Source organism: Microtus oregoni, unplaced genomic scaffold (assembly GCF_018167655.1).
Source record: "Microtus oregoni isolate MIOR12 unplaced genomic scaffold, Mior012 000005F_ref0000423, whole genome shotgun sequence".
Taxonomy (NCBI): domain Eukaryota; kingdom Metazoa; phylum Chordata; class Mammalia; order Rodentia; family Cricetidae; genus Microtus; species Microtus oregoni.
In genome coordinates this window covers 23,922,438-25,075,870 of record NW_024543064.1, presented here as the reverse complement: position 1 = coordinate 25,075,870, position 1,153,433 = coordinate 23,922,438, and the positions used below count along the sequence as shown (strand labels likewise).

The 1,153,433-nt window shown below is 48.3% G+C and overlaps 10 protein-coding genes, 1 non-coding gene and 1 pseudogene across 30 annotated transcripts; 4 read left to right on the top strand and 8 right to left on the bottom strand.

The window, feature by feature from the left end:
• Positions 1-165,004: 165,004 nt before the first annotated feature.
• On the bottom strand, positions 165,005-210,158 carry CUNH1orf94 (chromosome unknown C1orf94 homolog). The gene is made up of 7 exons (XM_041653179.1): positions 209,845-210,158; positions 187,646-188,334; positions 183,260-183,505; positions 181,819-181,997; positions 176,462-176,539; positions 172,586-172,782; positions 165,005-165,080 (listed from the first exon to the last, which is right to left on the bottom strand). The coding sequence occupies exons 1-7, from the start codon at positions 210,156-210,158 to the stop codon at positions 165,005-165,007; spliced, it is 1,779 nt and encodes a 592-aa protein (XP_041509113.1).
• Positions 177,023-177,129, bottom strand: LOC121448991. The gene has a single exon (XR_005974451.1). It is a non-coding gene; the product is annotated as a U6 spliceosomal RNA (small nuclear RNA).
• Positions 210,159-230,120: 19,962 nt separating the features above from the next.
• On the top strand, positions 230,121-790,472 carry Csmd2 (CUB and Sushi multiple domains 2). Of its 4 annotated transcripts, none has more exons than XM_041651747.1 (71): positions 230,121-230,379; positions 296,882-297,098; positions 349,482-349,594; positions 432,137-432,331; positions 443,384-443,591; positions 505,775-505,887; positions 519,579-519,656; positions 524,529-524,616; positions 525,300-525,424; positions 534,439-534,560; positions 557,334-557,437; positions 558,147-558,259; positions 573,130-573,312; positions 597,876-598,202; positions 601,008-601,202; positions 613,652-613,790; positions 614,600-614,787; positions 615,492-615,680; positions 615,877-615,993; positions 624,373-624,588; positions 625,679-625,867; positions 631,108-631,277; positions 643,507-643,663; positions 644,724-644,915; positions 651,995-652,121; positions 669,261-669,463; positions 676,484-676,675; positions 680,449-680,587; positions 684,754-684,941; positions 690,431-690,625; positions 691,474-691,590; positions 692,164-692,277; positions 697,570-697,665; positions 698,700-698,903; positions 699,551-699,675; positions 700,743-700,839; positions 703,028-703,132; positions 704,092-704,210; positions 704,730-704,799; positions 706,721-706,837; positions 708,941-709,150; positions 714,612-714,800; positions 716,736-716,913; positions 718,042-718,187; positions 731,924-732,004; positions 732,444-732,557; positions 734,646-734,834; positions 737,031-737,177; positions 741,084-741,272; positions 745,647-745,832; positions 746,929-747,123; positions 748,454-748,627; positions 750,003-750,176; positions 754,464-754,637; positions 756,552-756,740; positions 759,991-760,164; positions 764,126-764,308; positions 767,551-767,727; positions 768,991-769,170; positions 769,554-769,727; positions 774,016-774,189; positions 774,506-774,579; positions 776,487-776,598; positions 777,073-777,252; positions 779,209-779,271; positions 780,961-781,122; positions 783,113-783,225; positions 784,994-785,081; positions 786,434-786,572; positions 786,882-787,097; positions 787,889-790,472. In XM_041651747.1, exons 1-70 carry the CDS (start codon positions 230,172-230,174, stop codon positions 787,039-787,041), a joined length of 10,842 nt encoding a protein of 3,613 aa, XP_041507681.1. In that variant the 5' UTR covers positions 230,121-230,171; the 3' UTR covers positions 787,042-787,097; positions 787,889-790,472. The 4 variants fall into 4 exon arrangements, with proteins under 4 accessions (XP_041507681.1, XP_041507680.1, XP_041507682.1 ...); XM_041651746.1 differs by having other exon boundaries at positions 779,206-779,271; XM_041651748.1 differs by lacking the exons at positions 524,529-524,616; positions 525,300-525,424 and having other exon boundaries at positions 779,206-779,271.
• Hmgb4 (high mobility group box 4) lies at positions 492,279-492,827 on the bottom strand. Its single transcript, XM_041651751.1, has one exon. The coding sequence runs from the start codon at positions 492,825-492,827 to the stop codon at positions 492,279-492,281; it is 549 nt and encodes a 182-aa protein (XP_041507685.1).
• An 11,119-nt stretch (positions 790,473-801,591) lies between the features above and the next one.
• On the bottom strand, positions 801,592-816,932 carry Zscan20 (zinc finger and SCAN domain containing 20). Of its 7 annotated transcripts, none has more exons than XM_041653001.1 (8): positions 816,917-816,932; positions 811,999-812,488; positions 809,500-809,650; positions 809,013-809,089; positions 808,703-808,763; positions 807,283-807,966; positions 805,881-806,309; positions 801,592-804,850 (listed from the first exon to the last, which is right to left on the bottom strand). In XM_041653001.1, exons 2-8 carry the CDS (start codon positions 812,392-812,394, stop codon positions 803,685-803,687), a joined length of 2,964 nt encoding a protein of 987 aa, XP_041508935.1. In that variant the 5' UTR covers positions 812,395-812,488; positions 816,917-816,932; the 3' UTR covers positions 801,592-803,684. The 7 variants fall into 7 exon arrangements, with proteins under 7 accessions (XP_041508935.1, XP_041508934.1, XP_041508941.1 ...); XM_041653000.1 differs by lacking the exon at positions 816,917-816,932 and adding an exon at positions 815,475-815,944; XM_041653007.1 differs by lacking the exon at positions 816,917-816,932 and adding an exon at positions 815,475-815,944 and having other exon boundaries at positions 801,592-804,841.
• A 5,196-nt stretch (positions 816,933-822,128) lies between these two features.
• On the bottom strand, positions 822,129-841,364 carry LOC121447818 (annotated as a pseudogene).
• Positions 841,365-855,693: 14,329 nt separating this feature from the next.
• On the top strand, positions 855,694-960,275 carry Phc2 (polyhomeotic homolog 2). Of its 3 annotated transcripts, XM_041652141.1 has the most exons (15): positions 855,694-855,766; positions 907,508-907,732; positions 910,177-910,338; positions 911,287-911,364; positions 911,783-911,947; positions 913,481-913,567; positions 914,545-914,857; positions 927,415-927,818; positions 928,072-928,237; positions 945,928-946,130; positions 947,608-947,737; positions 948,718-948,832; positions 950,078-950,219; positions 951,201-951,477; positions 958,874-960,275. In XM_041652141.1, exons 2-15 carry the CDS (start codon positions 907,559-907,561, stop codon positions 959,026-959,028), a joined length of 2,571 nt encoding a protein of 856 aa, XP_041508075.1. In that variant the 5' UTR covers positions 855,694-855,766; positions 907,508-907,558; the 3' UTR covers positions 959,029-960,275. The 3 variants fall into 3 exon arrangements, with proteins under 3 accessions (XP_041508075.1, XP_041508076.1, XP_041508077.1); XM_041652142.1 differs by lacking the exon at positions 913,481-913,567; XM_041652143.1 differs by lacking the exons at positions 855,694-855,766; positions 907,508-907,732; positions 910,177-910,338; ... (4 more) ...; positions 927,415-927,818; positions 928,072-928,237 and adding an exon at positions 933,173-933,351 and having other exon boundaries at positions 958,874-960,251.
• Positions 954,805-956,276, bottom strand: LOC121448174 (60S ribosomal protein L37-like). Its single transcript, XM_041651965.1, has 2 exons — positions 956,266-956,276; positions 954,805-955,105 (listed from the first exon to the last, which is right to left on the bottom strand). The coding sequence occupies exons 1-2, from the start codon at positions 956,274-956,276 to the stop codon at positions 954,805-954,807; spliced, it is 312 nt and encodes a 103-aa protein (XP_041507899.1).
• Positions 960,276-961,874: 1,599 nt separating the features above from the next.
• On the top strand, positions 961,875-971,685 carry A3galt2 (alpha 1,3-galactosyltransferase 2). Its single transcript, XM_041652860.1, has 5 exons — positions 961,875-962,083; positions 967,888-967,971; positions 968,126-968,215; positions 968,500-968,637; positions 970,621-971,685. The coding sequence occupies exons 1-5, from the start codon at positions 962,031-962,033 to the stop codon at positions 971,306-971,308; spliced, it is 1,053 nt and encodes a 350-aa protein (XP_041508794.1). The 5' UTR covers positions 961,875-962,030; the 3' UTR covers positions 971,309-971,685.
• Positions 971,686-977,549: 5,864 nt separating this feature from the next.
• Positions 977,550-1,009,942, bottom strand: Znf362 (zinc finger protein 362). 4 transcript variants are annotated; one of them, XM_041653084.1, is made up of 9 exons: positions 1,009,506-1,009,942; positions 998,193-998,317; positions 993,680-993,743; positions 993,300-993,546; positions 989,867-990,194; positions 988,930-989,154; positions 981,128-981,206; positions 980,844-981,002; positions 977,550-979,328 (listed from the first exon to the last, which is right to left on the bottom strand). In XM_041653084.1, the coding sequence occupies exons 2-9, from the start codon at positions 998,228-998,230 to the stop codon at positions 979,212-979,214; spliced, it is 1,257 nt and encodes a 418-aa protein (XP_041509018.1). In that variant the 5' UTR covers positions 998,231-998,317; positions 1,009,506-1,009,942; the 3' UTR covers positions 977,550-979,211. The 4 variants fall into 4 exon arrangements, with proteins under 4 accessions (XP_041509018.1, XP_041509020.1, XP_041509019.1 ...); XM_041653086.1 differs by lacking the exon at positions 1,009,506-1,009,942 and adding an exon at positions 1,009,320-1,009,338; XM_041653085.1 differs by lacking the exon at positions 1,009,506-1,009,942 and adding an exon at positions 1,008,917-1,009,004.
• A 64,933-nt stretch (positions 1,009,943-1,074,875) lies between these two features.
• Trim62 (tripartite motif containing 62) lies at positions 1,074,876-1,103,931 on the top strand. Of its 2 annotated transcripts, none has more exons than XM_041652892.1 (5): positions 1,074,876-1,075,902; positions 1,088,592-1,088,687; positions 1,092,565-1,092,821; positions 1,094,618-1,094,733; positions 1,101,209-1,103,931. In XM_041652892.1, exons 1-5 carry the CDS (start codon positions 1,075,495-1,075,497, stop codon positions 1,101,757-1,101,759), a joined length of 1,428 nt encoding a protein of 475 aa, XP_041508826.1. In that variant the 5' UTR covers positions 1,074,876-1,075,494; the 3' UTR covers positions 1,101,760-1,103,931. The 2 variants fall into 2 exon arrangements, with proteins under 2 accessions (XP_041508826.1, XP_041508825.1); XM_041652891.1 differs by having other exon boundaries at positions 1,088,574-1,088,687.
• Positions 1,103,932-1,123,340: 19,409 nt separating this feature from the next.
• Positions 1,123,341-1,149,446, bottom strand: Azin2 (antizyme inhibitor 2). Of its 5 annotated transcripts, XM_041652051.1 has the most exons (10): positions 1,149,086-1,149,215; positions 1,148,398-1,148,594; positions 1,146,880-1,147,053; positions 1,138,295-1,138,467; positions 1,137,268-1,137,402; positions 1,136,447-1,136,612; positions 1,134,851-1,135,013; positions 1,133,402-1,133,514; positions 1,126,527-1,126,741; positions 1,123,341-1,123,762 (listed from the first exon to the last, which is right to left on the bottom strand). In XM_041652051.1, exons 2-10 carry the CDS (start codon positions 1,148,500-1,148,502, stop codon positions 1,123,627-1,123,629), a joined length of 1,380 nt encoding a protein of 459 aa, XP_041507985.1. In that variant the 5' UTR covers positions 1,148,503-1,148,594; positions 1,149,086-1,149,215; the 3' UTR covers positions 1,123,341-1,123,626. The 5 variants fall into 5 exon arrangements, with proteins under 5 accessions (XP_041507985.1, XP_041507986.1, XP_041507988.1 ...); XM_041652052.1 differs by lacking the exons at positions 1,138,295-1,138,467; positions 1,146,880-1,147,053; positions 1,148,398-1,148,594 and having other exon boundaries at positions 1,149,086-1,149,446; XM_041652054.1 differs by lacking the exons at positions 1,138,295-1,138,467; positions 1,146,880-1,147,053; positions 1,148,398-1,148,594; positions 1,149,086-1,149,215 and adding an exon at positions 1,149,302-1,149,446.
• Between the last annotated feature and the right edge of the window lie 3,987 nt (positions 1,149,447-1,153,433).

Sequence of the window (1,153,433 nt, the reverse complement as noted above, 5' to 3'; positions counted from 1 at the left end):
AGGACGGTGGATTCAAGTGCAGGCTTTTCTTTGCTGTCCCACTGCACTGGACATGAACTGCAGCCGTGAGTGAGTTTGCTTTACTCCCAATTATAGTTTCAGTATTTGGCATCCTCGGACACTCAGCAAGCACATGGGAAAATCCTGCAGTGATGGAGGACTGAGTGAGCGCAGAGATGAATGTGTGAACGGACAGCCACACAGCTTAGAATCTCCACTATCTGTTTGGGGGTCCTCGGTGATTAATGCTGGCCTCTCCCTGGAGAAGACACACGGTGGAAAGGAAACCAACCAGGCCTGTGGCGTCTCAGTTGCTGTCAAGATTGAGCAAGATGGGACTGAGAGTTTTGTTTCCTATGGGGGCCGGCCTTATGTCTACTGTGAATCCCACTGTCATCCTCAAGAGAGCCCAGCCATGGAGGAGCTCAGGTCAGTCTGACACGACTTGCCGGGAATGTACCCATGCGGCTGACAGTGCTCATCACTCTCCATCTGGGAACTCATCAATCCTGGATAAGCTTTTCCGGATGAAGGCAATGGCTTACAGAAATCCCCCCACACACACTCCAAGGCTTTGAAAAGATGAATGACGTCTGTCTGTCCCAGACGTCCAGCCACTATCAGACCAGCATTGTTGTGTAACGATCAACAAATCATGGTTGGGCAGTCACCTCTCCTAGAATTTAAAAATATCTTAGCATGTTGTTTGTTGTCTGAGTACAGAGACAAGGACAAACGTGGGGCTCAGAGCTTGCGCACAGAGCTTCCGGCCTCTTGTAGACTCCTTTTATCTGCACCAGGGTTTGCTCTGACCTTAATGGCCAAGGACTATGCTAAAATACGGGGGGCATTGGCGATAGGAGATCTGCAGGCAGTTCAGAAACACCCTACCGTTCACAGCTCTCTTTATCTGGTTCCCTGCCAGCTCCTTCTCTGTGATCACTCAACTACAGAGGATCCTTTAAGAACGGAGGAAAGGGGAATGTGCCCAAGATTCCATATCAGGAGCTGGAGCTATGTATGACCCAGCCATTAGGAGCACTCACTGTTCTTCCTGAGGACCCATGCTCAGTTCTCAGCACCTATCTTCGGTGGCTCATAACTGTAAGCAATCTCAGCTTTAGGGAATCTGACACTCTCCTCTGGACTCCTTAGACGTCCACATACATGTGGCATGCAGACAGACAGACAATTTTTTTAAAAAAATTTATGCCGAACAGACCAGAATTTAAATATGAGCTATGGAGGGGCACACCGGCAGAGCAGGGATGTTGTATACGTGGGATTCAGACTCCCATACACCTGGGATATGTAAGACCCATTCCCTCCCTTTACCATTTTTGATCCCACCTTTAGGTCCAATATGATACCCCAAGGCAAAACATTCTTGCCTCATCTTTCCCCATGTATATTTGTACGTGTGGCAGGCTGGTGGTTGCCTGCCCTGAATTTCTGCCCCTGTCTTTTCTTTCCCTCTTCCTGATGAACTCCCTGCTCTGTTGGATGCCCACCATCTCCTGCTGTCCATACATGATGGGCCTAACCCAGCCTGTGCATTTGGAACCTGAACTGTGGTCATTCTGGTACTCGCTGCCAGTGACAGGCTTTCATTTCCGGCCAGACACCTATGAAGAAAACATACAGGGTTCTGATTGGGAGGTGTGAGGGGAGACGGTCATCTCTGGAAAGGCCAGAGGCAGGTGGATGGAATTGGAAATGGGGAGGCCTTGACTTAGGGTGCAATCAATCGATGTCGAGATTATGGTACTTTCCACAGCTCAGTGGCCCCTGCAGAGGTGACTGAGCCTGCGGCTCTACTACACAGTCAGTTGTGGGGTAGGAGCTGTTTGGGATGGCACATGACCCTGGGTAAGGCCCAACTTTAGAAAGAAAAGGAAGCTCTGAGAGAGGACACTGTAAATCAACCATCTGCAGGTAGCATTCCTGAGCAGGTGGGACCACTTGGAGGGCACTTGTTTTCTTCTTATGGGGGGTGCTGATGGCTCACTCCCACGGCCATGATGTGACTAATATGAATATCACAAAGTGGTATAATTGCTCTTAAAAGTACCCAGGAAAGAGAAGGACTTTTGTTGTTGTTGTTATTGTTGTTGTTGTTGAAACAGGGCTTCTCTGTGTAGCCCTAGAACTTGCTCTATAGACCAGGCTGCCCTTGAATTTACAGAGATCCGCCTGCCTCTGTTTCCCAACTGCTGGGATTAAAGGCATGTTATCTTTCTGTCATTGTCAACAGCCTTGTGATGCCTGGAAGCAGATGTGACTCTAAGGAGAACCCAACTTAAGACAAAGCAAGATATAGATATATCTTACATATAAGGAAGATCTTCTATATAGAAGAAGGAAAATACCTAAAGAACCCAGGTACTCCATGACCTCAGTAGCCCCTGAGTTAATCAGCCCTAGGATTGTCCTGCCTCTGGTTGACTTGTAATATGAGATAATAAATCTTCTTATTGTCTGGGGATATTGAGTTGAATTTGCTGCAGCCAAAATCGAAAAAGCAAAATGTGTGATTAGATCTAGACATCTCAGGAGAGCTGGCTATCCCATCGCCTGTGCCGTCATCGATCTACAAAGAAACTGGTCCTCCAAATCACTCTCATTCTCTCTCTCTCTCTCTCTCTCTCTCTCTCTCTCTCTCTCTCTCTCTCTCACACACACACACACACACACACACACACACACACACAGGGTGTTCATATCAGGCAGAAAATGGAAGCAGTCATGTGACTAGTCCTATGGGCAGAACCTACTTATGTTTATGATAAGAACCCTGTTTTATTCAGACCAAGGAAATGAAGCAACACCAGGTAGGATTGGGTGAGAACAAGCCAATTAAATCATGACATTTATTAGTGTCTGGCCCCTGAGCATAGGGCCTAATTGGTGCACATTTGTCCAGGAGAGAGTTTCTGAAGCTATAATTCTGTTGTTAAAAGTAAAACTCATAATTCTGATGCTAAATGGTCCTTCTGTTCAGAGACCATTACGCAATTCAAGAGATGGCCTGTGCATAATACATAAAGCTCTCCTAAGGAAGACCGTGCCAAGCCTGCTGGATTTAGCTTAGCCAATGTCAGCCTGCAGTGTCCCCAGAGATCACCTTCCCATCTACTCTCCCTCCCCATCTCATCCTTTGACAAATGGAAGCCAAGACCTCTTGGCTTTCTCAGGTAGAGGTCTCCTGGGAGCAGATGCTATGGTGGTCATTTGCATCGGGAGTGTATAACGCTCAGAGGTGGAGGCATTGAAGGAGGGAGTCGTCTCCAGCAAGCCCAGGTGAGTGGGATAGGGAAAAGCAGAGGACTTTAGTTTGGATGCAAAGGCTTTCAGAGTCCTTAGATTCTACAGCTAAGTGATCCCTCCAAAGGTCACTGCGCCTAAGACCCTACTAGATGGCCATTTATGGGAATCAGGCTACTGTGGAATAGCACACGGCCCCGGGCAAGTTCACAGCCCTGGAAGAGGAAGAGCAGTTACCTAGGACACTGTGAGCTACCCACAGTTAACACCGCTGAGCCCTTGGGGCTGCTAGGGTCATGTCTTCCTCTCCAAGAGGGCTCTGTGAGGCTCACACCAGCACCCACAACACAGAGGGTATAGACATTGCAAAGCGTTAAGCAGAAATGGTCTTTTATCCACCCCCTTTTCTTGGCAGACTCCCAGAGAAGACATGCTAAGCCCTAGAGGATGACCCCACGCCCATGCACATGAAGGCAGCACTAATTGGACTCAGAGATTTCTTTAAACAACAACAACAACATTGTTTATATCTAATAGACTATGAAGTCCCGACCCAGGATACGGTGAAAGCAGTATAGATCTCCCAACTCCTGTTTCTAGCCACTACCCTATCCAGAGAAATCCCTCCACCTTTAAAAGATACTTGACATTATTTAGATTGTACAGATCTGCTTCAGATGAGGAGAAGTGGCGGCGAGGGTCTGAGAGGATGGATTCATTGAGAGCAGGAAATCAAGGTTGCAGCTGTGTAGCAAACAACAGTATTTTGTTTAATTAACTTCAGGTACTTAAAGAGTTAATCATAAAAACGGAAACCATAAGAGAATCTGACCGAATTGCCTTCTAAATATTCATGTTCGTTTCCACGAATTTGTGCTGCTCTTAGCCTTGGTCAGAGAAGCTGCAGAGATTCAAAACTGTTCAAAGTGCAGAGAGTTAAGTAACTACACACTCAGCTTAGATGGATCATGTGTTTGGACCCTCCTCTTATGCCCAAAGAACAGGGAGGAAGGGCTGGAAAGATGTAAGTGCTGGAGGATGGGGAGGAGCGCTGGAAAATGCTGGCCTCTAGTCATGAGGCTGTTGCACCCGTGAATTCACAGAAGCTGTGGTGACCTGCATGTAAGACCAAGCCAGTCAAAAAATCCAGCATCCAGTGAGAAAAGGATCCCCAGACCCCATCCCTATTGGCAGCTTATGGCTGCTGGGAAGAGTGTCACTTGAGTCATTGGTAGGTGACCCATGCCCCAGTGGGTGACTCCCATCCAAGCCCATATGAGTGATGCTAATTAGACTCGGCAAGTTATTAAAAAGAGGAAAGGAGGAAGTGAAAGTGGAAAGAAAGAGAGAAAATAAATATGAGATTGGGATGGAGATGTGCTGGGAGAGGGAGGGCTTGGCGGAGGAAGTAGGAGGTGGGTATGACCAAGATACATTGTGGTTTGCATGTACAAAAATCCAAAGATTTTTTTTCTTAAATATGTCTGAAAGGAGGCTTTATAAACTTGGGTTATTTGAGCCTTTTTAAACATACTTAAGTTTGCAGGCCTTTCTAAGCAAAACAATAAAGGAAAAGATTGATGAATTCGATTACTTAAGAACAAAACCTTCTTGTGGGTCAAAAAAAATCATACGCAAAATTAAAACGCAAATGGCACACTGGGGGAAATATAATAAGCATATATTATAGATTAAAGGTTGATGCATAGGAAGTGCTCTCCGAAGTCAAAAAGGGAAAGAGAACCAAGCCCATAAAAATGGGCAATTGACAAAAATAAGCAATTCACTAAAGAAAAATTACAAATAGACAATAAACTTATGAGGGCAGATTCGGCCTGGCTGGAAACAAAGCTTGGTAAATTAAATCAGCAATGAGTGTAGGGAATTGGGCTTCCTGGGCTCTGCTGGAAGGAGTGTGAGCTGGTGCAACCTTTTCAGAGGGCAATTGGCCATATCTATCAAAGGCCTTTAAAATGCACATTTATAGATTTGACTCAGCCATTTCCCTTCCAAGAACTTATCTTGATGATCAAAGCCAATATATATGCAGACTGTTTATGCATAAGGGCATTCAATAAAGCATTATTTATGTTAATGAAACCTGGAAAAAAATCTGCAGAGCCACCCATGGGCAATTGGTAAAACAAAGTATAGAATATCCATAATGTGAGACAGTAGGAGCTATTAAAATGAAGCTGCTGGAGAATAGTTACTAACAGATGGAAATGTGTTAACATATCGCTAGCTAAAGAGGGCTGTAATACAAGAAAGACAAACACCATGGTGTGCATGTTTTTATTTATGTGTGTATGTATGTCTGTGGGTTAGTATATGTATGTGTGTATGGATTTATATATGTGTATATGATATATGTACATGTATATGACTGTGTATGTACATGTGTGTATTTATTTATGTGAGTAGGGGTGTATGTATGTATGTGTGTATCTATATGGGTTCATATGTGTGTTTACATGTGTGTATTGACGTATATGCGCATATGTGTTTCTGTGAACAAGTATTTTCTAAATGTTAACTTTGTCTACTTGGCATCAGATTACTGATTTTTTTTTGCTTCCTTTATGTTTTTCTCTGTGTGCTTTCCAAATTTTCTGAATTAATCAAGAATTACTTTTATATTTAGAAAATAAAATGTCAAGAACAAAATAATTGGGTTTGGTAGAACAGGTACTAACAATGGCCTTGTTAGTATTAAGCAGCAGGACTGGACTCCCAGCACCAAGGTCAGGGAGATTCAGATGTCGCATTTGAAAGAGTAGGACTGAAAGCTCACCTGAGAACCATGGAGGATGCCCACGGCAACATGGTGGCTAGCATGAGGCCATCTGCTCTTGTAGGCAGAATGAGTGCCAAGCCCCTCACAGCCCAGGACTTACAATGAGGTGCACAAAGGTATTAGTGAGCCACATAATTAGTAATCCTGCCTTCTCCCTCTCCTCTCTCACACAAAGTTCACTGCAGGGGAAGAGCCAGCAGGATGCTCTTGTCACCAAGGCAACCCGATTCCGAGCAGAGGCTGTGGCCCCAAGAAGGCTAGCTTCTACCTCTTTTTCTTTCTCCAGCCTGTCCTTCCTTCTGGCTTTCGTCCAATTCTCTCTCCAGAGAGTGTCTCTGCATCTCAAAGTGGAGATAGCTGTGTTCACTGTGTGAAGATGTTTTATGTTAAACTTGACCCTCAGACTCAGCTGCATGCAACTCCTAAATGCCCCAAGCACAGACTGTTTTGACTTTGCTTCACTGCTGGAATAGCTGTTAATGTTGCAGTGAAGCTTGGGTGGAGAAGTGGATACACGGATCGCATGGATGGATGGATACAGAAGTGGATGGAGGAGAGAAAAAGAGGATGGATAAATGGGTCAGTATGTGGACTGATAGATGAGTGGGCGTGTGAGTGGAAAGAATGAAGGAACAGTGAATGGATGGATGAATGGATGGATGAATGGATGCACGCAGGTATGGATGCTTAGATTGATGGACTGATAAAACGTCAAGTAGCTTCTGATTAGTCCACTCCAAATCTATCTGAATTTCACTTAAACTCAAGCTGGGATTCTTATTGAAATGTGTAGGACTCTCCATTTTACAAACTGAACTACTGAGGCAAGCAGAAGTTGAATCATGTGTGCAAACTCACTCACGCCAGGCCCAGTAACTGATGCTTGCTCCCATCCACTCTTTCTGATCTCCACGCTCCGCAGCCTGATGTTAAAGGCTGGGGCTGAACCGCATGGCTGCATCACACACAAGAGAGAGGTCACTTTCTGGGTGCAGAGGGCTCTGCAGTAGGGCCACACAGTTTCACCTTCCATGCTTCCCAGTGGCCCCCCGAGATAGAACAATCCAGGCTAAAGACTACCACAAGATACTTAGTCTGGCAGCTCCACAGGTCAGCTCTGCTTTTCTCTAGCCATTGGCTGTTCACACCACTGCATCAGATGCTGACTGTTCTGGAAGCCTCCTGGTGGCAGCGCCTCTGTGTCCTTCCCACTTGCTTCTGGATCAAGAGCAGTGGCAGTCTCAGTGCTTTTGAAGGTGGGTATACCCTTTGCAGTCGGGTCCTGGGTGCCAGCTCCCTTTTCTAAGAGTAAAATTAAACCTCTTGCTTCATTCATTATTGGCTCTGCCCTATTCCAGAACCTACAGACACCTGCGTGGTGCAGGTGAGAGACACCTTGTCCTCCACTAAATGAGGGAGTTGTGTTGCTCCTGTGCTGAAGAGTGTCAAGCCAATCCTAGAACCCAGTTTACTTGTGGGCTTCTGGTCAGGTCCCTGACCCTCATCCAGGCTTCAATCCCAAGTTCCTACAGTTTGACAGGCTGGGACCTGGCCACACATACTGAGACACCCCACCACTTCTCTCTCAACTTTGCTTCCCTGTGCTCTTCATTGCTGTCTGAGACCCTATGCCCATATGTATGTTTCCCATATATGAAATAACCAAGAGACCCGGGGCTGCCTCCTCCTTGTTTCTGGAAACAACCTTTTGCATGTTAGCCTAATCCTGGGACAGAGTTCAGTGGCCTATAGACTTCTGGCCCCTCTCTGTTTGCAGCAGGATCTCTGCCCAAAATCAAGGCCTAGTAGAAGCACCTGCATGTTGCTTAAAGTAGACAGAGCTAAAAGTTGTGGGTTAGAGCTAGGCACGTTTTTCTGTACCCTGTTAAAGCAGTCTCCATGAACCTATATATCTGGTTCTAGAGAGAAGGGAAAGGGAATATTGCAAAATCTCGTACTGCCCATGAGGCCCATAGTGTGGTAGTCAGTGCCTTGCCGTCTGGGCTTTGTAGGAGGTTTCATTCCCTCCTCATGAACCAGATGCCCATTTTACAGGTGCATGCATCATGCCTCATCAGACTGTCCGTAATCCCATGCATTATGGTTTAACTGTGAAGTGGCCTTCACAGGCTCATGAGTTTGGAATATGTGATTCACAAATGGGAGGCTGTGGACTCTTTGGAACTGTGGCTAACTAGCAGAAGTGAATCACTGTGGGGCTCTTGAAGGCGATGTCCTCTTCTGGCTCTGAGCTCTCCACTCCCTGATCTGTCAGGATGTTTATTATGTATACAGTGTACTGTCTTCACGCTAAAAGAGGGCACCATACTCTCATTATAGATGATTGTGAGCCAACATGTGTGTCCTGGAACTTGAACTCAGGACCTCCAGAAGCGCAGCTAGTGCTCCTAACCTCTGAACCATCTCTCCAGCCCCATCTGCCATGATGTGAGAAGCACCAAGCATAAGCCCTTGACAGAGCCATTCTGCCACACCCTCTAGGATGTGAACCAAAATACCCCTTTCTCCCTGTTGTGATTTGAATGGGAAATTCCTCCACAGGCTTATGTATTTGAATACTTTCTCCCTGGTTAGGGGAGCTGCTTGGGGAGGTTATGGAACCTTCAGGAGGTGGAACCTTGCAGGAGGAAGTACATCACCGGGAGCAGCTGGGTTCCTGCCATTGCCCTGCCCATCTCTCTGCTTAAGTGTGAGACTGAGGTGTGCTCTCTCAGCTTCCCTCACCTGCTGCCATATGGCATTTGTCATTATGGCCATCTGGCCCTCTGGAACCATAAGCCATAACAAACTCTTCCTTAAGCTGCGTTTGGTTGTGGTATTTTATTAAAGTAATAAAAAGTAACTCCCATTGATGTTGCTTCTGTAGGGGATTGATTAAATCAAGAAAAAAAAGTGTGATATAACACATAGCATGCGTGCATTCTGCAGTCAGTCCCAGAACTATGGTCACATATGGTGCTGCATGAGACCAGATCAGGTTTTCTTTCCGTGAACTTACCCATCATGCACCGGGGCCGTGGTCTGTGTTTCCTTTCTGCATCCATCCTGCTATATGCAAGCCCCTCCTTCATTCCCCTTCCCCCCTCCACACCCCACCTACCCCTCTTCACTTGTCAGGGATTAAGTTAGGAAAACAGAAATGAAATGAACGCGGTTCTGGCAACCCTTCCCCGGAGACGCTGACTTACGCAGGGCTCATACCGCTGATGATCTTCTATCGATTTCCCCTCTAATTGCCAGAGCAGGATCTATATTCATTTTCTGTCTCAAACTTCTCTTTTGTTGGTTCAATCAGCTAAATGAAGGGCCCATTTCTCTCTGCTCCTGTCTTCGGAAAAGCTGAAGAAGTTTCAAATGAAGAGCTTTCTTCTGAAGTCAGGAGGTCGGCAGGCAGGGACAGAAGGGATTAAAGTCTGATGACCCCTTCTGAATCCTTGACTGAGAACGCAGTGGAAAAGAAAGTCCCAGGAGACAGGTTAAAATGAAAAGAAGTAGAGGTATTCTACCTTGAGTTCACATAGAAGGAGTCCATCCATCCATCCATCCATCCATCCATCCATCCATCCCTTTTGTCAAACATAGCGTGGAGCAGATCCTATGGTAAGACATAGATGATATACCTAGAATGCGCTGGAAAGGGGCACAGTGTTTGCCTACATGGAGGCATGTGTGAATTGAGTTCCCATATATTAATTAAAATCCCACAGATGTATAATCTGTTTTATACAAGTGTCTGTGTCAACTTCAAAAGCAAAAGGAAGGCACACTGGGGCTCGGAATCAGAAAGAATCCAAGCAAGGCTTATGATCTCTTTTCAGCCCCACATAACTGAATATGTATATCTAAGAGACAAAAGGGATGGAGGGAAGTTTCCAATCTCATGAAACCCCGGCGCCTTTCTCTTCAGCGCTCATTAGATCCAGGAGACAGACTGAGGCATGCGGCACTCGAGTTGAAGGAAGGTAGCTGGTGTAAGAAAACTATAGCCAGCCAGCATGCTGCGAGCAAGGGCGCCGTGTGGTGGGGGAAATGCGGGAGGGACTTCCTGGGCGCGGCTTTGAGGACTTACTGGAAACATGACGGCCCTCTTGCATCCTCTGAGCGCTTGGCCTTTTGACAAAGCCTGTGGGTGATACAGTCGAGGGTTGGGCTGGCGCTTGATATAACTTCCGACTTGACCGAGAATCAGTGTGAGGAGAAATGGCATCTGCCAGCGCCTCCCTTTCAGGTTAAGAGCTTGTGTGCCAAACCAAGCCTCTTCTGTCGTGATCTGCCTCCAGTTTTGGACTGCTTGGTAAGCAAGTCTCCTGCTCTTAGCATTCACCCCTGATTGTGTAAGAGACATCGGAGATCCCTCAGTATCTAGTCTTAGAACGTGGCTCTATCTTACCTCTCTAGCACATTCCACAGCAGGTGACTTGCTTTCTTTCTCCCTCTGCTCAGGTGAGTACATGAGAGACATATCGGGATACAATCAAGACAGAGAGACTTACATTTCTGTGACAAATACTCCTATTTTGATATAAAAGGCTAGTCCAATAATTTGTTCTTTGTCCCTTGAACTCTTCTGCAAGTTCATTGTTTCTCACGTCAATTTCCCCTTAATCAATGCTTTGGGGGAGCTGACTGGATTTCCTGTGAGACTCTCTTACTAGAATGTATAGTTTGCCACATCAGGAGAGAGAATTGGATAGTTAGTCGAGAACTTTGGAGTGCATCCTCTCCAGAGTGACAAGAAGATCTGCTGATAGCCTGGGCCAGGAGTTGTGACAGCTTTACCCCACTTCAAAGTTCCCAAAGAAGAGCCAGGCATGGTGGTGCATAGCTTCAGTCCCAGCACTTGGGAGACAGAGCAAGCAGATCTCCGGGAGTTCTGGCCAACCTTGTCTACACTGCAATTTTCAGGCCATCTTGGGCTATACAGTAAGACTCTGTACAAAAAAAAAAAAATCCTAAGAAAAGAAGAACTGAATATGATTCCTAAGTCTTAATTGTGCTTCCTCAGTTCATCAGTCCCTCGGTAGGAGGGCCTTCTCATCTGAGGTTCCAACCTTTCAATTCACATTAGAGAAGTTTGCCATTTCTTATTCCCATTCTTAACATATTATGTTTCCATATCCAGCAGAGGCCCTTTGTCATCGGTAACTGATAAACTGGGACTGTCTTCTTAGGGGAAATTCCCTTACACCGAACGCCCTCTGTTAGAAAAACCCATGTCCTCAAACCATCTCTGCCAATTTGTTGTTGCTTTTATTTTTGTTGTGTATCTGTGTGTGTGTTTTTGTGTTCATTTGTGGGTGGTCATACACATGTGTTACACATGCAAGTATATGTACATGCATGTGGAAGCCAGAGAGCAACCTCAAGTGCTGTTCTTCAGGAGCCAACCACTTTGATCATTGAGACTAGATCTCTCAACTGGACCTGGAGCTCACAAATTAGGTTAGGCTGTTTGGTCAGAGAGCCCTAGGAAATCATCTGCCTTGCCTGCATAGAACAAGGTTACAAGTATAAGCCACCATGTTTGGGGCTCGAACTTGGGTCCTCATGTTTGCATGGCATATGCTTTACTAACTGAGCATCTTCCTCAGCTCCTCATTTCTGCCTTATCAAGACAAATGGTCCAAAAGCATTGGTTAAGAGCATAGCTTTTGCAGAGAGGCACATTGAGGCACAACTCTCAGCTGGGACATTTAGTACTTGAGTGACCTTTGGCAAATGACTGGCTGTCCAACGTGCACATCTGTAAAATGGGAATTGTAATGCTGCCAAGTCAGGGTGGTTGTGCAAAGAAGCAGATGTTGTTAGTAAGGGCTCAATAAACAGTAGTTGCTATTAGTGTTATTATCAATTTCTAGAAGTCGATATCTAATCAAGGGCTTGATAGCGTGATTCAGATGTAGTGCCGAAGACGCTAGGGGCAGAGGGAGAGGGAGCAGGAGCACACGGGAATCTGAGTTTTCTGCAGGCTCCAAATGAGTTGCTGGGCAATTAAGCTGCCAAGGAAGATGGGAAGGTAAGGATATTTTGGGCATGCACCTCCAGAGAGATGGGATTTAGAGGCAGAGGTTACTAAATCCCCTAATAGAAAGAGGAGGTTGGGGGAGGGTACAGATCAAACTCTTTGCTTTAGTCTACATCCTTAGGTTTAGGCTAGCTCGCCAACACGGTTTGAAGTAAATGTCACTGTGCGGGTAAAACACACAGACAATTACAAGCCTGTAGCTTATACTTGTTAAATAATAATTGTTATTAGCAACATGATCGTTATGATTATTATTCTACTCCAAGCCGGCACCTTGCTGTAAGAAACGATAGCGTGATAGTTATCTCTAAGGAATGGGAGAATTACATCCCCAGCCTGTTGGGGACTCAACATAAGAGCAACACTTGAAACTAGGGAATGTGTTTGCTTCACGCCTCCAGGAGTCTGTGGTCTAGAAAAGGTCTTCGGTAAGGTAGCAGAGAAGGGTGTTGCCTGCTGGTGTGGTTTGAACTTGAAATGTAGGCTTGTTTTGAAGACTTGACCCCTAGTGTGCGGTGCTGCTTCAGTGGCTACGGAACCTGTCAGCACATAGGGCCTTGTGGCAGAGGAGTCCCTGCCACATGTTTCTGCCACCATAGACCCCACCACGTCTTTTCACGGTGACATTCTTTAGGAATAATACACTTTATTTCCAATCAAATGTTTCTGTCCTGCCGCGCACCGAGACCCCGTCTGCGCTCTATGCGCTAGAATCCAGTTCGCGAGCTTCAGGCAAGGGGCTGGAGGTTGAGGAAACACAAGTAGAGACAGACCAACACACGGACCTCTAATGGTTGGTACAAAAGCCCCTCTTTAATAGCACCATGGAGGCTTAAATACCCTACAGTCAATGGCCAACAGGTGAAAATCCCATCCTCTGATCCTCTAGGCTAGGCACAGCTTCTAGTAACTTCAATTAGAAGGCTCTAGACAGGGAAGAGCAGCTGAAGGCCAGGACTCAATTGGTCCCAACACTGTCCAATATTTTGGCCCTGGTGACACACAAGTGACTAATTCATGTACTTCGTTTGTCCTGTTCCCATTGTTAACACAAGTTCCAAACCTCATAGGAGTTGGATTAAATACCTTTTAGTACCCCCAAGTTCACACAGTAAAACAAGATTCTAATTTCTCTAGCTTTCAAAAGAATCTAACAAAAAGTTGACTGACATAGGGCAGTGGCTATGAAGACCATGGAGTCCAGACACATTGATGTCACGGAGGATGACAGCGAAGTCTCCAGAACACAACGAGGCCATGTCTGTTTAGCTGTTGCCCACAGCAGGAAAGGGTGTGGAGGAGGCAGCCACCTGGGAATCTACGAGGCTGAAGAGATGTGGGAAGTGAATTCACAGGTGCTCTGTGAGGAGGAGAAAAGATGAAGGGAATGGAAGGTAAGGATGTTATACAAAACACACCAGCTCCCTTCCAAGAAGATGCGTCTCATATCATGCCGGATGCCACCTGACACTCTTGCAGCCCTAACGCCACCAGCCCAACTAAGTCCTCAGTGATCCGAGGATGAACGCAGGACCTGGCCTGCAATCTGACTATTTTTTTTTTGTGTTTCCCTTAACTTTGCAAAACTAACCAGTTGCAGAAAGCCAAAGTGGAGAAGCCTCAGGAGGGGCAATGCCAATCCCTGCTCTCACTCCCTGGATAGATCATTCTGGGAGAAAGATAAGTGTCATTCCCATTAACAGCCAGGTTTGCCCCAGTGAAAGAAGATACCAGGGTGTGACCCTAATGCCTCCTGCATCTTTGTGCAGGTTCTGCTGTGCGTGACACATCCATTTCTGCTCTATTTCTGAGGATCTGACTTAAGCAGACTTGTCTATGAACTCATGACAGAGGGTCTGGCTTCAGGTGACTTGTTTATGGGCCCATGATGAAGACCAAGCTCCTTGACATGCACTGGGGATTGTAGGTAACAGTAGACCTTTCTGGAAACCCCCTTAGAAAGACTGTCAGTCTTGTCCATTAAAGGTCAGTCAATTCCACTCTGCAGGCTGTTTTCTTTTAATTTGGATAAAGTGTCCTTGAAGCACGGTTATGCCCAAGAAAGGTAACAGCTTTCTGAGTCCAGCGTCTTTAGAAGGGGAGTTTCTTGATCCAACCAAACAAAGCCCAGAGGCAGAGCTCAAAGTTGATTTGGATGTGGAGAGACCAGGAACATGGAGAGTTCCTTCCTGTCCTGGAGTACCCTGAGACTGTCAACCTGCCAGCATGGCTTCTATCAAGCCATTAACTCTCAGGGGAAGGTTTCTCCACCCGCGATAGACACCGCGGTGATGGGTGGTGCTGCTCCTGACCCTGGTGGTGATGAGGTGATGGTGTTGGATAACTGTTAAAGTTTATCTACTATGCTCCAGCCGCAGTTTTATGTACCTCACATGCATCGATGGGCTGAGCACCCAGGAGGTGGGCATCAGTATTGTTCTGGTTTAAAGACTAAAGCTCCAAGAGCAGAGTTTCCAAGGGCTCCTGCCATTTTCACTGTGGTCCCTATGAATGGAGTCCACTGGCGTTGTCTGGGTCACAAATTGCAGCTGATCCGTAGAGACATTTTGAAACTTCCCAAGGTCGCAAAGGTAACCAGCAGATGGTTTAGTTCCAGAGTCCTTGTCCCTGACCACTACACTCTTCCATACCTTCTGTGCCAGGATTTTGGCTGGGCAAAAATTATACTGTAGGCATGATGGGCTGGGTTAGCTTTCTGCTGTTTTAATAGATGGCTGGGTTAAATAATTTATAAATCAGAAAGGTTTGTTTCGGCTCATGGTTTTGGAGCTTCCAGTCCATGATTGGAAGGTAACATGATGTTTGAGCACAGCCATTTACCTCACAGCTGGGGTGTTAAAGGGGTACAAAGCAGAGGGGCCCCACTACCTTCTTCAAGAGTATAGAGGCAGTATAGTGAGTAGAAAACTACTCACAAGGTTTCACTTCCTGAAGGTGCCACTAAGCTGGAAAAGAGCCTTTAGTGGAGCCATGTAGGAGACACACTGTAAGCACAATGTGGTGCTTTTTCAGTTCTTTGTGTGAATATGCTCATATGCGCACATGTTCGTGTATGTGTGTCCGTGTGTGTAGTGTTAATGTCTTGGCTATATTCCTTTTCTTGTTTTGTTTTTATTGAGCTATATATTTTTCTCCACTCCCCTCCCTTCTTTCCCCCTCCACTTCCACCTTCTCCCATGATCCCTATGTTGCCAATTTACTCAGGAAATCTCGTCCTTTTCTACTTTGCCTGTAGATTAGATCCTTGTATTGTATGTCTCTCTTTGGGTCCTCTTTGTTGTCTAGGTTCTCTAGGGTTGTGAATTGTAGGCTGGTTTTTCTTTGCTTTATGTCTAAAGGCCACTTATGAGTGAGTACATATTATATTTGTCTTTATGGGGTCTGGATTACCTCACTCAATATCGTGTTTTCTAGATCCATCCATTTGCCTGCAAATTTCAAGATGCCATTGTTTTTTCTGTGGTGTAGTACTCCATTGTGTAAATGTACACATTTTCTTTATCCATTCTTCAGTCAAGGGGCATTTAGATTGTTTTCAGGTTCTGGCTGTGACAAACAATGCTGCTATGAACATAACCGAGCACATGTCCTTCTGGTATGATTGAGCATCCTTTGGGTATATACACAAAAACAGTATTGGTGGGTTTTGAGGTAGGTTGTTTCCTAATATTCTGAGAAATTGTTATACTGATTTACAAAGATGCTATACCAGTTTACACTCCCACCAGTAATGAAGGAGTGTTCCCTTTACCCCACATCCTCTCCAGCATAAGTTGTCATCAGTGTTTTTGATCTTGGCCATTCTTACAGGTGTTAGATGGAATCTCAGAGTTATTTTGATTTGAATTTCCCTGATGTCTAAGGATGCTGGGCATTTTCTTAAGTGTCTTTCAGCCATTTTAGATTCCTCTGTTGAGAGTTCTCTGTTTAGGTCTGTACCCTGTTTTTTACTTGATTATTTGTTCCTTTAGTGACCAATTTCTTGAGTTCTTTGTATATTATGGAGATCATCCCTCTGTCCCATGTGAGGTTGGTGAAGCTCTTTTCTCATTCTATAAACTGTCTTTGGCTATATTCACATCTTTGGGCAGATGCCAGAGACCAGTGTCCATTGTCTTCCTTAGTCACGGCCCACCTTATTCTTTTAAGACAAAGTCTCTTGCTGAGTCTGGAGCTCACTAGCTCAGCCAGTCTGGCCGGTTAACTCCAGTTTTCTCCTCTTTCTGCAGCCCCACCTGGCCTTTCATGTGAGTGTTAGAGATCTGAACTCAGATCCTCAAGCCTCCACCCTGTTGCCTGAGCTGTCTCCCCAGCCCTTAAATTCACTTTTAATATTCATTATTACAAAGATACTACATGCTTCTAGCAGCCTTGGCAAACATCACGAAAGCATTCAATACCTCATCAAAATACCCTCCTCCTATAGTTTCCCTTATAGGTCTCTGTCTCATGAATTGCCATCAGTCCCCAACTAACAAGAAATGGACTGGATTTATTTTATTTCAATTTGAGGCAGGGCTGACCTAAGAAGGAGAAGCAATCAGGCTTTCATTTTGTGAGAAGCTTCTGGTTCAGGACATACCTGCTGCCTGTGTCTCTCTGGTCTAGAGACTGAGATGGGAACGCCACCCTGTCCACCCCATACACAACTTCAAGGAGTCTGTTTTAAAGAGCTTCATAAATGGGCTTCTCAGAGCCTTTGAATTTTACTGCAGTCTATTAGATTCCTGCCAGGAGGACAAAGCAAGCATCCAGATATTGTAGCAGGAGCTAGATAGCTTCTGCCCTCTTATTATAGACGCTGGAGATCAGCAGGTTCTTCTGAGCAGTTCCTGGCTAAGGCAAGAGCAGCAACCACAGCATCATCGCTAAACAAAGGTCATTCACCCCCAAGGATCGTTTTCATCTTTAAGACATCCACATGCATCTTCTCTTTTTGCTTTTACAAAATGAGCTCATACTCCTTTTGTCTACAGTCAGTTTTTTTCCTGATAGGCTCACCATTACATACCATGCACCTGCTCCCACGGTGGCTCAAGAGAATACCAAACACCTTCTCCCACAGGGTGTGACGTTCTCTCGTGACACTACAGATTTTTCTGCTTGGCTTTCTGTTGGTGGATGCTTAGATGATTTCCATTCCTTTCTTGTTTTATTGCTATCAACCGTGCTCCCACAAGGGCTTCCAGATGCCCTTCCACGTCACACTAATACTTCTGTATGTGGGAATTGCTGTGCCGTGGGATACGCTTTCAGTCCCTTTGAATGATACGGCCAGGTGGCATCGGACACAGAAGAAGGTGGAGGCATAATGGCTGGAAATTGGTCCTGAGGAGTGGGGGAGGCTGGGGGGAACTGTTGCTGACCTGAGAGTTTTGTACCTTGGCAGAATGAGCAGCTTCATCTTGGGGAGACCACGGAGGTGGCAGGGTCCTCTGGGAAAATCTCATTCTCAGTTAAGGCAGGAGGTGGCAGGAGGGTTCTTGGAAGAGTCTGAGAACAGTGTATATGGAAGTCTATGTGCAACAGGACGGGGACGAGCAGGAGGGATGGGAGCTGAGAGGTTAGACCAGGACTCGGTGGTGTAGGAAGGACAGGGCAGGAGGCAGCAGAGGCTGGTGGGAAGGCGAGTCTTCAGGAGTTGAGGTAAGTAATGGTGGATGAGAGAGGTGTGATGTTGGGGCTGGGGTAGGGATGTTGGGAACAACTAGATTTCAGGTGGCGGCACCTAACTAGCACTCAGATTTGATGACACTTTCAGCCTGATTTTATGAACCTCATCTTAGGTTTGAGTCCCTGAAGACGGCCTGGAAATTTGATTTTGTGTGCTTTATTGAGAGGGGTTGCTTAGGGAAAACTTGTAGGTGACAGAGGGTAGCAGGCAATGGTAGGGGAGAGACCCAAGCAAGGTCTAGCCTTGTCTACCTCAATGTAAATCATAGCCTAGCATGGTTACTCAGCTAGACCAAAGAGACATGTTTTCACACAGAGATCCCAGCCAGTCACTGAAGGCAACCCCTGAGACATTGCTGGGACAAGGGCAAATCCCTAGAAAAATATGGTCACACACTGGGAGCAACAATACTCAAAGCAGCAGCAGAAACTCAGAGGGCAGTGCATGGGCAGACAAAGGGACCCGGCAAAGACTCAACAGTGTCTGTGGTAAGGTTCAGAGATGTCAAGAGAGAAACTGAGTCAGGGCCCTGTATCCATGGATATGCAAGCCAGATGGGCAATGGAGACAAGATACCCTGCTTCCCTGATTCCCAGGGATTTTGTTCCAAAGAGGCACAGAGAACACGCCAGTAGGTGGACAAGACTCAGATTCTGTCTTGTTATTGGCTTGCCAAGGCCTGGCTTGGGAGCACATTAGAAGCTTTGATTTGCAAAGGAGCAGCTGCCCTGAAAACCAAGGCTAAAGACTGGTGAAGGTGGAGAGTCCTGGAAACCAGCCACTACTTGGAGTCCTGTGGGAGGAGTCCAAGGGCTCTGCAGCATCTGAAAAGTGTGCGGAAGAACGGCCAGCAGGGTCAAGACTGCACCTGCTCTCCTCGCCTCTCCCCCCCCCCCCCCCCCCCAGTTCACTTCCTTGGAGCACATGGAGCCTCCAAACGCCCAGGCTGAGCTCAAGCATCCCCGCTTCATGTATTCACCTAGGGCACAGGGTACCTACTACAGCCACAGTCTCAAGGTTGAATTGTTGGGTAAAGGGTAAGCAGGTTCTGTTTAGTGCTCTTCAAATGTCCATTCCCTCTTTTCCTTGCCTACTGAAGCTGTACTTCGTTCAGGGTGACGATGTTCCCAATTTTTAGGGATGAACCATGATTAGTTTTCTAATTCAAGTACAATGATGTAAGACCTGGTTTTCCCAGCAAGCAAGATGATCCTTTGGGTATCTGGTGCCAACCTTATCTGCCTGGAAAACTTAGTGCTTCTGGGAATCTTGTATTCGTTTGATAAAAGGGAAATTCAAGGCTAGAACTGTCTCCTGCCTTCTTCTTCCTTCCTCCTTCCTTGGGCTTGGGTGCTATGCCCAAGGAGCCACCCTTTAGTTATGAAACCAACCACACAGGTAAATCCAAGGAGATTTCAGAGACCTCATCTCTGATCCCACCCAACAGCCATTCCTGGAAGCTCCCTGCCTCCAAATGCCTTATGGTGTGAGATTCGCAAGCCAGTTAAGGTAATTTGAACTAATTTTCTCTTACTTATAGATGAACGCCTTCCTAAGCAACCCAAGAGCCTCCTGGAGTTCAGTCCAAGGTTCCCGCCACTAGAGGAGCACAACATTAAGGATTGACAGCTAAAGTCTAGGGCTGAGCCATCTAGTTCTAGCTCCTTCTTAGTCTTGATTGACAGATTTCTTGTGATTGATCAGAAATAAGGAACAAGCAAAGTAGGCCAGTTAGATCTGGGAGCAAAGTCTCACTGTGTGGAACAATAGTTTAAGGTGAGTTACATTCGTTTTTGCTGTGTAATATTTGTTTAATGAATTGTTGCATCCTTTTATGTTGCATTTGTTTAATTCTGTGAAGCTGTGTTACTTTGCCTGTTTAAAACACCTGATTGGTCCAATAAAGAGCTGAATGGCCAATGCAAGGCAAGACAGAAGGATAGGTGAGGTTGCCAGGCAGAGAGAATAAATAGGAGGAGAAATCTAGACTCAAGGAAGAAGGGAGAGGAGAGGAGTGAGAAAAAGAGAAGGAGAGGAGGCCAGCCACACAGCCACACAGCCAGACATGGAGTAAGAAGAAAAGAAAGACATATTTAATAAAAGAAGAAAAAGGCTTAGCCAAGCTAAGGACAAACATTCATAAGTAAGAATAAGTCTCCATGTATCTATTTGGGAGCTGGGTGGTGGGTTCCCCAAAGAGTTAAAAAAAAATACTCAGCTCCATCTCAGTGCTGACTTTATGGAGAGAGGCTGGGGACAGCTGCTCCCGAGTCTCTGCAGTGTGGTCCTGCCGCTCTTGACACTTGTTCTTCTCTTCTCTGAATTCTTTACACCCACCAGGATCCCAAAAACTCCCTTTTTTACTAATCGGTCCTTTGCGGTGCCTTACAACCAAAACAACCTGATTCAGCACGCTCTGGATTTTTTGTTGGTTTCATTAAGACCACTACATCCCTTTTAATTTTTTTTTATACAATAGTGTATTTATTTATTTATTTATTGTGCATACAACATTCAGCCTCAATGTATGCCCGCATGCCAGAGGCGGGTGCCAGATCTCATTACAGATGGTTGTGAGCCACCATGTGGTTGCTGGGAATTGAACTCAGGACCTCTGGAAGAGCAGCCAGTGCTCTTAACCTCTGAGCCATCTCTCCAGCCCCCTTTTAATTTTTTTAAAGTAATATAACCTTTATTCTGTTTTAGTTTATCAAAGGCGGCTTTATTAGGTTAACTAGTATAAATTAAATGGTTTTGGTACAGCATTTACTTCCAGGAAATACCCTGGACATTAAATGTTAAAAGCAAAACTTTAATAATTTCCCTGACAGCAAAATCTTTCCCAAACTTAAAGTTCATTTGATCACTATAGAGACTTTATTGTTCTTTTGTTCTTCTCCGAGGTCTCATGGAATAGTGTGTGTGTGTGTGTGTGTGTGTGTGTGTGTGTGTGTGTGCCCCTTCAGGAAAAGAAGCAACTTTATTTACCAAGGTGTTTCTGACTGTAATCTCAGTACCTAATCCACAATAAGCGTTTATTAAACTCTTGATGGACTGGTTAAATGGATAGATAAGTAGAGCTAAATTGGAGTTGGACTCATGAAGAGTTAATTCTAGCCCCCTCCCATAGGTAAACACCACACAAGGCTGCCAGTAGCAAGCTAGCTCCTCTGGGCTTGCACCCTCATCACGGGAAGAGCCATCAGCTGTCAGATCCCTCTGTTTAAGGACCTATTTTACCGCTTGTTGCTTGGACCAGAAGGCTGAGTTGGGCCCAGAGATTCCCTTGATTGAGACTTCTTGTTTTCAGAGGTCCTCACATAGCAGACTCCTGGTCGCCTCCTTGACCCCTGGCGGTCTCAAATAAGTCCTCAAGGAGCAGAGAGGGCAGCCTCTCTGCCTGGGGAAGGGAGCATGAGAGAACCTGGCCAAACTGCCTCCTTTTTCATATGAGCGTCACTCTGGCTTCAGAGAGTCGCTTGGCTACGAATCCATGACGAAATTTAAACACTACAGCGGAGCAAGGATTTCCAGAAACGGTGGTCTACTAACTGTAACTCTGACCCACACCACACAAGGCAAGCGGGGTTATGAGAAAACAGGCCAGGAGTGGACAGATGGACACGACGCTGAGGAGCGTTTAAGCCCTCCAAACACAGGCCATAAGGGAAGCTGGGCCGTGGGGCCGAAGCAGAGATGTAGGGGAATGTCCACGGAGCTGCAGCCCACGTGGCAGCAAAGATGCAGTCTGTCCCCAATGGTTGCGTTTGTGTCATTTGGCCACTGGTTTCAAAAGACACAGACTTAGAAGGATGAGCTCTCAGAAGCAAGGGCCCAGGCCAAGGGTGGCCGATAATTTATGGTGTCATTATGGTCGCAGACTAACAATAATCACAATTCATCCACCAGGCACGGCTTTAAGTACCCCAGATGTGTCAGCTCATTCAATCCCCATCATAATAAGCTGGCGAGATCAACGCCTCCAACATCCACACTTTACAAAAAAAAATGAACTCGGCCCTGGGTGTTGCATAACTTGTCCAAGCTCACCCAGCTGGCACTAGCAGATTCCAGAGTCGTTGTGCCAAGCCTCCAGGCCATAGCTACTCCTCTGCCACCTTGGACTCTACGCTGCCTCCAGGCTCTGGCTTATGCCAGAGTCTCTGCCTGGGCTTCTCTCCCTAATGAATAACAACAGAGGAATTGGATGGAAGTTTTTGCTAAGCCCCCACTGCCTCAGATCTCAGCTAGGACAGAAGCGAACTTTCATCAATAGAACCTGGAAAAAAATGAAGAAGCCTTCACTCCCTGAGTAAATCCACATGAAGCATTTCACCATGGCAGAGTTAGCTAATGGAATCCGTAATAAAGAGTGGAGAAGGGGATTTGGGGAGAGATAAAAGGAAGCAGAATGGTTTTAATGCATCTCAGGTTATCTAAGAAATGGAGTTTGTCATGTGACCTGGGCAAGCCAAAGTGGTCCTTCAGTGAGCTCAATGACGAGTTGTCAGAATCCCTTCTTTTTGCTCTTGTATACAAGACTGGCTAATGCCTCCCAGCTTTCTTTGCAGCTGGATGTGACTATGTAACTGAATTCTGGGTACTGGCCTGGGAATGGCCGTGTTCACCACTTCTAGGCCTGGCTCATGTGGCCCCCTGTACATGGTGCTTGCTTCTCCTTCCATTTGACCCACAGTGCTTCTGCGGAGAAGAAGCCTGGAAGAGCTAACAGAATCCTAAGAAAGGTAGATCGGGGTCCCAGACTTGCCACCTAAAGGCCACTCACTCTCCCAACACCAAGGATGAGCTATGCGGTCTTAGTTTGAGAAGCCACTGAAACCTGGGCTGATAGCCTGCTCTGAGTGGGCACGTTCCTGGGAAAGAGGCACAGATAAGCAAGAAGGGGAACAGATTTTCAAAGGGAAGGCAGTGACATTGGTAGTTAGACTGAAATGTCAATTCCCACGGTGTGGCTTCTCCTACCTCACTGCCAACCAACACTGTAGCCCCAGGACAAGGTCCTGGCGGAGTGGATGCCTTCTTCCAGCAGGTATCCGTGAGAACTGCTCCATGTGTACACTCTGGAGCTGCAGCAACAGCAGAAGAGTTGGGAAGTTCTGCTGTTGGGGGAGTTCCATGGAGGACAATAAAGTGCTTGCTCTCTCTCTCTCTCTCTCTCTCTCTCTCTCTCTCTCTCTCTCTCTCTGTGTGTGTGTGTGTGTGTGTGTGTGTGTGTGTGTGTGTGTGTGTAGGGGTGGAAGAACTCAGAGTTCCCTCTGAAGAGATGATACACAAGCCAGCAGCCAGTGCAGTGAATCTTGAGAGAGAAAAATGCTTCTAGAAACAAAACTCTCAAATGCCGAGACCCTGAGGTGGGGTATACCATGCACTCAGGGAATTAAGATGTCAATATGGCTAGAACAGGGCCAAGTGCTGGCTGGTGGTGGAGGATCTGAGGTCTAGAAGATGGTGGAGAACTTGGATCCTTCTGGGTTGTTGCAAGGTCTTCAGTTCATTATGAAGGCAAGCTTGAAGGCTAAGGTGGGGGTGGGTTTCATTGTGAGAATGATGCGATCTCACTGATACATGAATACAATGATGTGTACTTCTAAGCAATCAAAATCCCACTTGGCAGGTAGGTTGGGTGTAGAAGCGGGGGTACAGAGAGAGGGTGCAGGAGGGTGATAGTGGAGGAGGGAGTACCAGTTAGAAGGCTATGGTGATGGGCAATGCGGATTGGATTGTCAATGTAGAAGGATCTAGAATCACCTAAGAGATATAAGCCCTTAGACATATCTGTGAAGGGCTATCAAGATTAGGTTAATGTGAGGTGGGAAGACCCACCCGTGGGCAGCGCCACTCCTTAGGCTCTGGTCCCAAGCTGAGTAAAATGGAGGAAGTGAGTTTAGCGCCAGCCTTCACTCTGCTCCCCAGCTGCAGATGCCGCGTGGCTAGCTGCCTCGTGCTCCTGCTGCCGGCCTTCCTCACCCGGATGGGCTCATCTCCCCACACTGGGAGGCATAATAAAACCTTTCCTTCCAGAGTGGCTTGTCAGTTACTTTATCATAATTCAGGCAAGGGAAGATAAAGTCTTGGCTGGAGTGCAGTGTCTCAGCTGTGAGAAATAGCTTGATTCTGGCCCAGCTTTGAGAGCTGAGCTGGCAGCGTGGATATGGAAGGAAAGGAAGAAGTGAAGACAACTCTGGAATTTGAGCCTGGGCAACTGGAAAAAAAAGGTTTCTATTCCCTGAGCTAGAAAAGGCTTTGGGAGACATTGAAATAGGGGGCAGATCTCAAGGTTTGATTTGGGATATTTCAGGCTAGAAGTGCAATTTTAGCTATTCAAATAGAGAAATACACTATAATCATATACATGAATATATATTCTGGGGGATCTGTCCAGGTGGGGATACATACTTGACACCATTTGCCCAGACACTGTTTAAAGTCACAAAGTCAATAAGATAACTTAGTTCAGATAGAGAAGTTTGAGACTGGGAGAAACTGTGCTTCGTTCTTGAAAGTCAACAGAGACAAGGAGCCCACGGAGGAAGTGGAGAACTGCCCACGACGGCAAAAAGAAAATCTAAAATGAAGAGGAGAGTGGTTCTTGGCACAGAGACCTGATAACTGTCCGCTGCTGTGGGGAGGTTGAAATGGGTAAGAAATGACCTGGAATTGGAACACGCGGAGTCACTGGGAAGAGCTGCTTTGTGGAGCAGCAGGAATGAAGACTGTTTGAGCGGGTTCAAGGTTGTTGGAGGCAAGAGTGTGGACAGAACACATCCAGGTAATGCTCAGAGAAGCTATACTATAGAGAAAGCAGGTGTGGGGCAGGAGAGGTGTGGTCAGCAATGCTTGTTGTTTTTCATAGTGATGTTTGGATGCTTATGGGAGTGGTACCCTAGAGAATGAACTGTCACGGATGAGATGGAGGAGATAGATTCAGGATTAATGGGCATCCTTCTGAGGGCAGAGGGGAAGAGACTCTGGGTATAATTGAAGTGTTAGCCCTGATGGATGCGCATGCAGTTCTACACAGGAAGGGGGTCAGCTCAGCCCTAGGCGATGCTCAGGACAACTTTTCAGAGAGTCACCATTTTCTCATGGGATTGAGAGGGAAGCTTGTGACCAAGAGTAAGGAGGAGGAGGCAGAGTGAGGAGCCATGGGAATGCGGGTTGATTCCAGACTGTGCTCAGGGCTTAGCTGAGATTGGTCGACGTACTCCAGAAGGACAGACTCTGGAAGGAAGAGCAGTCAGAATGGCTGGCTGGTCCACAGAGAGTGTGCCCGTGGACAGGGAGTCAGATGGAACCCTAGCCGGGTTAAAACAGGAAAGTGAAGTCCACTCACCCAGGCTGCATTTTGTTTCAGTAGTCCCCAGATCTCTCGGGTACCAGGGTGTCTTTGTGCCCTTGAAATTTCCTAAGTTTTCATTGTAGATTTGTGGGTGTCACATTATGATGAATTCTTCTCTCCTCAGTGGCATTCTTTTGGGGGAGGCTGAGGCAGGGCAGAGTATTATTTTGTTCTTCAAGATGGTCTGTAACTTGCTATCTATCCCAGGAAGTGGCTTTAATCGAATGCAGTCCTCCTGCCTCAGTCTTCTGGGTGCTGGGATGACAGGTATAGCAGATAATATTTTAAGCATGTCAAATGGATTAACTTATTAAACTTCATTCTGCTGATGAAAATACAAAGACCCAGAGAGATTGACATGTCTCAGCCTATAATGGTTGGGACTAATTGATAGACTCTCCTGACCATAACTGTGGGGGATTCTCTTGATTACACATTAATTGAAGGGGGAAGACCCGCCACTGTGGGAGGCACCATTCTCTAGGCAAGGGATGCTAGACTATGGAAGAGTGGGGAAAGCGAGCTGAGCACCAGATGTACGCATTCACTGCTCTCTTCAAGTCATGTGCCCAGCTGTTCCAAGATCCTGGTGCCTTGACTTCAAGGCCATGACAGGCTGGAGCCTTGAACTGTGAGCTAAATAAACCCTTACTCTTTGACGTTGATGCTGCCAAGAGTATTTTATTATGTCAACACCAAAGAAACTAAGACAATGATAGAGTTCACACAGTCAATAAATGGCAGAGCCAAAAGGGGCCTGAAGAAAAGGACAAAGTTTCACTGTGGAAGTCTTGTTTTCCACTATACGTCTCAGAAGTCATCATTGCTGTGTGTTCTGAGGATCAAGCACATTACACTCTGGGCTCTGCTACTAATTTCTTTCCCCATGCAAAATGGTAGATTTCCTCCATTTGGAGCTCAGATGGGGAAACATATTCCAACAGGTGGCCTCTCTTATGAAGGGTTCCAACTTAGCTTAAGCTCGGGAGAGTTGTTTGCCCAGCAGAGATAGAAAACAAGGGGAGATGATGCTTAGTGAATCACAGTCAGCCTTACTTGATGACAAATGGGGGTGGGAGAAAGTTTGCTTCAGCTCCCAAACTTCCTCATAACTAACAATATTATTATTAGGTGTGACAGCCACACAAGCCCACAAGGCTTTGCACTTGGCATGACAAGGGTGCCACCACGGTGGACATGCTATCTGAGTGACCAGGGATGTAGCTTGATGATGGGGCCAAAGAGGTGGGCAGAAACTGCTTCAATGAAATCATTTAAAGATCAATGTATTGGTCTCCATACTAGGCCACTTTTCCATTTCCTTAATCCCTCATTCCCATGGCCCATAAGCTCCCAGGCATTGTGAAATACTAGCAACCACTGTTTTTCCAGATGCCCGAAGCCATCTGTAGCTCCTTCATCAAGCTAGCCCACCTCTGCTGGAGTGTTCACTTCTGATGTGGCAAGTACCTTTGGATAGCATCATAAATCCTCTTGTCTACGTGGTTGGGGATTCTCATTCCTTTTAGCACTGAGCCATGAGACCCTACAGGGGAACACTAGGCCCATCAATGAGAAAGGGTCTAACAGAGATTGCTTGAGCTACGAAAGTGCACAGATCCAGACCCAAGGATGCTGGGGAATTGAGTGTGATGGAGAGAGATGGTGTTGTCCAGGATGGACTGTTTATCCCCTACCCACACCCCGGAGGAGAGATTATGACAGCTATTATGAACCTCAAAAAGCTCATGCACACACACTTGCACACCTAACCCTAGGTGGGTCTCTTCCTCCTCAGCAGTTCTGACATTGATTTGATCCACACGATCAGGACAAGGAGTATTTACCCCAGAGGAGCCAGATCTTCTGCTGCACCCAGACCAAGGCCTGAGCTTCCAGCCTGGGTGCCTGAGTCATCACTAGAGCATCTCTGGAGGGGAGCGGGGCAGTCCCTGACAGCAGAACCTTTCCTTGCTCCAACCCAGCTTCACGGGAACCACTGGAGCCTGTTCCCTGGTTGAGGAAGAGCATGAAGCAATTGCCCATTACCCTTGGTGCTGCCTTGTAGTTCTTGGAGAATTCTAAAAACCACTGGTACCTGCACAGCACCAAGCATTCGCAAGTTCAAGAGTTCTGGGTGCCAAGAACAGAGCCTGGCACATGGCAGTGTTCTGAAATCTGCCTGGATGGTGGCCTAGAGATGGCTCTCCATGGCAGCTTTTTTAAAAAAAAAAAAAAACTCTTAAATAATCCCCTCTTTAAAAGATCTGTGTGTATGTGTCTCTTTGTGTGGATGTATGGAGCACACACATAGAACCTAAGGAGGCCAGGAGAGGGTGTGGGATCCCCTAGAGTTGGAGTTACAGGCAGTTCTAATCTGCCTGATATGGGTGTTGGGAACCAAACTTGCATCTTCTTCAAGAGCAGGGTACACACCTAATGACCAGTCCAGCTCTCCAACCCCTCCACCACTATATATAATTTTTCTTCCTTCCTTCCTTCCTTCCTTCCTTCCTTCCTTCCTTCCATTCCCTTCCTCCCTCTCTCCTCTCCTCCTTCTTTTCCTTCCCTCCATTTTCCTTTTGGTGGCGTTGAGGGTCAAACTCAGAGCCTCATACACACAAGGCAAACTCACTACCAACTGCCCCTCTTGCTGCCACTTGGAAGATAACTTAGCACAGGAATGTATTAAACTGTAGAAAAGTCAGGAAAGCCGGAATGAAGCGGAGAGCCGAGGAGTCCTATAGCCCCGCTCTCGCTGGTTTTTACACCTTTGAATGTTCACAGCTGCTGGAACGTCCCTGTGTCGACACATACATGTGTTTCACAGATGGCTGGGCCAGCACAGTCTACGCTGTTTTGTCACCTTCCCTCGACTTGACGAAACATCACGCGCATCTCTCGGTGTCAGCCCACGGACACTCCATCACCCTTAAAGCGATGCTTTGGGTCGATACACTAAACTCCATTTAACCAACCCCGTGCTGTTGGGTATTTATGCGGCTTTCATGCTTCTCCCCGTCATAAACAAGACTGTAATAAATATTTCCCTGCCTCCAGTCTTTCCTTGGGAAGCTGGAGTATAGGAATTTGGGGGTGAGCATTTCATGGCTCTAGCAAGTGGCGGGTGACACAATGGCATTGTTTTTAGTGACAACCACAATGAAAGTCAGTTTTATTAAGCATTGACTCTATATCACTTAGGCACTGTGCTAAGGGTGTTAGATGCATGAGTCCTTTGGTTCTTATTGTTGATATAATAAACATTTCTGTTTTTCTTCTTTAACGGATGTTTAGGGGAATGTGGCACACATGCGCCTATGGATGTGGAGGCCTGAGGAAGATGTTGGATGTTTCTCTATCATTCTCTGTCTTATTGTCTTCCACTGAACGTGAGGCTCATTGTTTTGACTAGGCTTAGGCTGACTTGCCTGCAAGCCTCTGAGATCCACCTGGCTCTCACCCCAATTACTGGGGTGCAGGCACACTCAGCCATGCTCAATGTCTTTTAGATGGGTACTGGGCATTCAAACGGGTCCTCATGTTTCACAAAAAGTTCTCTTTACCCACTGAGCCGTCTCTCCAGCCCCAATTTCCCTACTCTTCTAACGAGAAAATGAAAGCTCAAAAGATGGAAATGATTTGCCCCAAATCCCATGATGAATAAGTACAGACACAACTCAGACCCCACTCTGAAGACTTCTAAGCTGCTACTGTAGACTACACGCTAGATGTTTTCCCTAGATGGTGTGAGGGGACTCATTTTTCTACACTCTAGCTTCATACAGAATCCTTACTAGGCACTGGTTAAGTAATGAAAGTATCAGGTCATTTGTAGTTGGAAATGGCCTTGGGCTCCTTCTCTTCCTGGTTGTACAGCTCTTTGCAGCAGAGACTCCAGGAGAGTCAAGCCTGTCTCTACACCCTGAATCTAGTGCTGGCCTTTGCGGCTTGCCTTACTCACTAGGTCAAATGGGACGTGCCCGACTTCCCACTTTCCCCTGCCCTGGCATCTGTACGGCAATGAAGCTAGAACCCAAGGATACAGGGCTCTGTGGCTGATCCCACCAAACCTGCCCGACAGAGAGATGCCTGGAGATGCAGGACGGACCCCAAAGGAGACCGACAGGACCACCTACTGAGTGGCCAGCTCATAAATGCTTGCCTGGGTTAAGCCTACAAGCATTGGTGTGATGGCTATGTGGCAAAATCTCAAGTGAATGCATGAATGCCGCTACTGAGGAGGTTATGTATGGTTCATGCAGTCTGAGTGACAGGGGGAGGTGTGGAGAAATGAGCCACGGCCCAAGGAAGGCATTGCAGAAAAGGGAGCAGCCCATGCATTGCAGCATGAGCAATAAATAGCCAAGGCTCGTGAAGCAGAACAGGAAAGTGAGTCTGCATGCACAATGAGGCAGACCTCACTGCGGGCATGGTGGGCTGCCAATTGCTGGCATGGTGGGCTGCCGACCGCGGGCGTGGTGGGCTGCTGGAAGTGGCTTTCCAGGGCTTAAGCCAAGCAGAAACCTTCCTCTTGCTGGCAATGCAACTAGATGTCATTTACACACGAATGCAGGCTAAATAAATAAATAAATAATGAAATAAATAAATAAACCACCTGGCAGATTCCCTGGCAGCCTTTCACAGAACTACCCTGGGGGCTGGAGCAGCTATAGCTGGTGCTATTTGCCCTTTCAAGTGGAGAATTGGAATTCCAGTCTCTGGCCACTGGAAAATGCTGCTGCTGCTTCTCCTTCCAACTGAGACCTGGTCGTGAGGCATCCTGTACGCTGGGAGGTCCTGAAGGAGCAATTCCTGCCTCCTCTCATGAGTCGCTTCATGCAGAAGGCGTTTTCCAGTAGCCCTGATGCAGGTGGTGCTCTTAGCAATATTCTGACAAGAGAACTGAGCCAAATCCTCACCCAGCACGGCACTCACACACTAATTCATTCTTGCATGCATTCATTCATCCATTCATCCATTTATTTACGCGTGCATCTGCTCACTCATGCATTCAGTCCAGGGCCATCCCCAGCCCAGGCATGACACGTCATCTAAGAGACTATAGAGCAGCTTACAGACTAGCACTTAGCACCTAGATCCACATAGGTGCTAAGGAGACACAGAATCCCACTGTCACCAGCTCCTAGTATCTCATGAATAGAGGTGTCTCTTGAAACGTCTATGCCTGATCTCAGCTATACCAAGGTAACAGCAAATGGTGTCTCAGAGGTGAACCAGGTCTGGTGTGGCCTGTGATGAAGCTGTCTCCAGCATGCGAAAGAGCCCAAGTAGCTGGGGTAGCGAGAGAAGAAAGAGGTGAAGACACCTGGATGCTGAAATCCAGTCATTCTTGACTTCTAGTGTCAGTTGCAAGAAGAGGGTCCTGGCTGAGTTGCTCAGTTCCTATGACAAGCCAAGGTCAGAGCCCTGAAAGTGATGTTATCTGGGTTTGTGCCACCATGCTACCAGGAAAGAGCATTCACACCTAACAGCATTTTAAGACTGTTTTCATTATATTTAGTTGTGCTTGTGTGGTGGTATTTGTAAGTGAGTGGTGGAACCCATGGAGGCCAGCGGCATTGGATCCCCTTGAGCTGGAGTTACCAGAAGCTCTGAGTGCCCAGCATGTGTTTTGTGACCAGATTCAGTGCTCAGTAAGAACAGAAAGTGGTATTAACTGCTAAGCCAGCTCTCTGACCCTCTTTTTAAGCAGTGTGTATCAAGGCTCTATTTTATTGGCCATATGAAAAGAGATTGGGCCTTAAAACAGGATCCTGCCTCCAGGAACTGTGGTCATTTGGTTGAGATAGGTGTACAGATAAATGGTGTCATCTTGGGGTGATCGATGCTATGATGGGAGAAAGCCTGGATGCTTTGGGAGTCAGGGGAAGGGCCTGGGCAGGTGGGAAAAGCTTTGTTTTGGAGCTGCGTGAGTAGGCATTTTAGATGATGAAGAGTGACGTTAGGAGGAAAGAGGGATTGAATTCACCAAGATGCAGCAGAATAATAAAATGAACAGAGTTCCATGGGAATAAAATCGGAAGAGGACACGCAGGGGGCAGATGGTGCAGGGATTTGTGGCCCAGCTGGAGGCCCTGGTCTTCATTCTCTGAAAAGCATTAGTCAGAGTGATATAGCCCAGGATGTCTTCTAGAAAATGTTAGATGGTAGCTGAATATGAGACCAGGGGCACTTACACCTTCTAGAAGATTCTGTAAGAATCCCCGCCAAAAAAATGATGGAGATGAGCATAGCAGGTAATCTGTGGTAAAGTGGTGGGTGTCAAAGCTCTGGAACCAACGTCCAGAGTTCAACACCTCCCCTGGATCCCTTACCAGCAGCATGACCCTGAGTAAACTACTCAACCTGTCTGCACTTGGTTTTCTTCATCGATAAACCAATACTCATAAGAGCAATGATGCACAGTAAAATGAGGGGACTGATTGTTCTGGTTAATTCCACCTGACCTGACGATTGCATATGGGCTGTCGGCTAGAGGCTGAGTCTAGAGTAGGCTTCCGTGGGGCTGGCTAGGACAATCCATTTCCAGGAGCAAAAGAAATCAGACTATATCCTGGCCAAGTAGAGATGGACCAAAAAGGAGAGAGGTAAGAGTCTGCTGCATGGGTCCTTTGAAGCTCACATCCAATGCTTGTCCCACGACCTAAGTTACTGCTGCTCCTCCTGCTTCTCCTGGATTTCCCAAAGCCTGACTGATGCCTCCACCCCCAGAATCTCCAAACTCTTGATCTTCCTGCCTTGGTGGAAAAGAACAGAGAAAAAGGGTTGAGTCCCACGTGCCCAAGTTTTGCTTAAGTTTCCCTGGAAAAGAATTCCATCCCTTCAATGTCCTTGCCGCAATGCCGAGGTCACTGGCCACAGTGTGGGGAGGGCGAAAGGCAGAATCTGATCGGCTCTTTGGAGAATGATCCAAAGAAGAATAGAGAGGAGGAAAAAACGTCAGTCTCCTGCAAATACCATGATCCAGGGCTAGATATCCATCAGTCCATCGACTGCTCACAGCAACCACGAGGCAGTCGATACCATTTTCATTATTTTTCTATGAGAGCACAAAGAGCCAGAGGAGACTTGGATCCAAATCGCTAATCATTCTGCCGTGGCCATCCTGCCTCGGGTGAAGAAGGAAGGAGAGGGCTGCTTACTCAGCGTGGGCTTTGTTACCCACATGAGAAGGTGTTCTACCTTTAATTGGTGCTTTTGTGTGGACAACCAGGCAAGTGAAGTATGGTTAAATAGGCTCTGTAGAGCAGTAGACAGGGGAAGAGACTCACTTTTCTCCCCAGGCTTACCGTATATCTGTCTCTAGCTTGTAATAACAATTGTAACTAACAGAGAGGGAACACTTCAATGAAACCTGTTAGCGATGTGATCAGCACCTCATGCACACCATGTCACCGAACAGCTGACACAATCCGTGAATCAGTCTGTTAGCGTGGTGTTGGTTTGAGTCTCTGATTCTTTGGGTGGAGAACTTGGCTGTTTCCCATTTGCTGCCCGAGAACATGGAGGTTTAGATGTTGCGATAACTGCTTTATTTTTATCTATTGTGTGTGTGTATATGTGTGTGAACAGGATCACAGGGGTGTACATGTCGTGTGTACTTGTGTACACACTCATGTGGAGGCCAGAGAACAACCCTGGATGTTGTTTCTTGGTTTTGAGCCTTTTCCTTTTGTGTTTGAGTCTTTCCCTGGTCTAGAACTTACCAGGTGGGCTAGGTTGAAGATCAGTAAGCCCCAGGAATCTCTGGCTATACCTCTCCATCACAGACTGCCGCCATGCCTGGCTTTGCTTTTTTAAATGTTCTGGGGGTGGCTTGAATTCAATCCTTGTCCTTGCAAAGCAAACACTTTATGACTTGAGCTTCTCTTGTGCTCTGTAGCAAATTACTGCACCAAGTTCATGCAGTGGTTCAGTGGCAGAGTGTGGTCCATGTGCCCTCATCCTGCAGCTCCTGTTGCCTCCTAAATCTGAAGAAAACCCCTTTATAGTTACTGGACAGAGCAGTACCGACTCCCCATGCTCCTAGAACCCACCTTGGAGGCTAGCATGCGGCTCCTGAGATGACCTTAGCTCAAGAGCTCCCAACCTTGGATCCACCCCTAGACCAGAAGTCTTGTATTCAACCCATACCCAAGATGCACAGACAGATGGATCACCACGGTACAGGTCTTGTTAAAGAGAGAAACCTATGACTCTCGTTCAAGCACTTCCTGGATCTTGCTGTTGAACAAGGGATTTATTGGTCTGAAGCTCAGATTCATCCCTGGAATGTAAAATATTGGATACCTTTCCATCACAGTGACACGATATCAGACAGAAAGGAATTATGGGAGGAAACATTTGCTTAGGTTCATGATCTCAGAGGGTCTCAGCATAACATGGATGGCATTGCAGAATTTGTGGCAATTCTTACACCTCAGTAGATCAAGTAGCAGAGAACAGACAAGAGCCAGAAGCGGATACAAACTTCAAAGCTTTGTCCCTAGCAGTAGTCTACTTCTTCCAGCTAGCCCATATCTTCTAGAGCCTCTGCTGTCTTCAGAATACTGCCACAAGCTATGGACCAGCCATCATAACATGAGCCTGTGGGAGACATTGCAGATTCACACCACAACCATGACCAACAGTATAACACCAATGGTTCTGATAACTGCTGCTTTATAGTGAAGTCCCACCCCAAAACTTGGCAGGCTGTAACAACTGCCCCTGATTTTGTAGATCAGGCACATGGGAAAGGCGGGACTGTGCAGAGTGGGCATGAGGACACCCACACACAGTTGGAATGAGAAGGCCTGATGCTGTCCGAAGTTTCCACTGAGCTGAACATTCAGAATGGTAGAATCACAGAACCCAGTGTCTGTGTTTCCTGACATTTTCATGAGCTGTTAAGGTGCCTACACATGGCTCCTCAGAAAAACAGTCTTGGGGGCATGATTTCTCATGTGGCATTTAATAGCTCCTAAAGAGAGTCCTTTCTAAGAAGGGGAAAAAACACAGCGTTTTATCACCCAGAATTAGAATCAACCGGTCACTCTATCTCTTGATGATGAGTGAGTCCCAGGATGGCCAAGTTCAAGGGGAATACAATTAAGTTCTGCTTCTAAGTGGGAGGAGGGAGTTCCAAGAGGCATAGTGCTGTGTCATCAGCTTTAGAAAATGCAATCTGCCTCCCTTGCACTGCCGTCGTGCACACAGAGATCACTTAAGGCAAAGCTTAGCATATAGAAAGTGCTTGGTAAAGGGTAACGGTTGTTATTGGATGTAATGACCTTGGGAAGCGCCTCTCAGCACATCTGGTTAGTGGGGGGAGTTGAAGAAAGAACAAAAGGGGTGATGGTGGTGATATGTTGGCAGCACTGGTCCATGGCAGTGGCCAAGAAGATAAGATTCCCCAAAAGCTAACCACCCATCTGTTGAACTAAATGACCCCAAGAAAGACAGGATTTCTAGAAGGGAAAGAACCATTTATAGGCTACAGGATAGAGATTCTTGAGCAAGGGGAGCTGTCTGGTCCAGGAGCCAGGAAAGAGGAGGTAGAAGCAAAAGCCAAGCTGGCTGAGAATGGAGAGCTATCCGGCATATCCTCAGCTCTGTGGCATGAAAAGAGATGATGGGTTCTGAGGAGGATGGGTCCTAAGGACACAAGAGTCCTCAGCCTGGCAAGGAACCTTCACAGTTCATGAATACAAAGCTCAGTCCAGGGAGGCTGCATAACTTTGGGTCTGTGTCTAGGCTAGTCCCCAAGGCTGGTCCACAAACCTCTTCACCTCTGGAGACGGGGGATCCAAGGGATGCTTCCCCGTTGGTATCCTAGGATACAAGAGCCGGAGGATGGGAAGGGTTACTGTGAAAGGCTGGTCTCAAGACCAGCATGGCTCTCACACAAACTCACAGCAGTTGTTGTGGCCCAGGCAAGATCAGAAGACAGGGGGCTAAGGACTGGGAAGCGCTGTCTTCCAGGTGTGCCACAGCCAGTACAGCCAGCAACAACTGCCATGAATCTCCACAGCCCCCAATCACAGATCTGGGAGGGGCCTACAGGCTCCTGCTCCTCCCTGCTGGCATGCTTTCTACTGGTAGATTCTGGAGGGACTGTTGTGGAATATTAGCTTAAGATGTGTTCCATTTGTTTATGCTGAGGAATATTTGTTTAGTGATGCAGAGGTGTGTTGCATTCTTTCACGGTGCACTTGTTTAACTCTGTGAAGCTGTGTTAGTTTGCCACTCGAAAACACCTGATCGGCCTCCTAAAGAGTTGAATGGCCAATAGCCAGGCAGGAAAGAGGATCGGTGGGGCTGGCAGGCAGAGAGCACTAAGAGGAGGAGAAATAAGGGAGGGGCAGGATGAGGGGGAGGACTCTAGGGCCCAGCCACCCACCCAGCTACACAGAAAGTCGCAGAGGAAGAAGTAAAGAAAGGTAGACAGAAATAGAGAAAGGTAAAAACCCAGCGGCCAACGGTAGATGGGATAATTTAAGAAAAGCTGTCTAGAAAATGTATCGGCGTGAATAAACGCAGGCAAATATTAAAGAATATATACAAATTTAATGATTAAATAAAACTTACAGAACCGAGGTTCCCGCGTAGCACAGGAGGCAGGAAAGAAAGGGAGGAGCCGCCTCCCTACCGCCCATTTATCGGTACCCATTAGCCCGAGGCAAACCCGCCTCCTAAAGGGGCTGGCTTAACCCTACAAGAAAAAAAAGCCAAGCTAAGGCCAGGTGTTTATAAGAAAGAAGCCTTCACATGTTTTATTTGGAAACTGGGAGGTGGGCACCCACAAACAGTCAAGAGCCCAAAGAGTACAAACAATCAACTACAAGAGACAGCCATTATCTTCAGCTGTGTACTCAACGAGACACCTACCAGACTCCAATGGACAATTTTCAATCCATGGCCACACAGGTGATCCTGGTTACACTCAGTCATATGAAAATGGTAGGAAAGGAACTGTATAGGTGGGGGCTGAAAGGGGTGAGAGGGAGACCAATGAGGATGAGGGATTATATGAAATTGTCAAGGAGCAAATTTGAAGAAGTTCAAAACGAAATAAAATATAATCTCCACAGCACAGCTCTGGAAACAACGCTCATGATCAACAGGCTCATCTTGATTGATATTTATTATTCACTCCGGCTCCGATAAGTGGCTTTTGAGTCCCTAAACACTAAACTTTTTCCTGCCTTGGGACCTTCACCCACACTCCTCCCTTTGTACATCTCTCTCCTCATCCTACAGCTCCCAGCATCTTTTCTTCAACCAAGACCTTCACAGCCTCCTGTTTTAAACTGGCTTCTCCTCCTGTCCCTATCTGCTTTGTTCCTAGCATAGAAAACCTGAGATGGAGGAATTTACAGCAAACAGAAATGTGTTGGTTCATGGGTTTAGAGGCTTGGACAGTCCAGGGCTAGGAGGTGGGTATCTGCCAAGTGGTCTTGATGCAGCATCCCATAGAAGAGAAGAGGAGGATGAGAAACCGGACAGGCCACACTTGGGCTGGGGCTGTAACTCTATGGTGAAGCACTTACCCAGCATGCACTAGGCTCTCAGAATCAGTGCCTAGTACTCCCCACCCTCCCCCACATGGCCACCTCCTTAATGACAGTGCCAGCTCCACACCTGGAGGTGATCCCTCACCCCACCTCCTCATCCCGTTATAATGACAGCTAAATTCCAATATGAATTAGGAAAGAGATTTTTTAAAGATTTGTTTTTAATCCTCTGTTAAATCTCTATTTTTTTCCTTCACATCATTTATCGCAAAGCTGCATGCTTGTATATTGGACAGCTTCACCTCATGTTGCCCCCTTTCCCCATTAGACGGTGAGCAAGATGAAGACAGAGGCTATGACTGCCATTCTCACTCTGGTCCCACGCCTGGCGCTCAGAAGCTATGCAGCGAATATGGGCTATGAACACGTCAATGACTTATGTGCAGTTGAACCAAAGGGTACAGACATCAACCACTATGAAGCCATGAAACTAGAGCAGCTCAGAACGGAATGCTGAGACTTGTGGTGGCCTTGACTCCTGGGGGTGAGCTGTGCTGGAGGGATGGAGAGTTTCATAGCTGAGAGAAACAGGGCCCCTTTTACTGGTATGGTCTTTTTGAGATGAGTTTCTAGGAAATATTTTGTCTGTGCTGAAAACCTTGTGTCTTCTAACACAGAAATGAGAGCACCATTACCCGGTATGTGCTCATCCTAGCAACAGAGACCAATCAAGGTCTTCTGCTTGAATGGTTTTGGGGAGGGACCCGACTCTGCCACTCATGAAGGTCAGGCTGCTCTCCCTGATCAGGAAGTTCCCTGTGTTTACAAAGTGTCCCTGCAAAAGCTTGTATCTCAAGACTAAAGTCTCAGTCTCTCTCTGTCTCAGCCTCTCTCTCTCTCTCTCTCTCTCTCTCTCTCTCTCTCTCACTTAAAATGTGATATCACAGCTCCTTCCACACAGTGCTAGACCCCATTTTGATCTTGAATCTGAGCAAGACTGTGACTTGCTTTGGTAAGTGGAAAGTGACGGAAGTGACATCATACCACTGACCTGTTGAGATATCTTAGTCATTCTTATTCCTTATAAACTTCCAAGTTGTCCCATGGACGAACCCAGATCATACTGTTGGTGGCTGAAAGATTCACAAAAGTGGACCTAGTCATCCCAGCCAATCTCCTTCTAGACGAGCAGTCTCCGTTAAAGAGGAAACATGGGAGCAAAGCTGCTCGAGGTACCCTAGCCCAAACATGACAAGAGCTGACCGGCCAACCCATCGGCCTGGGAGTCATCACCAACGGTTGTTATATGAAGGACTCAAAAATCCTAAGTGAACTAATGGATGCACTTTGTGTAGGTGTGTAGCGGTGTTTCATTTGTATTTTAATAGATAAAGCTCTCCTGAAGATCAGAGAGTAAAGCAGCCCCACTGGTCAGCCTTCCAGACCAGGCAATGGTAGTGCAATAATCCCAGCCCTGGAGAGGAATATAAGATGAGAGGAGACAGCTCTCACACACAGTCTCATTCTGAGATTTCTAGGGGCAGGTTCACCATTTCGAACTGAGGTAGAGATAAGAGCCAGTGGCTGGATGTTTTGCTTTTCTGAGCTTCAGGTTGAATCCCAATATCTGTCTCTGGGTTTTTATTAATCCTGCTACATAGGTGTGTGGTTGTGTGGTATATGGACATTCACAAGTGTATGGAGGCAAGAGGTAAGGTTTAGTGTCTCCCTTAATTACTCTCCATTTTATCCTTTGAGACAAGGTCTCTCACTCAGCCTGGAGCTCCCCGGTTCAGCAGGACTAGCTGACCAAGAGACTCCTGTACCTGCCCCCCCCCCCCCCCCCAGTGCTATGATTACAGCTTTCGCCACTGTGCCTGGCTTTTCATGTGAGTTCAAGGGATCTACACTCAGGACCCCTTGCTTGCACAGCAGGTCTCATTGACTGAGACGTCTCTCCAGCCCCGGGGAAACGATTTCTTACACGAATGATTTAGATCTGACTTTTTTCCTGACTCTGGTCTGTCCTCAAAGTTCTTCTATCCACGTAGAGTCCTGTGGAAATTCTACCAGTGACTATAAAGCTCCAAAGGGATATGGTCAAAGGCCACGGCTTTGCAAAGAGGCTGAGCAGTTTATCCTGACCCGGGGTGACCCTGGGCAAGTCGTTTGAGCTTGGAGGACCTTGCTTCCTTTCTGTGGATATCAAGAGAGCAACTTAAGCTACTTTCAGGCCCTTCAGGCCCTGTCACACAAACAGCCCTGTGAATATCAGTCTCTGGTTACTTTTATGTAAAAGCAAGAAAGGCTAATCCGGGGCTCACCCTGTCCTGCAGGATAACTCAGAACGATGAGGTGCTATTTCTTCATGGTACCTTGGCTACAGCTGGCACTTACAGGAATGTGAGCATCTTCAACAGGAATGAATGGCTTCCAACTAATTCCCTGGGTTCATCAACTGTGTGAACACCCAGATTTTCAGCGAATAGGAAGAACTGGAGTAGAACCAATGTCCGGAGTTACAGGTAGTCTTCATCATATTCCCTCAAAGAACCACGAACAACTCCCTTATCTGTCTTCTCCCAGGTTCTGCCTGGAGGTGAGGATTAAGGAGAGACTGAGTCTCTCTCTTATTGTGGTATGAATATTAGATGCCCCCAATGGGCTCTTGGTGTGTTTGAATACTTGGTCTCCATTTGTCTAAGATGTCTAAGAAGGTTTTGGAAGCTTTAGGGTTTAGGGTTTGCTACATCACTGGGGGCAGGCTTTGGGGTTTATGGCTTGGGTCCACTTGCTGTTATTTGATTGTTTCCTGAGGGCAGAGGCAATGTGACCAGCCAATTCCCTGCTTGTGCCACCATGTCTTCCCTGCCATTGCCACATCTTCCTCACCATGATGGACTCTAACCCTCTGGGACCCTTTCTCCTTTGTTTTGGAGAAACAGAAAAGAAACTGGAACCTAAGAGGTCCAAGATCAGCACAAAGACCAAAACACCATGGTTAAAGACACTGATGAGGAGCTGGAGAGATGGCTCAGAGGTTAAGAGTGCTTGCTACCCTAACAGAGGATCAGGGTTTGGTTCCCAGCATCCACACCGGGCAGCTCACAGTAGAGTCTATAACTCCAGCTCCAAGGGATCTGATGCCTTTTCTGGCCTCTACAGACAGACACATGCATGCACATGGTGCATATTCATACACCCAGGCGCACACAGACACATAAACAAATCTCTAAAGATACAGGTTCATGGAGCTCTTTGCTGAGGTCTGAGCACATATAAGTGTAGTTGATAAGTGAAGAAAAATCCTTTCCTATGGACAATTGTGAATAAATGTTAGTAATTTTTTGGCAGTACCAGGGATTAAAATCAAGGCCTTGCCCACGCCAAGCAAGTACTCTACCACTGAGCAACACTCTTACCCCTAATTCTACTTTTTATTTTGGGTTAGGGTCTCTCTAATTTGCCCAGGGTAAAGCCTCATTCTGTAGCTTAGGAAAGCGTTCGACTTACAATTTTCCAGACTCTGCCTCTTGAGTCACTAGGTAACAGCCCGTGCCACACAGCCCAGCAAATTCTAGCAATTTGCACAATTTGGCAGACATGTACGGTGGTGATGCAATCTCAGAGGTGCCTAATTAGAAGTCAGAATCTGTAGTCTGCCTGAGGATAGTGTCAATGGGCAAGAAGTCAGCCTTCTAGATAGGCAGCGGGACTGTAGAATCAAAGCAAACATCCTCGTGAGGAGACCCGATCAAGTACAGCAAAGTGTCATCAATTCAAAGTTCAAGAAAGTCGGGGAATGAGCAGGCACCAGAGTCCACACCTACGATGACACAGAGCAGGGAGCAAAGCAGAAGGAAACTTAGGCGGAAAGTGTTCTGAACAGGGTAAGCATCCTAGCAGAAGTGTGGATACAGTTCAGCAACAGAGCGCTTGCCTGGCAAGCTGGACGCCCGACTTTCAGCTCTAGCACCCAAAGGTGAATACAATAAATAAGTGAAGTGTTGGAGTTTTTCGCTACAAGTCATAGAAAAAATTTAAAAAGTGGATTACTGATCAGAAAGGTGGTTTGTGATCACAAAACTGGAACGTTCATTTCCGGTCCCTCTGGATGCAGGAGTTGAGGCAGTGATGCCGGGAGAGATCTTCCCCCTGTGTTTTCATGTAGCCCAGCTCTTCCCCATAGGGACACTTTGACAGCTTCCTCCTTGGGGGCCACTGGAAGCAATGGCATCACCAGAATTTCCCTCGTTTACAGTCTGCATCTAGCGGGAAGACACAGCACTTTTCAGTGGTTAAAAAGGTTCTAGGCTTAAGTCTTTAGGACCGGGTAAAGTTGTGTGTTTTTGCCTGAACCAATAACAGCTCCTAATTGGTTTTAGCTAATAGGGATCCACCCAAGAGTTGACAGGTGCCAAACCTGCCTTCACCGTAAGAGTTTGGGGTAGAGACCGTCAGCTCCTGAAAAGAAATCCCGGGTTCTTTTCTATGTCCCCTTCTTTACATAGATGTGTCAATGGGAGCTGCCATTGATTCCAGCACTCACTGCAAGCAGCCAGCAATCGAATATGGAACACAGGAAAGTCTGGGTTTGTCTGAGAACAAGGCACATAAGTGTAGACCATTGTCTAGTTAGGGTTTCTATTGCCTTGATAAAACACCAGGCGAGAAAACACCGTGTCCAAAAGCACCTTGGGGACTATTTCAGCTTCCAGTTCCGCTTCCAGTTCCCTATCACAGTTCATCACTCAGGGAAGTCAGGGCATAAACTCAAGCAGGACCTGAAGGTAGAAACAGATGCAGAGGCCGTGGAGGGGTGTTGATTACTGGCTTTCTCTTCATGGCTTGTTCAAACTGCTTTCCTACACACTCCAGGACCACGGGCCCATGCTGGTACCACCCACGATGGGCCAGACCTTCCTACAGCAACCACTAATTAAGAAAATGCATTATAGACATCTCTACAGGCCAGTATTACGGAGGCATTTTCTCATTGGAGAGTCCCTTCTCTCAAACGACTCTAATGCACGTCAAATCGACACAAAACCAGCCGACACAATAATAAATGCTAATAAAATCAGGCAAATCGTGGCTAGCTATGAAAGGAAACAGGCTTCTTAGGGAGCGCCTTTGACCTTGGAGGGCTCTGGGTCACACAGCAGTTCTTGAGACCCAGAAGCACTTAGCAGTCCATTTTGGGTACCAAACAAGAGCACATTTGGAACTGACAGACCAGTCAGACAGAACGGGAGTATCCTGGGCTAGAGACTCAGCGCAAAGATAAACGTGCCTGGGAAAGAAACTGGCTAGGTTTTGAGAAAAAGCAAAACAACTGGAAGCATAGGGAGCAGAGCTCTGGGTATTGTGTACATTCATAGACCCCAGATGCAGCCCGCAGACGCAAAGGGTGTCGGCTGTAATGCTCGAATCGCCGTGGCTCCCAGCTCCCACCTGCTGGATTACAGCATTTATAAAACAGAATCCCAGTTCTCCTGATAGTCCTGTCACAGTCTGTCACCTAGGCCCAAAGCAGTTTACTCTTCCACAAGTCCATAATAGCGCTTGCAAAACAACTCAGTCAGTTACTGGCTTTCATGCCCTACTCAGAGAGGCCCTAACTTGCCATCTGGGACAGAGAGGAACAGGCTCCGAGGCCACGTCTCCCACTAGTCTCTTCCGTCGTTAGCCTATAGCTGGACTCAAACAAGCTGCCCTTCTCCTTCCGGAGCTTCCTCCTCCACCAGAGATACAAGTTGGAGAGAGTTCGCCTACTGGGTTAATATTTATGGGTGCTAATACAGCATGTGTTGGAAGTTCCAGCGTAATGGAAACAACGGAACAAAAACGGGGGAACAATGTGTATACACACCCAACAGTAAGAAATGTGGCGTAAACTATGTGAGCAGAAATTAATGTAATCCGTCACCTTGGCAGGCCAAAGAAGAAAAATCATAGGAGCATATAAATAAATCCATAAAAGGCTATTTGAAAAAAAAAAAAAAACATTATCCATTCATGATAAGAATTCTCAGCAAAATACAAAAAAAAAAAAAAAGAGGCAGATTTCCTCAAATTGACAAAATATCCCTACAAAGCCCCACAGTTGGCAACCTGTTTCATGATGAGAAGCTACACGTTTTCCTAGGAAAATCGGGAATAGCGGTGCATGCTCCCAACGCCCAATGCAATGCAGCAAGAGGAATGTCTTAGTCTGTGTTTAGGGGGTTATGTCCAGAAAGGTTTCCCTAAGGAAGGACGACCCATTCCGAGGGCAGGCAGCACTAGCCCATGAACTGAGATCCCAGGCTAATTAAGAAAGGAAACAGGAAGCTGCTTAGCAGCATCCATCTTTCTCTGCTTCCTGGCTGGGGACATAATGTGAGCAGCCATCTTCCCGCTGGCCTGCCTCCCTCACCATGGTGACGGTACCCTCAGCCTGTGAGATAAAATCACTCCTTCCCCTTTGTTATCTTTTCAGTCGCTGTGATTAGACACCATGACCACGGCAACTTACAGACTAATGAGTTTAGGGAGGGCTTACAGGTCCAGAGGGTGAGTGAATTACCGTAGGGACCATGGCAGCTGGCTGGCAGGCGTGTTGGGAGAGCGGTAGCTGTTTGGAAACCTTACAGTCTACCCCAGTAACATACTTCATCAATAAGGCCACCCCTTCTAGTCTTTCCCAAACAGTCCCACCAACTGGGGACCAAAGAGTCAAGTGTATGAGCCTGCAGGGGGCCTTCCCTATTCAGACCGCCACGCCTTCCCTCATTTACATTGTCAGCCATTTAGCCATGACAATGAGAAAAGTAACTAATGTATGTGTTATAATGAAACACTTGCAATTAGAATTTTAAATATCACCCTTGATATGAGCTAACCTAAAAGGAAATACAGAAATATAAAGCTAGAGAGAGGGGGGAGGGGAATCTATATTAGGAAAGCCTTAAAACTCTAAAAGCTAAATGAAGTAAAATAGAAGCAAATGGGGAGATTTTCCAGTGATGGGGAGGGGGGTTTGAGATTAAGATGTCAGTTATTTTAAACATAATCTATTGCTTCAATGCAATCCCAAACAGAATCTCAACTAGGTGTTGTTTGTATACTGACGAACTGATCCCTAGGTTTATACTGAAAGGCAGAAGACAGAGAATAGCCCACACAGTGCTGATGGAGAAGAACCAAGTGGGAGGATGGGCACTACCTAACTCAGCACTTTGTGTGGCTGAATCAATGCAGGCATTATTTTTTTATTGTTTAAAGAAGAGATGAGTAGCTTGGTGGAACAGAATAGGAATTGACCCATTTGAAGTCAACTAACCTTTGACAGAGAAGCACAGATAATAATCAGAGAAACAATGGTCTGCCCAGCAAATGGGCCTGAGACAGTTGCACACCCACACAAAAAGCAATGAATCTAATACAGACAGCCCACTTCTCATAACATTAATTCACAATGTACATGAGACCTACATCTATGACTCAAAACTATAAAACTCCTGGAAGACGACCAAGGAGATTGGGACAAGTAAAATATGGGCATTATAATCTCTGGGGCAACCACCAAAAAGTACAGCAGGGATATAGATAAAAAGCCAAGACAGTCATCCAAATAGAGGGCCGAGAGTGTTCTTCTAACTCAGCAGAAGACAGGAAAAGCAGGGTAAAGGAATAAAGCACCGCCAAGATGAGACAAGACCAGCAGGACAGCCATCCACGAGGGAGATGCACACCCGTCTCACGACTCCTCCCTGGTGACCAGCAGGACAGCCGTCCACGAGGGAGATGCACACCCGTCTCACGACTCCTCCCTGGTGACCAGCAGGACAGCCGTCCACGAGGGAGATGCACACCCGTCTCACGACTCCTCCCTGGTGACCAGCAGGACAGCCGTCCATGAAGGAGTTGTACACCCGTCTCCCAACTCCTCCCTGGTGTGGAGTTACAAGTCTTGAGCATGACAGAAGAGACTGTCAGAGACCTCTAGTGAGAAGGAAGTAGGAAATCAGAAAGAAAAGTGTGATGACGGAGACCCTGACATTTTCCCAGAAGAGGAACAGAGCACACGCACGTCCATGCTGACATTTCCTGACCTCCAGTCTAGCAAAAAGACTGGGACTCGTTCAGCTCCTTTATGGCCCCACTCCTGCTCCACTGGACTGAGCAGCAGGTCTCAAGTAAAATCAGAGAGTATAAAGTTCTAACAGGGGGAGTCTCCTCGCCAGAGGGGAGCTCTTCTTTTGCATTGAGCCCACAGTTCCCCTCTCTGTACTTAGATATCAGACTGGCAGGGAGGAGCAGTCCAAGAGGATCCACTAAGATTCATGGATCTGGAATCTTGTCTTCCCACAGATCGGAGACTCTCCAGCTAGGCTAATACTCCTAGAGACAGACCCAGACACAGATCGTGGCGTGGCCCTGGGAGTCCTGTTGTCTCCAAAGGCCTAGAACTTGCCTGTCCAGCTAATAGAAGCCAACTGTGTCCCCTCAGAAACTCTTCCCTTCTATGGCACAAGCTGTGTAGACCCGGGAAACCCCTTTGTTCCCCTCAAAAGGAACCTGCAGGAGCCAGAACAAGACTTCACAGCGAGGTTCTGCAGATGAGATCGCTGATGGAAACACAGTCAGTCCAGCGGAGCGGGCTGAGGTTCTTGTGCTAGATTTAAATGAGGACTCTGCCATACAAAGGGAAGATTGACACAAAATAAAAGGTCTTCAACACACTGGCAGAATATATATGTCCTGGATACCTCTAAAGAATTGCTAATCACGATAAGCCATCACCAAGAAACCCACAATGCAAATGAGAAAACATCACTCAGCCAAGAGCAGGTAAACAGTGGGTGATGGTATCAAAGCTCAGCCCCAGAACCCCCACTGCTTTCTGGCCTTTGAGACCCCACAGTGCCCTCCAGCCTTTGAGACCCCACGGTGCCCTCCGGCCTTTGAGGGTACCCTCAGACATCAGAGCCCTGCGTCTACCTGGCACCCATGTTCTATCCCAGTTCCTAGCGTGGACAACAGTAGAAGCGCAGGCACTAATTCACCAACGCTGACACCGAGTTGACTCAGACAAAGAAATTATATAACACATGTTTTGGAGCAGCAATATAAAGAATTTTTAATGATTAATCACACTGTTTCCTGAAATGATTAAAAATAGAGAATCTGCGTAAGTAGTCCAGGTTATGAAATCGTCAGTTTAGAAGTCTAGAGCTTAGAAAACAGTAAATGTGGCTCTGACTGGATGATGTCAGGGGCGGCAGAGATGCAAAGAGAGTCAGAGAAGTGAGGAAAGAAGAGCAGAACGCGGGGAGGAAACAGACTGGGAAAAATAACACGGGGGCTGGGGAGCTGCTGGCTCAGTGGGTGAAGCGCTTGGTGTGCAAGCCGGGGGACCTGAGTTTGGATCCCAGCATCCACCTAAAGCTGGTGTGTAACTCAGGTGTTGAGAATCCTGGATCCCAGACCCCAACTAAAGCCTTGTGTGTAACACAAGCATCTAGAATCCTGGCATTCTTACAGCAAGATGGGCAGTGCTGGCCCTGGAAGCTCAGGGCCAACTAGCCAGGAGTGCACAGTAGAAAACAACCAAGAGGCCCTGACTCAAGGGAAGAAGGCAAAGATCAACTCCTGAGGCTGTGCCATGGCATGCATGCGCGCGCGCACACACACACACACACACACACACACACACACACACACGTAATCATAAACAGAAGTCAGTGATTTGTAGGACAAACCAACTAATGTGTGTACTCAGAGCCTCAGAAAGAGAGACAAGGGGGTGTTTTAAAAATATTTGAAGAAATGCTGGCAGAAATTGCCAAATCTGACCAGTGACAACGCCTATGAAAACCCCAGTCAAGTGAAGCCCAGGGTACCCATGCCAAGGCACAGCAAATTGAAACTTTCGGAAATCTTGTCAAGTCTCGGAAGCAGCTAGAGAGAAGGGCGCATCACCAGGAATGGACACCGGCTTGAACGGTGGCATGCCTGAAGTGATGGCGTCCGTAAGGAAATGGCATCGTATTTTCCATGGCTGAGAGAAAAGCCCTGTCATTGCAGACTCTCTTTCTGGAACTTCTCTCCCCCAAGAATCAAGGGGGAAAGAAAATCACGCTCAGAGGAAGGACAGCTCTAGTGAATTGTCACCAGCAGATCAGTGCTTCCAAATGGGAAAATAGAGTTCTCTAAGACACGGAAGTTGAGGTAGGAACCCTGGAGAATCGGGAAGCACAGAAGAGCAGGGAGAGAGTGGGGTTATGGGTAGAACTTTACAAGTCCTTTCTGATGACTGAGACAAAGCTTGCACTGCTGTTTGCATTTGTGACGATGGATACTGATCAGAACCTTGACAGGAGCTATAGTCATAGAAACAAGCCTCTGGGCACACGTGGGAGGGAGTTCCCAGATCTAGTTAGCCTCAGACTAGACCAGCAAGGATTATGTAGACTGGGTGAACCGAGGTGGAAAGCCCCACCCTGATGGTAGGTGGGACCATTCCTGGAGTACTCAAATGAACTGAAAGGAGAAAGGAAGCTGACTGCCCGTCTCTCTGCTTCCTGATGTGAAGACAGAATGTCCGGCATACAACTCGCGCAGCTATGGCTTCCCTGCTATGATGGACTGAGTGCCGTGTGGGCCAAAATTAGCCCTTCCTTCTTCAATCGCCTTCGTCAGCTATTTCATCATGGCTATGAGAAAGTAATTGAGGTACCAGCTGATACCTGGTCAAACATATGTAAATGAGGAGGCTCAGAGGACCTAAGTGGAAGGCGAAGGATTTGTGGATTAGCTCAAGTGATAGGATGCAGATAGCAGCAGGCTGGGCCGAATGCGTATAGTATAGCACTCAGATAAACACAAGAACACTAGAGAAACTCACTCTAACAAATCAAGAGGGGGTGCTAAAACATTCAAGGCCAACAATAAAGGCAATACCCTGCAAAAAAGATGGTTTACCCAACAAATGATGTTGGAAAATCTGGACTTCCATATGCCAAAAAAAGAATGTAGAGATGACAGACGTTATGCCTGTCATGAAAATTAACTCAAAGACTGTGGGGATGGCTCAGTGGGTAAAGGCATGTGCTGCCAAGCTGGGTGACCTGACTTGGATCCCTGGGATCTACATGATGGAAGGAGAAGATTAATTCCTGCAAGTTATCTTCTTATCTCCACGCGTGGGCCATGGTACACACACACACACACACACACACACACACACACACACACACACACACAATGTAATACAAAATAACCTAAAATGGATCATAGGCCCAAATGTAAACTGTCAAGCTGCGAAACCGTAGATAGAAGAGAGAATCTTATAGACAACTCAGCACTTAGCGATGTCTCTTTAGACACAGCACTAAAGCACCATCCATGATAGAAATAAATGGTAAGATAGACTTTATTCAAATTAAAACTTGCTGCTCTGTGAACAATACTGTCAAGAGAATAAAGAGACAAGGCGTGAGCTGGGGGATAATATTTGCAAAAGACATTTTCTGATGAAAGGTTATTCTTCAAAACACACAAAGGATGTGCAAAGCTGGGCAATAAATAAACAAACAACCCAAACGAAGGAAATAGGTCAAAGGCTAGAACAGACACCTTGCCGAAGAAGATACACAGACGGAAATAAGCGCATGAAAAGATGTTCCACTTCATCTGTCAACAGAGACATGCAAATTGAAACAGCAATGGGAATGGGATGCATGCATTCGAATGACCAAACTCCGAATGCGGACAACACTAGATGCTGGGGAAGGCCCTGAGCACCAAAAACTCACCTGTTGCAGGTGCCAATGCAGCATGACGTGGTTTTTGGAAGATGGCTTGTGATAGGGGCCAGCAGTCCCATTCCTGAGCATTTGTTCCAAGGGGTGAAAAATGTATGTCCACACAAGCACCTGGGCATGGAAGCATCAAAAATTGGGAGCAACAAACTGTAATTCAGGAGACGGTTGGATTAATTATATGAATCCATCTCTACAATGCAATGTATATTTTTAAAGATGCATTTTTATTTTATGTGTATGAGTGTTCACCCGCAAGCATGCTTGCGCACAGTGTGCATGCCTGCTGCCCTCAGAGTCCAGAAGAGGGTGTTGGATCCCTTGGGATTAGTTGGTCATGAGCCAATAAACCACTGTGTGGGTGCTGGGAATTGAACCCAGATCCTCTGAAAGAGCAGCCGGTGCTCTTAACCACTGAGCCATCTCTCCAGCCTCATTGATAATGCTATACTAGTCAAAGCTGCAAAGGGACGAACTGCCAATCCATGAAGAGACTTGGAGGAAACCTAACTGCAAATTACTCAGTGTAAGAAGTCAGTCTCCTGTTCCATGGTTCCAATCTTATCACATCTGGGGTGCAAAAAAAAAAAAAAAAAACCTCTGGAGGCAGCAAATGAATCCAAGGTGCTTGAGGGAAGAACTTACATGGAAAATTCCAGCTCTTAGAAGGAGGCAGAGAATCAGGGGTCCAAGGCAGGCCTGAGCCACACAGTGTATTTGAGGCCAGCCTGGACTACATAATAGAATTCCATCTCAGAAATAAAAGGGTGGTGATTTCTGAGGGTTTAGGAGACGGGAAGGATGAATGGGCAGATCGCAGAGGGCTCTTAGGACCAGGAAGCTGCTGTGTCAGGCTGAAATGGGAGATTCAGGTCGTATTTGGGTTCCCAACTCACAGAATGTACGGCAAGAATGCAGTCAAAGGAAACTCTAGAATGTGGATGATAATTTGTGTCATTGTGGATTCATCAGCTTTAACAAATGTGCAGGTCTGGTGGGAGAGGCTGATGTCACTGAAGCTGTAGAGGGAGGGGAGAGGGCGGGGACCACCAAGTTGATGGAACTGAAGCTGTAAGGGAGGGTGCAGGGTGAGGACCCTGAGGATGATGCTACTGAAGCCTTGGAGTGAGGGAATGGCAGTGGCTGGAACTACAGGGGAAATCTGTGTACCGTCTGCTCAGTTTTCCTGTGAATCTAAAGCTGCTTTCAAAAAACCATCTAGCTTTTAAAAGATAATAGCGGAATGTTTAACATTTATTGTATTATGGATAAAGAGTTTTTATACTCATGAATTTGACAACTTAGAGAAATGAATGCTTCCAAAATTGCAAACTACCAAAACTCAATCAAGACAAGATAGGCAATCTTGAGAGTATGGAGACCATCAAAGAAATTGAAGGCATATCCATAAAAATTCCTGAAAAAATATCCAAGCCCAGATGGCTTCACCAGAGAAGCTGAGCAACGTTTAAAGAAGAATTATCATTGACTTGTTATAATCTCTTCCAAAAAGTAGGCGCGTGGCAGGCAGAACAGTGGCCTTGAGATCTGCAAATGGTACTTTACGTGATAAAAATATTGTTAAGGATGTTGGCATGGGAGCGATCCTAGCTTGGCTTCTATTGCTATGGTAAATACCATGACCAAAAGCAAGAAGAAAGGGTTTATTTCTTCTGAATAGTTGTAGTCTGTCACTGTGGGAAGTCAAGGCAGCAGCTTGGCTCAGAAAACACAAATAACACTCTTATTGGCTTGCTACCTTTCTTATAGAACCCAAGCCCACCTGTCCAGGAGTGGTGATGGTACCACCCTCAGTTGGCTGAGCTCACCTGTATCAACTAACAAAAAAGGAGAATACCCCTACGGACAAGTCCGCAGGCTAATCTGGCGAGGGTAATTCTTCAGCTGAGTTCGTTTCCCAAATTTGTCAAGTTGACAACTGAGGTTAGCCATCACAGGGACTTTATCTTGGATTATCCAGAAAGATCTAGGGTAATCACAAGATTTATTGTGACTGAGGTTTGTGAAAGCTGGTTCAATCTGTTGGTTTCCATATTTAACCGAATTTCTGAATGTTCAACCAATGTTTCTTCTAATATTCTTTCAACACTACCTTTTGTCTGCTTCTGGGACTCTCACATTGATGTTAGACCTTTTGTCACCTCCCCACAGGTGTCTGAAGCTCTCCCTGTCTCCTTCCCCTCTATAGCTCAAGCAGGTGACTCCTCTTCCTCTTTCCTTGTCACAGAGAGGGGGAACTGCAAGACCCTAGTGAAAGAAAGACTTGAAGATGTTCTGTGAATAGCTTTGAAAATGTAGGACAGAGCCAAGAAGTGCAGGTGGCTTCTAGAAACTGAAAAAAAAAAGGGGGGGGTGGGTGAAAGAACAGATTCTCCCCAAGATCCAGAAGGAAGGCGTCTCAGATGACATCTTTATTTTAGCTCCGCAGCTCTAGAGCTGTAAAGTGATCCATTTCTGTTGTATTTTAAGCCACTGAGTTTGGGGTAATTCATTACAGCAGCAACAGGAAACTCCCAGGGAAGAGGGTAGCACACAGAGTCCACGCGTCCCAATTTTCTTTATGAGATCAGTATTACTCTGACCCAAAAATCAGAAAAGAACAGTCCAAATTTTCACACACACACACACACACACAAAAAAAAAACCCACAGGACAATACCTTGCATAACTTCAAGCATGAAAACCCTCAAAAGAAATAAAAAAGAAAAAAACCAAAGCTTACAATGTATAAATAATTATATCCTAATTAAAGACCTATTAAATTCCATACAAAATGGGGCTTCAAGTATAACAGGGAAGTTCACTATTCAAAATGCCATCAGTATAATCCACCAAAATAAAGGAAAAAGAGAAAAATTGTAAGCTTGTGTAAATTTATTCATAGCATTTGAAAAAAATTCAACAGTTATCCCTGAGAAAATCTTTCAGAAAAGGGGAATAGGAAGAATTATTTCAACCTGATTAAATAAAAAGTACCTTCACAAACCAAGTTAATGTCACATTTAAAGGTGGACTGTTAATAACATAACAGACACCTATTCTAATGACCCTTACTGAACAGACCTGGAAATTCTAACTACAGCAATAAGGTGAGATAAAAGAAATAGTAAGCGGACATTACATTTTGGAAAGAAAAAGCAAAGGCAAGTCTAGTTGTAGATGACACAGTGACAAAATTATCCAGACACCACCCCAACTTACCTGACGGCCACCCCCCACCCCCATGCCACCCTTCGCTGCCTGTGGTGGTCTGAATAAAAATGGCAGCCCTAGGCTCATGTATTTGAATGCATCAGTGAGTGGCACTACCTGAAAGGGATTAGGAGTGTGGCTTTGCTGGAGTAGGTGTGGCCTTGTTGGAGGAAGTACATCACTGGGGAGGCAGGACTTGAGGTTTCATATGTGCTCAAGTCAGGCCCATTGTCTCCTTCTCTTCCTGCTGCCTGCTTATCTGGATGTAGAACTCTCAGCTCCTCCAGCCTGTGTCATCATGAGAATGGACTGAACCTCGGGAACCGCAAGCAAGTCCAAATTAAATGCTTTCTTTTATAAGAGTTGCCATGGTTATGGCCTTTCTTCACAGCAATAGAACACCAGCTAAGATACATTTCAAAAAAAAAAAAAAAAAAGAAAGAAAGAAAAGGAAAGGAAAAAAAAGCCCTTTCTATAAAATTAATAAACAAATTCAATAATGTTCATAGAACAGCAGACAGAAGATAAAATAACAATTGTATGTCTATGTATTAACATACAAATATATGAATTGCAGAAGCCACAATTCAAAGCACAATCCTTTCACAGTAAGTCCAAAGAAAACAAAACGTGAAGGCGTGGCATTAGCAGGTGTGGGTCAGAAAGGAAGAAGTGCTGCAAACTGCAGGTGGCGTGAGAGAGCACAGACAGGCTAGGCAAAATCTGCTCCTCACGCCCTCTACGTCTGACGAAGATTTCAGTAAACTGGAGAACTTGCTTACTGCAAAGGAAAAGATAAGAGACTGGAGAGAAGACCTAACAGTTCACAGAGCACCTGATCTTACAGAGAACCTGGATTTGGGTCCCAGCACTCACACTGGGTTCACAACCTGGAACTCCAGTTCCAAAGGCATCTGGTGTCCTCTACCGGCCTCAGCAGGCACCACACTCATATATACATACCCACATGCATATACCCCCCCACATACGACACATACACAATTAAAAATGAAATAATATTTTATAAAGAAAATGACAAGCTATTGATGAAAACAAATACCAGATAAATGGAGAGATGTGAACTAGAAAAATTAATATAATGAAGATGCAAATTCTACCCAAACTGAGCTATAGCTTTAGTGGAATACCTTTAATAATTCCTACAAAGTTTGTGGAAACAAACATATGTTTATCTGAAATTTTGTGTAAAAAGAAAGATACCTAGGATAGTTTAAATGATTGTGGCACAGAAGAACAAAGCAGACAGTGCCATCCAGCACTAAGGTGTGTTACACAATTACAGCTATAAAAAGGTGCCGTGACTTCAGAAGATCTGTAGATCAATAGGAAAGAGTGGGAGGGGGGGTCTTACAAATGTGCCCATCTGATTTCTGGCAAAGGTCTCGATACAACCCTACGGAAGAGAACAGTCTTTAACAAATGGGATTGGAGTTTGGAGCCTATATAGACAGGAAAACTAACTCCAGCTTCAGTCTCGCTTCTCAAATAAAAATTTACCCAAGATGAAATATAAAATGAAAAACTTAGCAAAGAAAATATATGAGAAACCCTTTGGGAACTAAGGCCAAAGAAAGAATTCCTAGACTTATCACCAAAAGCAAGACCCATAAAAGGGAAAGCCTGGTGCTTTGAATTTCTTTTATCTTTGAAGTAAAAATTTAAAACTCCCACTCTGTGAGAGACCACGTGAAAAAGATGAAAACACCATGCAGAGAGAAAATATTTGCCAACTACCTTCTGCAAAGTGCCACTATCCCAAATATATACAGAACTTTCAAAGTACTGTCCGCAAATGAACAATAGATCTGAGCCGATGGTTCCCATGGAAGGGTCCTAGCAGAAAATGACTCGGGGGAAGATGTGGGGCATCACTAGCTATCAGGCCAATAGAGTTAAAAACTGTGTGGGACCTTGAGCCCACCTCTCAAAAAAGGGAGAACAAGCAGTGACCAAACACTGGTGAAGATGCAGAGAACCGGGACTGTGCGTTCATGGCTGTGGGGAACGTAACTGGTGCAGCCAATCTGAAAACAGTGTGGCAATTTCTTTGAACACTAAATATAGGAGGCTGGAGAGATGGTTCTGTGGTTAAGAGCATTGGCTGCTCTGCTGGAGGACCCAGTTTGTCTCCCAGCACCCACACAGGGGCTCATCATCATCTGTTACCCCAGTTCCAAGAAGTCTAACACCCTCTTCTGGAATCTGTGTACACATTCACATGGTACGCAGACATAGATGATGGCAAAACCCCCGGTCACATAACATAAAATTCAGGAAAAGAAGAGAAAACGAACATGCAACAATCAGAAACTCTAACAGTAACTCTCTAGAGCATTTATCCCAGAGAAAGGAAAAAGTGTGTTCACACAAAGGCTTACCCAGGACTCCTTCTAGTACATTCTTTTAGGAGCAACAACTGGAATGAATCCAGATGTTCTTTGGCCAATGTCCAGCTAAATAACTTTCATGTATAGACACCATGAAATCTGTTGACCACAGGTACCAGCAAAATAGCGACTCTTGATACAGACAATTTAGGTACCTTCTCTAAGAAAGAATGATGAAAGAAAACAAAAGCCAATCACAAAAGATTATATATTGCTGTGGTCCATGGGTGCATGTGTGCATATTTGTGCATGCATGTATATACATGCATACATGCATATATTCTTTGAAACGATCTCACTATACAGGCCAAGTTGGCCTGGAACTTACTATGTAAACCTGGTTGGCCTTAAATTCACAGAGCTCTCTCTGCCTCTCCCAGTGCTTGGATTAGAGCTGTGAGCTATCACACTCAGCTAATGCCTGTCTTTTTCACGTGTTGTGAGTTTATATTAATTGCATACAGTAATGACTTTCCTATGACATTTTCTTATAGGTACGTAAAGTATTTCAATCTCGTTTCATCCCGGCCCCTCCTTCTGTCCTCCTGCAACTCCTTAACGACCCATTTCCTCTTCCAACTAATCCTTCTTCCACGTGTCTTTTCTGTAACTAGGGTTCCAATTAAAGAGCACCTTTGAAATGGCAAACTTCTGGAAATATAGAACAGAGCAGTAGTCTCCTTGGGTTTGGGAGGGGAAGTGGGGAGCCTGGGATAGAAGAGGACAGCAGGAGGGATGGGGTGGTGTTGAACTCCTAGGGCTGTGACTGTGGCTGCTGCTGTGCAGGTTCGTACAGGTGTATGGAACCTACTGCACACACACACACACACACACACACACACACACACACAGACACTCCAGTCCTAGCAGAATTCGGGACATCTGAGTAAGAAAGAATGAGAGATTGTATCCACTTCACTATCCTGGCTGTGGCATCACCAGTGGTTTCTCAAAATATTACCTTTGGGGAAAAATAGGCCAAAATCACAAGAGACTTCTTTGTTTTAATAATCTTTGGCATTTACAAAACATTTTAATAAGGTATAATTAACATAGAAGAAGCTGTACATATTTAATATATACAAGCTGATAAGGTTTGAGATAAGAAAACATTCATGAAGCCATTGCCCCCATCAGGTCTGTAAAAATACCCATGACTTTCCATAGTCTCTTCCTGTGACTGTATTAATGTTTTTATTGTTTTGGTGGTAAGAATATTTAATGAGAGAGCTACCCTTGAAACAATTTTTAAGTATACAATACATACAGTTGGGATTGGGGAATGTAGCTTAGAAATAGTGTTTGCCTAGTTAGTATACATGAAGCCCTGGGTTCAATCCCCATTACCACATAAACCCAGATGTGGTGACACAGCATGTTGTGAAATATTCCTTTACACTGTGTGAAGATATGTCACTGTGATTGATTTAATAATTAGGCGGTCAGGGTTTTCTGCCCTGTGGTAAGTCCTAGGTCCTCCCCCCTCCGTCCATATCTAGGAGGGAAATGGGAGGCTGGGAGGAGGTGGAAACTTGTTTTTTTTTTTACTCCTTTTCTCAATAAAAAAATAAATAAAAAAATAATTAGGCGGGACTTCTAGGAACAGAGAGGACTGAGGGAAGAAGAAAGGCAAGGTTGGAAGCCAAGCACAGAAGAAACAGGATGGATAGTACAGAGTAAAGGTAACTGAGCTCTTGTGGAATACTTTAATATGTAAAGATGTCTTACATTTGTTTATGCTGCAGAAAATTACTTTTACTTTTGTTTATGTTGCACTTTGTTTAATTATGTAAAGACGCAATTCATTTGTTTCACCTTGCTTGCCTAAGCCACCTGATTGGTCTAATAAAGATCTGAACAACAGCCGGGCGGTGGTGGCGCCCGCCTTTAATCCCAGCACTTGGGAGGCAGAGGCAGGTGGATCTCTATGAGTTCACTGCCAGCCTGGTCTACAAGAGCTAGTTCCAGGACAGGAACCAAAAAGCTATGGAGAAACCCTGTCTCGAAAATCAAAAAAAAAAAAAAAAAAAAAAAAAGATCTGAACAACAAATAGCTAAGCAGGAGAAAGGATTGGCAGAGCTGACAGGGAGAGGGAATAAATAGGTGGAGAAATCTAGAATAAAGAAGAGGAAGAATGAGAGAAGAAGGAGAGAATGAGGGATATACCTAGGGCAAGAAGACAGGCAGACACCAGCCAGCCAAACGTAGAGAAGCAGTGAAAGTAAGATATACAGAAGCAATAAAGGTAAATGAAGAAGGACACTTAAAAGAAATCCCACACTAGCTCAGAATTGAGTATAATAAAAGGTTATTTATTTAGGGGTAGACTCACAGATCAAAATCCTCTGCTGGAATGGGGAACAGCAACCAAATCCCACAACTGGAAAAGAGGCTGGATTGTGAGCTTTACATTGGCATAAACAGTATAAGAGACCATGCCCAAGTGGGCTGGTATCTTAAAGGCTACTGGCTGAAGGAGCAGAATGTGCTCCCACAACACTTCCCCCCTTTGTTTAAATAAGAGTGTTCCAAACACAATACAAAACTATATACACTAGGAAAAGATATCAAGTATAAGATTAGAATTACAACCAGCATAATAAATATTCTATCCTAAGGAGTCTACATCTTGTATAGGAAATGGCTTGGCTAGATCATAAGAGGACAGTAACTATGACTATCTAATCTTCAATCCCATCAAAGGCCTGAGAAGGGAGATGTTATTACTTGAGCAGGCAGGAAGTACAATCAAGTAGTTTCCAAAGCAAGCAATATATAGCAGAGAGCCCTAAGGCAAAAGAGAGATAAGGAGAAACAGGAGGTTTGTTTCAGATTAAAATAAAATAGGTCCCACACTAGCCCAGAATTTGGGTCTGGGCAGCCAGGAGACAAATGAGTAGCCTCCTACTACACAGATTAATTAAGTTAAAAGAGCTATCCAGAAACATGCCTAAGAGGGGCCAAGCATTCAAAACTAATAATAACTCTGTGTCATGATTTGGGAGCTGGTCGGTGGCCTAAAAGAAAAAGCCTGGTGTACCAAGCCATGTAAAAGAATGTACATTCAAAGATATGGGTTTGTTTATGTTATGAGAACTAGTTAGCAACAAGCCTAAGCTAAGGATGAGCATTCGAAATTAATAAGAAGTCTCCATGTGATTATTTGGGAGTTGGCAGGTGGGACAGAGAAAGGCTAGTGACACAGGCCTACATTACCAACATTGGGAAGATGGAAGCAGGAGGATCAGAAGTTTATCCTTGGATGTATAGTGAGATTGAGGCTAACCTGGGCTACATGAGACTCTATTTCAAAAAAAATAATACATGCAAGTCAATGGGTTATAGGACTCCAGGGTGTTTTGCCTTGCACATCTGAAGCTTTGTATCTTTAACCATAATGCGACTGCATATGAATCAATAATTATTTCAATAAAAATTATATTAATGATCAATTAGCAGGTTGTGCCCCTAAGCCCAAATTTATTTTTTAATTATGCTAAATAGTATCCTAGTTAGCATTCCTTTAACCACATTGTAATTACATGTGAATTTATAATTATTTCAATAAAATTTATATTAAAGATCAATTAGGAGGTTGTGCCCCTAAGCCCCAGCTTATTTCTAAAATTTATGTTGAACAGTGTCTTAATCAACATTCCTTGCCAGCTTGACTCAGCCTAAGGTCATCCGAGAAAGGAATCTCACTTGATGGATTTCCCAGATCAGATGAGACTATGGGCATATGTGTAGGGTTTGTGTTGATTGCTAATTGATGTAGGAGGGCCAGCACCCTGGAGGCTGCACCATCCTTGGGTGGGAGGTCCCAGGCTGGTACAAATGATGACTGAGTCTATCTATAAGACATGCCACTTACGCAAAGACAAAATAGTGTAGACATTATTTATTTGTTGTTTTGAGAAAGGCTCTTCCTATGTAGCCAAAGCTGGACTTGAATTCTTATGTTAGCACAGGCTAGCCTGAACCTCAGAAATCTCCTGCTTTAGCCTCCAAAGCTAGAATTACAAGAGCATGCAACCATGCCAGGCTTAGTTTTAAAATATTCTTTTATAAGGAAAATAATATCCCATGCATAAAAACATATTTAAGAAATGAAATGACAGTGTAAATAGCAGACAAAATAGACTTTAAGGCAGAGAGTATTGCCAGTTTTTTTCAATCAAAAGATTAAAATGTCACTGCTTTAGAAAACATAATGAACGCAAATTGCTATGATTTGAACATGTCCACAAAAGTTTATGCTTTAGAAACTTAATCTCAGGTGTTAAATGATAGACAAATAGACATAATAAGACTTTGAATTCTCTGACCTCATGAAGGAGTTAATGAGATTATTACTATTCTCATTTATTACTATTATTCTCAATTATTCAGCAGGTAGATTTGTTAGCGTGAGGGTGGATTTACTTTCAGAGAGGCCATGCTTGCTTTCTCCATCTCGCCTGCAGGTTCTCTTTTTCTCTGCCATCTAACAAGACACCAGAAAGGCCCTTGCCAAATACTGGTGCTTGCCATTGGACTCCCAGTCCCTAGAATTGCGAGCCAAGTAAACTTTATTATTTATAAATTCCCTAGCCTGTGGTACTTCATCATTGTCTTAGGTAGGATTTCATTGCTGTGAAAAGACACCATGACCACAGCAACTCTTATAAAGGAAGCATTTAATTGGGCTGGCTTACAGTTCAGAGGTTTGGTTCATCATCATCATGGTGGGAAGCATGGTAGCATGCAGGCAGACATGGTGCTGGAGGGGTGGTTGAGAATTATACACCTATATCAGCAGGCAGCAGGAAGAGAATGCCACACTGGGCCTGGTTTGAGCATCTGAGAACTCAAAGTCCACACCATCATGACTCACTTCTTCCAACAAAGCCACACCTATTCCAACAAGATCACGCCTCCTAATAGGGACACTCCCTGTGGGCCTATGGGGACCATTTTCTTTCAAACCACCACAGGCACAGCAGCAGAAAATGAACTAAGACGCAGATACATTTGCATCTAATAATAGAGTTTCAGAATACAGGAAGCTAAAATTCATAGAATTTAGGGAAGACAGAGAAAAATATGTAATTTGCGTCTTCAGGAATTCATAAGATAACCAATTTTTTAAAGCAAGATTTTAAGGTTCTAAATATCATTGCCAACTGCTTTGACCTTACGTGACAGAAAATGCAGACTTCTCAGAGGCACATGGAATGTTCAACAAGACAAAAAAAAATATATTGGGCCCAAACAACATCTCTGTCAGTTTCCCTCCCAGTCTTTAAATGTTACCAAGATACATTCTTTTGCAGACATAAGAAATAAGTTATAAAAAGCTATCCAGGGGATTGTGAGATGGCTCAGTGGGTAAAAGCACTTGCTCAGTAAGCGTGAAGACCTGAGTTTAAGTCCTACCATACAACTAAAAATGGACATAGTTGAGTATGCTTGTAATTCCAACATTGGGGACAGAGGTAGATGCATCACCAGAACCACCCGACCCGGTGTCAGGATTCTGGATCAGTGAGAGACCCTCATCTGAAGACAATAAAGGAGAGAGCAAGAGAGAATGATGCCCCGTGCCTTACTCTACTCTGGCCTCCACACGAGCAGAGTCCAACACTATGTGCATGCACATAAATAATACCATATTCACACACACACACACACACACACACACACACACACACACACACCATAGATAGGGAAGACCCAACCAGAAAGCCATATTTCTCAATTACACAATACACTCTAATATTAACCATGTGTCCAAAGAGAGAGCACAAGGGAAATCAGAAATTCTGCACAGAGATCGGGAATGGAGAACAGCTCACCAAAATTTAACCTAAGTGGGTAGGCGAGGGAAGTGGAGAATCAGTAGCCCAGACATCCACCACGGAAACTGAGTGAGCACACTCTTGCTTTTCCCACTGAATGCAGACACAGGGCTCCGACAGACTGCACAGAGCAGCTGTCTAGTACTATGGAAAGAAAATAGTCGCAAGTAGATTGGAAAAGACAAAGAATTTGAGGTGCCCTTATTCCTACGCAGAACTTGCCAGAATGTTCAACCTTTTTTATCATCCGTGGATATAATACCAACCATCCCAAAACCGTGAACTCTGAAGTGAATTTTTAAAAGTTTATTTTTACTTTGATTATGCATATGTGTGTTTGTTGGGGGGGGGACTTTGTGCTTGTGAGTAGAGTTACCCACAGAGGCCAAAAGAGGGCACCAGGTGCCCCTAGAAGTGGAGTTATAGGCGGATGACAGCCTCCAGACAAGGAAGGGTGCTGGGAACTGAACTTGGGTCCTCTGGAAGAGCAATGTATGTTCTCCAATCTCTGGTTTGTCCTATCTATCTATCTATCTATCTATCTATCTATCTATCTATCTATCTATCTATCATCTATCTATCTATCTATCTATCTATCTATCATCTATCTAGACATATCTATCTATCTAGACACATCTATACATATCTATCTATCTATCTAGACATAGCTATAGATCTATATCTATCTAACTGCTACAAGAGAAGTCTTTAGTTCTAACTCAGGGAGTGAATGGGAGGGGAGTTTCGCAAACTTGGAGTGTGAAGGTCTCTGGTTTAGTCTCAAGAAAGTCTCAGAAAATGTCTCTTCTATTCCTTCCCCTTCTCCTTCTTCCTTCTCCCTTTTCTCTTCAGATCTGGCCATGGATGTGAGACAGTTACAAAAGCTTGCCCACAGAATAAGGTAATTAAAGTTCCAACTTGATGGCCAGGGGACCAAAAAGTGACACTTTGGGGAATCGTGAAGTATTTGGTAAATCACATAGAGAACGGAGATAAATAAAGAAACTTACAAAAATCAGTCTGAACTCTTGGGTTTGCGCTCAACTTACACATGCGTGAAGACAGTCATAATCAGGAGGACATTAAAGAGTTCTGAGACCCAATCTAACGAATAAAACAATTCCCTGGTAGGCCTCTAGGTGGCGCACAAAGAGGAGTCAATACTGCGCCTACCTTGGAGCAGCCACCCACACAAGGCTTGAACTCAAAGATTGAAGCTAACAGGGCTGATTGCTCCCTAAAATAAGACCAGCCTCTGTGTAGGAATATGTAAGTGGCAATGTTTCATAACAAATTATTCAAAATGGCCAGAATACAATTGAAGCATTTCTTATAATGTGAAAAAATCAGGAAAATCTCAGCGCTTTTGGTAAAGACAGTCAACATACATTGAGATGACACCGATGTCGGAATTATCTGACTAAGACTAAAAAAAGTCACTGCTCCGAAAATGTTCCAACAGGCGATGTACATATTCATGAAACAAGTGGAAGATTATTCGCCGTGACGGTGGGTAATGCCTGGGAACTTCCCAACTTTGATTGCATTTAAGAAAGATTCAGCAAGTTCTGTGAATATCAAACACAGAAGACACAAACTTTCCACAGTTCTGATGTCTCTTTGTGTGTGTAGAGTTTGTAAGTGTTCATGTGTGCTCTGTGTATGTGTGTATGCATGGATGTGTACGTGTGTTGAGACCAGAGGCCAATGTGTGAGTCTTCCCCTAAGGCTCATCATCTTAATTTTTGAGACAGGATGTCTCCCAGAACCCAGGACATATTGTTTTGGCTAAGTTGACTGGACAGTGACCCCTGGGCATCAGCCTGCCTCCACCACCCAGTGCTTGAATGCGGACACATGGCCATGCCCAACTTTTACAGAGATGCTGGGATCTGAACTCCAGTTCTCACACTGGCGTGCTGAGAACTTTATACACCGAGTCATCTCCAAGCAGCGCTGATAGATCTTAATCGAACTAAAGACAGCAGATTTGAAGCATCCAGAGAAAAGGGCCACGTTGTTATAAAGAACCAAAAAAGGCAGCTCAAGCACCAGGGACAGATCCTAGTCCCACTGCTAGGGGCCCCACAAAAGGACCAAGCTACCCTATGGTGGGATGCCTCACTTAGCCTTGATGCAGAGGGAGGAGCTTGGTCCTGCCTCAACTTGATATGCCAGGCATTGTTGACGGCCATAGGCAGCCTTACCCTTTCTAAGGAGTCGATGGGGGGGCGGGGGGTTAGAAAGGAGGTGGGTGGAGGGAACTGGAGGAGAGGAGGGAGGGGAAACTGTGGAAAATAAAACTAAAGAAATGGTTTGTATGACTGGAGATTTCTCATTCAAAATCACAGAGGCCAGCAGCAAATGCCCTAACATGTTTTAACTGCTGGAGGAAGCGGTCAATCCAGGCCTCCATCCAGACAAACAACAAACAGCTACAGTCTTTCAGGACCGAAATAAAGATAGTTTCAGACAAGGAACTGTGTAAGAAAGTGTTCCCGGTTCTCAAAAAGACTCACAGGTGCTAAAAGGTTTCAGAGACAGGGGCATACTCCAGAAGAGAATCTGAGACATCAGAAACATAGGGAATGAAGCAAAAATGAAAAGTAGCTAGGTAAATAGGACACACTGTCTTCCCCTCCGGGATGGGCATCAAAGGAACAGACAAATCACAGTAATCGATACTACAGGAGCTGAAGCATGGGACTTGACTGCCACTGGTGTGGTTACTTGATTTTTCAACAGAGATGCCAAAGAAAGTTTTATTCTAAGCAATCACACGAGCAAAAGCAACAGTGCGGGGAGCTCTAAGCTCGTCGTGTCTGCCCCTGAAAATTGACAAATAATCTCTGCCAGGCTTGATTTGTCACTATGGAGGAGAAGTGAGATGAGAATTTCATTAACAGTGCTCAACAACAGGAAATGGCAAAGTTAAAGGTGGCAAGCACCAAACAAACAGGAAGAAATGATACTGAGGAAAGATGGGGGGAGTCAGAGGGCTCTGTGGGATACCATCAAGCCAACCAGCATAGGATGGAGAGCTCTGGGTGGGGAAAGGGCTGCAAAGGTATTTGAAGGAATAGCCAAGACCTGCCCAGACTTATTGAGAGACATGATTTGACAAATCCAAGAAGTCAACACATTGCACGTAGAATAAATTAAAAAAAAATAATAAGGAAACACACTATCATCAGTTAGCAAAAGCTAAAACCAAAGAGGATGTTTTGGAAGCAGCAACTAAAAGGCTTTTTGTAAGGAAAAGATCCTCAAAATGTTAGTTGTACATCATAAATTGTGGCAGCCATAGGGAATTTGGTAGTGTACTTAGAGCACTGGATGGGAAATTGCATCGATGAAGAATTTGGTATCTGACAAGGAATGAAGGAGTAAAGTCTGGCTTGGGAGGCAGAGGAGGATGAATTTCTGTGAGCTCCAGTCCAGCTAGGGCTACCCAGGGTACAAAAGACAAGAGCAATGAAGAGATGGCTTGGTGCTCTCCCAGAGGATCCAGGTTTGATCGCTAACACCTGCACGCTGACTTACAACTGCTGGCAGCTCCAATTCCAGGGGATCTGACGCCCTCTCTGGCCCCCCCAGGCCCTGCATGCACATGGTACACAGACATAGATGCAGGCAAAACAAACACCCAAATATGTAATAAAACAAAACAAAATAAAATAATTAGTAAAGGGGAGGAAAATTAAGACATTTTCAGACATTAATGTCCTCCTTTGATTATAAATGAACATCTAAGCAGAAGAAAAATGAGGTAACAGAATATTTAAACCAACTTTCAATGAACTATCACTAGTAAACACACACACACACACACACACACACACACATGTTCACATGTGTACCCCACATGTCAAACATTCCACAACAACAAAAACACATTAGTCTCAAGTGCTCAAGAGGAATCTTCAGGACAGACCAAGTGTGAGATCACAAAACCAGACTCTGAAAGTTGGAAAACTTTCAAACCATACGAAGTGTGTTCTTTGAGTGCAATAGAATGAAGCTTCTGCTTCTATCAGTAAATAGTAAGAAAATCACAGTCCACAAATCTGTAGAAATAAGACTCCACAGTCTTAAGAAATGGAAAGCGGACATTGGGAAGTACTTAAAAAATAACGTAAGAGCTGGGTGGTGGTGGCACACGCCTTTAATACCAGCACCAGGAGGCAGAGGCAGGTGGTTCTCTGTGAGTTCAAGACCAGCCTGGTTACACAGAGAAACCCTGTCTTTAAGAACAGAAAATAACAGCAGAATGAAAAGAATGTGAGCAAAAACACCAGATGAAGACTGAGCCACAGGAAGAGAGGATACACAGAGTGCAGGAAAGGCACAGGAGAAATAGACAACTATAAATGTCTACATTTAAAAAACAAAGGAAGTGACTGAAGAGAAGGCCCAGTGATGAAAAACACTTGCTCTTCTTACAAAGGATCCAAGACAGGCTCCCAACACCCATGTTGGGTAACATAGACCCCTGTAACTCTAGCTCCAAGGGATCTGGTGTCCTCTTCTGGCTCCAACGGACACCTGCATATACATGCACATACAAATACGCAGAAACATAAAAATGCAAATGAAGTAAGTCTTTGAAAGAAAGGTGTCTTGCCATGTTGAAGTTTTACACTTCAAGGGATTTAAAAAAGAACTGGAAACTAAACCCAACCAGCAGAAGAAAGAAAACTACAAAAAATTGAGATGGGTGGGACAGAGAAAAGAAACAATCGAAAGAATTCTTGAGAATGGACTGACTTTTACTGTTATTGTGTCGTTGCGGGGGGGGGATTAATAAAATAAGCAAGGGAAAGAGAGGTCAAATATATGGTGTTTCTAATTTTTTAGTAGTGAAGCATAAAGCCATAATTTACAGGGTTCACGTTAAAGAACCATGCAATCAGGTGAGCAAAAGAAATCTCAAAAAGTGTTCAAATGTTTTTAATAAGCTTGTGAGTGTTGTGAATAAGGGACACATTCATAGATGTCCCAAGAAGGCTTCAGGCACGCCTGTGAGGGGAGAGGAAACCTAAGTGGGGCTATTGGTCCCAACAGTGCAGAGCAAACAGAAATCGGCAGAGAATTCAGATACGGATGTCTTCGTTCCTCGTGGAATTGTTTACAGCAGTCAAAAAGTAGAAAAAACCCAAGTGTCTTACCAGCAGGTAACCATATAAGGAAAGTGTGGGTATGCATGCATGCATGTATGTGCACACACATATATGTATGGGTGTGTATGTCTGTATGCACATATATGTATGTGTGTATGTGCATGTATGTATTTATGGAATATGTGTGGAAATTTTGTTTATATGTTTATAAACTCATATACATGACACATAGATTATGTATTTTATATATATAAATATATATTTCCCCATATATGGGAAATAAATCAATCATAAAAAGAAGTTCTATTTCATACCGCAACATGGGTAAACTTTGAATATATTACATTAAGTAAAATAAGCCAGATTCCTATATGAAATATTAATTGTTAGGAATAATGCGAGCTCTCTGCCAAGGCCAAAAATCCCAATCAAGCCAAATCACAAGAAGCCGAATTAAAAGATATCCAGATTTTAATGGGATTCCTGAGCTCTCGGGTGCCCCCCACCAGGGGAACCAGGAAGCCGCCAATGCGATCACAGGGGTTGGGGGTGCCTGTGGAGGGAAGACTCTCTGGGGAGGAGTTTAAATAGACTGGGGGAGGGGCCAAGGCTTGGTGGACCACCTTGACGTTTTGATGGGCACAGGGGCGGATTCTCCAAAGATGGAGACCAGAGACCGGGACTTACATTAATGACAGGCATTGTCATAGAGATGCAAGTTAGAATAAAGGTTGCCATTGTCTGAGTCGATAGGTGAATGGAGACAGACTACGGATTCATAGTTATAGAATTGAATAGTTATAGTTTGAAATGGTTTTAAAAACACATTTTGAAAATAAAGAGTAGTACTGTAGAATAAATGTTTTGTGGAATTGTATGATGAAAATTGACTAGGTGGCAAACATTATTATATTGACAAACTAATATTTAACATATAGTTATACACACACATATATATAAATTGCTGCAGCAAAAATAAAAAAAAAATTCTTTCAGTAACTTATCCTGGAACAATTTGAGGACAATATGGAAAAAAGAAGTTGAAATCCTATCTCACATTGTATATAAAAATCAATTTAGGATGTATAGAAAGTCTTAAGTGTAACTTGAAACTATGAAGGTTTAGGGAGAAAAGGCCATAGACTCCAGCTGTGACCTTGAGTTGTCTTTTGGGACTGGCATGGAAAGCATGAGTATAAAATAAGAAATTGATAAATTAGACTTCATCAAAATTTAAATGTTCTTCTCATGAAAGACACCATTAGGAAAATGAATAGGCTATCTACAGCACAGGAGCAAATATTCACAGAACATATATCTTACAGAGGACTTGTATCCAGAAAATGTAAAGAACCACAAGTCTGAAATAAAACAGGCAAACAACCTAATAAATATCCAGATAAAGGAATTGAGGCGAGTCCAAAGTGTCTCCGAGAGAGAGACAGTGGGATGGATAGGAGTGGTCAGAAAGCAAATGAGATGGTTCCCAATCTCAGTAGTTGTCAGGGGAATGCAATTAAAACCACAGCTAGCTGCATTATGACTCATTAGAATAGCAAAAAACAATCAAAAAAGCAAAACAAAATTTCACAGAGTCTGGAGCAGCCTGAATTCTGATCTACTCTTGGTGAGGTTAGAAAACAGTCTCTCTACGCTGGAAGAGCTCCAGCAATTGTGCTCTAAAGTTAAGCCAAGAATCTCCTGTGAGATCCTAGCTCCAGGCACTTACCCAGGAGAAATGAAAACAAATCTCCATTGGAGAAGTTGTTTATGGCAAATTTAATCCTAATAACAGAACAAATTAAACAATCCAAATGTATATGACTAGAAGAATAAATTTTAAAATTATGATATTTCATACAGAGGATACTCTGTAATAAAAAGACATGTTGCATCAACATGGATAAACATCACAGATGTGACTAGAACAAAGGAAGTCAGTCACAAAGAGCTCCCACACTGCATTAACATGTATGCAAAAAGTTCTAAACAAGGAACAAAACATGTTAGAACAGTGTCTCAAAGGAGATGTGGGTTACATGGATGTCTATCAACCTGTCAAAATTAGAAAGCTTATATTTGTGTGTTTCCATGTAAACATGTATTTTGTTTTAAAATTCAGAACTGTTTTGAATACAAATATAACATCAGAAGCAATCAGCCATACAGTGATCAGAGAGTATAAATAGATGGAGTCTATTAAGTCCAACTAAAGTAGAGGGCTTGTTCTGTCTGAGAAGGCTGAACTTCAAGAGGGCTGGCATAAAGCTATAGACAGACTTTTCTGTCCAGCCTGCCAGTTCCCAAATAAGAAAGCTCAGCTGATAGCTTAGGCTTGTTTTAAACTAGCTCTTACAACTTAAATTCACCCATTTCTATCAAGCTATGAGCTGCCCTCCATCTATATACTTCCTATCCTAGTTGCTCTCAGTGTCTGTGCTACTGGGGTTATACATAGGAAGTGGTCTCCTGTGTCCATACATTGAAGGCTACTTCCCACTTTCTTTTCTATCAGGTTCAGTGTGGTCAGATTTTATTGAGGTCTTTAATCCATTTGGATTTGAGTTTTGTGCATGGGGATAGATATGGAGAGATCAGGGAAACAAGGAACATATCTAAACACAATAAAAGCAATATACAGCAAGCCAAAAACCACCATTAAATTAAATGGAGAGAAACTCAAAGTGATTCTACTAAAATCAGGAACAAGACAAAGCTTTTCACTCTCTACATACCTATTCTACATAGTTCTTCAAGCTCTGGTTAGAGCAATAAGACAACAAAAGGAGATCTAGGGGATAATAATTGGAAAGGAAAAAGTCAAACTTTTGCTATTTGCAGATGATAGGTTAGTATACATAAGTGACCCCAAAAACTCTACCAGGGGACTCTTATAGCTGATAAATACCTTCAGTAATGTGGCAGGATACAAGGTCAACTCAAAAAAATCAGTATCCCTCCTATATAGAAATGATAAAGAAGCTGAGAGAGAAATCAGAGAAACATCACCCTTCACAGTAGCCACAAATAACATAAAATATCTTGGGATAACACTAATCAAAGAAGTGAAAGACCTGTATGACAAGAACTTTAAGCCTCTGAAGAAAGAAATTGAAGAAGATACCAGAAAATGGAAAGATCTCCCATGCTCTTGGATAGGTAGAATCATCATAATAAAAATGGCAATCCTACCAAAAGCAATCTATAGATTCAATTCAATCCCCATCAAAATCCCAACACAATTCTTCACAGACCTTGAAAGAACAATACTCAACTTGAAATGGAAAAACCCAGGATAGCCAAAACAATTCTGTACAATAAAGGAACTTCTGGAGGCATCACCATCCCTGACATCAAGCTCTATTATAGAGCTACAGTAATGATAATGGTTTTGTACTGGCATAACAACAGACAGGCTGATCAATGGAATCAACTAAAGACCCAAAAATTAATCCACACACCTACAAACACCTGAGTTTTGACAAAGAGTTAAAATCATACAATGGAAAAAAGAAAGTAACTTCAACAAATGGTGCTGGCATAACTGGATCTTAACATGTAGAAGAATGCAAATAGATCCAGACTATTATTTTTAAACTTTTTTCTATGACTGTCCATACCCACTTTTTTCTTAATGTGTTTAACAATGTGTGTACAATTAAACACAAGGTAACATGGTTAGAGATTTTTTTTTCCATCTGAACCTGCTTTACTCCATAACTGTAACCTTTTCTGTCTGCATGAACAAAACCCTAAACTCGCCACATGGCTAAGCTCATGGCTCACTGGTGGCTTAAGCACTCAGGCAGCTCCCTGGAGACGTGTCTCCGTACTGTGGCCAGCATGAGAGACACAAGATTGGGAAGCTGCATTTGTCTCTGTTTTTGTGTGTTTAGAACCTTCCTTTAAGTTTTCTCGGGTCTTCTGTGGCTATCCGTGGCCAGATGTTGGGTGCCATTTGTAGACAGACTTTTCTGTCCAGTCTGCCATCTTGTAAATAACTACATGGAGACTTCTTATTAGTTAAGAAAGCTCAACAAATAACTTAGGCTTGTTTTAAGCTAGCTATTATAACTTAGATGAACCCATTTCTATCTATGTACCGCCCTAAAGCTTGATTACCTCATCTACATACTTCCCATCCTGCTTGCTCTGCCTCTCATGGGCATCTCCACCCTTCTTCTTCCCGGCATTCTCTCTCTCCTGAAAATCCTGCCTAGCTATTCACTGTTCAGTATTTCATTAAACCAATCTGAGCAACAAATCTTCACAGTGTATAAAAAGAGAATTCCACACCACAGAGCTGATAAAGGGGGACAGAGTGAAGAGCCGTTCTGTGTATATGGACCAAATGGCACAGCCGGGAAAGCAGGTAAGTGGGTGCCCTCCTAAAAAGCATGAAGGAGAGCTATTGAAGGACTTTAAACTGGGAAGCACCATGTCCAATTTGCCTTACTTTAAAAGATTACAGTAACAGCTGAGTGAGGATAAACTGAGGAAGCCCAGCAGCAAATCAGAGAAACTAGGAAAGAGGCCAGTGCTAATAACTGATGTGTAGCAGAAGCAGGGAAAGGCTAGAAATAGGCTAGAAATAGTGAAGAGATAGGGGGGTTGATTCTGTGTTGGTGTGGAGACTGGATTCAAGAAGTTGGGCTGGTAGCTAGGTTTAATTCCAGAAACAGAGATGAAAGCGGTACCGGTTTTAAAGATATGGCATGTCTGGAGACACTTGTGTGTGAGAAGGACACTGGGAGTCTGAGAATCATATATGAGAGATTTCTGGGATGATTAGATGTTCATATGTAGAAATCACAGGGTGTTGGGACTCATAATTTCTTGAGCCTAACTTGAGTTGGCGTGAGGCCTAGTGTAACTTCCTGAGCCTAGCTAGAGTTTGGAGACCTGTCTCTGGCTACCTGACCTAGACGAACCTCCACCCAGCCACCTCTATCTTGGCAGAATATTATTGGTCCTTGTTCCTTGCTCTTCCTTGGCCCATCTCAGGCTTCTCCACCCCCATCACAACCCTATATAAGAGCCTGCTGGATATCATTAGGCGAGTTCCTGCTTTGACAGATTCCCGACTCAGTGGGTGTGTTTCTCCCTGGTGGCCAAGTGGGGAAGGGCTTGAGTAGTGACACTCACCATCCTATTCAGCCTCAGGGAGAGTTTGGTAGGTCTGGTGGGTCTGGCTTTGTCTCCACTCTTTCTGCCAGAGAACCCAGCAGATTGGTGCCCCCTGTGAGGAACTTTCTGCCGGAGAATCTGGCAACAGGGAAGTTGGAGGTTTTGGCCTCTGGTGGCATTTGAAGCTCTGCTTATGAAGAGATAAGGGAAGGCAAAGGGCTCAGGTGAGTCCTGGGGATGACACAGAATAAAGACCATAAAGAAGGTGGGTGCAGAAGCCGAAATCTGCAAGAAAATGGAGACACAAGCAGAGCTTATGGAAAGAAAGAAAGAGAGAAAGAAAGAAAGAAAGAAAGAAAGAAAGCTGATATTCTGGAAGTGTTCAAGGCGGAAGCAGTCAGTTATGCTAAATAAAATTTTAAAATTGAGTAGAAATAAAAAGACTATAGTATCCACACGATTTAGTAACATGACAATGGCTGGCAACTTGACAGAAACGGGCATGGTCAGAGCGGGATAGCTGAATCCACACCTCTCTAAGTGAAGAAATACTGAGTGGCCGCATAGAGTCCATGCTGCCTTCCCTTTTTAGACTCTGCTAGGAAAAGAACCAAGGAAAGTGGGGCATAAGAGGCTTAGAAAGGGGGAAGCACCATGTGGGCTTTTAGGGCCTGGAAAGCGAGGTGTCTGGACAACTGTGGGCATGCTGGTTCCTCCTACACTGGAGAGTCCTCCTAAAGACAGCTCAGTGCTCAAGGAATACCAGGTGGCGTTTGGAAAGGGAGATCTCCATGAAGAAAGGGGTTCCGATTCAGAGGTGAAACAACCCCCGCTGAGTGGTGGAGTCAATGTTCTTGGATACAGGTATGGAGACAGCAAGTGGCTGAGTTTATCCAGGATTTAGTTACGTGGAGGTGCCTGGCAACTTGACAAAATAAACAAACTTGACAACAAAAACCTCGTAGAAGAATATGGTAAATGAAGAGGTGCATCAAGGCGTTGAGGTTCTTTGAAAGGAAGTAATTATAGTCATGGGCCCTGAAGTCTCTGGGGAGGACGGAGGGAAGACAGATGGGAAAGAAAGCCCGTGTGTGCCGGGGATGGGAGTGGGATGCCGATGCTGGGTTTCAGAGTGATCCAGTGTGCACGTGAGAAGGAGTTCAGCAGACCTCCCTCAGGGAGCAGGTGCGGGGACAGCCATGTTAGAAGCTGTAATACCATTTGTGGGTATTTTAGAGTCTACTGGGGAGACTTGGACATCAGCAGCGGAGTGAAAGGTCACTGGAAGATGACTCTACAAACCCCAAGCTGTATTCATGGGTTAAGGACGCCATGCAATGTGCTTGAAGCAATAAAAACTCATTTTTTTCTCCTCATTCTAGAGGCTAGAAACCAAGATCAAGGTGTCGAACAATTGGGCCTCTTCTGGTGGCTCTTTCCTTGGCTTGGAGATGGCTGTCTTCATCTTCCTGTGTCCACAGTGAGGTCCCTCTGCTTGTGTACACCTGTGATGGCTGTCTTCGTCTTCCTGTGTCCACAGTGAGGTCCCTCTGCTTGTGTACGCCTGTGATGGCTGTCTTCGTCTTCCTGTGTCCACAGTGAGGTCCCTCTGCTTGTGTACGCCTGTGATGACGGCCTTCAATTTCTTGTGTCCACAGTGAGGTCCCTCTGCTTGTGTACACCTGTCTGTCCTGCTCTCCCGTATAAGAACAATGGGTCAGATAAAAGTCTACCCACTTGATCGCATGTGACCCCAATTTCCCTTTAACCTTGACTCCAAATGTCCCCACTCTGAGATCAAGAGTTGAGCCATTGGTGAGCACAGCTTATTCCATCACGGTGGTTCTTTGTGGAGTTATTTAAGTGGACTTTGGGGTGCTCAGGATCTCAGGGGTAAGATATAGGAGGTGGTTCATGTGTGATAGTCTCAGAGACAGTAGTCCATCTCGTAACAGCTGTGAGAACACCAGTCCCATCCCTTGGAAGTGCAATCTTGGCTTTTGTGTGTTCATTTCATATTCTGCAATTTGCTGTGTTTATTTTTTTCTAGCAGGCTTCTGTTGTAAATCTTGTGTTTTCTGTCTGAGGCCTTGCCATTAGAAAACAGCAATGATTTCCTTCTTCCTGTCTTGTTTGAATGCCTTTGATTTCCTTCTCTTCCCTCTCACGTGCTTCCAGGACTGTGCTCCCAGGACTGTGGCGAATAGGGATTAGTAAGAGTGAACACACGTGGCTTCTTTCATTAGATCTCTGTGTGTATATATGTGTATGTGTGTAGGCATATGTGTGTATGTATGTATATGTTTGCATGTGTGTTCAGGCACATGTGTATCACGCGTGCGTGTGTGTTCAGGTACATGTGTATCACACGGGCATGTGATGGTCAGGTGACCACCTCAGGCATCAGTCTTCACCATCTTCCTTATCTGAGACAGATTCTCCTGTTCTTCCCTGGATGTGCCAGGCTAGGTGGGGGCACATCCATGGACTCTCCAGCCTCTGCCCCCCATATGACTACAAGAGTGTGGAGATTACAGATGCACACCACCGCGTCCGGCTTTGTGTGAATTTTAGGACTCGGACCCCCAAGCTGGTCTGTCAAGTGCTTTACCCATCACGCCATCTCTCCAGCCCGCCTCATTTTCCATCTTAGAGCAGTGAGCTTCAGTTTCTTGCCATTGACTATGATGTTCTCTGTGAGTTCTCTTCATGGGCCTTGTGCTCAGGCTCACGCCTTCGACATGGAATCTGTTGACTCTGAGCAAGTGTGGTGGTGCACACCTGTAATCTCAGGGCCTGGAAGACAGAACAGAAGGACTGCCTTGAGTTCAAGGCCTGCCAGGGCCACATCATGGATTCTAGGCCAGCTTGAGCCAGATAGGAAGACCCCGTCACAAAACCAAGATGACTGAATTTCATATCTGAGAGTAATGGGTGAGGTTTGTTTGTTCTTTGTGCCGACATAACGTAATCCATCCTTTTGCCTGTGTTGAGCCTTCCTGGTATGTCAGGCATAAATCCCAGTTGTTCGTGGTGAATGGCTCTTTTCACTGGCTGTTGACTCTGACTTTGTTAGTTTGCAGGGGACTTTGGCATCTGTGTTCATCAGAGACATTGACCAGTCACCTTTGTTTGTCCATGATGTCCTTCTTGGCTTTGGTATCAGGGGCTGCCGATGCTATACTGAGTTTAGAAGCAGCCTCACTTCTGCAGGTGTTTGGAAAAGTTTATGAAGCATTGCTTTGGATGTTGAATAGACCCCACCAGCGAGGCAGGAGGTCCTGGGCTTTGCTTTGACAGGAGACCTTTTACTACCGGTTCCATCTCCTTACCCATTGGTTCACTCGCATTTTCAATTTATTCATCATTCAGCCTAGATTCTTTGATTCAGTCTAGAAATTTGCCCATTTTCTCTGAATTATCTACTGCTTGCTGTGCATTTGTTCATAATAGTCTTTTATGCTCTTTTTTATTTCAATGGTTTCGGATGTAGTATCTCTTCCTTCATTTATGATTTTATTTATTTGAGTCTTTTTTCCTTTAGTCTAGCTCAAGGTTTGTATATTTTGATTATCTTTTCCAAAAACTCAACTCAGTATGCTCTTTTCTATTGTTTTGCCAGCCTCTATTGAATTTGTTCTGCTCTGATGTGTGTTATTTCCTTTCTTCTGCCACCATCAGGTTTAGTTTGCCCCTTTTCTGATTCCTCAAAGCGGAGTGCTGCATTGTCTGAGGTCTTTTCTCTTCTCTGATGTAGGTGCCTGATTTTCTCTTGGCTTTGCCGTTATTGCATCCCATAGTTTTGGTATGTTATATTTCCATTTTCAGTTATTGCAAAGTTTTTTTTAAAAAAAGGGAAAAATCTAGAGCATTCTACAAAAGAAAATGAGAGAATGATCCCATGTATCACAGATATGAAACTTAGAAATATTTATGAATAAAACAATCTTACCAATGAGTTGAAAGACCCATGTATTGGAAAGTTAAGTAAATGGAAAGATGCTGCTTGTTCATGAATGAGAAGAATTAATATTGCTAAAATTTCCATGCTACCTAGAGCAATCTATAGATTCACTCTGATCCCTATCACAATCCAATGCTATTTCACATACAAATAAGCATAGCAATCCTAAAACACATGGGAACAACAAAATAAAACCTTAATCAGCCAAGACAATTGTAAACAAAGTTAATCAAGTTGGAAGAATCACATCGCCTGATATTCAATTGTACGTACAATATCCAAATATACAATTGATTACAAAGCAATTGTAATCAAAGCAGCATGGTACTGATATAGACCCAGCCTCTACAACAAATGAAGCAGAATAGAGAGCTTGGAAATGAGTCCAAGTGTGTACACTCAACCTACTGACTTTCTACAAGGGTTCCAAGCAGTCACGTTGGGAACAGGACAACTTATTCGATAAATGGTGTTTGGAAAACTTGACATTTACCCTTCGCTACATACAAAATTGAGCTCAAAATAGATTAAAGACTTAAACATAAGTAGTAAAATGGTAAAAAGACAAGAAAGACTGAGAAAAATAAAAGGATATTAACTGAGGTCATGATTTCTTAGACTGGATCTCAAACAACAAAAGCAAAATTACATAAGCAAACTAGAAATAATGTCACATGAAAGGAAACAAGCAATGGTAAAGAAGTCATGATAGATTGAAAGATAAATCTCAAAGTCATCTATCCGGAAAAGGGTTAATATCTAAACTGCAAACAATTCACATAACTCTACAGAAAGAAAACTAATAACACAGTTTTAAATGGGCAAGGAATGAGATGAGTATTTAAAAAAAAACTATAATATACAAATGGCCAAAGGACAAGTAAAAGATGTCAACACCAATCATTGGAAGAAGAGAAGTTCAAAGCAGTTTCAGAGCTTCACACCTATAAATGGCTACAACCAGAAAAAATGAGAAATAATTACTGGTGATAGTGTGGGAACTATCAGCTATTCAACTGTTGATGGGAACTGTGGTAGTTTGAATGAGAATGGCCCCCATAGGCTCATACTTTTGAATATCTGGTCCACAGTTGGTAGCGTTGTTAGGGAAGGATTGAGAGGTGTGCCCTTGTTGGAGGAGGTGTATCAAAAATTGCCGCCATTCCCAGAGTCATGACATCCCCACCCCCACCCCTGGCTCCAACTTGCAGCTCAAGATGAATGCTCTCAGTTGTCTCTGTCACTAAATCTTTACTCTGTCATCATGGACTCTACCCTCTGAAGCCATAAGCCTCAAATAAAATATTGTCTTGTATACTGATGTAGACGGGTCATCTGTCTATGTGTTACTTTCATTGGTTAATAAAGAGACTGCCTTGGCCTTTTAATAGGGCAGAAAATTAGGTGGGCGGAGTATACAGAACAGAATGCTGGGAAGAAGGCAATGAGGCAGTCGTCATGATTCTTCAAGTCGAGACGGATGTAAGCTAGAATCTTTCCCAGTAAGCCACCACCTCATGGTGCTACACAGATTATTAGAAATGGGTTAATCAAGATGTGAGAATTCACCAATAAGACACTAGAACTAATGGGCCAGGCAGTGTTTAAAAGAATACAATTTGTGTGTTGTTATTTCAGGACATAAGCTAGCCAGGTGGCCAGGAGCCATGTGGCAGGAATGCAACCCGCAGCTCCTTCTACAATATACATTGCCTTGGTCATGATGTTTTATCACAACAGTTGAAAAGTAACTAAGATGGAGCTATAAATTATAATAGTCATTATGGAAAACTTTGTGGAGGTATCTCAAAAAATGGAATCAACAGAAGGTCCAGCAACCTTATTTCTGGGCAGTGGTCCAAAAGGGTCAGCATGATCACATTGAAGAGACAGCTGCAGTCCTGGGGCCCTTGAAGCATAGTTCATGATAATTGTGTTCTGAAATCAACCAAGTCATCACCAGCCAGTGGACAGGTAAAGAAAATGTGGTATATAAACACACAGTGGAATAATATTCTGTCTTTAAAAGATTGTCATTCATGATGACATGGATAGAATCAGAAACAAAAATTACAAGACACAGAAAGACAAGTAGATGCACCTTTTAAGTGCAGACTCTGAGATGATTGACTCCAAAGAAACAAGATAGAATGTTGGTTACAGACGGTGAGGGGATGGAGTAATTGGGGAATTCATGGGCAAAGACACAAGCCCTCAATTAGACAGAACATGTGTCTTCTTTTGAGCTACATCACACAGTATCATATAATAATATATCGTAGTTCATTTCAATATGGTTAATAGTCTAACTCCTGAATGTTCTGGACACAGTAAATAAAAAGCATTTGATGTAATAGATGTGCTAATCAACTTGATTTAATCATTTTATGTTGTATTAATAAATCATAACATTGTTTTGTACTCTGTGAGAATGTACAGCTAATATCCATAATTTAAATGTGAAATTACAGAAAATCATACACCTGAAAGCAGAGTTGCAGCATCGTCAGACAGCAGCTGTGCTTCAAAATCAGTTGTGTGGATATAGAGAGATGGCTCGGGGGTGGAAAGCACTTGTTGCTCTCGCAGAGGACCTGGGTTCAGTTCCCAGCACTGCCTTGGTGGCCCACAGCCACCTGGAACTCCAACTCCAGGAGGCTTGACCTCTGTGGACATCAAAAACATATGTGGTGTATGTGCATACATGTAGGCAAACACTCACACGCATGAAAATAAATAAATCTTTAAAAACATTTTATCTTTTTTTTCTTAAAAAAAAAAAAAAGAAAAAGCTGAACAGGGACATGGTGAAGGGGCTAGGATATGAAGCCTCCCAATTGAAGCAGGCACCTGCACTGGTTGCCTGGGCTTCAACCTTCCCATGCATGTGTATGCATGCATAGGTGTGTGTGTGTGTGTGTGTGTGTGTGTGTGAGAGAGAGAGAGAGAGAGAGAGAGAGAGAGAGAGAGAGAGAGAGACCCATGTTCCTCTGTTTCTAGGTCACCATTCAGCCCGTTTCCAAAGCCACACTTTGGGTTTTCTACTGCTTATGCGAGGCACTATCACCTCTTTAAATTGGTGGTCGGAAGAACCACACTTACCCAGGGGTAAGAGGGGATCACTTGCAAAATGACACCAGATACTGTAATCGAACTTTCCCATCCGTTTGTCATTTTGTTCCTGGTAAGTACTGCCCCAGGAGTTCAGTCAGCTTGTTTTCCATTATCCCAACGACACCCTGACGTTAGAGGCGCATCCTGAGACTTGGTGCCTCCCATCAAAAGGATCCAATTAAGGTGCCAGGCGCGGAGGGGTCTCTTTATTTCATCCATGTAAGGTCAGGTGATTCCCCCTTCAGATTTGCGAGTCAATCTTCAACAATTTTAAAAAGCCAGCTGTGTGCAGTGGCTTAAGCTAATCCTGCAAGACACAGTTAGACAAAATAAGCGTATGCAAGTGCAGAAACTGGAGTTTGGAGCTGGAACGTCTGAAGGACAGAATGTGCCTGCACACCGAGTACATTTTCCTCTGTAGAGAGAGCCAGGCCCTTTACGGAGATGGTGCATCGCTAAAGACTGTCGAGAAACAGAAAAATGAACTGGAGCCAGGGCAGACGTGACGGCTCACACACAGACAGACCAGCACCTTTCAGAAACAGGTTGACTTAGTGTGCACTTCGTCTCCAGGAGGGAAAGAAAATCAGGGCTTCACTTATTTCAAAACCACATATGTCAATGCCTGGATATTGCCTGCTAAATAACAGGAAAATGATCATGTAACTAATTCTATTTTCATTCATGCTGCCAGAAATGTCTTTTAAAAACCCCTTTTTTCCCCCTACGTCTTGTGCTGGGAGCTAGGGATAAGACAAAAAAAAAAAAAAAAAAAAAAAAGTCCTCCTGTGCCTACCAATCTCCTTGTCTAGAGAAAGACAGATAGTGACAGATAAGATCAATTTCTGTTAGGAAATGGTTGTGACTGGGTCCTGATTCCCAATCTGTAGACTCGGGAACAGGAAACAGGGGCATCCAGATTGCCAAAGTTTTATTTCACAAGGCATTTTCCAGGAGGGGAAAAAAATGATTTCACACGTAGATGTGCTATTTTCAAGGAAAGTGGAAGAAGTTGTGATTAACACAGAGAGGAATTCATTTAAAGGCTTTTCTGAATTCACAGGGCTTGGAGCAGCATGCATTTTCTCAGGCGATAGATCTCAAATGCACGGCTCCATCTGCAGGGCCAGCACAGATCTTTAGGTTCAAAGGGTCTTCGGAATAGAAAGAACTGGTGACCACAGGGAGAGGTCAGTCTCCCAGAGTCAGGTCCTCTGATCCTCAGAACCAAGGACAGCCCCACCATCCGTGGTCTGGAGTCGACCTCCCTTTCCTCCTTGCTCCTTGGAAATGTTACGCTCCTGATTACTCCTGCTTTTTAAATTCTCTATGTCTGTCTGTCTGTTCCCTTTCTGCTTCTGCCTCTGTCTGACTGTCTCTGTTCTCTCTCTCTCTCTCTCTCTCTCTCTCTCTCTCTCTTTACCTCCCTCTTTCTCTCTGCCAAAGGAAACCACTGGGCATCCTGCTCTATCATCTCCATCATATTCTGCTGAGACGGGGTCTCTCAGTGGACCTAAACACAGGCTAACATCCATCAGGCTCCAACAATCCCATCTCTACACAGCTCCCACGGCAGTCTAGAGTTACAAGTGCCCTGGGAGACATGATTAGCTTTTTACACGAACCCTGGAGGTTCAAACTCTGGTCCTCATGCTATTGCTCTTACCCACTGAATGCTCTACTCCATCCCTACCTTTTCCGTGTCTACCAGCTCTTCCCCTCTTCTCTAGTCATGCTCCGGTCCCTCCCATTTCAGCAAAAAACACTGTCCTCTGGGTCCACAGTAGTGATTAGGCTTCTGTGTAACTTCCTGTGGAATGTCAGGGAAAGAGCCTGAGGGGGAAGAAAATGCCCTGAGAAGAGGGAGCGGTCCTCAGCCAGCACATGGGGGATGGGACTTGGGAGGCAAGGGCATGCTCCAAGCCTTCCACTGTACCTTCAGAAATCTCTCTCGAAGCTGTTTACCCACTCCTGAATCAGCTAGTCACACTCACTCTTGCCTGAATTAGTCCACTGTCTTTGGGATTACTCTAATGAAATCTAATTTTCTTTCTTTCTTTTTTTTCTTTCTTTCTTTCCTTCCTTCCTTGCTTCCTTTCTCCCTCCTTCCATCCCTTTCTTCTTCCCTCTCTACCTTCCTTCTTCATCCCTCTCTCTCCCCCCTTCCTTCTTCCCTTATTTCTTTCTGGGTTTTTGGGTCTCTCTCTCTCTCTCTCTCTCTCTCTCTCTCTCTCTCTCTCTCCAGGATCTCATAGTAGAATGACCCAAAGTTTTCATCCTCTTGACTTCCTACCTCTTGACTACTAACAGCAGTCCCCCGTGCCTCCTGTCTGTCTGTCTGTCTGCCTGCCTGGTCTCCACATCACAGTCAGAATGGTCTTTTCAAAGTATGATTCTCCCCAGCTCCTTACCAAGACTTCTTCCAGGCCCTGCGGTCCAGGCCCTACCTAGGTCTTCCACCTCACTGAACACCCCACAGCCTCTGTACCTTAGATATAGCCTGCACTTTGAATTTGTTCGGCTCCTCCTGACCAAAGAGTGCTGTTACACTGATACCCATCCAGAACTCAAAGGTGATGAGTCAGAGCAGCAGAGACGCTGAAGGAGTTTGAGTCAGAAGAGTGACAACATGCTTGTTGGCTTATGTCCCTGAAGGGCACCTGGTGATTGTATTAGGAATGAACTTGAGAAGAGAGAATTAAGCAACTTCCAGGTGAGCGGTGGAGGAGGCTTGGATACAGGTAAGAGGAGGGCAGGTTCACGACACACTGGAAACTGAGACTATCAAGAACTGGTAATAGGTATTGTAAAGGAGAATAGAGACATGGCAAAAATCGAACGGGACTTTCCACGCTTTGGCTGGGTCGCTGAGAGGATTTAGGCTCGTTTCCTGACGTCCTTGGAAGACACAGATGGGTGCTCACTGTCCATCTCTACTGTATGCCTTCTGCCAGGTTCCTCATGGGCTCTAGGCTGTCAGGGCAAGGAGGGCAGAGAAAGCTCACAGTGAGGAGGAGACTGGGGAGCCTGAATAAAACACGGAGGAAGGACTCTCCTTGAAGATGAGCTTGAGAAAGCTTGCTGGTTCATGACACCACAGCCATCTCTCTGTGTATCAGCCCCTCCTGTCTTCACACCCTTCCCCATCCAGTCCAGATACCATTTCTTACCATTTCCACTCTGTCCCCCATTACTACCCTCGGCTCAAGGCTCCCCTAATCCACTTTTTGGCAAAACACCAATTTGCATGAATCCAAGGACCGCTCATCTCTGGTTGTGAAGCTGTGTTGGAAATCCCCAGAGACTGGTGGTACTAAACCGCTGGTGCCCCTCTGCATTTACAGTCTGTGACATCAGTGGACCCCAGGGATACTGGCTGTTCTTTCCTAGCTCCCTTGTTGGCTCTGTCGCACTCCACGGTGCTTCCTGCAGGTTCTCTTTAACCGGCTTCTAAACCCCCCTTTTCTCCCGAGCTAGTGAGTTCACGGCACTCACAGAAAACAGAAGCCAGGAGAAAAAAGCCCAGCCTTCTTCATCAACCTGTGAGCTTCCCTAAGTCCCACACGACATGCGCCTATCTCTCCCTAGTCTGATGGGTGCCCTTCTGGTTACTGCTTCAGTCTGAGTCTCAAACCTTCCCATTGGCCCTGACTATTCTTCTATCCACCCTCTTTCTCCTCATCAGCACCCAGCTACTCCTCTGGCTGCTTCTTACAACCACATTCAGACTTTCTCAGATCTTCCTAATTTTTTGAACAGAACAGTTTTGGCGGACCTCAGCCTGAGACCTGAAACTCTAAAGCTGCTGGAGGAAAAATTAAGGATGTAGTTTATTTAACAAATAGGAATGAATTTGAGGCTTTCTGAACAGGACTCCAATACCGTCGAAAATAAGGCCAGCAATCGGGAAATGGGATGTCGCGAGAACCCAAACATTCTGTACAGCAAGGGCAACTTCAGTCCAGTGGAAAGGCAGCTCTAGAACAGGGGAAAACCATTGCCAGCTATGCATCTGGCAGAGGCTTTGTGTCTAGACTAGAGAAAGAACTCAAAAAGCTAAAGGAGAAAACACTTAAAAAAAATGGGCTGTGGACCTAGACAGAGAGTTTTCAAAATAAGAAATACAAGTGCCCAGTAAATACACTAAGAAGGACTCAACATCTTTATCTAGCTGTTGGAGAAAGCCAAGTTGAAACTTCCCGGAGAGTCCATCTCGTCCAATCAGATCAGATACCCTGAAGAAAACAGGTAACAACAGATGTGAGCATGGGTGTGAGGAAGGGGGACCCTTATCTCCTGGTGGTGGATTGTACACTGGATAGCCATTTGGGGTCTTCTCCAAAAGGCTAACCTAGAACTATCACGTGGCCTAGTTATACCACACATAAGCACGGGCCCCAAGGACTCCATATTCTGCAGCTGGGACTCCAGTGCCTCCGCATTCACTGTGGATTCATTCACAGGAGCTGGGAAATGGAGGCAGCCTAAATGCTCATCAGCTGAGGAGCAGATAATTAAAATGTGTACAAATACACAGTGGAATTGTATTCGTGTGTGAAGAAAAATGAAATTTGCAGGAAAACATATGGAACCAGAAAATATTATGATGAGGGAGGAAACATGGGCCCAGAAAGCTGAACGCCACGTGGTCGCTCTCATACGTGGATCAAAACTTTGAATTTTTAATTTGTGCATTTAAGTTGTCTATATAGACTGGGGAGCCTGAGAGAGGCCATTGTGAGGGGAGAGACCGTAAGGGGAGAAGGGAATCTGTAACACATATGGTGTGAAAACATAGTGGGAATACAGATTGTGGCAAGGTCCAAACAAAGATGGGGTGGGGGTGGGGAGAGAAGGGGTTGGAGGGAAGATTAGCCGAAACTAAGGATATGCGCTGATGCCATATGAAAACTTACCACTTTATAAGCTAATTTTAAAATATAATTAAAAGAAAAAAAGAATTTGAATAGAGATGCCTTGCTTGAGTACATAACACTGATCCCAGAAGAGGAAGCTTATTAAATTGAAATCCCAACGCCGGCTGTGAGATACACCCCTATGAGCTGTTGATTGAGAAGGTCCCGGAAGACCTCAAAACAACACAAGTTATTACCATGTTTGTTTGCCAACCAGTACTAGATGGTAAGACCCTATTGCTAAAGACATCACACATTTTGCATGGAATCCAGGACTTTGTATATCTTAAGCAGGACTCTACCAACTACTCAGCCATATCCTACCTTCGTCTTTCTATTTTTTGTTTTGTTTTTTTTTGTTTTTTTTAATTTATTTATTAAGGATTTCTGCCTCCTCCCCGCCACCGCCTCCCATTTCCCTCCCCCTCCCCCGATCAAGTCCCCCTCCCTCATCAGCTCGAAGAGCAATCAGGGTTCCCTGACCTGTGGGAAGTCCAAGGACCGCCCACCTCCATCCAGGTCTAGTAAGGTGAGCATCCAAACTGCCTAGGCTCCCCCAAAGCCAGTACGTGCAGTAGGAACAAAAACCCATTGCCATTGTTCTTGAGATCTCAGTAGTCCTCATTGTCCGCTATGTTCAGCAAGTCCGGTTTTATCCCATGCTTTTTCAGATCCAGGCCAGCTGGCCTTGGTGAGTTCCCGATAGAACATCCCCATTGTCTCAGTGTGTGGGTGTACCCCTCACGGTCCTGAGTTCCTTGCTCGTGCTCCCTCTCCTTCTGCTCCTGATTTGCATACAAATGGATGGAAATAGAAAACACTATCCTGAGTGAGGTAAGCCAGCCCCAAAAAGAGGAACATGGGATGTACTCACTCATATTTGGTTTCTAGCCATAAATAAAGGACATTGAGCTTATAATTTGCGATCCTAGAGAAGCTAAATATGAAGGTGAATCCAAAGACAAACATATAGGCATTCTCCTGAATATTAACCTTCATCAGGCAATGAAAGGAGACAGAGACAGAGACCCACATTGGAGCACCGGACAGAAATCTCAAGGTCCAAATTCATCTTTCTGTTTTATAGCACAACTTTGCAACTTTTCATATCAGGAGGTAGCGTGTATTTATCTGCTTCTTGAATCTGGGCTAGTTTTGACTTACTTTGGATGGTGGAACACATCAAAGCGACTTAGTGCATGTTCCCCTACTCCCCAGGTCTCTCCAGGACGTGAACAGACCTAAGCTAGCCTCCCGGAAGCAATGAGTATTGTGATCTAGCCACACCAGCTCATAGCAAACCAAGCAGTTGGTGAAAGACCAGGCAGCCTCAGGAAACAACCAGCTGACCTTAGACACACAAGCAAGCCAGTCTGTGACCAACTGAGCCCAACCACGGTCATGAAGCCATGCTCACTGTGGGATCATGATGAACAGCAGCACAGACTGCTTTAAGAAGGTAAGCCTTGGGCTGGAGAGCTAGCTCAGTGGCTAAGAGAACTGCCTGCTGTTCCAGAGGTCCTGAGTTCAATTCCCAGCAACCACATGGTGGCTCATAACCGTCTGTAATAAGATCTGGTGCCCCCTTCTGGCCTGCAGAACACTGTATATATAAGGAATAAATAAATCTTATTAAAAAAAAAAAGGTAAGCCTTGGGTGATCTGTTATATGACAAATGCTATTATGGGTTCACTCCTATGCCCAGAACGATTGCCTTTACCTTGAGGAGCTCCTAGATTTTGTCTCCAGCATACATCTGCCTTCTTTATAACATTCCCCTACTGGACAGTGGCAGAGGCAATGCTATAGAGGTATCTGTAGCACGATTAATAAAACTCAGAGACTGATCTTTTCTGAACGCCAGAAAAGCAAAACAGCCAGACACTGGCTCTTACCTCTATCTCAGTCCGAAATGGCGATCCTGCCTCCAGAAATCCTCAGAGAATGAGACTGATGGAATGTCTCCTCTCATCTTATATTCCACTCTAGTTCTGGGATTAAAGGCGTGCATCACTAGCACCCGGTTTCTATGGCAACGAGTGTGGGTACTGGGATTAAAGGTGTGTGTCACCACTGCCTGGTCTGTAAAGCTGACCAGTAGGGCTGTTTTACTCTCTGAACTTCAGGCAAGTTTATTTATTAAAATACAAATAAAATATCACTACAGGTTTCTCTTGGTCACCCAGTGTCACAGGTTTTTCATTGTTCCACCTGCCCGACTATTTGTTGTTATAAAAACACCCTGGCTAAAATCGCTTTAGGAGAGAACGGGTTTATTTTAGCTCACAATTCCAGGTTATACCCCATCACTGTAGGGTGATGTGGCAAGTGCGTGAAATAGCTGGTCACATCACATCTACAGTCAAGATGAGGGGGGATAGGGGAGAGAGGGGGGAGAGCAGAGGGAGAGAGGATGGCCAGGAGCAAGAGAAAAGAAAGGGAAGAGAGGAGAGAAAGAGGAGGAAGAGGAAAGAGAGGGAGACGGGAGGGAGGGAGGGAGGGAGGGAGGGAGGGAGGGAGAGAGCATACCTGCTTGGGCTCAGCTCAGCTTGATTTCTCCACTTTCACACAGTTTAGAAGCCCCGCCTAGGTAATGATGTCACCCACTGGGCTGGGTCTTCCCACACCAGTTAATTAAGACAATTCTCACAAACAAGCCCATAGGCCAAGCTACTGTAGACAATGCCTCATTCATACTCTTTCCCCAGATGGTTCAAAATTGAGTCCATCTCTCTATCTCACCGTCTTACAGATAAAACACCCGAGACAAAGAGAGGCTAATGGTTTGACTGCTTAACCACACAGAACAACCCAGGTCTTTCGTGTTCTAAATCTTACTCTGGAACTCACTACCTTCTCCCGATACCTAAGCCCAGGGGTAAACTATGTTCTAATCTCTTTACATTTATTAATGTACCTTTTCTTTTATTTTTTAAAAAATATTTATTTATTTATTATGTATACAATATTCTGTCTGTGTGTATGTCTGCAGGCCAGAAGAGGGCACCAGACCTCATTACAGATGGTTGTGAGCCACCACGTGGTTGCCAGGAATTGAACTCAGGACCTTTGGAAGAGCAGGCAATGCTCTTAACCACTGAGCCATCTCTTTAGCCCTAATGTACCTTTTCTTATATACTCCAGCCTTGAGTTTTCCCTTATCGCTTACTCACCCCTGAGACCTCCAATGGGTCAGTAGCTCCTTAAGACGCATCTCTGGCTTCCTTTCCTTTCCTAAGAATGGACCAGGGAACCCCTCCTCCTCTGCTCCAACTTAGGCATCACTGGTGCAAACCTGCCTGCTCCCACTGCCTTGGGTTGACTCTGGGTATCTCTCCCTGGTCCATGAACCTCTTAGTCAGGGATTTGGCCCCAAGTGAGGAGCCATGGATCACTGTGTCTGTTTTGCTCGGCCAAGGACCATGATCCAAAATATTCCAAACGAGAAGCTGCCCAAATGTCATGCTGGCAGAGGCAGGTCAGAGGGATAGAGTCTGAGTACCCCAAACTGCTCAAATCGCCAGCTGCTCTCGTAGAAACAGAAACTCAGTCCATTTGGCAATGTCTGAAGCAGGGAGTCTTAAAATGAACTTCTCACAGACAGAGCGTTTGCAAAGCCGCTCACCCCATGCCCGAGTATGCCGGCTTAAGAGAAACGGCGAGAGATCAGGAGGGCTCTGCTCTTTCTTCTTCGTTTCGCCAATAGACATTTTCTACTGAAAACAGACTCTAAAAGTGTGCTAGCGATGGGAGATTTATGGAATGAAACCAGTCGCCTTGCCCATAACTCAGGGAACGAAGGACTGAAATAGACCCCAAGGGTGGGTGCCTGCCTTTGATAGTGAAAACCAACCCTCTGCAGCATGGGAGAGACTTGCCCAGAGCTGCCCTCACCCAACCAGGAAACAAAGGCACCATACAGCAGAGGGCCACCAAGTCCACTTCAGCTACCTTTGATTTGGTGAGAAGAAAGTCGTGTTTAGGAACAGAATCCTCGCTTCTAGAAAATGTCCCAAGCAATTAAAAAAGAAATCATTAATGTTCAGAGAGAAAACTCTGATGTGGCAATGGATCACGTCCAGAATACATCTCAATAAGTTTCCCAGGGAAGCATCAGGAGTCTTTAACCCTCCACCATTCAAGGAATTCCTCTAAGACCTCAGCTCTCAAATCGAGAGCAGGGAGTGAAGCGCTGTAGAGAGTGTGCACTAGGCTGGGTATTCATTTGGACTGCAGGTTCCCCTGTGTGCATAAGTGTGGCAATGACTAGGGAATCCATGCTTTTCTCTTGTTGGGTACATAACTGAACTACATTTCCCAGTATCCCTTGCACTCAGATGTGTCCAAGAGACCAAGTTCCAGCCATTGCAGTACAGGAAGAAGAGATGTGAATATGCAGGCTTGGACGTTAGGAAGTCTCATCTATCAAAGCCTTCCAAAGTAAAAAGGCCTGGGGATGGATGGTAATGGTGGCTTCACAGTAGGGTGGCTGTGCTTAAGGCCACTGAATTGTATACTTGAAAAAGTTAAAATGACAGATTTTGTGAGATGGTATATTTCACCTTATTTTAAAATTTTTATGTAAAATAAATTTACATAAATCTTCAAAACTCCCAAATATGCTCTTTTTCTTTTCCAAAGGCTGAAATGGAGACAATTTTAGGACAATCTAGGAAGACCCTGGAACTGTTGAAAGTTGTTCTCACTATAAACATACAATTACAAGGATGGTAAGTACATTTCTGTTGTATTTGAGCCGCGTACTTGTTGGGGTTTGTGTATATTAATTATCTACTGCTGTGTGCTATATTGTCCCCAATCCTAGTGGCTAAAGAAGACATATACTCTATCACGGTTTCTGTGAGTCAAGACTCTAGGCAGGGCGTTACTGGAGTAGTTGGTTCTCACTTCAAAGTCCTCACAGGCAGCAATTCGATGGCCATCAGAGCTACAATCATCCAGAGCTTGACTGACTAGGGAAGGCAATATTTGCTTCCAGGCTAGTCCCCAAAATGGTTGGCATGATTTAGTGGCTCTCAGGCTGTCGGCCAGAAGCAGCCCTCAGCTGGTGGCTATGTGAGCCTCTCCACAGAGGAGCTTGCGACGTGGACGCATGCTTCATCGCAGTCAGAGGGAAACAGCCGGAGGGCAAGAAGGAGGAAGATGGAAGTCCGAGTTTCCAGCCTCATCTCAGCAGGGAAATCTCTGCCTCCTGCCACAGTTAGCTCACTGGAAACAAGTCGCTCTGTCTAGCCCACACTCAAAGGCTAATAATAAGTAATAAAGGAGAATCATAGGCTATGAAAGAAAGCCAGGAGGCAGGCTTTTTGGAAACTGTATGGCCTATTTGTTACAGCATCTATCTTGCCTAACTGTTGCAATAAGCCTAATGGCTTATTCTCAGTTTTGGTGTGGGTATTTGTAACACGAGGGCCTGCTCTTTGGGGTTTCTGTCCTGCCCAGTTCCCACAGCTGGCAAGTTCCAAAGAAAATCACACAGAGAGTCTGCATTAATTATAAACTGATTGGCCCATTAGCTCAGGCTTCATATTAGCTCTTGTAGCTTATCCTTATCTATGTTAGCCACATGGCTAGGTACCTTTTTCAGGGGGGCAGGTCACATCCTGCTTCTTCAGTGCTCTGGGCAGGACTGGGAGGAATGGGCTTCCTCCTTCCCAGCATTCTCCTGTTCCATCACACCACCTCTACTTCCTGTCTGGTTGACCTGCCTCTACTTCCTACCTGGCCAAACAGCATTTATTTAAAATGTAATTGACAGAATACAGAATTGTCCCCCACCAGGCATTTCTGGTGCCTTGTGCATCTACCCATTTCTGGAGGCAGAGGCAAACGTTCAAGTTATGGGTAACTGCAAGGTAAAGAGCGGGTGATAAGATTCTAAGAAAATGTTCTTCTAGCATTATCTGCATCAGCACTGTGACTACAGCTGTCCAATGCCAGTATCAATCAGGGAACATTTTTCTTTTCTCTTACTAACCCTTCTGAATGAAAACCACAGAAGAACATTCCCACCTTGGTTTCTTTTGCTACTCTGTTTCCTGAAGATTCTGCCCAGCTTCTAGTACTTCCGAAGTTGGAAGAGGAAGAACACCAATCAGACTTTCCTGAGGCCTGAGCTGGGGAGGAGCTGGCCAGACAGCTGTCAGATGCAAAGATCCTTGCTATGTGTGGAGCTCCATTAATTGCTCATCTGGTTAAGCCCCGTTCCTCTCCAGATGTTGCATCACGGCACTGCTGGAATTGCCGCTTCCAGCCCCCTCTCATTGCTCTAATTAAGCCAAAATAATAAGGCAACATGTTAGACAGGACGATCAAGTTTTAATTAGACTTTGATAAACCCAATGTGAATTTGGCCTCGTCAGGTGTGCCATTTCTGATGAGCAGTGAGGCTGGTGAATCAGAAGATGGTCTGGGTATAAATAGAAGCTGGTCTTGATTTCGTTTGTGTGTACAGAAGCCAGAGTTGGGGGGGGGGTGTCACCACAATAACCCTTTACATTGGGAGAGCACTTCACAGTTTGCAGAGATTTTATCCCCCCCTCCCAGCCTACTGTTGAGTAACGGTGCGAGCCAAGGCTCGTTTGGCACAAAGCATGCAAGCCCAGATGGCAAGAGGAGAGAAAGGGTAACATTTTATCAGTTCCTACGCTGTGCCAAGTCCGGTGCTGGGAGCACCAGCTACAGAATGGAAGTCAAACGCCCCACCTAAAGTCCTAGATCTTAAGCATTGTGCGAGAACTCCCACCTAGGTCTGTTTGCTTCCTCTGTGACATCCTCCTCGCCACCTCCTGAGAACAGTCTTCCAAAGTCGTCTTGAAAGATGACTGGCATGGCATCACAGAGCTGGGACTGCAAGGGCCCCCAGAAATAGATCCACCCTCCTTACGGGGAAGATCGAGGCGCTGAGAGATGAAGGCGTGACCTGGGTCATGCAATGATTTAGTGGCAGAATAAGCTGAAAAATAAGTATGACACAGCCATGCTCTAATTAACTAAATTCAGCTTTACTTAGAATTTCTTGCTGAGTATTAAGTGTGGGCCGTGCACGGCTTAGGGGAGAGATCCATGAATTAAGGCAGGAAATGTTCCTGGATCCAATGGATTTCTGTCTTGGATTGCAGGAAGGGGCCAGTTAGTGAACAGAAAAGGAATTATGTCATTCTAATTTAAATTGTATGGTAAGGGAAGTTATATATAGTGGACGTTTGAAAGAGAAATGTCCCCCATGAGCCTGGGTATTCGGGCATTCGGTTGCAGTTGGTGGACTCTCTGGGGGAGGTTCCAGAGACTTTGGGAAGTGTAGAGTTGGTAAGAAAGTATGTCCCGAGAGTCGGCTTTGAGAGTTCACCACCTCACTCCACTCCTTTTCCTTCTCTGCTTTGTGTTTGCAGTTGAAGAGGTGGTCCCTCAGAGCTCTGCCCTGGCAGCCAGCTGCCATGCCTCCCCCAGCAGCCTAGACTCTCCCTGTGGAACCATAATCAAAATAAACGCTTCCTTCCCTAAGTTACCTTTGCTTACCGGGTTTTACTACAACAGAAAAGCAACTAATACACCTCCTCCGGAGAGAGAAACTAGCACGGAAGACCAAGAAATGGTGGGAGAAAGATACAGCAATGTCTTCACGGGAGGAGGTTGCGGGTCTGGGAGTTGGATGAGATTAGATGTGGAAGTGGATGAATCTAGTGAATCTTGCTGTGATGGACAAAGCTTCCAGGTGTGAAGGTCTCCAGCCTTCTACACATCCATTCTCTGAGGGTTTGCTGTGTTGTTGCTGTTGTGATTGGAAGTAAAGCGGACAGCGCCTAGGTAGCTCTGACTTTGCCCAAGCAGCAGTGACTCTGATTTCCGCCGCCACCCAGACTGGCACCACACCCCCCACCCCCAACCTGCCGCAACTGAGCAAAAGCGCTCCCTGCCAAGTGACTTCACTGTCACTGACCCCTTCCTCAGGGTGCGCACTGTTGGGCACGAGAGGAAAAGGTGTGCCCAGCCCCTCTGAGATGCTGCTCTTACCCCAAAGACTTCCTCCTGCCCTCTCATGCTCACCCAGTGTGTGGCTACCATGTCGTCCCACACCCACACCTAAATACCCCACCCTACCCTGACTTCTCTCCTCTTTGCAAATGCACAACCAAGCCTGTTTGAAACCCGCGGGTAAGCTAAATTAATCGGTGTACCCCGGCATCTCTTTCCCGTCTGCTAATTGGAGCCTATGGACTCCAGATCATTCGTTTTCTCCCTCCTCCTAATTTTTTGAAGTAGCATTCTAGAGAAGAGTGAGGTTCCTTCCGGGACCTTCATATTACGCTATGTGGGAGCAGCAATTCTTTGCATCTGGATAGAATTTCACAATGGACAGGGCCCTTTCAAATCTGTTAGACAGTTTGAACCCCACGAAAGTGCTAGATCATTTTGACCTCTAGGCTAAAAAGCCTACACTCATAGGACTGATGAATTTGTCCAACATCACAGAGCCAAGGAGCAACCACTAAACATTTAACGTTCTTTCTAGAATTACACGTTGCTTAGCCCTGGGGACAGACCATGTGGACAAAGAGGAAGAGACCCAACCTCAGGAAGAGTAAACATTAATACCTGGAGAAGTCCCACAAAAGACTACCATCTACACATGCAATTAGCAAGACCAGTTATTATACCTCATGCACGTGGGGTCATTTACTGATACAAAATGGTGACAAACTCCGAGAGGAACATGTAGCTTCTTTAAAGCATAGCTAAGGGGAGTTTTAGGAGCAATTAGGCCATCACAAACTTAATTGATTAAGCAGGCATCAGTTACATCAGTGTATTTCTAATTGGCTGAGGTTTATCTTTTTTGGACACATCTGCACAAGCTCAGACGTGACTCAGAAGGGGGCTGCTGGGTTTGTCCTTGAGATATTGAGACTGATTTAGGCCCTCTGTGTTTGTTCCTTCCCTGGGCCCTGAGTGTAAGGGCCTTGTAGATAAATGATCCTTTGCTGGAAAAGACACCTGTGTGTCCTCAGAGAACAGAAACCTAAACTCAGTGGGAGAGTTTAACCCTTTCAAGGCGAGTGTGCAAACCAGGAGTAATGGGAGGTAGGAATTCTCAGACAGCAAAAGGTGCAGATTTGGCCTGGGAATCTTGTCAAATGCAGGTTCTGAGTCTGTCTGTCTGGGGCAGAACCTGGAGTTCCGAGTTCAGAATGTTGTAAGATCCGCATGGTGGTACTGATAGGGCTAGCCTCAAGACGCGCTGTGGCTAGCAGAGATGCTCTGAGTCATCAGACGGGAGCTCACATCCCAGCTCGGCTCCACAGCAGCATGGCTCCATGCAAGTCGCAACTCAGCATGTTAGTTTTACTGTTGCTGGTGTTTTATAAAACTGGGCAACAGAGAACTATCATGGTGGGTATTCCGACTGTCCCCAACAAGACTGTCACCATAGGACTACTCCATGTGTAGCTTGCACAAAGACACCTGCCCTTAAGGATGGCTGTCAGATGAAGTCCAGCATCTTCTTCATATAGCGTCCCCTGCAGGAGGCTGCATGCACCTACAGTAAGGGGTGCCATTTTCTTCACCCACGGACTGTGGCGACTTTCATGGACTTTTGTCTCACCACAGCATACCTATGGAGGTCAGAGGACAACCTGCAGGAGTTGAATCTCTCCTTCTACTCTGCAGATCGCCAGGATTAAACTTGGGTCACCAGGCTTGGTGGCAGACACCTTTAGCCATTAAGCCACCTTGCCAGGCTGCTTCCCACCACCCTGACATGTCGTTGACCTCCATCTCTAGAGTGGGACTGGTGGTGAGTGGGGATCTTCATCTCTGCTTTGCCCCCTTCCTCATGGCTCTGATTTTGAGTGATGAGCCATTTGCTATTCTCTCCGTGTCTCTATCGGGTTCCACCCCAGGGACAGCTTTGTGGCAGGACCCATGGTTGCTCACTGCCTTTTTTTAAGCAGCAGGGCCCTATGGATTGGGTACCAGTGCAGGCATTGCAGAGGTAAGCAAAAATCACCAGATGTGTCCTGTGGAGATACTGCTCATGAAGGGAAGAGACAATACATAAATATGCTTATGATGGTATCAGGCAGTACTGTATGTGATGAGGCAGAGTGGCCAAAAGATGACTTTTGAGCAGAGAAAGAATTATACACACGAGGAGGACATAGCCGGTGGCAGAGAAGCACAAAGGGGACATAAAAACAGCTCTACGACGGATCTGGGCAACAGCGTCACCAGAACAGCACCTGAAAAAGACCATAACAAGGAAGAGTGCTACCCACTGCTCTAAGAGCAAGAAAAGGGTCTGTAGCAATGGCTCAGTCAGAAAGTGTCTGCCTAACAAGCTTGAGGACCTGAGTTCAAGCCCCAGACACACACTCAAAAGTCAGGTGTGTACCGTGTTAGCATGGAGTCATGCTTGCAGGAATGATTCCTTGGCCAAGAGGTGGAGGTGGCCCCATTGGAATGCTAAATTCAGTTGTAAAAGTGGGAGAGTTTAACCCCTTCAAGGTGAGTGTGCAAACCAGGAGTAATGGGAAGTAGGAATTCTCAGACAGCAACAGGTACAGATTTGGCCTGGGAATCTTGTCAAATGCAGGTTCTGAGTTTGTCTATCTGGGGCAGAACCTGGAGTTCCGAGTTCAGAATGTTTTAAGATCCGCAGGGTGGTACTGACAGGGCTAGCCTCAAGACGCACTGTGGCTAGCAGAGATACCCTGAAGTCCACGCTCTGAGTCATCAGACGGGAGCTCACATCCCAGTTCAGCTCCATAGCAGCGTGGCTCCATGCAAGCCGCAACTCAGCATGTTAGTTTTACTGTTGCTGGTGTTTTATAAAACTGGGCAAGAGAACTATCATGATGGGTATTCTGACTGTCCCCAACAAGACTGTCACCATAGGACTACTCCATGTGTAGCCTGCACAAAGGCTCCTTGCCCTTGCGGATGGCTGTCAGATGAAGTCCAGCATCCTCTTCATACAGCGTCCCCCCACTCACTGAAGAGGCAACAGACACACTGCGGCCTACCTCAGGCTGGTGAATCAACACTTACTAAACAGGAATCTCCTCTCCGTTACAGTCTCTTACTCCAAGAACAAAGAAGATACTATGAAACTTGTGCTTAGGGCAAGGAGCTCAAGTCTCTTTATCTTCCCCATCTTGAGAGATTTTTTAAGATGATTTTTATGAGATGTTTAATCCTCCCTCATTCAGTAAAACCTTTGTTTACACAAAGGCTTTTCTATAGCATTCCAGGAATTTGAAGGCCTGGGAGCAAAGGCCCCTTTCCCCTTCATCCTTTGTTTCCAAATTCTTTTCTGGCTAGCCAATCGGATATGACTGAGATCAGACCCCAGCCAATGGGGAAAAGGCAGTCACCACCTGGGTTAGAATAGAAATCAAGCCTCTTTGTGTTCTCTCTTCCCAGTTCAGCCTCTTGATCCATGGTGAAGGTTGCCTTGTCCGGACTCCTTCAAAGCGGGTGGGATGCAATGCAATTCCATCACAGAGTAAGTGGAGACAAGAGGACCCTTGGGGCTTGAAGGCCAGCTAACATAGACTACTAGGGAGGCACCAGGCAGGGTGAGACCCTGTCTCAAATTGAAGGTGGATATCTCTCCTGAGGAAAGACATCCCATGTTGTACTCTGGCCTTCACACACATGAATATTCAACCCCTCCTTAACAGACACGCGTGCGCACACACAGAGAGGGGGGGGTGCTCGTGCAAACACACAGGTACCTGGACACACAGGAACTCTCAGGCATATAAGATTAAAATCATGGGAAGATAAGACCGGAGCCCAGTGTGACAGTCGCCAAAGCCATTCTGCCTGAGCCCCACCCTTTTCCCTACAGTAAATTATTTTAGGGGGTCAGAGTAGGAAATAATTCATTCAACAAATGAAGTGTTTCTGGGTCCCATGGCATGGACCAGACTTGTTCTTGATTCCTTTCAAGCAAGGTCTTGGGGGCTGTAAAACAATTAGCAAGGGAGACAAATGCCTTGCCCTGCTGTGGCTTCTGCTCCCATCAGCTGAGGATATGCCTTTGAGCTTTTTGCTGGCTGAGACCCTAGTGAGGATGAAGGAGGTGATGGAATCTCTGAGACATCCTTTCTGTAAATCTTCAAGCAGGGGAATTAACCTTCAAGGAAGGCAGCACTAAGTTGATGTGAACTTTACGAGGTTGGGTCTAGGAAAAGGTGTTTAGTTCAGGGAGCCATTGCTACCAAAGGATTAATGTTGCACTATCTGGTGTGTGCTCCTGCTCTCCTGGGAGCCCCATGTCCCTTTCCGATTCTCTGCCAGGTTGTGATGCATTGGGCGGGCAGAGAGAGAGAGAGAGTCACAAGGGACTGAGTGAATGAGGTGGCCTGATGACTGGGTCGTCAGCCTCCAGAACTCTGAACTATATAAACCTCTTTTCTAATGAGTTTCCTAGCATCAAGTAAGCTGTTATAGCCACACAAAAAATTGTACTCATATAATGATTCTTAGGAAAATTAGGACCACATTGAAGCAGGGAGAAAAGATTGTCCAACAGGGAAAAGTTTGTGCAGATGAGTGTCTCTTTAAGGGACCTTGAATTGACCTTGCCTTGGGATGCTCAAATATTCTGAAGAGAAAGGAGAAAAGTATGGGAGGCTTGGCCCCACTTGTATTCCACATGTGTTTGTAATAATCATCCTACCCAATCATACCCGCCCTTCAGGACCTATCGTAACAGTTATCTCCACCTTGGGACCATCCTGTGTTCTTCTTCTCAATAGCTCTCTCATCCTACACTTAGCCCAAAGCTTCTGATGCCTGGCGCAGCATCCAGCTCATGTAGGCTCTCAACAAGCACATGCTAGGTGAGTGATGGAAGAAGAGGAGGGGGTTAGAGAGGGAAGATACAGGGCCCATCAGGGGACAGTTTCATCTCAGACAAGCTTATTGGTTCCTGGGTGCTGGCGTGTGGGGTTGGGGGAGCCTCAGGAAAGGTCTGAGCCTGACTCATTAGTCTTTCCCTACCCCGACCACCCCCGTGGCCCTAGACTGAGGTCTTGCACATAATAAAAGCCCAATAAATGTGTTCTGAAGGAAGGAAGAAAAGCTTGGAGCAGAAATATGAATCCAAGGGTTCAGTTTTCCCATGAAACTTTAATGCCAGAAAGGCTTTCTGCATATGAAATTCATCCTCCCCGCTCACCCTTCCATAATTCAGGCAGCCTGTGGTTCTTTGGGGACTTCTCTGGGCATTAAGTTCCCTCTCAATAGTCCAAGAATTGAGCAGTTGTGCTTTAGCGATTACCATCGACTTCCCATTATGAAGGGGGGCATGGGAAGAGGCACGAGGAAGGGCGCGGAGATCAGAGATAAAGCTGTAGGGGACCCAGGGGACAGAAGGACCCAGGGACCCAGAGACACAGGAAGTCGGAGTACAGGTCAAGGTCATGAACCCAGAGATACTGGGGGCTTCTAAGCTGACACCTCGTGTGCTCATACCTCCTCCCTCTCTCCCTCCCTCCCTCCCTCCCTCCCTCCCTCCCTCCCTCCCTCCAGCTACATCGTGAGAGTTCGCACCCCTCAGCATCAGTCTGACAGGCACATCTCCACAGGGAGAATCAGGGAAGGTAAGAGATTTTCTTTGTTTTTGGATCAAAAACCTGGGAGAGGGTGAAGAAAACCATGGCGCTCATTTTTGAAGACTGGAGTCTCCTGGGAACTGTCAGAGGAGGGAGAGGCACTCAGAGAGGGGCTGGAGCTCTCCCACTCGGCTTCCATAGGCTTCTGTGCTAATGGCTGGAGATGGATGGGTCCAGGGTGGAGGAGACCATGGATACAAAGTGCTAGCTGGCTAGGACCCTCCTGGGGGACTGTGAGTAAGCAATTCCAGGGAGGGACCCGGAACTCAGAAGGAAGAGGATGCACAAAAAGAGGAGGGGTAGCCCTCTCCAAGATCCTTATGTAGAAGAGTACACTCTCCTTAGAGGTGGGAGGAAAGGACTTGATGCCGCTGGGGAAAGGGTTTCTACGGATACAACTGAGTTAAAGAGTTTTGAGAGGAGCGCCTTCAAAACTATCAAGTGGTCGCTAAGAATCTGAGTTAAGAGACAGAAGAGGAGAAGGCATGGAAAGGAGAGGACACATCGGAACCCTGAGGCAGAGAAGAAATGAGACAGTCACAAACCCCAGAGTGGCTAGAGCCGACAGCAGCCTGAAGAAGCAAGAACAGGCTGTTCCCTGTCATCCCCAGCCGCAGTGGGGCCCTGCCCGGTGCTTTCCTTGGTGTTCTTCTGCTGTATAGGACACTTGGTGCTTGGCAAGCAGGTATTCATCAAGATCCGTCAAGGCAGCACCGAGGCAAATTGCTTAGCTGCTTTCAAATCAAGGTTTTAACTTAGTGAGTCATGCAAGCCTTTTCACTGCAGGACAAGAGAACATCCAGTCTAGGGGTCTCTGCCAAGGAGTCGGGAGGACTGCATTATTTTCAAACTTGAGGATCTGTGAGCCCAGAGAAGCTGTTGTCTTGCTGGGAAAGAGAGATGCCTGTGAGGGGCCATATTCTTCATGTGTGCACCCATAGGACCCATGAATGAGGAGACCCGTGGATGAGGAGACCCACAGAGACCCAGAGGAGTCATCATGGAAAGAAGAGTGTGATACGAGCCAGGGGGGCTTCTGAAATTGAAAGTAAAGGGGCAATCCTGAGCAGAGTTGGAGGGGGAAGTGGGAGACAGATATGATCATATTTTAATATACATATGTATATATATATTCTTTGAGAATTTCACATATATATGTAAAATTCTCAATGAATAAATTTTTAAAACATAAAACATAAAGTAAAACTAAAAGAGAAAAATAGCAAGCTTTGACAGATATCAAAACGTAATAAAAGTCTATGCTAAAAGAATTCAATTGCATAAAAGAGAACAGAAGCCTGGCTGGGCAATGGCACCTGCCTGTTATCTCAGAGTGGGGAAAGAAGCACCGGGAAGATGGTCACTAGTTGGAGGCTCACCTGGGCTACAAGGGCAGACCCAGTCTCAGAAAAGTGAGAATACAGGAGCTTAGCACAGGATGGGCACAGCGTGTGAAGCCCTCAGGCAGCAGAGGCTGCTCAGTCAGGTGTATTTAGGCCAGCAGCTCATATTCTGGACAAACTAAGCTGTTTTCTGTCTCCACTTCTCACAGCCCTGGTAACCACCCAACACAGCTTGGTGTTCCTGGAAAAGAGGAGCCTCTGTCAGCTTGCCTGTAGGAAGTCTGCTGGGCATTTACTGGGTTAATGATTGACATGAGAGGGCCCAGCCCACTGTGGGTGGTGCGACCCCTGGGCAGGTGGTCCTGGGGTGTAGAAGAAAGCAGGCTGAGCAAGCCAGGAGAAGCAAGCCAATAAGCAGTGTTCCTCTGCAGCTTCTTCTTCTACTCCTGCCCCCAGGTTCCTGCCTTGAGTTCCTGGCTCTGCCTCTCATCACTGCAGACTTCAGCTGTAAGCTGAAACACACCCCTTCCTCCCCAGGTAGTTTTGAGTAAAAGAGGGGCAATCCTAAGCAGAGTTGGAGGGGGAAGTGGGAGACAGATATGATCATATTTTAATATATATGTATGTATATATATATATATTCTTTGAGAATTTCACATATGTATATATGTGAAACTCTCAATGAATAAATTTTTAAAACATAAAGTAAAAATAAAAGAGAAAAATAGCAAGCTTTTTCTCTCTTTTTTTTTTTGTTTTTGTTATGGTTATTGTATTTGTTACTGCCTGAGGTTTTCACAGGCTGTATTTGTTACAGCAGGAGGAACTGTAGCTAAGACACACAGCAGAGGAAATTCCAGGTGGGGCAAGGATTTCATCAGAAAAAGTAAAACCCTAAAAACACTGGAAATAAAACATGGGACAATTTTTTTTTAATGATTGTGGTGTGAAGACAGCTTGTCTAAGCAAGACAGAGACTCCAAGTTGGAAAAGTAAGGACTTGATTCATTTGAGTAGAAAAGGGAGATTTTCCGAACGTTAACGAGCACCGTAAATAAATGTTAAAGACAACAAACAACCTGGGCAAAAACATCTGCAGTCCATGAGCTGAGACCAGTTTTGTTTAAGATGTCAAAATCATGTTGCTGATCAATAAGAATATAACAAATGAACCAACAGGAGGGAGAGACATGGGCTGAATGACATCAAACTCAGAGACAACTCCAAGAAAGACTTGCAGGTGGCTATTGCCATCTTTTTAAAATTTAAGTCACTTTTATGATAGAAGGAAAGGAAGAGACATCTTCATCTAGGTCTGAAAGAGAATTTGGAGATTTGCTATAGCCCAAGCATGGCACGGGGCGAGGATATCAGCCTTTCTAGGTGCTGTTAGTGGACACAAATTGGTGCAGGTTCTGAGGTGGGGAATTTGGCAGCATCTCTCAGAATGGAAAGAGGGGGCCAGATGGTCAATGGCTATAACATGAAGGGGCTTGCTTATTGGGATTTATGTCTTGCCCAGTTCCCCACAGCCAGCAAGCCCCAAAGAAAATCACACAGAGGTCTCCATAAGATTATAATCTTACTGGCCCATTGGCTCAGTCTTCTTATTGGCTCCTGTAGCTTATTTTAACCCATTATTCTAATCTATGTTAACCACGTGGCTCAGTACCTTTTTCGGCGGGGCAGGTCACATCCTGCTTCTTCCATGTCTGGACAGGAATGGGGGAAGAGCTTCCTTCTTCCCAGAATACTCCTGTTCTCTCGCCCCTCCTCTACTTCCTGTCTGGTTGACCCACCTATACTTCCTGCCTAGCCAATCAGCATTTATTTAAAACATGATCGACAGAATACAGACAATTATCCCACACCAAATGGGTGCAACTCATGCCTCCACTGGAGCAGTATTCCTGGCCAGTCCTTAAAGATCTCAAGTCTACCTGCCCTCAGCCACCTCCTGGGAGCCATGCAGGCAGCTCTGGGGAATCCCTTCCAGGCCATGTCAGCCGAGTGCATGGCATCTCCTCCTCTACCTCCTGGTCCCTACACTTCCATGGTGATGAGGTGGATGAATATGGTTGGCTCTCCTCAGTGATTTAGTGAAGACGCCATCAAAGTTCCAGGATCCACTGGGTACCCTGGGTTCTCCCAGAAAGGACTTCAAAAAGCATCCTGTGGAAAAGAGAAGGAGTGTGGACCACAATGTTTGTACAAGTAGAATTGGTCGTTAGAGAAACAGAATGGGTGAGGGCTATAAAGTTTGCTCTACACAGATGAGACTCTGTCACTGAGGAATCTGCACAGACCAGCTGCTGACACAAATGACTCCTACATTGTGAGTTTTATGAACCCTGTTACCTCAATTCAAAGGAGGGAGCCATCATGGACCCAAATTCTCTTCATCATGGAGTCAAGTCCCTCAAGATGGTGGTCCAGGGATATAGTGTGGTGGCGGTGGATATGGTAACAGGCACATCCTCTAAGAAAGTGACAGTGGAAGCCATCACCTCTGCCTCCCTGGTGATCATAGGAATGGATCCCCAGGGCAGTATTGGAGTGATTTCCCATTCCCAGTCATCCGCCACGGTCTCTTCATGTATTTCTACCCTACCTTCCATAAATGATCACACCCCTCCTTCCCAGTAAAATATTAAATCAGCATGTACACTTTAACATAGCAATCTATCTTCTGGGAACTTAGCTTTCAGATATGCTCATGCATGTGTCAAAGACATGTAAGGTTTCCTGATTGGTAGTAATAGTAAAAGACAAGAAATAATTTAAATGTCAGTCAATGGGGAACTAGTTAGATAAATTATAGACTGCCACGCAGTGGAAAATTAGGCAGCCATGAAAAAAGATGACAGCTGATATCGACACATCGAAGACATATTAATTTTTAAAAAGCAAGGTACTGAGCATTTCATCGTAGATGCAAAACAGGATTACATATGTATAGACTATTTTCAGAAGCAGAGCTGTCTAAACAGAAGTTGTACAGCAATGAGGATCTCTTTCCATCACACGCAGACCGTCTTTAGCCAAACTTTCAAGAAGGGAAGACCCATCCTCTGGAATGTAAGGCTCTTCCTGAATCCCAAACCTGCAGTTCCAAGCACGGAACTAGGCTCTTGCCGAAGGTTGTTAAATGAAAACAAGCTTGATCAACAAGGTGCCCAGCAAATACAGACGGGGTGGTGCTCTCTTTTGGCTGAGCAACTTCAACTGCAGGAAGTCGGACAGTCAAAAGGCGAGAAATCCAACCCCAGAAGGGGCTTCCTGCTGGCAGTTGCTCCTGAGACCTGGCATCTGCATATAGATGCATTCTGCTGCCTCCTGGAGCCGTGATCTGCACCTGGAGGGAGATCCAGACACAGTTGTTGGCCTCTGGATCTGCTCTCAGGGATTCTGTGCACACTCTCTGGAGTTCTAAGCTAGCCCCAGAGTCCTCAGTACTATTCCCTGGCATCCTGAGATCTGTTGGGAGAGCTGTTTGTGTTATCAGGAAGACTCCAGCCCTGAGCACTGTTGCCTGCTGGGGATCTGTGCTAGGCCTGTGAGCGCTAGGTACCACAAGCCGGGGCTGGAGGACTAAGTACCTCCCTTGAGTAGGGATCATGTGGCCTGCCTTCTGCAGCCGCTGGCATCACTTGCCATGAACTGCCCCTGTGATCATGTTACGTACTTCCTAACCTTCTGACCTATTCAGTGTCTTCCCCAAGATTTCGACTCAACAAATACCCAAGTTCATTAAGTTCCTTCTGTGGGTTACACCTGAGGTAGCCTTGACTTCCCCTGTGTGCTCGGTATGATGGTAACCTGGACACCTACTGTGTGACATCTTGACACCTGCTGAGTACTGGATCCATGACAACCTGGTAGGAATTGGGGTAATAACAAAAGCAGGGCTTGGCTTCCTTGACACAGGTCTGACTGGGACAAATGAACAGTGGTCTGGGAGTTTCCTGGTCCTCTCAGAGTTCACCACAGAGAATCCAGTTGATGAAGCTCCCAGAAAGCTGAGGGCTAGAAAGATGGGTGGACTTCATTTCAGGAGAGGCCAAGGAGATCTGTGGTTGGTTGTGAATGCTCATGGCTTGGAGACCAAGACAAGCCCAGTTAGTCCTGGGAGGCTCAGGGTGCTTTGTGTATATCCTATGAGTCAGAGGCTAGACCAGGGAGCCCATGCTATGGTATCCAAGACCTGACTGTAGCCCCTGTCCTGCCCATTCCTTCCCTCTCGACAACAGTTTAGACCACTGCAATTTGCAATAGTAGATTCCTTCTGCCAATACTCCCAGGAGGTGGTGCCAACAGCTGCTGTACCTCTGGCCATCAGCCTGGGAGTGTGGTCAGTGGCTACGACGTGGTACAGTTAGCAGCCCATCTCTGCTAGGGGTCATTTTCTTTCCCTCTCCCCTCCAACACATGCTTATTCGTGTATTCCAAAGGCTGGCCTAGGCTCTTTGGATAAAGTGGCTCCAGATGGTCTCGTGTCTTGTTGAGCTACGTCACAAACTCCAACACAACCCGAGAGTTGGTGCAGCCACTACTACATCCTACAGCCTGCAACGTCCCTGAGGTGGCACGTGGTAAGTGTGGCAGCCCCCAGCTGCCAATCTTAGTCACCAGCGAGTCTCCTTGAACTTCTTCAGGCTTTAGTTTTTATGGCATTTAAAGAAGAGAAAGTGTGTCTACTGCATAGGGTGGCTACGGAGAAGAAATGAATTAATATATTGAAAAGCACTTGAATCAGCTCCTGGCACACACTTAGTACTCAATAAATATCAGCTAACGTCGCCGCTAACAATGACATAGTGAACATCAGGCACCATGCTTCACAACCGGTATTTCTCACGCAGGGCTTTTGTGCCTGTCAGAGCCCTTGCTGGCTGATAAAGAAACTGAGTCAAACATAGGAGAAGGTGCTTGGTATTGGGGAAGCAGCAGAGCTGAGATGTGAACCCAGAAGGGCAATCCCAGAAGATGACTCTAACCTCTGAGCCATGCTACCCAGCAGCAATAGACTCTTTGGATGAATTTGCTGGAAGCACCATTGGACGCCGTAAGGAATCCCCTCTTTGCTACTGCCAGGGACCATTCCGTGTGCACAGAGACAGCTGGTGGCTCACACAGAAAGTGGTTTGAGCGATGGCAGGGAACTCCTAATGGAGTCAACAGTGATCATTGCTAACCGCTGAGGTAGGGACCACTGAGCTAAGTGCTTCACCTCAACTTCAAACACTGTGGGCTCGCCATGGACATATGAAGTAGAGACCCAGACAAGTCATTTGCCCAACAACGCATGCTTGTCTAGACAGTGGCAGGCCTGGAATCTGAACCCCGGTTTGGCTCCAGAGATCACATGGGAAATACTGCCATAACTTCATGAGAACCTGGGATGCCAGAGCAGAGCCCATGCGGGGGAGGCAACATTGACCTTTCAGCCAATCCTGTGTCTCAGCCAAGCAGAGTCGCCCCAGCCACTGAGATATGAAAAAAGTGTGTGTGTGTGTGTGTGTGTGTGTGTGTGTGTGTGTGTGTAACTCAACAGGCCTTTAGGGTTACAGGACTTGAGTTTGTCATGATGGGAGATGAGGGGGAGACTGTAGAGGACAGCAAGGGGGGGCACATGGCTGGGGGTTTAGGAGAACTCGGAGCTGGCTCTGGGTGTAGAATAAGCAGCAGCTCTCTCTGGCATCACCTTACTGGTACATACATAAGGCAGTCAGTTCCTCTGAGCACTACAGCTGTCCCTTGTTTTAATCTCCTTTGCTCTAGTAAGAGAATTATGGGTCACTGTAGGAACAGAGACCTGTTACCGATTGACCTGTCTGAAGACGGAAATGATACCACTCCCCCAACAACTTGTCTTGGGAGGGTCCTGGTCAGGCACAGCAAACACCACTGACATCGGCAGATGTGAAGAGGTGATGTCTATTCCACTGATGGTCATCAAGGGGTCTCAACTAGCTAATTTTAACTGTCAATTTAACACAGCCCAGAATTATCTGGGAAGTCTCCATTGAGAAGCTGCCTAGATCAGATCGGCCTGTAGGCGTGTCTGCAGGAATTACCTTGATTGTTAATTGATGTAAGAGAATCCGGTCCACTGTAGGCAGCACCATTCTCTAGGCAGGGAGTCTTGAAGTATAAAAAGCTAGCGGAGCATGAACCTGATGGCAGGCAGCATGCAGCATCGTCCACGGTTCCAGCCTCTCTTCTGACACTGGACAGTGAGTTTCTTGGTCGGGATAACAATGTCAATTAGCCAGCAGGCCTGCCTTGAGGTTCCTGCCTTGACCTCCCATTAATGGTCAACTGGAACCAGGAATTACAATAAAAAAAAAATCAAAACCTGTTTCCTTCCATATGTTTCTTTTGGTCAGGGTGTTTTTATCATAGCAACATAAATGAAACTAGAACAGGATCCAAAAGGTAGAATAAATTCTGTGCAGCCTCTCAGATCCAAAACCAAGCCAGGCCAGAGAGAGAAACTGAAAGGCCCTTCATTTAATCTGCAAAAGAAAGCCAGCGTATAAGTGTCTTGAGCAAGGAATCTTCCGTTGCCAAATGCGTCCTCGCCACTGGATAGTTTGTGCTATTTGTTCACAGACCATTGATTCAACCAATGATATTTTGCTTGGTTTTATTTTAACCTTTGCTCTTGAGACCGTCCTGCTACGTAGCCCAGTCTGGCCTTATCTTTGTCACCCTCCTTCAAAGTGTTGGGGTCACAAGTGTGTACCACACACCCCACTTTATGCTCAATGAGTACGAGCCTGGTCAGGCGCTGGGATGGGAACTAATGAAGGACACTATTCTCCCTCTGACTTCAAAGGTGTGCATTTATGGCTGGATACTGAGGAGGACTCTCGGGGGTGGAGAGGCAGCTCAGTCAGTTAGTCGTGGATCACTTGCCTAGTGTGTGTGAAGCCCAGAGTTCAGCCTTTAGTTCTGTAACAGCAACAAGCTATTGTTTTAAAGATGTGTGTGTGTGTGTGTGTGTGTGTGTGTAGGTACTCTCAGAGGCCAGAAGAGGGCATCAGATTTCCCTGGAACTACAGTTACAAGTGGTTGTGAGTCACCTAACAGAGTGCTGGGCACTGAACACTATTCCTCTAAAAGAGAAACAAGCACTCTTAGCCACGGAGCCATCTCTCCACCCTCCTAAAAAAGACTTGTCTCCTGAGCTGTGACATTTTGGTAGGTCATAGAGCACTTGAAGAAAGCTCTGAGCGTGCACTTATACAGTGCAATGTTTCACATCCATGTCTGATGTCAACATTGCATGTATCCAACTTCCCAGTCCCCAAACCCACACAGCTGGATAGAGGTTGGCTGGCCGCTGGCCCTGCTGAGGAGATGACAGTGTCATGCCGTGACACGGGGATGGAGCCAGCAGAGATGCATCTACAGCAGGCAGGGCTAGAGTCAAGGAAGCCAACTGCTAGAGAACCCAAGTTCTAAGAGGTGTGGGCAGACCGGCTCCATCAGCTCAGGGTCCTGGAGGAGTTCCTACTGGAAAGACGAACTGAGAAAAATGTGTGTGAAATGAAAAATGGCTGGCAGGGGAAAACCAGAGGTAGGTGGGCTCGCCTAGGCTTAAGAAGTTTGGAGACCCAGGAAGAAGACAGAAAGTCCTTGGGGGATTAGATGGAGGAGTGGGTGAGTAGGAAAACACAGTAGAGGAATGTGCTCAGAGAGAATTGGGCAGTGACCATCTACCTCAAGCTCAGAGAGAGTTGGGCTGTGACATCGTCTAACTCAAGGCCCTTTGACTTTTCTCTACAAAGAACAGCTAAACATACTGCTAACCCACTGATGTTTCCAGGACAGACTTTCTGTTCCTGGGCTCTAGGGGGTGGGGATGGAGCTGGCCACTGTCCAGGAGTGCTCTGGAATTTGAGCACATCCAGGAACCCTCAGAAATGCCTTTCGAAGCCAAGCCTGGGTGCCAATTGGATGGTCCGAGGCAGGTAGAGTAGGACCAGAGGCTCCAATACTCATCCCTGAGTTAAATCCAGGAAGGAAATGAGCTGGCTCCTCTTTGAAGAGGAGTTCTCGGAGACATTAGAATCTGGAGGAAGTTGAGATTAGAAGGCCTGCCTCTGCAGCTGGCCACCAAGTCATCTTCCAGAAAGAAAGATTCAGAGAGCCGCTCCCTGGGACACAGTCTTCCCCAAGCTGGAACAGATGCTGATAGGAGGAGGTCCAAAGAAACAGACGGCAGTTTTCCCAGCTCTTATTCCAGAGATGCAAAACCACAGAGCCTCCCTCTGGGGTCTCTCTCTGTTGTGACTTTTGGGGAGAGTCACCCCCAAAAGGACCTAACACCACCCTGAAACCAATTGCCTCTAAGTCCGGCTTGCTGAACCAACAGTTTATTGGGGATACTTAATGGCACATAGAAGACTCTGGGGCAGCTACATTATCATCAAACCCATCCCAGTGTGGACTACAGCCTGTGAAGACTACATTCTTGGGATCATCTCTGCACCCCGAGGGAAAGTCTCCTCTCACCCAGCAATTGTTTACTACTTGAGAAGGGACCTCAGGAGTCCCGTAACTTCCTTGGGAATTTTAAGCGCCTCTCCACTCCTTTCACAGGAGAGTGTTTCCATCTGGAAGAAGCAGCCATGCAACACCCTCCCTCTGGGCAGCCACTGTGGGAACTCAGCATCTAAAGCTCTGCAATCCTCAATGTTCTTTATTAACGAGGTGAGGAGACAATGGCATACGGAAGGCTGCAGTGATCGTCCAAGATCACAGCTCTGCGGGTCTAGAACTGAAGCAAGGCTCTGAGAGCCAGGCCATCATGTCATTCCGCCCCCTTGTCATTTGCCCTGAATTGACACTTCCAGTCACACCGCAGGAATATCTTGTTTCATGGCCTTTCGTATGCCATTTCCGTAACCACAACAACCACGCTCCTTGGCAGGGAACTGGACTCAGCTCTTGTTGGCTCTCTTACTGGCTAGCTCATTTGTTCTCTCGAAGGGCAGCATGAGATCCAGGCAGCTGGAACACATTTCCACCCTTGTTCTGGCTTCTTCCAATGGCTGATTCTGAACGCTAGTGTTCCTGCTTCAGTAATGTCTCTTTCCAGCCTCCACTGGAATACCGGCTCACCTACCACTCTGCCAGCTGACATCATGAAGACAGGCTGGCCTTTTCTCGTCCCGTGAGTGCTGTCTCCTCTTCCATGAACGCTGTCTCCCCTGGCTAGGATCGCTCCCTAAATATCTGCTGATGACGTCACAGTCTTTAAGCCAGCTCCTCATCCACATTTAGTCCAGTTTTCCCCAACCCCAGAAAATCATTTCTCTCCAAAACGGGTTCTGCCAGCTGAGATTTTTCTATCCTTAAATGGTCTAACCCAGGATGTCCAAAAACCTGTCCCCAAGTTAACTGTGATCTGCTGTGCTGCAGCTCAGCCTAGGAAAGACCTGGGAGTTGGGCAGATTGGCCACTGTGATTGACAAGAGATGCTGGACCTGCTGTTCCATCTGGCACAGCCCTGAATGAGCCCAGGCACTTGGCCCTTGAACAAACGCCACTGTGAGTCGTGACTTAACTGTTGCTTGTCTTCTCTCGCTGTCTTGAGCTTAGCTTCATATTCCACATGAAAAAACAAATAATTCAATCAATAATTAGAAGAGGAGGGAAAGAGACGCAGGCTCCTTGATTGGCCATCTGCCCTAAAAGGACACTTAACTGTGTCTGGGAATAGAGGACTCTATTAAATCATTTGCTGATGCCCTAACACCTAAGTAGAGGTATTTAAAGATGAAGCCACTGGAGGCTAATTAGGGTTAGTGAGGTCATAAGGCTGGGGCTCTTGTGATGCAATTAGTGTCCTTCTAGAGAAACTCCTGTCTTTCTCCCTCCAACCCCCTCTCTCCACACTAAAGAGGTCATGGGAGCACACAGCGCTATGGTGACTTCGACATGCCAAGACATCAAGACTCCAACTGAAGCTTACTTTCTCAGCACCTTCATTGTGGACACACCCCCAGCCTCTGGAATGGTGGGAAATGCACTTAAGCTTAAGATACCAAGTCCCTGAATATTTGTCAGGCAGCCTGAGTGGGGCTCATTCTGTCTAAATCCCCAATGCCTTTTTGAGGGATGGTGAAGACACCCCTGGTCTATGCCCCCATGCCAACCACCCTTCTGTGTCATAGTATCCCAGTGTCACCTCTGTTTCAGGAGCTAACGGACTTCATGAGTCTTGTCCGCAGTTCAGGCTCTCATCTTTCACAGAGATATAGCATAAGCCTGATCACGCTAACAGAACTATCAAATCCTCACTACCACCAAGCCCTGGCCATCTGGGTTCAAATCTCAGCTCTGAGAGTTACCCTTCGGGTATCCTTAGCAAGTAGTTTAAGCTGTCTGCAGCTTAGTACTAGTACCTGTTTCATGGGCTCTTTAAGGGTATGAACTTAACCCACGTGAAGTTATACCGAGAGACACCTGCTGTGTTGTAAAGACTTTTTGTTGTTGTTGTTTTTTTCGAGACAGGGTTTCTCTGTAGCTTTGGTGCCTGTCCCGGAACTAGCTCTTGTAGACCAGGCTGGCCTCGAACTCCCAGAGATCTGCCTGCCTCTGCCTCCCGAGTGCTGGAATTAAAGGCGTGCGCCACCACCGCCCAGTTTGTAAAGATTTAATAAACACTGTTTCCCACGTGATAAGTACAGGTGGGAGCCATAAATGCAACATCTCTTTGTAACATCTGTCTATGCAACAGTGGCTCCTTGGGAAAGTTGGGGCAACAAAGAAAGCTGCCTCGTTTCCCCTGTGCTGAACCTGACTGCAATGTGATTACGCAGATAGGGCTATCTTTCAGGGTTCAGAACCAACAACCTAAGGACAAATCCTTCAACACGTTGGAGTAAAAAGTCAGAAACTTGGGTCAGCCCAGCCCAGAACTTCTGCTTACGTAAGATGAGGTCAGTCATTCTGTGTTCTGTGCCCATGGTAACCAGAGAGGAAACCGAGGCTGGAGAAGGATGAGAGAGCAGTCAGGTAGCTTGCTCGGGATCACACAGTTAGAGAGCAGATGGAGACCCAAGCCTCTCTCATCAGAACCAACAGAACTGGAGGCTTGGGGAGAGGAGTGAATGGCGTGGAGAGGAGGTGATGGAGGGGCGTGCTTCGCCTCACTCCACTCCGAGCTTCCTGGGGAAGAGGTGTACGAGCAGGTGCCTGCCTGCCTCCAGTGCCTTAGCTGTCAATAAAACCCCCAGCCTGGCTGTGGCAAGCTGCAGATTCATGCAAATTCGGGGCCTATATTTAGCAGTAATTTAGCTGCCATCAGTCAGAGAGAGAAGCAAAAGCCCTCCCCGATGCAATGGTTATTCATATCCACTACCTACTCTTCTGATGCCTCAGAAATCCAAGGCAATCTGACTCAAAGCGACGGTGGCACAAAGCGGGGTGACTGGTTTGAAATATTTGGCCCCTCCCCCCAGGGGCAGAGATGATGGGGCGATGGTCTGAGGACAAAAGGAAGGAGGGTACATTTTTCATGGAGCGCGATGATACAGGAGCAGAATGGGCATGAGTCAGTGGCACCCATGAGTCAGAGGCTGTCAGAGCTGGAAAGGTCTCTGACACCAAACGGCCTCATCGCCTGGGGAAACTGAGGCCAGGGAAGGGAGTAGCAGAACAACAGGTGCCCTGATTAACATTAGTTGAATCTTGTCCTCTGTGTCAGATAGTATGGTTCCTCCTGGTAACAAGAGCAAATCAGAATGAATGTCCCCCGTGTACAGGCTGGTGACCTGAGAGCCAGACACCGCGAGGCTACGAGCCCAGGTCTGCCTGATGCCGCCACGGCCATTGCTTGTAGCCATTAGTAATAGTTTCACAGTTGACATTCGCCAGAACCGGACTAGACTTTGGCTTGACCGATACTCCTGTGTTTCATGGGCACAAGGGTGGTGACTGGCGAGAAAGGGGCGGGGCGAGGGGCTGGAGGTTTAGAGGAAGCAAAGACATCTGTTTCTCCTTTCAGCCAAGCAGACATTAGGTTCCTTAGGAGGTGGGGTCTCGGGGTCCCGGGGTGTCCGAGAGGCTGGGGGAAGGGCTGCTTCAGGAAAGATGCAGGGTGGTAGAAGGCCTGGCTGCAGAATGGAAGGTGGGGGAAATTCACTCTCTTGCCTAAGGGCAACCAGGCATCACAAGGAACTCCAGAGGGAGCGCTATTTAGCGAGCACACTTGACCTAATTATGCCTGGGTCAGGAAGAGACTCTCAGCCCACAGAACCTAACTATAGACTTTGAGAACAGCAAGGCTCCTTACCCTGAACCATCACCAGGCTTCCTTCCAAACCAACATGGAAATGTGACCTGGTTAACACCGAGGAAATAACCTGACTTCACACCTCAGCTTGTGCATCTATCCAATGGGAATAATAAAATCCCTCCTGCAGGGGTGAATCAGGATGTGGGAAGTGTGGAGTACTGAGCCCAGGCCAATGCTCCTGTGAGTTATACTCCTCTTCCTCCTCCTCCTCCTCATCATCATCATCATCATCGTTGTTGTTTTTGTTGTTGATTCTGAGAAACTTTTACCTGCCAAAGCAGAAGGTATACAGAATGGGGTGTTTTCCCTCATTAAACTCCAGGCAATTAAATTACCTCCTTGCTATGCCACAGACTGTTCAAGCCAGCCAGTCAGGTAATACAAAACCACACATTTCCACACGGTTGCCTGCCACCACACAGCCCATCTCCTCATAGCTGCTCAGACAGCTGAAGGCCATCTGGCTTCAGACACAGGATGTTTGGACCCAGCGTGACTCTGGCTGCTCCCCAGGGCCGCATCTACATAGTCACCCCAGCCAGAGACCCAAAGATTCCCCTCTCTGTACTGGAAGTTTCAGATAGCAAGTGCAGCTAGAGAAGCAGCAGTCTCTAACTCATGAAGCCAGGAAAATTTGCAGTAAAAGAGAAGCATTACAGAGGGGATGGAAGGAGAGAGACTCAAGTCTCCAGGCCACAAGATGAACAAGATGCTCCTGCTCGGTATCAGAACTATGTACTTCAGTGACTGCTGCCTCCTAAAATAAAAATAAATAAATAAATAAAAAATTTAAAAACATGATATCTTGCCAGACATGGTAGCACAGGTGCACTGTCCCAGAGTGCAGGATGCTGAGGTGAGAGCATTGCAAGTTCAAGGCCAGCCTGTGCTGCAAAGTGAGATCCTGTCTCTAACAGGGAAACAAACAAGATTCCACAACAGTGACTCCGGAAGGCTGTGAGACAAAGTTCTGCCTGTCCTTCTGCTTCTCGAAGGGCTGCTTTGACTGTTCTCTTCTGAAGCCCCTAACTGGAGGACAGAACACAAGGTTATCAGCCCTTGGTGCCTCTGCACCGTGGATACCCTGCACCACCAGCAGTGGTAGGCACAAAGCAACAACATTTGAGACTGCCGCGTTCCCTGGGTCCCCTTACCTCTGCTGAACACAGAGACAGCAGCTCTGGAGGAGGGTCCCTACAGTAGGTTTTAATAAGCTCTCCGGGGGATTCTGGCTGCGCCCTCAGGCTTGAGGAGCACCGGTAGGGTCAACAGTCCTCACACTTTGCTATTAGAAGCATCTGGGGAAATTTCAGAGCTCCCAGTGGTCAGCTAACAGTCCAGACCAATTAAATTATAGTCTCTAGAGGTGGGATGCCGACTTCGGTGTTTTCAAGCCTCCCCACCCCAGGGGACTCTGGATATTTGTGGAGGGTTGGACATCATTGATCTAAATATTTAAGACACAGATCTGCACCCCTCACACTCCAGTCCAACTGCACTCAATGAAAGCACGGAGCAGTTTTGTCTCTGCGTGAGAGGAGGAATCTCAAGCTTATGCCACGCCTTACCAGATTGGAAGACGTCATGGCATCCATTTCCCGAGGAGTGGACACAGGAATGAGATGGTCAGGGAGCTAGTTGCTCAAAGTCAGAAGCAAAGCTACCTTCAGGCAAACTACACAAGCCCCAACCAGCCTTAGGCTAGACCCTAGGGCTAGCGCTAGACCATGACGTCACAGGCTAGAGATAATGTGAACACCATTTCCCACCATCTCCATTGCAGCTAAAGCAGTTGTATTGACATTGGAGCACCGGACTGAAATCTCAAGGTCCAAATCAGCAGCAGAAGGAGAGAGAGCACGAGCAAGGAACTCAGGACCGCGAGGGGTGCACCCACACACTGAGACAATGGGGATGTTCTATCGGGAACTCACCAAGGCCAGCTGGCCTGGGTCTGAAAAAGCAGTTGTGTTGACTTCACGTCAGCTCTTGGGGATGACATCACTAGGTGGCTTAGAATTCAGCAAAGCCAAAGTCACACGGCAGTCAGACAAAAGAGTAGTTTGTCTACATTACCATTGTGGGACAGAAAGGGAATGATGGTTCATAAGGGCGTGGCACACTAAACAAAGTAACAGATTTCTGACTACCGTACAAATATACACTAGGAGTTGTTGCCAGCACAGGTGAAACTTCCAACCTTGGTTCTTCATCCAGTAAGGTGTGTGTGTGTGTGTGTGTGTGTGTGTGTGTGTGTGTGTGTATATGCACATGTGTGTCCATGTATGCACGAGGAGGCTGAAGGATGGCAGGCATCTTGTGCAATCATTCTCCTCTTGCTTTCTTTTAGACAGAGTCTCACCACACCTGGAGTTAGGCTGGCAATGAGCACGACCTAGGGATTCCCCTGCCTCTACCTGCTAGAACTGGGGTTACAGGCATATGGATGGCCATGTCCAGGCTTATGCCAGTGCTGTGGGATAGTGCACTTGTACACTGTCAAGATTTGTCAATCATATTGGTTTTATAAAACGCTGATTGGCCAGTAGCCAGGCAGGAAGTATAGGTGGGGCAATCAGACTAGAAGAATTCAGGGAAGAGGAAAGACAGAGACACAGTCACAAGCCAGAGGCAGAGGAAGCAAGATGAGAATGCCTTACTGAGAAAAGGTACCAAGTCATGTGGCTAAACATAGATAAAAATTATGGGTTAATTTAAGTTATAAGAGCTAGTTAATAACAAACCTGAGTTAATAGGCCAAGCAGTTTATAATCAATATAATCCTTTGTGTGTTTCTTTGAGACTGAACAGCTGTAGGACCAGGTGGGACAGAAGCTTCCATCTAAAAATGGTGCCCAACATTTGGCAAGAATCTCCACACAAAGCTTAAGAAAGTTTTTAAAAAAGGGTTCAAGACAGACAAGAACAGAGTCAAGCATGGTTTCTTGGTAGCAGCATTTTCTCAGGTAGACTCCTTTCAGAGAGGTTTCCTGACTCAGCATTAGTGGCAAAACTTCACAGCTCATTTATTTATTTATTTATGCTTCTTTTCTCATTTTACATACCAATCCCAGTTCTCACTCCCACCCCTCTTACTCCCTCCACCTCCCCCATTCCCCATCCACTCCCCAGAGAGGGTAAGGCTTCGAATGGGAAGTCAACAAAGTCTACTGGCGGCTCTTTTAAGAGGCCCTGCTACCAAACACTTAAATGGTGTTCATGAGCAGCCAGCGGCATGCTTCTTGGTGGTGGCATGGACCTTAACACTCCACAGAATTGTGGTAATAAAGCTCCTGTCAGTACCTCTGTCATGAAGCTAGACTCTTAGAAAGCTAAGAAATGGGGTGGAGTCAGCCACCAAAGCTGCAGTTTTAATCCTAGACATATTGCTTAGCAGAATAAAGACTCATGTGGTCATAAAAAGATAAAGATATACAGTAAATAAGATTCAATGAGAAAACCCTGAATCATTTACAGTGTGTTAAAGAATATATATAGGCTTGGGAGATAAAAGAAAAAGGATAGAGAAGTTCTTTAAAAACAAAGAAATAGAGTAGTTGGGTGTGGTGGCACATGCTTTTAATCCCAGCATTTGGGAGGCAGAGACAGGCAGATCTCTATGAGTTTGAATCCAGTTTGATCTACAAAGTGAGCTCAAGGACAACCAAGGAAGAAACCCTGTTTAAAAAAAAAATTAAAAATAAAAGTAAAAGAAACAGAATTTTAAAAAAACATGTAAAGATGAAAAATACACAGAGAATCTGGATACTGTCTGTTATTGTGTTGTCTTTGAATTGTTTGGCTGCTGAAGAAGGAGCAACAGCTGCTAAAAGACATTTGATTATAAATGCTATTGGATTAATTCATACATCCAATACATTTTGAAAATACCTTGACTTCAAAATTTAAGTCAAAAGATATGTTATTTAGGAGAAGAGATTTTGATTTTGTTTCAACAGGAAATTAGAGGCTGTGGGTTCATTCTTGGTTAAGAAAAATTAGGTTTGATCGAGGAAGATCCCATGAAAAACCTTCAGTGGGAATGGATGACCCAGATGATCCAACATTTCAGAGCACCTCTGTTATAGTTTCCTCTGAGTTTTGCATCCAGAGCAGCTTCAAAGATGCTGGCTGAGATGATCCAGCCTCACAGAATACTCCAGTCAGGACTTAACCATAATCCTAACTTTTCTTTGGATCCCCATAAGATTATCAGCTCCCCTAATCATCAGGAAGTAGCCTAGAAAACTATGCTCACATTCCCCCCACCAAAAAAAAAATATATTATGGAAGTTTGTCTTTGTTTAACATGTTGGTTAGAAGTTTTTACAGATAGTGGTCAGGAAAAAAGCTAAACAAAGGATATTAGATTCAGGGTTTTTGTTTTGAAAAGAAAAAAAGGGAAATGCCGTAGGATAATGTTCTTGTACACTATAAAGATTTGTCATTCATATTGGTTTAATAAAATGTTTATGGGACAGCAGCCATGTAGGAAATATAGGCAGGGCAACAAGACTAGGAGAATTGGGGGAAGAGGAAAAGCAGAGACACAGTCACCAACCAGAGGCAGAGGAAGCAAGATGAGAATGCCTTACTGAGAAAAGGTACAAATTCATGTGGCTAAACATAGATAAAAATTATGGGTTAAGTTGTAAAAGCTAGTTAATAACATACCTGAGTTAATAGGCCAAACAGTTTATAACTAATATAAGCCTCTGTGTGTTTCTTTGGGACTGAACAGCTACGGGACCAGGTGGCACCAGGCAGGACATGTCAGTTCTGAGGACTTGAACTCAGGTTTTCGTATTTCTGGTAAAAGCTCTCTTACCCATTAATCCATCTCTCCAGCCCACACCATTCAGTATTTGAATCTTCCTCAGTCAGATCTCAAAGCCAATGCACTTTAATTCCTAATGAAAAATAATCATTAGGAAGCAATAGAGGAAAAAACTTCATCATTAAGATATTTATCAAAAAGGCACCCACAGCAGCAAAAAGAGTTGAGAGACCTAAATAAGAACATTAATAACAGTGATCCTGAGAGCATTATCCTTCCCTGTTCTCAATGTTCCTGAGGAAGCCGCTACACTGAGAACTTTATGGGAATAATCATGCCATTTCAATAACAGACACCCCTTCGTTCATCTATGAGATCCACATCCACGGTTCCAATCAAGCACAATCAAGAACATTCTAGAAATTTTTCATCTGTTAAATGTATGTAACATGAGGAAGAGACAGTCCTGTGTTATTTAAGCCACTGTGGCCTGAGGGTTTGCAGCCACGGTGTAGCAGCTTCCCCGGGCTGACTTTCTCATTTCCCATTAACACGTCAGAGGGCTCTGTGTAGCATTTCCATTGTTTTGGATATTATGAGAGTCTGAAGGTGACTTGAAGGGCAAAAAGTTTACACATAGGTTATGTGCAAACACTACACTGTTTGCGTAAGAAGTTCCATGAGCTTCACTCAGAGATCCTCTTATCAACCCCTCCTGGAATCTGGACCACGACTCTGTATGTTGTAGAAACAATGACAGTGACAGAGTTCCACAATCTTATCTTGTAAAAATTAAGTATATCTAATCCCTACATGTATGGCATGAAGAAGAAATAAGCCTGTGCTTTTGAAGCCTTTGAGGCATGAGGAGTGCGGCCACACTATGGCTGCTTTTCCTGACCCATGCTTTACATAGGATTATTTCATTGGCCTTATGCCATGCAGCCCTATGAGTGTTTTCTACCCATTGCAGATGTATAAACTGAGGTTGAGGTGGGGGGGGGGGGTGTTCAGATACTAACTTGCACAGCTCACTGAACTCTGAGGTCCTAAATGAGACCAGCTAATTGAAGGCTGTGCTCAAGAAATGGTATGACCACTCCCATGGCCTGTTAGCAGGAAGTCACTGAGATCAATAACTTTAAGGGTAACATGGAAACATGGAGAACATGTCTGATGAAATAGCAGGTGAAAGGCACAAATGAGCAGACTGTGGGAATGTCATATTTACAGTCAGGTTTCTGTGGCTCTGCTGTGACTTGACTGGAGTTCTCCCTTTCTAAACTTCATGTTGAAACTTTGTATCCGATGTAGCAATGTCCACAGCTGGTGGCAAAGAGGTGTCTAGGTCACGAGGAAGGACTGATGACCTTCATGTGGGATGAGATTGGCTTCTGGGAGACTGAATTGCTGAAGACAAAGTTTCTTGGTCTGGAAGATAGTTCAGTTGGTGAAATGCTTGCATGAGGACCAAAGTTCAACCCCCCAGAACCCACATTTTAAAAAATGCCACTGTGGGCCAGAAAGGTGATTTAGTGGGGAAAGGCACTTGCCTGGCAAACTGAGTTAGGTTTCTTTTAGGGTAGAAGGAGAGAACTCCCTAATGCTGGCCTCAGAGCTCATGCCTATACGCACACACACACAAATAAATAATTTTTTTAAAGGGTCACTGTGAAGTACTTGGAATTGTCATGGCAGGGAAATGGAGACAGGTGGATCCCCGGAGACCTAGCCCATGTGGCAAGTTTCAGGCTTGTAAGAGACTGTCTAAAATAGAGAGGTGACAGTACCCAAGGAGTAACTCCTGAGATCTTTCCCAGGCCTGTGTCTTCCTGTTTTTCCACACACCAGAATGCACCCTGCTTTTCCACCATGCCATAATGTTACTGTAAGTCACTCATCAGAGGCCCACAGAGCCATGGTGAGGCCATGCTCTTAGACTTCCCAGCCTCCAAGTATGTAAGGAAAAATAAATATTTTTCTTCATAAATGGCTCTGACTCAGGCATTTATTATAGCAGCAAAGAGCAGACTGGCTGTGCCTTGGATGAACAGGAAGGAAGCACACACAGGAAGGAAGTGTGCACAGGAAGGAAGTGCACACAGGAAAGAAGTGTGCACAGGAAGGAAGCGTGCACAGGAAGGAAGCACACATAGGAAGGAAGCATGCACAGGAAGGAAGCGTGCACATGAAGGAAGTGCGCACAGGAAGGAAGTGTGCACAGGAAGGAAGTGTGCACAGGAAGGAAGCACGCACAGGAAGGAAGCACGCATAGGAAGGAAGCAAGCACAGGAAGGAAGCCCACACAGGAAAGAAGTGTGCACAATAAGGAAGGAAGCACAAGAAGGAAGCATGCACATGAAGGAAGTGCGCACAGGAAGGAAGTGTGCACAGGAAGGAAACATGCACATGAAGGAAGTGCGCACAGGAAGGAAGTGTGCACGGAAGGAAGTGCGCACAGGAAGGAAGTGTGCACAGGAAGGAAACATGCACATGAAGGAAGTGCGCACAGGAAGGAAGTGTGCACAGGAAGGAAGAGTGTGAGTGGAGAGGCAGCTGCTGTTCTGTAGCACTGGGATCACATGACGCTCACCAACTTTCTCCATATCATTTCATGACTTTTCCATTAATAAGAAAAATCGATCTCCCCTTCCGATGCCTCCATCTTCACAATGTCAAATGTGGGTGGAATGTGAAAATGTGTCATCTGTCAGCATAGAGAATCCCTTGCCCAACATCCAACATCTGGAAAATCTAAATGAACCAAATGGCTACATTTTTCATCCTTCACTGGGGCTTGAGGAGTGAGAAGAGCAGTTTTCTCTGAGCAACTTGGGATCCTTGCAGAGAAAGGAAGTTAGGTAGCAATGCTGAAGGAAGCAACACTCCACAAGGAAGAAATATCAGTGGAATAGACAGTCTCCCCCACCCCCAGCTGAGCAGATGTGAGTCACCTCTCCCTCACGTCCTGATGAGAAACATGGTCACCAGGGGGAATGTTCAGCTGATGACAGATGACGAGGTCTGTGAGACAGATATGTGTATCCAGGCTGCCCTCACCTCTCCATGTGGGATGATGCACTGAACAATGTTCTGGCTTCTGTACAGGAAACACTGCCTGTGTCATTTTTATCAAACACAGAGCATGCCCAAGCCTTGGAACCAGACAGACGGAGTCCGTCCACAGAGACTTCTGATAAGAAATACCTGATAAGATCCCAGTGGATGGTGGCCTCAGATTTATTTGGTCTAGCCAGAAGACAGTGTTGTCTCAAAAGAACAATCGGGGCCAAAGACATGACTCACAGATTAAGAGTACATACTGCCCTTGAAGATGAACTGATTTCAGCTTCCAGAATCCACATCGTGCTGATGACAACCACAAGGAAGCCATCTTCTGGCTTCCTTAAACACCTGTATACACACACAGATACACATGCACACCCACACACACACACACAGATACATATGCACACACACACACACACACCCCACACTCTCACACTCATACACACTCACACTCTCTCACACACACATACACACACTCTTACACATACACACGCGCACACTCTCACACACTCACACATACACATACACACACATACACTCACACTCTCTCAAACACTCACACACACGCACACTCTCATGCACACATACACTCTCTCATTCACACACACACACACACACAGTCACACACACATAATGAGAAAAGTGAAAACAAGTATTTTTAAAAGAACAAAATTCTCAATTAAGAGTGTTAACAGGAGGCAGACAGAAGATAAGAATGAAAATACAATGACTCAGAGGCAAGACTGTGGCCCCAGTCACCTTCATTTGGGGTCAAAGGTTCCATGCTTCTGGGGGTGGCTGGCAGTGCCGGGATGGCTTGGTGATCAAGTAGAGTCTTTCATTTCTCAAACTACCTTACAGTCTCAGAGCCACGTAGGTTGTGGGCCTGCTCCTGGGATACCTTATTTGCTGGTGTTTTTCCCCTTGCGGTCATCCCTACAACCTGCTCTTTCCTGGAGGAACAGGAAGATTTTTGTCCTAGGATGCTGTGTTGATTTCCTTTTGCTGTAACCAAAAGAAAATACTTGCCAAAAGCAAGTTAAGGAAGAAAGGGTTTCTTTTGGCTCTTGGTTTTAGGGGACATGGTCCATCATAGAGGGGAGGACACAGCTACAGTTACATGAGCCGAAAGCCAATGGTAGCAAAAGAAAGCAGTTGGAATTCTTCGCGTCATGTCTTAGTGGGTTAGGATGAAGCGACTAGACAGGAAGCAGAGATGGTTGTGACCCGGAGGATGTGGTTTGCTAGCTTCTGGGTTTGGCCATCACGTTGTTCACATTGACAGGAATGTGTCCTCACGCAGCTTGATGATGGTCTTGTTGGGTGTCGTTCTGACACACAAGCCCCAAATCATGGCAGTGGTGGGATTACCCTGGAAAGAAGTGCCATGAATTGTTGTTGGAGGCTGCTCAGTAATTTCCCAGCTGCCCAGACTCCAAAAATAATCACACAGAAATCTGTATTAATTAAAACACTGCTTGGCCCGTCACTTAGGTGTATTGCTAGTTAGCTCTTATATCTTAATTTAACCCATTTCTATTATTTTATATTTTACCAAAGGCTTGTGGCCTACCGGCAAGGTTCCAGGTGATAGCTCACGTCTTTCTCCTCTAGTGGCTACAGGGCTTCTCTCTGACTCTGCCTACTCTCTCTATATATCTCTGTTCAGATTTCCTGCCTGGCTTTACTCTGTTCAGCCATTGGCTGAAAGCAGCTTTACTCATTAACCAACAAAAGCAACACATATACAGAAGGACTTCCCACACCACCACTGTCCCACAGCAGTGAATGCTCACCTAAGGTCATTTGCTCCCTCTCTGGTGCCTAGAGGCGGTTCCTGGATGTCAGGGTCACCCCAATAATGGGAGGTATGAATATAATGAAGAACCAGGCTATTGAACCCTATCTCCGTTATTTCTCTGCCTTTCGGGGAAAACAGCTTCCTCAGGTGTGGGAAGACAGCAGCTATTTCAAGGGCCCAGGACAGCAATGAGTCCTACGGTTCCTTTACTATGAGGACACCCCTTGGCTCTGGGTTTCTGTGTCCTTGCTTTACAGTTACAGTTGAAATCTAAAGAGGGGAACTTAGCACAGAAGGAGCCCAGGAGTCGGGGGCAGGATAGGGCTTAGGGTGCTGCCTTGCTGGGAATATTGATCAATATTAAAGGGAGACGCCTGAAGACTCTAGAAAAAATGGACCTCCATGAAGCAGAAGCTGTTCCATCATGGCTTTGTCCCCAAGGTCTAGGGCAGTGCTGGGTATGCACCGGGCTCTGGACACTCTGGAGGAATCAATCAGGGAAAGAGCAAAGCTCTTAGTAGTCAGTCATGGAGGGAGCAGAATCAGGCAGTTTGTTAGAGGTACCGTGGCGAGAACCCTTTGTCTTAGTTACAACTGAACAAACAAACCAAAAGCACAGGGGGAATGAAAACCACGACTTGGCTCCGAGGGGCCTGTAATGAAGTGTCTTGACACTGATTGGGATTTAACTGAGGGATTCAGCACTTGGAACCGTGTTCTGGGCGGCTTCTTATTTTACCCTTTTCTCATCTGTACTTGGAGCCAATATATTTCCCAGCAGCGATTCTTCCCCATTGCCTTTCTCCCATGCTTCGCTTACCCCAGACAGACTCTGGGATTAACACGGGCGATCCATTCTGTTCAGATGAGGGAGCTCTTCATTTGGTCTGACGAACGTGAGAACACAAGTAAATCACTCATTCTCTGCTGACTGTGGTGCAGATGTGGCAGCTGGAACCCCAGCCTCTCCCCCTGCTGGTTCTGATGTCTAGGACAAATGGAAGTGTGGCCTCCACAAAACTGCCTCATCCCAGGGGCTGCCCAATTTGACTCTATAGGTTTCCAAAGCAAAGGAACCCACCGTGATCATTTGGGGGTCCCGACATCTTTCAAGGCACAAACCTGTGGCGACTACAGGCTGGCCATTGATTCTGTGCTCTTTGTGAGGCTGGTGCCCAGATGCAATGAAGGAAGCAGAGAGCAGGGTCTCCAAGGCCATCTACTCCTAGTCTCTGTCACAGCAGACCTGGATTTGGATGTCATCTGAGCTATTCACTCTTCAAGAAAAAAAAAGTCCTTTTTCAGGCTCTTTTGTCCCTGAGAATTTAGCAGAGTCACTTTCTAGAAGGACCCCACACTGAACTAACGTTATCTTGATTTCCCTGGCCGAGTCAGCCATCTGACAGCCATGAAGGCCCCAATGATGCTTTTAACCCACCTCTCTGCCCCTACGTTGAGATCTCCCTATGACAGTTTATAGACAGGACCGATTCCACAGTAAGCCACAGTGACTATCAGGGCTGAGCCACACCAATGGCAAAGTTGAGTGTAGCAATTCCTCGATCCCAAGTCACATGCTCTAAATGTGTGCTCATGTGACCAGCCTCTGTATTCCGGGTGACTTCTCATTCTCGAAGTCAGGTGGAAGGACTATGCCCAGCCTGTGACGTGTCTATTTTGAGAGATGAAGGGACAAACCAGAGATGGAAGTCACACATAGGTAAAAAGCCACAAACCAGAGATGGAAGTCACACACAGAGGTAAAAAGCCATGCATTTCAGGCTTCTACTCACTCAAGCCCACTCATCTTCCATTGGGAAAAGGAAGAAATGCGGCAAAGTCTCCAGGCAAATAGGATGAAGTGCCTGACTCCTTACTGGGGAGACACTGACACATGGAACAGTCTAGAACAGCAAGACTTTCTGATGCCAAAGCTGTCCATCTTTCCTTGGAACCTGTCTTCTGGATTGGAAGTGTCCTCTCTCTAGGCCTGGCCTTTAGGAGATTAGAGAGAAAGAGAGAAGAAAGAGAGAAGAAGGCAGATGAGGAGAGGAAGGCTTTGGGGGGTGATCATGGGGCTACCTTCCTGAAGAAGCCATGGCTACTTTGCATCTGGAAGACTTTGCACAAGAAGGGCCAGGACAGGAGTTCACAGCTTCTGGGACTGATCTCTGTTGGTGGAATAATCTTTCTGTACACTGTGAAGTTGTGTCATTCTGATTGGTTTAATAAAAAGCTGGACAGCAAATAGCTAGGCAAAAATTTCAGGCACAAGGAATGCTGGGAGAAAGAAGGGCAGAGTTGTGAGGAAATGCCATGAGATACAGAGAGAGCAGCATGGGCATTGCAAAGTAAAGGCAATCAAGCCACGTTAAAGAACACAGATTAAATATATGGGTTAATTTAAATTAAAAGAACTAGTTAGAAACAAGCCTAAGCTACCAACCAAACTTTCATAACAAATACGAAGTCTCCATATGGTTATTTGGGAGCTGGCAAGTGAGACAGAAAAATCCGACTACAGATTTCATGAATTTTCAAGCAACCATAAATTTTCTTTATCTTTCAGGATCCATGCACTCAAAATACAATGCCCAGAGCCACCTTCATAGGAAATGCAATAAACACAAACTCCATCCTTTCCCTGAGTCTGTATTTGTGAGCCATGTAACACCAACAAACATAAGAAAACACTGTTTGAGATGGTTGCCTGTACCTCAAGTCAAGATCCAAGCAAAACCCCAGTTCAGAGATGCAACGCCTCCTTTGGAAAGGAGTCTGGATCCCCCTCCTTCCTCCAGATCCTGCCTGTCTGTGGCCCGAGTGAGTACCACTCTGAATCTGTAAGGACCTAGGAAGAGAAGAAAATCAGAGTGGGACTGATAACTTCCTGAAAACGGCATTCTGAGTGGTGGCAGGCAGCATGGAGAAGAATCTGCAGATGTCACTCAGAACCCTAGAGAAACTGGAAAATGATGTCAGGCTAGCTTGATTTCCCTCAGGGCAGTAAGGGACAGAGGTGTTGTCAGTGGACTGATAGATGTGTCCAGTAACTGGGATGTGGGCCTTGCCTCCCCTATGACACCCAGGATCTAAACGTACATGTGCATTTAGCATGCTTTGTGCACTTATGGTAGTATTTGGCCTCCATGTGTGTGTCTTTTTTTTCCAACTCCCTATATGCTAGTGGTCTGCTGTTTTCTAGAAACTCTTTCCTCCTTACACAACAAATGACTTCCCTCAAGAGCAGTGAGAGAGTGTTCCCCTTTGTTTTCCAAACTCCCTACCTAATGGGTTTGGAGCCACAACAAATGGTACCCCCTAAAGTGCAGTGATTGGTCTTGGATAGATGTTTGGTACCATCCACTTCTGGAACATTCTCTAGAGTCTTGTCTACTTTAGCATTCATTGTCCACATCTTGAATGGGGGTAAGATTGAAGAAATAAGGTATTTTGGCTTAACTGACCTGGACTCAAATTTTGGCCCCTTCAGTCACCTCTGTTCTCCAAACCTCAGTTTCCTCATTTGCGAAATGAGTTTCTTCACCCTGCATTCCCGTCACTGCTGTGGGATGAAATAATGACTGCACACTGTAAAATATTCAATAAATGTCAGCTCCCTTTACAACTCCCATCCACTTACAGTTTCACAAAATGCAAAAACCGATACATGCAATAATTACGTAGCCAGAGCGCTAGCTCACAGACACGAAGGGGAAAGGAGGTGAATACCCTTTCAAAGGAGTAATGTAAAGCCGGCCAGCAGCTCCCACTGCAATTAGGAAAATACATGCCATTGCCCACAAGTGCCATACCCTGGAACCTGGCTTTCCAAGGACAGGCTAGCTCTGCTGGGGGCTGGGAAGGTGTTTTCTTATTTGTTTGTTGGCACTTCTGTTCCTGACTATTGCACTTTGCTTTCTGAGACTCATTAGTGAGATAGACCATCTCACAGCCGCACCCTGAGAGGCTGGGGGATTGTAGCCAGTATTCCTGCTTGCAAAGGCTCAGTCAATTGTCAGGGCAATCTACAGACCAGGCAAGGCCCAGCGAACATGCACAGCTGAGACCCATGGGGACTGATGTGGGCAAGCTGGTTTTTCCTGTAGCAGTTCCCAGCGTCACAACTATTCTCTGGTTACTTCACATACAGTTTGCCTAACAAAACCATGAGCCCGATCCTACCAATGCCCTTTGAACTTAGAGGTAACCAAGATTTCACAGCCCAAACTTCAGCTTCTGCCTTGGAATCAGAGACATAATTTCTAAGGTTGCACATACTTTCCATTCTATTTGAGAGTGTTAAATACGTTCAGGGGGAAATCAATCACTCCAAAAGAAGGCAAGACAGTATCAGGGAGACACGTACAACAGTGCAGATCTCTAGTCTCAGCACAGAGAGGCAGAGGCAGGTGGATCTCTGAGTCCGAGGTCAGCCTGGCCCATGCAAGTTTATTACTAGCTAGGGCTGCATAGAGTGACCGAGGCAAAACAAACAACCCAGTATAACAGAGAAGGCAGAGTGAAAGGCAGCTTTACTGGGAAGCGCAAGGGGAAATGATGACAGGAGAGCTCCAACCTTAGCGGCGTTCCTGGTTGTATAAAATGAACAGATTTTCTGCTTAAAATAAAAAGGTTGCCAGAATAGAAGCAGTTCCCTTCTAGAATTTTCTTTTTGCATTGTGTGTATCTATGTATGTGTGACTGTGTGTGATGGTATAAGTGTGATTGTGTTTGTGTGTGTTTTTGCATGTGTGTATGGTGCATGTGTGAGTGTGTGTGTGTGTGTGTGTGTGCGTGCATGTGTGCATGTGTGTGTGTGTGTGTGTGTAGGGCACAGAAAACCTTGCAGAAGTCAGTTTTCTCCTTCTACCATGTGGAAGGATCGTCTAGTTTGGCAACAAGGGCCATTACTTGAGCCAATTTGCTGACCCAAAACAGTTCTTGTCTATCCTGTGTATAAACAGAAAGTAAGCAGAATCAAACAGAAGATTAAAACACGCAGAAGGGAAAAAGACATGCCAGTTCGCTGCTCAACGAAAGAAGGCTGATATGGTTCTATGGCGCTTGTCTGGTTAAGTAGATTTGAAAGCAGAAAGCACTACCAGCCATAAAAGGGTCACCACATATTGATAAAAGCTTCATTTGCTAAGATTTAACACTCCTAAATTTGCATGCATATACCACATTGCTTTAAAATAAATAAAACAGAATAGATAGAACTCTAAGAAAAATGTGGCAAACCTAACTTTACAATGTGGTTTTTAAAGCATACTTATATGTTAATATAATGTGTTAATAAATATGTTAAGTAAAAGAAAGTCGATAGGAATGTAAATGAAATGAAAATGTGTGTGTGTGTGTGTGTGTGTGTGTGTGTGTGTGTATTTCAAGAGTTAGATCCAGGCTTTCATACATTGAATATAAACTTTAAAAGCTTGATCTAAGTGAACTCCATGGCAACAACTAATAGTAACATTTCCCCTCCCGTTAAAAAGGAATGTCAAATGAAGTCTAAACAAATTACAAAAAAAAAATTGTACTCCATTGACTATATTTAATGACCATAATATAATTAAGTTAAAACAGCAGCAAATCAACAACCAGAAAAACCCTTGCTTGAGAATCAAGAATCAGACCTCTAAATAGCTCATGTGCCTAAAAAAGAGAAAGTAAATTTGAAGGTGTCTAAAGCTAAGCCATACTGAAAACATTACAAGTCAATCCTGTGGGGTAACACTGAATAATGCTGACTGGAAAATGCATAGACTCAAATGGTTATATTAATAAAGAAACTACAAGTTAATGAAATAAATTGAGTCCAACTTCTGTTGTTGTGGCGAACACCATGACCAAGGTAACGCATAAAAGAAAGTATTTAACTGGGCTTCTGTTTGAGAGGGCTAGTATCCATAAGGGTGGAGCAAGGAATGGCCACAGGAACAGCACAGCACTGTTTCCACAGCATCTTGATCTACCAATAGGAGCACACTGGGAAAGGCCAAAACCTTTTGAAACCCAGAGTCAACTCCCCTCTCCTCTGCAATACAGCTCCTCCAGCAAGGCCACACCTCCTAATCCTTCCCAAACAGTTCCACTGACTAGGGACCAAGTATTCAAGCATACGAAACTATGGGGGTCATTCTCATTCAAACTACCACAAACCCAATAACAGTAAGCAGAAAAAAAAAAAACAAGAATATGAACAAGTCATTAAAAGTGTGAGTAAATACAATAAGAAAGGATCAAGAAAGTCATGGGTAAACACTTCAGCAAGACTGAACTAATTGTCAAATATATGCTAAGATATATTAAGAGAAATTTAAATATATTTGATATATATTAAATGGGACACATGACAGACATAGCAGTATAAGAAGCTAACAAGGAAATTTTATCACTAAATTATACTAAACTAAAAACATATGAAATAAGCTATTTTAAAACTGTCAAAACAAAACAAAGCATAAACAGTTCTAGCTTGAAGAAACAGCACCAATATCTTAAGACTCCCCCATATCAGAAACAAAAGCAAATGAATTACACAAAGCATTAATAGACAGGACATCCCAAGATTACACAGAGTATTTCCCCAGTGCATTTTATGGGATTCATACACTTTAACACCTGAATCTAGTAAGAGCAACAAAATAAGAGAAAAATCACAATTTCTCATTCACAAATACTGATATAAAAATTTAAACAAAATGATAGCAAATGGCTGGTGAAACAATATCAATAAATATAATTTATATCACTAGAGATTAAGTAAGAAACAGCATGTGATTATCTCAGATGAGGAAATATATTAAATATAATTTAGTATTCATTGATTACTTTACTTGTAACAAACTATACTAAGTCAAGAATATAAGTAAACCTCTTTAAACTGATCTAGTGGTTTCAATAGCTTCACAGCAGAGAACATGCTAATTAGTTTAAATCTGTTTAAATTAAATTTAAAATAAGAACACTTTAAGTGTGTTTTTTAAACTAGTGAAAAATCTATGTCCAACTAAGCTGTTGGACAACACATGAAAAATTAGAAACCATAACTGTTATCTAAGAGTAAACAAAACCATCATTATTCTTGGGAGATCTGAAGCAGCTGCTTCTAGTTCTGCTGTCTTGGCTTCTGGTCCTCTGTGACGTGAGCAGCCTCCTCCCACTTCCAAAGCCTTGCACTGAGTTTTTCCAACCTCTAGTCCCAGTAATGATAGACTAAAACTTTCTTAATCTGTGAGCTAAAATTAAACCTCTTATTCTCTAAGTTGCTTTGGTCAGGCATCCTATCATGGCAACACTGAAGAGACACCTGTGCTAAGGGACTTGAGGAAGTGAATAAGGATAACAAAGCTTTGGCATGATACATACATACATACATACATACATACGATACAATATGTACATGCATACATACATACATACATGAATGTATACACACATGATAAATACACAGATACATAGATAAGTAAATGATGTTAGATATAGATAGATACATATATACATACATGCATAGATACATACATACATACATACATACGAGAATGATGAATCGATGGATAGATACATAGACAAATAGATGATAGATAATACATGGATATCAACAATTTCATATTAAAGAACCACAGTCAGATACAAGGAAAATTTAAAGTAAAACTATGCAGGACATGGGAGAAAATTATTAAGCTCAAATTAAAGAAGATATAATTAAGTGGAGAAATAGACTTTTCACAACCAGAAGAAGAATAAAAACAGTAATACCTTGAGTGATGCAATTCGTATCACAATTCAATGGGCTTTCTGATGGAATTCGACAAATAAACTCTAAAGTTTACACAAAAAGGCAAAGGACACCCTATAAAAGAATTAATATAAGGGATTTTTTGTATTAGATTTTAAGATGTATTATGCAATTTGAGCAATTATGACATTGTTGTTTTGTTGAAGGCACAAATCTATGAAAAAAACATCCATTGGAACAGATTGAAGCAGCCAGAAACAGACCCATACATATTTGGAAACAATGTATAAATAAATAGGAAAAGAATAAAACTTTTCTTAAGCGTTCCTTGGAGAGCTAGTAGAGCTAGAGAAGAAAAGTGAATTGCAATATTGTCTCAAATCATAAGGAAAAAATCAATTCAAAATATATGTAATATTTCATGTAAAAAATTATATAAATTTTGCAAAAAAAATAGTCAAAAAGAATAGCTCTAAAGCCTTAGAGTAGGAAATAATTTCTGAAATAAGACTTTAAGAATATATCACAAAGGAAAATATAAATTTTATTTCGTTAAAATTAAGACTTTTTTATTTATTAAAGATTTGTCTCTTCCCCGCCACCGCCTCCCATTTCCCCCCTCCCCCAATCAAGTCCCCCTCCCTCGTCAGCCCAAAGAGCAATGAGGGTTCCCTGCCCTGTGGGAAGTCCAAGGACCACCCACCTCCATCCAGGTCTATTTATTCATTTTGAGAGCCCAGAGAGAAAGGAAAAATAGTCATAAATAAGGATTGTCTCAGAGGACTCATATTTAGCAAATACTCAGCACTACCACAAATCAATAAAAGAAAAAAAAAGGGAAAAATCTAATAAAAAAGCAGGCAGCAGGTGTGAAAAGTCAGTTGCCAGAGAGATGTGGGAATAAAAATGACCCATGTTTAAAAAAAAAAAAACTCCCCTGTTTGAAAAGGATTTTCTAAGCTAATTAAAGCTACAATGAGGTACATCATTAGGTTATTTATTTAAGATCTCTCTGTCTTTTTTTTTTTAAATATGGGTCCTTCATAGCTCTAAACGACCCTCTTAGAACTACTTTTTGTTCTTTAGCCATATCCCACAGCTGTTTGTGACACCCAGACCAACTGAAATACAAGGAGAACCCAGAAACAAACACCCCCATCCACAGCCAGCAATCTCCCAACACAGGAGCCCAAAGTATACTTGGAAGGAAACAGCCTCTTAACAAGTGGTGCTGGGAGCACTGGATATACACATGTCGGACTCAGAAATTAGTTCTCTACCTCTTGTCTATATGGAAAACAAACTCAAACTGGATCAAAGGCCTTAGACTTAAGACCCCAAGCCTAGAAGCTGCTAGGAAGGAACAGAGAAACACTCCAATATCTGAGCAGAGACAAGGACTTTCTGAGTAGGATCGCGATGATCTTGAAATGAAAACCAGAACTGATGAGGGGACCCGCATTAAACTCAAACCCTTCTGCTTGACAGAGAGAGGCCACCAGAGTGAGGAGAGAGCCAGGAGAAAACCTTCCCCAGCTATTCATCTGCCAGGAGATTGATTGATGTCCACAATATTTAAATAGCTCAAAGCGTTAAACAAACAGTAGTAATCCATTAATAAATGGGGGAAATAAACTGAAGACTTTTCAAAAGAAGAAATCCAAAACACCACTAAACACATGAAAAAAAAAATGTTCAGCATCTTTAGCCATCGGGGAAATATAGATAAAAACTACACTGAGATTCCTTCTTACCTGAGTTTGAATATATATCACCAGGGGAAAATGCTAGAGAAGACAAGAGAGAAGGAACCCTTCTCTATCTGGTGGGGATGTAAATCAACACAAGAAAGCTAAACACAGACTCATCACATGATCCAACCATACCTGGGGATGACACACAAAGGAATCTAAGTTGTCATATCTCAGAGACACCTGGTCACCCAGGTTTAGGGCATCACTGTTTGCCCCAGTCAAGTTCCAGAACCTGCTTAGGTGCCATCAAGAGGGGAATGGCTACGGAAAATGGAATGTGTGTGTGTACATGCAGACATGCATGTACACAGTATATGTGGAATATTATTCAACCAGTAGGAAGAATGGGATTGGGCTGACAATGTATCTCAATGGAAAAACACTTGCCCAGCAGATGCAAGGCTGTGAAAAAAAATAAAAGAAAAATGAAATTGTGTTGTTTTCAGGAAAATAAACCAAAATGGAGCTCATCATGTTAAGCAAAACAAGCCAGGCTCAGGAAACAAACATTGCATGTTTTCTCTTGTGTGAGTAATCTTAAATAAATAAATAAATAGGAAAGAGCGGGGCAGACTATTAGGGATAAAAAAAGGTAACCAGTGGGAGGCAAAAGGGAATAACTGAGGGTGCGAGGGATAGTATGCACATACACAAAGATGCCATAATCAAACTAACTATCCTGTGCAATTTTAAAGTGAAAAACCAACAGTGAGGCACACGACACTGTAAGGCTGTCTGCACTGAAGTTAATTAAAATGAATAATTTTAATCTAGCAATGTATTATGAGTTTTGAAGACATGTAAGAAGGAAATGTGCCGCAATGACGGCCAGACTATGGGAGAATAGAAAAGAACACACCCTTCTGTATTACCTGCTGTGGGTTTATTTATGTTTTAACATCCATTGCTGGGGCTGCCTTGGCAAAATGTCACAAACTGGATATTTGAACAGGTATGCTGTGTCCATTAGCAGTGGGATGGTCTTAAATCAAGGTCCAGTTCCACCTATGTATCCCAGGCTGGCTTTGAACCCACCATCATCCTGCCCTGGGCTCCCAGGTGCTGGAGTTATAAACTTGCATCCAGATCCTTGTTTGTTTACTTCTGAAGACTGGGAGGGAGAACCAGAGCCACAGTCCTCTGCAGTCCATCTGGCATTCCCTGACTTAGGAGAATTTACCAAATCCTTGCCTTCATCTCCATGTTGTGTTTTCCTTGCTGTTGTGTAGCTGTTACCTCTGGCTGAAATAGTCCCTCTCAAGGGAGGAGGTATGCTCATGAGACTCCACAGAAATGAGACTCAGAGGCTCAGGGACCCTACCCAAGTTTATAAAAACGGTAGACAGTTGCTCCGGGAGAGGATGTTCTTCCACGGTGTAGCTGCCTGCGAGTTATGCAGGGGACTCCAGTGGCAAGGCTTTCCTGAGTTGTTACCCAAGGTAGAGTTTGGCTTTTCATTGACAAAGCTGCCTGGTCTCCTGTGTGCTGCAGGTTACCCCAATAAACTCATTGGTCCACCTCTCTGGATTTAGATGGAATCTTTTCTTTGGTCTGACATTGCTGTTTCTATTTGGGGTGAGCAGAAATGGTCTCCCCAGGAAAAGTAATGCAACCCATAATTCATGTCTACATCCAATTTCTCTTCCTTGAAAAGACATCGGTGGTATCAAATCAGGGGCCCACTGTTCTCTGTGTAATATCATCCCCGCTTACTAATTGCATCCGCAGTAACCCAATTTCCCCACCTTCGCATGCCGAGCTACAAGATTTTAGGGCAGATTTTTGTAACAGGTGGCAGATTGGTGACAGAAGGTCATACAAATCAGCGTATGATCAACCCTTCATCTTCTGGGCCCCAAACTCCATTTTCTACATATAAACAAAACGCATCGCACTCAATCCCAGGATCACCCAAAGCCTTGAGCCGTTCTGGCATCAACCTTAAATCTAAAATGTCACCTAAATCTCACCTGTGTCAGACGTGGCAATGACTAGTGTGCCGTTTTCCTGGGGACCATTTCCTTTCCATCCGTGAACCTGTTATCTGTTCCCGAAACACAGCATTGACAAAGCCACGGCCTAGACACCCATCCCACAGCACGTGAGAGCAGCTGGAAGGGGTCGCAGCTCCAGAACAAGTCCAAATGGAAAATTCCATCCAATTGTATGGATCCCGTCCAGTTTTTCTAGGTTGTCTAGTTGTCCCTCTAGGACCACTGAGATGGGAAAGTCCTGTCCTCTTGATTCTGAGCAAGAGCTTTGTGACAATGACAGAGCCCCTGACCTCCATGCTGGTGGCTCTCCTCTCAACATTCCTCTTCTTCTGTCTCAGCCAGTCTCTGCTCCTTTCCACTCAAGCCAGAAATCCTTCTCCTGGTACGAAAATTTTCAAAATCTTATTGGCCTCCTGAAAAATTCATGGTGGGATCATGCCATCATGAGAGGGTCTCACGCACCTTTCCTGACTTATCGTTTCTCATTCGTGCACTATGTGTATTGTGCATATACATATCATACACATGTACTATGTATAGCAGTGTATCCTGTTCTGGGAAAGCTGTTGGTTGAGTCTCCACGCTCCACACTACTGTGGAATGCTATGCTACAAGCAGAACTGGCATCACCATCTTAATCAGAGTAGTTGTGCTCTCCAAAAGGGAACTCTAACACTAGGGCAGATAATCATCCATTCACGGAAGAAAGGGGGTGGGGAGAAAGTCATTCGGTACCAACCTGAGATTCTAGCCACCCTTTCTTGCGCATCATCTCAACTATCTGTGACTCTGCACCTGGTCTCAAGAAGCACCAGAAGATACAGAAATCCAACTGCGAGAGTTGTCGGTGACGCAGCTGTCTGGGGCTGGACCTGGGGCGGAGGTGCACCGAGTCTGCTGTTAACTGGCTCCTCACCCACGCTCCAGTAAATGTGCCTAATAAACACTCCGTCTCACCAAGCCAGACTTGGGAGGAACGGTAACTTTCACCAGCCGTTGGTGTCCTAGCTGGGATAAGCAGGCGTCTGTTCACGTTTCCCCCGAAGTCACACGATAAGTACCATTTCTCATAGTAAGTGGTTGCCCAGTAGCAGCCATGGCCAAGCATACCGCACACAGCAGTCTGTAGAGGCTGGCTCTCCACGGCGTCGAGGGCTGTTTTCCCTTTACTTCAGAGTCTCGTTTCAACTCCCCTTTCCCAGCGAGGACTCAGCAGACCAGGCCTTGGGCACTTGGTGTAAACATCTTCTCTGATAAATACTCACAGGCACCTTTTCCCCAGATCACAGGAAAGGGCAGAATGCCCAGCTTTGCTCCTGTCTGAACCCTCACCAGACATGCCTTCCACATTCATGTTTCTAGGAACACGCTATTCAATGAACACCCTCTGTGACAATAGTCGCTTGCTTCACGACACCTCTCTTTCCTTCCTAGCGTCACCAGAATCCTCTTTAATGTCAATATCTCTGCGCACAGTTTGAGGTCATCCAGATTCCATTCAACTCACAGCATGGTTAGACGTGTTAAGCACTATGAACGGCTTAAAACTGCCTTAGTAGGTTAGAGGAACAATAAGAAGATAAGAGTATGATCGGTCAGGTGATGTGGGTGGGGGTAAACGGATTATAAGGAGAGCGGAAGGAGGAAGAGATGGAAGAGGAGGAGGACAAAGTGGAGAAAGAGATGGAGGAGAAAATGGAAGAGGAGGAGGAAAAGGAGAAAGAGATGGAGGAGATGAAGAAAAAGATGGAGAAAGAGATGGGGTAGAAGGAGATGGAGGAGGAGACATAGCAGACATAGAGAAGGAAGGGAGAAATGGAGAAGGAAATGGTGGAGGAGACAGAGAAGGAGGAAGAGATGGAGGAGGAGGACATGGAAGGGGTGGAGGAGGAAGAGGTGGAGGAGGAAGAGGTGGAGGAGGAAGAGGTGGAGGAGGAGGACATGGAAGGGGTGGAGGAGGAAGAGGTGGAAGTGGCATGGGCTAAGTAGAAAACAAATCACCAGGTTGCAAATAGAAATATCATGACACTGATAATTACATTATGTGTAAATATTGTCAGCATTCCAATTAAGAGTGGTTGTTGGGCTATAATTATAAAGCAAAGATCAACTGTACATTATATATAAGAAACACGATTTAAATATAATGACACAGGTGGGCTAAGTGGCAGGGAAGGACACCACACAAATACTAACTACACAATACTTGATCTAATTATACTGACATTAAACTAAATACCAGGAATAAAGAGGATTGTCGCATCACAATAGTTTTGTTCATCTAAGATACACTGCCATCTTAAATGTGTGGACTCACAGTAACAGAATTATGAAATATATAAAGGCTTAGGGAGTCAGAGAGGAAGTAGACAAACTCAGAATCAGAGTCCAAGGGTCTTGTGGGCATTTCTGAGCACTCGCTACAATGTCAGTAAGATGGAAAAGTTGGTCTGGGTACAAAAGACCTGACCTATCAAAATACTGGGAATCAATGGCACTTGTAACATACTGCTCCAAAACCAGTAGACACGTGCCATTCACCAAGACAGACCTGGTCTCCGTTAATCTAAAGGCATTGAAATTCTAAACAGTGACTCTTCTGAATACAGGGAAATTGAATTAAAAATCAGTACAAGAAAAAGTAACTAGAAAAATCCCTAGATATTTAGATGCTGAGCCAAACATTTTTCCCCAAGTCATGTCAAAGAAAAAAATCCCAAGGGACTAAGAAAACATTCAGAATTAAATAAAAACAAAACAAAAGTGTATTGAAACCTGTAGAATACTGTTGATAGGGACTTGGAGAAAGGTAAAGCTTCTAACTCTACATCTAATACAGAAGTGTTTAAGATTGGGTATCCGAACTTCTGCCTTAAGAAGATACAAAAAGGAAGCTATTTAAGACCAAAGTAAGTAAAGAAACAATAAAAAAAACAGAAATTAATAAACTAGAAAATGGACCAAAATGAGAAAATTAATAAAACAGAAATCTCATTTTAAACAGAATAAACCCAATTTAATTAAGAAATCTGTAATGAGTGTACTTGATCAAGATTTAGAGAAACACAACCAATGTTAAGAACGGCCGAGAGCAACACTTCTGTTAACCAATGGCACAGAAAAAGCAGCCTCCTGCAATGAGTTTAGCACCTTAGAAAACACGGACAAGTACCTTGACAAACAATATCCTCTATAGTCCATTTGAAAGAAACAAGGAATATGAGAAACCCTATACCTATCAATTAAATCTAATTCTTTATGTATATATGTGTATTTGTATACGTGCTCATAGGTGTGGGTTCACGTGTGTGTGCATAGGTAGGTGTGTGTGTGTGTGTGTGTGTGTGTGTGTGTGTGTGTGTGTGTGTACATGTGGAAACAGAGGTCAAAGAGACATCCATCTGGCTTTTTGAAACAACACTTTTATTCAGAATGATTGGAATCAACCTGGCTAGTAGCCTGCCTCATGGACCCACTGTCCCCACCCCACCCTAATCCCCCAGTACCAAGAGTACCGGTACACACTGCCACTCCGGGATGTTTTGCTTGGGGTCTTGGAACTGAACACAAGTCTTGATGCTTATATGGCAAGAGTGAGTCATCTTCCCAACCAGAATTTAATTCTTAATTTAAAGCTTCCTCATGAGGAAGATACATGGTCCAGGTAGCATTGCGGGTAAATCCTATGAAATACCTAAGGAAAAATAAGCAAAATCCAAGTTTCATACAAAAAATTTCCGGAAACACAACTGGGAGAAAAATAAATGACAAATGATCTGTTTGTACAGAATTACTAGGACACCCAGGGTAGACAAAGACACTATGAGGAAAGCAATCTACAATGTACTGTCCTATATGAACATAACCACAGAATCGCCAACTAGGTGCTAGCAAGTTGAATTCAGCAACATATAAAAAGATAACACATCCTAACTAATTGGGAAGGCAATATTATTTAACCTTCAAAAATCAATCAATGTAACCTAACATAGTAAGAGAATAAAGGAAGAAAAGAGCCTATGATCATTTCAATAGAGACAGAAAAGGCATCTGAAACCTATTCATGGCATAATCCCTCAGCCGAATGGGAATAAAAGGGAACTTTCTCAACCCGATAATGGACATCTAAAAAAGAAACACCAAAGCCAGCATTATACTTAATGGTGAAAGACTAAATGCTTTGCCCCCTGAATTCAGAGCAAGACAAAGAAGCCCGTTCAGAGTACTGCTATTCAACAGTGTACTCCATGTCCCAGGCAGCATAAAGCAAGAAGACAAAGATACCAAAGGCAGAAGTTGACACCATCCCCATGTAGAAAACCCTAACCGATGAACAAAGAGGGCCATTGGTACCGATAAGTGGACTTAGGGAGATCAGTATACAACATGGACAACAGTAATACAGACCACATGTATTTAATTGGATGAAGAAAAGCATCCTACTTACAATAGCATTGAAAGACATGAAATACATTGGAGTAAATCCAATGAAATAAGTTCCAGACTAGTTGCAACAAAAACTGAGAAAGTAGAAGGAAAGAGCAAAGAGATGTATCATCTTTAGGAACATGGATGCAATGTTGTCAAGGTGGCTATCATATTTCTCCAGAATGGTTTGTTCTTCCCTATAGAAGCTGAAAAGTGTTTTCTAACATTTAGGTGAAACACCAAAGGCATAATACATAAGCCAGGACGGGTGGCACACAGGTGCCATTTCCGCACTCAGCAGGTGATGGCAGGAGGGTCAAGGGTTCAAGGTAGTCCTTGGTTGTGTAGTGAGTTACAGACCAACCTGATCTATGTAATACATTGTGGCAAACAAACAAAAAGCTAAAAATGAATATGTTATAGAAGAACAAAACGCAGAATTTCTACTCTCTGACTTAAGGGTTTGAGCCACGGCTAAAGCTGAAAGCCATCAGATAGCGTTACATCAGCACAAGGGTGGCTATAGGGACCGATGCAACCTCTCTGGGAGTAGACTCATTTAAACTGAGATTTATTTGGCAAGATTATTTTCCATAAAGGTAGTGAACAGGCATGTAGCATCGATCACACCTCATAAATACTATAGCTTCTTAACAAACTATGGTTTTGTTTCAATCCTATATTAGACAAATCTGAGTGTGATATTTTTCCAGCGGCATACATACATGTATCTGTCACATTTTGATAGTCTCAACCTCAACTTTTCTATTCTATGACAAGATACCATGACCAAGACAATTTATAGGGTTTACTGAGGGCTTACAGTTCCAGAAGGATATGGTCCATGACCATCATAGCGTGGAGCATAGCAACAGGTAGGCAAGCAAGGTGCTGGAACAGCTCCTGAGATCTTACATCTTTATCTGCAAGCAGGAAGCAGGGAGTGCTAACTGGGAATGGAGGCATTAGATTTGAAAACCTCAAAGTCCACCCCTAGTGACATACTTCCTCCAATGAGGCCACACCTCCTGATCCTTCCCAAACAGTTCCACCAACCAGGAAACAAATTTTCAAGTGTGTGGGTCTAAGGGGGCCATTCTCATTCAAACTGCCACGTAGCCACATTTCAAATTTCAAGATGGTGGTCTGTGACCAGTGATCTTTGGTATCATTGTTGTAGGTGCCCCAGAGGCGCTCTGAACCATATCAATATGAGATCACAGAAGAGTGTTCTGACTCCTCCTGGTCATTCCCTCTCCTCGGCCTGCCCTATTCTCTGGACCAGGACCAAAGTTAAGCAAAATAATAAGCATCCAGGGGCACCGAGAACCGAAGGGAAAGGCTTTAGACAGCTCTCATTTCAAATGAAAAGCTAGAAATAACTAACCTGAAGATAGAAGGTGGGTCAGAAGACAAGGTGGGGCTGGAGCTGGGCTTTGGGTACCTAAAGTAGCCAAGCTGTGGGAACCAAAGAGAAGTCTAGGAGAAAAGTGTCACTCCAGAGAAGGGGAAGAAAGTGAAACAGCCTATTGATACAAAGAAAGGGTTACTTAATTCATTTGGGGGCAATCACACACACACACACACACACTCATGCAAAATCACACACACACTGTATTTTAATTATAGTCACCATGTGCTGCCTTCTCTTGTCTCCTTCCACCCACTGAGTCCCCTTTGTTCCCCAGCCGCCCCTCCTTCAACCTTCATGTCTTTTGTCTGCATTACACAGAGTTTAGTCAGAGTTTCTTGCATGCCCATGGTGGGGATTATCTACTGACGCATGGGCAGCTTGACAGTGGCTTCACCACTCAGGAAATTGTTTGTCTCCCCTTCCCCAAGAAACTTAACTGCCAGCCTCACGGGCATCTCTCCCATCTATAAGAAGTTGACGGGCTCCATCTACTGCAGGTCATACACAGGGAGTACATTGGGCATACTGTGTCTGAAGGCAGCCTTCCCAAACCCTCCTTCCCATATTCTAGCTATTACATTTCTATCCCTTCTTTCGTGATGTTCCCTGCACCTTGCTTGAAGGGGTTGTATAGATGAACCGTTTAGGATGACTAAACACACTACAAAAGTCTTTAAGCCAGGTCTAATGAAGAGCAAAGCAGAAATCCTCTTCAAATCTAGAAATGCTGGAAGGTGAGACAGCTGTATAAGAAAAGCTTAGGCCTAGCCCAGGTCAGTTCTGGCAGCGTAAAGAAAGAAGCTGTCTATACAACAAAAGTGCCAGGCAAACAAACAAGAGCCGCAGAGAATCTAGCTGAGACCATTGAGGAAAGTGGACACAATAAGCACCAGACTCCTGGTGACCAAGATACAGCCTTCTATTGAAGATGATGACATCTGGGACTCCCATGGCTAGAGATAAGTCATCACTGACTTCAAGGTCTCAGCAACAGACTAACTCTTGCTAACGACTAGTGATGGCTGGTGACTGTAAGTTAAAGTCAGTGCTCATTTACCCTTTAGAATCATCCTAGATTTGCTCAGCTTCTGCTTTGTAGATGGAACAAAAACCCAGGGTGATAGCGCACCCACCATGCAGCACGGTTTCTGAACATTTTAAGCCTCTAGTTGAGACCCACTGATCAGAGAAAAAGGGATTCATTTCCAAATACCCCCACTCATCGACAGTGCACCTGGTCACCCAGGAGCTCTGATGGAGATGTACAATAAGATTAATGTCGCTTTCATGCCTGCAGGCACAATATCCATTGTGTACCCCATGGATCAAGGCGTAATATTGACTTTCAAGTCTTATTACTTGAGAAATGCATTTTATATGGCTGCCACCACTATGGGTGGTGATTTCTCTGATGGATCCCAGCAACAGGCACCGAAAACCTTTTGGAGAGGATTGGCCATCCTCGATGCCGTTATCAACGTGGCATCGGGGTGCAAGTCAAAACCCAACACTAACAGGCATTTGAAAGAAAGCCAGTTCCAGTTCCCATGGAGAAGTGGGACAGGTCCAAGAATCCAATGGAGGGCGTAACTGCGGGTGAGGTAGAAATAGCAGGAAACCCTGAAAAGGAGCCTGAAGATGTGGCTGAATTGCTACAATCTCCTAATAAAACTTGAACAAATAAGCGTCTCCTTTTATTCTTTGAAGAATTTTATTGAGCTCACTCTGCAGATGGGAATGTAAACTTAGTACAACCACTGTGGGAACAGATATGGAAGTTACTCAGAAATTTAAAGCTGGAAATGTCCATATGAACCAGCTGCATCACTCTTGGGCACGCACTTAAGGAACTCTATATTCAACCACAGAGACAGTTATGCCCGTGTTTATTGCTGCCCAATCCAATAGCAAGGAAATAGAAACAGTCCAGATGTCTGTCAACAGAAGAATGGAAAAGGCAAATGTGCCACACACACACTCAAGACCTTTCACAACATCTGTTTCTGTGATGAGACCTGGCTGTGTCTGTTTCTTTCCTTTGGTTGCATGTCTGAAGTAAAGACTTGGCTAGAACACAGGATTTACAACCGAGGCTAGACCTGGTAGTTATCTATGGTATATTCAGCCAAAGGTCTGGCAGACTCAGCAAGCTCAAAGGAATTTTGTTCAGCTGTTAAGAAAAATGAAATCATGAGATTCGCAGGAGAATGAGTAGACATAGAATATAGAATAGAATAGAAGCAGAATGTAATATAAATATTATATTAAGCGAGGGTCCTAGTCTCTGAAAGACAAAAAAAAATCACCCGCTCTCTTTCCCACATACATTCTTACTTTTGATGCTTGTATATATGCAAATTAGGAACGTGAGAGTGGGTGTGGACTGTGAAACCCCGTGGGAGCTGCTATGTCCTGTGGCTGAGCAAGAAGAATGGAGTCTAGAGATGGAAGCTGCACCTGGAGAAGATGCTGTGAGCGTCATGGTGATGATGACAAACTGTTTAGCATCACACACTTGGCTGATAAATCAGGGGCAGACTCTGAGAGGATGGGTCCCAGCTCTCAGAGAAGTTCGCCTGTAAATAAGATGCTAGACAACAGCCTCACACACGACAGACAGGTCTCACCTGAAGGGAAGGATCAATCCACATGGCTAACTGCTCTGCTGTTTGGAAACTGTAGCCACCACCAATGACCTTAATCCATCAACTTGAGGTCCAGACCCCCCAAGCTGAGTGAGAAAAGAATGTGACTTCGCTGATCGCTCAGGGAATCCTTGGCAATTATGTGTTTTCAAACAAGGAATGTCCAATAGTCTCTGATACAAAATGCTATTGCCCAGTTAACAGACCATGGGGTGGCTCGAAGATAGCCGTTGTGTACTAGAGAACTGAAATAACAAAACAGAAAAAACAACAACAACAAAAGAAACAAAACCACATCACTCAAGAACCAGGGATGTGCTTCAGCAAGAGAGCCCTCACCTTCCACGCCCGGGGCCCTGCATGAAACCCTCACCACTGAAATAAAAAACTCCCGTCACTCTCTTTATGTTAGTAGTCTGAAAAAAATCCCCATCATCCTCTAGATATATCCGCGTTAGTCTTCCATTGAGGTCACAACCACCAGTTCAGTGGCTTACACATTACAAATCTACTAGTTATCAGCCCAGTACTCGCCGCCTGCCAAGCTAAAGTGATAGTGTTAGCAAGACTGTGTTCCTTCTAACAACTCCAAGGGCTCAGCGGCTCCCTCACCTTTTCTAACTACCAAAGGTTGACCACAGCCCTTGGAGTGTGGCTTATGCATCCTTCTGCCTTCGAATTCAACAACAGTGCATAATTGGTCTTCACGCTGCTCCACACTGTCTTTCTTGTGCGTGCGTGGGGGTTGCACACATGCGTGTGCATGCACTTTTACTTTTGTATGTGGATGTGTGAAGGCCCGAGGTTGGTGTTGACTGCTTTCCGTGATCACTCTCTACTTCATCTCTTGAGACAAGGTCTCTCACTGAACCTGGTGCTCACCATTTAGCTAGACTGGCTGGCAGTCAGCTCTGTGGATCCTTCTACCTCTGCCACCTCAGCAGTGGGGTCACAGCCGTGCGTGAGCACACAGTTCTTTTACACGCATTCTGGGGATGAGAACTCAGGCTCTCGTGTTTGTGTGCCAAGCGCTTTATCAGTTGAGCCATCGCCCCGGCCCCTCTGTAATTCCTATTCTGCTTTCTTCTTCGTTTATTAAGGGTTAGTTCAACCCAGACCATCCAGGATAGCCTCCCTATTTGAAGATTATGATATTAATACCCATAGGTAGATCTCTGTACTGAATTCTCCTTTGTTGGGTTGTCTCATATACCCCATGTGTAGCGGGACCAATTCTGTGGGAGAAACCATAACCTGGTTATGGTCCAACTCAATGTCCATATGGGAAAATGAACCCTGGCTATTACCTTACCCCAGCCACAGACTGTACTTTGAAACAGATCATATACTGAAATATAAAAGATGAAAGAATAAAACTTCTAAAAATCTTTATCACCCGACAGAAAGGTGAAGATGTCTCAGCACGCAGAGGGAAAAATCTAAAAGAGAAAAACATGGCAAATCAGTCTATGTCCATATGAAATTCTTTGATCTTTAAAACATGCTATTTTTTTAAATGGAGAAGGCAAACCTCAGACTAGGAGAAAATATTCACATTCTTATGTCTGATGAGTGGTTTGTATTTAGAATATATAATATCTCTAACTCAGTAATAGGAAGGTAAAAACATTCATTAAAGAAATAGGCAAAATTGAGCCATGGGGATGGCTCAGTGCATAGGAGTGCCTGCTGAGTAAACATTTAGGACCTGAGTTCAAATCCCCAGAACCGATTTCAAAAGCCAGGCATGACCGTGTGTTTCTGTAGTCCCAGTGCTGTGGTAAGGTGGGGAGAGAGGAGGATTGTTGGGACCTGCTGGTCATCAGGCTAGCTTCACGTTCAGTGAGAAAGCTGGTTTCAGGGGAACAGGATGGGGGGCAATAATACAGGATACCTGACACCTCCTCTGGCTTCACACATGCATGTGGATAGGCAACTTCATACACCTGTGTACATGCAACACACACACACACACACACACACACACACACACACACGGTATGAGAGAGAGAAAGAGGGAGGGAGGGAGAGAGAGGGGAGAAAGGGAGGGAGGGACAGATGATTCTACCAAGATGATACATGAATAAAAAGCAAACACATAAAAGACTTTTTCAACACCAACAGTATCCAGGAAAATGAATATGAAAATAATGGAGTTATCCACACCCAGCCAAATGGCTGCAGTTAACAAGATTGACAATACCAAGTGCTGACAAAAAAAAAAAATGGAACAACCAAAACACTCATTGATTCCCAATATGGAGGAGCATAGACCGTTTGGAAGACAGTTTGGAGATTTCTTATAATGTTAAGCCTTTTTTTTTTTAACCTGAAAAGCCAGCAATTCCAACTAGCAGGTGTTTACTGAAGAGATACGAACACATTTGTCCACACAAAGGCTGGTATTTAAATGGTCACAGTAGTTTCGTGTGTATTCGCCATTAACTCAAAACAAGCCAGGCACCTGCTCTCAAGAAGATAGTAGGGTATTTACATAATGGAATATGATGTAGGAGAGAACATAAAGGGATATCAAGCACATTAATACAGGTGAATCTCATAAACATACTATTGATTGAAATGACTACATGTACCAAGCTCATAGACATCTCTGTCACTTGAGTGTTTGTGCTTGCGGGGAAACTGTCAAGAGTGATATAATGGGTAATGTGGTGTGCGGTACCATGGGGCTTTCTGGAAGGGTTGGGTAGGAATGAGTTTAGAGTGGGGTGTGTAGGGGGAGTCAGAAATACTGCCTGTTCCCTACTTTCCACATATGGTGACCAAGTTTTTGCCTTTTTTTTTTTTTGAAACACCATCCTAACTCTTTCTTTTTCAATACATTATTTGTATTTAAAGATTTGAAATCGGGTATTGATTATTTGTATTTAAAGATTTGAAATCGGGTATTGAAGACCCCTCCATTTGACCTCTGAGACCCTGAGTCTCCAGAACCTTAGCACAGAGGAAGAAACAGACTTAGCTGCTGCCTGCAAAAGGAAGCCCAATGCATTGGGACCTTTGGCGGCTTAGCAGCTGGCTGGGATACCAGCCGGCTCTCTCCGCCCTCCATGAACACTGTTGACACCATCTGCCTCCTCCCCAGAGAACAGTTCTTAGTGTTAGGACACCAGGCTGCAGAGCAGACCCGACAAGTTAAGCACGGCCACTCTGGAGGATTTTCTCACTTCTAGAAGCAGAACTAGACAGGGAGTGGCGGCTGCTGGCACAGGTTCATTGTGTCCTGGGCAGCAAGGGACCCCCTAGGGTCAAACGCACAGCTGGGGAAGGGGTAAGCCTTTGGGTTCCCTTCCTTAACCACAAGAGGATAGGAAAGCACTCGGGATGAGCAAGGAGGGGTCATCGGGTGCCTGGGGTGATGTCTTCAGTACCACCCGTGCTCCCGGCAGCGTGCCTTTTCCACGACTGCGCTAAAACGCGCCTTCTTTCCTTCCCCAGTGAGCAGACTGTCTGCCATTAGCACATCCACACAGAAGAGACCAGCTCTCTTCAGAAACTGCTCCTTTTTCACTCATTAGCCCCAGCATTTAGGAAGTGCTCACTAATTGCTGGTGCTGTCTTGACAGGGATGACACAGAGGTATAAAACAGAGTAGGGGTTTTTGCATAAGAAGCTTTGAAAGGGAAAAAAAAATATTAACATGTAATTACCTCCCATTAACTTGGGTGCTGGTTGGGTTCTATGCGCAGGGGAGAGCTGCTGGGCTCATTGGGAGACAGCATCTGGGCCTAGGAAGAGACAAAAACTTGATGGTCTCAGAAGCTGAAGAAGGAACCCGGGTTCTCTGCTGAAGCAAAGAGATTTCGTGGCTTGAACTTGCATCTGTGTGGGGAGTCGGTGGTTAACAATAGGGGGTACACAGAGCCAGGCTTGGTGGTGCACACCTATAATCCCAAGACTTGAGAGGCAGAGGCAAAAAGATCAGTGCAAGTTCGAGCTCAGCGTGCTCTCTCTAGCCTATCAAGGGCCACAGAGTAAGACCCTGCCTCAAAACAAACAGCAATAGAAGAAGCTTAGTTCCTGGACCAGTATACTTAATCTGACTCCCTGAAGACATGAAACCATTCAAAAGGAATCCTTAAATTCTTATCCAATTATTATTCTTATTGCAATAGTATTAAATTATAAATATTGCATGATGCATCCTATTTTTAAATGTAAATAAATATTGCTTTGATTTCTCAAAATTGAGTTACATTTAAAAAGCTGTGCTATTTAGCGGCATGATGTGTTTTCTCAACCTACAATCACTAAGCATAGCTGCCATCGTGGATTCAGGTTATAGGAGGTGTCTAGACACACTGATATGGCAAATGAAGGGCTGGGTGATTGGTCTCCCATTGACCGAGGCAATGAGAGGAACAAGGCGGGTTTACCGTCGTGTTTCTCCTCTGGAGTGATGGGTTATTGAAGGAAAGACTCACTAAAGAAAGAGTGACCAGCTGGGAGACTCTGTGAGTGAGGGGAGAACAGATGACACACTGAGGTGACAGGCAGTGGTGCCAATGTGTGGAGAGAAGCCTATCCAAAAAGCAGGGAAAACAGGCAACTGCTCAGTCAGTAAAGCCCAAGCGTAAGGACCTGGAACTGACCCTGGGACCATGTCAAAAATAAAAATAAAAATAAACCAGTCAGGCCTAATGGCATGCGTCTGTAATCCCAGTAATGGGGAGGCAGAGCCACACAGACCCCAGGGGCTAGCTAATCAAGCCTAATCTCTGAGCTGTTCTCCACACACACACACACACACACACAGAGAGAGAGAGAGAGAGAGAGAGAGAGAGAGAGAGAGAGAGAGAGAGAGACGGAGCTCTGTGAGCAAGCAGAGGTGGAGATAAAGGAGAAGCAGGTCCAAGATGCAGTTGGGTCTCTTGGTCTCACAGTGACTGAGACCATTCACCAAGGCCACCTGCATCACCTTCTATTGCCCTCACTGGGTGTGGGTTCTGTGATCAGCCTCATTCCAGATATTAAACCTAGAATTTCTTAAAAAGGAGATTTGGGAGCCTCAAACACATGTTGGAGGAAAGAGGCGGCCAAGTCAAAAGGCCTAAGCACCGGTGATCCCTGCAGAGGCCCGAGGCGAGTGCACGAAGTCTCAACATCCAGGTCACTCTGGGTTTTGTTTCTGAGTTTCTGTGAATTTATTTAATGCGTGATATTATCATCCCTGTTTTACACATGGGAAAGGAAGTCCCACAGAGATGAAACAACATATCCAAGAGAGTGTGCAGGGTTCGTGGGGAAACCACAACCTAAACCCGGCAGTCAGCCACCAAAGGTCCCCCCTTAGCCATGTGTCCATACCCCAGGATCACCTGTCCGACTGCCGAGCCTGCCCAAACTGAGCCGCGCTGGCTTGACACTAGAGAGAGCTCACGTGGAGAGAAAAAAAGGTAAGAGTCAGTACAGGCCAGAGCAAAGAGAGGCCAGGGGAAGTGGGTTATCTCAGCAAGGGGTACCGGCATGGGCTGTGGTAGCTCCCACCAGCTCAGGTAAGAGACTGAGGGACTACGAATGTCCACGGGGGCTGCCGCAAAGGAACTGCAGGGCGAGGGGCTTTGAGGCCGGCAGGAAGCTAGCTGGGTTCAAGGAAGGGGAGGGGGGGGCACTTTACAAGAAAAGTCAGGTTTTCTGGGCCTTGTGAAATTGATTTTATTTTTGTGTCTTAAGTTTGTGCCAGGATGTTATTTCCCAGTTGAATTCCTTTGACTCCTTCTATCTTGAAATTACACTCCCATCTTCTTCGCATAGCTGCGCGTTCGTTCCCACTTGCAGACAGGGCAGAGAGCGGACAAGCCTTGTTTCCTGTAGGCTAAACATGCTGTCTGCTCTTGGCCGTGACCCAGAAAAGCACGCGCCTCTGACTCCAGCAGCTCAGGCTAAGACAGGACTTTTCCCCAACCAGTCAAGGCTAGCGCGCCTCTTTTATTTCATTTTTTTTTTCTCACTTCCCCTTGCTTCATTAACTCTTCACTCCAAAATCCAAACTTGGTTGTTTTTTTTTTTTTTTTCCTTTTTAACTGCAGAAACTCAGCTCTACTGAAAACCCAAGAGTTTGAGGACCATGCTCCTTCATCCCCTGCCCTGTTCTCGGCACCAGGTGCCCTCTGAATGTAACTGCTCTCGGTCAAGGTTCTTCCTACTTAAGACTGCTTCCTTTAGGGGTTCAACCCTTTAGGGCAGACTCCAGAGCAAGAAGAAAGGCAGAGGATGAGATGCATGTTTATTGAGGCCTAATTGTGCACCCCTGAAAATACTGGACATCTCCAATTTAATGCATTTCCTAGATACCAAACTCCAGGCTACGCACGGTATAAGCCAGAGTGGCCTGGGTTGTAGTGTACATTTGGTTTTGGGAGACAAAGCCTCACTATGTAGCCCAGGCTGACCTCAAACTCAAGATCCTTCTACCTCTGTCTCCACAGTGAGTTCTGGGATTAAAAGTGTGTGTCGCCATAAACTCAAGGAGCTTTGTGTCTGATTGGGGAGAATGGGATTAAGGAACAGAGAGGGGTGAGGGGGAAAGAGAGAGGAGGAGGGAAAAAGAGTGGGAGAAGGAGGGAGAGAAAGAGGGAGAGAGAGGGGGAGGGTAGGAGAGAGGAAGAGACAGGAAGAGAGGGAGGGAGGGAGAGAGAGGGGGAGAAAAAGAGGGAGGACGAGAGAGAGGGAGAGAGAGAACTGATCTAGGCATGTCATATTGAAAGGAAAACCGTTCCAGGGTTCCCCTGCTGTTCTGAAGTGAAGTTCACAGGGACATGACAGTCCCTGACCACATCCACATCTGTGGCCTCAGGCGTCAGTCATCTCCTCCTTGTCTCTTAATCCTGGTATTTAGCCTTCAGACCTGGACTCAAAAGCCGCAGCATCGGACAGGTAGTTGAATGGTTTTCTGCATGGCCTTGGTGGCTAAATTGGGTTCAGATTCTTACTCTGAATCTGATTGGCCCCATCTGGGGCTTGTACATCAGCCAATCACTACTCAGATGCTTGATTTAGCCAGACTCCCCACCCCGTGATGCCCCCTAGAGGTCAGGAAGGAAATCGAAGTCTTTTGGAGTTGAGGCCAGAAAGGGTGATTCATTTGATCAGAGCAAATCACAGGCCTAGGGGAGATGGACAGCTATAGAATCTGCCTGCAAGTCCCAGCACTGGAGAGGTGGAGACAGGGGGATTCCAGAGACTTCCCAGTCAGTCTAGCCAAAGCAGTGAGGACTAGGTTCTGTAACTGAAGCAACCACCCAATGTCAACCTCTGGCATACAAACACATATACACATGCACCCCAAAAGACACAGAAAAACACAATAAATAGGTGGAGAAACAAATAGATAGCATTAAGTTAAGCCATTCAAGCAATGCTGGCCCAAGAAGGACTGGGCACACAGTAATAATGACTGCTTGCTTCTCGCTGATGCGGTGTTTTCTAGACTTTGATTACAAATTCCCCCTCCGTCATCTTCGTTTTGCCTGTGTACCAAGTGCACTCTTAATTAATTAGCATGTTCCGAAGCTTCCTTTATGTACTTAGAACTTCATTTTTAAATACATTCTACTTCTAACACAGCTACAAATAAAAGCCAGCATTATTTGCCCTAAGTGGGAGGGAATCTTAATTTTTTTTTAACAATAAAAACAAACCCGTGTTATTAAATTCATTTCAGAGATAGTGGCCTTCTAAAAACAACTCCAAGACTGTGGCCTTGTTCTCTTTGTTAAAAAGAGAGATTATCAAGTGTTCGAGAGGTGTAAAGACATACTAACACCACACAGAGCCTCTCTCCCTGATGTAATCACAAGGCTTCGAGAAGAATTGAGAAGGAAATTACTTTCTCACTGTGTGATTTGGTGTGATGTGGTGGCAAATCCACATGGCTCGGGAAGTCACATGCACGCCACTCAAGAGGTGCCGGGTGCTGCTCCCGGCTCAACACTCTCCAGGACACTGTGTTCGGGCTGGGTCAGAAAAACATGGGGAGACTGAGGACCCGCTGACTATTGGAGGGGACAAGGCACGCAGTTTGTTTCATCACTAGGGTGTCCCCTCTTTGTCTCCTTCGCCTTCAAAGGGAATGGAAGTAGATGACAACAGCTGTGTCTCTCCCACATCCCCTCCTCCCCTCTCTATGGGACAATCCTTCCCCTTCGGAGATGCTTTGCTTCTTAGCTGGCACCTACAGCCTTCCCAAAGGGACCCTTCCTTCTGCCCGACTAGAAACCTGAGCTCCACCCACAAGGCCGCTATTTCCTTTATCCTCTTAGCCAGAACTATTTCCCTGGTACATTCAGTCTTTCTGCCTCCCAAATGTGCTCTCTCTCTGTCTCTCTCTCCTCAAGAAGCTGGGCAGTGCAGGGCAGAGGAGGAAGCATGGACTGGGAAATCCTGCACAGCCCAGCTTCTTGAGGGAGAATCCCACTGCTAGGAGGATAAAGAAATGCTAGATTCCACCAGGTTTTAAAGGTCAAATATTGCTGGGTGGTGGTGGCTCGCACCTTTAATCCCAGCACTCAGGAGGCAGAAGCAGGCAGATCTCTGTGAGTTAGAGGCCAGCTTGGTCTATAGAGCAAGTTCCAGGACAGTCAGGGCTGATTCAGAGAGAAACCCTATCTTGAAACACCCCCCGCCAAAAGTCGAGTATCTTCTTCTTCCCATGGCATCAATTAGACCAAGAGAGCCAAGACTCTGATGTGTGGACAGGAAAGCTCTCGTGAGATTAGTATGAACACATTCCATGTACATAGTCAGAGCACAAACCCCAGAACTTTCAAGTGAGCTGCCTCTTGGGCAGGGGATTTCTTAGACATCAACTGCGGATTAAGTCTGACCATCAACACCAGGCTACAGCTAGGTAAGCCAGTAGCATGCTCACAAACTTGCAGAAGTCAATTGCTAAGATTTCTGCAATTTTCTCAAATGACTACCAGGCAGTTTATTATTGTTTTAAGCTCAATTCTCTAAGTCTGCAAATAACTAAATTGTATTTAAAACACAGGTAGTTGGGGCTCACAATCACTTGTAACTCTAGCCCCTGGAGATGTAACACCCTCTTCTGGTCTCTATAACAACTATACACATTTAACACACGCATGCACACACAAAATTAAATATTAACAATAACAAATGCTTTTTAAACATGCAGATAGTATCAGATCTCATCATATCATAATTATCTTATTGCTGTCTGTGCTCTTGAGATTATTTTCATTGACTGCCCATGCGTGGTGGAAATACTACCCTGTGGCATCCCCCCCCATCTCTTCCCCACAGTGTTCAGTGACATCATGCTGGTAGTTTGAAATCAGTCATGGTGGGACTGTTTATACCACGGAAATCAGGAAAAGCTACAAATCAGGGCTTCGGTTATTGTTTTGTTGATTGTGTGAACTTAAAAAGTGAACGGGTAAAAATGTTAATGGTGCAGATTAAATGGAAAAGCCTGCTGTGTCTGTAAGCGTTCCATAGAGTGGCACACGAGGAGAGAACCTTCCTCCATTGTCTGGAGTGTTATCTGGCTTGGCAAAGCAGCTGCTCACAGCACTGAGGAATGGAGGGAGTCCTGGCAAGGATTCATGGCCTCACGTGTGTCCTGCTCCTTAATGCAGAGAGAATATGAGCCACCAGTCAGGCCAGTTCTCTACCTATTCCCTAGCTGCTTTCATAGGCTGGCTGTGGCTACAAGTGTTCCGCAAAAATCAATGAAGGTATTCTGAGAGGCCCTGATAGCTACAGGGCCTCTACACAGTCAACTGTAGTGTGTAATTTTAGATTTGTTAACGGTATGAAATAAGTCCATTTAATTAGTGACATTTTAACAAACTTGAAGACCTATGTTACAGTGTAGTGGGAGCTGCGGGCAGTGTTCCTGCCGCCCAGCTCCTGGCTGCCTGGCTAGCTTATGCTACGAAATAACAACACACAAATTGTATTCATTTAAATACTGCTTGGCCCAATTATATCTAGCCTCTTCTTGGCTAACTCTCACACCTCGACTAACCCATATCTAATAATCTGTGTAGCGCCACGAGGCAGTAGCTTACCAGGAAGATTCTAGCCTATGTCCATCTTGGGCTAGAGCTTCATCGTGTCTGACCTGGAGAGGAGCGGCATGGTGTCTGCCTAACTTCCCTTCTTCCCAGCATTCTATTCTGTCTACTCCACCTACCTATGTTCTGACCTATCAGGCCAAGCAGTTTCTTTATTAATTAACCAATGAAAGCAACAGATAGAATATGACCCTCCCACATCATTTTGATAGACATATGACCTTCCCACATCATTTCCCCTTTTTCTGTTTAAACAAAAAGGAAAGACTTTCACTTTAACATAGTAAAATTACATATAACCAAACAGTTATCAAGTAAGAATTACAATATTTATATCTATTTTATCTTTTATCATAACTAAGGAAAACTAAACTATGATAACCCAAAATGTCTGAAGACTTTGCCCCAGAGGGACAAATGGCTCCTGTTAAAAAAAAATCACATGTCCAGATGACACTTCAATTCTACTCAACCAAAAAGGTCACTTGTGTGGGAGGGACCATTCTGAACACTTAGATAGAAGTTGGTACCAGCAACTAGTGTATTGCTGTGACAGGCCTGACCATGCTTTTGTTGGAAGGAACTTGGACTTTGGGAGTGTGGGTTAAGAAAGCAGTGGAATGCTTTAAGTGCTGCTTTATGGGTCAAGATCAGTAGAAGCGTGGAAGACAGTAGTGTTGGGTGATTTAAACTGTGAGGGACTGGTTCAAGAGGTTTCAGAGAGGAATTTTAATATGTTGCCTAGAAATCATTCTTGTGATTATTTTGGTAAAGAATGTGACTGTTTTTTGTCCTTGTATGAAAAGTTTACCAGAGGCTAAAGTAGAGAAATTTGGATTAATTCCCTTGGCAGAGGAAATCTTAAAAGACAGTCTATTATTGACTCTGTTATGTGGTTACAAGTGTTAACTCTAATGAAGATAATGGAAAGGAGCAACCTGAGCAAATAAAAATAATTGAGGAGAAAAGGAGCACCAGAAAGTGGAATGGAGCTAAGTTCTGTATTCAAGGAGATAAACTGATTAACAAACGGAAGAAAGGGAGCAGTGACCTCAGGGCAAGATCCCACTCAACTAAGTTTCCAGTTGTGGAAAATAAAGAAAAGCTTAGAGCCATTGTGGTAGTATATATGCCTTTGATCCCAGCACTGGGAAGGCAGAGGCGGGTAGATCTCTGAGTTTGAGGCCAGTGTGTAGTCTACAGAGCAAGTTCCAGGACAGTCAAGCTTAGGCAGTGAAGAAAATCATTGAAAACATAAAACTGGTGAAGATCTAATTGAAAGATCTCTGAGTTCGAGGCCTGCCTAGTCTACAGAGAAAGTTTTAGGGCATTCAAGCTTAGGTAGTGAAGGAAACCATTAAAAACAGAAAGCTGGTGTAGATGTAACTGAACGAGGGGACCATGCTGCAGCCCAAATAAGCAGAACTTGGCAGCTTTGGCCAAGAGCTTCAGGCTTCAAGGACAGAGGAGGGGCATTATGAAATCTCCCCGCTGAGGCCAGGCATGTGTCAGGGCCGTTCCAGAATGCAGGCCTAGACAGGCCATTGTGTGAAGCTGTGAAGGTAAAACCTGGGTTGCCTTGGAGATGCCAGAGCCATGGGATACCTGCCAAGAAGTAGCTACTAACAGGGAGCGGAAACAATCCAAGAGGAAGAAGTATGTTTCAGTCAACAAACATGAAAGGAGTTGGAGATCTGAAGAGTGTTTTGACATCAGACATGAAGATACAAAGTTTAGAGTCTGCCCAGCTGGGTTTTGGTCTTGCTTTGGCCCACTATTTCCTCACTAAGCTCCCTTCCCTACCTTTTGGAATAGTAATGTATCCTGTGTCGTTATATGTTGGAAGAATGTGAGCTTTGTTTTTATTTTTATTTTACAGGGGATTTTTAGCTACAAATTGCAGAAATCTCAGAAGAGATTTTGAACTTTAGATTTGTAAATAAGTTTGGGACTATTATAGACTATGGGGATGTCTGAAGTTGACTGGATGAATTTTTGCATTGGCAACAAGCCTTTGGGGGCCAAGGAGTGGAATGCAGTGGTTTGAAAGAAAATGGCCCCCAAAGGGAGTGGCACTATTAGGAGGTGTGGCCTTGTTAGAGGAGGTGTGATCTTGTTAGAAGAAGTATATCACTGTGGAAGTGGGTTTTGAGGTCTCATAGATGCTTAAGTTATACCCAGTATTTCAGTTCACTTCCTGTTGCCTTTGGATCAAGATGTAAGGACTCCCAGCTCCAGTACCACATCTGCCTGGATGCTGCCTTGCTTCCTGCCAAGAGGATAATGGACTAACCCTCTGAGTTGTAAGTGCACCACCACAGTTAAATGTTTTCCTTTATAAGAGTTGTCATGGTCATGGTATCTCTTCACGGTGAAAGAACCATAACCAAGACACTTTCTTCAAGAAAAGCCTTGCATTTAGACATTGTCTTCTGTGCTTCTGCTCCATACAGCACGGAGGACAACTTATCCAAATGGTGTTAAGTCAGTACTTACCCACAGAGATGCTGGACCTTTACTCTTCATTATGGAGAGACTTATAGGGCTGTTCTCACAGCCTATAAAACAAAGGGCACCAGGAAGAAGTCACGAGGCACCCATCAGAAGAGCTGAATCTTTTTGTGGTGGGGGAAGGAGGCACCCCCAAGTCGTGAGCCCAAATAAACCCTTCCTTCTCGAGTTGCTTTTGTTCAGAAGTATCATCACTGTGATGAGAAAAGGAATTGATATATGACAGTGTCTGGAAATGGCTCCAGGAGAAAGCCAACTACTAAATCCAGAGGGGATGACTATAGAATTAAAGGGACCACCATTGATCAGCCTCGTGTTAGGAGCTGGTTCAGGTGAGGGTCTTCTTGCTGAGAATGATCGCTGAAACTTGTAAGGGAAAACTTGATGAGTAACTGGATAATCATGCAGACTCAGTGTCTCCCCATGAAATAGTCATTCACCATGATTATATCATTATGCTGGCGAAGGATGGAAAACACCACTCTAACTCAGTGATCCGAGTTAATCGCACCAATGATGGGACAAAGCCACCAGGTACCTCCTGAGGCAATGTGCTAGGAGTGACAAGTCACAGCTTGCGGTTTTCCTGTCACATCAAATGTGCCCAAATGGAGAGGTCACTCTGCAAAATAACTGCTCTGTGTTTCAAAGGATTTCATGGTTAAGGTAGTCCACTGGCATAACTTAAATTTTTAATAAGTCTATGGAGGAAATAACAGTATTGATGTCACTATCCCAACTCGGGATGTCAGATCATTTTATTAGGCTCTGTTAATTGTACAAATAATAGGTTTTGTGTGTACATGTGATTGACACCTACAATGTTTAAAGAACTCAAAATATTAAGCATTCAAGGACAAATAACCTAATCAGTAAATGGGCAAATGAGCTGAACTGTTTTCACATGAAGAAACACAAACGGCCAATACATATAGGGAAAAAAAACGTTCAATATCTTTAGCCATCAGAGAAATGCCAATCAACAGCACATTGGGATTCTCTTTCACCCCAGTCAGAAGGGCTATAATCAAAGAAACAAAACAGCAACAAATGTTGGCAAAGATGGGGGTGGGAAAAGCACTCACACACTAATGCTGGGGATGCGGACTAAGGCAGCTGCTACAGAAGTCAGTGTGGAGAATCTTTACAACACTACAAACACAGTGACTACGTGATCCAGCTATGGTGGTTTGAATGAGATGGCCCCCAGAAATGGCAGGCATTTGAACACTTGGTCCTCACTTAGTGGCTGAAAAGAATTGGGAGGGATGATGATCTTGCAAGAGGAAGTACATCCCCTGAGGCCAGGCTTTGAAGTTTCTAGAGATTCACACCATTTCAAGTTAGCTCTCTCTGCTTCCTGTTTGGGGATCAAAATGTGAGCTCTCAGCTTCCTGCTCCAGCTGCCATGCCTGTCTGCTGCCATGCTCCCCACTGTGTTGCAAATAGACTCCCAAACCCCTGGAAACGTAAGCCTCAAATAAACCCTTCCATTAAGTTGCCTTGGTCATGGGATCTTAAAAATCATAGCAAAAGGAAAGTAACTAATATGCCAGCCACCCCATTCTTACATATATACTAGATGGGATCAAAGTCAGCAGACAGCATGGAAGCCTGCATGCCCGTGCTGACTGCAACACTCTTCACAACAGCCATTAAGGAATCAGCTCATCAGTGGGCGAATGGATGAAGAAAATGTGCTACCTATACAGAGTGTTATTTATCCATTGAGGAAAATGAAAGCGTGTCATTTCCGGGAAAAGGGATGGCACTAGGGATCATCGTGTTAAATGAAAGAAGCCAGACTCAATAAGACAGGTATCGCGCTCCTCGAATTAGAAACCCACAGTTTCCTGATTTTTATAATTGGTCTGTCACTCTGCAAAAATAAAACAGCCCTTGCTCATAAGAGATACATACTGATGTATGAAGCAAAGGGACAGACAGCCTAGCCGGAACTTGCTCTCAGATGGCTCAGAGGATGCTTAGTATTAAAGGAAGAATGGCAATGGGAACCCAGCAAGATGAAACATCAGAGAAACTGAGTAAAAGCTGTACGGGACTCTTTCTTGCAGAGAGTAAGTATAGCGTTGCTCCATCCCTGATGCTTTCCTCTGCTTTTCTCTTCTGCAGTCTTTGCCATCACGGGGCACAGTATGTATCTAACTTCCCTGGCAGGTAGCCACTGTTACTATTTATTGCCCTTACAACTCCTCCTCCCAGAAATCCCTCCTCCCCTGGGTATCTCCAGGCTGCTCCGTCCCTCCTGGCTTTCTGACATCTGCAGCAATGCTCATGTCCTCCTTGACTAGACTGCAAACTCCCCGAGAGCAGCAACTTTGTTTACTGCTGGTTCCTCTGCCTCTTCCATGGCTCCTGGCAAATACTTCGCACTCATTAAACACCTCCATTACCAAGGAGAGACTTGGGGAAAGCTGTGGGTGGTAGAGCCAGGCATTGAATAAAGGCAAAATGATTCTCGCATCACAAACAACTGTATTGGTTCTGTTCTTCCAAGAAGCTCCCCAAATCACCTCTGCTCACATTAACATAGCTGATATAGACATTTCTTGGCATGGCTCCCAACATCCTTCCATTCCTGGTATGGGTGTCTTCGGAAAAGCTTCCTTCCCTCTCTGTGTGAACTGGTGGTGCGGGAGAATTGTCTGTATTCTGTCAATCATGTTTTAAATAAACGCTGATTGGCCAGGCAGGAAGTATAGGCGGGTCAACCAGACAGGAAGTAGAGGCGGGGCGATGAGAACAGGAGGAAGCCGATTCCTCCCAGTCCTGCCCAGACCATGGAAGAAGAAACAAGATGTGACCTGCCCTGCTGAGCCATGTGGCTAACATAGATAAGAATAATGGGTTAATATAAGCTACAAGAGCTAATAAGAAGCCTGAGCTAATGGGCCAATCAGTTTATAATCTTATGGAGACCTCTGTGTGATTTTCCTTGGGACTTGCCAGCTGTGGGTGGGAACTGGGCAGGACAGAAACCCCAACAAGCAGGACCTCATGCTACAGACTGGATCTTTTAATTTACCTTCAACAAATGGAATATGGCAAGAACGACGAACTACCTCTTCCACAGCTGGCCTAGGTATAAAGACTGTGACTTCCGTCTTGCTGGTAGACTCTTTCTGGCACTTTCCTTGCCTTCTCCACTGCCTGTGACATCCTCACTGCGGAGGTCCACAGAGCAAAGAATGGAGGGAGGCCCCTAGCCAATGGTGCACAAGGAAACAAACATAGTCACTTTGGGGACAGGTCGTCCCCAGCCAAGCTCTCCCACCAGACTGCAGCCCCAGCAGACCCCGGAATTACAATCCATGAGTAACAGAAGGGAGACAAGAAATGCTGTCATTTTAGGACAGTGGGTCTTGGAGTGCCATCTACAAAACACCCCACACTCTGAAGTACAAATATCAGGTGAGGGTAAAAGGTTTTTTTTTTTTTTTAAAAAAAAAAAAAAAAAGGTATTCTAAGCAAATGGACCCAAGAAGCAATCAGGCAGTGCTATTTTAATATCTGACAAAATAGACTTCAAAGCAAAACTAATCAGAAGAGATAGGGAAGAACACTACATGCTCATCAAAGGAAAAATCCACCAAGAGGACATTGCAATTCTAAACATCTATGCACCAAATGCAAGGGCACCCAAGTTCATAAAAGAAACACTCCTACAGCTAGAATCAAATATTGGAGCAATTTACTGGAGAATGGGGGCTAGCTAATACTCCATCCCCCTGCATCTGCACTCTCCATAATAACCAAGCACTCCAGGTAGATGACTGTCTGTTTTTGCCATTCTTCCTGTCACCCACACCACAAACGCTCAGGGCACAATCTGATTTGCTCACTGCTTTCTCATAGCACAGTACCTGTGTGAGCCTCAGAATTCACGGAACACTTGCACACTGTTGGTGGCAGCTGCTGTGGGAACGAGTGCAGCTATGCCCCTGAGCACCGGAAAGTGAACTAACCTGTGATTCAGTTATATCACTCCTGGGTTCACACCCCAAAGCACCAAGGACAACAGACTACAGGCAGGCTTTATACTCAGGTTTATCGTGGCATTGTTAACAATAGACGAGGGGGTGGAAACACAAGCCAGTGGATAAAGAAAAAGGGGAATATATGCACAGTTACTACTCACCCATTAAGGAGAAAGAAACCACATTGTAGGAAAAGGGGAATCCTGAAAACCATGTTAAGTGAAATAAGCTAGGCTCTAAAAGGCGAGCATCACACGTGAAAATAGAAAAGAGGTCATTACTGAAGAAAGAAGGGGCAAATATAATCAACTACATTCAATACATGAAAGAAAAGGTCTGTTTTGTACAATTAAATATATACTAGTTAAAAAGAAACTAATAAAAACATAGCAGTGTGTATTAAGAGAGCATTAATATGATTCAAAACTTTCTTTAACTATAACGCCAACTGTCCGACTCATGATTACCTCTGAGGGGTGAGTAAGTGACAGGGATACAGAAGGAGGGTTCTGGGGTCTGACATGGTTTCTGTGCTGGTAGTGATGGTATGAGTTCTTGTTCATAATAATTATAAATGCTTTATAAAGGTTATAGTGCTTTATAATGGCTTCACTAGTCTGAAGCTTGTAGTTTGAAGTTTTTTTCTATTTTCTTATCATTCTTGATTATTAGGTAAAAAAAAAAAGCACTAGTGAGAAGCCCCTCATTAGAAGTAAATTTTTGGATCCAAGGATAGAGCACAGACCTTTGATCACAGAACTAGGAAGACCATGAGTTCACGGTCAACATGGGCTGCACAGCATGATGCTGTCTTAAAATAGCCTGTCTCGAAAAACCAAAAAAAAAAAAATAGCTATCTACAGAAGAGTTGAGTTTATGCGTTAACCTAGGCATTTAGACAGTTATTTGGACCTAATAAAATTCTTAATGTTGTGGCTCTCTGAGAGAAGAAACTGAATTGTGGGCACTTTGTTATGACCTGGCTCCCTATGAGGTTCAGCTGAATGGCCATCTGGTCCCCTGGACAATATAGTTAAGTGTCTTCAGCTTGTAATTCTTCTTTGTAAATTTCTTGCGTGTGTGTGTACACACGCTGAGGTGGGGGGGGGGTCACATACATGACATGTATATGAAGATCAGAGGTCAACTTTCAGGAGTCTGCTCTCTCCTTCCACCTTTCTGTGGCCTTCGGGGATTGAACTCGGGTCATTGGGCTTGCATCACTGGGTGGCAAGTACCTTTACCTATTAAGTCATCTTGCCAGCCCCTCATGACTCTTGAAAACAGTATTTCTAACACTAAACTACGTGAGAGGACAGAATGACCTGTCTATCTACCCATTCCAATTGATGTCCTTTTAAACCTTTCAATGAAAACTCTTTCTTCTTCACCACACAAAGAGTTAGCCATAAAATTTCGGCTTGGAGTAATCACACCCTGAATCAATGGCTTCTTTTTGTGAGTTAAAAAAAAAAATCCTCCTAACATGTTCATTTTAATTTAAAAAATGCTATTTTAAATGGTAGGGAGCCTTTTAAGTCTCCACTCTGGGTTATAAAAAAATAATAGATAGGGAGAAATGTGTTATTAAAGCTATTTTTCTTGGCGTTCTGGTAATTTAGTAAACCGCTGAAGCTCGGCTTTAAGACTTTATGATGCATCAAGAAGAGGGCTCGTGTGTTGATGAATAACTTCTAATAGCCCCTCCCCCAAGCCCTGGCTCCTGGGACACAGCCTGGAGGACAGCTGCCACTGAAGAGTGAAGAAGACACAACGCAGGGGAACGTTGTGGAAATAGGGTTTAGCCAAGGCCTCTCTCTCTCTCTCTCTCTCTCTCTCTCTCTCTTTCTCGTGTGTGTGTGTGTGTGTGTGTGTGTGTGTGTGTGTGTGTGTGCGGCGCGCGCGCGCATTCCTGTCTGTCTCTCTGTCTCTCCTCCTCTAAGACTTAACAGATAGGTGAGGGTAGCTCTCAGAAAACAGCTCTTAGGGCTAGTAACTTCTGAACATTTCACCAACCCCAGGAAGATTCCACACCAAGGTCAGTGAGGGGCCCCTCCTGCTGCTTAGACTATCATGACAAAAGGCTGTATGTTGGGTGACTTAAACATTAGCAATTTATTTCTCTCTGTTCTGAATGTCCAAAGGACCAAGACAAGATCAAGTTTGTCATCAAGGTTTGATACCAAGACCTCTGGTCATCCTCGCAGATAGACACTGTGGCATGGTCTTGGTTCTTCTCTTGTGACCTGTTCTTTAGAAAGTGAGCATGCCCTCTAGTATTTCTTGTTATTAAGATACTAACACCAACCGGGCGGTGGTGGCACACGCCTTTTATCCCAGCACTCGGGAGGCAGAGGCAGGCGGATCTCTGTGAGTTCGAGGCCAGCCTGGTCTACAAGAGCTAGTTCCAGAACAGGAACCAAAAACTACGGAGAAACCCTGTCTCGAAAAATCAAAAAAAAAAAAAAAAAAAAAAAAAAAAAAAAAAGATACTAACACCATGGTGACAGTTCTACTCTCAAGACCTCATCCCAGAAGTCCATCTCCAGATAGTCCGTCTCATCACAGTGAGATCTGGACTCCCACCTGCTCAGTTTGGGAGGACGTAAGCATTCATCCTTAAACATAGAATGTGCTGGGTACCAGATCTGATCCTTGGCCCAAACCCTCTTCCGATGGTCCTGAAACTCTACAGACCATTTCTGCTGTGCCTGCTTCTTTCTACCTAGACTGTGCCTATATGGGGCACTGGATGGAGACCCGAAGCTGGAAGATGAAGGACAATTTTCCGTGTATCGTCAGTTCCTGCTCTGGTCAGCATCATCCAACAGTGGCGTTTCCCCCGCAATAGCAGTTGCTATATCCAGTTTGTAAAATCCCAAACACTTGTAAAAACAGCTTCACTTTGGCTTCTTCCAACACCAACACCAGGAAATAGCTTCTCCTCCTCAGAGGTGGAGTTCACCTCCTCTAAGTCCAGAGACACTAACTCCAAATAGCCCTGCTCCCCAGCTGCTGACATGAATTCCAGCTTCTAAGCCTTTTGTATTTCCCTAACTCCACCCCCTTCTGTTGAGTGGCAGCTGCTTCCTACAGTTGCTACTTTGGGGGTTACTCTTGAAATCTTCTTCATGCCCTTTCAGTTCTTCAGTGCAAGGCTAACGAGAATTTGTATTATATACTTCTGTCTGCTGAAAGAGCTGAAGTCAATCGTCTCTTGCCTTGGCTCTGACTCACAGCCAGAACTTGGCCTCATTTGACAGAACGCTAACATCCTGAGATACAGGTGGACCTCTGGATCCCCCAGGACTTCTTCCTTTTAAAGCAAAGCAAATGGCAAATGTGTTTCATTTATGAGTCTGACCCCACTAAGTCAGTTTTCTGCCTCTCACCTGGGTAATGTCTGAGTAGTAGGTTGTGGCAAGAAAAAAAATGCCCAGTTGAAAAGGGTTTCTTCTTTCAGCCAGGTAGGTCTGTTAAGGCAAAATTTGACCGTCTGTGTAGCTAGCATCTAGGCCTATGGCTGGTGCAAGGGAGGTGTGTCATAAGTAACTTGCCTGTAACTTCCCCCAAAATATGTACTAAGCAAGCAAATGATCAGAAAGGTAGATGGACAATGGGTAGGTAGATGTTATGAGTATGTATATATGTGTGCATGTATGTGTGTACCTAACCTCAAGAACATTTACTAGTGATAAAAATAAATGTCATTGCTTCACTTTTTTTAGTATGCCAAAATTAGAAATAGCTGTATGGGAAAGAAATTCAAAGTAGCATCTTATTTTATTTAGACTTCCCATTCTTCTCAGATAAGCAAAGCCCAGGTACTCCAAGTCTTGCCTGGCCACTCTGAGGCCAGAGAGAGCTAAGAGCTGGGTCCCTTCTCTTGTGCTCTGCCAGCCTCGCAGAGTATCTCCCACCTCCAGAAAGAGTGCCCACATTCCTGCTTGCTTCCCATCTGGCCAAAACCAGGTCATGCTAGAAAGTGAAGAGTCTGTCTGCAAATGGGGTCCTATACCTAAAGGCCAGTTGGAAACGCACAACCAGTACAAGCAGCAAGCAACTGAGAAGTGAGGAGGTCCTACCATCAGGCAAGCCTTGAAAGAGGCCCTGACGTCCTGGTGGAGGCGCTCAAAGGCTGGGAGTCATCCTACCAACTTCAAGCAGCCCCTTCCTGTTTCCTGATTGAGGATCCACCACCAATCTCCTCCAAGCCTTCCGGTCTTACACCTCCATGTCTGATTTCAGCGGCCTAATGCTGGAGAGTTGCTTAGAAGCTTTAGTTCTCCAAAATATTCATAACAAATATTCTAGGCTATGGTGTTACTGTTGGGAACTTGGGTTGTGGTGGTTTGAAATTTGCAGGCAAAGAGACAGAACTAGGGAAAAAAACATACTAAGCAAGGTAACCCAGACCAGAAAGACAAATATAATATGTACTCACTAATAGGTGGTTTCTACACATAAAGCAAAGAATAACCAGCCTACAGTTCAGAACCCCAGAGAACCTAGACTACAAAGAAGACCCTAAGAGAGACATACATGGATCTGCCTAGGAAGGAGAAAAAGACAAGATCTCCTGAGTAAATTGGGAGTGTGTGGAAGAGGGGAAGGGAGGAAGGGGGAAGAGAGGAAGAAAGGGAAGGGAGGAGAAATGTATAGCTCAATTAAAAACAATAAAGTATAAAATAAAAAAAATGGCCTCTGTAGTGGCATTCCATTTGTATTTTAACAAAGTTTGCCTAAGGATCAGAAAAGTAAAACAGCCACACTGGCCAACCTTACAGACCAGGCAGCAATAACACACACCTTTAATCCTAGTAGCCACACTAGCTTGCCATAGAAACCAGGCAGTAGTGGTGCACGCCCTTAATCCCAGAACTAGAGAGGAATATAAAATGAGAGGAGACAGCTCTCAGACACAGTCTCATTCTGAGATTCCTGGAGGCAGGATGGCCATTTTCGTACTGAGATAGAGGTAAGAGCCAGTGGCTGACTGTTATACTTTTCTGGTCTTCGGGTTGAACCCCAGTTTCTCTCTCTGAGTTTTTATTAATTGTGCTTCAGGTCCCCCAAAGGAAATGGCACTATCAGGAGGTGTGACCTTGTTGGAGTAGGTGTGGTCTTATTGGAGGAAGCATGTCACTTGTTTTGTTTTTTAAAAAACTTTATTTAATTTTATGTATGAGTGCTCTCTGCGTGTACACCTGTGTGCCGGAAGAGGGCATCAGATCCCATTGTAGATGGTTGTGAGCCACCATGTGGGTGCTGGGAATTGAACTCAGGACCTCTGGAAGAGCAGGCAGTGCTCTTAACCGCTGAGCCATCTCTCCAGCCCCAAGGAAGCGTCTCATTTGTTGGGTGGGCTTCAAGCTCTCCTCCGTGTGACTGTCCGTCCGTGTGTTGCTCAAGGTCTTTCTGGGACTTTTAGAATCTTACCTTTATCCCTGCTACTCTGAAATTTCCTAAGGTTATACATTGGTTTAAGGCTCCTCCGCTTACCTCTTGGAGCAGTGGTTTGGACCATTCTGTTTGGGAGAACAACTCAGCATCCACCTCTCTGCTTTCACTGCAACTGCTGCCCAGATACCCAGGGGCCCTGGTCTTAGCTTCATGTTGTCTTAGATTCTGTCTCTTGGAGGTCACCTCATTCCCTTGCTTATTCTCCTTTTTATGAGATCAATCTGATATTAACCTTCTTTTAACTCCTTCACAGGAAAAAGACCCGAATAACAAGGAAAAGGAAAAAAAGAGTCCAAAAATATTTTTCTTGTTTTTAGGCATTTAAAGTATGCTTATAGAAAAATCACCCTTTCTAAAAATAAGTATATATATATATATATATATATATATATATATACACACACACATATATATATTACTGATTTCTCTTACTGCCTTTAGAAAAAATTTTGATCTGTTTTTCTATCTTTAATTTTTTCCCAGAGACATTGTTTTTCTGTGCAGCCCTGACTGTCCTGGAACTCTCTCTGTAGACCAGGCTGGCCTCAAACTTACAGAGATCCACCTGCCTCTGCCTCCCAAGTGCTAGATTTAAAGGTGTATGCCACCACCACTGCCAAGTTTTTTTTTCTTTATCTTGATGTTTCTTATTGGGGAATATCTATTCCAAATAATCATTAGGTGCTGATGTTGACTAGGAGCTATTTAGAGAAGGATGTTCATTGTGGGCTGATTTCCAAAGGCCCCCGCCCCCTGCTTCACCATAGCCTAGCTGTTGCCCTCAGGGGATGCAAGTGCATGTTTTTAAAATCTCAGTTTTCCATAAGCTCCACAACCTTGCTGTGTGGCCCCTAAGTTTCCCTGGAGACAGCGCCTCTTGTCCTCCAAACAGCTGCCTATGGAGTTTGGGAGGCAGGGACAGAAGGTGCTTTACAGTGTAGACCTCTCGCCTTCATCAGCTTCTGGTCTCAGGTTCCGTGATGCTCGGCATGTGGGACCTCAAGCTTTGTAGACGTTGGAACCTCACGAGGAAGTGTAGCTTGCTTCTTGTCATAGATCCTTCGGCATTTCGGCGTGATTCTGTCCTTCCGAGGTGCTCACCACTCCTCCATCACAGCTCTGCCTTAGGTACAGGGCTTGACACAATCTACAGTCACTTTGGAAGAGAGCCTTCCTGAGGAGTTATCAACATCAAGTTGACCTGTGGGGGATTGTCTTGGTTGCTGAGGTGGGAAGACGCAGCCTCCTGTGGGCAGTACCATTCCCTACACAGAGGGGCTCTGGCTATATAACAGTCGAGAAATCTAGAAGCCAGCAGGCGGCAAGGATGCATTCCTTTCTCTGTAATCCTGCCTGCAGATGGGAGGCTCTAAGCTCCTACAAGGGACTATAACATGGAACTGAATACCGAACAAATTCCTCCTTCCCCAGGTTGCTTTCGGTTAGAGTGTTTTAGCACAGCACCGGAAATGGATGTTACTTAGAAGAAAGTTTTAGATGAAGGGCAGAAATGTCTTCGTTGTCGCATCTTATACCATAGTCTCCCCTGAGTAAACATTAAGTCTGACTCGGGTCTACACTATCGTTTAAGCCTCGCAACTCTTGCCATTACCATTAAAAGGACTCAGGTCCAGAGGGGGTGAGTTCTCGCCACTGGCAAAGTGGAGAAGTTTCTAAGAAACTGGATCTGACCAGTGATAAATCCCCATGTTCTCTGTCTTCTCTCTCTCTCTCTCTCTCTCTCTCTCTCTCTCTCTCTCCCCCCCCCCCTTCCTCTTTCCCTCCCTCCCTCCCTCTCAACAGGATGATTTCAAGGGAGGGGTGGTAAACTATAGTCAAGCTAGAAGTAAGACGCCCTTAGTGTACATTGTCAGCTTGCCTTGGAAATAACTCTTGGGGCATGTCTAAAAAAAAAAACAACCTTCTAGATTAAGGGCATTGGAGAGGAGACCAACATTTCATGAGCCTGCTTTTCAAACTGCATCAAAAGGCAAAAGCTGGCTGAGTAGCACCATTTTCCTGCTCAGCTTCCTGACTGCAGATGCGGTAGAACCAGTAGCCTCATTCTCCAGCTGCCAGGCCTTCCCCATCGTGATCAACTTCAGCTATGAGCTAAAACAAACCCTTTCTTCCTTAAGTTGCCTTGCTCTGATACTTTGTTTCAGAAACTAGGAAGGTAATTAATACAGGGGCAGCCTGTTAACCAAACATAGCAAGAAGAAGCAATATGAGAAGCAGAGGCCCAAAGAGTAACAGGAGCCCCAAATTTAGACCATGGTGGAAGATAAGGGAAAGTGGGGAAGAAATTACTTTTCCAGAATAAAGGTCAGTGAGTCTAGTGACATCATACTATGAGGTCAAGAGAAATACTTTTTGTGGTTTATGCCCATTCCAAGACATCAATGCCTTTCAGACCCTCTGCCTGTCATTGCTTGAAAGACTGGAATATAGTGTTCAGTGTTTTCCGGCCCGGCTCTCACTGTAGAGTCAGCTTCCAGGTACCCAGCACTGTGGATAAAAGAGCTCTATAGAGGCAATAGCGGTGGTCCATCTTTGTGCATGGACCAAAGCGTTCATCCTGACATTAACAACCCCTATTTAATTTCATCTTGATAACAAGCTTTAAAAGGATAACCATGGCTTTCACACCACAGACCAACTCTGGCTGATAACAGCTGCTGGCAGCACCATCAGGAAAGGGATTCTTCAGCTCTGACCAGCCTACAGGGCATAAAATCCAGCAGCTGACTCATGATGCCTGCCCATGGATGTAGACCTAGAGAACCAACTCCCTCTGTCTCCTCTTTCCATCGTGCATTCTCCATCAATGTGACCAGGAGGCTCTCAGGGTTGCCATGCAGGTCACTGGCCAGAGATGGACCCGATATACTCAAGGACAGCGTCATTAGGCCTCCCACTTGAACAGAGTTTGTCACGTCTCAGACTGATTTTTGTTCCTTTTGAGTATGCATGTGTATATACATATGTGTGTGTACATGTGTGTCTACATGCATGGAGGTCAGAGGACAACTTCTAGGCGTCAGCTCTCTCTGTTTCCTCACTGGTTCCCAGGGATCAAACTCAGGTCATTGCGCTTGGAAACAAGGGTCTTGACTAGCCGAGCCGTCTTATTGACCCTTAAGATTCATTTTGAAATTGTATCTTATGCCAATCCTGTGTCCAGGAGAGACTTTTTGTAAAACTTCTACCTGGGGCAGACCACAGGGGAGAACATATATATATATATATATATATATATATATATATATATATATATATATATATAATGCCGATTGTAGGGATGTGGAATCTGGGACGTTGGAGAGTAAGTAAATCACAGGAGAGAAGAGATAAGTGCTCCGGATTTTGACCCCTGAGGATCCACATGTAGATAGCAGCACTCCCAAGACCCTACTCTGTGTCTAAAGAAATGCCGAGACTCATGGGAGGAAAGCGAGCAGCTTTCACAAATCACAGCAAATAAACGAACAGGCACACACATGTTCAAGCAGCTCATAGTTTTATCATAAAATACAAACGTTCTAAATTAAGAGTCTTACTTTCTATCTTACCAACAACAACAAAAACAAAAACCAGTCATGTTAGCTAAACACAGGTGCCTGTGTGGTCTTACGAATAGGAGGGTGTGTCTGCGGTGTGCGCTATCTGAGGGAGGCTATGCAGGTAAGTGTTGGTCAGTAGATGAGTCTGGTCTTGCTGTTTTCTGGCGGCCACCTGGTTGGAACCTTGACTTCCCAAACTTCACACCAAGCTGTTGCAGAATCCAGAAATCCAGAACCTTTAGCCCTGATCCAAGGGCACAGAGAGGTGGGGAGAGAGAAAGCAGTCTAAAAGCGGATTCCATTCCCACTGGAGGAAAAATAGGGGCTGTTCATCAGGGGGGCTCTGGACGCCGAGTTGAACCTGGAGAGGGGAGACAGAAGAAGTGATGAAGTCTCTGGTGTTCCTGGAGAGACTGGGGAAAATTCATCTGTTGCTTTTGTGGCTGTCAAAGGTTGGAAAGCTGGGATGAGCGTGGAGGGTAAAGGCTTTAACATCATAGAAGGTTTTGGCTTTGGGCAACTCAAACTCCAAATGACAGCGTTAAAGGACCATGAAGGGCTGTGTCCCTTTCTATGTTGGTGCAGGGAGCTGCTGAGGGCATGTATGAATCATGTCTAGAGTCCATGCTGTCTCCACAAAGGGGCCACCAAGAATGAAGCGACCCGATTCCGAGCACCTCACCTCTAGGCCTGTGAGTGCCTATCTGTCTTAGAGGAGCAAACACATTAAGGAAGTTCACAACTTGGCAGAACACAGCGCATCCTGGCATCTGATCTCAGAGTTCAGCTAGCTCCAGCCTAACTGCCCCGCAGAGCTGCTTCCCCCCCCCCCCCCAGCCCCTTTGTCCCTACAATCCTCAGAGCAGCAACCCTGAAAGACCACTGTGTGAGTGCCTGGCATGCTGCTCAACTCTCAGGGAAGCAAGGGAGAGGCGGGCCTCAGCTTCAAAGAACAGAAACCCACACGCCTCCCTGATTTCTTCACCAGCATACTTCAAACAGTTCAAAGGTCAATTCCTCCATGGACCGCCCCTAACCTCTTCAGAGGAGACTGACGCAAGCTTCTGGGATCTGACTGCAATGCCCTCACCCATCTCCTGTCATCCCTCGAATGGAAGTAGAGCTTAATACAAACTACAGCAGAGCAAACAGCTGGATTTAGTCTAATCCAGGCATTCTCAAGCACTTTTCAGCTGGGCAGATGCGCATTACAAAGGACCGTCACCTTCGCTCTCCCATCAGATGGAGAGACAACAGAGTGGGTGTCTTAGGGGAGGGAGGAGAGATGGAAACAAACCAGGGCGAGGGTCTAATGGCCTCCGCTGCTTACATCTGTGGCTCCCTAGCTGTATCAGTCCACGGACCAGCCAAGATTTGGATACAATTTCGTATCCTCTCTAAAATGAGTTCCAGGACAGCAGCAACGGTTAGCTGGCTGCTCAGCACCCAACCCAGGGCCTGCCGGCACAGGCATATTGCCTATGGAAAACACATCTCTTTTTTCTTTTAAAAACAACACTGAAGGGGGTGGAGAGATGGCTCAGCAGTTAAGAGCATTGGTTGCTCTTCCAGAGGATCCATGTTCGGTTCTCAACACCTACATGACGGCTTGCAGCCATCTATAACTTCAGTCCCAGGGGATATGGCACCTTCTTACTACCTTCTTAGGCACTGCACACCTATGGTGCGCAGACATATATGAAGACAAAACACATATATCCATAAAATGAGAAATGAGAATATATATATATATATATATATATATATATACACACACACACACACACACACACACACACACACATTCGGGATTATAAATGATTGACAGCGATGGCAGCACAGTGTGTGCCTGTTATCCCAGCACTTGGGAGGTGGATATAGGAAGATCACAAATTTGAGGCCAGTTCAGACTCACTAGACCCTGTCTCACAGAAACAGGGGCTGAGGTGTGTCTCCATGCCAGAGTATTTGCCCAGCATGTAGAAGGTCCTGGGTTTAATTCCCAGCACTGGAAGGCAAGAAGTGATGTTATTATAAGATGCCCTGGATTTTGATCTGATTTATAAAATAAAAGCGGAAACAGTAACAACAACTATCAGTAAAAAATCAACCATGCTGTCTCCCATATCCGATCACTGTGCGCCACAGCCCTGGCTTCTCTGGGTGGATCACTAACAGTGAAATCACCAAGGGTCAAGACTGCATGCACATAGAAGGCCAGGAGGAGAAGCAGTGCATACGGACGAAAGCTACCAAGGAATGCTTCCTGGAGGAGGAGGAGGAGGAGGAGGAGGAGGAGGAGGAGGAGGAGGAGGAGGAGGAGGGAGGAGATACATCAACTCCTAGCAGAGGTTCTCAACCTTCCTAATGCTGCAACCCTTTAAGACAATTCCTCATGCTGTGGCCCCCAACCATAAGATTATTGATGTGGGATTCCCCTCTATATGAATGTTTTATTACCATTGGTTAACAAAGAAGCTGCTTTGACTTATGACAGGGCAGAATAAAGCCAGGTGGAAAATCAGAACAGAGATATAGAGAGTAGGTGGAGTCAAGGAGACGCCATGTAGCTGCTGAAGGAGAGAGATGCCGGAGCTTTACTGGGAAGCCACAGCCTCACGGTGACACATAGATTAATAGAAATGGGTTAATTTAAGGTGTAAGAGTTACTTAATAAGAAGCCTGAGCTAATGGGCCCAACAGTGTTGTAATTAATATAGTTTCTCTATGATTATTTGGGTCTTGGCAGCCAGAAACAAAAGTGCAGTCTCCGTTTACAAATTATTTTCACTTCTACATCATAACTGTAATTTTGCTACTATTATGTGTCATAATGTAAATAGCTGTGCCTTCTCATGATCTTGGGTGAACCCAGTGAAAGGGTCATTCGACCTCAAAGGGATCATGACCCACAGGTTGAGAATCACTATCCTAGAGTGTGGTGAACATGCATCCTGACTTACTTGAGGCAACTGATAAAATACTGTTTCCAGAGCAAGTGTTACTCATACCCTAGTAAATGCTCAAACTTAATATTTTATTGTATAGTTCTCATTCTTGATAGTGTATGCAAATTGAGTGGACAGAGGGACTGAAGGGCTTTCCTCCTCCTCCTCTTCCTCTTCTTCCTCCTCCTCCTCCTCCTCCTTCTATTCCTCTAAGAACATGGGGCCCTTGTTCCTGTCTGTCCCCCTTCATCCCCTTTTACCTATTGCTTCCTTGCTTTTGATGACCCTGCCTGTCTTCCAGATCAGATCAAATATCTACCTATGGCCACGCATACATCTTCCCTTGCCTGATCCGGCCTCACCAGGTCTTGTTCAACCCTCAGCTTCATAATTCCCTCAGCAACGATACTACCCAGAGTTTCCCCACGTTGGCTCCCATAGTGTTCAGCTTGCATTTCCACACTTGGGTCATGGCTCTCATGTGATCTTCTGCAGAATCACTTCCTGCACATCACTTCCACTCTCTTCCTGTCTCCCCCATAGTATACACACACACACACACACACACACACGCACGCACGCACGCACACACCTCACTACAACTTGCTTCCCAGATTTTTTCCCCAGCCCCTTTGCCCCTTGCAGCCCCTCCGCCTGCTGAAAGCCCCAGAGCTGGGCCTTGGGTCTCCTCTATGCATGTGCACACCCTAGTGATTCATCTTGTTCCATGCCTTTATCTGTCATCTATGTTCTAATGACCCCCAAATTCATTACCAGCCCCAACCTTGCCCCAAGCTCCAGGCTCCTGTATCCACCTGTTTACCAATAGTTAAATGAGAAATGCCTCCACCCATACTCTCAGACATTTGGATGCCCAGTCCCCAGTTGGTGGCACTGTTTGGGGAAGTTTAGGGGTGCTGCCTCCTAAAGGAACTCTTTTTGCTGAGGGGCAGCCTTTGAGAGGGTAAGGCCTCTACTGACAACTCATTTGCCCTCTCTGATTCATGCTGGGGCTCAAAATGTGAACTCCCAGCCAACCTGTTCCTGCCTTCATGCCTGCTATTTGTTGCCATGACTCCCTCCAAGATGGACTTAGATCCCTCTAGGACCATATAATCTCTTCCTTCTGTAAGTTGTATTTGGCCTTGATGGTTTATCACACTGAGAGAAAGTAACTAACATTGACAAGTAGTTCCGTGTCCAAGACGGAACCCTTGATAAACAGCCTTGTTCTAATCATGACAGCCTAAGCATTTGCCACTGTTACTCATCTAGGGCACAGAGCAGAAGCCTTGGACTTGTGCTTCTCCCTGCCCCCCACCCAAGCCTATCTGCCTCATCCCTTGTCCTTATTCCATATGTAACCATGATCTAGGCTCACTGGTTCTGCCAAGAAAATGAGCATCCTAGATGGGTTCCCATGTCCGTTTTCTCACAGGAACCACCCCCTTCTACGCCATCAGCATCTGTTCATGGGCAGCACTGAAGACCCCAGGCTTGACCCCTGCATCAGCCCTCATGCCCATTGTCCATTCTTCATACCTTGACCAACATAATCTGCTCTACACGGGAAATGAGAGCATGCTCGTCTCCAGGTAAAAGGTCTCCAGGACATCCCGCTGCTCTCAAAGCACTTACCATGCTGATCCATCCCGACCTGTCCAGCCCTGACTGGTTTCTGATTTCTGTTCTACCCACTCTCACCATTCCCTTGCACTCCATTCACTTAGGGGCCTTTGCATGGCTAATTCTTCTGGGCAGAGTGCTTGTCTCTCATACACAGGCGTGGCCATAGTTCAGGAGGCCTTCCTTGCCAAGTGTGCTGGTTCATGACTTACTCCCAGCACACATATTGTGTGGGGGAGACAGGACGATGGCTATAAATTCAAAACCAGCTCTAGGTAGCATAGTGAGACCTTGTTTAAGGAAGGAATAGGAGGAAAAAAGAAGAGGAGAATGAGGAGGCAGAAGAAGAGAAGTAGTAAGAGGAAGAGAAGAAGAGGAGGAGGAGGGGAGGAGGAAGAAGAGGAGAAGGAGGAGAAGAGGAAGTGGAGAGAAGAAGCCTTCTCCTCCTTTGGGCCTCTCTGATGACATGTTTGCATCTTATCTCTGCACACACACACACCCCCAACACACACAGACTGTGAGATTTGTAAGAGAAGAAAGCATTTTCTGTTTCTTGTTCACTCCAGTTCACATTGCCTTGGACAGTGCCAGGCCCAGGAATAGCTCTAGCCAGTTTATTTTGTTTTGTTTGAGACAGGATCTCACCATGTAGCCCAGGTTGGCTTCAAACCCAAGATCTTCCTAAGTCATTTCCCAAGTGTTAGGATTACAGACATGTGCCACAAACCCACTAATAAAAAAGATTTATATGTGTGCATATGCATGTGTGTATGCAAGGATGCATGTACATGCTTCTGTTCAAGCATATAGAGACTAGAAGTTAACTTTGGGAGTCTTTCTTCATGAGCTATTTACCGTGGTTTTAGAGATTCTCTTACTGGGTCTATAGATCACCAATCAGACTAAGCGAGCTAGCCAGTGAGCTCCAGGGACCCACCTGTCTCTGCCTCCACAGCACTGGGATCACAGGTGTGTACCACCATGCCCAGCTTCCTATGCAAAATCTGGGATCAGCATCAGGTCCACATGCCTGCATAGTGAGCACTTAGGGACTGAGCCATCTCCCAGCTCCTTCCATCAGCTTTTTGTTTGTTTGCTTGCTTGCTTGTTTTTGTTGTTTTGTTTTGTTTTCAGAGTTTCTCTGTAGCTTCGGAGCCTCTCTTAGAACTAGCTCTGTAGACCAAGCTGGCTTCAAATTCACAGAGATCTGCCTGCCTCTGCCTCCTAAGGGCTGGGATTAAAGGCGTGCGCCACCACTGTCCAGCTGTTTGCTTGTTTTTGGAAAATGAACAAATCATCCTCTTTAGAGATCCAGGCTGGCACCTGTCTACACCCCATCTCCTGTTCTCTCCCCTAGGCCTGCGTGTTCACTCTGATGTGCACAGCCTTTATTAGATCCCCAGGCCGAGCACCCAAAGGCCTTTAATAATCCCATCCCAACCTCCTTTTCCAATCCTATTTCCCACCTTTTCCAGGGACAGATCCACTACTCGGAACCATACACACTCTGTCCTCAAGCCTCTAGGTGGCCTTGTGCCCCCGGGGCTTGACGTCACTTGCCTAGCATGAGTTAGAATCTGGGTTCAATTCCTGGCCCCTCAAAATCAAGAGCTCAAGGGGGCATTTAAATGATTGCCTTGCCCCTTCCCACTGTAGGTCCTGACTCTCCCTGCCTAGATGGCCTCCTCTAGGCACTCACGAGGATACCCCTCTGCCATCAGAGGTCCTGCCTCTGGCCTGGACCAGTGCATGTACCATCCAGTCCTGCCAGTCCTCAGTCTTTCTCTTTATGTGTATGTATGTGTGTCTCCATCAATTTACATATGTCATATGTGGGGGGAGGGGTGCCTGCAGGGGTTAGAAGAGAACATTGGATCCCCTGGAACTAGAGTTCCAGGTGATTGTGAGCTGTCAGACTGTCAGTGCTGGGAACCAAACCTGGGTCCTCTGCAAGAACAGTAAGCTGGGCCATGTCTCTAGCCCCCGGCCCCTTGTTTTTTTTGAATGAAATAAGTATGCCTTATTATCTATGAATTCCCTGTAAGCTAGGCTCGCATTAACTCCATGAATTAACACAGTACTTTCTAGTGTGCGTGATGATCGTGATGGAGGTTCTACACGCCATGCTGTGCTCTACAAAATAAGAGGGAGGGAAGAAAGAGAGGAGGAAGTAGAGGAGAAAGGAAAGACATAAAAAGAAGTCATGGATAGCATATTCAAATACCACCATCGACCATCTCTTGAACATTCCCTGAGCACCCCAGGGAAGTAAATGATCTGAGAGTTCCGACTGTTCAGAAATCTGCCTGTCTTTGTTTCTCACAGTTTTCCCCAAACAGATCCGGCTATCAAACGTCTCTGAAACATCAGTCCCTTTTCACAAGATATTAGGGGAGATGCAAGATTCAAAGGGCAAGATTCTGGGGTCATGCAGCGGGTCAGGTGGTCAAAGGGTGTCTGCTGGGCAGAGTGGGGGAGGGCAGGAATCAATGTCACCCTAGAGAGTTTGATCTTACTCTAGAACCTGAATTTTCCCAACTGGGACACACATGCCCCATGGTCTACCTAGGATTCTGAGGGCCACAGCAGTGGCATGGCGCCTCCTGCCTTGGGTCACCAATACTAGCTGAGGTTTTGACTCGTGGGAGTGAGTAGCTACCTGTTAATTATTTTAAAGCAAACATAACTGTGTAGCTCCAAACCATGCTCAATCCAAAAGGAATTTTCACCCTAATTGCCCCGTTTGTGTTGGTAGTTTGCAGCTGAGCCCCTTGCACAAACCCAGGAAATGCCAGGCTTTTATACTGATTGGTGGGCATCAGTGGCTAAGCTGTGGGGGACCCTTCACCAGGACCTGTCAAAAGTCCAGGCTAATCCAGCAAGATTAGCCTGGCAAGGACTCCAGATACACCAGGAAGTGGATAGGAGTCATATAGAGATTAGCTAACCACATTCTTTGTAAATCATCCAATGATCAAGACAGCATCCTGAGCCACCTGTGAAGTAATTACACAGTTGCAGTTCTACAACCAGCCTGTAGGTGGCAGTCTGCAAAATACCTTCCAAAGGCTCCTCCTAGATCCCGGCCCAGGTTCACCTCCACAGGTGTTTCTCCAAGTCCTCAGAGACATTGGGCACAGGTACAAAGATATGCTCCCTCCCCATTACCACCATCACCATGGGGCACGTATACCCAGAAAGGCTCTATGAAGCCCACCCCACTCACCTGCCTTCTCTGACAGCCATCTGGATTCAGGTCAGCTCCCCACCCCCACCATGGCTGAGGACTCACCCATATCCCTGGGTAAAGAGGTATGGAGGCCCATCTCCTGCCATTGGGGTAGGATCTCGGGGGTTGGCGGGCAGCTTCTGGGGCGTCCTCTGAGGATATGGATAGTTGGGCTGGACGAAAGGGATATAGCTCATCAAGGGTGTGTAGGAAGAGCGGAAAATTTGCTGTCCCATCTGCTGTGGGTTGTACGGTGTCACCTGCAGGGCAGAGAGAAGAGAGAGACAAGATCAACATCTCCCAGCCCTGACCCTAACCCCAGCTGCTACCTTATCGATCTGTGTGTGCCTTCCTTGCCTTATGTATCTGAGTCTCAAACTCCTAATCTGTAAAATGGACAAACACTATTGCCCTGCTGAGATTCGCGCTACTGGCTTCTACCTTCAGACCTCAACAGACTGTAAGCCCTAAACAATCTCACCCAGTGGAAATCCCTGTCAGGGAAGAATAGGTCTGTGCTGTGAAGACCGCTGTGTAGCTGTCGGCTATGGTTGTCAAGGGCTTGAAATCCAGCTGAGGTGAATGAGGAGCTACAGTCTGGATGCTATTGAGTTGCGATTCCTGTAAATGGCCGCACGTGGTTAGCGGCTGCAGCATTGGTATATATATATATATATCGTAAAAAGGAGGCAGGGCAACAATAACCTGAGGGAAAGATGGGAATTCAGTGGGATTTCTGCCGGATACCTGGGCAAATGCCCACTGAGGACTGGGGCTCCTCCTTTCTTTCCCCCAACTAGCAAGGGTATCACTCATCTTATTCATTGCTATTTCTGCAGCTCTGAAACAGCACAGTGGATGCAGTAAGAGAGGCCAGGGAGAAAGTAGGAAAAAGGGGGAGCACTAAGCATCTGATGGCATGATGGGGAGCACTCATCAGGAACAACACATCCCATTACTGGCGGGCCTTTCCTTACATGGATCCTCCTGAGTGCTGAGGGAGTTTCTGACAGAGCTGGCAAAGTTTCTGGATTTCCATCATAGAAGCCATGTACTCAAAGGCCCCCTTTCTCTCTCCCTGCATGTTCATGTCAAGATAAACCCACTTGGTGGGTGGTGGTGGCTCATTCCTTTAATCCCAACACTCAGGAGGGAGGCAGAGGCAAATGGGTCAGCCTGGTCTCTACAGAACAAGTTTCAGGACAGCAAGATCTGCTACACAGAGAAATCCTGTCCCCCCAAACAAAACAAAACCTAAAAGGTCAAAATGAATAAATAAAGGAAAATAAGCCACTTAGTCAAGTGTGCATGAAACCCTCGGGCTGTGGGAAACCCTTCACCTCACCGCTGTTACTACAGCTCCAAACCCTGTGAGACAAGACGCTCTGATCTTATCCTGCTTGTCAGTTTCATGGAGTTTAGAATCACCTAGGCTGGGCTGTGAGGGTGTTTCCAGAGAAGTTTAACTGAGGATAGAACCACCCTAAATGTGGACAGTTTGAGTCCTAGGGGTTGGGGTTTTAGACCAGATAAAAAGGGGGTTAAGATCACTCGAACACCAGCCTTCATCTCTCCTCGCTTCCTAACTGTGGGTGCACTGTGACCAATGGCCTCATGCTCCTGAGTCATGTCTTCTCGCCATGATGAGCTGTACTCTCCAACTGGGCAGAGAAATAAGAACGACCCGTCCTTCAGTCGCCTTTGCCAGTTCTTCATCATGACAAAGAGGAAAATGGCACAGGTCCCCATTACTTCCATTTGAGAGATAAGGAAGCTGAGGCTCCCAGAAGTAAAATAAACTTGTCTCCAGTCCTAAATTACAGCCAGAACCCTCAGGGAGAGCCCAGAGTCTGGTTCTGTTCCAGCCTTCCTATGCTGTGCACTCTCTGAAGGCTGAGCCCCTCCCCCAATCTTTGCCATACCACTCAAAGAAAGGATGCAGGGCCCAGTGATACTGAGTGTGGGTACTGAAACCCTGAAAAGACAACTGTCCCACTAGTTCGTCGGCGTGAGAGATACAAAGGAAACCAATAAACAGCAGTGGCTTTTGTCTTTAAAATTCCTGCCATGCTTTATACAGATCCTTCAAATATAAACACACTCATAATCGCCTAAAAAGACTCTTTGAGCCAGGAGGGGGCATTACTGTTTGCAGGTGGAGGTGATGTGACTGGGATCCTGAGACAGGCTCTCTCATCCCAGTTAGGATAGGGAAGGCTCTTATTCCTAATGAAAGAGTCCTGCCCAAGCTAGTTTTCACCGAAGGGCCCATCTCTACCGTCCAGAACAAACCAGCATTATGCCAGCTCAGAGAAGAGGTTTTTCAGAGAAAGGACGGGAATTCCTGGGAGGGGCCAAGGTAGAATAAGATGGAAGTGAAACGTGGATTGTCCATGGACCTGTGTGTGAGGTGCAAGTCCACTTGGGAGCGAGGAACACTGGTCTTCAGCCTACTCTGTTTCCAATCTAAATGATTATGCTCATATCCCATCTTTGCCCCAACACTAGTACCTCTGAGCCTGTTTCCATGTCTGTTGATGAGTATATGTGAGCTATATGTGAGCAGGTATGCCAGCTCAAGCAGCTAGAGAGTATGTAACTACATGTATTTCTCGTGTGTGTGTGTGTGTGTATGTGTGTGTATGTGTGTGTGTAAGTGCAGGTACATACACCACTGTGCACACGTGGAGGTCAGAGGACAACCTTGGGTGTCAGTCCTCATCTTTCACCTTCTTTTGAAGCAGGGTCTCTTGCTGTTCAGTGTTATATACATCAGACTAGCTCATCCATGAGTTTTCGGGGATTCTCTTGTCTCCAACCCCCATCTTGCCATAGGCACACTGGGATAACAGATTCATGCTACTGCGTCTAGCTTTACATGGGTCCTAGGGGTTCAAACTCTATTCCTCATGCCTGGAAAGTAAGCACTTTATACACTAAGCCATCTTCCCAGCCCGCCACCTATTTCTCTCTGCTTCTCTCTACGTAGGTCCGTCACTATCTCTGCAGCCTACTGCAGGACTTTTGTGTTTCTATGTGCAAGAGGTGTCCAGCATGCTGACCAAGAACCCAAGGCTGCTCTTTAGTTAATACCTAAGAGGCAATGGTGCCTGAAGTACCAGTGTAATTCATACTGCCACATTCAGCCAATAAAACTACAGGACACCAGTTGAATCCAAACGGGAAATAACCTGTGAATGCATTTTTAACATAAATATGTCTCGTGCAATATTTAAGATTTACTTATACTAAAAAGGTATTCATTATTTATTTCAATTTCAAACCAAACTGAGTGTCTTGTTTGGGAACTAGCCAGCTCACATAGCATGAGGATGACTCTTGTCACACACATGCTGGGCAGAGCTGCGGGGTTTGGTCCAGCTGAAGGTGTGTGGCCATCTCCATGCCCAGAGCCGAGGCTTCTGGAAGGACTGGGAGTTTCCCTTTATCTTTACATGCTTCTGTCCCCCAATAAGAGAGAAGCAATAGCTCCTGCATCTTCTGCCCGGACCCCAAAAGAGCAAGGAGAACAGCCCCTGATGCTGATCCACAGCCCAGTTCAGCCAACCCAGAGGCTTGTGGGCAAGAGCTAGAGACTCCTGGAAAGTCTCTGAGTCTTTGAAGCTAATTGCTGTCACAGCAAACCCAAACTTAGGTGTTACTGTGTTGGTTTAATCTCTTTATCCCTCAGTTTCCCCATCAATAGCATGCCTCGTGGTTGAGAAGGTTAAAGTAGTGTAGATGTCTTCGGGAAAGGCCTGGCATTATCACACAATAAGAACTCCTTTAAGACATGTCTGGTTTCACCGTGTGCTAAGTCAGTGATGGGCTAGAAAGTCATGGTGATGACTGCTAGGCTAGGATGAAGGAGCAGATAGCTATCTGACCGAAAGACCTTGTTTGTGGAGTCGAGGCACAGAAGGGGAAGTATCTACTCACCTGGCGGGAGTAGCACCCCAGTGGGGGGTGCACGGGTTGCTGGTAGGGCATCCTTGCTGACCGCTGTGGGTACAGGCCCTAAGGAGAAAGAGAAAGGTTCCCAGTGCTAGGTGAGAGTCCCCAGCCTGAGCAGAGTCCCCAGCCTGAGCTCAGTAGCCCACTCACAGGCCTAGATCTACATCCTAGGTTGACGTCCTCCCATCCCTCAGCTGTCTTCTTGACGTTGCCTAGAGCTGACTGGATCCAGCTGAGGTCAGCACAGCTCAGGTCACTTGACAAGCCCCTTTCAATAGACCTCGAAGCCTAATTGAATGTTTAGGAGTGTTTTCGAAGTGCCAAAGACTTTCGGCCTTTCAGAGGCTGATCTGTGTCTCTGAGACAGCTACTCTACTTCTCTTTCCCTTATCTTCAGAAGTGTGTGGGGCCAGGCCTGCGATGCTTATAGGAATTGCCACATTCTCATTGCCGATATCTGCATACATAGGTGTGGAGACCAGAGGTGAACCTCCTGTGTCATGTCTCAGTGGCTGCCTACCTTGTTCATTTTTGTTTTTTTTTTAAAAAAATATGGAACGCTTCACGAATTTGCGTGTCATCCTTGCGCAGGGGCCATGCTAATCTTCTCTGTATCGTTCCAGTTTTAGTATATGTGCTGCCGAAGCAAGCACTCATTTTTGTTTTTTAAAGATAGAGTCTCTCACGGACCTGAGGCTTACCAAGTAGACTATGTGGACCGCTGGGAAGTCCCAAAGATCCCTGTCTCTGCCTCCCCGGTACTAGGATCGCAACTCTGTTTTACCATGCCCAGTTTTCTTTATTTGAATTTGGGTGGCTCAAACCCAGGTCCTCAAGCTTGCAAGGCACTTTAAGGACCGAGCTGTCTCCTCAGCCACCATGGGCCTTTTCTACTTTACCCTAAGCCAATTCTACCTTTCACCTAAAATGTGAGGTGTCCTATACTTCCGGGCCCCAGTATTGAAAAATCCATGTTCAAGTATACGTGCATGTGTAGGGGCTGGGGTCTAGCCAGCTGTGATTCTGTGTACAGATGTGCAACAACACCCCCATGCATGCTCATTTGGGTTTCTGCTAGGGGCCTGTGTGTATCTTTTGCTCATGGTGATGGTAAGCAGGAAGATAAATAAAGGAATGCCAACAAAGAGCTGAGAAAGCACCTGGGCACACAGTAAGGACTCTGTAAATGTTAGGTCTGTCCATCATCCCCCCCACTGGCCCCTCCCTCTAGGAGCTCTAGCAGCTTAGCCCAAGGGTGGAGCCTGGGATATCCACGTGTCCAAACAGATACAAAACTCACAGACCTAGCAGAAACATTACAGAGGATGGGCCACCCATGACCGCTCCAACAGAGCCAACCCATGGCCCCTCCAACTGATCACCCAGTTGTTACCTACATCACAAGGGGGCCCAACCCTAGTGCTGCATGCTCCCACATGGGAACCAGGAGCTAGGAATGTGGTCTAACATAAAATTGGAAGCTTACTTAAAACATTATTGTAAGATTGTTTTGCAACTATTTTATAACCTGACAGACTGATCCTAGGACATCACAGATGACAATGACTTTTCAAAATGCCATGTAAAGTAAGCATGCTTGCTCTTGCAACCCATGGGCCATGGGTTGTACATGCCTAGATTTAACATGTTGCTCGAGGCAACTCATCATCATCCCATGTGGCCGAGAGATGCTAAACATCTGGACACGCTGCACCTAGCACGATGCTCAAATCAGTGCACCTCTTAGCCTGGGACCTATTTCCAGAGCATTCTTTATCCCAAAGTGTTACTTCTGCTCTGAGCTTGGTTTGTGTCAATCACCAAAATGGCAATGGTGGACACCATGCTCCTGATGATACCCTTAGCTCCTCATGAAGGGCTCCAGGATCTATGATGTGGAGTTGCCTCAAAAGCCCCCAGCTCCTCTTGTTCCAGCTTCCAGGTCTCTGAGACTCACACTTCCTATCAAAGAGCCCTGCCCTTCCTCTGTCACTAAGCATTGACACTTGAGACTTCCTGTCTTGGCCCCTCCAACTTCCACCAGTCCCGGTCTGAAGCCAGTCCCCCCACCACTCCTCATGACCTATTGCTTGAAGTTCTGCAACCAGTTCAGCCTCACTCACCACCCATCGTGACCTAGCCCGGTCCCTCCCACCCCAGCCTGGAATGAAAGTAGTCTGAGAAGTCTTCCCAAAGGGATGACCTTGCTCATTCCAGGCCCTCGGTGAGCTGCAGGCCTCTGGTGAGGCTGTTCAGGGCCCCTCGACTGCTTGTTTCCTTTGAACTCTGCTCACAAGCTTAACTGCCCCTTCTAGGACTGCCAACACCAGCAGCCATCCACCAACACCACCTGTTCTGCACTAGGCCACGCTGGGGCCACTGGAGGGCACACAGCTGGCCAGCCCTGCTCCCTCCTTGTAAAAGACGTTGCCCCATTCATTAGTATGAGAAAGACTATCTGGCTCTAGAGATGCCTGCGGTTATTAGAATTGCAGCTTTGTAAAACCGTGAGCAAGTAAGGGCCAATAAGCGTTGACTCCTCTTCGCTTGAGGCCATGGCCTTTCCCCACATGGCTTCCCATCTTCATCTGAAGATGCTCGTGCTCCTCCGTGTTAGGGACCTTGTCTTCCTATCTCTGAGTCTCTCCACCATGGAGTTCTGAGTAAATTGGATTTGGGGCCTCATCTTTATTCCTTAGGCCCTGTGTGGAACAGACCGTGATAGACTAGTCCCCTGTTTTCTCTGCCCCCTCAAGATCTACTGAACTCCCTGACCCTCTTTTCTTGGAGCTGCATATTAATGCAATGAACATCTGTATCACCCTGGAGATTTTAAGAGTCCTTCCCTGTGCTGGGGCTCAATTAATCCTTACAACCAAATCAGTTTCTGCGGCTGCTGTAATTATGATAAGCCCGGCTCTCTTACAAACTGGGGCAGTCAAGGCACTTGCCCAAGGCCACACAGTGAAGATGCTGCAGGGCCCTCTCACCCATCTTCTGGCTTCCAGATCTGCCTTCTCTCTACTCTATCAGGCCTCCTGATCAGTTGGCTCAAAGCGAACACTAGGAGATTCTGAGACACCACGAGAAGGTGGAGATGCTGTCTTTAGCCACCATCTAGGAGGGTCATCTCCTTCATGGCCATCTTTGGTTGGGCCCACTGACTGCCTGAACTTTCTCACAAAATCTAGTAGGTCCTCCTAGCCAGGCCAGGGCATTACTTCTTTGCAAAAGTGGATGGATGGATGGATGGATGGATGGATGGATGGATGGATGGATGGATAAATACATGGATTGATGGATGGATGGTTGGATGGGTGAATGTATGGGTTGATGGATGGGTGGGTGGATGGATGGATGGATGGATTAGATGGATGGGTGGATGGATGGATGGATGGATGGATGGATGGATGGATGGATTAGATGGATGGGTGGGTGGATGGATGGATGGATGGATGGATGAATGAATGGGTTGATGGATGGGTGGGTGGATGGATAGATGAGTAAGTAGATGGATGGATGAATAGGTGGATGGATGGATGGATGGATGGATGGATGGATGGGTAAGGATAAATAAGTAGAGGAATAGTATGTGAATGAATGGATGGGAATATGGATGAGTAGTCAAGTGGACGGAGAGATGGATACATAAAGCAGAAAGGCCAGAATGAGCAGCAGTTAGAGAATGCAGAATGTGCCTGGGAATACAGCTGTCTGAGACACTAAACTGAGCTGAACTTTCAGTGTGTGTTACAGAAAAATACACCATGTGATCAACAAGAAAGTACTCTCTACTCATTTGCCATCCAGAGTCACTGACTCAGTTTCCCTCCTTCTGTAGGAAAGTCACAGTCAGCCCTACAATATTAACCAATATTAATGTCAGTGTCTCTGAAGACACAGGACAGATTTGATGCTCAGAAAAATATATCGAAGCCTTACTCACTCGGAAAGCCAAGTCAGTGGAGCACAGCAGCGCAGCCTGACACCGCGCTCGGTACATGCAATCAGTGAGAGTGACTTCCCACCGTGGGAAAGCATGCATGCAGTTGTCTCTGGTTTGGAGGTCAAGTGTATCCCCCTGGCCTTTGATTTGCTCCTGAACTTACACTGGACTCCAAGTCTCTTCACCTTTGAGTGCCCTCACCTGGTGCAGTGCTCAGTCTAAAGTAACCACAGAGCAGGAGTCTTTAAGATTACTCAAGAAAACTGAATAAATAAATAAGAATGAGCCGGCCAATGAGTAGGTGAATAAATGAATGGGGATTAGGCAAGCCCCAAATTGCAAGGGGCTGAGAACGCCAGTGAACGAAGTCATGAATTAATGACCCGGATGCCTCTCTCGAGCCTGTGTGAGGATGTCCTTACTAATGGGAGGATGATGCCCTGCAATTGCCCCTGGATGATCTCCACCTCGTCCTGAAGTGCAAGGCGTTTTGTACCTGTAGAGGGAGGGAGAGGTGGGGACTCTTGCTTCCTGAAATGGTTGAAAACAAAACAGAGACAGGTCCTTTGCTAAGCTTTTTGAGAGGGAGATGAAGGGGCATCAGCTGAGGGAGCCCCTAGAGTAGAGAGGCTCCCCACCTACATAGGATGTCTAAGTCATCAAATACTTCTTGCTCTGGTGTGAACAAAGAAAAGGCACCGGCTCCAGGTAGAAGGGATGTGATGGAAGACAAGTTAAGAGTGACCCCAATTTCTCCTCCAGTTCCCCTTTCCAGACAGGGCCAGGTCAGCAAATGGCCAAAGCCTTGGATCGGCAGGGCTGAGCCCCCGTGGAGAAGAGCCAGGGATGGGAGCCGAAGCTGGGAAAATCTTTGATGCTGAGCGCCTCTCCTGAAAACACGGAGCACTACCTAAGGGGACTGTTAAGTTATTGGATCGGACAAAGGCTTAAACGAGAGTGGACATTTATTTGATTCTTTCTTCCTTCTACCAAGTGGGCCACGGCTCTTAAGGGATATTAAGTTAAACGGACAAAATGAAGAAACTACATTTTCCCTGCATAATAAGCTCCGTGAGTAAAATTTCAAACCTGGCTACAAGTTCTTCATTCTCCCTTTGTGTGGCACTTCTAACTCCCATCCAGACAGGGTCCCTAGATCACGTGTACATGTAAGGTATGCGTGTGCGTGAGCATATAAGTGTGTGCGTGTGTGTGCATGAGTGCGCGTGCCAAGTGGTGAGTCGGTGCAGTTACAATGGACATACAGCAGAGGTTCACAGATTGACAGTGTCTACTCTCGTTCTCAAGTGACCTCTGGTTAGGGATGGCATCAGAGGGGAGTCCCAAGGCCCTTGACACAGCAGGCTCCTTTGTGGAACCAGAGCGACCTGCTTACCTGATACTGTGGGAAGGCAGAGTGGCTGGAGAACACTGGTGGAGGTGGACAGTTCAGATTGAGCCAGAGAGGCTGGTTCAGAGTGGTCGAGGTCAAGGCGGCGGTGAAGCGTGGGGCGAACACATTCCCGGCATACTTAATGTTCTTGTCAGGCACTGGTGCCAGTGTTGGTGGGTTAACTGCAAGTCACAGCGGGGGGGGGGGGGGGGCAGCTCAGTGCCTGCAGCAGGGGGAGGCTGCACGGTAGCCACCCAGGGATGCAAACTCTCGGTGTCACATCCTTTAAGAGCCAGGAGGGTCCGTCCAGGTCCAGGAGCTTTCTAACTCTGGGAAACCATCATTAGTGCACTGCTTGCTCATTTGGAGGGAATGGCTTCTCTATCACTCACTGGTAAATGAGGCTGGTGAGCAGGGGATGCAATAAATCACGTGGCTAAGGCTGGGTTTCACCTGCTTGCGGAACCAAATTCCAGCCTTATGCAAACAAGCGCAAAGCTGTTGCAAAGGGTCTCCCTCTAAATGATTAAATCTACCCCAACCAGAACTGGATACTGAGCGACACTAGAAACTCTGTACAGGTTGTTGTCTCTATATGGGAATAGTTTCCTAGATGTTTTAAAGATTAATCTTTATTTTTCTTTATGTGTATGTGTGTGTCAGGTGTGTGTAAAGAGGGCAGGTGTCAGAACTCCTGAAGTTTGTAAGTCATCCAAAGTGGGTGCTGGGGACTGAACTCCGGTCCTTTGGAAGAGCAGTCAGCTCCCTTAACCACTGAGCCATCTCCCCAGCTCTCAGTGTTCTCCTGAGTATTCAGAAACATGAGGTAGTTCAGTGTGGGCTAACAATACTGAGTTCTAAAGCATGAGGTTATGTTTAATTGTTAGTGATTTTTCTCTTCTACGGAACCAGAAACATGCCCCTCCGCAGCATCCTTTTATGTTAATCTGTTTGTGTTTGGAAAGGGGTTTTGACTTCATGACAGAAGCAATCGTAGTGAGGTAAAGGGGAGGAAGACAGGCCAGGCCCTGGATAATCTTAACATGGAAAGAATACAAAGCACGGGTTTCTCTGTGGCCTGGGCACACTGAGAAGCTGTAATAAATCTCAGGTTGGGACTGTGGACCACATCAGTTATTGTTTGTGCCCGTGGGATCTCTGAAAACCAATTACACTCTTCTAGCAATTGGATTCCCTTAGGGGATGCTGGGAGAAAATCATTTCCTCCATTTTACAGAGTTAAAAATCCTGACACCCGGGAGTAAACAGTGACTTGCCTGTGGACAGAATGAGGTAGCCTACCTGGACTTATGATGGTTTCTGGGTACCCTGCCTGGACTTATGATGGTGTCTGGGTACCCACCCAGGACTTATGATGGTTTCCGGGTACCCTGCCTGGACTTATGATGGTTTCTAGGTACCCACCCAGGGAAGGCCCACTTACACTTCAGATCCAGCCCATCCATATCCATTTTGCCTCGAAGCCTCAGCTGCCCACTGGGGTTCTTGGTGGCCCCAAAGAATTCATAAAGCAGATTCTTCTCAGCCGGCCACACTGGCTTCTTGGTTGGCAGGGTCATCGAGTCACTGTGACCCTCCTCACCACAACTGTCCTTCCGACTCTGGGGCCATTGGCTGAGAAAGAGGCTCTCTCGACCTTTGGTCAGCTCTTTGGCGCCAGGGGTTCGTTCTACAGAAAGAGGGAAACCGAGTCAAAGCCTCTGGGAAGCAAATATGTCTTGTAGATTAATTTCTTGTAGCCCATATCTCATACTGAGGTCCAGCTCATAACAGGGACTGTGTGTGTCTCAGTCAGGTTCAACCTCAGGTTCATGCTGAAGTCTGCTCTGCTTGCTGCCCATTCTTACCTTTCTGTTTTATACAGGCCCTCTTCAGTCACCTGTCTCCTCATCCATCTGACCATTGATCCATTCACCCACATACTCATCCATCTATCCATCCGTCTGCCCATCCATCCATCCATCCGTCTGTCCATCCATCCATCTATCCATCCATCCATCCATCCATCCGTCCACCCATCTGTCCATCCATCCATATGTCCATCCACCCATCTACCTGTCCATCCTTCCATCCGTCCATCCACCCATCTATCCATCTATCGATCCATCCACCCATCTGTCCACCCATCCATCTGTCCATCCATCCATCTACCTGTCTATCCATCCATCCATCCATCCATCCATCCATCCATCCATCCATTTGTCCACCCATTCATCTGTCTGTCCGTCCATTTACCTGTCTATCCATCCATCTTCCCAGTCACCAGTCCATTCATCTGTTCATTGGTTTATTCAGCCAGTCACTTACCCATTTATTCATTTATCTGTTCATCTGCCTAGCTGTCCATCCATCATCTATCCATCTAGCATCTATCCAATTGTCTATCCATTCATCTATCCATCTACACATGTCTTTTTCTTTCCTTTTTTCTTTTTCTTTCTTAAACAGGGCCTCATTGTGTAGCCCTGGTTGACCTCAAACTCACAATGTAGACTGGGGCCTTAAGGTCCCAGCGATCTACTTGTCTCTGCCCCTTGAGTGCTGGGACTAAAGATGTGTACCGCTATGCATGCCTCCTGAGTGCTGAGATTAAAGATGTGCACCACTATGCCTGCCATTCATTTTCATTTTTCCCTTCCTCCCTCCCTTCTTTTCTTCCTTCTCCTACCACGTCCCCCCTTCCTTCTTTCCATCTGTAGGGCCAGGCTAAGGACATGAGGTAGCTTGGACATGGTTTAGCAATGAGGGAACACACGGCCTAGGTAAAGAGGCGCACATCCCTACAGGACACACAGTGGAGCCATGCTGCTTAGGCCCTCATCATGAACTTCACCTCTGCCGTGATTCTCACAGGCGACTCATCTGTCCCGTCAGAACCAGGCCTTGCCCCGAGTACCGGGGACAAAGTGATGAGTCAGAGCCAGGCTGCCCTGCAGGAGCTCACGCAAGGAAGAGGGAGATGTGCCCAAAAATAGCTCTAGGACAAGGCAGATGGGCACCATGAGGTGACAAAGAGACAAAATGGGAGAAGACACTGACTGGGATCTCGTCTGTCTAAGAAGATCCTTCAACCAGGAAGGAAAGAAGGTTTAGTAAGATTCTCATTCAGGGTCAACAGGAATGCGTCACAGGCCTGGGAAACCACAGACAACTACCAGGAAACATGGAAGGGACAAAGTTAGTCATTATAAATGACTTTATACAGAAGGGACTCAATGGGTGCCAGACTCAGGTCTCACTGCAAACACACCGAGCACCCATCCCCTGCAGAAGGACACTGTGACACCTCCACGGAGCTCTCATCCACATTCCCCTCAATGTTATCATGAATGGAGTGTGTGTGTCTGTGTAATAGTGGATGCAAAACATTCTAAGTAAGAATTGCATTCTTACTGAAAACACACTGAATTTCTTGCTCATTTCCTAAACAAGAGGCTGTAATCACCGTTTATACAGCATTTACATTAGCTTAGGCAGCATCAGTAATCTACAGATGGTTTACAATGTGTAGGAGGGGGTGCAGAGGTTGTATGACATTATGTATAAGGCTCTTGAGCGTCTATGGGCTGAATATTTGAGGGGTTCCTGGGACCAAGATCTAGAGAGATAGCTTTATAAATGTGTATACACATAAATTATATTATATACTATATAATATATACATATACTCACATATATTACCATTATTATTAAGGCATTTCTCTGTTAGAAGCAGAAAGTGGGTTTTGCCCTCTGCCCTGCACTCTTTCCTCAGACTGGCTGACTCCGAGTGCCTCCACAGAGTGTGGCTAAGAAGCCCATGTACAGGGCAATGGCTCTGTGCTGCTCTGGACAGCCTGTGGGCACCTGGGAACTCTGGTACCAACTGGATCTGAGGCCCTGTGCTTCAGACATTACCTATGGCAATGGACGTGATCCCACCATATCAACGACACCCTGTAACCCAGCCCATCAGCCCCTGAGAGTCGATGCATGGCCCTGGACCTTACCTTCCCAGCAAAGGGAAGCCCTGCTCTAGCTAAGACCAATTTAGAAGTCTAGGACAATTTTAGCAGAACATGTCCCCCAGAGTCTTCTCCAGGAGTTCCTCTGGTTGCTGAGTTTAGCCCCCAGCTTGAATGCTGAAATAATATACCTACTAATAATAGTCACACACACACCCCCGAGACTGGTAGATTTGCAGCTTCTCTCACATCTACAGTCAGCCCCTTGAACATCTGTAAGACCCCGCTGACATCTGGGTTCTCTCTCTCTCTCTCTCTCTCTCTCTCTCTCTCCCACACACACACACACACACACACACACACACACACACACACCTTACCCTCTGTTTCCTAACTATACAGACACATACATGACAAACACACACACCGATATACACACAGGCACCCTCAAATCGGCCACCCCTGTGCTTTCCCTAACGAATGCTCTCACCCTTCACCCCGCACGAGGCTCCCTCTGGCATACCTTCCCCCATGGGTTTGTGCACAAAGGCACTTATGAGTGTGCAGAGGAGAGACAGACAAGATACTCATCACCTGGAGCCCCTCTAGGCAAGGAGTATGAAGGGTCCCCTCTAGAAGGAGATGTATTTCCCTCCCTCTCTCGGGGTGGTGGTGGTGGGGGGGTGCTCAAGTCTCTCATATCCACCATTATCATCCCAAAGCCTTGTGACTCCTTCAGGCCTACTGGGCTCTGAGTCCAGTTTGTCATCTCAGCTCTGATTTCCTGGGGTCCCATAAGGGCTCCAGGATGTAGAATACTCTGGAAGGTCACCTTTTTTTTTTTGGTTCTCAGGGAAGTGAATCTGGGCCCTCCCATGCGGGCACTGTCAGTTAGCCAGCACATTTCAGACTGGGGGTGACCTTTCTTTTGGTTGTCATGAGTAGAATCTAGTCTCCTAGTAACTGGGGACTGTGGGCAAATGGCTCTGTCATTCAGTCTGAACATGTACAATGCAGAAACTCAGGGAGGAGTAGGGAGCACTCTGGGGGGGAGGAGTAGGGAGCACTCTGGGGGGGAGGAGTAGGGAGCACTGAGAGGGGGTTGAGTTTCCTGGGAGGACTGTGGAGTCCCTGTTCAAGGGTTGAAAATACACTTAGCTAAGCCTCTAGAGAACAAATCAGGACCAACAGTTTGAACTACGCCTGGATAACTTAAGCCCTGGAGAGAGTGGACCAGTCCTGATGAGCAGGGTGGGTGCCTCCATTAGAAGTTAAGTACCCTCAGCTGCCAATCAATTTTCTCTCCTAGCCTGGACCCCAGACTGAGATCTTTTCTTATGAGGTAAATACTTCCTCCAGCATCTTCTGGGTACCTAGGAAAGTCAGCAATTACACCCTTCCCAGGGCCCAGAAAGAGGCTAAGTTAGTGAGATTCTTGCCACGGCAGCCTGAGAACCTGTGTTTGGATCCCCAGCATCTATATAAAAAGCTGCATGTGTTGATGTGTGACTGGAATCTTAGTCCTGGGGAGGCAGAGCCAAGATCTCTGGAGCCCACTGGCCAGCTCCTCTAGCTGAATGGCTAGGCTACCTGTGAGGGGAGTGAGAAGCCCTACTAAGAAAATAAGATGGAGAGGCACAGGGAGGTCACCTGACACCTCTGGCCTCCAGACATACACATGTGTGTATGTATACACACAGAGAAAAAGGGAGAGAGAGAGAGAGAGAGAGAGAGAGAGAGAGAGAGAGAGAGGTGCTGTGTTGTTTTGCTTTGCACCAAGATGTAATACGGCCTTCAACAGCTTTTCAGATCAAGGCCCTCCTCCCTGGAAACCCCCTCGCGTCCCTGCTCCCAGGCCCACTCACCAATCCAGTGGTGACCCTCAAGACTGGGGTCGGCCTCGGTCTTGGAGCAGATCTTGGCAAACACTGGGAGCTGCCTTTTCGGAGAAGAGACCTCCGGGGGCTTGTCAGGGAGTGCAGGAGGGGGTGGGGGTGGCAGCAGCAGGAATGGGCCCAGCCCCATGGGCTCCCGGGGTCCAGAGCCATTGAACATGCTATTCTGCAGGAAATCTTTAATGACCTTGGTCTCTTCCAGCACCATCTTGTTGTCGGGAGCCTTGGACATTTTGGTAGACTTCAGTGGGAACTGGGCCAGGAGCTTGCTGATCTCTGAATTAGAGGCCCCCAGGCTATGGCTTTTGTCCTTAGTTCCCTTGACACTCTTGACTTTGGCGGCACGCAGGATGCCTGTGACTGTAGACATGGCTGAATCACAGTCCTGCCTGCTACTGATAATGGGCATGGACAGCTTCTGCTCCTGAAGCTTGTCACCAGCCATTAGAGCGGATCCCGGGTGGTCAGTGCTGTCTGCCCCCAGAGGAGGCACAAGGAAGCAGGGAGCCAGCTCCGGGGTCCCCTGGGGAGTGACAATAGGTGTCGCCGGCTCCCCAGGGCCCTCCTGGACCACGATGAGATGTTCTTCGGTGAGGCTCAAGAATTCCTGCTCCACCAGCAAGGAGATCTCATCCTTGCCACTGCTCAGCTCCAGAGCTCTGCAAGAAGTTCAAAGACACAGTGGAGTTAGGGCTCTCCTCAACCAACCGGTGGCTCCCCAGCAGGATGCAGGCCTGAGGGGGCGGGGGGGCGGGGGGAGAAGGCAGGGTCACAACCTGTTGAAAATTTGTTTCCTAAGGAGAAAAACCTGTTGCTTTCTCGAGAGGGAAACATGGACCAGGTGGACACAAAGCCAACATCACCCACTAGGCTACAGTGCCGAAGACATCTGTTCTTTCCTCCTCAGGCCCCGAGGTAACGAACAGCAGAGAGAGAGTTCCTTGGGGAAATCTGTCCAGCAGCCAAGGGGCTGGCTGTGACTCAGCAGTTCAAAGAGAAAGATCTAGAGCCTGAAGAAGTCTCCAGGAGTACAATACAGCTAGTGCCCTCTTGCAGCATGGGGGAGCGTACGATAAAGCTCACACCAACCTCGTCAACTTTAATCTGTGCGGCCCCGAGCAAGTTGTTCGGCATCTCAGATACTCGGGCATCCTTGTGTGACTTCCAGGAGTCACGGAGGGGGCATTTGAACAGTGTAGACACCCTGTCACAAGGGTCACACACCTGTCAGCTATGTCCACATAGCTCAGGCTCACAGTCTGACCAGACCCTGAACTCTGGATTCCACAGTGTGACCGGCCATCTGGACATCTGTGTCCACCCTTGCTGGCATGGCCTCTGACAGGGCCATGGCATCTGAATTGGAATATTACTGTGAATGACAGCAGCACTTGGCTGGACCCTGAACCAGTTCGTAAGGCTCTTCCTGTCCTCCTGTGTCCCCGTCCCTCATCTCCATTACTGAGCTAGACTCCACTAGCCTGATGATGCTTGATCAGCCAATGACTTCCTAGTTGCTGGTTACTGGTTCTCTTCAGGTGAGGGAGAAATTTGATAAGCCTGGCCTCTCAACTACCTACCAGCAACCTTGGTGAGGAGGCACCTTCCTCCACTGCATTCCTAGGGGAGCCAGGTTCCCCCAGCTTAGAAGTACCTGCCATGCATACAAGAAGGGTTCCTGGGAGGGGTAGATCGAGTTGCCTATGCCTGGAACATTCTGGAAACTTGCTCAACAGCCACTCAAGGTACACAAAGAGGAAAGATGGTTAAGAGACAGAGGTAAAAAAAAAAATGAAAGGGATGCAGCATCACTGTGGGCAAACCAAAGCGTGTCTGTCTGGACCATCCACTAAGAAGCCATGAAAAATACCCAAGACAGTGTTCATGCGATGTTCCTGCTTTCCTGGTAGTGCTGTTTGCTTATGAGGACACACAAACATGCACACACACACACATGTACACACACCCCGATGCACAGAGATCTGCACAGAAACAGGCGGGCTCACAGTTGCCTCCGAAGCAGGGGAGCAGAGCCTGTCCCTGATAGTCCACAGCCCGCTTCCTACTCTCAGTTTCTCTTTCCTTCCTACTCTTCTCTCCCTCTCCCTAACCCTCTCGAATATTCCCTTCCCTTCACCTCCTTCTCATGTCTAGACTTAGGGCTATAAATAGGCCCTACTCTCACCGCGGTGCCCCAGGAACAATCAGAGTAAAGAGGATGCCCCCAAGTTTCAGTTCCTCCTCCTCCACCTTTCAAGGAATCAGGTGAGTCTCAAGTCCTAGGGACCTGTCCCTTGAAGGACTGGTTTTTGCTTGGCAAAGCGGCTGCATGCCAATAGCTCTTCTGAATCCTCCTCACCCCAAGGATGCTTATTTCTTAACACTGTGAACACGGCATTGTGGTCACACTTAAACAACAAACAAAAGCAGTCCTTATCTCTCAGAGCTACATGTTAAATATGTACAGATCAACGATGTCTGGGGATTTCCTTTAAAACTGCACCAGCTGAGGAAGGGAGGGGGAGAGGGAAGAGAGAGAGAGAGAGAGAGGGAGAGGGTAAAACACACAAGATCCTTCACAGGCCGCACGTGTCAATCATGGGGAAAGCTGGAAGCAGACACCTGGGGCCATGGCGCTAGTCAGTCTACTGGTGTCTATATTTGGTTTCTGGGTTACACACACACACACACACACACACAAGTCACCACTGAATTTTCAAAAGTGCCAAGTGGCAGGAAAGCAGCTTCTTCCCCCCGCCTCCAGTGTCTGTGTTTGCGCATGCGCAAGCCTGTGAGTATGTATGAACTATGCAAGTGTGAGGGGGAGGGGTTAATGTGTTAAGTCAGAGATCAACTTCAGTTATCTTCCCCAGGAATACTGTTCACAGGGCCCCTCACTGGCCTAGAGTTCATCATCCAGTTGACCAGTAAGCCCCAGTGATCCTCCAGTCTCCACCTCCCCAGGACGGGGATTACAAGTACATAGGCCACATCTGCTGCTTCTATGTGGGTTCTAGGAACTGAATTTCGGCCCTCACGCTTCAAAGCAAGTACTTGCATGACTAAGCCATCCTCTAAGTCCTCCAAAGAAACACCTTCTAAAAGACCTGGAGGTCCTGGTATCAAAAACACTCCAGGCACAGACCCTACTTGACACCCCACCTCCGTCATTCCCATCCTGGAAAACAGGTGATGGACAAGGACCAGTGGATGCTGAGCGGAAATTCTGTGCTGCCCCTTAGCTCCCATGTAAGCCTTGTTTTCCCCTGGCATCAGTCAAGTAAGGCTGCGCCCTCTTCTCCGGGTTAGACTGTGAAGATAATGAAGTAGGTAAGTTAGGCAAGGAGGTAGCACAAGCCTGGTACACAGCAAGCCAGCTGGTTTTTATTAGTTGTTAGATCTGTACAAAGCCTCCGCAGCCCACCTCTGCAAAGCCTGCCATCACCACCAGACTGTGGGCACCTGGATCAATGCTATCCCGGTTCATCCAGCTCGTTCCCCTCTGGATACTCAGCCAGGATCAATGGGGTTTGTTAAAAAGTTAGAAGTAGCTAGGTGGTGGTGGCACACGCCTTTAATCCCAGCATCTGGGAGGCAGAGGCAGGCGGATCTCTGTGAGTTCAAGGCCAGCCTGGTCTACAGGGCGAGTTTCAGGATAGGCTCCAAAGCTACACAGAGACACCCTGTCTTGAAAAACTAAAAACAAAACAAACAACAACAAAAAACAGAAACAGAAAGAAAGTTAGAAGTAAACACTGTACCTAAAATACCTAAAATAGAGATGCCCACTCTGGCTATGAGCACTCCCGGTATCTCCCACAAAGGTTACTCGAGGGAGGCATCATTTATTATGAATCTACCACAAGCCAGCAGGGAGGCCAGGTATAGGTATCCATGTACACACCTGGCCCCTTCCACATCCCTGGACACCTGAGAGTATCAGTCCCACTTCACAGACAGGAACAGTTTTCCTTCCAAAGACGGGGGACCTTGTCACCATGCTAGGGCGGAGGTTGATGTGGAGGAACACAGCTGGTCCACTTCCTGTGCTCACTCCTCCAGCCTTAGCCAGCTTTCTTTCAGGAGAGTTCCTCCATCAAAGTCCCACTGCATGCGTTTGTTCCCCAGTCTGAACGCAATCAGAGATGTTGCCACTTTCATCCCCTAATGCCAGCCCTTGGAGGATCAGCACGGTGAGTCTTGAGCCTGTCAACTGTGGTGTGAGTCATCCCTGACAGCCACACGTCGGCTGCGTGTCTGATGAGCGTGTCCTCTGAGTCGTACACCAGTTCACAGGTAGAAATGTCTAACGGGGGAAGACTCCAGGGCAAGGCCCTGGGGACACTGCCAAAGACCCTACATCCAGTATGACAGTAATCCGGTATCAACATGTGGGGGAAATACAGCAATCTGCTATCATCCAATCTCCATGCCTCCGTGAGAACCTTTATCAAACACCTAAGATTTGTCACGTATCCTGAAATCCTTAATCCTGTGTTTTCCCTGCCTCCTTAGCCCCCTCTATCCCCAGGAAAATAAGATCGGCTCATTCTTGTTTGTTTTAGAAAACTCCATGGCCACAGAGGAGGGACATTCTCAAAACTCAGATCAAGCAATTCCCTTTCTTAAAACCACTTTGTGGATTCTCATTACTCACAGGATAAATTCCAAACCCCTTGATGATCCCCAGGACACGACGCAAATTGGCCCCATCTCCTGCTCCTTCCACCATGCTGATCTTTTATCTTTTCCTTGAAATGCCAAGCTCATTCCTGTGACAAAGGGCCCTTGCATTTCCTGTGGCACGAATGCTCCGGGCACCCCCTGGATTGCTCCTTACCTGGCTCCTCTGCACCATTCAGGTGTCAATTTAGATGCCAGAGTCTCTAGGTGCCCTTTTCTATCTGATTTTTAAGAAAATGTCCCTTCCTCTCTCATGAGGCATGCTCTGTGGGGGTTTCTACCAGCCAGTTTCTTTCATAGCATCTGCCTTTATCATAGTGTTTATTAGTATTATTATTATTATTATTATTAAAAAGATGTTACCTCCCTATCATATGCACTCCACGAAGGCAGGGACTCTATCATCATACAGGCCTTGGCGCCTAGAACAGCACCTGGCACACAGCTCCAGCTAGGCAAGGCTTTGTTGACTGCCTGAGTAAAGGAACTCTTTTGTCTCTGTCTCCTGCTGTGTGGCTGTGTGCTTCTCTTTCCCTCTCCTGGCCAAAAACTGTGCCTGCTTCTTCTTTTTGTTGCAACCTGTCTGGCTTTGTACTCAGTTCTGACCTGGCATCCCCTTAGGTTTTTTTATCAGAAGACCCCTGCCCCGGCCACCACACTGCTGCTCCTGCTTAGCCTAATCCCGGGTAGGCACAGGTGGAGGCCCTTATCTGCTGACCACTGGCATGCATTAAACCCTCAGGGAGCCAGCACTACTTCTCAGCAGGGAGCTGGTGGTACAGGAGAATTGTCTGTATTCTGTCAATCATATTTAAATAAATGCTGATTGGTCAGGCAGGAAGTATAGGTGGGTCAACCAGACAGGAAGTAGGGGTGGGGTGATGAGAACAGGAGAATGCTGGGAAGGAGGAAGCCCATTCCTCCAGGAAGTAGGGGTGGGGCGATGAGAAGAGGAGAATGCTGGGAAGGAGGAAGCCTATTCCTCCCCAGTCCTGCCCAGATCACGGAAGAAGCAGGATGTGATCTACCCCACTGAAAAAGGCACTAAGCCATGTGGCTAATATAGATAAGAATAATGGGCTATATAAGTTATAAGAGTAAATAAGAAGCCTGACCTAATGGGCCAATCAGTTTATAACTTATGGAGACCTCTGTGTGATTTTCTTTGGGACTTGCTGGCTGTGGGAACTGGGCAGGATAGAAATCCTAACAAGCAGGACCTCATGTTACAAGCTGGGGTTTCATGGGCACATATTCTAAGCACCAGTTAACTTTGCTAAGTTCAAAGATAAGCACATATTTCCTGGAATCCACCAGGAAAGTGTGTGTGTGTGTGTGTGTGTGTGTGTGTGTGTGTGTGAGAGAGAGAGAGAGAGAGATGATGATGATGATGATGTCATTTCAGTTATGCATGCGAATGTCCCCTTGTGCATAGCAACATGCCACAGTTCTACATTAGACGGTTGGTTCCCTTGATCACTTTCCACCTTTTCTTTTTTTTCTTTTCTTTTCTTTTCTTTTTTTTTTTTTTTTTTGCTTTAAGGCAGGATCTCTCATTGAACCTGGAACTTATCAATTTGGCTAGGCTGACTGTCCAATGAGCTTGGGGGATTTTCTTGCCTCTGCCCCCAACCCCCACCCCCAGCCCTGGGACTACAGATGCATTGTCACACCCAACATTTATTTGAGTGTCAGGAATCTGAACTCGGGTCCTTGTGCACACACGTAGCGCTTTACCCAGAAACCATCTCACCAGCCTCTAGGATCCACCCCTGAATTTTGTTAGCACTGCCCCCTCCCCTACTGTTTGCGTTCTCCTTTGGGTTGATAAATGCCATAATATCTACCAGACTCTATCTAGTAAGTCATTCCAAGAAGGCAACCTAACTCCTGGGCTCCTGACAAAGGAATCAAGTCGGAAGCCATGCCAAGGTTCTGAGACTCCAGGTCTGTGCTGGTCCCCCTACCTCGCCAACCTCTGAACATGACCATTATGTGCTTGCGGTTCCGATGCTGTGCCATTTCTGCATTTTCAGTGTACAGAGTTGTGTAGAAATAAAGGCGACTGACTGACTGGCACCCCTTCCCTGCACAATGACTAAGCAAGCGTGTGGTTAGCTCCCCCAGCGACAGCTCTGTGTGCACGATAACACCGAGCAGGGATGAAAACTGCTACTCCGCTGAGCCAAACAACAGAAAAACGCAAGCAGCAAGTTGTTAGCACCGAAATATTTTCCTCCCACTGTGGCATCTTAGACCAATGGAAAACACATCACACAAGCCAAGTGTCCTGGCCACGTGGCTGAAGCAAGTGGAGACTTGAACCGTGGTCTGTCTGCAGACTGACCTCTGGCTTCACGGTTCTGTGTCTACCTCGTGGGGAACAGCATGGTAGAGTACTTAATAGGTCAGTTCCTGGAGGGAGGTGGAAACTAGCTAGACTCGACTCCCTACCCTTTTGCAGAGGGAGGCCAGGTCTTTTAGCAAGAGTCCTCATATCTAAGCCAAGAGCTAACATTGATTACATGGTACAGCTCTGAGCACGCCCCACCACAGCCTGGGTGGGGTAGCATGATCATCTGATGAAATACCTCTACTGCATCATGCTGTCATCAGGTCCTTTGATAGCTGCTCCTCTTCAGGATGCAGTAAGAAGCAAAGACTGAAGATGTGCTGTGGCTGAGTGGTGGTGGTGCACGCCTTTAATCTCAGCACTCAGGAGACAGAGGCAGGCCGATCTTTGAGTCTGAGGCCAGCCTGGTCTACAGAGTGAGTTCCAGGACAGCCAAGACTACACAGAGAAACCCTGTCTTTAAAAAAAAAAAAAATGCTGAGCTCCAATCACTAGCCCTAGCCTGAGTCACATATCCTAATACAGCCTGGTGATTCCATCTAACGCTAGTCCACGAGCACCTTCCCCAATCTTCAAACCTATCTTGGGTTGTACAGATGTGTCCAGGCTCAGTCCGGGCTTGGACCCAGTCACATATCTCGTGTGCCGCCTCAGTCTGGTAAGTCTGCCTGAGGCTAACCTTTCCATACCATGCCCAACCTCTAGGGCTAGCCTGTGATACACATGTGTGTCCCAATCTGCTGTGTCCTGGGAACCTCGTCTGCCCTTACTACCCCCAACAGTCAGGCCTAGTCTCAGACTCACAGACACAACCAATGAAAGAAAGAAATCCACAAGCCCAAGTCTCATCACAGTCACAAACAATATGAAAGGCCAAGGCAGTATTATGTATGCCATGAAGTCCACCAGTCCCATAGAAATGTTCTCTAATGAGAATTGCCTGGATGAACTCCAAGACACAGAACTTAGAAGAGCAACCATCAGCTTCATCTAAGGATTCAAGTTTAAAGAGGAGGCTAACAAATCAGCTCCGCGAACTCTGTGAGAACAGCAGTAAAAATGCCTGCATGAGGCCCAGGAAAACACAAACATATGGCAGAGTGAAGTGTCTGAGACAACTCAAGACTTGAAAACCGAATTCAGTAGAGAAATACTGAAGAAAACTCAAGCTGAAATGAAGATGGAATTTAAAGAACTCGATAACCCATTTAGAAACTCGGGGCTTGGCCTAGGGAAGGCCATGGTGAGCATTCGTGGAAGAAATCAAACCATGAATGAGCAGGTGCTGTCCCTCAGTTGAAGGAAAGCCCAAAGCTCCCATTCCAAGGCTGAGGAATTCCAGGAATGTGGCAAATGAAGCGATGATCCTCGGCTAAGAGTCAGTGAGCGGCTTGCCACAATTCTCTAAGTCCAAATTTAAGATGAATTAAATGGCCGGGCAATGGTGGCGCACGCCTTTAATCCCAGCATTCGGGAGGCAGAGACAGGCAGATCTCTGTGAGTTCGAGGCCAGCCTGGTCTACAAGAGCTAGTTCCAGGACAGGAACCAAAAAGCTACAGAGAAACCTTGTCTCAAAAAAAAAAAAAAAAAAAAGATGAATTAAATGACTACTCAACAAGATTCTGGAGTTCAATTGACTCTAGAGAGGATGACTGACTCCTTGCAAAAACCCATTTCTCCCCACTTCTTTAAATGGCTTCATTGTTCAACCAAGAACCCAAGCCAAAACTCCTGGTTCTGCCTCCGTGTCTCTAGCTTGCTCAAGCTGCATAGGGGATACCACCCGCTCACTCCTTACAAGTGGAATGGATCAAGTAGAGAATAGACTATCAAGACCTGAAGTTAAAGTAGAGGAATTAGACCACACAAGCAAAGAGGAGAGAAGGAGGGAACGAGGAGGGGAAGAACGAAGAAATAAAAGGAGCATGCAGGAACTGTGGGACACCATGAAAAGACCCAAATATTCAGAATAGACCTAGATGAAGAAGAAGGATGACAGGCCAGTTACTTAGACCATATCTTCAGCAAGTTCACAGAAGAAAATTTCCCCAAATTGAGGAAATTTGATACACAGCCATTCAGATTCAAGAAGCACACAGAGTAGCAAAAAGTCAAGACCAGGAAAGAAACTCCCCATGGCTTATCACGGTTAAAACACCAAATATTTGCAACGAAGTGTGGGTATCAAAGATGCAAGAGAAAAAGGCACATCACATATAAAGGAAAGCCCATCAGAATAACATGATTCCTTAGTGCAAACTTTAAAATCCAGAGGAGCCTGGAGCAGTGTACTGCAAGTTCTGGAAAACCACAGATGCCAACCTGTACTCTTGCATCCAAGGGCTTCAAAGAGAGGAGACAGATGCCCTTGAACCCAGTCTGAATTTTCCTTGAACCCATGTCAGCTCGGGTTGAAGATGGTGGTGTTTCTGGCCTTTCTACTTACAGGGGTTCAGAGGCCAACACTATTCCCATGACACATATATCAGCCCTCCCAGGGTGACCTGGGACCACTCGGGAGGGAAGCGGGGTAGCTAGCTCATCAAAACTGTCCCATCCTCCATCTCCCCCTGCTCAGGTCCAGTCAGCCAACTACTGGGTCTCCTCTCCCTATACAGTATGCAGGCATGTCCACACATCCATTATGCACACACCTATGCACCCATGCACATAGGCATATACCCCAGACACATGTACAGGCACACAATCATGTACACACGCCATAGTGAAACACACACACCACAGACGTTACACATGCATAACAACCATATACACAAATTGTATCTGTGCATCCATGCACACACCACACCACATACACCCCAAAACCACACACACACACACATGCATAAGCACACGCACACACACACACACAACACCCTAACTGTGTTGCTTGCAAACCAAGGTTGAGCCCAACTCTCTGGCCACTGGAGACCCAGACCACCTCTCTCAGTTTAGGGGTGGTATGCAGTTGTCTAGGAAGCCGAGGTCCTAAGGGTACCAGGAACCCCACTGAGCTCCCAGCTATTACTTTTCTGGTAGGGAGTCGAGGGCAAAAGGAGGGCCTTGAAAAAGCACTGGCCGCCCTGACCCCCAGCCCTCCTCCCCTCTCCAGCCCTCAGCAGGATTAAGGGAGATGATGAATGCGAAAGCGCTCGGTAAATTGTAAGGCGCGCTATGCAAATGTTAGCGGTTCTGACTGAGAGGCTGCAGGGTGAGCCGGAGAGCCAGACCCGGGCGGCGGGTCGGTGGCAGGCGCTGGAGTCCCACGGGCCAGCTTCACACATAGCCTGAGCCCCGCGTCACCAGTGCTGACCAAGGTGTAAAATCATTGAGACCTCGTTTCCTCAGCTGCTAAGTGGGGACAGGATGGTGACACCTTCCCAGTCAAAGGTCAGCAACACTATAAAATCGCTCTGCTCCCAGAATGCCAAGCCTGTTTATCGCATTTCCTCAACACAGGTCTCCACACACGGTGGAATCCGTTTCCTTAAAAGTCTCAGCAATGCTGCTGAAGGACTCAGCAAAGATCACCTGCCACGCTTTCCTTTGAAAACCATCAGCCTGGGTTGATGGGCCTCACCTTTGACCCCTAGAGTACTCCAGAAGTGTAGAGCGGTAGGTTCCAGGGCACTGGGGCGTGGTCCCAAGTACAAGCACCCTGAATGTGTGACTTTTCCTTTAGAATCGTTTTTTTTTTTTTTTTTTTTTTTTTTTTTTTTTTTTTTTTTTTTACTTTCCCAACATCCCGTTTATTGGAAATGGGATCCCAAAACCCAGGGTTAGAAATGGAAGAGCCAGGATTTGAACACCAGCAGGCCAGTTTCACCTTCCACTTTTTTTTGTTTGTTTGTTGTTTTGTTTGTTGAGACAGATTTTCTCTGTAGCTTTGGGACCTGTCCTGGAACTAGCTCTTGTAGACCAGGCTGGCCTCGAACTCACAGAGATCGCCTGCCTCTGCCTCCCGAGTGCTGGGATTAAATGTGTGCGCCACCACCACCCGGCTTCACCTTCTACTTTTTTTTTTTTTTTAAATTACTTATTGTGCTTTGGTGTTTTGCCTCTGCGAGGTCCCCTGGAACTGTACTTACAGACCTTTGTGAGCCGCCATGTGGGTGCTGGGAATTGAACCCAGCCCCTTCTCTAGATTCTTCACAGCAGTCCTGGGACTAACAGTCATTGACAAGCAGAAGTGAGACACACCCCTCCAAATCACGCCCCTTCCTTGAGCCCCACCCCCACCCCCACCCCCGCCCCCAGGAGATCAAGTGTTGAGTGCAGCCAAGGCCTGAGAGAGCTGAGTTTGGGGAATGAGAGATTCAGTGAGCTGGGGAATGAGACAGGAAATACTGGGAATAAACCCAGCAGTAAAGGAGCTTCGGCTGGGAGCTGCCGAGTGATTCTTATTGTTCAAATTATCTTTAAAACTTTTCATTTGAATCTGTTTAATAAGGGAAGGCTTACCCCAAGGAAGAGGTATTTTTTTAATGTGACTTGGGAGCTGAATTGGAAAGAACGTTGCAACAAAGATATTAAAAAGGGGATTAAAGCAAACCACTGGTGGCCCGTCTCTGCAGGCCTCCACAACCTGCGACACAGCTCCCAAAACCCATAAAATCAAATTACAAAGGGGAACATGGGAAGCAGGACCGTTAATCATGATTCGCCTTCCTTTGCTGCTCATGGCTTGTGGTGTTAAGCAGGCACGGACAAGCCGGCTGTTGAGAAGGGAGCCTGTTGTAGGGTGAGCTCAGGCACTGAAGCCCCTCGGGCTTCCTATCTTACCTCAGCTCCCTTCCAGCTGGTCATGTTGCCTAACCTCTCTGAGCCCCAGCATCATCCCCATCACAAAATGAGAACAATAGTAACCATCTACAACCATGGAAAGGTTGCTAGGAACGGAAATAAGAGTACATTGACTTCCGGAGCCTCACACATACAAGCTGCTCAAGAACATGCTAGCTCCCTTTTATGTAGCCTAAGGCAGAAGAGCAAAGTCTGCCATGTCTCAGCAGGCATGATATTCTTGCCCTACATGCCTCTATGTTCTCTCTGAGGGCTGTGCCCCTTTGCGTAGATCTCAGCCACTGCTAGGGCTTACTCTCCTCAAGGTGGCATTGTAATGGCTCGTCCATCATTCACTTCCTCCTTCATTCATACATACTGCATAATCACCGAGTGCCAGGAACTTGGCTGGACAGCGGAAAGACAAAGATAAGTAAGACACAAGGCCTGTCCTTAAGGAACCCCATGGTGCAGTGCTAGAGGAAACCATTGCCACAGGCAGCCCACAATACAACGTCAGGTGACCATCAGAACATGAAGACGCCTGTGCTAGCATGGAGCTGACAGGCACGCTTCTGGCCAACAGGCAATGAGAGCACTGGTTCTAATTTAGTTCTTCAATTCCATCACTGTTATAAAGACCACATCGCTCTGCCCTTGCTGCCAGGGAGGCATTTGTCTCCTGTGCTCATCTCTTCTGCTTTCTCTCGTGAAATAGGATAAGTTACGAAATTCTCTCGCTCCCCAAAATCTCTCTTCCTTACTTGAGTTGTTTCCTTCAGCTTGACTAGTGAGACCTAGACCCTCCTCTCCCCATTGTATTCTTGCGCTGTCATTTGATCTTTGCAAATTATCAGCGCTAATGGTGAAGGTGACCATGGTGATGAGGAGGATGGGGGTCATGATGGTACCAGCGACAGTGGTTGGGATAATGGTGGAGTGATGCTGCTGCTGAGAGTTATAACTGTGATAATGGTGAGGATGCTGGCGATGGTGGGGACAATGAGGATGGTGGTGGGGTTGGTGACGATGATGACGATGAGACGATGCAGGTGATGGCAACAATTACGATTGTAATGGCCAAGGGGGTGACAGCGATGACGACGATGATGGTGAAGTGATGATAACGCTGATAGTGATGATGTCAACCATCATTGTGATAACAGTGATGATGATGATGATGGCGGTGGCGGTGGTGGTGGTGATATTTACCCTAACTGTGATAACGGTGATGGTGCTGGTGTGATTGGTGATGGTGATGATGTTGATGAGATGATGAAGGTGACGGTAATGACGATTATTGTAACAGCCATGGGGGTGATAGCGATGACGGTGATGATGGCAGTGTGATGCTGATAGTGATGATGGTGTGATACTGGAGAGATTTGTCTGGTGATGGTAATGATAGCAATAACGGTGATCATGATGGATGATGATAGTAACAGCCATGACAATCATGATGATGTCAGTGGCAGTGATGACAATGGTTACAGTGGTGTCACAGTGACGGGGAAAGCAATGATAATAATGACAACGAGGAACACCGAGCTTTTTATCTTACCCCAAGTGCCATCAGGCATCACGTTCATTACTCCATTGACAGGACCCTTCAGGGCAGTCACTATGACCTTTCTCCATTTTTCAGATGAGGGCAGCAAGTGACACATCCTAAGGAACTTGGTTTCAACTAGAGAAACTAGAGAATTAGTGGTTCTAATCCTCCTGTCCAGTTTCTATTATATGGAATCGTATAAAACTCTTTTTTTAATTACTTATTTTTATTTTATGTGCATTGGTGTTTTGTCTGCATATATTTCTGTGTAAGGGTATCAGATTTTGGAATTACAGATGGTTGTGAGCTGCCATGTAGGTGCTAGGAATTGAACCCAGCTTCTCTGGAAGAGCAGTCAGTTGCTCTTAACTACTGAGCTATCTGCCCAGCCCCAAGAATCATAGAAAACTCTTAAGGAAGAAGTGGAGTATGTGCATAGCAAATCTCAGGGCAGAACTTTAGGGACAGTACACTGCCAGGTCCCCAGTTCAATCCCTAGCATCAGAAAGAGAGGGTGTGCAGATAGAGAAGAAAATATCCTAGTTCCTGTTTCTAAGAACAGGTAGGAATTCAACAGGAAAACAAAAGGGCATTTCTGATAGTTGAGTAGCCAGAGCAGATGCAAGGCCTGCAAATGCCGGAGCCGATGCAAGGCCGTGCATGACAGAGCAGATGCAAGGCTGTGCATGCCTACCGGTGCTCATCTTAGATTACAGAAAACTAAAAGAAATCATCAATGTGTATGCCTAGAACTACTACTCAGAATTACAACACAGACTCCAAGCCAAGCCAGAAGAACAGAGACCCACAGGAGATGTTTGAACAGAGCTATTGACAAGCTTCAGGCGGATGAAGCTGGTGAAGGGTGGAGCACCTCCTGAAGGGGGAGGGAGCAAAGGCACTGGAACAGGAAGGTGAGCGATGGCAGACATGACAAAAATGAGGAAGCAATGACTCGAAGGCTCCTGAGCTTCTGTGTCCCCAGTTCATGCAACTACTCAATAACAACAGTAGAAAGAATTGTACCGTTGGAAGAATCGTCCAAACAAGGCCGCATCTTTGCCTCTTGAGTTTCTCTGGCTTGCCCTGTATGGAAGACTAGAGTAAGCAAGGATCTACTGAAACAAATGAACTTCAGTGCAAAAGGCTGCCGAGCTCATTCCTGAGTTTATTTTGTTCGGATTTTGAATGCCACGTACTAGTTCATGGGACAAGCAAGGGATGGGGGTGTGGGTATCACAAGGCCAGTGGGACAGATGCTGAGACCCAGAATGGGGAACTCAGGAGGAAAGCACACCTGTTTATGGGTCTCTGACATCATCCTCCAACTATTGAGAGATGTGGGACTATGAGTTCCAGCAGCAGGATGCCCAACTGCCTTCCACAGACTCTCAAGGAGGTGCTAACTCCTGGAGGGGATGAAAGCACTGCTTATCACTTTAGACCACAAAGATACCCAGAACGGCCTGGAATGGGAGACATGTGTCAGGCTGGGAATCCCTCTGTGTGGGTCTTGTTGCTTTTACTCTCATCACCAGGCTCCACGCTTTCAAGATAATAATGAAAGACAATGTGTGTCTGAAGTGATTTCTCCAGTAAAGTAAATCCACTCAATTCCTTAATAACAATAGTAGAAAGAATTGCCCTGTTGGGAGAGTCATTCAAACAAGGCAGTGCCTTAGCTTCCCAAGTCTCTCTGGCTTACCCCATGTGCTATATGGATGAATACTTTGCACTGATATGGATCTCGGTTTATTGGTACAAATTTAAGGTCAGTTTTATTATTTGTATATTTATGCTCTTGATTAAAGCATTGTGTTTGAGCAACTCATTTAAAAATGTAATGTAAATTAATAAATACAGGTTAATAGACAGTCATTTATAATAGCCAAGCTTGTAGTCATGTTAGTTAGGTTTTCTAGATGTACAGAGATAAATTTCAGATGGACAGTTATTCTTCATACCTTTCAAAGACTAACAGAATATGGCATTTAAAATGTTTTAAGAACTTAGGACTTTTCATGACAGTGAGACACATCTGCTTCTGGCAGCACCAATCTACTTCAAGAGGATGATGGGTATCAAAGAGGTTCCATATGGAGTTGGTTAGCCATTTTGGCAAGAAACTGCTCTTGCTTTTACTGCTTGATGGTATGCTTTATAAACTGGACATGCAGGGCCCACAGAAAAATGACTGCTGAAGTTGCCTAGAGAAGGTGAGACAGTCCTTCAGGGTTCCTGCTTCATGAGTCTGCCAGACATTCTGCAGGACACAGAAGAAAGTGAGTGACAAACTGCCAACACAGGTGGAACTGTCTTTGAAATTTCCTGCTTCATGGAAAAGTCTGCCAGAATCTATGGACCTGTGGCTGAAGATGGATGCTACAATGTTACAGAAGAACTTTGGGTGACTGTCCAGGTAGTGAGATGTTTTGGAAGTTGTTTACAATGTACTTCCTGTTTACTTAAGTAATATTATATCCTTCTGTAGTCTTTGATGGAGTTGAAGAAAGATACTTAAAATTATAAAAGATAGATTATATATAAAACTTTAGACTCACAAAGATAGGAAAGATGATAGAGCATTTTTCTTAATTTGCCAAATGTAAGTGGACTAAATATTGTAACTATAATTTTTGCTTGATAACTGTTTTGTAACATGTAATTTTACTATGTTAAAGTTAAAACCTTCCTTTTTATTTAGATAGAAAAGGAGAGGTGATGTAGGATTCCCCTCTGTATGCTGTGAATATGTTTTATAGCCATTAGTTAAGAAGCTGCTTTTGGCCAATGGCTTAACAGAGTAAAGCCAGGCAGAAAATCTGAACAGCAATGTAGAGAGAGAGTAGGTGGATCAAGGAGATGCCAAGTAGCCACCGAAGGAGTCAGATACCGGAACTTTACCAGTAGGCCACAACCTCATGGTAAAATACAAAATAATAGGAATGGGTTAATTTAAGATGAAAGAGCTAGCTAGAAATAGGCTTACGCTATTGACCAAACAGTATTGCAATTAATATAGTTTCTGTGTGATTCTTTTGGGTCTGGGCAGCCAGGAACAAAGGAGCAGTGGCCACCTACACCCATGTAGATGGGGTGAGCAAATGTCCCTCCTGGAACAAATGAGAGTCAGTGTGAACCACCAGGGTGCTAGGCTCATTCCTAATTCTGCTTTTTGTTTTGCTTGGACTTTGAATGCCTAATTCAGACTTCTCCTGCCAACTTATCTTTCTGCCAGACTTTGCATGATGCTCAGCAAAGCCTTTGCACTCTGAAAACCAGGTTCAACCTGATTTGAGAAGCTCAGGAGCCCAGGAAGAGCCTGGAGGCCGTCAGGGAAGCTGCTCACAGCCAGCCAACCCAGGATCACCTTCCGACTCCATTCCTCTTGTGTACTCCATCCTTAGGAAGCTCCCATCCTTCCCTAAACTTGCTGGACTCTTTCCTCGAGCTCCACCTTCTCCATCCTCAAGAACAGGGACACAGGTAGTTTGAGAAGCCTTGATAACAAAGCTACTGTTAGTTATGGTATTATCTCCTACCATGGAACTGTACCCATGTCTTCTGCTACAGTCACAGTGCATGGGTGCCCAATCTATCCCGAAAGCCTTCCCCAAGTCTCAGTCATGTGCTCCTTCATTAGCATGCTTACTGCCGTATGTCACCCATTGTCCTTGCAAGGCACTGAAGCTCCACAAAAGATGTCAGGGCCTGTATCCTCTTTCCATCACAAAATAATGTTTCACCAAAGCCAGCAAGTGCACATTAAATGTTTCCTGGGTATTTCTGCAGCCTGATGAATCTGTGTCCCACCCTATTCACTGGCCGGGAGACTTTTCAAGGGAAGGGGATTTGCCCTTCTTAGCCCTGTATCCCTGTGGCCCAGCACTTGGGCCTGGTCTGCAGAAGGCAATGGCAAGCATTCACCGAAGGCATCAAAATAGAAATGAATGAGCAAGGACTGTTGTGTAGTCGGAGCAACGGAGACAGCCGAAAACCCAAAGCCCCCATTCTGAGACTGGGGAACTTTATTAGTGATGCTGTGTGGTGAATGAATGAATATGTAATCCTTGAATATGAGTCAGTAAGTGGCTTGCCACAATTCTCTGAGCCCAAATTTAAGACTAATTAAAAGATAACTGAGCAGGATTCTGGAGTTTAATTGACTCTAGACAGAACTATTGATTTCTTGCCAAAACCCATTTCTCCCCACTTCTTCCCCCACCTCTTTAAAAGGAACCATTGTTCAACCTATAACCCAAGGTAAAAACCCTGCATTCCCTCTTCTTATCGGTGTGCCCAAGTCATCTGCAGGGTCCCTGGTTCCCTCACACTGCACAAGAAACCCCCTACTCCTTCCATCCATGGTACAGTAACTGTGGTCCAGACACTGCCCCAAGTGGGCCTCAGCTGGTCCATCACAGCATCTCCCCAGAGACCTCTGACTTCTCATGCACATCCTAAGCCATGCTTGTGCAGAAACTGAAGGGATCTCTGAAAAGCTCCCAGAATGTGCCGGCACACTGGCACTAGATCTCAGCTCTATGCGGTGACACTTTGAGGTCACTTAAGACCTCACCAGCCCTATTCGGGTGTCAACTAACACTATGTCCCCATAACTCAGGACCCCCAGCCACACTCTCTCTCCCAAAGTTCACATCATCCCCTCAGAGTCCTTGTGCTTGCTGTGTCTCCTGTCTCCACCTAGATGGTCTCTTCCAGGATTGTCAGATGCCCAGCTGCTTACTGGCATCTGAGATTTAGCTATAGGCACCTACACTTCGGCCTAACAAGTCTCATGTTGTTTCTTTGTTGGATGCTGTTTTCATCGTTGTACTTGTTGTTAGCTGGTATTATCTCACCTCTTTTATGTGCTTATCACTGGTCTCCTCCGATGAGAACACCTTCACATTTTGAAGTTATCATAGTTTTTTGTTGTTGTTTGTTTAAACCTTACTTGTTTTCTGTTATTTTATCTAGCTCAAAAGACTTGTCCCCCATCACTTAGCACTGCGCCAGGCATACAGTAGCCTCTAGTATTTTTTTGATGGAGTAAATGAACTTCTATGTGCCTGCAGAATAAACACGGCATGAAAATGAATGTGTCTGCGGTGTTGGTCACCACTAACAGGACTATATAATGCAGGAGTGGATACAGTCAGCATGCGTGGATCCCACCCATATATCCGCACTTGGTTCTGAGGACCCCATTGCCATGAGCACCAGGAATATGAACAGGAAGCCAATATATGAGTCAGATAAAGAGTAAAAGGAAACCGGGGTATTCAGTTTGCAAAGCCAAAAAGTCCGGGGAGGGGTCTGCTGTTGTCCTTTGCCATCTAAAGCACTGGAGAGAGAAAAGAGAGTAATCCTGTAGTCCCAAGAAAAGAATACGGATCTCTTAGTTTGATGGGAACCGATTTCAGCTCCAGGGAAAACAAGTCCCTTTGAGAGAGGTGGCAGTTTCAGGCATGGCACTCCTCCATCCGAGGGAGGGTGTGAATGACTACTTGGCAAAGACATCGTGGAAGTGACTCAGGCAGACCAGGATGGCCTCCAAGACCTTGCCTTCAGGTTTCTGAGACATTTGGGGACAGGGTCAAGAAACTTTTTCTGGGATCTGGAGAGATGACAGGGTGACTCAGTGAAGAGCATCAGGTACACTGCCAGAGGACCCAGCTTCAATTCCCAACACCCACATGGCAGCTCACAACTGTCTAACTCCAGACTGAGGAGGACCAATGCCCTCTTTTGGTGTGTGTGGGTACCAGGCACACATGTGGTGCACGGACATACAAACAGAACACCCATACACATAAATATTTTAAAAGTTTTTAAAGTTTTTAAGATTCAAAAACTAGCTTAGTTATCCTGAAAAGCAATACCATCAAACTAAATTCTACAGATTGATCAGGGAAAAGACTGACAGGCAGGTGTCTCATGGCCCAAACACATAAGACACCCTGCTTTGCTCTTTAGTTTTAAAGTCTACCCATGATCCCTCAGAACATGGAGTTCCCAGGCAATGTGATGTGCAGACATGCCTTGTGTTCTAGGGGAAGATGGGCCACCCTGGTCAAGATGGTCCAATATTTCATCTCTGAAATTCTACCCTTTCTTAAGAGTAGAACCTCAGGCCTCAGGCAAAGAAAGAAACTTCTTCAAACCTCAGCCTACTCCTCTGTAATAAAGTATTTTACCATCTGGGAGGCTGTGAGTTTGAGCTCAGCTTGGGAAGTATAATGGGTTCCAGGCCAGTCTGGACTACGTAGTGAGACCCTGTCTCAAGAAAACAAATGGCTGCTGGTGGTGCAGGCCTTTAATTCCAGCACTGGGGAGTCAGAGGTAGGTAGAGATCCGTGAGTTCAAAGCCAGCCTGGTCTTCAGAGCAAGTTCCAGGTCAACCAGAACTACACAAAGAAACCCTGTCTTGAAAAAACCAAAAAAAAAAAAAAAAAAAAAAGAAAAGAAAGAAAGAGAGAGAGAGAAAATAAAGAAAGAAAAAAAACCAAATAAATAAATGAGAATGAATTTCATTTAAAAGGAAGAGAGGAGCAATTGAGAAACCAGAATGGCAGTTTGATAGTTATAGAAATTTAGATCTATAGACTCTCACTACCCAAATTTATTCTGGGGGTTTGCAAATGTGTATAATGGATAAAAATGGGGAGTTTGAAAAGGTACCTACCCCCTGCAAAATATGCAAGGTTTACAGAAATTTATAGCTGTTCTCATTAGAAGAAATATATCAATCCTAATTACTAGCAGGATCATTGAATGACTCTGATTTGCCACCTCCAGCAACCCCTACCATTACCCCCATTTGGCAGATGAAGAAACCAAAGCTCAGGTCCACTGACAGTCACAGGTTCTGCAGTCGGCACAGGGCTGAACCTGGTTGTCTTTCATTTCAAGAAGCGTTCATTGCGTTCTACTAGGCAGATAGCTTACACAGTTATGATGTGCTTTATTCACCTCAACCAATGGTTTCCCAGGTCTCTTTTCAGTCTCTGAACTGTTTCAAATACAACCATACTCAGAACTCCAGTTAGTAAAACCACAAAAAGCCTCAACAGCTCTGGCTGAAGCATGTGTGGGGACCAGCGCACAGCCCACTTGACTCCAGGGTGGCCATCTGAAGGACCCTCGGGCCTTGGAGCACAACATGAAAACTAGATGAAAGCCAATAGCAGTGACCCTCCCATCCCCAAACTTGACAAATTAAATAGTAAGGCAGGTTTGTTTGTATCATTATACATCTTTCATTTCTTGGTTTCCCATCGCATTCGACCCTCGTTATCGACTATGAGTTGGACAAGGCAGGGCACGTCATCCTCAATTTGCAGATGAGAAAATCAAGGCCAAATGGAGTGAATCAGCCGGCCAAAGTGAGGCCAGTTCAATTTCCGGCCAACGGGGGACTGGAAGTAGTAGAGTCTGTCTCCATGAATTCGGGATGAACTGGCAGAGGAAAAGCTATCTACTGGAAACTGTGGCTGACCTCTGATCCAGAAAGTGGACAATCAGCTCCTTGGCCCCTGAGAGAGCTGACTACAGCCCCAAGGTTTCCCGTGCCAAGGTGCTGTCCTAAAGCAGATGGCAATGAACAGAGCTGAGGAGCTCAGCGCCACTGAACAGACCAGCCACAGGATGCTGGCTATAGAAAGCCACTTCCATCTGAGCCCGTCCTGCTGAGCACAGGGCAGAGGAGGCAGAAGCAGCCAGCATACCTTCTACCTTCATCTGCATCAAGCAAAGGCGCTTGCAAAGGGACTGAAGCAAGTGCAGACCTGAGCATCTGCCGCCCTTGAATTTCCCTCTCAGCCATTGCTTTGAGAGCCCCTGAAACCTGAGGCGGCAGATAAATAAATGCCTGAACGGCTCCCCCATCTCTGAGCTGAGTCGGAGCATGTGTTGGGGGGCAGACAACACTTAATTATCACTTAGTCTTTAATTAGCACTTAATTATTAACACTTAATCCATCTGTAAAATGGGGACACTAATACCTGTTTCGCAGGGGGACCGGGAGGATTAATTAACGCTTGCAGCCCACTTTGAAGATGCTGAGCCTTGAAAGAGTACTCAATAGTGACATTAATCACGGCAGCGGAAGCACTCCTTTTCCTAATGAGATCCCTTCTTCCTCTCTCATCCTTCCTCTCCTTTCCAATATCCAGTCCCAACAATATCTCCTCAACTTTTCCCTGATGCAGAAACACTTAGCTCTGGGTTTCCCACACATGGGATTTCCCATCCGGGAAGCTGGCTATTTACAGCCATCTTCCAGCACTTTAATTTTCTATTATGTCCTCTGAATATGTCAATGCCTTCCCAGTAAATATTTTGATGTGCGCTCTTGCAGTAGCTCTGTGGATGCTGAATGGGACAGCTGCTCTCTGTATTAGGGGATTCCAGATGTGGTTTCCAGCCACCAGACTCATCTGTGCCGAAGCCTGAACTTTTCTTGGGAGAGGGGAAAGAGCCTCTAGTTGCCTCGGGATACAGGAATCTAAACCCTAGGCTTGTCGAGAATGCTCTTGCAATGACCCCAGAGCTTCATCTTAGTTACCCAGGCCTTTAGAATCAGAAATGTCTTCCTAACAGCTGGAAAGAAGCTGCCAGGAATGATGTATACCCGCTTTCTTGGAACTTCAGGACCTTGGTCAGCTCCCTCCGCCAACCTCCCCCTTATTGAGGATTATGGGGATGGAGAGCCAGAGCGTTCAACCCAAAGTCAGACTACATTCCTCTTCCCTCCATTCTATCTTGATAACCAACTAAACAGGGGACTACTCACTCTTCTTGGAAGCTGACAGTCGCAGTCATGGGCGCGGAGAGTTTCTCCAGTGAGGTCCTGGGCTGCAGGGACTCTGGCAAGCCCTGAACTCTCTTCCAGATGTCATGGCAAATCTTGTCTAGGCTATCCTGGGGTGTGTCCTGGTGGATCCAGACGTATCTGGGGAATGGCCCCAGGGCGGATGGACGCTTGGCCACCAGGGCCGAGGATGGAGGGAGCCCATTTCCACTGGCCATCCTCTTTCTCTCTTTCCGGAAGCCCCTTTGTCCACCCAGGGCTGGGAGACAAAGGGACTGTCCACCACCAGCCCTCATTCACCAGAAAGGAAGCTGAAGATTGGGTCTGGGAAGCAGTCAGTTCTGGCCGGCTGTTGCTCCAGCCAAGGGGTGGGTTTCAGAGGCCTTTTGTTTGGGTGGGAATGAGAAGTAGGGAGCAACTTTCTTTTGGGGAGGGGGGGCTTATGTTGACTTACTTTTATTTGCTCTTTCCTGGCTTTTGCCCCCCTCCCCCTCTCCCGTAGAAGAAAATATTTAAAAGTCAACAAAAACCAGTAACTTAGTAACCGTGGAATGCCCCGGAACTCAGGAACCAAGCGCCTGGGCGGGCAGAATGACATCTGGGAACGACTGGAGGAGAGGACTGGCTCTCCCACAGAACCCTGCACTCCCCCTTGCAACACTCCTGTGACACCTTTCAGGGCCTGGGACTCAGCCCATTTTCGCCTGTCTAGCCGCCACGAGGGCTGAGTAAGGGCTGGACACTGTTCTAGACTGGGTGGGGACGGGCCATGAAACAGTCACCTCCCACCTTCCCAGAGATCAGGTGCACACCGAGAGCTAACGGCCCCTGCCCGCCCACAGCAGGTCCTGGCTTTAGCTCTCCCGGCCGCCCCCTTCTGTCCCTCCCTCTGCTGCAGCTGTTGCTGCTGCTGCTCTGCCTCTCTAGAAAGAACTCTCCAATGCGGTGTTGTGCTGGCAGTCTGCCTAGCCCCAGTCCCCAGTGGACACCTGTCGCGCCTCCGTGCAGAGCTGCGACCCAGCACCGCAGAGGGTCCCAACCCTTCAAAGGGCGCCGATTGAGCAGGGCGGGCCCGGGCTGGGGTCAGCAGATTTGTGTGCCCAGTAGCTCCCACACACCCCTGCCGTCGAGAGCTGCTGGGATTCTTTCTGTGGGTTCAAGCGCAACGGCTCGGCGGCTGAGTGCGCGGGGGCACGGGACCGAGCGTTCGTACCCAAGGACCTCAGGTGGAGTGGGGGTGGGGTGCAGCTGGGAAGACCACAGGAGCCTCCCTTTTGAAGTAAGTCCAAGTAAAACACTGTCTCCCCACCACCACAGAATACAAACTTAAGAGCCCGGGAGAGTGGGTGACCTGCCCCTTTGTCCTCTGGCTTTAATCCTAACTGCCATTCCAAGGGAGCACCAAGGACTGAGCCCAAATCTTACCCTATTCAAGTTCAAGAGTTTAGTACTACTTTTTATTCGGTGTACACGACGGGAGGAAACTGAGTTTCCAAGTCCTGAAAGGGTGTATCCAGAGTTCAAGAAGGCAGTCTGGATTTCAAAAGCTCCAAACTCTAGTCTGGATCTGGTGCCCTGGGCTCCCGAGCAGACCCCAGCGGTAGAGGTGGAAAACAAACAACTCAGCTCACTCACTCTTTTACTAGGAATCGATAGTCCCCGCCCCCACCGGAAGCTTCTCCTTACCTCGCCTTCCAAGCATTCCCTGGTTCCCCAAAGCAGTGGTTACTCCTCCAACAGACCACGGGGGAAAGAACCAGCAGGAGGTGGAAGAAAGAATAGAGGCGCACAGAAGCAGCCTGGAGAAGTCAGCTGCAGTGACCTGAATCTTCCTTTTCCTCCAGTTACTCAGGGACCCTCTTTCTGTACCAGGTAAGCTTCTGGGCGCTGAAGAAGATGATGGAGAAAAAGTTGGTGCCTTCTCTCATGGTGCCTTCTTCTGACAGAGGGAGGTGTGTTATTTAACTCAAAAAGCCTGAAGCAGTGACTACACGTAGACCAAAGAGCTGCTGCAAAGTAACTGGTAGCAAAGACTGAATTTCTGAGCTGGGTGTGGTGGCACACACCTGTAAACCCAGCACTTGGGAGGCTGAGGCGGGAGGATCTCAAGTTCTGGGCTAGCCTGAGTTACATAGTGTGCCCATCAGAATTCTGGCACACAGTAGGTACTCGATAAATACATGTTAGATAAACTAATGGTATTCTGTATATAAAGTGTAGCTTTGCTCTTTACAGAGGGCCTGAGTTCCTGGAAATGTTGACTCTGAGTTTTGCAAGCTGAGCTTCATTCCTTTTTGATTTTCATTATGAAATTGAAGATGTGCTCCTTTGGGGAAAATTCCGAGGACCTAGACAGGATAAAATTATAGTTAAGAATGTAGAAAACCTTTTAAGAGTGTATTTAAAGGAAAAGTGATCACTTCTGATGAAATATTAATAGTTCTGAAAATGTCACTCGGTGTTTGTGCCGCTTGGCATTTGGTTGGCTAACACCCATGCTTAGAGCAGAGTGCCAAGACTTTACACTGCCCAGGCCACAGGCTTCAGGAAAGCCAGTCTGGCAGCCCCCCCCCCCCCCCCGCCCCCTGCTTCCTCTTCCCCTGAACAGGGATCCAGGTATCTAGGACTAAGTCAGAAAGGACAGGAGAGGGGAAAAAAGCAAAACAAGGTGGGGATAGGGAACAAAGATAGAGATGGGGTTCTTAGAGCACACAGGCTTCTGCGAGATGCTGAAAAATTCTTAAGTGATGTCTTTAAAACCACATAAAGCTACATCTGATCTGAACGCCACCAGCCACCGCGGGATTATTGAAATTTTAATTGTATTTTAACATAAGTTTAAAAATTCAGTTCTTGGGCTGGAAAGAAGAGGGCTCGATGGATAAAATACTTCCCTGTAAGCACGAGGCTGTGGATTCAGGTCACCAATGGCAATATAAAGAAACCAGGCAGCAGCATACAACTGTTGCCCCGGCACTGGGGGTGGGGTGGGGTGGAGGATTTCTGGGCATCCTGGAGAGGTTATTGTTTGCTCCACACAAGTGAGAGCCATCCAAGGGGAGGGAATCCTTGGAAAAATGCCTCCATAAGATTGACCTGCATGCAATTCTATGGGGCATTTTCTTAACTAGAGATTGATGAGGAAGGGCCCAGCCCACTGTAGGTGGTACAGCCCTCTGCTGGAAGTCCATTGGTGTATAAAAATCCAAACTGAACAAGCCAGGAAGAATAAGCCAGTAAACAGCACTCCCCTTGGCCTCCTACCTCCAGGTTCATACCTTGAATTCCTGTCCTGACTTCCTTTAGATAGACTAGGATATGAACTATAAACTGAAATAAACCCTTTCCTCCCCAAGTTGCTTTTGATTATGGTGTTTTATCACAGCAATAGAAACCTTCTCGGAGACACTGGGGTGGCGGGTATATATACACGTAGGAACATACAAGCATGAACGCACATGTGTGCATGCACACACATTCCTATCTAAATAAAAGATTAGAAAAAAATGGTTCTTCACCTGCGCTAGGCACATCTCAAGTGCCCAAGAGCCACCTGGGTCTGGAATTACCATGTTGGATAGTACAGAGAACATACTACAAGACATTAGAGTGAGCCTACTTGGGTCCAAATTAAGATTTCATTAGGTTTTGAGTTGTCTATCGCCTGTCACAGGACACTGAGGTGAGCACTATGTGCTTTGGTATATGGTTTGTGAAGGCTGTCACACCCTGTGCTTAAAATTAGGAATTCACTTTTTAGTAGTTCTAGAGGCTAGAACTTGTTCTAGGACTTGAACATCATCAGAGCTGTCTTCAGAAGTGTGATGATCAGTTTTAATTGCCAATTTGACAGAGTCTAGAACCTGGGGAGTGATGGCGAGCATTACGGTGGCTTGAGGGCAAGACTGTGGGTGATAAGACAATGTGGTAGTTTAAATGTAATTGGCCCCATAATCTCATAGGAAGTGGCACTACTAGGAAATGTGGCTTTGCTGGAGTGAATATGGTCTTGTCACAGGAAGTGCGTCACTGTGGGGGCAGGCTTTGAGGTTTCCTATGCTCAGTATATCCCCAGTGTTTCAGTCAACTTCTTGTTGCCTGCAAGATGTAGGACTCTCAGTTACTTCTCCAGTACCATGTCTGCCTGAGCACCCGCCATGCCCCCCCCATCATGCTGTGGATGGACTGAACCTCTGAAACTGTAAGCCACCACCTCAGCTAAGTGTTTTCCTTTATAGGAATTGCCGTGGTAATGGGGTCTCATCATAGCAGTAGAATTCCTAAGACAGATCATCAACATAGATTATGTTGACGTGGGATGATCCATCCACCGTGGGTGGCAACATTTCTTTTAAAGGGGATCCTGAATTGAATAAGAGTGAAGTACATGAGTTGAGCTTAAATATATATGCACAAAGTCACTGTTATCCACTCTTGACTATGTGGATAATGTGACTAGATGCTTCAGGTTTCTGCTGCCTTGGCATCCCCTCAACTATTACCTAGAACTTTGAGCAAAATACATCAGATATTTTTGAAGGTAGTTTATCACAATGATTATAAAGAAATTTAGACAGAATCTCTTTTCCCTAGCTGTAGACTATCTCTCCTTGTCTTCACAGGGACTGTCTGTGCATGACCCTATCTCAATCTCCTTTACTTAAAAGGATTTGAGGGGTTGAGGAGATGGCTCTATTGGTAAGGGCTTGTCACACAAGCATAAGGATTTGGCTTTGATCCTCATCACCCAAGCAAAAGGTGAGAAACAGTGGTACTTGCATGCAATCCCAGTGTTGGGGAGGCAGAGAGAAACAACTCTCTAGGGATGAGTAGAATGATGCTAGATGCTCTATTATGAAGTAATTGTTTAACACATAGTAGTTGCTAGGATACCTGGCACAGAAGAGGCCTATTGAAGCACTGTATATTGGTCTGATTTTTAATATTTATTTTATTTATTTATTACGTATACAATATTCTGTCTGTGTGTATGCCTGCAGGCCAGAAGAGGGCACCAGATCTCTTTACAGATGGTTGTAAGCCACCATGTGGTTGCCGGGAATTGAACTCAGGACCTTTGGAAGAGCAGGCAATGCTCTTAACCACTGAGCCATCTCTCCAGCTCCTGGTCTGATTTTTGATTACATTGAATTGTATGCTATCAGAGTCTCTGAGCTGCGGCTTCTGGGCTAAGTGGAGCGACGGAGAATTTTAACTGTGGAAGTCATCATGTGAGCCTCTCGAGGCTCTGATTACTTTTTCATTTGTGTGTGTGTGTGTTTGTGTGTGACTGTGTAGACACACCTCTCCTGTGTGTGAGTGCACATTCATGTGGAGGCCAGAGATTGACTTTGTCTACCTTGATGTCTCTTCTACTTTGTTTCCTGGAGCAGGATTCTCTCCCCAACCAAGAGCTCTTCCTTGGGGCTAACCTAGCTGGCCAGCTTGCCTAGGGAATTCTCTCTCAGCCTCCCGAATACTGGTATTGCAAGGGTGTTACTACAGCCACTTGGCTTTTTATGGGAATGCTGGGTAGATGAGATCTTTCTCATGCATGTATGTGCAGCAAGCATTTTATGCACTGTATCACCCTATTCAACCCCCACACCATGTCACTGGCTGCATTTCTGAACACCAGTCATGGGCCCCCATAGAGTAAGGCACAAGGATTAAAGGAGTCCTGTACCCCAGACAGATCACTGCTCATGAAGAAGAAAGGGGAGTGACATTTCATTTGTATTTTAATAAATAAAGCTTGCCTGAGGATCAGAAAAGTAAAACAGCCACACTGGCCAGCCTTACAGGTCAAGCAGCAATGACAGACACGTTTAATCCCAGCAGTTATACTAGTTTGCCACAGAAACCAGGCAGTAATGATGCCTGCCTTTAATCCCAGAACTAGAAAGGATTATAAAACGGAAGAGACAGTTCTCAGTCTCATTCTGAGATTCCTGGAGGCAGGATCACCATTTTCGGACTGAGGTCAAGGTAAGAGCCAGTGGCTTGCTGCTTTGCTTTTCTGGTCTTCAGGTTGAACCCCAATATCTGTCTCTGAGTTTTTATTAATCATGCTTCATTTGGCGCCTAACTTTTGGGGTACAAATCTACAAAAAAGTCCTTTGCCCAAGGCTTTTTAGCTACCAGCTAAAGCCAGAACTGGGATCGGAATTCCAGTTCTAGGAATTTGAAGCCAAACATAGTCACTTGGGTTCAGGAGAAAAGAAACAGTGCTCCCAGGTTCCTCCCACTCCAGCCTAGCTTCCATGTAAAGATGAAAATCCACAGAGAATCTGGATATTGTATGTTATGGTGTTGTCTTTGAATTATTTGACTGCTGAAGAAGGAGCAACAGCTGCTAAAAGACATTTGATTATAAATGCTGCTGGATTAATCCATCCTATATATTTTGAAAAAGCCTTGACTCTAAAATTTAAGTCAAAAGGTATGTTACTTTGGAGAAGAGGTTTTGTTTTCGTTTCCACAGAAAGTGAGAGGCTGTGAATTCATTCTTGGTTAAGAAAAATAGGGTTTGATCAAGGAAGACCCCCTGAAAAATTTTCAATGGAAACACGTGGCCCGGATCATCCAACATTTCAGAGAACCTCTGTTGCAGTTTCCTCTGAGTTCTACATCCAGAACAGCCTCAAGACTGCTGGCTGAGAAGATCCAGCCTCACAGAATACTCCAGGCAGGACTTGACCATAATCCTAAATTTTCTTTGGGTCCCCATAAAAATATCAGCACCCCCCCCCCCGTTCAGCAGGAAGTATCCTAGAAAATTATACCCACATTCCCCCAAAATGGATTTTGGATCTTTGTCTTTGTTTAGAGTATTTGTTACAAGTTGTTATGAGTTAATAGGAAAAAAGTTAAAGGAGATTAGATTCAAGGTTCTTGATTTGGAAAGAAAAAAGGGGATATAGATATTGTTATTCTTCTTTCTGTCTTTCTTGTCTGTGGGGTTAGAGAGTGGAGACGTTACAAGACACATGGCAGTGCGGGGTTAGGAAGGAGACATGGACACGCAGCGGTCCCACGTGGGTGCACTTTAATGGGGTGGGTAACAACAAGTAAGGGACGGGTGTGCAGAGGCAGAAGGGGGGGGAGAAAGAGAGAGCTCGTGGCGACCCCTATTTTTAGCAGGGAATGCAAGGATGTCTGGGAGAAATGCCCTGTGCCTTTGCGGCTTCCAGTCCAGGGGGGCGCTGGGAGCTGTAGTCTTCAAAAGGAACAACAGATATGATAGGATAAACGGACAGATTATACAGATTATGGAGTCTACTCTGAAGAGAAAAATGGGAAGAAATAGATATTATAAGATGAAAAAGGTAGATTATTGAATATATTTTTAAAAAGCAACTGCTAGTTTTAAAAGTTTTATATTGAATTGACTGAGGGCATGCACCACTACCACCTGGTTTCTATGGCAAAATAGTGTGGTTACTAGGATGAGAGGTGTGTGTCACCACGGCCTGGTCTGTAAGTCTGGCCAGTGTGGCTATTTTACTTTTCTAATCCTCAGGCAAGCTTTATTTATTAAGATACAAACGAAATGCCACTACATTTCCCCTTTTTTTGTCTAAAATAAAAAGAAGGCTACAACTAACATAAGAAAAACTATATACAATAAGCACAGTAGGGGCTGGAGAGATGGCTCAGTGGTAAAGAGTATTGCCTGCTCTTCCAAAGGTCATGAGTTCAATTCCCAGCAACCACATGGTGGCTCACAACCATCTGTAATGAGATTTAGTGCCCTCTTCTGGCCTGCGGACACACACAGACAGAATATTGTATACATAATAAATAAATAAAAAAAAGAAAAAGAAAAGAAAACAATAAGCACAGTAACTATATACAATATATACAGGCAATAAATACATCAACAATTTCCAGTCCATTTGCATTTGACAAATTCAGAGAAAATACTCCATATCTATCCTATCTTGGTGAGTCCAAAGTCTTACACCTAATTTACTTTCTATTATAACTTGCTTTCTGCATCAGGTAAACAAGGAAAACTATAACTTCTATCTAGTCTTCAAGTCCCTCATAGACCCAAGAAGGAAATAATATTAACTGAGTAAGCAGGAAGTGCAAGCAAGTGACTTTCAAAACAGTAATAACAGAAACAGCTGACTACCTGGACAGTCACCCAAAGTTCCTCTGCAATGTTGGGGTATCCATCTTGGGCCTAAATCTGACAGCATATTCACAGACTTCTCTGTGAAGCAGGATATTCCAAGGGGCTGTCTCTCCTTGTCTTGACAATGTTTGACAGTCACTCTCCTTTATGTTCTTGTCCAGTTAGGACAGCATACTGTTAGCAGTTTAGGCAGGGACATTTTCTTGTTCAGTGGCTTACTTTTGCCACAAAGAAAGTAAACTCAATATGGAGTTTCTTTGATGCCCATTATCTTCTCTGAAGTAGATTGGTGCTGCCAGGAACAAACGTCTCATTATCATAAAAAAAGAGCCTATGTTACTAAAACATCTTAAATGCCATATTCTTTTTTTTAAATATTTATTTATTATGTATACAACATTCCATCTGTGTGTATGCCTGCAGTCCAGAAGAGGGCACCAGACCCCATTGCAGATGGTTGCTGGGAACTGAACTCAGGACCTTTGGAAGAGCAGGCAATGCTCTTAACCTCTGAGCCATCTCTCCAGCCCCCATTAAATGCCATATTCTGTATGTCTCTGTATGGATGTATGTTTTTGAAGATTACCTAGCTATCTAAAATATATCTTTGTTTGACCTTGAAAACATACCTTATGTGACTACAAGTTTAATTATATTAGGTGGTTAACTACTAACCTGCCTTTATTATCCTAAATAGTTGGTAATAATAATTTTCAAGGATTACAGATTTGCATTACATTGTTAAATGAGTTATATATGTATAACACCTTGAACAAGAGTAAAAATGTATGTACAGTATGTTCTAAAAAATTAATCTCAATATACAAAATTTGTGTATAACAAAGCAAGCCACCAGTGCTTGGCACAGACTAAGCTAATTCCAGTGTCCAGGGAGTTACATCCCCCTAGCACCCACGACTAGTGATGCTGAATACAGAATACTGAACAAGAGAGGCTTGCCTGCCACTTCTTTTCTTCTTAGTTCTTGAAGCCTGGCATTAATGGTCACAGACACTATTTCATTTATGAATTATTTTTAACTTGGGAAAGTTCTTAACTTCCCTGTTACTTTGAATATGACCCTGGGCAGCTTGTTTCACCCTGTGTGCTTCAGTTGACTTCTCTACAAAATAGACCTAATAAAACCCTGACCTCAGAGAGCTGTTTGGTGCCAACTGAGACAATATATGGGAAGAGCTCAGTGGCTTGGTGAATACATTGTCTCCACTGCAAGTTAGCTGTCAAAGCGAGGATTCTTGCTCCTCCCACCTTCATCCCCAACCCCCACTCCCCGCTTTTCCTACTTATTTTCTTTTACTTTTCTTTCCTTGCTTAGAGAAATGAAAACATGGTTGTTTCTGACTTGGTTAATTTGGATATTACTTTCCTGCCGTTTAGTTAACTTTGATAAAGTTTTTTCCTTTCCTGTTGATTTTCTCAAGGAATCGACACTTTGTTTTATTGTTGTAGTCCAAGGACAAGCCTGAACTTTTGACCCTCCTAGCCCCACTTCCCAAGGACATGTTGGGATTCCAGGCACATGCTGCCACGCCTTGTTCTATGAATGTTAGGCAGGCACTCTACCAAATGAGTTCTCTCTCCAGTCCTGTGCTTTTGATCTTAGGGGAAGGCAGCATTCCCATGTGCCCTCCAGTCAAAGTCCACTTCCCTTTCTGACACAAATATGTCTAGGTTGCAAAACTCAAAAAACTGGGGGTGTTCTGGGCTCTTTTAAAATCTTAATGGAGCATAGGGTACACCTCAAAGTACTTACCCTAGCATGCATAAAGAAAAAGAATTCCAAAAGCCAGCTGTCAGGAGACTGAGGCAGGAGGAACTTTTTGAATATGAAACCAGCCTAGTGGACATACTGAGTTCCAGGGCAGCCAGAGAAGTATAGTGAGACCATACCTTAAACAAACAAACCAAAAAACTGACAATCAATAAACAAACAGAAACAAAATGCCTCCAACCCTTTTCCTCATCTGGCATATGTCACTTTTTACAATATGTACATCTTTTCAGGTATAAAAGAAAATTGCAAAGCTTTGTTTTGTTTGCCATTTGCTTTAAAAAAAATTTTGGCCATGAATAATTTATTTACTATCTGGGCAACTGAGGTTTCTACCCCATCTTGGTGCCTACTCAGGAAATCTTGAGCAACGAGAAAAACTCTAACCTATTAATCCTTATCAAATGTAATGAAAATTTTATGCCTACCATATTCGGCAGTTAATGAAGTTGACATAATATTATACTTTGCATTTGATTAAACATTTACTGATTTCCATGTTGCCATTTTAAAAATAAAAAGTATTGTGGCACTAACAAAGATGTCCAGGCCTAGGTCAGGTGATGGTGGTGCACGCCTTTAATCACAGCATTCAGAAGGCAGAGGCAAGCCAATCTCTGTGCGTTCGAGGCCAGCCTGGTTTACAGAGCAAGTTCTAGGACAGCCAGAGCTGTTACATGGATAAACACTATCTCAACAAAAAAGAAAAAAAAAAAAAGAAAAGAAAAGAGAAAAAAAATCCAGGCCTCAAATTCTTTTGGAAGTCCCTAAAAATCTATAGACAGCTGCACTCCATTCCCATTTCCTTCATATCTAAAGGGTCAAACTGCCCAGAGGTGGGACTGGGATATCTGAGGACAAAGTATCAGGAGAAAGAGGAAGTTGCTGCCAAGTTGTCTCAGCAATGGAAGCAGGCTGTAAGCTAGACAGTCCTTTCCAGGACTCTGGAAAGGAACATATAGTGTTCCGGAAGCAAGACTGTGACTTGTGTCATCTGTCTCCTGGCAACACCGCCAGCAATCCCTCACTCCTGGGGTTGTGCGGGATTATTCTTCAAGTGCCTTTTTGCCCACAGGTGAGTGGGTAGGCAGATGCTTGGAAGGTGCAACTGGTGCCCTTGAGTTAAAATGCTTGCTCTGCTATTTGCTGACTTGGGATTGCTTTCATATGCAAAGGGCAACCACAAGTAGTTAAGGGGATTTCGAATAGGGAAATGCAGGCTAGGGATAAATATAGCTCAGTGGCAGGGCTCTCGCCTAGCAAGAGTGAGGCCCTAGGCTCAGTCCCCAGTACAAAAAAAAAAAAAAAAAAAAAAAAGAATAAACAGGGCAAGATGCATGTAAGATTCCCGGTATGAAGTCTGGTCCTCAGAACAGGAAAATCAATATTATTATCAGCAATTATTATGAGCAATCTTGTAAAAATGTCAGTCTATGAGATCTGCACTTAAAGTTGGGGTATAGAAAGGCCATGGTTGGTGAGCAACAACAACTAAAAAGAAATTAAAAAGGCAAGGACGTGACAGCTCCTGGGTTTGGTGAAGGAGAAAGTTTATTATAGATCTGTAGGAGCACAGGAGAACATAGCCAGAGGCAGGGATATCTGGGAGAGTCCAGAATGGAAATGATCCCCAAGCCATGTGAGGAATGGGGGGGGGGGGCAGGTGCAACAGCCAGAAGCCCAAAAAGAGAAGAGAGTAAGCAAAAGACCAGGTAACCAAAATGCTTGGCTTCCCTATATAGGGAAGGGCAGCCCAGCCCCTGAGCTGGAGTTCAGGGTAGGGGGCAGGGTATGCTGGCCAAGGGGGCCCTGTAACAGGAAGAGACTGGAAGAACCTGGCTGGCAGGGTCCACTTTGATATGTTAAATAGGCACCTTGGCAGTTTGTCCCCAGGTTTGAATCCTAATGGTCTGCAGAAGTGGCCAGTGAGCGGGGCCCTATAAGACAACGACAAAGCCAGAATCAGGCTGGCTCGTCACCTCCCATTTTGGTCTCTCTGCTAGATCCAGTTATGCTAGCCACGTGGAGATTTCTGGAGATACTCTGTACAAGATCCCTGCTGAGTTGGCTAGTTCATGTCAACTTGATTCCAGCTAGGGTAATTCAGGAAGAGGAAACCTCAGCTGAAAAAAGGCACACACCAATTGGCCTGCGGAGCATTTTCTTAATTGATGATTAAGGAGAGGGAGCCCGTCTCACGGTGGGTGGTGTCCACAATTGTGGGCCGCTGGTTCAGGGTGTTGTCAGAGAGGCTGAGCAAGCCCTGGGGAGCAAGCCAGGAAGCATCAGCTCCTATCCTTCCTGAGTTCTCTGAGTGTTCCAAGTGTGACCTGAAGGGCAAGATGAAATAAATCTTTTCTTCCCAAGTTGTTTTTGGGCCTGGTGTTTTGTCACAGCGCGAGACACCCTAACTAAGGCACCAACCAGAAGCTTCGTGTTTTACCCTCCCTTTCCCGACTTCCACACTGGGACATTGGTCACCGATACTGGCTCGAGGAAGATTTCAGATTTACAAGTGCAGCCGGGCGTTGGTGGCGCACGCGTTTAATCCCAGCACTGGGAGGCTGGGAGGCAGAGGCAGGCGGATCTCTGTGAGTTCGAGGCCAGCCTGGTCTATAAGAGCTAGTTCCAGGACAGGAACCAAAAAGCTACAGAGAAACTCTATCTCGAAAATCTAAAAAAAAAAAAAAAAAAAAAAAAAAAGAAAGAAAGAAAGAAAAGAAACAGATTTACAAGTGCAAAACTTTTACTGAGAGAGCAGGAAGAGCTGCCACTTCCAGGCCCCTAAATTGATCTGACTGGATGGAGTTAATAAGGTAATAAAACTAGGTATCCCTACTCTGGAGCTGAAGCAGAAGTGGAAACCGGTCAAGAGGCGGTTTTTATTTCCCGCCAGCAGCAAGCACACATCTTTATCTGTGGAGACAAAGTGTTTCCTGGAAATAACCCCAAGCATGAATTTATCATGAGTCCTTGTCTAAAGGACACCAAGTGACACAGTGGGCAATATATTCAATTCTGCTTTCATAAAAGACAGAAATGCTGTTAAGTTGGTCAGTTTCTCATAACGGGGTTCTCTGAAGACAGAGAGGGTAGCATTAAATCTTAACTCGAGGGAGGAGTTTCTTTAAGGAAGTCAGTCTGTGAAGTCCAGGAGATAGCAGTGAGTCCATTTCACAAATAGCACTGAGAACCTTCTCAAGATTTTAGTCATCTGTCCGTTCATTCATCTAGCCCTTCACCCATCCATCCCCTATTTATCCAGCCAAAAGTCCATCTACTCATCCAAGTTCAGGGAAAGACCACTGTCTGAGTCAACAGTTTGTTGCTATGCTAAAATACCCTAGTAAAAGCAGCTTAGAGGAGAAAGGGCTTATCCACATTCAGGGGGGGAAAAAAAGAGCTTGAACAGGAAGTGTGTCAGAATGTAAAGTCCCAAGTGAAACACTTCCTCTGACAAGGATCCACTTCCTAAAGTTTCCACTGCTTTCTCAGACAGTCAGAGACCAAGTGTTCCAGCATGGAAACCTACGTGAGACATTTCTCAAGACAGCCGGAGACCAAGTGTTCCAGCATGGAAACCTATGTGAGACATTTCTCAAGACAGCCGGAGACCAAGTGTTCCAGCATGTGAACCTACGTGAGACAGTTCACGTTCAAGTGACAAAATCCACCAAGGCACTGGCGGAAGACTGCTTGAGAGCTCTCGCAGCTGCGCTAAGTTTTGAAGGGCAAATAAACGAAGGCCAGACGCAGAAGCCGGTAGGGAGCATTCCAAGTAGACACAGGAACACACAGCAAGACCCTGAAGGAAGGCTTCCAAGTGTGAGGGCCTCAGTAGGGCTCCAGCTAGGAGGTTAAGTTCAAAGAAACCAGAAACCAGAACCTGTCAGGGCAAAGACAGACAATAAAGACCCTTGCGGGGAGGGCCTGGCAGGAGTTTGAATCTCACCCTGCAGGCTCACAGAAAGTCCAGGGAGGGCAGTAAAATTATGGCATTAGTATTATAAAGGCTAACTGATGGCAGAGAAAGATGGGGGGGCGAGGGCACGAGCAGTGGCAAGGTGCCTGTGGCGGAGTGGATGGAAGGAAACGGAAGAAGCATCGAGGAGGCTGATTTTAGGAGACTAATGATCATGTGGACATGGGGGACCAGGGTGACTATCCAGGCTTGAGGTTCTGGAGTCTCTGTGGGTATGGACAATGCCTGCTGAACAAGAGGACTGAACAGAATTGGAAATAAGTTCTGGTCTGAGAAGGCTGGAAGGGAAAACCTCCTAGGTCATTGGAGAGGAAAGAATTCCAAGCACAATACAGGCACTGGAAACCCAAGAGGCAAGATAAAGGTTTTGCCTTCAGGAGCTTCCAGTCCACCTGGCTGATAGCAAATGAGAAAACCGGCCATCCGAGAGCCCAGAGTACCACAGACAGAGGCCTGTGGTGCCCCTGTGCCCTTTCTCGGTGCCACAGCTTGGTGCAGCATCTTCTTAGTGTATTTTACCTCCCTGCACCCTGGGCTTTCTTTCTAGAAAATGCTACTTCCACCTACCTCCTTCTCTCCTGACCGAGCATGGAGCTGCCCTTGCTTCCCCTCACCTTCCTGGCATCATTAGCTGTGCCTTGTCATTTAACTCTTAGTACGCCATCAGCCAGGTAGGGGGCAGGAACCTTGCGTGAGGTCTCGTTCATTACAAGTGTTTCTTTGGATCCTCACACAGAGCCCGACATATAAGGAACACTTGAAGCAGAAATGAATGAATGAGTGAGGGATTCATGACTGTGACTGCCAAGGAAAACACAGAGGAACATGCCAGGGCATGGCGGGCTGCTCTAACAGCCTCCAGTCACTTAATGGCTTAGTACCTTAGTACTGTACAAGAATATTTTACTCAGAATGATCCAGAATGGGTGTTTCTGGTGGGCAGGTGATTTTCCTTCCCGTGGTGACTTCGAGACCCAGGCTTCCTCCTCTTTGTGGTTTAGACATGCCTAAATGTTCTACCTTTTATTCCTTTGGCTAATACCTTGTCTCACACAGCATCCAACTGCAAAGGTTACTGGGAGATGTAGTCTTGATTGGCATTCACTTTTCACAGACAGCTCAGACCTATTGACAGTTGGGTGGGACCATTCTTGGGGGTGGAAAGAGCCTCTCTAGGCATCATAGGAAGGTTAGCAGTAACCTTGGCCTCTGTCTCCCAGATGCCAATAGTACCCGTCAGTGTGGCAACAAAAAATGTCTGCACACATGAGCAGATGTCTCCTGGAGGGAAAATTACCCTCCATTAAATGTCTCTGTTTTGAAAAGGGAAGGAGGTATTTGTGATGTCCAACTAGTAGCCAGTGCCTAAGGGTTATCTCAGCCAGCAGTGGGGCAGAGTAGGCAGGACTTACATAAGACTGCTTGGGGGAGGTGGCACCTGAGCTGGGTGGTAGTTAGGAGAAGTGATGTCGCAGGCAGGGAAGTGGAATGAGGAAGGAAAATCGCCGCCGTTAAGATGAACTTGAAGAAGCTCCAATAAGCGGGGGCAGCCCCTTTTCTGTGGATTAAGACCTGGCAGCAAAGGGGGAAATCCTGAAGCATCTTGCCCCGTCTCTTCCCTTCTTTCACAATTAGAGGTTTTCCTGGAAGAATATGAGAATCTGTTGCCCACAACGCTCAGGAACACCAGAGGGAATAGCTTGGACTCTGGCCCTCCTCCCTTCTCCCTCTGTGTTGTGGAGCTCACTGTGGCTCCTCCTGGGCTGTTCACCCATGATTCTGTCACTCATGCCTCTACCACCACAGTGCTGGCCTAACCCTTGAGAAATCACCCCACTCTTGGGGCCAGATTCCCTGCAGGCTCACTCCTACGGCTCAGCACTCAGATCCCAGCCTAGCCCTCCCATCCCTAGAACAGCCATTTGTGCTCTCTCTGCTCCCCCACCCTGTCTTCTCTCCCTCTTTCGCTCTCTCTCCCCCAGCTTCAGAAAACTCTTTGATTTTCTTCTTGGGTCAGAATGAAAGTTTCAGGGCACCCAGACTACAGTTCTTAGTGGAATCAGCCCGAGTCCTCCAAAGCACCAGGCTTTGTTTTCTTTCTGAAGCAAACTAGGATCTTATCTGGGTATTTGGGTATTTGGCTTATCTCGGCTAGTCACTACACTGCAGTGGCCCCCCCCCCCCCCCCCCCCCCGCCTTCCTGCAATGTGATATTATGAAGAGACCTTGACCCAAGGCTGCCTATTGCTTATCTGGGGAATGGAAGGGGTGGGCAAAGAGCTGGCTCCGGCTCTGGGTTGACAGCCACCCTCTCCCATGCTTGGGGGATGAGGGCCTGGAATATCTTTAATTCCTACTTCTCAGCTTCTCTGAAGGTATCACCATTGTCTCGGTCTCTCCAGTCCCGCCTTTGCCCATATTACTCAGATCTGGGGCTCAGACCATTGCAGTAGCCTCCAGAGTGTTGTTCCTCCCTATTCCTTTTCATTCTTCACAGAGAGGTCAGAGTACAATGAAGTGTTGTGCTTCTTGGTTCCTTGGGCTAGAAATGAAAATATACTTCTTAAGCCGGGACTGTATCCAGCCTCCACAGCAAGCCCTGCTACAGCCCCCTGTGATGTTCACAGCCTAGCACACATCCTCTCTCTTACTCCTCTACCCACCTCCCACCACGGATCAAACTCAGGAATTCATGCCAGCCAGCCACTCTACCACTAAATGACACCTTCAGCCCTAACAGACACCTCCTTACCTGTGTATTCTGATGTCATCCCGCTGCTGCTCCTCCACCTGCAAAGCCCTTCCCACTTGTTAGGGACTGGGTGGTGCTCCACTCGCCAAAAGACATAACTCGATGCCCCTTCCTCATTTTTAATACGTGACTTTATTTGGAGATAGAGTTTTTTAAAGAGGTAACTGAGTTAGAATGAGATTGTTAGGGTGGGATCTTAACCCCAAATGATTGATTTCCTCTCAAAAGAGGAACTCTGGATGCAGCTGTGTAGAGAGAGGAGCGTACGCGGAGACGCAAGGAGACAGCCATTGTATCTACAAGCCAAGGAAAGAGACCTCAGGAAGAACCAAGCTTAGGGGCGTCTTGTGCCTCCACGGCTGTGCAGGAATCATTGTTGCTTAAGCCACACAATCTGCAGCTATTTCGGCCCCAGCAAAAAGGTACAGCTCTTTCCTACTGCACAGGATAAAGTCCAAATCCTCACCAGCCCTGAGGAGATCTGCATGATCTGCCTCCCAGCCTGGGCCTCTCCATCTCTGCCTCTCTAGGCCTTCTTCCCTGCTCACCTCAATCCAGCCTTAGGCGCTGTCACTTGGAGCCTTCCACAAGGAAGGTCTTGCCTGATCCTTCTGTACAGAAACCCCTTGGCGACTTGCTTACTTTAAGATACATTTTCATGGTCACATCAGAGAGGGCTTCCCAGACTGTCCCCATGAAATGCACCCCACATTCTTACATCTTTCCTTCATCAACACCCTTCATAGGGACCTTAGGCATGTTTGCTTACTTAATGACTTCATCAAGTTAAGAAGCATCCACTGTCCTTTTCTTTTTTCTTTTTTTTTTTTTTTTGATTTTTTGAGACAGGGTTTCTTCGTAGCTTTTGGTTCCACTGTCCTTTTCTAAGATGGTGCCTGGACACACGTTAGTGCTCAATAAGTATTTATTGTCTATGTGGATCTTCATCCTCTTCAAGTCCTGGCATCAAGGTCCAGCCCAGATGCTCCTGGCCTCTTTAAATTAGCTTTCTTGATACACCAAGTCCAAAGCCACCTCAGTGTAGCAACGTGGCTCTGTACAGCATGCTTCTTCTTCATCTGTGGAGATTATAGCTGTCTGGCTGCATCAGTTACCTTTGGGTTTCCACCTCTGCTTCCTCCCAAATCAGGACCACACACTGAGCATCTCCACGGGTCTCACAGCGCAGCCTAGTACAGGGCCCCTGAACACAGGAGGCGCTGTGTAAATTTGTGTGGACCCAAATAGATCAGAGTAAGCTCCAGAGGCGGAGGATATGAGTAAGTGGGTCGTTTACAGGGATTAAACTGTGCCCCTGCCTTCCACAGGCCCCAGGAAGGGTGGAGAGCATTTTCCCAGAGGAATCCAGGGTAAACTCTATCTGCCAGTTCCAGTCAGTCGGTTTCATGGGTAGGAGAAAGTCCTAGATTTTGAGCCCCACAATTATGGAACAGCCCAGCTGTGGGCTGCAGAGGCCTGGCCATCACTGCTCGCCTCTCCTTGGAAGAGAATCCTGCCCACAAGAGCTAAGGGAAGGGCCAAGAGTCCACCTTAGGCAAGGTCCAGGAGGCAGGAAACCTTCCTAAGGCCACGACACCGTACTATCTCTCCCTTCGCAGGGCTGGTGGGAGCCTCGGCTGGCTTAGCTCTTTGGGGGGCTGGGTCTGGACAATGGGAAGCGAATAGCCCCCTCCTCGCTGCCCCAGGCACATAAAGCAAGCCTTTCACTGAGGCTTTCTGGCTGCTTCAGTTGGTTCTTGGCACTCAGCGAGGCCGCGTCTGTAGGGGCCAGGGGAAGCAAATGTGATGGGGGTGGGGATTGGGATTCAGAGACTTCTCCGTGCCCACCCCGGGGGCCACCGGGCTGGCTCCCCAGCTGTGAGATGAGCTCATGCAGGGAAACCGGAACCACCACGGGTGGGGTGGGGGAGGGAGAAAGATTCATACCATGCGCTCTGAGAAAGCATGGCTCTGCAGAGCAAGTTTTTGGTGGGAATAAGAAACTAGTGTCCAATCCTCCTGCCTGTCCCTCTCCTCTCCAATCCCTGCCATAATCCCTAAACCCTCCCGCAAACCTTTCCCGGAAAATTCCCAGGCTCTCTCACTGCTGGCCAACTTGGGTTTCACCAACCCCCCCCCCCGACACACACACACACACACACACACACACACACACACACACACACTCCAAACACAATTCGTCAACCCTGAAGTCCCTCTCTTGGTCCTTCCCAGGAAATGTTCTGGCCTCGCCGCCTGCCATCAGTGGTCCTTGTCTCCTGAGCCAAATCACTCGGTTGCGAGACTCCCTAAACGCCAGAGCTGCCTCTCTGGGTGCTTTTGGCAGAGGGGAGTGGGGTGTACACAGGCAGGTGTTTCTACGCTGCGCACGCCAGGCGGGGCCTCCTCCCCCCAGCCTTGTCTCTCGTGGTCCCCTACGGCCTCTCCTACCTCCCCAAGCGTCTTTTCGCCCTAGGCAAGAGTTTGGCGTTGACGACGAAGGAGCCTTCGTGACTGGCAGAGCAGCCTAGGGTAAACCAGACCGAGACTGTTGCCTAGGCGTGGTGGGGTTGGGGTGGGGGAAATCTACACTGAGCCCTTGAGGTCTGAAGGCAATTACTACCAGCCTGGGGGAAGAAAAAGGTTCACTTCCTTGGGAAAAACTCAGCTGGTTTGGGACCCTGGCTGGGAGGATGTGGGGGACAAGCCGGGCCCAGACATTTAAATTTGAGGATAAATTGTACAAGTAAGTCTTAACACAGTCCTTGCCCCCAACCACACAGCCCTGCCTCAACCCAGTACACACACCTGCGACTTTGTCTTAGGCTAGGGGTAGGACTGCTCTGGACCGAGTGAAAGGGACCCTTCATCCCGGTTCACCCACTCTTCAATTCTTAATCCTGCCTCCCTCCTTGTCCACGCACCCATCTCCTGTGAATTGAACTCCAGTGTGTCCTCCCCAGCCCCGAGACTGCAAGTTCAAAGCCAGCACCCAAAATTATCTCTTAAGATATTCGGGGAACTGCGATCTTCCTCGGTTACCTTTCCCCAGCCAGCATTCCCATTTTCAAGCGTGGAGGAGGCGTGTATGTGCCTGTGTGTGCAAGCGTGTGTCTCTATGCGTGTGTATGTGTGTGTACGGGAGGGGTTGTATTAATGGTGATATTATAAATGAAAGCTGGAGGACTGAACTTAAAAGAAACTGGTCAATTGTAAAACAAATAGGAATAAACAACGCTTTAAAGATGTAATTTGTGGTTTATCTGGAGGTGCGGGTGGCGCTGAAACTCCCCCCCCCCGTTTTTTTTCCTTAGCTGTGCCTCCACCCCCAGCATTTGGAGCGGCGGAGAAGCGGCTCCGGAGTGATTAATCCGGGGATAATTCACCCCCCCGCCCCCCGGCGCGAACCCCGCGAAGCGGGATTGGAGCGAGTCATTTCCGAGAGCGCAGCGCGCCTCTCCCCGGCCGGGCGGACACTTGGTTCATTCCAGCCGCAGAAGCTCAGGGCTCCCGCGTACCGGGATTTTTTTTTCCTCCCGAAGCAGAAAGAAAAAAAAAAAAAAAAAAGCTTCAGAGCTCTCCTGACCTCCTTTCTCCTCAGCGGCGAGCGGAGCCTCTCCCTCGGGCTGCCGGCCGCGCCATGCCGCGCTCGCGGGCACCGGAGCAGGGATGTTGCGGCTGCCCGGCAGGGAGGGCTCGCGGCGAAACCGGGATTTGGGCGCTTGTGCCGGGCACCGGGAGTCGCTGGGGCCGCCCGCCGCCACCACCGCCGCCGCCGCCGCCACCGCCGCCGCCGCCACTACTGCTGCTGCTGGGTTGGGGGCTGCTCAGTGCCTCGGCTGCCGCGGGTGAGTCCGGCTGGGCCGCGCGCCCCACCCGAGCCCACCCAACCTCGACGCGGTCCCAGTCCCTTCCCCCACCCCAGCTTGGCTTCCTCCTCCTGACTACCCACCCTGCTTCTCATATTCGCCTCTGTCTGTCTAGAACCTCCACTCCATCTTCGACCACGTCCTCACCTCTACCCTCATGGACGTCCCCAAGCCCAGCCGCAACTTGGCCGGGTCCGGCCAGTTTGTGGGGCCTGGGAGACAGACATCCCCCCCTCCCCGGGTTGCGGGGCACCTGGATTGTGGCTTCAGTTTCTCCAGTCTCCCAGCCCCATAAGGTGCCAGGCTTTTCCGGTATAAACTTTCCCGGAGCCCTACTCCCCCATTCGCTCCCCAATTCTGCCTAGCACGCCCGTCCCGGGGGTTAGAGAGGCTTGGCGCGCCCCCTCCGCGTCTGCAGGGTCGGTCTTCCCCTGCCCCCGCCCATTTTCTCAGACCAAAGCCGTTGCCCCCGCCCAAGCAGCCCAGAGACTGCGGTCTCCTCCCCCCTCTTCACATGCCCTCCGCCCCCTCGGTGCTCGGGCTGGGGGCGGGATGCAGGTAGGCGCGCACCCAGGTCGGGGGTCCCGTGAAATCTTTCTTGAAGGGCTCACGTGGGGTGGTTGGTAGGGGCTGAACCACTAGAGGTGGAGGCAGGGATCATGCTGAGTTGGGAGGGAGGAAGGCGAATGTCGCCGCCAGGGTCCGTGCCGACACATCCCCCTTGCTTGGTTCCCACTCCGCGCCAAAGTGCCCTTTCCCGCGCCCTGCTGCAGCCGAACGCCTGGGCTGCGGCAACCGTGGCGCGGGTGGCAGGACCCGGTCTCGTTAAGCCAGTCGGGACAGTCTTGAAGGGTGCGGAGAGTCCTGGGACTTTAGGATGGATGTCTGGCTGCAGCTTACAGTTAGTAGTGGGAGGGGGGAGGCACGTGGACCTTTTAGTGAACCCAGACACACTAAAGGTTACTGGTTTCAACTGGTTCTCTCCTACTTTCCCCATGGCACCTTCTGAAGCTTACCAACAACCTAGAAAGTTCTCTGTGCCTGTGAGGGGACCAGTCCAAGCAGGGATGCCCGGAGCTGCATTTTCTCTTCGCTGGATACTGGATGCTAACACCCGCTGGGAAAGAAAACCCCAAGTACCTGATGCCTGGGCCTGGAGCCGGGACACTCCGGCATAGAGTAGCGCTTTTGTTGTTGCTTGTTTGTTTGGTATTTTAAAACTACAGGTTGACCCTCTGAAGCCTTGGCTTGGGCCATCCCAAAACCCTGTCGCTTCTTGGAAAGTGTACCCCACCCATGGTTGTCCAGCGAGTAAATGGTAAAAACTCTCAGGCTCTCTCTGGCCTCCAGCATCTTGTGAACTCAGACCTTGCCATCCGTCCCGTAGTCATTCAATGTTGGGGTTCCCTGTGAGGGAGGGCTCCCCAAGACAGTCTTGCCTGTCTATCCCTTCTAGACCGGACTTTCTCAGTTCACCTAAGGAGTCATAGCTACTGACACCCAGAGAGGGGCGCCCGTGGTGCACCTGTCTCTCAGCTTTGGCCTCTCACACACCCACACCCACCCGGAGGCTGCTCACACCATTGCTTCTTTCTAGTCACCAAGACTTCTCACATGGGCTGTGGGCTCCGTTGTTACGTGCTGTAGAGCCCATTAAATGGTTGTCCAGGCCAGGGCCCTCTCTGCCTTGGGCAACTGGAACTCGTTCGGGATTGCCAAATTTGTTTTTCTTGCTGGGTTTGCCATGCCCCCTTGAGTATGCCAGGTCCCTGGAGAGAGAAAAAGGCCGACTCACCCGGGCCTTCACAGGGTTCAGCATTGCTGGAAGGCCGCCTTTTTGAGACCCATTTGTCGTTGTCTCTTGGGTAGGTATATAAGTTGGAGAGTGTGTGTGTCTCAAGGAGGGGCAGCTGCACTCTGGCAGGCCCAGCTCTGGCTTGTTTCTCTCAGTAGCTTTCCTGTGCGTTTCCACACACTGTCTGGCCTTGCAGCCAAGCAGACATTTGAAAATAGAGTTAGTGACAGATCTGCAGGATGTGGTGTGTGAGGCATGGGGGGAAGGAAAGACATTCCTTTTGTGATCTCTTCACACTGTTGACTGTAGAAGATGCTTTGGGGATTGAGCACCTCCTTTGGCTAGGGGGCTGCCGGATATAGTGAACACGAGGATTTGCGGGGGGGGGGGGGCACGTGTACAGTGTGTGTGTGTGTGTTTTCCTCATCCATGCCTGTCTCCTTCCATTTCATCCTTTCTGCCTGCCTTTCATCACACTCCGACCCCCACTTCCCTTGAACCCCAGCCTCCTTCCTCTCATTAGTTACCCGCCCCTTCTACTTCCCTCTTTGAAACCTGCTTCCTCTTGACCTGTAAGCAAGTGTATCGTTCACATCAGATCATAAAACACTTGGCCTTCCTAACCTCATTTAACTACCTTCCCAATATCCAAGGGGATATTCACTCACCCCCTGCTTCCAGTCACTCCAGCAGCCTGGCATTGAAGCGTTCTAGAAGAGATCACTGCGCGCCTCCTCATTGCCAATCCCATTGCACTTCCCCTGCCTACTCTCTGTGGCCTTGGCCACTCTGAGCCACTTCTTTTGAAGTCTCTCTTTTCTGGGCTTTTGGGATTTTGTATTTCTGTGCCTCCCACTCTCTAACACTCAGCTTTCTCCCTGAAGCACTGTGTCCCAGAGCTATCACTTTTCTCACCCTGTCCCCACTCCCCAGATGAGCTCATCCCTGCTCAGTCCTCTCACACTGTTCAGAAGCTTCCAGACAGCTATGTCCTGTGATCCGTCTCCAGATACGTCTGTTGGCTTCCTGGTTCGTAGATACAGTCAGTCCATTCAGCCTGTACATCCACCTGCTCTTGGGGCGCCTTACCTTGGTGCTCCCCTCCTAAGATAATTGCTCTCATACCTCCCTGCCAGAACTGCCCAGTTACCCATCTCATAGTCTTAGGTGGACCCCCATCTTCTGCATCATTGGCCATGGAGACTTGCAATTCGACACCCTTAGTTCTTCTCAAGCACAGCTACCTTTCTCTGGATTGAGAAACTGCGTTTTTAAAAGGCTGGGGTGTCCCTTCGTTCCCAAGGAGTGTACCGTACCTGTAAAGAGTTCTGATTTAAAAAAAAAAAAAAAGAGTTCTGATTTTCTTCTATGTCCTCACCTTTATGGTTTAAGAGGAATGAATCCCAGTTGATGTTTTTTGTCTTGCTTGTTTCTTAAGTACCGGCTTTCAGCCTGCCTCTTGCGCCACGTGGAACCAGTGTTCTACTGTGGTACCAAGGAAATGGAAACATGTTTGCCTGCCTCAACTGCTGACCCATGAGCTCTCCCGCAGCAGAGACAGGGTTTTATTTCTCTTGGTAGCCCCAGCACCCAGCTGCATGAGGTCTGCTGAGCACGGAGCTGGTGTCTGACGGACAGCTAGCTGTTCCCCCAGCAGACGGTTCTCATATTCTTTTCCTTGGAGAGCTTCCCAGGGGTTGATGAAGCAAAGCCGAGTTTTAGGGACTAAGAGAGCCAGCTGGTTTGTAGAGGTGACGCAGTGACAGACACCGAGTTCCGTTCCCAGTTGTTTTTGCTCTACAACTAAATGTCACAGGTTGATGAGCTAGTGTCCTAGATTCTAGAAGCAACGCAACAAGTCCTCAACGCCCCTAGCTCCCAACAGGGCAATGTCTAAAAAAAAAAGGTAACTGACTGTTCGGTCACCAAGATGTGTTTGGGTTTGGAATCTCATTTATAATTAATTTGTGGGCTCATGGTTTAAAAAAAGAAACCGAAAAAAAAAAAAAAAACCAAGGCTGACTCCAGTACAGCAGGCAGTGCTGGCCCTGTCCAGGGTTGGTGACTTGTGTGGCTTTGTTGAATCAAAGGGACTGGGAAACTAGTGTACGGGGTCTGACACACTGATGGGCTCTGCTGGTCCTGGAGACTCCAGCAGGTGGCTTCGGCAGCAGCTCCTCCTGGCTTACCCACGTCATTGCCCGTGTCAGGCCAGCGGGAGTCAGCAGAACACCTGCTCCTGTTGGAGATTAGGCTGAGCTTCAGAGCTAAGGCACAGAGCCCTCACCTCCAAGGGGACAAGTTATTCAGGCAGCCGACTTGGACTGTACCTGCCTTGGGAAGGTGTTGCTTAAAGGGGAAGGTGGGTCCCAGCAGCAACGTGGAGGACAAAGGAGCCCTCCAGGGAGGCTGTGTGCCTTTAGCTGGGGTTCTCAGGAAGTTGTGTGGACGGCCAGAGGAGTTACACCTGTAGCCGAGGTGCACCAAGAACTCCCTGGCGAGTGTGTGCTCAGGCTCTGGCATGTGTTAACTCAGTGTGCACAGCAGCGGCCCAGGCGCAGTTTGGACTCAGGTCTACCTGACTTGAGAGCCCTTACACATTCCTCCAGACGCCGTTTTTCTCAGGAAATCCAAGAAGTGTAAGCCATTTGGAATCCTTCTGCCCTGGATCCCAAACTTGTAGTCATTAAAAAGCAAGGCTCCTCCATCGTCCATACAGCTGTCTCAGAGATGATGGTAAAATCACGTTGCTCTTAAACTTCGGGCTCCTGTCTAGGTAGAACTGCGACATGGGCGCTTAGGTCGTCGCCTGATGTCGTGTGACAGGAGGACCTTTGTCTTCCTCTCCAAGACACCGTGAACTTCTGGCCTGGATTGTGAAGTTTCTAGGGTAACAAAGCCTTCATTTGCACCTTCTTCTCCCACATGGAATGGATCCCAAGATACTGTGGGTTTCCCTATCCAAACTATAATAGAGCATTCTTCAGGGAGAGTCCTGGGTGACCACCACCAGGAGCCATATCAGAGAAATGCGTCTGGCATGAGCCAGGAGTATCATGGCCACTAATGTCAAGTCTGGTACACAGAACTCCTTTGTGTCTGCTTTTGAGCCATCCACATTTAAATGCCTGGGTGGGGCAGGGGGCATTGACTCAGTATTCTCCTTATTGGGGAGAGTTTTCCCACCGGAAACCCCATTTTACTTTTTACCTATCGCTTGTTGCTATATCGTTGGAAAGTTTGAAACCGAACTGATCTCTAAAGGGATCTCGGTCCTCTCCTAGACATACTCATCATCACAAGGATTTTTTTGTGATGTTAAAAATAGCATAGGTCAATTATTGAGAGTGCCAATGTCTCTTAGAAGTTTATTTGAGACACTCTGTGTCGTCTAGGGCTCACGTTGCTGCACAAAGAGCCCTTTTCTCTGCCAGTGTCTCCTTCAGACTCACTTAAGTGCAATTATGATCCAGAAACTTCAAGATGGGAATCGTGTCCGTCTTCTAGGTTTCCAGATAGAAAAACCGAGTAAGTCCCACTATTAAGTAGCGACATCTCTTTATTGATCGAAAGTAAGCAAGTGTGACGGTTGTAGCTCTGGAAGGAGAAAGCGGAGACTGAAATTTAGACCGTTGGTGGGGTGTATTATCAGAGGGCGTGCAGGCATTTTGTGTGGCATGATCGATGGCTCTTTCTTTCGGAGATGAGTGGGTATGGTAGAGTTGATGCAGGCAGGCGTCTGGGGGCTTGTCTCTCTAGCGCTGCCTGTGTCTCTCTGCTCTACCCCCGCCCCAGCTGGAGTCCCATTGACAATCATACAGTGCCATTTGAGGTGACAGTGGAGGTCAGAGGTGGACAGAAACTCAGAGATTGGCAGGATTGGGGATGAGTGGGTGTGTCTGATACGTTGTGGAGAGGAGGGGGTGAGAATGTAATGCTTTATTTTCCCCATTAAACTGTCCCCAAATAAAACCTTCGCGATAACACCCTGGCTTGTTGGCCTCTTGGTTCCTGTCGTATGTACAATCCTAGAAGGTTGGTTCACAGCAGAGTGACCAAGAGAAAGGCATTGTATGATCCAGGAGTCAGCAAGTTAATCTTCCAGCTTCCGTCTGGCCTCTCACAACCTGTGTGGCCTTGAGATAATGAAAATAATTTCCTCTCTGTAACTGGGTCTCAATTTCCTTACCTGTAAAATGGGAGCAATAGTAAGGCCCATCCTGTTTATTTCAGGATGGACTTAGAAGCTCCGGTATCAACAAAACAGAAGGAAGCCAGAATTGTTACGCTAGAACCCAAAAGTTCACCGTTGTGAGCTCTGTCCCCTGATCAGCCTGATGCATATGAGCTTCTAGAAATGAGGCCCACGATCTGCCTGCCTATGCCCTGGGGTGCTCATGCAGTGAGTGAGGATGGACCTCAGCATCCCATCCCTCACCCATCTTCCCTGCTATAAAGTCAGCACAACTGCTCTTCATAACTGGGAAAGGAGAAAGAACTCCTCCCCTCCAGAACTCACTAGACCTCCTGTGTGCAGCTTCCACACTCCTGGCCCCTGGCAACAGTATGCTGTGAACCGTGAAGAAGTAAAAACACATCCAAACACATCCATTCAGGGGACAAGATCTATGCTGAGGTCTCCAACCTCACCTGATGTATTTATTTGATAAATTTACCCATCCCTCACCATTCCTTTTGAAATACGCATGGTCCTTACCCAGTATGGCGGGGTGTTTCTAAATGACATTGCTCTATACATTTCCTTGTTTCCATTTTCCTGCTTGTTTTACTCAACCCTGTGTTTTGCAGATTCTGCTGGATGTCTTTAATCCCAGCACTCAGGGAGGCAGAGGCAGGTGGATCTCTGTGAGTTCGAGGCCAGCCTGGTCTACAGAGCAAGTTGCAGGACAGTCAGAGCAAGAGATCCCGCTGGGCTCCTTATGTGTGTCTAGCCTGGGACTTGGGTTTCTGAGACAGTGTTGCACCAGGAATTATTTATATTTTTTCTGCACTCAATCCTCCACCCTTGCCTTCCTTGATCTCTGACCACGCACAAAGTTCTGAAGAACCTGCTTGTGCCTTTTGTATACCCTACACGCTTTTTTGGGACCTTGCTTGATGATAACTCTGTTATTCTAAATGGGAGCCTGAGGTCCCCAGAAGCAGGCTGATTTTCTGTTGTTTGTCCATGGTGTTTTGTAGCAGCTGATATGCCAGCTCTACTTTGAGTACCTTGAGTTTCTGCTTTCCCATATCCTCTTCAATACTTAATATTACCAACACTTTCTGATTCTGCCGTGTGTTTGAGGTCAAAGTGACATGTCATTGTTTGAATGACTGTTGCATTGTCACTTTGAAAGTCTGCTGTGTACTTGTCTACTCTTGGCCTTTTCTTTTTGTGATTTGATAATGCATATGTATTAAAATTATAGTCGTTTTTGCAAAGTTGAAAACTGAACTCTAATATTCTAGGCAAGCGTTCTCCATTGAACTGCATTTCCAGTCCTCTCCCCATTCACGTTTTCTTTGAAACAGGATCTGTCTAAGTTACCCAAGACAGAGCTTGAACTTGTGAGTCTCCTGTCTCAGCCTTCCAAGTAGTTGGGAGTATAGACCTATACCATGAGACCTAGCCAAATTGCTAAATTGGATATTTCTCTCTTCTCTCTTCTCTCCTCTCTCCTCTCCCTCTCCCTCTCCCTCTCCCCCTCCCCCCCTCTCTCTCTCATTTATTTTTATTTCATGTAAATGGGTGTTTTGCCTTTCTGTATGTCTGTGCACATTTGTGCCTGGTGCCTGTATAGCCTAGAAGAGGATGTTGGATGCCCTGGAACTGGAGTTACAGAGAGTTGTTAGCTGCCATGTGGGTGCTGAGAATCAAACCTGTGTCCTCTGGAATAGCATCCAATGCTCTTAGCCTCTGAACCATCTTTCCAGCTCCCTAAATTAAATTTTGAGGGGTTGATTTGCATATCTATATATGCAAATCTGTATATTTTGAAGCTATTCTGTCTTGTTTGCCACCTCTTTCTCTGGAGAGAGGCGTTTCACTCTGACTCAGTCTGACACATCACTTTTTTTTTTTTTTTTTTGGAGACAGTGTTTCATATGTCCCAGCCTAGCCTTGAACTTGCTATGTAAGATGACTTTGAAAACTTCTACTCTCTCTGCCTTGACCTCCCAAATTCTGGGATTATAGGCATATACTCTCATGCCTGGTTTATAAGCTGAGAATTGAGCACAGGGCCTCTTGCATTTTAAATGAGCATTATACCAACTGGGTTACACCCTCATTGTCAGCAGTGTTATGAGGAAGGCAGGAGCCGAGAAATCTGAGTGTGTTGGTGAGCTTGGGGATAAGTCCCACCTGGCCCATTGTTTTACAGAGTCCCAGGTCCCTCTTATCCATTCTGCGCTCACAGATTCTCCAAGAGTTCCCCCTTCTGGCTCAAGGCTTTGTTTCTTGAAGACCCCAGTTAAAGAAAAAATTAATTAATCCATGGGTGCTTCACGTAGAGAATATGAGAAAATAGAGGCCTTTTGCAGGCATTTACTGAGGGCCTGCACTGTCCCAGGCCCCTAGATGGACTTCAGAAATCTTACATGTGTTCACGGCATCATTTTTCACATAAAAGGTGGTAGCCACCTGAATGTGTGTGGCAGAGAAGGAACAAATGCACACCCGTGAGGGGTAGCACAATTGCAAGTGTTTTTAATGATGTTGAACTGTGCCCTGTGTTAGTTAATTTTCTCTTTGATGTGGTTAAGTATCCAACAAAAGCAAATTAGGGCTTAAGGAAGAGAGGGGGTTGTAGGTGGTCTGGGGAACACAGGTGCTGCTGGGGGAACCTTAGAGGATCATAGAGGGGAGCTGGGAGAAGCTCAGAGGACCCCGTTTGTCCCATGTCTCTGCCCTGTGCCCCAGCCTCCTGGGCCTGAAGGAGCTGTCATAAGTCAATAATAGCCACTCCTGGATCCTAGGTCACTGTGCTACCTCTACGTGAGTGTCGCAAAGTCTTCATCACCAGAGAAAAATGACAATAGAGCTGGAGGCTTCTGGGACTGATTTAGAGACATTCATTTCATGGTTTCCACGTGTGGGGAGACTGCATAGTCAACCTCATCGGAGCGAGCATGGGTACCATTCAGTTTGGTTTCTGACCTGTTCTTTTCTTCTCTTCCCCCCTTTCCTTTCTCGTATCCCCTCTTTCCTAGTCCTTTTCCTCCTTGGACATCGAGACCCCCAGTCTCTGGAGGTCGTCTTCCTTTCTACCCAACCATCACTATTCCTCAGAGCCAAGCTTCTTCCTGAACTTGAACCCAGGACCTCTTCTATGGCCTCTCCTCAAGTCCCTCTTCAGCCCAAACAGCTCTGCCAGCTAGCAGGGTTTTAAGACCTTTGCTTGTGCCATCTGTTTATGACCCAAGGGCTAGAGCGCACTAGAACATTAACTGAGAACCAAGTGGCCCTGAGCTTGGGACACAGATGCAAACGCCATTTCAAACCAGGTTCACTCACTCCCTGAAGGACAGTTGAAAGGTGCCCAAGGCCCAGGGAGCGCTAAGCAAAGCAAGGAAGGGGGTTAGCTGCCCTGGGCTGCCTTCGTCTTGCAGATTCTTCATGCCTGAGCAGGTGACTAATTGGTTCCAGGGATACAGGCTTGGATGTTGGAGCATCAGGCTGTTTGGGGGATTGTGACATTTGCACCCATCCTTCTGCATCGTTACTGTTTCCCCAGAACTGTTCCTCACAGAACTCTCATGCTGAGGGCTGCACCTTTCTCCCGTATACCTTACAGCTCTCCAAAGAAATGCGTCTTCTTGTAGTTGGGTACACTGGGGCTTAAGAAGATTCGGTTCCTTGTTCAAGTACAGGCAGGAGGGGAGAGTCCAGACTTGAGATTTCTTTAGTTCAAGAGTCCATAGGCTCAGCCAGTCCACATCTTCCAGTTAAGATATCAAGTCCCAACCCGTCTCTCTCAACTTCTGAGTGAGTATCTAGGAGCAAGCCAGATCCCTGAATTTTTCATGTATTTGCCCTTCTGTCTGTGCCTGTCCAGGAGCCACTCAGCTCTCCAGCTCTCCAGGGGCAAAAGGGAAGTTTACTGAAGATCAACTTCCGCTGTGTCACACAGAGGTTACATCCCTGTGACCCTGACCATGAAGGAACCTAGGAAGGTCCTCATTGTCTCGGCAGTTGCCTTTCCAGCCACAATATTTCTCCCTACTTCCTGCCCCTCTGCCTCACCTTTCTCATCAGTCCCAGCCCTGTTCCTGAGGCCACTGCACCCTGGAGGTGACAGCATGTGTTAGTGAGATGTGCAGCTCCCAGAGGAGACTGGGTAAGCTTAGCTTTCCTGAACTGCTCACACGAGCCCTGGGGTGTGGGAACTCCGGTCACCAAGTCCTTCCCCCAGACTGGATCTGTTAGGTGATAGTTCAGGACACTCTGGAAGCCTGGTTCAGTTTTCCTTGTGTACGAATTCCCACTCCTCTAGATTTAGTGCTTGTTGAAAAGCAGACAGAAGCACCTACCTGTTTTTCTCAGGACTGCTAGTGGGAGGCAGCGTGGGAGGAAACTCCAGAGTGGACCAGCCAAGTCCAGCCTTCAAGTCTCCCTTGGATGGGAAAGGAAGTACCAGTACTTGGGAAGAAGTCACCAGATTGGTAAAGCCCTAGTCCTTGGTATTTAAAACTCTCCCTGAGAAAAGTCAGACGCTTATCAGGGAAACTGAGGTAAATGGTCAGTTATGCAAATAGAAGTGCTAAGACCGGAAGTCTACAGACAATAGGAGGTTCAGGGATAGACCTGTCAATCAGTCTATCTATCTATTCATCTGTCCATCTATCTATCTACCCATCTGTCTATCATCTATCTATCTATCTATCTATCTATCTATCTATCTATCTATCTATCTTTCCATCCACTCACCCATCCTTCTACTCACCTGTTTATCCATCCATCTATTCACCCACCCATCCCCACTCATCCCCCCTTCTACCTGCCCATCTTTTCATCCATCCACCCACCCTCCTACCCACTCGCCTACCTACCCATTCATTTATTCAGTCATTCAGGAAATGAGGGAGAGACTAGTGAGTCTGGAGAATAGGCACAGTAGACTGGCTGGCAACATGTCCCAAGGCACTAGGAAGTTTCTTAGACATTCAGCTCTCTAGGTTCCACTGATGCCCTATGGAATCCGAATCTCTATTTTAGCAAGACCCATAGGTAATTTACAAAACCCCCTCAAGAATCTCAGAGCACAGGTGTTAAATTCTCTGAGCACAAACTTCGGACTGAAAGTCAGCTGCGAGCGAAGCTTGGGCTCAGGTTTTCCTGAGCCTCTGTTTGCACTGGTAAAATGGATGGAGATTGTGTCTTCACTACCATGCTTGTGAATATCTGTGCTTGCAACGTGCCTGGCAGGTGTTCTTGTCCACTGACGAGCTTTGGACCTTTAGTTTACAGCATTGTCCCCAGTACCTGGGACATTGCAGCCTGGGAGATGCTCAGCAAGTACTTTGTGAGTGAATGCTCATCAGGTGGCTGTCAATCAAATTGGACATCCTAGAGGCTGCTTCCCAGAGCAAGTGCGGATTTTTCTTTCTGTTTTCTGTATGGTGGCTGTTCCCTGACGAAGGGTTGTCCAGACGCAGGACAAGAGAGCAGGGGATGCTTTAGATATGGAATGAGGATATGCTCTCGTTAGACTATGTCCAGGAAGACTTGATTATTACAGAAGTGTTGGGCTGAAAGCCGCTGTTACAGTGAAGTACTAAGGTAGATGTTAGCCTGAATGTTAGTAAGAATGAACTGATGGCTTTGAAAAGAGAAAGATCAGATTTTCATCCCAGGACGTTAATTTGAACCAATTCTCTGTCTCCCTTCCCTCTTGCTCCAGCCCTCAGCAGCCCCTCCCATCTGTCTCTGTTTTTGGTGTGTTGTCTCTTCTGGACACAATGTTCCATCTTGATAGTGTTCACATCTCTGGGGTGTTTCCCTGCCACCTCTACCTTTGCTGAACTTCTTCATCTCTTGCATCATGGAAAAGTAGACACTCATGGGCATGTGTGTGCGCACGCGCGCCTTGCTACTGAATGTGGGCAGCAGGGGGCTGGAGATTCTGTGCTCTGTGCTGCCCAGGACCCTCCCTCTCATCCCTCCCATGCCCTCCCTTGTGTGCCAGCCCCTCTGTTTCCTTTAGCCCAGCAGCATGCTTGATTTGAATCTTAAAAACACGCTGACACCCTTCCCTGACTCTGCATCCGCTTCTGGCTCTCACCCTGTCTCTCTCCCTCCTAGCCCAGCCTGCCTTCCTGCGAGAGCGTCTGCCAAGTCCTTTCTCAGGGCTTGTCATCTGGCTTTCACCCTCCTCGGCCCAGGGGAAGTGCTCTAGCCTAGGGCACCATGTGACTTCCTATTTACCAACTCCAGGCAGCTCTCTTGACTTCTGGACCATCACTAGTCTGGCGGCAGCAAAGCCTCTTGACCTTCCTACTGTCTTTCCGCCTGCCTCCCCGCTTTGGTTTGGAGAGCCTCCTGGCTCCTTCCCACTTAAATCTTTCTCAATGTTACCTACCCTTTGGCTGGCTCTGCTTTTATTCTCCATTTTGTTGGCTCTTGGGGCTTTCACTGCCTCATGCGAATGCTGATTGTCGCTGTATTAGGTCTCTGGAGGGGATTGGGGACTGCTCACCGCTCTTCAGACCCACGTAGCCACGAATGGCCTGCGCTCAAGAGCCACAAGAGGAATTCTTCCTGTCTGTGCTCCCCTCTGTGCCTGCCCCCGCTGAGCCCCATTGCTTTACCACCCCACATTCATCTTTGCTCCACCTTAATGAATGACCTTGGCAGCCATGCATCGTCCTGAGCCAGGAACCTAGAAGCGACCCTTGAGTTTCCTCTCTCATCTACCCCTTTGCTAATGAAGCCTCTGGGGTTTTACCTTCCCGATAATCCTCCAGCCTGCACCTGTCTCTGTTTCTGCCATGACCTGGAACTCACATTCCCTTTGTCCTGAACTGTGGGAACCCACTATCCTGCCCATGCCCCCACAGTTCTCTTGTCCCTCATGCCTCTCTTGACCTGCTGAGTGGACTATGAATCAATAGGGCAGCACCAGGGCTGGCTTTCCTCTCTGAGCTGGAGGAGTCTGGGCGAGATCGGAATCGGGGAGAAGTTGATGTCTCTGAGGAAGCAGCGAAGAGCAGAAAGCCGATGAGATAAAACTGGATAAGAGCGGTTATGGAAGATATCTGAGGGGCCGAGCCACTGGCACCCTCTCCCGCCTGCAGTTCCAAATGTCAAGCAACAGGCAAACCGAGGCAATGAAGTGATTCATTTCCTGGTGGCTGGGTGCATGGACCACTCTCCAAACACAGGCCAGTGAGCTGCATGTTGGAGAACACAGTTCCCCTTGAGGCAGACAGGCTCTTGCCCACCCTCCATCGGGAACTAAATCTATAACATCTGTTGCGCTGGGTTGAGGATTGAGTCTTCGGCTCAAACCCAGCGTGCACTTCCTAGGTGGTCCTCAGCATGAACACAGGGACCTTGCCCCATTTCCCCCATGCAGAAGAGCCCAGAGCGTTTGCTAGAGGAGAAAGAGGGCATATCACCTTCCTAGCCCTCCTTCACGTGGACAGAGAAAGCAACTCCCACTCCTCTTCTGTCACCTAGGCAGGGGTGAGAGGCCTAGCCACCTCTCCTGCCTCTGATATGACCCAGCTGTGTCATGGCTGCTAATGTTGAGTGCTCCCCACCCCCCGCCCTGCACTGGAGGTCCAGTGAGCTCCAGGAGTCCATCTCCTCCCCCTCCTCATCACTGGGCTCACATGCCGCTTTTTACAGGGGCTGGTGATCCAAACGTAGGTACTCACACTTGCGTGGCAAACACTTGACTCGCTTAACTGGCTCCCCGGACCCAGGCTGCATTTCTTAGGAGATACATGGATTCTCTACCCAGTCCCGTGGCTGAGTTTTCAGGTCTCCTGGCCCATGTCAGCTCTATCCCTCAGTCCCAGCCACCTTGCAAGCAGTGTTGTGGGTCAAGGTTCAGCAGAGTACTCAAAGGCCCCTAGTTCACTAATAAGGCTGTGCGGGGGCAAAACAGCATCCAGGTGAGGAGTAAGGCCTTTCCTGCCCTCCTTGTGTGTTAAGTCTGACACCAACTCTTCCCTTTCTTAACTTCAGTGCTTCTGTTCCTTGAACCCAAAAAAAGCACTTTTCTTGGGCTCTCATTCCTTTGGCTTAAGATTGAAGCTACCCCATTCATTCTCCCAAATGTACCCCGTTTCAGTCCCCTCTTTCAAAGCCACAGTCTTGCCAAAGGGGTGAGGGTTTGTCATGCAGCCAAGTGGAGGGGGCTGGGGACATGGCATCCTTTAACTGTCAAACCTCTGGACTCTCCAGTGGGCCATAACTCAGACCCGTAGACAAAGAGCTGTGACCTCACTGATTGGGAACCGGTCCAGCCTGAAGCAGATACTTGGCACTTATTTGGCCTGTGCATCCTGATCATGGGTAGATGTACTTTCTGTTTGGAGTCTTGAAATATTGAAAATAGCTCCCAAACTCTCATTATTGCCTTTAAAGACCCAGAGGGGTCTGGGAGCCCCAGGCGGGGACCACAGATATTGTCTCATTCCCCACTGTACCCTCCTCCTCCAACATGCCTCTATTTCCCTCTTCAGTTTGGAACCAAGAGAGTAGAAAACACAATAGGAGTCAAACCGAGAGATTATTATACTGGCTCTCTAGCTGGTCAAGCACACTGGAGAACGTAGCCTTTGATATGTGGCCAAATTAGCTTCTAAATACACTGTTCTTGAATCCGAAGGACTTAGGTACCCATTGTTCTATAGAGGTGATGACCTCAGGCTCCCCTCACAGGGCCAGGCTGACTGACAAGGGTCAAGAGTGGAGGGAGGCTGGATATTAGCTCAGGGAACCAAATTCTCTCCCCTAAATCCTCCTGTTATAGACTGGGAAGAAATAGATGCCAGATACAGGCCAGAAGGAGGCGTATGCCATCATGCCATCGGTACCTTGCCTGCCTGTGGGGCCATTGGAGTTCCCCTCCCCTTCTCAGAGGGGATTTACATCAGCTCTTTCACCTACCTTTGCAGGTGGAGCTGGTCCCTAAGGGTCAGTACCACTGGCAACTGAGCTGGGCTGGGGCAGGTAAATCCTGTTTCACCTGCTAGGGAGGAAGGCAGGTTCCTCACCCACCTTGGGCTCTGCTGTAGATGCCTCTGGCATGGAGGATTCTGGAAGGGGAGGCCTCATCCAGACTGAGAGGAGGCATTGATCACCCGGCTCACTAATCCATGTGACATGTTTGAGTAAGAAAAGAAATTGACCGTCTTTCTTTGTCTCTTCATTGTCCCTGGGAAGAGTGGGTGGGGGAGGAAGGTGCGTCAACAGATAAATGGAGGGGGGGTTCTGGGGCCACCATATAATACATGAGGGTGCTGGATGGAGTCAGGCTTCATTTGCCTTGGTTAACAACTTTATGTCTGACCAGGGCTGGGACCATCCTGTTTGCTCTGTAGGTGAAGGGACAAAATGGAAGGGGGAAACAGGTGCAGGGCCAGGGGAGCTGGCTGGGGAGGACAAAGGAAGTTTAAAGCAGGAGACCTAGCACCCCAGGACGTTGTTCTGCTTTCCTGCATCTGCCTGTCCTTCCTCCCTCCCTCCCTCCTTCCCTCCCTCTGTCCCTCCCTCCCTCTTTCCCTCTCTTCCTTTCATTCATTCCAATATATCACCTCTGGGGTGATCAGACAATGAAACAGATAATTTAAATGCAGTGTGATTAGCATGGTCTGGGGGAGTGTAAACAGAGACTACTTGCTCGTTTCCCAGCTGTCCAGACCCGAATAATCACACAGAAACTAAATTAATTACAACACTGTTTGGCCAATAGCATAGGCGTATTATTAGCTAGCTCTTTAATCTTAAATTAACCCATTTCTATTAATCCTTGTGTCGCCACGAGGCTGTAGCCTATTGGTAAGATTCCAGCATCCTTCTTCTTAGGCAGCTATGTGGTGTCTCTCTGACTCCACCTACTCTGTCTCTATGTCTCTGTTCAGATTTCCTGCCTGGCTTTACTCTGCTGAGCCATTGGCCAAAACAGCTTTATTCATCATCCAGTAAAAGCAGCACATATACAGAAGGACATCAAGAGGGGATTATGGGAGCAGAGTGGAAGGAAGGGGAGGATCCAGACTGGGGATCAGAAGGGACTCCCTGAGAGCGACCATGTTTACTGATACCTTAAGTTGTCTGGACAAGGCTGGACAAGAGAATGAGGGCTTTTTCCACTGGGCACCACTGTTGCTAAGGACATGAGAAACAGCTCCTCTAGGATAAACCTGCACCTGGAGCCATGGGGCCCCCACCCAGCTCTGACTCTAATGGTGTTGAGTGTGCCACTGTGTCCAGGTATCATGCTGGATGGTTAATACACAAGACCAGCTTCCGTGGTTTCCAGACGTCAGTGAGGGAGGTGGTGGAAACAGTCCATTTCATGGACATAGAAACTGAGGTTTGGAGGAATGGAATAGTTCCCACCAAAGTCCCACTGCGAGAAAGGAAGGCATAGAGCTGGAACAGTGGCCTCTACCCATGTGGAGCCTCTTGATGGTCTTTCCATAGCTTTTCCCACCACAGAATTGAGCCAGGGAGCCCTAGGTAGAGCTCAGCACAGGCAAAGGTCATACTGCCTTCTTTGTGTACCGGGTTTTTGATGTGGTTCTCTTTACCAACTCACAGAAGGCTCAAAGCAAGGCAGATGGCATTATTGTTTCGCTTTTGCAGATGGGCAAACTGAGGTTCAGTGATATTCAGTTACCGTTCAAGGTGGGTCAGTGTTGGAGAGGCAGACCAAACAGCTTGACTCCAAGTCCTGCTGAATGGAGTTGGCAACAGGCCTGGTGAATGTTGATTCCGCTGGGCAGGAAAGGTACTTGCAGATGAACTTTGAGCAGCCATCTCGCCGGGAGCCAGTGTCTGTTTGAAAGGAGGCTGAAGGGGCTGAGAAACCTCTTCTGGGCCTCAGCTCCATGGACAGGCTGCCTCGCTCAGTCGTCCAGCCCTTTGTCTCTTGGTTGTGTATATCATTTTCTCATGGCCACCAGATGAGAGAGATAAGCTCTTGGAGGCTGAGGGAGAGACCACAGGGACACGGTGACCCATCTCTTTCCTGAAGGCTATAGCAGTGTGTGCATGTGGTGGTAGGAGGGGCTCAGAGAAGTTGCTCGGGGACTTTGTGACTCACCTGCTTGCCCAGCATCCTCTCTGCACGGGCTACAGAGATGATGGCATGCAGTCTGTGCCTTGTTGAACTCACGCTCCTGTCAAGGAGACATGAACGTGGTCACTACACACTCTGGGGCCCTGGGAGCCGGACAGCACCCTCCCCTCTTTTCTCATCGAAACACAAGCACATCCTCTCTGCTCCATCTATGCCCCAGCCCCTCCTGCCACCTCTTGGAACCCGAGCTTCATTATTATTTTTTTTTTGTGGATCCCTATAGAAAGACATCTTTGATCTTGCCATTTCTCCCACTGCCCAGCAGCTGAAGAACTTCAAACCATGAAGGAGAGTGCCCCTTCCTTCCCCCAGACCTCACCTCTACCTCGATATTGCTCTGGCTTATGCTGCTAAGGCCATCTTTGCCCTTGTTCAAACTCAGCAGGCATACCATCTGATAACGGGGCTCCCTGTCCCTTGGGCGCCCCAATCCCTTTCATCCTCCAGTGGATGTCACTTCCTGTATCTGCAGTCGCACACTCTTTATGCCCTCTCTCTGAGAACTCTTAGAGTCTTTTGAACACCCAACGGATTATCCGTCCGTTTTTTTCCCACTTCCTGCTGCTCCCCTTCGCTCAGTCTCAGGCCACTGGGGAGTTTGTCTCAGTCTCTGCGGTGTACCCAGTGCCTGGAAAGACGTCTTACACACAGTAGGGGCCCTATGAATATTTATGTGATATTGAGTAAAGAGAGGGAGAGACAGTAAATATTCATGGGAGCCCACTCAAGGGGGGGAAGCACCCGTGTGGGTGTGGAAGCATTGCCTACTGTTGTTGGGGTCAGAAGAGGGGGTTAAAGGAGCAGTGGGTTTGTAGGGGGGTGGAAGATCTGGGAAAGAACCTCTGGTAGACTGTCTTCACAGAAATAGACAGCCGCCCCATGGTGGAAATGTACCTGGGTGAACTGGGGCTGGGAGCAGGAAGTGAGGTTGGAGGTGGACAGGTAGATGAGCAAAGGTGCTCATGGGAAAGTGAGTCTGGACCCAGCTCGGTCTTGGGAGCCTTGTGAGTCACTCTTGGTGGCGGCAGATAAATCATCATGGAGGGTCTCAGGGGAGAGTGTGAGACATAAGAAGCGTTAGGAGCTTTGGAGTTTGGAGGGACAGAGCTGCTAGCCAGGCCCTGACGTAGAGGAGACTGCCATTTCCTCAGGCCTCTGCTCCCCTCCCCTAATCCCTAGTATATGAAGTCTTTGCTGTGAAACTCGAAAGACAGTGTGCACAAAGCACTTGGCTAGGCCTGGCTTGGTCCTAAGTCATGGTTGCCAAGGTGACAGGGCCTTCTGAATTCTGCGGGATCAGTGACTCTGAGAGGAAACTTGTTCCTTAAGCTCAAGATGTGATGGAGGGTGGTCTTGGTCTCCACTTAGGAGGGACCCTGTGTTTGCTCAGGGAGCCAGCAGTGCCATCCCTCAGGCCTTTGCAAGGCCATGCTCCCTCCTGCCCATCTTAGGGCCTTTGCATGTGCTGACCTCTCTCTCGGGAAGACTCTTGCTCTTCTTACTCCATTAGCCACGACTGAGGTTTCATATCCTCCTGGACACCCCAGTCTAGGTTGTCCTTATAGGGTTGTGTCCCTGGTCCTCAGAGGGCTTATCTCAGTTGATCATATGCCGGAATCATTTATCTATTACTGTCATCTTCCTTTATGAAAATGCAAGCAAGCTTCAACAGGCTTTGTGTGTCATCTGGTCTCCGAGCCACAGAGAGTCCCCAGGAAGTGCTAGGTCCTCAGCTAATATCAATAAAGACTCGGCTGGGGTGACAGACAGCGTAGCTGGTAAGGTGCTTGCCTTGCAAGGACAAGGACCTGAGTTTGAGCCCCTAGAACACACATTAAAAAAAACAACAATCAGGACATGGTGGTATGTGTTTGTTATTCCAGCACTGGGGAGGGAAAGCCAGGTCCAGGCAGGTTGCTGGCCAGCCAGCCTAACCTATTTGGCAAGCTCCAGTTGCCAGTGGTTGATGGCAGAGGAATGGCAGCTGAGTTTGTTCTCAGCCTCCCACCCATGGGTACGCATTCATACATGTATCTACATCCGCACACACGTGACTTAAGAGGGACATCACATACATAGTTGCCTTACCCTGTTCCTTTCAAAGGGAACCACATGAGCCGAGACTCACTCAACTTTAGAAGGGTCCCAGTTCCTTAGAAACAGCAGCAGCAGTGACTATCCTGTGCTTCACGCACCAGTCAAAGCACCAGGCACCCTGTGCACAGTACTGCACTCGGGAGGAGCATCGTTGTTGAATGAGGAAAGCATTGCTATGATCTGGTGTGAAAAGCTAAACAGGGGGCTGGCTCAGTGCTTAAGAGTACTTACTGCTCTAGCAGAGGATTTGGGTTCAGTTCCCAGTGTCACATCAGGCAGCTCACAGGTACCTGTAACTACACACACACACACACACACACACACACACACACACGTGCCCCAACACCCCAATTAGATTAAAAATGCTTCTTAGAAAAAGATAACCCGTTATTGCATATGTGAGCATATATATGGGATATGCAAGCTTACGCTTGTGTATGAGTTATGAGCAAGAATAAAACTGAAAGATGCAAAAATCGACTTTAAAACAGGCACTTAGGACTGGGCATTGGCTTAGTGGATGGTGAGGATAGAGGAGATGGAAGTAAGGGAGGCAAAACCAAGTGGAAAAGGGGGTAAAAAATCAAAGACAACAGTGTAATTCCAGTATTCATGAGAAGGTTGAACATATGCATCCAGGCAAGATTGCCAGGGAGTGAGTACGGAGAAAAGAAGGACGAGATTGTTCCAGGAGAAAGGGACTCTGCTGGCAAGGGGGCAGAGTGACAGGCTCTTTTCAAAACCCCCTGGAGCAGTGTAAATTGTTGCAAACTTTCTAGAAAGCAACCTAGCAATGCGTTATCAACAGCCTATAAAATATTCATGTATTTGGACTCAGTATTCCATTTCAAAGAGTTACCCTGAAGAACAGCCGGTGGTGCAGACAGCCATTTATGTATATGATGCGTCTTGTTCTCCATAATAGACGACTAGAGCAGAAACTCAGCCGCTCACTCTAAGAGGAAGGTTAAACAGGCAGCTGCTTCGGAAAGAGACACGAGGTGTCTCGATTGTCCTGTATATGCAGACTTTCAGATTGCCTCCATTCTGCAGGTGGGGGGGGGACTGAGACTCGGATATGATGTCACTGTTGGGCTTGAGATACAGGTGGACCAGCTGCTTAACCCAGGTCCTGGTGGAGACTTTGCAGCACCATGGTGTAAGGTGCACACCCATGATCCCTGGAGCCTAGGACCTGCCCAGCAATGGTGTGTAGGGGAATCTCCCGAAAGATCAACAGTGATGTCCACTCCCAGCTTCTTAAAATTAAATTATAGAAGGGAAGCCCTTTGGCGACAGAGTTCTTCATAAGTACTTTAACTGCTGATTCACATGGTCATGTTTTAGTAGCCAGTGAATCAGCCAGGAAAACGGGATATTCTAATTTCTTCTCCCTGGGGTACCCTGGAATTGTTCTCTTAATGGCAGCTTGTTGGAGTGGAAAGAACGAAAGCTTTGGAGTTCAATCCAGATTGGAATTCTGGAACACTCTCAGCTGCTGTGTGACTGCAAATGAGTTACTTAACCTCTCTGAGCTGCCCTGCCTGAGTCAGAGAATTATAGATGCAAAATGGAAAGACCCTGATATCCTTCCTCCCTACCTTGCCGCATGTGGGTGTGTATTATGTGGTAGGTTGCTTGTCTTCTCAGTTAGAAGGCACATATTTTGGTTGACAGCTTGCTGAATGCCAGTGTGTTGTTATTGATTAGGCTGGATGGTAATAGATCAGACAAACCAAGGTGAAACTGGTCCAGAGTTGCAAAGATCACAGCCAGGACATCCCAGGCTAGGGCTCAAAGCTGGGGTGAGAGCAAAGGAGGGAGAGGGGTACATGGTTAGTTACATGGTTAGCATCCTGGAGGTTGCAGGTCAGGGTCAAGCCTGTTGTCTTCTCTTCTCAGGATGCTAAAGTCTCACCTAATTGGAGAACAGTGGGGAAGCTTGGACAGGGAAGGAAGAAGAGGAGGTGGAGCTTGGATGATGAATTGCTGCTACGGGAGTTCCTGTGTTAGAAAGAATTTAGCTGGGCTTGGGAAGCAACAGGGTTTCATTCACTTCTTTTCTTGGAAAGTTGTTAGACCTTGGTGGCTCCAGTGGCTTAGTCGGGTGCAGGCTTCGGGCTGGAATGGGGAGATGCGATTGCTGAATGAACAGCTGGGTGGATAGTGAGTGATGGAGGGAAAGATAGGTAGGTGAGATGGAGGACTAGAGAGGATTAGCTTGAGAGGACAGATGCATACCTGGATGGACTCGGATGCAGAGGAAACGATGGATGCAGGGGGAAATAGAGCGAAGGAAGTGGCCGACTGATGAGCCGGTAAAATGGAGAGATGAATGGGCGAGGAAGGCAGGATGGGATGGATGAGGAGATGGAGGAGTGAGCTGGGGGGTGAACTGATAGATGGAAGGACTGGCTGAGATTATAGACATGTTATGGGGTATCTATGTGGAAAAAGACTTGTGGCGTGGACAATGAGCACGCTCATGTGATTGGTTGACTTGAAGGCGATTGGATAGATGAATGGAGCAAAGAAAAGAATCCTGGGTGGGTAGACGCAAAGATGATTATATGATGGATAGATCAAGGTTTTCAGAATTTATTCCTTTAAGCAAACCCATTTAAGGGCTAGCTAGCTCAAAGCGGCAAGTCAGGATGAACCGGAGAGTCACATATACCAGCTCCTTGCAGGGAATGTCCGTGGCTCAGTGCCTTTTACCAAGTCTCGTATTTTTAATGGAATCTCTTGGCACATATTGCAGGAGTACTGACCCAGACCCTGCTTATACAGCTCCATGGAAACAGCCAGTGTCTATTCTAATGCACACGCACAGTCTTTACTGAGTCTGACACACTCATGCTGGGTGTGTCTACACTCAGCATGTTACCAGTAGTGGCTACCACCTGTTTGGATTCTGCCTGGAGCCACGTGAGACTCCGTGGCTAGCAGCCCTGTGCCAGCTTCTCTTGCTATGACAAGACACCTTAGATAAACAAGTGGCAAGGAAGAAAGGTTTTCCTGAACTTGTGGTTTCAAGGGTTCAGTGTATGGCTTCCCTGCGGGCATTGGTCTTGGATGAGCCAGAGCATCACAGTGGGGTGTGTGCGCTGGAGCAGAAGTTCCCATTTCTTTCATGTGTATGTGCATATGGTGTGCATGCATGTGTGTACGTATGTGGGTTGGTGCACACGTGTGTGCAGATGTGTGCGATGTGCCTATATCTGTGGAGGTCCAAGGTTGGTGTGCTGTGTCTTCCTAGATCACAGTGGTTCACCTTACATATTGAACCAGAGTCAACAGAACCCAGAGCTTGCTGTTAGCTCTTCTCCCTCCACAGTTTGCCCAGTGGAGTCTCTGTCTCTGCAGAGCTGTGATCAAAGGCAGGACACCACACCCATCTAGCCTTTAAGCGAGCCCTAGGGACCCAAAGTCCGGTCCTTTTGCTTGTATGGGAAGAGCTTTACAGGTCGAGCTATCTCCCCGGCTTTTCCCCACATCTTTTTGAGATAAATCTCATGTAGCCTGTGATGACCTCAGACTCATTATATACCTGAGGATGACCTTGAACTTCCTATCCTGCCACCTCATCCTTTGGAGTGGAAGGAAGGATCACAGCATGGTGTATGCAGTGGCAAGGATTGGCACCTAGTACTTCATGCCTGCTAGGTAAGTGCTCAACCATCTGAGTGAGATATGTCTCCTGTGATGAACCGGAGATACTCATATTGTGGTGGCCAGGGAGGAGGGAGGGGTGGGTACCCCAATATCCTCTCCAAAGGAACATCTCTGTGACTCACCTCCAAAACTTTCCAATAGCCGCGAACCTATGAATTTTTATAAAGGGGTTCACCCATTGATAAGGTCGGAGCCCTCAAGAAGCAGTCACCCCTCTAAAGCCCCATCCTCAATGCTGCTCTGAGAGGGTCCAGCCTTGAATACCGGCTTTTGAGGCTTTTAAAGATACAAACCATAGCACATCTATCCACACTCACCTGGGCGTGATGGCTCAGCTCAGGGATAGCGGAGTTTTTCTTTGGGAAACAAATAACTTGGCTTGAAAGCAACGGATACAGCGAAGCTGAGTTTTCCAGAAGGTTTGTGTCAGCGAATCCATCTGTGCTGCCGAAGCCGGAGTGCAGGTCTCCAGGTTTGCAGACAGGGCCCAGTCTCGAGTTGTTGTTAGCCCTCACTGACCCAAGTTCCTTCCCCTCCCAGCCATGGGTCTATCACATACTCACTCTTTCTCCTTCCCTTAAGTTTAATTAGCTATAACTACTTCTCAATTACTATAAAAGTGATCCATGCTCAAGGCAAAAATCAAGACAGCATAGAAGAACAGATGGTTAAAAAAATTACCCCCAGCTCCTAGCCCTGATTATTAAAAGTGTTCTCTGAAATATTCCAGAAAATTTTAAAAGGAAATGGAGTCATAAACCAGACTTCATGTTTCATAGAGGAGAGTCACTCGGGAGTATTGAGACCACTCTGTAAGGTGCAGGGATTTTTGTTTGTTTTGACTCAGTAATGTTTCAATGCATCTTTCTGGGTAGGCATTTCCATACTGAGCTTCCCTCTTTCAGTGGCTGCATAATATTCATAAATTGAATCAATTAGTCAATCAGTTCTATATTATTTAGGCCTTTTATAGTTTCTGGCTCCCCAAAACAACACAACAAAAGAAGTGTGTGTGTGTGTGTGTGGGGTGTGTGTGTGTGTGTGTGTGTGGTGTGTGATTTTTAACAGGTGCAAACCCTGCCTGTAGAATGGATAAGTCACCCCAGAGGGTGAGCACTTTTTTGCTGAGAATCAGGCTAGAATGCATGGGTTTAAATGCTGTCCAGGGTGACTTGAGAGTTCTTGGTGACTTTCTCCTTTGCTTCAGAATCTTCTAGAAGTCTTATTAAAGTGCAGGTTTCCAGATCTCATAGTTCATGGCTCAGTGGGCCCTATGCTGGGTATGTCTGCTGGAAAGCATGTTTGGGGTGCAGTCAGAGGATTTGGCTGCCTTAACCTTCCAGTGGATTCTGAGCAGCATCCAAATCCCACTCCCCGTGTCCCCTAGGACCTTTGGCAGAACTTCCCAATCTGATGCATACCAGCCATGAATCTCACTGTTGTGTTATTTTAATTCTAATAAAACATCATGTGTATGTGTATCTTTCTGTGTATGTGTGGTGTGTATATGTGTGTGTGTGCATATGTGTGTGTGTGTGTGTGTGTGTGTGTGTGTGTGTGTGCATATGTTCCTCTTTGAGTATACATTGAGGTCAGGGGTCAATATCAACCTCAAGTGTGTTCCTCTATCTCTTTCCACCTCATTCTTCAGACAGGGTGCCTCCCTGAGCTTGCTGATTTGTCTAGACTGGCTGGCCAGCAAGCCCCAGGGATCCTCCTGCCTCCAGCTCCTAGCTCTGTAGTTACATGCAAACACCATGATGTCCTGCTTTTTACAGGGGTGCTGGGAATCAAACTCAGGTCCTCTTGTGTGACGAGCACTTTGCTCTCTGAGCCATCTCCCAAGCTCTTAGACATCTTTCCATGTATTTATTTTTCAGTCTCCTGCATTTCTTGATGGGTTCTTGATCATTTTCTGTAGCGTTAATCATGCTTTCCTTGTTGATTTGTGAGAACATTTTATATATGGGTGGCACACACTGTTTAGTTGTTTGGCGTATATTTTCCTCATTTGAATGCTGTCTGTATCATTGTGATATCTATCTATCTATCTATCTATCTATCTATCTATCTATCTATCTATCATGTATATCTATCTATCTATCTATCTCTGCCTATCTAATCTATCTGCCTATCTATCTATCTATCTATCTATCTATCTATCTATCTATCTATCGAAGCTCCGCATTTATACTATGGTTATTTGCCAGTATTTTATCCCTCTGAGTGTGCGTCATACTCACAGAAAGGTCTTTCTTAATATTATGTAGAAGTTAACCGTGAACGAATTTTGATGCTTCTTTTTCTTTTTAATTTCTAAACTGAAACAGAATAGCAAATGTTACTATGGCGATAGAGTAATTGCCTAATGAAATATGAAAATGTGTAGTTTTTCGGCTTCTCAATTAACCCGAAGGGTGCTATGCACAGTATTTTCATCCCTTGGGCTCATGAGAGAGAAAAGACGCCCCCATCTGATGCTTCCCTCCTCTTCAGGCGATTGCTGTGATAAACTTGAGATGAAAAAGAAAAAAAGTTTGATGTGTGAGGGCCAAGTGTGTCAAAGTGAGGAGGCCGCTTCCAGGCAAGCAGATGTTTCTAGAGAGACGGAGACACAGACTCCCCCATTCCCTCTCCTAAGGCCTCTTCAGAGCTGCCTGCTCGCATTCTGTCACCTGACCTGTCCCTTTGAGTATCGAGGACTGCTATCGGAAAGGAGGTCTGGACTCAGAAAATCAGGAAACAGCCCTTTGCACAACCCACAGGGATGGGCAGACTGAAGGAATGATCTTGTCATGGAGTTACAATGTTTGCGTTCAGTTGCTTAGACAACGTCAGATGCAGAGTCCTGGGCTTATGGCAGGGATAGCATAAGCCAGAGACCTCTGGAGGAAGGGCTGGCAACCTGTGAGCAGCTAGGAAGGAAAGCAAATATATCTTTTAAAGCAAGAGGGATATTTCTAGAAGGTTCTAACTATGTGATGACCAGTACAATTCCTGTCAATCATTCTGTCCTAAGCCCTGACTCAAGGCCGAGGTGATCAACCAGTGTAGGAGACAGGCATATGGGATACAGCCTGCGGGAATAGTTGTGGGGACTCTGGAGTGACACTTGGGAAGTGGATTCTGTCATGTTGGAACCATGAGAGACTCCTGAGAGGGGACCCCAGAACGGTGGAAGTGGCGACAGTGTGGGAGACAGACCGGGGCAGGAGAATCTTTTAAACTTGTTCCCCGGCTGGTCCGTCTGCTTGCCCCAGTCTCAGCTCAAGTTCAGTCCTCCCGGTACTGACAGGGAAGCCCTAGAACACACACATCTGGCTCAGTCTTGCTCAGCTCTGAGTATGATTTGTGATCTTACGGCTACACTGTACACAGCAAGAATGTGCCCACCTCCTGTCATTATGCCCGATATTTATTATTATTATTATTGCCTGGAATGTATTTATTCCCCCTTACTCCTCACATAGCCCACTCTTACTCAGCCTGCCTGTCTTTACTCAGGTGTGACACCCTCAGGGGTGACCACTGTAGAGGAGGCACATGCTTGTCGCCCTCGTCTTACCTTTCGGCATGGTGATCCCATGATCTGGTTACCGTTCACTTGCTGTCGTCTGTCTCGCTTACTAGAAAACCAACTGTGTGGGGCACGAGGACAAGGACTCTGAGCCCCCGTTGCCTATGGTCGTCTTGATACGCAGTTAGTGCTGCATAAATATTTATCAGCTGCATGAATGAGAGGCCCCAGGGTGGGTGGCAGTGAGAGAATGAGTGGTGATTAGTGTGTCTCAAGCTCCCTAGGGACTGAGCATCCTACCCACAATCTTATTTAATCATCTCAGTGTGTCTGTAAGGGGGGTTCTAGTATGCTTCCCTTGTAGATCACAGAGTTGAGGCTCAGAGAGGGTGAACTGGTGCCCAGGGTCTCACAGCCAGCAAGTAGCTGATAGTAGTCATGAACTCTGATGTGTCTGACTCCATAAGCCAAGCCAGATCCATCCTGCTGTGTTACATCTGGCATCAGGAGGCTATACTTAGTGTGTGTGTGTTTGTGTGTGTGTGTGTGTGTGTGTGCATGTGTGCCCCACTCTCATGGGTGAACATGAATTCTACATGCCAGCTCTTGGGCACTGGGAACATCTTGCCAATCTGGGGGCATAGGCCCAGGAGCAATCAGGCCTTGACTTTGAATGCCGCCCCCTGCCCTGCCACTCCAAGCCCTCTCTCATAGCTGGTACAGCTCAGGGACATCCCTGGCTCCTGTTTAGACCACACCGCTGGTTCTGTGCAGGATGAGTTGGATGGGAAAACAGAAGCCATGCCTTCCTGTCTCCAATACGGCCCAGCCCAGGGCTGCTCCTTCATGTCTCTAGGCAGCTTTCAGAAGACTAGGATGTGAGTCTGTGCTTGGCAACCGTGCCTGGCAACAGGCAGGGATCGTGGAGGCTGGCAGCAGGTGGAGCCTGCAGGGCCCTGTGTTGCTTGGGAAGGCTGCGGCCTGGCACACGGAGGTCAGCAGGCAGAATCTACCTCTGAGCTCCTGGCTTTTTTGGACACCTAGGACTTTGCTTTTCATTGGGTAAGCCGAGGACTTGGAGCCCATGCTGTGTGTGACTTCTGAGGGAAGAGAGAAGCTGCTCCTCCCCTCGAGCTCAACTGAGTGACTTTGGAAGGGGCGTGGTCCCCTGGGAAGGGGCTCCCCTGAAGTTCCTATCTAAGTTATCACAGGAGCCAAGCCTTCAGGGTTCACACTTCCCACTTCCATGACTCGAAGGAGCCTTAGAAGGTTCTGGGTAAGTAGTGCCAGCTGCTGAGCTCTGTCTAGTCTGGAGGAGTGGAGAAAGCCTCAGAGGAGGAGTATGGCACTCAGAGCCCAGCGAGGAGGCTGGGGACGACACCGTGACCTACCTTGGGTGGGAGTCACACATGTGGAATCTGGCCGCGGTGCAGCTGAGCTGCCATTTCCCCACAAGGGAGGAATAAACCAGGAACGGCAGCCAACTTCAAACGAAGGTTTTCACTGGACTTAATTTGTGGTCGTGGAAGCCAAGAGTGGAAAAGGTACCAGAAGAGGGCTGGGCAATGAATGGGCAGTGCCTTAGTGTTCAGGACTCTGCGGGAGCTGTGGGCTGAACCTCTTCCTTCCCACGCCTCTTCAGGGGGTGCCTCCTAGTCCGTTTCCTTCCTTAGTGAGGATCTCCTCTGCTGGTTATCTTTACTGATTGGCCCAGGGGACTGCTCTGCCCTCACTCTTGGGGCCGCACTGGCTCTGTGCCCTCTGACCTGTGGCGGTCCCACAGACAGATCTTGTCTGGTCCCTTGGAATGTGGACCCTGCTGCCACTGGGGCTCTATAAACCCTAACTTAAGCCCAGCCTGATCACCTGTCTGCCATCCTTCCTGTGAGCTGCTTGACTTAATCTAAGACAACCTCTAACCCCATCCTGGGATAGTCACAAGTACATCTTGCTGAGAGCTACCAATAATTGACTCATAGGCTGGGTGTGGATAACTTAGCTGGTAAAGTACTTGTAGCATAAGAATAAGGATCTGAGTTTGAGTCTCCAAGACCACATTAAAAAAAAATAAAAAATAAAAAACCTGGGCCTAGAGCTGAAGAGGTGACTCAGAGGTTAAGAACAGCAGCCGCTCTTGAAGAGGACCTGATTGAGACTCTTAGCACACACAAGTCAGCTCACTACCATCTGTAACTCTAGTTCCTGGGGATCTGATCCTCTCTGCTGACCTCTGGAGGGACTAGGCACACAAGTGATAAACAGACAGACATACAGGCAAAATACCCATACCCATAGAATTAAATTACCAGTAAATTGAAAGCTTGGTATGGTAGATGTATCTGGAATCCAATGCTGGGGAGGCAGAGACAGGACAATCTCTAGAGCCTGGTGGCCAGTCAGCCTAGCCCAGTCATCAAGATCCAGATTCAGTGAGAGACCTTGTCTCAAAACTAAGGTGGAGGGGTTAGAGAGGTGGCTCACTGACTGCTCTTCCAGAGGACCCAGGTTCAATTCCCAGCACCCATACAGCAGCTTACTACCATACATAACCTCAGTCCCAGAGAATCCAACACTCTCTTCTGGCCTCTGATGTGGGATTCCCCTCTGCATGCTGGAATATGTTTTATTATCATTGGTTAATAAAGAAGTTACTTTGGGCCAATGGCAGTGCAGAATAGAGCAAGACAGGAACTCCAAGCAGAGATAAAGGAGAAAAGAAGGCAGAGACAGAGAGACGCCATTTAGCCACCAAAGGAGAAAGACCCTGCCCGCCAGAACCTTCCCTGTAAACCATGAGCCTTGTGATAAAATATAAAATAATAGAAATGGGTTAATTTAAGATGTAAGAGTTAGCTAATGAGAAGCCCGAGCTAGTAGGCCAAGCAGTGTTTTAATTAATATAGTTTCTGTGTGATTATTTCGGGTCTGGGTGACTGGGATGAACAAACAGCCTCCTACTACAGCCTCCAAGCACACTGGGCATGCCTGGCATACATAGACGCATACAATATTAAAATACCCACACACGTAAAATAAAAACAAAATAAATCTTTAAGAAAATATTTGTATTGAAGGTAGAGAGTGACTGAGGAAGACACCCTGGTGTTGAACTGTGACCTCTATATGTATGTGTGGAAAAAAATGAATTTAGTTTTATGACTTTCTGCCCCTCTTGGGGTCCACCCACACCTACTGCCTTTGGGTATGATTTTTTTCCTAGGGTCCTCAGAATCTGGAGCCCTGGCTCCCCCCCCCCCTCTGGTATTTGTCTCGTCTCTCACCTTGACCCCTCTCATTTTATTTTTCTTCTCTATTGCCTCTTTACATTTAAAGAGCGTTCACAGTAAAAAAGAGCAGTAAAAAGAGGCACAGGTGCACGCCTGCCTCTCTCCTCCGAACCTCCTTCTGCCGCGCTCGTCCACTTAAAGTCATGGCATTCACTGCGTATGTCCTTTGCTTTTTCTCCCAGGTAACTCCTGCACCCGGGCTCTGAACAGCAGGTGACACGGACAGGGCCTTTGTCATGGTGCCCTCGTGGGAACGCTGGCTTCTCTCCTGTCTGCCCCTGTCACTCTGCTGTTGCCTGGCGCTGCTCCTGATTTGGTCTCTGCGCACGTCTGCCTCTCCGCTGTGTCCCTGACACTTGTGCCTTTTGGGTTCTTCCCGCCCTGGCTCCCTCGCTCTCTTACTGTCTCTTTTCCAGCCTGTCTTTGTGTCTTTTTGTCTACCAGCCCATCTCCTTTGAAGCCTGGTATTTTTCTGGAGTCCCTCATCCTCTCTGTCGTTGTCTGTCCTTCTACCTGTGCGTCTCTGTGTCCTTGTCACTGCACCCCCTCTCCTGTCCATCCCACTCTTCATTTGTGTCCTTTCTACTGTCCTGACCAGAGTCTTCCTTCTTCCTCCTCACTCCTAATACAATGCAGTCATTCTGTGCTTCCCCTCCCCGGGACAGAGCATAGGATCCCTGTGCCCTCCCCCTCCTCCCTCTAGACTCACAGCCAGCTGCTACCACAAGGAAGTCAGTACTCAGGACTCTTAGAAACCCCACTGGGTGTAAATGTCAGAGCAAAATGGGAACTCAGCACCCTCTGCATCTCTGGGTTGACACTTGGTGATTGGACGGTGGCTTCATGCTGGGCGCCCCAACTCTGAATACCTTAGCAGCACCACCCTCAACAGACTCAGCCCTACAGCACTGAAGAATCTCTGCCAGGCCAGGGTCCTTGCCCAGCTAATGAAAGGTGTTTCATTTCTGGGCTCGTTCAACAGCAGAAAGCGGACTGTGAGCCAAGCCAGGAACTGTGAGGCAGACCCTAGCTTTACCTTCGTGGCTGTGAAATGGGGAGTACTGGGGACGGAAGTGAATCAAGAGTGGCTGGTTCGGGATCCCTCGAGGCGGGCCTGAAACTGGGGCTCCCGTGGCAGTAGGTTAAGTGGAGATGCTCAGAACACCAGCTGGGGAATGGGGATTGGTGGCCTTCAGGCAAGGGCTTGTTTCTAGGCCATATGGGCACCTGGAGCTGGTCTGGACCGCCACTCAGGTGGAACGGGTTCTTGTCTACTATGTCTTTTTGTCTTCTTGTCTACAGTGTCTTTGACTTCTATGGTTGCAGTGATGCCTGTTGGATTTTAGATTCTTTTGAGGAGGCTGGGGTCCTTGTCCTTCGAGAGTCACTGGGTCAGGGGCCACCTACTGAGTTCTTCAGGGGACCCCCCCAGTGGGCTGTGACGATCCCCCTAAGAGCTTCTCCTAGGGCCTGGACAGGTGTTATGTATGTTCTGGGCGAACTGTTGTGACCCCATCGAGGAAACTGCCCTCCAGTGGCCGTGGAGCCTGGGGAATCTGTCTGTGTGGCTCTGTGGAGGTGTTGAAGCATCAGGCCCTGCAGCGCCTCAGTTAGTGTAATTGCATCCCTCCTGCTGACAGTTCCCACCATGCTCTCAATTGGATGTGACATTCTTATTAAATAACTTCACCAGTAACTAGTAATAATAACACAGGCCTTACTTCCTGACCTAAATCGCTCGGTGCTATTTTGGTGCGAAACAGCAATACTGCAAGGCTTCTGCAGGAAGGCCTGCCAGATTGCCCTGGACACATGCACATAGGCACACCCGCATACACATCTCCAGCTACACACACACACACACACACACACACACACACACACGCATACATTCCCATTACCTCGACTACATACTCACATATGGATGGACTCAACCCCAGTGGCATGCATGCATCCACACATGCATCTGTATGGCTGAGGCTGACGAGAAGACTGCTTGCACTGCCTGAGCATAGCCTGTTGTGTGCACCCTGGAGCACACACCTGAGCCCAGCACCTGCTTTCCAAGTCATGGATCCCTATATTCCAGACTGCTAGCGGGCTCTTCCCGCAAGTTCAGCTTTCCTAGTCGGGCTGTTGCAGCCGTCTTATCCTGGGTCACTTTCTCTATCTGTTCCATTTCTGTTCACTTATGTCTGCCTCCCCCCATTCTGGTAGTTTCCTTTCCTTTTTTTTTTTTTTTTTTTTTTATACCAGTGAAATTGTAGTCATCTTCCAAACACCAGTGCAGACGTTCCCTCTTGCCAAGAAACCAATTCTGATTCTGCCACAGGCTCACATTCCTGGGTTATCTCTTGCTTTATTATATTTGATTCTGCTCTATATTCTCTCACACTCTCCCTGTATATGTGTGTGTGTGTGTGTGTGTGTGTGTGTGTACATTGTGTGTGCACTCGGAGGCCAGGTGAAGACATTGGACATCTTGCTCTATTTCTCTTGGCCTTATCCCCTTGAGACAAGTTTGTTTCTGCCCAGGTACCATGTGGCCACTTGGAGCATGTGGCAGCCAGTGAGCCCCAGAGACTCTCTTGTCTCCATCCCCCATTGTGCTGGGTTTATAGATGCACACAAGGCCACACCTTTTAAAAAGGTTATTGTTTATTATTTTAAATTTTGCATAGGTGTGTGTCTGTATATGGGTATATGCACCTGAATACAGGTGCCCACAGAGGCCAAAGGTGCTGGATTTCCTACTGCTGGAGTCACGGGCAGTTGTGGGCATCCTTTTGTGGGTACTGGCAACTGAACTTAGGTCCTCTAGAAGAGCAGCAAGGGCTCTTAACCATAGAGCCGCCTCTCCGTCCTCCACACCCGCCTTTGCAGCAAGCCCTCCTACCCACTGGGACATTTCTCCATCTCCTGTATTCAGTTTTGCTAGTTGAATAGGAAGTGGTCAAGAGCAGAGATTAGATCTTAATAATTTCTAATTGGGAGTCCCACCAGAGTGTTTACCGAGTGAAAGTGGACATAGGATCATGGTGAGGGGGCATGGCTAAACGCTGAGACTTGGTGATTGGTGGCAAGTTTTTTTTTCCCCCTCCCACAGAAATGAAGTTCTTGCGAGTCTCCCAGTTTGTCTTGTGTTTTTATTTTCCATCTTGACAAAAAAGAAAAAGAAATAAGTTGCTCACTCTCTTAGAACAAATAGAACTGTGACTTTGGTTTCACAACTTATGGGCTGATTTTGCCTGCTTTTGACAGTTCTGTCGTGTTCCTGACAGTCACAATTTGGTTTCTCTCTGGGACCTCGGGATGATAAGTTGGGATGCCAACCTTGCATTGATCCATTTGGGGGAGTGCATGGCCTCGTCCTGTCTCTCCCCGAGCTGTGCTCTGGAATTGAGAGTTGTGAGCAAGCAGGGAGAGCAGATGGGGAGAAAGAAAGACAACATAGCTGTGCAAGTGAGCATGGGTCAGCCCCATGTGACCCTGGGTTTGAGATGGCTCCCTTGGAGTTTGCTAGGCACCTTCTTCACGTCTGGTCAGTTTCCCAGAGGACAAGTGTAGACAGATCCTTCTGTGCCCTCTACCTTCCCCATCTTCCTCAGCCCGTTTAGCCTATCATAGTTTCTATCCTGTCCAATTGATGTGGTATCCTGAGCAGAGGGAGCCTAACTCATTTCTCTCTGGATCCTCACAGTACAAGCCTGACCTACAAGAAGCATTTATGGGTAAACTGTCTGTGTAATGAATACATTATGGAAGGAGAATGGATAGGTGGATGGGTGGGTGGGTGGATGGATGGGTGGGTGGATGGAAAGAGCATAGATGGAGGATGGATGGAAAATGGATGTGATGGATGGATGGGTAGATGGATGAATGGATGAGTGGGTAGATGGATGGATGGATGGATGGATGAGTGGGTGGGTGGAGGTATGGATGGATGGGTGGATGGATGAGTGGGTAGATGGATGGATGGGTAGATGGATGAATGGATGAGTGGGTAGATGGATGGATGGATGGGTGGATGAATGGATGAGTGGGTGGGTGGAGGGATGGATGGGTGGGTAGATGGATGGATGGGTGGGTGGATGGATGGATGGATGGATGGGTAGATGGATGGATGGGTGGGTAGATGGATGGATGGATGGATGGATGGATGGATGGATGAGTGGGTGGGTGGAGGGATGGATGGATGGATGGATGAGTGGGTGGGTGGAGGGATGGATGGATGGATGGATGAGTGGGTGGGTGGAGGGATGGATGGATGGGTGGATGGATGAGTGGGTGGGTGGAGGGATGGATGGATGGATGGATGAGTGGGTGGGTGGAGGGATGGGTGGATGGGTGGGTGGATGAGTGGGTAGATGGATGGATGGGTAGATGGATGAATGGATGAGTGGGTAGATGGATGGATGGGTAGATGGATGGATGGGTAGATGGATGAATGGATGAGTGGGTAGATGGATGGATGGATGGATGGGTGGATGAATGGATGAGTGGGTGGGTGGAGGGATGGATGGGTGGGTAGATGGATGGATGGGTGGGTGGATGGATGGATGGATGGATGGGTAGATGGATGGATGGGTGGGTAGATGGATGGATGGGTGGGTGGATGGAAAGAGCATAGATGGAGGATAGATGGATAGTGGATGGATGGATGGGTGGATGGAAAGCAGATATATGGATGAAGGTGAATGATGAAGGGATGGATGGATGAATGGAAGAGAGATTCATGGATGGGTGCTGGATAGATGGATGAGTGATACATGAATAAAAGAAGGATGAGCAAATGAATAGATGGTATTTCCTTCTAGAGCTTATCGCTTCTCTCCCCTGAACTGAGCACAGAATTTCAAGTCTATCTTAGACTTGCCCTCCAGTCTAAGGTAGATGTGAAACTCTGGGAATTTAGTTTGCTGATTTCTATGTATAAAAACCAAGAACACATCTTGAGTCTGCCCAAGCTGTTGTAAATAAGAAATGTACAAGGGGCCATTCAGGGCAATGATTGGACTCATGGGACCTGTACCTAAATTTCCGGAGTTCACCCTCATTTTATTACTTCCTGGCTGCATGCTTAGCTCTGTGCCTGAGTTTTGCTCATCCACAGGGACGAGTGTAGTACTGTACCCACAGGTCATGTGTAGCAGGGTGTCTTGGTAAAGATGCAGATGTGAAGGCATTTAGGAACCAGGCCACACGCTCTCTGGTGAGCTGACCCTTACCTTTCTGGTACCCAAGCGTACCTGAAATTTCCATGGTGTTGAAGGACTTACTGAGGAAGAATTAGAAACTTGAGCATAGGTAGGACTTATGTGAAGGTGTCTACTGAGTTGGGGGAAGGCCATATGCAAGTTAAAAAAAACACTGGGTGTGAACAAAAGCTTCAGGAAAATGAAGGGACCACAGAGTGAGATCCCAAACACAAGGGCCGAGAGGGGAAGGTAGGAGTGTAACAGGTGCAAGCTGCCCTATCCTCCGTGTCCCACAGATGCCAGTACCTTCTGAAGGAGAGGGCAGCTTGGAAAAGGTGAAAGAATTGCCTCATTCTTCAACTGTAAAGCCCTCTTCTATGCTGCAGTTTCTCAACCTTGGCCCCTGGGCTGGGCGTGTCGCTGTGGACTGCTGACCTGAGCACTGTGGAGCCCATCCATCCCCCCCAAACTGTTTATCACACCTCAGCCCTCTTCTTCCAGAGCTGTGACAGTCATAAACATCCCTAGACATTACCAAATGTTCCCTGGGAGCAACTTCAGCCCCTAGTTGTTCTTCGGGACTGGGAGAGGATGCTCACTCTCTATCAGCTGGGAAGGAAAGTGCCAAATGGAAGTCAGGAGGAAGGGAAAAAAAAAACCACAGCAAAAATTCCCTGTAGCTGTCCAGAACATGAACGCTCTTGCATAGCTGAGGTCTAGACAGGCCTATGTTAGCACGGGGCTTTCAGCACCATAATAAAGCGAGGACTTTGTTGAGAAAAGACCCAGTGATTAGTCAAGGACTCTAGAGCCCACACATGACTTTACGAGTGAGTATGCACCCCCACCCCCAGAACTCCTGGAGGGTTGATTCTCAAAGCAAACCACGCCAATGCTAGGCCCCTGCTGGTGGGCGTCATATGTAATTGGTCTGGGGTAGGGAGCCTGGATGCTAACTTCACAAATTCCCAGGTCCATACAGTTGCAAGTCAACCAGTTTAAGCAAGGCTTTGTGAGGCTGAGGCTGGGGTGGTATAGTGTAAGCGAGTTAAGGTTTTTATCCTCAACGTTGTAAAAAGCAAAGAAAAACTCAAGCAAGGGTGCGTATATGTGGGTGCGATGCAGGCTTTCAGCCCCTTCTGCCCCCACCCAGACTCTCTGAATACCTGGGTGGTCATGACACACATTGAAGTTGAAATTCACTGACTAGAGATACAGGAAGAAGGATGTGCTGGAGTTGATGTCAGCCTTTTTACAGAACGTGGGTTACATCAGCCTGACACAGTCTTGTTTCTTTTGCCAAGACAGAAGGGACAAGGGACAGAGACAGCATCAGAGATGTGTCTGCCTAGTTCTTGGGCTTTGGACTGCCTTCTGATTGACTCCACCGACTAGGTGAAAAGACATCTCCTCCTTCTAGTCTGCTATGTGTATTTCTCCCTCTCTTCTTTTCTTTCTTTACCAAAAAGAATAAAGAATGAGGAAAGAAGGTCCAGGCTCCTCCCCACCTCCATACTTCCTAATCTAATCATCAGGGATTCCAGGCACTGAGCGACACACAACTCGTTGTTGTTGTTTTTTTTTTTTTTTTTTCCTTCATGACAGCATTTCTCTGTCGCTTTGGAGCCTGTCCTGGCACTAGCTCTTGTAGATCTGGATGACTTCAAATTCAGAGATCCACCTGCCTCTGCCTCCCAAGTGCTGGGATTAAAAGATGTGCGCCCCGCTGCCCGGCTACCATACACACTTACAGGCACTGAGGATCCAAAGACAATACACACACACACACACACACACACACACACACACACACGTATTATATATACACACGCACACACACATATATATGTTTATATACAGATGGATGGAGGAAGGAGTGAAAGAAGGAGGGAGGAAGGAAAGGAAGTAAAGGAAGGAAGGAAGGAAGGAAGGAAAAAGATTCCTGTGCTGAGGGAGTCCAAGAATTTATAAACAGCATAACTAAATACATAATATTGTGTTGATTGGTAAGCACTGCAGTGTGGGAAAAGAAGCAGAGGATAGTGATTGGAAAGACCTCTCAGAACATATGGATGGGGGTGGGAGGTCCGCTCCCCCTTAATTGATAGAGAAATTAAAATTATCAACTGAGATTATCACCCTGTTCAACTCATCAAATTGCTTTTTTTATTAATCTCACTTTGATTCCCACATCTTACGGTGATTCAAACGAAAGTAGCATAAAATTTACTGTCATAAGTATCAAGGGTACAATATAGCAGTGCTGACTGTATACACTTGCTTGTGCGACAGATTTCTAGAACACTTGTGTGTGTGTGTGTTTGAGTGTGTGTCTGTGTATGTGTGTGCATGTGCATGTGTGTGTTTCTGTGTGCATGTGTGTGTGTGCTGTGCATGCATAAGTGGGAATGTGCAGTGTGTGTGTGCGTGCGTGTGTGTGCATATGTGTATACATGTGGCTGTGGAGGTCAGAGGTTGATGTTGATATTTTTCCTTGATCATTTCTCTACCTTCCGGCTGTTTTGTTTTTTGTTTGGTTTGGTTTTTCTCTTGAGACAGTCTCCATCAAGCTGAAGCTCAACAATTCATAAGTTTGAGGGATCCTCCTGTCTCCCCACATCCCCATCAGCCCAGCAAGCATATTCCACTGCGCTTTCCCTTTTAAGCGGATTCTCAGGTTTTCACACTGGTTTAGCAGGCCTTTTACCAACCGGACAACTCCCCCATCCTCTGCAGAATATCTTCATCTTGTAAATCTGAAATAACCCCATGCCAGCTTTTGTCAGCTTAGGACAAATTAGAATCCCACAGGAAAAGGTGACCTCCATGGAGAAACTGCCTCCATCAGATTGGCCTGTTAGCATGACTGTGGGATATTTGCCTGATTGCTTATTGAGGGCCCAGCCTACTGTGAATGCTGCCATCTCTGGCAGGAAGGTCTGGGGTGTATAAGCGGCTAGCTGAGAATGCTCTGGGAAGCAAGCCAGCAAGCAGACTTCATCCACAGTTCCTGCTTCAGTTCCTGCCTCTAGGCTTTTGCCTTGAGTTCCGGCACGGGCTTCCTCTAATGATGGATTAGACTTCTCAGTCCAGAAAGTCTTCTCCCTCAAGTTGCCTGAAGTCAGGTTTGGTTTTTTTTTTTTTTTTTTTTTTTTTTTTTTTTTTTTTTTTTTTTATCACAGCAGCTGAAACCCTGACTCTGGCACAATGGCTATTTCTACTTTCCCCATCCATGGCAACCACCACTGTATTTTCTGTTTCTGAGCCAACTTTCAGTACTTGGGATCAGGAGAATCAGCAGATTTGTCTTTTGGTGACTAGCTTATTGTACTTACTATAGCAGCTTCAAGGTCTATCTGTGTTGGAGTCAACCAAAGAATTTCTTTTTGAAAAGACCAAATAATGTGCTGTTATGTGTGTCCACCACAGTTTCTTCCTCCAGGCACCCATGGGTGAGCATTCCTGCAGCTTTTATCCATTGCTATCGTAAGGAGCTTAACAATAATGAATGTCAGGCAAATACCTCTGAAAACCAATTTCCGATTCTCTTATGGGCATAACCAGAAGTGGAATTCCAGAGTCAAATAATAATTTTATTAAAAAATTAAGGAACTTCCATACTTTATTTTTTTAAATAGCAACTGTACCAGCTTCATGTCCACCAGTGACTCAATCCTACAAGAATTCCATTTCCCTGCTTCCTCAGCAGCACCCGTATCTCGTTCTTATGGATAATAGCTGCTGGTCTAGTTACTTTCCTATTGTTATGATGAAACACCATGAGCAAGTCAACTTATAGAAGAGTTTGCCATGGGCTTGCAGTTGAGAGGGAGAGTCCATGACCATCATGACAGAAGCATGACAGCAGAGAGGCAGGCATGGTGCTGTGGCAGTAACTGAGAACTTACATCTTGATCCACAAGCAGGAGACAGGGAGAACTAATTAGGAATGGCATGGGCTTTTCGAAGCCCCAGTATCCACCCCTAGTGACACACCTCTTCCAACAAAGCCACACTGTTTGATCCTTCCCAAACAGTTCTACCAACTGGACGCCAAGTATTCAAACATGAGCCTGTGGGGCCATGTTCATTCAAAAACAGCTGTGAAATAGGTGTCACTCCTGTGTGAGTTTTGATTGACATTCCCCTGATGGTTCAGTGGCAGCATCATTATCTCCCCCCACCCCCCTCCAACCCTGAGACAGCCCTAGCTGTCCAGGAACTCACTCTGTAGACCAGGCTGACCTTGAACTCACAGAGATCCGCCTGCCTCTGCTTCCAGGTACTGGGATTAAAGACATCCACCACCACCGCTCTGCTGGGAGCATATTTTTGTGTGTTGTAACCTGTGGTGGGTGGTGTTGAATAACCCTTTCACAGGGGTCGCCTAAGACCATTGGAAAACACAGATATTTATATTACAATTAATAACAGCAAAATTACGGTTATGAAGAAGCAACAAAGATAATTTTATGATTGGGGGCCACTACAATATAAGGAACTGTATTAAAAGGTTGCAGCATTAGGAAGGTTGAAAACCACTGATCTAAGGTCTTTAAGGTCTTTTGTATGCAAATGTCCAGTCTTTTCAAAGTCCTTTGTTGACTCTATTGTCCTTTCCCTGTAGTGGAAGGTTGGCAGCCTTTCATGGTCCATTGGTGCATATATGCTGAGCTCTATTTCTGGGATTCTGTTCTCTTAACTAGTCCTTATGCCTTTGTTTAGGATCACATGGTTTTGATCACATGATTTCACTGGTAGGTTTCCCTTGTAGTAGTAGTGTATATTAATTGTATGAAGTAAGTAGGTCCACTATGACATTTCTAGTAGATACATGTAATGTGCTTTGTTTATATTTATCCCCTCCATAATTTACCATATATATGTATATATATGTGTGTATGTATATATACATATACATATACACACACACACACACACACATATATATATATATATATATATATATGCACATCTGTGCATGGGTTTGTGCCCTTGAGTGCATGAGCCCACAAAGACCAGAAGAGGGCATCAGATTTCCCTGAACTGGAGTTATAGGCAGCCATAAGGCCCCTGACATGGGTGCTGGGAATTGAACTTGGGGCCTCTGCAAGAGCAGCACTTACTTCCCCTCTGAGCAGCCTCTCATGTGTCTAGGTGACTTTCTAACTCCCCCTGTTACTCTGCTCCTCACCCCTCACGGTCCCCTTTACTTCCTTAGTGTGCTGGGTAGCTTTTGTCCACTTGACACAAAATAGAGCTACCGGAGAAGAAAGAACCTCAGTTGGTGGAATTGCTTCTGTTGGCCTGGGGCCTCTGGGACATTTTCCTGATGAATGATTGATGTGTAAGGGTTCAGCCCACAGTGGGCGGTGCCTCTCGTGGACTGATAGTTCAGGGATGTAAAAGGAAGCATGCTCAGAAAACCATAAGGAGCAAACCAGTAAGCCCCATTCCCCCACAGCCTCTGCTTTAGTTCTTGCCTCTGGGTTCCTGCTTAAGCTCCTTCCTGACTCCCTTGATGATGGATTCTCATCCTAAACTTAAGATGCATTGAACCCTTTCCTCACCAAGTTACTTTTGGCCATGGTCTTTATCACATCAAGAGAAAGCAGCCTAGGACATGCCACCTGGTGTCCCAGTTTATATTCCACACATTGGAAAACCCGTCTTTGTAGGACTGGTTTATCTCACCTAAGGCGACCATCTCTAGATCCACCCATTTTTCTGCAAGTGGCAAAATTCTATTGTTTTTTAATGGTTGAGTAGGATGTGTTCTTTGCCCATTCATTTGCTGCTGGGCAGCTAGGCTGGTTGCATATTTTGGCTCTTGTGAATAGTGCAGGCAGTTTTGAATCTTTTGAGTGTATGCCTAGAATGTCTGGATGGTATGAAAATATTATTTTTATAAAGAATTTCCATAGAGGTTTTCTTAATAACTCATATTCCACTGGTGAAGAATACACCTAATGGTCTCACTCATTCACCATCCCTCCCTCTATCCATCCCTCTCTCTCTCATCCTTAGTAACATTTGATCTTCCTTCCTTCCTTCCTTCCTTCCTTCCTTCCTTCCTTCTTTCTTTCCTTCTTTCCTTTCTTCCTTTTTTTGAGGCAGGGTTTCTCCCTCTAGCCCTGGCTGTCCTGGAACTCTCTCTTTAGACCAGGCTGGCCTGCCTCTAACTCAGAGATCCTCCTGCCTCTGTCTCCCAGGTGCTGGGTTTAAAGGTGTGCACCACCATCAACCTGTGTTGTTTTCTTGATAGTTTTCCTTACTAGGGTAAGATGAAAGCCTAATCCAATTTCTCCATTTTCAAAATTGTTTTGACTATTCAGGGTTCTTGAAATTCTACACTAATGTTAGGACCTCACCCGCTTTCTGTTTCTGAAAATACTCCATTGAGATTTCATATAGATTGTACTGAGTCTATCGATGGCTCTGGCCAATATGAACGTTTTAACATTATTTCTTCCAATCCAGGAGTTCAGGATTAGGAGTCCTTCCGCTGATTTGTGTTTTTGTTAGTTTTTTTCAATATTTTGTAGTTTTGATTATTCATGTATCTTAGCATCTTAGTGAAGTTCAATCTTTAATTATGCTATTCTTTTTGATGCCATTGCAAATGAGAATATTTTCTCAGTTCTCTCCTAAAATTGTTCATTGCTTGTACAGAGAAACAAAGTTGACATTTGTGTGTCAATGATTCTATATCCAGCAACCTTGCTTAATTAGTTTATATTTCTGACACATTTTATGTGTGTACATGAAATATAATATTTATGAATATATATGTATATATATATGATCATTTCAGCAGACAGAAACAATTTTCTTCTAACCCTTTCTGTTTGGGCTGTGTTTTATTTTATTCTCTTTGTCTTCTGGCTAGGACTTTCAATATTTATATTGAATAGGCATGATGAGAAAGGGCACACTTACCTTGCTGTGGACTTTTGAGGACAAACTTTTAGTTTTCCATTACTAAGTGTGACATTGGCCTTTTGTGTGTGACCTTTATAATATTGACTAACAAATCATATTGAGATTGATTTTCATCTGTTGAACTATCTTTGCATTCCAGGGATGAATTCTCTCTGGCCGTGGTGTCTAAACCTATTAATGTATTGATGAATTTGATTTGTTAGTATTTTGTTGATCATTTTTTTTTTTTTTGGTTTTTCGAGACAGGGTTTCTCTGTAGCTGTAGAGGTTGTCCTGGAACTAGCTCTTGTAGTTCTGGCCTCGAACTCACAGAGATTCACCTACCTCTGCCTCCCGAGTGCTGGGTGTTGATAATTTTTTATCATGCATATTAGCCCCTAGTTTTTCTATAGTTCGTCTGATTTTTGCTAACCTAATAATATTGGCTGCATAAAATGATTTTGGAAGTACTCTATCCATTTTTTTTTCTTTTTGAGGGGGAAGAGTTTGAAAAGGATTAGTGATAATTCCTATTTAAATGTTTGGTAGAATTCTCCAGTCAAACCATCTGGTCCTAGGCTTTTTTGTTTGGGGGAGGGTTTTGATTACTGATCCAATCTATTTGCTCGTTATGTCTGCTCATATTTTAATCTCTGATTCAGTTGTAGCTGTACAGTGTGTTTCTAGAAATGTATATGTTTTTTCTAGGTTAGTCTTTTCTCTTTTCCAAGTAGTCCACTATTATCTTTTTTCATTTATGTGACATCATTGCATTTTTCAAAAAAACTTCATATTTTTGAGCGTTTCTCAGATGGGTTGGTTAAAGTCAGTAAATTTTGTTGGACTTTTAAAAAGCAATTCCTAGTTTTATTGATTTATTCTCTTGCTTTTCTATTTTTTCTTTTAGTTTCTGCTCCTGTCTCTGCTGATTCTTTCATCCTAGTTTGGGGTTTGGTTCGTTCTAGTTCCTGAGGGGTAAAAGCTCGTTTGTAAATGATTGCGTTGGGATTTTTGCGAGGCGCACTGCTATCAGCCCCCTTTCCCTAAACTCTGGATATTTTGCTATGTCGTCTTTTCATTTCATTTAAGATGGTTTTGAGGGGCTGGAGAAATGGCTCAGAGGTTAAGAGCATTGCCTGCTCTTCCAAAGGTCCTGAGTTCAATTCCCAGCAACCACATGGTGGCTCACAACCATCTGTAATGAGGTCTGATGCCCTCTCCTGGCTGCAGGCATACACACAGACAGAATATTGTATACATAATAAATAAATAAATATTTTTTAAAAAAAGATGGTTTTGAGTTCCTTCACGATTTCTGCTTGAAACCATTTCATTTCAGGGATATAATGTTCAGTTTCCACATACTCATGCATCTTCCAGTGTGACTTCTGCTGTCAGTGCCTAGCTTCGTTCCATCTCAATTGGAAAGGATCACTGGTGTGGTTTAGCCTTTTTAAAAGATGAAATTAATTTATTTGTGTGTTTGTATGTGCATGTGTTTGTGTATGCATATGTACATGCATGTGTGCATGCATGTGTGTGTGTGTTTAAATACCTAAGCACACATGTGGAGGACAGAGGATAACTTGGGAGTCATTTCTCTCCTTCTACCATGAGGATGCCGAGGCTAAGAATGGATCGCCAACTGTCCGGCTTCATTGTAGTTCCTTGTTTCCACTTAACCATCTACTGGTCTTTCTTAAACTTCTTCAGACTTTTCTTTTTCTTTTATTCTCTCTCTCTTTTATTTATTTATTTTTTTGTGGCCTAACATCTAATCTAGTCTGGAAAATGCTCTATATTTTCTATGTTGGCTGAGCATCCTGTGTCTCTAAGGATCCCATGTTCCATCTGAGATGCGGGTTCTCTTTGGCTCTGTTGACCTTCTGTGTCCTTGATCTAGCGTTAAGAGGTGAGATGCTGAAGCCTCCTGATTTATGAAGATGTCTATTATTCCTTTAATTCTGTCAGTGTTTGCTCCATATATCCATTTGTTCTGCTGTTCAATGCATATATGTTTATAATTACAAGGGTAATCAAGCTGACCCTCCTTTCATCGCATGATGCCCTTCCTTGTTCCTGAGGACAGGTTTTTGATTCTGTTTTGTCCACAGTAAGTTTGGTCACCCAACTTGCTTGTGTCCACCATCTCAAAAGAATATCCTTTTCCTTTCAGACTCTGTGTGCCTTTGTATCTAAACGGAATCCTTTGTAGAGAGCAGATAGTTGGAGCTTGTTTTTAAATCCACTTATCTATGCAGTGTATTTTGGTGACTGAGTTAATCCATTGCCATAGGAAACAGCTGCCAGTCAGAAGTTTTATTCTCATTTTGTCACTTGATTTCTGTCTGTCTTCCAATTCTTCCCTCCCTCTTTCCCTCTCTTTTTTTTTTAAATTATTTATTTATTTATTTATTTATTTATTTATTTATTTATTTATTATGTATACAATATTCTGTCTGTGTGTGCCTGCAGGCCAGAAGAGGGCACCAGACCTCATTACAGATGGTTGTGAGCCACCATGTGGTTGCTGGGAATTGAACTCAGGACCTTTGGAAGAGCAGGCAATGCTCTTAACCTCTGAGCCATCTCTCCAGCCCCCTCTTTCCCTCTCTTGATTCCCTGCCATTCTAGCTTCCTTTCTGTTGCCGTGATAAAACACCCTGGCCAAAAGCAACCTAAGGGCAGAAAGGGCTTTATTTGTCTTATACATCCAGATCACAGTCCATCAATGAGAGACGTCAAGGTAAGAGCTCAAGCAGTAACTGTAGGTGCCTATTGCTTGCTGACTTCCTTCCTCACTGACAGAGCCCAGGGTCACATACCCAAGCAATGGCACCATTCACAATACGCTGAGTTCTCCTACATCCATTAAGACAGTTGAGACAGTCCTCCACAGGCATGCCCACAGTCCAATCAGAGCCAGGCAATCTCTTAGTCAAGACTTCCTTCTCTGATGACTCCAGGTGGTTTCAGATTGACAGTGAAAGCTAAGTAGGACATTTCCTTTGTGTTTTATTGATTTTTCTCTTTTGTTATGACAGGATTTGATATGTTTGTTATCTCCTTTTGTGTACCCTCTGTAGGTATTTTCTTTATGGTTAAAATGAATACTAGATCAAGCATCTCACTAATAGCAATCTGTTTTAAACCATCAACCAGTAGATGTCCATCACACTGAAGAACTCCACTCCTTTCCATCCTCCACACATCTTGTTGATGTCACAAATTTTGCATCAATTATCATAGTTTTAGAGTTATCTTGTTTTTATTTTTTCTTTTTTTAAAAAATGCTGTTTATGAAGGCAGTGTCTGTGCTTCAGTATTACAGCCCCCCCCAGATGTCCTATTGTCTATATATTTATGTATACATACACATACTAGGGAGTTGCATGTTTTTGTACACTTTCATGTTGCTGTCCACCATGCCCTTTTGTTTCAACTTGAAGGACTCTCTTTAGCAATTCTTGTAAGTGTGATCTAGTGGTAATGAGTTGCTTTAGTTTTTGTTTATCGGGGAAGGCCTTTCTTTCTCCTTCGTTTTTGAAGGACGGGTGCTTGCCAGATTATGTGTTCTTGGCTGGCAGTCAGTTGCTTTCAGAAGTTTGAGCACATCACCCCCTTCCCTTTGGGCCTGTCATGTTTCTGCTAAGAAATCTGCCGGTAATCTTGAGAGACCTCCCCAGCATGAGATGAGTCACTTTCTCATGCTTTCAAGTTTCCCTCCCTGTTTTTGATTTTGGACTATTGTGAGTCTTGGTGTGGAGTCCCCTTTGGACTTAAGTTGGAATCCTTAAAGTGCTCTTTGAATTTAGACATTGATTTCCTGCTTTAGCGTTAGGATGTTTCTGGCAACTATCCTTTCAGATACAAATACACTCTCCACTCCCTTTTCTGGGATCAGCCCATTAGATGGCTGTAAGTGGAGACTGCTCGTTCATTTCCCAGCTGCCCAGACCTGAATAATCACACAGAAACTATATTAATTATAACACCATTTGGCCAATAGCTCAAGCGTATTTTTAGCCAGCTCTTTTGTCTTAAATTAACCCATTTCTATTAATCTGTGTACCGCCACAGGCCATGGCGTTACCTCATATTCTACATGTCTTGTTTCCTTGCGGTAGGCTGGCGTCTTTCTCCTTCGGCAGCTACATGGCATCTCTCTGACTCCACCTACTCTCTCTATATTTCTGGATTTCCCACCTGGCTGTACTCTGTTAAGCCATTGGCCAAAACAGCTTCTTTATTAACCAATGGTAATAAAACGTATTCACAGCATGCAGAGGGCAGTCCCACATCAGATGGTTTCCTTTAAGTCTCCCTTTTCTGGGATCAACTCATTGGACGGGTTCCTTTAAGTCTCATGGGCATGGTTACTTCCTTTTCTTCATTTTCTTGTTCCTCTTTTCTTCTGACTCAATAATTTCATGGGATTTGTCCTTGAATTCAGGTATTCTTTTGGTCATTGGAACTCTTCAATGAAATTTTATTCATTTTAGAGTTATTTTTATTTGTGTCTTTGTGTGCATGTCTCTCTGTGAGGGTACATGTATGTATCCAGCAGTGCTCTTAGAGGACATCATATCCCCTGGGGCTGGAGTAACAGGCAGTTGTGTGCAGGCACCAAAATGAGGTCCTCTCCGAGGTCAGGGAGTACTCTTAACGACTGAGCCATCTTTCCAGCCCTCCAGTGAAATTTTGCTCTCATTATAATGTTCTTCAGCTCCACAGTGTTTGTTGGTTATTTTCTGTTATTTCATCTTTCCCACTTTGTTGTTGCAATGGTTTCCTGACTCCATTGGTTTTTCTACCTGTGTGGCCTTGAGGCTCATGGGCCTCTTCAAGATGGTCATTTTGAGTTCTCTGGTAATTCATAAGTGTATTGTTTTTAAATGTTGGTTTCTGGTTCTTTTACTCGGATCAGATTGTCTTTTTACATCAAGTGCTAGAGTAACAGGCAGGTACCACTGTGTTTGGGCCTGTCCACCTTTAAGTGTCATGCCCTCTAGGCACCCTCTCCCGCTGTCTCTCAGTAGTGCCACTAGATCAAGGTCTTCCAAACTAACATGGGATTGAATGTGTGTTCCTATTTTGCTCACCAACGTCAGTCGGGAGAGCATCCATGCTGCTGGTCCATGTGCGCTCTGGGCACTCCGGGAGATGGGCCTGATTTTAAGATGTTGTGGCTCTGGGATTTTCCCAGGAGCCAGAGGATGTGGCTGCCAGCTCTGCCACTGCCATTGGCCCCCATGTGTTTTCCTCTATCAAGACCCTCATGCTTCCCTTGTGAATGGCATAAGTAGAGGATAAAAGTCAGAAGAGATGTGTTTCCAGGAAACTGAGGGGCAGAATATACTTCCCAATAAAGTTAAGAATTCTGAGGTCTGAAGCTGAGGAGGAGCAGAGCTTGACACAGAGCAGCAGAGACGGGGCTGGGTCCCACTCACTCACCCGGTATCCCTCAACTGTGACCGCCGTCAGGGAGGTCATGCTGTCTTGTGGGGAAACCTTAGTGAGGAAGCACGGACTCTCCATAGTCCCACAGTATTTAAGTCCATGAAAGTTTTCCATCAAATCCTTAGCCTGGGGACCATGTGGATTCTAGAAACTCATACCAGACTGTCCTCACTTCAAATTCCCCTGTTGGGAGGCAAACATATTTATTCATTTATTCTGTAAATACTTTTGATTTTTTTCAAAGGTGGAATTTCCTGCCCCCATCTCTGCCTTGATAGCTTTACTTCAGTATGCCCGCAGGAAAAGGGGACTAGCATTAGAGACATTTTTTAGAGCTCTTGAAAGGTTATGGGTACCTTATCTTTGGAATCAGAGTAATCCACTTGCTGGGAATCCTTTATAAAGTGTTCAGGGATAGAGTGGGGAGGATGCTGGGACATCCAGCATGGCATCTAGAGCTGGGGCTGACCAGGGTGAGTGAGGGCCTGCATTAACAAAGACCATGAGGGTCAGAACTGGATGTTTAGGGAAATGGCCATGGAAATGATGGTGGAAGACTGGGGCCATTGGGGTTCCAGAAGCAGGTTCTGGTCCAGACCTTTGCAGATGCCCAGACTCAAATGTGGTATACTATGGTTAACTTGTATATGGGGAAAGGACAATGATGGAAGCATTAGGATTTACTTCTACAGAGATGTTTAGGGTAATGTGTTTCTTCACTGTTCTCTGGCAACATTTTAGATTATCTGTTACCCACTCAGAAATACTTTTTCTCTCTGTTCACTTCAGCTCTGTCTATCTCTGTCTCTGGAGAGAGAAAGAGAGAGAGAGAGAGAGAGAGAGAGAGAGAGAGAGAACAAAAGAATGACTTAAAAATAAATTCTCTTCCAGGTGAGACGTGCCATGTTGTCCTCCCTCTGGGAACAGGGAGAGGGGACAAAGCTGTCAAGAAGTCGCCTTGTCATATCCTGCTAAGGGACAACAAAACCTTCTTGGCTCCAGCCAGCATTTTCAGTTAACATCTCAGCTCTCCATGATGCACGTGGCCTATGGCCAGCTCTATCTACTCACCTCCTCTTTCTCCCTCTGCTCCCCCTTGTCCTTCCCTGTCATTCCACCACAGTATAGAACAAGTATGTTAAGGGGCTGGAGAGATGGCTCAGAGGTTAAGAGCACTGCCTGCTCTTCCAAAGGTCCTGAGTTCAATTCCCAGCAACCACATGGTGGCTCACAACCATCTGTAATGAGGTCTGGTGCCCTCTTCTGGCCTGCAGGCATACACGCAGACAGAATACTGTATACTTAATAAATAAATAAATATTTAAAAAAAAAAAAAAGAAACAGTAAAAAAGAACAAGTATGTTAAGATCTCTTTCTCAAGTCAGATAAAGCGGTGCTTGATCCCCAGTTTTGCCTGCTTTTTCTTTATGTGTGGGCGTGGCTGGGTTATTTGCCCTAACCCTTATTTGGTAACCAGGGCTAAAAGTGGCTAGTACACGTAAAAAACTCACATAGTGCTGGATAGCAGATGACGGCACTCCCTTTGACCTTCTGCTCACTGACATCCGAATCCCATGCTCCGCCTTTTAGGATGCAGTAGCAAGAGAGGTAGGCCATATTCCATATGACACCAGGGGCTCACTATGGTGGAGGGGCATCTTGGGAAGTGGTGGGCAGATTGTACCCAGAATCCACTCTGTCCTACTATGATTGCCCTGAGTGCTGATCTCTGGCTCGTCTCTCCCCAAATGCTTTCAGATAGAGCCATGGCAACTGCTTGTGCTCTCTGAGCCTGTGGTTTTCACATGAATTTTATTATTGTAAGTGCACTAGATTATAGTCCGTTTCTTTGTTCACTCAACTATTGTTTCCTGAAGGCTTACTATGTGATGAGCACTATTCTATTTGGTTGGGATGCATCAGTGAATGAAACAAAAAAAAATGTTCTAGCAGGAGAAACCAAACAATAAACACAGTATGAAAGTAAGTGCCGTACAGTGCCATAGAGAGATACACATTACCAAAGAATGAGCATATAGAATGGGTCAGGGCATCCAAGGAGCCAGGGGCAGGGGCAAGCAGTGAGTTGATCTTTTATAGAGGGTAGTCACAAGACCTCATGCAGGAGGCAATGCTGTGCAAAGATTTCAAGGAAGAAAGCAAAATGAGCTTGGCTTCTCTGGAGGAAGAAGGAGGGGAAATCAGGTTCAAAGGCTCCAGGAAAAAACACGGCCCATTTATTGAGGGAGCAGGGGGTGTAGATATGGCTAGGGAGTTGAAAACAAGAGTAGGAAGCTCCAGGAGCGCAGAGGCTGTCTGCCTTGTGCCTAGCTTGGGACAGAAGCAAGCAGCCCCTCCATGATAAATCTCTATTGGCCCCCAGGTTGGTCTGAGCTGAGCCAGGCCAGGACTGACCCCTTGCTAATTAGCTTCAGCTTTCCCTTTGGATGGGAGCAATTTCCAGATCACCAGCAGAGCTCATGTTCAATTCAAATGTGCGGTTAGGGGCAGGAAAACACAAAGCCCTTTCATTTGCATGCAAAAAGAGCAATTCATCTGCTGAAGATTGGGGAAAACAGGGTGAAAGCCCCTGAGCACCTTCATTTGAAGAAGCCTGGACTGGGCTGGCTTTGTAGTTGTTGTGGGTGTCTCCACCCGTGGCACTTTCAAAGGGACTGAAGGAGTAAGGGGTTGAGGTTGCTACAGAGGAAGGCAAGGCTGTGTCTAGCAGGTCGTGATCTGTGGTTCTCAGACCTTTGCTGTCAGATTGGAGTTTTTTTACCCTCTATCTCTTCATCTCCTACCTATCTTCCTCTTTGTCATTGGGTGCACAGTGCCTGGAACCTAAGGGAAGCACCGTTGTGGGTCACCATTCTCCCTTATCCCCTCATCCCCAGATTCCTATGGCAAATTACTTTAAACAGGAACCTTGATTCCTTATCAAACAAGGGTGGAGTGCACTGTTTCCGCATGCACACTTACAGAGTCAAAGGCCTTCTGTTCCCCTTTCCTTGCTCCTCTCGCCTCTCCTTTGTCATTATCTAGCCACTATTTTTTTTTCATTTCCCACCCTAGGATTTGTTGCCCAGGTATCTCCAGTGATTCATCTATCTTCCTGCCCGCCCATCCATCCATGCATCCATCCATCCATCCATCCATCCACCCCCCACTCCCCACCCCACCCCATCCATCCATCTACCTCCCACTCCCCACCCCCCATCCATCCATCCATCCACCCACCCATCCATCCATACATCCATGTATCCATCCATCCATCCATCCACTCCCCCCCACCCCATTCCCCCATCAATCCATCCATCCATCCACCCACCCACCCCCATCCATCTATTTACCCCCCACTCCCCACCCCACATCCATCCATCCATCCATCCATCCATCCATCCATCCATCCATCCATCCATCCCCCACCCACCCATGATGGAGTAGTGCTCAGGAGAAACAGCCACACCACGGGATTTTAGTACTTCAGCACCATGGACAGGGCACCAACACATCCCTGTCTTCTGGCTCAGAATTACCCTAGGTGACTTTGAGAACCCTGTTATTGACAGAACTGGGACTTGGAGTAAATGAGCAATATGACCATGCCCCTTGCTAGTGAATAGCAGAGGTAGAGGCCCAGGCTTTTAGATTCTTCCTGCTAAACCATGTAAGGATTTTTAGCATTTGTTTAGCTTTGTTTGTTTTCAAGACAGGGTTTCTCTGTGTAACAGCCCTAGCTGTCCTGGAACTTGCTTTGTAGATCAGGCTGTCCTCAAACTCACAGAGATCTGCCTGCTTTGCCTTTCAAGTGCTGGGGTTAAAGGTGTGTGCCACTATGCCTGGTTTCACCATTTTTTAATCAATAACTTTATTTTATCTGTTTAATGCTTGTGTGTTCACTTGCATACACACATGAGCACATATGTGATATCGTATGTTTTGGGGGGGGGTCAGAGGACAACTTGTGGAACTCAATTCTCTCCTTCCAATATCTAGGTCTCAGGGATTTTGAACCCACCCAATCAGGCTTAGGGCCAAGTGCCTTTACCCACTGGCCTGATTCTCAGGCAAGCGAAGAGCTTACTGGTCTGCTTCTCTTTGGACTGAGGCCACTTCCACTATGAAAAGATCAGACCAATTAATGTCCATGGTTTTTTTTAATGGATAAAGCTGCAAATAGAGATCCAGCATAAGTAGATAAAGGCACAGGTGATGACCGCACATTAATCTGCTCATTCTGCAGATGCAAGCCGAGTGCTGTGAAGTGCCACCGCCCGGCTGTGGATTTGGTAGAGATCCCACTGGGGTCTCACACTTTTGTCACTCCATTTCTGTTAGCCAAATTCCTGTTGATATTTTCTTATTTTCCTTCTGGGAAGTCCCAAGTATACATCTCTCCCTGTGTGGTTTTCCCTGGGTTGCAATGTGAGAACCTGCTGTTGTGGGCTCATGCCCCAAATAAGAGAAAAATGGCAGAAGCCTAGGAGTTCCATCTGACCTGACTGATAACAGAGGAAAGAGGTCCTTAAGCCGAAGGTATGCGGAGGGTGCTCCAGGAAGAGACTAAGCTTTCTACATCGTCTGTCTCACGCCATCCATCCATCCATCCATCCATCCACCCACCCACCCACCCACCCATCCACCCACCCACCCATCCATCCATCCCTGAATGATGGAGTAGTGGGTAAGGAGATAGAATTTTGCCTCAGATTGCCTAAGGTTAGTTTCTTCTTTTATGACTTATTAGCAACCAATCTTGGGAACATTACCCAGTCTTCCTGGATCTCAGTTGTCTTATCTGTGAAATGGGAATTGTGATAATAGTGTCCATCTAATGCAGTTATGAGGATTTATGAAATGGATTGCTACATGTAAAATGCATTAGACAACAACAGAACTTGGCACAGGAAAAAAAACACAGAATGACCCATGACTAGACCCTAAGCTCCAGAAGAGCAGAGGTCATGCCCTGGACACAGCGGGTACCCAAAGCTATTCTTCAGATGAGGACATGGGATCAATCAAGCCTTGGGAGTTGGTCCTACTGCTTGGCGTTTTCCCCTGGGCCAAAAACTATAGCTCAAGGATCTTTTCAGACTCGGACAACTCAGTAATAGTTCCCTGCTTTCATTTTTAAAGATCCAGCAAGGAATAGTCCCAGACCGGCAGAGATACCTGTCTCCAGACACACTTGGATGCTTTGGTGAATGCAGCCAGAGACATGACATAATCCCATCAGCAAGAGTCTGCCACCAGCAGAAAATAGATGTCCATGTTGTCTGGAATCCAGGATTCCCCAGCAGAGAACAGCTCCTGGCTGGTGGCATTTGATGATCATGAAAACAAGCTGCATCTAGACGGCCAGGCAGAGAAAATCGTCTTTAGTCCACAGCGGTGGCTTCCATGTTTGATGTGTCCAAGAGAATCTGAGAGCCTGGAGGTAGAATTAGGAAGCTGAGTGGCTTGGGATTATTCCCACAGAGCAATTGGTTGTGGTTCAGGGATAGGCTTGCTGCCTTGCCCCTCCTGCCATGCATTGTCTCCTGCCTTTGTTACCTGTGCCCTTCGGTTGAAAAGAAAAGGGATCTCTGGTTGGTTTTCATGTCCCTGAAGCACATGACTGTGCTCAGCTCAGTCTGGTAAATCCTAGGCTCTGATCTGAGGTGCTAGATGCAGAAGGCAACCAGGGCTGTGGCTTTGGGAGCTTGTCCCTAGATGGTGACTGCGGTCCTTGGAGCTAGTCAAGGGAGAAGGGGCAGTGGGGTGGAACATCCTGAGCTTTGCCTTTGCTGGTCTGGGTTTGAATCCCAGTTCTTGTACAGCTACTGGTTTAACCCTGGAGTGTTCCCATGACCCCTTTCCTCGACATGCATGAACAATACAGAAAAACGGGTTTTGTTGTAGTTGTGTGTAGTTGTGTGTTTCAGTCATAACCCCCTCCCCATTGCACTTTCTTGTCCTCCCTCCTCTCCCCTCTTTGTCCCCTTCATCTTCTCAAATAGCCTCCCTTTGACTTTCTTATTTCACACCTTTTTAAGGTGTGTGTGTGTGTGTATGGTGTGTGTGTGTGTGTGTTGTTAAGGATGTCAAGGGGCACATGCATGGGAGGGGAGGAATCTATATTTGCACATCTGGAGGTCAGAGGTCGACATCAGATACGGTCCCCTATCGCTCACTCTGCACCATAGCTTTTCTGAGACAGGGTCTCTCACTGAACCTGAAGCTGGCTGATTTATCTACATAAAGTCCCTGGGAGCCACCTGTCTCCCCCCAGCACTAGGGTTACAGACACATGCAGAAGCATCAGGTATCATCATCACCCTGATGAATTCAGGAATATGAACTCAAGTCTTCATGCTTGCAATAGCAAGCCCTTTATCAGCTCTTCATGTACTTTTTTTTTTATCTTATATATCTAAATTCCATATATAAGATCTTGAAAACTCATACTATTTGTCTCTCTGAGTCTGGCTATTGTGCTCAACACAATTGGTCTCTAGCTCCATCCATTTTCCTGCAAATGATATAATTTCATTGAATGTGTTTTTAAACCTTGAAGAACTCAAGGCCTTCACCTTGAAGTGACAAGGCCGGAGGTGTAGCAGCCATTGCAAAGGGCCACTGCACAATCTGCCTCCTTTTCTCTCCCCCCTCTGACTGCTCTCCAGCTCTGCCAGGAACCAGAGCTGCCTGGAACGAAGCAGCCCTCCCCCCCTCCTGCTGAATAAAAGGTTGAATTTAGCTTGGGCCTTTGAGAGTCTCACTGGAACGGGGGGGGGGGGGGGGGGAAGAAGTTCCTAACTTGGATGGGGGAAATTACATCTTTATTTGAAACTTAGCATTCCTATCAATCACGCATGCAGACAGCAAAGCACACCAGTGTTAGTTGCACCTGTGAATTTGCCCCTGATATGATCACAGGTTATTTCCATAAAATATTACAGTTGCTAAAACCATCTTCACCTAGCGTGCTTCAAATGACAGCCGTTGTCAGTTCTGCTGCCAGATCCTGGCGGCAGTGAGCTCACGGACTAACGGGGGCCTTAAAATATTTTTGAAAACTGTATTTCAGCATAGTTGGTTGTCGTTTGCAATTCTTCATAATTTTTTTTTCCTACACATTTGAAGCGATCATTCGTGAAGGGGTCACCAGGCTGCAAGGGAACCTTGGTACAAAAAAAAGTGACAAAAATCTCCTGAGGGGAATAAATCCATGTGAGAGGTAAAGTTCCCATACATATTAGAGAATTGAAACAGTTCTCCACTGGGTGTGATTCCCCCAACCCTCAAAGGTGGGGGCGGGGGACTTGTCAATTCTGGAGCGGTTCTTGGTTGTCATAAATGAGAGGTGGTATCCGGTTGTCTGGTGAATAGAGACCACTGAGATTGCTAAGCTTTCTTCATGCCCAGGAAAGACCCCACAACAAAGATGCTTAAAAATGCCCGTAGTGCTGAGATTGAGAACCACTGGGCTAGCTAGCTGCTCAGTCATCTGGGCACCTTTGATTATTACATCTGCTGGGGAAAAATATAGCTTCTAACTTCATTGAAAATATCCGCAATCACCTTTTCATCCAACACTCATTGTGCTTCTACCATGCATACCGAGTACCAGGACCACGGAGGGGAGTGTGTTGAGGCAGCTCTGTGGCTGAAGGGCAATAGGATATGACCTTCTGAGCTTAGGTGCTGCCGAGTGCCAGGCAGTGTGCTGACTGCTGGAGCTTCCTGGAATCTGGCCTTTGAGTCTCTCTCTCTCTCTCTCTCTCTCTCTCTCTCTCTCTCTCTCTCTCTCTGCAGCCGGCTATAAGCTGTAGCCCTGCCCTGATGGGACCTAGGGAAGACATGGACGTTTACAACATGTGTTTGTATATCCTAGTGGCTGTCAACCTGTGATCCTCTCGTAGGAGATTTGGCTCTTTGGCTTGGATTGTTTTCCTTGACTTAACTTGGTCTTACTGGTATATTCCACTACAGCTCTTCTCTGGGAGAGCTCGGACAGGAGAGTTAGGCTTGGGTGTGCCCATCAGGTGAGGAAAGCAGCCAAGCAGAGTGCTGGAAACACCAACATTGCTCATACTACCCCCATTTCTCCAGTGTTTATTGCTTACAGATCCCAGAAAGAAGAAAGCAGCCTTTCTCACAGGACCAATGGGAAGGGGGAATTGTGGGGAACACCCACACTCAGAGGGTGGGGTGCAGTGGCCAGAGAAATAAACCTGTGAACCAAGGTTTTTATTGGGGTGCAGAGTGTTGTTCGAGTGGGTTCTCCATCAGATGTTCTAGCTGGTAATTTAGAGCATTCAGGTTCAAGTTCCAGGAGATGATGCTGCGATTTACATGGTCCATTTGGGGCTTAGGGACCAGAGGATCAACAGGAAAGCCATATCTCACTGTCCCTTAGGCTGGTGGTCGAGGCTGGGATCTGAATGAAGTACAGTGAAGGAAGGGAAGGTTGGAGGAGCATGGTTGCTTTGGGGAAGCTTAAGATCTTTCTGTTATGAGAACCTCAAACCTGTATTTCAAATGGATGCAGAAACAATGAGACATAGTAATACACTCTCCTGGGGCTAGGTTGGATGGGCTAGGTCATGGTCTGCACCCTCACAGCACCTGTATCTCAGGAAAGACAGATGCTAAACAAGGGTTACGACCCAGGAGAGATGCAAGGCTCCCTGAGAACACACGGCAGGGTGTGTGTGTGTGTGTGTGTGTGTGTGTGTGTGTGTGTACCACTCAGTGTAAAGGGGCTGTAAACTAAAGGATGAATGGAGTTGGTTTGTACGAGCTACAAAGAAAGGAAGTTTCAGTCAGAGGAAGGAAGACGTTACAGATCTCAGAGTGAGTAACACCATGGGGACTGACTCCAGCTGGAGCATCCTTTAGGAGGTGTCAGGGTGCAAGCCTGGGAGAAGAGCAGGGGAAGGCTCCTGAGGAACATGGGTGCCCTGATTGGGACCAAGGGAGGAACAGCCAATGAAGGGCTTTAGGCAAGAGTGTCAGGGTGTCTTGGTTTCTTGGAAAGGAAAGAGAGAATTGTTCCACCTGGGACACTATTGAGGTTGCCATGTCACACGAGTGTGGAACCACGAGGTAGCTGACTAGGCGAAGATAGATAGCCCCCAAGCAATTGAGCAAGATGATGAATAAACCATGGGAACCTGACTTAGACCAAGAGGAACCTGAGCAATCTAGATGGAACTAATTTCTGTGCAATGTTCAAAACGAAGGAAGATTGTGTTGGATTGAGAAATGATTGGGGGATGAAAAGACGGGGCTATCTGGGGGAAGTTAGACTGTAAAGAATGTTGGAGGAGAGGGGAGGGTCCTTTATCTGCCAGTCACCCACTAAAAAGGCTCTGGAGAGGTGGGCTATAGATTGAACATGGAATTGCGAGTTAGACACAGCAGAGGAAGGTGCAACCAGGCAAAGAACCAGAACTGTGAAGGCCTGAGAGGACCTGGGGAGTTCGCAGTAAGGCATCTGTTGGTGATGTATGGAAAACACGAGGCACTGTGAGAGGAGTTAAGCTGCAGCTGGCACCAGCATCCCGGATGCTGAGGAGTTCTTGGTCCTTTCTTTGGGAGTTATTGAAAAGCTAGTGATGCTGCTAGGCCCAGCCTCTGCCATCTGCATTCAAGATGCCCTGCCAAGAAGCATCATAGAGATGGGCCAGTGGCCAGTGGTATACCGGAGGTGTTTAGTGGTGCTCGTAAGACTAGTGGGATACCTTAGGTCATGATGATTTACCCAGCATCTGCCACCATCTCCTGCAATTCCTCTTCAGGCAGGTTCATTAATTGCAAGGCTTTGACAAATCCGTATCGCCAGCCCAGACCGCACTCCCAGACACCACTCATCAGCCTAATTGCCTTCTGGCCATCTCTGCCTGTATGTCCCACTGGTATTTCCAACTAAATTTGTCCAAAATTGACCTTATCAGTCAATAAATATTTACGGAATTGAATTGGATTTTCCTGCCAAATTTCTCAAAAGAGCTATCTCCTTGAAAATTATCATTATTTCTAGACAACACGATTGTGTACCTAAAGCACCTAAGGGAATCAACTGAGAAAAATTTCCGAATTAAGAACCTGGTTGGATGTGAGATGAATATGTAAAAAATCAATGGGCTTTCTGTATATTGGTAATAACTGTAGGAGAAATTAGGAAAAATGTTGTTTGCTTGAGCAACAAAAAGTATATAAATTTCCTGAGCAAGTTGGGATAGGACTTACATAAAGATTGGTACAAATCTCCCCTCAAGGGTTGGCTTGTATTTATTGATCATTTGCTGGGAGCCAAGTATTTACTGAAAGGTGAGCCATGTAGCTGGTGTTACCCTATCTGCATGCACAGCCATCTCAGAAAGGGGCTTTTCACGTCAGTTATTTATTTAAGTGTTATTTATTAATGCTTGTCTGTGCATACATGCATGGCCATGTGTCACAGTGCATGCGGAGGTCAGAGGTCAACCTTCGGGAGATCGGTTCTCTCCTTCCAAGGGTTCCGAGGATTTGCTCGCCAGATTTGTATGATAAAGCACTTTTGCCTGCTGAGCCATCTTATTGGAGCATAGTGTTCATTTTCAAAGAGCTGAAACTAAGTCTCAAAGAGTTCACAGAAATAGCCCATATGGTATTGAAGTGGCAAACATGGCATTTGAATCCAAGACTTTGGCTTCTGAAGTCTATCCCTGTTACCTGTCCATTAATCTACCTCCCAAATGACCCCTATATTGCCCTGTGAAGTCGGTGGGTATTTTCTGAATGTTATAATAAAGCTTCATTCATCTCACTTAATCATCTACCGAAAAACTATGTGCTGAGTTCCCGCTACAGACAATTATTGGATTGCATACTAGGGAGACAATCTGAATGCAATCTCCAGGAGGCTCTTGATGAAGACAGCTACACATACACATGTCATTATATCACCATTGGTGGAAGCAACGGTGTTCAGAATGAGTGATGAGCGGGCAACAGGCTACTTGAGGACGCCTTGAGAATTGTGAGCAGGCTTCTGGAGGAGGTAATGAAGCTTTAAGTGTCTGCAGTTAGAGGCATGGTTGTGTGCAGAGCTGGGTGGGCCATTAGCGCTTATTCATTCATTCAGCCCCTCTGAGCATCAGTTAAGAGCCAGGTGCAGGCTTGGGGGCCAGACAAACCGCAGAGAATAAATAGGGCCCTGCTGTCAGGGGGGGGGGCACTTTTGGAGGCTGGATGGCCATGCAGATTGTCACAATACACAAGTGCTGGTTTTAGAAGAGCGAGGCCTGGACTTTATCCACGGTGACCCCTGAAGGTGTGGCACTCGCTTGAACTCCTGAGAGAAGTGAGCATGTCAGTCAGACCTGCTACTGAACCAAGATGTTTGTGGGAGGGGCCGGAGAGCCAGAACGTGCCAGGGTCATGAGGAAGGCACGTGGATGGGCTGTGGGTGCATCACTGATGCATGGCAACATGTTACAGGATGGTTGTCAAGAGAGAGGAGACAGGCAGTGGGTGCTTTAAGGCTTTGGGGCCAGGGAAGGACTTTGTCTTCTTTTTCTGATGACTGGGGTGAACAGCTAACAAACAGATGCCTGGTTGAGCGACTTTATCATTGTAAATAAAGGAGGAATGCTACCGAGAATGAGAGAGATAAGTGCGGCTGCTCATAAAAGCTGAATGTTGTAATCTGTGTGCGGAATCTAAGCCAAACCAAAGGCACGCAACCAGGTGGAAAACAATACTGCCAACAGACAGGATGGAAGAGTAAGAGTTTGGTTCTGTGGGGTGAATGCAAACTGACGAGAAAGAGCAAGGCCGGATGCAGGAATCGAGAGAAAAGTTTAGAGCACTTGTGTGTCCAGTGTAATAAGATTAAAAGGCACATGGGATGCAGAGAGGATTTACATATAATATACATGCGATATAAATATGTAAATCATTCAAAAAATGATTGAGAAAAATGAGCCAAGGATTTCATCAGATCGGTCACTCCCAAGAGGAAGAATTAAAATGATTAAGAAAAGGTGAAGTGTTATATAATGGTGTGTGCCTACAATACCAATTAAGGCAGGAGAATTTTGAGTTTTGAGCCAGCCTGGGCTACATAGGAAGACCCAGTCTCCCTAAAATAAAAAAAAAAGAAGTAATGGAAGAGGAGGAGGAAAGGGAGAGAGGGAGGAGAAAGGAGGAAAAAGAAAAGGAAAGAAGGATTGGAGAGATGGCAGTGGATACAAACACTTGGAATATAAGAATGAAGACTTAAATTCAAATCCATTGCACTCATGTAAAAAGCGAGGCGTGCTTATAGATGAGTCCCCAACCCCAGCACCGTGGAAGGTAGAAATTACAGACGCCCTCGGCCTTGCTGGCCACAGGCCTTGCTCTAGGTTCAGGGAGAGATCCTGCCTCACATGAAGGAGGTCGAGAGTGGCAAACAATGCCGAGGTCCTCCTCTGGCCTCCACACATTGTTCGTGGGCATGTGCAGTTATGTACAGACGCCATAGAAATAACACACACGTGCCCACACATGTGCACGTGTACACATTCCCAGGAAAAAGTTAGATATAATTCTGAGTCAATCAAATTGGTGAAACCTTCTCCAGAAGACAATTCACAATGTTGGCTAAGGTGCCTGGAGCCAGGCATTTGTAGACTCAGCTGTGAGAAGATTAACCGGCACACACGTTCTGGAAGGTATTTTGGCAATCTAGACTAAAGCCGCAGGGATGTTCATTCTCTTTGACACAGTAACCTGCATGTTTGAAGGTTTGTCATTGAGAAATCATCTAAAAACAAAACTTCCCATCCACTTCTCTGGGGTTATTCTTGAGTCTTGACTTTGCGGAGTAACCATATTAACCACAGCCCCGGGATCAGGAAGACCATTGTGGTTACTGGAAGAGAGAAGATGCAAGGGGCCCTCACGGGTTTTCCATCCCTACCCCCAGACACTAAAGGGCACCTGGCCATGTGAGCCCCGGCTTCCAGTTCATCCGTGTCTCTGGCTGTAGCAGGTGCACCGGGTTTTAACTTTCTCCACTTACTGACATTCCTTTGATTTCAGAGAAGCTTCCAAATGAACCCCACTTCCATCCCTTTCTAACCATATCCAACAGTGCCCAGTCAGCCTGGGTTTACAGTGTCCCAGCAAACAGCAAAGCTGGGTACAATGACTGCAGAAATGGATGTTCATTCTGGGCCTCTGGCCAGGGAAACCCATTTTCTACTGCACCGATTGGCATCCTGTCACCAGACCTTGCTCTGGTCCAGGTTGTATTTATAAACAGGATTAAAGAAAGAAAAGATCCAGAAGTGATTTAGATGGTTGTGCTTGGGTAAATTCTAGACTAACCACACATTGGGACATTGGGCGTCCTTTTAAGATACGGTTTATAGCCGGGTGGTGGTGGCACGTGCCTTTAATCCCAGCACGTAGGAGGTGAAGGCAGGTGGATCTCTGGGAGTTCGAGGCCAGCCTGGTCTACAGAGCTAGGTCCAGGACAGGCTCCAAAGCTACAGAGAAACCCTGTCTCGAAAAAAAAAATGCAGTTTATGCGCTGTTTCAGTATCTTGGGGGAAAAATTTCATGTTGTGTTTACTGAAATGTTATAAAAGCAAACCAAGAAATGACCTGAATGGCCGTACACAGAGGAATGACTGAACACATTGAGATACATCCATGCCAGGCAACATTATACATTTATTTAAAAAATAAGTTAGAGCTGAAGCTACTGACCCGAAAGGTGTCCCCAAAGGATTGTTAAGCTGGAAAGCAAATTGCAGAGAAATGAGCTAACCCACAATCTCATTTAAAAAACAAAATCATAGAATTTCTCCCAAAATGGGTCCATATGCTTGCATGAGAGGGGAGAAGGTGCCGGTGGGGGTTGGTGGGCCACCATCTTGGATGCTGACCTGGAAAGCTGGTCAGTGCTTAAGAGAGGGAATACAGTATGTCCTCCTAGCTCACCCTGTACCGTCTGAGAGTCCTAAAGGAACAAGGCTGTAAATAAACTTATTTATGCCTGAGTATCTATGTGTATTATAAGTAGACACTGCCTTTTGTACTCTAAGTGGAAGAATAATTCACTACAGAGCCCTCCAAAGGATATGTATGATCTTTTCTAAACAATTTTAACTGTGCATGGAAGAATCTAGAAAATGAATACATTAATAGCCATTGCCTCTGAAAAGGAATGTGAGATTAAAATCATGTCATCCATTTAAACCTGGCCTGTATTTTTCAAGTGCGCTACAAAGAGCAAAGTGTCTGTTATGACTTCACCTACGGCGGCCTCGCACCCTCCCCGCCGGTCAACCCTGCCTCTGCCTGGAACAGCCTCACCCCTCCTCACCTTGCTCACCCCTTCCTGCTCACCTTTGCTGTAATTGATGGCATTTTCTCCGCAATTGCTGACTGAATTCCGGGCACTGGGGACGTGCCAGGGCCAGTCCTGAGCTCTCACGCTACAGGAGCCTACTTCCGGAGGGACCATTCAGATAACAAACGGAGTGATCTCATCCAAGACTCTCCTCATTGCCTCTCGGTGACACCCTCCACTTTCTGTCACTTTCTCTAAGAACTCCCTCTGGTCTCTTCCTCAGTTGTCTCTGTCTCCTGACCATCACTTTCACCCTTCCTGTCCAATCACATGGGTTATACGGGCAGTGTTCTCAGGGCCCATGTTCTGAGCCCCTCTGCTTCCCTTTATAGTAGTAAAGATCATTGCTAGATTCCATGGCAGAGTCTCCAAGCTTGGGCAGGTTTGAGCTGGGGCAGCCATCCCGGTAGTGAGGACGGTGGCAATGTTGGTACCAGTGGACCTGAACAAGGTCAGATCTTAAGTTGAAACCTCTGAGGGGTCAACACTTCAGAAGCACTGTATGTCCGCCCGAAGGTGTACCGTTAAAGCACTGCTTCCATGGGCGGATGGAGGCTCTGTGTAATTCATGATCTAGGCCCGATGGCTGATCATAGGAGTGGTTAGAGGAGCGAGCTAATCAATGACTCGGTGCAGTGACATCACAGGCTTTCACGGCTCCGAGAGGAAGCAGTCTTGGTGCCTATGACAGAAAGGGGGTGCCCAGGGAGGGGCACTTGGGCCCCTTGGGGGGCTGTAAAATGGAAGCTTTACTTCTTTATTCTTGCAGTTGGGTGCCTTCATTTGTGAACTTGTTTATACCCTGTCCAGGATCACATACAGTGTTCGTTCTGTTGGCTGTGGTTATTAATCAATACTCATTCTTTCATACTGAAGGAATAACTTTTCAACACAATGACTGTATGCCTTTTGAGCTTGTCTACTTTACACAACATCTGCTCTCTCTCCTCTGGCTGTCACACACATTCACACACGTGCTCATACACACCCATTAACACACACACTCACACATACACACACGATACACACCGACACATATTCACACACTTCCATGTGCACATACATATATAGTCACACACATACACTCACTTTTATATAAGACTGTTAATTTCTTCTAAGAAATTAGAAAACCATATAACATTTTTTTTTTTGTTTTAACATGTTGTTAGTTAGCCTTTGGCTTTGATATAGCATCTGAGATTGGAAGATAATTCTTTCCTGAAATAGTTAATTGTCTTGTTCTACAAAAATATTTTTTTTGTTTTCATTGATCAAGAAATGTCTTTTTATCTCAGTTTTTGTATTAGCTGTATCTGTTCACTCCTGCCCCAGACAGTTTCCTCATGTCATTCATGATATGATTTGGTAGTCTTTACTCTGAGAATACTAATTTTTCTGTCCTTTAAAAGACAATACACTGTCCAAATAACCTATTTTTCCAGTTAAATTTAGGTGTCACTTCCCCAGGGTTAAAGCATGCCTTTGGGCTTTTGATGAGCATTGTATCCGGCGGATAAATTAACTTTTCAATAACTCTTTGAGAGGTTAATATCATAAATTAACCTTTCAGTGGTTAGGCTTTTCCACTCAAGACTACATCATTTCTCTCCAATTATTCTGATTTTTTATTTATTTATTTTTATTTTATTATTATTATTATTTTTTTTTTTGGCTTTTTGAGACAGGGTTTTTCTGTAGCTTTGGAGCCTGTCCTGGAACTAGCTCTTGTAGACCAGACTGGCCTCGAACTCACAGAGATCCGCCTGCCTCTGCCTCCCGAATGCTGGGATTAAAGGCATGCGCCACCACCGCCCTGCTTATTCTAAATTTTTAAGAATCTGTGCTTACACTTTTTTCTCCCTCCCTGCCTCTCTCCCTCTCTCCCTCCTTCCCTGTCTCCCTTCACTTTTTTCCCTTCCTTCCTCTATCCATCCCTTACTTTGACCTTCTCTCCCTCTCTCTCTGCTTCTCTCTGCCCCTCTCTCACTCTCTCCCTCTGTTTTATGACTGTGAGGGTAGAACCCAGGGCTTCACTCCTCCGGGGTGAGCTCAGTAAGCATACACTACACCCAGGAATCTGCCTCCACGTTTCTCACTAGGTTCCTTTCTGTGTATACTACACACTCTGCCGTTGCCATGAAAGGAAGTTTAGCCCCCTGCTTTCATCTGTGACTGACATGTACGAACCTTATTGATTTTTGCATAGTTTGCATTGGGCTACTTTGCTGAAATTTCTCTTCGTTCTAATAGCTTTGTAATCGATTCTTCTGGGCTTCCCAGGCATATGAGCCTACCGTCTGCCCATTATCTCTTTGCATCCTCTCTTCTCATCTCTTTCTCTGGAGTTGCACACTGAGCTCTTCCAGTCAGGCACGTGGTCCAAGGGAGGATGCTGACATCTCTGTCACGTTTTTGATCCCTGTCAGATGCTTCATCTAAAGTACAGTGTCAGCCGCTGCTGAATGGAAAGGCAGGGTTCTGCCTTCTTCTGAATGCTTATTTTAATCAGAGTTACATGTCTGATTTTATTAAATGCCTCGTTAGCATTTATTCACAAGCTCTTAACTCCCCCCTTAATGGAATACTTTGTATTAAGAGATTTCTTAATATTAAGGTCATTTTAGAGATTAAGTTTCCTTTGTCAGTTAATCCCTAAAGTGGCTTTAAAAAAATTAGTGTTGAGTCAACTTATCAGCACAATCATAAAGGAAGTGTCTTGCCTATGTGATGTCCCAATACTGAGTAGGTGTGCCTCATTCTTCTTTTTTTTTTTCCCCTGAGACAAGGTTTCTGTAATTTTGGAGCCTGTCCTGGAACTAGCTCTTGTAGACCAGGCTGGCCTAGAACTCACAGAGATCCGCCTGCCTCTGCCTCTCAAGTGCTGGCATTAAAGGCATGTGCCACCACTGCCTGACTGGCCCTGTTCTTTAACTCCCCTCTGCTCTAATTCTGCCTCTGTAAGTGAAGATATTAATAGTGTCTAACGCGTGTGGCTGTTGTGAACATTAGGTCACTAAAGACAGAGCCCTTAAACTGTCTAGACAAAGCCTGCCTGGATATGAGGGCCCTACTACTAGCTGATTGAGAGCTGACTGTGTGCCTGCCTGCTACTGAGACTGCAGGATTTAGAAATTTCAACCCACACGGTCCCTGCTCTTCTGCTTACTGCCTCCCACATTCTTGTGGAAGCGTGGAAGTGTGCTGTTGTGTCAAGTGTGGCAGACAAAGGGGAAGGTAGCTTGGACTCAGCACACTGCTAAGCCTGGGGCTGTGGACACAGGGCTGAGGAAGGTGGGTCTTCGGCCCGGAAGGCGGGGCTTCGGCCCAGAAGCTGGAGCATAGGAAGGAAGAGCTTTCAAAGAGCTCCAAACCGCGTGGAGGAACACTCCCTTACACACACACACACACACACACACGCACACACGCACGCACGCACGCACTGTGGATATTAGTTTTCTTTCCTTGTTGAAAAGCAGTGAGGAGCGCCTGGATGTTGGAGTCAGTGGTGATGGGGGATGACCCGGTCCTAGTTGAGAAGAGATTGGTAAAGACCAGAGTACATGAATGAGTAGTTGGGAGTCCAAGGAAGAGCCTGGTGTAGGGGGGTGGACAGAGACCCTGGCCATGGGCTGTGAAGAGAGGAAGGTGTCACTTCCGGTCTCATTTAGACGTCGTGACGGGGATATCATCCCATCCCCTAAGTGAGTGAGCAGCAGCCAAAGGAAGAGTGGGTATGTATCAAAGCAGTCTCAGGCCTGGGGACCCAGGAGTGGCAGCTGGCTTGCACTGTGCAGTGTCCGTCATCAGAGCATGAATGGAATGTCCTCTGGGCTAGACAGAGACAAGAGGCTCCAGCACGGAGCCCGGAAAGGAAGTAGAGCATTCAGAGGAGAGGGTACAGTGGTACAGGAGGAACCCACATCCTCCCCAGCATCAGCTCCAATGGTACTGGAGAACCAAGGAGAAATGTCACCTCGCCAACCCCTCCTACCCTCCTGCTTATCGTCCATTGGAAGCTCTGCTGGAGCCAGATCTGTGGCTGGGAAGCGAAGTGAAGCCTGAGTTTCGGCAGTAGTGTGAGTGGCTCAGAGAGACCTGTTAGCCGGAAGCTAGGTTGCCTATCTTCAGCCCATCTGGTCTGGGACCTCACTGTACCTGCTCTCAGGTAGACATGTAGGACAGTAAGGCAGACCTGATGGGCATGGCCAAGCATGAGGTGACTTACTGTGGTTCCAATTACCTGTGGGCGGGAGGAGAGAGACCCGCTGCAGGAGGAGTGGCATGGAGCTGTGTTTATGAAAGATGAGTCTGAAGCACATTTGAAATTGGAAGCGCCCCCAGTGGAGAAGGGACAACAGGGTGTGCGCAAGAAATGTTCTTAACGGGCTAGAAAGTAAGTAACTCCAACAGTCCCATTTGGGTGGAGGAGGAAGGGGGTAGCATGGGGCAGACACATGTGTTTTCTAGGGAAGGTGGGAGTGAGGCCAGGGGACAGGGAAGCTTCAGGCAACAGAGGAGGTTGGAGACAGTTCCCCGGACTTGGGTGCAAGGTCTAGGATGCAACCTGGTTGTGGTTGTGCCAGTCTTTAAACTATAGCATTAGTTTTCCTCTTATTGAGCTGTTCTGAGGCTTCAGTATCACTGAACACAATGCACCACCCCTCCCCAACAGGCTGCCACCCATCTTCCTTCCCTGGTTGTCAAGTCCTGGGTAGCCCACAGGAAGCACTCGGAAAAGTGACTGACGGTTCTCTTTGATAGTACTTCCACCTCTTGAAAACTTCTTGGAGTTCTTCTGGCCACACTGAACTGCTTCCTTTTTCTCTTCCAGGCCAGAACTGCACATTCCAACTGCAGGGTCCCAATGGGACAGTGGAGAGCCCAGGGTTCCCTTATGGCTACCCCAATTATGCCAACTGCACATGGACCATCACCGCGGAGGACCAGCACCGGATCCAGCTCGTGTTTCAGTCCTTTGCTCTGGAAGAGGACTTCGATGTCCTGTCAGTGTTTGATGGCCCACCCCAGGCAGAGAACCTCCGTACAAGGTAGGTTCTCCCCACTCCCAGTTGCAGGCGGCTGAGCCCCGAGCCAAGCTTGGAGAAGAGAGGACCTCTGTTTTACTGTTTAAGTTTCTATTAGTATATAGCAATTACAAATAATACTGTATAGAATGTATTTTGAGTATAACCACTGTTTTGTCCCTCCCCTACTCCCACTGACCCCTTCACATCTTCCAATTAGTTCCCTTTCTCCTTTCATATCTTTCATGTTCTGATTTTATGTGTGAACCAAAGACATAGATTAGGGTTACTTACCAGGGCATGGGTAAGGCCTTATTTACAGGGGCATAGACAGCTTACCAATGCCCATACCACTGCAGAAAATGCATCTTTCTCACCTCCAGCAATCACCAACTACCTAAAAAAAAATCCCCAGGAAGGGGTGGGGCTGTGCACCTCCCCTCCTTGGAAGTCTCCCACAGGGCATTGACTTCCTTTTTTGTGGGGTCCTCCCTTTGCTTGCTGTTGTAGCCCAGTATCTCGGATTTGTAATTCTCCTGCCTCGGTCTCTCGAGTGTGGGGTTTATTGGTAGGCACCACTGTACCTAGCTTCTCAGTTTCATTTAAGACACTCAATTCCTTTCTCTTTGAAGAATCCAATAGACGAGGCCATGTCAGGCACCTGGAAAAACTGGGTAGAAAACAGAAGGGGTGATAGAGAAATTCCAGTCTTTTCACTGAAATTGATTTTGCCAGCACAAATATATCTGTGTCTGTCTGTCTGTCTGTCTGTCTGTCATGTCCTCCCCACACTGAGGAATGCTGGTATTTTTCCTGGCTCCAAGTCCTGTGAGGCTGAAGGCTGTGAGCCATGGGTGCTGCTCTGCCATGCATCATGGGTCTGGGGCCATGGAGACTTGATAAAATCACCCTTTTATTTGGTGCCTTGTTTGCGGGACTAGAGCTGAGACTTTGCGATGGCCCTCATCCTTTTTAACGCTATCTTGTCTTGGTGGAAGCTAACACCACGAAGAGGCTGAGATGACTGACAGTTGTGCCACGGAGTTGCCTCCTAAGACAAGGAGGAGGAGGAGGAGGAGGAGGAGGAAGAGGAGGAGGAGGAGGAGGAGACAAGGCAGAGGGAATTGCCCTCTGCAGGAACGGCAGACCTCTGGGCAGAAAGCTCCAGGACAAGCTTATGTTCCGTCTTTGGCCTGGAGACCTGCCACTCTCCATCACAAACCTTGGTCCTGCCTTCTCACCTAGGCTTCCAAACTTCTCAGGTTGCTGAGGGGTTAATGGTTTAACCAGCCAAGTTTGGATGTGTGTGTTGGGGGAAGGTCTGGGGTGAGCATGCCTATCTCAGGCTTACCCTCCAAGCTGGCTTGAGGATATTTCTAGAATATGTCACACCCCATGTGCAGGGCAGGCCCCTGGCCAGTGAGTCTGGGAAGCCTGCAGCAGAGGTGGTTTCTTCCTGGCGTGACGGGGGCTGATCCATTTTCCCCGTGACATCGCAAAGGGAGTGGCATACAGGCAATATTGGATGAAACCTCATGAAAGGGACTAAAGTCCCCTTTCATTCATTCAGCAAATATTCTGTGACTCCCAGTTTTGTGCTAGTGCTGCCCTGAGGGCTGGGGAACATAGCAGTCAGCAGAGCAGAGCCCCTGTCGCCATGGAGTTCACATCTGATGGGGAGCCTGGCGTGGGTTATCTCCTCAGTGGATGCTGTGCAGGCAAAGAAGCATGAAGGTAGCTGAAGAGGCTGTGGTGGGGAGGGGAGCAGGGCACTGAAAGGGAAGTGACAGCCGTATCTTGTGAGCATCTTGGGAAAGTGTCCAGACCACAGGCACAGGTGGTGTTGAGGCCTTTGGGAGGGCGTTCCTTCTAAGCACAGCCCACCCTGCTCTGGCTACCAGCCTCTAGTTGTCCTTTGGTAGATTTCCCCTGTGTGGTGTCCGTTATGCTCCTTTCAGTTCATTTCGGAAGAAGCCAGAGTCTTTCAGCATCAGCTAAGAGGAAGAGTTGGGAGGATCCCACTTCCTCTGAGCTCCCCTTGTCAGCATGGGAGCTCATACTAAAAGAAGTGACCCCAGATAACAGGTGTGCCACCCTGGGAGGGGGGTGGGGTGGTGCTTCTCATAGGTGGGGACTCTCAGGTCTGTCTGAATCCCTTTCACATCATGGCTTTCTGGTTTTCTTATCCACGAGTCAGTTGTCTTCACGTGTGTCGAAGAAATCAGTCATTGACACCGAGGGGCCTAGGACTGGGTGCCCCTGCCTTCATGGCTAGTAGGCCTGCCTCTCCTTCCTCATGGGCGCCCATGTCCTTTCCATCCCCTCTGCCTTGGCAGGCATTTTCCTGTTTTATTGGTCTTTTAAAACCTCCAGTGCTGGGGCTATCAATTTTATTCTTTCCCCATTATCTAACATATCGATTTCTGCTTTCATCTTCAGCCATTCCTTTCTTCCACTTACCTGAGGCTGGCGTTGCTCTTTGAGGGTTTCATGAATTGAATTAGTCCCATTATTTCTTGTTTGATAATAAAAGCATTAAGAGGCATTTTTTCCCCTAAGTGCAACTTTGACCATATCCTGTAAATTTTGATGGGTAGCTGTTACTTCTGAAAGAGTTTCTAATTGCAGTTTTGTTCTTTCCCTGATCCAGAGGCTTTGCCTCAAATTTTCATGCATTATTTGTTTATTCTCTTAAAACTGATGATCTAGTTTTATTGCATTATGATTGGGTTATGCCTTTCAACGTTAGGGGATTGTTCATCACCCCCCTTCCTTTTAAGATCATATTTTATAAATGTTCTACAAGTATCGGAAAACTCAAATATTCCATATTGATGAATGAAAATTTACATTATCAATCTTGTAGGGTTTTCCTAATTTTCTATTTATTGTTTAATTGATATTCATCAAGATAAGCAACGGGCTGGTCTCAGACTTGCATTGCTTGTCTGTTATCCTTGCTGCTGTCTATAAGCTTCAACTCTACGTGTTTGGCTGCAGCATCTTCAACATACGCATATTTTTATTTTTGCATTTTGATGTGAATGTGTGGCATGTGTGTGTGCGGTGCACTCATGTGTATGTGGGTACTCCTGCGTGCAGATAGGTCAGAGGAGTCCATCAGGCATCTCACTCTGCCGTTCTTCAGCGGCAGAGTTCCGTCCACTCACCTTCTGGGGTATGAATGATGGACTCAGCTCTGATGCTCAGCGCTTTCCAGTTGGGGTCACCCCTTCTTTCCCTGTCTTCAAGAACAAGGTTTCTTTACTTTACCCATGCTTTTCACTCTGCGCGTGGTTAAAGTGTCTTCCTTGAAGCCTATTTGAAGTGGCATCTCTCTGTCAACATCCTGCTAACCTTTCCCTTAATGGAGTCTGGCTGGCTGGGCGGGTGTCATCTGGAGGAAGTCCCTAAGTGCTGTAGAGCAAGGGGATCGAGGTCTCTTCTCCGTCTCCAGAGTTGATGCATTTCTTTCACACCCCGGGGTCACTTCGACGAGGACTGAGATCAGGTGGAGTGGAGTCCCATTGTTGCCTTGATGCTCCGTCTAGACTGAACAGCGACCGGGTTTTTGCTCTTTTGATGCCATTGTGAACTGAATCGATTTTTCCGATTTGAGTTTTGCTAATCCGGAGAAATGCAGTTGACTTTGCTGTATTGATCGGTGCTCCATAACCTTACCGAATTCTCTCCTGCTTCATCCTGTCCATTTCTGTGGACATCTCTGAGTGAGAGCAGTTTCACTACCGCCTTTGGAGTTGGGATGGTCCTCTTTCTCTTTTGCTGGAATTACTGGCCAGAAGCCCCAGCACAACACTGTGGTGAGAGTGGCAGCCTTGTCTTTGGGTGACAGGGGTCCCACCATGAAGCATATTAGCTATAGATACATTGCAGATACCCTTCAGCCACAAGTTTTTAAGTGGAGGACTTTGGCATAATCTGGAGATTATATGAGAAATTGATGGGACGGGGTCTGCTCGGGAGACTGCCAGACCAGGTAGAAGTGTGGCAGCCTGGACCAGAACAGTGGAGAGAGGAGATGGGATGGATTTTTATGTTATGAGAAATAGTTATCCCAAGGGTCACTACTGGCTTTCTGGGGACTTGGAGGGGATGAAGGAGAGTAAGTAGAGGATGTCTCGTTCAGAGACAGAAAACAGGTCACATGAGCCTGTAGTAAATTCCAGTCCACAGGAAAAAGTGCATTGTGTACATGCATGTTACATATGCATGCATATCATATATAATGGATATGTATATGATGTGTATGCATGCAATGTACAATGAGCATGCATTTGATGTGTGCAATATAGGACACAGACATTTAATAGGTATGTGTGATGTGACATGTGATGTGTGGGTACAGGACAATGTGTCCTACCATCTGGCCAGGACGTGGTTGGCGAGCTTGTTTGTGCGCTGATATTTTTCTTCACTCATCGAGTAGAACAGGTGAGTCATCTCTGGCAGAGTTCTACTGGGAGACACTCACAGAAATATAGGCCTAGGTTTTATACTCTGTGAGTGCGTGTGTGTGTGTGTGTGTGTGTGTGTGTGAGAGAGAGAGAGAGAAAGAGAGAGAGAGAGAGAGAGAGAGAGAGAGAATGAATGTTTATATATATATGTGTGTGTGTGAGAGAGAGAGCGAGAACATGAATGTGTATGTGTGTGTGTGTGTGAGAGAGAGAGCATGAATGTATATATGTGTGTGTGTGTGTGTGTCTGTGTGTGAGAGAGAGAACATGAATGTATATATGTGTGTGTGTGTGTGTGTCTGTGTGTGAGAGCGAGAACATGAATGTGTATGTGTGTGTGTGTGAGAGAGAGAGAGCATGAATGTATATATGTGTGTGTATGTGTAAACACATACACACACATATTTACATGCGCATTTTACAGTGCTAGGGACCAAACCCAGGGCCTCACACCTGCCAAGTAAGCACTCTAGCCCACCCCAAGTCTTATTTCCAGCCCCCATCTCTGTTTTTATTAATGGTGTGAGACCATTCAAGTCTGACTGCTCTGAGCCCTAGCTGTAAAATGGAGGTGACTGTCTCACCTCCTGGAGTCGTCACATGCGAACCCTCCCGTGTAGCTCCCGACACGCTCCAGACCTGCTTTTTGCATCCTTGCTGCCCTTCAGAGCTGAGGCCTCAGGACTCGGCCGTCTCTGAAAGGCTTTGGGTCTGTCCTGTTACTTCACCTGTGCCTTCCTGTCAGACTTCTCCATCAGGAAATTGCAGGCACTGTAGAAAGATGCTGGAAAAAGCGCTGTGCTCAAGGGAGTTGATCATGGTGCATCCATCAAGGCAGTGTGTGATGTGTTACGCAATGCGGCCAGTTTACACATGCAACATATATGCAGATCATGTAGCATGCACGGGAATGCCATGTGTACATATGTAAAGGAGCATTACCTGTCTGAAGTGTGTCACACATTTGGCTAACGTGTATGTGTGTGAAACCTGTGTGCAGGGTATGGTGCGTGTGCCACATATGCATGTAATGTATCAGTATGTTCTAGATCCCATAATGGTCCTCTTTCCTTTCCATGCCAATGGTGGAGTGGAACCACCAAGAGGCCTGCATCAGGTTTCCCTCCATCTGCATCACTTGCAGCTCTATTTACTGCCTGCACCATTGTAGGCAGGCACTATGGAGTGACCACTCTCCCTGCATTCCTAATACACCCCTCTCTGCTCCATATCCTTCCAACCCCTGATCAATAGTCAGCTTCCAACCCTTCTAACCCACTCACCTTCCTGCAGTTGCTCACTCCTGGAGTGGGTTCTGAGCTGCGCTTTAACCACCCCCCATTGGTATCTAAGCGCCTTGAGGCAGTCAAGCCTCTCACCAGATTCGCTGTGTCAGGACCATGCAGGGACCTGTGCTGACACCCTGCAAGTGGACAGCACGTAAGAGCTCCAGGTCCTTCTTTGTGAGGGCCTGGTAGACTGCTTCTGCACTGCCCTCAGTGTCCCCCTCTATGAAATGGGCCTATCATGTCTGTCTTAATTTCCTCCTGATTGGCAGTGGGAATTAAATAAAACCACTTATGTATATTGGCTTGAATTTTGCTAGATATGGGTAAAAGCAACATTTACAGAATAACCTAGAAAATGCAAGTGTAAATTTCCAAGTTGTCAGAAAGAGCAGTGATTCTTGACTGGAGGAAATCTAGATGTTAGCAGGCCCTCTGACAATGCTTGGAAATTCGTGTGTGTGTGAAGGTGACAGTTCCTGGGATTGAACCTAGGGCCTCAGGCTTGTGAGGCAAGCACTCTAGCGCTGTACTACAATCCTGGCCCTCCTAGACGTTCTTGATTGCATGTCTGCAGGATGCCAGGAGCAGCTGGCAGGGTGAGGCCAAGGATGCTGCTGCAAACCCCATGATACGCAGGATGCCTGTGCCCAGCAGAGAACTCTGGCTGCCAATGCAGTAGCTCTGCAGCTCAGCCTCCCTGGGGACGCTCGAGTGTTCCAGGACCTCAGCTTCAGACTTGTCTTGCGTTCGGTCTTCTTTATTTCTCCGTGACCTTGGGCGAACAAACCAACTCCTGTGAGCCTCAGTTGCCTCCTCCGTGAAATGGAGCTTTCTCAATGAGACCACCTTGGCAGCCGCACCTGGCGCCGCTGACAGAGAGGTGCCAGTAGGCACCAGGCGCCGTGTGCGCGCAGCTTAAGCTCTCTGAAGACACCATTCATCTCCCCGCGCCTGCCTCTCTCCAGCGGGAGCTCAGAGCATCTCCTTGCAAGATCTCACATTTCATCCAGTGCTATTCACCAGCAGCCACATCCCGGGGTGCCAGAAGGCAGCGTCTGGCTGCTCGAAATCACATTTACAATAGAAGCTGATCAGATTTTTCTCATAATGGATCCGGGTGGGAGAATGGGGTAGGGAACGGTCCTGAAGGCTGGGGGGAGCCTGTAGGAGTTGGGAAATTAGTAAGAAAAGAACAAAGTGCCTCCCAGATAATGCAGTGTCAGCCCTGCCTGGATGAATTACTGAAACAATCCCCACGTCTCTGCTTTTGTATACAATTAGATGGCCTTTCAGAGCTGGCAACCATCCCATTGATCTGCAGTTTAACGTGGAATGAAGTTTGCTAATGGAGAACAAGCTAGCATCGTCTAGGGTGGCTCCGCTTATAAACCGCGTCTCTGCGAGGCGGAGGGTTTACAGGGCGCTGGTGATGACGGCCCCAGTTAAGCACAGCTAAGCATCCCTTAATTTAGACATTCGGGCTCCCGTTATGGGAAGCGCTACGACTCGCTCGCTCGGTTACTGGCAGCAGACACTCTGTCACCAGCCTAAGGTGGAACGGAGTCGCAGCCTTTGGGAGCTGGTTCCTGAGCTCACCCAACTGGCGTTAGACACCTGTTTGGAAGCTGTAACGATCCACAAATTTGCCAGATTTACGGTCTCCTTATGAATATGAATTGCAGCAGATGCTCTCCCCTCCCCCCATCCTAGGTTCTTCCCAATGGATTCCATAGAGCGCTTCTCACTTCGACAGGGCCATCCTTGGCTAGTCCTCTCCCTGGAGTCCTTCGGGAATGTGTTTCTCGTGGACAGGAGGTGGCTGAGAGGCCCCCTGGGGGTGAGGAAGAAATATTCTGGTAGGAGGGAGAGGGAGAGAGGACACTGGAAAAGGACAAGAAGTTACCTGACGCAGCAAACCCACTGTGTGCCTGTCACCGTGCGGGATGCATTTGCTGATCCATCCACTGTCAGGGTTTGACGGTTATTGGATGCCTACCAGGAGTGCCAGGTATTGGAGACATAACAGTTAACAAGACAGTGTCTTCCTTCAAGGAACTTGTAGAATCTTGAGGGAGCCAGGTGACTAATTGGGCAGACAGTCGACAACACTGAGAGCTGAGCTAGGAAGCGTCCTGGTCTGGGGGTGGGGGACATCCGTGGATGCTGGTTTGGGGCCTGAGATGCTCTTCTTCCAACTAACCCCCTGCTTGGCTACCTTTCGTCTTCCACATCTCCACTCAGTTGTCATGTCCTCAGCCAGGGAGTCTGGAGTCTCTGCTTACCTTGTCGCTGCAACAGAAGGCTGGACACAGACAACCTAAAAGGTTGCACGGTTTGTCTTGGCTCAGGGCTTTGGAGGTATTAGTCTCTTATAGCGGGAAGAGTGTGGCGGAGTGGAGCAAGCTACATCGTAGTGGCTAGGAAGCAGCAGAAGGGGAGCACAGGAAGAGGCTAGGGCAGGGTATACGATAGAGGATGTATGCCCAATGAGCTACTTTCTAGGACCCACCTCCTAAAAATGCCAACATACTATGACTCTATCAGTTGATTCATGTGTTTATCAGGCCTAGCTGCTCCATGTCCAACCACTTCCCCAAAGTCCATTAGCTTGTGGCCACACCCTAAGGAAATGAGACTAGGGTGAACATTTGACTTGTCAAGATGGGGGGGCGGGAACCACTTACAGTCAGACCCTGTAGGTGAATTTTTCCATCCCACCAGCCAGTTCCCAAATAACCACACAGAGATTTCTTATTAATTACGAAAGCTTAGCTGATAGCTTAGGCTCATTCCAAACTCGATCTTATAATTTAAATTAACCCATATTTTTATTGATCTATGTTCAACCACATGGCTTTTACCTCGATCCCATGTATCCCTTGTTCCATGTCTATTTGTCTTCTCTATCCTTCTTCCCAACATTTTCTCTGCCCTGAAAATTCTGCCTAACTATAGACCTTTTCAGCTTATTAAGCCAATCACAGTGACATATTGTCATACAGTATAAAGGAATATTCCACAACAAGAGTCTGAGTATATGGGACAGTGGAAGACGTTTTGCAGTTACACCATAACAGATTCTTGCTGGTGTACACTTCCTCCTGACCTGGGGGGATACCCACTCACGTGACAGTGCATCCATCTCTCCAGGTTATATATGTGTGTGGTGTTGGTCCACTGCACAGTACTGTAAGCTCTGTGGTTCCAGATCCCTTTCTTTCCCCTCCACTGTAGCTCCAGGGTCTACCCCAGAGCCTGACATATAACAGGTGCTCGACAGATATCTACCGGGCAAATGAACGAACAAATGCTCTCTGGAGGAAGGGATTCTAGTAGGGTCCAGAGGGAGACGTGGCAAAGGTAAGCCATGATGATAGTTTCAGGCAAAAGCAAGAGAGGCAAGATGCGAATGACTGACAGTGGGCTGCTTCATTGTGGCTGGAGTGTTGTGAGGTAGAGAGGGGACCAGATCACTGGGGGCCTTGGCATGCATTATGGGGAGGTTGGCATTGCATTATGTCCTCAGAGAATCAGGGGTACATGGGAAGGTTTTCAACTGGTGTTATTCATGCCAACTGTTAGTCAACAATACACAGAGGCAAGGTTCAGTTTCTCAGGACTCTGCACTGCCAAGAGGCCAGGGAATAAGTGGACTGTGGGTCTTCAGAGCCTCAAACCAGCCATTTCCACCAGAGATCTTGATCATTCCATTGGATCCATGACACACATTTCATTTCTTTAAAGAAAAGAAACTCCACCTCACTTCTTTTGAAGCAATTCCCTTCAAATAGTAAGAGCAATTAGTACCCATCACTACAGAATAGTCAAATAGTGTAGAGAGAAAACATGGCCTCAGTGCCTCCGTCCTCAGCCCTTGTCCCCGCCTGTTCTCTGGAGGTAACCATTGCTAACAGTTTGGTGGGTATCCAATTTCTTCTTAAATAAAGATTCATTAACTGCCCAAGAGGCTTATTGGGACATCCATCAGCCCTTTAAAAATTGTTCTGATGAATTAAGTGTAAACTAATTAGAAACATGGATTCAATTACCCTCGAAACACACAAGGGTTTAATAATTAATAGCAAAAGGGCTTGAGGCCAAAGACATTATGGATTTTCTCAAGCCCCCAACATTGCAAAGTAAATATGTTTGATTTACCCTAAACGCTCAAATTTGTATCCCGGGGAAATGTGTTTCTGGGAGTGGTGTATTTCCTCAGGAGAGTTACCTATGACAAATGAAGAGTCGTTGTGGGAGTCAAGAAGCCACACTCCGTGGGTCTGACTGGCTAGAGCTTTGGGAGGCAGGACAGGGTTGGTAGCTAGGGGCCACTGTAGTCTACTTCCTTGGTAATCCTAACCAAGAGAAGTTTGGAGAGAAATGGATGTCTGCTGAGGTCCCCTATTGAGATGCTACCCCACGTTGTATTCCCAGAGCACCTAGAGAGTAAGGCTGGGTCTAGAGGACAATTTCTGGGGGGGGGGGGTATGGCCTTGGACTTGTGGTTGCCCGTTTAGATGGGCGAGAAGAGAGTCAGCTGTGGGACTGGAGTAAGTATTTCTTTCTAGTGCCAGGAACGTGGTTAGCTCTCTCTCTATTAATCTTCCCAGAAGTGAGAATTACCACCTCCATTTTCATCTCTGAACCTATGCAGCTGTGGCGCCCATCTTCCAACTCCCAGAATTGCCAATTTCACACAGGTTGACTGACAGGAATTTGAGGGAGGAGTCCCCCAGGGTTGAAGTTCTGGCAATCAATTGCAGTGATCCAGGGATACGATGTGCTCTTGTAGGTCTGGGCAGATATGGTGGAGGGGCGAGGTGACTGCAGGAGCTGTACAGAGACAGGTGGGTGGCAGAATTGAGGTCCTGGGAAGCTTTTTCATCTGCAGCAAGGCCACACAGTTATTGTGACAAAGGCTCACCCTGCTCATTGCGCAGCTGTACTATTTAATAGCCATCAGAATTTAAGACGCTGTGGAACTCTAGACCTAGGTTAAAGAGGTGGTAGTGTCTCCACCCATCCTCACCACTGACCCCATCCATAGTGCCGCCGTGGTCACAGACTTAGCATCACTCAAGAGTGAAGTTGGCTCTGCCGTGGTCACAGACTCAGCATCACTCGAGAGTGAAGTTGGCTCTGCCGTGGTCACAGACTCAGCATCACTCGAGAGTGAAGTTGGCTCTGCCGTGGTCACAGACTCAGCATCACTCGAGAGTGAAGTTGACTCTGCCTTGGTAACAGACTCAGCATCACTTGAGAGTGAAGTTGATTCTGCCGTGGTCACGGACTCAGCATCACTCGAGAGTGAAGTTGTCTAGTGCATATTCACCTGCTTCTCTCTTGCCAGTTTCACTCTTGCTAGGATAGTACAGCGGTCCTTTCTTTACCCTCAATTCTACCTGGACATTTAAGGGCAACAAAAGTTGCTACTTATACTATCCTAATAACTCAGGGGTGCTATTTTCAAGATCTAGACAGGTTAGAGCCTGTGTTTCATTCTAGTTTTCTCTGTCTTGATCAGCAGAAATGGTACCTTCTGACACACCTGAGGCTTGAGTTCTTATTCTTTTAGAATTTAAGTAAATAGAAAAGGACACCAAATCCTGTTTGTGTAAGCAATGAATGAAGCTGTTACACACTTAGATGATTTGGGCTGTAATGTGTAAGGATGAGCTGTGGTAAGAACCATTAGGAGACCTGGGTTCCATCCCCTCCTAGTCAATGCTTTTCTGGAGACGGTGGTAGTGGTGGTGATGGTGGTAGAAGTGATGCTGGAAGTGGTGGTGGTGGTGGTGGTGGTGGTGGTGGTGGTGGAGGTGGTGGTGGTGCTGATGCTGGTGTTGCTGGTGGTGGTGGTGGTGTTTTGGCATTTTGAGATAGGATCTCAGACAACCAAACCTGGCCTTGAATTCTTCATATAGCTAAAGATGACCTTTAGCTTCTGATCCTCCTGCATCTACCTCCTATGTGCAGGGAATATAATCACGTGTCATCACATTTGTGGGTTTTTACACCTGGTGCTATGAATTGAGCGCAGGGCCTCATCGGTGTCAGGCAAGCACTCTGCCAACTGAGCCACATCCTAGACTAATTTCAGTCTTGTCCCCTCACAAGGCTAGCTACATTCTCCTGACGTACAAAATGAAGACTCAGATCTAGGGGAACCCCACAGTTTGGTCCAGCCCCCATATCCTATGACTGAGTGATGCCCAAGGTGTGTGTAGAAGGGCCGGAGAGCACCATTGACTTTCTGGGGAGATTTCTGTTCTGGTCAGGTGGTGCATTAGCTCTCCGCAAGGCCACCGTTTGTCTTGGGCATCAAGGTTTGTTTTCTCCTGGCGCATTAAGCAGCATGGTACAGAAAGCTGCCTGCTCACCATCCATCTTGCCTCCCCTCTGACGTGTCGATTTGTTGGTGGGAGGCAGTTGCCTGCTCAGCTAGGTAGAGCCATGTGATTTCGTGGCCAGAAGGCAGAGGTCATGTGTTCTCTGTCCAGGCTTGGCCCAGAAAGGCATTCGTTCCTACCGTGTTCTTCTGTCTCCTTCCCTGAGTCAGGAGCTGGAAGAACCTGGATCCCTAGGTGAATCCATGAGGCAGAGCCAACCCCATCCCATCGACTGCTCCTGGCCAGTGACTGGCTTTTACATAAGGGAGAAATACCCTTGTCCAGCTTCACCTTGCACCGCAGCTGGTGCTTCCTTAGCTGCTTTAGCTGAGATGCATTTATAAGTTTATTTTAGAGCTCACAGGCAGGCAAGGTCTCAGGACACCTCGGGCCAGAAGCTTTGCTGGCAGGCTGACCTTGGGCCTTGTTTGCCCTGAAAAGATGATGCTATAAGCTGGCCTCATCTTTAGACTAAACCATATACCCTTAAACAGTAAGGTGTGACTTCAAGCAATTCTTTTTTGTGCCCCTGACCCACTGTCCGTCCATCTGTCTTTCTGTCCCTCCCTCCCTCCCTCCCTTCCTCCTTTTCTCCCTCCCTCCCTCCCTCCTTCCTTCCCTCCCTCCCTTTCTGTTTCTTTTGTAGTGCTGGGTATTAAACCCAGGACCTTATCCATACAAGTCAAATACCCCATCACCAAACTACATCCCCAGTCATATATTTTTGCTGTTTATTTAGAGATAGGGTCTCCTGAAATTACCCAGGCTGACTCTGAACTCACTCTGTAGCCCAGGCGAGTCTAATTCTCTGGCTTTAATCTCATGAATAATTTGGATTACAGTTGTGTGACACAGGCCTGACCGTGGCCCTGACTTCTGGTGGCTGTTTTGTGACATCAAGGTACAGTTCTTGCAGTTCCTACCCCCATGCCATCCCTGCAGCAGGCAGGGCACAGGCTATGGGGGAGAAGAAGGGAGGTTTAGGCTTAGAAAAGTGCCATGGGCGAACAGCCTCCTGCTAACAGCTTGACTTTGAGAAAGCTTTTTTCCTCTGGGCCTCAGTTTCCACGCCCTTATGATCAGGTTCTGTCCTGGTTGTTGTTGTTGTTTGTTTTATTGTTGTTTTTAACTATCAACTTGATACAGCCTACAGTCATCTCAACTGAGGAATTGCCTAGATCAAACTGCATTGTGGGCTCGTCTGTTGGCGACTGTGTTGATTGTCCATCGACGTAGGAGGGTCCAGCCCACTGTGGGCGGCACCATCCCCAGGCTGGTGAGCCTGAACTAAGAAAGTTAGCGGAGTATAAGCTGGCCTGAGAGCCAATGACTAGCGTCGTCTATGGTTCTTGCTCTGCTTCATTGGCTGTGTACTGAATTCCTTGGTTGGAGGTACTGCTGTGTGAAATAGCAGACAGGCTGGCCTTGAATTTCTGCCTTAGGTTCCTGCCTTGCCTGCCCAGTAATGAAGATCTGCAACCAGGAATTGTGAGTCTGATAAACCCTTTGTTCCCTATTATTGCTTTTGGTCAGAGAATTTTTTTTTTTATCGTGACAACAGACTGAATGAATCTAGGACAGGCTTCTATAGTACTGACCTCGTAGATAGGTCGTGAAGACCCAGCTCTCAGAAAGAATTAATATTCCTAGAACATTCTGAACACGCAGTACCATGAAGGAAATGGTCCCCCATTATATTACTGTCCTGTCCAAAGGTCAATCTCTTCTAGGCATCCCTTTAGCTCCACCCACCTCTATGCCATGCCTCACCTTGGTGACACTGATGTCACTTCTTGTCTGAATGAGCCCAAGGCCTTCTTTTGGGTCTCCTTGCTGTCACCCTTGTCTCTTCATTCTGCCCTTACGGCCAAAGATAGAGGACTCTTTTGTTTGTTTGCATATTTTCTTATTAAAAATTAAGCTTCTGCAGCTGGGGAGATGGCTCAGATGGTGAAGGCACTCAGTGCTAAGCCCAATGACCCAACTTTCTTCCCCAGGACCTACATGGTGGGAGGAGAGAACCATGCCCTGAAAGTTGTCCTCTGTCCCAATGTGCACTGTGGCATGCACGCACCTCCCCCATTCCCAGAGCTAAATAAATAAAGCCAATAAAATTTAAGAAGTAAACTTTTATTTAAAGGATCTGGTAGGGATAATGTTTGTTAAATTTCCCACTGAAAGTTACTCCATCTCCTCCACTGTGTGCTGAAGTTACTCCACGCCCTACCCCCACACTGTGTGCTCCAGTTACCCCACCCCACACTGTGTGTTCCAGTTACTCTACCCCTACCCCCAACTGTGTGCTCCAGTTACCCTACCCCATCCCCACACTGTGTCCTCCAGTTACCCTACCCCATCCCCCACACTGTGTCCTCCAGTTACCCTACCCCATCCCCCACACTGTGTGCTCCAGTTACCCTACCCCATCCCCCACACTGTGTCCTCCAGTTACCCTACCCCACACTGTGTGCCACGGTTGCCACACCCCCTACTGTGTGCCATAGTTACTCCACCCCCGCCCCCCCCAACTGTGAGCTCCAGTTACTCCACCCCCACTCCCCACTGTGGAAGGAAGTGCTGTCTGCTATAGATAGCTCACACCTAAGAGATGCCTGGCTGCTTCCTATTGCTGAGAGTAAAGTCTTCTCACATCATGTGGGATTCTCCTGCCTTGGGGTTTTATCTATTCCCCCCTACATATTCATTTTTGTGTGTTTGTGCCAGTGCACTTGTGTGTGTGGGTGCAGAATTCGTTGTAATTCTGCAGGGGCCATCTATACTGTTTTTGAGACAGGTCTCTCACTATGGCCCATGGCTTACTGGGTAAGAGAGGAAGTGCCTTTCTCTGTCTGGTGTGTGCCAACACTCCTGTGTTTCTACATGTCTGCTGGGGTTGGAACTTTGATTCTCGTGTTTGGGACACTAACCAGGGATGTTGCTGACTGAGCCATCTCCTCAGTCCCCATTTGTGCATCTGTTCAGTCATTCATTCATATCATTGTGGACCACGAATATTTATCGTGTTTTTTTGGATTGTGAGCCAGTGCTGCTCCCACGTGTTTTGTGGGCTCCTGTGTCTTTGATGCTCCCCGCCATTATTATTTATGTCACCGCTGCTGTCATCCTGTCATGGCGCTCCACATTTGTCACGTGCATTTCCTACCCCAGCTCTCGAACCAGTCATTTCTCCCAGGAACATCAGTTTCTTTCGTTGACAAATGCGCTAGAAATGAGGATCTGGGTTCGGGGTGTATGTGTGATCATTGGACTGTCGCTGTTTTGAGGTTCTCTCTGCTGAAAAGGCAGGGGGACTGACTATCTGCGTACAGTATCCCATATATAGAAAATACATCTCTATCCCCACGTGTAGATGCCAGTATTTCTATGAAGCACAGCACACAGTCAGACTGAAGTCTTCAATCCAATCACATGTGAATCATGACACGTCTCCCTTAGTCCATAACCTACCCCAACAGCAAGAGAAGTGGCTCCACCCACTGGGCGTCTGCGCACTTGTCCGGCAGAAGTGATAATTGAAAACGGTTAGCCACAGAGAAACCCTGTCTCCAAAAACCAAAAAAAAAAAAAAGAAAACGGTTAGCCCACACTCTCATGGGTGATGGTGACTTTATAGCCTAGAGTTCAGACCTGCATGCAGCTCCTGCAGCCTTTTCTCTTACAGCCATCGAAGCTTCCCAAAGTCACCTTGCAATGCTCCCTTCTCCTTAGCGACATTGTCCTATACATCTGGAGTGCACATCTGTTCCTTGCCATCGCCTTTACTCCAACGTGTCATCCTAGGACCTCCTCCATGATTTTTTTTTTTTTTAAATTACAAACACAGGGATTTGTTCTTGGTACTGTGAAGTTCCATCAGTTTTGACAAATGTATGCTTCCGGGTATCCACCATGAAAGCGCATACAGAAGAGTTTTATCCCTGAATTATATACAGGGACAGTGGATTCCTTTCCCCCTTGGGAGTGTGTGTGTGTGTGTGTGTGTGTGTGTGTGTGTGTGTGTGTGTACTCGTGCACACACGCATGCATGCGCCAGAGGACATCCTCTGGTATTGTTCTCCAGGCACCATTAACCTTTCCTTGAAGCCAGAGTCTCTTAGAGACTATGCTGGCTGGCCAGGGATCCTCCTGTCTCTGCCTCCTGGGTTCTGTTATTCCAAGGATGCACCGCCATACCTGGCTTTTCAAATGTTGCTTCTAGGGATTGAAATCAGGTCTTCTGGGGTTTGTCCTGTCCTTCTCTGCCACACATTGCTCACTTCACTTCAGCCAGCCCTCTTTTAACCCTGCAGTGTGCACACATGCTCCAGTCCCGGGCCTTTGCCAGCTGTCCTCCAGCCCTCGTGGACACTTCACTGAGACACCCGCAGCAAGTACCCAGCACGTAAAGAGCCACCTTGCTGATCTTCATACATGTGTGACATGCTACATGCATGCTCTCAGCTGTACATTTTCCTCTGTAGCACAGACCACCATCTGACATTGTACTTTTCGTGCTTACTGTCAGTCTCCATGGACTGGAATGTGAGGTTCATGTGCCTGGGGCTTTGTCCTCTCCTGTATCCCCAGTAACCAAACCAAGTAAACGGTTGCTGCTCATTAGGCTGCGGAATGAACGGCATGGCTGCTTTATCATGCATTCCAGCCTTATAAATCATGTACCATTCAGTGCACTGCGTTACAGCATCCATAAGGCAGGGGTTTCACCTTCAAGTTGCGCATATAATCCAGTGGGCTCCTAGCAGTGTCTGGGACTGTGTGTGGAGGCTTAAAATGCAGTGTCTCTCACAGGGCAGGGCCTTTCTGCACCGACTGGCAATGGACCGCAGGGCTGGAGCCCAGCCAGGCTGGACTGTCTCACAGGTCCTCTTCTCTGGGGAGGATGCTGCACTTTCCCCTGGAGTTCTCCTTTCCCGCCACTGGCTACCCTTCCTGTCTTAGACACCGTGAGCTCTTCCCAGTGCTCAACCTGCTGCTGTTCTTCAGTACACCGCCCCCCACCCACTCACCCCTGGATGATGTGTCACTTCCTCCAGAGACACTCGGGGGCTCCTGGTTGGAATTAGGATTATCTCCTAGTCTCCACTGTATTTTCCTATTTCTCTTGGGAGATTCAGTCATGGCTTTTAATGTGGCATTTTAAATATAGTTGACCACAGTAGCCATTGGTTAACCTACAGAAACATAATAAATATTGGCCTCTCATATTTGGCTCTAGGATTTTGTGATGGCTGGTAGTGATTTTCAAATTAATGGGACCTGGAATCAGCAAGGGGATGAAACCCTGGGTGTGACCGTGAGGGATTGCCTAGGTCAGGCTAACTGATGTCGGAGGACCCACCCCAAATATGGGTAATGCCGTCCCATAGGCTGGCTAGTGGGGAATGAGCGAATCAAACATGATCGATCACTCAGTGCTTTCCACTTCTTGGCTGAACAAAAACGTGACTGGCTGCCTCAAAGTCCCTGCCTCCATGACTCCCCACCGTGACAGGCTTTACCTTCAGACTGTGGCTCTAAATAAATGCTTCCATCTTTAATTGTTTCTTGTCAGCGTTGTCCTTTTTTTCTCTGTCAAAGCAATAAGTAGCTCAAATAAGCACAGACCCCCAGAGACACTGGAGTCTTTGGATGTTCAAGTCTCATATAAAATGGCACCTCATTTGCATACAGTGTACGCAAACCTCCCTACGTTTTAATTATTCTCTAGATTATGTATCTCGAATACAATGTAAATGTTATGTCAACAATTGCTGTGCTGTGTTGTTTAGGGAATAACATAATACTTAGGACAGAGGGAAATGGAGACAGGTCCTTCTCACATTCTGGTTCTCTCTCTCTCTCTCTCTCTCTCTCTCTCTCTCTCTCTCTCTCTCTGGTTGGCCCTGCCTCTGCTTACTCTCCTCCTCCCAGCCTTTGTGCTAAAGTCTCTGGCCCTGTCTTATCCCACCATCCCAGTGTCTCTGTTATAATTATTGACCAAAGATGTCATCCCATCCACACTTAGAGTGAATCAAAATGGAACAAGGGACCCCCCCCCAAAAAAAAAAACCAAAACACCAAGAAACAAGCAAACAAACAAAAAACGCCCTGGGATTCAGTCCCCAGCCTGGCAGAAGGGCAGGGAGTAGGGAGCAACAATGACAAGATATGAAATGAGTTCATGTGCAGGGAGAGATGTTTGTAAAGACTAAGAAGCGAATAGTATGACCAAGGCCTTCTTAACTAGGCAGCTGACTATTGAGTCATAGCCCGGAAGAAAAAAGTTGGGTGTCTCCACCTATTTCCCACTGCTCCAGAGGCGCCTGTTGTCTACTTTGTATGCCTTTGTACGTTCCTACCCTTAGAATGTTCCAGCAGGTTTTATTTACAAAATTGAAGGAAGAGGAGCCTGACCTCATCCAGAAACTTCTGGTGACATGATTGACACTGAGGTGCACAGCTTGGCACCTGTGCAGTCTGGAGCAGCAGTGATGAGGTTGGTCAGGGCAATACAGAGAGTGGCATGGGCTATGGGTGGCAAGCACTAAAGGGATTCCTGACCTCGTGATGTCCTTGAGCTTTTATGGCGGGCAAGACAGTACCTTGAGCCCAGGTGGCACAAGTGAGCTCCCATGCACATGACAGAGTGCGGCCCTACAGCCCCTGGTTCAGTTTCTCCATCACCTTCTGAGTTGAGCCACAGTAGGAAAGGTGCCTGTGTGTTGCCTCTGCTTCCTCTGTTTTATTGTTTTATCCCAAAGGACTCTGCACTATTTTATGATGTTCTGGTGACTGACAGAGGAACCACCAACTTGTCCTTTCTCCAGAATTCTGCAGCTACATGTCACAGGCAGTGCTGATTTTAGACATATGTAAACTCCAGAATGTAGAGGACAGTGACAGATTCCAGCTCTGGTGACCTTGCAGGTTTTAGTGATAATGGGACAGGGCAGCTGGCCTGAGATAAAGTCTCTCAGAAAGCTGGAAAGCCATCAAACCGTTGGTAGGAGAGGGCATGAATCCATAAAGTTCTCCAAGACCATGGTGGGTTTGAAAATCTACCACCCAATTGGTTCCTCCCTTCTGTTGCAGCTACTGAATGCAGCTTCTTCTGGTCCTGTATAGTTGTTGAAGCTTTCTGGTCGTAGAAATGTAATTTTTTCTTCTAACAATCCAGGGCATATTGCATTCATCCCACTTTGCAGATGAGAAAGTGAAAGTTCAGAGTGACAAATAAACTCATGGCTGAAAAGAAGCCAGTTCTCAGCATTTTCTCTCTGCCCCAACATGGTATACGGTGACCAGTCTTGAGGTAGATAAGATAAAGGTCCATGACCTAAATAAGTGCTTATCTGCCCTAAGGAATGTAGAGAGTGTTGTGAATGAAAGAAAATCTCTTACAGATAGTCATCCTCTCCTGCAAACCCGGAGACCCGCCATGTTGAAATTGACTGGAACTTAGCTTAAATAGAATGCAAGGTAGACCAGTTGTCTTTATCTGTAGCCTCTTCCTACACTGTAAGCAGGGTGAAGGTCCTGACATGGCATGGTGAATTATCTAGAGAACCCCAAAGGAGTGGGCTCCTTCTATTTTGGAGTATGTAGAATCGTAAAGATTTTCTTTAATTAGATAGTGCCGGATAGATTTAATTAAACCTTCAAACCTGCAATTTTCTTTGTTTGATTGATCAGTTGGTGCTGATTGCCTGCAGCAATTATGCAGGAGGAGGGGGCTTTCAAATTCTGATGGCGAGAAGAGGCAGATGGAGTCGCCTCTTGGGTACTCAGTTGTCTGAGTGGTCCTGGAAAGGGTGAAATTGCACAAATGTCTTCTCGCTGTGCACATGTAAACAGGGTGCCCAAGTTACCTTCTGTATAAGTCATGAAGTTGGCTGATGGGCCTGGTAGAAAGTTCCCAAAAGTAATCATGTTTCAGAGGCTAGACAGTATCCCATTATTTTTTTATTTTTTATTTTTTGTGGTTTCTTTTTTTTTTAAAATAATTGTAACACATTGTGGAAAAGATTTTGCAATGGCCTTTTAATTTGTCTAAGCCCTATTGGAGGTTCAGGAGAGACAGATAGCTTCACCTCAATGAACGTGAAAGGGAGTAGGACACAGCTTTGAAGACAGAAAGGCCTGGGCTTGAGTCTTGCCTTTGATAGCTGGTTACTTGCTCTCAGATCCCGGGCAACTCGCCCTTTAACTCCTCTCCCTCATCTGTAAAGGACACATTTTGGAGAAGACACTTTGAACTGTTGTAGATACATGAAGCATCCTTGTCTTGCATGCGCTGGGATCTTACTGGATGTCTGTCCTTCCCTCTGCCTGCTCTCTGATGACTTACTAGGATACCACCACCATCAACCCTTTAAGAGCTTATGGGGCCACTGCCACCTTGGTCATTGTTGCACATGTAGCTGCTGGCACCTCTATTTGATACCTACTAAGCCTCAGCAAATACTGGTCTAGTGAAATGAAGGAGTGTTAGGTACATAGAGGGCCCCAGAACAAGTGACAGCAGGAGAGAGTGGAAGAGATGGTGCTGAGGAATTGCCACACTCATGAAGCCTCGGGATGTGGACCATGGTGGGCTGTAGCCATTGGAAAGCTTTGCCAGCGAGCCTACATCCTTTCTCTTTAGACCAAGTCAAGTGGTCTCAGGGCTAAGATTCGTTCTCAGTTTCAAACTGGAGCAGGAGGCCCAAGATAACCATCATGATAATATAGCCTAAAAAAATGTTTAAGTTTAAAAACATAAAGCAGGGGGCTAGCAAGATGCCTCAGTGGTAAAGGGGCCTGCTGTCAAGCCAGGTGCTGACCTGAGTTCAATCCCTGGGACCCACATGGCGGAAGGAAAGAACTGACACCCACAAGTTGTCCTCTGACCTTCATATGTTCTCTGTGCCATGCTCACAACACCCCCCAACAGTAAATGAGTAAATGTGATTTAAAAACCACACACAACAAGCCTCAAAGATCTGTGCATGGAGTTTATGGCTGTGTAAAAACATGGATGTGGGCAACAAGGCACAGAGGAGAAAAAGGCACATGGTGACTATACAAGCGTGGGGAGGATTTAGTGTTTTTAAATTTTTCTTTATTTAAAAGTTACATTTTCAGTCGATTTAAAGTTAAATGTGAAAAAAAGGAAATCCATAAACACATTCTTCCCCAGCCACATGACGGAGGACAGACTCTGGTGGGCCCGAAGGACAAAGTCCAGGATGAAGAGAAGGTCAGGGTATGTTGGAAGATAGGTGCTGAGGTGTGTGAGGTGCTTAACTGGAGAAAGGGGTACTTGGGGGACGGGGTGAGGCCTATCGTCACAACTAGGAAAGAACATTGTACCAAATGGTGGCACTGTAGTTAGGCTGTGCTGTGGACATTCCAGGAGAGCAAACTTTGATCCACCTCTGACCTTGACACCTCTCTGGGATGGGGCTCCCTTGTTCTGGAATCATCAGTGTCAACAGGTGATGCTTGGGGACTGTCCCTCTGCGGGGCATGGTGGGTAGTTCTGCACCAGTGATTCTGTAACTGGCGGGGGGGGGGGGGTTGCACCTCCTGCAGCCCTGGCTGTCTGGAGAGTTGTGCCCTGTGACAGCCAGAGGGACGAGAGATGTGCAGGCTAGAAAAAGGTCTTGAGAATAACAGTTGATTTGACTTTGTATGACTTGTGTGTGTGTGAGGGGGTGTGGGTGTGGGTGTGTAAATGCACATGGAGACCTGGGGTTGACACCAAGTGTCTCTTTCAATTGCTTTCCTCTTTATTTTTTGAGACAGGATCTCTCACTGAACCCTGAGTGCAGTCACCAGTTCAGCTAGACTGGTTGGCTGGTGAGCTCCAGAGATCCTCCTGACTCTGCCTCCTTAATGTTAGCATTCTAGGCATGTGCTGGGCTCTCTGTGTAGGTGCTAGGCATCAGAACTCAGGTCCTCATGCTTGCGCTGTAACTTCTTCACCCCTGAGCCATCTCCCTGGTCCCAGTTTGATATTTTAAATGTATTTTATTTTGAACTTTAGACAATAACTAAAAAATAGAGCATTTATTTTTTATATGGATTCCTAGGGACTCTGGGCATTTTCATAGTTGACTGCCTGGTCTAGGTGGGTACCTCTCAGTTTTCTACATACAGGTATTTCCTGGTCATCTGTGGCAATGTCCATTCTCATGTAGAATGCCAGAGGAGGACCCATGAATCTGTGTTTTCCATGAGGTCACTGAATTCACAGCCTATGGACCTTGTGCTCTGATACCCTGCCAGCCCCTTGGTCCCTGGCTGCCCTGGATGGTGGGGTATTGGTCGCTTGGATCAGATGGACCATTTCAGCCACCCCCTCCCCTTCACCAATCCAGGTGTGCTGGACTGAATTCCAGCAGCTCCACAGCTGGGCACCAGGACTCAGATTTACATTTCCTTTGCAGCCTTCTGCTTGCGCCCATGTCTGTTTACCATTTGCAAATAATACTGTGTTGTCTTAATCTGATTTTTCTGGCTAATGACGTGTGTGCTCCATTCCGCTCAAGCATGGGATTGGAGTGAATGTCTGTCTGCGTCTCAGCGTTTCTCCCTGTGTTCTCCCGGTGGCCACGAGTCCTTGTGAGGAGCTGAGTTCAGCCCCCAGTGCCAGGCTTCTTAGGCTGCCCCTTCCTGCTCTGGTGAGGACACGCATGTTAGCCCTTTAAGTCTTCCCTACAGGTGTGATGGGGCAGGAACAATGCTTCCTCTTCCAGGAATCTGTGAGGGCAGGAGGGGCCTACCAATGCCATTGATTGCTCTCCCGCTCCCAGCAGAGCGGTTTCACTCTCAGGATGGTGAGAAGATTCTGATGTGTTGTACCTCACTCTCCATCACTCCTGCTTAGTGGCTTGCAGTATCATCTCTCCTCTAGACTTTGGGCCCTTTCTGCTTCTCCTGACTGTCAGAAAACCCCATTCTTGCCAGGTAGTAGCCAAGGACTTAGCATCCTGGGTCCTGGATCCACATGCCAAGGACCCCCAGATGTCTGCTCTACCCAGTTCCTACTCTAAGCCCTGGTATCCTGGCCGAAGGCCAGAAGCCCTCTGAGCACTGACTGAAGACTGTGAATTGAACACTTGGTTCCTTACACTGGTCCCACAGGTAGGCATCATTACCCCCGCTTCCCAGATAGAAAGAGGTTTGGAGTAGGGCGGTGGTGGCACACGCCTTTAATCCCAGCACTCGGAAGGCAAGGGCAGGTGAATTACTGTGAGGTCAAGGCCAGCCTGGTCTACAAAGTGAGTTCCAGGACAGCCAGATCTATCACACAGAGAAACTCTGTCTTGAAAAAACAGCAACAACAACACAAAGAGGCTTGGAGAGATCAAGTCGCAGTGCAAAGCCCAGAGTCAGCTCCGAGTCAGGCTCCATTCACTGTGAAGTGCCTATGAGACATGGGTGGTGTCTGTGATCCTCAGGTAGACCTAGGCCCCAGAGGACCAAGGCCAGTTTGGAAGATTTTTAAAATCTATTTTTATTTTTAGTGATATGTGTGTGTGCGCACGCATGCACGCACACGTGCATGAGAGTTTTGGCACACATTCCTCCATACCTGAGAGATTTGGACCCGAGTCCAGTCTGACTGGGCCTGCTACTTGTCATTGTGGCCTGCCCTAGTGCCTTCTCTCTCTCTTCTCACTCCCTTCCTTATCTCTGTGTCCCCTAGTCTGATACGGTAATGGCTTAGATATCCCTGAAGCGTGGCCACAGCGGGACCTCCTGGCTGAGTGTTTGAAATCATGTGCACTCTGATGACTATCAGAATGTCCAGGCCCCACACTTGTTACCAACGGCGGCCGCTATAGCTCTGACAGTGCCGGTGGCTTACGTGCTAATCAACAGCTGAAGGCCTGAGTGTCTAATTTTAGGTTGCTTCAGAGTGTAATGGCGGAGTCTCAGGGGTCCTGCTTCGTGTTTTACTGGTTTCCCTCTGAACGGTTCCCTCTGAACGGTTTCTGTGTTCCATTGAGATGGAGCACACTAAGAGCACTACTACATGTCTTTCCTGACTTCAGGTTCTTCAAGGTCAAGAGGTTGAGGGTTGAAAGAGCCACATCTGTCTGTCTTGACCTGCCCCTAAATGGGGAGGCTGGCCAGTTCCCGCATTGTGGTGTGGTCCCATTCTAGCGCCCATGGTGTGATTCGACACACTGGTCCTGTATGCGGGTATGGGAATCTTGAAGCAAGTCTTCTAGCGAGTTTCAAAGTCTTAGACTGTGCCCATGGTGACAGCAGCAGTATCAGGCAATAGGCCTCAAAGAGGGATGTGGGGACTGAGGCGTGGGTCAATCTGTGGGTCGATGGAGATGCATGATGGTTAGGGTCAGCCCAGGGATGCTGTTCGGTCCCATGGGTTACCAGAGTAACAGCTACTGCGTGTTAGATGCCGTCCCACTATTAAAAGTGGTTTTCAGGGCTCGCCTGCATGAACTGAATCCTAAACTCCTCTTTACATCTCACTTCATCTCTCCCAGCGTCAGCTCTACCATGGCAATTTAGTCCATGGAGAAGTAAACATATTTTCCACACTGGGACAGCAGTCAATCACTGCTCCAGAAGGAGCCACCAGTTTGAATGTCTGGATGACCCAAGGATGGGCAGTGGGCAGAGCTACTGGCATGTTAGGACCAGGGAGATGACACCCAGCTTGGCACATGGCTCAGTAGCCTTTCTCCACTGTGGCATGGCTGAATTCTGAGTCTGTGCACAGTCTTTGTTGTGGGAGCTGACCTCTCCACTCCTGGCCACTAGTAGCATTTCCACCTCTACTGCGCAAACCAAGATGTTTTCAATGTTGGGTAGGAATGTCTGCGGGAATTAAGAGACGAGACACATCTGTACCCTAACCTGATCTGGGTCTCTTTCATGCCACAGGCTGTGTATGGGCCGTTTATGGTCAGCCACCTGCAGAGAAGGCCAGACATGCCTTGTGCCTCTCAGACTCATGACTGAAGCAGGGGTATGGGAGGGCTGGGAGCGTGAAGGTGAGACCAGGCTGAGAGGGGACCAGACAGGGTCTGTTTCTCAGCCATTTAACGGCTTTTTATCTTTTTCCATTAAAGAGATTCACGGCCCTTCTGTTACTCCATTTCCGCAAGGAATCAATTGAAAAGATCAAAAATACGGCATCTGGAGAGGTTAAAATTAGATTCTTACAAAATACAAAGTGGGAAAGAGAAGGAAGAAAATAGAAACAGGGGGCCCGACGACCTGCACAACTCGCCTGTTTGCTGCCAGGGAGCTGAGTGGTGAGGCCCAGAATAGGAGTTCCCGGATGGCCTGTGGGGAGCAGAGCACAGTCACCCTCCTCCAGGATTCCCCCCTCACTTCCTCAGCCTCTCGGCTTCCTCCTTCCCTTCCTTTGGTACACATTTGCATTATGTAGACATTCCAACTGTAGGAAATTTGGAAAATGCAGACCATCCTAACGGATTTTTAAAAACTCAGCTAGATATTGTCACCCAGAGAGAATCATCTGGATTGACTCCAGGACACTCAGACCTGGGTTTATCCCCTTGAATCACACAAACCACCTTTGGCCCCTTCCGCCCTATATCCTCTTACATCGGCACTCTCCGTCTTAACGGTTGAGGCCGTGTGTCTGAGCCTGGAGCTCACGGGTTTGGGTAGACTTGGGATCCTTTTTTCTGTGTATACCCAGTGCTGAGGTTCCAGACACTCACCAGCATGTCCGGCTACATCTGAGCTTGCTCTTCGTTGCTTGCACCGTAAGCCCCTCACTAAGCTTTGTAAAGGAAGACATAGGATACTTGGCCAGAGTCACAGGACAGATGGGTTCCTGAGTATTCATGGGAGTGGGGGCTACAAGAGTTGGGGTCTCTGAGCGAAGAGGATGAGGCAGAGGCAAAAATTTATTGGCCAAGGATGTGGTCCTTTTTCCAGGCACTAAAGAAAGTCCATCAGTCCCTAACTCGCCCACCTCAGCCAATCAGGGTGAAGCTCTGCCTGCTCCAGGAAGCCCCCTGTCTCCTGGAAACACTGGTAACTGTCCTTCTTTGTTCCAGGTAACAGTGGTCGTCTCGCCACAGTGTTTCTGTGTTCTTGAGCCTCGCAGGGAGAAGTCAGGCACACAGCCATGGTCACTCTTCATATCTTTGTGTCCTGCTAGATCCTTATGCTTCTGTCTTAGGGTTTTTATTGCTGTGAAGAGACACCATGGCCACAGCAACTCTTATAAAGAAAACATTTAACTGGGGTGGCTTGCTTACAGTTTCAGAGGTTCAGTCCATTATCATCATGACAGGGAGCATGGTGTCCTGCAGGCAGCCCTGGTGCTGGCTACATCTTGATAAGCAGGCCACAGGAAGTGGACTTAGAGACTTGACAGTATCCTGAGCATAGGAAACCTCAAAGCCCGCCCCCACAGTGACACACTTCCTCCAACAAGGCCATATTCACTCCAACAAAGCCACACCTCCTAATTGTGCCTCTCCCTATGAGATTATGGGGGCTAATTACATTCAGACTACCTCATTTCCGTCCCATGGAACATTCAATCAGTTCAGTCTCCAGGCCAACAGGGACCTTGTCATAGGAATTAGTATGATTACAATAGGAATACAATAGAATTACTGGATTCTATTGCTCTGACTGTTTATTGACCAGCAAGAGAGGTAGAGGGTCCCGAAGCTTGGTGAGACATGGAGCACATCACCTTCATCGAGAAACCCATTGAGAGATGATAACACAGCCTCTTCTTGGGCTTCCAGTTTGTACAAATGCTTCATGCCGAGCAGAGGGGGAATAGACTGGCAATTCAGGGCAGGGGTGCAATGAGCAGGAGGAATCAGGCTTCTTGGATTGGGGGTGGAATGAACTTGATGGGTACGGTATGGCTACAGGCCAGTGAAGAGCCAGGAGTATACCGAGAGCCAGGACAGACACCCTGGTGGACACCCCCCAGATCCTGAAGTGGACAGAATCTCTGCTTCTATGGGTCCTTCACACACTTCCATTTGATACACAATCCTACATACTGATGGCCTCCCTTTCCTAGGAGTGAGCTCTTATTTCTCTTCATTAATACTATAGAAGTAAAATGATTTTTCTTTTCTTTTTGAGGCAGGGTCTTCTATAAGCCAGGCTAGTCTTGAACTAGCTATGTAGTTGAAGATGATCCTGAACTTCAGAGTCTCCTGCTTTTACCTACAGAGTACCAGGATGACAGGTGCCCCCCACCCTTTATTTAATCTGGTTCTGGGGGTAGGCTCTAAAGCTTCATGCGTGCTCGCTAAACACTGCCAGCTGAGCTACATCCCACGTTGAGGGTTTCCTTCTGGTCCTTACCTCTTTCCTTCCGTTTTTGGGGAGGATGTGCTGGGAATCAAACTCTGTCATCACCATCATAGCTACTGCCACCGCCACCACCATCATCATCATTCCCATCATTATCCCCGCTACCATCACCCTCATCATGATTATCACCATCATCACCACGGCATCCATTCCTTGTCCTGTACCAGACCTGCTAAGCACCTTCCCGCATGAATAGCTGAATCAGCACACAGGGTTTTTGAGATACGCAGTGCCGTGGTTCCTATTATACAGATGAGGAAAGAAAGCCCAGAGAGGACAAGTGGCCCACTTAGGGTTGCACAGAGTGAATGGCAGGGGCAGGGGGGTCTGTCTGATTGGAGAGTGTGAGCATCAGCTCCCGCTGGCTTCTAAACAATGCAGGATAGGAGGGTGAGTGGCTCCATAGCTCAAACACTGTGCCTTGTTACTGGCTGTCTCGGAGTTATCACCCTCAGCTACACCTGTACCCGTGTCTGTCCCCAACCAGGTGATAGGGATTGACTTTTTCTGTCACATACTCCCCATGCCACTGTGGTTCTCTCTCTATTTTCAGGCCCAGGCAAGTAAGGACTGCCAGGCATTGTGGGTTCGAAGAGGGAACTGGAGCTACTGGGGCCAATGCCATTGCCTGCCCGGAGCATGGCTCACCTCCTGGCCCCACCTCCACCCCCAGCTTGCCTGCCAGTGTTCAGATGTGTGGTGCTATAAAAAGCTGAATAGTAATATGCAAATCACCGTGATTATTTATGGCCGAGTTAGTAAATAAGCTCGCGTGACAAGGTGGGTTGTTGTTTTTATGATCTCTGCGGGCCTAGCAGGGAAATCTATGGGAAGCAGAGCGGAGGTGAGCAGTGCGGGATCCCACGGCTTGATAAACACAGCCTAATTGTGTGCACTAGGACACGCAAGGAAGGGGGTGTGGAAGGGAGGACAGAGAAGGAGAAGCAGTGGCTAGGAGCCGGGGTGCAGGGAGTGGAGCGCTGGAATCAGCAGCTGGATCCAGTCTGTGCCCACACCACTGGCCCAGCCTCCGAACCGCCTGCTGGGAGGGTAGAGACCAAGCCATAAATCAATTTAATGAGCTGTGGCTGCTGTGGGTCCTGCCCGTGTGCTAGGCATTGCTCAGCCAGGTTCTCCCCAGGAAGGATGCCGACAATGACATCAGGAAGAGGTGAAGGAGGCTCAGGTTTCGAGTTTCAGGGTCTAGAAGGGAGATGGGGAGCTTCCCGACAGCCATCAGCCTCCTGGAGTTGGTTTCCTCCAGTATTTTCCAGCATTGTATCTCTAGGGTGCCCATTTGGGGAACAGAAACCCAGCAAGGGGCCCATGGCGTTTGGAACAAGCCAGGTACTAAGCAAGGTAGGGCCTCCTTGAAGGTCCTGTTGGGCATTAGCCCTCCAGACTCATACCTTAGCCACTCAATTGATAGTGGGAGTATAGAACACTTGCCAGGTCCACCCCATCTGTAGCTCAGTGGTTAGAGCTAATGTTCTCTAATGTCATAAAAGGGAGCTCAGAGGCTCTTCCTTGTGTTTCCTGAGCTCAGCTCTCAGATAAACTCACTTATATCCAGATTCCCTAGCCAAGCCTCATTGAAAACCCAACCCAAGTGACCCTTGGTTCTTGAAGCTGAGCCTCCGGTAGGAGTGACTCTTAGCTGTTGAGACACTCCATGTCCCAGGTACCATTCTCAACATTTTAATGGGTGCTGAGTCACTGGGTCATCTTAGCAGTCTAGAAGCTCTAAGCCATTATTAACCTTTCTAACTGGCCATGGGCCATAGCAGCCAATGTGAAGGACTTTACCGAAGGCCACCTAGCTGAGTAAGATCCCAAACCAAACATTTTACCAGAGACATGGCTCAGCCAATAAGAACAACAAACTGAGTCTGGTTCCTAAAACTCTCATAAAAGAGGAGGGTGTTGGCATGCTGCCATTGTCACCCAGCACTGGGGGAGCAGAGACAGAATGCTCCTGGGGCTTTGCCGGCCAGCCAGACTAACTGTATCAGTGAGTGCCAGGTTCGAAACTAAGGTGGGGAACAACTGAGGAGGACGCTCCCCAGTCTTGGCCTCTGGCTACCACAGTCATGTGCACACACACACACACACACACACACACACATATGGGTGCCTGCATTTGTGCACCTGCACACACACACACACACACACACACACAACTGAAAACCAAAAAGCCCAACAGTTTCCTTAACTGTGACACCAAACTCCAAGCCTTCCAAGCGTTCTTCAAGCACCCCCTCCTTTCCAAGCTTTCAGCCTGGTCTTTAGGACCCAGAATTGAAGTAGGCCGTTTTGGATCTTGGAAAACTCCAGGTTTTGAGGCAGACCATGAAGGAAGCAAATCAATAGTGAAGTCTGGAGGGGCACAAAGCCAGGGGTGGCAGAGGTAGAGCACACAGGAGTGTGTGTGTGGGGGGGGGGGGGGCGGGGTTGGCACTGCCTAGGGGGTATCACTCAGGTGAGGCCTCCAGGAGAAAGTGAGGAGGGAGATTACAAAGGGTGGCTGAGGTGGCAGACACAGTCCGGACTTGGGGAAGGATGGGGAAAAGTCTAGATCTAGTGGATTACTGTGACACAGAGGAAACTGACGTTCCAGAGGTTTGCAGAGCTGGCCGCCAACTGGCGACTGGCTTTGTCCTTGTTTGTGAATTGATCCTGTGTGTTTGAACTAAGAGCCGATGACTGAGGGGAGGAGAAACAGCAAACACAGGCAGGGTCGTGTCACCATGCCAACAGGAGAGAGAGAGAGAGAGAGAGAGAGAGAGAGAGAGAGAGAGAGAGAGAGAGAGCGAGCTACCCAGGGTTCCCCACTGGGTTGTGACGCTCATTTTCTTGGCAGGTTTTGGATACACAGGTGCAAACTATGTTTCTGCCCCTCCTTTTCTGTGTTTTGTGACTTAGAAACAAAAACATGTAGAAGATAAATGCAGGGAGAGATGGGGAACCATCAGTCTTTCCTTGGGGACAGCCCTAGAGAAGAGTCCTAAGGCCTCCCAAGCCTTTTCAGAGCCCCAAGCCTCACAGAGTCGACCACAGCTCCCAGATAATGGCTTGTTTGGAAAGGGCTTCTCTCTTTTGTGTTTAGGAAGTAGAGACCACAGTTTGCTTTTACCTGCTTTTAATGCAAGTCCTCTAGATTGCTGCTGGATAGAACTTTTTGGATCTGGCTCTTGGTCATGCAAGGGGTGCCTCATGGCTTTATGTGAGGCATAAAGCAGCCAGTGTGCCTTACCCATTTCCGGATATGACATGTGAAAAGACCATCCCCTTCCTCCGTTCCTCAGTCTGATGGCGTGAGGGCTGGGGAGGCAGCGCAGTTGCTAAAGTGGCTACCTCACAAGCATGAAGACCCAAGTTCAATCTCCAGAACCCATGTATGAGAGAGAGAGAGAGAGAGAGAGAGAGAGAGAGAGAGAGAGAGAGAGAGAGAGAGCGCGCGTTTGGAATTCTAGAGTTGGGGAGGCAGAGACAGGAGTCCCTGGGATTTGCTGGCCAGGCAGTCTAGCCAAATCAGTGAACTCTGGGCTCAGGGAGAGACAGTCTCAAGAGCAATTAAAGTAGAGAGCCCTTGAAGAAAACATGTGATGTCAACCAATGGCTTTCATGTAATGTGTGTTCATGCTTGTGCACACACACAAAAATAAACTAAAAACAATGTATTTTAAAGCATTTTATGCTGGGCCATGATGGCACACGCCTTTAATCCCAGCACTTGGGAGGCAGAGGCAGGCAGATCTCTTGAGTTTGAGACCAGCCTGGTCTACAAGAGTTAGTTCCAGGACAGGCTCCAAAGCTACAGAGAAACCCTGTCTTGAAAAACCAAAAAAAAAAAAAAAAAAAAAAAAACCCACCCCAAACACTTTATTACATTGGATTGAATGTGTGTGTATGTGTATTCCAAGTGTTGGTGCTTGTGTACATGTGTACACATGGTATGGCATACATGTGGAGCTCAGAGGACAACTTGCAGGGGTAAGGTTCTCTCCTTCAACCATATGGGGATTGAACTCAGGTCATTGGCCTTGGTAGCCATTGCCTTTACCTGCTGAACCCTCTTGCTGGCCCATAAATAATTTCTTATAGAAAGCAATTTTGCCCTATCCATAATTTATACAATTACAAAGCACTGCAGGTGGTAAGGGCTTCTGCAGAGACTATCAGAGAAGACTCTCCAGAGGTGGCCTCTGCCTTAAGAAGTTTATCTACCAAAGCTGTTTCTCCCTTGGCCTCTTCAGAAATCACTTGAACAAGGCAAAGGTACAAAGAGGGAAGGGAGGGAGCTGGCCTCCTCTCCTGGGTGCTAGAACCCTGTCATAACAATGGGCCCATGCTGAGTCTCCTTGTCTCCCTACACGCTAACCTTTCTCTGGAACTTTCTTGTCCCTATGCCCACCTTGTCTTGAAAGGATTCAAGAAAGTGGACTAATGAGCGAGCACTCAGTGACCCAGAGAAGTGTCCTGGTCCAACTCTGAGATGCGCTGACCTTTCTTTCTTTCCCAGACAGGCTACCCAGCAAATTGTCCTCCACTTAGACCCTTCTAATTGTCCCTGCTGATTAATGAGGTCACTTACGGTGTCAATTATTATCCTGCCAAGAGAATGGATATCGGACACCCATGAACTTGCTTATTCTATTAAAAAAAAAAAGAAATAAAGTAATGAGAGATGATTAATGGTGTGTGCCCCGAGAGAAGCCACTGGAAGGGATGGGCAGGAGAGAAAAGCAAGAATGAGCATGTTCCAATTAGGAGACCAAAGCAACTTTGGTTGAAGAGCAGTTTCCCTGCGACCCACCTTTCAAAGCCACTCCTTAGAGAGCAGTCTGACCTCAGTGGCTTCGCAGGCCACTTCCTTCTCCTTTGGATCCACAGATGCTGCTCTGGAAGGAGACCCCACATTCTCCTAGTTACTGACTCTGTTGATCTTGGTCCGCTCTAACCCGCCCCCACCGAGCAGGTTCCGTCATTGACTTGGTTCTTGAAGCACTATTTTTATAATTCTTTATCATTAAGTCTGTTTCCCTTGTGTTTCCTGAGCAAATACTGTGTGCCAGGCTCTGTTTTAGGCATGGCACACACTAAGGCAGACAGAAGGACCACGTCCTTGTTTGGAACAGAGTTTTTATTGTCAAGCAGAGGCAGCTGGGTAATCTACGTGGTTAATACATGCGAATGGGCTGTGTCACACGTCCTGAGAGCTGGAACCATTATGAGGTTCGTTTTAACGTGATTCATGAGGCTATGAATGCCATACCATCCCAAGATCTGTAGCTGGAAAGCTGGGAACCCTGGAGACCTGGGTGCTGTGAAGGTCAGACCATGGCTCAATCTGGAGCGAGGAAGGGGAACTCGTGTCCTGGCTGAAGAGAGTCCACAGGTGACTTCTTTTTTCCTCAGCCTTTTGTTCTAGTTAGCCTTTTATAGATCAAACGAGGCCCGCTCGCTCTGGGGAAGGCAATGTGCTTACTCAGTCTATTGATTCAAGTACTAGCCTCATCCAGAGACACCCTCACAGACAGGCCAGAATAATGACTCACTAAACTTCTCAGCACCCTGGGCCTCATAAAGTTGGAGTGTAAGGTCTGGGAAGATGGCTCAGTCAGTAAATGTAAGTCCAGAGACCCAGGCTTGATCTCCAGAACCTAAACAAAAATCTGGGCCCCACAAAGGCTCACTTGTAATCTCAGTTCAGGGGAAGTGGAGGCAGGAAGATTCCTTGGAGACTCTGGCAACTAGCCTAGCTACTTGGTGAACTCTAAATGGGTGATCTAGAGATGCCTGTCTGCATGCGACAGAGGCCAAATCCCTCATGGTTGCTGGCTCTCGAGACTGGATACTTCAGCAGTCCCGACCTGCCGTGGACAGCTTGGAGGATTCCCGGAGAGCCGTCAGTCATCAGTGGAAGACTGCAGAAGCCAAGTTTTGATGTCAGTGAGGGATGGCAGCAGCGGTGACAGGAGCGAGGTCAGGGTCCTCACGGGCAAGCAGGAAGGTGGGCAGGCACAAGCAGTATTGCTGCTCATCCTTTTTATGGCTAGGCTGCTGCATGAAGATGCTTCTTACTTGGTAAGGCCTGGCCTCTGACTTAGTCCTTCCTGCCATCATTCTCACGGACCTGCCCAGTGGTAGCTTATGAAGGAGGCTCAGCCTTTGTGGACCAAGAACATCTCTCAGAACAAGCTCTGGTGTGCTGTGGAATATTTGTACACTGTGTGAAAATGCTTTGTTGTGATTGGTGTAATAAAAAGCTGAATGGCCAATAGCTAGGCAGGAGGTGTAGGCGGGGCTTTCAGACAGAGAGAACTCTAGGAAGAAAGGGGTAGTAGCCAGCCAGATGCTGAGGAAGCAGGATGAGAAGTACAGAGTAAAGGTAATGGAGCCATGTAAAAGAAAGTAGCTTGATAGATATGGGTTAATTTAAGGTAGAACTATTTAGGAACAAGCCTAAGCTAAGGCTGAGTTTTCATAATAAAATCTTCATGTCATGATTTGGGAGTTGGCTGGTGGGACAGAGAAAGGCTTGTTATACCGGAAACCAGCAAGAAGAACCTTGTGGTCCAAGTTCAGATGATGGAGTGGTCTGTTCTACTCTCTCTGTACAGACCACTACCTTCTCTCAGCATCTTGAGTTCTAGAGCACCAGAGATTCCACATGTTCCTGTCCCCAGGTTGGCTTCAGCCACACCCTGGCCATTCACTAGTGTTTGGACACCCAGTGCTGCATGAGACTCTCTGGCTCATGGGGAAGAAAACCGTAGAACTCTTCTGTTCTGCTTGCTCTCCTTAGCGCTAAGGATTGAATTCAGGACCATGTACACGGGGACAAGTGCTTTGCCACTGAGATACATCCTCATCCCCCAGAGCTCTTCTGGACAGTGGAGATCCTAGGCTGGGCCATCCAAGAGCATCACTAGTTTTTACCTGTCCCAGGGAGCTCCTGGGAGTGATGCACGGTTCAGTGGCAGCCCTGGTAAAGAGCATCTCCCTTTCTCTAGCGAGAGATGCTCCCTGGGTGTGATTTCGGGAAAGCAGATGCAAAGGTAGCAGGCTTCTGGACCACAATGCCCCCTCTTTGTCAAAGCTCTCTTCCCCATTCCCCATTCTTCTCTCACGGCTTTTGTGCCTCAGGTTCTGTCCCAGATGTTGGGTCAGTTTTTCAGGCTCCCGTGGAAGGAAATAATGTCTACATCTGCCAGGAGGCTCCACAAAAACTGATCCCCTCTCTTGGGGAGGCCGGTAATTAAGCAGTCATGGTAAACAAATGAGGACGAACAGCTGGTTGTAGCCATTTGTTCTCCTGTCATGGGTTGTGGAACAATTTCATAAATTACACAGAAGTTGGGCTCTCTTCTCTCCCCTTCCCCCGTGCACCATCCCTCGGCTTGAAGTGTCCTCCCTTTCGTGCTGTGGCTCCTCATGCCGTTTAGATGGTAGCCTGATCCGACCCTGTTAGATCAATGCAGACTGGCGAGGTCAGGCCCCCTGGGTCCACCTAACACCGCACTCCCTGGGTGGCACGATGGTGGAGTCCTCAACAGTAAAGAAACTAGTCGGCAACTGTCGGTGTGCCCAGCACTGTTCTTAGTGCTGCCGGTTAAGCCAATGGTGAGTCTCCTCCCTCACAGAAGTATGTTCTTATTGGTAAAGTGGATGCACAAGTAAAGATGAGAGCCAAGGAGACGGGTAATTAAGTGGGGCACTCGTCACCAAATCTGATAACCTTGGTACAGGTGATGTGCAAGCCAAGACCCGCACTCGTAGAAGATAAGGAACGCAGCTGCACACAGCTGGGGAAGGTGGCTGCAGAGAGCTGTGGGGAGCAAATGTGAGAGCCTGCAGCAGATACTGCCCCAGTGTGTTTGAGTGGCTGCCACGGCCCTTGGAGGTTTGCGTGGGAGCAAAGGGAGGCTGCTGTGACATGGAGGAGGGAAGGAGAGGGGGATGGAGGGATAAGAGAGACCTTTAGGGCATTATCAAGACCTGTACTTTTATTCCAAACCAGAGGGAAGGCCTTGAAAGTTCTGAGCAGGGAAGTGGCGTGCTGACTTCAGATGGTGCAACCGGCTACCGCGATGAGCATGGTTGTAGATACACAGATGAGGAAATAAGGAGACTTCTTGGGAGGCGATGGCAATGACAGAGGAGAGAGCTGGGCTGGGCTGGTCCAGGGAGATGAGAATGTGCTGTTGGGAAGTGGCTGGTTTTTGGATACACTTATGTATGTGATGTGTGTGTGTGTGTGTGTGTTATGCATGTCTGTGTGACTGCCCAAGCCCAGGTGTACATGTGTGGAGGACAGAAGTCACCATTGGGTGTCTTCCTCTATTGCTCCTCACTTTAGTTTTTCAGACAGGGTGTCTTATTGTATCTGGAGCTTGCTGATTGGCTAGGTTGGCTGGCCAGTGATTTTAGAAATCCTTCTGTCCTCACCTTCTCAATCCTGGGATTATAGGCACAGGACCATACTGGTGTGTGTATGTGGGTGCTGAGGATCAAATTCAGGTCTTGTTGCTTGGGGAGCACTTCACCCCCTATGCTGGCTCCCCGGCCCTGTAAATGCTTCCTTTTGAGGATGCACTCCTGGAGGGACACTGACGGCTTGTGAATATCTACCCTCAGAAGCAAGCATAGAACATGACATTTAATCAGGCGCACAGTGAATTTTTGTTGCATGAATGACTACGAGCAAAAATTACTAAATGTTACCGATGGGAATAGGTCGGCTTCGGGCCTTTTTCTCGACTCTATCAGATCATAGAGCAAATCCCAGGCAATTTCTTGCTTAGCCTTCCCAAGCTGATGCCAGAAATACGACTGTTGATGCCAAAGCCCTACAGGGTCTGCTGTTTTTTTTTTTTTTTTTTTTGATTTTTCGAGACAAGGTTTCTATGTGGTTTTGGAGCCTGTCCTGGAACTAGCTCTTGTAGACCAGGCTGGTCTCGAACTCACAGAGATCCGCCTGCCTCTGCCTCCCGAGTGCTGGGATTAAAGACGTGCGCCACCACCGCCCGGCTAGGGTCTGCTGTTTTAACTGTGTGTTTATCCTTGCGGCAGGACTTCTCAGAGCCTTTAGAACACCAGTGCAAACGTTCCTAAGTCGTCTTCATCCAAGGTACCAATAATGCCCCTGCCATTGTCCCATGTGCTCCATGGGTCAAAAGAGGAGTCTATTAGCCTTACATACTAAATAGTTAGAACCAGATAACAGTGTGAGTGTGTGTGTGAACAACTTTATAGCAGCTAAAATAAATACAAATTAAAAGATGAAAGATTTCATTTGCATTCTTAGTAACTATGACTTGAGTCTGGTGAACGGCTCAGTCAGTAAAGTGCTTGTCATGCAAGGGCTGAGCACCCATGTGAAGAAACCCTGAGCGTGGTTGTCATGCCTGATCCCCACACTGCGGAGACAGTGACCGGAGTACTCCTGGCCAGCTCACCTTGCCAAGTTAGTGAGTCTCAGCTTGAGTGAGAGACCTTGTCTCACAACTATGGTGGAGGGTTAGTGGGATGACTCAATGAACAAAGGCGCTTGCCACCAAGTCTGATGACCTGAGTTCGTTCCCCGGGATCTACATGGTGGAAAGAGGAAGCTGACTCCTGTATGTTGTCCTCTGACCTCCATGTGTGCACCTATGGCATGCACTTGCCTCTCCTTACACACTAATTCAGTGTAAATGGTTTTGACTATGGTGGAGAGTATTAGAGGAAGACAGCCAATGTCAACATCTGACTTCCACATGTGTGCATTCACGTATGCAACCGATCGAATACTGCACACATGTATGCACATACAAACTTGTATCCATGCCTAACACACACACACACACACACACACACACACACACACAGAGAGAGAGAGAGAGAGAGAGAGAGAGAGAGAGAGAGACTGACTGACTGACTAGTGGAAGGAATGTCCTTGTTGCTCAGAATCTCCACTCTTGGAACTGAATTGGAGACTGCCAGCCTCCTACCCTCTTCCACCCAATATCCCACGACATCTATTCCGTGTCATAGCAAAGCCCAAGTCCACAGCTCTGCAAAGATACATTATGTGATGGAACATAACTTTTTGATGAGGCTGTACTCCCCACCATCCGCCAGCCCTCTTTTTTCAACTCTCAAGAGAAGTGCTGATTGGCAGTACCCAAATACTGATTGGGACATACACTATCCCAGAGTCTTTGTAAATTCCCAGCTTCACCCTGGGAGGCCTGGTCATAAGGGTTGGGAGCCACAGCTCAATTTTGTTTGGGGTCTGATTTGTTCACCTTCCCGGGGAAATCTGCTCACACCCCTGAATGGCATTCTGCACCATGACCTGGGTATGCGGTTGGCAGGCCTAGGAGCTGCAGGATTCTGGAACACACCCCTGCTCTGAAAGTCCCTGTGCTTGGTGCATTTGCATTCTGCATGAACACCACTGCTTCCCTATTTTTAGCCCTCAGCAGGTGGGCATTTTCTGACTCTGGTTCTTGGCTCGGAAGTCAGTACACAGCCTAGAAGAGTGCACAGGGGCTCGGAAGCTGCCGTCACCCGCATCCAAGCATGCCTAGTGTTTGCATCCTGGACTCTCCAGACAGATGCACCATGTAGCTGACCACAGAGCTTTCTAGAACCAGGAGATGTCTTCTGGAGAGACTGGGTCCCACTGGAAGAAAGTCTTCGGGGGGTTCAATTGCCTTTTCAGCAGGAACCGGGCCAGTGCCAGCTCACCCTGAGAAAATGGGAGTTTAAATTTCTCAGTACATCAAACAGCAGTATCAGAGTCTTCAGCTCTTGTGGCACCGCCAGACCCAGACTCAGCTGCTCTCCCTTGTAATCATTTGAGATTTTAAGGACCCCACGATCAATAGTGCTAGTGGTCTCCTGGCTGATGTAGAAATTCCCTAGCCTCTATGGCTTGCTTTCTCTGGGTCTGTCATTTCCAAGAGGTTTCACTGAAATACACAGGAAGCCCGATTTTTTTCCCTAAGTTTCCCAGTTTGGGAAGCTCTTGATGAAATGCAGATGGGGATTTCCAGGGAGAATCTGAGTCTCTAGGGGTGCAGGAGGGGGTCTGTGTATTGTGTGCAATTATAACTAATGTCCATCAATTACCTGCAAATTACTAGATGATACCCGTAATGATAGTTCTGTTTTTAGCTGAATGGTTTATGTATCTAACTAGTGGCTGCTGTCTGGTGTGGAACTGCTGGGAAATCAAAACACTATTTGCCCAGCCTCTCAGTCCGACAGATTTGCCTGCATTTGCTCTTTTATTCCCAAGGTCAATTGACATGACTTTTCTGGATATTATTGTTTGATGTGCTAAGAGGCTTAAATAAGACCCATTCAATAAAGACCCGATTGGCTATATTACTGTTTACTCCTAGATAATTCTATATTAGTTGGACTCTTTAAGTTATGAGGAGTGATGTGCATAGATGGCCCTCAGACAAAGGCCTTTATTGCCAGGGCCTGAGATCTCCAAACAGGTGCTCTGGATTCAAGATTCCCAAGATTCCGAGCGGCAACCTTTTCGTGGCCAGTGTAGCAATGGCCTAGAGCCCCTGACCTGGCTTCCTTGGGCACATCATGTCCCCAGAGAGGATTCCACAGAACCCCAATGCACAGCATGTACGAAGAGTTCAGTAATCAGTAGAGTTTGGAAGCTATTGCCTAGGATCCATTCCTTCCTGAAAAGTTTGCGAGGGCCATGTGTGTGTGTGTGTGTGTGTGTGTGCGCGCGCGCGTGCGTGCATTTACATGAACACGTTTGTACATGCATGAAGAGGTCAGAGATAAGCCTCAGACATCTTTCTAAGCTGTTCTTTACCTGTTTCCTGTTTCTTGAGACCTGGGCTTTCTGCCTGCAACTCATGGACTGGGCTAGGCTAACTGGCTGGTAAACCCCAGGCCTGTCGGCCCCATCTCCCCAGCATTGGGACTGTGAGTGTGTGCCACCATGCTTGATTTATTTCTTTTTTGTGGGTTCTAGGGGATGCAGCTCAGGTTCTCATGTTTGCAAGGCCAGCGCTTTACTGACTGACTGATCTCCCTGGGTCCCTATTTTAGTTTATTAAAAGCCTCAGAAATATTTTGTTTCTGTGTGGTTCTGAAAAGTCCTGGGCCAGCGGCCCCAAGTCTCTGTTTAATTAGTGAACACCCTGCCACTTGTGCTGGGGAGCAGCTCTGCTAGGTACTAGTTCCTCCCCAGCCTTCCCATATTGAGCAATAACCATCGCTTCAATTGCCCCCTAAACTTGTAGCAACCCTATCTTCCAGCAGACTTCCTGACTTTCTCTCTTCTCTCCAAACACTTTCTTCTGACCTCACTTCATGACATATTTTATAAAGTCTCTCTTTCTTGAGTATTTTGGGGAAGACCATATTCAAGACTGTTTTGTCGTGATGTCTCAGCCCACTCCATGGCAGGGGTCATTCTCAGATATCAGCCTTACTCCATCAAGGTCAGAGGTAAACCTCGGGCATCTTCCTCACCTGTTCTCTGCCTTGTTTTTTTGTTGTTTTTTTTTGTTGTTGTTTGTTTTTGTTTTTACCTGGAAAGTAGGGATTTGGCTAGCCTAATTGGTTGGTAAACTCCCAGATACTTGTGTCTCTGACCTCATGGATAGGGGAATTTCTAGCAAGCCCACATCTGAGGGTCTCACCATCCAGCTGGCCATACCTCTAGGACAGACACTTGTGAGACTTTGTGACTGCCCATAGAAACGCAGATAGTAGATCCTTCCGTCCATCCACACATCCATTCATCCATCCATCCATCCACCATCCATCCATCCATCCATCCACCCACCCACCCATCCGTCCATCCATCCAGAAAGCCTCCCTGCAGAGTTGACAGAATACTCCTAGCATCTTCAGTCTGCTCAGGAAGACCTGACCCGAATAAAACAACCGCACTAAGCATCTTCTGATGCCCGGGGTTAGTGCTTAGAAGAAAATGAGATTTGGGTCAGGAGAGGTCAGGTTACGATGTGGCCATTAATCATATCTTTTGGTTTTCTGATGTTTTGACATCTTGGGTGGGAGGGGCAAGGCTTGCTGATGTCAGACAGAAAAACCAGAGCCGTGCTTTTTTATCAAGGCAGCCATCCCAAAGCCAGCTGCTTAGTCTGCTACGCTCTCAAGTGAAACCCCAGGGCTTGGATCCCACCGCCCGCATCATGCCTGTGGAGTGTGTGACCCAGCAAGCTTTTGTCTCACTTGCCTGTCCTTCACTGTGAGCCACAATAAAGGTCTCGGCCCCACCCTTCTTGAGCCCTCTGCTTCCCATAGACTCCAGTGACTCCCCGTGTGGCACGTACGACAGTCACCCTGTCCTCTTCCTTTCGGATGTTTGAGATGGTTTCTCACCCTGTAGCCCAGGCTGGCCTTAATTCACCATGTGGCACTGGCGCTCTGAACTCGAAACGGTCATCTTGCCCTCGCCTTCTAAGTGCGAGGATTACGGACAAGAGCCACGCTGCCTGACTCCAGACTCTGTTTCCAGTCTCTCTTGATCTGTTGACCACACTGAACTTGGTAATACTACAGCTCCATTTGGCATTACGCCAACAGACCTCCCCACCCCAATGGCTCAGTTCACCGAAGCTCACTTCTTTCTAGCCGTGTCTTCTGGAAAGTGCTTCTTAGCTTTCTGTTTCATGGAACAATCTAGGGATCCTAGGGGACTAAGGTCCAGTACTGCCACAGCAAGGACCAGAGGGGAATTTGGCACAAAAAAAAGAGCTCCCTCCAGGATGTAGCATGCTCCCAGCTCCCTATACTTCAACAATTAAAGCCCAGGTCACAGCCAGGCCATACCTATGCAAGGCTTCACTCCCCTGGGCCTGGAAGGAAAACAGAGAAATTCAAGGATGCCTGGTGGAGAAGTCCACAGACTTCCGCAGGGACCTATGCATATAGAATAGAGTCTGAAAAGTCCAGATGCTGTGTCCAGGAGTAATGCTGAGATTCTGGGATGACGTAGAAGAGTTCGTTAGCTAACAGCTGTGAGGTGAGATGGGGGTAAGAGAGCATCTGAGAAGGGGGCAGCATATCCAAGTATCTTGAGACAGGGATGTGGACCCTGAAGGAACGGAAGCCAGTGGTGTACAGGAATGGGGACCAGAGCGACTCGGGAAGAGCACAGTGGCATCATTTGGTTTGTGCATGCATGGTAGTAAGTGGAATCTTAAAGTCGTTTTCATTATGTCTTAAAATGCTCAATAACAACTGTTCTCCCTTATGGCCTATGCCATGGACAGACTGTTGCTCCCAACCCTTGAAATGCCCCTGGCCAAAGAAGATGGGACGGATCAGAGACGGGAAGGGTTTGGAGCAGAAAATACAGTGGGAATGAGTCAGGCCGATGTGTGGCTTTTTATCAGGGATTCTGCTCTTCCACTGCCGAAAGCTGTGGTGGGTTCTGAACTAGGAGTGTTTGGAGGCCGGGAAATTACCAGTTTCCGAGGCTCTCGGTTACTCTGGACAGGACTGTGTAAGGGTTTGAGGAAGTGAGAGAGAGTAGGTGCCATAAATGGAAACAGGGACTTAGTTTGCAAGTCTGGCCATGCTCACCTGTAGAACCCGCAGTGCGTTTTAGAGTCTCCAGGACTGATCCCAGCAGTGACATGTGCCTCTTCTACCTGTGGCTTCTGCTGATGAAGGACCCTCTCAGCCTTTTAATGTGGTCTTTAACTTAGGGCAGAGATTAGAGAGACCACAGCTCTGATCCCCTCTTTCCAGTAGGCAACACAATGGCGTCCCTGGCCTCAGGGTCAGCAGCTAGTCCAGAACTGACCTCAGAGGGGATGGGGAAGTAGAGGAAGAGGGAAAAGGATACTTTATGTATCCTGTTATCGGAGCTTTAACTCTCCCCCGCTCCAGCGTTAGTGCCTTTGAGTGCTCCACGCTAGAATTATCTACCATCCCTGGGAAGCAGCAGAGCACTGGTAAATACCCGATTAGAGGAAATGCCTAGCAAGCTGCAGTTCCATATATTGCAAGTGATAAAGCTGTAATTGTTTGTTGACAGTGTACATTAGCTATTCTCAGCTTGTGTCAATGAACTACTGAGGAGCTAGGGTCTAGGAACCTGCAGGGACAGGACAGGAGCACTGTGCAGCTAACTCGGGGACCAACATTCACAGTTTCCGCACAGTGGAGGAATGCCATTCCCAAAGGCACCTGCACAAGAATCCTGGTGGTCTGGAAGTTCCCCACGGTGTTGGTGACTTTTCTAATTGTGGTAGCCAGATACCACAGCACAGCAGAAACTTGAGGGCGAGGAGGATTCATTTCAATTTAGGATTTTAAAAGGAACACAGTCCATCAGAGTGAGAAAGGCATGGCCGAGTCCACGGTAGTGGGAGAGCATGGCTGAACTCCTCATACCTTGGTAGATCAGGAAGCAGCACCAGAAGTGGGGCTAGGTTGTAACCTTCAAAGGCTGGCTCCAGAAGCCTGGGGTTACCTGTCACAGCTGGGCCCTGTGTCCCAAAGGTTCTAGTAACCTTCACAGGCAACATACGTGTTGGGGGCTATCGTAGTTAGGATTTCCATTGCTGTGAAGAGGCACCATGACCATGACAACTTTTACAAAGGGAAACATTTCATCGGGGTGGCTTACATTTTCAGAGGTTTAGTCCATTATCATCATGGCGGTGTGCAGGCAGACGTGGTGTTGGTGAGGAGCCGAGAGTCCACATCTTGACTTGCAGGCAGCAGCAAGTGGACTCTCTAACTGGGCATGGCTTAAGCATATATGAGACCCCAAAACCTGCCTCTACAGTGAAGTCTTCCTCCAACAAGGCCACACCCATTCCAACAAGGCTATACCTCCTAACAGTGTCACTCCCTTTGGGGGCCATTTTCTTCCAAACCCCCACATTGGAAACCAAATATTCAAGTACAGGTGCCTGTGGAGGACATTTCACATTGATTCATAACAACTGTTTTCTGTGTGCCATTAAAATAAAAAAAGTCTCACTGTTTGTCACTGAAGGACAAGGCTCCACCCAGGCTGAGTCTCTAAAATGGACCCAGCAGCATCATTCAAGGGATCTGTAGCAGCTGCTGTGAACTGGGCTGATTTGAAGAAACAACAGGAGCCATAGGGGTGGAGCCGGGAGATCAGAGCCAGTTAGTGGCTGAGCCTCACTGGTGGTGAAAATCCAGCAGAAATCTCTCACCAGCAGATGCCAGCATTGAGGGTGAGGCAGAGTTTCTGGTGCATGAGAAAAGTCTACAAGAAACTAAAGTCCAAGTGAGTGGAGATGAGTGACTTTGGCTGTGTCTGGGACCGTCCCTTTCCAGTCAGAGCCCAGATGGTACTCTCAGAGAAGGAAGGACAAGCATGGGCCCGACAAGAATCAACTACAAGTTCAAGATCCAATCCAGAGAGACTAATTTTAGATCCGATCCAATGAAAGATTCAGTGATAGAATGTGAGCCACATATATAATTCTTTAAGTTTTAATTTTGAAATAATTACTGTGCTGGTTAGTATTAACCATTGACCGGACAAAATCCACCGTCTGCTGGGAAATGAGCTTTTGCATACACCTGTAGGAACTGTCTTGTTTACAGTGTTGAAGTGGGAAGACATGTCCACTGTGGGCGGTGCCATTCCGTGGGCTGACCATTCATCCGTTGCGCTCCGCTTCCTGATTATGGGTGCAGTGGGAAAAGCTGCTTCAAGCTCCTGCTGTCTTGACTCCCCTGCAGTGAATCTGAATACATCCTTGTTCCCTTATGTGGTGCTTGTCAGGGTGTTTTACTAGAGCAACAACAACAAAAAGAAAGCCACTAGTACCATCATGACCTCTTAGGAAGTTGCAAAGATAGGACAGAGAGGCCCTCAGATGTCTGCATTGCTTACATCTTACCTGTCTGGTGTAAAATGAAAGCCAGCGGATGCTCAGGCAACAGGTGTATATACTTCTGAGGCAGGCAAATGTAGGGATGCCTTAGGGACCTGGGACCCTAAGATATCCCTACACTTAGGTTGGGCTTAACCTGTACACACAATTGCTTCCTTTCCAAGCAATCCTTGGGATGTCACCTACCTTGAGCACACAAAACAGCCTCTCGTAACTGCGCCTTTGTGACCAAACTCAACACTAGGGGGCGTAGCTGATCCAATCTAGGCTGGTTTGGAATACACGGTAAGGAAAACTGTGTCCTCTGAGTGGACTTTTAGGGATTATTTCGTTTGTCATCTTATAGCAAGCACATGATTAAAGAAGTGCATCATGGGAAATCCATACACGCTTAACAAGCGCTTATATAATCCAAGCCTGCCAACCAAAACAGGAAATCACCTATACCTCACTCATAGCCACAAACCCTTCTCCCGGATTCCCAAGGAAAGTAACTAGGTCCTTGCAATTGTCACCCAGCGCCTACTGCTCTCCTGCAGCCCATCTGCCCAGGGCCCCACTTCGCTTCTGAACAAACTCCCTTCCTGCTTTACTGTTTGTTTGTACTTTGTCAGTTCTTTGAGCAAGATGCCAAGAACCTGGAAAGACTGGTCCACAGAGAACCCACCAGTAACACTGCAGTGTCGTTTTTATGACAATCGATTCTGTAACCCTCCCAAGCTACCAAGATGCAGCCCTGCTCCATCACACAAAAATTGCCCGGTGCCTCCCCTTTCTTGGTCACCCCACCCTCTTCCTCCTACCATCTGTTTCTCCATCCCACAAATTCGGCCACTTCAAGAATGCTGCACGCAGCCCACGTTGTACTCCTGTAATCCCAGCACTTGGGAGGCGGAGGCAGGAGGATCTTGAGTTCAAGATCACACTTGGTACTTAAAGAGTTTGAGACCAGCTTGGGTACATGAGACTCAGTTGCCAGAGACTGGAATCACTGGGAGGAAGTGGTAACCAAGACCCATGAGGATAGGACTTGGGTAGCAGAGTCAGTTAGTTCCCCTCCACCACAAGAGGAGAGCTACACTTTGGAATCTCATGTTTTCTGATCTTCCGAGGGTCACTTTCTTCCCCACTGAGCCCGAGACAATGGAGGTTTACCCAATGGGCTCCACGTCTCAGTTTTTCATTCCCTTCTGCTGCTGGGGAACATTCTATGGGGTGGCACCACAGTCTGTTTAACCAGGTCTCTATTACTGTAGGGCGTTAGGGCTGTTTCCAGAATTGGTCCATTATGAAGGAAACTCCTGTGGACAGCCACACACAGGTTTCTGTGTGGATATAAGTTCATGTCTCCAAGGTAAATATCCAGGGGTGCGATTGCTGCCTGGTGTAACTACTGTATGAGAGTGCTTTCTTTTTAGAAACTGCTGAATTCTTTTCAGAGTAACTGTATATTTTTTATGTTCCCAGTACTCCATAAGCCATGGTCTTATTTTAGTTGTGTAAATACATAGGCGCCAATATCTCATTGGGTCTTTTTGTTTTTATTCTAAGAATTTCACATGTGAGTACTTACATCATTTTCACCCTTCTTTCTCCCTGTTCTAAGCCTTCTTGTGTCTCTCCTCTCTCTTTCAAATTCATGACCTCTTCTTCAATTATTATTGATATATATATATCTATATGTACACATAAATATGTATGCATGTATACACACATACACACCCTATGTCTCTTTAGTGTTGCTCATATGTACATGTGTTTAGGGCTGACCCCTTGGGATTGGCTAACCTACCAAGTGGCTCATCCCTGGGGAACACTGGTTCTCCCTCCCTTCGCAGCCTTTGATTGCCTGCAACTCTTTCTCCAAGAGGGAGGCCTTGTGATTTTCTTTCTTCCACGTTGGCATGCCAGCTGATGGTGTCATCATGCAGGTCTTTCTTAGGCAGTCATACGGCTGAGACAGGGTGCAGCCTTCCTGTCTTGTGCAGAAGACACTGCTCATTCTTTGGAGAGTTGCCCTAAGCTGCAGGTGTGGGGGCTGTGCTGCGAGAGGTGTCAGCTGGGGTAGGGCACACGGAAGTCATTCGCTCTCTGCCTTTTGACCAGTTGCAGATCTAGGTAACTGTCACCACCTGCTGCTGAAAGTAGTTTCTTAGGCGAGGTGCGAGAACCACACTTAGTCATGGGTATAAGAAAACTATTTAGAACACACTTAAGAATTGTATTGGCTTAGGATAACAGCACAGAGCAGGCTCCCTGTCAGTGAGCCTTAATTTCGCATTTCCATAAATTGCTAAGATAGTCATCACCTTTTCATACTTATTTGCCATCTATGTATCTGTTTTGGTAAGTATCTTCCTTTATTTTGCTATTGTCTAATTGGACTGTTCTATCCTTACCTCGTTTTCAGTCTCAGGGAAAAGCATTCAGTTTTTCCCCATTGAATGGCATTGACTGTGCATGTTGCAAATGGTTTTTACAAAGTTGAAAAAAGTTTCCCTTTATTTGTGAATATATGTCATTCAAACAGATATAGATGTTGAATTTTTGTCAAATGCTGTTTCTGCCTCAGTTGATATGGCCAAAGGAATTTTTGCTTTTAGCCAGCCAGTATGGTAGTGCTAATAACTTGTTCTCAAATGTTGAAATGGCTTTATCTTCTTAGAGTACCCCACTTTGGTCGTGGTAGCAATTACTCTTCTGTGCTGTGGAATTGCCTTTGCTCATAGTTTGCTTAGGGGGCGGATATGCATGGGGGTGTTGTTGGTCTTTGATTTTTGTTATTTGTGCTATCTTTGGTTTCAGGCTAATACTGGCCTTATCAGAGGAGTTTGGAAGGGTTTTACCCCTTTACATTGTCTGGAAGAGATTGTGTCTAGTTGAACTGGGGTTATTTTGTCTTGATACAGTTAGTGGAATTCTATAGTGAATCTATCTAGTTTTGGATATTTCCTTTTAAGGAATTTCCTTTTTAAAAAGATTTATTATTTTATTTATACGTATGAGTGTATCTGTGTGAGTCTATGCCATGTGTCGGAGGACGCCCATAGAAGTCAGAAGAGGGTGTTGGATCCCTTGGAGCTGAAGTTACAGGCAGTTATGAGCCTCCTGAGTGGGGGCTAGAAACCGAACGCTGGTCTTCTGGAAGTACCATAGGGCCATCCGGTTTTTCACCACTGAGACGTCTCTCCAGCCCTCCCCCTTTCAGAGAGTTTTAAGGCTACCAAGTTCAATTTGCATAATCATTGTAAGGTTAATCGAATTGGCAAAGGTATGGGAATGTGTGCTTTTGAGGTAACTGATCATTTTCATTTAATTTGTAGAGAATGTGCCTTCTTCAGTCATGGCTTTTATTGTAATAACTGCAAAACTGGGTTTCCTTAACCCTTGCCAACTCTAGATATTTGCCAGTCTCATAAGCTGAATTGAAGAGTGAGTTTCTAGATTTGATTTTCATAGTTTCTTTTTTTTTTTTTTTAAGTTTTCAGGGCGTGTGTGTCTGTCTGTTTCTGTCTCTCTGTGGTGTGCAGATTTGAGGGGTGCAGTTGCACATATATGTGTGAACACATGCATGCAGAGCTCAAGAGAGTCTTGGATGGCATCCTCAGGTGCCATCCACTATCTTTCCAGTCGTTCCTTCCGTGTCCTGTGAGGTGTATGTTCCTGCATGTAGGACACATGTGTGTGTACATGTGGATGTGCATGCTATGTGTGTGCATGTGGAGGTCAGAGGTTGGTACCAAGTGTCTTCCTCTAGCATTTGCCATTACACCTTTTAAAAAATTTTAAACTCTTATTATTTTTATTTCACTGTGTGCGTGTTTTATATGTCTGCACACTGGGCACAGAAGAGAGTGTCACAGCCTCTGTAACTGGGGTTACAGACACTTAGTTGTGAGCCACCATGTGGGTGCTGGGAATTGAACTTGCATCCTCTCCAAGAGTAGCCAGGGCTCCTAATTGCTGAGCTGCCTCTCCACTCCCTCTACTTTATTGTTCAGATAGGGTCTCACCGAACCTGGGGCACACTGATTGGCTAGACTGGCTGACCAGCAAACCCCTAGATCCTCTTGCCTCTGCCTCCTAACACTGGAATTATAGACACAATCAGCGGTACCCAGCTTTCTCAGGGGTGCTGGGGATCTGCATTCAGGTCCTCAAACTTGCGCAGCAGCAAGCACGTTACCCACAGAGCCATGTCCCTAGCCCCGCTACATCTGTTTTTGGAACAAGGTCTCTCACTGGCCCACAGTTCACCGCATAGACTAGGCTGGCTGGCCAATGAGTCCCAGGGATTCACCTATCTCTTCCTCCCCATTGCTGGGCTTACAAGCATATGCCAGCCATGCCCAGCCCTTTTCCCTTTCCAACATGGGATGTGGAACTAGAACTCAGGATGCGTGTGCATTCGGGACCAGTGCCTTCCCTCTCAGCTGCCTCTCCAGCCAGCCCTGTTTTCCACATCGTGATGGTCCTTCAGGGTTTGTGTGTCCGTGTCCATTGCCTTTTCGTTCTCACATACTGACTTGGAAGCGCTCCTTCTAGTCACATGTGGTCTGCATAATCTCCCAGTTTGGGTTCTCTTCACCCTTTACCATTGCTTTTGTCACGCACACAGGCTTGTAATTTTCATGGAGTTCACCCAGTTGACATTTAAGGCCGCTGGGTACCATGCTGTGACTGTACTTGATCAATTTTAAGAGACAGAAGCCCGGGTCAAACTAGCTTGAGACCAAACAAACGGAAAGAAAGAAGAAGAGATACTGGCTTATGTAAGGGGGCACCGAGGAGTGAGGTCTCTCCACCTGGCTGGCGTACGGGCCTCGCAGCTCTGTGGTCAGGCCTCTGTCTCCTGGCCTACTCCTCAGCTTTGTTTATCTCTGTGTGGTGATATCATTTGCTCTGCTAAGATAAAAGACTGCTGCGGTCCAAAGCTTCTGTTGCGCTGATTTAAGTCCAAACATAAAAAGCTTTCAGAAGCTATGGCTCAAACCACATAGAAGGACTCAGGGTGTCCCTGCTAGGCTGATGTCAGCTCTACCCTCCTCTCCACACCAGTCCCTGGAAGTGGTTGGTGGGAAAGTGGGCACAAATCAGAACTCCATGCTGTGGATTGCTCCCGGGAAGAATGATGGACAGGAAGAAATAAAAGAAGTTCTTTTAGCAAGTCCCTCTGAGAAGAGCCTTCCTCCTGATAACGGGCTTCTAAAACTTTGTTACCTTGTAATATAGGTGATAAAAAAGAAAGACTGAGTGTGTATGCACATGTATGTATGTGTGTATGTGTGTGCATGAACGTGTGTATGTGTGTACATGCATGCATACCTGTGTTTGCATGTGTGTGCATGTATGCATGTGTACATGTGTGTGCATGCATACATAGTTGTGTGTGCATGTGTGTATGTATATATGTGCATGCATGTGCATGCATACATACCCGTGTGTACATGTGTGTGTAAGTGTGTGGACATGTGTGTGCGCATGTGTATGTATGTGTGTATGTGTGTGCATTTGTGTACATGAACATGTGTATGTGTGTATGTGCATGCATAATGCCTGCATGTGCATGTGTGTATGTGTGTGCATACACAAGTGTATGCATAAGTGTGTATGTGTGTTGGCAATGTAGATATGGAGTGGGGTAGGGAGGCTTTGTTAGATGTCTTTATGCTTGTAGATATACACTGAGACATATTTTCTCCCCTCCCAATCACCCTTCCCATTCTATCGAGTTTCCTTTGAGTTATTATTGATCTTACAAGATTGTGATGGTGGGAGGGTTAAGGGTTTCATCCAGCATGGGACTTTTTACAATTGCTGTTTACCGATATGTTCTTTAACTCGCTGGAGCCTAAAGCTTTTCATGGGACTCCTTGAGGGTCCAGATGATGTGTAGCGATGGTGGCTACTGAATAATGCTGAGAATCTACAGACATCCAGGCTACCTAAAAGCGAGGGCAAAGCTGAACTTTGAATCCTCTCCCAGTGCCTTCATGGGGATGGGAGGAGGCAGGGTGAGTCTCAGCAAGGGGCTGGAGGGCAAAGATGAACAAAAGACAGAGCAGTTTCACGCCAGTCTGTGCACAGTCAGGTCTCTGGTGGGAGCTGTCATGCACGGATGACCATTGATGGGAAAATGTGTCCTAAATGTGTCCCTGGTGTCCAGTACTCATAGATAAATAATGTAAGTACATAAATATTTTCTTGTTTTTGAGATAGTCTCACTAGGTAGCCCAGGCTGGCTCAGAATGTGTGATCCTCCTCTCTTAGCTCCTGAGTGGTAGGTATTGTAAGACAAGTCTCACTATGTGTGTCCAATGTCATATTTTAAGCCTTAGAAGACTTTAAAAATGACTCAACGCTAAAGACGTATCACCTGAGGCTCAACAATGCCCCTGTTTTTGCCTGAGATTTTTATGTAAATTCTAGGAATAAAACATAAACATTTTTTTCTATTCAAAGCATGCCCAGCACGATCCAGTTCGTGTGAAGTCATCTCATGGAATTATGGGTCTCCTCTGGTCATCCTCGCATCTCTTTTGAATGTCAACTGTCAAGAGTGATGATTGCTAGATGGCGTTGGGTCCTTTATCTGCTCTGCTTTCTTCTTTTTATATTAACAAGCACTTATTTCTATAAGATGGTAGCTGTTCCTTTTTAAGAACAAACAGTCATAGGAGACACCCACACCCTGCTCCTAGGAGTCGGATGTGTTTTTCTCAGTATGTGAACAGATCTTGTCTGAGGGCAGCCAGCAGTTTGTAAATCCATCGTAGAATTCACTCAGGCCTTCAAAGGACATCAGCCAGAAAGAGACACTAGGAGATGAAACTAGAAAAGAACGAAAGAAAAAAACAAACCACAAACCACCAGCACGGGAGGCAGGCCTCCCACTCAGGATCCAGGCCATGGCTTTGAGGAATTGCCCCTTTGTTTTTCTGTATCAGAAAACAGTTTCCAGTCTTCTTCTGCTGGGGGTCACTTTGCCCTTGAACTTTCTCCCCCTACCTGCAGTTTGGGCTTCTTTCCCATCCCTCAATTGTCAGCCAGCTTCTCCTTACTGTGATAACATGTCTGAAAGAGTCACCTTAGGAAGGGAAAGTGGATTTGGGTTCATAGTTTTAGACATTTCCGTCCATGGCCAGTTGTGTTCCTGTTGATCGGGGGGCTGGCAGTAAGGAAGCCTATGGTAGCTGGGGGCAAGCTGTTCATCTTATGACAGGCAGGAAGCGTGTGCACGGGCGGGCGCGCACGCGCACACACACACACACACACACACACACACACACACACGAGGTATGGATCAATGGTAGAGTGTTGCCTAATCTGTGCGAAGCCATTAGATTGATGGGGGCAGGGGTAGAGCCCTAACATTCCCCTTTGAAAGCGCAGCCAATCATCCACTTTCTTCCCACCAGGCTCCACCTCTGTCTTAGTTAGGGTTTCCTATTGCTGCAGTGAAACAAGTTGGGGAGGAAAGGGTTTATTTGGTTTACACTTGCCTATGGCTGTTCACCATCAAAGGAAGTCAATACAGGAACTTAGACAGGGCCAGAGCCTGGAGGCAGGAGCTGATACAGAGGCCATGGAATGGTGCTGCTTACTGACTTGCTCTTCTGGCTGGCTCAGCCTGCTTTGTTATAGAACCCAGGAACTCCAACAAAGGGATGGCCCCTCCATATTGGGCTGGGGGGGCCCTCCCCATCAATCACTAATTAAGAAAATGCCTTACAGCTGGATTTTACGGATGTGTTTCCTCAATTGAAGTTCCCTCCTTTCAGATAACCCTAGTTAGTGTGTCAAGTTGACCTAAGACTGGCAAGCACACCAACCTAAAAGTTCTTTGACCTCTTGGAGCACCACCCTGAGGACCAAGCCTTCAACACACTGGCCATATTCCAGCTCTGATACTGCTCGTATTTAGAGCTCTCCTGTGCCTCTAGCAGGTACTTAAGGGATCCTTAAGAGATGTGCAGTTTCCTGATGAGGTCATTCTTCTCATTCAAACGTCTTTGTTTTTCAGACTCACCGGCTTTCAGCTACCGGCCACCATAGTCAGCGCGGCCAGCACCTTGTCCCTGAGCCTCATCAGCGACTATGCAGTCAGTGCCCAGGGTTTCCGTGCCAGCTATGAAGGTAGGTGCCTCCCACTGTGACCATAGGCACCTGAGGTGTTGTCCTACCCACAGGCAGGTCTGGGCGCCTGCCCAGGACACTGGATCCGCAGATCCAAGCCTGGACCTGCCTAATAATAGGAGTTAATAACCAGTAACCAGCAGGTAGTTACTGCTGCAGCCGCTACCTCGTTCCTGGAGCTTGGAGATTGCCGAGCTCAGATGCACTAGTTTATCAAGAGGGCCTGGGGATGTTGTCTTCTCTGCCCTGTTTAACTAGTTCTGATGTGTTTTTAGTTTTTGAACTCTGTTCTGTATTGGAATTAGTTCCATGAGGTGGCTCAGATTCGTCTTAAAAATAAGAGAGACATAAATTCTAAGTACAAGGAAATACGCAGCGGAGAGTGCTTAACACAGCCTCAGCAAAGAGGATGGTTCGTGTTATTGGGGGAAGAATAATCCATTCTTCGTTAATAGTGTGGATTAGGGCTTCTTGGCTTGAGCTGTACAAATGATTTCTGCTTCTCGTGGTCTGTTTAAAGACAGTGCTGGAATCCAAATTAACACTAATATCTTCAGATTAGACACTATTATTATTATTATTATCTTTATTACGTTAGTTTAGAAGGTGGATCCTGTACATCTCTGTCACTTCCTTGGGAAATTTACATCTCATTAATAGGCAATTGTGCTGCTCTTGGCTAAGACCTGCACCGTGCTTTTGTGTTGAGATCATTAATAGGCGTATTTTAAGACTGTTAATGATGATTAATAACAGCGATGACATAACACCCCAATAAAGCATGCCAATTACTCCAAAGCCTCCTCCTTACCTCACCTTTATGAACTCAGAGTATAAGTGGTGCATTCCTGAATGAGACGGCAGCAACTTGGAAATCGATCCTACTGCTGTCTGAGAGCCCAGGAGTACCCCAGGCAGAGTGGCGGCTGGGGTCTGACTCCTTGGCAGGAGTAACCCAGCTGGGAGAGGCATGGGGACATTGTTGATGCGGTAACTGGATCCATTAAGGACTTCTGAAAAGATCTCTGGACTACATACTCCTCCAAAGGCTCTCATGTATGTTGTGCAGGCTTTGAGCGGAGGGCTCCTGCCCTGTCTACATGACACTTCAGCTGAGGAGTCTTGACCCATCTCCATCCCCCTTAACTGAGGGCTCCTGGCCTGAACGGAGCCTCAGCTAAGCCCCTAACCTCCACACACCCGTCTTTCAACTAAGGACCCCTGAGATGCGTGCTTTAAAACGTGACCACTTGCTCCCAGTACCAAGTCTGTGACCTTGGTTATCTTAGCTGAGCTTAAACTGGTTCTGCACACAAATAATCTATCTCTCCCTGGTTACGCTTCAGGCTCCTTCTCGAGAGAACTCTCTTCCAAAGTTTCATTTTTTTTTTCTTCATTAATGTATATTCATGTACGAAGGAGTAGATTTCATAATGATATTTTCATACCCAGGCATCATATACTTGAACCATATTCGCCTCCCAAAATCTTTTACTGTTATTCTCTTTCTTCCCAGAACCCCTTATACTTCCATTTTTTCATAGTGGTGTGAGTGTGTGTTTGTAAAATCTGGGTTCTACATATGAGAGAAAATGGAATATTTGTCTCCTGACCTGGGGTATTTTATTTAATACTCAAACCCCCAGTTCCACCCGTTTATGTGTGTTTAGGTGCATATGTGTATTTGGTGTACATGCATGTTTGCGCATGCACATAGAGGCCAAAGGTCAACCTTGGGTGTTCTTCCTCAGGAGCTGTGTACCCTGTTTTTTGAATGCACTAACACATGAGACTTGCAAAATAGAATATAGGCTGACTGGCCATAAAGCCCCAGCGAGCCACCTGCCACAGCCTCTCCAGAGCTGGGATTGTATGTGCACCCCATGCGTGGGTGCTGATGTGGATGCTGCGGTTCAAACTCAAGTCCTCATGCTTGCATGGCACACACTGTATTGACTGAGCCATCTTCCCAGTCAAACCACACAGTTCCACCAATTTCATTCATCTTTATGACCCAATAAATGACCCTATTATGGATGTATGCCACATTTTCTTTATCCATACATGTGTTCATGGGTACCTAGGCTGGCCCCATAGCTTGACTGTTGTAAACAGTGCTGTATTACACACAGATGTACAAGTGGTTCTGCAGAAGGCTGCCTTGTCATCCTTTGGGCAAAGACTCGTCATGGATGCCATAACTGTATCATATGGTAGCTTTATTTTTAGTTTGTAAAAGGAACGTCTGTACTGATTTCCAGTGCTTATCCTAAGTTATTGCATCCCCACCATCAATGTATAAGGGCCTCTCTTTCCCCACATTCCCATCAGCACTGGTGTCTTAAATCCCTGGTTATAGTTGCCTCCATAGTGCGTTGTAGTAATAGGAACGGCGGGCTGTGTTCCTGCCACCCCGAATCACGGCCGCCTGGCTAGCCACTCTGCTGAGGGAGTGGCGGGGCTGCGTCACCGGCACCCGGCCGCCCCGCACGGCTAGCTTATGCCCCGAAATAATTACACGGAAACTGTATTCTTTTAAACACTGTCTGGCCCATTAGTTTCAGCTTCTTATTGGCTAGCTCTTACATATTGATCTAACCCATTTTTAATATTCTGTGTAGCACACGAGGTGGCTTACCAGGAAAGATCTTAACCTGCATCTGTCTGGAGCAGAAGAATCATGGCGACTCCTGACTCGGCTTTTTTCTCCCAGCATTCTGTTCTGTTTACTCCACCTACCTAAGGGTTGGCCTATCAAATGGGCCTAGGCAGTTTCTTTATTAATTAACCAATGAAAGCAACAGATTAGAAAGAAATCACTCCCACATCATTTCTCCTTTTTCTGTTTAAACAAAAAAGAAAGGCTTTAACTTTAACATAGTAAAATTATATATAACAAAACAGTTATCTAGCAAGAATTACAGTTGTAATATTTGTATCTATTTTATCCTTTATCATAACTAAGGAAAACTATAACTAACCATTCTTTAACTCCATCAAAGACTCCAGAAGGATATAATATTACCTAAGCAAACAAGAAACCCAAAACTCTAGAAATGACAGAGACATCTCGCTGCCTGGACAGTCACTCAAAGTTCCTCAGTACCATTGGGGCATCCATCTTGGCCTACAGGCCCATAGTTTCCAGCAGACATTTCCATGAAGCAGGAAATTCCAAAGACAGTTCAGTCATTCTCTGCTGTGTCCTGTAGAATGTCTCGTAGACTCTTTCATGAATCAGGAACCCCGAAAGACCATCTCACCTTTAGGCAAGTTCAGCAGTCCTCTCTCTGCAGGTTCTCTGTGTCTAGCTTATGCATCAGTCCAGGCAAGAGCAGTTTCTTACCCAAATAGCTATCAAATTCCATAATGAGCCTCTTTGATGCCCATCTTCCTCTTGAAGTAGATTGGTGCTGCCAGGAGCACCAATTGTCATGAAAAACCCTAAATTATTAAAATATTTTAAATGCCATATTCTGCAGTCTTTGAAAGATATGAAGAATGCCTATCTAACTGAAATATATTTCTATATATCTAGAAAATCTAACTAACATGACTACAAGCTTGACTATTATTGTTGATTATCCATTAACAACTTATATTTCCTAATTATACATTACATTTTAAATGAATTACACAATCATAACATCTTAGTCAAGATCAGAAATACGTATACATTTAACAAAATTGACCTTAAAATCCATACCAATGCAAACTATTTTTATCTATATCATATCCCCCTTTAAATGTAAAAGAACATTTATAAACAATATTTGAGAATATGGGCGCAGAGATTGTTTGCGTTGGTGACACTAGAGCAGTACCTGTATAGACCCTGGGAGTAAGAGACACAGGGGTCCCAGCTTAGCCCTACTTCCTCATGGTGTCCCTGTTCATCAACACTTCTGAATGTTTATCTGAGCCCAGACCTTCATAAGGCTTGAGGAAAGCACCTTCGCCATTGACCCTTGCCCCACTCCTCTGTCAAGGGAGCCTTCTACACACTTCATCAGGCAGATCCGAGATCCCTTCGTCAAGATGCCATGACTCCAGCTGCCATTTTTTTCCCCCGTGTTCTCCATCCCTGTGCCCCCTGCTCCATTTCCAAATGGCATCAGGGCGCCGCTCTCAGTGGCTCTTCTCGGCTGGCATCCTGCCTGGCTGGTATCAAAGCAAGTCCGATCCTCCCCCGCCCCCCCCCCCCACCGCCCCCCAGGGTGTGGAAAGTGAAGATAAGGAACTGAACTGTGGCTGGGGATTTGAGAGGAAGGTGAAAGCAGGTGAAGTGACAGCCACCACTTCAAGGCAGAGATCAAATGCCGCTCCTCAAGCTCTTAGAGAAGAGGGGTGATTGGGGTGTAATCCTCGGGGGCAGGAGCGTGGGCTGAGCGTGGACCAAAGGGAAGAGGATCAGCGTGTATTAAGTGCTGACTGTGTGCCAGGCACCATACATACATTTTCCACTCTAATCTCCCACGACAAGTTTGCAGCCAGGCCTTCCTATCTCGTTCTTACAGATGTAACCAGCTAAGCCAAGTCGGGGGTGGGGATGGGCACGGTGCTGCTTAAGGAGACTTGATGGCCAGGGGTTTTAATGATACTCCTCTGTCACAAGAGACCTGTGTCTTGCACTCTGAGCCCTGCAAAACTCTTTAGGTAAAGGAGAGGCTAAAGTCTCTTTCTCAGGTAAGAGGATTGGAGCTAAGACAGTGACAGGACACAGAAAAGGCTGTCGTAGTTCCAGTGTCCCTCCTAGATGACCTGGGTTACCCCACAGCATCAGCAAATGTCCTCTTCAGGGTCTGGTGGGGGTCACCTGGAAAAATAGTTAATAGTAAACGTTGAAATAATTTTCAGTGTTGATGTATCTCAGGGTCTTTGTGGGATAGACATGAACTAAACATTTGCATGTGTTCATGTGTATGCAGGTGTACACATGTGTAGGTATACATGCATGTGGAAGCCAGAAGACACCCTTGGGTGTTCTTCCTTAGGAACCATCCAGCTGGTTTTATAGGCGGCATCTCTCACTGTCCTGGAGATCACCAAATAGGCTAAACTGACTGGCTAGAGAGCCCTATGGAACCACACATCTCTGCCCGCACAGCACTGGAATTATAAGCATGCACTGCCGTACCCAGCTTTTAAACCACGGTCCCGGGGAGCAAACTCAGGTCTTTGTGTGTGCAAAGCAAGTACTCTCCAACCGAGCCAGACTCCCTACCTCCAGACTAGAAGGTTTTTTTTTCTTAAATCTATCCATCTAAAATTCAAATTTTATTTAACAGTCTGCATTTTAATTTGCTTCATTTAGACCCTTCATTTCCAGCCCCAAATCCGAAAGTGATTCCCCCAGGAGTCCTTCCTCCTGTCTTCCCTGCTCCTCCTTCCGGTACTGTCGCCCTGCCCTGCTCTGCCTGTGTCCAGGTCCAGCCTTCCCTGTGTCCTTCCAGTGTGCACACCACATACTCACACATATGCACACAAGGGATTATCTGGAGATGTGATTGCGATTTTGTAATCTGGCTAATGAGGTTGGCCTGTTAATAAAAGGCAGCCCCGCCCCCCCTCCATTCTTCCCAAGGTCCATTAGAGAGGGAGCCATGGGGGTCTGCACACACCATAATTGTCTAGCCAGTCATCATCTGCCTACTCTTAGATAAGGAACACCCGTGTTTACCCAACTTAAGGCCCCATCTAATTATCTTCAGATAAATTCTTGGAAGGCCAGTTGCCTGAGCCAAAAGGGGCTTCAGGCAAGTCCAGCGTGTCCTCGGAAAAGAGAGCCTCATGTTTGCGGTAGCAGGCACAGCGGACTCGGGCCCGCTTCCCCTCACCTTGCCTACCCTGAGTGCTACTGAGGTTTAAATCAGTTTCATTGATTCAAATGGGTGGAAAATGAAATCTCATTTGCGGTGACAATTTACGTCTCTTTGATGATAGGGAAGGTGGAACACCTGTCACCACTTACTGGCCATTTGTGGATCATTTTCTAAATTGCCTGTCCCAGTTTTTGCTTACTTCTCCATTGGGGCTGTTAGTATGTTTCTTATCTCCTTTGCATATTAAGGATATTAATGTGGTGCCTTCTCTTTTGATGTGTAGCAGTTTTAATTTATATGTCACTAATTTAAAATTTTAATTAAAAAACTTTTTTGATGACATTTATTTTGGGCGCTGTGCTCAGAAAGGCCTTTTTTTCCCTTCCCCATGCCAAGATCAGATGAATATTCATTTAAAAGTTCATCTTATTCTCGTATGTGTATGTGCGTGCACGTGTGCCTGTGTGTATAGGTGCTCGTGTATATACCCAAAGATTAACCCTGAGTGTTGTCCTCAGTCTCTACCCTCCTTGGCTTTTGAGACAGAGTTACTCACTAGCATCAACTGAGATTGTTTGACTGGCCCGAGAATATCAGGGGTTCTCCTGTCTCTATAGCTCCTATGCTTGGATTCCAAGCACACACTACAACATTTAACTGCTTACATGGTTCTGGGAATTAAACTCGGCTCTTTGTACTTTTGACCAACTGAGACCACTCCCCAAATCTTCATTCTGATCTTTTGTACTATTTTTGTTCTTTACTTTAAACCCCCCTGGAGGTGAGTGACACTTGTCTTGGAGTCTGTGGCTGCCTCCCTACATGAGAGTAATGTTCATTGTGTCGGTCCCTGAAGGTGGGAAGCCTGGACCTTCCCCAGTGTGACCCAGAGCATCCCCCAGATGCCTCTGGCCTCGCTTCCCTTGCTTCATCCTCTCCCCTCCAGGCCTCACACTTCCCAGCATTCTCACAAGGCACTCCAGGACAGTGTGAGGTTGTTTGTGTCTATCCCACGCTGGGAATTGTATTTGTGAGCACATCAGACATGTCAGTGAGGAACCAGGCTGGTGGAGACCTTCAATCCCTGCACCCTAGGAGCTGAGGCAGGAGGATCTCCAAGTTTAAAGTGTGCCTGGGCAACAGAGTGAATTCCAGGTCAGCCTGGAAAAAAGATACAGAGGACTGGGTATGTAGCTCAGCACTATAGCAAATGCCTCGGATGTGAAAAGGCCCTGGGGCTCAGTCCCTAGTACTACAGGAAGGAGGGAGGGAACGGAAAGAAGAAAGCCAATTAGATTAAAGTCCAGGCCGGCTTGTCATGGCTGACCTCCATGTAAATATCCTGTAGACACTCTGCTACTTGGAGAAGACAAGTCCATCTGAGAGCTGGGGCTGGGTTAGTTTAGATCTATTCAACAGAGGTGATCCCCAAAGAGCTATTTCTTTGTTCAGTGTAACTGGTCTTGGCTGCTCCCCATCCAAGTGCAGGAGGAGTCCTCAAAACCCAGACCTGTCCTCCCCCATCCCTAACTCTACCTGGAAGTGGGAAGGATGGAGAACTCTTAGTTTTGTAAACTCTCTGGTGATCGCGATGGGCGAGGTGGCACAGGACAAGGCCGAAGAGCCTGGGTTTGGGGTTATGTTTTGGTTTTTTTTTTTTTTTTTTTTTTTTTTGGATTCCTGGAATCCTACGCCTCCTTCAAGTTGCCCATCCCTCGACCAACTTATTCATTTCTCTGTGCTCCAGCCCTTTATGGCTATTACAAGAAGAGTGTTTATTTAAAAGTATCTGTGTATGCATATGTGCATGTATGATGTGGGTTTGTGTGTGTGTGTGTGTTCATGTGTGTGATGCAGATGAAGATGCCAAGATCAGAGGACAACCTCAGGTGTGGGGCCTCATCTTCCACCCTGTTTGACACAGTCTCTGGCCACGGCGTACACCAGGCTGAGCTGCCTCCAGTGTCCACTTCTTGGCTTGTGTTGTTGCCTCCCGTCTCTTGTTGGAGAGTAGAATTACAGATATGTACTGTGGCATCCACCTATCACATGAGCCCTGCGGATTGCAAGCACTTTACCCGTTGACGTCTCCCTCGCTTTGGATGGAGTCTGTCTAAATGAATGATCCAGTGTGCCAAACCGGCTAAGTGCTGAGCTGACACCACGTGTTCAAATTCCACACCTGACATCGTAGGACAGGTCATTGCCTAAGCTCAGACACTCACTCCAGAAACACTATGTACCGTTACCTTCAGACTCTGTGTGTCAAGTATGCACAAGGCAAGTGTCATTTCTGTGTCCATGAGGGCTCTGTCTCCCTAGTTCCTCATAGGTACACAGAAATAGCCCAAACCTGGGAAACAGACACTATTTGAGAACATCTCTCATCCTGGACGTTAGTTAAGAACACTCAACTTAGCTCTATAGAGCTACGGCGAAGATTGAGGGGAATGCAAGGGTCACAGGAGACACCTGGCTCAGGACCTCGCACCTGGTCAGTGTTCATTCCGTGCCATCTCCCTGACTAAGTCACTCTCATCTTAACCTAACCTGGCTGAAATTCTCCAGGAGACAGAAGAAATAGGCCAGCCCCACAGAACCCGGTCCCAGGCTCACCCCGAATTTACATAAAATCCTTCACCTAGCTGTTTACATAAAGAAATCATCTATCCAGCTGCTCTACTCGGAGAGTCTGACTGTGGCTTCTCATGAGGAAAAGCAGAGCGAAGTTTCCATCCAGGATTCCTGGACCCACCCAGAAGCTGGCCTGCTGGCCAGGGATGGAGTACAGTCCCTACCATGCAGCACCCTGGAGCCAGTGAGGCCAAGGCCAGGACATCGGTACCACTTTCTGCATCAGTGATACTGGCTTTCTAACCAAGGCTCTTATGGCAAGTTCATGAGTCCCTAGAAGTTTGGAGCAACCAATGGACAGACAGACAGACAGACAGACAGACCAACACAATATTAGTCCACAGAGTTCACAGATGCCCCATGTCTCCCCATATCGCCCTACATCACTTGCAGATCTGAGCCCAGAAGGGCTGGCAGTACATATCACTTGGTTGGTGGTAGATGCTCTAGCATTAACTGAGCAACTACTGACTGCAGCCATCGGAGTCTGATTTCACAGTCCCTGTTTGCACCCTTGGTCCCTCTCCATCCTCCCAAAGGGGTGGGTGAGGAAGGAGAGCTGTTTCACACAGGATCCCAGCAGTGTGTGCTTCCGTTCCTAGGGGTCCAGGGGCAAGTCAGCTATGGCACCTCTGCCTTCCCAAACAGGGCCGAATAGTTGGAGATGGCAGTCCTATGAGAGCAAGCACAGGGACGACATGTGCTTTTGTGTCTCCCGGAGATAGGTAGCTTGAAGGTGACCTCACGGTGCCACTGAGCTCCTGAGAAAGCTGGGCTGCAGAGCTGGAGCCCGGGACATTAGGGCCCCAATCTCCCTCCACTTTCCTTCCTTCTGGCAATTAGAGAGCTGATTCCCCTCCCTAGGAGCTCTGCTCTCTCAGACAATTTCCTGGTCCTGAAAGAGACTCCAGTTCTGGGGCATTATCCAGATATCTTGAAATTGGGCTAATGGAAGCCATTTGGTGCTATATGGATATGCAGTCTGAATATGCAATTTGCTCCATTCAGGTCATTCTGGGCCAAAGCAGCAGGGCACAGGTTCCTGAGGGGCAGAGGTGACCAGTGTCCATTTTCTCAGCACAAAGACCAATGTGCGCCTTTTAAGTACCTGAGTCCATTCTCTATGGCTCTGCCTCGAGAGCGGAAACATTCCTTTTAATCAGGGCTTCGAATTAGCAAATTAATACATGAGAGTTATGACCTTTGAGATAAATTGTACGGCGCCTCTCCACACATTGGGGGTTGGGATGACTTTCAATACCACGTCTTCTTTGAGCCCACAGATCATTCCTTGTGCCCCTCGCTGGCCTCACGTGGGGTGGCTGTCATGTGATACTGTGCTAGCTCTAGCCCTGCCCTGGCCACTTCCCTGTCATCAAGTGGGGGGAGGGGGTCAGAGGAGCTGGCCCTGAGAGGTGGGGTAGGAGGAGCATGTGCAGCGGTGGAGTTGTCCGCCATGCTTCGCTCTGCCCCTTCTCTCCTTCATCCACTCAACGTGGTTTGCTGCCCCAGACCGCCTCCCAGAGGGCATTGAGGTACACAGATGCAGAAGCAGCCCCTCCTTTTGTGAATTGCTGTGTCTGGGAACTGAGAACACTGGGGTGGGTTAAGAACACTGGCCGCAGCTAGATAGGGCTGCTCACTGCCCAGACTTCCCTCCTACCAACTGGGAGACCTTGGGTGACTCCTACACACAGCGTATTTGCAAAGCAGAGGTGGTCACCCCCTTTTCCGCGGGATGTAAGGAGGATTCATAGTTGGGGCATGGGTACAGAGTCACCGTACAGCCAACACTAGCTCTGTCCCACAAGGGAAATCTACACCTACCCCTGGCTAGTGCCAAGGAGATCCAAGTTAGGACGACTATGCCCTTTCTCTGATGTGCCTGCAGCAAGACACTGGACCTCTCAGATCCTCTTGGTGACCCTTGGGTGACCCTCTTTCTTCCGAGGGGCAGCGAGCATCGCTACCAAGCCGTGGGAAGTGCCTAACTCACCTCATGTTTGACTCCTGATACCTGATAGTTTCCCTGTCAAAGAAACTACAGCAACAGGTTGTGGTGTGCTTCAGGAGTGAAAGAAGAAAAAAAAAAACCTTTTCTTTTGTCAAACCTTTGGTCAGCCTTTCGGGTTTTTCAAAGGCGAGAGCTGTCACCTACTTTTTTTGTTGCTCCCGCTGTCATCGCCGTCACTCCTTTGCGCACAGCTGGGGCCCTGCAGTAGTAGCTGGTGCGTGCCTCTCCTGACCTGGATCCCATGTGTCTGGGCACACGGTGCTGTTGGACAGATTGGCCCCTTGAGTACGTGGCTCAGTGGATGGAGTATAGGCTGAGCAGCTGAGTCTTTGATCTCTTCTCCACCGTGAGCACACTGCTGCAGGACTGAACCAGAGTCACAGGAGCGGCGACCTCACTCTGAGCCTTACCTGGCTGTCAGTCAAAGCCTGGAGCATTGGCATCCCTTCCATCCCTCCCTCCTCCAACCACACAGGCCACTGGCAAGTCCATGGATAAGACAGCCTGTCTCCCCAGTCATCCTTCAACCATGCCAAGTCCCCTCTCCCAACTCCCCCAAACTCCTCTAGTCTCTGCTTCATTCCAATCCAGGAGACCGCCTCTGTGCCCAAGATCCCCCACCTATATGGTATCTTTGCTCCCCTAACCATACTTTTATTTCTGGGCTTTTGGCTCTCTTTGGCTTCTCCATTCCCAGATCACCAATAGCCAGAAGCTTCAGAGAGCACCATGGTTGGAGCTCAGGGGCTGGGGGAGAAAATTGACAGCTCCCTCCCTGCTCCGCTCCAAGTCACCTGGTCTCCCGACTCCCTTACCACAGATGATGGTAAGAAGTCCACACCATGGGCTTGTCGTCAGGTATTCATCACAGGGACTGTCGTGGATTAAATGCTGCAAGGACAGTTGTGTGTGCCCATCCGGGGCCTGGCATACAGTGTATGGCAGCTTCTCAGTAATTGCTGGGTAAATCCCCACGGGGAGAGTTTCTAGTCAAGGCAGCCGAGGCGATGGAGCCAGCAAATCAAGACATAAGAAAACCATAAGGCCGCTTAGTTATCAAAGACGGACAGGGCTGGCATTGACTCAGTTGGTAGAGTGTTTGCCTACCGTGCAAGGAGCACCAGGATTCATCAGCAGCACCTACAGAGGGGAAAAAAAATCCCAAAATAGCATTGTATCCCTATAAAAACTAAACTACCCCCCCAAACTTTTGATTGGTATAATGCTGGGACAGCTGCAGAAAAGGGGGGACACTCTGGCCCTGGTGCTGGTGGCGATATAAATGAGTCCTTTGGGACCAAAACCTGACAGCTGTATATCAAAAGTCATAAAGTGCTCATAGCAGTTGACCCACTAATCTCCCTCCAGGGAGCAAACCCTACAGAAATAATTCAGCAGCAGAAGAAAGTTCGGTGCACGAGAGTCCTGGTCTCAGCATTATTTATAATGATGAGGAATTGGAAACTGTAAAAACGTCCAACAATTGGGGAATGGCTGGGAAAGTTATGGTGTCTCTGCCTAACGGATTTACATGGCCATTTAAAAGTATAATGACATGACGGAGAAATCCAGAACGATGTTTAGGATATGATTTTCAATGACAAAGGTGGAGCACAATGCTTCGCTGTATTTATCACGGCCGTGTGAGGGAGTGCGCTGGCAATGGGCAGAGTGGGGCGGAGAGGGAGACCGTCGACGGGATTTGAAAATGTTGTTAAAGTGTGTATCTTAATGCATGTGGGTGTTTAGCCTGCATGCAAGTGTGTACACCATGTGTGTGTGCACGTATGTATGTATGTATGTGTATATGTGTGCCTGTGTGTGTGTGCATCTATGTGTGTATGTCCATGTGTGTGTGCATGTATGTGTATGTGTGTGTGTGTGTGGTTCTTGAAGAGGCTAGAAGAGAGAGTCGGATCCCCCTGGAACTAGTTACAGACAGCTGTGAGCTGCCATGTGGGTGCTGGGAATTGAACCCTGGTCCTCTGGAAGAGCAGTCGGTTCTCTTAACCACTGAGGCATCTCTCCAGCCCGCTGCCAAGGTTTCTTTCTTTTTTTTTGGTGTTACCTGTGTGATTGGTAGCTGCTGGAGCTAGCCCACAGTCAGAACAGAAACCAAGCCCAAATGCAGCAGCGAGGAAGCCCTCACGGAAGAGGGAAGGGCACAGGGCTTTCATTGGCAATGCCCACGGCAAGAGCCAAATGTCTTGTGGCTTTATTAGCAGCATTTTAGACTGCAGGTCTTGGAGAGATAAATTCCCCGGAAAGAAATTCACATGATAAAGCCCTGATAAGCATCAAGGTGCTTTAGAGAGTCACAGGCCCTGCTGCCAGCGTAGGACCCAAAGTAGAGTAGATATTTGAGAGAAATGAATGAGGGAAGTAGTAACCTCGTCGAGAATCATTAAAGATCTGGGGGTGACCGATGAGTGTGTCATGGAGAAAACAAATGTTCTTCCCGGATTGCTCCAGAGAGCAGAGTCATGTCCGGTGGATGGAAAGGTACGGGAAGGCGGGTCTTGTCCTGCAAACCTGTATGTCGTTCTAGGAATACTTGAGAGACTAAAGCAGGAGCATCTCAAGTTCAAGGTTTGGTTAAGTTACAGAGTGTGTTCAAACTAGCCAGGACATTTTAGTTTGACTCTGTCTCAAAAATTACAAAAAAAAAAAATATCTGGGGATGTGGCTCAGTGCTGGAGTGCTATAGTTTTAGTGACTGTAATTTAGAGTAACTGACTAGTGAGGTAATGATTTCCCCATCTCTGGAGGTAATCAAGCAGATATTTGGTTGACCAAGGCCTGCCAGGGAAGCCATTGGTATCCATCTCAAACTAATAAAGAAAAACTCTGCCAATTAAATTATGGCATATCCTTGAAGGTAAGACTCATCCTGTCTTGTTTTGTCTTTTTAAAAGCTATTTCAGTGTGTGTGTGTGGGGGGGGGGGGGAATCAACACAGATGGATAAGAAACTGAAGGGGTGTTTCAGGAGGTCAGGCAACTTCAGGACGATACTGTATAGCCATGGAGGATACATAGTGTACTAGGATGGTCCGCACATAGACTGTGTACCCTCTCTGCCCTCGCTGACTCTCTCAGCCTCAGTTTCCCGCTTGTAAAGTGGAGATGGACCAAGGCAGGTAGGCCTTGCAGAACTCTCCCAAGGACTAGGAAGTAGCAGGAGAGGGCAAGTTAGCCAAGTCATTTCCGAGCTCAGCAGGTGGCCATGTTAGCATGGTGTTCCCACAGGGGAGAGTACCATGGCGACTCTCACCTCCCTGCAGCCTCAACTCTCTGAGGCAGACCTCAGTGGCTGAATCTTAAAGAAAGAATAGGAGTCAGGCAAGGACTGAAGACATGAATGAGGGAAGGTTCCAGAAATGAGGGTGGCCTGACCAAGGGCCTGGCAGACAAGGCTGGCCAGCGATGTGAAAAACTCCCTCCTTAGCCTGAACAAGAGCAGGAGAGGGACCTAGGTCGGTGAGGTCTAAAGCCTTTGGGCATGGAGGATGCTGACAGGTCGCCATGGCCTGGCTCTTGGAAGCCAAGGAATGGCAGCATCAGGCTTGCCATAGGTTTGCTGTGGTATTGAGGGAAGGATGGCCGGTGGGCTTCCACATGGGTTGTAAACCTCTCAGTGATCCTGCAAGGTGGTGAGACCTGAGCTTGGCTGGATGGTGGGATATGGGAAATGGAGGTGCTTCCTAGGCATAACATCAGAAGGATTTAGCATTGCCCCAGGAAGCCAGGCAGCTTCAGGGTGCTGAGGGGGAACATATGTGACTCCTCGCTCATTTCATTCGAGCTATGGGTCCCTGGACAGGGCTGTAAGATCAGTGCATTAGCCCTGGACATGTGGAGGGCAGGAGGAGACAGAAGCCCTCGGGAGGCCACCGCAGAGATCTAGGTGGCAGGGTGAGAGCTGTGCAGGCCCTGTGTCTGGTTTCCAGAATGGGGAACGGTCCAGTGGACAGCCAAGCCAGCAGGACGGAATGATGGAGCCCACCTAGTTCCTGAGGATCCCACGTTGACCAGGTGCCCAAGGGGAGCAGGGGTCTCTGTGGTGGGGCCCCCGACTTGGCATAATATGAGGGTGACGTCTGAAGTGGACTTGAGCCATAGAACAGTGGTCGGGCACTCATGACTCCCTGGAGGTCTAAGAAGAGAGGTGAGCTGTAATTTTGAGTTACCGCACCAAGGCTAGGTTTAAAGCAAGAAAGAACTCACTGGAAGGCAGGGGATGGCAGCAGAGTCCTGAGGGGGGATGAAGTGGGCTTAGGAGGAGGCAGGGCCCCTTCTGCCCAATTGTGGGCTTCTAAGGATGCTCGTAGGTTCAGAGGCATCCTGTGTGTTGGGGAGAGCTGGCTGAGAAACCCAGGAGTCCTGAGTTATTTTCAGTTAAAATGAAAGGAGAACATCAAGGATTTATAACTATCATTCATTCATTCATTCATTGTTTCACGCGTTTATTCATAGTTAGCGCCTCACTCCCTACCTACAAGGCATCGAGACGTACTGGAAATAGTTCTGAGAAACATGGATCTTGCCCAAGCTTCCAGTCTAATGAAGGAAGAGACGTCAAACAGATAACCCCACATTCAAATATCATATAAATAAATATCAACAAGTAAACGAACATACGAATATGCGAATATCTTAGCTCTGCTTTTATTCTTGATAAGATTTTACTTTGTGCGAGGCCTCGCATCTGTGGGTGCGATGAGAAAGTTATTTTGAAGCTGGCTGTGTTTGGGTGAGTTCCTGGAAGATGATAGGATGGGGCTGGGTTCCCTGTGCCTGGCCACAGCGACTCCCATCAAGACAGCCAAAGCCCAATGACATAACCCAGGTCACCTTGGCGCTTCTTCCCTGCGACTCGCTGAAGCTCCTCCCACCCAGTCCCAGTGCTTTGGATGATAGGAGCCGATATGGCCCAGGTGAAAGCATTGGTGCTGGAGCCAGTGGAGGGACAGCTTGGGAACTGAAAGTTAAACTATTGCTTGTTGTGTCTTCTCCCATGGTAAGGGAAGACTAGAGGTGGGAACCTGGGGAAAGATAAACGTGAGACACTAAGTGCCACGGGCAGCTGTGGGCTTTGCTCCTCTCCCCCCCCCCCCCCCACACTGAAATGAGCCACTGGCGAAGGAGTGCCAAGAGCCAGCGGTGAGTTTCAGAATCCTGACTCTCATCACATGCTTTTAATAAAGCATCCTTGTCTCGTTGGGTGAAAGGACAACTCTAGGCTTCCCTAAGGCTCAGAATATTTGGACTCAGACTACAGCTTGGCAGCCAGTCTTGGGGAATACTCATTTGCTTATCCTTTCTTTAAGAACTCTTTCTCTCTCTCTCTCTCTCTCTCTCTCTCTCTCTCTCTCTCTCTCTCGTGTGTGTGTGTGTGTTGTGTATGTGTGCGCGGGCGTGCACATGCATGTATGCATGCAAAGCCAAAAGACATACCTGCCTAAGACATGGTCTCCTGTTGGCCTGGAATGTGCAAGTCCTGGGTTGGCTGGCAGGTAAGCTTCAGCAATCTTCTGCCTCTGCCTCTCCAGGGCTCACACTGCAGGCATGCCCCACCACGCCCAGAGTACTTTCGTGGGTTCTGAGGATCAAGCTCAGGCCATAGTGGCTGCACAACAAGTTCTTTACTCATTGAGCCATCCTCCAGTGCCACGTCACCCCCAGAGCTTGGTCTGGTCCTAATTTGGGGTGGCAAGGGGATGCAGAAAGGACAGTGACACTAAGGAAATGGCAGACACCTGGGTGTGGAAAAGCTGGGTTTGGGTGGGTTCTGCACACTTTGATGGAGTCCAGCTAAGCTCAGTGTGTTTATTATGTACAGCACGGGGAGAGGGGTCTTCTTAGGAGCTGTCTGTGGGTGAGCAGACTCGGGCTGTAAACATCTGGGAATGGAAAGCTGCAGTTGCTAGTCTTTGCATCCGCTGGTTAATCATTCATAAACACCCCGACGTGGACAGAGGAAGAAAGCCTTGCCGGTTCCAAGCCTGACCCATATAGGGAAGGCTTTGCCAGTTCCTCATGGAGCTAAGGCATTGGTCCTTGACATGCACTTGTCAACAATATACAGTCACTCAGGACGTCATCTGCTCCTTACACATCTGCTCGGGCCTCCCTCTGTTTCCCACACCCCCGTCCCTCCCTTGTCTTCCTTTTTACAAATTATGGCACGCATTCATGGTGGGCAGTGGGGGACGGATTACAAAGTCACGGGGTGAAAAATTAAAACCATCTGTTATCTGACCCCCTGTATAGTTATAACTAATATACTGTTCTTCCACGCATCTGTGCATAAAATTAGAAATACATATGTACATATGTATATATAAAATACTTCCACATATTTATAGTATTTATATTGCTGTAATTATTTAAGCAGTCCCCTGTGTTTAAGATTTAGTGTGTTTCCACTTTTTCCCTGATAGATAATGCCGCAATGAAAAATTCCTGTACATAAATCACCGAGTTGCATCTGATTATTTCCTTAGAATAAATCCATACAGGCACAACGACTTCAAAGACTTTTGCTGTATGGTTTTCACATTGCTTTCCAGAAAGATTAATATTCTTACCAGCAATGTATACACATTTCTTCCCATCCTCCCCATCTTTCAACAATGATGCTTCAGTTCTTGGGTTAGGGCTGGGAAGGTCTTCACCATCAGGGGCCAGTGGAAAGCTGGGTCAGGCTGGAGATGTTGACCTCATCCTAGCCTCTGTGGGAAACTCAGCAGAAGTGTCATACTCGGTCCATAGCCCCCATTTATACTTTGTTCACTGAGATCGTAGTGGCGTGCTCCCTGAGAACTGAGGGTGTGTGTCCTGTGGTCTAGGGAGTGCTCCCTAAGGACTGAATGAGTACTTCTAGAGTGCCAAATGAGTATGTTCCTTGAGATCTGAAGAAAGTACTCTCTGAGGACTGAGGAAATGCTTTCCAGGACCAAGGAGTGCTCCCTGAGAACTTGATGATTGCTTCTTAAAGGTTGAGTGGGTGCTCCCTAAGAGCTAAGTTAATGTTCCCCGAGGGCCGGAGGATTGCTGCTTTGAGATTAAGTGAGTACCTCCTGAGGATCAAGAAGATGCTCCAGGTGGCGCTGCCACAAAGGGCACCTCCAGGGTCTTGAAGTCTAATCTGATGCTCAGGAGTATCCGAGTCTCAGAAATAGAAGCCTCAGGCTGGCCAGGCCATTCTCCTCCTCATCTTGGATGGGATTCTGGGCACTGTCTCTAGTGTCATCTTTTAGCTTCTACCGTGGGCTCCAACTTGCTTGAGTGGGGCATAGGGCGTGACTCCTCCTGAAGTAGATGCAGCTTCCAGAAGCCCGCAGCTGGTCTGGCCCTAGTGGAGGTCACCTGGCAGTGGAGCAAAGTCCAGCACTCGCCTTTCTCACCAACACTTACTCACTTCCTGGGCACATCTGTTCTTCCATCCTAGGGCAATTAGGGGTGCTTGTGTGCCCCTCCTGTTGCCCGTTGTCTCTGCCTGGACCATACGTTTCTAGGTTCTTGGTGTCTGGTTCCAAGAATGGACTCAAGGAAAATAATACAAAAATATTTTATTTGTATGCAAAATGAAGGCACAAAATTGATCCACTTCACAGTGGGCTCTGAGTGGGATTTTTCTCAAGAGCCCCCTGGTCACTGGGGCTTTCTTTTGGAAGTCCAAGAGGAGGTGTGATTGCTAGGGATGGAGGAAGGTGGGTGATTTTCCATTTTGATTGATAAGGCTTTGTTCAGTGTGACTGCCCTTTCCCATGATGCATCTTATTTTAGCCATATGCATACCTAATCACATACAGGCATAAGGATGTAACAAATGGACTTGGAGAGATGACTAAAAGTTAAGAGCACTTTTAGCTGTTTCAAAAGACCTGGGTTTGGTACCTAACATCAATGGAGATCCAATGCCTTCTTCTGGCTTCTGTGAGCTCTGCATGCATATGGTACGTGTTAATTGATGAAGGCACGCATGCACACACACACACACACACACACACACACACACACCACATTTTATTTATTTATTTTTAAAGATGGCAAAGAGGGCTTTTTCCCCCTACAACGTCAGAGTACACAATTTACTTTAGCGTGCATGCGCTCCAAACCAGTACAGTCTGGATTGGTGCACTGTTCCTGTCTCTACAATATGCTTCAGAATATGCTTGACCATGAAAGTAGGGTTGCTAAGCCGGAGCAATGGCTCAATGGTGAAGAACACCGACTGCTCTTGCAGAGGACCTGGGTTCAATTCCCATCACCCACCCAGTGATGCATAGCCACCCATAACTCCAGTTCCTGGGGAATCTGACCACCTCTTCTGGTCTCCACAAGTGCACAGATAGGCACATAGAAAAAAAATACCTCACACACAAAATAAACAAATGTCTTAAAAAACAAGAGTTGCTGAGGCTTGTCAAGAGCCACAGATAGGAGTGACTGCCACACCCACATTTACTGAGAAGAGAGCAGAAATCACTGTCTGCCTAAATCTGAATGGGAAGATTGGTGGTATGTGCCTTACTTCTGCCATCCTTGATCTCAGATGTCACAGAAGACACCACTGGATTGGTAGAAGGGACAACACCTGCCACCGTGATAGTGGGTATGATTTATGCTCGTTTCTAGAAGAGGGGTGCCTTAGTCTCAGGTACCAGAGGAGAAATAGGTACCAACTATGTACCAACTATGGGAGAAAAATCCCTGAGCTCATCAGGTCATTAGGATCCCAGCCTTGGTGGCCAAATTCTACCTGAATTTGAAATTTACCTAATTCCTGGTGTCAGGGGAGCTGCAGTACCAGCTGAAGAAAAGAAGCCAGGAAGCCAGGCACACACAGGACTGACCCAGTGAGAAGAGAAGGGTGCAGCCCAGAGGACAGGACCCTCCTAGTTCATGGTGCCAGGCCTGTGGTCACACAGCCAATGTAGGCTCCACCTCCCAATGGCAGAACTCTTGTTTCCGGAGTGCCTCAGAGCCATCAGGGGCTGCATGGAGAACACATGCTCCTAAAGGGACCACAGGTATTCTGTAGAGGGAAGCTTGGAGGCTCCCCAGCAGTGAGGTGTGAGTGTGTGTGTGTGTGTGTACACGCGCCATAGAATAGCTTCATGGGTCTTTTTTCAGATGCTGTCTTTTTTTTTTTTTTTTTTTTTGTCTGTTTTGAGATAGGATCTTTGATTGGCCTGGCAGTCTCCAAGTAAACTAGACCAGCTGGCCATCGAGCTACAGGGTTCTACCTTCTCCAATGCTGGCCATCCTGCCTGACTGCCTGACTATCTTATGTGGGTTCTGTATGGGTGCTGGGAATCAAACTTAAGTTCTCTTGCTTGTGTTAGCAAGCACATTACTGACTGACTGACTTATCTACCCAGCCCATTTGGAGGCATTTTGATATCACTGCTTCTCTCCATCTCCCACACCAAACCCTCTTCGAAAGCCTGGGCACTGTGTTTTTACCCCAGAGGTGGCCCTATAAAATACTCAAGCAGAAGTTTGCACACACCCTGCCTCTGGCCAGGCAGAACCCTCACACTCTCTCTGTGTCTCTCGGCTGGGACAGAGAAGTTCTCCGAGGCAGACACGCTTTGTCTGGTTCTATTTCCACTTGGGTATTTCTCCATTTCACCTCTAATTGGCCTCCCCATTGAGAGATCATTTTCCCTGAGCGGGGACTCAAGCTCGTGAATCTCAGTATCAGTACACACATCCATTGATGGAAGATCGTAGGAGACGGTGCCCCGCTGCAGCCTTTCTGCGTCGACGGCCATAAGAGGTGATTGGCAGATGACCCATGAAGGACAGCAGGCCCTGACTTGCCCCTCCTAACGCAGAAAGGATTGAAGGTGTCCATGGAGATCTCTCTCAGAGCATCATGTTCCACGGCGTAGGGGACAGTTGGAGATGATCAATTGGATGGAATTACGATGGCATTTGAAGAGGCTGCAGGAGAACCTGGACCCTGATTCACACCATCTGTTCCTACAAGGTTCCCTGGGGGAAACCCACTCCTCCAGGATTCCAGTGTGTGCTTCCTGCCCTCCCAGATCGGCAGTGGTTTAACCCTTGAGACACCGAAACATCTTAGAATGCACAACTCTAGCCCAGGCTCGAGTTTTCTACCTCTTTTTCTTCCGGAAAGGCTCTAATTAAATTGACATTGCATGTCATTATCGAAAGCATACTCGAATCAAGGAAATATGGTAGATATTCAAAGCATGAAGCTGGCAAAGAAACCCTTGATTACTAGATAAAGCTGGGGTTCCCAATGCTCCAGCGAGCTGGCGGGGTTCCAGCGAAAATGCCTTTGGCCTACTTTTGTGACAACTTGTCGTGGCGCACAAGAAAAAGCTGCTGCAGAAGACCATGAGCGAGAAAGGGGCTCTGTTAACTTCGTTTCCAGGGCAAGTTGTTTCAGAAACAGCTGTATCCATGCCACTCCCTTGTCCATCACGTGGCTTTACTCTGTCTCTCCTTAAGCCAACAAGGAGGACCCTGGAACTTTAGCTTATGTGAGCCTAGAAGAGAAAAGTCCTATACAACTGGTCTTGGCCATCTTGGGTCACGTGTCACACCTCAGAGAAAATCACCGGAGGCTGGGATGGGAGGATGTCCTGGCTGGGATGTGACCTGTCTCCTCAGGCCACATGTCCGAACCTGTGGCTTCTAACTGGTAGCATTGTATGGGGAGGTTGTGGAGTCCTTGGGGATGCAGGTGGGGCTGGTGGGTGTGATTCACAGGTAGGGGGCCTTTCCCCATCGTAGACCAGCCCTGCCTCTGGCCTGAGCCTTTTGCTTTCTTGTTGGCCACTTAGAGGCTTTGATTCCTACAGGATCCTCACCCCACAGCTGCCACCTTCTCCCCTGAGTCCCCTGGACTAATATCCCCTGAGTCAAAAATGAACCCTCTCCTGCCTTATGTTGTCTGGGTCCAGAGTTAAGCTGTGGGCATAGCAATGAGAAAAGTAGCTAACACGGTTGTCGCCTCCGATGGTGTCAAGAAAGCGGAGAGGGTACTGTGATTTGACTGAAAATACGTATAGAACCGCCTGAGATGGGGTGAGTCTGTTCTCTATTGCAAGACACGTGCTGAAGAAACGAAGCAAGAGCCATTTGCTTTGAATCGGCCTTCTGGAAGAGCTGAGGACAATTCTCCACCAGAGACTTGCTTCTGGACTCCTGCCTGAAGGGAGGCCAGTTCAGCATAGAGCACCCAGGGTGCAGGTGGATGAGAACGCCTCCCGTGAGGGTCCAGATCTGGGCATATCCCCATAGAGGGAGCTTAAACCAGGCTACAGGCAGAGGAGTCACCATATCTTCCCCCGAAGGGGAAAAAAAATAAGCAGGATGCTGCTGCCAGTGCCTGGCACCCGGCACCCAATCAATAAATGGGAGCTATTATTATTGCCCATTAGGGATCATCCCTCAGTCCTGGCAGTCGGGGCATGATGGATGCAGGCTGGGTTTGTGTAATGGGGGTTATTTATTAGTCACCTTGTAAGGAGCAATGGCAGTAAGGCACAAAACCAAGTTCCCGCAGAGGAGTCTGTCTCATAAAAACCAGAAGCCTCTGTTTTGCCCTGGGAAGCAAGAGCACTTGTTCTCGGAGATTAATCCAGCGCTGCTGGCGAGACCTCAAGGGGAAGGGGATGTGATTCCCACGGATCTCAGTGCAGCTTCTAGAGTAACGCTCCTCCAGTCCCTATGCACCCAGGACCTGGGTGCTGCGGGGCAGGGAGAAGAAAGGAAGCTGTAGGAGTGGGAGGTTGGGAAGAGTCGGAGGAGTCCTCCAACCCCGACGGACTTCTTTGCTTTGCCTGTCTCAGGGCAAAGTCCCAGAGGTGACACATCTGTCAGTCCACTCCTAAAGGCTGGGGGAGTCAGATCTCCCCACCCCTGGTCACTTGGCATTGGCCCTCTTCCTGGTCCCCTTGAAGAACCTGGCCTCTGAGTGGCTACTGTTGACCCACCTGTGCTGCCTTCAGACCGGCATGGAGTCTGCAGGGTTCTGTTTTCAGGAGCAGATGGAGCAAGCGTGCATTTGCGCAGCGATGCTCATTTAGGGGTTGAGAATGGCCACCAAATCCCTGTGCATGCGATCAGGCCCTTTGCTAATTATTCGCTAATAACTAACTGCCTAACAACTGCTGAGGACCTAAAGACAACAACCAGAGAACTCTTCCCCAAAGAACGTGGGGGAAATTTAAATTTATGTGTCGTGTAGAAGATAGCATGCAAAGCATTTGCAATTAGCATGCAACGAGACTTGGTGGCCACTCTGAATATTAACATTTATTAAGTACTGACGTTGCTCTGGCACACGCCGATCATTATCTTGCTCGCTCCTCACGGCTGCTCTCTGAAGTAGATGCCGTGAGTTCTCATTGTCCCCGTTTGACAGACGAGAAGAGTGAGGCACCAGAGACTAGGAGATGAGTGTGTTGGGTAATTTCCTTGTTGATTGTGGCCAACACCTGGTAAAGGAAGGATTGATTTTGGCAGCCAATTCCTGAGATGCAGTTCCTTCTGGTGAGGAAAAGCGTGATGGCTGAGGTAGCTTGATGCTCTCAGGATACCAACCAGGAAGTGGAGAGCTTGGACCAGCAGCAGAGCTAGGCTACAGCCTCAGGGCGGCTTACACACACACACACACACACACACACACACACACACACACACCCTCCCTCCCTGCCCAGTGACATTTCCAGCTAGGTCTTTGTCTTCATTACGTTTATATTGCTGTGATAAAAAACACCCTAACAAAGGCAACTTAGGAAAGAAAAGCGTGTTTGGGATCCTGGTTTGAGATTATAAGCCATCATGGCAGGGAAGTCACAGCCGTGGAGATTGGGGGCAGTTGGTCACATGGCATCTGCAGTCAGGAAGCAGAGAAAGGCATGCATGCCTGTAGCTCAGTTTGCTTTCTCCACTCACACAGCTCCGGATCCCAGCCAGGGAATGGTGCTGCCCACAGTGGGCATCTTCCCATCCTGATTAATGCAATCGAGATCATCTCCACAGGCATGCCTGTCTCTCAGGTGATCCCAGGTTCTGTCAAGTTGAGAAGCAGCAGCAGCCCTCACAGCCTCCCGCAGCCGATTCCACTTCCTCACGCGGCACCGCCAACTGTATACAAACACACACACAGGAACCTGAGGGGAGTATTTCGTAGTCAAACTCCAACTCGAGGGCATCCCAGAACCCCAGAACTGTGTCTGACTTGGCCACACACGAGGCACTCTGGTAGGGAGCTACCTTGTCAGCATGGAGAAGCAGATCGTGATTTTTTTTTTTTTGATTTTTCGAGTCAGGGTTTCTCCGTAGCTTTTGGTTCCTGTCCTGGAACTAGCTCTTGTAGACCAGGCTGGCCTCGAACTCACAGAGATCCGCCTGCCTCTGCCTCCCGAGTGCTGGGATTAAAGGCGTGCGCCACCACCGCCCGGCGCAGATCGTGATTTTAGTCCTTTTAAATAACTCATATCTGTTACACTAGAGCAGTAGAGTTTAAAAAAATAAATAAAACGAAAGTACAAAGCGTTTTGTAATCAAGCAGCGTTCCAACAGCGGGAGGGTGAAGCATCGTTAGCGTTTTCAGAGTGTTACCCTGTTCATCTGGCTACCTTGGGAAGACATCAAGTCTTTGGGACAGCTGCAGGGGAAGTCTTTCTGAGAAAAATGGGATGGCTGCATGCTCTCAATTTTGTTTTTAACTTTTGAAAATTTTTACTTAATTTCAACAGATGGAGAAAATTAAAGAAAAATCGAAGGCATCATTAAGCTTGGTATAAATAGAACCTCGTTCTAAAATACATTTATAAAGCCAAGAACCGAGTCTGGCAAACTCAAGAAGGTATAGCCATTGTCACCATTATTTATTATTTGAGGCAGAGTCTCTCACTGAACCTGGAGCTCCCCATTTGACCCCAGCACTGGGATTTCACGTGTACTTGAACTGAGGCCTCATGCTTTCTTGGAATGTTCTTTACCTACTGGGCCATCTCCCTAGCCCTATTTTCATTATTTTTATGATGATTATTTTTGCAACATTAATTATTATTTCAAGAGATTATTCGTTCATTAAATTTTTTATTGCTCTTACTTGTTTGTCTAATTTTAGATAGGCTCTCACCACATAATTCTGGCTGGCCTGGATTTTATTGTGTAGACCAGGCTGACCTTGAACTTTCAGAGCTCTACCTGCCTCTACTTCCCCAGTGATGGGATTAAAGGTGTGTGCTATGCTTACCCATTTATTTGGTGCGTGTGTGTGTGTGTGTGTGTGTGTGTGTGTGTAAGTGAGCTTCTAGGAACATATGTACCATGGCACATGTATGGAGTTTCTGGGTACATATGTACCATGGCACATGTATGGAGTTTCTGGGTACATATGTACCATGGCATATGTATGGAGTTTCTGGGTACATATGTACCATGGCACATGTATGGAGGTCAGAGGACAACTTTTGTGAGTCGATGGTTCTCATCTTCCACCATATGGGACACAGGGATCACACTTGGGTCATCAGGCTTGGTAGCAAGTGTCTTTCCCCACTGAGTCCTCACTCACTGTCTGTGCAGCTGTTCTCACAGTGCGCAGCCTCAGCTCTGCACTGCATAAAACTGACCACTTAGCACCCATCTTTTTTGCTGTGTACTTTGCATTCAAGAGTTCTGTATTTTGATTGATTTCTTGTTCTCCTGATGTTCACTGTCAGGTCGTTTTTACAGGAAGGGCTCATGGGTATTGTATTCTCAAAATTCTTACATGCTCCGGATATGTCTGCCTGTTGTCCAAATGCTTAAATGACAACCTCGGCGAGGCTCCAGTTCTTCGGCTGTAATTCACTCCGAGCTCGCACAGATTGATCGGAGCGAGGCCCGCCAGCGTTGTTTCTCTCCTGTTTATCTTGGGTTTTCTGCCTGGATGCCTGGATGATTCACTCGTTCCCCTCAAAGTTCAGTAGATTCATAAGGGCATAGCTCGGAGGTGATGGCTGTATATAAGATTTGGGAGATCTCATGGGCCCCTTTGATCTTGAGATGCACCATTCTCTATTTCGGGGATGTTTTCATTGATTATATCTTTCTATTATTTTTCTCTATGGATATGCTGGATCTCTTTTGTCAATCCTCTGTCTTCCTCTTTTTCATCGTATTCATATATGTGATCTTTTCCATTTATTTATTTAATTTCCTCAAGTTTGCTGGCAATGCCCAGATCCTGGCTAGGGTATCTGGGTTTGTTCAGTTGATCCCCCCCCTCACTTCTCCTCTGTCCTCCTCTCTCCTCCTCCATCCTTCCCTCTTCTCTCTCTTCCTCCTCCTCTTGCTCTGCTCCCTGCTCTTTCTCTTCCTTCACTCATCTTCCAGGTAGTCTTTTTCTTCCCTTGCGCCTTCCATTCCTCCTTAACGCTTCATTGACATCTTGATATTATTTTTTAAATAAATAATTTTAATAGTAATTGGCTATTTCTTTGAGACTAGAGAATCATAGTATTTTTTTAAAAAAAAAATACCTTATCTTGCTTGTTTTGATCCCTTCCTTCCCTCCCTTCTCCCTTCCCACTCCTCCTTTCCTCCCTGAGTTAGCTGTTTACAGAGGAATAACCTGCCAGTCCCTGGGCCAGAGAACAAGGAACTGAGCAGCTCTGCTCTGCGGCCAGGTTCAACAGTTCAGGGTAGGTTTGGGGGTGCACAGTAGGATGGGAGTGAGGCCGCCCTGTCTTTATATCTTGTTTCTGTTTCCTTTGTGCCAGAGATGCTCTGTGTGGCTTGGGGGTATAGCCTCTATGCCTAGTGCCTCCCCGTGCAATTTCCCTGAGACAGAAGCTGGCCAGTAGCATTCGGGTTCCATAGCAGTGGGGGGTCCCATAGCAGAGGGGCATGGAATCATTATGTCCTCTTCTGACTCCTCATTTTTAGAGCATTTTTTTCAAGACTTATTATCTATTATTATTTCTGGGTGCGTTGCCTGCATTACGTGCAGTACCTGTGGAGGCCCAAAGAGAGCATCAGATTCCCCGGCTCTGGAGTTCCAGGTGGTTGTTATCAGCCAAGTGGATGCTGGAAATTGAACCCAGGTCAATTCTAGATGGAAGAACAGCCAGTGCACTACTGAGCTACCTCTCCGGTACCCTCCTTCCCTTTTGATGGTGCTAAATCTCCCTCTGTTGTTCTGGTTTATCTGTGGATGCCATATTTCCATTTTCTGAGACTCTTACTGAACACGCACAGAAGACCCTCGTAGGTGAGATGATCTGTCATAGTGACGTCTGGGCTTGCTGATGTCTGAACATGCGTGTGTAGCCCGTCCGCTTTCTTCCTCGCCTGCATCTGCATCGTGTTTGTCCTTTCAGCTTCGTGGTTTGGCTGTGTCCTCTTCCGCTGAGGTGCAGCCTTTACTCTCCTGTTTTGTTCTCATTGCTGCTGTTCCCTTTAGATATCAAGGGAAGTAAAAAGTGTAATTGCCTTTCTTTGACATCGTTAAGAAGACATCTTTCCCATATCACCATGGTTGAATAGTTACATAAAATTCCATTAGGCTGATGTAACGACTAACAACATTCACCAAAATTTATTCTCTCTCTCTCCCCCCTTTCCCTTTCTTCCTGCCTCTCTCCATCCCTTCCTTTACCCCTCCATTCAGCTCAGAGCTTTATACGTGCTAGGCAGGCATTGCACTCAGCTTTCAGAGTAGATATTCCATGTTGTAGTTAGAGAGAGAGCCTTACTTAGTTGCTCAGGCTGGCCTAAAATTGCCCCTGCCTCAACCTCCTGAGTAGCTGGGATTACAGGCCTGTACTACAAGACCCATTTTAAAATCCCCTCCTGAAGGCCAGTAAGCTTATCTCTTTTTTCTTCTACTTCCGTTCCATCTCTATCTTCTTGCGTGCTTTTCCTAACTGTAAACCACCCCAGCTGTGTGAATGTCCTTGGGTATTTGTCCAGTTGCCCCAAGCAAATGTAAAGATCTGGAAGGAAGCCTCGGAGAGGTTAAGGCTATCCTCCCGATGGCATGAAGGCTCTTGTTACTGAGACCTGGACCACAGCTAGGCCTAGAGATGACAGCATCACAGCCATGTAGCCATTGGTGCGCATCTCTGTCCATCACGGGAAAGACCCTTCCCACTGGCAAGCCTCTCTAATTTGCTTCCTCCTTTGGCTACTCCTTCTTGCCTTCTCAGGCCCTGTTCTCGGAGGGATTATCTGTAAGAGGATTGCTCTGCAGCCTTTCTCCTGGGTTGGTACAAAAGGACTCACCTAAGTCTTGGCTTATGGGGCCTTAATGGGTCATTAGGGGAAACTGGAACATCTGGGGCCAGCTGTAGCCAGAGGCAGGATCAAGGAGGCCCGGTGCTGGGGAGAACCTTCCAAAGCCTTTTGTACAATGTTCGTTCTCATTGAGACAGACTCCAGGCTGTGCACAACCCCCGTATGGATCAAACTTTGGGAGTACCCACATATAAATGGCAAATGACTGAATGCCTCGCATTTACTTAGGGATAGATTCCTGAACACGTGACCCTGGCTGTGCATGGAAAGACCCCCAAGTCTAGTTCAGTGCCCCCTGCACTGCTACTTAAGTTTTCCTGTATGCTTGAACAGGGGGTCCCGCCTTTGCATTTTGTACTGGATACCGATCGTATCGCTGATCTTCCATGTCACGATTCTGAACTTTCTCACCTGGGCCAGCAGGGGCTGCCTGACTGAAGGCCAGAGAACTGGATCTGAGCAGTGCCAGGCTGGGAGTCTACCAGGCCGATGTGTTGGAGTCAGGACAGCCTCGACTGGGAGCAATAGCAAGGCTAGTGCAGGCATATAGATGGAGGACCATCTGGACAAGGTAATGTCTTCTGGCCAGGTGGCCGAAACTGGTCATACTAAAAACTAACCATTTTGTATGCAGGGGAGCTGAGGGTCCTGAATTGCCTCCCAGGGGCCTATGGCATGTGTTTCCTATCTGCCTGGGCTGCAGCTGGTCCAAGGACACTGCTAGAAATGCAGACGTCTTTTGCAGCATCACATAGCCAAGGTAAAGGACCCCCTCTCAGATGACTATGCAACTGCACCCCACGATGCACCACAGCTGTCCAGCCTCCCTTTCCCTTCTACATCTCTTCCGTGCTTTTCTTTCTTCTGTTTTATTAGCTATACACAAAAAAGATTTTTATTACTCAAATGAGCTCTCAGCACGTCTGCTAATACACTCCTAATGGGTTTTAAGACTTAAAAGCAGCAGCATGGATCACCATTCGCCTCCTCAGCAAGAATTTGCCGGGTAGGAGGCAGGACAGGGGAGGGAAGCAGGCAGGGGACAGGAGCCACCTCCTTTGGCCATCCCCGCCATGCAAATGAGCTGGGATATGGTCCCAACACATTAAATGGATCAGAGCAGCTTCTGTTCACATGTGCAAATTAGATTATTCAGCCTCGACTCAGAGAGGGAATAATAAGACCATTACTAAGGATGCTGGGGACCCGAAGGGATGTCAGGGAACCTTACCTGAGCTGGGAGTCATCTTTGAGTGACAGCCCATGACCTGGCTTCTCTCAAGGGGTCTAAACCTGCAGATGGCAGCTTTCCAAGTCCTCCCTGTTAGTCTTGGCCAATTCACTCAACTTCCAGGGCAAGAATAAAAAAGAAAGCCAGTGGGGTCTGCCTGTTGGTTCCCTGGTCCTTGGGAGCAAGCTCCGTCTAAAGGCCAGGCTTCAGAGAGACACAGTGTGGACCAAGGCTTCGAAACTGTGTCTGGTACCTTTGCTCACCATCCTTGGGCAAGTGCTAATGGTCATTCCCTGTGAGGCATGTCTGTGGAATCACCGAGGTGATGCTGCAGAGAGCCATGCTGGATGCCTCCCTTCCTGCCATGCCTGATTCCCCCCTCCCTTTGCACCTTCCTTCTTTTCTCCCTAACTTCCTATCATTTCTCTCTCTCCCTTCCCCCCCTCTATGTCTTTTCCTCGTTCCTCCGTCTTTCTAGTTCTTTCTATATTTCCTTCCTTCTTTCTCTTTTTTACTTCCTTTCCTCTTCCCTTCCCTGCGTCCTTTATTCACCACGCCCCCTGGTTCACAGGATCAGTTCCAATGTCCTCTATCAGTTCTTTCAAATCGATTGCACGACTTCTCTAATTTGACTTTTCAGGTACACACCCACAATCCTGTTTCACATAGAGATGGTCCTCTGGGGGCTCCCATTCCCTTTCCTGAAGAGCGAGCCCTGCCCGAGTAATGCTTTCCTTCCAGTTTCCTTAAGCTATCAAGTTCCCCTCCTAGGACTTGGCTCAGCCTTCCTGTCTCCCAGCTCCCAGCAGTCCCAGGATGACCAGGTTCTGCAGCCAAGACATTCTGTCTGTTCCCAGCATGCTGCTCTCTGACAGCTGACAGGCACAGAGTCCAGACACTGTGCCAGGGCCTGTGGGCAGAGCGGTTTTCATGGAAGAGCCAGACACACAGACCCCAAGCACCACAGAACATGGAGGGGGCTCCAGGGTGACAGGCATCTTAACAGCTAGCTGGATTCCGTTCTTTGGATGAATATTTATGGAGCTGCCCTCATCATCCTCGGCACTTTCTTATTCCTCGGAGTGTGTTTCCCAGGTTGGAACAGGTTGAAAGGGTATCAGGGAGAGCCAGAGCCAGGGTGTGTGTGTGTGTGTGTGTGTGTGTGTGTGTGTGTGTGTGTGTGAGAGAGAGAGAGAGAGAGAGAGAGAGAGAGAGAGAGAGAGAGTTGCATATGTGCTGATGATCACATCTAGTTCTTTTTTTCGAGACGGGTTTCTCCGTGTAGCCCTGGCTATCCTGGAACTCACTGTGTAGACCAGGCTGGCTTCTATCTTAGAGACCTGCCTGCCTCTGTCTCCAAGTGCTGAGATTAAAGGCACGTGCTGCCACCACCCTGCTGACCACATCTATTTCCTACCCTTTGGAGTTTTTGTGTCTTCTCAAGTCATTTGGATGTTTTCCCATTTGCAGCAATGCACAGATCTGAATCCCATTAGGGCATCCATTGTTGGCTGGGTCTATCAGGAGTATTTTCTTCTGTCGGCTGTTCATCCTCACATTGCCAATCATGATTTTCACCATTTGACTCCACTGAGGCAGGCACCAGTCCCCAGATATCCAGGTATACATAGCTACAGAGATGATTGGGGCCACTCCCTTGGGTACCACCTGCCCGGTGTACCACAATGGGAAAAATGTAGATGTATCTCTGCTAAAGCAGACTTTGGAATGTCTAAAGCATGGCTTTTCCTCTTCAAAATCAGTGATTTTCTTTCCCTGGTGAAAAGTGAGTCGAGAGACACAATTGGACCCTGTTGATATTGGAAGCTCACTTTGAATAAAATCCTTAGTGGAGGATTCAGGATGGGCAGGGACATCCTGAATGTCTGGCTTCTGTTTCTGAGAGCCATGCTAGAGTTAAGTGTTCTAGAGGCTGCCAAGGTTCCTAACAGACCTTTGATCAGGAGGCCAGTTAGTAGAGAGCCAGAGTCCCCCAGGCAGGAGGCCAGGCAGGCAATGGCTTCTAGTCCTAAATTGTTGAGCTGGCACAAAGTGGAGGCCAAAGGTTTGATGGCCCAGAACACAGCCCCGAAGCTACCACACTCTGCCTGAAGCTGCCTCTTGGCAGTCCATGTTAGAGACCATACATACTTTCACCATCGTGAGTGTAAATGGATGATTCTAATCAGGATAAAACCAGACTCCACGTGTGGTTGCCACGTGGTATTGTCATCTTGAAAGAGGCCAGAAGCGTGCAAGACAGCACGATCCTCACGGGAGTCTGCCCAGACCACTCTGGAGATTTCCATTTTTCTCTTCATCAAAGTGAAACATGTTTCCTAGGTGTCTCCTGTGACCTCATGAAAAATATTTGTTAGTTCTGTAAAAGCAGCTGGTCTGTGGATGAAGTCAATGAGATTAGATTCCCAAGTCCATCAACACTGAGAACTGGAAATGACTTCAGGGACGGGGCTCCAGGGTGACAGGCGTCTTAACTGACAGCTAACTAAATTCTGTTCTTTGGGTGAATATTTATGGACTATCTACCATGTGTTGAGAACCGGGTTGGGATATGGAAATACAATGAAAAACAAGAACAGGTGCTGTCCTTCCCTTCGTGAATCTTAAAGGAGCAAGCTCCCTTATAGAACCCGTAAGCACGTGTTAAATTCACCTCTAAATATGGCCAGGGAGGAGCAGCCCAAGGTGCCATGAGTGTGGCACTGGGAAAGCCAGCTTCGTGGTGGGTGGTGGATTCCGGGTCAACCCTGGAGAGCCGGAGCTCACCAAGGACACAGAGAAAGCAGTCCTAGCTCAGTGAACCCTGTTTCCTCCCCATCAGCAGCTCCACCACCCTACTCCACAAAACAGTTCTGATCTGCACGTTCACTAGGTGCTGTGTAATGCGCCCCCAAGTAGGGGTGCAAGTCTAGCACTCCTTGACAGGCTTCTTCACTGTCTCTGTCTTTTTCTGTTTGTTTCTCTCCTGGAGTCCTCCAGGGAACACACCATCCCTTTGATCCCCATTGTCTCAGCTCACAATTCCCCACTATCTGAAGTCAGATTCCCTGCGTTCCTTCTGCCAGCGCTCTCTCCACAGCTCATGACGAATGCTGATGAACCAGGTGAGTTCCTTTGCACGGATGCCACCATAGTACTTGAAATAAACCACTTAAGTCAGAGAAATACTTATTTTTAAACACTATTTTTTTTTTAAAAAAAAGAATTCTTTGAAAATTTTGATCATCTTTGTACTGTTAGTTTCCACCGGAGCACAGGCTGCCGCTGCTAAAGCAGTTCGGTAATCACCTGTTGCCAGGCGCCCCCTGTGCTAGCTGTGTGGCATGTGCACTCTTGAAAAGTGCCCACCAGGCACAGCTTGCTCTCTTGTCTCTTCCTGTCCCCACTCTGAGATGGCCTGTCGTTCTTGTACGCCTTCGCTCTCCTGTTCCCCTATTAAACCTCTTGCACTAACTGTTGCACGTGGTGTGTTTGCTTAGTGGCATACCTTGGCAGGGCCCGTCCTGTAGAAAGGAGCTGCGGGCTGCGTTCCTGCTACCCAGCTCCGCTGGCCGCCTGGCTAGCTTATGCCCCAAAATAACAACACACAAACTGTATTCATATAAACACTGCTTGGCCCATTTCTATTAATGTGTGTAGCACCACGAGGTGGTGACTTACCAGTGAGATTCTAGCCTACATCCATCCTGGGTTGGAGCTTCATTGCATCTGCCTCAGAGAGGAGAGCTATGGTGTCTGAGCTCACTTCCTCTTCTTCCCTGCATTCTATTCTGTTTACTCCACCGGTGGGAGTTCTAACCTATCGGGCCAAGCAGTTTCTTTATTAATTAACCAATGAAAGCAACAGATTGATATGACACTCCCACATCACCATCCAAAGGTACCCACTTTACCTTTTTTAAAAAAATTCTTTCACAAGCCCCTCCCCCAACTCCTCACAGACCCACCTCTCTTCCCATCTTCCTCTCCCTTTTTAAAAAAGCCTGTCAAGCCTTGGGTGTGAAGAGCGTGATCACCACAGGTGTGGTCAACACACCGGGGGTCACACCAGTAAAAAAAAAATGACTCTCCTTCTCCCAGCAACTATCCATTGCCAATAGCAGCTCAGCCAGGGGTGCTGGCTTGCTGACGTCCTCTCCTCTCCAAGCTGTGACTTTGTCTGGCTTGAGCTCACACAGGCCTTGTACATGCTGTCCTAATGGTTCTAAGTCCATCTGAACAGCTGCCCCACTGTGTGCTGAAAACACTGCAAGGTAGTCATCCGTGACCTCTGGCTCTTAGATGCTTTCTGCCCCCTCTTTTGCAAAGATCCCTGAAACTTGGCATGGGAAGACATCATGATATAGATGTCTCATTTGGTGCTGAGCACGCTGGAGTCTCTGACTCTCTACACACTGACCAGTGTGAAGCTCTTTGTTAATTGCCATCTACTGCAGGGAATTTCCCTGACCATGGTAGAGTGATGCCCTAAACTATGAATACAGTGTTACTTCGTTAGGAGTTGTTTTAATACTGTGTCTATTGAGCAGAATAACACTAGTTGATTCTTCACGAGGGTCTATGACATATCTAGTTACTAGTTCTTGTTCCCCTTAATGGTGCCAGATGTGGCCTCCATCTTGTGGAGCAGGCCTTAAATTCAGAGAGTGATTGGTTACTCCCGTAACCCTTATGTCACTATTGCACCAGTAGGCTTACTCTGCCAGGCGAGTCTTTGCTGTAGCTGTCAGGGTTCACAGCTCAATAAAGTTGGTGATAAATTTTCTCCACTGGCAGGGTGGCTAGCACCTTCCAGCACTATGAAAGCTAGCACTAGGTTTGAATCTCCCAAATCAACACCAGCTTGATGTCTCCGTGTATTATGACTCAATTTTGTGATATCTTCGGCAATCAGGTCTTACCATCAAGTTTTGGAGGGTAACCAAGAGCCATGACAATAGCCTATAATGTTCAGATGTCTACGCAAGCCCTATTGCCCAGCAGCTCAAAAAGAGGTAACCTGGTCCTTGCACTGGGGTTTTTACTTGCTAGCCTGAGGTATCCAGTAGGAACATGGCTCCTTATTTTGACTCACTGTTTCAGAGGGATTCATTCCGTTATGGCAGTAGAGCATGGTGGGATATCTCAGATGATAGTAACCTGAATATGTGCTACAGGCTGGTGATCACGTGGACCAGGAAAGTGAAGAGTAAGAAGGGAGACATGAAGGGACATTTAAGGATTCATACCTAGTAACCTACATCCTCCAGGCCTCACCTCACAAACTTTCCAGAATATCTCCAAATAGTACCAGCAGCTAGAGACAGACCATTTAAAACATAACCTCGTGAGGAGGCATTAAAGATTCAAACCGTGACCCCAACTCTCGTGGTTATGAGTTAGATACTCAGGAGGTCATAGAACGTCATAGCTTAAGAGCAAATGTTTCCTGGGAGGGACAGCCTTTGAGCCATGCACAGAATGAAGAGAATTTGGATGCAAGAAGTAGGTGGAGGAGGCTGGGACAGACCCTCAAAGGAACAGTGTTCAGTATTGTCGTGGGCTTAGGGAGCATGGGCAGTGTTCAGTGTTGTCCAGGGGCTTAGGGAGTGTGGGCAGTGTTCAGTATTGTCCATGGGTTTAGGGAGCATGGTCAGTGTTCAGTGTTGTCCAGGGGCTTAGGGAGCGTGGGGAGTGTTCAGTGTTGTCCATGGACTTAGGGAGTGTGGGCAGTGTTCAGTGCTGTCCAGAGGCTTAGGGAGCGTGGGCAGTGTTCAGTAGTGTCTGTGGGCTTAGGGAGCGTGGGCAGTGTTCAGTATTGTCCATGGGCTTAGGGAGCGTGGGTAGTGTTCAGTGTTGTCCAGGGGCGTAGGGAGCGTAGAACAAAGGAAAGCCTTCATGTGTCAGCAGAAGGGAAGCATCCAGAGAAGTGTTTCATTCATGTAATAGGAAGAGAACAAAAACTGGGTGGCACGAGGTTCTGCGTCAGAGTAATGGGAGAGATGTCCTTTTAATTCATTATTAATTAATCAGTGTGTGCGCATATGTGTTGGACATAATGTGTGCCACAGTATGCTCGTGGAGGGTAGAAGAAGATAGTTTGCTGGAGTCAATTTTATCCTTCTATGGGTTTGTTCTGGGGAGCCAACTCAGGTCACCAGGCTTGGTGGCAGGCACTCTTTAACCTACTGAGCCATCTTGCCAGCTTAGGAAATGTCTTTTATAAAATGCTGGTTCGTAAGAGCCAAGCAAGATGGCATCTGGAAGTAGAATCTGTGAAGGAAAGATGAGAAGAGAGATTGGGTGGATGGGTGGGTGGGTGAAGGTGCCAGGAGGGTGGGCTCACTGAAAGAGACGAGCCAGAAAAAGCAGTATGGACAGTTGTCAAGGAGATAAGAGCTTCTGAGAGAGAGGGCAACAGAGGTGAAGGCAACTGAGGGGAACAGAGAGGGAGGGAAGCCAGGGGAGACACTGAGATGACCCATCACAAATATATATGCCAAGTTTTAAATGATAAAAATGTAAAATTTCCAAACAGTACAGTCATCAAAGGTATAACTTAGGGCCCCCCTTGTCGATTCTTTCCTCCGTGGGTGTTGCAGAAGTTCTTGGGGGTGCATGGTTCAGTGTGAAGCCTTTAGATCTCTTTCTCTACATCTGGAGCAGTGCAGAAATATCCAGATGGAGATACAGATAGAGGAACATGTATGAATACAGACGTGATTTTGTTTTTATTTGCATAAACGGGATAATGTGCTGTTCCGAAGCTCGCTCTTTCTGTTCACGTCACATAGCTTTAGAACTCTCTGCATGCTGGGGTGCTCTTGGAGCTCTCTAGGTTACTAAGTATCTGTGATGTGAGTTCCCGTGCCTGGTTCTTGACGGGCATTGAAGTAGCTTCTAGTTGTCATTGAAGAGCCATTGTGGTAATGTACTAGCAAACTCGGGAGCTTATGTTAGAATTCTGTCAGATGAATGGGGGAGAGAAATTTTCTGGGACAGATGTTCTCAGCCTTCCCGAAACTGCAGTCCTTTAATACAGTTCCTCATGTTACGGTGACCCCCCCAACCCTAAAGTTATTTTCATTACAGCTGGGTGGTGGTGGTGCACGCCTTTAATCCCAGCACTTGGGAGACAGAGGCAGGTGGATCTCTGTGAGTTCAAAGCTAGCCTGTCTACAGAGCTAGTTCCAGGACAGGCTCCAAAGCTACACAGAGAAACCCTGTCTTAAAAATAATAAAAAAATTCCATTGCTACCTTATAACTGTAATTTTGCCACTGTTATGAATCATAATGATAAGTTGTCTGATACACGACCCTTGTGAAAGGGCCATTGAACCCCCAAAGGGGTCGAGAGTCAGGTTGAGAACCACTGAGCTGGCCCTGGGTCTGGAAAGATGGCTTGGTCAGTAAATGCCCGAGTCGACCCTAACATCTGCGTCAAAGCTGAACGTGAGTGACCCCAACATTGGGAAGGCAGAGGCAGGAGGATTCCTAGAGCTTGCTGGCCAGCCAGGCGCGCAGAGTTGATGAGAGACCTTGTCTCAAAAAATGGAAAGTGATTGAGGAATTCACCCGCCATTGACCCTTGGTCTCCACAGGCACAAGGACATCCACCTACATACACATGAGCACACACACACAGGCTCAGTTTCCAAAGCCATCCTCATTTACATCCTCAATCACCTCCTGGGCTGTTTTTCTCCCCCCTCTTCCAGTTCTAGATTTTATCAGCTTATTCCCCCCCCCCCCCGTTTCTGCCAATCTGATTGTCAAATACTGCTTTCTTGTTTGCGCTCTCATTTGCATTTTCCTGATTATTAATGAGGTTCCTTTTATCATATGCTTATCCTTTGCTTTTGTTTTTGTTTCCAAGTGGGTTACCTGCTCACATCCCCTGCTCCCATTTGATTATTTGCCTGCTTGTTTTTCACTTGTTGTATTTTGGTATCACGGTTTCCTCTGCTCTGTCTATTACGGGTTTTTCCCTTCTACTCTGTGTCTTGTATTTAAATTTCTTTGGGGGCATATTTTAGAGAAGATTAAATGTAAAAGATGTATTTTAATTACTTGTCCAGGGTTCCTCAGGCTAGAAGGATTCCTTGACTCCTGTTCTGAGATCGTCTTCAGCCTGTAGGGTGCGTCTTCCCGGGCCTCCCATTCAGATAGCCATGTAGCTGAAGATATTTGGAGATACACGCCCAGTTTCATCCAGTTGCAGGGCTGGTTAAGGCATAGTTATATGGCGGTGATGGTGGTGGTGTGGATCTGTGATGGCAGCTCTTGCTGGCTTCCACACCGCCTCTTCCTTGTTCTGTTTTTCCCAGTGACAGTCAGAGACTTGCCAAGTTCACCGAGGAGATGCTCTTGTACACTCAATGGCTTCCAGTGTTCTCTGGAACCTTGACAATTCAGGGGCAGTGGCCTCAGGGGCCACCTAGAATGGGATTGTTGGATTTCCCAATTTGAAATGCAAAACCCTCAGATGAATGTGAAGTTCAAGTAGGCAATGAATATCTTTTAGTCCTAAGTATGCCCCATATGATATTCCAGCCTAACTTTGGCCCGTCAGCACTTACTTATACTAACACAACCCTTCATTGTAGAACTGAAATCCTATGATTATTTGACAGCCCCAGTGGGACAAGGCATGCTCACCTCTGGATTTAACCAAAGGGTAACTCCATTAAATGCCCACGTGTTTAGGTTTCAGAAGGTGAGGTGCAAAGAGATCAGGTGACTGGGCAGAGCTGAGATGTGGATCGCTGTGGGTGCAATAGATGATTTTGCCTAACTGCTCCTAGAGAGAGGAGATGTAACTCTCTTCCTGCCCCCCGCCGGGATGCGGGAGGACGTCCAGGAACATTGAGAGGAATGCAGAGGCAACCCCAGGGGGAAAGCGGAGTGAGGGGATGGAAGGCAGGAGAGTAATGTGTGTTTCCCTCAAGACTCTCATCACCTTAAATGGAGTGAATCCACATTAATTCAGATTAAATAACTATTTAATTGGCTCTAACTCCATTCCCAGGAGTAAATTCACAGCTCATATATGGATCCTTGGGCCTCTGATTACTGTGGATCTTACGCTACTACCCATGCTCTCATTTTGTTGGATACTTATTTTAAATTTTTCATTGCTTTATGGAGAGATACCATTAACATGTACCAACTTGTGTGTGTGTGTGTGTGTGTGTGTGTGTGTGTGTGTGTGTGTCATACAGTGGGTGTGCATCTTGCATTCAGAGAACACAGCTCAACATCCTTCCCTTACTACTTTCCACCTTATTTTTTGAGACCAGCTCAACTTTGAATCTGGCACTCAACAATTTTGCATGATTAGCTAACCAGCAAACCCCAGAGATCTCCTGTCACTGCTGATGCCCTATCAGCCCCCACCTTCAACACTGTATCATAGTTATATGCTACTGTGCCTTGCTTTTTACAGAGGTGCTGGGATCTGAACTCGGGTCCTTATGCTTGCACAGCTGGCACTTTACCAACTGAGCCATCTCCCCCGCTCTACAGTGCACTGTCCTTAAGTGTGCAGTCTGGGAATCTGACAAACTAAAGCATTCACTTAGAAAACACAGGCAGGTCCATCACCCCAGACTTCCTCACTGCCCTGTTTAATCCTCCACCCCTCCCCCACCTCCAGCCTGAGGCAGCCCACTTCCTAGTTGATTTGTCTCTTGCAGAATGTCACCTAATGGAAAGACACAATATGATCATACAGCATCTACTTTTCCAGGCCTAGTTCCTTCCAGCGTCAGGGTTTTGAATTTCCCCTGTGTACTCAATCTGTAGTTCATTCCTTTCTACCAATGAGGGATATCCACCTCTTGGGCCCATATGCCATAAAGTATTTATCTATAAACCTGTTGATGGAAATTTGCATTCTTTCAGGTTTCAGGCTATTCTAGGTAAACGTGCAGGAAACCTTTGTGTCTTGTTCTTAGCATGATCGCTTGGGGAAATAGCTAGGAATGAAATTATGAAGTGGATTGTGTGGTGAGTGTATGTTGAACTTCATTATGTAAAAAAAAAGCACCTGCTTAAATATTTTCCAAAGTGGTTATACCACTTTATGCTCTCATCGGTGATAGGCAGTAGATATATCTTTCGAAACCTGGTATCCCCAGGGTTTTGGGTTTTAATTGTTCTTACAAGTTGCATTGTGGTTTTAATTTGCATTCCCTGATGGCCGATGACAGTGGACATCTTTTCACAACCATTTGGATGTAGCAGTTTAAGTTTTCTGGTATTTGTTCTCTTAATAGCTATGTGATTATATACATGTATTTTATTTATATATAAGTGTGTATCTGTGTGTTTGGGGGTTGGGAGAGGACAGGGAGAGGGGAGAAGAGAGGAGGAGGAGAGAAGGTGAGATTGGTTGATTGATTCTTGCCTGTCTGAAGTCCTCAGCAGTGTCCTTATTTTCTTCAGAAGTTGTATATTTTCCTATACACATATTTTGGCTTATGACCCATTTGGAGATACTATTTTCATAAGAGTCGCAGGGTCAAGGGTCATTCTCCCCCAGGGGATCTCGAACTTTTCCAGGGCATTGATGTGACTAAGACGCAATGCGGCTGACTGCCTGTTAGCTCTTACCCCTTTCCAGTTTTTATTTCCAACTAACATATAGTTGTTGAGTTTCTGCCACGTGCTAAGCATCGTTTCAAATGCTGAGCACCGACTGGAAACAGGGAGGAGTTTCTGCTCTCCTGGAGGCTGAGGTCTAGATTCAGGAGACAACTGACCAAAAGATTTTCATATGCAGTATAACACTACTGTCCAGTCCTCAGAAGAAGTAAACTCTGCTGTGCGTTCATCCATTCGGGGCATGGATGGACCTGAAAGGCACGGTGTTGAGTGAAGTAAACCGGGCACAAAGTGTCCACATTCTCACGTAGGTGTGGGACTGAAAAGGTTAAACTTCGAAGCAGAGCTCAGAATGGTGGTCTCCCAAGGCCGAGGGCTATAGAAGATAGTGCAAAGGGATGTTTCTAAATGAGAAAAATAAAACAACGGCAACAAAACGTAGCTACAAGAATAAAGTAGGCACTTAAGCCAGGTAAGACAGGGTTAGGTACAGCAGCACAATAGCCTGGGGTGTGATGAGGGAGAGAAAAGACGGCCGGCCCTTGAGCAGAGACCCGAAGGATAGATAGGACACGGGAAGGTTTCCCTTTCTATAGATATGCACTAAGGCAAAACCTGCAGCCCCAGAGTCTCCATGTGCATCTTGGCTTCTCCTTAGGGCTCACTGTTAGGGCCAGACCCCTGGTGGAGCCCATGTTTCATCAGAAGTCCTATCACCGCCCCTTCTGTGTTCTTGATGCCGTCCACTGCTGATAAAGCTGTGTCTTGGCTGCAGGTGGTTAGGGATGATTTCAGCAGATCTGACTCCATCATCCTTGTCTTTAATGCAAAGCACACTTAAGTGTCCTTGGCGCAGCACTAGACCCTGGGGAGACAGGGACGAATGAATGGCTGGGCCTAGTCTCTGCTTCAGCAGGTGCAGGTGTAAAAGAAGGTTTGCACGCATCTGGGACCTGAGGTCATTGTTTTGCAGGCAGGAAGTACCTAACAACAGCTCTTACTATTGTATGGCCGCTGGGCTGGGTGTTTTCTTCCCAGGGGTGGGAGAACAATCAGGCTGAATCTAGGCTAGTTTTGTAATAGCCCAGGTCATAAGTGGTACAGATATGAATTCAACTGGCGGAGGAGTGCCAGGAGAGTAGGAGCCCAAGGTTCCTGACTTGAGCAAAGGGGGCTGCTGGTGCCATTCATTTCCGTAGAAGACATGGGAGGATGAACAGGTTTGAATGGATGGGTAGCACAATGAAGGGGCCTTTGGGGGACATGGTTGGGGTAAGGAGATCCTGGTCGAAATATCTAGTGCTGTGTGGTAAGACTTCAAGGTCTTTGCTCATGAGAAAGGTATAGGCTGGATATCATACCTTGAGATCATGCACAGAGACTGTGATGGACACCAGTGGGAGATTAGCTACCTCAGGGAAATATCTAATGGATGCTTTCTCTGTTCCAGACACATTGCCAAGAGTTCAGTATGTTAGACGAGATGTTGGAATCCAATGCCCAATTCCTTGGATTCAGATTTCAACCCTACCACTTCCTAACAGAACAGCCTTGGGCAAGCGCCTCGTCTCTATTTCGGCTTTATTTATCAAATGTTAAGCATAATAAACTTACATCATAGGGTATTACGAGGGCTGCATCACTTGGTGCAAGCATCCTACTTGCCAATGAATGTTAGCTATAATATCTTTTAATTCCAATAAAAAATAGCAGCATCATTATCAATTTTACAGGTGCAAGAATGGCCAAGAGTCATGGGATCAGATGGTGGACTCATCAGAGTCCACCACACAAGGATGTCTCCCTTGTAGTCAAAGCCCTGTACACTATTGAACTCTTGACTGGCACCCCGCCGGGCAGAGGTCACCCACCGACGCTTTCCTGAGCCTTTATCACATCTGTGCTGCAAACCACCAGCGGCTCCTTTAGACCTCAAACCTGGGGACAGGAGACCCTGCAGACTAGCTCACAGCCCTTCCCCACAGGGGACACTGCCTTGCCTAGACCCAGCAGGCGGTTTTTGCCTTTTATAACCAGATCTTTTCTCTCCCAGGAATCCCTTCCTAGAATCTCCTTCCAAGGATGCCCCTTTCTGAGCACCCCTGGCTCTCTGATCTTGGGCATTTTATGGAGAGATGTTCTTCCCATATAGCTCATGTGCCAAGTTAGAATCGGGTGGTGCCCATCCCTGGCCAGGGCAGAGGGAGCAAAGATTTATGCAGAGACTGATGGGAGTCTATTAATCATTCTCAGTGTCCTGTGTTATGCTCCAGGTGTCCCATTTGGAGACCAAAGCTAGAGGCGTAGAGGCCTGGGGCTGAAGCCAGGAGTACAGACTTGCGGTAGGGAAAGCTGTTAGCAAATGAAGTGCGGGCAGAGGCAGACCCTGTGACAGGAGCCTGAATAAGGAACGGGCTGAGTGCGAGCCCAGCAGAGAGGCCAGGGGAAAGCACCAAGAGCAGGCGCATGTAGACATGAAGCCTGGCTCTGCTTCCGGCCTCCTCCCAAAGTACTGGGCCTCCCTGGCCCTCGGTCCCCTTTGTGGCAGCATGCATGTAACATTGGCTGTTCCTCGCCAGGTTGTGTGAAGACTCAGGCTACGCCAAGGATGTTATACATGGTTTCCCTTCCCCCAGAGGGCAGAGTCCTGCAGAGGACACAGCTTATGCAACCATGGGAAGAACATGGACTGAATGAGCAGAGTGTGGGCCTTGAGCCCTGGACACTGCAGCTAGCGGAGGCTTCCAGGACTGAACCAGTAGTAGCTCAAGAAGGGACTGGTTGGTGCCAGCTTTGGGCTAGGCCTTGGGTTGGATTTAGGAGGTGCCAGGTCAAGGAGGAATCCTGCCCATGTGGAACTCCAGGCGATTGGGCGGGTGATGCTATTCATAGAGCGATTCCAGCCAGAGTGTTAAGCGACGCGGTCAAGGGTGGAGCTAGGAACAGCTCAGAAGGGAGTAGTTGATGATGTTCGTGTTCCCAAGGGCCTAGGGTTAGACCATGTTTACTGTGTTCCCCTGGGGTGTGTCTTAGGGAGGCTCCAGGCTCCAGGCTCCCGGTGAGCACTGCTAACTTGGAAGGGAGCAGGACAAAGGAAGGCAGAGGCCTGAGGACCTTGGCCCCCATCTAGAGAAAATCAAAGGCATCTGAACCACTGAGTTGGTGCTTTTGTATACATCCCATTTAATTCTCCTGAAATTTAAAACTATCGCTTTTCCCTGTCCAAAGCCCAGGGAAGTCAGATGACTTACCTAGAGACACACAGTGAGCAAGTCATACCCAGAATTCTCACTTGGGTCCTCCAGCTCCACAAGTCAGATCTTCCTCTAGTCCCCGGACTCCCACCCCAGCCGCCAGCCAAGATACCTTCCCAACGATGAGGCTCTCCCACCCAACTACCAAGACCTGCCTCCCTTCAGAGGAGCCCTAGATGCCTCAGGCCCTGGTCCAAATCTGTCCCTCCTGCCCTTCCCCACTGCCAAAGCATTAACCAGCAGCCCAGTCCTCCAGCCCCAGCATTATGGACTCAAGTGTGAGAACAGTTGTTCACAGCTTCCCTCACGCTTGCTCGCATCCCTCAAACCCCCGAAAGCCTGGCTTTAGGCTATCTTCTCAGGGAGGGGTGAGATGGATGTTTCCCAAGACTGTCTAGAGCCCTGAGTACCCATGGAGAGAGACTGGCAGCCAGCCCCATGGTCCCCCTCCAGGCAGCCCCTCCTCTGTCCCCAGCCAGTACCGTCTTAATGCCTTGGCATTCAGCTACAGTGTATATTTGGTTTGAATATGATGGATTCCGAGAGCAGCAAGTGTGCTCACTAACATCCGACTCCTGTCTTTGTCCAAACCGCCTTGTTTCCACTGACAGTTTCTATAATAAGCAAACAGAACACAATTGTGTGTCTGCGGTACTGTTATATTAGCGTCATCCACCTTTTGCATGGGAGTTCGGCTCAAGCGTTCTTTTGAGAGGTTTGTTTCTTTCAAACAAATATAAGGCCAAGGGATGTGGCTCAGGTGTTAGAGTACTTCCTAGCGTGCAAGAAGGCCCGGGCTCAATCCCAGCACTGCAGGCTATGGTGCTGTGCACCTGTGATCCTAGCATAAGAGAAAGTGGAGGCAGGGGGATTAGGAGTTTAGGATTATCCTGAGGTTAAAAAAAAAAGAGAGAGAGAGAGTTTGAGGTAAATCTGAGACTCTGTCTCCAAAATTTAAAAGGTCCTCTGGAATTCCACCACTATATCCTTGCTGTTCCCCCTGTGGTCTGAGGACCCAAAACTTGAGTGTGGACCGGGGTTGCATAGAAATACAGACCTCAGAACTGAGCCACACAGAGGATGTCAGAATTCATACTTGCTGGATCTCTGGTGACTTTGCCTTGCAGGACAGCCCGGCTTTCATCTGAGGGAGGACTGTGATTGGGTGCTGGGGTTGAGATTGCAGGGTTTCATCCTGCTGCTCCATTCTGACTCGGGAGCAGAGAGGCCCCGACTTCTTATTCTTAGCAGCCCTGATTATAGGGCAGCACTATCCCTCTGCTCCCAAGATGGACATGTTCCTTCTGCTGCTGGAAACAGGTATACAGAAATGTCTTCAGGGTACCGTTCTCTCCTGTCCAGGGCCCTTTGCCCCCTTGCACCCTATCTGGTGCAGTGAGGTGGTGACCCCCCCCCTTCCTGTTTTCCCAGTATAATTGCACATCACCACACAAGGCTTTGTGTCTTCTGGGGATTAAACTCTGGTCGTTGGACTTGCTAAACAAGCACTTTACTGACTGAGCCATCTCAGTCCCCCAGGCTGGGTCTCTTCCAGACTCTTCACATGCCTTCCGCTCCCCAGATCTACTTGACATCCCAAAAGCCACTTCCCCAGCACATCCATTATTCAGCTGGTCAATGCGAGTTCTGCAAGCCTCTGCCAGGTTCTGTGTACCAAGTTGGGTTGGCAGTAGTTGCGTCACCTCACTTCAGGTCCTGAAGGACCAAAGGCTGCAGGATAGGGAACCCCTCCCTCTGACATTTGTTAATGAAAGCATTGAGGAGTCAGTGAGATACCTGCCCAGAGGCAAACAGCTCAAAGGTAGAAGAACAGGACTTGTTTTTATTTTTAATTAATTAAATTTTAAAAACGATCTTATTTCATTTTACATACCTATCCCAGGCCCACTCCCTCCCCTCCTCCTGCTTCCCGCACTTCCCCGCAACCCCCCATTGAGATGGCTTCAAATGCCAAGCCTAGGCACAGAACCACTGTGTCAACTGGTGGCAGAGGCACCTTGCTTGTCCTCCAAATCCTCTCACCCTGCTCCTTCTGAGCGTCCAGCTCAGTGGATAGACCTGCCTGCATCAGCAACGATGGCCTCTGCCTTCTCGTCCTGTTTATCTCCTCATCATCACCCACACCAGGCCACTTCTCCATCATCTTTGCTGGCCCTGGCCCCGGACTCCATCCTTTCTCACCTGGATACCCCATCAATTGCCTTGCTGTATTCACTGTTGCTCCAGACAACCATTAGGTGGGATTCCCAGTCAGCTTGACCAAGTTATCCCTTCATGGGCCGCTCTGGCCTCACACACTGAGCTCTCTTCTTTGGCAGCTGATGATCCTGGCCCCTGTCCTCCCAGGTATCACCCATACCGAAACCACCCCTCCGACTGAGAGATGTCCTCAACCTCCATCCTGAAGCAACTGTGTCCTTCACTCAACCAAGTTCCTATCCTCAGACTCCTTCTGTAATTGCCTTTGCTTCATAGGCATGCTTCGTGTGTGCGTGTGTGTGTGTGTGTGTGTGTGTGTATGTGTATGGTCTATGTGTGTGTGTATGTGCCTGTCTGTGTGTGTGTGTGTGTGTGTGTAGGTCCACACCACCATACCCAGTCACACCCAAGGGTTTTTTGTTTGTTTGTTTTCTTTTGGTTTGTGTTTTTTTGTGGATGCTGTGGTCAGAAGCCCAGATCTCCGGAGTTAGCAGTGGAGTCGTCTCCCAGCACCCGCTCCACTTTGTGATGACATGGTAGTGCTGTCACTCAACGGTCATTTGTCTTCTTCATGGGACTGAGAGCTGTAGGAGGCTGGGGGTCTGCCCACCTCTGGTCTTCATTGTGTCCCTGGCACCTAGCCTGAGGCAAAGCGGTGTCCCAGGCCAGAAATAAGTGATGAACGAATGAAAACCGGGGACTTGTGAGGTCAGAGAGCAGTCACGTAAATGCATGCTGCCCAGGTCCTCGCCCCACACAGGCACTAGATGAGAAGTAGAATTCAACCTAGATCCTTTGGGAGGCCTTGGGGAGGCTATCACCAGTCTCAAGGAAGCCGTCCATAGTGCCCCAATAGGGATGGAAATTTCAGGTGATTGGCGTGGTGACTGCAAGCAGCCCTAAGAGGCCAAGAGCTTTGAGGGCTTCCTGCACAACCAGAGGGAACAGACCAGTTGAGAGAATTGCAACTGCGAATGTCTGTGGGTGGTGGCCGAGAGCAGCCAGAGCCAAGTCTGCTGGAGCCTGAGGATAAGGCCCACGAAGAGGTGGATGGTGATGCAGAGACCTGGTGCTGAGTCTGGCAGCTGGGAGTCAGGCCTGAAGCAGTTGGGATGGAGGCTGGAAAGAACTGGGAGCAAAAGCATGAACACATATTTGGGCCTGGAGACTTCACTGCCCCCAGGTCCCTTCACAGCATCCTTCTTTGCTTCCTTTGAACCCTTCACCTAACCAAAGTTTGCCAGCATCCCCAGCGGTTCTCTCCTGAGCTCAACGTCCTGTCCACTCTCCTGAATGATCTCCTAGGACTTGTCTTTCCTTTCCCCTTGTGGATCAGCCACCTCACCTAAATGGTCCTTGCCTCTACAACCTGGCCTTTGCATGTGCCAGTCCCCACCTTGAAAAGTCCCCCCTCCCTTCTTTTCCCTTCCCCTCCCTTCCCCTCCCGTCCCCTCTCCTCCCCTCCCCTTCAGATCTTAATTCCAGTATCACTTTCTCAAAGGGCCTGGGCCAAATTCTACTTCTCCATCCTCTTTCATGACTTCATCCTCAAGAAGAGGGTTGATGAGGGCACCTTTGTGCCTATGTATTGGGCTTTCTGAAAGCTTCTAGAAAGCATGGGTTTAGCACCATAATCTAGAATCTGGTATGCAGCAGATGCTCATATGTGCAGGATGAGCAGAGGGATGGAGGAGCCAAAGTAATGGCTGATTGAACCGAGCTCATTAATTAAGCACCTATGGTGTACCCGGCCCTATGGTCAGTCCCCTCCTAGCCAGTTTGGTTGCGCATTCCCAAGGTTTTTTCCTGTCTGTCCAGAAAATTGAAAGACCTTATTTACCCCTATACGGTGCCACAGCTTCTCTTCACCCAGCTCCAGGCCTCAGTCTGGAAGGAACCCATGACCTCTAGGCCTCAGTTTACCTATGCTAAGAGAGGACTTTGCTCCAAGATAATCCTGAGGACCAACTGTGTCAGATGTGGCCCTCTGTATCTGTGGTTTATTATTTCCAAGGTAGTTTTATGGCTTCATTCCAGGGCCAACCCTGTCCTCCCCAGGAGCCTGAACTCCTAGAGCAGCCTGCAGCCTGGCTGTTGCTACTGCTCACTGTCATACCCACTAAAGAGTCCATAGTGACAGTTCTCCCTGGTTCTGGGTCACACACTCCATCTGCCCAGCTGCCTACAAGAATCTTGCCTTTTGGGAAAGAGACACAATCCCCCAGACTCAAGCAGACACGGGAATCTCAGAGACTCCAAGGAATTAGAGCCTTAAAAAAAAAAAAGCCACTGCTGAATCCCAGGCATTGCTCTGAACTGAAGCTCAGAGAGGTGAAGGAAGTTGTCTAAGGCCACACAGCTAGTTCATGGCAGCACTGGGCTTTGAACCCTGGCAGGTGGATTCCAGGGCCCTTGGTAACACCCGTGTCATAAGTCTGAGAATGAGGGCACAGCCAACCAATACACCCAGACTTGTAAAAGTCATACATCAACACAAACACACATTCTCTGTCTCTTTCTTCCCCCTTGCCTCCCCCTTTCTGCCTCTTTCCCTCTCTCCCTCTCTCTCTCCCCCCTTCTCTCCCTCTCCCAGTGAAGACAATGCCGCTGTGCTCAACTCCCCACTCAACCCCAGAATTAGCCAAGCTGCTTCCTGAGTTCCGGTGCGGCAAATGGAACCCTGATCTACACCCTGAGACTCCCAGGCAGGTTGAATCAGGTTGAGACATTCTGCTCTAAAGAGACAGTGACCCTGCTCCCATGACTCAGCACCAAAGGCCCCAAAAGTACCAGCCAGTTGTCGCTTTTGAAAAAGGCGAGAAATACAGTGTGTAAGGCTCTAACTTTTCATCTAAAATCTGGTGATCAGTGCACACGGTCTTCAGGACGGATCTTGAGTGACATTTGTGGGGTTGCTAGGGTGAGTGTGTGAAGTCAGGCATCCTCATTAGTCAGGCTTGGAGGCAGTGGGGGTGACAGCAGAGAAGTGGAGAATGCAGGCTGAGCTTCTTGCTGTCTGGAGGTCATCAGAGCTCAAATCCAGCTTGGCACCCTCAGGGCAGGACTACTGCCAGGCGCAGTGAGGGTGTCTGCAGGTGCGATGGAAGGGGCTTTGTTGTCCATAAATCCTTGGCCCTCTGGCGAGGCAGGGCCACAGGTGATCACGTACATAGCATATGTGAACTGTCTCCATGTGTACAATTTCCTATATTTAGAGCAAACCAGATCTTGGTTGTCTGGAATTTATCATAGAAAGAATCTGAGGTCTGGGCAGCCAGGCATTGTGTGGGATTCCCTGACTTATTCAGTGTGTGTGTATATATATGTGTGTGCATGTACACACACATGCATATACATACATGCTTATGTGAACATTTGGAAGGGGAAGGACTCTGATTGCATAGCCTTTTATAAAAAATTTTATTTTATTTTATGTGCATTGGTGTTTTGTCTGTATACATGTCTGTATGAGGGTGTTGGGTCTCCTTGGAACTATAGTTACAGATAGTTATGAGCTGCCATGCAGGTACTGGGCATTGAACCCAGGTCCTCTGGAAGAGCAACCAGTGCTCTTAAACCTCTGAGCCATCTCTCCAGCCTGATTGCATGTCCTTATACATTCAGATGGGTTTATCCATTTACTTAAAATGCACTTGCTAAGCAGTTGCCATATTCTAGAACCTGTGGGTACTAGGGGTAGAGCCAGGAGCCAAACAAAGTTTATGCCCACTCTGATCCAGGAGAAAGTCAATAAACAAACAGATGCAGCCATCCAAGGCCTTGTGATCTTGTGCACCATGGACAACCAAGCTCACTGAGGAACATACAGGAAGATTGACAGGAGCACTGGTGGATAGAACCCTAAAGCCATTAGCATCCCTTGGTGAGGACCCTGAGCAGATTTCAGAGCACGTGAAGGGTGTCTCTAGAGCCAACATACCTGGAGAACAGGTGTAGGTGAGGTGCCTTAGAAACCAGGCCCTACCTAATGGGCTGTTAGCTGGGGACAGACATGGTGGGCCTCCCTCTCCTCTCCACATCTAGCCTGTACTGGCTTCTGCAGGGCAGACTGGAGTTGGCTGGCTCTGGACAGCTGAGTGAAGCTCCAGCAGTGAGGAATGCCCGGCCTAATCCATGAGCTGCACTCACCCAGACCCCTCCTTGGGCATCTTGTGTGGCTCACAGTGGTGGCACCATCTATAATTCCCTTGCCTCATAAGGCAATCAAGAAAGAAGATTTATGCAAATGAGCTAAAGTGGCAGGTGCTAAGGGTTCTAGTCCTGAGGTGACTTCTAGGAGAAGCTTCTGGGACCTAGTGACTTCGCGGTGCATTGTGGGAGTCAAGTTCTGAGATAGTCCTCGTGGTCTCTTCTGGTTCTTGAGTTCATTTTCATACTTCTGCTGCTGTTGTCTTCAGGGCCTATACCTAGGCAGTGCTTAGCTCTTGACCTTGGGATACTGGTCCCCTGGAGGACACATGCAAGAAAATCTCTGCCACTGATCAATCCTCTAGACAACAGGAAGTTCACTTAGATGTCTTTGGGTCTCAGTTTCCTCATCTGTGAAATGGAGCTAGTCACCTCTGGCTTCTGCAAAGTTTTGACGAGCTATGACAAGCAGGGCGTGCAGTCCATGCAATACAGCTAACTCCTTAGGTACACGCCACCATCTGACCTGCTTATATTTGTGCCTTTGTTGCCCAGCATGGTGCCTGGTTTCAGAAGCAGGTTCAGAAGAAAGGCAGAATGAGCAAACGGCAGGAGGAATTCCTCCCGCTAGTGGGGTTCTCAGTTTTGGGAGCCACATGAGATCTGTGTGGGCCCACATGACCCACAGACAGCTCTTGCCGGTTGCTATAAAGCCGCTGCCAGCACCTGGCCCTCTGAGCCTCTGCATTGTGTATTTGAGCCTTTGATATACGGAGGATGTTTGCCAAGGGAGAAAAATGTTATTGGACATTTTTTTGGTGGTTGTAAAGATTACTTCTTGATGAAAACACACACAAAGAAAGGCTTACAAGCTGCCCTTAAAGTAGGCAGATGAATAATGTGTGTTTGCAGGATCCCAGCCATTGCTTGGGGCTGCTAGCTCTGTGGACTCTGGCTAGACTGGAAGAAGCAAAGCCACAGCCACTTGCCCAAGCTGAGGGCAACCTGCGCTAAAGTCAGAGAGCACACAGTGCCAACTCTTCCCTGCTGTCTCCTCTCAGCTTGTCTGTGTTTGTCCTACAAAGGGCCCAGCCCTTTCTCTGAGGTCTGATCTGGTCCATGTCCCCATCTCAAGGGGGGCACCCCTTAAGCATGGGGCTAGTCTTTCCCATAGGAGACCCCTGAGTCTTCAGCCAGCTCCTGAGCCCTAATTGGTATATGGTTAAGGGCCCTCTTGATCCGAGTGCAGTTTTCTGAGTTCCCTGCATGTAAGAGTCTAATGCAAAGAGAACCGTCTTCAGGCAGCTGGCATGTTCTTCACTTCCGGGATGGTTCATTCTCCTCTTCTTGATGGGACTTGGAATCCCCTGGGAGACACACCCTTAAGTGTTCCCATGAGGGCCCTCCCAGAGAGGATGAACTGAAGAGAGAAGACCCACCCTTGATGTGGCAGCACCTACCCATGGACTGGATCCCAGAACAGCAAACCCTGGTATCCCTGATTTATTTCTGATCTCCCCGTATGCATGGAGCCCCAGCCACATGGTGCGGCAGCCAGTTCCGCCATGCCTTCTCCGTGATGCACTCTGCTCTCTTAAACCGTAGGCCAAAATAAGTCCTTCCTCACGCGAGGTGTTTTCTGTTTGGTGACAGTGACCAGGAGAGTCAACTACAATGTCCCCCACGTCCCTCACATACTGTCCTTCCACTGACAGGCCTTGTCTAAGCCAGCCTAGGAGTACCTGAGGCCTGCAGAGCCCGGGACTCTATCTCCATGGATGCCTAAACAGTGCAGGACAGGGTAGTCCCCCCAAGCTATTTTTTTTTAAATCTCTATCTTCTTGTAAGGATTGTGTTCATCTCTGCAGTGGAAAGAGATGTCCGCTCTTTTACTTCCAACTCATGACTACCTTTGGGGGCTCTTCCAGTCAGCCCACTACCTCCTAAGGCAGATAGTAAATGCTGGGTTCTGGCCCGCCTGAGCCTGGTGTCTTATAGAGGAAGGGTTATATGCGGGCAGGGTTGAGGCAAAAACAGGTGGCTGGGAACTGGGATGGGAAACGTCAGGGGACAAGCTAGCCGTCCTTGGCTGCTCATGGGTCCCTGTTGCTTTGTTCTTGTCACTGAAACAAATCTGAGGACACCACAAATATGCTCTCTTTCAGTTTGAGGGCAGAAGTCCAAGATGAGCCTCACCAGACTGAGGTCCAGGTGTGGGTGGGGCTGGTTTCTTCTAGAGTCTTGGGGAAGAGCATATTCCGTCCCCTTTCCGCTTCTTAGATGACTGCAATTCCTTGGTTTGTGGATCTCCCCCCCCCCCCCCCTCCAAGTAATTCAAACTGGATTCTAAGGTTACGATTTCAGCCATTGACTTGAATTCTCTAATTATCCTGCCTCTCTCCCCCAAAGATCTAAGTCGACCATCTGGATAACCCCAGAGCACTCTCCCCATCTCAAGACCCTGAATTACAGCTTCGGGGTTCTTAGCACAGACCTTCTCATGCCTAGGTCTGGTAACTGTGACATGGATAGACATATCTAGGTGGAGTGATTATGAAGCCAGCCCCAGCGTGAAATGGAAAACTATGAGTAAACAGCCATTAGACAAAGCATTCTGGTGAGTTCTGGTAGCACCAGCTACGTAGTACTGTGCTAAGAGGTGGGGCTGGACTTAACCCAACTCAGGTGCAGCAGGCAGGGCCTCATCCTGCCCAGTTCCTTTCCCCCTCTACTCCCATCCACCTTCTAACCAGGCCAGCCCCTGCTTAGCTTCCAAGACCAGGTGAACTCACTTTTCACCCCTTTCTCAAGCTCTGCCAGTTCTCACAGCCCTGAATACCATTCAGAGGCTTGGCAAGTCCCTATAGATCTGCCCATTCCTCCTGCCCTGCTCCTGGCCAGGGCTTTTCAGGCCAGAGTGGTTTTCAGGATCGTAGCCACACTGTCTGCTCCCAAGCAGTGACCTTGAAAGAGGCTGTCCTAGGGACTACCTATGAGAGGAAGGTGGACGTCCTGAATATTTGCTTCCTAAGCAAGAAGCATCAAGCATTCAGGCAGATGTGCGTGTCTCTCCCCAGCTGACACTCCAGTTGTCCTTGTCTTCTCACATCCTGAAGAGCTAGAGCATGTCACCAAACTCCGTGACTCCCAGGACCCCTAGAGAAGAAGCTAAGTGCCAGAGGGCACCAGGAAGAGGCTGGAATTCTGGGAAATTTACTCTGTCCAGCTTATCCAGCTGGAGGTGGGGCTGGGTCTGCCTTCCTAAGAGTTCCAAACAGTTTAGAGTAAGCATCTCTCTGCTGAGCTCCAGGAATGGTGGGGAGGGGGGCTTCCCTTTTTGGGGATGTGAATTCTGGAGCTGCCTGGAAGCCTGCGGCCCTGCCCCCACCCCCACACTGTACGGGAAGAATACCAGAATGTGTCCAGCTTCATACTCTAAGGCCTCAGGAGGGAGGCGCGAGCCTGGCTCTGGACTGCTGGAGACTCTAACAGTCCTCCTGTCCATAAACATTTGAGAGGTCGGAGGCAGATGGGCCGGCCGTGAGCATTCATTTCCGTGATGCCACTTCTGCCCATCCTAGGAACTCAAGGACTCAAGGTCACTGCTGCTGTGGCCAGTGTGGAGCCTCCAGGGAGGACAAAGGCAGGTGTAGACCTGCCGCTGCATGCTAATCACTAGCCCCAAGCCACTTTCCTCCCCAGAAGGCGTCCTTGGCCATGGTCCTCCTCAACACCAGCCACTTCAGAACTATCCTCAGACACCACAAGGGCTGTCGTAACGATGGTGATAATGGCTCCGATAATGATCATGGCGCTCATTTGCGGAGTGTTTAAGCGGGCCAGACACTGCGCTCAGCTCCTCAGACACATTATCCCAGTCAGTCCTCCCAGCAGTCACATCGTTACCAGTCTGATTTCACTTATTAAGGAAACTGAGGCTGGGGAACGACATGGTGGTGCAGCCGGCTGGCTCCAAAGGGCAGTAGCGTGGACTCTGGTGAACAGCACGTATCTTACAATTATGTAGATCTCTGCGACACTTCAGAGTTTGCCATCTACCTGGTCATGAGGCTCTGGGAAGTGGGGGACAGAATCCAGGCAAATGGGGCAAAGTACCCGAGAAGCAGCCACCTTCCTTTCGGGGAAGGCCCAGCTGCTCTCTTGGCCAAACATCTGTTTTGCCCTGGTAGGCAGAACGGTGAAGGGGATGTTAAATTGTCTGCTCCTCTGTGTGCAGGCCTGAGCTTCATCTTGGATATTAGATTATTTCTTGTTGCTATGGCAAAAAAGCAACTTAAGAAAGGAAGCTTTTATTTCCACCCACAGTTTGGGGTTAAAGTCTTCTCATGGCAGGGAGGGGATGTTGGGAGGAGCATGAAGCAGCTGGTCACACTGAGTCCACAGACAGGAAGCAGAGGAAGTTGAATGTTGGTGCTCAACTTGTTTTTTCATTTTTTTTCCAATCCTAGACCCAGCCTAGGGAATGGCGCCACCCTCTGTTAGGGTGGGTCTTTCCGCTTCAGTTACCCTAATCAAGACTCTCTCTTATAGAGTTGAAATTTTGTTTATTTCCTTGATTTTAGGTTTTCCTTGCTTCTGGTATCTAACCAGAGGTTGGGGGCCGGAAGCAGCAGTAGATGTGGGTGGTGCCTGTGTTTTAGCAACTGAGCATGCTCCAGCAGGGACAAACTCACTTGGGCTGCTGGCCTCCTGCTGGAAGCCGTGCAGGTAGGAAGGTCATCCTTCTGAGACTCTGCTGACCTTGCTGGAGGTTCCTGCTGCTGCACCCTCTTTCCCTTCTGTTGATGGTGCTCCACCGTCACGGCCACCCTCGACCTGCAAGGATGACGCGACCACCGGAGCTCTTCTCACTGCAGTTTATTCCAGAACTTTATTCACAGCAATCTATCTCCTTCTCCTTCTCTTTCTCTCTCTTTCCCCTCTTTCCTTGACCTCTCTCCTCGGGCAAACCCCTTCCAGCCCTTAAGTAGGCATGGGCTGCCACACCCCCGTGGCACATTCATTCTTGTCAGCTGAGTGCATGGAAGACACCTTCTCCCTCGTGCACCTCTTTGGCTTCCCTAGCAGCTCAGCTGATCCTGCTTCTGCTCTGAAAGGGCCCTGCTCAAACTGTGTTTTAGGGAATTTGGGCGTTGTCAATCTCTCTGGCTACTTCCTGCTGAGCGGGACCTTGCATTCTTATGGGTTTTTACTGCAATTTTCTACCATTTTCTAGCAGCTGCTCAGGACTCAGGTCATAGCCCCGGGGGAGAGGAGGGGGCGTGGCTGAGCGGCCCACACTCCACTACAAACTCTGGGGGCCTCGGTAATTCAAACCACACAAATATAATTCCCTTCCTTAGCATACCTTGTTCAGTGGCAAAATTCAGATCTCTACCAGGCTTATCCCAGGATGACACATTAAGATTGCCAGAGACAGCAAATCAAAAAGCAATTGTGTCACATTTAGCCAAAAACCTCTCCAAAGCGCTCCGCTTATCCCAGGATGACACATTAAGATTGCCAGAGACAGCAAATCAAAAAGCAATTGTGTCACATTTAGCCAAAAACCTCTCCAAAGCGCTCCGTAACAGCTCGTTAAGAGCCAGAAAAATCAGGTGTGATGTTGAAGCGCCCATTCTAAACTCCTATTCTTCCTTTTATTTTCATTTTAAACCGTCCACTATTGTCGTGGCTATACTTTCCCACTCTACAGGTGAGAGCATAAAACCCGCATTTATTGCGATTCCTCAATCTTACCGGTACATCCCCTGCAGCAAGTTCTGGGCTCCACAGAGAGAGGCTTGGAGGTTCCCTGTACGCTTGTGCCCGTATGGGCCACCACTTGTCACACCCCCACCTTGTCCAGCAAGGAATGACTCAACACCCGGAGCTCTTCTTGCAGTAGTTTTCAGGACTTTATTCACAGCAATCTATCTCCTTCTCCTTCTCTTTCTCTCCCTGGAGGTTCCCTGTACGAGGCCACCAACTTGTCACGGTCACCCTTGTCCTTCAAGGATGACGCGACCACCGGAGCTCTTCTCACTGCAGTTTATTCCAGGACTTTATTCACTTTCTCACTTTTTTCCCCTCTCTCCAGGCAAACCTCTCCCAGCCCTTAAGTTGGCATGGGCTGCCAATCCCAGATTGCCAGGTGGGCACTGCCCATAGGCCCACGCATATACAAGCAGCTGATAATCATTGCGTTATCATAGCATAAGTCAGGTCTTAGCCATCTCAGGAGTTGATTATACATCTCCATCAGGTGTGATTCCATGCAGCTCGCTACACTCCACGGTGATCCTCCTTCACAGGCTAGAGGTCGGAAAGAGTCACTGTAGTGCAGCCTAGGAGAGTCATCTGGCTCTTTCAGGGGAGGCGCTGGGTTGAAGCACCCACACCACCTAACCTGGCCCTGGTGACACTTCTTCTACATTGGGAAGCCCTAACTTGCTGTTTAGCACCCAGCTGGTCACAGAGAGGCAACTTTTTTAATGAGGACCCTAGAAAGCCCTCCAGAGGCATGTCTGTGGACTGGTGAAGTCTGTTTGGTATGGGGGATGAGAGGAGAGAAAGTGGCGTCTGTGGAAAAAGAAGTCAAGAAAGAGAGAGCTAGGTCTGGGGGAAGGGGGCACTGAAACCTGAGCTCACCTGTGGATGCAGGTGTGCTGTGTGATATCCTCACCAGGGTAACCCAACACACATGATATCCCCACCAGGGCATACCTTCCTTCCTTCCTTTCGTGTGCATGTGTGTGCGCGTGTGTATGTGTGTGTGCGTGTGTGTGTACGTATTGCATACATGGGTATGCCTACATGCATGTACTGGGTGTCCTCTATGTCTTTCCTTACTCTTCCTTCCTTGAGACAGGGCATCTCACTTGAACCTGGAAATAGGCTGGCAGGCAACCCCAGCAATCCTCCTGTCTCTGCCTCTCCAGCTTCTAAAGCACTAGGGTCACAGGTTTCCATGGGAGCAAACCCTGCTTTTATGTGGGTGCTAGAAACTCAGCACAGGTCTTTGTGGGCATGCAGCAAATGTTTTTAACTACTGAGCCATCTCCCCAGCTCCTCTCAGCCATCATCCTTTTAATAATATTTCCTACTCCATAATCAGAAGTTTGGACATGTTGATGCATGCCTAGGATTCCAGCACGTGAGAGATGAAGGCAGGAGGACCATGTGTTCCCCCATTATCCTTGCCTATAGAGTAAACTGGAGGCCAGCCTGGGCTCCTGACACTGTCTTTAAAAAAAATCAGAAGAGTATATATTTTGAGGAAAAAATAAATGTTCTGGTGACCTCTTCAGACCTTTAATGATTCAGTAGATACCAGATGGGAGCCATTTATGAAATATTAAAGTCAATTCTCCTGCCTCAGCTCCTCTTCCCACTGTGGTGACCAACGTTCACAGGGTATTGACTAGAAGCTGCAGAGCCATCCCCAGGCCTGCGGATGCCACACCCTCCTCAGCCTCTCAAAGAGACAGAACCATGCCAAGTCTTTAAATCCATCCTTTGGCTAAAAGGCTGGTGCCACTCCACAGGGCTGCCGAAGCCACCTGATGCTTAACAAGAATAGAGATGTGGCTCATAGCTGTACCCTGGGCGTCTGTTCCCAGAGACAGGCATCCTCTCATGGTCTCACGGCGCTCCCCACTGCCTTTTAAACTGTCACCAAAGTACCCATTCCCACTCAGTGAGCAATTCCTGCCCTGGCTTGAAGCATTTGCTGAAACCACTTACCCAGTTATCTTTTCTTGTTTTCAAACACCCATGCATCAAAGCCTCTGACCCACTCGGCGCTCCTCCCTCTCTCACCCCCAGCTTCTGTTTTCTACAAGCTCTTATTTCCTCTGCTCCCTTACTTACTACCCGCTTCCACTCCCACCCTGGCCAGTGGGCTCAACTTGGCACGGCGGCTTTTCAAAGTCAAAGCAAAGGTTTTCTATCCGTGGACACTGCACAGTCAGAATCACGCACAGCCCCTTCCACAGCCTGCAGTGTGAGGGTCAGCTAGGTTTCCTTGCTGGCAAGGTGCTCCCCCCATATGCCAGCCTCCCACGTGGGTGATCCAGACTTGTCATATTTAGGAATTATGACTTGAGCTGGAAGTTTATTTGCATGGTCTGTACCTTGGAGATTTTAATCATAAAAGCAGAAATTGCTGCTGCTGCCTAGGCATGTGCAGGTGGGGCTAAGATTGTCAAGGGTTGTGTCTCAGTCAGCGTTCCTATTGCTATAAAGAGACACCATGACCATGGCAACTCTTAGAAAGGAAACATTCCATTGTGGTGACTCCCTTACAGTTTCCAAGGTTTAGTCCATCACAGCAGGGACCATGGTGTTGTGCAAGCAGGCACGGTGCTGGAGAAATAAGCAAGGGACCTACATCTTGCAGGCAACAGGAAGTCAACTGACTGTCACATGGAGTGAAGCTTAAGAAAAAGACCTCAAAGCCCACCCCCCACAGTGGCACAGTGGCACACTTCCAACAGAAAGTGTGGCCCAGACTAAAGGTGTGCCCTCCAGCCTCAAGGTCTGGATTAAAGGTGTGTGTCGTCCAGCCTCCTCCAACAAGACAACACTTCCCTCAACAAGGCCACACCTCCCAGTAGTGCCGCTCCTTATGAGTTTACGGGGGCCAAATACATTTAAACTTCCACAGGTTACCATGCTACAGAAGGGCTGCCAGGAAGCTGTCCTCTACATCAGAGCCCAAGATCTGACTTTATGGAGGAGGGAACTCCCTGGTAGGTCTGGGATCCGTGTGGATTTGGATCTTGCAACATTTCCTCTCTGACGTCTTTTTGCTGGTCCAGACCAGGTGTGTGACTTCCACCATCCAGCATGTGGAGGCTGTGCTTCCTGCCACTTACTGTCCCCAGCTCCCATACACATCAGACCGTGAGTGGCTCTAGGCAGGAACTGTCCCCCAGGTCCATTGCTGGTGCTCGCTCCATGGTTGATACAGCTATCAGCACCGAGATTAGCTTCCTGAATAGACAACCTGAGCGGTCACCCAGGGTTCCAAGCCGCGTATGGCTCCATCCCCTATTACTGCCATCTTGGAATTCATGGTCATGCTTTAAACAAGTTGGCCCCACACTTCCCTGGGTTCTGGGCCCTGCGTATTTAGTAGCCATTCCTGTCTACACTTAATAAGTGTGGATCGGTGTTCTGTTGGGCCTCAGTTTCTGATGTCAGCTGACTATGACATGAGAAGCCCTGAAAGCAGGCATCCCAGCTCCAGAGCCCTTTGAACAGTGCCCAGCTGGCTTGAGTAGAAGGACATCTTTCATCACCGCCCTTGAGGTATGGCCTTGCCTAGTGTAGGTTGAAAATGAGAGGACCACTTGCCCTTACACGGACCCTACAGCATGGCTCTCTGCCTCCTTACGTTGGCCTTGTGTTTATGGTGCTAAGCATAGCATGTGTTTGTCCCTGGCATCCTCTCAGAGCCAGACGGCGAGAAAGCCAGACATGACAGGTTCTGACGAGGCTGCACAAATAAGAGATGACGTGGCACCAGAAGTCCAAGCTCTTCATCAGGACTCGTCCCAATAGGTCCTTGGTGGGGAACAGGAAGAGGACCAAAGGAAGAGGGTGGGGGTAGGAAAAGTGCCATGGCAGGCTAGGTGCCCCCAACTTAAGGTTCATGCACATCACCAGGCAAAGGCAAGGGGACAAAGGAGACACCCTGGCCATGTAGCAGCCCTCTGCCTCTATACCTTCAAGGTGCGAAGAACAGTGATGAAAAGTTCCTGAGCTTCGCTTGTGTGCTACTTGTCACGTGACTCCCCAAGCTTCTGTTAAGGTCTCTGTGGCTTCTCATGGGAAGTAGGGAAAGGGTTATGTGTCTGAACAAGAAATGTAGTTTTGAGAACAAGTCTCCCATTACTTGGCTATTTAGGGATGAGTCGGAGATAAGTCCAGGCATTCCAGTGTCCTTCGGCCTTCTGCAGCCAGAAAGCCCCACCCATGACTTCACAAGGAGGGAGCAGATTGAAGAGAGGAGCCTTGGGTTCTCGGCAGGGAAGTAGAGGGGCAGGAACCAGGTTAGGATTGGAGTGAGTGCCAACATATCAAGGGGTGTATGGAGCCCGGAGTGGAAGAACCTGGAGGATTCCACTCTAGTTGGTCTCTCTCTCTATTCTCTATTCTCTCTCTGCCTTTGTCTCTGTCTCTATCCCCCTCCCTTCTTCCCTTCCACCCTCTCCCTTCTCTGTGTGTGTGTGTCTGTGCATGTGTGTCTCTCTCTATGTGTCTGAACATGTGTGCATGCAGAAGACAGAGGCCAACTTTGGGTGACATTCCTCAGGCATTGTCTACCTTGATTTTTGAAGCAGAAGTTCTTCCAGGCCTGAAACTCACGAAAGTACATCTTGCTTACCAGTGAGCCCCAGGCCTCTCCCCAGTTCCCCAAGACTGTTGTTACAGATGCGCTGTTACACTTGAGGGTTTTTATAGGTTTGGATTGTTTTGGTTTGATGTGGGTTCTGGTGATCAAACGCGGGTCCTCACACTTGTAGAAAGCACCTGATTGAGTCAGTGCCCCGGCCCAGTTGCTTTCCTTTCATCCCATTCTTACGTCTGTACCCTGCCAAGTACAAGGAGGGCAGAGGTGAGAGGCAGAGTTGGGCACTGATGATGTGCTGACCCCACCCCAGGGACCGTGTGTCACACAACTGACACACATCATGGGCATATTCTCGGGCAGCCCCAGGAGCTAGGTATTGTTGTCACCCTGTCTTATGAACAGCAGGAGGATTAAGTCCTACATGCAGCAAGTGGTGAAACTGAGATTTGAACCCACACAGTCTTGTGATGCTCACTCCCTGGTCCCACTTCCACCGCAAAGATCTTGTTGTTCAGAGTGGTTGTTCTGAGCCTCAACTGAATCTTAGAACGCCCTAGGAAACCTTCAGTAATCCTGCTGCCAACCAACAGGCATTCACTGCCAGTGAGAATACAGAACGGTACAGCCAACCACCTTGACAAAATGATCTTAAAAAAAAAAAAGTAAACATACACCTCCCCTATAATTCAGCTGTTCCACCCCTAAGTGTTTTCCTTAAGAACGATAAACGTGTGTGTCCACCCAAATAGGTGCACTCAGATGCTGACGACTTGACCTGTAAGACCCAAAGTCTGAAATTATGCAAACGTTCATAAGCAGGTGGATGGATAGTCAGACCGTGGTATGTCCATTCAGTGGAATAGCAGTCAACAACAAACAAGAACAGCCCATATACCTACGACATGGACGGATTTCAAATGAATTATCCTGGATGGAAAAATTTAGACCCAAACAACAGTTGTCCTTTTTTTTCTTTTTTGTTGGGGGGGGGTAGGGGTCAGGAGGGGTAGCTGCGTCTCCTAATCCTCCTCGTCTTTTGAAATAGTGCCACTTTACTTGATAACTAAACATTCAAATATATGAGCCTATGGGAGTCTTTTTCATTCAACCACAACTGTTGCCATAAAGTTGCCTTGGTCACTGTTCTATTGCTGTGAAGAGACACCATGACCAAATGAACCCTTAAAAAAGAAAGCATTTCCCCGGGGGCTTGCTTGCAGTTTCAGAGGCTTATTCCATCATCGTTATGACATTATCATCGCACAATAGCAGGCAGGCAAGGGGCTGGAGTAGTAACTGAGAACCGCCTTCTAATCCACAAGCAGAGAAACCTTAAAGTCCACCCCCAGTGACGCTTCCTCCAACAAGGCCACACCTCCTAACCCTGCTAATCTTTTAAAATAGTGCCACTCCCTGGTCACTACGCATTCACATTTAGGAGCCTATGGAGGCCATTCTTATTCAAACCATCACCATAGTATGTTTCCATTCATGCAAAATCCAAATTCTAACAGTTGCAAACTAATTAAGAGGGAAGGCAGATTTGTGTTGTCTGCACACAGGCTACTAAAATTTATCAGCATACACCTACAGTGTGTGTGACTTCTTGTGGGAAATTATAACTCCAAGGGAATTGTAAAAGGAAGGGAAATATTTCTGTGCTTAGACCTCATACCAGACCAAATAAATCAGTGTTTAGGAATAGAGCCAGGCAGTAGTACCTGGGAAGGCTCCTTGAGACTCCACTGGACTGTCAGAGAGAAGTGGCAAGGCGGGGCCGGGAAGACAGATGAGCCACGAGCATGCTAGCCTTGAAAGCCTGAGGCTGGAGGCTGGACCCTAGAACCCATATAAAACCCAGACTTGTAATCCCATCCCTGGGGAGCTGGAGACAGGCGGATTTCAAGGTCTCATTGGTCAGCCTGCCCACAGGCCAGTGAGAGACCGTGTCTCCAAATAAAAGGGCTAATATTTTATTCAATAGATCAAGAGGAGGAAACGTCAATCATCTTCCCCCTTCAATGGCAGCATCTGCACTAGGGCTGGGGCGGGTACTTTCTTCTTTTCACTGGGGTGTGAAACCGCTATTTACTGAGGGCCAAATAGGTGCCTGATGGACCTTCAAGCACTAAGGATCAGAACAAGTGAAACAGACTCCCTCCTTCTTAAGGAACCTTCTAGATAAAATAAGTGATGTGATTATATGTCCTCTGGGACATGTTAGACGCTTGGAAATTCCATGAAGAAAAATGGGCACCGACATGGAGATGGGGACCAGAGCTTGTAGTGCTGAGTTCAGGAAGGGACCTGGCATTTGAGGTCATGCCTGAGGGAGATGAAGGAATGAATCGCCTTGATTGGAGAAGAGGAAGTTCCTATGCAAAGGCCCTGGGACAGGAGTACCCTGTGTTGGATAACAAGAGGACAGACAGAGAAGGGTCAGTTTAAGAGGCCCCAGCAGGTCTTGGCAAGGACTCAAGCGTTCACAGGAAGTTGCTGGGGGCAGCTTTGTGACTTTGAACAGAGAGGTGGCGTTACATCTATTTCTGCTGGGCCTTTGCAAGTCAAGTTAATCTCATTTAAAATCCCCTTCAGTAAACCCAGGCTGCATGCGATGTTCAGATCCTGGCGAGCAGGTGGGTTTGTACAGACCGAAACGCGCATTTCCCTATTAAATTTTGATGTGACTTCCAGAACCCCAAAGCCTTCTGGGTAAGAGAGCAAACCCCTCAAAGAGCAGCACTGCCCACACACAAAGTCCGCTTCTCCTCCCCAGGGGCTGCTCCCAGGCGGATCCTCTCACCCTCATTAAATCTAGATGAAGCCTGCAAAGAGGGAAGGAGGCATGCAGGGGAACTCTCCATTGTAAGCCAGGCTGCCTGGCTTTGCAGTTGGAGTCCTGAACAAAGGAACCTGTGCCTTCTCTTCTCCCTGGCTGAAACCACTGGAAGTAGCTAGGCTGATTTCTGTTCCAGGCGCTGTCAATAGCTACCGTCAATAGCTACAGGCCCTTACAGAGTCCACACTGGGATCTGTGACGTTTGCTGTGTTATCCGCATCATTCAGTTCAGTTCTCCAGACGTCTGTGAAAATGAGACCCCTGGGGACCAGAGAGGAGCGGTGTAGTCCTTAAAGTCACACAGTCAAGGCAATGCCTAGGTCTGTCTGACTCCCGAACTAGGCTTAGAATCTGTGACATTGCCACCCCTTCTAAGCCATCACAGAGACACTGGCATCCACTGCTTTCCCAATGGGACAGAACGTGCCAGGCTAGTGGTGAGTCTACCCATATAGCCCTCCATGGCTTAATGGGACGGATGGATTCAAGACAAGGCTGGAGGAGGTGACTGAGTCTGGGAAGGGTACCCAGCACACCAGCTGAAAGCCTAAAGTGTCCTTTGACGCCTCAGCAGGGGCTGACACAGGAGGTAAGACTGGACAGGTCGACCCCTGACCTATATAGCTCTCCTCAGTTCTTTAGGAGTCCACTGGTGAGTGGGGGGTGGTGCCAGTAAGGGCTGTTGCTGTCTGTTGCGTATAGATGGTATTTTGTTCTAGGCCCAGTGCTGGCCCGGAATGGGAGAGAAGAGCCGGAGACAGAAACAGTCCTGGCCAAAGGTTGTTTGGGTCAAAACATGGAGCCCATAAAGGACGGGTTTGACCCCAGAAACCCCTGCTTGCTGTGGTATCCTCCCGGAGATTGCTGCCTCCCCGGACTCAACAATTCAGAGTCACTGTAGAGTCTCTGTCCCCTCAGACAGTGGATGCTTTCTGACATCCTACATGCTTATTCTGCTATGCAGGAGGAAGCCTTGGCTCTCATTAGAGAGGCCCTGTTCATTGAGGGTGAGGCCGCTGACTGCCCAGGCCAGCCTAGTGACCAAGACTGTCCATCTGTAGGAGAAAAGGCCCCCACTCCTTTCTTACCTTTCTGTTTCCCTATTCATACCTTGAGCCCCTTGAAGGTAGGACCAGTGTCTACCTTCCGCCATGTTCCCCTCAATCCCCCACCCCCACCGTGTGTCTCTGGCCTCAGACCACCTCACATGGTACTAGCATAAGTTCTTGCAGGATTAAGGAGAAACCCCAGTTCTGAGCCAGCACCCTGATGATACCCTGTGAGTGGGTCCAGCACTGGAGGATCGATGTGCTGCATAATTGAGGGGAGCCAGAGTCAGTACAGACAGGAATTTCTCAAACCTCTGACAGATAAGGTCTTTACAGAAGACCTACCCACGCGTTGGCCTCTGGGGAGTCCAGTACTCATCACAGTGGGAGAATATAAGGGGTGGGGGCACAACCTGCGCAGAGCAGGGCAGATAGAATGCATGACCCTGGCAGCACCCGGCATGACCTAAGTGGGCCCGGGGTAGAGGCAGGCAGAGCAGCCTTCACAATCCAACTTGATCTTCTGTTATCAGAGGACTCTGTTATCAGGGAACAGGATTTAGACAGAGGGAAAAAAGTCAAATTAGCAGGCAGAGCTTGCTCCATTGATTTGACATCTGTCCACGTCACTAGAACCCAGCATGTAGCGATGAAGTCAGTGCCCACATGGGGTTCACTTCTGGGACACAGCCCACCAGGGGACCGGTCAGCCAAATATGCCTATGGTTCTGATGATGAGGATGATGACATCCACAGACACAAGTAGGGAGAGGGACAGCGAGCTGCGACTTGCATCCCTGGCAGTTCTGGGGGGCTTCCTAAATGAACTGACCCTAGAGCCGAAACTCAAGGATCGCCATGGAGCATTCAGACACCACAGAGTCAGAGCCAGTGTGGAGTGTGAACGGACTTAGAGGTGGAGCCTCTGCAAGCTCCCGCAGAGGGTGTCAACGGTATCCAGAAGAAGGGAAGGGGCCACCATGGTTAGCTGCTTTGGTTTCCCAGGATGTGAGATTTTCTTCCTAGACCTGGTTACATCCCAGGGAAACGAGGACAAACTTGATCACAGAAGTATAGCAGGAAGAGGGCCTGGCACATGAAGGCCACCCCTGGGCTGTTGGGGAGGGTTTTGGCTATGGGAAGGACAGTATCTCATTTCTGAGGAGTAGATTGTCTGGTGCTGCACTTGACATGAGAAAGGATGGGGCGCACACCTCACCCTTGCAGAGTGAGGGGCCTCTGTGGTTGTCAATTAAGCCAACAATGCCACAAGATCAATGAGGCATCATTAGTGCAGACTGTTGTACTGTGACTTTGACCACTTTGACTTTGGCACACACTGTCTGACATCCAGGTCATCCTGAGCATGAAGCTGTGAGTCACTTTCACTGGAGACCTGTGTCAGAAGGTCATAGGATAACAGGAGAGTTGAGGCAGAGGGACAGTTCCCATGCAGTGTGGTAAGTGCCTGAGCATCCTCAAGAATGAACATGCAGTTCACTCTCAGTGTTTCAGGCTCTCACTGCTTCATAACAAATACTGCCTGCCCGACCTGCACAGACAAACAGTCTCAGGCTTCCGCGAGTTGGAAGTCAGAGCCGTCTTGGCTGGGTTCTCTTTTGAAGATCCAAGAATCCCCAAGTGTCACTGGGGCCAGGATCTTGTCAGGAGGCTTTGGGGGAGAGAGTCCTCTCTCCAGGTTAGGGGACTGTGAAAAGGGTTCAGTTTTGAATGACAGCAACTTGCTGCTTCAAGGTCAGCAGACAGCAGAATCCTTGATCCCTTTTGATGTCTGCCCTCTGACCCATTGGGGCTTAGCTAGATTGGGCCAGGCCCATGCGGGACAGCTTCTCTCCCCACTAATTCAAAGTCACCAACAAGAAGGGGGTCTGAATTACATGTGCAAAGATTTCTTCCTCTTTGCTATATAGCTTTGCCTAATCAGGAGAGAGCACCCCATCATAAGCATGGCTGCCAGCACACCTAGAGAGAGAGGTCTGAGGGGTGGGACTCAAGACTGGGATTCTTAGAAACCATCTTAGAAATCTACCCACCATCCTCACAATATACATCCCTATGTTTAATCCTCAAAGCAATCCTAGATATGCATGGTTAGCAGCTGCATTGTACAAGGGAGGAAACTGAGGCAGAGGGAGGGTGTGTGATAAGCCTAAGGTCCCACAGTTAAGCTGACCCACACCTTTGCTGAAGCCTCTTGGAGTGAGAATCCCTGTGACAGGGAGGGGAGAGGAGGAGAGAGGAGCCCACCAAAGTTCTCACTGCTGTTTCATAAAGCGTTGCCATGGAAACCCTGCATGGAGCATCACTTAAAGAGCTGTTTGATTATTTTTGCGGGGTGGCATCTGCAGGCGCAGAGCAGCCATGCAAACACACGCGTGCTCTGTGGCTGAGTTAAAAGGTCTGACAGCAGGCACATGCCAGGAGAGCCGAAGGCCCGTTGGTAAGTGGATGCTCTCATCGGTAGGACCCGGGCTCTGCTCTGTGTCCCCGCCACTCAGAACCAGATCAGAACCAGGCAGGTTAAGATGGCGGTGACGCTGTCAGTCTTTGGAGAACATCTACTCTCAGCCGCTGCCTCTGTCTCCAGCTTCCATCTTCCGTCTAGAACCCTCGTCCTTCCCTGCCCTACTTTCCCCAGACCTCTCCAGCAGCGGCCTTGGAGCCTCAGCCCCACAGGATGGGATAAGACAGTGTGGACCCTCAGAAGTTAATCTCAGCTACCATCAGCCATGAGACTCCCTTAATGGCTTCCAGCTCCCATCAGGACACATACAGTCTGGGACACTAATGATTTTGCCTCTTGTCTTAACCCCAGGGCTGACCTTGCAGATGGCTGAGGCTGGAGGAAGTCCAGGGTGACAAAGGATGACAAGATGATCACTGTGACTGCCATCTAGTGGGCTTTAGTGCCAGACCCCATGCGAAGTGCTTTGCCCATGTTCTGCCTCATTCTCTCCTGTCAGTCATTTCCTCCCACACGGACTGGGTGAGCCGTGGCTCCGGAGCATAGGGGAAGCCGTGGACTGGATGGGGTCCCTGCTCATATGATGGACACTAGATAAAAAGGGGGGGGGGCTAGCGAGCTGTGGAAAGTGCTGTGTGAATAATTAAAGCAGAAACACCTTGTGCAGGAGACTGCAGGATGTGTGTGGAGTGGGATGGTTCTGGACATCTGAGCCAAAGTTTGTACTGAGGATAACTGTATGTTACAGCAAGGGCGGAGTCCCTGCTCTGTTTTGAGTTGCTGGTATAGGCCTCTGTGGCAGAAGGCAACTTAGGGATAGAAAGGGCTTTTTTGTTTGTTTGTTTTAGCTTACACTTCTAGGTCCCAATCCATCCCTGAAAGAAGTCAGGGCAGGAACTGTAGTAGAAAACATGGAGGCTCAGTACCAACTAGCTTTCTTATACAGTTTGTACCTACCTGCTTAGGGATGGTACCACCCACAGTGGGCTGGGCCCCTCCCACATCCACCATCCGTCAAGACAGTCACAGACCTGGCTATCTACAGTTTGTACCTACCTACTTAGGGATGGCGCCACCCATGGTGGTTGGGGTCCCTCCCACACACACCATCCGTCAACTACAAACCTGGCTACAGACTGGTTTGCTCAGTTGGGCAGTTTCTTAATTGAAATCCCTCTTTACAGTTGACTCTGAGCTCTGTCAGGTTGACAGTTAAAAGTGACCCACACAGGCCTTGAGGAACTGACCTCATGAGTCTGAGAAACAGGATAAAGGGACCCCCGCCCCCCTTATGGTGGGAACAAGGCAAGAAAAGATCATAGGTTCCAGAGAGGTTGGCCAAGAAGACTCTAGGTTTGGGTAGGGTTGACAGGTTCATTGGAAAGGACGTAAGAAAAACTTTCAGAGGGATACTGGCAGGGAGGAGACATGTTTAAAGTGTCTTTTTCAGTCTTGGCTGCTGGGGGAAGCTCGATTGCAGGCATGGTTAGGTTCTGGTACACAAATCTCCATAGACCTGGGACACCAGGAGTTAACTAGATGTATGCATTCAAGCATGGTCAGCCAGATGGTCTACTAGCTTGAATTTTGTCAGGGAAAAGAGATGCTTCTGGACCATTCTCAGCTTAGGAGTGTCACTGGGGCAGGGATAACAGAGTGGTGGCCCTGCCAGCTCTTCTCTGCCCAGCCTACGGGTGCCACACCTGTCACTCCAGGGTCCATGAATCCCACCTACCCTCCTCCATTTAGTGTGAGCCTCCAGGTGGTTGGAGAGTCTGTCTGAGCTGGACTGTAACCCACGTTGCCTAACTTAAAGGTGGCTGGAGGTGGCTGGATACCTGCCACAGTGTGGATAAACCTCAGAGCTACCCCTACGAGGATAAATGTTATGTGATTTCACTCTTAGGAGGTGCTCAAAGGGTGACATCTGAGAAAGAGAAAGCAGAATGATGAGCGCCCCAGCGGGGGGGAGGGGAAGAAGAGACGAGACCAGTGGAGCCTAGAGATGGTACTGGACAAATGGAGGCCACCTAAACATAGTCAGCACCACCAACCTGAGCACCAAAGTAGACGAGACAAAGTTGTCTTTGATGTGTATTTTACTATAAATACACAAAAGTCTTGGCCCTTATGTTGTAAGAGACCACACTAGGTTTGAACCAGGCCCCAAAACTCAGGCCTCGTGTGCTTGACTGCCCCATCACCCCACTTCCAGAAACAGAGGTTCTCAGCCTGAATGAGAGCGCAGCCATGACACCAGCACTGGCTAGGGGGCAGTCCCCACCAAACACTGGTGTTGGGTCCCAGCTTGAGCAGCAACATTTCCTCCCCTCCACCGATCCCTACCCCATCCTGTGCGCCTAGTCTGATGCCAGCCAATGGAATACTGTCCTCAAGAGAGTGACGTCAGGAAGTGAATCAAAGGCCAGCACTTGTGTTTGGGACAGGGGTTCCCTGAGCAAAGCAACTCTTTAGAAATGAGGTTGTTGTGGTCTGAATGTGAATTGACCCCGCCCGCTCCCCGACAGGTACAAGTGTTAGACCCTGGATGCTGGCACTGTTGAAAACCCTCTAGAAGGTGGAGACTTACTGAAGGAAGTGTGTCACTGCGGGAGGGGGGTTTGAAACCAGTAGCCCCGCCCCACTTCCTATACCATCCACTTTCTGTTTTGAGTAGACATAAGGCAGAGACCAGTCCCACTCCACAGCATGAACCTGCCTTCCCCTGCTCTTCCCCCCATGGGATGGGACTGTATCCCCTCAGACCATGAGCCAACACAGATCTCCCTTTCAGTTGCTTAGTTGGATACTTATTCCCAGTGGAAACAAAGACAGGTGCCGCTGCTGCTGGCAACAGGGACAAGACACCATCAGTTCCACATACTGACCTGGGTCAAGCTCTATGCATGTTTTGTATCATTGTGTGTGAGCACACATGCTCATGTGTGTGTGCATATGTGTGCAGGTGCACACACATGGGTACAGGAAAACACGATTGTGTGCACGCTGAAGAGAAAGTAGGGCATCATGTGTCTTAGACAGAGTCTCTCCCTGAACCTGGGGCAGCAGGCTCCAATTATCCTCCTGTCTCTGTCCCCCACAGCACTGGGATTTCCGAAGCACATGTGGCCATGCCCAGCCTTTTGTGTGAGTGCTGAGAATTCAAACTCAGTCCCTCACACTTATGTAGCAAGTACTCTTACCCACCGAACCATCTCCTTAGTCCCCCTGTACTCAATGTTTTGTTGGTTCGAACTGTGACCTACAGCACAGATATTTCCATTGTGCCTATTCTACAGATGGAAGGATTGAGGCCACGTGACAGCAAGATGCTCATGCATTGCTATGAAATGGGGTACAGATTTCAAGCTTGGCCTGTTTGCTTCCAAGCTTTGATGCCTTTCTCCCTTCACCCAGGTTAAATAGTGAGACTAATTAAGGAGGTAGGAAGGTATGGGCTCCTTGGTATTCTGCTCTTGGGGCAGTTTAAAGGGATCCTGGAATGAGCATCCTTTGCCCGGACCCCAGGGTGCTCGCCACTCTGCCTCCTGTGCAGAAGCTGACGCTGCTTTTGCTTGACAAGTCACAACAAAGCCCAGCACACTCCGGCCCCGCCCCGCTCAGGCGGCACCTCATGGGGGAGAAGAAGATAAAACAGAATCAAGCTGAACTCTTAATTGACATTGCATCTCCGGCAGCCCCTTGATGATGAATCATCCTGGAATCGGTGATGAGTCTGGTGGAGGAGGTGGAGAGCTGGGCGGGGTGGCTCAGCAGCCAGGTTCACCGGGGCACTCCTCTGTGGGGCGAGGGAGGCAGGGCTCACCCACTGGTGGGGATCAGGAACCACTACCTAACCCTCTGCTTTTGAGAGTTTTGGTTTTGGTTTTGATTTTCCAACATGGTAAAATATCCATAATAGAATTTAACCGTTTGAAAGCGTCTGTTCAGGGTCACTAAGGACAGTCACATGGCCATGCAGTCATCACCTCTGGCTGTTGTCCTCACTAGAGCATTCTCCGTTCTTCCCAGTCAACACTGGCAGCCACCATCATGACCCTTGTGTCAGGGAGCTGGCTAGTTTCTGGGGCCCCATGGGAGCTCTATCTTATAATATCTATGACAAGCTTGTTTTACTTGACATGGTATCTTTGGGGTTCTGCTGTGCTGTGACACTTGCAGGCACGCCCTTCCTTTTCACATCCGAACAGAATTGCACGGTACAGACAAACCACACCCATTCATCCCGGATGGACTCTTCGGTTGCTTTTGGTGTGACTCCCACCTACCTCATCTTTCACCCCAGCCTTGGCCGTGACTGTATTGTGGGAATCCGTGTGATCGGGGTTCATCAGTGTCACCCGACAGGACTGCCATCTGAACAGTCCTTCCGCACACCTCACCAGATCTCACCCGGAGCCTGGAGGTCTCCATGGCGATCCGTATCCACGGGCTGTGGGAAGAATGGCATTGTGGAGTGGTTCTGATTCCAGACAATTCATGCTGCTATTAGTTTCCTCATCTGTAGACCCGGGGTCTTTACATGTGCTGCGGAGCTGGCGAGGGGACACAGGAGTCAGCAGCAGTCACTCGTGCATGCCAGGCATCCTGGGGTTGTTCAGTCTGGACCATCCGACTTGATCCCTGCAGCTTCTCTGAGAAATCGAGACTGCGGGACTCTTTGGGTTCTTACCCAACAGACAGCCATGCTGGGATTTTGCTTCTGGCCGATAGATGCTCATTTGCAGTAAGTACCCAGCACTGAGGCTCAGTTCATACATTTTTTTTTTTTTGACATGATCCTAGCTGGCTACAATGTCAATGAAATCGATTCATTCCTCTCAGAGACCAGGGTGAGTTCTCCAGGCAAGGTCCTCATTAGGCCTCAGTGTTCTGAGTTTAGCTCTGGGCTGCCCAGCTGGGCAAAAGCAAGAGAGAGCCAGACCTGGTTCAGAGACCCTGCAAATACTGAAGAAGAGTTTTTTGTTTTTGTTTTGTTTGTTCATTTGTTTTTAAAATTTCTCAAAATATTTCTGGTTCCCAAATGTTAGAGACCTTCCTGGATCTAGCCCCTGGGCCCTATAGATCCAGCCACACTAGGCAGGACTGATTGTGGCTGACAGGAGGAGGTGGGTCTGGAGCAGGGTGGGAGATGGTTTGGGTCATGTACAATGGAGGAGCCTGAAGGTAGCAAGGGGCTGGAGTCAAGAATATGGTTTGTCCTGGGCTTGGCTGCAACACAAATGAGCCAGTGACCCTTGGGACAGGGGCCTGGGAAGCAAGCATGCAGCAGGGCTTTTGTGCCCCTGGGTCAGGGCCAGCTGCTCTACCTGGAATGCCAGCTCTTCTCTCCCAGGCCCACACTGAGTGCTTCTTTCAGGAAGCATAGCTACATCATTTCTCCCCCACAATTCCCAGGTGCTAGAGACCTGGTGCAGCACCAGGCAGCCTCAGAGGGCAGGAGGGAACCTGAGCCCTGATATACAAGTCCCCTCATGATCTTTGGTCCATGTTTCCCTGGCCACTTGGGGACTACGTGCTTGCTCTTCTGAGGCCCAAAGGGAGACTTTGCAGCCTCAGACCAACAGGTCCCCACCTGGCTCCATGAAAGCATTGCAGATCCAAGCGATACCACCTGTGTGGCAGGGACAGCTGCCCACGCCAGCCCTGGGGCTGACTGCTCTCCCCAGCCACTGACTGTCCACATTCTCTCTGTTTCAGCTCCACCCTCAGACAGAGGCCTGGCATCTCCCAGGGAGCTCCAGGGACTTAGATGTAATCACAGCCCAAATTTATTGAGCATTTACTTGGTGCCAGGTGCTGAGATAAGCATTGTGCCTGGTCTGTCTTACTTAACCCTCACCACAGTCCCCTGAGCTGAACATGGGGTGTCTCTGTGTCATCACGACGAGGCTGAGATTTGGAGAGATGCAGCGACTTGCTATTTACATTACAGATTTGGGATCTGAACCGAACCGTATGCTTCCCTTCCCATTCTGTCATAACTGCTGAGTCCCTGGCAGTGGGAGCATGGGATCCAAACCCAGGGCTTTAGGATGGAAGAGCTCTTCTCAGACCCGCGACCTTCATGGCCACCCAACCCTTACAGACCCCGCATATGCCCGTGGATACTTGATGCGGTCCTAGGGTCTGGTATGAATCTTCAGACTATTCCAGAGCTCAGACACATTTCAGCCAGGCTTGTGAGTGTGGGGGCCATGACATTGGCTTCTACTGGGAGAAACACCTGTGTGGAAAGAGGCTTAAGTGTGGTGGCTGGGCAGGAAGGGAGAGCGCTATGACGTAAGCACAGAATGTTTCTTTGGATGAAGGGAGAGGGGGTTTGGGTCCCTTATCAGGTATTGCATGAAAGAGACAGGGATGCAGGTGTTGCTCCAGGTAGTATCTGCCTAACATGCATGAGACCCTGGGTTCAAACGGAACCACACATACATTTACACGCACACACACGCGCACATGCACACACATCTGACATCCCTTGAGAGAAAATGAGAGCCCGATGCTGTAAGGTTGGGGAGAAACTAAAGAGCAGCAAGGGAGAGCAGGTGTGTAACTGTTTTCTGCTTGTGTCTGTTCTTAACAACTTTATATATGCTTATAATCTACTGCAATTGTATTCACACCCCCATTGCCCTGTCTTATCCCCGTCTCATTTTTCCCAACTAGTCGTGGGGGCGGGGAGAGAGATCGATTCTTGTTCATTTTAATCAAGGCTGTTCGTATGAGCACAGGTGGGACGGGGGGGCTTTTGACTGTAACACAGGTGATGTCTAAGAGGCTCCCCGACTGAAGGAAACAACTCCCTCTCCGTTTGTCTGTTTCCCTGCGTGCACAATTGTGTGCACACTCTTGATTGAAAGTATTCCCTGGGGATGGATCTGTGTGTGTGGCATGAGGCCATAAGGAGGCCTGGGCAGGGATGCAAGTCATTGGTGGCACTTCATAGAATGTGTTTCTCTAGGGTAGAGCCTGTTCTAACTCCTGCCCTGTGACCCTGAGGATGGCTCACAGGAACTCCACCTGCCACAGAGCCTCCATAAGGCCTTTGCGGAAGCCACTGAATGCTGAATAAAGATGAAGGAACAGGCAAGAAAAAGCAAGGCCTGTCTTTTCCTCCATTGTGATTCTCGAACTCAAACTGCTCACCAAGTTCCGTCTTTGGCCCTCTTGAGGGACTCTTTGGGTGCTGAGCCTCGAGGCTGGTTCCTTAGTGAGAACAACAGCCATGCCCCTCTCCACCCTTTCCCCACTACAGTACGACAGGAGAGGCATGACTGAGGGTAGCTTGGGCATGTGAGAAGAGCCAGGAGATCTTTCTGATTTTGTCTTCTATGATAGGGAGAATCCCCCGCTCTGTGTTATTGCATGGTTTAGAAGGGCCGGATTCAGGGTAAAGTTGTGTAGTCAGAGGCTGCCCGTTTGTTTCCTGGCCACCCAGACCCAAAATAATCACACCAAAAGTGTATTAATTACAAGACTGCTTAGCCTATTAGCTCGGGATGCTTACTAACTAACTCTTGCAACTTGAATTAACCGATTTCTATTAATCTGGCTATCTACAAGAGGCTGTGGCTTACGGGTAAGGATCTGGCGTCTGTCTCCTTCAGGGCAGCTATAGGGTGTCTGTCTCCTCAACTCTGCCTATTCTCTCTCTCTCTCTCTGTCTTTCTCTCTCTCTCTCTCTCTCTCTCTCTCTCTCTCTCTCTCAGATTTCCCACCTGACTATCTTGTGTCCTGCCATAGGCCCAAAGCAGCCTCTTTATTAACTAATGGTAATGCATATTCACAGCTATTCACAGCATACAGAGGGGAGTCCCACGTCACTGCTGGTCCACAGATGTGATTGGTGAGCTATGGTGAAGAGAAGAGCAGGTCTCAGATAGCATGTGAGGGCCAAGTGCACCCTGTTTGTAAGTGTAGCAGCCACCCTCCTTGTCCTGTGGAGGAGGAACAAGAAACAGGTGGATGATGGTATTTGAAAGCCTCCTTTCTCCTCTTGCACCAGGGGATATTGTGTCAGTTCCCAGACTGACAAGTTAGACTATAAGATGCCCCAGTACATCTGCATTGCAGAGAGCAAATCGTGTTCACCATCCATGTAGTTCAAATAGCGCAAGCATTCCATTTATGCTAAAAACTCATCTGTGTTTATATGACTGTCACTGGTTGTCCTTGGTTTCATTTGGGAGCTCTGTTTTGGGGCCTGTGATGTTTCTGGTGCTGTCCCTAGAGAATTAGAGGTGACAGAGAGGAGGACACAGGGTGAGGAAGCATGGAGGATTCTGTTCTGATGCCTTCTGTGGCCTCACTGGTCAGGTGACAGATGAAGTCTCTGCTCAGCTAGGCCAGAGGAAGTGACCAAAGAGAGAGTTGTCAATGTGGGGCAGCAACATTGGAGTGCATGAGTCCCAGGAGGTCAAAGTCAGTGTGTGACAACTATGCGGTGCCCAGGTCGGCGGCTTAGGTTTCAAGCCCAGCCTGGTCCTGATCCGCTGTGTGGCCTTGGGCTGCACCCTATCCTTCCGCACTCCCACTGATCCTCAGTCTCTTCATCTGTGGAAGGAAGACAGTTGTAGCATCTCTGTCTATTGTGAGATGTGTGTTCAGATGAAGTCTGACATGACTCAGCCAGTAAATATGCTTGACACCAAACCCACTGACCTGAGTTCGATACCTGGAACCCACATAGTGGAAGGAGAAAGAAATGACTGTTGAAGTTGTTCTCCAACCTCCATATGTGTCTTAGGGCCTGTGAGTATCTGCACCCCCCGGCATCACACACACACACACACACACACACACACACACGTGTAAAAAGTGTCCAGATGAAGCTCTGAGCAGTACACCAGGTCGTATTAAGCATCCAACAGCTCATGAGACTCCTCCTGCTTTTTAGGTTGTGGTTCACTGACTCTCTAGATCCTCTGCTGTGTTCAGTAAAATGAGGTTTCTAAGCCCAACCTGAGCCATAACAGCGAGAATACAAGTCATATACCCCGGACCAGGCACAGGCCAGGCTGAATATTGGACCTTCAGGGGTAGCTGTCTACAGCTTAGGGGTCCTCTGGCCTATTCTTATAAATCAAGTAAGGTTGGACTGTAGTGCCAATTGCCAGCTTTCACACCACAGGGAAACTGAGCCATCGCCGCAGAGGTCATATTTATTAGATCTGGTACATACATGCGCACACATATGCATATAAATGACACGATTTTCTCATTTATAAAATGTATAATTATTTACATTTAATTCACACAATAATACTTGTGTTGCCTGGCAGTAAATCATATACTAGCTGTGTAAAGAACTCTAGCCCTACATCTCCGGGAGTCTAGAATCATGTAAAGAAAACTCACAGGCAGGCTCCATTGTAGGGAATTTGAATGAATAAATACATGAATGAGAATGAGTGATATAGGAACTGACATGTAATCAAAACTCATATAACTCCACAGAAGGCCTCCAAAAGCTCCAAGCACTTGCAGTGTGGACTTACGTAAGTCTAAGATGAGTTAAGTGACAGGGGAAGCCAGCTTAGTTAGTGGGCTATGAGTTCCAGGATTGTGGAAGCTAGTTATCACAGCCAACCATTGGGGCAGTACTTTCTATTCTATGAAGACATGCTCTTAAGGGATTTTTGTGCTTTATGGTAAGACATCGTGTTAATAGGGGTCCTCTCAAGATACAGAACTGGTAGAAAAACATACACACGCACACACACACACACACACAAACACACACACACATACATACATATGAAGGGGATTTATTAGAATCGCTTAGAGATTGTGGCCTAGGTAGTCCAACAATGACTGTCCTCTCATGGGAAAGGCCAAGCGTCAAGAAGTTGTTCAGTCCAAAGAGATCTGATGTATCAGGAGTCTCAATCTGGTGCTGGATCCTCAAGGAATTCATAGAAATCTGCTGGTCTCCTGAAGAAGTGGGTTCAAATACCAGCAACGGGATGCTTCAGCAGCAGGATAGATGAACTTGTCAACAAGAATGAGGGCAAGCAGGCAAAAAGCTTCTTCCTTGTCATTTATGTGGGCAGATTTCGGGTGAGTCTTTCCCCCTCAGATGAGGGGAATGAAGAAACCCCCCCTAGGTGTACTGAACTTGGATTTTAGTTGATTCTCAACATAACAATATTGACTACCATAATTAGCTATCCCAGATACTGAGGATGGTGATTGATGTTTCATAGAGGAAGTGATGTTTAACTGGGGTTTTGATGGATGAGTATGTGTTTGCTCGATGGTGAATTGAAGAGAGTAGGTGTTTGGGGTACCTGTTCTTTAGTGGTGATGGTGGGTACGAGATGGGGAGCAGGGAGGAAGGCAGAAATGTCTACAGGGGTCAGACCACAGAGGGAGCCATTACAGGGGTCAGATCACGGAGGGAACCTCTATATGGCTTTATCCTCAGAATAAGAAAAGGTGTAGAAAGGGTTCTTTCTTTTCCTTTCCTCTGTGTTATTCTTCCAGATCATTATTTATTCTCTAACGAGTCATCAGGAGGTCAGAGGGCCAGCCTTTGCTGGCACATCCTAAGAGGTACTCTACAGTACTCCCAGAGGCACTAATGGGGAGAGGGTATCTGAAACAGGGAGGCTGGTAGTGGGGAAGTCAGTCACACAGATCCAGGGGAGAGATGGTCAAATTTCACATGAGGAAGGAATGGCGGGCCTGGTATGATGTTCAGAGAACAGGGTGTGGCAGAGGAGAAGCCAGCAACTGCATTTAGGAGGAGAGGTCCTGAGTCTGCTGCCCATGCTCGAGCCCAGCGATTCCCTCAAGCCAGGCTGCCTGGAAAACGAAGGGGAACATCTTATCATTGCTTGCCGCTAATCTCAGGCCCGTTTTGCTGTCTTTTGGAACTGGAGTTATTCTATTCCGGAGGTTTGGGACCCAGTGCAAGCATCAGGTTTTGTGAGATTCTGAGACCTGTGACCCTAATTGCCAAGGAAGGCAAAGATCACCAGCTTGAGTCATAAAAAGAGGTTCAAGGTGGAGGACTCATGCCTGACAAGGGTCAGGGGTCACAGGACAGGATAGAACCACTGATTAGTGGGGTCCTTGGCACCTCTGTCTTGGTTTGATTGACAGGTAGCAGGAAATGAACAACACCAAGCTCCAGGTCCACTGCCCCAATTGTCACCCTTGCTTTTCCTGAGAGGACAGTGTGAGCCCTGGTCAGCATGTTGGGGCTTCACGTGGAATGATCAGCACAGGAAGAGCCCAGTGTAGTTGGAAAGCATGTAGGATGAGGGGCCAGGCATTGACAGGGGCAGCCCTGCACTCTGCCATTTGGCCTGTTAGCCTGGGGTCAGCACCCAGCATTCCCTGGTAACCTCGCCAAGGAGTCACAGTGCCTCTGTGCATAGGTCATTGGGAGGATTGGGTAAGATCATTAAGCCATTTAGTGAAGTTTTATTAGAATTATTATACACCAAGCATTAGTCTATGAAACCCAGTGGAGAACAAATTAGGCCTCCAAATGCCATCCTCATGGAATATGCTTTGTAGCAGGGTGACACCGTTAATCAGTGACCATGTCATCCTGATGACCCAGCAGATTATAGCTCATACTTGATGTTATATAAACATATTAAATTATATGTTAAAGTATATTACTGCTTTGGGCCTGGTGGTGCACACCTATAATCTCAGACTTTGGAGGTCGAGGCAGAGGGGATCAGGGACTCAAGACTGTCCTTGGGCTAGGTAAGACTCTGCCTCAAAAAAAAAAAAAGAGCATATGAAAGGAAAAAGTGAGGAAGAAAACAAGTCACATATATAGTGTATAAATTTTTTATGAATATGTGATGATATATATCAAATGTATCATATCCTCATCTCTGATCTAACAGAAGGGCTGAGATGAACTAGAGACTGCTCTTTTGAGACTAGAAATGCAAGCAAACCCTTGCCAAGGCAAGATATGGGTAAGTGTGCAATGAAAAGTCCAGCAGCTAAAACGACAGATGTTGTGAAGGTGATAAAGACCATGGTGAGGTGGAAGGACCTGGCATGAAGCCACTAATCAGATCTCTTCTCTTTCTCCACCCTTTCCCCGGGCCCACCCTGCCTAGATGCAGACTCATCTCTTCTACAGCCTCCTTTCTTCCTTGCATGCTGGAGGCTGTGGGAAGACAAGCTTCTTTACCCTCCATCTTGCCTCTTTAAGTCATCAGTCACATGACTATGGAGACTTGTTACTTGATAGTAGCAAGACATCAAGACATATAGAGGGTGTTCGTGGGTAGCATAAGCGGCTCTTCATTATAGGTTAGGAGTCCAAGTCTCAAATTAAAAATGAACGTAGCACGATGTAGTTCTAGCTGTAATCCGGCCGTAAAGGAGCGCCATCGTCATACAATCACAGAGCATCTTATGTTGATTGGCAGGAGCTGGGCGTTGTAGAGGGCAAAGTTCCCCACCCCTAATCTACACCAGAACTCTTCAATGCCAAGCACGCCTTTAACAATGCCGTTCTGGGCTGTGTTTGATGTAAATATTCCACTCGTGATTTTGTAAGCAATCAAAGGGAAGTTTTATAGACAGGAGAGCAAGAATGGTTGTAATATTTATGCAGAAAAACTCACAGAAAACAAAACAAAACAAATCAAGGAACCAAGTGCCTCGGAAAAATTACTTTGTGGCTTATCTGTAATCTGCGTCTGTCCAAAGACCTTCATCAGACACACAATAAAAGACTAGACTTTAGACATTACTCTTGATATTATTTAGGGACAAATGTATAAGATGGGTACATTAGATTTTTACAAATCAGAGTATTAAATGTAGACTCTCTGATGATGGCCTCTAAAGTCTGCAGTCCTCATCCCAAGAAGGATGCAGGAAAAAGGGAACACATGTGGACGTGTTGGGCCTCAGTTGGAAAGAATGTTACCTTTTCACAACCGGGCTCTTTCATTTGCTAGCTGCATGGCCTTGACCAAGCAAGCTGCTTCTCCTCTCTGCAGCAGCATTGTCGTCTGTAAAGTGGGGACAACACACACGTGCCCCATAACTTCCTTTAGTAGGTTAAGCAAACTTGTTCCATTGGGCCCAGAAGAATGCCTAGCACTCAGTGCCTCCACGACAGCCCTACTATGTGTTAAACTGCATTGTCTCCAAAAATCTGTTGAGGAGTTAGTCCCCGAGACCTGCAAATATGACCTTTGGGAATAGTCCTTGCAGAAGATGTCTTCACGGTGGGGTGATAAGGGTGTACCCTGTCCAGCAAAGGACACAGATAGAACAGAAGGGCAACATACATGGAAGGACAACTGGAGGGACACATCTGTGCACGAAGAACCCCAGAGATTGCCTGCAGCCAGGAAAAGTGGGAAGAGGGAAGGAAAGACAATCCCCACCCCCACCCACCCAGGCAAGGCTTCCTTACTGTGACCTTGTGTCCTTTAGCTATGCAGCAATGACAATATAGAATGTATTTGTTAGTCCCTGGTGTCACTTTGCTACGCCATCAGCCCTGCTGGCTAGCATGGCCTTTAGAAGAGAAAAACAGACCCATTTCCAAATGAGGAATGGAAACCCAGAGAGGCGAGGGGTACAGTTTGGTTCATCCTGTCCTAGGTGAAGGAACTGGATTTGAACCCCACTCTCTCCGAGCCCCAAGACAGCTCACTCTCCCTTCACTGTGTGGCCTATCTGGATCAGAGATTGGGAATAAAGAGGTGACATGAGGAGTGGACCCCTTCATTACAGCCTGGTCCCAGCTGAGACCCACTTCAGAGCAGGCTGATTAAGAACAGCTCATTAAGTAAGGAGCGGCAAGCATTTGAGAGGGACTTTTTAAAAAGAATCAACTTTTATTTATAGTGACGTTCCAGTCATTAATTTCAAAGGAAGAAAGCCCAAAGCAGAAGCAGGTTCATTAAAAATTTGACATTAGTAATTTAATTAAATTGGGTCTTTGCGTCTTGTTGCGGCAAATGAAACGTTAGTTCTACACCAGTTCTCAGCCTGTTTGCCGTCGGTTCCCTCCCCTCACCTTAGCTTGCTTTCTTCTCTAAATGTTTACCTGGCCCCCTCCACTCCCAGCGCTCTTACACATGTCACCTCATTGTCTGTGCTGTAAGCCAGCAGCAGGGCACCAGGAGAAAGACTGGGTGAGTCGGGAGTAGGGCATCATGGGAAATAAAACTGAGCCAGCAGCAGGGCATCTTGGGAAAGGCTGGATGAACCGGCAGTACGGGATTATGGGAAATTCTCAATGTGCCAGCAATGCGGGGCGCTGGCCATAAAAAATAGAGCTGAGCCAATAGCTGGGCATCCTGGGAAATGTTCAGAGAACCACCTGCAGGGGATCATGGGAAATACAACTGAGCCAACTACAGAGGATCATAGGAAACAAACCATGGGTTAACAGTGAGGAATGATGGGAAAAACAAAGCCAGCAGCAAGGGATTGTGGGAAACATCCAGTGAGCTAGCAGCAGAGGATTGTGGCACACATTTATTTGGTGATCCAGCAAGAGGTGATCATGGGAAACGAGTGAGCCATAGCAGCTCAAGAGAAATACTATCCAGGGCCAACTGACAGACAGTAGCAGAAGCAAATCCTTTCACCTGGGTCTTTTGACGTGCCAGAGATAGAGAATGCTCGGATCCTTAACATTTGCAAAGCAAACCTCTGAGAATAGGGACCAGTTCTACCTAGATGGCTGTACTCCAAGCACTGAGCACAGTCGGCCCACGATAAATTTCTGTTGCACATACGAGCTGATGCATGAATGAATAGCTTCAACCACTAATTATTGACACAAGTATGTCCCTTTAAGTCCCAGACACTCTGTTAGTCTCCAGGGTACACATGTGAACCAGCCCCGGCCACTGTCCTCCCGGTCCTGAAGCCCAGTAGGATGACAGTGTAGCATGTGTGTAGCTTTTATGAAGAAACCCCCAACCACCGGATGTGTTGGGGGAAATGAGACTCGAAGATCCCATGGAACTCAAAGTCATGCAGGAGACAGTGGCAGCACCTGGCTTCAGACCCAGACCAGAATAACTCCAAAGCCTGCCGTTTCCCTCTGCATGGAGCTGCGTCCTCACAGAAAGGGAGGAAAAGGGGAGCTGGGAGGAGAAGAAAAGGAAGTTGGAGACGTCTACCCTGTAGATTGCTGAGATTGTTGAGCCTGGTGGAGAGGCTTTAGAAGACAGGCACCAACAGCAGGGTGGGCAGGAAGCAGATGCTGCAAAGGCTTTAGAGAGGCCAGAGATCCAGCCCACTCTTCTCCATTTCCCTCATGGTTGTCCACTCCGAGACGTTGATCCCTACGTTATCTTTTTAGGGCCTTAGCATCCTTGTTCCATCTGCCTGGAATTGATAATTCTTGCTAATCTCAGAGTTGAGCAGAGGTGTGACCTTTTCAGGAAGTCACCTCTGAACCCCCCGCCTCGTCTGTCTTCTACCATAACAGGTATATCTCTAATGGTGCCTGTACCTCCCAAGGGGCTGAATGGTAGATTCACTTGATTTGTACTTCATGTGTGTGCCAGGCTTTGTTCTGAGTCCTTTGAGTTCCTGAGCTCAAGTGAATAGTCGCCATGACCCTTTCGGGAAGGTGCTGTTGCAATGTCCACTTAACCAGTGGGGAAACTGAGTCACAGAACAGTTCAGGGATTTCACCAGGGCTCCACTGAGGTTCTGGAGTCTGCGCTCTTTCCATCAGTCTGTGACAGGCTTCTAAACTATTGGTGGCAAGGGGAGGGCGGAGCTTCACGGAGAAAAACTGAACAGTGATCCTGTTCAGCAGGCTGATGTCCCTGGTCACTGCTCTGTGCTGCAATCCTGCAATGCTGGGACAGGGCAGGGGGAGCGGCGGCCTGTGGGTCAGGGGAAAATAGGAGACACGCAGGCCTAGAAGTGCTGCATCTTCCCCATAAGAGTGACAAGTCAGGATGCTCTTGTGCCTTCCTCAAGACCATTCGCTCCGGATAATGACAGGACACGTGCAGGTGCTGTGATTGCTCTGGCTCCAGCTGCATACTGTAAGCCCGCTCCCAGCTCTCCTGAGGACACGAGAATTCAAGTCCGTCTCTCCTCCTCTGTGCTTGGCCCAACCTTAACCAGCCCCTTTAACTCCCTGCCCCTGCTCTACCACAGAAACCTCCGCCATTGGTAGGGTGGCAGTCACAAAGGAAGGGACACCAGACTTAAAGAGCATCAAGCAAGAGCTATCTATTCTCTTTGACTCTTGTGTAGGTTCTGAATCAAGGCAGCTATGCCCAAGATGTTAGTGTGCTCCCCTCCCAGGGGGGAGCCCTCTTCTTTAGTAATGAGGATGGATGTAACTCACACCCAAGGCTGCACGTGGACAAACAGAACATTTGGGGGTTCGAAGAGAAATCCTCAACCTGTGACCTCTTGCACGTAACCCGTTCTTCAATGATCAGCAGCTAAGAGAGGAGAGCCGGACAGTAATGGCCGGTCCTATCCAGAGAAGACATGAGATCCAGACAGCTGCCCTGGCCCAAGAGGAGTTGCTAGGATCTAAGCAGTGTAAGGCTAAGTGCAGCTCACCAGTCTCGTCTTTCTCTCCTCACAGTTCTCCCGAGCCACACTTGTGGGAACCCAGGGAGGCTGCCCAACGGTGTCCAACAAGGCTCCACCTTCAACCTAGGTGACAAAGTCCGCTACAGCTGCAACCCTGGCTTCTTTCTGGAGGGTCACGCGGTGCTCACCTGCCACGCCAGTTCCGAGAACAGCGCCACGTGGGACTTTCCTCTGCCTTCCTGCAGAGGTAGGTCACTAAAGGGGGCCTGTGGGAGCTTGTGGAGGCTGGGAGGGGAGACCCAACTTCTAGTGGGATCTGTCTCTGGATGGAGTTGCACTTTACCCAGTGAGGAATGGCTTTTCTTTTGTGGGAATCTCAAATCCAGGAACATTGAAGAGCTCCCCCAGGTGCTCCCCTAGGCTCCTCAGCCCCACCTGACTCCCTAGTCCTTGGATTTACACTCCCCAGGTTGCTCCCATAGTAAGAAATTCACTGGACCATTGTGCCTGGCACACTGGTCCTACCTCAGAGGAGGTGTCTGCTTCCGTCATGTTAGACACTATCGCTGTTAATCCCTCATCCGTGGAGCAACCCCCAGAAGATGTCTACTGACCTGGTGCTCTTTCTTTTTCACTTATAAGTTCAACTTTTCTCCCAATTCAAAAATTTTCTCCTTCCAGCACCTCACTACCCTCCAAACTAACATGTTTCACAGCTCAAGTGACCAATATCCCCATTTACCTAGGATATCCTGTTTTTAGTTCTGAAAGCTTCATGTACTAGGAAGCCCACTCAGTCCCCAGCAAGCCAAGACATCAGTCATCCTACTATTCTTTATTGTTCCTCCCCACTCCAAAGCCAAATAAGTGTCAATCATTCCTATTTGATAATAAGTAAAACACGATCTTTTTTAAGAGCTTAGAAAATACAGAGAAAGAAAAGGGGAAACAAAACAAAATCTACGCATTTCAACCATAATGTGAGAGCCTTGCCTTCCATCATGGTGTGTGTGCGCCGCCTTCTATCAAAGTGTGTGTGCACCACCCGGTGTGTGTGCACCACCCTCCGTCATGGTGTGTGTGTGCACCACCCTCCGTCATGGTGTGTGTGTGCACCACCCTCCCTCATGGTGTGTGTGCACGGCCTTCCTTCATGGTGTGTGTGCACACCCTCCGTCATGGTGTGTGTGCTCCTGTGTGTACCACCCTCCATTATGGTGTGTGTGCACCGCCTTCTGTCATGGTGTGTGTGCACCACCCTCTATCATGGCCAGAGGTGTGTCTTCTAGGTGGTTTGAAAGCTTGTCATGCTGTCAATCAAAATCAACTGTCACACCTTCTCATCATCTTCCATTGTATATTGGTCTGTTTCTATCTTAAAGCTTGTGCCTGGGTTGGCATTATGCCTGTAGGTGATGTTTTCTTAGTTCTTCAAAAGAATGTATATCTTAACTTGCTTTCTATTGCTGTGATAAAACACCATGAGCCAAAGCAACTTGGAGAAGAAAGCATTTATTTGGCTTACAGTTTACAGTCCATCACCAGAGGAAGCCAAAGCAGGAACTCAAGGCACAGACTGAGCAGAGGCCCTGGAGGAATGCTGCTTATTGGCTTTCTCTCTGCAGCTTACACTGCAGAGAAAGAGAAAGGCTTCTTTCTTACACCACCTAGGACCACCTGCCCAGGAGTGGCATCACCCACAGTGTCTGTGCTCTCCCCTCCTACTGCCCCAAGCTTAGCTCCTGAAATTGCTGCCAGGTTCGCAACCCATCCTGACCCCTGGTCCACTGCAGGCTAGTCCTGTACACTGTTCCCACACCATGTTGCCCCAGTCAAATGGGAATTGTTCTGGCCCTGAGACTGCCTGCTTTTCGATGGTCTTTTGCATGCCTGGCTACTCTTTTCTTCCTAAACCCTCGTCTTCAAATATCATAGAGCCAGAACCCACAGATGCTTGTGTGGGAGCTCTGCTGGCAGTTAAGATGTATCTGCAGGTAGCTGTCCTGCTTCAAGTTGGAGTCTCCTCTGTGATGAATCTCTCCTCTCGAAAGACTAGCCCCAGGGCCAAGCCGCTCTCGCCTCCCTCCGTCTGCACAGTTTATTCTCAGTGGCAGGGATGAAAATTACCTGGCACACGTACCTGTTCCCTTCTCCCCACTTATGTGACAAGACATCATCAATTGATCCCAGCACCCTCACCTGCTGGAGTCTGTCTTCCAAGAGGCAAGCCACCAGTCAACCCTGGTTGCCACTGCCTCATGCTTGCTTATTCCTCCAAGAGAACTGGCCTCAGTGGTCTTGGCCTTTCCTGACAGAGCCCATGGGACTAGCGCAGCTGCCCCCATCTTCTTAGGTCCCCTGTCTAGCCCAGAATCTCCATCTTTTTAGGAGCATAGCAGGAAAGACCAAGTTGATTGGCTCTGACCTTGGATCCCTCACACAGGTGTGTGGCCCTACATGGCCTGATCCCAGGTGTATTTGGCCTGTTTTATATGGCCTCTACCCATCCTCGACCCTGGGGATGTCAGCCTTCACATACTCACATTCTCAGGGACGTGTCAGAATTGTGACATAGTACTAGAACAGGAAATGGAGGAGTTAATGAAATTACAAATCTCAGCTGTGATCCAGGAAGCACAGTCCTTTCTTAAGCTCTACAGTCATTACACCCTTTGGTTCATGACAGAAACTAAAACACATGTAATCCAAGTCTTGTATACAGAGCTCATATTTGCCTACACCTTCTGGAATTCTTCCTCACCTTCCCTCTCACCTAACTCCCAGCCCTGCTTCTGCTCTGGCAAGTAGGATGGGAAATTGGCACATTTTTCTGGACTCTCCTGTCTCCGTAAACCCACGCCCTCTAAATCTCAGTGAGCAGAGACCCAGAGGCATCTGCAGGACCAAATCCTTCACTGAAGATGCTGTGACCTTCCATCCCTGCACAGCAAATGAGTTACCACAAACATGTGACTGATCCTGAGGCCTGTGGCCTGGTCTCCCTGGTACTGCTCCCTGCTCTTACTTGGTGGCGATGCTTCTCCTAAAAGACACAAGATGTCAGCCGTCTCTTCTTTCTCCAACCCTCTCTGCCTGGAGGCTCCCTGTAATGTGGCCTTGGTTCAGGACTTCTATCCACTCTGTAAGCCCTGGTTCCCCTCCTGATTTTACATTCTCTAATACTCCCCTTTCCCCGAAGGCCTAGTGGCCTTTTAAAAACCAAATCTCTCTCTCTTCCCCTCTCTCTCTCTCTCTCTCTCTCTCTCTCTCTCTCTCTCTCTCTCAGAAACTAGAGTTGGCTGCTAAATTGTCTCCTTGCAAACCCCAGTAGCAGCAGCAGTGATGAGAGCCAGGTCTGATTAGGCCACCACTATCCAATGTCAGTGTGTCCGGCCATGGGAGCAGTGGGTACCGGCGCTGACAGCAGCCACACCCCGTCTGTAGTCCATGAGTGTGGCACATCTAGGACTCCCCCCTGGTCTCCCACTCCTGCAGCTCCACACTTGGTCATCTGCTATGGCCCCTCACACCTGCAGGTGTCCCTTTGTAGACCGCCACCTACCTGCCCCACCTACACGCTCTCCCACCCCTCCTCTCCCGCCATGGATGGCACAGGTCTGACCGAGCCTCACTGCTCACCCCAAGAGCTCTTTGCCACTGACTTTGACAACGTCTGTGTGTTTAACATGGAGCACAAGATCTTTCTAGAAAGAACGCCAGACCAACTTGTCTCCCGCTGTTCAGTCTCCTCTGAAGGGGCTCCCACGTGAGCCACAGGGAAAATGTCTCCGTCTATACCTAGAAGAAAATCTCAGGGCAGAGGCTTATGACTGGGCGTGGGGCTGAGATGCGGTTGTTTCCTCATCTCAGAATCCTGGGCCTCCCTCTTACCCCAAGAGTTCTGCCTTTATGGATGCATCTTCAGGACATAAGTGCTCATCTGACAATGATTTTTTAGGCTGTTCTTCTCAGGAGTCAAGTCTTCCTGGAGCAAAAGTGCTCACCGGTTACCCAAACCATGCCAGGTGCCACAGCGGGACCAGCATGCTGGTTTATGTTCAGGAAGGAGCCTCCCACACAGGACTCTCCAGGGCTGATCTCATGAGATTAGTCTCCCCAATGGAAAGCTGTCTGCAAGTATTTACTGAATGTGCAGCAGCCTGGGTGAGCCTTGTTCAACACTAGTGTCCAGAATGCTTGCAACCGAAGAGGGAGCTCTCTGCTGGCCAAAACTCCCCAGGCAGACTCAAAAGCCCTGATCTGTCCACTGAAACGGGGGTTGGGGTCAGGGTGCAAGTCAGAGCACAGGCCGAGATGGGCTATGGAGCAGCTGAGGTTCCAGGCACAGCAGCCCTGAAGCTGACTTCCAAGGATCCCTCCTTCTGAGGCTCCTTGGCCCATCTGGGTTCTGTCCAGCTAGCAGAGAGCAGAAGGCCAGGCCTATGATGTCCCTTGATCTGCCACTCTAGGCACTGTCACAAAAGCAGAGGTCCCTAAGAGACTCAAGCATGGTGGAAGCTCTTTGATCCCTAGCGAGGAAGACCATGTGTGTTACAGCAGCCGGCCTCTGACTTGGAGGAGCATCGGAACAGGATCAAAGACAACTCTAGGAAGTGGGGGGAGGATTTCAGATGCTCAGGGGACAAGAAGCAGGTGACTGGGCTTTGACTTAAAGAGTCAGGACAAGCACTGCCCACTGCCACCAGACCTCCAGGGGACGGGCATTCAGTCAGCAGTTTGGACAACAGGCTCCAAGCTGCAGTAGGCATTTCTAGGCCCAAGGGGTCAGTCCCTGCAGACCGTAAAATGCACCAGTGCTTGGAGTCGGACAGGTCCTAGCAACAACAGCTAGAGCTGTGTGGTCACTAGAAGGCAGCTAAACCTCTCTGAGCCCTGAAGTTGGTATGTCAGCAAGAGCCCTACAGGGCTAATCCCTAATCTCCACTCATTCCCTCAGTGATCTGACAACCTTCTGTTAAGCATCTACATATTGTGTACCAACGAGACATCATTCATCACCTGCCTATTGTGGGCCATCTAGGCATCATTAGTTAATTGCTTATTGTGGGAGGTATTGGTCTAGATACAGAAAGCTACCACGGTGACTGAAGCAAACTTAAAGCCTGTGAGCTCACAGCGTTTACATCCTGGTATTCAGAAAACGGAAAATGGCCCTCCATCAGGTAAGCTCAGACGGGGATGAGAGCTCGGAAGGCCCCTTTAGATGGAGGAAGCTCAACCTTTTAGGGGTGCTTCAGGAGAGGGCTCTCAGGAGGTGACAGGTAAACCAAGTCCTGAATGACAAGAGGGAGCCTGTCAAGTACAGACTGGGGAAGAACATTCCAACAAAAGGGGCAGCAAGTATAGAGACGGACCTAGAAAAGAACCTGTTAAAGGAACAGAAGACAGACTGGAGCAACATGGGAGGACTAGATGGGCACTAGATGGGAGTGGGGAGGGCAGCATTGTGAGGAGCAGGGTGAGAAGGTGGGGTCAAGGTCAAAATTCAAAAGGCAGCCGTGGTGCTGGGGGGGCTTTATGTGACAAGCAGCCTCAATTCAACTTACTTCTAAAGAAGGGTCCCAGGGCTGGGGGCAGGGAGATGACTCAGTGGTAAACTGAGTCCTGTGGAAGCATGAGGACTCCACTTTGATCCCAGCACCCGTGTGAAAGGTGGGCCAGGCAACTCTCACCTTTAATCCCAGAGCTGAGAAAGCAGAGACAGAGGGATCCGGGGGGCTCACTATCAACCATTTAGCAAATTGATAAGCTCCAGGTTCACTGAAAGACCCTGTATCAAAAAAATAAAAATAAATAAGATTGAGGAAGACTCCAACGTTGACCTCTGGCCTCTACATGAACCTACACACACTAGAACACACACATGTTCACACAAACATACACACACAGGCTCATATGCACGCACACGCATTCCGTCTGGATACTGTATTTGGGCAGGGGATGTAGGGGAGACTGTTAGCAGGTAGCTGCTGCAGGAACCTGTAGCTACTTGTAGCTCACTGGGGCTGATACAATAGACCCAGGTAGAAGACATATAGGATCTGGGTCTCAGTTTAGAGTGTAACTCATAGGCCTTGCTAATAAGCAAAGATTTGAGATTGAACAGAAAGCTCTCCCCAAAGTGCCGGCCAGATAGGAATGATAATGGTCAAATTGAGGGTGACCAGAACAGGGGCAGGAGTCTGTGCCCTCTAGAAGCTCAAGAATTAGATTCCTTAAGGTAAAATTTGAGGGTGCTTGTGAGCCAGCGATATGGGGTTGATCTTTCTGCAGCCAAAGGTGTCCTGCGCTAGCCACGACTATGCAGCAAGCACTGACGGGAGGAGTCAGATGTCCCAGATAGTAGTGCGGATAGTAGGGGACCCAGGTACCATCCATGGGGCCTGCTGTGACTGTCAATCAAATTGAACAGTTTGCAGCTGGGGTAAATTACAGTGTGTCCCGGGAGTAACTGAGCCTGAACCATGCAGCTGCAGCTCTTACAGTCGACCTGGAGCAGGACAAGTCATGGTGTGGGGTCTGCAGTCACATTCCTTCTTCCGGGTCTGCGCCTTGTCATTTGTGTCAATTTGCTACGAGGCTTTGGGCTCATCCCTCAGTCTCCCTGTGCCCATTTTCCCAGCATTCATTGGGAATAATGGCACTACGGAAGTTCAAACTGAACAGAGATTCTGCTCATAGACGCTTCCGGCAGAGGGCTTTGTTCCAGCTACTGCTGCGGCTCTCTGCCGCAGACACTGCTGGCCAGCGTTGATTGACATGCTGGCCCGGCTTTGTCTACTTTAATCCTTACAGAAGCCTAAAGAGGCCATGGCGTTGCCAGCCCCTGCTGGGAATGAAGGGGCCAAGGCCTGGAGAGACAGGTGGGTGGCTCCGTTTGTGGGGTAGTAAGAGGTAGTGACACCGAGACAGCCCACGGCTGTGCTCGCTGCCTATGGTCTTGACCGCCACTGCCCGCCATGGACAAGGATGTTGGCCATCTAGTGACCCCAGCAGAAGACTTAGTCACAGTAACACACTGATGGTGAAGCTCCTTCCCCTTGCTGGTGCAGGGCTTGAGAGCTGGACCCTCTGCGCGTTGGGGAGGGGAGTGCCAGGAAGCCTAGTGCATCTGCCTGAGCACAGCTGGATCACACATGGCTCAGCCAGGCTCGTGAGGCAGAGAAACAGGTATGGGTGGGGCAGCTCTGAAGCCAGGGAGTCCTGGGTTCAAATTCTGGCTCTGGCATAGGTAGCTCTAACTACGGAGCTGTTTTAAACTCAGCCTCCATTTTCTCATCTGAAACATGGAGGTTGCCAAAGTTTCTTATTAGGGGCTGTGACAGGATACTCAGATCAAAACAGCTGACAGGAGAAAGTATTTCTTCTGGCCTGAGTTCAAGGGACTGAGGTCCATCACAACAGGGAAGTCAAGGTCGCAGGTGCTCGGAAGCAGCTGGGCCACATTGCATCCACTGTTAGGAAAAGAGAGAAGAACGAGGGTGCTTAATCCCCTGTCTCCTCTTACACAGTCTAGGATCCCAGCCAGGGAATGGAGCCGCCTACAGTGGGCAGTCTTCATACATCAATGGACACAGTCAAGAGAAGCCCACCACAGGCCCCATCTCCCAGGTGATTCTGGTTTCTGTCAAGTTGACAGTTGACACTAACCATCACAGGGGTGACACAGCAGATTTCCTAAGTGGCGTGGGGGTTTCCAGTGCACAGCCTAGCCCATGAGGGACACTCCACAAAGAACTCCCTGTTCCGGCCCGTACTGATCACATTTCCACCGCTGTGACGAATCCATGAGAGACAATACTAAAAAGGGGAAAGGATTTGTCTCGGCTTGTGGTTTCATTAGCTCAGGGCTAAGGGTCAGCCGGCTCCCTTGCCTTGGGCTCCTGGGGAGGCAGAACATGGCAGTGGAGAAGGCTGTTCGCTGCAGACGTCCAGGAAGCGCTAAGAGAAGATGGGTTCACAGGTCAACAGATGGCCTCAAAGGACACACCCCCAGCAACCTATTTCCTTCAACTGTGCCCCACCTCCAGAAGTTTCCATCAAATTATAAACCCATTAATGGGTCAATCCATGGAGGAAGGCAGGGCCCTTAGAATCCTGTCACCTCTTGATGACAGGCTCTCCTCCTTGGGGCCGAGTTCATAATCCTTTGAAGATTATTTTGTGAAACTACACCAACAAGGATGAGCTGAATGTCGCTCTCCCCTCAGGAGGCCCAGATGAGGGGACACTGTCAGTGGAAAGAATCTGATGGCTAATGGCACTATTCTCATGAGTCTCTGGTTAGTACCCAAAGCTGTGGGTCCAGGAGGAAGAGGGCATGGAATAAGTGGTCTTTTTGTTTGTTTGTTTGTTTTGAATGACAGACTAGGGCTATGTGAGCCTTAGCTCACTGCGCATTCCTTTTCCCATGATGCATCTGGCTTTAATCGTGTGCATGCCCACTCATGTATGGACACAGGATGGCAAATAGGGTTTTTCCCTGAAGATCCATTCTGAGGACACGGGACGCCTTACTGCAAAGGTACCCAAAGTCAGTTCAGACTAGATCTTCACCCTACCCCTAATTTCAGGTGAGACTGGCCAACTGCTTTGTTAGAAGACAGTGCCCATGCATCTCAGTTTGGGGTGGGGTATGGGGCAGTGTCCCAGGTTTCTAAGAGCATGGTTGGGAAAGGAGTGGGGAGGGGCGTGCGCATGCTCGCATTTCAAGCCACAAGAGGTTTCGGGTTGCTGACTTTCCCTATGTGCCTGCCTTGGGCCTGTGCTTTCAGGGATTCTGAGCCTGGTTGCTTCTGGTTCACTCTGGGGTTTCAGGATAGTGACTTCACTCCAAAGTGTGTGGCTCTGTCATTCCTTTGAGGCCATGGGCCCCAAGTGGGAGGAGATGGACAGAATCTGCATAATTAGTTATGGGGATATTTGAAAGCGTATGATAGGGAAGGTCTGATTCTAGAAAGATCCTTAAAGCTGTGACTCAGGCCAGGGCCCTATGGCTCCCAGACACCACAGGATGCTCAAGAAGGAGGCCTCACATCCTTCTTCCTTGTTCTTCTCATTCTTTCCTGCACTGTGAGTCACTGAGCAGCCTATGGCTTCCAGGGTCAGAAGGGACAGAGGGATGGCTTTCTGAAATTATAGTTAATTGGAGAGACTTCAGGAGAAGCTAAAGCCAATCATAAATAAAGTCATAAGCTTGGGAAGGCAAATAACAGCATGGCGCACCTGCACCCGGGACGCATGACTTGATGGCGGCGCAGGAGGCCCACTGCCAGAGGAGAAAGCGTAGATGAATATTTTAAGGCCTGGGCATCAGCTGAAGGTCGTATTTTATGACTCCAAAGTTGTAACTGTGAAATACGATGTCTTGTTGAAAGTGTGGGGAAAATCTCCAAACAGCTTTTATAGCAATCTTCAATCACAACGGGATGGTTCCAGAGCCGGCGGGTCAGAGGAGCCCAGGGCGGAGGAAGAATGACAAATTCTTTGAGTGCGCAGGTGGCTCTGGTCTAAGGGTTCTTCAAGACCTGGTTCCTGCTTTCAGGATGGTCCACGGGTCCCTGACTGATGCTGGGATGTTTGAAAGTCTTCCAAGGACCTAGCAAGCCACTGTCAAAATGGAAGGGTCTTTAGTGTAGGGGAGACTGCCGTCCTGGTGTCAAGACTGAGCTAGAACCCTGACCTAGCCACTTACTGTGTGATCTTGACAATGTAACTTAACCTCTCTGATCTTCAGTTTCCTGCATAGTCTCTTGGTTCACCAGATACTCATTGAATGCCTGTCTCATGCCAGGAAATGTGCTGGGTGCTGGGCACAGAGCAGACAGTCTCTACCTTTGGGGAGTCTGACCTCTAGATATGAATTGAGCAGTAACATCATTAATCAAAGAAGTGTGGGAAGTAATTACAGGAAAGCATACAGTGTGTGTGTGATGGGGCTAGGGCTTGTTTCTGGAAAGATCCTTGAGGAAGTGCCACTTAGACAAAGACCTAAAAGCTTAAGAAGCGGCTGAGTAGGCTCAACAAGAGAGAGAAGATTCCAGAAAGAGAGACAAGTGAACTTTGGTGAAAGGATCCAAGAGGGAGCTTGTGCTGCCTTAGGGGGAGGGGGGCTTTCCCTGATCTTGAGTGTCAGTGGCTTAGGGGTGGTTTTTGCAGAGCGAGAACATAGGATCAGACTGGCACTCCTGGGCCCATCTAGTCCTGCCATTATGAGAGGGGATGGGAGATCAGGCTGAGATGTGGGGGAGGAGCCATGGCTGAGGTGACCTCCAGGTGTGTGCCTGGACATGGGAGACTTCAAGTAGTCAGCAGGCAGGAGCAGGCCCACCCCTGCAGACCCAGGTCTAGGACAGGCTGCACAGAGGCAAGCTTGGTGAACTGAGGAGAACACAGCGTACAGGGGAAAGCCCTCCGCCCCAGGCCAGCCTCCCCCTATCCCCTGGACACCCTGGCCAAACAACTGGACACCAGGCGTAGGCTGAGACTTCCTGCAAGCCCTGTGGCTCTCGGCTGGAACACCAGCTGCTCTGGCCAGGCTCCGTTACCAACTGATCCCTTCCTCCTGACTCTTTCTTCCTTTCTCCATCTCTCCTCCTTCCCTTTTGGTCTCCTCTACCCAGGCTCCTCTGCTCCACAGCACCAGCCGAGTACCTCCCTGAGCACCAAGGGTGTCTTTCTCCTCTGAGTCTGGCCCCTGACTCCCTGCTGAGATCCTTCATCATCCTGCAGCTCTCCTTCCATCCGCCAAGCAGAGTCCAAACCCTTCAGCAAGACTTAGCAGCTTCTCTAGTTGACCACCTGTCCCTCCCACTCCGGCTCCTAGTTCTTGCACCCAGTGCTTATGGTTCACCCTGATCCACTTGCTTCTCCACACCTCCTCCTTTCTGATCCCTTTTCTCCTTCTCTTATTCCCCTCTCAAAGATGGGTGAATGTCCCTTCCTTCAGATGTCCCTCCCCTGGGACTATCCAGGTGAGGCCATTTGGTTCCCTCCTCCAAGAACCACTCTTCCACACCTACTCTATCAAGTGAACTCCTATTTATCCTGCAAAACCCGGCTCTAATGAGGCTTCTTCTGTTTCTCCTTCCCGAGTTGACTCATTTAAGTACCATGTTTCGCTATTTATTTATATCCTTAGAGAGCGAGCTGGCTCTTAGGAGACCAGACCTGTGACAGTTGCTCACACAGTCACAAGCCAAGATCTTCTCTGCCTCAGTGGATGAAACCAGAGCCCAGAGACCCTGCCACTCATAGGAGCCTATGTCTCTTTCCGTAGCGGACGACGCCTGTGGAGGAACCCTGCGGGGGCAGAGTGGCATCATCTCCAGCCCCCACTTTCCCGCCGAGTATCATAACAATGCCGACTGCACGTGGACCATTCTGGCTGAGCTCGGGGACACCATCGCCCTGGTCTTTATTGACTTCCAGCTAGAGGATGGTTATGACTTCCTGGAGGTCACGGGGACCGAAGGCTCCTCTCTCTGGTGAGTTCCCTGTCATCCCCCCCTCCTTCCCTTATGGCCTCTGCAGCTGGGGAGGACTGGGCTGCCCAAGGTGTCCTTTCCATCCTCTCCCTGCCCCCACTGGCTTGTTTTGAATCCTGGAGTCTTTGCATCTCATCATAATGAGAAATCACTGCATGATTTCGAAGCGGAGCTGCATTTTTTTAACAGGGATTTTCATATCTGATTCAAAGTGTGTCCTTGCTAAAGAGTTTAAGGATGGAACTTGGTTAAGAAACCTGAATTAAAGCTAAAAATGTCTTGGTCTCATGACTTGAGCCTTGGTAACACTGTGTGGAATCTTGTTGCAATTCTGGGTAACACAGCCACCTTCAGGGGCCATTGCTTTCCCAAGCACTGCTGGGGCCTTGAGATGTGGGGGGAGTAATGAAAGATCTTGCCTCCCTCTTGCCAACTGTTCCAGAGGGCTACTCTTCTTCGTGAATATCCCCGATACTCCCAGATGTCGGCAGGTCAGGGAGGAGGGAGGGCATCAGAGGATAGGAGCTTGGCATCCATCCTTGATCGGTGTCCCCCAGCTCAGACTGTAAGTGCCCAGGCAGGCTAAGAACGTCTCAGGGAAGACTCTGGCCGCCTGTTGTGTGACTAGTCTTACTCTGTTCCTGTGTTCGATTATGTAACACGTAAATGTGTGACCTTAGAGTCACACTGTGAGTCTGTTATCTGTGGCACTTCAGAATCCAGCCGAAATGTTTCCAGATGAGGGCAGACTAGAATGGGCATCGTTGTGGATTCTGTGGAAGAGATGGCTCAGAACATAGGACAGGGGCAGAAGGGCATTGCTAAATATTCCAGAAGAAGCAGGAAGTCAGGGCTTGAGAACCAGTGGGGAAATTTTCTAAGGACGTGAGTGGGGTAGTTATTGGTTGGTAGTCAGGCAGGAAGAGGAAACTTGGAAGGAAAGGAAGACTGGAAGGCTATGTTTGTATGCTTCCTGCGTGCGCCTTATCATGGTGGTAAAAAGCCCTCCAGAGTCAGATGCAGTCCTCTGAGGAGCATGCGCTCTGTTGGGCAAAGAAGCCCACCTTGGCAGTTGTGTGTTAAGTCCACCTGGGAGGTAGGGTAGTCTGTCAGTGTAGCTCTGAGCAATGTGGAGGGGGGAGAATAGCCGGAGTTCCCCTGAGCTGCACAGCCTGCAGACCATGGAGCCCCAGCCTCATTTTTAAAAGCTTCATTCTTCTGCCAGCAAATGCAATCTTTGTGCTCCTTGGAGAAAATATGAAAAGACAGAGAGAAGTGGGGGGCACTGATTAACACTATGATGTGTGCCCCTTTGGCCCTTTTTCCCCTCTAGCTGGCTATTTATATATTTTAATATTATAAAATGGTATCTGAATCTCTCTACTCATGTATTTTTAACTTAGCATGGAATCATGAAAATTTTCCTTGCATCATTACAGAGTCCTCCAAAATAGAATATGATGAAAGAGGCAATTATTGAGCATTTTCTCGGGCATTTTTACCCGTAGGTGCCAGGCCAGTTCTAAGCCCCTTACAGCTGTAATTTCATTGCATGTTCATAAGATCCCTATAAAGTAAGTTGCATAATTTCCCTACCTTAATAAAAGAGAAAAATAAGAACTAAAGGGGTTTTGCTACTTGCTTGATGTCACATAGTGCTGGGGTTGTAGCCCAGGTTAACCCCACTTAAAACCCATCTTCTCAGCTAGCTATAGCAAGCTTTGTATCATGGTATCCCATGGCTGTGTGGCTAGCTAGCTAGCTACAGTGTCTTTCTCTCATTGCTATGACTGTGGCATGGTTATTATTTTTTTAATTAGGTCTGTTGTTCCAGCTCCTATAATGATGTAAGAATGAGGTCCTTACCTGCCCCCTCTCTCCCAACCCCAGGCCTGTTGGTCATCTGTAGACCAAATGATCTCCTGTGGCTTCTGCCACCAGCTGTGAGTTTACACATTACCCAAATTCGTGCCCTGAAACAGATCTCAAAGAGTCTGTCTATTCCTTTAAGTCTCCCAGTGGGGAAGACATTACACAGAGGTCACTGGGGAGGTCGTTCCCAACTCTTTGTCATAAGATTAAATTCTAGTTATTGAGAGGGTTAGTGTTAGAGGTGCCAGGCGGGATGCATCTTTTGTTAGAGTTTGTACGAACCTGGCAATCACAGGTAAAATAAGCTTGGGGTTCAGGATGGGAGTGTAGGGAGAAGAAACTTTCTCCCCTGCCCCCCTCCTCCCCGGATGCTTGCAGAAAGCTGTTTGGATAGACTACTTTGTGAGCATGGATGAGATTCCAGGCTGCGTTTTTTTTTTAAATATTTATTTATTTTGTATACAATATTCTGTCTGTATGCCTGAAGGCCAGATGTCTTTACAGATGGTTGTTAGCCACCATGTGGTTGCTAGGAATTGAACTCAGGACCTTTGGAAGAGCAGGCAATGCTCTTAACCACTGAGCCATCTTTCCAGCCCCCTCCAGGCTGCGTTTTTGAACTCTGTGTCCTGTTAGAAGAGACAGAACGGGCGTCTATTTAGCTGCACAGGAGACAAGAGTTCTGTGACATAGCACGCCTACCACCCCCTTCCCCAGCAGCAGGTTGCCATGGATTTCAGAGGAGAAGGGATGTCCAATGTGCCTGACTCAGTTTCCATCCTTCCCTCTGCTGAGTGAGAAAAACACTGGGGTTTTCCTGAAGCTCTCCGTTCATTGGGGTGCTCGGGAATGGTGCAGAAATGAACTGTAACCTCTTGCTTTGCCAAGTGAGGCAATTTTCGAAGTGAGCCTGCTACCTCTAAGCACAGGAGGGCATAAAATAGGAAACTAGCAGCCAAGAGTGAGGCAGGTAACAATCACTAGGTGACCTCGCGGTGATGTGATGAAAGACAGGTAGTGGGGAGGAGGCTGCAGATCAACAGCAGGGTAGCCCATCCTCAGAACCCGTCAGCAGGCAACGTCTTGGTGGACTTGCTCTTTCTGGTTTACACTGGCCTTCTAGAATCCCCAAGTGCCTGTTGTGGGAAAGGCTGCTACTACCGTGAGCCCTAAGATAGGCTGTCCCACCATGTTTAGAGAGTCCTAGGACTTAGACCCGCTTGCCCTTCATTCATTGTGTGGGAGCAGAGGATTGACCATGAGCAAAGGCTGTGGTTGAGTAATTCCAGCACAGTCTGTGCTACTCCTGACATGCATGAGCTGCCACAGAACCCAGGCATACATCTCCATATCAACACCATATATACACCACTGAGTCGGTGCCCCACCCCTTTCACAGGTGTGTACACACACACACACACACACACACACACACACAGCCACACCAGATGTTCTTTGGCTGACAGAGGAGGGGCCTCTCTGCATGCTCTGCTGTTACCCGGTAGGTGAACTTGACCTCTGACTCTCAATGAATCCCACACCTTTTCGTCACATTAAATGAAAATGTTTTCAGCATTGCTCTCTTTAGGAGACCATGATATTGTCAAAGGGCTGGGCTTGGGGATGTAGGAAACTCTGTTAATATTTGGGGCTTAGGTCTCTGGAGGACTTTAGGTCAGATTGAGATGAGAAGTTACTTGCCAGTTGGCTACGAAGACTGCCTCTCCACTAATGGGGTAAGGGTTGCAGGGAAAGCCGAGGAGAAACCTCTGGACCCACCCCTCTACCCCCTTCCTTGTTCTGTGGCCCATCCTCCCAGTTCAGCCCCTCTAGAGTTAAGTCTCAAGCTCCATCAAGCCATCTAGATGAGGAGAGGACAAGCCTGGGAGTCATATATGCTTAGTCTTAAGTAGCTATATAATCCCGGGACAGTAAATGACCCCTTTGAGCCTCCGTTTTCACACTTGAAAATGGGGTTCATGCTATAGACCACACAGAGAAGATTAAACATGGGCACTGCTGCCGGGCTCCTCCCTGGTGCAGTCCTCCAGGTCTGGGGACCACTCCAGGTCTATACTCGGAGAGACAAAGGCAAGGCATCCCTAGGGACCCAGAACTCCACAGACTTCATTCTCACCCTCAGAGTCCCCTAACATTAGTCCCCTTCCTTTCCTTGCTTTTGTTTGTGTAGTTAGGGGCACAGACATTCTAGCTACGTCGAAGGCAGTCGGTTTCAGTGCTTGGGGCAGCACTCTCTCTCCCTCTGGAAGACCTCATTTTAATTGTTGGGCTTTCAAAACATGAAATTTAAGCACAATGGAGCCATTTGATCATGGTGACTTTTGCCTAGGTGTTTCACCGAGGGACCAGTAAAAGCAGCCGGCGTCAGAAGGCGCACGGTGTTGTGTCTGTGGGGGTCTCCTTATAATACCTATTTGCTTATTTGCTCATTCACAGCCAACAGTTGGTTTTCATTATTCGTGTGCTTTGTTACTCGCTCCTATTTATTTGCCATAACCATTTATCGAGACCCTTTTATGAACCAAGCTTTCCTAGAAACTGAGGACACAAAGGCACAGGTCGGGGTCCTGGGGAGTTATTTATTCATGCCGCAAAGGTTTCTCTAATCGCGCGCGAACTGTACTGGACCTTGGGGCTCACGGCTAGTACCGGAAGGAGAACATTATTCGATGGTTCACAATATCATATGTTGGGTATTTTTCTAAGACGTATAAAAGAGGTTCTCCCGGGGGCTAAAAAAAAAGAGACTTTCAGTTCGATAACTGAAACCCCATTTCCAATGGATTTACACTAAAAGTAAATGTTTTGGCTTCTGTCACTAAAAAATCCAGGAGTTGGGCTTCAATCGGCGCTGGATCAAGGCGAACAAATGATGCCATTCTCCTTCCCTGCTTCACTCTCCTATGGATTCATTTCATTTTCAGGCGGGCTTTCCCCATGCATAGGCCAAAATGCCTTCCACCAGGTCCCTGCCACCCACCTGTGGCTAGCTGTCCTGGTGGGAAGGGGACATAGTGCCTTTCTTTCTTCTTACTGTTTTTTTTTTAATCTATTGAAAATTTCATACATGCATTTGATGTATTTGGGTCAAGACACTCCCCACCTCCCCTCTAGCTCCTCTTCCATCCCCTTTACCACCCATCCCTTCCCAGTTTCATGTGTTCTCTTCTTCTTTTTCCTTTTAACACCTGAAGTCCATGTAGTGTGGCCAGTACATACATGAGTATGGGACTGTCTGTTGCAGCAAGGGTAGCCTCTCAAGGGCCACATTGCTAAAGAGAAAGGGCTTCCCCTCTCCCAGCCAGGGTATCAGTTGACTCCTCGGCTAGGAGTGGGACTTCCCTACCTACAGCCCATTCCATGACAAGATTTCGTGTGGCTTGATCCTGTGCAGGACGGTCGCTATCAGTTCCTGTGTGCAGCTCCCCTGCCGTGTCCAGCAAACTCTGTTGTACTGTAGTCGACCACTGCCTCTGCTCTTATCATTCCTACCTCCTCTTCTATAGTGGCCCTTGAGCCTGGGGTCAGGGGATGCGATATTGATGTTCCACTTAGGACTGAGCACTCTACAATCTCCTCTTCTCTCCACGTGGACCAGTTGTGGATTTCTGTGTCAGTCACCACCCACTGCAAGAAGCTTCTCTGATGAGGGTTGAGAGATGCTCTGATCTGTGCTTATAACAATATGTCTTTAGGAGTCAGTTTAATATCATGTCCATTTAGCAGAAAGATAGTGCTGGGCTCTTCCCTAGGGCCTGTGACTAGCTGGCCTCAGGTTCTTGTTCCATTAATGGTGCCAGGAATAAGTCCTTGATTTGTGGCATGGGCCTTAACTCCAATCAGAAAGTGTTTGGTTACCCCCATAACGTTGGTGCCTCTGTTGCCGGTGGGCATTTATCTTGACAGGCCAGTCATTACTGTAGCCTGCCAGGTTCACAGCTGGGTAAGACTGTAATTATCTTTCTTCCCAGTAGCATGCATAACATCTTCCAGTGTTGTGAACACTAGCCAGTAAGGCTGAAGCTTCCAGGTCAGCACTAGCTTGAGCTCTTCGTGTTCTGGGAATCAAATATGAGCTGTCTTCAGCATTGGATCTTACTGTCAAGTAAGTTGTCCACAAGACCAACCAAGAATATTTGTGATAGGCTGTAATGTTTTGAAGGGTGTCTCTGTGACACCTACCTTTCTTGACGTACGTGCAAAAGACAATACCACAACTGTACTCAATCACATACCCTCCCCTCAGTGCTCTGAGACCAGAGCTGTTCTCACTGGCCAGAGTCAAGTCACTTGACTGCAGACCTCTTACTGGGAGTGAGTAGGGAGGAGTCCAAGGATGCTAACCCCAGGGGATAGGAAGTTGGAACATTAAGACTGTCCTCTTTATTGACTCCCCGTGGGAGGCCTCATTCTCTCTGTGGAGAGGATGGAGGGGGTAGGGTGGGGAGAAGGTGGGTGGATGGGTGGGAGAGGGAACTGGGATTGGTATGTAAAGTAAGATTGTTTAAAAAAAAAAGACTGTCCTTCAGAAAACTTGTCAGACTTCAGGACACAGTGGGGACGTTGCTTCTGAGACTCTGAGTGATGTGTCCCTGGTACGTGGAGCCCAAGAATGAATAAGATTTTGCCAACAGCCCGGAACAGGATGGAAGGATCCCAGTGTTGGGGGCTTGTAAGCCAGGTGCTAGGTGTGGGGCAAGAGATGGCAATGCGTGAAGCTCCAAATACCAGCAGAAGTGTGACCTTAGAACCTTACCCTGTGCTCACAGAGAGGCTTCCACGGTGGTGCAAAGCTACTGAAAGCCATAAGCACAGGAGCAAGAATACTCTGAATTTTAATGGGGTCAAACCTGAAGTCCCAGAAGGCAGCTGTCAAACCTGTTTGCAGGCACTGGGGCTGGAGAAGGACCTGCCTGGGATGCTGCAACTCTGAGGTAGGGAGGGAGGACCTGAAAAACATCTCAGCTATAGGGCTGGGGTGAGAGCTCAGTGGATAGAGTACTTGCCTAGCACATAGAAAGCCTGGGCTCAATCTTTAGTCTCAAATGAACTGAGTGCACATATCTGTAATCCCAGCCCTCAGGAGGTAGCTGTGGGAGGATCACAAAGTTCAAGGTCATCCTCAATTACGTGGTGAATTTGAGGCTAGCATGGCTACATGGGACCTGAAGACTCCCAGGAAGGGTGATGAATGGAGAAGAGGAGTTGAGGGTCATCCATGTCTCTGAATGAGTGACTGTGGGGGCCACATACTGAACAGGGTAAGAAGAGGCGGGGCTAAGGTGGACACATACTGAACAGAGAGCACAGGGAAGGGGGCGGGGCTAAGGTAGACAGGTACTGAACAGAGAGCACAGGGAAGGGGCGGGGCTAAGGTGGACACATACTGAACAGAGTGCACAGGGAAGAGGCGGGGCTAAGGTAGAGGAGATAGGTAACACATGCTGGCCATCCTAGAATAAAGCAGGCATTGTAAGGAAGCCAAGTCTACCGCAAGGATGGAAATAAGGCTCCATGTTGTTCATAGCTCTAATAACAGGACTTTGGGCTAGGACCTGCCAGGATGGTCAATGAACTCAGCAGTCATCACAGCCAAATTTGGTGTCAGATTTCCGTGAAGTGTCAACAGCTCCTCTTTATGTTCACCCTCACTGGCATGGGCCACCCCAGCTTTCTCACTAGTCTCCTCCCATCGCAGATTTTCTATCTCTACATAGTTCTTAGGCCTGTGTCTTGTCTGGCATTGGGTCCGGCCCTGGGAGCACAGTGCTGAAGAAGACATTAGAGGCCTGTGCTTCTGTGGAACTTATGATCCCAAAACAACTATGGGGTGAAGACCAAGCACCCGTGAAATCTCATAACAGAAATGAGCAAAATGGGGGAAGAAGAGCAGTCAGGAGCCCATGATAAGAGAAGAGGATCAGGGGAGACATCACTGGGGGGGAGGGCGGAAGCTGAAACCTTTCTGCTGGGCCCCGGGAGGAGCCTGAGGAGCCATTACCATGCCCTAGCTGCCTTTGAACTTTATACAAGGCCCAGAATGTGTCTTCTAAGGTTTGATCCTCTTTGAATGTCAGAAACTAGGCAGGAGCAAGGTCCCACGCTGGCAGAGATGTCCAGAAAGCAGTGGGGGATGGTCTAGAACCTCCGGTGATTTGCCTCACTCAGGGAATCTGGTGAGCAACCAGCTGAGGCTGAGACTAAGACCCTGCTCCTGTCCCGGGCTGTGCGATGCCCCCACTGCCTCTCCTTCCCTGTTACATGCCGCCGCTTTAAGCTGTACCAAGAAACTGTTCGCTTCTGATGGAACCCATGAAATTGCATCTGTTGTATCCATCAGGAGCCAGGCCATAAATAACTAGCCTTTTAAAATCTCATCTCATGCATCTCTTCGAGTTGGAAATAGCATTACAAGCTCCACAGCCAAACCATAGGAAAGGATTAGTGCCCTAGCAGGCCACTGGCATGCACAGTCTGCAGGGCCAAGCTCCCATGCTCTGTGATGAGGAGCAGTGTGGCTTCCTCTCCTCCCTTCTGCAGGTGAGAACATGCTCTCAGAAAGAGCACAAAAGGCTGAGCCCAGAGGAGCAGGGCTCAAGGCTGTGCTGTGCCGTCTGCCATAGACACAGGGGTTTTGTTGAAGCTGGGGCTTGTAGTCCTGTGCGTGGGAAGTCGAAGTCGGGCAGCTGGCCTGCCCCCCATGGCTCTGACGGCATGCAACAGGTTTGTACTAACTACTTCATCTGCTAGGAGGCCTGTGCCAGGGCTGTGAAGGGCACAGACAAGATGCTGTCCTCAACCTCTCCCGAGGAGCTGCCAGGTGCCTGGCGGCACAGCTAAGGCAGATGGAAAGAATTGTTCTGGGCCCTTCTTGGGAGGCCCCACATTCTGGCAAGTCCCGTCTTCCGGAACAGTGTTGATTCATTTGGAATGTCCAAGGTCTCCATTTCCTTTTTTGGCCAGAAATGTCCACTCCACTCGTCCTTGGCTTAGTCAAGCCTGTATTCCACCAGAGTTTCTCCCTTCTCCCCTCTGTGACTCCTGCAATCTCTTTCCCGGTTCCCAGAACATCCTTGTCTGTCTCTCTCTCTCTCTCTCTCTCTCTCTCTCTCTCTCTCTCTGCCTAGATTTAATTTAATCTCAGCTTCTCTCCAACCAGTGGCTAGGGTGTGACACTCACAGATTCATGGAGGCAGTAGGATTCACATAGAAAACTGGCATTTGATCATCTATTGGAGTGGTTCCACTCTGCAGCCCGGGTCATTTGGAAAGAGAGGGTGTGAAACTGGTCCAAACAGGGAGACTTCATGGAAGGTATGGCTTCTGGGGTCCAGTTCATTTGCCACACAAACTTATGTTTTTCTAAGAAAGCGTCTCACTGTCTAGGCCTGGCTGTCCTGGAACTTGTATGTAGGCTATGCTGTCTTCTAGTTCACAAAGCTCTTAAGCGCTGGGATTAAAGGCCTGAGCTACCTCACCCAGCTTAACCCAAGCTTCTTGAGGAATAGTCTCCACTGTGTTCCCAGACTTTGGTACCTGTTATTCCCCTCGTCTACTTCCCTCTTCAAACCTTGAGCCTATTCACTCCGAGATCATCATCAGAGAACACCTGTTCCCTCAACAAAACCCACTACTGATTCCCAAAGGCATTTCAGACGCCATCTTGGAAGATGTTCTGTAATACTTAATATTGGATATTTTATAGTGGATATTTTCTCCTTTCTCTGCCTTCAGGCCCCTCTTTCTAATTTTTCGCTTTGTTTTATGTCAATGCATTACTGGGATTTGAACCCAGGGCCTTGCGAATGCTCAGCAATGATCTACCTTGGAGCTCCATCCCCACCACCTTCTTTCTGGTCCTCCTTGGGCCTCTCTAAGCCTTCCTTCCAATCGTCTCTCCTTTGATTGCCTTAAGGACCCTTTCCTGCCTTATTGCCCTGTTCAAGAACACATCCTCTCTGGGTGAGCTGACCTGTTATCAAGGCTTCAGTCACATGTGTTTGTTTTGAAGTCCAAAGCTGGACCCCTAGCCCACCTCTCCACTGAATATCAAACTATAGAGCCACTAACTCAGAGGGCGCTGCCCCAGCCACATGGCACCATTGTCTCCCACCAAGATCGCCCCGTCTCTGCTCATCGTTGACCGCACAAAGGCCAAATTTGTTTTCTTTATTAGTTTTTGGCACTACCTCATTATCTCACATCCTGGGCCTTTCTCCCGTCCATCCCCATCTCACCAGCCACATCCAATTAAGGGCTACATTCTCCCAGTGAACTTCCGACAATATGTCTTTCTATTCTTGCTGCCACTCTCCAAATTCGGCCATCATCTTCTCCTCTTTGTGGGTTTTAATAGCCATCCTCCTGGTCTCCCGGCATCTTGGCTGTCTCTACTTCATTCTCCCCACCGCCATCAGAATAGCTTAATTAAAATGCATCTCTAACATTCTGAGCCCCAGGCGAAAGCTCTCGATCATTCTCTGTTGTCTAACAGAACAGAATCCAAAGCTTTGATAAGGCACAGAAGGTTCATTTGGATCCAACTAGCCCTTGCCTCCCACCCCAGCCTCGTCTCTCGCCTCCCCTATAATTCGAAAGCCATCAACTCAGGGCACTCTTCCAGAGGACCCGCGTCCAATTCCCAGCACCTGCATGATGGCTCACAACCATCTGTATCTCTAGTCCCAGGGAATCCAATGCTTTCTTCTGCCCTTCATAGGCACCAGGTCCACTCATGTTGCACAGATATATATGCAGATGAAGCACCCATACACATAAAATAAATAAATTGTAAGAAGAAAAAGCCATCGACCCTAAAACTCACTCATGTAATATTGTGATGAAGTGTCTGTAATTCAGAGTCATGCGAGTCTGTACCCAGGGGCTCAAGAGTGTTCCCCAATCTGATGACTGCATTATCTGGAATATGTGACCTTCTCCAGTGGCATGGCAGGGAAGATGAGTTAAGAATCCAGCACGGGCTTTTTTCACTGTCCTAACCCAGACATGATATCCTTTACTCCTGGTTCCTGTTTCATTGGTTGGAAATTACCACATGGTCCATACTAGCTCCGAGGAAGCCAGGAAATGTGGGTGAGCAGATAAAATGCTTGGTGAGGTGACCTCTGCCATACGCTGTGTCCCCACAGTTAAGATGTCCTGCTCCTGTCCCAAACCAGCCTCTCCCTGTTTCCGGCTCTCACCCTCTCCAGCTGTCCCTGCTAGCGACACCGTGTCTCTTCTTGCATCCTTTATCTTTTTATCTCCTGACCACTCTGAACACGCCTAACAGCACACAGCCACGTTCTAGCATCTCTCACCTAAAACCCGAAACCGGTAAGATTCTCACAAAATTTCCCATTTCTCCACCCCACTCAGTTACCACAGTTTCTCAGCTAGCCGAGTGCCGAAACCATTCTCTTTCTTACCTGTGCCTAACCTTGTCACTAAAGCAGACCTTACTAAGACTACAAGTGACCCCAGGTGGCCAAATCCACGATCGCTCATCCATCCTCACGTGATTTGGGTTTCTGGCAACGTGTTTGAGCTAGAGTCATCAGAGAGGAGGGAACCTCAACTGAGAAAACATCCCTGTGAGATCAGGCTGTAGGCAAGCCCGCAAGGCATTTTCTCAATCAGTGGTTCATGAGGGAGGGTGCAGCCCATGGTGAGTTGTGCCATCCCTGGGCTGGCGGTCCTGGGGTCTATAAGAAAGCAGGCTGAGGAACGCCATGAGAAACAAACCAGTAAGCAGCACCCCTCCATGACCTCTGCATCAGCTCCTGCCTCCGGGATCTTTCCTTGTTTGAGGTCCTGCCCTGTCTTCTTTCAATGATGAACATCGATACGATCGATACGGAAGTTTAAGTTAAATAACCTCTTTCCCCCCCAACTTACTTTTTGGTTCCTCATAGCAACAGTAACCCTAATTACGACAGCTTCCTTCTCTTGGCTACCAGGATGCCCTGTGTCTGCTACCATGACCATTCCTGGGTGCCTCCTTATCCCTCTTCTCCACTGCTCAGCGTCTGCTCAGCCTTTTCACTTAGATCCAAGAGGGCCCAGGACCCTCCCTTTTCTCATCTTCCCCAGGTGACCTCACAGATCCGTTTTCAGTATCGTCTGCATGCCAATAGCTCTCCATTCAAATTTCAGCCCTCCGAGCAACATGTATATTCAAAAAGAATCTCAAAATGAACACATCCTAAGTGGATGTCTCTTTTAGTATGATGAAATATGTATTACATGAAATTTGCCATTTTTCCCCAATAAGTGGACAATTTGGTGCCATTAAGAACACTGGATACCAACCCTGTCCAGCATTGCCCACCCTCCCATCCCCCAGCTGAAGCTACATAACCATTAAATGGCAGCCTCCAGCCTGTGGCTGCCACCCTTCCGTCTGTCCCTCTGAGCCTGACTCCTCTGGGTATCTCACGGAGGTGGGCTGGTCACGTGCTCTTTTGTGTTTTGAATAATGTTCTCCAGGTTCACCGGGTGTCAAGAGTTCCATTCTTTTCAGTCTTATCGTCCATTGTGTGCTCGTGTCTCCTTTGGCTTGCCCATGCTTTCCCTGGTTTTGACGGTTTCTTTTCGATTTGGACTTCTCCTCCCCTTCCTACTATAACAGTTCCTCTCCCTCCCTCCCCGACCCTTCCCACATCAGTCTGTCTCCAAGGATAAACCCATTCTGTGCCGCCAGTGTCTCTGGGCTGCTCAGTGACCCGATTCTACACATCCCAACATCCATTCTCCAGGAAACAAGGGAAGCGTTCTAGTTTGTAAACCAGATGGAATCTTGGCTTTCTGTCTCATCCCACAGCAAGACTCTACCTTGCCTAGCCTACCCCTCTGACTTCCTCACTGCCTCCCCCATCCTTACCATGGCCCAGCTACAAATTGTCCTTCATCCTTCCCCAGATGGGCTTGCAGGACCTGTGTCTGGACCCACCTCCCTTAAGATTCCATTCCTCCTTCAGTCTTAAAGTTCTCTTTCTTCAAAGCATTCTCTCTCTCTCTCTCTCTCTCTCTCTCTCTCTCTCTCTCTCTTGCTCTCTCACCCTCCTACACTCATTTAATTGACCTGTATATTTTGAAAGGTTCAGTCCACTTTAAATATCTCCCGCCTAGGAAAACTTCCCTTTCCACACAGCCTCAAGCGGACATTAGCTGTCTAGCATAATATCTTGCATTATTTCAGGCCTTTGTCAATACCTTGCTTACTGATATATCTGTATTTTTTTTTCATACCCTTCCTGTCCTCTCCCCTGCCCAATCCCAATTGCCTGCAAAATGATGAAGGAAAGAAAAGGAGAAAAAAAAGCCCTGGGTCCTTGCACTTAGTAGGACTCTGGGTTGGGTTTGCCCTGGGACCGCGACTGGCCCATCTCAGCATCCTGTGACTAATTGCAAAGGTTAACATGGAGCTTCGCCAACCAAGTATTTTAAGTAATCACCTTCCTGGGGGACATTTGCAAATTAGCACTGACTCTTGCTGATTACTCCTCCTAAACTCCGTCTGATTAATAATTAATCAGCAAACTGCTTGTCCAGAGAAAGCTGATCAGCGCCAGGAAAGGGCTTAAATCATGCAAGTCATTGGCCAGTCCTAAAAACACAGAAACAGCCCAGCGGTGGGCAGGGCTGGAGAGGACTGATGGCCACGTGAGCCATGGATGATCTCTGGGGTGTTTGTTTTCGCTTTTTTAATCTTTCCCTCCCTTCCCCTCTCCACCTTTTGACCAAGAAATCACTTGGGCTCCTACAGAGAGAGAGAGAGAGAGAGAGAGAGAGAGAGACTCTGGCACATAAATAGAAATGTGTTAAATATCACTTTCTTTTTTATTCTTTCCCTTCAAAAGAGTTTTGGTCTGAGAGGCAGAGGTTAAAATTAGCCAGTTTGCTAAGCAAATGGCTGTCTGGCGCCTCGTGCCATTTCTTGTGGCCCCATCCATTTCCGCTGTTCACTAGAGCCCTCGGACCGGCACCCCTAGCTGGCAATAAGTGAGAGACTTAATGGGCAGGGCTCGCTGCTGCGCCCCAGGCTTGGGGAGGAATCAATTTACCAGCCACCTGCCCCACCAGGATTCCCTCAAGTGCCCTCTGCCTCCTGCCTGCAAACCCCAGGGTGACAGGAGAAAAGGCAGGCAGAGAGGGATGAGCGCACTTCCATCATCAGCCTAGAACTTGATGACCACTGGGGGCCCCTTTTAAGTCTCAGGATTACTTCCTGTCTCAGAAGCCAGGAAGGCCTGTGTGGAGCTTCATCCTCTTCGGTTTCCTCCACGGGTCACTGCGTTATGACTGGGGTACAGTGCAGAGGAAGCAGAGAGGTGGGTCGATGTTGGACTCGGGCCCAAAAAGAAGGGGCAGGAAGAAAGGCCAGACTGAGTGAGCAGTGTGCAGCCCCGACGACCATAAGAAGAAGCATCAGTGAAAGAAAGCGACATTCCTCACCAGCCATGTTAGGATGCCCTGGGATGAGACTGTGGGTCTCAGTGTGCACTGTTGTGGAGGTTCCCGGGCCTGAAAGCTTTGGGGGAAAGACGTGAGGAACGTCAAAGGGTTTGATGCAGGGGGTGCGCCCTCTGAGGAACTCATTGTCTCCCGTCTGTTAGGGAATAGGCAGGATACAGGGAGAAGAGGTGGACAGATACCCCTGCTTTCAGGACTACAAAGCTGCTTCTAAAGACATCCCCTTGATTTTACTCCTGCTTTCCAAAATACCCCCTAGAACTGTCTATACTTCTCAGATTCCCTCCAGCAATCTCCTGCTTGGAAAATTGAGGCAAGGGTGTTTCAGAATGCAGATTGTTGCCCTTCCTCTCCTTCCCAGCCTCCACAACCATAAACTTCTCAGAATAGCACTTGGGTATGGTATGTTTTAAATCATTATTTAAAAGTATTTGTATAGGTGTATGTGTGTGGGTGCAGTGTCCCCGGAGGACAGAAGAGGACACTGGATCCCTAGTTAAGGTGGTTGTGAGCCGCCTAAAGTGGGAGCCGAGAACTGAACTTAGATCCCCTGCAAGAGCCGATGCACTCTTATCCACTGAAATTCTCTCCCGCCCCAGGGTACATTGTTTTATTTAACACTCTTGTGGGAGTTCTGAGGCTGATGAAGGTTTCAGATCCACTCGGCCTATGAGGAGCTCCTGCAGAGCAATAAGGAAAATGGTGGGTTCCGCCATTGAGAAATAGTCTGTCCTCATATAAATGGACTCATTCTCGAATTTCTCAGCATACGCTTGACATACGTGTTTGGCTATGATTGATTCTTGATTTGAGCCGGCACATCTATGACCTAAAGTGAAGCCCTTTGGCTCCTGGAGGTCATTTTGCATGCATTTCACAAACAGATTTGCCTGTCAGTTTCATGCTGATTTGGGGGACAGTGAGCAAGAAGGTCTCCACCCTTGAAGGGACTTCTGAAGTTGACTTCACCCCCTTGTCTGCTCTGTGTAGAAAGATATCTTTCTTTCTGGGTCCTTGAGCTTGGAAGCAACCCTCTCTCACCTCCCCAGCTCTCAGTCTCCTGCCACACTGACCTGAGCCACTTGCCTCTTTCATACATCCTCCTCCCGATACTAACTCTTTCAGAGCACAGACTTGGCCCACCATCAGCGGGCCCTCAGGAATCAGTGCGAGTCCCCGTGCCAACAGGTGGAAGGATTGGCAAGCAGCCTGTGACCTTAAGCATCTCCATGACCCTCCTTGTGCAGGCTCTTTCTTCCACCCCCAAATGGGAAGGCATGTGGCCCCGGACTCCTCAGGCCTCTTCTCAGAATCCTTTGGTAGTGGGAGTGCCCTCAAGATGAAAGAACGCTGTCTAAATAAACCTTGTGGCGGACTGTAGCCTGCATGCTGCCCATCCGTGGCCACTCACTCGTTTATATCGGAGCCGCTTTCTGCCCTCCGATGTACTTCTCCCCAGATCCCACCCCTCCATCTGGGAAGCAAACTTTATTCTCTCTTTCTCGTGTGTGTGCGTGTGCATGTGTTTGCATATTTCTGTTGTCTCTCTGTATGTATGACCTTTCTCTGTGTGGGGAATTCTGCTTTTGAGATCATCAGTATACATCCTCCTGTGACTGGCTGATGCCACAGGGAGCAAGGGGCACAGTTAACTCTGTGAGATGGTACATAGGCCAGTTGACTCCGCCATAGCAACCACGTGCATAACACTGCACACATGCATATCTTAAAACATCATCTTATACATCAGAAATACACATAAAATTTACTTTTAAAGTTAAAAACACAGACCAGTATCTTTCGGTTGTCTCTGACTGAGTCGAGGCTGCTCTGTCTATCGAATGTCACCCTTGTCTTGTCCCAGCTTTCCCTGCCATTTTCGAGTTAGGCATTAGCACGGCCATCTTACAGATAACGAAAACTGACCTTAGAAACTTAGTCCCCTTCTCACACACTCTCCTGAGCAGCTGAGTTTGAGCAGCTGAGTTTTCTACCTGACTGCTTGGGTAGATCCCACAGCTGGTCCAGGGGCCGCCCTTCCCCTCAGAGCAGGCCCTGAGGTGTAGTCTATGTGGCTTCTCCCAGCCTCTGCCCTCCTGCCTCAGCACACCTGCAAGAGTTGTGTCAAGAGCTACAGAATGTGAGACGCTGGGCCAAGGGTTCCTGGGCACAACTCTCGAACCTTATGAAGTTCTCCTTAAAAGAATAACGCATCATTCTTCATTAAGGGGGCAATTCTCAGGTGTAAGAGATAAAGAGGGGTGCTTAATGTCACCCAGCTGATAACTTTTTCAGCTGAGAAGGAGGTGAGACCCCCATCTCTGGACTCTGAGCCCAGATCTAGAGTCCTCACCTCTCTCCTCTCCTCCTCTGTCCTCAAATTCACTATTCTGCCTTGACCCCCAGGAGGGCAGCCTGGAGAAGCGTGGATTCCAGTGGATTCCAGTACCAGATGTACTGCCAGCAATCCATGTGTCCTCAGTGAGCTTGCCCTCTAGGGCCCTTGTGTAGCCTTATGAGAACTCATTTGGCACAGTGGGCCTTGTCCAGGCCCAACTTTTTATCCCATCTGTCCTTCCTCAGACCTTGCATAGCATTAGGACAGGAACTGGCCTCTCTCCCTTGCCCCTCCTCCGGCTCAGGCCTCCCAGCATGTGTTCCAGGTTCAAGGTGCTGCAAGTCTCAGCCTCCCTGGTTGCTGAGTCAGGGGCACAGCCTCAAGCTGGTGCAAGGCAGAAGCCACAGCAGGAGGAAGGGATGTCCCTCCATGCCAGGTGGCTCTAATACACCAGAGTCATTTGGCAACTGTCCTAAAGGACCACAGGAGAAAGTCAAGGGTGAGTCCCACCAGATGCTGAATGCCCATTATGCCGGTGTCATAGGGCAGGTTGCAGATTGCAGGCCTCCCTCCCAGATTGCTGAAACGTGAAACTTAGTACCGCAAAATGTCCACACATTTGCATATGAGCACAGCGCTGTAGACTCCCCTCCTAAGCAGGAGCTCTGCCCCCTAAAGTGAGGAAGAAAGCGGGAGCCATGTTTGTGGAGCACCTACTGTGTGCCAGGCACCTCCTTGTTTCCTTTGCACATTTAAGCAATTATTTTGGACAGATTCCTAGAGGTCACGCCCCCAAGGTCACAGAACTTCATAAGTAGAGTCTGAACCCTCCTTTGCCTCCAGCTTCTTTCTCTTTCTGCACCCCCTAAGCTCCCCACCCAGCCCCCGGATCTTGGAGATATGTGTCTGTTCAGAGAAGGCATCTGTAGACCCACATCCTCTGCCCCAGTCCCTTTGCCTCTGTGCCAGGGTGCCTTCTTGGGCTGTGGCTGAATGGAAGCTCCTGTAGACAGCGCAGGACAGCCGAGGACAGCTGCTGCCAGCCTGGCTCCTCAGGAGAGCCCTGTCACTGTAGACAAATGGTCTGTGTCATTTAGCCACGTCGTCCTCATTGCCGGTCTGAGGCCTGAGTTGTCCAGATAACCTATTTTATTTCATGTCATCTTGGTGGTGCCACAAGGGTCCCCAGACAGTGACAGCCCAGCCTTTGACCCAGCCAAGAAGAGTCGCAGACAGGCTTGCTTCCTGACTTCGGCTTGCAGCCCAATCGACTCACAATTATTAGACTGTCAAGCTCTATCAAGTGGCACTGTTCACAGGAGGGCAAGTGTCCCCAGGCCTCACTCTGAACAGAGATGACATCCCAGACACTGATGTGCCATCTCCCCTTCCACCAGGGATCCCTGCACGATTGCCAACCTTCTTTTCAACCCCTGCCCAACAGCAGGCTCCCCAGCTCCCCAAAAGAACCCTCCAACCCCTCTGCTTGTAATTATCCACACCCAGCTCCTTCCCCAGCCCCCCTCCCCCTGATGCCTTAGCGAATAATTACCTTCACAAGGAAGTAGACAAGTCTCTGGCGACTCCTGGCCTGGCTGGAAAAGATTCATTATTCTGTATCTAGAAATAACCAGCCCCGTCAGCAAGGGGGTTGCGATAACACCAGTGTAAAACCTCTCCATCCCGGGGAATTAATTAGGAGTCCTTATTAAACATCCAATTAGGCAAAAGGGCATTTTTATCTGTGATAGTCAGCTGCTCTTATTTTTCTTAAGCTATAACTCCAAGTTTTTGGGTGTGTGTGTGTGCGTGTGTGTGTGTGTGTGTGCGTGCGGTTTCGGAAAAGCATGGCGTGCGTGTGTGTGCGGTTTCGGAAAAGCATGGCGTGCGTGTTTCTGTGGAGCAATTCACTCTTCCAGTGTTAGCTATGTCTGCATCAGCATGTGAAAATAGATTTTTGCCATTCAATTTGCAATGCTTTGTCTCTTTGGAGTGTCATAATGACTCCACCAGATCCCTTCAGTGGGAGCTGTAGCCTGGACGGTGGATTTGGGGAGTGGGATGTTTGCTTAGAAGAGTGGCAGGCCGTCACTGTTTCTTAGCATCCAAATTCTGTGAGTCAGCAGGAAATGATGTTGACGGTCTGTGTGACCCTGGACAAGGTGCTTTGCCTCTCTGAACCTCAGCTTATTCCTCTCCAAGTCTACCCCCTAGGGCCAGGGTGAGGGTTTTCGGTGAGTGGATGTGAGGATCATCGAACTTGTTGAGCAACCCTGAGGACCTGGACACAGAGTCCCAGCTCCCCACCTTAACAGCCAGGAATGGCTGTGCATGTCTACAACTCCAGGACTGGGGGCAGAGACTGAGATGGGAACTTGGTGATCAGTTCGACTGGCCAAAACAGCAAGAGCTGTCCATCCAGGGAGACCTTGTCTCGATACAGTGAGATGGATGTTAGAGGAAGACTCCAGCATCTCCAACTCCATCCTCTATGTATGCACACAGCCACAAGGTGTGGAAGTTAGCTCCATTCGGGAAATAACCAGGCTGGCTAAAGGATAAAACAATTATAGTTTTATTTATTATAAGGGGAAAACTCACAAAACAGGAACGAGAAGTCCAAGCTCAGCTGTGCCCTGCGGGAATCAACCGAGAGAGCACACCTGCCACGCCTTAACTTGGACCCACCTCTTAAAGTTAATTGCCTAACAAGGCTTCTCCATCAAAGGACCTGCACACTCAAATGCATGCAATGCACCATACACACACACATATACATATACACACACACACACACACAATGAATAGTACACTATAAAATAGTAGCTATTGTATGGGATGTGCTTCTTTGGTAGAGCTCTTACCTAGCAGGTACAAGGCCCTAGATCCCATTCTCAGTCCAACAGCTAAAAATAAAAACTTGGCTTAGAGTCAAAGGCCGTTTATCAAGGTCACCTTATACCCAAACTTACAAGAGATGTGACCTTGGAAGAACTGACTTCTAAATCTTGGTGTCCTCATTCCAAACTGGGAGGGTTAAAAGGGACAGCATATGAAGGCAGCTTTTCCATGAAGAGGATCTTTGTTACTTGTCTATGGTTGGGATAGAACTACCAAGGCAACTTCCAGGAGAAAGGGTTTGTTTGGGCTTGTGGTTCCAGTGGGTTAGAGTCCATGATGGTAAAGCAAACATGTGGTGGCAGAGGCAGGAAGCTGGGGGCTTCCTTGAAGCCATATTCCCACCCCACAGCCGTTTCCTTCCCTCTTGAGATGCAAACACAGAGCAGGCCTGATGAGAGTCGTTGGACTTTCAAAGCCGGCCTCCAGCGGCACACCTCCTCCACCCTAAGGCCACACTTCCTGAGCTTCCCCAAACAGAGCCACCAGCTGAGGAGCAAGTATTGAAATGACAGAGACTGGGGGTGGGCATGAAGCCACCACAGAGGGCATGGAGTTTGCCTTTGTTGAGCTAGAACCAGTCTGTTCTGTCTCCTTCACCTCAGTTCAGGGGGCTACCTGAAAAGAGTCTTTCCTGCTCCCCAACCTGCAAAGAATTGGTTTATTCCAGGTGGCATCTGGGTGACTGTAGGCTGGGTGACCCCTGCTCTATACCACTCAGTTGTGTCCTTGATTCCCAAAGGAACTGGACTATCAGACAGGAGAAGGGTGGCCCCTGGACCTCAGCCCATGTACCTCCAGCTCAAGGTTCTCAGGGCCCTAGACATGGGACACACACATAACAACCTGTAGACTAAGAAGACCATCCCCAACCCATAATTTCAGGGAAGAGAACATGTAGATAAATAAGAGAAGCTGAGGATTCCAGAAAGTTCTGTTGAAAGGGTGTTTATTGTTCCACATCCCACAGATAAGCAGAGAGAGTCCCAGTATCACTCAGCAGAGCCATGGAGGCATCTGAGCTCTCCCAAGTCAGGTTCCCTCAGATTTCGATGACACCGTCCCCTGTCACCCTGTCCCTAGACTAGCATCTGCCAGACATTGTTTGACAGGGTCAAGACAGGTGGTCCTATTCAACAAGACCTGTATCATGTGAAGCCTGCTTCATGCCATGACTCCTGTCTGTGTGTCTCTGCTCCCTGTCTCTTTGTCTCAGTTTACCACGCAGAAGAACCTCTTTAGTTTCTGGTTCCTTTCTCCTGTACTGTTTTAGCCTCTGTATGCTCCTTCACAGGTGCTGTGCCCTCTGCTCTCTGCCCTACATACAACCTCTCTGTCCATTCTTCTGCCTCCTCTTTCTTTTCCTCTCTCCTTTCTTTCAATCCCTCTCATTCTCTCACCTCTTCCCACGGCAGCCACCTCAGTCTCATAGCTGCTTCTTCCACAGTGCACACTCTTGGCAGTCACAGTTTCCTCCATTTCGAGCCCTGACCTCTTTCGGCTGCCACCTCTAGGCTTGCCTTCTCAGCAGTGCCTTCTAGGAACACCTGCTTCAGATGGCAAGTGCCTCTTGTGTGTGAGTGTTCTCAGCTGACTCCACACCCCAAAGGGTGCCTGGCCCCAGAATCTCTGTCTCTTGAGGACCATCACCCTCATTCTCCAGATGAGGAGGCTGGCGAACAAGGATTGACGGTTGCGGGATGCTCTCAAAGCCACTGTGAACGCGGCAGACCCTGAGCTGTGACCCTGTGAGGGACTCGGCCCTGCACCACAGAGGCCAGCTGTCCTGCTTCAATTGCCTGCTTCTAGAAGTGAAGGCAGGCTGGGCTGTGAACCGAGAGCAGACTCCTCTCCACCTCTCTCTCCCCACCCCCTCACCCCCTGCCAATTCCCCCATCAAATAATTCCTGATAATGAAGTTAGGATGAGTCATTGGTTTTCTGATGAGCATGAATTCATCATCAGAATCTACATATTTCAATCCCCTGATATGTGCTCAGATTCCTAACCTGATTAATATGTAAAGGGCTTCGTCCAAGGACTTAGCAAGAGTGAACTCAGCCTGGTTCTCAGGCGCAGCATGCCTCCCGGCTTCTGGGAATCTGGCACATGTAGGAGATGCCAGGGTGTCATGTTGGGAGGGGCTGTGGAGTTCATCACCCACAGGGTCAAGGTCCCAAAGGGTCCAGCTGAGAGAGGATATCAGACCCCTGGATACCCCAGCACTGTGGCTTCACACATCCCTGCTTGGTAACCCGGAAGGACATGTCTGCATGGCTCCACACACAGCACTCACAACCAATGCAGCCTACATCCTATGTCTACAAACCCCACTGAGATACAGCTCCTTCTATGGAGAAGGACACTATGTCAACACCACCAGGCCGGATTTTTACACTGTCTCTGCATGGCCCATACAGAGAAAACCAAAGCTTGGTAAGAAGCCCTTTAGCATCCTTCCACAAACCCAGTCCTGGCTCTGCCCCCACTGCCACCAACCAAGCTTCTGTCACTGCCAAGATTCCCTCAATTTAAGATGTAGCTCGAAACCTCTGTCATCTCAGCTAAGAAACAAGTCCATCTCTCTGCCTGAGATCTTGTTGTTGGCCTAGACTGGACAGTTTGGGTCCATACCTCTTTGAACTCTGATTACTCCCTCCATACAGAGAAAGCCCCTGCCTCTCTGCTTATACACAGGAGGTTAATATCATGACTGCTGCATTCATGCGTGCACGCACACACACCTGCACAGAAGCTCATGCCGTGGCTCCCACGCATGTGCACACGCAGGAGCTCATGCTATGGCTACCACATACACAATGTATGCACGTATATATCCTCTGCCCCCACACATACATGTTTATGAGCTCATGCTGCAGCTACTACATACACACTGTATGCATGTATATTTAGCACCACACACACACACACACACACACACACACACACACACACACGAGCTCATGCTGTGGCTACCTACATCACTAGAGGCTGTTTCTCATTCCAGAATAAGACCTGAGCCCCCGTCTCAGCTCTATGGTTTGGCTAGGGTTTAACATCTCCAGTCTTCCCATTTCCTGAGCTTTGACACAGGACTTGGGGAGTTACAGTGTATGCTCTTTAGAGATGCTGTGAATTTCATCTTAACTCTAAGCAGAAGGTTCTGCACACAGTGTAGATAGTGCTCCATCTCAGTGCTGGGGTTTGAGTAATGTTTGGGGACCATGACAGCAGCTCATATACATGACATGCCCTCTGGGACCTCTTGGGTTTGGGATCCTACAAGATAAGGGTGTTATCTCCCAAGGAGAAACCCTGCAGAGGATGGAGAACCAACAGGCAATCCCAAATAAAAAGAGGGTCCCAGAAAAGGGCCCTTTCTTGATACATCATACATTTGATGCTAGAATCCTTACCCATCTGTCACCAGGGCACCATCCCAGGTTGCATATCCTCCAAACAGACCTGAGACAAGGGTTCAAGTGCAAGTAGATTATTATGAGGGAAAGTCACACTGGTACAGACAGAGGAGAAAAAGCTGACATTAAAACAGGACATTCCTTCAGGGGCTGGGTCCTTAGGCACCAGTTACTGAACTGCTACTTGGGCCTTAAGTCCCCATCCCGCCCTGTCTGCTGTATTCATGGGCAAAGTGACTTGGATTGTAGCAAGAAACCCCCAGACAACAGGATGCAGATGCTGGCAGCTGGCAGTGAGCTGGCTCCTCTGAGAAGTCCCAGATGCCAAGCAGGTTGCTAACAATAGAGAGCTGCATGGAACTGGTCTTTCAGCACAGCCTGCCTTGAGGCAGAGCCATTGTGTGCTGGGACCTGACTCACTTTCTATGACCCGAGAAAGTGTCTTTGCTTCAGTCGCGGGAGCCACTAAGGCTTAAGCAACCCACAGAACCTGCAGAGGGACCAGAGGCTCAGACAGCAAGCACAGAGGACATTGGCGGTCCAATAATGCTTGGGGCAGTGACTGAGCACCCACCCCTCTCACCAATGTTAGGCATCAGCCCTGGAAACCACTTAGGACATGAGGAGGAGAGGACCTGACATGAAGGCATGCTGGGTTCTCCTACCACTTCAGCAGTCTGTAGCCAACAAAAGGACTGCTTTGGGGACCAGTATCTCCAGGCCTGAGGGTCCCAGAGAAAGGCTGGGTTGTCCTTCCCTAAGTTAGTTATGAAAATCTGGAAAACCGACCGCAAGAAGCCTCAGTTATAAAGCCACAAAATGACGTTCACAGAATTTAGGCCAGACACCAACATGTACTCACCCACCCCAATTACCACCAGAAGGTTAGAGTCTACTGTCAACATTCAAATATTTTTGAAAAGTTTGTATTCCGGGGGCTGTGGATTGCGTGAACTTGGCTTGTTCCCCAAGTCACAGGCGCCAGGTGAAGACACAAAGAGCTCTTGCATAGCTGAGTGGGACCGCCCACCCGAGGCTTTATTTAAACACACCCCAGCCTTCTCTCCGCTCCTTTCCGGAGCCACCAAAAGAAACAGCGGAACTCAGAGAGGGAAAGGGGCTCTGTGTTCGGTCCAGTTCTTCCACAAAGTAGGGTGGTGAGCGGCTTCACTCCACAGCTCAGCTCCCTCTCCCGCTGCACCTGGCAGATCAGTGACAAGCCCAGAACCCCAGCCCACATGAATGAGGTCCCACGAGGCCACCTTGAGCAAGTACCTCATCCCTCATGGTTCCCATCTGCGAAGCCCCAAGTGGTGCTCAAGGAACAAATCGTACACAGTATGTGCTCAATAAAAGCCACTTCCCTGCCCTGCAGTCTTTTGGGTAATTCTTATTCTTTCTGTTTCGATTTTAATCCCTTTCTCAGCCATCGTGATCGCCATTGTCAGAGATAGGACCCAGACCTTTACACCGATGGGAGGGTGGTGGATGGACAGGTAGCTGCTTGGTCCAGCCACAGCTGTCACAAAGCACCCTCAATTGATTGCACTCATGCTATTATGTGGGGAATGGACCATTCATCATTTTTAATGGGATAACATGAACCCTTTCTCCAGAGCTGTGTTTGCTGTGTTCGGCATCCAGCTTTTATTATTTGCCTCCTACAGTACGTTCAAGTCAATGCCCAGTGCCCCAGGGTGCCAACCCCCTCTCCACTTTCCACATCCAATTCACCCCTCCACCCGCCGAAGAAACTGAAGGAAAGAGCGATGATTTGACGAACCCGTTTCCCAGCTGAAAAGGAAACCAAACTTTAAAAGCAATAAAAGGCTTTAGCCATTAATTTCCATTACAAGCGTAAGGTTTGGTCATCAAAGGAAATTCAGAAAATAGAGAAATGCCAGATAAATAACAAAACAGCCACATGGAGACATTTGTATGCGTTCTGTTCTCTTCCGCTAAGCATGGCTTTGCTGTGTTTTCAATTTAAACAACTGCATTTGTGGGGAGTGTGTGTGTGTGTGTGTGTGTGTGTGCACGTGTGAGCATGCATGCCATTTACCAAAGCAATTTGTGCTCATCCTGAAATATTCAAAGCATACACTGCCCTCCCCAAAGGCAAGTGTTGGTAACTAGTTGGTGTGTGTGTAGCCTCGTGAGCCGGAGTGCTCTGGATCAGGGGTGGGCACACTTGTTTTTTAACAATTGCCGGGTAATGCATCTTCGCCTGCAGCCCGCTGCAATTAGCGGCTTCAGGCATTCGTCTTGGTGCACAGAGAGGAAAAACTTCCTTAAAGTGGGATTTCTGGGTCAAAGCAGATGTTATTTTTAAATTTGTGTTCTGCCAAAATGTACTCCCCCCCCCCCCAAAAAAAGGAAGGAAAAAAGAAAGAAACCAATTCTGTGTCAATTTGAGGTATGCATTAACTATGTATGAGGCTGGCTATTTTTCTACTTCCTCTCTCAAAGTTAAGTTTTGTTATTTTTTTTTAACCCATCTCATGGGGTGAAAAATAATCACTTCCTACCAGGTACAGTGGAATTCCTCTACAGACCACTGCCACACAGGAAGCCGAGGCAAGAGGGCCTTTTGTGCACACCCAGCAGCCTGGGCCAGACTGTAACAAAAGCCAAAAAGGAAAATAATGATTTCGCCTCCTGATTCTCCATTCATCCAGTTAGGAGTGTAGCAGTTTCATGGGTTTATGCTTATTTTTATTTTATCTCAGTATGGTCGAGTGATAATCTCTCCCTGCTTTTCTGCTTGTGTGTTTCTTATTGATTTGTAGGAGCTCTTTATATATTTTGACAAAATAATAGTTCGGTCGATCAGTAACTGGTCTTACAGCATTGCTTTGTTCTCCCCTATAAAAGGCATTTTAAATGTCAGAATGCCTCATCTCCTAATTTGATCACGTGAAACGCTAGAGTTTTGTCTTGGCCGAGAATCACTACTCTCTTGGAAAGAACGCTGCATGCTGGCCCGTGCACTTGCAGAGATCTTCCTGCGGCTGCTTCCCATCTTCTCCTAGGCGAACTGGGGTTGCAGGTGCCTCCTGGGATACCCAGCCTCCTGTGAGCTCTGCGTCCGAACGCAGGTCCTTAGGCTTGCACAGCAAGTGCCATGCTCAAGGCACCATCCTCAGCCCTGCTGTGTGCATGTCTCCCCAGCACTCTCACCGCCCTCTTCCTTATTGTGGAAACCTACTGGGGTCCATACGATTTGTTCCTTGGTGAGCTTCAGACCCAGGCTTTCAGCTCTCCTGCCAGAACCTTGTGCATCTCTCACTTCTCAGGCCCCTTTTTAAGGTCGTTAATAAAGCACTTTAAAGTCCCCATCGTGTAGGTCTAGTAAATTGCTTGTTAGGTTTATCCCTGAGTGTTTTTTGCAGGTTTTTCTTGTTCTGGTAAATAGGATCATTTTGCAATTGCGTTTTCTAATTGTTTGTTGCTGGTTTAAAAAAAAAAAAAGAAAGCAAAGTATTGATTTTGTATATTTCCTTTGTAACCTGCCGTCTAACTGAGCTCTCATTAGCTCTAATAGTTTTTAAGCTGGTTATTTTGGTTTTTCTAGGTTAGGCAATCATATTAGCTGCACGTAATGTCATTTCGCTCCTTCCTTTTCAACGTATATGCTCTTGGCCTTGTTTTCTGTGTGTGGGGTGTATGTATGCGAGGGCGTGTGCAATGAGAACGTATGTATACCTGCGAGTACCAGAATGTGTGTGCATATATGTAAATATGCATGTGACAGGCAGGCACAGGTTGGTATCATATTTTTCCTCACTAATTCTACCTTATATTTTTAAAATTAAAAAATTTGTATGAGTACTTGTTCTGCATATGCGAATGTGCACCACATGCATGCGTGGTGCCTGCAGGACCAGAAGAGGGCATTGGATCCTGTGTAAGTGGAGTCACAGGTGTCATGTGGGTGCTGGGAACTGAACCTATGTCCTCTGCACGAACATCCAGTGCTCCTAACCACTGAGCTATCTCCTTACTCCTATCCACATTATTTCCAAGGTAGGGTCTATCCCAGAACCTGGCACTCGCTGATTGGTTAGACTGGCTGACCAATGAGCTTCAACAGTCCTCCAACTCAGGTCCTCCTCCTTACACAGCAGGCTGTCTATCAACTAAGCCACCCCCTCAGCCTCTTTCTTTTGGTTTTAGCTTCCTCCATGCCCAGTGCTGCCAAAAAGAAGTGATAGATTTGACAATTCCCAAATTCCTTCATAAGACAGACTTACGGGGAATCACAGTACCTGCTGGTTTCTCTATTGCAGGTCAATAAACATAACAAGGTTTGTAGAGATGGTTTAAATAGAAACCCATCCCACCCCATCCCTGGAAGGCGGCAGGTGGGATTCTGCACCGCTACTGTGCTGAGCTCACCACTGCGGCTATTTCAGTTACAGTGAACCCTTTTGCCCTTGTGTGCTCTGCCGAGTGGTTGCGTCGCAGTTTACTTAACCATTCCTCTTTTCTGTGGGCATCCAGACTGCTCCTCACTGCTCATGTTATAAATACTCCTGCGAGGGACATATTTTGTGTGTGTGTGTGTATGTGTGTGTATAAAGCTCCCCTCCCCCTTCCTTGAATTTATGATCATTTCTTTAGGAACGATTCCCAGAATGAATATTTTTTAAGACTCTTGATGCTTATTGCCAAATTGCTTCCTAAAAGCATTCGATCATTTTACACTGCTGCTGCACTATGGGAATGAGACTTTTCAACTGAAAGGTGAAATATTGCTCAAGGAAAGAGAATAAATAGGCTTTGGAGTCAGGGTGCGGGGTTCAAATTCTGCTTCTCCTGGGTCTTCTCATGAAACACTGAGTTTCTTCTTCTTCTTCTTCTTCTTCTTCTTCTTCTTCTTCTTCTTCTTCTTCTCTTTTTCTTTTTCTTTGTGTGTGTGTGTTCCTGTGTCTATGTATGTTCATCTAACTGTGGAGGTCAGAGCTCAACAATAGGTGTTATTGTCCAGGAATTTATGAGACAGGGTCTCACCAGCCTGGAATTTGTCAAGTAAGCTAGGGTGGCCAGCCATCAAGCCCCAGAGATCCTCCTGCCTCTGCCTCCTCAGGAATGGCAAGTGCACGCGGCTGCTACACCTGTGTCTATTTACATGGGTTTCAGGGACTGAAGTAGGCTTCCATGGTCACAAGGCAAATGCTTTACTGACTGAGCTGTTCCTATTTTCATAAGACTCTCGAATCTCTGTTTGCCTATTTATACAAAGTGGGCTGATCTCCTGCAGTCGTGCTGAAGGCTGAATGAGAGTAATGGCACTTGGCACAGAGTTGCGACAAGCGAATGAGAGAGAGCCCCTCTCTTTGAACTATTTTCAGAGGTTCTGCCTTCCTAACTAGCTTGGAACCTTCCCCTGAAAACCAGGCTTCAGTTCCGAGCGACTTCTGTCCTTAGCAGAAGCCCATCTGCTAAGGGGAAGCCCTTTCTTGCAGCTACCTGCTGGCCTCAGCTATGTAAGTTTGGAGTCCTGCTCTGTGGAGGAATGTCACAGTCTGCCTACCATGTCTTCTGTACAGGCCACTCAGCTCCTATGCTAGAACTCTGCTCTGTGCCTGGGTAAATGAAAACAGCAGCCGTCCCTAGCATCCTTGGGGAGACCCATGGGTGGAGCCTCCAGAGAGTCCATCTGTGTTGTTCTCTCTCGTGGACACAGCACCGAGTGCGGCGCTTCTCATCTGCCCCTCTCCTGGTTGCCTGGTGCCTGTTCTAGTTCATCAGTGTCTTGCCACGCTCCCCTTTCTCTGCACCCCAGCCCCTGATCTTGACCTTGCAGATACACTATACACAAAAGCTGTCTCCTTCTGGTCTGCAAAATGGCTTTTGTGTCCTTCTTCTATTGTGACCCAGGACAAACCTGCCAAATGCCCACAACTGATTAGGACTATGTCCAAGCTGAAAATGCCTCAGTGATTCTTGCCATCCCTAGAGTAGACTCCAAAGCCTCCGCTTGATTCCTGAGGCCCTCCAGTGGCTATCGGTGCTAAATCATGCATACCCGCGCATGCATGCATTTATTCCAGGGTATTTTGTAAGGGCCATGGCCAGACAAGGTATGCGCAAGTTATCATTGCAAAGTGTTTTAAAGCTGACCAATCCAGAACAAGACATAGTAGCTAAGTGTACACTTTCTCCGTACTTGAGACTACACTGAGCCCTCGGTACCTCCCCTTTCTCTACACCTCTCCCGCCTTTCCAGGCTTCTAGGAGGCAGGCCTCATTTCCATTCCTTTTCCTGGGGAAAACTGAACTGCAGAACGCAAACATCGCTTGCTCAAGGTGTCTCATCTGAGAAGTGTAGAGCCATATCCTTTGTCGCCAGCGCCCCCACAGTCCGGATTTCTTCTCCATGTAGCATGTCTAAAGGTAACTATTAAAGTACGCTGGGGGCACATCAGCTTTCCACAACTGTGGAGGAAAATGCCCATGAAAAGAGAAAGGAGGAGTTGTATTTGGGTTCATGTTTTTAGAGATCTGGTCCATGGTTGCTTGGTGACGGCATTCAGTACTTGTGCCAGGGCAGAACATCATGGTGGCAATGTGTGATGTTAACGTGCTTACTTACAGCGTGGCTGTCAGGAATCAGAGAGGGAGGGCTGGAGGGAGCGGGAAGAAGGGAGGGATGGAGGGGTGCAAGAGAGTGTGCCAAAGCCCCCGAATCTCCTTCAAGAACTTCCTCTAACTGGTTTCCCCCTTGTCTCAATAGAGCCAAAAACTGGAGATCCAACAGAGGGACCTTTGGGGTAGACAATGATATCCCAGACACCCCAGGCATTCCAGATACTGTCATAGATGGATATCTCTATGGACATATCGTGTAGGAAGGCTGAGTGGAAAACAAAACAAAACAAAAACCCTCCCAGCCCTACTTAGCTACTCAATGACCAAAGACTAGCAAAAGAGCCAGAAAATCTCACAAGAGCTCCAGAGCTGCCCATGGAATTCCTGTCCTGAAACCTGGCTCTGAGCACGCAGGTCCTTCCCTAGGAGGGGCTTTGCCTTGCTCTCTGGGCGTTTCAGAGCCCTCAGCAGGTCTGTGGTAAGCACTCGATAACTGCACTGAATTAAATGAGACTGCATTCAGCTAAATTAAATTGAGAAACAGGCATTTTTGAGCAGTGGCTGGGGCTTAAGTTCACTGCTGTCCTCATAACCCTTGTGGTAGATAATGTTGCCCTCCCCAGAAGCCAGGCTGAGCACTCCTGATTTGGAGAACTTTCTGTTTGGACTCAGTAGCTTTCCCTGCTTAGACCATAGGAAATAGATGTGACCCCGCATGTTCTCTGATGGCGTTTGCTGATAGGTCTCAAAGGTCAAACATCTGAATGCCTTTTGTTGTTGTGTGGCCTTGCTCTAATTACTTAACCTTTCCAGACCTTCAGTTTCTCATCGGTCTGTGCCCTGTGTGGATATTGCTGTAATTAAAAACCAAGGAATCGAATATAACGCTGATCTCACTGTGCACTGTGCATAGCCAGAATGGTCAGGTTTGAGCATCAATTCTAACTGTCCTTTCCCTCTCTCCTGACCATGGTGAGCTGTAGGCAATGGACAGGGAGACTTTGCAAGGAAGTCAATGCAGAGGCAGAAACCCTAAGCTATGGTCTTTAAGGAAGCTAGTGAGGTCAGAGTTGTGGAGGAAGACGGAGTTCCCAGGCTCCCTGTCCAAAGAAGCAGAAAGATGTAGAAGCCGGAGAGGGTGTGAGTCAGGGAGGTAGAGAAAAGACAGATGTCCGTGTTTTATTCAGGGAGCAATAGGGAGCCACCAAAGGGATTCTCACAGGGAAGTGACCTGATCAGCTTCTCAGTTTCAGAAGGTCAACCTTGCTGCTTTGAGGGGACAAGGCAGATGACAATGGCGGTCTCTGCTGTCATTTCCAGAGCTCAGATGAGATTCAGTGGGGTCTAGATCAGCATAGTGTGGGTGGAGATGGAGGGGGGGGATGCAGAGATGCAAGAAACACCTCAGAGGGGAACCATCACTAGATGGTCCCCAGTAAACCAGAGAGAAGACACCAGGATCTGGGCTGCTGGCTTTTGGCTTAGGAGGCTGGTGAGCGGAATGACAAAGGAGGCTGGGCACACTGAACTGTAAATGCATGCAGGGCACCCCAGGTTGTGGGACCTTTAAAGCTAAATAAGTGAACGACGGTGAGTTGCAAGAACCCATCCCTGACTCAGCGCAAGGATGCTTCTCACAATTAGACTAGTTTTCCAGGTGACAAGAAGGAGGTACGGGCTCAGAAGATCACTCAGTTTGTAAAGCTGTTGCTGCGCAAGCATGAGAATCTGAATTCAGTCCCTAGGACCTTTATATAAAGGTGAGGCATGATGATACACGCTTGCAACCCCCGCGCTGGGGAAACAGAGAAAGGCAGACACTGGGACTACCAGGACAGCCAGCCTAGTTTTCCTGGTGACAGCAGGCCAGCGAGGGGGCTGTCTCAAAAGGAGGGCAGGAGGTGATGTCTAATGAGAGAACTAGAGCTTGTGCTTGGTCGTCCACATGCATGTGTACATATGTTCACGCGTGCACACACGCACACACACGCATGCAAAGCTGAACTAAGGAGTCTCGCAAGGGGTTTGTGGCATATGTATCTTTGATTGTCTTTCAACTCTGTGACATTTAAGATAAATAAGTACAGTAGTTTTGACTCCCTGAATCTGCCCCCATGATGACCCTTGTGACCTATGTGATTACTTTGTCCCTGTGATTTCAACGAGTAGTTCAGGGTAGGGGACTTGAGAGGGCTCCATGGGTCCTGCTTCTCTTCTCCTTCACTGCATCACAGGGGCAGATGGCACTGCTGATCTTTCCTCTATGGCTTGAAGCACATGTCCACTACGAACCTCTTCAGCAAGCCCAGGACACTAGGGGAAGAGTAGATCTTACCTCGGCCCTTCCCACTGTATGCCTGCCCAGTGTGAGGCTCCTGAGAGACCCTAGGCAGGAAAGAAGTGAGTGTGACTTGTTTCTCTTTGGTCTGAATGCTCCTCGGTGAGGGGAGTGAAAAGAGGAGCTTTAGAGGAAGGGTGAAATCACAGGTATTCTCTACCCACGACTCATCCTTTAAAGTCGCCTCGTTAGACCGTCCCTCTTCCTCCGAGGCAGTTGCCGCCATCCACACTCAATTACCCCTAGACACTGCACTCCCAGCTCCGCAAAAGTCCTACCTTTGCCACACAGACACAGGGCCGGAGCTGGATCCCAGGCCCTCCACTCGCAAGCCTTTAATCTTAGACGAGTCATTTAACCTATTTGAGCCTCGTGCCCCGTCGGTGGGATTATAAATTGGCACAACCTTTTCGGGAGGTAATTTCACAGCTGTGATTAAAATGTATAACGTGCATGGCGCTGCTCGGCGTTTATAGCAATGACCTAGGAAGAGAGTACTGGGAAGGGATATGGAGAGGATGTTCACCAGGGCGATATTCACTAGGAAGGGAAACGGGAAACCATCTATGTCCAGCATTAACGGTTCAATAAACATGTGGAGGATAAAACATGTGGCAATTAAAATGATAATTTCAACTAATATTCAGAGAAAGTGGAGAATGCTCAGCATATATAAAATGAGAAACGGGTGCACAAAGCTGAATGTATAGCTAAAGCTAAAAGTGTTGCGTGTATTCACATATAATAGTTGTAAAACAAGAAAAAGGCCAATAAAAGTGTTAGCATCCTTAGTTCCATACGGGGGTATTAATAGACTTTCCCTCCTATATTCTTTTGTCTTATCTGGAAGTTTTATAATGACCGTATTACATTACTTTTTAGCTGTAGAAAAGAAGAATCAGTAGAAGTTGAGACGTGTTTATTTTTTTGTAGCACTGTGGGCAGAACCAGGGCCTCGCATGTGCTAAGCAATGAACTGTCCCTGCACGCTGCATCTCAGCTCCTTTAAATGCGTTTGGCTAACTCCCACGGCTTAACAGGTGTAAAGTCAACTTCCCAAGTGGAGCTTCAGACTGTCCTCCTCCGTCTCGACCCCATACCTGCAGCTTCTGCAACCTTCCTCTGTCCTCACCTCACCCCGCACACCACACCATGCACCGTGCCACACTGTCTGCTCTTCTGTAGACGTATTGCAGCTGTTTCTGTTGCCTCACCTGCACCTACGTTCTCACGTGCTTCCGGATCCAGCTCCAGCCTCCCCCTCTTCCTTCTTGATGGCTTCCTCCCAGCCCCCAACCACTATTTTTTCTCAGGGAACGCTCTACATCCAGTGAAGTACCTATGTCATGCCTGTCACGTCCCCTTTCCTTTCTCCGAGAGTCTGTGGGAACCCCTGGGGATGAAAGACAAGTTCTTTCTTGGAGATTTAGGAGAGGCTTCTTGGAGGACCTATAGGAGTTTATCAGCTTGACCAAATACAATTGCCGCCCCCACAACTCTGGGATGAATTCCCACTTGGCCCAGTCCACCCCTCTTTCTCTCTCAACCATCATCTCGCTGGATTGTCTGCCACAGGTGGATCCATGTCTATCCCAGGAACCAAGGAGGGCTCTGCGGGCAGAAAATTGCCCGTACTTGGGGAGAAGCCTATTCTTCTCCCCAAGTACAAAGGTCTTAAAGCAACAATCCTAGGACCGCCCTCCTCCCGGCTCGGCCCACGGCAAAGGGCCGTGTTGCCGTTACTTCTCTCTGGTTTTGAGACGAGCCTCGAAGGTGCTATTGGTCTTTAACACACAGTCTGTCGACTTGAACCAAACTGCGGATGTGTTTACCTGGCAGACACTGAGAGGCTATTCTGCAGCATTTGAACTTTGCTTGACTGTGAGGATCCCACTCACGCAAGCTCTGCTTCCCCTTTAAGCAGCATGCCACTACTCCAGAATGACGCCTTTGAAATAAATCCTGCTTGAGTAATGTTTCTCTTGGACTCATAAAATCTTTATGGCAATCTCTCCTCATCGCATAGACTCAGAGAAGGAAGCAAGAGCCAGAACCACTGAGCTACAAGTGGGGAATGCAGTATTTTCTCATATAGGTCACACATTTAATGCAAATAGCAATTTTAGAATGCAGATCCAATACCGGCTACATTAGCATGGCATGCATGTGTGCATGTGTGCATGCGTGCGCGCGCGCGCGCACACACACACACACACACACACACACACACTCCCTAGATCTGTCCAAAGTGCTGAATCTGTAAATTGCAATTACCTCATCTCTGATTAAAGAGTAGGTGGTAAGGAAATGTGCTCATTGAGATCGACAGTTTGAATATATCAATGGATCCAGTAATTCTGCAGCAGGGCCAGGGAGATGGCTCAGCAGGTGAAAACACTTTTGCTTCAAGCCTGAAATCCCAGTTTGATCACTGGAACCCACGTAAAAAGCCAGACGGTGGCATGTATCTGTAATCCCAGACCTGGTACCCAAAGGGAGGTAGGTGTTGGAGACAGAGAAATGGCCAGAAATGAGGGCTAGGTATCCTGAAGTACTCAGCACAGCCACTGAAACAAGGGAGATGCTACCTCAAAAAGGTAGGAGAAAACCAGCTCCCAAAGGTTGCCCTCCGACCTCCACTATGCCATGGCTTACATAGGCATCTCCCCCTGTACAAAATAAATAAATATTTTTAAAGGTCCAGTAATAACCATACAAAGGGGAAGAACAAAACTGTAGCAGAGGAAGAACCACAGTGTAGCCCCCCCACACACACACACACAAATAAAAACAGGGAAGCCATTAAGTGGGTAGAGTTGGGGTCCAATCCAGTTATGCAGAAGGACTCCCTGACTCGGGGGTCATGTAGCCATTCAACACACATCTTTTGAGTTCCTCCTATTTAATAGGTGTTATGCTAAGACACTGAACCAGATAAATTGCAATTTTTGGTCTCCATGAGGTCACAGCCAGGGCTTGTTCATCCACTGACCAGCCATTGACCCCGAGCAATTTACTTAACCTTTCAAACCCAAGATTCCTCATTTAAAAATGTGGGATAATAGGATCTCACGGGATTATTGTGCAGATTAAATAAGGTGACACTTGAAAAGCACTTTGTACAGAATTGAACGTTGTCGGGTAAGCCCTGGGTGGATAGTCACATATTAGTGTTAGGCGTGAGGCCCCGTGCTGAGCTTTTCTTGGCTATGTTCTCATCTGTTCCCATTTATTTACTCCCGTCCTGTTGAGCAGTTTTGACATCTCTTCCTGGAAGGGCAGGGCCAGCTCCCCCACGTTTACACAGTCAATAGGTGGTGTGTATGAAATTCCAAGCCAGTTCTTTCTTCCTCTAAAGCTAGTGCCCAGGCTCGTAGTGGAACTCACGGCGGTGGACTTTGGGGGTAGACCAGTTCTCCAAGGCAACCGTCCAAGGAGATGAGGCGAGATGTACTCTCACCTGTGTCTGAGGAAGCAAAGCTATGGGAACCAGGTGGGCATAGAACTCACATGTTCATGGGTCTAGAAATGAGTTGATAGAGAGGGGGAAACCCCAGCCCTTAGGGAGATGGGCCTAGATCCCAACTTCCCAGAGTGAGCTTCAGTGGACTCCTAGCCGTGGGGTGGCAGGAACAGGATCCAGGGACTTGAAGACAATAGAGAGACTGATGTAGACCAGGTAGCACTTGAGCCACAGTCAGGTAGGGTGGCTTACCTTCCGAGGGCAGGAGCCCCATGAGCAATGGTTTACGCTACTATAGATAAGAAAACAGGCGGTGGATGCCACTTGACCTGAGGGGAGGGTTCTGAATTGTCAGCTGAGACTCATGGCACTGAGACAGGCTGAATTGACTTGAAAATGTGCTGAGTGAAGGTGGACAAAGCCATCGTCCTATAAGGGTAAGATGATGTCTTTCCCCTTTATCCCAGGAGCTTCTGGTGTGGTCCTATTTAGTCCAGTGTGTGTGTATGTCCCCTGTTTTCCTCTCCATAATAATGACAAGGTTTCAAAACACCAGCTCCTTTCTCTCCACAAGGCTGTCCCCTAAACACTGGAGCCACCGGGAGTCTCTTGATTGAGGTTGGAAAGGTCACAGCTCAGTAGTGTTTGTGGGGGCTGGCTTGTCCCATTTGCAATGATTCTGTGCCATCCCAGGGCTCCCCTCAGGTGCCTTTGCAGCTCTGACCTTCTGAGTCTTTCCCACACAGTCTGGACAGCAGGTAGGCCGATCAATGAGGATCGTGCATCTAATGGCGCCGCTCCCTGGGCTTCTGTTGGCTGCTTTCAATCCTCACTGTTGGATCAGTGTGGGAGCAGGTGGCTGTACTGTGTCCTAACAATGGCTCCTCTGCAGGGCCTTTGCTCTGTCCTTCTGTCAAGCTGGGGAGGTCACAGACAGCCTTGCTCAACAGGCTCAAAGATCTAGGGAGGTCCCTGTTGGCATCTGATTCAAGTCGGTGGCGGGGGGGCTGTCTCAGGAAGGGCATTGCTTGCAGGTTTCCCCCCTACTCTGAGTCACCTCCACCCATAAGATGGAAAGTGGGGTTGCTTCTTTCTCGCGTATGAGCACCCAGGGTGTGCAGCCCTCATCTGCTGAAGCTCAGAAGTCCTGCTGGGCCTGAGAAAACGAAGCAGGAATTCTGTTTATTCCAGTGCTCGCCTTCATGTGACTTTGACCTCAGAGAATGACCCCTGGCTCTAGAGGGCTGGAGAGAGGATGAACTATGGGGCAAGAAGTTCTGGAGAACAACCTTAGATTCTACTCAGGTTCTTCCGCTCCCCTTTAATCCCAAATGATCTTTTCAGCCCCTGGGTCTGCCTGACTTTCTAGCGCTAGGGATTGCATTAACTGATACCGTTTCTGAATCTTGTATTCAAAGCACCAGGAGAGAGAGTCCGAGTGCCTCCTCCTCAGTTGATGTCCACGCCTTGTCCAATCAGCTCCCACTAGGAAGAGGCATATGCGCTCAGCAGGTGCGGGCAGGACTGCAGGGATCCATCTCCTCCTCCCGTGCTGGCTTGTCACGGAGAGGAAAAGTCCCCAGAAAGGGCTTGGGCTGGGCCAGCAACCCTTAACAGAGCTTCCACGTCGGCCTAAACTCTGTTTTTCCTTTGAGCTCCCTCAGGAGGTGACAGAGAAAACTGCTCTTTGCATCAGCCTCCTTGAACTAAGCAAAAAAAAAAAAAAAAAATGCAGACAAACAGGGCTGCGCTCTGTGAAGAGAGCTTGAGAGCCATCTCCGGGGGTCCTCACGACGGCTGTGTTGTCGGTGTGGCTTTGCCACTGTGGAAGAGAATCCTTGTGATTATTCTGAATCCTCTAAGTAGCCGCGTTCCCCCAGTTCTCAGAGTGGTGATGCCCTGGGATTTAGAGATATAATTAAGAGCAGATGAGCCTGGAAGAGGTTGATGGTGATGAGCCTGGGATTGTACCAAACGGCAAAGAGAGCTGCGATGTGATTCAGGCTCCAAGTCCCCATCTCCCCCATGTGGCTCTGCAGGGGACTGGAGGAGTCTGGTAGAGGAGACCACAGCTCCAGCGGTCGCTGGGCCCAGGAGTCCTTCATCTTCCCTTTACCTAGAGCTTGAGATGCCCCTGAACCCAGCCCAACAGGTTGAGAAGATGCCCGGCTGAGTCAGCCCTGGGCTGTGAGCCCCAGCACTCTGGGCAGCTCCGTGCTGCTAAAGGATTGAAGGAAACCTGCCAGTCTGACCCATTTCCTCTCAGTGGCCATTTGCCTTCTGCCCACACAGCGCTCTTGCCAATCAGAGGCCAAGCATAGCATTCTGCCAGCCCTTCCCGCTTCAGCCTTTCCTCGGCTTTCCAGGGCTTTCTCTGACTTTAATACCCACTGAAAGACGTGGGCATCCCAATAGGGCAATGCTGTTTTATTTGATCTATTGACTGCAGTGACCCGAATCTATATCCTCTGTCACACCAAGAAGGCTTTGACCTTCTACAAGGAAATGGATGCTCTCTGAACCAAAGAGAGTCTGGGGTCTGGAGAGTTCTGGGGCATTAAATCACCATCAAAACCTGGCCTAGAGTCTGCAAGCTTATGAGCTGGTGTTGTGGGCAGTAAGGGAAAAGGAGTCCCACAGCTACCCCAAAGGGCAGTGGAGTAAGCGTGGTAGACCCAGAATATCTGAGCTCCTCTTCTTGATAGCTGTGTGACCTCATGCAGGTGATTTAACCTCTCTGTGCCTCCATCTTTCCAGCCGCTGGCCAGAGGTGATCACAGACTCTGCCTAGTGAGACAGCTGTGCGAGTGGCTTGTGTCAGTGTGTGTGAGGTAGCTAGAGCTATGTCTGGTACACAGTAGATGCTCGAAGTGGCGTCTGTCCACCGGGAACTGCACCTCATCCCACACCTCATTTTTATTTCAAGATAAACCCCGGAAGCAGAGTTTGGGATCCCATTAAGCGGGAGAGCAAACCGAATCCATCACACTCAGTAAATTGCTGAGGGCCACATCGCTGGTCAGTGTCAGGGACAGTCCCTGTGATGGAGTGTCTGCCTCCAAACCCCACATTCTTTCTCATCTCTCCAGCGACTGCTTCCTGTTCTGGCCAAGCCTGCCTTTCATAGCTAGCCCATCCCCTCCAGCCCGCTGCTAGCTCTTGGTAACACTGGAGTTTCCACATCTCTGGAATCCCCGCAGCACTTTCCGTCCTGAGAACGTGAACAGTCTGGTTCATGTGGCTCTACTCCTGTGTCTTTGTTGAGGCTGTCACAAGACACCAAGACGGAGAACAGCAGACCCTAGTAGTCAGCAGTGGCCCAATCCCAGCAGGCCTTGTGGGGCTGGAGCCTGCAGGTTGGCCTTGGGGATCGTCTGTTGCCCCTCGGTCATCCATGGTATCATCAGATGAGGGCGCTCTGTGGCCCGGGTTAATTGAGACTAATGTAAGGGGCTTTTCTAGATACCATCTGAACTCGGGCACAAAGAAGGGCATTATACAAAACCAGTCTCATAGCCCCTCCCTCCGTCACGGTGCTTCTCTGCCCACTGCCAGCTGCAGCCCTGGACTGCTTCAGTCTCTCCCTCTCCGAATTTGGGAACTATCCATTCCCAGATTTACACCTGCCTCCCGGCCACAAGGGATCCAGGGCAAAGTTCACCTTTCCATCCACTGCTCTTACCAGCAACTTCTTCCCTAGCCACACCGATTTCCCATCATGTAACTTCTCCCTGCCTCTCACTGCCAATGAGAAGCTAACCCCTCCTAAGTGGATTCCTGAGGGCCTTCAGCTGAGAAAGGAGGGACCATGGACACAGCATCTAGAATGCAATGGGACAATGCCTGCGGGTTACTTTGAAGGCAGGACACAGTGTGTGTCCCCTAGACTGCTTGTGAGTGGTCTGTTTACTCCCTGGGGGCTCTCTCCTGCAACACCTTTCTCAACTGAAAGTCCCCACAGGCACCCCTCTATGCTGACCCTTTCCATAAACTTACCTTCCACATACCACAGATCTCAGCTTCGCCCTCCAGGCCCACCTCTTTCGCCAAGGGCATTGAGGGCACCTATCTACCCTGTCTATGGGGACTCCCACGGAGGACATTCTGCCAGGGCGTTTAGGGGGCAGAGAGAGATGGCAGAGGGGACAAGTAGGCAATGGAATGTAACAGGAATCGGGGACAGAGTGCTATGTGGATGGAAATCCCCCTGCCCTCTTGACAGGGAAGTGTGGAACAGGCACCTGGCCAGAGTCTTTAGCACACATATATTTACAGCTGTAGCAGGGAAGGGCAGCCCCGGGGACCACGGATCTCTTCCATGACCACTGCTGCTGCTAATTGCAGATAATGCATTAAGGATCCAGGGCAGCATCTGTTCATTCTAATAAATGTGTCAGGGAGCGCGGTGGCTTAGAATGACAGGATGGGAGCCAGAGGTGGTGCTGCAGGAATAGTGGTGGAGCTGTGCTTGCAATGCCGGGCAAGTCCTCCGTGCATGGGGGGGGGGCACCCAGGAGTGGATCAGGCTAACCAGCCAAGCATAGAATATGTGGCCAGGTTCACGGGGGCTTCACTGTTCTGTTGGCATACATGTCCCAAAGTCAGAAGAACAGGACGGGAGGAACAAGTCACCTCTCATTACTTACTCTCCCACTCCCCAGAAAGCACAAGGTGAGCATAGAATCCAGTGTCTACATAGTTCATCGGCAAGATGGCGTGTTGACAGTGCCTTGTGACTGGGAATGTGGCTCAGTGGTACAGCACCTGCCTGGCCAAGGCCTTGGTTTCCATTCCTAAACCCTTGAGAATTATGGAGGGGATGAAATGGCTCAGCCTGCAACCAGTTTGCTGTGCCAGGATGAGGACCCGAGTCAGATGCCCAGCATCCACATCAAAAGCTGGGGATGATGTTGATGCAATCCTGTATCTCCAGTGTTGGGAAGGCAAAGATAGGCAGACCTATGGAGTTTGCTGGCCAACTGGTCAGGTCAAATTTGTGAGCTCCAGCTTCAGTGAGAGATCCTGTGTTGTGAGAGTTTTAACCCTGGATAGAAACAGGTGGTGGCCAGGCAGCATCTGCCTACCCCTTCCTTGCAAGGCCCCGGGGACAAATCAAAGTTAGATTCTACCAAAGTTCTCCACGGGGAACTTTGAGTTCATTAGGCTTACTTAAAATGGGCAACGGGCTCTGGTCAGGAGCATAGGTGACCATATTGCAACCACCATGGAAGACTGGAATCCAGCAAGGATGATGGTTCCCCCACAGCTGCATACAGGGTGCCTCCCCGATTCCCTGCCTGTTCCTGCTTATATACTACAGCTTCCATCAGAGACGTTGAGGCCATGTGCAGTTAGGGCAGAACTGCATACAACTGGTTCAGAGGGATGGCTGACTACTCAAGTGAGGGCCCATGACCCTCCCATCCCTTCCTTCTCTGAGGGAATCGACAGTCAACAAGCCCAGGTGTGGTGATCTTTTGTGAGCAGGCCCAACTGAAATCCTGAAGATGGTAGCAATGTATCTAGGAGGATAGTTCCATAGAACACCTCAACTCAAAAATTGAGGTGACAAACACTTGTGGAAGACATTGTGGTCAACCTCTGGTCGCCACAGTCTCTCTCGTCTCTCTCTCTCTCTCTACCTCATTCAGATTTTGTTTTGTTTTGTTTGTTTGCTTGCTTGCTTGCTTGTTTGCTTGCTTGCTTGCTTATAGAATCCAGCCAACCAGCCTGGCCTTGAACTTGCGGCGACTATTTTCCTGTGCTAGCCTCCTGAGTGCTGGAATTATAATTTTGCATCTACATGCTCTGCCTCTCTAGGTCTTTTTATTAAGTAAGATAATTACATTGTTTCAAACAGTAGCAGGCATGGCATAAACATCGACAAGTTTATTATTATTTTAAATCTGTGAGAAGCGCTGTATCATATTTTAGGCGCCAGATGAGTGAGGCAAGGCTCTTGTCTGCCTCCACCATCTGGGGAGACAAGCAGTAGTTACAGCTTACCATGCCCTGCGATGGCTGCCGATGGCTTACATAGCTGTTGCGGGAGGCTGGAGTGGAGGGGCTTGATACCTGAACCACAGGACGATCAGAATACTTCCTGACCTCAAAGATAGAAAGGGTGGATCCTGAGGTGGGAGAGAGGGCTCAACAGGTGACCCTTGCCCCCAAAGCCTGCCGACCTGAAGTTGGATCCCCAGGGCCCATGTGATGGGAAGAAACAACCGTCTCCCACATGTTGTCCTCTACGTGCGTGCTGTGGCTCATTTATGCATGCACACATGTGCCCTTGCATTCACACAGAATAAATAAATCAACCTAGGAGGGTGGTCCTTGACAAGAGTATCGGGAGCAATGATCCTGAGCACTAGAGGGTCAGCTAGGGTGATGATTCTAGTGGGAAATGCATTACAGGACCTCGGAGTGGGTGTATCAGTTATCTACTGCCTATCACAAACTACCCCAAAACTTAGCACTTTGGAATAATGTTTATTCTCTCCTATTGCCTGGGTGTGACTCTGCGGGATTCTCAGGCTTTAGGTTCACACTAAGGTAGATCAGCAGGACTCCCACTGGAGAAAGGATGGCTTCCACGCCTTCCTGGATGGTATACAGGCTGCAGCTCCTAGCTGCTGTCGACGGGAAACCACCTCAGCTCCCTTCCACACAGCAGCTCTGACAGGCTGTTCTGCTCATCAGAGCAAGCCAAAGGGAAGATGACAGAAGCCACAGTCTTTTCTATATAACCTGCTATCAGAAGTGACATCCGCTACTTTGGCTGTGTTCAAGTCATTAGAAGTGTGTCTCTTGGCCCAGATCACACGCAAGGGGAAAGGATGGCACCCAAGCAAGGATGGAGTGTGGAGAGGTCACCCTGAGTCTCTTCTGCAGCTGCAGACCACAGTCTGCCCTCTGATCCCTGCTGATTCCTGTCTATTCCATGTGCAAAATGGTCACTTGTTCCCAAAGTCCCAGCCCATTATGGCATCCCCATGTGAATCTGGTCCGGTGTGCATGAGGCAAGGGCACACATTCCTTCACTAGAGACTCCAGTAAGCTGACCATTTGGATTTGGCAATTTTCAAAATGGAACCAACACACACACACAAACAAACACACAAACGACCCTTCCCCATGTCTTAACATAGGATGGTACTAGGTTACAGCTCGAAACATTCCTACTCAAAAGGGAAACACAAGACATTGGAGGAGTCACTGGCCCAGAAGAATTTTGAAATCCAGCCAGAAAAAAAAAAAAAAGTAGATGTTTCCTTAATCCTGTTTGAAAGCCTGAGACAGTTCTTCATGACTCAGGGCTCTTCCTCAACTCCTGGTATCTTTCCCATAAACCCTCTTTCCTTGAAAGCATGAAGGCGTGGTCCTTCATCCAAGTGCCCATTAAAATGTTGTACTGGGCCCGGTGTAGGAATGTGCACCTGTAATCTTAGCACTCAAGAGACTGAGACAGGAGGATCACTGTGAGTTTGAGGCCAGATAGATTGCAAGACTAAACAAACATCGATTGAGTAACCCACTTGTTAATGAAATTCGCTCTTCCCCAGCCCCTTTCTTTCGGCTCCAGCTGTCAGTAGGTTTTTCCTGAATCCTTTCCGGGTCTCCTGGAACTCTCCCTGTCATCATCACCATGTGCACTAGGATTATCTGCACACAAAGAACTGGACTCTTCAGCCCCAAGAATCACTTGTGCTCCAGCTTGTGGCCCAGCTCTAAGATGCAGTGGGCTCCAGACACACAAAGCCTAAGAGATGTCCCGTGCCGTTCGGGGTTAAGTTCGTGTGTCACCGCCTGGAGAACATAGTGAACTCAGAGTGAACGCAGAGACCATGAGGACTCATTTCCAGTGACTTACTTGACTGTAGCAACACCCATATACTCATTGGGAATAAGCCTTCCCTATCCAGACCTCCAGCCAAGACAGCCAAGAGGCAGCACTCATAGGTCCCACCGGGCCTCTTGTTGATCTAGAGGATCCCCGAGGCCATACCTGATCTCTATGAGTCTCTGGGAACTTTCTGCTCCTCGGAAGTCTTACCAAAGGCTTATACCATTCCTACCCCCACCTTGTCTCCAAACATCTCTCCAAAGCCTTTTCCTAATGTTTAACATTATTTGCTCTCAGGAGAGAGAGCTTTGAAAAGGAGCAGGTCCTGATTCCTCTCTGATTCAGGGATTTTTCTATCAAGGATGTAGTGAGAAATCCTGTCTAACCCCAGACAGCCCCTCTTTGCTCGAAAACCACAGACAACAGTATCACTAGACTCCACCTCACAAGGGTGCCTTTCTTCTGGTGTCTAAGTCTCCTCCCTTCCTCTGAGCTCCCGAAGGCAGCACCCTCCACGTCTGCCTTTCAACACTCTGCTGGAACATTTGAACACCAACAATATCACTCCCAGCCTTTGTCCCCCAGATGCCTGGCTCCAAAACTGTCTCACATTGTACAGGTCTGTGTTGTGGCTGTCTTGCCTTGATGCCCAGCATCTTCATCCACTCTGTTCCAGGTGGCAACAAATGACCGCCCCCAAGCCTTAGAGGCATTAAAATGATACACCTCTTAGGTTTTCTGTGTCAGGAACTGGGTACATCTAAGTTGGAGCAGCAGAACAGGTGGCCCTGGGACAACAGAGCCCAGTTCTTCCTGGCTCTCTCTCAGATCTTGAAAGGCTTCAGTTCCGTGAAGACTAGGCTGGGTACCTCAGCTCCCATTGCATGCCACTACCATCTACCCCATGTGCCTCGCCTCATGACCTTGATTCAGAGGTGTTTATTCATATGTCAGCGTGTATCAAGCAAGTAAGAAGAGCTATGTAAAGTCTTGGGATTTACAGCCTAGTATTTTTAAAAATGACATGGGTGGGGAGGCAGTTCAGTTAGATAAAGATGTGCCTTTTGTCCCCTGAACCTAAATAAGAGAAGATGAGAAGGATGGCACACTCTTATAATCCATCACAGACCAGAGACAGGTAGATAGTTGGCAAGTTCCAGCCACTGAGAGACCATGTGTTTCTCTCTCTCTCTCTCTCTCTCTCTCTCTCTCTCTCTCTCTCTCTCTCTCTCTCTCTCCTCTCTCCGTGTGTGTGTGTGTGTGTGTGTGGTGTGCTCTAAGCACCTGAAAAATGGCATTTCCTCTAACTTCCACACACATGAACCTACACAAATGATAATCCAACATTTTTTGGTACTGTTATGTTTATTGGAATGGGGTCTCTAGGCCCAGCCCACACTAGATGGATAGGCCGCAAATATCAGGAGGAGGGGCACTAAGCCCATCTTACAAGCCTAGGGACAATGGGACTGCCGAGGGCTCCATGGCCTGATTGTGTCATGTCTGACTCCCACAGGTGACAGGCGACCGGGCAAGCATGTCATGGTTAAAGGGGAGAATCTTAGAAGCATAGCTAGCAGTCTGCACAGTAGAGCCTGGGACAGGATCCCTGGATGAGGACAGCAAAGCTGTGGGGGTGGGGGGGGGGCTTTAACAGGAAGTTCCCTGTCACTGAACCCCCAACTCAAACATCAAGGACCACCTCAGAGTCCCCTGGTCCTTTTGACTGATTCTGCTTCATTAGGGTGGTGCCCTCACCTTCCTTAAGCTACCCTCCAGCGGACCTAGCCAAACACCACCACCCCCCTTGCCCAGGGCACCCCACACATCACACCATTTACAGCAATGGTTTATCTTCAGTTTAAACTGAAGGGCAAAGGACATCTGCGGAAGGATGGCCAGAGGTCACATGACAAGACTATGGGACACCCCGGCCTTTATGACCTCAGCTTAGCGACCACACCCTGTCTAGAAACTGGAGCTTTAGTCCCCTAAACAGCTGAGGGCCTAGTGGACGGTGCAGCCACTATAAGATGCCAGTGTGGTTGAGTGACAGTTCACATGGATTGCCCTGCATCCTTGATCTGCTTCTCGGTTGGGATTTGAGGGAAACCCAATAAATGAAATATACTTATTTCCCTCTCCAGCACAGAATCAATTGGCAGATGAAGGAAAAGCAAAAGGAGGGTCCACTTCATTACTGGGGAGCTGATCAGAAGGCAGACCTGGGCACATTTCAGGGATGGGGTCTACGGGTAGAGCTGGTGCAAAACAGCTTGTCCCCCGCCCCCCCCCCCCCGTGGTCATGTGAGGTTGCGGGGAACACTCTGGTACCCATGCCTACCAGCCCCCATTCTGGGGAGAACAAATCACACAGAGAGCAACCCCACAGTGTCACGCTAGGTTTTTAGCTATGGTCACTCCAGGCAATTCCCAATGGAGGACCCTCATTATCTCTGCTCTTGGAGGGGAACATGAGTTTATTAGCCTCCTATCTCCTAGCTTAGCCTCCTCTTCCTGCACTCATCAGAAGATTCTAGAGTGATCAATAACAGACACCATAAATGGGAGCACACGGCTCCTCTCAGCCACACCGAAGGCCCTCTGTGGTCGCCCGCTGCACTCGTATTTCATGTGAACTTGCCAAGCCTAGCACCTTTCAGACTTCATCTCACACAAGGCGTTCTGGCATGCCATGCCTGCTTCCTGCCTTAGGATCTTATCCCTCCCTGCCCTGCTGCTCTGATGGACTCTCTCCCCTCGGGACTTGGGATGCTCAAAGGTGCTTTAAACATAGACGCTGGGATGGTTAGGTGGTTCCATAGGTAAAGGCACTTGCTGTGGAGCCCTGACAACTCGTTTGATCCCTGGATGGAAGAGTTGCTCTCTGAATTCCACGTGCACAAACACATGCAGAGAGAGAGAGGAGGGGGGAGGGGGAGAGAGAGAATAGAGGGGGAGAGAGAGAGAGAGGAGAGAGAGGGGGAGAGGGGGGAGAGAGAGGGGGGAGAGAGAGAGAGAGGAGAGAGAGGGGGAGAGGGGGGAGAGAGAGGGGGGAGAGAGAGGAGAGGAGAGAGGGGGGAAGAGAGAGGAGAGAGGGGGGGAGAGGGGGGAGAGAGTGGAGAGAGGGGAGAGAGAGAGGGGGAGAGAGAGAATAGAGGGGGAGAGGGGGCAGAGAGAGAGAGGAGAGAGAGGGGGAGAGAGAGAATAGAGGGGGGAGAGAGAGAGAAAGGAGAGAGGAGAGAGAGAAAGAGGAGAGAGAGAGAGAGAGAGAGAGAGAGAGAGAGAGAAAGAGAGAGAGAGAGCCCTCTACCCAAACCATCATTGTCTTATCACCTGGCACACATGATGATTCTAGTGTATTGGCTGACTTTTCTGTCTCTTCCTTTCTTGATATGTTACTGGTATGATGCAGGAAAGTTTCTAAAATAGATGAATAATAAATGACTACATGAACACGCACAGAGATAGGTACCAGAGAAGAATGTGCTCGTGAAGATAGTGATGAGCCCAGAGGTTTGTTTGCTGTCTCCCCACGGGCAGGAAGGCCTCACTGAATTGCCTGCCTTCCTTCTCACCCATCATGTTAGATGCAGGCTCCCCTCTCCTCTCCATGTTCCTCCCCATGTCATCACATTGTGGTCATTAGAAGATAAGAGAGTCATCTCCTCCCAGTTACTGTGGTTCTCTTTCATTAGGGGCTCTGAATCCTGTTGCCAAAACTCTGGCTTGACTACCCACACTCTCATAACCACACAGGAAACTAGAAAGGGTGGTATGAGGTCCCAGAGCAGAGTGTGATGTGCCATGCAATTCTCCACCAGGCAGCTACCATCTGCCACTAAGTAGGTAGGATAGTCTGGGTCTAAGTACCAGACAGAGAGGACAGTGTTTGAATCTACGTTTCAAGGATTGGTTGGTAACAAAGAACTGGAGACAACAGACAGGGCAGCGAATAGGCAGAGAAACAAGGCTGCCAGCAGTGCTTTCTAAAAGGATACCAGCTGACATCTGTTGAGCCTTGTCTTCACCCAGCACCTTTATAGATTTGAATCATCTGCTGGCTCTCAAGACTCACCAGTTCTGAACTTCCTGAAGGGAATAAGCCAGGAGGTTCTTAAGTAACAAGGATCTTCACCCCTAGACTTGCATCCAATGTCTGAGATTTCACGAGGCCACAACCAAGGTCTCCAGCCATGGTTGAGTTGTCACGTGACGCCTCAACTGTGGGGATCCAGGGCCTGCTGGTATGGGGGCCACAGCTTCCAGTCCCTTGTGTATGTAGGGCAGAGCCTCTACTTTCCAGGCTGATTTAACATCCCCTCAGTTCCCAAGAGTTCCCACAGCAAGGGAACTTTCTAGGCAAGTTGGCTAGCAAGGTAGAGTACCATTGGTTAGAAGGAATATCATCTCTTAGGTAGTCGGGACTGTGCCACCCCATTTAGTGGCAAAGCTAACTGATAAGGCAGGTGCTGTATCCCACTTCAGAGGCAGAGAAGGTGGCTCCCTGGGAGCCGAGAGGCAGGAGGGATGAGTGTGGGTTGCATTTTGAGAGAATGGAGAGCACTTAATTCTGAGGATCTCTGTCTTTTCAATGAAGCAGAAAATGAGGATGTCTCCTGAGAGGGTGGAGGGGAAGCAGAGCCAAGTTGGAGTGCCAGCTGTCGGCCGTGGGGGGAGGGGTTCACTAACATGAAAACTTCAGGGTTGGCCTTGTCCCATCCCCCCCCCCCCCCCCCCGCCGCCCTGTTCATCTTGACTCCCGGTGCTGTGTTTTATGCTATAACCTTCTCTGACACTAGGTTTTCACACATGGCAGGGACTTCACAGAGCCCCGGTCATACGGACCTGGCATGTGGGAACCCAGACAACCTGATTCTCCACCCAGAATTTAAATGTAGTGTGTGGAGATGAAGAAAATCAGACAGCATAATCCTCAGACTGTTTGGGCCCAGACAAATGGCAGTAGCTAGGACTTTTAAGTTTAATACTTTGGTCACAAAGGAAGCTTTGACCTAGAGGAAGAGGAATGGGTGCCGGCTGGTTCATAAATTCAGCCCCAGTCCCATTCCAGAGGTATCCTAGTCAGGACACCATAAGTACCTGGAGGCCCCAGGCTGGGACTGTTCTGGCTTCCAAGTCCCGCTCGCTGCTGCCTGTGGGATTAAGTGAGAGCCGGGACTAAGCTCTTGACCTGCCGTCCTCCGTACTGGGCTTGGTGTTCCTATATCTGACTATCACTCACATGCTCCACCTCACCCCAGGTGAGTAGGTCCCTGCAGCCAGTCCCCTCTCTCTAAAACCTGTGTCCCCGAAAACCAGCCTTCCCCAAACCACCTCCGGCTGGACCTCAAAACAAGCCACTCACTCTCCGCACTCTAACCACACATGACACCAGGACCAGAGAGGCAGTTCAGTGACATTTTATTTTTTCAAACTGGTCCTCCTGGCCGGTCCCTGGCAGTTCCTCTTCTGGCCACGAGGTTGTTTGCGGTAGGCCTCCAATTCCTCAAAGTACTTGGCTCGCAGAAGCGCAGCTCTCTGTCTGTAGGGCTGCTTGTCCACGTTCGCTGTGGAGGACCACATCTTCCCTGTGGCCTTGGCCACCTCCACCACTGACCAGTTGGGATTGTCATGCTTCAGCTGGGGATAGTGATCCTGGGAGAAGAGCACGAAGGATGACGGGGGCTGCCGAGGCGCTAGTGGGTCCCTCCTCCTCTTCCTCTTCCTCTTACCCACGTAGTTCATCATTTCTTCCTGGTACCGGGCTTTGTCGAGCTTGGCCAGGGCTTCATACTTTGCCTTTTCGTGCTTCGAGATAGATCTCCATTTTTCTGAACACTTTCTAGAGAACTCTTTAAAGCCAAGGTAGGCGTTTGGCTGTTGCTCCTTGTACTTGTTCCTGTAATTTAGCATAAAGTGAATGTAAGCCGAGACATTTACCTTGGGCCTTAGCTGTACTTCTTTCCCCATGTTTATATAACCATGATTTCCTTTCTCTGGATTCCACTAATTCGGATAGCAGAGACTTCCGTCTCCACCCCCCAGGAGCAATCTAGAAGGTGCTCTGCTTGCGGTGGAATTCTCTCTCTGTGTGTGAGCCTCAGTCAGAGCCCGGGCTTTTCAGTGCTGGTGGCTTTGTTGGGTCACAGAATGGAAACTGTGATGTCATCCCTGAGCTGGCCAATGCCAGCCAAGCTCAGTCATTTGCATGTAGGCCCTCCTAGTGGTTGGTTACTCCTGGGACTTTTTTTTCCTCTAAGGAGAGATGAGGGTTTATCTCAACCTTATTAGAGTAGCTACTGGCCCTGAGAATCTTTTCCATTGGCTTCCTGGAGGCTGTGGGCTTTGCTCAGCCTCCGGGACCTTTCCATCCTCATCCCACAGTGGGTCATAGCAAGGGCTGCCTCTCTCCCTGGGAGACTGTCAGGATGCCGCCTCCTCATCCTCCACCCAGGCTAGAAATAATGAACGCAAGGAGGGTGGATGGCTCCGGAGCTGTCAGGATAATATGTGACGGCTTTCTGTTTGCCTTGAGCAGTGGCAATGCCTGCTGCACACGGGGCTTTAGTAGTGACTCTAAAAATAATCAGCGATGACAGCTGGGACTCGGTTCCTGTCAGGACAAAGTTGTCGAATTTAAAACCCAGGCTCTTGGGCTCAGAGTCTGACTCTTCCGTTTCTCTGAAGATCTTTGAGGGGAAGGAGGGAGGAGAACCCGGGAGCTTCTTAATTACACTGGAGTTCTTGAAAATACAAATTCTTAGCTCTCTGGGCGGCCCCCTCACCGTCTTCGAGAGAGTTCTCGTTTCTTAGGGTTGGTGTACAAAACACAAGTAACAGCCGAGCAAATGGACGTAAGTAGTTAAGACTCCGCTGGTCACCCAACTGAGAGTGCAGTAAAGGCCAGCAGACTTGTGTGCAGGTGGACTTGCTAAAAACTCAGCGGGTGCCCATGCCACATGCATAGGACAAGAAAAGGAATTCTCAGCGGCATAAAAAGGACCGAAGTTAAGCAGCCACCAACAGGCAGGAGCCATGACTTTTGAGTGTTGACTGATTGGAGCCACCAAGCTGAAAACTTTTGGGAGGGACTAGGTGTGAGTTTTTGGTCTCAGCCTGTGCACGTTATTTCCTGGGGTTCAGTGTGTGTCGGGGAGGGGGGAGGGTCCAGAAGTATACAGATGGTCTCAGCAACAGAGTCCTACAAGAAACATATTATGAGACCTCTAAGACAGGCTTCAAAGGTTGGCTTGTGGTGAGGAAAGGCATCTCTCTTAACATACCTTGCTGTGTAAGATTTCTCCTAAAGTGTGTTTACACTAGCAGGGGTCGTTGCTCCAGACGACCTGTAAGGTACCATATCAGTAGAAGCTCCCCCCCCCACCACGTGTGTGTGTATACACATACACACCTGTGTGTCTGAGGAGCTGAGAAAGGAGAAGAGATCATCAGTGAGAACATAGTATTCTGGGACATTTATCAGTAATATTTTGCTCTTTATTTTGAGGGGAAGAGGTCGATTTTCCTATTTCCTGGAGTTGGCCTGGTCTTGGGAGATGAGTAGCACACAATCCTTCCTGATATCAAAAGTGAGGTGTGAGGAAGAACTTTGGTTGGTCTACACTGCCCAGGCATGTTGTGAGCGCGTACACACACACACACACGCACACACACACACACACACACACACACAGTAGCTTCATGTGCAGCTGCCTTCAGTCATAGCCATGATAACCATCTATATGCTAGCAGACACAGTGGGAAAAGACAAAAAGGATACAACAGCTATGAGAATCTGTTGGTGTGCGAGCCGAAGGCTACTCTCCTAGGAAGATGATCAACCCGAGCCTCACCAAGGTCCATTTCATGTGACTAGTTAGTGAGGAACCTCAAGAGATCAGGAGTGGAGGATGCGAGTTCAAGGCACCTGGCTCCTGCCTCCACCCCCTCGAGGTCACCTGGAACTGTCACCTCCCTGGACTAGCGGTCTTTTCCCATTGTACCGTGTCCTGTCAGAACAGCTCTCCTCCCAGGCTCATAAATCCCTCCCTCTCCTGTCTTCTACTGTCTAAGCTGGTGACTTGTGTTGTCACTGACTCTGAGTCCTCTGTCACTTCCCTACATCCCAGGACCTTCCTGAGTCCTGCCCCTCACCTCGGTGGACAGTCTGTTTATTATACACTCTTCCAATTATTCTAATTTGAGTCACCATCTGTTTCCTGCTGGAACTTTGACCAAAGCACCATGCGGATAATCTCTCACTGTATAGAGAGCAACTGCAAAGTAGACGATTCTAGAGACTCAGAGGCCCACAGTCCCTCGAGACCCAGAAGGACCTTCAGGGACAGTGCCTGCCAAGGGTAAGGGTCCAGCCTAGGCAGAGGCATCTACTGTCCTGAATTATGAGATGTCCTCTAGGCAGGGGCAGTGGTCTAGTATTCAGACAATAAAGAACTGAAATTTCGTGGATGGCAGGACTTCTGTTGTGAATACTCAGCTCTGACATTTTGGCTCAAAGGTAACCTCAGACAATGCATAAAAATGACCATGGCTGTGCCAATAAAGTTTTATCTTTACAACCAGGCTATGGGCTAAGGGTTATAAATCCTCTGGTCTTTGGTCTGGTCATATGAGTTCAGTATTTGTTTCAGGCCTCTTGATTGTAGTTTATAATAAAAACATATTTTGTCATGGTTCATTAACTAACATGTACATAGATAAAGTGTGTGAGCTTCTATTTCTGAGAATGATGATCCATTCATGGACCCTATGGTGGCACAGTTTTCCTTCCCTTTGGAAGGAGGGAGCCACGATATCAAGTTTTACTGAACCGTATTTAGTATGTGTGTGATGTACTATTCTATTTTGATGGTTATAAGAAAACCCACAGGCTGATCTGGCTCGCTAATCGTTCCAGCTGATCACAGAACACCATCTAGGCAAGTTCACTTGGGGTCCTAGAGGGCCCCTTCCCTTGGTGCTGGTAATGTGAAGCGGGGAGAGTATGGCTTCCAGGGTTAGACAGACAGGAATTCCAGAGCTGGCTTTGCTCATCAGTGGGTGCCTTCGGCCGAGTCTTTGAAAAGCAGCGATGGAGCTGAGGCAACGACTCCCATGGTAAAGCTTTTGCCGCGCAAGCATGAGGACCTCTGTTTGGTTTCCAGAACCCACATTACAGAGGAAAAAAACTGGCATGTGGAGACGAGAGAATCCCTGGTGGCCACTGGTCAGCTAACCTATCTGAATCAGCTACCCCTTAGGCCAGTGAGGGAGACCCTGTGTCAAAAAGACATGGCGGAGAGCAGAAAGAACAGCACCCGAGGTTGACCTCTACCCTCCGTGCGCACACACACACATGAACACAAACACACAGACAATGAAAAGCAGTATAGGATGCCGACAGAGCCAGGATTTACATAGTGCAATGAAAGGCGGAAAAGCCGTTGGCAACATGCTATCCACTACAGTGTAAACTGGACTCGGGGTCAGGGAAAGGACAGCTGTGTCTTCATAGCAGAGGAGACTGCTAGGCATCACTTGAACAAACCTGCCCAAGGGGTCAGCAGCAGTATTGGGTCACACTGACATCACACAAGCCCTCTCTATGATACCATAATTGGAGCACTGCCCCCTCGGTGGTGGCCCTCCACACTCACATCCTGGGTCCAATCCCAAGAAAACATTAGACCAAGCCACATCCAGGTTCCAAACATATGATTGGTGTTCTTTAGACATCAAGGTCTTGGGGAAGCAATAATCTAACACACCTTGGATGAGACTGAAGTGACTCAGGAGGAGGAGAGATGCCAGGTTGGATATTGGAATCAGTGAAGGGGGCCTTAGGAGACAGCTGGAAACATCTGGATTAAGCCTTCCAGCAGTCAGTATTGTAACAATGCTGATTTCTGAGTTTTAATGCATGTTTTTAAGTATGACTCCAGCCTTAGAGAATGGGGGAGGAGCATGCAATGCCAGGGTCTGGTGGGTAGGTAGACAGGAAACAGAAGATGGTCAGGTACAAGAATGGGTATATGGTAGCGAGGGTCAGACCAGCCTGGTCACCTCTGGAAAGGCAGATCTAAAACTAGACCATGTATGGGGGAATTCCTTACAGGCCCTGACAAAATCATTCAACTCACAGGGTTAGAGACTGTCCCTATTTTACCCAGCCCCCTGACCTGTTTCCAACCACAGTGGCCATCTTTTGTCCACCTGGCATCCCTTCAATTCATTCCTTTTTTTTTTTTTTTTGGAGAATTGTTCCTACACACTAGTCCTAGGTCCTTCTGGAAACCATGCCCTTGCCCTAAGGGATGGGGCTCATGGCCTAGGCAAACGACCTGAGACCCACTGTAGACTTTTTCTGTTTACTGTTAGGAAAGATGTCTGTGTTCTTTCTGCTGATGAAGGTGTGAGGGTGAATCTGGAAGCTTCTGAGTGGCCTGTGGTTCAGCCTCAAGCAGCTGCCATTTGCAGTTGGCCAGCAGACAACCCTGCAGAGCAAGGCTGGTGGCATTTGAGCTCCTAGCTCTGGACATCTGAGCCAGCTGCAGCCCTGATCTTCTGGGCTTTGCTTAAAACAGCTGCTGGTTGCTTCCCTGTTCCAGACTGATTTGGATTTCTTCCACTTGAAGCCACCCGTACATAGAATGGGCAGAGGTGTGATGGGACAGGGTACATAGCAGAGACACACGTGTGATGGGACAGGATACACAGCACAGACACACGTGTGATGGGACAGGATACACAGCACAGACACACGTCTGATGGGACAGGATACATAGCACAGACACACGTCTGATGGGACAGGATACATAGCACAGACACACATGTGATAAGACAGGATACACAGCACAGACACACATGTGATGGGACAGGATACACAGCATGGACACAGGCATGATAGGAAGGGATAAGAGGAGACAGGAACTCTCCTCTCCCTGGTTTTGGTTCTCCTTTGCTGCAGCCTTATCATGTTGACAGCCCAACCCTGGCTGGTTCCAGACATAGTGTATGCCTCACATACCATGGCCCTCATGGCCCCCATGTTTGTGCCTGGACCTTGCTGTGATGAGTGGAGAGCGGCAGCAGACAGCACCTCACCTGACCTTTCAACTGCCCTGTGAAATGGGTGTTGTCATTGTTACTAAATAGCTGGGGAAACAGGCCCATAGCAGGCACTTTACTCACCCTGAGTGAGCCAGCTAGGGATTTGAAAGATGCTAGTCCAGGTCACCAGGCAGACTTTTTAATTAAATCACTGCTTGGCCATTAGCTCTAACTTCTTATTGGCTAACTCTGACATATTAGTTTAACCCATCTCCATTAATCTGTGTATCACCACGTGGCTGTGGCTTACCAGCAAGATTCTAACTGAGGTCCATCTCAGGCAGAGGATCCATGGCTTCTCTCACTCTGCCCTTCTTCCTCCCAGCATTCAATTCTTTTTTCTCTGCCAACCTAAGTTCTACCCTATCAACTAGGCCAAGGCAGTTTCTTTATTCATTAACCAATGAAAGCAACACATGAACAGAAGGAACTCCTACACCAGAGGGGCAGTCCCCCTCTTCTTCATCTCAGTAAGCATCCACTCCTTCTCTCCACCAGGCAACCTCAAACCAGGAGCCTCTCTACTGATGGGTCTAACGTAGGTCACATGATCTACCACCCCTATCCAGCTGGCTGCTGCTCATTGTCATGTAATACATGTACATGATCATCTGTTTCCAGAGCCGCCAGTTGTGGGGCACAGAGTGCTCTTTGAAGTCTTTCAGTGCTTAGGGAAGAGTGGAACCATGTGACTCAGATTGGAAACAGAAGGGGACAAGGCTGGGCATCATCCTTAAGAAATGTGACTGCCGCCGGGCGGTGGTGGCACACGCCTTTAATCCCAGCACTCGGGAGGCAGAGGCAGGCGGATCTCTGTGAGTTCGAGACCAGCCTGGTCTACAAGAGCTAGTTCCAGGACAGGCACCAAAACCACAGAGAAACCCTGTCTCGAAAAACCAAAAAAAAAAAAAAAATGTGACTGCCTACTTCCATGCCCCTGATGCAGTGTCCTCAGCACCTTCTCAGTTTAACTGTGTCAGCATCTCATGGTGTATGTCAGGCAGGAAGCATCCAGCCCTTCAACTCTGAGCCTACCCCCGCCCCAGGCGAAACCTCCTACTGCACAGCCACCCAAAGTGCAAGACCTAGACGTCAACAGCAAAGCTCGCTACCCCAGCCACAGACCCAACCTGGGGCCTTGTTCCTCTGTGTTCCAGGCTCAGACACATTCTCCAGGAAGCCAGGAATCTGAAGGAAAAACATTTGCCTGGTGCGGCTGGGGGCTCCCTGGAGCAAACAGTCAGCCAAACTGCAAAGTTCTCCTCATTTTTGGAGTTTATGGAACTGCTTGTAGGGAGACAGAAACACTTGCCCATATCAAAAAGACTCCATGGCTGCTAGGCTGGGAGTGTCTGCTTCTCGGGCATCCCCTGGGAAGGTTCCAGCAGATGCTGAGAGAGTGGGGATGAGACAAAGCCAGGCCCATCAGGGTCATCAATGTGGTGACCCATGTCTTCCTGGCACAAGTGGGCAGCGCTCTCACAACCAGGACATACACAGCATGGCACCTGACAGCCCTCCTTCCTGTCCCCATCTGCATGTGCCCTCTCCTTTCCCCCAGCAGGATCCCCCTCGTTCATATGCTCAGTCCATGGTCTCTCCTTCCACTGTGCAGTATTCAGTGAGTCCTTCCCATTGCAGCAGGCACTCTGCCATGTACCGAGGAAGGGTGGGCAGACAAGAAAATGACAGTGGCTTTCTTCAGGTTGCTCTCAGTCTGGAGAGATACAGGCCCAGGAGATGGTGCAGTGAACCCTGGGAACACTGGAGGTGCAAACTAGGCCAGACATTCATGGGCAAGTTTCCTGTCGCTAGTGCTCATCCCCCCCTCCCCTCCAAAGGAGGAGTAGTAGCTAGGATAAGGATTTGTAGAGAAAGCTGGTCAGGGAGAATTGTGAGAAGAATTGTTCATAGCTGTAAACAATCCAGTCCAGGATGGTTGTCTTAGGGCTTCTATTTCCGTGATAAATACCATGACCACAAACAAGTTGGGGAAAGAGGTTATTTCATGTTACAGCTTGAACCCTGTTGTCCAGGGAAGTTGGAGAAGGAGCTAAGAACAGGAACCTGGAGACAGGAGCTGATGCAAAAGGCTTGGAGGAGTGCTTGCTCCCCATGGCTTGCTCAGACTGCGTTCTTATAGCAGTCAGAACTACCAGACTAGGGGTGGTACTTCACACAGTGAGCTAGGCCCTCCCATATCAACCACCAATCAAGAAAAGACATCACAGGCTTACCCACAGGACAGTTTGGCAGAAGTTTTCTGTGGTGGAATGACTCTAGCTTGAGCCAAGTTGATATAAAACTAGCCACAAGGTGGGCATCAGGACTAGGAGACCCCAAAGGACTTCTGGATGTAATCTAAGTCATTCTCCCCCTTCTGACTGCAGAGGGAATGTGATAAGGAAAGAGCCCCAGCCAATGGAAGTAAGCAATTGCCCTCAGTCCATTGTCTGTCCATGCATGTACAGTGCAAGTGTCCTGGGGCAGAAAAGTTCAGTTGGTAAAGTGCTTGCTGCTCATACATGAGAGCCTGAGTTCACTCCTCAGAACCCATGCAAAAAAGCCAAGCATGGTGATATCCACCTGTGATCTAAAAGCTGGAGAAGCAGAGACCAGAGGAGCCCTAGGGCCCACTGGCTAGAGAGTCCCAGGCCAATGAGAGAAAAGAATTTCAAAAAACAAGGTGGCTAGCTCCCAAAGAATGATACCCAAGGTTAGCCTCCTCTCTCTCTCTCTCTCTCTCTCTCTCTCTCTCTCTCTCTCTCTCTCACACACACACACACACACACACACACACACACACACACACGAACCTCCCCCCCACAAGTTCTGGTGTTCCCACAGCCCTGACAAGAGTTTCTTGCCGCTGCCTGTGGCCGCCAGCCAGCCGTCTCCCACCCTGCCCTCCCGCCCCCTATGCTCCGGCTTCTTCCAGCTGAGCCTTGCACTTCCTGAGAAGCGGTTGGGTCCGTTGCCAGCTCTCCCAGTGCAAGCCATATTTGTTATTGTAATTATGCGATTTAAATTAAACATCACATAAAAGGATGAGATACGAGTTCGAAAGGAAATACAGTCGCCGAAATGGAAACTCCATCCACTTCTCTTGAACGACCCTCGAAGGCGTCTCTGGAAAGAATCAGAAGGGCACAGCCACCCCAAAGTTAGGTATCTCGGATCAAGATCAGGATCTTGGTACATGGTACCAGTTGGTAAACATCTGTTGTCTGGGCGCCCGGTGAATGACATCATGGTTGTGACTGAGACGAGATGCAGAGTCTGGAGCAGAAGCTTGCGGTCAGGGAAAGGCCTTAGTTCTATGCAAAGCTAACTGGCAGCTCCATGGATGTTTAAGTTGTACACGTGGTACTGAACTGTATAAGGCACATGCTTGTCCCTTTATGGTTCCCTCCTTAAACATTCAACTTTCCATTTCCTAGTGGCGTCCTCCGTGAGGCTTATGTTCTGGGAATGAGCGCACTTTGTAAAGGACCAGACAGTAAATGACGCTGCAAAGCTTCCTCACTGCATAGCCAAGGATGACCTTTAACTTCTGATCCTTGTCCCCTCCCCCAGCCGGCCACCTCCCAATAGCCACTGTAACCATTTTATGGGGTCTGGGGTGTTGAACCCAGGGATTCACACATGCTAGGCAAGCCTTTCCCCCGGCCTGCCGTGAGGATGAGGGATGGCTAACACTGGAGACTGAGGTACAGAAAGGCCTGGAGCCCCACAACCCCACGAGGTTACACTGGTTCAGAACCATTGCTCGTGTGAGGGGCCATGGGTGCTCACACCTGATGCACCTCCCAGAGACAGGGACTGCCCAATCCGGGAAGCTCAGCTCCTCATGACACACAGCACCCTTGCGTGCTTCATACCTGGTGCCTGGATACACACTTATGGCCCCTAGGACTGGCAGTTTTCAGGGATGCTGGCATTTAAACCAGTCTCCCGTGTTTCCGCTAACATGCAGCAGTGCCTGGGGACTCATTGTTGCACCCCAACACCCTGACTGCATGAGAAGCTTCCATGAAGAAATGCTTTCACAAACCACCTTCCTGCCGCCAGGAGCGAGGCTGAGCACACTCTGCAGAAGGGCTCCAAGTCACTCTCGCCCTAATCAACTCTGGGCATTAAAAGGAGTGATTTGTTTTTTTAATTCTCCCCAAGCCAGATTCCATTAATGAAGCCCCATTTAACAGAAGTCAATTTACCAAAAAGAAAAAAAAAAAGACTCGGGTGTAATTGCTTAAATACATTTTATGTAGTACTGTAGTAGCGGTTTACTGGGCAAGCTTGGAATTCCCCAGGCCCCCCAGAGAGAAGTTGATGTGGTCGGAAAGGTTTGAAGGGGGAACCTCTCCTTTTGTGTTTCTCTCCTTTAATTACTATTCTGAGAGGGAGCAAAATTAAAGAGAATCCTGGCGGGTAGGAGGAAAGGAAGGAAGACATAGGGTGGAATTCTGCCTAGGCTGTTCCACGGTTGTATGTGGCAGTGGCTCTCTGGCTGAGTGCCCAGATCTCACCTCTGCCTCTCAATGCTGTGTGGCGCTGAATGCATTTCTTAACATCTCTGTGTAGGCACGTGGCCCAGTGGGAAACAATATAAAGAGCACAGATGTGAGGGTGGGGACACTCAGAGAACAGTGTTACTTCCAACCTACAAAGCTCTCCGGCTTGGCTAGGAAGAGCGCTGTGTGCATGTGTGTGTGCAAAGGGGTGTGTATGTGTGTGCGCGCACACACGCATGCACGCACATGCTCGAGCTGAAAGGCAGGCAGGAGACAGGCCAGCAAAGGGAAGGCTCCCCTCAGAATGTGACATCTGCCTGACAGCTGGAGGGGTGTGTGAGAGAGGAGAGGGAAAGCCAGCAGGACAGGCAGAGGGAGCCGGTCAAGTGCAAAGGCCCTAGGCAGAAACAGGCCTGGGCGGTTTTCACAGCAAGCAGTCCATGTTTAGAGCATAAGAAACAAGAGGTGGAGGTGGAAGCAGAGAAGGGGGGCTTTCCTGGAGGCCATGGAAGTCCAACCTAAGGACTTTAAGGACGGGAGCCATGGGGGGGGGTTGCTTTGTATCCTTTTTAATAAACGCGGCTAGGGGTCGTTTACACAAAATCATACTCCGGTCATGAGTGCGCAGTTTGTTGGATTGCTGGTAAAAGTGGCCTTTCCACACAGTTAATAGAGCCTAGATCCCTTCCACGCAGTTAACCAAGTCTAGATCCAAACCCTTTCCCTCCTTAGACAGACAGGATCCACTGACAGCTCCCAACTCAGCTCTGGCTACCACAGGTCCACTTCCTCTCACTGAGAACCTATCTTTCCCAGAGTGCCAGCGAGGGAGACTGCACTGTGCCCTCCGCGGTCACGGTCCGCATTCACGGACCTTACTCATGATGCTCACTCATGGCCTCTACTGTCTAATACTCACTCTCCATGGTCCGGATCTGCCCACACCACCCTCTCTATACCACCTGAGTCCCCTAAGTCTCCACTCTTCTAGTTCAGTATGGCCTCAGCCTGCAAGTTTACCGATATCTTGGTACTTACTGGTGTGGAAAGGAATTGTTTGTTGGTTTTGCTTTTTGATTTTTGGCAACCAGGTTCTCTTGCTGAGCAGTACAGACTGGCCTCAAACTCTCAGCAATCCTCCTGAGAGGAGAGGGGCTGAGACTCTTGGAGAGAGCCACTGTAGTTCTCCTAAAAGCTTTGCGCCCATGCTGGCCTCACCTCTCCACAGCAGTCTGACGAGGATCCCACTACAGAAGCCCTCAGTTCTGCGAAAGGGCCAGAGACACCCTCAAATGCTCAACACATAGGCTTGGAAAGACAGGGAGCAGAGCGAGAGAGAGAGAGAGAGAGAGAGAGAGAGAGAGAGAGAGAAGAGATAAGGGGAGGACAGGAGAGGAGAAGAAGAGAGAGGAGGAGGAGAAGGAGGAGGAGGAGGAGGAGGAGGAGGAGGAGGAGGAGGAGGAGGAGAGAGGAGAAAGAGGAGAGCCTTGCAGTCTGCGAAGAGATGGGGCAGCTGGAAATTTCCAGGTAACCACAAGCTAGCCATACATAGGAAGCCCAGCATCACTCCCACCCACTTCACCCCTAAGCTGGGAAGTTCCCTGCCCCAACTTCCAGTTATACTCTGGACTGCTAGACAACCCCTCCTTGCCTTTTTTTAAGAAGCAGCCATAGGGTCTAAATGATTCAGGTGAATTTCGCCTAATTTTGCTTCCCTATGTAAATAGCCTCCAAACTCTGTCACTGAGCTCAAATTGAATTTGGCCTAGGGTGGGGGAGTCCATGGTACCAATTGAGGCTCCTTCGGAAACTTAAATGGCTCACCATGTAATAAACTATTTTAAATGGGATCTGGTGAAATACTGTAATTGGTTTCTATAATAGTTCTTGCCCAAGCACTATGGGTTATATTCCTAGAGTTTTGTGTGCGTCAGCATTTTCCTGATAGTAAAAATTCAGTTCAGAGGGTATCAGGCTCCTTGGTTCAATCTTTTGTGTAATGTATATTTATGGAAAGCCACTCTGTTGGCTCTCTATTGTTTGCCCCCCCCCCCTTGCCTTCTCCTCTTCCCCTCTGTCTGGGAGACTCACCTGTGGGCAAGCATCAAGTTTCAAAATTGGCTGGATCAATAGGAGCCTCAGCAAGGACTCAGAGGAAGGCAAGAGTGTGTTCTGGTTGGCCCTTCCTTACTCTTTGCTGTTGAGGTTTTCAGAAACCAGGCGAAGATCTGGGCAGAGAATGGCTTTTACCAGACAACCCTATGGTCAGGGGTGTTTCCTGTGTTTCCTCTGCTCTAGGAGGGGATGGTAATGAGCTCCCCTCTCCCGACTCCCTGTGCCCCACCCCCACTCCACCGCATCCCTTAGTACCAGCCTCCAGAGCTACTCCCTTCTTACTGGCTTCTCCACTGCCCGCTATCACTTCAGCAAGGAATCTCTCTCATACTGGGACCCAACACACCTGCTTTGTACCAAGTGTCTGCTGGCTTTTGCCGGGTATCATTTTGTAGAGCCCCTGCAGCCCTGAGAAGGGGATCTCAGCAACCCTGTTCCATACATGACATGAGGTCACAGAGTCTTTGAGGGTTTAAGTGATTTTCTTGAGGTTGTACAGTGCAGCTAACTGCTCCCCATAGACCCAGATGATTCCCTACTCAGGCCCTCATTGAGGGGTGATCTTCGGGAGACATGGCAGAATTGGGTTCTGTTATTATAGGGTAGGGAAGGAGTTGCTGTGGACAGGCTGTGAGATATGCCAGGCTCTGGACTAGCCTTGGTACCCAGACATTTGCTCGCTTAGCCCCATAGACATGGGGGCTGGACTTCTCACTTAGAAAGGTCTGGGGACAGGTACAAGGTCCCAGTAGGGAAGCCTTGGTCTGAGCTTAAGCCAAGACTTATGTGGCTTTCAAGTCCAGAAGCTTAGGAAGTTTCCTGGGCCTGGGGTATTTCAGGGACTTCTAGTGTCCTGAGAAGTGACAATATAGCGCAGGAGAAAGGGAAACAGGTGACACGGTCCCCAGACAGAAGAGAGCAAAGACTCAGACAGTAGGAAAGGCAGTGTATGCCAATGGGATTGTGCGTAGAGGATACTCAACTTAGCTTCTCGTCTCCTGGGGTGGTCTCAGGCCCAGAGGATCTGATAGATTAGGGGAATCAGGGAATGAAGGGAGTAACTTGCCTGGAAATGTCTCTAGCCACACAGACCCCCGGCTGCTGGGTGGGGTACAGATGGTGGGTAGACCCCTTGATGTCGTCTTTTGCTCCTGACCTCTCTGTGTCCTGTCCACCTAGGTTTACTGGAGCCAGTCTCCCAGCCCCTGTCATCAGCAGCAAGAACTGGCTGCGGCTGCACTTCACGTCGGATGGCAACCACCGGCAGCGTGGCTTCAGTGCCCAGTACCAAGGTAAGCACAGCCAAACTGGGGCATCCACTGAGAGCAGTGGCAGACGTCACGGAAGTGACCTTAGGGGCCTCGGTCCCACACACTCGGCCACACATGTTACTTCGCGTGGCGGTGACTTGGGTCCGTGACATTTGTGGACCCAGAGGTCTCCACAGTTACATCTCTGCACCTGCCCAGGTAGCCTGAAGCCGCCATAGTGGTCGTTCTAGGTGCTATAGGCCTGACTGCCGCTCTTTAGGCCAGGGCCATCATCACGATTACACTGAGTCAGGCCCAGTGTGAGCAACGTGGCAGGCACCTCCTTTGCTGTGCTGAGTAGATGCTGGCTACACATCCCTTCCATAGCGAGAGACGCTAGTTACCCCGCTACCCTCCCCACCACTTTGCTAAGCCAGAGCCCTGTGTTTTCTCAGCAGCTGTTAGCTGATCTCCCTACAGTCGGGAGGCTCCCCACACCTCCTCTCTTCTCATTCTGTCGAGAGCACAGCTCTTTGCAATCAGAGGCAGAATCCCTCTAGGGATGACCCCTGCTTCTTCCCACCTCCCATATAGGCGAGAACTCGGAGCAGGAGCAGCACATGGAAACGTAGGTAAGGACGTTTAGGCTCCAATAAGGAAGGCTTCTGGACCCCAGGAGCCACCTCTAAAATGAGGAGTGGGTTAACCCAGAAAGGGGCTACCCTCCATACGTGAGGGAGAGCGAGACATGCAGTGGATGCATGGTAGGGTCCCAGGCATGCCTCAAAACCTTGCCTGTAGTTTGGACAGTATTAAAAACTGATAGATACCTGGAGTCTAGAGTCAAAGCTGCAGGTGTTGGAATCATATCGTCATATCTGGGCTTCATGAGTGGCCTCATTCCCTCTGCCTACACTAACGGAGACTTTTAAAATATGTGAAAATAAAAAATAACAAACCAGAAACCCACTGGGCCTGAAGGCACTGGGAGCCCAGAATTCCTGGAGATAGTATATCCCACCCTTGAGATCTTGCTCCTGAGTGACAGAGGCAGCCACCTGCACCTCCTGTCATGTTCTCCAAAAGAGAAAAGCAGCGCTTAATAGTGCGCCTTCTCCCGCATAAGCGCTGGGTGTGCCTGATAGTTGAAGTTCCCGAGGCTTTCAATGTCAGTGTGACAGGTGAAAGCACCATGGCAGGCCAGAGCAGCAGGTGCGCCAGGCGGTCTCTGGGTCATCTGATTACATCCCTGCTGCGTGCCTGCTCCCTAGCTACCGCGTGTGGGCAGTCTCTAGGTCTTCCCCTCACTGCATACCTCCTGTGTGGCTCTTGCATACCTACTGTGTGCTGGGCCCCATGCAAGGCAGCCTTCAGCTCTTAATCCCTTCAGCAGAGGCTCAGATAAGCTGTGCCACCACCCCAAGAGCACACAGCCCCTACCTGCATGGTGAAACTGGAATTTGCCTACAAAGCCTTTATGAGTTGATCCATAAAATCGCAGGCTTTGTGCTTAGCTGTCTCTCTATGCCTTTCTGGTCAGTGACTTTGAAACTTTTGTTGAGTGAATCATACCCCACCATAAACGTGTGTGTGTGTGTGTGTGTGTGTGTGTGTGTGTGTGTGTGTGTGAACATATTCATTTTTCTAATCACAGCCTACAGTGCTCGTGCATTATAGAACAAACTGTCACCCAGGGTGTTTGGCCTGGGTGTGAGGTACCCTGAACTTTGCTCTTCCACTTTGTAATGCTAGCCACAAATTCTGACTTAATTTCACAAGTCTGAAGTGGGGAATGGCTCACAATCTAAGAAGTTCTGTTTCAGGCATGTCCTTCTGAAACTTTCTGAGGCCCTCTAGCTTGTGTCCCCTCATGCTTCCACATGGGATTTTTGTGCTGTTGTGTCTCAGGGCTGCCAAGGTCATGAGTACTTGGTCCCCCGTGACTCTGTTCTATTCTAAACATGTTTGCATGAAGCAGATGCATTGGCAGTTCCGTTTTTATAAGCACACAAGGCATGACCCAGGATTGGTATACCACAGGCCCAAGATTTCATTTATTGCATCTCAGCCCAGGGAGACTCAGTACAGATATGGATTGCTTAGTGACCCCGGAGCCCTGTTTCTAATGATGATGATAGGGTTGCTGGTGACGATGGAGGTGGTGGGGGTGATGATGGTTATGATGATGGTGGAGGTGTTGATTATGATAATGATGATGGATGTGGTGATGATGATGGAGGTGGTGGTGATGATGATGATGAGGATGGTGGTGGTAGAGGTGGTGGTGATAATGATGGTGATGATGACGATAGAGGTGATGATTATGATGATGATGCTGGTGGAGTTGGTGGTGACAATGATAGAGGTGATGATGATGATGATGATGATGATGATGATAGAGGTGGACGTGGTGATGTGATGGTGATGATGATGATGATAGATGTGATGATGGAGGTGGTGATGAAGATGGAGGTGGTGATTATGATGATGATAATAATGATGATGATGATGGTGGTAGAGCTGGTAGTGATGATGATGATGATGATAGAAATGATGGTGATGATTATGATGGAGTTGGTGGTGGTGGTGGTGATGAGGCTGGGAGACAATCAGTGGATAAAGTACTTGCTATACAAGTGTAAGAGTGGAATTCAGAACTCACACAAGTGTCAAGTGAGCGTGGCAGTGCACCTGTTTCTCCAGTGCTTATGTGGTAGAAACAGCAGATCCTCTGAGCAAGCAGGCTAGCTGACCAAACTGGCAAGCCCTGGGTTCAAGTGATAGACCCTACCTCAGTCATTAAAGAATAAGGTGGAGGAAGACATTTGTCATGAGTGTCTGTCCTCCACACGTATGCACACATTTGCACAAATACATGCAAATACACACACCCACATCCATACATACAGCAACAATGACAATGATAATAATCATAAGAGAGTTTAGTTGTGTTCGTGGCCAGGCACAATTCCAGCTACTACCTTGGTGTCAGAAGGTCTGAGCCCTAGCCAGTCTCAGCTCTAACTGGCCGCCAGAACAGGAGTGACCTTCCTGTCTGTAGTTCACAGTGTTCCCTATGTGACATCACTATGTGCTGGCACAGGAGGAGGAGTGTCTGAGGTTCAGCTCCGCTGCTGAGAGAAGAGTTTAAAGGCAGGCACAGAGGGGAACCTGTACCTTCGCTACAGTGTGAGGAAAGCCAGAGTTGGGTCCAATTAAAAACTCTCAGATTTGATATAATGGGAGAGTTCTTTTTGCTGGAGGGACTTATAATGGGGTAGAAACCCAACAAAAACAAGACAAAACCAATGAAAAGAAAGAGGTAGTGAGATAAGATGGTTCTCACACAGAGGGCTGACACACAGTAGAACAGAGCATTCTGGGTAGAGAATGCCCAGACAGTCTGCACCTGCACATGGAAGGCACTGAGGCCATTTGTGTTTCCCTCCATGGCAGCCCCAGTCCAGCCCACCCTGCTTGTGAAAGATCCCTAACTAACAATGGGTTCTGTGCTTTGAGACAGCTGAAAGGAAAGGGGAAAATAACACAGTGAAATGAGGCTGGGGAGATGGCTCAGTGGGCAAGAGCACTTGGCCATGCAAGCGTGAGAACCTGGGTTCAAATCCTCAGCACCTTGTAAAAACCCAGGCAGGGCCTGTAACCTCAGCTCCCAATGGGGCAGAGACGGGAGGATCTCCGCGGCTTGCCTGTTGCCAGCCTAGCTTGAAGTGCAGTGAGAGACCCTGTCTCAAGGCAATAAGAGAAATCTCGAGCAGAACACCCGACAGACAGCCTCCTCTGGTCAGTGCACGGGTGCACACACCCCAAAACATGCATGTATGAGCACAAACATGAACTGTGCTCTTACAGATGCATGCGTGCACATGTGCGCACACCACACACACACACACACACACACACACACACACACACACACACGTAATATTTCATGACACATGAAACCCAGATTTCGACCTCCAAGAAGACGGGTTCCCTGAAGCATATTTGCAATCATATTCTTTCACACCTGGTCCTGTTCTCAGAGAACAGACTGCTCCTAGCCAAGGAGGGTGGCCTCAAAACCCATGTCCATGATTAGGCAGCCCCTTCCCGGAAAGTGTTTGCCCATCCCAGGCAAGTATGCCAACCGGAGCGTGGGAATGAGAGGGCTGGGTAAGAGAAACCTCTTCTTCCAACTGAACCACACCACCCAAAGGTTCCTCAAGCCCCTAAAACAGTTCTTCCAGCCAGGGACCAAGTGTTCAAGCCCGTGTTTCCTTGGGGGACATTTCACGTTCAGATCTTGACAACACTCATCTTCCCTCACACGTGTGATGGCCTAGCACCCATTACAGTCCCTCTCTTCTGGAGACAGAGAATGTGGTTCGCCCCATAAGGACTACGGGAAGTGAAAGGTGGCCCTGGCACATGGTGGGTGCTCAGGAAAGGGAGCCTTCAGCCATACGCCCACCCAACCTCTTAAATTCCTGTTTGGACTTCTTGTGCAGTAGAAAAGACAAGGGTGGAGCATCCCCCTTCTCACGCATGAATCCTTTATCTTCAGCTCTCACCCAGTGATCACTGTCTGATGCCTGTTCATCCTGCAACCACATCCCAGCCTGCACTCCACTGCCCCTCCCATTGCCTGTCTTTCCATGTGAACCCTGGTGGCTCAGAGACAGTGTGTGTGGCGCGCACACACACACACACACACACACACACACACACACACACACACCGTGCCCTCTACAATGCAAAGAGCAGGGGTCTCCTTCCCTTCTGAAATTCTAGTAGTCACACACTGTTCGGTGGTTAACCAAGAGGTCACACTAACAGCGTCCACTAATGCATTCCTCAGAACCTCAGCTGGGCCACCATGAGACTTTCCGTCAGATTTGAAACGCCTCCAAGCATCACGCGCAGCCAGCTCTGAGGAGCTTTGCATAATTTTCTCAATTATCAGTGATCCTTCAACAGTCGGCTTCTCGGCAGCGGTCGGTGCCAGGACTCGGGTTCCTCTCTGCATTATTTCTACGCAGTCGCTTGTTCTTCATTAACTGGGACAGTGACTCCAAGGACGCCAGAGCACCCTGATAGTGCATTCCCCATCGGCATATCCCGAACCCCTCAGGCCTACCTGTGTCCACTTCTTTCTGTCTCCTTCCATGTCACCATCAGCCTTCGGCGCAGCTACTGCACTGACATTCTGCCAGACGTCCCCTTAGTTTTCCTTTGCCACAGGATATTAGTAGCAGAACCTCACTGCTACACAAATGTTCCCGTTCAGGTTTGCCTCGTCACCTTTTCTGTGTAAGAACATGCCACCATCTTCTGTCCCCAGAGCCTCTCCCACGTTTTCTAAGTCCTTCATGAATCAGGGCCGTGCCCTCCTTTCCAAACACCACGCCATCGATCACAATGGCTTTGCTAATGATCTCTGTGCCATCAGAGCCCAGCAGGCACTTCCAGCCTTTTGACACGTAACCAAGTTACAAAACTCATCACAAAAAAAATATCTCGTCATGTCTTAAGTAAGCTTGTTATTTTTCTTGGCCCATGTTCATAGCTGCTCACTGCTTTGTGTGGCCTGTGGGCTGTGGCAGCGCATGTCTGACCTGAGTATGGGTTGCTGGACCTTCAAGCTAAATCGTATCCAAGTGATCTCTGGCAGTATAGACCTTTGATGGTCTTTGTCAGTTTCAAGAGAGTTCAATGCCCTGGGCCCTGGAAACGTAGGCATGCCAAGGCTTACTTCTCTGCATTTAGATGTGCTGTGTGCAGCATGGGAGTTGGTGTCTAGTCTTTTGTGCCTTCATTTTCTAACTGATCACTCAATATTTCTCTGTCCTTTGCTATGCTGGTACCCTGCCAACCTTTGGGGGTTGATGTCAGAAATGATGCCACTAAATTCCCTATCTGTATTTGCAGACCTTGTGGTGAGACATGAATCCTCTCTTTGGAGGAATGTCCTGGGTTAGGTTGAATCTTAAGTTCTTTAAATACGGTCTTGACATGTACCATGACACCTGGCCTGTTCTCTACCAGAAGACCACCTCTGCCCTGATCCTTCCATTCAACTCTGCATGACAGTGCAGTAGCTGGTAACGATATTCTATCCAGCCCCTTCCTCATCAAGCCTGGCGCTTATAGTGTGGATTCGTCCTATGAATCCTTTGGCCCAGAGACAATGCTAGCTGCCTTCAGGAATCACCATTCTTCCCATTGGTTCCATGAGGTGGCTCCAGCAACTGCTAGGTCTACATCCTATAGCCTTCGGCCTCGGGCATGTGTCCAAATTGTCGCTAGTGTTCTGAACGCGAGCAAAGGATGAGAGTGGTTGACGAGGCTCCATCGGGTGATGGAGCAGCGAGGCTGGTCCTCAGCAGCAGCAGCGGTGCAGCATCTGTGAAGGAAGTGAGATGCAGGATGTGCATGAGTCCTTCTTATGTCCCCAAAAGAGGAGATCAGAATTCAGTTTTCAAACTACTACCCTATGCAGCTTTCAAGAAATGGACTCAAGGGAGCAAAACAAAATCTAAGCAAGAGAGGGTAAGACTAAACAGGAGCCGCTGAGAGCCTCGCAAGAAGGGTTGGGGAAACTTTCTGAGGGTGAGCAAACGCTCTGGGGATGAGTGATCACAAGGGACTTAGGATTGACTTTGCCAACAGGACAGCCAGCTACAGGCCGAGGATGTTGAGTCTGAATCCACAGACACAGGCTCTGTCTATGTCTGCACTCCCAGAGCCATAGGGAGAGGACAGGCGTCCCACTTTGAGAAGATACCCTTGTCTCCTGTTAGCTCAGTCTGATAACTTGAACTTCAAACTAGAGAGCTGTTTGTACCACCAGCTTCCTCCTGCTCACCGCATCCCATGAGTTCCGCTAACCTTTATGACAGCAGGGAAATGTCTTGTATAGTTAGCCAGGACGGAAGGGATAAGCAGGCAGCCTGGCAGTCCTTCTCATTCGGAGGAGACGGATGTCCCTACTAGGATTTCCATCAACCGGTTTGAGCTGGCATGTTGCTCTCGGGAGTCCTGACTCTGCACCTACAGTGAGAAAGCACATATCCAAGTGTGACTTGCATTCTCTGTGTGAATATTTTTAGCCACAGGCTCACATGTATGCTCATGAGAGTTCTTGTTGCAGACATGAATGACCGAATACGCAGAGATGACACCTATATGCTTATGTGCACCGAGGGGTATACATTTGAGTGTGCTGAGAAACACCAAGGCAGCACCAGGCTGCATCTTTTCTTTACTTCATTGATGATCACAGAATCTTTCTTGTTTTTTCCTTCTTTTCATGTGTCTCTGTGTAAAGTATTTACATGCGTGTTCATGTGTGTATGTATGTGTGTGAACACGCACTTGTGGATGTGTGCTTTTGGAGGTCTAAGGTTGTTGCCTGAAGTCTTCCTTCATCATTCACTCCTCTGCATTCTTCATGAAGACAGGCTTTCTCAATCAAACCCAGATTCACTGATATTTCCAGTCTGGCTAGCCAGCTTGCTCTGAGGATCCCGTCTCTGTTTTCTAGGGCTAGAATTTAGGTGAGGCAACATAATACCCCTGGTATTTATATGGGCTCTGGGATCTGAACTTGCTTGGACAGTAAGCAGTCTAACCACTGAGCCATCTCCCCAGCCTCCTAGGTAAGACCCTCCCTCTTTCTAGCAACTAGTGCCTGAAGGCAACCCCAGTTGCACAATATTTACGGGCACGCCCACTAATGGATGAATGTATGGGCCATGTGAATGAACGTACTCCAGAAATTCCCAAGATTCTTACTGACTTTCCCAACTATTCACCGACCCTCCTTTCTGACTGGTCCTGCAGTCGTGCTCTCGGGGGCTCCATAGGGACCCCTGCTCTGTGCTTGGGCACTGCCCCTTGGCTCCCTGGTCCACTTGAATCTTCTGAGTTAGTGCATCAGTGAGTTCACTTTGTGGCTAATTTCCCCTGGTGTGCCATGGTCCGCCTACCTGGGCAGGCTGCTTTGCTATATGCAAAACCTATGTGTGGCTGTGTCCCTGGGATCCTCGAAGCTGAGGCCCCACCCAGCATGTGAAGGTGGCTCTTTGATGCTGATGTCCCTGGTGATATAAATCTTACCTAAATCCACATTTCTGACTTTGTTAGACAAACACCCAAGAGGAACAACTTAAAGGGAAGGTTTGTTTTGGTTCAAAGGCCACTGACTCCATCAGTTGGGGACTGAGGCATGCTGGGAGTGGGTGGTGGAGCAGCAGCCTCAAGTAATCGGGAAGAAGAGAACAGCCACGGGGCCAAGGTCAAGCTGCACCCCTCAAAGGCATGCCTTCAGGGACCCACTTCCTCCAGTGAAACCCACCTCTCGCAGTTCCAACTTCCTAGTCATCCTTTCAGATTTGAAATCTGTCAATGAATAAAATCACGGACCAGGTCAGGGCCCTCCCAGTCTGATCATGTCTGGAGATGCTCACGGGGCACACGCGCCTGCGTGCTGTCCCACCGCCCCAGATGTCTCTCAGTCCATCCTGAGTCCACCCCTGGTTAACCTGACATTAAAAGGTGGCCCCTTAAGCCATCCTTAATCTTTAAATAAAAACAATAACAAGTTCCTGATTCCATCCAAGATAATACAACTGCCGTTTAACCAAGAAAAAGTAGTGGTTCCCACTCCAGAGCTTTAAAGCCTGAACAGCATCTAGGAGAGTTCATTGCCACAATGTAACATGGATGTCCAGCATCCAGTTCTCATTAGAGATCCTGTCTACATGATTATCTTCTGCAGTCCAATCAAAACTTCCCATTGATCTCTGCTCACAACATTCAAGGCTTCTCAGGCAGTTTCTCAAAATTCCTCTAAATTCCCTCCCCAAACTAGTTCCAAAGGCTCCTGACCCCACTGTACCAACCCCCACATCTCCAGAGCCATTTCTGTTTAGATGTTGGTTGCTGTGATAAAATAAATCTCAGGAATAAAAGATTTATTTTTTGCTTACCATTCAAAGGTTTCAGCCTGGGGTCCACTGAGCCCATCACCGAGGGCCTGAGGTGAGGCTGGCCGTCACTGTGGAGATTGATGGAGCAAAGTCACCCACTTCACAGTACTCGGTAAACTCACACACAAACACACACACACACACACACACACACACACACACACAGTAAGGGTTTGGCGCAGGACACAGACCCTAAAGAGATACCCCAATGGCCGACCTCCTCCAGGCAGGACCCACTCTTGTTAAAGTTCTTCGCTCCTTTCCAAGTAAGTTCCATCAGCTAGTACCCCGGGCTTCATGAGCCTTCCAGAGACATTTTATGTATCGATGGTAACACTGACCCATTCTTCAGCTCCTTCACGGTGTGGGCCAGCTACAGGCTCTACCTCCCAGAGGCAGGGCCTGGGCCAACTAAACCTGGCAGGGCGTCTTCATAGATTCTGATGTGTGTCCAGCAACCTTTTGATACCCAAAGGTATTCTGAATGGTGCAAACCTTGAGACCCGGCTCCAAGAGTAAAAAGTAACAAAGTTAATATGTACATTGACTTATTAGACTCCTTCTCATTTAGCGCTCTCAACCTTGGTAGACTTCTTCCTGTAGTCAAAGAAAGAGGAAAGGAAAGGATGAAAGTGTGCTCTGACTTGGTCTGGGGGATGATGTCATTCACTACTGACCCCAGCGCAGCAGCCAGGTCCTGAACCTGAGGGTTAGGCACTTCTTCTGGGGTGGATCCTGTCTTAGGTGGGGTTTCTGTTGCTATGATATAACACCATGGCCAAAAGCAACTTGAAGAGAAGAGGGTTTACTTCAGCTAACAGATACACATCACAGGCTGTCACTGAAGGAAGTTGGGGCAGGGGCTGGAGTAGAAGCCATGGAGGAGTGCCTTTTACTGCTTGCTCCTCTTGGATGGTTCACTCTGCCTTCTCACGCCCCTCAGGACCACCTGCCCAGGAATGACCACATCCACGGTGGGCTGGGCCCTCTCCCAGACAGTCACTAATCAGGAAAACGCCTCATAGACTTTCCCACCGGCCAGTCTGGTAGGAACATTTTCTCAGTCGAGGTTCCTTCTTTACAGATAACCCCAGCTGTGTCAAGTTGACAGAAAACTAGGCAGCACAGACCCCCAAATCAGGAGTCTTCCTAGGGTCCCAAGAGGACAGAGGATTGTGGGGCGGGGGCTTTCCCTTACTGCAATTTTGAGAAGAGAGGAAGAGCATCCCCCAGCCCCAGCAGCCTCTCTCTTCATACCCACAGCTCATACACCCCGTATATAGCTGTAAGGAAACCCCGTGTGGCATGAGCCCCTGGGAATAGTGTCTGTGCTGCTCTGCATGCATCCTCACCCCCTTCCCTCCAATAGATGCTAGACTCAGAAATAAGAATCTGCAATGAATCCCCCAGCCTCACCCCTGCCTCTTGGTCAGGTGTGACGAGCCATCTCTGCCGACTTGATTCGGATGGGCTGCACTGGGCCACAGACCCCACACTCAACCTTGTTGCCCCGGGATCTTGGGGACAGATACTTCAACCTTCCTCATGGCACTCGGACAGCTCCGCTTCTCCCAGGGAGGGTTGAATCTCAGCCACGCCGTATTAGCAGGGTTTGAATAATGCATGTTTCCCTACTAATGCCCTCCTTTTGATAATGTGCCCATGTTAGTGTTCATTGGAAATTTTCCTGCTGGATACACACAGAAAGCTATGTACATTTATAAAGGAAGTTCCAGAGCGCGAAGGGAGGATGGAGCTCCGTGGTAGTGGCTGACTCCCATCATGCATTCCACAGAAACCATCCTTGTCAGGGGAACAAATTCCTCGCCTGTTTTTTCTATTTAGCCAGAAGTGGGGGCACTGGGAGAACCCCCTGCACACCTGACCCTATGGACGTTGGTTTGGGAAGGAGTGTGTTTCCTCCAGTCCTAATTAAATGCCTGAGCCTTCAGCAACTGACCTGAGGATAGACAGGGAGAGGCTGGGCAAGGTGGCGAGTACTCTTGGAATCACGTAAGGGGCCAGTCACAGGAAATCTGGGCCTTCTCTTTGTGTTGTAACTGCAGGCACCTGACCCTCCTTGATTCCCGGTTTTAGTTTCTATCAAGTAAGCGTAACAGCTACCAGGCAAAGAGGTTGGAAGCTTAAGGACGCAGTGACTGATGCCTGGGGCCCCAGGCATCTTTTAGGCACTGAGAATATAGCAGCTAACAAGAGGGCTTGCCTTGGCCATGCTTACACTGCAGTGTGGGATGATGAATGAACCAGGTGCAGGGGCAGTGCACGCCTTTAACCCCAGCACTGGGGAGGCAGAAGGCAGAGCTCTGTGAATTAAAGGCCGGGCTGGTCTACATAATGAGTTCTAGGATAGCTAGGGCTACACAGTGAGAGCCTGCCTCAAACATTAATTAATTAACCAACTAATTAATTAACTAAAGAAACAAAACTAGAAGTGGTGTGGTATGGTAGAACGCTCAGGAGATGAACTCGGGATGGGCAAGAGAGCTGGAGAACTGGAGGGGTCATTTTCATGGGTGCGGAGCAAAGGCTCACTGAGGGAAAGGGTTTCGCCCTACTACTTCCGGAGAAAGGGGGAGCTAGTCACGGATATGTAAGAGGAAGCATTCTAGAAAAACTGGCAACCAAGGTGGTCAGTACTCCTGGCACATTGCAGGAACCCCAGGGAGACCTGTGAAGTTGGCGAGGAGAGGTGAAGGTCAAGGAGAAAGCTAGTGAGGTCGTGAGGAGAGCAGTTTGGTCTTTGTGGGTCATTACGGACTCCGGCTTGTGCTCCACTAAAGAACTCCAAGTGGAAACAAATGTGGCATAGTCTGACTCATGCCAACCCAAGGTTCCAATGACCTTTGCTAAGAGCAGCTACTCAGAGGCGAAAGAGAAAGCTGGAAGGTCATGGCAACCAGAGAGGAGGAAGCAACAGCTTGGGTGACAGGTATGGAGATTGTCGGAAGTGGCTCTAGATATTGGGGAGGATTTCCTGTGTGGGATCATGTGTGGTTTGAGAGCCAGGAGCCAAGGAGGCCAGTAAGGAACATGTAAAGCACCCAGGGCCTGGCACATAGCAAGTGCCTAGGCACAGCTCTTACCACTGCTGGGCATCAGTCAGCAGGGCTGAGTCAGCAGCAGGGGCCAACTGAGACGCAGTGAGTCCGTGATAGCTAGGAGAATGCCCTGGAGGACTGGAGAAGCCAGACCAAGGGGCACTGATGAGGACAAGGATGGGCCTTTGTCACCAGGAGCTCTGTCTTTTGCATGTCATTCAGCAAAGAGCAGAGGACCTGTCGAATAGACAGAACCAAGACTATTATTTAACCCATCAGGCAGCCACCCAAGTTCCACCCCTCAGTGACCTCCGGGACTCAGCTTCCCCTGACCCCAAGTCAGCTAGTGCGGGCTGGGTCTGACTGAACCTGTTGGCTCAACCCTCCAGCCACATCTTCCCATGATGATAAAGATGCAACAGAGAAGTCTAGTCCAGCAGGTACTTTTCAAGACTTTGGATTCAAGGCCTCCAAATTTCCAGTAGCCAAACCTAAGGTCAAGGGATAGAAGAGAAATATACCTCACTTCTGCCATGGCTACAAAAATCATACCACAGGGCAAAGCTATATATAGCTGAGTGGTAGAGTGCTTGCCTGCTAGGCATGAGTGCTGGGTTTAATTCCCAGTACCACAAACTATCCATATCACAAATGATACGATATGGGGAACAGTGACAATCTGAGCTTGACCTAGTTTGCCACTCCCTGTCTGGGCTGGCTCAGAAACTGGCTGGGGAAGAATCTACAGAGTAGCAAACGCGCAGGCGGTGCATTATGCATTCATCAGCTTTCCATTGCTATAGCAAATACCCGAGGCGAATCAAATTAAAAAGAAGAAAGTGTTGTTTGGGCGCATGATTTCAAGAGGCTTCTGTGATCTATGAGTTGGGCTTATGGCAGTGTAGTCCATGCTGGAGAGAGCATCTAGTGAAGGAGCCACTCACCATGGCAGCAGGGAATCAAACAGAGAAACAGGACGAGTCTGGAGACCAAAGAATCCTTTTGAGGACACATGCTTCATGACCTGACTTCCTTCCCATAAGTCCCACTTGCAGATGCTTCTAGCACCTATTGATAGTATCCCAGACTGACAATTGAACCCTTAGTACATAGTTTGGGGAGGAGCACTCCAGGTCCAAACCTAGCTGGCTGCAGATGCCCACAAGAGGCTCCCGAAGGAGAAGACTGAAGGTAGTTCATACCCAGGAACCTCAATAGTAGCAGAACTTCACCAGGAGAGAGCCTCAGCAGGTCCAGAACCCTTCAGATATCACAGAGGTGGCAGGTCCTCTCTCCAGTCTCCCTCAGAGGCCGGTTCCTTCATGGCAGAACCTGCCACTCCTTGCTATTTGACTGTACAGGAAGTCTCTCCCCGTGGATGTTTATTCTAAGCCAAGAGACAGGATGAATCTGACTTGCAGGTGTGTCCAACCTGTGGCTCATGTGGACCACATGAAGCCCAACACAGCCATGAATACAGCCCGATAGGAAATCATAAGCTCACTTAGAAGGAGATTGTTGTTGTCGGCAATGTCCTTGTTGCTGCTGGATTCCATGGTTTTCAGGAGGTGGATGACAATGTTATGCCACATTGTCAAAAGAGTGGGCACCCCTCATTCTACAAGAACCCTGTCCAGGTTGCAGGCTCCCTCTTTAACCCTCTTTCCTTCTCTGTCCTCTCTAGTCAAGAAGCAAATCGAACTGAAGTCCCGAGGCGTGAAGCTGATGCCCAGCAAAGACAACAACCAGAAGACGTCTGTGTGTAAGTGTCGGCTGGCCTTGCCCCCCATGCCAGGGCCTCGGGCCTCATGCTCGGATCTGAACCTCTGGTGCTGTGACCAGCTGTGACGGCAGGGAAGCCAGCCTCTGCTAGATGACTTCCTTGGTCCTTCCCTCCCTCCATCTGCGCATGGCCTCGCTGAGCCTGCAGCCAGGGAGCAGCCCCAGGCTGCCCTTTGCCTTCTCTTTCCATTGCTTCCCTCCAATTCCCTCCTCACCTCCCATTCGATCTGCAGTCCAGGGAGTCATTACTGTGCATTTCTCTCTTTATTTTTCCTTTTAAATCACTTCCACCTGCTAAGACAGTTCTCTTTCTGGCGTCTCTTCAGGCTGGGATCTAGAGGGGTGGGGGTCGACTCCCAAGGTCAGAGGTTGAAGAGGAAGAAGGGGCAAGTCTAATAAGCCCCGCTATGAGTGTTGGACGTGTCTGGGAAGAGCAAAGTGGGGAATTGGGTCCTGGCTCTATGGGTGGTGGGGAAATCATGGCGGCACCCTGCTTGGGCAAATTGCGTCTTTGAGAACTTGTTCCTGGTACCCTGGTTTGGAAGATGAAGAGGTCTGGTGCTGGGGGATGGTCTAGAGCATCATGTCCAGAGAGACACCTGATTGGCCTGTGATGAAGGGATTTAGGTTGTGAGCCTTGGGGTGGGGTGCAGACACTCTGTCTTAGGCTACTCTTGTCCCTGAGGGGACTATGGCTGTTTCCTTCCTGTCACTCCTTTCAGCTGTCCTTGTCCTCTTCCCCCCTCGCCATCCCTGCCCTCTGCTTCCCTCTTCTCTGTTTCTTCTCCTGCCCCATCCTGACTCACTTTCCTGCACTCATTTTTCTTTAATTACCAGACATATACTTGGTAAGGAGAGATGGTAGAAAACCACCAGGTTCCCAAGGTCTCTGCAGGTATCTGTGGCCACAAGAAGTGGAAGGCAGAGGCAGTTGGGAACCTGACTAGAATGAATCAGAGTGCGGGGGCTCATCCCAGTCTCAAGTTCCCTCCAGTCAGAGGTATTGGTGGCTGTTGGGTTAATCTGTAGGTCTTTGCTCCAGGATGCTGGATGACAGAAGGAAGCTAGGAGACCCTGTTTTCGTGCTCGACTAAGGACATCAGGATCAGAGATGGGACCAGCCCAGGACCATACAGAGTAGCCATGGAGACCGTATGAGCCAAGGCCACTGTGGCTTCGTTGTACACATTGCCACAGAGCCAGAAACAAGCTCATAGAAATGCTTAAAATTGGGGGAACCAAATATTTATCCCATGCTACCCGAGGAACTACTTTCTCAGTTTTAACATCTGTAAAATGGCGATGCAGAACCCTAGCCTGCCTTCCTCCCACAGATTGGGGGAAGGCAGGCTAGGGTTCTGCATCGCATTTTACAGGTGCTAAATGCTTAGGATGCTATTGGATCTAAGATGGGCCTGCTCTACTGTAGAAGGCCCACAAAGTAGCTGAGAAAAAAATACATGTGATGTTAGAGATGCATTTATCTTAGAGGGAGTTCATGGTTTTTATCACCTATACCTTTCCTAGCTGTCCTCAGCAGCCCCAGAAAATTGAAGAAACAAGTCTAATATTTCTTATGACGAACTTTTAATCTCCATTGTAAAACTTCCTCAAACAGGGGTGAACTTGGCTCAAATTGCCCCACGGTAGCTGCTGATATCTGCATGGACTTTATATTCTGCCCAGACCCCCCACACACACACACCCACGGACAGATGTCTTGAACTAAGGGAAGGGGCAGGCCCTACTGATTTCCTCCTCTGGCCCTGGCTCCTGGCAGTGCCTCTGTTGGCATCTCCCTTCATTTTGGGTAGAAAGTGCTGCCATAGATTTCCCTTATTGTGGGGCCCTCGAGGGTGGGGTCTGGATTACCCCGAGTTCTTGACCCCCAGTAGCCAACAGCAAGTCAGATGCAAGTATCTGGGTTTAGACTGGCAGTGGAGGTAGGAAGTGCTGAAGACAGGGGAATGCCCTTTGCTTCTGCAATCCACGTAGTCATCTGATCCTGGGATGTCAGTTTGCTTGTTTCCTGGAGAGCCTGGTATGTCTTCGGAGGATGTCAGTATCTCGAGAAAGGGTGCTGGCTGGACGTGAGTTGCCTCAGTGGGTTCTAACTTCCTGGATGGTGCCTAAACTTCAGGGGCTGGCTGACTTCAGGAAGGCAGGGCTTTGTCATCCTTGGCTCTGGTTCAGCCTCACCTACTTCCTTGATAGTGGTCAGAACCGAATGAGAGGGCAGAAGTGGTGGGAACTGCTGGAAGTTCTCAAGGTGCTGCTGAGGGGTGGGTGTTTCCATTGGCAAGGGACCCTGGGTTGGCAAGCTGAATGAGCAGGACCTGAGCTTAGAATCTGCTGCAGGGATGGTCCACAGGATGAATGACAAAGCCATCGGGGGCAGCTCTTGGGATGAGGGACCATCTTCCCCTCCTTGCCACCACCTTTAGTTCCCACACTCCTGCTGACCTGGGGACCCCAATTACTGCCTCCTTTCTTATCCGGGCCAAACACCATGACTCCCTGAAAACTCCTCTGCTTCAGAGACTTCAGTCTTGTCCCAGCCTGCAGGTTTCGGGGTTGGTGGGGATAGTTCTATTAAGATGTGAGTGTAAAGCCCTTGGAAGTACAGGCTTGATAAGGAAAGGAACAGGGTAAAACCAATGCCCAGAGAGACGCCTCAACTCGGGAGTGTGGAGCCACCTAAGAGTCTTGCTGCTATTGCCACACAACAGAGAATTCAGCCGGTGTCTGGCCTGAGAGGGGAACCTGTGTCAGTGTTGGGGTTCCCTTGTCAGCAGCCCCCTGTGCTACTTGTGAGCAGGGGCCATTCCAGGCCTCCACTTGCAGCAGTGAACCAAAGCCTCAGCCGTGCCCCACCTTCCGCCACCTTCCATCAGCTCCCAGGGTCCCCACAGCCCCAGGTTCATGAGGCTCCCACTCCCCCTCTTCCTGCCTTATCATCGCTCTACATTGTCTGGTGACCCCCTTTTCTGCATCCTTTCCCTGCGCCACACACCTTACCAGACTCTCGTCACCTTGACTCGAACGAGCAGAGAGAGACCTTCCTTTCATTAAGGAAGACCTTTCTGCCGCCCAGGACTCTGCATTTGTTTTGTTTTAGATCTTGGGTTTGTTTTTTTGTTTTGTTTTGTTTTGTTTTGTTTTGTTTGTTTGGTTGGTTGATTGGTTGGTTGGTTTTTTTTTTTTTTTCTCATCATGTGACCCTGGCTGACCTGGAACTTGCTGTGTTGAACAACCCGGCCTTGAACTCAGGGAGAACTCTGCTGTTCAAGTGCTGGGATTAAAGTGCTACACACCCAGCTACACAGGCTCTCCAGCAGCCCCTACTCCTGTTTATTCAGGATAAGACTCACAGCCCCTCAAAAGCCTTGCCTCTCACCTTGACACTCTTCCCCCTCCCTAAACTCCAGCTGCACCTGACACCCCCCAATTTCTCTGCCTCACCTTAGTCTTCTCTGCCTGTCTTCTGCCCTTTTCACTGTACCCAGGTGTCTAAATCTCACTGCTTTAGAAGATCCATGTTCAATGTCACCTCCTCTGGGAAAACTTTGACACTTCTCCCAGTAGTGTATGACTAACTGGTCCCCCATCTAAGCATCCCTTCATCACCTTCTACTTTTGATCCTGAAGTTTCTTCAGTGTTTCATGGCTTCCCTCAACGGGAAACTCCTTGAAGATAGTGGTCATTCCAGACCACCCTTGGCATCTCCCCTTGTAGCCAAAGAAAGTCTTGTGCAAAAAAGGGCTCAATGAGCATGTGCCCTCCATGGGAATGAGTGAGTAGGGTCTAAGGGAGGGGTGGAGTACCTCTCTCACATTACAGGGTGCTGAGTGGAAGAAGGGAATATGAGCAAGCCCAGAGACTGTTGCTGTAGACACCCCGTAACCCCTCAGTTGCCATTGGAGTCATGGGATTGGTGGGTCCTTGAATGAAGCTTCTCTGGCCAAGCTGTCCGCCTGGCTTTCATTGTCAGTCATCCTCCACTCTGGGAATCCAGAGGTATGAGTTTAGTTCAGCCTGACCTATGTGAACCATCAAGAGTAATGAGCAGGCAGGGACGCAGGAGGTGCCCGCTGTGTGTGCTGGATTTGTATCGTCCGTCCGAGACCAAGCTCTGCGCTAGCTCAGGCAGGCATGCATATGGTTTTTGTAAAAAGGTGTGAGACCGTCATAGAAATAGCCCAGATAACATCTGGTTGGTGCACTTGGCCGGTAGTACTGGGAGGGATGGGAGAGAGTATTCTGGTACTTGCTTACTGTGTGGTTTGTTTGGGGGGAGGGGGGGTCTGATGGGAAGCTGGCTCGCAGAAAAAATGTCCGCATCTGAGTTTAAGTCCCTGCTTTGAACTTGAGGCTGCAACTCTCTCTCATTCTTTACCGTTTCTGACCATGCATTCACCTTTTATTTAACTTTCTTTGAGTCATCTCTCCATCTGGGGCTGAGGGGGGAGGGGCGGAGTCATCTCATCTAGAGTCTCCATCCCTGGACCTGAAGTGCAGGATGGGGAGGTCACCAGAGCCTTTGGAGAAGCCACTTCTGGCCACTGGTGTGGGATGAGGGAACAGGATGGCTGTTGGGGAGGAGGGCTGTCTCAGAGCCCACAGGATCCCAAAGAATTTCGCTTGGATTTTTCTTGCAAAGGATTTTTTATCAAAAGCAGTCTCCCACTTTACAGTCAGGAAAACCCTGTCCGGTAGAGAGTCCCGACATCCTCCACAGCTCTGGGGGAGCAGGGCCTCATCCTGTCTCCTCCTCCCACCCCAAGACACTGCTCAGCCCAGAGCCTTTCTGAGACTGTCTGTCTATGTGTGTGCTGTTTTTTTGCCTTGTAGTAACTCAGGTTGGTGTGTCCCAAGGACATAATATGTGTCCAGACCCTGGAATACCTGAAAAGGGCAAAAGACTAGGCTCAGACTTCAGGTAAGACCTACTGGGGGACTTTCTGGCTGCACATGGGGTGGAGTGGCCTGGTTATGGGGAGGACAAGGCCTGCCCCTTCTGGAGATGGGGTGGGATGGCTGGAGGAGTGACACCGCTTGGGGGAAGGCTGTGGTCCCTCCTAGTCTGACGTTTGGGAGGATGTCCCTGCCTTGTGAGCTGTGAAGGAGCATCACTAAAATATGCCCATGTTAATTGTCACAAAATGAATGCAGCCAGAATTTAAAGGGTCACTCTTTGATGTGTTGCATAATGGTGACAGGCCTACAGTCATCTGGGGGTACCTCAAAGCCCCTCGGACGGTGAATTTTTTGCAGAGGTTTGAACTAGCAAGGCATCTTCCCATAGTCCTCCTTCTCCACCGTGATTTATGAGTCCCATCCATCCACCCTTAGCCCTCACTGATGCCTCTCTCACAGCAGCTCTCTCTGCTCACAGAGTCCCCTTTAACTCAAACCTAAAACCATTGAATGCTCCCAAACAACTAAGATGAAGGGAGCTGTATCCTCCAACAGATTTTAAGTGCTGAACAGAAGAGCCCAGATGAAAGGCCAGAAGGAGAAAGAACTTCCCCCTGGGAGATCTGTTTCGGGAGTCAGGGCGTACTCCTCAGGGCAGGGCTGGGCAGGCCCAGGGAATGAACTCACACACACCTTGTCTCCCAGGTTAGGATCCAGCGTCCAGTTCACCTGCAACGAAGGCTATGACCTGCAAGGGTCCAAGCGGATCACCTGCATGAAAGTGAGCGACATGTTTGCAGCCTGGAGTGACCACAGGCCAGTCTGCCGAGGTGAGGGCACTTGCAGAAGGGAGGCCATGCAGACAGCCAGGGCCTGGAGCCCGAGGCCTTCCCCCCAGGCTGCCTCTTCTTGCTCTCTGCTGCTCCTTAGCACTCAGGTCCTACATCTTTGACTAATTACCGTGTTTATTGTCATCTTCTCTGTGCCGAGGCCTTTGCTAAGAGCAGGCATAGAGAGGTGGGGAGACAGACATAGCCCGTGCCCTGCGTGGACTTCACAGTCTGATGGGAGAGGGCCATGGAAAGCGGGCTGCTGGCTCGGTGCACACAGAGATCAGAACCACACAGAAGCAGGAAAGCAAGCCACCCCTTCTACTCCTGTGTTAGATCCATCTGTTATAACAGAGACATATCCCAGCCTTCTGCCCCCGGCGTCCTTGTTGTTTTCCCACACTCAGCAGTAAACAGACCTGTGGCTTCTGAAGCAATGCTTTTAGCTATGCAGAGATATATACAAAGCATGGCATCCAAAGGCGGCTCTGTGGGCTTCTCTGACAGTGTACCTGTCCTCAAGAGCCCTACTGCCCACCTTCTCATAAGCCGATGAAGACTGCCTGCCAGTGGCCATAAGTGATATTAAAGCCCTGGAAGTGGGTGAAAGGCCGTCAGCAGGGCAGGACGGCACTCAGCTGTTAGACAGCCCCAGAGAGCAGAGGACCCCTCTCGGAGAGAAGGTCTATCTAAAGGGCCCATTAAAATGGTTCTAGTATGGATCCTTCTGACCAGAGGTGATACTTCGCTTTTTAAGCACCTTTGCATCAAGATAAAATTCGTGCAGAGTGAGAGGGGGCTGTGGAAGACAACCAGACCATTATCATACAGAAGAACGCACAAAGTCAGAGCTAAAACCCGGTCTATCTTAAAAATGTGTTGATGAGGAATCTCAGGGAGCCATGAAAATGTCTTCAAGCAGGCCTTGCTTGCATTCACGCCCATTTGTTCAACTCTAAGGTGTCCCCGATCTGCGGTGTATGATGGTCCTTTGCTCCTCTCTGCCCGGTTATTCCAAAGAACCTCCATGGCTACTACTGCCTTTTATTTTTTTTTATTTACAATTAAAAACACAAAGAAAAGAATCCCCAGTATAACTGACCGTTTGGACAGATTCCCTACTTCCTCTGGGCTAACCTTCTTCCCTCCAAATGCATTCAATAGTACCTGCCCACGCTCGGCCGCAGGGTTCAGGGTGCTGACCGGGTGATGCTGAGGCGACATAAACGCTTTGTGGCTTGGTAGGTGTTAGGAGGAAGGTGGACAGCCTGTAGAGGGCAGGGACCCCTGTTTTGGTCACCACTCAGGACATGGCCTCGTCCACAGTAGGTGCGTTATAACAAGTGTTGACTGAGTCAGTGGAATGGATGGATAACTGAATGGCCCGTGAGTCTACGTGCAGAACTCTAAGACGATGGCTGCATAGAAAGGTGCCCAGGAGACCCTGGGCCACTCTGTCCCTTCAGAACTTCTTTTAGAAGCCCGGGCAGCAAGGTCCTCTGACAGTGGTGGGCTCTTTTCCCTTGGAGGAAGTTTGTTCTTAGTCATGACACTTAACTCACAAAAGCCCAGGATGAGGAAGGGCTAGCATTCTCGAAGGATTTTCATCAAGCGATATGCTCGCTTCTTTTCTCCAGATGTGTTCTGGGCCCCATCGAAGCCATCCCTAGTGATTCTGACACTGCACTTAACTCTCTGCCCATTTCCACTATGCACTGGGCTCCTTTCCCCTGTGTTATCCCATTGCACGCCTTACCAGTGTGAAAGTGGGTGGTGAGGGTGGCCGCTCAAATCCAACCTTTGCTGCAACTCTGTAGCTGTGTGCCCTTAGGCCCTTTCCCTCGCTGAATCCCTTTTCCTTCCCTGCTAAATTGAAGACACACTACCCTGTTTCCCCCACAACATCACCAAGTGAAGCAGTGAACTTCATTAGTGCTCATTTAGAACCGGCTGGGCCCGCCTGCGGGGCTCATGCACACACCTGTGTAGCTTACCGTGCTTGCTGGCCCACACCTCGTCCTCTGGTGGCTGTGGGTTCTCTCAGAAGCCACTCGCTTTTCCTCTGTGGTCCCACAGCTCGCTAGCCCTGGCTGAGGCCCTTCATTAGCCTTCACCACAGTACCCTCGTTATGGAAGGAGAAAACCACTCCTTCACTGCTTGGGGACTGTGAAATGGAAGCCAGGCACTTTACTGACATGGGAGGTGGGGGAGAGTTCTCAGCACAGCCTGACCCTCCTGCCTTCTCCTGCCCTCCTCCTCATTGTTCCTCTTGCACAGGCTGTGGAGAGGGAAGGCCAGGGCTTAGACTCGGGCAATCTTTCCCTAGCTTTCCCAAAAGTCCATCTTAGATGCAGTGGTCTCCTCCGGCAGCCTTTAAGCCTTCCCCCCTGATCTTTTGTTTTAAACTAATTGGAATTTCTACTATAATTGTTATTTCTTTTTTGGGGGGGGGTGGTGTGGGGTGGAGGGGGGACAGCTTGGATGAGTGAACCTTGCTGTTACTATTGAAAAGGGACAAAAGCCCTTCAATTACACGAAGCTCCACGTTGAAACAGGTTGCCAAAAGACGGCAACCTAAAGCACTCTGGCCACCACACTTGGGGTGTTGTGTTCCCGCCAGTGCGTGTAAAATGTGCCGTGGCTTTAATCATTCACATCTCCGCACAATTAGTTATACTAAAACGCACAGACAAGCGAAGAATAGGTTCCCTGTAAACGTGCGAGGGCCACCAGAATGAACCGGATTTATGATTGATGTGACTAAGGGCGATGGCACCGTGCCCTCATTTTGGAAGTTTTGAAATCGATGGTGTGCTCCAGCTTCTCCTTTCCCTCCCTCAGGAGTTAGCCTCTGCCTTGACTCCTAGAAAACCTTCATTGGTTTTACTTTTGATACAAGGCCTCATGTAGCCCGGGCTGGCCTCTACCTCACTCAGTGTCCAAAGATGACCCTGATCCTTTGAACACCCCTGCCTCCACCCTCCAAGTGCGGGGATTGCAGACACATAGCCCAATACCTAGTGTCCTATAAAAGCCTGGTCATGCAGAGCAGGCTAAGAGAAAGGGAGAACACAGGTTGTGTTACGTCGATGTCACCAAACACATGACAGGGAGTGAACAAGAAGTGTGGCTCTGTGTATGTGGGCATGTGTGTGTGTCTGTCTCTGTGTATGTGTGTCTGTCTGTCTGTGCATATGCATTTAGAATACAATAATTTGGGGTGGCTGGAATACCATACTTGGACTCAAAGTTCAAGTCCCACCTTTGTTATTAACACACCAATGGCAGAGAAGACATTGTTGAAATGGATCTTTATCTTTTCCTTCGACTGTAAACTGGAAGGGGAACCTGGGAACTGTGCACAAAGCAGGCTGGACTAAATGGCATGATCATTACAATGTCTGTCTTCCTCCTTAGTGGCCATCACAAGAGCAGATTCCTGAGCCAACCCCTTAAACACTGGTGTCCACCTTATATTCCCTCTCCTGTCCCTTCCCTCCTTCCTGTCCCCTCCTTCCCCTCCTCTCCTGTCCCTTTCCTCCTTCCTGTCCCCTCTTTCCCCTCCTCTCCTATCCCTTCTCTACTTCCTGTCCCCTCTTTCCCCTCCTCTCCTGTCCCTTCCCTCCTTCCTCTCCTGTCCCTTCCCTTCTTTCCTCTCTCCTCTTTCCTTATCTGGCAGAGATGTCTTAGTGAATCATTAGAACCCAGGCCGCATTGTCCCATCCCTAAGAATGTCCCCAAGTCCCTTACCTGTTTGTGCTAATGACAAAGCTCCCATTTATTAAGCCATTTATACTTGTCTAAAGCATGGCACTAGGCATTTTTCATCCTTTCCTTATGAGGCAAGTGGCAATAACCATATTTCATGTTGAGCTGAAGCTTCTAGTAGTTGGCCAACTTGCCCAAGGGCACGAAGCCAATCAGTTGAGCTGTTTCAACCCCTTGCTCCAAAGGCTCTGGGCTGCTTGCACTTGAGAAGTGCACCTGGACCTCCTTCAGAGCTGGAATGTGGGGGAACAGTGTGGAGCAGCTCCCCCACCCCGCTAATGGCTTTGTTTTGACTGAATTTCAAGTATATAGAAAAATTGCCATTAGCATACTGAGAACCCCCACGTGGGATTCATGCAACTGCTTTGGAAGAGTAAATGGAGAAGGAGGAAAATGTGGTCAGAGGAGTAGGAGGGAAACCAAGGCATGTGTGTTGTTGCTCAAGCAGAGATGGGCCATTGAGTCAGAAAGGTCAAGGGTTAGCTACCAGTGGGATTAAATGACTTGGCACAACTTTGGACCTATTCTGCAGAGAATTGGGGATGGATTCAAAGGAGGACCAGAGATAGGAGGCTGACTTGTTTGGATGGCAAACCTTGAATCTGTGGTGTGACCACTGTTGTCGCAGTGGCCACCAGGCCCTGAAGTTAAGAAGTAAAAAGAGTAGATAGGATATTTGAGCCAAGGTAGGCTTTTGACCAGGTAAATATGAGGAGCTGGAGATGCTGGTGAGTGGTCTTGAGACCCAGTCTGGGTAGGGAAAAGGGAGTCAGTAGGGTCCAGTAGATGGGAAGAAGTTTAGGGTCAGTAGACTGGAAGGGCCTAGGATGTAGGGCACCAGGGACGTCGTGAACAGGGTGATCCTGCCGGAAGTATCAGTGAGAGAAGAGTGGCTGTGGCGGCCGGAGTCCCTGGTTCTAAGGACTCCAGGGTTCGGTGTGTGGCCCCTGATGTGGCTGTTCCTTGGATGGAGGGGACAGTGGTCCAGATCCTATATAAGGAACCAGCACTTCAAAGGGGCCACCTCTCTGAGAGAGTAGGATAAACATCAGGCAGGTTGCACCTTGTGGAGTCAAGAGGAAGAGGTGTCTGCTAAATGGCTTCCTGTTTTCTCCAAATACAGGAAGGCAGCAAACTCATCAGCCAGGAGAACAGAGTGGGGTTAAGGGAAGGAGAAAGGGTCCGAGGGGCATATGGAAGGCATGAGAGGACCTCTGAGTAGCAAGAGCAGGGCGGTTGGCAACTTCCCCGGAAGCGTTTGAGGTTGGTAATGAGGTTACGAAGACATCACCTTTCCCTCTCCTGTGATTTTCTTTTCTTTTTCTTTTTCCTGTCAAAGCTCAGTTTTGTGGAGAATACTGGGGAGACAATCCACAATTGATGTCTCCCAGGCAACTGACTAGAGGAGAGAGAAGAGAGACTTGGCATTTGCAGAAACATGACCATAATGGTAGACCATGAGGTCTAAGCTGGTTTAGGATGGTAGGATGGAAGGGAAACCAGGAAAATGGAAGAGACCCCGGTAGTTGCCATGGTCCGATATAAGCTCCCGGAATTGGCAGACATTCACAGGAAGAACTGGCAGCAGAAGGAACAGGCATTCACTGCAGAAGACATCAGAAGCAGGGCTCAGAGAGGAGAAGAAAGACTTCTGTTAGGCAGGAGGCTTCGGAAGATGTTGCACTACAATGGGGATTTGTTGACCTTTGAATGGGTAGTGAGAGGCCAGGTGTAATAGCGCATGTCTGCGTGTCGAACACTGGGAAAGTTAAGGCAAGAGACCGAAGTTCCAGGTCAGCCTAGGCTACCATAACAAGACCTTGTCAAAAAAAAATAATAACTAACTTGTGTGAGCTAGGAATTGTGTTCAGGGATGGAGGGAGGTCAGTCGTAGGAGTAGCAAGAGCAGGCAGCCTGAATCGAGGTAGCAATCAGATTTCAGGAGAAGCTAGAGATGGGGCATTTGCACTGCACACCTCTTGGTCTTGAATTGGTTCCCTGCTTTGCAGTCATACTCTTTTAAGTCTAGAATTGTCTGTGGGTCCAGGTGGTTCTGTTTCCAGCCACATAGCACAGTGATGTCCCAAGGAAAGAGTGGGAACCCCAGAAGATGGGCAGGAGTCTTTGGAGAAGAGGCTAGACAGGGAAATTGCAAATAGGAAAATGGGAAGATACATTCATTCATTGATCCAGACACTGAGAAGCTGCCATTTGGCCAGCCCATCTGGGTCACAGCAAGGAGCTCTCCATCTGCTGGTGGGATCCCTGGAGCTGGCTGCTCAGAGGGAAGGTGTCTGTCTGTCTGGCGCATCCCTTGCCTGACCTTGCCTAGACAGCAGACAGAAAAGGCAGCTGAGATTCCATCCTTAACCAGTCTTAAGGTACTCAGTGCTATCTGGAGACTGTAATATTTTAATTAAACCCCTCCAAGTCCTTAAAGTGTAAATGCCTTTTGACCTATTCTCTCTAATTACCTTTGGCATATTTTAACACACTGCAAATACCATCTAATTCTTAGAAACAGGCACAGGATAAATCGAGTCTTTTGGCAGCAAAATCAGACTTCCCGAAAGAGGTGGGAGATGCTGCCAGGGAAGTTGTGTGAGGATGTGAGGATGCTCTGCAGGGCTAGAGCACTGAATCCTCAGGTCCTCTTTGTAAAGGTGGGGATCATATCAGACAGAAAAGCCTATGTAGAGAAGCTCCCTAGGCTCCCTGGAAGGTGGCTCAGTCAGTACGGTGTTTGTCACACAAACGTGAGGACCTGAGTTCAATACCCCAGAACCAATATGAAAAAGAAAAAAAGAAAGCCGTGCGTAGCAGCATGTACCTGTAATCCCAGCACTAAAGAGGCAGAGCAAGTGGGGAGCTGGAACTTGCTGGTCGGCCAGCGTAGCTAAATTGGCAAGATGCAGTAAGAGATTTTCTCTCAAAAGCTAAAGTGGGAAGTGATTGAGTAAGACGCCCACGTACTCCTGAATGAATGTCGTTAGAGACACACATAGAAGCTTCAAGAAAGCTAGACTAGCACTCGTAACCTGGGAGGTAATCCTGACTATAGAGAAAGGAAGTGAGTGTGACATTGAGTCTGGCAGACCCGGGACCTGAGACTGTCCCTAGCACAGGAGTCTCCTGTCTGTGACATTGAGTCTCACAGACCCAGGACCTGAGACTGTCCCTAGCACACAGTCTTCCTGTCTGTGACGCTGAGTCTGGCAGACCCCCTTTGTTGAATCCTGTCCCTAGCACAGGAGTCTTCCTGGCTGTCATGTATAGCTTCACACCAGAACTCACTGAGATGCTGTCACCTCTCTCACTTGGAAGGGAAAGAGTCAGGGGCAGAGAGGGGGTCCTCACTCCTTCCGGCCTGAACAGCCAGATTTAGACTGGAAAGGCTAAGTTGCTGAGACCCCAGGGTTGGCGTGTCCTCATCTGTGCCATCCTCCCCAAGTATGACCACAAAATGAGAGGAGCAGTTGGATACATAGGAGAGCATGGGGACTGGGGTGTCAAAACCCAGTTCAGGGGCTGGGGAGGTGGCTCAGTGGATAAGGTAGTTGTCGCGCAATCATGAGGACCCATGCAAAGGCTGGGTGTGGCAGTGCACACCTGTAACCCCAGTGCTAGGGGTTTCTGGGGGCTTGCTGGCCAGCCAGCCAGCCTAGTCAAATCAGTGAGCTCTGGGTTCCGATGAGTTGAGAGACTCAGTCTCAATAACTAAGCTGGAAAGCAATGGAGAAATCTGCCCAGCATTGACCTCTGGTCTGTGCACACCCAGGAACCTTCACACAGGCACAAAGAATAAACTCGATCCATATTTAACTCAGTTTTTGGGGGGAGGAACACCAGTGCTGACCCAGAGCCCCTCAAAACAGCCCTGTAACTATGCCTGCTGTGCTCGTATGTGAGGGCTTTTGGGGTCTCACCTATGCCTCCAGCTTTGGCTGTGGTCCTTGAGAGAGACGGGGCCCTGCTGACATTTTTTCTTAACCCAGATTCTGGCTGGCCCATAATAAATGTTGGAACTAATGAGCATGGAAATCAACGCACACAATGAGTAGTGATTCATTACACTTGGGAGGGGGCCCTGGGTCCTGCTTCTCAGACCCCTCAGGGAGGGGCTCTCTGGGAAAGCCTGGAGCTTTGTCATGCCTGGCTCCACACAGAGGAGCTTCCAGAAGTTTGAGGTCATCAGCCAAAAGCAACTCTGACAGCACGCCCATTTCACATGCTTAGGCCTATTGAGTTTGCGCACTCCGTCTTTACTCTTAGGCACTCTGCCTACAATTGGAATGAATTACCATGTGGGCGATGACAGCCCAGGCTCACGGAGCCCTTTATTAAAATAGCCGTGTGCTAACGTTGAAAAATGGGGTGGCTAAGACTCCGAGCACATGGTTTCAAACGGCAGCCAACACCTAGACCCAACGTGGAACCTTAAATGAGATCAATCACCCCTTAATCTAATTAGTTTCGAAGCTATTTTAAAGAGCTTAATTAGATTAAGCCGTGATTGATAACACTTTATATCTACTTGAGGAGAGCACTTCTAATTCACCTTGAGTCTTTACGCTTCCAGTCAAAAGCCTGTTCCAAGGCCTGGGCTGAGTAGGGAATGGAGGAGAGGAGCAACAGGCTGCCTCTGAAGCCACTCTGGTGACTGGAGCTGGACCGAGTCAGGCCTTTTGGTAGAGTCCCCAGGCACAGGCATGCTGAGCCCAGTAGGGTGGCCCTCACTAGGACATCCTGAGACTCTAGTTCGGGAAGCCCACAAGGAGGTCGAGGAAAGGACTGAAGTCAGGCTACTTGGCACGCAGTCTAGAGGCTACTTGGCACGTAGTCTAGAGGCTCAGAGCACATCACTGGTTTGGAAAAATAAGCCTCAAGAAGGGATGGCACAGGATACTCGGCACGTCCCTAGGTGCCTGTGACCCACCCAGCCCTGGTCTGCGCACTCTCTAGAAAGGTGAGCTGCCTTCTCTCGGTGGAGCTGGGGGGGGGGGGGGAAGAATAGACTTCAGGAGAGTGTTGAGTCTACCTTGGCAGTTCATCACTGCCCATAAGACAGTGCTCCAGGCACTGTGGCGTCCTCTGAGCCTGCTGGGAAAGGTGGGCATGGGTGGTGGTAGCAGGTGGATCCTGGGTAGACTCTGTCCAGGTAGCGTCGCTTAAGGGCTGTGCGTGGGAGATGGGAAGGGCTGTATCTGCTCTAAACTGAAATGTCTATCTTATCTCCTCTCCACAGCCCGGATGTGTGATGCCCACCTCCGAGGCCCCTCGGGCATCATCACTTCCCCCAACTTCCCCATTCAGTATGATAACAACGCCCACTGTGTGTGGATCATCACAGCACTCAACCCTGCTAAGGTAAGGCTCCCACGGTGGGGAACCAGGGTCCTGTGGGCAGGCGCAGGTTAGGGACAGATTGCCTACAAGGGCCTGCCAACCCACCAACCTCCAGGTGGTAACTTCTCTGCAGAGAATCTCCATCTGCTTTTATTGAATTTAAGAAAACTTAATAAGCCATAAGGAGGTTATAAATAACATTAATTCAAGAAACACTGAGTATCCCTGTCCCTGCATAAGAAGCAGAAAAGAAATCAGCTATCTTGATGGTGCTCCACCCAGACCAACCGTCTCCTCCTCAGAACCTTCAGACATAGCCATGGCCTGAAGTGTGTTTGTTATTCTTGTGCATTGCTTGTTTATTATACTCAACTGTGTGTCCCTAGAGAACAAAGCTTCATGTGCCAGTATTTGAACTGCACATGCATGGAATCTTTTTTTTTTTAATGAACGTCCCTCACCATTTTCCTAGGTTGTGTGCAGTCCTACTCTCTGTCATCCAAAACCTTTCATGTATTCATTCCTGTCACATGGGAGGGCTTTGTTGTTGTTGTTGTTGTTGTTTTGGGTTTTTTGTTTTTTACAATTCCAAATATATTTTTGTTATCTTTTAGAAATGTAACAGTCTTGCCAGGGTCCACAATAGCCTGTCTGGATCATTTGAATTCTGTCTGATTTGTTGATATGGAGTCCTTTGGTCCATGAATATGGTATACCTTTCTATTTGCCTAGGGTTTCTTTAGTGGCTCTCAATAAATTTGTCTCTATTACAACTCTTACTCATTTCTTGATATATTTGCTCCTAAATACTATCTATATCTTATGTCTCATTAATATAACAGTATGATTCGTATAAACATAAATCATGACTCTCAAAATCCATCACTACATGTTTCTTGATGCTCATTCAAAAATGTAATCAGTTTTTGTACTTTGATTTTCTTTATAAAGAATAAATATCTTGAGGCCGTTTATCCGAGATTTCCTTGGCACTGACTGTGTTTATAGACAGCTGACATCTGCAAAGAATGACGGTTTCGTCTCTTCCTATCCCATCCGTTTATCATTTGTGATGGTGGTGGATTGATGTTGAGCGAAATCTGTTTCTTCACTGTTCTGTGTGATGTTTCCTGGAGAATGTTTCTTTTAATATAGAAAGTCTCCTTTGGGGCTTGGGGGAGTATCTTTCCCATCCTAGTTCACCAAGGCTTTTTATTGAGGATGGATGTTGAATTTTATCAAACAACATCACACACCCACGATACCATCTTTGTTCTGCTCCTTGATTCTCATTCTGTAGTGAGTAGTGTTTGTTGGCTCTTGCGACGTTACCGGCCTCATTCCTAGGTCCTCTACTCACCACTTAAATGTGGACACTGTCATGCTCATCATCTTTAATTTAATAATAATTTAATCTTATTTAATAATGTGTTTCTGTTTTGTGAGGTCTGGTCTTTTATTTTATCTTTGCCAAAAGTTTGCATCAAAAAAAAAATGCTGGCTTCATAAAATAGTTTGAAAACTGTTTCCCTCTGCCTCCTGGGATCGTCAGGGGGAAATTGCAATAACTTTTGCCTTCAAAGTTTCGTGGGCTTTTTCAGCCAAAATGTCTGGATCTGGTGCTGGGGGATTAGACTCCAGGTTCAATATCTGTGATGACTAAGAAGTAATCTAGGTCAGTTGTTTCTGTCTTGAGTTCATTTAACTAAAATTTCAAAAGTAGTATAAAAGTATTCTGTGTACAGTTATGCTTACTGATATCTGCTAATATTGTGCTTTTGTGTTATTTTCCCTTTTTGATTTACATCTTTAAAAAACTCAGTATTGTCAAAAGCTTCATACCTGCTGATCTCTCCAAAAAACTGAGTTTGATTTTGTTGCCGTGCCTTTAAAAACATTTGCTTCATCTATTTCTGTTCTTCATATTTTCTTATCTTCTGTGTATTCGGTTTTATTTTTCGTCTAGCATTTTATTATTCCTGCTTAGTCCATTATTTTCAATCTTATTTCAGCATCTAAAGCTACAAATTTTTCTCTGAGGATTGTTTTGACTATACTTCTACAAATTTATATAAGCAACACATATACATATATTTGGAGAGAGCACATAGTTGCAGCATTTAGTTCTGATAGTCCCTAGGTTTTGATTTGTATTTTTAAGATTTATTTATTTATATTTTATATTTGGATATTTCATCTCTCTCTCTCTCTCTCTCTCTCTCTCTCTCTCTGTGTGTGTGTGTGTGTGTGTGTCTGTGTGTGTGTGTGTGTGTGTATGTTTGTGTATGTGTGCCTGGCATCTGAGGAGATCAGTGTTGTGGGGGCACTTGTTGGTTCCCTGCCACCCACCTAGCTTAGACTTGAAATAATCATACAGAAACTGTATTAATTAAATCACTGCTTGGCCCATTAGCTCTAGCTTCTTATTGGCTAACTCTTATATTAATTTAACCCATTTCTATTGATTTGTGTATCCCCATGTGGCAGTGGCTTACCAGCTAAAGTTCTGTCTGGCTCCGGCTGGGCTACATAGCTTCTCTCTCCCTCTGCCTTTCTTCTCCCAGCATTCAGTTTAGTTTTCCCCGCCTAGTTCTGCTCTACCCTATCAAGGGCTCAAGACAGTTTCTTTATTCATTAATCAATAAAAGCAACACATGGAAAGAAGGACCTTCCACACCAGGTCAGAAGATGGTATTAGATCCCCTGGAACTGAAGTCACCATGTAGGTGCTGGGAACCAAACCCAGGTCCCCTGCCAGTACAGCAAGTGCTCTTAACCACTGAACAACCACCACCACCCCTTTCTAATTTCCTTTCTAACTTTGGTACTAAAGAATGAACCCCAGGCCTCACACATGCTAAGTAAATGCTCTTCCACTGATCTACACCCCTAGCCCTGTTCTGAATATCTTCCATTTTCCATAATTGGTTCCTCTTTCAATCATGAGTTATTTAGAAATATATCTGGACTTTGAAACAACGAAAATCTTCTGATTATAAAGTTTATGTTTAGGAAAACTATATATTGAATCACTGAAATCAATTGAGATGTGAAGGCGTAAGTCACAAACAATGCAACACCAATTCGGGGTTATGATTATTAGGGTGGTATTTATTTAAAGGGGAAAAAACTTACAGATCACTGTCCCAGGCAACAGCCCTCTACGCAACCAGGAAAGGAGTCTAGTCGCAGGCGGAGCAGGAAGTGAAGAGAGCGAGGAGAGGGAAGTGGCCGCTTTTTTAAAGGGAGAGAAACCACGCCCCAGTGGGCTGGTACCTCAGCGGTGATAGGCTGGAGGAGTGGGAGGACCTCCCGCAACACCTCCCCCTTTTGTTTAAATAAGAGAGTTCTAAACCTACTATGAAATTATATACAATAAGTACAAATATCCTATTCTAACTAGCTTAGGTCTTATATAATAAATAACTTGGCCAAGTCATGAGAGAAAGTAACTACATTTATATAGTCTTCAACCCCATCGAAGATCTGAGAAGGGAAATAATGTTACCTGGGTAATTAGGAAGTTCAGTAAAACAACTTCCAAAACATGCAACAAATTACAGAGACAACTAGCTACCTGGGCAATCACCCAAAGTCACATTAGCAGCGTTGAAGCAACCAACTTTGGCTAAGGCCTAACATAACTGACATACCATTTTCTAAGGCAAGCAACTTTTCAAAACTATCTTACCCTGTCTTGGCAGGATATGACAGTCCTGTTTTATCCATTGATGCATGCTCTGTATCTTTGTCAGTTGTAGAGGTATGGGCATTTCTTTGCCCAAACGCCAGTTCTGCCAAAAAGAAAGGCTCCAGGTGGAGTGTCTTTGGTGCTCAACATTCTCTCGGGAATAGAGTGGTGTTGCCAGGAGCAATTGTGTCTCACTACCACAAAACTCTGAGTTAGATTAAAGGCCATTTTCTACAGCTCTTTGAAGAAGTTGAAGATTATCTATCTATACTGAGTATAATCTCTATATATCTAAAGAACCTGATTAGTCTATTATAAATGACAAACTTAGATGACTATTAGTCTATATAATTCTCAATATCTATCTAACTTAAAGACTAAGACAATAAACGACTGTGAAACAAATGAGGACAATGACCTCCATATATAAACAATGTACAAATAAACATTGCAGTAGGTAAATATATATCAATACACAATCATTATATAAGTATCTTAATCAGAGGTAGAAATGTACACTGCAATATGGTAAATATATACAATATATATATATATATATATCAATACAATATATGTCAATACATAAAAAATGTTTTAAACAGAGGTAGAAACATGCATGCGTACAATAGTCAATATAATTTAACTTTGTATCAATATACAAGAATCTATACCAATGTATTTGTCTAAAAACAGTAACTCACAATTACAAATCTATTATCCCATCATCCCTCTTTTTTTTTTTTTTTCAATATGATCCCTGAGCGTATAAAATTCCTCCCCCAACCCTCAATCATATACTAATTATAATCAACCCCTAAATGATGTCCCTAAACCCAAGGGCAAGTTTTATTGGGAAAGGGGACGTCGTCCTCTAGAATTACTTCCAGCTGTCATGGGGGCGACGTTCTTTCTGGGGGATCCTGTGAAAGTGAAATGATGGTTAAATTTCAAGATCAATGTCTTTTAAAATTGCCAATAGTCTCTGAGTATTTTGTGCAGGTCTGGCCAAAATGTTGTATAAGATGTGCACCATTTCAGCTAACCAAGTTGGAACTGTCTTGTGCAGCTGGTACCAAAAGCAGGTCTTGTAGTAGCGCTATCAGTATCATGACGTCATATCAACCAGGTGGAGTCGTTGTTATGGGGCCCCATCTTCTTCCTGGAAACTTCAAATGTCACTTCAGGAAAAACTCATTGTTCATTATGAAAAACTTAAACATTAATCATATAGACATATATAGACATATATATATATTCAAAGAAAGACATGATAGATATATTCAATGAAAAGTATGATAGATATGAAGAAAAGCAAAGATGTTTTCTAAACTCATATTTCTTTCTTTCCCATATCATGGCTCTTGACATGAGACAGAAACTCCAGAAACTCTGGGTTTTTCTCTTACTAACAGGCTTGGAATTGGAGAGGGACTGAGCCAGAGTCCAACTTCAAAACCAGCTTTATAAATTTAGAAATATGGTTTAATATTACTTACACAATCCATTCAGTTGTCTTGATATTTCCTATTGGGCAGGTATTTTTCCATCTGTCAGTATCCAAACATCCAGGGTCCCTTGAATTTCTCAAAGATGAGTGTTTTCCTGTGGAGATAAGAACAGAACCCTGCCCCCATTCTATGTTTTTCTTACCACCTGTATGAATATCATCATTGTGGATGAGTTGTCATTTCTCCTTTCCAAGAGGTTTCTCCTCTTCAAATCGAAACTTTATTAATTTTGATGGTATCCACAATTTTTCTTCTCCTGTGGAAACAAGAGCAAAACCCCTTCCCCAACGTAGCACATCTCCTGGCTTCCACTGAGAGGTCAGCACATCTTTGAAATAAATCGGTTGATTTAGTTCAGCAGACTTTTCCATTATCCAATGTCTTTCTGCTGCTGTCGTTCCTTTCTCATTAGCGTTAAGAAAATTCAAGGTTAATAAAGCATTATGTAATCTATTTCTGGGGGTATTTTCAGTCCCTTTCTGTTTGTTCAGCATATCCTTTATAGTACGATTTGATCTTTCTATAACTGCCTGACCTGTAGGATTATTTGGTATACCTGTAATGTGTTTTATATTATAATAATCAAAAAAGCGTTTCATTTTCTTAGATACATATGCTGGACCATTATCTGTCTTTATTTGCGCAGGTATACCCATGATGGCCATAACTTCCAATAAATGTGTGATTACTGAATCAGCCTTTTCTGAGCTCAGGGCAGTAGCCCATTGAAAACCTGAATACGTGTCTATGGTGTGGTGTACATATTTTAATTTACCAAATTCCATAAAGTGGAACACATCCATCTGCCAGATTTCATTTCTCTTAGTACCCTTTGGGTTACTCCCTGCAGGCAACGGTGTTTGATTATAGAAAGAACAAGTAGGGCATCTCTTTATAATGTCCTTAGCTTGTTGCCAAGTAATGGAAAATTCTTTCTTTAGGCCTTTACTATTGACATGATGCTTCTTATGAAATTCCGAGGCCTGCAACACACTTCCAATCAATAATTGATCAATCTCAGCATTGCCTTGGGCTAGAGGACCAGGCAGACCTGTATGGGACCGGATGTGTGTTATATACATCGGACAAAGCCTGTTCCTGATTATGTCTTGTACCTGGATAAACAATGAAGTCAACTCTGTGTCATCTGGTATAAATTCAGCGGTTTCAATATGCAAGATAACTCTTTCTGCATATTGTGAATCTGTAACTATATTAAGAGGTTCTTTAAAATCCCTTAGCACCATAAGAATGGCATATAATTCTGCCTTCTGGACAGAATTATAAGGGCTTTGTTCCACCTTACTCAATTCATCTGACTTGTAACCTGCTTTCCCTGATTTATTTGCATCAGTATAGAACGTACGGGCTCTAGTTATTGGAGCATCACGTACAATTCTAGGAAGAATCCAAGAAGTTCTTTTTATGAGATTAAGTCTATCACTTTTGGGATAGTTGCTATTAATTTCTCCCAAAAAGTTAGCACAAGCTCTTTGCCACGGTTCATTGTCTTCCCATAACTTTTTTATTTCTTCAGTAGTAAAAGGCACTATAATTTCTGCTGGGTCTATACCTGCTAGTTGACGAAGTCTCAGCTTACCTTTTATAATTAATTCAGAGACCTTTTCCACATAAGTTTTTAATTTTTTACTTGGTTTATTAGGTATAAATATCCACTCTAAAATAATATCTTCCCTCTGCATTAGAATCCCTGTAGGAGAAATTCTGGAAGGCAATATGACTAGGATGCAGCTAAGATTTGGGTTCACCCTATCCACATGTGCCTCCTGTAATTTTTCCTCAATCATTGTCAGTTCCTTTTCTGCTTCAGCTGTCAGTTCTCTTGGACTATTCAAATCTTTATCACCATCTAAGGTTTTGTTTAAATGAACTATTAGATCAGGTGTTATCCCAACAGCTGGTCGTAGACTGGAAATGTCTCCTAACAATCTTTGGAAGTCATTAAGAGTCTTTAACCGGTCTCTCCTAATTTGTGCCTTTTGCGTTTTAATTTTCTCTAACCCTATTCTGTAACCTAGGTAATTAATAGAATTTCCTCTTTGAATCTTTTCAGGGGCAATTTGTAATCCCCACCTAGGCAAGACTTTCTTTATTTCTTCAAACATCCTTTCTAAAGTATCTTTATTTGAATCAGATAATAAGATGTCATCCATGTAATGATAAATGATGGACTTGGGGAATTGTTTACGAATTATTTCCAATGGCTTACTTACAAAATATTGGCACAGTGTAGGACTATTGAGCATACCCTGTGGGAGGATAGTCCACTGATATCTCCTATTAGGCTGAGAATTATTATAAGTAGGCACTGTGAAGGCAAATTTTTCTCTATCCTTTTCTTGTAACGGTATAGTGAAAAAACAATCTTTCAAATCAATAACTATAAGAGGCCATCCTTTTGGTAACAGAGAAGGCAAAGGAATTCCAGATTGTAGTGGGCCCATAGGTTGAATTACTTTGTTGACAGCTCTTAGATCTGTCACCATTCTCCATTTACCAGATTTCTTTTTTACAACAAACACAGGAGAATTCCAAGGGCTGGTTGATTCTTCAATATGGTGAGCATCTAGTTGCTCTTGCACCAGCTGTTCCAATGCCTGTAGTTTATCTTCAGCTAGAGGCCATTGTTTGGTCCATATTGGCTTCTCAGTTAACCATTTTAAAGGTAGGGCCGTTGGTACCTCTAAAGGTTTGGTATTTGCTGTATGTTCTTGTACAGCCTGAATGGCTGGTGACCTTTTTCCATAATACCTCATCATATCCTTCCCAGAATTATGAGTTCCTGGAAATACAGGAATGTTAATCTGGGTATTCCATTGCTGTAGCAGGTCACGGCCCCATAAATTTATGGCAATATTGGCTATATATGGCCTTAGTCTTCCTATTTGCCCTTCGGGCCCTATGCATTCAACCCATCTTGTGCTTTGTTTTACACGAGATAGGGTTCCAATTCCCAGGAACTGAACATCTACCTCTTGAAGAGGCCAATTCGGATGCCAAGATTCTGGGGTAATGATACTTACATCCGCACCTGTGTCTAATAAGCCTTCAATAAAAGTGCCATTTATACAGACTCTTAGCTTTGGTCTTTGATCATTAATAGAAGTCTGCCAAAATATACGTTTACTCTGTCCTATTGGGTTTTTTGACTCATCCTCCACACGTAATTCTTCATTTAGACCAGTATTACTTTTTACAGCAGAAATTGGAGCTTTTAATTTTCTTGGTGAGGCACGTTCTCCACTGTGACTGGGAATGACTGGGCTACTGTTGGCTTGGGGGCCTGCGAGAGGCCCCCCAAGGAGTTTCCCGATGATATCGGATTGCCCCGTCTGTCTGTTGTTGACCTACATTCGTTGGACCAATGCCTGCCTTTACCGCATCTCCTACATATACCTGAAGGCCGAGGTCTCCTATTTTTGTCATTCCCAGAAGAGATATTATTCCTAGAAATTCTTTGCCTGCAATTCCTTTGCAAATGTCCTAATTTACCACAATTAAAACACCTGGCAGTTTGATGTCTCCTCATTGCTTTGGAAATCGCTTCTCCTACCCAAGATTCATCATTATAGCTAAACGTCTCAACATTCATCGTATGCTGAATCCATTCATCCATAGGTGCTGATCTAGACTTTAAAGGCCCAATTATCTTTTTGCATTCTATGTTTGCATTCTCAAAAGCTAGAGATTCAAGAAGTATTCGTCTAGCTTCTGGGTCTGTTACCCCTATGTCCAGAGCCTTAATTAATCTTTGCAAAAAGTCAATAAAGGGTTCTCTCTGTCCCTGCCTAATTCTGGTATATGATTCAACCCTTTTTGCTGGATCTTGTATCCTATTCCAAGCATTTAAAGCTGCTTGGTGACATAGACACAGTACTTCATCGTCATAAAGAGCTTGGACCTGTGGATCAGCATATTCTCCTGCACCAAGAATTTGATCTTGGGAAACCTCAATACCTTTTGCTCTTCCTTGCTGTTCCATATGTTTGGATTCTTCTCTGAAATAAATTCCAAACATCAAGGAAGGTCCATTATCTAAAACTGCAGACACTAACTGATGGAAATCATGGGGAGTAGCTCTAGCATTAGAAGCCCAAGTCCTTATCATTTCCTTTACATATGCATTGTGCAAGCCAAAATTAACAACAGCTTGCTTAATTTCTTTCAGATCATTCATTGCTATTGGCGTCCATCTAGCTTCTCTGACTCCCTTTGAGCCTTTAGAAGTTGATGCTTTTTCAGAATTAAGTATAGGGTATGTCGCTAGAACCCTGGGTAAGCCAGTTCTAATAGCTGGTGGAGGCCTTGTATCCTGTCCTTGTGCCTCCTTACTCTGTTCACCAGCTGCAATAATTTCCCCAATCTTTTCAAATCTTTTTATCATTGTCTCTCTTAAATCCTGAATCTCCTGACCTGTATATATCTCCAGTGATTTCACTGAGGTATCAATTTTTTGGTCCCCATTCTGCACCTGTGATTCCAAAGCTTTAATTTTTTCCTTCAAAGATAACATGTCCTCCTTAAACTTTTCTTGTATATCATGTAGATTCCCATCTTGGAGGTACATTCTGTCTGTTACCTTATCAAAACTTTGTGATAAAGTCTGAACGTCAAATTCAACAGCCTGAACCCTTTCAGGTAACTTTCTAATTCCCTTGGATATGGAATCAATTTTGTCTGTCATAGTATCCACTTGTTCAGATAACCTCTGATTTTCAATAATTTTAATCCTGTCAATTAGTTGTTCATTATTAGTTCGTAAAGATTCTATCATTTTTAGGAGTGCCATATTCTTCCTTAATGATAGAATATGGAAAAGAAAACTGAAGGCTAGTAACAAGCAAATTAAGGTATCCCCATAATCATATAAACCTTGTATGATGTAATTCATTGTATTAGTAAATATAAATTTACTAATCCATTGTATTAGTGAAAACAAAGCAGTAAAATTTGCGTTAGAAACAAAAACTGCAATATTACCTATTATCCAGCAGGTGGCGCTGTTGCAGAGTCGCGGTGAAAACATGGTCCTGTTTCAGTGCCTTAGTAGATGTTAAAAACTGGAAAATGCAAGTTTCTCAACAAAGTAAATGTAATTAAATCAATTCCTGAGACGGAACCAGAAACCCAGAATCCAGGGCTAGAGAAGAGCAATCTGGAAGCCGCTTATGCCTCCACGTGACAGAGTCACCCTGAGGGGTTGCAGCTTTCAGCAACCACGTGCTCTGGTTCGTGCCACTTAAGAGCTGTACTCGCAAGGGAGATTTAAAAATGACTCAGAAAAGAGCAAACCACGCGGCCAGAGACTACGCGGGCCTGTGGAGTTTAAATCCACGTGGGGAGTCCAAGGCCGCTGGCGGCTGAGGAAGGGGAGGGCTCCCGCCAAGCCGAACTAAAGCCCGCCAAGCCCGCGGCCGCCAAGCTGAACTTGCGCCCGCCAAGCCCGCAGCCGCCAAGCCGAACTTGGGGCCGCCAAGCCGAACTCGCGGCTGCGAGTGGGGAAAGGAGAGGTTCTAAAACCAAACGTTGGGCGCCAAAATGAAGGCGTAAGTCACAAACAATGCAACACCAATTCGGGGTTATGATTATTAGGGTGGTATTTATTTAAAGGGGAAAAAACTTACAGATCACTGTCCCAGGCAACAGCCCTCTACACAACCAGGAAAGGAGTCTAGTCGCAGGCGGAGCAGGAAGTGAAGAGAGCGAGGAGAGGGAAGTGGCCGCTTTATTAAAGGGAGAGAAACCACGCCCCAGTGGGCTGGTACCTCAGCGGTGATAGGCTGGAGGAGTGGGAGGACCTCCCGCAACAGAGATGTATTTTTTTTGGATCAGAAGTGGTTATTTTCAACGTGTTCTACGGGTGCTTGAAAAAAACGTGTTTTTTCAAGGTACATTTTGTAGCTTTTGTGTTGTAATTTCTCCACCACGTCAAGTTTGTTGGTTGTGTGTGTCTTATGTCAATTGACTTTTTTTGCCTTCTTAATCAATGCCCTATGATGGAGAGATATTAAAATCCCCCACTGTGACTGTGTCTGTCTTTCTTTGAAGCTCTGTCGATTCTTGTGTCCTGTATTTTGCGACTGTGTAATTAGAGACACAAGTTGAACACTGCACGCTTTCCTGGTAGATCAACTATTTCAAAAGAATTATGTAATGACTCTCTCTTGTTGGTAATTTTTTTCCTTGACACTTCCCCACTCCCCACCCCCAGCAATTAGATCAAGTTTCTTATTATTCTATTCAATTACTTTCAACCTTTACTTCATACTTCTTGGTGTTTTGTGCATAGCTGTTTTTTTTTTAAACTAATAATCTTTTAACCAGAGAATTCAGACTATTTAATCGTATTATTTAATCATATGGTTCTGTCTATTAGAGTTCACTTAAAAACTCTGGCAATATGCATATGCATTTAATAAGTCCCAAGTTTTATAATCTCGTGTTTCCTTCTTCCCGAGAGGTCAGGGCTCTGAAAACACTGCATCTCAAGTGGCCAAGCTGTTCCCTGCTACAGGGGTTTCCCGAGTCACACCATGGCCTCTCACGCTCTGCCCGTGTTACCGTTTAATAAACCAGCACTGGTTCAGGCTTCTGGTTCAGGCTTCCCTGTGTGTTCACCGCCTCCCAATTTCCAGTGGCTTCCATCACGGTCCTACTCCGGAGAATTTCCTTCTTCCTGCTCCATCTCCTTGATGTTGCAGCCGCGTTCCCCTTGCCAGCAAGCTTTCTGAGTTCTCTTCCATCTTGGGATATTCTCTTTAGCCAGCTCTTAGGAGAAGACCCCTGGATGTTTGAGTCAACAGTTTCTCTGCGAGTGTATTTATCACTCTGCTGTATGCACTTCCAGTTTGTCATCACGTCCTTGCATGGTGCCATTTCTGTCTACTTCCTGACCTTCTCCTCATCCTTCTGCCCAGCATTTCACTGCCCGTGTCCAGATGTGGGCATCTCATACAGCTTCCTGTGAGTTCACCAAGCTTCTTGGATCTGTGGCTTGCGCCTCTCCTTCAGTCCTTGAAGTGTTTAGCCGTGTGTTTAGCCATTATCTTTCTCACTGTCACTTCGTCTTTATTGCTCCCCCTTTTTAAGGGGTTTGAAAAAAGTTCATTTTCCAGCTGGGCGCTGGTGGCACATGCCTTTAATCTCAGCACTCGGGAGGCAGAGGCAGGCGGATCTCTCTGAGTTCGAAGCCAACTCAGAGACTTTGTCTACAAGAGCTAGTTTCAGGCTCCAAAGCTACAGAGAAACTCTGTCTCCAAAAAAAAAAAAAAAGTTCGCTTTTCTCTGTGTGTCTTGTGTGTCTTGTGTTTCTTTGATTCACATTTTTCCTCTCCTCTGGTCGCTTATTCTCTTCCTAGATGTTAAATTCACTCACCGAAGACCAATCGTAAATAACATTCCCTTGTGGAGCCATCACTGGTCCTTTTGACATGTTCTTGATCACATTTCCCCATCCTCGGATGCTGAGAGCTTTCATCGGTTTCTAACGAAGGCTCTTTTGTATTCTGTGTCTGTTGATATGAAGTCTGTACATTTGATGTGGGGGTCAGTTTTCGCCTCCCATGACTCCCAGAACCATGTTTCAATCTATGCTCTTTGACTTCTGACTATATGGCTAGAATAGTCATAAACTTCAGGGATTATTTGAGACTAAGGCAGAACTTGCTTTCTTTTGTTTTGTTTTGTTTGTTTTTCCATGGGGAGTTTGTATTGGACTGTGGCTGGTACTGGAGCCCTTCTGGCTATAACCCCATTTCAGATTTATGATTTCATCACAAAGGTTTCAAACTGCATAAGGAACATAAAGAGTCCTATGCAAGGACCCCTGGTTATCATGGGCAGTCAAGGGAGGTCTTGCTTTCTGCCCTGTCAGTGTCAAGGGTTGAGCTTTGCAGCTTTCTGCTCCGCTCACAGGGCAGATAGGCCAGGTGAGAGCAGACAGACTGATTTCTGGTTCACCCACAGACTGATTTCTAGTTAACCCCCCTGCTGCTTTACACAGGGGTGTCCCCACCTTGGGGACCTCTGGCCTCTGGCTCCTGACCCTTCTTCAGAAGTTCCTGAAACCAAAACTGCACGTCCCTAAATTTCAGCAGTGCACTCAAGGCCAAGGCTGGCTGTGAGCACCAAGTTATCCTCGGAGTCCCCATGCTTGCTCCAACAAAATGGCCGCACTCCAGGCAGGGGGCCTTAGACAGCACACCTTCATTTCCTCAAAGGTCTGCTGGGTAGCAGGTGTGATCAAGTTGCTAGCATATCTGGCTTCTGCAGAGGACTCTATCAGGCTTGTAAGCCCCCTACTGATCTTGTCCTTCCTTGCCCTTACCTCTCTACATACAAAGAAGCCCTTCAAGACTGCTGCCTGCTCCTCTAGCTCCTCCTTCTTTGAAGACATCATGCCTCTCTCTCTAGGACTCCCTTTTAGAACCCCATTTACCTTACCTACCACTCTAGAAGGCCTGACCCCTAATAAAGTCCAAGGGGCTTCCACATAGGAATTGAAGAACAATAGCGTTCAGTCTCTATCATTTTAAGGAGCTTTTAAAATTGTTTTGTTTTTAAGTTTTAGCCAACATTTCAAAGTCTTTTAGTTCAAGTGCCTAAGGTCAGAGCACAGAAAACACAGGAAGCTGGTTCCCCTCCACAGCATCTTACAAGGAAAGAGTCACGTTTTACTACCTTACATTGTAGAGAAACTGTTTGACAGGGAAGGGCTGCCAGGGCCACGTGGAGTGAGAGTAGATCACACGAGCTTGCTACTGTAACATTGTTTGGTGGCTGGACAGAGGGTTCCTCTTCAACATAGTCGAAGACGTTAGCTTGGTTTTGTTTTGAACTTGAAGGTTATGGTAGGAGAAAGTCTAGATGAGGCTTAGAAATTCTCTGAGGAACACTTTGTGTCCCTCATTAGGCAATGTATGAAGCCTTGGGACCCCATATTGGCTCTTCCACCACATGTCAAAGAAGAGGTTGCTCCAGCCTCTGCTCCTGGAGCCAGGTTCTCTGAAGAGAAAGAAGGCCCTTCCAAAAAGAAGGTTGCTCCTAGCACCTCTGCAGGTCTTAAAGAAGTTTCCAGAAGTGGCTGAGGAAGACCAGAAGGGTTTGAGAGAGCCAGACAAGCTTTCTCTAGAAGCTAGCGCTTTCTCTATACGTCTCAAAGAACCCCCAGGACCCTGGTATTGGGTAGGAAGGGAGCCAGAGAGCACGCCCTGCAGCAAGGTGGACTTGGGCGGATATCTCAAAGCTGCAGCACTGAAGTGGCCTCCTGCTGGCAGAGGGGCAAGCGCCCACTTCCTAAGCTGCTCCTGGAAGTGGTACCTGAGGGAGCCACCCCAGGACATCTCCTTCAGCAGAAAAGCCCGCTGACTAAGTCCCCAGTGGGTTTTAAGAGATGGCCGTCTGCTTGGTCACCAACTCCAGGTACACCGTCTGCTTGAGATTGCTAGCAGTACAGATGTGTGCGTGACCTAAAAACTAGAGTACAGAGAAGGCCAGCCGGAAGGGGGGACAGGGTACTGGGGGAAACCCAGAAAGGCAACACTAACTAGTGTGTCAGAGGTGCTTTCACAAAGGAGACCTTTGAGCAGGGCTGTAAGGATGGGTAACTAGGAGGGAGCTCAGGGCAGAGCCCATGCAAATGGTGCTGAGGTTGGAACAGCCTCTGAAAATGCAAGTTTTTCCCCAAGCCTGGATCAGCCACTGAAGGAAGGACAAACAGGAGCCACATCATGAGGCACCCACGAGCTCAGCCCGGAGGTTCAGATTCTATGCTGAAGTCAAAGAATGCGAAGCTGAATGTATCAGACTGTCGTTAATAACAATTATAGATAGCTTTTGCTGTACATCTATTCTGTGCCAGCCATCGAGCAAATGAATCCCTCTATATAAACGATCCATGGCATTTTCTTAATTGCATAATGAATTAGTTTTTAACAGACCTACCAGATGGGTGAGGAAACCGGAGTACAGCTCGGTTAAAGGTTGGAGATGGCTAGCGCGCATGGTCGGGAAGTGGCAGGTCCGACCTCCATCTTTCTGGCTCCAGTGTCCGCAGTCATAGCTGTGACGCTCTCTGCTACTGACTGGAAAGGTGCAGATGGGAGCTTCTGGGTTTGGTGCTGTAGAATAAGCAGGGTAGGGTGAATCGGAACAGCCTTGGAGGGAGGGAACTTGGACAAAATTCCCAGGGCAGCAGTGGAGGGGAGCAGAGGGTATACCAAGGAAGCAAGACCGTTTAGGAGGCCGGTGCCCTTAACAAAGTGGGAAGGTGGTGCCATCAAACGGGGGCAGATGAGAGGTATAGAGGATAGGATGGGTACAGTGACTGATCAGGGTAAGAGTGGAGATAGGGGCAGCTCTTATTCAACACAGTGTCTTAGTTGATGGGCAGGGTGCTTGGCACACCACAGGCATTCAACATCTACTAACTGAGTGAGCAAATGAACAGCTAGCTTGAGCCAATGAGGGACTAGAAGTTGATAATTCAGCTTGGGAGAGTGCTTGCCTTGCAAGCGTGAAAAGCTAAATTTCAGCTGCAAAACCCATATTAAAAGCCAGGCATAATGGTGTGTGATTATTTTCTTAATTCCAACCCTGGGGTTTGCTGGCTAGCTAGCCTGAGTCCCAATGAGAGACTCTGTCCCAAAGAACAAGGTAGATGGCTCAGGAAGATCACTTGAGGCTGTCCTCTTGTCTCCATGTGTGTTTGTGAACAGGCATGTACATACACATGAACCCAGGCCCATGCTTGTACACACATCTTCACACACACGTGTACCCTTCCTCTCATATACACACATGCATCCATACACACATGCACACACACACAGAGAATACAAAAGAAAGAACATGCCACGCAGGGCAAAGGAGGAACAGACAGTGGGGTACATCTGTGCACTCCATGAATGCTCTGTGCACATGAATCTAGGTGAGAGAGAGGTGTCATTGCTGGCCCATGGGTAGGAATAGAAGCCCAAGGAAGGAACATAATTTCTTGGAAAATGAAAAGAGATCTGGGAGTTTGAATGGATCTGGGCACCGTGCTTGTACGTGGAAGAGCCATGGGGAGGGAGGTTGAGACTCAGATGGGAAAGCAGGGCTTCCCCAGCTAGGACATGTCTGGCAAGGACAGTGGAAGAAGACTGAGGGGGTGGCTGGCCTTGGTCTAGGCGGGACATTTGTCAGAGTGGAGCCTGGGTGTGGAGCAGACAGCAGGGCTGGGGGTGCGGGCAGGAGGAGGTGAGTCACTGGAGGCTGAGAACAAAGATGCCTTGACTTGGCAGCGAGTGGCCCAGGACACAGAGGGATGGCGATATCTTGAGGCATTCTTTGTTTGGGATATTGACTGGAAACTAGAGGCCAAGGGCAGGCCAGGGCCGAGGAAGCAACGAGACTCAGAGTGGAGAGGTGAGCAGAGGCAGGTATTGAGATCTGAGTACTTCTGGCTAGGCAGGGTGGAGCCAGGGTGGAACACTATGGATGTCTCCCTTTGCAAAGAGCAGGCACGATAGCAGGTGAATCTGGGGCATGGGGACTGGGACATGTTGGGAGAGCAGTTACGCTCCGCAGTCAGCTGAGCTCATGAAGGTCCCTCTTGGACTTGTGGCCTCTCTGTTGCTCCTGCTAGCTGTGCTCAGAAAGGATCTGGGAATGTTCCAGGCCTGCAGGGGGGAGCTGTTGGGTATTTGGATGCCCATGAACCTGCATCAGCATGAACACAGGAACAAAAAACCTGGAGGTTCCACACCCCGCACTGTGGAGACAAGAGCACAGTCGCAAAGGAGAGCCAGGCAGAGGGCCCTCCCTTCTCAATACATTAGATAGACATTAGGAACCCCACTACCTAGCCTCCCAAGAGCTTGGCAGAGCCAAGGAGAGGGGAAACAGTTGTGTGGTATCCTTGGGCAATGCCAGGCCAACTTTAGGCATTCAGGTCACCCAAGTTCTTGCTATGTTCATCTTAGCGCCAATATAATATCTGCCTACCATGGTATTCCTTGAACTTGACTCACCATCAGAAATGCCAAGGAAGGCCGTCCTGGTGCAGATTCCCAAGACCATTCCTCACAAAGAACACCTGGAGGAGCAGCGCTGTGCACACCTGGGGCCTTATGTTATGGAGCACTCAGGGTCCCGCCAGCCAGGCTGTGATAAACAGGATTCTCCTCCTTCCAGCCAAGCTCTGATCCTGCTCCCGATACCCGCCCCAGAAGCCCCAGTGCCAGATACCTTGAACTCTGGTTGAAAGACATGCCTGGCCCTTGAAGGCCTCTGTCTAGCACCTCAGAGGTGTGTCCCTGTGCCTTCTCCACCCCTCCGGGCTGGGGAGATGCCAAAGTCATCTCTGTAAAGCCTCCATCACTTCAACATGCCCAGCTCCCCCTTCTTCCCTCTGCTTTCTTACCAGCATGACTTTGTGTCTCTGTCCCTGGTTCTCTAGTCTCCCCCAAAGCAAGACTGGCAAGGCCACCAGTGTGCCTGTCTCTCCCACCGTGGGCACACTACTCAGTGGAGAGAGGCTTAGACCTGTTGAGCTTGCCCCAGGCCTGGCTCCTGGGCTTCCTCTGCTCAAGAACACTTAGCACCATTATCAAGAGAGGTTGTCCTGTACTGAGGGTCTCATCCGCAGCCCCTCTTTGCCACTGTCAGCGACCCTGGCTTTACCAGCCCCTCCTCCCACCCTGGGTCCCTCACCAGCTCCCACTGGGTCTCCACGCTTACTGTCCACACATTGTTCTGAGTCACAGCTTCCTCTCTACTTGACCATGAACTCAGTCTGAACCGCGGGCTCCAAACTCAGAGCACGGCCCAACTGTAGCTTCATCCACGCTGTTCTCCACCCCTGCCCCGGTTGGCCTCCCTCCTCTGAACTGCTCACACCATGTGCTGCTGAGCCCGTGCCCTCCTCTGCACTGCCAGGCCCCATGCATCCTCTCCTTCTTCCATGGATGCTCCTCCCATCCTTTTCTTCCTATCCTTCCCCCAGCGCTACTGGTCTGCGTGCATCCTGGCTTTCCGATACTGTGCTAAGTTGTGCTGAGATAACTTAATGGCAGCCACTAGCTCCATGCGTGGCGCATAGTGGTACCCGCGTCCCAGAAGATACGTTTGTTTATCCGCTTATCTAATGGTTTTAAGTTGGACGTCTGAGCTGGAGGCAAATGTGGCTCTTAATGGCGCCTGCTTCTCCCCCCAAAGCTTCTCCTGCCTCACAAAGGGGCCTTGTGAGCTTGATTGATCTGCATGGTAGTTAATGAGTCATTATAGGATCCCGCCTTTAAACAATGGCCAAAAGCGGAGGAGGAAAGAACAAAGGAGAGCATGGACACCCCGTGTGCTGGGGCCGCTGGAAGGCCAGTCCGTGTGTGCTGAACCTGCCTCTTGATGTAATTAGCCCCTGCATCCTGGTCAGGACTCCGCGATGTGGTTCATGTCCAAAGGCAGTGTGAGCCACTGAGTGGAATCATTTAATGGCTCCAGGTTCTATCCTTCAAAGCAGTACTTTCCCATTACGGGTCTGGTAGTCAGGCACTCCCTCTGTAGAGTTGACTTGGTAAGTGGTGTCCCTTGGCCCGGGTCTGGCTGGATGCAGTGACCATGTTTAGCCAGAGCTATAGACCCTGCAGAGGGAAGCTGGTCCTCCTGCTGAGCACACTGCCTGGCTGGATGGGTGGGGGTGCTTTCTGTGCGGTGTGCATTTGCCAAGCACCTGCTCAGATCCAGCTGAGAACTCGGAGCACTTTGATAGGGTAGGTCAGCCGCCTCTGCCTTGTGCATGTGAGACGCTGCTGGGGTGCTCCCAGGCAGTAGAGCACGGTGACAAGAAGCCTGTCTGGTGACAGCACTCGGCTACCAGGCTGTGTGAGCCTAGGCGAACCACATCGCCTCTCTGTGCCTGGGCCTTCCTCTCTGTGAAATAGGAGCTGTCTTGATTTTCACATGAGCAGACTTGTGTAATACGCTTAGGACATAGTTAACTTCATGGTAAGCATTAGCTGTTGTAGTAAAGAAATGGTCTAAGATGATGAAAGGCTATGCTCGGGCATCTCAGGAAGCCTCCCATGCCAGGGCTCTGCAGAGTAGGACCCAGGGGCATCAAGCTCATTGCTGGCTTTATAAAGTTTTCCTGGGACGCAGCCGTGTCCACTGAAGCACCTACCGTGTGGGGCTGTGTTCGTGCTGCATAGAGAAGGACCGTGTGAAAGAGAGTATGTGGCCCTCAAAGGTATTTCTTTGGCTTTTTTGGTTTTTTGAGACAGAGTTTCTCTGTGTAGACCAGTCTGACCTCAAACTCACTAAGATCCACCTGCCTCTGCCTCCCAAGTACTGGGATTAAAGGTGTGTGCCACCACCACCCGACTCTCAAAGGGATTTCCATTGTGACCCTTTACAGAAAGAGCTGACCAGCCTGTATTCTAATACTGCGAGGGATCCCACGGTCTGGTGGCTGGGAATCAGAAAAGGCTGGGAATTAAGTGCCAGGCTGTCAGATGCTTTCTCAGCTTCTACATATGCCTGGACCATGGGCAGGCATGGGTATAGAGGGGATAAGCCCCGGGCAGAGACATTGCCGGCGCAGCAGTGGGGACAGGGAAGGAAGCGAGCACATCCTGAGGCTGACCCGTCTTAGTCCCCCCTCATCACTATGACTGGAGCGGTAAGAGCAGAGAAGTTCCCTCTCAGCTCACAGTTTGAGGAGACGTTAGAGCACACCATTGTGAGAAGGTGTGATGGGGTCCAGAGTGGACTTCCCACATCTCAAAAGACCAGAGAGCAGAGCTAGAACAGGAGGCAGGGCCACACTGTGTACCTCAAGTCCCAGCCCTGGTGACCTACTTCCTCTGGTCAGGTTCCACATCCTCCCAAAACAGTGCCACCCATGGTGACCAAGGGTTCATGGTGACAGGAGCTCAGCTGGCCATGTCAGCCATGTGACAGGGAGCAGATGTGTCAGTCTAGAATGAGATGCTCCAAAAATCATTTTGCATAACAGGACTGTGGAGGATGAGAGATGGGGAGGAGATTCCAGCCTAAACAAGGGGCCATTTGATGATGCCATTAGCTGGCGGAGAGCATTCCGGACAGAAATCCAGGGAGGAATAGCCAGTGGACTCACTGTGGACTGTTGAATTCCATCCCATCTCTCTAGCACTTTGTCCCTCGCCAGGTCCTCGTTGAAGCCGAGGAACCGGTCTCCTGGGCTGCAGACCACCCATAATGCTGTTGCTTCTAACACAGACACCTCAACACTCTTACTAGTTCCCTATTGTCTTTAGGAGGCCAGCCCACATCCTTAGCATGTCAGACAGCCTTTCTTAGCCTGACTCCTCCTACGGCTTCCATGTCACCACTCTCTGCTTCCCATTTGTTTAAATAACTGAGTTGTAGAAGTCTCTGGACAGGGGCTGGGGAGACAGTCCAGTTGGTACAGAGGACGGATTTTAATGCCTAGGACCTGTCGATAGGGTGCACACTTGTAATCCCAAGGTTCCCTGGGGCTTGCTGGTTAGCTGGCTAGCCTCATTGGTGAGTTACAGGCCAGTGAGAGACCATGTCTTTAAACAAAGGTGATAGAGGCGGTTGCTGTTTTAGAGAAACATTTGAGGTTGTCCTCTGTCCTCAACAAGCGTGCACATATATATACCATGTACACACGCACATGCATGCACACACACAGACACACACACACACACCATGTACACACACATACCGTGCATGCACACACATCATGCACGCACACACAGAAGTCTCTGGACAAATCACACTATTTCCACATAGCTGCTCTCCCTCTACTCTGATGATTGTTTTATCACCCACATCCAAACTGCTCATTCTCCAGGACTTCATTTCCTCCAGGAAACCCCTGGGCTTTCTCCCAGCCAGCATGGAAACTGATAGAGGTGCTCCAGAATGTTCTCCCCAGAGTTGCTTTCATCTGTGAACCCCATGGCCAAGCTGAGGGGTCTGTGAGGAGGGTACCAGGCTCACCACTGTGGGCAACTTTAGTTTGCTTCTACAGTAAGTAAGGTGATATGAGGAAGATTCTGGTGTCCTCCAGGCTGAACACTAGGCTGCCTGATTTGGGCCGAGAAACCTGAAGAGGCCGTCCATCACATAGGAAATCCGTCCTTCTTGGCTTGTCGTGTCAAAAGCAAAAAGGCAGCTTCAGCTTCCGGGAGGAGCAGCATTAGAATACAAGAGGTAGAAAGAAGGCCTGGCTAGACACTGGTTCTGAGTATCAGCAATTGGCCCCACCCACTGCCCAGCTGACTAAGTCAAAAACCTGTCAGTCACCCAGGATTTCCCTTCCTTCTTCCCACTCTATCCCAGCCCGACATCCACCCAGTCACACATCCCCAAATGTCCCTAGGGCCTGGCCTCTCTTCCATCTCTTCTACTGCTCCTCTGCCAAAGGCCTCAACCCTCCTCACTACCCAGCTCACAACTGCCAGTCATTTCCATGCCAGACTGACGTCATCTTGAGGAGAAAGCCTGTGGTGGTGGGAGGGACTTTGAACTATGCTGCAGGCAAACTCTGCAGTTCGAAATCTTCTGGAGTCACCTTTGTCCTCTGCAGGCCCAGCCAGACGGCCTCCAGAGTAAGGCAGTCGACATGCCTGCTATCTGTAGTCCTGTTGTCTACAGTCTATTCTAGAACATTCCTTTTCTGCTGTAGCTCCGGTTCTGTGCACTGGACTCCCTCTTAGAGCAGCCCTTGCCCCCTCCAGCCACCCTTAAGGTCTGATGGGGTCCTCCACAGCCTTCAGAATTTCCTCAGAGGCTTCAGTCATGTGTAGCACCCTCTCCTCTCTCCACACAGCCTGAGTTCTCACTCCATGAACCCCCAGTGTCATACCTGTCCTTGGGGTGTTAGTGTATTTCTTGGAACCCCTACATCAAGCTAGGCAGGGACACTGGTATACTAATGACATCCATTCATGGCAGGGACAGTGTTATGGTAATGGCAGGACCCACCCCAGCCTGTCTATGGCAGCTGCTTTTGTAAATATTTGTGGTAGATGGGATTAAGGCAAGCTGAGAGAGAGAGACAGAGAGACAAAGACAGAGACAGAGACGCGGAGATTGATCTTGCAAAAGATCTTGCTCCTTCCAAGAGCATTCATTTTGTCAACAAATTAACCAACAGAGGAAATGGAAAACAGTCGGTAGAGGAGAGAGGAGAAGTCTGGGGTGTCTTCTTCAGGTCCCAGGGGGCAGCAGAGCTGAGATTCCACATGTGGCCTGATACTGCCACCAAGCCCAAGGGGATTTCTGGCCATGAAAGCATGAAGAACGAATCCAATCATCTTGTGGTCCACCAGCTGTGCCTGGTGGCTCTTTGACAGCTGCCAGAACTTGCCAGATGTGCCTCAGACATCTTCAGAGACATCAGGGGACCCCAGGGACCATATCGCCTGTGGAGAAAGTCATGTTCCTCAGGATGGCACTGAAATGGGCAGTGTGTGGAGGAAGGGGGATCCCCCAGAGACTTTGAGCGTGTCAGGACACAGTGAGGCTTCCAGAGACTTGCTCCCAGCCACCGCCAAGTCCCTAATTCTGTGCTCCCTCCTCTAGGTGATCAAGCTGGCCTTTGAAGAGTTTGATTTAGAGAGGGGCTATGACACCCTGACGGTCGGGGACGGTGGGCAGGATGGGGACCAGAAGACAGTCCTCTACATGTAAGTGTATGTTTGTCTGGATTGGGATAGGGGAGAGACAGGCTCACAGAGCCCACCCTGGTCTCCAGACCCAGGGATGTAGGGACAGTGTCCTGCAGAGCTCCTGGTGTCTGCAATAATCCATCTGCCTCTCTCCACCCCAGCCAAGGGGAAGAGACTTCATAGAATCTGAACATGAAGTTCAGACTGGGCAGTGTTGGGCAAAGTCAAACAAAGGTGCCATTCCTGTGTGCCTGGCTCTTTCTACCAGCAAAATGCTTCTTTGAAACGTCCTGTTTCTACCACCTCCCAGTGTCTCTATTCTAGGTGACTTCTGTCCCTGGCTCTAACCTCCCACTGAGACAAACGGAAGTGTTTTGGGATCTTTCCACATGCCCAGAACAATCTGAGACATGGACAGCTCCATAGACACAATGACCATCTTTCCCGGGCCAAGGAAACCCAATATGACAAAGTCTCATCAAGGAAGCCATACCAGGCTGTCCTGGAATCCACTGGGCTGGGCCTTTGCTTTGGGGAATCCTTCAGTTCCCTTACACCTAACCCAGTAACCCAACAAGGGGTCTGGAAATGTCTCTGTCTTGTGCATGTGGCCTAGCTCCAGTTTAGAGTGTGATAGACCCAGAGCAGGCCTGGCTTCTTGACTTCCTTCCAGCTTTCCCTTGGCACTTGGCAGGGTGCAGACCACTAAGTATCTCTCTCCCAACAGCCTGACAGGTACGTCCGTCCCAGACCTCATCGTCAGCACCCATCACCAAATGTGGCTCCTCTTTCAGAGCGACAGCAGCGGCAGCTCCCTGGGATTCAAGGCTTCCTACGAAGGTAACTGCTTCCAAGGAACCTGGCAGGCTCACCGGGGGAGGGGGAGACTTGAGATTTCCATCCGCAAGCATGAAGCCTGGGTTCAAATTCTGGCCCCTTCCACGCCTCTCCTCAGACACATTATTTGACTTGTCTGAGGCTCCATCTCATTCTTTGCTCAGTGCTCCTCAATCCCATTGTACCCGACGATTTTGAGGATTACCTCGGACAGTTCAGTTGGCGTGTGGGATCTCCTACACCAGCTATGGGCCAGGGCTTCATCCCTAATTCATAGCTGGCATGTGCAGACTTGCTGAGTCTCATCTATTTTTGAAATCTTTAAACTGGGGTCAGTGGCCTCCCAAGCTACCTTGTGATAAATGGGTGATTGTGTTGAACACAGGAGAACAGGTAGCCACCATTGTTGATGGCCTGAGGAAGCTGCCAACAGGGATCTTCATTCCTTTTAGTAACTGTTGTTAAAGAAATAGCACACTCTAGGGTCCACGGGGTATCCCTGTTAACACCGTTCATGAACTTCCAAATCTCCTGTTGTTCAAAAGAGAGGTCCTGGAAAGAAGGCAGCTGTCATGCTGTGAGTGATTAAGCCCTTGTTATGAGATCCAGGCCTTACCCCAGGTGGTTTTCATTCTAGTAGGGAGACAGAACAAATGGGAATTAATCTAAGATGATCACCCACCCAGCCCATGGGAATAAGAAAAAGGGAGCAGGCATCTTTCTAGGGAAGTATAGCGGTGTAAATGAATGCAAGCAGATTGTAAAGAATATATACACAGCTTTAATGGGGAAATTAGACTTACCATGGTTCCAGCTGAGAACAGGAAGCAGGAAGGGGCTTGCCCGATTTATAAGTAAACATTCGCCCGAGGCAAGCCCGCCCCTTAAGGGGCTGGCTTAACCCTACAGGGAAGTGGGTACTAAGTCCTAAAAATGATCCCCTGGTTATTAGAGAGACAGGATTAGGACACAGAGGAGGGACGTATGTCCTCAGGGTGGCTCCCATACACACTACCTACCTAGCACACCAAAGGTTCTTCTCAAACCAGGACCTGTTATGTTTCGACCCCAGGCACACAAGAGGTGCTATGTGTCACCGACAAAAAAAAGAAAAAGAAAAAGAAAAAAAAAAAAGAAACAAAACAGAACCAAACAAAATCCACATGTGAACCAGGCCTCTTAAAGCAATAACAATGTGTTCTGTACACGCATGGCTTCCTGTCTGGAGGTGGCAAATCTGGGACCCAGATGTCAGCAAGGCATGCTCCCTCTGAGACAGTAACACCCTCTTTCACTCTTCCTCGCATCTCTGGTGGCTAGGAGTACTCGGTGACATATCTCCTATCCCTACCATAGCCACCATACTCAGTTTTGTGTGTGTGTATGTCTTCTCATAAGGGTACCAGCGGGCTAGGGGCCTGCCCCTGCCCTACTCAGTCTGCCACCATCTTGATGACACCTGCAAAGACTGTTTCAGATGCAGGGATTCAGAACTATAACAACTCAACAGATTCTAGGAGTCTGGCCTGTAATACTAATGCTCACTTCACCGTGTGGTCAGAGTGAAGATAGCCACCGCAGTCTTCCCAGGACAGAGAGCCTGGATCTAGGGGAGGTAGAACACCAGACAGGATGCTTGGGTGAGCAGTGTCAGGTATGAATACTGTGAATGTCTCCATCCAGGGGCAGGAATGACCTCTCATAGCCACATGTCCTTAATCAGTTCTTGCTTGGCCTGAGGTTTGGACAAGACACAAATGCCTTGAACCTAAGAGGAATAATACCAGCTGGCAGACAGAATAGTCTCGAGCAGGGAGAGCTATTGGCTAAAGTAGTAGCAGATAGTGAAATAATAATAAAAAAGTATTTAAAAAAAAAAACCCAGTCACTAGAATGAAACCAGGTGATTTTTTTTTTTGTACTTCCTCTGTCTTGATCAGCCACTGGAGAGCAGAGCTTAGCTGTGGAGGGCCCCAGCTTTGGACGGACTTAAGTCAATCCCCATGAGAAATGTTTGTTACCCTCTAATGTTTACCTGCCTGGGGGAGGTGGACTCAGGAGACTGAACAACTGAATCCAAATATTTGAAGGTTAGTCGCACAGGAAAAAGGAATCAGATCTGTTTGAGATTTGACAGAAAAAGAAAGGGGCATGACATTTGCTGAGAGCCTACTGTGTGGCAGAGAGCCTACTGTGTGGCAGAGAGCCTACTGTGCGGCAGCAGCCTTGTTTGTCACCTCCGGAGGGTGCAGTGCTGTCGTAGACGGACTTGGTGCAGCCCCAGGGACCATCAGTGTGGAGCAGGCACTAACACCGGCCTGCTTTTCTTACTTTTTTTCTTTTTTTTTTTTGTCTTTGTTTCTGTTTGTTTCTTTCCCCCTTATCTTTCACTCCTCATAAGCCTCCATTTAAGAGAAGATTCATAACTAAATACCAGAAAAAAACATCATCTCATCTCACTCAACCCCTTCGAGGCACAGAGGGGTTAAGTAGGCTGCCTGGGGTCACACAGAAGTCTGAGAAAGTTGCAGAGCTGGGATTTGAGCCCACATCTCTCAAAGTGCATGGTTTCCCCCTATACCAAAAGCTTCCCGAAGCTGTTGAATTTTAATTCCTTATAAAATCTTTATAGAAGTCAAAACTTTGCCCCAGTCAGGTCCACCATATAGCAGAAGCCTGGAGTCCAGGTCACTGGGGGTTGGAGACACATTCGTTAGTTCTTATTCTGTTTCACTCATTCAGAATTGATTCAACACCTGCTGTCAGCCAGTTCAGACCTGGGCACTTCAATCACAGTGGCAAGCCTCCTGGTGTGGCCCTAACACACCTGTGTGGATGCCTGTCACAGACTAGCGCCGTCAGGACTTCCCGAACCCCTGACAGATTGGGAAGTCTGTGTATGATTAGGGGCCTCTCTAACCTTCACGACTGTGTCAGGTTGTGTGCAGAGAGGCAGCGGGGTCTCTGATGATCAAATAGACTCTGGAATTGGATCAGACCTGGTGAATCTCAGCACGGTTCCTAAACCACAACCCCGGGAACGCCATGTGGTCTCCACGAGCCTCCGTTTTCCCACTCGCAAAACAGATAATGATGCTGCCCTCCGCCCCGTTACAGCAGAGAAATAATATCACGCGGAACTCTGTGCACGCTGTCTGCCACCAACACAAATCCTTCCTCGTGGGGCACTAGTGTTCCCTCTACCCCAGTCCCTCGGGTTCTTGTCCTCTGGACCAGACCCAGATCTACCTCCTATGGATCATGTTTGCTCATAGACCCGACCTTAGGACCTGCCTCATGTCACATCCTTAGCCCTCCAGGCTAAATGGAAAACAGGACGGCTCCCTTTGGTCCCTGTCAGGTTCGGGGGGGGGGGGGGGGTGTTAGTGAGTTTTCATTGCTGTGACAGCCATGTGACATAAATAAACTTCAGGAGGAAGGACCGTTCCAGAGGATTTGGTCCAGAGTCCCGGTCTCCACTGATTCCAGACCCCGGGAAGGATGACGGTCCTGGCAGTGGGAGGGTGAGGCAAAGACTGTTCACATCACAGTCTACAGAATGCACGGAGCCTGGGAGAGAACAGGAATGAGATAGCCTTAAGGGCCCACTGCAAGTGATCTACTTCCTCCTCTAAGAAACACCTCCAAGCTTACCAACATCTCCCAAAGGTTGGGGACCAAGAGCTTTGAAAGGGACATTGTAAGAGAGGCAGGAGTCCACTCACAGAATGCCATGGGGCAGCATGGAGCCTTTGAACCTGGTCTAGTGGGAAAATCTGGGAAAGGTTCGGTCAGCAGGACCCACTTTTCCTCCCGCCCCTGTCTGGGCTTTGTAGTTGAGGACTGAGACCATCAGTCTTACACCGCCACTGGTATCAAATGATGGTGGGTTAAGTCCACTGCCAGATCCTGGCCCTCCACCATATCCAGCTTCCCTTCCCAATGACCGCATGACTCCCTACTGCTGCTTCTCAGGGTCTGTCCTCAGCCTTCCATCTTCTCTTCTAGCAGTTGGTCACATTGACGCGCCGGGCTTTAACTTGAAACTTAACCCTAACAGCTGCCCCCTCTGTCCCTCTCCCACAGCTCTCCCTCACTTGTGCTGATAGCCCCCCCCCGGCACCTAAGGCAGCCCCCTCATACCTGTAAGCCAAGGCCCCCAGAACAAAGCATCACAGACTACATTGTTTGAGCAACAGGTGTATGTTTTCTCATAGTGCTGGGGGTGGGGGGTCAAGGCTTTAGACAGCGAGTGTCTATTGAGCGTTCCTTTCCTGGCTCACAACTGCCTTCTCCTCTTGTCCTCATGTACCTTTCCTTGATGAAAGCATGCACTCTCTTCCCGTAAAGACAGAAATCCCACGGGGGCAGCCCCCTCTTCTGACCTCATTCAACTTTAATGACTTCCACGCGACCCATCTTTTCAAATCGTCACGCTAGAAGCTGAAGGCATCAGTATACAAATCAGGGGACATAAATGTCCAGTCAATATCATCACCCCAAAATAAGTTCTTCATCTCTGCCCCTTCTCCCCATCCCCTGTACCTGATCTGTGCCCCCGTGCTGGTGAGCAGCACCACCACCCATCCCCAGGCCTCATCTCCCCCTCCTTGCTCCCCTCCATTCGCTCAGTTTCCTGATCCCTGCGGTTCTGCCTCAGCAGCATCCCACTCTCATCACCGTGGTCCAGACCTCCATCATCCTCTGTCGCTGTTCTGCTGACAGCACCGGCCTCCCACCCAGCACCCTTCCCTCCCCATCTGCCACATGGCACACAATGATCTTCCCAGCTTCCAAGTCTGACATAGTGTTCTCCTACTTAAGGGGGAAAAAAATAAACCCCACAGACTTGAGTGACAGCTTCTCACTTCTCATTGACTTCAGTAGGAAGTACCAAGTCTTCCACATAGCATGCCAAGTTCTTCCTGATCATCCCTAAGCCACATTCTGGCTGCTATGATACCACTCAAGGCAGAGATAGCAGCTTGTCCCCAGCTCTTGCAGGTCCCTGTCTATACCGTGCTCAGAAAGCTTTGGAGAATTCATTTGTGATAACTTTGCCCTGGCACGGTCAGATACCTTCCACGGAGTCTCTTGATTCCTCTTTTCTCGCCTTTACCACATGGTGATCAAGCGCCAGGTGGAATGCATTCTCCCTTCCCTCAGGCTTCGGGGCTGGGCAAACCCAGCTTACAATGAGATTCTTCCATGCCTCTGTGAGCCAGTCCCTTCACTGATGAACCTAACTTTTCTTGTCCATGAAAAGGCACAGGTAACTGATCGGCTCACCATGGCTCTCAAAGATTTGATACACCAAAGCACCCGGCATAGGACCTACCATTTAGGTCCTGGATCGAAACTTCGAAAGCTTGTCCCCTCTTCCTTCCTCCTCAGGCCTGTGGCTCTTCCACCCTAGACTACTGCTCCAAGTGTCCATGATTGCTACATCTGCCTCCCATTGGCTTTCCATTGATTCCAGCTTCCGAGAAATTCCATGCTGCATAGACATCTTGACCCAGGCATGTGAGGCTGGCCTATGTCGATGCCCTGTGGGATGTCAGCAGGCATATAACACAGGAACCACATCCATCCCGACTGCTGCTCCCTCTGGGCATACCTGGCCCCCTTTGCCCTGGTGAGAACAGGGATGCTACTTTGGGGCAGGCAGGTAGTTCTGTAGGCTCCCCACTTCAGAAGTTCCACCCTATCCTGGGACCGGAGAGTCCAGTCCGGTTAGGAGTAAAGCATTTGCCTTGCAAGCCTGAGAACCTATGCTTTGTTCCCGAGAACCCACATGGACAGGACAGGCATAGTGATGCACAGTTGTAATCCCAAAGCTGGGGAGGAATAGATGGGTAAATCCCTGGGGCTTGCTGACCAGGTAGCCTAGTGTAATCAGCAAAGATCAAGTAAAAGGGGGAAAACCCTGCCTAAAAAACAAGGTGCACAGCGACCTAAGGAACAAGGCCGGAGACTGTCTTCCGGCCTCCAGGCGCGCTCTCTCTCTCTCTCTCTCTCTCTCTCTCTCTCTCTCTCTCACACACACACACACACACACACACACACACACACACACGTGTGCATGCGCACTCACAATGCACGTGCCAAAAGAAGAAGAAAACAATGCTTTCTCCTCCAGTATTAAAAGCTCAAGCCCTAGTGGAAAAACTGGGGCATTTACTCCCAGAAATTCTTTCTGCTCTGCTTGTCATCGTTCCATCCTGGGTAGGGGAGAAAGCTTGGATCCCTCAACACGGGAGCCCTCTGCGCCTAGAGACACAGGCTCCCTCCATGGGGGCGCCAGCTGTGGGAAGCGCATTCACAGTTGCAATTGCTTTGCTTCCCAGTAGAACCAGAAATATTTAAGGAACAGGCAATTAGCACTTACCAGAAACATTATAAAATTACACACAACTTGCTAACAAGTTTGCACATCAATCTGGATGTCTCTTTGCTTCCTGACTGGAGCCTGGGATCTGGCAGCCTCGATGCTCAATCTGGGAGGCTGACCCAGGGGAAGAAGAAGTAAGGGTCCTGCTCCTGGGGAGATGGAGGTGCAGAGAGGTGAGGATCATTCAGGAAGCATGCCCGATAGCCCAGGGACTCGTGACAGAAGTAAGATCATCTGTTGACTCATGTCCCTGAGGCCTAATGATACGTTAGAAACACTCACTATTCAGAACACTGAGGCCATAGTGATAGGACTGTGTCTGCCTTCACCCAATTCATAAGCTGTTTTCATAAGCATGGAGTAGGTGCTAGAAGATGGGGAAATTAAAAGGAGTGGCCTTTGACCTTGCTTGAGAGACCCTGCCTCCGGAAATAAGTGGGTCATTGTTGAAGACATTTGATATCAAACTCCGGCCTACATACAAGCACTCACACGTACACAGTTTCACACGCGTGCATGCATAGGCGCACATGCATGCATACTATGCACATGCATGCACATATAGAAGTGTTGCATACACATAAACACAAGACATTTTTAAAAATTAAAATCTCTAGGCCGGGTGGTGGTGGCGCACTCCTTTAATCCCAGCACTCGGGAGGCAGAGGCAGGCGGATCTCTGGGAGTTCGAGGCCAGCCTGGTCTACAAGAGCTAGTTCCAGGACAGGCACCAAAGCTACAGAGAAACCCTGTCTCGAAAAACCAAAAAAAAATTAAAATCTCTGTTGGAATCAGTTTTGAGAGTGAGTAGGGAGAAGCCCCCAAGATTGCTTCCAAGTGTAAGGCTCATGTCTCCTTCTCTGGCATGTGACCCTGAAGATGACCATTGTAGCACTTCCCGAAAGAGCCAGCATTAGCTTAAAAGGAGTCCAAAGGCAATGACCCAGCATTACTGCAGTCCCTTTTGGGCATGGTTGGCCCTGGTCTTACCAGATGTCAGGTGCATAACCATCTCAGCCTCCCACCTGTTATTTTTAGTACATCCTTATGTGTTAATCTGGTTTCCCCCAGACTCCTCCTCCTGGCACTTAACAAAGCCCCTCTGGTTCCTGGTCCCATAAGAAGTAGGAATCCTGCATTTCAAAAATGCTACCTGGATCCCTGAGATGTTAAGTACTGACTAGAGCCAAACCCAAACTCAGAGTGTAGATCACTGCTGCAGCCAGGCACCAGAAGTGCTCTTGAGCTGGCCTCCTAAGTCTAAGGAGGCCCAGATTGGATGTACTTGGACTGACACTAGAAGATGACTGTCTGGCAGATAAGCAGGGGCTGTTCATTTTAGAAAGAGCAGACAGCAGGTGCCCAGTTCCTGCGTGGGCGAGCTGGCAGGGCTCTGCAAACAACAGAGACCATGATAACAATGAGAAAGTGCCATCTCGTTCCTGGGTCTGTGCCATGTTCCGGGCATCCTGGCTGCCAACTTGCATGCACATAGGCTCGGTTAACCCTCACGGTGACCCCGGTCAGCAGAGCTGTTATTACAATTTCCATTTTATGCAAAACAAGAGCTAAGGGTCAGAACGAATTGGCAGCAGGGGCCAGGGAGTTAGACGGTTCAGTGGATAAAGTGCATGCAGTGCAAGAATTGGGACCTGGGTTCAGATCCCCAGAAGCCACACAAAGCTGGATACCGTAGCATAGGCCCAGAATTTCTATGTCAAGATGGGAAACAGAAGCAAGAGAATTCCTGGAAGTTCACAGTCCAGTGAACCTGTCATAAGGAGTGGGCAGTGCGACTGTTTCAAACAAGCAGGAAAGCGAGGGCCAGCTCCGAGCTTGTCCCATGATTTCCAAATATGCCACGGCGTGCATACTCCCGCATACTTTTTAAGAATAATAATGTGACCCAGGTCTATTACATAGTATTAAAACCAGGATCCAGGTTGGCCTCCTAGCCATCATAACACGGTCACCTCCCTACAGATCGCTCTGTTTCCTGATATACAAACTCCAAGGGGGATAGTGGCCAAAGATGAGACCTAGGGTGGTGGTGGGTGGCAGGGATAAGAGCCCTGCCTAAGCAGAAGTGGGAGTTTAACCTGAAGACTTTGGAAAGCAGTAGGGAAACTGAGCAGGGGACTGTACACTCTGATAAACTTTCGATGACCTTGTACCACATCAAAGAATATGGGATAGAGAGGCAAGGCAGAGAGCCGCCAACTGGCTATTGCCAGCCAGTTGGGAAATTATGGGAGCCTGAATTGAGACAGAGAAGATGCAGGGAACCATGGTCCCAGAGCGTTTAGAAGAATAGCCAAAGAGAAGGTTCCTGTTGGAGATACGAGAGGGGAGGGAGGCATCTTCAGGTTCTGAAGCCTCTGTTTCACCCTCCAAGAAACCTTTCCATGCATACCTGACTACGAATTCTCCCAGCACAGGGTTCAGAGGTCAGGCAGCTCTGGATCTTCAGTGCTTACTGAGCCTGGCATTTGACAGTTTCTACATAAATATCTGGTCTCTCCTGTGCATTGTACCAGACATCTACTCTACTTCCGGTGAGTGCTAGGTACTCAGAGGTCCATGATACCTGATCAACCCAGGTCTGCTTTCACAGGACTTACTTCCAGGGATGCTGGGGCAATGAGAGGTAAGGAGACCGTGAGGTTAGGATGAGCAAAGTTGTCGAGTTGGGGACTCAGCTTGTCCCTGATGCCCAACAAGGTAGGACATGCCAGGCGGGTAATCCTGGCCCCTTTTCCCCACTGTTCTATCCCCAGTGTCTAGGACAGTAGCCGGTAGAACATTTCTTGAATGCAAGGATGAGTAGCTACAAGGGGTAACAGGCACCATAAAGGGAAAGAGTGCAATGCCAAAGAAAAGAGAGTGGGTGACATCTAAGGTATGGGCTGGGGAGTGTCTGGGAGGGGGTGACCTGAGGAGAGCATATAAAAAGCAAAAGGGGAAGTTCTAGCATGGGTTGGGGCGCCATAAAGTAAGGAACAGACATACACAGCAGCACTCTCTGGAAGGGCAGTAGGGAGCAGTCCAGGTTGGGCATCCCAAACCCCCATCCCAGCTGCCTCCAAGTGGTTTCCCTTCTCGGAGCACATCAAAGGGCTCCGAATTGAGAGGAGCACACGATGCAGTCCCTTCTGCGCAGACCTTGGCATAAAAGAGGATTCCAATTTAGTGTCAGAAATTGAAAAGCCCGAGAAGACAGGGAGCAACCCGAGAGTCTAGCATGGATGGTAGGGCTGGAACCACAAGGCAGGGGAAAAGCAAATAAGGCCAGTCCCCATGGAACGCTGACACCTTACACACGGACATCTGAGACCCCCTGGCTTGCTTTCAGTGAGCCAAAGGAGGCAGGGCATGCGCACTAACATGGTGAAATTGGGTTAAACCAGATGATAGGAAATTGCAAGTCTTACTTTTCTCCAAGCCAGAATTGAATTTATCTGTTTGTAATTCTGGATGCTGACATCAGACATGGTCGGCCTCTGGCCGGGAGGGGCCTTTTTGCCAGGCAAGAAACCTTCGTGGGAAAGCTCTGCCTTGCGTTTCTATGTTCTCCGCCCAATGGTGGACTTGAGGAGAAGGCCCACCGAAGCGGGTTAGCTCCCCAATTTCCAACCCCAAATGCCCCATTCCTCATCATCCCACCTCCAGATCTGAGTTCTTCAGGGAGCCCTTCCCTCGACACCTGACCCTCCTTGAGGTCAGCATCACCATCATCCTCTCCTTCCCTCACACTTGATGACCATCACATTGGAGGGGGCTCGTGAGCTCCATTTCCCTGCCCACCCCGTGGTCTTGTCCTTGGATGTCCCATGGCCTCCAGCTCCTACTCCCTCATCATCACTGACCCCACCCCACCCCTTACCCCAAATCTTGCCATCTCCTTGTCTCTCTCATCTCCATCTTCCCACTTCTTCCCAGAAGTGCATCTTGTCTTCAGCTTTGTTGAAATATAGGGTCATGCCACCTGCTCTGGGTCTTTTGTCCCTTGGATCTTTCTACTCATCAGCCCTCTTGCTCCCATTGCTTATCTTTTCCTCGAACACCCCCATCTCACCCTTAGCTCCTGCTGTGATCCTTTTCTTCCTTGCCCTGTAGCCCCGGCTACCACTCAGCCACAGTTGTAGCAAAAACCTCAGTCCCTTGGCTTCTCCAGCCCACAGTCAGTACCTCTATCCCTTTTGTGTCTGCCTCAGCAAGGCGGGCAGTGCTGCCAGGGGCAAGAGAGTCGGCTCCTCCTTTAGTGGGCGCATGGCTGTCCACTGGGCTTCTGTCTCCTGTTCTCTAGAGTGACAGCTTCAGAAGGTCCTGTCAGTATCCAGTCTTGCTCTCTGGGACTAATACCTTGCTTTTTCCAAAGACCTTGGTCTCCTGCTCTCCACCTGAAACTCAGTGTCACATGGCCTTATTCACTGGTGTCATCAAGAGCCTCTGCCCTGATCACCAAGGCCAGCCAACGTGCACAGGGTCTCTGCCACCTCCCTCTCTGGAGCCTCCAGCTTCTCTTCCTCACTTCTCCACAGCATCAGTGAGCCATTCAGTCTCCGTCAGCATCCCTCTTCCCTCTTGTTCTTCCTAGAAATTTAACTACATCCAAACTCATTCCATCTTTAGACTATTTTAAACACCATCCAAAGGTGGCGACCTCAGAGTTATGACCTAACCCTCCTCGTTTTCATCTCTGCTCCTTCCCTCTATCCCATTGGGTGCGGGCTCCCATGACAATGTTCATCATAGTACCAGCCTTGGTTATCCTCCCTCCCAACGGGTGCTGGCTGTCATGACAACTCTTCATCATAGTACCAATCTTGGTTATCCTCCCTCCCGTTGGGTGCTGGCTCTCATGACCACTGTCCGTCACCGCATCAGCAATGGTCTCCTTTTATTCCTTTGCTTTCTGACCCACCCTAACTTTCCTATGACATGGCATCCATTACTCACCTCAGTTCATCCTCCTCCAAGCTCTGTGGCCCCCACTCGCCTTGGGCTACTATCTGTTCTACTACCACTCCCCCAAACTGTCCATTTTGTCCCATTCTGGGGTGACATCTCTTATTTTGCTTAGTTGGTCTCATATTTCCTGCTCATTTATGACCTGCATCTCAAATTCTGAACTTCCGTTCTAAACTTAAAATCTAGATAACTGCTCCTTAGTGGCAATGTCTCAAAAAGCATCCTGCCCTTGTTATGACCCTCCGTGCAGTCTCCTGCCTCCTGTACTCTTGTCTTAGGGGATCACACCCTCGTGAGAAAGCCTAACCCATAGGTATGGTAGACCTTGCCCCCCCCCCCTTATTCCTGCATCCTTGTTCTTGGCAAGCCTGTGGCTTATTCCTACATCAGACCACTCACATCTTCCTGGTTCCCTCCATCCCCCTTTCCTGGACTCAGTATAGAATACCATCTCTCACCAACGCAGAGGCTCCACGGAAGCAAAGCTCATTTCTGTTCTGGTCCCTGTTGTGTTTTCCACTACTCAAGTGGCCCACACTAGACTGACAGTCCCAATATTTCTTGAGTAAATGAATTCAAATCCTCTCCTAACTTCTAGCTAGCTGATCCTAGACCATTCCCTGGACAGGGGGCAGAGTGAGCTTTCTCATGTATAGGTGTCTACTGCTGAGTAACGTAGAATCTTTTATCAGCTTCCCATTCCTGACCATCCTAGAGTTCAGTATCCCACAGAGATGGCACAGGCCCTTTCATGGGCTGTTCATGCCCATCAGAGCCATTTCCAGCCTCATCTCTTGCCACTTGGAGAAAGTGCTTGAACTTGCAGAAGGAAGGTATCAAAGAGGTGAGGACCCCTGAAGCCTGTGTGTGTGTCTCAGATACACCACTTCTGAGCTCTGTGTAGACAGGTATGTCTTTGTGCCTGTTTCCTCTTTTTAAATGGGAGGGAAAAAAATACCTCCTATTAGAAACACTGTAAGGGTAACATGGGTTAATCTATAAAATGTTCACAGTGACCACGGGCTGGAGTCAGTGTGCAAATAACTAGTTTCGTAAAGTGAAGTTGGTTGTGATGATGATGACTCATTTTGTAGTTTTGTTCACCATACAACCCTGCATCCTCTACTCGACCTGGCCTCTTCCCTCCACCCAGAGGGCCCTTTGTCTCCTTCTCACTGCCAAGCCTTTTCCTGCTGGCTCCTCTGTGGTCTTAGGCCTCAGCACAGAAAGCATCTTCTCCGAGAAGCTCTCTGTGATCCAGGACTGGGATTCCATGAGATGAGTGAGACACTTGCCTTAGGCACATAGTTTGAGAGTGGGGCCCCAAACTCCAATTTTAAGATAAATAGCATTTAAGACAATATTTTTAAAATCAAGATTAACATAAAATAGTCATGGCTTTAAAAAAAAATTGTGTTGTAATAATCAGTGTAGAAGACACTGGCACAGGCCCCAGCACACAGCAGGTGCAAATATATTCCTGTGGTTGTTTGTTGATGGGGAATTAGGCAGGTGTTATGTGCAAAGAGATTTGAGTACACAGTAGGGGACGAGAAGACCACCACATCCCCAAATGCATGCTCTCCTGAGGCAGGCAGACCCTCAGACAAGCTGATGGCAGAGGCTCAGTCAGATGTACCCCATGCATATATTTTGTATGACGGGACCTCACTAGGGAACCTTAAATATGGGCTCTGTCTTCAGACGGCCAGGTAGTGTTTACTGCCACTGCCCTCAGTTCTTACATCACAGATAGCATGTTTGAGGACACCGAGAGAAGGTGGGTTCTGCAGCTTGCTTCTTCAGATCCCTTTGTCACAGGGGGGCTTCTTCCTATCCTTCAGATGACTGGAGCCCTGAAATCTGAAGCAAACTCCCACTTCCTCGGAATGATTCAGGGTGGCGCCATCCCGTCCCTCAGCATACATAAAGCCAGCTGCAAGGAAACATGTGTATATAAGTCCAGCCAGTGTGTGTGTGTGTGTATGATGAGGCGGGGACAATTGAGATTTGGATGAACTGACCTGACTTGTACTGGAGATCCCTTGGTACTCTCGCATGGTCATACGGATCCCCACTTTCAATGATCCTTGATGTTTGACTTGGAAGACACACGCGCGCGCGCGCGCACACACACACACGGTCCCTGCACAGCATCCTTTGTCCTGCCTCCTCTCAGTGGATTGGGGGATAATATGAACTATGAAGGTGACAGTCAGGAGCCTCTGAGCCTTTACAGCTCCGATCAGCGCAGAGAAACAGCTCACAGCAGGAAAGCTTTTGCAGAATCACAGTGACTTCTGGAAACCTGGGCTACTGACCACCCATAATGGCATCCACTGAAAAGGCAGGTCCTTTCTTCCTGAGAGTCCTGGGAAGCTCTCCAACTCTCCCGGGGTGACTCCAGGCCCTGCTTTCCCGAACCTCAGGTCTCTTGCTGTCTCCTTCCACTGTCTGACACTTTCTCAATGGCTTCCTGTCCCCTGGTAGGCCATCTTCCTCCCGAGATGGAGCTCCTCCCCCATCCCCTCTCACAGCACAGAGCAGGGTGACTCAGGAACCTCTAAAGACACAGCCAGGGCAGACTCCTTACCAAAGCCCCTGGGCCCTGGCTCACTCCCAGGGCCGAGCCCATCTCTTAGGACTGAGACAAGCTGACTCACCAATTGGCTCGAGCAAACTTTAAGTATACTTAATGAGTCGTTTGTTTCTTTTTATCTGCTACTGTCTCAAACTGAATCTACAAAATATATGTATCTCAAGAGTGCTTCTGCATTGTCGGAAGGCAGCCAGCATTGATTCCTACTTACTCTGGTTTGCAAGGAGGACAGATTTCACAGGACCGCAGCTTCTCGCTTGTGTTAGCTGGCCTTCGCCACTCAGACGGACCTTTCTGAAAATCTCCCCAGCAGTGTGCACAGTCAGACCAAAAGTGCAACTCGGGTAGAATGTCTCCAAATGCTGGGGCATACTAGCTCCTAGATTGGTGCATGACAGGGTGGGAGAGTTATTTTGTCCTAGGATGTCTTGGATAGTGCCCCCCTTGATGGGGCTCCATCCGTGAAGCTCAAGTCAAATAGAACCAGAGACAGATGTCTCTCAAGGCTTCCTCTCAGCAACCAGCTTCTGTTAGCCAGGGTACTGTCCCCAAAGTCCCGCAACCTCCCCAAGCAATACCAACCAGATGAGGGACTCCCAAGTGTTCAAACACACGAGCCTGCAAGGGAAAGTTCATACCCAAGATGGTAACACCCACCTTTCATGAACGAAAATATCCAAGTATCTGGGGTACAGTGTGTGGACACAGAGTCAGGGGCATGTGAGAACTGAAGGCCCTCTCATCTTAGGGTATCGTCTTACAGGATTTATGAATCCCATGCCCTGACGCATGGTAGGAGGGTAACAGAGCATGCCCTGGGGAACCTATGCCTCCAGGACAGATGTAAAGTCATCTCTCTTTTTTTTCTCTCTTGGTTTTTTTTTTTTTTTTTTTTTTTGTCTTGTTTTTCAGAGATCGAGCAGGGCAGTTGCGGAGACCCCGGCGTACCTGCCTACGGCCGGAGAGAAGGCTCTCGCTTTCGCCACGGTGACACACTCAAGTTTGAATGTCAGCCTGCCTTTGAGCTGGTGGGGCAGAAATCAATCACGTGCCAAAAGAATAACCAGTGGTCGGCTAAGAAGCCAGGCTGTGTGTGTAAGTGAGCAGGGGTGGCCACGGATGGGCTCCCCAGAGAGGCAGGCTAGATCCCTAGCTAAGGCCCCGTCTTTGAAAACCTCCAGTGGGTACCCACAGCTCTTTCTGGGTGGTTTCTCTTATTCCTAGGAAGGTGGCTGTCTGAGTTCCCACATCTAATGTAGGCTCCAGCTCTTGACCTTTGGAGGTCTTCTTTGATAGAGCAGGACCTTTGATGGTAATCCTTAAAGCAAATTAGAGATCACTGAGCATGGCCCTTGAAGGTCAGACCAAGACATCCCTCCTTATTCTTGTCCCCGCTGTGACACCATGCATTGTGGGCGGGGCAAGATGGCTCTAAGTTGGCAGATGGTGTACCAGCCTTGGCGTACGGCAAGGATCCGAGGCTCTGATCGCTGCCTCGCGTGTGGCTTTAGGGAGGGAGGAGGGCTCCAGCTATCCTGGCATGGCTGATCTTTCGGGGAGTTGAGTAGTCTGTTCCATGAAGATACTCAAGGAAGCCCGCCATCTTTCTTCTTGTGTGTGCTGGACATACTTTGCGGCATCACGAACATCAGGAGTCGCAGTGAGAGTCTAAGTGCGAGGGGCTGATGTGGCAAGGGGAAGCCACACAGCCGGTGTCGGGAGGTCTGAGGTTCTAACTTCTCTGGTGTCGCCTCTTCTTGTCCTGGCTCTCAACACTCAACTCTTCTGGCTCTTTCTTTGAAATCTCAGGGAAGGGCACTTGGCCTGATCCTCCAATCCTCTGCCCACCTTAGCGGGCATCTCAGGACCTTTGAACACTGTATGCCACAGACTGAGAGCCCCTGGGGGCTGGGGGTGGGAGAACCTAGTAAACAGTTGACATCCCTGCAATGAGAGTGGGCCGGTGATCTGGGTCATACCACAGTGATTACACTGCTCAAACTGAAAATAATTACTTTGACAAAGCATTTTCTATGTCTGATAAGTTTATGCAAAAATTCTTCTGAGGTTTAAAGATCAAATCACTCCTAGATCCACATGGAATCACTCTTAGTGGAAAAAGAAATCAAATTGCATTGTATCGGCCCAGCTCTGCTCCCGATGTAGGTGGGAAAGAGCAGACTGTCTCTCTTTGTTGGCGCCATTGAGTGCTAGGAGCCCTGGGGATGCAAGGATCAGGGATAGGTAGTAGGGACAGCTCAGAGTAAGCAACCACAAGTTCTGACAGCACAGTTGAACCGAGCTAGACAAAGGGGAACAGAGTAGGCCATGCCGTCTCTCAGGTCCTATCTAAGATGAAAAGGCCCAGACAGTGGGCTTCCCACAGGCATCATGGAGCTTAATTTTTGAAATTTATCTTGATAAAATGAAGCAGGAACACTGGAAGAAGGGGATCTTCATGGGCAGGAACCTGGGAAGATAAAATTTGGAAGGACCCCACAAACCAAAACAAAACGTGGTTAGCAAGGGGAAGGGTGGTGGTAACCACCGGGGGCCTCCGGGAAAGTACCTGATGCTGTGCTTCTGGGGAGTCATTCTAGAATGTTTTTCTAGAGCCTTCTCTAAGGGCTGAACTTCTTGAAGTGCTGCCCTGCAGGCCCTTCATCTCCAGAAGCAGCGTGCTGAACTCTGTTTATAAATAGCTGAGAATTGGAGGACCGGGCTATACTGGCAGCGGTGGGTCCAGCCTGTGCTCTCTGTTGTTTGGAGCAGGGGTGAAGGACCCAGGGCTTTTAATAAGAACCACAAAGCAGTCACTCTGGGCAGCTGGCATGACATGCTCTCTGGAAAGTTCTAAGATGGGGGAGGACACTGTATTCTTCAGTCACTCCCATCAGTCCCTGTGTCTGCTCACTTGGGTCTAGAAGAACACAGCTTGAGACCCAGTGAGGTTGGCGTGAGTAGAGGAGGGCAGGCCCAACCAGCTCTCCCCACTGAGCAAGCCCCTCTTTGTACCTCGTGAGCACAAGGGGCTTCCCTCTCTCTGCTGTCTGACGAATCCCCAGTCTCTAAGCTCCTGCTTCCATGGGCCCTGGCTTTGCCCTTGTGGAGCTCAAGGTCTGGTAATGAAAGAACGGCGATGAGCTTACTCAACGATCAATGTCTAGAGACCAGTTCTTGCCTCTAGCTGAGCTTCCCAAGTGCAGCCAGGGCATCTTCTTTCTCTCCAGGTATTCGCTGACCCAACAGGATAGCTCCCCATTCTCCAGGGTAGCCCCACATTCTCACTTCCCAGAGTCTACCTCTCCAGGGTCATATGGATGGCCAAAGATAACTGTAGCACGAGAGGCCCCCACACTTTCCATGGCAAATGCTTGGAAACTGGTCCACAAACTGGGTCATCACAACGCAGGTCATACTTTGACTGAGAGATGTTCCTGCTTCCCGCTCTAGATCAAACACTCCATAGTTTCTGATCAATAGAAATGGGACAGCGTCTATAAATGTCCATAAAACTATAACGTAGTGAAGTCGCCTGTCTGTAGCATAGAGTGCTCCTTAACATACACACAAAAGCTCCTCCGGCAGAAGGCTCGTCTGGAGACTCACCCCCACATTCGTCACAGCACACATCCACACGGCACTTCGCCAAACAATGTTGCTCTCGCCTTCAGAGGAGTTAGAAAGGGACCAGGGAAATCCTTTTTGCTGGCTGAAATGTTTTAGAATGATTGTTCAAAGCGGTGTGAAGCGCTGCCCTGTTCTTCAGGGGAAGCGTTGCCTTCAAAACGTCCCCTTCCTGGGGAGTTGGCCTGCCAGGTCCACACACAGCCACTCCCCCTTCGTACTTGTGCACTGAGCACTTACCGCAGTGAGCAGCAGCTTCAGCATGGCTCCCCGGCTGCTGAGATGCCCTCGCCGTGGTGGGTGCTCCACAGACCGTCTTTTCCCGTCTAGGGTAGCAGCAGGATAATGCCTCTCACGTTGAAGGGCTCCAACTGAGCACACAGAGCCAGCTCCTTTCCTCTCTTGGCCTCCTCAGACAGTCCTCCTCCACAGGGACCCCTATATCAGCCCAGAGGAGAAGCACGCTCCATCCAGTCAGCCATGCTGACTGTCTGCCCCCAGCCAAATGCCAGGCTCAGGGTTTCCGGGCTGTTCTCTTCCATCTCTGCTTAGGGAATTGTTCACCGTAGCTGTCCTGAGGACAGGACTGTGGCAAGGAAACTTGTATACCTTACCTTTCAGAGTCTCTGTTTTAGCATCATCTTTACTAGAGATACGCTTCTGTGCATCTCTAGGCAGTCAGTCATTGCCTTTCCAGAGAGACAGTGGGAAGGAAGATACAAATCACTCTGAGGGTGGTTTGCATAGTCCGTGATGCTTTGTTGACAGGCTAGCGGAGCACTTCACACTTCATAAGGAAGGCAGGAAACCAATTATCAGTCCATTAGCAGCCACTTTCCAGAGAAGTTGCCAAACAGCTTTCGCCAGAGCCTGGCCAGGAGCACACAGAACCCCATTCTCCTCGCCCTTTTCCTGAAGCCCATAAGAGCGGGTGAATCCTAATTGCAGCCGTCTTAATATATAGGGTACATGTGTGAAATGAGAAGGAGGGGTCTCCTGGGATGTATGCAGTTCGAATTAGGCATCAAGAGCAAAGTCGTGAGGGTTCAATCAGGGAGAATGGAACCCTTGGGTGCTCGAGAAGATCCCGCAGAGGATGCTGGGATTGAACTTGGCTTTGAAGATAGGAAAGAGGGGAAGACAGGGTTGCTATGCAAAATAGTCCTCTCCTGGTATCTGCCTGCCCTTTCCTCAGTTTGCACCCAACCCATCATCCCACCTCCATGCTGAAGAAAGGACTGGACTAGATCATGGGGCCATCATAACAAAGACTTTTCAGCTGTTAGGGTAGTTACTCCTGATTTTTCAGGTCCTGTAATGTTGGTCTTTATCCCAGAGAACTGTCAGGTCTTGTAGATTGCTTTAGCGGCATCTCTGCCCTCTACCACACTGAATACCAGTGCCGCACACTCCACACACCAGCTGGGACAACCAAAATCTTCTCTAGACACTGGCAGGTATTCCTTGGTGGTAAACCTATCCCAGATAAAGACCCATGCTCTTGGGTAGCTTAGTCTTGTCTCAAGGCGTCCCCTGCCTTTGGGGGGCTGTGGTTAAAGTCTGAAGCATCCTTATGATGAGGGAACATGTGGCAGGGAGGAGGCTGGTTTTGTGTTAGCTTGTTTCATGTCGTTGGGAAGATGGGACCCTTCCTCGTGGTGTTGCAGAGTGTTTCTTCCCTCTGATTATAGAGGAGAAAAGCAAGTTCAGGGGTGGGAAATGTACTCACTTGGAGGCTATGCAGCCACCACACATTCCCAGCATCTGAGGGCTCACCTGAGGAGCAGGGACAAATACTTAGGATAAGGTCCAAGGCTGGGTTTCCCAGGAGGTAACTGCTGGGTACAGAGTGCGGCACATCCGTGAAGGGCTAGGTCCTGGGGGAGCAGCACTGGACCCTTTTCCTCACCTCCGCTTCCCATTCCTTCCATTGGTCACGTTTCCATCCATCTTCGTGTTCTGAGCAGCTCTCTGTGTCCAAAGTCCATGGTACCAGAGGGTATGTCTGTTCCCGGTCGCATTCCTGGAGGTGACTGCTTTCGCTGAAGGGTGACCTCCGCCCATACCACCTGCTGCAATATCCAGAAGCTCCCACAGTTCAGGGGACAATGCAAGACGTTAGTACAGTCTAGATTTTTTTTATGCTTTTGTAAATGGGATGATTTAAATACAATTTTCAAAACTTAAAGAAAGCGTTCCCAATCTCCCTCCCCTAAGTGAAAAGCCGTTTCACAGTTTCACAGGGATCCACATCTGAAGGTTGTTCTTCCCTTCCCTTCTCGCCTTGCTGGTGGTCTCAGTCACATTGGGCGTATCATTTTGCATGCTATGTTTCAAAGTCCACACCACGTTGTATCCCTTACCAGGCAGCTACGTGTCTTTCACGCTTACCTTTTCTAAACCCGTGGCATAGTCTGTCTGGTGAACGGGCCAAGCCTCATGGTACCATTTATGTTCAATTGTTTTATCTCTGACTGTAATGAAAATTCTCATGCATGTGACTTCCTGTGATCAGACCAGTAGATGAGCATCTGTATACCTCTCTATGAATATACGCTGCTGTGTGACTCTCCAGACCCCAAGTATCAGTCATACCCATTCATAATGCCAGGAGCAAACTCTATAAGCTTAAGTTTGCTAGGTGTGTGGTCTTCCCATCCAGAAACGTGGCGTCTCATTCTGGGCTCATCTGCCTTCACACTTTCAGAGGGAACCACTTCGTGTCTTTCCTCCTGTAGGTGACATATGCAATAGCTTGTCACCTTTAAAAGCCTCATTATACCGCCATATTTGTGTGGCCTTTGTAGATGTGAGAATTTAATAACTCTATATTGAATGGACCCTAAAGCATTTATCAGTTGATTGCTGGGGACTCCCAAGATGATGGTAAGGGCTGCGAACCCAGGAGTAAGGGGGACAGGGCCTGACCCCCAGAAACTAACTCCGTGAAAGACAGACCCAATTATGTGAATTGAAGTTGTCCCTGTAGGTCAGATTTTTTTCAAGCAGAGATCTTGGTGAGGGAGGCGCACTCAGATTGTCTCTGTGTGAGTCTCATTTACTAGTCTGCATGTAGCGGCCACTGCCACAGATGCAGACTGCAGTGGTCCTCTCATCCCAGAGCGGATGGGATGTCATCCCTGTTAGAAGACCTGACTCTAGAATGCAGGGGCAGAAGAGGGACCATGATGGAAAAGAAGGCATCAGCGTCATGGAGTCCCAGAGGACCCATGTCTCATGTGCAAAGGGGGGACGTCCCATGGGCACACACATACAAATGCAAGCACCTGAATGAATTCGTGCACACATAAGCACATGCCTGTTCATCTACGCACACACATGTGCGTATCAGCATACATCCATATGGAAGCATGCATGCATACAAGCATGCACACCTATGTACAAATGCACATGCACGCACATGCTTATTGATGTTGATATGCACACCCCTACACGCACATACACACTCATGCTTGTGAATGGGTGCTTGTGTCTGCAGGGTTTCCTAGAGTGGAAGGCTGCTGAAGCCACATGTGAGGGGCAGTGAGATCCAATGGCAGTAAAGTCTGGCAAGAGCTTTGGACTCCCTTTTGGAGCAGGTATGAAAGAGTTGATAGGGGGATCCTGAAATTTCCATCTTGGTCACTAGACAAGGGCACCAGCCCTGGATCCAGCCCGACAGAGGACAGTCCTGGGCCCTCGTGTGCAGTTCCAGGAGGCTGCCATTTTCCTTTGCAGGAGGAAGGTGCTCATTCCGTTGTGTGGAGTGAAGCCCTGCATGGCCTTCACTCCACACTCTACCAATCTTCATTGTCTTTGTGTTTGGCTGTTTTGCGTTGTAAAGTTGTTTTACATCCCCATGTAGACAAATTCCCCAATATTTGTGGTTTCTTTCCAAAGCTGACAGAGTTATCATTCTGTCATGGATCCGAGAGACGCTCTGCCTATTTTTAGCTATCTGTCGGGGGTTGGATGTTAAGCTGTAATCGTTAATCCATCTGGAGTGTATTTGGATGAGTGTGTAATATTGTCCAAACTCTTAGGCAGGCTTCCAACTTAATTTTTAAGTAATTCTCTTCCCTTGTGATCTGAGGGAGATAGATTGTTTCCTCGTGCTCTGAATCCTCAAATGTGGCTAAGGCTGTTCCTTAGGCCACCCTTTGTTCCGCTATTCTGTGTCTATCACGGCCCTGGTACTGAATAATTTTAATTGTTTTATAATATGTTTTAATATCTAGAACAGCTAAAATCGACTCCTTCCTCCCTTAATTGTTTTCTCTTTCAGAGTAGTCATTGTTATTCGCATCTGTTTGTTGTTCAAGATTAATTTTAGAATCACTTTGTCAGAATAAAAATAAAAGCCTACTGGGATTTTGTGTGTGCGCGCCTGTTAAACTATAAATTAACTTGAAGAAAGTAGACACTTTGCTAATACACAGCTTCACACCTAGACACTGGCATGTCTCTTTTGCTTCTTCTTCTTCTTGCATTTGTCTAAATATAACAGCTCTGTTGTTTGCTGTATACAGGCCACATCCATAACTCCTTACCTGCCTTCTTACTGGCACGACATTGCCTGCCTCTGCACCATGCCCAGACGACACTGTCTACCTATGCCCCATGCCCAGATAACCCACCTACCTCTGTACCGTGCACCATGCCCAGATGAAGTTTACCCTTCATTGTTCCCAACTGACTGTAGCCAGCACCTGGTATTCCCTGTAAACATACAATCCCAAATTTTCCCATTTCAAACTACCTTTCCCTTGGCCCAGAGAAGATGATCACAATAGCAAGAGCCCTCAGAAATTGCATTTTTCAAATGCTCGGAGCCAGGGTTGGGATGGGCCAAGATCTGAAAGTGTCAGCCTCTGTGTGGGGTATAATTCTCCTAAGGATCTCTGTGATGGGGCAAGAGCTGCCATGAGAGCTGTATGAGCTTCCTCAGCTCAAGGAAACATCCTCAGCTCTCAAGGCTTCCATCAAGGTCCCACTGACCTCAGAGGACCTGAGGAAATAAGCCAGGAGCTTCAGGAGTTCTCCCTCTATCATCTGGTCCTCAAAAACTTGGCCACTAAGAACCTGTGACTTGGCCTTGCTAGAGATATGCATAGTGGGGGATGCCTGTGGGCTGACGATATATAGAGTGGGCCACCAGAGATTTAGGACGTGTGATGTCTATCACAGCGCGGGAAATGGGCATGGTGGCCATGGCTGTGAAGCACCGTGATGCCCTGGGGTCAACCTGGATAAGGCACGACAGAGCTGAGAAAGTCCAAGGTTGAAGAAATTGACTCTGGGTAAAAAGCTGGCTCACGCTGCTCACCGCCAGCATTGTCAAGGAGTCAACACTGTCAGAACAGGCCAGATATGTGTTGGAATAGGCACTATGGGGAGAGGAGACTTCTGGGTAATAGAGTCTACCCCTGCAGCATGTATCCATCTACCAGGCAGGGGCCACAGTGACAGAAAAGTACATTGCCGAGAGCAGAAACTGAGAAGTCAAGAACCAGCTCAAGGGCCCCAATGCTGGCTGGGACATAGCACTGAGGAAGGGTCATCAAGAGAGGGACAGAGAACCTGTGGGTATGTTGTGCTCTCCCACACACACCAGATGCCAACTCTGGACCCATCCTACACCTCAGTCACTGACGTGTAGGAATGGAATAGTCTGGTCAATGTAAGCTTGGCTTAGAATCTGGCTCTAAATAGTAGATCTGTGGGACGCAGGTACGGGGCCGGCCAGGGGCAGAGAAGGCAAAGGCTCTTGGTGGATGCTCCCTGCATGCGTTCTATTAGAATGGCCAAGGAGGTAGCATCGGGCCAGTATGGATCCTGCATCTATCTCTTGTTACACTCTCTACTCTTTTTTTGGAGGGGGGAGGGGTTGTTTGTTTGTTTAAATAAATACTTTGTGTGTTAAAGAGGTGTCTGGGGTGGCTCTGTTCAGTCTAAAACAGACCCAAACCCGGCTCATTATTAGCATCACACATGAACATTTTAAAGCACGAAATTCCTGGCCTCGTTCTCGGAAATTTCTTGTTCACTGAACCCAGGAATTATAGTTCTAGAATGTTCCTATGTGATCTAAATATTAAGATTTCTGAAGCACTAACGTGAAACACCTAGTGTGTGTCAGCCGCTTAGGGATTTTTATGACGTTTTCTGAGATGTTTGGTCACATGCTGAGATGGCAGCTTGTGAGGCGTGGCACCGTGGGCACATGAAGTGATATATTATGATCGGACATTGGGACTGGCCAGGCGTCAGCTGTCATAGTGGTCACAGTCTCCTGGAGTCTGTGGACTATTAGCTGCATGTTGGTATCTTAGCAAGGACAGGATGAATGGCACCATGCTTGGACCTCACATTTTGTAGTGTTTTCGGCTGTCCTCTCGTTTCGATGTAGCAGGATGGTTGCAGAGGGTTTCTGCTCACTGAGTGCTGTGCTGGAAGGGGGCGTAGAGGGGATGCTTCTCCCATGTCCTCCAGGAGCCCTTGGTTGTTTGGTGAGCACACACTTTTATGACAAAGCGATCTCCAAATTAATTACACGGACATATGTGGTCACCAGGAAGGGAGGAAGCATGTTGCAGTTAGCTGCAAAGCTTCCAAAGTCTTCTTGGAAGATGATGGCACAGTGAAAATCCATCCCATTCCCAGAATCCATCCAGAACTAAAGTGAGAACCCGGCTGGATCCAGAACCTGGTCTAGACTTTTAGGAAGGAGCGTCTGGGTACAACAGGGACTGGGGAAATTGACCAGGCTGTGGTATCTAGCCATGCGCAGTCACCTGGCCTGGCGGCGCAATGGGCTATCACTGTCAGCTCCCACTTGTGCCTCCAGCTGTGACAGCAAACCAGCAGGCCCTCTCCTCTCTGTCAGATGCCCAGAGATCCGGCTGTGCCTTCTTCTCCTTGAGCTCCCCCGCGTCTGACTCAGAGAGCTGTGGAGGCATCTGCCGAGCTTCCCAGGCCAGCATTTGTTCTCGCAGCTTCTGTGTTGGAACTGGGGTTTGAGGCTCTGTTGGTGCCCGTTCCCTGCTCTTTGAGCCCCTGGGAGAATTCATCATCAGCCTGGGATATAAGTGCAGCCTTCCTGGTTGTGGGTTTCTTCAGGCTCTGTGGTGCTCAGGAAGGTTTAATTCGCCTGTCTGTGGGAGCCTCGTGTTTATTGTTGTCCCTCCAGCTCTCATGTGTAACGATCATCTTGTAGGGCGGTCACGGGATGGGATTTCCGGAGCAGAGCTGCTAGCTCTCCCACTCTGTGTGAACTCCAGTGAGGCTCCACAGAGGACTTAGAGTACAAGATTCCTCAGGCTGTGTGTTTCTCTGTGTGCCCATCTTTTGGGGGTAAATGCACTTCCATGTGATCATGCTAAATGACCCTCCGTTTTCTTTGTCAGTCTTCACTGGGCGGCAACTTGAGGCATGCCTGAGTGAGGTTGTCTCTGGACCCCACGAAGGTGCCCTGCCAAAACTACCTTGGGGAACATGTCAGACTATGACAGAGCTCAGCTCTTGGGGATGAGGACAGACCTGAAGGCCTGAGAACCACAGGAACCCGAGCTTAGGGCACCATTTGAGCTGTCGGAGATGTAGCCACTCCCTGTGTTGAATTCCTCTGCGTTCAGGAGACAACATAGATTGGTATTTTCTCCGCCCTGATCCTGGGCTTGACTTCCCAGGATAATAGGAACTAAAGCTAACTCTAGAAGAACCCCCAAAAGGCCAGCTGGCACCTGCTCATGGAACAAAGATATAAAACAGAGTCACCCCGAGTTCTTAAAGGTTGGGCCCAGGTAGCTGTGGTCAGAGGTGAGACACGCTTGTGAACAGCCATTGCTGGGGACAGAAGAACTGAATGCTTGCGTACCATGCTTCATCCCATGTGTCTCAGTTCCTCGGAATCGCATGGGAGACTCTAGACTCGGAACACACGCCTCTCCAGTCCAGATTATGTAGTCCATCATCCCAAGGAAGCTGACAGGGCATCCTTTACGTCACAGTTTCCACCCAAGAGGTGCATCACCTGTCAGTGGGTTCATATGGAATCTTCTAGGTATGGATTGACCACGGAGGAGTGTTAAAACCCTGTGTTTGAGGTCTGGCTTCGTAGCGGCTATGTTACTGGGAGGGTGGGAGACCTGCGTCTCTTTATTGTCTTGCTTGGACAATCTTGGTTGAGACCAACAGAGTTGCTGAGAGAAAGTGTGAGGGTAGACCCTGCCTTGAGACACTGACCTAGGCCACATCTCTTGTTTCAAACATCAGCAGGAACTGAATTCACCCTCCTAAGCAGCAGGCACAGTCTGTCCTTTGCAACCAGGCCCCAATGCACTGAGTCTTTACAATAGAGCTACGGCTTACAAGTCATCGGTCTGTTCTTAGACATGTAAAAACAGATTCAGGAGGTGTAAAATGCAAAACTCTCCTCCCAGTCCCTCAGCAGAAAAACTGACACCCGAACCCACACTGTTTAGGGCTCACAAGCTCCACGTAATTCTCCAAAGAAGTCTTGGTCTGCTTTCAAGCTTAAAACTGAGACCCCAGAGTTCAGACTCAGCTACTTAGCCAGGCATATTGATCAAGGAACCTTCTGCACGCGTCGTCTCACGGGCTGCCGGATTTTGTCATCTTAGCTGGTAGCACGAAGCCTCAGCTAGCATCTGGAAACTCAATAGCGGAGTTGGGGTGGGGGGCGCTGGCTATGCTGGGGGACTGGAGGTGAGGCTAAGCACCAGGACGACCAGGTGGGCTGGATTGTGCAAATGTGACAAGAAGCTGCCCGACTTCAGAATATCCCCCAGATCATACCCTAGAGGTGGTGTTGATAAGGCACACGTGCTCGATAGCAAGAACCTAGCCGGTCTCAAAGGAACCCCGGGAACAAAGGTCAAGAACCTGATTGCCAGACCCACCTGGAAAAGCTTCAGTGTAGGGCTGGGCGCGAGTGGTGAGTGAGGGCCATGGACCAGAACACTGCTGCTACAAGATGAAGGGTAACTGGTGACTGGGGTGAAAGGGATCAAGGGGGGGGGGGGGGCTGTATACTCCAGTTTGCTTAGGAGAAATCCCAGCACCTTCTGTTCTAGGTAACACCTTTTCATTGTTTTTAAGTTTCCTGGTCTGGGCAGTGCCTACCCTAGCCATGACTCAGCTGACTCTGTGCCAAGCAGGCAGTGTGGATGCCAAGGGATATCCTGAGCACGAGGGATAAGAACCCATTGCAAGAACCCCTTCCCCTCTCTCCCTCGCCCCTTGCCGGTCTTTCCCTCAGAACAATTTCTTTGCCCTTGAATGCCCTCACCCCCTCCTCACCATCCCTCCTCCGTATCCTCCCAAAGGCCTTCTCTAGCCACCTTTCCAGAAGAGCATCCATTACCGGTACTCCCTTCAGACCCCTTCCAGCTTTACCTGTGGCCTCACCAGTCCCCAAGGCGCTGTGTCCTGCAACCGTCAGTGTCTCAAAGTCCATGAGGGTTGTGTATGAACCCTGGTTCTGTTGGGCCCCGTGTGGCGTCTCATTCAGGGACCAGCCTATGCAGAAAGTGTGCTGTTCTCACAGCGGGAGGCAATCATGGGACAGAACACTCCCCAAGCCCACCTCACTCTGTTTGTAAGTGTCTGGGCCATGTTTGTGCACAGTTCCTTGTTCTAAGGCCCATCACAGGCCCAAGCCAAGGTCAGTTACAGTAGAAGAGAGGGTATTGTCAACCAGACTGTAGAGTGGGGGTGGGGAGAAGAGCTAGCACCATCCATTACAAAATACAGTGATTGCTGCATTACACGGAAGGCAGAGCCAAGTGTGTCTTGGCCACTGTTGTCTCCCCAGTGATAACCGTACCGCACATGGGTAGCGAGTCTCGGCCACTGTTTTCCTTATAGTGATTGTTAGTGGTGTTGCTATGGGTGTCATGATACAGATGGAGCCAATAAGGCAGGAGTGGGAGTGGATGTAGTTTGGAAGATCCTTGGCCATCTGGAGCCTATGAGAGCAGAATTTTACTCCTTAGGCCTCAGTCTGCTGGGGTTGTAGCTACGGATGTCATAGCCATGGGGTTGGTAAGCCTAATCTACAGATTCCATGGCTACAGTTAGGGAAAGGTAAGTGTGGAGTGGGCAGGGCCCACATCACTCTCCGGAAATGGTGCTAAATGTTTTACAGGTGAACAAGAGAAAAAGAACACTCTAGAAAATGGAAATAGCCTGGAGGAAAAAAAAACAGATGCAGGGCGAGCAAGGATGAGCATTACACATTTGTAGAGCTGCCCGTTCTAAGGTCTGTCTGGAATGTGGGACTTACTCGGGCAGGAGAATGAGGATCAAAGTGTTTGGCTTTTCACCGGTGTGAGTCTTGCGCCCTTTGAAGAGTCTAGACCTCATCCTCTGTGCAGCAGGGAGTCTTTAGAGCGCTCCAAACAAGCATGGCCCAGAACAGTTCAAGGTATCTAACAGTTTGGGTGATCCAGATGGCGCCAGCACGGAGGATGGACTGCAGAGGGAGCAAGACCTAAAGTTTGAGGGTGGAGCAGGGCAGCATGGGCAGGGGGCTCGACCTCTGGGGGTGTGATAAAGATGCGACAGGTATGAGAGATGCTGAAACGAAGCAGTAGGAGAAAGTGCGTCACTGATGGGCTAAGGCAATGGTTCTCAATCTTCCTAATGCTGTGATCCTTCAGTACGTATGGTTCCTCATATTGTGGTGACCCCAACCATAAAATTATTTTCATTGCTACTTCGTAACTATAATTTTGCTACTTTTATGTATCATATTGTAAATATATGATACGCATACTCTCTGATATCCAAACTCTGTGTAAAGGGCCGTTCAACCCCAAGGGGTCATGACCCACACGTTGAAAACCACTGAACTGTTCCATAAGGGAGAAGGCACCAGTATGTTTCACTTGGGCGTCTGGAGTCATTCACAGAGAGGAGGCCTGAAGGAGACTTTGGAAGATGATACAGATTTGGTTCTGGCTGCACATTTGAGGTGCCAGTGGCTTGCCTGGTAGAGACGCGTAACTGGCAGTTTAGAATCGTGTCTGCAGTGTGAGTGTTTCTTCATTCCAGAGATCTTTTAGGTCCTTGCATCTGGGAGAACAAGGAGTCTACTTTGGGGCCCACTTCATTCAGTTCCTGTAATCCAGTCCAAACTCCCTCCTATGACACTTCAGTCCTTTGTCATCCTCTGCAGTCACCCCGTCCCTTTTCCCGCACCACACGCTGCTCTTCTGGAGTCCCCTGTCCCTCCCATGTGCCACACACATTCCCCTCTGCCCTCGGGGCCTTTGCACCTACCGTTCTTTCTGACTGGAGTAATCTTCCTGGGGACGCCTGGCTCCTCAGCTTCAGGCCACAATTCAAAGGCCTTAGACAGGCCACCTTGGTCCCCCTTCCTGAGAGCTGCCTGTCTCACTCCGTTCATCCTTTTCCCTTTGGCCCAGTCCTGTGCTCTTTGTCCCTTATTAGGAGGTAACCGTCCTTGGCGGTAAGGACTTGATAAAACATCTTTATAACTGCTAAGCCAGTCTGGAGGACAGTGGGTGGCATTCAGCAGGTGCCACCACTCCTCTGAAACTCGAGTTCCGTAGTGGCATTGTTGAGACCACTTCTTGTGAGAGAGGCCTGTCTCCGAGGGATAGGTTAGGAGTCACGGATACAGCAGGCTACCCCAGGAATGGGGAACATTAATCCTGAGCACTACAAGGTACCAGAGAAAGGTGGGAGGGGGGTCCAGTCAGATGGAGAAGTCAGACCTGCAAGAGTGTGGAGTTGACAGCCGATGGGCAGAGTTTCAGAAACAAGGGCAAGAAAATGCTCCATGAGCAGGGATGCCAATGGCGAAACCCTGCCTAGCCAAGCAGTAGGACCTGAACTGAAAAATAAAAGCAAATGGAAAACCTTAAGTACGATTTGTAACTTTAGAGTAAGATTATGGCAAATATGAATTGATGGGACACCCCGTGTGCTAAGGAAATACATAGCCAATATTGTACCCTCTGGGCGGCTCCTCTTGCAATGTGTATATTCTAGAAGGCACCTCTGCTATTCTCAGAGGGAACAAAGGCTGAAGTCGGTCTTACAATAAAAATGAGCCCCGCCAGGTGCCTGGCACATCACCGGAGAACTTCGTACAGCCTCTTGGAAGCTAACAAAGTTGGGTGATATCTTTCAGCAATCTCCAACACAGGAAACGGTATCAAGAAAATTTGAGGGATACATTAGCAAATGCTGACTGCTGGGGGTGTTGCTCAGTTAGTAGAGTGCTTGCCTAGAATATATGAGGTCCTGGGTTCAATCCCCAGCACCACATAAACCAGGCAAGGGCATATACACCTGTGGTCTTGACACTAAGGAGGCTGAGGGAGGGGTCAATTCAAGACCATCCTTAGCTACATAGCAAGTTCCAGGCCAAGGCTACATGAGGCTTTCTCTTTAAAAATAAAATAATATACATATATTATATGTGTGTATTTACACATATATGTATATACATACACGTATATTCATATGTGTGCTTATGTGTATATATATTATATGCGTGTATATATATTTATATATGTATATAAATATATATGTGAATAAAGCAAAAAGAAACAGGAGCATTTGTAAGACTCCTGCTTGCAGCTCGGCCACACTAGCCATCAACAGAGATGGCCTCAGTTTGCTGATCCAGAGACATACAATGAAGCAAGGAGGCTCTGACTGGGCCACTCATGCTCTGGTGAGCATTGCTGCAGAGAATCACCCAAGCAGGCAAATTGGCATTGCTGTAAGTTCACGGTTACCAATTTCAGTCGGGCCTGCAACAGTGCCCAGCAATCCATCTGTGTTCTCCACTAGATTGTGGAACCCGCCGAGAGCATTCTCTGCTTCCCTAAGCCCACCCCATCCCTCCCAATGTCCTTGAGGATGACCTTGCCTTCACAGCAACACACTCAACTTCTAACGCTAAAGACACCAAGGCCACAGCTCCGTAGAGTCCTCACTTTTCCCTCCTTGCCTCCTTCGCCATGAGATGATCTGGCATTTTTCTCATCAAAACACCGCTATAGATTATACATCAAGAAAGATGTATAGCCGGGAGAGAGGGCTCAACCGTTCATACTGCATCTGCTCTTGTATCAGACCCAAGTCCAATTACCAGCATCCACATCAGGTGGCTCACAGCCACCTGTAGCTCCAGCTCCAGGGATCCAATGTCTCTGAACTCGATGGACACCTGCATGTGTGCACATACCCTCCCACACATATATGTAATTAAAAATCAAGATTAAAAAAGATTTAACAGACCCACACTTAGGCTTAAGGTTTCAAGACCTTCAAATACATTTAGTGTCACCAAAAATAAAAACTAAACAAAGCCATGCGACTCTAGGGCCTGGGAACATAGCTCTGAGGAGCAATTGCTTAGCATGCGTAACATGCTGGATTGAGTCCCCCGTGTCACACAAAATGTATGATGGTGCAGGTTTGGAATTCCAGGACTGGGGGCTTGGAAACAGGAAGAGGAGGATCAGAAAGTCAGGGCAACCCCCTGATAAATGCTGAGTCTGAAGCCAGCCTGATCCACACGAGACTGTCTCAAAGAAGTGAAACATTCCTCCTCACGGAGGCTGTCTCGTCCAAATGACTCTGCTCTGTTTCTCATTTACGCTCGGAGCGTCACACCTCAGCCCTGACAGCCTTTCTTGGTGTGTGTGTGTGTGTGTGTGTGTGCATGTGTGTGTATAGTTCCATGCTAATGTTCTTGTACAGAGGTGCAATAACTGGAATTTGGCATTTTTGTGTTCTGTAATAATGTACGTTTTTCTATCTCTTCACTGGCTGGTTTTATTCTTTTGTGAGTTGCCCTTTCACTTTTATGGCCAGTAGTTCTGTTTGAAATCTCTCTTATTGACCTGCGTTCTTTGTCTCTGAAGTGCGGTGAATGCCCGGCTGTGATAGCAGCCATGGATTTTCCCCTCCGTTTGTTCCTCACCGTTTAGCTTTTGTTTATCGTCCTTTTTGAAAGGCAAAAGTTTTCCGTTTCTTCGGTATGAAGTAATAATTGTTTCTTATGATGTCTGACTTTGGAATGAGGCTCAGAAACTACTCTCCCATCTCGGAACTTAACACAAATCTTCCTTATATTATTTACCTCTAGATGGGCACAGCCATGCCCTCTCTGCCTTCGGTTGGCTCAGGCCTCTCAGGATAACAAAATCATCTCCCTCAACACCCACATCTGCAAGCAGGGTCTACTTTTATTTTCTTCTAGTGTTTCTGTGATGCACAGAGATCCAGACCTACTTTTTCCAACAACTGGTTAACCCTTTGTCTTGACACCTTGCCGTCTTGAAACTGCCCCTGGTTGCTTGCTACATTCCCGTACTCCTCTGTGTGTGGACTTGCTTTATCCAGTTACAGCACTCTTTCATTTGTAATCAACTCATACAGATTTTTTTCCTTGTAACTTTGTAACAAGTGCTAATACATTAAATAATTTCGTGTCTGCTTGGCAAGCCTTCCCTCCACTGGGGGGAATCAGGTATCATGACTGAGAACAAGGCTAATGGAGTTCATCATCCCAGCCCCGTTTGGGAAGGCTGTGTGATGATGAGCGGGCTACTTGAGCTCTTAGCCTCAGTTTATATGTCTGTAAAATGGGATAATTCCTAACTTGTCCCCCTCAGCGATTGCTGTTCTCAATGAAGTGATAACACTCCCGGCATGCCAACTAGTACCTCATATGCCACCAGCCCTTTTCTCAGAGAGCTTGGCTCTTGATCTGTTTATTAAGAAGCAAAACATTTTAGTAAGTTTTGGAATAAATAATCAGTGTGGATCTTACCCGGAAGTGGGTTCACTTTATACCATGATATAGGATAATCGTAGCCTGAGCCATGTCACCTTCTTCTAAACTGGAGGATTGTTTCCCTGATTTGTTCCTGCCTGTGTGCATGTCGGAGGGGAGAGGGCTGGCATTTAATATCTGGGCCAGGGTTGTGTTGTCGCAGACTCTTTACACCTGGTGTGTGGGAGGAGGCGGGAATGAATCTGCGCAACATCCCTACATTGTCATTGAAATCATTCATTAGGGTGAATTTGAACTGCCTGGCTATTGCTAACAAGCCTAAGGCTGTGAAGTGTTGGCCTTGAAATGGCCCCGCCCACTCAGCAGTTCCCAAACTCCTTCAGGTTTTTCCTTCAGATTCCTGTTTGCCTGGGAGATCCCATCAACCTATCGCAGCTGTACATTTACTAATATGTTGACTACTGTCTTTTGTGGTTAGATTATCACCTTCATATTAGGGCCTCCTCTTTCGTTTTCTAGGCGTGTGTGTGTGTGTGTGTACGTGTGTACACACGCACACATATATGCATGGACCCATACGAACATACAGAATACACTCTCTATTTTTGGAGAACATCAGCCAGAAATTTTTCTCTTTGTCTCTTCAGAAGCCAGCCGTTTCTTCCTGCTCTTAACTCTTCTGAATGTATTCTCCTTCTCCCTATGATCCTGTTAACTTGCTCTCTTTGTAACTCTTCCACTGCAGATCTTCACTTCGCTTTTATTTCTTTGTTATCCAGTCCCGGGTCAGACTCTGAACCCCACACCCTCCCTCCAGCACTGGGCTGCCAGCACCCGCACAGCGGCTTTGGTATTGACAGCTCAATCCTTTCACCTTTGAACCCAGAAACTTATTTGACGGTTTCCAGAAATGAGGCATTTTTCCTTATTCTCTCGTTGTTGATTTCATGGCTTTATCAGAGAACAGAGGTAAATGTCACTGGGTCTCTTTTCCAGGCTCTACACCTGTCCGTGCGTGGCCTCCGAGTTGCTGCTCTTGAGCTTGGGTTTTGATTTTGGATGGAGTGACAGAGCACCTGCTGAATGTCACTTCCTGTCCTTTGGGTGGCTTAGCAGCCAAAAGGATGCACAAGCAAGTCCTTAGCCTGGATGACATTCGTCTCCCTGCAAATAATGCAACAGGTTTTGTTCTATGACTGAATTGATGGAGATAGCCTTGCCGTCTACTAGAGGGTCCACGTTTTTAATATCCTGTGGGCATTGAGGAAGGTCATTTTCCAAAGAGACATGGGGCATAAGCTTGTGTGAAACATTGGCAAGCTGAGGCAGGAGGATCACCATGTGTTTCAGACAAGCTTGGGCTGTGTAGCAAGCACTGGACCAGGTAGGGCTACAAAGCAAGGCACAGATCAGAGAAACAAATGAAACCCAACCCGGTGGCACATGCTTCCCAGTACAGGCAGGAAGGTCAGAAGTTCAGGGTCATCCTTTGGCTGTGTAGGGTGTTCAAGGCCAGCATGGCCTATGGGAGACCCTGTTTCAGACACACAAAGAAGGTTTTGTCCCAAGTTTAAAGGCCACAAGGTATCATTTAATACACACCATTCATTAGACCTTTTAGATTTTTCTCATCTTTATTTTTTTGGCCCTCGGATTTAGATATTTTATTGTGTCTAGATTGGTGCCTTGGGGAGACACAAAATCGTAACTGACATGTCTTCATTCTGGACTGTTCCCATCTGTGCCGTAAATATCATTTTGGCCTTTAAGTCTTTGTCAGGATTAGTGAAGGCAACCTTGGCTTTATCAACCATCCATTTTAATTGACATTTTGAAAACAGCGAAGCTAGCATAAAAACACCAAAAGGAAAGCCCGGTGAATTTTCTAGCAAGCCTCTTGTATTTCCCACACAAGATCGATATTAAATTCCTTTTACGTACAGTAATTACACACCTAGCTGTTAATGAGTTTTCCTCCGTTATTATTCCTCGACTCTGGGCCTTGCGAGAGCGCTCTGATCGAAGTTTTGCTCAAGGTCGAGATTTTGCCACAGAGGATCCCGGGATCACCCTCTAAGATGGATGCCTGCTGGTGGTGATGCGATCCAACTCTTTTCCAGCACTCCTCTTTCGGGACACTAGGAAACCAGCTCTCCCCATTCGCTGGTAATGTGACCTTTGTGGAATATTCCAGAGCAAGAAAGGGTGGAGCTCTTTGGGACAGAGAGCACTTCCTTTGCCTGCCCGCCCTGGGACAGGTTTGGGTCATCTCTAGAGCTGCAAGGCAGAGCTTTGAAAGGTCATATCCTTGTTCGAATAGTGTCAGTAATCAGCCCTGTCTCCTTCAGAGTGCGAGAAGAAATGTCTGGGGAACTCTCCAGAAAGCTCTTAACCTTAAAGAAGGATCAAGAATCAGGAGTAACACAACAGCCGGGAGCTGAGTGTTAAATTTAGAGGGGTGTGTGTGTGTGTTTGTGTGTGTGTGTGTGTTGCGTGTACGTGGATATGTACAGGAACACATGCATAGGTGCCAGAGGTCAACTTGAGGTGTCTTCCTCAACCACTCTCCACCTTATTTTTGAGACAGCACCTCTCCCTGAACCTTAAGTTCCTTGATTTGACAAGGCCAGCTGGCCAATGAGCATCAGGGATCCGCCCAGCCCACCCCTAGCGCTGGAAGTACCTACTGTACCTGCTGCAGGCCTGAGTTGCCTATGGGTGCTGGGATCTCAGCTCCAGTCTTCCCGCTTATCTGACAGGCATTTTACCCACCGAGCCATTCCTCCAGCCCCAGCGACTTTTAACATCCTGGCTGCTATTGAAGATGATCCTAATGTCTAGACCCCTTCAACCAAGTGAAATGTGATACTTGGAGATCCAAGCTTTGGGTAAACTCGAACCCTCTTCCAGGGTAAAGACTGGGTAATTCCGCCTATCCTGTCACTGTTCAGAATCTCGTCTTAGCCGTGTGTTTCATCCCCAGTTGAGGGATTTGTCTTCCTAGCAGGTAAACCTGTACACATTTGTTGTTACAAATTGCATTCTGTCTTCCTTTTAAAGCATGCTGCTTTGCATTTAAACATCCGTGGTGCTTCCTTTGAAATCCACTTTTTTTTTTTCTTTCTAAATTGACTGCCTTTGCTTTCTCCCCTTTTGGTAATTTTGAAGATAAGCTACTTCATATTCTATTACTAATTACACTTAACATCTTTAAATACATGTTCTAACCTATATTTCTCTAATTAACCAGAGAAACTATAAAACAGACTTTCTTGCAAGATGAGGAAATTAGCATATCTCCTTGCTCCACCTTTCCCCATGATATCAGTAGAATCTGAAATATTTTACCCAAGGGTTCTCTGAGTGGAATGATGTTGTATGTGCTCTCTTCCGAGGAACATGTTTTATATTCACGTTCCATTTTACAGTCACCTTCATTAGCAACTACCAGATTCTTTACTGTATTATTTGTTCTTTGCTGACTTTTGATTTTTTTATGAACCACATCTTTCTGGTCCTAGAATTCTTCATTTTGATTCATCCCTTCATGGCATGGGGGGAGAAAACCCTCCAAGTGGCATTTTATGATATTTGTGTGAATAGTACATTCTTGAAACCTTTGACGTCTGAGAGCAACTTTCTCTTGTCTTGGCGCTCACAGTTCAGCTGGATGGCACCCTGTGTTACTTGGGTCCACGTCTGTCCCATGTCTCAGAGAAATGCCTTGCAGGTCACCCTACCCTATTTTCCCCGAGGTTCCTGAGTTGACTCAAGTTTTTATTTCCAGAGTTTGGCCAATTCAGGTGCCCGAGTTTGAGAATGGGATGGGCTTGTGAGGCATACATCCTCATATCGCCATCTTTTCAAGGTGTACGATGCTCACTGATTCAATTCAGTAAGCATTACTTGAATACCGACTGTGTGCCAGATGCTACGAGAGCCATTAAATCAGAAGTTAAAAGAATCAAGTTGGCAAGATTCCTGCTCTCGGAAGTGTCCTCTGAAGTGAAGGGGGCAAGTCTATAATACGCTGACCAAGTGACAAGGTGATTGTCAAGATAAGCTGTCACATATAACTGCTCTCAGGGTCCCAAATGGTACCCCTAATGGCTAGGGATGTAGCTCAGTAGTTGAACACTTGCCTAGCTTGTAAGGGATCCTGGGCTCACTGCACAGCAGCACTGTGGGAAAAACAATGCAAAATAGTGCCTTTGCATAGAAAGACAGAAAAGATTCAGGTGTGAGCATGGTGACAGCAGACTCGGGTGCTAGGAATTAAATTCTCACAGCAAGTCTGTTTAGAGTTCTTTAACAGACCACGTGACTGTCTCCTGTCCATCTCAAAGGTTATTACCTTTTTCTATCGTTTGTATGATGCTCCATCTGGACTTGTCCACATCTGGAGACAGCATGACTGTGTGGGGACATCCCCTGCCTAGCCTAACTTGGTGCTGACGCCATACCTGGGGTAGACAGGTAGATCTTCTGCAGATGTGAGAAGCTTCCTCCTGGTCTCCACTGGCAGACTCAGGTCCCGTGGACATTCTTTGGTTCAAAATGGGAGACAGTTGGAAGGAGTGGCTATGAGCTTCAGTCCCGGAGTCAGAATACTTCAACTGCCTAGTTGGTTGGCACTACCCTTCATGAGCTAGCGTGGCCTTGGCAACTTACCCTCTCTGTGAATTGGTGGCTTCCTTTTTAAATGAGGTTAGTAACAGTACCCACCCTGTGGGGTTCCTGGGATGGCTAAATTGGGTCTTTGATGGAAGCGCTTAGAGCAGGGTCTATACTTAGTAAATGCTCAATAATACATAATAATCACCACCATCAACATTATCTCGCACTGCCTAAAAGTGTTTTTATGCCCTTCTCTCCCCTTGGCACAGGTTCTTTCTATACTTAAGCAATAATATGATCGCGCGGATAAACTGACTGGATTTTAGCATCCAGGCTCCTTTTGCTGAGTTGAATGGGAGCGCTTCCAGAGGCGGTTAGAAATGCTCCATCTGGACTTGTCTACATCTGGAGACAGCATGACTGTGTGGGGACATCCCCTGCCTAGCCTAACTTGGTGCTGACGCCATACCTGGGGTAGACAGGTAGATCTCCTGCAGATGTGAGAAGCTTCCTCCAGGTCTCCTTTCAGAGAAGGACATGGTTGGGGCTGAAATGCCACACACGGAGCCAGGGCTTCCTCTGTGTGTTTGTTGTCTTTTAAATCTAGCAAACATGATTTTCGTTTTCAACTTGGCTTTATTCTAATTAGCAACTCAAATAGATTCATCAGGCATCAGTATTTGTGTGTGTGTGCGCGCGCGTGCGTGTGGGGAGTGTGTGTGCATGTTGGTATCTGTGTGGCGGTGTATCCGTTTGTGGGTATATGTGGGTGGGTGTGCATGCACACATGTATGTCTGTATAGAGGCCAGAGGCTAAGCTCCTGTATCTCTCTTCAGGTGCTATCCCCCTTGTTGTTCAAGGCATCTCTTCCTGGGACCTGGAGCTCACTGATTAGGCTTGGCTGCTTGATCAGCAAGCCCCAGGAGACATCCTCTCTCCACCTCCAAACACCTACCACCACCCCCAGCTTTTCATGTAGGTGCTCAGGAGGCAACTTGGGCCCTCGTGAGACACGCCCACCAACGGAGCCACCTCCCCAGTCCCTAAGTCGCAGTATCATTAACACCATGCACAAATGTCAGTGTTAAAGGGGGACTCACACAGTGGCCTGTGTTCATTATTACCTCTTTGTGGTTCTGTTTGTTTACAGTGAGCCTGCAGCCACAAAAATTAAATGTTCTTTCATTTGGAAAGAAGTCTCCCAGAAACCTACAACCCTAATACAGTTTTTATTTGGGGGCTCCTGTCCAATCTTTACCCATATATAAACAAGCATTTAATAGCTATCATCAAAGGTACACGTATAATTTTATGACCTACTATTTTACTTAAAATGATAGTTAGCGCTCTTTCCACGGGGTCATATTTATCACTTTAATGATTGCCTTCACACCGCACCACATTAAAGACTATAATTTACTTCCCTTTATTGGGCTGACATATAGGTGGTTGGCATTTTTCCTCTGTGATGGAATTATGTCACCATCAACATCTTTATCCCTGTGTCTCTTTGTCTTTTGAATTAGTTCCTAGAGATTACGGAGCTGGAGTGTGGAGTAGTCTGTGACTCTTAGAAGATCATACACTACCTCCCTGAAAGATCGCATCTTTAGTTAACAGCCCGCAATGATTGCATGCGCGCGCGCTCATGCAACCCCATTGGTGTTGGTTTTTATGGTTTGTTTTTTTTTTCTCTGTGCTTTCCCTACTGGCATGTGCTACATTTGCACAGGGATTCTACTTCCCCATCTGAATCCTCTGAGTGTACTCTTTGCTTGACTCGGGGCGGCTCCTCGAGTAATGGAGAAACTTCTGCTCGGTCCTGATATGTTCTCCATATCATAGCTACTGCGATTCTTTTCTCTCCATCCTGTCATTTTCCTTTCAAGCTTTGGTTTACTGCGTTGGTTTGCTTTCCCATGCCCTGCAGTGTTCTCCCTAAACCTCCTTGTAGGGTCTGTTAGGAATTGGCATGAGAATGACTCAAAGCTTCCGTTTGAATGGACCCTTGGGGTATAGTGGGGAGAGGCGACAGGAAATGGGCAGAGCATCTGGACTCTGTCATAGGTCCCTGTTCCTCAAAGGCTTTGGCCTCTGAAATATGGTGATCACACAGCAGTGTGGCTGGGGTTTGAAGGGGTTAGGATCCTTGTGGATCTGACATGGATTCTCTCCTATCAAAGACATTTAGAGGAAAGAGGTGGGTGTGGTCCCCTTTATTGGGAGATAGTCACCCCTGTATCATTAAGTCTACTACCATAAACCAAGTTGAGAAGGGTCAGCTTGTGCCTCTTCAAGTCTGTTTGAATGATAGTTTCTTCCCTACCACAAGGGACCAAGGACAGCAAAGCTGCCTAGGGTGGGCATATTGAAGCGAGAGAGAGAAGTCATAGATGCCTTTTGCCAAAGGGACACTTCATTGCTAAACCCAGCATGGAACCCAGCATGCCTCCCAGCTACAACCTTGCACCCAGCCAGTCCAGCCCAACCCTGGTGTCATTCATTCTTTCTCTTTCCATGAAGATGAAGATCGTCCTCCCAGGGCCGGTCCTCAGTGGCTCCTGCAAACTATGGGAGGTACCCCTAACCCCCACTGCTCTTCCATTACAGTTTCCTGCTTCTTCAACTTCACCAGCCCCTCTGGGATCGTCCTGTCTCCTAACTACCCTGAGGACTACGGCAACCATCTTCACTGCGTCTGGCTCATCCTGGCCCGGCCTGAGAGCCGCATCCACCTGGCTTTCAATGACATCGACGTGGAGCCTCAGTTTGATTTCCTAGTCATTAAAGATGGCGCCACGGCAGAGGCCCCGGTGCTAGGCACCTTCTCAGGAAATCAGCTCCCCTCCTCCATCACCAGCAGTGGCCACGTAGCCCGTCTAGAGTTCCAGACCGACCACTCCACAGGCAAGAGAGGCTTCAACATCACCTTTACCAGTAAGTGCTCCCTCTGTCACCAACATCGCCTTTACCAGTGAGTCCTCCCTCTGTCACTGGTGACTATACCTACCTCTGAGCTTCTACTGAGTGATTTAAAGTGCTCCTATGGAGGATCAGCAGTGCAGTGGGCTAGCTTCAAAGCAGGACTTGCTGCTGGGTCAGCTGATGTCCCAGCTCGTCCCACTCCTCCTAGCTCCTCCCAGCTCCTCCCAGCTCCCAGTTCCCAGGAAGAAGCATAGAGTTGTCTCCTGGGCGGGCCAACTGCTTATTTCTGGGGTGTCACAGCCTGTAAGCATTTATTTCCATAGATGTCTTCTCCCAGCTAGAAGCAGGGAGGCTCTACCGGGGAAAGCCCCTTAAGTTCTCTCGTCAGCTCCCCACCACCAAATCCCCAGATTCCCAAATGTCGCTTCCTTCTGACCACTGCCTTTCTCCATTTGGCCTTGCCCGAGTCCCCTCCCCATAACCAAAACAGAAGCCAAGGCCTTGAGCTGTGTTTCTGTGACGTTTCCCCGAGGCTTACTGCAGCTTCTCAGAAGTCATTTCTCAGTCGCTCTCATGGCCAGTATGGAAGCTGTCACCTTCATTCTCCTTCCCGAGCCTGTAGCCCAACCTGAAGCTCAGCCATGTTTTTTTTTTTTCTTGTGTCTGTGTCTCCAGATTCAGTGGACATGAGAAGTGGGTAAGACCTGAAAACGGCAAGCTTCCAGGGAGCAACAATCCATTATGAGGTCACAGGAAGCCATAAACCTGGTGAACTTGGCTGTGACTGGGAGTTATTAACCAGCTTCTTTCCACCAGGATTGGAAATTTAGGCTCTGACTCTGACTTCTACACACACGAGCGTGCGTGCGCGCACGCACACACGTACACACACTCACACGCGTGCACATATACACACATGCACGCGCGCACACATGTACACACACTCACACGCATGCACATATACACACATGCACACACTCACATGTGCACACACATGCACACACGCATGTACACACGTACACACACTCACACGCATGCACATATACACACATTCACACATACACACACGTGCACACACTCACACATGCACACACTCACACATGAACACACACACATGCACACACACACACACACTCGAGAAATGCTCTGTAGTTGCTCATCCATCTCACGCACTTTGACAGAACATTTCTCCTCCTAAGCCCAGCTGCCAGCCACCCTTTTCACAGAAGCCTTGTTCCTTGACTCCACCCACCCTTTAAAATCTAGGTGCTAGGGGATTAGCCATTTCTAACCCAAGCTGAAGCCCCATTCACCCAATTCCAGGGCAGCAGACTCACCGGAAACAATCAGCGCCCCCCCACACACCGTATCACCAGGAAGTTCCTGTCACAATGGCCTAGGGACAGAAGGAAATGGAAGGACCCTCACCCCATTTTCTATGCCTGCTGCCCTAGCACTGATGGTCCTGGCCTTTAGCTTCTCTGTCCTCAAACCCATTTTCCATGAGGCCATGGGCTCTAGAATGGAGCACGTTCTTTATTCATCTTCCCATGCCCTTGCAAGCTCTCAGCTGTAGGAAAGAGCACCAAATCATTGCTGCATAGGTGTGCACACATGCATGCAGAGATGTGTGCGCACACGTGTACATATATGTCACTAGTAGGGTTTTGACTTTCAAGCCCCAAGCTCCACTCGTCTCAGCTCTCAGTGTCAACTTCATGGCCGTAGTTCCTAAAGCAGGCAAGGGGGAGATGGAGTCCAGGCTAACCCTCATGTTTCGCAGAGAAGGGTGTGGCGACTCAGCCATGCTTGTGTTAAACCAACAGTCTTCATGTCCGCTCACACGTGGCGATGGAGCCTGTCTCCATCCTTGGTATAGCGGGGGGCATATACGGGGCCTGGCATCCCAGGCATCATCCCAGGAATGTTCTTGGTTGAGCTAGTAGGGGAAAAGGATATCCTTTCCTGCTGGGAAGGGCAGTCCCTTGGAGGATGGGGACTCATGCTCAAGAAATACACAGTCACCAAACCCTCAGCCACGGTGTTCTCATCAACCTTCAGAATGACCCTCATTGACCCGGTCAGAGATGTGCATGATCCATTTTATAGGTCAGGAAACTGAGGTGTAGAACCTTGGTAAACGTGGCCCAGGACCACATGCTAATAAGGGGCAATGTTCAGTGCCACGCGCAGTGCCTGTCTCTCTTTCTCGGCTCACTCACCCCATTATCAGTTACCTGGCAGAAGGAGAAGCCACCCTGGCATTCAGTAAGGACATAAAGGCAATGGCTTCAGACAAGGCTAATTCCAGGGCATCTACTTCATGATGTCTGGCTTCTATTAGTGTCACAGGACTGGGACCCATCTACCCCGCACCATCTGTGGTCCCTTAGCTATCTGAAGCGTGGAGTGGATTTGACATTGAAAAGACAGATCTGCCACTTAGCCACATGGAACCTCAGTTTCCCCTCTGGTAAAGGAGGGTAATCCTATCTCCGTGATGGAATTTTGATGTGATACGATTAGCCACCATGAGAAACACGGCTCACCACCTGATCTGTCAGCATTTCTTAGAATGAAGCGCTCACACAGGCTGAAGTTCAAGTTTATCATGGGCCTGCTTTGTGGCCAACGGATTCTGTGTCTCATAACCACAGGGTCCCAGGTTCTGGAACACCTAGCATCCCTCCCAGCATGGCAAGTTCTTGGGGAAGCCACGGAGTTCTGAGGCTATTGGCAGCTCATTTTTCTTTGTCGGTTTATATGTGTGATCCCCCCACATCTAATCTGTGCCTGGTTCTTCACCCCCTTCCTCAGCCTTCCGACACAACGAGTGCCCAGATCCTGGCGTTCCAGTAAACGGCAAGAGGTTTGGTGACAGCCTGCAGCTGGGCAGCTCCATCTCCTTCCTGTGTGACGAAGGCTTTCTCGGGACACAGGGCTCGGAGACCATCACCTGTGTTCTGAAGGAGGGCAGCGTGGTGTGGAACAGTGCCGTGCTGCGTTGTGAAGGTGAGTGCCCCTGGGCTATGACAGCGGCTGTCATCCCGAAGGCTAAGGAGATTGAGTGAGGGGCTCCAGTCACCATGGTCCATCTCTGCGTCCATCTGCCTTCTCCTCCAGTGACCCAGGGCCTTTCCTTGCCCTCCTACTGGGGTGAAAGGCCTGACGGGAATGCTTTGTCTGAGAATTTAAACTGTAACCAGAAGCTACACAGGACAAACTGCTTCTGGGATGTCAGTCACCAAAGAGTGTCTTCTATCGACTGTGAGGACCTGGGTTTCTACTTCCTGTCCCGATGAGTCCACAGTCCCACACACAGGGATGCCGGCAATCCAAGTTTTCCATCTCCAGGCCGCCTGTTGTCCTTTCCTGCATGTGTTCATTCCTCTCATTTCTGGCCTCTCCCTGCTCCACCAGCTGTGCCCTTTAACCGCTACCTCGATATCCTATGGTCACTCTCCAGGTGATGGAGGACAGACCACCTGGAAGTCACGTGACTCTCAGGGAGTGTCAGGCTCACTACAGCATCCGCCCAGCCCTACCTTGTGTCTCAGGGCAGTTTTGGAACTTCCCAGACAAGCATTTGATTCAGCAGACAGCAGATTTCAAACACAGGGTGTCTCCTGAGGACAGGGCTCATGTCGAATCTGTGTACCACACACAGGTCCTGGCCCAGATCAGTGATCTGTGAGACTCTCTATAGACAGATGCTGCATGTCCCAAAGGTACATTTAGGGCGGTCGTGCTGTTTGAATAGGCAGGGGCTGTAGTTTTGTCTGTCTCGGTAATAGACAAAGGACGGAGACCTGTGAGACCCGCCTTAGACCCAGATCCCACCCCATAAGTGAGAGGCCCCAGGAGGATAAGGAGGGGAGGGCTCTTGAGCGGGCTTTGCCGCCCAGCTGCAGGTGTGAGATAGGAAGGACCATTCGGAGGCCTCTGGATGAGCCAGCCGGTTTTCCTCTGGCGCCTCTAGTGTTTCAACTGGGAAACAGAAAAGAGATGAGAGGATGACAAAAGATAGGCGTCTTTCAAGGGTCACACAAGCATAAACAAGCGCTGTGCTCCCGTTGGTGCTGAAGCTCCACAGTTAAGACCATCCCGGCAGAGTGTCCAACAGCCGCGCAACACTCAGTTAATGCTGCTTGTTGAATGAACGAGTGAATGAATGAATGATTCCTTAGCCTCACATACACCTTCCATGAGCAGTGTGTCACAGGCAGACCTACTCTTTCCACCAATAGCCAACCAGTCAGGTCACACTGGGGAAGCTACATGGCCCTTCTGTGGCTCAGTTTTTCCATCTGTAAAAGGCAGGTGTTTCAAGAACCTCCCAGCCGAGTTGCTGTAGGCATGACTGGCAGACAGAGAACCCTCAGTATGTATGGCGGTTGATAGTATTTGAACTTGATTTTAACCATTTCTTCATCAGGCCAATCAGATCAGAGGGAGAGGTTATATGTCTGAGAACAGCAAAGTTAAAAATCTCAGAGCAGGAGAGAAGCAAGGCCCAGGAGCCCGCCCTCACCACCTTGCTTCCTCCTCCCGTTTGTGCCTGGCGAGGACCAGCTTCTTGATCAGCATCTTTGTCTTGCTCTTTTCTGTGTATTTTTTTTAATTAAGTATCCCCACCTGGTGGACAATTAAATGAAGACACTAATGGCCTTTTAGGCACTCTTAATATATTCTGAGAGCCACTCCTGTTTAGAGAGACTGTAATAGGACAAGGTAAGAGGGAAATGGCTTCTAAATTCGGAAAGACTGTCACCTGCAGATCTGAAGGCAGGAGGGGACAGAGGTTTTCTTAAAGGGCCAGAGAGGGAATATTTTCAACCTCTCTACTCCACTCTGTTGCTGCCTCTCAAAGGCAGCCAGGGGCCTCACCTGCATGGCTAAGCTGGGAGTAGCCAACAGCAGTGTTTGTAGTTGGGTGTGTTGAAAGTCAGAAATGTCCTAAGGAAGGTTTCCAGATGTAGGCAGCTGCTTTCCAGCTGTGCCTGGATGTCCTGCATGTTCTTCTCTTCATCAGGAGAACAAAATCACATGCCCTTCTGTGACAGGTGTTGGCACATGTCACCGAATTGCAGCCTAGCACCAGCCCCTAGGAGCAGGGAGAGTATTGGCCTTCCTGATGGCCAAGAAGACAGGTCACCTACCCAGCATCCTCCCAGCCTGTGAGCAATGGCGCCAGGATTTACACCCAGATCCTGGGCTGCCCTTTTAGGTTATATCGCTGCAGAGATGGTAATATCAAACGTCTTCATGAAAGACCTCAAAGTTTTCCCGCCGAGAACAAAAGGCAGGTTTTCTACTTCTCACATCCCAGTAGGAAATTAAAACGAAAGGAAGCATATTGCCTGTCGCCCAAGACAAGTCTCAGAAAGTGGGAGCATAAAGAAATGACAGTAGTGAGACAGATGTATCGGTTATGACAATGGAGGTAATTTAAGTCCCCATTAAAAACAAAGACTCTCAAACTGGACCCAGGAAAACACTCAGGCTCACAGAATTACATTGGGGAAGAAAGAGAGCGGTGAGCTCTAATGAGCGCCTTCATATGTCAGTCTTTAAAGGAGCCTGTCATGAAACTTTCAAACCATGTCCATGTGCAATTTTTTTTTAAAGTTCAAAAAAAGTAAAGTTCATTTCCCGTGGGAAAACTGTTTAAGAGTTCAGAGCAGCAGCTGGGGAGATGTCTCAGGCAGTAAACTGCTTGCCACATAGGCAGGACCTGAGTTCGAATCCCCAACACTCGTGACACAAGCTGGGCCTTGGACGTGGAGGCCTCCTGTCCAAGCAGCTTGGCTTACAACCAGTATCTCATCCCTTTGCGGATGTTGGTTGAGCATCTTCTGTGTGTCAGGCACTAGGGTAGGCTCAGGAGCTCGCCTCTCTTCTGTTACTGAGCCTGTACCACCTAATCAAGGCAGGACCCTCCCTTCCCTTTCAGCCTCAAACCCAAACCCTTAGCCAACTCTGCTTGGGTTAAGTGCCCACTTGTTACCACCACCACCATGCTGCTCTGGGATCAACTTCCAGCGTGCTGTTGCATCCCTAAGAAAAGCCTGATATGTTTTACTAATCGTCTCTAATAGGTAAAAGCACACCTATATACGAATTTAAAGTGCCTCTCTAGTTCATGCATCCGAATGGACAGACAGGTCTCAAGTCGTTTATTAATCTCTAGTGGTTTATTTCTTCCTCCTGTGATTTCTGTTTAAATTGAATTGTTCATCACAAGACATCTCTTCCATTCCGAATTTGTCTGTGTGAGAAGGTATGCGCAGGTGTGTATGTGTGTCCGCAAATGCACATATGTACAAGAGGGTGCATGTCTGCAGATGTGTGTGCATGTTCATACACACACATGTAGACAAGAGGACAGCCTCAAGTATGCCTCGGGAGCTATTTGCCTTGCTTTTCATTGTTGTTTTCATTTGTTTGTTTGTTTGTTTGGACTGTCTCTCACTGGGAGTCTCTCACACACCAGAGGTCCGATGTTATTTCTCAGAAGCTGTCCACCCGTTTTACCAGACAGAATCTCTTACTGGAACCTGTGGCTTACCAATTAAGCCGGGTTAGCTGGGCAACAGAGTCCCGGTAATCCACCCATCTTTTGGCATGTGTGCTGGGACTTGAACTCAAGTCCTCAGGCTTACACAGCAAGCACTCTACCGCCTGAGCTGTCTCTCAGCCCCTTGAATCCTGAATTCTGCTGATCACTTCCCTGAGTGGCTGCTTAACACAGCCCTCTCTCTCTTGTACTTCTTTAATTGGCACGAAGATCTAGACACTTAATCAGACTTGGATTCCTTTTTCATTTTTTTAATTGCCAGACCATTTAATAGGCAGGGCTTTGTAGCTCCATCAAAGGCGCACGATGTCCTGTTGCCTCTCTTTGGGGCATTAGGAGCTGTCTGTGATCCCAGCCTGGAGACTGTGACATGGTGACACTTCATTTGTTTCATCTTTAGTAAGCTCAACTACTTGAAGAAAACGTGTCTTATGCTAAGATATAGTTCAAAAAGGGGGGATCGGGGAAACAATTATTTTCTTTTATATATTTTTATTTACATATTAATGAATGGACTTCCTAACATCTTCCAAAGTTGGTTCACTTTAAACGTCGTTAGAGGTCAATGGACGTACATTCATCTTGTCTATTTACAGCTCCTTTTCGAGCTGATGTCCACATTGTCCTCCTGGCTAGCAGCAGCCCTTTGAGGATGGTTTTTCATGGACATTTTCCGCCCCTGACCTAGAATCGGTTGTTTCTCTAAGGTGCCATTTAGTGCAAATTGATGTTTAAGAACCTAGAGTACTAAGAGGGCCTATTACTATTGACTCGCCCCGTGTGTGTAAGCCTTTTCAGTGAAAGCAGCGGAAAAATGCTTTTTCGAAGAAAATGCATGCAGGTTCATTTCATTTCAAACGAAGAAGCTTTTATCCGCTAACCTTATCTTCCTTGATACCATCCTCACCTGTCTTTTCACTCTTGCTCAAAACTACAAGCCCCACACAACACCATCATGACTTTCGTGTGGCGGCGATGCCTCTCCAGGAGTCTCAGAATAGTAAAGACAGAGATACCAACATAACACGCTTTACCAAAACGTCATCACCACCATCATCACCCCATTCTTTTCTTGTTTTGTTTGGTTTTGTTTGTTTTTGTTTTTCAAGACAGGGTTTCTCAGTAGCTGTGGAGCCTGTCCTGGAACTCGCTGTGTAGACTAGGCTGTCCTCGAACTCACAGAGATCCGCTTGCTTCTGCCTCCCAAGCACTGGGATTAAAGGCGTGCCCCACCACCGCCTGGCTATCACCTCGTTCTTTATATTATTTCCTCACAGGGATGGGCTATCAAATTACTACTGTTTGGAATCTCTTTAGGTTCTTATACATAAATATGCAGTGTAGTATTGTATTCAGTTTAAGTTTTTAGAAACTGCACATCAAATTTAAGCATTTTAGTCATGCAAAGTGATGACATAGTTCCAGAGTCAAATCTGTCAAAAAAAAACTGGGGAAAGTGAAGCTCTGAGTGTGTCCCTGCTACCCATGGGGGATGCCCCAGATTCCTGATTTACTTGTTCATCGATTGTTCGTCTGAATGGGTACTAACACTTTAGTACTAATTTTACTTTTTTTAAAGTTTTGTTTTTACTTTTCAATTGTGTGTGTGTGGTTATTTGTATATGAGTGCAGCTACCTGTAGAGGCCACTGGAGCTGGAGCTGCAGGTGACTGTGAACTGGGCCGCCCCACCTCCTTGGATGCTGGAAACTGACCTCGGGTCTCTCAGGTCTCCTGTAAGAGCAGTACTTGCTCTTAACCACGGAGCCATCTCTCTAGCCTCTTATTAGCTTTCATGTTAGTTCTTCTTTAGATAAACAGAACCAAGGGCATGCACCTGCACACTGAGACACACTCCATACATTTAGTCAAAAAAAAAATATCCAACAACAAATTCTTTAAAAGTTAAATTAATATTAAAGTGTTAGTACTCGCTCAGATGAGGCATAAAGAAAATATGATGCTATTTCTCTAAGTGATGTTCAGAAGTTGAACTCTTAAAGAGACATTGCATCTAGGACTCCTCCTGTCTAGATCCTGCCGGCCATGGGCCACTCTGAAAAATGCAAGTAACAAAATACAGAACCGAATAGAGAGGTCAGTTGGCCCCCATATGTGCACAAGAAGAAATTAACCATCTAAAGCAGTGTAATAGAACAGAGAAAAACCAGAACGTGGGGGGCCATCAGAGGAAAGAATTAAACTCCCCTCTGGAGATTTGAGACAGCACTGTTTACCCATCTACAGCCCAGGGCATGCAACTTCGCCTTTGGTCTGTGACTTCCTGGAACTTGAACAAGCAGGTCAACATCCAGCAGCCAGAGAGGCGGGGCCTGGGACGAATAAGAACCCAGACTCCCTGTCTGCTTGAGACCTCTGGGGGCACAGCAGCAGGCACTTCCCACCCACCTCTGAGCCCTCATGCATGCGCCGAAGGAACTTCTTCAGTGAGATGATGGGTGGGTTTTGAAAACCAGAGTTAGAGAAGCGATAATACATCTGTGTGATTTAGTTCTCGGTGTTTTATATAGACGCCATCTAATTACTTAGTTTCTCTAAGCCTCCACTCACAGAAATCAGAGCAATAATCCCCTTCTATAGAATGAGGGTAATAACATATGTGCCTTGTTGCTTTGCCGTTTTCACAAGGATAATCCACATTAAGCCCCGACACCCGGCAAGCGCTGGGTACCCTCCAGCTCCTTTCTGTCTGTATGACAGTAGTGTGCTCTGTGCTGCGGGAGGATTTGGAGACAGAGGTCTTCAGGTTAAATCTCAGCTCTGACTTCATTAACTTAATGGCCTTTATCGAGGGTCTTAACCCACTTGGCCTTGCTTACCTCCTCTGTAAAACTGGGATAACAACTTTATTAACCTGCATTTGGGTGACATGTTAAAGCAACCCAATGAGTAAGTGATCCGGAGGCAATGACACTCTTCTGTTGTCATTGCTGTTGTTATCTTCTGTGTTAAATTCCTAATATACTTCTCTATTAAGAATGTCTGGGCTGGGGATAGAGAGATGGCTCAGTGGTTAAGAGCACTTATTGCTGTTCCAGAGGACCCAGGTTCAAGTCCTGACTTCCCCATAGCTGCTCACAACCACCTGTAACTCCAGTTCTGGGAGACGTGACCCTCTCTTCTGGCTTGTTCAGGCACTAGGTACACACATGATGCACTGAAAGGCTGGCTAAACACTCATACATGTAAAATAGTCAAATAAAATACAGTATGTTTAGACAAAGAATCCCTGGGCTGAGGATACATCTCAGCCAGTATAAACCTTGCCTAGCATGTGCAAATCCCTGTGTTCAGTCCCTTGCACTGTGTAAGCTAGATGTGGGGGCGCTGACCTGTAACCCCAGCACTCTGGAGATGGAGGCAGAATCAGTCATCTTTGGCTACTTTGTGAGTTTGGAGCCATCTTGTATAGCCCGAGGCTCTTTAATCGTTTCCTGGCTGCCCAGACCCAATATAATCACACAGAAACTAATTAATTACAATACTGTTTGGCCAATAGCTTAAGTGTATTTCTAGATAGCTCTTACACCTTAAATTAACTGGCTCTATTATTTTATATTTTACCACAAGGCTCGTGGTTTACCAGTGCCAGGGGCACACAGGCATCTTTGTCCTCCAGCGGCTACATGGCATCCCTCTGACTCTGCCTACTCTCTCTCTACATTTCTGATTGAAATTTCGGACCTTGCTTTATTCTGTTAAGCCATTGGCCAAAGACAGATTCTTTATTAACCAATGACAATAAAACATATTCACAGCATACAGAGGGGAATCCCAAATCAGCTCCCCATTTCTGTCTAAATAAAAAAGAAGATTTTAACTTTAACATCGTTAAATTACATACACCAAAATAAGTATCTAGAAAGAATTACAGTCAGAATATTAGTCCAGTTACATTTGTCAAATTAAGGAAAATACTCTATCATCTATCCTATCTTTGAAATTCTAAAGCTTTATACCTACTCTATCTTTTATCATAACTAAGGAAAAGTATAATTATAACTATCTATTCTTCAGTTCCATCAAAGACTCTAGAAAAAAATATTACCTAAGTAAACAGAAAGTGTATTGTAAACAGCTTCTAAAACTCTAGAATAGACAGAAACATCTCACTGCCTGGAGAGTTACCCGAAGTTCTTCTGTAATGTTGGAACATCCATCTTCAGCCTACAGGCCCATAGTATCTGGAAGACTTTTTTGCTAAGAAGGAAATTTCAAAGACAGTTCCACCCCTATTGGCAGTTTGTCAGTCACTTTCTTCTTTATCCTGCAGAATGTCTGGCAGAGTCTTTAGTGAAGCAGGAACTCTGAACAACTGTCTCAACTTCTTTTTTTTTTATTTTTTATTTTTTGGTTTTGGGAGACAGGGTTTCCCTGTGTAACAGTCCTAGCTGTTCTGGAACTAGCTCTTGTAGACCAGGCTGGCCTCGAACTCCCGAGTGCTGGGATTAAAGGTGTGCACCACCACCACCCGTCCTGTCTCACCTTCTTTAAGTAACTTCAGCAGTCATTTTTCTGTGGGTCCTACATGTCCAGTTCATACAGCACACCATCAAGCAGTCCAGGCAAGAACAGTTTTTTACCCAAATGGCTAACAAACTCCATAAGGAGCCTCTTTGATGCCCATCTTCCTCTTGAAATAATTGGTGCTGCCAGGAGCAGAAGTGTCTCGTCATAAAAAGTTCTAAGTTCTTAAAACATTTAAAATGTCATATTCTGTTAGTCTTTGAAAGGTCTGAAGAATACCTATCTAACTGAAATATATCTCTGTATATCTAGAAAACCTAACTAACTTGACTACAAGCTCGAATATTATAAATGACTATCTATTAACCTGTATTTCTTAATTATACATTATATCTTTAACTGAGCTGCACAAACCATGACACCTTAATCAAGAGCAGAAATACACATATAAAAAATTGACCTTAAATTGTTTCAATAAAGCAAGATCCATACCAATGCAAAGTATTCATCTTTATAGCATGTTCTCCTTTAAATGTAAACAAACATTTATAACAATCATTTAGGGAACTTGGGCACAGTTCTCTCCAAACTGCTTCCTGCTTTTTGTTGGGCGAAGTATATGTTTGGGGTTCATGGAGACTTTTTGGGAGTGTCTTGATCCTTCAAACCACATTAGTCTGGAGGGAATCTATAGGTTCTCATCCTCTGTGGAAACAAAAGCAGAACCTCTTTCCCAAAGCAACATATCCTTAGATCCAAATTTTGAAGTCAAGATACCTTTAAAGTATATATTTTTGTACAATGAAGTGTCTCTCTGTACTTAGCTCATTCATAGTCAAAAAAGTCAAAGAAAACGTAATAATATACATAATCCAGACTCTGTGTATTTCCCATTTTTACACGGCTTATTTTTCTTTACTCCTTTAATCTATTACTGTCTATGCTCTGTCTCTTTAAATATTTTTGTTTTATTTTTTAAAAACCATTTACCTCCTTTTATAACTGTCTATATTCTTCTCTCTCTCTTTCTCTCTCTCTCTCAAGCATATGTACATTTAACCAAAATTGCCATTTAGAGGTCTTTTCTGTCTATATTTGTCTTTAGTGCATATCTGTAATAATTTTCTGACAAGGACTGCTTCTTAAAATGTAAAGCAGCTTGGCTAGGACTAAGGCTGTTTTGCCTTTTGGCTAGGCCCAGTACAACATGGCGGAGGTCCATTCACTGCCTCTGAGACTGCCAGGTGGGAGCCGTCCTCACTACCTCAACTCTGGGTAGCACCATGCAGAATATAAACCCTTTTTATCTGAGTAAAAGCTAAATCTGTCTTGCAGTACACTGCGGTGGGGATCTGCCATGCTCTCCTGCCTGTGCACACCTAGCAGACCCGATCCGGCCACTTGCCCAGGCTGGGGTGCTGAGCAGCAAGCATGCTCTCTGCTACTTTCCTCTTAACCCCGAGCGGGCATACAAACACCAAACCTGAAGTGTGTGACTTGCCACAATGGTTAGCTCCAGTCATTTGGGTGCTATTCTATAGATGGATGCTGCTTGTTTTTTTCCGGCTGCCCAGAACTGAAATAATCACACAGAAATTATGTTAATTGCAATACTTCTTGGCCAATGACTCTAGTGTATTTCTAGATAGTTCTTCCACCTTAAATTAACCCATTTCTATTAATCAGTGTATCGCCACATGAATGTGGCCTACCAGTAAGGTTCCATCTGGTGTCCAGCATCTGTCTTCTGCAGCGGCTACATGGTGTAGGAGGTCCTTCTGTCTATGTGTTACTTTCACTGGTTAATGAATAAAGAAACTACCTTGACCTAGTTGATAGGGCAAAACTTAGGCGGGGAAGTCAGAATTGAATTCTGGGAGGAAGAAAGCAGAGGGAGAGAGATGCCATGGAGCCGCCAGAGATAGACATGCTGAATGTTTCCCAGTAAACCACTGCCATGTGGCGATATACAGATCAATAGAAATGGGTTAAATCAAGATGTGAGAGTTAGCCAATAAGAGGCTAGAGATAATGGGCCAAGCAGTGATTTAATTAATACAATTTCTGTGTGGTTATTTCAGGGCTAAGCTAGCCGGGCAGCCAGGACGAACAAGCCGGCCTCCCTCCTCCTTACAACAACATGGCTTTTCCCTGACTCTGCCTTCTTTCCTCCTCTGTCTGCTTGGAATTCCCACTTTTCTCTGTTCTGTTTAACCACTGTCCTAAACAGCTTTATTCATTAACCAATAAAAGCAACATATATGCAGAAGGACTTCCCATACCATTTCCCGTTTTCTGTTCAAATAAAAGACCCTGTATCTATAAAGGAAGGATAGGAGGGAAAGAGAAAGGGAGGAAAGAAGGAAAGAAAGAAGGAGAAAAGCGAAAAAATTAAGCAGCAACTCAGATTATATTCCAGAAGCTTCTAGAATTGAGAGAATGAGGAACATCTGACTGGATTTTACAAAGGCAATGACCTGCAGGCATCTAGAAGAATTTGAAAAGCAAAAGTGCCCCTCTCTCTCCACCTCCATCCTGTTCAGGAAGTTTTTGCCCACCAGTAGGTCTGCAGTCACAGTCTAGAGGAAGCTGGGGTTCTTTTTTTTTTTTTTTTTTTTTTGGTTTTTTCGAGACAGGGTTTCTCTGTGGTTTTGGAGCCTGTCCTGGAACTAGCTCTTGTAGACCAGGCTGGTCTCGAACTCACAGAGATCCACCTGCCTCTGCCTCCCGAGTGCTGGGATTAAAGGCGTGCGCCACCACCGCCCGGCTAAGCTGGGGTTCTTTAGAGCACAACGGTTTCTTAGTTTGTGGTGTTTGCTTCTGTGTCTTTGTCCAAGCTCAGGCCAGTCACTCATCCTCCATGAGCTTCAATGTCCTATGACAATCACAGCACCAGCCTCACAGTGGGGTTTCTGAGGAGCATGGTCGTGTGTGTGTGTATGTGGAAATATATGACGTGGCATGAGCACTCAGATCCATGACAGTGGCCATGACAATGACGTCAGCGTTAGTGTGGCAATGTATGGTTCCCATCCCCTGGAAGCTTGGGCAAGTATTAGGGGCCTACATTAGACCATTAGCAGCCCCCATGCCAACAGCCCCCAGATGGGGCTGAAGACCATTTAAGCTAAATGTTTGAATTACTTGTTTACTTGCTGTGACAAAACACCTGAAAGCAACTTCAGGAAGGAGAGGTCCAGTCTGACTGATGGCGGTAAAGTCAAGGCTGCTAGAGCTGGAGGCAGCTGGCCATGCCGCATCCTCAGGCAGGAAGCAGAGGAGATTAATGCTGCTACTCAGCTCTCATTCTTGTTTTAGCTAGTCCCTGGCATGGTGTGGCACACACTTAGGGTGATTATTCCCCCCCCCCCTCAGTTAACCTCCTGTAGAAATTTCCTTACAGACATCCCCAAAGGTTTGTCTTCTAGATGAAATCAGGGTGACTGTTGAATTTAGCCACCACAATGCTTAACATAGCTCCCACATGAGACCACTCCTCAGAGTTATTTAAAGGCCTGGGTGGGTGGTGGGTTCCCATCTTGACGGTTGTTTTCCCAGTCACAGAAGCAGGAAGAGGAAACTTTCGAAACCACCTGCTTTGAACATTTCCACATGGATAAGACAGGCATCACTCACGCTCTCCTCTTATTGGTCAAAGCAGCCTCGTGACTTTAGCACAACAGGGGTAGACTGTGAAACCCACCATGTTTCCTGAAGGAAGAGGATGGAAATGCTCTGATGACCATTGCACAGGCCAAGAGGCTAGGGCATGGTGTTTGGAAGAAGACTCATGGGGAGGAGTCTAAGCAGGAGGCGGTGGCATGCTTCGTGAGAACAGAGCCAGCCGGAGGGTATCTTGCAGAGTCACCCGCCCCAGACTGCATTCATCCATCCTCGTATCCCTTCTCTTACCCATCACCGAAGAACCATGGAGGGACAGTTGTGTATCAGATGCTCTGATAAATACTGGGCATCCCTGTTGGAGAAGGCAAGGAGCATGGTACCCATAACGTGGTGAGACACAGCGCTGCCCTGAGCTGACCCCAAGTCTAGTCCCCAGCTCCCCAGTGTTGATGGGAGGAAGTGGATGGAGCGAATGCCTCTGCCTCAGGCCTGACAGTTGAGGGGAGAACAAAGAAAAAGGCAGCGTGATCCAAATATTAGCCCCACTGGAATGGCAAACAGACTTGGCTTTTTATAAACCTGCAAATGATGTAACCGGTCACATCTATAAGGGTCCCAGTCGACAAAGCTCACAGTTCAGACTTTATGTAATTTTCCATTTAAAAAAAGCAAAACAAGTCCTTGTTGGCTGACACAGTTTATAGAGAGGGGTTTTGTTCATTTGTTCATGTGTTTATCTCTCAACACATCTGCTTTTCTCCCTCTGCCCCCAGCTCCCTGTGGTGGTCACCTGACTTCCCCCAGCGGGACCATCCTCTCTCCAGGCTGGCCTGGCTTCTACAAGGATGCCCTGAGCTGTGCCTGGGTGATAGAAGCTCAGCCCGGATACCCCATCAAAATCACATTTGACAGGTGCCTGGGGGAGGGGTGGCCTGGATGACGGCCACCCTGTCACAGAGTTGTCTGGAGGAGGGTGGCACCCGTGCTAAAAGATCAGGGGAGGACGTGGGTGGGGACAGAGCTCACAGACTTTACCCTTAAGTTTGCTTGATTCATTGGGAGTCTACGGCTGGGGAGCAAAAGAAAAGTGGGTGATCACCTGGGCCCCTAGAGCCCTTTTGTCTACTATGCCCTTAAAGAGAGATAGCAGGTAGACACCATTAGAAACCAAAGACACGTGGCATCTGAGGACCAGACCCACACATCCTCAGCATGGGAAGGAGGGCTTCCCAATCTCTGTCCTAAATCCTGCTCAAATGTCCCACTCCCAGGCTCTACGTAGGCCCCTTGATGGGAGAGCAGCTCCCGTATATGAACCTAGACTTCCTCCAGATGGGGCATCAGTGGCATGAACTCCATGGTCTGCGAACTGTCCTGTGAAGGTTGGCAGAGGAAGCATGGTGTGCTCCGTGGGGCACTTGCCCACACGTGACCTACTCTGCTTTGCTTTGGGTGGACGCCCGGCCTAGAACATTGTCTCTGGGTCTTAAGATGGATCCTGCTCCCTGTTCTAGAGAGGACTGGGTGTGTACTTCCTAGAGTAGAAGGAAGAAGAGAGTAAACTACAGTAGAGAAAGTTCCTTCCCCGCGATTAGTAAATCTATGCAAATTACATTAAAATATCCTCGCTGTGGAAGTCTGGTTGTCCAGAGCCCTGGGGAAGCAGGGCAAGTGGTACACTTTGGGGTTCTTAAAACATGGCCATTGGCATCGTTTGGTAGGTTTAAAACCGAGGTCAACTATGACACCCTGGAAGTGCGAGATGGGCGGACATATTCAGCACCTTTGATCGGAGTTTACCACGGGACCCAGGTGCCCCAGTTCCTCATCAGCACCAGCAACTACCTCTATCTCCTCTTCTCCACTGACAAGAGTCACTCAGACATCGGCTTCCAGCTCCGCTATGAGAGTGAGTCTCAGGGGGTGGTGCCAAGAGGTAGACATCCAGGCTGGCCGGGGTGGGTGGAAACCCCCTGACTATGCTCTGCCATGGGCCCAGTCCCCGCCACCTGCAAAAATGCACGTCCTGGGAGGTTCTTCTCCATTCTCAGCCCCTCTCAAAGGTCATGGGAGCTGAGTTGCTCATGACCTTCAGGTCAGGTCCCAGGTGCACACCTCATGGCTTCCACTGTCTACAGGTGTAAGGCTGCCATGCCCTGCCCTGGGATATCAAGTGCTTGACTGACCATGGCCTTGAAGTTAGCTGGCATCTCCCTCACACCTGCCATCTCTAATCATCTTCCCTATCCATCCCCTTGATTTAGAGGGTTAACCTCACGTCAGTGCTTTCCAGACCAAATAAGGAAGTGCCATGGAAGAGCATCATAAGGACAGAGTCGTTGGCTTAGTCATCTTTTGTCAATAAGCCTTTGTATGGTGCCTAACCCTTAGTGAACATTCAGTAGACCTGTGTTGAGTGTGTTAACCAGCCTAGCCCTGCTTGAGAGCTGGGCTTTCTAAACCCCCCTCCCAAATACCAAGGGCCACATTTCATGATTCAGTAACTGGCAACTTCTGCCTTTGTAAAGCAAGGCCTCCTTTGATGAGTCAGGAGGAGTTCCTCCATGGTGACATCATGTGCTTCCTGTTCCAACTGTGACCTCTCTTCTCCAGCCATCACCCTGCAGTCGGACCACTGTCTGGACCCAGGGATCCCCGTCAATGGGCAGCGTCATGGAAATGACTTCTATGTGGGTGCCCTGGTGACCTTCAGCTGCGACTCGGGCTACACATTAAGCGATGGGGAGCCCCTGGAGTGTGAGCCCAATTTCCAATGGAGTCGGGCCCTCCCCAGCTGCGAAGGTGAGGCGCACCAGCAGGGGGCACTGAAGAGCACATTCTTTTCCTGCCCTGACAAACCCTGAAGCCTCAGTCACTGACTCCCCCACACCCATCAGTGAAGTTGGCGGTTTGGGGGGGTTCATGGTATCCAAGAAGGATGGTTAGGGGAGCTCTCTGAGACACTCTGATTCTCTCTCTGCCCTCTTCATTCCTGCAGCTCTCTGCGGTGGCTTCATTCAAGGCTCCAGTGGCACCATCTTGTCACCAGGATTCCCCGACTTCTACCCCAACAACTTGAACTGCACGTGGGTCATCGAGACGTCACACGGCAAGGGTGAGTGTGGCAGGGACTGACCTCGCGGCCAGGACTCCAGGGTCCCAGGTCAGAGCGACGTCCATGAAGATTTCACTACATAGTGACATGTGATCTTAGTCTGAGTTCTCTCACCAATAAGAAAACTTGCAGGACTCACGCATCTGTCTGTATCATAGAAATTGCTCAGGAAATACTGCGGAGAATCTAGCCTCTCCATGATTTAAGAGATCCCACTAGTGACCAGCCATCAAACCCCATTCAGCAGAGCGTGTCCCATAAGACGGCAGTACACACTCACTGGAACAGAGATGGGAAGCTATTCCACAGAAGAGGCCTCCATTATCTTTGTTGTCAGAGTGGGGAGCAGAGCTAGGAACTGAATGTAGGACCGTATGCATACTTGGCAAGCCCCTACCACAGAGATACATTCCCCAGCCCTCTTTTTACCTTTTTGAGACAGAATTTTGCAAAGTTATCCAGGATGGTTTTGAACTTGTGATCCTGTTGCATTTTGCTGTCTGGGATTGCAAGAATGACTCCTGTCATTCTTGGTAAACCTGTTGTCTCTGCGTTGCTTCTTAGGTGTCTCTGAAACCTTTGTTCTTGCCCTGTATCCTAGAGGAACCAACGACATGTCTGTCCCCTCTTCCCCGTGTTCACCCTTCGGATTCAGAGCGTGGCAGCCTCCTCTCACACAGCTTTCTTCTTCCTGGGGATGACACACATTCATTTGCCTCCCTAGATAGTGTTGCTGCCTCAGTTTCCCTAACAAATGTAGTCTTTGGGAGTCCAAGTTCAAAGCAAGGTGCTAGCTACAAGTTAGTGCATACTTCTGAGTAGTGTTTGCCAGATTGCACCTGTATGGCAGACACTGGTAGAGATGGGCAGGAAGCAGGCTATTATAGCCCATACCCTTCCAGATGCTTATCCTAACATCTTGTAAAGGTGGCTCCCCCAGTGTGCAGTTCAGCAAGAATTTCAGGACCTGGCCTCACAGCTTTGGCTTTTCTACACTGGGAGTGGAAGACTGGCATCTATGTTCGACAGTCTGTCACTGATAACCGTGATGCATGCCTTTAATAAAAATAAAATAAACACTGTGATCTAGAGGAATTAGCATGCAAAGGAATGGGATGAGGGGGTTGAAGAATAACCCTCCCAGATACCCAAATACCAGTATGAGCTGACAGTGTGAGGTGAATATACTAGTCCAGGAGTAGACATCCTCTCCTCAGCAGGGATACAGTGCATGTCCAGGAATAGACGCCTCTGTGTGCACAGGCTTGTGCACACAGACAAAACAGACTGTAAGGCATGACTGAAGTACCATTTTAGATATACTGAAGAAGTTAAATAAACAGAATTTAGAAACAGTGGGGTTCTGAGGCTAGAGAAGAATCGCAGTTGGTGAAATGCTTGCTTTGCAAGTGTGAGGACCCGAGTTCGATTCCCCAGCACCCCTGTGAAAAGCAGGACACGGTATCTGTCTCCGCTTCGTAATCCTAAAGGCTCTCTGGGGCTCACTAGCCAGTCAACCAATCCTAATGAATGAGCCCCAGGTCCAAGGGTAAGACCCTATCTCCAAAAACAGTATGGACAGCCATTGAGGGAAAACACCTGAAATTAATCTCCGGTCTCCACATACACACCTGCCCATGCACATACAGCTTCTCCTTATACATGTACATCTACACACACACACACACACACACACACACACACACACACACTGAGTTTAACTATTTGAAAAAAAAAACATTAAAAATCCCATCACTATCTCATCCATGAAAGTGCATAGATAGCAACAATAGAAAGTCATAGACAGTCTGGCCTCTGGTAGGATGTGCCTTTAGCAGAGATAATCCATAAAGGCAAAGGCTGCTAGATTCAATTAAAATTTAAAAATTGATAGGATTTGTATAAAAAAAAACCCTCCACGAAAATGCAAAGTCAATAGTAAATAGGCAAAAACTCTCTATGATGTATGTAATTGACTAAGGACTGCCAACCTGATGTTGTAAAGAGCTCCTGGATTCTGTAAGAAAACTGCCCGGCCCATCAGCCTGAAAAATGAGCAGACCTATAAACTAGCACTTCATAATTGAAATACAAATTGAAAACATCAGCCCCACCAATAATTAAAAGACATGCAATTTCAGCCAGTAATGAAACAGTTTCTCTTTCCCTGCCGCATGAGGACATCGTAATGCACTGTGTGGTATGGACGCGGTTATGCTTCCCTGCCTTCCTGCCTCCCTGCTGACCACAGTAGACAAGCCTTGGCTTCTCCCAGCAGTGGTCCAGGAATGGGAATCAGTGTGGCCTCTGTAGCCAGCAGTTTCACTTACTGTAATTTACCTGAATACACGTAGTAAAATGGCATATTATCGTGGAACTGTCGGGGACATTTTTTTTATTACATAAAAAAAATTAAGCATTAGGGCTGAGAGATCCCTCGGTTTATGACATGCCTGCTCAACAAGTGTGAGGAGCTGAGTTCAAGTCACCAGCACTCATGTAAAAGGCCAGGCACATCAGCTCTTGTCTGTATCACCAGAGCTGGGAACGCAGAGATACGAGGTTTCTTGGGACTTGCTGGCCAGCTGCTAACCCAGTCAGTAGGCACCAGGTTCACTGAGAGACTCTGCCTCAGAAAATAATGTGGAGAACAATAGAGGGAGACACCAATATCACCCCCTGCACATACACATTAATTAGCTAATTTAATTAAATAAGAACTAGTGACGCTGGAGAGATGACCCAAATTCAGTTCTTAGCACCCCACATTAGATGGTTCGTGACTGCCTGTAATATAAACACACACATACACACACACACACAAATAAAATAAAACCATGAAATAAACACAGTGCAGCCACAGAATGAAACGCAGGCAGCTACGCAAAGGAGTAATGTGGGAAAGAATGTCTGCGGACCATCAGAGGTGTGCCAAGAAGTTGCTGAGTAGGAAAGTATGCCCCCAAATATGTTGTGTTTATAAAGCATAGCGAGGTTATTTGTATAGGCAATGCTCTACAGCTAGCCACCCCACATGTCGTACTAGCTGTCCTTTATTCTTATCTCTGGACTCCTTTTCCCATTAACGAGGAATATCTTTTATGTAATCACACTGTTTGGATAGAGACGAATACTTGAACGAAATATCATTTCTATACATCCCACACATATTGAAATAACCACCTTGGCTTTCAAGGCCAGTTCTGCTTAGGACTAGGAGCACCCAGAGTTTTTCTATCAAGGCGAGATAGAAAGAAACCTCCCGGTAATCAAGGCAGCCCTGAGGGTCCCTAGAAAGATATCCCCTGTATTCAAGGTGCCCCATAGCTGGGCACATATGATCAGAGGGATACATGTTTCTGTGTCTGAGCATCTGTGATCATGTACGTGTCTATGTCACTCTATTTCTGTGCCTGTCTACCTAGAAGACACTTCAGCTCATCGACTATTTAACAAACACTTGTTTGATGAAGTTGATCCAGCTCTCAGTGTACCATGATGAAGCAGGCAGAAAGTCATGGACACTGGAGCCCAGCCCAGATTGTTAGACAAGTGTCCCGGAGATCAAATGTGAGCCTGTGTTCAAAGGAATTGGCCGAGGTAAAAAGTCTGTAATCAACGAGAGGTGATGAATGACCAGAGGTCCTCACACCTTCCTTAGGACCAGGCAAAGGCGCCCCCTAACCTCTAGCATCAAACTCCCAAGTAAACCAGCGAGGGAAGCCCCAGGATATAGCTGATCTCTTCAGCTGCCTGCTAAGTCCTAGCTACCCAGACCTCAGCTCAGTTTCTAGAACTTGCCAGCATCAGGAGAGAGAAGACAGTTCCAAACTTGCATTTTACCCCCCCCCCCCATCTCCATGACATATCTGGAGCTCTTTGAAAAATGGATCTCTGATTCCCAGCACCCCGCCCTCTCCGGCCTGACACACCAGGAAGTGCAGATCTGTTTGGTGGGGTGAACTGAAAGGATCAGCCCCCACCCTTCTCCTGGGATCGGCTCCCAAGACAATTGAGCTAATAGACCCTGGCTGCTTATTTGAGCTACTCCCAAACAAACGGAAACCCAGCTGGAGAAAGTTGAACTTTATTCAGAGTTGTTCAGCCGCCATATGGCAGGGTTTCTGGAGTCAGGGTCAGACCCAGGCTGAGAGAGCCAGCTCTGGCCACCCGTCCTCAGTAGGCCAATTAAGGGAATAAAGGATTAGTGAGAAGCACAAAACAGAGAGTTTTTCAATGTGGACACATTGAGCAGAGGAACAAAGAGGTCCTCTCTCTCTCTCTCTCTCTCTCTCTCTCTCTCACACACACACACACACACACACACACACACACGCGCACACACACTCAGTGAGTGAGTACGCTACTACTCCATGTCCTGGTAAGGTTTGGTCTCACCAATCACCATTATCTCAGCTCCAGCCTCTCCTGCAAGATGACCAGTTCTCAGAATGCGCGTGAGGTCTCCTTTCTGGAGAAATCCCCAGCTCTGGCTAACACCAAGACCCCAAGCTCATTTCTTCTCCCCATATGACATTTCCTCAGCATGAAATCAAAGTCACCCAGAGTGCTCTACCTCAAGAGTGCCATAGCCAAAGGGTGAAGTGCAGCATGTCTTTAGGTTACACAGGGGTGGGTGGTGAAGGGAATTAGCATTGCAGGGGTCCTTAGAATGTGACCTTGAAGAGACTTCAGTGTTACTGGGAAAATGGCATTCCTTCTTTGGGGTCCTTAATATCATTAATAAAAGAATTTAAAGGCAGTCTTGGAAGCTTGAGGACTATTTCATTAAATTTCATGAAAAAAACAACAGGACAGGCAAGAGGCAAATCCAGACAGCCACCCGGAGGAGGGGAGATGGAGAGGAAGTTGTGCCTTCTAGGCATGGAGCTCAGAAGCAGCGAGGAAGCCCAGAGTGTGTGTCCAAGAGCAGGCCTAGGACTAAGGTCTGAGTTCACAGGGCACAGATTTGCCCGCTTTTGTACCCAAGGCTCTTGTGCCCCAGGACAAAGGATTGTCCCGGGACACTTGGCTAGAAATAGAAACAGAAGACAGCTTACCAAGAAGGGAAAAGCACTTCCAAGAATGGAAGTGGACTGAGAAAAACATCCCCAAAGTCCCCAAAGTATCAGGCTACATTATACAGAGAGCCCCTTATAATTTTCTAGTACCTGCACCACCACCACCCGCCCCCGTCTGTACCAACCACACACACACACACACACACACGCACGCACGCACGCACGCACGCACGCGCACACACACACACACACACACACACACACACTGCTCTGTTCTGTGAAGCCCACTTCAAGGTGAGGAAGGACTTCCAGTCTCCCTCTGCAAATGGGCTTCTTTGATGTGTTAATCTTGGCATTTTAGACACTAGTCCCTGTCCTCACCAGGAATGGCCTCTCCTAACCTATAAGGTCCCCTGGGGACCTGGAGGCCAGATCACCTGCTGGGTCCCTGATGTGAGCCCAGGTCCCTGCTGTGTGCCCAAGGGAAGCTTGGCAGTGTGGCTCTTCCAGCTGTGCCTCACCCTGAGGACTAATTGCCGCCTGGGAGGAGAGTCTGCCACTCACCCAGGGCAGCCAAGGGAAGGAGCCTGCAGAGGGAGGGACCCAGGCAGCTTTGGCTACTGCCTTTCCACCTGGGCTCAGGTGATCCTGTGATTTCTGCCCTGTGCAGTAGCTCACGCTACTGTATGCATCTGTCACGCCGAATAGGATTCAACTCGGGGAGAAGCTGTGTTTGCGTGCTGGAGGAACAGGGCCAGGCCCGCGTCTCATCCACTTGTTTCTGCTGGTTACTGTGTCTGACCCACATGCTCTCTTCACTCATGCTCAGACCTGTTTGCTAAGGGCCGTACCTACCCTCTCTGGTGAGTCCCTCTGGGCTTTTCAGGAAGGCCCCTAGGCACAGTTGTTCAAACTCACCCACTCCCGCTCCCGCCCCACTGAGATTACCTACTGCTGCTCTTTCCTTCACTAAACTAGCTCTTTCTCAGCACTAGGCACCAAGCCTAATGCTTGGTAGGGACGTGGGACCCGTATCCTTGGACATATCGGTACTTGGGTGTGCATTGATTACCTCCACATGAAGTATTTACAAACCGTCACCCTAGCCCCACCATCTCTGTGATTTCTGTCTCCCCAGCTCTCATCAATACTTGGGGAACCCCAGTTCCTTCCTCTCCACAGGGAGGCGAGAACATGGAAACCTTTTAAAAAGTTTTAGCCTTAGGGGCTTCGATCCTTCCATCATTTACCAAAAGTGCATCTGTGACGGTGAACGTGCAGAGGTGGCTCTTTTCCGTGCCTACCGGCCAGTGGAAACTACTTTTCATACAGACTGTGACTTAGTAGGCCTGTAGGGAGGCCTTTCTCCCAGGATCCCAGGTGATACCATAATGCAGGTCCATAGCCCACACGCAGTAGCAAATGGGCCCTGTCCTTGTCACACTACATGGCCCTTGAATGTCCTGGCTTACCCACACGCTGATGCATAGACCCACACAAACTCAAGAGCTGAGCTGGTTGTTAATATCCTTCTGTTCCATCAGCTTCCTCCCCTCCCTCCATCGGCCACCTACTCTCTTCCTCAGCCTGAGAGGCTGCATCCTGGAGTGGGAGGGAGGAGGACAGAATTGCCTCGGCAGTCAAGCGGCCTGGCTTCAGCTCTGCTCTCTATGAGAAGGACCTTGGAGAAATGACTTCAGCTCTTTGTGCCTTGTTTTCCCTGGGTATAAAATGGATGGAGAGGGAGCAGATCGCATGCACATTTTAGGGTAACTGGCAGATCCATTTCTACAGCTTCGCTTCCAGCTGCTAAGTGCTGGCCTCAGAGCAAGCGAAACAGAAAAAAAAATAATAATAGTGGCACCAGGGACTTAGAACTCAGTGAAGAAATATTGTTGCTTCTACTTTGCCTTACACTTTTAACCTCCCTCCTGCATTCTAACACTTGTAGGCGCCATGGTCATATGTCCTTATGCAAAGTGACACAGCCACATCTCCACTGTTCTCCAAGGGTTCTCACGTCCCCCGCTTCCCCGCTCCAGTTCTCCTTGCTGCCTCTGCCCCTCGTCTATCTCAGGTCACTTCTCAGCTTCCTCTGCCCCTTCTCTGATGCCGCAAACTGTCCTAAGCGCACTCGTCCACGCTGACGGCTTCAAATGCCACTTTCTGCTGGGGACTCTCAGATCCACTGACGTCCCACCCGAGTCCCAAACTCCCGAATCTTTCTCTAGCTGCTCCCTCGAAGCCTAGATCCTGCCCAGGATGGGTTAGCACCAGAACCACTGTTCTGCTCTCTGTGCAGCTGTGTGTCTTCAGGCTGAAGCGCTCCCAGCCACCCCTTTGCCCCTTTGCATCATGCCTGCCCTTGCTGCCAGCCCACCTGCCTGGTATCCCTGACCCACCTCCTGCTCCTGCCCCTGATGTCAAGCCCCACCTCTGGTCCGGTGTGAGCAGTCATTGTTGTACTGACTTCTCTGCCCCTTCTCCTCCAGCTCCGTCCTTCTCATGACCACCGTCTTGCTATAACCAAAGAGCTGGGAGGGGACAGCTCTCTGTTGGCTCCAGGGAAGTGCCAGGTCTGTCCCCAGCTTCAGGTCCAGGTGCTTCTCCCTAAATATGCCCAACTGTAATGCTGCTCATGAAATTCTGGACATCACAGCTGCACTGTCCCCAGAGATAGGCTGGTCCCCTACCGGGACAATCCTTATCTTAATCTGCTGAGTGGCTGTGCATCCTGCCAAGATTCAGCTCAGGTTGAATTCTTTGCAAAGTTGTCCCACACGCCTATCTTCCTGCTACATTTTTTAATCAATTACTCACTACGCGTGCATGCTCTGTGAGTGTGTGTTTGAACACTGGCACACGTGTGTGTGGAGGCCAGAGGACGACACTGGCGTGGTTCCTCAGAGCCGTCCATCAAGATTTTGGAGACAGGATCTCTCACTGGCCTGGTCTTCACAGGTGGGGATAAAGCTGGTTGTCAGGTGAACATCAGGGATCAGCCTGGCTCCGCCTCCCCAGCTGTGGGATTAACAAGCCCACACACGCACACAGACACACACACCTGGGGCTTGAACTCAGGTTCTCACAGCAAGCATCTGACTGACTGAGCCATCTCCCTAGCCCCTCCCGCTGTAGACTGTTGTCCAGGCACCCATAGCAGGCTGGTCTACACTCAGTCCAGCACCCATCCCTCTGACGGCAGCCCTTTGTGTAACACGCTGGATCTCCGCCCACGGTACAGATTCCCTAAAGCCACAGTGAACGGCTGTGAGGCCGTAGCGGAGACAGCCGTGGCTGTCCCTGGCTGTCTCCAGCCACCTGCCCACGCCAGCCTGGGCCTCTGCTCTCTCTGCAGGCGTGTTCTTCACCTTCCACACCTTCCACCTGGAGAGCGGCCACGATTACCTCCTCATCACTGAGAACGGCAGCTTCACGCAGCCCCTGAGGCAGCTGACGGGTTCGAGGCTCCCAGCACCCATCAGCGCTGGGCTCTATGGCAACTTCACTGCCCAGGTCCGCTTCATCTCTGATTTCTCCATGTCCTATGAAGGATTCAACATCACCTTCTCAGGTAATGAGCATGACCGTCCTGGGAGAAAGAAACCAGGGGCCGTTCTCCCCACCCCTCTGGTGTAGCGCTCCAGTCTCAGGATGACTGACCTCAACACTGCAGCCAGAGATACTTAGCTTAAACACAAGGAAGGGCTTCCCAGGAGTGGTCTCAGCAGGGATTAGTAGGTTCATTCTCTGACTCACTGAACGTGAGGGTTTCCTAGGTGCCCCTCCTGCTCTCCTGACTTTACATTTTCCTCTCGATCCACTTCTACTGTTCCACAGCCCCGACAATCACAGAAGGAAAGAGTTGGGAGGTAGGGTATCCACGTCTTCAGTCTCATTTAGCGTCAGCACTGGTGCTCATTGCTGACTAATGTACTGGGGAATCCTGAAAAGAAGGCTCTTTCTTGGCCTTCAGGGAGAGTGAAGAGGGCTTGGCTCCTGTCGCCACTGTCCCCAGTTCCCTCATCCTCCTGCATTAGCAATACAGGATGTGTCTCAGCTCAGTCCTTTGCTGCCCTCTACCCAGAAGCCCCAGGTCACCTGCCTGGGCAGGCCTGACCAGTCGGCCTCCCATCCCTACTATACAGACTGGGCATGGAGAGATAGTCACTTTCATGGTGTCACTAAAGACATCATTGCAGGTCCTTGATCCATCGTTACCACCTGCTGTGCTTACTATCGGTCTCAAAGGCAGCCTCACCCAGAGGAAACTTCGAGAGAGCCATTTGGAGTCAGGATCCTAGAGCAAGCTGCTTGAATCAGAGTCACAGACTCTGACCCCCTGAAAACCGCTGATTGTGTCAGGCTGGTTAGTGTCAGGAGAGAAAGCACCAGATCTCAGGGTTCAGATGGAACCCAAGGAACAAGGAGGGGAGGGAGGACCCTCAGAAGTCTTCCACGGAGCAGTTCTCCAAAACCCTGAGCCCCAGTAATGAGGATTCCCAAAATTTCTCTTGACCTCAGCCCTCGGGATGACTTTTCCCCACACTTGTTGAGGGCTAGCGTGCTATAGAGTCTCTGTTATTATTTCTGGTCCTTTCCCCGGCACTGCTGCTGTCCCCAGCTGTCTTTGCGCCTGACACGCCCACTGCCTTCCTTTGCAGAATATGACCTGGAACCCTGTGAGGAGCCGGAGGTCCCAGCCTACAGCATCCGGAAGGGCTTACAGTTTGGTGTGGGTGACACCCTGACCTTCTCCTGCTTCCCCGGGTACCGTCTGGAGGGCACGGCCCGCATCACGTGCCTGGGGGGCAGACGGCGCCTGTGGAGCTCGCCTCTGCCAAGGTGTGTTGGTAGGTGGTCACGTGCTTTCATTCTGCTTCACTTGATGGGGTGGTATGAGGTGGAGGCTGATGGGCCTGGGTTCGAGAATCAGCATAGCCACACTGACCTGCGGGGGGGGGGGGGGGATGCTGGATGGGTAGCCTAAAGACTTCTGTGAGATGCAGAGGAATCTGCTCTGTGGCCCGACCTGGCCTTTGCCAAGCAGTTCCAGTAGTCTCCAGACCGCTCACCCGCAGCCATTAGCACAGGCCTCTGCTTTCGGATGTCTCTTACATAACACTGTAGTTGGGGGCCTAGCGGAAGAGGAATAGCCTTTGCCCAAAAGGAGTCCCAGTCCATCTGCATAGGGGTGTCTGCTCTTGGGAAAATCCCTAGGAAGACCCTCCACCCAGTCAGGGAGAGGGAAGGGCAGGAGCTGGGATCGGTTCTGGTGCATTTAGTTCACCCCCGTAAAGCATCTAGCTCCTGGAGATGCGAATAGTGAACACAGAGAGGGACCCCCATCCCCACAGAGGGGAACACGCCAGAAACCCATAGACATGTACCCAGGAAGCAGGACTGGGAAGCACAGAGGAAAGACAGTCAGCAGAGGAGGTGGGGAGGGGCTGCAGAGGAAGTGCCGGAAGGAGGCTGCGTCTAAAAGAAGGTGGGCAGGAAGGGCCCCCTAGTAAAGTGTGTTCTAGCAGGGATAGGGAGGAGCTGGATGTGAGGAGATAGAGTGGCCAGGCCTCAGCCATGATGCTGCCTGGGAAGTCATTTGGGTGCAGGTAGCAGAGGAACCAGAGATGGCGAGGAGGACAGGGAGTGGGCGGGTCATAGGCACCAGGCTGGCCTACATTCTTGCCAGATTCCTGAGGAAGGTTAATCAGGGCTCTGGGCCCAGAGGGAGTGGGATGCCTGGTGACAGCCTAGGACAGTTGCTACAGTGGTGGTTTATAAGGCTGGAGACCCACCCTGTTTGCTCAATGCCCTCAGCACAGGGGAGAGTAGAACACAGGGTGAGTTAGTGAAGTGCTCACTACCTCTCAGAAAACACAAGGAACAGATCAAAGAAGCCCCGCATCCATTAAGCCTGGAACCAGCATCTCAAAGCCCCTGAGGTGTGAGGAGTATGGCTTAGTGGTAGAGAGCTCTCTTGGCACACAGGAAGTCCAGAGTTCAATTGTGAAGTGGGAGGAGAGAGAGAGAAAGAGAGACAGAGATAGAGGAAGAAGGAAGGAGAAGAAAGGGAGGCAAGGGAAGAAGGAAGGAGAAAAAAAAACCCAGAAGACAGAAGAGGGCTGGGAGGTAACTCAGCCAGTAAAGTGCTTGTCTTGCAAGCATGAGGACCTGAGTTCAATTCCCAGCACCGACCTAACAAAGTCAAGTGTGGTGGCACACACTTAGAAGCCAGCACTGAGAAGGCGCAGTCAAGTGAACCCCCAGGGCTGACTGGCCACCCAGCTTGTTGTCCTGGCCAGCTCCTGGTTTATCAGACTCTGTCTCAAAAATAAAGCCAGGTAGGCAGTAGAGCTGATTGTCACCTGACTCACGCAAGTGCACAAGCACACAAAAACAAGAAAGAAAAGGAAAAGCAAAAAGCGAACAAGCCTATGCGATCAGCCCTTCCCTGGCCAACTCCACGGGGGCTGGGGCTCTGCAGGGAACAACTGACCAGGCTGTCGGGATGAGCTGTGCCCTGCTGAGCAGGCACACAAATCAAGGTCATGTCTCTGCCCTGCCAATTACCAAACCATTAGCACCACCAGACCCTTCTGCCTGACTTCCTCATTTGTTAAATGGAGATAACCACATCTGACTGTTCTAGATGAGGTGGCATCGTTTCCATAAGCCAGGGGGAAACCACGGAATTGTCACTTTGCCAATAACATTTTTATCATTCCCTTTATGGATTAATGACTTGTCATTACCTTGTCGATAATCTTTTACAAATTCAGAGGGGGGAGCATTCAGATAAAAGATTGCCACAGAACTAACTCATCCTGGGGACGGTCAGTTCAGACCTGACCACCAGCAGTGGCCCTCACATCTGGAAACACCCCCCCCATGAGGGGCTTGGAGAGACTTTGCCTCCAAAGGGGTTCTCCGGGCCCCCAAAGCTCCCGCCTCGCCAGTCTCATTTACACCAACTCATCCTTTAACTCATTATTCCAATTATTGTTTGTTCATGACATCACACAATATTTTCATTATTACATTTGTCTTCTGTTCCACATGGCATTAATAACACGGCAGCAATTATAATCACCTCTAATTACAGCCAGCCCTGCAGCAGAGACTCCCGCCAGAGTTATGGCAGGCCTGCCCACCCGCGGGGGTGCTCTCGCTTGCCACCTTCCCTGTAGGTGTCACTTAGATGATTTAGCCCACTCTGTGCCACCGGGAACATTCCCAGCCACGGAGGATGTAAACAGCCCTCAGCTCTACTTCATAGTGTGACAGGGTGAGGCAGCCCCTGACCTCCGGGGCTCCTGCATTTGATGTGGAAGAGACAGCCTTGACCCCGGGAGGGGACCCCAGGCTACAACATGAGCTGTGGTCCTGTCCTCGGAAGACCCACAGTGATGGAGAAGACCTGACCCTCTGCCTCAGGAGCCCCAGACTGATGGATAGGATCCAGCCCTTGCCCTTCCCGAGACCTCGTCTGACAGGGGCGACAGAAGTATGAATCAGCCCTGGCACTTCTGGGCACATGCCCGTTTGTTTCTCCGGAGCACTGGTTTGTTTCCATGTACGCCTGTGTTTGGCTTCCTGTGGCATCTGCTCATCTCCCCTGCCTCTTTGGAAACTCTCCCAGAAACAAGTGCTACATCCCTTCCCTCTCTTGTCCTTTCTCTGGTACCTAGAACCAAGCAAAGCTGTGGCAGGGAGTCAGGGCTTGGTCACTCAGTAGAGACTGACAAGCTAGGAGGCAAGCAGTCCTGCATCCTTTCTTATATATGTGCTGGTGTGTGGAGGAGACCGGAGGGTCTCACTAGCCCGGAGGTGGGACAGAAAGCTGGTGTGCAGGAAGCTGGGGTTCAGAAGGCAATCTAAAGGCCATGTTTGAGGAAGCCAGCTGTCGTGAGCTGGGCAAAGGGCAAGGGGCTTTAGGAACAATAAGAATACTGTGAGCCTGAGCAGCGACGAGCTTCCCATAAGTTTCCTGACAGTCCAGAACAGACAGGCTGCCACGCTCGGTGGAGGCAGACAAGTTAGAATCCAGACGAAGAATTACAGAGCAAAGGCCCACGGTCTTGGCCACGCCCTCTGTGTTCACCAGTTTCACAGGTCGACCCGTACACCTCTGTTCTCGAGTCTCAGGAGGAGACTCTACAGTCCAGAGGAAGAGCCCAGGGCTCAGAGAGCTGATACCACTTGTCTTCCTCCCAAGTCTGTCCACCCCACTCACCTCATGCCTCTGCCTAGCCGGAAGGAAAGACTGTGAAGTCCAGAGATGGTGGGGTACTGCGGCTGACAGACAGAGTCTTTTCTGCGCAGCCATTGCACTGCCCCCAAGCCACACCCCCTCATCGGAGGGTCCCCAGAAAATACATAGTCTAGAAATTTGCCTGCTGAGATTGTCAGCCATTGCTGCCCCGGGGTGCCTCCCCACCTTGTCCCTTCAGTTTTATATCCCTGTTGGGCTCTTTCATCTGAAACTTTGTCCCTTTGCTCAACAACTGAGTTTCAGGCACTCGAGGAACCCTGTCTCCTTCGAGACAAACAAACAAGATCCTGTGGAAAGTCTTGGGAAACTAAAGCAGAGAACAGAAGAGAGACCAGGGGATCAGAGCCCATTGAGAAGTAGAGACTTGGTAGTGGGACATAGCCACCACCTTCAAAGAACTCAGAGAAACTTTGGGGACAAAGACTCAGCTCTGAAGGCTTCCCTGTGCCTTGTGGGTGTCATCTACCACACTCCCAGCTTAGGCCAACTAGAGCTGGCTAATGGCCTCTTAGTGGACTCGAAGGTCTTTCGAGCCAAGAGTAAGGGCACAGAGCAGCAGCCGGGGAAAGCAGACATGCCACCAACCACCGAAGAGACATGCTCCAAACCTCCCATCTGCCCAGACACATAATGAGCTGCCATCTGGATTCCTGTTTCCACCCTTCTGGAACCTGGCTATTTTTAGCCCCGTGCCTCTACTGAGATGGGTGTATGGGCACATTCCTCCATTCATCCATGTATTCGATAAACATTTGTATTATAGGTATGTGCCTTGGAAATGTACGACTTCTTCAAGCATGGCCCTGGCCCTCATGTAGCTCAAGGTTTGGGTAGGAAAAGAATGCAAATGAGAGGCAAGCAGAGAGCAATGTGGCAGGTGCCCTGACACACGGAGTTAGCAAGGAGAGTCCCTCAGTCGGTTATCCTAGAGAGCCCACTGCAGGGTCCCTCGCCATGCCTTGCCACCAACTCTGAGCTAGCCAGGCACTGCCCATGCGTAGACAAGATGGAGCTGTGAACAGTCCCCCGAAGAATCATAAGACAGCAGAGAAGATGGAAATATTAACAAATCAAGTAGAATGTGATGCCTGCTATAAACGCAGGCCTGAGAAAGACCCTTTCTGCAGGATAGGAAACAGGTTTCCAGATGCAGGCGGGGGTTTTATTGACTGGCAAATGAAGCAGGGTTTTGATAAAGCTTCTGCACAAACTTTCTCAGAGCCCCATGCCCCTAACACAGGCCCAAGGAGGTAGAATTCCCAGCCCATCCTTGTTCTGAATTGACACTAGGTGCAAGCAGCTAAGTGTAGGCTCCTGTGTCTACATTAGGAAAGACAGCTTGTGCTTGCCAGTTGGGTCTGGTATTTGTGACTCTTGGCTGGGATGACCCTGGTAAAGTGGCTGCGGTGTTCTGTGTGCAAGGGTTAGCAATCATGATCCATCCCTACCTAACTCCCATCTATGAGTATTAAAAGGTCTCCTCTTCCTAGGTATGGCTGTCTCTTTCTCTAGCATCCTTCTGTTGCTATGATACCATGCAAACAGGCGTGGGGACCAGTGCTTTATAAACTAGCACAGTAAAAGAGAAGGACGTCCAGTTGTGTATCTTCTATTTCTAGAGAAGGGATAAGCAGAGCAAAAAAGATGAAGAAAGCAGGCAAAATTGTGGGTAGGCTAGAGCTGTTGATTGGCTATCCTGGAGACAGACAGATGAGAGGTGGGAAGCCAGGCATCCTTGTCGCCCCTGTGAGGTTATGCCGAGCGAGAAGCGTTTCGTGTGAGTGGGTTAATCTGTGGATATTATGATTGTCGTTCCAGCGGAGTGTGGGAATTCGGTCACGGGCACTCAGGGCACTTTGCTGTCCCCCAACTTTCCTGTGAACTACAATAACAATCACGAATGTATCTACTCCATCCAGACCCAGCCGGGGAAGGGGATTCAGCTTAAAGCCAAGGCATTTGAACTCGCTGAAGGAGACCTCCTCAAGGTAATGACAGTTGATGGCAGACCCTGTGTAGGCAACCATGTGCAAAGTGTAGCCACTTTCCCATCTCTCTCTCTGTGGGACAGTGGCCAAGCCTCCCTCTTCCACCTGAGTCCTGATGGATAGCCTCACCTGGGGAAAAGACCAGAAGTGGGGGAGGGCTGGCCTTTGTATTTGCTGAGGAACTGTGTGCTTCTGTTCTCACAGATGTGAGTTAACACTGTGGGATAAAGCAGTGGGAGATAGCTCAGTTGGCAGAGTGCCCGCTGTGTAAGCGTGAGGAGTTCGGGTCCCCCACACCCGTGTGAAAGCCCAGCATGGTAGACACAGCTGTAATTCTAACTGGCCGGTCTGGCCAATCAGTAACTTCCAGGTTCTGTGAGAGACCCTGTCTCTAAAGTAAGTGGAAAAGCTACAGAGGACTTCCCACAGGGCAGGGAACCCTGATTGCTCTTTGGGCTGACGAGGGAGGGGGACTTGATTGAGGGAGGGGAAGGGAAATGGGAGGCAGTGGCGGGGAAGAGACAGAAATCTTTTATAAATAAATAAAAATAAATAAATAAATAAAAAGCTACAGAGGAAGATGCCTAACATCGACCCCATATACACAAATGCACAAGTACAGACACACATGCACATCTGTGAAGCATGTACTTGCACATATGCTAGACCATACACACACAGATTCACACACGTAAAAGTGTACTTGTTCACGTTCAGTACACATACACACACACACACGTTTTTACAAAACAGTGATGAACTCAATTAGAGCAGTCAGTGGGGCAGATTTTTCATTGTGGACTGTGGTAATTTGAATGTAGTTGGCCCCCATAAGCTCATAGGGGGTGGCACTATTAGGAGGTGTGGTTTTATTGGAGTAGGTGTGGCCTCGTTAGAGAAAGTGTGTCCCTGTGGGCAGGCTTTGAGGTCTCGTATGTTCTCAAGCCATGCCCACTGTCTCAGACCACTTCCTGTTGCCTGCATGTTAAGATGTAAGATCTCAGTTCCTTCTCCAGCACCATATCTGCCTGCAGGCCGCCATGTCCTATCATGATGATGATGGATTAAGCCTTTGAAACTGTAAGCCATGCAGTTAAATGTTTTCCTTTATAAGAGTTGCTGTGGCCATGGTGTCTCTTCACAGCAATAGAAACTCAGACTAAGGCATGGACTGTGATCTTAAATCTGAGCAATTAAGAGCTGAGAGAATATGTGTGTGCTCATGTACACACACACACACACATGCATATGTGTATCCAATTTTTTTGTTGTTTTGTTTGGTTGTCAATTTGACACAAACTAGAGTTATCTGAGAAAAGGGAACCACAATCGAGAAAATGTATCCTTAACATCGATCTGTAGGCAAGCCTATGGGGGCGTTTTCTTAACTGAGGGTTGACCTAGCTCACTGTGGAGACTTCCTCTTGGGGACAGATAGTCCTACCATGTATTCAGAAGCAAACTGAGCAGGCCATGGAGAACAGGCCAGTAAATAACACTCCTCCGTGGCTTCTTCTTGAGCTCCTGCCTCCAAATTCCTGCCTTGAGTTCCTATCCTGACTTCCCTCCGTGATGGACTGTGATGTGGACCTGTGAAATGAAATACATCCTCCCCGAGTTCCTTTAGGTCAAGGAGTTTTAGTATAGCAATAGAAACTCTAAGACAGTGCGTGTGTGTTGTATGTGTGTATAGTATATTTGTGTACACATGTGTAGTGTATGCATATATGTACCTATGCATTGTATACATGTTGCGGTTGTGTGTTATGAGCACATGTGTACATGTTATATACAGTGTATGTATGTACATATTGTGTGGTATATGTGTAATTACACATTTGTACATGTTGTGTGTAGTATCTGTGTATATGTGTTTCTAGATATTGTTTGCCTGAGTACATATTTTGTGTATAGTATATGGATGAGTTCATGTGTATGTATGTTATGTGTATGGTATATGTGTAAGCACATGCATGTATGTTGTTGTGTACATGGTTGGGGTGTGTAGCATGAATGTGTGCATACATGATATGTGTGTGCACACTTTCTTACATATGTTTCCACATGTATGCAAACTTACATGTCTGGTCTGATACATCTGCTTGCTTGTACCTGCATCATGTCTGGTCAGCATGCTTTGTGCACATGTTCTTACATACGCCTTGAGCATGCGGTAGCATCACCCTGGTGTGACAATGGCCTCTGAGAGTCAATAGGCTGAAGGACGTGAGCTCGTTAGGGAAAGAAATGGCAGGACTCAGACGATAGAGGAAGTTATTATGAGCCGGAGCGACATCTGTCTTGGATGTCTTTGTGTGTGCTTAAGTGGCTGTCGCTGATAATCTGAAGGGTATTCGTGTGCGGATAATAAACAGTTGAACGTGGAGACTCTACTAAAGAACTGCAGTAATAAAATGGATTATACGGAAAACATCACCCAGATTTAGTCATTTTCATCCTAAGCCAAGGAACTTTACCAGCTTATCCTAATACGATTTTGTTCTCAGCAGCTGGAGAAATACTAGCATGAGGAACATTCAGAACAACTAAAGGCCTTTACTCTGGGAAGCAGAAGGAAGGAAGAGCCACTAAAGAGGTCATGTTTATGCACAGTTGGTACACTGACCCATCCCTGGAGCCTGTGCGCTCTCTCTCTCTCTCTCTCTCTCTCTCTCTCTCTCTCTCTCTCTCACACACACACACACACACACACATTCTCTCTCTCACACACACACACATTCTCTCTCTCTCTCTCTCACACACACACACACACACACACACACACACTAGCTCATTCCTTATCTTGGTGGAAGCATTTCTCATTCTTACCTCAGTCTTCATGAAATAACTGAGTAATGTATAAAACAACCCAGTGAGCATTGAGACATATTGGTGGCTTTTGTTTTTCAGCACACACACACACACCTGAAATCACTGAACCGTCTAGAGCACTGGTTCTCAACCTGTGGAGATATCCTGCATATCAGATATTTACATTGCAATTCATAAAAGTAGCAAAACTACAGTTACTAAGTAGCAATGAAAATAATTTTTTGGTTGGGGTCACCACAGCCTAAGGAACTGTACTGAGGGGTCACAGCACTAGGAAGGTTGAGAACCACTGCTCTAGAACAAGCTGCTGGATGAGGGAAGGCAAGGTCCCCAGGAGATTGGGATGGCATTTTTTGTTCCTTTCCTGCCCTAGCTCTTCACCCCAGGATTCTTTAACCTCTTAGAAAGAACTCAGGATAAGGACAGATAGCAAAACTATTTTAGGACCCCAACGAACTGTCAGTCCTAGCTTCCCAAGTGGGATTTGGAGCTGCCTTGCAACCACAGCCATCAGGGGTGCCAGACCTCCACACAGCTAGCTATACAGGAGCCCAGAGTGTGAGTGCTGCCCTCAACAACCTCTGTCCCTTGCCTCGATGCAGCTGGCTCGTCTTCCACACTGCAGGTATGTCCCTTACCTGTGCCTCCAAAGTTAACTGGTACACACCTTAACAGACCTAGGTATCTTCTCCACACTTTGCTTGTCTCCCAGAATGGTATTGATCTGTTTCATGCAACTGGCTGATCCTCCAAACCTGAGAGCTTGTGTTTATGGCCTGGCATGTTCTCCTGCATATATGACTTCCGACCTGGTCATTATCTTAAAAAAAAAAAAAGTTCCCCAAAGTTTAGATTAGTCCACATGTTCTGGCTTGTTTCCTGTGGCCACCTCACTCTTTTTGATATGGTCCCTGCAGCTGATCCACCTGCCCCCCTGATATGAGCAAGAGAGGAGGGCCCCACAAAATACAATCATACAGAAAGACAACTCCCAGATCAAGATATCAGAGGAAACCCATGCACATACTACAGCCTGCACAGGTTCCCACCAGGATAGCTAAAGGCAATTGAAGAAAGATAGTCTTAGCCCTGGAAATCAGGCGAGGGTGCCTTTCATATACAACTTAAAAGAATTTTTTAACAGATATAAAAATATAGGTTTATCCAGTTCTCAGTTCTAGAGGCCTAGAGGCGGTGAGCGCAGGAATGTGGTACTACTTCTGAAGACAGCTTCCTTGATTTATTGTAACATGGTGAGGACATCCCGTGACGATTCCCGGCTTGTGAATTAAGTATTACAGATCCAAGGAAGGACTGAGGAGATAGCTAAGTGGATATAGTGCTCCCACACAAGCAGGAAGACACAAGTTTTACCCCCAATACCCATGCAAAAAGCTAGGAATGGGAACACAGGCTTGTGAAACCATCACCGGAGGAGTGGAAGCAAGGGGATCCTGGGGCTCTCTGGTCAGCCATCTTAGCCTCGCCAGTGAGCTACATGACCCAAAGAGAATTATACCAGAGAGCAAGGTGCCTAGCACAATGCCCAAGACTGACCTGTGGCCTATACACACGTGTACACCCCAGGCACCAACACCCATACACATCTACCACACCTACATAGACATACGTTAAAATTGGAGCATCCATTCAGAGTAAGACCTTTGTAAATAGCATCCATGCAGATGGGTACTGTCATCAGACAGTAAGGCCATTGTCGGGGACAAGATCTCATTCCTCCTCACCTTTAACATGAGTATCAGGTTTGAGGGCCGTTGGAGCCCCGATTCTATCCTGACATGTCATTCTGGCTTTTGTTGACACTCCAGGTAAAGATCATCAAGAGTTGTCAGGCTCAGTAGAGAAGGGTCTGCCACCATCCCCAACACCCCTGCTCTGGAAGTAGTTCTGCATGCTGGGACACCTTTGGACAAAGCTCCTTTGCTCCCGCTTAGAATGTAGGGGTGTTTATATTCTCCATTTCCATTTTCCCTCTGCAATGATGGGCCAACAAGGAAATTAAACAGATATGTGTGAATATTCAGCAGATGAGAAGGGGACCTGTCTGAGGGATCAGAGCTAATTGCCCCTCTGTTTGCCACAAAGAACAGAAGCATGCTTTTAAAACTCCTAATTGGTATTCTTTGCAGGAGATGAGAGAATATTGTATTTATGGCACAAAATAGGCAATAATGAAAACAGAGCTAACTCCGATGAGGAAAGATTGGATGGAGATGAAAAACATGATCATCCAATTAAAACACCGAATGGAGACAATGGAGGGAGGTGGTAACACAGAAAAAATGAAATCAGCTCATTACAGGACGCTCTTGAGAATGTCTTCACATCTCAAAAGGAAATGAAGAAGAGGATTCTTTCGTATTAATGAAATGTTCAACCAGTCCACAATAAAACTTGATATGCCAAATAACATGGCTACTAGGGATGTAAATATATGTAAGTTAGTCTTTGTGGGGGTTTCCTTGGAAAATTCTAATATACCTCTGTGATGTTCTGACTTATCACCCACGTGAAAAGTAAATAAGGGCTTGCTGACTTGAATAATATGACATAATAAGCCAAAGAGAGGAGAAGAAAGACACCTGCTTGTCTGCTTGCTCGTGTTGGGGAGTCTCTAGGTGTAGCCCCCGAGCTCTCCCACATGCTGGGATGGCAGGCATATGTACACCCAGACTGGAAAAGACTGTTACAAAAGATGAGTAGAAACCAGGCATGGTGATTCCAGTTTGTAATTCCAGTACCTGGGAATTGAGCAGGAAGAATGGATTCAAGGACAGCCTCAGCTACCCAGTGAGTTCCAGGGTACCCTGAGCTATATAATGAGATCCTGTCTCAATCAATCAATCAAATGAGGAAGTTCCTAGGGGAAAAAACTAACTAGCAGTAGCATTATAAGGAAAATCAACTTTTCTTTACAAAAGCGACTCATGAACCTGACAGGACTGAACAAAAGAAGAAGTGGCAGGTGTGTAATACTAGGGTTAAAAGGGGTGTAAATGTAGGCGTGATCCAGACTACAGCGTTAGGGAAATAGGAACAGCTATAAAATTATATATATATATAATTATAAAATTATTATATTCGGGGCTGGAGAGATGGCTCAGAGTTGAGTTCTGCTGATCATCCAAAAGACCCACGTTCAGCTCCCAGCACACCACTCACAGCTCAATACTGCTTGTAACTTCAGCTCTAAGAGATCTAATGCCCCCTTCTGGCCTCTGCTGACACTGTACCCACAGGCACATACCCACATAAAGACACACATAACTGCATAATTAATTTTTTTGTTTTTTGTTTTTTGAGACAGAGTTTCTCTGAAGCTTTGGAGCCTGTTCTGGAGCTAGCCTTCCAAATGCTGGGATTAAAGGCGTGCACATAGCATAATTAAAATATTTTTTAAAACACTACTATTAGAAAGTGAAAACCCAAATAAACAAGACACCATTTTTGCAAATTGAAAACCCCTGTATCACCTACCAAAGCCCCAGTCCTGGCCCAGGTACAGATAATTCCTGCAGTAATCAAGGTGCTCCAGGAACAGAAAGATAAAGATCCACCTCCCATTCACGTTTATAAATGGCATGGTGTTAAAGAAAGAAATGGTGGTCCCCAGAAGCTGGGGGAGGGGCAGTGGGGAGGCAGGTGGTGGTCGAAAGGTGCAGAGCCCTTCCTGGGCAGACGCCTAGGGCTTTGTCTTTGGGATCCATTACTTGAAGGGATGGATAGAGTACAGGTAGCAGACTGCACATTTCAAAATCACACAGTGAAGAATGACAAATGGGACTGGAGAGGCTGTCCGGTCAGCAAAGGGCCTGCCACACAAGCATGAGGACCTGAGTTCGAATCCCCAGAAGCCACCTGAAAGACAGACACATCTCACCGGTGCATGTCTGCAGTCCCATACAGGAAGGCAGAAACAGGGAGACCCTGGCGCTCACTACACAGGCTGCCTAGCCAAGTCAGTGAGCTCCAGATGCAGGGAGAGTGTCTGTCAGAAAGAGGAGGGGGTGGGCAGTTTGAGGTGATGAATATGTTAATTAGCTTCATTTAACTTTTCACTCTTCTTAAATCATAGCATCACTGCATATTCCGCACAGATATAACTTGTCGATTATAATTTATAGTGTAAAAACTACAAATTAAAAAATAAAAACAAGCACAGACCTATTAGGCCAATCTTACTTATGGTTATCGAAATAAAAACCCCTGGAAAATATAGGATTGAATCCAACAGCAGGCCAATACAAAGATAGCAAAACAGGCAGGATCCAAGACTGAGGCTGTGTCTACCCAATAGAAAACCTCGCGATGTTATTGTTTAGGTTGCCTGCGTGAGATTGCCATTGTCTAGGTCAAAACTCTTTAAACACTGAGAATTTGCTGTGCTTCAGTGAATATCCTAAGAATAAGTTAGAAAGGAGGGAGGGAGAGAAGGAGGGAAGAAGGGAGGGAGGGAGGGAGGGAGGGAGGGAGGGAGGGAGGGACGGAGAGAGGGAGGAAAGGAAGGAGGAAGGGAGGGGAAAGGAATGAGAGAGGGGGAGGAGGGAGAGAGGGAGAAAGAAAGGGAGAGAGAGAGAGAGAGAGAGAGAGAGAGAAAAGAAAGAAAGAAAGAAAGAAAGAAAGGAAGGAAGGAAGGAAGGAGTCCTGTTGCTACATCCCCAAACATTCTGCGTTGTAAGTCTATCTCCAGTCAGGATTCTCAAAAGATTCTAAAAAAACAAACTGCGAGTGGAACCTTCTCATCAGGACAGCAGAAAAGCCCTTTTACACACCATAATAAGCATTAGGTTTAATGGGAAATTTTCAGCAGGTTTCCAGGCAGCTGAGCAACAAGGCCAGTGACCATGCCATTTCATTGCTAACCATTCTCGGCATTGTGCTGCTGATCCAAGCCATTACAGTTAGACCCAGACACAACAAAGGAAGCTATAAAAATCAGAAAAGAGACTAGAAAATGGTCTCGTTTATTTAGAAGACACAAATGATTCAACTAATAAGCTATCAGAACCAATAAGACAGCTCAACAAAGCAGCTGGTGTTTCTGTAACCAATTAAAACATGTAATCAGGAAAATAAAATTCTCATTTGTTATTGAGGCAAAAACTGGAAATATGCCCCCCCCAACATGCGAATAATCTTTACAAGAAAATTATAAAATTTGGTTTCAAAAGAAGACAGAACTAACTGTAATATGTGTGGGGGAAATGCCCACAGAGAATATGAACCAGAAGTTCACAAGAGGGTGGTAAAATTGGTGGTCAGCATATAGTCACCCCCGCCCAGTCCCAGTGGTGATCTGGGAAAGTTGAATGGAAATGCCTGTTCCACATCCATCAAACTGGAAAAGAGCCCAACTGCGTTGGCATGGCTATGAAGCCAGGAACACTGCTGGGTGCGGCTAGTGTAAGGCTGAGCAGCATCCCATTTTGGGGAGCAGCCTGGTGACATCTGACAGGAGGGAAGGTGGGGACTGCCCTGCAGGCAGCTTCTTTGTGCTGGAGGAGCTGAAGCCCGCCTTTGCAAGCAGACATGCAGGAATGTCCACAGAAATGCTGGTCACGTGTATCATCCTGTTCAGAAAGTTCTGCGCTTAGAGGGAGGTGAGCCAGACGTCTGTAAGTTGTCTAGGATGTCTCAGGGAGATGTTCCCATTTCCTGTCTACCAAGGAATTGACCCTGCAAATGGTAACCTGTTAGAAATACTTTTTTTAAAAAAAAAATTTACTTCCAAATAGCAGAGGAAAATATAAAATCACCCAGGAGTAAGTAGAGAGTCTTTCTACGATACAGTGACAACGCGGTCAGGTGGAGCCATATGTCAGAAGATTTGATGTGATATCAGTGCTTTGTTTTCTCGGATCAGTCAGCTTCATGTAACTCAGTCCGAACAACATAGGGCTTTTCTTTGAAAGGGGATTGTTTCCTTTTTTTAATTTGGAAAACTCTTCAGTTTATCTAGGATAGTAAATATGAGAGAATTCTTCTTAAAAGGAAACAATTAACTTCTACGGCATACTTAACAATATTACAAAGCTATGATACCTAAAACAGTGTGGACAGAGCACAGGAAGGACAGACAAATGCAACAGAAGAGAAAATTCACAAACAAATCCTGACTCATGGGATCATACTGGAATTATACACACGATAGAGGCAAATTTGAAATTGGTGGTAGATGGGATATTTACAAAAAGGCTTTTGAAACCTGGGATGGTGGCACACACATTTAATCCCAACACTCAGAAGACAGAAGCAGGTGAATCTCTGTTTAAGGCCAGCCTGCTCTACATAGCAAGTTCTAGGCAGCCAGAGATACAGTGTGAAACCACATCTAAAAAACAAAAACGAACAACAGCCCTCCCTCACGGCAAGGTTTTTTTGTTGTTGTTGTTGTTGTTTGCATAACTAATGGACCGGGGAAGGGTAGATTCTTGCATCATATGTAAAATAAATTCTAAATGGATTTAGGGCAAAATATTGGAGGAAAACAGTGGCTTTCTTATTTATGGTGTTTGCCAAGTGTACCTGCCTCCGCATGTATTCTGAATGCTGGTAAGTAAATAATCATGCTGTAGGTTGTGTTAATTTTGTGCTGAGCATCCCAACAGCCCCTTCAGCTATTTAATGTTGTTGTGGAAACTGTTTCAAGACTTGAAAATGATATGCACTGTATTAAGTGGGAGAGCTGATTACCATATGTGTCTATAGTTGGATCTTCTTGGTGTGTCTGTACATATCCAAATGTGTGCACGTGTATTTGGAGACCAGAGGTCAATCAATGCCAGGTGCCTGTCTCAATCACTTCATCGCTCACTGATCCCGGAGCTCACCAGTTTAGACTGGTTAGCCAGAGAAACCCGGGGGTCCTGTCTGTCTCCCCAATGCTGGGGTTACAGGCACATGCTGCCACCACATTAACTAAATCAGTGTGGGCCGAGCGCAAGAATGACAGACTAGAGCGATAGAAGAGAAAACCCACAGGCAAATTTGAGTTTATGAACGAATACAGAATTACATATGCGGGAGAGGTGGCTTTAAAGTCGGTGGTGGGGAGAGTTCTTTGAAGCCTGGCTTGGTAACTCACACCTGAATCGTAACTCTCAGAGTTAAAACCTGGCTCTTTAGCGTGGGCTTAGGGGATGCAAACCCAGGTCCTCATGCTTGAGCAACAAGCGTTTTACCATCAGAACTATCTTCCCAGCCCCTCCTTTTTGCATGTGCACGCATGCAGACACACACACACAACACACACAAGTATACACTGCATAGAACACACAAGCCTGGAATGATCTCCAAGGGAACATAACAGGTTCAGAAGCTGTTTTCTTTCCTTTGTGTTTTTCTGTTTTATGCATTTTTCTGCCATGAATATTTTATCCTAATGATACAAATAACCTTTTGGTCTTTAATGGATTAGAACAAATTATCCTTTGAGATTAAGGAGGAAAAACCCCATAGCCGTTGTAGTTATTAATTAACAATAATTTCTTAATGCCACCATACAGCATCTGGGCAATGTTGAGATCTCCAAATTGTCTCATAAATGTCACCGTATATTTTTGGATTTACAGTTTATTTGAGCCAGGCTCCAAATAAAATCAGCATGCTGGATTTGTCGTCGACGGCGTGTTAGCCTGCACCTTTCTCTGTCTCCTTTCCTTTTTCTCGTCTAGTTCATGTGTTGAGGCGTGCATTCATTTGTTCTCGGGCATTTTCGAGATTCTGATTTCGACCTGCCTGGGTCATCGTTTCATCTGAACTTCTGGCCTTGGTTTTCCCTGTTAGGTAGAAATTTGATAAAAAAAAAAAAAAATCCTCTTTGACCCGATTTGATATTACTGGGTGGATGCCACATCCAGATCCACAGTTGTCTGTTCTCGGCTAAGAAGCACGGGATGTCTGATTTCTTGTCATGATGTACAGATGTTTTTATGGGATTTTTTAAAAAATGTTTTCATGGCTTTGGAGATAGCTCAGAGGGTAGAGTTTGTTGTGCAACCATGAAGATCCGAGTTCGAATCCTCAGAACCATTTAAAAGCTGGGTGTGATCGTGTGAGATCTACAATCCCAGAGCCCTTACTGCAAGACTGGATGCAGTGACGGGAGAATTCTGGAAGCTCTCATGCCAGCCAGCCTGGCGCATACAGTGGCAGATGAGAGTGAACCTGAGTAAACAAGAAACCCTGCCTCTAATAGACGGAAGGCAGGAGGAACACCCAAGACTGTCCTCTGGCCACAGCGCCCACACCATGGTCTTGTGCCTGTGCAGGGACACGGAGGCACACAGACACTTTTTCAAGGAATGTTTTTATAACAATTTGGACACCGCAGTGGGCTCAGCTCTTTGAAGAGGTGTCATCTCAGAATGGAACCCCAGGATTCTTTTCATAGAGTCCAGAAAGGGATTGGGCTCCCGGGGCTTTAGCAGAATTCTGTCCCGCACAGCACTGTTAGCTGGAAGGACGACTTGGCTTCCAGGACGGAAGGGTGGAAATATTGGTTCAATTTGCTGGCAGCTGGCACCATGTTGTGTGCGCGCACAGACATCCATCTCCCACCCATAGATCCCGTCTTTGATATTTACCAAAGTGCCAGGGGGCCTCTCAGCCCATCACAGCTTCTGTTGTTATTTGTACCACTATCTAGAAAGGAGCAGCCACCTCGAGACCTAGGGAGCCAGTTCATTATTCTAATGATCGCTGCCTTTGCTGGTCCCCAGAAGTTCAGGGGACAGATGGGAATGAGGGAAGCCAGATGCCAGCACTATTCCCCCACTGACAAACCCAGCAGGCCCTAGGCTGGAGCCATCACTATGCCAGGAAGGGGCAGAGGCTTGGCCTGGAGGAAGGCAGGTCACCATAATACATCCTGCTTGTGCCCTGGGGATCGTGTCCAGTAGAACAGTCAAGGCAGGCCCTGGCCACAGGCAGACAGAACAATGCCTGTATCGTCTACTGGAAGGACAGGAGTGTGTGTTAGGTGTTACACACATGCTGTGTGTTTTCAGCCTCTCTGTCTATAGAAACAGATGGCTTGGGGAATCAAGCCACCCCACCCTGGCCTCCCAAGGCTGCCGAAGCGTGAGCCGCTAGCATATGAGCACTGAGGAAAAAAGCAGATTGCACGGGGCTGTTAGAGTAGCAACTGATTCCCAAAGCCTAGAGACATGCTGGGCACGGTGCTATCAGCGTGGGGACGGGCACCAACCAGCTCGGCGGCTGGCTTCACTTTGCCACCTTCTGAGCACCTGCCGGCCACCTGCCTCTCTAGCAGCTGTTATTGATGCCATACGTGGGAATGTGGGCTGCATGGTGAGCGGACCTTGTTTGAAATAGGCAACTCTGACATCATTGGGTTGGGGTTTCTGGTATCCAGGTCTATGATGGCACTAACAACTCCGCCCGTTTGCTGGGGGTCTTCAGCCGCTCTGAGATGTTGGGGGTGACTTTGAACAGCACATCCAGCAGCCTGTGGCTCGACTTCATCACAGATGCCGAAAACACCAGCAAAGGCTTTGAACTTCAGTTCTCTAGTAAGTCTTTATTGGGTCTGATAGTAGACATGCACACGCATGCACATGTGCTCACACACACACACAAATGCATGCTTGTATATGCCTTTTAAATCCTGTGGGTTATTGGTAACTGATGAATGAATCTAGAAAATGTGGTATGTCCATACAGTGGAGTATTATTTGGTAATCAAAAGGAAGAAATGATTCGTGCTTTAACATATATGACGCTATAAAGTAGTACCCTGAGCAACAGAAATCAGACATACATTTTAAGGACTTCAGAGAGCTAATGCATAGAGACAGAGGGGAAACTGGCTGAGAGAGTAAGGGGGACAATATTCTACAACTGTGACAAGAATTTCGCAGTTATGTGAGTGCAAGAGACAGTAGGCTGTGCACTGCTTGAGATGGGCGAATGTGTGTTGTAGTGACTCTGGTAGCCCTCAGGATTTCCCTTGCCTGGGTGCTGAGATGTCTCACGCAGGGATCTTTGCCTCTTTCAGAAGTGGCTCCATGTAACGGGATTAAATAGGCTCACATTTGAATTCCATTTCTATTAACTGAAAATGGTGCGAATTTCAAGCAATTTAGTTAACCTTCCCAAGTCAATGCTCTCGATTGTAGAGTGCCAATAATTACACCCACCTGTGAGACCCCTATGAATAACAAATGAGAGGCAAGGTCTTTGGAGTCCCACCGAGTGGAGTGGGAGCTCATGGGAGCGCCTTCTCCAGCCCTTTCAACACAGCGGCTTGCATGGTGATGTTCCCTGCCTTCCCACAGCGGTCCAGGGATCAAAATGGAAGCCACAGATCCCACTCCCAAAATGCTACAGGCTCAACCCAAGAAATAGAAAATCCAGCCCCAAGTATGCATGCCATTAAATTCTGAACTCATTTTCTTAAAGCCGCAGAGACATGCTCCCTCCACAGAGAATGGATATAGGGCTGGGTCATGAGCCTGAAGCTGGCACACCAGGGGCAGTGACCAGAGCACCTCAGGGTACCAGCGGGAGGGGAGGGGACCGTGGCTCTGTCACCACGAACTCTGCTCACTCTTTCTCTTTCGTCTTCCCCAGGTTTTGAACTCATCCGATGCGAAGACCCAGGGACCCCACAGTTTGGCTACAAGGTTCACGATGGAGGTCATTTTGCTGGGAGCTCTGTGACCTTCAACTGTGACCCTGGCTACACACTGCGGGGCAGTGAGGAGCTGATGTGTCTGAGTGGGGAACGTAGGACCTGGGACCGACCACTGCCCACCTGTGTCGGTAGGATGCCTCTTGATTGGCAAGGAACCTCTTGGCCCTTCCCTTCCCTGAGCTCCAGCCCTAGCCTCAGAAATGGTACCCAGGGCCTGGGGCCATCAGCCAGCCTTGGATTTCCCTGTTAGCCCTGTTAGCGAGCACTGTGGCTTGGTAGCCGCCCTCCTGCATTTCCTCACGCTCACTCTACATTGCACAGGCAGGACCATCCATCCACACACGGGGTTGCCATTGCCTTGCAGTTCGTCAGTGGGGCCAGAGTCCAGTCATGCCCTCAGAGTTGCAGCCCAGGCAACAGAGCAGTGGAGGGGGTCTCTGTTAGAAGGAAGGAGTGGCTCCAGGCCTCCTGCAACACCGAGACTCAAATGAGACTCTAGTCCACTCCAGGTCTCAGTTTCCCTGGAGGTGAAATGAGTTCACGCTCCCCTTTCCAGGGAGGTGCGGGGAGAAAGACTTAAGCTAAAGAGCTAGATCTGATCTCCAGCCTCAGGAAGACTGTGGTGGGGAGCGTGCATCTTCTTGAGCCTGGGGTTCTTGCACGCCATCGGCAGACATTTCCTGGAGGCTTTGCACTTGAGCCAGACCAGGAAAAGTGGTCCAAGGCCAAACTGAAGCATAAGCGACCACCACCATTCTGGTTCTCTAACCTCTGCACTTCCCTGCTACTCTGACTCCCCTGGCCCTACTCATCCTGTTGCCCACAAACCAGCTCTTTCTAGTCAAGCCTCCTGCTCCCAACACCCGCAGTGTCCCTGAGCAACACAGGTGGAGCTGATGGGAATGAAATACTTGCTGGGGGGAAATCATGAGTGCCTACCAAACCACACATGCTAGAAATAGGCTGGCAGGTGTCCATGCCACTGGGAAGCCCCCGTTCTACCAAATCTCTTTGGTAGGCACATGGATGGAACCTTGTCATAAGCATGCATCCTGTCCAGAGTCTCTGGACAATGAGAGAGGGCTCTACAATTGAGAACAACAGTTTGATTGAGACTCGGAAAAATACACAAGATTTCACCATCAGAAGGGCTAGGTGGGTAGACAGATGGTCTAGCCTGAGCATATACAGGACAAACCAGATAAACAGCATGGTGAGAAGCCTTGGTGACCATGCTTGGTCCTATTCCCATGGATAACTGCACTGTAATGGGGTCTCTGCATGACACACACAGGGTCAACAGCCAGGATTTCAGCCAGAAGGTAGACAGTTGCAATCCATAAGCCTTTAGGGTCTTCTTTCTTTGTTACTGAGATTAAGACAGGGTGTAGATGTGTCTCTTCCATTTCGTGTGTGTGTGTGTGTGTGTGTGTGTGCGCGCGCGCACGCGCATGCACACGCAGATAGGCATGCTTGTGTGTGTGCACTCATGATAAAACCAGAGGTCAGCCTCGGTATTTTTCCTCAGGAATCATCCATTTTGTTTGAAGAAGGGTCTCTCCCTGGGACCTGGAGCTGACCTATTCAGCGAGGCTAGTTAGCCCCTCAGATTCTTCTGTCTTTATTGCCCCAGCCCTGAGATTATGGCAGGAGGATTTTGCCATCTGTAACCATTCCTCTTTTTAATTCCCTTCTTTCACTCACGTTCCAGGCCCTACATAGGTGCTTAAAATTCAGAGACGAGCACTCTCGGATCAGCCACGGAGACACATGCATAAATAGACAGAAGTGTGGTACCACAAGGCAAGCAAATCAAAGCAAGCAAAATAAACGAGAGACTGTGGCTCCCATAAGACAACTGTTTGCTTTGCAGAAAGGATTCCCTGTCAGACCCCCCTGCCAGCCCACCTGTCAGTGACATTGGGTTTAGAGAACTCACTCAATCGGGGCTAGGAATACTATCATACTTTGGTACATCCTACTATAGATACTCATTGAGATCTTCTTCAATGAGGCTTCTCCTCGGGACCTGTTGCATTTAGGGAAGTGAGGCTGTGTGTGTGTGTGTGTGTGTGTGTGTGTGTGTGTGTGTGTGTGTTTTACACATGCCATGTTGAAGGTAGAGGTCAGTTGAAGGGACTACTCTAGCTTTAAATATTCACATGTCTCCTCCATTGATAAGGAGCAAAACCCAACTATGGTAGCCAGTGCTGACAAGGGTTGCTGTCCTGTCCAGTCCTACAGCCATTCAGTCCCAAAGAAATACAATGAGGTCTATATTAATTATAAACTGGTTGGCCTATTAGCCCAGACTTCTTATTAACTCTTACATTACATTATATTATATTATATTATATTATATCTTCATATATTAGCCCATAATTCTTGTCTGTGATAGCCACGTGGCTTGGTACCTTTTCAGCAAGGCAATCACATCTTGCTTGCCTGTGTCTGGCTTCCTCTATGTCTGGGTGACAACTGCAGACTAAAGCTTCCCTCTTCCCAGAATTCTCGTTGCCCTGCCTCTACTTCCTGCCTGGCTACTGGCCAATCAGTGTTTATTTAAAATACAAGTGACAGGGTACAGACCATTGTCCCACAGCACTTCCCCCTTTTTTTAAACAAGAACTCTGAATCGAATCTCCTTTGTTTAGCTTTTCTCCTGACCATTATTGATAACAACTTGTAACCAACATTCTAAACAAAGGCAAATATCCATAGTCCATTTTTTGGTAATGTGGGTGTAGTTTTTCAGACTACTTCCTGCTGATTGGGGGCAAATCTTATGGGGACCTAAAGAAAATTTAAAATTATGATCAAATCCTTACTGTAGTATCCTCTAAGGCTTGATCATCTCAGGCAGCAGCCTTTGAACTGTTCTGGATGTAGAACTCAGACATCTGGACCCTTTCTCCTCTTGGAGATTTCTCAAGAGGTCTTCCTTGGTCAAACCTGATTTTTCTTAATGCAGAATGAATCCACAGTCCCTCACTTCCTGTGGAAACAAAAGCAAAACCTCTTCTCCAAAGTAACATTATCTTTTGGCTTAAATTTTAAAGTCAAAGTATTTTTAAAATATTTATATTGGATTAATCCAGCAGCATTTATAATCAAATGCCTTTTAGCAGCTTTTACTCCTTCCTCAGTCATCAAACAATTTAAAGACAACACAATAACATGCAGTATCCAGACTCTCTGTGTAGTTTTCATCTTTATGTGGCTTTATTTTAACCTCTATTTCTTTTATTTTATTTTTAATTTTTTGGCTTTTTGAGACTGGGTTTCTCTTTGTATCTTTGGCTGTCTTGGCACACTCTCTCTATACCTGGCTGTCCTTAAACTCACAAAGATCTGCCTGCCTCTGCCTCCCAAGTGCTGAGATTAAAGGTGTGTGCCACCACACCCTACTACTCTCTTTTTTTCTTTTTTATTTTAAGGACATTATCCTTTTCCTTTTTTCTCCCAAGCCTACATACATTTTGAAACACACTCTAAACCTTTTAGAGTTTTTTTTTTCCATCTGAATCTATCTTTACTGTATAGCTCTCTTTTTCTGACTACTTGAGTCTTTAATTTGCTAAGCAGTATGGCTAGGATTAAAGCCGTGGCTTTGATGGCTGGATTCACCCCATTCCTTAGCTTTCTGAGAGTGTATCCTCATGGCAGCAGTATTGGCCAGAGCCGTGTTTACTGCCACAACTCTATGGCGTTTCAAGGTCCCTGCCACCACCAATAAGCATGCTGTTGGCTATTCATAAACACCATTTAAGTGTTTGGTGGCAGGGTCTCTTAAAAGAGCTGCAAAGTTTCACTGCTAAAGCTGAGTCAGGAAACCTCTCTTAAATGAGGCACATTTGCCTCTAGCAAACAGAGCCCACCTGAGAAAATGCTACCAAGAAGCCATGCTTAACTCTGTTCTTTTCTATCTAGAATTACTTCCCAAACTCTCTCAGGCTTTATGGGGATGCAGTTGCCCCATGTTGGGCACCATTTTGTTGACAGGGGTTTCTGTCCCACCTGGTCCTATAGCTGTTCAGTCCCAAAGAAATACACAGAGGTCTACATTAATTATAAACTGGTTGGCCTATTAGCCCAGACTTCTCATTAACTCTTCCATCTTATATTAACCCATAATTCTTGTCTGCGTTAGCCACATGGCTTGGTACCTTTTTCGTCAAGGCAGTCACATCTTGCTTGCTCTGTGTCTGGGTGACAACTGCAGACTGAAAAGTCCCTCTTCCCAGAATTCTCGTTGCCCCACCTCTACTCCCTGCCTGGTTGTGCCACCTATGCTTCCTGCCTTGCTACTGGCCAAATAGCATTTATTTAAAATACATGTGACAGGGTACAGACCATTGTCCCACAGCAAGCCAGAGCTCCATGATGGGAAGAAGGGGAAGAATAGAGCCTCAAGCAGTCGCCGCTAATGGATGCTACAAGCTGTGTACTCAGGCCCTCCTGCCCTCCTGCCAGCCCCTGAATCAAGTGACCCCATGGAGAAGGAAGGTGACACTAGGTCCCTGTGAGGCTTTTCCCAGGGCCTCTGTCTCCAAACACCCACCCTCTGTCCCCACCGGCACCGTCCCAGCTTCCTGCTCCCTCCCAGATTGTCACTCATCTCACTCACTCTCTGCTGGGCTCATTTACCTTGGTGTCTATCAATCAAGCTGGAACCACCTGCCCCAGCAGCACCACCGACTGGTGGCCCACAGGGAAGCTAGAACAAAGGGTCTAGTGTTCTGAGCACTCCTACCAGAAGTGGGTCCCTCCCGCAACCCTGCCTTCATGGTCCCAGGTGAAGCCTCAGGGTCAGAGTGATGCTTGATGGCTCAGGTGTCGTAATAGGTGAAGCTCAGTCTCCCCTCTGGCACTTTCTAGCTTTTAGCTCCTTACTTAACCAATCACTCACTTTCTTACACAGCTCAGCCTTAAACCTCTTCATTTTCCCTCATGCTTCCTTGGTTCAGACACAGTAATTTTCCTGGGAAGCCATCAGCTTCCACTCACTGGGCCGTGCATCTGTTCATTCAGTAAATACTTATTAAACTTATGTTGTGTGCCCTACGCTCTACCACATGCTCGATAATGCTTGCAGTTTGTGGCAAGGTCCCTGTAGCCCAGAGCCTGGGATGGCAGGAGAGAAGACGCTGTTTTAATGCACTTGCTATATGCTTGTTTCCTTCACACTCTGCTGGGGACCCAAAGGAAGATGGTATCCAGTTTACAGTTTACCTAGACAGGGGAGGGTGTTAACAAAGCTGTCACAGGGAGGGCACTTTCCACGTTGTTGGTCCAAGCAGAGGCTGCCTGGGCTGTGGAGTTAGTTCATCAGACTTGGCAGGACCAGAAACATGACACAGTCTTCTCTTTGGAAGTCCCTCAGATATAGCACTGTGGAGACCGACAGCTGTGCCAGCTGAGAGACAGAGAGGGCCTGAGCCAAGACTCTAGCATTGGAGACAAAGTAGAGACAATGTGGAAAGTGTCTCTCAGAGATTCAGGGACAGGGCCTTAGAAGATACTTGGCCAGAGGAGGTTGCGGCTGGAGAGGCCACCAGCGCTTGGGTTAAGTGACTCACTCTGAGGAGGAGCACAGATTTCTCCACTGCTTTCCTTGCCCCGAGGCTCAATCCTCTGTGCCCTCTGAGCTGCTACTACAGTCCTCTCCCTTGGAAAAGGGAGTTCCTTCCCATGTATACACACTGCGCTTCCTCACAGAACCCCTGATGTACATCGTCTTTCAACACCCCACACTTGCCCAGCTCTCTAGCCTTGCTGCCCACCACCACACATCCCCAGCCTGCCCCACCACGCCCCTCCTTTTCTCTCGGACTGTAAAGTCTCTTCCTCCTGTCCCTCCCTGCCTCCCCTGCCACCACATAAGCTGTTCAACTCTGCCTCCTCCTTCAAGGTACATTTGAATCCAAACCCTCCCTGAGTTTCTCTCCTGCACCGGGGGGGGGGGGGGGGGGCTGGCCTCTTCCTCCTGGGCACCAGCACTTGCTAGGATTGGGCATGTGCCAGGATAGGTGTGTCCTGCACTGGCCTTGAGAAGGACTCGATCTAGTCAGCAGTGTGCTCCCTGGCAGCTCGCATAGGTCCCTTGGCTTCAGACCAGACACAAGCCCCTTCCTGTTCTACCCTGAGAAACTTCAAGGAGTTTGGTCATAGAGTAGGCAGCTAGTCCCACCCTTGGGGACTGATTCACTTCCAACTTTATTAACCCATTGAAAACACACAATTCGGTTGTTTTTGCTCATTCACGTGGCTCTGTAACCATCACCACTAAGTTTTGAACAGTCTCTCCTTCCAGAAGGAAGTCTCCCACCCACTAGCATTCACTCATTACTCCCCCGAGCCTTGGCAAACACAACACACGTTCTATTCTCTAGTCCTGCTTATTCTGGATATTTTATATAAATGAAATTATACAATATCTCAGTCTTTTGTGTCTGCTTTCTTTCACTTAGCATTGTGTTTTCCAAATAGACATTGTAGCATGTATGTGAACCGCATTCCTTCTTATGGATGCCTAGTCTTCTGTTGCTGGATAGACCACATTTTGTATTTCCTTTCTTCAGCTGATGGACCCTGGGCTTATCTGCACTTCTTGGCTACTATGACTAGCACTGCTTAAATTATTTATGTTCAGGTTTTTATGTGACATTATGTTTTCACTTCTTCTGAGAGAGGAGTTACATGTTGTATGGTGACTTATGTTTAACAATTTCAAGAAACTACCAGTTTGTTTTCCAATGTGGCTGTATCATGGACCATTTCTACCAGTAATAGGAAGGCTCCAATTCCCCACAGCCTCGCCTACACTCGCTGTTTTATTATTAACACCTGTCTTCCTGTCAAAAAGCTGTCCTGGTGGGGATGGGGTGATTGTGATTTTGATTGACAGTTCCATAACAATGATAAATTATAGAAGCATCTCCTCTCGTTCATATTGGCCATTCATATATCTTCTTTGGATACATGTCAACTAGTATCTTTTGCCTCGTTTTTAATTGGGTTGGGTGCCTTTTATTATTGAGTATTAAGAATTTGTTTCTGGTTCTGAGTCCTAGTCTACCCTCGGGAGCTCTTGGCATGCTCTGCTTAAGCACCGGGAATGGGCTACAGGGACTTGGGAGGCTCTCGGTGATGCTGAAGGAATGCTCAGGCCACCCCATGACACTCGTTCTGTTGCAATTTCTTTCAGCTGAGTGTGGAGGGACAGTGAGAGGAGAGGTGTCAGGGCAGATGCTGTCGCCTGGCTACCCAGCCCCCTATGAACACAATCTCAACTGCATCTGGACCATCGAGGCCGACGCCGGATGCACCATTGGGTAAGTGTCCAGAGCTAATAAAGAAGCTCGTGCCACTGCTGCCAAGGGGAGTTGTCGCCAGCATCATTGGCAGACCTAGCTGTTGTCAGGGCTCTCCTACCTCTGCTAGATTCCCGTGGGGTCCATAGTCACCACAGAGACTCTAGGTTTGGACTGGGCATGTGGGATTCAGCCTCAGCCTCATGGGGGCTACATCCAAGGCCACACAGCTCACTGCTCTGATGTGTCTACCGTAGAGCAGCGGTGCGCAGGTTTGAAGTTATCAGCCCAGGTTTGGAGCCCAGCCCCTCCATTGACTGCTAGTGAGACTTAACCACCGTGAGTCTCTTCCCCTGAAGATGGGGTTTCAGTTAAAGCTCTGGAATGACACACTGCATACTGGGCTCACTGTGGTACTTCAACCACAGTGACAGGGCCAGCTCTCAAGGCCAGTCCAGATCTGCTTGAACTATGTGAGCCAGACAGATTGCTTCTGTTTCCTTCTCTGCTTCCTCATCTGTAAAATGAGGACCAGAAGGGCTCATATTTCAGGGCTGTGTGGGATTAAGTAACAAAAGCCAGCAAAGTCCATCACTAGTACATTTTCCTCCCAACACCTGACTCAGGAACTCTTTAGAGTCCCAGACCTTCAGAGAAGAAAGGGGTGTCTGATTGGCAGGTGCACGGCTGGCCTTTCTCCTGACCCCTCCCCACCAGTCCTATTGGTGATGTTAGCAATAATAAACTCTGGTGCATATGCAAGTCCGTGTGCACACGAGTCCATCTGACAGCTAAGTGATCAAGCAGAAGCTGTGTATTTCTAAGCTTGGCAAGCTATAAAAAAGACAGAGAATATCCCAGATCTTCCCAGATCTTCCTGTTATTTTACACTGCTGGCCAGGGTGAGCCTCGAACTGTATGGTTCAGAGGAGGTAGGAGGCAAAGAGCAGGTCAGAGGGGCAGTGTGCTCAGTGGTGTGAAACGCCCATAAATAAGAGGGTACCATGGCAAGTCTTGAGCAGGCTTGGCCCACCAAGGTTATTGACAGTAGAGAGCTCACAGGAAGTCACCATCGAGGACTAGGGATAAAGAGGGAGCCAAGCAGAGGGTAGAGTTGTGACTAGCAGGTCGCAGCCCTTGGGTTTTCAGCAGCTGTGAAGGTGTTGCTGAAACAGAGATGAACGCTCATGCTCCTTGGTGCAGCATTCACTGGGAATCGAGGAAATACTGCGCTCACCGGTCCACACTTTCAGCTCTACCCCATGCGCTGCGAGGTCAATGGCACACATGGGAACTTAGGATTTCATAAAGGGACAGTGCTGCTAGAATGGCCGTTGGGACACCAGTCTCTGTGCCCCAGATGAGCTCCGTTGACATGTCATGGAGTGGAAGTTGAGCATCCCATCCCAGCTCTCAGTGCCACCATGGCTTCCACCAACCCCTCCTTGTTCTTTCCCAACACTTACCTGCAGTGATAGTCTGGAAAAGATAACCCTGTGTGTACATGTGTACACTCGCAGCCAAGAAAGCCCAATGAAAAAATCAGCAGGGAGGATTGGGATTTAAAGGTGGTGGATGCTGGAGAGCAAAGGACCTGTCCACTTTAGCGGCGTGCATATGCAAATCAGCAGGCGGTCTCCTGACTCTCTGACTCAGCCCCATTCACCCATTGACTCACTCTTTCCTGTGACAACTCTCACTACCTGTTCTTCCACAGTAGAGGCTCTGTACTTCCTGTTCAAAGAAAACCCTGCAGGCAGGCACAGAACAAGGTTGAGGGGGAAGGGGATGTAAAGGAGATCAGGAGGTTCTAGAGTTGAAACCAGAGCTGAGCCCTCCAGGATGGTGAGGGGTTGCCATGTAGCCAAGGAGGAAGGCAGCAGGCAGGGGAGTGGCTTCCCAGCAAGGCAAGGTATTTCTCCAGTGCTGAAGCTGTGGCTGGGAGGGTGCAATGTTGTGGTTTTGAGTTTGGCTGCCCTAGGGGCTGGCAGAGCAGGGACCCAACATGGAGAGCCCTGGGCTGTGTGCTAAGCCTGGGCATCCGGCAGTTTTGTGGAGAGTGAGCTGAAGGAACAGGCAGCACTGGGGCCTTGGAGGAGGCTGTCTCCAGGGTTTGCTGGACGAGGAGACCTGGCCCAGGTAGTTGCAATCGAGATGAGGCAGGAGAAACCAGTTCAGAAGGCATGTGTGTGCTCCTGCCAACTGACTCCATTCTTGTAAATATGTAAATGATGTCAAATGGTGCAAGGAACTAACAGTACCTTACAGTATACAGAAAGTCTGGGAGAGCAATAACCAACACCTGCCATTTAATGAGGGTTGTTGGGATTTTAGCTCTTCTGTCTTTGTTTCCTTTCCTCGGAATTTTACTCTACGGTTGGAACATTCAAACATCCATTGGAGACATCTTGATACTCCATACATTTGACCAGCTCTGTCCAAAGAGAAGGTGTAGCCCCCATCAGCCTCCCAAAGAGTTGTTCGTGCACTTTTGTAGGAATTGCGACTTTGAAGCAGGGCTAGAAGAAGGCAGGACAGCCGGGCGGTGGTGGCGCACGCCTTTAATCCTAGCACTTGGGAGGCAGAGGCAGGCGGATCTCTGGGAGTTTGAGGCCAGCCTGGTCTACAAGAACTAGTTCCGGGATAGGCACCAAAGCTACAGAGAAACCCTGTCTTGAAAAAAAAAAAAAAAAGAAGGCAGGACAGATTCACAGGCTGTAGTCCAGATGCATGGACTACAGGGAAAGCATGAGAAACAAGAGTGAGGATTTATAGCAAGAATGAAGACAAGTTCACTGCAGAGAAAAGCCAGCTAAGAAGTGGAGGGGAGGCAGGAGGCTCGGGTCAAAGACAAACGGATAGATAGATAGATAGATAGATAGATAGATAGATAGATAGATAGCCTCTCCAGAACAGGGCAAGAAATAGGAGGCCATGAGGCCTGCTTCATGTGCATTTCATACTCAAGTCTGTGTGTGTGTGTGTGTGTGCGTGCGCGTGCATGCCCGCGCGCACACACACAAAGGGAAATAGAATATGAAGATAATTGGACTTGTAAGATGGCTCAGTGGATAAGGGTACTTGCTGCCAGGTCTGATACCCCAAGTACAATCTCCAGGCCTCACATGGTGGAAGGAGATAACCGGCTTCCCCAAGTTACCTTCTGACCTGCACAAGCGTGTCATGGCACACACACACACACACACAATAAGGAAATAAACATTTTGAAAGGATATGGGGATGCGCTAGCTCTCATTCTGACATGTGTCTCCCAGCCACAGCTACTCCCACAGGAGCTACTGCTAAGCAGGTGGTCTTCCAGCCACACTAGAGGTTCCAAAAGGACAAGACACTCCCCACCTCAAGTCTCTGCCCAGCCCCGTCATCCTTCTGCATCTATGCACACATGTGTACAAGTCCGTGTGCACATGTTTTCATTCCCTGCTCCTCATTCCCTCTTCTCTCTCCCTCCTTTTATTCTGTCTCCTTTCCTCTTTTCTTCCCTATCTCCCTCCTTCCCTTCCTCCATTTTTTCCAACTCTCTCTCTTCCCCTCTCACCACTTCATCTTCCCTTGAATAACCAGCAGTTGAATAAAAGGAGCTAATAACTACACAGATCTGAAGAGAGCTCTTCGCATCTGAGTCCCTATTTAGTATTTTTCTATGCTGAATATTATTAGAATTTTTCTATTTAAAAAAAAAAAAATAAGAGGCCGGAATGATGGCTCAGCCTAATGACCTGGATTTGAATGCTGAGACTCACATGGTGGAAGGAGAGAACTACAAACTGTTCTCTCTCTCTCTCTCTCTCTCTCCCTCCCTCCCTCCCTCTCCCTCTCCCTCTCCCTCTCCCTCTCCCTCTCTCTCTTCTCTCCCCCCCCACACTATGTGCGCCTGTGCCCATATTTTCTGTTTAATAAAAATAGGAAATCTTTTTTTTTCATTCAAAATGCCACAGTAACAAAGGTCAAAGAGTATAAACCCGGAGTCCTTGCCTCTCACTGTGGAATGTTCCGCCTCCACACAGACCACTTGAAATAACCTCTGGTCCCTTTTGCTCTTTTAATTCTTCTAGGCCTTTAGTGTAGCCACATACAGAAAGCAAATCCAGCAAGCACAATTTCTTAAACAAGTCCTTCTCGTTGCCAGCCTTTGCAACTAGCTTTTTGTTTTAGTCCTTAACCACGGCCATGATCTTACGCCGAGATCAAGGGACCTGCCTCCCCTGGCTGAAGGCTGCAGAGAAGGCCATTGTGTGCGCAGCCATAATTGATAGAGCCTCTCCCTACGGATAAAGCAAATGGTTTTGGATTTTTCACTCCAGTGAACGTCTTCATATATAAATTTTTGCACACAGATCCAATTATTTCTTTCAGACATACTCTTTGAAGGCAAATGTTGACACATGACCTTGAATTTTCCCCCAGACACCGAATCAGCTTTCCGCACCCTTGGTGGCCTGTGTTAAGGCTGGCCTTGCACACAGCATCTCTGCCTGTGCCTGTCCTCTTCCCCTTTACCATTTTACTGCGTCCAGCTCTTTTGTGGGGCGGGGGAATCTCACTTCTGCACACAGTGTCTGCCTGGGCTCCTTTCTAAACACTTTCTCCTTTCAGCTTAAAATACAGGAAAATATAAAATCTTTGTTAAAGTCACTAAATGCCTATATGATTTGCATGATCTCTCTCTCTCTCTCTCTCTCTCTCTCTCTCTCTCTCTCTGTGTGTGTGTGTGTGTGTGTGTGTGTGTGTGTGTGTGTGTAGGTGTCTGTGCCCATGTGTGCCCTGCATGTAGAGCCCAGACACATCAACACTGAGTATCTTCCCGAGTTGCTCTCCACTGCGCTCTCTCACTAAATCTGGAGCTGAGCGCACCTCTTCAGCTGACCAGAAAAGCCCAGGGACCTATGTCTCTGCCTCCCCAGTGCTGGTGTTACAGGAGCACACTGCAGGGCTAAGCTTTTTATATGGGCGCTGGGGATCTGAACTCGGGTCCTCACGCTCATGAAGCAGGCGCTGTGCCGACTGAGCCATCACCCTGGCCTCACGGTGTTTTTATGTCTACTGCATTTGTGCCCTTTTGACTTTCTCAGCCTGTCTGTTGTACTAACCTTTCCCAGATGCTTAAGTCCTGAAAAGCCTCCGGGGTCTATATTGCTCTCACATCCTATGCAGCCTGCTTTCCTTCAAACAGAAGATGCTCTGCTGCTCCTCAGCTGAGTCCTTCCGGTTTTGAGTCTCTCCGGTCCTTGGCTGATCTGATTTAATTGGCTTTGTTTTTCTTCTGCCGTTGAAAGTTCTCCGATCTGTTTTCAGCAGTCACCATCCCCCCTCCCCCCATCACAACCCCCTCTCTCTGTTCCTCCCGGAAACCTTGTTATTGTTTTCACTTCCAGCCTTTTGTTTTCCGACTGCTCTTGACAGCCTGTATTTGTTTTTATCAATGTGCCATCATCTGCATCCCTCTGAGGACACACTTGTGTTTTGTTTTACGATGTCACTTGTTTTTCCAGCATCCACTGCGTGTTGCAGTGAGGCCATTCGGGCCTGATTATTCAACTGGATTCTTGATGTCCCACAAGTTCCATTGTTTGTGCCGCTTTGAGTCATAGCTAGGAGCTGGACCGGGGCACAGGACTACCTGCCTGCTTATTATCGGCTCAGCTTGTCTCTCTCAGCACTGTCTGTCTCTCTAGTCCTGTGAAATGGAGATTAGAGGTACTGGCTCCTTGGGAGGGTTAAGTGGGTCAGGTTTACAAACCACTTAGAATGGTAGCTGCCCCAGAAATGCCCCCAGGCAGAGAGTCCATTTTACCTAGTCAATGCATCCCCTAAGCCTGCAGGATGTAAGTCACCTCTAAAGGTCAAGGGTAGTAGGTGCTATGCCCTGCATTGGAACAGGGGTGCCTGATGGAGGGGATGTGGGATGGTTGCAGCTCTTGGCAGGACTGACAGAAGACTCCAGGGCGCCTTTCCAGGGGCACCTGGCCCCACCCTGATGACGTATTGGGTGTGTCCAGAGGGACCTGCTGCCAGGTTCAGCCCAAAAGCTGAACAAGACTCCAGAAAGGGCAGTGGTCACCTTCTTGAACCTAGCCAAGCCCCTACTCCCACCCTGGGTGTAGCCAGGCTGGAGAGAAGGTAGTTCTTGGTGTTCTTAGCCAGAGTGGGCTGGCGAATTAACCTTTCCTATGGACACGGTGAGCTCCGCAGCCTTTAGTGGGTGCTCTTTCTGGGTTCTAAGAGTTCCACCAAGACCTGGCAGTTCATACACAGTAAGGCATAGGACATGGCTTCTTCCCTGCAGTTCCGTCTGACAACAATATGGGGAATATGAGGGTCACCCTTTAATGTTGCGGCCTCCTCTCCATCTCCAGAGTGGGGCAGGAATTTTCCTTCCTACGATTTGTGGAATAGTTCAGAGTATTAGACAAAGAAAAGATGGCCAAGGCTTAGGCACCTGGTACTGCCCCTCTGACCGCTGTCTATCAAGCATCTACGGCATGCCAGGCTCCGGACCAGTGTCATTAGTCCTATCATACAGAGGACCCCCTGGAGGCCCAAACAGTGTGGGGCATGTGGAGCCCATCTGTCTCTCCAGCCACCGCTCTTCCCACCTGCCCTTCTGCCCTTGGCCTTGCTGCGCTTGAAACAGTGGGCATTAGAGACCTGCTCTGCACCAGGGTCTTGTCATGGTGCGCAGGGACAACACAAAGAGCAGACTGAAGCCCAGCCCTGGCTTGAGGGGCCACAGACAGTGGATGCCACTGGCACAGACCACAGAGAATGCAGTGACCAAAGAGAGAGAGAAGTCCTTGCTGGAGGGCAGGAGATCTTTCCAACTGGGGGAGGGAAGCAATGGCCCAGTCCGGGAGCAAAGCCCACCATACTGGAGCTGCATGGTGAGTGGTGTAGGAGGAGGAAGGGTCTCAGCGGGATCCTGAGGGTCAGGAGAAGCCTGCATTCGTTCTCATGTAACAGGAGCTGTTGGAACACTTCTAAGAAAGTAACAGTTTTCAGTCCAACTAAAAAATGTGGAGCATTTTTTTCCCAGCACCAGGCATTGTAGCAGGCACCAAAAGTATATGTAAGACAGTCTTTTCCCATCTGGGTCTCAGAGAGAAACTATGTCTATCAGAAATGGAAACAGAAAATCTGACTTAAGCTGCCTTCGCAGATGGGGAGTGTTTTTTTTCTCAAGGTCCCATCCAGACCTGGCCTGGCTACCCTGGGCCCCTTGACCTAGGCTATTGCTGTGCCATCTTGAGACTTTCAACCATGTGGTTGACTAGTCAGTTGCTGCCGCTCCAGGCACCATATCTGTGTTCCATTCTAGAAGAGAAGAAGGGGGAGGGCCTAGACGTCTCGGCACATAAGGATTTGTATGTGCTCCTGGGAGGACTTGTTACCTTTAAAGACGCTGCCCTTTCTACAGGTCGTTAGAGAGAACTTACTGAAGAAAATGAGAAACCAGCATCTCTTTGTCTAATGGTCTCCACAGCAGAGACAGGGGAGAGGTTCAGAAACAGCACAGATCCGCCAAGAATCCAGCAAAATGTGATCGTGTAGACATGTAGCAGAAGGTCCGAGCGGCACCTGAAGGCGGGGAGTAAGAAACAAACTGCTATCCTAGCTGGACTTAAAAGAGCAGAAGGAGTGGGGCTGGGGGCACAGATCAGTGGGCAATGTGTCTGCGCACAAGCATGAAGATGTAAGTGGGGATCTCCAGAACTTACGGAAAAACCAGGTTCAGCAGTGAAGGCCGGTCATTCCAGTGCCAGGAATAGTCGATCACTGAGACCCATAGGCCACCCATCTAGTGGAATCGGTAAGTTCCCGGGTTCCGTGGTAAACCATTGCTCTGCCAGGTAAGGTGGAGAGCGCTGGAGGAAGAGCAGCCTGGGCTCTACACTCGCACATGGGCCCATATGCACACACCCATGCATGTGTGTGCACTTTTACACACCTGCACCCACATGCATACACCTGTACAAATATGTGCCTGGATCTTACACACACACACACACACACACACACACAAACAACAACAGTAGGTGTTCAATGTGAAGGCCGAGAAGGAAGGGCCTTCCGGGTTTATAAAATAGAAGAAGGCACAGATATGCATAGCCATGTTTAACGACCCCATGATCTGGAGTGACAGAGGACATTGCTGCCTCAGGAAGATCAGTGGTAGAAATTCAGTGGGGAAACTGGTTGGGAACCAGAGACAGGCATAGTATGACCATTTGGCAACCCTGGTTGCATTCAGAGAAACGGAGTTTCTTGCATACAAGTGCAGTTGGTACCAGTAGCTGTAGATGTATAGAGGACTGTATAGAGCAGCTGCAGGAAGGCAGAGGTGATGGTCCTTTACAGGCGTGGCCTCCTTACGGGGATCTGGGACCAGTGGAAAGTGGGGAATCTTTTTGCTGTTGGACACTGATTCTCTCTGCCTATTATCCATACAGCCGTAATGCTCCTATTTGGCCAGTAAGTAGCTCTTTGTTCCTTTAAACCTGTAGGGCCTCTTAGTGGTGAAGGTGAGGGTAAGCTGCAAGCTTCATTCTTAGCTGTTGGCCCCCCCAGCAGCAAGGCTGCCAAGAGGAGGTTCTGAGGAAGAAGCTTCCCTGCCTAGTGGAGCTTGTCTTCCTGGGAGGAAACCGGACTAGACAAAATACCTGGCTGTGTGCGCAGCCCGGAGCCCCTGCTGCGCTCTCAGATCTGTCGCGCTCCAGAGCTGCTCTCCACAGCGGTCAGCCAGCAAGCAGGCAGCTGGCCCAGAGGAGGCAGAAGGCATTGGAAGCAAAGCGTGTGTTCACAGATCTTGCCGGGGATACTGGCCTCGGGTTCAGCAGCTTCCAGAAGCTTTCTTTTAAAAGAGCAACGGCGAGTTAAACTTTAAACAGTGAAGGTCTGCGGAGCTGCGCTGTGAGAGCAACCTCCTGAAGGAGCCACACAGAGTAGCACACCCAGCAGGCATCGCTTTTCAGCCCTGAGTTTGCCTTGAGTCAGGAAATGGCCATAAAGCGCCAGAAAGTTGTTTTGAAGGAGAGGAGGTGGACAGCCCGGTGGGTATAAATGTCGCTTTCAGAACGGCAGCGCGCTCAGTGGTGATTTCGTTTTCCATGGATGGCCTCTAGAGAAAGAAACACAAGCTACTTCAAATTATCCAAGTACAATAATCCAGCCAAACCGGCCGGAGTAGTGGAGTTAGGCAGAACACAGCCTCTGGCTGCCGGCCTAGGATCCCAGGTGTGAAGTCTGATGTCTCTTAGGGAATCAGCACCACCTGTCTTCTTGGCTGACGCGCTGGACCCATAGCAATCCCTCCCTTAGAAATGACAGATTAAAGATAATAATGCACAAATAAGATAAATGCACAAGATGTTTCATAAAGTTATCTTTTCACTCCTGAGAAAAGATAACTGTTTCTCAAAAAAAAAAAAAGGACCAATTTTGGTTTTCAAGAAAGGGTTTTATTTTGTTTTTAATACTCCAGGAGACAGGAAAAACATAAAAACATAAGGTTGTCGCTCAGTGGCAACACTTGTCTAGTGTTCAAGTTTCTTCCTGCTGCTGTGATGAAATACTCCGATCAAGTGCAGCTTGGGAAGTTAAGGGGTTTACTTGGCTTATACTTCCAGGTCATAGTTCATCAGTGAAGGAAGTCAAGGCAGGAATTCAAGGCAAGAGCCATGGCCGGAAGCTGTTTTCTGGCTCACTCACGGGCTTCTGTTTAATTAGCTTTGTTATATAGCCCAGGACTCCCTGCCTAGGGATGCTGGCAGTCACAGTGGGCCGAGCCCTCCTCCATCAATTAATAATCAAGGCAATCGCCTCCAGACACGCCTGCGGGACAGTCTGATCTCGGCAAGTCTTCAAACTAGGCTTTCCTCTCAGATGACTCTAGGCTGTGTCAAGTTGATAATTCATGATAACTAGGACACCTAGCCCTTGGTTCCACCCCCAGGATGTGGGTATTATAATGGGCTATATACATAAGATACTGTCTTTTAATTATAAAACATAGGAATGCTAATAGAGACAAATGGCTTGGTGGGGGAGGGGAATCCCTGGGAAAGGAAGTGATGGCGGCACACTGGGTTGAGAAGGAAATCATGGCATCACCAGAATTAAAACCCACAGTGGCAGCATTTGCCCTGCAAGAAATAAAAGCATTCAGACAGGAGATACACCAGAGCCTGAGGCTGAAGAGGAGGAGGATGTGATGCCGCCGAGTTCTGCACGAAAAGTCACCAAGCATGACTCAGAGTGACAGCCACCAGCTGCATAAATGAAGGACAACAGGCAACAAACACGCATGGCTCGCAGTTCCAGAAGCTGGGCAGCCCACTAGCAAGTCCCTCACAGATGACAATACAAAGACAGCTCCAGGTCCAAAGTCACTTGGCACCTAAGAGAGAAGCCTGGGGCAACAGCCTGCGTCCAAAACAGCAGCCACCAGCCTAGAAGGTCACGCCACTTCTTCAGTATCCTGAAGCCCACCCAGGTCCATTCCCCTCCTTTTGAAGAGAATTGAATTCCAGCTGACCCCAAGAACCGAAGCTAGCACCCAACAGCCCAGCTGGCCTGGAGCCCCCACTTGTCTGCCCAGGGTTTGTCTTCAGATAGCATGCTTTTATTCCTGTGTCTGCTATCACTGTCATGGCTTAACAGCGAGATCTCTGCCCGGTGCCTCAGAGGCGGGACGTTTGGTAGGGCAAGCCTGATTTTCTCCTTGTCACTTCCAGTAAGCTGCATTCTCAACTGGGGACTGGTTTCTGACACTCTCCCTCTAGCTGCTGTTCACTTACAGGCCACCTTCCCTTGAGGTCAGGACCCTCTCTCACCAGGCCAACCCTCACAGGGTGGGTGGGATTCACACTGTAGTGACAGGTCCTTGAGAATTCCCCCCCACAGCGCTTTCATTTTCAGCCTCCACCTCCCCCAGTCAGAGGGCGTGTGAAATCAACAGCTGAAGTCATCTCCACTGCCACCACCACCGCCACGTGTTTCGCTTTCTCGCTTTCTCATGCTTGCATGTCTTTCTAATGTTCAGTGGATACAGAAGAGCCATCAGTGTCCCGGAAGCCTGATGCAGTCAAATCTTTCCTTTAGTCTTAAGAGCACCGAGGAATTCCAGAAGGAAGGGTTTGCCTGCAAATAGCCCTGAGGGCAGCCATGGGGTTGGGAGCGGGATCCTGAGATGACAGTTCAGAGCCCTCCTGGCTCTTTAGACGCAGGCTGTAGTTGACATAGAGACCAGCAGATGTGGTCAGATGTGTGGCTTGGAAATCTCCCCAACCATAGGGGAGCAGGAGATGCGGTGGGAGGGAGCCTGGGCCCAGGGAGTCCTCTGGCTTTTCTCTTCCCCTTTATGGATTGCATCTGTATACGCCGCCCTATCTCAAAGACACCACCTCCTAGAAGCCCCCACCCCCTCCTAGAAGCCCCCACCTCCTCCTAGAAGCCCCCACCTCCTCCTAGAAGCCCCCACCTCCTCCTAGAAGCCCCCTTTGCATCTGTGAGCTGGAAGATGGGGTCAAGGAAAGGGCTCTGCAAGCTGGTCCAGGAAGACATGGTTTCAACATGGATTTCGGACCCTTCCTTGCTGTCTGGTCTGTCACCTACATGAACCCCTTGGAACCTCACTTCCACCTTTGCGAAATAACGAATTAAGGCTCTCACCCACCTCCAGGAGGATGCTGGGAACACACACAAAGCAAGCAGCAAGTAGGAGACGGCCTGCAAAGGCTTAGCATTTTTTCTCCTCGTGTTATTTCATTAGTGCCTTGTATATGCCGCTCTTTCAGCATTGCTCACATACGCTACTGTGTTTGCCTTCGGTGAGTAGCAGGCTCCGGGGCAGAGACAGTGCCGCACACTCTGGACTCTGAATGAAGAGGTTTATGCACAATATGCCCCATCCCTCTTCCTGAGAATGCCCTGTTCTGTGTCTATGGCCCCAACAAGCAAGTACGTGTGTGTATGAGCTTGCCAGCCACAGGAAGAGGTACCCAATCACCCCAATACCTCCTCACCTGGGATCATAGTACAGATGCCATCTTCAAACCAATGTCAGGCCCACACTCACCTACGGGATGCAGCACACATGAGCCAAGTTTGGGGGGCCACACGGATCTCTATTGATAAGAAGCTCCCACCAGATACTATAGACTTTGATCTCTACAAGATGAGAAAAGTCTTTGCTGAGAGTGACTTAGCAAAACCAGTCTTTCCTGGTTCTCATCAAGTCCCACCATAAGAGGGGTCCCTGCTGGCCCTCAGCTAAGTCTCCCTGCCTCTACTCTTGTCCGTATCTGCCTGTTCTCAAGAATGATCTTAAATTCCAAACCAGACCCTGTCAGGTCTTAGAGTCCTTCAGCAACTTTCCTCAGCCAGTAGAATAAAATTCAAGCTTCTTCCCAGCCTGCAACATCTCAGCAGGCCCGGCCCCTGCCTGCCCCTTCAAAGCCCTTACCACCTTTCTGTTGCCCAGATGCCCTGGCGCAGCTTCCCATCCGGGGACCCTTGCACATGCTGCCCTTTATCTGAGGGATGCTGCCTGCTACCTCTTAACCTGGCCTGCTCTGCTGTGGCCAGCTCCCTCTGAGCCTGCCATCTTGCTTAAATGTCACCCTTTCTGAGAGGTCTTCCACGTGTTCTGTCCCTAAAATGGTTACTCTCCCTCAGCCTTCTGTCAATCCTCTCCCCAGCATTTGTTGCTGTGGGTTCGTGTGTGAGGGAGCGTTGCCAGCTCCAGCAGCTCCTGGAAAATGGCGTTCTGGGTTTGGACTTGGATATTCTGTCCAGTCAGTTGTTTATGTACTGTTCGTGCATACAGAGGACCCTCCCCCAACTCCCTCCTCTCTGCTCCTTCCCCTCCTGCCCTTCCTCTCCCCTCAGCCTCATCAGTGTGAAGTTCCTGTGTGCTTATCAGATCAGCCAGGCTGGACAAAATGAACATGTCCTTGCCTCCGTGGGGTCCTCAGGTCCACTCTTCATTATGGCTATGTCTTCTCCATCCATGCCTGGCTGTCCTCCTGGCTGCATCTTCCAGGAGATAGGTACAATGTCAAGGGCATAAGGTCAGTGTCTGGCCTGAAAGATAATGCCATGGTAACTTTGGTTTACTCTCTAGCCATCCTTTGACTAGACTATGAAATAAAAACAAAATCTCATTTATAATGAAGCCAAAACCATAAACTTAATATTTCTGAGGAATGACTCCAAGAGTGTGCGAAGAAGACAGCTAGCAAAGTAAAACTCAGCTATCTGCACGTTCCCGCCTGGGTTCGTTAAGAAACAAAGATGTCCGTCCTCCGTAATACTAAGTGTGGCCGATTCCAAGTTCAGTCTCACTGGGATTGATTTTGGAAGTTGATACCAGAAAGTTCATCTGATAGAGTAAATTGGAGACATACCTGAATAAATTAGGGGGATAAAGATGAAGGGGACCTCTTTGTGTTAGAATAACAAAATATGAGGCTGTGGGAAGCTGCAAGGATGCTGAAGCGCTGTTTTCCTGGTCATGAGGAGCAGCAGCCAGCACAGACAAAGCAGTCCAAGGAGAGCTCTCCGGACCAGCAGAGCCTCCATTGGGACAGGTCAAACAGCCAGGGGACCCGGGGTGCTCGCTTATGAGTCTTGCCTGTTCTTGAGCCCCTGAACAAGCAAGCACAACCTGAGCATGGAGTCACGTTAGGAAAGAAGATGGACCCCACCCCTTCAAAAACCATACCCAGGCTGGAGAGGCAGAAAACAAATGAGCACACTAAGTATGTACTGACTGATGCTGAGGAGGGAGTAAACAGAGGCTTCAGTGTCTAAAATACAGAGGAGGCCACTTCAGGGAGACCCTGGGCTAAGTTATTGCTGAGTAGACAGATGATAATGATGAAAATTGGCGCTGTCCATCTCAGAGCATGAAACTGAAAGCTCCAGGGAAAATATCGCAATTAGGATTTAGTTTTAGTATTTTCTTTTTTAAAAAGTAATTTCTTTTTTATTGTTTGAGGATGTCATACATGCATATAATGTACTTTGATCAAATCCTCCCCATCCCTCCCCTTCCAATTCCTGTATCCCTACCACCACTTTTCTTCCCAGTTTGCATGCTGTTTGTTTGTTTGTTTGTTTTACCTACTGAGTCCTCTTGGCAGTGATGGCATATGAATGGCTGCAGGACCATCTACCAATCTCCTGGATCATTGTCTCTCAGGGACCACATGCCTGAAGACACTGACTCTCCCTCCCCCAGAAGCTATTAATTACCAATAACTCCTTAGCAAGGGGTGGGGCTTCACGGGTGCCCCATCCATGGCTGAACTCTGTTCAAGTCTTGGACACGGAGTCACAGCTTCTGAGAGTTCGCATATGAACTCTGACGCCCAGCAAACAGTCTCCTTTCTATTCTGTCTGGCTCTTACCATCCTTCCATGCCTTCGGTGCTTTTAAAAAGTGTCCTGTGCTTATGTGTTTTTGTTTGTGTATCTTCACGTGGGCAGCAGCATACAAGTGGAGAAGAGAGGACAACATGAGGGGCTTGGCGGTCTCCGCCATGGGAGTCCCGGGGATCGAACTCAGGTCATCAGGCTTGACTGCAAGCACCCATATCCGCTAAGCATCTTGCCAGTCCCGTAATTTGGGTTTGAAATCATGGTAGAGAAGTTTGCCCTGGTATAACACAATCCCCTGTATCCTTAAAGGAAAAGATTAACATATTTGAGTAACTTCTCTACTGATATAGAAACCATAAACAAAATTTAAAGTCAAAAAAGGGATACCAGACACTAGGAGATAATACTAGCACTGAAAAATATATCCCACAACAGGAGCCAATTTAGGTAAAAATAACAAATAAAGAGCTTGGTATGCAAACAGAATTTTTAAAGATAAGTAGTCCAATTAAGATGGATAAAAGGATATGAAAAAATAAAAATGTCCCTAAATTATATTCAGAGATTTTTTTCAGTGTTATGTAAAATACTAAATTATCTAAATTCAAAATGCCAGTGAGGTTCCATTTTGGTCTGGCAGATGGGAGAGTATTTTAATATAGAATATATTTGCAACACTGTAATATCTGGTGTTGAAGAGATGGAGTGTACAGAGACTAGAAAAACATAATGCTGTTTGGAGGGAGCTGAGATTGACAGAGTCACATGACAGGATAATTTAACAACGCTTATTAGGGGAAAACTTAGATGCTCTTCTACTCCCTGCCCCAAACAATTATGTCTACGCGTCTACTGAAACAGTAGAATGGGAAGGGTCCCACCAATAGAGAATTGGGAAACAGATTGTACATTTCTATAGGAAAAAATTAAGTAGGTATATATGTCCATGGTAAACTATTGAAGGAAGAGAGAGACCTAAAACCAGGGCTGGGGATGCAGCTCAGTGGATAGCGTGCTCACCCAGCATGAATGGAGTCATGGGTTCAAGCCCAGCACCACACAAACTGGGTGTAATTGTTCACACCTGTTGTCCCAGAACTGCAGAGGTAAAGACAGGAAGGTCAGAAGTTCAAAGCCATTCTTGGCTACATCATGAGTTCAAAGCCAGCCTGTCTAAAAAGAGGCAGGAGGGGCTGGAGAGATGGCTCAGAGGTTAAGAGCATTGTCTGCTCTTCCAAAGGTCCTGAGTTCAATTCCGGCAACCACATGGTGGTTCACAACCATCTGTAATGAGGTCTGGTGCCCTCTTCTGGCCTGCAGACATACACACATACAGAATATTGTATACACAATAAATAAATACAGATTCCCTGCTCCCTCCTGCTGGTGGTGATGCATACTTTAAAAAAAAAAAAGAGGCAGGAGGGATAAGAAAAGGGGGAGGAAGAGAGGCCTCAAGCTAGGTTAGATACATGCCCATGTTGGGGAAAACAGTACGTGTATGTGCACACTGAGAAAAGTCTAGAGAGATATATGCTAATAGTAAGTGGGGAACCTGGAGAGCTGGTTAATTGTATGAGAGAACCTTCAACGTTTCAAAGCATTTGTGTGCGGTTTACGTCTCTGCCTTGTGTGTGCCTCATTTTTATAATTTAAAAAGATAGATTTTTGAAGCAGTCACGGTAAGCAAAGAGAGAAACAATGACTGTAGAAAGCAGTGCTGTCCGTGTGGGTTCCAGGGTCACATTCGTAATAATAATGTGCCAGGCTTGGTTTATAGTTATGACGAGTGTGCCACGGGTGTCGATGGGGAACAGGTGAGGGTCCACAGGAATTCTCTTTATTATCTCTGCCACTTCGCCAAAGTCTCAATGTATCCCCATAGTGAAAGGAAATTGATTCACAGTGTCATTGTCACCCTGATTCACGGTGTCATTGTCTCCCAGGTTTGTAGCCATAGTAACCTCAGCTGCTCAACCCCTTTTTGTCTGGGATGAATTGAGGCTCCCAACAGGCTCTGAGAGTCTGGTGTGGTGTGCACCCCCATATAGGCAGAGACCCCCTGTGTTGCCTGCACCGCTCTGCAGAGATTCACTAGTCTAGGTCTGTCTGTAGCTAACAGCTTCAACATTCTGCTCTAAGAAACCCACGGGTGGTCAGCCTCTGAGATATCAAACAGTTCTCCTTGTCTGTGCCTTTTAAAAACTGTGTGTGTGTGTGTGTGTGTGTGTGTGTGTGTGTGTGTGTGTTTGCGTGTGCGTGTGTGCATGCCATAGCACATATGCAGAGGTCAGAGGAGAGTCCATGCCATGGCACATATGCAGAACTCAGAAGAGAATCTACATGCACTATTGAGTTCCAGAGATGGAACTCAGGTCTTCGGGCATGGTGGCAAGTACCTTTATCTACTGAGCCTGTCTCACCAGCATCCTTGACTTTTTTAAAAGAACCCATACCCTTTCTTGCCCAGATTCCCTCTCAATCTAGAATTATGAGGGTTTATACTCAGGAGCTTGGTCCATGGGGAGTTAGGAGGGATGAAGTGTGGCCGTGCTGGCATGCACAAATCCACACCCTCTCACCCTCATCCCCACTGCTAGTGGCCCCAGTGGATGGAGCCAGCCAACTGAAGCATGAAGATGCTTCCAGATGATGCCTCTCCTCCCTGTCAATCTTCCCAGGCGGTGACATCTCCTGACCGCATGTTCTTGGGAAGAGAGCAGTAGAGTCTGGAGTGACCACCTGTCTCTTCTCTGTCCAGGCTGCATTTCCTTGTGTTTGACACAGAAGAGGTCCACGATGTGCTACGCATCTGGGATGGGCCCGTGGAGAGTGGGGTGCTCCTCAAGGAGCTGAGCGGCCCCATGCTGCCCAAGGACCTGCACAGCACCTTCAACTCGGTTGTCCTGCAGTTCAGCACGGACTTCTTCACCAGCAAGCAGGGCTTTGCCATCCAGTTCTCAGGTATGTGCTCGCCCGCCGCCAGTGCCTTTGAGCCCTCCTTCCTTCCATCTCTCTATCCGTGGAAAGATATTATTGGCATCTGCTATGTATCTGGCTCATGGTTTATTCAAACAACTGTGCTGAGGAGCCAAAAAAATGTATCTTATACAGTGAAGTGCTTGCCACACAGGCATGAAGACGTAAGTTTGAATCCCAAAATCTGTAAAAAAGAAAAAAAAAAGTAAAAGGCCAGATATGGTAGCATACAGCTGCCATTCAGTATGGATACCTGGGATACACTGGCCAGCTAAACAAGACTAGTTGGTTTGTCCAAGCCAGTGAGAGACTCTGCCTCAAAAAATAGATAGATAGATAGATAGATAGATAGATAGATAGATAGATGACAGATAAAAGTTTTTTTAAAAAAAAAGGTGGACAGCTCCTCAGGAACAATGTATAATGCTAGAGGTTGGCTTCTGGCCTCCATAGGTACATGCACACACACGCCCGCGCACACGCGCTCCTGAGTGCACACAAAAAATGTTTCCATGCATGCTGCTGAACTTACTCTGGTAGGGAAATCAGACAGACTAAGAGACACTCAGGTTCTAACCTAGAAGCGCATGAGTGGAGAAGAAATCCATGCTGCTGAGGTCACCATGTGTAGAAGGAGCAGCGGACTGCGCTCCTGCCGCCCTGCACCCGGCCGCCTGGCTAGCTTATACTCCGAAATAACAACACACAAACTGTATTCTTTTAAACACTGCCTGGCCCATTAGTTTCAGCCCCTTATTGGCTAATTCTTACATATTGCTTAACCCATTTCTAATAATCTGTGTAGCACCACGAAGTGGTGGCTTACTGGGGAAAAATTCAGCATGTCTGACCGGGTGGCTGGTTCCATGGCATCTGACTCACTTCCCTTCTTTCCAGCATTCTGTTTTGTTTACTCCACCTACCTAATTTTCTTTCCTATCAAAGGGCCAAGGCAGTTTCTTTATTTAACCAATGAAATCGACACAAAACAGACCCACCTACATCAGCCATGAGCATCAAGGAAAATGTTCTAGAAAATGTGTTATCCACACTCATGCCTGAAGAATGAATAGAAGGAACTCAGGAAATGAAAGAGTCTGAAGGATGGGATATTGTGCCATGCAAAGATACCACCAAGGTGGACATCAGAGGCTCTGTGGACTCCAGTGAGCAGGAGGGGAGAAAATAGCACAGCCCAGGTGCAAAGAACAGTGCGAGAAAGCAGTGGCTCCTGAAGTAGAAAGTGGTTCCTCGGGGTGACTGGAGAGAGGTGATGAAGAAAGACACATGCGCACTGGTGTGGGCCATTGATACCACAGGCCGCATGCTCTGGTTCTTTCTTGAATGCGGGTTTTAGAAAGGACTGGAAGCCAAGCATGAAAGAGGTTTTGGTGACCTTAGTTCAATTAAATATGCATGACAGTGGCCATTACAGAGATGCATGACAAAGAGCTCCCCCCAAATGGGCTACTCCCAAACACCAAGTCCCAAGGAGACTCATCTGCTCAGACGCAGTATCTCTGAACTTCCTGTCTCTCAACTTCCTGAGCAAAGAGTCTGTCTTGGTTTGTGCCAGCGCTTACCATAAGGCAGCTGTCATCATCACCATCCCCTCGGTCTGCTGTGCAGGGTGGGGTGTTTGCTTGACTCTGGGACAGGTGGCTTGGCCTCCACAGTCTCCTCTAGCTAGATCAGCCCCAGGTGCCCATGAGACTGTGGCAAGATGTCCAATCCTACTTCCAGCTCATCCCGACGTCTTTCTTCTCTGTGAAGACGAGCATTGATCACCATGTGTGTGGGAGGAAGGGGAGTCTCCAAGATCTGGTTAGGTTTCAGGTAGCTCCCACTTTCCATCATATAACTGACCCTCTGTATTTGAAGTGCTGTAACCATGGATTCAACAAATCCTGGACCAAAAATTTGCAGGGTGGGGAATCACATCTGTGCTGCGCATGCACAGACCTTTTTCTTAGGATTGTTCCCAATCAATTTAGGATAACAGTGATTTGCATATCATGGATTAGGTATTAGAAGTAATCTCCAGATGGTTTTAAATGCACAAGGGGACCACAAGGGGTTATATGCAAGAACTGCACCATTTCACACAAGGGACTTAAGCCTCATGGATCTGAGTATCCGTGGCTGGGAGGATGCCTGGGCCAAGTCCCTCCGGGATCCTGAGGGACACCAGGAGTTGGAACTTGTCCTCATAACATATGTGCAGTCTTCTGGCCTGGCATCTCCAGTCTATTCTTGAAGTTCCATGGAATGTTAATAGGTCCAGAAAGAACCACTCTGCGGGATCCAGTCATGTTAGAAAGAGGCTTGGTTGAGGCAAACCTAAGCAGATTATCTGAAACACTAACGCGGCTCCTGAAAGCGTTTGGTATGCTCACATTCATAAATTCAAAACATGCGCGCTAGGTCACAGTTTCCGAATGCATTTGGCCATGAGTGACTTTTTTTGAGGCCGTCTCAGGAGACTGGCATCTCATGGAGCAAACGTTGGCAACTGCTGGGATGAGCTATAGAAGCTATGGAAGGTTCCCTGCATACAGAGAGGAGAATGTGGAAGAGAGAGACTCCCGGGCACTCTCTCGGGGAAGGAGCAGCATGAATAATTAAAACACATGTGCATTTTCTCTGACTATGCCCGAGTTCGCGGAGACGGCTTAAAACAAAACGGCAAAAGGCTCACCATTGTAGATGAGTCTCCCACAGATTTGCATCATCTGACCTCCTCTGTGTCCTCGCTGTAGGCACGCAGGACTGTCCCCAGGCACCCTCTTCCCGCTAAGCCTCACTCACACAGCTTTATCGTGCCTTGCCCAACTTTCAGAAATCAGGATCTGTCCTGATCTCCGTTCTGAATAAGTTGCTGCAACCTCTGCCCCCCCCCCCAAGCATCTCACTTCTGTTTCTCTAGCACCAGCCAGTTCCAGCCCTCCTGCCTGTCTTGCGGTGGCACCTCCTTGGCATCGTACATCATAAACTATGAAGGCTATGTCAGACCCCTCAGGCTCCCTGGAGGATGTGTCTGCACAGGTGTTCAAATGCATGAAGTCATGAACAGAAGGGTTCCCCAATGTCAGCGTTTCCTTTGGCAATCGTATGCTGATCAAAGTAACCCCAGCTACATAACCTGGACTCCAAAAGGGCAGTGACAACCCGGCCCCAGTGCTCTGGGCATACCCAAGGTTCCGGAAAGGTCACCTTTCCTGTTGCTGTCATCAGTTGGCAAATACCAGAACTCCCCCTGGGAGAGGGAATGGCTTTACCACACATGAGCGTGAGCGTGCATGTTTGATGAGGGACTGGGCAGAAATACCAGGGATAATTAGCCCAAGCTTGGCTTTATTAAGTAAACACGACTAGGTAACATCTAACATCCTGTCAGTACCTGGAGGATCTAGCCTTTCCCTTGGAGGCTTTGGCAAACTGCTCAAATCCAGGAGCATTCAACAGAGAAAATGAAAACCCCGAGAGGTGAGCGGGCAGCCCGATTCAGCCATCTACAGAGCAGGCAGCAGCTAAGCTCCCCCTAGATGATCTCTTAGAGTTTTACAGAAACACAATGCCACAGACACCGTTATTAATCCATGGTGACCGCACAGGCTGTGTGGTTTCCCATACAAGGTCATGTAGTTCTTAAGTAGCAGAGCCTGGACCCAAACCCGTGTGTCCGATTCCCAAACCAAATTCTTAATCTTTGCATTTCTGTTGTCCGCCATATAAACAACCGTTCTGAGTGTGGCCAGAACCGGGAGCTGTTTTTTTTTCCATCATTTACATGTATACAGCACCCCATGACCCTGGGGATGAAAGCTAAGTCTGCTTTTAATTGGGAAGGCAGAAGACGGTTCTTATTTGACTTTCTAAATAAGTTCAGCGAGTGTCAAACGGCGATGATCTGTTCGCTCATTCATTCATTTATCCAGCAAATATTTACTGAGCACGGTCGTGTGCTGAGTACCGAATACCCTGGGAATACTATGATGAGCAGAATTGTCTCTGTTGGCAGAGAGACGCCCGAGTGATAGACAAGGACGAGGCAAACAAGTATATTAGCCAGATTGTTACAGATTGTGCCGGGACAAGAACTGAACAGGATAGCCTGGTGGATATGATGGGGGGAGTTAGGGAGTGAACCCAGAAAAGGGGATGAAGGAAGCCTGTCTAAGATGTGGTATAGAGCTGAAAGCTGAATGTCAAGAAAGCCACGGTGGAGCTGCCATAGAAGGGTCATTCCAGGCAGAAGGACCAGCAGCTGTGCAAGGTCCTATGAATAGGAAGTGGGGTGTATAGGGGATGATGTGGGGAAACTTTAAGGAATATGGCTTGAGCATAGGGATGGGACATCTTCGAAGTTGAATAAAACAAATGAATGTGTTTAATGATGCATTATCAGAAGAGGGGGACTTGAGGTAGGATGTCACCTGGGCATGGCGACACAAGGCTGTAATCCCAGTCACCCGAGAGGCAGAGGCCGGAAGAGGACACGCTCAAGATCACTTGTATGACTTAGTGAGATCCTAGCTAAAAACTGAAGACATTCAAAACAGAATGGTGGTGAAGTAATTGTCTAGTATGAAGAAGCCTGAGGTTCAACTCTTGGATCACTCTTTCCAAAGGTGAGAGGGTGGGGTAGGAAGGGAGGGAGGGAGGGAGGGAGGAGCAAATGAAGGAAGGAACAAAGGGAGAGGGACATGACAAAGAGAAGGAGGGATATAAGACTCCATACAGGGTCTTCCGGAGCATTTCCTGCCAAAGACTACAGTCTTCAGCCTTTGTGGTCCACATGGCTTGCCGTTGCAATTCCCTCTCTTCCTTCTAAGCATGAAGGCAGAGGTGGACACCGTGACCATTGCTTGCGTTTCAATAAAACTTTATTTGTGGAACTAAGTTCAGAGGCAGATTTGCCTTTGCGCTGTAGTTTGTCAACTGCATCCCAGATCTTGTATTGGGTGATACTGGTGACAGGTTTCCTGGGCTGCCACTTGGTGGTCATTTCTACTGGAGTGCTCCTGCTGAAAAGACAGAATGGTTGCCTCTCCCCAGGGGGTTGGAAGGCATAGCCTGTCGAGAATCATTTGAGCTTTCATGCTTTTGTGTAAAAACCAATGTGAATTGTATGTTCTAGGCCCAAACGGGTTCTTTTGTTTGAATATAGAATAAAATTTCCCAGTTGTGGGGTAGGGAGCTGTAAGTAAACCACGGAGCCTCCAGAAAATTCCAGTCCCTGGGATCGGAAGAGCGCATGCTGCGAAGGCCTTGCTGTCTCCTCTGGGCTGGGGAGGCAGCTGGGGTACGGGGATTGCCTGAGTTCTTTCTCTGCCCTCTGTTAGGCCACCATGTCTGCTGCATTTTCTCAGGCCACCTTTGCCCACGTAGTCATTCATTCCTTTATTAGCTGCCGTTCAACTCACTTCTTGCCTTGTAAACACTAGTCCCCTTTAGATTTGGTCAAGTACCTGATCACAACCATCTCCTAAGTTGCTGAGCCTTTTTTTTGCTTTATGTATGTGTATGTGTGTGGCATGTATGTGTAGATGCATGTTCTCATGTATGTATGCATGTCTTGTTTGGTATGGAAGTCAGAGTTATGTTGGGTGTTGTCTTAGTTGGGTTTCTATTGCTGTGAAGAGACACCTTGATCACAGCAACTCTTATAAAGGAAAACATTTAACTAGGGCTGGCTTGAAGTTTCAGAGGTTTATTTCATTATCGTCATGGCGGGAAGCATGGTGGCGTGTAGGCAGACATGGTGCTGGAGAGGTAGCTAAGAGTTCTACATCTTGACCTGCAGGCAACAGGAAGTGAACTGTCACACTGAGCGTGGTTTGAGCATATATGAGACCTCAAAGCCCACCTCCACAGTGACGTGCTTCCTCCAATAAAGTGGCACCTACTTCAACAAGGCCACACATCCTAACAGTGCCACTCCCTCTGGGCCAAAAGTTCAAACATGAGTCTGTGGGGCCATTCTTAATCAAACCGCCACCGGCATCTTCCTGGACTATGCTATGCTTTGGTTGCTGAGAATCCTGTACCCAAGACTCTCTAGTTTGATCAGCATAGCCTGCCAGCTCGTCTCTGAGATCCCATGAGCCTACTTCCCAAGAACTGGGACCACAGGCCAGCTGCCATGCCAACACAGTTTTTCCAAGGGTCATTTGGTCCTTATGATTTCACCACCAAGTCATCTGCCCAGCCCCCTGTCTAAGTTTTTAATACGGCCCAGCTGCTTAGGTTGATTTTGAGCTCTGCTCTGCCACTGGCTACAAATAGCTAATGTTTCCCTGAATGTGGCGCAGGACTAAAGGGTCCATAGAGGGAGGCCTGACCTCAGCAAATTCCCTGTGTCCGTTGCAAGAAACGACTCAGCACCCTAGCAGGCCAGCTCCAAAACCTTCCCAAACCCTTCTGCTCGGATACGTGGTATTGAAACGAGATAGCAAAACTTTGTCTGTGTAACAATGTTTTATTGAAAACGAAATTCATTTCTGCAGTCATAACAGCCCAATCAGGCTTAACAAGTATACCTCCTGCTAAATTAGTGGTTCTCAACTTTCCTAACGCTGAGACCCTTTAATACAGTTCCTCATGGCGTGATGACCCCAAACAGTATAAAACTATCTTCATAGCTACTTCATAACTGTAATTTTGCTACTGTTATGAATCGTAATGTAAAAATCTGATATGCAGCCCTGTGAGGGGTCGAGACCCACAGGTTGAGAACCACTGTGCTAGATGACTATAAATGATGTTCACGGTGAGGTATTGGTCCAAGGGTGACAGTGACATCCATGGGGCATGTTGGAGGCAATGGTAGCGAGGAGGGCCAAGGAAGATACGCTCATAGCCACCACTGATGGCAGCAGTGGGAAGGTGACAGTGGAGATGGCTAGCAAGGGCAGTGACAGACAGCACTGCTGGAAAGACGTGAGCCTGCTGGCTGCCAGACACTGAATCAGCCCCACTGCCTCTTCTGTGTTCTTGCCTCAGTGTCCACAGCGACATCCTGCAACGACCCTGGAGTTCCGCAGAACGGGAGTCGGAGCGGCGACAGCTGGGAAGCTGGCGATTCCACGGTCTTCCAGTGTGACCCAGGCTACGCGCTGCAGGGGAGTGCGGAGATCAACTGCGTTAGAATCGAGAACAGATTCTTCTGGCAGCCCAGCCCGCCCACATGCATCGGTACAGAGCAGCTGAGGGTCCTGCTTCTTCCTCCAGTCTTGGGCTTGTGGGCACCAGGCTCCTTCACACAGGAGGCACCTGCCTTTTGAGCCTGGGCCAGGAGTTTTAGAACAGAGGAATGGTAGAGAAAACCCAGTTTTCCTACCACACTCACAGGCACACACACACACACACAGACACACACACACACACACACACACACACCACTACCAATGTTACGCTTTCAAAAATTATCTCAGAGAGTTGCAAGCCTGTCCCTCTGTCCCTGTCCCATCTTTCTATGGGGGGATGGGTCAGTCACCCAAGGCCAGAAGATAGCAGGGGGCAAAGGAAAGACATTTGTTCCCCCTCTCTTAAGGAATTGTTGACTGGCTGGACTGGGGTTCCTGAGATCTGCCCTGTGTCTTTAAAAAAATCTTTAAAAAGAAAAGGCTCAAGGTAACTTTGCTTACAAAGGAAGGGGAATCTATAATCCTGCCTCCATGTATAAACCTGTACTTGAGACAGGTACGGGTGGGGAGACTTAAAAGGAGAGGTGGCAAGGAAAGACAGAGAGCAGCCAACCCCCAGCTGCCCACATGCCCCAGGTGCCCACATGCCCCAGCTGCCCACATGCCCCAGCTACCTACATGTCCCAGGTGCCCACATGCCACAGGTGCCCACATGCCCCAAGTACCCATATGTCCCAGGTACCCACATGCCCCAGGTGCCCGCATGTCTCAGGTGCCTGCATGTCTCAGGTGCCTGCATGTCCCAGCTACCTACATGTTCCAGGTGCCCACATGCCACAGGTGCCCGCATGTCCCAGGTGCTCACATGTCCCCCTGGGTAAAATAAACTTGGTCATTGCCTGTGCCCAAGGCAGGTGAGTGGCAGGTGGACTCAGAAGAACAGAGAACTTATGGCCTCTGAGTCTGTACATGTGCCGGGCTCACACTAGACATTTGCTTAGATAACCCCATTTAGCTTTTCCCTGCAGCTCTCTGAATTTAGCACCGTTCCCTCATTATAGCTACAGAAACTGAAATAGACAAATTTGGATATCTTGTCCCAAATTGCATTGCGAAGAAACACAAGAGCCAAGATCCCTGCCCACGGCAGGCTGAACAGAAAGCCTCTCCGTTCCCACCACCCATGCTCCTATCTGCTAGAGATAGATTTAGGGACTGCCTGTGACCTCTCCCAGCTGCGTCCACACTGGAAGGTTCCGTGGGAGTGCCTCCCTGACACCTGAGGCCTTAGCTTTTCTGGTCCCGGCTCTGGGGCCTGGTGCTGAAAGGGAGACACTGAATCCCTTTTCTGGGTGGAAATGGGTTTAGCTGGGCTCAGTGCTGGGAAGCAGGTTTGCAGGGACAGTCAAACCCAAGTACAGGAGAGGATCTGCCACCCATTGGCTCAGTGGCCTCAGAAAGATTGTTCAGCTCAGCCTGGGATGCTCACTTGTGAGGGAAAATAATATTCCCTTGTGGCATTAGGGAGTGTCACCACACCCAGCCCTCACCTCATCAAATGTTGTCTCTTTTCTTTCTGCCCCCAATTCCCTTCTTGGTTTCCTATTTCAAATCCTTGGGCTCCCTTCTTCTCCTTGAGCCAGAATCCCATTGGCAGTGCTGGGGGCGGTAGTTCTGCGGGGGAAGCATCCAGAGGCCCCTTCTGAAGTCCCCTGTCCCCTAAGGTTATGGCCCTCTAGTATACTTTCCAGAAAATAAGTCCCACACCAGCATGCCCCAGAGAAGGTCTGTGCTGGACTGAGCTGGCGGGCTACAGTTGGGCACCGAGTAGGGCAGGAGGTTAATTCCGCTTCCATTGCGCACTCTTCCTCACGCAGCCTCCGGGAGTGTTCCTCGGGCTACAGAATAAATGTCTTTGCCTCTTCTCACAAACAGATTGGAAATCCCAGTGATAAGCCCCTCATTTTCAGCTCCTTGGCAGTCTGCCACGAATGGAGCTCGCTGGCCTTGATGGTCCTGCCTTACAGAAGAAAAACAAAGGAAGCAAGCAAATATTTGTCAAGCATCATCTGTGCTGGCTGCCGGGCTAGCCAGGATCACAGCGAAATCAGCACATGCACTTAGAGCTCTGGCTCTGGATTCCGTTTTCCTGAGTTCAAGTCCAGAGGAGGAGGCTGACTATGGAGGCAGGAAGTGCAGGCTTGAGTCTCAGAGTGACCAGGAGAATGACTCTACCTCTCTGGGCCTCGGTTTCCTCTCTGTGTATCATCCAGGAGAGTGTCCTCCATCCTCATCCCCAGCTCACTGGACTGTCAGTGAGACTGAGTGAGTGGACACGTCATCTGAGGTGACTGTTCTCCTCAAGCGTTTCTGGGCTCAGCATGGTTCATAAGATGTGTCTTTCCATGAAGAAGACACCTTCTCCACGAGTCCTCCGGGCTAGAGCCTCTGGGGCCTGACTGGGGACTTTACCCTTTTCAGGCACCTTTGTGGGAGCTGACCAAATCAGCAATGTGTTAAGCAACTCAGCTCTAGTACAAGCCAAGAGCCACTCCTTGGTCCACCCTTCGACCCTCTGATACATACTTTTGCCCCACCCCCACCCCCTGCGCAGACCTTACCTTCCTGCAACCTCTTTGTCTATCTTGTGCCTTCTGGTCACTGCCTATCTTGTCCTTCTGGTCACTGCCTATCTTGTGCCTCTGGTCACTGCCTATCTTGTGCCTTCTGGTCACCTCTCACAGCTGCTTGCACTCTAATAGACCCGCCATCCACGACCAACTTTGGTAGTGCCCTTGGTTTCCAATCGAAGCCATCATCCAGTCTCCACCAGCTTTTGGCTCTTGACTCCTTATGCTCCCAGCATCTGCTCTGCTCAACACCGTGTACCACATAATCACTGGCTAGGATGCAGGGAGCTGCTTGGGACCTGCAGAGACTGAAGAAGGCCCCTGGGAAAGTAGCTCGGTAGATTCTTGGCCACCTTTCCCCATCTGCTGAGAAGCCCATCAGTCTAAGAGAGGGTGGCCACTGTGGACTCGTTAGGGACCGGAGCACACTGCTTCTGATGAGGTGCATACTCATCCCTAGGCAAGGAGTTTGAGAGGCTGGAGGGCATATGGGCTCCAAGCAGATGCCAGCAGAACTGGCAGCCAAGGAGACCCACAGTGCTTGGCAGGCAAGCATGATGGTGTTTTCCGCTCCCTGTGATATCCTGTATCACAGACAGATGCAGTGAACACCCCTGAGGCGCTCCTGAATTCTGGACACAAGACAGTGGGAAGATGCCAAGTAGTTCATGTGCCTGACAGACCACGACGACACTATTTTGACCATGAAACCTCTCCATTAAGCATCACAGACACCCTCCTAGGAGAGACATCACCTCTTTTCACCACTGAAAGATGCAAGGCCAGAGAGGTTAGGTAATTTCCCTTAGGTCACAAGCAGGAAGAACCTGATATTGATTTAAAATACCTTATTGAAGATGCAGCTCAGTTGGCAGAGGGATAGCCTAGCATGCACAGAGCCCTGGGTTCAATCCCCAGCGTCATGTCAAATCAGGTGTGGTGGCAAAACCACCTGTACTTGGGTGTTTGCACGTGGGAGGCAGAGGCAGGAAGACCAGGAATTCAAAATCATCCTTTGCTACATGGCAAATTAGAGACCAGCCTAAGCTACATAAGCCCCTGTCTCAAACCATAAAAACAACAACAATAATATTATTGTTGACTGAGGTGAAATGAACATAATATAAAATGACCCATTTTTAAGTGACCAGGTAACGGGAACAACCTTACCCTTGCCTTCTTCTCTCCTCAGCTCCTTGCGGGGGAGACCTAACTGGGCCATCGGGAGTCATTCTGTCACCAAACTACCCAGAACCCTACCCACCAGGCAAGGAGTGTGACTGGAAAGTGACCGTCTCTCCGGACTACGTCATCGCCCTGGTATTTAACATGTATGTACCTTCCCCAGGGTGGGAGACCGAGGGGTTTTGAGAAGCTAGGGGGTTGAGGACTTGGGTGCTCAGGTGAGTATTCATGGGTGTGTGGCAGAGTTCTCAGTTCCAGGGGTAAGACAGAGATGGAGACGGACAGGGTGTCCAGGGTTGGCATTGGCCGCTTCTCTGTCCCAGGCCCTGTGTCAACAGAATCTTTGCAATAGTTTCTGAAGCGGCTAACATTCTTTCTCTTATACTTCTGGAGTTACTAAAATCTGAAAAAAAGCCCCACCTGGGTCCCCCTTCCCTTCCCCCACTGCGTGTCCTCTCCCCAGGGCCTGCCTCCATCCTGATGCCTTGAAGATCTCCAAAACCTTTCCACCTAACCCATGCCCCCCACCTCTGTTCCATTCTCAAGCAAGTCTCCATAGATCTGCCCTATCCTGCTTCCTACCCCTAGGGGCACCCAGAGCCACTAAAGCCTGGCTGCTGCCCTGACAATCCATTTAGGGACATTTCTGATTAAAACAAAACCAAACCTCCAGCATGGCCTGGGGAAATGGCTTAGTCAGTGTTTGCCATACAAGCCCAAGACTCTGAATTTAAAAGGCTGGGCACAATGGCCCATGCTTGTAATCTCGGTACTGGGGAGGCAGAGATAGACATCTCCCTGGGGTTCCCAGGCTGGTGAGAAACTCTGTCTCAAAAACCAAGGTGAGCAGCCCTTTGGGAAACAATGGCCTGAGTTGGGCACTGTATGTGTGGACGTATGCCAGCAAACTCCCACGTGTCTTCCCCTCCATCCTGCCCCTGCCTGGCTTGAGCCTTTGTCTCCCATCACAATGGTGTTCTAGTCTTTCTATTGGCCGCTCTGTCCCGACGAGCCTTCCAACGTACTTTCTCCTACACACATCTTAAAATCAAAGAAACAAACAGGTCCCTTATTTCTTTATCCTTCACTAAATCTCTTCTGCTTGTAAGCCAGTCTGAATTTCTGAATCTGGCTCCTCCAATCTGGCACACACCCTCCCACGCACTGTAGCCTCACCCCTGCTTCTGTCTCCTGGTGACTTTTCCCTCCTTGTCTCATTGTTGCGAGTCATTTCTTTGCCCAGAATAAACCCAGTCTGGACCAACATGAAGACCTTAGTGATTCCCTCCCTGGAGACTGTGCATTTTATGGATCTTACAGTATACACTCCTGGCCATTCTGTACAGTCAGGAGAGGGAGCTACTGTAGCTGTGGTTTTTGTGTTTAATGAGTAAATTCATTAAGTGTACAGCAAGCTGATATAAAATAATAATGAATGAACAAGAGTACAAACTGTCATTAAATCAGGCACTCGAAGCACCCAGCAGAAATCAGCTGGGACGCCTGTTTAAGGCAGCGAGCTGGAGATTCCGGTAGAGCCAGTCCCAGATGGAGCAGAGTGTCCCTTCTGGTGAGGTATTCAAGTGAGAGAAGAAAGAGCAGCAGACAGAGACAACACCTTCAAATAAGATGCTCACAGCATCCAACAGAAACCAACTGAGAAAGTTGAGACAGCTGGGGTTCCCAGTGAGCTTTTGGCCCATGGATAAGCATCTCATGGCTGTGTGTTTTTGCCCAGTGGGTGAGCATCTCATGAGTGAGCTTTTGCCCATTGGGTCAGCATCCCATGACTGTGAGCTTTTGTCCAGTGGGTCAGCATCTCATGGCTGTGAGCTTTTGCCCAGTGGGTGAGCATCCCATGGCTATGAGCTTTTGCCCAGTGGTTGAGCCTTCCATGGCTGTGAGCGTTTGCCCAGTGGTTGAGCATCCCATGGCTGTGAGCTTTTGCCCAGTGGGTCAGCATCCCATGGCTGTGACCTTTTGCCCAGTGGGTCAGCATCCCATGGCTGTGAGCTTTTGCCCAGTGGGTGAGCATCTCATGAGTGAGCTTTTGCCCATTGGGTCAGCATCCCATGGCTGTGAGCTTTTGTCCAGTGGGTCAGCATCTCATGGCTGTGAGCTTTTGCCCAGTGGGTGAGCATCCCATGGCTATGAGCGTTTGCCCAGTGGTTGAGCCTTCCATGGCTGTGAGCGTTTGCCCAGTGGTTGAGCATCCCATGTCTGTGAGCTTTTGCCCAGTGGGTGAGCATCTCATGAGTGAGCTTTTGCCCATTGGGTCAGCATCCCATGACTGTAAGCCTTTGTCCAGTGGGTGAGCATCCCATGGCTGTGAGCTTTTGCCCAGTGGGTCAGCATTCCCTGGCTGTGGATAGACTTCTGCTGTCTCTTTCCCACGGTAGGCACTTTTGTGTCATAGGATAACAATAGTGGCTTCTGTTGAAAATGGCTCACCTTCTAGTGAGTCTCAAGGACCGTGTTTTTACTCCCTGGGTTTTTACTCTCGAGCTCTTTCGCCCTCCTCGTCACAGAGTTAGGGGAATGCTGCTCATTCCTGGATAAGGAACTTGGGGGGGAGCACTGGATCAGAAATGCAGGAGTGGGGAATGCAGCCCCATTTTGAGTGTCAGCTTCTCAGAGAGCTCAAGCATCACATGGCAGTCTACCAACGTAGCGACCATTACAGTAACAGACCAGCCGCTGCTTCTTCCAGCACCAGCAGCTCTGGAAAGCAAGGCACGTGTGAGCATGCTCCATGTCCCTGGCACCAGACACAGTTAGGCATCTGGAGGGGGCTCAGTTAAAAATTCAGTGACATGAAGAAGGTAGGGACAGGGATAAGCAGAAAAATGCTGGTTCCACCAGCGTACTCATGCCTGTATTCCCAGCTCTGAAGCAGGATAGCAAGGAGTTCAAGGCCAGCCTGGGCCACAATATAAACCTGTCTCAAAAGCACAGCAAAATTATACACACACACACACACACACACACACACACACACCAGATCATTCTATAATTTGTGACCAAGACAGACTCAGCCAGAGACTTTCCCTGAAGAGTTTTGAAAGAATGGGTAGTTTCCAGGGCAAGAAGACTGTGTCACCCAGAAATAAGAGACAGTCTCACAGTAGCTCCAGTGTGGAAAGACTCCATGTATAAAGGACACACGTCTGCTTCCAAATTCCCACCCTGTTTCCCTACTCACTTCACCCTCTTTGTCCGGGCCTGATTGAGGCCCCTGTCTACACCACCTGTAGGGTAGAAGGGCCACTTCTTTCTCAGTCCGACCAAATGGTGCATCGCAGTGTCCCCCACCTGTTCCCGGGCATGAGCGCCTTCGCATCAGAAATTTGTTTTCTGAAAACACATTTACTTCTCTATTATTTTCATCTTTTCCCACTTGACTTCGTATAAATTGCCTTTATTGGGCATGAGCTTGAAAGCAGAATCACGGATCAGAGAACTGGTCCACGCTAAGAGTTATCAGACCACATGGAGTTCCCAGTGGGGTGAACCAGTTAACACAACACTCTATCAGGGCATACAGAATGCTAAGACCCCAGTTCCCTATGTCTGTCATTTTCCCGTTATGGTCACTCTAGGCAGGTGTGTCAAGCCTGCAGCCTGCAGGCCTCATGTGTCCCACAGGAGCTACGAATGTGTCCTGACTTATTTGTAGATGGCAACAATCATGTCACAATATCAAAAGCTAAGATGCCCCTGCCAGGTGCCCTAGGGGCGTACATTACCTCCATGAACTCCAGTTCTCAATTTGCTAAACCAAGAAAGACTTAGTGTGGCTTTTCATCCCACACTTGGTTCAGGGTAGCTCAGAGACATCTAGAGGTGACATTAGGATCCAAGTGGTACAGAAGCTGACGAGCTCCGTGGCTGGCCTGAGAGGGAGGGAGGAAGTGGGCTTTTCGTGGCAGCAGGTCCCTGCTGCAGATGATTACCTGGGTAGCTCTGTGCTCCTACCAAAGCTAGCACGACAGCCGAGCACCCGTGTCCAGTACCAGCTCCGGAGTCAGACCTGCCACTTTCGCCCCCTCTTGTCTGGAGTTGGCAATTTGCTTTCCCTCCTGCATGAGCAAAACCTGAAGTCTTTGGCTACAGAATTGAGAACACTCACTGACTAGAATCTACCACCTGTGCCCCAAATCACATTTAGTAGTATCTCTCCTGACTGGAAAGTCACTGGGGCCTCAGTTTTCAGGGTTGGGTCCCATGGGATGATGGGCTTGCTTTCTGGGAAGCCCCAGTGAAAGTCTGTTTGACCTTACCGGGGTGGGGATGGGCTGTTTTTGTTCTCCAGATTTAACTTGGAGCCTGGCTATGATTTTCTCCACATCTACGATGGACGGGACTCTCTCAGCCCTCTCATAGGAAGCTTCTATGGCTCCCAGCTCCCGGGCCGCATCGAAAGCAGCAGCAACAGCCTCTTCCTCGCCTTCCGCAGTGATGCCTCTGTGAGCAATGCCGGCTTCGTCATTGACTACACAGGTAAGGGCCTGGTGCTAGCGAGCCCCAAGGGTAGGGTCAGTGGAAGAGCAATGTGGTACCATAGGGAAGAGATAGGTTAGACCCCAGGGAGCCTGCAGCTCCCTTACAGAGGATGTCATCCCTGAGACACCCCCCACCATGGCTTAGTCTTACTTATTCACATATCCCAGGGCTAAGAGAGTGTGGTAGTAGCATTCTTTTGACACCCTGCTTCTGTTTCCAAATCACTATTTCTCTTCCCCGCTTCTCTATCAGGGTCATTCCTAACTCCAACCTCATGGTGTTCCTTGATACCCATCAGCTAACACCTTCCTGGTCGTTTCCATCCATTGTAGGGGTTCATGTTGGATCTCAGTCTTCCTCTAGATCCCAGCCAGAGCCTCCCACCATCTTGGGAAACTGCCCTTGTCTTATTCCATCTCATGTTGCTATAACAAATACCTGAAGCTTGGTATTTTTTTTAAGTGAAAAGGGTTATCTAGTTATCATAGTTTCAGACTAAAAATCCAAAATTGGGTCTGGTCTTCTGGGTGGGGGAGAGAGAGCAGCCCCCACAGTGAAGGGAACCCATGCATTAGAGATTACATGGCCAGAGAGATGGACAGAAAGCTGGAAGGATACAGGAACCAGGCTTCCTGCTCCTATGACCACCCAAGATAACAGAGGGACCCTTGGAATTGCTTTAATCCTTTACAAAGGCATCACCCACCCCACCCGCCGTGACCTGATCACCCTTAGGAAATCCCACCGCTTAAAGGGTTCACAAGCACCTCAACATCATCACACTGAATACCAAGTGCTAACCTTTGGGGTGTACATGCAAACCACAGCCGAGCTGTCTCAGCCCAGATAGACAGAGCAGCCTGTGAAAATCTAGGGCCCTAGTGCTCCAACACTGGCACTTTGTCACAGACTGGCTACCACCTGATACATCTGATGGCGTCCTGTTATCCTGCCTTTCCCATTCATGTACTGCTACTGGATTTTGGAATTAAGCCAGTGGATAATGGAGAGGTCAAAAGAAGTTGATGGGTTTTTTTCTTAAAGATAACAAATATTTTAGATAATAAGTATTTTCCTGTCATAGGTTCTCAGCTGCCCTTGGAGGGCTCAAATAGCCATAGACCAAAACATAAAGGAATGGGCGTGGGCACGTGTTGAAAACCCAGTTGGGGCATAGCAGGGGTGTGATGTAGCGATGGCTCAGTCAGTAAGGCACTGGCACACACAAGGACCTGTGTTTGGTCCCAAGCACCCGTATATGAAACCAGTGAGCTGGAGAGATGACGCTATGGGTAAGAACACATGGAGAGCAAACATAAGGATCTCAGTTCAGATCCCAGAATCCACATTAAAAAACAGGCATGACCACCCACCCACCCACCCACCCACTTGTGACCTTAGTCCAGTGAGGGACAGAGACGGGAGGAGTGCTAACACATGGCTAGATGCCAGCCTAGCTTCAAGATCAGCAAGGGAGTCCGCATCAAGGGAATAGCATGGAAAGTGGTAAAGCGGGGCACCAGATGTCATCTTTTGGTGTATACCCACACACAACCGTGTACATATGCCGCACACAAATGTGCATACACCACACACAAACGAGTACATATGCCACACGCAAATGTGCATACACCACGCCGCACAAACGTGTACATATGCCGCACACAAATGTGCATACACCACGCACAAGCATTTACATAGGCCACACGCAAAAGTGCATACACCATATGCATGCCTATGAGGGTATTTTAGGTCAGCTTGTCACACTCAGCTCTTCCCTTGGAAGGCTAAAGCAGCCATGGACAAAGTAGAAAGAAATGTACATAACCATATGTCAATCAAACCTCACAAAAAAATAGCTGAGGTCCCTGCCTGGCAAGAGCATAGTTTGCCAGTTAACTGGATTAAGTTCATGTTTAATACTTAATAATTGGGTGACCTTAGGTGGTTGCTTAACCTCTCACTGCTTCATTCATAAAATGACGGCAGGAAAATTCCTTCCCAGCAAAGTTACAAATCTCAATGGTCCTGTGCATTAAAGTCATTGGTACAGTACCTGGCATGTATCAGATGCCCTGTGCTCTTCAGAGGTGATGACCAGTCAGATATGTCCATATATATATATGAAAGAGTGAGAGAGTGATGTATTAGTCTAATGCCCAGAATGTTCCAGGTACTCTACAGAGCCCGTTCCCTTCCTGTTACCATCATCGAGGTTCAACCAGGCCTCATCAGCCTTTGTGTACAAACAGGTTCATGTTACCTGTTAAAATTAAAATTTTTCTGGCTCACAATTTCCACCTGCATAGTATAGGGCCCCAGCCACCTTTGAAATTGTCCTTTAATTAAACATTTCTGGTGGCCCCTGAGAACACCACATATGTGTTCACAAACAATGCTAACCACGATTGACACCTAGCCCATGTTTATCAACTGCCAATGCTCCCTGGGTATTTCTTATCCACCAACTGGTTTGACCCCTTTCATTGTCTGCCATTGACACGCGCAGTTCTAGAAGATGCGCGAAACATGGGATGCAGTAGTTTTCTTGTCACGGGAGCAGGCCTGGGGGACAGACATCGTACTGTTCTCTTGTCTTAGCTTTTTCCTATTGCTGTGATAAAACATGCTAACGAAAGCAATTGAAGGGAGAGGACTTTGCCCTGGCTCACAGTGCAAACCATCCCAGTGGGGAGTCAACAACGTGGAAAGAGTTTAAAGCAGCTGTTCAGATCACATCCACAGTCAGAAAACGGGGTACAGGGGCCCATGGCGTTGCACAATTCCATTTTCCATTTCTGTAGTCTAGGATTCCACAGTGGGCAGGTCTTCCCACCTCAGGTAACAGAATCAAGAGAATCGCCCAGGCACACCTAGAGGCCCATCTCCCAGGTGACTCTAAATTCTGTCAAGCTAATCATTAACCCTAGAATGATGCCTCTTTTCTGTGAGAATGGCCAATTTTGATAGACTGTCTGACCAACAAGCAGGAATCCAAATGACTCCACTCCTCCCGGCACTAGGGTTACATGCACACGCCGACACATGCCCAATTTCTTATATGAGTGCCAAGGATCTGGACTCAGGCCGTCATGCCTGTATGGCAAGCACGTTACCAGCTGAGCCATCTCCCCAGCTCCAAGTAATTGTAGTTTTAAGGAATTTCCCGAAGAAGATGTCACCATGAAAGCAACATTGATAAGACCTGATGGAAATGAGACGGGAACCTTATCCAGATGTGGGGATAGACTGTGCACAGAGGCTTGTGAGTCAGGAGCAAGTCAGCAAAGGAACAGCAGGGGGTGACGTCACAGAGGGAATGGAGGGGCATCGCAGGGCCCATGTAGGCCTGAAGGATTTTGTCTCCTATGAGGAAAGCAGAAAGTCTTGCTTGTGTTTTCCATCTCCTAGGCCAGACCTGACTGCCCAAGAGGCTGGGATATGTAGGTCTTACCTGGTACCTGGGAACTGTCAGTCAAACCTGGGGTCCATCTTTGAAACTGGAAGAGGGAATAAAAAGCGGGTACCACAAGTGATTTGGACTCTGCATGAGCTTGGTTTCAATTTCTTAGTTTCAAATATGATTTGACTCATTATGAATTTATGGTCACAGTTCATCATATCTCTGCTATTGGAATGTGGGTCATCCAGTGGTCATCTATAGTCTAGCCAGAGCCTCGGGCATAAGGAAAGACCAGAATTGATGCAGGGGTCAGGGGGAAGTACCATAGGGCACACAGGATGCTGAGGAGGGGCCCTTTGCCTGGCAAGTGAAGGTCCTCTGGGGTCAGTGAGCCCCAGCAGTGCACTCAGGACTGCTGCGTGTTCAGCTGTGTGGGGAAGACTTGAAGAGCAGGGAAATTAGAAGGGCTCCGATGTAAGAGCTGATGGACACGACAGGATTATAGACGCTCGGGGTCCTGTCCCATCACTCAACAGGCTGATTGGCAGCTAAGTGACAGCCTCGAGCAACGACTGCCATGTGTATATGCATTCTGAAAGGTACGCCGGTGACAGGAAGTGCCCTCAGAAACATTCATTGTGAGCCAGTCATCTCTGAACTCTGGTGTCTTCTCTGCCAGTCCTTGCCTCCTTAGCTCCACTCGTTCCGTCTCAGAGCGCTTCCGGCAAAGCCGCTAGCACACGAAGAATTGCGCGGTGTCCTTGCCCTACATCGACACTCTGACCAAACCCTGAGGACCAGGGACAGGTTCCTGGTGCCATCTGCCCTTAGCTGTGTCCTGCCACTGCCTAGCTGACAGTCCTGGAGACAATGATGACAAAAAGCTGCCGCGGGGAGTGTAAGGGCTGCCTTCCAGGATGGCTTTAGATTTCTTTGGGGAAAAAGACCATGGTGTCAGTTCTGCTTCAGACACCCGGGCCCCAGCTGGTACCCCCAGCACTGAAGAAACACCAAGTATGGTGCAGAAAAATGTCAAAAGAATCAATGGCTTGGGTACATCCACTGTTGCCTGCCTACAAAGACTATTGCTTTATCTCCGACACAGCGCTGTACTTGAATCTACTGATATTGTAGCTACCATCTGTGCCCGCCCTCCCAAAGCTCCTGCAGTCACTGCCATCCTGCTCAGGTCATGGCCTGGCAGGACTTCCTGTCCCACTGGCACCTGACCCTGCTGCTGCCGCCAAATGTAGTGTTTAGCCAAGTGTCTCTAGTTTATTTACCAATAAAGACTAGGGAGTCAGATGTTGGGGTGAAAACCCGCTAGCTCAAAGGGGGCAGAGAAGCAACCAACTGACCTTCTCTTTTGGCCAAAGACCCAGCAAGAGAGCATCTCTCCAGCCATCCCAAACCAAAAAGGCCATGAATCTCTAAATCCCTCCCTACTCTTTCCTGTGCATCTCTCTATCCATATTCCTGGCTCCTTCATACTCTCTATGGTCAATTCCTGTCAACTAGTCACTGGCTCTGCCCTCTGCTCCAAGGTTGATTTTATTAACACAATCTTGAGGTTTCACACTGCAGTCAATTATCCTGCAACAGAAAACACCTAAGTCGTGTGACCAGGCAGAAACCACCATTACTTCAATGAATGGTAAACACTTGGTGTCCAGTGAAGACCTAGAAACCCATATTGGAGCTTTTGATATCACAGGGGTTTGGGGTATCCAACCAGAGGTGGGGTGAGGTTTCCCACATCCTCCCTAGATCTGGAGTTAATGCCCTATATGTGAGCCTGAGCAACAGACATCAGCTCCACCCTCAGGCCAGCACAGTGTAAGAAAAGATCTAGAGAAAGAGATGATTCCAAATGCTGGGCATTGCCAGGCTTGTGGCTGGAGATAGGAAGCCAAGGAAACTTAGCCCATACCAGTTGGGGGTGAGAGAGGAGCCAGGAGCCAGGCCTGAGCACTGACTGACCCCTGCCTTCCCCCAGGGTGTGGGAAGTGGCATAGCTCACTGCAGGCACAGCAGTACTTGTTCCCCCTGAGAATGTCAACTGTCTGTCTCTCTGGTTTTCCAGAAAACCCAAGGGAGTCATGTTTTGACCCTGGTTCCATCAAGAACGGCACTCGAGTGGGCTCTGACCTGAAACTGGGCTCCTCCATCACCTACTACTGCCACGGAGGCTACGAGGTTGAGGGCGCCTCCACCCTGAGCTGCATCCTGGGGCCTGATGGGAAGCCACTGTGGAACAACCCAAGGCCAGTCTGCACCGGTGAGAATAGCCCAGAACCCTGGGGATCTAAGGGCCTGAGATGGATGCTGGGCAGAAGGATCTGGAGAGTGGGAAGCAGGACATGACCACAAGGGGACTCCTGCGAAGCAAGAAAGGTCGGATAAGTGGGTTTGCGATGAAGGGGGTTGGCTTCATCATCCACCCAGCGTCTCAGTCCCTCTGGACAGTCGCCTCTCTGGAGTGTGTCTACTCACTCAGAGAGATGTTCAACTAAAGCTTGTAGGCCTGCCATCCAGGAAGTACACACCAGGAACGGGAGATAAAGGTGACCTTGGGCTGATTCCTGGGGCTGGAGGACATTCTGAGTGATGTCTGTGTAAAGTAAGGCTACAAGGTGGTCTTGTGTTATGAGAGCCCCCAGAACATGGGGAGCCCAAAAATTAAAAAGTAATGAGGACTCTTTGCCCAGGTAAGTGGGCAAGGCCAGCACCAAGGCCACTTGTGGAAGTTGGCACCAAGAACAGGAACAGTAGGTAGCCTGACTGAGTGGACCCCAGAAGGGAAGTGTGGGGAGAGAATCTTCAGCCTACTGCTCAGTAAATGCCAGTGCCTTCATGGATCAGCCATGGAGCCAAAGACCACGGCCAGGTCCTGCATATAAGCGTGAAAGTCTCATGATGTGAGCCCCAAAGGCGTGCCCTCAGGGACCCATGCCAGTGTTAACACCTAGAGGGCAAATACCAATGTGTGCCCTTAGATGGATTCCAGACTAGGGACAAGACGCCCTTGGCTTGGGCGAGGCCAGAGGTCCAGGCTGGGAGAAGGGAAGATGAGCAGCTAATGAGATGTCACCAAGTCACCAGGCCCCTCTCTGGCTTCTCTTTCAGCTCCCTGTGGTGGACAGTATGTGGGCTCGGATGGAGTGGTCCTGTCCCCAAACTACCCCCAGAACTATACCAGTGGACAGACCTGCTTGTACTTTGTCACCGTGCCTAAGGACTATGGTAGGGTTTCCTTGACTTGCTTCTGTGTTTTCTGATTCCTCCCATTTTCTTCCAAAATGGCAAGCCCTCGGGGTCCTTCATTGTGAGACATGGAAGGACAGCCTCTCCGTCGGGACAGAGAGTATCCTGGGATACACCAGGAGAAGGCTTTCCAAGAGGAGAAAGAAGTGCACACATAGGCATAGTGTGTGTTGGAGGAAGAAGGGGCAAAGGCGAACTGGTGAAAAGGACTAAGATTGGGGTGGGGGATAGGGGGGATAGAGGATGCACCAGAAGCCTTTGCAAGTCCTCAGGTAGCTACAGCAGCTGTCGTATAGGTGCAGGTGTGAATGTCGTCTTGACCCCTGTGGAGAAGACCAACCGGCCAGGGACTCCCTAGACGTCTGTGTCCTGGTGCCCAGTGTTGTCAGCCTACAACCCTGACGCAGAAAGGCCCCCTAACCGCTGGCCCCTGCACCAGCAACCCCCTCTAATGTCTCTCCTCCTGGCCCAAGGCCAGCAGATCCCCACTTCCGTCCCACCCCCCTCAGCCGCCAGCATGTCTCTGATTTCCATGCCATGTCTCCTCCACAGTGGTGTTTGGCCAGTTTGCCTTCTTCCACACAGCCCTCAACGACATAGTGGAAGTTCACGACGGCTACAGCCAGCACGCCCGGCTCCTCAGCTCACTCTCCGGCTCCCACACAGGTACCCAGGGCCAGCAAGGGATCTGGGTGGGCCAGGGTCGGGGAGAGGGAGTAAGAGGAGACTGAGCCATCCCAGGACTGCTGCCAGGAATGAGGGTTTATACCCATCACGGCCAGAGAGGTGCTATTTTATAATCCACTACAAGTTCTCCACATCAAAAGGGCCACACATAACGGAGGACCCAGGCACACCTCAGCCCCATACTTTTCTTTTCTCTATGAGCATGTTGTGTTTTCACTGTAGGAATGTGGAGCCAAACCAAAAATCATCATGGGGAGGATTTTAAACACACACACTCTGAACGAATGTTCTTCACAGTGTAATGTGTGTCCTTCTACTCCTCAGATCCACATAGACAGACTTTTACATATTCCGTTGAATAAAACTATATATATATATATATATTATATATATGTACATATATATATTTCATTGTAATTACTCTTACCATACACTTTCTCTGTCGTTAAGTATCTCTTTTATAATGGGACTTTTAATGCTTCTTACGCATTTCTCCTATAGTTATTTTAGATTTATATAAGAAATTCCCTAGTGCTGTGCGTTTAGCTTGCTTCTTCTGCACTATGAATAATAACTCATTGCATTGTACGTATATCTTTATTCGTATCCCTGACTGCACCTCGGCGTATCTAAGAGTGGCTGAGCAAAGACTACAAAGAGATCACTGAGGCCTTTGTGGAGATTGTCAAATAACCCTGATAGAAAGATCTTGCAGTGTTCTTCTCCAAAAGTGAGATCATTTTTAAAAAGCTATCTATTTGAAATACTCAAACAGCATATCATTTTTAATTTGCCTTGTTATTGCTGGTGAGGTGGTAACTTTTTTATATATAATGTCTTTATTGGCCCAAGCATTCTTGTTGCAAATTTGTGTTGATTTTTCTATTAGCCTCATCTTCTTTTTCATTAAGTAGAACCCCACATGGCTACAGGCAAAATATATCTTATACCAGGGGAATCATATACACTTTAAAAAGCCTTCCACTCCAGTTTGCTGTTTGCCTTGTAATTTTCTTCGGGGTATATTTTGATATCAGAAAATTAAAATGCCCCTTGATATCAAATAGATCTTTCTTTCATCATTTATGCCGTTGCTGTATACAGAGCAGATGATAACCCCTGTTTTCTGTTTATTCTTTCTGGTTCTATCACTTTGCCTTTATTCCTCTGAATTTTATTTTGACTTTTTTATTGATACAGAGACTCAAACCAATTAATCAGTTGTCCTGACAGGATTTTGAAAATGTCAAGTTTATATATTCTAATGTTTATGGTGTTTGGGTCTTTTTTTTATTTTTAATCTATTTCTTCCGAGTGTATATGTCTCCCTGTACAGGTTTTGGCGATTATAAAGCTGTAATGGTACTTGGTGTCACAATAACTTTTCCAAGATTTTCTTTCATTTTATGTGTGTGGGTGTTTTACCTGCATGTATAGAAAGTACAGCATGTATGTGCAGTACCCAAGGAGGCCAGAAGAGGGCACTGGAGCCTGCAGAACTGGAGTTAGGTTGGGAACTGTTGTGAGGTGCTAGGGACCGAACTCAGGACCTCTGCAAGAGCCACAAGTGCGCTTAACTGCTGAGCCACCTCTCCAGCCCTGCCACAGTAACTTTAAAAGCTGTGTCCCTAATCATCCCTGTGGTTGTTTTTTGTTTGGTTTGTTTTTGAGACAAGTCTTTTTACTTACCCCAAGCCGGCCTCAAAGTTCTCATCCTCCTGACTCCCAGGCACTCAGTACCACAACTAGCTATTGTGACTTTTTAAATTGGCCAGTCTTGCTTGTCACCTCCAAATATTATCTAGAACTATGTTGTCAGTTAAAGCATGATTAAAACTTAGAGACAGAAATTGTGGTTCTAGCCACTGGCTCTTACTTCTACCTCAGTCCGAAATGGCGATCCTGCCTCCAGGAATCTCAGAATGAGACTGAGTCTGAGAGCTGTTTCCTCCTTCTTTTTAATTCTCTCCAGCGCTGGCATTAAGGGCGTGCACCATTGCCATCTGGTATCTATGGCAAGCTAGTGTGGCTGCTGGGATTAAAGGTCTGTGTCATTGCCGCCTGGTCTATAAGGTTGGCCGCTGGGCTGTTTGTTTTTCTGATCTTCAGGCAAGCTTTATTTATTAAAATACAAATGAAATGGCACTGTAGTCAGTTTTAAAAATGCATAGGGATGTTCAGCTGGCAGAGTGCTGGCCCGGCACGCACAAAGGCAAGCATGTTCGGTGCCTAGCACCACATAAGCCTGGCGTGATGGTGCGGGTCTGTGACCCCAAAAGTTGCGTGGTAGAAGCATCCTCAGCTGCATAGCAGGTTCAAGATCAGCCTGGGCTACATGAAACTCTGATGCAAATCAAGAAAAATTACATAAGAATTATCTCTAGAATTTCAAAAAATGTATAGCTTATGTTGGAGACATAGGCCTTTATATTATACATCTTTGTATTAACCCTTGTGCCCCGCAGGGAATATGGTGCGTCTCTCTTTATTGGTTAGACACTTTGGGGGTCAGGCTGCTGCTTTCATTTAACTGGTAGCGATTTGTTGCTTTTGTTAGCTTTATTCCCGGCTATCTCATGAGGATTTTAGCTGTCTTTATTGCTCTCTTATTATAAATGGGTCCTTTTTGCTCCCTTTATGTTCTCTAGCTGGTCTGTGCTAATCAATTCTAAGACTGGCGTTCAGAGTCTATTCCTCTTACAGACCCATTGAACTGTCCTCAATAGGGCTAATATCACAGGCTAATTCTTGGCTGCTGGATGAGAGGCACCATCATTTGCAAGTAAATTGGCTTCATTGTTTTATTTCCTCCTCCTCCTCTGTTGCTTTTCTTTGATTTCCTTCCATGGCTCCTGTTCTATCCAGGTATATTCTTTTAATTTCGATGCTAATATTTTATCTTTTGGTAAAGTTCATTTCATAACTTCTTTTCATTTTAGCGATGTCACTTATGTAACATGCAAGGATGTTTTTTTTTTTAATGCCCTTGCTCCGGTACTTATGTTCCGGGTCTCTGGAGCACTGTGCACCTGTGTTCACGGCCCCCTTCTCTGCTTGGCTGTGCTTGCTAGAGGTTTATGGGAAACCTCTGCTGCTTTGGGGAATTCTTATTGCTCCGACTTAGCAGTACTTCTATGGAATTTGTTACTTTCTAATTAGCCACTGCTTTTATTTCGTAAATTCTCTCCTCTGTTGCTTCTTCAAATGACTGTGTTCTTCTCAGCCTGATTTCCTGGGTGGAGAGCGTTGTTTGTGCTCTTCCCTGTACAAGAACACACGTGTTTACAGGAGTGTGCTCATCTTGAGCATGCTTACAGCAGCGTACTCACTTGGGCTTCATGTCATTCATTTTGACATGTATGATTTGATGTATACTACTTCAACACATGGTACTTCTTTGCCTAAGAGATAAGAATGTCTCTTCTAGGGCTAAAGAGATGTCTCTGTGGTTTAGATTTCCTGTTGCTCTTGAGGAGGTTCAATTCCCAGCACCTACGAGTTTTCTCACAACCATCTGTAACTCCGGATCCAGGAAACTGGAAACCATCTTCTAACCCCCGCATAGGCCCAAGACGCAGGCAAAAAAAATTCATACATATAAAAATAAGCCTAAAACTCCTTTTTAATTAAAATACGAAAAGATTATCTCTTCTGGGCTGGGAGGTGGCTGTGTGGGTAAGCGCACCCGCTGCTCAAGCTTGAGGGTCTCAGCTTGAAAACCCAATACTCATATAAAAAGCCACACATGGCAGCGTGCATGCCTGCAGCCCCAGTGCTACTGGAGTGAAGCTGGGAGGACAGCTGGCTGCCAAGCTGCAGGTTCAGGGAGAGACAGTGTCTCAAGAAAATAAGACAAGACAGACATGGTGGCACAAGCCTTTAAACCCAGCACCTGGGAAGCAGAGGCAGGTAAATCTCTGAGTTCAAAGCCAGCTTGGTCTACCAAGCAAGTTCCTGGACAGTCAAAGCTACCCAGAGAAACCCTGTCTTGGAAAAACAAACCCAACAACAACACAAAGAGTAGCGTGTGAAAACATCTCCCACGGAAATTGTGGTATTTGGGGTAGTGGAGGGCTTTTTGCATTTCTTTCAGTCTCCATTTCCGTGTTTACTCAGGCTCCTTTCCTCAGTTTCTCCGGGAAAGGAGAAGACTGGGTAGGTGAGACAGATGTTTGTGCTGGTGTCTGCCAGCCCACTTCCTTCTCCCTAGGGACCGGCTTCCGGTGTGGGAGGCACTTTCCTTACTTTCCCATTCTTTCTGGGCCCGTCTCTAGTTTTCAAGATTGGATACTTGGACTTTATGCTCATGGCCTTTGTAATTATTTTTAAATCATTAATTTCTCATCCAGAGATAAGTTTGACATTGGCCTTCAGTCGTTATCTCATTGACAAGAATCATCTGGGGTTAGCAATCCTTCCCCGGCAGAATTAGAAGTTCTTCCTTGCTAGCTCCTGGCTTCTCTCCCTTAGTTCTTTCCAAATATACTTCCAGTCAGCACAGTAACAGCCATTCCCTCCATACATTCTCTCCATACATTCCCTCCATACATTCCCTCCATACATTCCTTCCATACATTCCCTCCATACATTCCCTCCATACATTCCTTCCATACATTCCCTCCATACATTCCCTCCATACATTCCCTCCATACATTCTCTCCATACATTCCCTCCATACATTCCCTCCATACATTCCCTCCATACATTCTCTCCATACATTCCCTCCATACATTCCCTCCATACATTCTCTCCATACATTTTTAGCAGCCTCCTCATTTCTGGATAGGTCATATAATTTTCCAAACCTCTTTATCTTGCTTTGTAAATGAGGGTGCTGCTGAGCTCTGCCATGCTGGCCTCACAGCAGATCAAGAGAGAACATGGATATAAAATCATCTCTAGGGTTTTTTTTTGTTTTTAAGACATGCTATGTAACTTGGGATGGAGGATGTCCTTTAGCTTATGATCCTCCTGCCTCCACCTCCCATGTGCTGGGATTAGAGGAGCACACCTCCCTTCCCAGTTCACGCGGTGCTGGAGGCTCAAACCTAGAGTTTTACTCACAATAAGTAAGCACGGATCCGCATCCCCAGCCCCCATCTGTGAGCTGCGCTGTGAGGTGCAGCCTGTGAGTTAGGTTGCTGGGAGTCCTGGACTGTGGAGGGCTTCACTGTGCTCAGCATGGCTGCCCCACCTTCCCAGCCTAGATTCTACCCTCTGGGCATTACAGCGAGTCTCACTCCCTTCCTTTCTCCTCACCCTTCTCGGCAGGAGAGTCGCTGCCCTTGGCCACCTCCAATCAAATTCTCATTAAGTTCAGCGCCAAAGGCCAAGTACCAGCCAGGGGGTTCCATTTTGTCTACCAAGGTATGTAGGGTGTGGACCTTGGAGGGTCAGACGTCATCTCAGTGACTTTGTGTCCTGAGGAACAGAGACCTTTTTACCTCCCGTCTGCACCTCCCTATGAGGACTTGGGGGGGGCAGTTACTATGTGGGGGACAATTTCCTGACATTCATTCAACTGTATACATCTGCTTACCCAAGCAACAGTTTGGAAGGAAACCACACATGGGAAGTAAATTCCTTTCCTCCCCCTGACCCGTGCCCCACCCACCCTTACCCAATGTCTAGTACATCTCTGATGGTGCTGGGGACACCGTCCCAGCCCTCTTATCCCAGGGAGCTTGGTTTTGTCTGCAGTGCAGTAGTAAAGGGACGGGACAAGCCGGGACTCTGATCAGGGAGGTGGCCCCCAGCCGTTCCACTTCTTAGAACCATCATTTGCTCAAGTATGAAATGAGGGTAATAATTCCTGGTTGGGTTAAAAGTCCATAACCAGCCAGGCAATCAGTGTTCATTCTGAGTCACTAAGACCCAACAGGACCTTGGAGCATCTTTGCTTTTCCCTGCCCAACAACCACCTCGTTGTTAAGGCCACCAGTCTCTAAGCAAGGCCTTCTCTGTTTGTTCTACACCTGCCCAGGAGGCCATGTCTAGCCCTGTGCAGGGGGGAGATCCCGCTACAGGGGCGCTATTCCTAATTCCCGCAAGCCACCATCATGCTCAAGTCGTTGGCCTGCAGACCCTGGGCAGGGGCTTGAGAGAGCCATTAGGGAACGAGGCCCTGGTAAGAAAGAAGTGTCACCAAAGGAGCAAAGAAGAAAGAGCTCTGAGGCTTAAGTTTGGGCCCTGGGCCTCTCACTACCATGATTCCTAGAAGTTGTACCGCAATACTGAATCCCGCAGTGTGCCTCAAAATGGACCCTGCCCTGGAAAGTGTCCGTGCCAGACTGAAAATGTACCCTAAGCTCCCAAGGTCCCCTCCAGCCTTGTCCTGCATGCATCCCTGGGCCAGTTTCTACCCAATGAGGCCTGCCCCCTAAGTGCCTTTTCCCCCACAGCGGTGCCCCGAACCAGTGCTACACAGTGCAGCTCTGTGCCAGAACCCCGCTATGGCAAAAGGCTGGGCAGTGACTTCTCCGTGGGGGCCATCATCCGCTTTGAATGCAACTCGGGCTATGCCCTTCAGGGGTCCCCAGAAATCGAGTGTCTCCCTGTCCCTGGGGCATTGGCCCAGTGGAATGTCTCTGCACCAACCTGTGTGGGTAAGTGATAGCCAAGATGGAGACCGGGCAAGGAGAGATGGAAAGATGGGGAGAGGAAGGACGGAGGACAGACTTCTCTCCCTGAGGGACACAGCCAGTCATCAGAGATCCCCAAGGCATGCATCAGCCCTTCTCAGCCTAAGGAGAATGGCCCTCTCAGGCCGAGTAGCTCTCTGGTCCCACCAGGCATGTGAATACAGAGAGGGGAAGGAGATGGAAAGGGAGATTGGTGAAGAGAGGACCACTGTTTGAGGTCAAGTCACCAAAAACAGGAGATCCCTAAGGGAGAAGCCAGCATGGCAAGGAGACTTAGCAGAGGCTAAGGGACCCTACAGGGGTTGGGACTGGGAGATGCGGTTTGGGGGCTGGAGAAAAAAAAACCATAAATATGAGTTACAGCAGGCTGGAGATCCTGAGAGAGGTGGGGAGCAGGAGGAATAGGGGTGGAGGGAGGGGAGAGTCAGAGGCCAGCACATGGAAGTGGCCCAGAAGAGGCCAAGATCCTGAGGGAAGTGGGGCTGAAAGCCATAGAAGAAGCTAGCCCCAGGAGGAGGCTTAGCAGAAGCCAAAGGCCCTGAGGAAAACACACAGAGAGGCTCCCATGGAGGAGCTGAGGAGCCTCTGACCAGCCCCGTGTCTTTTCCCAGTACCCTGTGGTGGCAACCTCACTGAACGCAGGGGCACCATCCTGTCGCCTGGCTTCCCGGAGCCCTACCTCAATAGCCTCAACTGTGTGTGGAAGATCATGGTCCCAGAAGGAGCTGGCATTCAGGTGGGAACGAGGAGGTGCCTAAGTTAGGGGGCTGCCCACAGATTCTGGCTGTTGCTGAACCCCAAGCCAGGCTGAGGTGGGAGGAGAAATAACATCTCTGTCCTTGTCCTTGTGGCTTTGGTGCCACGGTGCAGATGTGGAGATATGGCTCCCACACAAGAGATCACAGCATCTCTGCAGAAAGATGGGAGGAAAGACAGCTAATTGAGGGAGGATGGGAGATGGGAATTAGCTCCAGCCAGCCAGGATAAGAATGTGGGCTTGCAGCTGGAATATGAATTTGGAGGGGTCTTGGGAAACTTGCAAATGGTTCAAGGTATTTAACTAAGACCATTGAGGAGGGGGAAAGGGGCCTTGCTGATGACCCAGGAAAGAGTACATCACCAAGCACAAGTAAGGCAGAGAGAACAGCCAGATACACAGCTAGGGCGACTGGGATACGTAACATGTGCCCAAGGTAGGAGCAACACAGAGAGGCATAGGAGAGGATGCAGATCCTGCCAGGCCAATGGAGTAATCAGGACCAGAGCTGGAACCCAATGAGAGTAAGAAACCCAAAGACTATTCCAAATGTGAGAAGGGGCCAGAGAGGCGCTTAGTTGGTAGAGTTCTTTCCTGACATGCCCAAAGCCCTGGGTTCAATCCCAGCACCACATAAACCAGGTGTGCTTCTGCATGCATGTGACAACTCCCAGGAAAACAGAGGCAGGAGCATTAAAAGTTTAAAGTCATCCTCAGCTGCATGGTGACTCAGGGTTAGCCTGAGCTACATGAGACCCTGTCGCCTAAATAAATAAATAAAAAGGCAAGGGGAGAAAGACAGCTGGACGGGAGCAGTCCCATTGTCTGGAATGGCACTGTCCTTCTGTCCTATGATCATATTTCAGGTCTGTCTTCCCCACCAGACAGTGAGCTAGTGAGACAGGTATGGACCACATCTTACTTTTATGGGAAGGAACCAGCACAGTGTCAGGCCCAGAGGAGGCGTTTGATAAATTAAATTACCCATGGGGAGAAAAAGGGGTACTTGAGCTGTGTGATCAACAACTCAATCGTTCTGTCTCCAGATTCAAGTCATAAGCTTTGTCACGGAGCAGAACTGGGACTCTCTAGAAGTGTTTGACGGAGCAGACAACACTGTAACCATGCTGGGGAGTTTCTCAGGTAAGATGGGACATCCAGAGCTTTCACTTGGAGGGTTGTGGTTGACGTCATCATCACTACCATCACCACTACCATCACCATCACCACTACCATCACCACCACCACTACCATCACCATCACCATCATCATCATCACTACCATCACCACCATCACTACCATCACCACCATCACTACCATCACCATCACCACTACCATTATCACCATCACTGCCATCACCATCACCACCATCATCACCATCACCACCATCATCACTACCATTGCCATCACCACCATCACTACCATCACCACCATCACTATCATCATCATCATCACTACCATCGCCATCACCACCATCACTACCATCACCATCATCATCATCACTACCATCACCACTACCATCACCATCACCACTACCATCACCACCACCACCATCACTACCACCACCATCACTACCATCACCATCATCATCATCACTACCACCACCATCACCACTACCATCATCATCATCACTACCATCACCACCACCACCATCACTACCATCACCACCACCACCATCACTACCATCACCATCACCACCATCACCACCACCACCATCACTACCATCACTATCATCATCATCACTACCATCATCATCACCATCACTACCATCACCACCATCACTACCATCATCACCATCACCACCATCACTACCATCACTATCATCATCATCACTACCATCACCACCATCACTACCATCGCCATCACCACCATCACCACCATCATCACCACCATCACCACCATCACCACCATCACTACCATCACTATCATCACCATCACTACCATCACCACCATCACCACCATCACCACCGTCACCACCGTCACCACCATCACCACCATCACTACCATCATCACCATCATCACCATCACTACCATCACCACCATCACCACCATCACCACCATCACCACCATCACCACCGTCACCACCGTCACCACCGTCACCACCGTCACCACCATCACCACCATCACTACCATCATCATCATCACCACCATCACCACCATCACCACCATCACTACCATCACTATCATCATCATCACTACCATCATCATCACCATCACTACCATCACCACCATCACCACCATCACCACCATCACCACCATCACTATCATCATCATCACTACCATCATCATCACCATCACTACCATCACCACCATCACCACCATCACTACCATCACTATCACCATCATCACTACCATCACCACCATTATCCTCACCATTATCACCATCATCACCATTGCCTGAGGTTTAGCATATTAACAATGATCTGCATCCATCACTTCTAAACAATCCCAGAGCATTTCTGTAGCCCTGAAAGGAAACCAAGTACCAAGTGCACTCATTCTCCACCTCCCCTACTTGCCCCCAGCCTCTGGCAATCACTCATCTTACAGTCCCTGTGGACTTGCCCTTGTCCACAGTTCATACAAGTGAAATCTTAGGCCGTGTGGTTCTGTCTGATGGACTCACCCAGTGTCGGTTTGAGTCAGCGCTGTGCTGTGTACCGGCTAGTCCATTTCTTCATATGCCTGTCACATAGTGATGGCTGTTTCACCTTCATTATGGAGCTACTGTGGCTAATGCTGGAGTGGAGAGTCACCTGCAAGCTCTGGTGTCCCTTTTGTTGTCCGTCCTCAAGAGCATATATCCAGAAATGGAATCACCATCGGCTCACTTTTTTTAACGAACAACCATACTTCTTCCCCAAAGTGGATTCCCCACTGCCTAGTCAGTGGCACGCTTGTGTCAGAATATGGTATGTGTAAGCCCAATGGCCAGGGAAGTTACCTGAAGCTGCTAGGCCTAGAGATCATGATGCTAAGATATGAAGATGACCCATTCACATCCAGATAAGCTGTCTGCCCTGCTGGGTTGACCAGGCAGTTGTACATGTCAGAATCATTTTGAGGATGACTGAGTAGAGACCAGATGCACAGCCCTCTCACTGCCTGAGGAGCATCACCTCCTGACAGAATAGGTCCATAGCACTTCTCGTCCACAGATTTCCTTCTCTGGCCCATTAACTACCTGGCATTTGTCATTTAGTAAGTTTGATAATAAGGGGTGGTATTTGGGGGCCCTGGGAACAGAATGCCAGCAGGGAGTAGAAACAGGAATGAGGTAGAGATTGGTGTGTGGAGGGAATGCCGAATGACCCTTGGTGTTCTTGCGCAGGGACAACAGTGCCTGCCCTGCTGAACAGCACCTCCAACCAGCTCTACCTCCACTTCTACTCCGACATCAGCGTGTCTGCTGCTGGCTTCCACCTGGAATACAAAAGTGAGAATCCAGGGTCGTGGCCATGTGTGGGTTTCTCGGTAGGAGGAAATGGTGGCTGACTCCCCACCCTCCATGGATTTTGGGCTGTGCCCACTCATTCACACTTAAGGCTACCACTGACTGGAGAAAGATACTAAGGGTTAGAGAAGGCTTGAAACCCTTTCAAGTTTGCATACTCAACCATGGGACAAAGCCACTGAAGCGTTGAATCACTATACCCTAGGACCAGGCAGAAAGTACTTCAGCCTCAACCCCAGTAGATAATCTGGGATGTAAGAAAGTGGAGGTGCTCTTTCCGCTGGTTCTGCAGACCAGCTTCTGATACCCATTTGGATGTTATCTTCAAAGTTCTTTCTCTCACTCAAAATCTCATTTTTCATCTACAAAGTTCCTTCTAGTCACTGCTAAGATCCCTGAACAGCAAGGACTACAGCTGTGCCTTTGGGGGCGTAAAGCAGTTTCTGGAGAGATGTCTTTCCTCCTGGGTCGCTGGCTCTGCTCCCATCTCACACTAGGTACAGGGAGGGACCAGTGGGCGCCATCAGATAACCACTGTGTGTTCCCAACACATCAGGAGCTCTGATGATTTTACTGGGGTCTCTGATAGATCTGTCTTCCAAGGGCAGAGAAAGGGGAGAGAAGTTGGGAGCAGAGACAACAGGGACATGGGTGGGGGACAGGACTCAGATAGAGAGGCCTTGGGAGTCTGCAACCAAGGTGTCCTGATGCTGAGCTCAATAGATGAGCATCCCAAGCCCCTGAAATGACACCCCCTGTTCCAGCTTTGATCTGATGAACCTCCATACTACACATTCTGACTTCCTCTGAATGCCGGGGTGAACAGGAGGCCCAGGAAGGCACAAGCCTTGGACCCCAAGAAGCCAACAGCATCCTCTGCCTCTGTCACCTTAACCAACCAGTCTTGCCCATCTTTCTCTCTCCCTCTCTGTGTTGTCTAGCGGTGGGCCTGAGCAGTTGTCCCGAACCAGCTGTACCCAGTAACGGGGTGAAGACGGGCGAGCGCTACTTGGTGAATGACGTGGTCTCTTTCCAGTGTGAGCCAGGATACGCCCTCCAGGTACCCATCCCCACCAAAATAACCCCAGGGCAGGGCACAGGCGTCCCCTGAGTGCATTGCCCAATCCCGTACTGGCAAAGCTGCAGCCTGGTTATGGGTGAAGCCTCCCTATCCCCTGGGGACAGCTATCCACTCCTGGAGCTATTCTCACAAAAATAAACTTTGTTGATGGTAAGGGCCCTGGACAATCCAGCCTGGAATGTGTTCCTGCAAAGTCGGCTTTGATTGGACTTTGGGAAAATTTAATTTCCCTTTGAGGGCCATGAGGGAATTTAGTAATTAGAGGAAACTCACAAGGAAACCTCCTGTAATGAGAATTCTTTAGTGATGGTTGTTAGTAAGTGGTCTCTCCCGCCCCAAATTATCTCTCCTTCTGTCTTACCTCAAATCCCACGATGATCTCATGCATCTGGATGTCTTGTCTCTTAATGTGAGGCCTAGAGCAAGCCCCCGTTTCGGGTTAGGTGTATAATTGTGCCCCTGGGGACCTCTAGCCCGCTACTGTTCTGATTCCTCCAGGGCCATGCCCACATCTCCTGCATGCCTGGAACTGTGCGCCGATGGAACTACCCTCCTCCACTCTGCATTGGTAAGAGAACTGGACTTTAGAATCCACTAGAGTCCAAATCCCAGGGGATCAGAGCTCTCTGCTATTCTGCTGAGTTCAGGTTCAAGTCAAAAAAAAAAATCCAGTGTTCTGGATTTGTTCCAAGTCAGTAGTTCCTGAAAGACATTTGTGCAATTTCTAACTCTCATTCAAAGCTGTCCAGGCTTCTGGAAGGTTCTGCCCGCCAACTGAAAAATCACAAGAAGCTTGCCCACTTGAGAATATCATGAGGGTCATTGTGGACTCATATAACCAGCCAGACCCCAGAAGGCAATTTTAGGTACATTGGGCTTTTCCCATGACTTTGTCAAAGTGCAGACTGAAACACCTGCTTCAGTTGTCAAGGGTTGCACGTAAATTAAGAACTTGGTTTCTTTTTACTGCTTAACCTATGCTAGGCAATGTTGAGGAAATTAACAGAAATAAGGAAAGACAGGGGTACCTCAGAGCATTTGGTCAGGTCAAGAAAGCAGGAAACAAACAGTGATTGGGTGTCTACTAAATGCCAGACTCCAGTTTCCCATTGCATACCTCCAGTGGGGGTTCGTAAGTGTGTGGGTGTGGGTGTGTATTTGTATGTGTGTGTCTGTGTGTGTGTGCATGTGTGTTATACACTTGGTGTGGGGGGTGTGCCTATGCATATCTTCCTCAATCGCTCTCCACATTTTTTTGAGTCAGGGTCTCTCCCTAAACCCAGAGCTCACCTGTTGCTCTAGGTTGGCTGACCAATGAGCTCTAAGAGTCCTCTTCTCCCTGCCCCTCAGCACTAGGCTACAGGGATATCACTGCACTTGGCTTTTGCGTAGATGCTGGACATCCACACACAGGTTCTCACAGCAAGCCCCTTACCAAGTGAGACATCTTCCCCAGCCCAGAAATCTGTCTTCAGAGATTAAAGAGAGGTGGGAAATGGAATGTGAAGGGCCATCCATGCCGGGCTGACAGCATCCCCTTGTCCCCCAGAAAGTAAGTGAGTCAAGGGAATGTCACATTGGCATGCCAGCATTCTGTGCTTGCTCTCCCATAGAGAGCAGGTTAGATACGGGAAATTCTAGGCATCACAGCGGTTCCCAGAGATGGGAGCTGTTCTTAGCGTCATTTTGCTGCTCTGGCAACTGGGCTGGGGAGGAGCATACATTTCACCCACGGTCCCTCAGGAAGTGGAGTGGGAATTGTGATGTAAGTGGTGGCACTATTCCACCCCAGTGTGCTTCCTACTCATTTTCTGCCCAGAAAAATACTGATCTGGACCTTGGCGTTTTCTTCCCTGAACACCTGGGCCTCCATGGCCGATTAGCCCCTTTCTGCTCACACAGTCTTTCCTCGGAGAACGTGAAACCTAAAATCATTTTCAGCTGGGCAGCTACTGAGGCACCCCAGCAACTTGAAATCAGATGTCTCCAGTTCCTCCCTCGCTGCTGAGTGGTCATGGTGAACCTCGGTGGCAGGCCATCCTTCCCCATAAAGGATAGATCTGGGAAGAGTCTGGCACAGTTGCAAGCACACAGAGAGGACAGGATGTGTGCCACTCTCTTTTCTTTCTTGTGTCCTTTGCTCTCATGAAGACTGGGTTGGAGAGGAAGGGGAGAGGGGTGGGCTGTCATGTAAGGACTGGAAGAGTCAGACTTCTGGAGCAGAGCTTTGCCACTTCCTGCACGGCCTTGATGAGGTCATCAACCTGTGGAGGGCGTGGTCAAGGCTGACACTCCTGGATACCCTGCGCTGTGCTTCAGTCCTGAGTTTACATTGCTCAGTTTACCTGGGTTTACCGATATTCAGAGAGACCTGCTGGGGTTCTCAGAGGGGTTTGTGACTCAAGGAACGTTTAAAACTGTGACTCTGCGTGCTCGAAGAGCCCCACCCTCTCCTCGATTTCCTAACCCAACTGCTCTCCTTGTCACAGCTCAATGTGGGGGAGAAGTGGAAGAGATGGAGGGGGTGATCCTGAGCCCCGGTTTCCCAGGCAACTACCCCAGTAACATGGACTGTTCCTGGAAGATCGTGCTGCCTGTGGGCTTTGGTGAGTCTGCAACCCCCAGAGTGACATGGGCTTGGAGCCCAGGCCTGGACTAACTCAGCTATCTGCCCAATCCCAGCTAAGCGCGGCGCCAGCACCGCCCTCCCCTCTGGCTCATGGGGTGCTGTCTTGTTCAATCTTGGGGGAAAGGCAGAAATTAAGTGAAAGGGGAGGAAAGCTTAGGGGTTACTTTGATTTGAGTCCCAAACTAAACCCAGGGGTACAGAATAAGAAACTCAACTTGAGCTGTAGCTGAGGGTATAGCTCAGGGCTAGAGAGCGTGCCTTGTGCAAGACACACGGTTCCATCTTCAGAACCATTTAATAAAAAGAAAAGGAAAGAAATTGCCTGGAATAAAAGAAAAGGAAAGCCGTTTTGCTGAGACCAGGCTGCAAGTTGTGCTTTTAACTCCCTATACCATTTATCATCCTAATTAAATTGAGCCAAGGTCAATATGAAATTGAGTTGGCATTCTTCACGGACACATTCTAGCTGGCCTGGAGATGGGAAGAGCAGAGATGGGCTATGCCAGGTGTGGGGGTTGTTGGCTGTGAAGGATGTTAATCTAGGTACAAATTTTAATTGCTTTCAATTCATGTACTGGCAATATATTATAACCTTGGTTGTCTGTGCCAAAGAGATGGTGGCTTTGGCCGACAAGGTACCGATGGGCTATCCATGGGGGTCCTCTGGCCCAATTCTGCTCTGTCCCTAGGAAGAAACCTCTCCTGGGGATTCCTCTTTTTTATACATTTGTGTTAGCATAATCTCTACAAAGCAATGCGTTTGACTGTGATGCAAACAAACTTTGCGATAGCCACGCCCCACTGGGTGTTGCCCCTCATCTCCTCTCTCTCCTTGAGAATTATAGAACCTCTCAGTCTGCTAGCCTCAGTGTGAAGACCGCTTGTTTGATCATCTGTTATAGGTCCCAAGTATGTCTTCTGATAAGGGACAGCCATGGTCCTGCTGGCTTTTAAATCAGGATGGAGGGGAGGGGGACAGTGGGGTCACCCTCAAAGGCTAGAGTCTAGTGTCTCTTGAAGGGAACTCGGGAAAGTGGAGACAGCTTTGGCAGCCTAGGCGGAGTCTAGATTTGAGACACCAAGAAAAGAGGGCCAGAGTCCCCTTTGCTCTAACTTCAAGCTTGGGACCAAAGAGCCTGTAGAGGCGAAGACCATCCCGCCTTGTTCATGGGGGGGGGGGGGGGGGGGGGACTGTGCCTAGCGTGACACAAGCCCATGGCATATGCTCATCCGGTATTAGCAAACAAATGTGTGTTCTTCCAGGCCCTTAAAATAGAAAAATTGCAATGGATGGCTACATTTTTCTATTTCCAGTGTCTATTTTTTCCGACCTGATTTTTCTCAGTTAACAATGTAATGTGAGGACCTTTGTTATACATGGTGAATAGGTTTCTTTGGAGAACATTTTCCAACAGCAATCCAATTTTGAAAACCCTTGTCTGTAAACAAATACCCGTGTTGCTGTTCCAACCTCACTTCTCCGTGGCTTATGTAAATATGTACCCTAGGGGCTTAATTAAATCCATGTCCCCTGACAGGTGGCTAAGAGATCTTGATTAACCCACCAAAAGTCCCGAAGGGTAAACTTCATTTGGCTTCTCAGTGGATTAGATGGTACAATATACACTTCCGATCCATGTCCTTCTGAATCACCTAAAGATTCTTAGAAAATACCAGCAAGAAAGGTCATGTGTGCCCTCTGACTCAATGGGGTAATTACTTTTTAGCTAAACATTTATTCTAGGGGAAAAACCTATCTTTATATCAATACTAGACATGATTCAAATGAAATCAAATCTTGACCCCGAAGTTGGCTTCCCATAAAGTCAAATAGACTTGGGTTGGGGCTCAGAAAAAACTGGTGTCTCTGTTGCTGAATGAAAAGTCTGTTGACTTTCTGACCCTTCCTGATGGCCAGAGCAGGGACTAGATGGGCAAAACTCAGAACCACCCTGGGAGACGTGCGTGGGTTGGGGCTTTGGTGGTGGGGACTCTGGACCCTGAGACACTGTAGCGGGACATGCTGCCAGAAGCCAGACTGTATGGCTTTGGGCACTGTGTGCCTCTGTCCTTCTCCTAGGTGCTCACATCCAGTTTTTGAACTTCTCTACGGAGCCTAACCACGACTTCTTAGAAATCCGGAGTGGTCCCTCTGAGACCAGCCGCATGATGGGCAGGTTCAGCGGAAGCGAGCTGCCAGGCTCCCTGCTCTCCACGTCCCACGATACCATTGTGTATTTCCACAGCGACCATTCCCAGAACCGGCCAGGTTTCAAGCTGGAGTACCAGGGTAAGGATGAAAGTATTACAGTGGCACCACTGTCATGGTAACCACTGTCAGACCCGCGTCTGGCCCACAGCTACCCATCTCCCCGTCTTTCTGCCTGGGAAGAAATGCCAGAAGGGCTGAGGGGCAGCAGATCTCTCTGTGGAGGCTTCTGTTTGGAAGTAGCTCAATAGCTACCTAGCCCTGTTTGACAGACAGCTTACATGTACCCAATTTTTTCCAGAGCCATGGGCCCCACAGTGTCCACTGAGGTTCCATAGTATCTAGAGCTAATAACCAGCAGCATCCTGGGCAAGTAGCCTATCAGTTCCCCTCAGGCATCCCTGACAGGGTCCACCACCATTTCCCCTTGGCTTTGAAAGGCTCAGTCTCAGCAAAGATCTCCTGTAACAGAATGGAAAGTTCCAGCAACAGTGTTAACAGCGCCCACCTCAGGCTGCGTTCCCTTGCAGAGGCCCACCCGTATGCTGGCAGAGGTTCTATTTCCTGAGGTGAAACTTGATGGCAGGTCCAGTGTTCCTAGCATGTTTTCACAGAAAAAAAAAAAAAAAAAACAACCCGTCACACCAACGCAGGCATTGCTGTGTGAAATGCCATTCGTTCATTACTAACAGTGGAGACTCCCAACCTGCCTGGCTGTGCTGGGCAGCCCTGCATAGGCCTAACCTCTCCCATGAATCTCCCCTCGAGTCACTGAGTGAAGCACCTGTTCCAGCCCCATCTCAGCTCCTTTCACTCATTCCCCACTCTATACTTTTAGACATTTCTTTTTTGCCAATACTAACTAGTACATGTTTATTTTAAAAACCCTAAAATTGTACAGATGTTTCCATGAGCAGGGGACATCAGCCAGCTTAGGCCACTGTAACAAATGCTGCAAGCCAGCAGGAAGCTTGTAGGTAACAGAAACTCCTTCCTCCCTCCTCTGGGGGCTGAAAAGTCTTAAGGTCAAGGTGCTGGCAAATCGCAAGCCTGGGAGAGGCTGCTCAGTGGCTCGTGGTGGCACCCTCCTGCTGTGTCCAGGTTTGATAGATTCAGTGAAGGACCTCTAAGGCCTCCTCTGTAGGGAGCCTAGTCCAGCCCTCCAGGAAGACCTAAGGACTCGCCATCTCCAGACGCCCTCCCATTAGGGAATGAGGCTTCAGTGTGTGGTACTGGCTGAGGGAACATGCAGGCTATGTCACATGTCATGGGAGTCATATTGCTCTCATAAACCCACTGTAGGTGCGGTCTTCCAGTTTCCTGTGTTCAAAGTTAATCTTCAGTTATACAGATAATTCACTAACACATTCTCCTTGTTAAAAAACAACCAAGAAAAAACGGCAGTGGGGCAGAGACAACCCCTAATTTTTAATTAATTAATTCATTTATTCTTCCTTTCACCTTCTTCCTTCCTTTCTTTCTTTTTTCTTCCTTCCTTTCTTTCTTCCTTTCTTTATTTCGCGTGTGTGTGTGTGTGTGTGTGTGTGTGTGTGTATGTGTGTGTGTGTGTTTACACCTTGGAAGAAAATGTAAAGTTTTTGATCGCATATGCTTTTAGTATAGAAAGAATACCGTGCAATGCGTATTCTGAGAGCCTTGGCCTTTTCATCCCTATGACCGGGTGTCCCTTCCTTGTCAGATAAGAATACTAGGCAAGAACTAGGCCTCTCATTCTGGAACAGCCATAGAGTGTGTCCCCTGAGGTAGGCACATTTGAAATGGTTGCACGGGGGAGGCCTGCGTGTGAGCATGGCAGGCTCATACTGCAGGGTGCCAAGAGCTTGGCCTCCTCAAACCATGCCACCTTGTTAGTACTGACCAGGCAGCCAGACCCAAGGAAGGGGGAGGGGTTCTCTCAGAAACTGTTCCTGTGAAGAGTGTCTGTGACTGAGGAGGGGAGGATGGAGGACCGACGAGTCAGGACACATCAGTACTCATCCTGTCACGATGGTCTGTCATGGAAGACAAACTTGATTCCAGTTGCATGGATCCATGCTCTGGCTGGAACAGGTGTAGACCCCATCACACACTCTGCCGCCATCACTTCCGAGTCTGTTTGTTGGGAGGCTGTTACAGAGTACCGAAGACCCTGTGACTCGAACAACAGCTCCAGGGATGGAAGTGAGAACACGATTAAGGTGTTGGAGGGCCAGGTTTCTTTCTTCTGAGGGTTGTAAGGATCTGCTCCGGGTGGGGGACTGGATCTGGGTGGTTTTTAGACATCATCAGCCTTGTGTCGGTTTGCAGAATCATCCATCACCCAGTCTCTGACTTCATCTTCATATAGCATCCATCTTCAAAACTCTAGTTAGCCACCCCCATTGATACATCATTATCGTGCATAGGTATGGAATACAGTGGGATGTTTCCAGACAGGAACATTGTGTTTGAACAAATCAAGGTGGCTCATAGTCCCATCAACCTAAAAAATCACACTTTATTTGATGTGGTTAACGTTCAAAATGTCCTCTCTCGTGTGCTGAGAAAAGGAATCGTCCGTGCTATTGGTGAAAGGGTAAATGAGTAGAGACATCATGGAATGTACTAGGGAGGACCCTCAAGCTCCCCCTTTTATAGTGACACCAGCCCCAGCAGATCACCATCCACCCCACAGCCATTCGGGTTTATGTAAGAGGTCAGAGGTCCTCTCTCCACATAAGGTCACTTCCTGACACTCTGGGCGTTCAAACTCAGGAGTGTGCAGAGACAGTTCAGCCAATACTCCCCTCCAACACTTCTCTCTCATAAGTGTTGACAACACCACCGGCTCCTGGATTCCCCACAAGGGACCAAGCCCTCCCACCCACATGGTTGCCACCCCTGTATCAGAGAACATCCTCACCCCTGCTGAGCCTGCCCTGCCTAAGGTCTCCAACTCAGAAGTCAAGGACAACAAAACGGGTCAGCCTTTCTGGGATCAGGACCTGCCTTCTGCTCCCTTGAGTCACAAGTCCGCCCGTGTGTCACTCAGCATCAGGCCACCTGCTCCTTCGCGGGCCGAAGCTCAACTTTCATTAAAGTTTCTTGCTGTGATGGTCCCGACCTCTCAGCCTAGGGAGTCTCTAGTGCCAGAGGCCCAGCTGCTTCCACTGAGGCCTCTAATTCGTGATAGATGCAAATGATTCTCTCTGACCAACTGGCCTCATGCGCCAGAGTTGTTCAGTATAAACAGGCTCTGAGCTCTGAGCGCCCCCCCCCCCACACACACACACACTGTGCTTCCTCTCCAGAGAAAATGGGCTTCAGGTCTCCAGTTTGTAGAGGATCCACCTGTCCCCACTGAGGCTGTCTATGTGGACCCCAGTTCTCTTGATTTCCTTAACTTTTTTTTTTTTGGAACAATCCAGCTCTTTCTCCTCAAAATTCTTCCAGCTGGACAGACCAGCATCTCTAGGCAGCTGCTTCCTCTGTCTTTCCATAGGCAGACGCTTCCAGAAAATGGTTACTGGTAGCTAAGTTTGCTTGCTTTTAACTTACTCCAAGGCTCAATAGGTAAAATTCTTGCCACTCAAGCCTGGCACTGGGAGTGGGGGGCGGGGGGTCAAAGCAGGAAGATCTCAGGAGCTCATTAGCCAACCAGTCTACTCAACAGCTGAGCTCTGGGTTCAGTGAGAGGTCTGGTCTCGAAATGTGGTAGACACCTGAATTGGCCTCAGACCTACACACACACACACACATGCACAAACATGCGCACACTCACACGCACACGCGCACACACACACTGTAACTTCAGAATTTAACTTTCCCTCTGAAGCACCTTCTAGGACTCCCAGATCTGTCTTGGAATGAAAAGAATCCAGGAAGCCCTCACTGAAGTTTCTCCCTTGCCACTCTCATCAAAGCTACTCTGGCTTTTGACTCGTGGCTGCTCCCTTCAGTCCCCTTACTGTCCGTCTTCAGGCCACAGAACTCCAGCCGAGGCTTCCGATGCAGCCTACCTGGGCATCAGGATCCTACCTTCTCCAAGGCATCATGGGCAAAGCACCCAAAGGCACTCCACTGACAGGGCCACCTCTCCTTAGCCCACCCATGCCGGTGGTGGCTCCTCGGTTCCTTGAAAGATGCAGTCACCTCAGTGATTTCTGTGTGGGGGTGGTGTGTGTATGTGTACGTGTGCATGCACACATGAGCACATGTGTGTATTGCAGGTGTGCATTTATGTGTGTGTGTACAGATGCCAGAAGATCAGCTCCTGTGTCATCTACCATGCATCAGGTACTATGGCCCCTTTTTGAGACCAGGTCTCTCATGGCTTGGGTCTCACCAAGTAGGCCTGATGGTTAATAAGTTCAGGGGTCCGTCTGTCTCTGTGTTCTCAGTATTGGAATTACAGATGCACACTGCTACTAATCCTGGCAAGAAGGAAGGAAGGAAGGAAGGAAGGAAGGAAGGAAGGAAGGAAGGAAGGAAACAAGGAGACAGGCAGGAGAGCCCACGTGGATCCTGGCTCTCAAACTCAGGTCCTCCTGCTTTCAAAGCAAACCAACTGAGCTTTCTCCCCAAGCTTCTCCAAAAGTGATTTCTGGTGAAACTTGCGTGTTTTCCCACCGAAACAGCCCTCCACAGTGTCAAATGGAAACACAGAACCCAGCCACCACTGCGGAACGGGCATGGAGGAACCGTTAGCCTGGAGGTCACAGTATTCTTATTGCGTGTGATAAATCATCCGGTTCCACAGAGCGTCGTTCAGCTCAGCTGTTCCTACTGAGTGCTGCTGCTGTGGAAACAGCCCATCTCCGTCTTCTGCCAGTTCCCTGAGTAGAAAGTGCCCAATTACTGCGACAAAGAATATTCTTCATCCGGTGTACCCAATTAGTCAGAGGCGTTGCTCTGTGGTACACAGCCAGTGCCTCGGCTGACTCTTCCTGCTGGACAGGCCTCAGCCGTTGCCATGAGGGCAGCTTTCCTACTCCTCCAAGGAGCATCCCTGTATGGCAGTCACATATGCCTGTGGCCCAGCTAGTCCCTCCCCGCAAAGCTCCCATCTTGACTGTAGATTTAACTTACTCCCCCTAAATGCTTTCAGGGGTTCTAACTTGGCAGAGCTGGAAAGGCCCCCACTTACCTCTTCATCTCACTTTTTCTGTTTGTGACCTAGAATCAAGCAACATGGAGACACCTAGACTAACACCCGACCCCGAGAAGGTGTTCAGTGACCAGAAGTTCCCCTGTCAGTACATTCCTTGAGCCTCTCTTCCCAGCGGAACTAAGAACAATCAGTAACGTTTATGGGGGTCCTCCCACATGCCAGTGTCCTTCAGAGGGCTACAAGATATCATTGCACTCAGTCCTTGTAACAACTACAAGAAGGGGGGGGCATAGAGAAGTTGAGGGATTTATCCAAAGTCAACAACCAGTCAGGTCTGTAGGTTTCCCAGTCCTGGGGCTCTGCCTCAGTGCCACCACCTGGGCGCCACAGTCTTCCATTTGGGAAGAAATGCCCCAGAAAGAATAAAGTGACCTTTTCCCTGACCTCTTCTAGCCTACGAACTTCAAGAGTGCCCAGACCCAGAGCCGTTTGCTAATGGTATCGTGAGAGGAGCTGGCTATAATGTCGGACAATCGGTGACCTTTGAATGCCTTCCGGGATATCAACTGACTGGCCAGCCCGTCCTCACATGTCAACATGGCACCACTCGGAACTGGGACCACCCCCTACCCAGGTGTGAAGGTATGTCCCTCTCCCGCCCTAATGGTCCTTCCTGGGGTTGTCATGGAGACAGAGCATCCTGCTCCACCGGCTACTCTGTGGGATCGCCAAAGGTGAAGGTCCAGGCAAGCTTTGCTTATCCTGTTTCCGTGAGCCAGCCCAACCAGGGAGAGAGCCCAAGTGACAGAGCTCTGAGCAAGTTCTGTGTAGGACCAGGGGATGTGCGCTATGGCCAAGGGAATGGCATATCCAGCCTGTAGAAGATCTGCTCTGATGGGCTAATGTCCCCCAAGGAGATGGGAAGGTGCCACAATGAGACCGTAGGAGCTGAATGGTGGAGAGTAGTAGTCTTCAAACTGTCCCTTTTCCTGAGAACTCTGGCTCCTTTTCACCTCCCCCTTCTTCCTACATGTATTTGGCGAGAGACGAGCTGGTAATCTTAGGTGGCTGAGATGGAGCATTCTTGGGCCTTCTTCCTTAGGCAGAACCAGGGTGGAGATGACCAAGAGACCCCACTTCCACATCCTCTCTTGCCTTATTCTGACAGCCCACAGTTTTCCTGGAGAGATGCTAGAATCAGTCTTGAAATGGGGAGGCCTGGCAAGGACAGTACCCCAGCAGAAGGAAACACCCCAGCTCCAGGGTCAGCTGTCAGTCCCCTCTCTGTGCCTTGTCACTGAGTTTCACTCCCTTCTTTAATAAAGCAGGACGTTTTTGAGAGTCAGAAGGTCCCACAAGTGGCCCAGCCTGCGATGGGGAATGCGTAGTAGTAGCTTTCTGTAGAGGAGTAGCCTTCTGGGCAAGGTCCCGAGCCAAACATTTTGTTGGCTGATTCGTTCATTCATTGACTCATTGACTGATGATGTATTGGGATTCAAACCCAAGGCCTCATCCATGCTAGGCAGCCAGCTCTCTGTCTCTGAGCTTCATCCAGCCCTGACCAACGATTTCTTATACATTGTCTTACCTAGTAACCCCCACAGTCCCATGAAGAGTATTCTTAGTCTAGTTCACTCCTCAGGAAACAGACTCAGAGAGAATGCATGACTTGTCTATGGTCATGTGACTGATAAGTGGCGTAACTATGATTTTTAACCCCACCTTAGCCTCACTGCAAAAACCCAAAAGCCAATAAAATATTTGCTATGCAAATATGAAGACATGAGTTCAGATTCCCAGAATCCGTATAAATGCTGGGTGGGTGTGGAAACCCAGCTGAAATTTTAGAACTCGGAAGGTGGAGACGGGATTCCCCCGGAACAAGCTATCTAGCTAGATTAGCTATGTTGGCAAGCTCTGGGTTCAATTGAGAGACCCTGCCCCAAGTGATAAGATGGAAGGTGATCAAGGAAGACTGCAGCATCAACCTTAGTTCTCAGCGCACACCCATGCCTGCATGCACACACACACACACACACACACACACACACACACATGCACGCACGCAAACGTGCATATATACATGTCACATCTCCCACATATACATACTCACAAAATAAGTAAGTAAATGCTAAATTTAATTTTTAAAAAAAAATAGACCAGAAGCAACACTCTAGAAAGAACAGGTTAGAGAGGAGAGAGATTGTCATAATCCCTCATCTCCTCCCAGTAAAAGTATTACAGCCCCCATCCTACCAGCCCCGTTCCTCCCCATTCCTCCCCATCCTCAGTGCAGGGGTCAGGGCCGTTCTCAAGGTTAATCACTTCTCTACTGGACTGTGAGAAAAAGAGGAGGTCAAAGCGGGATGTTCACAGAGGCACCTGGGGTGATGACAGACAGCCAGGGAGCAGTGTTGGTGAACGGAACCAAGCATAACCTCGCGGCCCCGTGTCTCCTTCCTGTCCCATCTGCAAAACAGTAATGAGAGCTGGGATTTTGCCAGGAAGGCATCTGGGTTCTCAGCCGGCTGGGTAGGACTCTCAAATACTCATTTATTTGCGTTTCCTCCCTGGCAGTCCCCTGTGGTGGGAACATCACCTCTTTCAATGGCACCGTGTACTCACCTGGATACCCCAGCCCCTACTCCAGCTCCCAGGACTGTGTCTGGCTGATCACTGTGCCCATTGGCCATGGTGTCCATCTCAACCTCAGCCTGCTGCAGATAGAACCCTTTGGAGACTACATCACTGTCTGGTAAGATCAGACGCCATGTCAACGGCAAATCCAAAGGAGGCATTTGCGAAGCTCAGGGTTGAGCTGAGGCTCAGCGTCAGGTCACCAACACGATGAAGGGAGAGGAATGAAAGGCCAGTGGTCCCCAACCTGGATCCCCTTCTGCAGCCAGTGAAGGTGCCAGTGGGTGCATGATGGGGAGTGGCGTGAATAGGCAGGCTCTCCCTCATATTTCCAGAACTTTCTCCCGCCGTCTACACACACCTAACCAAGCTGTGAGGACTAACAAAGAAGGCTTAGCTTGACGTTGTACAAAGCCCCTCTGGTTGTCCTATGCTGAGCCAGTGCTGCCCAACAGAACATTCTGAACTGACGGTGACACTTTATGCCCTTGCAGTCCACCCGACATGACAGACACCAGACTGGTTTTTAAATTTTGTTTCATTTGAATGAACTTAAGCATAAGTAGCCATGTACAGTTAGGGATTACTGAACTGACAGCAAAGCATTTAGTTACAGAGCTCTGTAGGCAGTGTCTTGAGTGTTTTTTAAAATAAAAAATTTAAAAATTCTTGATTGTTAAGGGTAATTTCCTAGACAATTTCCCCCCAATCAACTCAATCTACAGACAAGGATACATAGTATTTTTTAAAAAAAAAAAAAAAAAAAAAAACCTTTGGAAACTAATGCCATTCTAGGAATCACAAAGGGTACAGAGTTTTTCTCAAAACTCTGAGGAATTTCCAAGCAATGGATATGAACGGAAAGGGAACAGTAGATAAGGTTTCAGGCAAGAAATCATTTTCCCCAAAAGGTAGCATGGGGGCACCTTTGCTTGGGTGGCAAAGGCCTGGCTGAGAGAGCAGAGTCCCCCCACAGTTCCTCTGCCCCTGACAAAGAAGACCAGCAGCCCCGCCCCATGGTGCTCATGCTGCCCCAGAGCCCATGGGGGGGGGGAGGGTAGGACTAGTGAAGAACCTGATGAATAAAGGCTCCATCAACTCTGTCAGAAGGCCTCACAGAGGAGGGTTGGAGAGTTCCAGAGTCACGCCACCCACTCCAGATCTCTCTCGGAGCCCCCGATGGCTCCAGGGGCAGCAGATACTCAAGACAACTGACAACATGCAGGGCCTTCTTTCCTACCTACAGGGACGGGCCACAGCAGACGTCTCTACAGCTTGGCGTCTTCACCCGGAGTCTGTCCAAGAAAATAGCACACAGCTCTTCTAACCAGGTCCTGCTCAAGTTCCACCGGGACACAGCCACGGGTGGGATCTTCGCCATCGCCTTCTCAGGTCAGTAGGAGAGCTTGTCCAGGGTGGGGCACGCGAGCTTTCCGATCAAGGCTGTGTTTGCTATTTGTGTGGCTTTGAGTGAGTCATGTGGCCTCTGTGAGCTTGGGTGTCCACAGCCTGTGGAAGCATCCCCAGCCTAGGGCTCCCCTAGTCCACTGCTTTCCTCATGGTACTGGGGCGCACAGGCATGTAGGGCCAGCCTTTGGTGCCAAGCCACCCATCCACACCACTCACAGCTGGCCTGTCCATCTCCCTGATCCCCCAACTTGTCCCTTCACTTCTATAAAGCTGCCTTTTCCACAGGACTCTTGGGGCTCTGTTGACCTCACAGGCAACCCTTTGCTTGGTAGTGCAAAGGCAGACTTAGCGGTTTCATCCAGGATGGGTATAAATGGTCCAGGTGGGGTTGTCTCACCCGCTGCCTATTTTCTTCTAAGAGTCTGAGTCCACTGGGGACCTGAATGTTTCTCGAGCTTATTACAACAGACAGAACGTAGAAGCATCATAGAGACGTCTCTGTGGACTGTGCTCCCCTATGGACTGTGCTCCTCTAAGGACTGTGCTCCCCTATGGGCTATACTTCTCTGTGGACTGTGCTCCCCTATGGACTGTGCTCCTCTGTGGGCTGTGCTCCCCTATGGACTGTGCTCCTCTAAGCTGTGCTCCTCTGTGGGCTGTGCTCCTCTGTGGGCTGTGCTCCTCTGTGGGCTGTGCTCCTCTGTGGGCTGTGCTCCTCTGTGGGCTGTGCTCCTCTGTGGGCTGTGCTTCACTGTGGACTGTGCTCCCCTGTGGGCTGTTCTCCCCTGTGGGCTGTGCTCCTCTGTGGGCTGTGCTCCTCTGTGGGCTGTGCTCCTCTGTGGGCTGTGCTCCTCTGTGGGCTGTGCTCCGCTATGGACTGTGCTCCCCTATGGACTGTGCTCCTCTGTGGGCTGTGCTCCTCTGTGGGCTGTGCTCCGCTATGGACTGTGCTCCCCTATGGACTGTGCTCCTCTGTGGGCTGTGCTCCTCTGTGGGCTGTGCTCCGCTATGGACTGTGCTCCCCTATGGACTGTGCTCCCCTGTGGGCTGTGCTCCTCTGTGGGCTGTGCTCCTCTGTGGGCTGTGCTCCTCTGTGGGCTGTGCTCCCCTATGGACTGTGCTTCTCTGTGGGCTGTGCTCCCCTATGGACTGTGCTCCTCTGTGGGCTGTGCTCCTCTGTGGGCTGTGCTCCTCTGTGGGCTGTGCTCCCCTGTGGGCTGTGCTCCTCTGTGGGCTGTGCTCCCCTATGGGCTGTGCTCCTCTGTGGGCTGTGCTCCCCTATGGACTGTGCTCCTCTGTGGGCTGTGCTCCTCTGTGGGCTGTGCTCCTCTGTGGGCTGTGCTCCCCTGTGGGCTGTGCTCCCCTATGGGCTGTGCTCCTCTGTGGGCTGTGCTCCTCTGTGGGCTGTGCTCCTCTATGGACTGTGCTCCTCTGTGGGCTGTGCTCCTCTGTGGGCTGTGCTCCTCTGTGGGCTGTGCTCCCCTGTGGGCTGTGCTCCTCTGTGGGCTGTGCTCCTCTGTGGGCTGTGCTCCCCTGTGGGCTGTGCTCCTCTGTGGGCTGTGCTCCTCTGTGGGCTGTGCTCTCCTATGGGCTGTGCTCCTCTGTGGGCTGTGCTCCTCTGTGGGCTGTGCTCCTCTATAGACTGTGCTCCTCTAAGCTGTGCTCCCCTGTGGACTGTGCTCCCCTATGGACTGTGCTCCCCTATGGACTGTGCTCCCCTATGGACTGTGCTCCCCTGTGGACTGTGCTCCTCTAAGCTGTGCTCCTCTGTGGGCTGTGCTCCCCTGTGGACTGTGCTCCTCTATGTAGTGGCAGCTATGTTACCAGCTTACAGAGCAGTGTGCATGGTTGAACAGGAAGTTTATTCCTAACTCTCTCTGGGGCCAGGTTTGTGTGAGACTGTGTGACTTGTCCCTGCTGGTGACCTCCATCTCTGAGACTTTTGTGAGGTTGTTCATTTCATCATCTCCATGTTACAAATGAGGAAAAGGTACCAATAAAAGTCTCAGGACTTGGCCAGAATGTTCAGGCAGAATGGAGGGAGAGCACTTGGGCAGCTGACCCTGCAGTGGGATCTAGTGTGACTTTACAGTGTGATGTGGCATGTGTACATTGACAGAAACTTTGGTGTACTCAGCCCTGAGCCTGGAGACAGAGAAAGGGATCCTGTCAGACCACAGGTCTGGGTCTGGTGTCAGCCTGTCCCAGTTTCTCAGGAGACTGAAGCAAGGGGTCAAGTGCAAGGCCGGCATAGGCCAGAGGGAGGTCAAGGCCAGCTTTGGTGACTCCATAGAATGAGACCAGGTGTCAAAGTAAACGATACACAAAAGACGTGGGTTAGTTCCGTGCAGACTTCCACACACAAGACCCTGTGTCTGAACTCCCACATCACACACACGCGCGGGAGTGGGGGAGGCTTCCACGGACAAGGCCCTGTGTTTGATCTCTACATCACAAACACAGGGAAGTGGCAAGGAGGTGGCGCCAAAGTGACAGTGCTCGCCCACAAGCCTGGTCACCTGAGTCTGCGTCCCCAGACCCAAGTAAAAGGCCAGATGTGATGGGGCACATCTGTAATCCCAGCACTCCTAGGTTAAATGGGAGGCAGAGGTGGGAGAATTACCCAGAAGCTCACAAAGAGCCAGTCTGTTCTATACAGTGGTGAACAGGAGGGACCTGCCTCAAACAAAAGGTGGAAAGGAGAGGACCAATTCCTGGAAGTTGTCCTCATACCTCCACATGTGCACCATGACATGACCATGTGCCTTTGTGTGTGCATACACACAGACAGACATGAGAGAGGAGGGAGGGAGGGAGGGAAAGAGGGAAAGAGAGGGGACAGAGGAGAGAGAGAGAGAGAGAGAGAGAGAGAGAGAGAGAGAGAAAGCGCTCTGTCACTCCTAACTGCTAGGGTGATTGGGACCCAGATGCAAGACTCTACCCTCTCCATTGACCTCAGCATCCATGTCCCTCCTATTGATGCCTCTTCCCCAAGCAGGGGGACCCAGGCTTTGAGTTTCTTTTCAACTCTGTGTGTGACCATTCCCTGGATCAATAAAGCATGGACTCCAGAAATGCAGCTTGGGTTTCATGTCTTGGCTCTGAGGTCAAGAGCCATGGGACCTTGGGCACTTTTCTTCTTTCTGGGATTTCATGATGTCTCCTTTCAGTATCTACAAAGTAGGGTAGAAGTGGTGCCTGACCACACAGGGCTGCCTACAACTGTGTGTGGAAATGCCTGGCCCGGCTGAGGACAGTGAACCAATAAATGGTAGCTTTACCATCACCATTATCATTCTAGATATTGACAGCCCTGTGTGACATCACCAGGGGCTGGGACAACTCTGTGGTGCCTGTTTGATTTGTAAAGTTCACATTGATACATATGACTATGTCTGGCTCATTTATTCATGAGGTATAATATTCAATAGCATAAAAATAGAGTAGTTTACCTAGTCTTTTGTTAATGAGCACTGACTTTATCTACTTAATATAAACATTATTATCTATCCCTCATTACAGGCATGTACGAGAGTTTCTCAAGCCCCCCAGCATTGTAAGGTTACAAACATTCACATATCCAAGGTTTTTAGGGAATGTAAAATGTACCTTTGATTTTTTTTTTTTTTGAGACAGTGTTTCTCCGTGTAGCTCTGGCTGTCCTGGAACTGGCTCTGTAGACCAGGCTGGCTTTGAACTCACAGAAATACATCCATTTCTGCCTCCCAAATGCTGTGATCAAAGGCGTGAGCCACCACTGCCTGGCTGTAAAAATGTGTCTTACAAAGTGATTATAACAAAGTTATAATCAAAAGCAGAGGGTGCACTCTTCATGTCCAGCACCCTCACAAACACTAAGCGTAAATGGAGGCTGCTCTTTCGTTTACCAGCTGCCCAGACCTGAATAATCACACAGAAACTACATTAATTACAACACTGGCCAATGACTTAGGCATATTCCTAGCTAGCTCTTGCATCTTAACCCATTTCTATTAATCTGTCATATCCACGAGGCTGTGGCTTACCAGTAAGGTTATGGCATCTCTCTCCTTTGGCAGCTACTTGGTTTCTGTCTGATTCCGCCTTCTTTCCTCCTCTGTCTCTACTTGGATATCTCACCTGGCTTTACGCTTCTAAGCCAATAGCCAAAACAGCTTTATTCATTAAATAAAATTAACAATAAAAGCAACACATATACAGAAGGACATCCCACATCAACTAAGCTCTTACCATTTTGACCAATCTGGTGGACTCATCAAATGCCATCCCACTTTTTTACGGTTGATGAGTCTCCTTTGGCATTCCCATTGACTACGCATGCTCCTGCCCTATAAAATGCCAACTCCCCAGGGACCTTGCTCCCTCCAGGGAGAGAAGATAGCAGCAGCAAATCCTTTGTGGTCGCTAGCACAGGCTGGAAAAGAGGCAAGTGAGTGACTAAATGGTAGGTGGGATGGAGGGGAGCCCTACTTCCTCTGGAGTCACTGTGGCGAGCTGGTGCTTTGGGACAGCAACTGAAGAGTGAGGAGGGAAGGGGCGTGTGTGCGTGTGCATGTGCGTGTGCGTGTGCGTGTGCGTGTGCGTGTGCGTGTGTGTGTGTGTGTGTGTGTGTGTGGCGGGGCAGAGACAGCGCTCACCTTCCCATAGCTAAGCAGCACCCCGCTAGCTTTGTTTTCATGTAAGCATCAATAAGCAGGAAGGAAAGATACCTCGGGGAGACTTATGAAATGGCTCTGTGACATATTTTCAAAAGGAGAAAATGGATTTGAGTAGCAGAGAAAATGTCCTTGAAGCAGTGTAGGAATAAGCAGAGCTGGGGGAAGCATCTCCCTCAAGCATGAAGTATATAGATAGCATGGACTTCAAATAAAAGGCGAGATGCTGAAACAGTAAATGGGACAATGGCGTCTACACCTGCCAGGGAGGAGAGGGAATGAGAACTACTGTGCCTTCAGCCAGGGTGACAGGGGTAGGGGGCAGACGGAGACAGAGGCAGTTGACACCCTTGGTGATGGATGAGTGGTATCTGAAGGGGAGGGAATAGGCACATGGTGTCAGACTTGGGGACAGATGAGGAGACAGAGCGCGAACACATCCATACAGAAGATAAGTCTAGATGGCGTGGAGGAAAGGTGACAATAATATGGGAACTCATTTCCACACAGTGGCTCGTCAGCTGAGGGAAGGACACTAGAAGGCTGGCTTCTCACACTAGAGGACGCCTGCCACAATAACACAGGAAGGGAGAGCAAAGGTCAGAATGCAGCTGTCGCTGTTGGATCCAAAATGGCACCATCACTCTGAGACCATCCCTTGCTGTGTGAGTGTGTGTGTGTGTCCATCTGGAGACGTGTGTGTACATGCATGCTTCTTCAGCTCTACCACCTAGAGGTTGTGAGCGGCATTTCTGGGAGCAGTGAGAGCATCTAGGACCTGGTCTTAGTTTCTAAATAGCATTTTCTACTAAAAGGACCAGGGTCCATGAAGAAACAGTCAATCCCAGGGCTGGGGCAGAGAGGACCCAAGCCAAGCCGATAGCATCTTAGACCTGAAATAAGGAAATGGCCAGGGAATGACGGGGATGAGTCAGAAAGACATAGAAACTGGCTTGAAGGGACACCTGCTGGCCATGTTGGAGATAACTTGAAAAGCAGAGTCATTAATAATAGCAGCAAATAGTAAGTAATCTGTCAAACAAAACAGACAGAAGCAAATTGAAAGTTCTTTAAGGACGAGATGCTTACATAGTTGCAAGTCATCCCCTGGGCTGGTAATTACAAAGGGGAACGGAAAAGCTGGAGCGTGCCACCTTAACCAAGGGACTGCAGGAGGCATTGGCAGCGATGGAGCAGCAAGGCGATACTGCTTCAATCAAAAGAGCCTCGCTTCAATGATGGGCCAAAGAAGCTTGACCGGATATACTTCAGCAGGAGCTTTGTCAGGCCTCAGTTCACCACACGTGACCATCCAAAGTGCCAAAAAGCCATGAAGGTCAGGGAAAGGCTTTGGACTGTTCCACGTTAAAGGAGACACCAGGTCTCTTGTAGTGGCCATTCTGAGCCACAGCCCTCTGCTCAGGTTTCTGCTGGTACTCACAGTAATGACTGCCACCTGGAGACTATCAGCCTAGGAAGGAGTTTCTAAGAGAAGGTTGATTGCGGTGGGAAAATACACTCTAAAATGTGAGTGGTACCATCCTGTAGGCTGGGAGCCTGAACTGTACAAAAATGGAGGAGCCACGGGCATTTATCTCTCTCTGCATTGTGACTGAGGACGCAATGTGACCAGTCACCTCAATCCCTTGCCGCCATGTCTCCTCCGCCAGATGGACTGCACCTTCAAATCGTGATCCTAAACTAAACCCTCCTTCCTCGAGTTGCGTTTGTCAAGCATTTTTTCAAGACAGATAACTAACACAAGCAGGAAAGTTTGCTCCCTCTGTGGCTGTGGTATGGCACCTGCCTGCTGTGTGTGCTGAGAGAGATCACCGGCCCTCACCTCAGCCCCAGCTCGGAGAACTTGTACGTGATGTGACGACTGGAAGGCAGTTGTAGATTTGTGTGCGTTTCCAGATGCTCACAGCTGTTGTGGTTACACAGGAGCCTCTGCTTGTTCAGGAAGTAGATACCGAAGCATTCTGGTTCGGGCCTGCTGTTTTGAATATTCATAATTTTAATCATAGCCTTGGTTTTGGTTTAGTTTGGTTTTGCACTCACTCTGTAGCCAAGGATGGCACTCTACCTACGTGAACCTGTAATCAATCCTCCTGCCTCCAATTCCCAAGTGGTAGAATTACAGGCCTGTGCCACCACACAGTTTTGCTCCATGCCGGGAGGCAGAGGAATGGGAGGACTCAGGCCTTCGGGCATGGTAGGTGAGCATTCTTCCAACCAAGCTTATGTCCCCAGCCCTCTCATACATCTATGACTACTTCAAATTAAAACTTTTATTTTCACGGGGAGCTAAATCATAAGAATGAAGACTGAAGAACGCAATGGCACGATTTAAGTCGGCAGGAGAATCAGAACAGGGCAGAATTGCTCTGTAGAGGAGTGAGTGATTGAGGGGAAGGCAAACAGAGCTGAAAATGGCTGCAGGACAAAGAGGGTAAGGGCTTGGCTATGATGAGAACGGGCAGCAGGGCACACAGTGGACAGAGAGCCAGCATGCAGGAAGAGAAGTGGGCGGAACAGAAATAAATGACCTCTGAGATGAAGCAAAGCCCGACGCGGAGAATCAAAGGACCGACCGCATATCTGGAGGGGGAATAGCCCGGCGGTGTTTTCAAGTGATAAGACCTCGAATCCAGGGTGAGAAAAGTAGCTTCAAAGGAACCCAAACCAGGCAGTTCTCAGACTAATTTTTAGCATTATATGGAAGAAAATAAAAGGAGACAGAGAGAGAGAGAGAGAGAGAGAGAGAGAGAGCGCATAACCCATGTCTTCATGCAGGCGTGTGCACAGGTCAGAGGGAGGTAATGGGTAGCCTCCTCTATCAGTTCCCATATATTCATTCAAGGTAGGAACTCTCCTTGAACCTGGAGTTCATGTTTGTGGCTAGGCTAATAGCCCATAAGCCTCAGCGCTCTTCCTGTCTGCCCATTCTGTGCCGGGGTTACAGAAATGTATAAGATCAGGCCCCAGCAATGTTTCTGTCTGCCCCATTCTGTGCCGGGGTTGCAGGCATGCACAATATCAGGCCTAACAACAATACCAGTTGTTAGGTCAGTGCCAAGATCCAAGCTCTGGTCCTCATGCCTGCACATCAAGCTCTCCTCACCGACTGAACCATCTCTCCACCCCAAAGATTACATATCGTAGATCTCAACCTGTTTGGGGTCACATGTCTGATGTCCTGCATATCAGATATTTACATTATAATTCATAATAGTAACAAAATTACAGTTATGAAGTAGCAGCAGAATCATTTTGGGGTTGGGGGTCACCACATGAGGAACCGTTTTGAAGGGTTGCAGGGTTGAAGGTTGAGAAACCCCTGCTGTAGATGATGAGAAGGGAGAAAGCTTCCTCATACGCCAGCTTCCCTCATACGCCAAGGGATGCGGCTGTTCTTTGCAGGGACTCAGAGATTTAAAGACAATACTGCTATTATCTCAGCTTAAATCATCACTCCAAGGTCACCCAAGGAGACATGAGCCAAGAATCCAACCATATGTAAAAGAGCAAGTGGAATGCACTGATCCCAGCTAAGCAAGGGTTTTGCCTAAGAAATGACGGGGAAGTTTTCTGCAAAGCACAATACAGAAATGCCAGTGCTGGCAAAAGGATACCAGTGGTCTCTCTGTCAGTGAACATGCCCATAGACGGAGATAGAGACAGGAGGATGCCCTTATCTTGGGGATGACAGAATCAGTAGGAATCATTCAACTGTTGACTTGGATGGTTAGAGAAATACGGGCTTCGGGTATTAACTGCAGCCAGCACAGCACTTCCAGATCACCACAAGCAAAGAGGCAACTGCAGCATAATCCCAAGTAAAAAGTCGACTGCAAAGGAGACCATTTAGGAGCAAACAGAGAAAACACAGAATAAGATGAAGCAGTAGATTAAAAAAAAAATCTGTTATTCTTCAGTGTATAAATCTATTGAAGTATAGTTCTCTGACTATAAAATATTCTTATATTTGACTAAATAATGCCCAACTCTTCTTGTTCTTTTTTTTTTTTTTTTTTTTTTGAGAGAGAGTGTTTCTCAGTATCTCTAGAAGCAGCCCTGGAACTCACTCTGTAGACCAGGCTCCAACTCTGATTTTCTATGGCAGCTTCTTAACCATTTAAAAATAAAGGGTTTTCATACATGGTAGGCTAAAGCAGAAAGACTGCAAACTCAAGACCAGCCGGGGCTACATAGTGTGACCTTAGGACAAAAATAGACAAGTGATCAGTGACATGTTTGGCAAACATGAGGACAACAATAGCAATACAAAAACAGAATTCTAAGTAAGAAAAAAGAAGACATTCAGGGCTGGAGAGATGGCTCAGTGGTTAAGAGCATTGCCTGCTCTTCCAACGGTCCTAAGTTCAATTCCTGGCAACCACATGGTGGCTCACAACCATCTGTAATGAGATCTGGTGCCCTCTTCTGGCCTGCAGACATACACACAGACAGACCATTGTATACACAATAAATAAATAAATTTTTTTTTTTTTAAAAAAAAAAAAGACATTTAGTAGCCTTGGCCTGTAGCTCCCTATGTATAGTCTGGTCCTGATCTCACAGTGATCCGGCCACCTCTGCCTCTGAAGTGCTGGGATTAAAGGTGTGTGCCACCATGTGTGACAGGTTTTTTTTTTGTTTGTTTGTTTGTTGGCTGTTAGTTTTGGTTAGTGATTTGCTTGTTTGTTTTTATTTCAGGAACTTTTGTTTGCTTCTTGTCGGCATTCCACAAGCTTACTATGTGGCACAAAAACTTTATAATATTTAAAAATGCAACTCAATGAGAAATCCCCTGACAACCACAGAATGCAAGCTCTGAAAGCTGTACTTAGGGTATAATTCCGTGTATTGATTTTGTTTTTTCTAGAAAATTTGGTCATGCCTTAGAAGCAGGGATGAGGCTCAGAAGAGATCAATTTTTTTAACCTGTTAAAGAAAATGACAGCTGACTAAATAAGATTTTCATATCTCTAGAAATTGAAAAATGACACGATTAAAATGAAACAAATAATAAACTATGTGCATAGAATTGACAAGCCAAGGTCAAGCTCCAGCATTCAGAGAGTCCTTCAGTTCCATAAGAAAAGCAGGGACAAAGGATGTGAATGAACAATTAAAAAGAGAAAAGCAAATTAATAGCATATAAAACTTATTAGCATATGAAAAACTAAAAATAATCGAGGGTCGTTGAGGAGATAGTTCCGTGAGTAAAATGCTTTCTGCACAAGCTTAAGGATCTGACTTCAGACCCCTGCACCCATGTGACAGCTGAGGGGGGTGACATTTGCTGTAACCCCATGCTGGTGGATGGGGACATAGAGACAGGCAAATTCTCAGAGGTACCTGTCAGTGAGCTCCAGGTTAAGAAAGAGGCACTGATGACAGTGGTTTCTGTCTCGTCCAGTCCTACAGCCATGCAGTCCCAAAGAAACACACAGAGGCCTACATTAATTATAAACTGGTTGGCCTATTAGCTCAGGCTTCTTGTTAACTAATTCTTTTTTTTTATATTTATTTATTATGCATACAATATTCTGTCTGTGTGTACGTCTGCAGGCCAGAAGAGGGCACCAGACCTCATTACAGATGGTTGTGAGCCACCATGTGGTTGCCGGTAATTGAACTCAGGACCTCTGGAAGAGCAGACACTGCTCTTAACCACTGAGCCATCTCTCCAGCCCCCTTGTTAACTAATTCTTGCATCTTAAATTAGCCCATAATTCTTGTCTGTGTTAGCCACGTGACTTGATACTTTTTATCAGCGAGGCATTCTCATCTTGCTTCCTCTGCATCTGAGTGAGGACAGCAGACTGAGCTTTTCCTCTGCTCAGAATTCTCCTATTCTGGTCGCCCTACCTATACTTCCTGCCTGGCTACTGGCCAATCAGTGTTTTATTAAACCAATACAAGTGACAAATCTTTACAGGGTACAAGAGCATTGCCCCACAGCAAGATGCTGTCTCAAAATAAATAAATAAATAAATAAATAAATAAAGTGGAGAGCATCAACTGAGGAAGACACCCAACACTGAACTCTGACCTCTGCATGCACACGCATGCACACAACTGTTTGTGTGCACACACACGCTGCCACAGACAAAAGGAAATGAAGTACTGGGTGTTTGTTCATCAAGTCAGTGGATGATCTGCCCGCAGTGGGTTGATATTCTAAATGAGCAAGAACTTCGTGGGCTCTGGCATCTCCAGCCTCCTCACAGTTCTGAGCAAGATGAACCCCACAGGTAATCTCAGTGAACTGCCCTGAACGGAGGAAGATGGTGCCCTGTGCCACAGCAGCTATGGTCTGCTGACAGTGCAAATCCACAAGGGCAGACATTGTTCTGTTGTTAAACCAAGCTGAAAGCCACTTGGGTACCTCAAGAGGGCCCCTCAAGTGTTGACACACTCACTGCTAAAGCTTGTATCTCTTTCAATATGGCACTTGTGAGCCAACACATTTGTATAAACATTTAAAGTTAGACTCCCCAATGCAATACAACATTTCACATAAAACCAGGCACAGGCGAAGTCCCCAGTTGCCGTCCTTCCTCAGTTGGTGTCTGGGATGCTGCGGTCTCAGGAAGGTGTCACACTGCACACCTGTCCTGAACACGTTCCCCACTGTGACTGCCATACAGAACCCCCCCCCCCATGCTGGAAAATCATCCACAACACACTGTGGCTGTGATGCCCAGGATGCAGCTTCCCTATCAACGTCCTACGCCATCCTTATAGCCATGTTAATTGTAGGTAATCCTGAACTGATGTTTTAAAGTCCCCAGCTTCTATTGTAGTAGCTTGATGAATATACACACATAGTTTTTTATTGTTTTAATTTCCTTTCGGACTTCAATGCCCAACTCAGTACAATCTTTTCCTTTTTTAAAGTATTGATAAAGAGGTCTGCGTCAGCATAAATGTCCAGGAAAAGGTTACTGACATCTGACAAGGATTGTCTGCATGCTTTATAAAGGATGTGCACTCTAATCATTTCTAATTTAAAAGAATCAGCAGAAAGAAAAGAAAGAAGAATTTAAAAAAAAATACAAAAGATACTGTGAACCCAGGTATGCTGATGCACACCTGAAATCCCAGCACTAGAGAGGTGGAGGCAGAGGATCAAGAACTCAGGCTCATCCTTGGCTGGACAGTGAGTCTGAGATCAGGACTGGATTAAAAAAAATCCAGAGCCAGGTGGTGGCGCACGCCTTTTAATCCCAGCCCTCAGGAGGCAGAGGCAGGCGGATCTCTGTGAGCTCAAGGCCAGCCTGGTCTGCAGAGCGAGTTCCAGGACAGGCTCCAAAGCTACAGAGAAACCTTGTCTTAAAAATAAAAATTTTAAAAAAAAACCTAGACACATGTGATGTAGACAGAGAGATACATAATTTTGTCACAGTTTTCAACAGAAAAACTTAAGAAACTCAATTATCACCACGAGCGCATCTGAAATACATTCAGTAAATCTATATGATTAGATTTCACGAAGTCATTTCATCTGACTCTTGAAGAAATTTTATTGTATGGGAAATCTCTTCTGATATAATAGCAACTGGCAAGGCACAGCGCTGGGTGCATACCGGATGATGCGGCGCTACTAACAGAAAACCCCTGAGCTATGCCGGGAACAAATGCCCAAAGAAGCCGTGGCACACGGTTAACAGAGCTACATCTAAGAAGACAATGGATACATTTCATTTTCTTCCTACTGTTTTCATAGAAAACCCCTGGGTTTTTAATGACATTATACATTTTTTTTTAAAAAAAAAAGTCATAGCTGGGAATGTAGAGGTTTCAGAAACAGACGTTGCTGCGGCTGCCACAGCAACACTAAGAGCGATCAATAGCACTCAGCCATATAGGTAATAGAAACCGTTAGAGTCCCTCACAGACCGTTCTGCACCCAGGCACCATCCAGTCTCCACCCCAAGGGCTAGACAAAGTTTGGAGAATCCACTGAGGTCAGCTGAGAAGACGCACACAGGGTGGGGAGGCTGGGCTGAGGCCAGTGGGAAGTCTTGGGCTTGGGAGCAGCCAGACCTGGATTTAAATCCTGCCTGTGCCATTTATTTCCTGCAGGATCTTGGGGAAGTAACTTTATTATCTAGCAACCTCTCAGGAGTCACACTGCAGGGTCAGCTGCTGGGAGATTTAGAGGGCTAGTCTGTGGAAGGAGTCCTCAGCCACGCTCCTCCCCACCCTACCCCCAGGCCAGTGACATCACTGAACGCTTCTTAGATTCTATTAGATGCAAATACTGCTGGTTTGATATAGCATGTGCTGAGATATATTTCAGGTAGACAAATCCTTTAAGAACACCAGTCCGAGGGAATGGCTATTCTAAAATAATATAAGGCTTTGCTATGAGGTGTCCGTGAGTTGGAGGCACTAGATAAGAAGCAAGGACACAACTCGAAGCTGTAGCCAGTTCGAGCTGGGCAGCTGAGTAGGCGGGGTGCACGAAGGTACCCTCGTTAGCACATCGTTGAAGACTGAGTACCCAGCGTGCAGTGGTCAGGTTCCTCTCTAGCTGCTGCATGTTCAAGTAGCAGCTCTGCAACGTAACCCTTCCCTCCTTTACTACTGCTGGGGAAGTGTTCTTACTGGGTTTTGCACCAACATCTGACAACTGAAGATAAGCCCCAGAGTGTGTGGCTGAACCAGCCCTGAGAAGAGAGGGATGCTCATGAATACATATCTGTTGTGTGAATGGCAGGGGAGGCAGCTCGGTTGGCAGAATGCTCACATAATACATTCAGACCCCTAGATCGGTCACGAGCACCACTTAAACCAGACGTGGTGCTGGCGAGCACCTGTAATCTTGGCATTTGATTGGCCGAGGCAGGAGGATCAGGTGTTCAAGATTATCCTTAGCTACGCAGTAAGCTCGGGGAAGCCTGGGATACATCCTAACACCTTGTGTCAACGCGACACAAATAAAGGCCTGTCTGCTGTGTGAATGAATGAAGTCAGAGACTGTGGAGAACTGGTCTAAGACCCACGAGTAACGCTTTGCCCCTGACTTGTATCTTTCTGTTTTCCTAGCTTATCCACTCACCAAGTGTCCTCCCCCAACCATCCTTCCCAATGCTGAAGTGGTCACAGAGAATGAAGAATTCAACATAGGTACCACTGCCACATGGCGGGGATCCCAAACCAGGGTGGCAGAGAGGGGACAGGAAGTGGTAGGGACTGGGTGGTGGCTCCATCTATGTAGAAGAAAACAGAGGCCTGGCCCATGGTGGTGGCAGTTTAGCCCAGTTTGAAAGTGTAAACTGTCTTATTTCACCCAGTCCCATGAGGGGGAGCTGGGGACATGGCTTCCCTCTGCTATTCAAAAGCTTTAGGGTAAATTCTAGGATTTCCTAAAATATGGGTCTCTCCAGAAGGCTGAGCTGGAGGAGGGAAGCAGTTGCCTGGGTCACCAGGTCAGTGTGGAGCTGGTTACTGAACCATGGCTGTAACAGTGCTGGTTACCTTCAGCAGAAGTGGGTTTGAGGTATTAAAGTGTCAACTGTTCTAAACGAGTCTACTCCAGGGGATGCCCATGCTCTTCTCTTGACAGGTGACATCGTCCGCTACAGGTGCCTTCCAGGCTTTACCTTGGTGGGAAGTGAAATTCTGACCTGCAAGCTAGGAACCTACCTGCAGTTTGAAGGTCCACCCCCAATATGTGAAGGTAATTGCACTGAACAGCACCTTCCTCCCCGGTAGAACCCTGGCTCTGCTACTCTTCCTGTCTCCAGCTCTCAGCTCAGTCCCTGCCCGCTGAAAAGAGGTCACCAGGTCGATGGTGTCTGATGAATGAGTGAAGGAAGCCGAGTGAGAGCCCTTTGCAAGGTCTCCACCAGTTCTGACGTGGGGGCTGTGAAAGAGCCAGTTCACCCGCTCTTCCTTACCTGAGCATTCTCTGGAGTTGTGTACTGAGTCTTGAAATGTGCTGGGGTGCAAGTGTGTGTGTGTGTGTGTGTGTGTGTGTGTGTGTGTGTGTGACCTGTATGTGCAGCCCTGTAACCCCAGACCTCAACCTCCTGCATCCCAAGACAGTGCCTTGAAGTTATGCCTAGCCCAAATCAAATCCAACCCTTCCCCACTCCTGAAGCACCCAGGGCATTTCAGAGCTCTTGACTGCCCTGTAAACTGAGGACAGGGGTTGAACTTAGGCTGCAGGCTGTTATGAGGTGTGGGGTGGCCGATGGCTTGAAGCATGTAAAGATGGCATCAGACCCATGCTGGCTGCTGTGGGCTTGCAAAACTTGCACAGCTACCGAGGACCCCAAGGAAACTGATTCAGTCCTTTCAGCCTTGTCTTGGGGTCCCTGGCCCAAGTAAATGGAAGTAAATTATCCAGAAATTTGTTTCACTCAAAATGTTAGGACACTTCCCAGTGTTCCAGGACAGAGCACTTCCCCAGGGCCTGGTGTGTGCAGGGCTCCTCTGCCCCAGCCTCTTCCCTCCCCTTTGTGGTGAGTTGTGGGTCCTCCTGCTCCTCCTGATCCTGCTCTTCTTCCAGTTTCTCCTGCTACTGCTGCTCCTCCTCCTATCCCTCCTCCTCTACCTTTTCCTTTTCCTCCTCCTACTCCTCCTCTCCTGCTCCTCCCCCTCCTGCTCCTCCCCCTCCTGCTCCTCCTTCTCCTCTCTGCCCTCCTTTTGCTCCTCCCCTTCCTCCTTCTCCTCCTGCTTCCTCTCTCTGGAGGTCCACACTGTCTTCCTTAGGGCAGCATTGTTTTCTTTGGATCCCTTAATGCTATGCACAGGGCTGCACCAAACCCTGCAGATCTACCTGCCATTGTTTCCAATGCCATCTCTATGGTGTGTTGAGACTCCATGCTGCAAATGTGATTTGATATAATGTAGCATGTGTTCTATGATACAGCCATCCTGTAAGGTAGGGATTTCTTGTTTGTATTGGAAAAGTCATCACACTGAAAGGGAATTGTAGACAAAGACTGCTCATTTGTTTCCCGGCTGCCCAGACCTTAAATAATTACATATAAGTTATATTAATTACAACACTTCTTGGCCTATTAGCTCAGGCTTCTTATTAACTAACTCTTACATCTTAAGTTAACCCATTTCTATTCATCTATGTATCGCCATGTGGTTGTGGCCTACCCATAAGGTTCTGTCCAGCATCTGTCTCCTTCAGCAACTACATGGCATCTCTTTGACTCCGCCTACTCTGTCTACATCTCTGTTTAGATTTTCCTCCTGGCTTTACTCTGTTAAGCCATTGGCTGAAAGCAGCTTCTTTATTAACCAATAGCAATAAAACATATTCATAGCATACAGAGGGGAATCCCACATTAGGGAATAATTTATTGAAGGCCATACAGGTCATAAGTGGTAGAGTAGGCTCTAAAATCCAGGTGTGTTTGACCCATCATCTGTTGTTTACTTCTGCCCTCTTCTATCTTTGTACAAATTAAGCCTATTTTGCAGAGTAGCTCTTTGAGAGTGGGATGCCTTACCTGGGATATATGATGTACCACTCTCATCTACCTCAAATCCAGATAGCAGCACCCATACCCAAACCAGAAAATTATTTCAACCAACTGGCCTGCTGTGAATTCCAAATAATACTGTTATGTTGACATGGGCTCCAAAGTTATTTCCTTACATGGGGCACTCTGACAGAGGATGTGAGGACTTGTTTAAATGCCCCAATACTAGGTTTGCGGTGATAGACCTACTCCATAGACAAGCTGACCTTCCCGTCCTATTCTGTCTCCGTGTCATGTACATAGCAGCTCTTTCTTTCTCCCAGTACACTGCCCAACCAATGAGCTTCTAACAGACTCCACGGGCGTGATCCTCAGCCAGAGCTACCCTGGAAGCTACCCACAGTTCCAGACCTGCTCCTGGCTGGTGAGGGTGGAGCGGGAGTACAACATCTCTGTCACGGTGGAATACTTCCTCAGCGAGAAGCAGTATGATGAGTTTGAGATCTTTGACGGTGAGTTCCTCAAAGACCGTGCCATTCTCTGCTACGGATGGCACCAACTTGCTCCCAGCCCCTGGGGGCATCAGAGCTGCATTTTTCCTATCAGAACTTGCTAGAGACACCACATGCCGTCTGCCTGTACCAGAGAAACCCGAGACCAGGAACTTGATGAGCTGTATGGATGTTGCTTCCACGGTAGTCTAGATCTGTTACAAACCGTTTCTTTCTCAATGCTAGAACCCCTGAATATCAGCCAATCAGTGGTCCTTTGTGAGGAGTAGGCTCCCTCTGAAACCCCAGCTCTGTCTACCAAACTCCATACTTTAGAAGTAGAACAAGAGGCACTGTCGTTTGCTGTTGTGTCTAGAGAAGGAGTCTTAGTATGTCTCAAACCAAAATACCATCAAATTACCATCTCAAACTTGGTAGGATTTATCTCCCACCCTCTGGAGCATGGGACTAGCTAAGATAGCTGTACTAATTGTCCCTGGTGGCTCCGAAAATCCTATGTAGAGAACCAGACAGCGGCATTCTGCAGGATGACCAAATCCACATCCCCTCTCTCTGTATCATAAAAATCAGGCTTAACAACAAAGCTCTGGGCCATCACTGTGAGTTATACTGTAGCCTACCCCATGCTAGTGCAGGCTGCTTCTGCTCCTCCTTCCTCACAGTCTAGAGAAGAACACATTGCAGATCCACAGCTGCTTTCTGTGTAACCAGGACTGTGCCTGTCTGCTCGGGTAAAGATGCTACGGGGCCCTCAGCTACCTGCAGATAGTTGATTAAGTCTGCACGATGGGATAGAAACGGCTTTTCTCCTCATGAGCTTCTGCCTGACAGAGTAGCCATGGTAGGGTTGGGATCCCCAGGAGTCAGCATCACTCCAGATTCTGTATCTAAAGTCTTTAATAACTCCAGCTGTTCTCATGTCTACAGCGTTCAGCATACAGCTAAACAGTATTGGGCCTATAAAGGGAAAAAAACAGAGGGATGTCTGATGTATACAGTTGGTGTCACTTTCTAGGGTTCTTTTTTGTAGGGACCCCACATCTCCTTTGGCCAGACTATTCTGGAATGATGGGGAAGGGAAGCCTGGCTTCGGTCTATACAGTCGAATCTTTCCACCGGCAGGATGGAGGTGCTCTCCTCCCTACTGGTGCCTGCTGTGCTCATAATTCCATACTATTTTAGTTCCGCTCTTTGGTCACCCAGCTAGCTTGCCCTTAGGAGTAACCACAGTAACCACAAGTGGATGATCCCCATGGATTCTGTAGGCGAGGTCCTTCCAACTACCGCCCCAGCCTTGTTTCCCATTTCCAATTATGGCTGTGACGTGTTTCCCCCTGACCTCTGTGTTCTGGAGTTTCCTCATCCCTGCTACTCTTAAAGAACCTGGTTTCCACATCCCCGCCTCCTGAGGACAGCAAGTCCTCACCAGAGCGTCCTTGATTGCTTTAGTATGTGGAGTCACCCCCACCCCAGACCCTCCTAAGGAACACAGTTCTCAGGCAGGAGTTCCTTTCTCAAGACAGGAATGTTCGAGTATGCTGGTCTCCTCCACGTCTGGACCCTTACCTTCCTGGTTTTCCACAGCAGCTCAAACACCCCTACCTTGTTCACTGTAGCCCTTCTAAGCTCTTCCAAGAGCTGTCTGGACGGTGTATGGGAGCCTTCACTCACAGTCTTCTCCAGGACGATTAATCCTGGGTTACGAGTTTCCCAGGTTTCTATTATGCTCTTTGAACCAGAGCCCCAAGACACAATCCAGACATTTAAGGTAGGGCACAGAAGAAGGCACTTTCCTGGGGAGCCTTGGGAAGGCATGTTGGGAAGCTTTATTACTTACGACCTGGGAACTATCACTTTCCTCAGGCTCCATGGCTCTCTCCATATACCTGTTCAATAAACTAAATTTCTGTATGGTGGGCACCATGCTACTTTGAGCACGCACAAGAGAAATCAGAAGAGGGTCCCCAGCTTGAAAACCAACACTTCATCAACGAAGTACTTGACCCTGGCAAACAGCAAATAGATTTCTTCTCACTTGCTACCTCCAGAGCACTGCTCCGGATAAGGGAGGATAAAAGAAGAATCCTTCAGCAAGGCCGCCAGATGCAAAGCCATCCAGCCATCCCAGCTGAATCTATGCTTACACCCCTCTCTAGTCTTCGAATGGCCTATAACCCGGTGTCTTTCTCACCCAAGGTCCCTCAGGACAAAGTCCTCTGCTGAAAGCTCTCAGCGGGAATTACTCGGCTCCCCTGATTGTCACCAGCTCAAGCAACTCTGTGTACCTGCGCTGGTCATCTGACCACGCCTATAATCGGAAGGGTTTTAAGATTCGGTATTCAGGTAAGTAGGTCATGAGAACTTCTTTTTATATATATAAGATTTATTTATTATGTATACAATGTTCTGCCTGCATGTATGCCTGCAGGCCAGAAGAGGGCATGAGTTCTCATTACAGATGGTTGTGAGGCACCATGTGTTTGCTGGGAATTGAACTCAGGACCTTTGAAAGAGTCATCTCTCCACCCTGGCCATGAGAACTTCTAAGGAGGCCTTCACTCTGGACCTCTTAAGTGTCTCACCGGAAACATACAAAGATGCCGTGGTGCCTCGAATCAAAAGGCAGAAGCCTTCCTTGCGTAGGCGGGACAGCCTCCTCCTGCCCTCTATCCCCCTCATCCCACACTGCACAAAGGAGACTGGAGGCAGCCTCCTACCTCTTCATGTCCAGATCCTTTTCCACCTTTGACCTCTTCCCTTTCTTCTCATACTCCCCGCTTTGGTCTCCAGGATTGAAACTATTCAATATGAGACCCGATGAGAGCCAGGGGGAGCCTCGCCTCTTAAATAGTTAGGCCATATTTCTAGAAGTCCTTTGACGGAACAACTCTAAGACCCAGAATCACATAGGGTAGGTAGCAGAGAAAACCGTCTCCTGTCACACAAGCCATATCTCTTTTGTTATTATCACTTCATTACCGCTGACACTTGGCATGTCTGTGAGGTGTACAATATGGCATGTTGATGCACACATGCAATCCTAATGATCAGAGGGAGCAATTGGCACACTCATCACCTCACAAACTTATTTCCTGATGTTGGAGACTGTTGAAATCCATTTCTCTACCACTTTTGAAATGTGTAGTCAGTGGGTTATGAACTACAGTTGCCCTTCTGTGCTGCAAAACATGAGAACTTAGCCCTTCCTATTTTGGAGCTCGATAACCAACCTCATCCCGCTCTCTTTGCCTTCTACTGGTCCCAAGCTCTAGTGACCCCTGCTCTACTTGTGTAAAATCAACCTTCCCTAGCTGTCACACATGAAGGAGAACACATGGGTTTGTATTTCTGTGCCTAACTCATTTAGCATTATGTCCTCCACTTCCGTCCACACTGCAGCAATTGGCAGGATTTCACTCTTTTTTTTTTTCTCTTTTGAAAAGACATATCGTCTGGGCATGGTGAGATCAAAGACCAGGCCTTTGATAAAAAATATCCCTAGGATACAATTAGATGGAGAAAATAGACTTTCTCTGAACTCTCGTTGTGGGGACCACTGATCTGTATGATAAGCCAAAACCTTGATGTCTCTCGGAAGGGCAGTCTGGTGTAACTGCTGCCAGTGCTTGCTAGTCCTGGAGGCTGCAAGGAATGCCTTCGGATCCTGGGGGTTCCACCACATGCCTGAATGCCGGACAAGTATTAGGCAAAGTTTCAAAGAGTAGTGGAACCAGAAATATAACTCAGTAGGCCAAGTATTTGCCGCACAAGGACCCTAGTCCAACTCCCCAGACCCAGGTAAGAAGCTGGGTGTGGTGGCATGCAATAGTAATCCCACCCATAGGAGACAGAGGCAGGAGGATCCTTGGAGCTTGCTGGCTATCCAGCCTAGCCTAGTCAGTGAGCCCCAGATCCCAGGGAGAGACTTTGCCTCAAAAAATTAAAGTGGATGGCATTCTGAATGACATGTGAGTTGACCTCAACCTTCTACACACACATATCCCCGCACCTGCACACACTGAAGAACACACACATGCACACACACACACACACACATGAATATTGATAGCAGAACATCGTACCATCAAGTTCGGCCTGAAGAACCTTTTGTCCATATCTTCGCCTGAGTCCCCTCAGCGCAAGACCAGCCCACACTGTAAGGACCCATGAGTAGTTCTGCGGAACCATTGGGTGTGGGAAGAACTGACCAGATGGAGCTGAGAGGAGGCCTGCCTTGACTCCCCTCAAAGTTTGTTTCCTCTGCAGATTCCATCCTCTCCCAGATGCCCATGGCTGGGGAGAAGATGGCCTGGTGACCCCATGATCTGTTCTGTTGCTAGCTGGCAATAGGATTATTGGACAAAGCACTTAACTGTTGAGGCCTTGGTTTAAAAGAAACTTCAAGATAACCCCCTGGGGAGTAAAGGACTGAGTTCCCGGAGGCTGCCCCTGTGACGGGAAGGTGGCATTTTCCTGCCGCCGCTGTTAAATTTGGAGCTAAGAGCTCTTAAGGAGTTCCCTCTGCCTTCCTGCTCGCAGACTAATGTGTTTGGAAGTAATGAGTCAATTGTAATTACAGTACATATGCCATGTAGAAAAGAAATTCATTACACGGTACAGCAATTGGTACTTAATAATTAAGACACAGCCGACGTGTGTGACTTACCCCTGTGTCTGTCGCAGTGACTAAGCATATTTTATATTAGGATTCTGGGTGAAGGAAGTACATAGATTCGAGATGTGCCCGACACAGGAGGCATAGCGGGAGAGCACACACATTTACATGTATGGGTGTTTTGCCTGCGTATATGTCTGTGTACCACATGTGTGCCTGGGGCTTACCCAGGTCAGAGTGAGCATCAGATCGCCTAGAGGTAGAGTTAGAGTCATGACCTATTATTATGTGGGTGCTGGGAATTGAACCCGGGTCCTCTGAAAGAACAGACAGTGCTCTTAGTCCCTCTCCAGCTCAGAGCACATTTAATAAAGCACCGTTTCTACCCACACAGAACCGCAGCCTTCAGACAGGAAGCCAGAGGTCTCTCTGTGGTCCCTAATCTGCTCATCCCTATCTATTTGGGAAGCCCAGGCAGAGACCCTCAGGCAAATGGGGGGGCTGGTGTGAGGCCCCTGAATCGTCCTCCCCTCACAGTGTTAGCTGTTTTCCTTGTTGCCATGACTAAATGCCTGGCTAAACCCACTTAAGGAGGAAGTGGTTTATCTTGGCACGAGGTTTGGGGATACCGTCTGTCATGACGATAGGAAAGTGGCCGGAGCCTGAGGCACCTGGTCACCTTGCCTTTGTAGTCAGGAAGTGGAGAGTGAAGAACACTGCTGGTGCTCAGTTGGCTTTCGCCCTTTCATCTTGTCTAGGACGAGCCCAGGGAACGGTGCTGCCTACATTCCCACCTCAGCTCCCTCACTGCAGCGCACACAGTTGTCCCCTAGGTTCTTCTAGGCCTTGTCAAGTTGTCCATGATAGCTGTCACCACACAGCGCAAGGATCCCCGGCAGGCAGGAGCTGTGGCGTGAGTTCCCTCCAGCTGGGACCTTTGCTTCCCTCATGGTAGAGCAGCAGCTGGCACTGAATGAACTCCCCAGAACTCTTCACGGGATAAATGAATGAAATATGCTAAAGCCATACGCTGGGGGTACAGGGAATGAGCCCTGCTGGAAAATGTCTATCCCAGATCCCCAGGCACCCCAACACAACAAAGCAACAGAGAACAGCCATTTATTGAGCACTAAGTGCCCCGTGCATTGGGTGGGTCTCTCTCTCTCTCTCTCTCTCTCTCTCTCTCTCTCTCTCTCTCTCTCCCTCTCTCTCTCTCTCCTGTGAGGGAGGTATTGCAGACTGCAGGCAGGAAGCTAGAATTAAACAAGCTTTGGTGACTTGCTGGGTCGTCACACGTTTAGGAAACCAGTCCCATTGGGGCCCACTTTACAAGGTTGCCTGTGGTCGCAAGGGTGTAGAAAGCAACCCGGAGACATGGTGATTTACCGAACAGGTTGTTGGTGGTGTCGTTTTCAATTACCCTTTGTTTTGATTTGTTTTGTTTGCTCCTGTTCCGGCTTTTCTTAACTGTTGTTCGGTGTCAACAACTCTGGCCTTCCTCAATAGCAAAGAACTGGGCTCTGTCCGCAGAAACGAGCTGGAGGAGGCGGGGAGCTGCTATGGGGCGGCCTGCCTGCTCTGGCAGCTATACTCTGACACCCCTGCGCTCAGCCTAGCTTCCTCTCATTCCTCAGCTCCCTACTGCAGCCTGCCTAAGGCTCCGCTCCACGGCTTCATCCTGGGCCAGACTACCACCCAGCCGGGCGGCTCCATCCATTTTGGCTGCGACAGGGGCTACCGTTTGGTGGGACACAGCATGGCCATCTGCACCCGGCACCCGCAAGGCTACCACCTGTGGAGTGAGGCCATTCCTCTCTGTCAAGGTGAGTAGCAGGGGCTAAAGCAGCCACCGGGTGGCTCAGCTCCAAGTCACCTGGGGCTGGTCTCAGGAGCGGTCCATCCCGGCCATGTGTGAGTCTCCCGGGGTTTGGTGATGGCGTCATTCCTTTAGCAAGCATTTGCTCAGGGGCTGTGCATATCCAGCTCTGGGGGTGACACATGTACAGTGGGCTCTGCTCCCAGCCCCATAGGAGAGACGATGATAGAGGCCTTGAGGTGATGGGAAGAGGGAGTGTTGTAAGGGGGTGGGACTCAGCAATCCCGTGGTAAGAAGGGGCCTGCCTCCTCCTAGCAGTTAAGAACTCCCTAAGGCAGGGAGCTCCTAAAGCAAAGGAGTCCAGCGAACTCTGAGATCTGCCGTTCAGTCTGCATGCGTTACCTTTTAGAATTTATGGGGCCTTTTCCCTCTCTATAAGAACATGCATTCTTGTCATGATGAAATGTCACAGGGGCTGGGGCTGGATGACTGCCCAGTCAGTAAAGGGCAGGCCTGGCGAGCCTGGGACCTGAGTTTGATCTTGTAGAACCTGTATATATAAGCCAGGGGTAGTGGCACATGCTCGTGATCTCATTGATGGAGAGAGAGAGACAGGAGGATCTCTGAGGCTTCAACCTGGCCTGCTTGGTGAGCCCCAGGCAGAAGATGGGAGGCTGCCTCAAAAACCTAGGATGGTACCTGTGGAACAGCAGTTAACACTGTCCTCTGGCTTCCACATGCTTCCACACACATGTGCATCTGAACACACACACACACATACACACAAATAAAGCAATATATACTTCCAGACTAGACATCTGGAAAAGTAAGAATTGCAAATAGCACAAAGGAAAAAAGTGAAAATGAACCATAATTCTGCCCTGAAATCACTACTATTAATAATTTAGTGCCTCTTTTGGTCTTCTAAATACCAATTAACATCTCACAGATGGTTGCCAATAATTCCTTGTTATTATTGTTGATGGCTGCATAGCATTATGGGAAAGCTGACACCTACTTAGGTGTCATCCCACTGTGGGTCATTTGAGCGTCTATGTATGTTGTTGCCATATAGTTATAATTCTATCATTATGAGCATTCCGCATCTATGTATGTTGTTATCATATAGTTATAATTCTATCACTGAGCATTCTGCATCTATGTTATCATATAGTTATAATTCTATCATTATGAGCATTCCTATTCATTTCCTCAAATGAAGTTCCCGGGGAGAAGGTTGTTGGGCCACAGCAGACATACGTACAGCTTTGAATGCCTTGTGCCTGCTCAGACTCCTTTCCTCGTGCATGCCTCTCCCAGCAGCAGTGAAAGTGCTTTCTCTGGGCCTCAACATCATGTGCTACACGGGAGAAAGAAGAAAAGCGTCGCCCACTGTGGACCAAGGAGGCACTGCTGTTTGATTTTACATTTCATGGTTCCCAGTGGGCTGCTGTCTTTAATGACATCCATCACCTCTGACCCTCACAACCTCCTAACCCATGTCTGCCTTGGAAAAGACCAAAAATATTCTGCAGAGGGATTAGCTGCCACACACAGCAGATACGATTGGCATCAGCCTGGACAACTCTAGTCCAGAATCCATTTGGAAATGTCCAAGCGTCTAGTCTCGGTTAGGTCTCAGCCTGTCCCTCTGGGTCTGTGCCCTCACCCCCGGCTCTCTACCCCAAGTTTTCTTCACGCCCCTTCTCTCAGCTGCTGCATTCCCTGAAACCCATATTCCACAACCAAGAAGTAAATGCCCCCACCTGCTCCCCAGCAGGCTCGTCTCCCTTCCTCCTCCATTTCAATGAGGGTTCTCCTGGAAACATATACATAGCCCCTTCACGAATAGAGGGTGTTAATGCCCCACTGCCACCATTTCTGACATAGCTCAGAAACTGGAAGGGCCTGGCATCCTGCCTGCCCTCTGTCCCTGCTTTTGCGCCATGGCTTCTCTGGGAGACACTACATACTCATGACTTCAGCCAACTGCCCTCTCTCCCCTATACCTCATCCCACAAGAACTTCCAAATGCTTTGTCCTTTTATCTCCTCGAACTTCCTACCCACAGAGTGCCCCTCCTACCTTTGGGGTAAGGACACCCATTGAGCTGCAAGCTCCCCAGCTAGGGAGTTATCTTGTTTTCTCAGCTGTCTGTACCAGCTGAGGTCAGGCCAGGGCTATGAGAAGGGGCTGTCACCACTGCCTCTGGTTGCTCCCCTAGGTCCATTCTCCAAGCAGAACATCCATAGGGATCTGGTAATTCTGCCTGGGGCGGGGGGGGGGGGGGGCTCAGGTAAGCAGACCAGTTAATTCACCTGCTATGATGGTTTAGTTGACCCAGTCCTACTCTAGCTCAGTCTTGCTGTCTGGACATTAGATGAGCCTTGTCTTTAGATGCTTCCTGTTTCGTCATTCCTTGTGAGCTCCAAATTGCCACCCCTACGCCCATCTTTTGGTTCCATAACCAGTTTTTGAATCCTTTTTCTCTCTTGTATCCCAAACACCTCCCCACCCCTGGGCAGCCAACGTTCCCTTATCATAATGGAGTCCTAGACAGGGGCCTCTAGAAATTCTGTAAAGTTCAACAGAGTCCTGCATTACTGTTGGCCACCATTAGGGGCCTTTCCACTGCCAGAGCTTCTTCTGGATCTGAAGGGAGGAAGTCTGAACTCTAGACCCGCGCGGTTGTGGGTAAGGGATGGTAGGAAGTCCTCAGACTTTTGTCTATCTTTCTTTATGCATATTCCTCCAGGGAATCTGTCCAACCACAGACCTCACCACGCTGCGGGACGTGTCTGAAGCATCTGCTTCCACACTCCATCTATTTCTATTTCTTTGTTTTCCAGTTTCTTGGTTTTCGTATTTTTTGGTAGAGAATCCCCTCAAGTAGATTTCTCAGAGAGGATTCATGAGAGGAAGACTTTCCGAGTCTCTAAGTGTGTGAAAGTGTCATGACTTTAGCCCTCATATATGCTTAGCAGGGCGACTAGATTAAATTCTAGTTAGAAATAATTTCATTCACAAACCTGAAGGCTTTGTTCAGTTTTCTCTGGATACCTTGTACAGGTGAGGAGAAGGGTCAGCCTGATTCCCATCCTCCACCGGGGTCCCCTCAACCTCTCAATGGTCCCCTTTGTGTCCCCTTGGTTCCTTTTCAGCCTGAAGACTTGTGTCTGTCTTCAGCTCCTGGAAATGTTCCTTTAGGATCATTCTGCTAATCCACCCACTTCCTGCTATCTCTAGAGCTCTAAGCAGCTCAATGTCAGACCTCGGACTGATCCTTTCTGTGTTTGGTCCCTTTTTCCTGTTTTCACTCTGCCGTTTGGGTCTTTATTCTTAGAAATTTTTTATTTTTAATATCCAGTACCTCTACTTCCTGTGTATTTTGACAGTTTGAAGGAACCCATCCTTTGCTGTCTTCAAAGTTCTCTCTTCTCATTTCATGAATGTCGTGTGTCACTTAACCTCAGGAGACCTCTGCCTGCCCAGTGCAGCAATCCCACACCTCCCGTTTCCCGAACTAGCTCTGTCTCCTGGGAGAGTTTTCCCTGCTGCCATCCGCCAGGTGTTTAGTCTTACTTCCGTCACATTGACACCACTGGTTTCTTCCATCTGTGTAGTAACCTTTGATTGTCCGTATTGAAAAAGTAAAAGCTAGGTAGCAGGTGGTTGAGTTCCATTCTTTTGTGTAGATGTCTTTGCCCATAAAGTTTCTCCCCTGAGTGAAATCTGGGTATTGGTGCACAGCAGGGATGAGCATAAAGCCTTCACGTGGAGGGACCCTAAATCCCTTTGGGCAGCTGAACCCTACAATCTAAGTTTGACCCACACGGTGAAAGAATTTTCCTCTGAATCCCCCATGTAAGCAAGTACACACTTGCGCTTATGTGCACACACACACACATATACTATTAATTAATTAAATCACATGTAATGAGAAATTTTTTATTAAAAAGAGCATCCCTTGGAAGGCTAACCCCCACCTTGGCACTCCTGACTCTTTCAAGAGACTCTGTCCCCACATCTTAAGGAAGAGGGGACACTTGGTTATTTTTAGCAAGCAGAGGCTTGGATGCCTTGACACCACACCCATGGGGAAAAATGGAAGGAAGTCTTCCATGGGGCTCCTTCCTGTGGGTTTCAAGCTGCAGCCTTTTCCCCATATTCAATATGTGAATACACTTCTCTCTCCGTCCCATCCTCTGGTTTGTTCTTTTCTGAGATCTCTAATGACAATTCCCCTGTTGTCTTTCTTCATGGGGCTTTTCCTGTTTGTCAGTCTTTACTCAAGTTGTAGAGCCTTAACGGGAAATATGAAAGTGTAGTCTTGGAACGTATTGAGTCAGAAGTGCTCACGGAACCCTTTCTCCTTTACCAGCTCTTTCCTGTGGTCTCCCTGATGCGCCCAAAAACGGAATTGTGTTTGGCAAGGAGTACACCGTGGGGACTAAGGCTGTGTACAGCTGCAATGAAGGCTACCACCTCCAGACGGGTGCCGAGGCCACCACAGAGTGTCTGGACACCGGCCTGTGGAGCAACAGCAATGTCCCCCCACAGTGTGTCCGTGAGTCAAGGGGCAGTGGTGGCAGGTGGTGGGAGTTGGGGATGCAGCTGAAAAGACCCCTGTAAGAATGGGCTTTGAGTTCAGTAGGGCACTAAGAACCTGTGCGGGGCAGGGCTTAGAGGACTCAGGGAGGAGGAAGGTGGGCGGCTACCATTTCGAAATGGTCCCCATTTCGAGTTACTGTCAGCACACTGAAGGACCGTGATGCTCTGGGGTGTTTTCATAAACCACTACGGCACTTAGAATGGCCGCTACGCTGTGTGAATGTCCCTTGATCACAGAACTTTAAAGCGGGGATCAAAGACAAATAAGCCATATTCAGTCGAGTGATACAGATTTTTATTTTGTTTGCTTCATTAAAAATGAACATATAGCTGGGTGGTTGGAGTACTTGTAGCACAGCAATTGGGAGGCAGAAGCAGGCAGATCTCTGTGAGTTCGAGGCCAGTCTGGGCTACAGAGCGAGTTCCAGGACAGCCAGGGCTGTTTCACAGAGAAACTCTGCCTCAAAAAAACAAACAAACAAAAAAGTAAATATATGTGTGTATACACATATGTGTGCACAGTGTGCATATTACTTCTTAAGATTTTATAATCAAGAAAATTTAAACAAATATCCAGATTTCTGGAAAAACAATAGAGATCTCCAGCTAGGGGTGCACCTCAGTTAACAGAGTGCTTACACAGCATAAGCTGAGGGTGGTAGCTCCTGCCTGGAATCCCAGCACCCCACAAATGAGGCAAGAGAATCAGAATTTCAAAGCTGCCCTTAGCCTGGGTTATTTGACAGGCATCCAAAAGAGAATGGGCGGGGCGGGGCAGGGGGATGTCCTGGAATCTGAGCAATGGAATAGGCAGTGCACAGCCAGTAACTGATCCTGGCACAATGCCAGCCTTTTATTTTATAGATCTATGTTCCCCACTTGCTGCATCCTCCTCCCCAGCCCTCTTCATCCATTCATCAAGCCTGCCTAGGAACCGAATGTTCCTGGATTCATCATTACGGTCTTGAGTTCCCCCAGTCCCTCGTGCTACACTCTTGTGATGTCTTCATTATTAGTTAGCTCACTCTCGTCTCTGCTCCTTGTTCCCCCAGCTGTGACCTGTCCCGATATCAGCAGCATCAGTGTGGAACACGGCCGGTGGAGGCTCATCTATGAGACCCAGTACCAGTTCCAGGCCCAGCTGATGCTCATCTGTGACCCCGGCTACTACTACACTGGCCAGAGGGTCATCCGCTGCCAGGCCAATGGCAGATGGAGCCTGGGAGAGTCTATGCCTACCTGTCAAAGTAAGCTCGAGGTCGGACTGGGCCCGTTTGCATGGTACTTCCTTCCTGAACTGTTTCATATACATGGGGTAGATTGAGGGGTAACCCCCAGCGAGGGCAGCATACCTCATTTTGGACACACACCTAGCATCCGGAGCTGGGAAAAGGCTTGCTTCTTAGCCCCGTGTCATCTTACTAAAAGCTCCGTTTTAATAAACCTCCAGCTCAGCGTGCTCTGATTAACTCATTCACTAGGGCCCAACTATGTGCCAGGTACCAGACAGGTACAAAAATCAAAGCCTATGGCCTGCCTGGGAAGATGGCTCCGTGGGCAAACAGCTTACCATGCAGGTCTGAGGACCCAAGTTAAGTGGGTCGTGGTAATGAGTGTGTTCATGATCCCAGCACTCTCACGGCAAGACCCGAGGCAGAGACCGAGGCATATCTGGGAAATCAGGAGCCAGCTAGCCTGGTGTGTGTGGCAGAAATGAAGCCCTGTCACATTGGAAAGTGAGGACAGATACCTGGAGTTTCCCTCTGACCTCTACACATGCAATGTCACGTGTACACACACACACACACCCCATAATTTAAATAAAACAGGGTATGGCTCTTGCCTGCCAGCCACTTACAATCTACTAGAGAGACAAGAAAAAGAGGTCATGTATACATGTATGGTAAGACCTCCAGCTGGGTGTGTACAGGAGGGAAGGAGGGAGCATGGAGGACCGCCCAAGTCTGTCTGCCTCCTCTCCATTGCTTATTGATTTCCTTTGGTTCTTGGAGTCTCAAAGGCCAGTCCCCGATACCTAGATGAATTGGTGTGTGTGTTCTTGGGTCTCCTACAGACCAGAAGGGAAAGCCCTGTGCTGTAACGCCATGTTTCTGACAGAGTAGCAGTCCTGAGTGTGGAGCAGCCTCACTGCGGCATAGCCTCAGTGGCCAAGCTGCACCTTGTACATCAGCCAGAGGCTGTTGGCATGCTCCCTTGAGGAGGACTGTGATGTTGGCATGCTCCCTTGAGGAGGACTGTGAGGCTATCACTGCCCTATCAGAAAAGTACAAGATTGATATCATTGTCTGCCCTGAGCATACCACAGACTCACCATCTCCTCCTAGCCATGGCTCCATCTTCGTCACCCGTAGAGCCTGAGCATCGTCTCCAGAGATGGAACCTGGGTTCATGGGTTACCTGTTGATGGGGCAAGTCAGGTTCACAGTGCGTTCTGGTCACCTTCAGGAAGGCGAGGCAGTCCTTGGCTTTGGTTGTTATTTGCTTTCGTCCTATTCAACATGTGACTCATGTCCCCATCTTGGGACTGCTTCATTGAGCATTTTATGGTCTTTCCAGTCATCTCCTGTGGAGAGCTCCCCACACCTCCAAGTGGGCACCGCATTGGAACAATGTCTGTCTACGGGGCAACCGCCATCTTCTCCTGCAATTCTGGATACACGCTGGTGGGCTCCAGGGTACGGGAGTGCCTGGCCAATGGGCTCTGGAGTGGTTCTGAAGTCCGCTGCCTTGGTGAGTGGCCCCCAGCCCACCCTACCTGCCTACTTACTCCTAGCACCAACATTCAGGCATCTACTGTGACTAAATCTGGGGACTAGGTTCTCTTGGGGAACTCGAAAGAATGAGAAGACTACTTTCTGGGGGTCTACATTCTATCAGAAGAACCCCTCATCTAATTAGTCCCTAGGATGACCAGTGCAGCCTGGCCTCTACCCTATAGAGACACATTCTTATAATGCACCTAAAATATCCTTTATATTATTTATTGGAGGATTGTTTTGAATGTATCCATATGTATATATGTATGCATATTATAATACACACATGCACATACACTAATGTATACAACAAATGGCAGGAGCCTTCACAAACAACTAGCTTACAAAGGAGAGAGTTTCCACTGCTCCCAGGGCTAATGTACTCCCTGACTGAGCTTTATCTCTTGTTATTATTTTCTGGACTCTCCCAGTTCCCAAGGAGGGTCTCAACAATATGAGCCTAGCAGAGCAGATTGGGTGATCTGTTCCTGGGATACACGCTCATGACCTCCAGGGCACAGAGGGTCCTTGCCAGTAACCGCTTTCAGGGGCACTCGCTTGGGATACAGCTATGAGCCACTGTTACACAGTCGAAGGGGCTGAAGGAATGCCAGCAAACTACTGTGCCCAAGCTTTATTTAATAAAAGTAACTCACTGAGGTGACACATGGAAAGAATGAATTTGGCCAGGCATCAGGTCTTGCACGGTTGTCACCGGCAGGACAAGCTGTGATGGCTTTACCTAGGCTGTGATACTCACTAGACAGTAGGGACCCAGGGGATGGTCCTTCTGTTAGATTCTAGCACTATAATAAAATACCTGAGATAATCAGCTTATAACAAGGAAAGGTTAATCTTGCCTCACGGTTCTAGAATTTGGGGACCATGATCACTTGGCCTCCACTGTCTCTGGACTATGGTGAAGTAGCACACAATGACAGAGTCAGGGGCAGAGGAATAAGTTTCCTGGTCATAACCTAACTCCTCCCCACCTCCTAGAGACAAGGCATCAAACTTCCAGTGCATGAAGCTTTGGGGACTTACTTAAACCATAGCAACCCCAGAGACTTGAAGGAGCGGTGGTCTGTGCACAAACACAGAAACAGCTCAGAAAGCCTGGTCATTCGGACTGCAGCTTTGGTGTTGGGGATCAACGTGCCCACAATACCCTTCCTGTCCCATCTAGGGTTCCTGAAGCCACTCCTGGATCGCTGTTCTCTGGGGAAGGTGGGGGGGGGGGGCATGAAGCATGGCTGAGTACTTGGTCCTTTCTCTAGAACCCACCTAAGGTCCACCCCACTTTCTATGAGTTTCTCTTTGATGGACTCTCTTCCTCCATCCCATCAAAGCTGGACACTGTGGGACGCCAGAGCCCATTGTCAACGGGCACATCAATGGGGAGAACTTCAACTACCGAGGCAGCGTGGTGTACCAGTGCAGCGCTGGCTTCCGCCTGATTGGCATGTCTGTGCGCATCTGCCAGCAGGATCATCACTGGTCGGGCAAGACCCCTTTCTGTGTGCGTAAGTATGGCAGCCCCTCTCCCTAGCCAACACGGGCTTCCTCCCTTTACCTCTTAGCTAAGGTTTTGTATATTCTTTCTACCCCCAAAGATAAGATCACTACATCCATTTCTTCAGGTCTCTATGTCTGTCATTCACTGTTTTTTATTATTCCCTTGTGATTTCTTCTAATGTACTTTTTGGGTTCATTTTCTAGTTTGTGTGCAAATTATATTACACGCATGCATATACAGGGAGCAAATAACAGAAGCACCCTCATTCATTTTCATTCTTTCCTTTTGTGTGTCATTTTTGTAGTTGTAAACATTTGGAGCAATAAAATTTCTTCTGATCAACTGTTTTAATTGTATCTCATACATACTAATAATAAATGCTTATTTTTAGAAGCTTTTTAATTTGTCATTAATTGCTCCCAACACCTGGAAGATTTTAATAGAATAATTCTTTTTATTTCTAAACCAAAGAGGTCTCTTTTGCTTTTATTGTATGTTCATTATGAACAATAATTCTATTTCTTGAAATTTATTGATACTTGTCTTGTGTAAAACAGTTGATCAGTTGTTACTAATGTCCAATATGCCCCAGAGATGATGAGCATTGTGGATAATTCTGCTATACAAAAGGACAGGTGTATTCCTAAAAGGCATAAATTTATAAATTACGCCCTCTGCATTTTTCCTGCCTTTTGCCCACTTGAGCTGTTTTCTTTGAGAGACATGTTTAAGGTTTTCTGTGATGGGCGCATTTCCATTTGTCCCTGCCTCTCCCGCAGTAGTTTCCATGTTGTATGGCGCATATATATTCACAACTGCTATAGCTCTGTTGCAAATTCTGACTTCTCACCTTGAAAATCATCTTCTTCATCGCTTCTAATATTTTTTAGCTTGAATTTTACTTTTCTCAATTTCAGACTGAGAATTGCAACTGCCACACTATTTCCTGGCACATCTTGGACCGTCCCCGAATGGCAGGCACATCTATTAAACTGCCCTTTCCCAGGCCAACATGAAAATCTTCCTGTCCATAGGTTAAAGTCATGCATATAGGTTGATATGTCTTACATGTTTGGCCCTAATTCTCTTGTGTTTTCTGTCATCATGATGTGTCATTCTCTTTTGATATTTGGATCTTTGTTGTTGGCCCTGGACTTGTCACACCGAAATGCCACCTGTTCCCCGTTTTCCTGTTCAACCCGTTGTTACCTAGTTTGTCGGTACTAGTGTCCTTGAACTTTCTCATAGTGGCTACACAACATGCTCCCCATTCCGCTTCTCATTCTCAGTGGCCTTTCTTCTACTCGGTCAGGGCTGGGAACATCTATTATGGACCTCATGTATTATAAATCTATTGCTCCCCCACGCTTTTGCTTTATTCTTGGACCCACAGTTAAATTCATCACCAATACCGCTGAAGCCTTCCCAGTTACTTCCCAGTGGGGTCAAGTTAATCTTTAGTTAATCTTCAGCACAGCACTTTACATAGTCTTCAAGTTCCTCCATGGGTTTTGCGTGTGTGTGTGTGTGTGTGTGTGTGTGTGTGTGTGTGTGTGTGTGTGCGTGCTACTGCTGCTGGTGGTGATGGTGGTGGTGGTGATTGTGTGTGTGTGTGTGTGTGCGTGCGCGCAAGCGATTGCTGTAGATCAACTCCATGACCTGGTGTGTACTAAATAAGCACTTTGCCACTAGGCCGCATCCCCAGCCCTTGGTATTTTAGCACCAGGTCTCCTTATGTAGCCTCAAATTTGTAGTCCTTGTCCTCCCAGCTCCTGAGCACTGGTGTGATAGGTGTGTACCAGCACAAAGGTATGCTTGCTTGCTTGCTTGCTTGAAACTCCTTTCTATTTCCTGTCACTCGAAAGGCAGATGGATTGGCCATAAAATCCTTGTTCACAAGTTATTTCTTTGATTTTTCTAAAATATTCTTCCATCATAATTTTATCAGTGTATGTTACTACATGTGTGCATGTAAGCCCACGCCTCTTTTATTGTATTTATTTAAACACATTTCAGCGTACATGTCCATAGGGAAATGATGACAGCTGTCGAGAAAATTACAATATCATTTCCTTTCTTTCGTGCGGATGGGAAGCATGCCTGAAGCCTACTCTCTTGAGAAAAGTCCAGCACGCAATACAGCGCTGTTAACTGCAGGCGCTGTGCTGTGCCCTGGGCCCCAGGCTCTGTCACTGTCACTAGTCCTGTGGGGGCTGCACCTTTGGATCATCACACCAGCATTTCCTTTTTGCGCTTGCCCTTCCCTGAGCAACCACTGTTCCACGCTCCGTCTGAACATTCAACCTGCAGAAGTGTATTAGGTTCCCGCTGGGTAGTTTTCAGGGAAGCTCTGCTTGGTTTTCACTTTGTCCCTGAAGTCTGATATTTCTCCGAGGGCTGAATGCTACATGACAGCTTCCCTGGATATCCTGTGGGTCTCTGAATGCATCTATTCTACTCTTATTCCTCCTAGATTATAGTGTTAAGGTCTGGCTCAGGCCTGCTGTGCCTGGCCTGTTCATTCTTCAACTCCCAGGCAGTTTAAAGCCCAGGGCAGTCCTGTCCTGGTTGTCGCAGGCCTAGGTTTTCTGTTCTTTTATTTGTTCTTGTTAATTTGCATTTGGGGGGATTTACTTGGGCACCATGATCCTCTGCTACCTACAAGTAATTTGGAAAATTTTTCACTTTTTAGAGTTCCCTAAAGTGAGCCTTTATGTAAAATGCAAGGGTTTTTGCTCTTTACTGTTATAAGGCAAAGTTTTGTCTCTAATTGCTCCTCTTCATCTAACTCCTCATACATGGAGCAGGCCACTAGACAAGCAGGCTGCTCCACAGTAATGTCTAAAACCAGCCTTAGCGACCTCCTTGGTATTAAGTTTACAGAAAGTGAGACCAACCCATATCTAGCCCTCCTTCCAGATGTGTCTACATCAAACACGTTTCATTACACCTAAGAGGCTCACATGAAAATGCCTGATGTCGGGGCCGGGTACAGAATGCCTGACTAGCCTAAAGACACTTTGGTTAGAACTAGGTCAAAGTCACAGGTCTTGGGATAAACTCGGGCTTTCATCCCCATGAACCAGTGTGCCCGGCATAAAGAACCAGAAAGATTTATTTTAGGCTCCAGGATGCAGAAGCGTTCATCCATCATGGTGGGAAGGCGTTGGTGGAGCCCACAGTTCATGTCACAGCAGCCAGGAAGCCCAGAAAGGCAAAACAGGAGGAAGCCAGGGTAGCTAAGACCAGCCCTTGATGATGTACTTCCTCCCACTAGACTCTGCCTCTTCCTTTCCACCATCTCCCAACTGCCACAGCGTTACCATTCCATCAAGGGATTACTAGTCTGTTCATTGGGTCAGAGCAGCCCTGTTCTCCTGTCTGGGCATGCCCTCATCGAGGCATGCAGACATGGGCCTTTCTGAACTTCGGGGTGTTTTTCCACGCAGTCAAGGTGACAGTTCAAGTGAAGTATCACAGCTGTCTGCTCCAGTCAACTTCCGCTTCTCTCATTGGCAGCAAAAGCCACTGTATTCTGAGCCAAGTTCTTCCCCCAGCATTTCTCTGCTCCAGCCAGAAAGAACCTCCTCGTGAAAAGGAGCCCTGGTTCTGAGCCCCACTGCCAGGAGATACAGGGCAAGAGACAGGATGTCACAGACGAAGCTCTGGAGCAGGCGGCAAACACAGGGCTCTAGGGGCAGAATGGTACACAGGAGGTAGCAATGGATGGCAGTGGCTGTTCCTGCTGTCCCCGAACAAGGTCTGCAGCCTGGGAGTAAGGGGGAGGCAGTGAACTCAGGCTGCGACAGCAGAAGACATGCCTGGGTCACCAGTGACCCCTCAGGCTGGCACTCTTCCCTCTTGGAACTACCTGACATTTTAGATTATCTTCCGAGGCCTGGGATTGTCCCCTCGGCTCTGTCTGCGCCTCACGTTGAACTACACTGACCTTTGTTTCTGACCTCTCCTCACTTCCCCTTGTAAGCTTTTTGGTCTGTCTTCCCTTAAAAGTTGGGGCTCCCCAGGTTGTCATGTCATTCATCACACTTCTGAGTTAGATCGAATGGCTTTTAGCTTTGGTGAGGGCATCATGATCCTTTGCCCAGCTGGCACAAAGTTAGCAAATAATACTAATTGCGAGGCATACCCCACCTGTCCCGCATCCTCAGCGATCTAGCCAAAACCTCCTCTACCTGGAGACAGATGCAGGTCAGGCAGCATCCCAGGTGAGAAGAGGCTGATGTGGGGCTGTGGAATAGACGGTGGGCTCACCTATCTTCTGTTCTGATTGCAGCAATTACCTGTGGACACCCAGGCAATCCAATCAACGGCCTCACTCAGGGCAGCCAGTTCAACCTCAACGACGTGGTCAAGTTTGTTTGCAACCCGGGATACATAGCCGAGGGGGCCGCCAGGTCCCAGTGCCTGGCCAGCGGTCAGTGGAGTGACACGCTGCCCACCTGCAGAAGTGAGTCACCCTTCCTGCCCTGCCGTCTCCCCCACCCTGTAGGCTTCTGCGGCCTAGGAGGACTAGCCATTGGCATTCAGTCCCAGGGTCATTTCCCTCATGCAAGGAATCCTTGAGGCTGTGAAAGGTCACAAGTGGAGCCATTAAACCCCTAGATACAGTTGTGGAACACTTCATCGTGGGTCTTAAGAAGAAGTCAAGTTTCATCTTGCAAGCCTTATTTAGTTCATAGAACAAATAATTTATCATCATATAATGCTGCTGCATATATGCGTGTGTGCATGCCTGTGTGTGTGTGTGTGCACAAAGGGTCTTCTTTCACATAAACAAGGAATTTAGAAGTTGTATCATCTCTGAGGGACCTCCTGGCCTTTCCTCACGGTTGCAAAATTGCTGCTGTGGCTCCTTTGTAACCACATTCACTCGCCCTCTGTTGATGAGGAAAGGATTTAAGCAGCAGAATGGGAATGAAAAACAAATGGAAACAAATCTAATTGGGATGGAGAAGCAGGGGTGGACGGTAAGAGATGCAGAGAGGAAGTCAGATGCTCCCAGATAACTCTAGACTGACTGTGAAGGGTTTTTCACCACAGTCCAGCTATGAAACCTCAGAGACTCGTCAAAGGTCAAACTAATACCTTAGGGCTGGGGAGGCAGCCCAGGCATTAAAGCCTCTGCCTGAGGGGTGTGAGGATCTGGGCTAGAGCTCTACAGCCCACAAGCTTGCCCCAGGGGCTCAGTTCAGCCAGTCTAGCCTAATTGCTGAGCTCCAGCCAGTGGGAGACCCTGTCTCCCAGGAGGTGGGCAATGTGGTCATGCAAGGTCGTCCTGCATCCACATACACATACAAACATGTGTGTGCACATACGTATGCACATGCACACACACATAGATAGCTTTTAAAAAGTGAACATCGCCTAAGAAACCACATCTGACCCTTTGGCGGCTCACACCTTTAATCCCAGCACTTGGGAGTCAGAGGCAGGTGGATCTTTGTGAGTTCAAGGCCAGGCTGGGGTACAAAGCAAGTTCCAGGACTGACCCACAGCTACTGGGAAACCTTGTCTCGGAAAACCAAAATGAAGGAGGAGGAGGAGAGGGGCAGGAGGAGGAGGAGGAGGAGGAGGAAAGAAAGCCCACACCTGAGGTTGTCCTCTAACCTGTATATAACCCATATATAAACATTTGAGTGCACTCGCACATACTGGGAAACAAAACCTTATATAGTAAAGTAAATATCCCACTTTACAGAAGGAAAATATACCCATGCCTTTTCTAACCACCTGACTCTATGAATATGAGACTAATGTAGTATGGTACACATGGAAGTGTTTGGAAGCCAAAGCACACGGAAAGGGTTATGACAAGTATTGTCATGATTCGAAACACTCTGATTTTGCTTACAGCCTCTTTGGAAACCCTTGCTCATTTTAAAAACCAACTGAGTCCTCCGGGATACTAATGCCTTTCGAAATACTCAGAAAAGCGACTAAAACCATTTCAGAGGGAGAACAAGTGCTCCTCACACCAGGTTCGGTGTGTCTGTGTCACAACAGATGAGCTTTGGGAAGGAGCCACGCTATGCCAGGGGTCAGGCACACAGAGGCAAGACATCCAGGCCCTTGAGGGTGGAAGCAATCAGCACAGGGCAGTCAGCACTGGGAGCGCTGAGGGAGAGAGACTGAGTGGTCTAGGAAGGGAAGCCGGCTCCTCGGGGGAGGTGTGGCCACCTGGACATGGAGGATGAACCCATGACCAGGTGACCAAGGCAGAGCAGAAGGACTGCAGCCTCAAGGCCAGACCAGCTTCCTGCTTGTTGTTCTCAAGCCGTGATGGTTTCCTCGAGCTGCCATCAGAGCTTGAGATCATCCTCACGACCGGATCTCAGTGTCTCACTGTCGCTTGCAATCACAGTCATCAACTGCACGGATCCTGGGCACCAAGAGAACAGCGTCCGGCAGATCCATGCCAGCGGCCCCCACAGGTTCAGCTTCGGGACCACTGTATCCTACCAGTGCAGCCACGGCTTCTACCTCCTGGGCACACCAGCACTCAGCTGCCAGGGAGATGGCACCTGGGACCGACCCCGTCCACAGTGTCTCTGTAAGTAGTGGGGAGATATATCACAGAGCACCCCCCATGTGTCCATGTGGCACCCCCCCCCCCCATGTGTTCCTGTGTGTGCACATGCATCTTATATCACTGCAGCGTTCTGGCTGCTCCTTGGACATCAGAACCCTTCTTGGGGCCCTGTTGCAAAGGTGCCATGCTAATTTACACACGTTCTTCCTGGATGGGGGTTGTTCCCTATCCCCTCTGGTACTGCCATTGAACCCTTAAGGCCTCTGAGGATCCCTCCCTGCAGAGCTGACCGTGTAGTGAGACATACTGTCATTTTACCCCTTTCTGGATTTTCTAGAGAGATAACACATCATCTTTCTTGTAGCTGTGACAAAGTATTTGACAAATGCAACCTAGGAAGGGGGGTGCTTTTGGGTGACAGTCTGGGGGTACAGTTCCCTGTGGCAGGGAAGTCGTGGCGGCAAGAGTCTGGGGCAGCTGGTCATGCTGCATCCATAGAGGAAGCGAGGAGTGAGTAGTTGCTGGTCTCAGCTCATTTTCTCCTTTTCTATGTAGCCCAGAACCCAGCCCATGGAATGGCGCCACTGCATTTAAAATGGGTTTTTCCCTTACTTAACCCAGTCCAGAAGTTCCCTACAGACATGCCCAGAGACTGTCCTCTAGGTAATTCTAGATTTTGCCATGTTGCTAATTAATTTTAAACCATCATATAAGACATGAGCCCCTTTCCGCAGGAGGACTGAAGTGAACTGCCAGTCTGTCTGGATGCCAGTATCCAGGTCAGCCTGGATGCTAAGTCTGGCATTGCCACTGAACAAACCACACAGCTTTGGAGAAACCCATTATCCTCCCAGCGTCCTGGCTTCTTTAGAAAATGATGCATATACTAAAAATCAAATGCATCATAGGACAGAACATGCACTGTGAGAAATGGTTTACATAATCCAAGCCTGCCAAGCAAAACAGAGAAGGCACCCACACTTCTTCACTTAGCAACTGAACTCTTTCTTTTGGTCCTCATGAAAGGGAGCCCCAGACACTCTGTGGAACCCTTAAGTACCCTCACTCATGGGGTCCATTGTCACTCTCGACAATGTATTTCTTTCTGGTCTTTGTTACCATTTCAACTTTGAATAGTTTCCTTCCTTGCGACTATTAATAAAGAAAAAGAAAATGCTGGGCTAACCATCCCATAGGGTTGTTCAGAGGCTGCATGGGTGAATCCACAGAGCACTCCTTTACTCTCTGGCACCTGGGGCTACCCCATGAGTGACAGTGGCGTTCATTGCTATTAGGAAAAGTTACAGGGACAGTATGGAGAAAAGTGAAGCCGGGGAGGGGCTGGTTGCTGGCCCCTCCGTCTTATGGAATGAGTGGTGCCCTTGGGAATCCGCACTCCTACTGCTGAAGGGGAATCTCGTGGGTTGCTCCTCCCCATCTCCCTGACACAGAGGCGAAGATGCATTCCCTAAAGCCTGAATGGCTACTGAGCTGTGGCCATCACCAACCAGTGCACCCGTCTTTGTGAGCCCTCACCTGCTGTGAGCCCTCCAGTCTGGGTGACATTATTCAAAGACCCTTGCTTCTAGGTGTAGTAGGAGAACGATTTTACAGCTCACTGTCAATATTTCTCTTGCCCGAGGACCCTTGCATGGTCCTCCCAGCCCTTGTATGAATAATAAGTTGTTTGGATAACTGCTTGCATATGGTGTGCCAGCCCAGCTTTGGAGACATTAGTGGCTTCCAGTCATAAGGGGTATTCTGGTATCAATGAGAGCAACACATCCTTATAGCATACAAAAAGATTATTCCATAACAACTGCTTCACAGCAATACTCAATCAAAACCATGATCACATCCTCTGAAACAGCTTCATGGCGGCCTCATCCCTATTGTCCCTCCACAGAGCCACCAGTGTGATCCTGACGTAGCGTGAACTGAGCCATGTCCCTCTGGTGCTTCTTATTATGCTTAGAATAAAATCGGAACATTAGACCATGACCTGTTTCCAGTGCCACCCCCATGTCCTGGTCCACCCTTCCCTGGTTCATCTGCACACAGTTGTGGTTTGGATACGAAAAGTCCTGCACTGCACGGAGTCATGGGTTTGAATACCAAGTCTCCAGCTAGTGGTGCTGTTAGGGAATGCTCTGAAAGCTTTAAGAAGGGGGAACCTCCCTCCAAGAAGCAGGCCACTGGGGATAAGCCTTGGTGATTTATAGTCCACTTCCACTTCCTGTCCACTCTCTACTCCCTGACTTCAGACACAGATAACTGACTGCCTCAATGCCTTCCCCACCATGATGGACTATAGCCCCTCAAACTGAACCAAAGTAAGTCCTACTCCCTCGAGTTGCTTCTTGGTCATAGAAACAAGAAAAGCAGCTAAGATACACACCAAGTTCATCCTGGCTTCAGCCCTGCACAAGTCATGTTCCTTCCTTGATGTGCTTGCCCCAGATGGCTCAGTCCTGACCTGTCCTCACAGAGACCATTCTTACCACCCTATTTAAAAGCAGCCCCGCCCCTCGGCTTGCCCCCAAACACCCCTGCCCTTTCTCGTCTTTGCCTCTTATCCTAACACCGCTATTCATTTACTCCTTTGTTAGCCTCTCTTCCCCATTATAAGCTCTAAGAGTGCATGAACTTTATTCCCCATACACACAGACCGGAGCCTGTCACATAATAGGCAATAAGCAAGGTACACTGACCAAGAAAGGGGGGAACTAAGCCCAGTCTTGGCACCCTAACCTGTGCGCCTCAGTCCTGGGGTCTTGATATTATCCCTGGCCTTCACGGCTATGTGTTGTTTCATTTCAGGCAAAGGAATTTGCAGAGTGAAGGAGGTGTGTGCTAGGAACAATTGGGGAGGCAACTTTGAGTTCAGAGGAAGGAACCAATGAAAACGGCCCAGGAAGGTCGGCTTCTTGTGTGTTCTGTATATACCATCTTTCTGCTTGGGCGTATCTTGGGTGACCTGTGGCAGGTAGGAAACAGGGAGAGATGAGCAGGAGGGACAAGAAAAGGAACCGACGTTACTGCATACCTACTATGTACTACATAGGTATTATTACCCTTTGCTTCCAACCTAGAATCAGTGTGAAGTGGGTGGGCTTTGTCTGCCGATGTCTGATTCAGGAGCCAGATGGAAGCTCATACCCACAGATACCAAGGTTTCCTCCCCTTTCCTGGCTTCCCACGGCAAGCCTGTGTAGAGTGATGGTGGCCCATCCCCAAGAGAACCACTGAGATGTTTACTCTCTTCCCGCAGTGGTGTCCTGTGGCCATCCTGGCTCTCCACCTCACGCCCAGATGTCCGGAGACAGCTACATAGTGGGGGCCGTCGTGCGGTACAGCTGCACTGGCAAGCGAACTCTGGTGGGCAATGCCACCCGCATGTGTGGACTGGATGGACACTGGACAGGCTCCCTCCCCCACTGCTCAGGTATGGAGTGTGGTGTGCAGGGCACCGGAGGGGCACTGGCTGGTGGGAGCATAGTCCGTGAACATGAGAACATTACAACTTGGGAGCCTGTGGCCCAGCTTTCACAAGACAGCACTGCTAGAGAGGACTCCAAGTGCGCTCCGGCCCTTCATGAGTTCTGACGGAATCCAAACAGCCAAAGGCCAAGGGCACTGCTCGATGAGGTCCACCTGGAGCGTTAGTCCTATCTAGAATCTGAGTCCGTGTACTCCTGGGAATGACAGTCCAGGTTCAGGCCCATCCCGGTGGTCTTCTTGCCCCTGTTTCAGGATCCCTGGGCCCCAATCTGCCTTATTCTCTCTCATCAGTACCTAATTCAACTTGTCCCATGTCTGACTGCCTCCCGGGATAGTGTCTGCACTGAGTCACCATCCCCAGGCAATCCTTCTACTAAATTCTAACTCACTAGTCTCCGGGGGGACCCTGGCATGTAATTGAAGTAGCAGATGCAGGGAGCCACCAAAGATCCCTTGACCACATTCCCTAAACCAGCAATCCATCCATAATGTCTTGAAACAGAGCAAAACATCTGGAAGTGAGTTGTACCGCCACCAGCAGAAATCACAGGGCTAAAAAGCCACAGCCACAGCTGAATCTGCTTTGGGGTAAACCTAAGAACGTTTGGGCACTACCAAAGAACGCCGCCAGGGGGCAGATGCTCTGGAGCCTGAGATTCCCTGGGGAGCCTGCCTTCCAGTTACCAATTCTTAGCCCTTCCCCCTTCTAGTTCCTTCCTAGAGGTAAAGAGCCCAGCCTCCTTGTCACAAAGGGCCACATCTCCTCATTAGACACACGGCCCTTGTGGTTCAAGATATCCAGAAAAAGCCTCTTTACCAGTGTTTAGGACTCTGATCGAATATTGATCCAGGTATATATTAAATCTCTCCAAAAAGAAAAAATGTCCCCAAACCACTGTGCCAAAGGGTAGCTGGTTTCCTGGGCCAACCCCAAACACATTACTATGACCACTAGGATTTTTGCTGTTCGGCCTTGTTAATCTCATGGACCACTTGACAAATGAAGTCATAAGACTCTTTATGAACCATAAAGATGCCTTTAGCCTGGCTGGAGGGAGACCTGCTATCAAGGTCCCTGACTGCCTCCTTTGGGACTTCCAGTGGATGTGACTGGGATGTAGACTGGAAAGGGCAGAGTCTTGTACACAGAGGTCCTGGGTATCCAGAGCAAGTTCCAGGAAGAAGGGACATTCAAAGGAGGGATTGGTCCAGCTCTTCCGTGATAATATTTGCACATAGCGCTTCCTTCTAGACATTGTTCTGGGACAAAAAGTGTTCTTAAAGTCTCTTTGATCTGCTTTTTCTCCATGCAAAGGAAAGTGCCAAGTACAGGAGAAAGAAGCAAAAAAGAAGCTTCAAGAACTTCCTGCCCAAAAGCACAGTTTTCCTCTTGGGCACAGTGTGGAAGTGAAAGTCACTTTCTTCTCTAGCATTGAGCTAGCAGAAGCTAGAAAGCATGACGGAGGCCATTCTTGTCCAGAAAGCTGAACCAAAGCCTCCCTGGCTAAAGCACGCACGTGTCTTTTGCAGAGGCCTCTCCTGTGTATCTAAGAAAGAACACATTTGCCAGGCAGTGGTGGCGCACAGCTTTAATTCCAGCACTAGGAGGAGAGGCAGGCGGATCTCTGTGAGTTCAAATCCAGCCTGGTCTACAGAGTGAGTTCCAGGATAGTCAAAGCTACACAGAGAAACCCTGTCTGTGAAAAACAAATTAAAGAAGAGGAAGAAGAAGACAGAAAAGAAGAGAGAGAGAAATGACATTTTCAAGAACTCCAACTCCCGAGCCTCATCCTATGCAATCGGAATCTAGATAAGGAATAACAAGCCCTCCTCGGGCCTTCAGTCAGCAGCCCCTAACCACAAAGGACACAAAGGACATGCAGACACAGACAGTTCAAGACCCATTTCAGGTCTCACCATGGCTGCTGATGTCTTTTTTCAGTTCAGCATCACCCTCTGTGTATCTGCCGCCAGAGTGCAGTATTCTATCCCAGATTCCCATATAGCTCAGGGAGTGCAGTGGGGGACATCCTGTTAGAACAAGCCTGGAGCTGGAGAACTCAGTTCTCGTGCCTGCTTACAGTAGTGCTGGCTCTATCTGAGGTATGTAGCATGAGTTCTAATTGGTATTAATAATAAAAACCCAGAGTCAGATATAGGGGTTAATGTTGCATGTCAGAGAAGCAGAGCAGCTAACCACTAGAGAGTTCTTACCCCTACCAATGCTCAGACCAAAGGGGGTGATCCTGTCCTCAGACTGCTTCAGACTGACTGCACTGAGCTCCTGTCTCCTCCCGCCTTATATTCCTCTCTCCGCCCAGCCGTATCACTCCTGTGTCCACCTCGCTAGTGCTGGGATTAAAGGTGTGGGATCCCAAGTTCTGGGATCACCTTTGTATGAGCTCTGTTCCTCTTTTAGACTGGATCAATCATGTATAGCCCAGGTAGGCCTTGAACAAACAAAGATCCATCTGCCTCTGCCTCCCAAGTGCTGGGATTAAAGGTGTGTGCCACCACTGCCTGGCCTCTATGGCTAGCTAGTGTGATTAGCTCTGCTCTCTGATCCTCAGGCAAGCTTTATCTGTTAGAGGTAGGTTAGCCAGTGTGGAAACTAAACCGTTTGCCATAAGAGGAAACTTCCAGAACTCCAGCACCAGCTGTTACCTTGCTTCCTCCTGGAATCCAGGGATGGCACCACCCACAATGGGCTGGGCCCTTCCAGATCAATCACTAACTAAGAAAATGCTCTATAGGCTTGCCTACAGTCCAGTTTTATGTAGGCATTTTCTCAGCTGGGGTTCCCTCCTCCCAGATGACTCTAACCTGTGCCAGGTTGGCACAGAATTAGCCAGTTCACATGCTCTGGCCGATTGTGTTCATATGTGCGTGCACACGCATGCACAAACACACACACACAACAGACAGATAGGAAAAAATTTAAAGTAATAGAAGACAAATAAAGGCCAGAAGAATCCAGTTCAGGCTGAGTTGTTAGAGGATAAAACTGTGGTAAAGAGTTTTGAGTTTGGGGCTGGAGAGATGGCTCAGAGGTTAAGAGCATTGCCTCCTCTTCCAAAGGTCCTGAGTTCAATTCCCAGCAACCACATGGTGGCTCACAACCATCTGTAATGGGGTCTGGTGCCCTCTTCTGGCCTGCAGGCATACACACAGACAGAATATTGTATACATAATAAATAAATAAATAAATAAATAAATAAATAGTTTTAAAAAAGTGTTTGGGGTTTTATCTTGTTAGCACTAAAAATCCCCCAGAGATGTTTTTACGGGCAAGAGACGGAGTGAGATGCTTCTTCAAGGTCAGTGATTAAAGAGGAAGGGGCTGTTTGGAGGCTTTTGCAGACACTCAGGCAAATGAATGGCAGGCGTCTAAGCTAAGACCAAGAATGATGCTGAGACTGGAGAGGGCACCCCTGGTCAGCAGGTGCGGGAGGAGATGAGGTGAGATGGGGGAGCCGAGGATGCCGCAACCTGGACCATTGAAGCCTGGCGTGAGCTTCCCTTCCTTGTGGCTCCTGAGGACTTAGCAAGGATTTGGACCTGTGTGCTCTGGCACAGGTAGAACACTTATTCTGACTTCTTCCTCCTCCATGGGCCTCTGTAGTGTGTCTGCCTAGCACGGAACCTGGTTTCCTCCGGCTCTATCTCCTGTTGTCTGCCTTCCTTCACCTCACTTCCTGAGCACTTAAGTTATAATTAGTGCAGACACTGTGGGCTGGGCACAGTCCTTTGTCACCTCCGTCATCCATGGGGTTCGTCATTTCCTCTTTAACAACACAGTGCATCTCTTTCTCCCCCTTAGACCTCAGCTCCACTTGCATCCATAAAACACACACACACACACACACTAAAAGTCCCTCAATGTCGTCTGGGTTCTCCTTCCACAGGAACCAGCACAGGCGTCTGTGGTGACCCAGGCATCCCAGCCCATGGCATCCGTCTAGGGGACAGTTTTGCCCCAGGCAGTCTGATGCGCTTCAGTTGTGAAGCTGGTTATGTGCTCCGAGGATCTTCAGAGCGAACCTGCCAAGCCAATGGCTCATGGAGCGGGTCACAGCCTGAGTGTGGAGGTAATGTATGTGGTCCTTCTGCTCCTCCCTTCTGCCCTGCCCTAGCACTCCCGCTCCCAGTCACGCCCCAAGTGCCCATCCTTGGGCAGTGGACATCCACAGACAGCTCATGTCCATTTTTATTAGCAATCCAAAGAGAATATGCTCTCCCCTCACAACAGAAAGGAAAAGCCAACAAAGACTAAATGAGCCCATAGACGAGTAATTTTCCCTGTAGTTTAATTCAGCAATCATGTGCTAAATTTTATAGCCTGTGTTGGAGGCACATTGGTGACCAGAGGAGATCCACTGTGGTATCTAAATGCCTTCACAGAGCAAGGAAGCTACTTGTTCTTCCCAGCTGCCCGCCTAGCTTAGCCCCGAAATAATCACACAGACACTGTATTAATTAAATCACTGCTTGGCCCATTAGCTCTAGCTTCTTATTGGCTAACTCTTACATCTTAATTTAAGCCATCTCCATTAATCTGTGCATCACCATGAGGTCATGGCCTATCAACAGAGTTTTAGCATGTCTATCTCTGGCGGCGGCTCCATGGCTGCTCTCTGACTCTGCCTTCTTCCTCCAGTATTCCATTTAGATTTCCCCACCTAGCTCTGTTCCCCTATAGCTCTGCTATAGGCCCAAAGCAGTTCCTTTATTCATTAACCAATAAAAGCAACACATAGACAGAAAGACCTCCCACACCACCTTCATCCTCCCAAATTCACGTAGGGTGAGCTTTGATCATCAAGATAGTGGGTCCTCTAGGAAGGGCCAGATCATGAGGAAAGTCCTCATGTCAAGCTTTCATGAAAGGGACTAGAGAGCACCCTGCCCTTTCTGCTGGGTGAGGACATGATGAGATGACACTGGCCACAAACCAGCAGGAAGATTCTTTTTTTTTTTTTTTTTTTTTTTGGTTTTTCGAGACAGGGTTTCTCTGTGGCTTTGGAGCTTGTCCTGGAACTAGCTCTGTAGACCAGGCTGGTCTCGAACTCACAGAGATCCACCTGCCTCTGCCTCCTGAGTGCTGGGATTAAAGGCATGTGCCACCACCGCCCGGCCAGCAGGAAGATTCTTGACAGACGTGGAATCCATGGGCCTCTTCAGCCTAGGTCTCTCAGCCTCTGAAGTAGAAAATGACTGAATCTCCAGTGTTTAAAAGCTGCCTGGTTTGCGGTGTTATACTATATGTTTAGTGTGTGGATTTCTCACGAACAGACTTGAGAGCCGGCGGGGGAAGTAAGATTACTTGTACTGCAAACATGAGGACATGCGTTCAAATCTCCAGCACCCATGTAAAAAAACCAGGCATGGATCTGAGTGCCTGTAACCACAGCGTTGTTGCTTTTATTGGTAATGAATAAAGAAACTGCTTTGAGCTTATAGCAGGGAAGAACAGAGCTAGGCAGGGAAAACTAAACTGAATGCTGGGAGAAAGAAGGTGGAGCCAGGGAAATGCCATGTAGCCACTGTCGAGGACAGAGAAGCTGGAATCTTGCCAGTAAACCACAGTCATATGGCAATACACAGATTAATAGAAATGGGTTAAATTAAGATGTAAGAGCTAGCCAATAAGAAGCTAGAGCTAATGGGCCAAGCAATGATTTAATTAATACGGTTTCTGTGTGGTTATTTTGAATCTGGGCAGCCGGGAATGAACAAGTGGGCTCCTACAACAGCTATGTACATATAATTCCAGTATTTCAGGGGACAGAGAAAGGAGGATGTCTTACTGGCCACCACCCTGGATCCAGGTTCAGTGAGAGACCCTGTCTCCAAAGTATAAGGCAGAGAGAATGGTAGAGTTGGGTACCCAATATCATCCTCTGACCTCTGCAGAGACACATGTTTCTGTGTGCATACATATGTGTACATGCACCATACACACACACACACTTCTTAAAGACTTCTTATTTTAAAAGAAGTTAAGTCAAACTCCTAATCCCAAAGTTGGACTGGCAGTATTACTATGCTCTCTTGACATATTTTCTATTCAAAAAGTTATCTACACAGCCCAGACATCTAGAAGCAATGACTGCCTAGCCATGATGCAGATCCTTAGTGCCCACACTGTGGTTCTAAACCTATTCTCCAATAAAAGGATCCGAATTCTTCGGAGAAATGGTTGCAGAGCTTGATCATGGAATATACAAGATAAACCCTGGAATATATACCACCTCTCCAGCAAGGAACCCTTTGGGGTCATGGAAAAGAAACCCAAGGGCCATAGTGAAGAAGCTCCCCTCAGCCAAAGGTGGGGCTACTTGAATGCCAACAGCAGTGGATGCTAAATATATCTAAATCCAGGAGTTCAAGTGTTCCTAAATAAACTCACCTTTGAAGAATTCTAGGAAGCAACACTTGTTATTCTTATGCATAATTTTAAAAACTGAGAGGGAAAGCAGTCAAGCATTGTGCCAACCTTTCTTCGCTAACTGTATTACAAGCTAAGCCAGTATCTGCTGCTAAGGGCTAGGGCTGTGGTAATTGGGGTGCAGAGTTCTCGCCTCTGCCTTTCTCTCCTGCTCTCAACTTCCTTTTCCATGGATAACAGAGACCCTAGAAACAGATCAACCAGAGAGAGAAAAATGGCATGGAGTTGGGGCAGTGGAGAGTCGGGAAAGATCTGGGAGAAAATATTTCATACGTTGTATGAAAATAACTTCATTTTCAATTGACAAATAAAAGATTAACCAGATCAAGAGTCCCATTAGCCAGAATTCTGGAGAAATGTCTATGTAAATATTATCGCCGATGGCAGGAACGTGGAATTAGAACGAGGGCAGAAGAGGTGGCTCAGTCAGTGAAATGTCTGCTGTGTGAGTATGAGGACCTGAGCTCTGATCCTCAGCACCCGTGGAGAAGCAGGCATGACAGCTTGTGCGTAGAGCCTCGGGGCTGGCGGAAGGAGCCTTGAGGCAGAGACAGGTGACTCCCTGGAGCCCATCAGCAACCTAGCCAAACTGATGAACTCAGATTCAGTGAGAGACCCTGTCTCAAAAAAGTAAGGTGGGGAGTGGCCACTCTCATCTCCACACACGTGTTCACACATAACACACGTGCCCACAGCAATGCATACACACACATACAAATAAAACCATTTTGAAGTAAAAATCGATTTCAGGTCTGTCCTTCTCTATAAGTGACACAGACCCAAAAGCAGCTTGAGATGTGTCCCCCTCTTCAGAGTCCTACGTGGGCCTTCGACTCAAGCAGTTTTGGTTCTGGGGAATAATACAGTCTTTTGCTCTCCCAGTAATCTCATGTGGGAACCCCGGAACCCCAAGCAATGCCCGAGTGGTGTTCAGTGACGGTCTAGTGTTCTCCAGTTCCATCGTCTATGAATGTCGTGAAGGTTACTACGCCACAGGCCTGCTCAGCCGACACTGCTCGGTCAATGGCACCTGGACAGGCAGTGACCCCGAGTGCACAGGTGAGAGCCAGGCCCCCTGGGCTCTGGAGCAAATGGCAGCTCAGACCATCCAGCCCCTCCCTCCAGAATAAAGCTGTCAGTGGGAGTATGGGGAAATGATGGGAGTGGGAACGTAGACCAGAATGTAAGCTTACAGTCGGATAGCTTCGGTGCATTGCTCATGTTCTGTTCGGCAACCATGGAGCTAAGTGCTTCGTTTCCCATGTACGTGGTGCTGGAGTCTCACTAAAACCCTATAAGGTAGCAGTGGGTACCTACTCTCTGAGGAGTGGGTTTTAGTAAGAATAATTATTAATATATTTAATATTTGATAATAAGAATTAATAATATATTAAGTATAATATATTATGTCGTATAATTTTATATGTATTAATATAGTCTATCAATAAATTTTTATAGATATTACAGCTAAGGTTCAGAGAGGTTGATACAATATATCAGCCATTATTGAGGCTCTAGCCAATCCCTGGGGCTTTCCCTTTCCTTTCTGGACATAGGCTCAGGTCTGCAACACTCCCTTCACTTTGAAGCAGCCACCACCCACCATCTTTACATCTTTCCCTTCCTTGGACCCATCTCCACCCCAGCCCAGCTCCTGAGCATTGTGTCTGCATAGCTCCCCTTCCTTGACCCTCTCAAGATACCCCAGACCCTTTTCCTTAGAAGGCCAAGTGCTGTGAGACCCAGATGGAGGGAGGAGATGGACTGAGTGACCCTGACATTCCTCCTTTCAAAGTCAGCCCTGAGAGTTCAGACTCCATCGGAAACTCCATGTTAAATTCACAGATCACCAGGCATACCCTGTCTCAATACCCAAACAGAGACATGGTTATTGCACAGGTCCTGAGACGCTGCTTCTAGACCATTCCAGCCTGAAAACGTCTCTCAGGAAGACTGTCATGGAATATGTTATATCCTTGGGCAAATTGTCTTTTTAATTAATAAACACACCTGAGGTTCTTCAGTCTAGAAATTCTCCTTGCCCAGGAGTTCATCTGCTTTAGGAAAAAAAGTCATATGGTCCTTCCTTTCAGAGGAGTAGGTTTGAATAAGAAGGGTGACCACAGTGCAATTGGATGGCGTGCACAGTATAGGACTGGGCAGTGGATGTAGGGAAATTTGGCTGTGCCCAGTGGTACCCAGGACTTGGCTGGTCTGACAGTTCCTTCTTGGGTGGGTGCAGGAGTGATGGAAATGGAGGAAGATGCTGAAGACCCAAGATCTGGGCTAGGACTGAACAGTGTTGTGTCTCTCTTACTCTAGTCATAAACTGTGGTGACCCTGGGATCCCAGCCAACGGCATCCGGCTGGGCAACGACTTCAGGTACAACAAAACCGTGACATTCCAGTGTATCCCTGGCCACATGATGGAATCACACAGAGTATCCGTGCTGAGCTGCACCAAGGACCGGACATGGAACGGTACCAAGCCAGTTTGCAAAGGTACATCTGGGGGCTGAGGATGTGGATGGCAGACCAAAGGAGATAGAAGACATTAGCTTTGAGCATCCAGAAGGGAGGGGTAGCATCATAGCAGAGGTGTGCAAGGTGAAGGCTGGTCCTGCGCAGTGATGGCTAGGAAGTTAGAAGGTACTGAGAAAAGGTCTGAGCCTCAAGCATCCTCATCCTGTGTGATGGAAGAACAGAAGTGTTCTACGCAGAATGGATCAGTGTAAAGTAAAAGAGCAGAGTGGCCACAGATCCTTTCCAGTTCTGCTCGGCCCAGACGCTAGCTGGTGCAGGGTAGCTGCTGGTGTTGGTGACAGGAATCAGGCTGGTTTCCTCAGGACAGCCCCAGGACTCAGGCCTCTCTCTTCTCCCCACAGCTATCATGTGCAAACCTCCTCAGCTCATCCCTAACGGGAAAGTGGTGGGATCCGACTTCATGTGGGGCTCTAGTGTGAGTTATGCCTGCCTGGAGGGCTACCAGCTCTCCCTGCCTGCCGTGCTCACCTGCGAGGGAAATGGATCCTGGACCGGAGAGCTGCCGCAATGCTTCCGTGAGTGACTTGCCTGGGCCTTAGGCGTATCCTCCATGATGGCACTCATTCCCCCTCACACTCACATGTGTGTATGCAGAGCTCTGCTGTGGAAAACATGGAGTCATTACCCTCCTCCCCCAAAGCAGAGATCTTTCTCAAGGCACCATTAAAGCAGGAGGGAGATTAAAAGAAGAAATTGAGACTATTTTAATGGAGGCCTGAATTTAGTCACAGTGGAAATAAATGAAGTCAGGGCCAACAGCAATGTCCTATAACCTGAAGGGTTGTTCACCAGGTGGGAGAAGCACCCCAGGGTGTGAGGTCACCCCATGCTGGAGACATGTCTCTCTTCATGGAAAAGATGTCCAGGGAACTGCAGCTTTCTGTCGAAAGACTACCCATCATCCACCTGGCCCGGCTGTGTTCTGATGAGTCCATTCCAGGACTCAGGCTTCCTGGGTTCCAAAGGAAATGGGTTGTGGGATTCTAGATGCACCCCATGAGTGGGCTCTGGGAAAATCTTTCCATCCTTATGCTGTACATAACAATAGGGTTTACAACTTTTCCTCCTACTGTTAGCCCTCAGAAATAATCTACACACCCTGGCCAATGTTAGGTACCTGTGTGTTGGAGGAAGGGCCACTTGTTTTTCCCAGCCGCCTGGCTAGCTCAGACCTGAAATAATCACACAGAAACTGTATTAATTAAATCACTGCTTGGCTCATTAGCTCTAACGTTTTATTGGCTAACTCTTACATCTTAATTTAACCCATCACCATTAATCTGTGCATCACCACGAGGTCATGGCCTACCAGCAAAGTTTCAGCACATCTATCTCCGGCAGTGGCTCCATGCATCTCCCTGACTCCACCCTTCTTTCTCCCAGCATATAGCCTAGCTCCCCCCTCCCCGCCTAGTTCTATTCTTCCCTGCCATAGGCTCAAAGCAGTTTTTTATTCATTAACCAATAAAAGCAACACATAGACAGAAGGACCTCCCACACCACCTGTGGAATACTGTAGACAGAGGCCGCTTGTTCATTTCCTGGACACTCACATCCAAAATAATCACACAAAAACTGTATTAATTAAAACACTTGGCCTATTAGCTTATGCATATTTCTAGATGCTCTTACATCTTAAATTAACCCATCTCTATTAATCTGTACATTACCATGAGTTCGTGGCCTACTGACAAGATTACACAGGGCTCCCATGGGTGTCTTTCTTCTTTCTCCTTTCTCCTTTGGCAGCTACATGGCTTCTCCCTGACTCTGCCTACTCTCTCTCTATATATTGTTTTCAGCCTGGCTGTATTCTGTTAAACCATTGGCTGAAAGCAGCTTCTTTATTAACCAATGGCAATAAAACATATTCATAGCATACAGAAGGGAATCCCACATCAGAATTCTGCTTTGCTTTGGGAGTCACCACGGTGCTTAGGCTCAATAGCTCAGGAACAAAAACAACAACAACAACAGGAACGTTGTTTATGACTAACACCTATGACATTCTCAGGACACTAGGGCACAGCCTCAGGGTTATCTGGACTCAACTTTGCTTTCCCTCATGAAACAAAGATCTGCATTGCCTTTAAATAATCCTTATGAAGGGTGAGGGGTGCAGCTCAGTAGCAAAATACATGCATAATGAGTATGGCATTCTGGGTTCCATCCCTGGCACACAAGAAAAAACAGCAATGAATTATGGTCATTGTAAATAAACAATGAAAACTGTACAGTAGCTGGGTACTCACTCAGCAAAAGAATCACCTTGCAAGCATGGGGACCTGAATTTAATCCCCAGAACCCTCATTTTTAACAAAAAGCTGAGCGTGGTGACACGCACTTGTAATCCCAGTACCAGAGAGGCAGAGACAGACAGACGCCCTGAGCTTGCAGTCAGCTAACTTAGCACACTCGGCAAGGCCCAGGTCAGTGAGAGACTGGGTCTCAAAAGCAAGGTGGACTGCACCTGAAAAATGACAGCTGAGGTTGTCCTCTGGCTCCCACATGGCACACACCATGCATGCACGCGCGCGTGCGCACACACACACACACACACACAATTGTCCTCTGTTAAAAAGCATGAAGAAAAAAAATAAAACTTTCCAAACATAACCATAGTTATAATGATATATGTTGAAGTTCTTATAGATGGTATTGGATCCTGACACATTATTTCATGACCTGTATTTGTTGACAGGCCACCGAGAGCTTTCTAAGCACCTGTGTCTGTCAATACATACTCACCTGTGCACCGTCATTTTAATGGGTTTTTTTTCTAAGACAGTTTCTTTATTAACAAATGGTATTTACAGCATACAGAGGGGAATCCTACATCAATGACCCCCACCTCCAAATGTCCGCTGCTGAATTCCTCAACCTTCTGTAGTGATTAGACCTATTGGCATCCAGGTTTACATCTTGAGCAGGGTTGAAAAGCTGGTCCCTGTGTCTCTGGAAAGTGACTCATATAAGCTGGTCTAGGTGAACTTCTAACATCCAGGTCTCCTTATAGAGAGGGAGGAAGTTTTTCTGATTTTGTATAGATAAAATGCAAAAACAAACAAAAAAAAACTATCAAATCTTTCTCCTAAAAAAAAAATGTTTACCCTTACATGGCAGAACATCTCCAGGCTCAAGGACAACACTTTCCATTGGGTGGGACATGGGCACCCATCAGTAAATTTTAATGGTTTTTAAAACATCTTCAAAGACTTATTTTTAACTGTATACGTGTGTGTGCATGCTACATGTGTGTGTGTGTTCGTGTGTGCGCACGTGCATGTGTATATGTGTGTGTGTGTAAGCTAGAGTTGCCAGTGATTGGAAACCACCTGACCTGGTTACTAGGAACAAAACCCAGGTCCTCTGCAGGACCAACATGTGCTCTTAATCACCAAACCGTTTCTCCAGCCCCCAAGTGTTCCTTGTTGTACCTTCTCCGATTTGTTTAACCTTCTCCTATTGGTGAGGAATTAGCATCAACCAAGTTATAAGCAACTAGTAATAAAAATCCCTAAAACAGCATTTCTTCACTCTTGTAGAAAAGTTCTAGAAGTGAGTGTGCTGGGCCAAAGGGTAGGCACTCTGTACTTCCTGACATGTATTATCAAAATGCCTTCCAGACAGAGCATCCAACCTTACGCTCCCCACCAATAATCATGAGCATGTTTTCTTTTCCTTTCTCTCCTCACCCCCTTTTTAAAACGATTTATTTATTTATTGTGTGCACAGTATTCTGCCAGCATGTTTGCCTGCAGGCCAGAAGAGGGCACCAGATCTCATTACAGATGGTTACAGATGGTTATGAGCCACCATGTGGCTGCTAAGAATGGAACTGGGGACCTCTAGAAGAGTAGCCAGTGCTCTTAACCTCTGAGCCATCTCTCCAGCCCCATTCCCCTCCCCCACCCCTTATAGTTTTCTTGGTTGTTCCTTATAGTTTTCTTGGTTGTTGACAATTATCCATGATAATCATATAATATCAACATAACCATAAATCAACCAACAGGGCGGCATTGAAGAAAACAGGCAGCTATTTATATATACCCTTATTTGCTTCGTGGTCCTAAAAAAAGTGGGGAGGCTAAACAAACCACTTATCTGATGGGAGCGCAAATCCCTAAGAAGCAGAAAAATCTTCGATCGTTTTTTGCAAACTTGGCCATATGTATTTGAGTGCAGCAGGAAAGGTGGCCAGCTAGAGCCAGCCTCATTCAGCCATCTGAAGCACAGCTCCTGGCTGCCACATCACCAGGACCCAGAGCCACCAAAGCAATGTCGGATTCAGCCTTTAGAGGAGCACAGCTTCACTTTCGCTAAGAAGAGCTGGGAAATGGAGGCGGGATTGCAGGGGGAAATGACTTAGCAATTGAAATCATGTGGGCGTTGACTCTGCAACTGGGCACGGTGTGTACAGCTGACGAAAACCAGAGGACACATGTGTGAAGATGAGGAGAATGTTCTAGATGGTTTGTTTGATCTGTGGGACTGGGGCTCAGTCGTACAGCCTCACCCAGGCTAGGCACACACCAGACCGCTACAAACCCCATCCACCTCAATGTTCAAACTTCCTGTAACACTACTCTGTTATAGGGAGCAGGTTAGTAAGCTCCCTTAGTGTGGCAAAGAGAGGAAGCATGTGACCACACACAAGCAGAGACCCCAAGCTCTTACCCAGGCAGGCCCCCATTTCCAGGGATCAAGTGAACCAGAGGAAACAGTCACACACCCCCCACACACAGGGGAAAGGGGAGGTTCTAAAAAGCATCCTGGGCCCACTTGTGTCTCTTGTCTTTCCAGCCGTGTTCTGCGGCGATCCAGGGGTCCCACCTCGAGGGAAGAGAGAAGATCGGGGTTTCTCCTACAGGTCATCTGTGTCCTACTCCTGCCATCCCCCTCTGGTGCTGGTGGGCTCCCCACGGAGGTTCTGCCAGTCGGACGGGACGTGGAGCGGCACACAGCCCAGCTGTATCGGTAAGAGGGGCTGGAGGTGGTGGCTGGCTGGTGGGCAGAGGGAGGCTGAGTGATGGCTCCACCTTCCGTCCTCATTGTCTTACTTGTAGTGGAGAAGGAGTCCTTCTCTGAGCAGGGAGCAGAGTGAGGGACGGAAAGGGCTACTGTACTAGGGGAAACAATGGCAGCTCAGGCCTCTAAGACAAGTAAGTGGAAGGCTCAGAAGGTGGGGTCAGGAGGCAGCTGTGGTCTCTTCCATTGGCATCCAGATCAGAACGAGGTGGACAGTGAAAGCACCAGTGACCATGTGGTCTGCTTCTTTGTTTTGGTCATTCAGATCCTACACTGACCACGTGTGCAGATCCCGGCATGCCACAGTTCGGGATACAGAACAGCTCCCAGGGCTACCAGGTATGAGCTCGAATCAGCCTTTCTGTCGCCAGTCCCTCCCTGCCACCGTTAGCACCAGAGGCCCTGGGAGCAGCCAGGGAGAGCAGACCTCAGAAAGGGAGGAAGGACGTGCTCCATGGAGCATCCTTCAGAAATGGAAGGTGCTGGTTGGTGTCCGCCAGCCAGGCTGATACAGAAGGCGGCTGATACAGTAGGTGGAGCCTTGAACAGTTCCCAGGAACCCGAGAGTTGGGGTAGGATGCTTGTGAAAATACCAAAATAAACAAGACATGCACACTCCAGCCACAAACAGGACTCATTTGAGCAGTGGGTGCCAGCAAGAGCTAGGTGTGCGGCATCTTCCAGAGGGGCTCCCCATCTGCACCTAAGTCCTGCACATCTGTCTCAGAGTGAGCCATAGGCAGCCTGGCTGACACTGAACAGAGCGGAGAAGCAGGGAGATGAGGGTATGCTCAGGTCAGGACAGTTAGCTGGGGCCCAAGACAGATGCTGAGCTAATCTTCAGTGATAGACCAGAATCTGGTCAACTGGTGTAGCTTACTCATCTGTCCTGTTCTCACCCAGAAAGTATGAGCTGTCCCAGGTTCTAGCATTCGGGGGGATGGACTGGCTGGGGCTCTGGTCCCATGGGCCTCCCTGACCACAGCAACCATGCAAACCCGAGCACTTCCAAGAGCACGGAGTGCTACACAGTTTCATGTGTCGTGTGGAAGGATTGTGAACGGGCTGAGTTGCTGCTTCAGAAATGGGAGTCAGGGAAGAGCCCTCCTAAAGGTGACGTTTGAACTGTGGGCTTCATGACAAGAAAGCCAGCCCTATTCAAGACAAGGCCACATTTCTGATTGAGTAAATAATCCTGATACAGGAACACGGAGGCCAAGGCATGTCCTCTTTCGAAGTGACACTGGGGCTGCTGCGTCAAGCACAGAAAACACAGAGGTTCAGAAAAGAAGCATGAACCGCATAGCCAAGGAAACCCCTTCTCTCACAACTGGGTTGAAGGAGGGGGCAGCATCATGGGAGAGTGGAGACTGTAGAGCCTTCAGGGCGCTCTGTGTTCGCCTGTGCCTCTCTAGAGCTGAGAGGACCCATGACAGGATTGGAGAGGAGAGGGATCAGACTTAGCTTGCCAGTTTGAGGTTTGGCCAAGTAGGCAGATAAAGGTGCCCTATGTGTTGTATCAAAGGAGGAAACCTAAGAGGACAGGTTGGGTGTGGAGGAAACCGGTGAAATGAAGAGCCCCGCCTTGAGTCTGAATCTGAGCTTGTAGGAACAGTGGAGCTGGGAGATGCCGCAGTCTGAGTTGCATTGTGGGAAACTGACCTGTCCATTAAGGCAAATGGGCAGAAGATGCCAGTGGAGCCAGGCAGTCAGTGACTCTTGGAGGACAGAGAGGGAGAAGCAGAGAGAGGGCAGCACTTCTCTCTGACAGACTTTTCCAAAGCACAGTCTCCAGGGGCCACACCCATCATGAGGACAGGTCTCCAGTTCTTAGAATGCAGAGGATCATTGAAGAAATGGACACAGAGCGATCGTTTAATTTTGCACAGTTCTTCACATTTTATAAAATGCTTTCAAGTTCACCATCACACTTGAATGTCCCAGAGTCCCAGTATCATCCTGGAACAGCAGCCACCCCGCTTTGTGCCCAGGGAGGCTGGGGTTTAGTCTTCCATTCAAGGGGGAAATGGGTGTCCTGATTCTGCACCCCTTAACAGCACTGATCTGGCCACACGGCATGCTTGCAACTGCCCCAAAGGACCACTCAGACTCAGCCAGAGAAGCTTCATGGTGCCAGCAGAGGCAACAGCCTGAGCTGGCATTCTCTCCTGAGAAACGAGTGATTGGTTGCTTGTGAAACACTACTAGCTGACAGATGACAGGGCACCCTTCTGTCCTTGCCGCAGGTCGGAAGCACGGTGCTCTTCCGTTGTCAGAAAGGTTACCTGCTTCAGGGCTCCACCAGCAGGACCTGCCTTCCCAACCTGACCTGGAGCGGAACCCCACCTGACTGTGTCCGTGAGTGCCACCCTCACCCGATCCCACACTTCACCCACTAGCCCAGACTGGCGGTGGGGTGTGCTCCCTGTTAAGACCAGTGTTATTCTCTCTATAGTACTGCGTCTTGGGGCCTCATGGATGTTTTTACACAAAAGCCTTGCTGGAATTCGAAAGCGATCGCTATGCCTTAGCATAGCATAGGCAATACAGAACCAGCAAGAACTAAGAACTCTGCTGGCAGGGTCATGGAAACATTGCAGATACTGGGTTCATTTTCTCAGTGTTGCAGACTGAGCTGTCCTGCAGCTGGCTAAGTCATCATGCTAGGACATTCCTAGAGACTTGGAGTGTGAGTCTGCAAAGAGATGAAGGAGGGGGAGCCAGGCATGAAAGGGCAGAGATGTAACGGAACAGGCGTCTACATAGGAAAAGGGGGTGGAGGATTCAAATCCCAGATTCCTTGGGCCTAACGTTGTCTTTGCTCTCACCCAGCCCACCACTGCAAACAGCCAGAGACACCTACACATGCCAACGTCGGGGCACTGGACCTGCCATCCATGGGTTACACACTCATCTACTCCTGCCAGGAGGGCTTCTCCCTCAGGGGTGGCTCTGAACACCGTACCTGCAAAGCCGACGGCAGCTGGACAGGCAAGCCGCCCGTCTGCCTGGGTGAGCAAGGCCTCTCTCGGGCGGAAGCTGGGGAGGAAGGGCTGGCAGGTACTGTAATAGCCAGGAGGAGGACAAGCCCTGCTTCTAATTGAAGTGTTGCTGAGACAGGAGACCACTGCAGAACAGCTCACACAAGCCCGTGTCAAACCCACCGCCTGCCTTCACTTCAGCAAACACACGCCAACCCTTTCACTTACGCAAGTACAACACCACACTGTCCTGCCTGGCTCCTTCCACAAGGCTGAAAGAATGCATGCCTTTATCCCTTCCTCCAGTTAGTCTTATTGTCACTCTGCCACACCTGACCTGGTCTGGGGTGCTGAGGGGTGAAAGATGCGATTCTGTCCTAATGGAATTCACAGGAAGGCACAGTGTCATGTTACAGGTGTGATGGGTGTCCCCGGGGCACCTGGCAGAGTCTCCAGGCCCATGAGGATGGAAGTGGGAAGAAAGACAGTTTAGGAAGAAAGAGAAAACACTGCCAGGGTTGGGGTGGGCTAGAGAACTGAGTGGAAAGCCACAGAGCACTGGCCACCAGCGCCATGTCCTTCCTAGGTCACTCACCCAGCACCTGCCTCTCCTGTTTGTACAGGAAAGGAAGGCTTTCCTTCAGCATGTTGTATGAGCCCGGGGGGGAGGGGGGCGCTTCTAGTCTTCCTCTGGCAGCTTCTTCTGTGCATTAGCCTTGATGTAGTTTCCTGCAGCCTCTGTTCTCCTAACACAGCTGGTATTTTAAAATGTTGTCATGTTAAATGTCACCGTGTATTATGTCGCCGCCGTACATGGAAAACAGAAATAACGAAAGCTCGTGTGAGATGCTGATTACCATGTATTGAGCAGTGGAACGACCCCTTCAGGAGCCAGGAGATGCTCTGAATGCGGGGATGGATGAGGAAGGCTGCTAAAGGGGAGGGCAGGAGCCAGGGAAGACTTCCTGGAGGAGGTCACGTGTGGTATATGGGTATGGTGTGTGTTTGTGGTGGGGGTATATGGAGTGGTGGTAGAGGAAACGATGTGCACGTATGTGATACCTGGTGTGCGTGTGTGTGGTATTTGGTATATGTGTGTCATACTTGGTGTGTGTGTATGAGAGAGATGGTATGGAGGTACATGGTTGTATGTGATATATATTGTGTGTTACATGTTTGTGTGGTATATGATGTATGTGTTATATGGTGTGAGAAGTGTGAGAGGGAGCTATGCTGTGGGGATATACAATGAGGTCTATGTATGTGTTTTCTTGTGGTATGTCATATGAGGTGTGTGTGATACATGGTGTGTGTGTATTATGTGTGGTGTGAGGCATGTGTGTATATGATATACTGTATGTATATATGTGATAAATGTTGTAGACTGAGTCTAGGGTATGTGTAGTGTATGGTGTGGGGTGTGTGTGTAGTATGTGGTATGAGGTGTATGTGGTATGTAGTATGGTATATGTATAAGATGTGTATATGTATGTGTATAGTATGTGGTGTGGCATGAGTGTGTGTGTGTGTGTGTGTGTGTGTGTGTGTGTTCACACTAGATGGACCGATAGGTTGACTGCGTGTCTTGGACACTGTGAACACTGCTGCACACTAGATTTAGTTCCTTTGGGTGTACACCCAGTAGTGAGGTCGCTGGATCATATGATTCTATTTTTAGTTGTTATTAACTATTTAGAGATTACACCAGATTCTGTTGATATTTAGTACAGTGACAGCCACATAAGCATGTGCATTTTAGTGCCTCGCTGTTATGCCAGTATCTGTGAATGATTGTTTGAGTCCCTCGTTTTTCTGTGTACTGTGTTATTCTGAGATGGTCTGTAGCATCGCCAGACCAATCGCTGTCCTGGAAAGCAAGACCCCAGTAAGCATGTCCCCCAACCTCAGAAAGGCAGCCATCATTGTTCTCCCACAGAATGTGGGCCAGAGGCTGACTCCATTTCCTCCCATTCCCTTTCCCCAGCAGAGGTCCGGCCCAGCGGAAGACCCATCAACACTGCGCGTGAGCCACCGCTCACCCAAGCCTCAGGTAGGCAGAGTCCAGATCTCTGGCTCATGAAATGGATGCTGTCTGTGCTGTGCCATTAGCCAGCTTCAGGCACATAGGACCCCATGCCATGGGAAGGATTAGAAACCCCCTGTAGACACCAAGACAGTTCCCTGCCAACTCCTAAGCCAGGCTGACTTCAGGGAGAGTGAGCCTTACAGGAATGGCTTCAGCGGAAGAGGAAGTCAAGGTCCCTAGAAGAGTGTCCAGGTCCCCAGGCTCTGGAACCACTGGGTACCACAGCCCTCCTTGGCACAGCACCCTCCAGTGTATGGTCACTAACCCAGAGACCCAGGAAATGCTCAGGGAGCTTCCGGAAACTGGGACCTCTTTAAGACAGGTACTGTGTCTTTAAGAGCGTCACGTCCAGATGCTAGCCCATGTGGGTAAAGGCTTTTTGTGGGTGCCAGCTTGGTTTCTCTATGCTCAATGAGCTGTGTAGATGTTATCTTCAGCAATCACACCTTGCCATCGGTTTGCAGAGAACAACCTATAGTCTTGGTAACAGCCTGGATTATTTGGATATTCCAATGGGACCCCTTTGGCCAAGAACTCCCAGTACTAAAATCTTCATTTGGAGACAAGATGGCCAGTTGGGACTCTGTCTTCCCCATTATTGGGCAGTTTCATTTAGATCACCTTCATATATGTGTATTTTGGGAAGCTTCTATTGTGTTAGATTTCCATACTACTCCTCAAACGGCCCTTAATTTTAGCTATCTCTTCCCATATTTCCTCCCTCATCCCTCTCTTCCCCACCCACTTGGTCCTCATATTCCAGCCTCCCATCCATCCATAACTATCTATACTATTTTTTCTCCTAGAGAGGTTTGTTTGTCCCCTGAATTCTAGTCTCTTACTCTGTACGTAACCTCTATGGTTCTATGGATGATTATCATTGACTTAACAGCTAATATCCACATATAAACAAATGTATTTATATTTCATTCTTAACTGACAGGTACATGTTTATGAGGCACACTATGAAGCAATGTTGTGGGTCTGTATATACATATTGTGATATAATTGCATGAAGCTAATTAACATACATCACCTCAGAACATTTAAAATATACTCTTTAAGCACATTTAAAATATATTATTATTAACAATAAACATTGCACGAGGCAGTAGATCCTGCCTCGTGCCCAGCTAAAGTCCCTCCTGCCCAGCTAAAAATGTGTTCCCTTTGGCCATGCATCTACACCCCCAATCCCACTTCTCACACTCGCCACTTCTAAAGTTAGACATCTTAGCTTGGTCTGTAAGTGATACGTCTACTGAGGTATCACTGCCTCTGACTCATTTCACGTAGCATCATGCCTTCCAGATTCAACCACGTTATTACAAGGAAAAGATTTCCCTTTTGTGGAGATAAATGATATTTTATTGTTTAGTCCATTTTCTTCATTCATTCATCCACGGATACAGCAGTTGTCATAGTTTGGCTTTGAACGCGGACATACAGATGTCTCTTTAATATGCCCGTGTCAGTTCCCTCCACCTGTCCATTCTAGGACACAAGAGCATCACACGATCACCAGAGCACCCAACCATCTCCCCCATTTCAGACACTCCAAGCTTCACATATGAGCTAGGATCAGTTACCAGGCGATCCTGGCTGTTCCAGCAACCTTCAAAGTCCAACTCACATGTTCGCCAATCCTTCCAGTTCCAGGGGATGTTTTTGCCAAGAATTCCTTGTGGAAAGGAGCTTATGAGTACCAGGGGAAGAAACAGCCAGCCATGCTTAGAGTAACCAGCTTCCAGATAGCCAACAGCAAGGTCAACGCCACCATGATCGACCACAGTGGGGTGGAATTGCACTTGGCAGGTAAGGAAGCAACTATGTCTGGGGAAGCAGGACAGGGACAGGGGTGGCCAGTGCATACCCCAGGCAGGAAGAATCAATGTCACTACTTCATAGGGTCAGGTGGGGCTCGGCCTGGCCTGATGGTCAGGGAAGAGTGAATATCTATATTCCTCGCCCACGAACTAATGACAACCATGGCCACTAAAACCCATGAAGAACTCTCTCGAAGAAAAGAGAAATAGCGGGGGCTGGAGAGATGGCTCAGTGATTAAGAGCATTGCCTGCTCTTCCAAAGGTCCTGAGTTCAATTCCCAGCAACCACATGGTGGCTCACAACCATCTGTATGAGATCTGGTGCCCTCTTCTGGCCTGCGGACGTACACACAGACAGAATATTGAATACTAAATAAATAAATAAATAAATAAATAAATAAATGAAAAGAGAAATAGCCTGAAGACTGGGCCAAGGGGTGAAGCATAGATGTCCCAGCAACCCAAGTGCAGTCAATAAACTAAAGGAAAAATACTTTCAGTCATAATCAGACGAGAAAAGCAAACACGAAATGTGAGTTTCCACCAACTCCTCGGGGTGTAAACCTTGATGGTGGTCCAGCTTGGCAGTGACAAAGCACACACTAGACCAGCCCGTTCCGGGGAAAGCCTGCGCAGCTTCTAACAAGAGCCTTGAAACTTGTTGGGTTCATTAATTATTTTGCCATGCAAAATTGAAATGGAGCATTTAAAATTTATAGGATTATAAACAGTATTCACTTTAGAATTACATTTATATTACAAAAAGCTAGAAACACAATGTTTCCCCAGGATAAAATGTAAGTGGTTTCATTATATCACATCTACAGGGAAAAAAAATAGGCTGATTTGGGGGCTGGGAAGATGGCTTGGTGGTTAAGAGCACCTACTGCTCTTGCACAGGACCCACATTTGATTCCCAGCACCCACATGAAGACACACATGTACACACACACACACGCATACACACACACACATTTTAATAATAGTAAATGAAACTTTGAAGCAGCCAGCTTGAAAGTGAATATACCCCGTTGGAATACATTTGTATCTCCAAGTTTTAAAGTTATAAAACCACATAACTATGTTCCTAGGAAAGAAAACACATCCCAGCAAAGCGCTCACAGCAGCAGCTTAAGGAATTAAGGTTCTTTATCTGTGGACACCGTGGTAACTAGCGAGACCCGAAGCTTCTTTTTACCTTCAAGCATCTCTGCACTTTTTAAAGCTTGTTCAGGCTTCAGCTTTTGTGTGGTCAGAAAACAAGAGTTTCTTGAATAGATAAGTGAATGGATAGATGGATAAATTAGCATACACTCAGTCCATGTGTGACCACGCCCTCCACACACATACAGTCCATGTGTGACCACGCCCTCCACACACACACAGTCCATGTGTGACCACGCCCTCCACACACACACAGTCCTAGTGACTGACTCATTTGCTCTAACATACAGACACACACTCCCACAAGTGGGTCTGCTATGTATCCATGGTCAGATCAAAATACACAGTCATATTCCTTTTTTAAACTTTTTAAATTGTAGTTAGTTAGTTGTGTATGTATGTGTGCACATGCCACATGTGTGTGGGCATCAGAGGGCAGCTTTCAGGACTAGGTTCTCTCCTTCCACCACATGGATCTTCGGGATGGAACTCGGGTCATAAGGCTTGGCAGCAGCTGTCTTTCCCCCACTGAACCATCTCAGTCCCACAAAAATCATACATTTGCTCACACACACACACAAAATAGAATCACTGTCACCACCTAGTAGTTCAGTTATCAAGATGCATCTTCAGATTCTTGCACACATCCATGTTCAACCACATACAAACATATGTACTGGTCTCGTGCACCAAAGGCGTGCAGGGGGCATTTCCCTAGTGTGCACACGGAAGTTTTGTTCACACCTTTTTCACCCACAGAGGTGGGTTTTGAGATCTCTCAGAGTGTCGAGTATAACCTGCTTTCTTTCTCCAGGAAACTATAGGAAGGAAGATTTCCGCCTCCTGCTTCAGGTCTACCATGTCACGGGTCCCGTGGAGAACTTTGTGGATAAGTTCAAAGACGACCACTGGGCATTAGATGGCCATGTGAGTAAATTGGTCTTCACCAGGCCTTGTACCCTACTCCCGTTCCCAGATTGTTGGCAGAGAAAGGATGACAGGGTGTGAGAACTGCTGGGGTCCCATGGAAACCTGAGGAGTCTTGAGAGTAGGACTAGGAGCCAGGTAGCCCTGGTCAGCAAATGGAGCGGGCAAAGGGAGGATAAAAGAGGCTTGAAGACTCGGAGTCGAGGATTGCCATGTCTGAGAGGGATGCATGAGCTTCTCTATAGAACAGGAAGCAAGAAATGGGGGTCAGGGTGTGAGAGTGCAGGTCACAGTGCAATGGATATGGGCTGGAAGAAGATGAACCCCAATGACTCCTTGAGATGTGTGCTTAAATTTGAGATGTGGGCTGGGGATTATGTAGCACAGCCTGAGAGTTCAGGACCCAGAAGAGAGAGGCAGGAATCTTTTCCATGCCTTTGTGGGAACTAAACACATTGTAGGAAATTTATGAGGTAGAAACCAGTCCCTAAGTGACGGTCTTGTGCTGTATCTTCTGAGTTCACAGTGGGAGGAGGGTTGAGAATGGAATTCATCTATCCCAGCCCCCTCCTCACTGTCTTGGATTTCTAGAGGGAAGAGAGAGAATGGGGAAAGAACAGGAGATCAAATGGGCTCGAGCAGTGTCACTGAGGACAGGCCTAGCTGGTGGAGCACTGTGGCTGAGAGCCTGCTTTGTAAACCCACTGGAAGAACCGAGTGACTTCTCCAGGGCCTGGCACCGGCACGTGCAGTCGGTTCCCTGGCATGCCTAGGGTGTCTGGATGTCCCTTGGGTATTCAGTACCAGTCTTAGCAGCACTTCAAAAGCTGAAAAGGGAAAATCAATTCAGCAGTGCTAGGGGGAGAGAAGGATCAAGTTGTCTCGACCATGCCAGAAGGATCGCTACACACAAAAAGACGAGGGTCAAAGGTGAGACCTGGAGTGAGAAGTGCAGGCCAGCGGACATTGAAAATCAAGGAGCCAGCAGCAACTGAAAACCTTTAAGGTCCCTTCTACAGCCAGCTGGGGTCTGTCTGAGGGAACAGATGAAGACAAAGGGCACCCCAAGGCAGGGGCATGGTTCAAGGGGTACACCTGCAGCACCCCCAAGCATACTCCAGCTACTAAGATGACAGGTCACGTTGGAATATCATGAGGGTCAGGTCAGGTTATATCCCAGCCACCTGAAAAAACAGCATCTTCTGGAACTGCCAGAAACTCTCCGAAATGTGTTCACTCTGTGGGGCTGATTTCCATCGTAATTCTGTTGGCTCTGCAGCAACCCACAGGTCAGTTTTCACCACAGTAGTAAGAGTTGGCATGTGCCCAAGGTCTACTAAAGATGGCGCTGAGGACGTTGCTGTGTCTGTCACTCGAGACCTCACAGCATGGCATACATACATTCTACAAATGAGAACGTAAGCGCGATGTGCTCTGAACAGCAGAAGGACAAGGACAGTGGCTCATGCCTCCAGTCCCAGTACCTGGCCAGCCTTGGCTCTACAGAAGTTTGAGACCTGCCTAGGCTACCTGAGATCCTGCCTCAAAATCCAGAAAAAGAAAGAGAAGGGGGAAAAAATACCTTTTTTTTTTCTTTCTACCTCACATCTAGTAGGGGTCCCTGGTCTGCCAGCTGAAGCAAACATATCAGCTATGCTCTGGGCTGGCAGGAGCTCCAGATTGTTCTAGCATGCCTCTCAACCCTTCTCTCTCCCTTCCCCTCCCCATCCCTCCATCCCTCTTTCCCTCTCCGTCTCTGCTGTCACAGGTCTCCTCAGAGTCTTCCGGAGGCACCTTCGTCTACCAAGGTTCCGTCAAGGGCCGCGGCTTTGGGCAGTTTGGCTTTCAGAGACTTGGTAACTAGCATGTGCCCTGGGAGTGTGAGCTTGGGGGGCAGGGGAGAAGCTGTGCCCTGGGGAGAGAAGGAAACTGGTGAATTTCTCCACCTAAGAAAGGGTTTCTTAGGTTTATCTGGATCTTGAATACCTCTAAGACTCAGAAAAGTTGTGGTATCTCTCTAAAAATAGACCCTACACCTGACGCTCAGCGCTGGGCTGCTGTACCGGTCACCAAGTGCCACAGGCCTCAGCCCTACCCAGAGGACTAGGGAGTCCCTGAAGCACCCCTACATGAGCCATCAGGGTGTCCTTCCCATAATGTCATTTCTTCCTTAGATTTTCCCAGGAGGCTGGGACTGTCCTTATGTCACAAACAAGAAACCCAAGCACTAAGGCACCTTCTCCTGTCTGTCCCTCTCAGACTGGGACTCTGCAGGCTTGGAAGCACTCAAACAAACATCCTCATTCCATACAGAGGCCCTGGCCCCGAGATTCGGTCCTAGCTTCTCAGAAACAGTAAAGGAAGAACAGGAGGCCATCGTGTGTCCTCGAAAGCCACCTCTGCACCCCCTGCACCATGACCTCCCACCCCCAGGTCCCTGCCAACCAGGCAACCCAATTCCTTCTCCAGCAGCTCTTACCTCCAGAAAGTTCTCTCTTCAGTCAGCTCAGATCTACTCGCGGCACCCCTTCCTCTCCCTTCCTCCCACAGTCATCTCAGCTTTGCCCTCAAGGGATCCAACATGTAGCAGCCCTTACAGCTTCTGACATGGTCCCAGAAACCTTAGTTAAGCACAGCGAAGACCCCAACAAAGTTCTACAGCCAACTCCCTGTCTTTCATTGATCCCCAGTCCCTCAATTAGGACCTTCATGAGGAGTCAATGGCATGGACTGTGAGCCTTAATACCTCACCCAAGCCCTGGCAATTTAGCCTCATTGTCTCAATGTGATACACACACACACACACACACACACACACACACACCAGGGCTTCATCTGATGAAAGTTTTCGTCTGGTCAGGCTTTGATGGCCAAGAAAAGTGTAGAAACTTCCAAAGAACTGCATCCTTTGAAGGTCATGCTGACAGACAGGATTTCAGGTTCATCTGCCTGCTGTCTGCCCTGGGGTCCCTGGGGAGAGGTGGGAAGTCAGCCCCCAAGCACAGTCCTCAGAACACAAAGTGACCAGCAAAGGCAAATTCCCATTGGCCTCCAGGGAGCAGAGAGTGTGAGGCAGACAGCTGAGGTCTGGGCATGGCACAGGTGACGGTACCTGGTGCTCTGCTGAGGGGGGAGAGTGACCGGCAGGGAGCATCACCTCCCAGTGGGTGAGTGTACAACTTGACTTTTCCACTTTGACACTTTGCAGACCTCAGGCTGTTGGAGTCAGATCCCGAGTCCATCGGCCGCCATTTTGCTTCCAACAGCAGCTCAGTGGCCGCTGCCATCCTGGTGCCTTTCATCGCCCTCATCATCGCGGGCTTCGTGCTCTATCTCTACAAGCACAGGTACTGTGACTGCAGAGGCCAGGGAGAGCGGCTGTGTAACCCGCCCCAGTACCCTGAAGTCAGGGGCCAGGGAGAGCAGCTGTCAACCCCGCCCCCATATCCTGAAGTCAGAGGCCAGGGACTTGGTACCCAGCCCTAGTACTCTGAAGGCAGAGGCTGAGGAATGCAGCTGAGCACCCAGCCCGCCCCGTCCCAGCCAGCACCTCCTGACTCAGAATGTAGCTTTCTAAAAGGGAGAAAGAAAACCTCTCCTCTCTTGCTCTGGACCCTGTGTCTCTTTAATTCAAGGTCACGGTCTCTTATTCCCAGGAGAAGACCCAAAGTTCCATTCAACGGCTATGCTGGCCACGAGAACACAAATGTTCGGGCCACATTTGAGAACCCCATGTATGACCGCAACATCCAGCCCACAGACATCATGAGCAACGAGGCGGAGTTCACAGTCAGCACAGTGTGTACTGCAGTATAGCCCCCAGGCCTGGCTGCTACTGCCACCGCCGCCGAGAGTCCCGCCGCCAGCAGCCGGTGAGATTGGGGGCTGGAGGGTGGGAGACGGACTGGTGGCAGGGGACACAGGGACCTATTTATGCCTTAGTCCTGCATACATGGACCCCACACACACACCACAGGCACAAAGAGCTGGCCACTTGTATTAGGACCCTCATTGCTGATGAGAAAATTGAAGTTAAGCACTTGAAAGTGAACGAACTTGAATAAGACCACACCCCTAAGAAGAGTGGATCAGAATGTAACCCCCAGTTGGAAAGTTGAACCACAGGGGTTAAGGGCCTGGAAGACAGCTCAGATGAAAGCTCTTACCACACAAATTGAGGGGGGAGTTCGGACCCTCAGCACTCACATAAAAGCCAGGGGGATGTGGCAACTGCCTATAGTCCCATTGTCTGGGAGGTAGAGACAGGGGGTGTCTGGGGCAAGCTGGCTGCCAGACTTGCTGATGTGTAAAGATATCAAAGTTAACATCTGGCCTCCACACATGTACATTAATGCATGAGCACCGCACAGTGTGTGCCCATGCACATGCAAACATTCAAGCACAGCACACACACACTCACGCACGCACGCGGGCAGGTGAGCAGGCAGGTGTAGTAAATGCTCAGCCGTCATGCACTCCCTACCTGTCCCCATCCCCAGTTTGAGAAGACTAAAAACCAAAAGTAGAAGATGGACCCAACTGATGCCCTTCGTTCTTTCTTCCTGCTTGGCTTTGCTTCTTTGTCCCACCCACTTCTCTTCCCACCTCCCGCCCCCACCCCTTCCTCTCTTCTCCCAACCTGCTGTGGTCTGTTGGTTCCCAGCTCCCCAGGGGGCAGGAAGGAGCTCCCCTGAGCGCAGTGCCCAGTGCCCATCTTCGTCTGTCCCTCCGCCTACGTCTGCCACTGCTGGGACTCAGGCCCTTGCTCGCCCGGCCACCATCTGTGCTCGCCACCCTGGAGAGGACTCCACTATGCCCTGGCTTGGGGCAGTAAAGGAAGAGGGGTCGCAGATGGAGGAAGGCAGTTCATGGATTCAAATAACAGAGTAAATTATGGGTGTGCACCTGAGCACACACACAGCCTCTCCCTCACTATGTCCTATGGAAGAGACCACAGAGGGTTTAAAAAGGGAAGTGTGTGTGTGTGTGTGTGTGTGTGTGTGTGAGAGAGAGAGAGAGAGAGAGAGAGAGAGAGAGAGAGAGAGAGGTGTTCCCTGGCCACTGTTCCCCACAAACACAGAAGAAATGAGGGAGGCACCATTACCTCTCTAACCAACATGTCCCTATCCCATGTATGGGGACACATCTCATAGGAGGTAGCATGCAGAAGCCACCTGTCTGCAGGGGTGGTTCCATATGCACAACGACAGCAAGGATTACCTGGAAGAAAGGGGGGGGGGCGGGAATCTTCAGATACAGTTTGGTAATCAATTCAACTTTCTTCAACCATAACGTCATTGAGTTCTAAACCCAGTGAATTCAAAAGTCATTTGGGTCCTGGTCATGTTTGGAAAAGAAGGGTAAAGCAGTGTCGGGGCTCGGGGATAGAACAGGAATCTGGCCCGGAAGCCCAGGGTCACAGCCAGCTGTCAGCTGACCAAGAGAAGAGCAAAGACTCCGTGCACCAAACAGCACACGCTGGAAAGGACCAGAGCAAGGCAGCCCTGGCTCCCACAGGGTGGCAGCCACTGCTTACTGATTTATTCTCTGTGCCTGACTCTACGTGGTATTTCTAGTTCTTAAAACACCACCAAAGCAGGACTTGGCTACTCTCACTCAGAGGTCATGGAGGCATGAGCCACAGCGTACGAGCACAGCTGAGGCCAATACAAAGCTCTCTGGTCCTGAAGTCTACTGCACCTGCTGCCAAAAACCCAGGGCTATGATGGGCACCAAAGACAGGAAGGCAGGGGACTCTCCACAAGAGGACGCTCGTGTCTAATCAAGGCTCTGCTGTCTGTGCCTGGGCAGCACCAGGGCAAGGACCCAGTACCCCAGCCTCCTGAATTGGTGCTCGCCTTTTGGCTTCCAACAGCCCACAACCATAGCAGAGGAATCTGGCAGCTCCTTAGTCAAAAGAACTGAGTGAAAGTCACCCTCTCTCCAGCTCCTTGCTGGTGGCTCGGATTCATTTAGACCACTGGTTCTCAACCTGTGAGTCGAGACCCCTTTGGGGGTAGGATGATCCTGTCACAGGGGTCACCTAAAACCATCCTGCCTACCAGATATTTACATTACAATTCACAACAGTGGCAACATTACAGTTAAGAAGTAGCAATGAAAATAATTTAAAGGGGCACCAACCACTGATTTAGAAAATGTCACTGTGTTTAGGGCATTAATGGACTCATATGAGTGTGGTCGTGAGTTTAGGAATCAACATAATGACATTTAGAGTCACTTTCTCTGTCCTCGGGCAGGTCTCCATGAGTGTACACCCTTGCTTTCATGGGGATTCCAGCCTCAGATGTTCGTAGGGCATATTGAAATGATAGACAGAATGTGGGGGAGGGGGATAGAGGGGCGGAGCCACACAGTTCTCACCGCCCCCCGCAGGGTTGGAGCAGTTAAAAGAACTGGATGATAATGGGCTACGGTAAGGGGTCTCGATTTCCAGCAGGTGCTTTGAAGACTGCAAGGGTAGGCCCACTCCTGCCCACACACACTCTGGGACTCAGCATCCTTGCACCAGGTGGAGAGGACCAGTCTAGACAAATTGGCTCATGCTCATTCTTTCCTGCCCCTGGTAAGGAATACAGGGGTTTCTCGGGCTCCTCCCCACTTCTTCCTCACAGCCAACCCAATGCGCTCTCTCAGCCCTGCCCTACTCTCTCCCCTGGGTGTCCTCGGAAGGTCCCAGGAGACACTCAAGGAGCACCTGCTGTGTCTCTCCCTCTCTGGCCTTGGGCACTTTCTCTTCAACCCCAGAGGCTTGGAAGGGGACAAGGCAAATTAAGCCCTTCACCCGCCCACCATCTGTACCCTCTACCTACCACCTCCATCCCACGAGGAAAAAAAAAAGCAAAACAAAAACAAAAAAAATCTTTTGTACAGAGATATATTTTTATTATACAAAGTTTGTACAGTACCAAAAAAAAGAAAGAAAAAAGGTGTACATTTTTTTCATTATTGTAGGTAAATGGTAGCGGAAGCCTTTTTTGTAAATGTAATAAAGTGTATAAATACGGTTTTCAGAAAGCATCACGTGCTGTAAATATGTAATCTACACCCCTTCTCGGCTTGTCTGCAGTATATGCATTTAATTTATCTGTCTCTGTATATGAGGCTTCCCCCTGGGGTTCTGCATTATGGTACTTTCCGGAATTTGAAAGCAATTTTAAATTTTTTGAATTCAAATAAAATATAAATTTTTGCATTGGTTTTCTTCCATTTTTATGACCTCTTTTGTGGCTGGGGGCAGGTGTTTCTTGGTGATGAGGAGATGGGAGTTGGGCTGAGACAGTGGAGGTCAGGATCCAAGGATTCCAGGATGTGAGTGAGAAAGTAGACTGTCTATAGGAGAGAAAGGCCAACGGCAGGGGTCTCCCCCTAAAGGACAGGGAGCCTGGCGAGAACTAAGCAGCTGGCATTTGATGTGAACAGTGCACCCAGGTTACCTTCAGCTTCCTACTCTCCCATCATGCCTTACATCTGCACTGTACTTTAGTGCCGACTTCCCCTCTTCGGTGACCCAACTTTAAACCAACTTTCCGAGTTTCAGTGAAGGCATTATGTCTGGGACATAACATCTGGTATTTACCTGCTAGCCACTGGGGGACAGCTGGACAGACCCATCCCTGTAGTTGGACCCCCACCCAGTGTTGCGGGAGGTCCTTCCGCTCCTTCAGCCAATAGCCGCTGAGATACCAGCCCATTGGGGCGTGGTCTCTCTTTAAAAAAGCAGCCACTTCCCTCCTCACTCTCTCTTGTTTTCCGGCTCCGCTTCTGGCGACTAAACTCCTTCCTGATTGCCAGAGGTCTGTTGTCTGGGACGGTGATCTGTAAGGATTTTTCCCCTTTAAATAAATACCATCCTATTAATCATAATTCCAAACTGGTGTGGGATTGTTTGTGATTTATGCCTTCATCATCTGGCACCCTAACGTTTGGTTTAGGACCCTCCTTCCCCCACTCTGCTGCCTGCCGCCAACACGGCTTGGCGTGAGCCCTCCCTCCCTCAGCCGCGGCCTGTACCTTGGACGCGGAGCCTGCAGTTTAATATAAATTATCACGCAGTGGCCTTTCTTAGTCTCTGCCTGCCTGGTTTGCTCTTTTCTGAGTCTTTTAAATCTCCCTTGCAAGCGCAGCTCTTAAGTGGCGTGAACCAGAGCACGCAGTTGCCGAAAGCTGCAACCCCTCGGGGTGACTCTGTCACGGGGAGGCATACATCCCCGCGCAACCGTGTGCAGGCCTCCCGTTTCTTCACATCCTAATCATTCTCTCGAATCTCCTTGGTAGCAGTTGTCCTAACAGGTGTGAGACAAGAAACCTCGTCATGGTAGAACTTGCCTTCCCCTAGTGATTAGAAGGCTTTTACATGTACACATCAGGGATAAACTATTTGAAGAGGAATTTCTCCAAAGAACATGGGGCCCATCCCTCATATAAGTCATTCCAGGGGTGGAAGGATGGAAAATTCCCTACAAACGTGCAACAATAAACCAATACCCAGAATTAAACACAAGCATAACAAGTGAACCTAATAAGATAAAAAATTTAAATAATATCCCAAATCAAATTCCACACAGTACCCAGTCTGTGCACTTCTGCTGGAATAGTGCATTGTGGGAACTGAAAAAAGGCTGTGGAACTTAGTAGCCTGAGAAGGGCCTTGGGCACCTCCAGCTCTTGTATTCATTTTATAAAATAATAAATAACCTCACTTTAGAGATTAATTTTGATCATTACACTTTTTTTTAAAAGTCTCAACAAATATCTGTAACTCTGAGATAATCACATTAGCTTTGTGTTATTAAAGCCGTCGCGTGATCACGCCACGTGCACGTTTGAGTTACACGTCTCCGCTAACTCTTCATTGTGGACTATTTATTGTATAGCTATTTTCCTTATCTGGTTGTTTTTATATGCAGTCACATCGATGCATCTTATTTCCACATTTTAAGTGGCTGCTTATTTTCCATGCCTGCCAGTGCTGTAATTTGTATCCAAACCCCTGTTATTGAATGTTTCCATTATTAAATGTTTTGCCATCATATTATTGCCATAAACAACCTCATAGAGTGATTGCTGGGCTTTGTTTGGGACCTAATTGGTTGTGAATGTATTTGGGTGACAATCTTTCTGATTGTGCTTTTTTTCTCCTCTGGTCACAGTCAATTAGCATGAATATACACAGAGAGCTTGCAGTTTGGGGATCCTTGCATGATAGACTATGCCGGACACACATGAAAACACAGAAGAAATATAAGCCTTTGTTCTTCTGGTAGCAGGATCTGAATTATGATGCCTGAACTAGAGACAGAGGAAAGGAGAGAAAGGTCCTGATGCGTGCTTCTCTCTGCTGCAAAGAGAAACCTGAGGAGAGTGTGCTGACTCAGGAAAGCCAGACACCACCTCTGATTGAGAGCAGTCTAGCTAGGACCTCCAGCTTTGTCTCTCTGCCGTATCGTGTGTGGCTGTGGCTTTGTGAGAGGAACAAGTCCCCTAAACAACACCACTGTGTTCTCGGAAAGACCAACCTGGTTCAGCACAGGCACAAGATATATCCATGTGCTGACAACTATAATGAGCATTACATGGGGAGCAGAGGGTAGGGAGTGACCCAAGTTGGAGTGGGAGTTAGGGCCTGACTTTCTGTGACTTAAACTGAGACTTGGGAGATAACTGGGGGTTAGCTGGATGATTTGCTTACAAAGGCTCCAGAGAGACCCAGCTTAATAACTTGCTGTAGGTAGGAAAAAGCATCCCGGTAGCAGGACAGACATGTGTGGAGCCTGGCAAGGGCCCAGACAGTGGGAGGACATGCCTGAAACACAAACATATACAACACGGACAGAACACAATGAAGTGGGGAGAAGAGCGTGTGACAGGAGGCAAGGGTCAAATCACACAACTGAGACAGGAAGGGAAGGAAGGGCAGTGCCTTGCTTTACAATGTCAGAGAATGTAGAAGGCAGCTTTTGGAGCATGTGTTGGAGGGAACCCAAAACAGCAGCAGATGTATCAGTTCAGCAACTGGATATGAGTGGGGGCGGCAACTAGGTATGGGTGGGTGTGATGTGGGAGTGTCATATATCAATCTGTTGATTTCATTGGTTAAGCAATAAAGAAACTGCTTGGCCCTGATAGGTTAAAACATAGGTGGGAGGAGTAAACAGAACAGAATGCTGGGAGGAAGAGGAAGTGAGCTCAGAGAGACGCCATGCTCCCCTCTCCCACCATGCTCCCCTCTCCCGGGTGGATGCGAGAGCTCTGCTCTCTGAGGCACATGCGATGAAGCTCCTACCCAGGATGGACATAGGCTAGAATCTTTCCCCGTAAGACTGATGCTACACAGATTATTAGAGATAGGTTGACCGGGATATGAGAATTAGCCTGTAAGGGCTAGAGTTAATGGGCCAAGCAGTGTTTAAAAGAATACAATTTGTGTTGTTATTTTGGGGCATAAGCTAGCCAGGCGGCCGGGGTGCTGGGGACGCAGCCCCGCCACTCCTATTACTACATGGGTGGCAACTGGGTATGGGTAGTGTTGATGGTTTTAGTAAAATGCTGCAAGTCCCCAAGTGGCTGCAGCAGGCAGCAGGCCACGCAACCACACCACAGGTCCCCGAAGTGGCAGCAGGCAGCGGGCAACAGGTCCTGAGAGCAGCCAGTTCCAACCAGAAATGGTGCAGTTCCCCAAGTAGCTGCAGTGGGCCACGAGGGGCAGTGAGTCCCAGGCAGGGAGCTGCGTGGTGGGTGAGAGATCTCGATGGGGCAGCCAGTCCCACGAGGAGGGACAGATGGATGGGCACACCACAAGACTGCGCTGCAGGTCTCCAAAGGTGGCTGGTCCCAGGCAGGGAGCCACCTAATGGGTGAGAGACAGACAGATAGGCACACCATGCAGAATGAGGCTGGATATTTATTTAGTGGGTTATGGAGGGGGAAGGGGAGAAGAGCACAGGGGGAGAGAGAGAGAGGGTGGGGGAGGAGAGGAGCCACAGCAGCAGCTACCTCTTGGGAGAGAGACAGAAAAAAGTAAGGACTCAGACTGGAAGCTGGAGATCAGCGTGCCTGTGGAAGGGGGAAGGGAATGGGCGTGGCTTGTCTTTTAAAGGGACAGGACAGATCATTATAGGTAGGGATGGATAAACACAGCTAGAGTGGAGGCAGCAATGGTGAGATGGACAGAGATGGGTGGAGTGGAGATACCTTGGGGAGATTGATCTCACAGTGCACAGAGACTGGCTGGCTGTAGAGACGATGGGAGAGGAGACTCAAAGGTGGCTGACAGATGTCTGACCGAGATGTCTGGATGGATGATATTCTTTATCGGGTAAAACAAAGAGGAGTGGAGGATTAAGAAGCAGGCTTAAATCCACATGGACATGCTGAGAGCCAGAGGTGCCAAATAAGCAGCAGAGAAAATCTGGAGCACTGAGGAGGCGAGAGTCCAGATCATGCTAATCATAGATGTTGACAGTGGAGAGCTCAAGACCTAGGCTGTGAGTGAGCAGCTGTGATGTTAAAGGTGGCAATCCCAACTGAGGGTCCGAGTCATCCAAGGTGACAGCAGGAATTGGATACAGAGAAGGACCATAGTCAGGGGAGGAAGTCCTGGAAGCTGCAAGAGAACTGACTCAGGCAGGGGAATGAGACTGGGAGACACAGAGCAAGGTCTTCCAAGGCACGTTGAGGCAGGATACTGGTTAAGAGGGTAGCCCTGCAGCCACAATACTACAGCTGACTTGTGTTTAGGCTTTCTGCACAGCAGTGGAATGTTACCTAAAGCAGGTTACTAACCTGGGTGTGGGGGCCCACAGAAGTGAGTCCTGTTCCAGCTTGACAAAAGGTCAGAGAGTTTGAGCTTATTTTTACTCTTTCAAAGTTGCTAACAACAGGTGTGGCTACAAACAAGATATCAGGCCCTCGGGTGCGGTGACTTGGTATTTGGGACATTAAAATGGCCCATAGAGGTGGGTCCACTCCACCCTGACCGAAGTCAGAGAACTCAAGCCTATTCCTGTCCCTTCATTTTAAAACAGGAGGTTTTGACATAGGAAGTGGCTGCCTACAGGATACTTGGTCTAAGGCATAGTCACTGCATGTCCTATACAAAACATCAGAATACTTAACTCAGAAAATAGTGGCTTGATGTCTCAAGTACTGAAGCAAGTAACTGTTCCGGTTGTCCTCTGAGTCCTGTTAAGGCGGTCTTTTGCCTTCTCCACCACCCCCGCCCCCGCTTTGGATTGGAGTATATAAGGATATGGAAAATAAATGCAGTGAATTCAGTATTCACAGAGTTGCCCCCATGGGACTATCCTATGTCTCTGTATTTCTTTTGTATCTCTGTCTATTCTGCCTAACATCTCTAATCCACACACCCCTACCCTGGAACATATGAACTTGTTGAGGCTAGACCCATGACACCTGGGCCTCTCAAGACCCTTTGTAAAGCGGAGCAGATACACCACCTCACTGGGGCTGGACTTAGGTCCTTTGCAGGTAAGAGCTCTGGATGACTGGTCAGATGGACAGGGAAGAAAAGAAGGTAACACTGTGGGTGTGGAGTGAGGAAAATGGCACACCTGTGTCCCCACCAAGAGGCAGGTGGGCTCTGAGACACTGAGCAGCCATTTGAAAAGGCTTCTGCGGAGGCTTTCTGCAGCCTGTTTCTGAAACACCAGCTATGGTGGTTAACCTCAGCTGTCAGCTTGCTGAGATCTAGAATTACTTGGGAGATGCTCCTCTGGTCATGCTTCAGAAGGGGATTGTCTTGATTCGGTCGGGAGGTGGGAAGACTCACCCACTGTGGGTAGCACTATCCTCTAGGAAGGGATCCTAGATTGTTTAAAAGGAAGACGAGGGGAGCGCAAGCACTCACCATTCTCTGCCTCCCAACTGTATGTCATAGACTCCCGCTTCTGTGGCATCCCTGACATGATGGGTGGCTGTATCTTCAAACTGTGAGCCAAAAAAAACCCTCAGGGTCAACTTCAGTCACACCTGAGAAGAGGGAACCTCGACTGAGGAACTGCCTCTGTTGGATTGCGGGCATGTCTGTGGGGACATTTTCTTATTTGCTAACTGATGTCAAAGGGTTCAAGCTACCTGGATGGTGCTCCTCCCGCACAGGTGGGCCTGGGCTGGATCAGTGGGAGGCAGCCAGTGAGCAGCATTCCTCCAAGGTGGTCTCTGCAACAGTTACTGCCCTGACTTCCCTCAGTGATGGACTGTGAAGTTGAGGTATAAGCCAAGTAAACCCTTTCCTCCCCTGTTGGTTTTGGTCTGTGTTCTATCACAGTGACAGAAAGCACTGCTACAAGCCCTCCTGCTGTGGAACCACCCTTCTGCACATTGTGAATATGCTTTACTTTCAGCGGTTAATAAAAACCTGACAGGTCAGGCAGCCAGACAGGAAGTGTAGGCGGGATCACCAGACACAGGACTCTGGGAGGAAGACGGGCAGAGTCAAGAGAGATGCCAGGAGCTGTAGAGGGAGCAGGACACCCTGGAGGACATAAAGTCATGAGCCACATGGCAGAATGTAGATGAACAGAAATGAGTCAATTTAAGTTGTAAGAGCTAGTTAGTAATAAACCTGAGCTATCGGCCAAGACTTCATAAGGATTATCAAGTCTTTGTGTGGTAACTTGAGAACTGGCAGGTGGGAGAGAAACGTCACCTACATCCTCCCTCCTTTAACTTGTTTTGTTAGGCTAGTTTATAACACAGCAACAGGAGGAGGGCACCAGGCTCAACGAAGTGGGAATGATTACTGGGGATCGAGACATCAAGAAAGCTGGGTTTGTGGAGGACAATGGGCATCTGAGGACGTGAGCTCCAGGCAGAAACAGCAGTCCATGAGGAGAGATGATCAATAAAATCAGCCTCATGAGGACCACCTGGGAGGTGGCGCCATGCCTGACGCCAGGCACTTTTCTCTCACAGAACTCCTCTTCAGGGGCATCTTTAGGAACACCTAAGAGAGGTACAGGAGGGGACTGTGGAGCAGGCCCTGCAGGAGCACACACAGTGCTGGGCAAGGGAAAGAGCCCTCGTGCATACCAGGGCTGGTCCAAAGACTAATGAAACCAGCCACCGTTAGCAAACCCCACATCCTATCAAAAGACTGTTACTGACGGCTACTCCTCAAGTCAGACTATTAATTCCGTTCTTCTTAAGGTAGTAAAGGAAGGGGAAGTTGTGGAAACATAAAAATGTGCTGTCTATCCTGTCAGAAGTCCAAATAAGACGAAATTCCATTTTCAGAAAATATGAAGAAGCCACTTGGCAGAAGCTCAAATTCCTCCATGGCCAACCCTCTGAGCTAGGAATAAAACACCGGCAGGACCTGGCTGGATATGTTCAATTGCTCTGGCAAAAACAAAAAAGTCAAAGGTTTTTGGCTTGTGTGCCCATCTTCTTGAGCTCCCTGATTATTACCTTTTTAATGATTTACTTTTACTTTTTAATTATGTGTCTGTGTGTGGGTATGCCCACTGAGGGCAGGTGCCTGCAGCAGCCAGAGGCATCAGACCCCCTGGAGCTGGAGTTACAGGCAGTTGTGAGCTGCCTCACGTGGTACAGAGAATTGAACTCGGGTCCTCTGGAAAAGCAGTATGACCCTTAATCAGAGTCATCTACCAGCTGCCGGGTCTATTTCTTACCATCAAAAACAGCTGTGTCACCAAAATCCCACCCGTAGCAGCATGGATGACAGTTTCCCAAACGCTCCCCCTTCAGTGAGGAGAAGGGGGGTGCTTGGGAGGACTGAATGGTTAGTTTCCAGTGACGATCTAATGACCCTCCCCAAAACAACCCATCCTATGAGGGAAGGCCAACAGGCCAGAACTGGTTGGGGTCTCCTATCCTTAACCATGCTTGTTAGCTCTTTGTCATCTTGACACAAGCCGTATCAGCTGAGAGGAAACCTCAGGTGAAGAATCATCTCCATCAGATGGCCCTGTCAGCATGTCTGTGAGGCGTTCTCTTGAATAATGATTGATTAATCATTAGGAGGACCCAGCCCACTGTGGGCACCGCCATGCCTAGGCAGATAGGCCTGGGTTATATAAAAAAGCAAGCTAAAAAAGCAAGCTGAGCAAACAAACCACAAAGAGTAAGCTGGTAAGGGAAGGGTGATGTTAAGTTGGGAGCACCAACCCAGCCCCTGGCATCCATCCCAGCCCCCTGGCCTGGGAAATGCGTTGGTCTGGATTCCAAATCCCAGTATGCCAGGTCCTGACCCAGGGGTCAGGACCATTCCCACAGAGTATTTAAGTGGGCGCCCAGAGGAGGAACACGTGGTCCCGGGTTTTGCATGTGCTCCCCGGTTTTCTGTCTCCCCTGCCATGCTCTCGGCCACTGGAGAGTGCTGCATTTAATAAAACATGGGCATTTTAATTTGGTTTGATTTGACTTGATTGGATTTCCTTGTGCCGGCAGAGCAGCTCACTTTAGGATTTTCCCTAACAGTAAGCATGTCTGAAAACCCAGAGAAAACAGGAGATGGAGTTGCCCCCACACCCACAGGCTTAAAGATCTGGGCTCCATCTCCCTGAAAGCAACACTGTGTCCGGATTGTCCCCTTCCATCTCTACCGTGTCTGCCTATCAAAGAAGATGCTAGAAGAATCTGTTAGGTTGGAGACTCCAGCTCGCCCTTAAACAATCTGAAAAGGACTCCCTGACCCGCCTCACCAAACCCCGCCAGCTCAGAGGGTCTTCGAACAAAACCTAGCTTGTGGCGGACGCGTCATCACCCCTCACCTACAACCTATAAAAACTCTCCACTTTTAGTTGGAGTGGAGGAACGCAACGTCTCTGGCCTCAATCTCTGGGGCCAGAGAACCCACCCAGGAGTTGCTCTCAATAAACTGTTGTTCCGCCTTTTCAATTCAGCTTGATCTGGCTTGCTGCATCCACGGAGAAAGTTATTGGGGGGCAAAGAACCTATTAGAACCCAAGTCTAGTTCCTTCTCCTCCCCACCCCTTTTGTGGCCAATGTTTAGTTTACTCACCAGGCCACCTCAAATAGAGAAGAAAAGAGTAAAGGATGAGATAGCCGGAATAATAAGATAAAGGAAAGCTAGGTAACATAATACAAACTGAAGAGCTGGTTTGTTTTAGAGTTAAGGTCTTCAGTCCCAGAGTCTCTTGCAGGGTAAGATTCAACCAATTCTAATTTCAGTAACCACAACGGAACCAAAAATCGATCAGACGTCTACTTTTCTAAAGCAACAAGCCTATCAGGAAATCCCTGCTGATTGCAGCTGCTCCATGTCCCCGGGACGTGCAGACAGGTTTGGTGGGACTCCTGCTTCCTGCTTCCTAGTCTCACTTCTTTCGTCTACTTCTTGGAAACTTCAGGATCAGGGCTTCTCAGATGTGTTCCTCCGCCATCCACAGAAATGCCCTCTCCTGCTCTGGGCCCACGGGTTTGTAGAAAGCTTCTCACCACCGCCTCCAGGGGGCGCCCTTGAAGCACCACCCACTGGTTTCGCCTACCTCTTAAGAGGCAGAAACTTCTTATGGTCTATTAGTTCCCTGTGGGTGGCTCCAAGGCCAAACCCAGGTTCTGTTTGGAAAGAGAAGACCCCTTCCCTCCTGAGTAGTCAAGTGTCACCAAAGTAGGGCTTCCTGAGCCCCAAACCAATAAAGGTCAACTGTTTTAGACTTGCTCCCAGCTCTCTGCGGCCTGTAATAGAGCTAACCCCACTGGGGCAGAACCCTCCTCTGCTTTGTGCTGCTTCAGAGAGTGATCAGGAAAGCCAGTCGTGACTGTGAACTCAGTGCTGGGGACCAGACCTCAGAGAAACTGCTTGAGGCTCCAGAACAGCCCTGCCCATATTTCCCTTCCCTTTGGGTCTGTGTAGAGTCTGTGGAAGTGGTGGTGGTGGTGGGGGGGGCTTTAGGATACAATCCTGCCTTCAGCAACCAAATACCAAAGTCCTCCTGTGTGACAACACCACTGAGGCTTGCCAGAGTCAGGGCTGAGGCACCACCCACCACTGTGCAAAGCGAACTTGCTGCCTGCAAAGAGGACAGTAAAACCCAGGTACCAGCAGAAAAGTCCTTCCGGAGGATGCCTGGGAATGCCAGCAAGGTGATGATGGGTCAGCTCCAGAACAGACATTACTTGAGTGATTTCCCAAAGACTAGACAGAAGATGGGACCACTTGGGCCAAGCGTTCTCCTGGCCCCTGCTACCCTTGCTGACCTTACAAGACTTGTGAAGAGGAACAAAGGACAATAAAAGATAACAAAGGCAGCAGAAGCCATTACTGAAAACAAGAGACACTCGCACAGTCCCAACAGCAAAGGAATGACTGGCACCCGAACAAAGTCTGGGGGGCCATTTCACTTCCACAGGAAGCTCGGTTCTTCACATCAAAGCTTCCAGAAAGCTCAAGACTACACTAAAGTCAGGGATCTGCAGCAAGGGAGGCAGTGCCCAAAGATGACAAGAGCAAGGTGGGTGTGGCCCATGCTGTCTTTGAGGGGTGCTTCCCTTCACATCTTGGTGTTTCTGGAGTCGTCTTAAGCACAATACTTCTTTGACTTTGAGCATAACCCCTTCCTTGGGAGCTTGCCTATCGTGCCCACATATACAACTCTCTTGGCCTAACCTCTCCCCCCAACTTCAGGCTCAAATATACAAATGAACTGTTTACTCAAAGGTCCATTAGGGACCCAGCATTTGAAGTGTCAAACTAAGCTTACATTTTCTGCTCACCTATGTCTATATCCCTTCCCCATGTCCCCAGTCTAGAGTGATGCATGCTCCATCCAGTCACCAAGAACACTTCACTTTCTCCTGCTGCCTCTGAAACTCTGGCAAGGTCTCTTCTCTTCAACAGAGCCACTGTAGCAATTCAAACCCTCACCTCTTTTATTAACTCCAACCCTGCCATATAACCCAACCAGCGACATGGCAGTGACATTCAAGCTCCAATCGGTTGTTGAGTTTTGACAATGCACGTAAAAACACATCACCCTGAGTCTGTCATCTAAGCTCCACGTATATGGGACTGTGGTGGTGATGAAAAATGTTCCCAGAGGCTTGGGTATTTGAATACTTGGCCCTCAGATGGTGGTGCTGGGGGAAGTGATGGGACCTTTAGGAGACAGAGCCTTGCTGGAGGAAGCACATCACTGGCTTTCATTGCTCTATAGCCTCACACAATTCCAGTTTGCTCACTTTGCTTTGTTTGAGGTTGAATGCTATAAGCAACCCTTAGTTGACCATCATAGTTAAGAGCTGGGGCAATAGTAGCGCTGGGAGCCATGCAGACCGTGGGGCCCAGCTCAAGAGGGTTCAGAAGAAAATAAGGTCTATTAGCAACTGGGCTATGAGACCATTTGGATGATATTCTGGCAAAGAACCTGGATACCTTCTGCCCATGCTCTAAGAATTTGCCCAAGGCTAAATTTAAAAGTAACGAGCTGATTTCTTTAGGAATATTTCAAGACAGCATAACATTGTGCCTGTGGTAAAGTTAGTGCCAGTAATCTTATGCGGGGCTACAATGAAAAACAGCAAGGGAGACAGAAAGAAATACAAAATGTACGGTTGAAGAGGAAAAAAGCACTTGGCGATTTAATGTTACAGCTAAGGCATGTGCTGGAAGAGAGGCTGGAACTGACAGAGATTAGCACCATTGAGGACCCACCCAGCTAAGCTTCCAACTGGTGTAAGGAAAAAGCCTGGGGCATTGCTACGTCTAGAATGACCTTGCCCCAGTCTTGGATGCCACTCCCCCCACCCCATCCCAACCCCTACAGACCTTCTGGATCTCTACCTCCACTTGAAACCCATGCTATTTCACACCTTGGTAACTTTCTCTAGAATGTTCTTCTCTCCTTCAGGACCCCTCCTATTGGACTTAGAGTATTCTACATATCTTTCTATGCAGCTATTGGCATTTTCTGGTTATAGTCAGGGATCATCCCATGACCACTGCTTCTCAGACATAAGCCAGTTAAGGTAAGCAGAAGTTATTCAGTTATTCATAGAATAACTGGGATATGAACAGCACCCTAAGGTCACACACAGCTGTAAGAAAGTCATCTTCCTTTAAAATCCACGAAAGACAAGGCCCTTGGTCAACACTTTTAAACCCATCTAAGGAAAAGGTCTAGAGGCCAAAGTGCTACAAACAAAACCACTGTGCATGAACCTCTGTGACTTGACCTGTCTGTGTGAGACGCTGGTCTGCGTGACCACACTCGGCAGCCTGGGACAAGAGGACTCCAGCCGAACAGGCGCTGAGAACCTAGAAAACGGAGCCATTCCCAAGCCCTCTCTGTAGAGGACAAGGCGTCAACGCCTTCCACCTCGGGCTTGGCATCAGGACTGGAAATGAAGACAATGAGTCAGAGAGACCAAAGGGCAGGAGTGACGGGACGGGAGGGGAAGCTGCTTGGCAAGGCTTATAAGCCTATGAGAAGCAGGACTGACCTGGGAGAAGGACCCTCGGACCCACTTCTTCACCAAAGCACTGTCCCCCTGGAGACACGGCCGTCTCCAGCCTACCTCCGTCTCTCACCCACGACTCTAAAGGCGGACTCCTGCCCACCAGCTCAGCCTTACACAGAGGGCTTCACCAGTTCTGAACATCCCAACTCCTTTCGTGGGCAGGAACTCTCAGCCTCTGTATTCGTTAGAGGGGGATGCTCGCTGGTCATCATATTCTGCCATCCTAGTACTAGATACCTGCCTCCCTGTCAGAGGGCTCAGTGAGGCACACAGCTGCCCAGACTCCGGGGACACATGAGTCTGGACGAATTCTGCCCCTCTCACTCTTAGACGTGTGGTCAATGCAGTCACCCAACCTGCCCAGCCCTCCGTTTTCTACTCTGGGAAGCAGGACTGCTACGGGGGCTCAAAGCAAATGTTCAATGCGCAGTTATTGCTGCTCTTATTGCTGATTCTGCCACGATGCCACTGCTGCCCCGCTCGCTGCCGACCCTGCCGTGAATGTCCTGGGCACCGGTCCTCAGTTTACTCCTGCTCTCACCATGAAGTCCCAAGGTTTCTCTGTGACGATTCACCCCAGCTGCACACTACCAAGGACAAGAACAGTGAGAAGCAGAGCGAGGACGTAGAGTCAACACGCTGGGCCACAGATTCAACTCTCACCCTACACCATCCATCCGCCTCGCACACCAACTGAGCTCTCCACAGACAGATGTAAGGACGGCCTGATGATTCTAGAGGGGTTTTGTGATGGTGGTGGTGAGGGGGGACAAACCAGATTACACTTGACAAGTACCTCCAAATCACAATCCCTGTGGGTGTAACACACATCTAAATGACCTGAATTTTACCAGGAAAACACCTCTAAGTATACACCAAGCTTAGACATTGGAAGCTTTCTTTCTCGCATGTTTTAGAAGTAACAATGAGACATAAACACGCATTATTGCTCTTCAGTCGGGAGGAGGTGCGGCCTACAGTGCTCTCCGCCCAGCGTGGGCTCTGCGGTGGGCACTGAAGTGGGAACTGTTGTTGAAGTCCTTGCCGCACTCCGTGCACTTGTAGGGCTTCTCCCCGGTGTGGATCCGCTGGTGAATGATGAGACTGGAGCTCTGGTTAAAGCACTTCCCACACTCCCTGCACTTGTACGGCTTCTCGCCCGTGTGGATTCTCTGGTGAGTGATGAGGTTGGAGCGGTCGCGGAAGAACTTCCCACACGTGAGGCACCGGTAGGGCTTCTCCCCCGTGTGGACCCTCTGGTGGGTGGTGAGCTTGGAGCGCTCGCTGAAGCACTTCCCACAGGCCGCACACTTGTACGGCTTCTCGCCAGTGTGCGTCCGTTGGTGGTTGGCCAGGGTGGAGCCCTTACTGAAGCTCTTCCCACACTCTCCACACTCATACGGCTTCTCGCCCGTGTGGATTCTCTGGTGACTGATGAGGGCAGAGCTCTTAGAGAAACACCTTCCACACTCAGGACACGGGAACAGCTTCTCCCCTGAGGTGGTGTGACAGGGCCCAGGAGAACTGATTATCATGCTGACATCTTGAGGACGTTCAGGTAACTCCCATGCAGAGTTTCTCCAGCGAGCACTAAAAGATGGGCTGTCGCCAAAGTTCTCCCCAGACACATCACACAGGTCAGGAGCTCCTCCCGAGTGGAGCCTCCGATGTTCCGGGAGGTTTGAGCCCTGCTTGAAGCTGTTCCGAATCTCCCCACATGTAAAGGACTTTCCCCCGCTGTGGGTTCTTTGGTGGGTACTGAGGTTGGAGCAGTCACTAAAACCTTTTCCACAATCAGGACACTTGTAGGGCTTCTCACCCGTGTAGGCTCGTTGGTGGGCCACGCAGTGGAAGTTCCTAGTGAAGCATTTCATGCGTGTGTGACATTTGTAGGGCTTCTCTGTGAGGTACAGACCTCGATGGTCGATGAGCTTTCCTAAGTCCTCCTCAGAGGAACACTCTTCCCATGGGAGCGCATTCCGCCATGGTCCTTCATCTTCATTGTCGTCCTCCCCCCAGGCATGGGGCCGGCAAATGGCGTCTGTGGGATACTCTGAGAATGCTCCAGGCAACTCCCCAAAAACGTCCTGCTCTAAAATTCGGTCTTCATCCGTATGCTTCAGCTCAAAACCTGAAAGAACTGACAGAAATAGAAGTTTTTTGTTCGTTCACTGGTTAGCATTAACATACCTGTATTGTGTAGTGTGAAATCTGGCTAACACAGATTTGAATCTTATATTCCTCAGCTTATAAATGTTACTATGTTTCTGGATACATGTGTGCTTCTCACTCTGAAAAGTTGAGGAGTGTTCTGGAATACAGTAATCCCACCCCGGCAACCATTCAGCCTGGCTCCCCTTCTCGGCCATTCCTCTCAAGTCTGTACCCAATACTAATCAGCTCATAGCGCCCTCCAGTACACTGAACAGATCCTGTGTCATACAAGACTGAATCTGTTCCATAATTACCCAGACGTGCCATGGTAAAAGCCAGACTGGCCACCTTGTGTGCAGGATTAACACTAAATCAGAGATGACAGGATCTAGGCAATGCACCATTCTTTTCCTATTTGATCTCCTTCCCTCTTTTCGCTCAGAGATAAAGATAATATACCTGGTTCCTGAAGGACTCTAGTAGGCCCGAGCATGGCAAACACGGCTCTGACCAGCCTTCTCTTTCCCCGATTCCGTCTGCCTTGCTAAACTGTTAAAATTACATCCCTAATGCTGGTCGCCAAAGTCTATTCCCTTATTTGGCCACTTCTTCCTCCTGAGGCTGACCACCAAGGTCCAGCTATCAAAGTATTGAAGTTCAGAAATCAGAAGCCCCCTTTGGCTCATCTAATTAACATGCCCAATCAAAATAAACCGAATGGGGTTCCCCTTCACTGCTGTGGCCTATGGGCCATGTCTGTCTCCTCTCCATCCAGAGGCAGTCTTTTGTCCCTTGGGGCAAATATCCCTTCCCTTCTCCCTTGTTCCTTTTCCCTTCTCCCTCATCTCTACCCTCTGTCTTTGTCTCCTATTCCCTGCCCTTTGTCCCCCTGGGGTAAATGAGCCTCCTTGGTGCTGAGAACTTAGTCTTGGGATGTATTGTGCAGATTTCAGTCCCTTCAGCTCCCCTCTTTGTACTGGCTGCAGATTCTGCCAACACCCAGACTCCAGGCTCACCTGTGTCTGGAGTTTGGGGATCTGGAATCAGAAGTTTAATGGCATCTTCATCTTCCATCTCAGCCCAGGCCTCTTGCTCATCCGGCTCAGTACCACTCTGTCCAGATCCAGGAAGACCTCTGGCTTCTTCTGCCATCTCCATGGCCCTGATCACCGTCCTAGCCCTCATTAGTGAGTCCAGTTCCTCATAGAAGGGGCAGGTTCCTGGTGGGTGGCTGCTCTTGGCTTTTCTGTAGCTTCGAAGAAGGTTTTTGAATCTGTAGCGACACTGCTCCAGAGTCCTCAGGAAGCCCAGCGCACACAGCCGCTCTGCAACGGCCCGGTACACCTGGCGGTTCTGGTGACAGGTACGAAGCCTTTCAGAGAAGGGGGACTCACTGAGAATTGCCAGGAAGGCCTTGGTCTCCTCGAAGCCCCAGTGCACACCTGCTGTCGAAGTGAAGAGTTCAGAGGTTAAGACCAGCATCACCTGACTGATAGATCCCTAGAACACAGGTCTCAGAAACTGTCCAAGTACTTGGGAACAGACTTGCTTCTCGGGGGTATGCTGGGAAAATGAGCCAAGGTATCCTCTCTCACCCTCTCAAGGGAGAAACAAGTGGCCATGTTTTAGCAATGGCATCAAGGGAGCCAGTCCCTTGGCTTCAGCCAATAAGTCACTGAGATCCTCGAGATTCTCCCTGTATTCATTTCAGAATACATCTCGTCTCCTCTGTGAATTCTTTAACATGGAATCTGAGAATCCCCACGGACCAGAGACATGAACGGACCGTCAATAACCAGGTGACAGACTACAGCTGAGGACACCCTTCCCTCTCTGGTCGCCGTAATCCAGACTCCATTCCGGTGCAGGTAAGTCACGTAACCCAAGGAGGCAGCATGGGAGTTGGGGCAGGATGAGGGGCCATGAACATGAGCAGGAGCCCAGACTGTTCCTTCCTGAGGCTTCAGACGCTTCATTCATGGATGTCAGTGACTGTCTCTTTGCAAGAGGTGTGTTTGTCAACACCAGGATTCTCAAGTCCACACTGTGAGCTTCTCCCCTACGCTTTACTATTTCCCTCACTCTCTCTTAACCCAAACACACTGGGAATTACTGGGCTGCTGTCACACACACTAGAGAAACACACCTATGGACATGAAAAAATTCGCTCTGGTGCCACCTAGGAGAGTCACCAGTGACACTCAGGGAAGCAACTGGGGTCTCTCCAGGTCTAGCAAGGCTTTAGAATTATTGCTCCTATACCCAGATGTGGCCACTAGAGAAGAGAGTGTGAGCCTGAGGGTGGTCCAGGGACCTGGCACCTTACTCTAGCGTCACTGACACAACTCCTAGTCTGAGTTCTAACCTGGGAAGCCGCAGCCTGGCTGACATTCATCCAGTTACACGCCATTTTCTTACCAATGCGGCTCTGGAGCAGAGCTGGGCCCCCTGCACTCCTGGGACCCTGAAGAGACTCCTTGGTGGCCAGGCCAGGACCATTGCAGTCTTCTGTGGCCTCCTCAGGCTCCCAGCTGCCCTCCTCTTGGTCATCCATCTCAGCGGCACTGTCATCCAGCCTGTGGTGGGCCACAGCCTCTCCTGGCCCAGCGGTGGCTCTTCTGATGGTCATCCGAGCCCTCACCAGGGCCTCCAGCTCCTCGTAGAAGGGGCAGGTTCCTGGCGGGTGGCTGTTTTTGGCTTTCCGGTAATTCCGTAGGAGGTTTTTGACCCTGTAGCGACACTGCTCCAGAGTCCGCAAGAAGCCCCGTGCCCTCAGCCGCTCCGCAATAGCCCGGTACACCTGGCGATTCTGGTGGCAAGTCTGGAGCTTTTCTGAGAAAGGAGACTCACTTAAGATTGCCAGGAAGGTCTTGGTCTCCTCGTAGCTCCAGTGCACACCTGACACCTTCACATCCTCCCCGTCGCCTTGTTCCTCCCAGGCCCTGGAGTCCTCCTGGGCTGCGGCTTCCGCTGGCTTGTTTGGCTCACTGTCCACACTATGATCTGCAGGGCTCCCGTTCCCACAGTTTAGAAGGCTCAGGCCCAAATCCTCTGGTCCTCGCTCATGCTGGGAGGTGACACTTGGCTTTGAAACTGGAACTGCTATGCAAAAGGAAGAACAGACACACTGAGCAGAAACGACCTGTTGGTCTGTGCTTTTCCACACTGTCATGGAAACTCCCGCCCTTCTCCTGAAAGAGGCCAATGAGAAAGTCCCGTACTGATCACCCTGGAGAAAGGAGCCTAGAAGCATCAGGACCACCTCGCTGAGCACGAAAGGGACCTGCCGGCTCCTCATTTGCTGTGCTGTTGGTATGAAATACATCATACAACAGGGTGGCCAGTACAGATCCACAAATGACAAACGCAGGACTTCAAACAACCCAACCAGACTCAACTCCATTGTTGGAAGGAAGGAGCAAGTGCAGGGGGTGTGTGTATGTGCGTGTTTCTCTCTTGCTGGGAAACGTCAGACCTCCACTGACACTCTTACCTATAGGACAAAACAACACTAAACATGAAGCAAATTCTGATAGCAGGGACAAGGAGAGAGAGAAGGGGTAGAAAAATGAGAAGGAGGGAGAGAGGGAAGGGGGAGAGAAAGAAGGGGAAGAGAGATGGGGGAGAGAGAAGGCAGGGAGAGAGAGAAGGCAGGGAGAAAGAGAAGTGGGAGAGAAGGCAAGGAGAGAGAGAAGGCGGGAGAGAAGGCAGGGAGAGAGCCAGCCTTCTTCCTCCCCTGAAAGCTAAGGGGTGCAGAGCTCTGGCTCTGAGGGGAGGCGTGCCAGAAATGGGCAAGCTAGGCCCTGAAGCAGGGCAGTTTCCTTCCCCAGACACTCACCATTCCCACGGTCATCTCCTGCGGGGTCCTCCTTGACTCCTCTACCAGGGTTCAGGGCCTCCTATGGCACACACAGAAAGGACCTTAAACGTCACTGACACTTTTAAAAAGCAGTCGGGAACCTGACCAGGCCTAAGAAAGATCAGGACACTTCAGCGATGCCATGTGTGGAGCTAGCATCATGGTCAGTGAGCACCAGCAGGCCCAGTGGGGCAAAGGCTAACACCCTATGCCCTATACCCCTCTGCTAGGGGAGGCCACGGGGAAGAAGCATGGCAGAGGATGACAGGAAGAGGAAACAGCAGTTTACCTGGGACTTGGCTGCTACCTCCCAATCGCCAGTGCTCCCCATCTTTGGAACAGTTGGGGCCTGGGGTGTGAGGACTGCTGGGGAAGAGAAGAACCCTGTGAGACATGAGCTTCCGTTCTCTAAACCACTTCCTTCCAAGACGCAGCTTCCCAAAGGTCACACGGGGTCAAGCCGGGGTAGCCCATGCCCAGTGCACACTTCTCCTTAGACTTTCCTTTTAGAAGCTGGGAGTCCTAAGCTGTCTTCAGTGTGCCACGTGTGAGGTACCTGTCCCCACCCTATGAGCAGCACGCACCCACTGCCACGCCCGCACCTCTGTGTAACTGTATAGAGCTAGTGTGGTACCCACAGAGCTCAATGACAACATCCATCAGACATTGTCCTATCGTGGACCTTGAATCCTGCACATCCTTTCTCCCACATCCCAAGCCTGTCCCTTGGGAGGAAAGGCCTCATTTTCTCATGTCCCCACAGCCTTGGTACTGACCGCTCTCTTTCATCTTGGAAAGGCCAGGATGTGTATTCCACTGTTTCCGGTGCTGTGCCTCAGAGCGGTGACCCACTGGCGGCAGCCGGGAGCTCGGACACGCCTGAACTGCTCCGGAGGACCCGCAGTCTTCAGCACACAGCTCCAGTCCCTACATATGAAGTCAGAACTTCCGTCATCAGTTCAATCAGGTCCCTTCAGTGAGTCGGGAATGTTATTTTGTGTTTGAATCTGTTCCAGGGTTAACAGACTCTTAAGGTTCAAAAAAGAGTTTCAGACTCGATGAGAAAGCTACCAGACTGACTTTAATAAACGAATCAGCATTTACACTATTCTGGGAGGCTGTACAAATATTTCAAGCAGGTGATCAGTATTCAAAGTGCTCTTGATTCCCAGAGACAAATTACGTAAAATTTTGGGAAATGAAAATGTAATTTATAAGCCTCTCATAAGCCCGTTTGCCTCTTTAGTGGTCACGAGCTACACAGAAACTGCATGTCTAGACTCGATGACATTCCTTACTTTCTGGGTCTGGGTTACAACACTCAACATGATTACTTTCTGCTCCATCCATTACCTGTGGATTCCACAATTCATTTTCCTTCACAGTTAAATAATATCCCACTCTATATACGTGCATTTTCGTTACGGTCAGAAGGATACCTGGGCTGTTTCCATTGCCTGGTCATTGTGAAGCAAGCAGAATAAACACGGTGAGAAAGTATTACTGTGGCAGAATACAGTCCTTCAGGAATATGCTGGATCCCATGGTAGATCTACGTCTAGCTCTGGGAAACCTCCACACTGATTTCCAGAGTGGCCACACCAGTTCATGTGTCCACTAACAGTGTTTCCCTTCCCCATATCCAGGATACCATTTGTTGCCAGTTGTTTTCTGTTGTTGTTGATCTTTCTGTTTCATTTTGTTTGTTTTTGGTTTTTCGAGACAAGGTTTCTCTGTAGCTTTGGAGCCTGTCCTGGAACTAGCTCTTACAGACCAGGCTGGCCTCGAACTCACAGAGATACACCTGCCTCTGCCTCCCGAGTGCTGGGATTAAAGGTGTGTGCCACCATTGTTCAGCTTGCTGTTTTAATCTTAACTATTCTAACTGGGCTACGATGAAATCACAAATGAATTATAATTTGCATTTATCTGATAGCTAAGAATACTGAACATTAAAAAAATGTCTCAGACGTTTGTATTTCTGCTTCTGAGAATCCTTTGTACAATTTCATGCTCTAAATTTTAATTAGGTTTTGTCTGGTTGTTTGTTGCTTAGGGTTTTGTGTGTTTTCTTGTTTAATTTTTGAGGGTGGTTTTTGTTTTGTTTGTTTGTTTTGTCTATGGTGGATACTAACCCTCTGTCAGGTATAGCTGGCAAAGATTTCCCCCATTCTGTAGACTGTCTCTTTGCTCAAATGATGATGTCCTTTTGCTGTACAAGCTTTTTAGTGCCATGAGGTCCATATGTCAAGTGCTAATCTTAACACCTGTGCTGCAGGGGTCCTGTTTGGATAGTCCTGATTGTGCTGCAAGTTGAAGCATATTCCCTACCTTCTCCTCTATCTGATCCAAGCTATCAGGTCTTATGTTGAGGTCTTGGATCCTTGTGGAGTGGCATTTTGGGCAGAGTTAGGGATCAAGCTCGTTCTCCTACAGCAAGCTATCCAGTTTGACCAGCATCCTTTGCTAAAGATGTTGCTGTGGTGTTTCAATTGAGAATGCCCCCATAGGCCCTTATGTTTGCTTCCCAGTTGTTAGAGACTGTTTGGGAGGGATTAGAAGGTGTGGCCTTGGAGGTTGTATCACTGGGGGTTTCAAGCCCACATTAGAGCCTCTCTCTCTCTCTCTCTCTCTCTCTCTCTCTCTCTCTCTGCGTCCATCTTGCCAAACAGGATGGAAGCTTTTAGCTACTGCTCTAGCACCATGTCTACCACCGCACATCCCCAACGATGGTCATGGTATCACTTCACAGCAATGGAAAAGCAACTAAGACAGCTGTCTTTTCGCCAATATGGGGTGTTTGTTTGCTTGTTTGTTTGTTGTTGTTGCCTCTTTGTCAAAATCAGGTAGTGGTAGGCGTGTGGGCTTTATCTAGTTCCTCATTTCAATCCCATTTATCAAATGTGGGCACGCTGTATGTGCTGGGAGGCAGTTTCAATGGTGTTATACACAGTCTAGTTACTTTTCCAAGTGCAGATCTTGGCTCTACAATCCAGTAGGTAGTGACTTTGAACCAACTGCCTATCTTTTCTTTGCCTCCATATCCTCACTAGTAAAATTTGGCTAACAGTATCGACCCACCTTATTAAGCTGTGGCAGGATTTAATGAGTTAACACAAGTCAAGCATTTAGAATACTAACTACTATACAGCAGGGCTCGGTACACAGCAGTTACTCAATGATTACTATTATTGTGATTTGGGGGCAATTATTAACTCAGTTCCAGGCCCCCACCTTGTCAACCAGCTTCTCAGAGAACAGACTATGAGGCTCACCTGCTGCCCGACAGCCCAGGCCTCTCGGTGCCAATCCTCCACAAGGGCCACAGCCTCCTCCCCGCTCTCAGGGTGTCGTGCCTGCACCCAGGTCTGCACCTCTCTGGGTAGGATGGACAGGAACTGTTCTAGAACCAGCAATTCTAGGATCTGCTCTTTGAGGCGGATCTCAGGCCTCAGCCAACGACAGCAGAGAGCCCAGAGCTGGCTGAAGGCCTCATGGGGTCCAGCTGCGTCCTGGTATTGGAACTGTCTAAAACACCGGCGGGAAACCTCGGGGCCAGGGACGTGGCCATGGACCTCCTTCTGGGGTTTGGAGTCTGAGCCCCATGAGTCCTCTTGCAGATTCACAATCAGGATGTCTTCAAGCTCTGGTGGGGGCGAGGCCACAGCCATCCCTGGGCCTGAGAGCTTCACTTCAGCTGGGCTGAACTCATCCAGTGACTTCCTGCATTGGCAATGTGGCCTTCAAGGGACTCCTGGGGAAGGACTGCAAAGGCGGAAAGACAAAGAGCAGAGTGAGCGAGAGGACCAGGAGCATCGCTTTTCTCACCTCTCTCGAACACTCCAGCTGTGGAAGGCACAGAAAGACGCAGAGATGCTCCTCTGCAAAGAGCAGGGAATGAGACACTGATCAGGCTCCGAAGCCAGCACCTAGCTCACTCTACAGGCAGACAGCACCAAGTTCCATCCTTCGGGACACAGCTGAATGTGTAAGCCTGGCCCACAGAATCATCACATTAGTCCAGAGAACCACATCAGTCCACGGAACCATCACCACATCAGTCCACGGAACCACGACACCAGGCCATAGAACCACATCAGGCCACAGAATCACCACATCAGGCCACAGAACCACCACACCAGGCCACAGAACCACCACACCCATCCTGCACTTGCCCTCCAATGCATGACCAGGCCATCTCCTTCTCCAGCTCTCACCCTCATGCCCAGTCCATTCTACACAACACCTGACTACTACCTGCTCCAGCTGCCCAGCCCACAGTTCCTCCCCACTGCCCTCTGAACCCTCCACAGAGCCACTTGCAGCCCTTCCTCACCTGCCTAGGTCTCTGCTTAGACTGCACATTTCCATGGGCCTTCCCAGTCCCTAACACAGGGCTTGTCCTCAGTCACAGCTTCCGTGGCACCTTGGGCACCCCCTTACAACCATGATCACCCTATCATGCCCAGACCACAGCTTCCGAAGGATCTAACGGTGTTCAGCCCCCAGAGGAGCACAGCGAACAATGAAGTTATAGACAGTGAATTCCTGAGGACAGGAGCAAACTAGACTAAGAACAATCGGTTTCCTGTCCACGTCGAAAGAGTTCTTTTCTCTTCAACTTCTATCTTTCCCTGACACCATGTTCTATAACACATTGTAGGGACATGTGCATATTGGCATCTAAAGAGAGAAAGAGAGAACAGCCTCCCTGATGACACCCACACTGGGTTCCCTTAGAAAAGTTCTTTGTGGCAAATCTAATGACATAAAACATGCCCAACCCAAGGAGACCATTGTTTACATCTAAGCTGGAATGGTACAGCAGAACCCAGAGGAGAAGGACAATGGCATTTGGTATTCTGGTGGTGTGGGACAGTGGTCTGTATTCTGTCAATTATATTTTAAATAAACGCTGATTGACCAGTAGCCAGGTTGGAAGTATAGGTGGGACAACCAGACAGGAAGTAAAGGCGGGTCAATGAGAACAGGAGAATTCTGGGAAGAAGGAAGCTCTTTCTGCAGTCCCTGGCCCAGCCACAGAAGAAGCAAGATGTGACTGCCCTGCTGAATAAGGTACTGAGCCACATGGCTAACACAGACAAGAATAATGGGCTAATAATGGGCTATATAAGAGTTAATAAGAAGCCTGAGCTAATGGGCCAATCAGTTTATAACTAATGTAGACCGCTGTGCGATTTTTGGGGGGGACTTAACGACTGTAGGAACTGGGCAGGACAGAAACCTCAGACAACATTCTGGGTCATCTGACTAGGCTGTATAGAAACAAGGCAAAGGTGACAAAAAAAAAAAATATAGAGACTGGCTATAAAGATGCCCACGTACTTAGGAAGATGCTCGGAGAAAAACGCATGGCCACTGGGCTACTCCAGGCTCATCCCTCTGTCACTTCCTTCAGGAAGAATTCCTGGGGGCGCCCTTGTCATGCCCTACCCTCATCCCTGATCCTGGTCCCAGCTGACACACACCCCTGACATAAACGATCACCCAAGCTTTGCAGTCACCTATTTCCACACTGGACAATGCCACTACAGTGTATCACTAAGGCCAGAACAGCACCTCATATATGATAAACAGTAGAGCCATTAAATAACTTTGTTGCCTTGTATTAAATATATGAATCTGTTATATCAAAAGTCTAGAATGTCCATGATTTACATTAAAGAATCAACATTTCTCAGGGCAGTGGTGGCGCACGCCTTTAATTCCAGCACTTGGGAGGCAGAGGCAGGCGGATCTCTGGGAGTTCGAGGCCAGCCTGGTCTACAAGAGCTAGTTCCGGGACAGGCACCAAAGCTACAGAGAAACCCTGTCTCAAAAAAACAAAAAAAAACAAAAACAAAAAAAAAAAAAGAATCAACATTTCATAACTTTTTGTAAAAACACATTTTTCCTGAGACACTAATCCAAACACATATCTGTCACTGTCACACACAAGGACTAAGCTGTCAGGCACTCACAGAGTTCCCATTATGTGCTCAGCATTGTACTGGGATCTACAGATCCAACAATAGCTGGGACAGAAAGCAAGTCAGCAAGCAAAGACTCCCATGCTCCTGCACAAAGGGGACATTCATCCGACAAGAGCAGCCACCAGTCCCAAAGCCAGAGCCTAGAACATCTTTTGGGGAAGAGATCCTCAAAATCTTTAAAGTTTATTTCAAATAGAAATAAACCCCTGGGAGATATATATATATATATCAATCTTCTTCATATGGACTACCGTGGGGGAAGAGAGGTCAACACAGTCAATCAACAGCTGGGCAGGGGCAAACTAGTCCTGAGGCATCAGGAATATATATCTCCAGGTCACCAAGAGGTGTCTTTTATTGGCGCTAAATACATCTCAGGATTTTCCATCCATATTTGCAAGGAATCCTCCAGGCAAGCAAGTGGAAGGCCATTAGTGCTGAGCTGAGCGTCACTAACCTGTAACTCCCATGTCACACAAAGAGCAGAGCGAGAGAGAAGGGACACTATCTACGTTTCAGAGTTGATCCATCCGAGTCCGCTCCAGAGAGGGCATGTGGTGCTGAGCGCTGCGTCTCTTCTACTCTCTGCCTGCTTCCAGTTTCGTGAGCCTTTCTTGTCACCCCATGGAAGCGGGGTGGCTTTCCTACAGCATTAGCCCATGCCAAAGTCGATCTTCTGTCTCAGGCTCACGCTGGAAAACCCAGCTGTGCTTGGGAGCTTATGCAAAGACAGTGTGCTGACTGAAATGGCTCCTTACCAAGGGACGATCCAGCTGTGATGGACAGAGGGAAACTGAGCTTCCGAGAGGAAGAGAGAGAACCACCGAGTGGCAGAGGTTGGACATAGGCCCAAGTCAGTCTTCTCCCATCATTTTCCTCATCATGCCATACAGTCTCAGACCTGCTAGAATTATGCTATGGGAGACAGAAAAGACATCAAGGAAGAGAGAGAAGAGAGATTCGAGATCCGCTTCTGCCTCTTCCATGCTGTGGAAGTCCATAGCATCTTCAAGCCTGGGCTAACAAAGCTCACCCTGACGATCGCCAGCCCGCATTCGCCAGGCATTTACTCATTTGCTTGGTCTACATTAGGTGTTTACTGTTCTGAGCTGGACAAAGGGACATGAGCCGTCCTGCGGATGCCCCAGCAGAGAGACAGGATATAGAACAGTGGAGAACCAAATGGCCCACCCAGAAGATGGGGGAAACTCTGGCAGCCCCAGAATGTGGAGGGTGTGAAAAGTGGGCTGCAAAGGGAGTTATAAAAACTCTAATACCACGTTTTCCTTCAACACGCACTGCACGCCAGTTCGGGATCCCAAGCTGGGGGACTGAAAATACAGTCCGACTTGAGTGCTACAGATCGCACTGGCTGCAGTGTTTGTCAGAGCTGGAGAAACAAAAACGTGGACGCTTCTGCAGAGACCCTCAGAAGGCAGAGGTGATTTTAGGAGATACTAAAGAAAAGGCAAGATGTGAAACCCGCATGGATGGGGAAGAATGCAGGAGAAATCCACTGGTTAAACAAGTAAGCTGGTGGGAGGGTCAGTAGAGAGTGGGTGGGTCAGTAGAGGGTGGGTGGGTGGGTCAGAAGTGGGTGGGTCAGTAGATGAAGACGCCTTTTCACTGCCATCAGGAATGAGGGAAGAAGCAAAGGTTTGGGGCTGAACACTAAAGCGAGTCCCATCACAAATGACATGAACTTGGGTGTGGAGAATGAAGCACTATTTTAAGGTCAGACTTCATTCGGCTCGGGGCCTTTTCACTTCTTTGACTGGGCCCTTGGAATCCTCTCTCCCTGCCTGTGCTCTCCAGACCTTAAGGTGACTTTCCTACGCGGCAAAAACCCATCCCTTCCACCTCACCTGCAGACCTCTGTAAGACCCGCCTCACTGAGGGCTCCTCCAACTCACTCTTCGGACCGACCCCTCGGTGACCCATCTCCAGACGCTGCTGCATCCTCTGCCCTCCCCGCGCCACACACACACACACACACACACACACGCTACTTTCCCCTCTCACCTTCCCAGACCCCTCCTCGCGCCACACACAAACACACACACACACACACACACACACACACGCTACTTTCCCCTCTCACCTTCCCAGACACCCCCCCCCCCCCAGGGTACCACCATCTCCTAAGTCTCCAGCTCAGCGCCTGACTCTCAGGGGCACCCGATCCGCCACCCGGACTCACCCACCGAGACACCCACTTCACAGCAGGGCGGAAGTGCTCCCAGGCTCGTGCGGGGGATGCTGGGACGAGGAGTCCCGACGGCGCCAGTCTAGGAACCAGGTCTCCGAGACTACAACTCCCAAAACGCATCGCTCGAGCGCCTGCGGACAACACCCCCTGTCAGCCGCCTCTCTGATGGCGTTAGCCAATGAGTGCGTCATCTTCTTATAGGCTCTGGCACCGGAACAAATCTAGCAGGGTCAACGCCTGGGGGCGTAGCCCGAGGCGATCCTGACTCTTTCCATTGGTTCTTCGGTCACAGCACCGCCTAGTAGGCGGAGCCTAGATTATAATGGTAGGGCTCACCGAGGAACCGAAGCTAGAGAAAGTAGGGAAGAAATAATAGTGAAAAAGAAAAGAGGGTGGCTACTGTTAGGTTTCAAACCTGGGACAAATGGCTGACGTGCCTATAGGGACTAAAGAATGCAGGGAGGTCAAGTTCGCTTTGATATGTTAATTAGGCTCAGGTTTGAAGCTTAACTGCAGTGATCATTCTGTTGAGCCGGCCAGTGTTGGGCAGTTGAAACTACAGTTTCCAGGTCACAGCTTAGTTGAGTGGTTTGGAAGAATTCTGTACCTCCCTTCTTCACTTGTAAGAACAATAATAGCACCCACGTCGCAGGTTTCTGGTAGGCGTCAGTAAAACAATAAACCTAGAACTGCTAACTCGAGCCAGGAGATATTGGCCATTATTATGAAAATCGGTTTCTACGGGCTTGAATCCTTGTGGGTGTTGGAACCAAGTCACCCTTGTTGCTGAATCATCTTAGTATAATTTGTGCTTGCTCTATATCACTGTCCTGGCTAGTTTTATGTCAACTCGACCCAAGCTAGAGTCATCTGAGAGGAGAGAGCCTCCATTGATAAAAATGCCTCCTTAAGACGGACTATGAGGAAGCCTGGGGGACATTTTCTTAATTAATGATTGATGGGGGAGGGCTCAGTCAATTGTAGGTGGGGCCTCTCCTGGGCTAGTGGTTCTGGGTTCTGTTAGAAAGGCTGAGCGAGCCAGTAAGCAGTGTCCTTCCTTCTGCATCAGCTCTTGCCTCCAGGTTCCTGCGCTGATTGAGGAGACCCTGTCCTAGCTTCCTTCAACGACAGGTTGCAATGTGGAAGTGTCAGCCGAATAAACCCTTCCCTCCCCAAATTGCTTTGGCCGTGACCCTTTGTCACAGCGACAGTAACACTAGCTAAGATGCTCACTGTAAATACACTGAGGGATGAGCAATCGAGTAGGAAGCTGGAAATGTGGGGCTTGTAGTCAGGCATAGAGCCAAATCCCGACTCCGCAACTTCCTAGCTGTGCAGCCTTGAAGAAAGCAGTGCAGTGCATTTGTCTTTGGTTTTCCTTTTCGTCTGTCAAATTCAGGGGACAGAACAGAACCTATGTCTCACGGTATTTTGAAGATTAAAGATAATATGTGGATAAACCATAGACTCTGGGGTCCAGCCACTTACCTTGCAATGCAGGGGGCATGCCTGGACACTCCGTAGCTGCAAACCCTCAGGCAGAGTGCTAGCTAGCACCTCTTTCGTACACGTGTGTTTGTATGGGCACGTGCACTTCCTTGGGGGGCCTGAGGTCAGGATGCGTGTCCTTCATAGAGCGTTCTCCACCCTGTTAACTAGAGATGGAATCTCTCAATGAACCTAAAGCGCCAAGGTTCAGCTAGGGTAGCGGCTAACCCATGCGCTCTGGGAATCTGCCCCCAACACTGGCATTACATGTGGCACTGTGGCTCCTGGCTTTTATATGGATGCTGCAGACCCGACCTCCAACCCTTATTGATCATGTGGCAAGCACTTTATCAACTGAGCTGTCTCCCCTACACATCTAACGTTTTAGTTTCCTTATCTGGAAGGTGGGAATAATAGTGAAATCTTCCTTTAAGGACTGTTGAGAAAAAGGTTGGCGAGGAATGTGAAGTCGGTCTCCTTGCTCAAAAAGTTGAATGGCTACTGGCTGTTATTTTTACTGAGAGCTATAGAACTTGGGTGAATTGACCGTAGCTAGCTTTTGGATAGGGCTCACTACATTAGCTAGAGTTACATTTAGGGGAAGTTGTACATCTTAGTTTTAATAACCCATTTCCAATTCTTTAGCTAGAAACTATATCCTGACTTACTTAATATATCACATGATTTACTCAGTGTATGTCATGTGTTGGTATTAATAGGTTACTATTGGCATACCTTATTCAATTGTCCCTGCAGTGCTATGAGGTTGGTATTGTTATGCCAACTTGCAAAAGTGGTGGGGTTTAGAGGTATAAATTAGTCTGCTCAATATCACACACACAAGTACCTAGGCTGGAATTTGACGCCCTAAAACTCCAGGCGTTACCTTTGCTCTCTGCCTGACTTCTCATGAGGAAGAAACTGTAGATGGAAGGAAGAGAACTTGGAGTAAACTCTGACACCGTAAAGAGGGCTGAGTGGGCCAAGACGTCAGAGAGAAAGACTGCATGTGTTGGTGTCCGAAGGTGGAAAGACAGCTCTGGGGTGTCCAGTGAGACCTTCACATCAGCCAGGTCTGTCCTGAAGAGCAGAAACAGAGGTTGCATACAAAAAGAGACAGACACCATTAGGCCACAAGAGGGCACCCCTCACCTTAAATCCAGCCTGAAACTGTATGGTATCTCAGCTTTTGTCTAATTAAAATCTGGCATTTTACTCCAGAAGTGGAAAACTTAAAAAAAAAAAAATCTCCAAGAGGCCAAATCCCGGGCAGACATAGCCTTGGGTTCTGTTGGTTTGGCAGCCCTCTGCGCATGCCTGTCTGAATCTTTTCCGTGGACTCAGAAGTAGGCTCCACGGATGAAGCTGTCTATCTTCATCTTTGCTATAGGACCTGATGGCCAAACCTTCTGGAGCAAGTATTCCTGGGAGTGAAGCACATGCTTCCAACATATATGTATCTGCTCATAAATAATACACATGTAGCATATAGTAATATAAAACAATGTTTTAGGTTTTGGTCTTTAAAAGAGTGTTTTTGTTGTTTGTGTGTTTGTTGTTGGTTAGTTGGTTGAGTGGTTTGTGGGGTATTTTGTTTTGTTTTGGCTTGGTTTTTGTTTTGTTTTGTTGTTTTTTTTAATATTTATTTATTTATTATGTATACAATATTCTGTCTGTGTGTATGTCTGCAGGCCAGAAGAGGACACCAGACCTCATTACAGATGGTTGTGAGCCACCATGTGGTTGCTGGGAATTGAACTCAGGACCTTTGGAAGAGCAGGCAGTGCTCTTAACCACTGAGCCATCTCTCCAGCCCATGTTTTGTTGTTTTCTGAGACAGCGTTCCTCTGTGTAACAGCTTTGGCTGTCCTGGAATTTGCTTCGTAGACGAGGCTAGCCTCAAACTACTCATGGAAATCTCCTTGCCTCTACCTCTGCCTCCTGAGTACTGGGATTACAGGCATGCACCATCACTGCTGGACTATTTTTTTTTTAATTATGTGTATGTGTTGGTGTGGGTATGTACACAAGAGTGTCAGTACTCTCTGAGGCCAGAAGAGGGCATCCGATCCCCTGGAGCTGGAGTTAAAGGTGGTGTTGAGCTGCCCCAAAGTAGGTGCTAGACTGCAAACTCAGAACAGTGTGGCTGATTAACCACCGAGAATAGATCGTTGATCCAGCCCTGCAGCGTGAAACTGCTATTGAACCCATGTGTATTAACCACCGAGAATAGATCGTTGATCCAGCCCTGCAGCGTGAAACTGCTATTGAACCCATGTGTAATGAATCGGAAGGTGCTTTTCTTGTTCCTTCAGTCATATTAAAGCATTTAATCATCACAAAATACTGAGGGAGGTATGAAGCAACCCCATTGTACAGAACAGGAAACTGGGGTATAAAGAGTAAGTGACATACTAAAGCCACACAGTTAAGAAGCAGACAATCTAGCTTCAGAAAAGGTGGGATTTTAAAAAGAAAGGAGAAATAAATATAGTTGGGCCAGATATCACACACACCCATAATCCTGGCACTTGAGGTTAGGAAGCAAGGAGATTGAAAGTTCAAATTTGGTAGCTCTTACTTAGCCCAGTTACTTAGAGGGCTCCAAAGCCAGGCTGGGCTGGGGTTGGGAGTTGCTGGTAGTAGGAGAGGGGAAAGGGATATCAATATAATATTTTCTTCCATAACCTTGCCCTAGGTGGGGAGCTTGGTACAGGCCTCTGGAGAAAGTGATGGGTGAGCTGAATCTTAAAGGGTGGTTAGCAGGTGCCTGCCAGGAAAGGTCTTGTTGGTAAAGAAGCAGTATGTGCAAAGGTCCAGGGGTGGGAGTTCATAGTGATCTGGGAGCCGTGTGTGGCTGACTCCATGGGCTAGAGCATCCGGGGTGACCGTGCAGCTTTGAGGCTCAAGAGGACGATCTACATGAGCATATCTTCATATTTTCACTGAAGGAGAAGTGATCTGTCTACTCCTGGACCACATCCCAGCGTTGTGACCTCCAGCGGTCAACTTGACACAGCCTAAAGTCATCTGAGAGGAAAGCCTCCACAGAGACACTGCCTAGAACAGATGGGCCTGGGGCATGACTTGGGGGACTGTCTTGATTGTCAGTTGGAGAACCAGGTCCACTATGGGCGGTACCAAACCTAGGCAGTGGTCCTGAACCCTGGAAGAAAGGTAGCCGAGCATAAACCAGCTAGCAAGTGGTACCCTCCATGGATCTTGCTGGGCTTCTTGGCTCTGAAGTGAGCTCCCGGTTGGAAGTGATGTGTGAAATAACAAACAGGCCTGCCTCGACGTTCCTCAACAAGAGCGGTGGCCTAGAATCAGAAGGAAAAAAAATCCTTTTCTCCCTTAAGTTGATTTTGGTTCAGATGTTTTATCGCAGCCACAGAAGTGACGCGAAAACATCTTCTGTGACCTTGGACACCAAAGGACCCTTGGCCTCTTGAGGATCCGGTTGAACTTGACTTGGTCCCAAGTCCCATAGCTTAGGAAAGCTTTATCTTCTTCCCAACATGCCCGACCTTTATTTCCCCTTTGACCCTCTGCCTCTTGAATTTCCACTATATATAAAAGTCAACCAACTCATCATTTCTCGGATTTAGCCAGTTTACTGAGGTTTTAGAGATCATGGGAATGCCACATGCCCCATGGGCACCTGCCATCTCTCAGCTTTCCTCCTTCAACCTCCAGTCCATCCCCATGTCCCCGACGCCCACCAACCTGTGTCACCAGCATGTGGATGCCTGCACCCGCAAAAGCTGACTTCAGGCTCTCAGCCCCACTCTACCCTGTTCTCCACAGACACACTGACTCCCTGTCAAGCTGGCTTGCCTCTCCTACCTCCACCCTAAAATTCACGTGTGCCACCCTATTCCAAGCCTGGCTGCCCCAGCTTGCTCCTCAGCCAAGCCCCAAAACCATCCTTTCTTTCATCCTCTTCGGGACACAAGCAGTAGTCTCCTCGTTGAAGCAACCGAGCCGGTATGTGGTAACCGGGGAGCTGGTGTCGGGAAATGGGTTCCAGGAAGGTTAGCAGAAGCACTGGAGGGAAGGGGGCAGCTAGCAGGAGAGAGGTGGCCAAGAGGAGCTCCAGGCAACAGCAGAGTATAATACGGCTGCTCACCATGCTGTCTGCCACATTATCAACCACATCCTTACCAGGCTCAAAGTCTCAATCAGGGAGGCAGAGGCGTAGCCCCAGGCCAGCTGGAAGGAAGCCCTCCAGGGTAGGCAGAAATTCCTCTAAAACCCAGCCTTGGTCCTGCCTGCAGTGGGACATGAAGACGTCAAAGAGGAATCTCTTTCCTTCATGCCCCTCACCCCCTCCGACCCTGGAGCCAAAGCCTGAACAAGGCCTGCAGGTAAGGGAGCCAAGAGTTCCTGGCTTCTTGGAAGAGTGGCAAGGCAATTAGCAGAAACACGAAAGCAAAGCTAGCTAGAAAGAGCTTTAACTCCAAAGTCTGGGGGCAGTGGTTCCATAGAAAGGAGAAAAGGGAACGCTCGGCCGGCTCACCCACTTCTGCTGGACATAACTGTGTATTTATATGTATGGTATAGTGAACTGCTTAACCCACGGCTCCATCCATGCGTTGGCACACTGGCAAGCCAAGTGTGACTGCAGAATGTATATGTACTTGGGCATCTGAGGGCTATACTCCCTCAGACTGTCATGCAGCACCAAGTCCTTCTCAGTGTAGAGCGCTAAGACTCGGAGACTGCCCAGACGCTGGAAAGCAGCGGCCGACAGTGACTTGAGCCCTGTGTCAGACAGCTGTAGCGCCTGGAGCTGTGGAATCTCACCCACCAGCTCCTCCAGCTGCACCGCCCGGGGCTGGGTTATGGATTGAAAGGTCTCCAGCTTCAGCAGCTGTAGGCTGGGCAGCCCAGTGATAAGGCAGCCCAGTGATCTGGAACTGCTTCCAGCCCCCCCCCCCCCCCCCCAGATCTTCAAAGACTGAAGCTTTGGGAGCTGCCAGAGGAAAACGTTGGAGGTGTCTTGGGAGCAGAAGGCCTCCAAGCTATTCTAGAGCAGGGAAAGTTGCCGAAGAGCAGGGAAGACCTCTGAGGCGTTCTGCACCTCCAGTTTCAGTCCCCTGCCTTTTATAGTTAAGTTCTCCAAAAAAGGAAAGATGTTCTGGGACAACTTCTAGTGTTTCAGGCCTGAGGCTGCATGAAGCTCTAAGCTGGTCAGGTACATGGGCAGGGACAATACCACCGGGGCAGGGACAATACCACCGGGGCAGGGAGAGAGGGAGGCTTCAGTTTCAGGGTATGCAGAGTCTCTGCTCTCCAGAAACCAGGGTCTGGGCTCAGTGATATTTGGGTGTCTAGCAGGCTAAGGGTGGTCAGCGCAGGCAGAGCAGTCAACCAGTTCTTACCCAGGTTAAGCAGGGTTTTTTTCTATCCAAGTTCAAGGTCTCTAGTTGCTGTAGATTCTGGAAGAGCTGCCCCTCCAGGGAGAGCAGCTTGTCCTGAAGCAGCAGTTCCCGCAAGTGTGGTAAACAGGAGAAGGTGCCCGGAGGCAGGATGCACAAGCCCATTGCTTGCCAGATTCAGAGTCATCAGTCCTGACACGTCTCTGGTCTCATTCATGCATAGCGTCGGGCTCTGCAGTTGGTTTCCAGCCAGGTTCAGTCTCTGAAGTCTAGGCATGGCAGCCAGAAACCCAGTGGTAGCTTCATCAGGCCAGTACTCGGAAGATTCAAGATCTTCAGGCTGTGGCAGGAAGCCAGGGCCTCCTGAGTTATATTTCTTATCTTGTTGCCTCCCACATTCAACTCCTGCAGCTCGAAGTGGGCCACAGCCTCAGCGGGCAGTTCAGCCATGGTAGTGAGCTGTGCAGACAAGATGTTGAGTTTCTGGAGTCCCAGGGGCCTTCACCTTCGCTGCCTCCAGATGTGTTTGGTCCAGGTTTAGAGTCTCCCACTGGAGACCCTGGAGGGACCCAGGACTAGCCATCGTCAGTCCCTGGCTGAATGACAAATCCAACAGGTGTAGGGTCCACAGATCCCTGGAAGAAGAGCCTTGCACCAGATCTGGAAACATGCCAGCCAGCTCCCCCACATCCTGAAGGCAACTGTTCTTGATAGCCAACCATTGTAGACTGCGAGGCAGTCGGATGCCTACCTTCTTGTCCAGACAGGGGCCCGAGATAAGAAGTCTCTGGAGGGAAATCAGGTCGGCAAAGGCTTTGGGAGGTAGAAAGAGGAGTTTCTTCTTTAAAGGATGGTCTACAAAAGAGAGTTTCTGCTACTGTCCCAAGCCTCCGAGAGCTTCTGGCAGGAGTCGGGTGAGATGCAAATTCATCCCCGGGGACTTGAGTCTGGGAAAAGCAGAGAAAGCATCCAGAGGCAGAGACAACACTGAGCCGCTGAGGCACAGCCCCTCTATAGTCCAAGGCACAACTGCCAAGGTCTGTGTCAGGTTGGTCACTGAGAGGCATGTGGCAAGGAAGGACACCTGGGAGACAGAGCAGAGCAAGAAGTAGCGAGAGACCAGGGGCAGTTGGGAGCCTTCCGTCAGTAGGCATTAGGAAGTGGTCCAGCCTGTTGCCAGAAGCAGGGAAAGGAGCAGGCCAGGCAGCAGCAAGTGCCAGCCTATCTCAACACCAGCAGAATCAGAGCAGGAAGGAACTCCGACCCTCACCCAAGGAACTCGTGCGTGTTGCCAATACTCACAACACGGGCAGGAGACGCATCCACTTCAGAAACCCTGCAAGGTCTGAGAGCATAGACAAAGGGCCACAGGGCCTTCCACTGTGGAAATTGGGAAGCTGGGAGAAAGAAGTGAGGAACCAGACTCAGGGACACGGTGCCGAAGCTCCAAGGGGCAGGGCAGGGAAGCCCAAGGGTGGTTGGTGAATTGGGGACCTGGTCTCACTTCTCTTGTTAGAAGAAAACAAAGGGAGTTTCTTTTCTTCTTCTTGTCTTCTTCCCCACGTACAGTCCAGGCTGTCTGGAAACTCAAGGTGTAGAGAATGCTTTGAGCTTAGATCCTCTTACCTCCACCTCCCTGTTGCTGGCATCACGGGTGTGCACCACTGTACCTAGTTTAGGCAGTGCTGGGGTTAGAAGCCAGGCCTTGGTGGTGTGTGCTAGGCAAGCACTCTACCAATTAAACAACATATGCATCCTCTCCCCCTCCCCCCTGCCAGCAGAGTTGTAAGCTCAAGATTTGGGTCCAGTTAGGCTTTCACACTGTCGTCCTGTGCAAAGCATCTCACCTCTTCTGAGCCTGTTCTCGCCTCTGCCCAGGATGCGGACTAAGCCCTGCTTTGTAGGAGTGCTGCAAATGGAGATTCAGGTCAGCATGGGCTTTTCTCCTCATCCCTTTCCTTAGGACTTCCTTTACAGACACCCTGGAGTTCTTGGATAAACACAAAAGGGAATGTTCTGTAAGGTACACATCAACAGGAGTCTCTCAAGGACATCTTGTAGACTCTGCAAGGAAAAAAATCCCAAAAGTCATTTCACCCTGAGAGGACTGGGAGTAGGGAGGGCTCCACCTCTGCTCTCTGAGACTGGGGCAAGGAAAAAAAGTCCGCCATCCTTGACCGTGACATGCACAGCCAGAACAGGGCTGGGACCCATGGGAAAACAGAAAGAGTAAGAGAGGAGCAATGTGATGACTTCAAACCATGAAGGAAGGCATTCAGCACAAGTCAGCATCTGTTCATGATTTGAAAAACTAACAAACTCCGAGAGAAGAGACTCCTCTCAACTTCAAATGGCTTAGCTCTCCCATCCTCAGTGCCTTTGGTAAAGCCGGGAGTGAGCCAACTGCATTTCTGCTCAGCATGGGGATCAAAGAATGGCAGGACAGGAACGAAAAATGATGGAATTGAAGGAATTTTAAAAGAAGAAGCACGAAGGTTACTGTTGAAGGAGGCCGCTTGTTTGTTTCCCAGCTGCCCAGAAATGGAAATAATCACACAGAAACTATATTATTTAAATCACTGCTTGGCCTATTAGCTCTAGCTTCTTATTGGCTAACTCTTACATATTAATTTAATCCTGGTGTGAGGGGCTCCTCTCCTTTCTCAAGTCCCGCAAGTTTCCCCTGTGTGTTTCATCCTGCCTCAGGTCTGTTGTGGAAATGCAAAGAGGGTGGCAGTGAAGCACATCACACAGAGAAGCAAGCTTCCATTTGTAATCCCGGAATTTATGGCATCATAGAGCTTTGTTCTGTAGACCACTATTTCAGCCAAGATTCAGTCAACAAACCAAGCAAACGGAACTTTCTGGCTACTCAAAATCACCTACCAAAATAAGGATCTTGATCTTCACATTCATGAATTCATCCAATCCAAAATTACACGATCACATCCTTGGTCTGCACTCTCTGAGTCTGCTTCTATAAGTGTCTAAATTTTGCCAATAGATCACCACATTTTTTTAAATCCCTTTTTGCCTCTCTTCCTGGGTTTGACTTTGTAGTAACTGCTTTCTGTGTGCCAAATGATGTATCTCTAGTTCTACATCTCTGGGCTCCTAAAATCTTTTCTCTTCTCGCTTCCCCTCTGTCTCTCATCTCCCTCCACTCCCGTCCCTTTCTCCTCCTCATCTTCTCAGATACTTCCTCCTCCTCTCCCTCCTCCTCCCCTTTGTTCTCCTCCACCTCTTCCTCCCCCAACTTCTCCTTATCCTCTTCCTCTCCTTCCTCCCCCTCCTTCTCCTCCTTTTCCTCAGTTCCCTCCTCTCCCTCTTCCTCCCCATCCTCTTCCTCAGATCCCTCCTTCTACTCCGCATCCCAAGCAGATTGTTACTTGCTGATTATATTGTCTAGCTTCCATGTAAGAGTTTTGAAGAGAAGGAAGCCTCTCGAGTGTGTCTTCCCCTCCTCTCCTTTGGCAAAATTTCTAACTATCTCTGAAACTCACTGAGGCTCTAGATTCCAAAGGACAGCTCTGTCTTAGAGCCAGCTTCTCTTGGCTCTGAACTTTGCCCTGCTAGCACTTCCCTTGGTCCCTGCCTCTGCATACAATAGATGAGTCTTCAATCCCAGGAACTGAAGGTGAACACTTGAACTTGGGAGTTCGAATATGAGTTCGTACAGCGTGATTAGACGTATCCATGCCACGTCCTTGTTCCTCAGATCTCCATGTTAGTCATACTGCTACATAGCAATGACCCCTGAGTCTTCGAGTCTTGCTTGCAATCGGCACTTCATTCTGAGTGACTAGAAGTTCTAATGCTTTCACCAAATATTCTTAATTCCCTAGAGCATACTGCCGAAATCTGAGTTTTCACAGTCTTTGGCTCCAGCAAGCCCTGAGAGTCAGTTAGCGTCAGCCTCGTTTCCTGGGCCTGTTGTCGACAGCCATTCCATATACAGTCTCTCTCTGCTTTGTTCCGTTTACCTGCTGCAGACTCTGGTGCAGGCTGACTAACGCAGAAAAGAAACTTTTCAAATTTGGATTCTGGTGAACTTGTGGGATCTTCGGGGACAACGAGAACCAGACTTAGCGGCCACACACCAGAATCAGTCCCCCATGGGGACACCACTTCTGATGTGGCTGTGGTTAGTGACTGGCTTTCCCAGTCTCCCAGACAGTCACACAGAAGCTGCTGCCAGCATAGAAACCAGACACGGCTGCCTTTTGCCCCTCGGACTGATCACCAAAGACAGAATCTAATGTTGGGAATCTTGCCTTATGAGTTGGAAGTGTGAGGCACCCCTGCTTGCCAAATACTAGTCCATGGTTCTCAGTACAGCTCAAGAGGGATGAAGGCAAGACCCTAAGCACTTTCCTCTCTTCTAGAAATGACCAGACCCTACCTCCCCACCTTCCTAGATGGCCGGGGATCACCCCCCAAAAGAAAGCAAAAAGAACCCCACTGGGATGTTGGAGCACCAGGGATGGTTGATATCCACTAGCCTGTGTGAACTATATTGAATTCAGGGTTTTTGTCTGTAGCATGTGGCAAACCGCCTTCGGTGTGACCCTCCTGGCTTGCCTTCTCCTTCCTTTTTCAGAGAGGAAGTGGGGCTTACATTAAAGATGAGTTTGAGGAAAGAGTGGGCGTGCCCCCTCTGCCTTCCTCTTTCCTTTCCTTTTAGGAGTATGCACCTTAACCTCCTGCTCTGTGTTCTGATTTTGTTAAGAATGAATTGCAGACAGAAACACCAATAAATCCCCTTCACTTTCTTCAGCTGGACAGATAAAACCAATTCTGGCCTTCGCTAGCAGAAAAGCCCACGCGTCTGTGGCTTACGTCATCCAGTCCAGCGTCGGCCTCTGATGCTTAGCTCCATCAGCTGTGGATGGGAAAGCCGACGCCTCAACCCTCTAACTTTATGAGTATCACCTGGCTAAAGTACCACGGCCTCTGCGCTTGTGTAGCCCACAGCCTAGTGGGAGAGAGAGGTGTAAGGGACTATTACAAGAAAGGCCCGTGTTTAAGTGCCCCTCCCTAAGGTACAACATAGAGTATTTACATAAAGAATTGAAAACTGAAGCTGGAGAGGTGGCTCAGTGGTCAAGAGCACAAGCTGCTCTTACAGAGGACCTGGGTTCAATTCTCAGCACCGGCATGGTGGTTCACAACCATCAGAAACTCCAGATTCGGGGGATCCAACACCCTCTTCTGACCTCTGAGGGCACCAGGCACACATGTGGTGCAGATACATACTTGCTGGCAAAACACTCACTCATACACATAACATAAACCTAAAAAATTTAAAAACTGTAGCCCTTTACCTTTCTGGTGGTGGTTTAAAAAAACAAAACTGAGATCAGAATCTAGTGTGTGCGTAGGTTGAATGGGGACAGTACTTCGGTGGCAACAAGCAGCCTTTGGCCTCTAACTGTAGGACATTAAACTCTTTGAGCCCAGGAGCCCCTTCCTTCGCCACTCTTGCCTACTTAATAAAAGCGAAAAGACTGGAATTTGCAGCCATGTAGGAAGGAAGGAAATGCCAAAAGGAGATTGCCAGAGCTTCCCTCTGTTGTGGAAGATGAAGATGAATTTTCTTTATCCTATTTCCCAAGTGCAGGGAAGAATGGGCCAAGGAAGACCATCTTTAGTGGGAAAATTTGGGGATTCCTGCAGATGCCTCTTTTCCTTCCCTGGAGATTTTGTCAAAGATCTCAGAGACTAAGCCCAGAGGTGGAGGTGCATGCCTTTATTCCCAGCACAGAGGAAAGTGGATCTCTTTGAGTTCAAGGTCAGCCTGGTCTACAGAGAGAGTTCCAGGACAGCCATAGCTACACAGTGAAGCTCTGACTTGGGGAGAAAAAAAGAAAGAAGAAAAGAAGGAGGGAGGGAAGGAAGGAAGGAAGGAAGGGAGAGAGATAAGAAAAGAAAGAAAGAAAGAAAGGAATGAATCTCAGAGACTTAAAGACTGGCTGTGTATCAAACATCTTGATAAGTCTTTTGAATAACACAGAAGTGTTTTATATTCCAAAATTCCCCTTTTTAACCAGCCAGAGTTCCTTATATTCGTAAACATAACTAGCATTTTTATTGAAAATATATTATGTGCCTTCCCTCCCCACCCCTGCCCACCCCACAGGGTTGGGAATCAAAATGAGGACTTAGGCCGGGCGATGGTGGCGCACGCCTTTAATCCCAGCACTCAGGAGGCAGAGGCAGGCGGATCTCTGTGAGTTCGAGGCCAGCCTGATCTAGAAGAGCTAGTTCCAGGACAGGAACCAAAAGCCATGGAGAAACCCTGCCTCGAAAAATCAAAAAAAAAAAAATGAGGATTTAGTGCCAGGCAAGTGCTGGACTACTGAGCTACAGTCCCACGCCTGTTATGTTCCCCTGATCCTCGGGATTAGGTTTCTGTAAATTTCTCCCCCTCCTCAGCCTCCAGATGAAGGCCTGTTTCCCAAGGAAGTTCAGTGACCTCCCCAGTCTCCAAGATAGTTTCTTTCTCTGCAGAAGGCCCTTAGTCACCCCTTCCCCATTTGGGCTTCCAGAGGATGGAAGTTTGGACAATGAATAGCTTCTTGTTTCCAACTTTGTGCCCGGTGTCTTCACTTCACTCTCAAATTCTTAAATATCCCAGAGAAAGAGGCATTCTTGCTTCCTGACAGTTCAGACATCACCAGGATAGACAGAGGAGTCCAGACAAGCGTCATCAGATGGGGAGAGAAATGTTTGCTCATCTGCAGAACACAAGAATGCCCTCCAGAGAACAGGACTCCAGAGCAGAGCGGTGGGCAGACCAGTGGGAGGCAGCAGCACCTGCCTGCACTGTGAGGAGGCCAAAGAAACCCAGCTAAGCATTTCCAAAGAAGTTTTTTTTGGTTTTTGTTTCTTTGAAGTCAGGAAACAAATAAATTGTGGCTTCCCGGGCAGTATTAACTGGGGGGACGTGGGGCTATTTCAAGGAAGTTTAAATTAGCTGGGGGAGGTACCTGGGGGAGGTGGGAACCAGGAGTGGGTCATCAGCTAGGTAACAGGTGGGAAAATGGTCTCTAGAGACACGTGTGCCCTCCCTTCAGCTTCAGACTAAAGGGACCCCCACAAGAAACTGAAAATCCCCCTGGGATCTCAAGCTGGGAGAGTGGAAAGGCTGAACTTCATCTCTCAGGAAGAGATTTCTTTCACATAGTTCTGGGAACTTGGCAGACCATCCTTAGAAGGCAGTCTAAATCTGAGATAACGCAGGCCACACTTTGGTCCTCCTCTCAGCTATGAATACCTCTTGGCCTCTATTTAAACCTAAGTCTCATGTCGGGACCTCAATGCTGGACTTGTGGGGTTCGATGAACGTCTTTATTTGTTCCTTTTCTCAGTGTGCCCACACTTAAGGGTGAAGAGATGACTAGGCAGTTAAGAACATGTATGGGGGGCTGGAGAGACGGCTCAGCGGTTAAGAGCATTGTGTGCTCTTCCAAAGGACCCGAGTTCGATTCCCAGCAACCACATGGTGGCTCACAACCATCTGTAATGAGGTCTGGTGCCCTCTTCTAGCAGGCATATATGCAAACAGAATATTATATCCATAATAAATAAATAAATATTAAAAAAAAGAACATGTATGGTTCTTGCACAGGACCTGAGTTTGAGTCTCAGCACCCACACCAGGAGGCTCACTCCTGCCTGTAAGTCCAGCCCCGGGGGCTAGGGTGCCCTCTTCTGGCCTCTGTGAGCATATGCATTCACGTGCACAAACACACATACACACATGATTAAAAATAAAATGTGGTATGCCGACTAAATCTCATTTTCACTAGTGCTTTATTTAATTGACCTGTTAAGGACAAGTGGACCAGACTTTGACCCTAACAACTCCAGTAGCAGCGACAGAGTCTCCTATTTATTCTCTTTCCCTCCGCACCTCATATTTCAGCTTCAACTTTGCCACCCAAACAGCCACAGCCGCTTCTCGGCCTCATGGCTGCCGGTGGTCACCACTTCCCAGGGGACAGCAGGCTGAACTCACACCTAAGGTTGGATTTGGAGGGTGTAAGAGCCCCAGCCCTCACTATTCTGGTGCCTCTCAGAGCCCATCCACTGTCACCACCCAGAACACCTGTTTAAGGAGGGTTTCAGCTCTTCTAGAAACAGGTTCTGATGCCCTCCCCGCAGCCCATGCCACCCCAGGGATCCACTGTAGATGCTCAGATGAAGAGAGAGGACCCCTGACATCCTCCTTTCTTTTTTTTTTTTAAATATTTATTTATTTGTTTGTTATGTATACAATATTCTGTCTGTGTGTATGTCTGTAGGCCAGAAGAGGGCACCAGACCTCATTCCAGATGGTTGTGAGCCACCATGTGGTTGCCGGGAATTGAACTCAGGACCTTTGGAAGAGCAGGCAATGCTCTTAACCTCTGAGCCATCTCTCCAGCCCCCGATATCCTCCTTTCTTATAACCTTCTGGACGATTCCTCTCTACCTGGTTCTCTGTCTATATAGTGAGCTTGCTGGGATGTTCTCCCTGGGGGTAATGGGGTTCTGCATGGTTTTAGGGTGAGATGCAAACACCACTCTTTGATCATCCCAGAGGCCAGCAGAGTTCTCTGGAGTTATTTTGTCCCAGTTCCTCAGCGTCCCCTTTCCTCTGGTCTTGTAGATTTCATTATACAGCTAGTCTCCTTTGGGGCAGTCTACCAAGTCCTCAGGGCATTTGCTCTGTGTCCTCATCCAGGTCACACCTATTCTGAGCAACACAGTGGGCACAGAGGCAAAGGGGCAAAGGGGAAGAAAATCCTGTTTGCTAAGTGGGGCAAACATGGGAGTGGAAGAAGGGGCATGATCCAGAGCCCCCTTGGTTTTCCTGTGAGCTGACCACACTTCCCTGTAATATATTAGCAGCAGCCCTTCCAGAACTCAACATTCAAGATCATAGGAAAGCAGACCTCTCTCCAGATTGCCTCCACAAGGACTTCTGAGATTCCTACAGGCCATCAGTTCTCTGATATTACTTCTGCCTTCTCTGCTGGACCGTAGTCTGAAGTGGGTCTGCCCTCGAGATCCCCTCTCCTCAGATTGCCTCTTGTTGACTGTCCCCAGCATGAGCCTGTCCCAGTAAGCCCTGATATGTTAGTTGGTCTTGTCAACGTGACACAAATGTCTTAAAAGAGGAATCTTAATTGACAAAATATCTCCATACTTTTAGCCTTTAAGCCAGTCTGTGAGACATCTTAATTAATGATTGATGTGAGTGGTGCCACCCTGGGCAGATGCTAGAGTGATGACTCAGAGGTTAGGCACACTGGTTGCTCTTCCAGAGGCCCTGAGTTCAATTCCCAGTACCCACATGGTGGCTCACAACCATCTGTATGAGATCTGGTGCCCTCTTCTGGCCTGCAGGGATACATGCAGGCAGAATACATAATACATACATACATACATATATATATTTATTTATTTATATATATATATATATATTTTAAAAAATCAAAAAGAAGGAAGGGAGGAAGGGAGGGAGGGAGGGAGGGAGAGAGAGAGAGAGAGAGAGAGAGAGAGAGCGCAAGCAGGCTGAGGAAGCCATAAGGAGCAAACCAGTAAGCAGCATTCTTCCATGACCTCTGCTTCAGATCCTGCCTCCAGGTTCCTCCCTTGAGTTCCTGCCCTGGCTTCTCTTCGTGGTGGACTGTAGGGTGTAAGATGCAATGAACCCTTTCCTCCCTGAGTTGGCTTTGGTCAGTGTTGCATCACAGCAATAGAAACAAAACTAAGGCTCCTGAATTCCCTTTTCCTGGTTTCCTCCCGAGGCAGTCTTGTACAGTTCCCCGGGCTCACAGATAGCATCTGTTTACCCGTGACTTCTGGCCTCCCACGGAGCACCAGGTTCTTATGCAACTACCTATTAGACATCTTCATTTTAGGGGCGGGGTACCAACTAAGCAATTCAGACACTTACTTGGCTAAAAATAAACTTCTAGTTTCCAGCCTGCTCCATCCTACTTCCTCTAAATGCTTCCACCTTTTTCTGTTTATGGTGGTATTGGGAATCTAGGCCTTGCATGTTAGGTAAATGTGATACCGCAGAGCTATATACCCCAGCCCTACGTGTCTCCTCCTAAGGAAATCTGGGTGCATAGTACAACCCTGACTACAAAGTTCTTCAATCCACAAACTGAAAGTCACTCCTGGTTGCTCTTTCATTCATCCCCAGAAGCCAGCCCTGGAGGTCACACTGGAGCCCCACCCTCTCGTCCCCATCCCCAGACTTCTAGATGATGTGGCCATCTCCTTCTGTGCAAACCACAGCTGTGTTCTCCTGACCCTCTCTGATCTCCTTCCAGCCTCCTACAACCCACTTTGCACACAGAATGGACAGTAAGGGCTGGAGAGATGGCTCAGTGGTTAAGAGCATTGCCTGCTCTTCCAAAGGTCCTGAGTTCAATTCCCAGCAACCACATGGTGGCTCACAACCATCTGAAATGAAGTCTGGTGCCCTCTTCTGGCTGCAGACACAAAGACAGAATATTGTATACATAATAAATAAATAATTTTTTTTTTTTAAAAAAAGAATGGACAGTAAGCTCTTTAAAGACACACACGGCATCTCCCTGTTCTGCTTGCAGCCCTCCACAGCTCCCCAGCACACTGAGGATAAAACTGCCTTGCTTGCTGTGGCCTGGGCTAGCCCTGCCTACCTCCCGCATCATCTTTCTCTCCCTCTCTCAAGTCACGCTTGACCTTCTCAGGACTCCTGTGTTTGATGAGCTCTGCCTCACTGTGGGGGTGGAGGGAGCTTCAGCTTTCAGGAAGACTGGTTGTTTTGTAGATGTGTCTTCTTCTGTGCAAAGGCTTGTGTGCATATCCATTGCAACTGACTATGAATTAATACTGCAAAGTTCACAGCTTTGTAGATGGGCCACCTCTTTAGAGGCTTTTTGCCGGAGACGAAACAATTCTCCAGGGTCATCAGGAGGCTCTGTTCTTCCATCCTATTTTCTTAGCAGATAGCAGGTCTTTGAACCTAAAACCAAGCCAAACACTTTGAAGTCTTGCCAACCATGAAAAGAGAGTAACTTGGTCATCGTAGTGATGTGGAAAGAAAACAGAATTTCATGCCAAATCATTTTGTGAAATGAGAGAGGGGCGCATTGAAGTAAGAGAAGCTAGCCGCTAAAGCAACATCGGGAACTTCCAGCTTTCAGACACATGTGGAGAGGCAGGGAACACGGCTCTGCAGTTACAGAAGTCAAAGAAGAGGACACAGAACTCTCTGGAGCTGTAGTTATAGGTGGCTGTGAGCTGTTCAATGTGCTGGGAACCGAACTCAGGTCCCCTGCAAGAGCAGTACTCTTCTCTCCCATCCCTGCTTCTATCTCTAGGAGCCCGTGTCATTCTGGCAAGTTACCCAGCTTCTTTAAAATATAGAAGACAATCGGCCAGGTGGTGGTGGCTCATGCCTTTAATCCCAGCACTTGGGAGGCAGAGGAAGGCAGAGCTCTGTGAGTTTGAGGCCAGACTGGTCTACAAGAGCTAGTTCCAGGACAGGCACCAAAGCTACACAGAAAAACCCTGTCTTGAAAAATCAAGAGAGAGAGAGAGAGAGAGAGAGAGAGAGAGAGAGAACGAATGAATGAATGAATCAGACAAACTTCCAAGGGCATAGTTTTAATAGTTTCTTCTCCTTTCCAGATGGACAGACCCCAGTGAGCTAATAAGTAGAATGTAGCCCAATATGTATTAAGACTTCAAAGCTCACTCTGAAGACACCTACCCATGCACCCAGTCCTTAGTCCATGAAAGAGCCCAGGCTACAGTGAAAGACCACCTCTAGGGCCTGGTTCAGCCCCAGCTAAGGTCCCAGCCTCCACTTGCAGACTCTCAAGTGCCAGGGCCTTCAGATGATCTCACTTGTCCCCACAATATGGAATGAGGCTGAGATGCGCTGTTTCTAACCAGCTCTCCCCAACCACCAGTCTGTGAACAGCATGAGTGCTATCTGGGGCTGTGCTATGCAGTCACAGAGAGCTGGAGCGCTGGGAACTGGTAGATATTCAAATCCTGGATGGCTGTCTACAGACGTGAGTCAATAGTCGGCAGACACACCTAGCTTCTCATTCAGTGATTTGGCTAAAAGCCTCCTTAAAACAAGACCTGGCCGGGCGGTGGCACACGCCTTTAATCCCAGCACTTGGGAGGCAGAGCAGGCAGATCTCTGTGAGTTCCAGACCAGCCTCCAAAACCACAGAGAAACCCTGTCTCGAAAAACCAAACAAAAAAAAAAAAAAACAAGACCTGGTTCTCACGCCTGTGACCACAGAGCTGGGGAGACTGAGGCAGGAGTTTTGCAAATTCAAAGCCTTTAAAAAGAAAAGAGTGTGGGGAGGTCTAGAGATGGAGGTCGTTTCAGGCTGGATTCTGAGGATACCTCGCAGAAACCATAACGGACCCAGGCCTCCCTCAATCCCAGTCTTTTCTGAAGTCTTCTGCATTTTGCCACCACCCACAGATGTTCACAGATATTCTGGGCCCACAGAGACACGGTGCCCAGCTGGGCATGGTTTCTCTGCTCTTGCTTTTCTTTCTCCCCAGCTTTTGTTCCTAAATTCCAGGGCGCTTTTTCCAAGCACAGTGCCCAATGCGCAGGCTCTTTTCTATTCCACTCTGTTTTAAAATGGGCTTCAAGAGCCTTATGTGGGAAGGACTCACAGGAACAGCTAGGGCATGGTGACTTTGAGCAATGACGTCTGAGAAGATGGAAGAGAGGCAAGGGATGCTACCGCCAGCTGCGGGTAACCTTGGCTGCTGAGGGCGGGGTGGGGGAGGGGAGAAGGAATTAGGGCCATCTGTGAGTCTGTGCCTTGTGACTCTGAGTCATCGTATATTCGCCCCAGCCCCCTGCAAAGCGCTTCCACCGAGTTTTATAGGTCCCTGGGTTCCATCTCCTGACTCGCTTAGGCTAAGATAACAAATCTGTTCCCACAGCAATCCTGCCATTTTGCTGACCCCGGGGCCTCCAACATCCTCTTACAGAGCTCGTCCTTCCTTCCAAGCCAGTTCCACACAGCTGCTCCTGCCAGGCACAGCTGTCAACTGTGGAGGCCGGCAGCCACTCGTCACGCAATGGATGTTCCTCTCCTCCGCCACAGGACTTGACCTGCACAGCTGCCTCTCCCCGCTCCATCCATGCCCACCCTCTCCCCTACCCCACATCCCGAAGCTCCCTGACTTGCACAATGTGCAGCAGCAGGAGGCTATAGTGATATTTCATTTATGTTTTAATAAATAAAACTTGCCTGAAGACCAGAGGGTACAACTAAGCCACTAGAGGCTGGGCAGTGGTGTCACACACCTTTAATCCCAGGGTTTGGGAGACAGGCAGATGGATCTCTGTGAGTTCAAGGCTACCCTGGGCTACACAAGATCAATGCAGAAACAGATCCAGGCGGTGGCAGTGGCTCACACCTGTAATCCCAGCACTAAAGGGGAATATAAAATGGAAGGAGGCAGAGGCTCAGAGCTCAGTCTGCAGTCGCCCAGCCGTGACAGAGGTAGACTTTTCTAGCGGCTGGCTGTTTTGCTTCTCTGATCTTCAGATTGAACCCCAATATCCGTCTCTGGGTTTTTATTATTCGCACTACAGAAGGCAGCTCTTGGGGCTACCACAGGGTGAGGTCAAGGCATCTCCAGGACAAGGGGAGGGGAGGATTTGCCCAAGGCCTCTCTCCTCAGTTTGTCTGTATCTTTCAGGGCCCTGTGTTTCCTCACAGTGTCCTCTGTGTTTAGATTTCTCCTGTTGGTAAGAACACCAGTTGCCTTGGGATAAGGACTTCATTTTAGTTCAACGTCCTCTGAAAGACTATCTTGAAAGGTCACATCCTGGGGTACTGGGGGTTCGACACTAACATACCTATTTTGGGGGAGGGTACAGGCACAGTTCTGCCTCTAGTAAGTCCCTTCTGTTTGTCACGGGAGCCGTGGCAGACCTGGTTCATGTGCATGGAACCATTGCATTATTTGGACACATTCTGCCCCACTCTCTCCACATAACCACAGGCCCCAGACCTCTGAGGCTGCTCTCCTTCTCTCCCCAACTCCCAGCGTCATCACGGCTTCATGTACTGGCTGAACTAATTGGAGCTGCTCATCTACCACATTCTACCTCAGGCATGGCACCTCTGCTCCCTGTGAGCAGGTGTCACCCTACAGTTTGTGTTCCCAGCTCACCTCTTGCTGGGCCTGCTGTCTGCCACCCTCCTGGAGTCAACACCTGTGCCCTGACTCTAGGTCCTGCCTTGACTTCCCCTGCAGGGAGCCATAGGCAACGTGCTGACGTCCTGAGATGCCACCTAGAAAGATGGTTCTTCCTCTGCATCCCCAGAGACGGGTAGATAATTGACCCGGTGCCAACAGCCATTGTCATTCCTGTCTCAATCTTCCTTCCTGCCTCCTTCATTCAGACAGCTGCTGCGTGCAGAGTCCCTGATATAGTCAAAGGACTGTGAAAACAACTGCTTGTGAGTTTCCTCGGTGTTTCAAAGTACAGAGCTAGTAGTGTCTTAGAAGGTAGCTCTTTAGCTCACCTATTGGTGGACCAGGTATGTTCCAACATTCTCCAGATGGGGGCAGTGTTCTTAGAGGGATGGAGCGGGGAGAGGCAGCTGTGCAGGTCAAGTCCTGTGGCGGAGGACTTGATTCCATTTCCTGTCTATTCTCTACTTCCTGGTCCTCCAAACCTGAGCGAGCGGCCTCACCCTCCTGCCACCACAGACACAAACTATTTCTGCCTCCATGACTCCTTGCTGTGATGGATTGTTCCCACAAACCATGAGCCATGCGTCCTTCTTTAAGTTGCTTCTCGGCAGGTGTTTGGTCACGGTGATAAGAAGTATCACGATCACCCCCCACAAACACTACCACTATCCACTCGTCTCCAGGCACCAAGCAGCTGGACTCCAGGCACCTGTCACTGAGCTCCTATCCTTGGCTGGTTTTGGTCAATAGGAACACTGAGAAAAGACCGGTAAGGGAAGCAAGGGGTGAGGTAGGCTACGCATTCCTTCACTTCTCCCTGTCACACTGCTGTAGGCTGCTGCTTGCCACAGCTCACTTCAGCTCTCGTTGGTGGCCTTTTCCATGAAGGGACCCTAAAGTGAGGCAACTACTCTTTTCTCTCTGACCTTCAGCCTCGAGGTCTGCAGCATCCTTGCCCTCACAGACGCAGGCTCCATGCTATATTGCTACACTTGTTTCCCTAAACTCTGCCCACAGCTTTTCACTCACCCTTCCTTAACTGTGTCTCAGACTACCTAATGCCAGGGTGTTGATTATGTTCTGATGGGATGCGCAGGGTATTCCCCTCCCACCTTGCCTAAAATTCATGGTTCCTGAGCTATTGCCCAAGTTAACTTTAACTGCCAGTTTGACACAACCCTAAGAAGAGTTTCTGTTGAGTCTGGTTGGTCTGTATGCACGCATGTCTGTGAGGGACTGTTTCCACTTTTAACGGACGTGGGTGGGCCCAGCTCACCATGGGAGGTATCATCCGCTGGGCTGTATGAGGAAATTAGGTGAAGATGAGAAAGTGAACCTGAACCAGCAGGTGCCATTCCTCCATATGTCATTGGATGTGAGTGAGTTCCCTGTGAGTTCCCTGCTCAGAGCTAACACTGCATGGGCTTTTCTGCCCGATGCTGAGACCCGCAAGTGTAAGATGAAATAAACTCTTTCCTTCTTCGCATTGCCTTCGGCCAAGTTTTTCTCACAGCAACAGCAAGGCACCAGGACAGCTACGGATGAAGTTATAAGGCTAGTGAATTGTTATTATTGGGCATTGGATATGGTTATTATTTCAGTCCCTGAGACCTGTAGGAATTCAGATGTCTTCTGAGTTTCTAGGATTCCTGAGTCCCCATTCCCTCCATATTTCTGGTGCCCATGCCACTCACCAAGTCACCACTAAGGAGAGAGAATTACATAGTTACTTGGAACCAGGATATTCCTGAAGCTAAGAACCCCCGCCCCCCGCCCCTCTCTCTCTCTCTCTCTCTCTCTCTCTCTCTCTTTCTCTCTCTCTCTCTCTCTCTCTCTCTCACACACACACACACACACACACACACACATACACACACACACACACACACCTTTAGATTTATAAGGCACACTGTACTCTGTCTCTCAACTGGTTTGGGCTGGCTTTGGTAGACTCTGGATACATTTGTCAAATGTACAAAACCCTGAACCGGGCCAAACCCCAACATGGGTTCCTTTCCTCTTTTTCAACCGTGGCCTGTTCTACATCCAAATCCCTTCCCTTGGGGATCATTCCTAGAAACAAGCTTTAAGGAAGGAATAGTGTGGCATTTATCCCCACTCACATCTACAAATGTCCCACCACCATCCTCACTGCCCTCACCATCTTGGAGAAAGGTTCAGGGCCATTCCCCTGCATCTTACACATAATTCCTGCACTTCACTTTTCTCATAGCCTTGATGAAATGTTTGACAAAAAATAACTTTAGGAAGGAAGGTTTGGGGGGCTCACAGTTCAAGGGTTCAGCTTGGGGAAGGCGGAACAATTAAGCTTGAAGCAGCTGGTCACTTTGCATCCACAGAAGGAAGAAGAGGGGGGGGGGGAAGCTGATGCCCCTTTCCCTTTTAGTTAGTCTAAGACCTCACCCTGTAGAATGGTGTTGCCCACATTCAGGTTAGATCATCTCACTTCAGTAAATCCAGTGATCTAGGAACTTCACAGACACCCAGATATGTGTCTCCTAGGTAACTCTGAATCCTGTCAGGCTGGCAATCAAAGCTAACCATGCCCCTGCTTCCTGTCTGCTGGAGGTCAGATCCACCTACAAAAGCGGAAGGCTCTCTCTTTCCTCCATCTTCAAACTCTATCCACCAAAACATTCCTGCAGGTAAATGTTCTCAGAGAGAAGCGGGTGTGTGTGTGTGTGTGTGTGTGTGTGTGTGTGTGTGTAGGCAGAGACAGAGACAAGGGGAGAGACAGCTTCCCATCTTCAGTCCACTGCTGTCTAACCCACCTCCTGCTGGCATCTGCCTACCTAGCATCCTTAGCGTCAGAAAATGAAGTATATTTACTCTGTCTCCTAATAGGTAGCTCTACCTATGATAGATAGGAAGTTGTTCAACCTTCTGACTTTGCATGACCCTCCTCCATCCCTGGCATCAGAAGCTAACCCTCACAGGCTACCTCTCTATCCTCCCATGCCTTTCAGCAGAGCGGACACACAGCTGCATAAGGTCAACGGCTCTACTCCTCCCTCTGAGTAAGATGGCCCAATGGTTCCGGACCTAACTGGGCATAAATCCTTAAATCCTTATTCTGGTTTCCAAAGCGGCCTTGCGGGATCTGGTCCTCAACTGCTTTCCCCATCCAATGCCACTCGGTTCTCAGTCAGCCACACCACTTCAGTCTCCAGACACACTGCCTCTCTTGCTGGCAGACCCTGACCCTCACCAGCATCCTCCTCCATCTGCAACACTTGACTGTGTTAAGGAAAAAGGAGATAAGAATGGAGATGGCAGAGATGGTACTAACTCGACCACTTACCGTGCATGTCCGACTACATTGCATACCTTATTCTTAATCTCCAGTGTCGCTGGAGTGCGTCCTATTTCCCCCAGGTTGCAGATGAGAAAACTGAGGCTTCTGGAGTCTGGTGGTCTGCTTCGAGCCACATGGGTAAGAAGTGAAAAAGTCAGAATTTGAATCTAAACCTATTGGATTCAAATAAAACAAAACAAACAAACAAACAAACAAAAAAAAAAAAGAAACCTGCCTAGGTCTGTTGTCTCCTAGGCATCATTTTAGAGCCCAACCTAGAGAGGCAGTCAGAAGTGAATTTGGATTTAGGGCTCTGCTCTTTCCTAGGTGGGTGGTCCAAGGGAAGTCACTCACCTTCGCTAAGACCCAGCTTCCTGAGGCCTGGGGTAGCTGGCCATATACACCGAAGCAGCTCTTCCTGTCTTGCTGGCCTTCCTTCTCCCCTCTCCGTGTAGCTCTTTTGCCTCAGGTCTGTCCTAGAGGGGCTCTGCCTATTGTCACAGACACGGTCTGCAAACTGCTCCTGGGGCCAGGCCTGCTCCAGCCTGTGGAAGTAACTGGTACAAGCAGAGAAATGGCCTGTAATTGATCTCACTGAGAGCCGGCCGGACCCTGTATTCCTCGGCAAGGGACTCAGGAAGCAGGGTGCTGCCTGATTTATGTCCCCGTTGCACCGGGGATGACCTGGTGCCCTTTCTACGTGTTCCAGCGTCAGATAAGGCCATAAAACAGAATTGGTACTGGATGTTTGTTCCTTCGCAGTGGCTTGTTCTCTGGTGCTCCCAGTTGAGGTCAATCCCCTGCAGGATCTTCCGTGGGAAATGGTGTGTGTGGCCACCCTGTGTGGTCAGGCCACTAGGAATTCCGGACCCTGATCTTGGCCCAGCAGCTGGAGAGCATGAACAGAAGGAAAAATCACAATCTCATTTTGTAGTGTCGGTGGCCCTCTACTTACAAACGTCCCCCAGCCCACATCCGGAACCCGTATCTCCTCCAAGCCTCCATCCAAGCTGGCCGTAGGATGCTAGGCTCCTATGTCGAATACATTCTCTTCAGCACTCTGTGCTCCATCCCTGCGTCTCTCTTGCTGGTGAGCACCATGCTAAGGTTGAGGAAGCTGCTTTCCCTGGTACGGCACAGCTCCTGCGTAGTGCCGGCCACTTTGTTTTATAGTTAGGGCTCTTGTGGTGAGTTGAACAGACTGAACTCCTGGAAACAAAGGCCTGGGTCTGAGCCTCCATACATATGCTGAACACTGGGTCTCAGATAACCCAGACTGGCTTTAAACTCACTATATAGACAAGGATGATCTTGAACTTCTGATCCTCCTGCCTCTAGCTCCCAAGCACTGGGATTGCAGGTGGGCACCACCATGCCCTGTTTTATGTAGTGCTAGGGACCAGACCGTGGGCTTTGTGCATGCTAGGCAAGCACTCTGCACACTGATCTATAGACCCAGCCCTTGAGACGTTTTGAAATCTTCAGTTTCGAAGGTCACCTTGGAAGCAGTGAAGTTCAATATTAATTTCTTGATGTTTACTTCACTTTGACTGTGTCCTACCCCTACCTCAGAATTCTTGAATTGGAAACGTAAACCTTATATTCATGTTATTGGTATTTGAAGGTGGAGCCCGGAGAAAGTAAACTTTGATAAAATCATGAGAGTGGGGTCCTCATGATCGCATCAGTCCTTGTAGAAAGAAAGGGAGAATAATCCAAGCCAGCAGGCTTGCTCTATCTTGTCATGGGAAGCCTTCAACTGTGCTAACATCCATCAAGGGAAGAGGCTGGCACCATGCTCTGAGACTGCCCAGCCTCCTAAGAGGCAAGCTAAACAAACCTCTGTTTTATAAACTACCCATAAAAGCAAAGCAATAGAAGATAAATTAAGACCCTGTCTAGTCCACACCCTGAGCCCTGCCATCTAGAGTCGGCTGTGACCCGGAAAGGTTAGTCAAGTCTCCAGGTCTGAACAGGACTTTAATGACCAAGGTCTGAAATGGTCACAAGCCTGCTAACCTCTGTCACGGCCCTTCTCTTTCTTCCTACATGCTGGTCCTAACCTGGATCCTGGATTCTGTCTCTCTGCCGTTATTAGGAAATGTATACGCAGTATAGACTTGTGGAGTCTAGGAATTCAAGCTCAGAAGACAGTAATATCTTCTATAGTATCAGATGGAATCTGTAGACCAGGCTGGCCTCAAACTCAAAGACATACAGCCTGCCTCTGCCTCCTGAGTGCTGGGACTAAAGGTGTGTGCCGCCACCACCCGTATCTGATCTCCAAAATATATAAAGAACTCAGGAAACTAGATAACAAAATACAAAATAATCCAATTAAAAATTGCAGTGGAGAGCTAAACAGAGAATTCTCAATAGAAGAAACTCAAATGACCAAAAGACATCCTTAATCAGCAGGGAAATGCAAATCAAAACAATTCTGAGGTATCATCTTACACCTGTCAGAATGACTAAGATAGCTTTTAATGAAGTCAGGGGAACACTCCTCTACTGCTGGTGGGAGTGCGATCTTTTTTAAAAAATATTTATTTATTTATTTATTATGTATACAATATTCTGTCTACAGATATGCGTACAGGCCAGAAGAGGGCACCAGACCCCATTACAGATGGTTGTGAGCCACTATGTGGTTGCTGGGAATTGAACTCAGGACCTCTGGAAGAGCAGGCAATGCTCTTAACCACTAAGCCACCTCTCCAGCCCGGGAGTGCAATCTTGTACAGCTATTCTGGAAATCAGTATGGTGATTTCTCGGAAAATTGGGAATTAATCTACCTCAAGACCCAGCGATATTACTCTTGGGCATATACCAGAAAGATACTCAATCAAAAGGGACACTTGCTCAGCAATATTCATAGCAGCATTATTTGTAATACCCAGAACTTGGAAACAACCTAGATGCCCCTCAACTGAAGAATGGATAAAGAAAAAATGTACATTTATACAATGGAGTATTACTCAACAGTAAAAAACAATGACAAGCTGGGCAGTGGTGGCAGATGCTTTTAATCCCAGAGGCAGGAGGATCTCTGTGAGTTTGAGGTCAACCTGGTCTACAAGAGCTAGTTCCAGAACAGGCACCAAAGCTACACAGAGAAACCCTGTCTCAAAACACACACACACACACACACACACACACACACACACACCCAAACAAACAAACAAAAAACAATGGCATCATGAAATTTGCAGGCAAATGGATAGAACTAGAAAAAAAACCATCCAGAGTGAGGTAACTCATACTCAGAAAGACAAGCATGGTATGTACTCACTTATAAGTGGATAGACGATATAAAGCAAAGCAAAGGATAACCAGACTACAATCCATGGCTCTAGAGAATTGGGAACATGAGGGGACAAATGGAAGGGGGAAGGGGAGAACGAAGGAAGGAAGGGAAGTGGGAAAAATCTATAGCTCAATAACAACAACAAAAATATAGGTGTAGCTGGGCGGTGGTGGTGCACGCCTTTAATCCCAGCACTTGGGAGGCAGAGGCAGGCGGATCTCTGTGAGTTCGAGACCAGCCTGGTCTACAAGAGCTAGTTCCAGGACAGGCTCCAAAACCACAGAGAAACCCTGTCTCGAATATATATATTCATTTTAAAAGGATAAGATTGATTTGTGACAAAGATACCCACACATTGCCTTAATTCCTAGTTGGCTCCAGGCCTGAGCATTAGTGTTAATGATGAGCTGCCATTAAAAAAAAAAAAAAGCTCTACAATATGTCTTAAATAAGCTTGTGGTATTTTGAATGTATTGGCCCTCATGAACTCATAAGGAGTGGCACTATGAGGAGGTGTGGCTTTGTTGGAGTAACATTGGAGGAAGTGTGTCACTGTGGAGGTGGGCTTTGAGGTCTCGTATATGCTCAAGCCTCCTCCAATGTCTCAGACCACTTCCTGTTGCCTGTGAGCCATGATATAGGACTCTCAGCTATTTCTCTAGCACCTAGTCTCCCTGCACACCACCATGTCACACCATGATGATAATGGGCTGAACCTCTGAACTGTAAGTGAGCCCCAATTAATTGTGCCCAAAGGTCTTTGGATATAAAGATTTGGGTTTCCCTCACACACTGTTGCTGATGACCCCAGGGCGTTTTCCTCATCTCCACTGTGTGCGCTATTACACTTCCTTGTCAACTTCACTGGACTTAGAACCATCTAGAAAACAGGCACGTCTTTGAAAATGTTTCCCAAGAGATTAAACCAAGGAGAAAGACTCACCCTGATTGTGGATGGTACCAGCCAGTGGTCTGATGTTCCCAACTCAGTAAGAAGGATGGTGAAAGGAGACACCTGAATCCCAGTGCTCATTCCTCCCTGCCTCCTGATTGTGGACACAATGTGACCACCCACTGACGACACGCTTGTCTTCATACTGTCATGACGAACCACCTCCCCTCAAGCCACAAACCAAAGTCAGCTCTCCCTGCTCTGGGCTGTTCTTGGTCAGCTGTTTTTGTCCACTCTAAGGACAATTCACCATATCTGTAGTCCAGCCTGCAGAAAAGAGGGAGAGAGAAGATAGGATTGATCAGTAGCTCTTTCAAAGCTGTGAGGTGGAAGTGTCCCCATCAACGCTGCCCACGGCCCACTGATCAGACTGTACTAAAAGGCAAAAAATGTCACAACCAGGTGACCACCTGCGCTGAGAAACCTCAGAGTGGGTGTCCTAAGGATGACCCAGTGGTGTCCTGGGGTCAGCCCACACAGGCTCTGGAGAGCCAGCTGCATGCACCCCCGCCTCCCACCCTGGGCTGCACTCAGGGACCGCAGCCTTGAAGTCAGCCTTGATGGGAAACTTACCCCAACTTTACCAAAATAACCAAACACTCCAAACCTGGACTGGGACCCTCCCATGCCTTCCAAGCAGCAAGAGGCGGCTAAATACTTGTCAGCACTGAGAGCAAAGGTCACAGGGAGGCATTTAGCAGTAAACGACACAAGCCAGGCCACATGCTCTTGGAAACTCTGTAGCTTTCATCTCCCCTTCCTCGGGGCCTTCCTGGCTTTCTGTCCTACAAGCCCTCTTCACGGTCTCGAATTCCCAAGGTTGGCTCCTCTGGGCTTTGCTTCTGTTTGCTTTATAGACTGCCTTCCCTGGGGCCAGGCATCTGTTTTTGAACTACTCAGCTTGGTCCAGAGACGGAGTAACTGCATCATGATCGTGGATGAAGTTGAGTTCAGAGGATCTGCAGGCAAAACAGCAATGGAGGGAAAGCTACTTCTCCCATTCCTGCTCCTGGGACATTCTCCTGGTGCATATGTCTTAGTGGAAGACATGCTTATACTGGTTGAGGAGGCAGGAGGCCTCTGGCTAGGTCTTACATTGTGAGAGTATTTGTTTATGGTCTGTACAGGCCGGCAGTGATTTACAGGAGATCTGAGACCCATCTGTAGGTACCTAGGTAAGGTGACTGCATGGGGATGGCAAGATAATCCCAAAGGGGAAACAAAAGAATCCACCTTTTATAGTCGCACAGCCCTCGGGTGGGATGGCCTCAGTCGAGTCCATTTGACACCATGTTTGTCCCATGTTCTGGTCCCTGGGCCTAAGGAAACTGAGGATGTTGGAGAAGGATGCAGCAGGGCACCTAAGGAGGCTAGAAACAGCCTTCAGCAGAAATGCATTTCAATGGCTTCATAATGTGAGCTAAATGTTAGTTCCATCTGTGTCGCCAGGGTGGGGACAGATCTATCTAGCTGACTGAAGGAGATGCTGAGAGAGATAACACGCATCAGCTCTGTGGCAATAGAAGCAAGGCAGAGGAAGAGCTACTCTGGGAATGCACTCCACCTTCTGCTTGTCACCCCTCCCTAACCTCAAGAGGGACAGAAAAATCTTCACCCTTAGGTTAGTGACTTTTCATATTGCTGTGGCAAGACCTCATGGCAAGAAGCAACTTAAGGGGAGGAGGGAAGAAGGGAGGAAGGGAGGGAGGGAAGGACGGAGGGAGGGAGGAGGGAAAGTGGGAGGAGGGAGGGCAGGTTTGCTTTAGCTTACTGTCTGAAAGCATACAGTCCATTGTGGTAGTGGTAGCTAAGCATGACAGCGGATGCCAGCACCCGTTGGCCACATGGCACCTGCAGTCAGTGAGCAGAGAGTGAACAGGAAGTGAGGCTGGATGGCCCCTCAGTCATCCACTTCCTCCAGCGAGGTCCCACCTGCTCACAGTTCCACAACCTTTCCAAACAGTGCCGCCCCTACATGTTCAAAAGCACAAGCCTGTGAGAGTATAATTCACACTGAAACCACAGACCACCAATTCCAGGCGCGTAGGAGATGATGTCAGTGTGTGAAGACTGGTGAACCCCAGGGAACAAAGCAGCACTGAGCACCACGGTGACTGGGAAGACTGTGGCTCCCGTGGACAGTTCTCTCTAATGCTATGGTGTTATAACTTTATCAAGGGGCTGACACATTGATTGTGTAAGAGCCCTTACAATCTGGCGATCTCTCTCTGTGTCTCTGTCTCACACACATGTGTGTGTGTGCTTCACTAATCTTCTGGAAAATTCTTCATACAGTCACCTTTACAATGAGTATTAGTCATTACACCAACACAAAGCCCCTTTAAAGTAGAGAGACAGAGGCTCTGGAGTTGGGTAAGGACTTTTTGGTCTCAAGATTCCAGATCAAATTTCTTGAATATGCTTTTCTTTTGAACAACTCTTGGGATACGGAGGACCAGCTATGGGGGGGGGGGGTGGGGAAAGTCTGCCTTCTAGGCACCAGGCAGATAAGTAGTGCCCTCTCCCATGGGATTTACACAAACAGAGGGATTGCTCTGAGGGTGAAGGGTGTGCCCTGGGACTCAAGGCTGGAGATGATGATGGGCCCAGAATGGGTCACCTGGACCTTTGGTGCCATGAGAGTCCGCACTGTGGCTCTTCTTTGTCCCACACTGCTTCTTTCTTTTCTCTGACCTGTGTCATGAGAAATGGCTGCTGGCAATGGCTCCTCCACTCCAGAAGCAGCCAGAGTAGGCTGGAAGTCTCAGAGACCTAGAGACAGGATACAATTGGCCCATCTTGGGTCAGATTAACAACCTCGACCAATCATCTGTTGTCTGGTATAAAATGCAAAATCACAGGTGTGCTTGTTTGTTCTTTCCCAGCCCTGTAGAAACACGAAGGGCGGAGCCACTTCCAGAGGTAAAAGGCAGGCAGTAGACAGAGGCACCTTCTCCATGCGTCTTGCCCAATGTCGCAAAACAAGAAAATGGACCACCAAGTGCAGATGACTCCTTCATTTGCTTGGTTTCTTCATTTTAATATAACAATTGTGTAGTGAAGATCACTGTGTCCAAGATGCACCACGGGTAAAGCCCAACGACTCTAAATCCAATAGGAGTCAGAGGAGACGGAGAAGAAACAGAGAAGAGAGCAACACTTCCAGTACTGGCTCCCTGCTACAGTGTAAACTGGGGACAAATGTAGGTGTTTAACAAGACTGTGTGGGTCGGGGATACTTAGTTATAAAAGAAGTGGACAAATTAGCGAATGAGTGAATGACCAATTGGATCAGAAAACAAGCAACTGTACTTCCCAACCCCTACTAGAGCTTCATAAACAGAAGGGCCATAGCAAACATCATCAGCATTGTTATTGACCCTGGGTATTTGTGTAACGTTGCCGGGACAAACATCTGACCCAACAACTTAAGGGAGGAAAGGTTTATTGGCTCATGAGTTTGATCTCTGGTTCTTGGCTCTACTGATGTGGGGCCTAACGGTGACACAGAACATCTTTATGGCAGAGCGGGGAAGAGGCCAGTGAGTAGGTGTAACCATCCCCCAGTGACCTACTTCCTCCATCTATGCCCCACCTCCTAGTGTTTCCCCCATCTCCCAATATGAGGTCACCATCCAAGGACCAAGCATGCTAGACCAAAGTTTATGTAGTTATATGAACATAAAACCTGATGAATATCATTGACTGCCTGTGTCCTCTTTATAAGTAGGGGACTCAAATCTTGATCAATTACAAAAGACCTGGGAACCTTGGAGCAAAAGGCCTAACTCAGAGGACCTGATAATCTGTCTTCCCAAGGGTCTCCAGCTAACAAATTCTACTCCTCAGGAGAGTTGCAGTGACCATACCTGCCTTAGTTCCTGGGCTTTGATCTCGCATCTGACCTCCCTCTCACCCCTGCTCTCATCTGACAACTCCTGCTGCGCTGACCCCATCTCTGACCCCTGCCTGGCCTAGTTTTCAGCCTCACTGCTCCAGGCTGATCTCTCATCTCTTGACAGCTCTAGGCAGGGCCATATTCACACTGGCCACGAATATTAGTATCAAAACACCATCCTTTCTTATGATGAAATGGCAAGAGGAATATCCAGATTATTAGAGCCCTGACAATGGAATTCAAGCAACTCAAGCCAACCCAAGTCTGCTCCTGTCTGTGGGATATAGACCAGAAGCCTCCAGAGAACTTTTGGCACTATCTGGAGCCATATGAGTTCATTCGCATGTGTGTGGGGGAGGGTGTGCATGCATGTGTGCACACATGTGCAGGTGCAGACGCATGTGAAGGTCAGAAGTTATGTATCAGTATGTTGTTCTCAATCACTTTTCTACCTTATCCGTGAGACAGGGTCTCTTAGTGAACCCTGAGCTTCTCATTACAGCCAGGTTGACTGGTCAGCAAGGCAATGGGGGGAGGGGGTCCACCTGTCTCCATCTCCCTCCAGTGCTGGGTTACAAATGCACAGCCATGCTGGAGAGCCTTAGATCCTCAGCAAGCACTTTAGCCACTGAGCTGTCTCCCCAATCCACTGAACAAATCATTTTCAAGGTACATTCCATGATGGTTTCTGTATTAACACTGGGATCAAAAAAAGATAAAAAGATAAACAAGCTATAGTCTCTATCCATAGAAAGTTCCCTTGTGCCCAACTTAGCCCTTGTATCCAGAGACGGTGTTTTCAGGACTAGGTGATTAACTGGGTGAAAGCCAAGAAACGGTGGCAGATCACACTTAGAGCTGGGATGTTTCTGGCTTTGTGCATGGCTCCGAAGTCCTTGGGGAACTTGGGAAACAACATAGTTTTTGATAACTCTGATTTGTCTAAGAAACTAGATATTTGAGTCCAGGTTGATAGGTAGACTTTCTAGTAGGCATCCACGGGGCTTGGAATTAGGGTTTGAGATATTTTGTTCTGCTCCTAGCTGACTTTTGTTTTTGTTTTGGTTTTTCAAGACAGGGTTTTGCTGTAGTTTTAGAGCCTGTCCTGGAACTAGCTCTTATAGACCAGGCTGGCCTCGAACTCACAGAGATCCTCCTGCCTCTACCTCCCGAGTGCTGGGATTAAAGGCGTGCGCCACCTAGCTGAATTAATATGTGGTTCTAGACAATTCATATCACTCCCTGGACCACATCTTCCCTGGATTAAGTTTCCTCTCTAAATGCTCAGCTCCAGTGTAGAGTTTGATGAATGTTTGTGGAGTAAACAAACAAACCTCAGCTGGGAGGCGGTGCACACTTTTAATCCCAGTGCTCAGGAGGCAGAGGCAGGGGATCTGTGAGTTCGAGGCCAGCCTGCTCTACAAAGCAAGTTCCAGGATGGCCAGGGCTATGCGCGCGCACACACACACACACACACCCTCTGTTTCAAAAAGCCAGAAAAAAATCTGTGTGGTCTTCCTGTGCCTGCTGTGTGGATCTGGAGACCTTTATGGAGAAAGAATGGAACTGGTCAAGAAGGAAAAGGTTGGTCCCATTTCTGAGGAACCCTGGTCACACTCCTTCTCAATGCTACCACCGTGAAGACAGACCACCATTACCTCCACCACCTTTCTCCTCACCCCTTCCTTTTCTTCATTTTCTTTCCTTTTTCTCTAACTTATTCCAAACATACGATGGGGTGGGTTTGAGGGGGTTGAACTGCAACTCCAAACCAAGATTATAGTCCAGTGCCTGTGAATGAGACCTTGTTTGGTTAATCTACTTACAACAAAGCTGCACTGTTTTAAGGTTGGCTGGAGGAAAACCTGGACACAGATACACAGAGAGAATGCCATGAATAAAAAAGAGAAGCTGAAATTGGAGTGAGGTACCCACAGGCCAAGGAGTGTCAGGAATTTCTGGCAGTCACAGGAAACTCGACAAGAGATGCAGGACAGGTGTCCCACTGAAAAATCCAGATCTGAGACACTATGGCTTCAGCTTCTGGGCTCCTAGATTGTGAGAGAATACATCTGCATTGCTTTAACCCACCCAGTCTGCGGTATCTCGTTCCAGTGGGAAGTTAAGGCTCCTGTGGAAATCACCCTACTGATGCTTGTTAAAAGAACTCCCAAAGGGCTCCAGGAGGCCCCCCGACATCTCTCAGAATGTGTGCTGAAGAGGAATCATTGTCGGATCCATGGCAGACCCTGAAACCTAGAAGCCGAGTCCCTCACCAAGAAAGCGGGGAGACTTTCCTCCACACAGCTGTTCAGCAGGCAGAGAGTGTCAGCAGATGTGGCGCCTTCTTCCTGGGACGGCCCACGGCAAACATTTCCATCACTATTCAAGGAGGTAGGCTCACACCAGATCTCGTCTCAAAGGGAATAAGAGTTTATTCTAGAACCAAAGACAAGGGACCATGGTCCATGAGCATGGATTTGGGTTTCCCAAAATACTATGTTCTACTATGGAAGTGGTTACATGAAATTTCAATAGTTACAGAATGAAAACGGTCGTAAATCAAAGTGTGTACCAAACACACTGGGGGTAGGGTTGGGCGAGGGTAGGCGGTTACAGCAAAATGTGAGAAAATTCTGTTGTAGGTTTCAGATGCTATCTGACGACACTCTTAGCATTCAGACTAAGGAAAGTTAGTGGTCGGCAATGGATACACTGTAACAGTTTGGTCATTATAAGGATGTTAGGTTAGACATGGGCAATGGGTGCCTTTCAAAGAGACTGAGAGACCAAAAATAGCCCAGGATAATTTGACTCTGGCCTGTAACATGTTAACTCTCCATGATCTCAAAGTTTGATCATTTGACTTTATAGACCCCTTTGATATAAGTGTAGCTTTTCTCCTTTTCTTTCCTCTTCTTCTTCCTTCTTCTTGGAACTTGAGTTCATGAAAATGTCACTCTCATTTCTTTCTGCTCACTCGGTAAATACCTGTGTAAGTATAGGGAGTGTTTCTATGCTGAGCTCTGGTGGGCCACTGGACAGAGTGGACGAATGGGTGGAGGAGGGAGGGAGAGAGAGAGAGAGAGAGAGAGAGAGAGAGAGAGAGAATCCAACCACCAGGTTGAAGTTGGAGGCCTGTGAGCAGCATGGTGGGTTCTTAGCATGAACTTGGGAATCTGATAGCCCCGGCAGGACCCTAGCTCTGCCACAGACTCCCATGGAGATCTTGGACAAGTTACTGCCTCTGCCAGGACTCTTGGCCTAGTGTGAGGATTAAGAAAAGTGATGTATATCTATATATCTCAGAAGGCCAAGGTAAGTCCTCTGTAGTCTTTAGTTGTTTTCATGACTGGGGAGCTAAGTAAAAATGGAGAATGACTTAGACTGAACAGAACCTCTGTCCTATTCAATCCTTCACCATCTCCTGCCAGACCCCTGTCTAACTGAATACTCACAACTCCAGGGGGAGCTAACCTCACCTCACAAATAAGGGCACTCAGGCCCAGATATGTAAAATAGCGAGTTCACACACAGAGCAAAGAGTGCAGTGGATCCAGGGTACAACCCAAAACTCTCTAGCATAGGGTCTTCTTCTCCAGGACAACCTCTAAATGCAGCTTAGAAGGGCACCGAGAGCTGGAGAGAGGGCCTAAGGCACTCTGTTCAGGGCTGCAGGTACAGGTATGGAATGTACATTTACTAAAGTACCTTTTCTTATCTAACGCATCAGCAATATTTACCAAAGGGTGTCCTGCATCCTCTCTTAGTAACTCGTTTGATCCCATCAAGACCCTGCGGCAGCTCTTTGTCCCATTTTACAGATAAGGAAGATGAGACGCAAGGAGGTTAAGGAACTTTCCCACTTATGCAGAGGGAGCAGGGTTCATATCCAGTCCATCCACTCCAGGGACACTGCCATTAAGGGCTGCTCTATATGGTGGTGTCTTGTGGGGAGGAGGGGCTGGGGAGTTGGGGTGACAGCTTGTGCACATAGTAGGAGGCCGAGGATTAACACCTACTGCCACACAAGCCACCCCTTTGGCGCTATTGCTGCTATAAGTGCAGGAGTAATTTGACCTTCTAGGGAGAATAGCAGGATGGAGGCTGTTTAGCCCTGGGGCTGTCTGAGTCAACAACATCTAGTCCCTAGCCCACTTCCTGAACACTCCTTGTGCCTGGGCTTTGAGACCCTTTGAGCACACAAAGAGCTCATTTCCTGTGGCCAGGAAAGACTGCACCGGTTCCTGAGGACAGCTCATCTCCCTCATTAAGGCACTCATAAAACTGCTTCAAGGAGCCTGACTTATGGCTGCACGGCTTGCCGAGCTCCTCTTTGACGGGGAGTCACTTCGGTAATTTGGTGCTAGGAGATGTGCAAGAGAAACCAGGTCCTTTGAGTCCAGGAATTATTTATGGTCCCTAGAAGAGAGAATGTCATTCGGAGAGATAACAAGCCTCCACCAGCACAACAGGCTGTTTAATGTGCCACAGGGGATGACAGGCAGCTTCAGGGTCCCAGTGCCAGGAAGGAGGAGAGGGCTGAACACATGGGTTGTCTATCCTGTGGGAGATCCAGTGCCAGATGTAGCAATGACCATAGCTAGCAAGGATGAAGTTGTACTCACTGGACCGGGCCTGTATTATATGACTTTTATACATACTAATTCTTTAATGCTTCCAAACACACCTTTCCTATCCCGTTAGTGAGGAAACTGAGGCACAGACAGGTTACATAGCTTGCTGTAGATCACACAGCCAATGAGTGGCCAAGCAGGATGTTAACCTTAAGAGGTTAGTCTCTAGGTTTGTGCCCATAAGCACCAAATACTCACAGTTTACACGGAAATTGAATTTTAGGTCAGTTTGGTGAGATAAAATGTTCATATATTTCAAATGATCTTTAATAATCTCGTAAAGCGCCTAGATAGTTCGTTTAAATCATAGGGCCTCATCTAGTAATCCATACATGATACATTAAAATCAGTGAGCCACTGGGCTAAAAAAAAGTCCACACGGGAATGTTGGTGCTTTTAGGTGAATTATCAGATCCACAGAGGTGAAGGCAGAGAGACAGGATTCTAGATCCCCTACCAACTTGGTGACTCTAATATTTATCTTCTGCGACCTTAATATATGCCTCTTGTCACAGAATATATTCCAGTCTTGAGTGGCAGTTCTGTTAGGAATGGCGTACTTATGCCTAAATTCAAATTCAGTGAGCCTGGTGCAATGAGATGCTGTTAGAACATACCTTTGGAGTCAGATAAGCCAGGCTCGTAATCTATTGTTTGAGGTTCTGGAGATATAAATGTGAACAATTTGCTTGCCCTTCAGTGTCCGGATTTGTAAAGTGGCTGTAGCAATACCACGATTCAGACGGGTGTAAAATTTCCTATAGCTTGAGCACATATAGATATGAATAATTAGCTATTGGCTCTAATAGTTCCTTGACCCAGGGCGGATCCCATCATCTCCAAGCTTCGTTTCTCTCATCTGTAATATGGGTATAAGGTTTCTGCCTCAAAAGGTCATTGTAGGCAGTGCAAAGGCACTCTACAGGTGATGTACAAAGATTCTCTCGACTGTTTGCACACAGTCTTTTTCTTGACTGTTTGGAATTGTGAAGGGAGAGGAACGCAGGAGCCCCCTAGCCCTGACTGAAGTTTTCATGTCTCTACTTTTTCCATGTAGTATGGTTGTATGACTTTGGGTCAGTGACTGAGCCTCTCTGAGCATAAGCTTGCCCCACTATCCAGTTAAGTTTATGATATGTACTTCCTGAGTTATCTGCAGAAAAGTGTTAGGCACGTGGTTTAAGTGCTCAGAGCGTTTCCGGAATCTGTAATTCCCTAGCCAGGCCAATTTGAGGTGCCCTCTATACGCCGAGTCGGAAACTGCACGCGGTGGTCGCGGTGCGGAGCTCAGGTAGCCCTGATGCTCCCAGGGGACCACAAAGCTCCAGCGCCTCCCCCCTCCTTCGCCTTCCCCTCCGTTGCCATGGCCACCGGTTCAGGCCCGGAGCAGCACCAAGGCGTGTTCAGTTCAATCTCCGCCTTTCCAAAGTGACCATTGGCTGGGCCAGCCACGTGACGCGCTACGGTATGCTAATACATGGTAATCGCCCCCAGGCCCCTCCTCCGCAGACCGCGGCCGGGCAGCCAGCAGGGAGCGCGGCGGAGAGCCGAGGGGGCGGGCTGAGGGGCGGCCCCGGGAGAGCGCGGCCAGGTGGAGGAGGAGCGCGGAGGCCACCGCAGGTAACGGGCGGGCGCGTGCGCGCTGGGGCCGGCTGGCGGCGGCGGGGCGGCTCGCGGGGGACACCCGGGGCGGCGCGGCGGGCTTAACCCTTTGGGCACCCAGCTGTCACGGTGCGGCGAGCGGGCCGGGCCGCGTAAGGCTGGGCAGCACCGTGGACACCGGCTCACGGCGGACCCGGACCCGGCCGCAATAAGCGGGTCGGGGGCTCGCGGGAGACTGTGAGAGAGCCGCTGAAGTCCCTGCAGTCGTGCGATCTTGGGGGCGCGTGGCCTTCTTACGTGCAGAGGCCCGCCCCCTGCGGCCCGTGTCCTCGCGGGGACTGCGGGGACACCGGGGTCCGGCCTGCCCATTGCGCCGCCTGCTCTGCAGCGGCCTGACAGCCCAGCTTCTGGCACTTTTGATCCCTGGTTAAGCCTGGTTGGGGTTGCTGGAGGACGAAGGCGAGATCGAGACAGTGCGTGGGGGAGCAAACTGTGGTTGTTATTGGAAGGCGAAAACAAGAGCAAAAGCAGGTCCCAAGGTACGAGAAGGAGGGGTGTCCAGGCAGGCACTGCCCCTGTTTTCTGACCTGACACCCGTAGGGAAAGATTTCTGCTGGACACCAGGGTCTGTTGTCATGTCCAGAAGCTCCTGTGTGACTTGAGTTTCTAGCGAATTTCTGATAATGCTAGGTTTAAATCAACTTCCTCCTCCATCTCCCGCTCCTAGGTCTGCTACAGAAATGTTTCTCTTCTAATTACCCCCTCCCCCAATTCACTAAGACTGGTGGCCTCTTTAGGCTCATGGTGTAATTTAGCCCTCGCCACAATAGAAATGCTAGCGCGGAGATGGGCTGCTAATATCAAGGCGGCCCCGCGAGGTTTAATGTGGAGGGGAAATGCTCCCGTCTCCAGGGTATGAAGAACAGACTAATGCCGCCGTTGTGCATGGAGCTTACCTTATGAGTCTCGAATCGTTTGTTCACAACGAGGGGAATCGTGCTTCCACGTGAGGAGCCCAGCAACCAAACCGAGTTTTGCCACGGAAGTGGAAATTATACTTGCAGGCTGCGCTGGGTGTATTTATCAGCAGAACGACAAACACTTGGTATATGCCAGGCACTCTGTTGTGTCTAGAGGATGCAACACGGACTAGGGTAATTAGCCCTTGTCCTCAGAGAGGTGGTGGGAGAGACAGAATTGTTAGCTGAAGTGACAACTGAAGGACAGTGGGGAAGCGAGAACACGAGAAGGAAGAATCTGTTTAAATGTATCTAAGGTCAGAAGCGGCTTTCCAGAGGACATGCTTCAGCAAGGTTTTGAAAGGTGACTAGAAGTTTATCACAAAAATGAGAGAGGACACCAAAACCAAAGGCTCAGTGAGCGCTACCACTAAGGAAAAGTGTAGCTCATGGGAATCACCCACACACTGCCGCCCCCTCCCCACTGCTTTTTATTTGGGAAATGGCTTTATATTACAATTATGTCTCCTTTCCTTTATTGTGTAACTTTTTAAAAGCTGGCTTATATGTCTCATTCCTATCATAATTTTCCAGTGATATTTTCCCCTGTATTCCCCTCATTGGCTTTTTCGAGCCTCACTCCTGGTCTTTCTCACCATGGCTTCCGAGAAAAGGTTCAATACATGGAAATAGGAAAGGGCGGTTTTCAACAGCTTTAGGGTAGAGAGCCTGAACCCTGAGCACAATGCTTGGCACTCAAGGTAGCATTGTAAGAGGGCGAATGTAAACCACATGCAGAAAAGTCGCTGTCGGGGAAGCACAGTGAGCATCCAACCTGCGAAGCCCGGAGAAGAAAGGTCAGAAGCTAGAGGGTGAATTAAGAAAGCACTGCAGCCAGGATGCTTGCACACGCCTGTAATCCTAGCACCTGAGCAACTGAGGGAGGCAGGATGATCTCAAGTTCCAAGGCAGCCTGGGCTACATACAGAGTTCTAGGTCAGTCTGAGCAACACTGCGAGTTGCAGGCCCATCATAAATCATGTCAGCAGACCGGAACCTGCTGCTTACGGTGCTAGCCATGCACAACAGCAGTGAGCCTGACAGCTTCAGACAGCTGTGCAGAGCGGGCCTGGCCCATCTCCTGCCGGGACTGTTTCCTGTGTCACCTCCGTTCTGTTCTTTCTTCTTCCCTACTACTATCCTTTCCTCTCCTGAGCCCCATTTCCACCTATGATTCACTTCTGTAGTTTTCTTAAACCGAGATCTTAACTATTAGAGCAAAGAAATCCCACCCTTCACCTGAGATCCTATTTCCAGAACTGTAGTCAGCTAGCCAGCCTGTTTTTACTTCCTGGTCATCTGGAAGCAGAGCAAGGATGGGCCCAGAATATGCGATGGATCTCATCCCCAGAACTCAATATATGTTTGAATCAGATAAAGACCCTTTAACTTTTTTTAACCCAAAATTTCTTGTGTGTGTGTGTGTGGTAGAGGATACGCATGTACAACGCACGTGTATATGTGATGTATGTGTTTAAATGTATGTGTGGTATGTGTGTATGTGTGCACCCATGCATATGCCATGGCATATATGGAGGTCAGAGGACAACCTTAGCTGTCAATCTTCACCTTCCACCCTTTTGAGACAGGGTCTCTTTGCTACTGCTGTGCCGTATGGGCCAGTCTTCTGTGGGAGGGTTCTCCTGGCTCCACTTCCCACCCCGCTGCAAGAGCGCTGAGTTACTAACACTTGAGCCCTCACATTGTATGGCATCTGCTCTACCCGCTGAACCATCTCTACACACACAGCCCCAAATTTCTTCTGAGAATGAATCAGAGTAAGTCTTTGAAGTATGTCAAAGGTTAAGCCAAGTAAAGGAGGTGGTCCCGGATATCCTCTGGCCAAGCAATTTTGTCAGTGCTATGAACATGAGGAGTAGCCTTTAAGCAAGCTTCTCCGTCATCACGGTGACTGAACACCTACTTGTGTGCCAACCCTGTGCAGCATTTGTGCTTTGGGGGAGACAGGAGATGAGGGAGGTGGTGTGGGTTCAGGTATTCTCAGCTTAGAAGACTCCAAATCCTATTTCTACTATTACTAGGAATGTGGTTTCTGGTAAACTAATGCCACTGGCTGTGTGTGTGTGTGTGTGTGTGTGTGTGTGTGTGTGTGTATCAGCACCACTTTGAGGTGTAAAGTATCACATTGATTAAGAAAGGAAAATTCCCTGGCACTGTGATTTCCAAGGAAGGGATGTTCAGAGCCATGAGAGAGTCAGGCATGTTGGCACTTGCCTGCAACCCAGCACGTGGGAGGCAGAAGTAGGAGGGTTAGAAGTTCAAGGTCATCCTCAGCTGTGTAGTGACTTTGAGGTCAGCTTGGACTACAGGAACTCCTCTCTCAACATGTAAATCCAGGGATGATGCAAATCAAGAGAGATGGCTTAGTGGGTCAAAACTCTTGCCTTGCAAGCCTGGTAGACTGATCCCTGGAGCCCACTTAAAAGCTGAATGCAGGCCGGGCGGTGGTGGCGCACGCCTTTAATCCCAGCACTCGGGAGGCAGAGGCAGGCGGATCTCTGTGAGTTCGAGACCAGCCTGGTCTACAAGAGCTAGTTCCAAGACAGGCTCCAAAACCACAGAGAAACCCTGTCTCGAAAAACCAAAAAAAAAAATAAATAAATAAATAAAATAAAATAAAAAGCTGAATGCAAACCAGGAATAGTGGGGCACATTGTTACCCCAGCACTCCAGAGGCAGAGGCAGCTAGCTCTCTGTGAGTTTGAGGCCAGCTTGGTCTACAGAGTGAGTTCCAGGACAGCCAAGGCTACATAGTTCCACAGCTGAGACCCTGTCTCAAAAAAACAAAACAAAAAGCTGGACGTGAAACAATATGTTTGAAATCCTCTTTTTTCCTCTACTGGGAAGTGGGAGGTGGAGTGTGGAGAATGAGCTGGAAACTCATTGGGCCAGCCTGCTTTATGGCACTGCAGCAGAAATAAGAGCTCCTGCCTCACTGAGATGGAAGATGAGAGCCAGCTCCCTACAGTTGGCCTCTGATGTCTACATGCAAGCTGCAGCATGTGTCTGACTCACTCCCCTCACACACACACACACACACACACACACTAATAATAATAATAGTAATAATAATAATAATACTAACAACATTAAAGAGTGAGAGCAGCAAAATGAACCCATGGTGGGTTCTTCTGGAAGGAATTCCCAGAAAGAAAACACAGTGCTCATAAAATGTGAAGCCAGAATATTTTGCGAGTTTCAGTGGTCAGCCAACAGGGCTAACTAGTCTGGCAAGCTCAAGCACACAGACTGTAGGGTTAGAGGAGCTATTGGAGGCATGGAGCTGGCAGCTGAAGAACTAAGGTTTTATCCTACAGTTGGGAAGCAGAAGATTTGGATTAGGGAAGAGTGGTATCATGAAAGTAATGTTTGAGAAGATTCCCAACAGTAGGGTGGAGACTGGAGTTTGGTAGGGAGAAAATGGACGAGCAGCCAGCAAGTTATTTAACCCGTGTGACTGGGACAGGGTAAGGAATTTGAGTGACATGTTGAAAGTGAGAGGCCAGGCCAGTCAGTAATGAGCAAGACTGTGATTGGATAGGAAAGACCAAGATAAAATGGCATCAATATCGTCTTGACCCTGGGCGGAGAGTTAGCTAAAACAAGATAGACCACACAGAAAACTGGTTTGGGGGAGAAGAAAAGGTAAGTGTTGATGTATCTCAAAGCAATACTCAAACTTCTCAGGGGACAAGCCCTGTGCTTGGGAGCAGGAGGTGACTGGTGTTCCAAAGAGAGAGGTCGGAGAGTCTAATATGGAAAATGTACTAATGGAAGCTATGGGGTTAGCTGAGTTCACCCGAGGTAACAACATAAAAATACCAATGCAGAGATCTGAAGATGAAGCCCAGAGATTGCCTCCTGTAGGGAGCTGGGGAGCTGGGTGGAGTCTGCATGGCAGAGAGCAAGTAGTATCCGAGAAGCAAAAGCACTGTTCAACTTACTTATTGTAGAGAGATTATGAGGAATGTTCATTTGATAATAAACAGGAGGTCAGTTAAGCTTTGTAAATGGTAACATCAGTTTAACTGGGGGATGGAGCCTAAGAACACTGAGGAGCTGGATGAGAAGGGGTGCTTAGTACAAGGCACGGGCTACAAATGGCAGCAGTGCATAGATTATCCTTACTGTTTGCCACCGAAGAAAAGAAAGCCATTAGAGTCTAACAAAACACTTTGCCTTCCCTGTCTGCCTGATAAATTTGTCCTAAAATGTTCTGTTTATTTTATACCTTTTAGTGGCAGTTTATTTCTCTGTGTGTCCATGCATGTGGGCCTGTGTGTGTGTGTGTGCGCGCGCGCGCTCGCGTGCGTATGCATGTTTGCATGTGGAGGCTAGAGGACAGGCTCCACTGTCATTCGTCAGATGCCACCAATCTTGAGATTTTTTTTTTTTTTTATTTCGAGACAGGGTTTCTCTGTGGTTTTGGAGCCTGTCCTGGAACTCGCTCTTGTAGACCAGGCTGGTCTCGAACTCACATTTTTTTTTTTTTTTGGTTTTTCGAGACAGGGTTTCTCTGTGGTTTTGGAGCCTGTCCTGGAACTCGCTCTTGTAGACCAGGCTGGTCTCGAACTCACAGAGATCCGCCTGCCTCTGCCTCCCGAGTGCTGGGATTAAAGGCGTGCGCCACCACCTCCCGGCCAATCTTGAGATTTTTATTGTTATTATTTGTTGTTGAGACAGGGTGGCCTGAAGCTCACTGATTTAGACAAGGCTGGCTAGATCCCAGCAAGCCCCAGGGATCCACCTGTCTCCACCTTCCCAGCTCTGAGATTATAAGAACACATTGCCGGCATTTTCAAAACAAAACAAAAAATATATGTAAGCAAACAAAACACCCATGGGTTTGTGAATAGAACTCATGGCCTCATGTTTGTATGGCAGGCACCTTACCATCTGAGTCAGCTCTCCAGCCCCAGCTGTTCACTTCTTGAAAGTTTCAAATTGTTACCTGCACATTGTTTTAAACAGTAACCACAGAGTTACCATTCATTGAGTGCTTGCTGTGTCCTGTTCTTTTTCTTGCAACTCTGTTCTTTTTCCCATTCAATTCCTCACAATACTGGAAGAAATGAGTGTCAGGGCTAGGGTCAGTGACTCTGGGACAGCCGGCTGTGACTCAGGCTATTCCACATGACCGTGCTGTTCTGATCTGGAAAGCGGGACGGGCTCTGTGAGGATGCAGAGGGTTCTATGCTTGGCTTAATGCTTCGTGACTGCTGTCTTGTGATCTTGATTGTTGGGACTGGCCACGCTCACGCCAGCGCTTGTGTATGAGAGACAAAGGACAACCTCTAGTGTTGACTTTTGCCTTCTACATTGTTTGTGTTTAAATAACTGGCACGTGAGCGTCTGAGAATCCTGTCTACACGTGCCATGGTTAGCAGCTCTGGGAGCACAGTCATGAGCTAACACATCCAGCTTTATGTGGGATGTAGAAATTTGAACTCTGGTCTTCATGCTTGCACAGCAAGCAGGTTTGCCTACTAAGCTATCTCTCCAACCCTTGAAATCTTTATAATTTTTAACAAGAGGCCCTGAGTGTTCATCTTGTGATAGGCCACATGGATTATGTAGCCAGTTCTGGCCGAAGGCATCAGCAGAATGCCTCCTGACGCTGGAAGAGCGTTCTCTTTCTTTTTTTCTTTTCTGTAGCCTTTATTTTGGGTAGATGGGTTGGTGGCCCAAAGTCCTTACTGTGTTGTGGCACCCAATCATATTCCATCTGTTCCTCACATTTGGGGTACTGGAGGTGTAGAGGACAGCAGGGAATTAGGGAAACCACCCATCGTATTTTGAGGGGCTTACTGCATGGAGTTGCAGTCCTGAGGTTGCCCTTTGTGCCCACTCTAAACTAAATGTGAGTTCACTTCTATTCGCTTCTGTGGTCAGCCATTTGTTCGTGGGGGGCCAGGAAGACTTTTTCAGTCTCCTGAGAGAAAAATTGACCAGGTGTGCTGAGATTGTCTGCCCCAATGTGGAGCCTCGTAGCCAGACAGTACTCCTCTTTCCCCTCAAACCGTGGACTCCCTGGAGGGCTGCACCATGGGCCAGTTCCCCCAGCTGTCTGCACTGCTCATCCACACACAGGGATGGTAGGAATGGGCGAAGTTCGTTCTTCATGGTCTTTCTCCTTTGTGCGTCCATTCATGGTCACTTGGTACTGACAGGAGTTAAGTTTTTGTGTTCATGGTTATTGCTGTCTCAAAAGCAATTTCCCCACTCTCTTGTTCCTCCAACTCCTCCGTGTAATAATTTAACCCAAATTAATAATAATTTAACTAAATAATTTGACCAAATCCTGATATAGCTTAAGACTAACTCACCCATTGGTCAAGTCTTCCCAATCTTGTGGAGGAAGCCAGACAGGGCTCAGGTTCTGCCTGAAGGCTCCTTCTGGGCAAGTGACCATCTCACCACAGTAGGTGAAGTCTGTCTTGCTACAGTAGGTCATTAGTATCTGTTGCTGTGGAACCCCTCTCCCAAGCATCTGCTTATAACCACCAACTTCTCTTCCTTTCCTAGCTCTCTTTCCTGTGTCAGCACCTTCCTCTCCCATCATCCTCTCCACTCTGCCATCTCATTGCCACATGTTATGATTTCTGGGGACTGTATCCCCCCCATTCTATTCCTAATGCTATTCCTTGAACATAATAGATGCTTAATAAATGGCTCTTGAATGAACTAAATACTTTCACCATCTTCTAGAAAACAGCAAGGTCTCCAGGCCTGTGTCCTGTGACAAATACACTCTTCCTCGTTCCCCGTTCTGTAGGTGCATGTGTCATTGCCTTAAAGGGGGACACTGTAAAGAGACTAGTATGCATGCAAAGAGTGCCTGTCCTGGCGACTCACCTGCTCTGGTAAGGACTGCTTAACCTTCATAGCAGTCTGTAGGTCCCTGTGCCACCCCTACTCGGAGCCAGCTCTGGCCCTCATAAATGGCCATGTGTACCAAGGTAACCACTGGTTCACTATTGATGGCAGGGTCTGTTTCCTGCTTACTGCTGTATTCCCAAAGCCAAGCCATTTAAGAAATACTTGGCAAGTGAATGAATGACATTCCATTCTTGGTAGCACGTGCCTTGTTCCTGCCACCCGGGTCCTGAATATCTGTCATCCAAAACCTCTGTTTTGCTTCCTTATTCCATGGGACCTAGACTTGTTATCTGGGCTCTTGATTCCACCCCTTCTTACTCAGATACCAAGCTTCTTGCCTCTTACTATCAGTCCTGTCAGGTGCCACCTCAGGAACCACCCTGGGTGCCCCTTCAAGTTCCTTGGCAATCAGTTGCCGCGATAGCTTTGAACCTAACTGAAAAGTTTCTGCACCCGGATAAGCTTCTCCGCCAATGCAATAATCCAGATCAGATCAAATCAAACCGAATTAGAAAAAGCTCAGTTTAATGGATACAAATGCTCCCAATGGCCTTCCAGCACCCCAGAGAGGGGACGGGAAAGGAGAACCGGAAAACCAGTGTTTGTCCCCTGGGGGGCAGTTTAAATACCCTGCAGGGTGGTCTTGAGCATCTCTGGGGAGGAGTCACTGTTTGGCATGCTTTCTCAGGGGTGGAGTCTGGACTGAGGCAACTCCCAGGGGAGGGGGCTGGGGTGGAACTTCCACCCGAACTCTAACAAAAGTAGTTTCTGTACTTATTGTAAAGGCAGTGGGTTATAGGAGTTGGAGATGGCTCAGTGGGTAAGAGTGCTTGTTCCTCCAGCAACCGTAACACTAGCTTTCCTTATGGCCACCATGGCCACCAGCACACTTGGAGACATGCAAACACACAGAGGAAGCATGATTAATAAAAGCTCAGAGGTAGATATCAGGATTTAACATGAAGATCTGAAAAGCAAAACAGCCAGCCATTTGGCTCTTACCTCTACCTCAATCCGAAATGGCGATCCTGCCTCCAGGAATCTCAGAATGAGACTGTGTCTGAGAGCTGTTTCCTCCCATTTTATATTGCTCTCTAAGGCTGGGATTAAAGACATGCACTGCCCAGCTTCTTTGACAACTAGTGTGGCTACTGGGATTAAAGGTGTGTGTTACCATTACCTGGTCTGTAAGGCTGACCAGTGGGACTGTTTTACTCTCTGATCTTCAGGCAGGCTTTATTTATTATAATACAAATAAAATGCCACTACACACATACACATTAAAAAACTAAAAAAGAGGGTGATTTCATAGATGCCCACAATCATCATGCTTCTGAGTATGTCTTACTGCCTTTTAGATGAAATCTCTCTATATATATATATATATGTGTGTGTGTGTGTGTGTGTGTGTGTGTATGTATACATACTCATTTTTAACATCCATACAAAATGTCTTTAATAAACCTCAGCTCTGCTTCAAAAAGAAAAGCTTGGCAGATCTTTTGGGGGAGACATCGAGGTCTGCAACTTTGTGAGTTTCATCAAAATCACTGAACAGTTGTCTCTATACCGCTCGGCAAATCAAAGGGAGAGAGGAAAACGAGTGTGTAAATACGGTTACGGTTGGGGGGGGGGACTTCCCTGACAGAAGTGTGAGTGTCGCAGGATGTACACAGGACAAATGAAACTGTGTGACATGATATTCCTGTCCTTTCTCACAGGGAAAGGACAGGTAGGAACCACAAGCACGGATCAGTGAGGCTTGAGGCTTTTCCAGGACCTTGCGGAGGAAGCTCTCCAGGGCAGGGCAGCCCTCCAGGACAAATGATGACTGTCACAGGACACCTGTTCCTTTGGGGAACTATCTGGAAGTGAAAAGTTCCTGTGAACTTATTTAAAATAGGATTATTTTTTAACAATTATTCAGTGCTTTTATGCACTTATGTCCCAGCCTGCATCTGTCCCCCAGCTATGACCCTTATTCTTCCTCCAGTCCCACTCTGTGCCGCTGTCTTCCTGTGTGTCATGGTAATTCCTGTAGCCTGTACCTCCAAGAATAAATGAGATGAGATGGTCCAAGGCATTTGACGCACAGTGAGAGCTGCGTAGAACTTCCCTTGTGATGTCTGCTGTGACCTCCCGTTTAGTTCTGCTTGACCTGAGGAGGCTTAGCTATGCAGAGGCACAGAGCCTCCTTGAAGCCGTAGTTGAGTCTGGACTCCAAGGATGCTCATCCGTAATCGAGCCCTCCCCATGTTCTTCCATTCCAGTTAGCAAGAGGGAAAGAAAAGGAGAATTCGGGTAAAAGGGAAGACTTTTAAAATAGACTTTACTTAATCTCAGCCCTCAGGAGGCAGAGGCAGGTGATCTCTGTGAATTCTGGAGCAGCTTGGTCCACTGAGTGAGTTCCAGGATATTAGGACTACATAGAGAAATTCTATCTGGAAAAACCAATAAAAATTAAAGTAAAATAAAAGTTACTTACGGAAGATAAAGTATGAATATTACATCACTTTCTCAAAGACAAGTTCAGGGTATTATAGAAAATAGGGAGTTTCACCAGGTAGTGGTGGTACATACCTTTAATCCCAGCACTCTGTAAGTAGAGGCAGGCAGATCTCTTTGAGTTCGAGGCCAGCCTGGTCTACAAAGCAAGTTTCAGGATAACCAGAATTGTTACACAGAGAAACCCTGTCTTGGAAAACCTAAAAGAGGGAAAAAAAGAAAGGAAGGAAGGAAGGAAAAGAAAGAGGAAGAAATGAGAGAGATTTCACTTGGGGTCAGGCTCGTGGGATGTGCCACCCATGTTCAGGGTGGGTTTTCCCCTCAGTTAAACCTCTCTGGGCACGCTCTACCTCTCTAAACCTCTGTGTCTCCAGTGTGTGTAACCTGTAGCCTGTGGGCCGTGTCTATCCAGGATGAATATAAATGACTTTGAATTTGGCCCAACACATTTCCATGTTCACAGATGGCAAGGTCATGGACACCCCTACTAGATGTTCCTTTCATTGTTTTAGTAACAACTCCAAAGTGTTGGTTTGAGTAGTAGAGCTTTTGTTTAGTGTATCATCCAGGCCTTGGCGCTGTCACTTAGGAATAATGCAAGTCTTAACTTATTGTCACAGCTTGGTTTGTGGCAATATGCCCCCACTCCACCCCCAAGAAGAAAAAAGCAATTAGGCTTTTATTAAATTCTGCAGCGAGGGTTTAATTTTTCACAGCCGTGGTGGCAATGATTATTTTTCCCTTAAAGAAAATGCTTAGAATCAAACCATTTTCATGAACTGTTCTTGTTCTTTCTTCAAATAATCTTCTGGAAAATTTATACTTGAACACACTAGGTGTTCTTAATCCAATCAGGTTGAAAATCAGAATGAGCCTATGAGCTGATAGTGGCTGCATTCCCTCCCGGCTTAGGAGGCGGAGGCTGGCTGTGCTGGCTGGTTTTCTGTGTCAGCTTGACACAAGCTAGAGTCATCAGGGAGGAGGGAGCCTCAGTTGACGAAAGGCCTCCATGAGCTCCAGCTGTAAGGCATTTTCTCATTTAGTGATCACGGGGAGGGCCTAGGCCATGCTGGATGGTGCCATCCCTGGACGGTTGGTCCTGGGTTCTAGAAGAAGGTGGGCAAGTCACTGAGCAGCTCCCCTCCACAGCCTCTGCATCAGCTCCTGCTTTCAGGATCCTGCCCTGTGTGAGTTCCTGTCCTGACTTCCCTCAGTGATGAACAGCAATGCCGAAGTGTGTAGTTGGGTTTTTTTTTAACTCTTTTGGGGTCCACCACCCAGCTCCCAAATAAACACAGAGAGGCTTATTCTTATTTATGAATTCCTGGCCTTAGCTTGGCTTGTTTCTAGCCAGCTTTTCTAACTTAAATTACCCTGTTTCTCTTTAACTACATTTTGCCTCTGGGATTTTTGCCTTTCTTTATTCTATATCTTTCTTTCCTTCTTACTCCATGGCTGGCTGTGTGGCTGCGTGGCTGGTCCCTGCATCCTCCTCTCCTTCTCCTTTACTCTGTCTTCCCTAGATTTCTCCTCCTCTTTTATTCTCCCTGCCCGCCAGCCCCACCTGTTTCTCTCTCCTGCCTCGCTATTGGTCTTTCTGCTCTTTATTAGACCAATAATTAGGAAAAGTAATACGGCTTTATGGAGTTAAACAAATGCAAGATAAAAGAATGCAACACATCTTTGCATCATTAAACAAATGTTCCTCAGCATAAACAAATGTAATACATCTTAAACTAATATTCCACAACAGAAGTGTAAGTCAAATAAACCCTTTCCTCCCCAGCTTGCGTTTTGATCATGGCGTTTGGTCGCAGCAATAGGAACCCTAAGACACTGGCCATACCCAGGGAGCAGCACCCCGACCTGGAGCTGTGAGGTCCTGTTTGCCCAGAGTAGGAGCTGCGTTGAGTTTCAGCCATACTTGCCTCGCCCTTGCTTTCTGTCATCATTCAGTATATTTGTGCCAAGAATAAGTCCCTTGGCTCCCTTGAAACTTCACTGTTCCTGTCTCTTCTTCTGAGCTTCCAGCACTGTCAGCCTCCTGGGGCTGAGGGAGATCCCTGGGCCTTCCTTGTCATCCCTCACTCACTTAGGAAGTCCTGTCTTAATTTCCCCTTTCCTGTTTCTTGAGGACATGCATCTCAGAATTGTAGACACATTGCTCTTTCAGCTTTTTCTGCAGTGCCTTGCCTAAGACATTGCTGTCCCTAAAGGAGGAACTTCCCTGCTCCTACATAGAAAGAAATTGAAGAAGAGATGGCATTTCTACTCTATTATAAGATGGGACTGCGTGCAGGACGGGCTTTATTACATACTGATGACCGGGAGCACAATTTGTTGAGCATTTGTGCTGATAATTACGTAAGTTCTTATTTCATGCTCTCAGCAATTCTACAAGGGAAGTCAGTCAAATTGCCACCTTAAATAGACTTCCTCCCAGTTTCCTTGACTCTGATTGGTGATCTTAGAAAGAAGCTATTGTAGGACCAGAGACTGACTGTGAGTAAAACCATCTGCTGTAAAAGCCTGAGGACTGGAATTCACTCTCTGAAACGTGTGTCAGGGTAGAAGAAGAAAACTGACTCCACAAAATTGTCCTCTGACCTCCACGCGTGAATGAATACATACACACACATTCTTATAACAGTAATAACAATACAAATTATATATATATGTATATATATATTTAAATTTACTTTATTTTAATCACAAGAAGGCCCACTGTGTTTCCAGGATTCCCCACCACGTAGGTGTACAGGTTTGAGTCTGTGTGTTAGCCCAATTCAGTTGCTTTGGTACTTGGGAGATTCTGCTGTAGTTTGGGACAACTCTCAGGTGAATATGACTGGAATACGGTTTCTGGGTACTAATAAGTTTGTTGTGGAGAGAGTTAAATATCCTTTACAGGAAAAATGGTATACTGTAATTGCCACAGGACACATTTATCTCTACTGATGTAGGCTGGATAATGACTCCTCAAATCTCGAGTCCAAATCTCTGAACCTGCATACGTTGCCTGCCTCAAAAGGAAAAGGCTCTTTGATGGTGTGATTAAGATAAAGATCTTGACCCAGGGCGATTGTCTTGAACGGTCGGAGCACAGACATCCTGGTGTGGGGGAGGCACAGTCAGGAGAGACAGCCTGGACAGGGAGAGGAAGATTGGAGTGATAAGGTTCTGAGCCCTGGGGAGTGCTGGAAGTTCCCTGGAAGCTGGAAGACCCAGGGAACAATCCCTCCTAGGTTTTCCTTGCAGCCTCACAGACTGCTTGGATTTTAGCCCAATGAAGCTAACGCTGTACTTCTGGCCTCCAGAACTTTGGGGAGTGTTACATTTTGTTATTTCAAGCCACTAAATTTGTAGTAATTTGTTGTGGCAGGAACCAGGCCTAACACAATGAAGACAGTCACTTCCTTATTTCATCATGCGCTTTGAGGGCAAATGTATGAAGACAGCCATCAGCTAGCATATGGCTCATTCCAGCAGACACATATGCAGTGCTTTCTCCATGCTAGGTCCTGGATGAGCATTGACCGTGATTATACTTTGTGTGTATGTATGTGTGTGTTATGGTGTGTTTACAATGTGTGTGTGTGTGTGTGTATGTGTGTATGGTGGGAGAATATGTGTTGTGATGTGGTGTGTATGTGCTGTATGTGTGGTGGGTGGTATGGGGGAGTGTGTGTATATGTGTGTGTTTGTAGTGTGTGTGTGGGTAAGTGGTATGGGGGAGTGTGTGTATATGTGTGTGTTTGTAGTGTGGGTGGTATGGGGGATGTGTATGTATATATGGTGCTGTGGTGTGTTTGTGGTGTTTGTGTGTAGTAGGTGGTGTTTGTGTGTGCACACTTGCACACATAGATGTGGAGGTCAGAGGTCAGCCTCAGGGGTTGTTCTTCAAGAGGGACCCATCTTGATTTTGGAAGCATGGTTTCTTATTGGGAGCTCACGTATCTGGTAGGCCAAGGAGCCCCAGCAATCTGCCCATCTGTGACTCTAGGATTACAAGCACATGCCACCGTGAGCCCCGGCGATCTGCCTGTCTGTATGATTACAAGCACGTGCCATTGTGATCAGCTCTTTACTTGGGTTCTGGGGATCAACCCCAGGTCCTCATGGTTGCATGGCAAGTACATTACCCACTGATCTCCCACACAGACGTATGTCTGTCTGTGTGTGTATATACCCCTTTCATCTTCAAAACAGCCATGTAAAGGGTGTTCTGTTTTTGTCTCTGCGTGGAGATGGGAAGATTGAGGCACAGGAAAGTCAAGTAACTTGGCTGAAGTTGGGCAGCTGGTGTGCAATGGGACTTAGAGTGCGACCTGCAGAAACTGGCCCAGGCGTCCCTGCTGCTCAGCACAGGGCCCTTGTCCTTAGAGCACAGAGGCAGTGTGACAATGTCTGTAAGTTTCCTGTCCTCCAGCCTCTGGGCTGTCTGCAGTTTTGTCTGTACAGTGCTCTTTGTTAAGGATCCTTCATCTTAAATACCTTCAAAAATAGATCTCTGTGGTTTTGGTTTCTGAGGATTTGGACATCACAGAATGGGAAGATGGTTCCCTCTTTAATTTTCTAGACATGTTCATATAATATTGACATTATATATTCCCTGGATATTTAGTCACATGTAAAGTCATCTCGTCTTTGTGGTAAGGCTTCAAACTTATTATTATTATTATTATTATTATTATTATTATTATTATAAGACAGAGTTTTTCTGTGTAACTCTGGTTGTCCTGGAACTCACTCTGTAGACCAGGATGGCCTTGAACTCAGAGATCTGCTTGCTTCTGCCTCCTAAGTGCTGGGGCTAAAGGTATATACTACTACACAAATTGTATTTAATAGACACAATGTAGCAAACATGGTAGCACATACTTATAGTCCCAGATACTCTGTAACTAAACAATAAATAAATAAAAAGAGAAAGATGGGGGAGACAGAATATTCAGCTTGTCTATTTCTTCATGTGTGACCTCTGATAGTTTGTGTGTTTCCAGGGAATGGTCCATTTCCCTTGAGCTACGTAAAGTAATCCATAGTGTGGCCTCATTGTCCTTTTCATCTGTGAGAGTTCTTTCATCTCTGGATTCTTCCCTTTCCATCACTCTGGCTAGAAGTTTTCTGTTTTACTGCGAGTTTCAGAGAACTGGCTTTTCATTGCATTGATGTTCCTGCCACTTTTCCACTCTGTTTGTTTACCTCCCTCTCTCCTACTTCTCTACGCTTTGTATCTCATCTGTTCTTTTCCTACTTCTTAAGCTAGAAGCTGAGAATAAAATGTGAGAACTTTCTTTTGTAGAGTGGGTATTGTAAGGCTATGAAACCCTTTAGTATCACTAATCTTTCTCTCTCATGGATTTTGTATGGAATGCTTTTTCATTTCATTACATTCAAAATATTTACTAATTTCCCCTGTGATTTATTCTTTGATTCATGAATTATTTTAAAGTACATTCTTTCTCAAATATTAGGGACTTTCCTAATGGTTCCTTCTTACTGACTTCAAATGTCATTCCATTGTAAGTTCCTATGATTTCACTTTTTTCCCTATGTGTTTTTATTTGGTTTTGAGACAGGGTCTCACTATGTAGTTCTGGCTAGCCTTGAACTCACACAGGTCTGAGTGCTGGCATTAAAGGTATATGCCACCAGGCCCAGCCTTTAACATTTTCAATAGTACACTTATTCTAGAGTTCATTTGTTCGGTAGCTATCTGTCTGAAAAGCTCAATTTTACTCTCACTTTGAGAGCTATTTCCTGGGTCTAGAATTTGAATTTGAGTCTGAGTGTTGATTTGTTTTCGTTTTTCTTCCTCTTCAGTTGCTTTAAAGCTGTCTATTCACTGACCACGGGATACCTCGTGTATGAAGAGACCCCAGATCCCATCCTTGCTCCTATGTAACTTGTCCTTTTTCCTAGTTTTTCCAGGATTTTCTTATCATCAGCTCAGCTGTTGGACTATTGTCCTTGGAGTCGTTTTCTTCCCATGTATTCTGCTGAGATGGGTTTCTTGAATCTGTAAATCATGGCTTTCGTTGAATTTGAAAAACTTTACTGTTTCTGTTCCCTTTCTCCCAGGTCTTTCTCCTTCTGGAGCTGTGGTCTCATGAACAATAGGTTGTGTGATGAGGCCCTTGATGACCGGCTTGTTCCCCTTCAGTTCTGTCTTCCTTTCACTCTGGTCATTCCTGCTGCCGTGTCTTCTAATCCGTTGTTACTCTTGTCTGGTCTACTTTGGTCTCAGATGCTGTCTTTCTAGTCACCGGAAGCTGGATTTGGGGTTGCTTACATTCCCCTCTGCCCTTCTGCATGCTCACATGTCTCCTCCCTCACGAGCATGTGGGGTGCAGTTCCTAATGCCACTTTACGGCCTCGTCTGCCAGTCCTTCCTCTCCTGCTGGAATCTGGAGAGGCTCCGGCTAGCTTCTTTGTCTGCCTTATAGTTTTCAGTCATGGTGAATTTGATATTCCCAATGCTAGATTTTGTCCTGTTCCTTTCATTCATTTTGAAATATAGCTAAATACCTAAATATAAACTACACCTGTCCTGTGTGAACATGGAACACTCCATCTACTCCTTTGGGGTGGAGCATCCTGTGTGAACATGGAACACTCCATCTACTCCTTTGGGGTGGAGCATCCTGTGTGAACATGGAACACTCATCTCCTTTGAGTTGGTCCAGAGTCATTCTCAGATGTGTCTACACAGCCATCAGAGCTAAGGCAGACGCTCTAGGGAGGTCTGGTGCAGAACAGAATTCCAGAGTGCTCCTCCTCTCCTCTCAGCCTCTCCTCTTTCCTCTCTTCGCTCATATCTCCTTGCAGGTGGTTCAGCCATTTTCACCCCCAGACCCCACAGTCCTCTCCACCTAGGGAGTCCCTGCACACTCCTTTCCCCCACACCGTTCCTGGAGCTGCTCCCGGGAGCAGGCTGGCACTCTCTGGGGTCCACTTTGTATCTTTTCAGAGACATCACAGGCCTGTGTTATCTGTCAGCTAATGCCTGAAAAACAGTATTTTCTGTATTTTCTTCAGTTTTTTAGTTGATTACAGAGGAAGGATAAATCATGTCCCTCCTCTTCCACCCTCTTGGTAAAAATCTCTAACATTTCCAAGAGGCTTTATATTCTTTAGATCTAACATTCACAGGGCCCTGAGTTTGATACCCAGGATATGAAAACACACCCACATGCACACCAACTCACACGCATGCACACACGCACATACACAGACATTTCCATTCAAGACATGGTTTTTGAATAATTCATGATGAATATATTAGATAAAATAAGATTTAGGAGATTTGTTGTTAGGCGGTGGTAGCGCACGCCTTTAATCCCAGCACTCAGGAGACAGAGACAGGTGGATCTCTGTGAGTTCAAGACTAGCCTGGTCTAGAAAGTGAGTTCCAGAACAGCCAAGGCTACACAGAGAAACCTTCTCTCGAAGAACCCAAAACTAACCGACCAAACAAACAAACAAACAAAAATTTAGGAGATGTGTATGTGTTTCTCCTACAGCTTCTGTTGTGTGATTCGACACTAAAATCACTGTTAGAGCTTTCCGAGGAGTTCAGACGAGGCTTTGGCAGACCTGCCCGGGCTTCACCAAGCCTGTGATTGTCTGTAGTAATAAGAGCGGCGGTGGGGCTGCGTCCCCAACACCCCAGCCGCCTGCCCGGCTAGCTTATGCCCGAAATAACAACACACAAACTGTATTCATTTAATCACTGCTTGGCCCTTCTGCCCTAGCCCTTACTGGCTAATTCTGATATCCCGATCAACCCATCTCTAATAATCGGTGAGCACCGGTCTTACCGGGAAGATTCTAGCCTAGTCCATCCTGGGTCGAGCTTCATGGCGTGTGTCTGCCTGGGAGCTGGGAGTATGGCATCTCCCTGAGGCGTCTGCTCCCGAGAGCAGAGCGGTGGAGTCTCTGACCTCACTTCCTCTTCCTCCCAGCATTTTGTTCTGTTTACTCCACCCACAGGGCCAAGCAGTTTCTTTATTGGCCAATGACCTTCCTCCATCATTTCCTCTTTTTCGGTTTAAACAAAAAAAAAGGCTTTAACTTTAACATAGCAAAATTACATATAACAAAACAGTTATCAAGTAAAAGTTACAATAATCTTTATCATAACTAAGGAAAACTATAATTAACTATTCTTAACTCCATCAAAGACTCCAGAAAGATACAATACTACCTAAGCAAACAAGAAAAAAGCAACTTTTAAAACTCTAGAAATGACAGAGACATCTCGCTGCCTGGACAGTCACCCAAAGTTCCTCTGTACCATTGGGGCATCCATCTTCAGCCTTTAGGCCCATGGTATCCAGCAGACATTTCCATAAAGCAGGAAAATTCAAAGTCAATTCAGTCACTATCTGTTGTGTCCTGCAGAATATCTCGCAGACTCTTTCATGAATCAGGAACCCCGAAAGATCATCTCACCTTAGGCAAGTTCAGTAGTCCTCTCTCTGCGGGCTCTCTGTGTCCAGTTTATGCAATAGTCCAGGCAAGAGCAGTTTCTTGCCCAAATGGCTATCAAACTCCATAAGGATCCTCTTCGATGCCCATCTTCCTCTTGAAGTAGATTGGTGCTGCCAGGAGCAGAGTGTCTCATTGTCATGAAAAGTCCTAAATTATTAAAACATTTAAAATGCCATATTCTATAATCTTTGAAAAATATGAAGAATGCCTATCTAAAATATATCTATGTACATCTAGAAAATCTTAACTAACATGACTACAAACTTGACTATTATGACTATCTATTAACAATCTATATTTCTAATTATACATTACATTTTTAAATGAACTACACAATCACAGTTCCTTAATCAAGATCAGAAACACATATACATATAACAAAATTGACCTTAAATCACTAAAACAAAATCCATATCAATGTAAATTATTCATATCTCTATCATATCCCCCTTTGAATGTAAAAGAACATTTATAAACAATATTTGGGAACATGGGCACAGTTTTTTCTCTCCAAACTGCTTCCTGCTGAATGGGGGCATCGTTAATTAGGTCTTTCATGGTATAACCTGTATGCTAGTTTCATCTCAGTTGGCAGTTGAGCGAAGCAATTTTCTGAAGATGTTCACTGCAACCCTTCAGGAGGGCGTGGTCCATCATACCAAATCGGAATAGTAGAAATGAACAGCGTCTCATCCTCTGTGAAAACAAAATAAGAAACTCTTTTCCAAAGCATCATGTCCTTAGATCCAAATTTCAAAGTCAAGGCATCAAAATATCTATGTTGGATTAGTTCAGCAGCATTTATAAATAAATATCTTTTAGCAGCTGTTGCTCCTTCCTCAGCATTCAAACAATTCAAAGAGAGCATAATAGCATACAGTATCAAGATTCTCTGTGTATTTTCCATCTTTGTACAGCTTTATTTTAATCTCTATTTCATTTCTTTTTACTTCTATTTTATATTCTCTGTATATCTTTGACCTGGAATAACTCTGTAGACCAGGCTGTCCTTAAACTCTCAGAGATCCGCCTGTCTCTGCCTCCCAGGCATTGGGATTAAAGGTGTAAGCTACTACACCTTGAACTCACAGAGATCTGTTTGCCTCTGCCTTCTAGGCACTGGGATTAAAGGCATGTGCTACCATACCTTGAAGTCACAGAGGTCAATCTCCCTCTGCCTTTCAAGTGTTGGGATTAACGGTGTGTACTACCACACACAACAACTCTCTTCCTTTTTTTGTTTTTTACTTTAAGAACGTCAACTTTTAGTCTGCATATATTTTTAACACACTTTAAACCATTCAGAAATTTTCTCTGTCTTTGAATCTCTCTTTACTGTATATCTCTCTTTTTCTGACCATATGAATCTTTAATTTACCAAGCAATCTCAGTAGGCCTAAAGGCGTGGCTTTGCCGGCTAGATCCAGCCCGTTCCTTAGCTTTCCAGCCTCATGGCTGAGGTACTGGCTGTAGCCATGTTTACTGCCACAACTCTATGGCATTTCAAGGTCCCTGCCAGCAAGCGAGCTTCAGCAGCCTGTGCTTGCAAACCGCACGAACCGCCTGCATAAAGGAGTCAGAGTTTGCCCTGGCAGGACAGCCCAGAAAGCCGGCATTTTTAAATGGCGCAGCTTTCTTCCTGCTACAGCTGAAAACCGAAAAGCATGCGTTCAGCTTTTCGTCAACACCATTTAAGTGTTTCGTGGCAGGACCTCTTAATGAGCTGCAGGGTTTTGCAGCTAAAGCTGAGTCAGGAAGCCTCTCTTAGATGAGGCGCTTGCTTGCCTCTAGTAAGCAGAGTAGATCCGAGAAACTGTCACTATCAAGAAAACGTGCTTTACTCTTTCCCAAGCTTTTCAGGCTTTCAGTGGATTCAGTTGTCCACACATCTGGGCACCAATCTGTAGTAATAAGAGCGGTGGCGGGGCTGCGTCCCCAACACCCCAGCCGCCTGCCCGCTAGCTTATGCCCCGAAATAATTACACGGACACTGTATTCCTCCAAACACTGCCTGGCCCATTCTCTTCTAGGCTAATTCTCACATATTAATTTAGCCTACCTCTAATCATCTGTATGTAGCACCCCAAGGTGCGCTTACCGGGGAGATTCCAGCCTAGTCCATCCTGGGTCGAGCTTCATGGCGTGTGTCTGCCTGGGAGCTGGGAGTATGGCATCTCCCTGAGGCGTCTGCTCCCGAGAGCAGAGCGGTGGAGTCTCTGACCTCACTTCCTCTTCCTCCCAGCATTTTGTTCTGTTTACTCCACCCACAGGGCCAAGCAGTTTCTTTATTGGCCAATGACCTTCCTCCATCAATTGTCCACGACCAAACCTGAAGCGCCTGCTGGCTGGTTAATCTGTCAGTGTCTTCAGTGCTGTCGGTCTTGGGTGTTTTCAGTGTCTTGTTTTGGGAATGTCATCCCAATACCAAACCAGGAATAAGGTGTTCAGGATCATTGAGGTAAAGACCAAAAGCAGAGTGAGAAGGTCGTGTTCAATACTGACACTCCTTCGGCCATGTCAGTTTCCCATCTACCTACGTTTGATGTCAGGATTTGTACTTTTTCTCCGTGTTCTTGCTGACCACATTGAAAAAAAGTGAAACTAATTATAATGGTCTTCCTTTGGACCACATTATGTAGGGCAATAAGTCAACCTCAGCTATTAGTTTTCGGTGTGTATGACACATGATGAGGGTAGACACACATAAGCATGAACGCTCACCTGTTTAGTATTGTGTGCGTGTGAGGTGACACACGATGAGGGTAGACACACATAAACATGCACACTCACCTGTTTAGTATTGTGTGCATGTGAGGTGACACACGATGAGGGTAGACACACATAAGCATGCACGCTCACCTGTTTAGTGTTGTGTGCATGTGAGGTGACACACGATGAGGGTAGACACACGTAAGCATGCACGCTCACCTGTTTAGTATTGTGTGCATGTGAGGTGACACACGATGAGGGTAGACACACGTAAGCATGCACGCTCACCTGTTTAGTATTGTGTGCATGTGAGGTGACACACGATGAGGGTAGACACACATAAGCATGCACGCTCACCTGTTTAGTGTTGTGTGCATGTGAGGTGACACACGATGAGGGTAGACATACATAAGCATGCACGCTCACCTGTTTAGTATTTTGTGCGTGTGAGGCACCTCAGTCTCCATCTCAACATAAATTCAGGTCTCAGGTACACAGTGAACTGAGCTGTAGGGGCATTAACAATGCAGCGTGAGTTCCATTCCGCCACGCTCCTTTTTCCAGTGCAACACAGCCCTCAGTAGTCCCATAATTCAGCTGTCAGCGGACCACAAAGTGGCGTTGGACGGTTGCGCTGGCAGTCATGTGCACGAGAGCCACAGGAGACCTGTGAAGGCAAAGCTGACGAGTGATGATTGTTTCCTTCATCAGGAAAATCATGTGACGTTCATGATTTGCATACAGTGGATCCAAACAGTGATAAAACAGCGTGGGAAGCACGCTGTCTGGATATAGAGCCCCGTTTAGCTCAGTCCCACACCGTGCGGGGCCTTTGAGTTCGAGGTGGTCGCACTGTTGGCCAAGTCTGATCTTACTGACAGCTCTGTGTTTGAAACTTAACGGTTTGCAACGGCAGCGTTCACATTTGAGACTGCTACCATGGGATTAAAAAAATGATTCTTCAATGCATTTATTTTCTGCTAAAGTTAAAAGAGCACAAGATTTCCTCTTATTATAAGCTTTGGGGATGGGGAACCAAACAAACAGAAAATCTAGTTATCCGCCCAAGTTATTGCATTCCAGCCTAACAACCTAATATTCTCTTTGCACCTTTCGAGCTATTGCATTTTTCCCTAGAGTTGAGGCTCCTGATTACACGGACATGCCTGAAACTCATTGGTTCTTCTTCAGGTCAAATCAAAGCACGGAAGCATAATGAAGTCATTCGTTTGTCTTCAAACTGGTAACAAGTTTGGAAGAGATCCTAGCCCCAAACCTGCGTGGCAGAGCCGACATGAGCCATACAGACCCCACAAAGTCCCTGTGGGTAGCCTGTCCTCGCAGAGTGGCACTCTCCTGCTATGTGGTCAGCAAGCAGGAAGGGACAGTGTAGGAGCTGGGCCTAAAGCCACTCTTGGGTGTAATCATTCCCTCTTTTGCCATTCTCAGGATCTCATCTGTGATAGCCACAGACACCGCAGGTCAATTCATTGGCTCCTAATTTTTTTTGTTTTTGTTTTTGTTTTTCGAGACAGGGTTTCTCTGTAGCTTTGGAGCCTGTCCTGGAACTAGCTCTTGTAGACCAGGCTGGCCTCGAACTCCCAGAGATCCGCCTGCCTCTGCCTCCCGAGTGCTGGAATTAAAGGCGTGCGCCACCACCGCCCGGCTCATTGGCTCCTTCTTGCTTGTATCTGATCTGTTTTAACGCAAGGTCTCTTAGTTCTCTTTAAATCCAAAACTATCTTGTTTATCTCTGTTTTTCCTGCTTTTCTCTCTACATGACTAACAATGTCCGGATCTCTTTCCAGTTGGCAGGAAAGCCACCTCTAAACCCCCACAGGATAGTTTTGCTTCTGGCCTGGGCCTGGAGTGATCTTTCTGGTAGAGGGAAGAGAGAGTAGAACTAGGGTTGTGGGTCAGCATCGAAGGATCTTTGCTAACATTTCTGGCTGAGCCGTGGAATCTTCATGGGAATTTTCTTCATGGAACATATGAAAAGACCCAAGAGTCTCAGTTGTGTGAAACATTAGTGATTGTCTCCTTTGGCGATAAGCCAAAGCCTCCAAGACTAGCTTCCGAATAGCCTGGGAAGAACTGTTTAATCCCAGACAGTACTGAATCCCCAAATTTGGACAGGCAGTGGTGAAATAATCCAGGTTCTTCCTGCAGTTGATTTCCAGCTGGACCACAACAGCCACACGGTGAGCATCCCTTCCCTGACAGGCTGGGATGAAAAGCATTTTAGAGTATGGCTTTTTAAAATGCTGGAATAATTGTTTCTAAATCATGAGAATTTTGGAGATGGGACCCAACTCTAAACATGAAGTTTGTGTTTTGTGTATACCTGATGCACAGAGCCTGAATGTAACTTTGTATAGCTTTTTTAAATAACTTTTTCATGCAAACAAGTTTCGTGATAGAATTTCCCACAGAGGTGTCTTGTCAGTGCTCGGAGTGCACAGATTCGGGAGGATCTGGGGTTTTCGGGTGAAGGATGCATAGCCTGTTCTTCGCAGCTTCTCTGTTCTTGCTCGCGGGGTGGAGCACTTCAGGCTGTAGCTTCTCTCAGCCTGTTCTCGGTATCTGGTGTTGATGGACAGCCTCACTTCAGAACTTCAGAATCATATAGTGGGCTCCATCAATGCTTGTTAATCTAGCAGTGTTTGTTAACTCCTGGGTTCTCTTGTGAACCTTGAACGTGGCTGCTTTAAAAGTCCATTATCTAAAGTCCTTAATGGCAACCCCCGAGAAGACATAAGTGCCAGCAGCCTTTACTTTGGTTTGTAGCTAACTGGCATTTAGCATCTTGCTTTCAGACCCTATGCCAGGCTTCCAGATTCTGCCTCCCTTCAGACCTGAGGGCGATGCTCCAAATGCATCTTCAACACCCAGACTTTTTCTTCTTTAATTAGAAACATGTCCTACCAAACTCCAAGGTTTATTCTATAATTAGAAACATGTCTTACCAAATTCATATGTTTACCATTTACTGGGATAAGTGTTAGGCATGATACATATGTCTGGCACTGTATTGGGGAGGCCATTTTTAGTGTGGCATATGGAGGCCTATGTGGTGTTCATATCTATAATTTTCACTATTAGCCAGTCAGTTGAGTAGACCTGTTTCTCATATACAGAATGAGGATTCAGGATTCACATCTTGTTTTTCTTATTCATCCCCAACAAAACTCAAAGGCATTGGGAGAGGAGACATGATGCTTAGTATTTGCATTTAGCATTTAGGTTTTTGTTTCTTTTTATCCTTTCTTTTCTGAATATCCTGAGACTTGAACCTAGAGCCTCACATGCACAAGGCAAGCACTATACCGCTGAGCTACACTCCCTACCCTCCTTTTTACTCTTTATTTTGAGGCAGATCTTCACTCTCTTTCTAATCAAAAAATAATTGTACGTATTTGTGGGGCCCCCGTATAAGTCAATACATGTATACAATGGGTAATGATCAAATCAAGGTAACTAGCGTTCCATCTTATGTCTTTGTGTTTGGGGCCTATAGTGGTTTTAATGAGAATGAACCCCATAGACTCATACATTTGAATTTTTAGTCCCCAGTTGATGGAGCTGTTTGGGAAAGATTAGGAGGTGTGACCTTCTTGGATGAGCTGTGTTTCTTTCAGGGGAGGGCTTTGCAGTTTGAAAAGACTCACATCTTTCCCAGTGTGCCGCCTTCTCTGCCTCCTACTTGTGGATCAAGATGTGAGCTCTCAGCTGTTCCATGCCTTTGCTCCACCTTCATGGACCCTAACCCTCTGAAACAGAAGCCTAATTAAATGCTTTCTTCTCTAAGTTGTCTTGGTCATGGCATTCATCATAACAACAGAGAAGGAACTAAAACAGAGCCTTCCAACTCCCCTTTCCTAATTCTTCATAAAATGCTTCATAGGATGATGTAAACGACAGTCATGCAACTGTGTGTGGAGCACTAGAACTTAGTGCCTCCAAATTGCATTTTAGAACCTTTATCCCATTCTGTCTCCTACTTCAACCTCCCTGGTAATCTGTTCTACCTTCCTAGTTGATGTTAAGAGTTCAGCTTTTCTTGTGGGTGAAAGCAGGTAGCATTTGTTCAGCTTTTCTTGTAGGTGAAAGCAGGTAGCATTTGTTTCTCTGGCTTATTTCACTTGACACAGTGCCCAGTGGTTTTTCAGTGAGTGACAAGATATCATCTATTGTAAATAATAGCATTTTGGTCTTTGAGTTACATATAGTTATTGGTTAAGAGGGAGTCTCTAGGCCAGACCTTTTGGGAGACTTCTTGGACTTGAACTCTGACTTGTCCAATTAAATGTAGCTTTGGTCAAGTTATTTAACTTCCCCATGAATTCACTGTGGCTATAATAAGGGTTGACAGGTTTCTTGTGGTTTTCTGTAAACGTGATCATGTTTGTACAGAGACAGTTTTATGTCTTCCTCTCCAATCATTCACCTTTTTAAAAACCTGCTCTATTGCACTGGCTAGCACCACCAGTGTTCTGTTGAACTGAATTGCTGTTCCCAGTCTTAGGAGAAAGCATTTGGTCTTTCCCTAAGTAAACACGTTAGCCGTAGATTTTATCACATGACCTTTCTAAGCTGGGGATATTTTGTTGTTGTTGTTGTTTCTACTTTGCTTAAAGTTGTCATGAAACTAGGTATTAAATTTTAAAATAACTCTCCTTCAGCTACAGCAATGGTTCTCAACCTGTGGGTCACTACCCCTTTGTAGTTGAGTGACCTTCTCATAGAGGTCACCTAAGACTATCCTGCATTTCAGATATTTATGTCATGATTCATAACAAAAGCAAAATTATAGTTATTAAGTAGCAATGAAAATAATTTATGTTTGGGGTCATATCAACATGAGAAACTATATTAAAGGGTCACAGCATTAGGAAGGTTGAGAACCACTAAGCTATAGGGATAATCATGTGTTCATCTTCTTTATTAGTATGACATATATTGAATAATTTTTAAATGGTAAGCCATTTCCTGAATATAACAAAAAGAAATACTTTCTTATAAATTTGTTGGGAACTGGCAGTGTCTTGAAGTAGTTCAGAATCTCTCGACTTCCTTTCTAGTTGCCTTAACTATAAAAACATTAAGTTAAAGATATATTAATTAGTAATAGTATGTGTTGGGGTGAGAAACAAATGATTATATACAGATATCCTAACTAGTAATTTAAATGCATTTTAGTGGCATATAAACCAAAACCAGGAGAATAAAAGTTCATGCTAATCCCCTGGTCATTTGCTTGTTCCATAATTCCCAGTTTAAAAAAACGTCTAAATTCTTTTGAAATCTTCCTTTTTAAGGAAATTAAAGTACTGGGGCCTGAAGAGATGGTTCAGTCAGTAAGTGCTTACCACGTATTCCTAATGACCTGAGTTCGGATCACCAGTGCACAAGTGAAAAGGCCGGGCACAGTCGGATGTACCTGTTATCCTGGTACTGAGGAAAAGACAGGGACATCCTGAGAGCTCACTCATCTGTCAGCCAGCCAATATGCAAGCTCCAGGTTCAGTGAGAGACCCTGCCGCAAAAATAAGAGTAATAGGAAGGCCTTTGATCACACACACACACACACACACACACACACACACACACACACACAGTGGGGCAGGATTTATGCACATAAAAGAATTTAATAGAAGAAAGAGTGTACTGAGCCATGATGCTGGCTAGTTTCTGTGGAAATCTAATTTATTCCACACCTAGAGGTCCTTTGGAATAACGATAAGAACCAGCGTGCCGGGATGAGGAAAGGACCCCATGCTTGGTCCCCTGGTTTACTGTGCTTTCTCTTCCACCATGACCAGAACTCTTCTCTTTATAGGGGGTATTGTTTGTCTCTAGGTGTCCCTGGCCTCTGTTATTGCAGTGACTGCTGGTTTTGCAAAGAAGGCATTTTAAAGTTAATTTAAACATGGTCAGAAGGATCCAGTACCCTCAGCTGCCACTTGCAGTCCTACAAATGGAAAGAGACAAAGGGGCCGTCACCTGAGAGAGCCTTCCATTAGGTTTGTGTACAGAGCCTTGATCCTAAGGGCACAGTCTACACAACAGCTTTTATACAGAGGTGAACTGTGCAGAAGAGTAAGTATGACTGGAGCCCCCCTGGAACTCACCGCTCTCTCCTGTGACGCTGACTTGCAAACCTTATCTGTGCACATGCAGCCTGCCAAGGGCACCCCAAGAAGACACCCTCAGTCACTCTCTTACTGCATGCACTGGAACTGCCAGAAGCAGCATGCCCTGCCCCATTCCGCTGCTGCCCTTAGCCCATTCGTGAGCCCAGTTTCTTACGTTCCCATGGAGTGGAGCTCTGGATGCCCACTGCACACGCTCCCTGAGAGAGTCATTCATGAAGACGCCTGCTCTGGGGGAAGCGGCTAAGCCAGCTGAGGAAGATGAGAAATCACACCAATCAGAGGGGAAGAGTCAGACATATTGAGAACGACATCAGCGCAGTGATCCCATAGGGATTAATATAAATTGAGCCGGTATGTTTTTCCTGGAAATTCCAGCTCATTGCAGGCATTCATTTTTCTCTGTAATGGAGTGGGGGCAGGTGTTTTTCAGGCCATTCAGCAGCAGGGACAATTAAGCCTGGTTGGTCAGAGTGTCACAAAACCAGCAAGTATGCAGCAGCCCTTCCAGTATATTCTCCATGTAGGAAGAGATTGTAGTGAGCTTTCCCTTTGGGTAGTCTTTCAAAACATTTTCATGTAGTTTGGAGGTGAGGTAATACAAAGATCTGTGGACAGTGTAAAACAGAGATCATTTCATAGAAAACCATCACTTTTTTTTGTTGTTGTTTTGTTTTTTTCGAGACAAGATTTCTCTGTAGCTTTGGTGCCTGTCCTGGAACTAGCTCTTGTAGACCAGGCTGGCCTCGAACTCACAGAGATCCTCCTGCCTCTGCCTCCACAGTGCTGGGATTAAAAGCGTGGGAAACCATCACTTTTTATGTACTTGACGGTCCACCATTTCTGCTTCTTAGCAGCCAGTTCAGCTCAGTAAGTGTGAACTGTGTGCCACCTGTGTGCACGGGCAAGTGTTCCTCTTTGTAAGTGCGAACTGTGTGCCACCTGTGTGTGCACGGGCGAGTGTTCCTCTTTGTAAGTGTGAACTGTGTGCCACCTGTGTGCACGGGCAAGTGTTCCTCTTTGTAAGTGTGAACTGTGTGCCACCTGTGTGCACGGGCGAGTACCCCTCTTTGCTCTGGGTGGTCAGAGTTGTGTATGAACCAAGCAGGACTGAGGGTGAAATCACAAGTGTATAAACACACCTACTGACCAATGGGGGCGGGGATGGGAAAAGGGTGACTAGGAGGGGCCAATCATATACATGAGATGTAAAATTACACTGGGTTACTGTTTTAATAATTCATGTTGGGGTTTTTCTTATCATAAAAACATTATGTTTTCAATACAGAAAAGCCAAAGATAACTTATCTCAGGACCCTTGGTGTAAATCCTTCTAACCTTTTATCAGTATAAAATAAAAACCTTGTTTTATGCCCTTTTATATAGGCTGTGTTTGTTACTTTGGTGTGAACATTTTTGGTCACTAACTATATGAACATTCTATTTTGTAAAAGTACAGCCATGAATTCTCTAATGGTTACGGTGTAAACTTTAACATTTCTTCCCTTACAGTAACTGTTCTGGTACCTAAACGTTTGTGAAAATCATTTTTTTTTCAAGACAGAGTTTTTTTGTAGACCAGGCTGGCCCCAGACTCAGAGATCGGCCTGCATCTGCCTCTCGAGTGCTGGGATTAAAGGTGTGTACTGCCACTGCCTGTCTTGATTTTTTTTGGGGGGGGGGGGGCTTCTCATTGTCCAGTCTGCACTTGCCACCCCACCCTGCTGCAGTGTCTTACCTAACAGTCGGTGCTGTGTGACTTTTCCACTGCTCCTGCTGGATGTAAAATGCACTGGGAAGCTTCTCTTGCTCATCATCCTGTCCCAAGGTGCACACCGTATATTCTCAATAAGTATCCGTTGACCGAGCTGCCCAGTCCTAATCCAATTGTGGAGAGGTGGGCTTGGGAAATACAGGAAAAAGTAGAAACAAAGCAAAGCAAAGCCAGGAACTACTTAAGGACCTATTATATGAAAATAGGAAGTGAAAAGAAGAGAAAAGAAATGTGTGGAAATGGGCCCAAAAAGAGAAGAAAATGTTTAAAGAATTACTGTTACGTTTTGGAGAAGCTCTTAATTAAAGGGGGAGGAGCTAATTGTATTGCGCTCCGTCTGTCTGTGTAGGACACTTGAATTGCCAGATGCGGGGTTTTGTTTCTAGTTTTTACTTTTCGTTGTTATGCTGGGTTTTGTATTTTTGAGATAGGATCACACTTTGTAGCCCTACCTAGCCTGGAACTTATTATGTAGACCAGGCTAGTCTTGAACTCACAGAGATCCACCTGCTTCTCCCTCCCAGGTGCTGAGAGCAAAGGCACGCACCACCGTGCCCTGCTGGTCTTTCCTTTTCTGGAACAGAAACGTTTTAAATTTGTTTCTCGCTGCTTTAAATTTAAAGTTTATTCACTATCATTGTGTGTGAGTGGGGATGTCAGGGAACATCTGAGTCGTGCGGTCTCAGCTCTGCGTTTTCCAACTCTGTGCTGCTGCGTGGGGTTATAAGCCGTTTGTCCTCACTGCCCCGCCCGCCCGTGCTCTACTTTGTTCTGACTTAGAATCTAAAGCATATGCATTCACCTGATTTCCTTTTCTGTCTCCCTGGCTAGAAATACAAGCTTCACCGGAAGGGACCCCGTTTGGTTCACCCCCTTAACCCTCATTTGAGAGCGCTGCCTGGCTCAGTGCAATGAATGAACTGCAAGTAGAAGGCTGTGACTGTCGCCCCAAGTGCTGGAGTCCTCGCGGTCTGCAGAGGACTGGACTGTGAATGGAGTGTTCCAGAGAGAGTGATGTGGGGCGAGCTGGGGAGTGGCTGGGGGAAGGCGAAGCCGTGTGCAGCCACTGAAGTCCCTTGTGATGAGGGCCTAAGTCACTACGGCAGCAGCAGCAGGAAGAGCAATGGAAATTGCTTGGGTCAGTAGCATCAAAGAGCCGCGACATGGCTTAAGTTGCCCTCGAGTGGACTGCTCTCGGTGCACCGCACCACCAATCCTCACCCTGCCAATCTTGCCAGGCTCTGACGCCTGGGCTCACATTTTTAGTGGACCTGCTGCTCAGGACCCGCCTGTTTCTACAGTCGTGCTCTTTTCCATGAATGCCTTGAGGAGCAGTCTTCCTCAGAGTAAAATGTTGCATCAGCCACTCCCTTTTGCAAGTAAACCGCCAGTGGCCCATGGTGGTATTTTCTCTTTTTCGTTTTGGCTTGATATTTGAAACAACATCTTGCAGTCTACCTGGTACTTCCTATGCCCAGGCCAGCTTTGAACTCACAGTGATCCTCCTGCGTCAGCTTCCCAAATGCAAGGATTACAGGTATGCACCATGCACCCAGCCCAGCCCTGGGTTATACTTTAAATCTAGACTTTGGTTTGTCATTTAAATCTGGGCATGGTGGCACGTGCCTGTAACCCTAGCAACCAAGAAGCGGAGGCAGGAGGACTGCCTAAAGTTTGAGGCTAGCCTGTGCTACACAGCAAAGCCTGTCTCCAAAGAATACTCAATCCCCCCCACTCCCCAAAAAAGATTTAGTACCAATTCTCTTCTCATGCTTCCCTCATTTTTCAACTCCCATCCCTTCCCATGCTGAGGGGGGAAAACCCACTTTTAAATGTATACACCATTCTAACCTACGCACAGCTTAAAAATTGTTATTTTTACATCATAAAATGATTAATATTTTGACTTGAGTCTTTAGACAGTTTCCCTAAGGAAACTTGTCTACCATTTTTTTTGTTTTGTTTTTAAACCACTTTTAAAATATAGGCAACGATGGGATAATGATTCATTGAGTATCTCCTTTTCTAAGACCAGCAGGTACAGGCATCCTGAGGCTCATTATTCCAGTTTAAATCCTACCAGCCAACAGGGTGTCTTCCCATGTCGGCATGTATGCTTCTAATAAGCACTGGTACCGAATACCATTGTGGATATGCATGTGTACGTGTGTGTAAATATGTATGCACAGAAGTGTGCATGTGTGTGTGCAGGTGCATACATGTGTATGTGTTTATGCAGGTATGTATGTGCAGATGTGTGTACATATTTGCAGGTATGTGTGCAGATGTGTATATGTGCATGTGTGTGCCGATGTGTGTGTACATGTATGTGTGTATGCAGATTTGTATGTGCAGATGTGTGTATGCAGATAGGTGTTGCAGGTGTGTGTGTGTGTGTGGTGTGTATAGTTGTGTGTGTGTGCAGGTATGTATATGTGCATGTGTGTGTGCAGATATGTATATGTGTATGCAGGTATGTATGTGCAGATGTGTATATGTGCATGTGTGTGCCGATGTGTGTGTACATGTATGTGTGTATGCAGATTTGTATGTGCAGATGTGTGTACATATTTGCAGGTATGTGTGCAGATGTGTATATGTGCATGTGTGTGCCGATGTGTGTGTACATGTATGTGTGTATGCAGATTTGTATGTGCAGATGTGTGCAGGGGTGCATGTGTGTATCCATGCATGTGCATGACATAACAGTAGCATGAGGCTCTGCCTGTCTTGGGATACTGCTTCACCAGCTGCTCGGAGACTTTAGGCAAGTTTCTTCATCTCACTGGGTACCATTTTCTTCATTTACAAAATTGACAAAGTAACAGAATTGGTTTCAAGATGAGATGATCTGTGGAAGCCTTGGCGCCTCCCCGCTACTTACTAAGTGCTCGGTAATGTTACTGCTATTCCTTTCCCCGTACATCGCCGTTAGTGTTTGGCTTGCTTCCAGGCTTCTGCTGTGACAGTGCTGTGATGAGCATCCCCGTCCATTTGTGGGGCTAGGGAATGGCTCCGTAGGGAAGCCCCACTGCTCGAGCATTGGTTCCCCCAACACCCTGTGTGGATCTGTGAGCAGTGGCTTTCCTCCGTGATCCCAGCTCCTACATCGAGGCAGGAGGCAGAGACGGGGATGCCCCCCGAGGCTCACGGCCAGCTAGCCCGGTGTGCACAGCGTCAACAACACAAACACCTTGTTTCAAATAAGGTGGAAGCCAAGAAATGGCCCCCAAGGTGTTCTCTGACCACCACAGTGGACCACAACATATCCATGCCCCCAACACAGACACACATGCCTATCATATAGATACACATACATATCGTACACAGACACATATGTGCATGTGTTTGTGAATGTGTTAGTGTGTGCACACACACAGTTTCATGTGCTTTGTATCCTTTAATGTAAATTCCTAAAGAGGAGGTTCTTAGGTCAAAGGACATTTAACCACAAATCTTATTTACTACCAAATTTTTCTTTAAAACTGGTATTCCAAATTACACTTTTTTTGTTTTTTCTTTAGGACAGGGTTTCTCTATGTAACAGTTCTGGCTGTGCTGGAACTCACTTTGTAGACCAGGCTGGCTTTGAACCCACAAAGATCCACCTTCCTCTGCCTTTCAAGTGCTAGGTGCGCCACCACCACCCAGCTGTGCCACCACCACCTGGCCACACCAAATTACACTTCCAACCAGCAGTTTAGGGAGCGCATTGCCCACATCACCTCAGCCCTGGCTACTAACATGTTCTTCAATGGTTCCCATGCTTGCTTACCTTGATTTGCCTTCTTTAAATATGAGGGAAGCTGCTGCTTCCATGGAGATGGATCTATCTTTCTTCACAATGATTAGCTCCTGCTCCTATCCCTTGCCTACTTTCCTGCTAAATCATCTTTTCGTTGCTTTTTTTTTTCTGAGTTCTCAATGCCTTAAAAATAAGAAAACTGACAGCCATTTTCAGAAACATAGTTACTGTGAAAGTTGGATATAACTGAATTAGTTACACACATTATCTTGTAAATAGTTTAAAGTTTCCACTTGCTTTTCTGTCTCAGTATGTCCGGAGCATTCCCACCAACACTTTCTCTGGGTCATGGTTTGTGCCTCTGCTGCTTTATTCCCCCTTCCCCTGCTCCTTCCTTCGGGGCGAGCTTCTCTGTCAGACTCTGTTGCAACAGCCTCACTGTAGAAGTCTCCAGGGAAGACTGAGTCACGGCCCTAAGACATAAACCACCCACTGGATCTTGTGACACCTGGGAAATAAGAATGCTTGAGCCAGATCTAAGCAGGTTCTGTGCATATGTCCAAACTAAGATGCTCAGGCCCGGTACAGAGGACAGATGGCTCCCCTGCTTGTGTGGTTGCTGTTGGGAAAACTGAGAACTGGGCACGGAGCTTTCCGGTGCCCACTCACATGCCCCTGGGAATTGTCTCAAATGGGAAGGGCAGTGATGTGACCATGGCTGTCATATAGTGCTTGTGAGCTCAGTCTTTGGAGAGCGCCTGCTATGGTGTGGTCCAGATACTGCACACGCATCTGCTTTATTCTCCCATGCTTCTCCAAGAGGTGTGGCTTCCTCTGGGGATGAGAAGATTCAGGATCTCCCCCCGGCACCCACACTGCTCTGCTGCACTGTCCCATGCTCCACTCCGAAAGCGGTCAGACCACTCATATTTTTGCTTCATGTCTCTGTATTCCCAGCATTCTTACAATATTGCCATAGTCACTGAAGGCAGAGACCGGTTCTTTTCCCTACCACTTGAGCAGCTTGAAGTGAGGCTGGTAAGATCAACTGGATTTGCCCCCCAAAGACTTCATGGTCAATGTCTGGGTACAGCAGCTGCACGCACCATTAGAAGGCATTCCTGGGAATCTGGCATCTATCTTTAAGTGCTTTCTAGTTCTGAAGATGCCACGTAGTCCTGGGAGTCCCTGGAAAATGGGCTCTGAGGAGACTGAGAATGCCACTAGCCTCTGGGGCAGCCGGTGCCAGACACCGTGGGCCGCGCGGACAGATCTGTGTTACTGTTGTCTAAGTGAACCATTGCCCAGAGGAAGAATTTTATGTTACTTGTGTTCGAGGCAGAGGATACTGTGGTGTGTAAGCCCAAATGCTTTCTTGAAACATAGGCAACTTAAAAAATAAAGAAAAGCTCAAGAAAGTAAAAATTCTGAAGTAACTGTTGCCCGAAGCAGCTTTTCCCAACATTTAGAATGGATTCGTCGGCTGAACTGGATACTAAGTAGTGCATCTCAGCAAAGTGGGGTTGTGTTATACACACTGCTTGTAGAAACCTCGATGCTGCTCTGTTTTTACCGGTTATTTCAACTCCTTAATGGGAGGGAGACAAGGAAGGGGAGCCACGCGTGGGTACATTCATGCATGTGTATGTGTGTGTGTTTCCCTATGGGGTGTGCATGTGTGCGAGGGTAAGTGGGCTTGGGTGTACATGCCTCTGGGGTCGTTCCTCAGGCACCAGCCACCTTGTTTATTTGGATTTCTTTGTTTGTTTGTTTTTATGTGCATTAGTGTTTTGCCATGGGTGTTGGGTTCCCTGAACTGGAGTTACAGACAGTTGTGAGTGGCTGTGTGGGTGCTGGGAATTAAACCCGGTTCTCTGGAAGAGCAGGCAATGCTCTTAACCACTGAGCCATCTCTCCAGCCACCCACTTTGTTTTTGAGGCAGGGTCAATCACCTGGACCTGATGCTCACCAATTAGGCAGGACTAGCTGGCCAGTGAGCTCCCAGGGATCTACCCATTTCCGCCTCCGCCACACCAGTATTGTTTCCGCCTCCCCATTGTTGCACCAACATGCCCTACATTTTTGTGAGGGTGCTGGGAATTGAACTCGGGTCCTCATCCTTGCACAGCGAGCACCAACTGAGTGATCTCCCCTGCCCTTGACTGTCACAACTCTGTAAAGCCCATTGGTGTAAATCCACTTCTCCCTTTCACTGTGACCTTACAGAGCTGAGGCGGGACATAAGTAATGCTTACACTTTACGTCACTGTACACTTTGCCAAGCATCGCACATCCCAGTGAGGAAGCCGCCTACTCTTGCTTCCACGCTGAGCAGTGCCGGGGTGTATCTCTGCACCCAGCACTGGGTGTTCCCAGATTCCTGTGTGGCCTCTAGGTTCCTGGTTGGTAAGCTCTGCTGAGTGGCAGGCCCCATGCCATGTGCTCCAAATACACTTCCTCTCAATCTTTGCAATGGCCCAGTGAGCTAGGTGCTTGTGCCTCTGTCCTACAGATGAAGAAACTAAAGCTCCGAGGATCTAAGTCCTCAGGACTCCCCGGCTGGTAAGAGGCAGGCAGATGGTCCACGTCTGACCTCCTGACTCTGCACTTCTGTGAACACTAAAGCAGAGTGGTGCCCTCCACTCTAGCCTCGGAGGGCGGTTCCATGGGGACTCCTCGTTTGGGGCTCCGTGGGAGGGATGCTGCCTCCGTTCCAAAGCTTGATGGCTGTAAAGGATTTCCCTCTGCAGCTACATGGATGGGGTGGAAGGCTTCTTGCAGGAGCCTCCACTCTCCCTCCTCACGAGGCTTCCTGACTGTGAAGAGCACTTGGTGTCAGAGAGAGGCCACCGGCCTTAACAGGCCACATCTATTTTCATTTACCTTCTGAAAGGAGATTAAGGAGAAAATTCAATTTTGCCTAATGCCTCCCCCCCCAAATGGCTAATTTATATGCTAATTAGCGAGATAGGGATCGATGAAACTGGTAATCAATATGATATCCCAGGCACCAGTAATGAAACTCATTTGGGGATGCGCGGCTAGTGGAAATGAAGCAATTACACCGAATAAAGGGGCAGCTCAGGGAGCAGGGGCTGCATATTGCTCTTGACTGTGTTAGTCCCCCTCTTCCGCCTCCCCGACTCTCCCGCCCCATGAGACTCGCCATCCATTCAGGCCCTGCCTGGCGCCCTGTATGGGCTTCTTCCCCTCTAAGGCTGGATCCTGCGCGTCCTGTGGGCTGGATCGGGGGAGAACAAGGGCAGACAGCTGCGGAAAACGACAGTGTCTGAGAAGACCAGAGGCAGGGATGGGGCTGGATGAAGCCATACAGTCAGGGTTGCTCTAGCTGCTCAGGTTGGCACAGACCCACAGGGAGAAGTGTGTTCATCACATTGCTCAGACTCTTCAAAAGGTTGTCTCGATTTCAAATGTGTCACCTCACAAGGCCACACGTTAAAGGGTATGGCCTGCAGAAGTCCAGAGTAAAGCAGATCATAGTTTCCACATGGCATAGCTTCACTCCAGAAGTCTTATTTCAGCTGCAGGGCTCTGTGTAGGTCCTGGGAGCTGAGGGGTGACTGTTGTCACCTCTGGAGATAGACAAGCTTACTGTTACTCAGTTCACACTCATCAACTGAGACTACCTGAAATGTCGTTTACCCTTGTGCACGCTCACTGAAATCACCTTGGAGATTTCCCCAAATTTATCTATGAAAATGTTTAGCTGTCTCAGAAAGTCACAGAGTTTAGGCAATGGATATTATACATATTATTAGTTGTGTCCTGTCATGTTAAGTTCTACATCATTACATAACTATCAAGTTATCCATCCTTCTATCCATTCAACAATAGCCCTTTTAAGAATGGATTTCAGTCAGTTGGTGGCGGTGCACACCTTTAATCCCAGTACTCAGGAGGCAGAGGCAGGTGGATCTCTGAATTTCAGGTCAGTCTGGTCAGAGTGAGTTCCAGAACAGCCAAGGCTACACAGAGAAACCCTGTCTCAAATAAAAGAAAACAAATAATGGAAGAGAAAAAGAAAGAAAATAAGAGAAAGAAAGAAAGAAAGAAAGAAAAAAGTCATTTTCAATGAAGTGGTTCCTTTAAGGAAAGAAAAGAACATACTTCAGACTATGTTACAGAACTCTGTGCACATCATCCCTGAACAGTTCAGCAGAGTTCAATTTTTGTGGGTTCTTTCCTTTTGAGATAAAATTTGCATATGATGGAACACACCAATCTGAAGAGCTTCTTTCTCTAAACTTGACAGGCGCCTACAGTGAGTGACACAAACCCGGCCAGTGTCCCCCGAGATTCTCCCTGCACCTCACTATTTGCAGGAGCCACCACTGTCTGATTTTTTTCTGCCACAGAAACTCGTGCAAATAGAACAGCGCTTCTCTTCTTCATGTTGACACATTTAAAATTAAAGTTTCCTGGTCAGGCGGTGGTGCACTGCACACCTTTAATCCCAGCACTCGGGATGCAGAGGCAGGTGGATCTCTGTGAGTTTGAGTTCTTGGTCTACAAGAGCTAGTTCCAGGACAGGCTCCAAAGCTACACAGAGAAACCCTGTCTTGAAAAAAACAAAAAACAAAACAAAACAAAAAACCTAAAGTTTCCTGTGGTCATCCTAATTACTCCTCCCGGGGAACTGCATTGTTGTGCCCAATGATTCTTACAAAACCCTTAACATACATGTGTGTGTCCTTTGACTTGTGATAGTAGTTTTAGGTAATTACTTTATTATCTCTGTGTGCTCATGCATGGGAGTCACCAGTGTGGGTGTCCAAGGAGGACAAAAGATGTCAGATCACCTGAAGTTATAATTACGGTTGGTTATGAGCCACCTAACAGGAGTTCTGGGAACTGAACTCCGGTCCTCTGGAAGAGCAGAACATGCTCTTAACCTCAGCCATCTCTCTGGCCCCCACTCCAATGTTCTTGCTCTTCTCCCATGTTGTGGAGGTCAGTGGTCCTTCATTGACAAACAGTGCTCCCTTGCACAAGTTTGCTGCAAAGACTGTAGTTGCTGTCAGCAAAGCTTCCATGAACACGCTTTCCAAGAGTTCTTATGAAAATCTGTTTTCATCCGCTTACATAAATTTCTAGAACATTCGCTTACATAAATTTCTAGAATGGAATTTCTGGCTTATGGAAATTTTGCAGGAAATTGAGCATTTCATGGAGAGTAGACCCATGATCATGTAGGCTGGGAAGGGCGGGGGAGAAGGGGGTGAGTATAAAAGTGTGGGCAGAGGGGAGGATTAAGTTCTTGTGCCCCACAGCATGACCACAGCTAGCAGTGGTTTTTTTTTCTGGGTTCCAAAATACCCCAGAGAGAGAATTTTAGATGTAAGAAATAGTGCATATTCGAGGTGGCAGTTCTACTAATCATCTTGATTTGATGTGTTTCAGAGCTTATACTGTACCCCATAAATATGTGTAATTATTACATGTCAACTACAAACTTTTAAAAATTGAAAGAAATTGCCAACCTGTTCTCCAAAGTGAGTTGTGCTATTTCTGAGAGGGTTTTTAAGAATGAATGCCCCTCGGGGCTGGAGGGATGGGGCTCAGCGGGCAAAGTGCCCACACCCACATAAGAATCCTGCTGCGGTATGCATCTCTAAGCCAGTATTGGGATGTCAGGTGGCAGAGATAGTCCATTGACTAGCCAGCCTAGTCAAATGGATGAGCTCCATGTTCCACAAGAAACCCTGCCTGAGAAAACAGAATGGGGAGCAATGGAGAAGACACTCAGCTCAGCCGCTGGCCACCATGTGCATGCCCCCACACACATTTGGACACCCACATATACATATATCACACATACATACACACAAACATGCACACACACGGGGGATTTGCTGCCCCTCCCTGAAAAATGATTTTTTAAAAGGCTTATTTCGTTTTTGTTTTATGAGTACTCTACCTGAATGTATTTATGTGTACTACATATGTGCCTGGTGCTGCCAGAAGAGGGCGCCAGATTCCGTGCAACTAGAGTTAAAGATGCTCGTGAGCTGCCATGTGGGTACTGGCAATCAGACCTGGGTCTTCTGCAAGAGCAGCCAGTGCTCTTAGCTGCTGACCATGAATGAGTGAATGAATGAGTGGATTGGTGGAGGGGTGTCCAGGCCCGGGCATTTCTGCTGTGTTCCCCTGCGGGTTCTAGTGGGCTGGTGCTGAGAGTCACCAAAGTTCCGCGTCTGACTCAAGCAAAAGACCTTCGCATGACATCACAGTTTTGTTTTTAATGATTTTTTTTTTCACTTTGAAAAATAGTCTTCTGTGACTGTTTCCCTTTTTTCTCTTTTACTTTTATAAGGTCTTGGGAGTATTCTAGAATTACTGAGGATCACGGCCCCGACTTTACATCAAAATATGTGTCCCCCAATTGACACTTGCCCTGTGTCACTTTGGGCAAGTTACTCATTGAGTTCCTTACTACTATAGGTTCCAGGGTATGAGGCTAAAACTACCTGACTCAGAATCTTCTGGAATTTGAGGACTAGGGAAAGAAAAGAGTTTTCCACCAGCAAACAAAGGAGGATTCTTTGGTTTCAAAATCTGGCTGTGGATGGTGAGGCCATGGCCATGCAGACATTGGGGAGTTGGCACCACATTTTTGCAGTACAGAAGTTTCTTGGCTTGTGAATGTGTAAACATACATCCCTCCACAGACAACCCCTCTGCAGGAGACTGCTCTGCTCTGCTGGGGAGCAAGCAAGGAGTCTCTGGGGTTGGTGTGCTCTGGGCCAGATCATCGGCTTTGAGATCCTGGGTCAGGATAGCTGCTGCTCAGCCACTCTCCCAAGTTTGTGGCCCCATGATTCTCTGCAGAACTATGCCTTCTGTACCAGGCAGAAGGGTAAGTGTTGAGATCAGACAGCCTGCACTCTCACGCATGTGCCTAGCTCCAGCAGTCCCCCTTTGGGTTGGTTGTGTTCTGTAATGTGTCCCCTGAGAAGACAGACTAAGCAGCCTGTGTAACCCTGCAATTTCTCCAAACTATTTGCATGAAATACTGCAGACAAAAAGCAAGGCCCCTGATTGGCTGTTGCTAGGTAACAACATAATCATCAGGAAATTAGGCTGTCCTCCCCCCCAACCCAGAGTATGTGTGTGATTGCAGCGTTGTGCAGGAAGAGAGAGGGAGTGGAACAAAGAGAGATAAATGGGATGGTCTTGAAGGCGGGGACAGCACAGCCACAAACCTGCACCCCACGGTAGGACAATCAGCTTTGGGTTGGGCTCTTTATGCAGTCATGCCAATATTGGTCCATTTCCCTTTTTTTCTTCCTCTCTTCTTTAATTTTTTTAAGAAAGAATTTCTGTAAGAACAGCAAAGCTGGCAGGGCCCTGCAGACAGCCTGGACAGAAGCTGTGGAAGCAACTCTGACGTTTGAAGTGGTTTACAAATGCAGCAGGCATGTCTCATGTACGGATGCGCGAGGGTGAACGAGGGAAGGTGTCTGGAGAGTGTGTCTAGAAAGGGAGAATCCATTCGCCTGGCTTTCGAGTGTCTGCGAAGAGCCCAATGTGGGAACGCGCATGTGGAGCAGGCATGTGGCAGAGAAGCGAGCATGCTGTGGAATGTGGAGGGAAGGTCTTCAGCTGAAGTTGGGAACTGTCTGTTTAACTGCACCAGTGTCCTGCTCAGCCAGGCAGTCCTCAGCCTGTCCCTCTGCCGGGTTAGACTTTGCAGGTGGATGAGGGGTGTGTGTGTGTGTGTGTGTGTCTGTGTCTGTGTCTGTGTGTGTATGCACACAACTGAAGCACCTCGTTCGTTTTCAAGATTGTGTCCAAGCATAACCGTGAGTAGAGGCTGGCAAGGGTATAGCCATTCCTGGATGCACGCAAGGTCTGATGTTAACACGGAGCCCCTTCCTTTCCCTTAATGGTAGCCCCAGGTGGCCTTCCCATCTCCCTTGCGTTGCCCTTCTTTTCCATTCCCCAGCAATGACCCTGCCTGTCCATGAGACCCCTAAAGCCGTGCTGCATACCTCATTGGCTTGGTAGGACCCCAGGCGAGCTAATTGCCTTTGGTCATTCATTGTCTACCAGATTAATGACTTCTTGTTCTACGGATGTCCACAGCGCCCTCTGAGCTGCCTCTGCACTCACTCCCACTTCTTTCCTTTCTCCCTCCACCTCCTTTCTGAGCACCACATCTGGGTTTTGTTTTTGTGTTTGTTTGTTTGTTTGTTTGTTTGAAGAATCTTTTTAATGTAAATGCTAAATTAGAAGCATTGCTGTTCATTCTCTAACTGATCAAAGGATACAATCCCAGGCATATCACGGAGGGGCTGTTTTGTAGGCGTGGTTTAAAAATATGCAAATATTTGAGAAACCAGACAGGATGAGTGCCAACATCCCAGATGCTGAAGGGAAAATCCTCCCAGACTCACCCCCACCACCACCACCACAAAGCCTTGCCCAAGCAGACTCAAAGCCTCCTGAGAGGAACAGCCTTCCTTAGCTGCAGGACTCAAAGCCCTCTCTTGTGTCCCACAAAGTCTCATGTCCCAGATGGTGACTTCCCTTATCTCTCAGGTCAGCTTGCTCATACAGTCTCTATCTTGGCTCCTGGATGGCCACATCTGAACTCTGGGGGTGGGACTTGCCAGTGGTTTAACTCTCTGGGTGATGCTGATGGATGCTCAAGTCTGAGAACCACTGTGGACCAGAAAGTTGGTGTTTTCATTTAGCTCCTAAGTGACAGTGACTACCCAGCAAATTTCTGCTCTGAGACTAGCCGGGTGATGTGTAACAGTATGACCCCCACCTGCAGTGATTCTTCCTGACTCCAGTGTCTCTGAAAAACCCTCCTGAAAGAAAACGTAAGCCGATTGAAGTAAAAATTATTTTGAATACCTTGTGGAGAGCCTTCGGGCTGAATAACGGAACTTGGGCTTTTAAGTGGAGGGAAGGCAGAAAGAGAATTACAATAGAGACTGCATGTGTCCTGCAAAGCACAGCTTAAATACTACCTGGCCCTTTTGGGGGGGAAGCCTCAAGTGTTCTAACCCCTGATAAATTTATGGATTCATCTTTTATCAATCACTTGATAATCATTGAGAGAGCAGAATCAATCACTTTTGTTTTCCATCCAGTACCAAGTACATAATGAGTGTTTAATAAATAAGGAAAAGATAAATGAGTTAGTGAGTGAGCCGGTTGGATGGTGATGAAGGAAATCAGCTCTCCTATTGGGCTGCCTCCTGGCTGCCCCATCCATGTGCTAGGATGGCGATTGCCTCCCCTGTAAGTGGATGGTGAGCTCCAGGGAGTTCATACTGACAGAATTCTCTCTTTTCTTTGTTAAGTAAAACCAGTAAGGGCCTGCCCCACACCTTGAGAAATAAACTAACAGTATTAGCCTTTAAAGCATTCCTATGTGGCAGAGCTAGAAACTGTAGGCGCTTTCAGCTCGTCCAGGTGCATTCCTGGAGTCCAGCAAAGCATCTTCGGGAAGTTGCATCACACCAGTGTTGGAGGAGCTCCTGGGGACACTGCCTTGTGAACTACACCTCCCTGGACTGCCCAGCTCTGCTTAGACAGCGCCACAGGGAAAAACAGCCTCACTCAGGGAAGTTGCCCCCGTTCTGCTTCCTAACCACTGTAGTCTCCCTTCCTCAAGACTGACAGCTTACAATTTATAACCATGAGAAAGGAAGGAGGTTAGAGTTAGATGCAGCAGGAAGGGGTGAAATGTTGCTTCTACCCATTTGGATCCATCCTTCTGCAGAGAGGAGAGAGTCCTTAGGAGTACAGGAAACTGGACAGAGCCCCATGATCTCAGTAAAGCCAACAAATGTGCTTAGAGAAAGGCTGGTGGTCACAGTAGATCACAGGCCTACTGGACTTGTAGGAATAGTAATGGTGATTAAAGGCCATTATTTGGGACAAATGAGGATGGAGAGTCCCAAGAGGTGGACCTAACCATTCTGAAATATTAATTTATTTCATTAATCTTTAGAGATTTGCTTTTCAAAAAATGTATATGTACGTGTGTGTGAACTCTCTGTAGCCAAGACAGTTTATGTGTTTCTGGGGATCGAACCCAGGGCTTTCTGCTTGCTGGGGAAGCATTGTACCAACTGAGCCACATCCTCTGCCCTCTGGAATTGCTTTCTGATCCCAGGACTTGACCAACTGGCACGAGAAGTTGTTGAGGCAAAACAGAGCTGGAGAAAGCCCCTTCGGATGGCTGTCTGAGTCCTCTAGCAAGTGGGCTGAGCAAAAGTAGTCAGAGGCTGGAAGGAGAGCAGAGGAAGGAAGCCCAAATTTCACCTGTCTGTAGTGTAATGTGTAGTGTGACGTAGTGTAGTGTAAATGTCTTTGTACAGCCACTGCGTGAGCAGGAACCCTAAGAACACTGAGCAATCTCCACTCTACACATCGGAAGCGCTGCGAGCGGAAGGCATGGCGTTAGAAACCTAAGTGACTAGCTTCCAATCTCTCGCTTTCCTCTTTTCTCAGCCCACATATGTTCATGAGAGCATTGTGACACTGTGCGTGAGCACATGCACACGCATGTGCACCACACTCTTGCATGTTTTCAGTTTACCTTGGACTGGGGTGTGTGCATGCATGTGTGTGTGTTCACATGTGCATGTGTGTATGTGTGTGCATGCATGTGTGTGCCCTGTGCACACATGTGCATGTGTGTATATGTGTACCCTGTGTACACATGTGCATGTGTGTATATGTGTGTATGTGCACATGTGTGTACATATACATCATATGGAGATTCGATATGAAGAGATTCTCATAGTAGTCTTCTATCGCCTCAGCTGCTAAGATTTCTGTGTTCAAGTCCCAAAAATGTAGAGTTCTACTAGGACTACTTAAGAAAGAAATAACTGATATCACAGCATAAAGAATTTCTCTAGGGGGCTGGGGAGATGGCAGGTAAGAGCACTGGTTGCTCTTCCAGAGGAAGATTCCCAGCATCCACATGGTAGCTCACAACAGTCCAATTCTAGGGAATCTGATGCCCTCTTCTGGCCTCTGTGGGCTCCAGACACATAAGTTGTGCGTACATGCAGGCAAAACACCCATACACATAAATGAATGAAGGAATGAAGGAATGAATGGATGAATGAGCTTGACTCTAGCCAGACATAGTGGTGTACAGATCTGTAATGGTTGCCACTCCAGAGACTGGGGCAGGATGGTTGTAAGCTCAGAGCCTACCTGAGCTACAGAGTGAGCACAAAGCCAACTTGGGGAGCCTCTCACAAAGCAAGCTGGGGGTGGAGCTCAGTGGTCTAGCACCAGCCTGGCATGAGCAAGGCTCGGGACCCAATGCCCACTTGCGCTGGGTTCTTTACTGCCCTCCAGATATTATTCTCTTGTGGGTGTGGTGGTGCATGCCTTTGAGCTGAGGCTGGTGGCTCTGAGTTCAAGGCCATCCTGATCTAGATAGCAAGTCCCAGGCCACCCTGGGCTACATAGTGAAACCCTGTCTCAAAAATGTATGCACTCTTTAAAACAAGCGTGAAGTCTATGCTGCTTGCTCCCCTGTTCATTTTGCAAAATTGGGAAATGAGGCGGAAGAAGGGCGAGGTGGCCAGGGTGCATTTATATGACCGTGTCCCGTTCGTGCTCTTTCTCACCTCTGAACTCATAGCATACCGAATTCCTGTAGGTTTGTCTAAAAAATGTTTCCCGGGTCTATGCATTTTGGTTCTTTTTGGCAGAGTCTGTGTGAAGTAGGATGTTGTCTCCGCCTGTGCAGATGCTTCAAGCTCAGCTAACAGATGGTGTGGCTGGGGCTTGACCCCAGGCTGTCTGACCAGGCTCTCCTGTGCGTGCCTGTCACAGGGCCTGGGTCTCCACAGCCATCACGTCAACATCTCCTTCCTCTGTTTCTTCTTACTCCTTTCCCAAGTTTATATGAGTTTATTCGAGTCCTGTTCATTGAGACTGAACAATTTTGAGTAAATGTGTCCCTGCTGAGTCAGAGTTTCAAAAGTGTCGAGATCACAGAACAGTGACAAGGGTGCCTTGGAGTTCTCACCCGGATGAGCGCTCTCCTTGAGTGAAGTGTACCAGCAGGCAGGGCTTCCAGCCTGTTTCTTCTTCACTCAGCAAGCATCCGCTGTTGCTGGCCAGCCACAGTGTAAATGGTAATTTCAGTATAAATGAAAATACCAGTCAATGCCTGCTGGGGCAAATCAAAGAGAGTGAGGACACCAGTGAGATGGCTCAGCAGGTAAGGGCCCTTGTCACCAAGCCTGGCGACCTGAGTTCAGTCCTCTGACCCCACAGTGTGCCTATGAGCACACACACACTAACTAAGTGTGACAAAGGTCGGGTGAAGACACACCAAGCCAAGGCTGGGCTCTAGGAAGCACAGACGCTGTGACCGACTGGCACGGGATAAGCAGATTCGGACCAGGGAGGTGGGGCACAGAGGGCATGGTGAAAAGGGAATGCTGAAAGCTGCACCTGCTGCCTTCCGGAAAGGCCTCTGAGGGTGGCTGGCACAGCCCCTTCTTTATGCAGGTGCTTTTTGATTTTTATCAGGGGAGATACTCTTAACGTCTTCCCCTCTCTTCTCATTGTCTAACTTTTAGCCCCCTCTTTGAGGAACTTCATATGCACGTGGCCGTTCCTTTTTCCTCTCTTAGAGTCTTAGAGTGGTCTTCTTACAGTTTCTTTCAGACTTCTGGGCATCAGAGACCCTGCATGGATGGCCAGGAAACAGGTTGCTAAACCCTAGTCTTGGAATTTCTGCTTCTGTAGGTCTGAAGTGGGACCTGGAAGCTGACATTTTTGGAGAGCTTGCTCAAGGCCACATTTTGGGAGCCCCGGAGGTGAAGCACACAGAGCCCTCACGGTGACAAGACTGTGGTGTGTATCTCTGTAACTTTTGTGCAGGCTCCATTTGACCTTGTTCAGTCATCAGGGTTAAAGCAGGCAGTAGACTTCAGTACTCTTAGGATGGCCATGACCAGCAAGGTGGTCTGACCTCGGAGAGCTGTGCTCTCCCTCTCAGGGGACTGGAGTTCTGAGATGGAGTGGTCCTCTGAGGCCTTCTGACCTCCCTCTGGTTTCCTGCATGGCTTACAGTAATGCACTCCAGTCTTGGCCTCTTCTCACCACTCTGTCAACTTCCCCGCCTCAGGGTAGTGAGACTACAGCTGTCTGAGCCAAGACAAACCCACCCTCACACCTCAGTCTCCAGCCTGACCCAGCGGGACCTCTGCCTAATGTGTCTACACATGAGATCAAATCTTTCTCTTTCTTCTCCGTGTTCTTCAACAAATCAGCACCAGGCTGGAGTATAAATGCTTGACAGAAGCTGCCTTCTATATGGTACCAGGAAATAGGCAGGCCCCGTCAGGAAGACTGTCTGTCAGACCGTGTACGCTGTTGTGTTCTCCTATGAAACCATCGTTTGCGTTCCTAGAATAGGGGGTCTTCCTTCACATCTGTCTTTGTTGCCTTTCAACAATTGTCTTGCTTTATTTTCCTTGATTACCTGCCCCCGCCATGTGTGTATGTGCTCATGTGTGTTTGCGTGCATGTGTATGAGTACACGCATGCGAGTCCAGATGTTCATACCAGGTGTCTTCCCTGATTGCTTTTCCACTTTATTTTCTAAGACAGGGTCTCTCACTGGTTTGACTAGGCAGCTGGCCAGTAAGCCCCGTGATCCTACCACCCCTGTACCCCACCACCCATTGCTGGGGTGCTCAGTGCACACAAACGCATCCAGCCTTTTAAGTTCTGTGGTTCAACTTCTGGTCTTCATGCTAACCCACTGAGCCATCTCCCCAGTCCTCTTTACCCCAGTTTCTGAGAGACAGGGCAGGTAGCTGAGGATGGGGGTCAAGAGGGAGCGGTGAGGTTTGAGCTCCCCCAGTGTCTCTGTGACTTCACACTGCTGTCGGAGCACTGTGCAGGGTGGGGGTGCAGTCTAGACAGCTGAATTCTCTCTTAATGTCCTCTCCCTCAAGGGGAGGTACCCAAGATGAACCCTCCATGCTGCCTTTTCAGGCTCAGCACACGAGCCGATACGCTGACCCTGGGAGCAGCCATGATGGCTCAGTAGCCCTCCCCCTTCCTGCCAAGCCCTAATTCCATTAGCAAGCCTCACTCCACTGGACCCATGGGCTCTCTCGGCTTGAGGAGCTGTGTTCAGTATCTTTCCCCTCTGCTTCTCTGGGACGCTATCACAGCCATAATCCACAGCAAATGGATTTCCCCGACCCTGGGGACAAAGGCCTAGTGTTTCCTAGACTTGGCGGCTCCTGAAAGGGCAGAACCATAGCGTTTCTCCAGCTGCCAGGGTCTCGGGCCCTGTGGGCGGCCAAGACCTGTAATAAGATCGCTATCGAAGCCAGTTGCAGTCAGCACATCCTTCAAAGTGGTCCCTTGCGGTTGGGAGGGAGGACTGACTGAGACAGGAATTGCAGCCTTTGGAGCTCAGGCTCACACAGAACCACACAGTGAGTTGGAACTAGGGAAAAACAGATTTCTTGTTCTGGCTGTCAGCCATCAGAGAGACTGGCTGTGGTTCACAGTGGGAGTCCACAGGGGTGGGTGGCCTTGGAAAGAAATAAGGCAGTCATTAGGAGGAAGAAATGGGGCAATGAGAGTAGGAAGTAAAAGGAAATTGAGTAGGAGTGGATAAATGTTTAAAGCCTAGGTGCTGTGAAATTTACGGATTCTGATTTCTCCTGTGGCAGCAGGCCTTAATGAGAGTTCTCAGACAGACATGTCAGTAGCTCTGGCTAACACTCCAGGAAGCCTCCTGTTCTTCCCACCTGCCCAGAGCTCTGAGGCAGGAAGGAGGTGTGAGCGCAGAGATGTGACGGCTTTACCACACAAACCAGAGGAACAGGAGGCGGGAAGCTGCTGCCGTGCTCCACTCTTGAATTCTTTCCCAAATTCACGACCCGAGGCTCATGAGGAGACCAGCCCATTGCTAGTTTCACCTCAGGGTGAGCTCCAGGCCCCTGGCCGAGTAGGTCCCATTACCATGTCTGGCTAGGGATGCTGCCCAGGATCCTGGAGGAGGATCCAAGCCATGTGCCCTCAAGAAAGTCATTCTGTCCTCAGAAACTAGGCCTTGGCCTTGCTTAGGAAAGCAAGGGAAATTGTGGTACTGTCTGAGTTCTTGAACTGGTTGATGTGTACAGATGCATAAATAATATCATGTATGTATTATACTCATATATGATATGAAGAGGCTGAGTGTGTAAATATCTGGTGAACGTTAGTAATTGGGGTTCAGTCTAGACATCTCAGCTACTTTGCTCTGGTGTGTTCTGACGTGGACTGGTCCCGGTGTCACTGAAACAGTGGCCGGGTCAGATTCACCTGAAGTTGCAGGGACCTGCTTTGAAGTCACACCTGTTTGTAGAATGTCAGTTTTGCGATGACCTTAGATAAATTAGACATTGCCTCCCCATTTGTGTGTGTCTGCATCTATAGTTTGAGACAGAGTCTTCCTCTGCAGTCCAAACTAACCCGAAAGTCACCATTTAACCCTGACTGACCTTAGACTCATAGCAATCCTCCTGCCTCCCCCCCCCCCCCCAGTATGGGGATTTCAAGTGTGTGTCACCAAACCTGGCTTAAATCCCTTTCTTACTGACTAAGCTGGGATGTTAATAACTGCCGGAAATGGTGGTCTTGATTAGCCCTGAAGCATCTACTGGAGAGTTTAATGGGAGGCGGTGCTCAGTCATCTCTATGGATACTGTAGATACCGTAAGGTGTGATTAACTCACAAATGGCTAATGTTTGAAACGAGTGGGAGAATTCTGCAGGCAAAGCGGAAACTAAACTCGCAGTGAGCAGAAGGACCCTCAGGCATGTGTGTGTACGTGTGACATGATGGGGTGCAGGAGGCGGACCCCCAAGCAAGTGACTTCCTAGCAGTAGTCCATTGAGAGTGTGCGACAGAGGCAAGCACCACGTGTGTGAGTGGCCCTCCAGCTGGGTGGCCTGAGAGAAATTTGGTTGAATACAGAGGGGCAGGAGGATTTAGAGGAAGCCATATCCCATGCTTTTCCCCCGGGACTCACGCTGGGCTGCTGATCTAAAGACAACAGGAAGGAGGAAGGCATCTGGGGGACAGGGACAGAGAAGTAACCTCAGCAGTGAGTCCAGTGCTGCAAAACTGCAAGGTGTCCAAGACTTTTCAGGTCCTGATAATTCTGAGCCCACTGGCTGCAGCTTGGTGGGAAATAAGGGGCAACGGGGCTGGAGAAAGTGGAGAGATCAAGATTGTTGGGGAAGTGCTCATTAGTGGGCAGGATCCATCCAAAAGGGAAAAGCAGGAATTGGGGAGCATGCTTTATCCCAGAGAGCACAGCGAGAGGAGCGTGTGCAGACCGAGGACACAGGACAGGATGACAGGATGCAGCTGCAGATGAGTGGGGACGGGGGGGAGTGTGAGCACAGATGGAACAGACGGCTGGGAGCAAAGCCAAGTGAGACAGAGGAGCTGGACGTAAGAACCTACAAGCAAGACAAACAGAGAAGGTGTGGGCACTGACCAGCAATGAAAGGAGACAGCTGTGTCCCCTGGTGGCTAAGGGCTTGGGAGCCATGCTGTTCTCGCTGGCCCCACTTCCACAGAGGAATAGTGCTAGCATCTGTCCACAAGGCCTGAGAACACACTCTACAGCACCTGTTCAACCAAAAGCAGAGACGAGAAGCTAAACCCAGGACCTGGGCATCCTCTCCTCCCCAGTGTCTGCCTGTTTCTCATTTGTCTTCTTGCAAATGTTTCAGCTAAGATGTCTTAAGAGTGTGAGCTGAATCCAAGTTTTGGTCACCGTTTAGGGAAAGGGAGATGAGGACCCTGCTGGGCAGCCCGTGTTTGGAGAGAGCTGTCATTTGCTGGTTTATTTGAGATCACAGTAGCGGGCTGGAGATAAGGGAGATGAGGAGACAAGATGGCTCAGCAGGGGAAGCGTCATGACTCGAACTCAGATCCCTAGGACCTGTACAAATGCCTGCCTGTAACTTGCCACATTGTGGGACAGGGAGACAGGGAATTCCTGGAGCAATCTGGCTAGTCAAACCAGCCAAACAGTGAGAGCCTTTGCCTCGATATGCATGGTGAAGAGAAATGAAGAAGATACCCGACATCACCCTTGGACCTCCACATCCTGGAACACAACAAGCATGCATGTAGGGCCACCACACACATGCATCCACAAATTAATTTTTTTAAACAAAATTTTAAGTTACATTTGACAGATGGTTTTTCGGTCTCTGAAAGGCCCGGAACAGGGCTTCGTGCTGCTTCTCATAAGCCTGGTTTCTTGTTCCTGGAACACAGATAAGATGGATCTCAACAAAGCGAGGTGCTGTATCATCTCCGTACCTGCTGATTTAGCTAGACTGTTAGCCCTTGCATCTCCCTCATCATCACCCACAAACGTTCTTAATGAGCGAGTAGCCCTGGTGAAGCCTGGCTCCAGTTTAGGTCAGGGCAGAGGAATTCATGGACAAGGGCCTCTCGGCAGTAAAAACAGACGATCTGCCCGGTGACCCAGGTCACAGGCACAGTTTGCAGACAGGCACTTGGCCTTTGAAAAAAACAAAACAAAGAAACTACTTCTGTCATCTCCTCACCTCTGATTAGTCCCTTCTCTCTTCTCTCATTCTGTTCTCTAGAGAGTTTTCATCCCACTTCTTTCGGCGCCTGGGCTGTGTGTACCTGGTGTAAATTCTGGTGTTCAGTTTATCAGTCCCAAAGACAAAGAGGTTGGTGGGTGTGGGGTGGCCCCTACCACGGAGAACACACCAGAAATCCTCCCCCATTACTAGTTTTATCTCTTCTGGCAGATGGCACATGCCCCAGGCTTTAGAACCAGACACACCCAATTTCAAAATCCCCCTTTTCTTCTGGGTGCCAGTGTGACTTGAAGCCTCAGTTCTGAGCCAGACAAGGGTCGCATGCACAGAATCCCAGCACTGAGAAGGTGGAGATAGGAGGATTGCAAGTTTGAGACCAGCAGGGGGCTGCCAATAGAGAGTCTGTCTCTAAAAGTCAAACCAAAATAAAACAAAACCCTGAGTTCATTAGTGGCAGTCACTTGGAAAGCTGGTGTATGTCTGGCCAGTCTCGCTTGCTTATCCTCAGGAGGACAGTTCTCAGGCTGCCCACCCAGATGTCTAAGTCCCTTACACAAATGCATGTACGCACGTAACCCTCCCATGTGTCTTAAATAAGCCCCGGATGTTTTCTACAACCTAACAAGATAAAAATTCTAAGTAGGATTACTGTGTTATTTGAAGACTAACAAGAGAAGGGTTCATGTGTTTAATTCAGACAGTTTTTTTTTTTCCCCAAGTGTTTCCCATCCAAGGTCACTGAAATCACAGATTCAGAAGCCCGGGGCACAGAGGGCCAGATGTTTGTGCATGTGTAACAAACATTTGCTAACTTCCTATTCCCTTCCCTTCCTCCCCAGCACCCACCTGCTCTTCTGCCACCTGAGCACCCTGACTGCCCCTCATAGACCATGGAGAACGAGCTGCCAGTCCCCCACACATCCAGTCGTGCCAATGCCACCAGCAACACCGGCGGGACCAGTAGCAGCAGCGGCTGCAGCAGCAGCAGCGGTGGTGGCAGTGGCCGCCCCCCTGCACCCCAGATTTCTGTGTACAGTGGTATTCCTGACCGACAGACTGTGCAGGTAAAACCCTAATTGTCCTGGGATTATGTCCCTTCATCGACAAGGCTGCCCAGCAGGAGCGCTGACAGTTCCAGGTGGGCAGAGGGAGTGGGCCAGTGGGTACAGACTTGTGCATGATTGAAAGCGGGGAAGCGATGTTAGATGGATCCAACACAGGAAGCCGAGAGAGAACTTAGATCAGAAGAGCCTGGCTCCCCAGGGATGGCGAGGGTGTTGTCTGTGGAGAACAGAAATGTAAAGGCGTTGAGGGCAGACAAGTAAAGCAAAGCAATGTGACTGGGAGCCACTCAGCCGAAAGCAAGGCTGGCCGTCTAAGTGGCCATTGCCCCTAAAGGACAAATGTAAGGGGCGGCGACATCGGCTCAGTAGTGAATGCCTGCTATGCGAACATGGAGGCCTGAGCTTGGGTCCCCAGCACCCACTTTAAGGAAACTCTGTAGCACCAGTGTTTCTGGGGGGATGGAGGCAGGTGGATCCTCGGAGCTCATTGGCCAGCCACCTAGTCTAACCAGTGAGCTCCAGAAGTGAGAGACCCTGACTCAGAAGGGGAGAATATGGCTGGGAGTGATCCAGGATGTCACCTGACATTGACCTCAAGTTTCCTTATACACAGTCACATGCGTGCACATGTGTGCATGCACAGACACCACATGTACACAATACACACACTTACACATACAAAACACACACTCACACATACACAGTACACACACTCACACATACACACACATGCACCTGTATGCACACCTTACAGAACATATGCACACATACATATACAACACATGCACATAAACACACATGCACCTGCACCCACACACAATACACACTACATGTGCATATATACAATACACACACACTCACATATACACAACACTTGCACAGTACACACTCACATACACAGCACACACAATACTCATACACACACATACATAAGCTCACACACATACACACACACATTTAAGATTTTCAAAGACAGGTGACCTCAAACAATCCTTAGTCTTTGAGGCTCTATCACCTCTTTCTATCACCTCTTCCCCGAAGTTTTCTAAGTGCTATCTGTGAGACCCACCAGGGAGCTAGACACTGTCCCAAAATGTGGCTGTGATCATGTACACCACCTGTTATGTCATGTGCCTGGAACTAGCTTCCATATCTATCTTTGTTATTTTGAGACAGGTTCTCACTCTGTATCCCAGGCTGGCCTAGAATTCATAGTGATCCTCCTGCCTCAGGCTCTCAAAGCTGGGATTACAGGCACGAACCACCGTGGCTGACCACATGTATCTTCATATAAGAATGGCTGTAGTTAGGCACAGGTTCACGCTTGACAAAACGAAGTCTCAAAGGAGGTAACAACTTACCACCGTGATGAGAGAAGAACCTAACTCTCCAGAAACCTAGCGCAGGTAGCCTTTGCCCTTCGGTGTTAGTCATCATAGTTTCTTTTTGGGCATCCTTGCAGCTAGGGCAGAATAGAGAAACCACTTCTGAGAAATGTTTACTCCAAGTAACTCTGCTGTTACAGTTTGGATAAACTAGACAAGTGACCTCATGCTGTGTTGGTCTTAGGTCCAGAAGGGTGAGTAGGGGAGAAGCCACAGCAGAAAGTGGGAAGTCTGGGGATTCTGTTATATACCAGGTCACACTCCAGACTGTCACCTCTCCCAGTTATCTCTGCTTCACACTTAATCAAGCTGCAGTTCCTGTTCCCACCCTTGTCCCCATCCCAGCCCTTCAAACCTGAGTCTTTAGCTCCTATTTTTAACATTTGGGTCAAATATGTCCACCTCCTGTTGCTCACCAGAACTCTGGCAAAAGGCTGTTGGGGTTTCTGCTCTGATGGGTCTGCATTCAGCACCCATGCAGAACCACTGGGGTTCCTCCTGACCCCTTCTTGAGGAGGAGCCAGAGAGTCTCACCTACTGCAGTGGGAAGCAGGCCTAGTGAGGGAGTAAGAACAGAATGAATCTGAGGACAGCGGGATCAAAAGGACAGAGTTCATATATCAGGGTCTCGGAGCAGGGTGCACCGAAGAAGGGAATGGGAAAATGTGCGCAGCAGAGCATGGGGTTCTGGGGATCTGTGACATCCGCCTGCTAGCCAAGAGCCCTTGAGCCACTTCAGAGAGATCCTCACCAGAAACCCTCTGCCAGTCTCTGCTGGTCAGGGGCAACCCTAGGACCAGATATTGGGGGAGCGGAGATAGGGCCTGTGCAGGCCTCCCATGAAAGAGATGGCCAAGAAGGGAGGAAAATATCTCTGCGTGTTTTTAGTCCTGGGGCTGGCACAGGAGGCTTTGTTTCCCTCTGAGCAGCAGGGTACTGGCAGCTGAGGCAAAGCATCCTGCCAGGCAGGAGCTGGAGACAGGTGTCCACAGATGAGACAGGCAGATGTAAAACTCTGACACTCCTGTTGTGTCCCCCCACCCACCCCACACTTCTCAGGTGATCCAGCAGGCCCTGCACAGGCAGCCCAGTACGGCTGCGCAGTACCTGCAGCAGATGTACGCTGCACAACAGCAGCACCTCATGCTGCAGACGGCGGCCTTGCAGCAGCAGCACCACCTCAGCAGTGCGCAGCTCCAGAGCCTGGCGGCGGTGCAGCAGGTGAGTGACAGGCAGCCCTGGTGCCCAGGCTCTTTTGGAAAGTAGATGGTAATGTGGGAGTTATACGAGAGAAAGCACTTCATCTCCCTGCCTCCCCGTTCCTCTCAGGGCCCTCACAGAGCCCCCAAGAAGCAGATACTGTCCCCATGTGTCCTTTAGCAGGTGAGAAACAGACATGGAGGCCTATTGCTGGCAAGTGGAACAGGGGCTTCTCACCTGCTGGCCCAGGAAGTGCTGGGTGAGCCCGTTCAGTGACTTATCCAGCAAGCCTGCCTAGCTGCGGATGCTCTCCTTCCACTGAGGGAGACATACGTTCACTGGTGGATTCATTCCTTCACCTGACACAGTGGTTTTTCTGCACCTTCTGTGTGCAAAGTTAATGTCAGGCAGGGTGCTGTGAACCCTTGTGTAAGAAAGCAAGCCCTTTGTCTGCGTTGCAAAGAGAGTGGCCTGCAGCGAGGATAGGAGGCTGCCTCTCCATCAGATGGGAGGGAAGCTCTCTCTGCTGAAGTAACTCTGCGGGTGACACTTCTGTCCTGGAAGCAGTTGGCCAGAGGAGAGGGACAGGTTGTACGTGCCAGTGCGCAAAACTCTCACGTGGTGCCATGGACTTCATGAGATGGAGTGGGTGGGATGGATAGACAGAGAGCTGGAGTTGGTTGCTGGGCACTGGTGATAGCCAACCGTCAGGGTGCCAGTGCTCTCAGTGGCTCCTCCTGGTAGATTTGATTATTACTGGTTGTTTATGAGAGAAACAGGACCATGCTGAAGGCCATGTAAATGAGGAAAAAGGGGTTAGGACCATGCCTAAGGCCCATATGGATGAGGAAAATGGGGTTAGGCCCTAGGGGCTGCTCCCCTGACCACTATCCAGAGCACTTCCTGGAAAATGAGCCCATGAATGACTGAGGTAGAAGACACTGGTGACCAGAATTTGTTCTTTTCCAGGCAAGCCTGGTGGCCAGCAGACAAGGAAGCACTTCCGGCAGCAGTGTGTCCTCACAGGCTCCCACCCAATCTCCTTCAGTGAGTAGGGCATGAGAATGGCAGGCAGAGTCCACACCCATAGCCTGGCTCCTGCCTAAGATGCTCCCTGTTCCTGGATCTAGTCGAGAGGAGTCCTTAGCCATGTAGGGTCACAGCTGAATCTTCTTCTTGTCAGAAAAAAAAAATCCAGGTGCTCTTTGTGGCTCTGATATTAGCACCCCACGATCTTCCTGATGTCCCGGCTCTGTTGCTGACTCTGTGCTTGCACCACAGGGTCCTCCCTACAGCTGTGCATCTCAGCCAGCTGTGGGGCAGAGTCAGAGGAACAGAGCCAGAAGCAGGAGCTGGTCCTGAAGGGTGCAGCATAGGTCATAGAACAGAAGAGGGAGGCAAGAAACAGAGGGGACACCATTGCCCCAGGCCTCCTGATTCCTAATGTGCACGTCTTTCTCATCAGCTCAACCTGGCAGCATCGCCTGCCACAGCCCAGCTCATCAACCGGGCACAGAACGTCAATTCAGCCACAGCCTCGGGCCTCGCCCAGCAGGCCGTGCTCTTAGGCAACACGTCCGCTCCTGCCCTGACTGCCAGCCAAGCACAGATGTACCTCAGAGCTCAGATGGTGAGCATGCGCAGCCTGGGTGTGCACCCGGGCGGGGACATGGTCGGGGAAAGGGGGAGCTGGGAGATTAGAGATGGGAGCGGAGAATGCTGGGAACCAGGAGCATGAGGAAGGGGACGGAAGAAGCCCAAAGGCTGAGTGGGAGGCCATAGGGCTCAGGAAGGGTCAGATCCAAGATGGAGCCAGGGAAAGTCACCCGTGGTGCCTCGCTTCCCTCCTCTTCTCAGAACTAGCTAGGTAGACAGTGCAGGATGCGTGCCCAGATGCGTGCCTGGAACGCAAAGATGAGGAGACACGGGTGCTAGCTGAGCTGCCCCACAGAGGTGGGCTGTCTCCCATGACAGTCCTCTAACTTGGGGCCTCTCAGCTTGCCCCACTCTAGCTAGGGCCAGGTGAGCTTATTTGTGCAGAACATACCAGGGCTGGCACAGGCATGCCTGCAATCGCGCCTTCGTACCTGCCCCTAAAGAGTCCTTAGGTCTGACAGCAGCAGACTGAGAAGCAACCACATACCCGGGGTGGGCTCTGATGGACAAGTCCTAGCTCATGCTCCCCATGCCAAAGAGTGAGCTCTGGACACATCATTCTGAAGACAGTGTGGCCCCGCCCCGCCTTTGCTGTTCTGGCCTGAGCATCAGGCTCGGAGCTTTTCCAGTCTCGTTGCCGCACCTTTCCCGGTCTTGAGCCTGGCACTGCAGGCAGGGTCCCCTCGCCAGGCAATGCCTGCGACAGCAGCCGACGGGCTTCTGTGTCCCCAGCCAACTGGCAGCCACACTTGACTTTCCTCAGTGCCCCACTGGGGTCCTGCTGCCCATCTGCTCCCAAAGCACAGAGGGAATGAGCCAGGAGATGTCCCCATTGAGCTGAAGGGAAGGTTCCCTGCCCAGACACCAGCTTATCCACGTGCATGCAGAGACAGCCACACCGAGGTCGAGGTGCCAGCCAGTGGTGGCTCATGACTTGCACCCCTCCAGATGAGGTGCAGTCACCATAGCTCCAGGCCACCTCCTTCCCCGGCTGTTGTGGCTTCCAGATTCCCTCACCCCCAGCCCTGCTGAATCAAAAAAAATTGACTAGAAAGTGACTACTACACATACCTGATTTGATTCTTGTTCTGACGTAGCCCCGGAGTAAGAGGTAGCTTAGACTTGGGAAATGGGCCTGTGGCAGCTGCCCACATTCCTACTCACCAGGATGTTGAGGACACAGTGACTTGAGGGGCCCTCCAAATGAGGTCCTCACAGAGGGCTCTTGCACCCTGTCCCCTCACCTGTCTGGCTTGGTTTGTCACACCCCAAGCCTTTTAAAATGTCCAGTTTCCCTGGGCTTCCTGCCTTCTCCAGGCTTCGTGCCCTGCTTTCACATCTGCCTAGCTGCCTTCACACCTGCTCCCTGGCTAAACTACTCTGCCCTGTGGCTAAGCCCACGCTGGGCAGGTAAAAGGCGCCTCACTTCCTGTGATTCCAGGCCCAGCCAGGTAACTTGGTGCAGGTAGCTAGGAGCCTAGGCCGCACTGTTCCTTTGTCCCCTCAGCTCATCTTCACGCCCACGGCCACCGTCGCTACTGTTCAGCCTGAGCTCGGCACTGGCTCCCCCGCTCGGCCCCCTACCCCTGCCCAGGTGAGGATCCCGGACTTGCGGGAGGGAAGGCGGGTGGGCAGATCTTAGGGTGGTAGGAGGTTGGCTACAGGTAGCCTTGGGGGTGCTGGGCGTGGTGGGACTCTTCTAGGAAGTAGATTAAAAAAACAAAACGAAACCTGGACTCACTCTTCAGTTCCCTTCCAGCTGGCCTCAGCGCCCCTTGACTCTGCCTTGGCCTCTCTGAATAAATATAGTTAGACAGCAGAGGGCAGTATGCTGAGGTGGTCAGGTGGGGATTGGGAGCAGGGGCACGCTGAGAGAAGGAACGGGATGGGTCCTGGCCTCCTGTCTGTCGCTGCAGCACATGGGTGCTATTGTGTGTAGAAGCCTGTGGGAGCTGAGAACACAGCTCTTACTCCGTCTCCCCACCCCATCTCCAGAATGGGGACCGGAACTCAAGGGTTGGAGAAGCTAGGTTATGAGTCCTGCAGTGCCTCCCTTGTCCAGCAGAGGGCACCAGGGACTGGGCTGAATAAATGTGCAGCTGTCTTGGAAACGCCTGGCGTTAACCTGGTTGTGAGGACAAGCTGGTCCTTTGCTTGCCCGCCGTTTTTGTCCTGGCTTTTTCCATATCATGCCTCACCTTAGTAGTGTTCAGTCAATTCTGACCGAATCGGGAGGAGGGACAGTACCAGCAGGAGTGATGTTGGCCTCTGAGCCCCTGTCCGCCCGCTGCAGCGGGGCAGAATTCAGTTCTGATCACTAGCCATACTTCCTGTGTTCTTTATAAACTCCACCTGCTCCTGGTTCCTCCTTCAGCCCCTAAGTACCCCCAAACCCCCGTGTGCTTGCCTGTCTGCTGTGTTTTTCTGTCTCTGTCTCTCTCTTGGTCTCTCCTTTTACAACCCCCTTTGGTGTTTGGCTAGTCCTGGATCCACCCTAACTTCCTCTGGCTTGTGTGTTGAGATTTCTCCTTCCTGTATTCTCTGGACTCTCACAGGCCCCTCTTTTTTCAGGTACAGAACCTGACCCTACGAACACAGCAGACACCAGCGGCAGCAGCCTCCGGCCCTACCCCCACCCAGCCTGTTCTACCCAGCTTGGCCCTGAAACCCACAGCCAGCAGTAGCCAGTCTCTTCCTGCCCTACCACAGGGCAGGAACTCGGCTCAGGGTTCCCCTGCGGGTGCCAAGCCTGGTATAGCTGACAGTGTGGCGGAGCCACTCAGGAAAGGAGATGGTGGCAGCAGCGTGCCAGGGAACACAGACGGCCGGCCTGGGCTCGGCCGGACAGTTCCCGCTGTGGCTTCTCACCCCCTCATTGCACCAGGTAAGGCCCCAGGAAGATGAAATCTGGGTTGTGGATCAAGAGGACCGTCTAAACCTTCCTTTCCATGTGTGGGTTAGGGCACCAGCCTCTCCCCTGTCCTCTCCCAATCCTGGGGTGTTTGCCAACTCCAGGCTTCATTTGTGCTTAGTCTGCCTTTAAGGAATGAAACCACATTGTTAAGGAGAAGCCAGTCCTTCTTCTCAGTGACCCAACCCTATCTCTGGGAGCTAGTAACAGTCTTAGTCCTGACTGGGTGGGGATTGGGAGTTGGACTATTTTGAGATCCCCAAAATTAGTGAAAAGGATGTGGCTGGCCAGAGTTTGTGAGAGCCACATGGGCAGATGGGACACAGGAAGCTGACTTTCTCATCCCTCAGCAGACCTCAGCTAACTAACGTGTGACAGGCATGCCCCCTCTTCTGAGTGTGCTGAGGCCAGGGAGGTCAGGGACGGTGGCACTGTGGCCAGTTCTGGGTCTAAGTTCTGAGCCCTGGGGGAGGGGGGGGACCACCTTGCCTGGAGGAAAGGAGCTGGGAAAAGCTTGCCCCATGCTTGAGAGTAAATCTAGAGACTGAAAATCAGATGAGCTGATTTCAGATCGAGAAGAAATCCATAGGCTCAGTCTAGCCTCCTTCCCTGCCCACTGGACCTCCCGGCACTGACTGTTACAGTCAGTCTTTATGAGAACTGCACCCAGAACCTGGAAGCAGACTTTCCAGTCTAAGGAACAGGAGCAAACTATTGACCACAGGAACAAATATAGCAGGGACCACAGCACTTGGATTAAAGACAGTCCTTGTGGTCAACTCCTTGAGAAAGCCACTGTCCCTCGTCCTCACCCACACCACTTAGAATCCAATAGAATCCACTTGGCCTTTGAGTTTTTCTTGAGAATGTGTTACTAGATTAAAACCAAGGTGGGTAGGACTAGGGTGTCATTTGGTGGTACGACACTTATCTAGAATATGTGAGACCCTGGCTTTGATCCCCGCTGTCACCAAAAAGGAAAGAAAAAAATAGGTCAAAGTATGATTTCTTACATAACAGAGAATGCAGTTAAAAGGAGGGAGGCAGATCCACGAGCAAATCCATTCAGGTTTTTAATCCAGTGTAGGCACGGCAGGCAGCTACTCACTGCCAGCCTGGATGGGTCTGAGGCTGTCTCTCAGGCAAAGCAGCACCTGAGTCTTTTTATGTAAGCCCAGGCCAGCCTGGAACATTTGATCTTTCAATGCCAGCCTCACGAGTACTGGGTTACAGGTATGCGCCAGCATGCCCCACTGGCACCTGGGTCTTGAAGCATGAGTCGCAGTAGCCCAGAGGATCAAGTAGGGGTGGGCATCCCAGGCGGGCAGACAGAAGCTCGGGCCAACCACAGCAGTGCCAGTCATTTCTCCACCCTTCAGAGACTTCAGAAGTCACCCAGGACAAAGGACAGCATAACTGCCTTGCATAGGTCCTGGCTGAGCTGAGGAGGGCGCCCCCTACAGAGGTCCACGGTTCCCAGTCTTCCTCCTGTCTGGCACTGCCTTTTCCCAGACCACCCCAGTCTTGTTCTTTGATGGAAAAAGAAACTGAGATTCTGGTGGGGTCAGACTAAGGGGAGCCACAAATGCTGAGAACATTAGGGTGGAACTAGGGCCCCAAAACTCCTCCTAAAAGTATTTTTTTTTAAAAAGAAAGGCAAGTTGAGGCAGAGACAGGCGGATCTCTGTGAGTTCGAGACCAGCCTGGTCTACAGAGCTAGTTCCAGGACAGGCTCCAAAGCCACAGAGAAACCCTGTCTCGAAAAACCCCCCAAAAAAAAAAAAAAAGAAAGGCAAATGGATGCCTTTTGGCGGGCTCTGCCAAGGTGTGCCACTAAGCAAACACACCACACAACAGAGTTAGTGCAAGAGGCTTATTGGGGGAGGGGCAGAGCAAAAGGCAGTGCCAGAGAAGGGACATGAGTGAGGCAGGCAGACAGACAGACAGAACAGGGAAGAGGAACAAGAGACAGAAAGGCAAGAGAAGCAAGAGAGTGAGCTGTGCCTGACAGACACTTTGAAGGGGTGCCTAGAGCAGCTGACAGTGATGACGACCTCCTCGGCAGCTGAGGCAGGCTGCTTCTGCAGCGGGAGCAAACACCTCCTCCTCTTTTGAATTTTAACTACATTTAAAAAAAATTCTTACTGAAAATTTTTTTTGTACAACATATTGATCATCTCTTCCCCTCCCCAAATTGCTCCCAGATCCTCCCCACCCACCTCCAACCCACCCAACTTCTTTTTTTTCTCTCTCTCAAAAAAACAAACAAGAAAATCCAAGCAAACAAAACCAAAAGCAAAACAAGAAACACATGTCAAAAACGGAAATCAAAATATATACACTAAAGACCAATAAGACAAAAAAAAAAAAAAACAATGCCCAAACAAAGCAAAATGAGATAAAAATTCTACAAAAATACCATCGACTTTGTTTTGTGTTGGCCAACAAATCTGGGACATGGGACCTATCCTAAAGAGTGGTTAATATACCCAGTGAAATTCCACTGAAGAAAACTGGTGCTTCCTTTGCTCTCGGGTATAGTTGCTTCTTGGTTCAGGGTGGGGGCCCAAGTCATTTTCCCCTCTGCTCACTAGGCCCCTGTCTGGCTTGACCCTGTGCAGGCCTGCGCGTGTTACCACAGTCTTTGTGAGTTCATATACATATCAGCTCTGTTGTGTCTAGAAGACACTGTTTCCTTGGAATTATAACCATCACCTCTGGCTCTAACAATCTCTCTGCCTCCTTTCCCAAAAGGATCCCTGAGCCTTGAGGGGAGGGAAGGTCAAAGCCCCCCTTCTAAGTTCCAGAGCTGGAGCAATCTCCGGACCCAGGACCTTGGGAATCCCATTCCTGCCCAGGCCAAGTGTAGCTTCTCCCTAAATTGAAAAACCAGCCCCAAATTCTAAGGGTTGTTTGAAACAAGGAAGTTCTTAAGGATCTCTGGAGGCTGCTGGCATCTCTGGGATCTCTAGGAAGTTTGGACAGAGAGAGAGGACAGATCCTCCGGGACCATCTGTCCTGTGGTGGAGAACATGCCAGGCAGTTTGTGCATGCCACTTCTCTCTACCTTTATTTAGGGGAGCCCTTTCTCGGTACTGGAGATGGGAAAGCTGAGACCCGGGAGGTTTCCCCAAAAACTTACTCTGTATAGCCCTTGAAGTCACTCAGGTGGTCAGCGTGGGTTGGCTCCCACTCCACAGCCACTGCCCTCAGCTCCACACAAGACATCAAGTGCCACCCTGGGTTCTTTCCGTGATCCGGTGCCTCCTTGCCTTTCTCTCCCCAATGCCAAGCTCAGAGAGCCTATGGGTTGGTTCTAAGACTGGGATCTGTAGAGCAAAGTGGCCAGCTCTCTGTTCTTGAGCCCTGGACAGGTAAAGGACAGGGAATGGCAGGCTTTGTGGGTCACAGGCCTGGGTGTGATGGAGCCTGACAGTGTGGGCTGTGATGCCGAGCGGAGGCCAGTGGCCCCCACAGAACCTTCCGTGGAAAAGCTGTGTGCTGAGGGACACAAAGACCCTGTCCCCAGAGACACACATCAGTGGGCTTGGCATTGTTCCTGCCTCCCACTGTCTGGCCCATTCTTCCTTTCTCTTCCGCCCCCTCCCCTTCACAAGCCTCTCCACCCTCCACTCCCACCTCCCAAAAGGAAGGCAGCTGGGGGAGGCTTAGAAGCCACTGGGCCTCTCTGGGCCTGTGGAACAAAAAGACTGAAATAATTCTTTAAACCTGATGGGGGTGGGGGGCAGAGCAGAGCGGCACCTGTCAGACTACACAGTTCCTCAGGCAGAGGTGACTGCTGGCCTTCTGCCCAGCCAACCCACTGTGCGGCCATGAGGAAGGGGCAAATGAGGGAGAGGCATGCTTGTGCTTGTGAGAGAGCCCTGTACGCTGGAGGGGGAGAGCGCTGCGAGCAGTGTATTTTGTACACCGGAGCATTTTTTTATAGCTGGCTGGCTAGCTGCCCCAGGAGGAAGGTAGGCAGTGGAGACTGGGGGTGGGGGGGCAGAGTAGCAAAGAGGAATGTATCTTCCCTGGGGGTGTTTCCTCCAGAGAGGCAAGCCCTCCTGCCCCAGCTGGGACTGCTCCCATTGACAGCTGTTTGGGGGCAAAGCCCCTCCCCCATGGCAAGCTCCCTGCTGTTCCTGCTCCTGTCACCTTGGCAACCAGCTTCTTTAGGCTGTGCAAATAGAAAAGGTCCCTTATGCCCTGAAAGAGGGTGAATGGGGGAGGGGAGGCAGGGCAGGAGAGCAAAGCCTAAGATGTTGGGCCTTGGAAGGGAAGGCAAAGGGTCTGGCCCTGCCCTTTTTAGGGCTGGGAGGACGGGAGCGTGGAGGGCAGAGGGTCCCAGGGGCCCAGACCCTGGGGCAGCCAATACCTAAAGGAGCCTGGCCACGGCTCTAGCTAGGAGGCTTGGTCCCTTGAGTCCTCATTCTAGATAACAAACTCTGGGCTCTAGGTAACACTCAGGCCCAGATGTGAGGAGGAAGCTACAGGCAAAGAGAGGTGTGCAGTTATAGAGGGGAGTTGTTGGTCTCTGCAGATCCTGCATCCCTTTCAGTCGTAGCTCCAGATGCCAGGCCTTTGTTCAGTCTCCTCAACCCGCCTCAGGCCTTGGCTCAGAGAAGGAGTCTCCTGATGGGCAGGCCTGCCACAGAACTGTTTTATCACAGAGGGAGATTTCCATCTGTGGTAGGCTGGACATAGTGACGCTTGCGGGTTCAAGGACTCTTGGGTCCTGTATTTTCCTCCCAAAGCAGCCGCCGAATTATATGGTCACACTGTCACTGAAAGAACGCAGTAGCCAGCCAAGCGAGCAGGTAGACCTGCTGTGCCGCTGCAGACCCAAGTGTCAGTGATTTGGATGTTAAAATCATAGAACTGGCCTTGAAAGTTCTTTCACCTGCCCACTATAGGACCAAATTTAGATTGTGAACTCTTTCCCTGGGCTGAAGGGAAAATCCAGAACACATCTGTTAGCAGTGTGTGTGGGGGGGTGCACTTTGCTTAACACCCTTCACTGCATGGGTGGGCATGATTGTGTACATACACAAGTACCTGCATATGTGTGTATATCTGGGTGTCTGTGTGGAGAGAGAGAAAGAGAGAGAGAGAGAGAGAGAGAGAGAGAGAGAGAGAACCAATCGCAGCATGTACGTGTCTCCTTTCACCCCAGTGATGAGTATCCCACTCCACAAATGAAGAGGACGTGGCTTCTGCTGGATAATCAACAGCCACCCCCAAATCATTCTTATCTGTCTCTTCAACTCGAGAAATGTTCATTGACACTTTTTGTGTCCACCTCCATGCCAAACCATGGGAGTTACGGAGCTGAACAAGAGCTGAAATTCTATGAGAGGTTGTGACAATCTGAGCTGTTTTGAAAATGAAATTTTCAGGCAGGGAACAGAAGAATTGCCTGAGCAGCACTGAGGGTCACCCCAGTCCAGAGTGAGCCATACAGAGAACGCTCACCATGGACATCTGTACCCTCTGCACCACCCAGGTCAACACCCTCATTTTCTGGACCTACTTTCTGTTTTGCTCAAAGCCAGTTGACGGGTGGCATGCTGCCCACAGTCTTTGCTTATATGCAGTTGTCTCCTTCCTTCTCAGATATCTTCACATTGTCTTTTCTTTCCTCCTGGCCATGTAGAAGCCCCTTTCCATAGTAGGACCTACTATTCCACAGTAGGACCTACTATGTGACATGCTAATGGGATAACTGTATCCATGGGACCTTTGAGACCCTGCCACACTACCCGCATACCAACTGCCATGCTTACAATGCATTTCTTATACTGACTGACTGCTTCGGCCTAGCAAATACACTCTTGTCTGTTCTCCCCACCCCCACCCGTGACTGACTTGACCTGTGTATCTGTCATGGACCTTTGCCACCTGCCCTCTCTGTAGCACACCCTTTGCATTGGCCCTCCAGGGTCCCTTTCAAAGTTCTCAGCGGTCCATGGTGAGCGCTCATAGACTTCCTGTGCTCGTGTATGCTTGCTGGCATGTCATCTGCTCAGCCTTGGCATCTTGGGGCACCCTTCATATGCAAGAACCATGCGTTATCCGTCAGCTTCAGAAGCCTAAGCCTTCTGCATGGGGAACGTCATTGGTGACTCCTCTCAGCTCTTGCTTGTAAGATAAGAACCCTGCTCATAGGCTCATTGTTAGGAATAAATGAAATTAAAACTATAAAAAGCATTTGAGACATTCAAAGCAATAAACAGACAACAGAGAATATTTGGGTTTTTTCTTTCTTTCTTTTTTTTCGAGGCAGGGTTTCTATGTGGTTTTGGAGCCTGTCCTGGAACTAGCTCTTGTAGACCAGGCTGGCCTCGAACTCAGAGATCCGCCTGCCTCTGCCTCCCAAGTGCTGGGATTAAAGGCGTGTGCCACCACTGCCCGGCAACAGAGAATATTTAAGGACAGCCACCATTTCCTAGCATCTACTATGGCATTGAGCAAAAGAAAAAAAGAAAGAAAGAGAAAGAAAAAAGAAAAGGGTAATTATTTTTGGTGTGGTTTAAATATAATACTCTATTTGATACTAATACCTACCCTATATGATATGTCTCAAAACTGGAAGAATAGGAAGTCCAGGTCCAAAGAGGTTAAGCAATTTACCTATGACTTCATAGCTTATATGTAGCAAAGCCAAATTTCCATCCCAAATCTGACTCTAAAACTCATGCCGGGAGCCACCCTGCAGTGCATCTTCTGCCAAGGGTAGGTGGGGCAAAAACACCAGGTTTTCTTCTAATGCTCCAAGCTGTTTAGCCAGGTGACTTGTACACAGGGCATTTGGTGGTTTCACCATATAGGTGCCAAAGAGGCCTGAGGACGTGGGGCCTGCCAAAAGTGTCCCTTGGCGGCAATCCTGTTTTTCATCTGATTCCCTCTTGCGGTGGGCGGGGGGGGGGGGGTGTCCTTCCCTCTTCTCCCTCTGCAAACTGCTGCTGACCCAAGCCTGGAGGGAACAGAACACAAGGTCCATCTAAAAAGAGTGTCCCTGTGTCGCGCAGAGAGGAGCTGCCTGTGCTTCAGTCTTGTTCCCTGAAAGCTGGGTCACACAGGCCTCTCAGGAGATGAGCAGTATGGCCACCACAGTTCGCCCCATGCTGAGAGGGCCTGTCTTTTGGGGCTCTTCCCACAGATACCCTGGGTTTTGACTATGCAGAGCTGCTCACAGCTCCCCCCACCCACCGCCGTGTGCCTGGGTGTTGCCTGGCTAGGCCTCCCCAGTGCTGATCCTCTTCCAAAGGCTGGATTGTGCTAACCCATCTTCTGGGAAGGTGCCTGTGGCCTTCCAAAGCTGAATCTTCACGCTCGTGTCCTTCATGTTCTGAACTTCTCTTCTGTCACGGCGTTTGCCAAGCAGCGGAGAGCTTCTGCCTGCCACCTTATCTAGTTCAGAGAGTGCCACTCCGCAAGTAGGTAGAGATACTGGGCTTCCAGATATACCTCAAGCAATACAACATCAGTTCCCATTCGTGTGTTCCCTCCAGGCCTTGGCCTGCAGCAGTTTGAGAAGGGAGGGGAAGGAAAGGAAATCGCCTGTATGAGACACCCAGGTATAAAAACAGGCTTTCCACCTAAGGGGCACTTTTTGGTGAGCCCCATGAGGCACAGTGTTTTGAGGACTGCCTGGCAACCACCTCACAAGACTACCGACTGCTCTTTGCTGAATTTCCAGTTTAGGGACTATGTGCTTAGTCTATAGTACTTGCTTGCTCTGTGAACAGATGTCAGAAGTTTCGGTTAAGTTTCTAAATCTTGAAATGCAGTGGTTAAGAAAAAGATGCATTGTCTGCCTCCCGTGAGCATCTTACCTTCATCATGTGGTTTCACAATCTTAAATTCTGGACATCAGAAAAGTGAGGCGCAGGTGCCAGCCTGCAGACGGGAGTGGGAAGCTTCCTGGGTAGTGAATACTTCCCTGCATGCTTGGAGCCTTGAGATCAACAGAAGCCTGTCATTGACAAATCTTGGCAGTGGATACAGCCAGGGGTGAGGGGACATGTCAGTGACTCCTCACAGGCCCCCTTCTGCCCAGGAGACCTTACCGCTCTTGTCAGTACCAACAAACTGGTTTGGAAGCTGTGGATTGGCCTGGTTGGATTGCAAGGAGGCCATGCAAGGTCAGGAGAGAAGCCAGGAAGCAGAACATCGCCAGAGGTCTCTCCTCTGTCCTGGCCCTACCGAGGCTTGCTATTTGGGCTTGTGTGTCCCTGTACCCGCCACCAGCATCACCACGCCCCTATGCCATGAAAGAAAGATCTAGTGAGACTTTCCAGAGCTGTGGTTGGTGTCTCATGGAATCAAGCGGTTGGGTTTCTTAGAAGCGATGGACTTCCCAGAAGGTCCTTAGAAAGAAATTACACAGGTTTGGAGATTTCTGTGCATCTGCCTCTCACAAATGTGTCGCATCCTGGCTGCAGGGAGCAGGGTATGGTTTCTTCTGGTATCATGACTTCAGCGGCCCCATATTGAATTGGGATGGCCTTAAAGAGGGCAGGGAGGAACTGATCTTACTATGATTGGCAGCAGGTAGTCTCTGAGCATCTATAAAGGTGTAGAATATTCTATTGGACTATGCAGAAGGTAAAAGAAATTCATTTTTAAATTAAATGAAAACTTGTCTTTTCAGCTAACAGTAAGTAAGGTATGTCTTCAACTCAAAAAGCATTCAGTCTGGCTAGAAAGATAAGGCAGATGTATATAAAACTATTTCCCAAAATTCCGTGTCATCAAAGAGCCATGTGATTGAAAGTCGCACCTTTGTTGACCCTTAGAAGGAAACACACTGTCATCCAGTCGACCTCGCTTTACTCTGCATCCTTATTTGAAGATGCTAAAGCGGGGGAAGGTGATTAATGTTGAAGAATCGATGGGATGCATATTTAAACAAGGCTGTGTTGCCTCACAATGGATCTAACAGAAGAAGCATCTGAGAAAGCACCAATAGCTAAGGATTCTGACAAACAGAGAAAACGGGAGCCGAGCCTGATCCGAAACCCGGAAACCAGAGGCCACTGAAGCAGAAGGAGCTCGTGCCAGCAGCTGAAAGCATTGCAGCGGGAGCCCCAAAGGCACATAGCGGCATGCCATTTATGGCACAAGCGGGTCATTTAGGGTTACTGAAGGTTGTTAGTCCAAGAAGTTAATGAGCAAGGACGGGACAGGTGCAGGGCTCCCAGGGAGAGCACACTGGGCTGACAGATTACACCTGTCACTCACAATTTGGGCCTGGAGAGACCCAGTGTTGAGGGAGAAACAGGGCCTACAAATGGAGCCCTGTACTTGGTTGCCATTCAGTCAGTCACATCACTGACTGAGCATCTGCTACATTCAAGTTATCTTAGAGGAAACAAGTGGGTTGCATAAATTCTGCCCACCACGGAGATGAGTGATTTACTAAAATAACTATGGCATGGGCATCATGTTGAACCCTATTTTAAAGATGATAGCACAGAGATCTGGAGCTAACCAGTGTCACACACCTCATAAATGGCAGAGCTGGCACCCAAACCCAAGTATCTGGGTGCTAGATCTCCCAGTGACATTCAGCAGGCTGCTTCTCTGAGTACACTGCAGAGCAGAGCAGCCTCAGTGGTGGTACAGAGCTAGGAAGAAGACTGGCAACCGTACAGCTTGGAGGAGGATGACTAGGGCTCAGTCGGTACCCAGATCAAAAGGTACCAATGCTTCACAGGAAACAGCAGAGGCTGCTTGGGATTATTTGCTATAATCCCAAATAAAAAATTGGTTTAGGCTACAAAGAGATATCGAATGCCAGGGCTTTGGACAACTGGACAAAGGGGAGCCCTTGTGGCTTTGGAGTCAGGGGTTGTATCTGTGCACTGAAGAGATTCATTAGAACTCTGTCCATAAGATGGATCACAGCAGGAAGAAACCCGAATCAGAAAGACTAAGTAGAAAGTTCCTGCAATATGCTGAACAAAAGGGTTTCTGACCCAGGATAACGCTGCAGTTAAACCGTGGTCTTTGCATCTTCTTAGCCCCGGCAGATTAATGATGCACACTTCCCCCAAATACCTTTGCCTCCTTTGATCTGGGCACTCACTCTCCCTTCTGAGCTTCCATCCCAGCCTGGGCAGATATGGCGTCCTTTGTCCTGTGACAGTTTCACAGGAGTGCCACAGTTTGGAGGGAGGGTAGGCTAGAGGAGGATCCCAGGACAGGGGCCAGGCAGCCAACAGTTCCCTTTCCAAGTTTCTTGGTGTGCTAGCGCTATAACACACGGCTGCATTCATCAGCTCTCCAAAACAAAGGGTTCTCCTTGGCTCCCATCTCTGCAGGTTCTAGTCCATGGCTGGCTGAATTTACTGCTTCAGGTCTGTGGTGAGACAATAAATCACGATGGGAGCTCAGGCAAAATCAAAAGCACATCTCTCCTGCCCAGGCACTAACTGTGCTCTTAATCTCCCAACTGCATTCCTTATGTCTTTTAGTATCAGAACCGTTTCCCCACTTCATTCTTGTTTTTCCAGCCTCAAAAATCCTGATTTTTTTGATTCATGTGAATATTCCTGTGTGGGCGTGGGTGTAAACCAGAGCTGTCTTTTTCAGTCACTCTTCACATTATATACTGAGACTGATTTCTCATTCGAACCCCAAGTTTGCCAGTTTGACTATCTAGGCAGTTTGCTCCTGGAACCCCTTGAATCCACCTCCCGAGTGCTGGGAGCTGCCACCCCAACCCTCCCCTGACGTTTATGTGAGCACAAGGAATCCCAACTCTGATGCTCATACGTGCACAGCAGGCAATTCCCCCATTGGGCCATCTTCCCAGCCACAATAAATCCTGGATTTTAAAACCATTTTCCTAATGTTTTCCGCCAAGACATAGAGCTGGAAGGCCTGTGTGATCTCCTAGACCAGACCTCTACTGCACAGAAACACACTGGAAGGAAATAGCCCTTGTCTTGGGTCTTACAGCAACAGATGGCAGATCATCATCCCTTAGCTTCCCAGACCTGGTCCGTCTCCAGCTCTCCTCCAGACAGCAGCCTCTGGAGTGACTCTGGCCAGCATCTTATCCACAGCTCATTCTAGTCATTGGAGCCTGATGGCCCCTCCGCACCTCCCAGGCTTCTTACCAAGAGTATTCTTTATGCCTGATGAACAGTCCTTTCTGGTTGTTAGACTCGGGTCTATCCAATGAGAAAGCGGGAGGCCGGGCTTAGCCTGGAGTCACCAACTGCTTATAATCCCCCAAATGCTTGCTGGTGGTGTCTGTGCAGTTTCCTCCATCCCCTCAAGCCCCTTAAATCCAGTACATCCCCCTTAAATCCACACTGATCTCCAAGTTTCTTGGTTCATCACTCATTGTCGTCCACCAGATCCTGCTGTGCCAGCCTTGTTAACTCGGTCCCTGAGGCCCTTTCTGCTTTTGCTCCTGGTGTCTCTTGTTTCTGTTCTTTCTTTATTCCTGTTGGCAGCCTGCTTGGAATTCCATGTGGGGCTGTGATGACAGTTAAAAACTTGCATGAAGAGAGGGAAAATTAAAGAAAGAACATACCTCCCCTAACTCAGTTTGAAACCTTGATGGTTTCTGAGTCTCAGGGTTCTTTGTACATGATAACTTGAACCTGAAATCTGTTTATCCTTATGCATTTGTATAAATTTGGCTGTGAGTGTCCAGCTGTGGCCCTCTATGTCTGCCTGGCATACCTCCTCTCTCAGCTCTCTGGCTACGGGCTTCGTTGTGGAAGGTAGCATCTATGTAGGACAGATTCAGCTGACCTGCTCACATTCTGAGCTGGCCTGGATGCTTGCCAGGTAGAGGATTTACACTCTGAATTGGATTTCCTGGGTCATTGCTATCTATAAGGCAGAAGCTAAAAACACAACAGAGACTACAAAAAAAAAAAACAAAAACAAAAAACCTTGGGGTAGGGTAGACAGCTCAGTCAGTTATGCAAACATGAGCACCTGATTCAGGATTCCCAGCACCCCCACTAAAAAAAAAAAAAAAAAAGGCAAGTGCCGGGGCTTGGAGACCCTGTCTCAAAAGACAGTAAGCTCTCCGATGATCAAGGAAGACACCTGGCATGGATTCTGCCTCACCACACAGGCATGCACACATGCGCATGTACCTACATGTGCACATCCTCACATCAGCACACACCCACACCAACACATACCAGATGCCTGCCTCAAAGAGCCAGCCTGGTTAAAATGGGAGGAAGAAAAGTGGCAGCATATGGGAACTCCAGGTCAGGACAATAAACTGACTTGTTTATGATATGTACGGTTAGGGCCTAGGTTGAGTTCTGTGTAAAAGCACCATGGTAGTAAGGTGAGGGTCCTCACCTGGAAAAGATCAAAAGCAAGAAGAGAGAGGTGTTCAGGCTTCCAGGCTCTGGCGCTGGCCAAGCTAGTCTCCATGTGAAGGAAAACAGAGAAGGAAACAGGAAGCCCTGGGCTTGGGAAACTGTGTGCAAGGGCCACGGTAGGTGAGGATGGCCATCCTGTCTAACCTGGCTTTCCTCCCGCAGCGTATGCTCAACTGCAGCCACACCAGCTCCTCCCGCAGCCGTCATCAAAACACCCACAGCCTCAGTTTGTGATTCAGCAGCAGCCACAGCCACAGCAGCTACAGTCACCACGGCCTGCGCCCCAAGTCCAGTCCCAACCCCAGCTTGCACCAGTCTCCCCAAGCCTGGCCTTACAGTCCAGCCCAGAAGACAATGCCATGCCTCTGGGCCCAGTTCCGTCTGTCCTGCCACTCCAGTGTCCTGCTGCCCATCTGCACAAGCCAGGAAGCAGTCAGCAATGCCACCTTCCCACACCAGACACTGGGTCTCAGAACGGACATCCTGAGAGTGTGACCCATGTCCCTCAGCGAAGGTTCCAGCACACCTCAGCTGTGATCTTACAGTTGCAGCCTGCTTCTCCAGTGGTAAGTAGGCTGATATCAGGGAACAGTGGGGAGGCCGTAACTCAAGCAGTCCTGTAGTTCTGACACGGGTAATTCAGACTAGGCTGATGGTTGAGATTGTCTCTGCACATCCCAAGATGAAAGGGCTCTCTCCGACTTAGGATAACTGAATCTTTACATCTTTGCCTGTTGCCCGAGCGCCACAGGAACCAGGGTAGTGTCCAAGATTGCAGAAGCGATTCAGGAAACTCATCTCTGCCCTGCCCCCTAACAGCCCCAGCAGTGTGCTCCTGATGATTGGAAGGAAGTGGTACCAGGGGAGAAGACTGTGCCCGTGACTCAGCCAGGCCCATCCCCACACCAGCAAGCCATCATCGCTGCCATGCCTGGTGGTCTGCCTGTACCCAAGAGTCCCAACATCCAGCAGTGCCCAGCTCACGGTATGAAGTGTTGGGGGAAGGGGGGACGTCAGCTTGCCCTGCCACTTCCTGGTTCCTTTCCCTTGGCATCTAGGAGGGGAGGTAAACTACCAGAAACATAATGAAGCAACACAACATCTTTGTAGCTGAAGACAGGGGAAGTAAAGGCATGGGTCAGGGACAAAGAAAGATAGCCCAGAAGATAGAAAAGCAAGAGGATCAGAGTAGGGAAAGAGTCAGGTTCTGCAGCTCTTTTGCCATTGGTTTTTTGAATGCTGCATATATGTGGGCCAAGCTGACAGCAAAGGTGTCAGAGGGAGTTCTTGAGATTAATCATGGCCAGAGGACTGCAGAGTCTCCAAGAGAAGGGACATTCCTTCGAGGAGAGCCAGAAGGAGACTCGGAATGAGCTCATCTTGTAGAGAACATCCTTGAGAGAACTGTGCTCATCTCTGGGGTCTCCATCTATCCATCTGAGTGACAAGTACATTTCCCATGACCTGAGCTTTAGGACACTCTGCTGGAGCACTCTGCCCTGGTGGGAGAGCCACGGTGGTACCTCCACCCTCTGTAGTGATCCATTTGCTGGCCTTCTTCTCTGCCAGGCTGCACGGTGATCTTGGCCCTAGATCTCAGAGCCACTCTGAGCCAAGAACTGTTGACAGCTCAGGGAGGCAGCTCCAACCACAATGCTAAGTGTGTGCTGAGAGTAGCGGTGGGAGAAGCAAGAGGGAAGAGCTCAGAAACTGAAGATTTGAAAGGAGAAATATTTGGAAATAAAAAAAAATATACAAGGTAGGAGAAGTTAAATAGTCTTATAAGGAATGAGGGTTGGAGCAAGGAAAAAGGAAGCCAAAGAATATGGACAATGAACACTAGGAAATGGAAAGACGGATGGAGGTCATTCACTTCCTTTTCGTGGGCTGGCAAGGACGAGAGACTCCTGCTAAGGGGTCCTGGGTCTGAGGTTGTAAACCCGCCCAGCAGGTCAGTTGTTCCAAGGTCCCAAAGAGGTGCTATCTGAAAAAGACGTGGGCGGGAGGGAGAAACCACGCAAAATTCTGTTATCAAGGTCTCACTTTATTAGTGAAGTGGTTGTGGTTTATATAGCCCTTGAATGAGGAATTTGGCTTGGGGTGGGGGCAGGGGCATGGTAAGGGCAAGAAGGGACCTTGCGGGGGAAGCACTGGTCACAAGTGTTCTCTATGCAAGTTGGAATCGTTCCTTTTGTGATTCCAACCACAAACAATTCTCTAGATAGTTGGAATGTGGGATGGGTACCACTAACAAATAGCTCTTGAGATCGTTGGGTGTGGGGTGAGTTCCGCTAACAAATAGTTCTCAAGATAGTTGGGTGTGGGGCTCCCCGCAAACATCCTTAGGACAATAGTCCATGCTAGAATCTTTGGGAAAATGGCTCCTGCCCTGCTATAATCTTTGGGAAAATGTCTCCTGACATGCGGTGTGGCTCTGTGATGGAACACTTACCCAGTGTGTCTGAGACCCTGCATTCCATCCCAACCCTTATAGAACGCACTCTAATTATCAGAAAACCCCTCTTCTAATTAAGTCAGAACCTGCTGTTCTGGAACTTAGCATCGTTGGCTGTGAGCCTGTCTTGCAAATTTGAGAGTCCATCTCATAGTGTTTGTAGAAGTTTGTCCCAACTCTGGGGGTGGGGGGACATTGAAAGACCTGAGAGTTCTTTGATTTCCCTCCATGACATGTCAGATCCCCACTTCCATGTTTCTAATCATCTTCTCTCTGTGTGTTCTACCTTTTCATTGATTCTCTCAAAGTGGAACTCCCCAAATTAAAAATATTAATACCAAAGCTACCATCTCAGAGGGGTAGTGGCGAGCCACATCTTTAATCCCAGCATTCGGGAGGCAGAGGCAGGCGGATCTCTGTGAGTTCAAGGCCAGCCTGGTCTACAGAGCTAGTTCCGGGACAGCCAGGACTGTTACACAAGGAAACCCTGTCTCAGAAAAACTACACACACACAGTCCTTTACTCACTCATGATAGCCCTGAGAGATAAGTATCATCATCCTCTTCATTCTAGAAGTAGGGACAGAAACCAAGAAGGAGCGGCCCCAGGTTACAGGGCTGTTGAAGGACAGTACTCTGGTTCTAGCCCCAAATGTGGCAGTTCCCTCACACACCACCCCATTAGGCCAGACACACGAGGCCACACCTTCATTCCTCCATCCAGTGGGAACAGCTCTGATGGGTCAGAGTGTTGTGCCAACTAGACTCCAGGAAGATGGCTTGTTTTGCTTGTACTTTTGAGGTTTCTTTGACAGGAGTTGTTGTCTGACTAGGTCTCCTTGGTCTCCAACTTGTACTATTTATATTTTGAACCAACGTACAATGACTTATGTCCGTTCAGTGATCTTGTGTGAATTTAGCTCACAGTTCCAGAGACTGTCATTGGTTCACTAAACTATCCTTGAGCTTTTTCCGCCAGCCTTCTCAGAGATTTCCTCCCTAAATCCTGGTAATTGCCCTTGGGGGTCAGAACTTCATTATCTTCATTTTAAAGATGAGGACAGGACCCTAAGGTGCAGAGTCAGTGGAGGAGCAGGGATCTCTTGCATCTGAATTCTGTTATTCATTCATTATGCTAATGCCTCACTACCACTTGGCTACAGGTGAGCTGCAGGAATAAGCACTACCTGCTCTCTATTCTAGAAGGGTCAAACGAACTCAGGAAGAAGAAGTCCAGGTCTTTCCGAAATACGCGTTCTTTTACCAGTTTGCTGATGGAAGTGCCGCGTAGGATCCGCCTGAGGAGCCAGGCAGCGTTTCCGGAATGCTGGTACCCAACAGTCTTTGCTGAGGGACAGTTATCCAACAACTCCTAAATCAGCTGGCGTTTGCCTTCCTTTTTCTATTTGGTCCATAAGGCTCGCAACAGTTTCTGAAATCCAAGCAAGGCCATAAGCATAAGACAAGCATCCTGTTCTTGAGGTTCTCATCTTCCAAAAAGAATGACCTTTGTTTAGTGGCGGCCGCTGCTGGCCACCCGAGCCTTAGACAGTTGCATGGACTACGGAGGTTTGAATGTCCACTCGGGGACAAAGCCCTGTGGGTTGTATGGTAAGGCCCAGAGAAATAAGGACTGCTCCCTACCATCAAGGAACCCAGCATCTGTTGGGGAAGATGAACACACAGGAAACTACAATGCCAGCTACAATTTGATAAACGCCGCAAGAGGCCCCTAGGTAATGCTTTCCACGTTACAGAGGGCACTGTTGGTGCCAGGTGGAGATTATCAGGCTAGATTTCAGAGTGGAAATGGCATTGCTACAAAGCAGGGATTGGCAAACTATAGCTCCCAGGCTACATCCATTGCATTGCCAGTGTTCATACAGCCTCGCAAGTTAACAGCAGCTGTAATGAACAATATTATCTCTCCATGTGAGGAAATACATGAGATTCAGATGTCCGTGTTCACAATGAAGCTCTGGGAACACAGCCACGCTCACTTACCCATGACAGCAGCTCTCAACTTCAGCAACAGTAGGCTGGAGCAGCTGGGGCAGGGACCATATGGCCTACAAGGTCTAAGGTATTTCCTCTGTGGCCCCTTTCAGAAGTCTGCCAACTGCTAGCCTTTCGACCTTGAAGTATGGGTGGGACTTGGGCTCATAGTGTCAGGGACAAGGCCTTTCTGGTAGGACAGTTAAGGCGGAGGGCAGAAGTTGAGTGTCCAGTGCCTTGTCATCTTCCTTTTTAAAATCAAATGTGTGAGAGCAAGGGGAATGTGAATTCTACTGCAAAGGAAGTTTGAAAGTTTGGAAAGTAAAGGAGAAAGACGAGGAGTGAGGAGCGGGAGGGAAGCAAGCAGGAACTAGAAACCATGGGCAAAGTGAAGCCGGAGCAGAAGGAAAGACAGAGTGTGGTGGAGAAGGTATGAATGAAGAAAACCAATGGACGGGAAAATACTGAGACTAGAGAGAAGTCGGGAGTGGGGAGTCATTGGGTCCATCCTGCAGTTAGTTACTCTTTGAGAATGGTGCCTTTCTCATGAGCGCATACCCCCAGGGCTCCTAGCCCGCCTGTTTGCATGAAGGTAGCTCGCCGGGACAGTTCAAGTTAAAACTGTGTGTTTGGGAAAGAAAACTAACATTTATTGGGCTCCCACTGTGCACCAGGCACTGCAGGCAATTTGTAAATCAGTTAACCCTCACATTAAACCTGGCGGTAGGGATTACGCCTTTTATGGAGGTAGGACTGGGTCCCTTTGGTCATTACTTCACCTCTGATCCTCGCTCCCAGTGGGGAGGATAATGACCACTTGGAGAGTTATTGTGGACAATAAGGGAGAGGGTGCGTGCACTTCGCCCTGACACGCACTAACCCTCAATCATTAAGACTCGCCTCCGAGACCCCACAGTGAGCCACCGGGGCGGGGGTCACAGGCCACGGGTCCCCAGGGGCCCCGCGCCGGACGCCTCCGAGCCTTCCGGAGGACGCGGGGTTGGGCTCGGGCGCACAAAGGAAGCGCGCGGGCCGCGTCGGCTGCCGCCCCGCCCCGCGCCGCCTCGCCCCGCCCTCGCCCCGCCCCGGCGGAGGCGGCCCGGGAGCCGGCCCGGACGCGCCGCATTGTCTCCGCGGCGCCGCAGCCCTCGAGCGCTCGCTGTAGCTCGGTCGCCGCCCGCCTGCCCGCCGCCCGGCCCCGCGCCCCGCACCCTTTGTCCAGGCCGTCGGGCCCTGCGGTCGGATGCGCCGCGGCAGCCCCGGGCCCCGGCTCGGAGGCTCCCGGCGCAGAGGACGCGGCCCGCCCGGGCCCCCGCTCCAGGCGGCGCCGGGCCGAGGGGCTGTGTAGGCCCCGCCCGGTCAGGCCCGGCCGGGCCCCGGACAGGTCAGTGCTGCCGCGGGGAGGGATCGCGCCGTGCCAGGAACGGGCGTCGCCCTAGGCCTCGCGGAGGCCTCTGGGCTGCGCCGCCGCGCTTGGCCTCCGGGGAGGGCCCGAGCCGCCTCCGCTCCCAGCCCCGCCGGCCTCTGCTCCCGCTCCGGGCCTCCCGCGCCCCGCGGGGACTTGTATTGATGGGAAAGGACAAGCTGTTTTGTGATTGTCCTCTTCCATGTTTAGAAGAGCGTTTTCTCACCCTCTCGTGCCAAACGAAGGTATGCTGCATCTGCGGGCTCCTTACGTTAAATCCGGAATCTGTGAGCGTCTGTTTAAATTGACGTCCAGAAAGAGGGAGGATGCGAACCCGTGAAGTTGCCTCCAGAACGCCTAAGTCCCGACTCCCTCGTCGGGTGCCAGTTTGTGACAGTGAGACCCTCCCCCTCCTTAGCTGCCGCAAGGTTTCGCTAGCTTAATACTAACAGTTCCCCATCAACTTTCCTTCTCACGCCAGACCTAGCCGGCCTAGTTTCCAGCTCTGTCTCCTGAGCTCACTCTTCTCATTCCTGCTTTACCAATCAATGACAGCTTCCCCCTAAGACTTTTCCCAACCTTGATCCTTAATCCCTCCATTAGCATATTAGGCCCAGAGGATCTCTTGAAGTGAAGTACCGACCTAAATCCTCGTGTGTCCGCAGTTTTCCCCAGGACGGCCCCAATTTAAACTAGTCCGTCTCATTGCCAGCCTGAGCTCTCAATTTCGGGTTTAGAAAGTAATGTCACTTTGGCTGTAGCAGACCCCACTGTCCTGGCCTCTTCCAGCCATTTGGCCCTGGGGCTTTACTGGTTAATCCAATTATCATTCACCTGGGATTTTCCTAACCCCTCCTGAGTCAACCCAAATGTTAGAACTGCTAGGATTTCTAGGTCAGTGTGAACATTACAGGTTAATGAAGCCAGGGAATTGTTCCTTGTTCTTGTATTTCTCTCTCTCTCTCTCTCTCTCTCTCTCTCTTTCTCCCTTTCACCCTCTCTCCCTCTCCTCCCCACCCCTATTTTCCCCAGCTTTTATTTCCATTGAGAACTGCAGACCTGTCGGGCCGCCCCTTGGCTAATGTTTAGATTTGGGTCACCAAGGTGTAGTGAGTTCCATCATTTTACCTGGAAAATAGGAAGTAGTTTATTAACATCATAGTCTTCAAGGCAAGAGATTTCATCTTGAATCTTCTGATAGCCCCGCAGCTGAGCAGCTCTGGTCTCGTTCAGTTCAGTTTAGCACATTTTACCAGGCCCCTGCTTTATGTAAAACACGGTGCTGGGCCCCACAGACAGTTCAATAAAAGATGGCATCCAGATTGTTTGGGAATCTTCACACTTTTACCCACTGCTCGTTGGCTCATTTCTGCTCCTAAGTGCCAGCCCCAGCGAGGTGGGGATGCTTGGCTTCCTCCGGGGGTGGCTTGTTTCACCAAGGGTCCAGCAGATGGGGAGTGGTGCTCTTTTGGCACCTGCTGTCTCCTGGCACTGTAACTTGAGTTCTGCTTCCCTGCTCACCCAAGTTGTTTCCAGGCTTGCCTTTCTATACCACAGAGAACAGATGTCTTTTTTTTCCCCTGAAGCCTAAATGGGTAGTTTCTTAGTCCCCTGTGCTGCGATTCTGGAGGGGCTCAGGAGTACCTCTTTACACCCCCTCCTCCTGTCCCTGGAACGTGGCTGTGGGCACAGTGAATGTCGGTATTTTATCCTGTAGCCGCCTCCTAGCCCTTTGCACTTTTCTGGGTGATTGTTTTTGGCGCTGGTAATGGAACCCATGGCCTTAGGCCCTTTCCACTTTCCCCTTTGCCCTGATTGAGTTTTTAATTTACCTCTGCCAAGTGGGCTTCCTACATACTGTTTCCTTTCCAAGCAGTGAAGAGGAAAATGCTAGCCCCTTCCTTCTGTGGCAGGAGCAGTGCTCTGGCTGCAGGTCTCCAGGCAGGTCTCTGTGCTCTGCACACTCCTGTGGGGACTACAACCTCTCAGGACGGTGTTTTGTTCTAAGTCTGCCATTGACTTGAGTCTAAGCTGATTGACCCTGAGATTGTGTTTTCTGCCGAGAGGACCCCCCTCCTTGACCTGGGCTGCCTATTTGCTCTGGCTCAGCCCCAGAATCCACTCCTTTTTAGCCCACATCCTCTTTCCTGCCTTACTCATTTCCTGTCTCACATGCTCTGGATCTTTGAGTTCTGATTTTTTTGGAAGCAGAGGGAATAAATTGGAGAAGGATAGAGGGGAGATTTGAAAATTGAAATGTTCTTGTCTGTAGCCTCACGTTCTTCCTTGCTCGTCTGTCTCCCTGAGGTTGTCTTTTTTAGGGAGACACACACAGGGAAAACAATCACTAAGAATTAGGAGTTTTTTGTCTGTGCTAGGGAATATCGCAGGGGAGCCACTTTTCTGTCTCTTCCTTTTCCTGTTGTGATCACATATAAAGAGGTGGCCCTTTAGGTCTGCTTCCTTCCCCAGAGAAGCTCACCTGTCGCCTGAGTCAGTCCTTCCAGCAAGCCAAAGCAAAGTTAAAAACTAGGGAACTGGGTGGTGATTCTGGCCCTCCTACATGTTGATATGAAAGTAGTCATGCTTGAGTGAATCTGGTCTGTACTGAAGTCCTTCCAGCTGTCCGGTATTTGATCTCCCACACACACAGAGGATTTTGTGAGGGAAGGTAGAGAGTCATCTTAAATGGCCGTTTCTTCCTTTGTCTTCTGCCTCTTGGCAGTGGGATAATGAAGGTGATAGTTTGCAGTAGTTGGGGAAAATCTCAAAAGTGTTGTTCTTGGTACTTCTTAGGAGACTGTCTTGAAGCGAGGATTAGTGTGAGCCTTCCACTGTCTAGGATAGCCAGGTGCTCTGAGCACTCTGCTAGGGCCTTTGTATTAGCAACAGAAACCTCTCCATGATTCAGTGATGCAGAGCTGGCCTCCCCTCAAGCTAGAGAGGCCTGAAAGCGCACGGATTTGTGATTTAACTGTCAGTGTGGAGTGGTGCAAACTACATGAGTCACCGTCGGAAAAGGCTGGTAGCATGCTTTCTGTTAAAAAAAAAAGTGGCACTTAGGATAAATTTAATCTGTACATTAAATAGATGTAGCTTTCATTTTAAGAATTGACATTTAAATTTTTCATTGTGAGTTCCTAGCTACATCAGAATCCTGGTTTGGTATATGTAAAGATATTCAGAGGTAAACTGTCTTTAATTCTACTTCACAACATAGATACTTGAGGAATTGCTAGGCAAAAAGCCATTTGCCTAATATTCTTAATTAATTTTAGACTTTTTTCTCTTATTGGTAACAAAATAGAATATAACTTACATGATCAAGAAATGAGCTATTTTTGAAAATTTTTAGATTTAATTTTCTGTGTATGTGTGTTTTGCCTGCATGTTTATATAGTCACCACATACATGCCTGGTGCCTATAGGGGGACAGAGAAGGGCATCAGATCCCCTGGAACTGGAGTTACAGATGGTTGTGAGTTGCCTGCCATGTAGATTCTGAGAGCCAAACCTAGGTCCTCTACAGGAACAAGTGCTCTTAATCGGTGAGCCATCTTTCCAGTCCCTCAAATGTGCACTTTTTACAGTTAACCAAGAGTCATACAATATAAAATTACTAGGGAAGGTATGTGTGTATATGTGTTAATGTGTGTGCATGTGTGTATTTGTCTGCCTTTATCAGGCTGGTCCTTATTCTTTGATACATTGTCTCACTAACTAAACTGAAGATTGGCTGGATTGGTTGGCTAGAAAGCCCTAAAGATCTCCTCCTGTCCCTACCCCTTAGCACTGGAGTTCTAGGCAGGTACCCCCATGTCTGGCTTTTTATATGGGTGCTAGGAGTCTAAACTCATGGAACAAACATTTTACAGACTGAGCCATCTCCCAGAATTATTAGTTTTAGAAAATAGTAGTATAGTCAGAAGCAACATAATTTAGATTCTTCTCACTCTAGGATTATAACACTACATAGGCCCCTTCGTAAACTTTGTAACCCCCTTCCCAGACCATGGTAGTGAAAGGGGCCTTGGTTTCCCTGTCTTTCAATTTCCAAGCATTTTAGTTGAAGTGAATCCAAAAACAATACTGTTTCTGCATCTGCTAAAGAAGTTGATGCTAACTACAGCTTGCCAGTGTTCTGAGGTGAATCCAGATGTTAGAGAGGCTGGGTTTCCCATTTCAATGTTCTTTAAAGCATACTTAGTGGTCAGATGTTAGGGAAAGATTACTTCAGTGCCATATTGTAATGAAGTCCTCCTCAGTAGGTTGGGGGACTAGTCCTGCTGCCATGCCTGAGTCCTCAGCAAGAGAGCCTAGGCTCGTGACTACTGAGGATTGTTTCCAGAGCTCTCGCTGCCCAGCCCTCATGCCGCGAACACTGCAGGTTATTCCTAGCTACTGATGTCTTCCGCATATTTGCCCGTCTGTCTGTGGCCCAGAGCTGCACAGCTGTGTTAGCATTTGGAACACCCAGAACAAGTGACAGGCTAAAGTGCGTGTGAAGCCGGTGAGTCTTTAAAAGTGGATTTGTTCCATTTTCCAGGCATGTGGTTATCAGTACTCAGCTATTAATTGGCTGGTAGCAAGTATGATGATTGAGAGCTTAGGCAGCAGCAAAATAAATAAATAAACAAACAAACAAATAAATAAATAAGTAAATAAATTTAAGAATGTGAGATGCTCTGCCAAGCCTGACCGCCAGAGTTCTGTCTCAGGATCCAGATGACAGGAAGAGAGACCCACTTCCCATGTCCCTGTGCACAGCCCTCTGTCATACAGCTAAACACTGAAGAGAGAGGTGCTTTCTGAGAGAAGAAGCCATCAGAACTGACTTGTAGCAGGGATCCACCTGGACCATTACGTGGGCCAGACAGCTGAGGCTGGTACCGTCTCCTGCGTTCCCACCTTGGCTGCCATTTTGTCGCCTTAGATGATCTTACAGTTAGTAGCCAAAAATAATGGAGTTGGCATATCAGGGGGCGTGATCGTCTTTCCTTATTACTAGCCTGAAGATAATTAGAACATTTACTAAATATTTCAAGGTTTTTTTTGTAAATGGAATTTTAAAAATCTATCTTCCATGAGTTTATTTTTAGCATTTTAAACTGATTTCATTTCACAGGCAAAACCACTTCCTGACTTTGAAAATTTCACTATAGCCCTTGCATCTGTATGTGGGGGTTCTCCCTTTGACGACTCAGAAAGGTTATCTCCCCCTTGTTTCTGGGGTTCTTCTGCACTGTCTGCCGATGACTCTTAGCCTCTTTAGGAAAGATGCCGCAGAGAGAGACTCTGGTGTTTGTCTCCTTGACCATTGGGTTCATAGTCTTGGAGATGGTGCGCGACTTGGCTTGCCCTCTGGAGCAGAGCACTTCTGTTCTGCTCAGCCCTGTCAGAGCGCACATAAATAACGACTCTTTCTGGAGCCTGACCTCGAGGTGCACAGACAAGGCACAGGGTATACCCCAGTACACACAGCACGGGGCAGCAGGAACAAGACCTCAGTCTAACCTCAGGGACCGGGTGAGGTCAGGGCCACTTCTGCGTGGTGCTTCCTGATCTTAATTTTCTCTCTGCAAGAGCAACAGGCAGGAGCACACATGTCACAGTTGAGGAGGCTGAGGCCTGGAGTAGCCTGCTGGCACCACAGGCTAGGGTTTAAGCTCAGTGTTTTTCTGCTTCCCCATTTACTCAAAGCCAGCACCTACCATATACTTAAACTTCCTACAGTTTATGGTTCTTAAGATAGAGAAAATAGACTCAGTGAACACCTTGTACACAGGGTATCACAGGTAGAGCCAGAATGAGCTCAGGCCTCACCCAGAACCAGCATCCTCTCCCCTGCCACCCTTGATCTCTTCCTCCTGGGACTTGTGGTATCTCTGTAGTCTCTCCCTTGGTGTCTTAGTATCTGCCAGAGCACTGTGATGGGAGTCCTTGATTGGGCATTTGACACCCTCCTGTGGCAGCTTTGCCTTGTCCCCTGCAGCCAGGACTGATGAGCACTCCTGGTGTGCTGGCCGGCCTGTTGGACATCACTTCGCAGTTCTGCAGAAGCTGAGTACCCACCACAGCAGCCTCCTACATCTGACCTCAGCCCATTATGGCACTCAGCCTGAGGTCTAGGAAAATCCCCCACTGCTCCCTTGTCCTCAGCTGCATGGGGGAGGGTGGCTGTCGCCTGCACTGATTGCTTCCCTCCTAGCTCTGGGTAACAGCTTGGAAGACATCCAGCTGTTTACAGTTCCACTTCTGCGCACTCTAGCCTGTGATTTGGGGTGAGTTGGACCGGCCCTCTCTGTCTGTCTTGAGAGACAACAGCCTGAAAGTCAGTTGTATAGCAGTAGCTGCCAGGAGGGAGGGTTTGACCCTCCAGCTAAGGCCGTAGACAGATATTTAGCTCTTACCCAGAATACTGAGAGCTCGTCTGCCCTCCTAGCCTGCTAACCTAGCCTCAGTGAGGTCATGCTGAAGTGGCACTCGGGCTGGCTGAGGTCCCCAGTCTACTGGCCAGCTCCCTTCTCCACAGAGAACCTAGATCCAGTCTTGCCTCTGTGTGGGTAAAGCTCCCTGCTGTGCCAGGGTCTTCAGAGCAACTGCAGTTGCCCTGGCTGAGGAAGGTACTCTGAGGGGCAGGCTGGTGCCAAAGCTATATAGCTTGTAGCTTCCAGGCAACAGGTCTCTGTCTCACAGCTCTGTCCTTACAAGAACTGAACCACTTACAGGCGGCGACTCCTCCAGGACTCTGGGAAGGAGCCTGCAATTTTCTCCCTACTAAGAGCTTCTTTGCTGCATGTTCTAGGAGATACCATCTTCCAAATGCCATTCACTCTTGCTTGAATTCTAAAAAGCACACCTGTAATGTGTGCAGTCTGCATGGGAGATGCACATGTGGTCCTCTTCTAAATTTAGTGTTGAAATTTGTGGGAGAGATGACTCATCCTAAATTGTAAGTGTGGGAAATGGTGTGCCAGGCCTATTGAAAGAGCATACGCTACTTCCCTTCTGGCATCTTGGAATATTGACTGTAGCCCCTGGGTCCGGATTAACCACATTCCTTTTCTTACTACTTCAAGACTCCCATCTGGGCATCACTCACCTAGATAATTGCCAGTTCCCAAACCTAACGTCCCAGACCACACATGATGCCTCTGCTTTGGTGTCCCGGAATGGAGGATCCATTTCCTGCCACCTCCCTCAAGTGCCCTCATGCTGTTCCCAGCCAGTCAAAGCCTAGTGCTCCCCACCCAGTCTGTTCCACTTAGCAGCCCACTCTAGGGAAACTGGAACCACTGTATTCTGCTCAACTTTCTCTTGTGACCTGGAATGTATTTGCTACTCATTTTGTTGCGGTGGCAAAATACATGACAGAGGCAACCTAAGAAAAGAAGGATGCATTTTGGCTGGAAATTTAAGAGTGCTGTCCACTGTAGTGGAGTAGGCATAATGGTAGGACCTTGAAGCCACTGGTCACCTGTGTTCACAGTCAGGAAGCAGAGAGCTGAATTTGGTATTAAACTCAGTTTGTCCTTTTTAATTCAGTTTGGACCGTCCCCCCCCCCCAGCTCCATGGAATTCAGGGTGGGTCCTCCCACCGCCATCAAACCTCTCTGCAAACATGCTCACAGACAAGTCCAAAGTTTGTCTCATAGGTGACTCTATATTTTCTCAATAGAATATCACATAGATTAAGTCTTTCAATCCTGAAGACAAGTTGCCTCATGCCTTAGACTCAGGGCCCCTCCACCTGGATCTGGTCCCCTTCCCTCCCACCGTACCTGGGTCCCTAAGCAGTGTTGGAAAGGGTCTGCTTACCTGAGCAAAGTGGCCAACTCATAGCAGATTGTGAACGAGTGTAGCCAAACTTGCACTTTGAAGATTCTCCCCAGGAATCTCTTTGTGAAGAGTGCCTGCATTGAGCTCCAGCCCACCCCCTCCACCGTGCCCTTCTTCCTGGGAGGGGACACCTCCCTCTGTTTCACAGTGCCACCAATTTCTTTGGGGGTCCGGATATAACTAAAGAGATTAGGAAGGGTGGCCCTAGACCTTTCCACAGGCCTAGCTAGCCACTCTGGCTCTCCTCTCTGTAAGGTGACCTCTGCTGCTTGGAGCAGGTGTGGCCTCCTGCTGTCTCCTGGTTACAGGTGCAGAGGCACCATTTTGCAGGTGCTTCACTCTGGAGAACAGGCTGAACTGAAGCACAGCTTGAGCGAGTGCTGTTACAGGTTCTTGTTCTGATGTTTGGTGAGCCGTGTCATCAATTGCTGGCTCCTTAAAGTCTTTGCTGATTTCATTAGATTGTTCTCATACTGTCACCAGCCAAGACATCCAGTGTCAGCCTCTGGCTTGCACGTATGCAAGCACGCACAAACCTTTCACATTCCCCAATAGCAGATGGTTTGTGTGTCATCTGACACAAGGAAGAACCTGGTTCTGAACTGGCCAGTCTTGCTCTCTCTCCAGCTGACTGAAAGTGTCTTTCTGGGAGCTTCCCTGCCTTTGCCTCTAGAGGTCATCCTGCTTTACCAAGTTTCTGGATCAAGCTTGGTGCCCTAACTCTCCTCCACTAAGGAAATCCTCCATAGGGACGTGACATTGGGCTAAGAAGAGCAGCTGTCATTTATGGACAGGTCCACGGAAATGCCACTTCACAGTAGACACCAACTATGCCACTCACTGTCACACTCCAGCAAGGAGTTTTTGGATCTTACCTGTGGCAGGACTCGTTGTAGTACCAAGGAGGCCTGTATTTTTTATGGCGATGCTGAAAACTGAGTTTACTATTTATTTTATATTTATAATTCATTGCAGTTTTAACAGGCGTATGTCATGTTTTGGATATAGGTTTAGCTCCTGTGGGTCACAGCTCCTGCCTTGGTTAGTAGAAGTGAAGAATTCCAAAGATGATTTCAAAACAGTAGCATAAACAGGGGCCACTGAGTAGACCTTTTTTTTCTTGCAAAAGAGATGTTTCTGTCAGAACCTGTGAGTGAGATCAGCAGTGAGAAACAGCCTAGTGGCTGATCATATGCTTAGTAAGACTCTGGCACATACTAGTGGTCCATTTGTGGTCAACTTAAAGAAGTTCCAGCCTGCCTCTTCCCAGCAGAGCTGGCCCATTTCCCTCTTCGGCCCCTGGAGCAAGGTGCGCACCCAGCGTTCTGCTGAGGAGCTCACTGTAGGAAGGCATCTGAGACCTGTGGGAATCCCCTGGCTGGAGAACACCAAGGAACTGAATTCCAAAGACAGAGTTTCTTTGTCTCTTTTCTTTGCTTCAGGCCTGCAGGGCGGGTCCCTGCAAGTTTCACTGTCAAAAAGGCTTTTCCCCAAACAGGCTGCAAAGCAGTCTGGGAGAGTGGAAAGCAGATTAAATTAATCTCAGTGTACTGAGCATGGCAGGGGGGTGAGACTGTTCGGACCTTCCAGAAATAGCCCAAACTCTTTGTTACTAAAGCAAGTGCTGAACTATAGGGCATCATGACGGTGGCAAAGCCAGACAGCTGTGAAAACCCCCTCCCCCCGCCCCTGGGATTCTGTCTCCTGTAACCGGCCCCAGGATTGTGATGGCAGCTAGAATTTCTGGTGTCAGCATGAAGGAGTTCATTTGTTTGTCTCTGCATCTTTAAAAAAAAAAGACCGAAGATACCAGAGTCCTTGCTTCCCATCGGTGAGCCCTGGTTTGTAGTCTCCACTGATGAATGCCCGCAAGAACTCCTCTGCCTGACAGGAAGAGGTTGGAACGGGGGGGGGGGGGGGGGGACACGGACGGTGACGGATGACGACGACATTGCAGTGGAGCAGGGCTAGAAAGAGCCCACAAAAGGAGACAAGGTGTCAGGAACAGTTTGGGGATGCATGTCAGTGATGTCAGTGACCAGTGGGAGGCGGCAGTGAGCCACTGTGGAAAGGGAAGTGGCTGTCCTCCAGTTTAACTCTGTAGCAAGGGCCCAAGGGCTGTAAACCACACTTCTTCAGTGGCTAGATGTGGTGCACAGCTGTGAACCTAACATTAGGAGGCTGGGAGAGAGCCAAGTAGGGCCAAGACAGGAGCATCTCAAGTGCAAGGCTGACCATAGCAACTTGGTGAGACCCTTGTCTCTAGATGGAGAGACAGATATGAATCAAAAATATCTCTATGAGATGCACATGTGGGTTTGCTAGCCCATGGAACAGGCTGAGAGGGCCAGGAGTTGGCACAATTCACTCACTGGTGGAGATAGCCCCTAGGCCTTGCTAAGCCTTTGTTTGTTCAGTGTACCTATCTGATTAGACCCTTTCTCCAGTCTTAAGGAACATAGCTAGGATTAATTGCAGAAATTAGCAGGAAGACAGATTTGGGGCTCATTGTAAGGAAGAACTTTGTGATCGTACTTCCCAAGGTAGCAAATTAGTTCCTCTATTGCTGGAAGCATTCCGACAGACATGCTAGAAGTCACTGGGTGGGGAGTGCTGTAGACTGCTTGAGCGGTGGTGGACCGGAGCTGACCTTGCTCTCTGCTGTTCACAGCACAGTCAGATCCGCAGGGACTGTCTCGCTGGAGTCTAGATGTAGCATTCAGCTCTCATTGTAAGCTTTAGATGTGAACAACCGTTATCCATCATTTTAATAAAATCTGTATTTATATCTGTGTAAACCTAAAATATTAGTAAAAGCAAGGAAAAATGGAATAAACACAGACTTTAAAATTTAAAAGAGAAGCCAGGCCATGGTGACACAGACCTTTAATCCCAACACTCGGGAGGCAGAGGCAGGCTATTCTCTGAATTTGAGGCCAGCCTGCTCTACAAAGTGAGTTCCAGGGTAGCCAGGGCTGTTATACAGAGAAACCCTGTCTCCAAAAAGTAAGTAAATAAAAATAAAAGAAGAGAAACTTAGCTTGGTTCCTTTTGTCATTAGCTAGATCATGGCTATTCCTAGATTCTAAAAATTTGTTTTTTCAGTTTCTAAACACTCTTGCTGGAGAAAAAAAAAAAAGACTAATTCCAAAGGGAGAGTTTCCAGCTAAGAGTGGATGCACACACCTTTCATCCTAACTCTTGGGATCCAGAGGCAGGTGAATCTCTGTGAGTTTGAGGCCAGCCTGGTGTACACAGTGAGTTCCAAGACAGCCAGGGCTGCTACACAGAGAAACCTCTCGGAAGACAAAACAGAAAAAGAGGAGGAGGAGGGAAAAAATTGGGACTGTCTCTAATTTTCTACAGAAAAGCCAAAGCTATTAGACTTATTCCACATTAGCACAAACATTTAAAGGGTATTTTTTTAACTTGCTGGTATGGCTTTGGGTCAAATACAAACTAATTTTAAGATTTTTGACGTTATTTTGTGTGTGTGTCTGCAAGCATCCACACATGGTAACATGCGGGTGTGCACTTGCCGCACGCTGCGCCTGTGGTGTCGGAGGACAACTGTCAGAGTTGATTTCCTCTTTCCACCATAGGTGCTGGCCATCAAGCTGGGGCCATGGGCTTGTACGACACTCACCGAGCCATCTCACCAGCCCCAGAAATTAGAATTAAAACCCTTATCAGTTGTGTCTCCTGGGCAGCTTTTGCTCAGCTCTGGAATCTGCTCCTAGTTGGTTCTGTAGGAATGAGAACTGAAGGCATGTTACCACCTGTACTTTCTTACTCTCAAAGGTTGCTCCTGGTTTTCTGAACCAGAACTTCTAGTAAGAAAATGACCCTGAGGTTGGAGGTATGCTGGAGCCCTGTAAATGTTTCTGGTTTTAGTCCTTGTGCCTGATCAGACTCTGTGAGTTCCCATCTCCACAACATGAAATAATGTCTTCATAGAAAGTGCTGTACAAAAGTTACCTAAGTAACAATGTACTGTAGTTATTTTTTATTTTATTGTTTTAATAATGTTTCTGTTTATCATATACCACTGGCTTTTGCTTGATATTAATAGGCTTGTTGCAATTAAGAAATGGGTTTTCCACTTTTCTCTTTTAGACGATTCCAGGTTAAAAGCACCTCAGCTCACTGAGCACTTGGTGACACAGAACAGCCTTGGGCAGGGACTGGGAGAGGGCTCTTAAAATGAGGTGGTGGAGCCTAGCACCCTGCAGCAGTGAGGCACCTCCCTCGGGAAATGATAGGCCACCCTGACAGGCCGTACGGGCCACCCATCCTTTTCTGGTGCATTGTGTTGAGTTCTCCAGAGGAGAGAGTGGAGGGGTCTGTGCTTGCTAAGGGCTGGATGCAGTGTACACTGCACACTGAGCCAGAGGTCGGGTTGAGAGTGGGGTCAGCAGAGAAAAATGGCGGCTGTGGCAGCCGTTTCAGCAATGGAGAAAGAAAATGGCCCCATAACTTAGTGCAGCAGCCACCAAAGGGTAGTGTGCTCTGGTGTTTCCTGGGCAGCAGTTTCAGGGTGCTGTGAATCTGACCCTCCAAGGAGACTCCTAGAAGGTTCACATCTGTCCACCTGGTTGCTCTATTACACTGTGAGCCTGTGTTTAGTGGAACTTCTTGGTCTGGCTTTAAATATCCTTGTCACTGTTTGGAGTTCTCTGCAAACAGTGTTGCTTTGTCTCACCAGTACTGCCTCAGCCTTACTCCTGGGGCAGAATTCTGGCAGGTTCAGCCTACTTAGACAGGTCTTGAATAGCTGTTTAAGAAACCTTGCTAGCTGCAGAGCCAGACTGTTAGAAAACTGATGGCGCTTACCCTGGTGGTGGGACCACTAACCTGCTGCCACTTGTGATGGGCTGTGGCCTGTATGTACTGTGGGTGCTGGCTGTCCACCTCCAAGCTGGCCCCCGTTTCTCATCCTTGCCACTTTGTCTCCTTTCTCTCCCTCTCTCTCTCTCCTGCAGAGACAGGGCAGGGCATTGTTCATGCACTGACCGACCTCAGCAGCCCCGGCATGACCTCAGGGAACGGAAACTCTGCCTCCAGCATCGCCGGCACTGCCCCCCAGAATGGTGAGAATAAACCACCACAGGCCATTGTGAAACCCCAAATCCTGACGCATGTTATCGAAGGGTTTGTGATCCAGGAGGGGGCGGAGCCTTTCCCGGTACGGACTACTTCTTTTCCCCTCTTTTTTTCCTTTAAATATATTTTAGATGTGTGCTAGAATATTTTTACAGTTCCATGTAAAATTTCTGAAAATGTGAACAGTTTACTCTTACCTTGCTGGTTTCCCCATCCTTCACAATGTCAGAATAATTTCTCTCTAGGATCAAGTTTCTCCAGAGTCCAAAATGATTTGGTGATCAAGAATAATTGACAAAATCCCCTTAGAAGTTTATCCTCATGGGCTAAGCAGTATCGCTGACTTGTGTCCTGTGACCCTGAAGTAGAGGGACTTAGTTCACCTTGGGATATTTGATGAAAAACAATGGACTTTGAAAATTATTCTTTATTGAGTTTTCAATGCCAAAACCAAACAGCCAGTTCGGAAAAGGAACCTGTTGGTATAGTTCCTGAGCTATGGTGGAAACCAAGGTGGTGGCATGGAAGTGCAGCCTGAGATGTGCTTCTGGGAACAGAGCCTTGAAAGGGAGTGATGAGATCAAGGGGCCTTCGGCAAGGGCGCGTGTGGCTCAGCAGGACTGTGTATTGGAAACCCTGTCCTCTGGGTACCTCAGCAGGACTGTGTATTGGAAACCCTGTCCTCTGGGTACCGCTGCCTGTTGCTCATGCTTTGGATCTGTGGAAAGTCTTATAAGTCACCAGAGGACTGAGCTTGATTCCCGCAATGGGTGAACTTTCTGAACGGTCAGCAGGCAAACTCATTTGTGCCCTCTCCCTCTGGAGGCTGGCCACAGCCAGTGGCAGATCTCAGGGACAGCTTACCTTATAAGGACCTAGCTCTGCTCCATGCCTCCCCCTCCACCCCAGTCTGGTGTCCGTCCGCCCCTCCCTCTGGAGAAAGTGTGAGCCTGCAGAATGAAGGCAGATAGAACAGCAGCTCACATCATCCTAGACCACAGACCATGTGAGTTGGCCACCAGCTTTCCCAAACAAAACAAAGGCCTGAAGAGGTAAAGCCAGCCTTCGTGCTGCCAGTCACAGGGCATTCCTCTGTGGCTGGGGTCACTTGTGTCCTGCTCTCCCCTGGGGCTACTTGTTCCTCTGGCTTGGCTGTGGTCAGGTAGGGAACAGTATGAAATCTAAACAGGGACACTGAGTCTTGTAAATACACTCTCACACTTAGCCCTGCCCCTCTGGTGCTCTCTGAACACACGACCAGGCACCTGATGAGTGAGTGGTGAGGGAAATAAGATCTCTGCCCTGGGACACACCTGGCAGGATAGACTACCTCCGACTTCTTGAGTTGTCCCTGTACTGTGGTGCCCACTGTTGCTTGCTTTGGGTGCCGGGCAGCAGAACAGTGCCCCCTGAGTGGGGCACCCTTGAATGATGGCATGTGGGAGGATTGGGGAGGGCTGATATCTGCCTGGCTGCTTTGTACCTGTAATTATAATAAGACTGAGTGGCAAGGAGCCTAGGATCTAAACCTTGTGGCCTCTATGTCACCTGTCCTCTAGGTGGGACGCTCGTCCCTGCTGGTGGGGAATCTCAAGAAGAAGTATGCACAGGGGTTCCTGCCTGAGAAGCTTCCACAGCAGGACCACACCACCACCACTGACTCAGAGATGGAGGAGCCCTACCTGCAAGGTACGCACACAATTGCGGGACTCAAGGGCAGGCTTCAAGCTTCCCTTTTCTCTGTGTCTGTGGAGGAACCCTGAACAGGAACCCTGAGCAGGGAACAAGTAACATTCCTTCCCACAGAACATTTCCCCAGCACCTCCTCCGCCTCTCTTCCTGTAGAACAGAAACAGAAATAAGAGCCTTCATCTCCTGCCTCTCCAGCAACCACATGGTCTCAGAATTTCACTTATTGTAAGAAGTGAGGATCAGGATAGTACCAGGCAGGTGTGCCCCCCTTTTGCTATCTCAAGAGCCTGAATTTGAGTTGGGAAGGCCTGAGGCACAGCTTGTGCAAGGCTTCTGTTTCTTTGGTGGTCATGGAGAAGGATGCTGACTCTGCCCACCTCTGCTGTGCCCCTGGCCCGCAGTTTGAAAGAGGCATCACCAGATACTCTTGGGGAACTCTCCAGTGGGAGGCCTAACCCATGCAAAATGAGTGGGAGAGTCTGTTGTTTCTAAATGGGTACCACTCGATGTCATATCCACAGAGATATGGAAGAGGCAGGACAGGAGCTCCTGCGGTTGGATTGTCTCCAGCCTATCACAGTCTCTCCCCACACTCAGCTGTAGCACGATTAATAACCCCGAGACAGATACTGGGGTTAACCTGAAAGTTAGAAAGGCAAAAGAGTCAGCCACTGGCTCTTATCTATAAAGTCTAAAATGGCAGTTTTGCCTCCAAGAATCCTTAGAATGAGACTGTCTGAGAACTGTCTCCTCCCATTTTATATTCCTCTCTAGTGCTGGGATTAAAGGCGTGCACCCCTGCCACCCGGTTTCTATGGCTAACTAGCATGGCTACTGAGATTAAAGGTGTGTGTCACCACTGCCTGGTCTGGAAGACTGGCCAGGGCAGCTGTTTTACTCTCTGAACTTCAGGCAAGCTTTATTTATTAAAATACAAATGAAATACCACTAAACTCAGCCATTTCCATACTTTACAGAATCCAAAGAGGAGGGTACCCCCCTCAAACTCAAGTGTGAGCTCTGTGGACGGGTGGACTTTGCCTACAAGTTCAAGCGTTCTAAGCGCTTCTGCTCCATGGCTTGTGCAAAGAGGTGAGTGGCTGGCCCCACTGCCATGCCCAGCCCTTTCTGTCTCCAGGGTCCTCCTCCTAGTCATCATCTAGCTTGGATGCTGTAGGTGAGGCTCATCAATCCTCCAAGCTCCTTGGCCTGCCTAGTTAAGGCACTATATCCCAAGCATACCAGGTGAGTGCACTAGGCTTGGGAAACCAGAAGAACCTCCCCTGCCTTGGGTATGTCAGGGGAAGCATCACTGTCCGAGCACACAAAGCAGCTTGTTAGCTGGGCCCCAAGGGCAGCTGCCATGCCCTTAGGGGAAAGCCCTCCACAGAAGTAACATTTAGCCCAGGACCACGGCAAGCTTTTATTCAGCCTGGAAAGAAATGATGATAAAAGCCACTGTCATTTATTGAGAAGCTTCTTCACAGTGGGCACGGTGCTCCAGATCTGTAATGACTGAGGCAGGACTGATTTAAGAGTGAGGTCAGCCTCCACTGTATAGTAGTAGAGTGTGTATGTGTATGTATATATATATATAGTAGGGGCTGCCTGAGGAGACCTTGTTTCAACCCAAAACAAAAGGAGACAGACAGAGAGAGATAGCAGCAGAGACAGAGAAAGAAACTTGGAGCCAGGGGTCCTGCTAGTCAGTTGTCTGTTTTCAGAACATTTCTGCTAGGCAGCTGTTCCATTGTCACCATTGTATTTCCTAGTGTGCCCTTTTTATGGGTTGGAAACTAAGGCATGAAAGAGTGGCTGTGCCCAAAATGACACAGCTGAGTCACGGGGATTCAGATCTAACGTGCCCCCTGCTCTCTGTAGGAGCAGCTTGACCTTGACGCCTCAGAACCCAAAAAGAGCTCTCTAGGTTCCAGGCAGAGGTGTTGTGAGCAATGCCCCAGAGTTTCTGTCCTCAACCATGCTGACCAGGCTGTGCTAAAGGAGCCAAGGACTCTTGGTCAAGCTTTGCCAGGCCACAGTCCAGCAGGACAGTGGACAGAATAGTTTCCTAGCAACACAGTGTGTGGAAGCCACAGGCCACTGTGCTCTGAGCAGTTGAATTAAACATGTCACCGGCACTCCCTCTTGTCATCCCGAGACTGGTTTTAGAAGGTGACTGGTCTCATACCCTGCCTCTCAAGAAGGGCTCTGAGCTCAAGTGCCTTCCCAGAGTCTCAGTGATCAGCAATGTCCTGGTGTCAGTTTGTACCCATAGACTCTGGTTGGCTGTTTGTGCCACCTAGGGCCCCTGCTCTGACTTACTGCTCCTCCCCGCAGGTATAACGTGGGATGCACCAAACGAGTGGGACTTTTTCACTCAGACCGGAGCAAGTTGCAGAAGGCAGGGACCACAACCCATAACCGCCGACGGGCCAGCAAGGCTAGTCTGCCCACACTTACCAAGGACACCAAGAAACAGGTAAGAGCCCTGTTGAGCTTCCATGGCATGCTGTCTCCTCCAGCATGCTGCTCTCACCTCCTACAGGTCTCACATCCAGCCCTCTCTCGGTCCCCTGGTAGGACCCTTTTCTTAGACCTAGGGGCCCATACCCTCTCCAGTAGTCTTAGCCTAGAATGACCCCACCTTGGGGTTGCCATCCATTCTTGATTTCTTGGGTCTGACCCTGCTGGCCCTGTGGAAAACAGACTATTCAGGGTACCTCCATGTTATGCTGGGAGAAATAGCAGCCTCCACTTTTTCCCCTACTACCTTTTTGCCCCCTTGAAAACTAGAGCACTGAGTTGGTGAAGATCTCCCCATCAGGAACATGGATATTCATCCATTAAATATTTTTTCCCCAACAGTTCCATGCCAGTGATTCTGTTGGGCACTAAAGATCCAAGGGCATAGTCTTTTTTTTTTTTTTTTTTGGTTTTTCGAGACAGGGTTTCTCTGTGGTTTTGGAGCCTGTCCTGGAACTAGCTCTTGTAGACCAGGCTGGTCTCGAACTCACAGAGATCCGCCTGCCTCTGCCTCCTGAGTGCTGGGATTAAAGGCGTGCGCCACCACCGCCCGGCCAAGGGCATAGTCTTAAAGGAACTCACAGCCTAGCATGGCAGTCTTCATCCTTAAGTCGTTGGTGGTGGCGGCGGTGGCAGGGGTGGTGGTGACTTTTATCTTGTATCTGCTAAAAGCTGCAGTCCAGGATGTACATATGTGGGAAGTCCCTCTTGGTCGTCCAGATCACATAAGACACTACTACAGGCCAGACTAAGAGCAGGTTGTTGTAGCACAGTGCTGAGGGACTGACTGTCCAAGGTGGGAGAGCAGGAAGACGGGGTGTGACCCTAGGAATGGGGAACCAAACAGAAAACGGAGCAGCACCTGCCTCCACCCCTGCTTGACGTGGGAGTGGTCAGTTCCCCAATCCTGAAGAACTCTATTTCTCTCTGCTCCCAGCCCTCAGGCACTGTACCCCTTTCAGTTACTGCTGCCCTGCAGCTGACACACAGCCAGGAAGACTCTAGCCGGTGCTCAGACAACTCAAGCTATGAGGAACCCTTGTCACCCATCTCAGCCAGCTCATCCACCTCCCGACGGCGACAAGGCCAGAGGGATCTGGAGCTCCCTGACATGCACATGCGGGACCTGGTAGGCATGGGACACCACTTCCTACCAAGTGAGCCCACGAAGTGGAATGTAGAAGATGTCTATGAATTCATCCGCTCCTTGCCAGGTGAGTTCCTTGGAAACTTTACCTGCTGGAATCATGGGAGTGAGGGGAGATGAAGACCTCACCTCCCTCCAGGAGGAAGCAGGACCCAGGGTGCAGAGGCAGGAACACAAGGCTCCTGCTTGTGAAAGCTTATGTTCTAACACAGCAGACTATGGAATACTTGATGACCACCATTTGAAACAGCTGCAGTCTAGGACGTAGTCTGTGAAGTACATGAGCGTGAAATTAGCTCTGTCTCTTCCTGCGCAAGGTGGGAAGGAAGTCAGGAGGACTGTGGTGTCATGAGAATGAACAAGCTGGAGTGAGCTTTTTCAGGCTGAGAAAGAGCAGCTTGAGCAAGGACAAAATGTATGGTATAGTGGGCTCTGTGGATAGCCCTTGGCGTGGAGGGCAAGTGGATATGAAGTTGGCATCAACTTGGAAAGGCAAATTTTCTAGCATTCCAGAGTCTTCCAGGGGAACCCTGAAACTTCTTCCCTTTCTGCCAGCTTCATGCATCTACTTCAGGGCAGCAGTGATGGTGGCCACAGCCTGTGCAGGGGAGAGTGTGGTATAGAAATTGTAGGTGAGACAGAACTGGGTCCAGTCCTGTCATTCTCACTTAACCTCGTCTATTTGTTGTCTGTCGTGTGCCCTCAAGTTCATCATAGGATGGTTCCTTTTGTCCTGCAGCCCTGTCTCATGCTCCTTAGGAAGATACAGCTTTGTGTCAGCCAAGGCCAAGGCTACTGCAGGTTGCTCCGGGAAAATGGCATCCTCTCTCCCGTGGTTTGCAGGAAGGGGCTGGCTGGGCCTCTTATGGCAAGCATGGAAGCAGGTTTTCCCCATAGCTAGGAAATCCTAGAGAGCTATCAGAAGAAATCATACGCTGCCATTTCTACAGGATCTCACTGGTCGTACAGATGAGCTCTGCCTTTGGGGGAACCCACAGGCTGGCTTAGTCAGGGTTTCTACTGCTGTGATGAAATACTATGACCAGAAGCAAATTGTGAAGGAAAGGATTTATTTGGCTTACATTTTCATATCACTGTTTATCATTTAAGGACGTCAAAATAGGAACTCAAACAGGGCAGGAACCTGGAGGCCACAGCTGGTGTTGAGGCCGTGGAGTAGTGCTGCTTACTAGCTTACTCCTCGTGTCTTACTCAGCCCACTTTTTTATAAAACCCAGGACCACCAGCCCAGAGATGACCTCACCCACAATGTGCTGGGAGCTGGCGGCTGGCAGCTGGGGACTGGGGGCTGGACCCACCCCACCAGTCTCTAAGAAAATGCCCTACATACTTTTTAGGCAGAATTTCTTTGTGTCTCTGCAGTTGCTCCCAAATAACCACATGGAAAATTCTTATTAATTACAAATGCTTGGCCAATAGCTCAGGCTTGTTACTAGCTAACTCTTACAACTTAAATTTAACCCATTTATATTAATCTACATTCTGCCATGTGGTGTTAACCTCTCTTTCATCTTGTACCTCCTGTTTCCTTTCCATGTCTGGCTGGCAACTTCTCTATCTTCACCCTTCTTCTTCCCAGTGTCTTTAATCTGGTTCCCCCTGTCAGACCTCATCCTGAACAGCTATTGGCCAGTTAGCTTCTTTATTAAACCAATCATAGTGGCATATATTTACACAGTGTAAAGGAATATTACACATTTTCCCCTTTTTGTCTAATTAAAAAGGAAGGTTTTAACTTAAAAAATTGTATATACAACAAAAACAGTTATTAAGTAAGAATTACAATTACAATATCCAGACCCTTTGTATTTGGAAAATTTAGAGAAAATACTCTATTATTTCTTATCTTTGCAAGTCTAAAGTTTTATACCCAATTTACCTTTTATCATAACTAAGGAAAACTTTAACTATGACTATCTAGACTTCAACTTCGTCAAAGACCCCAGAAGGGTGATGTGTTACCTAACAACAGGGACATCTGGTTGTCTGAACAGTCACCCAAAGTTCATTTGTAACATTGGGGCATCCAGCCTTGGTCTATAGGCCTATTATATCTGACAGACATTCTGAGAAACAGGGAATTTTAAAGGACTATCCTACCTTGTTTTGTCTTTTTTGGACAGTATGCTGTCAGTAATTGAGGTGAGGGCAGTTTCTTTACCCAAATAGCTAGTTTTTAATCATAAAAAAGCAAGCTCCATACAAAGGTTCTTTGATGCCCATCATATTCTTTTGTAGTAAATTGGTGCTGTCAGGAGCAGACACATGTCTCACTGTCATGAAATGCCTTAGGTTATTGAACATATCAAATGCCATATTCTGTAGGTTTTTGAAGTGTTTGATATGTGTGTGTGTGTATCCATTTATGACCTTGAAAACATACCTCTAACATGACTGTAAGTTTGACTATTATAGATGACTATTAATCTCTATTTCTTAGTTATACATTTTAAATAACTGCATAAACACAATACCCTAAACAAGAGTAGAAGTTTGCATACAGTATAAAAAAATTAGCTTTAAATTTGTATCAGTAAACCAAAATTCATACCATTGTAAAATATTTTGAGATTAATGATTGATTTTTGTATTAAAGTAGATTCAATCATCTATCCTTTTCCTATCCTGTGTCATATCTCCCTTTTTTTCCTTTAGAAAGAAAATCTTGAATTTAGCTCTTTTGTTTAGCTTTTTTCCTGACTATGACCAATAACAACACATAACTATATAGTAAATGCTGGGTGGTGGTGCATGCCTTTAATCCTAGCACTCAGGAGACAGAGGCAGGCAGATCTCTGAGTTCGAGGCCAGCCTGGTCTATAGAGAGTTCCAGGACAACCAGGGCTACACAGAGGAATCCTGTCTCAACAAACAAAACGATGATGGCAAACATCTGTCACCCATCTTTTAAGGATGTGGGTGTTGTTTTTCTAGACTGTTTCCTGTTATCTGGGGGCTCTGGTGTCTTTGAGGAGCCCTGAGAAAATTTAGGATGATGATTTTTTTTAAAGTCTTGGCTGGAGTAGTTTTGTGAGGCTGGACCATCTCAGCCAGCAGCCTTGGAGCTGTCTTGATGCAGAACTCCAAGGAAACTGCAACAGGTATTTTGAGAGGCTGGATCACCTGAACCATTTGTTTTCTTTGGTGTCTGGTCCCTTGCGCCAAAATACACAAACTTTCAAAGGTAACATGCATGTCTGTGTTAATACAACAAATATATGTTATATGTTGTACACAAGTTAATCAAAGATGATTCTTTGTTTTGTATTTGAGTAAGTAAAATATATGTTACATGTTTTGTAGGGCTTTTTTTTTCTCTCCCTTTTTTTCATTTTTGAAACCAGACTGTTTATTTTATGACAGATTGAAATCCTCAAGATGAACTGGATGCTGCAACAGCTGCCCTCTTGGGTTTAGAGGTTGTCCCTTCACGGAATCCATGTCTGAATATTTGATAGAAAATTTTTAGATGCCTCATCCACCCAGTCCTGGTAGTGTTTTGTCTTTTAGCCTTGGTACTCCAGTTATATTTTCTCTTGTGTTTGGCAGGGTAGCCACATTTGCCACAGGTAGATTTTTGAAGGTGGTAGGGCTTGGAGCCACAGTGGTGGCACAACATGTATGTCTTATTGCGATGCTTTCCAAAGAATGACATTCCTTTTGTTATCCTGCTTCTGCCGCCAAGGCCAAAGAGACCAGAAAAGCTTTCTCTCTCTCCATCTCCCTCTCCCTCTCTCCCTCCCCACCCCTCTCTTTCTCTCTCTCTTAGGTTTATTTCTTTATGTTTAGAGTCAGGATTTTCAGGGGGTCTTCCTCAAAACAAGTCTGATCCATATAAATCTGTAGTGAATCTACAGCTTCTCATTTCCTGTGAAAATAAAAGCATAACCTCTCCCAAAGTAACACACCTTTTGAATTCCATTTTGAAGTCAAGATATTATAAAAATATGTAAGTTGATTTAATCTGGCAGTTTCCATAATCCAGTGTTTCTTAGCAGTTACTGCTCATTGATCAGCAGTCACAATATTTAAGGACAGCATAATATATATGGGATCTAGAATCCCATGATTTCCCATCTTTACATGGATTTTTCTTTTATATTACTTTGTTCTCTTTGTAAGTATTCTAAACTTAAAACTATACATTTTTTTGTGACTCTATACTCTTTTTCTTTTCTCTCCCACATCTTTGTACATTTTTAAACACACTGTAACCCATTTGGAGGCCTTTTCCGTCTGAATCTGTCTTTACTGAGCATCTGTATTGTTTTTGATCTCATGAGACAAATCTTAAACTGCTATAGTTGTTGCCTGCCTGGCTCAGCTTAGCGCATGGTGTGTTGGTGTTGGCTCTTCCCCACTTTGGCTCCCTAAGAGCTTAGCTTCATAGTGGAGGTACCAGCAGGAGCCACATTTACCACCCCAGCTCTGAGAAGTTGTTGGGTCCATGCTGCTACAAAGTAGCATGCTGCCCACTGCTCATTAACCCCATTTAAGTGTTTAATAACAGGGTCTCTTAAAGGAGCCATGCCTCTGTTTGCTAGTAGCAACCAGAGCCTACTCAAGAAGAGGCAGCTACCAGGAAGCTGCGTTTGACTCGGTTTTTTGTTTGTTTGTTTGTTTGTTTTTCAGATTTTATGTGGATCTACATTGCCAGGCATTTGGGCCCCATTTGTAGGCAGTTTCTCTGTGTCTCGGCAGTCACCCCCAAATAACCACACAGACACTTGTTATTATTACAAATGCTCCACCAGCAGCTAATGCTTGTTATAGCTAGCTCTTACAACTTAAAGTAACCCTTTACATTAGTCTACATTCTGCAACGAGGTGTTACCGCTCTTTCATCTTGTACCCCCGTTTCCTCTTCGTGTCTGGCTGGCAACTCCTTTCTCTTCACCCTTCTTCTTCCCAGTGTCCTCAGTCTGGTTCTCCCACCAGACCTCATCCTGTCCAGCTGTCAGCCTCATTTATAATTAATATTTAGTTTCTGAGTGATTTTTTTGGAAAGAGTTGACATAACAGCTAATTACGGTCCTGATGAAAAACTCCATTTACAAATGGTGCCCGCCGCCCTTCTTCTTCCCAGTGTCCTTAGTCTGGTTCTCTTGCCTAACCTCATCTGTCCATCTATTGGCCAGTTGTAACATGAATAATAAAAGATGTAATCTCAGAGGCAGATATTGGGGTTAAAGCTGAAGATCAGAGAATCAAAGTGGCCAGCCACTGGAGAGTTCTCACCTCTACCAATGCTCAGACCAAAGGGGCGATCCTGTCCTCAGTTTGCACTGTTCCTTGGGCTGCATCCTCAGACTCACTGAGCTCCTCCTAGCCCTAGCCGTGGGGTTACAGGTGTGAGCTCTGTTTCTCTTAGACAGATTCTACCTCACACAGCCCAGAGTGGCCTTGAGTCCTGGGATTAAAGGTGTGTGCTATCACTCCCTGACCTCTAGAGGCTTAGCTTTACACTCTGATCTTCAGGCAAACTTTATTTATCAAGACACAAATAAAATATCACTATAGCCAGTCAGCTTCTTTATTATACCAATCACAGTGACATATATTCACATAATGTAAAGGAATATTCCACATGCCTGATCTGGAGGCATTTTCTTTAGTCAAGCCTGGGCATGAAGAGCTCTGTCCCTGATGCGTAGGTGTGGTTCCCTACTCTAGAGATCCAAGAACTAAGACAGGTTGTCTCCTGCCCACCACACCCCAGTATCTTGTAGGTAACTGAGGGAAAACCGGAAACAGGCAGGCAGTTCTGACCCACAGCAGCCCTGGGCAGCCCTTGCTGCCATTTCCTTTGGAGTATTCCAAGCCTCAAATGACTCTTACCCACCCTCAGAGTCACCCACCTGCTGTGACAGGCAGCCAGGTGTTAAGAGCAACTTAAATTGCAGTGCTTACTGTAATTCCTGCTTTTTATTTTCTATTACCTCTGAGCTTTTCAGTCTCAGCTAGCAATATTTCTGACAATATAGTTTTCTTAAAATCCTTATAGTTTCTGAGTCTTGTTGGGGTTCATTCCATCATACAAAAAACACACCCCAAATCCTCTTTCAGATAAGCCTTTCTGTAATGTTGGGCTTCTTTTGGAGCCCTTAGGGTTCTTGGGAGTCTTTCAACTGATCAGAATCGCTGAAGCTGGCCTGCAACTACCAGGAGAACCCCTCTCAGAGTATCATGTCAAGTCTTCAGGAGCCTGGGTTTTCTTTTCATTTTAGGGGGTCTTTTATTTTGATTTTATTTGTTTGTTAGCTTCTTTGTTTTTTTGAGGGTTTCTCTGTGTAACCCTAACTGTCCCAAGAATTTGCTCTGTAGACCAGACTGGTCTTGAACTCAGAGATCTGCCTGCCTCTGCCTCCCAAGTGCTGGGGTTAAAAGTATGCGCCACCACACTGGAAACTGTTTTCTAATCCTGAAATGCTAAGGGCTTCCTGAACCAGCAGATACTGACCATGGTACACAGAACTGATTTTTCTTTCCTTTCCCTTCTTCTTCCTTCCAACAAGAAGGCAGGCAGCATCCTCAGCCTTCTACCTGAAAATACCGGAATGTCACACTTGATGTCTACCTGAAAATACCGGAATGTTACACTTCATGTCTACCTGAAAATACCGGAATGTCACACTTCATGTCCCCAGTCCAGTGCTGCAAAACTTGCTGCTTCCTAGCAGGATACAGTTAAATCCCAACCCCTCCAGCCCCCTGTAGCAGTTCCTCTCTCTCCATTAAGCTTCCAGCAGTTTCCCCTGGGTTATGGGACTTCTGCTCAGGATCCTAGATCACATTAGGCAGTCACTGTACTCTGCTTGGCCTATCTGTTGCTGGCCCCAATACTAGGCCATCCCTACATATTCAAAGTTTTTTTTAACGTCTCACCCTCTCTCTAAGGCTTCAAAGTCTGTGTTATCGGTGTATTGCTGTGAGACAAATCACTCTAAAGCTTAGTCTTAAACAGTAATGACCCCTTCATTGTGTCAGAATTGTGAGGGTGAGGCATCTGCCATGGCTCAGCTGTGGTTTCAGTGGAGGGCATCCTCATCCAAGGAGCTCAGTCACATGACAACGGGCCTCTGCTGTTAGCCAGCATCTCTTCAGAGGAGGCTGATGGAGCATTCTGACATGGTCAGTTTGCTCCGATATAAGTTACCTGCAGGGGTAAGGGAACAAACAGCTGCTGTCCTTTCCGTGAGGCCTCAGTGGCCCCTAGCTTCCCCTCTGTACCAGCTCAACACCTAGGACAGTAGTTAGAGAGGGAGAGGTGTGCCCAAGGGTATGCCTAGCGAGGGCCACATCTTGACTTCCTGCCTCAGTCATTTAGCCTATCAGGCTTCAAGACAATACCAGCAGTACTGCCCTCGAAGTACCTACCATGTGAGGCTTTCCTGAGCCAGGGCTTGTCTCTAACTGCTGCTGTTATCTGCGGTCTTCCTCAGGTTGCCAGGAGATCGCCGAGGAGTTCCGTGCCCAGGAGATTGATGGGCAAGCCCTGCTGCTGCTCAAGGAGGACCACCTGATGAGTGCCATGAACATCAAGCTGGGGCCTGCCCTGAAGATCTATGCACGCATCAGCATGCTCAAGGACTCCTAGAGCCTCTGCCGCCTGCCCGCTGCCCCAGGGCAGCCAGGGTTCCTGCCCCAGGTGGGCACCACCTCCTCATGAGCAGAGCCACACAGACATTCCTGAGGAGCCCGAGATATGGCCAGTTGGAGGGAAGGGGCTCTCACTAGGGGTGCAGCTGTGAGGAGGTCTGAGTGCCTCTTCCGTGGCTCTCAGGGGCCATTTCTGTGGGAAGGATAGAGAGGTGGGTGGCACAGAAGATGGGGCTTTGCGCTTGTAAATACTGATAGCACTGGCTTCCTCCAAAGTCCCAATGTTCTAGCCCCCCTCTCATCCTTTCTCTGTCCCCCATTTTCCAGGGGGTTTATGGTCAGGGCTCCCCAACCTGAGTTGGGTGACTTCCAAGGGCAGCCAGCAGGCCTGGACAGAGGTCTTAAAGCCTTTGCCTTCTCTCCCCTTCCTCTTCTTATCCAGGCCTGGTTAACCTTCCGTTGTCAGCTTCTCCCCCTTCAGCCTGTTTCCACAGCATCCAGGGGTTCTGCCCCTGTACCCTCTGCAGGTGGAGAGAGAGAAGCTGGGCCCAGTTTGGCCATGCCTGCTGGCACAGACGCCTTAACGCTGTGTGTATGACTGTGTGACTGGGAGCCTGGACTGACAGGCCATGAGCTGCCCTCTGGCATCTCCAGGTGTTTTGTAGCAAACAGCCACTTAGTGCTTTGTCCTGGACTCCACTCAGCCTGAGGCTGGGGAATAGAAAGAAAGGGCAGACCCCAAGAGTTGGAGATTAGAGGTCCCCTCCAGGTGGCAAGAGGTTTCTGGGAAGCTCTCCTCATACCAGATTGGTAGTGTGTCCTGCTGGCTGGCAAGCAACATAAGGAAGCTACAGGATCTAAACTATATGGCCCAAAGGCCAAGCCTCCTGTGACTTCACCTGCCTGCCCACCCTTACACCCCCACATGGGAGGGGGGGTGTAACTAAAGACTGGCTGAAGGCACTGTGGAAGCAGCCTTTGGCCTTCCACTCCCACACTTGCTTGTAAAACTTGTATAGCAGTAACAGCTACCTAAGGAAGGACCAGGCGCCTCTGACTTATCCTGTCCTTACCAACTCTGGGAAGTCAGACCCTTCCCGGGAGGGGCGGGCACTTTCTCAGCTTGCCCTGCCCCCTTCCCCATACCCCCAGGCAGGGTTGGAAATGAAGGACTTTTTTAACCTTTTGTTTTGTTTTTAAAAAATAAATCTGTAAAATGTGCCTCTTCTGTGGCTTTCTCCCAGGGATGCCTGTGTGCCTGAGTTTTTGTTCGTGGGTGAGAAAAAGAATGGGACTGGGTTGGGAAGGATGGCTGCCTTAACCGAGCAGTGTGTCCATGCCACCTGACTAGGACTGGATCATTTCATTGCCTTCACCCCAAATCAACACCCCTCAAAGTGAAAATGCTGGGCCCCTTCATCTCTGAGCCTTCCTACCTGCTTTTCCCACCAAGGTCAAGCGAAAGGCTAATAACATTATCAGTAACGCTTGAGCCAGAACCCAGACTCTGCTACCCCCAGCAAGTCTGCTGGAGCTGCGCAACACAGAGAAGACACAGCTGTAGCTCACTCAGCCCTCGCCAGGCATCGCGTGCTAGTCATACAGTAGAGGAACAGGTGGGGAAGGGACGTGCAAGCCTTTTAAAGAGGAAAGAGAGCGGGTGATATCTGATAATAAAATGATAGTGGTAATACGTGCAGGGACAGAAGTGATGGAAACTGGCCAGACTGAGGGAAGGCAGCCAGGTGGTAGCTGGGGTTGGCTCTGTGCCTCTGGGGGTATCTGTTAAAATGTGATTACCCCCTAGAAGAGACACTGGTTAATCCTCCAGGGAGACCAAGACCTGGAAAGCCTGGTGTCCCAGAATTGGGAAAGCGAGGAAGCTTGTGGGAGAAGTAGCGTGAGTGGAGTGAGCACAGGGAAGCCCCCTAGTCAAGAGAGCCTTGTACTGCAGGCCGTGTACAAAAGCCTGCGTGGCCAGTCTTGCCACTTGGACCTCTGTTTTCCTTGTTGGGGAAAAATAAAAACATCAGGTCCCACTCATGTTTGCTTGTAAGTATGTGATGGATAGGAAGCCAAGGCTACTCAGAGAAATTGGTGAGTTTAAGTCAGCTGAGTTGTCCATCACTTCAGGTGAAAGGACCTGGTATATCTCATGGTTGGCTTTTATATTTTGAGACAAGGTTTCATATAGTCACCGCCTCCTGAGTGCTAGAGGGGTGAGCAGCACTCCTGGCCGCTACTGTAAATTTGAAGGCTACATTGTTAAATTTTTATTTGTTCCTGGTATTGACACTACATAGACTTTCACAACTGTTTGGTCATGACCCACAGTTTAAAAAACTTTTTCTGCCAGACATGATGGTGCTTGTCTTTAATCCCAGCACTCAATGGCAGAAGCAGGTGGATCTCTGAGTGAAAGGCCAGCCTGGTCTACAGAGCAAGTTCCCGGACAACCAGGACTACTCTGAGAAACCCTGACTTGCAAAATTAATACTGCCCGTGTAAGCTACACAGCCATGATTTGATGTGGCTCTTAACCTGGGGACAGGCATGAGCACCCTTGTTACTGGAGAAGCAAAGGGCTCCACACGGAGTGAAGTTGCCCAGAGTCACAGTGCCCAGTGCTTTTTGACGTAAACTGGTGGTGAGTGCTGCACACAGCTTTCCCTGGGTGGGAATGCAATATCCTGTGTCACAGATGCTGCAAATCTGTTACAGCCCTGACTCTAGCCCCTCCCGGAAACAAGACCCTTAGGTCTTGGGTCTTCTGTGGGTCAGTCTGGCCTCCACTCCACTCCTAAATGATTGGCCCCAAGGGACTTGCCAGCCCCACCCCACCCTAGGAGGTGGTAAACCTCACCTCCAGGTTAATGGATTTATTGGCGTTACAACCCAGATTGCTTCTGTCATGTGGCTTAGGAGGCAGAGGGAATTGCTTTGTCCCCATACCTTGTCTGTCACTTCTACTGCGTATGTCATTTCTTCAACCTCTCTTGGATGAAGAGATTTCATGACAACTGGTTCCTCCCAATGGCTCTCAAGGGACTCAAGTGAGTAGGTTCAGTGCCTGCTGGGTATTGGTACAGGCTGATTCACCCGAGAGGGGCCCAGTCGGTAGAATTGCTGAGGGAAAACGTGACTCCAAGAACAAGAGGTGACCTGGTGATGGTAGAGGCAGTGGCACACGCCTTTAATCCCAGCACTCGGGGAGGCAGAGGCAAGTGGATCTCAGTGAGTTCAAGGCCAGCTTGGTCTATGTAGCAAGTTACAGGATAGCCTATTCTACACACAGAGAAACCCTGTCTGGAAGTTTAAAAAAAAAAAAGGGTGGGGGGGGGGAAGAGGGAGGAAGGAGAGGGAAGCTAAGGAGAGCGCTTCTTTCTTTGTCCCCAGGGTGAGGCAGAAATCCAGGGCCTAAGGCTACACTCCCTCCCCCCATCAGAAAGCAGGGAAAGGGACAGAGGAATGGAGCTTAAGGAGCTACTGAGCTGTGTTCTCAATGAGCTGGAGCCCACAAGTCCTTCAGCAAAGTCTTGACTGTGATATCAGGTCACGCAGACACTTCGAGAGTAAAGCTCGAAACTGGTGCCCAAGAGGGGAAGAATGGTAGATCTCCACAGGCATCCCACCCCAGCCTGGGTCCCAGCACCCTCCCTCACCTAGTCCTTTGGGCCACTCAGGCCAGCTCTGCCTGGATGCCCACACTAAGGCCTGGTGCCCTGGAGCCATAATCATTGGCTCCCCCACTCTGGTGTGTAAGAGGACGAGGTGACTGGCATTCGCTGGGGACACTGAAGTCCATGCCAGCCTTTCCTTCTGCTGCAAGGCTGCCAGCATTCCGAGGGGACTGCGGACAAAGTGGGAAGGGGCAGGCTTCTCAGGAACCACGCTAGCTGGAGACATGGCACTCAGGATCCAAGGACCTTTGTGAGAGGAGCTTGGGTCACACTGAGTCCGTCAAGGCTCAGCCCCAGCACCTACAGCCACTTCCTGAGCGAATAGTTTTCACCCGAGACCCAGTTGTCTCCTCACTGATGGAATGGGGGCATGGAGACCCAGTTATCTCCTCACTGATGGAATGGGGGCATCCAGATTCCTCTCCGGGCACGGTGGTCAGACTTCACCGAGACCTGGGAATGTTCTCTGCAGAGTGTCCAGCCCCATCAGTGCCCAGGATGAGGAATAAGCAGAGACTTGACTTCTGGAGAAAATGGAGTTTTAGGCGAAGGAGTAACGAGTTGGGAAAAGAACGTGACGTTAAAGCCACAATTCATTACTTCATTCACTTCTAACAAATGCTTGCTAATGTCGCCAATTATGAGGCAGGTTCTGGAACTTGGTGCCAAGACTCTAAAGCCTACTGGGGCAGTAAAGAGTTCCTAGAGCAGACAGGGTTAGGCAAGGGCTAAAGGGGAAGTTTGGTGAAGGTAGAGGTGTAGGAAGGGGGACCAGATGTCAAGGAACTGGAAGACTAGTGAGTGACAGGAGGGAAAGGTGTTATGGCAAAGATTGTCCCTGGGGTGACAATCCCAGAGAGTCATGGGAAACCCAGGAAGCTTCATAGGGGGCTGAAGGTTGGCACCCAGTAGCCTGACTGGGAAGTTTCCCCACAAATCCAGATGTAAATCAGTGAGATGGAGAGGATGGAGCAGGCAGGTGGGAGGGGAGCTTCTGCTTGGAAACAGGAGGCAGACAGCCATTGTAAAGGGAGACCGGTTCTGGGGCCAGAGCAAGCAGGAAAGAAGGGATGGGGTGGGCCCGAACACGCAAACTGCAGATTGAGATGCTGTGAGCTTGCTTGAAGTGTGTGTGGGGACCTCTGGGCAGACAGCAGTCTAGGGGGGATACAAGATAGCTGTGGCCATTGCCCAGCCAGAGGGCTGGCAATACAGTGTGGTACATCTCGGAAGTCATACACTGATCAACAGTGGTGGGGCCTTATTGTGCAGGGATGGACCCAATTGAAGGGCACTGAGTCGAAAACAATCTTAAAAGGCCCCACCTCTCTTCCTGGAACTTCTCAACCACCATTACCAATCTGGAGCGTCCCCCTAAATCCACCTGTATAATCTGTATATAGCAGCCAGCAGCTGAGCTCCCACAGCGTGCTGTATTAAGTTGAATAGAAATTAGATTTAGTGCTTAGACTTTGGCAAAACAGGCAAGGAAATATGTCAGTTTTCATACTGGTTACACATTAAAAGAACATTTTGGGTAGGTTGGCATAAATCAAAGTAATTGGTAAAAATTAATTTCATCTTCACCTTTTTAATGTGGCCACTAGGAAATGTAAAGTCTGCATGCATCACATGTGTCCTAGGGAGTTTTGCTTTCCTAGCATTCTCCAGTAAACACGAATACAGCTCTTGGGGGGGGGGGGGAGCACACCTGTAGGAACACAACACACTAGGGGAGAGGCTCCGCCCACAGACGTGAGACCTTCCTCTCCACAGAGGTCTGGTCTGGTCTCTGTTCCAATGTGCATGCACCCATTAACACTTCTCACTGGCCACACTGACCTCCGCTGTTAGACACACACAGTGCTGTCACTCAGACCCTGCCGGGCTTGCGTATATCCATATCTTTTTCCTACCGCTTCCTATTAGCTAGTTTTTTAGTTTGTTTGTTTGTATGTCTGTTTGTTTTTTGCGAGCATACAAAAACATCAGGTTCCACTACGGTGCTCTCAGACAGACCTGTCATCAAAATTCACTCATTTTTGTCTTCTTTCTTCTTCTTAGTCCCCTCCTCCCTACAAAGTCATATTTCCTTTTTCTTTTTTTATTATGTGTGTGCATGTGTGTGCGCACGTGCATGTGCGCATGAGCGTGCTACAGTGCATACGTGGAGGTCAGGACAACCTGTAGGAGGAGTCAGTCCCCTCTCATTCCCTTCGACACGGCAGCAAGCACCACCACCATTCCACCCGGCATGTGCTTTTTCGAGTCCTGCTCGAACATTCTTGGGCTGTCTGCTGTGTAGACTGGAGCCCCCGTGACAGGAAGGGGTGACACCGTTGTGCACCACAGTGCACAGGCCATGATTCGAAGGCTCCTTCAGCTCTGCGAGAAGATGTGGACTTTATCTTGCAGTTAGCGGGAGCTATTCTCTATTCCTTCATTTAAAAAATCAATGCAGTTTATGAAGACCTGAATTTGATCTCAGAACCCACTTAAAAAAAAAAAAAAGGCCGGTGTTAGCCAGGTGTGGTGGCAGTTGTCTGTCAACTGCAAATCTTTGTATCTTCAGCATTCATCTGTCTATTCTTTATAGCCCAGCTTTAGGAAAATTGCCCATACTCCTCCACGCCCTTTTATTTATACAAGCTCCCCCTTAACATCGGCTTCCACCCCTCACCGGACACAGACATACCCAGCACCTGGCCTGACCTCTACCATCTCCGTGCTCTCTCCCATGACATGCCTGCTCTTCTGGTGAACCCCAGAACCCTCTGGTGAGTTCTAGGCCTTACCTCTCAACCAGATACACTTTGACCCTTGGATCCAGATCCAGATGTCTCTGCCATCGATGGCCACACTCTGCCCATCCTTTTCCAACCCCTCACTACTTTTCCCCACTCAGCAGCAATGCTCAGCCTCACACCCCAATAACTCCTGGGCCCTAACTGGGTTTCCTGTCTATAGTCATGCCTGCCACCCAGTCACCTTGTCGAGAACCAGAGTTCAGTCTAAGTATGAAGTTGCGCCAATACCACCCACTCACCCCCATGCAAAACCTTTCTTTAATGGGAGTCCCCTGGGTGCACCGGTGTTTTCCAGGAGGCTGCCTTTCCCCACATCCCTGTCGAAATAGCTTGTAGTTTTCTGAAGCCAGGTTTACAAATCCAGGTCCAGTCCTCCAGGAAGTCCTGGAAAGCCCCCTGGCTTCCTGCTTCCCCTTCCAGGCTGCTGTCCTTCCCAGGATTCACTGCGCAGGGCTCTGTCCTCACTCCACATTCCTCAGTGTGACCACATACATCATCCCCACTCCCCATCCTGAAGACAGGGCCTTTCCTACCGGCTCACCCACCTTGACATCTTGGACCTAGCAGAAAGCTTGGCCACACTGTGACCAATGATGCCAAGATAATAGCCAAGCAGACACTGACCAACAGCTTGACCTGGGGCTGGCAACCCACAGGGGCAAGGACGGAAAGCTAAGTAGCTGCCCAAAAGGCCAAGACTCCACCAGCAGGCCAGGAGCCCCCTTTCCCACTCTGTATGCTGGCAGCCTGGCGTCATAGCTTTCCTTGAGCTTGCCTGCTTTTTGTTTTGTTTTTGTGATCATTTTATAAACAAAACCTAAAACCTGTCCTGGGTTCTAATTTGTATGTCTTTGCCTACTAGTAAAGGTGAATGTTTTTCCATGTATTTGCCTACTAAATGTGTTTTTCTCCCTTTGAGGATTTAGCTGCTGGTTTGACAAACACTGTTGAGGGAAGTTGGTCTTTTAGGAGATGGCTCTAGGGGCGGAATGGGGATTGAGCTGGCTGAGGTCACATGGAGGCTACAGAAAACAGGAAGGACAGAGACAAAGAGGCCAAGGGACGCCAATCTGGGCGCTACCAAGGTAGGTGAGCGTGGAGGAGGGAGGGGTGAGGCTGCATGCAGGTCTCTGGCTTAAGTCACCCTGTGGGTACCCACATCTGCATAAGGCGGGCTCTTTGAGTAAACCCTAGGCTCAAAAGGTATGGAGCCAGTCCAAGAGTTAAGGGAATCTGATATGGAAGTGGCCTTCCTGAAAGAGACCTTAGGAAGCCGTGGGGAGTTACAGGGCAGGCGGAGAGGGAGAGAGACTGTCAGAAGGAAGAGGCCATAGCAGGAAGTGGCCTATCACTGAGTGCCCTTAGCAGCTGAAGTTCTATGAGTTCCGGTCATCTAGCTGATATTGACTCCAAATTCAGGTTCGGTCTCCGAGGGTGCTATTCCCGTTATTCCATCTCACTGATGAAGACTGATGCCCAGAGGGCCAGCGTGCTAATAAAAGGTGTCCCCAGAGTGCTCTCCATATCTGTTCTTCACTATGGGGCTCTCACAGAAGACAGCTAACTAAGGCCACCCTCTCCAAGCCAGGACCTTAGAGGTCAGTGAAGGAGTAGCAGTCCTAGGAGAACAGGCCACCACCGCCATGCTCCCCACTCCAGCCACCAAACCACAAATCCTTTCTCCTCTTGGGCTCTCCCCCCTCCCCAGCCCCACACAAGATCGGCCTCACCCCAGCTCAGTAAGCACAGCAAACCTGAATGCTCCTATCCTCCAAGCCCATCCGACTCATACCCTGCCACACTGCTGTTCAAAGCAACGGTCCAGACTCATTACTCCTTAGATCCTGGGGCAACTGGGGAAGGGGTGTTTAAAGAGCTTCTTTAAGTACTGAGATGGTGGGCAGGGGCGTGTGGCTCAGTGGTTGTATGCTGCCTAATGTGTGAGGCCCTGGGTTTGATCCCCAGCATGGTAAGTCTTTAAACTCCGAGGTATAATATGTGTTGTATATTATCGGAAAAATACCATAGTCAGCAAAACCTGCAGGGTGTAGGACAGATTGTCCCCTGTGCTGCCATCTGTGGGGACATCAGAGGAAGAAGGGGCTCTTGCTACAATGCCTGTGTGGGCCTCCTCTCACAGACCATCCCTGGAAGGATGCGGGAGACACTGATGCCGTTGGTCACCTCCACGCAGAACTGCAGAAGGGTTTGTGCCAGGCAGTCCCCTGAATCCTTCCTGAATGTCTGTGCTGTGTGACTAGAATAATAATAGGTTCCTACTCAGAAACCAAATGAAGCAGGGAAATCAGGCAATGGTTTTTCCGGTGGAAGGATGTCACTGAAGTCCTCCCCCTACTCCTCTCACCCTAGGGCCAAGAAGAGACTCCTGTGGCAGCTCCTCCTGACTGCATTTGGCTTCTTAGGCCTGTACCTATACAGGCTCGGTAGTCTCAGGTACTCCCCCGAGGCCAGGGTTAAAATGATCTTTCCAAGGGCCTCCTGGAGGGAAGGAAGGTGGTAGCTGGCTTAGCCTACGCAAATTTCCTATGGACTCTCCTACCAAACAAAGAACATGCCAAATGTCCTCTCCTGTTTACTGCGCCTACAGGTCCTTAGAAGTCTTCATCCCCATGGGCATCTGCCCTAGGGCCACAATGCCTCTGCTGAGGGACAACTTCACAGGTGTCCTGCGACACTGGTAAGCCGTCACCATTCTCCCACCAAGAATGTCCGCAAGCTACATAGGTCTGCCCCAGGTCTCCACTCTCTTCTCACCCACACCCAGGCGTTCCGTCTTTGGGAAGCCAGGGGTGGTGCCACCAGGTCAGACATCACCCAGTCTGTGTTTGGTTGGTTCTAAACTAGGGTTTCGTAGGGGACAGGTCTGTGGGTCCCGAGTGGCCAGCAATGGGCAAATGGCAACGAGCAGGGATCAAGCATTGAGCAGAACTGTCTTTCCTAACTCCTCCTGCTCGTGACCAGGGCCCGGCCTGAAGTCCTGACCTGTACCTCTTGGGCAGCACCGATCATTTGGGATGGTACCTTCGACCCACAGGTAGCCGAGCAAGAGGCAAGACAGCAGAACCTCACCATTGGACTGACTGTCTTTGCTGTAGGCAGGTAAGACACAGGGAGGGGACCGTCCTTCTAGGTGGTGAACAGGAGGATGTGTCCACAGACAGGTAGCCATAGAAACTCCTACTGCAGATACAGGCTCCATCCAATGTTTCGCATTCTTGGGGGCTCAGAACTACTTCTAAAAAGGAACAAGCCTGGGGTGGGGTAGGTCTGGCACAGATGGAGACACTGGCTTTGTAGTGAGGGCATAAAAGACCTTTATAGGCTAACGAGGAGAAGGGGAGCTAGCACCTGGCTAAAGGAAGGTTCTCGGTGTAGGTGACACAGCATGGGTGTACTGGGGCTTTGCCAGGGAAGTCTGATGAAGGGAGAAGGGTGTGGAGCTCAGGAATTTACAACGGAATGACTCCAGGCTAAGTAAAGAAAGCCACGAGGGTGGAAGGAGCTGGAGAGTGGCAGACAGACAGACAGACGGATAATTGCGGTAATTGCCGGGTCACAGAGCTGAGTGAGGTAGGCCCTTTGGATGAGCAGGGCAAGCGAGCTGAATGAAGGGTCTCACATCGTGACACAGGGATGTTTTGGAAGCAAGACAACGGTGGTGACCTTGTCAAGGGAGTAGCCCCAGAAGCAGGTAACTGAGGAGGCCAAGATCTTCACAGGTGAGGCTGACAAAGGGTGGGCCTCAGGTAGAGAGGAGCTAGGCAGGCGAAAGAGACAAAAGGCAGGGCCCTGCCCTCCCATCCAAAGGGATGCAAAGGGGATTCCTGGCTGGATATAGGGTCAGACCTACAACCCCAAGCCACAGAGCAGTGGAGTGCAAGACAGGCTGGGCAGTGGGTGAGCCTCCTGTGACATAAGATGAGAATGCCCAGGAAGAAAAACCCAAAAACCCAGGCAAAAAACTGTTCAGGGTTTCTCCAACTGTGTCTCAAACCCAACATAAAGGGGAGAAAGTCAACAGAGTCATCGCAACACACGGATCCAGAGGGCTGGCGCAAGCACAAAGGGGACAGAGCTGCTCACTTAGTATCTTTGTTCAAGTGACTACAGGTCTTTAAAGAACAGCACGTGGGCTTAGCAGTGTGTGCCCCGTGGCAAATGCTCAGACCATTAGCCTTGTTCCTTCAAACTCCTGGTTGTTGTCTTGGGTTACCAGGGATGCAAACTGTCAGTATTTCTGAGCACTCTGCTTGTCCATGTGAAGAATGGCCACAAACATTGTGGCTTAAATTAAATTGCTATAGTCAAGAATTCAGGACCTCCCAGGAAGGGCTCTTCCCTGCCAGGTGTATGAGTCTCAACAGGGAGACCAACAGCTAGAGACACAGCAACGCCCCTCACTCCAAATAAGCTCCCTCCATGGCTTTATATTAATTTACTTTCCTATTGCTGTGATAAACATCAAGGTTAAAAACAACTTGGGGAGGAAAAGGTTTATTTCATCTTACTACAGTCCTAGGTAGCCCACCAAGAAAAAAAAAAAAAACTCAGGGGAACCAGGAGGCAGGAACTGAAGCAGAAACCATGGAGGAAGGCTGCTTACTTGCTTGCTCCCCACGGACTTGCTCAGCCTGCTTTCTTACACACCCCAGGCCCATCCTCCCAAGGGTGGACCCACCCATAGTCGGCTAGGCCCTCCCACATCACTGCCTACAGACCAATCTGATGGTGGCCTTTTCTCAATTGACGTTTCCCCTTCCCAGATACCCCCAACTTGTGACAAGTTGGCAAAAATAAACCTAAGCAGCCCAGGCTTCCCTTCATCATAGCCGCATCTGGTCCCGGCTCAGAGTACTGCAAGCACCTCCTGTCCTCCAAGGGTGGGCCAGTCTCCTCTTGGCTCAGAGGAGTCAGGCAGAGGCCATAGTTTAAGGGAACAGGACAGGGCGACGCATCTCTTCCAGGCGGAAGTGGTAGACAGCTTTCAGTACCCTTTAGTTCACCATCTCAAGGCTGGAGATTTGGGATTGCAGGGCCGGGTGTGGGCACGGCGGGACTGACCCTGGCCTGACCGCCTGGCAGGTACCTGGAGAAGTACCTGGAACACTTCCTGCACTCTGCAGAGCAGCACTTCATGGTGGGTCAGAGCGTGGTGTACTACGTGTTCACTGACCGCCCGGAAGCGGTGCCCTACGTGACGCTGGGCCAGGGTCGCCTGCTGCGGGTGGAACGAGTGCAGCGAGAGAACCGCTGGCAGGAGGTGTCCATGGCGCGCATGCGCACGCTACACGAGGCGCTGGGAGGGCAGCTGGGGCAAGAGGCTGACTATGTTTTCTGCCTGGACGTTGACCAGCACTTCACCAGTAACTTCGGGCCCGAGACACTGGCCGATCTGGTGGCGCAGCTGCACGCCTGGCACTACCACTGGCCGCGGTGGCTGCTGCCCTATGAGCGGGACAAGCGATCCGCTGCTGCCCTGTTGTTTGGCGAGGGCGACTTCTACTACCACGCGGCCTTGTTCGGGGGCAGTGTGGCGGCACTGCGCAAGCTGACGGCTCACTGTGCGCTTGGCCAGCAGCTGGACCGTGAGCGTGGCATCGAGGCGATCTGGCACGACGAGAGCCACCTCAACAAGTTCTTCTGGCTGAACAAGCCCACCAAGGTGCTGTCGCCTGAGTTCTGCTGGGATCTGCAAATTGGCTGGAGGACAGAGATCCACACCCCTCGCCTGCTCTGGGAGCCCAAGGAGTATGCACTGGTGCGAAACTAGCGCGTTCCCCTGGCAGGCCAGGTGCGGCAGCATCTTTCAAGACCATGACGCCAGTTAGAGCTGGTTATAGTGCCTCTGGAAGGGGGACTTTGGAACTCAGAGGTCTTGAAAAGAGGTGCCTGTTCCTGGGGCCAAGAGACCTTGTTACCAACAGCTGGCCGACTGGCGACTCCCTATGCTCTAACCAGATACAAATTACGGAAAAGCGAGAGGAAGCTCTTCCCCCCAGAATCTACTTTGGCAGCTCTTATATCCCAGGTGTTTGTCAGCAGCAGCCACAGCAATAAGGAGGCAGAGGCGAGTGGCGCTTCCTAGTGTTAAACCTTTTACCTAGGACCGGGCGGCAGCAGTGCACTTTTAATTCCAGTGGTGTGGGATTCCCCTCTGTATGCTATGAATATGTTTTATTAGCATTGGTTAATAAAGAAGCTGTTTTGGCCTATGGCAGGGTAGAACTAAACTGAATTCAGGGAGAAAGAAGGCGGAGTCAGGCAGATGCCGTGGTAGCCGCCCAAGAAGCAAGATATGAGGTAACAAACCAGGAGTCTGGCGGTAAGATATACAATAATAGAAATGGGTTAATTTGAGATGTAAGAGCTAGCTAGGAAGACACCTGAGCCCTTGGTCAAACGGTGTTGTAATTAATATAGTTTTTGTGTAATTATCCAGGCCTGGGTGGCCAGGACACGGAAGTGCAATCTCCATTTACATCCCAGCAGCTGGAAGGAAGAGGCAGGTGGACCTCAGTGAGTTCAAGGCCAGCCTGGTCTACAAAGCAAGTTCCAGGACTACTATACAGAGAAACCTGTCTCAAAAAAGCAAGCAAGCAAACAAACAAACAAAAACACCTTTTTCCCTAGGCCTTGGGGTCAAGGCCTGTCTCAGTTATAGCCTCTCAGTGGGATTAGGTATCAGGGTCCCCAGACCTTGCCAGTGACTTGTGTGTCAGCCACTGAGCCCTCACTATCTGAGGCTTGACCGCTATCTAGAGCCATTCCTGTGACCAGAGCCTGCCGTGTCTCCTCTCTTGGGCCTCAGCTCTTCATCCTCTCGGCCTCTGCTATCCCTCTTCTTCAGCTGCCTCTTCCTTCACCGTAAAGCAGGCTGCTGGCTTCTGCTTCTGCAGCTGGCCTGGCTGGCCCAGTGAGCACTTCCCCTTCAACTCCCGAGCAGTTGGCTGCCTTGTCACTGGTGTCGCTTGGCCTGCTGATCCCTCGGCCAACTCCTGCTACCTCTTCCTTTGCCACTGCTAAGCTGTCCCTATGCTAACGTGTTCTTCGTGTTACGAGATCAGCCCTCACCCTTAAACGCTGGCAAGACCATTCAAGAGAAGCCTTTTATAGACAGTGCAATGTCAGGGAAGTAGCAGGGGAGAGCCTGATCCGTCTTCCCTACCCCCACCCCTACTGGCTCACCAAGAGCCGCTGAACATCTAATTCTATAGCCATAAAACCCAGTCTTACTTCTCCACGATACTCACAGCCCCTTCTGTTAGACCTCCTCTCTGCGTGGTTCCGGAGTCTTCTAGAGTTCACAAAGGCTTTGATAGCAAAAAGTCTGTTTCAGATAACTATGGTAAAGGCTGTGCCTTCAGGAGCCAGTCACCAGCTGTGACTGTTGTGTGGCCTTCTCTAGGTGTCCATGGGCTGTGCGAGATGGCTGCTGCAGGCACGAGGGCACTCTGGATAGCTGTTTGTCCGCCAGCCCTTTGCTTGAGCGGCGAGAGAGGCTCCGACATCTGCTCCCTACGACTTTGATTATTTACAGGACAGTGGACATCGGAGGGAATGCTAGGTACGATAAGGGCTCAAAGATCTTATCATTAACACTGGCAGTAATTTTAAGAGATTTTTGACATTGTTTAACACTACCCTGGGCCCCAGGACGGGATGCGTCCCCTTCCCCCTGCCCCTTTCACCTCTGACCTTACTGAGTGCATCTTTTGAAGTGAGTAAGAGATCAGGGCACAAGGAGGAACCAAGACTGTCCAGACACAGGATGTGTTCGAGTTCTTGGCATGTCAGCAGCAGGAGAGTGAGGTTAGTCTCTCTTGCCCAGTCCAGCTCCCTTCAGGAATGAGCCGCTAAAAAAGCACAGCAGGCATTCCCGTCAGGGGCTCTGCCATGGTGTCTCCCCCGTCTGCACCATAGCTTGTGCATATTTGAGGGATGCTATAATAAGCAAGCAAATTCAAAGTGACCCTTATAGTATTTTCTACTGTAGGGTGAACATAAAAAAAAAAAACGAAAGAAAGAAAAGAGAAAGGAGGAGGAGAAGGTGGCTGACTTTTCTCATCCATGCCTGCACTTCTGCTTCATTCTCTGTAAGAAGGACACAGGGTGCTGGGAGATAGCGCAGTCAATTCAATGTCTGCTATGCAGGCATGAACGCCTGAGTTTGGATCCTAGGGACACGTGTCACAGCAGGCATATTGGCACATGCTTGTCATGGGGAGAACAAAGACAGGATGACCCTGGCTGAATCAATAAAAGACCCTTTCTCAAAAACTGAGAAGCAATGGAGGAAGACACCCAATGCAATCTCTGGTCTCCTTATGTGTGTGTGTGTGTGCGTGTGTGTGTGTGTGTGTGTGTGTGCGTGCATACACGCAAGCACGCACACACACGCACTCACACACACTCGTGAAAGGTAATTTACTGACTGAGCTACTTGCCCAACCTCCTGACTTTGCATTTAACAGCCTTCATTGCTCTCACATAGGACAGTCATTCCAGCTGTTTGTCTAGCCAACCCTGATGATGTTTTACAATCTAATACTGCTTACAAGCCCGTTCTAGTATTGATTCCAGTATCGAGCAATCCATCCTTCCTGTTTCCCAGGGTCTTCCACCTGTACCAGGTGAATAAACACGCCAAGCCCTGTGGACTCTGAAAGAGGGACTGAATGGGCCAAGTGTGGCTAAAGGCAGGTGGGTGCTGGCTATGAGCTGGCACAGTCCTTCCTCTCGTGGGACAATGGTTGCCCTCCACCTTGCTCTGCGACGCCCATCAGTTCTAACAAGCTCAGCCCCACTGGAGAGTCATGAGCCAGGGATGTCATGTGAACCTTCCCTTGTATGAACTCTGTGCGATGTAGACAGTTTGCCTATCTGTGCTGGATATTAGTTTGTTCACAGGAAACGTGAGGAAGCCAGGAGTCTTCCTTGCAGTGTGTATGGGGTGCCATGACACTTCAGAAGACATCATGCCCTCTCTCTGCCTGTCCCCACTGCAAGCAAGGTCATGGAGTGTGAGGGGTTCTCCCAAGAACCGAGGATTCCAGGTTATACGGGCAGGAAGGGGCATGAGAGAGGATTTCCAAGACCCATACTCTGGGTGGCCATGTGCTGCTGAGGGAGACCCTCTGGAGGAGCAGGGAGAGGATTCAAGAGATGCAGGGTAGACTAGGATGATACCTTCTTGGAAACAGGAAGGAAGGAAAACCTCACTTCTCCAGAGATTTCCACGGTTGCCACCACTGTCCTTGGGTCTACAGTACTTGCCCACACGTTTCCAGGGGAGGAGACAAAAATCAGAATCTCGGTTCTTTGAGCATTAGCACTGCAGGCAAAATCTAGGTGTGGCTCAGGTACCCCACACAGCTGTACAGATGCTGCCCAGACACTCCCAGACAGCTCCAGCTATCTAGGGACCATGGGGGGCCAGGTCAGATGCTAGCAAGGCCCAGACTGACATGTAGGGCTACTGATGCTACATGCCAGGTACATGGTCAAGCATTTCACATATGCTGGTTGACTTCGCCTTACATCCAACCGACCAAGTGGTTGCCATTACCGATCTCATTCGACACAGATGCCATGAGGCACAAGTACATAACTTGTCTCACCACCAGCACCTTAAATTCCTGAAGGCCAGAACAAACGGGATATGAAATACGGCAGTCTCAGGAACTGAGGTGACCACTGCTCTAGTCTCTGGCATTTCTACCTTCTCTGCCTCCTTTGTCTTCCGTGTGAGTCTGGCCTCAAACAGCCACCCCAGTCTCTAGGGTCTTCCAGTGTAGAGTTGACCGTCATTCCCTAACTAACTTCTTCCTGCTACAATGGAGATGCTGACCGGAGAGGCAGCACTGTACGATGACTTGCTGCTAAATACTTAGTCGCTGGCTCTTCAAGAAGACAGGAGATGGCTCAGCCAGTCAGGGGCTTCCTGCGCAAGCATGAGGACCCGAGTTTGATCCAAAGAACACATATAAAAAATTTGAGTATGGTGGACTGCAGTAATTCTAGCGCTGCGGAGGCAAAGACTGGCAGATTCCTGTGCTCCTGGCCAGCCAGTCTCGCCAGTGAGCCTCGGGGAAGGGAGAGAGTCTGACTCAAGGAAACAAGACCACGAAAGTGGACAGAGCCTGAAGAACGCACTCAGGGTTAGCCTTCAACCTCCACACTGTTGGACACAGGAACAAACATGTCGTGGTTGATAACAGGCCACCAACACCCTGAATGTGTAAACGGAAGAGGTGTACACCATCTGACCATCTGTTTTTATGAGTCAGGGCAGCCACCGCACCACTGACGGCGTGTGTGTGTGTGTGTGTGTGTGTGTGTGTGTACTTACTGAGTCACTGAGCAGGTGGTCACCTCTGTCCAATCAGCTGTGGATAACGTGGACAGTGGGGGAACGTGGCACAGATACGGCTGCAGAGCCGGGCGCAGATATGGCTGCCAGAGCCCAGCTCTTTCTAGCATAGCAGAACACGAAGGTAAACGTTAGATAAAGACCAGAGGCCTGAAAGGTTACCAAAAACCCGGTGGCTCTGTGTGAGCCCACATCCATTCTCGGTTCAACGGTAAAACACTGACATCATATCAATATGAAGTACTCCCCCAAAGGCTTGGTTCTCAGGGTGGAGCCAACTCCTGAGACACACTGGACTGTCTCTCTTGAAGGCGCCGACACAGGCAATGTGTTCATCCATTCACAGACTCATAATGTGATGATATTTAGGGGGAGCCTGGTGGGAGAAAACAGGTCCTCAAGAGCCCTTTGAAGGGCATGGTAGCGCTCACACCTTTCCATCTTTCTCACTGTGAGGTGAGCAACTGTGCTCTTCCACGCCCTTCCACGGGGATGTTCCACCCCCGACAGACCCAGAAACAATGGAACCAGCCAGCCATGGGCTGTGCCACAGACAGAAACCGTCGGCCCTAGCCCATCTCGCCTCCTTTAAGCCATCTGGCATAGGTCACAGGATGAAGAGTCTGTAACACAAAACCATTTCTGCCCAAGAACTTGGTCGTTGCGGTGACTATCTGAAACCTTTGGAACGGGTTGGTGGAAGAGTTTGGAAATGTCAGCGGAAGCTTCGGTGAAGCCTAGAAGGCTGTGGACAGAGTTCATGGGAAGGTCTGCAGGGAGTGTGGAAGACCAGCATGAGCACAGGACTGTGAAAACAGAACCCTGTGCTCTCTGGGCACACTGCTGGATGCTAAACTGGAGCTTGCTCATGCTACATCAGGTAAGAGGGTTTGCCCATCCTGCCCCATCCCACATCCACACCTTTCTTGTGGATGCTTGGCCCCACCCAGGCCCAGAAACGATGGAAGACATGCCTTGTCCTACTCCTCCCTCTGTCTCTGCTTCCTGGCTGCCACGGAGTGAGCACCTCCCACTCTACAGCGCTCAAGCCTCGGGTCCAAACTGATGGCCAAGAGCCGATGGACTAAAACCGTAAGTCAAAAGCAATGAGTCCTCCTAGCAACTGTGCCAGGTATGTGTCTCGGTGACAAAGGGTCTAGCACACATATCTTCCTTCCTGGGGTGACCCAGAGCTGAGTCATATCTCCACAAGGATACCTTCACAGGACCAACCTTGATAAGCCTGGTGGGATTCAATCTTGAATCTCCCTTTGGTTCTTCCTAGACAGCAGCGCCCTGACTCCATGGAGGAAAAAGAAACATGTGGATGTATTTTTATAAGCCCCATTCCAACACTAGAACAGCTTCCTACATCGGGCTCCCGTGATGAATGACCAGTACTGGGAGGGGGAACAGAACCACTGGGGACATTCAACATCCCTGCCACTCAACTGGGCAAAACGCTTCTCTTGGGTTGCAGCCCCTTCCGCGGGGCATTCTGGAGCATTCCAGCACAAAGCATGGAAGCCAACAGCAAGTGGCCATCGGCCTCCCTTCCCAACCCTGGGGCGGAGTGGTGCAAAGGCGGCCCAGCCCCCTCTCCCACACAGCGCCAACACAGCACCAAGCACTCTGCACGCCGCTACCACCCAGGTGTAGGTACAGTTTATTCTTCACGTCAGAGATACAAAGAGCAGAGGGTGCGTCCCTTTGACTCTCGCCCCCTTCAGTGTTCTTCCCCCATGTCTGATTTGTTTAGCCTTACCCCCTTCTTTAATAGAACATAAGTTTCTCTCCTGAAGCTCCGAGGGCCACCTGCCCTCGCCTCCCTGCCACCAAGATGCAGACTGAGAAGCCAACAGACCGTTTTCTCTTTTTTAATAAGGTAACTATTTCTAAATATGGTGGCCTGGAGGTCCCATAGAAAAAAAGCCAAGGGTGTTAACAGCATGGAACAGCGTATTTACAGGGTAGTACATGCGGACGGAAAGCTACAATACTGAGTATCAGACGACGCAGGTCAAACAAAGGGGTCGGGGTGGGAGGGCAGAGAACCCCCCCAGTGGAAAAGAAACCCCAGGAAACGTTAAACTGGTAAATCAATGTCGAGTTAAGGCTTAAAAAGTGTATAAAAATAACACAGTTAATATTCAAATGGACTCCAGATACAGAATATATAGATGAGTTTTGTCTAGTTTTCTTCCTCTCTGGGGGGGATGTGGAAGGGCTTCTCTGGGCTCTGTACATAGTTCCTATATACATGGACACGCATGGCTTTCGGATTGGGATGTCTAGGGGGGGCTGGGGGCAGGGTCTGCTCCTGGGACCTCCTTTGGAGGATCCTATCCCTGCTGCAGGGCCTGGGGTCTGGGTTGGGGAGTCCCCTTCTGTAGCGAGAAAGACAACTCCTCCCTGGGCACTGTCCCCTTCTGGAGGGAATTCTGAAGGAGATCTTAGCTCTGGGCCCACTCCATCCCCATCCCCCTGCCCACAGTCTGGAGTGGTGGGAGAGGTAGCCAATAGGTTTCCTGGCCAGCACCGAGGTAGACTGGGATGGTCTTCAGGGCAGCAGGGGAAGAGCCAGGTTTCACCAGGCACCCCCCCAACCCATTTCCCTGGGCGTGCCACCCAGCCATCACTGCACCCTTTGGTCCTGCGGCTCCCCAGACCCCTCGTTTCCATGCCCTGAAGCCAGGCAGCCCTGGCAGCTGCCATACCCTTTGCCCAGTAAAGGCTAGGGCAAGGCTCAGGCAATTTGAGCGGGTTGATGGGGCTGAAGGGCTCACTCCAGCTGTCTCCTGTCTTCCTCCCACCTGGGGGAGGGTCCCCTTTGAAGTCCAGAACCCCAGGCCTGAGCCTCCCCTCAAGACCTGAGGCAATGGCCAGAGAAGGTCCCACGCTGCCCTCTGGTTCTCTGTATCCGTCTGTCCAGTCCTTTTAGTTTCTCGTTCTTAGCAGCACCAACATTCTGGCCAATAAATATCCTTTTTGTTATTTCCAAGACAAACTTAAAAACAAGAAACAGTGAAGCAAGTGAGGGAGGAGGAACAAAAAGAAAAACCCAACAGACAGGTTCAAAGTGCTCTGAGATCGTCTTTGGATGCCACCAGAACAGTCCAGAATCTTGCAGTTGGCCTGGCTGCCCAGGAGCCGGACCAGGCAGGGCTTCTGCGGACCAAGCTTTCTGTCAGGGTGGGAAGGTCGTGAGAGAGCTTGGTGGTTCCTGGAGGCCCCAGCGGGAGTTAGGCTGGGTGCTGCCTAGGTCTATGTCTGCCAAGTGGGCGGGGCGGCGCCACAGGTGGGCTCAGATCAGAGAGATTCGCACCGGGATGCCGGGGGACTCCGTCCTCTGGGGTGAGTGATGGCTCACCAGGTGTTCCACCACTGTGTGTTTGGACATGTGCTTCATCAGGTAGGTCTCCTGCGGGCAGATGGGAGATGCAGAAGGCGTCACAACAAAGGCTGCAGTTCCCAAAGCGGCCACTGGAGGGCAGACCAGTTGGGGCTGCAAACAACTGAGCCGTGGGGGCTCAGCTAGATCACCCTTAAACCCCGCCCCATCCCAACCCCTGCAACTCTGTCAACAGCTGTAGGGAGATGCGAACCTAACTCTGCCTAACGTCACCTCCTACATCTGTAGATCCAGACACATCTGTATCAATGAGGCAGGGGCCTGGATGGAGTGGAACCCTACCATTTGTTAGCATTAGGACAAGTCACCTCCCCCAACCTGCTCCCAAGCCTCAGTTTCCTCCTCTATAAGCCCTGGGCACGCAGTGAGGGACAAGGAGGCCCCTCCTGCCCCAGCCTCAACATTTTATTCCAACTGGAAACAGGAATCTAGGGGTGAAGCCACACCAGAGTCACCCCCGTTCCCCACTGGCTCTACTGAGTTTGCCTGAGGCATCATGACGAGATGGGCAAGGTGACCTGGGCATTGACCGGGAACAAGGTAACATACCCTGGCCCTGGCTGCCACCCCAGGCCTCCCACCTCAAGATGGGCACTCAGGCAGAAAGAGCCTCTGATGGCAAGGTGCTACATCAGCCAGAAGAAGCAGCTGGCAACAGCCAAGCCAGGAGTCAGTCTCTAGTGAGCACATGGCAAGGAGCAGGGTGAGGGAGGCTATGGCCTAAGACACTGACCAGGGCAGACACTGACCAGGGCAGACACTGACCAGGGCAGACACTGACCAGGGCAATATAGGAACTCATTTGGGTCTCACTCTTAAAAAGACAAAGTCTGTAAATAAAAATGTGTCACTTAAGAGTCAAATGAATACATTCATGCTGTCTGGGTATTAGACATCAGGGCCCCTGAAAAGATCATGGGTAAGATTTTTTTTTAAAGGAGTCATTACCCTTAAAGACAAAATAAATAAATAAATAAATAAATAAATAAATAAATAAATAAATAAATTTGGCTTTGAAGCAGTAACCACAGCTTCTCTGTGTGATCATGTATTTAATTCTGTCTCCATCAGTGGTCCCTAACTTCCCTATCTAAATGGTATTCCCTGCTTCCTCCGTGCCTGGCTCAGTGGTCAGTGGCTCCCTGAAGTTTATCTGGCCCTCGGGTCAGCCAGTAAGTAGCCACTTGATAGAGGAGGAGACTGATACCCATGAGCACTCTTGGCTATGGGGGCCTGGTGCCAGAATAGTTAAAGAACTGCAAACGGGCACGCAATTGAGTTACCTGGTTACCCAAGGCCCTCCTAGGCAGGACTTCTTCCCACCCAGGAACCATCTCTGGTCACCTTTCCCCGAAGGATGGGTGGCTCTGGCTATGGTACTGTGCCCTCTGGTGGCTTTGGCAGGGATTGCAACTTCCCCAAGTGGGAAGGTACTCCGCATTCCCAGACTCAGAACAGCAGAATCCCAGGCCCACAAGCCCCGCCTTGAGGCTCTGGAACTTGGGGCAAGACAGCAGGACTCACCGAGGTGTAGGCCCGCCCACACATGCTGCAGCAGTAGGCCTTAGCGTGCTTGATGGCGTGGGCGGAGAGGTGGATCTGGAGGGAGGCGGAGTCTGAGTAGGCCCTGTAGCAGTTGGGACATTTGTAGGGCTTGTCCTTGTTGTGCTGGCGTTGATGAGACTGCGAAGAGCAGAGCAGGGGGTCATGAGGCGGCGACTCTCTCCCACCCCGCCCCCTTCTTGGGCCCCCTGGAAGAGGGGACACCGTTGTGCACCTGGGGGGACAGGAGGCAGTTCGGCACTCACCTGGAGGTTGGAGAGCTGAGTGAAAGCCTTCTCGCAGCCAGGATGTGGGCACTTGTAGGGTCTGTCGCCTGTGTGGATTCTGCAAGGGCAGGCGCAGTGAGGCAGTAGCTCAGCCACATCTCCAGAGCCGGTCCAGTACCCAAGCCCTCGTGTGGCCACTGCCAGACCTCCGCTGCCTTCCACCATGTCCCCAACTCCCACTCACCTCCCCTGGTGGTCCAGCATAGACCCCCAGCAACAGCTAGTCTGCTTAGTTTCTCATGCCCTCAAATCCCTGGCACCCTACTTGTCATTGCTGGGTCTCTGCTTTCTTGGCTCTCTCCACGAAAGCACAACCTCCTTGATCTTAGCCACTGCCACCACCCGGTGCCTGGCACAAGCTCTGCTCAGGGAGGCCTCATTAAACAGCTGGAGTGTGCAAACAGAGAGGGCTCCTCGTCTCTAAAGTTAGCCACAGACATCAGAAATAAGGTTCATATAACCCGCCTCCTGCCCAAGGTGTTTGTTGACTAACATACAGTCCTCTAGGGACTTCAGTTCTTCCGGAGAGACACACCAAACCTCTTGGCCAGCAAACTACCCTCTGGCCCCCATCTACCCAACTACGCCAACTGTCCAGCTTCCTTCCGGGTTCTCAGCCTCCTGACTTTGGCTATGTTATCATCCCTGGGCCTGCCCTTGTGGTATCCTTGCTCAGCAACCACCAGCCTCTACCTCCCTGTTTGTCTGGGATAGAATCCACAGACTTTGCCCCAGCTTTCCTTGACATTCTGCCTTGGTATTTTTGAGACCTCCCCTCTGTTTCTGTCTTCTGTATCTCGCTCCCTCCCCAGCACACACAGCGGCAAGCCTCCGAGCCTTTGTCCATGCTGTTCCCTCTGCCAGAAAGGAAGGCCTCTGGCCTCTGGCTGACTCGAGGGGCCTCTCAATGCTCATCCCGGATATCCCGCCTCACCGTGTCTCTTTCATAGGCAGGTCCACACACACAGGCTTTGCCAAAGTGGGGCCATAATGGGGCCCTCCGGGCCAAGGCCTGCCTCTCACTACTAACTTGTCTTTGTATGAGGAAGCCAGCACAGGGCTGCCCCCGAAAGGGACTCAAGGAGACCACTTGCCATTGAACAAAAAAAGGACCAGGCTGCCTTTTCCCACCATCCACAAAGCTCTCAGTATCTAGCCCTGAATTTCAGGCCACACCAATCACCAGGGTCCCCAGAATCCTGTCCCTAGCCTCTCCCCATGCACAGAGCTTCCCGTCTTGGCTCCCACATCTGTGAGGTGGGATGCCCAGCCTGAACCCAGGCCGCCCCTCTTCAAGCACAAGGAAAGCCGGCTGAAACTGGTGCCCTGCCTGCTCCCCACCCCGATGACCCCAGTTCCACGTGGGGATTTTAAAATCAGATCTCTTACCTATCGCCCCCTCTACACATCCCCTGCAACCCAGACCCAGAACACCCTCTCCCTTCCATCTGGACCCCAGGCTGCCGCACTGTGTACCATACTTGAACCCACTTCTGCCACCTCTCGTCTCCCCAACTTCCTCATCTCTGAAATAGGGACAGTGAGAATGAAGATCCCATTTAAGGTTGTTCACGCGATACTGTTAGAGGACCGATTCTCCACCACGGGAGAAGCTTGGTGGAATCACCCTGACTGGCCGAGCCATCTCACCAACCTCCTTTTTGTTTTGTTTTTTTAAGGAGGGTCTCACTCTGGCCCAGGCTGGCCTGAAACTCAAGGCATTCCTCCTGCCTCAGCCTTCTATGTGCTGGGATTACAGAAGTGAGGCCCCACACCCAGCTGGCTTGACTTCATCCTCAGGTACTACTGGGCGGCTTTACCCACTTTGTATTTTGTAACTAAAACAAGGGTAGACATAATAGAAGTCAGTATTTGAGGAGCGGGAATCCCTCTCCACGGCTTTTCTCATTCTCTCCTCCAATGAAACACGTACACCCACACGAACTCTTCTGGCCCCCCTTGTGTTAAAACAGGAGTGGGTCAGGCACACAGGAGCCCTTTGATGCTGAATAGCTGTTCATAATATTGTAATTATTGTCATCAGACTCAAGAAAGCCAAATGACACTGCTCCCAGCTGCAGTTATCATTATAAATGTACATCACATCACACAGCCAGGGAAAGAAAAGCAACCCCAGAGACAGTTTGCACCTGGCATAAGCAAACACACACAGGTAGTGTCACTGTCTGGCATTAGCCGCTACAAACAGACAGACTCGGAGCCCCCTTCTGTACCGAATTCCTCCTGAAGCAGCTCCAACCCAGCTTTCACACCCTGGTACCTGCAGACTCATGGTACCTTGTGCGTGTATATCTGTTTGTCACATAAGGCTCGCACTCTGTGTCCACCGTCAACAGACCATAGTAAAGACTGTCCTGATTGCGATGCTGATACATGTGTGTGGTGTGTGTCATACATGTGTGTGGTATGTATCATCTGGTGAGACGATCGTCCCGAATCTGGGCTTGCGGGACAGTCTGGGAGTCACCTGCTCTTCACAGGTGCCTCCCTTTCAAACACACGCTCCTCTGGGAGCCACTAAATAAGACCGTCCCAACAGTGGTCTTGGTGACAGCTTCTCCGGCTCCAAGGGTGGACTGGCACAGCCCCTTGCTGACTCAGCATCTTTTGTGTGCCCAGCACAGCTTCTGCTTTGGATTCACCCTCTTCACGACAGTAACATTGGGAAGACAGACTGGATTGTTTACAGGACCTGGGTGGTTGATTGTCAAAGGGCAGGACGACAGGACATGGTCTCTGAAAAATGGAATAGGGTTGATTCCTCGATTTGATGGTTGTCTGGGGTCCTAGAGCTTAGGAGCATTAGAAACCCATCTCTTTGCCAGTGGGTTAAGACATGGTGGCTTACTTATATGTGCCAGTGACCTGTGACTTGTAATTATTGTTGATATGTTGACAGACTCCTCATGTTGTTTTGTTTCCTGCCCATTTCAAACTTGAATCACACAAATGAGGTAAAGAAAGAGAAACAGAAAGATAGAAAAGAAAAAGGAGAAAGAGGAGGAGGAGGAGGAGGAGGAAGAGGAGGAGGAAGAGGAAGAGGAAGAGGAAGAAGAAGAAGAAGAAGAAGAAGAAGAAGAAGAAGAAGAAGAAGAAGAAGCAGCCACCGTCCTCAGAAACAGAATCAATCCCCAGGGTCTGGGACTATTTTGGCAAATCCGTCCCCTTCAAGGACCAGTTAATTTTTTTCCCTTTGTTTCCTTGCTCATATTCTTCCTCCCTAACCATCCCTAGTTTTGTGTGTTTATTTATTTTTGACAGGATATTACTCTGCAGCTCTAGGCGGACCTCAAATTTTCAGTAATCCTCCTGCCCCAGCCTCCCAAGAGCTGGGGTTACAAGGAATATGTGAGCCCTCCCATTTTCATTCTTAAATATGCTTAAATAAAGTCTATTTTTGAAAAATAAGAATAAATGGAATTCTTAATCATTATGATTTCTTGCTAATGCATCTATTTTCCTTTTATTAACTTTTTTTTTGTTTTTTTGTTTTTCGAGACAGGGTTTCTCTGTGGCTTTGGAGAGATGATTTATTTTGGTGTGTGTGTGTGTGTGCGTATGCATCTGTGTCTGTGTTTGTCTGTATCTGTGTGTGGATATGTTCATCAGTGCAGGTGCCCACAGAGGCCAAAGAAATTCGATCCCTCTGGAGCTGGAGTTACAGGAAGTTGTGGGCCACCTGATGTGGATGGTGGGGATCACACTCAAGTCTCCCAGAAGAGCTGTAAGTGTTCCTAACCACTGAGTCCCGACTGTATCTATTTTTAACTAATGCTTCCTCCATACATTTCTGCCAACTTCGAGCTAGCTGGCCTTTGTCGGGTCTAGGCCCTTAGTTCAGAATAACTGTCCTAGTTTCTTCCACACGAATCCCCAGCATCCACAAGAAAGTTGGACATAGCTAGACACACACACTCGTGATCCTGGCGCAGAGACGTGAGGATGCTGGGCTTGCCGGGATGCCAGCCTGACTCCAAGTTCAGCCAGAGACAAACGCTGACAACCAGAGGACAGGACCAGATATCCTCTCCAGACCTGTGTTCATTCATTGGTGTGCATATCCATACGTGTGTATAAACCAGCTCATGGGTGTGCATATCCATACATGTGTATAAACCAGCTCATAGGTGTGCATATATATCCATACGTGTGTATAAACCAGCTCATAGGTGTGCATATCCATATGTGTGTATAAACCAGCTCATGGGTGTGCATATATATCCATACGTGTGTATAAACCAGCTCATGGGTGTGCATATCCATACGTGTGTATAAACCAGCTCATGGGTGTGCATATCCATACGTGTGTATAAACCAGCTCATGGGTGCACATATATATCCATACATGTGCATGTGTATAAACCAGCTCATGGGTGTGCATATCTATACGTGTGTATAAACCAGCTTATGGGTGTGCATATCCATACGTGTGTATAAACCAGCTCATGGGTGTGCATATCTATACGTGTGTATAAACCAGCTCATGGGTGTGCATATATATCCATACATGTGTATAAACCAGCTCATGGGTGTGCATATATATCCATACATGTGTATAAACCAGCTCATGGGTGTGCATATATATCCATACATGTGTATAAACCAGATACATACACTACCATCCTTTCATCATCCACCTGTGGATGCACAAGCTGTGGGCTGGCATGTGGCTTGGTGGTAGATGTTTGCCTGGTACGGCCGTGGTCATGGGTTGGATCCCCTGAACTTCAGACACACACACACACACACACACACGCAGTCTTTCTAGATGTAAGCTCTCTTTCCCAGTTAGCTGTATGGGGTAAACTAAAGGCTCTGGAGGTGAGCCGAGCCTGTGTGTGCATCATGTCCTTAGTCTAACAAGTGTCAGGCAAGAGACCTTAGTAGCAGATTCTATTCTCCCTCCTGATCCTGCCGCTTCTCACAGTGGAGTGGGCAGAACCATGCAGTCCTGTCAACAGGCCTCAGCCCCTCACATCTGCCTGAAGGCTTCTGCTCTGAACAGCAGGTCGGAAACCTCCCACGCCCTCCTGAAGAACACCAGGAGAAGGGAGCCTGAGAGAGCCTGGAACAGACCTCCGTCCCCTGGCTTCGGAGCCTGGACTTCGAATGTGATCCAGCCTGAGAACAGACGCTGCCTGAGTCGTGGTCTAGATAAGGACAGTATAGCCCAGTGGGCTGGCAGTCACGGGGTAAGAGGACAAGGACTCTTAGGGGACAAGGACTCAAGTCACCAAGGGGAATGAAGCTCATTTCATTGGGGTCAATATCTCATTTCTGAAGGGCTCATGAGAACCACCTTCCACTTGGTCTGTCTCCCACCCTTATTTAGGAAGCTATATTTAACAAAATAGAATAAATCAGTCTCCAAATAGATGACCTGCTTCATCTAACCCTTCAGATCCACGGGAGAGAGGGCTACAGAAATTTCACATCCCTCTATACCAATTACCAAGGAAAATGTAAAATTACACCTCTCTCAGAAACAACACATATGACTGGCCTCGTCTCCAAACCCACACCGAATGGTTGTGCTTCCGCGGGACCCCTCTCTGCTTGAGCAAGAGCCCCTCCTTTTCACCATCGTTAGTTCTGTAAGTAGGCTCGAAAGGAATCCGTTCTCCTTCCTAACAGGATATAATTGTCTAAATCAAATTTGTAACCATGACCATGCCAGAAACGTCACATTTCAAGACAACTCTCATTTAATCAGGCATGACGGGCCTGACAGGACAGCACCTCGTGAGAATGAGGGCCGCTGTGGCAAAGACCGGACCTGTTCCACAGCTTGCGGCATCAAAGCCTTTTCTTCTTCTTCTCTTTATATTTGTGATTGGTTTTGTTCTGCCTTTGAGACAGGATCTTGTGTAGCTCAGGCTGGCCTTGAACTCCCAATGCTCCCACTTCTGCTACTTGTGCAAACAACACAAAACCAGAGAATAATCCAGGAGCCTTGACACACTGAGACTTCGTCTCCAAAAGTGGGGGTATGCACCCCCTGCCATCACACAGTCTAGCAGAGGCAAAATCAGTTAGTTCTTTGTACACTGATGCCTGATAATATAAGGAAAACTTCACATACACACAGCGATTAAGATTCTGGCCCAGGGGCTTGGTAGAGTCTCCTGACGGCATTTTGTATCATATGTTGTAATTCTACAACCCATGCTACAGCAGGTCTTTGCTTATTCATCAATACCAGGTCTCATATACGTATGCACATCAGACCAGCCAAAGTTTTAAAAAAAAAATCAAGGCATGACAAAATCAGAAGATTAGTGAAACACACTCACTCACACACTCAGGACTGTGCCTGAGGAGGCACAGAAAATGGACATCAAGCTGACAGCCTGCCTAAGGCCATGCTATTCTTCGTTCTTGCTAGTAAACCTACATATTATTACTCCCCACACCAGAGAAACAGAGAAGGCAAAACGTTTGCACCATCGGATAAAGGATGCAAAGGGAACACAAATACCAGTCCTGGTGGCACACACTATAATCCTAGCTACTAGGGAGGCAGAGCTGGGAAGTTCAATGTTGGCCTGTGTATAGAACAAGTTCTTATTTCAAAGGAAAAGGGGCATTTTAAAAGGGCTGGGATGTAGCTCCGTGGCAGCTAACTTGCTAGGCACACACAAGGCTCTAGGTTTAATCCCTGCTACAGAAAACAAAGCAAAAACAAAGCACCACAACAAAATTCACTAGGGCTGAGGATACGGTTCAGAGGTAGAACTCTCACCCAGCACATGAGGCCGCAGGTTTGATCCTAACACCACAGGACATTTTTAAAGTAGCACTAAGAATAAAATGCAGAGTTTCCTATCAAGCTTTAGTTCCTTACATGAAAGGAAACCCTCAGCTGTCGGTAGCTACAGACGCCACAATCAAACAGTCCTTCCGCTGACGCTGGTCCAGCTGACAGTAGTTAACACCCAAGCTCATCGTCAGACTAGTAAATGAGCGAGCTGTACTTCTGGTCGGAACACACCAACTACAATCTTCCAAACCGTTGTTTCTTTCCACTCCTCTGCTCCCTGTATCTAGTGTCTGCCCTCCCTTGCACACACTTACTGCATTAAGTCTCCTTAGACTACACGCACCACCAGGCAGGGGTTTCTCTGGTTTGTTCCCAGAATCCTGTGTGGCACAGCACATGGGCTCAGTAAGTGTCTGTTCAATGGATGAATCATAGTCTCTGTTCAAACTAGGTCTATCTAGTCCACAAACACTTAACAAATGTCTAGACACTCAGATGTGCAACCACCCACGGGGGATACAGAAATGCAGGACACAGAGCCCTTGCTTTCCACAGCTCCCAAAATATTGAGGGAAGCAGAAAAACACACAGGCAAGCACGAGATAGCCCACTCCTGATCCAGTGGAGACAAACGGCCCTTGGATGCTCAGGACCTAATGGCTCACAGAAGCCATGCCTGAACCAGTTATGGAGGAAGTAGAACCCAAGGGTGCAGAGGAGGCGGTCAGATGTCTCAAGTAAAGGACACTGTTAAGCACAAAGACCTGGATTTGAGAAGGGCTGTGCGGTAGTGACGGCAGAGCTCGGTGGAGTGGAAGGGTTTCATCGGCATGGGCTAAAAGGCTCCTCAGAGAAATCTGGACTTGACCCTGGGAGCAACAGACACCTGAAAGTCCCTGGCCCTCCCGGCAGCAGTTCCAGCACAAGGCGGCAGGTGCTGAGCTCAGGGGGGCGGGGAGGGGGTAGCGAGGGGCCTCAGCAGACTGGAGGGAGCACCTACCTGGTGTGCTGCTGGAGGTGGGAGAGCTGACGGAAAGACTTGTCACAGTAGGAGCAGTGGTAGGGCTTGACGCCCAGGTGGATGCGCAGGTGCTGGGCCAGGTAGGAGGCATTGGCGAAGGACTTGGAGCAGTGCGGGCACTTGTGGGGCTTGGCCTCTGTGTGCGATTTGGAGTGGATCTGCATCTCAGACTTGGTGAAAAAGGTGAGCGGGCACACCTTACACCTGCGGGCAAGAGGCAGCTTCACGCCTGGGAAGATCCCCACCCACTCCAGTCCATCTCCAGGGAGACCCTCCCTAGCAAAGAGACCGTGTGCATGGAGCAGATTCTACCTGCGGAGACCAGAGGACACGGGCCAGCGTGGGAGAGACAAAGGCCAGTTCCAGTATGGGTACCTTCTAGTCTGGAGGGAGCTCTGGCATCTGGGAACATCTGCTGCTGTCTGGGGACCAGGGCCACATACAAGCACAGGGAAGCCAGGAAAAGCCCTGCCTGCAGCCACGCCTGTGGACCTAGCGAGGTGGTTCTCACAGGCCAAGTCATTCTGACCCGGCTGTGTGTTAGAATCTTCTAGAACCTCTTGACAAGTACAGGTGCCTAGCTCCCCACCTCCACTCAACTACCCCGGAACTTCTGGAGGCCCGGTCCTGGCAATAGCATGTTGTGAAAAGGTCACTGGGTGCTTTAACGTGGTCCAGACACTTCTCTTGGGGCAAGAAGGACCAGGACTCTTAGCACTCCGACCAGCCCTGGACCACCTCTGAGGGGGCTAAACGCTATTCCTCCCCCTCCCTGATAGTCAGGTATGTTGAGGGGACACTACCCTGCTCTTTGAATCTCAGCTCCCCACCCTTATCCCCTGGGGTTCCACTTTCTAGATCTCGGCATACATCTCCAAAGCAACCCCACCCAGACCACGTATGAAGAGACCCTCACCTGTATGTCTTGCCCTCCTTTGCGGTCTCACCGGAGGCCAGGATGGGGTAGGGGACAACAAGGACAGGGGGACCCCCTGGGTTCTCTGCCTTGATCTTTTTGCGGCCTCGTTCAGACTTGGGGGGGCCAAGGAGGCCGTGGCCCTGGATTGTCTTGATGGAGTCCAGGAGGGGGGGGCTGGTGATCCCTGAGATGAGGGTGGGGGATGAGGCGATGAGGCGGCTCTGGCTGGTGGTGGTAGGTGTGGACGGGGTACTGGTGCCGGTGCCGGTGCCTGGGGTTGACTCAGATGTACTCACAGCGGGGGTTCGAGAGGAAAGCCCCAGACCTGGGAAGACACGCACAGTTCAACACAGGCCACCCAGCTCTTGCCTTTCTGAGCTATCTCCATTTACTCAGGGGTACCTAAATGAGAGCTTGCCTATGTGTGAGATGCCTTAGATAAGCTGAGACTGAGTTAAATTTGATTAAGGATCCAGTTTTGGGGACTGAAGGCCTAGCACCGGTAGAGCACTGGTCCGGTACCACACAAGTCCTTAGGTTGGACCCCCAGCAGTACAGAAACCAAGAAGCACTTTAGAGATAATTCCACCCACAGAAAAAGTCCCAGGCACACAGACGTTCACCTCCATGTTATTTATAATAGCAGAATTTCAGAGACAACTGAATTATGCAAATCGGGGGAGGGCTGGGTAAACAGTGGTTAGCCTCCTTGTCGGAACTTCCCACTATCTTTGTTTCTAAAGGCTGTGTGTGCATGCCCAGGGAAAACAAACAGCCCAGCCGGTGTGCACCAATGTGGTGTGGGGGCAGGGCAGGTTTTAAAAGGGATGGTTTAACTGTTTTCTGGTTCTACAGCAATGAGGCTTTAAAAAGAACCCTCCCCCGAATCCCCTGCAAATTCTCCAATGACCGTTTTTATTTATTTACTTATTGTTGCTTCTTGAGACAGGGTGTCACGTAGCCCAGGCTGGCCTGGCCTTGAAGTCCCTAACCGCTTGCCTGTTTCCCACACGAACTACTGTGCCCAGGAGAGAAGTTATTCTTTGGAAAATGGAGGTAATGACGGTGTAACAGCTGCCTGTAATACATGCATGCACTTGGGAGGCTGAGACAGGCACGGCCAGTTCCAGGCCAGCCTGGACTACACAGGGAGAAGGAAGGAAGGGGCTACCAGCATCTATAATACAACTTTAGTAGATAAAATATGATGCCAGTATTTCTCATCTGACTCGGTTTTTTTCATATCCATCTCTCTATAATTTTAAACAAGTCAAAATCTGCGCATTAAAAAAAAAAATTCATGGCTGGTGTGAGCTTCGTTTGTACCACACTGGCAGCAGGGATGTGCACTGACGCAGCCTCCACTGAGGGCAGCTGCGCAATAGATATTAAAGTTTAAGTGCTCATAACCCTTAACCAGGCGATTGATTCTGCTTCTAGAAAACACCATAAAGAAACAATCGCGCATGAGCACAAAGATCTCCATGCAGGGGCTTTCCACACAAAACCGTGATTCCACAAAATGATAAAAAGTGCTTGTCCTCAACAGGGGCTGTGGACATGGACATGGGGCCTCTACGGCCACCAAAACAGGAGAGCTGCACTGCCAGGAGCATGGAGACGTGCCGGACGGCTCAAGCTCACACGAGCCCATCTACCCCAGAAAGCACATGCTACCTACATGTGCAGACACGACACCGTGAGGGCCAACGTGGAGGCGGACCCCAGATGCTCCCGCCAGCTAACCCAGTTCTCCTTAACAAGAGAGGGGAATTTTTGGTCATCGGGGATTTTCATACTCTGTCTGCTTTGAAATTATTTGAATCTTTTACTTGGTGACGTCACCCATTTTTAAAACATCTGTGATTAGAGAATAAAATAAAATAAATAAAATAAATTACAGAGAAAACAGACTACTGTCTGACAACAGCAGAACTAGGGCTAGTTCTCCTCTCCTTCCGGGTTCTCTGAAATGTCTACATTTTCATAATGACCATGTTATTACCTTTACAGTAAATGTGCAATAAATATGTCTAGAATAGAATGGCAAATAGGAAAAAAAAAAGTTAAATTATTGACACAGCCCTGCCACAAACAGCAAACACACGCATATTAAAAAAAAACAAACAAAAAATATGGAAAAGGAAAAAAATCACTGAAAGAGTGTCTATGATTCTGGGTTAGGTTAGGCACTAGGGAAGATGAGCAATTTTTTTCTTAGTTCCTCCTTTTTCCAAATTTCCCTTAATATGCTTATATTGCTTTTTTAATATTACTTTTACAACAAAAAATAAATTTAATAAAATCATAATAACGGGAGATGTGCAGAGTGCAGCTGGGGCCTAGGGAGGCTCACAGGGCCCACAACTGTCAGACATCTCAAAGAGAAGCAGGAGAAAGGCACTTGGCTGGTGGCAGGGGTGAGCCACTGAGGGTGCAGGCCCGGTCTCGGTGGACTCCTGAGTAAGTCTGTCCCAGGGCTCTGAAGAGGGACCCTCCCTGGGTGTTTCCCCTGCACCCCAGTCTCAACCTACATAACACGTAACACAGAGCTAGTCCCATCCCAGCAGTCTCTCGTGCATCTTCTCCTCACTCTCTACATCCTGTCCAGCACGGACGCCTCTCCATCTTTCTCACCCTAAGATCTATCCACTTCTCCGCATCCCCACAGCCACTGCATGGTCCACCTCACTATCTCCTCCAGAAGCTCTCCCTGCACCCGTGCTGGTCCCAGAACCCTGTCTCTACCTCCTGACCAGACCAGCTTTCCGAAAAGCCGTGGCTCCCCAGTGCCCCCAGGGTAAAGTCCAAATCGCTGAGTGTGGAACACAGTGCCTTCTGCCTGGCTTCTCCCCTCTGCTGAATGGAGACAGCCGGCGGGACTGCATGAAGATGCTGATTTAGGACCAAACACTGTCTGCTCTTCAACCCAGCACTGGCAAACCCCATCACCAGGCTGCTGGGAGGAAGGACTGTTACTAAGCACACACAGGTGAAGTCACTGCCTGGTGAAGTCATCAGAATCCACGGGTCCACCCCAGCTGAGCAACCTGGCCGCCTACCCATTGCTCCCTCTGCTAGAACCTTCCACCCTTCTGCTCCACCGCCCTAGTCTGCCTTGAGCCTTTCCTTTTCTTTTCCATGGAAGGCCTCTGGTCTCCTACAACTGTGGATTTCACTTTCCACACGAGCTTTCAGCTGTAGGAAGGAATTCTCACAGTTCAAGGTCAGAGGAAGCCTGGGGGCTATGGCTAGCACCCATTAGCCCCTCTGCCGAGCTTCTCCTACAACCCTGGATCCCGCCCACCCTGTTCTCATCTGGTCAGGTCCTACCCTCACCAAGTCCCAACTGGACCAGATCCTGCCCCAACATTTCTCTACAGATCTTGACAGCCCCGCCCACTTCACAGACTCCACCCACTCAGCTTACCTGTGACAGTACTGGTGGCCGGCCTAGCGTGAAGCGCCACATCGGGCTGCGGCACAGACTGCGGGTGCAATCCTGGCACCTGCTGCAACTTGGGCAGAGACATGACAGCCTGGCTGGTCTCGGCGGGCGCGGGGGGCACTAGCAGTGGCTGTTGGGACGAGGCTGAGGTGGGTGGCAAGTGAGGTGGCCGGATCTTCTCCGCCATCAGCTGCTCTTTGATCTTGTTAATCAGGACCAGGTTGTCCAGCTGCAGAAAGGAGAGGAGCCAGATTGGGATGGGTGGGCCACACTCCAGGGCCTTCTGGGCACAAGCTACAGTCTGAACTCCAGGCAAAGCATAGCAGCTCCACCTTGGAGGACAGCGGGAGCGGAAGTCTTACCTGGCTGGGCATGGTGGGAGGAGGGGGCCAGAAGTAGGGGTTGTTAAATCGAGGTTCGGCCATCCTGCAGAAAGAGAGAGCGTCTGTCACTATCAACTATGAGATCTCCTTATCCCTTAAGACCCAAATTCCTCAGTCAAGTGGGCCTCCCATCAGACCCAGAGACCCACATCCCCAGGTTGACAAGTCAGGAATTCAGTGTCTCCCTGGGAGGACCTGAAGGGGCAAAGGTCACATTCAGACCAGAGTGCTCCCAGTACCTGCGAGCCCCCCATGCTTCCATCCCCTAGGTTTTAGAGCCAAACCCGTGGACCCTACACAGAACTCTCCCCTCCAGAGACCACTGGAGATCCCTGGGAACACCTCTGTAAACAGCCGCAAAGCAGAAGCAACTACCCATTCGGGATCCTTGCCCTTCTGCCTCCTCCCTGAGGGAAGACATCCTTATCAGAATACACAAGATGGGGCAAAGATACAGCCTCTCTAAAGGGCAGGTGGTAGGAGAATTTACACAGACCAGAATAAGCATTCCCTTTGACTCAAGAATTATGCCCTGGAAAATTCAGGCACAGACAGGTGGACAGGTATGTCTGACCTGCAAAGTTGGGGGTGACAGAGTGCTGTGCTTAAGGGGAGGAGGCTGGGGAGTCCAGGGGTCAACAGAGTGTGACAAGGGTACTGGTGGCCTCCACCGCTGGCAAGTTCCATGGCAATCTGTGGGCTTGAGAGCCTTTTCAATCAGGGCAGGTCAATACCAAGGACAGACCCTTGAGACTAACTGGCTCTGCCCTCTGGGGTGGGAAGTGTGGGGGAATGGGGTTTTCTGTGACTCTAAACTGAGTTAAGAATTGACTTCCAGGAATTGGCTGCACGGGGTACTCATTGCTTTCTCGCCACGTTGACTGAGTGATCCCTCCAAAATCTCTTCCCTACCTGGTACTGCAGCTTTAGACCGAAAAGAAATGCCTAAAACCTCTCTTCTGCTCCTTCCAGTGAACTTGAGAAGTCCCTGCTAGAATCGTGGCAGAGTTTGAGGAGAAAGCCCCTCCCACCCCAGGGCACACAGTCTACTCTAAGTGCTTTCCGAGATAACGTTTAAACGGCTCACCTTTGTGACCTCTACTTGATAAATAGGCACAAAGGGCAGCCTTAGCTCTTGGGCAGGGTGAAGGAATCAGAGCCTGGGGAGAAGGTGGAGGCTGCCCAGTGATAGTTAAACTGGGAAGCCAGATTACCCAAACTGCTTCCCCTGGCCATTTGCTTTGTAAATGCTAGTCCTCAGCAGAACAGAAGTCTCCGGAAGGAAGCAAGCCCTGCAGAAGGCCTCACCCCTCACTCCCTACCTGGGGAGAGCCTGGTCTCAGTCCTCTAGGCGGGAGCAGAGGCTGGGGGTGGCGGTAACTGGGATAATTCCCATCCTGTCAGTCTTCGGTCCCCACAGCTTAGGAGGCCCTTCCCTCTGCCCACCAAACTCCACGGCAGCCTCTTACAGACAAAAAGCCACGGTCTGCCTGCCTAGCTCCCTGACTGCCCCCACGCCTTTGGGATCACTCCCCTAGAAAAACCTCAAAGCAAGTCTCCAGAGAGGAGGCTGCCAGTTAGCGCCCACCTTGCGCCTGGCACACTGGCACTGAGAGCAGGGACTCTCACCACGCCCACTTTTAGAAGAGAGGTAGAGTGGCTGGCTCAAGATCACGCAGCAAGGAAGCATACCACCGAGACTCCATTAGCCTCACCTGACTCCGAGTCCGGTGCATTGGCCCCTGAACTGTTCAGGGAGAGGAGACAACTTCTAGCTGTAGGCTTGTGGTGGTGTCCTGCCTTACGGTGGCACAACTGTGACTTCATGAGTGGACACAAGGTAGGGAGGGGAGGTGGGGAGACTGGGGAGCTAACCAAAGGTATCTTGGGAACAGGTACACGTGTGAATTGCATGAAGGAATGAACGGAGACTAAGATTCCAAATTCTCTGAAAAGCAAGCCCAACTGCTTACTAGTGGCTCCGTTTACAATGCGACCCAGGAGGAGGGCAAGCTGGGAAGACCTTCTGTCCCCAATCCATGGACCCTCTCCTCAGCCATTAGAAGGGAGACCTGCTCAGACTGCAGGGACAGGTAGGGGCAGGCCTGGATGCAGCCCTGTGAGCTGTTTTCCTCCTCAGTAAGATGGGGTGACACTGGCTGCCGTGTCCCAGGACTCTGTCCACTGTACTAGGCTCCTCCTCATTTTCCTCCTCTCTGATTCAAGGCCGAGTTTAACCTTCCCAGATCCCACCCCAGTTAGGGAGCTGAAGGCATGCCCAGGGTCCCATTCCTGGACTAAAGTAGACAGTACCATTTATCAAGCCGCTGAGTAGCCAGGGATAGCCCTTGCCTTAGCTGCAGAGCCTGGCACATCAAAGGGAAGCTTTGCCCAGAGCACCAAGTCTGCTCCGCACAGCCCTCTCGCCCTCTCCTCTCTGCCTTCTCCAGCTATGAGTCTCCATGACCCTGGCCCTGGTATCCACCCACTGTATGCCAGAGGCAGGAGGCAGGACAGGGCCTGAGTGTCTACAGAGCTCTCACCTTTGCTTGTGGGTAAGCCCTGCCCCGAGGAAGGAGAGTGGTAAAAACAGGTAAGCATTCAGAACAGATGGAGAAGAATGGGGGTGCAGCAACGTGGAAAAGGATGAACCTTCCCGGTGCTGCAGTGTTACGGGACACAGACCAGCTCCTGGGCCTTGAATGCCTAAGTGAGATAGCAAATGGGACGCCAGCGGTGGGAAGGCAACAAGGAGCATGCTGGGCCAAGGGGGCCATGTGACCAAGGGGGTGCCAAGGTCAAGGGGAAGCATACTGGGGTAGAGGCAGGGACCAAGCCTGCCAGGGCTGCGTGTCCACGCTGGGCAGGCAGAGGAGAGGCACTGGTAGTCGGCTAGGGCCTTCAGCACTGGGCAAAAACCTAGACTGGGAGCCAGGAGCCGCCCACCTGGACCGTGGCCCTTGCAATCCACCCACAACTGCCATTTGTTTTTCTTGTTCTAAAAGGTAAAGAAAGTTAACTCTGGGTAAATGGCATGTCTCCTGGAGCTGCTTCACAGACATCGGCCAACCAGGGACTAGCACTGGGGAACCCAGGGCCAGGCCGACGTACCTCGTCTTCCCAAACAGTGGATGGAGACTCACAGGTAAGAGCTCCACCTATGAGGCCTTCTACACATCACCAGATCACTCCCTTCAGAGCCACCTGGGCCCATTAGGGGGTCCCTGTGTGTCTGGGGTTTCTTGCCTTCTTGGTCTCTTTCACAACCCCCCCCCCCAGTGGGGGAACAGGACCCCTATTCCCCTAGCAGCTCAGCCCATCTACTTGAGAACTCTAAGTACCGAGAAGCCTGAGCCTCCACCTAGAGTTTAGGTCCAGCTCCCAGCTGGCCCTGCCCTTCCCTCAGGCTGTCTCTCAGAAGCTGCTCAGACTCAGTTAGCTGGTGCTGGCCTTGACTTTCTCCAGTGGCAAGCCCCTCCTCCAGTCACCCACCTCTGAGCAGGTCACAGGCACACAGTGACCCTCCTGCCTCAGACCAACCGCAGCTGAGATGGGTTGGGAGGCTGTCAGTCTGTACACTCTCCAATCCACCTTTGCCACCCCAGCAGTCCTGGCTGGGAGCACCTCCCTCCCTGCAGGGGACAGTAGGCTCTGGTTATCCTGATCCCACTTCTCTGGACATGTTGTCCTTGGACAAGTCACACGCCCAGCTTCCAGGCAAGGGATAAGCTGCCTAGAGGCTGGCCTAGGCTGCAGGAGTGAGCCAAGGGAGATGAGGCCCGCTTGAGTTTCCTAGGGTGAGTGGGAGCCAGCCAACAGACGGGGCAGGCATTCGGGTAGAAGTGGCAGTGCCAGCTAATGCCCGTGGGCAGCAGTACCCTGGTGTGAGGGGTGTGTGGCCTCCCCTAAAGACTGGCAAACAGAGATGAGCCTGGACTGTCAGCCAGGGCCTTGCTCAGAGTTGATCCCTAGCTCCTAGGCCCAGCGTCTGGACGTTAGCAGCAGCAGGTGAGTGAGTAGAATGGGCAATTTGTAAGAGACTACCAGATATAGCAGGTTCTAGAGAGGCCAGGAGTTGGTGGCAGGGGAATTCCCAATTAGAGGTGTGAGGCTAGGGCTGCACCTGGCCTAGAGGGGGATGACCAAAGGGGCCTGGCTACTTGGGGGAGCTGGTAGCCAGGGTACTATATAGGTTGTCCCCACAATGTGGCCCAGATCTCTGGACACCGACAGAGACAAACACGGTCAACACAACATGCAGACAGCACCAAACCCGCACAGGGAACAGACACAGACTTGTGGCCACAGCATGGATCCACGGACACAGGAAGCCAAAGCCACCAACACTAAAAGGGCAAGCATACCTCCCCCACGACACCCCCAGAGGACAGCAGTGAAGGGCACGCAGGTCATTTATGAACACAATGCCTTGGTCCCCAAAGAACAAGCCCCTTATTCACAGACCCACAGCCTAAAATCACAGGTTCCTTACCTAGAGGGTCCTTTCCCACTTGGTGAACTTCTACTCATCCTTCAAGACCCAGCTCAAGTGTTCCCTCTTCTACGGAGCTTTCCCTGAACCCCAGTCAGTCACTTCCTCTGTGTTCCCAACAGCACCTTGTATATGGGAATAACAATAACAACAATAATAAAATGACAGCTACCGTTGATTGAAACACCAATGTGCTGAGCAGATGATGATTCGAGTTATTGAGTCTTCCCAACGACTTTGTGAAATGAGCAGGTACCAGAAAATACAGCTCAAAGACGGCAGTCAACCTGCCCAGCCACACAGCAAGTGAGTGAGGGAGGAAGGATGCCCGCCCAGCCCCGACCCAGCCCCGACCCAGCCCCCTACAGGGTCACATGCACTCTGGGGTAACTGGAGAATCCTTGAGCTCTTCCCAGGCAGGATGCTACCCAGTATCTCACCTGGCTGGGAACTGAGCAGGAAATTTACAGCCACTACTCACTGCAACAACAGACCCATGGTACAGATGAAGAAACTGAGGTCCGGAGAGGCTAAGCAACCTGGCTGAGGCTATGGAGCCAAGTACAGATCTCAAAGCCGATCCCTTCTGACACTTTTTTCCAGAAAGCCTCTGAGGCTAGTCTAGCAAACTCCAGAAGGAAAGAATAACTGAGGGAAGGGCACACTGGGTGCCAGGCTCTGCCCCATGGGTACAGCACAGACTCAGACCGGGAGACACAGAGGACACACAGCCCAAGGTGGGTGGTAGAGAGCGGGATGGAGGGGGTGCACTGCTGCCAGGGTGGAGGAAGTGGGTGTTGTCGGTTCAACAACTTAGGCCCCGCCCCCCAAAGCCACAGACGTTAAAACTGAGATCTGCCCCGTCCCCATGGCCACATGGGAGCAGGTTTCCAACAAAGCAAACGGGGATGCGGATGGATGGGTAGGGATGGGGAAGTGGGAGGAGCAGGACCCTAACAGCCGAGACTCTGTGATTATGAGGAGGCTTCAGGGAACCACGCCCACAAGAGCCGGGTGCCCAGGGGGAGGTGCTAGCCTCCGCTGCTTGGGGTTTGTCTTTGTTTCTCTGATTTCCAAATTCTCAGTCATGGCATTCAGTTTCTTTTAAAATGAAAACAATAAATTTATTATTTAAAGAAAGAAAGTGCTTGGGAGCCTAAGGGGAGGAAAAGTGAGGAGGCTCATGGGAAAGTCAGCTCAGCTGATGGGGGCACGCCAGAGCCACCACACATGGGGGCCTTTCACCCGATCCTAAACCCAGCTGCAGTGGAATGTCAGGAGGGCTTCCGGAAAGAGGCAACACAATCTGCACTTTGACCCTGATTAAGATTCCACAGGCCTAGAACTCTGGTCCAGGCCTTCAGCTCTGGCTTCAGCTGGAGCCCCACCCCCACCTCCAGCAGGTTCTCCATCTCCACCCTCAGCCTACCCTAAGCTCTACTGCAGTCACTGCGTCCTGCCCTGCCCAGAAACTTCCATGGTTCCTTACTGCAGACACAGTGAGACTGACTTGGGTCATTTGGGACCAGCTCCTACTACCCTCTGGCCTTACTGCTTGTCCCACTGTACACTGAGCAGCCAGAATGACAGCCCCACAGGTCCACTTCCCCTCTTGCTTCCTCCCTGTCAAGGATGCCAGGGCCACTCCTGGCATCCTTGAAGGGGAGGAATGATCCCAACTCTTCCTATGGGTCCCAGTGCACAGGCTCTTCTTCCTGGAAACATATGGGGTCTGCTCCCCCCTGTAGGCTCTGTCCCCTATGTGTCCTCCATGTCCACCATCAGGGCATTTCCCACACCTGTGTTTTCTTAGCCATCTGTAGACACAGTGCTCCAAGAGAAAGGATCGGAGGCCTTTTAAGCCAGCAGCCATCTGGAGCCGGAAGGAAGGGAGGAAGGGAGGGAGGGAGGGAGGGAGGAAAGAAGGAAGGAAGGAAGGAAGGACGGACGGACAGTGTATATGCATGACCAGTGAAGGGAACTGAAAACGTTACAACCTGGACAGAAGAAAGTGTCCTCCCCTCTGAGTGGCCCCTGTATCACCCGCGGTCCTGTGGCCCACATCTACCTGATCTCATTCTGACTGACATGAGGAGGGGCTGCAGGTGCGCTGACCCTAAAGATGTAAACAGCTGGTGAACACAGTCAACGGTTCTGCCTTGCCAGCCAAGAAAAGTCAACAAGCTCCTCCCGCCAAAGGAGCAAAAAGACGATGGAAATGCTAACGCCCGATACTGGCGAGGGTGTGAGGAGGTTGGCACGGTCAGTGGGCATGCACAACAGGAGCATTTGTGGGAAGAATCTACCCATAATGTGTCAAGAGCTCGGAAAACCGTCCGTCCTCCTGGCCTAGTGTGCCCAGGCTTGGGTCATCTCATCCCTAGGAAACAACCCAAAGATCCATGCACAACACTGCTTGTGTCCCTGGGTTTTTATGATTAAAAAACCTCAAACAAGCAACAGGGAGACAGCTCTGAAATGATCTCCTCGGTGACAGTCCACAGTGACACTGTTGTGACTTGTTCAGCATGTGCATGGGCCTAAGGGGAACCAGGGGCACAGAGGGACTAAGGAGCTGCCCAAAGCCAAGCAGGGAATGTGGGGTTCTGATCCAGACTATAAGGGATCTGGAGGCCAGGCTACCACACCCACTAAAAAGCATGGTTGATAACATTCCATGGGCAGTCAGGAGATATTTATGATACATGGCCAGGAGGACAACGAAAGATAGACTCGCACCCAAGACTAGATGTGAGAGCCAGGAGGACAACGAAAGATGACTCACACCCAAGACTAGATGCTAGGAGAAAGGAGGAGCCAAATGCTAACCGTGGGGATGTTTGGGGTTTGGAACAGGGTAGAGACGGGGCTGTGGGTTGATGTACTTTATATCTCTGTCTTTTATGACTTTTCTACAGCATAGCTATCTGACTGTCTTGAGGGATACACTTTTTAAAATGAAATTAAAGCTTTTCTAAGCTTTGTTTGGCAAAGTAAGGCACCCCTGCCTCCTATTCAAAGAGCCACACTCTCAGATTTCCCCAGAAGAGAAGCCAAGGGTCCCACGGCAATCTCCAGGACCATCGTGCCCTAGGTGCAAGGGCAGTTAGAAGGGGACTCAAGTCCCATCACATCCAGGGTTTCCAGGCTGTCTGTCACTCATTCTTCCACTGGAAGTCCTACCCCACAGCTGGTCAGCCAGGGCCTCTGCAAGGCCCTGCTGGCCACAGGCATTCCTATCACCCAACCATTGCACTCATCTTTCTGCCCCTATAGCTCCTGCAGCTCTCGCCCCAAACAAGCTGCTTTCTATGCCAGATGGTGCCATCTGAAGGTGGCACCTGGAACTAGAACCCTGGCATCAAACCTCAGCTCAGGTTTGCCATGGGTGGATGGTCTGGTCATTTGTCTATCCAGTTGCCCATGTAAGCTATGAACTGGCTAAGGACAGCTTATTTGAAGGTTCATGCTAACATTCCCTGTCCCCCCTCATGGCTCAACTGACATTTGTCTTAGGTTCAAGGCCATTTTTCCTGACCTTTTTCCTACATAACAGGAATCAGGATCCAGTTCCACACTCCTACGCCCCCTGTATCTTCTACCTGTCCTCTCTCAATACCTCTAAATACACTGGCCTCCCCAGCAGCCAAGAGTTACCCTCAAGGTTAGGATAAAGGCAGAGCCATGAACCCACCAATTAGAGTTGGGCAGGGCTCCATAAGGCCCTGAGAGACTCAATAAGGCGGGGTCTCTCCATGCCAGAAGAGAAGGGGGTGCAGGAACATTCCCAGTACAGAGGGAAACATGGCTAACTCCCCAGAAGAGCAGAGAACTGCACAGGCCAGAAGGCAGGAGGGCCCGTGGCAGCATGCTGGAAGTAGGGAAGGCACAGGCTAATGGCCAGAGTAGTTCATGAAAGGAGGGAGCACCCTGAGCAATCAAGGGCATGGTTTCCAGGTCAAGCAAGAAGCTTTGTAAGACAGAGGCTGAGCAGAGGTCATTTTCCACCTGGCTCTTTGAGACCCACCCACCCACCTATGCTCAAAGTGTCCCTCCCACAGTTCCCTTTGCCCTCCACATTCTCCCATGAAACCCAAAGCCCTCGCTGCTCTTCCAACCCTACCCCTAAGACTCCAGCCAGACCAGCCTCAGAAACTGGCTTCTTCGAACTTCTAGCTAGGAGCAAGGCTGAGGATCCTGGATCCAATTAGGGTGGGTTTTTGCAGCCCACCATTGTGATGGCAGAGAGAGCTGGCCCTGGCAAAGGGGATTGATGTCTGCACTCAGTGCCCTCTCTGATCTTCCATCCCTTTATCCTCAACAACTCCACTTCCACCTCCAGACACCGAGAGATGTCCAGGACCATGAAGCTTCTCTAGGCGGAGACACCATCATCTTAAAGACACAGAGCATGGGCCTTTCTCTACTGCCAGCTCCCAGGTGGATAAGGATGCCAGTAGCTCACACTTCTTCCACCTGGGTCCCTTTAGATGCTTCCCAGGGCAATTCCCACTCAAACTCCTCCTAACCTCACAAGAAAGATGCTATTCGGAATGTGGCTCACTCCCGGAAAGATGCCTGAAACACACCTGGGCAGCATGCTAACGTGTGGGAGCGTATCCTGCCAGGACAGCTGAGGGGTCTTTACTCTACCTAACCAGCCCCTGCCCTCCTGGTTCTCGGGGTACTCTCTGGTTTGGGGTCAGGAACAAGACTCTGTAGGTACTAAGCCACTTAAGCTCATGAGTGAGGGCTGGAGGAGCAGAAACTTCTGGCAGGCCTTTCTGCCAATCACAGTTGGGAAGGGGTGGGCCTAGGCCTTCACGAGAGGGCAGAAAGGAGGGGTTTGACAGCCTGAGGGCCCAGGTTTGGGCCTTGGGAGAGCAGCAAAGCCCAGAGATAAAGCTGCCATTTGTCACCTGACAGGCGAGAGTGGGGTGTCTGATGGTACTACCACAGGGCTGCTACGAAGGCACAGGTTAACACGCTCAAGGTTTCAGGATGGTGTCTGGCTCTGTGACATGCAGTTACAACCCACGCTAACCTGCCTGTGGTAGGCCCTGAGGTTCAGGGAGCCTTACACTAGTGTTCCAGTGTCTGGGAGGCAGGAGCTTCCTGCAGCAATTCTGACTTCTCCCCACACCAGGGCTGCTCTGCTGACATGGATCCATCCGTCTTTCAAGACAGACAGGTCCCCAACTGGGAACCCCAATGTGTGATCATAGCTCCTCTGTGAAGAACTTCCTTCCCCCTTCCATGCACGCAGTCTGTGGTCAGGTTAGGCAAGGCTCAGGGCCAGCAAACAGTATGGACCCCAAGCAGAAGGACTGAGTGGCCATGTGGGCGGGGGAGAGTCCAGGGGAGATTTCCTACAGACTGGACCACGCTATCCCCAGCCCCACCTGGCTGCTCACCCTCCCCCCAGGTTCTCAGGGTTACCATCTTCTCATGCTTATGAGTGGTTCCACTTCTTCAGGCAAGGAGTGAGCATTTAGCTACGGGAATACAAGGGGGTACGTGAGGGCTCAGAAATGGTGGTAGCACAGATATGTATATATATATATATATATATATATATATATATATATATATATATACTTATGTAAGAACATGTATGTTGGAGGGTGATGGGGAGTCTCCCTACTGCAACCAGGTGTCCCTCATCAGAACCCCAGTACCCGGCTGACTAGACTGTCCTCTAAAGCAACGGTTCTCAACCTTCCTAATGCCACGACCCTTTAATACAGTCCCTCATGTCTTGGTGACCCCCGACTATAAAGTTATTTTCACTGCTACTTCATAACTGAAGTTTTGCTACTGTTATGAATCATAATGAAAATATCTGCTATGAAGGCTATCTGATATGCAACCTCTGAGGAAGCATTGTTCAATCCCCCCCAAAGGGGTCACAACCCTCAGGTTGAGAACTACTGCAGTCTCAGGAGACTAAGGCTTTTTCCTCAAAGCTCAAAATGGAGCATCCTTGTTGGCCATGTGGGTGAGGCAGGAACCAACAGTTTGAGGGCTCCTCAGGCCTCAGAGTCAAGTCCCTCAGCCTGTCCCTCGACTAATGACACTGTTCAGTCACCTATCCAGACCAGGCCAGAGTCTTGGGGTCCATAAAGCTCTCTGGCAACCACAGCCACAACAACTCCCACAACAGCTGGCTTCCTCAGTGCCAGGCAGAGAAGAGGATGGTACTGGACGGGATGCAGCTACTCCAACCAGGGCTTCCTCTTTCCCTTAAACCCAAGGCAAAAGAACCTAATGAACAGAGAGCCCACCAGGTAAAGCCTCAGGAGACACATCTCAGACACAGCCCACTCTTCACCCCAACCCTACAGTTTCCCTGATGGGTAAGAAGAGGTCAGGCTACAAAACATTCATCAGATGCCCACTACAGGAGTGGAAAGTGGGTCCCCTGTCCCCGAGGGCATCAAGCCTGTCCAGAGACCCCCCAAACAAGTGTCAGCATGATGCTACAGAGACAAGAGGGGCTCTGGTCATTTTCAGCAGTCTCAGTGGATCCATCCATCCATCCATCCATCCATCCGTATGTTTAGCCCATGCACCAAGGCCACAAGACTGGCCCAGTGGAGAGAAAGAAGCCACTGAAGCCCATGAAACCACAGGGTCAAAGCTCCGGGAAACTGGTACTCTAACGTGGCTTCCCAGGGTCATGGAACATGGAAGGTTCTGGAACTCTAAGTTTGTAAAGAAGAAGTGTCCTAGAAGTGAAAGATGTCTGACCATGGGTGACAAGGAAAGAGCTCAGTGGAGGGGGATCCTAGGGAGGGCAGAGGCTCTCCAGTCAGGATGTGGGCAGGAGTCCGGTAAGGCTGGGCTTCTCCACAAAGCTGTGGGATCAGAAGCAGCCACACAGCCACACAGCGTGCTGATTTCCGGACCCAGGGGTGTCCCCACTTCCACCCCACCCCCCATCTCTCCAGGGATAAGAGTTCCCTGACTTCTCCATGCCTACACTTCCTAGGCGACAAAAGAGGTTAATAACAATGACAACTGTATACTTTCTTTTTTTTTTTTTTTTTTTTTTTAAAATTTATTTATACAATGTTCTTTCTGTCTGTGTGCCTGCATGCCTGAAGAGGGCGCCAGACCTCATTACAGATGGTTGTGAGCCACCATGTGGTTGCCGGGAATTGAACTCAGGACCCTTGGAAGAGCAGGCAATGCTCTTAATCACTGAGCCATCTCTCCAGCCCAACTGTATACTTTCATATGCACAAAGCCTTGGAGAGCGTGCAGACACAAAGCAAGCACTCTGTGTTGATCCAAGATGGGGTCCCAGTCAGAGCGTCGAAGGTTCTGAGTGAGAAAGCTGCTCAGACGTTACAGTTTTGTGTTTGTTTGGGAGAGGCTAAGATTCTGAGATTCCACAATTAAATCATCTCATTATTTCCTAACAACAACCCCCGAGACTCCCAGGGGAAGATGACAGACCTCAGTGTAACTTCATCTCCTAGGCACTGCCGGGACACGGGGGGGCTGCCACCACACCTGGCCCCGCAGCTGTTCCTCACCTCGGCTGAGGCCCCAGCCACACCTCACTGGAAGCTTCTTGAGTTGAGCTTAAGCCTGCGTAGAACTTAAACATGTTCCTCGGCAGACAGCGAGAAACACAAACAAACACACGGATGAGAAGGTTTCAGATGCCCGGAGCCACAAAAAAGAAAATAAGAAGGGGTTCGTGTGACAGGGCGGAAGCTAGTCACAGCAAACGGACAGTAAAGGCCCCCTCGAGGAGGTGATGTTCAGTGGTGCCACCACTAGGCAAGGATGCCAGGCCAGGGAAGGTGCATGAAGCAGCTGGCATGGCCAGAGGTGCTAAGATAAGGGGGTGAGCAGGACAGCACAAGGCAAGAGCGGGGAAGCAGAGGTTGAAGAGCGAGCAAAGCTGGGGCCATGAAAGCCCCTGTAGGCCCATGGAGGAGTTTTGGTTCCTTGTTTATTTTTCTTCTAAATGTTCAGGAAACAGTATAACTCCCATCAGGAGGATAAAGAGACAGAATGACCGACCAGTCAGGGTCCCAGGACACTTGGTGTTCTGAAAACCCCCACTATGGTTTACAAGGCAAGGCAAGGCCTAGAAAAGTTAAATGACAACCCTGATGGGTCAAAACACACATGCAGAGACCCCCCAGCACATGCCTGGCCAGGACTGGGAGACTTCTAAGACAGTGTTATTATCTCTACTCCTATTAGCGAGACCAAGCGGAACATCCCAGTTTACAGGGGCTCAGACTGAAGCTCACAGATGAAAAGAGCATGCTCAGTGTCCTGAGACCCAAACGGGACTTCTTAGCACCCTGACCCATTGCGAAAAGGGTCGCTGAAACTCTTATTCTTGGGGGACACAATCCCTGGGGACTCACCTGAAGCCTTGGCTTTTCTCCCTTGCTGGCTTTAGAGTATTACAGGGCATCTCATATCTGTCCAACCTGGGCTGGGGGAGGAGGATGGATGGATGGATGGAGGATGGATGATGGATGGATGGACAGACAAACTGACAGGGAGACTACTGGAATGACTACCCAATAAGCCAAGGAGTGAACAGCAGAAGGATGAACAAATGGCCTAACATCAAATGAACGAATACACGAACGGAAAGGCTAATGGGCACCAACTGGAGAGGGATGCAAGGACATGTTCGCCCAGGGACGGGTCGGAGCTCGGCTAGCTGCAGACCCAGGCCACAGAGCACTCACGCACCAGCTTCCCACCTCCGACCGCTGGCCTCCATTCCCCGGGATCAACCCTGAGACCAACCCTATGTCTGCATCTGGTGTGGCCATTATTCTGCAGCCCCTGCATCAGCTTGCCCCACTCCACGGGGCCCAGTGGTTTCACCATCCCTCTGAGCAGTTCACAGAAGAAAGGAAACGGGAGACCAAGGCTCCAGTCCCAGCAGAGGCTTCCTCTCTCTGAGTCCAGATGACCTCCAAGGGCCTTTCCATCCCTGACATTCTTCGGGGTGGGGGTGAGCCTCCGGATTTTTACACAGCCACTGGGGTCAGCAGAAGAATTTCAGACTAAAAACTAGAAACTGGGAAAGGTCCTGCCCACAGCACCACCCACTTAGGAAAGGCCCACACAGGGAGTCTGCAGGCCTGAGTTAAAGTCCTCCTCTGGCACTGCCCGGCCTCTCCGTGCCTCAGTTTCTTAGATTTTAGAATGGGGATCAACTGTCCAGGCCTGAGCATCTGCTCTCAAGCCTGACACAGCAACAACCACATGTGCCATCGTACAAACTGTCAAGTTCAATTTCCTGAAAGATTATGATGATAGGGTCTGGGGAAAATGAAGGGGGTCACACTGTCCTATTCCTGTTCAGTTCTGCCTGAAACAAAACATCCCGGTGTCAGAGCTCCAAAACAGAGAAGAGTAGCGGAAACCCCGCAGTGAATCCCAGCCGCAGCGCTCTTCTTACTGAGCAGTGTACTGTGACTCTCGGCCTCAGTTTCTCCATCTAAAACCTCATTGGTTCAGAACCCTGTGACCCAGGCAAGCCTCACTCGGCAGCCTGACATTCCCAGACCTTGTACCCCTGACTCTGTCCTTAGGGAGAGAGTTCACACAGCCTAGTGGAGCCAAGACACAGATCTAAAGGGAGACTTGAGTGTTTTCCCTCCAGGAAATGGGGGGAGGCAGTTAGATAAGCACAAAGGCTCTGGGCATAGCACAATATCCTCCTAGGACGGATTCTCCCAAAAGGGGAAAAGACCCGGCTCAGATTATATAGGCCTGGTCTCAGATCACTCTGCTGCCGGCAGAGCCAGCGGGTTCTGACCTGTCCAGTCGGACACTTCAGAAACGCTACTGATGTCCAAACAGCAGACTTCAAAGTGGCAGGCGGGGTGACAGAAGGGGGCTAAAGACACAGCAGAGGACAGGCCCAAGTTACAGAGGCCAGGCAACCAGCTACTCCTGTGTGTATTGGGACCCGTAGGAGCTGTAGGCCTGTACCTGGCCAAAAACCCACCACCACGGACATTCATCCTCAGAAGTCATCTATGGAGGCCAAGAAGGCCACCCATACCTGGAGAAGGTTCTTCAACTGCACCAACCAGACTTGCCCCAAGAGGGGGCTACCAAAACTTCCTGTCCACCGAGGGGCTCTGGCCACCCATGAAGGGGTAAGCCTCCCTCCACCCCAAACACACATAACTCCTAAAGGATCCACACTGCTGGAGGGCAGAATGGTGAGAGAGAAGGGTCATGTCGTCATGACAAGGATCTTAGCTCCAAACCCTGGGCCCAGTCTAAGCCCTAGTGCCAGCCACCTCCCCCAAATCTAGGGTTGTAGTATAGTTCCTTACAATGCCACTTTGATAGAGAGCCTAGTCCAGACGACTCCTCCCCAAAACTCTCACCTCAACCCTACACACACACACACACACACACACACACACACACACACTCCCCACCCCCACCCACGCAGCTCTGGGGAAATCGGCAGTTAACTTTCCCCAAAAACCCTGCAAAGGCGGCTAGCTGGAGAAACAGAAATAGGCCTCCATAGCCTTTCATGGCATCTCACAGCCCCCGGGGGATGAAAAAAAATCTTTAAAAAAAAAGCAAGAAAAAAAAAAGAAAAGAAAACTTTCAGAGTTAACTTTAAATTCCCAGCCCCCTCCCCCAAAATCACCCGGCAGCTTCTCTCCCCCTTATTTTTCCCTTTAAAGTGTAATTGTATTGTGTCTCACCTCCCCGAAAGGCTCCCGGCTCTCTCCAAAGAAAAGGAAAAAAGCCAACCCTTCGGGTGCCCCCTCTGCTTCCAGCCGCCTCTCCCACATTCTCAGACAGTTTTATTAAAATCTTCAGACAAAAGAAAAACAAAAATGGCAGCCTGGCTTATTTTTAAAACAGGACAGGGACGCCATATTCTGCAGATCTGCAAAAAAACGGAGAAATCCGGCACTGGCCGCTTCACCGGGCCGGCTGCAAAGTGCGCGAACCGCGCCGTTTGCAATCCGTTTATTTGCATTAAGCCCCATGAATCATTGTTTACCGGAGAATTGCAGCAGGTTTGAATAGCCCGGCTTAGGAAAACACACAAGCACACACTCGGAGACTAGCCCCAGACACGCCGCGGGAGACGCTGCCTACCCCGCGCGCGCAGCCGCCACCGCGGCCGCCCCGGGCCCGGCCCGAGGCACCGGCGACCCCCGGGCCCTCGCAGCGCGGTCGCCCCGCGCTGACAGCGCTCGCACCGGCCCGGCCCCCGCCCCGCAACTCGGCGCAACTTTCCCGCGGGCGGGCCCGCTCCCCCGCGCGCCCCGGGCCCGCACGGACCTGGCAGTGCTGGCGGAGCTCCGGGATGTGGCCGCAGCCCCGAGCCCGGCGGCCCGAGCAGGGCCGGGCTGGGGGCTCCCGGCTCCGGCAGCGGCGCGCGGCTAGAGCTCGGTGCGGAGCGGCGCGCAAACCTTCCGGGTCGCCTGCTGTTCACTTCTGGGTTCTGCAGGCGCCGCGGCGGCGGCGGAGGCCGGGTGTGCAGCCGCGCGGCCCCGGTGCGCTGGGCCCCGCGAGCGAGCCGCGTCCGGCCCCCCGCCTCTCGGCTGCGCAGCCCGCCCGGCCCCGGGGCTCTGGCGAGTGGGCAGCGCCCGGCGCTGGAGACGGCGAGGGGAGGGGGCCGGCGGGGCGGGGACGGGCCGCGCGCTGGGGGCCCCCGCTCGGCCCCGGGGCCTCGTCTCGCTCTCGCCGCCGCCGCCGCCGCCAAGCAAAGTTGCGCGGCGCCCCCTGCCCGCGCCGCGCCGCGCCGGAGGCTGAGCCACAAAGGAACTCCGCGCCCCCCTCCGCCCGCCCGAGCCGCGCGGGGAGGGCACCGGCGCCCGGCCCTAGGACAGCCCCTTCCCCAGCACGGGGGCTCCCGGGGCCCGGACGGCCGCGGCCATTGTCCCGCCCAGACTCCGCTCCCGGGTGGCGGTGGCCTGGGGACCCGGGACTGGCGAGCCAGGTTGTTCCCGGAGCTTGGGGGTGTCCCTCCCTGGGAAACCGCAGGCTGTTGTGGCCCCCCAGGGTAGCCCCCACACCTGGTGACAAACGGCCGTGCTCAAAATCCAGACTAAGATTAATGTTATTTATTTTTGAAGAACAAGGACATGGAGCTGGGGGGGGGGGTGCAGAAGTTTGCACAACCTAGGACACCGCTTCCTAGCCTTAGGCCTGAGCCTCAATGGTGGGGCGGCCTGGGGCTGACAGCAGTTCTCAAAGTCTATCAGAGGTGGCACCGGCTGTCCCCCAGCTCCAGACCTCAAAGCCATCTGCGTGACTCCTCCTCCCGCCTCACCCTCCCCAGCCAATCAGTCACCAAGTCCTCTTGATTCGGCCTCGCGGGCTGTGTCAACTTCTAAACTTCACTTCTACCTGAAGAGGCGGACATTCCTGACTCCAAACCGGCTTAGATTTCTGAATAGTTTCTGCCAACCACCTGCAGGCCTAGAAGATCAAGGCTGCCTCTGCCCTCAGGAAGCACCCCAGGGAAGGATGGACACAAACCATCCTGTCTTCTAGGAAGCAAACATTTAAACACTGCTAGTCGGCTGGGAGCGCAGTTCTGAAGACTGGACAAAGTCCCTGTCCTCCTGGAGAGTCCAGTTTAGCACGGGATGTCACCACTCGGAGGAGGCTGGAGGGTGGGACCCACATCAGTCAGGCTCCTTTGCAAACACACAGTTCCTGGCACAGGGCAGAGACACAAGAAGCATGTGACATGAATTAGCTGAAATAATATATTAAAAACACAAAGAAGGCCCCTCTTCTGGAGAGATGGCGGCTCTGGGGTGAGCCTGGTGGAGGAGAGAGGAAGGTCTCTGGCTTCCAGAACAAGGGTAAAAAAAAAAATTACTGGCCTGTGGTTGAGGTGTTCTATGAGGAAACAAACAGACTAGCAAGTAACCAGAAAGATGAGACGAATCACCCATGCAGGAGAATGGGTGCTCAGGGGGCGATGGGGGGTACACAGGTGTGGGGCTCACAGTGACTTTCTTTCAAGGAGCATAGTATGAGAAAGAGAAGGGAAAACGTGACGTCAGAGTGGAAAAATCTGCCAATTGCCACCGCAGCCGAGAGATGGAGGCCACATCAGCAGTCATGAATCACGCTGGTAGTGAGGACACTTGACCTGTGATAAAAGCAACACCTTCTGTGGCTGGAGAGGTGACTCAGCAGTGGAGAGTGCACTCTGCCCTCGCCAGGACTCAGCTTGATTTCTACCACCAACATGGAGTAGCTCAAAACTGCCTGTAACTTCAGCTCCAGGGGATCTGGCACCCTCTTCTGGACTCCTCCAGATCCTGCACTCATGCGCACATAACCACCACCACCACCACCCCTGCCCGTAAGCATAATTAAAAATAGTAAACATTCTTTTTTAAAAGCAACACTCTAGGGGCGGGAGAGATGACTTCCTGGTTAAGAGGGCTTGCTGCTTTCTCGGAGGACTAAAGTTCAGATGCCAGCACCCATGTTCAGCAGCTCACCCCTGCCTGTAACTCCAGGCCTCCCTGGCACTCCTGCACGGGTGTCTGCACAGGCGTACACACACACACACACACGCACACGCACACACACACACACACACACACACACACACAGATCTTCTTAAAAAGAATACATTACCTCTGTGGTATGCCTACCTATGAGAAAGAAAAAAAAAAAAAACATCAGACACTCTCCGCTAGTGGTGAACCAAAACACCTAGTTTACTTCTCAGACCTGTCAAGATCATTAAAACAAACAAACAAAAACCTAAAAACAAAGAAAAACAAGAGCAGAGGCTGGAAAGATGGCTCAGAGGTTAAGAGGCTAACAGGTTAAGGTTGCTCTTTCAGAGGTCCTGAGTTCGATTCCCAGCACCCACATGACCACAACCATCTACAATGGGAGCCAGTGCCCTCTTCTGCAATGCAGGCATACAGGTAGAGAACTCATGTGCATAAATAAATAAATCTTCTTTAAAAACCAAGGACAGTCTGAAAGTCACAGCCTGGCAGAACCTGAAGAGACATGCCACCTAAATGTAATGTGTGCCCTAGGTGAGGCCAGAGCAGAAAAATAGGCACTAAAACAAAAGCGAGGATCTCCATATAGACTGTAGAATCTAGTTAACTATGGGACTAGGAGTATCTACCAATAACAGTGGGAAGTTGTATCACATAGTCATAGTGTGGTACTAACGGGGAGAATGTGAGAGTATGTCGGGGGGATCCTCTACTATATACTCAACGTTCTGGTAAATATAAAAATATCTTCAAAAAGCAAAGTCTAACTGGGTGTGGTGTTGTGTGACTTCAATCCCAGTATCGGAGTCAGAGATAGGAGGATCTCTGTGAGTTTGAAGTCAGCCTGGTCCACATAGCAGTTCCAGGCCAATCAGAGCTACATAGTGAGACCCTGTCTCGAATGAATGAGTGAGAAATGAATATTAAGCCTAACAAGAAAAATAAATCCCGAGTGTACTAATTATGGCACTGTTGAAAGGTTCAGCTCTCCGCTGCACTGGGTGTTCAAGGGCTCTTCAGAAGGGAGGGTGTCATCATCACTGACCCGCAGAATAACCCCAGAAAAGGCACACAGCATTGGGGCCAAAGATCAGGATACAAGACACTAAAGGCATTGCCAGCTGAGCTGGGGCCTTTAGAAGAGATCGGTGGAGGATAGTCTGGTAGGTAATGCTGCCTGGCTCCTCTCTGCCCTGCCAGTCTTCTCTCTGACCACCTAAAAAGCGATTTCAGCCGACGTGAGCTACCATCCCGCCCTTGCTGGGTCCCTTTGCAAACGTGGTTCCCTCCACCATCCCTTAACAAGTGGATGAATGACGAGGGGGTCAGCACACCTGTGCACATCCTCTCCTGTTCTGCAAGTCTCCTTACTCCCCCTTAGGACGGCTTCTGCGACTGAGGCTGGCCCCCATTTCTCTAACTGGGACAGTGTAGTGCCTAAAACATTCAACCTGCTTTGTAGATGTGTTTGTTCCTTGAATCTGAGTTTAAGAAGAAAAAAAAAAAAAGACAGGATCTCATTGTGTAACCCTGGCTAACCTGGAACTCTTTGTGTAGATCAGGCTGGCCTCAAACTCACAGAAACCCGCCTGCTTCTGTCTCCTGGGTGCTAGGATTCAAAGCATGCACCCTCATACCAGGCCAGGATAAATTGTTTGAAGAAGGAAATATGTCTTACGTTGTCAATAATTCCGCACAGCTTCACAAAGGGCCTACTCAGGTGTCTCATTCCAGAACCGAGGTTCTGCAGAGGCAGCCGAGGACAAACCCTGGTCCACAGTCAGACAGAACACAGTACTAGCCAGGATGTGTGGCAGTAACAAAGAACTCCACACCTCAAGTGTAGAACACAACAGCAGTTTGCTGCTGGCTTGTACCACATATTCGCATGGACCCTCTGCCCTAGGCACCTCGGACCTTAGACTGGCGTCACTGACATCCTTGAGCAGCACCCACTGGGACTTAAGACTGTCTCAATGACTGTGTGCATGGGTTTTCTACTGCTCTTGCCTGGAAGTGGCTCATACCACTGCTCAGCATTCATTGGTCCAGACTAGTCACATGCCCTGCCTAACCACAATGGAGGCTGGGAGATAGAGTTCCCTGTGAGAAAGAGAGGTAGGTGTTTGTGAAGTGAGTGAACTCTCCAAAAGTCTGTTCCCAGACACAGGGCTTAGCAAAGAATTCCCTTACTGATTATATGTAGGGCCCGTGCGCACTACAGAGGAGAGACCCCAAGTGCCTGGGGACAGGGTAAGAGATCATGGAGAACTTTCCAGAGGAAAAGAGATTTCAGCTGAAAACAGGAAGAGAATAGTGACTCTGGGAGAGGAAATGGCACGTGGAGGCCCAGAGCAAAGAAGAGCTTGTCACGGGAAAGAGACAGTGGACCTGTCACTGATGGGGCTACTGTGACATGATACCGAGGGACAGATGCTTCACGTGGGCCCAGGGAGGTGAGGGTTTAGGGTTTCAGTTTTGTAGAAATAAAGTTTTGTGGCAACATAACAATTCAGTGAAAGACGTTGTCTATCATGAACCCAAGGCATGGTGTTGCGGACTCGAAATCACAGAAGCTGTAGTCACACACATGTGACCCTCGCAGGATCACGCCCCTTAACCTTCTCCAGTAGGAGTGAGGGAAAGACTCCAGAGCCCCATCTGAGATAAAGGAGACCCACTTCCTCCTGGCCCCTCCAAGATATATGTACTCCTGCCCGAGCGGGCACTCCAACAAAGCATTTTTTTTTTTCTTTAAATAAGAGCATCGCCCATGATGGAGAAGGGCTTTTCCATGATGTGGCTGTCTGGGGCTCACCTGTGGGCCCCTCACCCACACCCCTGTCAGTAAGCCTGATAAACTCATTGGTTTGACAAGCTAGAGTTATTTGGGTGGGGTTGTTTCCTTAGCTAGTGGTGCCCTACCTGGAGCAGACAGACGTTCGTGCCCCCTAGCAGAAATCAGAAAGCATGATCTCTGGTCCAAGTTCTCTCAAAAGGCTCATGCGGTCCCTGGGAAGCAAGCAGACTGGAACAGGATGAAGTGGGGAGGTATGGGTGCCAAGTGGGCAGACTTTCAAAGCCTTTTTCCTGAAGGAAGAATATGACTTGGACCATGATGGCACTGGCGGAAGTCAGGAGACTCAGATTTAGTTCTTGACAGGTGTGGGGGGAGCAGGAGGTTTTCGTGGGAGCCCACATTCTCAAGGGGGGGTGGTGAGTATTTAGCTCACTATTTTAATCTTATGTGGGGTATGTGTGAAAGTGGGTATGGGAACCACAGGACACACAGGAGGTCAGAGGTTAATTTCAAATATAGGTTCCCAGCTTCCACCTGCATATGACAGGCTAGCCAGGCTGCAAGCTTACGGGAATCCTCCTGTCTTGTAGGAACACTGGGATTACAGACATCAGATGTGAGGCTTTATATGTGGATTCTGAGGATTCAAATTCAGGTCCTTACACATCATGGTGCATTAGTTGGAATTCTCTAGAGGGAAGGAACACACAGAGTAAATATTGAGAAGGAATTTATTACAGTGGCTTCCATGATATGGTTGAATGGCCCAATGATAGCTGTCCCACACGGGAGAGGTAGACAGCTTAGTAGTTGCTCAGCCAACAAGACTGGCTGCTTCAACAATCTCAACCCGGCACCCAAGGCCTAGGAGATTCCTGGAAGGCTGACGGTCTTCAGTCCACTTTGGAAGCCTGAAGAAGTAGGTTCTAAGGCCAGCAAAGGAATCAGCTTGGACAGAAACAGGGTAACTGAAAGTTCCACTCACATTTAGGGTGCACCCTTCATCCTTTAAGGCAGTCAAGACACCCCCCACAGGCATGCCCACGGGCCAACTCAATGGCGACCACTCCGGCACTGAGAACCTATTTCCCGTGATTCTAGCTTGTTGAGTTGGCAATTCAGACTGGCCATTGCCTGTGGCAGGCACTTCACTGAGCCATCTCCCACCCCCTCTACCCCATTATTAATCTGACATACCTTCAGAACTTGGGATAAATCACAGCTGTGTGTGAGCTGAACAAGAAGAGATCTATACTGTTTTACATAATGGGCCTCCCAAAATCTCATACTTTGTCTTCATCCACAATTGGCTCCTGCCTTGGCTTCTGTCTCCAGCTGCTCCAATCCGAGAAAAGCCTATTATTTTCTTTTACCACAACGCTTTGTGCGAGCAGCCCCTCCTCCACTCAGAACGGATGCTCCACCTGACCACACCCACAATTTCTTGACCTAGAGAACCCTTGCTCACCCACCGTACCTCAGTCCATAGCTGCATCCTAAGCTTAGGCGGCCTTATTTTCAGGTTGCTCTCATAGCTTCACAGGCTTCTTCTCTTCTTGCACAACTGTTGCAGCCATAATTCTGTCTTCAGAACACCAACACTTGGACCTCCCCACGGACCACTTCTGTGCTCATCCATTTCATAAGACTGTGATCGGGATCAAAACGGTGAAGGGGAAAGGGGCTCAGAAGGGATGCGCTGGAGTCTGTGAGCCAACACTGACTTGATGGTTGGGGTGACCGGGCACAGGGGAGACCCGAGGAAGAGGTGGTCGGGAGGCTGTGCCTCACAATGGTCTCTAAGAAAGAGCATTGTTATTATTATTATTTGACTTGTTGCCCTTTGCCTTTCTGGGCTACATGCAGCATCTGTCTCCTCAAATAGTAAAATGAACCACACACTGTGTTCAGGGGCACTCGCTGGCCTGGCTTGGCACTGGGGAGTGGTGTGGGAAGGCTGAGCTGAGATTAAAGGCAAGTGGTGATGAGCTGGTGCAGAAGTGACCAGGACTTGGTGAATCCCTGGAAACTGAAGGCATTTCCACCAAGGCACAGGCAAGAAACTCTGGAAGGCCGAGGAGTCTGGGCTTGAACAGGAGGCGTGCTCTCACTGGTTTGCTACCTGAGCCTGCAGTGAGAGCCCGGAAGCCACCAGGAGTCCATAACTCCAGCTCTGTACTTCAGCTCAGGTCTCACTTGTCTAGCGGTAAAGCCCTCATTTTAGCCATCCTCCTGTCTCTGAGATCGGCAGGACTGGGATTGGGGATTGAGAAGAATGGCAGGGGAGAAGGCAGACCAACGAGCAGAGCCAGCAACAGGCCAGAGTCCGTCCAGACAGAGAAGGACATGCCACTACGTCCGACACTGCCAAATCCCCGAGCATGTCGAGACACGCTATGTTGGCCTCTGGGCAGATACTCTACCCAGAGAACTCTCCCTCCCGGCCTGAGACACTATTTTTATAGTCTGTAAATGGGTGCAGTAATCGCTCAACAGGGCAGTGTGTTGGGATTAGAACACGCCACCATAGGCCAATCATCGGCTCTGAGTAAGGCATCTATTGGGCTTTTGGGAGAAGGATCTTGCCCAGAGAAGGAGGTACCTAAGCCTATGCCCTGGACATGTTCAGAACCCCTATTCCTAAGGGATTGGAGGAACTCCTGGACATAGGGAGTCTGAGAGAGGTTGAGTCACCCACAAACCACCTTCGGAAGGGGAGACCCCTGGCAGCAGCCTTCATAGCTTTCTCCAGGGCTGGGCCGTGTCCTCTGGAGGGACCCTCCTAGCAGAGCTCCCCCCCCCCTTTATTGCTGGCCTGGGGCTGTGAGGGGAGAAGGGCACAAGTGCCATAATGAAAGGGCAGGCAATTACTTTCCCATCTAATTGCCACTCACAGTAATTAAATAATAATGGCCTTTGTCCCCCGAGAACTAAAAAACAGCCTGCATGGTAACATCTGGCTCCCTCCTACCAGGAATGGAAAGCCCACAGGGACAGGATAGGGAAACTGAGGCAGAGAAAAATTAAAGCCTGCCACCCTAAGTTACACACAAACCCTCAAGTTAGAGAAAGTTCTTTTTTTTTTTTGTTTTGTTTTGTTTTTTTGTTTTTCGAGACAGGGTTTCTCTGTGGCTTTGGAGCCTGTCCTGGAACTAGCTCTGTAGACCAGGCTGGTCTCGAACTCACAGAGATCCGCCTGCCTCTGCCTCCCAAGTGCTGGGATTAAAGGCGTGCGTCACCATTGCCCGGCTAGAGAAAGTTCTTAACAAGAGATTTGGAGTGGCAGGCAGGTGAGGACCTATGTTGGAGGTCCCCTGTGCAGAGGTCTGTGGCCTGGGTGGGTCACTCCTCACTCTAGGCCTCAGCTCCCCGACCTGCAGAATGAGCTGAGGCCAATATTGTGGCTTCAACTGTCACCTTCACTAGCCACAAGTTCTAGGCTTTATTCTGCCCACACACAATCTTCCTGCATCTTCCATGTTGCAAAAGACGGAAATCTCTTAGGCTGAGAAATAAGTGAAACCCGACAAGGAGGAGGAAGGTGAACAGCACGGCTTTGAAGAAAGCAAGGGTCTCAGTGTTACATTTGGAGGCGGAATGGCCCCCCACAGCCATGGGTGGAGGCTTGGTCCCGTGGGGCATTCTTAGGGAGGTGAGGGCATAGTGGGGGGGGGGGGTCTTCTGCCGCTGACGTGCGCTCTTGAGGGGGAGAGTGAGACCTTAGTCCCACCCTCTCTCTTCTCGCATCCTGCCCACGAAGTAAGAAGTGTTGTCCTGGCCATGTGTTCCTGCCATGATGTGATCCAAAAGCAATGGGTCCATCGGACTGCGAACTGATCTTCTCAGGACCGCAGTGACTCAGATAAACTTCTCCCTTTTTCTCACTACCTGAAAAGTGCAACTCGGAGACACAGCCATCTACGGGCATCTTACTGTCATTGGCCTGACCTGAGTCAGGGGATGACCTTAGTCACCTGCGGCCAGCAGGGCAGCATTTGGAGTGCCCTATGGTCACTTTGGGGCTGTGGGAAGAGAAGAGTCAGAGCCCAAAGTATTAGAAGCCCAAAGTAGCTTCGCTGCTGAAATAAATGATCTGCCTGTGGCCTGACCAATGGGGAAGGTAGAATGTCATTAAACCCAAGTGACAACAGAAACTTCCAGGAATGCAGAAATACTAGAGGCTTAGCCGGGAGCAGTAAGGGGAGTTGAGACTTCCTAGCTGGGCACCCGCTGTGGAGAGAAACCCTTTTTCCAAGTTTTTTTTTTATGGCCCGCCCACAGGGCCCGTTCTTGGGGAGGAGGCCCAGTGGCATCCTCCATCTTTCAGAATGACTCTAATGGGGACTAGTGGGTCCCATGACACCAGCCAGCCCAGTCACCATCCCCATCTTCCTGGCTTTTCCTTTGAAGTCACCCAATACCACAGCCCATCCAAAACAACAAATGGAGAGGCAGGCTCCCCTGCCTGGCCACAGCTGCCCCAGGGTGCAGCCACACCACAGGCCTCCCCTCCTCCTTTGTTTTGGCTACAGTCAAATTTCCCTTTGGGTGGCTGTGTTAAGCGTCTGAGGGCTGTAACGGTAAGTTACTGTTGCCGCTGGAAACAATGGAGACTTATTCTCTGGCTTCTGCAGGCCAGGAGTCCAAATACAGGTGCCTGCAAGCCCATGTCCAGCCTCTGGCTCCAGAAGGCAGCCCTTAACCCTTGCGTGTGCTCCACACTGCACTTGGTCTTTGTCTTCTCCTGACCCTACTTCATCTTTTCACTCTTAGGGACTCTAGTCAGTGAGTTAGGATCCAAATGGGAAATTTTGAACCATTTTTGTTTTGTTTTGTTTTGTTTGTTTTGTTTTTCTTTCTCATGGTACTAGAGATTGAACCCAGGGCTTTGCATATGCTAGGCAAATACTCTACGGCCATGCTGCGTACCAACCCAAATGAATTCATCTTAAGAGTCCCGAGCCCTGCCAGAAAGGCCGCTCGATGAGTAGAAGCATTTACTGGTAGCCTGGTGAGCTGGGTTCAAGGCTCTGGCTAGAAGAGGAGAATCAACGCCTGAGAGCTGACCTTTGACCTCACGTGGTCTGTCATGTACATGCATGCACCCATATATCAAGTGCTCATATAGACTCACGCTAACAATAAAAAAAGTGTGTTTTAGAAGATCACCTTCATTCCGTCTGCAAAGATCCTTTTACCAAATAAGTACGCTTTTTTTTTTCCAGTCCTGGGAGGCAGGATGTGAACACATCTTTGGGGAATAACCACAGAACTCTCTGTAGCCAGCCTGTCCCCCCACTTGTAACCATAACAACCCTTAGCGGCTCAGCGTCACACAGCACCGAGGATGGTCTGTTTAGGGTTCGGATTGCTTTGTTTTCTTTCATTTGTGGAATAGTTAAACGTTCACATTCAGGCCATTTCGATTTTATAGAAAAGTTGCAAGCTAGCATAAAAAGCCCCGAGTGTTTTTTTCTCAAGGTTTGGCCTCATTCACTCCAGTTTTCTCTAAACACATATTTTTCATATAAAATTATGCATAGGAAAGCATCAGGCCTACTTTCCACTAACTGCTTCAGACTGTGTCCCCTCAGAACAAAGTTCCCAGAAGAAACGAAAGTCCAGTCACAGAAAATGGGGAGCAGAGCTAGGCTGCAGGCCTGCAGTTTTAAAGCACAGCCCACAGACGCGGTCAGTCTCACCAACAAAGCCCCTGACAGCGATTTGTTTTTCTGTTGAGTATATAATCCAGGACGGTGTGTCTGCCTTTGCTCCCGAGCCCTCTCTCTCCCTCCCTTTCATCTGAAGCAGTAATGGCTTCTCCCACCTTCCTTGAGCGTGACATTTTTCTGTCTTTCTTGAACTTGACATTTTGAAGGTTCTCCGGGCCAGTTACTTCATAAACGTCCTTCAGTTTGTTTTGTCTGATGTGTCCTTGCGTTCAGAAGCGGAGTGGACTGTACACTTTTTATGGGTATCGAGCGAAAGCTGCATCCTTGGTGATTGCTCTAGGGCCTTCAATACCAGGTCGGAGGATGTATTAATATATTCTCTCTTCTATACAACTCCAATATTTTCAGAAATATTCATGAAGGTACATGGATGATAATGGAGACAAAAGAAACACAGAGGTTCCAGTAACAATATAAAATAAAATATTTTATCACACACCCAAAAATTAACAAATTTGTGATTTTTTTTACAATTTTATGATGGGTGTGTGTTCTCTGTGTGACTGTGGTGTGAGTGTGGGCACGGCTGAGCCACAGCGTGGAGCCTCAGCATGGGGGTCAGAGGACAGCCTTGGGGATCTTGTGAGAAACAGCGTTTCTTGCTATTCTTCACTCATGCGTATGCCAGGAGAACCAGCCCATGAGCCCCTGGGGATGTTCCTGTCTCCCCTTCCCATCTCCCATAGAGTATACTGAGTCTATAGTCACATGCCACTCCATACAACTTTACCTGGGCTCTGGGGATTCGAACTCAGGTCCTCACACTTACACAGCAGGTGGCTTACCCACTAAGCCATTTCCCCAGTTCAGATTCATGATTTTTAATCTTGTTGGTATAGTTTAAGCAAGGGAATGTAGGCCTGCTGATCTGAGAGACACAGAATAATCCCACACTCTCTGGTTCTGTCCCTTTGCTTCTGTGAATGCCTCTCGCTTTCATCAAAATTAATATTCACACTTAGTAAAAGCGTGGTCACATTTATAGATCTATATTCATTGTTGACATAAGTATTTGTATTTAATTTTAATTTTTATGATTCATTTCACATGAACCTAATTGTTTGATGTATAGACAAAAAAAAAAACCTTAAAAATTGTGGTAAGTCTCAAAAACACTTGAAAAAAATCTCCTTTCAAGACAGGCATGGTGGCTCCCGCCTCTAATTCCAATACCTGGAAGGCCGAGGCAGGAGGACTGCGGCTGGTTCAAGGACCACCTGGGTTACAGAGTGGAGCAGCCCAGGGCTTCACGTGTGCTTTACGACGAGCAATACCTCCCGCCCCTTTCCTATTGAGTGGAGAAAATTACAATGCTGCCCAGGGCTGTTTTTTCAGAACTGATATGCATTCAAACATTCCCGCACTAAGCAGGTTCCACTAAAAATATAGTCACTGCCCCATCCTCAGGTGACTGAGGCGGGAGGAGCATGTTTTGGAGGGCAGCCTGGGCTGCACAGTGAAACTTTGACTCAAAAATAAATCAATAGGAAGCGCGGTGGATAAAGCGCTCGCCACTGCAAACGTGAGAGCCCCAGCTTGGATCCTCAGCACCCACACAAAAAGCCAGGTGGGCATGGTGGCACACCTGAGGTCCCAGTACTCAGGAGGTGGAGGGGGGTCTCTGGGGCAAGCTGACTAGCTAGACCAGCGGGATCAGTGAGTCCTGGGTTTTGTGGGAGACACTGTCTCAGGACATCAAACACAAACACAGAAACCTGATGTCAACCTCTGCCCTCTACAGACGCGTACAAACACAGTGTGCACCCACACACACGCAGACACGCATACACAGATGCACACACACCACATGCGTACACACACAAATTAATCAGTTAATTGAATGTATACCACAGATTTGCCAGTAATTTCTATGTTTGGTTCAAAAAGGAAAAAAACAAACAAACAATAACTCCCCCCACAGACACACACACAAACCCTAGCTAGATGGTTCAGTGGGCAAAGGCACTTGCCACCAAGCTTGAAACCTTGAGTTCAATCTCAAGGATCTACCTGGCTGCAGGAGAGAACCTGCTCCTGTAAGTTGTCCTCTGACCTCAAAACTCAGTGTGCGTGCACAGACACACGTAAATAAGAATATTAAAAATCTGTTTTGTTTCTCTTTTGCAAGAACATTAAAAATGGCTGCACGCTGGTATTGACTGCTCCCTGGTCTCTAAGAAGAACCAGTTCTTGATGAAGATGGCAGTGCCCATCAGGACTTCCCCTATGTTTCTTCTGACCGCTTAAGACTAGCACTTTTCTTTTGCTGCAGGGCTCTTCTTTGCTGGTTGATTGTTCTTACTGTGCAAATGCTCGCTTCCTTCACGTTGCCATCGAGTGCAGAGCCAGCGGACTGCTGGAACCAACCTACGAGGAGCAATTCCGTCAAAGCTTGCTATTTTATTGAACTGTGAACACAGCTGATTGCAGCGTACCCAGAATATTTTTGTGTCTGATTGACCTCCCCTGAAACTTCCCACTTGAAAAAAAGAGACGGCTCGGTGGGTGGAAAAAAGCCATTTGGTTTAGCAGAGCGCAAACTCCGCAAACGCCAAGGGCTCTCCGTTCAGATGACGCGGCACTTCAAAGGCGAGGTTAACTTTCCACACCCGGTCTCTGCTGCAGGCTCAGTTCCGTGCAGAGCTGTCGTTTATTTTGTCTGTGGAAGGCTTTTCACTCTTCCAATGGTATTCTGCTGCGTTTTCCATCGGTGAAGCGGGACTGAAAAGAATGAGTGAGCTTCCCCCAAGTGCCCCACAGTGTCACCTGAGGGAGAAAAAGCTCCAGGTCACACAGATACTAGAATCTTTCCGTTTCTGGTCGTCATTCTGCTAGCCTCGCCTATTTTCAGGTGTCTTCTTTACACACAGGGATACATAACACAACAGGGGTTGGGGACAGACTGCACCCAAGTTGGTTTATGCGGGAAGAAGACAACTGAAGTTTATTAGAAAGAAGATGAAAAACACACAGACCCCTTTTCAGAATCTGCATATGTCACCACAGTCGACTATAAATCTGGGACTTGTCATAACCTCAAGCTTTTTTGTTTGCTTGATTTTGGTTTTGTTGGTTTTTTTGAGACAGGGTTTCTCTGTATAGTCCTGGCTACCCAGGAACTCACTCTTTAGACCAGGCTGGCTTCGAACTGAAGAGCTACGCCTGCCTCTGCCTCCCAAGTGCTGGGATTAAAGGCCTGCATCACCACCACCTGACTTTTTTTTTTTTAAGCTAGAGTGTTGGCAGAGGCTGCTCGTTAGCTTCCTAGCCGCCCAGACCCTAAATAACCACACAGAAACTGTATTAATTACAACACTGCTTGGCCAATCACTTAAGCGTATTGCTAGCTAGCTCTTACATCTTAAATTAACCCATTTCCATTATCTTATATTTTACAACGAGGCTCGTGGTTTGATGGGAAGGTTCCGGGGCCTGTCTATCTCCTTCCGTGGCTACATGGTATCTCCCTGATCCCTCAACCTTTCTCTCTGTATCTCTTCCAGCCTGGCTATATTCTGCCCTGCTATAGGCCCAAAGCAGCTTCTTTATTAACCAATGGTAATAAAACATATTCATAGCATACAGAGGGGAACCCCACATCACTAGAGCCTCAATATGAAAAGAAGCATACACTGGCCTCAACTTTGTATTACTCTTGCCTCAGCCTCAGCTGCTGGGACTACAGGGATGCCCAAAGATAGCAAGCTAAACTCCCACCTGCGCTTTGAGCACAGCATTTACTAAACAAGTAATTAAATTGTATCAGTGGTGCTTGGGGGATAGCTCAGTAGTATAGCGCTTCTTAGCATGTGCTATGCCTTGCGTTCAATCCCTACAGCCCACATTGCAAAAAGAAAACAACAACAACCAAAACGCTTGCTAAAGCGTATGGGCTGTGAGCGCTCCCACACATCTGGGTGCACGCTTGTTTAGAGCAATTGCTTCAGTGTTTGCAAGGATGCCTGCCGCATCACCAAATTCTCGGCACATGCCAGCAATAGGAAGCAGATGAATTTTAGTCCATTTTGTCATATTTTCAATCTGAGGCGTGAGGAGATGGCTTGGCGGGTAAAAGCTTCTGCTGCATACAGGTTGGGACCTAAGTTTGAATCCTCAGCACCCCCATAAAAAGCTGAGCCTGGCCACTCGTGGCTGTAAGCCCTGGGCTGTGGAGGATGGAGACCTTGGGATTGCTAAAAACCTAACAAGTTCAGTGAGAGACCCTGTTCCAATGGAATACGGTGGAGAGAGGTAGAGCAGGACACGTGGCGTCCTCAGGCAACCTGTGCAAGCATTCACAAACACCACGCATGCATACACACACAAGCACGTGTACAAGCACACACACACACATACTCTCAAACACACAAGCACACATATTCTCTCTCTCTCTCTCTCTCTCTCTCTCTCTCACACACACACACACACACACACACACTCAACAAAATAAAACCATTTTCTAAAATCTTAGAAAGCACCGTGGAACCAGTATGGCTGCACGGATGTCAGAGGACTCTGGAGCTCAGCCTCCCTTTGGTACAGCCATGATGCTATGCACCTATCTGGGAGCACATAGTGTGAGTTTGAGCTAATATAGGTCATATTTCCTTTGGTCCCTTGGTGAGGGCAGAGTCTCTGAAGCCACCTTGTTGCCCTCTATAGCTAGTAATGCAGGGTGATCCTGAGGCCACTCTGATATCTTGTTTCATGCTAGGCTGTATGAGTTCTACTGTCCTTTGGAGACATTCTGGCTCGGTCTTTTTATATATGGTAGCTGGAATTTCCTTGAAAGAGAAAAGCATTTCTTTTTTTCTTTCTTTTTTTTTTTTTTTGGTTTTTCGAGACAGGGTTTCTCTGTAGCTTTGTTGCCTGTCCTGGATCTAGCTCTTGTAGACCAGGCTGGCCTCAAACTCCCAGAGATCTGCCTGCCTCTGCCTCCCAAGTGCTGGGATTAAAGGCGTGCGCCACCACCGCCCAGCAAGAAAAAACATTTCTTGCTCCTTGATTGGCTTTGAGACCTTGACTGCTAATTAATTGGTTTTGAGACAGGGTCTCCATATGGAGTCCAGGCTAATGTCACCCTTGTCACCCTGTCCAGCAGCCTCGTAAATGCCCCACAGAGGATTCTTCCCCTCCATTCATTTACTTTTTTCTATCAGTGTGGCCCTATAGATCCTTGATTAATTTTTTACAGTAGCTTCTAATTCATGACTATCATTAAGCATTTGTGTGTGTGTGAATGTGTCTGTTCAGGTATGTGTATCCATGTGCGTGTGTGGCAGGCGGTCAGAGGACAGCCACAGTGTCCTTCCTGAGATGCTGTTTAAAATTAAATGCACTTGTTTTTGTTGGGGGTTGTGCATGTCACTGTACACACGTGGAGGTTAGAGGATTGTGTGCAGGAATCATTCTCTCTTTCCATCATGCGGGTTCTGAAGATGGGATGCAGGACGTCAGGGGTGGCAGCAGGTATCTTTACCTGATGAGCCATCTCTCAGGCCTCCTTTTTTCTTTTTCTTTCTTTTATTTTTATATTATTCTTTATTTTATTTCTTTTTCTATTTCCTTCCTTTCTTTCTCTCTCTTTTCCTTCCTTCCTTCCTTCCTTCCTTCCTTTCTTTTTTTTTTTTTTTTGGAGAAGGGTCTCTCACTAGGGTGACTGACCATCAGACCCAGAGGGTTTGCTAGTCTCTGCCTCCCAGTGCTAGGATTACAAGCATGTGCCACCACAGCCAGTTTTTCTGTGTGTCAGGTTTATGGGGAATTCTGAGTGTCAGATTCAGGTCCTTGTGCTTGTGACTACTGACTGGGCCATCTCCCTAGCCCTATCATTATTAATTTTGATTTCAAGTGGTCCTTAATTTGGCCAGTAGAACCCCCTCGGTTAACACCTCTGCCCTTTGACACACTCCCAACAATCTTTTGAGCACTTTCCTTACTTTCCCATGTGACCCAGTATGTGTCTGAACATACAACATGTATATGCACAGATGCTGTGAGCAAATGACCTAAGGGACCCCGGAGGAAGTATGTGGAGTCACTGTGGGAGCCCATGTATAGAGCACCCGGGCAGGAGAAAGCAAATGAGAGCTGCTTCGTCTACAAAACCCCGTGAGAGTGTGGTGCTGCCTCACCCTACCCACATTCCCGCATGCATCTCCTTTTGGTAGCATTTGGTAATAGTGCTGCCGTCACAAATGGGGAGTGTTGCCTGGCTCTCAGTGTTTCTCCCGGCACTAAGCCACCGTGCCTATGCCACCTCCACCCCATCCCTGGCCTCAAGTGACCCCTGCACTTCGGAAAACCACTTTTATATCCATCTGTTCAGGCTGTCATAACAAAAAACTATAGACCAAGCAGCTTAGACAGCAGGTGTCCCATTCCACAGGTCTGGAGGCTGGAAACCAATATCAAGGGCACAGAGGCCTCTCTGCAGACTGGGAGGGGAGTCGTCTCATTGTCTCCTCATTTTCCTTTTCTCTCTGTGCACAAGAGAGGAGGGTGAGGGGTGGGTAATACACATTCTCTTCTTTTTTCATTTTATCTTTTTATTCAGTCATCCCTCATATCACAGTTCCTCCCTGCCACCTGCTTTCTTCCCCAGATCCACAGCTCCTCCTTTCCCCTTCAGAAAAGAGCAGACATCCCAGGGATATCAACCAAACACGGCATAACAAGAAGCAGTAAGAACAGGCACAAACCACCATATAAGGCTGGATGAGGCAACCCAGTAGGAGGACATAGTAGTTTGAAAGAAAATGGCACCCAAATGGAATGGCACTATTAGGAGGTGTGGCCTTGTTGAAGGAAGTGTGTCACTGTGGAAGCCGGCTTTGAGGTCTCATATGCTCAAGCCATGCCCAGTGTCTCAGACCACTTCCTGTTGCCTGCAAGTAAAGATGTAGGACAGTTGGCTACTTCTCCAGCACCATGTCTGCCTGTACACCATCATTTCGCACCATGAAGATAATAAACTGAACCTCTGAAAATGCAGTCACCCAATTAAATGTTTCTCTTTATAAGAGTTGCTGTGGTCATGGTGTCTCTTCACAGCAATAGAAACCCTAAGACAGAAGTAAAGGGTCCCAAGAGCAGGCCAGAGAGTCAGAGGCACCCCAACTTACATCAGTCCTATGAACTAGGACCCCATCCTTGTGACCTCATTTATCTGTAATTACCTGGGTTTATGACTTCAGTATGTGAGTTAGGGGATGAAGGTCCATAGCATCTCCTTTTGCTCTAGCTATGTGATCCGGTTTTCCTGAGCCAAGGCTGGCCAATCATTGTGCTTTGCTTCAGCTAACATGATAGGTCAAGCTATGGGCACGTGCCTCAAGCTGGCTTTTCAGACCTTGAGACTGCAAGGTGAATTCAGTTATATTTTGTATGTTTAGTTAAAGGATTTTCTTTCTTTGTTCAAAATAGGAATCATAATTTAAAAACTGTAGATAATAAATGGCTCTGTCAGAGGTCGGGGTGTATAATTCAAATGTCCCCTGTAAAATTCAGGTTGGAGTTTAATTGCCACTGTAAGCAGTGTGAAGCGGTGAGACCTTGGGGATGTGATGAGGCCAGGGCCTTGCAGGGTCATGGGGAGACTTTTATAAATGAGGCAGTTCGGTTCCCCGCCCAGTACTCTTGCTGGTCACCATATTATCATGCTTCAAGAATGCTCTCATGGATGCCAAAAGACTCACATAAGAGATGTAAAGTTTATAAAGGTTGAGAGGCAGCTTTTATGCTGAAGTTGCTTACTTATGAAAATGTTCTTTAAGGTCTAAAAGGATTTTTTAGGATGGTAATGCGAGTTATGACACAAAAATGGTTAGGTATGAAACACTGGATTCATCAAGATAAAATAGGTAATAGAGTAATTTCCCCAAATTTGCCAAATACAATTGGACTGGACATTGTGAATGTAATCCTAACTTGATAATTGTTCATATTGTAAATAGTTTTTGCTATGTTAGAGTTAAAAACCTTTCATTTTTATAAGGGGAAAATACTGCAGAATATCTGTACACTGTGTGAAGAGGTGCTGCTGTGATTGGCGCAATAGAGTTGGATGGCCAATAGCTAGGCAAAGGGGTAGGTGGGACTTCCCGGCAGAGAGAGAAAGAGGAGATAATCAAGGCACACAGGAGATGCTATGGAGATGCAGAACAAATGCACACACAGAATGGGAGGTAAAAGCCATGTGGTAGAGTGCTGATTAATAAAATATGGGTTAATTTAAGTAATAAGAGCTAGTGGGACAAGCCTAAGCTAACGGCCACACTTTCATAATTAATAATAAGCCTGCATGTCATAATTTGTGAGCTGGTGACCGAAAGAAAAACCCAACTACAAATATCAGACTTCCCATGCTCTAGAGCTGAGAGCCATTAACTTTATGTTCTGTATAAATTACCCAGTATGGGAGTTTATAAAGCCAGGGAAGCAGGTAGGCTTCTTCAGACTTTAACTCTCCCTCCTCCTCTTCTCCAAATTCAGTCCCCCAGTCTCATTCCCAGTTCTTAGCAGGTCACCGGCTGCAGCCTCCCCATCCTCTTCTGCACCCCTCCCCTGTCTCCCGCAGACCATGCATTGCTCCTGCTGCAGCTTCCTTGCTGCAGCCTCCCCATCCTCTCCGTAGACCATGCATTTCTCCTCCTGCAGCCCCCCTCACCACCCTTTGTCTCAGCTGCCAACTTCTGCAGCCATTCTCTTGGAACTCACCGGCCAGGGCAGCAGAGAAGTCAGGGAAGCAGATCCTGGTGGCACACCCTTCTGTCCTTCCCGTGGATCCCCTCAGCACTCCCTACCTCTAGCACATCTCCAACCCTAAGCGTCATCTCCCAATTCCAGGAAATGCATTCTAACTAGAACCCCCAGCGACCACATCTGGCAGGATCCAGCTGTAGAACTCTCAGCTATATCTCCAGCACCATGTCCACCTGCTTGCCGCCATGCTTACTGCCATGCTTGCCGCCACGTTTCCCGCCATGACGATAATGGACTGTAAACCAGCCCAATTAAATGCTTTCCTTTATAAAAATTATAAAAATTGCTGAGGTCATTGTGTCTCTTCGCAGCAATAAAACCCTAACTAAGACACCTACCAAGCAACTCATGGCCACCACATTCTCCTAAGAACCAGAGAGTGCCACAAAAACCAAGGAATGGAACACCCACCCAACAAAGACAAGACAAGAGAGCAGCAACCAGAATCATCCCAAACCCAGATGCCAAGACACCAGTGTAAAAACACAACTAAAAACACCCAGGACAATATGTCTCCACCAGAGCCCAGAAAACTCGCCAGAGCAGGCCCTGAGAAGTGCAATTTGGCTGAAATACAAGACAAATACCTCAAAATGGTCTTTATGAATATGTTAGAGGTCCTGAAAGAGAAAATGAAGAAATCTACTAAAGAAATATATGAAAACACAAACAAACAGTGGAGGGTAATGAATGAAATAGTTCAAGACTTGCAAATGGAAACAGAATCAATAACGAAAACCCAGACTGGGGGCTGGAGAGATGGCTCAGAGGTTAAGAGCATTGCCTGCTCTTCCAAAGGTCCTGAGTTCAATTCCTAGCAACCACATGGTGGTTCACAACCATCTGTAATGAGGTCTGGTGCCCTCTTCTGGCCTGCAGGCATACACACAGACAGAATATTGTATATGTAATAAATAAATATAAAAAAGCTTAAAAAAAAAAAAGAAAACTCAGACTGAGGGACAAGTGAAAAGGAAAGGTTTAGGAGCTTGAACAGGAACCTCAGAGGCAAACCTTACCGACCAAATACAAAAGATGGAAGAGACTCTCAGTAACTGAAGACAAAATAAAAGAAATAGCTATCTTGGCCAAAGAAAATGTTAAATCTGAAGAATCCAGGCACAAAACATCTAGGAAATCTAGGGCACTATAAAAAGAGCAAATCTACAAATAACAGGAATAGAGGAAGGAGAAGAAACCCAGCTGAGAGGCACAGAAAATTTCTTACGTTGAAGTCACGGAGGGTGGGGGAGGGAAACCCTCAACCTAAAGAAGGAGATTCTTATACAGATGAAGAACATACAGAACACCAAACAGACTAGACCAGAAAAGGAATTCCCCATGTCACATAATAACCTAAGCACTAAATTACAGAACAATGAAAGATATTAAAAACTGCACGAGAAAAAGACCAAATAACAAGTATAGGAAGACCCATTAGAATTACAGCTGACCTCTCAACGGGGACTCCAAAAGTGAGAAGAACCTGGACAGATGTTCTGCAAACCCTAAGAGACCACAGATGCCAGTCCAGACTACTATATTCAGCAAAAACTTTTAATTACAATAGAAGTAAAAAGAAAAACATTCCATAATAAAAACCAAACAGGAGCAGTGACTTTCAACAAATTCAGCATCACAGAAAGTGTTAGGAAGAAAACTTCAACCTGAAGAGGTTAACCACACTTACAAAAGACAAGGAATAAGTAATATCAGACCAGCAAACTGAGAGAATGGGAGTGGGACCCACAACAAAAATAAGAGGATTTAAAAAACGCTGCCCACTGGTTACTCTCAACGTCAGTGGTCTCAATCCCCCAATAAAAAGACACAAAATTGCCGGGCGGTGGTGGCGCACGCCTTTAATCCCAGCACTCGGGAGGCAGAGGCAGGCGGATCTCTGTGAGTTCGAGGCCAGCCTGGTCTACAAGAGCTAGTTCCAGGACAGGCTCCAAAGCTACAGCGAAACCCTGTCTCGAAAAACCAAAAAAACCAAAAAAAAAAAAAAAAAAAAAAAAAAAAAAAAAAAAGACACAAAATGACAGACTGGATTCAAAAAAAGGATCTGTAATTGGTTTAATAAAAAGCTAAATAGCCAATAGCTGGGCAGGAGGTAGAGCAAGGACTTCTGGACAGAGAGAGCTTTGGAGAAAAGAAAGGCAGAGCCGCCAGCCTGATGAAGACAGGCAGCAGGGGCAGCACAGAGCGAAGGTAACCAAGCCATGTGGAAGACCGTAGATTAAGAGATACGGATTAAGTTCTAAGAGCTAGTTAGAAACAAGCCTAAGCTATCAGCTGAGATTTCATAATTAATAATAAGTCCCCGTGTCATTAATGAGGAGTAGATGATTCTGACGAAAAATCTGCCTACAGATACACTGTCCCCGAACATGCTGTCTGGTCACCCGGTCACCCTGGCTCGGAGCAACAACAAGAGATCCGAGATGAAGAACAGCTCTTTTTCTGGATTGTGCCTCCTCAGAAGAGCTCTATGGTCAGCGCTGCTGCCTGGGGTCAGGTTGGTGTCCATGATCTGTGCTGCTGCTGGGGTTCATGTTGATGCCTATGGTCTGTGGCGTCCACCGGAAACCACGTGGAAGTCCATGATCCACACTGTGGCCGGCTGGTATGGACAAGGAAGCTTCTTTACCATGTCGGTATTGACGACTGCAGACTCATAACAAAATGGGAGATATTGAAGGCTTCTGTGACAACCTCCCCTCCCCACTCAAAAGAGAAACAGTCTAGACAGGAAGCTGTTGTGATAAAGATGCTGAGGGGCAGAGGTGGAAGAAGGGCTCAGTTTTCTTCAAGGGGCTGGCCGCTGGGAGTTTGATCTTGTGCCAGTGATTATATGGCAACGCAAACTGGACCTGGTGTGTGTCTCTGTCTCTGTCTCTGTCTCTGTCTCTCTCTCTCTCTCTCTCTCTCTCTTTGTGTATGTGTGTGTCACAAGGGTGGAGGCTGGACCTGGGAGGAATGGGAAACAAGTATAATCAGGGTGCATTGTGCAAAATTCCCAAACAACTATAAAAATACTATGTTTGGAGGTGAGTCAGTGAAATTTCAGAGATTATAGATTTTTTTAATATAATGCAAAAATAAAATGATGCTTTCCCTTTTAGAAAAAAGAAAGAAAGAACACCATAGCAAGAAATAATCAAACTCACAGATGACATCAATAAAATAGAAGCAAACAAACAAACCAATGAAATACAAAAAAATCAATAAAACGATGGATTGATTCTTTGAAAAATTCAGTAAGAATGACAAACCCCTGGCCAAATTAACCAAAAGACACAGAGAGAAGATCCAAATTAATAAATCAGAAGCCAAAAGGGGGAAATAACCACAGACACCAAGGAAATCCAGAAAATTATAAGGGCATACTTTAAAAACCTGCACGCCAGAGCTGGGTGGTGGTGATGTATGCCTTTAATCTCAGCACTCGGGAGGCAGAGGCAGGCGGATCTCTGTGAGTTCGAGGCCAGCCTGGTCTACAGAGCTAGTTCCAGGACAGCCAAGACTACACAAAAACACTCTGGGGAAAACCAACAACAAACAAACAAAAACAGCAACAACAAAAAACCTGTACTCTACCAAATTAGAAAATCTAAAAGGATGGATAATATCTTCAATATATACCATCTAAGAAAGTTAAATCAAGATCAGAAAAGCAATTTAAACAGGTCAATAGTTTCTAGTGAAAAAGAAGCAGTAACTAAAAGTCTCCCAACCAAAAGAAGACCAGGAACAGATAGCTTCAGCACAGAATTCTACCAAACTTTATAAGGAGAGTTAATGCCAATGCTCCCCAAATTATTCCACAAAACAGAAACAGAAGGAACACTTCTCAATTCTTTTTAAGAGGCCGCAGTTACTCTGATAACTAAACCACATAAAGACCCAACAAAGAAAATTACAGATAGACTGCCCTTGTGAGTAGAGATGCAAAAATTCTCAACAAAAATACTTTCAAACCAGAACACATCCACCATGATCCACCAGAGATGCGGAGATGGTTCAACATTCATAAATCAATAAATGTAATCCTCCATATAAATAAACTAAATTTTTTTAAAAAAATCACATGATTATCTCATTGGATACATACAGGAAAGGGCTAGAGAGATGGCTCAGAGGTTAAGAGCACTGGCTGCTCTTCCGGAGGACCTGAGTTCAGTTCCCAGCAGCCAGATCTGGTGCCCTCTTCTGGCATGCAGGCAGAATACTGGATACATAATAAATTATTAATTTTTAAGAAAGGCTTTTGACAAAAATCTGACACCCCTTCATAATGAAGGTCCTGGAGAGATTAGAGATACGTGGTACATACATCAACATAATAAAGGCAATTTACAGAAAACCCATACTTGATATCAACTTAAATCAAAACAGTTCCACTAAAGCCAGGAATAAGACAAGGTTGTGCACTCTCTCCATACCTATCCAATACAGCACTTGAAGTTTTAGCTAGAGCAATAAGACAACTAAGGAGATCAAGGAGATCCAAATAGAAAGGGGAGAAGGCAAATTATCTTTATTTGTAGACAGTATAATAGTATATATAAGCAACGCCCAAAATTTCACCAAGAAACTCCTGTAGCTGATCAACACCTTCAGCAAAGTAGCAAGATACAAAATTAACACACAGAAATCAGTAGCCTTTTCATATTGAAATGTCAAATGGGCTGAGAAAGAAATAAGGGAAACAACACCTTTCATAATAGCCTCAAATAATATAAAATATCTTGAGGTAACTCTAACCAAGCAAGTAAAACACTTGTATTAAAAAAAAAAACTTAAGGACATTGAAGAAAGAAATTAAAGAAGATATCAGAAAATAAAAAGATCTCCCATGCTCATGAATCAGTAGAATTAATATAGTAAAAATGGTTTCCATACTGAAAGCAATCTATAGATCCAAAGCAATGCCCGTCAAGTTCCCACACAACTCACAGAACTTGAAAGGACAATTTTCAGCTTCATATGGAAACTCAAAAACCCAAAGGTAGTTAAAGCCTTCCTGAAGGATAAGAGAACTTCTGGAGGCATCACCAACAGCAACCTCAAATTGTACTACAGAGCTATAGTAGTGAAAACCAGCATGGTATTGCCAAAAAATCCCAGACATATTAGTCAACTGAAGACCCAGAAATAAGTCCACACACCTATGGACACCTGATTTATTTTTTAGTAAAGAAGCCAGAAATACACACTGGATAAAGGACAACACCTTCAACAAACAGTGACGGTCAAAATTAGATGGTTGCATGTAGAAGAATGTAAATTGATCCATTCTTATTACCTTGCACAAAACTCAACTCCAAATGAATCAAAACTCCCAATGTACAGATGTGCTGAATCTGGTAAAGGAGGAAGGGATAGCCTGGAACTCACTGGCACAGGAAAATACTTTCTGAACTGAACTCAGGCATTCAGAACAACTAATAATATAAAATGGGACCTCATGAAATTGAAAATCTTCTGTAGAACAAAGAACACCATCATTAGAACAAACAGGCAGTCTACAGAACGGAAAAAGATTTTTACCAACCACACATTCAATAGAGGGCTAATTTCCAAAATGTCTATTAAAAAAAAAACTAGACATTGAGAAAACAAATAACTCAATTTAAAAATGGGGTACAGATCTTAACAAAGAATTCTCGGTGGAGGAAACTCAAATGTCTGAGAAGCACCTAAAGAAATGTTCAACTTGCTTAATCATCAAGAAAACGAAAATCAAAACTACTTTGAGATTTCACCAATCAGAATGGCCAAGATCCAAAACAGAAACAAATGAGAGCTCATGCCGCTGAGGATGTGGAGTAAGGGGAACGCTCACCTATTGACAGTGGGAATGCAAACTCGTACAGCCACTGTGGAAGCCAGCAATACCACCCTTGGGAATGCAGCAAAAGGACACTTCATCCTACTACAGAAGCACCTGCTCAACTGTGTTCTTGCCGCTCTACTCCTAATAGTTGGAAATTGGAAGTAACCTAGGTACTGGCCAGCAGACGAAGGATGAAGAAAATGTGGTATATTTACACAATGAAACATTACTGAACTATTAAAAATGAAATTTGTAGGTAAATGGATGGAGCTAGAAAAAAATCATCCTGAGTGAGATAACTCAGACCCAGAAAGACAAATATGGCATATATTAACCAATATGTGCATGTTACCTGTTAATTCATTGATAAGCAAGCTACAATCCATATAACCACAGAGTTTAGGTAGAGATAAGGGACTGGAGAGAAGGAATAGATATCTCCCTAGCAGGGGAAAATAGAATAAATGGTTATGCGTAGATGGGGGTGCAGGGATGGGAGGATCAAACAGGACAGGGGAGGCAAGAAAGGTTGGTGGCAACAATACAGAGAGGGACAGCTAAAACTAAGGGCTGTTTGAGGGATCATGTGAAAACCTAATACAGTAGAAGCTTTCTAAAATATATACATATATGAAGGCAATCTAAATGAAATGGCCAAATATAACAGGGGAGACAAAGCCCCAGCTGGACCAATGATGCTTCCTGTACTGGGAATAGGTTAGATCTAATCCAGGTTTGGGCAAATTGGGTCCCATGGGAATCCTCCAAACAACACAAGCTACTGCCAAGGTTATTGGTGGCTCTCCACAGCCAGACAATACACAGAGACCGAGAGACCTTCCAACTTTCAGCCCTAAAAGGGGCGTCTCCATCAAATCCCTCCCCTCAGGCCCAGGGAACCTGAGACAAGAGAAGTTGGAAAGAGTGTAAGAGGGGATGGCAGACCCTAATTAATTAACCTAGGATTGAGGCTTTCTAGACACGAGAGAGTTGGCACACACATGCACTTACAGAGACGGCAGCAGCATGCCCAGGACCTGCACAGGTCTGCACCACACGGGATCCTAGGGCTGAAAGGAGAAGCAGATACAAGCCCTCGTCCCCAGCCCCAGCAGCTATCTCCAGTTGGTAGCCACTTGCAAAGGAAAAATCGGTTTTCTCAAAGGGAGTCTCACTGGGGAAATAAGCCACTCTTAAGGGCAGGCCACATGGCCAGAAGTAGATGCCAACACAAAGCAAACTCAGTGGCATCTTTGGAGGGTCTTTGTCTCATAATGTTGTTGGGGCATTTTTTCCTACCATACTGGTCCTATGTGTGTATTATGTCTTCTGGTTAGGTTTCGTGGGATTCCCATGTGTGTGAATGTGTGTGTCTCGTGCCCACACGTGTTCCTTGTGCTTTTCCTTTGGCTCTTTCTCTTGCTCTGTCATATTCCAGTTTTGCTTGGTCTTGTTTTATATTATTTTATTATTATTATTTAGATGCCTATTTATGGTCTAATGAGAGAAAGAAAGGATCTGGATGGAAAGGGAGATGGGGAGAACTGGAAGGAACAGGAGGAGGGGAAAGAGCCATAATCCAATAAAAAACAGAAAAGAGTAATAAATTGTCCAGTCTCGGGTATTCTGTTGCAGTTGAGTGAAGCTCACTGAGCTGCGCGAAAGGGCACATGTATTCTATCACAAACTTAGTTTTGTATTCAACTCTGTTCTTGTGGGAAACACTCTATTTCCTAATTCCTAACAGTTCCTCATGTTGTGGTGACCCCAACAATAAAATTATTTTCATTGCTACTTCAAAAGCTGTAATTTTGCCACTGTTATGAATTGTAATGTAAATATCCATATTTTCCAACGGTCTTAGGCAACCCCTCCTGTTCTAGCCCTGGAGTTCTGTGCATGCATGGGCTTGTAACATGAGTGTGGGATCCAAACTCAGGTCCTTGTGCTCGCCCAACAAGCACTGCTTCTCCAGGCCGATATTAGTAAATCTGAAACTCAAACCCAACTCATAGCAAGGAAAGAAGTCACCAAGTGATTGTTAAAGTCAGCACTTTTCATTTTATTAAGAACTTACTGTGTAGTCCAGGCTAGTCTCAAACTCATGATCCCCCTGCCTCAGCTCACTGAGTGCTAGGATTATAGACATGTGACTCCATGCTGTACTGTAGAAAAAAATCTCTCTCTCTCTCTCTCTCTCTCTGTTTCACTCCTCCCCTTCTAGAGCCTTGAACTTGTTAAACAAGTGTTCTACCACTAAATTGTGTCTCAAGCTCTCAACATTTTTTAAAATAATAGATTATTCTAGAACAGGCTGAACTAGAACTAAAACCATCACCCCGTTTCACATGTGGAAAAAAAAACTAGTCTATGGACTTGCATTGTACATTGGTGTGTCTCTTTCTTGGCTCATGTTGGGTGCTGATTGTCTTCCTCGGGGCTGAGGTCTCTGCCTCATTCACTGACTCCAACGATGCAAGGAATGCAGTTCCCTTCAACGCAAGGAATGGGGTTCCCTTGCTTGCCCTATAGATAGGGAAGTAGAACCGCAAGAGGTGACGTCACTTGCTCTGTGCTAAGGCAGAAAGAGGCACAGTCGGGGCTTGCAGCCCAGCCTGCTGACCCTCGCTGTAATATCTGGCACACCGTTCCTCTCATACATCAGCGGCTTCCCCTGCTTTAAGCATCTTAAGTCAGATCTCTGTGCTGTGCATACCTAAGCATCCTGAATAATTGAGGGAGTGAGGAGAGTCTGGACAGGGCTGATGAAGATCCTCAGCTCACCCAAACTTCAGCCAGGCTCCTGCTGCCCCTCCTGGACCTGTCTGCACATTTCCTTGTAGATCCAGTTTCACAAGCACCCGGCTAAGGCGGGCTGGCAAGAAGTCCCACCCTGGATATCTGATCATCCTTGATATCCTACCAGCCCCCATCTTCCCCTCTCTTTCAGCTGATGTCTGACCGTCCTGGCCTGTCTCCAGCAAGAAGCCTGTTAGATCAGTTTAAGCCCTGGCTTCCCTTGAGTCATTTTCTACCCACTGACACCACCCTGCTCCTTGCCTATAAATTCCCTCTGGTTCCCACTGTGTTTGCGACTGAGTCTAAACTTTCTTATCCACTGTGATGGTCCCGAATGAAGTCTGTCTCCCTGTCCTTCCTTTAGCAGGCACTGTTGAATTGTTTATCTTTTTAACAAGGTACAGGAAGCAGGTCCCGAACTAGGCTCAGCCTGAGTCTTGGTAGAGACCTTCCAAAGACACCGCACCTTCCTGGGTCTCTGTTCCCTCCGATAATGCCTTCCTCGGATGTCTAGCAAAGTGGCAGCACCTGTCTCTAGCCCAGCAGGAACAGAGATATAGAAGTGTTGTCCAGAGCCAGGAGAGAACAACCAGCTGAGATCTGGGATGGAGGGATGATTGTCCACTTGACTGAATCTGGAATCAACTAAGAAACAAACCTCTGGCCGGGTCTGTGAGGGCATTTCCGGGCCGGATTAACTGAGAGAAGTAGGACCTTCTCTCAGAGTGGGCATTCCCTTCTGGCTGGGGCCCAAGCGTAATGATGTCTGGGGGCGGGGGATGCTGCTCGGCTGCTCACCTTCACTCCTTGTTGACGTGTGCGGCTCCTCTATTGGCATGCCTTGCTAATGGCAGAACCCAGCTTCTCTGGTTTTCCAAGGCAGACCAGGGCTTCTCTAGGGATCTTCCAGACTTTCACCTCCAGATCAGGGCCTCTGAGACATCTGGGTGCATGGACTGAGAAGCTACAGTGTCCTCGACCTCCCCACAATGTAAATATCTGTATTGTTTGACTGCCCAGCCCGTGTCTTGTAAGCAATCTATAGAACGTTCACAGAGATGAGAAGCCAGGCATGGTAGACACTCTTTGGTCTCAACGGGCAGTCAGAGTATAGACAAGAGTCATTAGCCACGGAGGATGAATGAGCAGTTTTCAAAGGGTAAAGAAGAAAATTCCTCAGGGTCCTAAGCTTCAGGTAGGTGTGCCTAGAACTCAATAGCACGGAGGGGAAAGGCAATCAAGAATCTCAAACTGTGACCCAGGACTGGGGCAAGAAGATTGAGGAAAGCCAACATCTGACGTCAGCGAGGCCTCTGCTGTTCCCAGGGCTGCACAGCAGGCCCTGTTCAGAGCAGGAAGCCAAGAGCTACTCAGAGGGCAGGCAGCTGCAAGGCCTCCTCTGGGAGGCCATTCTTTGATCTCCCCAGCAGCCAGGGGTTCTGCTTCCTGCATCCCAGAATGCCTCTCCAGAAGAGACTGCCGAGGTCATAGAGTCTGGCCTCACTGGACAGGTGTGGAGTGTGGAATCCTGAGAGACCCAGGCCATGGTCTAGGTCATACAGGGAGTCAACATATACAAGTGAGGACCAGCATCCGGGCCATCGTGCTTGTTTAGGGGGGACCATAACTCACCCACTGCTTCCCTATTCCTTCTGCTCTCTCAGCAGGGAGTGTGCGAGGAAGGCTAGCTCTCTGCTGTCTGTGGAAGGGTCCACTTCCTGCCAAAGCTCAGGGAGTTCAAAGGGCCCTGGATGGTCTGGGATCTGGACAGTACAGGCAGGAGACTGGGGTCTTTAAGTCACAAAGACTTCTTTATTCTTTGAGATTTTAAGTGGACCAAAGCCAATTCCCTAACATTCTTTCTTCTGATGTGGCCCTTGGCAAAAAAATTCTGCTGCTATATCCTGGGCTCGGTGCCAGGTGAATCTTTCATGGGAGGTGCTGTTTCTTGGTTTCACAGATGAGGAAATGGAAGTGTAGGGAGGTGAAGAAAGTTGCTCGAGGTCATAAAGATAGATGCTGAGCCCAGGCCTGTCAGGTGGAAGGGCCCTAACCGAGCTGGCCTTCAGGTCACTCCAGGGCCCTAGGGAACTGTCTTCCAGCAACCTGAGTCCAAACAGTCGACGGCTAATGGAAGTCAATATGTAGAGCTAACTGAGTTGGCCTGTGTCAGCCATGGTCCTGAGCTTGGGATGTGTATCAGCGCTGATGTCATCATCACAACTGTGCGTGTGGAAATCATTCATCATTTCTTTGTATATAGGGGCCGAAAGCTGAGGTGCAGGCAGTTGAATGGCTGGTCCGGGGTCACACACGGAGGCTCCCCATTGCCTGTAGCAGGAACTTCACAGATGTCACTCTCCCGCATCCACCTCACGCCACCCTTGAAAGGAGACACCAGGACTCAGAATATAGCTGAGAAGTAGACAAACACAGCAAGATCTGGGGGCTCCCTCTCACTCATCAGGGGACTGTGAGCTTCGAGGAGCTAAAGTCCTAGTAAATATGGGTTAGGCCAGAAGCAAGGCATGAAATAGCAGGGAGAAATTTGGTGACCTCCCTTCTGCATTGATAGCATTTCCTTATGATGGGTGGGTGGTCCAGTGTCTGCCTTTGTCGGCAGAGGTGACCAGTATTCAGGGAAGAAGGCAATCCTCTGTGTGATTGGCAGGAAGACAGCCTTGACTGAAGTCTCCCCATCAAACTTCTCCTTGTTTCCCATTGGCCATGGCTAGATCACATGCTTTTCATCAAAACAGCATCTGACAGAAGGAATATAATTGCCACTATTGGTTCCAGTCAGACTCGTGCCTCTGTGTTGGATAGTAGCTGTTCTCTAAGTGCTTAGCCTTCCAGGGACAGGACCAAAATCCCAGGCCTCTGCTAAGGAACTATCCTTCCTGTGCTGTTGGTACAGATAGCAGACAGCATGGAGGGGTCTCAGAGAGCTGGAAAAATAATTAATGAGTGGTTCAGCCAGCCTAAAATGCAAATATAGTCAAAGGAATTAAGAGATTCCTGCACTAACGAGGTCATTACAACACTATTCGCAACAGCCATTTCAATGGGGAATCAGCCAAGGTATCCATGGATCTGGATGTACTGATTAGTTTTATGTCAACTTGACCTAAGCTAGAATCATCAGCAAAGAGAAACCCTCAATTGAGAAAATGCCTTCATAAGACTGAGCTGTAGGCAAGCCTCAAGGCATTGTCTTAATTAGTGACTGGTGGGAGAGAGCCCAGCTCGCCGTGTGGAGCAAGCCAGTAAGTAGTGCTCTTCCATGGCCTCTGTATCAGCTCCTGTCTGCAAGTTCCAGCCCTGTTTGAGTTCCTGTCCTGACTTCCTCCAGCCATGAGCGGTGACGCGGAAATGTAAGCCAAATAAACCCTTTCCTCCCCCAACCTGCTTTTAGTCATGGCGTTCCATCACAGCGATAGTAACTCCGACTAAGACAGTGGGTAAAGAAAACAGGATATGTGCGTGAAATATCACTCAGCCATGAAAAGAGTGAAATTCTATCTTCTGCAGTACCATGGACGGACCTGAAGGATGTTATGCTAAGTGAAATAAGGCACAGAAGGACAAATGCTACATGTTGTCATTGATGTCTGGAAAGTAAAAATTGATCTCACAGAAGCAGACTAGAATACAGTTACCAGAACCCAAGAGGGTTTAGAGGAGGGTCCAGGCAAGCAAGCGCTGTGACCCAGACGCTGGTCCTCACTTGTCCACTGACTCCCCATGTGACCTTGACCAAAGTCTGGGTCTCTCAGGATCTCACTGACCTCATCTGTCCAATGGAGCCAAGTTCCATGACCTCAGCAGTGGGTACAGGGGTGCAAACGGATAAGAAGGACAACCGCTAATACTCTATAGCATAGAGGGATAACTGTGGTCCACAGTAACTAATCCAGTATTTTAAAATAGCTGGCAGAAGAGATCTTGAATGCTCTCAATACAAAGAAATAAGTGTCTGAGGTGAGAGCCATGCTGTTGACAATAAACTGATCGTTTGCACATAGTATGTGCACCCCACAATTATGCTGTGCCAATTAAAAATCAAAACATATATATATTGCTTTTATAAAAATTATTTTATCTCATGCATATAAGTGCCTTAGTCAGTGTTCTGTCGCTGTGAAGAGACACCATGACCACAGCAATTCTTAGAAAGGAACGGGAAGTGAGCTGGGCTATAAAGGGCCATGGCCTGCTCTCAGTGATCCACTTCCACCAGTGAAACTCCATCCCCTAAAGGTTTTACAACCTTCCCAAGCACTGCCACCCACCAGTAGGGGACCGAGTGAGCCACTGGGTGACATTCGATATTCAGCCCACAACCAGTGTGCATGCATGGGCAAACCAAGAAGACCATGTCAAGTGTAATTACTCAAGAGACAGCTGAAGGTCTCCACCTTCCTGCTGAGCCAAGTCCCCAGAGGACAACTTTATGGGTTTGGTTCTGTCCGTCCTCATTTATGTGGATTCTGGAGATCAGCCTCAGGTCACCAGGCTATGGCATGGTACATCGTATGGAGCTCGCTGATTACACTAAACTGGCTGGTCGGTGAACCTCGGGGATCCGCCTGCCTCTGCCTCCTAAACACTGGGACTACGGAGCGCATCAGCACATCCGGGGATCTGCCTGCCTCTGCCTCCCAGACACTGCGACTACGGAGCTCATCAGCACATCCGGCTTTTTACATCAGTGTCGGGGGTCAAACTCAGGTCCTCATGTTTGCACAGCAAACCCTTTACCAGCCGAGCCATCCCCCAGCCTCACTGCAGGCTGCTTTGAGCAATGACTTCATTTCCCTATCTGAAACACAGAGCCAATAATAGAGGGTTACTGAAAAGGTGAAATTGCCCCTCCCCCGTGTTTAGAGCTGTTAGCACGGAGTCCAACACACAGTGGGGCTAATAAATGTTGGTAAAGGTTATTAGTATGACATTTCTTACCCATCTGAAATTAAACCTGAGAACAATTGTGAAAATGTAGCCACATCAGACATTTGCAGTCTGGCTACTGCAAAGCTATTCCTATTTATATCTTAATAACAAAGGTATTTGTCATGGCATTACTGGTAAAGCTATGACAGTTAAACACCATCAATACCCTCCCCCCCTCCCCCCCCGTTTCTGCTGCATCTAGATTTTTCTCCAAATCACTGCCCTTCCTAATTCTCCCGCCACTAATGTGTGGGTACCACACCTTGAGAAGCAACCATTGTTAAGATAAACAAAGCCAAAGCAAAACCCAGCCCACAGCCTTCCGGCAACTGCTGCTTCCAGCCTGTATGATATTTAACCAATCACAAGCAGCAGGGTGCAAATGGTGTTCCCTAATTGATTCATCAAGCTCCGTACAGATCAGGTTATGAAAACAGACCCGGTGGGAGGATTGTGTGAGCACAAAACCCTCCACACTGAGCCAAGGCGGACTGAGCAGCATTCGGTGAACACAGCCTTCACCTTTGTGCTGTATATCCTATGATGTACAGGGATGACGCATGTGAGCAGAGAGAACCAGGCGAGCTTTGCCTCCGTCGTAAACCTACGGGAGCGTCTTCTGTGTTATTACTGCCCCTGTTTTGAGGGTGGCCATGCACTGGATGGATGCCCGATATACACGTTCAGCAATAACAGCTAACACTAACTGAGCAGCTACCAGGTTGGCCTTCCAGATTTAACCCTGCTAACAAGGAGGATGGTAACACCTTTCCTAGTTTACAGCTGATGAAATCGAGGCAACAAAATGTTGAACAGGGTTGGGCTGCAAAGGCAGCTTGGTCAGTAAAGTGCTTGCCTTGCAAAGATAGGGCCTGGATTTGAATCTCAGAATCCACCTAAAAAAAGCCAACCGTCCCAGTTCTGGGGAGTCGCAGACAGGTGAATTCCTGGGGCTTACTGGCAAGCTTAGCTTCCTTGGCAAGTTTCCAGCGTGAGAAGCTTTGTCTCAACAATAAGGCAAACAATAAGGCAAACAATAAGGCAGACGGTACCTGAGGAACCGTACCCAAGTGGTCGTCTAGTTTCTGCACATGGGCACGCGCACTCCTCCGGCCCCTCACAACCGCTACACTCAGTGTTCAGTAGGGCTGGGGATCCAGCTCAGTGGGATCGTTTAACATGCATAACCCCTGGGGTTCGTTCTTGGCATCCCCCTAAAAGATTAAAGTTAAATAACATGTTTAGAGTTGCAGAGCAAACGGAATCACCAGCTGCTGCCATGGAGTCTTTTTTTTTTTTTTTTTTTTTTTTGTAAAGTACGGCTTCAGCTGGCGAGTCAATAAAGGCACAGCTATGTGTAGAAAACACAGCTGGGTGTGTAGCTCGGTGACAGAGAGCTTGTCTGGCATGTTCATGACCTTGGATTCTGTTGCCACTCGGGGGTGGGGAGAGATAGGGGCCATCTATGAAAACGATGCTTATTTCTAGATTCTAACTGTAGGGATATGGGTAGTTTCCCCTTCTGTCTTTATCTATCTGTGTCTTCTTTATTTTCCATTAGAAAGACATATTACTTTTATACAGGGGAAAGTAATCAAAATGAATGTTTTACGTGGCTGTGGCAAGAGTCTGCAGAGATGGGGGCTGGGGAGGGGTGGATTAACCAGCAGCTGCAGTAGTCAGGAGAGGCAGAGGAAGGTGTGACCTGGGGCGAGTGTGGATGAAGGGAACTTAGACTCCTTTCTTCTGGCAGTGGCCTGTCACGGTGCACGTGGCGATGAGGTGACGTCGCTGTGGGGCTGGCTCTCTCCTCTCACCATGTGATCTTTTGGGGTTGAACTCAGGTCACCAGTCTTGGTGACCAGCACATCTACCCCCTGAGCCATCTTTGGTTTGGTTACTGGGAGTTTAGAGGCAGCAGGATGTGATGAAGAAGTAGACACCTGGGACCCGTTCATTCATGCCATAGAGGACTGTTGCAGTTCTTCTAGCTGCACGTGATAGGCATGTTTCTGGGCTCATGGAACTTCTGTACAGCCAGGGGAAGACAAGTCATGATGAGACACTTTGGTCTGACAAGGGAGAAGGAAAGAGTTGAGGGGACTACAGAGCTTGGCGGAGGAGCAGCTCAAATCAGCTTCCCCTTTAGAAGCCTTTAGGTTGGTGCAGGAGAAAGCGAGAGAAGGGGCTTCCAGGGTCTGGGCAGGGGACCCCTGCTCAGCACAGATCAGCAGAGTTGGACACTGCAGCAGCAGGAGCCTCTTCATGGAGGAACTGGCGAGGACAGATGGCTGGCGTGAGGCAGGGTGAACGTGTAGAACCAGCAATTACCCAGGCACTCTCAGGACACAGCAGGATGAGATGAACAGCTGACTCTTCCAGTAGAGAGAACAGGCTTGACCTTCCTCTTGAAAGGGTCACTGAAGCTACTGTGTGAGCAAAGATGGGGACAAAATCAGTAGCAAGGGGTCTGCTGCAGTCATCCCAGGAGAGATGGAGGAGAGATGGGGGATAGAGATGGAGGACTGAGATGGGGGATAGAGATGATGGAAGACAGAGATGATGGAGGACAGAGATGATGGAGGAGAGAAATGATGGAGGACAGAGATGGAGGATAGAGATGATAGAGGACAGAGACGGAGGACAGAGATGATGGAGGACAGAGATGGAGGACAGAGATGATGGAGGACAGAGATGATGGAGGAGAGAGATGATGGAGGACAGAGATGATGGAGGACAGAGATGATGGAGGACAGAGATGATAGAGGACAGAGATGATGGAGGACAGAGATGATGGAGGACAGAGATGGAGGACAGAGATGATGGAGGACAGAGATGATGGAGGAGAGAGATGATGGAGGACAGAGATGATGGAGGACAGAGATGATGGAGGACAGAGATGATGGAGGATAGAGATGGAGGATAGAGATGATGGAGGACAGAGATAATAGAGGACAGAGATGATGGAGGACAGAGATGATGGAGGACAGAGATGATGGAGGATAGAGATGGAGGATAGAGATGATGGAGGACAGAGATGATGGAGGACAGAGATGATGGAGGACAGAGATGATGGAGGATAGAGATGGAGGATAGAGATGATGGAGGACAGAGATGGAGAACAGAGATGGAGGACAGAGATGGAGGACAGAGATGATGGAGGATAGAGATGGAGGATAGAGATGATGGAGGACAGAGATGATGGAGGAGAGAGATGATGGAGGACAGAGATGGAGGATAGAGATGATGGAGGACAGAGATGATGGAGGACAGAGATGGAGAACAGAGATGGAGGACAGAGATGGAGGACAGAGATGATGGAGGACAGAGATGATGGAGGACAGAGATGGAGGACAGAGATGATGGAGGACAGAGATGATGGAGGACAGAGATGGAGGACAGAGATGATGGAGGACAGAGATGATGGAGGACAGAGATGATGGAGGATAGAGATGGAGCGGCAGAGTCATCCCAGTGGCTGGATTCAGAAAGCACCTGCTGTGCAGGGTCAGCGTTCCCAGCTCACTGCATGTGTAATATAGAAAAGGATACCAGGGCAGCCCAAACGTGGGGTGGACTTGTGCTCCTGGTGAGTTTCTTTTCTGTTGTTTGGCATTGCATCTGTGTGGATGTGTCTCTCATTAATTTGGGGACATTTTTCTATGGTCCTATTGAAGATCTGTCTATGCCATTGACTCGGGATTCTTCTCCTTTATCTATGCTTGTAGCCCACACATTTGGTCTCTTCGCAAAGTCCTAATGCTCTTGCATATTCCTCTGGTGGGTTTTAAAATTGCTTATAGCCTTTGCTTGTGTGATGCAATTCCCCTACTTTATCTTCAAGTCCTGATATTGTGTCTGCTACTTAATCCACTCAATTGGCTAATTGGGTTACAGAGTTTTTTGATTACATCATCACTTTAGTTTGGGTTTTCTGTGGTATTTCTAACCTCTTTACTGAATTCAGTTTTAGGAGCCCAAACTGTGCATGTTGTTTCCCTCAGTTGTATAGTTTTGCTTTCTTGGACTTGATTCCGCTTCTTCTTGTCCACTTTCAACTCTCTGCGCCATCTTCTTAAATAATTATGTGATCGTGCGTATAGTTGTTCTTTCAAACTCTGAGTCTTGTGGTCCATCTAGGTACTTCTCATTGGATCACATCCCTATACAACTGGTGGGGTTTGGGGGTGTGGAACGTACTGTCTTGACCTTTCTGTTGTGTTTCTGTGATGTGACTTCAGTGTGTAGATTCCATTGTTGGTATGTGTCCGATGTGAGATTCTAGGCTACCTCTTTGAGTAGATGGCTTTAGTTTTGTTGTTGATCAAAAGCGGTCGATTTTAGACCAGGTGTGGGAGTGGGCAGGCCAATCCTTCAGACACTCAGTGTTAACAGATGGGAGGAATATGGATGTTTCCAATGCAGTGGTTACTAAGAAAACAAGCAAATGGGATAACGTCTGGGTCTGCTTGGGCTGGTGTGTAAGCTGGAACACCCTTCTATGCTTGTGAGTGTGAGAAACGCTGGGACAGGGTCTTGGGCACACACAAGGCTGGGCCAGCTCACAGGCTGTGCAATAGAAGATAGACCTAGGGACTGGGAACAACCTGGGTGGACAAGGACCCAGGGAACTTACCAGACTGGACCGGTATTACAGGATGCATGGCCAGGGCTGGGCCGGAAGCAAGGGACAGTGCAGGTGGGAGAGGGTTTAGGTGCTCACCAGCCTGGACTGCACTGGGACTAGGACTGGAGGTTCAGGGTGACTGGGGTTTGAGAACCTGGGAAGATGAAGGTGTCACTGTGTTACAGAGGACCAGGGCTTGGTGCCTAACACACACTTTAGCTCACAACCATCTGTAACTCCAGTTCCAGGACATCTGATGCCCTCTTCTGGTCTCCAAAGGTCCTAGGTATACAAAGGATGTACAGACATTTATGCAGGCAAAACACTCATATACATACAATTAAAATTTTAAAATATTATCTACCACCTTCCACACATTTGCTATAACAGTGTACACGCCTCGTCACCACCACTCCAAATCCTCCACACACACAATAATTTTAAATTAAAAATGAAGAAATAAAGGCCTGATAATGCTCACGATTTCTTATGGAGAATTTTTCTCTCTAGGCAGTAAGTCAATGTATGCACCTTTGCGTGTGCGTTGAGTCACACTTCCGGTTCCAGAACAGACCCTGAGAGAGCCACTTCTGGTCCCAGGACAGACCCCGAGAGAGCCACTTCAAAGAAGAAAGATATATTTTTGTCTTGGGTTTCAGAGATTTCAGTTCGTTGCTGTCTTCACCGCCGTCGTAGGCCTACAGCGAGGCAGACCACCATGGTAGCAAGAGGTGCAACAAGAGCACCGGAGCTCACCTTGCAGCCAGGAAGCGTGCCTGTGTGAACGGATTTCCTTTTACTTTGCCCTTGGTTCTTCTGAGATCCCCACCTTATGCGTGGTGTTGCCCAGTTTAGGGCAGGCCTTCTCGGGAAAGGTCGATCCTCTTGGGAAAAGCAGTGGTGCACACACCCAGAAATGTGCATGCTTAATCCGCTAGACACCTCCCAACATAGTCAAGTAGACACTCAAGATCAAACACCACTGAGCTGGAGAGAAGTGTGCACCCCTAATCTGCTAGACACCTCCCAACCTAGTCAAGTAGACACTCAAGATCAAACACCACTGAGCTGGAAAGAAGTGTGCACCCCTAATCTGCTAGACACCTCCCAACCTAGTCAAGTAGACACTCAAGATCAAACACCACTGAGCTGGAAAGAAGTGTGCACCCCTAATCTGCTAGACACCTCCCAACATTGTCAAGTAGACATTCAAGATCAAACACCACTGAGCTGGAGAGAGGGCTCCATCAGTCAACTGCTTGCCATACACTGTGAGGACCTGGGCCTGCATCCCTGCCACCTGTCTAGGAAGTTAAGGACAGGGTCACAAGCCTATAACCTCAACATTGAGGAGGCAGAGTCAGCAAGACCTCTGGTACTGGCTGGCTACCAGCTTAGCTGAGCTGGTGAGTTCCAGGTTCAGCAAAAGATCTCATCTCAAAAATTAAGATAGAGAGTAATTGAGGAAGACATCTGATATCAACTTCTGGTTTCCACATGCACGTGGACACAAAGATGCACAGTCTCTCTCTCTCTCTCTCTCTCTCTCTCTCTCTCTCTCTCTCTCACACACACACACACACACACACAGATTAACCACCACAACAATATGTTTAGTGTCTTTCATTAAAACTGGACATTGTGTGGGAAAAATGTAGAGATAATTTGATGCTCTGTAGCAGGAGGCCACATGTTTGTTCCCAGCTGCTCAGTCCCGAAATAACCACACAGAAACTGTATTATTTAAATCACTGCTTGGCCTGTTAGCTCTAGCTTCTTATTGGCTGGCTCTTACATCTTATTTTAACCAATTTCTATTATTTTATACTTTACCACGAGGCTCATGGCCTACCAGCAAAGTTCCAGTGTGTCTGTCTCTGGCGTGGCTACCTGGTATCTCCTGACTCTGCCTTCTTTCTCTCAGCATTCAGTTTAGTTTTCCCTGCCTAGCTCTATTCTGCCCTGCCAGGCCCAAGACAGATTCTTTATTAACCAGTGATATTCACAACATACAGAGGGGAATCCCACATTCATGTTCCACCTCCCATGCTTCTACTCAAGGGAGGATGTAAGCTCTCTTCACATGGGTCATGCAAACACTTCATCTTAATGAACCAAAGACTGCATGAGTCCAAGGTTGCCTTTGGGTCTATGGTTTAGCAGCTAACCCATACTCACAATTACTCAGTGTGAAAAGTGCTGTGAAGGAGGCCAACATAGCAATGCAAGGGCAAGACCTGTGGTGTAGGGGTGAGAAGCAGGTGCTGTTTCAGTTAGGACTTTGCAGAAAGGCCTCTTTGAGAGTGACACCCAGAGAAATGATGACTGGGAAGATACAGATCATCCTAGATAGTGAGCCTTGCAGATCAGAGTTAGCCATTAAAGCCTTGGCAATCAATGAGTATAGATTTTGTTTCCAACGCAGTAGGAACTTATTAAAAAATTCCATCTAAGGGAGTGGTGTGATGTGGTTTGTGTGTTTGAAAGATCACTCTGGCTTTTGAGAAATATCCATTGGGAAATAAGACTGGAAGCAGAAAGACCAGAAAGGCTGCTTGTAGTCATCCAGGTGAGAGAGGGTGCTGACCTGGACTAGGATATTGGGCGAATGAAGAAAAATTGGACCTGAGCTGTACCGAGCAGCACACACAGGGCTTTGTTTTACCACGAGCCCAAGGCAGAGAGGCAATTTGTGGTGCTTAGGTTTGGGGTGGGAGGGGAGAGAAAAGTGCTTGAGTAATTTAATGGATGGTAGAGCCATGTACCAAGATGGACAGGGCATAGATAGATTTGGGGGATAGAAGCCAAGCATTCCAGGGAGAATCCATTTACATATCACACAGATGGCATTAATTTAGTGTCCTTTTGTTGCAAGAATCAGACTTGCTTAGGTCAAACTGGCTGAAGCAAAATTGAGAACTTGTTGTCTAACACTCTTGAGAATTAGAAGTCCATGAGCAACTTGATGCAGATGTTGTAACTATCATAGACACACATACACACTTGGAAGTGTGCACATGCTCACAGATACACACACATACACATACACACTTGTGCTATCTTTCTCTCTTTCTGTCTCCCTCTGGTGTGGGAAGTCCTTATGTATATGTATTGCTTTTACAGGTTAATGAACAAAGAAGCTACTTTGGTCTGTGATAGGGCAAAATAGAGCTAGGCAGAAAAACTCAACTGAATGCTGGGAGAAACTAGGCAAAGTCAGAGAGAAGCCATGTAGCCCTGCCAGAGATAGATGGAACTTTATCCGGTAAGCCACAGCCACATGGCGACACACAGACTAATCGAAATGGGTTAGTTTAAGATATAAGAGTTAGCCAAAAATATGCTTAAGCTATTGGCCAAACTATTGCAAATAATATAGTTTCTGTGTGATTATTTCAGGTCTGGGCAGCCAGGAACGAACAAGCAGCCACCTCTGCCAACATCCCTCCCCCCTTTTCTGCTCTTCTTCCTTCTTCCATTATTGAGAAGACTTAATCCTGCAGCAGCTGTAGCTACACTGCAGAGAAAGGTGTCAGTAGCAGACAGGAAGGCATTCACCCCATGGTCTACCCGCTGTGTTCAACTGGCCACTCCCCTCTCACTGGATGCTAGAGTTGGATCTAGAATGTTCCCCCAAAGGCCCGTGTTAGAATCTTGGGTCCCAGCTTGGCTATCTGGAGGTGGTGGAAACCAGAGGGCTTAGGCCTAAAGGGAGGTCTTTAGGTCATCAGGAGAGAGAGTGCTTTGGGAGGAGATGTGAGACCCTGGGACCTTCTTCTCTTTCACTTACCGTCCACACACTGAGTGGTTTTGCTCTGTCGTGAGCTTCCCCTGTGGTATTGAGCCTTATCACAGGCTCAAAGCAAAGATGCCAGCTCTGGTAGTTAAATGTTTTAACTTTTATTTTTGTTACGATCGTGTGTGCAGGAGTATGTGAGTGTGGGCATGCAGGTGCCATTACATGCATGTGAAGGTCAAAGGACAACTTTGGGAGTTGGTGTCCTCCTTTCCAACCATTAAGACGATCTCTCTTGGTGTTTCTATTGCACTGTGCACTCCAGGCTATTGTACTGTGTACTCACAGGTACTCCTGTGAGCTTCTGGATGGTTCTCCTGCCTTAGCTTCCTTCCCAGTTCCCTGTAGGGGTGCTGGGATTATAGACACAAACCATCAAATCCAGTTTTGGGTGGGCTCTTGGAATCAATGTAGTCAGGAATATTAGTTACATATATTCTATCACTGTAATAAAACACAACAACCAAGGCAACTTATAAAAGAAAGAGTTTATTTAGGCTTATAGTTCCAGAGGGTTTGAGTCCATGATGGCAGTGTGAAGACATAGAGGTACAAACAGGAAGCTGAGGGCTCATATCTTAAACCACAACCACAAAGCAGAAAGAGTGAGCTCAAAAATGATGAGTCTTCAGACTCTCAAGTCTTGCCTCCAGTGATACGTTTCCTCCCACAAAGCCACGCCTCCTAAATCTTCCCAAACAGTGCCACCAAGTGGGAACCAAGCATTCAAATATCCAAGACTATGGGGACCATCTCATTCAAACCAACACAGCAGGCATACATAGCAAGTACTTTTGCACACTGAGCCATCTCACCAATCTTGTGATGGCTAATATTGTCATGACTAGTACTAGTCCTGTGATGGCTAATACATCAATATGGTGGCATCAGAGTTACCTAAGAAACAAACCTCTAGGCATGTGTGTGTGTGTGTGGAATTTTCTAGATTAGGTTAACAGAAATAAGAAGACCCACCCTAAATGTGGGTGGCATCATTCCATGGGCCAGTGTCCCCAGCTAAGTAAAGAGAAGAAAGCAGATGAGTACCAATTTTTGTCAGTCTCTGCTGCCTGACTGTGCACAGTGTGACTGTCTGCCTCATGACCCTGCTGCTTGTCTGTGCACACAGCGTGGCCATCTGCCTCATGCCCCTGCTGCCTGTCTGTGCACACAGTGTGGTCATCTGCCTCATGACTTTTCTGCCATGATGGACTATACCTACAAACCATGAGCCATAGTAACCCTCCCTTTCTCGTGTTGCTTTGGTTGGGTATTTTGTTACAGGGGCAACACACGTACTAGTACCCCAGCCAAGGAGAAGAAAATCTCTGATACTGTGAGCTAGCCAACCATAACCCTTTTCTCTTTCTAAATTTCTCATCTCAGGTATCTCACCACTTCTCCCTCTAGGAACAGGCTGAACACATCGTAATATTCAGATGTGTCAGTCTCAGTGAACTCCCAGTGTGGAGAAATGGAAGTGGATCAGCCTTAGAGCTGGAAAGTTGTAAGTTGATGTCTCTGATGCTTTACAGCTGGCTTGACTTAGGCAAGTCATTTATCCTCTCTGAGACTCATTTTTCCTCCGTGTAAACTAGTGATTAAATACATAGATTGGGTGGATTCTGAAAATTAAGAAGTATCTTAGGCCAGGCATGGTGGCACACACCTTTACTCCTTTACTCCTAGTACTCAGGAGGCAGAGGCAAGTGGATTGCTGTAAGTTCAAAGCCAGCCTGGTCTTCATAGTGGGTTCCAGGACAGGTCTGCTTACTGTAACCCTGTCTAAAACACACACACTACAACCACCACCACCACCACCTCCACCCCTACCCCACCACCAACAGCAGCAACAAATCCCTTGATGTTGTGTTTTGATAAATAAAGATATGGCCAAGGCTGAAAGAACCCAGTGAGTTGATCTCCATGAACAAGCAGGAAGGTAGAACTGGGGTGGACCCTAGCCGCCAGGGGGAAAGGCCAGCTCATGCGAGGAGGCAGGAATGCCTAGGGCTCTCTGCCAATTCCACCTCAAAGTTGGCCTCAGCCCAAGCCTGCCTGCCGAGGGCCCTCCCAGGCTCCCACCCATCCTCAGGACAGGTCCCAGCCGGCACCCCACTCCTCTGCCTGCAGCTGGAGCTTGCTGTAGCCCTGCACATTCCTCTGGGATTGATAAGATTCCGAAAGCCACACCCACCTCCTTCCTGGAGCTAGATAGGGGTGAAGTGCACAACCTCCCCTTCCACCCCGCAGGCCAGCTGCTGGCAGCCAATCCCCTCCATGTACATACATGCCAGTCTTTCCTCATAGACATAAAGAACCCCAAAGGGCCCCCGCCACTCTCCTGCTGACCCAGCCCCATCTATTTGGTGGGGCTCCCCTCATTATCCCCCACCATACGCCGTTCTTTTCCTCCCCATGTGTGTGAGCTAGTTTTAGGTCAGGCTGACACAAGCTAAGGTCAACTGAGAAGGAGGAATCGTAATTAAGACAATTGCCTCCACATGATTGGCCTATAGCAAGTCTGCAGAACATCTTCTTAGCTAATGATCAATGTGAGAAGGCCAAGCTCACTGTGGAAAGGGGGCCCTGGGATGTGTAAGAAAGCAGACTAAGCCGGGCAGTGGTGGTGCACGCCTTTAATCCCAGCACTCGGGAAGCAGAGATGGGTGGATCTCTGTGAGTTCGAGGCCAGCCTGTGTCCACTGGGTCCCCAGGTAGAAGATCTCAGCCCACCAACATGTGACTGTATAACCAGTGGCCCCTGACTCCCAAGCACTCCCCCTAGTTTGGGACCTCACAGACCTGCTAACCTGCAGTCTCCAGCCATTTACCCCACAGAGAGTCTGCTGAGACACAGAAATGTCAAACCTAATCATGTTTGGAAGGAGTACCCGCCTAACCTCACAGAAGAAGCCAGGGCTTCTTGTACAGTCAGTGAATGAGGGGGCAGAGGCTGCTGTGGACTAGGCAGACATTGGCTCAGGCTTACATTCTCCTAGTCAGCTCACATTGCGCTCTCTCTCTCTCTCTCTCTCTCTCTCTCTCTCTCTCTGTGTGTGTGTGTGTCTGTCTGTCTGTCTCTCTCTGTGTGTTTGTCTGTCTGTCTGTCTCTCTCTGTGTGTCTGTCTGTCTGTCTCTCCCTGTGTGTTTGTCTCTCTCTCTCTCTCTCTCTCTCTCTCTCTCTCTCTGTCTCTGCCTCTCTCTTTCTCCTCTCTCTCTCTCTCTCTCTCTCTCTCTCTCTCTCTCTCTCTCTCTCTCTCTCTCTCTCTGTGTTTATCTGTTCAGGTCTGGGTCCAACCCCTAGGCATGCTAGATGCTTGTCCCTCTGACCTGAAGGTGAATCTTGCCCACTGCTGCCCTCCACTGACCAGAGGCAAAATTGCTTCAGTCTCTTGGGAATTTGACTTGCAGACATAGGACTCAATTCCAGAGATCCCGAGAAACCTGACAGTCTAAGGTTAAATCCTTAATAAACAAGGAGCTCTTAAAAAAAGTAGGGCAGAACATCGTGGCACATGCCTTTAATCCCAGCACTTGGGAGGCAGAGGCAGGCGGATCTCTGTGAGTTCCAGGACAGCCAGGGCTATACAGATGTATCCAAAGATAAAATGGGAGACAGGCAACAGGCGTAAACAGACCATAATCACAAAAGAAAGCATCCGAATAGTCATTAAGCCTATATGTGATTTCACTAATAAATAAATGACAGAAAGAAAACAAATGACGCTCACCCATCAGGCAATCCCTTCTAGAAAGAATGTTGGGAAATGGGCACTTGCTCATCTTGGTAGAGGTGAAATAGATACCGACTTCATGAAGAGCCATATCAAATTTTTAAAATACATATTTTAACATAACAATTCCACACCTAAATGCCAAAAGAAGGTTAGGGAGAAAATGCCTAGCAAGTCTGTAGACCTGCGTTTGATTCCTGGAACCCATAAAAGGTGGAAGGAGAGACTGACTTCACAAAGTTGGCCTCTGATCTCCTCGTGCATGCTTTGACACACATGTTCATGCATCATGCACACATACAATAAGTATGTAAGGAAAGAAAGAAAGAAAGGCCAAAAGGCTGGAGAGATGGACAGCAGTTTGGAGCACCTATTGCTCCTACAGAGAACCTGAGTTTGATGACCAGCATCTACTTCAGGTGGCTCACAAATGCAGTAACTCCACTTCAGGGGATCTAGTGCCCTCTCCTGGCCTCTGCTGGCCCTGCACTCATGTGCACAAGTCCACACAGAGACTCATGCTTATACAGGTAATCAAAATCAAATAAAATCTTTGGGGAAAAAATGCCAAAAGTCTCAGTGATCCACAGAAAGAGGACGTGAAGTTAGGAGGGAGAAGTGTTGGGCGCAGGAGTGTGGGAGGAGCTGGAGAGGTGGGGGTTGATATGATCCAAGCACATCTATGCAAGTATGAAATTGTCAATGAATTTTTAAAACATCTGTGGGGGGCCAGTGGGATGGCTCTGCAGGTAAAAGAGCTTGTCATTAAGGCTGGTGACCTGTGTTTGATCCTCAAGGCCCATGTGGTTAAAAGAACTGACTACAGCAAGCTGTCCTGTGGTTTCCAAATTTGTACGTGGTTCATGCATACACACACACACATGCATGGACACATGCACACACCTGTACACTGCATGCTCGCACACATTCACGCACGTACATACTAAGTAAAAAATACTTTTTAAGTTTTTTAAGGAAAAAGGAGAAACACTTTAAAAGATGTTCATTGTGGCGTTGTTGAGAGTCCGTCTTACACAGGAAAATAGAAGCCGCTCATCACAACGCTGCCAGCCAGAAGTGGTGCTACACGTCTGCAATCCGGGCAGTTGGAAGGCTGAGACAGGAGGATCATGAGTTCAAGGTCAACCTGGACTACACAGAGAGGCACGCAAATGAATAATAAGACTCTCAAAATAAAATAATAATTTCATTCCAGTCACATTCTGAGGTGCTGGGGATCACATTTCCACACGTTTCTGTGAAGGGGACGTAATACATTCCTTAGTAATGTGTTGCAAAGTTTCTCCTAGAAATGCTTAAGATGTCCTTATTGACTGACCTCACCAATGTTGCTAAATAACCCACAGGCTGGGCTGTGGTAGCACACACCTTTAATCCCAGCACTTGGGAGACAGAGGCAAGCAGATTTTTCTGTGAGTTCGAGACCAACCTGATCTACATAGGGAGTTCCAGGACAATGAGGGCTACACAGAGAAACCTTGTCTTGAAAAAACAAAAACCAAAAAATGATAAATAACTCACTTTCATCTTAGCCCTGGTAATATTTATTGATTATAATTAATTATAATAATAATAAGCGTTATATACGTATATTAATTATAATATTTATTGTTACTCCTGGTAATACTCTTTGCTCTAAAGGCTATTTTCATTTTGATTGACGTAGTGTAACATAGTGTGTGTGCCTTGAATGTGTGTATTTGCACCGTGTGTGCAGGTGCTGCAGAGGTCATAGTGGACATGGGGTCCTCAGAAACTGGAGTTACAGGAGCTGTGAGCAGCCTGGGTGCTGGGAACTGGACCTGGGTCTTTTGCAAAAGTGGCAAGTGCTTTTAACTACTGAGCCATCTATCCAGCCCCGTTATATTTTTCCATCATTTTCCTGTAACTTATCTGTTTCTTAATATTAAACGTGAATTTCTTGACAGCTGGGACTATACTGTGAAACCCTGTCTTGAAAAACCAAAAAAGAAAGAAAGAAAGAAAGAGAAGGAAAGAAAAAATAATAAAACAGTGAGTTTCTTTTAGGTAGCATATACATGGGACCCGGTTTTCAAAAAAAAAAAAATCAATTTAACTTCTCTGCTTTTAAACTGGAGCCTTTGGGCCTTTGATGTAATTTTACTATTTTGTTTCTGCCTGTTATCTTCTGAAGATCTCATTACTTATTTGTGTGTGTATTTGTGTGTCTGTGCATATGCACTAAGGCCAGAAGAGAGCACTGAAGATTCTCAATCCTTCTCCATCTCTGAGACAGGGCTCAGCTAGCGTTTTCCTGGCTAGGCTGGAAGGCACTAAGCCCCAGTGAGCCTCCCATTACTGTCCCCTGGAACTGGGGTCACAGGCCTGTGCAGGATGTCTGCCTTACTGTGCATGTCAGGCTTCAAACTCCAGTTCTCATGATGTCACACCAAGCTCTTAACCAGCAAGTGCGTCTCTGGCCCCTCCTCTGTCCTCCGTTCCCCTTTCTCTTTGCCTTCTTTGGGTTTTCTAGAATTGTATTGTATGATTGTATTGTATGTTAGTTGTTGGCTTACTAGTCGTCAGTGTTGTTCTAAGAGTTGCTTTGTGTTCACAGTACACACGTTAACACCACAGTGATACCATATCACTTATCAGGAGTATAAGAACTGGGAGGTGGATGCTCTTCCAGAAGACCCAGGTTCAATTCCCAGCACCCATATAGCGGTTCATAATTGTTTGTGACTCCGGTTCCAGGGCATCTGATGCCTTCTTCTGGCCTGTGTGGACACCAGGCACAGGCATGGTACACACACACACACACACACACACACACACACACACACACACAGGCAGACACACAGGTAAAATTAAAATGAATGTAAAGAGTATAAGAACTGACGGCAGCATGTCCCGCTGTGCCCCCCTGCTCTCCACACTGCTGTCACTTACCAACACTGCGGTGACCGTGCGTTATGATCCTCACTTTGAATAACTCCTTGTATTTTAAGGTAATTTAAGAAGTATTGGAGCCCTTCTGTTTTTCCCACATAGATATTACTTCCATTAGTTTTCTATTTCTTTGTGTGAGTCTGGTTTCCCATGTTCCCCTGTTTGACTAGCTTCCTTTAACATTTCCTGTAGAGAAGTGTTTTCATGTTCAAAGCACTGGATTTGATCCCCAGCACCACAGACACACAGGCAATAATAATAAACAAATAAAATTTACAGATACGTGGAATTTTCCTTCTTTATTTATCTAGTGTTTTTCTTTTTTTACAGGATGCTAGATGTTGTAAATTTCATTAACCTTCTTGGGCGTTGGATATTTTTAGGCTATAAACTTTAGCTTTATTCTAAATATGCTAAGTCACGTAGGAATAGCTTCATCCTTTTTGTCTTGCTTCTTAACATCTTTGCCAGGATCAGCATTTAGACACAATTTAATTTATCCATTGCTGAGCCCCAAGAATTCTGAAACTTTCTGCTCTGGTTGGTAGGCAGAGCAGGCACAGAGGTCATGGCAGGCACAGAGGTCATGGCAGGCACAGAGGTCATGGCGGGCACGGACTAACCTCCGCTGTACACGAATTCAGCCATCAGCACCATGAAGTCTGCTCCTCTCTGACACTGTCCCACAGACTCTAGCGTCCCTGTCCTTGTCTCCCCAGCCCCGTCTCCTCATCTCAGGAAGACATCCAGGGTCCAGCATTGGCTCCCCTGCCTGTCCTGTACCTGGAGACTTTCTCTAGGTCATCGGCAGGTTTGGGGGTGATTTCATGTGCTTTGGTTCTCTTCCATCAGCTACCACTATACTTTGCTCCCAAGTGTCCCAGAATCCTCATCTCACACATTTTATCCAGCTTAATTGTCCCAGGTGGGAACATAAATATACGCCCTGTTATTTCATCTTGGCAGAAAGATAATTCTTCCTTTTGTGAGGCTAGTGCCTTTATACTAACATACATCCTTCATAAATTATTTGAGCAAATGTTTAAAATATTACATCTAGATGAAAAATGAGCCTCCCTCTTTAGCAAGCTATGGATAAACATTCAGTCCGTGTGTCACTGACAGTTTCTTTGTCTTCCTTTAGAGGCCCGCAGGCTAAATGTAGGGTTTCATTGTTCTCTGACCACTTGGAAGCTGCTAGAACATTGGCATTTTTGTTGCTGCTGAGAAACTGGATTTAGACAGAATATCTCTTATTTGTGAGTGTTTCCTTTCTATAGGTAGTCAATGCTTTCCCCTTTGTCTTTATAGTTTTGTAATTTCTCTCCACCCTGTCTAGGAATGGATTTTTATCCTACTCAGAAATTGGTGTGCCTTTTCATTTTAGGGGCCCCTTTGTCTTCACTTATAGAAAATTCTTTTACCTATCTTTCTTCAAATGCTGCCCTCCTCTACATATCCCTTCTAAAGCTACCGATCTCCCAGTCTTATGTAGCTTCTCATCCTCTCATTCATTACTTCTAAGTCTCTTTTCTATCTTCTATTTCTTTGCAATATTAGCTACTATCTAGAGAACTCTTTTAAAGGCTTTATTTATTTTCACGTGTATGAGTGTTTTCTTCCATATATGTCTGTGCACCACGTGTGTATGGTGCCTGTGTAAAGGGTATCTGATCCCCTGAAACTGAAGTTAAAGATAATTGTTAGCCTCCATACAGATGCTGGGACTTGAACCCAGGTCCTCTGGAGAAGCAGCCAATGCTCTTAATCACTGAGCCATCTCTCCAGCCTCATTAGTAGACAGACATGTATGTGCCAAGAACAGCAAATTCCTTGATCCTCACAGTAACATTGTGAGCCGCTTGCTAGTTGATCTCCATTTTAGAGATGAGAAAATTGAAACACAAAGAGACGTTGAACTGTACCCAAGCCTGGGAACACTGAACAGAATCAGCTTTGAGATACATAGTATTTCATTTATATGTATATGTGACAGCAATGGTTAAAGAAGAGGTGGCCATGCAAGCGGATCTCTGTGAGTTCAAGGCCAGCCTGGTCTACAGAGCAAGTTCCAAGACAGCCAGAGCTGTTACACAGAGAAACTCTGTTTCAAAACTCAAAAACAAAGAAGCAGCAGCCATGAGTTTTGGAGGGATCATGACAGGGGTGACATGGGAAGGGTAGGCAGAAGGAGGAGTGAGAAATGGTGTAACTATATGTCAATCAAATAAAATAATTACATTAAGACTATATGCAATTTCCTTTCAAAATTTTTTCACCTATGAGGGGCAGGAGAGCTGGCTCGGCATTAAGAACACTGGTTGCTCTTCTACAGAACCCAAGTTTAAGCACCAGCACCCACATGGTGGTCCACAAGCATCTGTAACTCCAGTCCCAGGGGACCCAACACCCTCTTCTGGTGAATGGTACACAGACACGGAATGCAGGCAAAACACTCATATACATAAAAAGAATAACCCATTCAATTTAAAATATGCCTAAGATGTTATTACTAATAAACAGCAGAGTTGACATGTGATGCCAGCTACGGGGGGGCTGCAGTGCCCATGTTCTACACTGATCTTCTACGCTGTCAGTCACAGTTACACCTTCCTTTCTGCTTGTTCGGAGCTACATTCATGGTGTTACTAGAAATCGATTTCAGTTTATCAATTCTCTCAATGTCTAGTTGGCCCTTCCAGCATCCGCTGTATTTTGGGGAGACTTGTTGTTTTGTCTTTCACAGCTGGGGCACAAACCCAGGACTTTTTATATTCTATTGAATATATATATATATATATATATATATATATATGTAATTTTATTATTAAAAACTTGCAAAAAAAATCACACACTGAAATTAACCAGACCCAAAGTTTATACATCTCAATAAATCGCTAATAGAGTAGTCATTCTGAAGCTATGGGACTTCACAGTGGATTTTACACTTTCACTATCAGATACATTTTTATGCACTTGTCCACCACTAAAAATGAAAAATCCACAGCAGAATCAGAATTAGGAAAACAATTAGCTGTATGCCCTCTTTCATAGCTCATGTCCATTCAGCTTTTTAAAAGTTGGTATCTACTATTTCTATTTTGTTGTTTTAAAAATATTTTTTTTTAAATGAGCATCACTATAACAGATCTCACTGGGGCGTTTCCTGATACACTTTGCTCTTCCTGGTCCTCCTTCTGCTCTTCCCCCATACCCCCACCCTCCTTGCTGGTCCCCTTTATCCTCCCAGAGCTCCCCTGCTCTTTTCATGCCTTATGTATCTCTTAATCCCCTCCCTTAAGATCTCTTCCCACCCCCAAACTATTCTTTCTAGTGTCATGACTTAAACCTATCTCCCAAACACACATATACATACACGTACATAAAATTTAAACCTGGGAAGCCGGGCAGTGGTGGCGCATGCCTTTAATTCCAGCACTCGGGAGGCAAAGGCAGGCGGATCTCTGTGAGTTCAAGACCAGCCTGGTCTACAAGAGCTAGTTCCAGGACAGGAACCAAAAGCTACGGAGAAACCCTGTCTCGAAAAACAAAAAACAAAAAATTTAAACCTGGGACTCAAATGACAACAAACACTGGCAAGGATGATGAATCTTTAGTCATTGCTGGTAGGAGTGTAAACTGGTGTAACCATTATGGAAATCAGTATGGAAGTTTCTCAAACACACACACACCAAAAAAAAAAAAAACCCACTAAAAATAGATGTTGTAGAACAATCCTTTCCTACACTATGAATATGTACTACTCTCATTGGTTAATAAAAAGCTGGCAGGCCATTAGTTGGGCAGGAAGTTAGGTAGGGAAGCCAAACAGAACGATGGGAAGAAGGAGGAGGGCAGAGTCAGGAGAGTTACCAGCCAGTCTCTTAGGAAACAAGATGCTAGAGGTCAGGTAAAGCAATGAGCCAGATGACAAAACATAGATTAATAAAAGTGGGTTAATTTAAATGTAAGAGCTAGTTAGTAATAAGCCTGAACTAAAACTGAGCATTTATAATTAATATAAGCCTCTGAGTTGGCTATTTGGAACCAGGCAGTTGGGACAGGAAATGTACGTTTACAAATAGAACTACTGTATGCCCCAGCTATGCCACCCTGGGTCTATACCACAAGGACTCTAAATACCTTTGCAAAGATGCTTACGTATCCATGCTTACCACTGCACTATTAACAATATCTAAGAGACAGAACTGCCTAAAGGCGCATCAGCAAATAAACAGATAAAGAGAACATATTTGGTTCTTTTCTCAAAAGCTCTTTTTGCCTTATGATTTCCCATTTTATTTCCTTTACAATATTATCAATTCTGGGCAGTGGTGGTGCACACCTTTAATCCCAGCACTCAGGAGGCAGAGGCAGGCAGATCTCTGAGTTCAAGACCAGCTTGGTCTACAGAGTGAGTTCCAGGACAGCCAGGACTACACAGAAATCTGTCTCAAAAATAAAAACAAAAACAAACAAATAAAAACCTAAAATACTATTATTATTTTTATTTCACGTGTGTGGGTATTTTAGGTATGTGTATGTCTGTACAGAAGAGGGCATTTGATCCCCTGGAACTTGGGTTACAATGTCTGAGAGCTACTGCTTACCCAGCCCTGTGTGCTGGGCATTGAACCTAGGTCCTCTGGGAGAGCAGCAAACGGTCTTAACCCCTTAGCTGTCTCTCCAGACCCTAATTTTGTTTCTTTTGAACATACACTAAAGTCTTTTAGGTTGTTCTAATGTCCTAATTTGGGAGGTACACCCCTTGGATCTCTCTTCGAGAAAGAACTTGTCCTTTGGTCACAAGGAGCACAGTCAATGGGCAACCTCAAGCTGTAGATGCCTTCAGGACCTGCCTCAGCTTCAGAGTCAGGGCCTAGCTCTTCCCTGGCAGCCCCTAACACTAGCTGAGCATGGGGCGTGGGTTGGAGGGAGTGGGAGGGTGGGTTGCACTTTTACCACCATTGTTGCTCAATGGACTTCTTTGATGGGCAGTATCTGTTTTATGGTCCTCTTTGCCCTTGTCAGATCTCCATCGTGTGTGAGTTCTCTCTGCCTGGCCTTGCTTGCTATTCGCCTTTAGCTTTGTCACCATTGCCCCTGGATTCAGTCTTTGCGCTCCTAACTCTGTCCATGCATGCGCTTCCCCAGGAAGCACGGTACTGGGCCAAGTCATGTGGTCTCCTGACCTCCTCTCCCAGCAGTCTTTCTTGTCTTTCTTGTTCCGACTTTATATTGATTCTGTTTTCCCTCAGTTCTCTTCCATGGGAGCTGTTTTCTGTGGAAATTCCATATACCCTGCAAGGTGGAGCAGAGACCTGGGTAGTTTCCCAAGAAGCGCCTTTAGATTAATCACTCTGAGACAAATTTGTTGTCTGTTTCTAACCTAGGGTTCGCCCCAGGCACTAACATCACCACGTTACAGATAATACAAACGTAATCTCATGCCCTACTAGTTCAGGCTGTGATTACCACTGCTCCCAGGTGTCTCTTCTTTACCTACACACTCATACTGTAAAATATATTTGCCAGGGGTGGTGGGACACATCCGTACTCCCAGCACTCAGGAGGCGGAGGCAGAAAGACTGCAAGTTCAAAGCCAGCCCAGGCTACAAAGCAAGTTTGAAGGGCTGGAGAGATGCTGCAACAGTTAAAGCACAGACTGCTCTTGCAGAGGACCTGAGTTCAGTTCACGGCACCTACATCAGACAGCTCACAACCACCTTTAACTTTAGCCCTAAGGAATGCAACACCTTCTTCTGGATTCTGTGGGCACATTACTCAGGGACACAATCTCAATCTCTCTCTCTCTCTCTCTCTCTCTCTCTCTCTCTCTCTCTCTCACACACACACACACACACACACATACACACACACACACACACACACACACACACACACACACACAATTTAAAACTGAATTTGTGGCCAAGTCTGAACTATAGAGCAAAACCCTTAGAATAAGTAAATAAAATTAATTTATCCTTTATCCAGTATTTCTCTACAGATAATAAGATGAAAGGGGCTTCTTTCATCTTGTGGTACCTCATACTCACTAAAATTAAAACCCAGAAACCTGAAAGGAATCATAGATGTGAGTATGAACCTTGCTGTGAGCTTAACCTTTAAGGGCTGAGCCACCCTTCCAGTCCCCTTGAATGATGTCTGTCTTGTGCCTTCTGTATCAAAATACCACATGGGACCAGAGAGATGGGCTGAGTGGAGGTGTGTTAGGGGTCAGAGAGAAACAAGGCTTTCTCAGAGGCCATAATGAAAGGACAAAGGGGATGTTGGTTCTATGTCTTTGTCCAGGAGCTGATTTGGTAAGGTCCAATCTGGGGTCAAAGCCTGAGCATTGAAGGAGTTAAGGCTTCAGTTCCTAGGAGCCCAGCTTTACTTCTTGAAGGGCTGTGACTGTTCATCCTAAGGCAGCTGTGTCTGAAGTAGCCTATGTTTGCTTTGCTGATATTGTTAGAGTTAGCTTTCTACTGACTTTGCCCATTGTCCCCTGCCAATGATCTATGAGATGCTGTAGTTGAGGCCAGACATGGTGGCCCATGCCTTTGATGCCAGCACTCGCTGACCATCTCGGTCTATACAGCGAGTTCCAGGGCAGCAAGAGGTACATGCTATAGAGACTGTGTCCACAAAACGAGCAAAGTCATCAGCTTATGGAAGACCTCACCCCTGGTCCTCCCGCTTGACACCTCGGCCTTCTTCCTGTGGGTTCAGGCACAGGTGCTTGTGGCCAAACCCAACAACCTGCATTCCATTCCCAGAGCCCACAGGGTAGCCAGGGAGAATGAATTTGCCTAAGCTGTCATCTGACCTCCAAAGGGCATGTGTGCCTCCCACACATGCAAAGCAGATGAAGGCAAAAAACACCTCCCATGGCACACTGTTAATATATACAGGTTTGATTTCTTTATTACTCCACTATATACTAATATATAGAGATTATTTCTATTTTAAATATTAGCCACACTTCACATTTATATTTACATACATATTTAACTATTTCCATCCAAGGTGACTTGGTCACCTTGTCACTTTTTTTAAAATTTCTATTTGATTGTGAAATCATTGGAGCTCCCCAGGAAGTTCCAGAGAAGTCACACGGGTGCGTCACGGTTTCTCCTCATCAGGACCCTGCCCTTAAGAAAAGGCTCAGAGGAGGATGCATGCTGTTGCAGAGCCTGTCAGTTTCCCATTCGTGCCTCCTGGAACTGAACCTTCCTCCTGGCTGGACGCTGGGTGTTGCTGTGTAAATACCCTGCTTCCATACTCCTCAGACAGGGGGTTTCCGGGGCAGATTCTGCACTACTCACACTGAATGGCTGCTTTTCTTTCTCTTGTCCCTTCCCGTTTCTCTCCCAGTGTCACCAACTCCCCCAGAATGCTGATGTAACTCAAGTTTTTGTCTTGGGGTTGGCCTCTGGTTTCTTCAGCTGATGCAGCTTGAACTGTAAGTGTCTTAAAAAGCAGGTTGGGCAGGTGAGATGGCCTAGCGGGTAATGAGGCTTTGCACCCAGCCTAGAGACGTGAGTTTGGTCCCCGCGACCCACACAGTGAAAGGGGAGAAACAGCTCCCACAGTTGCTCACCCCCACACACAAGTCACAGCACACGCACACATGAACACAAAAAATGAACAAACATAATTTTAAAATTTTTTAAACGGAGCTTGAGAGACAGCTCAGCAGTTAAGAGCATTTTCTGGAGGACCTGGGTTAGATTCCCAATATACATATAGTGGCTCTCAACTGTCCGTAATTCCAGTTCCAGGGGATCCAATACCCTCTCCTGGCCTCCAGAGGCACCTGGCATGCATGTGGTGCACAGATATAGATGAAGGCAAAATACCTATGCATATAGAATAAAATAATTTTTGAAATGTCTTTATTTTTTGCTGTGAGCCTAGCCTTTAATGACTGAGCCATCCCTCCAGGCTGAAATATTTTTAAAGTAGGTCCTTAGGATACATTCAAGAATTGAAATAAATTGCCAGCCAAGGGCATCAAGATGCCCCCTACTGTGTGGCAGGATCCCCATCATAAGGATTCTTATGTGTGGTTAACTGGGGCTAAGATACAAGCATAAGGAGATAGAGTGGGTTACATATCTCTGCACAGGACCTTAAAGCTAGCAAAACAAGAAAAGATGGCAATGCTAGCAAGTTTAGATGCTTGTAAGAGTCCCAAGCGCCTGGAACTTAGGACTGGGAGGACGGGCAGCAGTATTAGAAACTGATGCCACAGAACATTGGGTAAACTTGAAGTGAGTTCAGCTGCTGCCAAGGAAGGCACCACTGATGTCAGGTCGAAGAAGTGCTGCTGGCTGGTGCTACTGGAACTGGAAGCCAATAGGAAGAAGCAAGTCCCCTCTTCCTGCAGTTGCTTTCCCAGCGTCTGCCCTGCAGTCTTTCCTGGCAGGCACATCAGGAAGCCACTATGTTCTTCTGAGCCAGTTTCAGCATCGCACAACATGGCATCGAAGGCGGATGTGGCATTAAGAGGCAGTAGCTTAGCTCACAGAAAGACTAACATAAACGAAGGGATGCTCAAACTTCCAGAACTAGAGGATACAGTTGAAAGGGTCAGAGAAGTGAGCCTGCTGGAAAAAAGATGCTGCTTAAAACCAGAGGGGCTCTTGGAGGCTGGAGAGATGGCTCAGCAGGGAAGGACACTGGGCTGCGCTTCCAGAGGACCAGGATTCAAGCCCCAACACCAACTGTCTGTGACTCCAGCTTCAGGAGAATTGATGCCCTCTGCATGCCCTCTGCTGGCTTCCACAGGCATTGTATGCATAGAGTGCACACACATACAATGCAGACAAAACACTCACACACATAAAATAAAACAAAAACTAGAAGGCCCACTAGTGGTGTGCCCGGAGCAAACAGGAGAGAGCCCTGGCATCACCAGGCAGCTCAGCAAGTGGCTGTCCATTCCAGGAGAGGTGGACGGTAGCGGGGTTGCTGCAGGAGCCAGGCAGTGGCACTTAACACATCAAGAGCAACATGGATGCCACCACCGCAGTCAGTGAAGTTAGAAAGCCAGCCAAAGGTCCTACCCACAGAATCTATGGGAACAGAGATCAGTGGGCAGTCCCCAGAGCACCATTGGCCAGACAGAGCAATTGCACGTGATCTAAGGCTCAGGGAGCCTTCACCACTGACGAACACCCAACCCAGAGCCCATTACGGGAAGGAAAGACTAGGTTCTGTTTACTATTGTCTCATTTTTTATTCTGCCTTGCATTGTTTGAGACCCAGTTCTGACTGGCCACACTACAGACTTGAGGATGACCTTGAACTCACATTCAAGGTCCTGACTAAGCCCTAGAGTGCTGGGTGTACAGACAGCACCACCACACCCAGGTTTACGCAGAGCTGGGGGTCAAACCCAGGACTTTGTGTGTGCTCACTCTGCCTGTCGACCCCTAAGGGTAGGAAGGTCAAAAGGTGGTGTCTGAGGATGGAGGGGCAAGGTGGGGAGGGAGAAGGTTCTGGCAAATGTGTTTTCTTTGTTTATCCCCAGCACTTTCAGACAGAATGAGTGGATCTGCAGCTGGGAACAGATGGCGATGTGCACGCGTGGTCTTACCTCAGCTATGATGCATTGTGGTTAACTGTCACTCTAGTTCACCGGGATGATCACACACGCATCTGGCCTGACGAGAGGAAGAAGCAAGTGTTGTGGATGCTCTCTAAGACAAAGGCAGGTGTTGTGTGGATTTTCTCGGGAAAATCAGGAACAAATGACCATTTCCCCAAGATGAGGTACCAAGGGCAAACCAAAGCCAATAATTCCACTCTGGTGGGGCTTGGTGAACCATTGAGCTCATTTGTTTGTGTGTGTGTGTGTGCGCGCGCGCTCGGCTCAGAGGAGGATATCGGGTGTCACGCTTTATCACCTTTCCTCCTATGCCTCTGAAACATGCTCTTTCACTGAACCTGGAGCCAGGTCAGCAGCCTGCAAACTCCCGTGACCTTCCTGTCTCCATGTCCGACAATGCTGGGGTTACAGGTGCTAGCTCATGCGAACACTGCTAGCTTCCCACAGAAGTGCTACAGAGTTGTGCTCAGGTCCTCCTGCAGGCAAAGCAAGCGTTCTCATCCCCTGGGCCATCCACTCAGCCCCAGTGGGCCCAATCTTCTGTCTCTTTAGGGTAATTTTGGTTGCTCTGATTCCAAAATGGCAAAAACTGTGTCATACCAGGACAGAATGAGAGAATGAGAGACCAAAAGAACAGTTGGGCTGTGACCCAGCTGCTAGGGACTGAGTGATCCAGGACATGAGGTAACAGCCCTTCTGAGGAAAGGGACAAACGAGCAGGCTCTCTACTTTCAAGTTTTAGAGACAGGGTGTATCCTATGTAAGAATGCTGCTCCAATTCATTTGGTGTGTGAATACTGCCCATGTGACAGCAGTATCCCAGTTCATAGAGATGCACGGTGGAGCCCTTGACCAGCCCCTGTAGGAGACTCCTGGGGTTCTGGGTAAAAAGTATGTGCTTTTCACTTAGGGATCGAGCGAACTGTCAATATCTGGAATCCAATAGTTGGCATTGCTTTTAGTAGACACTGAACAGTGAGCCACACAGGGACTGACCATTCAACCAGAATGTCCCATCATAGATTGTATCATTGTAGGCTGTATCGCCACCAAGCCAGTGACGCAAGTGCACAGCAATCCATGGCAGGGTGGAAATGCAGCCTGCAGGACCAGACCAGTTCAGCATCCCAGCATTATCACGTCTGTGTACAGGGGCCCCGTCCTCCCAGTTCACACCTATAAACACATGGCGGATTCCTTCTGACCATCTGACCCAAGGAGGAAGAACGCCTGGCCTTGGCTTCTGGAGTGTGAGGAGCAAAGGAAAGCCATGGGGGCAGAATTTAAAGTCATCAGTTTGGTGTAGAAAGAAAAGTAGATGAAGGTCAGGACTCCTGGGCAGATTGAATGGTATGGACAGTTTCTCAGGAACTTCTGAAGAGTGAATTTTAAAAATTACAGATAAGGTCTAAAGAAGAATCATGTGGGCAGATCAGTGAGCAATACAGATGTGGGAAGCCCTGTCTCGTCTTATTGTCTGCCAGAGACCCCTTGTTTAGCAAGCCCCAAACATCCTGGTAAATAGAATGACTCCTCCAATGGAAGTGAGCTTGCCTCTCTTCTCAAACATCCCAGAGTATGCCCAACTGGTTAGAGAGCCAAGAAGCCGTGGTGGCAGGAATAGAAGCCATGTGTGGTCCAGCAGCATGGGATCCCTGTCACCAAGCTGATCTAGATATTGCCACCACTAAGTGTCCAGTCAGATCCAGGTGGAGCTCTTGCCTCTGTTCTGCTCCTCTTGGAGAATATCCAGCCACAGGTGGTTGATTATCCTGGACCATAGTGCCCCGGAAGGACCATGACTCTCCTAGGACTTCACAGAGTTGGTCAATTTGGAATAGCGTCTCTATTCACAGTGTCTTGGACAGCACCACTCTCTGGGAAGTGGAATTCTCCTGAACGTGACCACAAAAGTGGGCATGTGACTAATTTCCTGCTGCCCTAATGCATACCACTTACCAGCTGCTATCATAAAGACAAACAACTCACTGAACTCAGCACCTGAAGGCAGAAGCTGACGCACCGCCTGGTAGGTTCTTAATGCAGTTCTGGCCCTTGAGCCAACAGCACCGTGGATGGATTGAACCCCTAACTGGCAGCAGTCTGTGCCGCAAGAGACCCCTGTAACCCTTGTGCTAACATCCCGCCTGGTAAATCAATGCTCCCTATCTCCAATGCTTTGGTCTCTGTTGGGATGAAAAGCCTAGATCTCAGAGGGTTGGGAGAGAATAGAAGACCTGTTCACGGCTTAACTGGGTTCTATCTCCTCCCTGGCAGCTTGGGGCTTCCTACAGCCAGTGGACCCACGGGCAAAGAAAGAAGTCCGACATTGGCAATTTAAGTAGCTTGTGCTGACCTAGTAGGGGAGAGAAGAAAGATGATGAGATGGTTGTTTCAGTCTAAGCAATGGGTGCTAGAATTTGCCTCCCTGTCCTTCCATTTCCCTATGGATTCTCTCTCCCTCCCTCCCCTTCCCTCCCCTCTCCTCCCCACTTCTTTCTCTAGCGTCAGCTTCCCTAATGCTGAGATCACAGGTGTCCCATACAATCCAGCTCTCCTTCCTTCTCCCTTTAATACCTTGCGAATGACTACTACCGCAGAGAAGCAGTGAATTTACTAGAGGAGTGGAGGCGTCAGAGCGAGTGCGAGAGGAGGGGAAGCCATAACAAATTCTGTCACTGCCCTGCTCTTATCTTCAAACCCAGCAGTATCCCCAAGAGGGGCAGCTACTAGCCCCGGAACTAGGAGAGCTAGCTGACTGTTGCTCACTGTTGTCAGTGAGTAACCCCAGCTCCTGTACCTTTCGGGGTTGGGGAACTCTGAGATGTGTTTTGTACCATTGCCCAGGGTTTCCTGCAGAGCAACTTTCTAGCTGTCTTCTGCCTGGATAAAAATGTGCCCTCCCCCACCTCTTTCCCACTTCCCTATTCCAGTTACTTGCATTCCCCAAGCGGACTCTCCTTGCTGGAATCTTTCTCTCAATCTCAGCTCTTGGAAGAACCCACACTAACACACACTAGTTTAGAGAGTGGATACATAGATATTTTTAAAGCTCTCGTGTGTGTGTGTGTGGGGGTGTCTCCTCCTCATTTGTGTGCGTGCATGTGTTACATGTGATAAATGATATAATCCGAGTATTACATCCTTCTGATGGAGGAGTCATGAATATTTTCAATTTCCTCAGCTCTTTCCTCCCGTTTGTTTTCCTGCCGCGGACCCTGCACTTCAGAAGCTATTTTTAATTGGCAATTAGGAGATTATTAGTGAACTCAGTGGAGTCGTGGGCTGACACATAGCAGGGGAGGAGGCGCAGATGATTTTTTTTTTTCAAAGAAACTGGGCTAGAGAAAGGCCACCAAAGGGTGGTGGCTGGCAGGGGGGGGGGCATGCTGTGGGAGCCATGGAGTGTCCTTTTGGGAGAAACTTGAGCGTGTTTATAACCTGAGGAAAAGCAGCCAGTGGCAAGGAAGGAGGCAGAAATGGAGTCAAGAAGAGGATAATTGAAAGGGTCAGATCGCAGAGGTGGCCTGGGGGACTGGGCCAGGGCCCAGGTACAGGCGGGGACTCAGGCCAGCTTCACCCTCATAAGCTGGGGGAAGGCAGGTGGTTGAAGATGGAGGTACGCTGACTTCATTTGTAGGTTCATTTCACACTGTCTCGTGGCGCCCGGCGCTTGCAGGGTTCCTATAGATACCTCGAGGGTTGGAAATGGAGACGTCTAACGAATGGCAAATGGCTAGGGAGCCAGCCCCGACAGCGAACTTGGTGGCGCTTGCGGCAGCAGCTGGCTGTGAGGAAGCTTCTGTCGCCTACCGGATTTGGTTTCACACTGGCCACTTCGCAGCCCTGAGCTGTTGCCAGCTCTACAATTGCAGATAAAAATGTCAACTCCACGGGGCTGCTATGAGATTTTCACAAATAATGGCCAGAAGCACCTAACTCAGTGCCTGACCCAAGAGGGTCACTCAGACTGACACTCTCCTCTTCCCCTGCCAATGGCCTGAGCCAGCATTACCTAGAGGGACGTGGGTGTTGGTACCTTGCCTTCGTAGATGCTGTTACACATAACTGCTTTAAATACAGCCGCCTCCGACTACTTGCAGTAGTTACCGTCTATAAAGTCACTGCGAGAGCTGACTTTACAGATCCTGAGTCATTGCCCTGAGAGGAAACACAGGGCTGGGTTCCTGCAAGTCACTGGGCGCATTTTCAGCCATCTATCAATATAACTGCATTGCATGCATGTTTCTGTTCAAAGACATTTTATTTAAAATATTCAGCCATCCTTCAAGATCTTCGGGGACTCTTCAGGACTCTCGCATTAAGCAAAATCCACGGGTGCTCAAATCCTTACATGATGTCATTGTATTGTATCTAAGCTATATATGCCTACCCATAGACTTAAAGCATCTCTAGATTGCTTGTAGTGTCCGACATATGACAACGCTGTGCAGTTTTAGACTGTATGGCTAAGGGGAAATTACAATTTAAAAGGTGTATTCATGTTTAGTACCAATGGTTTTTTTTCTCAATTAGCTTTGCTCTGCAGTTTGTTCCTCGATCATGGGTTTTCAGGCCTGATTTTAAGAGTCGGTGAATTTGCAAATGTGAAATCCACCAATAACAAGGCTCAGTTAAATCTTTATTTTTCCGAGCATAAAGAAACTAGAGCTATGTAGTGTAAAAGTTAAAGTCTCTCACAGTTCCAGCCCTTGGTGGAACAAGCGTAGAATTGGTATGTGGTTCTGCAGAACACTGGGTTGAAATTCAAGTCCGTGTGTACGCATAAGTCCACATGTGTCCACGTTTAAGTGTCTGCATATATTTGTGGGGTTTTTTTGTCTTCGTTGTTTTCTTTTCACACAATAGTTTCTTTTGGAAAGCTCCCCCTTCCCCTCCGAAAAATCTTGGTGTTATTTCTTAGAAACAAGTGGCCTACACTATAGTCAGGATCTTTGTCTTAGCTTACACCATGTAGGTGGGTGGTCCCAGTCTACACAGTCATTCAGGATCCCAGGTTCCTTCCATATCTTTGCTCTGTTAGCCCTTTGGAGGATTGCTGAAGCCAAGTTCCTGGCATATAAGCCGTCCAACTCAAAGAGACACAGCACAGAGATGAGCAAAAGCTCATTGCCTTAAGGTCTGCTTCTTCTTACACTGGAAAGACTGTTTTGAGACTTGTACTCAATAATGCACTGTGTAAGTGTAAGAATACCTTTTTGTTTTTCCATCAAGTCTGCAAAATGCATGGTATATCTTGCACCCTAGTAAAAGGTCCGCATATATCAGTAAATACACAGTGAAGAACATAGCCTGTTTTATACACCATCAAGCTTTTTTTTTTCATTTTTCTCCCATTTCTTCAATAATTTAGACTCTGCTCTGTTTGGTGTGTGTGGGGGGGGGGGGGGTATATGTCAAGGTACCAGTCAGGATTCTTTAGATTGCCAAGTGGCAGTCTGCCACTGTGAAACTTACTTAGCCAATAAGATGGGTCATCGTACATATCGAAAAGTCCAGGCTCTACATAAAAGCAGCAGCTCCCCTTCCCCTTGGGCCCTGTGGACCCTTCGCTCTCCCTCAGGCTCCAGCTGCATGCCCCGACTATGACTACTCTAAAGCCAGAGCATGAAGAGACTACTTCCAGGAGTCTTCCCTATCCTTAGTCTTTCTCTGATTTCTCTCCAAGTCAGCCACGACCAATCCATCACTGAAATATGGATGCAACCATCATGATTTGGATCAAATACAACTCCCTCCTGGAACTGGGCTGAAGTCTGCCTTCCTGTGATCATATTGGATAAAGAGTCATGTGAATGGAATCCAGGCTCTGAGTGCAAGGAAAAGCTGTCCCATGAGCCACCAACCTGTCTCTCATGGCGTGCAACAGGAGTCGAGAGAGGGTGGTGGAGGATACACCAACAGAATTAAACATTTCTTTTCTAAACTGTACTTCAGTGAAGTTTAACTGTGGTGAAAACACTTGTGGAAGAGGCGGGCACAGGGGAGCCACCCTGCTGGTTAGTTATTTCCTCTGCATGGAATACTCCTTCCAAGGAGAGAAGCTTACAAGACCCCAAGAGTAAACAAAACTCCCAGGCTCAAGAGCACAGTTATACTGTCCACTAAGCCCCTCCCCAAGGGTACACAAGCCTTAAAGCAGTTGACGAGAAGGGACTCTCAGGCAAGATGAACTACCTGGAAGCTGTGCAGGGAATCCCTAAGGATGCAACTTTCATGAGCTGTCACTCATACTGGGGTGAGATCCTTTGAGTCACCCCTGGTCCTTTAGCTAATCCCCGTAAACTCACTGGCTCACTCTGCCTCTGGTGCCCTTGGGTCTGGGGTGAATAAACCTTTGTTCATGTCTCCACAGGAGAAGTCATGCAATATGCTCTCAATGCTTCCTCTCCATCACCCCCCTTTTATCCACCACTAGCTTTTCTAGCGTCTATATTTTCAATCTGATGACCTCCTGACCCACAGTCAGTGGCCAAACTCAGAGCTGACCTCTTTCCGGCACTAGGACAACCACCAACTTCCTGGGGCCCCGCCTTTCCTTCCTGTACGGTTTTGTGTGTGCCCAGCATTGCATGTGTGGGGAGGGGATCCTTGCCATCATTGTCCTGATGATGCAATGAGCATCCAACACTTCAAGAAACCCAAACCAAGACAGGTTTCCCTGCTTGAAAGTCCAACGCCTTCAAGTAATTCTTCACAAAGACCCCCATACTTTTCACCTACCCAAACCTCTTCCCCATCCCACCCCAATAATACAGGACAACATGCTTATCCCTGTGTGCTTCCCTTTCATGCTGCTGTTTTTGCGCTCTCTCTCTCTCTCTCTCTCTCTCTCTCTCTCTCTCTCTCCCTCCATTTGTCTCCCCACCCCACACACATATACACACCTGCTTAGAAACCCCTTACCTCCTCTCTTTCTGGCACAAAAGACAACATCTCCCACTATACCTTTTCCTTCTCTTCTACTCCACCTACACACACACACACACACACACACAAATGCAGCAATGCAGAAACATCTGATGAATGGCAAGAACCCTTGAGGCCATACATTAGCCGGAATTCTCTCCACAATCTTCTACTAAAAGCGTTCCTAAGAAAGCGAAGAGGAAATAGACCCGAGGGTGTGTGGCTGCTTTGAACTTAGCCTAAGCCAACAGGGCAAGTCTCCAATTTTATACCTACAATCTATGCAAACCTTACATTATAATGCAGACTACACAGCATCGTCTTGTCAGTATTATTTTCCTCAAATCTTGATCATCCAAAAATTGATCGTCCATTGAAATGGTCCCTGCTTAGGCGCTATCTGCTCACTTTTTCTTCATTAGCTGTCCTCTCGCCCCCTGCTGCCAGAACCCTAAGCAAACCTGACAGCTGTGCAGACCCGGAAAGAAAAAAAAAAAACCGCTGGTTTTCATGTCCCTTGGGGTCAGAAACACAGGGAAGGCCAGGCGGGATCTGGAGCTTGGAGGCCCCGCCCCTCCCCCGCCCGCCGCGGGGGCGGAGCGGCTCGGGTCCCGCCCGCGGGGGCGGAGAGGGAGCCGGGGCGCCGGGCAGCTCGGCTCGGCTGGTTCCGGGTTGAGAGGCTGCGCTGGACCGAAGCGGTGGCCGCTGAGCTGGTGCGGGTAAGGGGCCGCGCGGGGCCGGGATCTGCGGCCAGGGTCGGGCAGCTGAGTGGGCCGGCACCCCTCCTCTGCTCTGCCGGGCAAAGCCGCGGTGCGGCTGGGTCTGGCTGCTCTGTCCCGCAGAATTCCCCATCCCCAGCTCGCCCCCCTCCCAAAGCTGTCCGGGTCCCAGGATTCCAGCCCCACTGTGGCCTCCGCCCCCCTTCGGGATCTCCTCCTCGCAGCCTCTATCCCTTGGGACTGTCTGGTCCTCTAGATCCTCCTCGCTTGGAGCCCCTTCCTTGGGACTCCCTCGGCCTCTCTACTCCAGCGCCCATCGCTGGTGGCCACCTAGTACCTCGAAACCGAGCTCCGGGGCTCGCATCCCGGGTGGCCCCCACTCGGCACCGAGCCACCGTGTCCCCCGCGTCGCAGACAGCGCTCCCCGGCGCCTGTCGCCCTTGCCCCCGTGGGCCTGGCCCCCGGGTGCCGCCCCCGATCGCGCCGCGCCGGTTGCTGGCCTCCCGGGCTCCGCTCCACACCGCCCCCGGCGCCATGGCGTGCAGCCTGAAGGACGAGCTGCTGTGCTCCATCTGCCTGAGCATCTACCAGGACCCGGTGAGCCTGGGCTGCGAGCACTACTTCTGCCGCCGCTGCATCACCGAACACTGGGTGCGGCAGGAGGCACAAGGCTCCCGCGACTGCCCGGAGTGCCGGCGCACGTTCGCCGAACCCGCGCTCGCGCCCAGTCTCAAGCTGGCCAACATCGTGGAGCGCTACAGCGCCTTCCCGCTGGACGCCATCCTCAACGCGCGCCGAGCCGCGCGACCCTGCCAGGCGCATGACAAGGTCAAGCTCTTCTGCCTCACGGACCGCGCGCTGCTCTGCTTCTTCTGTGACGAGCCTGCGCTGCACGAGCAGCACCAGGTCACCGGCATCGACGACGCCTTCGAGGAGTTGCAGGTGCGTGGCGGGCAGGCGGGGGCGTGGGTGGGGTCAGGCTTCCATTAGGGGCAAGGGCCCCGGCCGACTTAATGCCAGAGGGGCGTGGTTGGAACGAGGGGCGGGGCAGGGGGCGGGGCCCTTGGGCATCAATATCGTATGAACTTGCGATAGATCTGGGTTGGGACTGAGACAGGTCGAGAGTGGGGTGGGAACGATGGGTAGAGAGGTAATCACAGCTGGACCAGCTGCTGGCTGAGGCAGAATGAGAGACTTCAGCTCTTCCAGGCTAGGACAGGACCACTGTCGCAGTTAGCATGTGGTGGGAAACTGAGAAATATGCTATTCTAAATGCAGCCACAGTGGCAGGTTTGGGGCATTGTGGGGTGCGGCTTGCTGCTCCAGGTGTTCCTAGAGATCTCGAGTGAAAACCGGGTCTCGGTTGTGCCATTCAGGTGTGGGTTAAGCAAATTGCCCAGAGAGCAGATTTGGGTGCCAAGGGTTAGGTCAACGTGTGTGAGGCTCTAAGGTTGGAATCAAGTTCAAATATGGCAAGAACTGTTTTGGGTTTAAACCAGAAAAGGGACCAATTATAAGAGTGGAACCAGGAAATGAAAACTCAAGATCTGGGGAATTAGACTCAAAGGTGTTTGGGGAAGGTGAAGGCAGGCTACTAGGACCAGACTCACTACGGCCTCTTGATGACCCCTGTTGACTGTCATGGGTATGAAAATCTTGGAGTAGTCAATTGAGCACAGCCTTCAGCTGCAGCTAATCTCCCTTAAAACCTCCCTGTTGTTACTGACAGGACAGCCAGACCCTCATCAGTGTCTTTAGAACTTCCAAGATTCCACTTAGATATCTTCTCTGCAAAACCTTCCTCAAGCTCTATGTATGTGTGTGTATGTATGTATGTATATATGTATGCATATATACTTGCATAGAAGACATGCACATAGAGAGAGAAATACAGATATATACACATACTGAGAGCTACATTTTCCTTCATGTCCTCTATCAATAAGTATGATTTTTCTTTATTTTTAATTATTTTACTTTATGTGTATGGGTATTTTGTCTGCATGTGTGTATGTGCACCATTTACATGTGTGGTACCCAAGAGGCCAGAAGAAGGTGTTAGATCCCCTGGAACTGGAGCTACAGATGATCATGAGTCATCATGAGGGTGCTGGGGACCAAACCCAGGCACTCTGCAAGAGCAAAAGCTCTTAGCTACTGAGCCATCCATCCCTCTAGCCTCAGGCGCACGCTTTAAAAGGAAGCATTCCTACCGAGACCGGCATTATTGGGATAACATAGCATATCTCCCATATTCTCTCCAGTAGAGATTCTCAGTTACACATTTGCCTGCTAAAGGCTTGGAGAAATCTTGATGGAAAGACATCCACTGAAGTCCATTTAATAAAGTGATTCCCAAGCCTGTTTGAATCCTTTTTCTCAAGCTGATCTATTTCAACCCAGAATCCTCCTCCCTGGCTCTGGGATACCAATAGTAAACAATTCCCCAAGGTATCAATGGCCTTTTCCTTGGCAGGTTTATTGCCCCCCAAAAACATGGTGGACGAATGAATGAATGACTAAGCTTGGTCTAAGCTGGCCAGACTAGAGGACTCAGAAGCGGAAGATGTTTTTACTAAAAACAAAAACAAAAGCAGTGCAATCAGTGATGGTGCACACCTTTAATTCCAGCACTCAGGGAAAAGAGGCAGGTGGATCTCTGTGAGTTCTAGGCTAACCTGATCTACAGAGTGAGTTCCAGGAAAGCCAGGGCTACACATCTTGAAAAGAGAAAAGAAAAAGAAAACAGAGTCTGCTGGTTTTGGAATAGTGAGTTCTCCATCCTTCAAGACACTTTAATCGGGACATAAACACCTCCCTCCCTGCCTGCACTTTGCTGAGGCTCTCCTGGAAAGCACTTATCTGAAGTGTCTAGCCAGGGTGGGAGGAGCAGTACTTCTTCCCATCCCTCCCTCTGGCTAAACTTCAGCCCCACCTCTCTCCCCTGAGAAAGAGACTTGCCTTAAAGTCCCCTTTGGATTTAGGCAGGTGGTGGCCAAGAAACCTGCCTCTCCTAAGAGAGGCCATGCAGAGAGGTGGGGTTCAGACCACGCCCCACCCCCCATCTGCCTTTCCTGCCTACTGGGAAAGCAGGCTCACTAACTATAGCTGCACTGGGAATGGGGCAACCTCCTTCCTCAAGGTCTGCTTCCGCCAGCAACTAGTGGCCCCTGTGCTGGGGCCCCTATCCCGGGGAATGACAGAACTGGCAAAGCCTGGGAGATCATCTGGTGCTGAGCTCACTTGGCAGATGGAGAGCTGGTAGAGGGGGAGGAGGGGACTTACCCAAGGTCTTGAAAACAGAGGAAGCCAAGCTCTCACAGCTGGGGTTTCCAGACCCCCTGTCCAGAATTTGGCCTGCAGCGCTTACCTACATTCTAAATCTTGGAGACTACAGAGCGGGAGGATTAATTGCTTTGTCTTTATCCGTAAGCTGCTCCACCCTGAGCCTGCCACATGCTGGCTGTGTGACTTTAGGAAAATGACTTGTTATCTCTGAACTTCTGGCCCCTTGACCTGCCAGGCAGAACTGTTCTGCACCCTAGATTCCAGGGGGTTCTTCCTGGCGTGCTGCGTGAGTTCAGGCAAGTCACCTCAGTCGTCCGAGTCTCCACGTGTCGTCAATCACCTTCCCAGGGAGGTTGTCGTAAGGGTCAACAGTTCTTGAAGTGCCTAGACCTGTGGCTGGCACAGTCAGAAAGAATAGCCTTTAGACGCCTGTCTTTATTCTTGTGATAAGATTTACACCAAAAGTGGGGCAATACGATAGAAAAGGCTCATCCTACCTGTGGGTGAGCCTAGCTAGAATTACTGTAGAGTTGTGCAGAAGTTTCGTGTGTGTGTGTGTGTGTGTGTGTGTGTGTGTGCACATGCATGTCCCTCCCCCACTACTGATGATCTCCTGGAGAGTGTGTGTATGTGTGTGTGTGGTACATACACATACATGTCCCTCCCCTACTACTGATGATCTCCTGAAGTGTGTGTGTATGTGTGCACACGCATGTCCTCCCCACTAATGATGAGCTCCTGGCGTGTGTGTGTGTGTGTGTGTGTGTGTGCGTGTTTGCACATGCATGTCCTCCCCACTACTGCTGAGCTCCTGGACCACAGAGCAAAGGGGAAGGAGGAGCTCATCTCCCAAGAGTTTGGGGTTCATGAGCCAAGAGCTGCCCACAGCTGTGTTTGTAATGCCTCACATGGTCTTCCCAGCACCTGCTGTGGGTTCCGCTGTGATTTATTCCTTTTGCAAATGGAGGCAGCCTCGCCAAGCTAAGTGATGGTGAGGGTCAGGACTCGGGACCAGTCCAAATGGGCCACATACAACCTCACTGCTGCCCCTGAGGGCCACTCCCTGGCCTGCCCATCCATCATCCAGAATTTCTCCTGCCCACCCCGCCTGTTTCTGCATCAAGAGCACTTAGCACAAGACCAGACTAGGGACACAGTCTGTTGGTGCTAGCTGACAGCACAGGGCAGGTGGCTGGGATGTCACCCTGATCGAGCAGAGTATCCGGCTCCCTCGCCATCTCAGGTTCCTGACCCCCAGAGAGAGGATCCGATTCATCCGAGAGTCCCTTCCCAGGCCTCATGTGATCGCTGGAGCATTTCCTAAGGCATGCCTCACGCCAACAAAGGCGACAGGGCTGGGTCTTGGATGGGAGCCTGGCAAGCTGGGCACAGTGATGAGAGACAAGAAGTCAGCCCAGGAGGGAGGAGTGGGCTTGAGGGTGTGGGGCTTAAATCTTTGCTCTGACTTCTTCTGCCTCCTCTTTCTGATCTAAGAGGTCAGAGTCAGAGGAGAGAGTCACTGTCTGTCCCTAGGGTGACAGTCACAAAAGCACTTATTTTGTACCATGTTCAGAGAGACAGATGAGCACTTCTGTCCTGCGATAATGACACCCCCCATCACATTTCCTGAGAAAAGGCACGGTGTTAGCCTGCATGCGCGTGCGGCTGGCGGCGCCCACACGATTCTCCATGAAGGTATCTGCACAGCCAGGAAGCCTGGTTCATCTGCACAGGTCACAGTGTAGAGCTGAGAGTTGAAGTTGGGAGGCCCCAAAATGTTCATTTTCTGAAACAAAACTGTCTGGTGACAAGATTAACAGTGACAGAATGAAGAGAAGGGTGAACTGGGTGTTTTGGGCATACCTGGTGCTGTGCGGTGCGCACAGTCCCTTGGCGTAGCCCTTCCTGTCCCTACCTCCAGAGAAGGTCAAGAATCAGCAGCATTCTTCAGACATTCCCTGGGGCTGGGAGACTGGGGACTCTCCTGAGTCCTCCCTGCAGCAGGCAGAAGAGCTGGAAGGCACAGCCTCTTCATTGGCCCTTCGACTGGCTCCTCGGGGAGTGACAAAAAGTACAAGAGCTTCGGACGCCCTCTGGCCCACTCTCCCCACTTTACAGATAGGAAAATAGACCTACCAGAGCTCTGGACCCAGTCAGCCTGAGATCACAGTCTAGCTGACCACCTACCTTGAATTCTGCTGGACACAGGGAGGGCATGGAAAATTTGGAGGTGGGAATCAAACTTGGATTCAAGATTGACTTTAATATTTTGTCCTGGCCTCATATCTATATGGCTGCTGAGGGTTGTTGGCCCTGTGTTGAACCCAGGACAAAGCTACCCAATCAACCTTGCCATGATTCCTTCTCTCTTTTAATGCTCACAGCCATTGCCCCATTTTACAAATGGGGAAACTGAGACACAGAAACTGTGCTTAGGTCACCCAACAGTGAGCCAATTGGAACTTGAATTTGGGTCATGAGCAGGACCAGGGCTAGGCCCACACATACAGGGGGGTGGGGCGGCTGTTGGGGGAGGGCTTAAGGGTTGGAAAGAGGCTTAACTTGCTGAGGATGGGCCCTGGATGTGGATGTGGCACAGGGGCGGGGGTTGAGGGCATGCTTCAAGGGTTAGAAGTTGATCCTGGAGATGCCGGGAGACCAAGGACAGGTGTGAGCAAACCGGTGTAGCCTGTCAATTATACACCCGGGAACAGTGTGCATGGCCACCTGTGCGAGGCCCTGGGACAGGAGAGCAGCTGTATTGCCAGGAACTGTGAAGCTCCAAAGGGCACAGGAAGCGCTTGATGCCAGAGAAGAGTTCATGTATGCCAGGAGGAACAGGAGCAGCCAGGTGAGGGACTGGGAAGGAGGAAGAAGAAGAAAGCAAGTCACTCTGAGTAGGAAAGGAGGCGTGCAATGCCAGGACTCTGTCTCCAAACTGATGTTGCCTCCTTGGAGATGAGAAGGGTCCCTGAGGCCAGAGTCAAGATGGCTTCTACAGCGTCTTTTTCCCCTGGGGTCAGGAAGAGGGACATCTTCATAAGAGAGGAGTCTGGGCCTCTGAGCCCTGGCTCTGTCCTTCCCATAATCACTTCCTCTGTACTGATCTTTTCAAATAGATGGAGAGCCCCAGGGCCTGGCAGCTGACAGAAATGTACAGCAGTATGCTTATGTAGTCCTACAGAGTACCCCCCGCCCCGTTCCCTAGCATGCCATGAGCTAGCTCTGCTCTGATGGGCCCTGAGGACTCCAGCTGGTCCCAGTTGATGTCCAAGGCCTCCACACCAGCCCAACTGGCCCTAGCAAGCCTTTCCAGTTTGTGACTCTACCCACCTGTCACCTGCCTGACTGTGGCTGCTTCCTGTACACATCAGGTGACCAGTCCTTAGCACTTGGAATGGCCAGGGGAGCCCTGTCAGCTGCCCTCTCTGCCCTCCCATCAGAAATGAAGTCAGACCCCAGAGTTCTCTGTTCCAAGGTCCTTTTGCTCTCGTTCTTCGGATGACTATTGCATGACTTTTCTCGGTGTTTCTCTTCACAGACAGAGAGGGCAATAGCAAGTCAGAGAAATGACTGCACCCAGATTTGTGAACCAATTAGTTCATTAGGGCTCCTTGCTAGAGAATGGGCAAGAGCTTGCTTATAGAGGCATAGGTGGCTCTCAGAACCATGTTAGGGAAAAAGCCCACTCTAGCCTAGGTGACAAGTCCCATATAGCTTTGTGACTTCAGCTAACCTCCCACCTCCTATAGGCTCCCAAAGCCAGGGCAGGGTTAACAAGAGGTGCTGGGTGGCTGGAATCTCAAGTGAGAGTCCGTCCGGTGACCCCTCTCCCGCTTCTGTGAGGGAACGCTGACCTCCCAGTCTTGAGAAGATACGGCCGTGGCCGCGTCGTACCTGGAGAACAGGGTCCACAGCCACGACGGCTCACCCTGTGTGGTGTGTCATCAGGAACCGAGCTATTAATGGTCCCAGAAACTGTCTGAGGCTGATACTGTTACAGCCTCACTTTACAGGCTGGAAACCCAAGACAAAGGAAGGTGTCACCATCATGGCCAAGGGGCGTCAGTTCCGTTGGCTCCCGGACAGACCCCATGTGAACTCTGCTCTTCCTGACAGTTCTCTCCTATTTGAGATTTGCTTCTTCAACGAGCTGCAGACTATTCAGAGTTTAGGGACTATGTCTCTACGGTTAGGGTGGCCACACAAATCTGATGCCCAGTGGGTGCTCTGAATTTTGGCATGCCCAGAAACTCCAAAGTATTGCTGTTGAATAAAAGGAGTAAAGATCTCAAGGGTCAGTCTTGAACATGCTTTTGGAACCACCCAGAACCTTGCCTTTGTCTCTTAACAGCTTTGTGACTCTACGCTAGCGGTTTGGTCTCTCTGGTTATTAGTTCCTCTCTCTGTATGATAGAACCTTCTAGACTGTTGTGAATACTGGGTAATGAGATGCCTGTGAAATTCAAACTCAAACCACACCTACTTCCAGCTCCAGTGGTTCCAAGCCTCCCTACGGCTTGGATTGGCAGCAGTGCTCACCATGTCCTTCCTCTGTGGCTGCTCTGTCACTTAGGAGTTTATGGACAGTTTCCTGTTTGCTAACTGGGCTCTCAACTACGAGTGAGTTCCTTGGCTTATTCTTCCCTGGCAAGCCGTGTGGCCATGGGCCAGTCAGTCCTTTCCTTAGATTTGTTTCCCAGTCCTGGCGAAGGCAAGGGTTGGAGCAGATGGTCCCTCCCACCCCTTCCTGCCTTTGCCATCTCAGGAAGCAGGGAGGGGCCGCCTGGACACAGCATGGGACACGGACATGAAGCAGTGACAGGAGCCTCAGATGGAACACAGGGACAGCATCCCAGTCACCCTGAAAATGCCAGGTTACATGCCCTGAGGGTCTAAATACATCCTACTACTACCTCCTTCCACTGTCTCCACCCTAGGACCTATGATTTATCCTCACTTTGCAGGTGAGGGCCTTAGGGCTCAGAGAGGTTAGATGACATCTCAGGGGACACACAGCTAGCAGGTGACTGAGCCAGCTTTCTCACCCATATCTGTCTGATCCGAAACTGGAGAAGACAGTGAAGTGTGAAGTGACCCAGCTCAGTCTGCCTCCTGCATGCACCATGTGGGTTCCGGGCTTTGGGCTTCCTGGATTAACTGTTTCCAAGGTTGTATTTGGGCCCAGAGCTACCTACCCTGATCCTCCTAGGCCTCTCTCTCTCTCTCTCTCTCTCTCTCTCTCTCTCTCTATATATATATATATATATATATATATATATATATATATATAATCTTTCTATCTGATGTCAATGTCATAGCTGACTTCTCCCATCCTAGCATGGGGAGCTCATACCCTTCCAGGATATTGGCCTCTGAGCAGGTTCACCTTGCAAAAGTCAGAAGGTAGGCGTGCCTGGCCCTGTCCTAGGTACTGAGAGTGAGAACAGCTCAGGACATGGTCACTACCCTGAGGAGCCCAAGATCTAGCTGGGGAGACTGATAGGTAACCTCACGGAATACAGTGTGTTGAACTTGGGAATGTGCTTCAGTTAATAGAGTGCTCGCCTAGTATGCATGAAACTCTGGGTTCAGTCCCCAGCACCACATAAATGGGGTGTGGTGTCTCACACCTGCAGGAGGATCAGAAGCCCAAGGTCATCCTCCACTGCTTAGTAAGTTCCAGGCCAGCCTGGCCTTAGTGAGACCCTATCTCAAAGGGAGAAGAATTCATTTGCTACAACAGCACGAGGATGGGCCCTGCACACAAAGGAATGTCGGAAGAGGGAGAGTTCGGGAGGTGGGCTCTCAGGACAGGTGACCCCGAGTCATGTGAGCACCCTGAACAGAGGCCACATCGCACAAGGGCTGGGAGGCAAACCCTGCGAGGTGTTTAGTGCTGTCTAATAGAACTTTCTGGAACACTGGCGAGCTCTGCATCTGTATTGCTTGGTGCTATAGCTGCCAGCCCTAAGTGGCTATTGAGCCCTTGAGATGAGACGAGGCCAGGACAGTCAAGAAATTGAATTTTCCGCTCCATTTCATTTTCACCCACTGCTGTGTAAATGGCCGCATGAGGCTGAAGGCTGTCATGCTGAACAGGGCAGGTATAGACCAAGAGCTGACTAGAGATGGCAGGGCTGGCATGGAGGGCCTTGAATGCTGCCCCCAGGCCTTGTGCTCGTCTTTCCAGACACCGAAGAAATCCTTTTCATGTTCACTGACACCACTGTGGGGGGCATTGAGCACAGAATAGAGGCGGGTCCCAAGGTGGGAATTCAGAAAAGAACTGGTGAAGGCGGAACCAGGCGCTGTGGGTGTGGTGACAGGACCAGACTTCACAGAAAGCCTGAGGGCCGACTGGTCAGGTTCAGAGATGAGTCGTGGATTTCTGGCTGGGATGGCACCACTGGGTACACTTCACCCCATAGAGCCACCTCTCCTCAGTAAGGAAAGGGAGGTCTGATGTCCCTAACACTACTCTGAATCCACTGTGGTGAGTTTGTCTAGTCTCTCTCCACAGTGCTCTCTGCCCCTCACTTCTCTTTCCCCAGCCCTGACAGTGCCATAGGTGTCCTGGGAGGCCTTGGAGTGTATGTGTAGAGGAGGGAACATTTCCCCTGCCCCCTAAGCCAGTTCCTCAGATCCTGGGTTCAAAACCAGTGAGGAGTTTGTCCACGTTCCTAGGACGTTCCGAGCAATGTGACAGATGGGGTTTCCAGGACCTTCCAGGACCTATGGCGACCACCTCAGGGGAGAATCCAGCACTAGCCATTTCTCCAAACATTTAGCTCTTGACCGGACAAATTCCCAACTAGATTAGACCCCAGAAGCCACATTCTGCACGGTGGCGAAGTAGGCCTGCCTGTCGAGGACTCGGGAGCCCGGGAGCCTTAGGAATGACCCTCAGCTGCTAAGTAGTTCAGGATTTCTCTCTCATGAAAAGCAAATCCACCAGAGAGGGCTCCAGGCTCTGGTGTACAGGGGACATTGAATGGATCCTGAGAGCTGATTTCTCACATCTCTTGCTGCTCGTCCAAACACCTCACACAGGTGACCTGAGGCCCACTCTGTGGAAAGCATGGACACCATTGGCACTAGCCAACAATATCAGAGCGTGCTTGCCCTTTGCCCTTCCTTCCTTTTCCTCTCCCGAGGAACAGGTCTGGTGATTGTGTGCCTGTCCCCACAGTCCTCCGAGACACAGTTATTTCTCCCTTCACCTCTGTCGTCAAATCGCCTCACACCGAGACGGCTGGTGGAGTTCCAGCCATCGTATCTGTTGAAGCCCTCTGCTGTCACCAAGCGTGCCGCCCCCATCTCTTGTTATCCATGGCTGTCTTCAGGCCCATGTGCCTTCCTCTGAGTGGGACTTCCCCAGGCACAGCATCTAAACGTGCCTGCCCGTCACGCGCTCTGCCTTCTTTTCCAGAGCGTGGACCGTGTTGGTGTTTCCCTCTCTGGTTGCCTTCTTTTCCTGTTTCTGGTCAGTCTTGCTCACTGGACTGGAGGATCCCCGTGGGCGGAAACTGCACCTGCCTTGTTCTCTGTTGTGTCTCCAGACCTCAACAGTGTCCCTTTCATTGTAGCTGCTCAAAAAACTCTCAGGAGACGAGGGAGCAGTAGCAGCAAAGGTCATTCTGTGTACTCCAATCCTCAGTTACTGTGATATCGTGGCCATTTCCACGTGTCAGCGCTAAGGCTGTGGGATGAGTTGGACCGGTTGTTTGTTGAGTATCCTCCCTACTCTGACAAGATGGGAGGTAAAAGTAGGAACCAGCTGGATGGTGATGGTGGCGCATGCCTCTAATCCCAGCACTTCGGAGGAAGAGGCACACAGATCTTTGAGTTTGAGGCCAGTCTGGTCTACAGAGCAAGTTCCAATACAGCCAAGGCTTCGAAAGAAACCCTGTCTCAAAACGAAAAAAAAAAAAAAAAGGAACTGGCACCTTAACCTGTCATCACAAGGCCTAAGTCGACTGGGGTCTCCAGGAATTGTTCAAGTCCTGTTTTTATGAAAATTCACTCACAGATCCCCTTCTTGGGGCCCTAACTAGATAGCCCCTGGGAGCAGACCACAGAGGGAGATAAGGACCTACCATGAAGAACCCAAGGGCTAATATGGGAAGGGTGACCCTCGCCTACTGTACAGAGGCTAGAGGCTCAGTAAGTGCAGACAGCTGGACTCTGTTGGGGACCACCCACCTCCACCCCGATTTGTTTATTTGATAAATAAACAGGCCCCCCACCGTGTGCTAGTACCACTCTGGGCACTAAGAATACAGGAAGCTATAACAACAAACCAACTACATAGGATTCCCACTCCTAAAAGTCCTATCTCAGTGAGGGAGGCAAGCAATACGCACACAAGCTGTTGACGAGTATGGTCCCTCTGTCAGGGAATGGTACAGCAAAGACCCCGGGGTTGTGTAAGAGAGGTGCCTCTGTCTATGGGGTGGTCAGAAGCCCGAGCAAAGAGTGAGTGCAAAGCCCCGAGGCTGGAGAATTGTGACTCCACTGTGGTCTGCTGGCCTAGCATGCACACGGCTGGAGGTTCTACCTCTGTACCACCACCGCCAAAATTATGTCCCAAGTGTTGAGCCCGCTCTGGATGATGGAGGGGAGCCATTTTGGCTGGATGGGAGCAAGAAGGGAGGATGGTGGAGACAGTTGTGGAAGCGAGGGGCGGGGGGGAGGGGAGCTGCAAGGTTGAAGTAGGTACTAAATACCTCAGTGATCAACAGGAATAATTCCCAGTGCGATATTTTTTCAGACAAAATTAATGCCAGAAAATCTATAACGAACAGACTATGAATATTTTAAGCAAGGCCATCACAAGTATCCTATTGAGCCAAATGGAACTCCAGACAGAGGGAAAAAAATCACAAAACTGAGCCTGGTTTTGGTCCAAGGAGGAGGCATTTGGATGTGAGTGTGTGTGTGTGTGTGTGTGTGTGTGTGTGTGTGTTATGCGCGCGCATGCGCAGGTACACATGGAGGCCAGAGGTCAATCCTGTCAATCCTCAGCAGCAGTCCACCTTTGAAAAAAACTTTAATTATCTTTGTTCTTATTCTTTTTAAGATTTCTTTAAGTTTTTATTTTATGTATATGAGGGGTCTGCCTGCATGCATATCTGCGTACCACATGCCTGTGTGGTGGCCACAGAGGCCAGAAGAGGACATCTCAACCTATAAACTGCAGTTACAGACTAAAGCAAGCCACTTTGTGGGTGCTTGGACTGAATCTGGTGTCTCTACGAGAACAGCAGGTTCTCTTCACAGCTCTGCCCTCTCGCCAGCCTTCCACCTTTCAAAAAACAAACGAACAAACAAAAAACCGAAACAAAACAAAAAAAATCTCTCGTTGGCCTTAGGGCTCACCGACTAGGTTGGGCTCACTGGCCAGTGAGCCCCAGGGCCCCCTTGCCCCATTTCTAGTGCCGGGGTTACAAGTATGTGCTGCCACAACTAGCTTTGTACCTCAGGGCTGGAGATCAAACTCAGGGCCTCCTGCCGGCACGGCAAGCATTTTAGTGACGAGTGTCTTCCGATCCCCAGCCCTGTTTTCAGTTTGAGAGGTGATCTTTGTCTGCCTGGATTTGTTGCCGGGGATCTTCTTAGATGTCATCATTGTAGAAATACGTCACCTGGCATTAAGCTTGTTGACTCCGGCTCACCATGCTGGCCCTGACCAGTGTGTGCTGGTTGTATGTTTGGAGCCAGGTTCTTGACCTCTCCAAACGCTTTTTCCTCTTGAGAATGGGGGTAGAGTAGCGCTACAGAAAGGCTCAGTGACTCAGTACCAGCCAAGGCTGAGAGCAGGGTCCAACCCGGCGGCCAGAGACTTAGGCAGTGAGTCTGTGCTGTGGGCAGTACTAGGTCCCTATCAGAGTGCCACACGGGTGCCAGCCAGCAGCTAAGGCACAGGGCGAGGGAGGCTATGAAGAGATTGCTCAACATCAGGAGGACTAGAGAGGAAGGCCTGGTAACTCATGGCTGTAACCCTGGCTCTTGAGAAGGTAAGGCAGAAGGATTGCTGCAAGTTGGAGGCCAACCTGGGCTGCATAACGAGTTCTGGGCCTGCTTGGCCTATAGCATTAGATCCTGTTTCAAAATAAAAAAGAGGCCTAGGATATAGCGAAGTGACTGGGTGCTCTCTCTTGGGTTTAGGAAGCAAACGCAACAGGATCTGATGAGCGAACTACGGTGGGAGGCGGGCATTGGGGTTGGGGGTCAAGGGCAGCATGGACCCCAGCTGCCAACAGAGCTGGTCTCTCCGCCATCGAAGACTGCCCTGGCTGGGTGTGGCCTGCTCCACCATGCAGGCCCTGTGTGTATTTCAGAGGGAACTGAAGGAGCAGCTTCAGGCCCTGCAGGACAGCGAGCGCGAGCACACGGAGGCCTTGCAGCTACTCAAGCGACAGCTGGCGGAGACCAAGGTGAGCCTGACCCAGTGTGGGGACGATGGGCGGGCAGTGGTGAAGTGGGGCTGTGCATCCTCCATCCCTCTGAGGAAATCTGGCTTCCAGTTGCCTAAGTGTGGTGGGAGAGAGGCGGGGTGGGAGAAGTGGAGCCTCTGAGAGAGCAAACGGGAGTAGGACCCACCCCCCAATGTCACAGAGGGCTTTGGTGCCTGAGCGGGGCTGTTTCTCTTCAGCTTCGACCAGCACTGGGGTGGGACCAGGAAGGACTGACAAGGTCTACTTAGTGTCTCTTTGTTCTTCCCTTATTAAATAGGCCCACTACGGGCAGTGGTGGCGCACGCCTTTAATCCCAGCACTCGGGAGGCAGAGGCAGGCGGATCTCTGTGCGTTTGAGGCCAGCCTGGTCTACAAGAGCTAGTTCCAGGACAGGAACCAAAAAGCTACGGAGAAACCCTGTCTCAAAAAATCCAATTAATCAATCAATAGGCCCACTGCCCAGGAGCCCACTGTGGCATGTCCCCTCAAAGCCATGACTCATGTCCTCTCCCTCCCCTCTTGCACACAAGCATAGGGATAAGAACTCTAAATCCAGGTGTCAGCACTGAGGAGGCTGCACCTGGAGGCTATGGAGTCTCAGGCCAGCCTAGGCTGCGCGGCAAGGCCTTGTCTGGAGAGGGTGGGGGCACCTAACTCCAATTCTGAAAAGTAGGGCGAAATTCTCTTCTCTGGTCTCTGGCTACCATGATAGGATGGAATCTTTTGTCCCTACTTGAGAGGAGTACTGAGTCCAATCCTAGCACTGACCGTCAATCACATTCCTGGGCTCCCTATCTAAATAAACAGTGGGGACTCTGGCCTGTTCAATCCAGAACTCGGGGCTGGGAGGAGAGCTTCACAAACAGAAGGACTCTAGGGAATGGCTTTGGGCTGACCCGTTCTACAAGATGAAAAGCCCCTGTAGCTGGAGCAGAGCCTTGGGGTTACCTGGCCTGGGGAAGCCATTGGTAGCTTACATCTGTGTTCCAGCGTGGCCACCAACCCGCTGCGTGGTCTTGGGAGGGTCGTGACATACATTCCTTCAGAGGACATTCCAGAGACCCCTCGGTGGGTGACAGATGAGAACCAGCCGCAGGGTTGCGACCTCAGTGCTCTCCCAGCCTTAGCTTGTGTGTCTATCTGGTGACTCCACACCACCCCCATGAGGAGAAACAGATGGAACCCTCTCTGGAGGGCCGGCATCTGAGGGGTTGTTCTCTGCTACAGCTTTGCTTCTCTTGTTCACCCCTCTTTTCCCTCCACATTCCTCCCCCACCCCACTGACCTCCTGCCCACCTCTCCTGTCCATCTGTGTGCTGCTGGGGGACCCGCTTCCCCTCCCTTTCCCCAGCCTGGCTTCCTGTCTGGACGGGTATATTTATATAAGAAACGCTGATGGAGGCTTTGAGGCTGTATTTCACCTGGTGTCTGACTGGCTCCGCCGCAGCCTGCCTGCCCTCCAATGGCCTTGCCTGGGGGCCTGTCTGCTCTCCCTCCTCGCCTGTGTTTTCCTTGGTAGGCTCTGAGATGCTCTGTTCCTGGCAGGATTGTTTCTGAAAGGGCCACAGCTGCCCCAGACCCCGTGTGTGTCTTGGAGTGCGGGAGCTGGGCTGCCTTCCCCACCGAGGAACCGAAACGAGGGGCAACGCATCATGGCTCTGCCTTAGGATTCAAAAGAGTGGGGTCAGGGAGACGGTTCAGCACATAGAGGTGCTTGCTGCCAAGCCTGACAGCGTGAGTTCAGTCCCTGGGACCCACGTGGTGAAAGGAGAGTTGTGAGAGCAGGACTCCCTAAACTTAGCGTAGCATCTGATCCATGGTAGGGGACTGTGGGACAAGTGAGTGAACATCACATCAATAATATTAATTACTTAATTAATTAATTGATAAAGCACCTTTGGTAGTGAGAAAGTACAACTCCACTTCTAACAGAGGAAAGTTCAGCTGGGAGAGATTGACAGGCAGGCCTGAGGCCCCATAGCTTCTTTTAGTGGCAAGATGGATGACTTTGGGAAGAGTTTGGGAAGGCCCAACAGGATCACATACAGTACTCCTGGGCCGTCACGCTGGGCCATCACGCTGCCATGCCACTTCCTGGTCCCCTCTCCGCCTCTCATCCTCTTTCTCTATCTGTCCTCTCTTGTGCTGGGGATACTGGAAAGGACATGGAGTCTGCCCTCAACTTTGTGATGTGATCTTAAGCAAGCCCCCACTCATTCCCTCCCTCTCCCCTTCATCAGTGAAGCCCTCCTGACCACCAGCCTGTTCCAGGCCTGGGGGTGGGCACGGGGACAGGGAACAGGCCATTCCTACCCAGGAAGGGCTCACACACTAGCTAGAGAGACATATTATGGAGGAGACAGCAGATAAGAACCTTGGCATGCCCACCACCTGGAAAGGAGAAAGAAAGCCTCTGGGGAGGAGCCCCCCCCCCCCACACACACACCAGTGTTTGGAGAGGCACAGCAGAAGAAATAGAGACAAACCAGGCAGCCACTGGGTGGCTAGCGCTGATGAACAGTTTAGCAGGAGCGAAAGAGGGTAACCCTGGAACCTGGAGACCCCGGAAGACTGCTCTAAAGGATACAGGGACGTGGACCCCATCCTCCAGCGGTAGCAGCCTCACCCCCTCTGGGTGAGGGGCTCCAGGAGGCCCCAGCAGCCTTTCCCTCCATCCCTAGCCTCGCCTCCACTCCTTCTTTGTCTTCCCAGCGTGTTGGGTGGGCATGCGCAGGGAGGCTGGCCTGCTGCCAGCCGTTCTTCCTGCAGGGCCAGCAGCCACCACAGGAGAGAACAGGCCCTAATTGAGCCTTTGTGGAAGCTCCCACAGAGCCCCGGGCACTGAACACAGTGGGGTCTCTGACTCTATGAACTGCCAGCCAGAGGCCCACAAAGTGAAATTGCAGAGGCAGGCCCCACACGTGAGGCCACATCCTGTGTCGTCTGACTGTCCGCGTTCCTCAGGCTACCCCCTCTGCCTGCTCCCGCTCTGCCATGCACAACCAGTGCTCCTCCAATCCCTGGAGCCCACTCTGAAGCCACCTCTCCATGTGGACTCCATAGGCATGCCTGTTAGAAACCGTCCCTTTGCTGTGTGTGCCTCAACTTCCCCTTGGTGCCTGGAGCTGCACCTCATTCGATGAACATTACCACACCCCTGCAATGTGACTTTTGTAACCCCTCTCACAGATGGGGAAACTGAGGTACACAGAGTTCAGGTAGCTGAGGCCACCACAGCTAGAGACTCAGAGCTGGGACCTTTCCCTAGTCGCTCCTCTACAGCTTCTTGGGCCTCGGGGAAGGGAGAGGGTCCAGGTATGCGTAGACCTCCCTTGGCAGTGGCCTTGTTCCTGCAGTGAGGGTCTTAGGGGAGCCAGATGGGCAAGTAAGCACTAAGATTTGCCCAGTCTCTGCTTGTTCATGAAGGTCTCTGACCTCCATGACCCCCTTTGTCATCATCCTTTGACTCTCATAGGTGATGGGGTGGTCAAATACAGAGCACTGAATCCCACATTGCACGTATAGGCATCCCCCACATAGCTGTCCCCTCCTTCCTTCCCTCGTGCCAGGAATCCGGGCAGTACCGTGCATTCCTGCCCTTTGCAGCCTCATTGGCTCCGCTGTATTCCCCCATTAGTCTCCTGATGGGTCCCCACGGAACTACGAGCCCTTCTGTCCTGTGCAGGTCCCATCTTATCGCCTTGCTTATCTGTGTGTCCTACACGGCCTGGCGAGCAAGCCCCCTCCCCATCTTTGTGTCAAAGCTGCCCCCCTCATTGGCACCTGGACGCAGTAAGATTCATGCTGGGTCCCAGTTATACTTTCCCATAACCCCTGATGGTTATCCCCCCCACAGTCCTCTACCAAGAGCCTGCGGACCACCATCGGGGAGGCCTTTGAGCGGCTGCACAGGCTACTGCGAGAGCGGCAGAAAGCCATGCTGGAGGAACTGGAGGCCGACACAGCCCGCACGCTGACCGACATTGAGCAGAAGGTCCAGCGCTACAGCCAGCAACTGCGCAAGGTGCAAGAAGGTGCCCAGATCCTGCAGGAGCGGCTGGCTGAGACGGACCGGCACACCTTCCTTGCTGGAGTGGCCTCCCTGTCTGAGAGGTAAGTGCCGTCTAGCTGCGGTCTCCACCCCCCCCCCCCAGGGCCTCTCCCAACCCAACTGAGGCAGTGAGGGGTCAGGTGGATGAGGCTGTCCGCAGATAAATCATCCAATCATATTTTCATCATCATTGATAGGAATCTGCTCTAAGTATGCCAGAGCCCAGGCTAAAAGCCTTCCATATCCATGCTTCTCTGTATATACTATATTCTGATGGAGCTGGGCGTGGTTGCTGACCCCTGTAATCACGACACTAGGGACGTTAAAGCGGGAGGTTTGTCGTGTAGATTGGCTTTCCCTCTGTGCCTGGAGTTGCACCTCATGTGAAGACCATCTCCACCACCCCAGCCTGGGTTGGAGGCCAGCCTGCACTACAGAGGGAAGTCTGATCTCAGAACAACATATGTGTGTGTGCTCTACCTGTATTATAACAGCATAAGCAATATTCGATGATGTTTGTAGTCATTTAACACAGCTTTGTGCTGTGTGTCACTAATGTGTTTTATGTATTGGGGGAAATGGGGTGTGCATGTTCCTGTCTGTGATTGCCAGATGTCAACCTCAGCTGTCAATCTTCAGGGCGTTGTCCCCCTTGGGGATGTACGTGTCTGTTTGAGTGTATAGGTGCCTGTGGAGACCAAAAGAGAGTGTCACATCCCCTGGAGCTGGAGTTATAGGCAGTCGTGAGCCATGGGTGCCGGGGAAACAAATTCAAGTCCCCTTGAGGAGCAGTAAGCACTATTGTCTGTCTGCAGACCCCCCACCAGAGCTTCTGAGATAAGGTCTCTCACTAACTGAGCTCTCCAGGCAGACTGACTGGATGGCCAGCGAGCCCTCAGGGAATCCTCCTGTCTCCGCCTCTCCAGCACTGGGATTTTAAGTGCGCACCACCATGCTTGCTTTTGTTTTGACATGGGTTCTAGAAATCGAACTCGGGCCTTCATGCTTGCAAGGCAGGCACTTTACCAGCTGAGCTATCTCTTCAGTCCCTGTCTACAATAACACAAATACTGTGCACCGGTCTGTAGAGACATTCCATTATTGTAACCCTCTGAACTCCCAGCAGGGTGCTTGCAATGCTCATTTCACAAGTATAGAAACTGAAGCTCAGAGAAGTCAGATCAATTGATCAATGGTCAAGGTTGCTTGGGCTGGTGTAAAGCCAGGGTTCAAGCTCGGGCCTCTGAAAGCTCCTCTTCAGGGCACCACTTAGTACTGGCTAGCTGGAGCTCAACACTCACCACTGATTTCCTGTGCTTGATGTTAGCCATGAACGACCCACTGAGCTAAGCATTTCCTGCACATTATTCCATGAGATCCCCTCGACAGGCCTAGAAAGGCAGAAGCAGACAATTGCGTCTCGGTACAACAGACATCTCACTCATGACCTCACCCTGGTGTAGCACGAATAATAAAAACCCAGAGTCAGATGTTGGGGTTCAAGCTGAAGATCAGAAAAGCAAAGGAGCCAACCACTAGAGAGTCCTTATCTCTACCAAGGCTGGGCGATCCTGTCCTCAGTGTGACTGCAGACTGAGACCCTGAGCTCCTGTCTCCTGTTCGTCTCTAGTGCTGGTATTAAAGGCATAAAACACCACCACCCGGCCTCACTGGCTAACTAGTGTGGCTGCTGGGATTAAAGGTGTGTGCCACCACTGCCTGACCTATATGACTGACTAGTGTGGCTAGCTTTGCACTCTGATCTTCAGGCAAGCTTTATTTAAATAAATAAAGTATCAATACACCCTGGAGGTGAGTACCGGGCTCCATGAAGTCTTCTCTCCTGCTGTCCTTCCAGGCTCAAGGGGAAGATCCACGAAACGAACCTGACATACGAAGACTTCCCCACCTCCAAGTACACGGGCCCTCTGCAGTACACCATCTGGAAGTCTCTTTTCCAGGACATCCACCCAGGTGAGGCGACAGGGAGAAGTGTGCATTGCCACCTGGGCCAGGTGTGGCAGGTGGCAGAGCAGGAAGTGGGCAGAGTGCCTGCGGGTGTTCTGTTCTGGTTTAAGTGCTTTGTATCACGGTGACCCACTCCGCTCCTAGAGGAACTTGCCACAGTCATCCACACGTCACGCTTGCAGAATTAGAGGCTCGGAGCCAGAGCGATTGGATGGATCGTCCGCTGTGCCCCAGAGCCTATGCCGAGCCCTCGAGCCCCCAGAAAGCCCTCTACAGCAGGTTCTATTACTGGGTCTGTTCCCCAAGTGGAGGCACAGCTGTTCCCTGTCCTGACACAGGAGTCGGAGTCCACCCACCTGGATGGATTCGCTATTTCATTCTCCAAACAGTGACGGTCCCTCAGTGTCAAGAGTCAAGGGAGACAGACAAGTGACCTGACCTTGGCAGTCTAGTGGGATGAGGCTCTGGCATGAGATTTGCACATCATGGAAACCTAGGGGTGGGGGCGGGGCGGGGCGAGTTGGGGGGCAAAGTGTGTGGGCAGGGAAGGAGGGTCAGTCAATCAGAAGCAACAGATGCAGCCAGGAGAAGCTCAGGTTTGCCTTGGATACTGGAGAGCAGCACGGGTCACTCCAGAATGTCCTCAGTTGAGCCCCTGCAGTGATGGAGAGGTCCCTGGTACAATCACCCAGGGTATGGATGCTGGGGCACGGAACTGGGGCTCCCCTTCAGATGGCAGGCCTCATCTAATGTGTCATTCCTGCCGTCTTAGAGTTGAAGAGGGGGTCTAATGAACAAAAGCAACAGTGTTGGGAGAAGGGGACGTTTTCTAGCAAACTCAGCTGCCTCCCTGGAGTGTGCTCCCAGCCTCTGAAGGACTTTCACACTGGGCCATGTGTGGATGAACCAGTGTACCTAGAGAGAGACAAGAACCCCAGGCTCTTTTTCTCTCCTCTCCTGGGACCCCTCGAGTGGGTGGTCTAGAAACTTGCTGCCTCAGCTGCCACCTGCCTCATCCCTGCCACAAGACCCTCACCCAATCAGTCAAAACCCTCCAAGACACCACACTCAGCCGCCCTGAGCCATCTTCAGGCTGTGCACGAGCCGGGTTCTCCCTCCTCTGCTCATTTTGCCTGGAGGCCTTGGCATCATCAAATGCTTTCGTATTCGATGGCCAAAATTCACCCCCTTTTTGTAGCTTCGCCTTAAACACCTCAGCCGAAATGCCTTCCTGGGTTTCCTCAGGTAACTGTGGCCTTTTCTGATGACAGTGCCCGATAACAGCCGAGGTGGCTCTCGTTCCCTCTCTCTGGACTCTGAGCTCTAAGGGGCCAGAGGCTGGGTTCAGTTAATCCCCTGCAGCCAGCAGTCAGTGTTTGTAGATGCAGGAATAAAAGAACAGATGTTAGACTCCAGTTTACTTCTAGAATAGTGCCTAGCGTATACAGCAGGTACTCAGTAAGTGTTAAAGGGACTGGCTGCAGGTCCTTAGACATCTCCCTTCTTCCTCTAGTCCCATTGTGTCCTGGGAATAACGGAGATGGCAATGTCCCTTTTCGCCTCCATCACAAGTGAGCGAATGATGGTCAGGCAGGGTGTCTCAGCCTCTGTGCCGCTGACCCACAAGGCCTTGCTGGAGGCCCTGTCCCATCCACCACAGGAGACTGGCAGCCTCCGCAGCCTCTAGATCTAGCTTACTAGATGCCACTGTCCCCTCCCCTCCCTTAGAGCAACCCAAAGTGTCTCCGGCTGTGGTCAGATATCTTTTGGAAGCACAGCTGTCTCAGTTGAGACCGCAGACCCTGAGAACACTACCTGCAAAGGGACTGAGGGGGCAGGTGTGTGACCTGAGCACTCTGCCCTGAGCAAAGGCCCCTGGGACTTTAGACAGCAGTGACCTGGTTGGCTGGGCCCCTCCTTTGTCTGCAGGATCTATGAAGTCACTCTGGCTTCTCTGTGAGCACCAGACCTTTTATGTTCGGATGGGAAGGCTGCTTTTCCCCAGGGACCTGGCTGTGGCTTCTAGTGGCTTCTTGCCTGCCCCTCCTTTACAGCCTAAGCTTCCCATTTGGGTCATCTGAGAACCCCATCTAACACCTGTCGCTCCCCTACTCTGGAGCTTCCACACTTCATCACCTTCAGCCGCCTGCCCTGCCCCCAGCCCTCTGCCCACCATCCCTCTGCCAACTCAGCCCTATCACACAAACATCCCCAGCGAGCCAGGCAGCCCATTGTCCCAAGGACACCGGACACTCCTCTCCCTCCTTAGCCTCGGCTGCCTCGCTTGGCCTCTCCCCCAGTCACTACTCATCTGGATCTAATCATGTGGAGACCCAGAATGTTCTCTGCCCCACTGTGTGACCCCAAGGCAAAGCAAGCTCCCCACTCCCGCTGCAGCTGAGCTGCCTCACCTACACCTTAGAGGTGGTCCTGGTTGTTGCCCAGGATAGATAACAAAGAGGACTAATTTCTGTGTGAAGACGGTCCCGTGATTTAGTAAGCATGCTGTACTATTTATTATTATGAATCAGACACTTGCCCCACCTTACTGGTCAGATTTTCTGGGGCCAGATGATGGAAGGACACCACATAAAAATAACCCAGCTCACGCTCCAATTCCCCTTTCACCCCAAGTAGAACCTAAGTAAGACACTTACTTCAGAGAGCCTCAGTTTGCTCTTCTGAAAAATGGCTACAGTCATCGAGACCCTGGGACTACTGTGACTCTCTGGAGCGGTGCCTGTTCTGTGCAGACTCTGCAAAGGCAGTAGAGGGCACTGAGGGCCTGAGGAGCTATGAGACTTGGGCTAGACCTCTGTTTTTTAAGGCCTGACTTGGAGAGGAAAAAAAATGCAGGCATACTTACTGTCTCATGAGACCCTGACTGTACCCGAGAACAAAGAGACCCGGGCCTCCGACTGCTGGGCAGTGTGCTGGGCTGGGCATCTGGGAGACCTTTCTCTACTGCTTGGGTGATAGTTGAGGAGAAACAGGAAACGTTTTCATGGAGTTTGGAAGTCTGTGACCCTTCCTGGGTGCCTGCCTTTTGACCCAAGGTCTTAGAGTGGTTTCAGAAACTCAGAACACATAGCGGAGCCTGCCTTTGTCTATAAAGAAGAGTTTCACAGTTAGGTGTGAACTTTGACCTCCAAGCAGAGCCTGGAGAAAGGCTTTGGCTTCACTGGGTCTCATCACTACCCTGAGGGTACAGACTGCTTGGGAGGGCGAAAGGGGAACAGCCACACCAGAGTGCCCCTCAGGGTCCCTGACTGCTCTCTGGACTGAAGGCCCCTGTTCCTGCCTGAAGTAATAAGGGCAGCAGGGCTGCATCCTTCAAAGACAAAGAAAATTTCTAAATGGTTTGAAGTGTGTTAAAAATATATGCAGACTAAAATTTAAAGTTCTTAAACTAACAAAAAAAAAGGAAGAGAGTTGTTGTGTGTGGTACACACCTTTAATCCCAACACTTGGTAGGCAGAGAGAGATAGACCTCTGTGACTTCAAGGTGTGGTGGCACACGCCTTTAATCCGAATGCCTGGGAGGCAGAGACTTGACAGCTCTCCTCTAGGGAGCAGACGCCTGAGAGAGACGCCATGCCCCGCTCCCGGCATGAAGCTCTGACCCAGGATGGACTAGGCTAGAATCTTCCCGGTAAGACGGGTTCTCACAGATTGTTAGAGATGGGTTGATCGGGATATCAGAATTAGCCAGTAAGGGCTAGGGCTAAAGGGCCAAGCAGTGTTTAAAAGAATACAGTGTCCATGTAATTATTTTGGGGCATAAGCTAGCCAGGCAGGCGGCTGGGGTGCTGAGAACGCAGCCCTGCCGCCCCATATTACTACACCTGCCGGCCTCAGGGAGGGTGCTGCCAGGGGCTCCAGAAGTGGCCCAAAAGCCTACACAGACCTAAGAGTCAGAGAGTCTGCATGCTGCCTGCCCGTATCCCCTTAACTATCACTTGAGCCTTGGGGTCTCTCTTTTGCTGACCTCCTCACCTCCTAGGCATCTGGCATGTGGGAATCTGCATTCCCAAAGGCTGATGTTTTCCCTGGGACTCCACTCCCAGCGTGTCCCACTGCCTGTAGCATCAGCAACACATCCGTAGCTGATTAGGTCCTTACACACACTCACACCTCCTTCCAGCCTCCCTCTCACTGTGAGAACTCTTCACACCACACAGGGCAGGAACTTTCTCGTTCTTACCAGCTACCCAAAATACTGACAGAATACAGGCAGAAGTTCACCTGTGGGCCCATTAGCACCTCCTCTCCGTTTTATGTCCCTGGACAAAGGATTGTTCCGTGGGCCCTTCTATACCCGGGGTTCCTGTTCCCACACAGCTCTCTGCATTCTGACGTCAAGAGAGAGGTATGAGGTACGGAAGCGAAGTTACTATGACCAGGCTCACGGAAGCAGTTCCATGCAGGTCAGCCTGTTATGGGTGCATGATGCTGGGTGTAGCTGTGACTGCCTAGCGGGACAGTCACAAGCATTGGGGCCTCTTATTTCTCTGTGTATCTACGTCCTACAGGGGCACTGAATGGGAGGTAACAGTGAAGAGCTATCGTGTCCCTGCTCCAGCTGATAGGAAAGAGTCAGGGAGCCCGGGAAGTCCTTGGCCCGGAGGAACTGTAGCAGTATTCCGTCGTTCCATCCTGCTCTCTCCCTTCTGTCTTACCCTGGCCTGGAAATACTCATTCACTGAGAAGTGCAGGTCCCAGGTTTCCTCTGCTCCTTGGGGGGTTATCAATAAACAGAGGTCTTGTGGAGTTCAAGAGACTGTCCTATCAGACCTGCTGAGCCGGTATGGCCAGCTCAGAGCCAGGTGACCCAGCCTGCACCAGGGACACTGTCAAACAGGAGTGAGTATGTTGTGTGTTCAAAAGCCTGCCCGTGCCAAGCTCCGTGCTGGGCATTCAACTCCCAGGGAAGACAGGGTTCACTGCAACACAGGCCTTGGCCTCTGGGTGCAAAGTTGGGTGAGATAGGAGCCCAGAAGGCCGTTCCCTGTATAGGAGAGCAGCAGAGAGAACAGGAGTCCCGGAGGCCGAGGGAGAAATCAGCTGAATCCTCCAGTGGGAAGGCTCCCAGAGGATGGGCCTTCGAATGGGGCGGGGGGGGGGGGGGGCTGATCTCTGCGGCAGAGAGGATGTAGGGAGCAGGGGACAGCTGAGCAAAGGGTTTAGGCCTGAACAAAGAGGTGGGCTGTGGCCAGGTACCAGGTGGCCTTGAATAGTCTCCGCTCTGCCAGCATTTTTTTGACCTGCGATTGGTCAGGGCTCCCGAGGGTCTTAATTTTCCTGTCTGTCAAATGGAAGAGTTGGTAGGATTAGAGATTTCCAACATTTTGGGACATATTGTCTATTTTTAATAATAACAAATTTTAAAATCTCAGCTCATACATATGACCTTTTAATTTTATATATATATATATATATATGATAATGTATACATGCGTATGTAACAACTGACTGTAGTATAAAGGAAAAATAGAAGGTGATTTGTAGTTAACTCCTTGAAGCCAGCACCGGTTGTAGGTTGCAGTACAGCCTGGCCTCGAACTCACCATGTCGTGTAAGATGACCTAGGATTTCCGGTCCTCCTGCCTCCACCTCCAGAGGGTTGCAATTACAGGCACACATCACCATGGCCAGTTTTATGAGGTGCTGGGGATCAAAGCTGGGGCTTTGTGCATGCCATGCAGGGACTTTGCCAACTGAGCCATAATCCCCAGCCCATCATTAAATATTTTGAATCACTCTGGAAGGCACAACCAAGCAACCAGTGCTCACAGTGTAATTGAAGCACCATTCAGACGGTTGTCTGTGCCCACAATGTCATCCTTAGAGATGTACTGAGCAAATCAGCCTGAGTCCTACACAAACAATGATAAAGTGTAGCCTCCCTCAGTTCGGTCATTGCCTTCCAAAACCCTCAATGTGTTTTAAAAATCACAGGATCGGTCTCACGTTGATACATATTGCCAAGGTAGGTTGTACTTCCAGACATGCGTATATTAAGATTTCTCGACCACTTGGATGTCTGGCAGGATGTCTGGAGTTCAGTGGTGGGGTGAAGCATCCCTTATGAGGCCAGCCTGTCCCCAGCTCGCTTAGCCACCCTCCATCCCGCCAGTCTTGGAGACAAGCGGCGAACGTTTTCAGATCGCCCTCTAGGGGGCAGTATCACCTGGCTAATCTGCTCCTTTCCAGCTCTGAAATTCCCTTCTGGAATCACTCAGTGCTTTACCCTGGGAATCACTCGGTGATCCTATCAGCCACTCTGCAGCCAGGTGTTCCCTTTTGTAGAGGAGGCGGAAACAGACAAGAGGCGAGTTTAGGTTCATTTATCTTGTGACACAGTAGATCAGTAGCCTCCTGGAGATGAACCAGGACCCTCTCCTCAAGTGGGCACTACACAGTGGACCTACGGCCTTCTCTCCACTGATCTTCCCGTCCTCCCCTTCTCTCTCCCACCTAGTGCCAGCGGCCCTGACCCTGGACCCAGGTACCGCCCACCAGCGCCTGATCCTGTCGGATGACTGCACCATCGTGGCCTACGGAAACCTGCACCCACAACCCCTGCAGGACTCACCGAAGCGTTTTGACGTGGAGGTGTCGGTGCTGGGCTCCGAGGCCTTCAGTAGTGGTGTCCACTACTGGGAGGTGGTGGTGGCAGAGAAGACCCAGTGGGTAATTGGGTTGGCCCACGAGGCTGCGAGCCGCAAGGGCAGCATCCAGATCCAGCCGAGCCGCGGCTTCTATTGCATCGTGATGCATGATGGCAATCAGTACAGCGCGTGCACGGAGCCCTGGACGCGGCTCAACGTCCGTGACAAGCTCGACAAGGTGGGTGTCTTCTTGGACTATGACCAGGGCCTCCTCATCTTCTACAATGCCGACGACATGTCCTGGCTCTACACCTTCCGAGAGAAGTTCCCTGGCAAGCTCTGCTCCTACTTCAGCCCTGGCCAGAGCCATGCTAACGGCAAGAACGTCCAGCCGCTGAGGATCAACACTGTCCGCATCTAGTCCGGGCTGAAGGAGACCAAAGCCTTTTGGGTCTGTGACCACTAGCAAGAGCCTTGCCCAGCAGACGGGGGCCTAGACTACTCAGGCCCATCTTGGCCGCCCTGAGACCTCAGGCCAGTTGTTTATCCCCCAGCCTCCTCTGCCCTGCCTGCGAGCTGGAGGTTGTGCTCCGTGGTTAATGTCCTGTAGCTCTGATATTAATGGGATGTTACATGGCTTCTCCCCAGGGCATCCCTAGCCCAACCCCTCCTCCCTATTCTCCCAGGGACAGGGAATTTCCCTCCTTCTGCCCAAGCGACCTAGCCTCTTGACAGATCAGATGTGACCAATAGCTAGCAGCCCAAAAGATATACAGAATCCTCTTATGCTTGTGGCCTAAGACATGACTTGCCCCTGACCAAGAGAGTAATGGGTTGTTTTCTCTTGACCCAAGTACACAGTAGACCCAGATGGAAGCTGGTCCTAGGGATATCTGAGGGTCACCCTCTTCTGCTACCCCTGCACCAAGCCGAGAGCTGCGGCTTTCCTCCTCTCCCACTAATCTGCTCCCACTGTCAGAAATGACGCTGTGGCATGTGACAGGCAGTTCACATGGTACGGTCATGCCTCTACCTTCCAGTCCATGGACTCTGAGGCAGGGCGAGGCATAAGGACCCCAGAAACCAATACAGAACACTGTCAGGACAAAGCAACAATGGACAGTATCAATCCAAGTCCCCAGCTGCCCTGGGGATAGAGGTCCAGCCAGCCCTCATCAGTCAGGCCTCTATGAGCTGCTATGGGGACAGAGAGGGTGCTGGTAGCAGTTCTTCTCATCAGGACCTGAATCCCAGGAGAGCTGTCAGTGGGTACCATGTTGGACTTGGCATCTGGCTCCCATAGAATCCTGCTGTGCACACAAGAGCCACCTTAGTTGGCGTTATCAGACAAGAATTTACAATCCGCTCCCCGGTGGCTTTCAAGATCACTGGAAGGGTTGGAGGAGGTGAGCCTTGCTGAGTTTCCAGAGACAACTTCAGGCCACTAAAGTGATTGTGTCTTGTGACCAGGAAAGTTGTTTCCATTCGCGGGGAGCCCCTGCCTCTCTAGCTGCTCGGGGCCACCGTCCACTGTCCATGCCAGCAAGTGGTTATCCGAGCCTGCCTCTCTCTCAACTCAGGTCCCAAATCTACATCTTTTGGAGGGATTCTTTCTGTGGAAACTTGAGTCAGAACCCAAATTTTGACAGCCAAGAAGTCTGGGAAGTGTAGTTTTTTTCTCTTCTAGCCTCATCCATACAGAAAGTTAGCATGGAGGTGGAGCAGCCCATCCGCAATTTCCTTACCACAGCATCCAACTGTGCAGAACTCAGGAGAATCAATGAACCCACCTCACGGCCTTGACTTTGAAGCAGAGCTGCTGAAGATTTCCTGCTCCTAGGCTCTGTCCCTGCCCAGAGGCAACAATCTCAGGAGTAGGTCGGAGTCAGAAGTACAATCAAAATGGCTCCCCAGCTTCACTGTAGTCCTGGGGGCTTCAGTCCTGTATTTGAGGTTCAGTGAGCATGTCCATCTCCAAGGAGCCAGAATGGATGAACTTGAGGGGTTCCCACTCACAACTGCCATGCACTGGGCCCCCCCTGCACAAGAGGAACCCTAAGCTCTACTCGCGCCCTCCACTCCAGGACTCCAGGCTACTCCCGACAGTATTTTTATTTAAAACATTGCTCTTTTGTGCATTAAGATCAATTTGTATTAAATTAAGGTTACAGGGCACAGGTGTCTGTTCCATTCCTTCTGATGAAGACAAAGCAGCCTGTCCCAACCCAGAAAGGGGACACTCATTAGCATAGCCAGTCTGGTCCTCAAGGCAGCCCCGCTGGAGACATCTCCAGAGCACAGTGAGGTCCAAAGAGAGGAGTGACTCTGAGAAGCCCACAGCCCACACCGGACAGGAAGAATTGAGTTCTGGGCCAGCACCCACACCACAGCCCTGCCAGACACTCACCAGGCAGGGCAGACATCCCTGCCTGAAGAAAAATGGGGTAACCTTGAAAGCGGATAAGGGAACCATACAGGGCAGCAGCAGGAGTCTTAGACTATATAAGCCTGGGCTCTAGATCAGGCTTCACTTTAGAGAAAACAACTCAACCTCTCAGGGCCTGAGTTGCTCCCCTTGTAAAATGGGGGTGATAGCATAGACTTTTTTTTTTTAATGTGTAGCCCATTAAACTGGCTGACCTCGAACTTGTGATCCTCCTGCCTCTGCCTCCTTCAGCAAATCCTACTGGCGTGTGCTACCACAACCGGCTAGCATAGACTTAACATGATTTATTGAGAAGCTATAAAGTGTACAGTTCCCGAGGCCCTGCCTCTTCTCCCACAGTCTGTGCCTGAAGCTACATAGGTTTTCTAAGCTTCTGTGCCTCCTTGGCCCCTGAGAAGTTCATCTTCCTCCTGCATCCCGTGAGGGGTGTGGAACAAGGTAAATAGGGAAGTCCTTAGGTTGCTATGGAGATAGAAGTCCATCCTACCTCCAACTGATGGAGAAGCAGTCTAGGCATAGTCCATCAGGGTCCTGTCTGTGCACACACAGGCTGTGCCCATGGCTAACAAGAAGGTTGCCTGCTCTTCTGCAGCTCTGCAATGCAAGAATGGGAACCTTGGGGTCTAGTCTTGGCTTTTCATTGATTCATGTAAACTGAAAGTGTTCTTCCTTTCCTTGCCTGCAGGGTGAGGGAGGTAGACCCTCTAAGGCACTAGGTAGGACTTTATAACCTTGAGGTGGGCTGGAAAAGGACCCACACCAGGCCCTGAATTGTTTGAATTCCTAGGCAGAGGTCCATGGGCAAGGAGAGGGAAGGGGCTAGAGGCAGGAAGGTCTAGTATTGGAGCCAGAAGCCTGGGTTACAGAATGAGACCTGGGGGGGGGGGACAGACAGAAGGGGAAGGAAATGGAGGGAGTGATGGGGAGAGAAGGGGGAGGGACAGGGAGAGAGATTGAGATTGTCAGGCTAACTATACAGTTGAAGGTGAGGCTGGCAGGAAGTACTAATTGATTGTCTCCAGCCCATTCTGAGTCCCCATATGTAGTCTGTAAGCAAAGTGCTAGTGCATTCTACACTTTATCTAACCACAAAGAGGAGCCCGTGAGGATACTGTCATTATCTCCGTGTTAGAGACACAAAGCAACACTGCCCAGGGGATCCACAGCTAGTCCCTGGAAGAGCCGGAAGCACTAAGGCCACATTTGGACCTCTCTGGAGGGACTTCTCTCAACTCTGAGGACCACTCAGTGATGGGGCAGCCACCATAACTAGGATCCTGGGCTTTGAAGAGGGACCTTACACCACAGGTCCCATATGGCTTAAAGGAGGGCTTATGAAGCCCACTGTGTGACTTTAAGCAGGTTCCTAATCCTCTCTGGCCTCAGTTTCCCCATGTCTACTGGGCACAGCTTAGAGATCTGCTTGCTTACCAGGGTAAGTGGAATGTTGGGTGCCACCGCTTGGGCCACTCCATCCCAACAGATTAGGTTATTATCTTTTTGTCACTCTCTCTGGGGTGATGGCAGAGACAGAAAAACAACAATGACAAAGTCTCTTGGTAATACACAGCTCACCTCAGAGACTCTGGGGCCAGGCCTTCCCTCCTGCCAGGGAGGCCATCCCAAGAGGCTAACTGCTCACACCTGGACAGACTCCTCCTGCCTGGGTCTCCGCTCTGTTTAACACCCCAAGCTCACCACCAGCTCAGAACCAGGACTGCCCACACCAGGAGGTCAGTTGCAAAGGCCTGAGTCACAGGTTTAAAAGGCTGGGGGCTGAGTGAAGGTGAGGGGAGTGGGGAGGGGCAAAGCCTGGCCAAGGTGCTGAATCGGATCTTAGCTGTCCACCAGGTCTTTATTCTGGGAATCCTGCACCACCTGAAGGAGGCATCGCGGGGAGCAGAGCAGAAATAGGGTGCACAGGGAGAAGAGGCAATGCCTTTCTTTTGAAATGTGCTCATTTTCCTGTTTCTATCTTCTGTCTTTATACAAGTGGGAGTTTTGTTGTTTGTTTGTTGTTAGCCTAAATACAGCCAGAACGGTCTTCCAGGGGTTGGGAGGATGGCTCAGGGGGCAAAACGCTTGCTGTGCAAGCATGAGAACATGGATCTGGATCCGCGGAACACCTATAAAAAGCTAGGTGCATCTGCACACATCGGCAGGCCCAGCACTAGGGGCAGTGGGTGAAGACACACAGGTCTGGGTAAGACCCTATCTCATAACTAAGAGATAGGCGAGCAATAGAGGAATATACCCAGCCTTGGCATCTGATGCCCACACCGTACACAGGGGCAGGCACACACAGACACGTGCATACATACAACATACACAAACAATTTTTATCTACTTTCAAGGTTTTGACAGATCTATCATTTTTTCTTATTTTAAAACATTCCTCCCTTACCCTAGGAATCAGGTGAAATGAGGAAGCACTGACACTTTGGACCAGACACCTGGGGGAGTCCCACCCTGATGTCACACCAAGCAAAGCCTTCGGGGGGGCTGATGTTAAAGGTACAAAAGGCCAGGTTCTGGTGCAGAGCCTGCAAAACAATGGACCTAGATGAGTGACTGAGTCTGAATCCTGATGGAGACTGAGTGATCTTCTGACCCAACCTGAAGCCCAGACAGCATTAGCTTATATAGCTCAAGGTTTGCAGCATGGGGCAGAGCTAAGGCCAGATTCTCTGTGTCCTGATCCCAGGAGGCTCACAAGGCCAGCTAAGGGGGTCCCAGCCCAGACAAGCGGAGAAGCAAGGGAGAGCCCACCAGGAGGCTCACAAAGCCAGCTAAGGGGGCCCCAGCCCAGACTAGCAGAGGAGAAGCAAGGGGAAGCCCAACATGGTATAAGCAGGGATGAAATGGGGGGGCACTCAGAAGAGAGGGGCCTCATGTAGAGATGTCTAGGGTGGAAGCCTGCCTATCAGAGATTAGAACTACAGTACCCCAAAAATAAAGGACACAAGAGTCACAGAATTACAGAGTCCTTTAGGTGGAAGCTGAGCAAGGATGGGCACTCTCAGGACAACTGGTATATGACTTGAGAGGTAACTCCCTCCAACCCATTCATATTTATAATAGAGTCATCTCCCAGAAGATTGGCAGCTGATGATAGGATGTCAGGCACTGTGGCAAGCATGTGGGATAAAGATGACACTGGGGTTGCGGAGAACACTGTGCAGATCGGCAGCTTCCACTCTGTCGTCAGACAGCCTGGAAATCCCAGAGCTTTTGTCAACCAAGCCAGCCTAGCCCTCACCCTTACTCCTATCAGCATCCCAGTATGGGATGATGGTCACACATCACAGCCCAGCAGTTCCCAGGGACCTCCTCCTGAGGTGGAAGATGCTGTGCATACAACAGCAGTCCGAGCACTTGGGCCCCATTAAGGTCCCTTATACAATGGACGGTGTGTTTCCATTCATCACAGCTCTGCTTGGGTAAGACTCTCTCCCTGTCTAGAACACCCAGCCCCTTTTCCTTCATCATGAAACCTGGCTGACTGGCCATGTCTAGAACATCCAAGGCCACCAGAGTTCATTGCCCCAGAACTGAAGCGCTTTTGGTCTCCCACTGTTACCTGTCTTAAGACAGAGACCATTTCTGCATTTCTGTCGGCTGCAGACATGATGGTGACCCAGAAAACAGGTTCTGGCTGGGGTCATGTAACCACCATGTCTCCAAGTTGGGAGAAGTCTTAGGGACCAAAATAGAGCTTTACATGGAAGCTGGGTTGCCAGGAAGTACCTCCTGGTCACCCCAACCAGACTGCTCAAGGAGAGTCAGGGAGAAGTGGCCGAGATTCGGTAAGTGCTTTGTCTGCTTTTGAAACAGATTATAAAGTAACTTACTTTAAAAAAGAATCAGGGGCTGGAGAGATGGCCCAGCAGTTAAGAGCACTGACTGCTCTTCCAGGGGACCCAGGTTTAATCCGCAACACCCATATGGCAGCTCCCAATTGTCTGTCACTCCACTTCCAGGGGATCCACCTTCCCCTCACACAGACATACTTGCAGGAAAATCATTAGTGCACATAAATAAAAACAAATAATAAATAATAAAAAAAATCAGACAAAGAGAACAGTTTTCTTCGCCCTGCATTTAGAATCAGCAGCTACCCATAGTTCATTGCGCTCTCCAGGCATCTTTGCCTGTACATGAACAAAAATGTCATTCCTTCTACAAAAGTGCGATCATTCTCTACGCTCCTCTTTCTACATCCTTCTAATAGAACAGTGGGTCAAGGGGTTTGCCCATTTCTTTCCTAAGTAAATACTTACATGCATTATGGAAAACACAGTCAAGATGCCCAAAGTGAAACTTGCCCATTATTGGCCACTGTTCATACACTGATACAGCATTTTGGCGAGAAGGTTTAGTCTTCTTCCCAAGTGATTTATTTTACAAAACTCGGGGTGCTGGGAAGATGGTTCAGTTAGTAAGGTGGTGCTGCTCACACGGGAGTTCCTGAGTGCTGACCCTCGGTGTCCTTGTAAAAAGCCCAGTGTGACGAAGTCATCTGTAACTCCAGCGCTGGGAGGACAGAGGCAGGGGGGGTCCCTGGAGCTCACTGTCTGGCCAACCTAAACAATCAATGGGACACTGTCTCAAAAATTAAGGTGGGGGAGCCAATGAGATAGCTCAATGGATAGGGGCACTTGCTGTCAACCCTGATGACCTGGATTTGATCCCTGAAGCCCCTGTGCCAGAAGGAAAGAACCTGTTCTCACAAGGTGTCCTCTGACCTACACACACACACACACACTGTAGCGTGGGTATACATACACACACGCACAACTTTACTGTTTCACAGTCTGGCTTTCCCCTCACTTAACAAAAGATTATGAGCACACATCCATATTGGGACCAATTGAGTCCTGGCCTTCAGCTGCTCTTCCCTGCTAGAGCCTTCTAATTGAAGTTACTAGAAGCTGTGCTTAGCCTAGAGGATCAGAGGATGGGATTTTCACCTGTTGGCCATTGACTGCAGGGTATTTAAGCCTCCATGGTGCTATTAAGGAAGGGCTTTTTGGTACCAGTGTTGGAAGGTCTGTGTGTCGGTCTGTCTCTGCGTGTGTATTCTCAGCCTGCAGCCCCTTATCCGAAGCTCGAGAACTGCGTTCTAGCGCATAGAGCGCAGACTGGGGCCACGGTGCGCGTTATATCCATCCTAGTAAATATCCTTCTACAGCATCCATTTACGACGGTGTTTGTCCCGCATCTACTTGTCGGCTCCCATTCTGAGCAGGGAGTGCTCTGCTAAAGCCCGCTGGTCAGGGCGCAACACTTCCTGCGCACTCCCTCACAGGAATGAAATGCCATGCCCTCCAAGATCCTGAGTACCTGCCACATCCACTCCTGGGCAGAAGCGCTACCATCTTCCTGATGGGCGTGGGGTCCTCCTGCAACTTCTCCACCGCTGCCCACCTCTGCAGTAAGTAAATGCCAGCCCTCCCCCCTCCCCCCGCCGCGTCCTGGACTCCGGGGGAGAGAGAGCTCCTTGAGCGTCTCTGCAGCAGGTTCTGACTCTGAGGCAGGAGGGCCTCTAGACTCAAGCTAGGTGGGGAGAAGTGTCACTTGCTTTGGTACCTTGGCCAGGTTTCTCAGTCCAGTGAGCAGAGGGAAGGACATGTGATTACCAGACATGGGACAGAGGAAGCAATGATCCAACAGTGTTGAACTGATTGTGATCTGGGGTAGGCAACTCTTCCCTGCTCCAGCGATCTCATCTCCCCCTAGTTATATAATGGGAACCATGGGCCATGTGGATTCTAAGGCACATCCCCCACTCGAGAATGCAAGACTCTGTTCAAATCCATGTTTTCTTTCTTCTCGGAGTCCTGGCATATCTTGTGATTGGTTTAATCCAGTCACGCACCCGATCTTGAGACATTTTTAACACGGTAATTATTAGCTGTCACCCCATTCAACTCTCACAATAAGCCTAAAACAGGAGGAGCCATTTTTATCCTTTCATTACAGAGGAAAACACTGAGTTCAGATTTTATAACTCAACAGAAGTGTCCAGATCCTAAAGCAGAGCTGTGCAGAGCCCAGATGCACGCCCCTGGGCCGCTGACCGCCTGGTGAAGCATATGGAGAAAATTCCTTTCTGGCTGCAGTTGATGGAACGGGGGCCCAAAGGAGAGATGACCTCCTCCAGAGCACACAGCAAGATCATGGCAGAACGGGGAGAATCCAGGCTATGTGCCCCCCCACCCCCAGTCCACCCTCATCTGTTGACCAGAACTAAGTGTTCAAAAAGGGGTGGTGGGATATCGGAAGCAGCCTTGGACTAGAGTCAAATGGCCAGGGCTGAATGAGGAGTGGAAGGGGTGCGGGGGTGTTAGCTGAGAAAGGTTGTTTGTTTAGCCCAAGATCACTAGAGAGAAGTGTTGACCTTGGCCAAGTCCCCAGATTGCCTGTGGGGCAGGCAAAGGCGGGCCAGGAAGTTCCTTTCTTCCCTACCTTCCTCTGACAGCCCTCAACAGTTTGTCGCCCCCCTCCCCACTTCAGTCACTCACCCCACAGATCCCTATCTCATGTGTCAATCACTGAGCAGGGCAACCACAGACGGCGGCGTCCTGGGTTCTGTCAGAGAGTGCATGGTGACCAGATCACCACAGTGTACTTGCTGAGGGCCAGGAGAAGGCAGGCTTACTGGAACTCAGACCAGAGGTACCTCCTGGAAGCTGAGCCCCAGAAGATGAGAAGGAGCTAGGTAGGCAAACTGGAAGATGGCAGCCTCTTCAGGGACAGGAATTGGGAAAGGAGCTCTATGCCAAGGACTGAACACGAGAGTGTCCGCTCTTCTGTTGCTCTAACGCTGACAGGAAGCAACTGAGGGGAAAGGGTGGAGACAACACGGTGACTTATTATTAATTATGAAAGCCTGGCCTTGGTTTAGGCTTGTTTCTAACTAGCTCTTATAACTTAAATTAACCCACATATCTTAATCTACCTTCTTCCACATGCTCATTACCTCATTTCCATTATGCCCATACTGGTTAGTCCGGCTCTGGCTGGTGACTCCACCTGTTCTTCCCAGAGCTCTCTCTATCCAGAAGTCCCGCCTGTACCTCCTGCCTAGTGACTGCTTGGTTTTTTATTAAACCAATCACAATGACACATCTTCACGCAGTGTAAAGGAATATTCCACAACAAAAGGGTTTGTGTGGCTTACACTTCCAGGCCACAATCCGTCATGGAAGGGAGCCAGGGCAGGAACTGAAACAAACAATGAAGGAACGGTGCCTACCAGTTCAGTCTCGCTCATGCTTAGCTAGCTTCTTATATAGCCCAGGTTGGCCAGGTAGGATGTCACTCACAGTGGGCTGGACCCTCCCACATCAATCACCAAGCAAGACAATCTCTCACAGACAAGACAGTTCCTCGGTTGGGGTTCCCTTGTCCCTAGGTCATATCAAACGGACAACATTGCAGAGAGTAAGGGGCAGAGCAGTGACGCTGGAGAGGAAAGCAGGCGTGCATTGTGCCGTGCCATGAGTCATCCTGGGGACAAGAGGGAGCCATGACAGGGCTTGACACGGAGAGAGTATGTAGTCCCACTTTGCAGGGTTCAGCAAAGCTGGAAACAGGGAGACCCAAGAGAAGACAGCAACGCTCGGGAGGCTGGAGCACAGGGTGGAACGAGAGATAAAGGAAGCAGGCAGCCAGGGATTTCTTCCAGGAGTCTGGGACTGTTTTAAAGTTGGATTACTCATCCTCGGTCCCATTTCACAGGCACAGCGGGTACGGTACCTGACCCCTGCTGTGGCACAGCAGAGCCCCACATATGTTCCTGTTCCTACAGAGCTTTTGGATACTTGTGATCTCAGCCTCAGGGACACCACAGTGTCCCTGGGTAAGCGTGTGTGATGATGGGGCTCGCGACTATGACTCACTATTGAATAGGAGTTACGAGTCTGCACTGATGTCCACTGACCCTAGCTTGTCTCTGCACCTCAGATCAGCTTGGCCTCCTTTCCACAGCCTCCTTTTGTATGGGCCTGTTGGTTGTTCCCTTCTCCAGGACTCCCTCTAGATGTTCTATGGAGTAATCCGAGGCAGGGCAGACCTGGGAAAGGTGGGGCCAGTCTATTGGGACCTGACCTCTTGCCAGTGTGAAGCTGGGTGACCTTGAATAAGACATTTCACTTTCCCTGCCTCAGTTTTTCTGTCTACCCTTGGGGACCATGAGAGATCTCAGCAGGTGAAGGCTTTTGCTGTCCAGGATGATGGACAGAGTTCAATACTGGGGGCCTAGAGTGGGGAGAATAAGCTCCTAGAAGTTGTCTTCTGATGTGCACACATACACACACAAATCTAATATTATTTTTGCTTTATTGTTTTTTGAGACGGGGTCTCTTGTGTAGAATCTTGGCTGTCCTAGAACTCTGTAGACCAGGCTGGCCTTGAACTCACAGAGATTTGCCTGCCTCTGCCTCTGGCATGCTGAGATTAAGGTGTGCACCACCACACCCAGCCAATAACTTTTTTAATGTCTACTTCTGTGGGGTTTCCGTGCAGCCTATCTATATAATAATAACAGTTAGTAATAGCTAGAGTTTTCTGGTGGGGGGAGCTCCTGGGAGCCAGTGAATTCTTACTGGTCTGGGCCACATGCTTGGCTCATGTCAGTGTTGAGAAGATGCTTGGGGGAGCGCACATGGAGACCATGAAGGCATGGAAGCGTGAGGGTATGAGGTGGGGTCCCTCCTCTACCCTGCAGCTTACCCAGCTGGCCAATGATGCTAGTGGAGGTGACTCGCTGGGCTGAGAAAGACAAGGCACAGAAGCATGGGATATCGCTGTCATGTCTCCCCAATTCAGTCCACTGCCTCTACCAAGCACCTGCCAGGTGCCTAAACATTCACCCCAGGGTCTCACAGTCTTTGCCTCTGGTCTTTGCCTATGCTGCCCTGTACCAAGCCTCCTCCATGACATGGGAGTCTAATGTCATGTGAGACACGGCTGCAGAGGTCAGGAGCACAGCCTGCCCTGGGAGAGCAATCCACCTGATGCCCTATCCCTTTGTCCAGATAAGGGTGGCCTGCAGGCTGCGGTGATCATCATTCCAGCACTGAATTCTTTGTCCACGCTACTGGTCGTCAGCTGCATCTTATGGAAGACGTGCCGACGGCGGTCCCGACTCACCTGTCCCAGTCCGCCATCCCCGTGAAAGACCCAGGTAAGTGACTCCAGGACCATGGTGAGCATGGTGATGCATACAGATGATCCCAGCATTTGGGAGGAGGAAAGAGGAAGATGGTGAGTTCAAAGCCAGCCTGGAATACATAAAAAGAGCCCGTCTGGAAAAGGGGGCCACAATAACAGGGGGGACCCATTTCTCTTTTATTTCGTTTCATTGTGGAAAATATCCAATAAAAGCCGTGCCATGTCTGCACACCTGTGACACTTAGGTGTGACATAAAGAGAAGAAATTCACCTTGCCTTTTCAAGGTAACAAGTGATGATGTGCTCCACTGCCTGGAGTCATAACTAGGGTACCTGCCTCTTAGATCCCCTGCCCTGCCGAGGTTCTGCTGGACATTCCTCAGCATCCTCTTAGGTCAAGAGGAGTTCATACAGTCACCCTTGTTACTGTGGCCCTGAGGACTGGGAGCCATATGCTGCCTCCCTGTAGCCCTTGAACGTATGTGTGTCTGTGTGTGTAACAGACAGACAGACAGAGAATGGGAAGGAAGAGGAGATGTGAGTGTGGGCCCACACTTCATTGCATACATGTGAGGAAAACTTTGTGGGACTGGTTCTCTGATCTGGACCAGCAGGTCGTTCTTCAACAACAGGTCCCTGAAAGGAAGGACCAGGGAGTCAGAAAACAAAGAAGATAGGAAAGTTGGTTTGATACAAGCTGTCCCATGCCAAGCAACTTTATTAAGAAGTATAGCATCGCCAGGCAGTGGTGGTGCATGCCTTTAATTCCAGCACTCAGGAGGCAGAGGCAAGCAGATCTCTGTGAGTTTGAGGCCAGCATGATCTACAGAGTGAGTTCTAGGACAATCAGGGATACAGAGAAACCCTGTCTCAGGGAAAAATAGAGCATCCTATATACAATCTTCAGGGGAAATGGGGCAGAGTCAATGGGAAGCTAATCAAGCAATGTGCACAAAGGGGACAGAAGATAACTCAAATGTGTCACAGGAACTCATAGCTGCCTTGGGACTGAGAACCATAGCTTAGGGTGGGACAACTGAGTTCGCAGGACGAAGTCACAGTTCCCCCAGGGCCCTGGTCCCAGGACATTACGGGCCTTGCCAAGCATGTTCCTGGCTTTAGACAAGTAGCTATGTCCCTTCTCCATACATCAGGACCTTTGGGAAAGCCTTGGATCAGCCTGTCTGCTAACAGCTCTCTTGCCACCTTTCTGTGAGTTCTGTGGATCGAGCTCAGGTCATTAGATTTGTGCAGCAAGCATTTTACCTGCTGAGCCATCTCTCTGGCCCTAGTTTTTGTACTTTTAAAGAAGAATGAACACACGCATACACACACGCACACACACACACACACACACACACACTAGTACTAGGGATATTTGGGATTCAACTTTAGGCTTTGGCAAGCTAGGCAAGCACTGTACCACTGATAATACATATATACATACATATGTGTGTGTGTGTGTGTGTGTGTGTGTGTATCCAGCCTTTTGTATTCCTAAGACCAAATTGTCTAGGCTGGCCTTGAGCTCATGCTATAGCTTTTGCAGTTTGTGATCCCTTTGCCTCAGCCGCCTATGCATCTAGGACTACAGGCCTATACCAGCAGACCAAGCTGGGGAAAAAAAAAGTTTATTAGTTAAAATTAAAGGAGAGAAATGAAGCTGGTGAGCGTAGTTTTCGTCAGCATAGCACAGACATATGACGCACACATATAACTGAAGACTTCCTAAATTTCCACATTGAAAAGTTTTGTAAGTAAAATTATTTTAGCAATATATTTAACCCAATATATACATACAATTATATTAGATTTTGTATCTCCTTTTAAACTGTTTCTTTGAAATTGTTATGTATTTTACACTTACACCTCTCACCTCCGACTAAACACCTTTCAAATGCCACTGCCACAGACCTGTGACTGGAACAATGACACAGACCTGTGATTGGCATGATGGATGATACAGATTTTGACCCCCAGAACTGGGTGTGACTGGCTTAAGTCTTTCTCTCTGAAGCAATGGTATCCCCTAAGGAAACTCAAACCAAGAATTCACATATTCAATCTGACTTCTACTTAAAGGCCAGACTGGAGGAGAGCTGAGCATGGGAGACAGGTCACAAGGCGGCTGATGATGAGGTGATGCTGTCTGGGACTTGACAGTGGGGAAAAATTTTCAGGAACTGACTAGGGGAGCTGGGGCAGCAGACCTCGTTGTGATCAGGCCATCACATACTACAGTTGGCTCCGACCTGTCCACGGTCATACCCCTCTGCTCTTCGTCACCCTGATTATCTTCCCTTATGCTCTCTGGAAATGGAAACGGCAAGTCCTTCCCAATCTCCTTGGTAGACAGGCACATAGAGTGGTTCACGACAGGAGATAACAAATACTTCTTTCCTCCCTTGTTCAGTTGTCTCAATGCCATGGCCACGCCTGAGTGCTCCATCCCACACCTGCTCCCCGACCCAGAAATGTAAGAACCTGGAAGGATTCTCCCCCAAAAATATCTAGGATGGAGTGTAAGGGCTGAAGTCGGAAGTCTTTTCAGTTGCATGGATGTGGGCAGGGTTGTATCTAACTGGGTTGGGGTTTGGCTAAGAAAGCTCGACAGATTGAAAGGGAGGGGAGGGAGAGGAGGGTGAATGAAACGGAGTGGTTACAAAGACCACCTGTGAAACTGAAGATGGCATAAGAACCTCGCTATGCTGTTTATAACTAATTCAGCTCTCCCATCTCACCTCTTTCCCCTACTTCTAAACAATGAGTAGAAAATCACTCTTCTGCCCACTTAAGGTTGGCTGTGCCATGTGCCTGATTTGGCCCAATTTGTTGGTGCTAAGTCCTAAATGGAGCAATCGCCAACAAGATACTCCCAAGTTCACTAGTTCTGACATAGTAGCCAGCATATGAAGTGCTGGCTTCCTCCATCACGGGAGTCTCTAAAGGACTCAGATGCCCATAGTGATTAAGTAGTATAAACAAGAAATAAATGCCCTTTAAAAAAAAAAAACTTTGGGCTGGAGAGATGGCTCAGTGGTTAAGAGCATTGCCTGTTCTTCCAAAGGTCCTGAGTTCAATTCCCAGCAACCACATGGTGGCTCACAACCATCTGTAGTGAGTTCTGGTGCCCTCTTCTGGCCTGCAGATATACACACAGACAGAATATTGTATCCATAATGAATAAATAAATAATTTAAAAAAAAAAACTTTCCATCTGAACCACTGAAATGTTGGGACTGTTTCTTACCGCAGCACCACCTAGCCTATCCTGACTTATAAAATTAGAAGAAAAGATATCAACATGGTGAGAGCTAACACAAAATGTAGGACTCATTGCAGCAGCCGGTGTTGATGAGGTGGAATCAGATTACAAGAGAGAATGACTGGAAATACAGAAAATGCTGCTCAGAGAATTAGATTTATGGCTGGCACTGTCTAGCACATGCCACTGTAGTGAGAGGCAGAAATGGAGAGAGGGCAAAATCTTCAAAAAAGGACTAGAAATGGGGAGGACAGCATTGGAAGGCTCATACCAAAATCCTCAAAAGTTTAAAACTGTTACACAGCCTTGGAGTGGCACCCACAAACTAACAGTCTTATTGTTACCATCTGAGACCAAGTGATGGATGCAATAAAGGCAAGGGGTTTCGTGTCCACTTTTGTGTCCCCAGTACCTGAAACAGCGCTGTTACAGAAGACACTTAGTCCCTACATGCTGGATATGGGACCTGATGGAAGCAGAGCGCACTACCCCACACACTTGGGAAAGTAAATCTCACCAGGGAAAGAGTTCCCCCTGGCACTGACCGTCTCTGTTCTATTTTTCTGCACTCTATCTACTTTGGACCACAGTGGCTGTTTTCTCTTTGCCCATCCCCGAGTCTCTACTGTTGCTTTATCTTCTTGTTGCAGGAGATCGCAAGGAATTCCTTTTAAAACTCATCCCCAGTGACCCAGATGCTGGGGACGCCTCAGATCCCATCCTGCGTGCTACTAAACATGAGTGTCAATCTCTCCGGTCTTCTCCTTTTGTCCCACACAGCCATTGCCCAGTTCAAGCTTTATCATCTCTGCTCGGGTCCTTAACCTTCCTGCATACTCTGTGCATCTAATCTCTGTAGAAGAATTTATTGTGTGACATTTTTACCTTGAAATTAGGCAAAACTTAAAATCCCAGTTTCTGTGAGCCTAGATACGGCTTAGCCAGGTTCCATTGATTCAGGCCTATCACAGGGCTGCAGTCAGCTGTTAGTCTACGCTGCCATGATCCCAAACCCAGCCTGGTGGCAAGTCCGCTTTCATGTTCATGCACATGACTGTTAGAAGACAGCAAATCCAGCTATTGGTCAAAGGCATCAGTTCCTAGACATACAGACCTGCCCGCAGCACAGCTCATAATAACATGGCTGATGTCTTGCCCCTGAGAAGAGTAGGCACCTAAGAGGAAATCTAGACTCAGTCATGATGTCATCACTTCTAACATCCGCTGTCCTTTAAGATGGGATCATTAAACTCTGCCCCCACTCCAGGAGAGAGAATGGAAGCAGGGTACGGTTCCAGGGGTGTGGGACCATTGGTGACAATCTTAGAGACTGCCTGCCACAGTCTTTTCAAGCCTCCGACCTCCTCATCTAAAGTGTAAATCTGTCACCTTCTCTCCCTGCTGCGAATTCCTGATGACTCACCTGAACACCCAGAACACACTCTTTCATAATATGCCCCCCACCTCCCGCCCATTCACGCCTTCCGTTCTGTGCTTGAGCTCCCAAGGACTTTGAGTCATCAGGCCACTATTCCTGTCACATGCTATTCCCTGGAAATGTCACTGCTTCTCAGGAAGTCAGCTCCGGGCTGTACAGGTGTCAGACATTCTCTGGAGGGCTTCCTTTTCTCTCAAGCAGCCTGCAGCACACGAAATTACAGCTTTCTCCAGTTGAATATGCCATGGGATCACAATTTATTTATTTGACAGGGAAGGGGGAAATCACAGATTTAGCATGTTCAGGAACCCATTTATTTCTTCCCTAGGATTTAGCTGGCGTTGCATCTTGGAGCCATCCATTCCCATTTCTTACAGAAGCCTGGCACGTGGTCTTGGCATACAAGAGCCTCACCAACTCCATTGGTGGTGTTAAGATGTCTAGAGAACATTCATTTGTGATGGGGTGCTAATAAGTCACTATACATGCTACTGATAAAGACAGTTGTCCTCATCACCAGCTGCCTACACACACAGGAAGAAACTGGGCAAGCACAGAGAACTCTCTAGGGCTAGGCAAGGATGCTCCCTAACCTGCTCCTCCAGTTCCTGTCTATTCTTAGACAAGTTCCTTCATATTTAAGCTTCTGTTTCCTCATTCTTAGATAGTCACTAATGGTTACCATATACCAGGAACTGTTCTGTATGTTTTAAATATGTTAATTAGGCAACATATAAAACAGGTACTATAACCTCATTTTACAGACACAGAAATCGTGGCACAGAGTAACTTAGGCCGCAAGACGCTAAGAAACGGTAAAACTGAGATTACTTGACACGGGCAGTGAGGGTGAGAATCTGTAGTAAAATTCACTTCACGGGGTTGTGTAGTGAAGTGTAATGAAATAATGCGAATTGAGGCAAGGGCAAGGCAAGGCAGGGCTGACAGTAGGCATTCTTATTTTTAAATATCTTGGCCTGGAATCGGAGAATTCGTTCAAAGCCTCCGGTTTTCTGCAGGAACGCAACAGAGACATCCGCACTGATGTGAGGTTCTCGACTATGGACGGCTCCTACTTAATGGTAGCTGATGGACCAGAAGGCCGCTTCCAGCAGGGCCTGGGTTCCAGGCATCTCTGACCAGGTCGACCGTGCCCTACGCCGCTCCCATCCCGGGTTGACAGGTTTCCCTTGGGAGCCCCGCACTCAGCGAAGGCTCGGGCTTCCACTAGTGCAAGTTCCAGGTGTGGCGGGTAGAGCTGCAGCTCTTGCTCTCAACCTATGGTTCCCGCAGTTTTTCAGCCCGGGAGAGTCAATTCCTCCTCCCGACAGACAGAGGGCGCACGAGCACATGGTGCGAATCCGAGGAGTTTGGGTGCGGAAGTGACGTGACGAAAACGGAACTGCGGCGCTTGGGAGCAACGTTGAAAAGTTTCCCCAACGCTTGCCTCCCTCGCACTTTTGGTTCTGCGAGGAGGTAGTTAAGCGTGCTTTCCTGCTCTGACAATCTGATGTCTGTTTTCAGATGAGAAAAGTCAGTGTCCTGGATAAAGGGACCTCTCATATTTATTCAGTGCTTCCCCCGCAGCCACTCCGAGCATAAGAACACGGAAAAGAGGGCGATGCTTGGCCTAAGGAGGACCCGGCAAGGGGTCTCAAAACTATAAAGACTTATGGAGGGAGGGACTTCCAGTGTCAATGGAATGGTTTGCTGGGTTAGAGTTACCCAAGTTAACAAATAAAACTCAGGACGCCCTGTTAAACCTGAATTGCAGCTAAAGGAGTAATGTCTTGGCCTAAAAATACCTCAGCTACTGCACGGATGGACATACACTCGCAAAAAAAAATATTTATATCCATTCAAACTTAACTCGTGTCCTATATTTTACCAGGCAACCCTATCTTTAAAGCCACTTAGGAAGCCATACTAAGGCTTTCTATATGCCTACAAGCCTCTCATAGTACCTAATGCTAAGTGTTTCTAGTTCGGTTCTACGCAGGTGTAATCCTGAGGTTATTTCCCTATACTGTTGCCTCCCCGTGGTCCCTTTAACTGCAGGAAATAGACCAGCTTGGACAGGTGGATTTCCTGGGATTGGGGTAGGGCTCTCAGGACAACGTTATCTCCCTGTGACTTGATGAGGCTCCCTGGCTGGACCTGCTTCTCCCAGGCTGGAGGAAGAAAGAAAGGAGGGGAAAGTGCCCACCAGGTCTTCTCCCTCTGCTCTTTTTAAACACCATCTCCCCAAGGTCCTGTCACATACGTGTTTCAGAAGCGTGTAGGACTCTCGACTCTGTCGTTCCCTATTGCACTGTACGCCACTAGAGGACACACAGGGCCTTAGCTCTACACTGCCAATCTCTACGACAGGTCACGGGCACATTAAGTGTTGAATAAATGCTGAAGGAATCGCTGTCAATGTAAGCACTAAGCCTTGGGCTGGGGACTTGCTAGCCATCTGCTCATTTGCTCCGATCTGGGTGATGAGAACACAGTGAACAAAGGAGGTCCCGCTGTCAGGGGTCTCCCCTTCTGGGCAGCCTGAGAGGTGATGCACAGAGAAGCATGCTGCCTGGTGTCCGGACCGGTGACAACTGCTCTGAAGAATAGGACATCCTGGGAAGTGCTGTTTCTCAGAGGAGAACATTCGAGCACAAGATCCTGAATGAAGTGGGTGAGCTGCAGGGAGATTGTTCTGGGGAGAGGGGGCAGTAGATACCGACTCGGCTGTGGGTGTTAGAGAGGAGGCTGGTGTGGCTGGGACTAGCGAGAGGGGGCATAGTATAGGAGCCAGAGGTAGCTGGTGAAGGCTTTCGGGGTCGTGCTTAGGGATCTGGCTTCTGAGTGAGGGTGGACTGTGTAGGAGAAAAGGGAAGACACCAGCCTTTAGAGGGAGAGCATAGGTGTCTGCTTTGGGCAGCAGCAGGTCGACTGACTTCCCAGGAGCACACAAAGGAGAAGGCAAGGCAGGTGTGGAGAGTGATGGAGGGAAGGTGTCCCTCAGTGAGGTCCTAGAATAGAATATGTCTGTAAGAGCCACTGGCAATGACTACTTAGGACAGTGCTCTAAGGGGACAAATGCCCATGTGGCCAAGACTCGAGGAATTCAATGTCTGTGGTCAGTTTTCTCAACAGTGACCCAAAGCCCCTTACCATTCGTGACATTTAATTCTTTTTTTTCTTCTTTCTCTTTGGAAAAGGAGGTAAGAAATGATCGAAATTATCCCTGGGATTGGAGAGATGGTTCAGTGGTTAAGAGCACTGGCTGTTCTTGCAGAGGACCAGGGTTCCCTTCTCAGTGCCCACATGGCCAGCTTTCAAACCACTGTTCTGAGGACTCTGCCATCCTCTTTAGGCCCTGAGGGGACTGTATGCATGTGGTGCGTGTACAGTCATTCAGGCAAAACATTCACACATACCATGTAGAAGGAACAGCAGGCTGCGTTCCCACCCGGCTCCCGCACGGCTATCTTTATACCCGAAATAATTACACAGAAACTGTATTCTTTTAAATACTGCCTGGCCCGTTATCTGTAGCCTCTTATTGGCTAACTCTCACATCTTGATTAACCCATTTCTAATAATCTGTATACCACCACGAGGTGGTGGCTTACTGGGAAAGATTCTAGCCTACATCTGTCTTGGGTCGAAGAATTATGGCATCTGCCTCACTTCCCTTCTTCCCAGCATTCTGTTCTGTCTTCCCCGCCTAGCTATGTTCTGACCTATCAGGCCAAGCAGTTTCTTTATTAATTAACCAATGAAAGCAACAGATAGAAGATGACCCTCCTCCATCAATACTAAATAAAAATAATGAATCTTTTTTCAAGAAGAAATGAGTATTAGTATTCTCAAGTAACTCCCATCAAGGTCTGTCCTCGGAAAAAGAAATATTACATAAACATACAAAAGATGTCGGTGAAGGAGAGAGCTAGTCACGCTTCATGCCAAGCTGGAAGTCACTTCAAAAGCCACCAAGGCCCTCCAGTGAGGCACCAGCCCCAAACTGCAGCCCAGAAAGCTGTGGCTCACAGGCACTCTCCACCTTTGAGAACAGGTGCCTGTTCCAGAAGGAAATTGACCTGTGTGTCCCTCCAGATCCACTCAGAAACGAAGCATGAGTGGGTCCAGATCTGCTCAGACAGCTGATGTGATCACTTCAGGTATGGCCTAACAGATGCTGAGGCCGACATGAGAGTCTCTGTAAAGCATGGCTCTGGGTGGCTGGCGGGGCCGAGGGAAGAGCTCCTAGCGACGTTCCTGAGTTGATGTCCTAAGCTTTCAACCTGTTCGTTTTCAAAATGCAAAGACTAGACCCAGTCTTAGAGAGGAAGACTCCCTTGATTTTGAAGAACACATGGCACACTGACTTATTAGGTGACCTCAAAGTCATGATCAAACCCCAGAGTGACTGAAACTGAAGCCAAGCAGCCAGGCTTAGCCCAAGATATGCTCCCAAACAGGCAAACGTCATAGTGAAATGGCCCAGATGGGCAAGGCACAGAGATGGTAAGAGTCATGTTGCCAAGGTTCGGGGGAGAGGAAATGGAGGGTGTGGGCTCACTGCTAGGAATACACTGGGAGTATTCACCCTTACATTTTAAAGGAGCAGGTAAAGGAGCTTGCTGCCAAGCTAACAACCTGAGTTCAGTCCCCAAGACTCACATGGTGGAAGAAAAGGAACAAAACACCTCCCAAAAGTTGTCCTCTGACTCTCTCTCTTTTACACACACACACACACACACACACGGCTCATGTGTACCTGTACACATCACACAATAAATAATTTTTCAAAAAAGTAAATTAATAATTTTTCAAAAAATCAAATTAATAATTTTTTCAAAAAAGTCAGTGTAGACCTGTGGCATTTGTCTTTGTCTCAGTTTCCCTAAACTCAGGAAGAAGAGGCTCTGGGAAGCCCACAGGAGCTGGGAGAAGTCTGAATTTGAACAACTTCGCTCAGCACACACGCCACAGCTTAAGAACCATGAGCGTACAAAGAGGCCTGTGTCCTGAGAAGAACTGCCAGTCTGAGGAGACACTGGGACCCGTGGTGCTGGACAGCACAATGCTCTGTGCCAGCCTTGTTCTAACAGTTGCTGCTGAGCAAAGCCAAGCGTGAGGGTTACTCTGCCTTGCCAGCTTAGAAGGAGAGTAAGGCAGAGTCTATGCAAAGCCTCCTGCGGGCAGGGAAGTGGAACCAAGACTGTAGCTCAGTAGTTGAGCCCTGGCCTGGCATGCCCAAGGCCCTGGGTTCGAGCCCCTAGTAGAGCAAAACAAAACAACAACCCCCCCCCATTCCTTTGCTCTCTTTCTGGAGCTTCTCTGGGCTGGCCTTCGCCTTCATGGTGCGTCACACAGAGACCACAACCAGTCATAAGTTTAGGAAAGGTCACAGCTCTGACCCTTACCTAAACCAGGAACTCACCCTGCCTCATGACACCAGGCCTGGAGGCCTGTGAGGAAAATAGGGATGAGTCAGAGAAGCAAATACCAGCAGGTGATTCTAGGGCTCAGGAGAACAGACAGGGCTGAGGTGAGGAACAGGTTTCTACATGCCGGGTGAGCCAGGCTCTCTCTCAGCCTTGCCTATGCTGCTTTGTGAATGATTCCACTGAATAATTTTTTAAAAAACCTAAATATTTATTTGATTCATATTTACAAAGGTGGGGAGGAGACTAAGTGAGACCCCAAGCACTCCCTCCCCCATGCCTGGCTGGCCAGGCCCCTCACGCTGCAGAGGCAGACACGGCTGGAAGGGACAGGATTTATGTTGCATACTCTTGAACTACAGCGAGTGTAAGCCTGGTCCTATTTACAGGGCAGAAACACTACAGGTGGAGCGTGGGGGTGGCAGAGCAAGCACCAGAGTCCTGGCCAGAGGGTACCAGCTTGCCACCTTGCCCACCTCTCCCGAGGCATCTCCTTGGCCCGCTGGGCTTCTCTGGGAAAACAGGCCTGCTCACATGATGCTTGCTGGGGTGAAGACAGGGCCCACACACAAGGTGTCTGTGATTTCCCAGCCACAGGACAGAGGTTTGCACACATCCTCGGTGTCCTGGTCTTCTCCAGGCAGCAGCTGCCCTCGAAGCGCTTCCCTGAGAGCAAGAGACAAAAGGTGAAGGGCAGCCAGCATGGGGACAGAGGCCCAGGGCTTTCTGTGGCCCCTGCTTCTATAGCCCTGGCCTCCTTACACACAGGATTCTCACCTGATCCCTAAGCCCAGCCAAGGACAAGAACAAGGGAGGCCTGTGGTCCTTGTCCCCACTGTCTCTCCCCTGGGGTTCACACCACCCAATAAAGGAAAGGCTTCATGTTTACTGAGATTGTCCGTGCATCAGACACGGCAGCAGTCTCTTCACCACCCACCCCACCACCCAGTTACCTAAGTCCTTTCTTCCAAAAGCACTGCAGGAAAACCAAACCATCTCCATTTTCCCAAAGAGGAAACAGACTCAGAAAAAAGCAGCCTGCTTAAGACTCCTCCCTAACAGGTGGGGAGACTAGGAATAAGCCCAGCTCTCCACATCCCAGGCTTAGGGCTTAAAAAATAGCCCATTGCCTGCCTCTCCCCAATCCCACAAACTGGTTCTTATCCTCCATCCCGGGTGGATGAGCAGTCCCACCATCTGACCAGCTGCTCCAGCCCACACCCGGGCCAGCCCTGCCAAGCCCAGCTCCCAAGCAACCCACTCCTGCATCTCTGTCTCTCTCTAGGATCTGCCATCGTCCCTGACCTGCTCCCGCTCCTCCACACAGACTCAGCACAGACCCTTCCAAAAGGCAGAGTGTCCTCTCGCACCTCCATCACCTCCTGCCACACTCAGTCCACGACACTGGCCCCTATGCATCCCCAGTGTTCACTGTGGCACCCCAGAGGCCACCAGAGCAGCTCTCACACATCCCTTCCCAGTGCTGTGCTGTCCCGAGCACGTCATCCGCCCTCGCTGACTAATTCCTCCTCAGCACCCAGGTTCAGAGCCCTACTCATAGAGCACCTCTCCTTGAGAGCAAGGGTTCAATGCCTGCCTTCCTGACATCCCTTCACCAACAGCAGGGCCGGGGGTACGGCTGAATCCCTCACACTGCAAGAGGCTAGCACCTGACAGTGGCTTGCTGGGCAGATAGGGGTTGATGCTGAGGGGACACTGGGTGGGAAAACAGCACAAGGACCATGCCAGTTTACCCTTTCCCTCTGGGGTCTACCCGCCCTCTCCTACCCAGTTCCCCACCCCATTCATTTTCCAGACTTCCAGCACATTCCAGTCCCCCACGTATCTCTCTTGGGTGCTACCTACAGTCAGAGGTAGATGGGAGGTTCTACACCTTCGGCTCCTTGTCTGTAAATGTAGGTTGGCCCAGTTTCTTAAAACCCTTCAGTGGCCCCCTTCAAGACCAAGTCTAGGCTAGGCCTCTGGGGTTCGCGACTCACTCTTCCCTGAATGCCATTGCTTGAGAGACAGAGCTACGGGCAACTCTGTAACAGAACTAGGCCCTCTCAGGCCTCTTCCTCTGTAGCCACCCTCTTGGATGTCCTGGGCACCCAAGTTTCCAAGGCTTAGATAGCTTCTAGACACTTCCATGAACACCCCTTCTCAATCCACAGCCCTCCCTCCCCAGGGTCCTTCTCACTCTGTACCAGGGTCTTTGGGTACAGATCTGCACCTTAGCTCACTTGACAACATTAGACACTCCTGTGCCCTCGGGGCCTGACAAAAAACAGGTCTCAAAGCAAAACGTGTTAGAGGCCCTTTGCCATGGGGTGACTTTCTGACATGCCCACTTCTCCGTGTCAGCATTTTTGCTCCCAGTAACGAATGCAGGTGACTCTCTGCCACCTCATCCACCTGTACTTGTTGGTGACAGCTGGGGACTCACAAAGAAGCCTACATGTTGTTTTGATTTTGATTTTTGGCTTTGTCAAGATACACCCAATGGCAAAATGGCTTTATGGACCTGCCCTGTACCCCACACAGGGTAGAAACAACAGCTGCGTTAAACAGATGAACGGAACATGACTTTCCTGGTGTCCCGTCAGACCTGGCATTTGGTGACAGTCCTGGGGGCTCTCGGATATAGACACCACTTAGTTCTGGGGGGGCCTGCATAAAAGTCCCTCGTAGCTGTCCCACCCTCCGAGTCCTGCCATAGCCTGACACCCACTGTGTGGCCTCTCTGGAAATGGCGCTGACCCTCAGAGTTGTGTGGGGTGAAAGGGAAGAGGTGAAGTGCCCATCACAGGGCTGGCATGGGGGCTCCACGGGCCTTGGCGACCTCCACCTCACACGCCTCTCACCTCGCAGGAGACAGACAAGATTGGCATTACTGCCCCTTCCTAGATAGAGGTCTCTGACTCAACAAGCCATTCCCTGGTCACAGAGCTGCCACCTCCAGCCCACATCTGTTCTCAGCCTCCTTCCCGCACCCACAGCCAGAATGGTCTTCAAAAACACTGACCAGACCGGACCAGACCACACTTCAAACCTGCCCTTGCTTTCTGCAACCTTCACTCCGCCTCCAAAGCATCTGGCCCTGCCTGCCTATCCAGTCACAAGCAACCTCCAATGAGGGATACACCCCATTGCTTCCCCCCACCTGCCTGCTGCCCCTCACCTCCTCAGGGAGCAGGCCTGGGCCTTCGACAGGGCTGGAGCCCCTCTCCAGTATGGCACCAGTCACAGAACTGTGTGCCCCCTACAGAGCGCAGCCTCACCTTTGACCAGAGCCAGGTGCCCAGCGCCTAGGCGGCCAGGAGCTTCTTGTCAAACTGGATTCCAGAACAGCAGCTTTTCAGCTCTGTCTCGCTACTGCTTCTGCCCAACTTGGCTCCCTTCAACCCACTTCACAGCGGGACCCCCTTACCAGGCTAGGCGGGACATGGCATAAGTGATTCTGTAGGCCTGGGTCCCCCCGAGGAGGGACTTTGTATTCATGGTGTAGGCACCCATGTTGTCAAAGACCAGCCAATCCCCTATGTGTAGTTTCGGCAGCCACAGGCCCTCAGCCACACGATCACAGCCATCAACTGCTGGGCCCCACAGGCTGCTGCTGTACAGCGGTTGATCTGCAGATGGTTTCTGTAAGACATAGGACAGGCTTTCTGTGGATGCAGTTATCCACATGGGCGCCATTCTGTAACATGAGGGCCAGGCTTGTTGGGGTTTCTGTCCTGCTTGGTTCCCCAGCCGTTTAGTCCCAGAGAAAAATCACACAGAGATCTCCATAAGTTATAAAACTGACTGGTCCATTAGCTCAGGCTTCTTATTAGCTCTTATCACCTATATTAACCCATTATTCTTATCTTTGTTAGCCACATGGCTTGGTACCTTTTTCAGCAGGGCAGGTCACATCCTGCTTCTTCAGTGATCTGAGGAGGACTACCACGGGAGCTTCCTGCTTCCCAAAATTCTCCTGTTCTCATCACCCTGCCTCTACTTCCTGTCTGGTCCACCCACCTATACTTCCTGCTTGGCCAATCAGCATTTATTTAAAACATGATTGACAAAATATAGACAATTCTCCTGCACCACTGACTCAGGTCCCTAATCCAAGAGACCATCACCTGATGGCCTGGCAGAGACCACAGAGAACCTGTGGGTCAAACACATGCCTCCCACTTCAGGGAACTGAGGTTCTGAAGGCTGAGGATTTGCTCAAAGGCAAGCTTCTTCCTTCCCCCAAGCCCCAAGACAGGGATTCTCTGTGCAACAGTTCTGCTGTCCTGGAACTCACTTTATAGACCAGGCTGGCCTCAGACTCACAGAGATCCCTGACCTCTGCCTCCTGAGTACTGGGGTTAAAGGCGTGTGCCATCATCACCTGGCAAAGGCAGCCTTCTTTCTTAAATGATTTCCAAAGGGAAAGGAAATCTGTAACAGTCTACTGTGGGATAATGCTCCTGTACCCTGTAAAGATTTGTCATTCGTATTGGTTTAATAAAACGTTGACTGGCCAGTAGCCAGGCAGGAAGTATAGGTGGGGCAACCTGACTAAGAAAATTCTGAGAAGAGGAAAGGCAGAGAAGTAGTCGCCAGCCAGACACAGAGGAAGCAAGATGAGAATGCTTCACTGAGAAAAGGTACCAAGCCACATGGCTAAACAGACAAGAATTATGGGTCAATTTAAGTTGTAAAAGCTAGTTAATCATAAGCCTAAGCAATAGGCCAAACAATTTATAATTAATATAAGCCTCTGTGTGATTATTCGTGTCTGGGCAGCCAGGAATGGAAGTGCAGTCTCTGTTTACAACAGTCCATCTCTGGACAACCAAAGAGAGCAATTTTGTCACAATTTAGGGCTCCTGTTGGGCAGGTCCTGAAATATGGGTCATAGCCAAGGAAAAACGTGTGGGTCTTCTGGGTGGACTCCCTGACCCCTTGCTTGGCCTGCTGCAGCACTGGCCCCATACCAGCTCTTTCTGCTCCTCGGTTACCCTGCCTCCCCTCCCCCACACCCTGCTTTCACCTCAGATCTTCCCTCCAAGTCTAAACAAGACACCCTAAGCCCCCGAAGCTCCACACTCCCAGAGCTCCACCTTTACAGCCCTTGCTAATGGTAAGGAAATACTCCAGAAATGCTTGAGCCTGTCTTCCCCACAGAGTGAATATCTGTAGACTAATGAACGCCTTGTGTGGGTGGCATTTAGGGGGAACAGAAAGCAGGTGACCTCAATAGAAATCACCCAAAGGCCTGGGAGGAGGCACAGAAGAAGAAAGGCCTGCCAGTGCCTCAGTCGGCGGCAGGAGTGATCGGAAAGGGAGAATGAGGAGGCACCATTTCCATGCAGGAATAAGGTTCACATAGGTGACAAAAATTAGCAAGTGAGGGGGCTGGAGAGATGGCTCAGAGGTTAAGAGCATTGCCTGCTCTTCCAAAGGTCCTGAGTTCAATTCCCAGCAACCACATGGTGACTCACAACCATCTGTAATGAGGTCTGGTGCCCTCTTCTGGCCTGCAGGCATACACACAGACAGAATATTGTATATATAATAAATAACAAAAAAAATTAACAAGCAATTAGTCCTATCAATGAAGAAAAGCATGCACACACTGTCAAGGTCCAGGAGAAAAGCCATCTGTATTCATGAGTTCCTTCATTCACTGAGCATTTATTAAGCGTCTACTATATACAAGGATCTGATCTAGGAGCTATGAACAGAAGTCAGCAGGAATGAGTACAAAAAAAATGGAATTAAAGGGGGAGATTAATATCCTTGTCTGTTTAGCTTTTTCTACATAAATGGGTTTTGTTTTGTTTTTGTTTTGATTTTTAGGTTTTGTTTGGTTTGGTTTTTCAAGACAGGGTTTCTCTGTGTAACAGCGCTGGCTGTCCTGGAACTCACTTTGTAGAATAGGCTGGCCTCGAACTCACAGAGATCCGCCTGCCTCTGCCTCCCAAGTGCTGGGATTAAAGGCGTGCGCCACCACCACCTGGCTTAGCTTCATATTCTTATTTACACGCTTTTGTAATAATAAAATGTAGCCTTGGCTGCTGCGAACTCTTCCCAGTAGCCCCAGGCTCTAGAAAACATTAAGCTATGCTCTAAGGGGCAGGTGCTCTGTGAACACATCCACAGAGCCTTAGTGAAGACAGCCTCTAGAGGTCCTGCACTCGAGAAGAAAAGACACCATCTGGAGAGCAAGTTAGCATCCTCTTGCTAATTAGTAGTACAAGCTTAAAAACAGGCCAGAAACAGTTGGGGTCGCGTGTGATGCTGGGGTCGCTGGGGTCGTGCGTGATGCTGTGATGCTGGGGTCGCGCGTGATGCTGGGGTCGCGCGTGATGCTGGGGTCGTGCGTGATGCTGGAGTCGTGCGTGATGCTGGGGTCGTGTGTGATGCTGGGGTCAAAGGTAGGCTTCATGGATGCTAGCAACTCACTATAAAGGCATGTGCTGCCAAGCCTCACAGCCTGTGTTCAAGCTCTGGGACCCACACGGGGAAGGTGAGAACTGACACAAGCTCTGACCACCACACACACTTACACACACACATACACACACTTACTTACACACACACACACTTACACACACACAGAGTGAATAAATAAGTATAAAAAATCTTTTTTTTTTTTTTTTGTATTTTCGAGACAGGGTTTCTCTGTGGCTTTTGTGGCTTTTGGTTCCTGTCCTGGAACTAGCTCTTGTAGACCAGGCTGGCCTCGAACTTACAAAGATCCACCTGCCTCTGCTTCCCAAGTGCTGGGATTAAAAGCATGCGCCACCACCGCCTGGTATAAGTATAAAACATTTAAGAAAACTCAAAGGAGCCAGGGGGTGATTAGAAGAAGTCAGGAAGTCTCTGCATGCCAGGCAGTGTCTCTGCTCAAAGACAACAGAAGTTTCCATTCACAAAGGTCATGGGAGCATTAGGTTATAAATATTGGATATATTTGGGCCACACTAATACTCAGGGAAAGTAATAAGAACCTAATGGAGGAAGAAATACATGAGCTGTACCCTCTCTTAGCCAGAAAACTTTGACAAACCAAAAGGAAACTCCTCCCTAATTTAAAACAGCCTAAATAAATTACTCAGGAATTACCCCGGTATTTCCCTTAGGACTAGAAAGCATATAAAATAATTGTGAGCTTAGCAAAGACTATCGATAAGAAAATGACACTGTGGTTAGTTAATTCACACAAAGCTGACTCATATCACGTATAAAATACAAAGGATAACAGAAAAAGAATATCCATGTGCGTGCCTACCAGCTAAAGACACAGAGTTTCAAACCAGCGGCTGCCTCATGTGATCTCAGAGCTCCAGAGGCTGAGGCAAGAGGGGCATGCGATGGAGACTGGCCTGGGTGCCAGTCTGTGAGATCTGCCGAAGACTCTGTCAAAGAACAACTATTCAAACAAATTCAGCCACGCAGTGGTGGCGCAGGCCTTTAATCCCAGCACTCGGGAGGCAGAGGTAGGCAGATTTCTGTGAGTTTGAGGCCAGCCTGGTCTACAGTTACACAGAAAAACCCTGTCTTGAAAACCCCAAAAAATAAAAAATAAAAAGGATGTAAACTTTCCAGTCTCTTCAAACTCCCCACGTGGCTAAGCCCATCCCTTCCTTTCCTTTCTAGGTTCTGTATTCTCTGGCTTTAAGAAAAATCCATGAACGTACCTAATGTTAAATGATAGGATTTATTCTGCATGCTTTTGGCAGTTGCTTAAATAGATCTTTGTAAAAGCATTGGTATCCGCCTTTAATCCCAGCACTCGGGAGGCAGAGGCAGGTGGATCTCTGTGAGTTCGAGGCCAGCCTGGTCTACAAGAGCTAGTTCCAGGACAGGAACCAAAAGCTATGGAGAAACCCTGTCTCGAAAAAACCAGAAAAAAAAAAAAGCATTGGTATCAAAGGAGATAGAACAACAAACACATTCCAAATATGTATATGAGAGCAACAATAATGTGTGTTGTATCAGATGAGAAGGCCGCTACGCTTGCTGTGAAAAGGGCACCCGTGGTAACAGCCTGTGAGACAGTGGGGAAGAAACCTGGAGGAATGCAAGCAAGGGGCCTAAAAAGGCTCCTGTCTCTCAGCCTGGTAAGATCTGGGGGACTCATCATCAGAATATCATTCTTAAAAGCATTTCCATCTTAACAATGTCAAATGAGCCAGCCGTGCAGAGATCATTCTCACAGAGAGGATACACAGGGAAGCATGAATAAGAATCACAAAAACTCCACAGGGCCTGAGTGGAGGGCGAGAAAGTGACTGTGACTGGAGCTTTGTACCTGACATGAGGCAGATGGATAAAGCATGACCCCTACCAGCAAGGGCTCACAGTCTGCAGAGAAAAAGCGTTCCACCGTACGACACTTCGCCCCTCCACGGCCAGTTTTCCCACTATGAAATGAGATCGACAGCATGTTCCTTAAGTTCTCTTAGAAAATTAAGAGAAGAATGACATGGGAAATGCTCACACAGACCGAACTGCTATACGTACATGATGTCAACTGTCCCCAGTACGTAAGTGGCACAGGAGCAATGAAGTGCTGAGCGCACATAGTGGAAGAGGAGCTCGGATGCAGGAGGAGCCAGGATGATGAGCGGAGGTCATTAGGGCAGAGGTCATTAGGGCAGAGGTCTTTAGCACAGAGAGGCTTTGCTCCCCTGTCTGAAAACTTCCTTTGAACTTTAAGTTGCCTACACAAGTTTCCAAAGTCCGTTTAATACCAGCAATACACAGGAGACCCCCCCCTTGGCAACACAGCAAGACCCCATCTTTTAAAAAAAAGTAGGGAGAGAGGAAGTGAGGGAGAGAGGAAGGAAGTGAAGGAGAGAAAAGGAATGAATCGGCCTGCATGGTGGCCAATGACTGGTGAGCAAGCAGAGGAGGGGCCAGAGCAGCGCTGGTGGCCACTTCAGATAACAACAGGAGAGGAGGAGATGAACTCAAAACCAGTTTGGGATCGAGGCTCAAGAGATGCAGGTGTCCTCCACCCAGAAAGACAGAGAAGGCACAAACCCATCCTGTCCAGTCCTCCAGCTTCGGCAGTGCTGATCGCTGGGAGAAGAGCCCTTGTGTTCAGATCTGAGCAAGTTTAGCCTGAGGTGCTTGAGAGACTCCAGAAGACATGGGAAGTGGGGGAGGGGAGCTGGAGGACCGGGCTCAGCAGACAAACCATTCATTGTGCAGGGCTGTACCCCACTATGCAGCTGGGATCAGCGAGAGAGACCCAGTCTAAAAAGGTTGCCTTGTCTTTTAATGTAGCGATTTCCCAATACCCTCTTTAAAAAGAAGTCTTGGTAATTTGTTAATAAAACTGTTTTGTTTTTTTTTCACTTGTAGCATTTCCTACATTCTGGAATTTTCTGATGTGTAGACTTCCTCTATTTCCCTTTGATGCCATTGAACTTTTTTTCTTTCTTCTTTCTTTCTTTCTTTCTTTCTTTTTTTCTTTCGTGTGTGTATGTGTGTGTGTGCGCACTAGCATGGCATTTGCAGGGCTACTAAAGCTGCTGGAGGCCGGGGTGAGCTTTGTTGCTCTTGTTCCCATGTTCATATGAAAACCATTACACACAAACTTTACTTCTAGGGACTAACTCCAGAGCAGGGACCACAGGTGTCTGTCAAGACACTCAGTGCTGGAGACGGAGCCGAACAGCTAGGGCTGCATTGGTTGGTGTACTTTATAGCCACAAAAACAAACAAACAAACAAACAAAAAAACCATATTGTAAGATGGGTTGGTGGCACAGCAATAGCTACGCCCCATATAAATGAAAAGAAAGATTAGGGAACAACACGACCCCAGTGCTAGGAAAATGAGTACTTTGTGTTTTCTAAAAGAATAAAAAGAAATAAAACATTCTGCATGGTGAGACTGTGAGCAATATCTTTACCCTTTACCCTTGCGTTCTTTTCTTCCTTTCTTTTTTCTTTTTTCAGACAGGTTCTATGTAGCTTAGTCTGACCTTGAACTCGTGATCCTTCTGCCTCAGCATCCCTAGAAGGCTGAGATTCCAAGTGCACACCATACCTAGATCTTTTATCTATTTTCTTTAAACAATTTTTAGTGTGTGTTGAAGCCAGGGCCTCCTGCATGCTAGGCAAGTTCTCCCATGACTGAGCTACACTTCCCACTGAGAACTCAGTTCAGTGACAGAGCTTGGCTCAGACATCTGAGGCCTTGGGTCTGAGCCCGGCAGGCAGGCACCAGAAAGACCAACTAAATAAATAAGAGTTAGATAAAAACACAGGCACAGGATGAAGGCACAGTCACGGGGGGTGGGCTCACCTTCTGCAGGGTGGGGGTGGGGCAGGTGTTGTTAAACAGGACTGAGTTGAAGATCCCGTAAACGCCCTCGTCAAGGTGGTACAAGATGGTCTTAGGGGCCAAACTGGTTTCGTCTGTGAGGAAGGGAGAGCAGAGGGGCCACATAAGCAGAATGTGAGGGGCCTGGGAGTCAGAAGCTGACATTACAGTGGGCTTAGTAAGGACAAAGCTGTGGGCTAACGGGTTGCCCCTTCTTCAGGTATGGGGTAGACCCTACAATGGAAGTCACTAAAAACCATCTTTCCCGTGGCATGGATTCACTTCCGTGTTGGGCAGATCCCACCACTGCCACCACCACAGTGCCAGAACATATTTCCCTGCTTGCACAGGAGTTCCTAAAGGCCCCAGTAAAAGTAGAAGAGCAGCTAGCCCAAATTCAGATGCACATGACAGGGAGGAGGTATGTCAGAGTAAGAAACCAGGTGGGCTGGCTACACTAGACAGACTCTCCCCCACGTCTCTAAGAGCCCAGGAGAATGCATGGCTGCACATACATGCACACACACTGACCATGCTTCCTGGAGCCCCGTGCTGCCAGCAGCTCTCTCTGAGGAAGAGCGCACCGCACCGCTATGCCACTCCCCAGTGTGAGGGAGCACAGGGCAAAGCCCGAAATCAGATTCACTGACACTTGTCACTCGCGGGGCCTGAGAGATCCCTACGGGAAGCCTGATTTATCTGAAAGGACGAAGGCGGGCACTGATGCTGGTGGCGTGGGCACAGGAGTTCCGAGTCATCCCAAGCTGAACTCGAAATCCAGTACTGGCCGTTAGCAATCCTGTGACCCCGAACAGATGACTTAACGCTCCCTGCCTGTGCTCTGTCCTCTGGAAAGGGGACGCGCACAATTGCGCTGTCATGAAGTTATAGGAAAGATGAGTAAGAGCCTGAACTCTGAAGAAGAGGCAGCCCGACCTCTTGCCAACTGTTCAGCAATTCACTTATATTCTCTTTAACTCCACTTCTCATCCATAAAACGGGGCCAATTAAATACCTACTCACCCCAAGGTTGCTTTGTGCTCCATGAATAAAATACAAACATATTAGGGAATAAAGCAAGGGTTCTCAACCTGGGGGCCAAACCACCCTTTCACAGGGGGTCTCATAAAACCATAAGAAATATCAGATATTTACACTACAATACATAACAGTAGCAAAATTACATGAAGTAGCAATGAAAATGATTTATGTTCGGGGGTCACCCCAGCATGAGGAATTGTATTGAAGGGGTGAAGCAATAGAAAAGTTGAGAACCGCTAGAATAGAGGAATAAAATTGTCTTTGGGGTGAGGGGAGCTGCAACTTTCCCTACAGCAAACACCCATTCTCCAGAAGGCCCCACCCCTGCTTAGTCAGCCACTGTCTCAGCTTCAGGGAAGAACTGGGCTCTACTGCCCACCTGGCACCTACCCTCCCTGCTGGGCTGTTCCGGAAGAACCTCCTTCTTGGCAACAATGCTGACAGCCACAGTGAAGGCAGAAGACACATAGTAGCGGCCCAGCTTAGCAAGGATGTCCACACCGCAGCCCTCGGGGAAGTACAGGTCCAAGGCTGAGTTGATCACAGAGGCAATCTGGGAGAGAGGTAGGTGCAGGACCATGTGATTTCAGGGAGGACTTGGCGGTTGCTAAGGTCCCAGCTGGTACTTGGGCACAGTTAGCCAGCAAGGCACATGGCTGGGATAAGTGGGGGTTGGGGGGGGTGAAACACTGGAGTGAAGACCTCGTGGCTGCACAGCCCACTCGCCCAAATGATCCCACGTAGAGAGGGATATTCTCTCCTATAACACTTGGTGCTCAGGTCCCAGATTCTCTGGCATGGATCCTTCCTTCATAAATGACCAGCTTGTTAAATAGTAGGTGAGGCTCCAGAAAAAAAACAAACGTGCCGAGCTGGCTCTGCCGTCCGGGATGGGTGAGCCCCATCACTGTGGGCTTTCAGAGCGGCTCCTTTTATTCTTCCGCGCAGACATTATTTTTAATTATACATACAACCTGGTTAAGTGGGCTCGGAGTTTGCCACTGTTGTTGCTTTGTCCTTATGGGAGAAGGGTTGGCTGTTTGAGCTAGAGCCTCATGTAGCCCAGGCTGGCCTTGAACTTCTGGTCTCCCTACATCCGCCTTCCTTGCTGGATTATAGACATGCAGTTACCATGTCCAGCACATGTATGTATAACCGGCCACACTCCTTGGACTCTGACTGTCCTCCCATGTGAATAAACATTTTCATCATAATCTAGCCAGTCTGGCACTGGGAAGGCCGCTAGACTTCCGCCAGGTTCAAGGCTGCAAGCCTTCATTTTGAGGCTCATTCCTGGGGCATCTGGAGCCTTGGCAGAGTCACTTCCTGCAGACAGAGACTACAGGAAGTATTGTGCTACTGAAGAGATGTGTCCCAGCTGGGCTGTGGGGGCGCATGCCTTTAATTCCAGCACTCAGAAGGCAGAGGCAGGCGGATCTCTGTGAGTTCGAGGCCAGCCTGGTCTAAAGAAGTAAGTTCCAGGAGGGCTCTCAAGAACCCAGAGGGAGGCGGGGCAGGCACCCTTAGGGGTCAAAGTGGGAATCACTATGCCACATTTGTGTTGCTCTTGCTCACAGGTGAGAGGACCCATACAATGGGAGCAGACCAAAGGTTGGTTTTGCTTCCCTGCCCTTCCCCCCCCCCAGGTTTCTTGTCAGCCTATTGGAGGGTGAATAAGGCATGCATACTCAGACCATCAGAGAGCTCAGGCATATAAATAATGTCTTTACTGAGCCTTTAACAAGCTAGCTAAGTGCACGGCCTTAGCGAGGCACGCAGCCAGCTCTGCTGTGGACTCGGGATATGCCATAAACTCTACAAGCCCAGCTGTGCCACAACACGGGGTTAATAAGTAGCAATAAAAGCTAGGAGGGCACTAAGCCCAGTGTGACACACAGGCCAGATGTGCTGTACAGTGGGCTCCCTATGCTCACGATGCCCCTCCCCCATCGCAAAATGACCTCCAAGCCACCCTTGACCACACACCTCTTCAAATCTCACTTTGGCTCCCTCTAAGCCAGGAAAGCCGCCGCCAAGGTCCAGAATGTTCATCGTGTGGCCCAGCTCAGCACCCATTTGAAACACGAGCCGGGCATCTGCGATGGACTGGGCATAGGCCTGAGGGTCAGGACAGCCACTGCCAATGTGAAAACTGGAAAGGGAAGAAGAGCCTCAACTTACATGCAAGGTCCAGGTGTGCCCGTGTTACAGATGCAACAAGTAAGGCCTGGGGCACCAAATGGGATACACAGGGTCACGTGGTACGCTGGGGGCGGACTGGGGGCATCCCATCATGCTCCCTTGGAGAGGAACCTTCCAGGATGGAAACTGAGATCCCAAAGTACCCAGATCAGGACACACCAGCCAGTGAGCATGTGGCTAGGGCAAGTTACTAGGCTCGCCTTGTTAGATGTTGACTTCTACAGACTGGGGAGAAAAGTCCTTACTGTACAGGGGTGTGGAATAAAGCCCGGGGTGCTCAGCCTGGAACGTGAAGTTCTGAACAGACAAAGCTGGAGAAGCGGCCCTAACTATAGCCGATCTTTATATGGAAAGAAACAGCTCCGGAGCACGGCTGCCACCCCTGGCTTATAGGCATTCAGGGTTCTCTCAAAGTCAAGTCCCTGGGAGCAGCCTCCTGGGATAAGGCCTTCTGAGGTCTGTGGAAGGGATGTTGTTAAATCTTCTCTCTAAAGAGGGGACACTGTCCGGTGGCAGAACTTAAGGTCCAGGAAGTCCATGATTAGCTCCTGGGGTACAGGTACTGGGGTCAGGTATGGGCAGGGTGGCCGGCTCCCAGTGCACACCTCACACCCACCACCTCCACGTGGCTCTTCTTGGCGTTTTCAAGCAGATGTCTGCAGGATTTCAGCGACGCTCCGAACCTCAGGCTCAGGTGACTCAGAGAGTGGGAGTCCTGGGTGGCAATGCACAGAACCATCCTGTGGGAAAATGCAGCATCTCTGCTGAGTGAGCCCCGCCCCATGGCCAACATCTCTGCTGAGTGAGCCCCGCCCCACGGCTAGCATCTCTGCTGAGTGACACCCACCCACACACAAACACACCGCACTAATGTGTTGAGAATCACTGAGCCCACAGCTTTCCTAGGTCACCCTGCATGGCCAAGTGATGTCTATGTCACCTGCTGGGTCCAGATATCACCAACCCTCACCCAGGCAGCTCAGGTCTCCCCAACTCCATAACGAGACAGTTTTCATAAGTTTTCAGACATATCACACAAGAGGGAACCACATGTCAAACAAATTCCTAAGGAGAGTCCTGAAGCTTTGGGTGGACCGGAGTGGCTCTTGGATGCCCTTACTATTCCCTCAGACCCTTCTCTGGATCCCCAGAGTGTCAAGGACCATTAACTATCACAGCCAGTGAGCTCCCTCCCAGAAACCATTCGCACCGGGCCACTGCCCCATGACCAATATTACTGTGCCCCTCACCCATTGCATGAGGTATATTCAAGCAACACCCCACTTCTGTACATCCCTCAGATGTCCCATGTTGTTCCCAACACTGACATATTTGCTTGCCTTGACTGTTTCTGACTCCCCAAATTTCACTCATTCCTCAAGGCTCGCTTCAAATGTCATTTTTCCTACAGCTAAGACCTCCATAAAACCTGGTACCTTTTTTACCTAGGGCTGTAAGAATTCTGCCCTGGGTCTGGGTCCTGTCCAGGAGTTAGCACCCATCCTGCTGTAAGTGTGGTGGGATCCAAGGAGCATCCAGGATGGGGACCGACCTCTGCCCAGCTGCCCACTCCTTCCCCTTCCACTCTCACCCAACAGCCCAGTCTCCCTGCAGAAGTGGGTCTCAGCTTACTTGGCACTGGGGTGGCTCTTGACCACCTTGGCCAGCTCCACTTCATTGTCGAAGCTCAGCAGCCTCACCCCATGCTTGGCAGCATACTTGATCTGTGCAATTTGCTTACAGGGGTTGGCACAGATGATCTTACTGGCAGGGACACCGATATGCTGGACCAACTCCATCTCTGCCTGTGAAGTTCCAAAGGTCGTGGTGAGGAGGCCCCAGGGCCTGCTGGCCTGTGGAGCCTAGGGATGAGGGGCAAGCTTATAACTATACACTGGGCGTCAACACAAGTGGGTCCTCTTTCTCTCTCTCTCTGGTTTTTTTTTTCCCCCAAAAAAACAGAGTTTCTCAATGGCTGTCCTAGAACTCACTCTGTAGACCAGGCTGGCTATGGCTTCAAACTCAGAAATCAGGCTGCCTCTGCCTGTCAAGTGCTGTGGTTAAAGGTGTGCACCACCACTGCCCAGCCAGTGGGCCGGCTCTTTAAGACATCAGATACACAACAATTGCTTCACACTGCTTTCTCACTGATGACAGCGCTGCCATGTACAGACACGAGTGGGGCCCTGCACACGCCTGGAGAGGAGGATCCAGTCCATAGCAAAGACGGCATATCTGCATGTTTCTTCTAACTTCCTGCCTGCGGGAAGATCTCTCATTCTAAAGCAAGCAGTGTATTTATTCCAAAAATCAAATGTCTTTAAAAGGAGGCACACTGGGCTGGAGAGATGGCTCAGTGGCTAAGCACACTAGCTGCTTTTGCAGAGGACCTGGGTTCAGTTCCCAGCACCCACATGGCGACTCACAACCACCCATAACCCTAGTTCCAGAGCAACTTTGGCAAGCATTAGGCATGCGCATGGTGCACATACATATTTGTAGGCAAAACATTCATATGCATAAAAATAAATAAATCATTCTTTTAAAAAGGCAGGCATGCACATTTTCTAACTCCCAGCGAGGCACTATGCAGACTCACAGGCTTAGGACAGACTGAAACGTTTAATGAATGCTACTTGGAAAATAGTATGGAGAGTCCTTGGATAATAAAAATTACATAGCAACTGCAATTATCTGCAAGAGACCTACAAGACTGAGGCTCAGAACATAGCCTGATCTTAGGACCACCACCCGCTCCAGCCTGAAGCAGTTAATGACATAAAGCTAGGTGTGGCGGCTCAAGCCTTTAGTCCCAGCAGAAGCCAGCAGATCTCTGGGTCTGAGGCCAACATGGTCATAGTGAATTCAAGGCCAGTCAGGGGGCTTCATAGTGAGAACCTCCCATCACCAAAAAAAAAAAAAAAAAAAAAAGTTGACAGTAGAAGAGGGACTAGTTGGAAAGAGAAAGAGGGTCCAAGGAAGGGAGAGAGAGGGGAAAGAGAGGGTGACAGGATGTGATCAAAATACTTTATAGTTGTGTCATAAGTATCACAAAGAAACCCACTAGACAATACAGAAATCCCAAATGGTAACATTCTGAGGACTTGAAGTCAAAGAGATGGCCGTGCTCCCCTGTTCAAGGCAGCATCAATCACAATAGACATGACAGTAAATCAGCCTAAACATCTATTTCCGGATGAGTGGATACGGAGACTATGGGCGAATGCAGTGTGTGTGTGTGTGTGTGTGTGTGTGTGTGTGTGTGCAGGTGCACTGTTTGCACATGTATGTGGAGGCCACAGGTCTACATCAAGTATCTTCCTCAGTTCCTCTCCACTTTTTTAGCCAGGGTCCCTCATGGAGCTCACTGATTAGTCTAGACCGTCTAGGGAACAAGTCCTGGATGTCCTGGTCTTCTGCCATCCTAGTACTGAAATCACAAGCATCAGCTCATCGCCTGGTATTTTACAAACCCGGGTCCTCATGCCTGAATTGAAACACTTCATGTTTGCATGGCAAGGACTGTGTCAAACGAGCTATCACTCATACTGGAGAGATGGCTCGGACGTTAAAAGCACTGGCTACTCTCCCAGAGTTCAATTCCCAGCACCCACATGGTAGCTCACAGCCATCTATAATGAGATCTGGTGCCCTCTTCTGGCATGCAAGGAGAATACTGTATACACAATAAATAAATTTTTAAAAAAATGAGCTATCACCCTAGACCGCGCATTAACTATGTGGAACCCACAGATGCCAAAGGCAGAAAAGCAGAATAGAATGGCAGAAGGGTTACATTTCTAGGGGCTGAGGAGATGAGAAGCAGTGAGGTGTTGGTCAAAGGAGTAAGCTCAGGTGACTTACAGGACGTCAGGGTGACTACATGAACGGCAATGCGCTGTGTGCTTAGACACTGCCAAGAGATAGGATCGCAGGTGTTCTTACCACAGAAAAATGAGGGGAAGCACGGATTAGTTTGGGTTTAGCCATTCCAGTGTGTGTGAGAGTGTGTGTATGTGTGTGTGTGAGTGTGGGGGGGGGTGGGGGGTGTTATACACGTACATAGATTATCTGACATATGAGAAAAGTCTTCAAAGCCATGGGTCTCTCTGACACAGCACCCAGTCCAAAGGCCTGTGCTGTACTGGTGTGCCAATGAATGCATTCTCTCCCTGACCCCTGTACATTTTGGTTGCTGCCGTTTATTTTATTTCATTATATTTGTTTATTTGGAGGAATGTGTGTAGAGTTCAGAAGACAACTTTTGGGAGTTGGCTCTCTCCTTCCACCATGTGGGCCCAGGGGTCAAACTCAGGAGGCTGGAGCAAGGGCCTTTACCAACTGAGCCATCTTGCCAACCCTTACTTTTGTTTTTGAGATAGGGTATGATGTAGCCCAAGCTGGCCTTGAAATGAACTTTTAAAACGTTTTAAATGATTTTATTATTATCGTGCATGCACAGGATATAGAGGTGTCTGGGGGGGGGGGTGTCATGGAGCACGTATGGAGGTCAGATGACAGCTCGAAGGAGTCGGACTCTCCTTTCGCCATGTGGGTTGAACCTTCTATATAGCTGAGGACCAAACCCCGAGCTTCTGAGCACGCTAGGAATTCACGCTACCCCTGTGCTATCCTTAGCCATTTCAGGCTGCGGGTTCTGCACCACAGAGCCTTGCCCCTAGCTCTTCCTTGCCTTTACTGACCACGGCTCGTGCACCTGCAGCAGCAATGAGGCAGATGGTCATGTGTGGTGCTCAGTTGAGCATCTGCCACAGGAAAGTCCCAAATGAGATGCTTTCCATCAGGCGCTAGGAAACTTGCTATGGAGTCACTGTTTTCGGTCTCGACTGCCTAACTGCCACTGTGGTACAAAGCAACCACCGACACCTGGGAAATGACTTAGAGTAGCGGTGACTTGATTTGGCTCACTGTCCAGTTTTCTGACTCACCTCCGAGGCGATGTTTCATTCAGTCCCTCCAGCCCATGCAGAGGGTATGAGAAACTCTGCAAGGCCAGCAATGTCTTAGCACATGAGTCCACACACATACCCATACATACACATGCACATAAAATAAAACATCTCACAAAAAAAAAATAAAAGAGCTATGAAGCAGGTAACAAAGCCAGAGTCGAGAGTCAGACATGCCTCTCCATGAATAAGGGAGTCAAGAGACAGCCGGCTTGGGAGCATGGTAGGAGAAATGAGGGCCGTTTGTAACCATGGCGAGTCTGAGTCTGGCCCAGCAGCCTTCAGCACTAGTTGCATTAAGATCCTGTCAGACCCATAACCATCAAATATCAGCATCCACTCTCCATATTTCAGAGGGGAAAGCTGAGTTCAGAGAGCTCTAGCCATCGATGGTGACAGCCAATAAGTGACTTCAAGGGACACAAAGATCCAGCTCCAGAGCTGGACATGTGGCTGTCACAGCTGACATTCCAGATGCAGATCTGTCACCATGCCAAGTCTGCGTGAATATGAAAATGTCCCCTCCCTCCCTACACAAGGTGAAAAGAGGCCATGGCAGCCCTGTGAGGACCGGTGACTTCAATACTTGTGGTTATACATATTTAAACAATAAGTGTCATTCAGGGAAGGCTTGCTCCATGTCAGGCGCTGCATTCCAATCTTCTATACATTTCCATTTCTTCATAGTCCCCTTTTGAGGTCATGAGGTTTGGAAGGGTAAGTCATTAATTCCAAGTCACATAGCTTAACTGCCAGAGCTCAGCCTACACCGACAGGCACCTCTTGAGCATCTGTTAAGGGTGCCAGTCTGCGACAGGTGCCGAAGAGAACAAGTAGTGAAGGAAGCGGACGGGGTCTCCCACTCTGTGGCACTTTCAGGCTGGTGGGGCAGAGGCATAGACAAAGGGGTGCTGAACAATGGCAGAATGGCCAACGGGTTCAAGGAACCACAAAAAGGTACAGCATGCTAGAGAATGAGGGGCCCTGGGCGTGAAGGACAAAGCACAGCCTGAGGTCTCAGAAGGGAAAGCAGAGGGAACAGACCCACCAAGAGCTGAGGATACTGGAATGGCCAGCGTGGGGTTCAGCACTATGGGGAAGACAAGGGCAGAGGGTGTGGGCCGCCAAGGGACCAGAAGCAGTGTGTGGGTTTGGAAGATATCCTGTGCAGAACAGAAGCTTTCAGAGTTCCGAGGAGAAACACGGCAGCCAGATGTGCCCGTGCACACCCGCACTACCGGCACTGTGAAGGTGGAGGCGTTCAAGGCCCGTATGGACTACTACAGATCCTGAGGAAGGGAGTACTTATGATGGCCACCTGAAGAACGATTTCCTGGGGTCCAGGAGAGACTGACCCATGCCAGAAATGACCAAGCCACCCTAGAAAGGACAGAGATGTGCTCTGGCAGCAGCATGGCGAGTGAGGTGATGGACGTGGGGATGGGGGGTGAGGAAGTGAGACAACACAGGGTAGACAGCTGTGGGGTGACCCTCAAGTGAGGGAGGGAGGCAACAAGTGAGGTTGGTGAGGGAGGATGCTATTTAAAGCGGAAGAGAGCTTAGGACCAAGTCCAGAGGGCTGTGCCACTCCCAGCAGCAGGTACCAGGGGAGCCAGTCAGCACCTGGACCTGCACAAGGAACGGAGAGAAAAAAACATACAGGATAAATCATCTCTGAGGGTGGAGGCGAGCCCAGAGCAACTCTCTAGATAGATAGATAGGTAGGTAGATAGATAGATAGATAGATAGATAGATAGATAGAGATAGATCCCTCTCCCTCTCTCTCTTCTGTGCACTTTTGAAGTCTTGCAAACTGGGAATGTATACTACCATTGGATCTTTTTAAAAAGAATACTTGCTGGGTTGGATACATTAAGAGATGATAAAGAAATGCGTTCCCCAGACCAGATCCAGATACATTTGCACAGAAAGCTTTCCAGTGCCTGCTGTGCTAAAGGGACTTGAACAGCCTACACCGCAGGAGTTCTTCCTATACCACAAGATGCTTAATGTGCGTCAGCTGCTTGCATGTTTCTAAATGCTATACATCCACGAACCCCAGAATGCAGACCCTCTGCTGAGGCAGAAAACCAGCACCCTCATTTTCTCTTTGAGTGAATGAAGCAATGAGCTACTTGAATAATCACAAGTACCAGGGCATGGGGTTGTTATTGTTTGCAAATATTTTTGTTGCTTTGAGATAGGTTCTTGATATATAGCCCAGCCCAGTCTCATAGCCACAATAATCCGCCTGCCTTAGCCTTCTGAGTGCTGGAATTACAATCATCGGCCACCACGCTGGGTTTATATGACTGTGTTTAAAACAAGGTGGTCCGTGGAATCTAGGAGTGGTGTCCATACCTGTAAGCTCAACACGGGGAAGGTGAGGAGGGGAGAGTGCCGCGAGTTTGAGGCCAGCCTGGGCTACTTAATAAGACCTTATCTAAGGAAAGAAAGGAAGGAAGGAAGGAAGGAGGGAGCAAAGCAAATGAAATCAATTGGGCATGGCGGTATACGACTGGAATCCCAGCAATCAGAAAGTGAAGAGGTTCAGCCTCAATTGCATAAGATCTTGTCTAGATAAATAAACTGGTCACTGTATTCCTGCTGATCCTTGGTATCTTGTTGGAGGAAATTCTTAGGTGTATCCCCCAGTTCAACCACAAGGGGGTGCAAGGGAATGGGCTGGAGGATGTAGATGGAGAAAGAGGCTTGGAGGCAGGATCAAGGACACAAGTCCCTGGGGAAAGAAACTAGGAGAATCCGAGCTCATAGGGAGCTGTGCCCTGTGCCTCTGGCCTGACGGCTTGTCTCTCCATCCAGCCGTTGCTCATGCCAGGCCTTTGGTTTAAGTCCAGTACCGTACGACGCCATTGATCACGGTCACCCACTGTGACCCACCAGGAGAGGGCAGCCTCCACCCTTAAAACACCTAGAAGGGGTGGTTAGTGATATGGAACCGCGGTAAAGCGGTAAAGCGCTTGCCTAGCACGTGATAAGCCTGGGTTATTATAAGTGCCAGCAACCACCACTCAAGGAAAAGCATCAAGCGATCTGTGTGACCCCACGGCGGGAGAGGACACTGTCATCAGCCACACGCCAGCACAGCCAACTCTCTCCAAGGATCTAGGAAAAGGCAATGCCAGTAGAGGCTAAGATCACATTGCCAGACTCGAGCTGGCATCTCCCATCGCATGATCCTAACCAAGTGGCTCACCTTCTATGACTCACTTCCTTACGCGTTAAATGTGTATTCCGGGGACTGTTATCAAAATCCCGGTAAAAGAATGACCTCACAGTAGAATGACCTCATGGAGCTGTTTCGAGAATAAAATGAGATCACGAGCAGAAAACGTCTGGCAGAGAGCCGGGCCCAACAGAAGCACTCAGCAAAGGGTGGACGCTTTCGGCACACACTTTCACCAGTCTTTAAAGTTTTTGAAGCCTCTGTACAACAGCTCTGTCCTCTGGAGGTCACCCCTTGAAGCCAGAGGACCAAGAACCTCACCCGAGTTTCCAGAAGCAGAAGGACCTAGTCGATCTATTTTTTAACCCAAGCTCAAGGGACCCAACGGATCCTGCCCCTTCCCTTCTCTATAGAGAGCACCGCCACACTACGGGAGGCTGCAGGGACAGCAAAGCCTTCTGCCTCACTGGACTTCGTGTTAGAACAAGGCAATGCAAAGAAGAACAAGAGGAGACTCTTCAACCACAAAGAGTGAACAGTAGCTAACCTCCAAGTAAAGGTTAACCTGCCCCCTCCATCTCCCACCCCGGTGCACACATTTTCCTTTCCCCACTGGGGATCGCTCTAGCCCCATACTCTTGGACAGGCTGGCTCTCCTTTCTCTGCCAAGAATTCTTTCCGGACTCCATTCACAGGGCCCAGTCACACTGCTGACCAGGGCTTAGCAGGGATCCTCTCCAGAACAGCCATGACTACTCATCAAGGAAATGATGGTGATGACATCACAAGGGATATATGTCCAGCAGGCTTGCTTCCACCGCTGGGCTTAGCACTGGCCCTAACCTCGGCCTGGAATGTTCTTCCTCTAGTTCTCCCCCTGGCTCAATCTCCTGCCTCATTCAAGTGTGAATTCAAATCTCAGAGAAGCCTTCCTTGAACAGGGGTGGTGATGGCAATCTTCCTAGAATCCCAGCTTTTAGAGGGGCGGAACAGGAGGACCTGGAGTTCAAAGCCAGGCCGTGGTGAATAGCAAGTTCTAGACTAGCCTATGATCTACAGGGACTGACGCTGCTTCAAAACAAACCAAACACAATCCTCCTACCCCACTTCCCTACTTTCCACCTACAACACCACATGTTTTCATTGCTTTATTTTTTTAGAAAGCACCATAACAGGGGGCCTTTGTTTGTTTGTTTCATTCACAGTTAAACTCCCACCTGGAATAGCATTTCGCTAAGTGAATGAATGAGATCGACCTAAGCAAGACGGCTTTAGAGGGAGTAAAAACAATGAAGCAGCATCCGTCTTGCTCAGTGCCACACTCTGAGCCCCACTCAGGCAGCCACTACTCCACCATAGCTCATGACCACTCTAAGCAAAGCCAATCAAAAGCCACCAGGAGGGAATTAAGAGCAGAAATCAAATTAGGAAGATAGCCTACAGCAACAGCAGCAAAACTCTTAAAGAGGATTAGTCTGAAAAACACAGTCACACATTGAATTTATAAAGGAAAAAAATTAAAGTCCAACAGCATAAGAGTGGCTTGGTTTTGTTTTAATTACAAGATTAGCACCTACTGCTCTAAGTCAAGACATTGAAAAACTGTCATTTAGTTTAAAAACTTTTTCCTCAATAGAAAAATTAAAATGCGAGTATTTTTTAAAAAGAAGAAAAATAACCCAGTGTAGTGATACATCCCAGCATGTGGGAGGGTGGAAGTTAGGAGAATTAGGAGTTCAAGGCCAGCCTCAGCAACAAAGTGAGTTTGAGGGCAGCATGGACTACATGAATCCCTATCTTTAAAAAATGTATAAATAAATAAATGAAACAAAGATAAATACAAAACCATTTCAAAGATGACCCATATGCCCAGAGACATCTCGGGTTCCTGTTTGGAACTTCAGAGCTGACAAGTTCCAAGCTCATTTCTTCCTCCCTCCTCCCAGGAGCCTCCTCTTAGGTAGGCGACCTTCCCAGAAGGCCATGGTCAATTACAGGTCACTTCTGTCCCCTGGAATTACCTAGAGCAGCAGGGCCATGGGAGGGGCAGAGGGGCTCACCTTGCTGGCACAGCTGAAGCCCAGTCCCAACTCAGCTAGGACCTTCAGCACGCCCAGGCTGCTGTTGCACTTGACAGCGTAAAAGGGCCGGACTCGAGGCAAGTACTTCAGGAAGCAGAAGTGCTTCCTCACGACAGCACCCAGGTCGGCCACAAAGAGGGCAGCCACCTTGCCCTGCACAGCAAGAGGCGAATGGATGTGAGGCCCGGCTCCCTCCCTGTGCATGCTGTCCACAGTCCTTCCAAAGAGTGGCCACCAATAACCTGATGAACCTTTCCAAGGCTCCCACATCCTCCAGAATGGAAGGCAACCTCAGGCTGACATTCAAGGCTGTGTGACCAGCTCCAGTCCCTCCCCTTGGTCCAGCTAAAGTCAACTATATAAAGTCCCTCCCACCTCCAAGTCTGTGTTCCCACCATGCCCTCTGTTGAGTCTGGCAAATTCCCAGTCTACCACTTCAGCCTAAATGCTACCCATCCCCCCATATATCTATATCTATATCTCTATATAATTTTAATCCATAACATTTAATGCTCTGGCTGCATTCTGTGTGTTCTTTCAAAGCAGCAGAACTGTATATCGAGCTGTCTGCTCCACAAAAGGCAGAGGCTGTGGCCTACTGCCCAATGCCACTGACACACGGGTTCTCAGTCCACTGCAAGCCATGCCTGCAGAAGACTGGCTCTCCCTCACCGCATGGATGAGTCTGTGGTGACCCCCCCCCAGCCCCGAACTTGTTTTCCTTTTCATGCAACTTCTTTGTTTAAAACAGGTACCCACTTGGTGTCCAACATAATAATTAAGGGACAGAGAAGGTCAAAGACCTTGAAAGGACTTGATTCTGGAAGTAATTACAAGTCCCTTCAATACATGCTAGATGGGACTTTCTACAAAATAGGTTAGTGGCCATGGAGATAGAACATACAAAGCCTGCCAGAAGTGAATTAGGAAAAAGGCAACAGTGGAAAACACTAGAGATGAGTACACGGTAGACGCCTGCCTGCCGGGGAGAGCAAATCACAGCAACTCCACTCTAAAGGAACACAAGACTGGGCTCTACAGCCAGATCGTGGCTGTGGAGGCAGACCGGCTCCTGTGGCAGGAAACTGCTGTAGGATTCCACTCTGTTGGAGAGTTGCAGGAGGTGGGGAAAATGGGAGGTCATGGGGGCTTCAGTAAGATGAAGACTAATTAAAACGGGGTGCTCTCACTAAGTTCCTAGAGCCCTAAGATGGTGGACTTCAAGGAGCTGGGGGATGTCTGGATGTAGGAGGGGAGAGAGCATGAGATTGGAACTCGCAGGTTCCCAACTGCAGCGCTGGGGAGACCACGCATGTGGCAATGGTGTTCTTTTCTCAAGGCAGGGAACACAGGAAGGGCAGATGTTGAGGTAAGGACCAAGAACCGGGGATAAAAGGAGCCAGTCTCATAAATATCAAGTACCCAAGTGAGAAGATTCCTACCAGAGGAGAGGACAGGGAACCCAGCCACACCCCATTCCCATCCCTTCACCCTCACCGCGGTGGCCTGTGAGGCCCCCAGAGTGAGTTCCTCCAGCAGATCCCGGGTGCTGAAGCCCTCCTCCACCATCACAAAGTCCGATTCACTCAGGTAGCCAGCCATGCTGAGCGGGAGGAGCCCAGGGGCTGGATGAAGCCGCTGCCTTGGAGCGCCGCTGGCTGCCTTGGCCACCGCCTTAGAAAGTATGCAACACACTGTAGAGAGAGGGAGATGGAGGGGACCGCTGGGGACAGGCTCTGCTGTAGCCCTCACCTCCCCAGGCCTGGATTCCCTATCCAGTCACGCTCTGCCCCGCCCCAACACAGGCCTGGGAAGCAGAAGTTCGCTGGGAACGGTGGTGTTGTGTCTACTAGAGCCTCAATTACCCCCATCTGTTAAGTGGGGTTGCTTTGGAGTTCCTTTCCAGTTCTGAAACTTGAGTTTGGAAGAAAAAGAAAGAGCGTGGGAACAGAACTGAGAAACCTAGGTGGAGAAGTCTAGAGGATGCCTCTAGTCCCGACCACGCCTACCTAAAGAGTTCGACTCGGTTCTCTGCTGCATGACCTTGGGTCCGTTTCCCCCATTTATAAGTAGTTGGTTCTGACTCGCTACGAATGCTGTAAGTGCCACTGGCGGGTTCTGTCCGCGGGACCCCTCTCACGAGTGCAGGGCGAGGAACCCGCACCCCAGCCCCAGACCTCCTTACCAAGCCCCGTCCTCCTTCGCGGGGGCCAGAGCCAGGCGCGCTGCTAGGGGGGGTCGCCGGTGACCTCGAAACTTGTGCAACACCCCGAGGAGGAGTGGCAGTTGCGGAGCCGAGGCCCCTGCTGAGAAGAGGCAAGGGGATCCGGGGAGCAGGTTAGCGCCCAAAGCCGAGGGCACCCGCTCCCCGAGACTCCCCCCAGCCATTCCCTGCACTCGCCTTAAAACGCATTTACACGGCTTCGGCCCATAGGTCTCCCTAGCGAGTGAATCGGATCCTCGGCGCCTCCGCTCTCTCGCTCCCCCCGGCTCCGGCCCCGCGGCCTGCGCCCCGCGCGCCCAGCAGCCACCGACCCCACGCCCCGCCTTGCGCCCGCCGCTCGCTTATATAAGCCCCGTCCGAGCCCCGCCCCTGTCAAGTGCCCCTGCCCCGCCCCTGACCGTCCCGTAGCCCGGCAACTGGGTGCCGCCAGCTCATTGGTCGATTCGGACATAAAGCCTTCAGCTTTGCGGGGCTACTCCGCAAAGCTGCGCAGCTAGGCGGCTACCTGACCGGTGTCAGCGCAGGTCAACGCGTGGAAATCCTTCGAATCCCAGGCTTCCACGCAGTCGGAACTGCAGGTCCTGCGTCCTGGGTCTCAAAGAGTGGCTCTGGGAAACTTTTCTGTCCCCGCCTGAAGTCGTTGGCTCCCGGCTCCTCGCCTGGTGAAGTTCTGACTCCTCCCTTGAAGCCCAAGTCAAATATCCTCTCCCTGTCCTATTTTGTAGTACGACACTTTTTACCTAATCGCCTTTTCCTGGTATCTTAGGCTCCCGACTCAAAAGCCAGCTCAGATGTGTTCAGAGAGGCTTTTTTTGTGGCTTCGGGAGTACAGACAGAACGATGCCTCCCTGTACTCCGGAATCAGTCAGACTCCCGTGAAATGTGGCTACCATTCAAAGCGCATTTCCTCTTCTATAGATAAATTCCTTTTCATCCTTCAGAGTCCAGTGTAATGTCTTTCTCTGCCGAGGTTTCCCTGACCCCAAAGAGTTTTTATCTCTGACTCCTCCCTCCTTTGACCCTTAGTAGCGGTTGCGGAGATTCCTGCCCCCACTCGCCACTTTTTTGTCTGGTGAAACTTCTCAGCCGAGGACGGGGGACTGAGAGCAGAGCTCCTCGGAGTGCTTAGCATGCACAAGGTGCTGCTCAGAAGTTAGTTCAAGAGTTCACTAGAGAGTAGTCAGAACTCTGTGATTGGGAAGGGACATAACAGAACTTTTCAGGGTGCTTGGGGGATGGTTACAGTGTGTGTGTGTGTGTGTGTGTGTGTGTGTGTGTGTGTGTTCCTCTGAGTTATCCACATAAGATTAGTGACCTGTATGTACTTTATGTACATTACATTAAGAATTTACAAGTGTTAGCCTGGCGGAGGTGGTGCATGCCTTTAATCCCAGCACTTGGGAGGCAGAGGTAGGCGGATCTCTGTGAGTTCGAGGCCAGCCTGGTCTATAAGAGCTAGTTCCAGGACAGGCTCCAAAGCTTGGAGAAACCCTGTCTCGAATTTACAAGGGTTAAACCAGGTGTGGTGGCACATGCCCACAATCGCAGGGGAATCTCTGAGTTCGAGACCAGCCTGGTCTACTGAGAAAGTTCCAAGATAGCCACACTGTTACACAGAGAAACTCTGTTTTGAGAAGCAAACAATAACAAAGAATTTACAAATTTTAAGAAATTTGGTAGGGTGGGAGAGATAACTCAAGAGGTGAAGAGCACATGTTGGTCCTGTAAAGGACCCAGGTTCAGTTCCCAGTACCTACAAGGTGGTTCAGTAATTCCAGTTCTAGGATAGACAATACTCCCTTCTGACTTCCCTGCTCACCAGGTGCACGTGGTGCATGTAAGCATGCAAGCAAAACATTCATACACGTAAAATAAATCTTTTTTATGTAAATCCTTGGCCTACTGTAAACACCTCATAAATGCTACTGACTTTTTTATCTGGTAGAAATCAGTAGGTACTTTCAGTAATAAATTGCCCTTTAATTATTGTTTAAAATGTTTCGGGACTGATCCAAAGGTAGTGAGTTATCTTAATTGATTGTTCACAGTCAGTTAAAATGGCTCTGGGGCCAGGGATGTAGCTCAGTTGCTACAGTGCATCCTAGCGTGCGCAACATAGACAGGGGATGTCGGTACATGCCTATAATCCCAGCACCCCATAGACAGGGGATGTTGGTACATGCCTATAATCCCAGCACCCCATAGGCAGGGGATGTCGGCACATGCCTATAATCCCAGCACCCCATAGGCAGGGGATGTCGGTACATGACTATAATCCCAGCACCACATAGACAGGGGATGTCAGTACATGCCTATAATCCCAGCACCCCATAGGCAGGGGATGTCGGTACATGCCTATAATCCCAGCACCCCATAGGCAGGGGATGTCGGTACATGACTATAATCCCAGCACCACATAGACAGGGGATGTCGGTACATGACTATAATCCTAGCATTTAGGATGGGAGTGGAGAATGGAGGATCAGAAGTTTAAGATCATCCTTAGCTACATGTGGAATTCTGAGCCAGCCTGGATTCAAGGAGGCCTTGTCTTAATAAAGAAAACAAAATTACCAGTCCACCTGTAACAGTTGTTCAAGAACAGCCAAGATGTTTGAGGAAAAGAACAAGCAGCTGATGTATATGGGAAAGCCGTGCTTAACATGTTCAGGTCTCCATTCTAACCCCCATCACCAAGAAGGGAGATTAAAGGATTTCCTCCTCCAGATATCACAAAACATTTCATTTGGCTATAGTCTGTAAAATGGTGTGGTTCTGGGGCAGGGAAAGACAATGGAATAGTCAGTCATGTGGATGGGAGAGCTTGCTACACATGGAAGCAGGTTTCAAATGGGTGGAGCTAAGATCTTGATCTGTCATGAGCATCCATGTACCTGCCAGGCTGTAGACTTTCTGAAGCCAGGAACACTTCCTGTCCTGCCTCAATATCTCCCCAGGACATCTTTTATAACCTAATCAAAATCTAATACACAAGTGGGAAAGGGCAGGGCCATAGAGTCTGAGAAAGCCATTTCCTGACTCTGCCTTACCAGGGCCACACATGACAACTGAGCATCCTGGGTGAGTCGCCCTGCTACGGCCTCTGCCTTCTCTGCGTCCTTCTGCCAGGAAGCTTTGTGTAGCTTTGTGTGTTCCGTGCACAGGGGTATCTACTTTACAGAATTCCCTCACAGGTTTCTGCTTTGAGAGATTAACAGTCATTTACCAGCATAGTATGAAAACAAACATCCTCTTCCTCTCTCTCTCTCTCTCTCTCTCTCTCTCTCTCTCTCTCTCTCTCTCAATACAGTCCTCTTGAGAGCAAGCATCAGCAAGAGGAGACCGTGACAGCCATAACAAACTCCTCAAAAGATGAGGTTCAAAGGAGGAGAAACACACCCAAACAATGTGGGGCTCTATGTTTTGTTTCTGAAAAAGGAATTCACTAGTAGCTCAGGCTGGCCTAGAACTCACCTTGTAGTCGCGGTTGGCCCCAAACTCAGCAATCCTCCTGCTCTTCAGCTTCCCAAGTACCAGGATTGCAAATGTCAGTCATCACACCTGGCTTCTACTGTCTTCGTATTATGCCATTTGTTTGTTTAGTTTGGCTTTTTGTTTTTTGGAGTGTCTTGGTTTTTTATTGGTTTGCAGCAGGGTCTCGTGTAGTGCAGGCTAGACAGGTAGCCAAGGATGGCTTTAAATTCCTGGTTCTGCCTCCCAACTGCTAGCATTACAGGCATTCAACACCGTGCCCAGCTTTCTAAAGCTTAACTTATTTGGCAATTCATACATTAGCTCTATATTTTAAGTAACCATTGAGCTGACTGCATTTGCTAAGTCTGCCTAGTATTAGTGGGCACATAGTAGGTACATCTAGTACCTCAGTGGATGAACAAACAAGAATCTCTCCATTTGTAGTCTGTCAAGGGTTAGTAACGAAAGGGGGAAATCTAACACCTTGTACTGGGTATGGTCAGGCCGTGGACTTTCTCTTTTTCTCCATTAAGTAAATATTATATCATTGGATCAATACATCAGTCTTGATGTCCTGCAAGCTATAGATAGTTGTTCTCAGTTTGCAGATGAGATATCTGAAGCCCAGAGAAGTTCAGTAACTTGCCTAGAATAGGACACAAGTAAGGATGGAGCCTGGTTTTAAAATGAGTGGTGGTGGGGGGGATATGGCTCAGTGATGGGGGAAGCTCTGTTAATCAATCACCTTTAAGAAGGGGAGCCTAGTTAAGGTGTGGCTGCCTGGAGCCCAGGAAGAAAACTGGGACCAACCAGGTGTGCTCGCTCTGGGAGATTC

Bases quoted from the DNA above. Each gene is read 5' to 3' on its own strand.
- CUNH1orf94 (XM_041653179.1), bottom strand. From the start codon at position 210,158: ATGAGGGCTGGTGGTGGACAGTCCCTTTGTCTCCCAGCCCTGGGTGGA. The intron at 188,335-209,844 runs GTGAGTAGTCCC...AACTTCTTGCAG, and splicing joins ACTGTCAGCTTCCAAGAAGA to AGCTCTGGAGCTGAGCAGTG. The intron at 183,506-187,645 runs GTGAGTGGGCCT...CTCTTTCTGTAG, and splicing joins TGAGGGTCACCACTGGATTG to AACGAACCCCTGGCGCCAAA.
- Csmd2 (XM_041651746.1), top strand. From the start codon at position 230,172: ATGCCGCGCTCGCGGGCACCGGAGCAGGGATGTTGCGGCTGCCCGGCA. The intron at 643,664-644,723 runs GTAAGTCTTTAT...CGTCTTCCCCAG, and splicing joins CTTTGAACTTCAGTTCTCTA to GTTTTGAACTCATCCGATGC. The intron at 777,253-779,205 runs GTGAGCAAGGCC...CCCTTTCCCCAG, and splicing joins CAAGCCGCCCGTCTGCCTGG to CAGAGGTCCGGCCCAGCGGA.
- Hmgb4 (XM_041651751.1), bottom strand. From the start codon at position 492,827: ATGGGGAAAGAAGTACAGCTAAGGCCCAAGGTAAATGTCTCGGCTTAC.
- Zscan20 (XM_041653001.1), bottom strand. From the start codon at position 812,394: ATGGCTGTGGCCTCGCCCCCACCAGAGCTTGAAGACATCCTGATTGTG. The intron at 807,967-808,702 runs GTGAGTGTCTGG...CCTTTTGCATAG, and splicing joins AGGAGATGACCGTGGGAATG to CAGTTCCAGTTTCAAAGCCA. The intron at 806,310-807,282 runs GTAAGAAAATGG...TCACTTCGACAG, and splicing joins TCTGCTCCAGAGCCGCATTG to CAGGTGTGCACTGGGGCTTC.
- Phc2 (XM_041652141.1), top strand. From the start codon at position 907,559: ATGGAGAACGAGCTGCCAGTCCCCCACACATCCAGTCGTGCCAATGCC. The intron at 928,238-945,927 runs GTATGAAGTGTT...TCTCTCCTGCAG, and splicing joins CCAGCAGTGCCCAGCTCACG to AGACAGGGCAGGGCATTGTT. The intron at 948,833-950,077 runs GTGAGTGGCTGG...TCCTCCCCGCAG, and splicing joins TCCATGGCTTGTGCAAAGAG to GTATAACGTGGGATGCACCA.
- A3galt2 (XM_041652860.1), top strand. From the start codon at position 962,031: ATGAAGAGATTTCATGACAACTGGTTCCTCCCAATGGCTCTCAAGGGA. The intron at 962,084-967,887 runs GTGAGTAGGTTC...CTCTCACCCTAG, and splicing joins ATGGCTCTCAAGGGACTCAA to GGCCAAGAAGAGACTCCTGT. The intron at 968,638-970,620 runs GTAAGACACAGG...ACCGCCTGGCAG, and splicing joins ACTGTCTTTGCTGTAGGCAG to GTACCTGGAGAAGTACCTGG.
- Znf362 (XM_041653084.1), bottom strand. From the start codon at position 998,230: ATGAGTAGAAGTTCACCAAGTGGGAAAGGACCCTCTAG. The intron at 989,155-989,866 runs GTGAGGGTCTCT...TCTTGCCCGCAG, and splicing joins AAGGAGGGCAAGACATACAG to GTGTAAGGTGTGCCCGCTCA. The intron at 981,003-981,127 runs GTGAGTGCCGAA...TGCTCTTCGCAG, and splicing joins CTCAGCTCTCCAACCTCCAG to TCTCATCAACGCCAGCACAA.
- Trim62 (XM_041652891.1), top strand. From the start codon at position 1,075,495: ATGGCGTGCAGCCTGAAGGACGAGCTGCTGTGCTCCATCTGCCTGAGC. The intron at 1,092,822-1,094,617 runs GTAAGTGCCGTC...CTGTCCTTCCAG, and splicing joins GTGGCCTCCCTGTCTGAGAG to GCTCAAGGGGAAGATCCACG. The intron at 1,094,734-1,101,208 runs GTGAGGCGACAG...TCTCCCACCTAG, and splicing joins TTTCCAGGACATCCACCCAG to TGCCAGCGGCCCTGACCCTG.
- Azin2 (XM_041652051.1), bottom strand. From the start codon at position 1,148,502: ATGGCTGGCTACCTGAGTGAATCGGACTTTGTGATGGTGGAGGAGGGC. The intron at 1,135,014-1,136,446 runs GTGTGTGGTCAA...CCTCTCTCCCAG, and splicing joins CCAAAGTGAGATTTGAAGAG to ATTGCCTCTGTGATCAACTC. The intron at 1,123,763-1,126,526 runs GTAAGGGGGTCC...TCTTGCTCTCAG, and splicing joins GCCATGTCCCGCCTAGCCTG to GGAAGCGCTTCGAGGGCAGC.